This window comes from Geotrypetes seraphini, chromosome 4, assembly GCF_902459505.1.
Source record: "Geotrypetes seraphini chromosome 4, aGeoSer1.1, whole genome shotgun sequence".
Lineage (NCBI taxonomy): Eukaryota > Metazoa > Chordata > Amphibia > Gymnophiona > Dermophiidae > Geotrypetes > Geotrypetes seraphini.
The window spans coordinates 289,550,827-290,704,259 of NC_047087.1; the positions used below are offsets into that span (position 1 = coordinate 289,550,827).

Sequence of the window (1,153,433 nt, forward strand, 5' to 3'; positions counted from 1 at the left end):
TCTCTTTCATTTGAAAGAATGCTCCAGAATGAGAGGGCATAGGATGAAGTTAAGAGGTGATAGGCTCATGAGTACGGTAATCTAAGGAAATATTTTTTTTTATAGAAAGGGTGGTAGATGCGTGGAATAGGCTCCCGATGGAAGTGGTGGACACAAAGACTTTCTGAATTCAAGAAAGCACGGGACTTGCATGTGGGATCCCTTAGGGCAGGGGTGTCCAATGTCGGTCCTCGAGGGCCGCAGTCCAGTCGGATTTTCAGGATTTCCCCAATGAATATACATGAGGTCTATTTGCATGCACTGCTTTCATTGTATGCTAATAGATCTCATGCATATTCATTGGGGAAATCCTGAAAACCCGACTGGATTGCGGCCCTCAAGGACCGACATTGGACACCCCTGCCTTAGGGAGAGGAGGAGATAATGGATGATGTGCATGGGCAGACTGGATGGGCCATTTAGCCTTCATCTGCTTTGATGTTTCTATGTATCAAGAAGTAGGTAGTGATCAATGTCAAAAGTAGCAGATAGGTCAAGAAAAATAAGAATTAAGCAAAGGTCCTTGGATCTGGCCAAGAAGAGGTCACTGGAAGACTTTAGTAAGGGCTGTTTCTGTTGAAGCTGGATTGTAACACTAGACAACAAAATTTTCCCAAAATTTTGCTTCCTTAAAACAAACAGGGGATTGTGATAAAACCCTCAAAAATAAACACAAATATAATTTCCCACCGACTGTATCACGTCGGAATTATGAGAAACATGATGGTATCTTTAATTGACTATAACCTGTTTTAATGCACAGAGCTTCTGATACGTTATGATAGTTCGCCGTGGCTAAAAGGATTTTCCTGCTGATTTTCATTTATACTCAGTGTCCGGTGCTTCTCATAGCAGTGTACAACAATAGTCAGCCAGCATAGATGGATTCCAGTTGCCCTGATATCTTTTTTCCATAGTGGTAATGTCCTGGTGAAACCTTTCTCCATGTTCGTCACTTACTGCACCAAGATTTGCGGGGAAGAAGTCCAAGTGTGAATGTAGAAAGTACATCTTCAGTGACATGTTTCACTTCATGGTTTTGTATGCTCTAAGAAGTTGGTCAACCAGTTGAATATAGTTTGGTGCTTTGTAGTTGCCCAAGAAAATTCTCAACGACATCCTCGAATGCTTTCCAGGCGATTTTCTCTGGCCCGACTAACAGATCTTCAAATCTCTCGTCATTGATGACGTATCTGATCTGTGGACTGACAAAAATGCCTTCCATAATCTTGGCATCAGTTATTCTTGGAAACATCTGTCTTAGATAAAGAAAACCTTTGCCTTCCTTGTTCGTTGCTTTTACAAAATTTTTCATTAGTCTAAGTTTTATATGAAGAGGAGGCAAAAATATCTTTGTCGGGTTAACAAGGGGTTCATGTTTTTTGTCCTGGAACCAAATTCTTACGGAGTGGCCAGTTCTTTTGAATGTAATGCAACTCTTTAGCACGGCTGTCCCATTCACAAATAAAACAACAGTACTTAGTATATCCATGCTGCAATCCAAGTAGCTTTTAAGAAGCGATCCCCATTCCTGGTGGTTTATCCTCCCCCCCTTCCCTTTAATTAATTTGTTTTTAATGATGTAATTATTAACTTTCCCCTCCCCCTTTCCCCTCAAGCTCATGTTCGTATTTGTAATTTGTCTATTTAATGTTCACATTCCCCCCCCACACACACACAAATATTTATTTTAACCTTTTATTTTTAGCATTGTAAACCGGCCAGGTGCATGTCGATGGTCGGTATATTAAAATTAATTAAACTTGAAATAGAGAATGACACGGTGACAAAATTCATCACCGTTCCCGTCCCCATGGATAACCGCAGGAAATAATCCCATGTCATTTTCTAGTGTCTGTTTCAACCTCAGTCCTTCTACACCAGCATTCTTCAAAGCAAAGCTTGCGGGACAGTGGTTGTGGCCATTCATACTCTGATTCTTATGTGAGCCAAGGATAATGAAGCCATTGTGACATCACTGATGTGATTGGCTCTTAGGCACTGGTGGAATGAGGCATTATGACATCACAATATCTGCTCTGGAATGTTGCTGCTCAATCTCAGCATTCTTCAAGGCTTGAGGGTCAGTGGTTGTGCCCAATTATACTCTGATTCTTCCCTCTCTCCTTAAAGAATGACATGAAGATGGTTTCCCACGGTTATCCGCGGGGACGGGAATGGTGATGAATTTTGTCACCGTATCATTCTCTAACTTGAAACTTACTACTTTAAGATCACCTCAGATGTTCCAGTTGTACTTTGTGGACTGGATATGCTTTAACAGCAGTTCCATGTTTTCATATGTTTCTTTCATGTGTGCATTTGACCAAACAGCACAGTAGTTCAAGTTAAATTTTCTGTGAGAATATAGCCCAAACTTCAGATTGGAAGGGTGTATATTCTCTTACCCCTCCTAACTCTTTTCACAGTATATATAGATCCTCAGAAGTACCACCTAGCGCTCATACAAATTCATTGTGCCAGGCTTTATGTACGTATGTGCCAGGCATATGAAGAAAGATTTAAAAAATTGCAGTTGTACTCACTTGAGGAAAGAAGAGAACAGGGAGATATGATTGAAACATATAAGTACATCACGGGACGCATCGAATCAGAAGATGATATCTTCTGGCTCATGGGACCCTCGACCACCAGAGGGCATCCGCTGAAAATCAGGGGAGGGAAGTTTCATGGCGACTCCAGGAAGTACTTCTTCACCGAAAGAGTAGTGGATCACTGGAACAGACTCCCACTCCAGGTGATAAAGGCCAGCAGCGTGACGGATTTTAAGAGGAAATGGGATACTCACGTGGGATCTTTAAGGGAGTAAATTCAGGGGAGGGGATACTTGGAATGGGCAGACTTGGTGGGCTATAGCCCTTTTCTGCTGCTTTTTTCTATGTTTCTACTTCCACACCGGATCTTCCATACTTTGCTATTAAATTTATAATTACTTTTTTCCACCTTAGTGTATAAATACTTAGCTTAAAACTTGTGGTCAGGCTTTCAAGGCCAACATGTTTCACCCGAAGGGGTTTTATCAAGGCACCATATCCCTTTCTAAAGCTTAACGCTGCTGTAACCGACCACTGACTAGCCAATAGGTATCGACGGATAGATATTGCCATTGTGTAACAAAACAATCTTGAGGCTCAACAATGATAAATCAATAAAAAGAGACCACTCCTGTGAGTCATGCATACACCCTAACAACTGTGAATATCCCTTCAGTGTCAGTGCAGATACAGAGGTTTTCAACCTGTGCAAAGAAATTTGTTCAATCGTCTTGGCAGCTTTGATAGGCAGAAATTTTCATACTTGGCAAGAGCAAACGCCATCCCTGCAGTCTTGAACCCAATAATTCTGCTTTTGCTTTTGACAAACCTAAGTCCATGACCAGGTCTGACTGTGATATAAGTGGGGGGCTCATCAGATGCACATGGTCCAAAATCAGGATCAATGTCACTGTCAGTGCTTGGCTGGTGCATTGCAGATTCTTCAGCGGTTTCGTTTAAGCTCCAGTTCTCTGGTGGCTTCGGTATTGGAAGACTGTCATCATGAGGTGCTGGTCTCATGGCTGAAGGAAGATTGGAGTATTCAATTGATTTCTTATTTTTACCGGAGAAACCAGATACAGTGGGACCTTGGTTTACGAGCATAATTCGTTCCAGAAGCATGCTCGTAAACCAAATTGCTCGTATATCAAAGCAAGTTTCCCCATAGGAAGTAAGGGAAACTGCTTTGATTGGTTCCACCTCCTCCCCCCCCCCACTCACGAGGCTACCGGCGCTGCTCCATTCTCCCCCCCCTTGAGGAATCCGACGCTGTTCCAAACCCCCTCCCCGCGATCCAGCTTCCCCCCCTGCGAACCGGCATCACCCTCCCCCCCGCTCGCGTTGTCCCCCCTCCACCGCGATCCTACTTTCCCCCCTCCCGAGCAGTCAATGACACCCTTTACCCGACTTGGCACCAGTGCCGGTGCCCGAAGATCCTCCCTCTTCTGGCGCGGCTGGGCGGTGCGTCGGAGATCCTCCTTCTTTTGGACTGGGCTGGTCTGGACTGGCTTTGAGCATTTGCGCATGCTCAAAGCCTTCTGGTCTCGCTCTCTCCGAGATTGAGAGCGAGACCAGAAGGCTTTGAGCATGCGCAAATGCTCAAAGCCAGTCCAGCCCAGCCCAGACCAGAAGAAGGAGGATCTCCAACGCACCGCCCAGCCCAGGCCGCGCCAGAAGAGGGAGGATCTTCGGGCACCGGCATTGGTGCCAAGTCAGGTAAAGGGTGTCATTGACTGCTGGGGGGGGGGGGGAAGTAGGATCATGGTGGAGGGGGGCATCGCGAGCGGGGGGGGGGATGCCGGATCACTGGGGGGGATACCGGATCGCTGGGGGGGGGCGCTCGTACAGCGAGGCAAGCTCGCAAAACACTCGCAAACTGGTGCACTCGTAAACCGAGGTACCACTGTACATTTGTCTGTCAAGTGCTCCTTCTGTTCTCGCCATATCATTGGGATAGCAAATGGTATTGATTTCCGAGTACCTCGGAGTCAAGCTCTAAGATCGATGGCACATCATGTTGCACAACAAATGTGAGGAGCCCATGGTTTGTCTTGATCACTAATCTTGCACCGAAGTACAGCTCATATCCTTTCTTAACAAGTAGAGTCACGGCGCAACTTTGAGGCTTAAGCGTGTACTTGCCACAAATGCAGTAGATTGTATCACAGCTGTTGTGACATCGGTGAGACATGTGTGATGTCACAAATCATCCTAAAGCAATTAATAATTAACTGGCTTACTAATTAAGTTACTTACATAGACAATACTATTCCTTGAAGCATCAAAATACATCCGAACTGGCAGACTTGTAATGAAGATGATCCTTGTACGCAAACTGCTTTTATATAGCTTTTTCAGGCAGCATCCATCAAGCCCATGTACAAGCATGCCCAGGCATGCACAGACTGCATCATTTCCATAGACGTTACACAACTTGCCCTGAATGTACGCCTGGACATGCCCACGCTATATCCAGCAAGATATAACATGAGCAATAGGCCTATGTTAAGAATTAGGCTAAGAATTAATTGCATTAGCCTGAAAGTATAACAAGAAATTGTAAAAATGTACTTTTTTGTTCAAACGGTACATGATGCGCAATTTCAATGTGATTTTCATGATCAACAGACAAAACTCTGCAAGATACACCCAAAAATGTTGAAGAAGCAAAAACTTTGTTGTCCAGTATAATGGATCAAGAATGGTTTGAGATGAAACAAAGGGGTCCTTTTATCAAGCTGCGGTAGGGGGGTTTAGCGCGCGTAATACCGCACGTTAAACCGCCTGCCGCGCTAGCCGCTAAGGCCTGCATTGAGCAGGCGTTAGTTTTTTAGCCGGCCGCGGGGGTTAGCGCGTGATGAAATGTCCGACGCGCTAACCCCGCTAGCATGGCTTGATAAAAGGAGCTCAAAGTCATGAAAATGGCAATGTACAGCACATTTAAGTAGACTGGATAAGAAGGGGGGGGGGGGAGGAAGATGGGATAAACATTGAAAGGGCAGGTAGGATCCGGTGAAGGATTTTGAGGAGCAGTGTAACCACAGCTTGTTTGAAGGCATCGGGAACCAGTGCAGAGGAAAATGAAAGACTGGGGATAGGACAAATAGAAAGGATAACAGTAAGAGAGACAGAGCTAAACAGATGGGTGGGAATAGTAGGAACAGGTAGTAAATTTGGAGGTGCCAATAAAATGTGTACTTTCCTCTTTGGTGATTTTAGAAAAGAAAGGGTGGCAGAGGAAAGGAAGACTGTGAGAATAAAATGGAGAAATGGGATATGGAGGCAACCAGCTAGAGAAAACAAAGTTAATCTTGTCATGGAACTACCGTACTCAGCCGTAGTTTAGGTGGAAAGGAAGAGTTGGTGGTAGAGGCACTTTGAAGAGAGAATTCAGTGTGGCAAAGAAATGGTGAGGGTTGGAAACAAGAGAGTTTATCAAATGGATGTAGTAGTCTTGTTTGGAAATTGCAAGGGCAAACTGGAAGGTCAGAAAGAATTTGAAATGTATGAAGCATAGGATTTGAGTTCAAGGTTCTCAGCAGAACAAGCATAGGAATGCAGACAATGGATTCCATAGATCAGCTGTAAGGGTAAAAATACAGTATAAATAGTGTATTACAGAGATTAACTATGCCATACCTGTGGTACATATAGATCCCACACCATGCAGTTCTCTAGGACAGAAAAACTTGCTATGATTAAAACTTGCCCAGGAATAATTTCTCTGTTAAAAATGTCAAGATTGCAATATAGCTGATAAAAGACAAAGGAATGTGAGCAACCACAAGAAGGATTTTTGGTCATATTGATCTCAGACTTCCTGGAGCCTGAAATTGGGTAAAAAGCCTCCACAGAGATGCCAAAAGACATCCCTATGGTTTTTCAAGCCATAACATACAGGCCACAGCCAATCACCTTCTGCAAAGCTATCAGATCATCGGAAATGCTGCCGATAACAAAATGATATAAAAGGGCATCTGCTATGGCAAGGACACTTACATGCTTACCAATTATCTCTCAACGGACCATCATCAGATCAAAGCGAGCACTACGTGTGATGACCACCTTCTGTTCCATCTGTTCCCAAGAAGGAAGAGACTTACATCACCTACTCTGGCTGTATAAGTTAAGTTCTTTAATCACTTTTCCTACCGTGGGACAAGCAGGAAACACTTTATCACAGGAAGTTCCTGCTTATTCCAATTAATGCCTCACAAGTGATCATTCCTGCATTTAAAGAACTGTAAAGACTTTTATTCTGAGATTTATTCTATTACATTCTGAATGCTTATACATAGTTTTTAAATTCTAATTGTTTTCTGTTTGCATTCTTGAAAATAAATCTTTCATTGTTTTTATCATTAGTTACATGTGTTATGTAGACTATCAATAAAAAAGGAAAAGGATCGGCTAAATTAGTCATTCTATTAATTCTAGAACGCTATTCAAAATTTGTTAGTTGCATGTCTTATCCTAAACTGTCCAGTAGAGGTCAGTATGATTACTGTTTACTCCTACAAAGCTAAGGTTGCCGGTACACTTTACAGAGCAGAGAATAGGAGAAGCAAGTGTGTTCAGAGCAGAGGATATAATAGTATTATAGAACGAGACAGCCTGTTTGACAGACTTGGATAACATAGTGGGTGAGAAAAGAGGTGAAATTTTGGTACAGAGAATACAAGGATCAATAGCCTGAAGATACTTAAATTTGTTGATTAAGTATTGAAGTTATCAGATGATGGTCAGAGAGGAGAAGAATTGTGGTGGAGATATTTAGGGAGCAGTTGGAAAAGAAGACAAGATTGAGGCAGTGGCTATGCTGGTGAGTAGAGATAGTGGAAAAGAAGAAAAGCACCAAGGGCCTCACAGAATGAAATGGTATTCTCTTTATTAATTGACCCAACACAGGCCATGTTTCAGCGCAAATGCTTGTGTCAGGGGTAAATGGAATAAGAACTTTCGATATAAAATATTCAAGGATAATAAGCACTGAAATGCTATCAAAATTGCCAACAATTGTTGTTCATTGAATTCCAGTGCTTATTATCCTTGGATTTTTAAAAATATATCGAAGGTTCTTATTCCATTGTCCTCTAACACAAATGTTTGCATCAAAACACGGCTTTTATCAGGTCAAGCAATAAAGAGAATCTCATTGTTCTATTTTACGAGGCCCATGATGCTTTTCTTCTTTTGCTGTATGGTGTGTGCTTTGGTTCCCTCTCTTCTTTGCCTTGTTCATCACAAGTTCAGATAGTGGAGCATAGTTGGAGACTGAATGAGGATGTTAAAGCAAGAAACTTAGGCCCCGATTCGCTAAAGTCAGCAATCGTCGCTAAACCTGTTTTCACAGGATTAGCGACGTTCGCTGCTATCCGAACCGATTCACAAAACGGTCCACCGCGTGTTTTCCCCCTCGATAGCCCATTTTCCGATCTGGCCATGCAGATTAGTAAAACCCCATGCAAAATAGCCAAGCAATTGATTCACTTATATTGCTTGGCTATTTTTCATCGGGTTTTACGATCCTAAAAACCTCTACCGCAGCTTAGTAAAAGAGGTCCCTTATTTTGTGATACTTAAAGACTAATCAATTTTTTCTCTAATTTTAGGGCAGCCATTTTGCAGTTCTAAATTCTACTATTTTAGAATTCTTCGCACTTTGATATCACAATAACCTAATAGTAAAGTAACTATGCGAATTTAGCCTCCTTGCATCAGTGTGAGGTATTTTTAACGTTGCTATGGAGCAAAGGAACAGCAAGCACTCCGAGGCAAGAAGCACTTATCTTCTGGCTGGAGTGCTCAGTGCTGCACGTCATGTGGAAGATTCTAGTCTAGGCCTCTGGCACCCACACAGGCCAACAGCAGAGGGCGCTGGACCTACTGGCATGTGCGTACAGTAACCTTCATGTGCAGAATCAGCAAATCTTCTAGAGCCACACATAGAGGTCACCACACATACCCGTGCCAGTAGGTCAGATGTTTGTATTAATGGCTTTTCTATTTACTTTTAATTTTCACTTAAATTATACCAGTTCTTCCGATGGAAGTGTTCCGTTATTAAAGTGCTGCTTTAATTCCTAATAGCATTTTTTTTAGAATTTGGTAATCCAGCTGGTCAGCCAGAAGCGCAGCCAGGTTTTATTTCAGGGGGGAGCAGACCTTTTTGTAAAACAGGCGTCAGCGTGCAGCTGAAGGGTTGATCTGTATAGGCGACATTTTATTCAAAATCCGTTTTGAGGGAGTGACCGCCCCACGTGTCCTCCACCTAGCTATGCCTCTCCAACTAGCGCTTAGTTTTAACATCTTGCCAACGGAAACCTTGTGAATGAAGGATTCCAATTCAGGTTGCTATGATCAAAGCTTGACCTCTGCAGGTGTAAAGGGTGGGGGCTAGAGTTTTCAAGTGATGTCAGACGCTGGCTTGCCTCTGACTGGATCCCAGCTTCTAGTCCCAGCTCAGATGCTTTTTGGGACTGGAATTTTGATCCCAATCAGATGTAAGCTATGTCTGACATTGCTTGGAAAGCCTGTAGAGGAGAAAAAGCAGAGGTGTGGCAATGTAGCAAGTTAGAAGTAAAAAGTATGGCAAAAAAAAAGTTACTCATTAAGGGGCCCTTTTACTAAGGCGTGCTAACTGATTTTGAGTGTGCTAATCGATTTAGCACGCACTAAAGATTAGCACGCACTCAATGCTAAGGCACCCATTATATTCTATGGGCACTTTAGCAATTTAGCGCTTGCTAATGTTTCGTACGCCTTAGTAAAAGGACCCCTATAAGTACTGCAAACTGTACTTAAATACTGTAATGAAGTAACTGTACTGTATTACTAGCCATCTCTGTATTTTGAGGAGTTAAATGCTCTACATTCAATACTGGAGAGCATAACCACAGAAAAAGAGGGGGGTAAAGGTTATGTAGATTTTGGCATTTTAAACGAGGAAGAACTTTCAGTAAAATAGGCCAAAATTTAAAGAACTTGAGAGAAGTCCTTGATTCCTCAAGTGTATGATTTTAGTCCCCAAAAAACAAGAAAAATAATTTTCGTAATACATTGTTTAAAATTTTCTATAGGCCTAGATATATTTTATCACTGGCTATACTAGGGCAATATACTTTAAGATTCTGATTTGGAAATATCTAATGAGCTACTTTCCAGCGTACCATATCCATTCAAGCTGCTCATTTTCATTTCATCATTGGCCACGGAGAATCTGACGTGCCTTTTAACAGATGAAAACTTTTGGCTGATTTCCAGGAAAGTCTTGTTCTTGGTTTCTGGGACTATTAAAAAAACGTACATTGCCACCAGCAAGCAGATCACACAGAATACCACATATATTATAGCTCCTGCGGATATCTGCAAAACCAAAAACAGCAGAATTTAGTGTATTCTTCCTAGGTTTCCAACCTAGACACAGGCTTGGGGACGGATCTGTATGCCAAGCCATTTACTCCAGAGATGCATGCATGTTCTTTGACAGGCTGGGAATTTTACATTGTCCTTATCTAACTGTAAGGATAACTAGAAACTAAAACAGTTTCCTCTCTGAACAGAAACATGATTACATATGGCTAGATTTATTAACATGTACTGTTACATTAGCATGCATTAATGCAATTAAAGTGTGTTATTAGTAAATAAATCTCTGGGATAAACATAAGAGCTACCATATTGGGACAGAGTCACAGACCGAAGGTCCATCAAGCCTAGTATCTTGTTCCCAACAGTGGCCAACCCAGGTTATAAGTACCTAGCAAGATCCCAAAGAGTTAAATAGATTTTATGCTGCTTATTCTAGGAATAAGCGGTGGATTTCCCCAAGTCCATCTTAATAAAGGCTTATGGACTTTTAGGAAATCAGCCATACCTTTTTTTAAACCCTGCTAAGCTAACCACTTTTATCACATTCTCTGGTAACAAATTCTAGAGTTAATTACACATTGAGTGAAGAAATATTTTCTCTAGTTTGTTTAAAATTTACTACTCTTAGTATTTCCTTCGCATGCCCTCTAGTCCTAGTATTTTTGGAAAGAGTAAACAAGCGATTCACATCTACCCATTGTACACCACTCAGTATTTTATAGACCTCTTATCATATCTTCCCTCAGTCTTCTCTTCTCCGGGCTGAAGCTAGATGCTTTTGTCTTTCCTTATAGGGAAGTTGTCCCATCCCTTTTTATCATATTAGTTTCCCTTCTCAGTACATTTTCTAATTCTGTTATATCTTTTTTTTGAGATTCTGCGACCAGAATTGCATACTATATTTGAAGTGCAGTCGCATCATGGAGCAGTATAAGGGCATTATAACATTCTTATCTTTGTTTTCCATTCCATTCCATTCCTAACATTCTAGTTGCTTTCTTAGCCACCGCTGCACACGTTAAAGTTTCAACGTATCCTCGATGGCACCTAAATCCTTTTCCTGGGCGGTGACTCCTAACATGGAACCCTGCATCACGTAGCTATAGTTTGGGTTCCTGGTTCCCACACGTGCCACGTTCTACTTGCTCAAGTTAAATGTCATCTGCCATTTTGATTCCCAGTTTCGCAAGGCCCTCTTGCAATTTAACAACTTTGAATAACTTTGGGCTCCTTTTACTAAGGTGCGTTAGGGCCTTAACGCGTGGAATAGCACACGCTAAATTGCTAGACCTTAACGCCAGCATTGAGCTGGCGTTATTCTAGAAGCTAAAAACGCTAGCACACTTTAGTAAAAGGAGCCCTTTGTGTTATCAACAAATTTAATTATCTCACTAGTTATTCCCATCCCTGGATCATTGATAACTACGATAAAAAGCAATGGTCCAAGCACAGACCCCACTATTTACCCTTCTCCATTGAGAATATTGACCATTTAAACCCACTCTATGTTTTCTATCTTTTAACCAGGTCTTAATCCATACATTTTTCTAGGAATTGATCTTTGCGGTTGTTGTTTTCATGGGCACTTCACATGATTTTCTGATGATTATATGTTAAAGTTTGTTTGGTTTTTATTTGTTTTATTGAATTATGTATGTAATGATATGTAAACCGTTTAGGTTTAAACGGTATATACATTTTTAAAATAAATAAATCTTATTTATTTATTTCATTTTCTTTTTTTTTTTAATTCTTTATTCATTTTCAGACTTACAATAAGTGTGACAATATGTCCAAACAAATTAACAATAAATATATCACTTAATAATCATCCATGATACAAATAATATACCCTTATCATCCATTCTTCCCACCCATTCCTATTTTCGCTGATTGTCCAGCCCTTCTTCATTGTAAACTGCCTCGAACTACTATGGCTTTGGCGGTATATAAGAAATAACATTATTATTATTATTATTATCCTGTAATCAAATATCATATACAATATACAAAGTATTGTACTGAGTAGATGTCATTGTTTCCCTTAAATTTACGAGTTCAATGGTAAGGGGGGGGAGGTAATTTTATAATTACATATGATATTTATTTCATTTTTTATCCAGTGACCCCAAAGAGCTCAGAATGGCTTACAGGTTAAACATACATATTATATAGTTAACAAATTATAATTTGACATAATTACAGAACAAGTTTACTATACAAAGTTGTATTCTAACTTGATACAAACTAGGGATCTAGTACAAATACAGTTTCCAGATTACAATTTTTATAGTTATCCTTGGCAATGCATGTGACACATATTGAGTTCTAGTACCCATATACATTTCTCTGCAATCCATTTGTCATGGAATGTGATAGTGTAAGGGACATATACCTGGTGTAACTATCATTGTCTTTAAGCCAGGTTTCAGTAGTCAGGAACATGTCCTGGTTTTTATCTGTGAGGTTTTGTAATATAATGTCTTTGTTATTTACTGGTCTAACATTTATGAGGGTGATAGACATGATTTTTGTTGGGGGGTGGTGGGGTGTACGAGGAAAAGGAGATTCCTCTCAGGTTGTGGGGGCTGTGTTGGGAAGGTTTTTTGGGGTCAGTATATGAGCCCTGGTTGATAACTGGGATAGGAAAGCACATAATGGGTAAGATTATGATAAGTTTAAGGTATAGCATTGGGGTTGTTGAATTAAATTTTTAATTTAGTTATGTTTATTCTGTGTTGGTTGGATTTGGTTGGGCAACAGGTGGAGGGTGATTGGTGGGTGGGTCTATATATGTAATGTGAGCCTGGAGAGGGTGGGTGGGTTTTAGGCTGAGTTCATAGTGTGGCTGTGGAGACTAGAGGTAGCTTATATTTTAATAATGGGCATTTTTCAGAAGTGTCCCTGAAAAGAGTCAGAAGTAGCAAGAGATAGAGGTGCATTCCAGGTGGAAATAGCTGGGTTTATATGAGTGCAGGAAAGTTGTAGAATGGTCTGGGTTAACAAGCTTTTTCTTAAGGTTAACAGGCTGGGTTGACAGGCTGTTTCTTAAGGTGAGAAGTGAAGGGAGTCATCTAGGCTGGGGTATTTTCAGAAGTATCCTTAGAAGTCTTTCATTGAGATACACAATATTGAACAGCTCAATCTTATCCACATGTTTATTCACCCCTTCGAAGAAATGTAGTAGATTGGTGAGGCACGAGTTCCTTTGAATAAATCCATGTTGGCTTTGTCTCATTAAACAATGCTTATGTATATGCTCTGTAATTTTGTTCTTATAATAGTCTCTACAATTTTGCCCAGCACTGATGTCAGAATTAGCAGTCTAGAATTTCATGAATCACCTCTGGAACCCTTTTAAAAAAACGGTGTTACATTGGCTACCCTCCAGTCTTCCGGTACCATGCTGGATTTTAAAGATAAATTACACATTACTAATAATAGCTTTGCAAGTTTATTTTCAATTCTATCAGTACTCTGGGATGTACACCATCCGGTCCAGGAGACTTGCTACAATTTATCAAATTTCTCCATTAAATCTTCCAGTGTTACAAAGATTTGTTTCAGCTTCTCTGACTCATCAACACTGAATACCATTTCTGGCACTTGTATCTCCCCCATATCTTCCTTGGTGAAAACTGAAGCAAATAATTAATTTAATCTCTTCTATGGCCTTGTCGTCCCTGAGTCCCCTTTTACTCTTTGGATATCTAGCAGTCCAACTGATTCTTTTCTCAGCTTCTTGCTTCTAATATACCTAAAAAATATTTTATTATGTGATTTTTGCCTCCAATGCAATCTTTTCAAGGTCTCCCTTTGCCTTCCTTATCAGTGCCTTGCATATGACTTGCCATTCCTTATGCTGTTTCCTATTATTTTCAGTGTATCCTTCTTCCACTCTCTGAAGGATCTGCTTTTAGCTGTAATACCTTCCTTCACCTCCCTTGTTAACCATGCCGGATGCCATTTGGTCTTCCTTCCTCCTTTTTTAATGCATGGAATATATCTGGTCTGGGCTTCCAGGATGGTATTTTTGAATAACATCCATGCCTGATGTAAATTTTTGACCTTTGCAGCTTCTCCTCTATTTCTTTTTTACCATTCTCCTCATGTTATCTCCTTGTTTTTAAAGTTAAATGCTATTTTATTGGATTTCCTGTGTGTACTTATTCCAGAGGTTATATCAAATCTGATCATGTTATGATCACTGTTATCAAGTGGCGCCCCAGCACCATTACCTCCTGCAGTAAATCAGGTGCTTCAACAAGGACTAGGTCTAAAATTGCTTTGCCTCTGTCGGTTCCTGAACCAGCTGCTCCTTGATTTCATCTCAAAATTTTATCTCCCTAGTATGCCCTAATGCTACATTTACCCAGTCAATATCGGGATAATTGAAATCACCCATTATTATTGCGTTAGTCAGTTTGTTAGCCTCCCTAATATCTGATAACATGCTTTAATGTGTGTCAGTACAAGGTCTGTTCAAAAAGTTCCAAGCCAGTTTGAATTGCGCGCCAATGGGAAGTTCTTTTGAGACACGCTAGGCAGCCTTGAGTAGATTGAATCCTCATGAGCAACCTCCTTTTTTCTCTTTGTTTTCTCTGAGCTACAGCAGTTTTTGTGAAAGTATGTTTTCGTGATCGACTATTTTTCATCATGTGTTACCTCAGTGAGCAGTGTTGCAGCATGAAGTTCTGTTTTAAATTAGGTAAGACCGCTACAGAAACTTATGAAATGTTGAAAGTGGCTTATGGGTCGTGGAAGGTGTTTTGAATGCATCAACATTCACGAATTTTGTGCAAAAACACAATGACGGTTCTTCCTCAGCCACCTGACTCTTCTGACTTGGCCCCTGTTGACTTCTTTTTGTTTCCTAAACTTAAATCCACGCTGAAAGGAAAGCGATTTGACACCAATGAAGACATAAAGCAAAATTTGACGCATTCCTGAAGATGCATTTAAGGACTCTTTCCAGAAGTGGAAACGATGTTGGAAAAAGTGTATATGTAGGGAATACTTTGAAGGGGACTCAGTGGAATAAGCTGTAAGATTGTTTAATAAATTTTTATAAAATCAGTCCTGGAACTTTTTGAACAGACCATGAATTGGGTAACACGATAGTGCCTTTTAGTAAATCTAGGGTATTGTGACAAAACAGGTGACCAATTTGCCCTATCGTTTGACCTTCTCACTACATACCAACATTTTTTTCATGGCTATCAGATTAAAAATAAAACAATGTCTCATAAGATGCTGAAATGTGATTATTAAATGTATAAACAAAATAAAAGTAATTAATAGTTTTATATCTGATCTGTAAATTAGGATCCTAGAACTTCATAACTTATGCTCTGTAAATATCTTTTTCCCCCTTTGCAGCCCCATTTTATGAGTCACAATTCATGCCTGTTTGGCTTGCTGGGTTGCAGGTCTTTTCAATTTCTTTAACCCTTTATTTGGCATTGCTGCTCAGAAGTAACGTGTTTTCTATGGCTCTTAAGGGAGATCTGCATCTCCAGATGCCTGTTATTTGGCAATGTCACTCTCGTTCTACATCAACTTACATAAAGCAGCCGTTTCACAATCTGCCAAATTAAAGGGTTAAAGTAGATATAGGAGGGCACAGGTTATGGATATGGATGTGGGCATTTGTTCCCTCTAAGTTGAGTGGGTGTCTTCCAACTCCATCACTACTGTGTTTTCAATTTCTAGGGACAGGTAGGTTCCAGGAGTCCTGCAAAACTTGTCTGTCCCTCACTATTGAAAATGTAATAGTGAAACAGCGCCACCCACTGCCAGGACTGTAGATGGAAGACTTCCACTCAGCTTCGAGGGAACAGTAGATATGGGGGTCAAATTAACCTTAATCTGACATTCCCAAAAATAAACCACATCTGTTCAAATCTGTTAATAATTTAATTATTTTTCTTTCCTTTTAAATTTAATTCATTTTCATATAATTCATATACTTTCCCCTATCTATCATTATTCTAAAGCCCATTTTCCTTTTGAAACCCATTTTCATCATGTATTATATATTTATTTTGTAAAATCCTAGACTCACCAAATTGATCTAATAACTTGTAAACATGTACTTCTGACTTTTCTTCCTTATTTAAATTCCTATATAAAAAGACATTTGTCTTTTTTAATTCTATATGATAAAATATCTTAATAAAGAAATCTCTTCAATAAATTTAAATGTAAATTTCCAAATGAACAACCCTTCTATATTCTATATTCAGTAAGACTATAAAATTTTACTTTAGTAATTCCTGTTATTCTTTTCAATTTCTCACTTGTACTTTTTCAACTATGTACTTTTCTTTATTACTTAAGCAGATTTCATTTATGTTATTCTATAATTCCCTTCAGTCCAGATCCTTTGTTTATTAATATCCAGTCCATTTACGATCCTCCTGTATATTGTATTTATCAAATCATCTCCGATTCGAGTTTTTGCTTCTGACATCTTCTGGCAGCTTTTAATAACACAAACCTTACTGTTCCTTCAATATCAGATAAGGTACTAGAAGAGATTTGCTTCCAAATGAATATATATCTTTCCTTATATATTGTTAGTGTAATATAGTTTTTAAGTCTTCAGCCTTTTTCTTTTTACAAATGGATCTTCTTTATAGTCATTAAAACGTTGGTTAAACCATATCAATTCCTCAGACGCCGAAGATCAGACCTTTCTAATCAATCCCCAAACAGAAAACCAGTTTGTGACAGGACTTCATAGCTTAGCGTAATATTTCTGAGTTCTATTTCTCTCAGTGTTCGCTGATTAGTTTTATAAGTGAAATATTATTAAGCAATGTAAAATTTTATTATCAGTTCATTTTTTTTTCTTTGAATAAGTTTCTATCATCCCATCTTATAAGTTACTTGTTTTCAAGCATTGCCATAATCCATACTTTCTCAGTACCATTTTCCTTTTTTTGAACTTAGAGTAGTATCATATATTCATAGGTTTTTTTGGCTGATTGAGGAATTCTATAAGCTCTTCTGGTTCCTCAAATTGACAGGTTTTATTATCAATAGTAATCTTCATTATTGCCGGATACGTAAGACTGTATTTTACTCCTAATTTCTTTAGTTTAGGTCTTAATTGCAGGAATTGTTTACGTTTTTCAGCAGTAGCTTTGGCAAAATCAGGTATGGAAATTAATTTTGCCCCTTTATATTTTATGTCATTATTAGCTTTAGCAAAATTTAAAATTTCTATAGCCTGCTGATGCCTCATTACTCTGAATATTAACGGTCTTGGAACCCCCCATGCATTTGACTTGACGGATTCTATGAGCCCTATCTCCAACGGAAAGTGGCATTAATTTGGGAATAAATTCTTCTAAAAAAGAAATTGTATCTTTCCTTCCAAGCCATCAGGTAGATTTAAAACTCTCAAATTATTCCTTCTAGACCTGTTTTCCATATTTTCAAGTCTCTTATCCATGCTTTGACTTACCTGATGATCCATCTTACATTGCTTCAAAGTTTCCTCTACATTTTCCACTCTGGTTTCAATTTGTAATGCCCGAGCATTAGCGATTTCCATCTTCTTAGCGAGGTTGACTACTTCTTCTTTAACCTCCAGCATTATAGCTTTCAGCTCTGCTATAATGCCTGTGCTGTCTGTAGCTTCCTCTGGCGGCAACGGCACTCTGGAAGGAGTCGACGGGTCTACTTTAGCCCTCTTCGCATTTCCTCCCTGAAATGCTGATTCATTTTTCCCTTGATGCGATGTGGACATTTTGATAAGCTTAGTAATTCAAAAATGAACGAATTAATTAACCATAGTACAGCAACGGCTTACGGAGGTGTGGAGCTCACTGATCAAGCTTCCACCATGTTAGCCTTCCAAGCCACACCCCAGTTTCTTAGGTTTTTATATACCACCTATCAAGGTTATCTAAGTGGTTTTACAATCAGGTACTCAAGCATTTTCCTTATCTGTCCCGGAGGGCTCACAATCTATCTAACGTATCTGGGGCTATGGAGGACCGAGTGACTTGCCCAGGGTCACAAGGAGTAGCGTGGGGTTTGTACCCACGACCCTAGGGTGCTGAGGCTGTAGCTCCAAACACTGCGCCACACACTCCTCCAGAGCTCCTCCTGTGGCAACACCCCCTGTAGAGTTGTTCACTATGAAATTTAGACATGCTGAAGGGCTGTCAGGTAAAATTTGCCTCTTTGCAGATGATAGCAAAATGTGTAATAGAGTAGACACCTCGGATGGTGTGAAAAACATGAAGAAAGACCTGGCAAAGCTTGAAGAATGGTCTGAAATTTGGCAGCTAAAATTGAATGCTAAGAAATGCAAGGTCATGCATTTTGGCTGCAAAAACCAGAGGGAACAATACAGTTTAGGGGGTGAAGACACGACAGAAGTGCGGGACTTGGGTGTGATTGTATATGATGATATTAAGGTGGCCAAAGAGGTTGAAAAGGTGACGGTGAAAGCTAGAAAGATGCTAGGTTGCATAGGGAGAGGTATAGCCAGTAGGAAGAAGGAGGTATTGATGCCCCTGTATAAGACTCTGGTGAGACCTCATCCATTATAATAATACCCTTAGCACGCATACGCACTTCAATCTTCGTAGCTCCGTGCCTCCATGGTACCGTGTTCCCGCATGCGCAGTAGAAGGAGCCAGCGGCTGTTTCCCCATTGCTCTCCCTTGGCGACGCTGGCTCCTTCTACTGCACATTGGAAGCAACTTAAGCACAGATGCACGGAGGCGGTGACCATGGCGGCGACTCCCCCCTCCCGCCCTCATTCCGTCTAACAGGACCAATGAGAACACAAAAATAACCGAAGCAGGCATACCGATGCTCAGTATCCGGACTGTGGTTGGCAGTTGTTCAGGCTGGGGAGGAGGCAAAAGGAGTTATTTAAGGGTAGGTGGGAGAAGGGGGCTGGAGCTGAAGCGTCTCAGCGCAGAAGAACGAAAGACAGACACACAGAAAGACAGACAAAGGGGGCCAGGGAGAGAGACAGACAGACAGGGGGCCATGGAGAGAGACAGACAGACAGACGGGGCCAGGGAGAGAGACAGACAGAAAGAAAGACAGACAGACAGCGGGCAGGGAGAGAGATCCATAAAATACTGAATGGCGTGGAAAGGGTAGATGTGAATCGCTTGTTCATTCTTTCCAAAAATACTAGGACTAGGGGGCATGTGATGAAGTTAATAAGTAGTAGAATTAAACAAACTCTGGACTTCATTGCTGGGGAATGCGGTGAAAGCAGTTAGCTCAGCAGGATTTAAAAAAAGTTTGACTAATTTACTAAAAGAAATGTCCATAAGCCACTATTAAGATGGACTTGGGGGAAATCCACTGCTTATTCCCAGGATAAGCAGCAGAAAATCTGCTTTACTCTTTGGGATCTTGCCAGGTACTTGTAACCTGGGCTGGACACTTAGAACCAGGATACTAGATTTGATAGACCTTCGGTTTGTCCCAGTAATGGCAATTTTTATGTTCTAAGTCACCTATCCAGAGCACCCTTTATAGAATACTAGCTCAGCAGCACAAATACACATGTAACATTTCGGCACAGTCACTTACAGTACATCAGCCACAGAGCCGGTGTAATTGGTCACACCTAGATTGTTTAAAAAAAACAACAAAAAAAACCCCTTGTACATAAATAATAGTATTCTATCATTTATGTCCATAACTGTGTACACTGCCCATGCTCTCCCTAACTCCATATGCCCTCCATCAAACTGTGTGCCATCACAATTAGCATAGATAGGCTACTGGCATTTACATATGCACATATATGAATATATACGATAATATTCTGGTTAGTTATATGCATTCGTGGCACCCTCTTTCTAGAATGGCCCCTGAAGTTTCTAGCCAGTACGCTAACATGATGTAGGGAGTTGTGGACACAGGCAGAGGGGATTTACCTGGAAAAAGGGGAAGATCAACCCCATTATAATACTGCACATCCAGTTGGAAGCCCCGCCCAGAGTGTACGCAGCAGGCCGGTGGCATTGCAGAAACATCTCTGCAGTCAATATGAATGGAATGCCAGCTACGGAGAAAGCATACAACCCAACACCGATTACTGACAAGCAAACCTTTCAGAGGACTACAAAACCCTCGTCTACATTAATGCTGTTTCTGGTGAATACCAGGGCAGGATTAAAGCATAGGCAAACCAGGTACTTGAGGGGCCTTCCCAGATGCACTAGTTCAGTGGCTCCCAAAATACGTAGTTCCTCACCACGCTAGCAGCAAGAAGAGTGGGGTGGTGGGACCATAGCCATCACTCCCCACAGAGGTTTGCCTGATTTTCTTGCCCCCCCCCTTTGTATTGCCCTGTTTGTAGACATTTTAAAATGTATTTGCATTTCATTGGGGACCCCAATTTGCTTGTATGCTTAGGGCCAATCAAAGGGTTAATCCTGTCCTGGTGAATTCCTGCTCCTCTTCAACACTGTTGTCTGAAAGAAAGACACGATAATTCTTAAAGGGTCAATATAGGATAGTGTGTTTTTTTGTGTTTTGTTTATTGAGTAAACTGCAGGTAAAAGAACAACACCGAAAATGCACAGAATGGTAATTACCGTACACACCCCGGATGCCTCAGGGAATCGTGTCTTATACAGCAAGCAACAAGATAACAAGCTTTACAGTCAAAAAGAGCATCTGTGAAGAACTTGTTTTTTATACTCCCCTTCCCCACCCTGTCCATCCCCCCCCCAGTACATTTAGAGTGCATAGTGATACCATCATGAAACTTCCTGAGGGTAACATCAAAGAAGTAAAGCTGACAAACACTCTTGCCAAAGCTTCCAATATGCCAGTAGTCTCAAATTCAAACCCTTTGCAGGGCCACATTTTGGATTTCTAATAATAATAATAATAATTTTTATTTTTATATACCGCCAAAGCCGTGATAGTTCGAGGCGGTTCACAACAAGAGGCACTGGACAATCATCGAAGTAGTTACAATGCAAAGTCATCGAAGTAGTTACAATGCAAAGTCATCGAAGTAGTTACAATGCAAAGTCATCGAAGTAGTTACAATGCAAAGTCGTCGAAAATAAGGTACAAGTTGGGAGGAGGGACATACTAGATTCTTAGGTTACAATCGGTGAAACAAATTCGTTTTTATTGATTTTCTAAAATTGAGGTAAGATGAGGAATGGTTGATGATAGCCAGCCAGTCATTCCATTTACCTGCCTGGGAGATACTTGGAGGGCCTCAGAAAAAAATAGTTAATGTTTTATTAAAGAAATGACAATTTTGCATGAGGTAAAACTATTTATAGCTTATAAATCTTTCTTTTTGGCTAAGTCTTAATAATGATATTGTCATTTATAGCTAAAGAGACATATGATCAAGAAACGGTTTTATTTCACTTTTGTGATTATGATAAACATACCGAGGGCCTCAAAATAGTACCTGGTGGCCACATATGCCCCCCCGGGCCACAAGTTTGAGACCATTGCAATATACCATCTTTTTTTTACCCCTGTACCCTTCAGAGAAATCATGCAATTCCCAATGAGCCATTTCCTTCATGCTATCCTTCCAGGCCTCCAAAGAGGGAGGTGATTCAGCCATCCAGCACTGGAGAACTCCCCTCTTGGCCAGCATTAGTGCACAGAGACAAATCTACAATGCATAACTGACAAACACTGTTGTTCTAGGGCCAGAGGATTGCCCAATAACAAAATCTCATAAGATCACTGGATGGGTTGTCTTAATATGGTAGCTAAAAAGTCTAAAATCCCCCCCCCCCCCCAGTAGAGTTCCAAGGTCAAACATTCAGGACAGTGTGTTAATACTTTTCCAACTGCTAACAAATGTTAAAAGTGCAGTCAGCATGCGCAATCAAGTTTATGGTCTATAATAATATTGAAAAAAAGATTCAAATTGATGAGTCTAAGAGACATCTATGAGACAAACATGTTTTTTGTTGCATAGAAGTTTTTGGACCCCTGTTCGATTACAAAAATTATACAGTTCTAAGTCAAATAGATGCTGGCACTGCCATCTTGATATAGGGACACTGGATCATCTGCTCTTCTTTTGTCCCTTGATACTTAAATTTTGGCGATCCATTTGGGGGTTGAGGGCCAAGAGTCGAATAACTTCATGTAATAATAGGCTACTTTTCATCATGACGGGAGTTGCCATACAGTTCATTTTAAAAAAAATTGGGACAAGTTAAACTATAGTTTTTGGTGGAAATCCTTGTGCCAAACTTATAAATTTGAACTTATGAGTGCAATACAATTGGGACATTATAAGAAATTCAAGGAGGTTTGGGATCCACTGACAAAATTTTGTAATGATTGATTATTAGTTTTAGCCTTTGATTATACACGTCCAGGATGGGAGGGTGGGCTGGGGGAGGGGATATGCCTTTAATTTATTATTTGATCGCAATTTTGTTTGTCTTGATCATTTGTATTACTCTTGATTGTCTTTATGCTGTTTGAAAGGGTAGGTGGGTGGGAAGGGACATGTATTTATTATATCATGATATTATTGATGGAATTAAGTGCTGTTTATTTGTATATTGTTTGATAATATGTTGCACTTGATATTGGTTTTAAAATGAATAAAGATATGGGGAAAAAAATATTGAAGTAAGAGGCTGGGGGGAAAAATACCATACAAACAAAGCAAAAAACCAGAAATATTTAGAACTACCAAGCACACAAGCTACCAGGGCAGTGCTACTTTCATAGCAAAACGAAAGAAAAAGCCTCAGTTATATAGGTGGGGGTAACCCTCTCCACCATCCATCCATCAGAGGCAGAAACAACTTTTGTTGCTTTAAGTAGGCACCCTCTGCAAAATATACTTATATTTAAATCCAGAACGAGAGGAACAATGCGCTTCTAATCCGCACACAAAAAAGTAGCACATGAAATTTCTGTCAGTGTGTGGAGGTCTGTACTTTGTATCTGAAGTAGTTATCTGGTCACTTTGCATACCTTCTGGGAATTTAGACAACCTAAGTCACTATGTATAAGTTCTGTCTAGGCAGTCTCGTTAAACTTTTGGTTATACTTGCAGTACGACTAGGTCTAGGTTAGCCCATGTCCCGCTTATATCCCACCCTCACCACTCCTCCTAAAACTCCCCTTTCAGCTCTGGGCGTACAGCGGCACTGAAAAGGCCTAAACTGTTTTAGGTACATCTAAAACCCATTTTGATTATCGGCACTTGGACAACCTGTCTTTAAGGTCATCCAAGTGCTGATTTGGGCGGGTTTTTAGACATATTTGGATTTTTTTTTATTACAAGCCCCTAAGGGTTTAGGAGGGGCACTGTCAGATAAGTTAATTCAGTGCCTTGCAAGGCCAATATTTGCCCTGATAAAACAGCCACTGCCAGAAGAGGGAGAGAAGGACCAGATGGCTGGAAGAGTCTGCCCGCAGTGCGTCTTACTTACTGTTTCCCTTTCTGTCAGAACCACAGAGGACTCCGTTTGTAGGAGTTTTATAATGTACGTATATTATGATGGTGGGGGGGGGGGGGGGTACTCCAATGCACTTGTTTGCCTAGAGCCCATCAAAGGGTTAATCCGACCCTGGATGCAAAGCTAGGCAAAATAGCTCATTAGCACAGTGGAAAAGTACATATGTAAACTGCTTCATGGATGCATTAACACAAAAATCTTAATTACACCTCATGGATGTGTAGTTACATTTTTGCAACGCAGTCGCAAGTACTTTTGTACTTGACAGTGCTTACCTTGGCATCTGCTATAATCCATACCTAATTTGCATCTGTTTAATATGCATGGAAGTGTTGTTAGTATGCATGCAAAACACTGCATTTGTGTATGTTAATGGCTGATTTTAACATTCTTTAGTGCATCAGGCCTTAAGTCAAATGAAGGCCACTAAGGGTTTGAGAAGAGATTTGTGGTCTATATTTAATGCACAAAAGAGTAATTTTATACAGGCATTTTTGCATGTATATGACCAAAAATATGCATAAATTGCAGGTTATACAATATCCTCTGTGCTCAAGCAGGCGTGATAACAATGACGCAGATTATTTGTACCCAACTTTGTAGTAAGCATGCTCGTGGTAGGTTTTTGGTGGAAGATCCGTGAAGTCACAATTTATGCATGTTCTTTATAAAGTATGTACAAATTTATACATACACATTTACAACTCTTCCCAAGCAGGTGCACATTTTAATTCAAATTTCTGTTGCATTTTTGGAGCAATGTTATAAAGACAGATAGGCCCAAAACAAATATCTATTTGGCCTCTCCATCTGGGTGTCTTTTCATAAAAGTAACCCTCTAGGGGGTAAGTTTTTTTCCACCTTTAACTTTTTGAGATCCAATATATCTATTTATGGTTGTTAAGATACTGATTCTTTTATAAACCATCCAGAGCTGAAAGACTGAGACAGTATAGAAAAACGTTATTAGCTATTATTACTATGTATGAGACCACATATGTGTGTAAAAGGCCTTTTATAAAATACAGTCCAGCTTACATGTACAAGCATTATCAAGATGCTGCATGCTTGCCAGTTGGGCATATCTAGCGGTTCAGTCTGGGGGCAGCATAGAGTTCGCAAGCACATGCACTGATTACAAAAATAATGCTTCTCGTGATCAATGGTTCTAGTTTTAGAAAGTAGATCCATGGTACTAAATTGAAAAGTTTCAGTGGTAGACAAGAGCTGTTTTGAGTCAATAGCATAGTGAGGTAGGTTGGCACCCAGCATCGCTGCACCATGCGCCCTCTCCCCCACTCTTCCCCGGCTTGCCATTCATCCCCTCACTGGATCTCTGAAATGTTTGCTGGCAAGAGCTGCATCTTCCACCTGCTGCTTGCTTGGCCTCGGTACCCTTCTGACATCATGTCCTGGTCCTGTGACCAGGAAGTGGTAGATGCTGCTTGTACTGGCAAACTTTTAAAGAGGTATGCCATGGGGTGGCGAGGAGGAGAGACACTGTACTGTAGGGGTGATTCCTGCCTCACACCTAAGGTTAGGCCTCATTCATGTCAAGCAAGCCTGAACCATCTTTCCTGCATGAACCATCTCTGCCTGATGCATTCTGGATTTGTTTACAAGAACTGTGTGTTTCAGTCAAGGACAAGGAGCCCACTCTAACTTGTCCTGCTTCTCTGTGAAACCTGGAAGAGGTTATGAACTATGTTATGATCTGTGTTTTGTACTTATCATCTATGGCGCACAAGAAAAGACTATTCATTCTTGCTGTTCTGCTTTGATTGGTCCTGGAGGGTCATCTGGCACAACCTAAGGAGAAAGGTGTTTGCGAGGATTTAGACTATGTTTGGATGTGAGGGAGCTTGGAACTAAACTTCCTCTGTACACCTTAACAATAAGAAGTGATAAAAGTTGCCTCTTGTGACCTGCTCTCGTATGAGAGTGAAGATGCAGAACTGTCTTTTAAACAGATTTTGTTTCCATCACAAAGGGAACTCTAGCTAATATATATTACAGCTTTTCCAGTGACAAACGGACTTGTCTGACCAGAAGACATTCTATCATCTATACGCTGAGGAAACAGAAGAATTCCATCTCCCAGATCTGCTGAGGCATAATCTAAGGGTGAGAAAATAAATTATCTCTTCTTTTAGCTGGGATAGATGGAATGTATTGGTTATGGATAGGAATGTTAGGTCCCCTTGGTGATAAGCTATAATAGATTGTTGCTATTATCAGGACTTAGTATTGTAAGGAATTACTTTGTGTGTAATAATTAGTCATATTTACTAATTTACTTAGTGATTGCTGTGCAATAATTGTGCTGAAAAATATGTACCCTCTGGCTCCTCTCTGCAGCTTGAGTTCTCGAGCAAGGTCTTGGGCATCATCATTGATTCCACATTGTCCTTCAATGACCACCTCCAATCCTTGGTAAAAAAAAAAAAAATGCTTTTTCAGCCTTCACATGCTGAGGAAAGTCAGATCCTGCTTCCATCAAAAACATTTTAGCTTCCATCAAAAACATTTTACCTTCCTTGTCCAATCCATCATCCTCTCCAGATTGGACTACTGCAACTCTATCTACTTAAGCCTAACTAAGAAAAACCTCCACAGACTCCAACGGATTCAGAATGCCGTGGCCAAGCTCATCTTCGCTAAAAGTAAATTTGACCATGTCTCCCCGCTCCTGGCCAAGCTCCACTGGCTTCCGATAATTGCCAGGGTCCACTATAAATGCGCCTGTTTAACTTTAAAAATCCTATATGGTATCCTCCCTCCCTTTATCCCTCTTTCTAGGAATTCCTCAAACCCTAATACCACCAGATCCTCCCACAAATTAAAACTATCCTTCCCCTCGCTAAAAGGCATTTCCCACACAGGAAAGCTAGGGACCTCCCTCCACTTCAAAATCACTGAGCTCTGGAACAACCTTACCTCCCCTCTTCGGAACTTGAGCTCTCTCCAAGTTTTCCGCAAACATCTGAAAACCTGGCTTTTCTCAAAAAATGTAAGTCTCCCTCCAACTTAGGAATCAAGGAAACTCTTATATCTTGGCATCCCAAGTCCTCTAAATTTTCTTCACACTTCTACCTCTAACCCTCTGTTGTAGTTCCTTCCTATTTCTCCTACTATAAACCGCGTCGAGCTCTATGAACGTGGAGATGATGCGGTATACAAACCTAAGGATTAGATTAGATTAGATGTATATATTCAGATATATTGTGAACAATAATTAGTTATTATTTACTGCTGGCTTGTGAATTATATTTTTATATCTATAATAAAATATTTCATATAGCTTGGGTCTCTGTATTCGTATAAGTTGGCATAAATCCGAATCCGAGGGTGTGGTTATGGGATATCCTAGAAACGAGATGTGCATATGTTTATGTTGCTCTAATTAGTTATACCCATAAATCTGCCTACAGCACCCATTACTACACTGCTGTTTGGGTCATTGTCAACCAGTGGTGGGCAAAGATTAGGGTTACCAGATTTTCCATCTGGAAAATCTAAACCCCTAGACCCATCCCCAGGCTCTATATTTATGTACTATATTTACATTTTTGTAAACCATGTAGAGCACCTTTTTGGCTGAAGACCTAAGCTATAAAATTAAGTTTTAATTTAGTTTAGACCAGGTGAAGGGATTAATAACTAGGATCAGTGATTTCAGTGTTAAAAGTTGCTGCAACAGCTGATATTGGCAGCCAAAATTGGTAGAGCCCAAACAGCGTTCATTAGTAGCAACTGGTGCCCATGAAAGAAGCACAGTATTGCACTGAAGACCGAGATCAGCCTTTTTAATGCAGCAGTCATGCCAAGCCTTCTCTAGCTCTGGCACACTCAAAGGAAAAAAATGTTTTTTCGCGGCACATTATAATTGAAATTATAAAATTGCAAAACCAACAAAATAAAAAATAACCCCTCTGAGTGTCAGGAGCAGCACAGAGCATTCAGTACGCCGGCCTGCGCTAAAACCCACTATTGTGGTTTTGTTAAAGGTGGGGATACATTTTAGAGTTATTTATTTAAAGTTCTTTAGGCTATGTAGGGGTAACTGTAACAACGGTGAAACTAAAGTAGATAGGATTGTTAATCAATGCGATGGATGAGCTTGTTATCGAATGCAAATAAACTCAAAACGTGGCTCAAGCAAACAGGCATTTCATCATCCACCATCTGCAGTCGTTCTCTTTTTTTCAATTTAATTTTTATCAAAGATAAGAAGATCCAAATGGTAACAAACCCTGGATTGCTTTGTTGCTCAAGTTAGGATAACCACTGCAAAAAAACATGAAGATAAAAATGACTTGCCATTAGTTTTCAAGAAGCAATCACATCTGGGCGGTTGTATCCTCACGCACGCAGATGCTCATAACATTGACAGACTCTTGTGTACGCAATGTACATGTCATCTATTCGAATGTATACTTATGAAGAGAATTTTTAAAAATAAAGTAAAATTCTGGAATCTCTCATGGCACACCCGGAATCTATTCGGAGCACACCACTGTGCCACGGCACACAGTTTGAGAGACACTGGTTTATAGGTATGTTTGTTGCCCAAATAAAGTATGCTTAAAACAACTGCCTCGTTGAACTTTAATTAGTTTTATTTTTATTTGAATTAAAAATTTTACACATGCAGATACTTGATAATAAAAAGTACAATTCACCCCTCCCCCCCAAAAAAAAATTAAGTGGAAAACTTAAACATAGGAAATTATAAATGTGCTACTTTGGACTCCCTTTACTAAGCTGCAATAGTGGTTTTAGCACGCGCTTAGCGCACGCTAAATTGCTGTGTGTGCTAGACGCAAATGCCAGCATTGAGCTGGCGTTAGTTCTAGCCACGTAGTGTGGGGTTTAGCGCGCACTAAAATTCTGCACACGCTAAAAACGCTATCGCAGCTTAGAAAAAGGGAGCCCTTAGACCACAATATCGGGAGATCCAAACCACCTGGACAACACATTTTTTCAAAAGTTTTGTTTCCTTAAAACAAACTAGTGATTATGATAGACCCCTTTCAAAATAAACACAAATATACCTCCCTCTTTTACAAAACCACGATAGTGGTTTTAGCGCAGGCCGGCGTGCTCCCTGCTCTGCGCTGCTCATAGCACCAGGGCAGCCAGAACAATGCGTCTTTAGCACTGCCCAGGACTCAATAATTTTTGAGTACTGGGAGGGAGGAAGGGGGGGAATATGCCGGACACGTGGGAGTGAGGAAGAGCTGCCAGACCTACAAGATGGGGGGGGGGGGAGAGGAAGAGATGCTATTTCTGTTGGTGGAAATCCACAAGATAAGGGGAGAAGAAGAGGGAGATAGAGAGATGCTAGACAGTTGGGATAGGGGAAATGCCAGACCCATGTGATGGAGAGGGAGAGATGCCAGGCACTTTGGGAAGGAGAGCTGCTAGACCCGCAGGATGGAGTGGGGGCAGAGGAAGAGATGGTATTCTAGTTTGTAGGGTGGAGAGATGAGGCCATACCTGTCAGATGGGGGAGAGGAAGAGATACCAGACACTTGGGGAAGAAAGAGGGGGATGCCAGCTCCTTGGGATGGGGGGAAAGGGAGAGATGCCAGATTCACGGGATAGAGGGAGAGGGAGAAATGTTAGATGCCTCTCCTCCCTTAAGGGTATAGAGATCCATATTAGGAAGTGAAGGGGGGAACAAAGGGGAGAGAGACTGGAATCAGCAGAGGGGGGAATGGAAGAAAGAGAGTGAGAGACTAGACTGTATAGGGGGAGAAATACTGGACCCATGGTAGGGAAGTGGAAGGAAAACAGGGAGACTGTTGGGGGGGGGGAAAGCAACAAGATGCAGGTTCAACAGATGGAGAGAGAGAGAGAAATATTCAGGACTGCTGGGGAGTGAGAAAGAAATGCTGGTCTTAGCGTAGGGGTGCCTTTGGAAGGAAAGAGTTGGAAGGAAAGAGGGAGGGTATGGTACAGACAGACAGAAAAAATATACTAGGCATAGAGCAGCGGTCTCAAACTCGCTCCAGGGACTATTTTGCAGCCCGTGGTCTGTCCTCTCCACTTCCCAAGTTTTCAATTGTGGAGAGGACAATCGCGTATAGACTGCGACTGCTGTAATTGGATTTGCGTCTCTCTGGAGGGAATGTTGGAAAATGGCTCGCGGCTCGCCTAAAGCAGGGGTTCCCAATCTGCTTCCCTTCCCTTCCCTTCTCACTGCCCTCCCCCAAGCTACTGCAATGAAACAGTGTATACCTGTTTTGTATGACAGCTGCAGATGTTATGGCCAGTCCTAGGAGAGTGGCAAGCAGGTGTCCGGAGTAGCCTGGTGGTCAGTGCCGAGGACTCCAGAGAAGAGGGCCCAGGAAGAGTGCGAGTCCACCAAAACCCACCCAAAACCTACTGTACCATTGTTTAGGCGATACCTTCAGGCACTGGCTTAGCGAGGGTGGAGGTGCCCAGGGTTGTGGTGCCCCTCCTTGCCCTCTTCTCTGCCCACCCACCCCGCTGTGCACGCACCCCTTCCCTTCCCCATACCTGTTTAGTTTCCCCGGCATGAGCAACATCTCTAACATGCTTCCCACTCCAGCATTGGCTCTTCCTCTGATCTCACTTCCTAGTTGCAGGACCCGGAAATATATCGGAGGGGAGTGCTGAGGCCAGCGCGAGCAGCAGGTTGGAGCTGCTGCCCATGTCGGCAAATAGCTAGAGATGTGTGGGGGAGAGGGGGAGTGAAGATGCATGCATGGTGGGGGAGGAGTGGGAAGGAGCAGGGGGAGCAGAGAGGAGGAGAGGTGCCAACACCCCCCACCAAGATGATGCCCAGGACAGTCCCCCCCTTAATACACCACTGCCTGCAGGCATGTGTACAGTTGGGTCCAGTAGGTTTTGGGTAGGATTTGGAGGGTTCAACATACACCATAAAGGGACCTTTGATGTGAAGTTCATTGCAGTGCCCCATTGCTTTGTTGGGATGTCTACGTGACCAGTATACTAAAAATGCTGGCCCTTCCCACATCCCAATGGCTTGATTTTGTGTGTTTTTCATGTGGACATTTTCAAAAATGGTCACAAAAGATAGATGTACTAGAGTGAACACATCTAGATAGGTTTTTTTTGAAAAAAAAAAAAAAAAAGATAGATGTGTTGCAGGTTTGAAAATGACCATTTTCTCCAACAGAGTTTTTGGACATACTTCACAAAACATCCAAACTCAGACTTAGACATCATATCGAAAATGCCTGTCCAAGTCTCTCTTCACTTTTTAAAGATGTCGCAGGAAGGTTCATGGTCAACCCCACATCTGTCTCTGTATTGCTCTGGATCCTCACCATCAGAATCAACATCCCCAAATGATTCCAAGTCAACTCGTAATTCTACCTCCATAGAACTCAGAGAACTGTATGCTGAATATTGCTGAAAAACATCCAGGTCTGAGAACGCTATCTGCGATGTAGGAAGGACTATGTGCCGGTCAGGACTGAGTGGTATTAGTGTCACTCTGAAGTAGATGATTCTTCTTTCACGTCCAAGCCAAATCGTCCCAATGCTGTTTCAGACGAACTAGGAGCTCTGGAATATGCATGTGCCAGTAAGGTAAAGAAAGTAGGGACTTCAAGAGAAAGCACCCGGTCTTCCCCTTACATTTCCCCTTAGAAAATATAGGGAGCAGGCATGGAGTAGCACTCACTTATGCCTCCCTTCAGGTGGCCATATTGGATCCCTCTTTTTGGACTTTTCACTTAAAGTATCCTGTTACCTTCTAGCTGCCCGATATTTAAAAGGATTTAATTGAGCAGGAGAGGTTCCTGCCTTTTTAAATCTACTCTGGTCACCTTTGCATTGATATAAAGTGGCTCTTAACCACTGGGGCAGTCTGTGGCCAGAGCTTGGCCTGGGAGGAGCTGGAGTTGAAATAGTTAGTGACCATATTCATACCACTAACCAGTTAAGCAAGTGAATAAAGTTAGGATGGTAAAAAAGCTGTACTAACTTTAGCCACTGAATTAACCGGACAGTGGTCTGAATATTGTTAACTAGCTGGAGTAGCATCAGAGCTTTCTGATCCTCAGTCCCGATTCCTTCTCTTACAAGACAAAAAAATCCTGCCTTAAGCCTCCCCCTCCTCCCCCCAAGTCCTGTAGTTCCTCCCCTGGGGCCTACCTCAGGCCATGGTGGTCCAGTAGGGGTCCTACAGTCAGGAACAATACCCACTCACTCATGAAAACTTGGGCAAAATTTTTATTTCTGTCTTGGGGGATATTGAGACCAGGAGAGGGCCAGAGGTACTGACAAGACCTTATGCAGGTCCAAGCCAGTGTCATAGTAAGAGAGGTGGGGGCAGACCACCCCGGGCATCATCTAGGTAGGGGCACCAGCACCTCTCCTCCTCCTTCCCACCCCTCCCCTGCCGCAGGCACGCCTCAACTTCCCATCCCCGTACCTCTAGCTCTTCGCCGGGACCAGGAAGTGATGTCAGAGGGAGATGTGAGGCTGGGGCCTGCAGCAGGTTGGAGATGACGCTCACGCCGGGGATATTAAAGAGTTACAGGGGAAGGGAAGGGGCGAATGTGCACATGGCAGAGGGGGGAGGGAGGAAGGAGAGGGGGCAAAGAAGAAGGCTGGAGGGCGCCATCACCCCAGGCATCTACCACTCTTGCTACGTCACTGGTCCTAGCCGATATTCAGCAAGAGCTTAAATAAGTGTCTCTGAAAATTGTTTGGGACCCACATAAGCTCTGGTGGCCAGTGCCCATGCTTGGACAAGGCCTAGCATTGGATACCAGGGTTAATTCTGCTGAATATCAACCAATGCATAAATAAAATAATTCTATAACATCGCCAGAACCCGTCATAAATACTTAAAGAATACCACTTAACTAACACCCAGTAGAAGAAGCATCTTTATTCTAGATCCAAATTAACCTGTATTCCCACAAAGACATTCTGTTAACTTCTTTTTATTATTGCAGATTATTAATGTGAGCCAAATACAAATAGATTAAAAAAATATATATAAGACATGAACTACAGAGGTCATAAAAAATTTATCAGTGCAGGAATGGTTAAGATGTCTTTGCAAGTTCTCCTCCCGGTTGTTTATTGCTCTCTGTATAAGTTTCATTCTACATTTTAAAGGCCCTTCATGGCTTGGCCTTGGCAGTTTGAGAGTTAACACACCTGCCTGATAACGTACTGAAACCGAGGAGCCCCTTAACCTAGTTGGCTTTTCACGTTGTTCCGCTTTAATTCGTAAACTCTTTATCTTTCTATATTTCTCTTGACCAGGAGAGGGCAGGAGCCTCATGACTTTTACAATTTCAAACAAATCAAAAGTTAAGAAAGATCCGTGAACAGTCAACACATGGACACCGAATGGTTTTAGCGTGGTTTTATGGTTAGTCTGTCTTTGTTCTAGGCACATTAACATGTTGAATTTATGCAGATTAGAGAATCACTCATTATTAGTAAAGGTGTAGTTGCTTGTATTAAATTTAAACGAAAATTATATAAAAAAAGGTTGTGCTATCTACCATTGAGGCGGCACCTTGGATACTTCCAAAGCAAGTTGAGTTGTGTAAAAATAAGTAATTAAATAGTCAAAATGAGGCAGATAACTGGAAGACTGGCCTAATGTTTAGAGCAGTGGTCTCAAACGCAAACCCTTTGCAGGGCCACATTTTGGATTTGGAGGTACTTGGAGGGCCTCAGAAAAAAATTGTTAATGTCTTATTAAAGAAATGACAATTTTGCATGTGGTAAAACTCTTTATAGTTCATAAATCTTTCCTTGTGGCTAAGTCTTAATAATAATACTGTCATTTATAGCTAAAGAGACATTTGATCAAGAAACTGTTTTATTTTACGTTTGTGATTATGATAAACATACCAAGGGCCTCTCAAAATAGGACCTGGCGGGCCGCAAGTTTGAGGCCACTGGTTTAGAGTATATCCTGCTATGACTCCTTGTAATCTTGGGAAGTCACTTAACCCTCTACTGCCTCAGGCACAAACTGAGATTATGAAGCCCTCTAGGGACCTGACTATAACTTGCTTTGAGCTACTTCTAAGATGCAGTAACATGTGAGCTAACTCCATTTCCTTTATCTATATATCATATACTTCCTAATATATTATTTGATATACTATAGGGTTGATCTTAGAAGCTGGCATGCACTGGCGTAGCAAGGGTGGGAGGCTCCTCCCCTCAACCTCTTCTCTGCACCCCCTCCCCGCTCACTACCCCCTTGCCGCGCGCGCACGCACCCCTTGCCTTCCTCCATCCCTGTTTAGCTTCCCCCCCACGAGCAGCATCTCCAACTTGCTGCCGCCGCCAGCATCAGCTCTCCCTCTGACATCACTTCCTAGTCATGGGACCCAGAAGTAACGTCAGAGGGGAACGCCGAAGCCGGCGCGAGCAGCAGGTTGGAGCTTCTGCTTGTGCCGATGACAAGCTAGAGGTAAGGTGGAAGGGGGAGAAGTAGGAAGGAGCAGGAAGGCAGAGAGGAGGAGAGGTCCTGGTGCCCAGGGTGGTCCGCCTCCCCCCCCCCACCCACACACACCTTACTATGTCACTGCTGGCATGGGGTTTTAACAGGAAAATATTTGAGCCAATATTCAAAGGAAGCTGTATATTCACCTGCAGCCAGTGAATTGGATCGAGAACATGTGCTAGATATAAATTACTTAGATTTCAGCAAAGCCTTTGACATGGTTTCTCATAGGAAGCCCTTCAATAAACTTGACGGGCTGAAGTTAGGACCTAAAGTGGTGAACCGGATTAGAAGCTGGTTGACGGACAGATGCCAGAGGGTGGCGGTTAATGGAATTCACTCAGTGGAAGGAAATGAGAGTAGTAGAGTGCCTCAAGGATCAGAGCGATTTTGTACAATATGTTTGCAAGTGACATTGCCGAAGGATTAGAAGGTAAGGTTTGCCTTTTTGCAGATGATACCAAGATTTGTAACAGAGTGGGCACCCCGGAGGGAGAGGAAAACATGAAAAAGGATTTACAAAAGTTAGAGGAATGGTCTAACTTTTGGCAACTAAAATTCAATGCAAAGAAGTGCAGAGTGATGCATCTAGGGAGTGGAAATTCGAGGGAGCAATATGTGCTGGGAAGTGAGAGGATGATATACATGGATGAGGAGAGGGACCTTGGGGTGATAGTGTCTGAGCATCTGAAGGCGACGAAACAGTGTGACAAGGAGCTGGCTGTAGCTAGAAGGATGCTAAGCTATATGGAAAGAGAAGTAACCAGCAGAAGACGGAAGGTGTTGATGTCCCCGATAAGGCCACACTTGGAGTATTGTGTTCAGTTTTGGAGGCCGTATCTGGCAAAATATATAAGACTTGAAGTGGTCAAGAGGAAGGCAATGAATATGATAGGGGGTTTTCACCAAAAGACGTATGAGAAGAAATTGAAGATCCGAATATGTATACTTAGAGGTGAGGAGGGACAGGGAAGATATGTTGCAAATGTTTAAATACTTGAAAGGTATTTATATAGAACCAAATCTTTTCCAGAAAAGGGAAAATGGTAAAACTAGAGGGCATAAATTGAGGTTGAGGGGTGGTAAGACTTAGGAGTAATGTTAGGAAATTCTTTTTCATGGAGAGGGTAGTTGATGCCTGGAATGCCCTCCCGAGGGAGGTGGTGGAGATGAAAACAGTTACGGAATTCACAAAAGCATGGGATGAACCCAGAGGATCTCTAATTAGAAAATGAATGGTATTGATTGAAGAACTAAGGCCAGTTCTGGGCAGACTTGCACAGTCTGTGTCTCATTTATGTCAATTCAGTTTAGGAAGAGCTGATGAGATGTTTATGTGGGACCCTTTTGGTGAAGTTTGTAGCAGTTGCCATGTCTGGGTGGCCAGTCCATCACTTTGCTGGTCCCTCCCACATCCATAAGTTCTTGTTCTAGGTGTTTTTGACTTGGACAAATTTTTGGACGAGAATGGGGTATAAAGATAGACAACTTAGCGGTCTGGATGATCAAATGGCTGGGCGTATAATTAGACAATTCTCAAAAAAAAAATTTATTTTAGACGTATTTTTCAAGAATGGAATTTAGACACTGCCAACTTTGGGCGACTAGCGACTTAGGGCTCCTTTTATCAAGCCGCGCTAGCAGTTTAAAGTGCGTAATAGCGCACATTAAACCGCCGGCTGCGCTAGCCGCTACCGTCTCCTCTTGAGCAGGTGGTAGTTTTTGGCCAGCGCGGGGGTTAGCGCGTGATGAAACATCACGCACGTTAACCCCTCTAGCGCGGCTTGATAAAAGGAGCCCTTAGGCCCAAAACAGACTTAGACGTATTTTTGATTACGCCCCTCAATGTGTTTATTTTAAGTAACGCTGAAGAGCAACAACGTTTGATAAAAAATCTACATATTAGATTTTTTTTATAAATTTTTCCCTGAGAAAGCAATGCGATTGTGAAATGGTTGAGCCGCCGGCGGACTTCATAAGGACTATCTAGCAGATTTTTCTTTTCTTTTTTTTTTAATCTCTATTGGTTTTCAAACTTTGACAGTGCAATACAATTAGTTTATCATAAACACTCCATAAAACGCACTATTAAATACACAAGTAATACATAAAACAATTATTTTCTCCCCCTTCTCTCAATTATTAATACAAAGACTTATTTTTTGCTTACAATATTATAATTAAGTAATTTTATTAATCACATTACAATTCCCTCCCCCCAACCTCTCCTAGCAGATTTTTCAAAGATTTCCTGCAAACCATTGGCTTTCGACCACAATAAGTTAAGTGCTTTTTGGTCTTTTGATGAATATGTGATATTTTGCTGGTGAAATTTTTCACTTAATTTTTTATAAATAAATAAATCAAAAAGTAAATATATTAATAAGGTTTTTAGACCAATGATGAAAATCATACCCCAGTAAGACTCTCACTGGAAGGTGAGGTCTGGGCGTTTGCAGTCTTTTCCTTGGTTTTTTTTTATGAACAAAGATATAGTGATTAATGAACTTCCTTTCAGTTCCTTTGGATAACAATCAATCTAACTGAGGTAGTTTTTTCTCTTCTTATTAATACTTTTTAAAATAATGACATGTGTAACAATACATGTGTTGTTTGCACGGTGCATATCTTCACTGTAGGTGTGCCCATGGGTGACATTGTAACACAGAATGAAGGCAGAAAAAGACCTGAACAGTCCATCCAGTCTACCAACAGTCACGCACATTATTCATTCTTGATTAAATTGTCTTTCTTTGACATTTCTGGGACATTGGGCCGGATTCACTAAACTCACCGTTGTTGGGCTATCCATGGCCAAGTCATGCCGAGCGACCGATTCACAACAGCTTCAGCATGCGCAGACCATCCTTGTTGGTTGTAAATGCGATTTGCACATGCGCTAGCTCTTAGCATAAGCGAGGTCAAAGGGGGAGTGGTTGCTGCAGTCTAGCTGGCCCTACGAGTGGATAAACGACACCGCCAGGAACTCACTGGAGAAGATACAGGAAGACTTTGAAGCCCTAGGTGAGAAGCTGAAGCAACTGGAAGCACAAGTGGTCTTCTTTCCATCCTACCAGTAAGAGACAAGGGGAGAGCTAGAGAAGAACGGATCAAGAGGACTAACGAATGGCTACGGGGATGGTGAAAAGAGATGAACTTCGGCTTCCTGGACCACGGAGAGGCACTTCAGGGGCTGCAGGGACCAGATGGGCTACACCTAACCAGAAGAGGGAAGAACGCCTGGCTCACCTGCTCTGGAAGGCTTTAAACTAGGTGAGCCGGGGGAGGGAACCCACTTTCACACTAGTTGGGTAAGTAACTCTGAGGTAAGTAATCGCGCGAATACTAAAGGGAACAGAGGCAATACCAAAGGAAACAAAGGCATGATCAAGGAAGACGAATTATCTCACATCACTACAGTGAGAGGCAGAGCGAGAGACAGAGACTTAGTATTTGAGGTAAGTAATCAAGTCGGAAAAGTGGTGGACAGAGGGAGAGATGGGGACTCCATCTTGGAGTCAGGGGTAAGAAATCGCATGGTCACAGAAGGAGACAGAGGCAACAGTAAGGGCGATAAAGGCAAGATTGAAGGGGACAAATTATCTCAGAATGAAAACACTCCATACAAACAGAAAGAATGGACAGCCATGTATGCTAATGCCCGTAGCTTAGGCAACAAAATCCTGGAACTGGAAGCGGAAATGAGAAACGCCAACCTCAATGTAGTGGCAATACCAGAAACGTGGTTCTCGGAATCCCACAGATGAGATATGGACATGCCAGGGTATAACTTACTCCATCGCGACAGAGAAGGCAAATCAGGAGGAGGGATAGCTCTGTACATTAGAGAAGACATCAAAGTTACTAAAATTACAGACATCAAGTATAAGGGAGAATCCATCTGGGTGAAATCAAATCTCAATAAACCTTGCAAGAGGCAATAACAAATGCCTGTATCTTGGTGTTGTATACAGACCACCAAGACAAAAGGAGGATGCAGACAATGAACTAATGAAAGACATTGAAACCATCACACTGTGTGGAGATACAGTACTGATGGGAGATTTCAATATGCCCGATGTGGACTTGAACATACCTTCCGTTACAACCAGTGGTAGCAAGAGGCTACTAGCCACTATGCGTGGAGCACATCTCAAGCAGTTGGTATTAGAACCCACCAGGGACCAGGCAATCCTGGACCTATTACTCACCAACAGAGACAGTGTCACAGAGGTATCGATGGGAGATACCTTGGCCTCCAGTGACCACAACATGGTGTAGTTCCACCTCAAGAAAGGAACCGCTAGGTCAAATACATCAACTAAGGTCCTAAATTTTAAAGGAACAAATTTTCAGGACATGGGGGACTATGTCTACAAGGCGCTGCAAAACCGAAGCACGAAGGACAAGGTAGAGGCACTATGGTCTGAGATGAAATCTACCCTGCAGGAAGCAACCAACATATACATAAAACCGTGAGCAAACGACGCAGAAAAAATAGACCACAGTGGTTCTCAGTGGAGATCTCAGAATTAGTAAAGCAAAAGAAAAAAGCTTTTGTTACCTACAAACAATCACAACGACTGGAAGCTAAAGAAACCTACCTAGTGAAATCCAGAAAAGTTAAAATGACAATCAGAGAGGCCAAACTCCGGATGGAAGAAAACATAGCTAGGCAGGTAAAGAAAGGGGAGAAATCCTTTTTTAAATACGTTAGCGACAGGAAGAAGAACACAAGCGGTATTGGTCGCCTAAAGAAACCTGACGACGACTTTACAGACTCGGATGCAGACAAAGCAGAACTACTCAATAATTACTTCTGCTCAGTCTTCACCTGCGAAGTGCCAGGATCAGGTCCTCAGCTACAAACGAAGGGGAGTGCGGAGGACCCATTCCGAGACATGGAATTTATCGCGAGCGACGTCTACCACGAGCTATCAAAACTAAAAGTTAACAAAGCAATGGGCCCGGATAATCTACACCCTAGGTTACTTCGAGAATTGAGAGATGTCCTGGCAGAACCGTTAGCCGTGCTCTTCAATCTTTCCCTAAGCAAGGGAAAAGTGCCCCTGGACTGGAAAACTGCCAACGTTATCTCGCTCTACAAAAAGGGATGCAGGTCAGAGGCTGAAAATTATAGACTGGTGAATCTCACATCAATAGTGAGTAAACTCATGAAAACACTGATTAAAAACAGATTGGACACGATTCTGGATGATGAAAGATTAAGGGATCCCCACCAGCATGGCTTTACAAAGGGAAGGTCTTGTCAATCCAATCTGATAAGCTTTTTGACTGGGTAACAAAAATACTGGATGGGGGTGAGTCCCTGGACATCGTTTATTTAGACTTCAGTAAGGTTTTTGATAGTGTCCCACACCGTAGTTTATTGAACAAGATGAACTCGGAGAAACACTGAAAGCATGGGTAAAAGACTGGCTTAGCGGAAGACTTCAAAGGGTAATGGTAAATGGTATTCCCTTAAAAACGTCAGAAGTGACCAGTGTAGTGCCACAGGGCTCGGTCTTGGGCCCGATGCTATTTAATATCTTTATAAGGGATCTGACTCAGGGACTTCGAGGCAAAATTACATTATTTGCCAATGACGCTAAACTATGCAACGTTGTGGCCAGGGCAGCAGAACCTGACAGCGCAACCAGGCCCAACACTATGGAACAGGACCTACTTTTACTGGAACAATGGTCCAGTACTTGGCAACTAAACTTTAATGCCAAGAAATGTAAAGTAATGCATCTCGGAAGCGGAAATCCATGCAGAACATAAATCTTGAACGTTGAAAACTTAACAAGAACTATTGCAGAAAGGGACTTGGGAGTACTCATCCGAGAAGACATGAAAGCTGCAAATCAGGTGGAGAAAGCTTCAGCAAAGGCTAGACAAATGCCGGGTTGCATCAGAAGGAGCTTTATTAGCTGAAAGCCTGAAGTCATACTGCCATTGTACAGATGGCAGTATGACTTCATGGTGAGACCGCATCTGGAGTACTGTGTCCAGTTCTGGAGGCTGCATTATCAAAAGGATGTGAAGAGGATGGAGTCGAGTCAGAGAATGGCCACTAGGATGGTCTCAGGACTTAAGGATCTCCCATATGAAGAACGTCTGACTAGACTGCGCTTATATTCTCTTGAAGAGCGCAGAGAAAGAGGGAACATGATAGAAACATTCAAATACATCACGGGCCGCATTGAAGTGGAGGAAGAAATCTTTTTTCTTAAGGGTCCCACAGTGACAAGAGGGCATCCGCTAAAACTTAAAGGGGGAAGATTTCATGGAGACACCAGGAAATACTAGTTCACCGAAAGGGTGATTGATCGATGGAATGATTTACCACGCCAGGTGGTCGAGGCCAGTAGCATGCTCGACTTCAAGAGACGATGGGACAAACAAGTGGGGTCGCTACAGAGTTATGGTTGTAGATTCTCATGGTAGTGGGGACTCTTGAGTGGGCAGACTTGTTGAGGGAGGTCGTACTTGATGAGGGAGGGTTCTTGAGTGGGCAGACTTGTTGGGCCGCCAGCCCTTTTCTGCCGTCATACTCTATGTTTCTATGTTTCTAATAAGGAATCATTTCAATTTGATCTAGGTGCAGCCATATTATATGGAACAGAACACGCTTTTAACCACGGGCTCGCACTGCACTGCGCTTTGAGAGGAGAGTCGGCAGGGATAGTATGCGACTGGTCCTCAACAGTCACTTCATTTTGGATCGGCAAGCCCAATCGGTGTTCCTTCTTCTGTTTAATGAATCGCTGCCTTCCTACTTATGCATGCCATTTCCCCTCATTTGCATGGGTGGATCGGATCGGGTGGGAGATTGATTGGCCAGGTTAGTGAATCGGGACAGGGAACGCTCACAAACTGGTCGGGACCCGATCAGTGAGCTTAGTGAATTTAGCCCATAGACCCTAGAAGTCTGCCTGGTACTGTCCTTAGGTTCCAACTACTGGAGCTGCCGTCGAAGCCCACTCCGGCCTATCCAAACCATCTTGTCAATTGCGGGACACAGACCGTAAAAGTCTGCCTGGCACTGTGCTCACATTCCAAATTACTGGAATTCCTCTCAAAGCCCTCTCTAAACCGAATTGCCATGTACAGGACACAGATCATGCAAGTCAGGGTACCAGTGTTAGAGCATGAGCTACAATAAGGTACATTTTCAGCCACTTGTAATGAAAAGAGAAATAAACTCAGAGTAGTCCATATTACAGGAAAAAAAGGCAGCAACTTAACATCTCCATCCCAATCTAATCAGGGGCTATTTCCCAAGCCACTGTAATAAGGTCTCCTTACTATGACCCAATTGATGTCAAAAAGAAGCAGGATGAGACATTCATAGACGCAACAGGTCAAAACCATGGGCTAACCGCCACCCCTACCCCCCCAGGAACCCATTCTAATGAATTCGTAAAGCACAAGGGGGTCCTTTTACTAAGGCGCGCTAAAGATTACACAAAACTTACATGGCATAACTATAATATCAAAGAACTGACGATAATCCAGCTATTTTTCTCTTATGCTCTCTTTCTTATGTACTCTAGTCTTAATTACATGTGAACCGAGTCAAGCTCCGTCAGGAGATGACCTGGTATATAAATTGAAGACTAGATTAGATTACCGCGTGCTAATCTTTAGCACACGCTAAATCGGTTAGCGCGCCTTAGTAAAAGGACCCCCAAGGTCTTTAAATGACTCAGGCAGAGAGTCACTTGTTTGTACAAAAATACAGAGGGGGCTCTTGATTTCCCCCCCCCCCCCCCTTCGGTTCAGTGTAATGAATTTAATGAGTTTAGGAGGAAGTTAAAACAGCAGTTCATTATTTCCACATCATGCCAGATAAAGGACGTTTAATGCAGAAAATTTCAAGCAGAACACAATATGAAATGGTGTTCACAGTTCACCCAGAATTTTGTTCTGGTTGTTTTAAAAGTCATATTCATCATTGTTTATGAACAATGAGCCATAAAAATCCTAATTAAAGATGTAATTACACTGAATAAATTCTCGGCTGAAAATGAATTATAGATTTGTTGGAGGCACTGCTAATACATCAGTTGGATAAACCACTCTGGTCCTCATCCATCATTTTTAGATAGAGCTGACAAAAGCTAGCAATACAGGTTTAATTTCAGCGGGCCTTTTGCCATCACCACACCAGATCTCACACCGTCACGAGAGCCTTCCTTCCAGATCGCTTCCCTCCCCCCCCCTCCGCCACAATCGCTCCTGCAAACCAGTGTCTGCAGGTGCAGGTCACTCTTACATAGTTCGGCTCTCTCCACCTCACGTCTTCCTCTCTCAGCCTTGTTCGTTCCAGATACAGCTAAAATGGGAAGGCATGGAGAAAGAGAAGATGGATTTGAGCCAATTAGCTGTTAAAAGATTCATTAGATCCAATTGTCCTGAAGCTGTGGAGCTCATTTTAGAATGAGGACATTAAGATCTAGAAGAGAAATGTGAAAAGTTTCTGTCGCTGCTAGTGGGAACCTTAATATATTTATCCCTTGGTCTTTGCTGAATTATATTTGTCTTTTTTTTTTTTTTTAATCTTCTACTAATATTTTCCCATTCTTCTGAAACTGCTGCTCTGGCATTTAGCTTAGCTTGGCAGGATGGCAGCAATTGCGTTTCATGCTATCAGTGATGATGGCGGGGCGACCTGCAAGCACACCATTTCTTTCAGCAAAGAAGAAAGGAAGGAAGGAAGAGTATTTCAAAGAAGAGCTGAAATTCCTACATCTGCCCCTTCCCCTGTTTCCCTTACATTTCTCCTAACCACTGCAGCATGCCAGGAAAAAAAAAAGGTCCTGCTTTCTAGCATAATAGAACTTTTTAGATCCAATTTCCAGAGGTTGGGGCTCTTCAGCTTGGAAAAGAGCCAGCTGAGGGGGAGATATGATTGAAGTCTACAAAATCCTGAGTGGAGTAAACGGGTACAAGTGGACTGATTTTTCACTCCTTCAAAAATTACAAAGACTAGGGGGACACTCAATGAAGTTACAGAGTCATACTTTTAAAACCAATAGGAGGAAATATTTTTTTCACTCAGAGAATAGTTAAGCTCTGGAACGCAATTCCAGAGGATGTGGTAAGAGTAGTTAATGTAGTTGGTTTAAAAAAAAAAGGTTTGGACAAGTTCCTGGAAGAAAAGTCCATAATCTGCTGTTGAGACAGACATGGGGGAAGCCACTTCTTGCCCTGGATTGGTGGCATGGAATGCTGCTACTATTTGAGTTTTTGCCAGGAACTTGTGACTCGGATTGGCCTCTGTGAAGATGGGATACTGGGCTAGATGGACCATTGATCTGACCCAGGAAGACTATGCTTACCTTCTTATGTGAGCCAAGTAAAGGACAATCAAGCCATTGTGACATCACTGATGAGGCTGGCTCTTAGGCATTGGTAGAATGAGGCATTATGACATCACAATCTCAGCTTTGGAATGCTTCTACTATTTGGGTTTTTTGCCAGGTACGTGTGACTTGGATTGGCCTCCACGAAGACGGGATACTGGGCTAGATGGACCATTGGACTGACCCAGGAAGGCTATTCTTAGGTTCCTATATGTTTCACCGTTCCCACCTCCCCCCACTCTGCTGCTCCTTCAGTATCTTTAGCTGATTCTTTGCCATGGAAAGACGATTAATCTGGTGCACTGTCTGCAACTAGAACTGGTTGTATGTTCCTTTGCTATTGCTAATAAAAAATAAAATAAAAAAAAAAAAAGAACGGAGCGACAGAAACTCCTGTGTTCTATTACTTTAGCCTGTATAGTTTACCCATCTATAATTTTGGGTAGTCATAATATAGCCATGCAAAACAATAAATCACTACTGCTATTTATTATCTCTATAGCGCTACCAGATGCCAACTCTTACATCTCTTGCATGTTTAATGATCAAATCCTGAGCTATTTGATCGTTTGTATTGGATCTGATGTTCAGATAGGGCAGCCATCAGATGAAGTCAAGTGCAGGCCCCGGTGCTTTCCTTTATACAGCATGTGCAGTATATTCAGGGGGTACTATCCATAGACAGACAGAGAAAGTGCCTGAATGCGGAACATAACAGCATGGATCACGAACCTCCAATCCCGGGCCCTCACTGTACACATGAAACCGAACAAGTCCAAAGCAAAACTACTTTGGCTCGGCCCAAAATTAGATCAGCTACCCACCCTCATCTCACTGTCCTCTGGCACCATACTTCAGCTTGAGTTCTCAAGCAAAGTTTTGGGCATCATCATCGACTCTACACTTTCCTTCAACGACCACCTCAACTCCTTGGTTTAAAAAAAAAAAAAAATGCTTTTTTTAGCCTTCACATGCTGAGAAAAATGAGATCCTGCTTCCACCAACAACATTTTGCTGTCCTTGTTACAATCCATCATCCTTTCCAGATTGGACTACTGTAATTCCATCTATTTAAGTCTAACCAAGAAAAGCCTTCAGAGACTTCAGCGGACTCAGAACGTCGCGGCTAAGCTAATCTTTGCAAAAAGTAAATTTGACCATGTCTCCCCGCTTCTGTCCAAACGTCACTGGCTTCCAGTTATCTCCAGGGTTCACTTTAAATGCGCCTGCCTAGCAAATAAAAGAAAAAATTTAAAAAAAAAACAAAAGGGATATTATAAATAATAATACTCAGAGGATAAAAAAAAAAAAAAATTAAGAGTTAGGCTTGTAAATGTAAAGTCGATACAATCTGAAGGTGAATTGATGAAAGATACTCCTGCCACAATTCCTTAATGGATAATATTATTATGATCCATGGAGTGGCAATTCTGAAATTCTTCCCTCAGTTTAGCATCCAATTCTTATAGGTTAAACTTGTGGGGGCCTGAAATGTAGGCCAACAAAAAGCTAGGCTACATTTCAAATAGATGCAGCTGCTATGCTGATTGCAGACCCCCCCCCCAAGCGTGATAAGTAGAAGAGATGCCCACTCCCTCCTACCAGAACCCCCCAGAACCCTCCACCTGAAACACCCCCCACCCAGCGACTAACTGACCCCCTCCCACCCAGTGGCCATACCTCTACCCACCTGGCGATCCCCCTAAAGGGGACACCACAACCCCAACTCCTCCCCAGATACCTTGTAAACAGAAAGTCCGGCCAGAGGCCTGCCACTGGACCCGCCTCTAGCCAGCAGGCCCGCCACTGGAAAATGGCAGGCCTTCCCCTTCCAGGTGCATTCTGGGATGCACCAGGGAGGAGCCTAAGGTCCTGATTGGCTCAGATGCCTAAGGTTTCTCCTGGGGCAGGCCTACCAACCAGTTGGAAGCTTCCTGCACGCAGCGCTGCTCCAGGAACCTCCTTGCCTCTGAGTCCCTCCTTCCAATGTAACTTCTGGCTTTACTGGAAGTTATATTGGAAGGAGGGACTCGGCAGCAAGAAGGTTCCTGGAGCAGCGCTGCATGCAGGAAGCTTCCAACTGGCTGGCAGGCCCACTCCGGGAGGCACGAAGGGGCTGACCAAGGAGAGTCATGTGTTTGTTGTATTGTTTTGGGTTTTTTTAATACTGCCGGCATTCGGGGAGCCACAGCGGGAGGGTGTGAGGGCTGTTGGACCCATGAGATGGAGAGATGGGGACAGCTGGACTCGCAAGGGGGGCTGCTGACCGGGAAGAGTGGGAAGGGAGGCAACTTGTGGCAGATCCTTTACTATGAGGACAAGGCCATTCACCGCTCTATGGGGTAGTGAATGGCCTTGTCCCCATAGCTACGGCAACCAATCAATTTCTTCCCCATTCTTGCAGGTTACCCGCGGCTAGCGATGGGAAACAGTCACCGTGTCATTCTCTCCTGCCAGACACTTTGATGCAGTTCTACAAGACTAGATTCAGTAAACCACATTCAAAATTGGCACTCAGTGTTATTCTATAAAGGGCAATCTGCATTGCACCAGGATTCGCACCAAACTTTGGGCACCAGGATTTACACCAACTGAAATCAGGTATAAATCCTGGTGCATAAGTTAGGCGAAGATCCAGTTCATGCCCCTCCCATGACCACACCTACTTTAACATAAGAAAAGCCATACTGGGTCAGACCAATGGCCCATCTAGTCCAGTATCCTGTTTCCAACACTGGCCAATCCAGGTCACAAGTGCCTGACAGAAACCCAAATAATGGAAACATTCTGAAATTTCAAAGAATAACAAGATTCTGGAATCCCAAAGAATAGCAACATTCCAGGCTACTCATCGATCCAGAGCAAGCAGTGACTTTCCCCATGGTAGTCTCAATAGCAGACTATGGACTTTTCCTCCAGGAATTTGTCCAAACCTTTTTTTTAAACCAGCTACATTAACTGCTATCACATCCTCTGGCAACATGCACTAAAAGATTTGCACATGGATCGTTATAGAATAGCACTTAATAAAATGCATGCACAAATCGTAATTGGAGCCAATTAACTACAATAATTGGTTGTTTGTTATTGGCTTATTATGCAACTCGGGCATGTACCCAAATTTGGGTGCACAGTTTTGGGTACCATATGTAGAATCCAGGGGAAAATGTCTAATAGTTCAGATATTGGCTTTTTATACTTTTTGTTTAACTTTCCTTTAGTGGACAAAAATTTAACTACTATAATAAACAACCCACATTAGAGATTAGAAACAGAAACAAATGTTACTCCTAAAACATAGAGCTACCTCTGTTTTTTTATCTTATATCCCATGATCCCCCTCCACCCCAAATACAACAGATAAGGAGAGGCTGAAGAACCAGAGAACTACGAATAGGTATCCAATAACAGACACTACCTAATATAGTAATATAAACAAAATCAGAATAGTATTAAGTAAGAGAGGCCAAATATGATTGTAGAGGGCTCCAACATTTCTCGTACTTTGCATCACTGTTATGTCTAAGCTCGGTTAGCTTTTCCATGACCAGAACATATCGAGAGTTTTTTTTAATGCCATTTTGCCTTAGAAAAGTCCTCCACTGGCTTCCAAGTCACTGCAACCACTCCTCTTAAAGCAAGACACAATTTGTCTTGATTAAGTGGAAAGTCTTGCAGGCCCAAACACAAAAGGCCTAATATAGGGCCTTCTTTACAAAGCTGTGGTAGCGATGCCTCTACGATAAATGCACTAAAAATTATCGGTACCCGTCATGCCGCCATCTTCTCTGGCATAACACCTACGATCTGGAACTCCCTCCAATCATATATCAGAGCGGAACAAAATACTGTATACCGTAGATAAATTCAAGGGTAGTTTAAAATGCTTCCTTTTAAAAAAAATGCTGACGAGTAATTTATCCTTTCTGCCATCTTAACATCTTCTTACCTTTACCCCCGCCTTCTTACCCCTTGTTTTTACCTTTTCTGTTCTCTTTTCTTTACAAAATTGTAGTTCTCCCTTTTCTCCTCTTGTTTTGTTACCCTACCCTATGTCGAGTTTGATTAGTCTTTTTTAAGTCTTGTCTGTTATTTGGTGTTAATTCCCCCATTTTATTCATGTATTATTTTAATGTACAACGTTTCAAATTTTATGATTAGTGTGTAATCAAATCTTAATAAACTTTTTGATGCATTTATCGCACCAGCCCATACTATCGAGCTTGATCAAAGAGGTCCTTAAGGTCAAATGGAATATCAGATGAGCGAATTTTCTTCCTCCACAGCCATCCTATCAATTGGTATACCTCAAGGCTCTGTCCTGGGACCACTCTTTTTCTCACTTAGAGCACTGATTGCCTCCCATGGTTTCCAGTATCACCTATATGCTGATGACTCCCAGATCTACCTCTCTGCACCGGACATTTCTACTGCAGCCCAGACCTGAGTCTCAGCCTGTCTGTCTGACACTGCTACCTGGATGACTCGCCGCCATCTAAAACTGAATATGGCTAAAACGGAGCTGCTCATCTTCCCACCTAAACCCATCTCCCCATTTCCCCTGTTCTCTGTGGACAACACTCTCATCCTCCCTGTCTTGTCTGCTCGCAATCTCGGGGTCATCTTTGATGCCTCTCTCTCCTTCTCTGCCCAGATACAACATATCATTAAACTTTCTGCCTCTTCCTGTATAATTTTACCAAAATCTGACCGTTACTCTCTGAGCACACTACCAAAACCCTTATCCACGCCCTCATCACCTCACGCTTAGATTACTGCAACTCGCTACTCTCAGGTCTTCCACTCTGCCATCTTTATCCCCTTCAATCTGTCCAGAATTGGGCTGCACGACTCATATTCCATGAGAGCCGCTATACTTATGTTACCCCTCTCCTAAAATCACTTCATTGGCTTCCCATCCATTTCCAAATACAATTCAATCTCCTCTTACTGTCCTAGAAAGACATTCACTCAGCCACCCCTCATTATATCTCTTCACTTCTCCGACATCAACATTTAAAACTTTAAATGAATATTTTAAGAATATTATTCCTAATTAGGTGTGTTCACTGAAAGTGCCCTACCACTTGATTTGTAATTAAGTCACTATGCACACACTTGGTTCTAAACTACACATGATCTTGTGTCTCCCTACTTCATATACCTATATCAAAAGTACCTCAAAATTGTCCTATTGCTATACTTAGTACCCAAAACACTCTCTAAAGTTAAAAGGGGATAGATTCCGTACAAATGTAAGGAAGTTCTTCTTCACCCAGAGAGTGGTGGAAAACTAGAACGCTCTTCCGGAGGCTGTTATAGGGGGAAACACCCTCCAGGAATTCAAGACAAAGTTAGACAAGTTCCTGCTGAACCGGAACGTATGCAGGTAGGGCTAGTCTCAGTTAGGGCTGGTCTCAGTTAGGGCACTGGTCTTTGACCTAGGGGCCGTCGTGAGAGTGGACTGCTGGGCACGATGGACCACTGGTCTGACCTAGCCTTGGTTAAATCGTCCATCTTACCAGCCAACATTTTTACCTCTGTAGAAGTCTTCATTGCCTCAAAGTCCATCTTCTGTAGCAGTCCCCAAATCGCTGCTAAAGACACCTCACCGGAGGGGATAAGCTCCCCAATGTTGGTCGCCGTCGGCAGAAGCTCATCTGCTCTGGGCGCTTCCCCCATAGGAACTCCGTGTGCAACTTCGGCAACACTTCCCGTTCCTACTGCCAAAGCAGCAGAGTCAGCCAGACAGGGAGGTGGTTCGGTGAACGGAGGCGAAAGTCAGATCTCATTTCCGTGTGGGCTAAAGCCTTTGCTCTCTCCCACCACCGGAGTTATTTCGCCTGGTGTGATGCAGATACCAGGCAACAGCTGCTCAGTCGTCTGCTAACGAACTGGGAGCATCGGCGTCGAGGAAGCTGGCGCCATACTGCTCCCTTTCCTCTTGTGGGGCATTTTTTTAGCGTTTAAAATTCCAAAAGCAGAGAGAGCCCGATCTCAGCGTCTGGTCGATGCCGCCATCTTGGCCCCGCAGTGGCAATTCTTATGTTCATGTTATGCATCAAACACATTTTATTGATGCTGTACTTACAGTGTCTTATCATTTGTCATGCTACTGTGCTCAGTCGCCAAAACATGGTATTCAGTCTTCCATGCAGTACATAAGAATTATCTCACTGTTGTTGAACATCATTCGTAACCTGCTGTTATGTATGTCTGCTGGAACGTGAACATGTAATCATGTTGCTAGCCTTCTACTGTGTATGTAAACCTGTAACCCGTTCTGGGCTCTTTTGGGAGGACGGGCTAGACAATCACTAAATAAATACATTTCTTATAAGGGGTTGAGCAGGGAGGCTACAGGCTCTAGGAGCCTTGGCTCTGATCTCCTTAAGTACCTATTAATGCCTCTTCCCCTTGCTCAAAGGGTTGTCCATCACTAGGATTACCAGATTTTCCTGAAGGAAAATCCAAACCCGTGGCCATGCCCTCCCAGTTCCGCCCCATTCCATCCCTAGCCCCGCCCCTGGATGTCACCACGTTACGTCTGCGCATGCCTCTTCCCGACGCGATTTTGACGGCAAGCTTTTCAAAACCCGGACACAGGGCCAGGTTTTGAAAAGCCGTCCAGGCCCCCGAACATGTCCTCAAAAAGGCAAAACCGGAAATCTGGTAACCCTATCCATCACCCTCTCATGCCTCCCACCTCTCTAGTTCATTCCTCATACTCTGCTGTCCAACTCCAGCTCTGATTGCAGGAGAATAGTGTCTGTGGCACAGAAGGCCATGTGTTTCTCTAATCCATTATTCCTATCTATGGCCTTATTCCCTGTATGCAGTAGAAATCTGCAGAGCAGGGGTAGTCTCTGGGGAATGCAGACAGATGTGGGGCCATGTTCAGAGACCAGCTGCAAAACTTGATCGCATAAGTCAGAAAGAGCTCAAGGCAGGGCCATGTGCAAAACAGATAGTAGCTTAGCAGTAGGGCCCAGCACTGCTGCAAAGGCCCAGGAAATTCAAACAGATCATCCTGAGCTATGAACTAGGTGAGGAGAGATGCTGGTGACAGAAGAGCAGGTCAAAAATCACAAGGCCTGCCACACCATCAGCTGTACTGTCCTTCTGTCAGGTGGGAATGGACTGCCTGGAGGGGAGAGCCGAGAGATAGAAACATAGAAACATAGAAGATGACGGCAGAAAAGGGCTACAGCCCATCAAGTCTGCCCACTCTGCTTACCCACCCCCTGTCTATGCTCTAATGACCCAATTTCCTTATCTTGACCCTCGTAGGGATCCCACATGGGTATCCCATTTATTCTTAAAGTCTGGCACGCAGTCTGCCTCGATCACCTGCACTGGAAGCTTGTTCCAATGATCAACCACTCTCTCTGTGAAGAAATACTTTCTGATGTCGCCATGAAATTTTCCACCCCTGAGTTTGAGCGGGTGCCCTCTTGTGGCCGAGGGTCCCTTGAGAAAGAAAATATCATCTTCCACTTCGACACGTCCCGTGAGGTACTTAAATGTTTCGATCATGTCTCCCCTCTCCCTACGTTCCTCGAGAGTGTAGAGCTGCAATTTGTTCAGTCTCTCTTCATATGAGAGACCCTTGAGTCCTGAGATCATCCTGGTGGTCGTCCGCTGAACCGATTCAATTCTGCGCACATCTTTACTGTAATGTGGCCTCCAGAATTGCACACAACACTCCAGATGAGGTCTCACCATGGCCCTGTACAACGGCATTATGACTTCAGGCTTTCGGCTGACGAAACTTCTATTGATACAACCCAATATCTGCCTTGCCTTAGATGAAGCCTTCTCCACTTGATTGGCAGTTTTCATGTCTGCACTGATGATTACTCCTAAATCTCGTTCTGCTGAAGTCCTAGTTAAAGTTTCTCCGTTCAAGAAGTACGTCCTGCATGGATTTCCGCTTCCGAGGTGCATGACCTTACATTTCTTAGCATTGAAGCCTAGCTGACAGGTTGAGGACCAACTTTCCAATGTAAGCAGGTTCTGCGCCATATAATTCTGTAAACTGCATTCACTTACTATATTACATAGTTTGGCGTCATCGGCGAATAGTATTATTTTACCTTGAAGCCCTTGAGTCAGATCCCCTATGAATATGTTGAAAAGGAGTGGACCCAGGACCGAGCCCTGCGGCACTCCACTGGTCACCTCCGATGTTTTAGAGAGGGTACCATTAACCACCACCCTCTGAAGTCTGCCACTCAGCCAATCATTGACCCATGCAGTTAGTGATATGTGTTGGGGGAAGGACGGGGACACAAATGTAAGCAATGGTCATTAGGCACCGAAGACCCACAGTATGCCACTGCACGATGTAGGGTTGTTGTTTTTTTTTCTACTTTGGAAGATGCTGAGCTTTATTTAAACACTGAGAAGTTATCACAGCACCTACTCTAGAAGTGGCTGCATTCCATCTCCAGCACTGTTATGATTTTCAAGCGTATGGCAGTCCTGTTTGGATGAAAGATGTGACCGTATATAAAACTGGACTATTACTGTGTTGGAAGTGAGTCCCCTGCCGCTTCTCACATATACTCCTCGCCGCTCACCTTGAAGAATAAAAGCCCTCCGTTTCCTTCAAAGAAAACCTTTAGGCCCGAGGCACAGCAAACAGCTGCATGGCATTCTTCCACCAGGTCAGTCCCCCATCTTCTTTCGTTCAAATAAGCACTCTAGTGCTTTACAGTAGACTTTTATTTATATATTTATAACTCTGATTTATCCCCACCTGCCCAGAAAGCTCCAGGCGGTTACATCCACATAAAACATGAAATACAATGTACATAAAACAACACTTTCAAAGACAAACCATTACCAATTCAAAGGCTACAGACTTAGCGTGGGCAGAAGCCATCTCACCACGGTGCACTTTGTAGCTCATCCACACACGGATTTTTACCTCTTATCCGTCTATTACTACTTGTCATTTCTATGAGACATAGTGCTACTAAGATGCACACAGTCCCTGCTCAGAAGAGCTTACAATCTAATTATGACAAAGAGGACAAAATGGGTGAATCGATACACGCTGCTCGGGTAGGAAATTACAAAGGGAGTGATAAGGTCGATAGGGTAGGGGACTAAAGAGAGAATGACAAACAGATGTGGATGCTTTGCAAGGGGGCTGGAGTTAGGATTTGAAAGCAGCTTCAAAAAAAGGTGGGATTTTAGCATGGATTTGAATACTGTCACAGAAGGAGCCTGACAAACTGAGTCAGGCAGTTTGTTCCAGGCATACGGCACAGCAAAGTAGGAGAGATGGAGTCAGGAGTTGGAAGCAGAGGGTAAGGATACCGATAAGAGAGATCTACCCAATGAATGGAGTTCCCAGGACAGAGCATAGCAAGAGATCAGAGGGGAGAGATGCAGGCAGTCCCCGGGTAAAAAACGAGTTACATTTTTAAAGCTGTTCTTAAATTGGATTTGTATGTAACTCAGAACTTGTAGATTTTAAGATTCTTGCTGCTTCCCAGCTCACAAAAGGGCCAACTGTCCCTACCAGGGTCCCCTCTAAGGTACAGAATGTACAACCACACACTGTTCTTAATGTGGCCATGCGTAATTCCTGAATCTGCTACAGGAGAAGTGTAGGAGTCTATGTCTGGCTGGCCCGGAACGTCCTCTCCGACGTCAGAATTGACGTCGGAAAGAAGGCTTCCGGGTTCTAGCAGTTTGCAGCAGAGGAGCAGCGGCGGTGGACCTAAATCGGGCCTGGATGGAGGCTTTTGTATTCCGCGGTAGGGGGGGGGAGGAGGTAGGTAGGCAGGTTTTTGGGGAAGTTGGCAGGTAGGCTGGCTGGCTCTGGGGGAGGGAGGGAGGTAAGCAGGCAGGCTTTGGGGGAGGTAGGCAGGCTGGCTCTGGGGTAGGTAGACAGGCAGACTGGCTTTGGGGAGGTAGGCCGGCAGGCTTTTTGGGAGGGGGTGGGACAAAGGCTGGAAGCAGTGAGGGGACATAGGAAGGAGAGATGAAGGAAGGAGAGAAAACGGCAGAGAAGGGGGGGTTGTAAGTAGAAGAAAGACTAGAGAGATAAAGGCCTGGACCAAAGGGGAAAGACAGGAGGCAGAAGCAGGACTTTGGGAGGTGCAGACAGAGGGGGAGAGCCCCTGAGAAAGAGCAGAGAGAGGCAAGATCATAACAGAGGAGGAAGAGAGAGAAAGGGAGACCTGGAACAAAGGTACAAAGGAGAACTGAGACTGGATCTGGGGGCACTAAGGACATAGGAAGGAGGCACTGGGGGCACTAAGGACATAGGAAGGAGGCGCTGGGGACACTAAGAACATAGGAAGGTTCTGGGGGCACTAAGGACATAGGAAGGAAGGAAGGAGGGAGGGAATAGAAAGGGACAATTGTTGGGCCTGAGTGCAGAAAGAAATGAAAGATAGGATGCACAGTCAGAGGGAAATGCAACCAGAGATTCAAGAAATCACCAGACAGCAAAGGTAGGAAAAATGATTTTATTTTCAATTTAGTGATAAAAATGTGTCAGTTTTGAGAATTTATATCTGCTGTCTATATTTTGCACTATATTTGCCTATTTTTCTATAGTTACTGAGGTGACATCATTGAAAACCCCCCCAAATATAAATAATTAACATTTTCTCTGCGTATAGGGTGCTTTGTGGGTTTTTTTAAAATTTTATGGTTACCATTATAAAATAATAAGATATTGTGTGTACATGAAAAATGAATGGAAGAAATTGGGGGTGGGGCTAGGATGGGACTGGGGGCGGGGCTAGGGTGGGATTGGGGGCGGGACTGAATATTAATAGATGTCCCGTTTTGATGAAAAAAATAAATGGTCACGTTAAGCATGCCCCAACGGGACCCGTTTCGCCCAAAAGGGCTTTTTCAAGGGTTCATAAAGGAGCTCTTTTTCAGCGTCCTTACTCATTTGGGGGGCTAGAGTTGATCTGAAAAAGCCTTTTTGGGCGAAACGGGTCCCATCGGGGCATGCTAGAGACACTGCATTCAAAGGATAAGTAAAAGAAAAACATGTGCTGTGGTTTTGGTTATTATTTCTGAAAAGTAACAGAAGGAAAAACAGCAGTAAACAAATAAGCTACATTTTTTTAAAAAAGGAGGCAATTAGAGAAGCCAAAGCTGGATATTCACACATATTTTGTGTATTGATGTAAATGGCTTTGAAGGCCCTCTTGCCATCCTATAATTGAACCCTGACTAGTGGGGTATGTTGTCGCTGTGATTGTTTCCAGTTTGCCCCACTTCATCATCTTTTGCATGCCTTTAGTGATCCATAACAACATAACCCACCCCAAACCTACTATACCTACATAAAGACGACACCGGAAGGCATAAGGGCTATTGTTGTGATGTACAGGTGGGTGTTGTAAGTTTGGGGTAGGTTTTGGAGGGTTCGCCATACAATATAAGCAGGTTATGGCGAGATGTGTACCTAGGATTTTTTAATGTGACCTTCACTTCAGTACCCCCTAGATTGCCCCTCTGCTCTGCTCAGATGTCTGTGGCCAGTTTGCTAAATATGCTAGCTGCTTGTACGTCTCAATGGCTTGCTTGTGTGCATTTTTCATTTGAATGCTTTTTTATTTTTTATTTTTTTTAAGAAAATGGTAAAAAAAGATAGATGCACTAAGGGTGAACACAACTAGAAATGGTCATTTTCTCTACTGAATTTTTGGACGTTTTCCCCCAAAACGTCCAAACTCAGACTTAGACGTTGTATCAAAAATGCCCTTCCATGTGACCATTAATATTCAGCAGGAGATAGCCAATTATTGCCACTAAATATTTTCATTTACTGGCTATCTCAAGGGTGGGCAACTCCGGTCCTTGAAGGCCAGAATCCAGTCGGGTTTTCAGGATTTCCCCAATGAATATGCATGAGATCTATTTGCATGCACTGCTTTCAATGCATATTCATTGGGGAAATCCTGAAAACCCGACTGGATTGCGGCCCTCAAGGAGGGACTTTGAGTTGAGATCCCTGCTGCCTATCTTTGCTTTGCCCTTGAGGACCGGAATTGCCCACCCCTGGGCTAGCTGTTAATTGGCTGTGGCTAAACGCTATTTAACCATCCAGAAACCATTCCTGGTTGGTTAAAGAGTGCTATATATTGGGGAGATTGTATCTCTGCCTCAACTCAACCCAAATTATACACATATGTGCAGATACGAACAGTGGCGAAGTGAATATAGGAAATGCCCCCCCACGCCCTACTCTCTGCACTGCTGCTCCTTCCCCATCCCCCACGCTACACTCGCACCCTCCCTTCCCCCCGTATCTCCTAATATCTTCGCCAGCGCGAGTAGCTTCTCCAGCCAGCTGCTTGCACCAGTGTTGGTTTTCCCTCTGATGTCACTTCCTGGCCCCATGACCAGGAAGTGATTTCAGAGAGGAGCTAGGTCGGCATGAGCAGCAGACCCAGAGAAGTTGCTCACGCTGGCAAAGATTTAAAGAGGTATGTGTGTGTGGGGGGAATGAGAGTGCGGGCATGGTGGGGCGATGAGGTGCCAGTGCCCCCACCAAGATGGCGCCTGGGGCTCTCCGCCCACCTCCCCTAACTACGTCACTGGATACAAGTTGCTATTTTTTGGCGTACCTTTTTACTTGCATGACTGCAACCGTGCAAAAATTTTAAAAGAGCCATTTTCCACATGGAGAGCACATAACATACTTTATAAAATTATCACTGGAAGTCTGCAAGCTGGTTTTCAAAGGGAAATTGAGTTTGCTTTTAAGAATCCTGCAGCAGAGAATGTCACGGGTAGAAAAGAATATGAGGAAAATGGCTTTGCAGGGACAAAGTATGCATAGTGAGGAATGTACCGTGAAAGTCCCAAAATCCACACTGCTAGGGGATTGGGTCAGTCTGTATTTTCAGATTTTCCAGATTCCCAGGCAGTACTATTAAAATTGAAATTTAAGGAACAAAAAGACGAACAAGTCAGTTTTGTTGGATTTATTCACTAATAAAATCAGAATGCTTCATTTATCAAAATGGGTATATTTATAGGAAAAAATACAAAGAAACTATTATGTCTCATTGAATTAGGCCAGACATGGGCAACTCCGGTCCTCAAAGGCCGGAATCCCATCGGGTTTTCAAGATTTCCCCAATGAATATGCATTGAAAGCAGTGCATGCAAATAGATCTCTTGCATATTCATTGGGGAAATCCTGAAAACCCAATTGGATTCCAGTCCTCGAGGACCAGAGTTGCCCATGTCTGAATTAGACCATATTAGGAGAGTCAAAGAAAACATAAGTATTTTACAGTAAAATTTGTTTTTGAATGTTCATATATTCCTGTTTTTAACATTTGCTATAAAAGTTCCAGCATCAACATCTCTCTCTCTCTTTTTCCCCGAGAGTCCGGATTTTCTCACGGTCTGGATTGCAGTTCTATAGGGTCTGGATTCTCAGATGGCCTAGATTTCTGGCATCAGGATTTTTGGAATTGTACTGTACATTGATTTCAAAATGAAGTTCCTGTGCATGCTTCAGCCTGGCTGCCATAAGCAGTAGAACTAGAGGACATGAATTGAGGTTGCAGGATGGTAGACTTGGAAGTAACATCAGAAGATACTTTTCTTATGGAGAGGCTGGTGGATGCCTGGGATACCCTCCTGCTCGAGGCAGTGAGGACAGCAGCAATGACTGAATTCAAAGCAACGTGGGATAAGCAGAGAAGGTCCTTATACAGAAAGAGCATGGAATCAAAGCCCAACTTAAATGACATTCACACTTCAAATAGAGCATAGAGGGGTATAGAAACATGATGGCAGATAAAGGCCAAATGGCCCATCCAGTCTGTCCATCCGCAGTAATTATTATCTCTTCCTCTCTCTAAGAGATCCCATGTGCCTATCCTAGGCTTTCTTGAATTCAGACACACTCTGTGTCTCCACAACCTCTTCTGGGAGACTTCCACGCATCTCACATCCTTTCTGTAAAAAAGTATTTCCTTAGATTACTCCTGAGCCTATCACCCCTTAACTTCATCCTATGCCCTCTCGTTCCAAAGCTTCCTTTCAAGTGAAAGAGACTCAGCTCTTGCACATTTATGCCACGTAGGTATTTAAACGTCTCTATCGTATCTCCCCTCTCCCGCCTTTCCTCCAAAGTATACATATTGAGATTTTTAAGTCTGTCCCCATACGCCTAATGATGAAGACCATGTACCATTTTAGTAGCCTCCCTCTGGACCGACTCTATCCTTTTTATATAGGGAAGGGGACTTGTATACTGCCTTTTTGTGGTTACACATTCAAAGCAGTTTACATATATTCAGGTACTTATTTTGTACCCAGGGCAATGGAGGATAAAGTGACTTGCCCAGGGTCACAAGGAGCAGTGCTAGGATTTGATCTCACCACCTCAGAATAGAGTGGCAGATACGACTCTCACCATCTTGTTGGGCAAACTGGATGGACCATAGAGGTCTCTTTATCTGCTATCATTTACTATGCTACTATACTTCTCATTTTCAAAGCAGAAGGACACCTCAAAATGAAATCATCCATCTGCTAAAAATGTCCATGAAGCAGGACACGGTACTACTCGAGAGGGTCCAGAGAAGAGTGACTAAAATTATTAAGGGACTGGAGGAGTTGCCGTACAGTGAGAGATTAGAGAAAATGGGCCTCTTTGCCCTTGAAAAGAGGAGACTGAGAGGGGACATGATGAGGGGAATAGACAGTAGATAAAGACAGGTTGTTCACCCTCTCCAAGGTGGAGAGAGCGAGAGGGCACTCTCTAAAGTTGAAAGGGGATAAATTCCGTACAAACGTAAGGAAGTTCTTCTTCACCCAGAGAGTGGTAGAAAACGGAAACACTCTTCCGGAGGCTGTTATAGGGGAAAACACCCTCCAGGGATTCAAGACAACGTTAGACAAGTTCCTGCTGAACCAGAACGTACGCAGGTAGGGCTGGTCTCAGGGCACTGGTCTTTGACCTAAGGGCCGCCGCGTGAGCGGACTGCTGGACACGATGGACCACTGGTCTGACCCAGCAGTGGCAATTCTTGTGTTCTTATGCTTCATACCGCAGTTTGTTTTTATACTGCAGCAAGGGAGTGAGTTTTGGGTGGGACAAGAGAGGGCCCAAAAGTAGGACGTCCAACAGCGATTTTTGAATGGGAAGAAATGTTCATGTCAAAAAGACCTGTTTCAGTTACATCCAAGTTACAAAAAGGTGCTCTGATCGAGCAGCTGACCACCGGAGGGATTAAGGCATGCCCCTACTCTACTACTACTATTTATCATCTCTATAGCGCTGAAATGTCTACGCAACGCTGTACATTTAACATTCAATAGACAGTCTTTGCTCCACAGACCTTAATAATCTAATTTGGACATCTCACGGTTGAGGAGATTCTGGCAGAAGGAATGATACAATGGGTATAGGTGAGTGGGATTTAAGAGGTGAAAGCAGTTTCAAAAAAGTGGGCTTTTAGCTTGGGATTTGAATACTGCAAGAAACGGAGCACGACCCCCTCTTTAATCCTCCAGTGGTTGTCCCCCAAAAGCGAAACCAGAAAGGAAAACCAGGATCTATAACAGTATCAGTTATTATAGGATTAGCCTAGTGGTTAGAGCAGTGGATTGTAAAACCAAGAGATTCAAGTTCAAATCCATTAGGAACAAACCCAGCTAAACAAGCATATCAAGAAATATCTCTCCGTACCTCAAACATTTACCACATCTATTATTTGGAAAGTTTAAAAAATAATAATAATAAATATGTTTTTAGTATTCTTCTAAAAGTCATTACGCTTGGCTCATATAAAAAGGGATCTTTGAGGGATGAAAAAAAATTTAGATAACTTCAAAGGTAAACTGTTTAGACGCATTTGTTATCTTAGGAAAGCACTTGAGGTGCCTCCTTCTACTGTAATTCCCTTTACAAAGGGATATTTCAAAAAGAAATTAGATGTCTTCAGTTAATCCAAAATACCACCATCAAAATCATCACCAACTCAAAGAAATATGACCATGTCTCCCCTTTACTTAAAAATGCCCACTGGCTCCCTATCCCCCCATAGAACCACCTTTAAAATCGCTCTACTTACATTTAAAACGCTTAAATTCAGAGAACCAACATTCATTGATAAGTTGTTCATCCCCCACACTCCAGTCAGAATTCTTAGATCTTCTTCTCAAAACCTACTTTCTGTGCCCACTTTAAAGACCTTTGGCACTCGCCCTACGACCTCCTTCGCTGTTACTGCTCCCCTCATTTGTAACTCTCTACCCCCTTACATCAGGGAGGATGCAAGTCTAGATAAATTTAAAGGAGCACTAAAATATTTAGAGGAACATAATCGAAAGAAACATCTAAGTCTGTTTTTGTCCAAGTCACAAGTCATCCAAAGTAAAAAAATAGCTTAGGACACATGTTTTAAATGGTCTAAGTCACAATGTCCAAGTTCCGTCGATCCTGTGCTGTATAACTTTCGGTTATACATGCTGTACAACTAAGTCTAAGCCGGCCCACGTCCCACCCTCGACACTGCTCCTGAAACACCCCATTTAGCGATGGTCGTTCAGCAGCACTATGAAGGCCTAGGTCGTTAAGAAATATGTCCAAAACCCATTTTTATTATCGGCACTTGGACTTATTTTGACAATATTCGTCCAAGTGCCGACTTAGGCCGGTTTTTGGACTTTTTCTCTTTCGATATGAGCCCCTTATTGTATAGAGATGCCTTTGAACACTGATGCCGGTTTCTATGATCTTAGATTTTTCTTCCTGATCGGATAAAGGTTGCCTGAACGAATCCCTTCCCCTCCTTTTCGTACTCTCTTATTTTCTATCCCTCATTGTAGTTCACCTCCAGTCCTTTTGTACCATGTTAGTCAGTTTTGTCTTTGTCACCATGTAATTTTGTTGACATGTATCCCTTGATTTTATAATATTTTGTATAATCGCTTAGGGGCTCATAATTGAAAGATACAGAGATAGGAACCTCATTACACTGATTTTAAAAAATTTATAAACTTTTCACGAACACCCAATGAAAGACCACCTCTTCTTATTTGACTCACATAATATTGTAATTGCATATATCCATACAATGACCCTGGCCCACTTCCAACGGTTAAGGATAGTTCTGGAAATCTCCTCAACCTCCCAGACTCATTCAAAATCTGAGCAATAAGCCTAACCCCTTTATTTGGTCAGGATCTAAAAATGACATTATTCATACCCGTGGTAAAATCTCCATTTCCCTGAATAGGCAAAAATATCTGTAACAAACTGATGATACTCCCATAATTTCAATAATTTATTCCATACAGATCTTAATGGAATCAAAATTGAATTACCTATTGGATAATCTGGTAATCTTGAACTCAGCACTTGAATTAAAAACAATAAATGATATGTACTTTAAGCTATAAGACTGAAGGCTAGTGAGGTAGTGTCCATTCAGGTACAGCAGGTATTTTTCTGTTCCTGGAGGGATCACACTTATTAAAAAAAAAAAAGAGTTACAGTAAGATTTGAATCTGTGTCCCTTTTTTTAAAAAATCTTTATTGATTTTCAAACTTTGACAGTGCAATACAATTAATTGAACATAAAATACTGCATAGAACGCACTATTAACCACATAAAACAATCATTTTCTCCCACCCTCCTCCCAGTTATTAATACAAAATGACATATGATGTGATTACAATATTATAATTAAGTAATTTTAATCCTCAAAATACATTTCCCTCCCCCCACCCACCCTCCCTGGATGTGTAAGGAAATCTAAGAAAAGGAGAGATATATGACCCTTATTGCGAGGTAACAAATGTATTCAATGGGCTCCACACTTTATTAAATGAACTACTAAACCCCATACATTCCGCATTCATTCTCTCATATTTATATGTGGTACACACATTTGCCCACCAAAATATGTCATTTATTCTGTCGTGGCTCTTCCAGTTACGTGTGACCATTTGGATGGCTATTCCCGTCATGATCAAGAAATTATCCAAAGTAGGCTTAACGTGCAGTAACGTAGCACAAATTAGGGCTTCATAAGTTAAGGGAATAGATGACTCAAGAATAAGATTTATTTGTCCCCAAATTGACCTCCAGAAATTAAGTATCAATGGACAAAAATATAACAGATGATCCAAAGTCCCTATATTAATATGACAAAATGCCAGCATCTATTAGACTTAGAACTTTCCAAAACGTCCTATGTAATAAAAATAACCATCTGTGTCGCTTGAATTACAGTCGACTGCAGCCAACCGCTAGTTTACTCCTCCGTTTTGCAAGGATGTCTGTGTAGCCGTTTTCATAAGGATGCTGCTAATGCCTTACCGCCCTCATCTCCAACTCCCCCCCCCCCTGTCAAATGTTCAGGAAGTCAATCAAAACCTACCTTTTTGACAAATTCCTCTAACTTCTCCCCCCCTTTTGCCTTGCCTCCTTCTCTGACCTCGACATACCTCCAGACTCTTCGACTCCTCCAATCTTGTTAGCTTAACAAAACGGATCACTCAATCTAACTAATCCTGTCTTCGTTACTCCTCACACTAATTGCCTCTGCCCTGCCATATCGATCTTCGCTGTATGTAACACCGCTGTATGTAACACCGCGGTATGTAACTTGCAGTAAATGTAACTTCAATGTAATTGTAACTTTGCTGTAAAAATAACTTCGCTGTAAATGTACAGTCTCTTCATCTGTTAACCGCATAGAACTTCCATGGTATTGCGGTATACAAGAATAAAGTTATTATTATTATTATTATTATTAAACACACACCCGTGTTCCACATTTACAATTTTATCCCCCCCCCCCCCACTTATGAAGCCACATTAGGCTATTTTTTTTATCACCAGCCGCTCCTATGAGCGGTGGAGCTAATACTGCCACAGCCAGCGATAAAAAAGCCTAACGCAGCTTCGTAAAAACAGCCCTGAATGTTTCAGTTTGTAAAATGTTTGTTCAGGATGGACGTCTCCAGTGTAAGAATGTCCTTCTCACATATTTTGAAAAGGAAATTTTGGCATTTTTTTTTTTCCTGTCCTAAAATGGCTGCAAGCTGGATGGGTTTTTGGGACGTTTTGTGTCGGATTTTTTTTTTTTTGGCACTTAAGACGTCCTTTTGAAAATGCCCATGCATGTTACTATGTAACCCCACCCCTCAGCACTCATCCTTTTCCCCAAATGTTGGGAGCCTATTTTCAAATGGGGTTTTTTTTTCCCACAGTTACACACCAAAGTTTGAAACAAGAACTATGGACCGTATTTATTTTAAATATTTATATGCCACCTATCAAGGTTGTCTAAGTGGTTTAAAATCAAGCATTTTCCCCTATCTGTCCTGGTTGTCTCACAATCTATCTACCTGGGACAATGGAGAATTGAGTGACTTACCCAGGGTCACAAAGAGCAGTGCGGGATTTGAACCCACAACCACTAGTGACTAGGCTACTCCCTCCTCCGAGCACTGGAACTCTTCAGGGCGGAGCCCTACTTAATAACTCTCTTAAAAGGAGAACATAGCTAGACACAGCAGAATATGAAACAGAATGGAATGGCTGGATACTATCTACTCAAGCAACAGGAAATACAAATAACCAAGAAACTCTACAAATATTTGAAACATTCTATGTCACTGGTAGAAACCCCCTACTATAAAAAATCTTTTACAAAGCAAACACCTAAGGAGTGAAAAACCATACCAAGTGATTGTGGCCCGAAGGAATGATTCTAAAATTTGATTTTAACGCTTATCAGCATTTCTAAGCATCGTACAATGATTAAAAACGTGGGGCACAATTAAAATACTTACAAACTTTTGATTATCGCTGCAGGACGACTAAGGGTTTCCTTTTACGAAGCCGCGTTAGCGGCTTTATTGCACGTACCTTTTTAGCGCGGGCTAACCCCTGCGCTAGCTGAAAAACCTCCGCCTGCTCAAGAGGAGGCAGTAGCGGCTAAAGCGGCCGGCAAATTAGCGCGTGCTAATACGTGCGTTAACCTGCTATCACGGCTTTGTAAAAGGAGCCCTAAGGGCCTGTTTTACAAAGCCGCACTAGTGGCTGCAGCGCGGTAACGACCCTGAAGCCCATAGAGATTTAAAGGGCTTTGGGGCCGTTGTTGCGCGGCTTTGTAAAACAGGCCCTAAGTTTGATCGGCCCACATCCCGCCCACCTCCTGCCCTAACCACTGCTCGAAAAATGCCCTTTTCACTCTGGACGCACAGCAGCAGTCAAAAGGCCTACTAAGATGCCTTTAGATATGTCTAAACCCTGTTTTGATTATCAGCAGTTGGACGACCTGTCTTTTTGATCATCCAATGCCGATTTAGGCGGGTTTTAGACATATTTTTGCTTCGATTTACGTACCTCTTCCTATACTTTAAGCTATAAAACTGAAGGCCTGGATTAAAAAAAATTTGGGGATATAAAAAAAAAAGAAAAAAAAAAAAGGAAAAACTGAAAATTGTCTCACCTGGTCCTATACAAAATCCTGCAATAATCCCAATGGCACAGGTAGCGCTAACGTAGTTCATCCACGGCACTTGCTTCTGAGAGAAAAGAAAGCCAAGACAGTTATCAACGTGAGCTGCAATATTCATGGCATAACCATAATCACTAGAGTAGGAATAATAATAATAATTTTATTCTTATATACCACCAAAGCCATAAAAGTTCGAGGCGGTTTACAATAAGAAGTACTGGACAATCAGTGAAAACCAATACAAATCATCAGAAATACATACAGGAAGATTAAAAAAATTAAAACAATGAATCCTTAGGTTACAAATTGATTAAACAACTGCGTTTTTACTAATTTTCTAAAAATAAATGGGTCCTTTTATCAAGCTGCGGTAAGGGTTTAATGCGCGTAATACCGCGCGTTAAAGCGCCTGCCGCGCTAGCCACTAATGCTTGCATTGAGCAGGCGTTAAAGTTTATTAGGATTTTATATACCGCCTATCAAGGTTATCTAAGCGGTTTTTACAATCAGGTACTCAAGCATTTTCCCTATCTGTCCTGGTGGGCTCACAATCTATCTAACGTATCTATCTGGGGCTGTGGAGGATTAAGTGACTTGCCCAGGGTCACAAGGAGCAGCGCGGGGTTTTGAACCCACAACCCCAGAGTGCTGAGGCTGTAGATCCAACCACTGCGCCACACACTCCTCCTAGTTTTTTAGCCGGCCGCGGGGCTTGATAAAAGGAGCCCAAAGTAAGATGGAGCATGCAAAAAAATATTCCCCAGCCAGTCATTCATTTTACCTGCCCGAAAAGCAAGAGTTCTATCCGGAAATATTTTAAAACGACAAGCATTTATTGTTGGGTAAGCAAACATGGATTCTGCGTGTAGGCCTATTAAAACGGTCTAAAAAAAAAAAAAAAGAGAGAGACCAGATACGCAGGAGCCATTCCAAATACAGGAAAATTTAAACAGAGCGCTTGCCTCCATCGGTAACCAGTGTAGTTTTTGATAATAGGGAGTAATAGGTTCCCATTTTTTCAAACCTAAAATCAGCCGAACTGCTGAATTTTGAATAACTCAAAGTCATTTTAGGGTTTTCTTGTATCTTCCCAAATAAATAATATTGCAATAGTCAAGCATACTTGAGATGGAAGACTGAACTAGCAAATGAAATTATACTACATCAAAATATTTTTTAATGGTTCGGAGTTTCCATAAGACCGAGAAACATTTTCTGACTAGAAATCCGAAGTGTGCTGATCTTTCAAATATCAGTTTGAAGGAATATCTATGGGAAAAAAAAAATTCCCACCTTTTCAAACTAGCTATCGAAAGGGTCAGATGTACAAAGCCTTTTCCCCATTGATACAAAATAGGAAAATCCCTTTGGTCCATCTGGTATTGATTTGATCTAATTTTGAATTGAAGGAACCAAGAAAGACATGGCAGTACTCGAGGGAGTACAGAGGAGGGCGACTAAGCTGATAAAAGGTATGGAAAATTTTCCATACGCTGACAGGTTAAAAATGCTGGGGCTGTTCTCCCTGGAGAAGAGGAGACTTAGAGGGGACATGATAGAAACCTTCAAAATCCTTAAGGGCATAGAGAAAGTGAATAAGAACAAATTCTTCAAACTGTGGGGAGCCACTAGCACTAGGGGTCACTCGGAGAAATTGAAAGGGGACAGGTTTAGAACAAATGCTAGAAAATTCTTTTTTACGCAGAGGGTGGTGGACACATGGAACGCGCTTCCGGAGGAAGTGATAGGCCAGAACTCTGTACAGGGGTTCAAGAAGGGTTTGGATAGGTTCCTGGAGGATAAAGGGATAGAGGGGTAGAGATAGAACTTGAGGTAGGTTATAAAGGTGGTCAGAAACCACTTCACAGGTCGCGGACCTGATGGGCCGCCGCGGGAGCGGACCGCTGGGCGAGATGGACCTCGGTCTGACCCAGTGGAGGCAACTTCTTATGTTCTTATGTTCTTAATAAGGGCGGATTCTGTAAACAGTGCCGCTATCGGCAGCTGCCGACCATGTGTCAATCACACAACAGCGCCGTGGCTACGCGGAAAGGTAGGCGTCGGTAACGTAGGCCAGGGTTTTAAAGGCCTACATTTCCAGCACCTGCCTTTCACGAGAATTGCGCCTACAGAGGCACCTTATGATACCTTTCTGGTGTTAACAAAGCCTACGCTGTTATTGCTGTAGCAGGAGGTAGGGGCTTGAAGAGAGGAAGAAATGAGGGGAGGGGATAGAATTTGGTGCTAGCAGCTAGGTTGCAGTGGAGAGAAAGATTAAATGCATGGTTGACCTTCAGATGATCCTGTTTGTACCTCCGAGCATCATATCAGGCTTCCAGATGCATGTAAACATTGCCTGGACTAGGTAATGGGAAGTTTTCTATGTGCAGCATACTTGGGAGGAAATAGCAACTAAAGAATAACACGAGAACAAATTTGTCCCCGTCTCCACAGGAACTCAGTTCCCGTCCCCGTGAGCTGTCCCTGTCCTATGCCTGTGAGCTCTGTCTTCTCTGCCTTAACTACATAAGCCTCAAACACTTAGGATTTTTAAGTGTTTGAGGCTTGTGCAGATGAGGACGGAGCTTAGGCATTGGTGGAATGAGGCATTATGACATCACAATCTGAGCTCTAGAATGTTGCTACTTAGGATTTTAAAGTGTTTGAGGCTTGTGCAGATGAGGATGGAGCTTAGGCATTGGTGGAATGAGGCATTATGACATCACAATCTGAGCTCTAGAATGTTGCTACTTAGGATTTTAAAGTGTTTGAGGCTTGTGCAGATGAGGATGGAGCTTAGGCATTGGTGGAATAAGGCATTATGACATCACAATCTGAGCTCTAGAATGTTGCTACTTATGATTTTAAAGTGTTTGAGGCTTGTGCAGATGAGGACAGAGCTTAGGCATTGGTGGATGAGGCATTATGACATCACAATCTGAGCTCTAGAATGTTGCTACTTATGATTTTAAAGTGTTTGAGGCTTGTGCAGATGAGGACGGAGCTTAGGCATTGGTGGAATGAGGCATTATGACATCACAATCAGAGCTCTAGAATGTTGCTACTTATGATTTTAAAGTGTTTGAGGCTTGTGCAGATGAGGACGGAGCTTAGGCATTGGTGGAATGAGGCATTATGACATCACAATCAGAGCTCTAGAATGTTGCTACTTATGATTTTAAAGTGTTTGAGGCTTGTGCAGATGAGGACGGAGCTTAGGCATTGGTGGAATGAGGCATTATGACATCACAATCTGAGCTCTAGAATGTTGCTACTTATGATTTTAAAGTGTTTGAGGTTGTGCAGAGGAGGATGGAGCTTGCAGGAATGGGGCAGGGACAGGAAAAGAACTCGCCGGGACAATGAGTTCCCGCGGGGACGGGGAAAAATAGCAACCAGTCTGGAGCCCAATTCAGAGACTCCTAGAACACTCTTCGTCTGTGTTTTCGCAGCGATGGTTGTGAAGAGCTGGAATAGGTCACTATAGTGAAGTTATGCCCTATCCTTCAGCTTTTACCGCTTGGGAGATTGCTCAGGGAGAAATCTAAAATTTGCTGTCTCATCTTGACCATCTTAATTAGCGATGTCAGTTCTGAGAAAAAGAAATATATTATGCTTGACTATAAACTGAGCTTTGGGGGCCAAAGCGCCAACTGGTTAGGTTATGGCAGTCTACTGACCGATTAAGGGCTCCTTATACTAAGCTGAGTCAGCGTTTTTAGCGCACCCAGCATTTTAGTGCACGCTAAACCCGCGCTACGCAGCTAGAACTAACGCCAGCTCAATGCTATTCCGCGCATTAAAGCCCTAACGCGGCATAGTAAAAGGAGCCCCTCAGTGAGCAGATAAAGTTAGAATAGCTTAAAGGCTGTCCTTACGGCCACGCTAACCAGCCACCGCTCTGAATATCGGCTGGTATGCGGTTAGCTTCCATGTTGCCGCACTAACCCGGATATTCAATGCTAGAGGCCAGACATATATCCAGGGTTAATTCAGCCCACAGCTGTAAGCTACGTACAAGCCGCTGGCTGAATGTTGAGCCCTGAGTGAATAGTGGAGTAGGGAATCTGAATGGCGCTGTCCAGGTGAACAGGTCTGTGTGGCACTGTGTATCACTTTTCTGTGCTTTGTGCGATGGCTGCTTTAACCCTTTCAGGACCATAAGGATCGTAGGCCAATTTTTGTGGTTTTGACGACATTTTTATGGTAAAAAGGGCTTGCAGATGCCAAAAAATTGATTTTTTTTGTGAAATATCATTATTTTTATTTTAAAAAAATCACACTTCTGGCTTATGGACAGTGTGGCAAGTGAATCTTCTCGTCAATCTGGCAACGACGCTAATGAATGAATGTCGGAACCAGTTTGTTTACATAAAGGCAGTATCCTATGGAATCCGTACATATCAAATTTAGAACTGTAGACTATCCCAATCAAAATTGATAGGATTTTAAAGTTATGGGACAAATATGTCCCTTGGTCCTGAAAGGGTTAAAAGAAATAAAGCCTCAGGTCCCTCCATGTGAAGAAGGCTAAAGAGCATACCTGTAATTGCAAAGCTATTGTAATTCCAGCACAGCATATGCCCATGACGGTGAATCCAGCAATCAACAAGGGTCGTCTTCCCAACTTCTCGACAGTAAGGCACTGCGAAAAGAAATCGATTCCCAGCTTGAGAGTCTTCTGGCGCTTCGGGGGACGATTAAGGGTCGTCGTTTCTAACACGTGCAACTGTTACTATGTACTTTTTACCACTAACTCGTGCTAGTTTACCATGTGCCAAATTTTATACGATGGACCTTGTTACTAATAACTTAGATTGGTAGTAAAATAATACATGTTAATGGTGGCCCTAAGAGAGCAATTCTACAACTGGGTACCTCTAGTTGGGCACCCTGATGCCAAGAGCGAAGCACCTCTTGCCTAACAGCATCTTTGAGCCCAGATTCCATTATAGAACACACACTGGTGGTGGCGTGGCTGCAGTGGCGTAGCCCCCCCCCCATCCGCTCCTTCCCCCACCCCCTCCTACCGTGTGCCCCTTCCCTTTCCCCATACCCTCTTTAAAGTTCACGGCACGAGCAGCAACCCCGACCAGCGTTGGCTCGTCCTCTGACATCGCTTCCTGGGAGTGGGTCCAGGAAGTGACATCAGAAGAAGAACTGACGCTGGCGTGAGTGGCAGGTTGGAGTTGCTGCTTGCACCATGAACGTTAAAAAGGTACGGGGGAAGGGAAGTAGTGTGCGTTGGGGGGGGGGGGAAGGAGGGGGCGCAGAGAGGAGGATGGGAGCTGGCGCTCCCACCAAGGGGATGGATCGCCTTCTCCTTACTATGCCACTGCGTAGCTGCCATTGAAAGAAAGGCTGATCACTGCAGGCTCAGTGTTACTCCCTGATTTACAAAAGCATAAAGGTACTTGTATTTCTATTGAAAAAGAAGTTTAAAATAAGATTCCTTTTTAAGTATTTTTCATATAGATGGCTTATTATAAAATCAAGCCCCAAAAGAGGATTCTCCAGGCCAGTTTAAACAGTAATAGACATTAATAAATGAATTTTTTAAAATATATTTTTTAAACTGTTCATTATAAATGGGCACCAAGAAAAATTTTGATTCGTGTCATTTTCCATATCATTTAGGGAAATGTTGATTCTGTTTGGGAATTCTCCATTCCTTGTCATCACAAGAAACAGTATAAAACAGAATTTTTTCTGTCTCCCCCCCCCCCCCCCCCAAAATCCAAGTACCCTCACCTCGATCCATTCGCCCCTGCACCTCCTCCCTATGATCGAAGCTCTCCCCATACCCTTTCCCCCTGGGCCTATCACCCTATTGGTCTAGCAGGGATCAACTGTTCTTGTCCATGGCCACATCCAAAATGGCAGCCTCAATCTTCCTCCATAGTCTTGCAGTGCCGATAGTATCACAAAACTATAGAGAAAGATCATCATATCGGCTGTGGCTACAGCCATGAACAGGAGCTGATCAGCAGTGCTCCTTCCCCAACATACTCCACTGGGCTAGTAGGGAGGGAGGCCCAAATCGAGGGGTGGGGAACTTGAATCATGATTAGGGTTACCATATGGCTCCAGAAAAAGATGATGGATGAGGATTTACTTCTATTGAAACAAATGGAAGTAAAACTCAGATATTAATGCTGAGTAAGTGCTGAGTAAGTGCTCCGACGCTCAGGGCAGGATTAATTCATCGAGGGCCCCTAGGCACACAAGTACAGTGGGCCCCCTGCCACGCCCCACCCCACCATGCGCCCAGGCGGAAACAGGAAGCTGCGTCAGAGGGAAGCTTTGGGCAAGCAGCACCGCTTGCATAATTACAGTTCCCGTTGCCTTTATTACCCGTGTTGCTTGCTTACTTTCCGTTGATAGGGGCGGGGGGAGGGGTGGGGGCGTCGCATTGCTGATCGATGCTGGAGGGGCCCATCCCCGTTTGGAAAAAAACAATGTTGATGCCCTCCTTCGTCGGGCCCCCCTGACCATTTCGGGCCCTAGGCACGTGCCTACTTGGCCTATTGGTTAATCCTTTCCTGCCGACGCTCATAGAAATTGAATGAGCGTCAGAGCATTTAGCTCACCAGCCCACGGTTTTTAAGAGCTTTGACTGCGGTTTGATAAAAGGGGCCCTTTATTTGCCAAAAACCATAAATAACAGAAGAAATGTTAACATTTCTTTCGACATTATAAATGACTGCCTATCCCTACTGTCCACCTTGTATGCAGGTTGGGGCAGGGGTTGAAAATAATATCTGCATATGTGTTAGGGTAGTTGGGTTTTGGGGGGGGGCTGGGGGGGGAGTTAATAGGCTGTTGTCAAAGTGAAAGTGCATAACTACTTTTCCTTTAAAAATAAATGTGTGACTAAGTACCCACAGACTTTGCAAATATGTGAACAAAATGAACATTGTCCATGGAGAAAACACTAGATAAATTGTGTCTTTTCTGTACTGGCCGGAAGTAGAATAATTCAGCCTTTACTATCAAGTCCATTTTGGCTGGATCTGGACTTTAGATTTAAAGCTCAAAGTGAGTAGGTAGTTTGTTACCTTTACAAAAGGGTTTATATTCCTTGAGGGTGCCTAAGCAGGAATATGTTGCATCTACTACTACTATTAATTACTTTCTATAGCACTATAGATCTGATTTATAAAGGCAACACACGGTTTTTGGTGGGTTCACACTTTCCACCAGAAGTAGGGTTACCAGATGTCAGGATTTCACTGGACATGTCTTCCTTTCCGAGGACATGTCCAGAGGTCCGGAAAGCTTTCCAAAACCCAGCACTTTTTCTGGGTTTTGAATAGCTTCCAGCTAGCCGCCTACGTGAACGTCTGCCAACCTCATTTGTCTTTTGCGGGGGGTCTTTTGAGAATGACTCGCTGTTTTGAAATCGTTCCAATAGCGACCTCGGTAGCAGCTTGTCAGATTTTACCATGATGTTTTGAGAATCTTCCACTAAGTGCCTCACCCATTGGGAGGATTCTTGTCCAATGGTTCCTAGCTTGGCGCTAGGGAAGCCTGGCTGACCAACCATGCCCGCATACACATGGATTAAACCAGGGGTGGGCAACCTCGTTCCTTGAGGGCTAAGTTCCCTCTAAGCAGAGTGCATGAGCAATTGTTCATACATTTTACATGGTTGCTCACAAAATCATTGACCCAACCTGATTTTCAAACAAAATTAAACTATAAAAAAAAATTAATTAAATGACATCAATTACCATATGTGTGATGGTTTTTGTATTATGTTCAGAAATGCATTACTGGGATCAAAAATTGTTGGTTTTTAAGAATTCTTACTCACAAACACACACACAAAAATCTGCACACCCCTGGCCTCTCCTTAGAGGGCTACAACCCATGACCCATAACCAAATCAGCTCATTGAACAAAAACTGTTTCTATAAACTCCATCTAATTCGTTCTATAACCTCTGTTCTAGAACCTGCTTCTATTCAAACTTTAATTCATTCACTGATCATCTCACACACAGACTACTGCAATTCTCTATACCAGGGGTGCCCAATACGTTGATCGCGATCGACCGGTAGATCGGGAAGGCAACGTGAGTCGATCACGGAGCCCATCCCAGGCTCCGTGATAGACTCGTGTTGCCATCCCGATCTACCGGGCCGATCAGCCTTCCTCTCCCCAATGTCAAAGACGCTGCCACCGGGCATCCACTTTAGTCTGTTTTTTGTCATTTCAGTGGGGGGGGGGGGGTGGCCGTGGCAGCGGCAGCAGCCTGAAAAAGAAATCATCCTGGCCGGAGTCGGTGTCATGCTTCGGAGCTTCTACCTCTTCCAGCAGCCTTCCTATCTGGCCCTCTCCCTTCTACCTGCATCCGGCCACACACCCTGCTCCGTGGCTCTCTTCAGCAACTCGTTAGCAGCAGTGATCGACACAAGCTTCTGAAGTTGGGGCCTATCCTCTGCAAGTCCCACTTGTTTCAACTTCCTTTTTCCACAAAGGCGGGACTCGCAGAGGGAAGGCCTCGATGTTGGCAGCCTGTCTTGATCACTGATGCTGACGAGTTGCTGAAGAGGGCCGCAGGGCAGGGTGTGTGGCTGGATGCAGGTGGAAGGGAGAGGGCCAGATGCAGGACTCGTGGGTGAGAGAGGAGAAGAGAGAGAGAAAGAGAGAGGGGAGGGAAACAAAAGGAAATATTTCATACTGGGCTGGGCTGGAGTGGAGTGGAAGGAGGGTGGAAAGATTCTGGCTACAGGGTGCAGTAACAAAGGAAAAGGGGGGAAAGCTGAAAATGGAGATAGTGACACAAAGAAGAGAAAGGGTAAGCAGGACCTACTGAATAAGGATAGAGATACAGAGGGGACATGAAGAGGAGGTGAAATAGAGACATAGAAGTAATGCTGAAAAGGGAGGGGGGAGATAAAGGCATTGAAAGGGCAAATGGTGAACATGGGGTAAAGACAAGGACAGAGACAAATGATTCTGAAAAAGTAGTGAGATAGGTGAGATGGACACAAAGAACGGTGATGCTGGAAAATAGGTGGAATGGTAATTCTGACAGACATAGAAGAGAAATACTGGATCAAGGAGAGATGGGGCTTAGGCTGGATGGAATGGGGAGAAATGCCTGGTTGGCCCGGAACTTCCTCTCCTATGTCAGAATTGACGTCAGGGAGCGGAATGCTGGTCAGTGCGATGCTTCTGCAGGGAGAGCTTGGGGCGGCAGTAGCTTGGGGGCTGTTCCCGGATGGCGATGGCGGCAAACCGAGTGGCTTGGGGAAGGGCAGGGAGACAGAAAGAAGGGGGAACAGGGAGACAGAAGGAAAAAGTTGGGGGAGAGAATGAGGTCTGGAGGAGAGGAAACATACAGGAGGCTGAAAGAAGGGAAGAAAGATTGGATGCACAATCAGAAGAAAGTGCAACCAGAGACTCATGAAATCACAAGACAACAAAGGTAGGAAAAATGATTTTATTTTCAATTTAGTGATCAAAATGAGTCCATTTTGAGAATTTATATCTGCTGTCTATATTTTGCACTATGACTCCCTTTTACTAAACCGCAATAGCGTTTTTTAGCGCAGGGAGCCTATGAGCATCGAGAGCAGTGCGGGGCATTCAGCGCAACTCCCTGTGCTAAAAACTGCTATCGTGGTTTAGTAAAAAGGGAGGGGGTATATTTGTCTATTTTTATATGGTTGTTACTGAGGTGACATTGCATAGAGTCATCTGCCGTGACCTCTTTGAAAAAAAGCCCGGAATATGAATGATAATTAACATTTTCTCTGCCTTTCAGTGTGCTTTGTGGGTTTTTTTTTAATTTCATTATTGGTAGATCATTTTGACTTAGTCATTTTAAAAGTAGCTAACAAGCCCAAAAAGTGTGGGCATCCCTGCTCTATACCATGGAATAACTCAAAAGGAAATTTGTCGACTGCAACTGATTCAAAATACCGCGATTAAACTCATCTATAAAGCCAAAAAATACGACCATGTCACCCCGCTTCTTCGAGAATCACATTGGTCGCCAATCTCACATAGAACAACTTGTTTTCAAAATTAAGTTCTCCCACTCCCCTGCCTTCTTAGATAAATATCTTATCTCACATACTCCTTCCAGGGCTCTCAGATCTTCCGATCAGAACTTACTGACGGTTCCCTCGATCAAAGACCTCTTATTATACCAACAGAAACACTATCTTTTCTGCCACAGCCCCTTCCCTCTGGAATGCAATGCCACCACACCTCCGCCGTGAAAACTCCCTAACCAAATTTGAAACTAATCTCAAAACATTTCTGTTCAAAGACGCATACCAAAACTGCAGTTAAGAATCCTCTCCAAGGAAAAAAAAAAGAGAACCGCTTTTAAGAAGTGACCTCCCTTTCCTCTTGTACTCTCCTCCCTCTCTTCCCTTCCTCTTATTTTTATTTTTTTGATGTAATTAAAGGTGTCAGGTCAAAAGCACGCCGGGACAAAGGCGCGCCCAGACAATTGAACGCAGCATGGAGGCGCGCGCCGCTCTAAATTACTGTTTTTAGGGCTCCGACGGGGGGGCGTGGGGGGAACCCCCCACTTTACTTAATAGGCATCGCGCCGTGTTGTGGGAGCGTTGTGGGGGGTGTGGGGGGTTGTAACCCCCACATTTTCCTGAAAACTTCACTTTTTCCCTGTTTTTAGGAAAAAAGTTAAGTTTACAGTAAAATGTGGAGGGTTACAACCCCCCAAACCCCCCACAAAGCCGGCGCGATGTCTATTAAGTAAAGTGGCGGGGTTCCCCCCCACACACCCCCCGTCGGAGCCCTAAAAAAATTAATTTAGAGCGGCGTGCGCCTCCGCGCTGCGCTCAATTGTCCGGGCGCACCTTTGTCTTTCGCGCCGTTGTCTATGAACCATAATTAAAAGCTCCCTCCCCCCAGCTCCTTTTGTATTTTATCTGTCCAAACTTTGTCCCTGTCTAGGTTACAACCAGTCTTATTTTATTTTTATGTTTTATAAATTTGTAATATTGTAAACCGGCCAGATAACTGTGATGGTCGGTATACCAAACTTGAAACATGTATGAGATCTATTTGTATGTAATAGAGGCAGTGCGTGCAAATAAATCTCATGCATATTCATTGGGGAAATCCTGAAAACCCGACTGGATTGCAGCCCTTGAGGACTGAGGTTGCCCACCCCTGGATTAAACTACTAAACGTCTCTGTTCCTTAATGCTACTTCTGAGCTAAATATTACTAATCTTAATTCCACTTGGGAGACTCTCTCACGGTGGCACCAAGAGACCTGCACCTAGTGTAAACTACACTTAGGGCTCCTTTAACTAAGCTGCGATAGCGTTTTTAGCGCACTTGGGATTTTAGCACGCCCTAAACCCACGCTATGTGGCTAGAACTGATGCCAGCTCAATGCTGGCGTTAAGGTCTAGCACGCGCAGCAACTCAGCGCCTGCTAAAACCGTTATCGCAGCTTAGTAAAAGGAGCCCTTAGCTTGATCTACAAAAATTTGGATGTGTGCAAATTGAAAAAACCATGCAGATAAATATTCAGAGTAAGGAAGAGTCTGAGTACTTGTTAAAGCCTGAGAAATATATAGTAAATCGTTGCTGGTGGCTGATGCATAAAAAGAGACAGTTCTAAGAACATGGTTAATAGATATTCTCATTTAGCTTGAAGAGTAGCGTTCTTCAACTTGAAGAGTCCCCATTGTAACCCTAGTTGAACATGTTTTTTACATCTTCCATAGAGTTAAAATAAAAACTTGCTTTAAATTCACAGCTCTTCATTATCTCGTCTATAGATCTATGCTCTAAAAAAAAAAAAATGTTTTCTCATTATTGCATATCGTGCATAGCTAATTTTGAACCACAGTAAACTTTTAACTCTTTTTTGAGAAGATTCAAATCACGATTTTGTGGAAAGCAGAAGATAATTTTGAACATTTGAATAGTGTTGACACTTGACCCTTATAGCATCTGAAAGTTAAAATTTTTATACAGTGTCTCCTAGTAAATTCTTGTCAAGAGAATTTTGTATGCAGAAGATATTAGATTGATCTTTTTCCCTCTATCACCTCCAAAATGCACCCATATTTTTTTTATAAGGGGTAAGGGACTGTGTCCATTAATCCTGCAGATATAACACCAAGTTCCATAAAAGAGATTCAAAAAAAGTGCAGGAGGGTGGGAGAAGAAAAAAAAGGAACCAGTTTTAGCACTTAACTTTTCTTCCCCCACTGGAAAAAGAAAGAGAATAAAAAAAAAAGAAAAAAGCTTTGAGCAAAAGCAGCAAAAAATATTGACAGCAGAACAAATGCTTGTAATTTTATAACCAATCTCCTGGTGTCCATTGGGTGCCATTCCTGCCTCCACTCAGGACCAATCAGACTGACAGAGCTATGAGTCTGCCTGAGCGAATGTGAGCTGCCTGCTGTAAAATCTTCCCTTCTCCACCATTTCAAACGGTCTTATTGCTTCTAGCAAGGATGTAGCTAAAGCTATGGCCACTTAACCCTACCGATCAGAGACAGAGAGAGAGAGTTGAGAAAGACAAAAGAAAAGAAGGAGAGAGAGGGGGCTGGTCCACTAAGCGAAAGAGAAAATGCAAGTTCTCGTGTCTGCAGTCTGTTATGTTTATTAAAGAAAGGTCGTGCTGTGAAATTTTGCTCCTGGGATCCAGTGGCTCACATTAGTCTCTCTAATTGTCAAAAATCTAATTTAGTGTTATATAGCTCAGGCCAGCCCTGGGTTAAAAATATGGAAGCCACGTTAGGTTATAAATCTATGCTCCTCTGTGGTAACTCTCCAGTTAAGTGAGTCTGTTAGAGCAGATAAAGTAGGGGGTCTGGGGTGGCATAGAGGGGGGGAGCAAGGCAGGAGGCGGGGGAGTGGAGAGAACCTGCTGATTAAAGTGCAGTCTTTATTGCTGTTTATGGGAGGGGAAGCGTCATATTTTTCTCTATAATAAAGATACATTTTCTATTCCTTTATGGGACATTTTTGCTGTTGGAAGAAAAAAAAAAAAAAAACTAAGCCTTAATTGCAGGTTCTAAATCAGAAAGCATAATAACCGCTGACTCCAACGAGACCAGAGTGATCGGCCCTGCCCGTGCCTTTAAGCAGAACCTGCTCTATTGGAGATCTTTGCCTGCCCCAGCTGACTATCAGCACAGAGTTTGGCTCCCAGGGTTCACCTTGGGGGTCGGCACTTAAGAAAAAAATCTGGGTGTCATCATGGACAATGTGTGGAAACCTTCTGCCCAATATTCGGCGGCGGCGGCCAAGAAAGCAAACAAGATGCTAGGAATTATTTTTAAAAAGGGATATTTAACAAGACTAAGAATGTTACGATGCTTCTTTATTGCTCAGTGGTGCAACCTCACCTTGAGTATTGCGTTCAGTTCTGGTCTCCTTTTTTCAAAAAAAATATAGCAGCACTAGAAAAGGTTAAAAATAAAAAAAGCAACCAAGATGATAAAGGGAATGGAACTCCTCTCATATGAGGAAATATTAAAGAGATATTGGAAAAGAGATGGCTGAGGGGAGATATTATTGAAGTCTACAATACAAAATCCTGAGTGGTGTAGAACGGGTACAAGTGGATCAATTTTTTTACTGTATCAGGATTTACAAAGACTAGGGGACACTCGATGAAGTTACAGAGTAATACTTTTAAAACCAATAGGAGGAAATATTTTTTCACTCAGATAATTGTTAAACTCTGGAACGCATTGCCAGAGGATGTGGTAAGAGCAGTTAATGTAACTGGGTTTAAAAAAGGTTTGGACAAGTTCCTGGAGGAAAAGTCAATAAACTGCTGTTGGGAAAGACATGGGAGAAGCCACTGCTTGCAATGGATCAGTAGCATGGCATGCTGCTACTATTTGTTTTTTTGCCAGAACATAAAAACATAAGAAATGCCGCTGCTGGGTCAGACCGATGGTCCATCATGCCCAGCAGTCCGCTCACGCGGCGGCCCTCTGGTCAAAGACCAGCACCCTAACTGAGACTAGCCCTACCTGCGTACGTTCTGATTCAGCACGAACTTGTCTTAACTTTGTCTTGAATCCCTGGAGGGTGTTCTCCCCTATTATAGACTCCGGAAGAACGTTCCAGTTTTTTACCACTCTCTGGGTGAAAAAGAACTTCCTTATGTTCGTACGGAATCTATCCCCTTTCAATTTTATAGAGTGGCCTCTCGTTCTCCCTACATTGGAGAGGGTGAACAACCTATCCTTATCTACCAAGTCTATTCCCTTCAGTACCTTGAATGTTTCGATCATGTCCCCTCTCAATCTCCTCTGTTCGAGGGAGAAGAGGCCCAGTTTCTCTAATCTTTCGCTCAACGGCAACTCCTCCAGCCCCTTAACCATCTTAGTCGCTCTTCTCTGGACCCTTTCGAGTAGTACCGTGTCCTTCTTCAGGTACGGCAACCAGTGCTGGACGCAGTACTCCAGGTACTTGGATTGGCCTTTGTGAAGACAGTGTACTGGACTAGATGGACCATTGGTCTAATCCAGTAAGGCTATTCTTATGTTTTAAAGGGTCAAGACTCACAACTGGATCATGACAACCTTATGAAGATCTATTAGGAAAATCAAGGTTGGCAAACATTGATTTAAAAAGGCCAGTATTTGAACACAATGTGACAAAACTGAAGTGAGATGAAGAATAGGCCATCCAGGAAGTTTGTTCAAATTCACAAGATATCTAAAAATCTATGGAGCTCTCCACCCACTATTCAGCTGATGCATTCGGTGTTTTGTTTAAACCCTGGCCAAAGTAGATTAGGCTATCCAGCACCGGAATCTGGATCTGGATTAGGGCCAACACAGACTATAAAGGCAGAGCAGCGAATGCCACAGTGATCTGGACCCAGCAATATCCAGCCCCCCTCTCTGAAGAGCCATCCAGTGATAGTTAGGAAGCCTTTGTGCCGTCTGAACTTTACCTGAACAATTTTCTGCTTAGAAGGACTGAATATCTTCGCTAACCAAATTAATGGTGGCTCTTCCTTGGCTCCACCCATGAACTCCCTGGCACGGTGTCAGGTCAAAAGCGCGCCGGGACAAAGGCGCGAGCAGACAATTGAGCGCAGCACGGAGGCGTGCGGGGAAGAAAATTACTGTTTTTAGGGCTCCGACGGGGGGGGCGTGGGGGGGAACCCCCCACTTTACTTAATACAAATCGCGCCGCGTTGTGGGGGGCGTTGTGGGGGGGTTGGGGGGTTGTAACCCCCCAAATTTTACTGAAAACTTTACTTTTTCCCTGTTTTTAGGGAAAAAGTTAAGTTTACAGTAAAATGTGGGAGGGTTACAACCCCCCAAACCCCCCACAACGCCGGCGCGATTTGTAGTAAGTAAACTGGGGGTGCTCCCCAACAAAAACCCCCGTCGAAGCCCCTAAAAACAGTAATTTTCTTTTGCACGCGCCTTCGTCTAGCGCTCAGTTGTTGGCGCGCGCCTTTGTCTTCCGCGTTGTTGTCTATGAACCCCCTGGCACTATGGAGACAGTTCTAAAATAAGAACCCTATAAATAAGAGTATACAACTCAGAAAATGTTCATACGACTCGACACGGGCCATGTTTCGGCTACAAACCCTGCCTCAGGAGTCCTAAAAAAGTATAATAAAGAAGAAAAGATATAATATATAGATATACAAAAAAGAAAAACCCCATGTGATAAAAGAATGCCTGATAAAAAATGGAACCCAAAAAACACGGGTTAGTGAAAACTAATAATAAATCCCCAAATACTCTTTTATCATAAAATGTGTGTGTGTGTGTGTGTGTGTGTGTGTGTGTGTGGGAGGGGGGGTGTTCAATGATCATGATATCTTTTTTTAATACTTTGGTACAGGCAGTGCTGCCAACCCATTATATGTAATAGTAGGTAACACTGAGGCACTCACGCATATGTGCCAATGCCATGTAATGTGTGCCCATTTGGAAAGTGTCTGCTCTGGGCATCCAATGGAACAGAAGTGATCAAAGGATTCATCCTTTCCTTACTGGAAACAAGAGGAAAACTAATAAAAATTTGCAAGAGTCCGAGTCACCAAGCCCTCTCCTTTAGTAACGCGTAGCGTGGGTTTTAGCGCCGGCAGCGGTGGCAACTGCTCCGACGCTCAGAGAATTCCTATGAGCGTTGGAGCAGTTACCGCCACGGCTGGCGCTAAAACCCACGCTAAGCGTTAGTAAAGGAGGGGGCAAGCTCTTTGGTGAGTCCGGGGTGGGGGAGGGGGGTAAGCTGTTCAGTATTGAGCTTATCTGGGAAGTTTGAGAGGAGATCAGGCTAATCAGTGAACGGAGGTGCCATCAGCTTTTACAGCGGCCTCTTTACCTAGAAACTGGCAATTACATATGTGTATGGTGTCCGAACATGTAAAGGTTATTTACTTCACTCGCTGTTTTTAAATACCATACATTTTTCTTCTATACCGTGGGGTAGGCAATTCCAGTCCTCGAGAGCCACAGGCAGGTCAGGTTTTCAGGATATTCACAATGAATATGTATGAGATGGATTTGCATGCACTGCCTCCTTGAGATAAATCTATCTCATGCATATTTGTTGTGGATATCCTGAAAACCTGACCTGCCTGTGGCTCTCGAGGACCGGAATTGCCTACCCCTGTTCTATACCGTAAATTTCAGCTAGGATTCAATGCGGTTTACAACAAGATTAAGAACTAAGGACATGAACACTGAATGAAGGATAGGCGATAGGCTCCTGAAATTTCGTTATAGGTCCAAGGAGAAAAGGTGGGTCTTAAGGTTCTTCCTGAAGATGTAATACTGGCTTGGCTGCCGTAGGTTGAGAGGGAGACCGTTCCATATCTTGAGTCCCTAGTACGCGAATGTTGATTCATGTGGCTTCTTCCTAAGTAAGCGGGAAGTGGGGGAGGCTAGTTTGTACCGTGACCCATTACAGTTGTTGGAAACGATGAATCATCTCAAACTTCTTTCACATTTGGGGGGTCATTTTATAAGGAACTTGAGAACATAGAACAGCATTTTACACACCTATACACGCATTCTTATTGGATGCACACACAATTATACCTGTCTCAGAGCAGATGTAAGTAAGTGTACATCTACTTTCCTTGGGTAACCTAGGCATACATGGCGCCTTTATAAAAGGATGCAATATATAGAAACATAGAAAAATGATGGCAGATAAAAGCCAAATGGAACATCCAGTCTGCCAATCCACAGCATCCACTATTTCCTCGATCCCACGTGCCTGACCCATGCTTTCTTGAATTCAGACACAGTTTTTGTCTCCATCACCTCTCTTTGCTTCAGTCTTTAAGGAAGAAGATGTAAGAGATCTACCTGAACCGGTAATGGTTTTCAAGGTTAATGATGCTGAGGAACTGAAAGAAATCTCATAGTAACATAGTAGATAAAGACCCGAATGGTCCATCCAATCTGCCCAACTTGATTCAGTTTTAATTTTTTAAAGTTTTTTCTTCTTAGCTATTTCTGGGCAAGAATCCAAAGCTCCACCCGGTACTATGCTTGGGTTACAACTGCCGAAATCTCCGTCAAAACCGACTCCAGCCCATCTACACCCTCCCAGCCATTGAAGCCCTCCCTAGCCCATCCTCTCGATGAATCTGGAAAATGTAATAAGTCAAATCGACAAGCTAAAAAGTGATAAATCACCCTGACTTCTACCAGGAGACTATTCCACGCATCTACCATCATTTCTGTAAAAATTTCCTCAGATTACTCCTGAACCTATCACCTCTTAACGTCATTCTATGCCTTCTTACTCTGGAGTTTCCTTTCAATTGAAAGAGACCTGCCTCATGCCCATTTATGCCATACAGGTATTTAAACATCTCTATCATAATTCCCCTCTCCTGCCTTTCCTCCAAAGTATACATATTGAGATATTTAAGTCTGTCCCCTTATGTCTTATGACGTAGACCTGTCCCCTTGTGTCTTATGACGTAGACCACCAACCATTTTAGTAGCTTTACTCTGGAATGACTCCATCCTGTTTATCTTCTTGAAGGTGCAGTCTCCAAAATTGTGCATAGAATTCTAAATGAGGTCTCACCAGAATCTTATACAGGGGCATCAACGCCTCTATTTTCCTACTGATCATTCTTCTCCTTAGACACCCAAGCATCCTTCTAGTTTTCATCATCACCTTTTCTGCCTAGGTACTCTGCTCTAAAATTACCCTCTTTGGGGAGTACTTTTATAGAAACTTATTTTTCTAGATTAAACTCTCCTTCATTCAGGGCTTTTTTACCAGCACCTTTTTCCCTACCTTCCAAAACTGTCCCACCCATCCAATTGGAACTTTCAGTCAAAGGGGCCCTTTTACTAAGCTACGTTAAGGAACTAGCATGATTTTACCACATATTAGATGTTAGTGCAGTCCCATGCCATCCTCTAATGCACGACAAAACAGTACTTGCGGTGAAAATCCATGCTAGCAGCCTACTATACTGAGTAGGTATATGAAAAGGGTACAGAAGAGGCATGGCCATCGGGTTATCGGGTTACAGCTAGCGTGTGGGTCAGTAGCACACACTAGCTGCCACGAATACTCCTCTTGAGCTGATGCTAAGTGCAGCTGCTCTGCTGGCATTCTGGTAACATGGCTGCCTTCAGATGAAACACAGTGGTGGTGTACCTCCCAGGCCTCCTGCTCCCTTCCCTGATGCCAGCAATCTCCTTGCTCCCTTCCTCAATGCCAGTCCTCCCTTCCAATCCCTTCCTTGATTCCAACGCTCTCTCTGGATCCCTACTTCCGACACATTGACACATCAGTACCGTACGACTACTGCTAGGGGTAGAAGTGTTATTTTGGATTCAGATGCTGACCAGATAGCATTGAAGGGGGATCACTGTTGCCCATAATCGAATTGAACACTGCAGAACCCTGGGAAGGTCCTGGGGGAAAAGAGCAGGAGTAGGTGCCAGCATCAGGGATGTGCTCAGGGAGTGAGAGTGTGCTACCATGGCTTTAATCAAATGTATTGATTTATTTCTAGACATGATGCCCGTGTGGTACCTCTCTGACCTGTGTAGTTAGGGTTGCCGCTGCCCTAACCCCGCCCCCAGGCCCACTCATCCCCACCTCGTTACGCCCCAGTCCTTCTCCTAATCCCACCCTAGCCCCACCCCCGCTGTTTGCTCTGGTCCCTCTTGCCCGACACAATTTCAGGGGAAGCTTTTCAAAACCCAGAAAGAGTGTCAGGTTTTGAAAAGCTGTCCAGACCCCTTGACATGTCCGGGGAAATCCGGACGTCTGGCAACCCTATGTGTGGTAAATGCAGAGCAGACGATGGCCCCTCCCCCTGCATTGATCACAAAGGCTTTGCACTTATCGTAGGCTTATTTTTTTGTTGTTAATCTGCGGAATTATTACTGCAGTTTAGAAAAGGAGCCCCAAAGTCTCTCGGCAGCCATTTTCCCCAGTAATAACTGCTGTTATGAACAAGTCAGCCTTGACTCTATGAACTCTGTGTTAGAAGAAAAGTCACCTTCCAGGAGAAACTATTCTCCTTTTGATGAACATCTAGCCCCATTTTCAGTAGGATCCTTTACACAAACCAACAAGCTGCTGTTTTGAAAGGACATGAAAGCTGTGTAAAAACACAGTCCTCTAGGTCAGTGTTTCTCAACTCGGTCCTGGAGTACCCCCTTGTCAGTCAGTTTTTCAGGATATCCACAATGAATATGCATGAAAGAAACTTGCATAGAATGGAAGCAGTGTATGCAAATCAAGTTGAGGATGTCCTGAAAACCTGACTGGCAAGGGGGGTACTCCAGGACCGAGTTGAGAAACACTGCTCTAGGTAAGTAAAAAAAAAAAAAAAAAAAAGAAGTGTTTAAACTTCCACTCTGAAGCCTTAGCCAGCAGTTAGGGTAAAATTAATTTAGGGGAAGGAGGAGGGAGGAATTCATCAAGCGGCATTAAAGCTTAACACACCTTTAATGTGCTATAAGGGAATTAGCGCACGCTACATTCTATACCAGTGGTCTCAAACTCGCGGCCCGCCAGGTACTATCACAAAAGTAAAATAAAACAGTTTCTTGATCATATGTCTCTTTAGCTATAAATGACTATATTATTATTAAGACTTAGCCAAAAGGAAAGATTTATAAACTATAAATAGTTTTACCTCATGCAAAATTGTTGTTTCTTTAATAAGACATTAACTAGTTTTTTCTGAGGCCCTCCAAGAATCTACAAATCCAAAATGTGGCCCTGCAAAGGGTTTGAGTTTGAGACCACTGTTCTATACCTATGGGCTTTTAGGCCCTGATTCTATAAACAGTGTTTAACTCATAGGCATCATTTGGTGCGATTGTCAATCATCACCTAGGCACCGTTTATAGCTGTGTGTCACAAACCTTTTAAGGTGTGGTACACTAATCTGGCGGCCGCAGCCCTGAGCCTCCTATTAACACCGGTGGGAGGGGGTGATGCAGAAGGAGAAGGAGCAGAGGCGCCAGTGAGGAGGAGAGGTGAAGGTGCCGGCTGACTGACTACAGGACGTGCCTCTCGCCGCAGCATCTCACAGCACACCTGGAATCTGCCGCGGCACACAGTTTACGATGCACTGATTTATAGAATCAGTCTTATGCACCGGTAGACATTGAATCCTTAGGTGCACTGCCATTTAGGCCAGCGCCTAAATTAAACTACACCCTAAAATCTGGCCCTAACCATGCCTACTTTCCGGTAGGTGCCTACCAGAAAATTCATTAAAAATTTTTTTTTTTAATTGGTTTTTTGTTTTTAAATCTTTTATCATTTTTAATACTTTCATTAAGTGAATACAAGAAAAAAGATACATTTTACACTTTATACATCACTTAAAATCCTTAGAATATATAATAAGATCAACATATTTCCCCATTAAAAATTATTATAGATATAGTTATTGATAAAGTATATTTATACTTTTTTTTTAATTGGTTTTTAATAGCACTGTTCAATTATCAACGCTGATTGAGCCAATTAAAAAATTTAATTTAGCCCCTAGATCGGCTAGGCACGCTGATCTAGGTGCTGACTTTAGGAATCCTTTATAAACTCAGAGCCATAGTGGGTAACGTGCAATAATTCCCCTAAAGTGTGTTAAGGCACATTAAACCCTAACACTGCTTGGTGAATTCCCTTCTAAGATCTTAAGATTTGCAAATTAACCTGCAGTTAACTTGTCCTTCTGTGCCCAGAAGTTAAAGACATTTCTAATATATCCCCTCCTTTGCAAAGCCTCACTAGTGTTTTAGAACTCCGACCTTTATAGGATTTCTAGGAGCGTCAGAGTTCTTACCGCCACGGCCGGCACTAAAAACGCTAGCGAGGCTTTGTAAAGAAGGACCATAGTAGTTTCATTCTCTGTAGTGCAGCTGAGTTTGCCAATGCCATGTGATTAGAAGCTCCCCTAAATCCACCCTTTATGGAATTATCTACCAATTCATCTCGGAGAAGAAACAGTATTAGAAAGATCTAAAGGTTCCCTCATAAGCTTCCTTTACACAGACGCTTTTCATAAATAAAAATGACCACAATAACAGATTAACATCACCCTACACGATCATTATTCTGTGATGCTTTCAAATCAGCCTTCTTAGGCCACCCCTCAATCCCTCCCCTTAATGTTTTCCCCTTATTTGTTCTCTTTTTTTTTTTTTTCTTTATTTATAATTTTCAAAATTATTGGATTACACAAGGCAAAGAAATGGAAATTTAAACAGAAATAAAAATTATATTACAGACATCGTTTTCCAAACATCAGTAATACCATTTAGCCCACAGTTAGAGAGGTTACCATTTAAAGAAGTTCTACGAAATAGTAAGACTAATTATTATTCTTCCTAAGAAATTTCTTCTCTTTTTTACAAAATTGTATTTCTTCCCTTTTACCCATAATTTCAAGTTTGTCATGGTTTATGTCAGTCTTTCATACGTTTGTGGCTTAAATGTTTATATGCCTGTTTTATTATTGTAAATCGCTTTGAAATATTTTATAAAGCGTTTCATCAAATTTAAAATTAACCTGGGGGGGGGGGGAAAACTAGGAATAAATTAAACTTACGCCAAGCAGCGCTGCGATGATTTCAATGCCACCCGTCCCCACTGTAGTGTACGGAATTTGTGCTGGAGGAATTCCAGTATTCTTAAAGATAGCATTCGTGTAAAACCAGATCTGCAAGATGACAATAAAGTAAATTGCGACATTTATGGGCTATACCCTCGTAGTATACAGACAACTAATAGAAATCTTAACGAACGAGCTTGCTGCCCATAAAAATAACAGCGATGAAGTCATATAAGAGTGAAAATTCAATTTAGGGCTCCTTTTACTAAGGTGCGTTAGGGCATTAACGCACTAGACCTTAACGCTGGCATTAGTTCTAGCCGCGTAGCGCGCGGTATAGCACGCGATAATATCCTGCGTGAGCTAAAAATACTAGCGCACCTTAGTAAAAGGAGCCCTTAGTGAACAAGTGAAATGCCAACTGTTGGCAACTTGTCTATTTTCCCACTTAGATTCTCTGCTTTCTCCTCCCTTCCTGTTTATTTCAAGCGATACAGCAAACTCATACAGGGTGGGTGTGACTGTTTTTTAAAAAGGTATCAAGTATTTTTTTACCTTTTCAACAGGCTTTATATACCATCTTAGTCCTTGAAAATGGTTTAAAGAGTCATAACAGATATCAATGGATAGAAGTCGGAAATAGAAGAACCTGATGCCCAAGCACCCCCTCCCCCCACCACAGCCAATCCAGAAAAATAATCTTTTAAAATTACATTAAACATTAAAAAGCTAAATAAATGGAAGCCTCGTACCTCCAAAAATTAACAATCAGCTAGGAAGAAAAACGTTTTCAAGTTCCTACGGAAGGACAATAAATTAACTTCATTTCTCAATGCCAAAGGTATCCCGTTCCACTTCATTGGGCCTATAACACTAAAGGCTTTTGATTGCCAAAATGCTGTCCTAAATCTGTCAAGTCCTGGGACCACAAGCATAGAAAACGATGGCAGATAAAGACCGTAGAGCCTAACCAGTCTGCCCTTCTATACCAACTAATATAATAAGCTGTCCAATTCTTTCTTCTCCCTTAGACATCCTCCGTGCTTGTCTCGTGCTTTCTTGAATTCAGACACAGTCCTTGTCTCTACCACCTCTGCTAGGAGGCTGTTCCACTTATCTACCACACTTTCTTAAAAATATTTCCCTAGATTACTTGTGAGTCTATCCCCTTTCATTTTCATCCTGAGCCCCCTCGTTTCAGAGGTTCCTTTCAAATGAAAGAGGCTCACCATTGCTGACAGAGAAGAATTTTAGTATTTATATACCACTTATAGCTTATGTAGTTTACATTCAGGTACGCAAGTATTTTTCTCTATCTGTCCCGGTGGGCTCACACTCTATCTAATGTACCTGGGGCAATTACACTCTAATGTGCTTGGGGGATTAAGTGACTTGCCCAGGGTCACAAGGAGCAGCATGGGATTTGAACACACAACCTCCGGGTGCTGAGGCTGCAGTTCTAAGCCCTGCACCACACACTCCCACTCTCTATCATATTTTATCTGTTCCTATTCTCCGAGGGGGTATAGATTGGTATGCAGAAGAGGAAGCCTTTGCACATGGCTACCAGGAAAGGAATTAAATGTACCTGAAATGTACTCCACGCACAGAGACAACAATTGCTTTCTTTAAAAAATTATTCCTCCAAAAGGAGGAAAGTATTGTCAAATAGTGTTACAGAACTGTGGAACGGCATTTCATCATTGTTGACTTTGGGGTCAGCTAGGCTGAAATACTGCTCTAAAAGTCAAGACTTAACATCAACAAAAAAAAAGAATGGAATGACTTCAGGCAAGTCCCTCAGATCCATTGATCAGCAGAATACCTCTCTGTATGAAAAACAATTGTGAGCATAAAACTCTCAGAGCTCAGCTTAACTCTTCAGCAGTTGGTAGGTGTGTATGTAGGAAGGTTGATGGTTATTAAAATCTTTATATACCGCATATACAGCCAAAAAAAGGATCAAAGCAGTTTACAATACAGTATAACTCAATCAAAATTATGAAAAGAACTGCATTTCAAGAGAAAAGAAAAAGAAAAGACATAACATTTCTAATACATAATGTTATATAACATCTAAATTAATAAAATTAATTAATACAAATTAAAAATTATAAAAATGTATAAATGCAGAGTGCTGTCCCGAATTCACATTCCGTCAATTTAAAAAAGCCAGTTGAAAAAAATATGCCTTTAAGGGCTCCTTTTACGAAGGCGCATTAGGGCCCTAATGCGCAGAATAGCACGCACTAAAATGCCGCGCGTGCTAGCCACTACCGTCTCCTCTTGAGCAGGTGGTAGTTTTTCAGCTAGCGTGCGCTATAGCGCGCGCCAATCTGGTGCATGCGCTAAAATCGCTAGCGCACCTTTGTAAAAGGAGCCCTAAATGTCTTTTGAAATTTTGAAAAGATTCTTCCTTTCTCAATTCTACAGGCAAGCTGTTCCATAATATTGAGACTAAATTTTTTTTTTTTTTGAAAAAGAAAAGCACAAGGTGGCGTGTGTCTGAAGAACAAGAAGGCTGCAAGGAAAGCCCGGGTTTAATTTATTTAGTTTTCTATATCATTCTTCTAAGGGAGCTCAGAACGGTTTACATGAATTTATTCAGGTGCTCAGGCATTTTTCCCTGTCCGTCTTGGTGGGCTCACAATCTATCTAATGTACTTGGGGCAATGGAGGGGAGATTAGGTGACTTGCCCAGGGTCACAAGGAGCAGCGGGGGTTTGAACCCACAACCTCAGGGTGCTGAGGCTGTAGCTTTAACCACTGTGCCACTCTAGAAATCAAAATGCAGCAAAAGTGAGCCAAGTATAGGACAATGAAGCCATTGTGACATCACTGATGAAGTTGGCTCTTAGGCATTGGTGGAATGAGGCATTGTGATGTCACAATACCTGCTCTGGTTATCAGAGGCTGAAACTTGTCATACTATTTATGTATTCAATTTTCTATACTATTCTCCCAGGGAAGCTCAGAATGGTTTACATTAATTTATTCAGGCACTCAAGCATTTTTCCCTGTCTGTCACAATCTATCTAATGTACCTGGGGCAATGGGGGGATTAAGTGACTTGCCCAGGGCCACAAGGAGCAGTGTGGGTTTGAACCCACAACCTCAGGGTGCTGAGGCTGTAGCTTTAACCACTGCGCCACACTCTTCCTTTGTAAAGATAATGGTGGATGATAGATATAGGATATGGGAAATGCAGACTTTATAAATATTAGGGCAGATAAAGCAAAGAAGGAGAGTAGAAACATAAAAGGATAATCAAAACTGAGTTATTATGAATCCTACGCTGTATGATATAGACTTGAAGGGTGACAAACCAGGATGTGATGAAATGGGTTGTTATTGCATGTTAACGTCTGGTAGTAGCCAATGTTTTAAAGTACATAGCATGCATTAATTTTCCATGATATATGCAGCCATGATAATAATGGCTATGAGTGACAGGTTAACATGATGGAATTTTGAAGTGGTTTGGAGATCCAGACTTAGGCCCTGTTTTACTAAGGTGGGCTAATCGATTTAGCACCCGCTGAACGCTAACGCGTGCACGTTGGTCTCTGGACGCATTAGCAATTAGCGCACGCTAATCCGTTAGTGCATCTTAGTAAAGCAGGGGGTTAGTGGGCATCCCCTCCTGATGAAGCAAATACAGACAAAACTTGAGTTGAGTGGGAGTCCTGTCAACAGTTTATTCACATCCACAGAGAGCAAGTGGAGCAGAAGATTGGAAGAACCGCCATTGATGTTTTAAGAGTTAAGTGAAATATTTAAGAGTTTTGGGATACTTTATTGGCCGTGAAGGGACTGTGAAGTGACTACAATGGTCCTGTGAAAACCTTGTTATATCTGTAGCCAGTGGCACAGCGAGGGAGGTTAGCGCCTTGGGGGGGCGTAGTCGCCCCCCCCCCAACGTACCTCTTGAAATGTTCATCAGTGCAAACAGCATCTTCCACCTGCTGCTCGTGGTGGCCTCGGCTCCCTTCTGATGTCACATCCTGGTCCCACGACCAGGAAGTGATGTCAGAAGGAAGCCGAGGCTGTTCGCACCAACAAATGTTTAAGGAGGTACACGAGGGATGGAGAGGAGGAGAGACACTGGCGCCCAGGGTGGTCCGCCCCCTGGCCCCCACTTATTAAGCGTCTGTTTGTAGCATGTTGGTTATGGATATCAGCACATCACAATATGTAAAATAAATTTTTTTTAAAAAATAAGAGAGTTTATGATATCATTTGTGCTGTTTGTATTTTGGACTTGAAGAGTGCACAGGTTGTAAACTAAACATTCTCCTATCATTTGCAAAGTATGCATTGATAATCACATATTTTAAGGTGCATTATTTACTGCTAATTTACATAATACAATCCATTACTTGTTTATGTCTGCATACATTTAGTGGGAAATTCATCAAGATGCAGTAACAGACTGCCTTCTACTGCACTCTGATTTACCACGGGATTCAGCAACTTGCAGGCTTGATGGACTTTCGGTCTGGCCCAGTATGGCAATGCTTATGGTCTTATGTTCTAACCATCCGGTGTCATTCTTTAGTGTCTCTCTCAACCTCAGTCCTTCTACACCAGCATTCTTCAATGCAAGGCTTGAAGGTCAGTGGCTGTGTCCATTCATACTCTGATCTTATTTGAGTCAAGTATAAGATAATGAAGCCATAGTGACATCACTGATGAGGTTGGATCTTAGGCATTGGTGGAATGAGGCATTATGACATCACAATCTCAGCTCTGGAATGTTGCTACTCTTTGAGTTTCTGCCAGGTACTTGGGACCTGGGTTGGTCTATGTTGGAAACAGGATACTGGGCATGATGGATCTTTGGTCTGTCCCAGTATGGCAACGCTTATGTTCTTATGTTCTAACCATCCGGTGTCATTCTTTAGTGTCTCTCTCAACCTCAGACCTTCTACACCAGCATTCTTCAATGCAAGGCTTGAGCGTCAGTGGTTGTGCCCATTCATACTCTGATTCTTGGCGCAGTGGTTAAAGCTACAGCCTCAGCACCCTGAGGTTGTGGGTTCAAACTCACGCTGCTCCTTGTGACCTTAGGCAAGCCACTTAATCCCCCCATTGCCCCAGGTACATTAGATAGATTATGAGCCCACCAGGACAGACAGGGAAAAATGCTTTAAGTGCCTGAATAAATTCATGAAAACTGTTCTGAAGCTCCCCTGGGAGAACGGTATAGAAAATTGAATAAATAAATAAACACGGGGATGGTTTCCCGCGGTTATCCGCTGGGATGGGAACAGTGATAAATTCTGTCACCGTGTCATTCTCTAACCTCCACCTTAGGGGGTGGAGGGAGTTGGGGTTTCAGCCAGAGGGTGCTGTAAGCCATGGGGGGGGAGGGGGGGGGGAACTGCTCAGCTGGCCTAGGATGCTCCCAAAGTTGAAACAACCGCAGCAAAATCTTAGGATTATTTTACTGTGATTTTGTGGCCCCTGACTTTGCGATAGGATATTGGCCTAGTAATTTGCACGTTTTTCATCTCAATACCGTGCAATCTGCAGCACCTTAAATATCATCACAGGGGGAACCGTCTATTGCGTGTTGATTGTACAGCGCTACGCACGCTTTTCAGCGCTATAGAAATGATAAACAGTAGTAGCAGCAGTGGCAAATGAAGTCAAACTGCATTGGGGCCCTTTAAGTCACGTTAAGGGAAAAAACGCACTTTAAAGCCCTAAACCAGCTTGATGAATTTCCCTCTTAGCGGCAGTGTTCGCAATAGCTAAATTATGCATGCCAGTAGCACGTGCTGTTTGTCAATTTACTGTGGGTTAACATGTTTGTGAATTTCGCCACGCCTTTGCATGCCAGCCTCGAGTTATGAACTTTTGTGTTCCTCTCTCAGCACTGTCTCGGAATTTTATATTTCATTTGGAAGCAGGTCAGACAACTATGACTGCAGGCAACTCTCAGCCCATTTCATCTGTCAGTAATTACATACCATCACAGTCCTTGAATAATAAATGCCTAATAAAGAACAGAAAAGTCATTTTTAATGGGCAGAAGGGCTCTGCTCTTTTTTTCATTTGCTGGAAGACTGAAACAGTTTAACTGAAGCAACTTCACAAGCACATTTTAAGAGGCTGGAGTAATGATTGTCAGGGATCTCCAGGCCGGAGATTATCCTGATAAAGCATTATTTCTCCACTAAGACTATAGTGAAGAACAATTTTTTTTTTTTTTTTTATGAACCTGGAGTCTCCGTGGATATTGGAAAAGGTAATGAGCATGCCTCAAAACGAGCAGGAAAATCAGAGCCAGAAGAGAGTCAACTGAAAGATATAGTAAAGCCAAGAAGACCATCATGGAGATTTAAACTAAACCCTTGAGGTTGCTATTCAAAATAAATATGCCATGAACAGTGGAGTAGAGAATGACACGGGGAAAAAATTTGTCCCTGTCACCACCCTGTCCCCGCAACCACTGTCCCTGTCCCATCTCCGCAGCATCCATACAAGCCTCGGTACTGCAATATTTAGCTTATTCCTTCCTTATAAATCAAAGTTCTGGCTGCTGAACTAGAGAAAGATGTTCAGCAAGCAGGGCTTTATTTATAAATTTTTATTAACACAATTAATGTACTACTTTATCCTAAAGTTTTAAAAAAAGAAAATAAATAAATAGAAATTTTTTTTCTACCTTTGTTGTCTGGTGTCTGCTTTCCTCATCTTCTCATTCAATTCTTTTCATCCACTGTCTGTCTTCTCTCAGTGTCTTCCATTTGCTCTATTGCTGTGCCTCTCCCTTCACCCCCCCCCCCCATTGGTCTGGCACCCATCTTCTTCCCTCCGCTCCACCCATAGTCTGGCATCTCTGTCTACTTCCCTTCCAGCGTTTTCTCCCCACTCTCTGTTCCCCATTTCCCTTCAGCGTCTTTTGCCCACTCTGTCTTCCCCATTTCTCTTCAGCATCTTCTCCCCACTCTGTCTTCCTCATTTCCCTTCCGCTCTACTGCGAACCCCTATATCTAAAAAAAAAACAAAAAAACCCCAACTCTTTGCAATGTGGCCAATACTGCTGTTTCAATCTCAGGGTAAGGATTCAGGTGACTGACAAACACAAATGCTATAGAAACAAAAATAACCCCACATTCCAGACACAGCATTCAACTATGAAATCAAAGGAAAGAAAAAGCCCTTGCACAATCATTTAGACGCAATACTTACCACATCTATTCCAGACAGTTGCATGCCTACGTTAATCACCACAATGGTAATGACCTGCCACTTCAAAGAACGGTCTGTCAACAGCTCTTGAACAGAACACATCTGCACCGAGGAGAGATAATGCTTCTCCTCCTCCATCTCCTGAATGAGGTCTTGGACATCACAGTTAACGTGGTATGACTTCAGTGCTACAAGATACAAGAATGAACAAAGACTAGTTCAGTAGAGTTGCCTCACCTTGACCCAGATTTTGTTAGCTGTATGATATGGCTCGTCACTTTTCCCTACTTAGGTGTGCATTAGGGACTTTTTGCTATATTATGCCACTTCGATGTTCTGCCACGTTTTTATTATTCAGACCACACTGGGTACCCTTCTTCAGGAAAAAAGGTATGATGTAAGATATAGAAACAGAGGGCTGAATATTCAGCAGCGGCAGTAACTTAGTTAATTTAAATGTTGGTGCTGTTGTTTAAATTAATGTGTATACTCACTGGTATTGAATATAGGTATTATATAGCCACCATCACTATGGACTAAATTAAGAACATACGAATTGCCATACTGGGACAGACCAAAGATCCATCAAGCCCAGTATCCTGTTTCCAACAGTGGCCAATCCAGGTCCCATGTATCTAGCAAAATCCAAGTAGCAAAACAAGTAATCTCAATAATAGCCTATGGACTTCTCTTTTAGGAAATTATCCAAACCTTTTTTAAACTCTGCTAAGCTAACTGCTTTTATCCTGATGCAAGGTTCTCTGTAAAAGTTACTCTCTATCGTAAATACTTTAAACTAGATATTCACAAATAGCTTGCTTTCAGTGTATATTGGTATTTCTGTCTTTTGAAACGGCTAAGTTAAAAAAAAAATGTCCAAACTGAAGCTGTCTGTGCCTATTAGCTGTGCTTTATACTGATACTATAACAATTTTAAAATAGCCCCTTGAAATACTAGCCTATGTGCACTTAACAGAAAACCCCCAAAACACTATCCCTAAAACTCAAATAAAGAAGTCCTGTTAGCAACATGAGACCTGGCACAATCCAGGGTTTGGCTAGGCTCATGCAAGAATCAGAGTGAATGACTATGCATTGCCTCTGCTATGAAACATATCAAAATATAACGTCAAGTGTTATCAAGCAGGGGGAGGTCTTGCATCTATCTGACACAGGAGTTCAGTGTTAGGAATGCAATGCCTCCCAAGAGAACTTTGTTCTCTGGCCTAAGAGGATGTTGTTCTGCCAGGAGTACAGATCCTTTCTCTCTTCTGTCTCTGTCTTTTGTATGTACTATCTTAGTGAATGTTACTGTTCATTTCTATTTTGTATAACCTCTCGTCTACTATTGTGTGTGTGGGTACAAGAATACAGTAACATAGTAGATGACATCAGATAAATACCTGAATGGTCCGTCCAGTCTGTCCCTCTCTTTAAATTACTGATTTCATTTAAATTGTCCTTTTTCCTAGATATTTCTGGGCCAGAAATCCAGAGCTCTGCCCGGTACTGTGCTTAAGTTCCATCTACTGAAATCTCTGTCAAAGCTCACTCCTGCCCCTCTAAACCATTCCAGCCGTCGAAGCCCTCCCCAGCCCATTATCAACCGAATGGCCGTATACTGGACACAGACTGTGCAAGTCTGCCCAGTATTGGCCTTAGTTCTTCAATATATACCATTGGTTTCTGATTAGAGATCCTCTGTGTGCATCCCACACTTTTTTGCACTCTGTCACCATTTTCCTCTCCACCATTTCCCTCGGGTGCGCATTCCAGGCATCAACCATGATCTCCGTAAAGAAGAATTTCCTAACATTACTCTTAAATCTACCACCCCTCAACCTCAAATTGTGCCCTCTGGTTTCACCATTTTCCTTTCTCTAAAAAAGTTTTTGTTCTAGGTTAAAACCTTTCAAGTATCTGAACGCCTGAATTATATCTCCCCTGTCCCTCCTTTCCTCTAGGGCAGTGGTTCCCAACCCTGTCCTGGAGGACCCCCAGGCCAGTCGGATTTTCAGGATAGCACTAATGAATATGCATGAGAGAGATCTGCATATAATGGAAGAGCCAGGCATGCAAATCTGCTCCATGCATATTCATTAGGGCTATCCTGAAAACCTGACTGGCCTGGGGGTCCTCCAGGACAGGGTTGAGAACCACCATTCTAGGGTATACATATTCAGGGCTTCCAGTCTTACCTCATATGTCTTTTGATACAAACCTCCTACCATTTTCGTCGCCTGTCTCTGGACCACTTCAAGTATTCTTATGTTATTTGCCAGACAGGGACTCCAAAACTGAACACAATACTCCAAGTGGGGCCTCACCAACGACCTGTATAGAGGTATCAATACCTTCTTCTACTGGTTATACCTTTCTCTATACAGCCTGGTAACAGGCACTGCCTTGTCGCACTGTTTCTTTGCCTTTAGATCTTCTGACACTATCACCCCAAGGTCCCTCTCCCCATCCATGCATATCAGCCTCTCACCTCCCAGCACATACAGTTCCTTCCAATTTCTAATTCCCAAATGCATTACTCTGCATTTCTTTGCATAAAATTTTAATTGCCAGATATTAAACCATTCCTCTTAACTTTTGCAGATCCCTTTTCATGTTTTCCACTCCCTTCTTGGTGTCTACTCTGTTACAAATCTTGGTATCATCTGCAAAAAGGCAAACCTTTCCTTCTAACCCTTCAGCAATGTCACTCACAAATATATTGGACAGGATTGGCCCCAGTACCAAACCTTGCGAGACTCCACTATTCACCTTTCCTTCCTCCGAGCAAATTCCATTAACCACCAACCTCTGGCATCTGTCCGTCAACCAATTTCAAATCCAATTCACCATTTTGGGTCCTAACTTCAGCCCGTCAAGTTTATTCAAGAGCCTCTTATGAGGAACTGTGTCAAAGGCTTTGCTGAAAACTAAGTAAATTACATCTAGCAGATGTTCTTGATCCAGTTATCTGATCAGGTTTGTTTTACCTTTAGTAAAACCTTGTTGCCTCGGATCCTGCAACCCATTAGATTCTAGGAATTTCACTATCCTTTCTTTCAGCAATGCTTCCATTATTTTTCCAATAACCGAAGTGAGGCTTACCGGCCTGTAGTTTCCCGCTTCATCTCTGTGACCACTTTTGTGAATAGGGACCACATCCGCTTTTCTCCAATCCCCAGGAACTTCTGTCTCCAGAGATTTGTTGAACAAATTTTTAATAGGACCCACCAGAACCTCTCTGAGTTCCCTCAATTTCCTGGGATGGATGCCATCCAGTCCCATGACTATGCACAGTGTGAAAGAGTGTGAATGCTTTCTTTTGGGTACTGGGTGTCAGAGATAAGTGTGAAGGATGAAAGACAGGCTCTAAGACACCTTTGTGTGTGTGTGTGTTGGAGTTTGTCCTAGTCCTTTACAATACCGATATTCAACCCTTAACCAGTTAAGTTAAATTGGCCAAATATAGGACTGCTATTTATGTGGTCCTAGGGTTACCATTTGACTCCAGAAAAAGGCAATGGAAGTAAGCAGGACAGATTGAGACATCCGGGTTTTACTTCCATTGAAAACAATGGAAGTAAAACCCAGGTATCTCAATCCATCCTCCTTTCTCTGGAGCCATATGCTAACCCTATGCGGCACATTATAACTGAAATTATAAATTGCAAAACCAACAAAAATAAATAAATTTGAGAGTTATTTATTTAATTGTAACAATGGTGAAACTAAAGTAGATAGAATAGAATAGTTAATCAATGCGATGGATGTGCTTGTTTTTGAGTGCAAAGTAACTCAAAATGTGGCTCGATAGTTGACAAGCAAACACACATTTCTGCAGTCGTTTTCTTTTTTCGATTTAATTTTTGTCAGAGCTGAAAATCAAAGTTTGCAAAGATAAGAAGATCCAAACGGTAACAAAGCCTCGATTGCTTTATTACTCAAGTGAGAATAACTACTGCATAAAAAATAAAATTGCTTGCTTATAGTTTTCAAGGACCAATCACATCAAAGAATGATACTTGTCTGAGCGGTTGTATCCTTACACACACACAACATTGACAAACTCTTGTGTATGCAATGTACATGTCATCTATTCTAGTGTATACTTATGAAAATAATTTTTAAAAATAAAGTAAAATTCTGGAATCTCTCATGGCACACCCGGAATCTCTTCGGGATACACCATTGTGCCGTGGCAAACAATTTGAGAGAGACACTGCTCTAAACTCAACAACCTGGTTGGTATTTGTTTTTGCCTTTTTTTAATGGTTTTGTAGAATTACCTGCTCATGAAAAGTAGTAGATTGTCAGTGCTAGAAACTGAAGTCCTCCATTCATCTCACAATTTCTTATCAATATGCCTTAATCCTGTTTTGAAGGGCACACCATCTAGAGTGAGCGTATAATTAGGTTCCATGTTCCGACAATCTAGGGGAGGGGAGGAGTGCCGGTTGACTCTAGATTTCTCAGGACAAGATGATCCAGTTCTGGGTTTAGCCCCTGAAAATAACGGGGCTTGCAGTAAATCACATGTAATAACCCCACCTTAACTGGCATTAAAGTATGTTAACGCAGATTAGAAAAGGAGACTAATAGACATCTACATCGGGTTTGCTGGCTGTTTTGAAAATCGTAGGTTCTTATTATTAATTCAAACATATTTTACCAAGTTCGAACATCTTGACATCTGCCTCCAAAATACAGATTTTTGAGAAGGTTGCATCAGACAGCAAGCACTACACTTCTGATACACTTGCTTTTGTCGGTTCAAGATAATGTGCTTCTCTGATACTATATATTATATCCAGTTCTAACAGCCACCCTGCTCTCCTTTCCCTCTCCTTTAGTCTTTCAATTATGAGTCCTTGCAAAGGGCAGGAGCGGTGTCTCAATATTAAATGATCATTGCTTTGAAAGCACAGGGTAATTCAACAAGCAGACAGAGAAGAGAGGCGAGGAAAAGGTAAATGTTGGGCTCTGGCACTGGGTTTTCTCCCTGAAGGAGACAATCAAGGTGAAGAACAAGAATGCCGAGCAAACTATTCATTTATCTTTCGATGTGCTTCCAGGCTCCTGAAGTAAGTCATCACAAGGCCGCAAATAATGACAGTCCTGTCAAGAAAGCGTATCTGGAGAAGAGAATAAGCCTTCATTCTGGGAACTTATGTGGATACTCTGCGTTAATTATTCAAAGTGGGATGAGGGATATTTGTTCTGATGATCTACCCAATAGAACTCCTCCGGAATCTCAAAGCATTCCCGTGCTGCCATCATGATGGAAACCAAAAAGTAATAATCACAGCCGGCCTGGATATTCAGAGATATTGCTCTTGGGAAGAGATGAACTTTCTCTACTTTGTACAATGGATTGGTTTCTGGTAGATGTATTCTTGGAGAATTCAGACCTACACGAGTGTAATCAATAGCCTTGATGATATCTAGGAAGTAAGTGATGTCAAAGAAAACCCCTTTATAAATCTCTTCTCTTGCTTAGTATAGGGAAATAGGTATGTAGATAAGCCTGGTCTCCAGAAAAGAGTTGCCATAGCTGGAAACAGGACTGAATGATGCCGGTTATGTCTCCATCCATCCAACTTTTTAAATAGCTAACATCCTCTTTATGCTACCAAATCCTGTTGTTATGGAATGCTTTGCCTTCAGAAATTAGAATGATTAGGGATAAACCTTCTCCTTTCAGGCGGCTAAACTGAACCCATGGCTAGCCCAAATTCTGCTCGATGCTCCCACCTACCTGGACTTCAGAAAACAACTCAAAACACACTTATTCCACAGACTCAACTCTTAATACATTTTACTTCTACTATCTTTCTCCACCTTTCCGAACAGCTTTCCATCCACTAATTGCCAGGAATCTCTTCCTGCTCCTTTTTTATTGTACATTCTAACCTGCTAACTTCAACGGCTTCATTGTTTGTACCTTTGATTAACTGATGTGAACCGCCTAGAACTCGCTGGGTATGGCGGTATACAAAATAAATTATTATTATTTATTTAAGAAGTTTGTTTTTAGATAAATTTTAATTGATTATATTGTTTGGAGTTTCCTAGGGATGGCCTAGAATTTATTAAGTAATCTTCAATAAACTGGCAAGTCATTGCAAAAATTCATTACCAGTGAGTGTGATAAAAGCAGTTAGCTCAGCAGGATTTAAAAGAGGTTTGGATAATTTCCTAAAAGAAAAGTCCATAAGCCATTTTTAAGAGTGGTTTAGGGAAATCCACTGCTTATTTATAAGCAGCTTAAAATCTGCTTTACTCTTTTGGGATTTTGCTAGCCACTTAGACCTGGATTGGCCACTGTTGGAAACATGATACTAGACTTGGTGGACTTTTGGTCTGTCCCACTATGGCAACGCTGATGTTCTTATGTCCTATTCACAAAACAAAAGAAAGATCATTTGTTAGGAGCAAGTAGCTAAAAATCTCTTGCAACTAATCTAATCTAATCTTCCATCTCCCAGCGAAGCTCGACTCGGTTCACATATAATTAAGACTAGATAGAGTACATAGAAAAAGGAGCATGAGAGAAGTAAGAGCTATAGTATTATCATTTCGTTGATACTGTAGTTAATCCGTTTAAATATTGCGAGAATAGCAAAGTTTTCAGGGCTTTACGAAATACTTGTAATTGGCCTATCAGTCTAATACAGTGTTTTTCAACCTTTTTGTACCTATGGACCGGCAGAAATAGAGGAATTGTTTTGCGGACCGGCAGTTGAGGAGTGCTGGTGTGGACTCGGGTGCCGCTACTGGACCGCCAAGGGAGACGGGGGGCGGGGGGCGGGGGGAGGAGGGAAGTGACTTTTCCTCAGCCTACCTGGGGGCTCAGGAGATCACGTCTCGCGCTCTGTCTTGCTTCTCTGGTTCTGTGCCGTGTGTTGCAGCAGCGGGACCTTCATTCCTTTTGGCCAGGTCTGGGAGCAGAACCTTCCGCTCCTTCCGGGGAGGACCGAGAGGAGAGCGAAGGCTGAGGAGGCGGTGGCTTTCTGTGCATGCACAGCGGATGTCTTTGGGCAGCACGGTCGGTGGACTTGCCACGTGGCGTCCGCTTTGTGCGCCTCCAGCTCTCCAGTGGCCTTTGACCCAGAGTTATCCATCGGTCACTGCACCAGGTTTGTGCGAGCTCCCCGTTGGTGGCCCCGGCGCTGCCCGGAGGTGTTGGAGGATGGCTGCACTGGTGTTTTTGCCTGGGTGGTCCATGAGGCGTTTGCAGTGAGCCACCTTTTTAACTCGGTGCTTGCGGGGGATGCTGGACCTTCGCGAACCGGCGGGAGATTTTTGTGGACTGGCACCGGTCCACGGACTGGTGGTTGAAGAACACTGGTCTAATAGAGTCAGGAAATCCATTCCAGATCTCTACCAACTTGAAGGCAAAAGATTGGCTAAGCTTCCCAGCAGATTTAATTCCCTTAAAGCACAGGTGTCAAACTCAAGGCCCGGGGGCCAAATCCGGCCCGCCTGGTCGTTTTTTGCGGCATGCGGTCTGATGCCCCTTGTTTTATGTTGCTTCCGGTTCAGATGCAGGATGCATGAGGAGCCGCTGCACGCAACTCCGTACACACTAAGGCTGTGAGGAGGAGGGAGCCAGCCACAAGATGACACTGGGGGGCATCGGACTGCGGACCGCATAAAACAGCCAGGTTGGAGCCGGCCAGAAGGTTAGACACCCGCTGGAGGGAGGCACAGCATGGAGGGAGGGAGACAACAAAGGTAGGGGGAATGGTTTTATTTTCATGTTAGTGTTTGAATTGTGTCAATTTTGAGCATTTTAATCTGCTGTCTATCTTTTGCACTGCTCAGGAAGAAATACATTTGTTTCTTTTTCTCTGGGGGTTGTACTGCATGCAAAATCTTGAATCATATGTTGTTTAAAAAAAAAAAAAATAGTTCTTTTAGTTTTTGGTCCTATATTTGCATAGGGGTTATCTGTGTTCTGGTAGGAATGAATGTTGAGAAGCATACAGTGTGTTTTGTGCAGTTTAATTTTTGTGGTTAACCATTACCATTATGTGTTAATAAGATTATATTGTGTGTGTATATATGAAAAATGAATGAAAAAAATGGTGTTATAATTAGTATTATTATGGGGTGGGGTCTGGGGCGGAGATTGGACTGGGTCTGGCCTGTGACTTAGCCTGTGTTTTGGATTTCAGCCCCTTAATGTGATTGAATTTGACACCCCTGCCGTAAAGGAAGGGAAAGATAGCTTATATCTCTGTATATTCCTCAAATGACAAGATCTAGGGCCCCTAGATCTTGTCATTTGAAGAATATACAAAGATATATGCTATCTTTCCCTTCTCCGTCTGTATAAACCTTTCATGAGGAAAGTCAGATCATTATTCCATCAAGAACATTGTTCAGTGTTGGTACAATCCACTGTGTTTGCCCAGCTCGATTACTGTAACTCAGTTTATCTGGGCATTAAGCAGAGCAGTCTAAATCGACTTCAGTTAATACAGAATATGGCAGCTAAGCTTATTTTGGGGAAACGCAAGTATGATCATGTGTCCCCTCTGCTGAGAAAGCTTCACTGGCTCCCAGTTCGCTTTAGGATCCAGTTTAAATGTGCTTGCATAATCTTCAAGCTTCTCTATGGAATATTTGACCCTTTATTATTATTAGGATTTTATATACCGCCTATCAAGGTTATCTAAGCGGTTTTTTACAATCAGGTACTCAAGCATTTTCCCTCTCTGTCCCGGTGGGCTCACAATCTATCTAACGTACCTGGGGCTATGGAGGATTAAGTGACTTGCCCAGGGTCACAAGGAGCAGCGCGGGGTTTGAACCCACAACCCCAGGGTGCTGAGGCTGTAGATCCAACCACTGCGCCACACACTCCTCCTTTAGGTCCCTTATGTTGGAATACCTCTAGTGAAATGGTTGATACGTGAGGAGCCGCCACTTACCAGTACCCACATCCCTCCAGCCCATGCAGCATCTCTTTCCCCTCTCTTCCAAGCCCTTGCAGCATTTCTTCCTCTCCTTTTCCAGGGCTTCCCAAGGGAGTGTGCCTTGTTTTTTTTTCTGTTCAGTCGCACTGTTTTCTGTCTCTTCAAAGGCTGCTGGCAGATCTCCCTACACACTGCCGGCAGCTGACCCGGTAGCCTTCCCTCTGATGCAAAACGCTCTGACGCATTTTCCATCAGAAGGAAGGCTTCCAGATCAACTGCTGGCAGTGCGTAGGGAGAGTTGCCAGCAGCCTTTGAAGAGACAGAGAGCAGTGCGACTGAACAAAGAAAACAAGTTGTTATTAACCAGTGCAAAAGAGAATGAAATGTCTGAATTTGTGTTAGCATTTGACTACATCTCTTCCATTCCCCTTAGCTCAAGGGCTAGATAATTTCTGGCCTGTGTGTGACCAGTTCCCCTTTGTGCTGAAAGAATTAATATTTCAGAGACATATCTTAAAATTAAAGTAGTTAAGCTATTATATTAACATTATTAATATTACATCTCCATACAGCATTTATCTGGAGATGGCTGCACATACCCAAATATTTAATGCCTGCATCTAGACCTGGCTGGCCATTGAATATCCAGGCACAATACTGGCAAGAGCAGTCTGTGTTTAAAAAAATGCTGCCTACTAGTGCTGCCCGATTCAGGAAAAAAAATTTGATTCAGCCTATTGAATCGATTTTTCGATTCGATTTTCCTGCCCAATTGGGTGGTTTTTTGGTTTTTTTTAAACCTCATGGTGGGTTTATATTATAGCCTCTTCACCCCCTTTGCCTTCTCCTAACCACACTGGCGCTGTGGTGTAAACAAACAAAAAAGACCTTTTCCTTTCTCTGTTAAATCCTAGCTTACATTTGCGGTCTAACACCAGCTCTGGCAGAATACACGTTTCAAATCTGACATATTGTAATCACAAAACAGAAAATAAAATTATTTTTTCTACCTTTTGTTGGTCCCAGGCTCTGGTTGTCTTCTGATAACTTGTTTGCCAGGGTCTCCTTCTTTTTTCTTTCTCCGTGCTAACCATCCATTTGCCATCTCTGTCCTCCCCTTCCGTTTTTCTTCCCTCCCCCAGAGGTCTGGCATCTTTCCTTTTTTTCGTCTCCATCCACAAATTCCCCTTTTCTCAACTACCCTTTCATCCAGCATCTCTCCCTCCTTCCCCCCCACCCCAGGGTCCACCAACTCTCCCTTTCTTTTCCCAACTACCCTCCTATCCAGTATCTCTATCCCCCTCCACACCATCCCTTGTGTCCAACTTCTCTCCCTTTCTGTTCCTTCCCTCCCTAAATCCCATTGCCCATCATCTATCTCCCTCTCCTCTATTTTTAGACCCATTATTTTTTCTCCTAAAGTCCGGCATATGCACGTCTCTTTGAACCCCCCTTCCCTCCCTCCCTCCGTGTACTTCTATACCAGGGCCCATTCCCATGAAGGTCTGTGCCCCCGTGAAGGCCTGCACCCCCCCCTCCGAAGGTCTACACCCCACCCCTGAAGGCCTACCTGTCCCCCCTGAAGGCCTGCACCCAAGGCCTGCCTGTCTCCCTGAAGGCCTGCCTGCACCCAAGGCCTGCCTGTCCCCCCATGAAGGCCTGCCTGTCTCCCCTGAAGGCCTGCACCCAAGGCCTGCTTGTCCCCCCCCTGAAGGCCTGCACCCAAGGCCTGCCTGTCCCCCCTAAAGGCCTGCACCCAAGGCCTGCCTGTCCCCCCTGAAGACCTGTACAACCCCCGAAGCCTGCACCCTTGACATCAGAGGAGGGGCAGGACCATGGCAGAGAGAAGACAGTCGGAAGATCCGATGGCAGCTTGCAAAGATTGCTAACACTAGCAATCTTATGCAGGCTGATTAAATGAGGTAAATCGATGCCAGGATGCCAGGGGGGAAGCCGGAGAGAAGCACTGACACTCCCCACTCATCCTCTAAAGGAGGAGCGGCAGCGGCCGGCCAGCAAGAGTCAGCGCTGCCGATCCTGCTTTAGGGAGCGAGGGGGAAGGGTCAAACCCCGAATCGAGAGGCCGATTTTTTGGGCTTTTGAATCGATTCAAACTGATTCACCCGAAATGAATCGGTGAATCGATTCGAATCGTGAATCGGGCAGCACTACTGCCTACTGCTAATTGAATATTACCCTCTAGATCAGTAGTTCTCAACCCTGTCCTGGAGGACCATATTAAGAACATAAGAATTGCTGCTGCTGGGTCAGACCAGTGGTCCATCATGCCCAGCAGTCCACTCAAGCGGCGACCCTTTGGTCAAAGACCAGCACCCTATCTAAGACTAGTCCTACCAGCGTACCTCCTTGTTCATTATGAACTTGTCTAACTTTGTCTTGAATCCCTGGAGGGTGTTTTCCTCTATGACAGACTCTAGAAGAGCGTTCCAGTTTTCTACCACTCTCTGGGTGAAGAAGAACTTCCTTACGTTTGTAGGGAATCTATCCCCTTTTAACTTTAGAGAGTGCCCTCTCATTCTCTCTACCTTGGAGAGGGTGAACTACCTGTCCTTATCTACCAAGTCTATTCCCTTCAGTACCTTGAATGTTTCGATCATGTCCCCTCTCAATCTCCTCTGTTCGAGGGAGAAAAGGCCCAGTTTCTCTAATCTTTCACTGTACGACAACTCCTCCAGCCCCTTAACCATCTTAGTCACTCTTCTCTGGACCCTCTCGAGTAGTACCGTGTCCTTCTTCATGTTCGGCAACCAGTGCTGGACGCAGTACTCCAGGTGAGGGCGCACCATGGCCCGGTACAGCAGCATGATAACCTTCTCCGATCTGTTCGTGATCCTCTTCTTTATCATTCCTAGCATTCTGTTCACCCTTTTCGCCACCACCACACATTGCGTGGACGGCTTCATCGACTTGTCGATCAGAACTCCCAAGTCTCTTTCCTGGGAGGTCTCTCCAAGTACCACCCCGAACATCCTGAGATTCGTGCATAAATCTCTGTATTCGTGCACGTCAGAGAAGGGTCGGGACTGCGGCAGAGAGAAGATGTTCCAAAGCCATACAGCAGCTTGCAAAGATCGCTAGCACCAGTGATTTTATTGCAGGCTGCTGAAATTAGGAAAATTCATTCCGGGAGGCCAGTGGGGAAGACGGACGGAACAGCACAGCAGCGGGAGGCCAGTGGGTAAGCCACTTCCCAACTGACCCTCCCCACTCGCCTACTAAAGCAGGAGTGGCATGCCAGCAAAAGGCAGCGCTGCCGCTCCTGCTTTAGAGGGCGAGTGGGGAGGGTCAGTCAACGAATCGTGAGGCCGATTTTTTGTCGGTGTAAATCGATTCAAATCGATTCACCCGAAATGACTTGGTGAATCGATTCGAATCGTGAATCAGGCAGCATTATTAGGCAGTAAAATTTGAAGTGTACTCTCACCTGTATTGGGAGTCAATGTGAGTCGTGGTATGCCTCTGTGATGTGGTCGAATTTCTTCAGCCAGTCAGGTTTTCAGGATAACTCAAATGAATATGCATGGGGCATTATACGCAAATCTCTCTCATGCATATTAAATTAGGACTATCCCGAAAACCCAACTGGATGATGGTCCTCAGGACAGGGTTGGGAACCATTGCTCTACATGGTTATATAAATAAATAACTTAGGGAAGAATTAGAGAATGACATGGTGGCTGTTACCTGCGGCTAGCCACATGTGGCAGTGGGTAACCCGCCGAAATGGGGGAAAGAAAAGAGGTGGTCACCGTGGGTACAAGGAGAAGGCCAATCACCGCCCCATGGAGTGGTGAATAGCCTTGTCTCTGCATTGAAGGGAGGGAACGCGCACGGTCACCAATCGCTCTCCCTCCCTCCATACTGATAGCCGCCGAAGCCGCCTGATTGCCGCAGACGCCCAAGCATCTCCCTCCCTCCATATCACTGCTGCCTGAGCCCGATCACTGCCATCTGAGCCAGATTGCCCTGCTCCTTATCTTTGTGGCAGGCAATTTGTAAATGTGTTTCCTACCAGCAGCCGGAGCGTTGAAATTGCGTGCGGCTGCCATCAAGGTCATCTCTGACGCAACCGGAAGTTGCATCAGAGACGACCTTTCCTGCAGCCATACGTGATTTCAACGGTCCATCTGCTGGTAGGAAATGCATTTAGAAATTGCCTGCCGTGAAGGTAAAGGGCATGGAGGGAGAAAGGGAGGAAAGGTGGGGTGGAGAAAAACAGACACTGAAGGGACCTGTGGAAGATGGGGTGGAGAGGAATAGATGCTGAAGGGAATTGGGGAATGTGGGGTAGAGAGGAACATACACTGAATGGAACTGGGGAAGGTGGGGTGGAGAGGAACAGACGCTGAAGGGAACTGGGGAAGGTGGGTTGTGGAGGAACAGATGCTGAAGGGAACTGGGAAAGGTAGGGTAGGGAGGAACAGACGCTGAAGGGAAATGGGGAAGAGAGAGATTCCAGACTATGGGGGGAGAGGAGGGAAGAAGATGGGTGCCAGGCCAATTGGGGGGTGGGGGTGAAGGGAGAGGCACAGTAACAGAGCAAATGGAAGATGCAGAGAGAAGACAGACAGTAGATGGAAGGAATTGAATGAGAAGATGAGGAAAGCAGAAACCACACAACAAAGGTATAAAAAAAATTTCTATTTATTTATTTCCTTTTTTTTTTTTTTCTTCCTTTAGGATAAAGTAGTATATTAGTTGTGTTGATAAAATTTATAAACAAAGCCCTGCCAGCTGAACATCTCTTTCTCTAGTTCAGCAGCAGGAACTTTGATTTATAAGGAAGGAATAAGCTAAATATTGCAGTAGTGAGGCTTGTATGGATGCTGCGGGAACGGGGACAGGGCGGGGACAGTGGTCACGGGGACGTGGCGGGGACAGTGGCCGCAGGGACGGGGCAGGGACAGTGGTCACAGGGACGGGGCGGTGACAGGGACATGGTTGTGGGGATGGGTCAGTGACGGGGACAAATTTTTTCCCCGTGTCATTCTCAAGGAGGAATTCATGCGTGCTAAATGCTAAGACCCCCATTATATTCCTATTGACATCTTAGTGTTTAGTGCACGCTAATCATTCTTCTTCTTCTTCTTCTTGTTAGATGCCATTGACTCATGTTCGAGTCCTAGTGATTTGATGAATTACAGATCTAAAAAGAAATTGGTTTTGTGCTAGTCTGGAAAGGTCCTCCAGCATCATCAAAACAAATAAATCATCCACATAAATACATCCAGGGCCGGAGCCATCAACTTGGACATCAGTTCTTCACAAGTTCGTTGTTTTTCTGTGTGTGGTTTTTTGTGGAGTGAATAGGGTCAATTCCTTTTGCTGCCTCCAGAATCATCCCCATAGTTGTTTTCAACATGTCCAGCCATCTGACTGCACGTCGCCCTCTTGGCATGGTTCCTTCGATCTTCCCAAACATGATGTCCTTCTCCAATGATCTTTCTCTTCTGACATTATGACCAAAATAAGACAGTTGGGCTTCTAGTGACATAGCCAGTTTGAGCTCTTCCAGAACTCATTTGTTAGTTCTTCTTCTAGTCGTTAGCGCATGGTAAATCACTTAGCACCCGTTGATGAATTTCCTTCTTATTGTCTGTTGTAATTTCTGGGACATTTACTGGAGATTGCTGAACATATGACTCTAGTATCTGTGAATTTTTAACCACTAGTATTGGGTCAAATATCCATCTGAATAGCCCAATACAATCTGTATAGTAAGAGGTTTCCTGGAAGAGTGAGGGCAGACCAAAATTATTCAGACTGTGGTGAGTTTTAGCTGGAATCCAAATAAGCTAAGTAGCAGGCCTAATTCTATAACACTCCTTCGGGAGCCCCAGAAAAATTAATTCCATCCCCTGGTCAGAGAGCTGATTGTAAGTCTATGCTGTCGTTAAACAGGTTGGTCATTAAGTGATGATGATGTATAATTAGCTTAATTAGTAATTGACCACGCCATTAAAAGATCATTAAAAAAAAAAAATTTAAGAATTCCACATGGAATTCCGAGCAGCACCTAGCAACACTTAAATCGAGGTACCTACATCAAGAGTGGGTGTGGTTTGGGGGGCCTTGGGCACTGGTATGTTAGGCCAGGAAAACCCTGGTCTAATATACTGGCCCCTAACATTGGGATGCCTAGCAACACCCAAATCGAGATAGGCACCAGTAGAATCTGTAAACAGTGCCTAGCAGTTGATTTACAAACATGTTGAGCAGGGCCTAGGAGATAGGTCTTGGTTCAGGCCATTATTTTATCTCAGTTGGACGATGGCAACTCGCTTTATGCTTGCTTAAGTAAATGTAATCTGAGGAGGCTACAACTTATCCAGAATACGGCGGCTAAATTGATATACGGTAAACATAAATATGATCATGGCACACCTTTACTGAGATCCCTTCGCTGGCTTCCTGTTTACTGGAGGAGCCAATTTTAATGTGCAACTGTAATTTTCAAAATCCTATACGGTATTTTTTTCTCCTTTGGTTCCTGTCTCATTTAATTCACAAGAAATCTCTAACTCTAGGAGCTCTCAGAAGTATAAACTTGGCTTTCCCACTGTTAAAGGAATTAAAACTATAGCCAATTTTTGTCGATCATTTTCTTTTTTATTCGTAAACATTTGGAATGACCTTCCTTCTATAATTAGAGTTCTCTCTCATCTACCCACTTTTCATAAAGTACTGAAGACATATTTATTGCAGAAATTTACTAATGATCCTTCTTTTTTCAAATCAATCATAAAAGATAAAATTCTGGCCTAAAAAGATATACTGCCTCTTTTACTAAGGTGCGCTAACCAATTAGCACCTGCTAATTGATTTAGTGCGCGCTAAACGCTAACATGTGCTTTTATTTATGTATTCAATTTTCTATACCGTTCTCCAAGGGGAGCTCAGAATGGTTTACATGAATTTATTCAGTACTCAAGCATTTTTCCCTGTCCGTCCCGGTGGGCTCACAATCTCTCTAACATACCTGGGGCAATGGGGGGGGGGAATTAAGTGACTTGCCCAGGGTCACAAGGAGCAGCATGGTTTGAACCCACAAACACAGGGTGCTGAGGCTGTAGCTTTTAACCACTGCGCCACACTTTCCCCCCATGTTAGTGCATGTTAGTCTATGGACGCATTAGCGTTTAGCACGTGCTAATCGGTTAGCGCACCTTAGTAAAAGAGGGGGATAGTTTCTGTTCTAATTTCCTGTATAATATTATTAAGATTTTGTTAACCGAGTTGAGCCCTCCTGTTGGGATGAATCAGTATAAAAAAATCGAAGATCAGGCGCCGTCTATACACTTGTCCCTCCGTATTCGCTGTGATAGGGGATTAACAGACCCACGAATTAGAGGTCTGCATGGGAACGGGGATTGTGGGAAACCCGCGGGTCCCGCGGGAATCCCCCTCTGGCCCAAGGGACTCCCACGGGGACCCCCCTCTGGCCCACGGGACTCCCACGGGGACCTTCCTCTGGCCCATGGGACTCCCACGGGGACCCCCCTCTAGCCAACAGGACTCCCACGGAGATGGAAGGCTTTGGAAGCAGGGTTCATCCATATAATATAATGGACACGTCAGCCTTAGTAAAAGAGGGGGTTTATAAGTTAATTACCTGAACAGAAAACAAAAAAAGGGTTCCACCAAAGAGATTCCACAAGGAAAACAGCAGCGCAAACACAAAAGAAACTGTGGAATTGATGATCCTGTCAGAAGTAATTTGCTGCTTTTTTATGGGGACAGGCAGGGATGGAGGTAATTCCTTGCGCGGATGGGTGGGGACGTAGAGGATCCTGGCTGGGACGGGTGGGGACATAGAGGATCCTGGCGGGGATGGGTGGGGACGGAGAGGATCCTGACAGGGATGGGTGGGGACGGAGAGGATCCTGATGGGGACGGGTGGGGACGGAGAGAATCCTGACGGGGACGGGTGGGGATGGAGAGAATCCTGACGGGGACAGGCAGGGATGGGTGGGATTTCTGTCCCTGTGCAACTCTCTACCACGAATACAGAAAAACTGTGAATAACTTTTTCATATGTTATTTGCTGTTTTCTATTAAAAACCATCATGAACATGGTGACACCGCGAATAACATGGTGGGAGAACTGGCCTGTTCCTGAAGGAGAGGCAAAACACGGTGAAAAAAGTGCTGGGAATCAGCAATTTTCTCTGTAAACGCTTGGAATCAGCGATTTCTCTAGGCAAGCTGACTTAATTGGGGGGAGGGAGGAGCCAGCACGCTAAAAACCGTAAATAATCAAAACCGCGAATACAGAGGGAGAAGTGTAGAATCAACTCCTTAGTGGTATTCTGTAATGGGCAGCCATCTACTCCTTATAGTTGCATCCCTAAATTGATCCCTGTGTGATACTCACCACGAAGGCTGGCATTGACATTGTCCTTTTCTATGAGCAGGTACCGGGGGCTCTCTGGGAACCAGGGCAGCAGCAGGAACTGAATCAAAGAGGGCATGACTATCACGGAAAGGAAGAGAGGCCAGTATTCATCCTACAAGAAAACAGATCTCAGCATCACAATTCATCTGCACAAGTGATTCAAAATGACATATTTTGCAAAGTCGGTTCACACTCAGGGCTCCTTTTACTAAGCCGCGTTAGGGCCTTAATACGCAGAATAGCGAGCGCTAAATTGCTGTGCGCGCTAGACCTTAATGCCAGCATTCAGCTGGCGTTAGTTCTAGCAGCTTAGCGCGAGTTTAGCGCACGCTATAATGCTGCGTGCGCTAAAAACGCTAACGCGGCTTAGTGAAAGGAACCGTAAGCTGGACAAGCAGCCGCTTCTGTTCTCTTTGATTTGTTATTGGTGAAAAAAGTTTTCACAATTTTGTTCTTATTATAATTCTGAGCCTGACAAACTCTACAGCCGGTTAAAGAGGCAGTTGCTTATATTGTAAATAAATATCTAACATTTAGATAAAAGGAATTAGTGAATTTTGGGATTAAGAAAACGTAATATGGAGGTTGATATTCAAAGCAAGATATGTGTTTGCTGGCGTGTGCCAAATGCTCAACTTGCATTATAGATTAAGGCCAGTTGTGCAATTAACTTTCTTTACTAATGAGCTGAAAATTGGTGTTAATAATAACATCAACTAAATGAGTATCCAGGATATACCATTCAAAAAATATTATTAAAAAACTTTTTGTTGTGTGTGTAATGTGCCTGGAATCATCACTTCCTGCATAAGAGCCACAAGAGAATTAATCTGGGACCATCATTGCACTTATACTGTCCCCATCCATCCACTGCCAATATGTCCACCTTCATGGCACACCTTCAAATTTCAGAAACATAAAATAAAAAAGCAGCGCTTATCTGTTAGTATAAAGGCCGATAGGTCCCCGCCATTGAACAGCAATGATGAATTTTGTCCACTTCACCAACAAAGCGGATTGGCAGGACGGTGAATCCCCACGTGAAAAAAGTGCCAAACTACGTCCCATTACTCCAACACTCCAGTACTGGGCTGACTTGCATGGTCTGTGTCCCGTATATGGACATTCAGTTGAGAATGGGCTGGGGAAGGCTTCGATGGCTGGGATGGTTAGGGTGGGCTGGAGTGAGCTTTGACGGAGACTCCAGTAGATGGAACCTAAGTACACTACTGGGCAGGGCTCTGGGTTTCTGGCCCAGAAATATCTAAGAAAAAGGACCATTTAAATTAAATGATTAATTTATGGAGCATGTATGGTTGTGCAGACTGGATGGACCATTCGGGTCTTTATCTGCTGTCATTTACTATGTTACTATCTTACATTCCCTCCCTGGAGCCCTCGGACAGTGACACGGTGTCTTTGGTGAAACATAGGGGTGTAGATGTCTCCGGGCCCACAAGGAGACAAGGGGAGACCCTGCAGGTATCCACAAGGCATCCTGGGTAATTTTTCTTTAAAATCCAGCATAGTACTGGAAGACAGGAGAATGGCCAACATGGCACCAATTTTTTAAAAGGGTTCCAGAGGTGATCCGTAAAATTATAGACCAGTGAATCTTGACGGTGGTGTCGGGCAAAAGACTTATAAAGACAAAATGACTAAACATAAAGCATTTGACAAAGTACCTCATGAAAGACTTCTGAGGAAATTAGAATTTGCCACAATTGGGAAAGTCCCTGCTCTGTTTGAGAGACCCCCTTTTTCCAGTAATTGTTGCATCACTTCACAGGCTTAACATTGAGCTAATGAAGTCTCCTTCAAATCACAATGAACAATCTTATCAGGGCTGGCTTGTAGCCAGGCCCAAATGCAATATATAGCAGTTTCAAACCACTCACAGATAAACCCTGGCCTAGTTTAAGCTTGGATCCCAGGACCTGGTTCTTCACAAATTAATCAAGGCAGCTTCCTACCTTGGTAGTCCTTTACCTATAAACTATGGAACCTAAACTTGAAGCCGCACCTGTCTTCTCAGTATACCTAGGGAATGCCTTCCTTGAGGACTCCCTATTCTGTTCCCACTCTGGAGCTTTAACTTCCTCTTTGCCTGAGCCCCACCCTGTCTTGGTAAGCCAGATTGCTTCCTTTAATGTGGCCTAGTGAGGGAGTGAAAACATCAAAAAGTCCAACAGGACAGAAAACCCACGGGTATAAAACAATACAAAAGGAAGTGGGAACGGACAATGAACACTCCACTGAAGATCACTGATGTAAAACCAATTAGTTTATTTCAGAAAAGGACACAAGCAGAAGCTGTGGACCCGACACAGCACTGTGTTTCGGCGTCTGAAGAATGCCTGCATCAGGGGTCACTGTGGCGTTATAGTTCAGAAATGACAGGTCTGGGATAAAACAAAGCTCGGTCCAGCTAACAAGCCAGAGTAACCAAAATCACTGAATGCAGGCGTTTCTCAGACGCCGAAACACAATGCTGTGTCGGGTCCACAGCTTCTGCTTGTGTCCTTTTTTGAAATAAACAAGTTGGTTTTACATCAGTGATCTTCAGTGGAGTGTTCATTGTCCGTTCCCACCTCCTTTTGTACTAGTGAGGGAGTGTTCATAAGGGGAACTAGAGTCTGCCGAGACACTTTCTTACAATACAACATTTTTTAAACTCTGCCCTAACCACTAACCATTAGAAGAATGCAGTATACTAAATAATTTTACATTGTAGGTAGGTGCAAATCTAAAACAGAAAATCACTCAGTAATATTCTGGATTCATAGCTAGGAATATGAGTGCACCTCTTGTACCCTGTAATTCTTCTATGGCAACCTTATTATATATGATTTATTAGATAATATAGATTCTTAGAAATATGGCAAGCAGGTTACAAAAATATATATATATATATCTCCAGTAGATATATCTGGTAATACTATAAATATTTACAAAATAACACTACAAAATATGTTTGTTATATTACAGAAAATTCCTGAGAAGATATCACAAAGCAGCAATTATATTAGGTTAATTACCAAGTGTCCCAGACATAACCAGCCCTTGGCCAGCAAAGGACATGACTAATTAACCCCTGGAACTGAACGAGGTATCACATTCTTACTCTTCTTCAACAAGGCATCATCTGAAGGTGTTGATACAATTCCTCTTCAGACTACAAGCTTTCTAGCAAGCCCTGGTTCTGGTATAAATAAAGTTCACCTCCTGGCACTGCTCCGGTAGTTGGATTTTCAGTTCGGGAGCAGCCGGTGAATGATAAGCTGCAGAATTCTTCCTTGTGCTGGTCTTAACACATAATACAGTCCTTATCTTCAGAGATACACACATGCCAACCAGGAAACCTTCTCTTTGGGAGGGGGGGGGGGTTCTTCCTTCCTTTTCTCAATACCAAACCCTCCAAAAAGTCTTTTTTTCAGCCTGATGCCAATTCTCTTCCTGTCCCAGGTGATAACATGAGCCAATCAGGATTTGTTCAGCAGGTTATGGTCAATTAAACATAAGGAGGGTGAATAGGCTTCCAGATGGACCCTTTTTCTCAAGGCTGACATACAGCGTCCCGCCAAGATGATAAGAAAGACAGACATCATAGCAATGCATGAGAAGCTCACTCCTTCACACTTTCTCAGGCTAGTCTGAGATGGCTGACTTTGGCTGTTCAAAAAGATGGTTCACGGCCTAGCAAGGCCTCAAGCCTCTAAAAGATGATGCAGAGATATCCCTACAACATCCTGCTGAACAGTTTTTAACCACAAGTTACAAAATAGCATGATCTTTAAAGGTATACGAGGCACATTATAGTAGTTTCTCCCTTTACCTGATTGTCCGAGACCTCTGAATTAAATAAGGTTCAATTTTAGCCCCAACCATCCATTCTGTTAGTTGTACTAGCAGAATGACATTTCTTCTTAGCTCCTTGATGTATTCTCTCCCAGTTCTGCTTCGCAGTGTTACCACTTACCTTTCCAAGCAGCTCAGGAAGTCCTAATATTTGTGCTGCAAATACTCCAATGCAGATGAAGACAGTGGGTATCATGACCAAGAAGCCACGCAGATTTTTCGGGGCAATTTCTGCTAAAAACATGGGCACTGCGCTGAGGGAAATGCCTGGAAAAGAAATACACCTAGTGAGAGGGAATTCAGAGGCGGAGACCATAGAAGAAAAGGACAACAAGGAGCAGGACGAGACTGGCAAGTGGCAGGAGCATAGATGAAGAATAAAGACAAGAAACGAGGCAAAAAAACAAAACAAAACAAAAGAGAGAAGCAGATAAGGAAATGGTAAAAGAATAAAGATTCAGATAAATATTTTATATATTTAAAAATGACAAACCAGAGACATGTTTGCCTTCATTATGCTTCTATGCTCATCTATTTTTAATGAATTCATAAGAATTTTTTTATACAATTTCCATTTAGCAAACATAAAGTTAACTCGTCTGGGAAGTTACTAGCACCATATTGTACAACATAGTCTATTTAATGATACCACAGAAAAGGCTGCATAATGATTCTTTATCATTTGGAATGCATAGCGCCTTGAGCTTTTGAGTTAGGTGATTAACAAGTAGAAATATCTAGATAAATGTACGGTTTTCCAGATTTTCTGAAATTTTCTAATTCTTTATCTCCCCCCCCCCCCTTTGACGAAGAGGTGTTAGACTTTTTTATTGCTGGCCGCAGAGGTATTAGTTCCAACGCTCATAGGAATTATATGAGCCAGTGATTGAAAATAAAAAAGCTTAACGTGGGGAGGCTATTTCTGTCTTAATTTTGACCTTTGAGTATTTGGGGGGGGGGGGAGGAGGGTGAGAGGATATTATTAATCTGAATAGGGTAAGGTTATTGGGAAAATTTATGTTTCTGTGTTTTATTGATTAAGCATTGGGTGGGTGGGGGATAAAATGGTTGGTTATGTACATTTGTAAGCTGAATGTGCTTTTATTGACTTATCATCTTAAATAATAAAATGCTAGCCGCGCATGCGCACTTGCCTCGCGTGTTCCCTGATCCCTTTTCTGTCGGGATGTGGCAAGACAAGTGCCCATGCGCGCCCTTCCCTGCTCTCCACCTCACAATATGGCCCTACTGGCCAGTTTCTAAAGGCAGTACGGAGCGGAGCCTGCCGGGAGGAGGCCGTGGCGGCGTAAGGCGAAAGGTGGTGCGGAGTGGCAGCTGCCGGCCGCTAGCACCCCTGCCCTCTCCGTCGTGGCCCAGGAGAAACTTCCTGTGTCCGGGGCTGGCTCCCATGGAGATGTTGTTTTTCTGTTTGGGGCTGCGGCGGCGGCTTCTCTCGGGAGCCGTACTAGCGTCGGACACCTCTCTGACATCACAACGTCAGAGACAAGGCTTCCGACGCTGGTGCGCCTCTTGAGGGAGTCTGCCGCCACGGCTTTGGACAGAGGGGTAGCATTTTCTTTGGAGCCGGCCTTCGGAGAGGCTTGGGACGCGGGGACAGATGCGGGAGGGGCTGCCGCCGCGAAGGGCTTTGGTGGGGGAGCCAGCCAGACCGCGAGTGTGGGGCCATTGTAAGCGCAGATTGGTCAAAGAGCCGCCGCTGCCGAGGCTTTGAAATTGCTCTCCCACCGTCACTCCCTCCCGCCCCGGCTCTGCCTCTGCCCCAGCCCAGGTTCAAAAGCAGGAGAGGCGGTCAGCCTGCACTCCCTCTCTCTCTCTCGCTCCTAAATCGTGGACGGGCTCAAGAGTTACATTAAACAGCTTTCATCTCCCTGAGCCCCCCCCCCCTTTTTTTTTTTCTTTCAGCTCCCTAGATCGACACTGTGCAATGAGTTTCTCTAAAGAGTCCAGATTGTGAATTTCCCTCTCTGGTGTCTCCTTCGCTACAAAAATACAGAATATGGCAGGAAGAGGTGCTGATGGACAGGGGGGAAGTAAAACAAAGGAAGAAGGCCTGCTGCTGGATTAGGGGAGCAGTGAAGGGGTGGTGGTGGACACAGGGGAGGTAAAAGGAAGTGAGAATGGACAGGAGGAACAGACAAGGGGTGGTGGTGGACAGTCAAAAGAAAGACAGAAAGAAAGACAAATACAGAAAGTGGCTAAGGAGACAGAGAGAGAAAGAAATAAAGCAGACACACACATATATATTCTAGCAACCGTTAATGTAACAGACCGTAGCGTGGCGGAAACAAGAGCGGAGCTAAACTGGAGGTGGAAAAGACAGCGGATTTCCCCCCTCCCCTCAAAGCAGGCCACACTGCGCCGCCCCTTCACAACGCCAGACACAAGGGTGATGTTCATTGGCTGGCTTGGCGACGGGTTGGCGTGACAACGGCATTGGCTACACCCGCCAAGCGACGATACCAAGGCGGGCAATGATTGGCTGGGGCGACGGCGCTCAGAAGCCCCGGCTGGGAGCACGAGACTGGTAAGTGTGCAGGCGCTGTGGCTGTCCGGGAGAAGACAGAAAGACAGGGGGCCAGGGAGAGAGACTGAAAGAAAGAAAGAAAAAGAAATGCCTAAGTCTACACATCTATTCTAGCACCCGTTAATGTAACGGGCTAAAAAACTAGTATGCTATATATTTGTGTCTTGCATTGTTGACGTTTGGAAAATCAATAAATAATTTTTTTTTAAAAAAAAGAAGGGGGAGGGGTTTAGCAGTTGTAGCAGCTTCATATTTTTAAACCAAATATTTTAGCAAGTATGAGTCTTACAGAAGGAACTATCCTTCAGGTTGTTAAGGATGACATTCTAAGTCAAGAATAGCAAAACATCAGTTTATTGTTATAGGGCACAAATATCTTCCTTAATGGCAAGTGATATTCGTAAAAAGAGTACGCCTGAAGATGTGGATAAAGCAAAGGTAGCCCTGCAGGCAAAAATGGTGGTGTGTTAAGGAGAGTCCAAAACCAAACAGAATGGAACAATAGTTCCTGTCAACAACAAGAAGGAGAACACCGACGAATTTCACAGGAGATCAAGGAGAAGTCAAAACAAAAGCGAAACTGTGGCTACGAGGTACTTGATGACAACAATTATTATGAATATCTTCCAAATTGTGAAGAAAAGATTAGTCCATACAACATACATCAACAAGTTAAATGTTGCATTTTCTTTCTAACAGGTTCTTGGCCTAAATTTTGCTTTCTGTACAAATTTATATTTGATATTTAAATGTAAAATTATAAATAAAATAATAATAATAATAAAAAGTAGTGGTTTGGACTAATATGGGCTAATCTTTTCTGCACAATTTGGAAGATTTGGGAAGATTTTCATAATAAACGTTGTCATCAAGTACCTCGTACCCACAGTTTGGCTTTTGTTTTGACTTCTCCTCGATCTCCTGTGGAATCCGTCGGTGTTCTCCTTCTTGTTGTTGACAGGAACTATTGTTCCATTCTGTTTTCTTTTGGACTTTCCAGTATCTTTGGAACATAGGTCCTTTTTAATGAAGCAGGCTTATGATATGCCGAAACACAGTGCCGTGTCAGGTTATTATCTTTTCACAAATGGACACGTAATAAATGTTTTTGGATCGCTTTGGTCTTTTTTTGTGTGTGTGTGAAAGACCATTGTCTGATCTTGCTTCTTTCTTTGATTTTTGTCTTCGCCATCTGTTAGTCTCCTGTTGAACTCATTTTGTGTTTGGTGTGTTAAGGAGCACATTGTTAGCGGATCTAGAATGCCTCTGCCTTTGCTGCTATTACTTTTGACTGTTTCTGCTTTTGTGTGCAGGAATCTCTTTCCATCCCCCTTGCAGACTGCAGTTGCAGATGTCATGTCTAAGAGGACATGGAGGAACCCTCCCGGCTAGAAGAAATGACCTTGGTGAGGCCAGACATTCATATTCCCCCTGACCTTGACAAGCCCCACCAGCAGGGGTGTAACATGATCCAACTGTTTTGCCTTATATAACATTTTCACAGCTGTATTTTATAAAGGCTGAATGTGTTTCATAGAGACAAATAGGACCCTGAATACCGGAAAGCTGTGGTTTGCTAGTGCATGAACTAAAGCAGTGTTTCTCAACTTGGTCCTGGAGTACCTTCTTGCCACAATGAATATGCATATCCACAATGAATATGCATGAAATAAATTTGCATATAATGGAGGCAGTGTATGTAAATCATGTTTATGTATGTTCATTGTGGATATTCTGAAAGCCTGACTGGCAAGGTGATACTCCAGGACCGAGTTGAGAAACACTGAACTAAAGCTTTGAATGCTTTGAAGTCTTTAAAGCAGGGCTGCCCAAGTCCGGTCCTCGAGATCTACTGGCAGGCCAGGTTTTCTGGATATCCACAATGAATATGCATGAGAGAGAGATTTTCATACCAAGAAGGCAGTGCAGGCCAGTCTCTCTCATGCATATTCATTGTGGATATCCAGAAAACCTGGCCTGCCAGTAGATCTCGAGGACCGGACTTGGGCAGCCCTGCTTTAAAGGATCAAAGGGATCAGATTTTTCACAAGATAAAGATAGTTTGTTTCACCAAAGCAGAGCTATAATACACAAAGGAAAGTTAAAGATGGGATTGGCATGTGGGATCACTTCATGGGCGTAGTTAGAGGGTGGGTCATTGGTGTGGGCGTCGTTATAGGGTGGGTAGTTAGAGGGTGGGTCATTGGTGTGGGCAGACTAGATGGGCCGTGGCCCTTTTCTGCCATCGTTTTCTATGTTTCTATGTTATACTTAAGGAAAGAATGGTCTGTTTAATTGGAAAGAAATTGCTAAAAATATATGGCCTAAATAATGGAAAAATCAAATAGGTTCAGACTTCAGAGGGTCCAAATTCAATTCTTGCAATAAGCACATATTTAGGGGAAAGGGAATGGGACTTGTATACTGAATTCAGCCCCATAAGCATTCAAAGAGTTTGGGTCATTTTCACATAGACACTCTCATCAACACTCTCGACAACCAAGGTTGACCTAATTAAGACTTTGGAGTCTTCTTATATGTGAAATTTGAGGGTGAAAAGTTCATCTCTAATTTTTGATAGAAATCTTGAAATTGTTGTGGAATACTGTTGTCAGAGGTATATGAGATGTCAGATGAATCAATTATATGTGAAATTCTTGACAGTCCCCCCCAAAATTTTTAGTTCAAGGATTTATGGATTAGATTAGGAGTATTTGTAAAGTGTGTTGAAATGCCTATAAGTCTGTCCTGAACCAGGTTAAAATCACTTCCTTGAAAAAAAGTCAGAGGAATCAATTTTAGGGGCATATATATTTAGAATGACATAATTCATACCACAGATCTGATACTGTGTACCATATATGCAGCACTTTTACTTGTGAAGACTTTTATACTATACACTGTTTATCAAGATCATTGTTAGATCATCTGTTATTTTTTTGTCCGCTGATATTTGTTTTTTGGAAGTCAATTTGGGGACAAATAAATATAGTCTTAGAATTAGATGTTCCGTTAAACATATGAAGCAATAATTTGTGGTACTATTTTACATATTAAACCTCCCCTTGATAAATTTAAAAGTCGTCTTTTCTTGATTTTAACTGGAATTGCGGTTCAAATGATCACAACAAACTGGAAAAATCATGACAGGTTAAATTATACATTTTGGTGGACAAATGTATGTAATACGTGTAGATATGAGAAAATTAACACAGAATGTTTAGGGTTTAGGGTTTTATTCAACAAAATATGGAGTCCATTGGCTTTATTTGCTGATTCACATTAAAAGGTTATATAATACCTTCAGATTTTTTTATTTATTTATTTTTTCTCATTACACATCAGGGTTGGGATGAGGGGGTGGGGTAGGGTATGATAAAAATATATATGGATATTAGTTCTTCATATTTAAAATGTTCAATATTGTCAATATTAACAATTGATGGAAAGGGGTTAGGTATAGCTATGATTCTGTAATATTATTGTTTGAGATAGTGTATTCTTTGTAATATATTGTTACTATCTATCAAATGTATTACACTATTGTAATTAAATAAAATAATAAATTATTTTTTAAAAAAAGATCATTGTCTCCACAGTGTTGTTTTGTTTCTTGGTTGCCCCTTTTCTACTGTGGAACTATTCCGTGAATTTTTTTGTTTGCCTTAGGTTCAAACTACCAAAGTTGCCATCAAAGCTCACTCCAGTCTACCCAACCGTCTCGTCGTTTGCAGGATACCAACTGTAAAGTCTGCCCAGCAATGTGCTCATGTTTTGAATTACTGGAGTTCCCATCGATTCCCTCCCCAGCTCATCCTAAACCAAATTGCCATATATGGAACATACACCTTGCAAGTTTGCCCAGTGGCAGCCTTAATTCTCCAATCAATAATACCATTCATTTTCTAATTGGAGATCCTCTGTGTTCATCCCATGCTTTTTCAAAATTCCGTCACAGTTTTCATCTCCACCACCTCTCTCGGGACGGCATTCCAGACATCAACAACCCTCTCTGTGAAAAGGAATTTCCTAACATTGCTCCTAAGCCTACCACAAGGGAAGGGGAAAACCCCCATGAGCAGAGATAAAATCCAGCAACAGTGATCCGATGTTACAGTATAGTTTCTTTTAGACCATACAGATTTCATCATCACATGCAAAGTATATAGAGAAATAGTGTTTAACAGCTTCCAAACGGATGCTCCAGTACTTTACAACTTGACTAATGACATATGCCTTGCTATTGCTTAAAACAGTGGTCTTCAACCCTGTCCTGAGGCACCTCCAGCCAGACAGATTTTCAGGATATCCCTAATAGATACAGTATACTCCCCAGCCCCCAAGGGTTGACTGTTATCCAAGGTACAACTTGGAGACGCATGAAACAAATTGAGATAATAGTCAGGCACGGGAAGGATAGGGTAGATTCAGGTGTGACCTTTTGCACAGTTCCATTTTTCTTGCCAAAAGTGATTTCCAGCTTCCTCATCAACCTGGAAATACGCTTGTCTGCCTACACTCCTTTTGGTTCGAGAAAATTTGATTGGGTGTTATAATCTTTGTATGTGCAGAGACAACTGCAGTACCTTTTCTCCTTTTTAGCCAACAGACACAAGAGAAGCGCACATTCGAACTTCGTTTCCCCTCCAGTTAGAGGTTATAAACTGAAAAAACACCATGAACACCTTCTCTCACATCAAGCAGCATTATGGGGTAGAACAACTGCTCTCGCCCGCTACTTATGAGGTATTCAGGAAGCGTCTAAAAACACACCTGTTCCTGAAGTATCTAGACAACTGACCCGTACATCTCTTTCTCCTCAATAATGGTTTTCTTGACCTCTCTTAAGCTCAACCAATTTGTACCTTCATTTAATCTTTTGTAAACCGCATAGAACTTCACGGTACTGCGGTATATAAACTGTTATTATTATTATTAACAAACTAGTCTTATAGCCCGTTACATTAACAGGTGCTAGAATGTATGTGTGTGTCTGTCTTTATTTTTTTCTCTCTCTGTCTCCTTAGCCGCTTTCTGTATTTCTGTCTTTCTTTGTTTTGGCTGTCCATCACCACCCCTTGTGTGCTCCCCCTGTCCATTCTCCCTTCCTTTTACCTCCCCTTATCCAGCAGCAGCCCTTCTCCCTTGTTTACCTCCCCCCTGTCCATCATCACCTCTTCCTACTCCCCCTGTCCAGCAGTACGCCTCCCTTCCTTTTCCCCCCCATCCATCAGCACCTCTTCTTGCTCCCCCTGTCTAGCAGTAGGCCTCCCTTCCTTTCCCCAACCCCCACCAAAGCAGAATCTCCCCTCTGTCTATCCCCCCCCAACAGTCCAGCATGTCCCATCAATCCATCCTCACCTCTGTCTGCCGTTCGCCATGTGGTCGATCCGCTGCCGACAGGCGGGGTCCAGCTCCGTTAGCAGAAGTCCATGGTCGGTCCTCCCCCACCCCTCCCGTACATACCAACCAACCTGCCCGGTCAAACCGCGGAGTGTCGCTCCCTTCGCCACCCATGGACTAAAGTGCTTCCCTTACCATCCGGCCGTACCATTCGCTCCCCCCACCCTCCTTCCACACGGTCGCACTGCGGCTCTCTCGGAATCAACGGAAGAGAGGTGAGCAGAGAGCAAATAAGAGGCGCTGGAGACAAACCTTGAAGATGGGGGTCATAGGCTTTTTCGTCCCTCCACTGCGGCGGGAGCCTGAGCCGGCATAGGCGGTTGAGGGGGGAAGGTTGTGGTCGGAGTTGCTAGGCTGCAGCAGATGTGTGAGTTGCGAGTGTGGGGCCTGCAGTGGCGCGAGGTGGAGAGCTGTGGTGACGTAGAAGGCATGCATGCGCACTCGTGTTTCCGTGACGGGATCAGGGAACACGATTTTTTTAGTGCGCATGCGCGTCCTACCATTTTATTATATTAGATATGCATGGAATCCCAATCAATACTGCTAACGGACGCATTCAAATTCAAATCTTCCCCTATTTTTTTTGTTTAACCACATAATATACATTTAGAAGAAGAGAAGAACTAATGCATATATGCACACATTAATAATTTATTAATCAACCTTACGTTTTTTTCATAAATATTATAAATATATTGAATATACCACCCTCTGACTTATAACAAACACCTATTTCAACAGACAACCCAGGCAAATGCCCTTGTTGCCCCGAAACCCTGGATAATCAGTTCCACATTGTCCAGTGTTTTAGTTAAAATGTCCTTGCCAAACTGGTGCTTCATGGATTAAACTCCTGCTTTCATGATAAGATCTTGTTCTCTCTTGAATAACAACTGGCAAAATGTTCAAGCCAGCCCAACACAATCTTGCGTTTTGCCACACCCTTCCAGAGGGGAGACATGGTTTTTGAGCCTAAGCTGCAGTTGCTGTATGATTAACACATGTGATTATAGAGAGAAAAATACATTGAAAACCTGAAGTGGCTTCAGCTCCTGAGGACGCCTGTGTGGCGAAACGCAAGATTGTATTGGGCTGGCTTGAACATTTTGCCAGTTGTTATTCAAGAGAGAACAAGATCTTATCATGAAAGCAGGAGTTTAATCCATGAAGCACCAGTTTGGCAATGACATTTTAACTAAAACACTGGACAATGTGGAACTGATTATCCAGTTTTCGGGGCAACAAGGGCATTTGCCTGGGTTATCTGTTGAAATAGGTGCTTGTTATAAGTCAGAAGGTGGTATATTCAATCTAATATAATAAAATGGTAAGCCGCGCATGCGCAGTTCCTAAGTGTGCGCCGCTTTTCTGTGAGCTGTAGCGAAACATAGGAAGTGCGCATGCGCGGCTTACGGTTCTTTGAAAGACGCGGCGGTGGCTCCTCTCACGATCCCCGCCTGCGTTGGATCATGAGAGGAGCCACCGCCGCGTCTTTCAACTAAAAAAAAAAAAAAAAAAAAGTCAAGACCGAAGTTTTTTTCAATTTCAGAGACGCTGCAGCGGCTCTCTCTCTCTCTCCGGTCGTCGGCGTCGTCTTCGTTCCTCTCCCCGGCTCACCCGAACCCCTGTTCAGCCTCCCATCCGACCCTACCTTCGCGGTCCCAACAAACGTCCTTACTCCAGCAGGGGCTGCAGCACTCTAAACACGCTGCTTGGCGGCCTGCTACTGCCCTGATTTGCTCTGCCCGACACGGGCAGAGCAAATCAGGGCAGTAGCAGGCCGCCAAGCAGCATGTTTAAAGTGCTGCGGCCCTTGCTGGAGTAAGGACGTTTGTTGGGACCGCGGGGCGGGAAGAGAAGAGGAACGGCGGCAAGGGACTAAGTTGGCCGGTAGTGCTGTTTTTCTGTGATGGAGGAACACGCGAAAAGAAAACAAAATAGAGAAAACGTTGGCCCCCGCCGAAGAAGTGGAAGGTGGAGGAGGAGCCGGAGAGCTGTATGTAAGTGTGTGTGTGCGTGTGTGTATAGCCGAGGAGGAAGTGCAGCAGGAGCAAGGAGGTGGGGAGAGTGGATTTCCCCTACTTGGATGTCAGGCATCAAGAGGATTGGAGTAAAAGCTTTGGTCCTGTGATCCTCACTCTTTTCCTGGGGCTACTGCTGGACAGGGGGAGGAGGGAATGGGAGGGGTACTGCTGGACAGGGGGAGATAAAAGGAGAAGGGCTACTGCTCTATGGGGGGAGCGGGGAAAGGGGGGGAGGTGTTGCTGGACAGGGAGGAGGTAAAAATAAGGGAGAAGGGCTGCTAGCACCCGTTAATGTAACGGGCTAAACAACTAGTATATTTATAATATTTATGAAAAAAGTAAGGTTGATTAATAAATTATTAATGGTGTGTGCATATATGTATTAGTTCTTCTCTTCTTCTAAATGTATGTTATGTGGAAGATTTGTATTTGAATACGTCCGTTAGCAGTATTGATTAAAGGGCAAATTCCATAAGAAGCGCCTAAAAGTTAGGCGCCAAATTAGGCACCGTTCAGCGCGATTCAAGTAAAATTGGGCGCTGTTTAATGAATCACGCTGAGCGGCGCCCATTTTGCAGGCGCCCAACAAATAGGCCAGCTCTCGGCACAACTAAAAGTTAGGCGCCTGTGTGAGCGCTTCAGCACGCTTCAGCACAGCAGTTCTTCAACAAGGCGCCTAACACATAGCCGCGCCCATGCCTAATTGCGCATAGCACCTTATTTCTTTGAAGGCCGCCTAAATTTTTAGAGGCGCCTTATTCTGGAATCGCTCTTTCTTGATAGGCGCCTAAGTTTCAATTATTGCTGAGTAAAAAACTTCGTTGAGCTTGTTAATCAATTTAGATAGGTGCCTATCTAGTTGGGCACCTCCGAAATAGGTGCCTAACATTACATTACGTTACATCGGTGACTTCTATTCCGCCTGTACCTTGCAGTTCTAAGCGGATCACAGTATAAGATAGCTGGACATTTCCAGGAAGTTATAATTTAGGGGGCGCTTACACAGTAGATGTAGGGGAGTTACATTTTTGGGGGCGTTAAATAGAAGAGGCGGAGGGGAGAAATTGAGGAAGGGGGAGAAATGAGGATTACTAGAATTTGGGCCTAAGTGACTTGCCCAGAGTCACATGGAGCAGCGTGGGTTTTAACCACTATGCCACTGTCCATGATCTGCCCTCTAACCATGCTCACGGTTCATAGACAAAATCGCGCGAGACAACAGCGCGCCGACAACTGAGCGCAGACAACTGAGCGCAAGGTTGACGGCGCACCGAAGAAAAGCACTATTTTAAAGGGTTCCGACGGGGGGTGTTGGTGGGGAACCCCCCTATTTTACTTAACAGACATCGCGCTGGCATTGTGGGGGGTTTGGGGGGTTGTAACCCCCCTCATTATACTTGAAACCAAACTTTTTGCCTGTTTTTTAGGGAAAAAGTTCAGTTTTAAGTATAATGTGGGGGGTTACAACCCCCCAAACCCCCCACAACGCCAGTGCAATGTCTGTTAAGTAAAGTGGGGGGGTTCCCCCCCCACCCCCTGTCAGAGCCCTTTAAAATAGTGCTTTTCTTCGGCGCGCTGTCAACCTTGCGCTCAGTTGTCGGCGCGCCGTTGTCTCGCGCGATTTAGTCCCGTCACCTTTTAGATAGGTGCTTTGGACAAGGTTCCTAACTTTCATAGAATCGTGCCTACCAAGTAGAATACCTAACATTCGATTAACTGCAATTAACGTCAATTATGAGTTAAGTGCTGATTAAGACTATTAAGCAAGCCAGGCTCCTACATCGGCTAGGCCAGGGATCTCAAAGTCCCTCCCTGAGGGCCGCCATCCAGTCGGGTTTTCAGGATTTCCCCAATGAATAAGCATTGAAAGCAGTGCATTGCGCATAGATCTCCTGCGTATTCATTGGGGAAATCCTGAAAACCCGACTGGATGGCGGCCCTCAGGGAGGGACTTTGAGACCCCTGGGCTAGGCATTCCGATGTGGGCACACTATAGAATTTGCTCCAAAATAACTAAATACCATCATTTACACACATTTGTGCTGCCTAATTTTAGAGAGCTCCTTACAAAGTTATCAAAAGTTGAGTGGTGACCAACCCCAAATTTTGAAAAGGAAAGATTTATGTGGTTAATTCGGAAGTTCATGATCTGGGTTACCTCTGTCATCACCACCCTCTGTTCACACAGGCTGATTCTAGTTAGTTAGCTAAAGCCGCGTTAGGCTTTTTTATCGCCGGCCACAGAGGTATTAGCTCCGATACTCATAGAATTCCTATTAGCACTGGAGTTAATACCGCCACGGCTGGTGATAAAATAGCCTAACGTGGCTTCGTAAAAGGGGAGGGGGGGTTAGTTAGTTAATTTGTGTTTGTCTATTTCTTAACCTTCCGGTTACACGAATAAATCTTTTGCTTTCAAATTCCTGCCCCTCTGAACGGATCATTTCTGACCACGGATGGCACCAAAATTTACACGGCAAAAGTGGTGTGGGCCTCAAGGCGTGCCAAGGAATGGCCCAAAGTTATCCAGATCATGGCCAAATTTAGTTAACCTCATGAATCCTTTTGAATGTCAACCTCACGGTGACTAGTTTAGGAGAACCAAGTTGAACTGTCTTCTTTACAGCATTCAAAGAATTGACACAAGATTAATATCTACGAAATATGATCTGCGAGGGGCAGGAATTTAGCAGGGCACCATGTACAAGGGTTCAGTTGAAATGTCTTCCAAAACGCTGGGGGAATCCTACCAGAGTGAAGCCCCGTGATCAACCTTCCAATGGTGATCATCTCCGAAGACTGAAGAAGGCGACTGAGTCCCATTAAGCCACCCGCTATGAAAACCAGTAGTGCACTCCTCACAATTGTACCCTTCCTGTAAAACAACAGACAGAGTTATACTAACCAGCAAAAAAAAGTGAAGCGCTCTGCCCCGTTCATTCAACCTTAAACAGGATGAATGGCTGTTTTGTATTATGGTGCTATAACCTTTGAAGGATTTACTGCCACTTGTCAGCATCACACGAGACGTCAATCAGTTTAAGAGGAGAAAGCACTCTGCTAATACAGCAGTAGCTCTTTCTGTCACTGTGCCACAGACGCAGAATTTGGAAGCGCTTGAGCTTTCTCAGCTTGAGGCTAATGGAACGTTAAATGAATAAAAGTTGCTTCCCCCCCCCAGTGACACTTTTTGTTTTGAATGCAGCCACCTCTGGGCTGGATCATGCCTGTTGTTTTAGCAGTAGTACTCAAACAGTTTCCGAGTTGTATAAGCCAATCTCTTGGCTTTGAGCTTTACTTGCAAATAGGGTCGAAATCTACAACTTGTTTCATACTGGTAACTCAACTCCAATTTTAGGCGGACTACTGGCGTGAAAGACAAAAGAAAACTATGTGTAGCAACTGTATCTACTAACAAACTGTATCTACTCTCTCCTTGGCTGCTGTCTGTCTGTAGGTCTTTCTTTCTGTCTCTTTCTCTCTCTCTCTTTCCTTGGCCGCTTTCTGTCTGTCTATCTGTCTTTCTTTCTGTCTCTCTCTCCTTGGCCGCTTTCTGTCTGTCTATCTGTCTTTCTTTCTGTCTCTCTCTCTCTCTCTCTCCTTGCTTTCTGTCTGTATGGCTTTCTTTCTGTCTCTCTCTCCTTGGCTGCTTTTTGTCTGTTTGTCTTTCTTTCTGTCTCTCTCTCTTTGGCCACTGGCTGTCTGTCTCTCTGGCCCCCTGTCTGTTTGTCATTCTTTCTGTCTGTGTCTCTCCCTGGCCCCTTGTCTTTCTGTCTTTCTTTCTTTCTGCCTGTCTCTCTCCCTGGCCCCCTGCCTGCCTATCTCTCTCTGTTGTGCCATACCTGCTTGTCTCTCCGTGGCCCCCTTATGTCTCCCCCCCCCCCCCCTGAGCAAAGCAAGATTGCCTGCCCCAGCACACTCCTCCCCCCCAAAGCAGCTCCCTTTCCCTCTCCCCCTCCACTTCCCTGTGCAGCAGTAGCAGAATTTTTACCTACATGGGACACCTCGCAGCACCCGCATGACACCCTCCTGCCGTTGCTCTACTGCCAGCTATATGGAGACAAAGTGCTGCTCAAACCGCTGCACACACCTGCTGCTTTAATGCCTATGTCTGACTAACTATTTTTAACAAGGGAGGAAAAGATTTCAAGTGCTCTTGGACACAGGCCTGTCGATCACTCTGACCTGTCTACACTGCTCGAGCTATCATTCGTCACAAAAACCTCCCTCGTCTTCTTATTTTTGAATATTTGTCGTTTTCTTCTCGATGGTCAATTCTTTTTAAAGGTTTGACTTAGCTTTGAACCGAGTTGTCGTTAACATCCTTGCTTTCTTTACTTTTGAAGTTTAAGCCGGGCCTAAATTAACGTTGTGCTTAAGAATTGGGTTTGTCCAGCCGAAGAGTGTGGCTTGCTCCTGAGGATGATTTGGTAGCGAAACGGGGAAGCTCCGTTGAGCGCAGCGACGAGGCAGGTTAGCGCTAATTTAAGCGAAGCTTACTTTGAGCACTGCATGAACAGCCCGGCTTAAACCTCAAAAGTAAAGAAAGCAAGGATGTCTACAAATCTTTAATAAGAATTGAAAGTTGTGTGGAGGAGTAGGCTAATACTTAGAGCAGCAAGCTGAGAACCAGGGAAGCCGGATTAATCATCATCCCTCTATTGCTCCTTCTGTCCTCAGACAAGTCACTTAACCCTCCATTACCTCAAATACAGATTGTAAGCCCTCTGGGGACAGGAAAATACCTCCTATACCTCAATATAGCTCACGTTAAACTTCAATTGAAAAAAGGCATGAGCTAGATAAAATAAGAATAGCCATTCTGGGTCAGACCAATGGTCCATCTAGCCCAGTATCATGTATTACAGGTTACAAGTACCTGGCAGAAACCCAAATATTAGCAACATTCCATGCTACCAATCGCAGGGCAAGCACTGGCTTCCCCTATGTCAATCTCAATAGCAGGTTATGAACTTTTCCTCCGGGAACTTGTCCAAACCCTTTTTTTAATCCCAGATATTCTAACTGCTGTAACTACATGCTCAGAAGAGCGTTGGGAGTTGTACATTCTCAACCAGCGCTGGTTCATGGGTTATACCGTTTGAGATAAGTGTTGCTTTCCCTCTTCACACATGATTTGAGGGTTTATATTTACTACTTTTGTGATTAGTGGTTTTTTGATTTTTTTTTTGTCATTATTATACAATACAGCTCATGAAGCACACACCTGCAGATGTAGTTCTGTAGGTTTTTTTTACGCAAAATGGTTGAGGCAGGTAGGACGGGACAGGCATAGGTGATTAAAATTTGGAGGCAGGATGCGGACCTGAACTAATATGGAAATTATAAGAGGTCCAATGATCTGATCACCCACGATTATGATATGCCTGTCTCTTCCTGCATGTAAATCTACTGTTTAGAAAAAGACAGTAGTTTATTTTGTTCTATCGATGGGAACAGCTAATATTGAAGATAGACACAATCAAGTTAGCCTGTTAGATATGTTCTTCAAGTCTTTTGGAAACATCCATATTGGACCAGTTCCGTCTCGTTCTGGGGAAATCCAGACGTCTGGTAACCCTACTCCAGAGACCTGTTTGCAGCTCTATTAGGACAGGCCAAAGTATCCGCAGCTGTCATACAGACAAATATGTACTGTTTCGTGCAGATATTTGTGGGGTGGGAGGGGGTCAGTGACCACTGGGGGAGTGTATGGGAGCCATATTTTCATCCCTCCAGTGGTCATCTGGTCAGTTTTGGTACCCTTTTAGCCCTTATTTGTTTTAAACACAGGTCTAACCCAAAACATCCAAACTGTGCCCTAGACGTTTTGTAAAATGTTTGATTATTGCTAAAAAAACGTCCAAGTGCTAAGCCCACCTTAATTCCACCCAAAACATGCCTCTAACATGTCCTCTTAAGACTTAGATGCAGTGTAGACAAAACAACCAGAAAGATGTCTAGAAAGTCAGTTTCAAAAATGCCCTTAAAATCATAAGAATCGCCATACTGGGACAGACCAAAGGTCCATCAATCCCAGTATCCCATTTTCAACAGTAGCTAACCCAGGTCCCAAGTACTTAGCTAGATCCCAAGTAGTGAAACAGATTTTAAGCTGCTTATCCTAGGAATAAGCAGTGGATTTCCCCAAGCCATCTCAATAATGGCCTATGGACTTCTCTTTTAGGAAATTATCTAAGCCTTTTTTTAAGCCCCGCTAAGCTAACTGGACTGGGCGTTTTGACTAGTAAGACATCCAAGTGCCATCTTTTGGACATCTAGCTTTTTTGAAAATGAACCCCCAAAGATTATACATAGAAACCACTGAACACAGGTATGATTTACAATGTCTAGATTAATCCTCAAAAGAACCAAAAAATACCAATACTCTAAGAACTTCTACTGAAAAATTGGTAAAACTCTCCCTTTAAACCCGGTCCAAGGATGTCAGCAGCACTGAAATTTCCAAGATTAAATAAAGGGGTTTCAGTACGGGCACAATTATCCCTGCGAATGACCATAAAGCCCCGGGCAGGAATTCATAGGTGACCAAACACCAGACCCGAAGGTCTAAATAAACCCTGCCCAGTACATCATGATACCCTTATTTAGAACGTTTAATTAAAAAATATTAAATAAATATAAAGTGCAAACGTGCATCCAATCAGGGAATAAAAGGAGGGAAAGAAGTATTTGAAAACCCCCACAAAAATCAATATTAAAAAAAAACATCAAAGATCAGTGAAATAATTTCATAAATATATAAAATGGTAGCTTCAAAAGTTCATAAATTCATAGATTCAAAAAGTTCAAAGTTCAATTCGTATCATATCACCATTATGTCTCCATTCATCAATTCATAAAGAGTAAATAGCAAAAATATGAAAAACACTCCAAATTAGCATCAGTTAATCAGTCAATTAACACACTTAGCTGGATCTTCGATTTCATAGATTCAAATTCATGTCACCACCAGTGTTCCCTCTAAGCGGGCGGGTGTTGTGAGCAAACTTTTTTCACCGTGAGCCAAAAATATCGGGCGCCAGCAAGTTATGAGCCAACTCGCCCGATTCTCCTCTCGCCGCCCTGCCATCTGCCGTACGCCTCTTCCGATCGTGCGCTGTGACGAGAAACGTGTGCGCTGCGATGTAATATTTTGTGCGCCAGCGCACGCCAGCGCAGCTTAGCGGGAACACTGGTTCAAATGGTTTTATTTATTTCCCCAAATTTATTTTTGTTATACGCATTGAAAATATTTGATATTGCGTTTAAATCAAAATCTCATAAACTTGAAACGAGTGCCCGTGAGATTGTGGGAGGGTTAAATACTCAAAACTTAGAAGTTTTTGCTACGCCAGCTTTCTGGTATCTTTACATACAGTGGCGTACCTAGCATATGTAACATCCGGGGCCCATCATTTTTTGGCACCCCCCCCCCATCTGTAAGAAAAACATGATTTTTAGTAACAAACCACACGTCACACATGAGTACCTAGGAAAAGGCAGCATCTTACATATTGCAGTGAGCAGTACATCAATACACCCATTGTAAAACTAAACAAGCCAGACCAGCACAGATCAATCCTACACCGTCAATCCTAACAGAAAACCATGTCTTTCGAACACACAGAACACAGAAAATACCTTCGCCTAGTAAGGAATATGTAATCACAAACTAACCCCTCCCTCTTTTACAAAACTGTAGTGTGGATTTTAGCTACGGAGGTAACAGCTCTGATGCTCATAAAATTCTGAGCATCAGAGCTGCTACCACCAAGGCTGGTGCTAAAAACGCTTCACAGTTTTGTAAAAGGGGGGATAAAATAAAAATACATAGACAAAGGTTAAATTGAACCAGCAAGAAGCTGGACTCTGCATACAATGCTTCACAGAAACAGTGACACATGTCTCCTAAAGCAATAAATAAATAGAAATTTTTTTCTACCTTTGTCTTCTGTGGTTTCTCCTTTCCTCATCTTCTTGTAACTCTCTTCCTTCCATTCACTGTCTGCCGTCTCTCTTCCCCTATATGGCATCTTCTCTCCTTCTATGCCCCTTCCAGAAACTGTATGCCTCCCCCTTCCATCTCTCCTTTCACCCCATTGGTCTGGCATCTCTCTCCTCGCCTTCCCTCTCCCACACCTCTCCTCATCGTCTGGTATCTCCCCTTCCCTGATTCTCTGGCATCTCTCTCCTTTCCTTTTCTTCCATCTTTCGCTCCCCCTCCATGCTCTCACATCTCCCCCTTCCTTTTCCCTTAGACTGGCATACCTTCCTCCTACGCTCCAAGCCCTGGCATATCCTTTAATTCCCTCCCTCATCTTCCTTCTCCCTCCAGCTGGGTACCGCAACACTCTTCCCTGCAGCTCTGCACTTCCCCACAATTGCCATGCTTCGGTTCCTCTTCTTCCTTCCTTCCTCCCCCCCCCCCGCGGGACCCTGCGGCACCATCAACTCTTACTCCCTCTAATGTCGGCCCTGCAGCTCCAGACTTCCTCGCACCTTCTCCCCTCCCCCTTTGGATCGCTATTATTTTAAATGTTATAGCCGCGGAGCTGTATCCATCAGTGGAGATGTCTAACCTCGGCCTGCCCCGGAACTCTTACTGCAGCAGCCGCCCGTCTAGGCAGGAACAGGAAGTCACTGTTGCAGTAAGAGTTCCGGGGCAGGCCGAGGTTAGACATCTCCACTGATGGATACAGCTCCGCGGCTATAACATTTAAAATAATAGCGATCCAAAGGGGGAGGGGAGAAGGTGCGAGGAAGTCTGGAGCTGCAGGGCCGACATTAGAGGGAGTAAGAGTTGATGGTGCCGCAGGGTCCCGCGGGGGGGTGGGGGGGGGGGGAGGAAGGAAGGAAGAAGAGGAACCGAAGCATGGCAATTGTGGGGAAGTGCAATCCCCCCAATGCGTCCCCTTACCTTACCTCCCCTTACCTTTGCGACGCGTGTGTGCGCTGTGAAGAGAAACTTTGCGCTGCGATGTAATATTTTGTGCGCGTGCGCAGGCCAGCGCACCTTAGCGGGAACACTGGTCACCACCATATCTCCACTCGACAAGGCCCCGTTTCGTTGTCTTCTTCAGGAGGGAGAGTTGAGAAAAAGACGGTAAATCATCTAGTCCTGAAGCTGGGAGCGAAAGTCTAACAAGCCCCGCTCTGCTGCCAGCGGCACAATCACGCTGGAACCGAAGGCAAGGCACAATGGCGTCCGGGATATTCAAAAACCTCCAAGGACCCCGCCCACAGCAACGCACTGGGAAAAATGTGATGACGTATGTCCCACAGGTGAAAAGATAAAAAGAAATATTTATTTAATATTATTAATTAAACGTTCTAAATAAGGGTATCATGATGTACTGGGCAGGGTTTATTTAGACCAGTGGTTCGTAACCTGGTTTCGACCGAACCCCAGGGGTTCGGTGAGTCAGTCTCGCGGGTTCGGCGGAGGTCAAAACACACCTCCAACTCATATAGCGCTTCGGTCACGTTCAATCATCTATCAGTTATTCAGTGATTTTGATCAAGACTGATCGTGTACTCGGTTTCTTGATCTATCAATCTGTAACTAACGTCTTATATACATCAATCAATTCCTGATCAAAATTTGTGATTTAACTGACAGATGATTGAACGTGACCGAAGTGCTTATGATTCGTAATGATACGCCCCGCTTGTCCATAATTGGCTGCAGGTGATCAAGCAACATCGCTTGGCCTATCTGTGCTGCAGGGGATTTGATGCGCACAGTAGTCGAATTGTAACTGTTGTGATGGTACGTCGTGTGATACCTATCTTAATATTTTAATCCCTTACTAACTATGTCGAGCAAAATATGAAAGTGATCGGACGAATATGTACAATATGGATTCACATAGTCAGCGTCCTAATTGTATGATTTGCAATGCCAAGTTGAGTAATTCTAGTCTAGCTCTGGCAAAACTAAGGGAATAAAGAAGGGTTTGGTGAACACGCATATGAAACTGGTGGGGTTCAGTACCTCCAACAAGGTTAAGAACCACTGATTTAGACCTTCGTGTCTGGTGCTTGTCACCTATGAATTCCTGCCCGGGGCTTTTTGGTCATTCGCAGGGATAATTGAGCCCGTACTGAAACCCCTTTATTTAATCTTGGAAATTTCAGTGCTGCTGACATCCTTGGACCGGGTTTAAAGGGAGAGTTTTACCAGTTTTTCAGTAGATTAATCCTCAACATGCTGCCTATATCTTATCTCTTGTTAAGCCATGATTCTTTTAGTACAGATAAAGAGAATGTAGATCAAAAGCCATGAAATAGCTTTCCACTTACCTTCCAAATCGAGACACAAGACTTCCAACTATCAAAGATCCTATCAACCCACCGATGGCAAATACAGAAGCAGTCAGAGAGTAGACTGGCACGAGTGGACTTAGAGTCCGTGACTGCTGATAACGAAAGAACCAGGTGGCATTATAGAATGCTTTTATATGCTGAAACAAAATGCAGGCATTTAAGAGCTACAGGTTGGATTATAGGGTGAACAAACCCAAAAATGACCTAATTCATGCTACTGAAAACCTGTTTCATTTTTGCAAATACTCAGATATAATCCTACAGTTCTTTTTTTTTTTTTTATATATTATTTTTTATTTTCAAATTTTACAGAAAGTGTACAACATATTAAAATACAATTGATGAATACAGAATATCACTTTTATATCTAATACATCATTTTTCTAAATGTATTTTTCCCCCTCTCCCTCCCCCCTCCCTTCTATTACTTTTCATATCTTATTTTTAATTTTCAAATTTTATATAAAGTGTACAAAGTATTAAAATACAATTGATGAATACACAATATCACTTTTATATCTAATACATCATATTCTAAATATTTTTTTTTATCCCCTCTCCCTCCCTCCACCCTTCTATTACTTTTCATTCATACATTACATATTGTATAATATATTATAACATATTATGTAGAAATTATTTTCATTACCCCCCCCTCTATGTGTGTCATAAAAAAGATATTTAAAAGAAGAAAAGAAGAAGAAAAATCCTACTATTTATTCATTGCAGTATTTTGTCAATGGCCCCCATATTTTTATAAATTTTATAAATTTATAAATTTCATAAAAAGAAGAATGCTGACATAATTGTCAAGTTCCTTTTTATTTAAAATTATATGTGTCTTAAAAAGCTTATTATTGAAACCAACAGATGGTTTAATGGAAATAGTGGTTGTCCAGAAATAGCTATAGATTTCAAAAGAATGCATTTAGGATATGAGAGGAAAGAATTTAAGACCAGGTTTCTCCTCCCCTCCCTCTACCACAGTTGATTTTTCAGTGATAGAAATCTTATGATATGACTTACTGCTATGTACACACCAGCCAATGTTTTTACAATGCTCTCATCCACTGTTGCTAGTTTAGGAATTAATTTGGGAGTTAATCCATCTTGAATTAGAATATGAAAACATTATTTCAGACATTTTTGCTATGTTAACTGCATAGGAAGCAGTCAAAGAAGCAGGGCTTCTCCTAAAATACGCCAAAGTAGAGAATGACACGGGCAGGATTAATTCGTCGAGGGTCCCTAGGCACACAAGTACACTGGGCTCCCCTGCCCCGCCCCACGCCACCATGCGCCCAGGCGGAAACAGGAAGCTGCGTCAGAGGAAAACTTTGGGCAAGCAGCACTGCTTGCACAATTACAGTTCCCATTGCCTTTCTTACCCACGTTGCTTGCTTGTCTTACTTTCCGTCGATGGGGGGGGGGGCCATGTTGCCGAGCAGGGGGGCCCACATTGCCGATCGTGGGGGGGGGGCTGCATTGCCGATTGATGCTGGAGGGGCCCATCGCCGTTTGGAAAAAACAATGTTGATGTTCTCCTTCATCGGGCCTCCCTGACCATTTCGGGCCCTAGGCACGTGCCTACTTGGCCTATTGGTTAATCCTGCCCTGGACACAGGAACAAATTTTTCCCTGTCCCCGCGGGAACTCATTTTCCAGTCCAATCCTGATGAGATCTTTTCCTGTCCCTTCCCCATTCCTGCAAGCTCTGTCTTCATCTGCACAAGCCTCAAACACTCTAAAATCATAAGTGTTCGAGGCTTGTGCGGTTAAGGCAGAGCTTACAGGAATGGGAAAGGGACAGGGACAGCAACAAAACTCATAGGGATGGGATGGGGAAATTGAGGTCCTATGAGGACAGGGAAAAATCTGTCCCCGTGTCATTCTCTATTCCAGGGGTGTCCAACCTGCGGCCCCGTGAAGTATTTTGCGCGGCCCTGGTCGAGGGCAATGCAGTGTTTTCCTCTGCTGCCCCAGGGTGTTTACCGTCTTGCCGGACCCCTCCTCTGACTTTCTGCAGCGTTTGTGCGGCCCCAGAAAAAAATTTCAGCCAATGCGGCCCAGGGAAGCCAAAAGGTTGGACACCCCTGCTCTACTCCAAAGCATACTGCAGCCTTGACACCTGCCCACCTTACCTGATCAAAGTACCGTATTTGCCGGCGTATAAGACGACTTTTCAGTACCTTAAAATCCTCCCCAAAGTCGGGGGTCGTCTTATACGCCGGGTACTGTTCTTCAACCGCCGGTGCCGGTCCGCAGAAAATTCCTGCCGGTCCACACAGGACCGGCGAGATGGACCCGTTAAATTTTCTGCCCCAATGGTGTTTGCAGAAATCTTCTGTTCCTCCCAGCCTCGGGCGATCAAGACAGGCGGTCATTCCCTCTGTGAGTCTCGACTATGCGGAAACAGGAAGTTGAAACAAAATAGGCGGGACTCAGAGAGGGAAGGTCCCGACGTTTGCAGCCTGTCTTGATCGCTGCCCCTGCTGAGTCGCCGAAGAGGGCCGCGGGGAAAGTGCAGGCAGAGAGAAGATGGTCAGCGTGCGCGGGGAGGTCAGCGTGTCGATTGGGGCCATCAGCAGCATTTGTGCTGAGTCTGCCCACGTGCAGGATGCGGCGGGTAGGGGCCTCCGACTCGTCTTGGGCGGCTGGGCCTGCGGTGCAAAGCTGTTTTTGCCGGCTTGGGGGGGGGGGGGGTCGCAAATCGGAAGAAGGGGTAGTCTTATACGGCGAGTATATAACAAACTCTATATTTTAACTGTAAAAGTTGGGGGGTCGTCTTATACGCCCAGTCGTCTTATACGCCGGCAAATGCGGTAGTCACCCCAACAACCATACAAAAAATAACCCAATGGCTCAACTATCACCTAAAAACTGACCTTTAATCCAAATCAGGAGGAGGAATTATTATAACGCCCATTCCCAAGAACCCAAAACTCAGTCGCTCTGATGTGACCAATTATCAGCCAGTAGCTTCCATCCCCCTATTTATCAAAATGATGGAAGGATATGTTACAGAACAACTCAAATGCTATTTACAACACTTCAATATCCTCCACCCTTCACAATTGCGATTCAGGAAAAATCACAGCACTGAGACAGTGGTCATGGCACTAGTAACATACTACTAAGCAAGGGTCACAGCACAATCATAATCCAATTTGACATAAACAGCACATTCAACCTAGAAGGCGTTGATCAAATGTCCGAGATCCTCAGTGATTTTGGATTTAGCGGCCCAGTCCTCTCCTGGTTTCAAGGCTTCCTAACCACTCCGCACTATGCTGTTCTTAAGGATGGTGAACTTTCTAACAGCTGGCACCCTCCCAGCAGGGTCCCCCAAGGATCACCATGTTCACCATCAGTGTTCAACCTTCTAATGCAATCCTTGGCAGCCAACCTAGATCTTGCAGGTTATCTTGTGTCTCATTTTTCTTTGAGTCACGCCAAAGAGACCACACGTAGAGTGCACTTGTTTTCATATCCCTCCGTAAAATCTTGTCGTTATAAGAAGTTCCTTGAGAGCCGCTAAATTGAATGTATGGCTTGGAAAAATTATGTTAGAGGTCTCTTCCTATCTTGATTTTAGACAATTGTTAAAGACTCAACTCTTTGATAGGCTGGTAACTTAATGCATTCTGCTTCATTTTTTCAATCAAGTTCCTTATATTCAACTTGATGTATTTTATCTGTTCTATGTATTACTTCTTTCCCTGCCATGTCGGTATTTTCTGCATTATATTGTAAATGCTTTCTGTCTTTATCTGTTTTTAAGTCCATTATTTTAATTTGTATTTTATGTGTATCCGATGTATTAGCTCACCTTGTTGTGAACCGCGCAGAACATTTTCAGTATGGCGGTATATAAGAATAAAATTATTATTATTATTATAACATTTCACCTATACAGATGACATAACGATCATGCTACGTGTAACGGTTGCATTAGCCAACACCTCAACACTGTCAAAATGGATTTACTTGTTGAATTCCGTGACCCCTATGGGTTTAAATGCCGAAATAGAATGGACTACACTAATATGAGGCCGATATAATGTTGAAAAAGGGGGGCGTGTTTAAAGCTAAGAGTGAGGTCATCACGTTCTAAAAAGGGTTTGGCTACTTAAATGTTTGAACGCCGCGGCCATGTTTCGTGGATTAAATCTATAGCGCGGGGAGCATGAGCTGTTTGATCTAAGGTAACTGCTAAACAAGTATTAATGTTTTGTACTATTTTTACTACTTTTTTCTAAAGCTAGATTTAATACTTTATATTATGTATTGCAGGGGGATTTCCTTGATACAGCCCTTAGGGGCGAAACGTAGGTCTACGTCGGAGTGCCTACCCCCACCCGCGTAGCATAAGATGAGTATATTTATTTAAGCATTCAAAATATTTAAAAAGTTATTATAAGAGGCCGATGACGATTAGGGGTGCCAATGCTCTGTATGATCTAAAAGTTTAGTGGCATACAGGTGGTACCACTGAGGTCTGTAAGCTAAAAAGTTTAAACCTGATAAACTATTTAAGACTCCTCAGTTGATGCTTATGTCCTTTTGACTAAGTGGAGGTCTGTAAATTAATAGAGCCGGTTGTTTGATTTGTAAGTTTAAATTAGGCATCACTGATCATGAGAGGCAATGCTCCCTGACTACCTAACATATATTCCACCAGAAATCTTTTCTACTTAAAATTCCCAGCGTGCAACAATATAAAGTCTACCAGGCAAATTATCTTATACATCCAATATCAATTAGCAAAATGCTGGAACCAACTACCACTCAGTCTCAGGTTCAGAAAACTTTTAAAAGCATTTCTGTACCAAGATAGGGAGCCAACCCTGAAGTAACTGAAATGCTAATTGTTAAAGCCCATTTCTAAACTGTCTAATGCAACTGTTGAGACATAACGATGAGCCAAAGATGACCTACTTGAACTTGTAACTATGTATTTGTAACTATGACCTAAATGTATTAATAACTGTACTTATCTATCTGTACTAGCAACTCTATTGAATGTCCATCTCAAACTGTCCATTATAACTTCCTGGGTAACTGCCGCAACCTCTTGTAATGTAATCCAACCTTGAACTGAATAGGTAATTAGTCAACTCCTAGAACCTTTCCTTCCAAAAATATTCTGATTCCTAAATAAGCATCTACCGTACTTCACTATCCAACAAACTTCTTACGTCATTGTTAGCTAACTTCTCGTCTGTAACCCGTATATACTGATATTCTCCACTGTATCCTGTTATCACTTGATTCTCTGATATGTAATTCTTATAATTGAATCCTCTACCACACCATGTAAAGTACATGAATTACTGTTATGTAATTTCTCTAGATAATCTTTGTTACGCAATTCTCTCGGTAATGTCCAGATCTCTTATAATTTGTAATCCGCCTAGAACCGCAAGGCACGGGCGGAATAGAAATCACTAATGTAATGTAAAGGTAGAAAAGAAAACCTGATAAGAAACATAACATAAATTCTGAGATTAAGTTCTGTGACAAGTAAAGCATATTTTAAAGACAAAAATGTCTTTATCCATGGTGTAGGCCATTTGATGTACTCAAACCACAAATACAAACAATGACTTTTTGTTATCTCAGTGTAAACTGGATTTAAATACACATAACCTTAAGAATATAAAATTCCTCAATTGCAAATGACTGAATATATCTGCTGATATTTGACTTGTGACATTTTTTACTCTCACAAAAAAAAAAAGGAGGGGGAGGGGCTTTAGGTCAGCTCAGGCTGTCCTGTGGAGACATTTTCCTCTTATGGTTTGTAAATTTCTGCAGATATCATTTAAGGTTCCTTTTATATAATTTCCAATTTAGGGTTTTATTTAATAAGCTGTGTCAACGTACTGCTGCACATCAACCAGCATCCTTATTTTGTTTAACATATTCTTGTGTTACTATTGATACCAAAAAAATGGCCTTTACCATGGAAAAACATTAAGGAGTTCACTTACACAGAGATTCATGCAAAACATCTTATTACTATTAAACGAGATGTAAGGGACGAAAGATGGGGCTCTGGCCTGATGACTGCTGCCCCAGATCTCCGGCTCATAGGGACACCTTGGTACATCATTTTTTGGAATGTTCACATGTAGGGCCCCTGTGGATTTCTGTGCTTCGGGAGCTGGAAAACGTTATAGGACTATCTATAGACTGGTCTTACAAGACGTTGCTGTTGGGTGTCACAGGTCCCCTGGTGGAAGCGGGTGTTAGCGACCCTGGACGGCGCTTTCTTTTAGTGGCCTTAGGAATCACAAAGAAACTAATTCTTCGCCACTGGATTGGTACAACGCGGCCAACAGTGCAACAGTGGCGGGCTCATATGTCTCTGATGGCTGGGTGGGAACGGCAGCATCGCCAGGGGGCAGCGAGCTGGAAATCTAGAACCTATTTGGATTATTGGAGCTCCTTTTACGGCTGGTTAGAGATCCCGGGTGCACAGGGTGGGGGGGAAGGGTTGGAGGGGAGGGTTTCATTTCAAAATTGGATCTGCATGGGAGTTGATATGTTGTGGATTTATTCATGTTTGTTCATTCTTTGCCTGCACCTTTGATTATTGTACATGATGTCCCTATTGTATGGTCATACTCTGTATATTCTCGTATGCATTGATCCTTTAATAAACATATTAAAAAAAAAAAAATGGATTAATGAACATCACATCAATATACACAATTTGCATTATGTAATTTAATGGTTAATCAAAAAACATACAGTATCTGAAGAGGTGTTGTTAACTTTTGTTTGAGTACTGGAAGGCTAACATGACTTCAGTTCCAGCCATAATAGTGGAAATAATTATAAAAACTAAAATTGTGGAACACGTAGACAAGCATGATTTAATGGGTTCAGCCAAGGGAGGTCTTGCCTCACCAATTTGCTTGACTTCTTTGAAGGTGTGAATAAAGATAGGGATAAAGGTGAGTCGGTTGACGTGGAAGACGACAGTGGGTAGTGGTTAATGGAGATTGCTTCGAGGAAAGGGATGTTACCAGTTGTGTGCCTCAAGGTTCTTTTCTTGGGCTTGTTCGTTTAAACATTTTTATTAAGCAATATTGCTGAAGGGCTGTCATTTAAGATTTGCCTCTTTGCAATATAATAGACATCCCGAATGGTGTGAATAACATAAAAAATACCTAGCAAAGCTTGAAGAATGGTCTGAAATTTCGCAACTAACATTTAATGCTAAAAAATGTAAGGTCATGCATCTGGACTGCAAAACCCCAAAGGAATGGTACAGTTTAGGGGGTGAAGAACTTATGTGCCTGATAAAAGAGCGGGGCTTGGGTATGATTATATGTGATGATCTTAAGGTGGACAAACAGATTGAAAAGATGACGGCGAAAGCTAGAAGGATGCTAGGTTGCTTAGGGAGAGGTATGGCCAGTAGGAAAAAGGAGGTATTGATGCCCCTGTATAAGACTCTGGTGAGACCTCATTTAGAATATCGTGTACAATTCTGGAGGCTGCACCTTCAAAAAGATATAAAAAGGATGGAGTCGGTCCAGAGGAAGGCTACTAAAATGGTGTGTGGTCTTCGTCATAAGGCATATGGGGACAGACTTAAAGATCTCAATATGAATACTTTAGAGGAAAGGCGGGAGAGGGGAAATATGATAGAGACGTTTAAATTCCCTTGTGGCATAAATGCGCACGAGTCAAGTCTCTTTCATTTGAATGGAAGCTCTGGAATGAGAGGGCATAGGATGTAGTTAAGAGGTGATAGGCTCCGGAGTAATCTAAATAAATACTTTTTACAGAAGGGTGGTAGATACGTTTAACAGTCTCCAGGAAGAAGTGGTGGAGACAGACTCTGTCTGAATTCAAGAAAGCGTGGAAGAGATAATGGTTACTGTGGATGGGCAAACTAGATGGGCCATTTGGCTTTTATCTGCCATCATGTTTCTAAGAAAGCTTTTGATAAAGTTCCTCATTAGAGGATCCTGGGAAAATTAGAATCATGGGATAGGAGGCAATGTTAAGTTATTTATTTATTTATTTAATTTATTTAGTAGTTATTTAGATACTTTACTGCCTATCAAGGTTATCTAAGCAGTTTACTATCAGGTACTCAAGCATTTTCCCTATATGCTCTGGTGGGCTAACAATCTATCTAATGTGGTGGATTAAGAATTGGTTATCAGACAGAAAACAGAAGGTTGGTTAAATGGCCATTTTTCTCAGTGGAAGAGAGTAAAAAGTGGAGTGCCACAGGGATCTGTTCTGGGACTGGTGCTATTTAACTTATTTATAAATGATCTGGAAATTGGAATGACGAGAGAAGTAATTATATTTGCAGATGACACTAAACTGTTCAAAGTTGTTAAAATGCTTGCAGACTGAAAATTTGCAGGCCGACCTTAGGAAATTGAAAGACTGGGCGTCCAAATGGTAGTTTAAGTTTAATATGGACAAATGCACGGAGGACTGCAAAGATCTCCCAAAAGACCTGACAGTGCTGGAAGAGTGGGCCAAAAAGTGGCAAATGAGCTTTAGGGAAATGCAAGGTCATGCATGTAGGGAAAAAGAACCCGATGTTTACTTACAAAATGGGGGGATCACTGCTAGGGGTGAGTAACTTTGAAAGAGACCTGGGAGTGATGGTAGACACATCATTGAAGGCGTCGGCGCAGTGCACCACAGCCTCAAGGAAGGCAAACAAAATGTTGGGCATCATTAAGAAGGGTATCACGTCCAGGACGAAGGAAGTCATCATCCTGCCACTGTACCGTGCAATGGTGCGCCCGCACCTGGAGTACTGCGTCCAGTACTGGTCGCCGTACCTCAAGAAGGACATGGCGGTACTTGAGAGAGTCCAGAGAAGAGCAACTAAGGGTATGGAGGAACTCTCATATACTGACAGACTGAAAAAGCTGGGGCTTTTCTCCCTGGAAAAGCGGAGACTTAGAGGGGACAGGATAGAAACCTTCAAGATCATGAAGGGCATAGAAAGAGTAGACAGGGACAGATTTTTTAAATTATGGGGAACCACCAGTACAAGGGGACACTCAGAGAAATTGAAAGGGGGAAGGTTTAGAACAAACGCCAGGAAGTTCTTTTTCACTCAGAGGGTGGTGGATACATGGAACACTCTACCGGAGGGTGTGATAAGCAGGAGCACGCTACAGGGCTTCAAAGAAGGTTTGGATAGGTACCTGGAGGACAAAGGGATTGAGGGGTACAGATAGGAGTAGAGGTAAGTTATAGGGATAGGAGTAGAGGTAAGTTATAGGGAGAGGATTAGAGGATTAGAGGCAGTAGAAAAATTAGACAGGGGCACTGTTCAGGCAATTAGGCCTGATGGGCCGCCTTGGGTGCGGACCGCTGGGCAAGATGGACCTCTGGTCTGCCTCAGCGGAGGCAACTTGTTATGTTCTTATGTTCTTAATGCAAAGTGATGCACATCAGGAAGAATAACCCAAATCATAGTTGCCAGATGCTAGGGTCCACCTTAGGGGTCAACGCCCAAGAAAAAGATCTGGGTGTCATTGTAAACAACACCCTGAAATCTTACACCCAATGTGTGGTGGCAGCAAAAAAAGCAAACAAGATGCTAGGAATTATTTATAAAGGATTGTAAACAAGGCTAAGACTGTTATAATGCCTCTGTATCGCTCCATGGTGCGACCTCACCTTGAGTAATGTGTTCAATTAAAAAAGATATAGCGGAACTAGAAAAGAGAAGGCTAAAGGGGAGATATGATTGAAGACTATAAAATTCTGAATGGTGTAGAATGGGTACAAGTGGATTGAATTCTTACTCCATCAAAAATTACAAAGAGTAGGGAAAACTCAATGAAGTTACAGGAAAATACTTTTAAAACCAATAGGAGGAAATATTTTTTCACTCGGAGAATAGTCAAGCTCTGGAACGCATTGCCAGAGGATGTGGTAAGAGCGGTTAATGTAGCTGGTTTTAAAAAAGATCTGGAGAAGTTCCTGGAGGAAAGTCCATAGTCTGCTTTTAAGACAGACATGGGGGAAGCCATTGCTTGCCCTGGGATCGGTAGCATGGAATGTTGCTGCTGTTTGGGTTGTTGCTAGATATTGTGACCTAGATTGGCCACCATGAAGACGGAATACTGAGATAGATAAACCATTGGTCTGACCCATTAAGGCTATGCTTATGTTCTTAAGTAATATCCTGGCTTGGGAGCCGCCCCCTCCCAAAATAAAATCCTTCCCATTACTCAAGTAGCAACAAAGGGTTATGTATGGCTGAATGAGAATCCTCCCCCTCACTCCATTCTAGATGATTAAAGATCCTACTGTGTCCTAATAACTACTTGCCTCCACCCCTACCCTCTCATGTACTCATTTTCTCCTTTCCCCTGTCAGGTTTATTCAGAGAAAATATTGCTTGCCCTAAGGCCCAAATTCCTGTGGATCAGATGAGAGGCTCCAGCCCTATGGTCCTGCTTCCAATCTACCCCTAGAATCTACCCACCTACCCCATCTAATGTTGGAAAAGGATCTCTTTGAGCAAGAGAGATACCTACTGTCTGCTACTTTGTGCCAATGCTCAAAGTGGCACTGACACTGATCTGATGCTTTACTTTGACCTTTACTTTGACTTTGACAGGAGGCCAGGTGAAGGAAAGAGGAACCTAGGGACAAATGTGTATTTTCAAAATTATTTTATGTATGCATTTTTTTTTTAAAAGATACATTACAGATTTACCTTGTCTGGTGAATTCACCACTGCCAGGTTGTAACCATAGAGCATAGACGATCCAAAGGAGGAAAGAAATGCAACAGCCAGAAGGGGAAATGTAAGATGCTGTGAAAACCAAGAAAAAGTAGTTCCAATCATAGCTCTCTCCTCATGCAACTTTCCTTTAATGAATCTGAAATGCTTTCTTGGCTGTCTTTGCCTTTTGGTTACTGTAATTCTTTCTTTTTGTCTTTGGTTGTGAAAATTAATTGATTTCTTATATTTTCATATTTCTTCAGGATGAAATATCAACACTTTATAAAACTACTCGTACATTCCTTTCTAGAAGTTATGTCATCTTATACTGTTTTATTTACTGCCTTCTTAAGCCAAAGTTCAACCCCAGTAATTTTCAAATAGGGACATTTTCAAAACACAGAGATGTCCAAAAAAATGGCATAAATCGGCACTTGGACGTCCTAAATCGCAAGGATATCCAAATACCGATTTTCAAAACCATTTTTCTGGATATCTTGTAAGGTGTCCTAGAACTAAGGGGAGGGGAGCTGTTCTGGGTGGGCTATGACTTGGACATCTTGCAGTAATAATAGAACCCATAGGAGCCAACTTTTCAAAATTATCGGGGGTGCTCAATATCTTGTTTTTCAACTAGATGGTAAGTGGGATCAAAAATGGAAAAATCCAACCATACACCGAGAAACCCACTCTCTAATACATAGATTTTTGGCGAAATGGGTCCCGTTGGGCTGTGGTTGCCTACAGCATGATATAGAAGATAAATGATTAAATTTATTTTCTTGATCTATGTTTGGAAGACAAATGAGTTTTTCCAATTTTTAGGAATATTTTAAATAAATAGTTTTATAAAAAATGAACACTAAAAATTTAGAATAGGAAGAAGGAGGTTATAAGGATCAATGATTGAGATGTGGAACCTTATAAGTCTTGACTTAGGTTCATTTACCAAATACCAAGCTGGTTTATGAGATCATTTCCATCCTTTTAATTACACCCTATGTGTTAGAGCAATGTTTTTCAACCTTTTTACACCCGTGGACCGGCAGAAATAAAATAATTATTTTGTGGACCGGCAAACTACTAGGACTAAAATTTAAAAACCCCGTTTCCACCCCATCTCTGCGAGCTCGGTCACCTCAGTAACTATAGAAAAATAGACAAATATAGTGCAAAATATAGACAGCAGATATAAATTCTCAAAACTGACACGTTTTGATCACTAAATTGAAAATAAAATAATTTTTCCTACCTTTGCTGTCTGGTGATTTCATGAGTCTTTGGTTGCGTTTCCTTCTGTCTGTGTATCCTTTCTTTCATTTCTTTCTTTCTGCACTCAGGCCCAAGAATTGTCCCTTTCTATTACCTCCCTCTTTCCTTCCTATGTCCTTATTGCCCTCAGTGCTTCCTTCCCATGTCTTTAGTGCCCCCAGTGCCTCCTTCCCATGTCCTTAGTGCCCCTTCCTATGTCTTTAGTGCCCCCAGTGCCTCCTTCCCATGTCTTTAGTGCCCCCAGTGCTTCCTTCCTATGTACCTCTCACTGCCTTCCACTCTTTGTCCCACCCCCACCTCTGAAGCCAGCCTGCCTGCCTGTCTACCTCTCTCCCTCCCTGGCCAAAGCCAGCCTGCTTGCCTGCCTATCTCCTTCCCTCCCTGCTGCGAAAAAAAAAAAAAAAAAGCCTTCCTCCTTCCTTTCCCTGGGTCGGCTGCTATCTTACCGCCCTGCTGCTGCTACAGCTAAAGCCGACACGAAGTCTTCTTTCCAACGTCAATTCTGACATCGGAGAGGACGTTCTGGGCCAGCCAGGCAGTGATTGGTGGCCCAGAACGTCCTCTCCGACATCAGAATTGACGTCGGAAAGAAGACTTCCTGTTGGCTTTAGCAGCAGCAGCAGCAGCAGCAGGGCGGTAAGATAGCAGCCGACCCGGGGAAAGGAAGGAGGGAGGCTTTTTTTTTTTTTTGCATGACAGGTAGAGACAGGAAATGATCGCCTGTCCCGTTGTCCCGAAGCTATGTGTGGGGACAACGGGACAGGAGGTCTGAAAACGGGACCTATAGTCACCTTAATCTTGCCGACCCTGCGCGGACCGGCAGAAATTTCCTGAGGACCGACACCGGTCCGCGGACCACCGGTTGAAGAACAGTGTGTTAGAGAGTGGGTTTCTCGGTGCCCAACCTGGACGTACCCCAGCCATAATCAAAGCTTTCCTAGAGGGAACATAGACGCCAGCAGTTTGAGTTGCATCTAAGTTCCACAAAGGTGTCCAAATTGGCAAGAAGACCACTAGAGGATTTAAGGAATGACCTCCCCTTACTCCCCCAGTGGTCACGAACTCCTCCCACCACCCAAAGATCGAACCCCCCCCCAAAAAAAAATCCCCATATGCTTCCCATCAGGTAATCCCGGCAGAGGAATTCCCATCAGCTAAGTTGGTTTTGGGGATTCCTGGCAGCTCAGCTGATGGGGATTCCCTCTGCCAGGATCAGCTGAGCCATGGAGCCCTACACCCCTTCCCCTGACATCTCTGGACCTTCCCGGACATCCCCTGACATCCTGGACCTTCCCCGACATCCCCGACCTTCCCTGACATCTCTGCCCTCCTTCCCACATCATCCCTTTGTCTGGGTTTTGAAAGCTTCCAACTAGCAGCAGCATTGGGATGGCATCTGCGCATGCACGAATGCAGTGCGGTGATGTCATGCACATATACGCATGCGTGTGACATCATCGTATCACACTAGCGCATGCGCAGATGCACTCCTGACAAGCAAACAGGTTGAGGGAGGATCTAGGGCAGAACAGGGCAGGGCTTGGGTGGAACAGGGTGGAGTCAGGCAGAAATGTGTTGGCCTGGGGCTGGGGCCATGGGTCCGAATTTTTATTACGGAAAATTTGGTAACCATAAGTTTGCTGTCCCAGACCTGCAAACTTACAGAGAAAAATATTAGGGGTAGTGCCTCTGAGCACAGCTTAAAAGAATTAATTCTTGATCACACCACCTATGTAGGGTTTATAAGACAAATCTGAGTCAAATACAGCTCCTAGAATACAAATCTGTTGAACAATAGAGATTTCTTGACCAGTTCTGAATAGCGACCTTTCCTTTTGTTCACCTGATTCATGGACCCTCGTAAAACCCCATCTATGGATCCACTAGGGGCCAACAGACCCAAGGATAAGAACCCTTGTTATAGAAGCTACTTCAAGACATAGTAACATAGTAAATGATGACAGATAAAGACCCGAATGGTCCATCCAGTCTGCCCAACCATTCAAGCTCTATAAATCAATAATTTAATTTAAATGGTCCTTTTTCTTAGATCTTTCTGGGCCAGAAACTCAGAGCTCTGCCCGGTAGTTCTTACTGCAAGTGACGTTGGCTCATCCATTAAAATATGTCTGCTATATTCACGGAATAAAGGGGTTTTCAAAACTATTTGAATTGTTCTGGATTCATTTTCATTCAAAGAAAATAAAATTAGCGATATGTATCTTATTCCAGTTGCCATGTTTTGCGATCCATTCCGCAAGGACCCTAACAAGCTGGTTTTATGTAAGGTCTTGAAGTACAATCATAAGACAGCAGAGACCAACCTAAGGAATTCGTTTAAGACTTCAAAGCCATAATGTCTGTATAGCACCCTTAATTCCAGGTTCTGTCCTAGAATTACCTGGCATTGGCACATTTAACCTTTCGTCACACCAGCAACAGAGCTGGTATTCACGCTGGCACATATCTCACACTATGCTGCGATTCGATTATTAGGCCATGCGTATTTGTGATCATGTGACACCTTTGTATCTGAAATTCCATTGGTTACCAATGGAATTTAGGATCAAATTTAAGATCTTGATGTTGGCACATCGAGCATCATTTCAGTTACAACCATCATATCTTTCTAACTTGGTGTTATTTTATGCCCCAAGGCGTTTATTACGATCTCTGAATGATAATAGGGTAGTTGTTCCCCATATCTTGCCTCAAGCAGAGATTGTGCGCTTTTCAATTTAGTTCCACAGTTATGTAATAATTTGCCTATTGAATTGAGAAAGGAAGAATCGAATACAAATTTTAAAAGACAACTAAAAGCACATTTTTTTCAATTAGCTTTTTCAAACTGAAGAAACGAGTTTGGGACTGCAATCTGTATTTATGTAGTTATTGATTTTTATTTTTTTTTAAATTTCAGTTTGTATTAATTAGTTAATTTTAATTATTGATATTTTGATTGTCATAGAATTTTTTTAAAATTTTAGGAAAAAAACCAAAAACAAAACTTTTTATTCTTTTCTTTTCTTTGCTATTTTTGAATGGAGTTCCTCTCCTAATTGTGAAATATACAGTGTAAACCGCTTAGATCGGTGGTCTCAAACTCAAACTCTTTGCAGGGCCATATTTTGGATTTGTAGGTACTTGAAGGGCCTCAGAAACAAAATAGTTAATGTCTTATTAAAGAAATGACAATTTTGCATGAGGTAAAACTCTTTATAGTTTATAATTCTTTCCTTTTGGCTAAGTCTTAACAATAATATTGTCATTTATAGCTAACGAGACATATGATCAAGAAACGGTTTTATTTTACTTTTGTGTTTATGATAAATTACCGAGGGCCTCAAAATAGTACCTGGTGGGCCGCATGTGGCCCCCGGGCCGCAAGTTTGAGACCACTAGCTTAGATCCTTTTTTGGCTATTGTGTGTATATAAAGTTTTTAATAAACATATTCTGTAAGTTATGCACATAAGCAGCAGTTGTGCCCACGGCCTGCCTACGAGCATGTCCTCCTAGCAAATACCCTGTATGAAAGGTGCACTCTATATTTGATGAACAGTGCTCAGGGAGGAGTGGCCTAGTGATTAAAGCTACTGCCTCAGCACCCTGAGGTTGTGAGTTTGATCCAAGGTACCACAGTTAAATTGTAAGTCTGCTGGGACAGATAGGGAAAATACTGCGCATATGGCACAGTGGTTAAAGCTACAGCCTCAGCACCCTGAGGTCGTGGGTTCAAACCCGCGCTGCTCCTTGTGGCCCTGGGCAAGTCACCTAATCCCCCTATTACCCCAGGTACATTAGATAGATTGTGAGCCCACCGGGACTGGCAGGGAAAATATGCTCGAGTACCTGAATAAACTCATGTAAACTGTTCTGAGCTCCCTGGTGAAAACAATTATAGAAAAATGAATAAATATTCAATGTATTGTAAACCACTTTGGTTGATCTCTTCATGAAAAGACAGTTAATAAATCCCAATAAATAAATTTACGATGGTAAGTGCAAACATAACCAAGTCAGTGCTAGTACTGTAGACATTTACATATGCAACGGGCACATCAATGGGGGGGACCCAGATTATAGAAGTTCCCTTAAATACAGGGTGCCCACAAAACCACTCCTTGATTTTAAATGGTTACAAAACCAAAACTTATTGAAATATGTTTATAAATAAGATGACAGCAAATATAAATCCCAAAAAGCACGGTTAGCAAGATCTTATACAATCGCTTGCACTTTTGCCCTTATAAGCTGCAATTGGTGCAAAAGTTACAACCTTCAGACCATGCAATGCGACAAAATGACTAGGTGTTCCTCAAGTGGCCCCCGAGATCACCGGACATTACTGTTTGTGACTTTTTCCTTTGGGGGTACGTGAAAGACAGTGTATGCACCTCCACTACCCGCAACTATGGATGATCTGCAGGAACGCATCACTGAAGCTATAAACGCGATCACGCCGGATATGCTTCGGAGAGTCTGGTCTGAGTTCGATTATCGCATCGATGTTTGCCGAGTAACTAGTGGGACGCACATCGAGTGCATGTAAAACCATATGAAACTATGAGTTGATGAAACTGTAGCCTCAAAGGTGAAAGAATATTCCAATAATTTTGGTTTTGTAACCATTTAAAATCAAGGAGTGTTTTTCTGGGCCCTTTAGTATCCCACCTAATATACCCACGTACAATAAGCAATAATAATATACCCTAATATACCCACGTAATATACCCACCTAATATACCCACGTACAATAAGCAATAATATACCCTAATATACCCACCTAATATACCCACCTAATATACCCACGTAATATACCTACCTAATATACCCACCTAATATATCCACGTACAATAAGCAATAATAATATACCCTAATATACCCACGTAATATACCCACCTAATATACCCACGTAATATACCCACGTACAATAAGCAATAATAATATACCCTAATATACCCAAGTAATATACCCACGTACAATAAGCAATAATGTGAAAGACAATATTCAAAGTGAACAACAGTACAATCAGGTCACTTTAAATGTATTTAGTGACTCTGTTGTCCATAAGAGATAGAGCAAATGACTCACCCCAGCCTGTTTCCTGTTAGAAAGAAGAGTCTCTTTCTCATCCATTTATAATGTATGTAACTGAGCACCTGAAAACAAAGAAGAAGCAGAAAAAGCAGCAACAGCAGGATTTAAGTAAGCAAATTGTTTTCTTTTCCATTCCCTGCCTCTAGCAGTCTTATGCATGTATAATTAGGACAAATGTCTGGTAGGTGAGCGGGTAGGTCTTAAAACTTTCTGACTGACAACTGGCCTCGGAGAACCATCCAATGAGGAATGAGAGGTGGGCTCTAATGTGAAATACAGGGCGACTGTTGATCTTCAGTAGACTTTCAGCCTACTATTGTACTAAAGGATGAAGCAAGCAGATAAAACAGTGTATGGCATATGCTTTATGGTTAATTTTATTTAATATACTGCCCTACTTGTCAACATGACAGGGTGGTTTACAATTTCAAAATACATTATCATTTAGTGCGAGAAATGACCACCACTCAACTTCAGGAGAGACCGAAAAGGGAGGATACGTTTTCGGATAATAACCGTGTCTGCACTGCAGCTTGTAGCAGAAAATGGGTTTTTATTCCCATAGACTCAAGTCATGTTGCCTTGCCTTTCTCCCGTCTTTTCTAAAACATAGACTAGCACCAGAATTTCAGTGTAGCCAAGTTAAAATCTAAAGGTAGCATTTATTGTTAGAGACTAATCCACCCTATGCTACATCCTTCTCCTCCCATGCATTTTCCGATTGGCTGTGGGATCCTTAGGACCGGTTATACTTTTTCCTATGTAGTGTAGCATTATTTTTGTTTTGGCCATTCCCTTATCACATTGCCTTATTTTCTTGAGATCAGAGGTCTGCGTGACATATATCAATACCTCGTCTCTGTTTGCTTACTGTGCCTTTGGATCCATGCACCGTGCATGCATGACTACATACTTTTGTCTAATCCTTCAGTTGCCTCCACTGCCCTGCAAGTTTTAGTGTTGTTTGCAAAAATGTAAACCTTTCCTGCTGCTATACTGTTGATGAGCTGGTGCAGTAAATGAACCATAGAGGGAAGAGGGTGCACAAGAGTGTTCGGACCTCCCACCAAAGTTAGGACAGGATCAGGGTCCAAGGTAGGGTTACCATATGGCTCCAGAAAAAGGAGGATGGATTGAAACATCCAGATTTTACTTACATTGAAAGCAAGCAAAGGAAGGAAGGAAGACAGATTGAGACATGGAAATACATCCCGGATGTTTCAATCCATCCTCCTTTTTCTGGAGCCATATGATAACCCTAAAGGTAACCTGTGGAGCTGCCACTGCAAGTAGTGTAAGGGAGAGGGGCTGAGGAGTCTGTGAAGCAGCTGCCACAAAAGACTGCTTAGACCAGTGGTATTCATTGCAAGGCCTGCGAGCCAATGGCGGCATATGGAGACCTTCTAGGTGGCCTGCACAGCTGTCCAGGGTTCTATCCCCCCTGTGGGATCTAATGCTTCTCCTTCCCAGCAGCCACTCTTTCACTCTTCAGGTCACCAACAGTGTGAGGTAAACACACTAATGAAATCCAAATTCCACTAAAAGATAAAACCAAGCATAAATGAAATCCAAATGCAGAATGACAGCTGCAACCTCACATAGAGTGACGCTGAAGTGGTTTGTTTTTATTATTTGGGACTCCTGATGCAGGCACTATAGCCGAAACATGGGCTGTGTCGAGTCCATGATTTGAAATTATTATCCGCCATATTTATGTGACCTTTCTTTAGACTGTTTGCACATATTTTAATTGCTACCAATAAAAAAGGAAATTATAACAAATTTAAAAAAATTTGGGGGCCATTGATTGAATATTCGAATGATTAGACACTTTTTTTTTATATAGAAGAATAATATGATATGGGATTGGGAGGGTATAATGTGTGAGATTCAAATAAAATGTTGATATGTGTGGAAGGGAAGGGGGGAGGGGGGATAATATAAGATTTAATATTATATGAAGTAAACAAGTGAATTGTATGAATATTGAATGATTATTGTATACTTGTTATGAGATATGAAAATGAATAAAGAATTGGAAAAAAAAAAAGAAGGGTTTTGAAGACCAGGCATACTCTGCTCCTTTTCTTGGATCTTGCTGCTGCATATGCAAAAAAAAAAAAAAAAGAGATGCCAGACCTATACTGGCACGATCTCGGAAGGATCCAGAGACAGCCAGCAGAATTAATATGGCAATTGGGTTTGGTAGGTGGATGAGGGTAGGATAGGGTATTTTAAAGGTCCTCCTCTTGATAGTAATATGTTTTCTGTTGGTGGGTTTCACCATGGAGTCTTCGGGAGGGAGGAGCTTGAGATTTTGTTATCTTCAAATTTTAATGACTATTTTAAAATGCTTGTCTCTTAATATAAAAAGGCTTGAACTCCCCGCTCAAGTGCCATCTCTTATTCTGAGATTTATTGAGAATATGCATTCATGTAGCCTTCATGCAGGAAACCCATTTGCTGCCACTTCATGAGCACTATTGTAGTCATAACAACTTCCCTTACATAACTTTGCATCTAATCAACAGAACATAAAGACCTAGTAGCCTTGTTGCGAGATTTTCCACGGCAGTCAAAGAGGTTAGTACGGGGCAGAGAAGGCAGATATCTTTTACTCAAGGTGATGATAGGCACCCAGACACTCACGATTGTGAATGTCTATTTTCCCAACGAGGATCACATTAAATTATTTGAGCATCTAACATAGTAACATAACATAGTAGATGATGGCAGATAAAGACCCGATGGTCCATCCAGTCTGCCCAACCTGATTCAATTTAAATTTTTTTATTTTTTCTTCTTAGCTATTTCTGGGCAAGAATCCAAAGCTTTACCCGGTATTGAGCTTGGGCTCCAACTGCCGAAATCTCTCTTAAGACTTACTCCAGCCCATCTACACTCTCCCAGCCATTGAAGCCCTCCCCAGCCCATCCTCCACCAAACGGCCATATACAGACACAGACCGTGCAAGTCTGCACAGTACTGGCCTTAGTTCAATATTTAATATTATTTTCTGATTCTAAATCCTCTATGTTCATCCCACGCTTCTTTGAACTCAGTCACAGTTTTACTCTCCACCACCTCTCTCGGGGAGCGCATTCCAGGCATCCACTACCCTCTCCGTAAAGTAGAATTTCCTAACATTGCCCCTGAATCTACTATCCCTCAACCTCAAATTATGTCCTCTGGTGTTACCATTTTCCTTTCTCTGGAAAAGATTTTGTTCTACGTTAATACCCTTCAAGTATTTGAACATCTGAATTATATCTCCCCTGTCTCTCCTTTCCTCTAGGGTATACATATTCAGGACTTCCAGTCTCTCCTCATACGTCTTCTGGCGCAAGCCTCCTATCATTTTCGTCGCCCTCCTCTGGACCGCCTCAAGTCTTCTTACGTCTTTCGCCAGATACGGTCTCCAAAACTGAACACAATACTCCAAGTGGGGCCTTACCAATGACCTGTACAGGGGTATCAACACCTTCTTCCTTCTACTGACTACGCCTCTCTTTATACAGCCCAGCATCCTTCTGGCAGCAGCCACTGCCTTATCACACTGTTTTTTTGCCTTTAAATCTTCGGACACTATCACCCCAAGGTCCCTCTCCTCGTTCATGCATATCAGCTTCTCTCCTCCCAGCATATACGGTTCCTTCTTATTATTAATCCCCAAATGCATTACTCTGCATTTCTTTGCATTGAATTTTAGTTGCCATTCCTCTAACTTTTGCAGATCCTTTTTCATATTTTCCACTCCCTCTTCGGTGTCTACTCTGTTACAAGTCTTGGTATCATCTGCAAAAAGGCACACTTTTCCTTCTAACCCTTCAGCAATGTCACTCACAAACATATTGAACAGGATTGGCCCCAGCACCGAACCTTGAGGGACTCCACTACTCACCTTTCCTTCCTTTGAGCCACTTCCATTAACCACCACCCTCTGGCATCTGTCCAACAGCCAGTTTCTGACCCAGTTCACCACTTTGGGTCCTAACTTCAGCCCTTCAAGTTTGCTCAACAGCCTCCTATGAGGAACTGTATCAAAGGCTTTGCTGAAATCCAAGTAAATTACATCTAGCATATGTCCTTGATCCAGCTCTCTGGTCACCCAATCAAAAAATTCAATCAGGTTCGTTTGGCACGATTTACCTTTTGTAAAGCCATGTTGCCTCGGATCCTGTAACCCATTAGATTCAAGGAAGTACACTATCCTTTCTTTCAGCAACACTTCCATTATTTTTCCAACAACTGAAGTGAGGCTCACTGGCCTGTAGTTTCCTGCTTCATCCCTGTGACCACTTTTATGAATAGGGACCACATCCGCTCTCCTCCAATCCCCAGGAATCACTCCTGTCTCCAGAGATTTGTTGAACAAGTCTTTAATAGGACTTGCCAGAACCTCTCTGAGCTACCTTAGTATCCTGGGATGGATCCCGTCTGGTCCCATCGCCTTGTCCACCTTTAGTTTTTCAAGTTGCTCATAAACACCCTCCTCCGTGAACGGCGCAGAATCTACTCCATTTTCTCGTGTAACTTTGCCAGACAATCTCGGTCCTTCTCCAGGATTTTCTTCTGTGAACACAGAACAGAAGTATTTGTTTAGCACATTTGCTTTCTCCTCATCACTCTCCACATATTGGTTCCCAGCATCTTTTAGCCTAGCAATTCCATTTTTCATCTTCCTCCTTTCACTAATATATCTGAAAAAATTTTTGTCTCCCTTCTGTACATTTTTAGCCATTTGTTCTTCCACCTGTGCTTTCTCCAGACGTATCTCTCTCTCTTGGCTTCTTTCAATTTCACCCTGTAGTCATTTCTGCTCTCCTCTTCTTGGGTTTTTTTTATATCTCACACAACTCCTCGTCCAGCATGCGGAGGGTTCCCTGCTCTTGAAAGAGGGGATTTCAATTTAACACTTCATCCAGCACAGAATAACTCGGTCACCCATACCACTTAAGAAAACCCTACTAGAGGGATCTTTGTGAAGTTCCTGAGGTGGTGGAATTTGGTGGACTGATGGTGGGAGTTACATCTTCAGCCCTAGGACTATACCTATTACTCTGCAGTTCACAAAACATTTTCACAGACTATTGGTTTGGAGACCCTTCCATCCTGGGTAAATTGGAGGCCACTGAGATCTTGCCCTGCTCCTAGTCCGATCATGCCCCCTGACCCTAGATTTTGCCCTTGCAGAGCCAGACCAGAGAGTCTTTCGATGGCGTCTTAATGATGCCCTTCTAATGGTTCCTGTTTGTCTGTTTGATTAGATTGTAAGCTCCACTGAGTAGGAACTGTCTCTTGAATATTTTAATGTACAGCACTACATACGTCTAACAGTGCTATGATAAGTAGTGGTAGTAGTAGTAGTGTGGAAGAGAAAAAGGAGAGTATGTGGGGTTGTGGAAGTGATAATAAAGGCAAAGTGTCAATGTGAATGAGTGTGTGGGATTTCCTATCACTTTCCTTCCAACTGGGTGGATAAAAATCAATGATTTTAAAAATAATTAAAAATTTGTTTTTTTTCTTAATATAATTCAGATTTTTTTAACATTTAAATTGGATTTAAAAAAAAATGCTTTTTTGAGGAAAAATCTATCTAGAGATAGTTTTCTATTTAAGATACATTATTGTCCATCGTGAAATAAGGATTAGTTTTTAATTATATAGCATGAGGCTGTATATTCATGCAATGTTTAAATTTTTTGGCAAGTCTTGATGGGTGGAGTAATATCCACAATGATCTTGTTGTGTGTGCTTGTATAACAACAGAAGAAGGGAATGTATTTCTTGCTGAAACAACTGATACCTCAGGAAATGCACATACAGCAGAATGCTTACAGGAAGTAGCTGCAAAAGCTACAGTATAATAAAATATGAACAATAATTCAAATGTCTAGTACGCAGTTTAGTCACAGACAATGCTGCAAATGTATCCAAGATTAGAAGAAATTTAGAAGAGCATGAAGAGAAATAAAAACTAATACATATGGTTGCAATGATCATTTTCTGCACCTTCTTGCCAAAGACTTCAGTGTCCCAGAAATAAAGACTAATGTCTTTATCAAGCTGCGTTAGGGTTTTTTTAATCATGGGTCACTGAGGTAAAAACTCTGACGCTCATAGGAATTCTATGAGCATCGAAGCTTTTACCACCACAGCCTGTGATTTAAAAAAAAAAAACAACAACCCTAACACAGCTTGATAAAAGGGGGCCTAAAATTGCTAAATACTTACATAACAAACATTTGGCATCAGCAGCTTTGAAAAGAATGGGTAGAACCAAACTAATGCTCCCACAACATGTTAGACAGAATTCTGTAGTAGACTGTTTTTGAGCAGTATATCAAGAACTGGCCTATTCTGATGACCTCTGGTTGCAAATATTAAGATTATATGAGCAAGAATGAGTCTGTAGAAACCATGATTTAAATTGAGTCTGTCTGACTAGTGATTGAAATCGTGATTGAAATTGATTAAATTTCAATCAAATCCACCCTGCGTCCTAATATCTCAACCACTCGTCTATAACACACATCTTTTGCTAAATAATACATCTCCAGTCCTTCTACACACTGCCGTACTCGCTCCCCTCTACACCCCCCAGTCCCCTCTTCATATCTGCCCAACCTAATAGGACCTGCAAGACATACGCACGCAGATAATGGAGTCATAAAGCACTCTTAAAGTTGCCATGGAAATGTAAACAAAAGAATGCTGTGGCGTATGTTGTATATTCTTTCATTTCTGCAATCTGATGTGTTTTGGAACATTGCATTGGCTTCCCCCCCCCCCCCTCCCCAAATGATACTGGCATGCTCCTATTGCATGCAGTGCTTAAGAGCTGCACACATCTCTGATCCTGCTAAAACTTCTAGTGCTACTTTTAAGATTCTCTCTGCGACTACACTGTCTACTGTGCAGTTGACAGACCGAGGAGGGAGACATTGCATGGGGTGTTTGACTAGAAGTAGAACACTTGGGTAAGTGACAACAGTGGGGGGAAATGCATGGTGGTGACAGGAGTCAGAAAGAACATGGGGTGAGGGACTAGAAGGACAAAGAATATGGACCTGAGTGAGGGGGCAAGACCTTTGGGGTGGTCAGGAGGAGAGCATTGAGGTAATTGGTGGAGGAAAGAGCTGTAATTGGTTGGGGAGATCACAGGGTTCACTTCCTCCAAAGCTGCAGCGTGCTACCCCCTCCCCCCACACACATACACAGAGTTCATTTCCAGCCCTGCCTGTCCTGCTTCCTGCCCCCACATACCCCTAAATTTTGACCTCCTCTTGGTTAATAATTAATTGTCTGGCAACAGGTGTACAGACCTGCCAAGTCTTCCATGCAAGAACAGAATGCAGTCCTGCCCAATATGGAAGACAAGGGAGACAGATGGCATCTGCTTTAGATGTCCAGTGTTTGCAATGTTGAATTTATACACAGTTGGAGCCGTGGGAGCCCTAGTTCAACAATTATGATATGCTTGTCAATTAGTGGTGGCATTGGGTTTGCCTAGGGTTACCAGATTTTTGGTCTGGAAAAAGGATACACCACACCTCCCTGTTCCACTCACAGCCCCGCCCATTCCAGCCCCGGCTCCAGTTCGTTCCACTCCCCAACCCCGGCCCCACACAGATGTGAAACGATGATATCACACGCATGGCTGCGTGTGTATTACGTCACTGCGTCACATCTGCACATGCGAAGATGCCCTCCAGACGCGGCCCAATCGCAACACTTTTCAAAACCGGGACAAAGTGCCGGGTTTTAAAAAGCCATTCGGACACCTGTGCTCTAAAAAGAGGGTATATCCGGGTAAATCTGAACATCTGGTAACCCTAGATCTACCTATTTAAGAAGACATGGGTAAACAAGTGGAAGTTAGATCATTATGTGTTAAATGATTCTTGAGAGGAATTTGGGGGCATTTGTGTCTGGGTTATTGTGTTTGATTATCTTATTTGGTATGGTTTTGTATTTACCTTTGGAAATTAGAATAAAATGTTTTAAACACGAAAGTAGAGGAGGTGGGGTGGGATATAAGGCATAAATCTACTGCTTAAAAGCTGATTCTCCTCAGCAGCTCTGGATGTACATTTAGCTGGAGGCACGTTTTGGGCAGGCCAAGTGTTTGACGTGCATGACCATTTTAAAGGTGAATATATAGATGTACTTTCCCTTTTAAAATGAGTGAAGAACTGAGCTAGAAAAAGCACACATGGACTTTGCACCAATGTAGCAAGCATGAAAAATCGCTTCTCTTACTTTTAAGCCGCTGCTGCCTCCATTTTAAAGTGTATTACTGGTACCTGGAGAAATGTTGTGGGACCAATGTGCAGTTAGTTCCTTTCTTTGGTTGCTTTTCGCAAATAAACCAATCCTTCCTTTTTCCCCAAGGAGGTTATTATCAGAATCATGTTCATTCCTGAGACTTTACTTGTACCCATTCCCGTTGTACTCTACTCAGAAGTCTACAGCATCCTGAGTTGAGTAGAACACGTACAAGTGGATCGATTTTTCACTCCGTCAAAAATTACACAGACTAAGGATACTCGATGAAGTTACAGGGAAATACTTTTAAAACCAATAGGAGGAATTTTTTTTTTTTTTTTACTCAGAGAATAGTTAAGCTCTGGAACGTGTTGCCAGAGGTTGTGGTGAGTACGGATAGCATAGCTGGTTTTAAGAAAGGTTTGGACAAGTTCCTGGAGGAAAAGTCCATAGTCTGTTCTTGAGAAAGACATGGGAGAAGCCACTGTATTGGTAGCATGGAATGTTGCTACTCCTTTGATTTTGACAAGGTACTAGGGACCTGGATTGGCCACCGTGAGAATGGGCTACTGGGCTTGATGGACCATTGGTCTGACCCAGTAAGGCTATTCTTATATTCTTACTCACCAACTTGAGGCACTTCCTTCAGATCTGTAATCTGTTGAAGCTGGAGTTCATACTTCTCTTCTTGGGAGCTGGTAGTCCTAAGTACCAGGGAGACAGTTAATTCTGGCCTTTTCCATGTGAACTTTTTCTCTCTGCATACTGCAAGCTCCCTCCAGATCTTTCCCTCTCAAAGGAGAGAAAGCTTTGGATCTGTTTCTCTGTCCAGTAACACACAATGGACTCAACCACATGGACTCTCACTCAAGGGAGATCCTGGGGCATACCACCATCTAATCACAGGATTCCATAAACAAGTCAGATCAAGGTTTACCTTTTCCATAAGGAGGATCAGTACTTAAGTACAAAATATTAAATAATAAAAAAAGATTAAAATTTTATCCATACATTCCCAACTTTTTTAAGATCCATTGAGCTAAATCTGGAATAAATTACCCGAGTTTGTCCGTCAAGCTCCTTCCCTTGTTGAAAAGCAGACTGAAAACCCACTTTTTTGATATAGCTTTCAATCTTTAACTCTACTCCTCTGCCCTCCAACCCAGCCAGCTGATTAACCATTCCCCTTAACTATATCCATGACATCCTATTTGTCTTTGGGAAGCAGAGCTGAGCTTGTGATGTCATAATGCCTCATTCCACCAATAGAGCCAATCTCATCAGTGATGTCACAATGGCTTGATTGTCCTGTACTCCTCTCTGCCTTCCAAGCCAGCCAGCTGATTAACCATTCCCCTTAACTATATCCATGATATCCTGTTTGTCTGTCTTGCCTGTTTAGATGTAAGCTCTTTCGAGCAGGGACTGTTTTTTAACTCTTTATGACTCCGTGCAGCGCTGCGTGCGTCAAGTAGCGCTATAGAAATAATTAATAGTAGTAGTAGTAGTAAATCTCATGATGGGGTGGCCCTCAGTGGGAACTAAATCAGGAATCCAGCAGCTTTAGAGGGTTAGAAGATACATTGGTATCTCCTTAGCATTTATCTTAACTTCTACTGTACTTTGTTGTGTTGTTTTCAGGTTGTACTGAATAACTCCATCAGTTTATACTGTTGGTCAGCTTTTTAAAGTGATTTCCCCTATTGTATTGGTCTTAGTGTTTAAGCTGGTTTTTGATGTTACGAGAGCGCCACCTGCTGGATGTTGGATATACCCCTGAAGTAGTTTTTTTAGCCGAAACACGGACTGTGTCGGGTTCACAACATGCAATGAATACATATCAGAGACTGTTATTTTAATATCTCAATAAAGATTTACTTGTTTTTTATAGCCCTGGTTGATGTGTCCCTTCACTAGATAGCTCACATTATGAGGAAAGAGTGGGAGACATAATTCTGGGAATATAGCTTTCTGTGTTCACTAGATCCACCACTCTGATAGGACAGAGCCTTCTTAAACTGCATTGTTTAGTCAGATTTTTGTACTGAACCATAACAAATTTAATTAAATAGTAGAGCAGAAAATAAAGAGTTCAGTAAATAAAACAGAAAGTCACTGTCCCGTTTCCCTACTTCCAAAGACAGTGGGAAAAATCTCAAATATCTTGAAGCTGGAGACAGAGCTGACTTTGACAATCTCTCTCTCTCTGTCTCCCTCTAGGACTCAAGTCCTCCCAGATCAAAATTTCTTCTGGATCCTTATCTTCGTCTGCTAGGATCAGAAGAGTTCCTTTTCTTCTGTGATTTGAGCTTAGCCATTAAAGGACAGAAATCTGCCCTCTGGCTGACACATTTATAGGCTTATAATTCACTCCCTTTTTCGACAGGAACAACATCATTAGAGGTGAACTTTCCCTAGCCTGTTTTAAACAATGCCTTTCTGGGGTTCCACTTGATGAGCGGGGTTTGGGAGAATGCCTATCATCTTTCATTTTCTATGACCTCCCCACACCTTCTATCACACTCCCTCCAGCACCTTTCTCTACTCTCCATCTTTGTTACATCATTCACAGTTGCATGATATATCCGGAAATCAAGAAATCTGCAGGTTGAGCTGTACCTGCTCTAAGCCTTCCCTCCTATTTCTCCCCATCTGCTGCTTGTTAATATAGGGAAAGGGAATGGGACTTGTATACTGCCTTTTTGTGGTTACACATTCAAAGAGGTTTACATTTATACAGGTACTTATTTTGTGCCAGGGGCAATGGAGGATTAAGTGGCTTGACCAAGGTCACAAGGAGCAGCGCTGGGATCAATCCCACAAACTCAGAGTGCTGTATACAGGCAGTGCATGGGTTAAGAATGAGTTCCGTTTAACCATTCTTAAGTTGAATGTGTATGTAACTTGGATTTTGTGAGAATCTGTGTATTTATGTTCTCCTGTACAGTACACAGTCTATAATAACATTAAACATTAAAGAAACAGTCCTCAAAATAAACTACTGTAGTTTAGATAGAAAGAAAAGATAGGAGGCTTTACTTATCCCGATCCTGAGCTATGCCTTTCTTTTCCTCCGTAGTCGTGTGCTCCAGGCTAGGTCTTTCTTCTTCACTGCTCCCCTATGCCTCTTCACCAGCACCAGGCCTTTTCTCTCCTCCTCCACTACTCCCCCCTGTGCCTCCACACCTTCCCTTCCTCCATGCCCTGGCATCTCTCTCCTTTCCTTCCCTTCCATTTATCCCTCCCCCCTCATGATCTGGCATCTCCTCTCCTTCCTTTCCCACCCTCCTTCCCCCGGTCTAGCATCTCTGTCTCCTCCTCTCGGTCTGGTATCTCCTTTCTTTTCTTTCCCTTCCTCCCTTTCCCATGGTCTGGTGTCTCTCTTTCCTCTCCTCTCCCTTCTCTGGTCATTCACCCTCACTCCCTCTCTCCCCCCAATTGGGTGCAGCATTTTTCTAGCTCTCCCCTCTCTCCTGCCAGGACCCAGCAGAAAGGAAGGCCCAACGCTAGCAGAGCAGGAAATTGTGAATACTGCCACTGCCAGGGCGGACTGCTCCCCCTGCCCCCCCCCCATCCTCTTCGTATGCACTGTTCTGACTGGCTCCTTCCTCCCAGCTGCACTTTTATTCACAAAGCCATGGCCATGGTTCCTACACGCAGCCCTTGGCTGACCCAGAAGCCTTCCCTCTAACATCAGAGGGAAGACTTCTGGGTCAGTCGTGGTGCATATGGGAGGAGGGAGCTGGCCAGAGGAGGTAAACACCTGTGAGAGGGAGGGAGGCACGAATTTGGGACACAGAACAGAGGGAGGGAAGGATGATGAGGGGTGCATTGGGACATGGGAGAAAGAGGGGCACGTTGGTACAGGAAGAGAGAAGCAGACCCCGATTCGTAAGTACGAGTCCGAAGTAATTAAGATGTTCTTAACACAGGGACTGCCTGTATATAGGAGGGGATAAGACTGAGGTATAGCAGAAGTGAGCTCCCTGCTCCAGCTCCTCTCTTGTTGTTTCCCCTGTATTTTCTGCTCTAATCTAATATACCAGTGTTTAATTCAATCCACACCCAGACTCCATCCCTAACCATGCCTACTTCTGTGTAGGTGCTGGTAGGTATTCTCAGTGCATAGGTGTGAGGTGGAAGGTATCAAGCTGTGCTGCCAAGCAGTGCGAGCTAAATGCCGAGCCGCCCATAGGAATAGAATGGGCGGCTCGGCATTTATCTCTTGTGGCTCGGCAACGTGGCTTGATAAAAGGGGGGGGGTAATTTTTTAAATTTTTATTTAATCACTTTTTAATTTCACTTTCAATTATCAGCACCGATTAAACTGCTTAAAAAACAATTAAGATAAGCGCCACGATCTAGACACCTTTTATAAAAATCAGGGCCTTAGTTCCCAAATTGGGACTTGCAGTCAAAAAAAAAGGATAAAAAAAAACAATTACTAACTTAGTCAGAGAAGGACAGGGTGACAGAATTTGTCACCATTCTCGTCCCTGTGGATAACCGCAGGAAACCATCCCCATATCATTCTTTAAGGAAAGAGAGAAGAATCAGAGTTTGGATGGGCAGAGCCACTGACCCTCAAGCCTTGAATTGAAGAATGCTGGTGTAGAAGGACTGAGGTTGAGAGAGACACCGGATGGTTAGAACATAATAATAATAATAATTTATTGTTTATATACCACCAAAACCAAAGTAGTTTGAGGCGGTTTACAATAAAGAAGAGCTGGACATTCAGCAAACATTGTCATACTGGGACAGACCGAAGGTCCATCAAGCCCAAAATCCTGTTTCCAACAGAGGCTGACCCAGGTCCCAACCTGGCAGAAACTCAAAGAGTAGCAACATTCCAGAGCTGAGATTGTGATGTCATAATGCCTCATTCCATCAATGCCTAGGAGCAGCCTCATCAGTGATGTCACAATGGCTTCATTATCCTATACTTGGCTCAAATAAGAATCAGAGTATGAATGGGCCCAGCCACTGATCCTCAAGCCTTGCACTGAAGAATGCTGGTGTAGAAGGACTGAGGTTGAGATTGACACTAAAGAATTTAATTTTAATGTATTATTTCTTGTCCACCTGTATCCAAGGCGGATTACAATAAATACATACCTAATAAAACAATAGTAAAACATGGGATGGTTTCCTGCAGTTATCCGCAGGGGCGGTGACATATTCTGTCACCATGTCAGTGTGCCCCTGTAAGCCCACTCTAAAACAATCATCCTCTAAATCACAGGTGTCAAAGTCGGTCCTCGAGGGCCGGAATCCAGTCGGGTTTTCAGGATTTCCCCAATGAATATGCATGAGATCTATGTGCATGCACTGCTTTCAATGCATATTCATTGGGGAAATTCTGAAAACCCGACTGGATTACGGCCCTCGAGGAGGGACTTTGACACCCCTGCTCTAAATCAAGCACACCATACCCTGTTTTTCCTAAATAACTGCCTCCCCCCCCTCCCCAAGCATAGATTGTTTGGTCTCTTGAATTAACTCAAAAGGATGTGTTGTTGAACTGGCTGCTGTTCCAGTTTCTCCCATTTGTCCATAATTCAGAAAAAAAATCTTTGTTCTAAGAAGCTTTTGCTAACCTTTTATTAGAGCAACATAGGAATAATCAAAAGATATTAAAGAACCATTTTTGGTCTAATGAAAGCTCTCACAGCCCGCTAATATTCCAGGAGGGGCTGTGTAGCAACCAGGATTCTGCACTGAAAATAACTTCACAGTGAAATGTTAGTCAATAAAAAAAGAGAATTATCAACGCTACCTGGCTTAACACAAGGCTCAGCAAAAATCCTGGAAAATATCAGCCCAGAGTGTCTTTTCTTAACCAACACAGTGCAGAGGATTTAAAGCAGCAGATGAGTAGAGGCAGTTTGAACAGTTCATGGCGAAAACCTCTCTCTGCATTATAAACAAGTTCATCAATTTGTTCTCTCCCAGCTCCGCGGGGAGAGCATGTTTAAACGGTACACCGTCAGTAGTGCGCAGGGCATTGGCACGCCGACAATCCCGCCCTTTGCGCACAGCGACAAGTGCGTGCATGAAGGGAGGGGAATAGTCTGCAAGCCAATGTAAATATAAGTGAGGGGGGTTGCGGGAAAGATCGCATCGGCATTGAGCACCTCGCTCAACGAGAGCGCTAAATCCCCCTCAGAGCGCGAAATGCCCGTCGCACGCGACTTGCAAGTCCCCCAGAAGCCGAGCGAAAGTGTAGTGGGGGTGTCCCCCCACACCCCCTCTCAGAGCAGAAAAATGAAGTCATACGGTGGCGTGCACTTGTCCCGCACGCAAATGTCAGCACGGGATTGTCGGCGCGCCAGTGTCCGGCGTGCTTTTGACGGGTCACCCTTTAAACCTACCAGAGACTTTTTCATTCCATGGACTTTCCCGCCAAAATTCCTATTGGTGGACTTCCCTGTCCACAATCAGTGAACCCACTCTTTACAAAGTCAAACTGCAGACTTCAGAGCATACCCTGAAGAAAGCCACAGCGTGGTGGCTGAAACGTCGGTTTCTACCTGACAAGACGCAGCGAGACCCGGAAACCTGCAACAAGCTCATTAATTTGTGTGAACAGCCACTGCACTTAGAATCCTGCTCTCCTGCCCCTCCCACCCACCTTATGCGAAATGAATAGCATTTTCCTAATTAATCAACCACTTTTAAGCAGTAATCATAATAATGCTAAGACGGTGTCTCTCCACCTTCTTTCTAGCTCTGGCACACTAAACAGAGCAAATGTTTTTCGCTGCACATTATAATTGAAATTCTAAAATTGCAAAACCAACAAAAAATTAAATATGAGAGTTATTTATTTAAAGTTCTTTAAGCTATGTATAGTGAAACTAAAGTAGATAGAGTAGAATTGCTTATCAGTGTGATGGATGAGCTTGTTTTTGAGTGCAAATTAACTCAAAGCATGGTTCGATAGTTGACAAGCAAACACACATTTCATCATCCACCATCTGCAGTCATTCTTTTTTTCGATTTAATTCTCTCTGAGCTGAAAATGTTACTCTTATTTTCAATTTATATTCCACATATCCTACAATTCTATGCGGATTACAAATTATTCAGGTACTCAAGCATTATTCCCTAACTGTTCTATGTAATGTACTAGAGTCACAAGGAGCAGTGTGGGATTTGAACCCACAACCTCAGGGTGCCAAGGCTGTAGCTCTAACCACTGCACCACAGACTCCCCCAAGTTTGCAAAGATAAGAAGATCTAAACGGTAACAAAACCTTGATTGAGGATAACTGCTGCATAAAAAATAAAATTGCTTGTCATTAGTTTCCAAGGACCAATCACATCCAAAGAATGATGCTCATTTGGGCGGTTGTATCTTTAGGCATACAGATGCTCATAACAGACTCTCTCGTATGCGACGTACATGTCGTCTATTCTAGTGTATATTTACGAAAGGAATTTATTAAAATAAAATAAAATTCTGGAATCTCGTGCAGGGTTACCATAAGGCTCCAGAAAAAGCAGGACAGATTGAGACATCTGGGTTTTACTTCCATTGTTTTCAATAGAAGTAATCTCGTGGCACATCCGGAATCTCTTTGGGGCACACAGTTTGAGACAACCAATCATAAAGTTGTCATTTTATCATTGCAGAGGACATCTTCAGTGCCTGGAAGAGGCTGGCACAGAATGGATGGGCAGACTAGATGGGCCATTTGGCCTTTATCTGCCGTCATGTTTCTATTTTTCTTGCTTCTGGGGGTTTTCGGATGTTGGTGGATTCTTTGGGCTAGTGGTGGTCTTCTCCCAGCCTCCCTCACCATTTTTTGGTCATTCCTTTTTTTAAAAAATTACAATTTTACAAATTAATGTCAAATATCCTCAAAGGAAGAAGAGAACATGCAAAATAAAACTGAGCGGAGTAGAACGGGTACAAGTGGATTGATTTTTTTACTTCATCAAGATTTACAAAGACTAGGGGACACTCGAATACTTTCAAAACCAATACGAGGAAATATTTTGTCACTCAGAGAATAGTTAAGCTCTGGAACGTTGCCAGAGGTTGTGGAAAAAGCGGATAGCGTAGCTGGTTTTAAGAAAGGTTTGGATAAATTCCTGGAGGGAAAGTCTATAGTCTGTTATTAAGACATGGGGGAAACCTCTGCTTGCCCTGGATCGGTAGCATGGAATGTTGCTACTCTCTGGGATTCTAGAATCTTGCTACTCTTTGGGTTTTGGCCAGGTACTCATGACCTGGATTGACCACCGTGAGAATGGGCTACTGGGCTTGATGGACCATTGGTCTGACCCAATAAGGCTATTCTTATGTTCTTAATTAATTCCCATATCATTTTGTCTCAAATATCAGGTAGGTCCAAGAAAAAAATCCTCCATGTTAGGGAACTAAAGGTAATATACAAGAAAGCAATTCACATGGGGAGACGTCATACCCACAAAATTATAATGCTCACTGAAACAACTTCAAGGATCTCACCCCGGAACTTAGACCAGAAATATACATAATTCGATAAGTTTCAAAAAAAGGCATATTGAAGTATACATAGAAATCAAATGAAAAATACAATTCCTAAGGTCACAGCTTCAAGGCTCACCTCTAAAAACTTCCTTCCTCTAGCTTGTCTCTCGACACAGGTCTCCAGAAATGTGAAACTGGTGACCCATGAATAACTTTAAACACGGTCTTAGAACAGATTCTCTTTAGGCAAAACAAAGGTGACTAATCAGGTCAATCTCCTAACAACTTCTTCGTCTGAGGAATTTAAATGGCTAAAAAAACACCTAAATTATCAACCGTTTGGTCTCCTATGACCTCTTCACTACTACTGCTATTTAGCATTTCTATAGCACTGCTAAATGTACGCAGCGCTGTACCTTAAAACATCAAAGACCCTGCTCAGTAGAGCTTACAATCTAATCAAATAATTCTAATCAAACAGAACAAGAAGGGGGGTTAAGGAGTTTCTCAGGCATGGTTACTTTACAAGTGAGTGGGGATTAGGAGTTAAAAGCAACCTCAAAAAGGTGGGATTTGGGTCTGGATATGAATACTACCAGGGATGGACTTTGACGTACTGACTCAGGCAGCCTGTTCCAGGCATATGATGCATCAAGGGAGAAGGAACTTAGGCCTAGATGCACTAAGAGGATCGGTATGACCATGTGGATCTGCACCGATCTGATTTTTTTTTGTCAATTCAGAAAGAGCTATTGATGCACTAAAAAGTTAACATGGAAATAATTCATGCGGATGATCACTGTAATCCCTGACTCTGCCGTCCAATCGCTATGAGAGCGACTCTCACAGATGCGCAGAGCCGGCAGGGGAAGCCCCGAAAGCAGCCTCCTTCAAGTCAGTTGATTAGAGCAAGAAACCTTTTTTTTTTTTTTTTTTTACATAGGCACAGGTGCCGTGTGTGTTACACAAGCACAATATCTGCTCCATTGAAAAAAAAGGAAAAAGAAACCCTCCACTGATGACTCCCTCCCAAATGACCCCCCACATACACATCACCGGAAGGGGCCAATGGCGCTCAGCCGTTTGGCACGCATCGAAGGCGCGCGTCAAAGGCGCTCACCTTAGTGAGAGCGCCTTTGCGAAGGGCCTTGAGAAGGGACGAGCCACCTCTAAAGGAGAGCAGGAGGAGACCACAGCAGGCACAGAGGGGACACATCCAGGCAGACACAGAGGACACCGCAGGGTTTCAAGACAAAGTTGGACAAGTTTCTGCTAAACTGGAACGTACGCAGGTGAGGCTGGACTCATTTAGAGCACTGGTCTTTGGCCTGGGGGCCGCTGCGTGAGTGGACTGCTGGGCAAGATGGACCACTGGTCAGATCCAGCAGTGGCAATTCTTATGTTCTTACCAAAAATTGGCAGAAGGAATGGCCATTCGCCCCTCACCCCCACCCCCGCGGCAGCAAAATAGCAGGAGGAATGCCCACTCCTTCCTGCCACCAAAAGCCCACTCCCGTGCCAGGTGCTCCCCTCAAACATCCCCTCCCCTCCCCCTTTCTCCTATGTAAAAAAAAAAATCAGATTGGTGCAGACCCACGCGGTCTTACTGATCCTCTTAGTGCATATAGGCCCAAGAAAAAACAGAGCCTCTTGCACTCCCTCTTCCACCTCGACTCATGGGCAAATAAAATATTTTTTTCAGTGGTAGATAAACCTTTAGGAATTTTCAAGCCTCCTTCAGATACCTATTACTACTACCACTAGTATTTAACATTTCTATAGCACTGAAAGATCTTCGTTTTTCATCCAACGAAGGACGACACTTTATCCTGACCTGACCTAACTCTATTTACACTGCTCCCATCTATATGGTCTGTACTAACTTTTCAGACAATGTCACTTACTTGCTCCATCCCTGGCACCTCCATAAGGAGAATTCCGTCTACTCGAAAAGGGCTCTTGCTGCTTCTGTGATAAACTGCAGTCTGGAAGCATAGAGGGGACTGGGGCCATTGGACTCAAAGATATATCACTGTCTAGCCCTTCCATTATTCCCTGGCTGGCAGCAAAGTCCACACCGTGGGCAGAAGCCACAAGCAGCTCCAGTATAGAAGCATGGCATCATACAAGTCCTCCCAAGGATGTGGAAGGTCTCATTCAAGGAGCAATGAACCGGATGAGGGGGAAATGACAAAAATAAATTAGCATTGAAGCTCTCGAAACTGCACTCACCATCAGTCAGCATCTGGGGTCCATGTAACACACTTTTTGCTCATTCCAGTGTAGGACTTTGGAAAATATGTTGCTACAATGGCCACTGGCAGCTCCCCTTACAAGCATTAAGAGCTGGTTCACCCACCCTGAACATTTTTTTTAACCTACTTTCTTTTTTCAATTCTCTTTATTCAACTGTCAATGGCAAAAGAGAAGCTTAGAAACAAAAAAGCGAAACCCCAAAACCATTAAAAGTATACTGATACAATCTTATTCACATTCTGTAGTATGTTGCAACCTATTCCAATGTCCCGCAAACTTTTCGGCACCGGGGCACACTAAACACGGTGCCGTGGCCGTAAGGTAGCTGGAAGTGCGCGGACATCAGTGCAATGATGTCACACACATGTGTGATGTCATCACGTTGACGTCCGCGTATACATGGAGGCCCTCTGGCCAGACCCTGAACCTGTCCCCTTTGCCGTTGGGAGAGAGGAGGAAAGGCGCCGGCGAGGAGGAGAGTTGTCGGCAACGGGTGACAGCCTATAGGACATGCCTCTTGCCGCAAAAGGCACATCCTGTAAGCAGTCAGCCTGCACCTCTCCTCCTCGATGGCGTCTCACGGCACACTTGGAATCTGCCGCTGCACGGCGCACAGTTTGCGATACACTGACGTAGTCCTTGTCAATATGCTCTTATCTGAACAGGGGGTATCTAATTCTTCAGAGCCATGACTGAGATTTTATCCTTAGAATCCACAACTTTCACTCTGATACAGTTTTCCCCCACAAATTCGCGGTTCACGGACCCGGTCATTCGCGGTATTCTCCCACCGTCTCTTCTTGTACTAAAGTCAGGCTTCGCCAATCAAAGCAGCTCCTGATTGGTGAAGCCCGACTTTAGTACAGGAAGAGGCAGTCGGAGCATACCGCGAGTGATTTCCTTCACTCGCCGGTGCTCCAGCTGCCCTCTCCTGCCCCCCCAGGTGAAAAACCATATTTGCATTTTTTTTATATTCACGGGGGTTCCTGGAATGGAACCACCGCGAATATTGGGGGAGTACTGTAAATCCATATTTATTTTTAATTTTTATTTAAAAACACTTTTATCCCGCATATCCAAACAATCTATGCACAAATCAATAAAGCAACATAAGTAAACATAAAGCAGCACAATTTCTTAAAATCGCTACAATCATATTTAAGAGAGCAAAACTAATGATTTAACAGCTCAATTGAACAGGTCTCCATTTCCAAAAGCTTTCCGAAAAAAATAAGCCTTCAACGACTTGCCAAAGGGATAATAGCACCAGAATCTGATGCATATTCATAGGTAAAGCATTCCACATATGCGGTTCAGCAACATTAAACATTTTCAAAGGTATTGTAGTTTTGGCGCCAGATTTCAAGGAAGGAGTTCCCGACAAATATTGTGATTCCGAGCTAAGAGATCGAGAGGGCATGTATGTAGACACCAAAGCACTTATTTATTTATTTTTTGCCTTTGACAGAACATCTTGAATGGCTTTAAACACTAGCACCATTCATCCCTTGCCCTCCTCCCCACGTGGACCCAATAAACAGAACCATGAGTAGATTGTTGTATAATTATCTCTTCCAGAGGCAAACATAGTGCAAAGCCTGTGGCTTGTTGTCATATTGATAATGGCGAAGTTCCAAAGAAGCTGGGCCTTTATACAGGTTGGGGGAGGGTTTCTTATTTCCATTTTTCTAAGATGGTCTTATGCACTACCAATAAAACATGTCCAAACAAACTTCTTCTTTGCCAAAGATAGTCTAGGAGGTAGATATGATCCTTTGTCCCTTCCCAGTCTCCCAAGCACTGCAGGGCATAGGAACGTAAGAACATAAAAATTGCCATACTGGGTCAGACCAATGGTCCATCAAGCCCAGTAGCCCATTCTCATGGTGGCCAATCCAGGTCATGTGTACCTGACCAAAACCCAAGGAGTAGCAACATTCCATTATCTCAGAGTAAGCAAGATTCTGGAACCCCAAAGAGTAGCAAAATTCCATGCAGAATCCCCAAAGAATAGCAAAATTCTAGAATCCCAAAGAGCAGCTACATTCCATACTGAATCCCCAAAGGGTAGCAAGATTCTAGAATACAAAGAGTATCAACATTCCATGCAGAATCCCCAAAAAGTAGCAACATTCTAGAATCCTAAGGAGTAGCAACATTCCATGCTACTGAACAGAGTAACTTCACTGCTATAACATGTTGCATAAGTCAACTAACTGTGGACACTCTAAAAAGTCATGAATCCAGGACCCCCAAAACATCTGGCATTGGAGGCAATTGTCAGCGTCCCAGAGCTTCATGTAGTATCCTTGTTTAAGTGTAATATAAAGGCGAAGAATGAGCTTGAAGAAAGTTTCCTGAAGTCTTCACTAGAAAGTAACCTTTACCCTTCCTTCCAAATGTTTCCCAAGTTATCCAAGTTTCCAAGTTTAATTAAAATTTGTTTAAATACCTATCAAAAATTCTAAGAGGGGCATAATCGAAAGGGACGTCTAGGTCCCTTTTCGTCTAAGTCGCAAGTCGTCCAAAGTAAAAAATCAGCCTAGGACACATTTTTGAAAAATACGTCCAAAATTTTTTTTGTTTCGAAAATCGTCTAACTGTACGTCCTGCCGGTCTGATTGTCCAAGTCACTAAAGCTTCCATCTTTATACCACATTTTCGTCTAACTTTTCGTCCAAATCAAAAACACCTAGAACAAGCCCTGATGGATATGGGAGGGGTCTGCAAAGTGATGGACATGTCACCTAAATAATGGGAATCTGTTTTATGTGTTTGCAGTGCTTATCTGGTGACTTTATATATGCTGTACGACTAAGTCTATGCCGGCCCACGTCCCGCCCAACTCCCACCCTCGACACTCCTCCCGAAACGCCCCGTTTAGCTTTGGTTCGTTCAGCGGCACTATGTAGGCCTAAGTCTTTTAGAAATACATCCAAAACCCATTTATATTATCAGCACTTGGACGTATTTCGGCAATGTTCGTCCAAGTGCCGACTTAGGCCGGTTTTTGGACTTTTTATCTTTCGATTATGAGCCCCTAAGCGTTTTACGATATTAAAATGGGGGGGCAGCAACAAAGACTATCTAGACAGGACTTAATATAGACGTTCAATAAAACTAAAGGTATGTTTGAGAATTACAAGAAAAGCAGACATAGACGGAAAGGAACAAGAGGAGGGGGGAGGGGGGAGAAGGGCCTATTTAATGTTGAAGCTAAAAAAGAGTACAGTCAAAGTATAGTCAAGCCCTATTTCTCGTAGTGTCCATACCCTTGCAAGTTTATCCAAATGGGAAATGCTCTTAAAAGGTACCAAATGGATAGCTTATTAAATTTACATAGGAGAATAGGGAAATCATCATCTACTTTATTCCATTTGATACTCTGCTAATCTTTCTGTTTTAAAGTTTCCCCATAGTGACATATCTGTAAATAATGGATGAAATGAATATTTGGTAGATCCATTTTTTCCTTTGTCTGTGCAGAGAATGGGAAACCATCCTCTACCAATTGTGAAAGGTCCTCCGGGGTATGAACCCCTTGCCTTGATTACTGCTATAAATGCGCAATTCTTATTCCTGGTGGAACCGGTTCATAGACAACAGCGCGAAAGACAAAAGCGCGCGCCGACAATTGAGCGCAGCGCGCGCCGCCGCACCGCTCTAAATTACAGTTTTTAGGGGCTCCAACAGGGGGTTTTGTTGGGGAACCCCCCCAGTTTACTTAATAGACATCGCGCCGGCGTTATGGGGGGTTTGGGGGATTGTAACCCTCCACATTTTACTGTAAACTGAACTTTTTCCCTAAAAACAGGGAAAAAGTTAAGTTTTCAGTAAAATGTGGGGGGTTACAACCCCCCACATCTCCCACAATGCCCCCACAACGCGGCACAATCTCTATTAAGTAAAGTGGGGGGTTCCCCCCCACGCCCCCCCCCGTCGGAGCACTAAAAACAGTAATTTAGAGCAGCCCGGTGGCGCGCGCTGCGCTCAATTATCTGGGCGCGCCTTTGTCCCGGCGCGCTTTTGACCTGACACCGGAGGAACCTGTAGGTTAGGGTTACCAGACGTCTGGATTTTCCCAGACACATCTTCCTCTTGAGGACATGTCCAGGGGTCCGGACGGCTTTTCAAAACCCGGCACTTTGTCCGGGTTTTGAAAAGCTTCTGACATCGGGACGGCTTCCGCGGATGTGCAGATGCAACAGGGCGACGTCACGTGCTCATGAGCGATGTCCGCGCGTCACATCTACGCATGCGCGGATGCTGTCCCGACACACAAACAGGTGACGGGGAGATTGGGCCGGGGGCAGGATGCAGGTGGAACTGGGTGGGCCTGGGGGGGCGTGGCCATGGGTCTGGATTTTCCTTCGGGAAAATCTGGTAACACTACTGTAGGTTCTCTTCCACGCCAGAAATGGGGAGATATAGCTAGAGCTTCCAAGCTTTGAGCCACCGTCTCTATGCCTGCTGTAAGGTCCAAGCTGATTTTTGCCTAAGGGGGGGGTCTCCTTAGATATGTATTACAGTGAAACAATCATAATCTTGTGTAAGGGCCGCCTCCAGCTTTCTTGGTGAATAACAGGAAGGAATACCTCCGTATAATTCACATACTCAGCGGAACAAAGCCGCTATAATGTATAGCCTGAGATCCGGGAAGCCTATGCCTCCTCTGTCATTACTCATCCTCAGTTTGTAATAACAGCCTAAGATCTTTCCCATGTGACAAAAAATATATAAAAAAAAAATTATTTGGGGGGGTCTTTTTCCCCCTCAGTCCATATATTCCTAGGCTATCCAATTGAAAACCTTTTTGGCATTCCAGGCTTCCGATCCCTGTCCCATCTGTCACAATGCAAGGTTTCAAGGTTTCAAGGTTTATTCAATATTTGATTAATCGCCTATCGTAACTACTAAGCGATTTACATTTACAGAAAATACATAATAAAAATTAACAATAATATAATAAAATATTAAAATCAATTTAAAACAAACCAGACAAATCTGGACAGGAAACATTGGGAAAGAGGGGGAAGAAATACAATTTATAATAGGAAAGAAGGGGTAAATAAGGGTAAATACACAGAATGGATGGGAAAACAAAATAAATATGTAGCTGACTGAAGTAAAAGGGAGTTGTACAGAGTAAATAGCAATTCAATTAAGGATTAAAAGCGTCTATAAAAAGAAAACTTTTAAGTTGGCTTTTGAATTTGTCGAGGTTTTTCTCCTCCCTTAAATAAAGTGGGAGAGAATTCCATGTTTGTGGTGCTGTAACTGAGAAAATATACTGTCTTCTGGTATTTATGATTTTGAGAGAGGGAACAACTAATAAAAGTTGTTGATTGGATCGTAAGGTTTTTTGAGAAGTGTATGGAATTAGAACTTTATAAATGAATGATGGAGTTTTGGATGATAAAGATTTAAAGGTGAGTAAAGATAACTTGTATAAAATTCGATGTCCCACTGGTAGCCAATGTGCTTTTTGTAATAATGGGGTTACATGGTCAAATTTTTTGGCCCCAGTAATTAATTTAATTGAAGTATTTTGTATGATCTGTAATCTTCTGACTTCTTTTTGGGCCATTCCTTTGAATAAAGCATTACAATAATCAATTTTTGCAATAATTAATGAATGAATTAATGTATTTAAAGATTTTGCACAGAGAAATTTTGAAATAGAACGGATTTGACGTAGTCTGTAAAAAGAGGCTTTTACCACATAACTGATGTGGTCATGATATGTTAAGTTTTCATCAAGGATGCCATGACTGAATGATTTTCACTGAGGAATAAGGCCCCGGGACAAGACCTATTTGATTCAGGTGGATTAAAGTGGGTAAGATATTATTCAATCTAGTAGCCAATATAGAAGTCAATATCTTTAAATCTTGATATATGATCCCACTAATTCTGGGCCTCTGCTTGGCTTTAGGAATACTATCACATGCGCTATATTCGGATAAATCCCCAAATTGCCTCTCTCTAGTACTTCTCAAAAATAGATTGCAGGGGTTGAACAACCAATTCTTCCATAGACTTGTAAAGTTCCCACCTTTTGGTCATTTTCAGTGAAAGCCTTTGTTTGCAATCCTAATTTCAAAGGCCACGACTTAACCTTTCTGCATTAGTCATACAATGTTCAGCTCAGCCAGGATCTTTTGCAATTCTGAGGGTGCTATGTATGGTCCAGCCATTTCCTGATGATACACTCTCATCTTGGTGGGGTATAGCAAGGCAAATTTAATGCTTTTATTAGAAAGCTATGAGAAATATAGCATCATTTCTCTGCATTAATGCTGTGACCTGAGCAGAGAATTCTTCAAAGAGCATCACTTTTGCTCCTCAAAGTTCCAGCTGTCAGGAGCTCTGGTAGATATGTAGAATCGCCACCTTGTCTGCAAACTTCAGTGTCGTATTCTCCATTCAGGCCTAAGGCCTCCAATAATTCATGCTTACAAAGCCACAGGAGCTCCTGATCAGAAAAAGCCCCAGGCAATCCCACAAGGTGTAGATTATTTTCCCGTTCCTATTTGCTTGATTTTTGATGCGTTAAATTAGCTGGGCATTTATAGTAACATAGTAAATAAGGGCAGATAAAGACCTGAATGGTCCATCCAGTCTGCCCAAATATACACTCTCTATAATTTAATTTAAATTGTTCTTTTTCTTAGATATTTCTGAGCCAGAAACCCAGAGCTCTGCCCGGTACTGTGCATCTACTGGAGTCTCCGTCACAGCACACTCCAGCTCATCTAAACCATCCCAGCCCGTCCTCAACTGATTGGCCATATAAGGGACACAGACCATGCAAGTCTGCCAATACCGGCCTTAGTTCTTTAATATATGCCATTATTTTCTGATTAGAGATCCTCTGTGTTCATCCCATGCTTTTTTGAACTCTGTCACCATTTTCCTCTCCACTGCCTCCCTCGGGAGTGCATTCCAGGCATCAACCACCCTCTCTGTAAAGAAGGATTTCCTAACATTACTCTTGAGTCTACCACCCCTCAACCTCAGTTTATGCCCTCTGGTTTTACCATTTATCTTTCTCTGGAAAAGATTTTGTTTTACGTTAATATCTTTCAAGTATTTGAATTTCTGAATCATATCTCCCCTGTCCCTCCTTTCCTCTAGGGCAGGGGTAGGCAATTCCGGTCCTCGAGAGCCAGAGCCAGGTCAGGTTTTCAGGATATCCACAATGAATACGTATGAGATGGATTTGCATGCACTGCCTCCTTGAGATGCAAATCTATCTCATGCATATTTATTGTGGATATCCTGAAAACCTGACCTGGATCCGGCTCTCAAGGACCGGAATTGCCTACCCCTGCTCTAGGGCAGTGATTCCCAACCCTGTCCTGGAGGAACACCAGGCCAATCGGGTTTTCAGGCTAGCCCTAATGAATATGCATGAGAGAGATTTGCATATGATGGAAGTGATAGGCATGCAAATTTGCTTCATGCATATTCATTAGGGCTAGCCTGAAAACCCAATTGGCCTGGTGTTCCTCCAGGACAGGGTTGGGAACCACTGCTCTAGGGTATACATATTTAGGGCTTCCAGTCTCTCCTCATACATCTTTTGGCACAAACCTCCTACCATTTTCGTTGCCTTTCTCTGGACCACTTCAAGTCTTCTTATGTCCTTTGACAGATACGGTCTCCAAAATTGAACACAATACTCCAAGTAGGGCCTCACAAATTGAAGTGGCACTCTAGGGGGCGCTATAGAATGGATAATGAACAATACGTGGTCCAATTCTCTGGTCACCCAATCAAAAAATCCAATCAGATTCGTTTGGCATGATTTACCTTTAGTAAAACCATGTTGCCTCGGATCCTGTAACCCATTAGATTCTAGGAATTTCACTATCCTTCTTTCAGCAACACTTCCATTATTTTTCCAATATCCAAAGTGAGGCTTACCGGTCTGTAGTTTCCTGCTTCATCTCTGCAACCACTTTTGTGAATAGGGACCACATCCGCTCTTCTCCAATCCCCAGAAACCACCCCTGTCTCCAGAGACTTGTTGAACAAATCTTTAATAGGACCTGCCAGAACCTTTCTGAGCTCCCTCAATATCCTGGGATGGATCCCGTCCAGTCCGATCGCTTTGTGCACTTTCAATTTTTCAAGTTGTTCATAAACACTCTCTTCCGTGAACAGCGCAGTATCTACTCCATTCTCATGTGTATGTTTGCCAAACAATCTCGGTCCTTCTCCAGGATTTTCTTCCATGAACACAGAACAAAAGTATTTGTTTAGCACGTTTTGCCTTTTCCTCATCACACTCCACATAGCATCTTTTAGTCTCGCAATTCCATTTTTCATCTTCCTCCTTTCACTGATATATCTGAAAAAAATTTGTCTCCCTTTTTTACATTTTTAGCCATTTGTTCTTCCACTTTCAACAGTCGTATCTCTCTCTTGGCTTCTTTCAGTTTCACCTGGTAGTCCTTTCTGTACATCTCTTCTTGAGTTATTTTTATGTTTCACAAATGCCAACTCTTTTGCCTTTATTTTCTCCGCCACTAATTTAGAGAACCATATCAGTTTCCTTTCCTCTTGGTTTTATTTATTTTTTTCACATAAAGGTCAGTAGCTAATTTAATTGCTCCTGGAGACCATACCTTCAAAAATATATAAATATGATAGAGTCGGTCCAGAGGGCCGCTACAAAATTTATTAGTGGTCGTTGTCATAAAGCGTATGGGGGACAGACTTATAGGGGCATAGGACGAAGTTCCGAAGCAATAAGTTCTGGAGTAATCTAAGGAAATTTTTTTCTTACTGAGAAGGTGGTAGATGTGTGGAATAGTCTCCCAGTAAGGCGGTGGAGACAAAGACTGTATCTAAATTTAAGAAAGCATGGGACAGGTATGTAGGATTTCTTAGGGAGAGGAGGAGATAGTGGATGCTGCAGATCGGCAGACTGGATAGACCATTTGGCCTTTATCTGCCATGATGCTGTACATTTGCAGTCACTGTTTCTAAGGGTTGTGGAGTCGGTATACCAAACCTTTGACTCAACTCCCCTATTTTTCTACTAGTCAACTCCAACTCCTACCAATATTCGACTTTAAATTTTTGTTCTGGATGTAAAGTACTGGTACACATAACTTTAGATCCAGGACAAAGATACTGTAAATGCAAATAAGTAATAAATGATGCATTTACCATTTACTATATTATGGTGTTTATTTTGAAGCTGGAGTCGGAATCTGTACATATTTACCAACTCCACCCAAAATTGCTTCCATGAGGGAAGAGCTGCCATTTTCTTTTTGATCAATTGTTATCAAGAAATCAATATTAAATAAAAGCTGTCTAAAGCAGGAGACAAATGAGCAGACTGGATGAGCCCTTTAGCCTTCATCTGCTATCATGTTTCTATGTTTCTACCATCCAGAACACAGTTCTTCAACCACCGGTCCGCAGAAAATTCCTGCCGGTCCGCACAGGACCGGCGAGATCAACCTCTCCAATTTCCTGCCGGTATGCGCAGGACCGGCAAGATCGACGACCTGTAGTTCGCGCAGGGCTGGAGAGATAATGGGGAGCCTCCGACAGTGTGCTCTCTCCCCTCCCAGCGGCTCTCCTTACTTACAAGCACAGCGATTCAGGAAGGAAGCCTTGGGGCTTTTGCTGAGTCGCAGCCGCCTCTGATGATGCAACTTCCGCTTTCCTCAGAGGCGGTGCGACCCAACAAAGGACCCGAGGCTGCCTTCCTGAATCGCTGCGCTGGCAAGTAAGGAGAGTTGCTGGGAGGGGAGAAACCCACTGGGAAGCTGGGAAGCTGGTGGGCATGGTGAAAAAAAAGGGACAGCTGCTACTGGGCCTGGAGAGGGATAAGGGGAGATGCTGCTGGGAGGGGAGGAGGGAAAGGAGTCTGGGAAGCTGCTGGGCAAGGGGAAAAAGGGACAGCTGCTACTGGACCTGGAGAGGGATAAGGAGAGATGCTGCTGGGAGGGGAGGAGGGAAAGGAGTCTGGGAAGCTGCTGGGCAAGGGGAAAAAGGGACAGCTGCTACTGGACCTGGAGAGGGATAAGGAGAGATGCTGCTGGGAGGGGAGGAGGGAAAGGAGTCTGGGGAGCTATTGGGCAAGGGGAAAAAGGGACAGCTGCTACTGGACCTGGAGAGGGATAAGGAGAGATGCTGCTGGGAGGGGAGGAGGGAAAGGGAAGGGAAGAGAGTTACTGCTGGACAGGGGGAGGAGAGAAGGGAAAAGAAAAAAGGAAGGAAACAGCTGGCAGGGAGATTAGAGGAGGGGAAGGGGAGAGACAGGAATGAGATGGGAAGGGGAGGTCAGCAGAGAAATTGAAAGGGACAAAGATGTTAGATCTGGTGTAGGAGAGATAAAAATGAAGAGAGCAGTGAATCTGGAAAGAATCATGTAAAAAGGAGAGAGGGGCATAGGCTGGATGGAAAGGGGAGAGGGGCATAGAAAGAAGACAAATACCATATGGAAGGGGGAGAGGTCAGACAGTAGATGGAAGGGGCAGATGCTGAATTGAAGAGACAGAGAAGGCAGACGCTGGAAGGAAGAGAGTGAAAAGAAGATGAAAGCAGAAACCAGAGGCAACAAAAGGTAGAAACAAATAATTTTATTTCTATTTTGTGATTAGAATATATCAGATTTGAAATATATATCCTGCTAGAGCTGGTGTTAGACATAACTGGGAACTGCAAAGTCCAGGCAATGGCTTAGGGCTCTCTCTGACCAGGGGGGCAGTTGCCCTAGTTGCACTCCCCTAACCCTATTCCTGTTATGTGTGACTGCGGTATTCTGTTAGCATGATATTTCTGTGTAGCATTCTGTAATAATTTGGCTTATTCAGTTTTCTTGATAGTAGAGGGGATATATGTGAAGGGGAGGGGAGACAAGGGTTTTGTTGATCCTTGCTCTGTATTATTTGTATTTATAAAATGACAATTGTACAGAATATTGCTTCTTTTTATACTTTAATAAAATACATTCAGTATAAAATCATAACTCAGGCTTGTGCGGATGGGATCAGATGGTTTGCGAGGACCGAGCTCGCAGAGACGGGGCGGAAACGGGGTTTTTAAATTTCAGTCCTAGTAGTTTGCCGGTACACAAAATAATTTTTTTTTTCCGCCGGTCCATAGGTGCAAAAAGGTTGAAGAACACTGATCTACAACATAGGTTCCAGTAAGGGCCCAGGTGCTAATGTGAACATCAGTACATAACTTATTAATGCAAAAAATCTGAAAATCAGCTATTTTACCCCTGAAAAAGAAGTGGCCATAGTTTGTAGGAAATACCTGTGTAAGGGCACGCTAAGGCACTTTTTTTCACAGCTTAGTGAAATGGCCCTTAAGTAAATGAGGTCAAAAGAAAGCGTTATAGAATTAAAAACAAAAAAGTGAATATTTTCAATAATCAACCTAGTGGTGCAGTATTAAAAATGTGTCAAAGGAAAAGGCCCCAAAAAGTAGGAAAGCAAAGGGTTTTTATTTGCTATTTTTTTGAAGCACTCTTCCCCATCATCCGTAGAACTACAATTTTTTTTTTTTAACACAATACAATTTTTTTTTTTCTCTGCTGGAGCTGCAGAGCTACTAATTCAGCCTTGGAGAGCAGATGACTGTCTGTCCCTTTGTTGAATCTGATATATGTCTCCTTTCCAGGAGAGCAGAGATGCATTATTTCAACTGAAGCCTGTGGTTTTTGAAAGTCCCCAGAGGTCTTTGACAGTCTCTTACTTTATCTTTTCTCCATCTTAAGTGCATCCATTTTTCACCCTGGAGAAGAAGGATAATGTTGTCTGTTGTGATTACAGGTCATGTAAATAAGATAAAAGGTACAGCCCCTAGCAACTCCTATTCAGAACACAAGCCACTGTTCTCCATAACAAGGTTTTATAAACCTAAAAGCAAGCTGTGGGTGGGGTGGTGGGTGGAGCAGAATGTCTTAATTCTCCTTTTTCTTCTGTTCATCTCCTAGATTTGAAAAAGTGGCATATGGAGGGGGGGGAGGGTCAAAATCTGGCAAGGCAGCCTGTATATGGCACATGAAATGGAGGGGGGGGATCTTAGAAAATAAAACAATGCACGAAAAAAGAAGAAAGGATCCTTTACAAAAAAAAATGACATAAGGCACACATGGGTATCCTCATATATTTCTCATTAATACACAATGCGCGGCAAAGAAGGCAAATAGAATGTTGGGCATGATAAAGAAAGGAATCTCGAGTAGATCGGAGAAAGTTATAATGCCGCTTTATAGGGCAATGGTCAGACCCCACTTGGAATACTGCGTCCAACATTGGTCTCCCTACCTAAAGAAGGATATAAAACTGCTGGAGAGGGTGCAGAGACGAGCAACCAAACTAGTAAAGGGTATGGAGAAACTGGTATATGAGGATCGACTTAAAACACTGGGATTTTTCTCCCTTGAGAAAAGGAGACTGCGTGGGGATATGATCGAGACCTTCAAAATACTGAAAGGAATCGACAAAATAGAGCAGAGAAGATTATTTACATTGTCCAATTTGACACGGACAAGAGGACATGAAATGAAGCTAAGGGGGGACAAGTTCAGGACTAATGTCAGAAAGTTCTGCTTCACACAGAGAGTGGTTGACATCTGGAATACTCTCCCAGGGGAGATTATTGCAGAATCGACAGTCCTAGGCTTCAAAAGCAAACTAGATGCATATCTCCTTGAGAGAGGCATATAAAGTATGGTTGGCTATAAAATAAACCAGGTGTATACCTGGCAGGGCCTCTGCGTGTGCGGATCGCCGAACTTGATGGACCGAAGGTCTGATCCGGAGATGGCGCTTCTTATGTTCTTATGTTCTTAATACCTATTGTTAAATCGTAGTATATATGGGTTGATTCATATTTATTTAAAATAGTACATTAATCCTTAATCAGAAAGGGATTTTTCACTCTCTGGAAACTCAGATCCCTTAAAGCTTATTTTGTTACATCGGTTTTTAGAATCCTAGTCCAATCCCTCGTACTAAGCCTGCTTGACTACTGTAACATCGCCTATTTGGCAATTTCCCCCCCAAAATATGCGACGCCTACAACTGTTGCAGAATGCGGCAGTCAACCTAATCTTTGGACTAAAAAAATTTGACCAAGTGAAACCCTACTACCGGCAGCTACATTGGCTGCTGATGGAGGCACGCGTAAAGTTCAAATTTGCCTGTTTCTGCTTTAAAGCATTACACGGCTTGCCCCCTATACATTACTGACCTTTTCTCCTTCTCAACCAACAGACACAAGAGAAGTTCACATTCCAACTTCGTTTCCCCCCCAGTGAGAGGTTGCAAACTGAAAAAACACCATGAATTCCTTCTCTCACACCAAGCAGCATCATGGGGTAAAGACCTAGAACAATTACTTTCGCCCTCTACTTATGAGATATTTAGGAAACGTCTAAAAACACACCTGTTCCTAAAACATCTTGACAACTGATCCACTTATCTCTTTCCTCTCAATAGCGACTTACTGTCCTTTTGATCACTTTTCTCCTCAACAATGAATTTCCTGTCTAATTACTTCTCTTTCCTCTTCCCCTCTTGAAGTCAGTCAATTTGTACCTTTGCTTAATCTTTTGTAAACCGCATAGAACTTCACGGTATTGCGGTATATAAGCTGTTATTATTATTATTATTATCTGTTCAATATTTAACCTACTGTGCAGTAATGCTGTGTCTATGATGTCTAAATCCAAAGTTAGAAATCACCCGGAAAACATCCAAAATCTAATGGCAATAATGAAAAAATGCCGAGATAAACATCGGGAAAATTGACGTCTACGGATGGTATCACTCTTCCCCTTCACTAGGCAGAGAAGTTCTCTTAGACATTTGTGCCACCAGAGAATCCACCTTAGGCGGAGGAAATACAGTCTGGTAATTGCTGGAAATCAGAAGTCATGGGATAAAAGTTTTTCATCGCCCTGGCCCCCACAGAGGACCCTCTGGCAAATCCCAGTGCTTCATTATCATCTTGGTAATCTCTGGGTGTGGAGGAAAGTATGTGGACGGAGGCTTAATACTGCATAGCAGTGAAAGCTGGGCAGCAGAAACTTGCAGGGACTCTAGATCCAACTCCCACAAGGAGACTGTAATCACCTCCATCAGATCTGCAGGCTTGAATAGCCAGCACAGTGTTGGATCCTGGACTAGGGCTACCACCAGCCCTTGGTCTTCTGCTCCAAACTGAGCCCCAAATTCTCCAGGGAGGATGCATGCTGGGAGAGCAGAGGAAATCGTATCTGACCCCTAAATCGTCCCAGTCCTTTTCCAAAATGGCCCTCCTGCTCCTGTAGCTCTAATGGTTGTTGCAGACAGAGCCTCACTCTGAGAAGGAAAGACTCCCCTGAGCAGAGCCCGGCTGGCTCACAGATGGAGCTGACAATGTTTCTGGTAAGCTGAATAATCAAAGTCACAAAATCCAGGCCAAATACCAACCTGGAACCTATGGGGACCTCTGTCAGTCTACCATGTCTCCTTTTCAGGGTTGGGGCATTTGTGCAAAAGTGCTTCGCTGGTGACACCAAGTCATGGTTTAGAGGCTCTAACAGGGCTTTACTACCCAGATCTTGAACTTTCTGCCCTTCCTGACCCATGGAGTAACCAGAAGGAGCTAAACCCTTAGCTCCTGACTCTTCATATGCCCTGGGGCATGTGGTTGAAAGACACTTCTCAGCCGACCATCCAGTGCAAAATTGGCATGATATGTGGTCTAAATCACCCGAGGAATCCATAATAATTGATTTCCACCAAAATTGAAGTACCTTGAGGTAGAAGGAGGCTTTTAAAATAAAATTAGGAAATCCAAGATGGCCACTGCTGCAGCATTTTGGCACCAGAAAACAGCCCGTAGGAGTAAAACTAAAAGACCCAAATAACTCAAAATAAGATTTTAGAGGTGGGGATGGGGAACCCTAGGAACAACCTCAGAAACCCTTAGTTATGCTAAAATCAGACCCACTCTGATTTTCCCATAAACAGTAATCAGTTGTACTCGCAAACCTGTCATGTGTTGTGCCTGCATCAGCTTCTCATTGCAGCTGGAAGTGGAGAAGGGAATTTCTGTCTCAGAAAGAGTGGCTCCAGCGGTTTGTCTCTTTGGGCTGCCTTTTATTCAGGTTCCAAAAACCTAAAACCCTTGACCCCTCACTCTTCTACATACTTATTTTTTTTTTTTTTTGGGGGGGGGGGGGCACAGCTGACCTCGGCCAAGCCTGTCAGCCAGTCATGGAGTCAAAGCAGCCTGCGCTCAAGCACATGACTTCACAGGGGGAGCACCACTCCCAGGAGACCTGACTCCGAGCTCTGAAGTGTTATGCAGGCCAGCCAGGTAGGTATTCTTTTAAATGTGTGGCCCTCCTAACTACAGATCCTGAGACCTGACCCTTCTCCCAGGCAGAGCTGTCCCAGGACTACTGGGAACCTCTTAGCATAGGGAAGCCTCGATAAAAGATTGGATTAATACCCCACCCCCCAAAAAAAATCTAGAGCACAGCAGATGAAAATATATCTTCTCAACTTGCTTGCACAGTTAAAACTGAGGAGAAGGGGGTGTTGCCCAGAGAGACAAGGGGTGGAGAGAAGAAAATGCAAGCAACTTGAATTTGGGGTACTTAACCCATCCATAAGGAATCATATGCTATTTGCACTGGAAACAGGCCTGTTGTCTTGCACTACCAACCTTTGAGGGATAGATTTGGAAATGGAGTGCCCCAACCTACATGGCTGTGACTTTATAAGATGCACAAACAGCTGCTTGCCAGAGACATGTGGTATAAGGGAGATGATAATTTATTTATTTAAAAAAATTATATACCGCATACAACTTGCGTGATGTACATAGCAACATACATAGGTTTGACAGTACAAGCATAATCATATAAAACCTAATTCTACATAACATTATAAGAACATCATAATGTACAAATCCAAATCTCTAAATTGTCACAAAGCTTCACATTATTACCTCAGATTTATCACATTACATAAATGCGTTCACAAAGAAATAGGTCTTCAGTAATTTCTTAAAACCTGATCTGGATACACATAACCGCAAGGCTCCAGCCAAAGTGTTCCAAAGTTTTACTCCCGCTACCCCAATCCTATTCCTAAAATTTTGCACGCGCTAAAATTGCTATCGCAGCGTAGTAAAAGGGGCCCTAAATGAAATGACAGGGAAATACTTTGAAAACCAATAGAAGGAAATAGTGTTTCACTCAGTGAATAGTTAAGCTGTGGAATGCGATAAGAGTAGATAGCGCAGCTGGCTTTAAGAAAGGTTTGGATGCGTTGGGTGGGGAGGGGATTGGCTGGGGATGGGTGGGGGAAGGAGCGAGTTTTGGGTTGACAACAGGAGCGGAGGGGTTGCTAGCAGGCCTATGATTATTTGTTTAGTAAGGAGTACTTTGTATTAGTTAGGCCAGATCTGGGATGGGGAACTTTATTCTTTGTATGTGGTATTTCACTTGTATTCTGTTCTGAGTTGTTATATGTTTATTAAAATTTAATTTGAAATTTTTTTTTTTTTTTAAAAAGAAAGGTTTCGACAATTTCCTGGAGGAAAAGTCTATAGACTGTTATTAAGACATAGGGGAAGCCACTGCTTGTCCTGGATTGGTATCATGGAATGTTGCTACTCTTTGGGTTGCCAGGTTCTAGTGCCCTGGATTAGCCACCGTGAGGACGGGCTTCTGGGCTAGATGGACCATTGGTTCGACCCAGTAAGGCCATTCTTATGTTCTTAATTCTCCAACTCTAACTTTGAGTTTAAAAGTGATTGTGCTTTCTCATTAAAATATTGTTGACTACTACATTTTGTGAGCTCTGCAACACAAGTCACAGATGAGAGAAAGTTTTAGGGTCAGGGCAATGTAAGATGGTTTTCTTCTCAAACTTAGCACTCTGTACAGAAAAGTCTGCCTGCCCATCCCTCATGCCTTCTGACATACACCCACCCATTCCTCTTCTTCAGCCTACCTTAAAAAAGTGCATTATCATTTATTACATTTGACAAGTCCATGTATTTTACAAAAGCAGATACCAATAAAAGTTGTATTTCAGAAGGAACAGGCAAGAGCAAAGTGGAAATGTCCAATCAGAATGGTGCTCAAAAAAGTGTCTTTCAACTCATCTGATAAATCCAACGGTCTTTATTCATCCAAAATAACTCATACATCCAAAGAAACTCAATGACTCGACATGATCATGTTTCGGCCATCCGGCCTGCATCAGGAGTCTTAGGAGTCTTTGGGTATCAAGTGGTTTAAAGCAAAACGATCATACCATTTCTCCGAATCTGTAGCGCTATAAAACAACGCGGCCTTGCAAAGAGAGAAAAAGTATAGATTCTACTTGATACCCAGAGACTCCTAAGACTCCTGATGCAGGCCGGATGGCCGAAACATGATCATGTCGAGTCATTGAGTTTCTTTGGATGTATGAGTTATTTTGGATGAATAAAGACCATTGGATTTATCAGATGAGTTGAAAGACACTTTTTGTGCACCATTCTGATTGGACATTTCCACTTTGCTCTTGCCTGTTTGATTTTTATGGAATTGTTTCCCCTGTTTTATTATTTCAGAAGGAACACCATAAAAATATAGGAAAGAGAACACACTCTCCCACAAAACATTTTCTTACAAGCCCCTTATACTGTACATACCCGTGTTTCCTCGAAAATAAGACCTATCCCAAAAACAAGCCCTAGCATGATTTTTAAAGATGCTCCTAATATAAGCCCTACCCCCAAAATAAGCCCTAGTTAAGATCGACCCCCTAAGCCCCTCCTGAATGTCTCCGACTCCATCCCTGACAATAGTGTTGCCCGATTCGCCGGCGGCAGCGCTTTCTTCCCTCCCCCCCTGTGCAGCATCTTTCCTGTCCTCCCACCCATCCCCTTGTGCAGCATATTTCTATCTCTCCCTCCCATCCTCCTGTGCAGCAGAACCCTGCCGACCCTCCCAACGAGAGACCGACATACCTCCACCCTGATGCCTCCAAAACCAGCAGCGATCGCAGTGCTCTGAACGGGCTGCTTCGTGGCCTTCCCCGCCGGAGCCTTCCCTCAGTTGCATCACTGATGACATCATCAGTGATGCAGCAGAGGGAAAGCCCCGGTGGGGAAGGTCACGAAGCAGCCTGTTCAGAACGCTGCTGCACAGGAGGATGGGAGGGAAGGATAGAAAGATGTTGCATTAGGGGATGGGTGAGAGGGAAGGAAAGATGCTACATATGGGGGGAGGGGGAGGGGAGAGAAAGGAAAGAGGAAGAATTGGGGTGGAGGAGAGTGTACATGAAAAAAATAAGACATCTCCAAAAATAAGCCCTAGTGCGTTTTTTGGACCCAAAATTAATATAAGACACTGCCTCATTTTTGAGGAAACACGGTAGAACCTTGAATTAGAGTGAGTCTTTCAAAAATATGTAGCTAATAACCCAGCAAAAGTCAATTGAAAAAGCAAGTTTTCAGGTTAACTTTAAACTTAACAAAAGAGGTTTCCACACGAAGATGAAAGAGTTATCAGCTGCCCATGGCAGAGGAGAACAGCAGGGAAAAGAGAATAAATGTTGCCTTTTCCACTGCATCCCTAGTGCTATAACTCCAATTTCTGCCCAAACTCTGAATTTGGAGACATAATTCATGCTGCTCATCCACAGTGCCAAAATACCTGCTATTGGCAAGAGGAATTGCCAGCTAGTCACAGTAAAACTATTTGAGAGTGCTGAACAGTCTATTCCAGTTTTCTTATTAGCAAGCGACCCCTAGTGGTTTTGGTAGAGTTTTGAGATAAGGCATGCTGTGTTAGACCAAGATCCACTTCATGGGGAAGGGTCAGGGGTGAGTTTCAGAAAAGCACTAAGGGCCAGACTCTGTAAAGGATGCCTATGTTAGGCGCTTGAATCGGCACCTACATTAATTACCTAAACAGGCTTTAACAAGCTCATAATTGGATAAAACAAATTAATTGGCCGACAGGCGCCTATTGCAAAGAGCCTATTGGTGCCTAATGCCTAAATGGGCGTGTTTGGGGGTGGAGACAGAGATAGGTGCGATTATGAAAAGAACTTAGGTGCCTGCAATGTAGGGCAGTGAAACCCTGGCCTACATTGCTGGTATCTTAGTTTTGCGATAGGTGCCGTAAGGAGCGATTCTGTAAATGACTCCTAAGCACGACTGACACACAACCGGCGCCTCTTTCCAATTTAGTCACCATTTATAGAATCTGGCTCTAAAGGCCTACCCTTTTTCAGCAAGCTTTTGCGATCTCTCTCCATGAAGGGCAGTACACGGCAGAGACAGTTCAAAGAAGAACGACCAAGATGATAGAAGGGATGGAACACCTCTCATGTGAGGAGAGACTAAAACGGTCAGTTTGGAAAAGAGACGGCTGAGGGGAGATATGATTGAAGTCTACAAAATCCTGAGTGGAATAGAACGGGTACAAGTGGATCGATTTTTCTCTCTGTCAAAAATTACAAAGTCTAGGGGACACTCGATGAAGTTACAGGGAAATACTTTTAAAACCAATAGGAGGAAATATTTTTTCACTCAGAGAACAGTTAAATTCTGGAACGCATTGCCACAGGATGTGGTAAGAGCGGATAGCGTAGCTGGTTTTAAGAAAGGTTTGGACAAGTTCCTGGAGGAAAAGTCCATAGTCTTTTATTGAGAAAGACATGGGGAAGCCACTGCTTGCCCTGGATCGGTAACATGGAATGTTGCTACTCTTTGGGGTTCCGGAATCTTTTGTTACTCTCTAGGATTACAGAATCTTGCTATTCTTTGAGATTCTGTATGGAATGTTGCTACTCTTTGGGTTTTGGCCAGGATTGGCCACCGTGAAAACAGGCTACTGGGCTTAATGGACCATTAGTCTGATACAGTAGGGCTATTCTTATGTCTGTTGTTTGACAACCAGTGTTTTGTCTATTATAGTTGTACTGTTTTTATTGTAGCAGTTTTTTGTTTATTTTGTTTTAATGACCTAAGTGCTCTGTGTACTTTTATATTAAGTGATAGAGTTCCTTTTCATGTTTTATGGTTTTATATTTTAACTTGTAATTTGATGTTTTGTAAATCGCTTAAATTGCTTTGGCAGGAAGCAGTGTATCGAGATAAATAAAGACTAGGGGACACTCAATGAAGTTACAGAGTAATACTTTTAAAACCAATAGGAGGAAATATTTTTTACTCGTAGAATAGTTAAGCTCTAGAACGCGTTGCCAGAGGATGTGGTAAGAGCGGTTAATGGAGGAAAAGTCCATAATCTGCTGTTGATACAAACATGGGAGAAACCACTGCTTGCCCTGGATTTGTGGCATGGAATGCTGTTATTTGAGGTTTTGCCAGGTACTTGTGACTTGGAATAGCGTCCATGAAGACGGGATACTGGGCTAGATGCATTGGTCTGATCCAATAAGGGTATTCTTATGTTCTTATAAAATACAGTATAAACTATCTAGTATCTTATCTTCTACTGTGGATAGTCCATATCACAAGCACCCAGCAGATCTTAAAAAGTAGATCTATTTCGTTTCTTTTCTTTATAAATCATTATTAAATTTCCAAACTACAATTATATTTCCAAACAGACAATTCATATATATATATATATATATATACAAGAAAGGCACATTAAACTTATAGACATTAATGAACAATTGTTTCCCCCCCCCCCCCACCAAATAATCAGAAAAAGTAAATACTTATAAGAAACTATCCCTAAATTCCCCAAATCAAATTCCAATGCAAAACCCTCCCCCCTCCCTGGATGTGTATGCTTAAAGGTCAATAAAATAAAATCAGTTATCATTCCCAAATCAATCAGATCCAGTAAATGCGGAATGGTGGTTTCAGGATTCGTCAAATGAAGCAACATGTCATCTGCATACACAGAGACTTTATAGTCCCAGCCTGCATAAGGAATACCCTGAATCTCCTTTGCCTGCAGTATTGCCAATAACAAGGGTTCCAGTACAATATCAAATAGCAAAGGAGATAACGGACACCCTTGCCTAACTCCCCTCTCCAGACGAAACCTCTCTGAAAAAGTATTATTTATATATAATCTGGCATAAGGGGAACTATACAAGGTTTGAATCATTTGTATAAATCCTGAACCAATACCAAACCAGTCCATTGCTTGATGCATGAAGGTCCACTCAACACAATCAAAGGCCTTCTATTTCTAGATCTATTTCTTATAGCTCGTAGCCTCCAGGGTTTGTAGTCCATCACTTGGTACAGATTCTTTGTGAAGAGACCTGGGGTATGTCATGGGAGGCAGAACTGTCCTCCTTGTCTATCACCTGTGGACAACAGGGTTCTGAGATGGAAGCAGTTAGGGCTGGGAGAGTGTTGTCCCCTGGGATCATTCCCTGCTGTCACTTGTTCCCATTTCCACAATCTCACAGACCAGTTTAGATTTTGGTCTGAGAGATTGGAGAAACTGGGTCTCTTTTCCCTGGAGAAGAGGAGACTCAGAGGGGATATGATAGAGACCTACAAAATCATGAAGGGCATAGAGAGAGTAGAGAGGAACAGATTCTTCAAACTTTCAAAAAATATAAGAACAAGAGGGCATTCGGAAAAGTTGAAAGGGGACAGATTCAAAACGAATGCTAGGAAGTTCTTCTTTACCCATGTGTGGACACCTGGAATGCGCTTCCAGAGGACGTAATAGGGCAGAGTATGGTACTGGGGTTTAAGAAAGGATTGGACAATTTCCTGCTGGAGAAGGGGATAGAAGGGTATAGATAGAGGATTACTGCACAGGTCTTGGACTTGTTGGGCCGCCGCGTGACCACAGGTCTGACCCAGCGGAGGCATTGTTTATGTTCTTATGTTCTGAACCTTAAAGTACTATAACTACAATCCTAGAGGACCATAAACCAGTGTGATTTTAAGCCTATACCTAGTGAATATTAAATAAGATATTTGCATACAATGAAGGTATATATTTCATGAAAATTCATTAGGACTTATTTACTTCTTTTTTGAAGAAATTCACCCAGTGGTATAGCCACATAGTAAGCTAGGGTGGACCTGAGCCCAAACCAGGTGGGCATAAAAGTTCCTCCCCACCCTCAGGGAGCACAAAGCAGTCTGGTATTAAAGATATTCCCTAATGAATATTCATGAGATATTCCCACAGGATGGAGACAGCGAATGCAAATATATTTCATGGCTTTTCATTAGAAATTATTTCTTTATTAGGTCTTATTTGTCACCTTTATGAAGAAATTTGCCAAATTGCTGCTTTAGAGTATGCCTGAGCCCAGAGCGAGCACAAAATTTCATTCCTGTCCTTGCTCCCTCCTATTTAAAATATAAACACCCATGTTGGCAGGGGTCCCCAAGCTGAAGACCTCTTTCTGTCAGAACTCTGGTGCCACCATGACTGCCAGCCCTCATGTGTTCAATGTTTGCAAACACATGAAAACTGAGCTTGCATGGTGGTTAGTGGCAGCGTAGGGAAACCGCTGTCAAGCTTGGAGAAGTTCTGGCTGGGAGGACTTCAGTTGACAGAGCTTGAGGATCCCCAACGGAGAACCAATTTTAGAAAGGGCTGAGCTTGTCCAGGCCCACCAATGGTTGTGTCACTGAACTCACCCAAGGCAGTGTAGAGTTTAGCTTGTCCTCATCCAGGTGAGATTTTATGCCTTTCCAGTCTTCATTCTTTGACACTGAGAGAACCAAGGTGAGCATTGTGAGAATTAAGACCTTTTTAGTGATGCAGTTTTATTTAGAGCAGGGATCTTAAAGTCCCTCCTTGAGGGCCGCAATCCAGTTGGGTTTTCAGGATTTCCCCAATGAATATGCATGAGATCTCTGTGCATGCACTGCTTTCAATGCATATTCATTGGGGAAATCCTAAAAACCCGACTGGATTGCGGCCCTCAAGGAGGGACTTTGAGATCCCTGATCTAGAGCCATAGTTAAGAGTGTATTCCAACCCACACTGCTCCTTGTGACCCTGGGCAAATCACTTAATCCCCCCATTGCCCCAGGGACATTAGGAATATTGTGAGCCCGCCAGGACAGACAGGGAAAAATGCTTGAGTATCTGAATAAATTAATGTAAACTGTTCTGAGCTTCCGTGGGAGAACGGTATAGAAAATTAAATAAATAAATATTAATCAGCATTGACGCTGAAGATATCTTTTAATCCACATAGCCCTCAACAGTCAGATTTTTCTTACCTCTGATCCCCTTCCAAACTGTGAAAGGTATCATGCACTTCAGGGGTTCACCTAGAGAAAAGATCCTGAAATTCTGATTGATTTGCAACCACTGTTTCGCGTCAGCTGAATGGGAATCCTCCAACTGCATTTCTTCAATATTGTGTTTTCAATCACAAGGGACAGGCAGATTCCCAGGAGTTGTTTAGAGCAAATGTGTTAGTGAAACAGCACCACCCAATGGCAGGACTATAGATGGAAGATTCCAGTCAGCTTAGAGCAGGGGTGTCAAAGTCCCTCCTCGAGGGCCACAATGCAGTCGGGTTTTCAGGATTTCCCCAATGAATATGAATGATATCTATTAGCATATAATGAAAGCAGCGCATGCAAATGGATCTCATGCATATTCATTGGGGAAATCCTGAAAACTCGACAGGATTGCGGCCCTCAAGGAGGGACTTTGATACCCCTGGCTTAGAGAGAAGTGTTTGCAACCCTCCAGGACTAAATATAGCGGCCCCCCCCTCCCCGCTTTAGATAGTAGAACAAAGTGGAAAGTTTATAAAGTTGCAAATTATAAATAATAAAAGGCACAATCAAGGACTTTCTCTCCATAATCCCTACTGAGGCAAGAGAAATTCCTCTTCTCTATCAGAACTCTTAAGTTTATTAAAATTTGATGAAAAGCTAATCATAAATTTTAAGCGTTTAACAATTAAAAATGGGGAACAGTTAACATACTTGTTAATGACAGGACATAACATACATAAAAACCCTCCCTCGTGAAAAGGACCTCCTCCTCTCCTCACATGAGAAAAAGCAACTTGCAATTTCTGGAGATTAAACACAAGTGCAACAGCAAGCATTTTCCTGTAAATTCCTCACCCTCCACTCCCGAGAGTTGTCCTTCAATTCTCCTTCCTTTCAGAGGCCTATTAGTTATTTCTATAGTGCAGCTAGATGCACACCTGACCTTGACTCCTTAATGTATTTCATTAGCTGTGGTGGTGTCTTGGCTATGTGAGATATAAAATTGTTGGTGTAGTGGTCTAGCCTGCAAAAGACAACCCCCCCCCCCCCTGCATTTGAGCTTAGTATTTATGCCAGTGAGTCTTTCCTCCATTTTGAGGTCTTCTCCTACCATTATCTCATTGATAAGGACAAGCCTCCCAATTCTGGATCCTCGGTAAGCCTGATTTAGACCAGCCTGTCCGGTAGAGTTGGCAGTGACCAGAGAGGGTCAAGCTTGATGACTGGCAGCGGGTGAAGACTGAACAACTGAGAGAATCCTTAGGGCATGTGTCCAGGAGAAGACAACTGATTGGGAGAGACCTCAGGGAGTAGTGCAGTTAGAGCTTGGAGTGACCTGAGAGTACTCAGGCTTGATGACTGGCCATGATCAGTGGAGAGTCTGGCTGAAGGTGACTGGCAAGTTACCGATGGAGGGTCCAGAGGAAGTGGCCAGAAGACCCAGAGAAAAGCAGCCAGAGGAATCCGAGGTCCTAGGCTGATGGGGATTAGCAAGTGACTGGCGGGGGGGACCTGCAGAGCCGGTGGTGACCAGCGGAGAGACTGGTAATGGTACCAGGAATGACCAAAAGACCCAGAAGGAAGCAGCCCAAAGAACCAGAGAGCATTGGACGAAGGTGACTGGCGAGTGACTTGCGGAGGGACCAACGAAGCCAGTGGCAACCAGCAGAGAAACTGGTAATGATACTGGAAGCTGCCCAAAGACTGAGGTCTAATGAGGGTTGGAGAGGACCCGGTGAAGAATGAGACTGGACTGACAGTGAATTGTGAATGACTGGTGGAGGGGCTGGTGGCAACCAGTGTAGAGACTGGTAATAGTAACAGAAGCTGCCCAAAACCCCAGAAGTCTGAGGGTGTGAAGAACTCTGTGGCAACCAGAGAAGAGCTTGGAGGAGCCTGGTTAAATTTTAGAAGTCAGTGAGCGAGATAGAAGAACAGAAGTGCCTGGAGGTGATGAAGTGACAGGTGATAGATCGCTCAGCCCGATCACAAGTATTTATAGATATTTGCCTATTCATAAAATAAAATCAGAATAAGCACTTTCATGCTCTGAACTGTTGCTTTACTGAATATTGAAGCTGCACTTTTGGGGGGGAATGGGGGAGAGAAAGAGGAGAGAGGGGCGATCCACCCCAGGTGCATGCTCTAAGGGGGGGTGCACAGCTGGCACACTGGGTCTGGAACCTCCCGCCCTACTTTGCTGCTGCTGCTTTCCTGAACCAGGAGAAGTGGCAGTAAACTTTAAATTCAGTCATCACAAAACCTTCCTGCACCTCCCCGTGGCTGCCGGTCCACCCTCTCTGACATCACTTCCTTGTTCTGGAGCAGAGTCAGCAGCCGTGGGGAGGTGCAGCAAAGTTCCGCAATGACTGCATTTAAGTTTACAGCCACTGCTGCTTGTTTGAGAAACATACAGTAGCAGTGGGGAGGGGAGGGGGCAACATACTGGATAGCATTGGGGTGAAGGGAGCAGGATATTGGTATGGAACTGGAGTGCTTGTTGTTGTGTTATGGGCAGGCTTAGATCTGGACATCCAGCAGGGATAACCAAAGCTTTTTCAGTACTGTCCTAGGACCCATTTTAGTTGCACAAAGGTGCCCAAACTGACAAGGCCACTGGAGGGTTTAAGGCATGAACCCCTCTTACTCCTCCAGTGGACAAGACCCCTTCCCACTACCCAAAGAGGGACCCCTCCCCCTTGTAGGCTTCCCATCAGCTGATCCCGGCAGGGGAATCCCTATTAGCTTATTACAGCAGGGGAATCTCCATTAGCTGAGCTGGTCTTGGTGCAGTCCTGCCGGCTCAGCTGATTGTGGATTCCCCTGCCAGGATCAGCTGTATTGGCAGAAAGAAAAATAATTTGTCTCTCCCTCCCTCACACCCACCAATTCCCCTGACATCCCTCAACATCTCTGGACCAACATCTCAAGCTCCCCCCCCCCCTCCAACATCCCTGTACCTTCCACTGACAAATGGGCAGGAGGAAAGCACACTCCCTCCTGCCTATAGGGTCATACGCTCAGAATGATGGGCCTTCTTCCTCCCAATGCATCTTGGGATTTGGTGGGAGGGGTTTAAGGCCCTGATTGACTATTTTGAGCTAATCAGGGACTTAGGCCTCTCCCACTGCATCACAAGATGCATTGGAAGCGGGAAGGCCCATCCTTCTGAGCATGCAACCCTGTCCATTTGTTAGTGGAAGGTACGGAGGTGTTTGGGAATGTTGGGAGTCTGGAGATGTTGAGGGGTGGGGTTCAGGGATGTTGGGGGGATAGTCTGGAGATGTCTGGGGGAGGGGTGTAGGGGATCAGTGGGTGTGAGGGAGGAACAAATTTTTTCTCTCCCTGCTGATTCAGCTGATTCAGGCAGGGGAATCCATGATCAGCTGAGCCAGCAGGACTGCACCAAGACAAGCTCAGCTAATGGGGATTCCCCTGCCATGATCAGCTGATGGGAAGCCTACAAGGGGGGGAGGGTTGTTCCTCTTTGGGTGATGGGAAGGGGACTGTAATGAAACTGGTTCAGCTGATGGGGATTCCCCTGATTCAATCAGCTGATGGCCATTCAGACAAGATAGTTGGGAATGTCTGAAAAACATGCTTTTGTATGTTTTTCAGGTGAACATTTTTATATTTGAGAATGGCCAAAAAAGATAGACGTACTAAAGACCAAAATGTCTACATAGGTCATTCTCAAAAATAAAATATAAATGTCTGGCTGTTTAGAGAATGGACATTTTCTTTACTGGATTTCTGAACTTTTTTCCAAAACATCCAAATTAGATAGACGTCCTATCGAAAATGTCCCTCCATGTGTCTGGTAGATGAGAGATTTATGGTGTTATAACTCAGATTGATCACTTATGAAAAATAATTCAATGAACTCAGGTGATCTTCTCATAATTCCCACATCACTTATCACCTTTTACAATTCTATTAAATAATAATTTCAAATTGAAGATATGTGTATATGTGAAAAGCTTAAACCCAACAACTCACCTCTAGTGATATACCTGGAAGCAGTTGCTAATGAGACCATCACAGCTCTTCCCTCTTCCCAGTGGTATGAGACAGGGAAGAGCTGTGATGGTCTCATTAGCAACTGCCTCCGTGTATATCACTAGAGGTGGGTTGTTGGGTCTGAGCTTTTCACATATATACATATCTTAAATTTCAAATTATTATTTCATAGAATTGTAAAAGGTGATAAGTGATGTGGGAGTTATAACTCAGATGACATGACTATCAAAGTATGTGTGTGTGTGTGTATATATATATATATATATATATTTATTTACTGTTGGTATAGTAACTTCCTTGGAGAAAATGTGCTAGTTATGATCTGCACTTGTTGTAGGGGATGGGAAAGAAACCAGAGCAAAGCTGATGCTTTGGTAGACTCACCTAGGCCACAATCTTCCAAGAAGTGCACTAGTTTGGTCTAGCAGGACTTGAAAAATAAATTTATCAAGGATGGACAAATTTCACCTTAATTCTATTGGACCAGTCCTCAGGGCAGAAGGAAGACAAGGCACCCTCTAAAACAGTCCTGTCAAAGGCCCAATCCTCTCTGGTCCAAACATTAATCTTGTATGGTAGTAATTAACAAAGTTATGTTAGGATGACCATGCGGCCACCTTAGAAATATTTTCCAGGGCACCTGCTCTTGCCTTTGCCCAAGGGTTGTATGTGCTCCAGCCCTTACACCTTCTGGCACCAAATTGCAGATATGGGGTACAAATCAACTGAACCCTGTATGCTAAGGACTTCAACACTGCCTCTCCCTTGCATGGTCTAGTGAACCCCTCCCCCCCCAAAAAAAAAGGCAATCTGCTGGAAACAGAAAAATACTGGCAATAAGACAGTCTGTTAAAAAATTAACTTTAGATTGGTGCAAAATAATTTAGGAACCAGGAGGAGGTTGAAAATCATGAAAAATATATGAAAGTTTTGTAATATTAGAGCTATAAATTTCCCTGCTAGAAATATTTTAGCTCTGGAATGATTTAGGAAATATATGAATGAATTCATGCAAATTTCTAAGGACTCATTTCTACCTATATTGAAGGTATACTACTTTTTAACTAAAAAGGTGCATGTGAAGATGAATGATGCAGAAGCCAGTATTCCAGTTGAGGAAGAGAACTCTTTTGGTGATGTTTTTGTTCTGATAGAGGTTGGATACTAACAGTTTTAAAGAAGAGTCCTTCCCTCTTTTAGGGTTCAAGATTTATGAGATTTTGTTTTTTAACAAAGAGGAGATATCATGAGAGCCAAGTTTGCTTTGAATGAATAATGCAAATGTAATCAAAATCCAAGATATTTCTTTTTTTTCTTAAGTAAAAAAAAAAAAAAAAAAAAATCTGGAATTTTTGTGGCTAAATCTTTTGACTATCTGTAGTCAAACTTAGGGAAGAATTAATCAAGCAGGGTTAGAGCTTAACACAAAATTCTAAAGCCCATTTTATACCTGTGGGCTTAGAGGGAAATTCTGTAAATGTCATGTATAACAATAGGTGCCTATTGTCAATCACACTTAGGCGCTTATTACAGAATTTGGCCTAACTTAGGCTCTCTTTTACTAAGCAGCAGTACAGGTTTTTACCATGGTACAGAGCGCTAAATGCTCCGACACTCACAGGAATTCTATAAGTGTCAGAGCATCTACCAGGGCTTAGTAAAAAAAGGTGTATGTGTGTGTGTGTGGGGGGGGGGGTCTAAACTTAGGAGCCTGCAATGTAGGCCAGGGTTTTAAAGGCCTACACTATAGGTGTCCTTTATAGAATTGTGCTTAGCAGCACCTTAATCCTTCTCCACTCCTACGTTAGGTGCTATTAGGCACCATGCGATTAGCACTTAGCTTTTGTAGAATCAGGCGCCTGTCTTCTTTTTTCAATTATGGGGTTATCAAAGCCGATCTTTAGGTGCCTCTTATAGAATTTTCCCCTTAGTGTTTAATGTGCATTAATTCTCTTAAAACCCTAAAGCTGCTTGATGAATATCCCCCCCCCCCCACACACACACACCAGTGGACATAAGTATGTATGGCTTACACATATTGCGATGTATTCTTCACAGCTTGTAATAGATTTGGATAATTTGATTATTTACTCTCTTTAGCATTTGATCTGGCTTGATTCTGGATTTTGGCCAAACCTACCTTGTATGTTGATGTTTATTGTAACATCAAATAAAGACACCATTCAAAAGATAAGCATTTTAATTAATCTTATATTTGTAATTAAGCTATTTCTGAACAGTTAAAAAAAAACAAAAAACACAGTAACACCATGATCGGGAGCTCAGTTGAACATATTAGTACATTCACTACGCATCACTGTAAGGTAATCACAGATTTCTTAAGATTCTAGAGAACAAACAGAGCAAAGGAATGAACAAAATATTTCAGACAACACACACTTTTTCTCCCCTGTCTGAACAAGTTTGATATGAAATAGCTTGAGTTGAATTACTGTTACCGTAGACATTATTACTGATTATCTACGAAAGTATTTCATAGGGTCAGAACAAATTCAAGTACCAGTTTTCAGTTCTTGCAAAGAAAATGGAACCTGTTTTTTCAAAAATTCATTTCAATATTTTCCATCAGTGATTCACTAAGATTCTTAGTTGGAATTAAACACAAATATGAACAAAAAAGGTAAGCAGCTGTGTGTGTGTGTACTTACTTATTTATTTGATTAAGTATGTGACCAGACAAAATACTTTTGGTTAATTTTTAGAAATTTCCCAATTTTTAGGCATATTTTTCTGTTCATTTCATGCATTCATTTTAATTTTTTTTTAAAGTTTTAACCTCCCCAGATTGACTTAAGGCAGGTTAATTAGGTTAACATTCAAATTAATTTTGTGTGCATTAAGGGGTGCAGTTATTCATGTGGCCTACTACCTCTACAACTACTTATCATTTCTATAGCACTGTCAGACATATGCAGCGCTGTACAGTAAACATGTAAGAGACAATCCCTGCTCAATAAAACCTACAATCTAATCAAAACAAACGGGACAAATTAGGGCTACTGTTATGCACTATAGTATTCTTAACTCGTGCAACTTTAACACAGGTTCCATTTTATGCAATGAGGCCTAATTACTAATAACTGGGGTAAAGAGTAAAACAAAAAGATTAGGCTCTTACCTTGCTAATATCTTTTCTAGTAAATAGGTGTGTCATTCTAGACAAGCGGTTCATTTCCCTGTAGTTGCAAGCCTTGCAGAAATAATCTACTCTGGATTGTTTTCTGAATACCCCCTACTTCACAGAGAGTGCCCTGTTGTAAAATATATGTGAAGTATGGATATGGAGAAAGTTCACCAACTATCAAGTCTGTTCTGATTCAGTTAATTGGGACTCTCACACAACCAGGAAAAAAAATCACTGGTGGGAAAAAAAGTCCCCTTGAAGCACCAGCGGCAACATCCTGAGCCACCAATCCTCCCTCCTTCCCTGAAGCAGCTACAAACCCCCCTTCCTCCTGCCACAAAGTACCACCGTAGCAGCAGTCCTGAGCCGCAAAGCCCTCCTCCCTCAAGCCCCAAATGGGCAGAAGCAGGCAGCGGTCCTGAGCTGTGAACCCCCTCGCTCCCTCTCTTTCTTCCTTACCCAAAGCGCAGTGGTCAGCAGGAAGTACAGGCTGCTCTCAGTCAGCCCTAGCAGGACTTTTTCTCTGATGTATCAGAGGAAAGGCCCTGCCAGGGCAGGCCACGAGAAGCCTGTTTTGAGGCTGCCTCCTGCTGACCACTGTGCTTCGGGTAAGGAAGAAAGAGAGGGAGGGAGGGAGCGAGGGGGTTTGTGGCTCAGGACTGCTGCCTGCTTCTGCTACTTCAGGACTTTAGGGAGGAGTGCTTTGCGGCTCAGGACCACTGCTGCTCTGGCGGGGTGGGGTGGGATGGGGTGTGAGGAAATTGAAAGAGTGTTAGACAAGGTTTCAAGCACACTCTCAATTAACCAGAAAAACAGTTATCCAGCATCTACCAATCCCTGTGGCTGCCGGATAACTGAGATTCTACTGTACAGTATATGAATCATCAACAATCAACAACAATCAAATCAGAGAAACAAACATGCCAACAGAAGCATTAATGGAGCTCAATCAGTACCCCAAAGTATGTCAGTAATAGACTGCTCTTCATGCTCTTAAGGTCTGACTGGCATTCAAATTACAGGCTTGGAGAAGAACATTCTGAGTGAGACAGTAGACAGGCACAAGAAATAAATGACAGGACGGGGGTCCAGAATGACACACCTATCTACTAGAAAAGTTATTAGCAAGGTAAGAACCTAATCTCTTTTTCTAGTGCAATAGGTGTGTCATTCTGGACAAGCGGAACGTACAAAAGAAAAGTCCAAAAAATCTAGGGCTGGATGACTACACTGGCTCATAACACTGAGGACCCAAAGGCAGAGTCCTCCCTTTCTGCCATATCCACTCTATAAAGCTTGGCAAATATATGTAGACTGGACCAAGTCGCTGTCCTACAAACCTCCTCAGGGGAGACTGCCTACCTTCAGCCCACAACGAAGCCACACTTCTAGTCAAATGCGCCTTTACCGAAACAGGAAACGGTTTCCCACACATAATGTATGCTGACGAGATTGCCCTGTGGATCCACCTGGAAATTGTGGCCTTGGAAATGGCGCACCTCACCTAGCTGAATTTGTCAGCACAAAAAGATGATCAGATAGTCGTTGGTGACCTCAAGATATCGGAGAAGTGCTCTTCACACAGCCAGCTTCTTCAGAATCTGCTCCTGTTTCCTGGAACCTGTGGATTGGAACACTGTCAATCTAATGCCAAAACCACCGTCAGAAGGAGAAGTGCACAAAGAGACTGCAGTTACAGTGAATTTAAGGAAAGGTTCTCTGCAGGAAAGGAGGTTTTACCGGAGGCCTGATACACAGTGCACTCTTCAAGAATTTGGCTATGTCCAGATGAGATGCCAGCATGGTTCTGCAATCTTGAGCTCTGAAACAAAAGAGCCCTGCTACTTGGGCTCTAATGGAAGCTATCATAAGCCCCTTGTCAAGGCTGGCTTGGAGGAAAGCTAATACCACAGAGACCAAAGCCGAAAATGGTTCCACATTTTCCTGGGTGCACCAATGTTGGAAAGTCTCCCAAACTTCAGCATAGGCTGAGACCATTGTTGGCTTCTTAATTTAAGGAGGGTGGCAATGACCACTTCTGAGAACCCCTTGCGCACTAATGCTCTGTGTTCAATAGCAATGCCTTAAAAGCAAAGTGATACAGATCTTCTGTGACTACTGGATCCTGAGAAAGAAGATTCGGATGCACCTGTAGCCTATGACTGGGACCCAACCTAAGATGCACCAGCTCTGCGAACCACAGTCTATGCAGCTGAATGGCCTTTCTCTGATGGCTTGGAATCCTTTGGAGGATTCGGCCTATCATAGGCCATGGAGGAAACACATATAATAGCATGCTCTGTGGCCATGGCTGGACCAGAGCATCCAGGTCCGTACTTCCAGGTTTAGACCTTTGACTGAAGAACCTGTCTACTTTCTTGTTCTCTGCTGGTTAAACACTGGCTGACCCCAGCGATGAACCATGGCTTGGAAGGCTGATGCTGACAGTGCCCACTTGCCCAGATCCAGGCTATGTCTGTTGAGAAAATCTGCTTGGACATTGTCCACTACCATTATGTGCGCTGCTGAGAGCACCTAAAGATGACGTTCTGCCCAGTTGAAAAACAAGCAGGTTCTAGACACAGTTGGGCACTCTTGGTGCCTCCCTGGCAATTGATATAGGCCATCGCCGTAGCATTTTCTGAGAAAACTTAGATTGCCTGGCCTTTCAGAGTCTTCTGCAGTTTCTGTAAGGCTAGCTGAATAGCTTGAAGTTCCAGCCTGTTCACCGACCACTTTCTCTGGTTATATGGAGTATCTGTCCGAGCTTGAGTCTTTGGGTGGTACGGGCTCTATGGCCTGAATGTCCAGCAACCTTCTCACAGTGGCCTCCACTCTGTTTGCTTTATCTGGATGCCCTGCAGGGGAGTCCACAAATAAATCCATTAGAGGCCAGGCAAATTCCAGTTTGTAACCACTCTGGATGATTTCTAGAAACCAGCGGTATGAAGAAATCTGAGCCCAGGCCTGCTGGAAGTCTGAGAGATGTTCCCCTATCTTGAGAGGGCCAGCTCTTCTAGAGAGGGCCAGCTCTGGATCTGGAGTCATTGTGTCTTTTTGGAGGAAGATGCAGCACTGGAACCAGAGGCCTGGTTGTGTCTGGATCTGGAAAACCTGTCTGTAACCCTGGAAGAATTTCTGGGACATGACTCCTGAATACTGCTGAGACCACCTGAAGCGATGAAAATTTGAGCGCCCTAAGCCTCTAGAGGTTCTGGGTCTGTTATCAAACAAAGATTTCAGATGACGATCTACCACACTGGTCATAAGATCATCCAGACCTTTCCCAAATAACATTTACCCTTTGAAAGGAAGTCTTCTGAGGGAGCTTTGGACGTGGAATCACCAGCCCATTGCCTGATCCAGAGCATTCTGCAGGCTGAGACTGAATAAGCCGAAGCCTTGTTCATGACCCTAATGATGTCATAATAGAGCATTAGCCACAAAATCCACGCCTAACAGGAGCTGGGACATGGGTTCGTCGCTTTCGCACGCAAGAGTTTGTAACCTGGTAATGCAGGCATGAATCGCAAAGGATGCTGCAGTGGCAAATTTGATTCCCAAAGCCAAAGCCTCAAAGAGCCTTTTGAAACCCACATCCACTCTGTTATCCTGCATATCCTTTAACACCACTTTACCCTAGCTTGGAAAGGAGGTGTGCTTATTAACCTGCACTACCAAGGAATCCACCTTGGGCTGAGTGAACATCTGGTGATACTCCTGTGCCATAGGGTATAGCTGAGCCTTAGTCCTTGCCATTTTAAGGGACCCCTCTAGAGCATTCCAGTGCTCCATGACCAAAATGTTAAAGTCATGATGCCAGGGGAATGTAGAAAACAGAGCTATCATTCCACTCATGACAGAGGAAGAAGGAGAATGGACCAACTCCTGAAGCGAATCACTAATAAGGTCTAAGAGAGCCGAGGGTTTAAATAAGCACAGAACTGTGTCCAAGGCTCCAAAGTGCCTAACTATGATTCTGTATCCAACAGGGAGAGTGCGTTCTAAGACAACAATGGAATAGTAAGAGATCCATTATTGTCTGAATCTCCCTCTGAAAGGTCTCCTAGATTCTGGCTAGATGCAGTCAGCAAGGCAGATATACCCTGGGAGCCTCTGTCCCCTTGTGTAGTGTCCGAAGCACTGCCAGACTTCTCGTTGGAAGGAAGGCTCTCCTGAAAGACTGTCCACATCAAATTAAAAAATTCTGGGGAAAAAGCTGTACTAGGCAGTGCTGAATCTCCAGTAAATGACTCCACCTTGTGTATCTTGCGCTCCACAGCATCTGCAACCCTCCGTGCAGGACTGCTATTCTGGGGACCAGAAAGAAAAATGACCAGAACCAATGGGTTTCCTGCTCACTCCTTGACCCTAGAGCGCAAAGGGGAAGTTATGCCAGATGCTCCTGCCTCCTTCATGCACTGTGCAGCACATGGCACAATGACAGTCTTTGGGCGTGCAACTTGAACAATCCTTATATGAATTAGGGACAAAGGAGCCTGAGGACTTCATCCCTGCCAGTTTTGAGACAAAATGAGGTGTTTTGAAGCTTATGGAGAACTTTGAAAAAAGATCAGAAAAAAATCCTAGATGGTCATGGTAGTGTTTTGGCACCACAAAACACTTAAAAACCAGTGATTAGGATTTTAGAGGTGAGAACACATGGGAACATGTAGAAACTTTGAAAATTCACAATTACAGACACCCCCTCCCCCAATTCTCCTCATAGACTGTAACAGCCTTACTCACTGAGACCTGTGCTAGCAAAGTGCTGCTGCCTGTCTCAGCTCTAAAGGTAGCTGGACCAAGAAGAATAAATCACTGCCTCAAAGAAAACATTCTTCCAGCATTGAATCTTCGGGCTGCCAGTCTGACCAGCGTCTGAGCCTCTACCCCTGCGGACAAGCAAAAAACAAAGGGGAAGGCAAAACGCAGCCGGCACCCTGCAAGACACTACTGAGTCTCTTACAGATGCCTGCGCTTGAACCCCTGCAAGCAGTAGGTGAGCAAGCTACAAAGAGACAGCCTCAAGCTCCAAAAATGCTTCTGCAGGCTGGCTAACAGGTACCACAAGGGATTGGCCTGTCAGCTGCAATCTGCTTCTTCTCCACGCAGGCAGAGCTGAACTCTTGAACAGAAGAGTTCTTAGTACCGAAAATTGAAGAAAACACCCTGATTACACACACACACACACACACACACAAAAAAAAAAAAAAACCCCCGATTAAAATAAAGAAATAAGCAGAGCAGAACAGAAGCACTCCTTCAGGTTTGTGTGCAGAAGAAAAAGCTGTAAGGGCAGCAGAGTCCTCTGTGAAGTAGGAGGGATTTAGAAAAAAAATCCAAAGTGGATTCCTTCTGCAAGGCTCACGGCTACAGGGAAATTACCTGCTTGGACATACTTATTGAACTACAATACATCATAATGATAACCCATATTGATAATGTCACCCTAAATGTTTTAAGACGTGCTAATGAATGCACTTCCCTAATATATCTATGACTTTCTCATAACTTGGAAGTGGACTTATGATTGGGGGTCATTTTATTAAGCCACATTAGAATATAGGCACAGTGTATTTTAACGTGGGATTTTTGTACACCCTAAACCCACTTCTAACATAAAAGTATTGTAGCCATTTTTCAAAAAATTTTTGGGTGGTGAACTTCTGTGTACATTAGCAAGTGTTACCTGAAAAAAGTGAACCTCTTGTTTAGAAGGTGCTAAGTGCTCCCACATTAATTCTGTATTAACCAATTAGCACACACTAATGCAAACACGCTAGTTGGTTAACAGTTCCACACCTATTCTCTGCTTATGACATGCCCCCAGCAAAAATATTAGTTAAAAATAGCTAATATGCGAGTTAACACTTGCTGGCGGATAAACTACAGGACTGCAAAACACTGACAGGGAGATTATTGCACATTAGACCTACTTTTCCAGAGAAGTTAATTAGGTCTTCTTACTGAATAGGCTCTGTTGCTTTCATCAGTTTATTAATTGTTACTATGGATGCAGCTAAACAATCTAGATATCCACACAAATGCATGGTCTTTAATATAAGCAGTACCTGTAAGACAGTGGTCTCAAACTCTTTGCAGAGCCACATTTTGGATTTGGAGGTACTTGGAGGGCCTCAGAAAAAAAATAGTTAATGTCTTATTAAAGAAATGACAATTTTGCATGAGCTAAAACTCTTCATAGTTTATAAATCTTTCCTTTTGGCTAAGTCTTAATAATAATATTGTCATTTATAGCTAAAGAGACATATGATCAAGAAACTGTTTTATTGTGATTATGATAAACATATTGAGGGCCTCAAAATAGTACCTGGCGGGCCGCATGTGGCCCCTGGGCCGCCAGTTTGAGACCACTGCTGTAAGACCTTGACACAACAGTTCTATCCTGGGGGTAATTTGAAAATAGTATAAACTTTTTAATGTCTGCAAATGTGTGTTAAGGAATACTTATTTAGAAACTCTGGGTCTAAAATTTATCATCATAATGCAAATTCAAAGTATCATGGAATTACAGTAAAGTGGTACATGCTAGTGCTTTCAAATAAATTTAAATAGCAACGTATGAGAAGAATGTTAAAATGATCATGTTGATTGGAGTTTCAATTTTATATCACAGGGTCCAATAAACAGATTGATTTCTTATTAGAGCCCGCCAGGACAGAAAGGGAAAAATGCTTGAGTACCTGAATAAATTCATGTAAACCGTTCTGAGCTCCCTGGGGAATAAATAAAACAGATGTCAAGGCTAGCTAATTAAGGTTCTGTACTCTCTTTAAAAGTAATACAAAGTAGTTTGCTTTTCTTAAGATTCAAGAAACAATCTCTGGTTATCTTATGACCCCTACAAGTTTGTCCTACTGTTATATTATATAGAATGGACAGTTTCCTGCTGGAAAAGGGGATAGAAGGAGGGTATAAATAGAGGATTACTGCACAGGTCCTGGACCTGCTGGGCCGCCGCGTGAGCAGACTGCTGGGCACGATGGACCTCAGGTCTGACCCGGCAGAGGCATTGCTTATGTTCTTACTTGATATGAAAACGCAACCCTGGCATCTAAAAATGAGATACATTCCTTGGGATACATAATACAAGAGAAAAAAAACCCCTCTTGTAAACCAGCTTAAAAGATTTGCTTTGGAGATGCTGGATGGATCCATGTTGTATCTAACAGTTGGAATAATTGTGCCCCATTCATTAGAACAGACAAGGAGCCTACATTTTTAAGGATGCTACACAGAAGAGGCACAAGTCTGCAATTTCTGCTTCAGCTCTGTTATATTTTCAGTTCAGAGGAAAGAACGGGTGCTTTCTTTCTAATGTTTCAGCTACATAAAACAAATCCTAATAAAACAGTAAGACCCATCTTGAGAAGGGAGGTGTACACTATTTTTCCAGTTCACAGAATTAAAAATATTTTTTCTTGACAATGACCACAGACTGTCAAGTTTCCAGAGTCAAAACCCTGAAAAAGACATATTAGAAAGACTTTCTTCAAGGACAGATCCATTTTCTCCCACTATTTGTCAACACGTCTAATAAGGGAACTACTGTAGTTGTGTACTAAAAAATGCACACATGCAACAAGGGGCTGAGGGGGTGATTTAAATGACTGTGCTACACTAAAATCAGAATAACAGCATTCAGCCATGCTCGGAATTTCATGTACATTATCGAGCAGTTATTATATGAGATAGGAGGACAGATCTTTGTGCAAAGAGGTGTAAACACACTAGATGGCCAAGGACTACTTTCAAAGTCTTCTCAGCAAGCAAGGAAACAATTACAGAAGTCAAGTTTCTCTTTTCTCTCAGTTCAGATAAACACTGACAATATTTCAAATCTTTACATTGCTATGAATAAAAATAAGAATTTGATTAGCCGTTTCTCTTTAAATCTTCCAAATATCTTTTCAAATGAAAACCTCTTGAATTTTTGATGGGTTAACTCTCTTCTTCCTATGATTTCTTTATTCAAAATGACTGGAAGAGATTGTATGTATTTATTTTTCTCTATGCACTTATTTCCCCAAATAAATTAAACTTAATAGAAAACCCCAAACAGCTCGACCATATATAACAAAAGCAGTTACTCGCTTTTTTGAAGTTCTTTTTCATTCATGGTCACAAATTAGTGGCACAGTAAAAAAGAAAAAATCTAGACAATAGCCACAGGTTGGGAAAAGAAGCTTAAATAGCAGTGCTCTTATAGAATGAACTGACGCAAATGTTGTCATGGCTAGCAAACTGCAAGTTGGATATTAAAAAGCTTGCCTATAACGTTAACAACTACTTCAGCTCATTATTTACAAGTTGAATTTGTCATGCTGTAACCTAACGATGGTTACGATTCGAGATCCTGTATATCTTCTGGGAACCAATATTACCTCACCTTTTTTGTTTGCATTAGCTAGAGAGGGTGAAAGGATATGTATGGAAAAGTAGCAGTCAAGTGTTTTGGTTTTTTTTTTTGCTAACTTTCCTTCTTTTTAGACTAGATACGGGCAACGTTAAGGAATACGAACAAAAACTAACATGAATAAAGTACTCATAAAAATGTGTGTGGTTCTCTCTCTTCATCCTCTGGCTAGAAATTGCATATTATAAGATTCCAAATACTATTCCAAGGTGGAAAAAGTTTAAATTCGTATGACATATGCATCATCTACGTATCTCTAGTGTTTATGTTTGGAGAGACAGTGCTATGTCCATTGTTGGTGATCAGTTTAACAATGTAGACTCTATTTTAATGGTCCCCGGAGGACAAGAAAATCAATGCCACTGAACTTGATAGAGATGGGCAGAGAAGAATTGTATAAAGTTAAAAATAAATTAGGAAGAATACCATTAACATCCCATGTTACCCAGTAGTTCAATACAGAAACACATATTTTCTTCATAATAGCCAAAGGCAGTAGGCTTGTATTTCCAAACATTGCCTCTATCCATAATAATAATTTTACATTCTAAACACTACCAGAAGGGTCCAACCATCATTCATCTTGAAGAAGTCCAACATTTAAGTGATTTCTCTCCACAGTTCAACTGAAATCCTGGTAATTCATTTCAATATACTTATAGATCATCTGTGACCGGAACCAAAGGAGAATTTTTGCCTTGTATCACTTTTTATAGTCCATTAAAAGACATCTTCTGATAGCAGCAGTTCAGGAGTCAGATGAGCTGACTAGACCCTGTATAAGTCTCTTCACCTGCCAAAAGGTCAGAATGCACATCATTTCATCAATTACTGGTTTGTAAATACTTCTTCCTGGCACTGGCAAATAATTTAAATACCATAGTTTTAATAAGTCCTGCAAGAAAAGAAGAGAGAAAATATTGTACCGGGTTTCCAGACAACACATACTCTTGCCACCTTTTGCACTTATTTTCATTCACACCAACTAAAGGAAGAATAAATAATGCTAATTAATGAGTGGTAGAATTCCCTTCTTCACTGCATCCAAGTATAACATTTCTAACAAAGCCAGGTAACTCACTTTTAGAGTGTTTATTTTTGAAGTTGAATGCATATTCTTCCATACAATATTTAGTGAAATCAGTGAAGATGTGGAGATATTCCACTTGTTCAACACATTCTTAACTGTGACACTGAATCCCCGAGAATGCAACACCTGCTGAAGTGCCCACTGCTTGAAGACATTCCTCATGAAGAAAGGATTTTGCAGAACTCAGTGAATGAGATCAATAAGCGTGACAATATGGTCAAATGTAGTGTACAGACACAAGAGGAGGAAGACTCAACAGGAGTGCATATACATCCTGTGCTGTTTACCTGTGCAATTGAGAGGTATGGTGCGGCAATATTTATCTAGAGATATAAGTGTATGTTCTGGAAGGTGAACGGTTTGAATCTGCCTGTGCACTTGGATCATTAAGGAAATCCCAGATGAGGATTGTATCGTCATGTGAACTGCTGACTATTTGGAACTCATCGAATTGCAGGCGGAAGACTCTGCCAGAGTGCTCCTGAAAAAAAAAAAAAGGAAACAAGTACCGTTTGTATTGATTTATTATGCATGATAAGTCCATAAAAACACCATTTATTATATTAGATATAATGTCAGCCCTCAGTTTCCGGTGACAGAACTGGGATAAATTATATTTAAGACATACTGAGAGGCATTTTTGATAGCACGTCTAAGTCTGACTTTGGACATTTCCCACTAGACATCCAAAACTGGACTTCCAGAAGTGTCTATTTTCGAAAATGCTGGATGTCTAATAAAAAAAAAAAAAAAAATCATGTAGTTGGACGCCTTGTCCACCAGGACGTCTAACTTTATACCCCATTTTTGACCACAATACTGTCTAAGTTGAAAACATCCAAATGAAGCCCATTTGGATGTAGGAGGGGCCAGTCTTCTAGAGAACTAGGCACATAATGGCGAAATAAAAGTCACTAATTTAATGTAATGTAATGTAACATAGACATACCAACAGAACATTGGGCCACACTAGAAAGCACTGGTATGAACTTCACATAAACAGTGTCAGAAGTACATCTCATCATTACCCCTTCTAATGTATGGTGAGCCCTGCAAAACTCCCCTGAAATCTAATATACCCACCTGTCCACCACCCCAATAGCCCTTATGGCTGTAGGTGGCACATATACAGTAGTATTGTAAGGTTTTGATGGGCTCACACTGTCCACCATAAATGTAATAATTTAGAGTGGATTATGGGCCACCCACCTGACTACTCAATGCACTTATGTGATACTTTACTAGGCTTTCCCATGCCAAGTGCTGCTGTTCTAGAGCTAGGTATGTATTGTCTTATTCAAAGTTTTTTTGGGGTGGGAGGAGGTCAATGGACACTGGGGGTGGGGGTCATTACTTAATTCCTCCAGTACTCATCTGGTCAGTTTGGGTACCCCTTTGGCACTTAGATGCTTCTCAAACAGGTCCAGGTGAAAAAATTTAAAGTTCCATCCAAGACAGCGAGGGAAAGGTTTGATAATAGCTTCAGGACATCTGAGTCTAAGCCCACCCAAATCCCACCTATTCCCCGCCTCCCAAAACACTCATTTCTACTCTGGATGCACAGTAGGTTAGAAGTCCTCCTAGACGTCCAGAAAGCCAGCTTTGAGAATGCCCACTTGGATATTTTGTCTAGTAAGACATCCAAGGGCTGGTTTATGCTGTCTTTTGGACCTCAATCTTTTTCAAAAATGGGCCCCACTGTCTGCCTTTTCACTCCTAGAATGTTGTACAGGGTACAGAGTAAACAAAAAATTACTTATTTATTACAATAAAATAACTTAAATTCAAATACATCAAAACAGCACTTAACACACCAAACCAGTTCTACTTCTCCCCATCATATTTCTATGTCTATAAAGAGCGATTTTTTAAATGCCTTTTGGAATTGTGAAAAGACTTTCACCTCTTCAGTTTTTATTGACTTATTTTCATTATCTTTTGTTTAAATTGAAAATGCTTTCCTTTCTCCTTTATATTTTATTTTTAAAATGTTCATTTATCTTGGATTCTCTTTTTCTTATGTCTCATCTACTGTATTTCTCTTTCCTTCTTCCTTCCTCTTTCATACTTCTCCTTCTTAGGCACTCTCCTCCCTTCTTCTCATCTTTACCCCATGCAATCTCCACATACTTGCTTCCTTCTTGTCCTCCTTCCTTCAACTACCAGAATCCTTCCTCTATCTCCTGTTTCTCCTATGGTTCTTCCTCTATGCTGCTTCCTTTAGAATCATTAATGACTCCTGCCCTGTTCCCTGCACCTTTTTTTATTTAAGCGGGACTGGAGGCGGAAATGGCTATGATGGTCATTGACCAAAGAGACATCAGCCCTACATATGTCTGATAGCAGCACAGGATATGGCAGTGGCTTAGCAGAGGATACCCAAGCACGAGTAGACTAGCTGATTCATGTCCCATGATTCTATAGCAGGGGTAGGGAACTCCGGTCTTCGAGAGCCATATTCCAGTTGGGTTTTCAGGATTTCCCCAATTAATATGCATTGAAAGCAGTGCATGCAAATAGATCTCATGCATATTCATTGAGGAAATCCTGAAAACCCAACTTGAATACTGCTCTCGAGGACCGGAATTTCCTACCCCTGTTCTATAGCAAGGGCCAGATTCCACACAATTCTGGAATAATGGGGATAACTGGGATTGAAACAAATATATCCTGTGTAGTGTATTCAAGAAATAATTTACCATGATATAAATTACCATGATCTTAGAAACATGATGGCAGATAAAGGCCAAATGGCCCATCTAGTCTGCCCATTCACAATAACCATTATCTCTTTCTCTCTCCGAGAGATCCCATGTGCCTATACCCTCTTGAATTCACACAGTCTTTGTTTCCACTACCTTTTCTGGGAGACTGTTTCACACATCTACCACCCTTTCCATAAAAAAGTATTTCCTCAGATTACTCCGGAGCCTATCACCTCTTAACTTCATCCTATGCCCTCTCATTGTAGAGTTTCCTTTCAAATGAAAGAGACTCGACTCATGCACATTTATATTACATAGGTATTTAAACGACTCTATCCTATCTCCCCTCTCCCACCTTTCCTCCAAAGTATACAGATTGAGATCTCTAAGTCTGTCCCCAAATGCCTTATCACAATGACCACACACCATTTTAGTAGCCTTCCTCTGGATCGACTCCATCCTTTTTATATCATTTTGAAGGTGCGGCCTTCAGAATTGTACACAATATTTTAAATGAGGTCTCACCAGAGTCTTATTCAGAGGCATCAATACCTCCTTTTCCCTACTAGCCATACCTCTACCTATGCAACCTAGCATCCTTCTAGCTTTCACCGTCACCTTTTCAACCTGTTTGGCCACCTTAAGATCATCACATACAATCACACCCAAGTCCTGCTCTTCCGTCGTGCACATAAGTTCTTCCATTATTCAATTCGGGAGAGCCATTTGAAAAAAATGTGCTTTTAGATGTCTCTTAAAATTTTGAAATGACTTTTCCTTCCTTAACTCTACTGGTAAATTGTTCCACAATATTGGAACTAAGTAGAAAAATGCACCATTTCTGGTCGAGGCAAGGTGAACCTTTGAGATATGGGGAACAGCTACTCTATTGTCATTTAAAGATCTCAACGAGCGACTAGGTGTGTAAAATAACACTAGATTAGAGAGATATAATGATTGTAACGCAAATAATGCCCTATGTGCCAGCATTAGGAATTTAAATTTAATTCTAAATTCCATTGGTAACCAATGGAATTTCAAATATAATGGAGTTGCATGATCATAGATGTGTGTGTGACCTAACAGCTGAATTGCCGCATTTTGTACTGTTTGTAAACATTTCAGTTGCCCAACTGTTATTCCTGCATATACCAAGTTGCCATAATCCAATTTAGATAGAACAAAAGCATGGATTAAAGTATGTAACTATTTCTCATCTAGGAAATCTCAAATAGCTCTAAGTTGTCTTAATGCCCCAAATCCTTTCGCAACTGTAGATGAAACCTGCTTCTCAAAATTCAGATGACAGTCAATTATAATTCCCAAATACTTAAAACTATCTACTATCTCTATATGCTGATGGTGTAGTGAAAGATCTAGTTGTGGTGTTAACTTGTCACCGGATATACAACATGCTACTGTTTTTGGCATATTCAATACTAGTCCATGTTCCCCCAACCATTCTTCTATCCTATCCAAACCATCCAAAAGAGGGCTCAGATCCAATGTTGAAGGGGATAAATCATGACAATCTGAAATGAAAGTGTCTTAAAAAACATCATGCCCAAGAATTAACTTTACACAAGAAAGACATATGCTTGAAACAGTGCAAGCAGCTTTTGACCAAGTACCCAGAGCACAGCACCAGCTTCATCTGGTTTACAGATGAAAATATATTTACATTTGTTCTGCCGATTAGCACACAGAATATTCTTGCCTGTACGTACCTTCAACAACACCGAAGTGTGAAGTTAATGCCAAACGCCTATTACGAATCTGCCCAACCTTCAGCCAATCAGTCATGGTCTCAATCGCAATTTCAAAACTTGGATTCACAGATCTGTTTTTCATTAATCCTGGGGTTAAAATCAAAGCTGCATACTACCAGGATGTCTTCTTGATGCAGAAGCTGTTGCCAGCGATCTGTCGCATGTCAGGAGACTACTTTATCTTCCAGCGGGACAATGCCACAATACATTGAACAAAGGACACCATAGAGCTACTACATCGGGAAATCCCAGACTTCATCGATCCAGACCTCTGGCCTTTGAATTCACCATACCTAAGCCCAGTTGACTACTGGATCTGGGGGCTGATAAAGGAATGCATCTTCTAGACAGCGATATCCGACATCAGAGACCTTAAATAGCGTCTCATCTGTTTCAGCTGAGCTGAAGCAGAGTGTCATTTACAAGACCACAGATCAGTGGCAGCCAAGGCTGAGGGCAAGCCTTCGTGTAAATTTAAATATTACCTTTTTTTAAATATTGAAATCTTTTTTAAGTAGTAACAGCCACAATACAATTATCCAGGAACAAATAAATCAACTACAACAGAGTTAAACAGAGCAACCTCCCCTCTCCCCCACCATCCATGTTACACCCATCCTCCCCTATAATCAAAAAGGAGGCAATTATTAAAACAATCAAATTTGTTCATTAACAAACTGCACCCTCAAGCAGACAATTACTGCAAATAGGGATCCCATGTATTCAAAAATAGTAATTTCCTTTTCCTGGTCCCCCTATAGCATCAAGAGCTTCTCAGATGACCAACTGGTATAGCTGGTTATGCCTGTACCAATAAGCTGGAGTGTCAGCCACCGTCCAACTTTGCAAGATACATTTGTGAGCAAGTAAACACATTTTATGACACATCAAATGATGTCCTCTATTTATCCTACCATATGCTGTAGGTGCATCTAATACCAGTTGAAACACTGAGCCTATGATGGGCCTGCCCAAAATGACATTCATATAAGAACATAACAACATAAGAATTGCCGCTGCTGGATCAGACCGGTGGTCCATCGTGCCCAGTCCATTCACACGGTGGCCCTCTGGTCGAAGACCAGCGCCCTAACTGAGACTAGCCCAACCTGCGTACGTTCTGGTTCAGCAGAAACTTGTCTAACCATACGCTGTCAGAACCTCTGAATTGTAGGGCAGGACCAGAACGCATGGCCAAAAGAGTGCTCCTGCTGTCCACATTTAAGACAGGGCTCCCGCTGTAGAAACATTACTTTTTGACTTTACATTTTTCTGTAAGATATGCCGTAAAACTTTTTGATGTGCTTTTATTCAGTTCACTATTCATTTTCACAAGATGGTGTTGTGGTGCAATGGGAAATATTTGCAACATTTTACATCAACTTCATTCAGGACATGACACACTAAATTTCATAAGAACTGGCTGAGTTCTATGGAAGATACAACAAAAAAAACATTTTAATGTGGGTTCTTTTTCCGGTTCTGTGTATATTGTTAACTATGCTGGATTTCCAAATTAGATGGCAGGATACTTCCACAGTGAAATCACATTATACAGGTTACTGAAGGGGTAAAGCACTTATTCTGGAGACTTATAATCAGGGGTAAGACAGACAGATGGTTTGTAGTTTGATCCAGAACACACATGAAGTTTCTGAAGTTGTATAAAGCAAAATTGCTCATTTGCAATATGAGTTCTTTAAGCGCAGTAGGGTACTAATCACACCTGGGTGATGTCTTTAGATGAATCTCAGATGAAGAAAAGACTACAAAGCTTCTCTAGCTTTTATAAATACTCTATTGAACATATGCTTGACGTCTCATGTCATCATGGTTGCTAAAGAGTCTCAACTTAGACTTCCTTAAACAGAAAAAAAGTGAAATATAGAACAATGCTAACAGATAAGCAATTTGTTTTTGTTATAAATGGCCATTTGCAAATATAAATGAGGTGCCCTAGAAATTATAAGAATGGGTCCAAGAGGGATGGAATTGGATTCTAAATCTCAAAGAGACCTTGTAAGACAGACTGCCCAAACATACTGCCATGTCAGGAGTCTTAGTCCAAAAAGTAATGAGCTGTAAATGTGTGAATTAAACTTTATATTGCAGCCCTGTGGAAACAGCCCTGACCCTCTGGAAGCTGCCATAGCTCTTAACTTTATCAGCCTGTAAAGCCAATTACATTGTGTGTGCTTGACTTCAGCAATGCCAGGTCTGTGGTTGTAAAAGAAACAAAAAGCTTTACAGTAAAGGCCCCCAAGGGGGAAATTCTGTAAATGGTATCTAAAAAGATAGGCACCTTTTACAGAATTGCGCCTAACTTAAAACTCAGGCCTGCATTATAGGCACCTAAGACCTTTAAAGAACTGCATCCCTAAACAAGCCTACTTTGGCATTAAGGGCCGCCAGGCGCCATGCAATAGGCACCTGTCTTTTGTAGATTGGCACCTATCGCACAAATGTTTAGTTTTTAATTATGAGTTTGTTGTTCCTGATCTCCAATCCAAACTAATTAAGAGTTTGCTAAAGCTCATAATTGAAGACAATTTAATAATTAAGTTAGGCGCCTAACTATAGGTGCCTCTTACGAAGGGCTGCTGAAAAGTTCTCAGTCTAATCAAGAAAGTTGGGGCAGTCTCCATTGATTTTTGCTGGACTAAATGTATATGATGGAGACTGCCCCAACTTTGTTGGTTGGGCTGAGAACTTTTCAGCGGCCCCTCATATAGAATTTGCCTCAGGATACTATCTTGGCCCATTAAGAGGGCTATCAATCATAGTCTCCCCAGTTTCTACTGAGTTTTAAGAAAGATCCTCCTAGTAGGGAAACTGAAGGATACACATACCAAAGACATCGGCTTTGTGAGCCACTCCCACGTTTTGTTTTGAGGAGACACAAATAGATCTTCTATGCAGGTTTCCTACTTGTCAAATACTCAATTTGCTACTTTCCTGTCCAGGGAGTTTTAGAAATGATTGGTCTACCAGGATGTTTTCTTATCCTGGTACATATATCACTCTTAAGGTCATTCTTTAAGAGATAGCACAATGTCATTTTTTTTTTTTCTTTCTTTATTTATTGCTTTTAAATTTTTTCCAAGAAACCTCTTGTACAAAATATTGAAAATAAGACAGATAAAATGTTTTAAGCAAGACAAAATCTCAATTAGGCAATACCTTCCTTAATCAATACTATTAAACCCATAATATGGATCCATAAATTCCAGTGAAATTTAAATCAAAGAAAAACAAAACATCTGGCTGAGGTAGTAGGAGTCTTCCTAACTACTTTACTATATTGCTGCTATTTCATTTACCTCTTCCAGGCGTTTCGTAGAGAGGAACCCTGTTAATTGAGAAGGGTCAAAGAATACGTATGTGTTGGATCTATATTTAACAATACATTTACAGGGATATCGTAATAGAAAAAGACCTCCCATCATTGTTACCCCTGGTTTAAGGAGCAAGAATTGTCGTCTACGTTTTTGGGTATCTTTAGTCACGTCCGGGAACATCTGTATCTTTAGTCCCAAAAATTCTTTATGTCTATTTTTGAAGAATATCTTTAATAACCAATCTCTGTCAGGCAATAAAGCCACTGTTAGTATTAACGTAGCAGGTTTTACTATGTCCTTCAATGATGTTTCCAGTATTACAGTAGCATCCATTTTGTAAATCCTGTTTTGAAAGAGGACGGTCTTGTTCTTTCGCTGGTAAACAATGTCATGTTTTAACAATGTCCTGACACAAGAGCAATGAGCCCATTCCTCTCTGAATATTCATCATTGTCTGTTTGAAATAAGGATAATTAGGATAATTTTGTTACCAATTGATTTTTAAAGCATTTGTGTTCAAAAGTACCCTCGGTAGGGTGAGTTGCTCTGTTTGTGAAGATGCTTACTCTTGAAGAAAAAAGCAAATGCGTACAGGCTAGGGTTAAGAAAAATGAAAAATTCAAGGAACACAAAGAAGCCACATTAAAAGTAACATATTAATCATGACTAAAACAGCAATGTTTTAAACATATATACATATAGAGAGCCTAGGGTCCTGTTAAGAGGTGCTGGAGACACTACTAAAATTGTTACTCTTTTACTTAGCTATGAGAGGATATTCACATTTTCTTACAGAGAGGAAAAGGATATAAGGGAGAATAAGAGACTCTGGTCCAGATGCACAAAAAGTTTCCTTGCAAAAGTAAAACTGGTTTGGGGAGTCCAGCCAGCTCTGATCGTCAGGCAGGGAGAGCAGCAAAAAAGTTTGAAAGGAGGGATAGGGAGGAGCTGTTGCTTTTCTGAGCAGGTGCTGGGCACAGATTCTCCCCCTTTTACTGGCGCTGCTCCAAACGAAGAGTGTACATGTAATTTATATGCTATTCGTGCTGAGCATCAGTCATTGGGAAAAAAAATATAGCTCCTACCACAGAAATTTTTACCATGGTGTTGGAGTGTAGGGCATCTGGGCTTCTGTAAATACTATTTGCTTACTCCCAGTCACTTACCAAAAAAGCAGTAAGTAAACTTGTTGGTTCAGAACAGCAGTACCACAGTAATTTGACTTACTGGTTATGTGAAGAGTGCAGCATGTGTGGACTATCTGCTGATGGCTTCCTGGCATTTGTCGTCTTGGCTCTGGTTCCAAACCAATTACTGTAATTATATGAACCGTATCCCCATACAGTCTGCAATCATCTATGTGACCACCCTTACATATATATTTAATGGATTTCTTTATTGGGAGTAACTGATAAAAGAATGGTACTCCCGCCATCACTGCATTCATCATAAAAGCTTTCAACACTGCATTCATCATAAAAGCTTTCTACTATGAGTCTAAATGGGCAAGAAATGACAAAGACTTATCAGCTTTAATGGATGCTATAAAGGGAACAAAATATGTTATCATCTAAAAGTTTAGGAGAAACTGGCATATCATTACTTATTTCTGTCACAGTTATGGTGACTTGACATCTTTGCAGTATAAAAAAAAGACAAGGTTACAGAACTCTTGCTAGGAACACTAATGTGTTTTACATGTAGAACCCAGAAAATTCTGACTCTGCAGTGTCAAGAGTTAATGATGCTCCCGCTGACAACATTGTAAAGCTGTGCTATATTTATTTTTCCACTCAAAAACTGCTGTCAATTCACGTAGCTGCTTTGCCAACTGCAAAATGGAAGTACACTGGCCTGCAGTGAACATTTACTATCTGTGAACTTTCTCCTACTGCTTGCAAATTGAAGACAAACAGCAGGAGGTTACTTATCTCTAGTGCTGAGCAAGGTTTAATTTTGGACAACAATGGTAACAGAGCAGCGTGGCAAGCTGATATTTGATGTCCTGTAGTTACAGCCATAAAACAGACCCACAAGCGATGTTCACAGTAACTGTGTAGTAGGATTTTATTTAACTTGTATTCTATATATTCATCTTGTGCATGACTTTAATTCTCTTCCTGCATAGTCTTTTGCTTTCAAACAAATTTAGTTAATGTCACCTTTGAATACTCCATAAATGAACTCATGCAGATGAAATTGTATTATTAAAATTTGTCTACATGTTACAAGAAAACTGTGCCAAAGCTATGTCAAAAGTCAAGACTAAAATGCTTGACATATTTTAGAAATTCTCTAAGTAGACAAGCTAATATGAATGTATGTGGGACCACAGAAAGCTAGGAAAGAAAACACGGGGGAAAAAGCAAAAGGGGTGGGGGAGAGGACCTGAGGTAGTGATACTGGTGGAAGAAAGGGCATGGCATGATATGGACTAACATTTGTAAGGAGGTCCTGGCCATGAGCATCATGGAGCACTGAATCTCTTGCGCACGTTATTTGCAATTGCAATCCAGAGGCAGGAAAGATTTAACCTAATATGTGTCCAAAAAGATCCCATGAATGTAATCTCATTTCTAGATTGTGTTCACTTCTTCAACTTGAGGATAAAACTCTAGGCCCTGAAGGAAACATATTGTTTTGTTTCTGATGGAGCGCACCAGACCAGATCTCAAAAAGAAGCTGCCAGAATCCAGTTGGTACAGGCATGGAAAGACTAAATGCCCTTGTCTGTTGGTATAGGTAAGAAGCAACACTACCATGAAACATTTGGTAAAACCTCTGGAGACCAATGAGAAGCTGAAAGGAAAACTTGGTAATGGTCTGAATGCAGAAAGAACTAAAGTTATTTTCTACATATAGGTTAAACAGATGCGGGTACAAAAGTAGGAAAAGATGGAGGGAGAAGTTTGCATTTTGAATTTTCTTTGCAAAGGAACACATTGAGGTTCCTGAGGTCTAAAATTATTTATTTACATTTGATATACTGCCTATCAATCATTTTCAGGAAATAATAAGCACTGTATTTGGAATAGAAGCCCTGATTCTTTTCCTGAGCTGGAAAAAAAATTGTTCTATTTGACTGGAGGTGGTGTGTGATTGCTTTCAGCAGCAGATGGATATGAGCTTGTGGCATCTGAGCAGGGCAGGATTAATTTGACGAGGGCCCCTAGGCACACAAGTACACTGGGGCTTCTGCCCTGCCCCAACCCACCATGCACCCAGGCGGAAACAGGAAGCTGTGTCAGAGGGAAGCCCTCAGAGTTCAGGCTCAGGTAGAGACTTTACAATCCCAGGTGACCGTGCTTACAGACAGGCTGGAGGAACAGGAGAACCGCCAGCACCGCAACAACCTGGGAGTTATCAGCCTCCCAGAGCTGCAGACTGAGGGGGAGTTGTATCAGTTTTCCACACCTGGCTTCCTTAATGCTTGGGCCTAGAGGTCACCAGTGCAGCATTTGTGTGCGAGAGGGAACACCGGCTTGGACTGATATCGGGGCTTGCCATGAAACTCAGAACAACGATATCCAGATACGTCAATTGGCACGAAAAAGAACTTATTTTGAAAGCTTACAGAAAAACTGACAGTCTGATCTATGAAGGCAAGTGTCTACTTTTGTTCAATGACTACTTGGCAAGTGTCTCTACTCAACGGCAGGAAATGGTCCCCATCTGTACCTCCCTTCACCGGAAAGGCATGCGGTTCACCTTGGTCTACCCTACGAGCCTCCGGATATGGAGGGAGGGAAAGGTTCACACACTTGAAAATAAGGAGGCAACCCAACGATTTCTAGACATTAACAATGCCGATGGCCCACCTGAGGAATGTGGAGCTGGACCGGCAAACTGAGTACGGCTATGACTGATCTCTCCTGCCCGCTTTCTGGGTGTCTGGCCTGGAATGCCATGCAGTGCTACTATTCCGATTCTGGTTGACTTATCCAAACGGCATACTGGTTGGAGTTTGCCCAGTTCCTATTTCATGATTCCTCAGGGCTCCTGCGCCCTTTGGGGGCATGGGTTCTTCTCCTGCCTGTTCTTACTGGCTCCTTAGGGTGGACTACTGCCAGCAGTTTGGTGGGCTGGACGCTGAACTGGATGCCCTGGCAGGGGGTTCAGCGGTGTTTGATCCACACCCATCCGGCATTTGCTTGTGGACTTCATCTGCCTTGGCCGCCTGTCTCCAGTGCAGCATGCCTTTCAGGCAAGGGACAGTGTCATCATGGAACCTGCCTTGGTGGACCTTACCTCTGCATGTGCTTGAGGGATCGTGGGCTCCATGAACCCCTGCTTTATGCTCTATTTTCTTTTTTTCTTTTCTCTGCCCTCTTGGTTGGGAATACTTCATTTTTCTGTTCCTCTACTTTCTTCCCTGTTTGGGATAGGAGGGTTCTCCTGGGGAAGATTTCTCTGGGGTGGAAGTGTTTGGGGGGGGGCTGTTTGTATGGTATGGTTGGTGTGTATGGTGTGGGGTATGGTTGAGGTTGTGAGGTAAGGATGGGGAGGGGAATGACAGTGATGATGTGCTATCCATTTGTTTGAGGTTGCCTTATCCTGGTTCAGGTTTGGGAGAGGGAGGGGAACATATGAGTGCATGTCTCCTGTTTAGGTGGTGTATGAGTGGGAAAGGGCCTAGCTGGGGGGGCCCTTCCTTTCATCTATACATTTCTATAGGTTCTGTATTTGTCTCCACTGGTTGGTCTTTGATTATGGTTAAGCTCAATATATCCACATTGAATATAAATGGGATCCATTCTCCCATTAAACAAAAGAAAATAACTGGCTTAAGAAAGAACAGATAGATATCGCATATCTCCAGGAAACCCATCTTTCTGCTGTTGAACATACTAAATTGCACAGGGAATGGGTAGGGGAGGTCTGCTCATCTTCCTATAACACTTGCAAGAGGGAGTGGTGATACTGTTTCATAAACAACTACCTTTACACATACACAAGGTTCTGCAAGATAAAGAGGGCAGATATGTGATTGTATTAGGGGAACTTTGGGGACAGCACTGGATTTTTTGTAATCTTTACGCTCCCAATGTGTATAATCACCGTTTCTTTTCTGAGCTGCTTCCTAAGATAGCCATGTATCCTGACTTCCAACACATTGTGGGGGGAGACTTCAGTATAACAGCTGACCCCACCATGGATTACAATCCAACTAGACTTAGTCCTAGGGACCATAGAGCCAAAGGGGTTAATTTTTTTATTGGACCACTTGAATTTAGTGGATATCTGGTGGACCTTGCATCCCATGGAATGCACATACACCTTTTATTCTCATCCTGGTGCCGCCCTCTCTGTTCTCGCGGATAGATGGGGGTCACAATCACGGATGTTTCCTTATCTGATCATTCGCCAGTGGTTCTGTCTTTGCAGATCATGGAGGAATCCTCGATGCGAACTTGGAAATTTCCGAGCCACCTGTACAATGATCAGGAATTCCATCGCTACCTATCTGTCCAGTAAGAGGAAGAAGCAGAACACAATCTTCTGAGGTTATCTAGGGAGCTCCAAGCATTGTGGTGGAAGCACGTGGCCAATATGTCTGTCGAGGAGAAGGGTCGTGTGCAGGACGTGGGGCGTCAGGTGGAAGCCATACTGACACAGAGGGCCACTAAGGATATCTATTTCCAGCGGTATAAGCTCTATACCTGGGGCGGGAAGACGGGGCAGCTGCTAGCAAATTTGGTGCGCCCCTCCAGAAAACATCAGGTTATTTTGTCCATTAAAGATAAACGGGGGCTCCTACAAGAGAGAGCAGGAGATCCGGCAGCAATTTGTTAAATTCTATGAGAATCTTTATACGCAACAACCTTTATTGGAGAGTGACAGGGATGCCTTTTTCCACAGCCTTTCTTTACCTAAACTGGCAGCTGACCAACTGGCCCTTTTGAATGCCCCTATCACCACGGGAGAGATCCAGGGTGGCATTAAAGTCCTCAAACTTACGAAAGCCCAGGGCCCTGACGGATATGGACCACAGTATTATAAAATCCTGGTGGATCTGATCCCTACTATGCTAGGGGAGGCCTATAATGTGTTGAACTCAGGGAAGGGGCTTGGGCACAACAACATTGCACATGTTGTTCTCCTGCCTAATCCGGGAAAGGATATCACTCAAGTGGGTTTGTACCGTTATATTTCTCTCCTTAATCAGGATGCCAAACTTCTGGCAGTCATTTTAGCAAAATGGTTGAATGCTTTATTGCCATTGTTCATTCATGAGGACCAGATAGGGTTCGCTCTGGGCCGCTATGCTTCTATGAACCTCACCTGAGCCATGATGGCACTACATTCTCGGAAGGGGTTGGAAGGCACTTTGGCCATAGTGGGACTGGATATGGAGAAAGCATTTGATAGCATATATTCTGGGTTTTGCAGCAGTTTGGGCTGGAGGGGCGCATGAATGGATTCACAGCCTATACATTCGGCACCAAGCTAGATTGCTAATCAATGGCGGCCTTATGGACCCATTCCCCCCCCCTCCCCCCTCTGTTCGTGCTGGCTATTGAGCCCTTAGCTGTTAAAATTAGAGCTGATTCCCCACTTTCGGGGTATCTAGATAGGGGAACGGGACAGTCGTATCAATCTCGTCGCAGATGATATCTTACTTTATCTAGATAGTGTCCATGCAGATCTGGACAAGGTGCTGGACATGGTGCGTGCTTTTGGTGCCATTACGGGATTAAGAGTTAACTGCGACAAGACTGAGCTTCTGCTCCTGGGTACTACTGATCGGGAGACTTGGCATGCTAATCTTTGCATTCCCCCGGTTCATAAGGCCATGCGGTACCTTAGGATTTATTTGAGTCCTAATTTATCTCTTATGTATCAATATAACGTGCGGCGCCATACTGACCAGATCCAAGATGTTTGCACCCGGTGGAAGGAGCTACCGGTGTGACTGTGGGGCAGAGTTGCCTTGACTAAAATGGTGCTTCTACCAAAAATCCTGTATCCCCTGCAGATGCTCCCCATATGGATCTCTAACAAGAATGAGAGGCTGTTCTGCTTTGTTATTTCTGCATTTCTGTGGCATAATAAAAAAGCTAGAATCAGTTTAAAAAACTGCTGATGGACCAGTGGAGGGGAGGGTTGAACCTTCCTGACCTTCAACTTTATAATGCTGCAGCTCTCTTCTGTTTCATCCACGAAGGGTGGACAGGTCACTCCACGTATTCCCCTGAGGGGTGGCTAGATTCTTAGTGCTCTCTTCACTCATTTTTGGCCTTCTAACACATGCCATCAGCTGTGGTTCCAGGGGGATCCCCTAGGATGCATTTCTTGCAGCCCTTCCGACTGGCCTGGTGCTGGTGGAGGAGACGGCAATGAAAACCATCTGAAGCCTCTTTGCTGTTATCTTTGCGGGGTAATATCAGCTTTTCTCCTGGGATGGGCCCATCATGGTTCCAGCTGTGGGAGCACAGGGGATGCAGGATGCTGAAGGACCTTTGGGATAGGGGGTGGGGATTTTTTCCACTTTTGCCCAACTCCAGGCGCGCTGTGGGATGCCCTCGAATCATTTTTGGGCATATCTTCAAGTCTGTCATTATTATACTTCCTTGCAACAGAAGTGGGGAAAAAATGGCTCTGTGGCCCCTTTGACACTCAATTTGTTCAGGTCTCACCGGATATGAATAAACTTTCCACTTGGTATAAATGTCTGAAGGCCCATTTCCCTTTGGGACCTGTGGAAGGAGTGGTTGCTGTTTGGCAGAGGGAGTTGGACATCCAGTGTGATCAAAGGGACCTCCTGGATATGTTCGATCGGTCCATACCTTGGGTGGTTCCGCGGACTTTAAGAAAATGCAATTTAAGATTCTTCACAGGGCGTATATCTCAAAGTTCCAGGGAGTCGATGTGGGATTGTGGGAGCTGGATAGTGTAACCGAGCCCAGGGGACTCTTACTCATCACTTCCTGGAATGTCCCACCACTGAACTTTGGTTGTAGGTTCTTCCCTTCATGGAGAAGATTGTGAAAAGCCCTATTCCCTGGGATTATGGTATGTTACTCTTTGGGGACCAAAGGGATAATTGAAAGTTTTACGAAGCTGCCTAAATGGAACTTATACGTTGTGACTTAGACGATGTAAAACCAGGTCTAAGAGCCGGATTCTGTTTAAGACACCCAGTCTCAGAAGCCACCTAAGCGGCTTTTGAGATTCACACATGGGTGTCCTATATAGCATCGCCTAACACCACGATTCTCTAACCGGCGTCTATGTCATAAGCGCCGGTTAGAGAATTGGGTTGCCGCTGAGCTGATCATGGCAAGGGAATCTCCCTGCTGCGATCAATTTAGTAGCTGTGGCAAAGAACCTGTCCCCCCTGCGAAGACTACTGGCAATGCCCAGTCCCTCTTGCCACCACCCCCCAAACATCACCTAGCAGGAGGGATATCCAGTCCCTCCTGCTGGAATCCCCAAAGCTGCTCCCCCACCCCCGAATGTCTGTGGCAGAAGGCGTGACCAATTCCTCCTGCTGCCACCTCACCGAGATATCCACCGGCAAGAGGGATGCCCAGTCCCTCCTGCTGGAACCCCCCATCCCCCCTAAGATCATTGGCAGGAGGGATGCCAACTTTCTCCTGCCGATGCCCTCCCCCCCACCTGGACCTCACAGTACCTTTTTTTTAAGTTGGCCGGCCAGAGGGATGTTTCCTCCACTGAATGGTGGGCCTACCCTTCCCAGTGCATTGTGGGATGCACCAGGGAGGGTCCTAAGACCCTGATTGGCCCAAGTGCTTAAGGCCCCTCCCATAGGAGGGGCTTTAGGCACCTGGGCAAACTGGGATGTGCTGGGAGTAGCCTAAGACTCTGTTTGGCCAGATCCCTTAGGCCTAATATTCCGGTTAGCCCAGGTGCTTAAGGGCTCTCCCAGTGCATCCCACAGTGCACTGGGAAGGGGCAGGCCCGCTATTCAGTGGAGGCGTGATTGCCGGCTGGAGGAAGCATCCCTCCAGCCAGCCAACTTAAAAAAGGTACTGTGGGGTCCGGGTGGGCTGGGGGGGAAATGGGGAGCATGCCCTTTGGTTGGGGGTACCGGGCACTATTGATCGGGAGACTTGGCATGCTTAAGGGGGTGGGACTACCTGTGGATGTCTCAGTGAGGTAGCAGCAGGAGGAATTGGGCACTTCTCCTTCTGTGGACATTCAGGGGTGGGGGGCCGACTTAGGGGGTTCTGGCAAGAGGGACTGGGCATCCCACATCTTAAAGGTCTTGTTCTGGGCGTTTATGTCTTGGACGAATTTTTGGTCAAGAATACAGTATAAAGATAGACGTAGTGGTGGTCTGGGCGATTATACAGGTAAATGATTTTCGAAACACCCCCCCATTTTGGACGTACTTTTCGAGAATGAACATTTTGCTGCTGCCGACTTTGAGCGACTAGTGCCCTACGTGCAAATCGGATTTAGACGTTTCTTTTGATTATGCCCCTCCACATCTTTCTTAGTATATATGTCATACCATGTCTACCATGCTACAAATTCAAGTGCTATATCCACTAAACAATATCTGCTATTCCATGTCCATCACGCTAAGTACTACCATGTCAAGTGCCATACTGTCATGTCATACTAGGTTAGCCACGTTTGATATACTGCTTTGCCACGCTATGTTTGCCAAGCTACATTTGTATATATAATACTAAGTTTACAATGCTATGTTTGCCATGCTAGGTTTATATATATATATATATATATATATTATAGTCACCATATACAGTATAATACAATGTCTGCCAAGCTATGCTTGTGTATACTGTATAATACTATGTATGCCATGCTTGTAATACTATGCTTATCATGCTATGCTATGCTTATATATATATACTAGTCTTATAGCCCGTTACATTAACGGGTGCTAGAATATATATGTGTGTGTCTGTTTTTATTTTTTTTTCTCTCTCCTTAGTCGCTTTCTGTATTTCTGTCTGGTTTTTTTTTTTTTTTTCCTTGGCTGTCCACTACCACCCCTTGCCTACTCCCCCTGTCCATTCTTCCTTCCTTTTACCTCCCCTGTGTCCTCCACCACCCCATCACTGCTCACCTTATCCAGCAGAAGCCCTTCTCCCTTTGTTTTACCTCCCCCTGTCCATCATCACCTCCTTCCTGCTCCCCCTGTCCAGCAGTAGGCCTGTCTTTATTTTTCTGCCCCCCTCTCCCTGTTCATCAGCACCTCTTCCCCTGTCCATCAACCCCTTTTCTGCCCCTCCATTTCCGTGTGTTGCAGCATTTCCCTCCCACCCCACTTCCCTATGCAGTATTTTCCTCCCCTCCATACATTCCTTCTGAACTCCATGCCCTACTTATGTTTCCGGGTTTGGCTGCCGCGGCCTGCAGTCACCGACAGCCGCCGTGGCCGACATCTGACTCGTGCTGTCGCGCCGCAGGAGAAGCAGTGCCCAACTTAAAACCCGGAAGGGTTGGCTTTTGATGTGAGCGGCACAGTTAATCTGTCCTGATCTGGATGCAAAGTTGCAAGAAAAGTGTTTTCCGGGTTTGGCTGCCGCGGCCTGCAGCCGCCGACAGCCGGCGCGGGCAGCAGCTGCCGCGGCCGACATCCGACTCGGGTGGGGGGGGGGAGGAGAGGAAGAGAGAGAGCAGAGAGGCGGCAACTGCTGCGTCTTTCAACAGGGAGCAGGACAGAGCGTAAGCCGCACATGCGCACTTCCTATGTGTCGCTACAGCTCACGGAAAACCGGCGCACACATAGGAAGTGCGCATGCGCGGCCTAGCGTTTTATTATATTAGATATATATATATATGACTCTTTGCCATGCTAAGCTGCAATCCTTTGTTTGTCTTGCAATGCTCGTCATGCTATGTCACACTGTGCCATGTTTGTCATTTTATATTTTACCAGGATTTATTATGCATGCAAACTTGTAACCTGTTCTGAGCTCTCCTGAGAGGACGGGATATAAAACCAAATAAATAAATACGTTTCTAGAGGTCATAAAACCACTGCTTCATAACACAATTGGTTGTCAAACCAATAAGATGGGTAGTTGAGCTCTTTGAGGAAGATAGAATATAAAACCAAATAAATAAATAATTTAGATCTAGGACTCCCAGGATATGGCACAAGGGGTAATGGCAGTATTGTCACTTGGAAGTACTTATCATGCAATGATGACCCATATCAAATTTCTATGAAAATAGAATTTCTTTAAGACTCAACATCTCTGAACAACAGCAACCCATGAGATTGGAAACTGCAATAGAAACTATTCTCAATTTTAAAAAGATGATAAAGGTAACCTGGTATACCTTCTGCGTAGTCTAAAAATCACTAAACATCTTTTTATGAGCTATATAGGAGTTTCTCAATAAATAGTACTGCAAGAGAATTTGAGAGGTATGAACTATATAATATAGAGTACCTCAGACAGATACAGGATTTATCTTTTCAATAGCATGTGAATGATAACAAAATATATAAAGATGGTTAAAATGACTTTTCTCATAGGAACTAAAAATTTTATTTCACATAAAACCTTGTATAACTTTTGTTTCAAAAAGCATTTCTGATCAATAATATTTTGCCAGTTGACAATATTTTCAGGATATATATCTATGCTTTTCATACTTACTTTAATTCCTTACATCAGTCTTCACAAATTTTCTTTAAATTTAGCAGCTAACCCAACCTCTTAGAAATGAAGGAAAATTTCAGAATGAGAGGGCATAGAATAAGGTGAAGAGGGATAGGCTCCCACCAAAATCTGGTTGGAGAGGATAGGACATGGGGCAGTTGGGGCATCCTCACTGAAGTCCTGCTGCAGTTGATTAATGCACTAAGCACCCACCAAAGTGTGCTGTCAGCTACATATGCGCCCCACCCCACCAGAGACATTTGCCTCTTAACTTCATCCATCACTATGAAAGGAGACAGTGGTCTTGGGGCAATTTTTGTGCCCCATCAGTTGTGCCATAGTCCCTGATATGTACAATATACAAACACATACATTTAGCTCCAAACTATACATAAAGCTCAAGATTCTGTCAAATTAATTTTTGCATCTATCATAACACTTACTACAAGGGTCCGTAAACAGAGAGTCCCTGCTGGTGCCCGTGGGTCAAGAGCAGCAATCAGATCCCACACTTTAATTTTCCTAAGAAACAAAGAGACAGTGTTCTCAGAAAGGCCAGAGAAGTTTTATAAAGTTTACAGACCAATAACTGTAACGCTGTCTTAAATTATAAAACAAGCTCTTGGAAAATATATAGACCTTAATACTTTTGAGATTCAGCTCTTGCATCTTCTTTTGTGTAAAGCTTTCAGATCTTAAAGTAAAAGGTTTACATAAAAATGAACTGCATAATTTTCAAATCTGTTTTATTAAACAACTAAGACATATATCGCAAATGCATAACAAATCACAAGCAACACACAACATAGTATGTATATGTATGTATATAGTATGTATCAATATGTATGTATATATATAGTATGTATCAATCAGTATGTATGTATATAGTATGTATCAACAGAACAACATAGTATGTATATCTTGTCTACTACACTCCTCCATCAATATTCGTGGGGTTTAGGGGCAGAGCTGGACTGCAAATATTGAAAATTTGTGAATAACTTTTGGGAAGACTCTGATCCACCCCCACCTCCCTCCCACCTTCCCCATGGTATCCTGGACCTTACCTGGTGGTAAGACCTTAGAGGTCTTTCAGGGCAGGAGCGATCTTCCTATGCTCCTGCCTCGTGCAGATCATACATCCAAAATGGCTGCCGTGAGTTCCTGTAGTCTCTCGAGACTACGACAGGAAATCACAGCAGCCATTTTGGATGAGTGATCTGCATGGGGCAGGAGCGTAGGAAGATTGCTCCTGCCTCAAAAGACAGCTAGACCACCAGGTAAGGTCTGGGGAGGTCCGGGAAGCAGGAGGGAGGTGGGGGTGATTCCGGTTTTAGGAAATCACAAATAATCGAAATCGCGAGTCCTAAAATTGTGAATCAGGAGGGGAAGTTTATTTACAGAGCTTCAACCCTGAATTCCCCCTTTCCCTCATTCCTAATTAAACACCCATTCAATCCCGACAACAGCATCATAGAATTAAACAAGGTACAAGTAATAGAGAGCTAATTCTTACAGCAGAAAACTCTGAGGAACACTAGTGCAACACAGCTCTCGAGTCCCATCCTCCTGCTCCCCCCAACCATCAACCCCCAATCCCGAAAAGTGAGATGCTGGAGCCTTCCTTGCCCTCTCTTCCCCACAAAGGAAGTTCAACACTGTGCTGTGGGCCCCAGGATAAAGGGAAAAAATATATGTTTCCCATACTTTAAGAAAAAGGATCTTACATTTCAGAGTAAATTTAGCATATTTGAGTTCCAATAACATCAAGGCGTGAAGTCTATTTCTCCATCCCCCAAAAGAGGGGGCATCTTCACTCATCCATACTGACAATATAACTTTTTTGCCCACTAAGGCTCTACTCTAAACTACCCTCTGCAAATGACCTAGCGCTGCATTTTGATTCAAAAATTAAAAACCTAAGAAACAATTGTTTTAAAAACATCCCCAGCGACCCCAGACAGCTAACGCTCAAGGAAACGAAATACCAGCAGATATGATCTGGAATTCCTTTCAAGACTTAGACTGGAATAACTACACCAAACTATACAACAAATACTCTAAATCTTACTGCGTCCTGGACTCATGTTCCCCGGAAATTATGAAAGCAGCGCCATTAGAATTTAAATTATAATTGCTACACTATTTAGCCCATAACCTAAAAAATGGGAAGTTCCTCACTAACAACGGTCACATAATAATAACCCCAATCCTAAAAAATAGAAAAGAATCATCAAAGCTAATAACCAACTACAGACCTATAGCATCCATCCCACTTATTGTAAAAATCATGGAGGGATTGGTTCACACCCAACTGATGGAATATCTCAACCAGTTCTCTCTCCTCCATGAAACTCAATCCGGCTTTAGACCTTTATTCAGTACGGAGACAGTAATCACGGCTATCTTAGACTATCTGCGACTATTGTTTAGCAAGGGCTTCAATGCCCTGATCTTGCAATTCAATATGAGCTCTGCTTTCGATCTGGTAGACCATGAGAAATTGCTTCAATGCCTGGATGCCATTGGCATCAGGGATGAGGTGTTAAACTGGTTTCGGGGCTTCCTTACATCCCGTACCTATCAGGTATGTTTCAACTACGATCTCTCTGATACCTGGAGCAATTCTTCCGGTGTGCCACAAGGGTCACCGCTATCCCCACTGCTTTTCAATGTCTACATGTCCTCACTGGGCATGCAATTGACCCAGCTAGGGATAAAACTATTCAGTTACGCAGATGACTTTACGCTCATCATCCCATTTGCTAACTCTATCTCGGAAACCATTCCCAAGACAACAGAAGCAATAAATGTGATGGAACAATGGATGACAGACTTCAAGCTCAAACTAAATTCAGAAAAAACAAAATTCTTCATTGCTTCCCCGCACCCATTTGACACCAAAACCCCACTAAGCATCAACGACCTTAGTTACCCTATTCAGTCCACCATGAAAATACTGGGTGCAACTCTAGATCAGTGCCTAACCATGAAAGACCAGGTGGATTCCTTAATCAGAAGGGGTTTTTTCACTCTCTGGAAACTGAGATCCGTTAAATCATATTTTGATACGTCAGCATTCAGAATCCTGGTACAATCCCTCGTACTAAGTCAACTCGACTACTGCAACATCGCCTATTTAACAATTTCCCAAAAAAACATGCGACGTCTGCAGCTTGTGCAAAATGCAGCGGTCAGACTTATCTTCGGGTTAAAGAAGTATGATCATGTAACTTCTTATTACCAGCAGTTGCACTGGCTACCGACAGAAGCACGCGTAAAGTTTAAGTTCGCCTGCATCTGCTTCAAAGTACTATATGGTCTAGCCCCTAAATACATAACAGACCTTTTCACCTTCTCCACCAACAAACAAAAGAGAATCTCACACCTGAACTTAATTTCCCCCCCTGTCAGAGGTTACAAATTAAAAAAACACTACGAACACCTTCTCTCACATCAAGCAGCATTATGGGGCAAAGACCTAAAACAATTGCTCTCGCCCTCCACTTACGAGGAATTCAGGAAGCGCCTAAAAACATAACTATTCCTGAAGTACCTAGACAACTGACCTGCACTCCATTCTCAACAACTGTTTTCTTGACCTATTTCTTACTCTCTTCTCTCTTCAGGTCACTCATTTTGTACCTCTTGTAATCTTTTGTAAACCGCATAGAACTTAGAACATAAGAACATAAGAATCGCCTCTGCTGAGTCAGACCATAGGTCCATCGTGCTCAGCAGCCCGCTCCCGCGGCGGCCCTCCTCACTCATCGGCGGTTTGCCGTAGACTGACAGCTACTGTAGGCAGAAAAAAAGTCAAGCATGCGTATTAGGGTTGCCTACATACGTGCACCAAACTACGCCTCCCTAGCTTCACGGTATTGCGGTATATAAATTGTTATTATTATTATTATTTATGCAACAAAAGGCGTGTCCTTTATTGGCTTCCCTGGCTAGTCTCTCTTCATACTCTTTTGGCTTTTCGAACCACACGGTGACATTCTTTTTGATACTTCCTGTGCTCTTTCCAGTTTCCCTCAGTTTTGTCCTTTTTCCATTTTCTAAATGAATTTTTCTTATTGCCTATCGCTTCCTTCACTATTTTAGTTATCCACGCCGGGTCTTTTGTTCGACTCTTTTTGCACCCTTTTCTGAATCTGGGGATATACAGATTTTGTGCCTCGCTCACCGTGTCCTTGAAAAAAGACCAGGCATGTTCTACAGTTTGCCATTTTTTGGAAGTGTTCCTAAGTTTCCTCTTTACCATTCCCCTCATTGCTTCATAGTTTCCTTTCCTGAAGTTAAAAGTTGTCACTATGGTTCTCTTTCCTTTCGGTATTCCTACCTCAACCTTGAACTTGATCATATTATGATCGCTGTTTCTCAACGGTTCCACTACTTCCACTTCCTTTGCAGGTCCCCTTATCCATTTAGGATCCAGAGTGGGATTTCCTCTTGTCGGAGTGTAGCAACTTGGTCAAATATCGGACCATGGCAGTCCAAAAAGAACAGACCAAAGGACGTGTCCAGAAGGCATGAAAAAAGGTACTGGAGTCAGTGGAACATTTGATACAGCATAACCCAATTTAAACACTCAATCCCAGGTGAAGCATGCCCTATGCAAGATCCAGTACTGGCACTCGCGCATATCGGCACTAACCAAAAGCTCGGGAATCCTACATAATTGTACAAGATCCACTGGTACTTGGGATGACCTTAAGTCCATTTCCCACCACTCTTGTAAGGCCTCCCGTTTCTCCCCAGAATATAACAGCTGAAAAAAATGAATTGCATAAAAACAAGTGATTGAAGGGTTAAACCTTTTTGTATCTGGTGAAATGACCAACAAAAATAAAAATGGGTTTTTTCTACAAAGTCTATTTTATAAGATACCATATTCACTCAAAAGGAGAGAATGAACTATTCTCACTGTTTTTGACATATTTATCTTCCTGAATTATTTCAAATCCCTCACATTCTACAGTGTTAAATCAATCATTGGTCCTGTTAGACAATTCTGATACCTAGCTCCCACTGTGACTTGACAGCAGTACATTATCTTGACATGCCTAGAGTTCAACAGCTGTTTGTCCATCACAGATCAAAAGTTCAATAACCTCAAGGAACAAAATGTGACAGTGAATTTATTCTACTATCCAATCAGATCAAAACAGAGGACAGTCAAGAAAAGCTCCATTTTATTTAAAGGTAAAGATGCTTTCAACTTCTTGGCAGGGGTTATTCTAGCTCCAACTATATTACTGTAATAAAACCAGTTTCATTTATACTTGGACTGTGCTTTAATTGCTTAAGACACAATCCTGGGATCTCTACCTTTTATCTTTGTTCTTGTGTTATTCTAGAAACTGCATATTCAGGCCTGGTGAAAAAGTTACCTGTAGCAGGTGTTCTCCAAAGAGTTGAATGGTAGTTCTATGAGGCTTGGTGTGATCTAAGTAATAAGCAAGAGCATGTTTACAGTCCAAGGTGTGGAGTGCTGCTTCTTTAGGGTGAGAATGTGGCCTTGGAAAGAAGAGTGGTACAACTACAGACTGATTGAGGTGAAACTCTAAGATGACTTTCGGGAGGAACTTTGGATGTGTTCAAAGAACAACCCTATCATGTATAGGGTGGATCTGATACTAGTGATGTGCAGAAATAATGGTAAGATGCTTAAGGGAACAAGTTGAGAGTTGTTCAAAAGAAGACTTCATCAGAATGGAGAGTTCGACATTGAGGTTCCAGGCAACAGCTGGAAGCTTGGTTGTTAAAGACTATTTTTTTTATTTGAAAAAGGCTTTTAATCGCATCCCCCCATAATCATCGTTTGTGTAAACTGAGCCTTTGGCGATCAGGATGAACATATCTGATTTTTATTTGTATTTTAAACTAATATTTTTTTAACCTTGGTATGAGTGCGCACGTTCCTATAAATTTTATGGAGTTCCCTTCTCTCTTTTATAATTTTATTTGTAAACTGCTATGATCTATGTGATGGAAATGGTTCTATATCAAGAAATAAATAAACATAAACATATAGTAAAGACCCTTTCATGAATCTGGACACCAAGGGATGTATGGATAATGGTCTCTTTTCTAACAGTGAATGGAAAGCACTTATAGAACCGAGATGGGTTTGCACTGAGATAGTCTTTAGCTTAGAGTTGGAAAGATGAAGGAGGTATTTCAAAACTGATGGTAGAGGACAAGAGATGGGATCGAACGAGTGGAGATCACACCAAACTGATGCAAGTCCATTTGAAGTGATAACATCTTTGTGTGAAAAGTTTCCTGGAAGCTTCACAATGATAACTGATACTGAAGCAGACAGGAGTTCGGAAAGAGATACCATGCTGTGAGTGTTAATGAGCACAGATTGGGATGAAGGAGAGAGCCTTCATTCTGTGTGGGAAACAGCTCAAGTGATGTGTTCCCAAACAGTGAATTGTAGAAGAAGAGGAAACCAAGGCTGGCATGGACCAATGGGGCATGATAAGGATCATGGTGCTTCTTTCTTGGTGAAGTTTGAGTACAGTTTTCCTGATGAGAGGTATTGGAGGGAATGCAAAGAGGAACTTCTGTCACCAGTCCAATAGAAAGGCATTAGACTCCAGATGATTGGGAGTATTCTCAGAGATCCTCCCAGTACCAAGGGCAGACGTGAAGAAGCAGACTGAACTACAAGCAATAAACGCATGGCTGAGGAGATGGTGCGAAGAAAAGGGATTCCACTTTGTGAGGAACTAGACAACTTTTTTGGGGAAGAACAAGCTCTTCAGGAGGGACGGACTACACCTGAGCACGGCAGGAACGAGACTGCTAACGAACAACGTCAATAGAGGAATAGAGCAGGCTTTAAACTAAGAATAAGGGGAAAGCCGACAGTCAACGGTTCGGACAAGAGTATCCAAAGAAGATACTGAGCGGGAGAAATGCTGGGAAGAAACAAAAGATGAACATCATGAGTCTATGGAACAAGAGAAACTAGAGAATAAAAAGAAGAGCAAACAGCAAGAGCTAGAAAAACAGGTGAAAATGAGGAAACAGGTTGTGGACGGAAAAGATGCGCCAAAGAAAGAGGAAGAAAGGAACAGAAATCAGGGGCTGGCAGCTCATGAGGGGGACGGTAAAAGGAGCGAATCACAGGGAAAAACAGCAGGAAAAAGAAAAAACCAGGACTTAAATTGCTTGTATGCAAATGCGAGGAGCCTAAAAACCAAAATGGGTGAACTAGAAGTCATGGCCAAAAAAGAGGACCTAGACGTCACTGGAATCACGGAAACATGGTGGAATGAGGAAAACAAATGGGACATAGTACTACCAGGGTACAAACTCTATAGAAGAGACAGGACTCACAAGAAGGGTGGAAGAATAGCACTATATATAAAGGACACCATTCACTCGACCAGAGTGGATACGGCAACGAAGATGGAAGGACTGGAATCATTATGGGTTAAATTACCAGGAAGAAATGGATTTGACATAAAATTGGGATTGTACTATTGTCCACCTGGACAAACAGAAGCAAACGACAAAGAGCTGGAAGCAGATTTGAGGCGAGAATGCAAAAATGGAAACGTGATGGTAATGGGGGACTTCAACTTCCCGGGATAGACTGGAGTATTGGAAACTCCAACTGCGCGAGGGAAACAGAATTCCTAGAGGCTGTGAGGGATTGCTTCATGGAACAGCTCGTTAAAGAACCAACGAGAGGGAATGCCACTCTCGACCTAATCCTCAGCGGGCTAGGGAGACCTGCAAAGGAAGTGGAAGTAGTAGGACCACTAGGTAACAGCAACCACAATATGATCCAGTACAAATTAGAAGTAGAAACATCAAAAGGGAAGAGAACCACAGCGACAGGAAGGAGGTTTTGAAGTAGATGATTACACCACATGCATTCAGAATGAAGACTTGAAATAACATCTAAGTTATAATAGGTCCCTTTACTGAGAATTATGCATTTTTATGATACTTCAACCTCATTATTAATTATAGGGATGAGTTCTATTTTTTAATTAGGTGATGGTTTATATGTTTAAAATAAATGAATTAAAATATTACTTTTTAATAATTTAAAGCACATTCTATGCAAAAGTAAAACTGTTAAATTTAGATATTCATAAATTATCCCCCCAAAAAACCCTATTGTGATAGTCGGGGTAGCAATCTAAGACAGCCCCGATGAACTCTAAGGTCTGGGTCGGTTGGAGATGCATCTTCTGGTAGTTCATTGCAAACCCCAGGAGTTCCAACAGACACTGTTGAGTTGATGGTGTACTGAGCTTGTTGTAATGATGAAGCTTTGATCAGCCAGTCATCTAGATAAGGAAACACATGAAACCTCCATGAGATTAGGGTTACAACTAGTACGACCAGGCATTTTGTGAACACTCTGTGCTGAAGCTAGGCCGAAGGGTAGGACTGTGCTGAAGGTGGTGAGAATCCACTCATAATTGGAGATATTTTCTATGGGTAGGTAAGACTGAAATGTGAGTGTACACTTCTTTGAGATTTAGAGAGCAAAGCCAATCATTCTTCTCCAATAGTAGTAACAGGGTAACTAGAGAGACCATATGAAACTTCTTCATTTTGGAAGTCTGGAATTGGGCGGAGACCTCCGGATTTTTTCAGAAGCCTGAAATACCTGGAGTAGAACCCTTGGTCCTTCTCTTGCAGAGGAACTTTTCTTTTATATTGAGCTGGAAAATAAATTCTCTTGGAGGATGGTTCGGAGGCTTTCCATAGTAACCACGGGCCATAATCCCAAGCCACTTGAAATTTGAGGTGCATCCTGTGACTGGAACATATCTGTATGTGGGTGCAAGCGTCCTTAAAGTCTAGAGAGCACAGCCAATTGTTCTCCTGAATTATGAGAAGCAGGGTAACTAGGAAAACTATCCTGAACCTTTCTTTGATCAGATATTTGTTCAGGACCCTTAGGTCTAGGATAGGACATTTTCTTGGGCATGAGGAAGTATTTGGAATAAAACCCCTTTCCTTCTTCCCATGGTGGTACAGGTTTGACCACATGGGCCTGTAGAAGGGAAGACAGTTCCTCTGCGAGCACATCCGGAAGCTGAGAGCTGGACTTTGATGCTTTCAAGTGGCCAATTTGGTGGGAGTTCTCATCAATGGAGGGCTTAGTTCCCCCTCTCCTTCTTGGACTATTTTGAGAACACACTGGTCTGAGATCACCAGGGGCTACCTCGTTTGGGAAAAAAAAAATATCAACCTCCTCCCCAATCAGGCTATCCAGAATGGTGGCTTTGAGCCTGCCAAAAGCTCATCTTTTGCTCTGTCTGGGCAGCTGGCTGGGGTTTCTGGGTCCATTACTGCCAAGGGCGAGAGCAGGAAACCTGGGACTGTTAAGAAGGAAGGGTAGACTATGACTTTTAAAGTAGTAGGTCCTCCTCTAACCACTACCCATAAACTTCCAAGAAGTGGAAGTCACATAAGGAGAGGGATGAGGTAGGGACTTAATGGCATCAGCATGTTTTTTAATGAGGTCAGTGAATTTATCCACCTTGTCCTCAAAGAAATTGTCACTTTGGCAGGAAATGTTCACAAGTTTCTCCTGAACTGCTGGTTCTAGGTCTGAAATACGCAGCCAGTTTTCAGAGGATTGTGTTCATGAGGAATTAACTAAACTAGAGGTGGACAAAGTGATGGAGCTGGATGGTGTACATCTGAGGGTACTGAAGGTATCATTCCTCGACAAGGTTGGATGTCGCTGCTTCTTTGCTTCCACTGGAAGTCCAACACTGGGATCTCTCAGTGCAGATGAGATCACTGAACACTTACATGTCTTTGGTGTCAGGTCCGAAGCTGCTTGGCCTGGACAGGCACTATCAATACCCAATGCTGAGACAGGTGGAGACCTCCTTAGTGCTTGTATGTCCCCAGTGTCTGATGCAGATCCAGGAGCCAGAGAGACTGATGCCTCCGATGGACTGTACTTGGATGCATTAAAAAGTCTGTTGTCACAGGGTCTTGTGACTCTTTGGGGCTCTTGAAAACTATTTTCTCAATTAGAAACCTTATGATCGGTTCAAAAGCATAGCAAGCACCAGTTATGGGGATCAGTCAGACATGAACTTGCTGAACTGAGAACTTCTTAAAACCATTGAGTTTTTAGTGACATTGATGGAAAAACAATTGAAGTGAAACCTATTGGCTGAATGATGGAGGGGTGGGAGGGGGAGGGAGAAGTCCTGGCTGGAAAGTTCAGGCCTTAAGTGGCCTGCCAAGCCAAGAAAAAAAGAAAGGAAACAAAAGGTTGAATAAAACCCCCTATTACAAGTACTAAAGGGGACAAATATAAAAGAAAGAAAGGGGATTGGTCCCGTGCTACTCATGCGTAAAATCAAAAAGGCAAGGAAAGCTGCAAAATAAAAAAATAGCCAAGCTGATGACAGCACTGAAAACTGTCCTCTCAGCTCTGTGTAAAAACGATGACTGTAGGTCCTGCATGACTAAGGCAAGACGGAAGGCATGCATGCACAGTTTGAACTGCCAAAGACTTCTAGAAACTTTAGAACACTGGGAAGCATGCACACTGAGGCTCTGTCGATGATGTCATCCAATATGTGGTAAATGATGTCTTGCTTATTCTCAAAGAAAAGCTCTGTATATAAATATTCCACAATGAGAATCACTAACAATTGTTCACAATGTTTTGGAGCTGTCCTCATCCACATGCTGTTCCTATATCTCTTTTGGTGAATTCATCATCGATTGTATTATAAACATTTTGTTTTTGAAGAACTAATTTTTCAACAAATTTTGGGAGTATCTATATGGATGACTTTTGCTCTCACCATAGAAAATAATTTTATTTTGGATTCGGAAGTTAAATGGATATTTTTCTTTTGTTATGATTTGGCATCAATACATAGACAACATTTTTATACTGTGGATTGGGTTTGAAGTGGATTTTATAAGCAACCACCTTTATCTGGCTGGTTGGCCTGATGCAGGGAAGCAGGGAGAGCTTGGGGGGGCGGCGGCAGCTTTAGGGCCTGTTACCCGATGGTGGCGGCTTGGGAGGCCTGTTCCCCAATGGCGGCGGCAGTGGCTTGGGGGAAGGCTGGGAGAAAGAAAGAAAGGGGGCAGGCAGGGAGACAGAAGGAAAGAAGGGAAACAGAAAAAAAGAAAGGGGGTATAAAGAGAGAAAAAAGAGAAAGAGAGGCAGGGAGAAAGAAAGGGCAGGGAGAGAGGAAGAAAAAGTTGGGGGAGGGAATGAGGTCTGGAGGAGAGGAAGCATACAGGCTGAAAGAAGGGAAGAAAGACTGGATGCACAGTCAGAAGAAAGTGCAACCAGAGACTCATGAAATCACCAGACAACAAAGGTAGGAAAAATGATTTTATTTTCAATTTAGTGATCAAAATGTGTCTGAATTTATATCTGCTGTCTATATTTTGCAGTATGGCCCCCTTTTACTAAACCGCAATAGCGTATTTTAGCTCAGGGAGCCTATGAACGTTGAGAGCAGCGCTGGGCATTCAGCGCAGCTCCCTGCGCTAAAAACTGCTATTGTGGTTTAGTAAAAAGGGAGGGGGTATATTTGTCTATTTTTGTATGGTTGTTACTGAGGTGAGGGTGCATAGAGTCATCTGCCTTGACCTCTTTGAAAAAACCCCAGAATAGGAATGATAATTAACATTTTCTCAGCGTACAGTGTGCTTTGTGTTTTTTAAAAATTTTATTGTTGGTAGATCATTTTGACTTGGTCATTTTAAAAGTAGCTCACAAGCCCAAAATGTGTGGGCACCCCTGGTTTAAACTATATTTGTTGATACTTTTACTTGCCAAGTGTTTGTGTAAACTGTATTTGTGCCTTTTGGGTGTCTTACACCATTTTGCATGTTTGTTATAGGGGTATTTTTTGTTGTTGTATGATTGCAAATGTTAAATTGTTTTTCCTCACAGAGGATATTTTTTCCCTCATTTTTTGGTTGTTTCGGCCAGTATGTAATTTAATCAGTCAGATGTGTGTTTTTTTAAGCAAAATATTTCTGCTTTTGATATAGCAGAATTTGGACCTCTCCCCTCCTCAAAAGTGTTCTGCTGCCCTGGAATATGGGGCCTTAGAGAACTTTCTTACAAACAAAATGGCATTTGAGACACATGGAAACCTCACCCATCATATGCCCCGCTGACTATTCTCTTGTTATCGAAACGTATACATCGTACTAGTTCTTCATGACCTTCTAGAACTCGTAAACATGCTCCACATTCTATATCCCATAACCTGGAAAAGATACAGAGAAGAAAATGAGGAGCTACTACCTATATAATGAGATCTAATCCACAAACAATCTTCAAATATTCCATGGAAAAGAGAATTAAGCAAAATAAAAATGTTTATAACTATAATGACAAAAAGCATTTTTAAGTCAGAAAGTATAACTGGCTTAATTGAAGAGCAGCAGCACTAGATGCTTCCTTGTCTTTATAGTAGGGGGTTGTTATCCATAATACATCAAGTTTTATATCAGATGGCCCCAGTATATTTTCAAACATTTCTGGAAATATATTGACCAGGAAGAATGTTGAGGCCCAAGGGTGGGATGAGACTAACAGTGACTAGGGAATTGGGAGTGCACTATTCTCCGACGAGGGATACAATGTTCTGAAAAGGTGGAGTGAAAATGTGGAATACACTTGCAGGGAATTTGCGACTCTGTGCTAATCGTGTAAATTTCAAAAAGTTGCTGAAAACACAGTTATTTGTTAATGCATTTATGTAATATTACTTAGCAGTTTGTAATGAAGATGTAAAGTAAGATGTTCTTGTCTTCATAATATTTGTCTTAATGATATGTATGTTTAATTGGAAACCGCTTGGTAACAGGCGGTATATAAATGTTTTAAATAAATAAATAAAATAGGTATTTTAAAAATGGCTCCTTATAAAACATCACTTTATAAACCAGAACTAAGCATCTTAGGCTTGATTTGCACACTTTTAAATGTACAGTGGAACCTCGGTTTGCGAGTAACCTGGTTTGCGAGTGTTTTGCAAGACGAGCAAAACACTCAGCAAACTTTTGCCTCGCAAACCGAGCATGTTTTGGTGTACGAGCACCTCCCCCCTCTAACCGGCATCGCAACCCCCCCCCCCCGTGAACGCCCCCCCCGCGAGAACCGCAAAGCCCCCCCATGCTGAAAGCAGCATCTGTCCGCCCTTCCTCCCAAGCACTTGGTCCTTACCCCTTCTGCTCGTTGTAAGTGTGAATGCGAGCTCCGGCCTCTTGCCTGGGCTGGGCCTTGAGCATCTGCGCATGCTCAAGGCCTTCTGGCTCTCGTTCTCTCGGAGAGAACGAGCAGAAGGGGTAAGGACCAAGTGCTTGGGAGGAAGGGCGGGCGGATGCCGCTTTCATCACGGGGGTGCTTTGCGGTTCGCGCGGGGGGGGGAGGGTTGTGATGCCGATTCGGGGGGGGGTGCGATGTCGGTTAGAGCGGGGGGAGGGGGTGATGGAGCAGCGCCGGTAGCCTCGGGGGGGGGGGGGGGTTTGGTGGAACGAATTGTTCAAGTTTCCATTATCTTTTAGGGGGAAAGTTGCTTTGATATACGAGTGTTTTGGTTTAAGAGCATGCTTCTGGAACGAATTATGCTCTTAAACCAAGGTACCACTGTAATTGAAAATACTCTAACCATTATATGTTTGGTTATTTTTTTAAATGGAAGGACAGGGACTATTAGGGATTTAGTGCCCACCTTTTCTCAGTAGTAGCTTACCAAACATTCAGGCTGTTTTCACAAACTGTCTCCAATACAAACATACAGAAGCCATCAGGCATCTACAGATGCAGTTCAAAGTCAAATTATTTTAAAAGTTATTTTGCTTACTTGACATCATTTACGACATAAAAATCATGAACCACTTCAGTCAAGAGGTCTTTCACTGTTGCGTTATGCAGCTAGTGTGGCAGATGTTAGTACAGTTCTACAATAATGACTACAGCACGTTACAATCAGCCAGCATAGTAAAAACACATGCTAGCTGTTTAATATGGGTAAGAGCAGGTAGCATCTATGATGGGGTAGAGTGTTTGGTTGTGCCACACACTAGCAATTATGAGTGCCAAAAGTGTGGTCATACAATGCCACTTCAAGAAGTGGTTTTAAGTGTAGCCAAGTTAGCAGTCATTGGGTAGCTGCACAAAGGGCTCCTTTAACAAAGGTGCGCTAGGGCCTTAGTGCGTGGAATAGTGCGCGCTAACCGCTACTGTCTCCTTTTAAGCAGGCGGTAATATTTTTGCTAGCACACGCTAATCCTGTGCGTGCGCTAAAAACGCTAGCGCACTTTTTTAAAAGGAGCCCAAAGCTAAAGACCAAGCACTGCACCATCTGTGGATGAACTATCCAACAGAGAATTTATGAGTACATATGTTGATTTTGCTAGCTCTCTTCCGGTTACTGTTTCATTTAACAATTGCCTTTCATTTTGATTTGCCTTTATATATATATTTTTTACAATATAACTTGCATATTGAATCAATCCTGAAAATAATATCTATTTACAGGCCTGAATTTCTGGCATTGGTAAGTTCAGAATCCAAGTCACCACTAACTTTGCTTCTCACCTGATAGTGTTATCTGAAGAACCACTCACTACAAGTCTATCTCTGTACTGCAGGCAAGCGATGCCTCGTTTATGGCCATTTAAGGTTCGTACAAACTCACATGTGCTAGTGTTCCATACCTGTTATTAAGAAAAGGGAGTGAGAAGTTGCAATCGATATGCTACAAATAAAAGCTCTCATATAAAAATATTTGAAAAACTGGCATATGATTTAAAACCACTTGACAAGCTAAATTCTAAAAAAATATCAATTGCTTGTTTCTTGCCTTCTTTTGCGTTCCCTTTTAAGATACAGTTCTAGGTCTTCTTTTGCTTCTAGCGTAGGTTTCTAATAGCTTTAATTTTTTTTAAGAATAAAAGTCGTGCACCTTTAATTAAGGACAGACCACTTGTTGCTAGAATGCTTCCACTGTTGTGATATACTGTAATGTGAAAGAAATGCCCCCCTCATATCCCCTATTAAATAAATAAATATTATTGCATAATTATTAGATTGAACGGTTTCTGCTGTTTAAACAAAATGTAATACTGTATTAGACAAAGGGAACCTGAGTAAACACTATAGTTTTTAAATTATTACTTCACTTACTTAAGGAAAAAGTTATTCAATACCCACATCATTACCCATATGAAAAGTAACTGTTCGCTAAACTTAATAACTGGTTGTACCACCTTTAGCAGCAATAATTGCAACAAAATAATTCTTATAATTTGATATCAATCGTTCACATTGGTGTTGAGGAATCTTAGCCCACACTTCTTTAGTTCAAACACAATTGTACGTATTTGTGTATAAACTGCACATTTCAGGTTCCACCACAGCATCTTTACTGGGTTCAAATCAGGACTCTGACTAAACCAATCCAAAACTTTAATTAACTTGCTAATGTAATTTGAATCATTGTCTTATTGCATTATTCAATTATGCTTCAGGTTCTGCTCACGGACTGGTGACCAGATATTCTCCTTAAGAATTTCCTGGTACAATAGAGAATTCATTGTTCCTTCAATAATAGGTTTTCCAGGTCCTGATGCAGCAAAGCATCCCCACATCATCACACTTACCACCACCATGTTTGACTATTCATATGATGTTCTTATTATTGAATGCTTTACTTGTTTAACGTTGTCCAAAATTCCACTTTTGGCTCATCTGTCTACAAAACATTATCACAAAAAGCTTGGGGTTCATCCAGGTGTGTTTTGCAAATGTGAGACAAGCATTGATGTTACTCTTGGATAGTAGTAGTAGTTTGTGTCTTTCTTCTCTCCCATGGATTCTATTTTTGTCCAGTCTCTCTTTTATTGTGGAGTCAAGAACACTGACCTCAGCTGAGGTTGGAAAGACCTGTAGTTCTTTCTGTACTCTTCTGGGAAGTTTTGTGACTTTCTGGATGAGCTCTTTCTGTGACACTCCTGAATGGCTTTCACTGTGGTTCAATGGAGTATCAGAGCTTAATGTAGCCCTTTCCAGACTGATAAATTTCCGCAACAATTTTTCTCATCTCCTTTGGAATTTCCTTTGATTGTAGCACAGCATTCTTGAAAAAGTTTTTTGGTGACTATTTCACACTCAAGGTAAAGTTCAATACACAGTGAGCTTTAGTTGCAATCAAGCCTTTGTTTAATCAGTTGAACCCGATTATCAATTAAATTTTAGTCAACTGGCAGACGGAATAACAAAGGGGGCAGTTATTTTCTCATGGGTGATTCTGCGCTAGCAATTTGTAGTGCAGAAAGCCACGCTGAATGGCCCGCGCTGCTCCAGATGCTCATTGAGTTCCTATGAGCGTCAGGAACAGCGCAGGCCATTCAGCTTGGCTCCCCGCGCTAAAAACTGCTATCGCAGTTTGATAGAAGAGGGCCTGGTAGGGAGAATTTGATTCAGAATGTTTTTTTTTCTTGTTTTCCTCCTTTAACGGCCTCTTTTACAAAGCTGTGCTAGCAGCTATGCTGCGCTAATGGCCCCGAAGCCCACAAAGATTTAAAGGGCTTTTGAGTATCTTTTGTCTCCGCACAGAAACAACGCGGTAGACCCTTTTTGTCTTGGGTTTTGCTTTGTTTCTGGTTCTTTGTATTCAGATTGTGGTTTACTTCTTTGTATTCTTCTTTTCTTAATAAAAGAAAAATAAAAATAAAAAAAAAAAAAAGGGCTTTGGGGCTGTTGCCACATGGCAGCCGCTAGTGCGGCTTCATAAAAGAGGCCGTAAATCTAGGGTGCGTCTTATGGAGCGAAAAATACGGTATTTCATTCCCAAATATTTCAGAATGCATTTACATGGATAAGCCAAAAGAAACTTTGCACCCAAAGTTATTGTTTCAGTTCTCATAGCCAAGAACAATTTCCTCCGCTCCTGGGTGTGTCTAGTGACGTCAGGGAAAATCCAAACTTTTTTTTCCCATGAAACAAAGATTTAGAGCTACGAAAGTATAATCTTAATATTGCATTGATATCTTGTTCAAATACAAAGAAACTAGTAAATTAGCTTTCTCAGGAATATCCGATAGTGTGGTTTCAAGCAAATCAGTGATATTTAAAAGTTCCCTTCGACTTGAGCTCTATTCTACTTACTCTGGAGCAACTCTCATTTTTTTCTTCATAGGTAAATAATATATTTGATTCACTGGCGGTATATTTTCAGGGGAAACCCTTAATATCTCAACCAAATATTTTTTTCAGCATTTCTACAGGTGTTACTCCCAGAGACTTTGGAAAATTCAAAAAACGAATATTCAGTCTGCGGTTATAATTTTCGAATTGTTCAATTTTCCTATTAAGCAGATTTTTATCTTAAATTAATTCAGACGTTACAGCTTGAAAACTTTCCACCTTTTCATTAATTTTTTTCAATTCTGAGGTAAATTCTTCTTTTGTATTGTTTAAGGATTTTCCTAGTCCATTCACAGTACTCACAAGAGCTTCGACCACCCGGGAAGACTTGGTGACTGACATGGTCAGCTTCATGAGAGCTTCCCAAATGCTCTAATGTGTTACCACCGGAGGTCTCACCAAATGAGAGCCTGCCTCCAGACTAGCTTCCCAGTTCTCCATGCTCCTGTTGACCTCTCGCAACTTCAGCCTCTTAAAATGGGGTCTCCTCAGAAATGGTAACCGCCCAGGGCGCCCCAAACTGATCTGCAAGTCCTTCTGATTTGCCGCAAGTAAGGCCATCAAGAACATTAGGTTTAACAGGCATTTTAAATGTGGCAATTGCATTAATTCTGCTATCAACATTGTGGATTTCTTTTTTTTTCAAACTTTTACGATGACATAGTTTACAATTTATAACATTTTAGTAACTGTAGCAGTCAATACGTGGTATATGTTATCTTGAGTATCTGAAAAAAGATTTACTTTGGTAAAACCACAAGGTGTTTTAAGGTCAGATTAAATGAACACTGGTCTAGTTTGAAGAGAAAGTGTTTGGAAGTACTAGTGGTCATACAATGCATAACAGCTCGCTATTCTTTAGAACAGTTTTGATGCTTTATTATTGATTTGGTGATGAAAGACAGATGTGGCAGAGACTGCATGAAAAAATTACTTCAATTAGAACAATGATGGATTTTTCAAATACATACACAGGTATAGAAAGCTAACCAGGTAATAAGTATAGAAACCCAACCAGGTCGTGCATGTGCAAGACCGGAGGGTTAGGATTTCGATGGGAAGATAGGACTCAATGGGAAACCAAGGTGGCAAGGGGGCCCCTTCTGGTGATTCAGACAGGTCGTGACCTATTTGGGCCGCCGCGGGAGCGGACTGCTGGGCAGGATGGACCTATGGTCTGACCCGGCGGAGGCACTGCTTATGTTCTTATGTTCTTACATTAGAACCCGATGGTCTTAACAATTCTATTGAATTGAAAGCTTTTTTGTGAAAGAGCTCATCATATTATTTAGACATTGGTTAATTATTGTGTAACAACGTATATTTTTGTTGATAGTTTAATGAGATTTCCTCTGCTTGATCATCAGCGTCATGTTCATCTATTGATTATTAGGTTTGTTTGTGAATGAGTATACTACACCAAAAAACCTATTGGTTAATTTTCTTGCCATGTTGCATCTTTTCATTGGGTTGCGGAATATGAACACTTTTTAAAATCAGAGGTGCCAATTTCGGTAGTGTCTTCAGAGAGTGAGGGTAAATGGACAATACTGGAAAAGCGTCACGAGTGGAGTGCCGCAGGGTTCGAAGCTTGGACCCGTGCTCTTCAACATATTTATAAACGACCTGGAAATTGGGATGACGAGCAAGTGATTAAATTTGCGGACGATACAAAGTTATTCAGAGTGGTGAAGACGCAGAAGGATTGCAACCTGCAACGTGACATAAACACACTTGAGAAATGGGCTGCGACATGGCAAATGAGGTTTAACGTGGATAAGTGTAAGGTGATGCATGTTGGTAACTAATACAGGATGTCTAGTGCAGTATTCGGAGAGACCCCCCCAGGAAAGAGACCTGGGAGTACTGGACGACAAGTCGATGAAGTCGTCCGTGCAATGCGCAGCGATTGCGAAAAGAGCGAACAGAATGTTAGGAATGATTAAGAAGGGGATCACGAGCAGATCAGAGAAGGTTATCATGCCGCTGTACCAGGCCATGGAACGCCCCCACCTGGAATACTGCGTCCAGCACTGATCGCCATACATGAAGAAGGACACTGTACTACTCGAAACGGTCCAGAGAAAAGCAACTAAAATGGTTAAGAGGCTGGAGGAGCTGCCGTACAGTGGGAGATTAGAGAAACCTGGCCTCTTCTCCCTTGAAAAGAGGAGGCTGAGAGGGGACATGATCAAAACATTCAAAATAATGAAGGGAATAGACTTAGTAGATAGAGACAAGTTGCTCACCCTGTCCAAGGTAGAGAGAACGAGAGGGCACTCTCTAAAGTTAAAAGGGGATAGATTCCGTACAAACGTAAGGAAGTTCTTCCTCACCCAGAGTGTGGTGGAAAACTAGAACGCTCTTCCAGAGGCTGTTATAGGGGAAAACAACCTCCAGGGATTCAAGATAAAGTTAGACAAGTTCCTGCTGAACCAGAACGTATGCAGGTAAAGCTAATCTCAGTTAGGGCAGGCACAGGTCTTTGACCTAAGGGCCGCAGCGTGAGTGGACTGCTGGGCACAATGGACCACTGGTCTGATCTAACAGCGGCAATTCTTATGTACTTAAATCAGTTTTGACACAATTTATATGGTGAGTTACCAATGTTTTTTGTAGTGAATTGATCAGAAGCTTTTATAAATCATCTTTTACCCTATTAAATTTTGCTTAACGGTTTTCTTGTTAATTTTGATTGGTACATTTTGATAACAAAATTTTTACAGTAACATTAAGTACCAAATCGGAAGGCAACTTTTTTCAAACACAGTAAATTTTGTTACCATAGTATGTCAAACTAAACAAAAAGGAGTATATCGTTTAAACTTTCCTGTGCTTGTAACCAATATACTAATTGTACACAAGCTGTATCCAATATATACATATAAAAAGGACACTTTAATTTCATCCAATTGAACTAATTTTAGTGATATAAGTGCTGTGCTTAGATCTGCTTACCAAAGTGCTCTAATGAACTTGTGAGCAGTGGTAGCTGACTGGGACCATCATGACAGCAGCTAGTTCCAAGATGCCTACGTCAAAATGCTAGCAATAACAGGTAAGTATATTACTTATCTGAGGACACGACAAGTGTCTCCATGCAACTTTCACTGTTAACGGTGAATAATCTAGTGTACTATAAATACCCGAAGTGATCAAAACCCGGTCCCTTGACTCGAGGTTCACTATTGCGTCATCAGGAGGGAGTATGCTCGCAGGGAATTGGGCTGCTGCATCGGGAATTAGCAGAAGGGAATTACCATAGTATGAACATTTTTTATACATTTCACTCAGTTTGATTTATACAACGAGAGTGATGTTACTATTTCTATTTGCAGCGTACAGTAGAAGATGAATCAAATAGCACTTTCCTGATGAAGCCTCTCAAGTGAAATGGTTTTGGCCACCGTTGAGAAGATAATTGCTTTGTTGTGTCTCATTGGCTGAATTGTGTGGGCATTTTCGTTATGTGTTTAAAAAGTAATACAACTAAAAATGTAAAAAAATAAACAAATAATTTTTAATGAGGTTTTGACCCATGAAAAGATCATATGCCCTAAAATGTGTTCTACTGACACAAAGGCATAAACAGAGCAACCTTGAGGTCTTTTTCCTTGTATTTTTGATAATTATTACTTTCTCACTTGTGTTCACCAGGTAGTGATTACTCAGTATGATACATTGAACACTTGTTTTCTCCTCTATTTTTTTTGAATATACAGTAAAATCTTGGTTTGTACGTACTTGTATTGCAAGACCTTGCTCATTTAGAACAGTCACTACATGCCTGCAACGTCAGAGAGAGAAGAAACATCGGCTCAGTTGTGATGTGTGTATACTGTATGTACTCATATTACAAGACTTTGCTTGTTTAGAACAGTCACTAAATCTGTCCCTCCGAATCCACGATTTCAGCATCCATTTGGTTATTCACGATTTTTTTTTAATATCCAATTTCATTTTTCAGGCTATTTTAAGCCCTCTTAGACACCCCCCTCTTAAGCCTTACGTGGTGGTCTAGCTGGTTTTTGGGGCAGGAGTAATCTTCCTACATTCCTGCCCCATTCAGATCACTCATAGGAAATGGCTGCTGTGAGCTCCCGTAGTTTCTCAAGACTATGACGAGAGCTCACGGCAGCCATTTCCTATGAGTGATCTGCACAGGGCAGGAGCGTAGGAAGATCGATCCTGCCCTGAAAACCCACTAGACCACCAGGTAAGACTTAAGGGATGCCAGGGGAAAGCGGGGAGTGGGTCAGAGCCAGCCCGAATATTATTCACGGTTTTTTAATATTCGCAGGCCGGCTCTGCCCCTAACCCACGTGGATATGGAGGGAGAAGTATACACTCTTGCAGTGTCAGAGAGAGAAGAACCATCGGCTCAGTAGTGATGTGTGTATACTGTATGTACTTGTATTGCAAGACCTTGCTTGTATATCAAGTTAAAATTTAATAAAATGTTTTGCTTGTCTTGCAAAACACTTGCAAACCAAGTTACTTGCAATCCAAGGTTTTACTGTATCTGGATTGCAAATATACAGTATTAAGAAGATTACAGATGTTATAGAAAATGGCAGTTCAATTACTATAATTCACACACAAAACAAAATACAACTGGCTTATAAACACTGGAATAGTAAAATATTACTGAGTGGGGAGGGGCAATCATTTATCACAATTATAAACACAGACTCAATGAGTACTGAAACAATTCAAAGTTGCAACAGTGGTGCTCTTATAGAATACAGCAACACTATCATTGGCCAGGTTAGACCGGAAGAAAATTGAGCAAAAAACAAAATCCTCAAGAAAAGAGAGGAAAATTATCTTGCTCATAAAAAACCTGATATGCCAGATATCAAAGTTTGATGAGGTAACTCTATTAATATTGCCGATCCCCGTCACAAGAAGAGAGATCAAGAGAGGAAACGTTTGAAGGGATTCGAGAGAAGGCAGGCTGTATGACCCTAGAGGGGTTGGTAAAGAGGGAAATTTTGTACAGGAACACAACCAAAGGCACCAATCTCTAAGTTGAGAGGGAGGGCATTGTTTCTGCTGCGGCACAAGGAGTTCAGACGACATATGCGTTAACTGAAATTAAAAGAATTCTATAGGAGATGTACTGGTTCAATTGTGGGGAAGCTCTTGAATCAAAATCTAATGGATGTCATGTGCTTTCAGTATAAAAAGGGAATATTTCTATACACATTTAAAGAAAGTCATCTAATATTAAAACTTAATATATGAGGTTTCCAAATGGAATATTTTGGAATAATAATCAAAATATATAGATATATTTTTATGTAGAATTTTAAATAGTGATGTGGTATATGGAAAGGTCGTTTACAAAATGTTGACTTAAATTGATTAATTGGAGAGCATGGATTGAATGATATATTCATATAATATATGATGCATTTCAGTTCTTTAATTAAAGCAATACATGTTGATATTAGAGCAGAGATGGTATAATACTATTTGGATTAAATAATTTGACAATATTTGATGTATATTTTAATATGAGTTGATGAAAAGGATCTCTTACATTTTTAAAGAATAGAAACAGATTAACTTTTTGACTTAAATTATGTATAAAATTAATGAGAATTTAATATATTTAATTAAACTGAGATGAGGATTTAAAGGTATAAAGTAAGGGGGTAAGAGCATGAATTTCATGAATTTAGATAGGGGTGGAAGAGAAATAGTTAATGTGTACATGTTTTTAAATATTTTGTATTTGGAAATAGGAGTTAGGGAAGTAATATATCTATATATTAAGGGATGCATTATTTTTGAATATATCTAAATAATTATGGTATAGCTACACTTATATAATTTAATATAATCAATTCATAATATGAATAATAGGTTAACATAAAATGGAAAATTTACAATATTAACTGTACTATTTAATATTACTAAAATCAATTAAAAAAGAAATGGAGATTTCAAGATATAATAGATAGAGATAAGGGGAGGAAGTATAATGATTTCAGTAAGGGCTAGAAGGGGAATATCTATTCGAAAATGAACTTTAAACAATTAAAATTTTGAAATAAGAGTTAGAAAGATTAATTAATTAAATTCTCTGTTATGAATTATATTATTTTAATATGTGCTAATAAGTGATGTATTAATATATTTATCTTATCTCTTTGTATTCATTCTATGATATATATTTGAATAATATGATATTATAAAATGAGAAGTTCTTACAGATAAGGTATGGGGGGAGCTCTAAGGTTTAGTTTCACATGAACACTTCTAAGCGGTCAAGATGTGTATGGGGCGTGATTGGGGGAGGGAAAGGGAAGATAGATTGGGGGGATAAGGTATGATATTTATTTATTGGTTAAAAAAGGAGAATTATTGGGAATATGTTTTAGAATATTAATAAATTAAAGCTAACGATGATTGTTAAATTTTATTCTTTAAACGTTAATGGCATCAATCATCCCATTAAAAGAAAGAAGACTCTTAGATTTTTAAAGAAACTAAGAAGCTGATATTTATTACATCTAGGAAACTCACCTGTAGGCAATTGAATCATCAAAGTTAAAGGAAGGATGGGTAAAACAGTGTTTTTATGCTCCGGCCATGGGGAAAAAAGCAGGGGGTAGCTATTCTAATAAACAAAAAATATTCTGCAAGTTTTAGATTAATTTCTGCAGATATCTCGGGAAGATGGGTCCAAGTGAGCATGAGCTTAGGGAATGATACCTTGATGCTTGTCAATGTATATGCACCTAATTCAAATCAATTGGAGTTTTTAAAATCTCTTCAACAGTTGATTTTACCACTGGCTACATCTAATTTGATTATGGCTGGGGATTTTAATGCGGTTATGGATCCTTTGGTTGATAAAAAAAACCAAGTAGAATAATGAAATCATTAGGGTTGGATAATGTAGCTCAATCTTGTGGATTGAAAGATATATGGAGAATATTACATTTTAATGCTCAGGAATTTTCATTTTGTTCCCAGGTACATAAATCATTTTCAAGAATAGATTTTCTTGTGTCGGATACATTAATTCAACAAGTTACAAGAGCCGTCATTGATCCAATCATTTTTTCAAATCATGGTGGAGTGTGGATTGAAATTCAAATGAATGATAAGGATTGTTGCAGACCTGTGTGGAGGTTCAATAATGCTCTGCTAGCTGAAGAGAACTTTATTGAAGAATTACAACTAAAAATGAATGAATATTTTCAAATAAATGCTTCAGAAGAAATCTCTTTAAAAAGTTTGTGGGATGCTTTTAAAGCTACTATGAGAGGGCCTATTATCTCTTTTTCTGCTCATATAAGGAAAAAACTTAAATTGGAATTTTATACTTTGGAAAAAAAGATTAAAGATTTAGAATTAAAATTAGCCATAAAATGGGAACAAAATACATTGCAAGAGTTATTAAAAAATAAATACAAATATAATGAGATTTCCTCTAGAATGGCTAGGAAAGAGCTGTTTTATCAGCAAGCATTGTATTATGGGAATTCTAATAAGGCAGGAAGAATGTTAGCTAATTATCATAAAGCAAAGAAAAAGAAAGTAAAAATTGTAGCTATAAAAGATGAGAAAAGTGATAATCATTCTCAAATTAACAATATTTTGGAACAATTTTTGAAATTTTATAAAGCTTTATATTCTTGATTCAAATAATGAAACTGATGGATTGGAATTTTTAAAAACTAATTAATGGACCAAAAATTCCTAAGCATTTAAAGAATCTCTAGACATGCCTATTACACTAAAGGAGTTACAGGCAGCATTGAAATCCCTTAGAGTTGGATCCACTCCAGGTGGTGATGGATTTACTGTTGAGTTTTACAAATCATTTCAAGCTACATTATTATCCCAATTACTAAATTTATATCAGACTCAACTAAAAAATGGTTGCATTACAGGTACTATGGCGGAATCTTTAACTATTGTTTTGCCCAAGCCAAATAAAGATCCTACTTTGGTCTCAAGCTAAAGGCCTATTTCATTGATTAATGTGGATGGAAAATTATTGGCTAAGACTTTGGCTTTGAGATTAGCTAAAGCTCTCCCGTATATCATTGGAATGCATCAGAAGGGATTTGTTGCTCAAAGGCATTCTTGAAATAATACCAGACTGGCGTTTCACATGTTAAATATATCAAAAGCCTTAAATGATCCGGCCTTCTCTGTGTCTCTTGATGCAGAGAAGGCCTTTGATTGTGTGGAATGGTCCTTTATGTATCAGACAATGGATTGGTTTGGTATTGGTTCAGGATTTATGCAAATGATACAAGCCTTGTATAGCTCCCCTTCTGCTAGACTATATATTAATAATTTTTCAGAGAGTTTCTGTTTGCAGAGGGGAGTTAGACAGGGTTGTCCATTGTCTCCTTTATTGTTTGATATTGTATTGGAACCCTTACTGTTAGCTATTCAACAATCAAAGGAGATTCAGGGTATTCTTATTCAGGTTGGGAATATAAAGTTTCTGCATATGCAGATGATATATTACTTCATTTGAGGAATCCAGAATCAACCATTCTGAGCCTTTTGGAGTTGATAAATAAATTTGGAAAAATTTCAGGATACAAGATAAATTGGGATAAATCAGAAATTCTTCCATTAAATGTTCATTGTCAAAAAGGTTTATTTGATTCATTTTCATTTGTATGGCAAGAATAAGGCATTAAATATTTGGTAGGAAACATTATAAATGTATTTTACTTCACTATCTGAGTGTCAACATTCAGGTATAAAAAAGCATTTTCTTCAATGTTTACCTATCAAACAGCAAGTTGGTAGAATTCCCTGTCATCTACTTTGAGGTGATTAACCGACTACAAGAAATTTCACAAACCCTTGAAGACTTGTATTTTGGAAATTTGTTTTTGCTAATAGATGAAGTGTAGGTTGAATATTTGCAATAGATTTAAGCAAATTTTATGTAATTAAGTGATTAGAACATAGAAACATAGAAAGATGACGGCAGATAAGGGCCATATAGCCCATCAAGTCTGCCCACACTATTTACCCACCCCCTTAAGTCTTCTGACCCCTTAAGTATAATTGTAATTATACTGTCACTCTACTGACCCGCTCATTCAAGTCCTAGTGACCCTATCCCTTGGCATGACCCCGTAGGGATCCCACATGGGTATCCCATTTGTTCTTGAAGTCTGGGATGCTGCGTGCCTCGACCACCTGCACTGGAAGCTTGTTCCAATGCTCGATCACTCTCTCCGTGAAGAAGTACTTCCTTGCATCTCCACGAAACTTCCCTCCCCTGAGTTTGAGCGGATGTCCTCTTGTGGTCGAGGGTCCCCTGAGAAGGAAGATATCCTCTTCCACCTCGACCCGTCCCGTGATGTACTTAAATGTCTCAATCATGTCTCCCCTCTCCCTACGCTCTTCAAGAGTGTAGAGCTGCAATTTGCTCAGTCTTTCCTCGTACGGGATTATTCCTGAGAATGCCATATGCAACGTAATAAATAATAAGTGAACCCAAGAAAAGGAGTGTGTTTGGAGGGGGGGAGAGACTGTTTCATATTACTGTATTCAAGTTTTACAAGAACTAGTGTTCTAGATCATATGGGTCCTCTAATCCTACTGCATTTAGATTCATAAAGATAAGAATTGTTAAGCAGGAGGAGCTGCCAAAAGCTTCAAACTACAGTGCATCAGTGGTCTGACCTTAACATTGAATGGTTGAGTCCTGGGAAGTCAGCAATGTACATAATCCATAGTTGACAATAATGGCTGCAGCAGCACTTGCTGCAAGAAACCCACACTGGCAAAAAATTATTGCTCCAGTCCTTCATCAATGAGAAAATGAAAATGCTGGGGCAGTAATTTTAAGAAGGGGTTTTCAAAGATGAAAATAAAGGTGAAACACTTCTTGCATTAATAGAAGGTACATGTGTTTTCAGAAATTGTGGTAGTTCTTAATCTTTCACTGAAAAAAGAAATCAAACAGAAAATGAACTATTGCAACAGAAAAAGAAAAAGTGCAGACTAGATAGGACATGAGATCATTATCTGCTATCATATTGTTTATTTCTATAAAATTCTGTCACTCTTAGCAATCTAGAATGACTCAATATTTCATACCTTTATAGTTCTATCACCTGATGCTGATACAATATACTTGTCATCAAAGTCCACAACATTGACAGCTGCTCTGTGGCCAACTAGTACTCTTCGCAGAGTGATGTCTGTAGGAGAAGCCATGTCCCACACTGCAATGGAACGATCTTTGGAACATGTCACCATCATTCCATTATTGAAGCGCAAATGCAGTACTGCTTCACAGTGGTGAATTAATGTGTTTAACATCTCACCTGTATTTACATCCCATACTCTAGAAAATTGGATTCAGAAAGAATGAATTATTTAAACTGTTGTTATGCAAAACCTCATATCCTTTTATGCATGATTAAGATAAGATTAGGTTATTACCTCGATAATTTTCTTTCTAGTAGAAAGGCATATGAGTCTTGAACAAATGAGTTATTTTCCTTTATTTGCGAGTTTGTAGAAGGCATCATCTATCTTTTTCTCTCAGCTCTGCCTCCTGCATCTCTGGGCTGTGCCTCATCTCCTAAGTTTGTATCAAAGCAGTTGACAACTTCTATAAGAGAAGAGATAAGGAGAAGGAAAATGAAGTACTCCCCGACCAGCCAATTCTATTCTGATCTGCAACAAGTCAAAGGCAACAAATCAATGATAATATAATTATAACTGAAAACAAGGCTAAATGAACAAGCCACCTACCTGAGTGCAACCAGCACTAACACTTATGTAGTTGTCAAGCCTCTTGTTTTTCTCAATCAGTATTCTATGGATCTGACAACAGCCACCAATATCTGGAAAGGCATACATAGAAACATAGAAGATGACGGCAGAAAAGGGCTACAGCCCATCAAGTCTGCCCACTCTGCTTACCCACCCCCTGTCTATGCCCTATTGACCCAATTTCCTTATCTTGACCCTCATAGGGATCCCACATGAGTATCCCATTTATTCTTAAAGTCTGGCACGCTGTCTGCCTCGATCACCTGCACTGGAAGCTTGTTCCAATGATCAACCATTCTCTCTGTGAAGAAATACTTTCTGGTGTCGCCATGAAATTTTCCGCCCCTGAGTTTGAGCGGGTGCCCTCTTGTGGCCGAGGGTCCCTTGAGAAAGAAAATATCATCTTCCACTTCGACACGTCCCGTGAGGTACTTAAATGTTTCGATCATGTCTCCCCTCTCCCTACGTTCCTCAAGAGTGTAGAGCTGCAATTTGTTCAGTCTCTCTTCGTACGAGAGACCCTTGAGCCCCGAGATCATCCTGGTGGCCGTCCGTTGAACCGATTCAATTCTGCGCACATCTTTACTGTAATGTGGCCTCCAGAATTGCACACAGTACTCCAGATGAGGTCTCACCATGGCCCTGTACAACCGCATTATGACTTCAGGCTTTCGGCTGACGAAACTTCTATTGATACAACCCAATATCTGCCTTGCCTTAGATGAAGCCTTCTCCACTTGATTGGCAGTTTTCATGTCTGCACTGATGATTACTCCTAAATCTCATTCTGCTGAAGTCCTAGTTAAAGTTTCTCCGTTCAAGAAGTACGTCCTGCATGGATTTCCGCTTCCGAGGTGAATGACCTTACATTTCTTAGCATTGAAGCCTAGCTGCCAGGTTGAGGACCAACTTTCCAATGTAAGCAGGTCCTGCGCCATATAATTCTGTAAACTGCATTCATTTACTATATTACATAGTTTGGCGTCATCGGCGAATAGTGTTATTTTATCTTGAAGCCCTTGAGTCAGATCCCCTATGAATATGTTGAAAAGGAGTGGACCCAGGACCGAGCCCTGCGGCACTCCACTGGTCACCTCCGATGTTTTAGAGAGGGTACCATTAACCACCACCCTCTACACCCTCTGAAGTCTGCCACTCAGCCAATCATTGACCCATGCAGTTAGTGTCTCTCCTAACCCCATCGATTCCATCTTGCTTAGCAGCCTGCGGTGTGGGACACTGTCAAAAGCATGTCTGAGAGATCAAGCAGGTTAATTGAAATATAACAGGGTGGGACTTCAAGACTCATATGTCTTTATTAGAAAGAAGATTATCGAGGTGAGAACCTAATTTTTCCTTCAACTGCAAAAGGCATATGAGTCTTGAAACAGTAGGATTTACCAAACCAGTCTTGTGTCTAGTGCGGGGCAGATGAGGCTACCATGAGCACTGTCCTTTCGTGCTGCCACGTCCAATCTGTATATTTTCATGAAAGTATGAAGGGTGGATCCTGTAGCCATCCTACAAATTTCTCGGGTCACTGTCTGGGCCGCCGCCCCTGAAGAAGCCACACCCCTTGTAGAGTGTGCTCTCCCAATATATACTAAAGCAACAGTTGCACGAACCCACCTGGAAATAGAAGCTTTAGAGGCTGACTTACCCAGGAGATTAGGGATCATTAGCACAAAAAGATGATTTGAGAGATGAAAATCATTCATCACCTCAGAGTAACAGAGAAGAATTCTCCTAATATCCAGCAATGCCAAAATTTTGTCTTTTTTAACTCTGGGATGAAACATGGTTAGTTGGACTTCCTGATCTATGTGGAAGGCCAGGACCACTTTTGACAGAAAGGAAGGAACAGTGCAGAGGGAGACACCTGCCTCCATAAAACTGAGGAAAGGTTTTATGTGCGACAGAGCTGTAGATGCAAAATCCTTCTTGCTGAACCGATTGCTACTAGAGAAACTGTCTTAACACTAATATCCGTCAGAAATTGAGTGCCTACAAAACCAAGTTAAGATTCCACGTTGGGAATACCTGTTGCAGAGGATGCAGCCGCAACATTCCTTTTCAAAATCTGGATGAGGGGTCAAAGAGACCTTTTCTACTTGAGCCCTAAAATATGAGACCTGCCACTTGTACTTTGAGGGAGCCAGAGACCAAACCCTTCTTGAGATCATCCCGGAAAAATGCTAAGACCATAGACATTGGAGCCTTCACCGGCTCCACATTGTCCTTAGCACACCAGAGCTGAAACATTTTCCAAGCCTTAGCACAGGTTACTTAGATCTGAGGAGGGTAGCTATCGCCAACTCCAAGTAGCCCTTTCATACTAAGGCTGCATGCACAACACTCAAGCCATAAGCCCAAAGCATTCCAGATCCTTAAGGACAACTGGACCCTGCAAGAGCAGAGTCAGATCTAGAGGCAGTTTGAGACACTTGACCCTTTGTAAACGAATCAGATCAGAGTACCATGGCCAACATGGCCAATCTGTGGCAACCAGAATTACCAACCCCAGATAGTTTGCTATTTTTTATCTAACCTGGCCCACCATGGGCCATGGAGAAAAATGTACAATGTCCCTTTCTCTGGCCACTGTTGTACTACAGCATTCAAGCCAGCACTTCCAGGCTTGAATTTTTGGCTGACAAATTAAGACTTTTTGTTGTTGTTGACTAACAATGCCAACAAATCGAATATAGAATGCCCCCATCAATGCACAATGCTGTCAAAGACCCTTAAGCCAGAGACCACACTCCCAGGTCTAGGGTCTGCTGGCTGATAGCTAGACTGCGCACTGTCCACTTTGGATACATGTTTACAGGTGGGCTACTGCCCAGAGAAACAATAACTGAGCCTCCATTTTCAACAGAGCACATTTGGTGCCTCCCTACCTATTGACAGAAGCTAATACTGTGGCCTTGTCAGATAAAACCTGGACCGCTTTGCCATCCAGGGAGTTTTCCAATATCTGTAGAGCCAGATGAATGGCTCGCAGCTCCAAGCGGTTGATAGAGCACTTCTTTTGTGAGAGCGACCATCAGCCCTGAACTGGGTGACCCTTGCAATGACCCCCCTCAGCTGCAAAGCCTGGCATCTGTAGTCAGGATAACCCAAGAAAATATACAGAGTGGCAAGCATTTTTCCAGCAACTCTGGCCAGAGCCAGCAATGCAAATTTTTATGCACTTCCACTGTTTAGGTCAGCGGACTCTGCAGAGAATCTGCCTGTGGAGACCAGAGGGAAAATAGCACATCATGGAGAAGACGTAGATGAGTTTTTGCCCACGAAACCACCTCTATAGTCAACATCATTGACCTCAGCACCTGCAGATAATACCAAACTGTGGGAGCACAGATCTCTAAAATCTGGCATCTTAGTTTTAGTCTGCATGTTTGGCAATAAAAACACAGCCTTCTGCCATGTTGAAGCAAAATTCTCAAGTATTCTAGGGATTGCTTGGGCTCCAATTGACTCTTCCTAAAGTTGATAATCCAACCTTCAGTGCTGCATTGTAAATTATGTAAACCGTTTTAAACAGTATAGAAATTTTTTAAATAAATAAATAAAAATACAGAAAACTCAACAAAGGGGATTTTGGAAATGGGGGACCCAAATATCAGTCCCAGAAACCTCTAAAACTTCAATCTGTAGACCATCGTGATGTCTCCCATAGGCTACAATAGCCTGTACTCATTGCTGTGCCTGCTTCAGCTCAAACTGTAGCTGGACCTTGGAGAAGAAAGTTGCTTCAGACAAGCATGAACTTCCAGATGAGCCTGAGATTCCAGACCCCACAGCTCCTCATGTGACTTCTGGGGGGTGGTTGTGGGGGTGGCAGGGAAGAAAATGCAGCCGCCACTCACTAAAGCCCTCAGGACCAACATGGGGCCACACAGCCTGTGCTCAAGTTCTGATAAAAAACAGGAGGAAGCCGTGATCCCAGGGAAATGGTCCTGGAGCCATGAAAGTGTTACGGTAGGCAGGCTAGGTAGGTTCCCTGTAAAAGGATTGCCTTGCTGGCTACACACTTCTGACCACAGTGTCTGTGTCTTCTCCCAGGCAGAGCTGTCTCAGTTAAATTGGGAACCTCTGGCATAGCACAAGCCCTACAGTTCAGATGAAGACCTGAAAACAAGAAAATCTAAATCAGAGCAGATCAGAAAGACACCTTCCAACTTGCTTGCAGAAGGAAAAATTGAGATGGGGCACAGCCCAGAGATGCAAGAAGCTGAGCCAAAAGAAAAAGGTAGATGCCTTTTACAAACTTGTGTGAGTAAAGGAGAACAACTCATGGGTTCAAGATTCCATATGCCTTTTGCACTAGAAAACATTTTGAGCTCTATGTTATAGGAATTTAGAATGTAGAACAGCATTTTATATATTCAAATAGACTATTACAAAACTGCCTGGGGATAGACTCATGTAAAATGTAGGTGCATAGCAGCACAATGCATACTTTTATGTAATATATGTGTAGGTTTTCCAGATAGGGGAAGAAGGTAGCAGAGTTGGTGTAGAATTGGCATTTGTTTGTACATTATAAAATATGTACATATGCGCTTATTGTTACCATCATACACACAAAATTATACTTGCCTTAGGTGTCTAATTTTCCTGGTGCAATTTTATGAAGGCGCACAACAAGTATGTCAATGTGCCTTTCCTGCTAAGGTGTCCTGTCATAAAAATTAGTCCCATAGCTACCTTTAACGCCCCCCCCTCAACAAGAAGCTTTAAAGCGGGCTCCACAAGTCCACCCAAAACTTGCCCTGTGGCGCAGCAGTCCGGATCAGTGGAACTATATCCTTTCCTAGGCAGAGAACCCCTCCAAAGGGGTCTCAAGGCACCCAAGCCACCAAAAAGGCAACAAATTTTAGCGAAAAAAATAAAAAAGAAGCAGAGCAGATCAGAAAACTTCTTAACGGTTCGCTTGTAGAAATGAAAACTACAGGGGGCTCTGTGTTCCTCAGCTAAATGGGAGGAGAAGTGCAGAGATAAGTCTGTGGATTTCTGCAAGACTTGGATCGTAGGTAGAGGTGAAACATCTTTAGTTCTGAAGGGATGTTAATAGAATGCACTTTAGTGAATACCAGCCCTGAATATTCTTGTTAGAGATAAGCAAAAACTTCACAGCATTAACGGAAAACAGTCTAACTCAGGGGTGGGCAACTTCTGTCCTCTGTCCTAATGAATATGCATTGAAAGCAGTGCATGGAAATAGATTTCATGCATAGTCATTGGGGAAATTCTGAAAATCCGACTGGATTACGGGCCTCGAGGACCGGAGTTGCCCACCCCTGGTCTAACTACTCATGAAAGTTTTGCACCATGAAAAATGTTGGAAAAGTTCTTAGAAAGTGTTTTCCCAGCACCCTCAATTTTTATCCATTTAAAGCAGGCAGGAAACTAACATAAGGCTTTAATATACAATAATATGAATATAAAATAAAATGATATTTAATTTTGCTTTAGACCAGGGGTGTTTAAAAATCCCTCCTCGAGGGCCGCAATCCAGTCGGGTTTTCAGGACTTCCCCAATGAATATGTATGAGATCTATTTGCATGCACTGCTTTCATTGAATGCTAATAGATCTCATGCACATTCATTGGGGAAATCCTGAAAATCTGACTGGATTGTGGCCTTTGAGGAGGGACTTTGACACCTCTGCTTTAGACAATATGGCCATTTGGTGCGATATGATGTTCTACACAATTTATTTAATTCAACTTTGATTTTACTTTTCAACATTAAGCACCCAGAGTGGTCAATGATTTACTGTATCTACTTGGGGAATATTTCTTTATAAATATTTGAATGGTATGTGTGTGGCACAGTGGTTAGAGCTAAGGCCTCAGCACCCTTAGGTTGTGGGTTCAAATTCCATGCTGCTCCTTGTGACCCTGGGCAAGTTACTCAATCCCCCATTGCCCCAGGTACTTCAGGTTGTCCTGGTGGGCTCACACTCTGATAGTGAAAAATGCTTGAGTACCTGAATGTAAACTACTTAAGCTATAAGTGGTATATAAATACTAAACATAAATTTTTTAAAAATGTTCTCTGAAAAATAAAAAAGTACCTGACTGTAGAGTCTGAGGACCCTGTAATGATCACTCTCTCATCATACTGTAGACATAAGACTGAACCTGTATGTCCAGTCAGAACTTGCCTACACTCCAATGTATTTTTGTCCCAGATCTACAATTTAAAGAAAGGATAAATTAGTTCCTACCTGCTAATTTTCTTTTTTGAATTCCTTCATATCAGTCCAGATGCTGTATTTGTGCTATCCTGTAGCTGGTGGAAAATGAGAACTACTGAGCTGTGAGGTCATCACTTAAGAAACCTGCGCAATCCCCCCATTGTAACACAGCAGAAGAGCAAAGGCAATTAAAAGGAGAAACCATCCCAAGGAACTAATGAACCACTCAACAGATAACCACTAATAAAGGATAAAGCCTTCTAGACTAAAGATCCAACCGGAATAACAAACTAGTCAAAATAAAATCTTTACACTTCATGAGACAGAAAACAAACTGATGTTAAGAACTGCAGCTGGGAAGTATCAAAGCAGTACTTACTGAGGATGGGACACTGAAAATCCCTGCCACTAACACTTTGGCCCTAAGGGCCACGTGACTTTGAGCTTGAACATTCAATCTGTTACAATTGGACAAAAGAATGCATAGATTTCCAGGTTGCTGCTTTGCAAAATGTCATGAGGGACAGCTAAGTAGTTCTCCATCCCATAAACAGATTGACCCCTGTAAAATGAGTTTTCAAAAGTTCTGAAACCAGAAGTCCATGGAGAATATATGCAGAAGCAATAGCCTCTTTTAAACGAGCAACTGTCGCTTTTGATACTGCTACTCTTTATGGGCTCCACTTAAAATAATAAAGAGCTTATTTGGTTTCCTTATTGCCTCCATACTCTTTAGGTAATTATTCAAAATGTGGCCCACATCCAATATGTGCAAAGCAACTGTACTACTATCATTTTTAGGATCCTGAAAAACAGGTAAACAGATAGTCAGATTAAGATGAAAGGATACCACCACTTTGGGAAGGACAGATGAAGCCGTTTTTTTAAGCACAAACTTTTCTTTGCTATAGACCAGGGGTAGGGAACTCCGGTCCTTGAGAGCCGTATTCCAGTCGGGTTTTCAGGATTTCCCCAATGACTATGCATTGAAAGCAGTGCATGCACATAGATCTCATGCATATTCATTGGGGAAATCCTGAAAACCCGACTAGAATACGGCTCTCGAGGACCGGAGTTTCCTACCCCTGCTATAGACCAAAAAAAGGTCTCCATAGGACCAGGTGAAATTACCTAGTCAGACAAATAGTTACAAGAAACGCTATCTTAAGGGTGATATCTTTGAAGGTTGTGGTATCTACAGATTCAAAATGAAGGAGGTTTATATCCTGGGTGGAATCCATGGACGATGCAAAAATTGATTAGTTTAACCCCGCAGAAAATATGAACATACCAAGTCCAAATGCAAAGCCAAACTCTTTCCTTTCACTAGACCACTAAAAAAAGACAAAGCAGCCAGCCATACTTTCAATGAGGTGAATGCTAGCCCTTATACAAACCATCTTCCAAAAAATCCAGAACAGAAGAATGCAGATGGAAAACATACTTATTTAACACCTATTCTCAATAATCCTCCAAACCCTTTATGTATGCTAATAAGGTAGTCTTACAACCTATTACTTGGAGGTGTAAAGCTCAAGTATAAACACTAAATATATGTAAAAAAACATGTCACTGGATATTTATTCATACGTGAAAGGAAAAGCCTCAGATAAAAATAGGGCACTTATTCATGTACTCTTAGCACAATGTATCATTGACATATAAACTTTCTGAATATTTTAAAATATTGTACACAAGAACATAAGAATAACCTTACTGGGTCAGACCAATGGTCCATCTAACCCTGTAGCCCATCTTCACAGTGGCTAATCCATATCTTCAGCAATTAAGTTGGGAATGCAAACACCTCTCAAAAATCTTTCAATGAAATTCTGAAAATGCAGCTTTGCTTGCTGCGGTGGTTTAGGAACTTGGTCCTCCCTAACAAAGTAGCAACGAAGTAGTTCTATTACCTTACTCAAATGGCTTTTCTTCTTTATCTTCATCCTCTGAAAAACCAGGCTGTGAGATAAAACAGAGATACATGCATAGCATACGGATTGGGTCTTGAATCAACAGATGCTCCCTACTCATCCTCTATTTTCAGATGTATCAATTCCCTATATCAGGGTTTTATTGACCAGTCCAGAGCAATCAACACTACTAGAACTCAATACTTCTCTATCCTTTTTAAATGACACTGCCTATGAGCAGCCAGAGCAGAAAAATACACAGATCCAGCTGCGGCCATTGTTGAATTATACATGTTACTTTTGATTTCCAATCCTTTTCCAAATGAAAAAAGGTGAAACCTTTATATTCTGGTCTGCTTCCCTCGGGTTCATGATCAGATAACCCCAACAGTGTACCATTTCCATGAAAGCATCTTCTGCTAAATTCCATTCTCCTGGATCCAAAGAATTCGCCGCATGAGCGGATCGCCGGACTTGATGGACCTCGGTCTGATCCGGTGAAGGCATTTCTTATGTAATTCCTGCCATCTAGATATTTTGGATCCTTCTCATATGTACTGCTGAGATGTCTTTGAAATTCTTTTCCACCTAATCCAGCAACATCGCACCTCTTCTGCCACTTGCAGACTTTTTGACCCCTCTTTATTTGTTGACATAGGCTACTGCTGTCACATTGTCAAAAACTATCCTCATCACTTTGTTTTGAAGAAGCTGATGAAAATCCAGAAGCGTTAAGTGGATTATCTGTGCTTCTAGATAGCTGATCAACCACTGAGCTTCCATCAATGACCATTAACCTTGTGTCTATTTGTTGAGAAAATGTGCCCCTCAACCTATGAGATTAGCATGTGTGGTTACAAGAATCTAATTTGGCGTTTCTAAACACTTTCCTTTGACAAACTGCTGTTGTATAGCCACCAGTTGAGACTTTGACCTCCAGTGTTAGTGGCAGTACAAGGTGTAAAGCTTGATTCTGTGTAGACCATCAAGAGAGAACACAGTAACACACATACCTCTGGAAAGGTCTCATGTGCATCCTGTCCCGTGGCACTAATTCTAAGGCTGCAGTCATCAATCCCACTTATAGGTAGTGCCAAACTTCTGGTCTGCAAAGAGTGAGAAGGTTTCTGATCTGAGATTGTAGCTTTTCCCTTTTCACTACAAAAACGTACACTTTGCCTTGGAGAGAGTCAAACTTTGCCCCCCAAATATTCTAGGTAAGGTTGCTCTTGGAGAAACTGACAACCCATCCCAATTCTTCTAAGTGGTGTAACCACTTGCTGGGTGACTGTTTCATTTTCTTGGAACACCTTCTCTCTTATTAACCAGTTGTTTAAATAAAGGTGGACCAAAATTCCCTCTATGCATAAGGCAACTACCACCACCAAGCATCATCTTTTTAAATGTACGTGATAGCATGACCAGACCAAAAGGTAGAGCATGAACTGGAAAATGTGTTCCAAGCACACAAACCTCAGACAGCATTGATGAAACTTCTTTATGAGGATGTGTAGGCAAGTTTCCATTAAATCTAAAGCAGCAAGAAAATCCTTGTTACACTGCCACAATCACCAATCTTAAAGTTTTGTTCAAAAACTTGGAACCTTGAGAAATTTACTGACCACTTTGAGATAAAAAAAAATTGGACGAAAGGTACCATCCGATCTAAACTGAAAAACCGTCACTGCCAGAAGTGGAACTGGAACCATGACTTCTAACTGAAGTAACCTGAATAAAATTTGTTGGACAGCTATAACTTTTAGGTGAGAATGAAGGGGTGTTTCCAGAACCACCTCAGGAAGAGGCTGAGTAAATGCTAGAGCATAACCATCCTGAATAACTTCTAATACCCAATGATCTAGGTTATCTGGACCCATCTCTGCTAAATAACTTCAGTTGACATCTACCAGAGATATCAGAAAGCAGGCCTGTAAACCTACATTGTGGTCTCTTTGTAGTACCAAACATTCCTGTGGAGAAATCTCAGGCTCTGAAAGAATGACCTCTGAAAGGAAATTTACAGTGCTGAGTAGCACTTACTCATTCTTGGACTCCCTAAAGAACCTTAACAAAAGGCTTGGGACAATCATCCAGAAGCCTAGGATTCAGAAAGACTTTTCACCAATTAGCTACAAGGAGAGCCATTTTTTTTTGTCAAAGCTCCGATTAAATCATAAAAATCATACTCCATTCTAATTATTTGAAGGGTGGTATATCAAGTACATAAACTATTAAAAGGATCCACCAAACAGGTCATGTCCAAATCTAAAAAGATGGAACCTGGATCATCCTCTGCTGATAGCTACATAGCTTTTTCCACCAATTGTTCTGACCACCTAAAAAAAGCTATACAGTCTCCACAGACCTGTAAGGCTAATCCAGAGATTTCAAAAGAGTCTCCATCATGCAGTCCCGGGGATCTTTCAATGCTGCACCCCCAATAAACTGGACAGTAGATATCTTCTTCACAGCCAAAATCACCACATCTACTTTAGGCATGCTGAATCTTTCAGACTGCTGAGAAACTGATGGGTAAAGCCTAGCCACAGACTGTACAAAAACATAAAAACTAGAATCTGAAATGCCCATTCCACAGAAATGATATCACCTATCACTTCTAGGATAGGCAATGACTTGGAAGGCTTTCTGATATCAAACCAAAAAGGGGTCTTAGGAACCCAGAACTAGATATGTGCTTTCCTACTGAAATTCTAAGAGTAGACGAAAGGTAGAAAATTAAAATGCCAAATTTTCCTTACCAAAAATACAGACCACAGACGGATCCTCTCTCAGAAAATCTTCACCCCCACCCTCCATAGAAAATGTCTTCTTATAGCCAAACTGCTGTTCTGCCAGATTTAAATTTAGCTTCTCATCCATTCATGAAACAACAGAAAGTCTATCATCCTGATTTTCTACCTTTCTAACCTGTGTCACTTAACAGCTATATTAGGCATCAAAGCAGGAACACTAGTTAAAGCAAAAAAGTAGACTGTAAATCTCTTCCCATTCCAAAGATTCTGTGCAACAGGAGAACACATTCAGGTAAGAAGTTTGAGCAAAATTTGCAACCTACACACAACAGAAGTATCTGCTGCTGCCACCAGGGAGAGGGGCAACTGCAAGGGGACCAGTAAATATAGCAATGGCTCCTGCAAAATTGGATCTGCTGTCACTTGTCACATTAACTGCCAGATGTGCTTGGCTGGAGGAACCAGAATGTTGCTCATCCTCTGGCACTGAGAGAAAAGGAAACTGCAGCCTTCTCACACTTTTGGTATTTTCCTGCCACAGCGTTAGCCATCCTTCATGTCACACAAACAGACCATTACTTGTTTTTATTCTTCAGAACTGCCATAGAGAAAATATGCCAATAACCTGCATGGAGGCTAGTCTGAAAAAGAAAAACAATGGAATCAAAAACAATAGACCTGCCGGAAGAGCCACCACCCTTTTTTCCAGATAAGCCACAATGGGTGAATACTTAAAGTAACATAATAAAAGATAACAACAGGTTTAGCGACGATCATTGCTACCCACCTGATTCACTAATTGGCCCACCGTGTATTTTCTGATCCAACCCATGCAAATGAGTAAAACCCCATGTAAAATAGCCAAGTGATTGATTCACTAACATTTCCTTGGCTATTTTGCATCGGGTTTTACTTTCTTAAAATCCGACTGTGTTACCACTTCTAAATATGCTTAATGTAAACAGCATATATTATGCACCTTATTATTACTAGATTGTTTATAGTCAATCTTTCTGATCCTCATAGTGAGTGGCTTTATGCCCCAAATCGTCACTGGACCATTTTCTTATTTAATATTTTTACATTTTTGCTTTTTTACTTAATATTACTTTAACAAATATGTACTATGAGTACTTAGCTGTATGGTCTCGCTTCAAAACAGGGGTAGATACACTAACATGTTTCACCCATAAACTTTAGTAGGTTTTTTTCAAGGTTACCACTCCCTATAATCTCCTAACCCAGCTAGTTAATACATAAATATCTAATAATTTAAATTACTGTTTAAAAAGCTCTCAAACCCCACTATCTTGCCTATTATGCTTTACGCCATTCCAACAGAACACAGTGTTCAGTAGAGAATGGCGTCGCTACTTTTTTCCTCCAATTTAAGCCCGCCCTGGACTCCTCAGCTGATGCTACGCCAAAACTTGCAGCGTCAGCGTCCGATGTCCAGGCGTGCCCTATCAACGCGTTCCATTATTATTTATATATTTCTTTCTTCTTTCACAATGTTTTTTATAAATGATATACCATAGGACCTGCCCCCCCTGGTCCCCCCGGGACAGCCCCATTAGACAAGAGTGGCCCATTCACCATAAGGGGTTACAAGTTTCAAGTTTATTTTTGACTTGTTGGATCGCTTAATTTAATTTGCTAAGCGATTTACAGAAAAAAATATATATAACAGATTAATTAAAATTAGATACATTAACATAAAAACTAATAAATAAAATCAGACAGACTAACGAACACATAAGGAGAGAATGGGTAGAACTACAATTGTATATATTAAAAGAACATTAATGGTAAAAAACAACAGGTATGGGGAATATCAGAGAAATAAAAAAGTGGAAAGAAAAAGAATCAATAAAATTAAATTAATACATGAAACGCGTCTTTAAAAAGGAAACTTTTTAAACTACTTTTAAACTGTTTCAAATCATTTTCTACTCTGAGATAATGGGGCAAACTATTCCATAATTGAGGGGCTATAACAGAAAAAATGTCAGTGCGACGAGTTCCAATAATTTTTAATGATGGAACTGTTAAAAGATTTTGATCAGTGGATCTTAAAGAGCGTGATGTTGATGAATTGGGGTTGATGAATTGGGGTTCGTTTGTAGTCAGTGTTTTAAAAACTAAAAGTAATATTTTAAAAGTAATCCGGTGAGTAATAGGAAGCCAGTGTGATTCAATCAAGAGTGGTGTGACATGGTCAAATTTTTTGCAATTGTGTATTAGTTTTATTGCTGTATTTTGAACTATCTGAAGACGTTTTTTCTCTTTCTGGGTGATATTTATTAATAAAGCGTTACAGTAATCCAGTTTTGAAATAATTAATGAGTGAATAAGTATGTTTAATGATTTTGGCTCTAAAAATTTAGCAGTTGATCGGATCATGCGCAATTTAAAGAAACATGTTCTGACAGTATTAGTAATATGTTCGTGGAAAGATAACCTATCATCAATTATGACTCCTAATATTTTTAGGGAACTTACTAGGTTTAGTTGTACATTATCTAAAGTAAACGGAGCATTTAAATTTATATCTTTTTTCCAAGGGAAAAATAGTGCTTTGGATTTTTGGATGTTTAGGGCTAACATGTTTGAGTTTAGCCAATGTTTGATTTCTCCTAGTTTTCTATTTATTTCAGTTATTTCATTTATGTTATCTGGATTCAATGGATGAAGCAGTTGAACATCGTCGGCATAGGTGAAAGTAGTAAAGCCTATTGATTGACACATACAGAGCAATGGAGAAAGAAAAATATTAAATAAAAGTGGTGACAATATTGATCCTTGGGGAATACCATAGCTAGTGGTATAAGGTTTTGAAACTGTATTTTTTAAGGTGACTGTAGAAGAACGATCAGAAAGAAAAGAATGAAACCATTCAAGGACTTGACCACCAACTCCAATTGTTTTTAATCTATCTAATAGTAGTACGTGATCAATAGTGTCAAAAGCTGCTGATAAATCTAAAGAAAAAAGAATTACTGAATGATGGTGATCCAAATGGTAAAATATGTTGGTGGTCAGTCCAATCAGTGAATATTCAGTAGAATAATTTTTCCTAAAACCTGTTTGATTTGGATGGAGGACATTAGTCGTTTCAACAAAGTCAGTTAATTGTTCAAAAACAAGCCTTTCGGTTAGTTTTGCCAAAAAAGGAATATTGGCGATAGGTCGATAGTTTGTAACTTTTTCAGGTCCTATTTTGTGATCTTTTATTATTGGGATAATTGAGGCTTTTTTCCAGGCAGATGGTAACTGACCTAGTTCTAAACTGTTTCGGATAAGATTGTGAATATGAGACCCAAAACAGGAAAAAAATTTTTCAAGATTACTGGAGGAATGACTTCATCTCGTGTACCTTTTAGATTAACTCTTGAAAAGAGATGTTTTATATCTTCTAATGAGGGAAGATTGAAGGAGAAGCATTTAGCAAAAGGTAGGTGAAAATCTGTAATGTCATGGGAAGATGTCTTAAGTTTGATCGAAGAAAACGAGTTACGAATGTCTTGTATTTTGTTATAAAAATTATCAGCAAGTTCTTGTGCTGTAAGATTAATAGTTAAATTCGTTTGTGAGTTTTTGGAGTTGGGGGCAAATGATTTAATTATGGAATATAATATAGATGAGTTTTTTGTTTTTGAAATTTTGTTGGAATAGTAGGTTTTTTTTGTAAGGTTTATTTTGGCTCTATAGTAATGTGCATGTTCTTTATAAGATTGCAAATTAGCAAGTGATTTGTTCTGACACCATTTTCTTTCTAGAGATCTCAACTGTTTTTTCAGAAGTGTAAGTTCTTTTGAAAACCAAGGGTTTGATAATTTAAGTGAAGAGATTTTTTTAGAAATTAGCGGTACTTCTTTATCTAAAAAGGATTGAATTGCTAGATTCCAGTTGGCAAGTTGGGTTTCCATTGTGTCTATGTCTATGGTTGATGTCTGTATATTAAATGATGATTCTATGTTTGATAATGAAAGTTTAGAGTAATCACGATAAGAGATGTCTTTTTTTGGTTGTTGAGAATGTTTTAAAATGTGCTTGAAAGGATATTTCATCGTGATAATAAAATGATCAGACCAGGGTATTGGGACAATATGTGTGTCTGAGAAAATTGAAGTGTTGGATTTTGAAGTTATAATTGTATCTAATATGTGTCCTGCAGTATGGGTTGAGTTTTGAATATGAGATTGTAGGTTGAGAGTGTCAATAAAGGTCAACATATCAGTGGTGATTGGGTTCATTAGATCATCAAAATGGATATTAAAATCACCTAGGATCCATGGGTTGTTTGAGGAGGAGCAAAAATCAAATATCAGGTTTTGGAGTAAAGTTAAGGTATTTTGACCAATTGGTGGCGGAGTGTACAGTAATAAAATGTCAGTTATAGGCTTAATATTGAGTTTTAATTGAAGAAATTCTATAGTATTTTGGCCAGATGAAACCTCTGTAACAGAGATTAGATTGTCCTGGAAAATGACAGCGAGGCCGCCGCCTATGCATTTTTTACGGTGGTTGAACTGATAAGAGTAGCCTGAAGGACAACAAAATGAGAGATAGGCTTCATCACCATCAGTAAGCCATGTTTCAGTGATAAAGAGAATATTTAGTTTATGAGAAACGATAGATCCAACTTTGTTCTATATAATTCAGTCTTTCTTCCCAGTTTCCCTCCCTCCCTATGTCTACGCTATTACCCTCCACCATAGTTGTTCCACCGTATGATATTTTAAAAGCCAATGTTGTACAATGGGGGTTTGAATTGATTCAGTCACAATACGGAACTTATGTTCAGTTAGACGTACTTGTATCGATCGTTTTGTACGTCCGACGTATACCAGATCACAAGGGCAAGTGATCACATAAATAACCCAAGTTGATTTACAGTTAGTCTGTGCCCATGATTTAATGACATAACCTGTTTGAGAATCTTTCCATTCTTGGCCCTCAAAAGTGTTGTCACATCATTGGGAGTGATGACATTTCTCATGCCTCATTAACTCCAATCTACTGTTTTTCTTCCCATCTGTATGCCTTAATGCCTGGCCTATAGTTTTGCCCCTCAAAAAAGCAAACATGGGAACCTCTTCAAACCCCTCATGGAGATTTAGAATGTGCCAATGCTGCTTTATTAAAGAAATCATGATTTTTGTTGCCCTTGAATATGACACACACTAAACTCATCTCTTCTGGTATAGCAGATTTTTCTTTTAATAATAAATTTCTCTGTGCGTACCTCGCTTTCAAATAGGCCTGATGGACAGATCTCTTGGGATATCCTCTCCTAAGGAACTGCTCTTCTAAGTCTTTAGCAACTACTTTAAAGTACTGTATTGTGGAGAATACTCTCCTTGTTCTTAAGAACTGGCTAATTGGGAGGCTATACTTTAGAGTCTGGAAATTACCAAAATGTAACAAAGTGTTACAAGCCACAGGCTTCCTATAGAGTGTAGTTTTAATGTGAAGCTTCTCTTTCATAATTACTATATATGGTTGTAAATTGCAAGTTAAGATTTCTTGTATTTATCCATTGAATGAAACCTATCAGATCTTGTTCAGTTCCCTCCCAAAGAAAAAAGACATCATCTAGAAACCGCTTCCATAGGGGTATGTTCCCCAAATACCCCGATGGGTAAATCTCATCTATCTTAAATTTCCCCACATATAAGGTGGCAACTGATGGGGCCAAAGTTGCCCCCATAGCCATTCCTTGTGTCTGCTGATAGAAGATACCATCATATTCGAAAAAACTACTCCTAATAACCCATTCAGCTAGTTGTATCAGAAAAGCTGTGCTTATTCATTGCTGTTCTTCTCTTTCATCCAGCACTTCTTTTATAACTGATAGTGCAGCCTCTTGTGGGATCCTAGTATAGAAGGAAACCACATCAAGTGTCACTAACCAGGTTTCCTCATGTATCTGTACTTCCTCTGTCAATATTCTTAAAAGGTGGGAAGAATCCTTCAGATAGGAGGTGACTTTCCTGTCTTCAATTCTCAAAAATATATCCAAAAACTTAGATAGTGGTTCTAACAAACTATCTCTAGTGTTCACTATGGATTTATTGGGGGGGGGGGAATTTCCATATTTTTATGGATTTTGGGTACAAAAAGGATCTGCGGAGTCCATGGATATTTTTCCAATAAGAATTGATATTCTTTAGATGTCAGATGGTTTGTTTATAATATTGGGTAACATAATCAAAAATATCTGTGTTACCGACAGGTCTGCTGTTTTTTTAGATTCATTTTTTTCCATGGCACAGATATTTTGCATGTATTACAGATGCAAAATATCCGCCCCATAAAAAAAAAGAATAAAAAACAGGCAGACCTGTCAAAAACCCACCACCACTGATAAACATGCCTCCCCCCTGGCGACCCACAAATGGCAGGAGGGATGCCCACTCCCCCCACCACACTGAAAAATATGGCAGGAGGGATGCCCACTCTCTCCTGCCATCGGCCCCTCTCCTTCCTCCAGAAACAAATGGCAGGAGGGATGCCCACTCTCTCCTGCCACTGGACGCCCCCTTCCTCTCCCTTTAAGTTGAGAGCAAGAGGGGTGCTCAGTCCCTCCTGCTCCTCTGGCCTCCTCTGACACAATGTGGGCCTTAGGCTCCACCACATGTGATACATGGCATCTGATTGGCTCAGGCACCTTGGGCTCCTCCCTTTGGGGGGGGGTTTAACGAAATCCAGGAAAGTCTCCTTGTCTGTTTCTTGTTTATATATATATATATATATATATATATATATATATATATATATACACACTAGTCTTTAAGCCTGTTACATTAATGGGTACTAGAATAGATGTGTCTGTCTGTCTTTCTTTATTTCTCTCTGTCTCCTTGGCCGCTTTCTGTCTGTATGTTTTCTTTCTGTCTCTCTCTCTCCTTGGCTGCTGTCTGTCTGTCTTTCTTTATTTCTGTCTCTCTCCTTGGCCACTATCTGTCTGTCTGTCTTTTTTTTCTGTCTCTCTCTCTTGGCTGCTTTCTGTCTGCTGTCTCTCTCCTTGGCCGCTGTATGTCCATCTGTCTTTTTTTTTGTCTCTCTCCTTGGCCGCTGTATGTCCATCTGTCTTTTTTTTTTTGTCTCTCTCCTTGGCTGCTATCTATCTCTGTATTTTTTGCTCTCTCTCTCCTTGGCCGCTGTCTGTCTGTATTTCTTTTTTTCTGACTCTCTCCTTGGCCACTATATGTCTGGCTATCTTTTTTTGCTGTTTGTCTCCTTGGCCGCTGTATGTCTGTCTGTCTTTCTTTATTTCTGTCTCTCTCCTTGGCAGCTGTCTGTCTTTCTTTATTTCAGTCTCTCTCCTTGGCCACTATATGTATGTCTGTCTTTTATTGCTGTCTGTCTCCTTGTCTGTCTCCTTGGCCGCTGTATGCCTGTTTGCCTTTTTTTGCTGTCTGTCTCCTTGGCCGCTGTCTGTCTGTCCTTCTTTATTTCTTCTCTCTCTTCTTGTCCGCTATCTGTTGTTTTTTTTTTCTATCTCTCTCCGTGGCCCCCTGTCCTTCTATTTCTGTTGTCTTTATTTATGTCTGTCAGTCTATCTCCCTGCCCCCTGCCTTTATGTTTCTCATGCCCCTTCTCCCACCTACCTTCTCCCACCTTTCAGTGTGTGTCTCTATTTCTGTCTGTCAGTGTCCCTGCCCATTGCCTGTCTGTTTATCGTGCCCCTTCTCCCACCTACCTTTTTCTTTTTATCATGTTGTATTGTATACAGTGGAAAGGGCAACCGGCACACAGTAACCGCCGTAGGATACAAGAAACCGCCACGCGCGCACTCGTAGCAAACCGTCATGTGCGCATGTGCCGAACGTGCGCATTCCCCGCACGCTTTAACATTTCTCTGCCGCGGAGCTACGGATCACGGAGGCAGGGATCACGGAGGTAGGAGTGCGCATGCGCGCTTAGGGTTTTATATTATTATTGATATATATATATATATATTGTAGCCCACTGTAGCTGAGACCAGGGCTCTACAGTGCTCTCAGTGGCTGCACCAAAATAGAACACCAGCATGTGACCCGGAATGGAGTCACCCTGCAGGACTGGATTCCAAACAGGAACCAAAAAAAAACAAAGTTACCACAATTATAGTTCAAAGGAAAAATACCATTTATTCATTCCTTCATAAAGGTAAGTAGTCCTTCAATACAGCTGCCAAAATTGTCAGAATGCTCCCAAGCAGCAGCAAAACAAAAATACCAAAAGAGGCAAGCAAATAACACAGTACAAAATAAAGTTCATAGCACCTGTTCCATAGCTCTAGTGCCCAAAGTTCCAATAAAGCCTCTGGCCAGTTCAGAGCACTGCCAGGATAGGAGAGTGTCAGGATTTGCAAAAGAAAGGCCTCAATACAGGCTTTCAAAATTCCCGCCCAGGATGATAGCAAAACCTCTCCCAAACAATACACACTCCCAGCTTACCAAAACAAAAATAGTCCCAAACAGTCCAGAGCAAAAATCACAACTCACTATTTGCTGGTAGAGACCCAGTCTACCTGCATGGCTTCAGAAAAATCAGGAGCGTACTCTGATAGACTTTCCTCACACTCCATGGGCTGTTCTTCTGGAAATAGCAGCTCCTCAGCTTGACCAGCCTCTAACAGCTCCATGGGAATAGGCTGGTTGCTCCTGCTTGGCCCCGGGGACTCTCTAGGGAGAAAAGGTTTAAACCTTCTCCCTAGCTGACCTCCCTGTCTGTTCTCAACTGCAGGTTTAAATACTTTGGGGCAACGCCCTACTCTAGTTGAGTCAGCAGAGTAACTGGGACCTCTTGGGCTCCCCCGGTGGTGGCTCGGGGATGAATCACCCAATTCTTCATCAAATAAATCAGGCTCCCTCTGGTGGTCACAGGATAAATTATCAGTCTCAGGATTTACATGCACCTTCCTGATTCCACCTCGGGTTTTCATTTTTACTTTTTTCCCTGAACTAACAGGGACCCTGGCAGGCATCGTGTCTGCCTGGTCACAATATATATATATATATATATATATATATATATATATATATATATAAATGTGACTACCGAGGAAATGGAGATAAAGTGTAACTACAGCTCCACAGACTGCATAGGAAGCCTATCATGTTCTAGACTTGAGAAATACTGACTGGCCGGTGGTTGCAAAGGGTTCTTATGTGACGACATCATAGCTCAGTAATTCTCAGTGTTCACCTGTTGGCAAAATAGAACAAACCCAAACATCTGGCAGGCTAATAGGGAAATCAATAGTTTTAAGACATGTATTTCAACTGAAATATAAATCACATATTACAATCTTATCTGATGTTACAATTAAGCTGAGAAACAAATTGGGAGTAAGACCACTACCATTAATTTCTATTTAAGAAATGTTCAGCACTAAAATAAGACAGCACAGCTTCTAAGACTAATCAGGATTATTAATAACAAGAGCTATAAATCCTCAAATTATGAATGGGATTCAAAACATAACAAAAGTCTCTGGGGTCAGTAGTGTAGTTAAATGGCAGAGAGCCCAGTTAAACCATGCTGACTGTGCCAGAAAGGCAGGTATTTAGCAACATTTAACCAGAAAGGGCTGCTGAAAATCTGCTCTGGCTGCGTGGCACTCTCCAGCTAGTGATGGGGTGATCCAGGGTGGAGTTGGAAGTTATATGGGCACTGCTGATATTCAATGCCAATGCCAAGATCCTGGCAAGTAGGTCTGTAGAAACACCTGTCCCAACTTGTATGGATAGTTATTCATGTTTCATTACTAAATATTGGACAGACCGTGCAAAATGGTACAGACTATTATAAAGAACAAAATGAGAGAATATATACATAAGCATGGATTAATGAGAGAAAGCCAACATGGATTTAGTCAAGGGAAATCTTGCCTCACAATCTACTGTATTTCTTTGAAGGGGTGAATGAACATGTGGATAAAGGTGATATCGTGTATTTGGATTTTGAAAAGGCATTTGACAAAGAACTTCATGAAAGACTTCTGAGGAAATTAGAGATTCATAAGATAGGAGATAATATCCTATTCTGGATTAAAAACTGGTTGAAAGACAGAAAACAGAGAGTAGGTTTAAATTGTTAATATTCTCAATGGAGAAGTGTAAATAGTGGGGTTCAATCACCACAGCTCAATACCCAAAACTCATCAAACTACCAAAAGAGCTGGAAATATCAAAGTGTCACAAATGATGAAGGTATTTAAGTGAATGAAAATTCTAATACAGCTGAGCTAAAGGAGGAAAAAAGCCTATTTATAACCCAGGAAATTTCATAGTTTCTAAGGGTAATGGGGAACCCAATACATAGCAGCAGAGCAAAACAGGCAATACAATCAGGTGGAATAAGTTAAATGATCATGTGCATTTTCTCTAATTAGCTGAAAAGAATGTGTGTCTTATTTTCCTAAGCTGTATAACTTTGTATATAATTCTGAGTCACTTGTATGTCATGTTTAGTTGCAAAAAGCCTTTATTTTTATAATAATGGGCTGTGTTCATTGTTTATCAAAATGGTGCTGAGCCAATAATTCAGATCTGATCCTTGAGGGAATGTAAATAATAAATTCCAAATGCTAAATAAATTCCATCACACACACATTTGTTTCCCTGAGCTGTTGCCAGTAAGAGATGGTTGCCTGTAGGTAGTCTCTGCAACCCAATATACCCTATTTACTCCACTATACTTATATTATCACTGGTTGCCAATGCGTTATAGGATCTTGTTTAAAATCCTGGTCTTAATTCATAGAGCCTTTTATGAAAAGCTCTTCCATCGCTTGCTAATCTGGTATCACTTTATGTGCCTGGGAGATTGTTGAGGTCTTTGACAAAATTTAAACTGACAGTTCCTTCTTTGGTTAGGGCACACTAGGCATTCACAAGGGCAAAAACTTCTTTTATCTAGACCCTGCCTTTTTGACAATATGCTGAAACCTTCAGTCCAATGTGCGATGGTGGCCAAAAAAGCAAACAAGATGCTAAGAATTCTTTAAAAAGGGATGGTAAACAAGACTAAGAATGTTATAAAGCCTCTGTATCGCTCAATGGTGCGACCTCATCTTGAGTACTGCGTTCAGTTCTGGTCTTCTTATCTCAAAAAATGAGGAAAGACTAAAGAGGTTAGGTCTCTTCAGCTTGGAAGAGACATCTGAGGGGAGATATAATTGAAATCTACAAAATCCTGAATGGTATAGAATGCGTACAAGCGGATCAATTTTTTTTTTTTTTACTACACCACGATTTACAAAGACTAGGAGACACTCATTGAAGTTACAGAGCAATACTTTTAAAACCAATAGGAGGAAATATTTTTTCACTCAGAGAATAGCTAAATTCTGGAAAGCATTGCCAGAGGATGTGGTAAGAGCGGTTAATATAGCTAGTTTTTTAATAAAAGGTTTGGACAAGTTCCTAGAGGAAAAGTCCATAGTCTGCTGCTGAGACAGACATGGGGGAAGTCACTGCATGCCCTGGATTGGTAGCATGGAATGCTGCTACTATTTGGGCTTTTGCCAGGTACTTGTGACTTGGATTGGCCTCCGTGGAGACGGAATACTGGGTTAGTTGGACCACTTGTTTGATCCAGTAAGGCTGTTCTTATGAATGCTCTTCCAAAGCCACTGCGGATGGAGAGGTCATTGAAGCATTTTAAAAGATTAATAAAAATCCATTATTTTGGTGCTATGTTTGGAGACCCCACCCCTAGAGAATGACACGTAGGCAAATTTTTCCTTTCCCCACAGGAACTCATTTTCCCATCCCGTCGAGTTCTTTTCCTGTCCCTGCCCCATTTCTGCAAGCTCAGTCCTCATAAGTGGTTAAAGCAGAGCTTACAGGAATGGGGCGGGGACAGCGACAAAACTCATGGGGACGGGAGGGGGAAATTGAGTTTCTGTGGGAACGGGGAAAAATTTGTCTCCGTGTCATTCTCTACTCGCTCCCTTCCCATTTCCACTTAAGGATACTGGATGCTGGGTCTGGTTCCGGGTGTATGTTCTTTCCTATCATCTTTTTGGAATTAGTTTCTTTTTTTTTCTAAATTTGTATTGTTCACTGCTGTGTTCTTGCCTATATCCAGGAGGCAAAACAAGTTGAATAAACTATAAATTATACTGTCTCACTGTGTAGGTCAAAAGATACATGTGTAGGGTAATTTCATTAAAAGGTTCCTAAAAAATTTGTTAAAGAAAGGCTCCTGTTCCATAAAAACAGCATAAGTGACCACCTTTCTTCATAAAAAAAAAGGCTTCCAGAATCACCCCCAACTGTGCATATATACTTCCACACATCTGCTTAAAGGCCAGTATAATTATATACAGTATAGTGTGTGTACATTTTAAGTGATATCCTAAGAATGCCTACTTTTCACCCATGTATTCTCATGCCCAATTTTCTAACAGCCATTTTGCTAATGTAAAACATTCTTTAGAGGCAGAAAATACTTTATAAAATTACTCATGTAAGTTTGGTTAGCTTTGACTTTGTGCTGCTTGGACTTCTGATAATTCTTAAAAGGAGATTATGTACTTACCCTGGTAAGCTCTTTTCCAGTAGATAGGTGAGACATTCTACTAGACCATAGGGTTATTTCCCACTACTCGCATGGGTTGCAGAAGAGAACTATAAGTTTGTCATTCCGCCTCTAGGGTACATCACAGGTTAGCTTAGCTCCTCCCATCAGTCTGTACCCAAGCATAGAGACACTACCATTCTGGGAGGACAGAATATTGTTTCTTTTTATACTTTAATAAAATAAGTTCAATATATAATCATAACTATTCGAGGCTTGGTGCGGATGGGATCAGACGGTTTGCGGGTACAGGTTCCGAGCTCATGGGGATGGGGTGGAGACGGGGACTGACATCACGGGGACGGGGGACTGAGCTCGCGGAGGCAGGAACTGAGGCTGTGGAGATGAGGACCAAGCTTGTGTGGATGGGGCGGGGACAGGGATCAAGCTTGCAGAGATGGGGACAAATTTTTTTCCCCGTGCCATTCTCTAGTGTGCAGTTTAAAGTATAATCAAGACAGATAAGACAAATAGGTTACAATCAGTAAGACCACAATTGAAATAAAGCAGGCTATTAGCACATAGTAAATAAGAAGTACCACCAAAGAGACTTGGACAGAATCAGATTCCTTAATATATTTATTTACAATCTATGGCTAACTGCCTTTCAGGTTCAAAAAGTCCATCAAAGCAGTTTACATTGTTAAAAAGAATAGTGCACATGAAGCAAGTTACTCACCTGTAACAGGTGTTCTCCAAGGACAGCAGAATGAAAATCCTTATTGTTGGGTGACATCATTCAGTGGAGCCCACCACATAAGTGCTCCCCAGCATTCTGTATCAAAGCTTATGAAAAGTGGCTTCCTGTGAATTCACATGTCTTCCTGTCTGCCATCATTGCAGGGGTCCAGCTCAGTCTAATATAATAGCTGAAAGAATTCAACACTCAAGAGGGGAGCAGGGCAGCAAGAACACTCATCATGCTGTCCTTGGAAAGCATCTACTAAAGGGGAGTAAGTTCACTTTCTTCGAGGACAAGCAGTATGACAATAGTCTTACTGTTGGGAATCCTTAACTATCCGGGTGTCTTAAATGCAAATAGTAAAAAAAAGCTTGTAACAGGTAAGGCCTAAAACAACTAAAGAACCATCAACATTCTTATTATTATCATTTTATCATCTTTTTTTTTTTTTTTTTTTGGACCTAGGGATGTGGAGTTGGATTCTAGATACCAATAAATTCTGAACACTCTCTGACCAAACCAACAGTCACATCGGGAGTCTTCTTCAAGGTAGTAATGAGAGATGAATATGTGGATTGAAGTGCACATTGCAGCCCTGAAAATCTCCTCTATGGAGGCTGCTCAGGTGGGCTACTGATGCAGCTATGGCTCTTGCATTATAAGTTGCAATATGTCCTTCAGAGTTAGCTCAGCTTGGATATAAGTAAAGGATATGAGGTCTGTGAGCCCATTATAAAGAGTGCATTTAACAATGGCAGCCCCCATCTTTTTGGGGTCAAAAGAAACAAAAAGCTAGGAGGACTTTCTATGGGTTTTAGTCTGCTCCAGATCAAGGGCCAAGATCCTCTTGTAGTCTAGAGCAGTGTCTCGTAAACTTTGCGAAGTCATGGCACACTAAACTGGTGGCAGCGGCTCTAGGGCTTCCGGAAGTACATGGACATAATCAAGTCGACATATGTGCATGCACAAGGGCCCTCCAAATGGGGCCTTGAGCTGCCAGTGGGGGATGCTGGAAGGGAAGAGACATGCACCCATTTCAAATAGAGATGATGCTGTTTTCTGGCATCATCCTGGCAGAAATGTGCCAGTCATTTCAAGTAATTTTCTTACCGACTAACAGTTGGATTTAGTGTCCCCTGAGGAAGGCACTTAAGATATGCCAAAACTTGGATCCTTGTTAGGACTATCCTTTTAAAAGAATAAAAATATTGTATGGTTGGAAGGACTTCTCCCTTGCCTTTTCTTCTGTACTGTTCCTATTTCAAGGCAAGGTTTTCTCTGTTCGTCTATTAGAGTTCCCTCGACATTGATGACAATGATGAATCCTTCCTCTCCCTCAGGAGGGGATCAGAGAATGCCTGATCCCAGCAGCCAGCATCAACACTAAATGTTGAGGAAAGGGTGGGCCCTCTCAATGTTGATGTGTCCCCCAAAGTCAGATGCAGCTTTGGAAGCCACAGAAACCAATGCCTCCGAAACACCAAACATTTATTCACAGTCCGTTTCTCAACCTCTAATACTTCTTGACATCTGTGAACAAGGTTTAGAAAAAGAGCCATTATGACTGGGACCCGGGCACTGCAGCCATAAATTATGCATGTTGGTGAAGGATATGGTCCTACTGCACTGGGTGCACTTTTTAAAACCACTGGTAGCTTTCTGCTACATGTTAGAGAAAAATAGTTGGTGAAATCAATTGGTTCAAAGGTGAAAAAATTTCCAACCAGGTACTTGAGACCTAAAAGGGTCTAGTGAACCATGGAAAAATAAAGAGAACTCAGAAGTACTGAAAAACCTGACTACAAAAAATACAAGGGAGAAGAGAAGCATTGGCCCATCATGTAGACACTTACACAAGAACTGGCAGTCCAATAGAACATCGCAAAGCATGATGAAGAAAATACTCAAAGACAAGCTGTGAGGAGAAACAACATATCCATACTGCTCCATGGAAAACGGAGAACTGAGCTGGTTCCACATGACAATGGCAGGTGGGAAGATATGTGAATGCATGGTAGGCCACTTCCAAAAGCTTTGAGAAGGAATGCTGGAGAGAACTTACTGTGGTGGGCTCCATCAGATGATGTCACACAACAGAATTAATATTGTCAAGTATTTTCTTTTATCTTTTCCTATAGATCTAGTTTTGTGAAAGTGTATCATGTCTCCCCATTTTGTGGGCTTAAAAAGGAATTGTCTATGATAGATTATGTATTGCTTATGAGATTCTTCTTCTTTTTCTTTATGTATTACTGGATATTGTAAATATTCAAATTTATAAAATAATAAAAAAAAAAAGAAGAATGAATATTGTCATCCTGCTTGTCTTCCGAGAATCACAGGAACAATTTTTAACAAGCTGAATAAAGGAGAACAAATTATTTCATTTATGCTTCCTCAAAGATTCACTATTTTGAGTATTTTTGACTAGAGTGGGATGTAACAAAATTCAAATTATTTCATTCATGCTCCCTCAAAGATTCACCATTTTGTGTATTTTTGACAAGAGTGGGATGTAACAAAATTAAGTGTCATTTAATACATACCAGTGTCTCGCAAACTCTTTTCACCATGGCACACTAAACTCAGGGCTGTATCTAGAGGGCCTCTGAGCATGTGCAGACATCGACCGATGATGTCACATCGACATCCGCATATGCTCAGAGGCCCTCCAGACGCAGTCCTGAGCTCTGGGGCCTTCCAAAACCTGGACAAACTGCTGGGGGGGGGGAGCAGAGAGGAGGAGAGGCGGCAGCACCTGTGCCGGCAGTAACAGGCTCGTATCTCACCAAGGCACACTACTGTGCCACGGCAAACAGTTTGCGATTCACTGATATAGACTTTAAAGTGAATAAATTACACCTTAACAAAACAAAGGTAGGGCATCATTTCTAACTGTAAATTACAAAAGAACTGAGTGAATAGCTGATCCTCACCTTGATAGTGTTATCTCTGAGGCCACTTACTATCTTCTGATCATCATACTGCAAACAGTAAACACCTTTGCTAGTCTCACTTCGGCAGTGGATTCGCTGTAAGCTGTGCCTTCCACATCGCCAGTTGGATTCTATAGTCTGTGTTTGGGGATAAAAACGTTACATGTTGATCTTCTTGATCATGCACTTTAAAGTCTGCACTTGGCCAAAAGGGAAAAGCAAGGACAATTATCTTTATAAACTTTTTATTTTAGGAATATAACGGAGCAACACATCTCCTCATTATATTAATAAAGAATGAAACATGCGCCATGACCTAGCTGCAATAAAATAAACAAATGCATAAGATTAACAGATAAATACATTAATGATGACAGATTAGGTTTTTACCTTGATAATCTGGGTTAAGATACACAGAAGTCCGTACTTTAGCTGTTGATTCTCACTTCCTACGAAACTGCAGAAGAGTTTCACTTTAAGATCTTGAATTCCTCCCTTTCTGCAGTGGAGAACAGCTCCCTCTTCAGTTGGTACCAAAGCAATTGAACTCCACTTAAACATTCTGCTCTTCTCTGAAACTTAGAAAATAGAATAATGATCAATAAACATTTAACAAGCAAACAGTGATGAATAAACAACACATATGAGTAGCTAAGTGCAACCTCTAAATGCAACTAGTAGGGGCTTTCCAAAGAGAAAGAGAATAAGAAACCCCCTGTGCCTGAACCAACATCTTTGCTTAATCTTAGAAGAGGTCCCGAGATAGATACTGGCAATGTCCAAGGCACATCAACAGTCCACACAGGGAGAGCAGTATGGACACCTGTGCATCTTAATAGAACCCAGATCGAGGTAAAAATCTAATCTGTCGTTCTGTTACATATACACAGGAGTCCATACTTTAACTGACATACCAAAGCAGTGCCAGATGCCTAGGGAGGGACAGATGAGCCTGCGCACAGAGCCGAGGAAACATAAGCAGCATCCTCTCAAGCTACCACATCCACTCTGTAAAAGTTTGAAGGATAGTAGCTGCTCTACAGATTTCATGAGGCAAGACAGCTTCAGACTCTGCCCAGGAAGTCACTACACCTCTTGTTGAATGTGCTGCAATAGAGATAGGGGGCTATTTCCCACAGGCAATGGAGGAAGATGAAATCACCATGCAGATCAATCTGGCGATAGAAGCTTTGGAAGCTGGTCTGCCACTTCTCAAGTGACTGGTCAGCACAAAAAGATGATCAGAAAGCCTGGAGTCATTAGTCTGGGTAGATAAACAGGGCTCTGTGCACATCCAGCTTGTGTAAAAGTTTGTCCTGTTTGGCGGAACACATAGGATGAAAGGTGGGCAAATGACGTTCTTGATTGACATGGAAAACAGAAACTACCTTCAGAAAAAAGAAAGGAACTGTGTGAAGGGAAACACCCAATTCCATGAAACGGAGAAAAGGCTCCCGAAGTGAGAGGGCCTGCAATTCTGAGATCCCTCTCGCCGAGACTATGGCAACCAAAAACACTGTCTTAACCATAAGGTCTAGCAGGGAAGCTTCCGAAAGGGACTTATTAGGCGCACAGGCCAGGCCCTTCAAGACCACATTGAGGTTCCAATACGGGAACAGTCTGCACAATGGGGGTCTCAGACTGAGAGCCCCACTCAAAATCCGAGTGACATCTGGGTGAAAAGCCAGAGACTGTAGGCCACTCTGAGCCCGAAGCACGAAATACCGGCTATCTGCACTTGGAGAGACGAAATCACAAGACCTGTATCAAGGCTGGCTTGCAGGAAGGCAAGGATCACCAGAACGGGAAACCTCTCTCGCTCCACCTGCTTCTTGGCGCACCACAACTGGAAGGTCTTTCAGGTCATAGCATAAGCCGCAACCGTCGCAGGCTTCTTTGCACTAAGTTGAGTCATAATTACAACCTCTGAATAACCTTTTTGAATCAAGGCTGCTTGCTCAAGAGTCATGCCATAAGACCAAAGCTTTCCAGCATCTCTATCAGAACCGGGCATTGATTGAGGAACCCCAGATGAACCAGGAGTTTCAGGAACTTGCCTCTCTGCAGAAGCACCAGATCCACATTCCAAGGCCTGCGGGGCCAGTCTGGGGCCCCCAAGATCACTAGTCTCTGATGGTTTGCTATCCTGCGGATGATCCAACCATGCCGGAAATACATAGAGGAGCTGCTCTATGTGCTGGGCTGAACTAGGGCATCTAGCTTTGTGCTTTCCCGCTTGGCTCTTCAACTGTAGAAGTGGATTACCTTTGCATTCTTGGCTGTAGCCATGAGATTCATGTCTGGTCTTCCCCATCTGAACAATGAGGGAAAACGCTCTGTGGATCAGCAGCCAGTCTCTGAGATTCAGAGTCTGTCTGCTGAGAAAGGTGGCCTGGACATTCTCTATCCCTGCCATGTGGGTAGCTGAGAGAGCCTGCAAGTGAAGGTCCACCCACTGGAATAACATACATGCCTCAAGTTAAGGGAAGCGCTTCTGGGGCCTCCCTGTCTGTTCATGTAAGCCACCGCAGTGGCATTGTCTGAATACACCCTGATAACCTTCCCTGTCAGGAAATATTGCAACTTCATGAAGGGCAACCAAATGGCTCTCAGTTCCAGATGATTTATGGACCACTTGCTTTCTGATGGGGACCACCTGCCCTGGAGAGGGCGGCCAGAGCAGAGAACCCCCCCCCCCAGAGGCTGGTGTCAGTCGTGAGGGTCACCCACATGTTGTTTCTGAGAGGTATACCTCTAACCAAGGCCTCCCCCTGGAACCAGTAATGCAGGCTACACTTTGCCTCCAAAGTCCAGGGGAGCTGCGTCTGCTGGGAGTGGTGTCAAGGAGACCATTTGTACAAAAGGGAGTACTGGAGGGTGCATATATGAGCTCTTGCCCAGGGAGCCACTTCCAAAGGGCCCAGTACCTGCAGATAATGTCAGGCAGTGGGGCTCGGAAGAGCCAAGATCTTCATGGCTTGGGCAAAAAAGCATGGCCCTGTGTTGTGTTGAAGAAGGCTCCCAGATATTCCAAGCACTGAGTTGATTGCATCTGACTTTTGTAGAAATTGACTATCCAGCCCAGGTACTATAAGAGACAACACCTCCTAAACCACACACTTGCTGTCCTCCAGAGAGGGGGCCCTGATCAGCCAATCGTCTGTGTAAGGATGCACTTGAATCCCCATCCTGCACAGGTGGGCCGCTACAACCACCGTCACCTTAGTAATTGTGTGGAAAGCCATGGTCAAACTGGAGGCATTGGTGCTTCTTGGAGGCTGAGCCAACACAGGAACCAGCAGGCTGCTGGCACCTGTAACTGCTAAATATCTGTCTGGACCCCTGAAAGGGCCTCTGAGAAGAGCAACCAGAGGAAAATTGGTGGGATCTCCTAGAGACACAAAAATTACCTCTGCTGCCTACTCTCCGGAAGGGATTTGGGACGGTGATCCGCCACACTGGCCATGAGGTCATCTAACCCTTTGCCAAGCAGCATCTTCCCCTTGAAGGGTAATCTGCTGAGAGTGATCTTGGAGGCCGAGTCGCCCGCTCACTGACTGATCCAGAGTATCCGGCAGCCAGAAATGGAGTACACTGAAACCTTACTCAGGACTCCTGATGTTATAAAGAGCATCGGTCACATAATCTTCTCCCTTCTTAAACATGTGGGACTGAGGGACTAGTCCGCAATCTGGCATGGCAGGCCCGTGCCATGAAGGAGGCAGCTGCTGTAGCTTTGATACCCAAAGCCAGCGTGTTAAACTGTATTTTAAGGATCACATTTACCTTACGGTCCTATGCGTTGTTTAGCATCACTCCATCTTCACTAGCAAGGGAGGTGTGTTTGGTTACTTGTGCTACTGCAGAGCCCACCTTTGGCTGAAAAAACAGCTGTTGGAAGTCTGGATCCATAGGATGGAGCTGAGACATAACTTTGGCCACCTTTAAGAGAGCCATCAGGTACCTTCCAGTGTCAATAACTAAAGAGGTGATATCTGGATGAGTAGGAAAAAGGTTTGTCTGTGCATTAGTGTTACACATGATGGAGCACTATGAGGTGGAGGGCTGCTGGGCACTGAGCTTCAACATAGAGAAGGTGTCAGATATGACATGGGAAACAGAAGCTGATCTGAAAAGGCAATGTACTAAGGGATCATCACTGTGATCTGCCGCCACTCCTGCCCCCTGGCTTCTGGAATCCGCTAGGGATCCCAAATCATCTACCATTGCAGAAGAGCCCTGTAATAATAAAGGTATGGAAAGGGAATTCCAATTATCCCAGTCCTGACACTGGGAGCCGGCGTGGTATGAGGCGGCCTGCCTGGGAGATGGATTGCCCATAGGCAGCACAGCGCTTCTTAGTCCTGTTATAGGCTTACCATAAGAGGCTAACAAAATCGGAGAAGCTTTGCATCAAGGGACCTGAGGCTCCTTGTACAACCCCAGACTGGGGAAGTGGAGATTCATCCACTACCACATACTTGCTTGGGTCATCTGAGCAGGATCTAATCTAATCTAATCCTTAGGTTTGTATACCGCATCATCTCCACGTTCGTAGAGCTCTTCTCCTTAGTCTGGATTTTCAGGGATTTCGGGGGTTTCAAGGCCTGAAGCTCCTGCCCCTTCCTTTCGCATCCTACAGCACGTGAAACATAGCTACTCCTCAACCGGCAACTCTGTTAAAAAAAAATGCAGGGTCTGGAACTAGAAAGACCTAGGGCAGGGATCTCAAAGTCCCTCCTTGAGGGCCAGAATCCAGTCGGGTTTTCAGGATTTCCCCAATGAATATGCATTGAAAGCAGTGCATGCATATAGATCTCATGCATATTCATTGGGGAAATCCTGAAAACCCGACTGGATTGCGGCCCTTAAGGAGGGACTTTGGACCCCTGACCTAGGGCATCCATGAGAGGTGGGCTCTAGTAAATTTGAGCAGTTTTGAGGCAGAAAAGCTGTTGGAGCTAGATCCAAAAATTAAAAATAGAGATTTTAGGGTTTTGGAGGAGGTGAAACTGACCCCAGAAACCTCTAAAAATGAGATTTACAGACCTCTCTGATTTTCCCCATAGGGAATAATGGTAGTACACATTGTGACTTCTGGTGCCTGCTTGCCTGAATCAGCCTGCCTGCAGGAAAAGGATTTCTGCCTCAGAAATTGTCAAATTTCGACTGTCGAAAGAATTCTTCTGGCTGCGAGCTGGCCAGATCACAACCATGGATGTGGGGAGAAACTACATAGCCAGCTCACTGATACCCAGAGGGTTGGTACACAGGGGCCTCACAGCCTGCACTCAAACCTCTGATGAAATCAGCAGAGCTACTTCCAGGGGGACGGACCCCGAGCTCCTGAAGGAATACAAAGCAAGCTGGCTCCATAGGTATTCAAAGAGATTGACCTGGGAGAAGCAGACCCATGGGACTTTCCTTGGCGGACTAAGTCCAAGAAGGGGCCTGCCGAGCACCAAAGCCACAAAGAAATTCAAAAATCTGATGGGAAAATATCAAAAAATAACAAAAAGAAGAAAAGATCAGAAGATCAGAAGGAAAAACTGAAGAGGGATCTGTTCTCCACAGCAGAAGGGGAGGTGTTCAAGATCTTAAAGCGATACCTTTCTGCAGTTTCGCAGTTAGTGGGAATCAATAGCTAAAGTACAAACTCCTGTGTATGTGTAACAGAAGGGCTCTTTTACTAAATGTTAGAGCATGCAAACTGTGTTCATTTCCATAGGAGTAACATGGGCAAGCTGGCAGGTAGGGTAATGTTTGTTAAACGTTAGCATATGCTAAGAGTGGTGTAGTGGTTAGAGCTACAGCCTCAGCACCCTGAGGTTGTGAGTTCTTCCCCTCTCCTCCATCCATGCATTCCATCTCTTCCCTCTCTTCTCTCACACTTCCCTCCATCCATGTTTACCATCTCTTCCCTGTTTCCCCTTCCTTCCGTCCATGTACACATCTCTTCCCTCCTTTTCCCCTTCTTCCATCCATGTGCACCATCTTTCCCTCCTCTTCCACTTCCCTCCGTCCATGTGCCACCATCTCCTTCCTCTCCTCTGCCATCCCATTCAGGATCTCTTCCTTTTTTAATAATAATAACTTTATTTTTGTATACCGCAATACCAGAAGCAGTTCAGAGCGGTTTACAGAGGAAGAGACTGTACACAGACAGTGAATATTGTACACAGACAGAGAATATTGTCAATTACATTGGTAGAATAGTCGGATATGCAATAAGTATATCGGAGAATATCAAGGCAGGGAGGAGTCAGAGGAGTTTGTCAAAGAGGTAGATTTTGATTGATTTCCTGAAGGCATGGTAGGAGGGTGTGTTAGGAATGAGGGTGGATAGACATTTGTTCCATTTGCCAGCTTGGAATGACAGTGTTCTATCAAGGAATCTTTTGTAGATACAGCCCTTCAGGGAGGGGAAAGCAAACAGGTAGGTATTACGTGTGTGGGAGGTGCCTGGAAGTCCAAAATGGTGCGAAAGGTAGATCGGGGATGAACCTGTTATGGTTTTGAAGCAAAGGCAGGCAAACTTGAAGATGACCCTTGCCTCCACTGGCAGCCAGTGAAGTTTTCTGTAGAACGGGCTTACATGGTCTGATTTTTTGAGACCATAAATGAGGCGGACAGCAGTATTCTGTACGATTCTCAGACGTTTGATGGTTTTCTTAAAGGATCTCAAGTATATGATATTACAGTAGTCTAAAGTGCTTAAGATTAGTGACTGAACCAGCAATCGAAAGGAGAGGAAGTCAAAATAGTGTTTGATGGTGCAGAGTTTCCAGAGAGTGCAAAAGCATTTTTTAATCTGGGCATTGGTGTGCTCTTCAAACGTCAGGCATCGGTCCAGGATGACTCCTAGGATTTTGATGGTAGGATTGATTCGGTAAGTTAGCCCGTTTAATTTCAGAGAGATTTTCGTTAGCTTGTGATTGGGACTTGCCAGGAAAAGCTTAGTTTTTTCTGGGTTTAGTTTTAGTTTGAATTGAGTGGTCCATTGCTCTATCTTGGTGAGAACAGAAGAAGTGAGTTGTTCAGCCTCTTGTGTCAGTGAGGTTATGGGGATTATGATTGTACAGTGGTGCCTCGCATAACGGCCGCCTCGCACAGCGGACGCTGCGCACAACGAACTTTATGTCGTGATCCGTATAACGTACTTCGTTTCACACAACGAAGTCGCCCGAGCTGCATCCTTCCGGGGTTCCTGCGGGGTTGGATCGCAGCGGGGTTGGTCGAGGGTAGTCTCCTTCTCCTTACCTGCCCTGTCGCAGCACACAGCCGAACGGAAATCTTCCCGATGTCAGCGCTGACGTCGGAGGGAGGGCTTAAGCAAAGCCCTCCCTTCCTCCGACGTCAGCGCTGACATCAGGAAGACTTCCGGTCGGCTGTGTGCGGCTGCGGCAGGGCAGGTAGGAAGAAGGCAATGGCGAACGAAAGAGGGGGGAGGGGGCGGTCCGCCCCGAAGAATGTGCACAGCTGGTCAGGTCCCCCGATCGACCGACAACAGGCCCGGCCGACAAACCTCCCTGCCCTGTAGCCGCGAATCTAAATTACCTCTTACAGCAGCTTCAATAATCCAGCTGCTGTAAGAAGGTAATTTAGATTCGCGGCTACAGGACAGGGAGATTTGTCCGACCGGGCCTGTTCTGTTGTCGGTCGGGTGCAAAAGCGCCACAAAGGTGGAGGCAGGGAGGGAGGAAAGGTGGAGTGGAGAAGAAAAGACGCTTAAGGGGGGAGAAGGCCGCTGAAAGCACATGTTGGAGCAGGGGATGAGAGGGAGGGAGAGAAGGGGAAATATTGGACAAGGGCAGAAGGGATGCTAAATCATAGGGTGACAGGCAGAGAGAACAACAGGAAAAAGAGTGGAAGCAATCTTGAACCCTGAGGGTGAGGGCAGAGAGAGGTGGTGAGATGATTGATCATGGGGAGAGGGACAAAAGGGAATAGAGATGGGATAGGAAGATAGTGGAAGTAAAAGGACAGGGAGATGTATGTTTTTAGATGTATCTAAATAAAAATAATAACAAAAAATTTATCTTTTTTATGTCATCTTAGCATATTTTATGCTGCAGAACGAATTATTTTTTTTTACATGTATTCCTATGGGAAAACGCGTTTCACATAACGAACGTTTCACATAACAAACTTGCTCCTGGAACCAATTAAGTTCGTTGTGTGAGGCACCACTGTAATGTCATCTGCATAGATGTATGATTTCAGCTTTAGATTGGATAACATGTGTCCCAATGATACCATGTAGACGTTGAACAGAGGAGAGAGAGGGGAGCATTGTGGGACTCCGCAGGGGTTGTTCCAGGATTGGGAATAGGTTCCATCACTATGGACTTGGTAAGTGCGTTTTTTTAAGAAGCCTGTGAACCAGGTAAGTACCTGTCCCGAGGCATCTGATCAGAATGTCATGGTCGAAAAGGTCAAAGGCACTGCTTAGATCGAATTGAAGTACCAGTGCGCTTTTTCCCAGAGAGAATAAATAGAAGAGGTGATCAGTCAACAATGCTAAGACAGTTTCCATGCTGTGATTTTTGCGAAATCCTGACTGAGAGTCTTGTAGGATGTTAAACTTCTCTAGGTATTCCATAAGGTCAAGGTTAACTAGACCTTCCATTAGTTTAAGGAAGAGAGGAATATTGGCAATGGGTCTGTAGTTGGCAGCCGAAGAGACAGGTTCTTTGGGGTTTTTGATGATAGGAGTCATAAGAATATGGCCGAGTTCCGACGGGAAGTAGCCAGTGGACAGGGAAAGAGAGATCCAGTTGAAAAGTTCAGCTTTGAATGGGAAGGGGTCTGTTTTCATGATAGTCGGTGGACAATTATCTAGTAGGCAGTTGGATTTTGCATATTTAGAGTAGAGCTTGGGGAATTGGTTCCAATCTGGGTTTTTGAAATGATTCCAGATCATGTCAGTAGCTGAGCCTTCGCTTTCAGGGGTAAATAGATTGATTGAAGGGTCAGTGCTTGTTATTACAAGAGACATTTTCAGAGTGCAAATTTTTTTGGCGAAGTGGTTGGCTAGGTTTGCAGTGGAGGGTGGGAGATCTGTGTGGGAACGTTTATGTAGATCAATATCAAATAGGGAATTGACTATTTTGAAGAGTTCTTTGCTGTTCAGCGAAGGAGAATTGATTATTTGGGAGTAATGTTTGCAATGCTTTTCTTTAAGCATTCTTTTGTACTCTTTAACTTTTAGTCACCAATTGTACCTGTCGTTATCTTTTCCTGATTTGCACCATATTCTTTCTAATTTACGTACTTTACGTTTTAAAGCTAATAGGTCGGCATCAAACCAGCTGGCTGATAAGTAATATCTTTTTTAACATGCTTTCAGTGGTGCAATGTTGTTAAGAACCTGATTACTGAAATTTTTCCAACCTAGGATGAAATTTGGGTCTAAATCAGGGATGGATGGTAGGCTGTAGTGTGACCAAAATTCTACTGGGTTTAGTTGTCCTCTAGTCCATATCATTTTCTCTTTGTGACTGATCCTAGGGTTCCTTTTGGTTAATTTTTTGTGCCGGTGTAATTCAAAATTACATAGGAGGTGGTCTGACCAAGGGGTGTTGGCCCAGGTTACGCCTTTAAAGCTTACACTGGGGGTGGTTTGGGCATTGGAAAGAAATGTGATCAAATCTAAGTGATGACCTTTCCTGTGAGTTTTTGTCGGGGGCGATTTGGAGAAACCTAGAGATGTGAGGAAGGAAAGTAGATCTGCAACGTTGGTGTTTTTTTCCTGCTCGAGATGTAGATTGACATCACTGGCAAGAAGATTATCGGTGCCGGCTACAGAATTTGTAAGGAGGAATTCGTAGAGATCTTCTTTAGCTAAGTTCCATTTGTTAGGGGGGGGGGGGGCGGTAGAATATAGTGACGATCAAATTATCTTTGCAGGCCTCTTTGGATATTTTGCAGGTGAGAATTTCCAGGTCATTGGTTAGTTTAGAGTCAAGCATTTGAAATTGGAAGTGATCTCCCTCCCCCTCAGTTCCACCAAAGTTCTCCCCACCCATGAACCACCCCTACCCATGAAAATTACAAGGAGGTCGCTGGTGCGGGAGCAATTTTCTGCACCCTTTGCTATAGTCCACCAAAGCAGAAACAGGAAGTTGCTTCAAAGGGGGTGGGGGTAGACTGTGGCAAAAGAACAGTACAGAGGAGGCCACGGAAGCTCTGTAGAATTGATGAACAATGACTTTTAGGCACTTTTATCCTTCACTACCTCCTCCAGACCAAAATCACACTTACAGTTCCGGAACTCAGGAAACTGATACCAATGTTTTGTGTTGGTGAGGGGCCTTGAGCGTCTTCAAGAATCCCAGAGAAAGTGGGAACCAGCAGGCCTTGAGCACTCGCAGACGCTCAAGGCACTTCACCAGCACGGAGTGCCCGCGTCGGTTTCCTGAGTCTCTGAACTCTAAGTGGAATGTCAGCCTGGGGTGGGGGGAGCGGGTAGTGGAGGATAGGAGTGCTGGCAATTGGGGTGGGGGTGGGGGAAGATAATAATGACAGTCATCACACCAATATAAATATAATTTCCATTCTCTCTTTCAAGTTTAATCCATTATGCCTCTTCCTTACCCTGTAGATCCTACAATTGTGTGGCTTTAATATGATCTTTAACATATGCCACTAACCCTCCTTTTCTTCCAATCCTGTCTTTCCTGAACAGATTATAGCTTGGTATAACTATATCCCAGTCATGGCTCTCTGTGAACGATGTCTCCGTGATCGCCACTAAATCCAACTCAGCTTCTTCCATCACAGTCTCTAGATCAAGAAACTTGTTTCCATACTTTGAGCATTAGCATATACTGTTTTCCAAACATTGCCCCTTTTTCTCATTTAAGAACATAAGAACATAAGAAGTTGCCTCCGCTGAGGCAGACCCTAGGTCCATCCTGCTCAGCAGTCCGCTCCCGCGGCGGCCCATCAGGCCCATTGCCTGAGCAATGGTCTATACCTATCTATACCCCTCAATCCCTTTTTCTTCTAGGAATCTATCCAAACCTTCTTTGAAACCATTTAATGTTTTCTTGTCTACAACAGCCTCTGGAAGCGCGTTCCATGTATCCACCACCCTCTGAGTGAAAAAGAACTTCCTAGCGTTTGTTCTAAACCTGTCCCTTTCAATTTCTCTGAGTGCCCCCTTGTACTTGTGGCGCCCCTTAATTTGAAAAATCTGCCCCTGTCTACTTTTTCTATGCCCTTCAGGATCTTGAAGGTTTCTATCATGTCTCCTCTAAGTCTTCGCTTCTCCAGGGAGAAAAGTCCCAACTGTTTCAATCTTTCGGTATATGGGAGATTTTCCATTCCCTTTATCAGTCTAGTTGCTCTTCTTTGTACTCCCTCAAGTACCGCCATGTCTTTCTTGAGGTACGGTGACCAGTACTGGATGCAGTACTCCAGATGCGGCCGCACCATTGCACGATACAGCGGCATGATGACTTCTTTCGTCCTGGTTGTAATACCCTTCTTAATGATACCCAACATTCTGTTCGCTTTCCTTGAGGCCATGGCGCATTGCACCGATGCCTTCAGTGTTGCATCTACCATCACTCCCAGGTCTCTCTCCAGGTTGCTGACCCCTAGTGGTGTTCCCCCCATTTTGTATGTGAACATCGGGTTCTTTTTCCCCACGTGCATGACCTTGCATTTCCCCACATTTCCCCATGTGTAGGGAAATAGCACATAATTTTAATGAAGGGCTATATGATGCCAAATAGCAAAAAATGTTGAAGAAAAAAGAGTGATGTATGTTGGAAGGGCTGTGGTCAGAGAAACAGTGTCCCATATTTTGGGAAAGTGCCCAGCTATAAATGAATACTGGTGATTTGTGCAAAGGGTAATCAAGAATGAACCCAGGAGTCCCTGGAGTTAAAACCCAGCTGTCTGCTTACCTTTCTTATGAATTGGGGGAGGAACCTCAGGTTCAGTTGGCTAAAAAGTTGATTCTTGCTAATAGGAGAACTCTACTGGTCATTTGGAAAAGCGCTTTGCCTCTCATAATTAAAAGAGGATGATCTGAAGTGTATTTCATGGTGAAAAAGGAACATCTGTCAGCATGGGTGAATGGGAGAACAGAGAATGTGAGAGTGGTGTGGGAACCAATGTTGAAGAGCTCAGGTGTTAAAATTGTGGTAAGTCCAGAGTTCTTCCTGTGGACTGAAATGAACTATACTGGAGCATGAAAGGGGAAGTTGTTGGAAATGGATGGGGTAGGTTTATGTTTTAGTGGCTTCTTATCTGCATAGATGCTTGCAAGTGTTACTTGAAAAATCAATGCAAATTTGTTTACAAATAGAAAATTGATGTTTTGAAGTCTTACCTCAATATCGTGAATAATTTTGGGATAAAGTGCTCTGTAAAAGGAATTTGGCGGGGTGGTTCCATCTGGAGGCTTGTTTTTAAATAGATACTGACCCCTGTAAAGCAGGAAATATCTAATGTCAATGTTTTGATAATGCGGCATAAAGTAGTCCCCAAAAAACATACTGTCAGTCATTTAATGTATTTTAAAATGAACACTAAAAGGCAGGTATGAAGAAATGGCTGTATGTTAAAAGTCATAATATTGTTCAAATCATATTTGGTGGGGTTTTTTTTTTTTAAACAAATGCTGAAAATTCATGGATCAGATTGGTTAATCATTACTAACTACTTATAATATAAAGTACTGGCCTTTTTTCCAGCTCAACTGGAACCAGGGATGGGATCTAGTGCATTGACCCTTCATTCACAACTACTTAAGGATTTTATCTACTAAAACCCTTCCACTGTTTCCAATTTAGTCACTGCCAGTACTGGTGTTATGGGAGGTGCAAACTAAGCACCCTGGGCCACCATGCTACAGGAGGACCCCAAACCTAGCTAAAGCTGAATAAGATGCTATGATAAGCTCTGTAGACCCCCCCCCCTACTACATTTCATCCCTGGGCCCCAGCATATTTAACACTGGCCTCAGTCAGTGTATCATTGATTCTGAGATTTGCCCACCAGGTTCACTTTTATTGATTTCCTTACCACTGTCTCTACCAAAAATTATGATGCTACCTCCACAGCATCCCAGCTAGGCCAGAGTGCAGGTGATCAAGCATCAAAGTGAAGATGATGTTCTTGGAAATAAATAGCACTTTCTACTGCGCTTATGGGCTGGATCAAAATCTATAGTTTCATAAATCAATGGAAAATGACAGCAGCTTTTTATATTGCCCCCAGTGTTCATATACCATGAATTCACTATTTAACAAAATTTTATTTATTTAGTTTGTTCCTGGATAATAACCCCCCCTTTACAAAACCGTAGTATGTTTTTTAGCACCGACTGTGGCGGTAACAGCCCCAACGCTCATTGAATCCCTATGAGCATCGGAAAAGTTACCGCTGCGGCCGGTTTTGTAAAAGGGGTGGGGTAGGGTGGTAAGTGTTCTTTCTCAATTTCCTATGCCAGAAAAGTATGAAAAATGGCTATCATTACCCTCAAGCTCTAAATCTAATCCTAAATAGGCTAAGAGGACCTGCAAAGAAAGTGGAAGTAGTTGGACCGTTGGGAAAAAGCGATCACAATATGATCAAGTTCAAAGTTGAAGTAGGAATACTGAAGGGAAAGAGAACCACAGCGACAGCTTTTAACTTCAAGAAAGGAAACTATGAAGCAATGAGGGTAATGGTAAGGAAGAAACTTAGGAACAGCTCAAAGAAATGGCAGACTGTAGAGCAAGCCTGGTCTTTATTCAAGGACACGGTAAGCAAGGCGCAAAATCTGTATATCCCCAGATTCAGAAAAGGGTGCAAAAAGAGCCGAACAAAAGACCCGGCGTGGATAACTAAAGAAGTGAAGAAAACGATAGGTGATAAGAAAAATTCTTTCAAGAAATGGAAAAAGGGCAAAACCGAGGACAACTGGAAAGAACACAGGAAGTATAAAAAAAAATGTCACCTCGTGGTTAAAAAACAAAAAGAGAATATGAAGAGAGGCTAGACAGGGAAATTTCAAACCGTTCTTCAGATATGTTAAAGAGAAGCAGCCGGCTAGGGAGGAGATGGGACCGCTGGATGACGAAGATAGGAAGGGAGTGGTGAAGGAGGAGAAAGAAGTGGCGGAAAGACTAAACATGTTCTTTTCATCAGTATTTACAAAAGAGGACACATCTAATATACCGGAACCTGAACAAATCTTCAAAGGAGGCCAAGCAGAAAAATTAACATCCATGGAAGTAAGCTTCGAAGACGTATGAAGGCAGATAGAAAAATTAAAAACTGACAAATCACCGGGCCCGGACGGAATCTAACCTAGGGTACAGAAAGAACTAAAGGAGGAAATAGCGGAACTACTACAGCAAGTCTGTAATCTATCCCTGAAAACAGGCGTGATCCCAGAGGATTGGAAGATAGCCAATGTTACGCCCATCTTTAAAAAGGGATCAAGAGGTGACCCGGGGAACTACAGACTAGTAAGTCTGACCTCGGTTCCGGGGAAAATGGCAGAAGCACTGATAAAAGATAGCATCGAAGAGCATCTAGAAAGGAATAAACTTATGATAACAAGCCAACATGGCTTCTGCAAGGGAAGATCGTGTCTGACGAACTTATTGCACTTCTTCGAAGGAATTAACAAACGGATGGACAAAGGGGGCCCCATAGACTTCCAAAAAACCTTTGACAAGGTACCCCATGAATGCCTACTTCGGAAACTGAAGAACCATGGGGTGGAAGGAGACGTACACAGATGGATCAAGAATTGGTTGGTAGGTAGGAAGCAGAGGGTAGGAGTGAAGGGCCACTACTCGGACTGGAGGAGGGTCACGAGTGGTGTTCTGCAGGGGTCAGTGCTTGGATCGCTGCTATTCAATGTATTTATAAATGATCTAGAAAAAGGGACGAAGTGCGAAATAATAAAATTCGCAGACGACACCAAACTATTTAATGGGGCTAGGACTATAGAAGACTGCGAAGATTTACAAAGGGACCTGAACAAACTAGGGGAGTGGGCGACGAGACGGCAGATGAAGTTTAATGTAGAGAAATGTAAAGTCTTGCACGTAGGAAACAGAAACCCGAGGTACAGCTACACGATGGGAGGGCTGTCATTGAGTGAGAGTACCCAAGAAAGGGACTTGGGGGTAATAGTGGACAAGACAACGAAGCCATCGGCACAGTGCGCAGCAGCTGCTAAGAAAGCAAATAGAATGCTAGGTATAATCAAGAAGGGTATTACAACCAGAATGAAAGAAGTTATCCTGCTGTTGTATTGGGCGATGATGCGCCCACATCTGGAGTATTGCATCCAATATTGGTCGCCGTACCTAAAGAAGGATATGGCGATACTCGAGAGGGTTCAGAAGAGAGCAACATGCTTGATAAAAGGTATGGAAAACCTTTCATACACTGAAAGATTGGAGAAACTCGGGCTCTTTTCTCTGAAGAAGCGGAGACTTAGAGGGGATATGATAGAGACTTACAAGATCATGAAGGGCATAGAGAAAGTGGAGAGGGACAGATTCGTCAAACTTTCGAAAACTACAAGAACTACAATGCTAGGAAGTTCTTCTTGACCCAGAGGGTGGTGGACACCTGGAATGCGCTTCCAGAGGGCGTGATAGGACAGAGTACGGTTTTGGGGTTCATGAAGGGATTGGATGATTTCCTGAAGGAAAAGGGGATAGAAGGGTATAGATAGAGGATTACTATACAGGCCAAGACCTGATGGGCCGCCGCGTGAGCGGACTGATGGGCATGATGGACCTCTGGTCTGACCCAGCAGAGGCATTACTTATGTTCTTATGCTTTTGTGCCCAGGACAAAACACGGTTACAACACGATAGTGATATTTTGAAATTTACCTTTTTTGCAGAATATTCCAGATTGATTCCAAGAAAGGGGCCTTTTAACTAAAGCACAAATATCCGGCAAATGCATTTTGCTATTTATGCGGCCAATTTATCAAGAGAAGAGGAAAAAAGTACTCCATAAAAGCATCTGCTAAGATGTGGAATACTTACAAAGAATATTTCTGCATACCTGTTGGAGATCAAGACAAACCTTGGGCACTTCACTTCACATGCAAGCACTGCCAAAAAAACTCTGGAAGGTAAGACAATTTTGTTTATCACTAGGATGGCAGAATTTATCAAAGGTTTAAAAAAATATTTTAATTTTAAAATTCTCAATGTTATTTGAAAATATACATATTATATATGAAATATGTTGTGAGAATCTTGTACACATTAGTCATAGGTAAAATTAATTTGTTTTCATTACCACAATTTCATTTTGTTCTTCTACAGGATGGTACAGTGGGGGAAAAGAGAGCCATGAAGTTGGCTACCCAACAATTTGGCAAGAACCCACTGACCACTTCTGTATGGTGGACCCTTCCAAATGTCAAACTGGCAAGAATGCATCTGCCCCACACCTGCAATTACATATCTGGATATTCCTTCATCCATCACCCCAGTGCCCTGAGTTCCCCATACCTACTCCCCCAGAGACAGCATAGCTGTCTTCATTAGAGAGAGGCAAATCAGAAAGTGAGGGAGACGTAGATCCAGTTTACAATATGAGTGGTGCAGCTGATGAGAGAAACGTATCGAAACCAAAAAGATCTTAACGACTTGATCAGGGATCTTGGTCTTACTAAGTCCAATGCCGAGCTTTTGACATCTAGGCTCAAGCAGTAGAACTTGTTGGCTGAAAAGTGTGCTAGTCACATATCAGAGGAAGCATCACCAAGCTTTTTCCACCTCTTTCACCCATCAAGATGGGCTCTGTTTCTGCCACAATGTGACCAGTCTGAAGCAATTGGAATCTTCTGTAACCCGAAAGAGTGGCGTCTCTTTATTGACATTTCATCCAAGAGCATCAAAGCCATGCTGCTCCATAATAGGAAGAAGTACCCATTTCTTCCACTGGCTCACTCAGTGCACCTCAAAGAGGATTACAACAGCATCAGGACCTTACTAGGCACCTTGAAGTATAATGAAAACAGTTGGGAGGTCATCGAAGACTTCAAAATGATGGCATTCCTAATGGACCTTTAAGGCAGTTTACTAAGTTTCCTGCTATCTCTGCCTTTGGGACAGAAGGGACAGAAAGGCTTACTACCAAAGACAGGACTAGCCACAGCTGAATGAGCTCTCTGTGGGGAAAAGCAATGTCAAATGGGAACTACTGGTGGATCCCTGGAAGTTGCTGATGCCATCACTGCAAATTGGGCTTAATGAAACAATTTATTAGAGCTCTAGATAAGGAGTCAGCAGCCTTCAAGTATCTTCAAGATATCTCCCCTAACCTATCTGAGGCAACAGTCAAAGCTGGTGTCTTTGTCAGACCACAGATAAAGATGATCCCGGAGTGCAAGGAACTTTCCAATAAACTAACTAGCAAGGAGAAAGTGGCTTGGAACAGCTTTGCGCAGTGGTTTGGGGCTTCCTGGGCAATCAGAAGGCCAAAGACTATGTAAAGTTGGTTAAGAATCTGGTGAAATATTACAGGAAAATGGGCTGTAGGATGTCTCTCAAAGTCCAAGTCCTTGATGCTCATCTTGAGACATTCTAAGAGAACATGGGAGCATACTCAGAGGAGCAAGGTGAGTGCTTCCACCAGGATACATTGGACTTCGAACACCACTACCAAGGACAATATAATGAAAACATGATGGGAGACTTCATCTGGGGACTGATCCATGAAAGTGGCTTACAATATAATTGCAAATCTCGAAAAACTACTCACTTCCAAATCTTCTCTGGTCATCTTTGTATAATTTCAGTGTAAATACATGTTATCAGTGATTCATATATTGCTTTTTATGACTTTATAAGAATGAAACAATGGAAATTCAGTGTTTTCTCATTTTAAATAGATAAATTGCTAAATTTGACTATCCTGGTCATAAAAGCAACGTTTTATGGAAATAGCAGACATTTTCTATACTTTTAAGGCATGAGCAATTAGGAAATTACACTCACTACCCAGGGAACAAAAATCGTGTTATATTTCCAAAAATGAAAACTTAATTGGGACAGGCATTCTAAAATCATATGCATGTCACAGTAATACTAAAAATCAAAGCACACTGGCACCTACTGAAGTTAATCATTTTGTTTTGGTAGTTTTCAAAGAATGGAGTTCATCATCATAACAAGAAAATTATCTACCAGATTTTGTTCAGGCAGCCACTTTGTTTTAATTCAGTTAGCTTAGTGGGGTTTAAAAAGGGTTTGGATAATTTCCTAAAAGAAAAGTCCATAAGCCATTATTGAGATGGCTTGGAGAAATCCACTTCTTATTTCTAGGAGAAGCAGCAAAAAAATAAATAAATCTGTTTTACTACTTGGGATCTAGCTAGGTACTTGCAACCTTTATTGGCCACTGTTGGAAACAGGATACAAGGCTTGATAGACCGACCTTCAGTCTGTCCCAGTATGACAATTCTTATGTTACCTGAGAGCATAAGTGGGCTTATTTTCCCCAACATTCCCAATAAATATTTATCATCTGTATCTACATATATTGGGTATAATAATCCAGTAAATTTATATGTTTTGGTTAGCATGAAAACCAGGCCCTAGCAAAAAATCAACAAGGATCAGTTGCCAGCTCTCTTGCCTATAAATCAGAAGACTGAAGTTGATTTCTACAGCAGAATGAAAAGTGCAGTACTGAGGAGTGTGTCATTGTATTATGTGCTGTCTATTAGATAAAAGTCTATTCTTCATATCTATTAAGATATATCAAAGATACTGTATTATCTGAAAAAAATGTGAAAATAAAAAAGAACAGTAGACTATTTATTGGGACTTCTGGTCTACATGCATTTTTTATAATTAAGTTTGTAACTCTTAAAGATAAGAAATAATTGAGAATTATTTAGTTTTATATTCTGTCCTCCCAGAAAGCTCAGAATGGGTTTACAAGTTAACATAAAGAGTGTTAAACATACTGGAGAAGATGCAGTTAATACACTGAAGGAGTAACAGTTAACATACTGGAGGAGTGATCAATTAAGAGGGGAAACAGGTTAACCATATTGGAGAAGTTACAGACATGGTGTTTATACAGATATCCAGGTTACAGTTAATTGACACAGAGCTAGGGATGATCTGAATTAGTGGTGCTGCTGTGCTAATAAGCATGGAATTTGAGCATATAACTACTACTATTAATCATTTCTGTAGCGCTACTGAAAAGAAGGTGCATCAATACATTGTGCTCAGGTGGGGGCATTACAGAGGGCAGTGGCGTACCAAGGAGGGGCAGGGGGACGGTCTGCCCCAGGTGCACGCCCCAAGGGGGTGCACAGCTGGCCACCCATCAGGGAATAGGCTGCCGCCGAGGAAAGGCTACCACTGCTGCCATCGGGAACAAACCCGCGCCGAGTTCTCACTCCCTGCTTTTCTTCCCCGTGGGGACGACCAACTCTCGCTACCCGACATCAATTCTGACATCAGAGAGAACGTTCTGGGCTAGCCAGAGGGAGGGAGGGAGAACTCGGCGCTGGCCTGTTCCCGATGGTGGCAGTGGCAGCCTTTCCCCAGCGGCGGTGGCAGCGGCATGTTTCCCAATGATGGTTGTATGGGGAGGGCAGCGAGAAAGAAAGAAAGAAAGAAAGGGGGGGACAGGGAGCCAGAAAGAAAGAAAGAAGGCAGGGTGAAACAAAGAAAGAAAGAAAGAAAGAAAGAAAAAAAATGGGGCACAGAGAGAGAGAAAGACAGACATAGAGAAAGAATGGGGGCATGAAGAGAGAAAGAAAGAAAGGGAAGGGTGAAAGAAAGAAAGAAATGGGGCACAGAGAGAGAGTGAGAGAGAGAGAGAGAGAGAGAGAGACAGACAGACATAGAGAAAGAAAGGGGGCATGGAGAGAGAAAGAAAGAAGGGGCAGGGTGAAAGAAAGAAATGGGACACAGAGAGAGAGACAGACATAGAGAAAGAAAGGGGGCATGGAGAGAGAAAGAAAGAAGGGGGCAGGGTGAAAGAAAGAAATGTGGCACGGAGAGAGAGAGAGAGAGAAAGACACAGAAAGAAAGGGGGCATGGAGAGAGAAAGAAAGAAGGGGGCAGGGTGAAATAAAGAAAAAGTTTGGGGAGGGAATGAGGTCTGGAGGAGAGGAAGCATACAGGAGGCTGAAAGAAGGGAAGAAATATTGGATGCACAGTCAGAAGAATAAAGTGCAACCAGAGACTGATGAAATTACCAAACAAAGGTAGGAAGAATGATTTTCTTTTCAATTTAGTGAATAAAATGTGTCCGTTTTGAAAATTTATATATGCTGTCTATATTTTGCACTATGGCCCCTTTTTCTCAATATGTGATGTTCAAAGTGCTGAGAGATGTTTACAAGTATACGTGGAGAGAATTGTGAAGTGGATGGATGATCATGATTTGAAATTAAATGCTAATAAGACAGAGGTGATGATGGTGAAAAATCGATGGGACAATTTTGAGATAGATAAGGTTTTTGTGATGGGAGAGCGATTGGAGGTAAAAAAAAAGAGATGACAGTTCTAGGAGTGTGTTTGGATAGATATTTGACTATGGAGAAACAAATATTGAAAACAATACAGGTGGGATATATGCAGTTAAAGATGTTGTATAGATTGAAGCCTATGTTGCCAAATTATGATTTTCGAAGTGTGGTACAAGCATTGATCTTGAGCAGAGTAGATTATTGTAACTCATTATACTTGAGAGTTGCAAAAGTGAAAATGAGGCCATTACAGATGTTGATTAACTCTGCAGCCATATTGATCACAGATACTTCTAGAACAGTGGTCTCAAACTCACGGCCTCCCGGGTGCTATTTTGTGGCCTGAGGTCTTGTACCCGACCTTGCACTCTGGGCAGGAAGAGAGGCGCAGGCGTCAGCTGACTTGCAACTTCCTGCAGCCGGGACTTTTGCCTTCACGTATCCGGCAGATATGCAAAGGCAGGAGTCCCGGCATATGCGGATGGCTGCAGGAAGTTGCAAGTCAGCTGACGCCGACACCTCTCTTCCTGCCCAGTGTGCAAGATCATGTACAACACCGTGGCTGCAAAATACAGGTACTGCTGGACAAGGTGAGGAAGGAAGGGAGAAGGGGTACTGCTGGACAGGGGGAGAAGGGGTACTGCTAGACAAGGGTGAGGTAAAAGGAAGGGAGAAGAGGTGCTTCTGGACCTGGCAGAAAGGGAGGGGAAGGAAAGGTGCTACATACTGGAGGGGAGGGTGAGATAGTGCACGAGGAGAGAGCATGTTGGGTTGGGGGATGGGAAGGAGGGATGCCACTGAGGGAAGAGGCAAGCACAGAGAGAGAAAGTGTGCAGGAGGCAGAAAATGTTGGACTCATGGAGAGGGCAAGATGGATGGGGAGGATAGAAAGGAGGGAAGGAGAAATGTTACACTGGGGAAGGGAGAGAGGGCAGAGAGTGAAAAGGTGGACTCATGGAAGGAGAAAGAGAGAGAGAGAGAGGTTGTTTGGTTGAGGGAAGGAGGAAAAAAATGTTGGACTGATGGAAAGGAGGGAGAAATGTTGGACTTGGAGGGGGGCCAGAAAGTAGGAAGAGAAGGAAGATGGACTGCAAGGGGCAGAAAGGAGGAAGGGAAAGAGAAATGTTACACTGGGGAGAAGGAGAGAGACCATAGAAATATGGAGGGAAGGAGAGAGAGATAGGAAGGGAAGGTAAGACATGGAAATGTAGATTTTGAGAGGCAGAAAAATAGAAAAATCGAATGTTAAGTTAATGCTAAAGACAGTGAAGGCAGACAGTGAAGACGAACAAGACGACCCTGGAAACACAGTTAAAAGCACAGAAAAATAAAGTCGCCAGTCAACAAAGGTAGGGATAAAGATTTTATTTTCAATATAGTGATTGAAATGTGTCAGTTCTGAGAAAGGAAAGATGTTAAACTTTAACTGTGAGCGCCACAGAAAAAATAGGGTACTTGGAGGGCTGCAGAAAAAATAGTTAATGTCTTATTAAAGAAATGACAATTTTGCATGAGGTAAAACTCTGTATAGTTTATAAATCTTTCCTTTAACAGTTATAATCAAAAATGTGGCTCTACAAAGGGTTTGAGTTTGAGACCATTGTTCTAGAATGACTCGTATAACACCAGTATTGAAGCAGTTGCACTGGTTACCAATACACAAAGAGTCCAATTCAAAATTCTTTCCATAATTCATCAAGCTTTGTACCAAGTCTCTCTTGGTTTTTTTTTTTTTTTTTAAATCTATCAGCCTAAAAGAAGTCTGAGGTCAGAAAACAATATGAAATTATGTTTGGAAGGCAATATATTAATCTCCCACATTAAAATTGGTGCAACTAATCATATTTTTCGTCCATAAGACGCACCCTAGATTTAGAGGTAAACAAGAAAAAAAAAATTCTGAACCAAATTCTCCCTGGCAGGCTCTGTATCCTGTCCCCCCCCCCTCTGGTGGTCTAGTGGTAGGCCGGGACAAGGCGGGTCGGTACAGTGCACCGGGCGGGCAGGCATAGTGGCAGACAGGCAGGCCTAGTGACAGGCAGGCAGGCAGGTCCCATACCCCCCACGTACCCCCCAGTACCTTAAATCATCCCTCATGTACTCTCAGTACCTTTTTTAATCATCCCCCCATACCTTTAATCATACTCCCTGTACCTTTAATCATACCCCCCATATGTACCTTTAATCATAGCTCCCCTTGTACCTTTAATCATAACCTCCCTTTGTACCTTTTTTATCATGCCTCCTCTCCCCCTTTGTACCGGTACCTTTTTTATTTTTTAAACCCGTATTTTTTAAAATTTTTCCTTCCCTCTCTCAACGGCTTCGTATTATTTTTTGGGCAGAAGGTGCACGAGTCAGGAGCACGGAGGTCAGGTGCGAGTTTTTCGTGTTCCCGCCTGGCCCTGCACACTTTCTGAATGGCTGCCAGCAGTTTTCGCGAGTCCCACGAGAACTGCTGCCAGCCATTCTGAAAGCGGTGTGGGCCCAAGCAGGAGCATGTAAAGCTTGCCCCTGACCGCCGCGCTCTTGACTCGTGCGCCTGCTTCTGGGAAATAATACAGAGCCGTCGAGGGAGCGATATATGTTAGCCCACCAGGCTTGGAAAAACATATGGCAGCAGTGGTGGCGACGAAAACGGCGGCAGGGGGTTTCTTTTGTAATTGTATGGGGAGGGGGGCGGCGAGCGGTCCTGAAAGGTGGTGTGGTGTGGGAGGGGGTTTCAATTGTACAGGGGGAGGTTGCCGACGGGTGGTGTTTAACAAGGCGGTGCAGATGATGCGCGTGGTGGGGAGGTGTTGCAGCTATGCGGGGGATTCAAATTTTTTTTACCTTTGCTTCATAAGACGCACCGAGATTTCTACCCACTTTTGGGTAGAAAAAAGTGCATCTTATGGAGCGAAAAAAACGGTATGTTATCTGTAGCAGGTGTAAAGCTGTGGAATACCCTGCCAGGAATTCTGCGTTTATGTGCTGCTAGAATGAATTTTAAGAAAATGTTAAAAATTCAACTGTTTATGAAGTCTTTTTTGAGTTGAAATTTTATATTCAAACTGGATTTGAAAATTTCTGATGTTTAAGAGTGTTGTTTTTTTTAACAACTGAATTATGTATGTTTGTTTAACATTTTATGATTGTTACTATGGAAACCGTATAGGTAATATACGGTATATACATTTTTAAATAAATAAATAGTACTAATTATAATGCAATTTCTTTCATTCATTTTTCATGTACCCACAATATAATCTTATTAATTCATAATGGTAACCACAAAATTAAGAAAACGCAAAGCACACTATATGCAGAGAAAATGTTAATTATCATTTATATTTGTTTTATTTTTCAAAGAGGTCAAGGCAGATGTCTTTAAAATATGCAATCTCACTTCAGTAACAACTATAGAAAAATAGACAAATATAGTGCAAAATATAGATAGCAGACTATAAATTCTCAAAACTGACACATTTCAATCACTAAATTGAAAATAAAATCATTTTTCATACCTTTGTTTGGTGATTTAATTAGTTTCTGGTTGGACTTCCTTCTGACTGTTCATCCAACATTTCTTTCTTTCTGCCTCCTGCATGCTTCCTCTCCTCCGGACCTCATTCCCTTCCCCAACCAACATCTCTCTCTCTGTTCCTCCATGAGTCCAACTTTTCTTCCTCTCTCCTCCACCCCTATTGGAAACATATATCCCTTTCTCTCCCTCCTCTGTTATGATCTTGCATCTCTCTGTTCTTCCTCAGGGTCCCCCACCCTGTCTCTTCTCTCTGCATCTCCCATAGTTCAGCATCTGCCTCATGTCATAGAAACATGATGGCAGATAAAGACCAAATGGCCCATCCACTCTGCCCCCTTTGGTCCAGGCCTCTGTCTCTGCCTTTCTTCTTTCTTTCTGTCTCTCTCACTCTGTCTTCCACCTCCCCAGGACCTGGCATCTCTCTCTCTCCTCGGTTCAGGGTGTTTCCCCTCTCTGCAGTATCTTTCTCTCCCTCTATACCCCTTCTAGTCCAGTATCTGCCCTGTCTTCCCCCTCCCTTTTGGTTCAAGTCTGCTTTCCCGTCCCTCTTCAAGGTCCTTTTCTGTCTCTGTCTCTCCTCCTCCCTCCCTCCCCCATGTCCAGATCCAGCATCTCCATGGCAACCTCCATCCCGCCAGGGCCCTTGCAACAGGCACAGCCTTACACAGTGCTCAGGTAGGGGAACTACAGAGGGAATGTCCCACCAAGCAAACGCCAATGGAAGAGGAGGATGGAGAAAGGGGAAGTAAACAAAACTTCCACTTGTGTCCGCCCACCAAAGTGTGCCTCCAAACCCCCTGCTAAAGACTCACCTTTGCAATCTTCAGTGGCATCATCAGCACCACTCTGCTGCAACCTAGATGGGAAAAAAAAAGGGGCAAACCTCCAAGCACTTTTGGCCAAGCAGAGAAGGCACCAACTAGAAAAGTTTTTTAAAAAGTTACAAAAAAGATGAATTCATACGCCCTTTCCCCTGTAATATCAATCATAGCCGCTCATGTATGTCATGTACTTCCCTCTCCCCTCAACACCAAACTCGCGCACATTCTTCTTTTGAAACTCTCCCTGAGTGTAGAAACATACCAATCATACCACAAAGTCACTTTATACCATGGATCTCAAAGTCCCTCCTTGAGGACCGCAATCCAGTATTGAAAGCAGTGCATGCACATAGATCTCATGCATATTCATTGGGGAAATCCTGAAAACCCGACTGGATTGCGGCCCTCAAGGAAGGACTTTGAGACCCCTGCTCTATACTGAGCAACAGATGCTCTTCTGAGCTCTTAACTCCCACGCAAAAACAGACTCCTGCCGTAGTGTCCTACTTCTTTTCGAATTGAGTGGCTATCTACCACGCATGCCTGACAATGTTTCCCAATTTGTTTGGTGGAGAGAAGCAGAAAGGAGGTGTTACCGGAAAAGCAAGAAAATACAAGGACCAAGTGAATTGGAGAGATTCGTGAGCTCCTCCTGTAATAAGACCGCTATTGCCAGTATCGTCCTGTCGACTAGATTTTGAGGGGTAGTTGTGGCTTCACTATTTAACAGTGCCATTCCAGACAGTCTGTCTGAATTTCAAGCCTCATTCTGGGACTCAGCATTTTTTATGCAAGATGACAGCTGGGCGCTCACTTAAATTAGCTGGGCGGAGCATCGGGCTAAAAGATGCTAGGGAGAACACAGCAAATACCTAGTCGCCACATCTACTCTGTAGAATATGTAAAGGTATGGACAGTAGATCAAGTAGATGCTCTACAGATCTCTTTGGGAAGAACTGCCTGGAACGCCACCCTTAAAGATGCAACATTTCTGGTCGAATGAGCTTTGACATAAATAGGTGGCTGTTTGCCACAGCCAGTGTATGTTGACAAAATTGTCATGCAAATCCATCTGTCAATAGAAGCCTTGGAAGCTGGTCTGCCTAGTCTGGACTGGTTAGCAGAAAAAGACGGTTGGAAAGGTGAGACTCATTTGTCCTTTCCAGGTAGTGGAGAAGAACTCTTCGCACATCTAGCCTCTGCAAAATCTCATTCTGCTTGTTTGAACCTGTAGGATAAAAATCAGGTAAACAAACGTTTTGATTGACATGAAAAGCTGATATAATCTCCAGTAGGAAAGAAGGGACTGTGCACAGAGAAATCCCAGCCTCTGAGACCCTTAGGAAGGACTTTGTGCAAGAAAGAGCTTGTAATTCCAATGTCCATTTCGCGGTGACTATCGCCACCAGGAATACCATCTTTACCATTAGATCCAGAAGAGAAGCCTTGAGGAGAGGCTCATTAGGAAGATGGGCTGCGACCACCACATCACCTTGGTGAAGGTGTGTGGGGTTGTTGCCAGACCAAAAGGCAGGGCTGCAAACTGAAAATGTTGTTTAAGAACATGAATTCTCAAATATTTCCTGTTGTCCTCCTCTAGTCATGAACTTTGCACTCATATCTTTCAACTCCTCCCCTTCACCAGTGGAGAATAGCTCCCTCCTTCAGTTAATACCAAAGCAATCAAACTCCACTGAAACAGAAGAAAGCGAGAAGGAAGAATATGAGGAACTTCCCTGGAGACTCAAAATTAAATGTGAAAAACTAATTTGCTACACTACCTTAAGATCCACACAATGCAACTTAATAAAGATGTCTAACTCTATGAAGGAATGTATCTCAGAACACCACTCAAGGGATCACATGAGCTTTCACCCCGATTTTCAGTGGTAATGGTTATCTTTCATCGACCAAACCTTCATTTTACGATCTACTCTTACGTAATTAATTTAATCATGTTCTATCTTACTTCCTTTTTGAACTTTTCAAAATCAAACTAATTTATAATTTACTTTTTAAATATTTTCTTTTTCTAAAAAGTTTTTCTTTTTAAAAAACTTGATACCAACATCAATTTTCTGCTGGAAGACCAACATCTATTTAGTGCCAGGGAATAATGGGCTTTACTCACGGTGACGGGTCAAAAGCGCGCGAGGACAAAGGCGCGCTGACAACCGAGCGCCGACATCTGAGTGCAGGGCTTAATCGCGCCGAAGAAAACCCGTATTTTAAAGGGCTCTGACGGGGGGGGTGGAACCCCCCACTCCACATTATAATGAGGGGGGTTACAACCCCCCAAACCCCCCACAATGCCAGCACAATCTCTATTAAGTAAAGTGGGGGGGGGGGGAATTCCCCATCAACACCCCCGAAGTCCTTTAAAATACAGTTTTTCTTTGGCGCGATGAAGTCCTGCGCTCAGTTGTCCGTGCGCCTTTTTCATTACGCGCTTTAGACATGAACCGTACTCACAGTGCTGCTGCTGCTGTTTATGCCTGCCAGTATCAGCTTTGTTTCAACCTAACTGAAATGGAGAGAATTTTCTGCCTCAAATACTGTGGAACAGTCCAGACCTGGAAATCTTCGGGCTGCCAATCGAACTGGAACTGATTGAAGGCTCAACCCCTACAAATACTTGCAGTGATTCATACAGGGGCCCCAAGTATGTACTCAAGTTTCTAATAAATCAGAAGGTGAGCAGGCTTCCAGGGGAATGGACCCAGAGCCTCAAAGTAACACAAAGCAGGCTGGCTCATCATGTACATCTAAGGGTTGCCCTGAAAGCTGCAGTTTGCCCTCTTGAAGTCTGCATTCTCTCCCAGGCAGAGTAGCACCAAATATGGGGTCCTCTGGCACCAATGCCTCCTGAAAATAGAGTAAAAAGACCCAAAAATAATAAAAACTGAACAGAGCACATCAAAACACCTCTTCTTGGTTCAATGTCAGAAGGAAAAACTGAAGAGGGAGCTATACTCCATTGTGAAGGAGGAGAACAAAAGATTAGGTTCTTACCTTTGTTACTTTATTCCAGGTTATTTCAGTCTACTCGCCAGGACTTTGTAGATAGCCTCAAACTTCAGAGACTTAAACCCCTCCCCCTCATCACTGTGCCAGTGCCTCAGTTCCTCAGTCAGTCTTAAAGCAGCCAAGAACATCTGTAGAGGATAACAACAAGAGAGAGGGGAATTGGGGAACTCCCCGGCAAATAAATCAATTCTGCTCAGAAGAAATGCAAAACAGCAACAATGAAAAAACAAAAGAACAGGTAATGAAACATTAGAAACCTGAACTACAAAATAGTGCTAAAGGGAGAAACAGCCTGCACTGACAGAAGGGGGCATCTGAATCAGGGACCCCCAAACCAAACTAAGTGCTAAACCCATTCTGATGGCACTCTTATAAAGGCTGGTCAGAAAACAGAAATCCAGCTTACCAGTACTGTACTTGTAAAGGCAGACGATTGGTGAATCAGCAAGGTATAAGGTGGGTTCCTGAAATAAAGTGTGGATTTACAAGAAAGAAGGTAGCAAAGGTCAGATCCTAATCTTTCATTCTTGTGCAATCCCACTTTATTTTGGGACCAGTGGGAGGTAACAGTGCAGTCCTGAAAAATCAGGGTGGGACTGATGAGCCCGCTGCCAAAACAGAGGCACCAAAAGCAGCATTCTGCTTGGCTACCACATCGATCCTGTAAAACTTGGTGAATGTATGCAAAGAGGACCAGGTAGTGGCTCAGCAAATCTCATCCAGAGAAACAGCCGATGAGACTGCCCAAGAGGACGAAACACCTCTAGTTGAATGTGCCCACACTGCGAGGGGGGGCTTCTTTCCAGCCACTATGTAAGCTGTGGAAATGGCCATCTGAATCCACCTAGAAATGGTGGCCTTAGAGGTCGGCCTACCTTTGTGGGCAGGACCAGCCAGAACAAACAGGTGGTCAGAGGTGAAACTCGCTGGTGACCTCTAGATACCGCAACAAAATCCTGCGCACATCCAAGGACCACAACACCTGGTCCTGGTCCCGCGAACCAGAGGAAACAAAAGCAGGAAGACGGACTTCCTGCTTCACATGGAAAGTGGAGACCACTTTTGGAAGAAAAGGAACAGTACGCAGCATCACAGAGGAATCCGTAATATGCAGAAAAAAATCCTTGCAGGAGAGGACCTGAGGTAATAGCCACCAGAAAGACTGTCTTGATTGTGAGATTCATCAGAGATGCCTGCTCCAGAGGCTCATACGGTAGATGAGCCAGAGAGCAAAGGACCAGATTAAGGTTCCAGGTTGGACAGGGAAGGTGCTAGGGAGGCCTAAATCGCAGAGTGCCCCATAGAAAATGAACTACATCCAGATGGGCTGCCAATGAGCCCTGTAAAGAAGGAGGGCCCAAACATGAAAGACCGGCAATCTTAACCCAGAACGAAGCTACCGCTAGGCCCTTCTTCAGACCATCCTGCAGAAACTCCAGGACCCAAGGAATCAATGGGATTGTAAGCTCTTTTGAGCAGGGACTGTTTTCTTCTTCTTTGTGACTTTGTACAGTGCTGTGTACATCTGGTAGTGCTTTAGAAATTAGTAGTAGTAGTAAAGACAGGTCTCCCTGTCTCAGGGTACACCAAGCCTAGTAACACCTCCAAGCCTTTGCACAGGCCGCCACTGTGGACTTCCTTTTGCTGTGAAGCAACATGGCAATCACAGCTGAAGAATAGCCCCGGCTAGTTAAGACCGCACACTCAAGAGCCATGCACTCAAGATCCTGCATCGCAATCGGACCTTGCGTGAAGAGGTGAGAATGGCAAGGTACCATGGCTGCCTTGGCCTATCAGGTGCAACCAGAATCACCGGACCTTCATGGGTCACAATCTGCCTTAACAGACGCCCCTATCATTGGCCATGGAGGGAAGACATAGAGGCAACCTTCCCATGGCAAGGGCTGAACCAGAGCATTCAGCCCTGCACTGCTGGTCTCACAACGACAACTGAAGAATCTATTGGTTATCTTGGCCACAGTTGTCATGAGGTTGAACGTGGGGCACCCCCACTGATCTACTATGCACTCAAATGCTCTTTGGGACAGGGACCACTCTCTAGGGTCCAGCATCTGACTAAGAAAATCTGCTTGAACGTTGTTCACTCCTGTCACATGAACTGCTGACAGCACCACAAGGTGTCTCTCTGCCCACCAGAAGAGAAGCTGAGCCTCCATGCTCAGAAAGGGACTCCTTGTGCCCCTCTGCTGATTGACATAAGCCACTGCCGTGGCATTGTCCGAGAGGACACGGACTGCTCGATGATGGAGACAACCCTCAAAGCAAAGAAGAGTCAGCTGAATCGCCTGAAGCTCCAGGTGGTTATCAACCACTTGCACTCTGAGGCGCCCACTGACCCTGAACAGGGATAGTCATACACACTGCTCTCCAGCCTTTTAAACTCACATCTGTAAACAATCACCCCATTCGAGATCTGGAGGGGAAGGCCCCTGGAAAGTGAGAGGGTTCGCAACCACCATGCAAGACTGTTCTGTGCCACAGTCGTCCAGCGCAGAGGTGAATGTAACGGGTCCTACTGGGGATTCCAGAGTGAAAGTAGAGCATCCAGCAGAAGACGGGCTCTGGCCCAAGGGACCACATTGATTGTTGCCATCCTAAGTCCTCAGAACCTGAAGGTACTGCCATGTCATCGGAACCAGAGTGGCCAGGTCCCTGACAACCTGTCGAAGCTTCTCCTGATGGGAGAAAGCCAGGAAACCTTTGTTCTGGCCCATATGAAACAAAACTCCCAGGTATTCCAGATCCTGCATTGGTTCAAGATGATTCTTTCTGAAGTTGATCATCCAGTCCAAAAGCTGCAGCAACTGCACCACCTACTGAACAGTCAGACGCCCCTCGGACTGCGAGGGAGTTCTCATCAATCAGTTGTCCAGATACGGATGAACCAGGACACCCACTTTTGTGAAGGGTCCTGGGTGCCATTGCCAATCCAAAGGGCATTGCTGCAAACTGAAAATGTTTAAATTCAAATTGGGAAAAATCCAAGATGGCCGCTGCAGGTGCCGATTTTGACTAAAAATAGCCCTGAAGAAATCACAGGAACCCTCAAAAAATGGCAATTTGGGGATTTTAGAGATGGGGAGGGGTAGGGCATGCAGGGAAACCACCCTAAACTCCCTTTTTAAGACCCTCCAAAATCGCTGATTCAGGCTGTCAGCCTGTACTCAGTGTGACATGTGCTGAATGGAAAGCACTGCAGACAGAGCTGAAACAGCTCACATGAAGATCCTTTGCCTCAATGAACTGGAAATCTGGATTTCAGATCTTCTGACTGCCCCACTGGACTGATCTCCATAGTCAGAGACCTCTGCCACCATCGGACATGCCGCGTAGATGCCTGGTGGAGGAACCCATTCTGGCTCCAATCCAGGTTGTGCCTCCATGGAACCGCTCATTCTGCACCGTTGAAAATCAGGGGTGGAAATTTAATGGCGACACAAGAAACTATTTCTTCACCGAAAGGGTGGTTGATCGCTGGAATAATCTTCCACAACAGGTAATTGAGGCCAGCAGCGTGCCAGATTTTATGAAAAGATGGGATTGGCATGTGAGATCTCTTCATGGAGGTAGTTAGGGGGTGGGCCTTTAGTGTGGGCAGACTAGATGGGCCGTGGCCCTTTTCTGCCATCATGTTCTATGTTTCTATGTTACTCACTAGCGGACTAACCGGGAGTGAGCAAGCTCTCAAGGGAACGGTCTGAGTCCTGATCTGATGTGCAGGCTGTCTAGGGGGCTTACTGCCAAGCAGGAAACCCCCTAGAAGCAGACTTTTTCCAAATGCCTGCAATCTCCTGCAGTCAAGGATGTCCCCACAGGGAACCTCCACTACACGAAGGCAAAAACCGCAAACGCAAAATACTGAAATTCCGTGAAATGAAACACAAATAGAAAAGATAAGCTCCTACAGCCTGGCTTGTAGGAAGAAAGACTGAGAAACTGAGGTACTGGCAAAGTGATGAAGTATGAGGAGGGGTTTAAGTCTCTGAAATTTGAGGCTTCATACAAAGTCCTGGCGAGTAAACGGAAATAACCCACTGGTACCGGAATATAGTGGGATTGTACAAGAAGCTGAAAGATATGATTGACACCCTTCTGCAAGTTGTTTGCGAGCCGGGATTGATCACCTAATGTATGGACTCCTGTGTATATGTAACGACAAACATTTATTGCTGGAGGATTAAGCTGAGAGGATGTTTTCAATAGAACTATTTTTTGAACAATGCACAGAACTGGAAAATTTAAGTTGAACAGTTGTTCTTGGGAGGATTTTATGGTAATGACTGGAAGTGAGGGAGCAAATGAGTACTGTATAGCACCATATGAAAGCTTCTCTCTCTGAGGCTTTTCTTACATCACAGTAGATTTTTATTTGTTTATTGGAGTTTAATGAACCACATTTTTTTAAGAGATTCACCCAAGGTGGTGTAAATATATGAACAGCACTAAGGCTAGATTACTAGAAATCGGCCACTAATAAGTCCCAGCCCCAAATAATTTACAAGCTAGTCGAGTTGCTCAGATAATGGCTGATGATGTGAGTCAGCCGAGGTCACGAGAAAAACCAGTGTGAGGAAATGAGATTTGGAATTCTGGTTTCCCTGGTTCTTAGCCTACTTCTCTAACTACTAGGCCATTCTTTTTTGATCAAATATTTCATGTGGTTAATGCAGCTTTAAAATATTCATTTCCCAGGTTAGATATTCTGCTACTGAACTGAGTAAATGGCAATCACTTAATGCGGTGTAAAATATTTAATTCCTCATCCTGAAGTTAAGAAACTACCCAACACGGTGTGTAAGCTAGTAAACCCCACCATGGGTGTACTAATTACCATTCTGACTGGCAACCTGCCTTGACAACTGGAGACAAGCAGAAAATGCTTTTGAGTGTAATCCTGGCATCAGAGAAATATTTTCCCTGTCTTTTCCCTCTTCTCCCACAGCTCTTGATTATAATATAATTAATGTCCCAAAGTCTATGAATGTGATTTTCGTTGTACATCAGACTACATTTTGAGGAGGATCCATTACAAAACAAAAGTGATGCTATGCATGTTCTCTATACATATTTATACAGTTAAGTGGAAAGGTGAAAGCCTAATGATAAATTGTTAAAATGAAGCATCAAACTGTGAGAAACAAAAGCATTACATGAATGTTTAATGTGTAATTTAAATCTTGACAAATAAAAATGGAGTACAACAGTCTTGTAACCATCATTCACTGAAAGCATTTAGTCAAAATTAGGTAGTCCTCCCCAATTAATATTTATTGTGGGAATGCCTGTATTCATACACTAAGGTTGCATTTCTACAGATGATCTACTTGCAAAGAATATGCATGGTACATGAAACTGAAAATCCCCATGCTTACCAAAGAATTTTGCCCTCTGTTCAATTGCAGGTAAGAAACTATTACGGTATTTCTCTGTCTTTTTGAACAGTTATTCATTTGAAGATTTACCTCTTATTTTATCAATTCCTTTAAAACATTGTGATTTTTCAATATGCATAGCAATAAGAGAGTAACAGTACAAACTGTGCCAATATGATGAAAATTAACCCCAGCATTATTTCAACTATCCAATTCAGGCTCGTTATCCAAATCCTAGGTATTTCTTAGAGCAAAGTGTCAATCCCACTAAATTATATGATGGTTTTGTAAGCATCAGCTTTATTAGAAATTAAACAAATATAGATGTGCAAAAATATACAGTAATTTGCTAATACCTATCATGTCAAATATTTTACATTTCATTTAATGGAATATTAGGTTCTTATCTGAATAATCATATTTCTGGTAAAGGACATAGGAATCTGTACTCTAGGTGAATAACCTCTGGTCATGAGGTGCTTGAAGAAGGATGTCAATCACAACTTTCAGCACCCTCCTCCTTTATCAGTGGAGTATAGTGCCCAAAGCAATCAATGTTCACTATAACAGAAGAAAGTAGGAGAGGCACAGGGAACTTCCTCCCCCAACCCCTCCCCCCAGTACATTTCTGTTCTGCTCTATAACCTATAAAAAGAACAATAATTAGCATGAATTAACAATATAGGTGTACCAAGGAACCATCCTGAAGTGTGCAATTAACACAAACACACATGGAGCTCAGGAAATCAACAATTTATTGCTTTATTAACCATAAATGATTACATGTTCTTCCAGCTGACAAAAGAAAAATCCAGTTCTGGACCATATATTTATCCGGGCAAGAAGCATGCACACTGAAAATTGACAGGGTGGCCAATACAGACTCCTACGTCCTTTAACAGAAAGATTATCCATGTAATAATCTACTCTTCCATTCTGTAGCAAGGACATAGGAGTCTGTACTCTAGGTGACATACCAAAGCAGTGGCACACACCTAGGGTGGGACAGATAAACCTGTCCACAAAAGAGGACCCAACATCAGCATCCTCCCAAGCTGCTACGTCCACTTTGTTGAATCTTGTAAAGGTATGGAGAGTAGACCAAGTAGCTGCTCTACAGATCTCTGGTTGGCACTGCCGTGATCTCCGCCTAGGAAGTTGCCATATTTCTAGTTGAATAAACTTTGAGAGAAAGGTGGCTGTTTGCCACAGGCTATGTACATCAACGAGATTGCCATACAAATCCATCTGGCAATAGATGCCTTGGAAGTTGTTCTGCCTTGCATTGACTGACTGGTTAGAACAAAAAGACATTCAGAAAGATGACAGTCAGTGGTCTGTTCCAAATAGCGGAGTAAAACTCTCTGTACAACCAGTCTCTGCAATACCTTATCTTACTTTGCTGAACCTTTAGCCTGAAAGGTGGGTAGACAGACTTCTTGGTTGACATGAATAGCTGAAACAACTTTCGGCACCTCAAAGTCTAAAGCTTTTAAACGATTGCAGTTGAAACAGAAAGGGATCCCTGATTGTCAAAATTTTAAAAAATCAGTAAAGCTTACCAGGCCTATGTTTCCAGACAGATTTCCTAGGGCATCAGGCCGCCAAGTGGTATAAATTATTATCTGACTATTTAAATAAGAAGCCAAAAACTAGCCTATAAGACATTTGGAACATTTGAGATAAAGCAGGAGATTTCTGCTACTCAATGGCTACTCAATGGATTTGGACTTGGAGGATAAGATGTACAGCATCAGCATCTATGAGACATCTATGAGACCTGGTTCTTCTTGTTACATAGAGTTTTTTGGACCCCAGATGCTGGCATAGTCATCTTGAAATAGGGACACTGGATCATTTGTTGTTCTATTGTCCTTTGATATTCAACTTTTGGAAATCAATATGGGAACAAATTAATTTGATACTGGAGTCTTCGATTCTGATGTCCTATGAGGTGGTAATCTGTGGGACATTGTTGTAAACTAAACCTCCATTAGAAAGGTATAAAAGCAGACTCTTTATCATTATGACTGGGATAGCCATGCAAATGGTTACCAAGAACTGGAAAAATTGAGACAGACTTAATTTCTCCTTTTGGTGGGAAACTTTATGTTTATGCTATAAATGTGAAAAAATGAATTCAAAAATATCGTATAATAATAAACTATTTAAATTAACATGGGGTCTATTGACAAATTTTGTTAACTCTGATTAGTTGGATTATGCCTTTATTTCTCCTTTTTGATTTACACATCCAGGAAGGGTGGGAAAATGGGAGGGGGGTAATATATTTTGTAATATTCATTGATCGAAAACAAGTGCTGTTTATGAGTGTTTGATTGATTGTAAGTGTTGTCTGTGATGTTAATTTTATGTATAATTTAATGCACTGTTCTTGAATTGAAAATTAATAAAGATTTATTAAAAAAAAGAAAAGAAAAAGAAAAGAAAGTACCGTGCAGAGGACAATTACTGCCTCTGTGATCCTGAGGTATGGATCTCTGTATGAGAGTGCCTGAAATTCCGATACCCTTCTTACTGAGACTATTGCTACCAGAAACACTGTCTTCACCGTCCAGAAGAGACGCTTCTTGAAGGAGCTCAGGACAATGTTAAGATTCCATGATGGAAAGGACTGGAGTAATAGAGGCCACAATCTGAGCGCCCCCTTTCAAAAATCTGGCCACATCATGATGAGATGCCAGCAAACCCTTTCTCACTCGAGCTCAGAAGCACGAGAGGCCAACCACCTGTACTTTGAGAGATGCCACTGCCAGGTTTTTCTGTAGTCCAGCCTGTAGAAAATGCAAGGATCACCAGAATTAGAGCCTCAAAAGGCTCCACATTATCTTTAGCAAACCAGAACTGAAAAGCCTTCCAGGCCTTAGTGTAGGCTGCAACAGTTGAAGGTTTTTTAGCTTGGAGGAAAGTAGAAATGACTACCTCCGAATATCCTCTGTGGGGACCACTGGGAGAGGAGGGAATCCTATATAGTCGCATATTCACTCTCACCCAGGGAGCAACTTCCAAGGTGGCTGCCATCGAGCCCAGGAACTGAAGGTAATGGCAGATAGTAGAGTTTGTATCACTAGATATGCAATATACTTCCAGAGTTTCTGTTTGTGTGGCTTGGAAAGAAAGATGCAGCCCTTCGACGTGTTGAAGCGGACTCCCAAATACTCCAAGCATTGGGTCGGTTCTAGATAATTCTCCCTGAAGTTAACTATCCAGCCCAGATCCTGCTCTCCCTCCAACTTTGATGGGGCTCTAACCAGCCAACTGTCCAAGATGAGTGCACCTGGATTCCCATCCTGTGGAAGTGAGCTGCAACTGCCACCTTGAGGACTGTGCGTGGAGTCATTGCTCACCCAAAGGGTAGAGCCACAAACTGGAAATGCCTTTGCACGGCATGATGTCTCAGATAACTTGTGTGGGCTGGAAAAATGGGTATATGAATGTAAGCATCCATCAGATCTAGGGAGGCTAGAAATTCACCCTGTGCTGCAATTACTGACTGGACCAACTCCTTGTGGAAGTGAGGTACTTTCAGGGCTGCATTTACCAATTTCAGGTCTAGAATTGGTCTCCAGTCTTCGTTGCCTTTTTTTGGGTACTGTGAAGAATATAGAGTATCAGCCAGAGCCCGATTTTTCATTGGGGACTAGTTTTATGGCTTGAATATCTAATAGACTTTGCACCGTTGCTTGGACCCTGGCCTCCTTTTCTGGCTGGAGAATCCACAAACAGAACTGGAGAAGGGCGAAAGAATTCTATCTTTTGACCCTTTCAAATGAGAACTAGACCCCTTCGCTCCAAGGAAATTTGATTCCTTGCCCTCCATAATACCAACAGCCTCCCACCCATGTGCAAGTGTGTGGCTGCTGCCTTGACGACATTGTGCCTTTTTGAAGACAGGGCTGAAACAAAACCCTGAGGGTTTCTGGTGTCAGGAGCTGCCAATTCAGGAAAAAAAATTTTGATTCAGCCTATTGAATCGATTTTTCGATTCGATTTTCCTGCCCAATTGAGTGTTTTTTTCAAACATCCTGGAGGGTTTATTTTATAGCCTCTTCACCCCCTTTGCCTTCTCCTAACCACACTGGCGCTGTGGTGTAAACAAAATAAACAAAAAAGACTTTTCCTCTCTCTGTTAAATCCTAGCTCACGTTTGCGGTCTAACACCAGCTCTGGCAGGATACACGTTTCAAATCTGACATACTGTAATCTCAAAACAGAAAATAAAATTATTTTTTCTACCTTTTGTTTTCCGGTCATTATTCAAATCTTGTTGGTCCCAGGCTCTGGTTGTCTTCTGATAATTTGCTTGCCAGGTCTCCTTCTTTCTCCGTGCTAACCATCCATCTTCTATCTCTCTCCTCCCCTTCCATTTCTCTTCCCTCCCCTGAAGGTCTTTCCTTTTTTTCGTCTCCATCCATAGATCCACATTTTCTCAACTACCCCTTCATCCAGCATCTCTCCTCCTTCCCCACCACCCCAGGGTCCACCATCTCTCCATTTCTTTTCCCACCTACCCTCCTATCCAGTATCACTATCCCATCCTCCACACCATCCCTTGTGTCCAACTTCTCTCCCTTTCTGTTCCTTCCCTCCCTAAATCCCATTGTCCATCATCTCTCTCCCTCTCCTCTGTTTTTAGACCCAAAGTTAAAAAAAATTCAGGAAAGGGGTTTTGGAGGTTGAGGACCCTATCTCTGGCCACAGAAACCTTTAAAAAAAAAAATTTGATACCCCCCTCCCTGATTTTTCCCATAGGGAATAATGGGCTGTACTCATGTACTCATTCTGCTGTGCTGTTGCCTGCCTGTGTCAGCTTTCTTTGCAGCCTGACTGCATAGAAAAGATTTTCTGCTTCAATTCCTATCAGAAGTGATCCGAAGATCTTTGGGCTGCCAGTCAGTCCAGCATCGACTGTAAGCTCAACCCCCCATGGATCCTCGCGTTGCAATGGGGGGGAGTGAAAAATGCAGCCAGCTCCCTGAAGCTCAAAGGGACTAACACAGGGGGCCTGCAGCCTGTGGTAAAGCCTCTCATAAATCAGAAAGCGAGCTAGTTCCAGGAGGAATGGTCTGCGAGCTTCCAAAATGCACAAAGCAGGCTGACTCAACAGGTACACTTGGGGGGGGGGGGGGTTGCCTTGCAAGCTGCATACCGCTATTGCAGAATTTGCGTCCTCTCCCAGGCAGAGTTTTCCCATATTGGGAATCTCTGGGCACCTGCTATAAGCCTCACAAAATGGATAAAAAAATACCTGAAAAAAATAAAACCAAACAGATTAGAACACACCTTCTCAGTTCACTTACATAAGGAAAAACTGAAGAGGGCATTATATTCCACTGGTGAAGGAGGAGCTGAGAAATGTGATTGACATCATTCTGCAAGCAGCTCATGACCAGAGGTACCGTATTTTCGCGGATATAACGCGCACCATTGTAAAACGCGCACAGGGGTATAGCGCGCAGAAATCACGATGATATGTACAAAAACTTTTCTATACCGCGCTCAGGCATATAACGCGCATGCTGCCCGACTCTCCTCTGGCCACCCCGACTCTCCTTTCGCTCTCCCCGACTCTCCTCTGGCCACCCCGACTCTCCTTTCGCCCTCCCCGACTCTCATCTGGTTGCCCCGACTCACCCTGACTTTCGGTGCACTGCCCCGACTCTCCTCTGGTTGCCCCGACTCACCCTGCCTTTCGGTGCACTGCCCCGACTCTCCTCTGGGTGCCCCGACTCACCGTTCACCCGCCCTGACTTTCGGTGCACTGCCCCGCCTCTCCGTGCCTGTCCCCCTTGAAGTCCTGTCCCCCCTTGAAGGTCTGCCTGTCCCCCTTGAAGATCTGCCTGTCCCCCCTTGAAGTCCTGTCCCCATCCTGAAAGCCTGATGCCCCCCCTCGACGTCCGATTCTTCTCCCCCCTCGGCAGGACCACTCGCACCCCCACCCCGAAGAACCGCCGACTCCCCGACAATATTGGGCCAGGAGGGAGCCCATATCCTCCTGGCCACGGCGACCCCCTAACCCCACCCCGCACTACATTACGGGCAGGAGGGATCCCAGGCCCTCCTGCCCTCGACGCAAACCCCCTCCCCCCAACGACCGCCCCCCCCCCAAGAACCTCCGCCCGTCCCCCAGCCGACCCGCGACCCCCCTGGCCGACCCCCACGACACCCCCACCCGCCTTCCCCGTACTTTGTGTAGTTGGGCCAGAAGGGAGCCCAAACCCTCCTGGCCACGGCGACCCCCTAACCCCACCCCGCACTACATTACGGGCAGGAGGGATCCCAGGCCCTCCTGCCCTCGACGCAAACCCCCCTCCCTCCAACGACCGCCCCCCCCCCAAGAACCTCCGACCGACCCGCGACCCCCCTGGCCGACCCCCCCACCCCCCTTCCCCGTACCTTTGGAAGTTGGCCGGACAGACGGGAGCCAAACCCGCCTGTCCGGCAGGCAGCCAACGAAGGAATGAGGCCGGATTGGCCCATCCGTCCTAAAGCTCCGCCTACTGGTGGGGCCTAAGGCGCGTGGGCCAATCAGAATAGGCCCTGGAGCCTTAGGTCCCACCTGGGGGCGCGGCCTGAGGCACATGGGCCAAACCCGACCATGTGTCTCAGGCCGCGCCCCCAGGTGGGACCTAAGGCTCCAGGGCCTATTCTGATTGGCCCACGCGCCTTAGGCCCCACCAGTAGGCGGAGCTTTAGGACGGATGGGCCAATCCGGCCTCATTCCTTCGTTGGCTGCCTGCCGGACAGGCGGGTTTGGCTCCCGTCTGTCCGGCCAACTTCCAAAGGTACGGGGAAGGGGGGTGGGGGGGTCGGCCAGGGGGGTCGCGGGTCGGTCGGAGGTTCTTGGGGGGGGGGCGGTCGTTGGAGGGAGGGGGGTTTGCGTCGAGGGCAGGAGGGCCTGGGATCCCTCCTGCCCGTAATGTAGTGCGGGGTGGGGTTAGGGGGTCGCCGTGGCCAGGAGGGTTTGGGCTCCCTTCTGGCCCAACTACACAAAGTACGGGGAAGGCGGGTGGGGGTGTCGTGGGGGTCGGCCAGGGGGGTCGCGGGTCGGCTGGGGGACGGGCGGAGGTTCTTGGGGGGGGGGGCGGGCGTTGGGGGGGGGGGGTTTGCGTCGGGGGCAGGAGGGCCTGGGATCCCTCCTGCCCGTAATGTAGTGCGGGGTGGGGTTAGGGGGTCGCCGTGGCCAGGAGGGTTTGGGCTCCTTCCTGGCCCGATATTGTTGGGGAGTCGGCGGTCCTTCGGGGTGAGGGTGCGAGTGGTCCTGCCGGGGGGGGGATGTATCGGACGTCGGGGAGTCGGCCGGGCAAGAGGGCTTGGGCTCCCTCTTGCTCCGATCGTGGATGCGGGTGCGGGTGGGAGCGCGTGCGAGCGGTCGTTCGGAGTGGGGGTGCGAGCGGTCCTGCTGGGGGGGTGAATCGGGCGTCGGGCGGGGTGGGAACTATGTTTAAAAACTTTTCTATACCGCGCTCAGGCATATAACGCGCGAGGGGTATGCGCGGTACGTAAAATCACGTATAACGCGCGCGTTATATCCGCGAAAATACGGTAATTCACCTATAGACTCCTATGTCCTTACTTCAGAATTTTGACTATTAGTGCTTTACCATAAAATTAGTTTTATCAAAGAAAAATGCATGACACTTGCATGTATTTGATACATTCCAACTCATCCAGAAGCACAAATAACTTAAAATACTTCCATTGTTCCTTTTGGATTTCAACAAATGTAGCATATTATAGTTTCATATATTCTTAGATAATTTGGGCTACTCAGAAACAGCTATATGTTTCAGATTTCTGCCCTTATATATTTTAATAACATTATATCCACTCAATGGAAAGCATAAGCTAGCACCGTTATCATGTTTATTAAATATTCTTGTAAAGCTTTCCAGAAGACATCATCTATGGGACACTCATGGAATTACAAAATTACATATAAAGGACTCAACCCAGAGAAGAAAAGTTCTAATAAATTGGAACCTTTGTGTTAACAGAGCAACTTCAAACTCGCTAGTAAAACTTTTCGCCTTGAGGGTTATTAGGCTTCTACACAGATAATTATACTTCAGGATAATGAGCTGTCCAACTGGCTGATTCAGCAGGTCATTTCAACAAATCTCCACTACTGAAGTGGCACTAAACATTCAGCACCGATGGCGCAGGAACAGCAAGAGCTAAAACATGCTTTCTCACCATCCTCTTCGCTCTGCCAGCCCTCTCCAAAGAGAATCAGTCCTGACCATCCTCTCGATTAGTTTTTTCCACAACATGCCATCTGACGTCACACGGTACCACTCCTTGCACACTAGTTCTGCAGAACACAGTGATTTGGCATCTAGGTACGACAGAATGTTCTCAGCAATGTGGTCCAAACCCCGAGCTGACAGAAAGAAGTGCACTTGTCATTTAGAAGACGAGGAAGGACTTTTAAATCCCAATGTTAAAGGCACATCATACAATCCATAATGCAAAAGAGCATAAATATAGTACATACAAAAAAGTGCATTCTTTCTACATTTATACTTTCAAATGTGCTCTCGCATTGTGTTTTCATCAACTTAAAATTGTTGGAATGTTTGTTGTCCAAAAGCAACTTTTTAGCATAAGACCAAGAAGGAACTGCACCATCCAATAGTACCATTTGTCAGGTCACTGTGAAATTTCAGTACACACAGGCCTTGATAAGATTGCTAAAAATATATACTATTGAAGATGAATTGCTAGTTCCAGGTGCAAAATCTTCCAAACAACAAAATTTTTAAAAAAAGAAAAAAGAATTGAAGCGTGTCCTCCAATGTATTTCTGATGCTGAGATATACAGGTACATCATACCTAAATAGTAGCCAGCCTACTTAATTTGTATGATATTGATCTGAATGCAATATTAAACTAGATGGAAAAAAATTAGTTTTACATGGGTTAGCTTATTCTGACTACAATCAGAATATTTGAATATTACCTTAGCAGAAAATAAGCATTACACAGATATTCAAGTTCATTCTTATCCATATATATTTCAGTGCAAGAAAAACCATCTCCTTTGTCACCATTTCAGAACGATGACTTTCCTCTGCAGCTTTGGGGTTAACAAATAATAGTAATGACCTCTTAGAATTCAGAATAAAACTAATCAATTTAAACCAGCTGAAACCCACAAGACTATTTTGAAATACCACTTTCCTCCTTCCCCACCTCCTCCATTTTTCCCTCCCTCCTTCCCCACCTCCTCCATTTTTCCCTCCCTTTCCTTATCTTCCTCATCCCTCTTACTCCCGTCTCTCCTTACTTCTTTTCCCTTCACTTTAACCCTCTCTTGCCTCTTTCATTTTCCTTCACTATCATTACAAAAGCAAGCTCTACCACCTCAGTCTCATTTGCCTGTGCCACATTTGTGGCCTTCCGTCTTTCCAGCCTTCTCACCATGAGCTCAGCCTTCTGCTGCCAATCATGTACTACATCACAGCCATACATGTCTCTGTGACTATCACTGCTTACTGACAACCAGAAGAGTAGTAAAAATATGGAGCAAGTTTGCAACCCTAATGAAAGAGGGTAAACTTGGAAAAAGCAGAAAACATTGAAAATATAAAGGGAAAAGTAACCTTAATGAAGCAGAAACCTATGGTTAGAGCAGCAGTTTGAGAACCAGGGAAGGCAAGGTTCAAATATCACTTCTTCTACTAACAGCCTTTATGATTCTGGGCAATTCTTTTAACCCTCCATTACCTCAGATACTCATAAGAACATAAGAATAGACTTACTGAGTCAGACCAATGGTCAATCTAGCCCAGTAGCCCATCCTCACAGTGGCTAATCCAGGTCACTAGTACCTGGCCAAAACCCAAAAGAGTAGCAACATTCCATGTTACCGATCAAGGGCAAGCAGTGGCTTCTTCCATGTCTGTCTCAATAACAGACTACATGAACTTTCCCTCCAGGAATTTGTCCAAACCTTTCTTAAAACGAGCTACGCTATCCACTCTTACCACAACCTCTGGCAACGCCTTCCAGAGCTTAACTATTCTCCGAGTGAAAAAATATTTCCTCCTTAGGTTTTAAAAGTATTTCCCTGTAACTTCATTGAGTGTCCCCTAGTCTGTGTAATTTTTGGCGGAGTGAAAAATTGATCCACTTGTACCAGTTCTACTCCACTCAGGATTTTGTAGACTTCAATCATATTTCCCCTCAGTTGTCTCTTTTCCAAGCTGAAGAGTCCTAATCTTTTTAGTTTTTCCTTGTAATAGATAATTCAGTGTTTGAGAGGACTTACAATGTAATTCACCTTGAATTCAGATCTGGAAAGGCTAGTAATCAAATCTAAAATTCAATTATTTTTGAAAAGTACTAAAGAAAGGGAATTCTGAGTAAAGATATAACTACCATTGAGCTAGCCCAGCAAAAAACTGACCCTCTATTGGTAGGCACTATCTGCTGCTCAACCAGCTCTACTTGAGGGGGTGGTGGAAAAACAAAGACTACCTCACCCCCAAAATAATGAGGCAGAGCACAGGATATAAGGCACTTACCTCTCTCTAGCTGTGCTGCTACAACAAACTCCCAATCAGTCCTTAAACTTTCTCCTATGCAACTCAACAGAAAGAAAAGCACAAAAGCCTCTCATTCTTTGCTGCTGCAGGGCCAATGTCTCATGATAACCATGAGATTTTGTGGCTCTTATCAGTAGACTTCATCCTCACAGCAGCGTGAGGCATAAAACTGTCTGCCTGAACTAAGCTATTACTAAGATAGACTTGGGAAAAATCCACTGCTTATTCCTAGGATAAGCAGAATAAAATCTGTTTTGCTGTTTGGGATCTTGCCAGGCACTTGTGATCTGGGTTAGCCATTGTTGGAAACAGGATACTGTGCTTGATGGAGCTTTGGTCTGTCCCAGTATGGCAGCGCTTATGCTATATTCTTATGTTTACAAGATAAGTTTTCACTTTACTAACAGTCTTTTCAGAGACGTTGGAATGTGTTTAATTTTGCATTGCAGAGGGCACTTTAAGTTAGAAATTTAATTTCCAGTATGTATTTTTCTGCCTGTGATTTTATTATCTATAAATTTCTATTTAAGAATAGAGGTAGAGTTCTGAGGCTTTTTCCTCCTGTTTGAGTTTCATAGTAATAAGTGTCAGTGAGTGCATTATTATTTTTTTGATATTTGAAGACTATTACCGTATACACTCGAATATAAGACAATCTGAATATCAGTCGAAGTACCCTTTCCCCCAAAAAAGGAGGAAAAAAGGTTAACTCGAATATAAGCCCGGGGGGGGGGGGGGGGGGTAATATTCATGTGCCCTGCCAGAATCTGCATCCAACCCCCCTCACTCCCTGCCAGGCTCTGCACCTTGTCCTACCTCCTGCACTATACCCTGTCCCCCTCTCCCCCGATGTCCTGCAGGCTTCCACAGTGCCTGCCGTTATGACCTGGTGGTTCAGTGGTAGGCCAGGACAGGAAGGATCCCTCCCGTCTCCGACAATTTTTTTACTTCTCTCCTGCCTCCCCCTGCTTGTCTTTTTGAATCCCTGGTGGTCCAGTGGTGTACTGGGCCTTCCATGCTCCTGCCCTGTGCTGAGCCCTTCCCTGAATGGCTGCCTCGAGTTTTTACAACCCAGCGGTGGACTGGGCATGCAAGCTATAGGCAGTACAGCCAGCTTCCTGAAGGCCTGATGCTGACATCTCAAAACTGTGTTTCAGCAAGGACTGATGCTTGCGATCTTGCATATCTTTCTGCACTATACTGCCCTCAACCAGATGGTTGTTTCCTTAGTATTACCAAGGTGCCCACCTTTAGCAACTTTAGCTTCTATTTAAGGACCAATAATGGGCAGAACTTACCAGTGGTCCTGCCCATTCTGAGATCAGCCTTTGAAGTCTCCCTCTCTGCTGTGAAGATTGCTTAATTACCTTGTGTACCAGAAAAAAATTCAGTGGGCTTATGGATACTTTCCAAAATTTAATCCTCTATAGAATCTGACTGATGCAGAGGGGAATTCAAAATACTCAAGAGATTCCAATGCCTGTGAAATCATTTCTGCTAAATCTTCCCTCTGTAAGAGTTGGATAAATATAAGGATTTCCCCTCTGCAATGGGAAGCCCACTCTCCTCCAGGGAGACTGCTATTGATGATCGTCTGCCCAACTTTTCTTGATTGGCTCCATGGTGGATTTGATTTAAATCAATAGTCAGAAAGACTTGATTTAAATCATGGTTTTCTACAGAAAGATTTTTGCAGTGAAGCAGCAGCATGTTATCTCTGCAGACAGAAATTCACAGTTTTGAGAAATGCAAAACCAAGCATTTGTGATATCCTCTAAATAAAAAATTGCCTGTAACATTATGAATGGATTAATGGAATTCATTTAACCAAAAATTTAAACATTGCATAATATACAGCCTCATGCTACATAATTAAAAACTAATCCTTATTTCACTATGACTAACTTTTGGACTATAATGTATCTTAAATAGAAAACTATCTGTATATAGTTTTTTCCTCAAAAATGCATTTTAAACAAACCAATTTAAAATCAAAATTCTGATTTTTTTTTAATCATTGATTTTTATCCACTCTGATTGGCTCACAATGCCCTTTTTAGGAATATTCCCTTGTATCTGTCATCTTGTAGCCCATCTAGCCATCTTTGCTTTTCCAATGAGCTTCTTCTCTCCTTACCACCATTATCTTGAGTCTACATGCTATTCTGCCTCCTACTTGGAATTCAATACCTCATGAATTGAGATCAGAATGATCTTGCATTAAATTTAAAGTTGCCCTTAAATCCCACTTCTTTAGTATGGCATTTATGGACCTGTTCTAGTTGTAGCACCTACTACTTGGGTTTCTGGTAGACTACTAATTGTGCCTCTGTCTTGTCTATTCTATCCTATCTAAATAAAGAAGTTCCTGTTTTGTCATTTATCTTTATCTTATTTTCATTTTATTATTTTATTTCTTATTGAACATTTTCTATTTTCCAAACCAGTTTTGTATATGTTTACTAAAGCTGGTACTTGTATATCAAGCCTAAATAAACCACAAACACACTAGCTGCACTAAAATGCTTAGAACCCATACCAGACATCAAAGATTGTACCTCCTATTATTTATCTTTCAAATCCCCTCCATATAACCAAGTTGCTCTTGGATGCCCATATACCCTATAGGTCCCTGCTTGAACAAATAGGTCTTATGCAGAGAAGAGAAAGAGGGAAAAGGACATTATCTGAGAGGAGAAGAGTAGAAGACATATCTTTGGGTAAGTATACATTATTTTGCTCTGAGCTTTGATAGGTTTGGGGAGAAAAGCTAAATTGTAGGTTCCCTTTTATAGACAGTTTAGATCAGGGGTGTCCAACCTTTTGGCTTCCCTGGGCCGCATTGGCCGAAAATTTTTTTTCTGGGGTCACACAAACGCACAAACGCTGCAGCAAGACAGAGGAGGGAGCTGGCAAGACGGCAAACACCCGGGGGCAGCAGAGGAAAACACTGCATTGCCCTTGACCGGGGCTGCACAAAATACTTCATGGGGCTGCATGGGGCCCTCGGGCCGGCTATAGATCTTAAAAGAGCAAACTTTACTAGCTAGTCTCCATAGAATAATAGCCTTTTATAGTTCTATAGTTTTGTAAACTTGAACCTTCTGCTGGAGATAGTTTCTGCCCTCCCCTCTCCCTCCCACCCCTAGCTCATTTCTTTACTTATAGTTTTAGGGCTCCTTTTACAAAGGTGCGCTAGGGGCTTAATGCACGGAATAGCGCATGCTAAATTGCCGTGTGCGCTAGCCGCTGCTGTCTCCTTTTGTGCAGGCGGTAGATTTTCAGCTTGCACGTGTTATAGTGTGTGCTAAACCAGTGCGTGCGATAAAAACACTAGCGCACCTTCATAAAAGGAGCCCTTAGTTTATTGTCAATTATTCCAATTAGGACTATAGGAGAACTCTTTATATTTCATTACCTGCTAAGAATCAAACACTAAATAAGCATACAATATAACCCTAGGATTATCTAAGAAACAAACGCTAAAAAAAGCATCTACTATAATAAAACCCTAAGCGCGCATGCGCACTGTTACCTGCGTGTTCCGTTTTCCGTGAGCTGTAGGTCCCCGCCGGCAAGAGTACACATGCACGCTTTTGCTCCCTCCCTCCCTGTAAGTTCGTCGCCGTCGTCACCCCCTCTCCCCCCCGTGCGCCCTTTCCTGGCGCACACGAACCCCCATTGACCCTGCCACCGTGAGACGCACAAACCTCCCGGCTCCAGTAATGGCCGCATCACACTAAAGACGCTGCTTCGCTGCCTTCCCATGCTCTGATTTCCTCTGCCGCATCTCTGATGACATCATCAGAGACGCCGGCAGAGGAAATCAGAGCATGGGAAGGCCGCGAAGAAGCGTTTTTAGTGTGAAGCGGTCGCTGCTGGAGCCAATAGGTTTGACGGTCGTTTCGCGGTGGGAAGATCAGTGGGGTCGGCTGCACGGCGGCGATAGTGGCGGAGGGGAGAGGGTTCTACTGCACAGGGGGATGGCTGGCAGGCAGGTTGGCTTCGGAGGGTGCGGGAGGGACAAAGTATGGAAGGCAGTGAGGGGGAGCAGGAGGTGCTGCTGGACCGGGGGAGCAGGGAAGAGGTGCTGCTGGACCGGGGGAGCAGGGAAAGGGTGCTGCTGGGCCAGGGGAGCAGGGAAGAGGTGCTGATGGGCCAGGGGATCAGGGAAGGGGGGAGCAAGGGGGAGCAGGGAAGAGGTGCTGCTGGATAGGGAGAGTAGGGAAGAGGGACAGGGGGAGCACAGAAGAGGTGCTGCTGGACCGGGGGAGCAGGGAAGAGGGACAGGGGGAACACCGAAGAGGTGCTGCTGCACAGGGAAGTGGGTTGGCGGAAGGAAATGCTGCTGCTGCACAGGAAAATGGAGGGGGAGGGTATGCTTCTGCTGCTACTGCACAGGAAAGTGGAGTGGGGAGGAAAATGCTGCTGGTGAGAAAATGGGGCTGGGGCTGAAAGGGAAAAGCTGGGAAAAGGGGGCTGGGGGGGGTGTGTAAAAATGGGTTTGGAGCTGGGGCTGAAAATAGGGGACATGTGAGGGAAGGAGGCTTTACTAGCACCCGTTAATGTAACGGGATTAAACACAAGTATAATATAATCCTAAGGCTTTCTATACTAGTCTAATATATTCCTAGTTGCTTAATAAGATTTAATTAATTAATCAACTCAATAATAAGATGCAGACAGTAGTCCAGTAGCAAGAGGGGTGCTAGCTAGTCTTTTGCACTGAGTGTCACATGTATGATTTTCTCCCGGTTGGCGAGAAGTTATATGTATGTGCTTGCTGCAAAGAGCTCCTAGCTCTCAGAAAACAAGTACGTTTCCTTGAGGCTAGAGTAGCAGTCTTGGAGGATCTGAGGGAGACAGAAGTATATAGAGGAGACCTACAGGAATGTTGTAGAGAAGTCTCATCTCCAGTCTGGTAGCCCCTGTGCTACCTTGGAGGAGAGAGGTCTCCTAGAAGGAGAGCATCACCCTGGTGTAGGAAATAATCCTGTAGCTAGGACCTGCTCACCAGGGGATGCAATATCCTTTCAAACTGAGGATGTGTCTCCAGGGTCTTCTGCCCAGGAAGGCAGGGTTAGAACAGTTATTGTAGTTGGCAATTCGATCATTAGACATGTAGATAGCTGGCTGGTGGGTGTGAGGATCACCTGGTCACTTGTCTGCCTGGTGCAAAGGTGGCGGACCTCACGCGTCACTTAGATAGGATTTTAGATAGTGCTGGGGAGGAGCCAGCTGTCTTGGTACACATAGGTACCAATGACATAGGAAAATGTGGGAGGGAGGTTCTGGAAGCCAAATTTAGGCTCTTAGGTAGAAAGCTGAAATCCAGATCCTCCAGGATAGCATTTTCATAAATGCTCCCAGTTCCACACGCAGGACCCCTCTTGGGTGTGCTTCTTTAATGTTTTGCACGTGAAATAGTCTGTGGATTCTGGATATGAGGCAGGAAGATTCAATCCCTGACACAGCTTGGCGAAACAATGATTTCACCGTCAGGTGCAAGTGGCTGCAGCATTCAGGTTTGGTAATACACAGCGGATGTGTTTGAGGAGTCCCACATACATGACTGTAGCTAAGTGAGATATTTCTTTCCTTTGTTCACATGCTTGTGAAAGCTGCGGCACTGGTGACGCTCTTCCAGTCTGAGTATTGTCCATTTACCCCCACTCTCTGTTTTCTGTGCTCCAGCCAGTTTTTAATCCACGTGAGTATTTCACCCTCTATTCCATGGCTCGCAATTTTCCGAAGTAGTCGTTCATGTGGAACCTTGCCAAACGCCTTCTGAAAATCCAGATATACAATGTCGATCGGGTCGCCCTTGTCTATCTGCCTGTTTACTCCCTCGAAGAAGTGCAGCAAGTTTGTCAAACAAGATCTGCCTTTGCTGAAACCGTGCTGGCTGGTCCTCATAAGACCGTGTCCGTCAAGGTGATCAATGATGCAGTCCTTTATCAGTGCCTCCACCATCTTTCCTGGTACCGAGGTCAGACTCACCGTTCTGTAGTTTCCTTGGTCTCCCCTCGAACCTTTTTTGAAGATCGGCGTAACATTCGCCACCTTCCAGTCCTCCGGAATTTTTCCCGATTTGATCGACAGTTGGCTATTAGCTGAAGCAGTTCAGCTATAGTCCCTTTCAGTTCCTTTATGACCCTCGGATGGATACAGTCTGGTCCCGGGGATTTATTGTTTTTAAGCCTATCAATCTGCCTGCATACTTCTTCTAGACTGACCGTTAACCCTGTCAGTTTCCCGTTTTCATTTCCAGCATATAGCCTGATGGGTTCTGGTATGCTGTGTATACCCTCTTTGGTAAATACAGACGCAAAAAATGTGTTCAGTTTGTCAGCGATTGCTTTGTCCTCCTTTAGCGCTCCCTCTATTCCTTGGTCATCCAACGGTCCCACCGCTTCCTTCGTGGGTCGTTTCCCCTTAATATATCGAAAGAACGACTTGACGTTTTTCGCCTCCTTGGCTATTTTCTCCTCATAGTCTCTTTTGGCCCCTTTTACCGCCTTTTGGCACCTGCGTTGATGTGCTTATTCCAGTTTTCAACAGTTTTTGACCTTTTCCATTCTTTAAATGAAGTTATTTTTGTCTCTGATTGCTTCCTTTACCTCTACAGTGAGTCATGCCGGTTCTTTGTTCTTTTTCTTCTTGGATCCCTTGTTGATAGGCGGTATATATAGATTTTGCGCCTCAGTGACCGTATCCTGAAAAAGGGACCAAGCTTGTTCTAGTGTTTTTACATTGTTCATGCTCTTCTTAATCTTCTTCCCCACCATGTGTCTCATCCCTTCGTAATTCCCTTTTCGGAAGTTCAGTGCCGTGGCCGTTGTGCTGGACCGATGTTTTGCCCCTGCGTCCAGGTTGAAGCGGATCATATTGTGATCGCCGTTTCCCAACGTTCCTTCTACTTCTACACCTTGTGCCTGTCCTCGCAGTCCATTTAGTCCAGAATCGAGTTTCCTCTTGTATTTCCTTGACAAGTTGTTCCAGGAAGCAATCGCCTAAAGCATCTAGAACTTGGTCTCTCTAGCGCAGCCTGAGGTGCCTAGGTTCCAGTCTATCCCCGGATAGTTGAAGTCGCCCATGATAACTACATTGCCTCCCTTGCATTTGCGTTTAATCTCATCCGTCATTTCCCCATCAATTTCCTCGGACTGCCCTGGGGGTTGGTAGTAGATGCCGATCCTAGTTTCCGATCCATTTATTCTTGGAATTTTGACCCATAGAGACTCTAATTTATCCGTCTGGTGTGGCACATTCTCTCCAGTAGAGTCAATTCCGTCTTTGACGTATATGGCAATGCCTCCTCCTTTTTGAGTCATTCTGTCTCTGCGGTATAGTTTATATCCCGGTAACACCGTGTCCCATACATTTTCTTCAGTCCACCGTTTCCGTGATGCCGATGATGTCAACGTTATCCTTTTGTGTCACAGCTTCTAATTCACCTATCTTATTTCTAAGGCTCCTTGCGTTCGTGTACATACACTTGAGTTTGCAGTCTATTCCCTTCTTGCATGTCCTATCCTCTTGTGTCCCTTTTGGTCTGTTTTACTTGCAATCCGGTGAGCTTCCCCTCTATCTTCCTGTACGGTATCCTCCAGGTATAACGGTTCCCAAACCATCGACTCTCTCTCTCGGTCGACTGTCGGCTTTCCCCTTCTTCCTAGTTTAAAAGCCTCTCAACTTCTCTCTTGATGTTGCTTGCAAGTAGCCTCGTTCCGTCTCTGCTGAGATGGGAGTCCATCCTTCCTGAATAGTTTGCTCTTCCCCCAGAACGTCATCCAGTTGCGCACGAAGTGGAATCTTTCTTCCTCACACCAGCGCCGCATCCATGCGTTGACTGCTTGCAGTTCCATCTGTCTTCCTGTCTGCCCTGGGTACTGGCAGGATCTCTGAGAATGCTATCCTCTGTGTTCTGGTCTTCAGCTCCCTTCCTAGCATCCGGAACTGGTCCTTCAGTACTTCTCTGTTGTAGTTTCTGTTGCCCAAGTTGTTCATCCTCACATGGATCACTACTGCTGTATCTTCTCCTTCCACACTGCTGATGATCCTGCTGATGCAACTCACAATGTCTTCTACCTTGGCTCCCGGTAGGCAGGTCACCAGTGGAGGCTTTTTTTTCTTTTTTTACCAATGAAGCTGAACTGAGGTTTTTCTTCACTTTTCTCTGATTTGTCTTTGTGAATGTGTGTATGAGTATGCTAGTAGGAGGCCTAGCTGTGTTAGGGGGGCCCCTTCGGTTTCCATATAGGACATAGTAGGTATTTTTATTACACCAACACTGAGGTTAAATGCTACATCAGGGAGTGTTAGGGAGGTAAAATTTCCAGAAGTCATAAATGACTGCTTCTTGGAGCAACTGGTCCAGGACCCGACAAGAGGGTGAGCTATTTTAGATTTGGTCCTTATCAGCAAAGGTGGAAAGAGGAGGAAACGAGAACTGGTATTGTTAAAAGGTGAAGTGAAAGAGGCTATTAGAGTAAAAAAAAAAAAAAAAAAATCCTTTAAAGAATATAAAAAGGATCCGAATAAAGAAAATAAGAGGCCCAAGCACTGGAAAGTTAGATGCAAAGCATTGATAAAGAAAGCTAAGAAAGAATATGAAGAGAAGCTTGCAAAAGAGGCAAAAACTCATAACAAGCTTCTGACAAAAGTTCCTCATGAGAGGCTCCTGAGAAAATTAAAGAATCATGGGATAGGTGGCAAAGTTCAGTTGTGGATTAGGAATTGGTTATCGGATAGAAAACAGAGGGTAGGGTTAAATGGTAAGTTTTCTCAATGGAGAAGAGTAAACAGTGGAGTGCCACAGAGATCTGTACTGGGACCAGTGCTATTTAACTTATTTAAAAAATGATCTGGAAATTGGAACGACGAGTGAGGTGACTAAATTTGCAGATGATATTAAACTGTTCAAAGTTGTAAAAAATGTATGCGGATTTTGAAAAATTGCAGGCAGACCTTAGGAAATTGGAAGAATGGGCGTCCAAGTGGCAGATGAAATTTAATGTGGACAAATGCAAAGTGATACATGTTGGGAAGAATAACCCAAATCAAAGTTACCGGATGCTAGGGTCCACCTTTGGGATTAGCGCCCAAGAAAAGGATCTGGGTGTTATCATAGACAATACGATGAAACTTTCCGCCCAATGTGTGGCAGTGGCCAAAAAAGCAAATAAGATGCTAGTAATTATTAAAAAAGGGATGGTTAACAAGGCTAAGAATGTTACAATGCCTCTGTATTGCTCCATGGTATGACCTCACGTGGAGTATTGCGTTCAATTCTGGTCTCATCTCAAGAAAGAAAAGGTTCAAAGAAGAGTGACCAAGATGATAAATGGGATGGAACTCCTCTCATATGAGGAAAGACTAAAAAGATTAGGGCTCTTTAGCTTGGAAAAGAGACAACTAAGGGGAGATATGACTGAAGTCTACAAAATCCTGAGTGAAGTAGAACGGGTACAAGTGGATCGATTTTTCACTCTATCAAAAATTATACAGACTAGGGGACACTCAATGAAGTTACAGGGAAATACTTTTAAAACCAATAGGAGGAAATATTTTTTCAGTCAGAGAATAGTTAAGCTCTGGAATGCATTGCAGGTAAGAGCGGATAGTGTAGCTAGTTTTAAGAAAGGTTTGGAAAACTTTCTGGAGGAAAAGTCCATAGTCTGTTATTGAGGAAAACATAGGGGAAGCCACTGCTTACCCTGGATTGGAAGCATGAAATGTTGTTACTCTTTGGGTTTTGGCCAGGTACTAGTGACCTGAATTGGTCACCGTGAGAACTGGGCTTGATGGACCATTGGTCTGACCCAGTAAGGCTATTCTCATGTTCTTAGACTACTGCATATGCCTAGACTACTGCAATCTTCTTCTCACTGGCCTTCCGCTAAACCATCTCTGTCCCCTTCAATCTTATCAGAACTCTGCTGAATGCCTCATATTCTGTCAATGCTGCTATGACCACATTAACCCTCTCCTCAAGTCACTTCATTGGCTCCCTATCCATTTCCACTTAGAATTCAAACTCTTCTTACTTACCTACAAGTATATTTACCCCTCAGTATCTCTCCTCTCTCCCCACACTCCCACCCCCCCCTTGGGAACTCCACTCATCAGATAAGTCTCTCTTATCTGTACCCTTCTCCTCTACAGCCAAGTCCAGACTCCATCCCTTCTACCTGGAACAAACTGCCCGACTCTGGCAGTATTCAAATCCCTACTCAAAGCCTACTTCTTTGAAGATGCTTTCAATTCTAAACTCCAACCCACCTTCCAGGCCCCAATATCTGTCTTATCATTCCCTCTATAATTCCTTCACCTGAGCCCTGTGTATTGATGCATTTTGTTGTCCAGTTTGTCTATCTTGACTAGATTTTAAGCTCTTTTGAGCAGGGACTGTCTCTTCAATGTTTTGATGTATAGCTCTGCATATGTCTAGTAGAAATGATAAGTATTGGTAGAAGGATAAACTTGGGGAAGTCTTCCCCTAGCCTGTCCCAGTGTACATGATCCTGCAAGGGAAAGACTCCCGGGGTATCCTGTAGGGGGATCTCTAGACCCAACAGTGTCAACCTGGGCCAGTGCTTAAGTGGAGGTAAAACACTCAAAATGCCAAATCTCTAGGTAACAAAATGTCTGACTTGCTTGCACCTTTGTAAGAGGCCATGTGGTTCTGAACAGGCCCTGTAGAATTCTCAATCTTCCCTAATGTTTGCTGTCCAGTGGCTTCAACATCTTGGGAAAAACAGCCCCCAAGTTGTCCTGAAGTGTTGAAACATTTCCTGCAGTGTGTACAACACCTCTCGATGCACTTGGAAGATGTTTCCATTAAACTGCAATAGTTGTCATGTGGTAGGTTCAGCACAGCTCATCACAGAGACTTCTCAACAGTCAAAAACCTGAGCTTTGTAACATTGTCCTCAGCTGCTCTCTGGCTTAAAACAGGGAGAAAGGAAGCGAGCAGCAGGCCAAGCTCATGGTTCTCCTAGCTCACTGACCTCAATTAACCAGCATGCATGAGGAAGGAGAAAAAAGGGCACCAGAACTGTTGTGGTCTGCCTGGGAACCTGGACTATTCCAATAATTCCTAAAACTATGGACCTCTCTTCAACAAGGCTGCTGAACTGGGTGAGCGGTTCTTTAACGAGGTCCAGGAACACTTAAAAGATACATTGTCATGTCTGCTGTAGACAGAGAATAATTGGGAGCTTCTACTGCACAATACCTCTTATAAAGCAGAGATCACAGCTTATGTCTCTGTTTCCCTCTGCTGGCTCAGAGCCATACCCCATTCATTCTGAACTTGGTCTGGTGAAAGATAAAAGATTTAATGAAAAAATGTACAGTCATACATTTAGGGAATAGAAATTCAAAAGAGCAGTAAATAATGGAGGATAAAGTACTAAATAGCAAATAAGAGATGGGGGATCTGGTTAATCATTCCTGGTAACCTCTAAAGTTCACAAACAATGGGGTAAGATATGGAAGCAAATAAGCAGAATGATAGGAAATATAAGAAAAGCATGAACTATCAGAAAATTTAATAATAATAACTTTATTTCTCTATACCGCCACAATCTTGCGACTTCTAGGCGGTTTACATTCAAGAGAGCTGGACATTCAGCGAGTTACATTATGCAGATAGTTAGAGAAAATACAGAGTACATCAACTTTAAGAATGCGAAAGTATAAAGTGTACAGTACGCTAAGACAGTTTCGAGAGGACCTGTTAGGAAAAAGGTCGCAAATTATAAAAATACATTGAAAAATTACAATATACAGTTTAGGAAATTTTCAGAGGGGCATATTAGAAGATATGTCCCAAATTGCAAAATACGGTTTGATAAGGATTTCAGAGGAGGGGGGGGAGGGAGGGGGGTAAATTGGGAACGAGAAAAGAGAGAAATGTTCGGCAAGGAAATTATTTAGGTGATATATTTGTCGAATAAGGCAGTTTTTATGAGTTTTCTAAAAGCGTTGTAGATCAGTCTAGCTTTATTAATGTAGTCGTCTAGCCAGTATTGTTGTTTGCTTGGTATGCGAAAGTTCTGTCCAGAAAAGATTTGTATTTACAATTGGTAATGCTTGGGTGTGCAAAAAGGTAGCTATTTCTGGTTTGTCTGATAGGGCTGTAGAATGCGAAGTGAGTAGCTGTAGAATACGAAGTGAGTAGCTCTATATAACTCATAGGTATGATAAAGTTGTGTCAGATTTTATCAATCACATATCTGGGAGGTATGCAGGCAGAACATCAACAACCTAGGAGAGCTATTGGAATGGTGTACAGTTTACAATATGAAGTAAAACTTAGGAATCTCAACCGGAATAGTCTAATGCAGAGGAATGAGAATTAAGATATGAAAGATATTTAAAGGCTGTTAAGGAGTATAAATAATACACCAAAATAGCATTTTGGTAAGAAAGTTCTAGAAGACTGTGTGAGGCTAGAAGCTATAAAAGGAAGTATCACTTGATAGAAAGAGCAATAAAGGCAGAGTAGTCTCACAGCAGAAGTAGATGAGGCAAAGATGATATCAAATTTCAAAATGTACTCCAAGGATCCTCCATGACAGAAAAGCAAGGGTAAAGAATCAGATAGAAATGGCAGTAGATAAGAAATACTGGACAGTAGTTTTTTTTTTCCTGTGAATAACTTGTTTCCAACAACAACTCTGATGCAGATTTTTTTGTTTTTTTAATGGAAGGTTAAAACCTCATGCTTTAACCATGGTCCGAACTTTTGTCACGAAGGGCATTAAACACCCCCTCCTCCCATACTGCACAGGTTTTCAATTTCAGGAGGATCATCATTAGCTACTACCTCAGGCCTACCATTTCTAAGGATACATGATTGGGGTCAAAATACAACCCTGGAATTAATGCCTATCTTTTACTTTAAACGATGGAAAAGCACAATAACTATCTAGAAGAATTCAGCGTGTTTACTTGCAAGAATCCAGTAATAGACCAAACGGATGCAAAAACTAGCTAAGATAATGAACGTGCCTGTATGTTTATTTAGACTGAGAAGCGTTTTCTAAATAATAACAGTTGCTTTGCATTTCAATAGCACTGCAGGAAAATATAGAAGAAACTGGCTAAAAATGAAACAGCGGTGATCCAATAATCTGGTTAACACTCTAGTGGCTATATTACTGGATATACATAGGATTACAGTAGGGGGTTCTTTCTACACTGTTTAAACTAGATGGGCTTTTCCATTAAAATTCTCAACCACCCACTCAAGCCTAATCTACACTGAGGCCTCAGAGGAATAGATGCCTATAAAATAAGATGGTTGCACTAATAACCTCTCTGTGCTGCAGTTTTAATTCACAAGTGAGACAGCAACAGTCAGGAGGTTATTTCTCTTCTAGTCACATTTTAGATGCTTTTAACACAGTTGTAGTTCAATAGAGTCCTTCCTCAGGCAACAAAGTTTTACAAAACAAGAGAACAAGCATTCTGAAAATGCATCTCGTCCTTTACAAAAAAAATATCTATATACACAGACGCACACATATATACTGTGTGGGTGTGTAAATATATATATGATTGGCTTACTTATAATCCACCTTTTACAAGGCAAAGTACATCCATATATTCATAAATATACACAAATGACATTTCAATCTTTAACAAAAATTAAAATTGACAGCACCAGATTACATAACAGACTGACGTAACAACATTAAGATCACCAGACAACCCTCCTATTCCAAAATACTCATAGCTGAGCCGATAAAGTCATACTGTATATTTCATACAATAGAACAGATGATGTTTTAACAATGATTGTTTGTAAGTGATGTAGTTAATGTTAATCTGAATGAATATATTTAACACAATGTAATTTTGAAAATGAATAAAGAATATTAAAAAAAAAAACAATTTTTAAAAGGCCTGCAAACTTTTTGGTTGCATAATGAAAGATGGAAGCTTATTCCACTCTTCTTGACCACTACATGAAAAAAACATTTTCTCTTACCGTCTGCAGACTTAGCTCCTTTCTAGATGGTATAGTCAAGTTTTGCTGTGTTGCCAAGCGAAGCTTTTGCATCCCAACATAGGGTGATATGCAGTCCATCAAATATTGTGGGGCACACCATTGCATACTTGAATAAACCAGCAGCAATAATTTATACTTGATTATAAACTCAATTTTCATATATATAGCTGATTACCCGGCGTTACCTGGATATTTATTTATCACAATCATCTGTCGTTTTTGAGAATTTTTACATGTCACCCCCTTCCTACCCCCACAGTGGTTTTTTCTCAGATAGTAAGTGATATGTATACCAGAGTTATGCTAAAACATACAAATTGATTCACACACAGATACATCCGATTTTACATATATATATATATATATATATATATATATATATATATATATATTTATTTAACATACTATATATATATATATACATATATATATATATATTTAACATACTATATATACTTACTGTATACTATATAACATAATGTATGTACAGTTAATGCACACAACACATTAAAAAACTCCTTTTCAAATCCTATTACAATTGTGTGAAGGACTATCATATTTATGACATTAGAGTGCAAAGTAGTTATAGGATCTAAATCTTTTTTGTCTAGCTAGAACCATGGGTTTTTATCTGAACGCAACTGACTAAAATATGAATCACATGATTTATGACACAGAACTTGAAAAAAAATATCAGAAACACTACCTTCAAACTGAATGCAAGAACAGCATTATTAATAGAAGTTCCAGTACCAAGTGATTATCTGTATAATGTATGGAGAAAGAAGATCTTCAAATAATAATAATAATAATAAAAAAACGAACAACAAAACAAGCAAAGACCAAGAAAATGTACTATAAAGGTACTGAAATTATCTTAATTTTACTGCATGTCACTGGACTGCAGCGCCGGGAGCAGGACCTCAGAAGATAAACATGAATAGGGATGGAGGCGTGGTAGACCTTGGTTGATTTTCAGAGGGTTGTGTTTGTGAGGAGCAAGCTAAAATAAAGGTAGACAAAGCAATGGGGCCAGATAGTATACATCCGAGGGTGCTGACTGAACTTTTCAATGAGTCTCTAGAGTCGGGAGTGGTACCGGAGGACTGGAGAAGGGAGGACGTGGTCTACCAAACTCCTTACCTGACCCATAAAATGATCTGTCAACAGAAGAGGAAGTTGAGGGTCCACCCATTGAAGTAGAACCACAACCTTACCCCCCCAACTGAGCATAGCATGTACTGCTCCGGCTGTAGAGAAATACCCCCATCATAACACCAACCTAAAGGACCTGTAGCGTCATTCCGGAAGAATGGTCCGAAGCTCCCGAAACCGCCTGACCATGTCCCAGAGAAGAAAAAGAACAAGTACTGAGGCGCCTCCTAGGACCAGACCCCTGGAGCCGAGGACGGAAAGACCTGAGCCCCCGAATCCGAGAGCTTGGTACGGTGGGCTACTAGGTAACAAACCAGCAAAGACCATAACATGACATGGAAAACATCTATCTCACTGAGCCTCCAAACTACGCAAAGCGAAGTGTGAGGAGCCTAGAAATACTACCACTAGATGATTGAGATACCGGAAACCACCGGAACCAAAGTGGCTGCAGCAGCAGGCCCATGCAAAGGCGATTCTAAGGGGACAGCGGAGACACCACTATAGATTCCAGCACCTATACAGAAATGCAGAACGTAGATCTAGGTGACTAAACAAGAAGGGGAACCTTAGACCGTAACCCGTCCCCCCCTAGTATATGTGAAGAAACACACTGTGCCCCCACTTGGCTAACAACACAGCCAGACATTCCAACAAGTGGCAGAGGTTAAGAGAGATCTTTGGAAATATAATGAAGAAAGGAAATCATCCGATGGCGTCTACCAAATTGATTTGGCGGCAAGACGGCCTAAGAAGCAGATGTCCAAGAAAACAAACCTCTGAATTCCCCCTGTTTGCCAAAAAGCCGCCCCTATGGGTCGCAACCCATAAAGAGTTCTTGGAGTCATGGCTAGGACAAACAGTATGCGCCAAAACAGAGAGCGCTGCCCAAGAACATACAAGCGGAGACATTGCTGATGCCGTGGCCACCAGGAATAGGAAATAAACTCACCGTTTCAGGGCGGAAATGTCTAACTCTGAAAAATATATTGACCAGTATGAGAACTTGGTTCTCATACTTCATCTCCTCGGACAGTATGAATTAAATAGAATAATTTCTGTGAGCTCCGGAAGAACTAAAACAAGTTCGAGTTACCCGCAAATAGGGTTCTCGAACCAACATAATCATTGGAAGCCCAAAACACCGTGATCTCAAAAAGAATCTAAAAAGGAAGAAGAGGATTCAAAGTTGCAAACCTCCTGATGAATGGCCAAAGCCTTTGACCCGACAACATAGAATCCCCCTTCCGCGAGGAAGCCTAAAGTGATATAAGAGGAAGTCAAAACCCCTTCAAAGTGAAGTGCAGGAAAATAAGAAATGGGTTGGTCGAGAGCTGTAAAGGACAGAAAAGAAACTCTCTCTAACAAGACCACAGCAGGCGAAGGAAAAAGGGGCATGTCGAAAGCCCGTAAACAGCATCAACTTCATGCCTGCCACGGGAAGACAAGGCGCCCTAGGCGGAATCCATAAGCATTCGCCTCTAAACAGAAAACGATCTGCACCATGACGTATAGCACAGTGGTTCCCAACCCTGTCCTGGAGGAACACCAGGCCAATTGGGTTTTCAGGCTAGCCCTAATGAATATGCATGAAGCAAATTTGCATGCCTATCACTTCCATCATATGCAAATCTCTCTCATGCATATTCATTAGGGCTAGCCTGAAAACCCGATTGGCCTGGTGTTCCTCCAGGACAGGGTTGGGAATCACTGGTATAGCAGACAACGCTCCCAAGCCAAAAGAGAGCCTCAGGGATGATGTCAACAAGCATATAGTGTTTTGCACCGTAAGCATGTGGAAGAAGAGGAAACTTGCCCCTAGTCAGCAGCAGCCTCACACACCAGTCTGTAAGATAGGAGGACTACCTAGCATGTGCCAGGAGTAGAAGGCGACCTGCACGCAATAAGTCTTAAAGACCTGGCGACCTCGGAGACACCCTTACCCACAGGAAGAAGTGAAGAGATAACAGGCCCCAAGAGAGTCCCCTCCATGGGAAACCAGACAAAATATGTTAAAAAAGTAGGGCAATAGCACTACCAGACACATGCAGCGCTGCACATAGGACGAAACATCAGAGAAACCTCCAACCTATAGAGATCAACCCTGCAAGGACTCTGAATCTGAAGTATCCTGCCTTGGGAACTCCATCTGAGTGGTTTTCTTGCAAAAACGAAGCTTGAAGAGGCAAAAACAATAACTAAATTCCAATTAAGAAAAATCCAAGATGGCCACCATGCAATTTTCAAAAGAAAATAGCTAAGGAAATGCACAGGAACCCCCCCAAAAGCAGCAATTTTAGAATTTTAGGGATGGGAAGGAATACAGCTAACTCCCTAGAAGCCCAAAAAACACTTTTAAGGACCCCCCCCCCCCCAAATCTCTGTGAAGACTGTCAGCTCACTGTGCTATGCTACATGCTAAAAGGCTGCAGAAAGCAGCTGAATTAGCTCAACAAGCCTTGTAAACTTGGCTGCTGGCCTTCTCACTGCCCCACTGGCCCGAGTCCTGCAGCCAGGGACCTCTGCCACTAGAACATACCACATGCACAACTTGGCGGAGGGGCACAATTGGCCCCTATCCTGAACACACCTCTATGGAGCTACGGAGCCACGCAGCCTGCACTCAAACCCACTAGCGGCCGAACCTTGGGCGAGCCAACTCCCAAGGGAACAATCCCTGAGCCCCTTACCAAAAGTGCAGGCTGTCCAGAGGGTGCACTGCCAGGCAGCCAACCAGTTGGAAACAGACTTTTGCCAAAGTCTATGATCTCCTGCAGTCAGAGTTGTCACTGCGGGGAACCTCCGCAGCACAAGGGTGGAATTCACGAATATAAAGACTGAATTTAAAGAAAATAAACATGAGCAGATAAGACAAGATTGTAGGAAAGCTTGTACAAGTCTGGCTTGTAGGAAAGAAACTGGATTTCTGGGGGGCAGTCCTGAGGTAAGAGGGGAGGGGCTGAAGACTTTATGTAATGAGGCTTCTACAAGCTCTGGACTCTGGAGAGTATGGGAAAATAACCCACTAGTCCAGGAATAGAGTGGAATTGCACAAGAAAAGCAAGATTTCAAGACACAACCTGAGCACTTCACAATAACACAGGAAGGCAGTTGCGCTTATAAAACCATGATTTCAGCACTGAACCTGAGGAAAATTAAAAAGATTGGCACTTCACAAACTCAAAGGAGGGCAGTTACACTTATAAAACCATGATTCCAAGACACAAACTGGGCACGTCAGGAAGTTAAGCTGATAAAACCATGATTTCAGCAAACATGAGGAATATTACCATATATACTCGAATATAAGCTGATCTAAACATAAACCAATGCGACCTCCTCCCCCCCCAAAAAAAAAAAGGAGGGAAAAAGGATGACGAGTATAAATCAAGATTAGAAATTTTGGTGATCCTGGTGAGCCAGTCTACAAAAACTTGAGAATATCCATTGCTTTTTTCTAGAATAAGCAGCATAAAATCTGTTTTTTTTTGGTTTTTATTTTTTTTGGGGGGGAGGATCTTCCTAGATAATTGAGGCCGGGATTGGCCACTAATGGAAACAAAATACTGGGCTTTATAGACCTTCAGGCTGCCTCAGTATGACAACTTGAATGTTCTTAATTAAGAGAATAGGCAACAAGATCTGATGTTCCTTTCCATGTATTAAAATTAGTCCAATGAAAAGGATCACCTTATTTTAATTTTCTATTTATAAGTATTGATCAACACAGCTACAATACTACTTTATCCTAAAACAAAAAATAAAATAAAATATATAACAAATTATTTCTACCATTGTAGTCTAATTTCTGCTTTCCTCATTTTATAGTCATTCTTTTCCTTTCATCCACTGTCTGCTCTCTCGCTGCCTCTTCCATATGGCATCTGCTCTCTTTCTATGTCTCTTCCAGAAACTGTCTGCCTCTCCCTTCCATCTCTCACCCCCCCATTGGTCTGGCATCCATCTTCTTCCCTCTGCTCTCCCCATGGTCTGATATCTCTGTCCTCTTCCCTTCCATCTTTCTCAGGTAGTTTTTAGCATCTCTCTCCTCCTTTCCTCCCCTCAGATCTGGTATTTGTCTCCTTCCCCTCTCCTCATGAGTCCCACGAGAACTGGTGGCAGCCATTCAGGCAGCAACTCAGGGCCGGGCATGAGTGCATAAAGCTCGCTCCTGCTTGGTACACTGCTGGACCACTAGAGATTCAAAAAGGTACGTGGGGGAAGGCAGGAGGGAGGTTAAAAACTTGTCAGAGTCAGCCGTACAGGAGACAGGAGAGATACTGCATCTCCTGGCCTACCACTGGACTACCAGATCATACGTCAGGCTTGGTGGAGGACTGTGGGACATCAGGAGAGAGGGTACAGGGCAGGGAGGTAGGACAGGGTGCAGAGCCTGGTAGGGAGGGAGCGGGGCAGGGTAGAGAGCCTGGCAGGTTGGGGGGCTGACTACAAATCCTGGCAGGGCACATAAATATTAACCTCCCTAGCTTATATTCAAGTCAATCTTTTTTCCTCCTTTTTGGGAGGACAAAGGGTACCTCGACTTATAGTTGGATCGTCTTATATGTAAATTTAATACAACACACTAAGAGAAAGAAGCACAGGCACAGATGTTTGTGTGGTGACTATACAGGATGTGGGTTAGGCCAGTTATGGTTTGGTAAATTTGCTATATAGGCTTTGAATGTCTTTTTGCAGGGTTTTGTATTATTTTGCAAAGTGTCTAGTCCTATTTGAAAGCAGGCCCTTGGTTCCCAAAATAAAAATGCTCAAAATGAGTTGTCTCCACATTCTAGAGTCACCACACAAATAAAAACCCATCTGATTTAAACAAAGTGGCTGGCAGTAGAAGGAAGAGAAGTTGCCTTTCCTGATGTGATAAATCACAAACTGAAAATAAGTGTTTGGCCCAGAAGGATGAGAAGAATGAAAAACAAACAATAACAAATACCAAAATTATTTGAGTACTAGGCCAAATTTTGAAAGATGAAGAATCTACATATCTATTATAGCTTTCCTTTAGTGCTTTTGGTATGCCCTTAACTCCAACACTACCAACAACAAAACCTTTCACTTCTTTTGACTATATACATAACTCTTGTTAATTTCCTTTAAACATTTAGCTATTGAGGGACTTCAAAGATGTCATGAAGACTACAGACATTCCTACCTTCAGCCTCTGTAGCTTTGTAATAACCTAAGAAATGTTGCTTCCAAAAACATTAGTGTCATAATCCAAGAAAAGGGACCAAGTAATAGAAATTGAGTTATTCAGCTGGCTAAGTAATCAAGAAGATGCCGATTCAAATGCAACAAACCACATCTTTCAATGATGTCATTTCCAGAGATATACCGTTTCAATTAACAAATTGTATCTGATAAATAGAACCCAACTGATATTGTAGACTCATTTCTCAAGAAAGCATGCACTAAGACTTGGCACCTTTTCTTAGATTGCAACACATTTATACTATTAAAGGATGCCTAATATCCAGCCAAGCTGTTTGCTGTGAACCTTCAGCACAATTAAGCAAGTATGATATGTTTACATAAGGACTTATTACTTCTGTTGTTGCTAAATACCTGGAAGTGCAGTAATGAAATCTCTCTGTAGCATGGGTTTGAGGTACAAGTTTATGTGTCCATGCTGATAATGGCACATACGGGAGATTAGATGTTCTACAAACTCCACTTGGTCAGACTCTGACCACTTTTCAAAATACTTTACACACAGTTCCTTTTCCTTTTCATAGTTTGCTGACAGTTTCCTCTGTTTGGGCACAATCATACTGGAGGTGCCATTGGCAAATTTTGTCTGGGAAAAGAAAGAAAAAGAAAAGCATGAAATTAAGCTCAGCAGCCTTCTGAATTTACAGAAGATATTTCATCTGCTACATAACAAGAAAAAAAAGATTCAGACAATTTGCCCAATGCCAGTATTACAAACAAATGCATTTACTTGGAAGTACTTTTTATATTATGTGTGTGTTTGTGTGTGTGTGGGGGGGAGGGCCATGGATTTCATAAAGCAGCACAATTGAAGGTGAAGTAAAAATAAAAATTTAAGTACAAGCAAAACTGGGATAACATTTTTATTACTCACATTAATTTATTTTCTAGTGCTTTGGGGTTCCAATGAACTACCATCAAAGAACTCATCAAGCTGTGAAAAGATACTTTCCAGAATCCCTCCTCTGAAAAGGATATAATTTTTTCCATAAGAATGCCTTATATTTCTATTATTAATTTGTTTTTTCATCTATGCACACAAGGATGCACTGAAAGAACTTAGGGAAGCTCTGGTAGCTCTGCTGACTGAACTTTTCAATGAGTCTCTAGAATTAGGAGTGGTACCAGAGGACTGGAGAAGGACGGATGTGGTCCCTCTCCACAAAAGTGGAAGTAAAGAATAAGTAGGGAATTACTGGCCGGTAAGTCTGACTTCTGTGGTAAGCAAATTAATGGAAACGTTTTTAAAACAGAGAATGGTCAAGTTTCTGGAATCCTGTGGATTACAGGAATGGAGGCAACATGGATTTACTAGAGGTAGGTCTTGTCAGAAAATGTGATCAATTTATTTGACTGGGTGACCAGAGAATTGGATAGAGGATGTGTGCTAGATGTGGTGTATTTCGATTTTAGCAAAGCCTTTGGCAGTGTTCCACAAAGACATCTAATAAATAAACTGAGTGCCCTTGGGATGGGACCCAAAGTGAAGGGCTGGGTCAAGAACTGGTTGAATGGAAGGCGACAGAGGGTAGTGATCAATGGAGATCGCTCTCAGGAAAGAGATGTTACCAGTGGAGTGCCTCAAGGTTCTGTTCTTTTTAACATTTTTATAAACAATATTGCTGAAGGGTTGTCAGGTAAGATTTGCCTCTTTGCGGATGATACCAAAATCTGCAATAGAGTACACGCCGGATGGTGTGAATAACATGAAGAAAGACCTGTCGAAGCTTGAAGAATGGTCTGAAATTTGGCAGCTAAAATTTAATGCTAAGAAATGCAAGATTATACATTTGGGCTGCAAAAATCCGAGGGAATGGTAGAGATTAGGGAGTGAAGAGCTTATGTGCACGACCGAAGAGCGAGACTTGGGTGTGATTGTATGTGATGATTTTAAGGTGGCCAAACAGGTTGAAAAGGTGACGGTGAAAGATAGAAGAATGCTAGGTTGCATAGGGAGAGGTATGCTAGTAGGAAAAAGGAGGTATTGATGCCCCTGTATAAGACTTTGGTGAGACATCATTTAGAATATTGTGTACAATTCTGGAGTCTGCACCTTCAAAAAAATATATAAAGGATGGAGTCGGTCCAGAGGAAGATTACTAAAATGGTGTGTGGTCTTCGTGATAAGGCATATGTGGACAGACTTAAAGATCTCAATCTGTATACTTTGAAGGAAAGGCGGGAGAGGGGAGATATGATAGAGTCATTTAAATATCTACATAATATAAATGTGCATGAGTCGAGCCTCTTTCATTTGAAAGGAAACTCTGCAATGAGAAGGCATAGGATGAAGTTAAGAGGTGATAGGTTCCGGAGTAATCTAAGGAAATACTTTTTTACGGAAAGGGTGGTAGATATGTGGAACAGTCTCCCGGAAGAGGTGGTGGAAACAGAGACTGTGTCTGAATTCAAGAGGGCCTGGGATAGGCACGTGGGACCTCTCAGAGAAAGAAAGAGATAATGGTTACTGTGGATGGGCAGACTAGATGGGCCCTTTGGCCTTTATCTTCCGTCACGTTTCTATGTTTCTAGAATACTTAAGTGGGTGTAATAGGGTATACACTAGTGCTGCCCAATTCGCCGATTCAAATTGATTCATTTTCTTATAAAAATCGGGTTTTCCGATTCGCTGACCAATCTCACATACCTTCGGGCCTCCTAAAGGAGGAGCAGCAGCGCTCTGGTAGCGAAAAGCCTGTCCTAAGCACTGCCTCTTGCTGACTGTCCACTGCCGCTGCTGCTCCTGCTTTAGGAAGCCCGATGTCAGAGCTCACTGTGTGTGTGTGGGGGGGGGGGGAGGTCGGTCAGGAAGTGCTGCATAGGTGCCAGTGCTGTGGGTATCCTTGGCTCCGTGGCTTTAAGGGGTTCTCCGAAGGCTGGCTTCCCCATCTCCCCATCATAGGCATCACTGGATAAAGCTAATTTGCATACTATTTTACAAATAAAGGGATTTTTTGAAAGGAAACTGACCCTGCAAGAATGGAAGAAATTGGGGAAGAGAAGGGGAGCCTCATTTGGAGGTTTGCAGGACCCCTCCAATGAACTAAGGCACGTCTGGTCTGAGAAGGGGCCTAACTAACCTAGGAGGCAACTAATAATAATCCTGGGGTGAAAATTACTGGGAGAGCCCCCATGCCATACAAGAGGATCGGAAGTGACCAAAGAGACAATTAAAACCAGGGGGACCTGAGCCAACCACCTTACATTTTGTGTCAGGAGTGAGACCTTGTGGAAACCACCTTAGTGGCCAACGGACTTTGGAAAACGAGATTACCCAGCACTGTAGGTAATGAGTACCTAGGCTGGGGGATCATAAAGGTGACTGAGGGGCAATACTTCTAAGACAGAGGTCTCAAAGTCCCTCCTTGAGGGCCGCAATCCAGTCGAGTTTTCAGGATTTCCCCAATGAATATGCATGAGATCTATGTGCATGCACTGCTTTCAATACACAAAGGAGATGGTATACTGTTAACCAACACCAGTCAATCCACTCAAATAAATTATCCTCTCAAAAATATTTATTTATTATCCTTCCATCAACATATTGCACTGCTTTCAATGCATATTCATTAGGGAAATCCTGAAAACCCGACTGGATTGTGGCCCTCAAGGAGGGACTTTGAGATCCTTGTTCTAAGAGATCCTCACTTGGACCTTTGGTTTGTTTTGTAGCAGATGGACTGAAGTGGATGGCTGAACTGGCTGAACTGCAAGCTCAACAAGAAACCATGGAATGGCGCTTTTCACAAGAGCAGCAACGGCAAAGGCAGCAGCCCATGGTACAGTTAATGGAGGCCCAAGCACAGGAACTGCATCATCCGGCAGAAGGGGTTCAACAGCCCTCCAACATAAATTAGGGGTCTAAGGGCCCTCCACACGACTCATGGGACTGGACTAAGAATTTGATGTTGATGAATTGGGACCAGCTGATAATCCAAAGGCTTGCCTAAGTACCTTTGAAAGGATGGCAACAGTAGCCCGATGGATGGTGGACCAAAGGGCCATCTGATTGGCCCCATATTTGATGGGGGAGGCACAAGCGGCATATAGAGCCTCGTGTGTTACTAAAGCCTTGAATTATAAGGAAGTCAAAGCCGCTATCCAGGACCGACTGGGTCTCTCCCTAAAATGTTACCCCAAAATGCAGGAATGTTCCTAGAATGTTACCCCAAAATGCAGGAATTTCAAAAGGGAGAGTGGTCCAGGGCTGCAGCCCAGAATTTGTTGGACCCCAAAATGCAGGAATTTCAAAAGGGAGAGTGGTCCAGGGCTGCAGCCCAGAATTTGTTGGACCCCAAAATGCAGGAATTTCAAAAGGGAGAGTGGTCCAGGGCTCCAGCCCAGAATTTGTTGGACCCCAAAATGCAGGAATTTCAAAAGGGAGAGTGGTCCAGGGCTCCAGCCCAGAATTTATTGGATTTGGCCACCTGCTGGTTGGATCGCGAGTGACAGTCACCACGTGAAATGTTAAACCAAGTGGTATTAGAAGAGTTTTTGAACATCCTGTCCACCCCTGTACAGATATGGGTCTCCCAACAAGTTCATTATTCGTTAGAAGAAGCCACGGATTTGGCAGAGAACTATTTAGAAGCTGAAAAAGGGGGAAAGGTAAAAACCAGGGAGACTGTGGGGAAAAAGACATGGGCAACTCCTCTGGGCCCCTTCCAAAAGACATTGGTATCCTCCTCTGGGCCCCTTCCAAAATACCAGTGATTGTTTGGGCCTAGAGCAGACATGGGCAACTCCAATCCTCGAGGGCTGGAATCCAATCGGGTTTTTAGGATTTCCCCAATGACCAACTGGAATCCCTATGGGTTAAAATACCAGGAAAGAACGGAATCGACATAAAGATGGGTCTGTACTACTGTCCACCTGGGCAATCCGAAGCAATTGATAAAGTAATGGAAGCCGAATTGAGACGGGAATGCAAGAACACTAACATCATAGTTATGGGAGACTTCAACTATCCTGGGATAGACTGGAGTCTTGGAACTTCAACATGCACAAAGGAGACGGAGTTCCTGGAGGCTGTATGAGACTGCTTCATGGAACAACTTGTCAAGGAACCAACGAGAGGGTCAGCGATTCTGGATCTAATCCTCAATGGGCTAAAAGGACCTGCAAAGGGAGTGGAAGTAGTGGGACCTTTAGGCAACAGTGATAACAACATGATCCATTTCAAAGTGGAGGTAGGGTTACCAAAGGGAATGAGAACCACTGCAACAACGTTTAACTTCAAGAAAGGGAACTATGACGCCATGAGACGAATGGTGAGAAAAAAACCCTCAAAAACAGCTCTAAGAAAGCACAGACTGTGGAGCAAGCCTGGTCCTTATTCAGAGACACGGTAAATGAGGCGCAAAACCTGCATATACCCAGATTTAGAAAAGGATGCAAAACGAATCAAGCAATAGACCCGGCATGGATAACAACTGAAGTAAAGAAAGTGATAGGAGACAAGAAAAGGACATTTCGGATGTGGAAAAAGGACAAAACCGAAGAAAATTGGAAAGAGCACAGGAAGCAACAAAAAGAGTGTCACCGAGTGGTCAGAAAAGCAAAGAAAGAATACGAGGAGAGATTAGCCAAAGAAGCACGGAATTTTAAACCATTCTTTCGATATGTGAAAGGAAGGCAGCCGGCGAGGGAGGAGGTGGGACCTCTGGATGAGGGCAGCAGGAAAGGAGTAGTGAAGGAAGAAAAAGAGGTGGCTGACAGACTGAACACGTTCTTCTCATCCGTCTTTACAGGGGAAGACACATCCAACATGCCGGAACCGGATAAGATCTTCAGGTGATATCAAGGGGAAAAACTATCATGCATTGAGATAAGCCTCGAAAACATACTCAAGCAGATAGATAGACTAAAATCTGACAAATCTCCGGGCCCGGACGGAATCCACCGGAGAACACTGAAAGAGCTCAGAGACGAAACAGCGGAGTTACTGCAGCGGATCTGCAACCTAACCTTGAAAACAGGGGTAATCCCGGAGGACTGGAGGATAGCGAATGTCACACCTATCTTCAAAAAGGGATCGAGGGGCGACCCAGGAAACTTTAGTCCGGTAAACTTAACCTCAGTTCCGGGAAAGATGGCCGAATCCTTGATCAAGGAAAGTATCAATGAGCATTTAGAAAATAATAATCTGATAAGAACAAAACAGCATGGTTTCTGTAAAGGAAGATCATGCCAAACTAACCTACTGCATTTCTTTGAGGGGATAAGTGAGCAATTGGACAAGGGTGACCCCGTAGACATCGTATATCTTGATTTCCAAAAAGCCTTCGACAAGGTACCCCATGAGCGCCTACTGAGGAAACTGTGGAGCCACGGGGTGGTAGGGGGCGTGCACAGATGGATCAGAAGTTGGCTGGCGGATAGGAAACAGAGGGTAGGTGTAAAGGGATACTACTCAGACTGGATAGGGGTCACAAGTGGGATCCCACAGGGGTCAGTGTTGGGACCACTGCTGTTCAATATATTCATAAACGACCTGGAAACAGGGATGAAGTGCAAAGTCATAAAATTTGCGGATGACACAAAACTCTCCAGTAGAGAGTGGAGGATTGCCAAGAATTACAAGGAGACCTAAACAGACTGAGTGAGTGGGCAATAAGATGGCAGATGAGCTTCAATGTAGAAAAATGTAAGGTCTTGCATGTGGGGAAGAGGAACCCAATGTACAGCTATACGATGGGAGGGAGGGTACTGGGGGAAGGCAACCTTGAAAAAGACTTGGGGGTTTTGGTGGATAAAACGATGAAGCCAGCGGTGCAATGTGCAGCAGCCTCAAAGAAAGCGAACAGAATGTTGGGCATAATCAAAAAGGGTATCACTACCAGAACGAAGGAGGTTATTCTACCATTGTATCGAGCGATGGTTCGCCCTCATCTGAAGTACTGTGTCCAGTACTGGTCGCCGTACCTTAAGAAGGACATGGCGATGCTCGAGAGGGTCCAGAGAAGAGTGACATGGATGATAAAGGGCATGGAGAACCTTTCGTATGCTGAAAGGTTGGAGAAGCTGGGGCTCTTTACCCTGGAGAAGCGGAGACTTACAGGGGATATGATAGAGACTTATAAGATCATGAAAGGCATAGAGAAGGTGGAGAAGAACAGATTCTTCAGGCTAACCGGGCCCACAAAAACAAGAGGGCATTCAGAAAAATTGAAAGGAGACAGATTCAAAACGAACGCTAGGAAATTCTTCTTCACTCAGAGGGTAGTGGATACCTGGAATACGCTCCCAGAGGAGGTAATAGGGCAGAGTACAATATTGGGCTTCAAAAAGGGATTGGATGACTTCCTGAAGGATAAGGGGATTGAAGGGTATAGGTACAGATATTAAATGAATAGGGGATGGAAGACTTAGGTAAGGTCCAATGACAGGTCACGGACCTGGGGGACCGCTGCGGGTGCTGACTGCTGGACACGATGGACCCCTGGTCTGACCCGGCAGAGGCAATGCTTAAGTGCTTATATGTGCTTAATATGCATGAGATCTATTTGCATGCACTGTTTTCAATGCATTTTCATTGGGGAAATCCTGAAAACCCTATTGAATTCCAGCCCTCAAGGACCGGAGTTGCCCATGTCTGCTCTAGGCCCAAACAGTCACTGGTACAGTGGTACCTTGGATTACGAGCATAATCCGTTCCAGGAGCATGCTCGTAATCCAAAATGCTCGTTTATCAAAGCGAGTTTCCCCATAGGAAATAATGGAAACTCGCTTTGATGCGTTACCCCCCCCCCCCCACGAGAACCGGAATTGCTCCCCCCGAAGGCCCCCCCTGCGATCCGAGGCACCGATTTTGCAAATGTTTTGCTTGTCTTGCAAAACACTCGCAAACCAGTGCATTCGTAAACCGAGGTAACACTGTATTTTGGAAGGGACCCAGAGGAGGATACCAAGAATCCACTGAGGCCACAAAGGGCGATAACTTCATGGGAGGAAGGAGAAGTCAGAGGAGAACCCCTGAGAGTTATCCTAGTTCCACAGTTCCCCCTGAGATGTTATAGATGCAGGGAATGGGGAAGATGAACATGTTAAAAAGGAATGCCACTTAATGGAGTGCTCATTTTTTGGGGGGGAGGGGGGAGAACACCGGTTCCAGTAATCAAAAAGGACCAATAAAAGCAACACTTAAGAAAGGAATATGAGTGGCATAGGAGGATCTTGTAGAATTACTGGATACTGGAAGCAACCAATTTGTGATATCAGGCCCTTTTGCCCAAAGGTTGGGGTTAGGTAAACTGAGGGAATTTTCAGTGGAACAGTATACCGTCCACTGTGTTCACGGGGACGAAAGACCAGAAGCTAACTGCATGGTTCAGAGCACAGAAGGAGGGAAGTCCCAACATTTAAGGATAGCAGTGGTGGAAAAATTATCTTTCCTTCTAGAACAGGAGTGGGAGGGGACGCAAGAGCCAGATGTTTAAATTTGGGATTCAGATGGCAAAAGAGTGAAATTCTGAACTCAGGAAACAAGGAGAATGCTTATACAGGAATGTTATCTGATATTTTGATTAAAAAAATTTAATTTAGTGAAGTGTGAATTTAAATGTTGCAAAGTACCTTAAGTATGCTTTCTAGTTTCTAAAATGATAGGCTCAAATCAACACTGATGAATTCCCTTCTATTCATTAATGAAGCATGAAGAGTGATTTGCACTTGTGATTTCACTTATGTTCTTTAGATGTGAAAGCTGTCAAGTGAAATTGTGCCTCAGATTCCCTCAGAAATTAAATGAAATGACTACTTTATATAGAAGATTAAATTGTATGCTATTATAATGGGGAAAATAGTACTATTTTGACATTAAAATTGTTAGCAGAAGCATTTATCCTTCTCCATGACAGTCACTTAGGAAGTCATTCATGTACCTCTGGCCAATGTGCTGCCTCTGAATAAAAGCCTTCAACAAACATTAATGGATTACTGGTCAAAAGAATAAGATAATCTAATTCTCTCTCCTAGGTACTTATCTACAAAGTCATTAATTGCAATCCAGGTGGATAAAAAATGGTGCTTCTAAAAATTTAAATTAGAGTTTACATTTTTCTTAGAAATACATTTTTGGGATCTGCCCTCACCTAACAGAGGATAATAAAGATTTGATCCAAGGGAAGGATATCCTCGTAGCTTTTCTATGATGTGGACAATGATAAGAATCTCAAAGTTTCTGACTACAGGCAGAACATGCTGATGAAGGTGGAATGCCTAAATAAAAAGAGGATGGAAGCACATGTCTGTTGAGGTGTTAACTTGGGCAAAAGTAGTGGTAACTGAGGCCGATGCTGGACAGATTTCTACAGTCTGTGTCCTGCAAATAACAAAAGACAAGTGAAGCTTCGGCAGCTTGTGTTGTACATCATTTTATTATCACATACTGTGGGGTGCTGTGCAGTTCAAATGGGAGGGGAAACCATCTTGGCTGGTAAGTTGAATACAGTCAGCAATACTTGAAGTTTTGGTTATAAACATGTGTCATCCCTATCATGGTTAGCATGGTGGATACTTGACAACCAGCATTTAAACATTGGTGACTGGGGCCCATGCAGAGTGGCAGATGCAGCTCTGGACACCTTGTAGGACAGACTGGATGAAATGTGCAGGTCTTTTTCTGCTGTCATTTACCATGCTACTATGTAAAAAGCTTCTTGGATGCTGGAAAGAAACTCGATTTTCCTGTTGCTACCTGCAAAACCTTTGGATACAAGTTTTTTAAAAATTTTGGTTTGGATGGGAGCACTGGTGAGGTTCCTGTTGTTGAAATTTGGATTGTTAGAAAAGTTCATCATGCAGGTGGAATTCTCCCATGATATGAAGGCTTTAGGTAGATTTCCTCAAGATTTTTTTTTAAATGGCAAATTAAAGAGATACCTGAAATCTGAGCTGATCCAAGACAGCAACAATAGGCTTAGGAGTAAGCTAAGGAAATACTTTATTACAGAAAGGGTGGTAGATGAGCCTCCCGGTATAGGTGGTGGAGACAGAGACTGTGTCTGATTTCAAAACAGTCTGGGATAGTGACATGGGATCTCTTGGAGAGAGGAAGAGATAACGGTTACTGTGGATGGGCAGACTGGATGGGCCAGTTGGCCTTTATCTGCCATCATGTTTCTATGTAAGGCTATTGTAGCAGAGAATTTTGAAGAAACTGTTACTGATGAGAGCAGATATATACAAATTGAGTGCTACACTTCCTGGTATGGCTACTTCAAGAGCTAGAATCAAAGTGTAAAGAACTTGCAGAGAAAGTTGCCTAAGATCCATACACTGTTATTGCAAAGATGAATGCCAATAATGTATCTTTTCCATATGATGTTTGAGGGTTTCACAGAATCTACTTTCCTCCAACAGGTAGAAAAGAATGATCTGAAATAATATTAAGGTGGTTCTGAGGTCAGTGACTTTATTAGCTACTTGAAAGAATGGATTCACAGTCCAACTCAACTTCAAGGAAGAAAGATCCAAGAAGAAGAAGAAAGAAGAGTTGTGAAGTCCTAGCAAGAAATCAAAAGTAATAATAATAACTTTATTCTTCTATACCGCCACAATCTTGCGACTTCTAGGCGGTTTACAGTCAAGAGAGCTGGACATTCAGCGAGTTACAATATGCAGATAGTCAGAGGAAATACAGAGTACAGAAACTTTAAGAAAGTGAAAAATAAAATATACAGTTTGCTAAGAAATTTCCGAGAGGACCTGTTTGAGAGAGGTCGCGAATTACAAAAAATACAGCGAATATTACAATATACAGTTTGTTAATAATTGGTTTTTTTTTACAACAACCAGAAATGTGAGTACTTTGGGAGAATCTGTGGCATATAGGAGATGTGGGGAAGAATTGGGTAGGAAAGGAAGAAGGGGAGGGAGAAGGAGAAGGAGGAATTTCACCCAGAATCAGACTCTTAAAATAAGACTTTAGCGGGAAACTCATCAAGTATGGTTAGATATGTCTTCTTTACTTTCTGTATCATTTCTTAGATTTACTGTTGGAGACATGCAAAGACCACTGCCCAATAGGCACTGTGTCAATGGACATTTCATTTTCATAATTTTGAAAAAGTGATATTTTACTGTATGTTGACGTTCCCTGGTTACCACATATTCATTGGTTATTTCTTTTATCAAGTTCCTCATATGGTAAACAACAAATACTTCATCCATGTTAGGTATTTGAGCACTTTTCTGTTCTTTTCTAAGGTCTTTTCTTCATGTCCCTTTGCATTATCAAGCACTTTTGAATACACAGCCTTTGTCACTTTTATACAATTATTATAAATGTGGTGTTGTGTGTACACAATTTTATGTATTTTGTTTACTTATTAAAAAGATTTCCATTCCATTTCTTGATTACATGAATAACATACACACAACTGACAAGAAATACAACATAAAAATGCATTATGTGACTCTCTATATAAATTATTACAATATTTATTTCCTCATTTGACATATTTGTCTCCTATCACTGAATAGACCCTCTCCAATGTCTATAACCTTTAAAATTTTAATGGGGGCAAGGTTTTATTATATACTTTCATATACCTCTAAAAATAAAGGGCTCTTTTTATGAAGGTGCATTAGTGTTTTTAGCGCACGTACCAGATTAGCACGCGCTAGCCGAAAAACTACCACCTGCTCAAGAGGAGGCGGTAGCGGCTAGCACACGCTGCATTTTAGCGTTAAGGCCCTAATGTGCCATCGTAAAAGGAGCCCAAAGTTTGAAGCTCTCATTTGAACTCTCCAATATTTTGAATCTTTCTTATTCCTATAGACAATCAGTTCTGCAGTTGAAGATCAGCAATATAGAATACTGATGCCCGATATTCTTCAAGCTTAATCACTTGATATGATGGAACTTCCAATAAAAATTTGTTAGCCGATCTCAGGGACCATGCGGGTTGATAAATGTAAAGGTTAGCTGCAACTATTGCTGACACTTATCCAGATAACACTTTAAAAACCATACAAAAGTCTTTGAACTTTATTTTATATTCAATAGAAGTCAACACATGAGGTTGTGGATTCAAACCCACGCTGCTCCAGGTACATTAGAGACATTGTGAGCCCGCCAGGACAGACAGGGAAAATGCTTGAGTACCTGAATAAATTCATTTAAACCGTTCTGAGCTCCCCTGAGAGAACGGTACAGAAAATTGAATAAATAAATAAATGTGTGGCAGTCATATTTTAATTTTTATGATTTAATTATTATATTTTACATAATTGCTCGTTTCTCCTTAAGATTTTGATTCAATGTATTTATACGCATATTTTTAAATTTCATTGTAGACTGAGACCCCTGACAAGAGGCATATCTTGCCATAACATGATCATATTGGGTCAACTATTGATCAACAAATATTTCAATACCTTATTTGGACCTCTGGCAGCCTCCAACGCTTTTCAATCTTACCTTATGCTTCAACCATGACAGCTCTTCCCAGGGCAGTGCAGCATGCAAAACTTAAGTTGCCTGGGTGACCTGACATCCATGATTTTTTGAGCCTTAATACCAGAAAGCTATTTCCTTGATACTAGTTAATATTATTAATACTTTACTTCACTACTGTTATACTATTTTAAAAATAAGAACTTTTTTTTAAGTACTGTAAGTGCAACATATAATACAATCATATTACACTATAAAAGCACTTAAATACAATTAAAATTGTAATCTATGACGAATAGATATATCAACCCCCCCTAATTATAAGAACTTAAGAATAGCCATACTGGGTCATATCAATGGTCCATCTAGGCCAGTATCTTGTTTCTAACATCAACAAAATCCAGGTTACAAGTACATAGCAGAAACCAAAACAGTAGCACATTTCCATGCTACCAATCACAGGATAAGCAGTAGCTTCCCCATGATTGTCTCAATAACAGACTATGGATTTTTATTCAGGAACTTGTCCAAACCTTTTTTTATTTTTAAGTATGTGAAACGTTTTTACCACATTCTCTGCCAATGAGTTTCAGCGCTAAACTATTTGTTGAGTGATAAAATATTTCTTCTTCTATTTGTTTTAAAAGTGTTTCCATGTAACTTGAGTGTCCCTTAGTCTTTGTACTTTTTGAAAGAGAAAAAAAAATCAAGTACTCTTATCTGTTCTACACCACTCAGGATTTTGTAGACCTTTATTATATCTCCCATAAACTGTCCTTTTTCTCAGCTGAAGAGTCCCAGGCGCTTTAGCCTTTCCTCCAATGAGGAGTTCCAGTCCCTTTATCACTTTAGTTGTTCTTTTTTTGAACCTATTCTAAATCTGCTATATCTTTTTTTTTTAAGATATGGCAACCAAAACTAAATGCAATACTCAAGGTGAGGTGACACTGTGTTGCACTAAAGTCATTATAATATTCTTTGTTTTATTTTCCATCCTTCTCCTAATAATTCCTAGCATCATGTTTGCTTTTTTTGGCTGCTACCACAGAAGATTTCAGCGTATTGACTACAATGACACCTAGGCCTTTTTCTTAGGTGCTGACTCCCAAGATGGATCCTAATATCAGGTAACTGAGATTTGGATTATTTTTCCCAATGTGTATCATTTTGCATTTGTCCACATTAAATTTCACCTGCCATTTGGATGGCCAACCTTCCAATTTCCTAAGGTCTGCCTGAAAATTTTCATGGTCCACAAGTGTTTTTTATTTTTTTTGGCGGGGGGGGGGGGTGTTTAAAATTCTTTATTAATTTTCAAAACTACAACAGTGCAATACAACTTATGCAACGCATAGTAATACAATAAAAGCACATTCAACTTTCTCATGTTCATAATAATCCATTTTACCCCACCCACCCAAACAATAATCATTCAGTATAACACAAACATATAGTATCATAAATATCCTTACCTATTCTGAATAATATCTTCTCACCCATCCCAATTATAAATATTCAAAAATCAATTTATGACATAAAGAATCCCCCTCCCACCCTGCCCTGGATATGTACCAAAATAAAGAAAAAACTGACTCACAGTCAACAATTACAATGAGGTAACATAAGATGCCAATGGGCACCATATTAATTTAAATATATTACCATGTCCTAAATTTTCAGCATTTATTCTTTCAAATCTATAACTAGAGCAAAGACTTGCCCACCAGAACGAAAAACGATCACAGTTCCACAAGTGTTTAACAACTTTAAATTGTTTTGTGTCATCTGCAAATTTAATCACCTCAGTTGTTCCAATGTCCATATCCTCTATAATAAAATCCTAAGCGCACATGCGCACTTAGAACAGCGTGTTTCCTGACAGCATTCCAAAGATTACTAATCATCGGAGACGTTAATCTCCACCTTGACGACTCCACCAGCAAGGACACGATAGAATTCAATGACTTCCTCATCTCCCTAGGTTTCTCCCCCCCCCACATCCGCTCCTACCCATGAAAAAGGGCACACCCTAGACCTCATCCAGTTCCTCGACCTCACCGCTTATAAAACGTCTGCCGAAGACACCCGTTGGGAACACATCCCGTGGTCAGACCATCTCCTAGGGGCCTTCTGCCTCCCCATCTTCATGTCTCATCTCGGATCCCCACCCCGATCCCCCAATTCTATTACCTTCCGGAAAAAAATTTCGAGCGATCTGTTCTGGACCAAATTCCTCAACCTCCTCCCCTCCATTCCCAAGCTTGCAGACTCTGAAAACAATTGGCACAACTGGATCGCCCTTTCCAAGTCCACCTACCACTCCCTCACCCCCCAAACCACTAAATCCATCACCTATCCCCATAAAGCCCCTTGGTACCTTCCACTCCATAGAGACCTGAAACAAAAATGTCGAGCCTTAGAGCGAAAATGGAAAAAATCCAAATCCTCATCTGACAGACAGGCTTGGAGAATCAATATCAAACTCTACAACTCAATATTAAAAAAAGCAAGGAAGAACTTCTATGGAGACAAGATCTCCAAATCCAAAAACCAGAATGGCACATTGTTCAACATTTGGCGCTCCCTAACCACTAAAAATGACTCCACCCTTCTTCCCTCATCTCCTTCAGCCGAGGTCCTAGCAAAATTCTTCAATGATAAGATCTCTACCTTAAGGCGCTCCTTCCCGCCCGCAATCTCTTACAATTCTCTGGTGCCCCCCGAACCCAACCCCACCCTAGCTGCTCTCAACCCCATCCCTGCCGACAGATCCTGGACTGTCTTCGAGCTCATATCTGATTCTCAGACCCTTAAACTCTGCCTCAAGTTAAAATCATGCAACTGCATCCTGGACCCATTTCCCTCCTACCTATTTGAGAAAATCCCTGCACAGGCCATCACATCTCTTACCAAACTCATAAATTCTGCCCTATTATCAGGCCTATTCTCCACTGAAATGGGACACATCGCATTGACCCCTTTACTGAAAAAAGCTGACCTAGACCCCTCCATACCATCCAACTACCGTCCAATAGCAAATATCCCTCTCCTCACCAAACTGCTCGAGTCTATCATATCTACCCAGCTCTCTTCCTACTTAGAAAGATTCTCCATCCTCTTACCTTACCAATATGGCTTCAGACCCAACTTCTGCACTGAATCCCTATTGGCCTCTCTAATCTCTAAGGTTCAGCAACTGCATTCTCGTAACAAGTTTGCTGTCCTTCTACAATTCGACCTCTCCGCAGCTTTTGACGTTGTCCACCACGACATTCTAATTTTCCAACTCTCCGAGATAGGCATTAGCTCCATAGTTCTTGATTGGTTCTCCAAATTCTTGCGCTCCCGTTCTTACATGGTTAACATGAGCGGCACCTCATCCTCCCCCTGGACCCCGACTTGTGGTGTCCCACAAGGCTCACCCCTCTCCCCAATCCTCTTTAACATTTACATGTCCTCCCTGAAACTACTCCAACTATCCCCCCTTGAAACTCTTTACACTTACGCTGATGACATCCTCGTCCTCCTTGAGACCGACTCGAACCTCACTAACCTCTCCATGAACATATCCTCATGCATAAAGAACCTCCAATCCTGGGCATTCACAATGCATATGAAACTAAACGAGTCCAAAACAAAACTCCTTTGGCTCGGCCAAAAATTAGACCATCTACCTTCCTCCATCCCATTGTCCACCGGCCCCCCATTACAGCTCGAGTTCTCAAGCAAAGTTCTGGGTGTCACCTTAGACTCTTCTCTATCCTTCAACGAACATCTCCAATCCCTGGTGAAGAAATGCTTCTTCAGCCTTCACATGCTAAGGAAAGTCAGACCCTATTTTCACCAAAAACACTTCGCAGTCCTAGTACAATCCATCATCCTCTCCAGATTGGATTATTGCAATTCTATCTACCTCAGCCTAACCAAGAAAAGCCTCCACAGACTTCAGCGGATTCAGAACGCCGCAGCTAAGCTTGTTTTCGCGAAAAGCAAATTTGATCACGTCTCACCACTCCTGTCTAAGCTCCATTGGCTCCCAGTAATCCCCAGGATCCACTTCAAATGTGCGTGTCTGGCCTACAAGATCCTACATGGCATCCTTCCTGCCGTTATCCCTCTATCCTGGAACTCCCCAACCCCTACTTCCTCCAGATCCTCCCAAATTTTTAAACTATCCTTCCCTTCCATAAAAGGTATTTCCCATGTAGGCAAACTTGGGTCATCCCTCCCCTTTAGAATCACTGAGATCTGGAATAACCTCCCCTCCCCTCTCCGAACCTCAAGCTCCCTCCAACTCTTCCGCAAACACCTAAAAACCTGGCTATTCTCAAAACTGTAACACTTCCCCCCTCTTAGGCCTCTCACCTTCCCCCTTTACACATAACTCTTTAATCTCTCCACTGTAGTTCCTCTCTCATCTTTCTTTCTGTAAACTGTGCCGAGCTCCGCATTCGTGGAGATGGTGCGGTATATAAACCCAAGGTTTAGTTTAGTTTAGTTTTAGTTTAGTTAGCATGATGTGTCCCTCTGTGCCGAATTCCATTTTCGAACACGGAGGCAGGGAATACGTGGGTGACTCCGCCCTCCCGCACCAACTGCTGCCGCCGCTCCTCTTCAAAGCAGCCTGCTGAGGTTCGCTGGCTGTAGCGAACCTCGCAGGCCACTCTCCACCTCGGTAGCACGTTCCCTCTGATGCGATCGCGTGCTACCAAGGTGGAGAGCGGCCTGCAAGGTTCGCTACAACCGGCCGGCGAACCTCAGCAGGCTGCTTTGAAGAGGAGGGCAGACGCTATGAGAAGGAGACAGCAGAGGAAATTGCAGCGCGAGCTTTGCCCAGCAATACCTGGAAGAGCAGCGACGGCGGCAATGGTTCGTGCTGGTGGGCCAAAAGAGATCAGGAAGCCGGATGCTGGACAGGAGGAGAAGGTAAGGAGTGCTGCTGGACAGGGAGGAGTAACAGGTAGAGAGAAGGCCTACTGCTGGACAGGGGGAGCAGGGAAGAGGTGCTGCTGGACAGGGGGGGAGGTAAAAGGAAGAAAGAAGGCCTACTGCTGGACAGGGGGAGCAGGGACGAGATGCTGCTGGACAAGGGTTGCAGTGAAGGGGTGCTGCTGGACAGGGGAGACATAAAACGAAGGGAAAAGGGCTGCTGCTGGACAGGGGGAGCAGGCAAGGGGAGGTGGTGGCAGCCGAGGAGAGAGACAGAAAGAAAGACAGACAGACAGAAAGCGGCCAAGGAGAGAGAGAGAAAGAAAGAAATACAGACACACACATCTGTTCTAGCACCCGTTAATGTAACAGGCTTAAAACTAGTCATTTATAAAGATATTAAATAGCATCAGTCCCAGTACAGATCCTTTCAGCACTCCACTATTTACCTTTCTCCACTGAGAAAAATAACCAATTTAATCATAGCCTCTGTTTTCTGTCCAATAACCAATTCCTAATCCATAACAGAACATTGCTTCCTATCCTATTATTTTTTTATTTTCTCATGAGTCTCTAACTTTGTTAAAAGCTTTCTGAAAATCTAGATCCACTACTTCAACTTTATTCACATGTTTAGTCATGCCTTTAAAGAAATGAAGCAGATCAGTGAGGCAAGACCTCTACTAGCTGAATCCATGTTGACTGTCCCATGAAACTATGTTTGTCTTTGTTTGTTGCAGGTTTTCAGATCTTGCTGCATTTTGTCAGATAGATCCGACATTTCTGCCATCACGCTGTGGCGTTCTTCAGGGTTTGCTGTGAGTCTACAGGTTTCTGGGTCTTGCTGCGTCTTGTGAAAATGATGGCTTCATTTTATCTGCATTAAGGCAGCCACCAAGAAAAATTAAGCAGAGCTCAAGAAGCTCCTTGTAGTCTTCCCTTGGATGTGATGTATTCAAGGCTGTTCTGCAGAAAGTTGCCATTTCTCTCCGAAAGACTAATGTGTCTGAATCAAATATTTCATTCGCAACGACCTCATACGAATCCTGGTTTACTTATGGCCAATTTTGCTAAGATGTTTTGAAAACTGCAACATCTGTTCCTCCAATAACTTCAAACAGTTGGGTGAAGGCACTTCCAAGTACCAGTTCTATCACAGGATGTCAACAGGCAAGCCATCTAACTCTTGTCCTACTGACGATTTAATAAAGGTGCATGCACCATTCTTCAGGCCTGTATTATTTGCAGTGGTGTCAAACACCAGTCCCTGGACTCATCTCTGAAGACTCCATTCATCCAGTACTGTGAGACAGGCTTCAGCTTGCTGTTTGCAATTTCCAAGGCCAATTTTTAAAACTCCGAGTGATCTCTTTTCTCTGTTGCTAGTGATAAGTACTGCAATTCTGTCTACCATTTCTTTACTTCCAATAATGTCCAAGGAGGAGTTTTCCATCTCAATGCAGCAGTAATGGAGTTTGTGATGTTTCATCAAGGAATCCATCCTTAAGAATGGTTGCCTCTTCACGGTTCTTGCACCTTGATGTTGGAGTGAGCTTCTCAACAATGTCATTTCATTTACAACATGGCAAAGAGTTTTGGTAACAGCACCAATGAGAAATGTGGCACCTGTCTGGCAAATTAACATGATCTAACACTCCAGCAACTTCAGGATGTACAAGATGCTCACCTTTGACCGTTTTAACTGAAAACTGAACAAGGAGTTCTGCTGACTTCAAAATCAGCATCTGAATTTGAACAACTATCAGCATCAACTTCAGCAATATTCTTTGAATCAGATAATCCACTAGTCAGAGGGAAAGAAGTAGCAGTTGGCTATGTAGAACTACTGACAATGATATTTTTTCCTCTACTTTGGTTGCAAACTTACTAAATCGTTCTTCTCATACTCTATTTCTATCATCCTCCTTTGCAAATTGTGTAAGTGCTGGGCATGAAACATCTTGCCTCTGCATGATTAGAAATTGCCTTGTCTTTTCTGATTTTCATTGTGACTACTGTAATGCATCTCTGGTAGCATCATCAAAACGATGGGACAAAATGTTCTTTGAAGGCTTCTTGATTCATCAGATCAAGTTTGTTGCATCTGTGCCAGTTCTTTTTATCTTCTCATATTCATTATAAAGCTTCATCAATATGCAAATCCCTGAGTTGATGTGGTATTCTTGTATGCGGACAAATTTCCAAGACCTTGAACATTCTGTAGCTGCCTCTTTTAAAGTGCCTTTTTTATCAGTGTGTAAGAACATCATCAATCGAAGAACATCACTATTGGTTGGAAGATGTGAACTGACAGCTCATCAGTGCCCTTCCCAAGCAGCCTTACTTCAGCACTTCTTCTAGTCTTTGATATTCTTACTTCTTAGTTTTTATCCTAAAATACATCAACTCTGTTTTTATCACTAAACTAACTTTCTGTTTTGCAGCAGTACTAGTACTAAGTTGCTATTATTCAAATAACAATAAAACTGTTATCAATAACAGCTTCAAAGAATTGCTATTTAGAATCCAACCAATATTAAGTAACAGTTTCTAACCACATTACCCCATTGTTATGAAGTCAGCCACATTATGAGGATATTGTAGGACCATGAGAAACCTCTACATTTGTCCCAAACTATTTCAAATTTTAACTATATCGTATCTACATGAGGTAGAACATATTCAGATTTGTGCAGACATGTTCTGATAAGGTCGAATTTTTACCATAGTCTTATGGACCACCCTAGGATCCATATAAGACTGTGAAAATGAGAGAAATTATTTCAGCAAAAATCTAAAAATTACTGTTGGTGTGTTTAGGGGCACCCAGACCAGTCCCTCTCATCACTGTGTTGGGCTTCTCAGGTGCCATTGTTGGGATACACTCTTAAGGATCTTACTCATCTTTCTGAGTATATCAATACATACATTGCTGGGGGCCTTTGCTTAAGCCCATGTTGTCTTGACTGCTCTCAACTTCTCTCTGGTTCCAACACAGTGCCTCTGTGGTTTAGCCAGCTACCTCTATCTCTTTTAGCATCTCTCCTTTATTACGCCATTAAGCATAGCCAGTTTGAGAGCAATTTCTTCCTGTCCGGATAATCCAGTTAGACGCTGGTTACCCAATGTCGGTATTCAAAATTCTTATATGCCATTCCTTTTTATATGAATTTTGGCAAAATCAAATAAAGTGGAATCACACTTCAAATATCACCATTGGTGGCTCTTAAGACTCCTGAGGCAGGCCTGTGGGCCGAAACATGTGCATGTCGAGTCAATGAGTTGTTGGATGTATTATTGTGTTATTGGAGCAATAAAGATTTCCATATTATCAGATGTGTTGGAGGACACTTTTATTAGTGCACATCATTCTGATCTGGACAATTCCATTCTGTTTTTTGCATCATTTACTATGTTACCATCTGTGTGTCCTTTAGCACACAAAAAAATGTTAACTACGTATGTGACTACAACATTGATATTCTAATATCCATAAAGTAAGCCACCTTAATATGTAACTGCTTCAGTTTACATCCTTGAGACATGTAGTGAAGGAAAAAGAGCAATGTTTAATTATAAGAAATTATTGAAATGGGTACAGACACAAACCTCAGTGCTTCTGCACTGCAGCATGTTCTAAACTTGTTATCGTTAAAGGTTTAAATTTCACTGTGCTAATCATTTCAGGACACAAGCTTTTCTTGATAATCTAATGAATTATTCCAACGCCTTTCAGCAAAAAAAAAAAAAAAAAAATCCTCCACGACAGCACTAATTACAAGACATTTTCCCAGTGGTTATGTAAAATATGACAGAGCAGCAGCAGTGGGAATTGCAGAAAACTGCTTTAATTTCCACAGAGAAACTGACAAACACCTCTCTTTCATCTCTCTGAGCTCTCAAGTAAGATTTAACTTTCTCATTTAGTTAATTACCGTGTGAGGCTCATCATTTCCCCGGAACAGAGCAGGCACAGAGCCTTTATCGTGTTAACTTGCGAACTTGATCGATGGCTGCTGCTAAAACTTAATAACTTCACCCCCTGGCAAATTGTAAGATAAATATAATAGGAGAAACTCTGACAGTATAAACCTGCCAGAAATGAGCACTGTGTTTATGTTTCTTTGTAGGCAGCAACCAACAAACAGCTTATTACTGGATACGTGTCGCTTATATTTAACAATCTTGAGGCAGTTAACTTTCCAAATACTGTTCAAACTTTGGATCTTAGTATGACTTTTTTTCTGAACTTTTTTTTTTGATCAAGCAAGAAATGGAGAAAAACTATGACCTAGAAAACAAAAAAAATATAAAATTAAACAGTAGAGTGAACTCAACTCATGGAACATTTTATATGTTGTATTTTGGGGTTTGTTACTTTTCCTATTTTCTATTTTTATGAAAGATTTTGTATCTAAGATGTAAATGAAAAAAAAAACACCCAAACCAGAGTGCTAAAAATTCTAAATTTTCCCTTATAAGTCTGGATCTGTCTCCACTTATGGCCTGATCACACCTTTGTGGCTTCCAATACTACTTCAGATCTATTGGTAATGCCCTCAGGTGGAGGGACATGAGTGGAAAGCCCTACATCATCCTCTGAAATGGCGATTTATTCTCCTGAGCACTGCTGGCAGAAACAGCTATAGAAGGTCCTTTTGCAAAGCAATATGCAATGCCATTCCCAGAATGTCAAGGCAACAAGTGTGTGCTTGAGGGCTAGGTCAGACAGGGCAGCATACCGAGTTATGCTAGGAATGGGATGGCAGGGCAGACTGGACCTAAATCAAAGCAGGTGAGTCAGACAACAAGATAAGATGTGAATATCACCTCTCTTAGGGCCCCTTTTACAAATCCACAGTAGCAATGTTGACGTGGTAAATGCACCGAAACCCATAGGAACTGAATGGGATTCATTGCATTTACTGCAGTAGTATTGCTACCACGGCTTTGTAAAAGGGGCCCTTAGGGACTTTACAAGTCCCTCCTTTAGGACCAAGAATATTCAAATGCCCTGAAATATTTAAATTTGTGGCTTGTGAGAAGCCATAACTACTATTAAGTTCCCTGTATCTAGCCATCCATGTATTTTTTAAAAATTGTGTTATCTGCTCAGATAGCCTCCATTGTTGGGCAGAATGTCAACTAAAGTATAACCTATAAACAGAGGAAGTGATGTTATCTCCTTGGATGGCTCATCCTTCCCTGGCAAATTACAAAGATATCCCTGCATATCAGAAAGGATAGGCCTAGCGGTTAGAGCTACAGCCTCAGCACCCTGAGGTTGCGGGCTAAAACTCCACACTGCTCCTTGTGACCCTGGGCAAACCACTTACTCTCCCCATTGCCCCAGATACATTAGATAGATAGCACAGTTACTTACCGTAACAGGTGTTATCCAGGGACAGCAGGCAGATATTCTCACGTAACAAATTTGTTGTCCTACTACAATTCGATCTTTCCACTGCTTTTGATGTCGTCCATCACGACATACTACTTTACCAACTTTCCGAGATTGGAATCGCTTCCACCGTCCTAATGTGGTTCTCAAACTTCTTACGCTCCCGTTCGTACACCGTCAACACAAATGGCACCATGTCCACTGCTTGGACTCCATCTTGCGGTGTCCCTCAAGGATCACCCCTTTCCCCTATTCTCTTTAACATCTACATGTCCTCCCTGAAACTCTTTCAACTATCCCCCCTGGAAACAATCTACACTTATGTAGATGACATCCTTGTCCTCCTTGAGACTGACCAGAACCTCACCAACCTCCACGAAAACATTACAGCTTGCATAATGAGACTCCGTGCCTGGTCCCTCTCACTACAGATGAAACTAAACGAATCTAAAACAAAACTACTCTGGCTCGGCCCAAAATTCGAACACCTGCCCACACTTTTCACACTACCCACAGGCGATACACTACAGCTCGAGTTCTCATGCAAGGTCCTTGGTATCACTATCGATTCCTCTCTCTCCCTCAATGACCACCTCAACTCCTTGGCAAAATCATGCTTTTTCAGCCTTCACATGCTGAGGAAAGCTAGATCCTACTTCAGCCAAAAACACTTTGCCATCCTTGTCCAATCCATCATCCTCTCCAAACTAGATTACTGCAACGCCATCTACTTAAATCTATCAAAAAAAGTATTCTAAGACTCCAGCTAATCCAGAATACTGCAGCCAAACTGATCTTCTCAAAACGCAAGTCTGACCATGCCTCCCCACTCTTGCCAAACTTCATTGGCTCCCAATAATCTCCAGAATCCATTTCAAATGTTCCTGCCTGGCTTTCAAGATCATTCACGGAATCCTGCCTCCTCTTATCCCACTGTCTTTCAACTCCTCCAGTCCCGACTCCTCCAGAACTGCCCAAAGGCTTAAATTAGCCTTCCCCTCTCCACGCGGCATCCACTATTCAGGCAAACTGGGAAAATCCCTTCTCTTCAAAATCACAGGTCTTTGGAACGACCTCACCACCCCGCTGCGGAACCTGAGCTCCCTTCAGTTATTCCGCAAACAATTGAAAACCTGGCTTTTCAGCAAATTGTAGCTCTATCCTTCCCCCTTCTACACATAAGTTCATGTAATCCTTTTTCTTCTTCTCTACCCACTATTTTAAGTTCTTGTAAACCGTGTCGAGCTCCATTCTCATGGAGATGATGCGGTATATAAACTTAAGGTTTAGATTAGATTAGGGTGGGTGACGTCATCCACGGAGTACCGTCGTGGACAGCTTTTCAAGCAAACTTGATTGAAGATCTCAAGTTTGCCAGTGCTGCACCACGCATGCGTGCCTTCCTGCTCCACTAGAGGGCATATCCCCTCCTCGTGGTCTTCAGTTCAGATAGCTAGCAAAGAAGCCAACCTCGGGGAGGCGGGAGGGTTGCGAGAATATCTGCCTGCTGTCCCTGGATAACACCTGTTACGGTAAGTAACTGTGCTTTATCCCAGGACAAGCAGGCAGCATATTCTCTACATGTGGGTGACCTCCAAGCTAACCAAAAAAGGGACGGAGGGAAAGTTGGCAATTTAGGAAAACAGATTACGCAAAACCGACTGGCCAAACTGGCTGTCGCGCCTGGAAAAGGCATCCAGACAGTAGTGCGAGGTGAAGGTGTGAACCGAAGACCAAGTGGCAGCCTTGCAGATCTCCTCAATAGGTGTGGCTCTGAGGAGTCAAGGAGAAGAAAAGAGCATTTCTCTCGTACAAACGCACCGGGGAAAAAGAAGCAAACATTGAATACAGGACAAAGTCTGCAGCGGTCAAAACAGCAGTTAGGGAGGCCAAACTTCGAATGGAAGAAACTCTAGCGAAGAACATCAAGAAAGGGGACAAATCATTCTTCAGGTACATTAGTGACAGGAAAAAGAACGCAAACGGGATAGTATGCCTTAGAACGCCAGATGGGAATTATGTGGAAACAGATTCTGAAAAAGCCAAACTACTGAATAATTACTTCTGCTCAGTCTTTACCTGCGAGGCACCAGGGCACGGGCCACAGCTGGAAGCAAAGCAAAGCAAAGTAAGGAAGACCCATTTCAGAATTTTGAGTTCACACCAGCTGATGTTTACAGAGAACTGTCAGGACTCAAGGTGAACAAAGCCATGGGACCGGACGAGTTGCATCCAAGAGTGCTCAGGGAACTAGGCGATGTTCTGGCGAAACCGTTAGCCATGCTCTTCAATCTTTCCCTAAGTACAGGGAGAGTACCCCTGGACTGGAAAACAGCAAACGTCGTTCCTCTGCACAAAAAGGGTTGCAGAGCAGAGGCTGCAAACTACAGACCAGTGAGTCTCACATCAATAGTGTGTAAACTCATGGACACTCTACTTAAAGGTAAATTAGACTCGATATTGGATGAAGGGAATCTAAGGGATCCCTGTCAACATGGATTCACCAGAGGCAGGTCATGCCAATCTAATCTTATAAGCTTCTTTGATTGGGTGACAGGAAAGCTAGACTCAGGAGAGGCTCTGGACATAGTATACTTGGATTTCAGTAAAGCTTTCGACAGTGTCCCATACCGTAGATTATTAAACAAGATGAAATCGATGGGGTTAGGTGGGAAACTAACTGCATGGGTCAATGATTGGCTGAGTGGAAGACTTCAGAGGGTGGTGGTCAACGGCACCCTCTCTGAGACTTCGGAGGTGACTAGCGGAGTGCCGCAGGGCTCAGTCCTGGGACCATCCCTTTTTAACATATTCATAAGGGACCTGACCCGGGGGCTTCAGGGTAAAGTATCACTGTTTGCCGACGACGCCAAACTGTGTAACATAGTAAGTGAAAGCAACTTCAAGGACAGTATGACGCAGGATCTGATCACGTTGGAAAACTGGTCCTCGACATGGCAGCTGGGCTTCAACGCTAAAAAATGTAAGGTCATGCATCTCGGCAGCGGAAATCCATGCAGAACATACTCCTTGAATGGAGAAACGCTAGCTAGGACTTCAGAGGAACGGGACTTGGGGGTAATCATCAGTGCAGACATGAAGACTGCCAAACAAGTAGAGAAGGCCTCATCTAAGGCAAGGCAAATGATGGGATGTATCAATAGAAGCTTCGTCAGCCGCAAACCTGAAGTCATAATGCCACTCTACAGAACCATGGTGAGACCTCATTTGGAATACTGTGTGCAATTCTGGAGGCCACATTACCGGAAAGATGTGCTTCGAACTGAATCGGTCCAGCGGATGGCCACTAGGATGGTCGCCGGACTCAAGGGTCTCTCATACGAAGAAAGACTGGGCAAACTACAGCTCTATACCCTGGAGGAGCGCAGAGAAAGGGGTGACATGATTGAGACATTTAAGTACGTCACTGGTCGTGTCGAGGTGGAAAACGATATATTCTTTCCCAAGGGACCCTCGGTCACAAGGGGCACCCGCTCAAACTCAGAGGGGGGAAATTTAGTGGTGACACCAGGAAGTATTTCTTCACGGAAAGGGTGGTAGATCACTGGAACAAACTTCTGGTGCAGGTGATCGAGGCCACCAGCATGCTCGATTTTAAGAATAAATGGGACATCCACGTGGGATCCCTACAAGGGTCAAGTTAAGGAACTAGGTCACTAGCACTCAGACTCAATGGGATGGGTCAATAGAGTGGGCAGACTTGATGGGCTATGGCCCTTTTCTGCCGTCATCTTTTTATGTTTCTATGTTTCTATTGCTTGGACTCTATGCCCCGTGACCCGACCTTGCAGCGAGAGACCAGCCTGAGCGTAGCAGAAGGAAATACAAGCATCCAACCAGTTGGATAAGGTGCGCTTGGAAACAGGGTGGCCTAACAGATTAGGATCAAAAGAGATGAAAAGTTGAGGGGCCGTCCGATGAGACTCAGTGCAGCGCAGGTAAAAGGCCAACGCCCTCTTACAGTCAAGAGTGTGAAGCGCCACCTCACCAGGATGAGAGTGGGGCTTCGGAAAAATACCAGAAGAACAATGGACTGATTGAGGTGAAAGTCCGAAACCACCTTGGGCAAGAACTTGGGGTGAGTACGAAGGACCACCTTGTCATGATGAAATACAGTAAAAGGTGGGTGCGCAACCAGAGCTTGTAGCTCACTGACTCTGCGAGCAGATGTGAGAGCAATCAGGAACACCACCTTCCAAGTGAGATATTTCAGATGAGCCTTATCAATGGGTTCAAACGGAGGTTTCATCAATTGAGCCAGAACCACATTAAGATCCCAAACCACCGGGGGGGGGGCGGGGTGGAGGGGGCTTGAGAGGAGGATGAACATTGAAGAGGCCCTTCATAAAGCGGGAGACCACTGGATGGACAGATAGCGGTTTCCCATCAAGCGGCCGATGAAAGGCAGCAATCGCACTGAGGTGGACTCGAATAGATTACATTACATTACAGATTTCTACTCCGCTATTACCTTTCGGTTCAAAGCGGATTACAATAAGAGTTGTGAAGGGAAGGGTTACAAAGTTAGATCAGAGATAGTTTCTGAGAGAGGGAAAGGTAGGATCAGGAATAGGTGAGGTGTTCATGGTATTAGGCTTTACTCAGGGATTTCTTGAAGAGTAAAGTTTTTATGTCTTTTCTGAACCTCTTGTAGTCAGGGGTTGATGTCAGTAGGATGGATATTTGGTTATCTAGTCTTGCTGCTTGAGTGGCTAGTAGGCCGCCGTAAAGTTTTTTCTGTTTTACTTCCTTGATTGGGGGGTGAATGAAAGGGGTGTGTGTTTTTCTATGCCTGGTAGCGGAAGTTTGGATAAAGCGGTTGTTTAGGTAGGTTGGGCTATTCCCGTTAATAGTTTTAAATAGTATACAGTAAAATTTGAATTGTATTCTTTCTTGGATTGGGAGCCAGTGTGAGTCGATGTATGCCTCCGTGATGTGATCATATTTCTTCAAAGAGTAGACGAGTCGCAAAGCTGTATTTTGAATTGTTTGTAGTTGTTTAATCGTTATTGCCGGGCAGGGGAGGTAGAGGATGTTGCAGTAATCGAGTATACTGAGGATTAGTGATTGTACTAGAAGCAAAAATTGTGGTCTTTCGAAGAATTTTCAGACTTGTCTAAGGTTCCTCATGACTGTGAACGATTTCTGTATCGTTTTGTTTATTTGGGGTTGCATGGTGCAGCCCCTGTCAATAGTCATTCCAAGTAGTTTTAGGGAGGTTTGTAGGGGGTAATTGATAGAGTTGATTACTAAGTTGGTAGTGGAAGGGGCTTTGTTATTTTCTAGGAGGATGAATTTAGTTTTGTCTTTGTTGAGTTTCAGTTTGTGATTTTCCATCCACGTCATAACTGTAGTTAGTGTTCGGTGTAGTGTGTCTGTCATTGCTAGCTTTGGTTGGTCAAAGGGTATGAGGACGGTGATGTCATCAGCATAGCTGTAAGAGGTTATACCTTGTTTGTTCAGGTACACGCCGAGAGAGGCTGTATATAGGTTGAAGAGCGTAGGGGAAAGAGGAGATCCTTGTGGGACTCCACAGGGGTTGGAGAGTGTAAGGGAAAGAGGAGATCCTTGTGGGACTCCACAGGGGTTGGACCACGGGTTGGATTTTTCTTTGTCTGCTTTTACTTTCTATGATCTGGATTTTAAGAAGCCTTCAAACCATGAGTATACTTTGTCTGAGATGCCTATAGTGTCCAAAATTTGGAGAAGTATGTTATGGTCAACTAGGTCGAAAGCTGCCGTCAGATCCAGCTGTATTAGCAGCATTTTTTTTTCCAGTGCTGAGGTGTTGTCTTGCTGTGTTATGTACCATTCTGTTAAATTGTTGTATCATAATTCTTTACTGTTCCTGTAATCTACTCTTATCCTGTAATGTAATTCTACTGGAATTGCCCAGACATCTTCTATATTGTAATCCGCCTAGAACCGCAAGGCACAGGCGGAATAGAAATCCCTAATGTAATGTAATGTAATGTAATAAGGGAGCCTAATAGTGACTCAGTACTGAAGTTAGTTCTGAAGCCAGATTGCGTGGGGTGGAGTAGGTTATGGTCTTCGAGATAGTTGTTGAGGAATTTGGCTACAAGTCCTTCTGTTAGTTTGATATACAGAGGTATTGAGGTGATTGGTCTGTAATTGGATGGGTTGTCTGTTGGACCTTTTGGGTCTTTTAGGATTGGGGTGATGATGATTTCGCTGAGATTAGTTGGGAAAGTGCCATCTGTGAGCATGGTTTGTATCCAGTGTAAGAGTAGGGTACAGAACTTAGTGCTCGCTGATGATAGGAGATAAGGTGGGCAGTGGTTGAGTTCACATAATGCATGGCTGTATTTATTGTAGTTTGTTGAATTCGGTCCAGTGTATCTTAGGGAATTGGGACCAAGTTCTGTCTGCAGCACATGATTCTTTTTCTGTGGGAGGTGTTATGACGTCAATTAGGTGGGCTGGGTTATTTTTAAGGGAAGCTCTGGTGTTTGTGATTTTATTCTTGAAGTGTTCTGCAAGGATAGAGGCTGATGGGGAGGGGTTGTTGTTTATGGTCATAATAGAGTTTGGTGTTCGTTAGATCTTTTAATATTTGGAATAATTTTTGGGTGTCTTGGGCTTCCGTGCCTATTAGGTTTGTGTAGTGTTTTTTTCTCTTTTCTTTTAATAGAAGTTTGTATTGCTTGTTCGTTTTTTTTCCAGGAGGTTTTTATGTGATCTAGATTGGGTTTTCTCCATTTTCTTTCCAGACGTCTACATTGTCTCTTGAGTGTGAGTAATTCGTCATCGAACCATTGGTCTAAACTTCTGCAGGATCTGGTTTTGGTTCGTAGTGGGGCTTGTTCGTCGAGGATGTTATTACTCAGTTTGCTCCAGTGTGTTATGAAGTCTTTGGGGTTGTCTTCTTGGATTGTTTCATCTACTTTTGACAAGAATAAGGCAGGCTCGATGTGTTTGTGTGCTGTGTAGCTTATTGTTTTGGATGTAGGTTTGGTTTTGTTTTTGGTCCAGTTAATTTTGAAGGTGTATGCGTAGTGATCTGACCAGAGGGATGGGGACCAGGTTCCAATAGGTGTTTGAATTTCTGGATTGGATGTTTGGTGGGACATGAAGGCTGCAATATCAAGTTGGTGCCTTTTCTCATGAGTCGTTTGAGGGTTTAAAATTTGGAAGGATAGGGCTTTGAGGAAGGACAGGAGGCCCTGTGCGGATTTGGATGAACGGTCTTCAAGATGAAGGTTTAGGTCTCCTAGGATAAGGTTGTGTGTAGCTGTGAGTGAGTTTTGGTATATGAAGTTTTCAAATTCGGACCCAACCATGGCCCAGTTCCCCTGTGTTATATAGCAGAGCATGCAGTTTAGTGAGTTTTTTTAGTGTGGTGGCTGATATTTGACATGCTAGAAGGTCCAAGTGAGGGGTGGATGTCTTTTCCAGTATGTTTAGGGTTAGGGTGTCTTTAATTAGGATGGCTAAACCTCCTCCTCTTTTTTTCTCTCTCTGCAGGTCACTGTAATTTTGTATCCTTGAGGGCAGACTTCTGTGATTCTAGGGTCTGTGTCTGATGTAAGCCAGGTCTCTGTTAGGAAGAGGCAGTCTAGGTTTTCATTTTTTAACCAGTTTTTTATGAGGTCTGTTTTTGGGCCTAGGGCTCTGATGTTTAGATAGGCACATTTAAGAGTTGTGGTTTCAGTATGGTGTTTCTGATTTGTTTTTGGGTAGGTGACAGATTTTGTATTCAGGTGGGGTTTGATTTTAGGTTATGTTGCTCTTCTTCCCCATGTAGTTGTTATGGGGTGTTGAATGCTTGTTTGGTGGTTAGGGTTTCTGTCTGATAGAGCTCTCCTGTTAGGGTGAGGTGTTTTGTTTGTAATTGAGTTGGTGGGAATGTTGGGTAGATTGTTTGCTTCTACCTTACAGCTGGAGATAAGAAGGATTATCAATAGGAGGATCTGGGTGTTTGTTTGTGGTGTGAGGTTCATTATGAAGGTTGGAGCAGGTGGTAATAGGCAGCCAATGATTAGGTTGTTGTTCATGTACTTTGTTTGGGTAGGAGTATAAGTTGTGGAAGGAGATTTTAGGAATGGAGGTTGTGGTGGAGAGGTCTGGTGTGGATGACTAGTCTCTTCTTGGTCGCTTCACAAAGGCGCTCTCGCTAAGGCGAGCGCCTTTGCTGCACGCCTTCGACGGCGCACCGAACGGCTGCGTGCCGTTGAGCGCTGAGCCTTTTAACTGGCTCAGCGGTGCACCGTCGGGAGGGGAGGGGCGGAGTTCACTCCCATGCCCAGATCGAGTCTTGCTCTGCTCCCGCTCTGCCCCGCGTGCTCCCGGTCCGTGGAGGGGTTGTAGAGGTCCGGCGAAAAGGTAATAACAGGCACAAAAGTAAAACCAACAAAGTTCAAACCTTGGGGGGGGGGGGGGGTTCCCGCTGAGCCTTCCAACTGGCTCAGCGGTGCACCGTCGGAAGGGGAGGGGCGGAGTTCGCTCCCACGCCCAAATCGAGTCTTGCTAGATGTCGATTTGAGGCCAAACCGAGACAAGTGGAACAGATAATCCAGCACGGAAGGCAAGGAGGCAGAGAACGGTTCCATGCAGTGTTCAGCATACCACGCAGCGAATCTGGTCCACTTCTGGGAATAACATTGTTGAGTGGAGCTCTTCCTAGAGGCCTCGAGAACATCCCTCACCGACTGAGAGAAATCTAAGGAGGGAGTCACGTGGAGAGGAACCAAGCTGTTAAGTGTAGAGACTGGAGATTGGGATGCAACAGTGAACCCCGACTCTGAGACAGCAGAGAAGGAAAAACAGGAAGAAGCAAAGGCTCCCTGACACTGAGCTGGAGGAGCAGGGAGAACCAAGGCTGCCGGGGCCACCGAGGAGCTATCAAGATCATGGTGGCGTGGACCGACTTGAGGTGTACCAGAGGCCTGAAAATCAGAGGAAAGGGATGGAACGCATAGAGGAACCTGCCTGTCCAATTGAGAGGAAAGCATCTGCCTCGAGACGATCTGGGGAGAACATCCTCGATCAGAATCGAGGTAACTTGTGATTGAGGAGCAAAGCGAACAGATCTACCTGTGGAGTTCCCCACCGAACAAAGACCTGCCGCAGAGCCTGAGAATTGAGCGACCACTCGTGTGGCTGAAGAAGGCGACTCAACTTGTCTGCCAGACAATTCTGTGCGCCTTGAATATACACTGCCCGAAGAAAGATATCGTGGCATAACGCCCACTGCCAAAGATGAAGGGCTTCCTTTCAGAGGGACAGGGAACCCGTACCGCCCTGCTTGTTTACATAATAAATTGCCACCCGGTTGTCCGTACGCACCAGGACCACACAATCCTGCAGCAAATGACGAAAAGCCACAAATGCATTGTAAATGGCCCGGAGTTCCAGAAGGTTGATGTGGCAGCGACGGTCCGTTCTCGACCAAAGACTCGGAGTCCGAAGGCCGTCAAGGTGCGCTCCCGAAGCATACGCCGAGGAGTCCGTCGTCAGAACCTTCTGATGCGGGGGCACGAGAAAGAGCAAACCTCTGGAAAGATTGGAAGAGCTGGTTTACCAACGGAGCAAGCGTTTCAAGGAGGGAGTCACCGCAATGTGCTGAGAAGCGGGATCCCGATCCTGTCGCCACTGAGACGCCAGGGTCCACTGAGGAATACGAAGATGTAACCGGGCAAACGGTGTGATGTGAACGGTGGAGGCCATGTGCCCCAGGAGGATCATCATCTGTCTGGCCGAAACCGAAGACCTTTGCGACACCAGCTGACTTAGCCGCAGGAGGGCAGCCTGCCAAGGCAGAGGTAGAAATGGCCGGAGGCAGACCGTGTCCAGCACAGCCCCGATAAACTGCAGGGACTGAGAGGGGCACAACTGGGACTTGGGGAAGTTGATTTCGAACCCCAGACGCTGAAGGAAGATAGTAGTCTGACGGGTTCCTCGACGGAGCTTTGATAAGCCAATCGTCGAGGTATGGGAAGAACTGAAGACCCTGCGACCGCAAGGCCGCCGCCACCACCACGAGGCACTTCGTGAAGACCTGTGGGGACGAAGCGAGCCCAAACGGGAGGACCCGATACTTCAAATGAAGGTTCCCCACTTGAAAGCGAAGAAACCGTCGAGAAGCCGGGTGGATCGGAATGTGAGTGTAGGCTTCCTTCAGGTCCAGGGAACACAACCAGTCCCCCTCGTCCATCAAGGGATACAAAATGGGAAGCAAAAGCATGCGGAACTTCTCCCGAACTAGGAACTTGTTCAACTTCCGCAGATCCAGTATAGGGCAAAGGTCTCCGGTCTTTTTAGGGACCAGAAAGTACCGGGAATAAACACCAGAGCCCCATTGACAAGGGGGAACCTCCTCCACCGCCCGCAGGCGAAGGAGGGCGTGCGCTTCCTGAAGCAGTAGGGGAAGCTGCGCCCTGTTGGAAAGAGACTCTCTGGGAGGCCTGTCCAGCGGGAGAGCCCGAAAGTTGAGGGAGTACCTCTCCCGAATGACTGAGAGGACCAAAGAGTCTGCAGTAATCTCCGCCCAGCACTGCGAGAAAGCGCGGAGGCGCCCCCCGATAGGAAGAGGGAAAACATCCAGGGTGGAGGAGGCCAGCCTCCCCCCCCCGGCCAGTCCAGTCAAAAAGACGGCGGCGGCTTAAGACGCCGCAGGGGTTTGAGGCTTAGGAGGAGCCCTCTGCTGCTGCGGGCACCGAGGAGGACGACGAGAAAACACCGGCATCGATTTCTGTGGATAGCACCAGGGAGGCAGCCTATAGGACTTGGGCGGAGCGAGCTTCGCCTTGGTCCGGACCAGGGAAGCAAAGGAGCGTTCGTATTCAGAGAGGCATTTTGTGGCAGCCTCAATGGAATCGTCGAACAGCTCATTCCCCAAGCATGGCAGATTGGCGAACCGGTCCTGCAGGTTGGGGTCCATATCCACGATGCGGACCACGCCAGGCGACACAATGCCACCGCGAAGGCCGAGACCCTCGAGGAAAGCTCAAACGCATCATAGGAGGCCTGAAACATGTGCAGCCGAAGCTGCGACAGAGTATCCACAAGCTTGCGAAACTCCGCACGGCGCTTGACAGGCAAATCATCCTCATAGGATGGAAGTGCCTTAAGACACCACTTAAGGTAGGACGTAAATGTAAAGTTGTAATTTAGGACCCTATTAACCATCATGGAGTTCTGATATAGGCGTCTTCCAAACTTGTCCATAGTCCTGCCCTCCCGGCCTGGCGGGACAGCGGCGTACACCTTGGATGGGTGAGACTTTTTGAGGGTAGACTCCACCACCAAGAACTGGTGAGAAAGCTGCGCCTTTTCAAACCCTTTGCAGGGCACCGTCTGGTACCGAGACTCCATCTTGGATGGAATGGCCGGAATAGCATAGGGAGTCTCCAGGTTGCGAAAGAAAGTCTGTTGCAACAAAGGATTCAGGGGGAGCCGCAAGGACTCCCTAGGTGGGTAGGGGAGCTCCATCTCCTCCAAATACTCCTTGGTATATTTGGAATCTGACTGGAGGTCCTAGTTTAAGGCCTTGCCCATGTCCTGAACAAACCTAGCAAAGGAAGAGGGCCTGCTCTCAGAATGCCTCTCGAGGGGAGTGGTGGAACGAGACCGCAAGGCAGCCGAAAAGGAGGGGGAAGCCTCCCTGGAATACTGCGCCGGCACATCCATATCCACAAGCATGGACGCTGAGGAAGCCCCGCCGAAGAGCCTGAAGCTGGAGCGTGGCACAACAAGGACAGGAGTCCGCTGGGTGATCAGCACCCAAGCACAGAATACACAAGCGGTGCTGGTCTGTGATGGAGATAACCCGTCTGCAACTGGAACACTTCTTAAACCTGGTAAGAGGCCAGGACATAAGGGATAGAGGGCCGCGGCCATGGCGAACCGGGAGCCCCCGGTTGCCGAGTCGAAAAAAACAAAAAGAGACGATCAAGTCAGCAACGAAGCGCACAGCGACTCCCGTAACAAAATAAAGAAGCCGCGGTGCTAGAAAAGCACTTAGAAGAACACAGAGAAGAAAGACAGGGCTTTCTGGCTCCGCAGAAAACTAAGAACCGAAGACCACGAGGAGGGGATACGCCCTCTAGTGGAGCAGGAAGGCACGCATGCGTGGTGCAGCACTGGCAAATGAGATCTTCAATCAAGTTTGCTTGAAAAGCTGTCCGCAACGGGGCTCCGTGGATGACGTCACACACATGTAGAGAATATGCTGCCTGCTTGTCCTGGGATAATGTGAGCCTGCCAGGACAGACAGGGAAAATGTTTGAATACCTGATTATAAACCGCTTAGATAACCTTGATAGGCAGTATATAAATACAGAAATAAATAATTTCTTATTACAGAAATAAATAAATAAATAATTTCTTATTACAGAAATAAATAAATAAATAATTTCTTCCTTGGTTTATTTGTACCTTTCTGATGGCCCATAAGGTTAAATTTGCCTAAATGAAGGACTCTGCTAAGCCTGCTTTGTGGTCTAGTGACAGGGTCATGTCTAGCCAACTTCGTCAGCATAACTTGATTTCAGATAGTGATTCAATTACTTCAGCAGGTGGTCATCATGATACTGATGACATGTGATGATTTATTAGTTATTTATATACCACCTATCAATGGAGGCTGTCTACACAGTTTACATTCAGGTACTCAAACATTTTTCCCTATCTGTCCCAGTGGGTTCACAATCTATCTAATATATCTGAGACAATGGAGGATTAAGTGACTTGTCCAGGGTCACAAGAAGTGTAGGGTTCAAACCCACAATCTCAGGATGCTAACGCTGTAGCTCTAACCACTAGATCATTCCTCCCTCAAGAACTTAAGGGTTTGCAAGATAAAATTTTGGATAAAATAAGATACAATGTACTACAATCTGCATGATTTAGGTAACTGGGTAGAGGATTTGGAAGGGCATATGGAAGAACAGGTGGAGTTCTTGACTGAAACCCACTCCCATATTGACATTAGACGACAAAATACAAGCACTTTCTATATAAACTGGACAACACAGAAAACTGGGCTTGGCAGAAAAAACAATTCTTTACCTGTAATGGCTGTTATCTGAGGACAGCATATGGTGATATCATCATGGAGCCATACTGTCACTTTTTAGGCTTCTGAATCCCGCTGTGCACCCAGAGCTGAAAGGGGCATTTCTGGAGGAGTGGTTAGGGCGGGATGTGGGCTGATCTAGACTTAGATTCAGCTGATATTTTATTTATATTATATGCATTTCTTTTGCTTGTTAAGCTGGTATTTTATCAGCATTCTCTTTATTTTTTAATGTATTTTATCTGCATTATATTGCAAAATGCATTCTACTCGTTATTGTTAAGTTTCTCTTATTCCAATCTGTTGTATTTCATCTGTATTTTATGTACTTGCCTAGTTTGTTGTGAACCGCCTAGAACTTTTTTGGTATGGCGGTACATAAGAATAAATTATTATTATTAGTCATCCTGTAGGGCTAACAATGTTTGATGAGACTTCCTAGGCAAAACTTATACATTGTGAGGTAGATGATGTAAAGGCAGGTATAAGTGCCAAAAAGTTATCCAAAGTGACAGATAACCACTCCCATACACTCCTCCCACGTTCACTGACCCCATTGCACCCCCACAAAGTTCAGAATAAAAACGTACATACCTGCCTCCATAACATCAGCACTTGACATAGGAAAGCCTAGTAGAGCTGCACAGAGGTGGCTCAAGTAGTTTGGGGGGTGGGCTAGTGAATCATAGAGAAGAGGACCTAGGCTCATAAGCCATTCTAACCACTACATTCATGATGGAAAATGTGAGCTCACTAAAAAAAAACCCCAAACCCTACTGTTCTGCCATATAAGTGTCACCTGCAGCCATAAGGGCTTATTGGGGTTGTAGACAGGTGGGTATGGGGTCTTTTGGGGGGCTCACCATAACCTATAAGGGAGTTCTGGTGAGATGTTTATATGGCACTCTTTGTGTGATGTTCACAGCAGTGCCCTATAAGGTGCCCCTCTTTTCTGTTGCCATGCTGGGTGGCCAGTCCATCACAATGCTGGCCCTTCCCATGTCCAAAAGGTCTTGTTCTGGGCATTTGGGACTTGGATGAATTTTTGGTCGAGAATGTGGTATAAAAATACACGTAGTGGCGGTCTGGATGAGCAAACACCTGGATGTACAGAAAGACTATTTTTAAAAAATATATATTTTAGATGTACTTTTCGAGAATGGACATTTTGTCACTGCCAACTGAGGGTATGTAGTAGGCTTGGCTGAAAACAGAAGTTCTGCAGTTTCTTCCTCTGTGATTAGAGAAGGCAGAAAAGTCAGCAGTAGTTGACGGAGGTACAAGTGGGTGGAACCAGACAGAAGAAGTTTTCTGAGCTGTTTGGGTGAAGGGGAGGTGTGAGGTTGAAGTTCAGGAGAGTGGATGGTGGGTAGGGGAGAAGGATGTGACTTTCTAGTGAACTCAAGGGCAATCTTGTGGACCCTATCATGGAAGTAATCAGCCATAATCTGGGGAGAGAGAGAGAAGGAGGGGTCGGAAGTGGGAGGCGCTTTGAGGAGGGAGTTAAGCATGGCAAAGAGACAACGAGGGTTGGAAGAAAGAGAGTTAGTTAGTTGGATGTTGTGTGAGTGCCGGTTAACCAAGACTCTACTGTTCTTGTGAAAAATGCCTAATGGCCACAACATAATTAAGCACAACAATACATTTATGAATATAAGATCCAGGAAATATTCCACATGTGGCAATCAGTCTTCTCTATATGGCTCTGGCAATCCACTGCCTTGAGTGAATCTCTTTATAAAGGCAGTTAATAAATCCCACTAAAGTGAAATGCATTTTCTCTTTGAAGTTCAACAGAATCTCTTTGAGAAAATTCTTATACATAGGCCATAAATCATATGGCAGTCATGCCATATGAAAATGTTAATTGAAATAAAAACAGATCACCTTAAGCATTTCACATAATCTTGGACAAATATATACCCAGGTTTCAAAATGAATACTATACTGCTTACTCTTCTATGCACATTGGAATTTACAATCTACCTGATAACTATCTGGACTTATAAATCATGATTTAAAATGGGAATGACAGACCTAAATTAAGATGATAAAAAAGCAATTTGATTCAGGGCCTCGGATGGTACATTTTACTCAATTTTCTAAATTTTAGCAGCTTAAAAATACTGACATTAATTAAGGAATGGTTTTTATTACCTACAATCAAAGCCTCACAAGAAGCTTAACCAGACAATTCCTCTAACAAATTCCAAACCTCCCTTAATTAACAAAAGCAACCAAAAATGATTTTAAAAGTTAATTGTACCATTTTTTTTCATTCCAAGTTAATTTGATGAATGAAAATGAAATTACAAGCATTAGTTAGAGCCAGACATTATACAAACAGCAGCTGCTTAAACTTACCAAACAGCTCTGAAAATGCACCTTAATTCTGACCCACAGCTTCTGCTGTTCCTATACACCACCCAAACCAAACCACAATACTGCTAATCAAACATTATTCAAATCAGAACACAATGTGGTTCTAAAGCTTGAAAAGGACAGTGTTTCTCAACTTCTTCAAGCCAAGTACCCACTAAGTCTAAAAAATATCAACCAAGTACCACCGCCCAAGCTCTGCCCATGACCTCACCCCTAATTGTAATGCAATTTCTTCCATTTATTTTTTCATATACTGTACAAACAATATAATCTAATTAACAATACATAATAGTAACCACAAAATTAAAAAACACAAAGCACACTGCATGCAGAGAAAATATGTAATGTCACCTCAGTAACAACTATAGAAAAATAGACAAATAAAGTGCAAAGTATAGACAGCAGATATAAATTCTCAAAACTGACACATTTCGATCACTAAATTGAAAATAAAATCATTTTTCCTATAATTGTTGTCTGGTGATTTCATGAGTCTCTGGTTGCACTTCATTCTGACTGTGCATCACACATTTTTTTTTCTGCCTCCTGCACACTTCCTCTACTCTGGACCTTATTCCCTTTCCTAACCAACATCTCTTTGTCCCTCCATGAATCCAGCTTTTCTTTCTCTCTCCTCCACCCCCATTGGCAACATATCTCCCTCTCTCTCACACTGTCCATCTGTCTTTTGCTCATTCCCTTCCTTGCTGCAAAGGGATTGGGGAAAGAGAGAAAGTGAGAGAGATCCATGGTGCATCTCTCCCAACCCCTCTACTGCCACATCCAACATTTCTCCCTCTCTCATCTTCCAGATCATGTGCAGCATCTTGCCCACCAGCCCCATGCCCAACATTTCTCTTTCTATCAACCCTCTCAAGCACATGCCACATCTCTCCCTCCAGACCTTCCACCACTATGTCCAACATTCCTCCCTCTTGCATCCCTTTAAATCTGTCCTACTGTTCCCTCTCCATGACCATATCCAACATTTCTCCCTCTCATCCTTCTCTTCCCCATGTATCTCTACCTTACTCTTCTCTCTCTCTATACCAGACATGTCAAACTCTGGCCCGCGGTGAGTTAAAAATTGGCCCGCCAGACATTTTCAACTTTATACTCAATCTGGCCCAACACAAACCGCTGCTGCTCTTCACTCGCGTCTGCCTTCGTCTGGTCTCCTCTTCAAAGCAGCCTGCTGAGGATCGCTGGCCGGCTGTAGCGAACCTTGCAGGCCATTGTCATCCTCGGTAGCACGTTCCCTCTGACGTGATCCCATACGTCAGAGAAGGGGCAGGATCGCGTCAGAGGGAATGTACTACCGAGTTCTACAGAGGCCTGTGAGGTTCGCTAAAGCAGGCCAGAGATCCTCAGCAGGCTGCTCTGAAGAGAAGACCAGGCAAAGGCAGACACACGTGAAGAGCAGCAGCAGCAGCCGCTGCTGGCTGGCCAGAGAACAGGAAACCAGGATGGAGGGAGGGTAAGAACGGCAGGCCAAATATGAAGGTGAGACTGGGAAGAAGGGGGAAAAACTTGCAGGCCTTCGGGACGGAAGCAGGCCCTGGTGTAGAAGTACCCAGAGGGAGAGAAGGAGGGGTCCAGACGTGCATGTGCCAGACTGAGGAGTGAGGGGAGAATAAGGATACAGACATTTAGGGACACAAATGGGGATACTGCAGGGAACATAGTGACCAAGAAAATGTTAGATCAGGGGTGGGTGAAGAATGACAAAGGGAGATCATTAGCATGGAGAGAGGGAGTAAGGACACATGGTGGCTACTGGACATGTGGGAGGGGAAAGCAGGGAGGAAAGGGGAAGATGCTCAATGGAGAGGGGCAAGAGAGGAAATGCTGAACAAAGGAAGGGAGGAATAAAAAGAGAGGTTAAAAAGAAAGGGAATATGTTTGCTTGGAGGGAGATTGGGGTGGAGTGGGGAAGAAATAAAGCAGAGGAGATGGAGAGAGATGGTGGGCAATGGGATGGAGAGAGGGAGGGAAGGAACGGAAAGAGAGAGAAGTTGGACACAAGGGATGGTATGGAGGGGGATAGAGATACTGGATAGGAGGGTAGTTGTGAAGAGAAATTGAGAGATGGTGGACCCTGGGGTGGTGGGGAAAGAGAAAGAGATGCTGGAGGAAAGGGTAGCTGAGAAACAGACAGATGGTGGGGTCCATTGCTGCAGCTGCAAATATGGACACGAAAAAAAAGGAAAGATGCCAGACCTCCGGGGGGAGGGAAGGGAAATGGAAGGGGAGGACAGAGATGGAAGATGGATGGTTAGCACGGAGAAAGAAGAAAATGACAAATGGGCAGGAGACCCTGGCAAGCAAGTTATCAGAAGACAACCAGAGCCTGGGACCAAGAAAAGGTAGAAAAAATAATTTTATTTTCTGTTTTGTGATTACAATATTTATTTTGTTTACACCACAGAGCCGGTGTGGAGTTGGAGACGTTGTAACCCTATATTTCTGCTAAGACTAAGCCTTTGTCACTTAGGGGTCCTTTTATTAAGGTGCGCATTTAGCGCATGCTAAATCGGTTAGCGTACCTTAATAAAAGGACCCTAAGTATCTTAATAAAAAATTCGGCCCACGTCTTAGCCTTTTTTTCACATTTCAACCCCTTATGTGATTGAGTGCTCTATACCCAACAATTTTCCTTTCTTCCTTTCCCCTTGTGCACCATCTTTTTCTTTCTCACTTACACACTCATGCCCAACAATTCTCCCTTTCTATTCCCTCCCTCCCTTCTGTGTCCCAAGTTCATGCCTCTCCCTTCCTCCATCCACATGAATCTTTACCCCTCTTCTTTTCCCTTCCAGCCATTGCATCTCCTCTCTCTATTTCCTTCCATTCCACTTTATCCATCTGCACCTTCTTCTCCTTTTCTTATTCATCCATGTATATATCTTTCCTTTCTTTTCAGTTCCCCTTCCCTCTCCTCCATCCATGTGCATTTCCTCCTCCTTCTTCCCTTCCTCTCCATCCCATAAGCATATCCATCCACGTCCAGCATTTCTTTGCACCCATTCATCCAGCCAGTCATACCAACTCTCACCAATACCCTACATCTCTCAGTCGAACATCACTCCTTTTCTTCCACCCAACCACCCAGCAAGTCAAGCGTTTCTACTCCTCTAACCTTCCTCCTTCTGTTGCCCTACCACTGCCTGACCTGGAATCTGGATTCCACACAGGGTCCGGCATCGGCGCTAACTTCAATGAATAGCCTTAACATATACGTGCTCGTGAAAGTCCTGTCAGCTCCACCCACTTTGACATGTTGGTACCACCCCTCTGACACATGTTTGTGTCAGAGGGGTGGTACCAACAAGGCCTCATGAGCAATAGACTCGAAGGCTCTGCGTCAGTTAAGCTAGCGCCGGGCCTTGTATAGACTCTGGACATCCTGACAGGCAGCGGGAAGGTGGCAGAAGATGGAGGGCTCTTCATCACTGGAGTTAGCTTGGTGCTGCCCGGACTGTTCAGTCTTCTTATGAAGCATTTGGATTGAGTCATTTAGTGCAGTTTTACAAGCCTGAGCCATTCCTTTACATATATTATATCAGCGCCATCTACTGGATCACAAGTCTACCCCTGAGGAAGGCTTTCTAGTGGAAGCTGAAACATGGACCATGTTGGGTCCAAAGCTATAAGTGAAAGGACTCTATATAAGGCTTGATGTTCTATATATATGTGATATGTTTTTAAGATTATTTTTAATAAATTGTTATTGCCCTACAGGTTGATGTGTATAGTCCCTTCCCCACTTGTTTTTTGTTCGGTAACCCTTACTGCAAGCAGCAATCTCTCCAGTTAGTTGAATAAGTCAAGAAATAATTTAACACTTCAGGAGTTTGGAGATTATCATGTGCCTGATTAATTCTGTTGTCTATGGGAAAAAAATGTTACAGAACAGGAACTCTACTTTTTCTGTCAACAAGAAGGATACAATTAGGCAAGCACATGGGTATCTCCCAAGCTCATGGCCCCTCAGCTTCATAGATAACTTATTTATTGTCCAGGAGTAGCCCACTCATCAATAATAATATAAGAGTTACAGACATTACATAACAGATGGTCAGCACTGCTCGACCAAAAGTACCATCTCTGACCAAAGTCCAAGAAGTAGTGAAAAGTAATGAGAAAGGAACAAACAGCTGTTTTCATATGCTGTTCAACAAAGAAGACTTCAGGAGTGTCACAATGGTACTAATTTGATGAGGTTCTATATTACTGATTAGAGGCATACCAGATTGTTTACAATAGAATGGAAATACTGTATGAAGTAAGCCAATTGGCTAGAGCCCATTTTGGCCACTGAAATGTCATGTCTGTTGGTGTTGAACAAGATAAATAGCTGTATGATAGATTCTGTTCTCCAAAATGTGAAAGTACTTCTTAGGATAAAACATAAGAACAACCACTTATTCATTCACATGAAATGTGATCACCATGGGGAGGGGGGGGGGGGGAAATCTAAGATGAGTTTGTAAAATTATTTTATTATGATGAAACTGCATACACAATGACTAAAGCTTGAAACCTTCCAGATAAGGTGTCTGGGAAACACATATTCCACTGACTCACATGGTAGTTTCATGTGAGATTAGAGCATTGTTTCTCAACTTCTTCAAGCCAAGTACCCCTTAAGTCTAACAAATAAAACAGAGTACCCCCGCCCAAGCTCCGCTCCTGACCCTACCCCCATAATGATAGTACTAATTGTAATGCACTTTTTTCACTTCATTTTTCATATACACAAAATATAATCATCTTAATGCATAATGGTAACCACAAAATTAAAAAAACACAAAGCATACTGTACACAGAGAAAATTTTAATTATCATTTATATTTGGGGGTTTTTTTCCAAACAGGTCAAGACAGATGACTAAAATATGCAATGTCACCTCAATAACAACTATAGAAAAATAGACAAATATAATGCAAAATATAGACAACAAATATAAATTCTCAAAACTGACACATTTCGATCACTAAATTGAAAATAAAATCATTTTTCCTACCTTTGTTTTCTAGTGATTTCATGAGTCTCTGGTTGCACTTCCTTCTGACTGTGATCAAGTATTTCTACCTCCTTCACACTTCTCTTCTGGACCTCATTCCCTTCCTCAACCAACATCTCTCTCTGTCCCTCCATAAGTCCAACTTTTCTTCCTCTCTCTTCCACCCCTATTGGCAACATGTTTCCCTCTCCCTCTCTCTCTCACTGTCCATCTGTCTTTCTCATATTCCCTCCCTTGCTGCAAAGGGAGTGGAGAGAGAGAGTTCCATGGTGCATCTCTCCCACCCCCCTCTACTGCCACATCCAACATTTCTCCCTCTCTCATCTCCCAGATCATGTGCATCTTTCATCACTGCCTACTAGCCCTATGCCCAACATTTCTCCTTCTATCATCCCTCTCGAGCACGTCACATCTCTCTCTCCATTTCCTCCACCACTATGTGCAACATTCCTCCCCCTTGCATCCCTTTCAATCTGTCCCACTGTTCCCTCTCCATGACCATATCCACCATTTCTCCCTCTCATCCTTCTCTTCCCCATGCGTTTCTACCTGAAGGAGGTAACTGGGATCTCCCATTGACCTGGAAGGCTTCCCTCTGACGTCAGCTCTGAAATCGGAGGGAAGCCTTTTGGGGTTGGCTTCAGCGGAGGGGGAAATGCAGGAAGAAGGGCATGGGATCCTTAGTGGCGCTTTGGCAGGGGGGGTGCGGGCAGGAAAGAGGGCATGGCATCCCTGGCAGCGATGATTAAGGAGGAAGGGGGACGGGAGACCTGCGCAATGTCGTGTATCCCCAACAAGCATCTCACGTATCCCTAGCACTGGTCTAGGTCCTGGCAACTCAGTTTCAATGCCAAAAAATGCAAAGTCATGCACCTGGGAAGCCAAAATCCATGCAAGATCTGCACCCTAAATGGCGAGATCCTGACAAGAACTGAAGCAGTACTTGGGGGTGATTGTCAGGGAAGACATGAAGTCTGCAAACCAAGTGGAGCAAGCTTCATCCAAAGCAAGGCAAATCATAGGTTGCATACGCAGGAGTTTCGTCAGCCGTAAACCTGAAGTCATTATGCCACTGTATAGATCCATGGTGAGACCGCACCTGGAGTACTGTGTGCAATTCTGGAGGCCGCATTACCGCAAGGATGTGCTGAGACTGGAATCAGTCCAGAGGATGGCCACCAGGATGGTCTCGGGACTCAGGGAGCTCCCGTACGAGGAGCGGTTGGGGAATTTGCAGCTCTACTCACTCGAGGAGCGTTGAGAGAGGGGAGATATGATCGAGACATTCAAATATCTCACGGGCCGCATCAAGGTGGAAGAAGACATCTTCTTCTTCAAGGGTCCCGCGGCAACAAGGGGGCATTCGTGGAAAATCAGGGGCGGGAAACTGCACAGTGACACTAGGAAGTTCTTCTTCACTGAAAGGGTGGTTGATCGCTGGAATAGTCTTCCACTTCAGGTTATTGAGGCCACCAGTGTGGCGGATTTTAAGGCCAGATGGGATAGACATGTGGGATCTATCCGCAAAGTTAGATAGGGAGGATCACTGGAGTGGGCAGACTTGATGGGCCGTGGCCCTTATCTGCCATCTATTTCTATGTAAGGGTACATGTACCACGTGTTGAGAAACATTGCACAGTAGGGTTTCTTAAATAATGGATTTTGGCATGAAGATATCCCGGTCCCTTCATGAATATGGAAATGACTGGACCCAGCAAAGCTTGGAATCTGTCAATAGGTACACGATAGGTTGAGATTATGCTGAGGTGTACTGCAGCTATAGGCAAAAAAGACAGTACTTGTATTGAATAATATGGTTTTGAAGGACATTAAATGTGGCCTTGACCATTGCTGAAGCACTATGTTGAAAATCTTTTTCACCGAGAGATATATATATATTGTCCCAGCAGAAGGCCACAGGCTGCGCAGTGGTGCCCCTGGCTGGTGGCAAAATGAAAGACTGGCATGCTTCCCAATATAGGGAAAAGCCCAACAGGTATTATATCAGCATGTGTCAAGTTTTAAACCCAGACAAAAAAAACAAATACTGATCATTTAATAGTCTTGTGAATCCACCAAGTAGTAGGAAATGAAGGATTGGCAAGAAGGCACAAAAATAAAGGTTTAAACAGTCCTCCAGGTCCAAGGTTAGCAGAAAATCAAAAGCAGCAAAAAGGAAAGCAGTTCAATGGAGGTCAGCTTCTCCTAGGCCTGGTTATTTCAAACTCATAAGCATGTCCTGGTTTCCTCCTTCAGGAAAGCAGTCTTTCAAGAACACAGTTCATACACTTGGCTCTGCGGTAAAACACTAGGAGCTCCAGCTCTCCTGAGCTGGGTTGGGAGAATTGTTAAGCTTGCTTTATTCTATGGCTGTGCACAGCTTTCATAATTCTCACCCATGAGGTATCAGCAAAGTTCTACCATAAATAACAATCCTTAGCTTCCTGGGGTAACTCAAAATCAAACACAAAATATCTCCAACCTTCCAGCACTGTAAACAGATCAGCAATTCAGCACAAAAAAGGTGCCATTCACCATAACTCAGTCCAAAACAATCTAGGTACAAAAAGAGTAGAAAGACAAATGTTCATTTTAAAGTTTTCAACAACAACAAAAAAGACAGTCCTTGTGCAGGCTTAGCACAGTTAGTTATATCCCACTAACTGACTTCCATGGCATCAGGTTCTGTAACCACCTGTTCAGTAACCTCCATGGGCTTTTCCAAGATCATGGCTTCATCTCCTGAGCACAGAGAAGCTTCTTCAGTTTCCATTAACTCCAGGTCATTACCTTGGCCAGGCTGGATTCTCTCCCTGAAGAGTGAAGCTCCTCTCTCTTCCCTGCCTTCTGTGTTTGTGAAGGGAAAGCTGCCTGCTTTTCTGTGTGAGAGCCCCGCCCAACTCTGTGTGCACCTGTTTTAGAACTGGGCTCTCTTGGGCTCCCCTGTGATCTTCCTGCACACTGCAAGGTCTCCCAAAGACAGTGCCTTGCTTAAATTTTTTGGTTATCAGTTTACAGACCACTGTTTTCCCACTGGGTAGGGTTTCCATCTCCTCATCACTAATTAGATCCTGGTAGAGTTCACTTTCAGAGAGGGCTTCCTCAGAATAGTCAGCTAACTCAGAAGGGAAACAAACTGGATTTTGAGTTGGTTTTATAACCCCAGCACTGCTTTTCTTCCGGTTTTTAAAGGGGACAAGGATGGCGCAGAGCTTGACTGGTCAATATATATATATATATATATATATATATATATACACACACACACAGGGTGCCCACAAAAACACTCCTTGATTTTAAATGGTTACAAAATCAAAACTTATTGGAATATGTTTATAAATAAGATGACAGTAAATACAAGTCCCAATAAGAACTGTTAGCAAGATCTTACACAATCGCTTGCACTTTCACCTTTGTAATCCTTATGATTTATTTTCTTAGATTCTGCAAAGCATGTGCTTTTAATCACATTCTATATAAGTTGTAAGTTATTGATCCTATAGCTTTGTGTTTTGATCCTGTAGCATGTTATTGACTCTGTAATGTGCGTATCTCTGTTCCTGAAAACTTTGTGTATGTATCCTTGAAACCCGTTCTGGGATCCTGGGGAGGATGGACTATAAAAATGAATAAATAAATAAGCTGGAATTGGTGCAGAAGTTACAACCTTCAGACAATGCAATGTATCAAAATGACCAGGTGTTTATCATGCGGTCCCTGAGATCACCAGACATTACTGTTTGTGACTTTTCGTGAGGTACGTGAGAGGCAGAGTGTATGTACCTCTACTATCCGCAACTATGGATGATCTGCAGGAACACATCACTGAAGCTATAAACATGATCATGCCGTATATGCTTCGGAGAGTCTGGTCCGAGCCTAATTATCGCATTAATGTTTGCCGAGTAACAGGTGGGGCTCACATGGGGTGCATGTAATCAACAGATACCATATGAAACTTTATGAGTAGATGAAACTGTAGCCTCAAACGTGAAAGAATATTCCAATAAATTTTGGTTTTGTAACCATTTAAAATCAAGGAGTGTTTTTGTGGACACCCTGTATATCTATCTATCTATATCTGTTAAAAAGCTGTCTTTCTGCCACCAAGATTACTTGAATAGGCAGCAGTAGGTCTAGGGTGGCAACTAAACACTGCTCAATATCTTTGAGGTAAGAAGAGGTGGTGGCTTGAAATTGGGATGCAGAAAGGAGTTTCCATTTTCCATTATTAATTTTGGAAAGATTGGAATTATGCAAGGAGGAAGAAATGAGTGTCTTCTGAGAGAACATTTCTGATGTGTCTAGTATAATGCTGTAAGGATAATTGTGATGGGTCTTGCTATTCAACAAATAGGTATAAGAAAAGTATAGTAGAGAGGCTACATCCAATTTATTGCAAGTAGATCTCGCACTAGTTGATCCAAGGAGTGGTGCACTCATCAAGAGGCAGCTTTGCTTTTTTGCTGCTGGCAAACAGATCTGTTTGAAGAGTGCTACCATCCTGGGAAATGTCCTGTATTATAGACCCTTAGCATTTTTTTGCTACTTCAGCTTGTCTGCGGTGTTCTTTTCTCCAATGTTTAAAGACAATAGACTGTTTTCAGTCCAATTCTTTACATGTGAGTTTGCAAACCATTGGACCCCTGAGGAAGGCGTATTTGCCGAAACACGAACCATATAGGATCCTGTTGGATTTTTATCACAGTCATAATGCCGTTGTACAGGGCCATGGTGAGACCTCATCTGGAGTACTGTGTGCAATTCTGGAGGCCATATTACAGTAAAGATGTGCGCAGAATTGAATCGGTTCAGCGGACGGCTACCAGGATGATCTCAGGGCTCAAGGGTCTCTCGTACGAAGAGAGACTGAACAAAGAGCAGCTCTACACTCTCGAGGAACGTAGGGAGAGGGGAGACATGAAACATTTAAGTACCTCATGGGACGTGTCGAAGTGGAAGATGATATTTTCTTTCTCAAGGGACCCTCGGCCACAAGAGGGCACCCGCTCAAACTCAGGGGCGGAAAATTTCATGGCGACACCAGAAAGTACTTCTTCACAGAGAGAGTGGTTGATCATTGGAACAAGCTTCCAGTGCAGGTGATCGAGGCAGACAGCGTGCCATACTTTAAGAATAAATGGGATACCCATGTGGGATCCCTACGAGGGTCAAGATAAGGAAATTGCGTCATTAGGGCATAGACAGGGGATGGGTAAGCAGAGTGGGCAGACTTGATGGGCTGTAGCCCTTTTCAGTCGTCATCTTCTATGTTTCATCTTCTATGTTTCTATGTTATTTTCTATCATTGTACTTTTTTAATTGAATTTTCATGGTTTTATATGTCAGTGTTTAATAAATTATCTCCAGAACATCTGTATCCACAGTTTTTGTTTTCATTGCTGTATTATAGATCACTCATGAGGCTTCAGAGTTCTGACAATCTGATAGCCCAGGATACAGGTGGCCTGAATTTGTATGTTGATATCACAAAGTCTTACATTTGTGCTTCTTCTTGATACAATTGAAGGGAACTCATACATTCCCCGTTTATTGACAGAAAACATAGCATCAGAACTGAATGATCCTTTAAAAGATGGGCAGACGCTACTAGAAAATAAAGGACTGACCTAAGCTCGATGACTGGTGCAGAGCATTATGTGAATTGAGAGCTAAGATGAGCTTCCCAACCAGTGCTGGAAGTATTTGATGTGAGGATGAGCTACTGCGCCAGTGATTTGAAAGGAATCTAATTTTTTAGGTTACATTCTGAAATCTTCCACTGTACCATAATCTAAAAAAAGGGCTGTGGCTCACTGGTTGAGCTGCTGCCTCTGCACCCAGAGATTGTGAGATCAAATCCCAGTGCTGTTCCTTGTGACCTCGGGCAAGTCGCTCAATCCTCCAGTGCCCACTGCTTTGAATGTCAGCTTTGAAATGCCAAAGTAACAAAAAGGCAGTATCCAAGTCCCCATTCCCTTTCCCTATTATATAAAAATCATTCCCTATGTTCTCAAGAAAGTCCCCAATTAGAATTACCCAGTATCAGATCTAGGAAATCAGCTTATATATGTTCTTATATTGAACACTGTCCTAACTCAGACCTTGTGTTGTGCTAGTCAAGTTTTACATAGAAACATAGAGTATGACAGCAGAAAAGGACCGTCGGCCCAACAAGTCTGTCCACTCAAAGAACCCTCCCTCTAAAAGAACTCTCCCCCTAAGCATTCCCCCGGAGCGAACCCACATGTTTATCCCATCGTCCCTTGAAGTCGAGCACGTTACTGGCCTCAACTACCTGACGTGGAAGACCATTCCAGCGATCAACCACCCTTTCGGTGAAGAAGTATTTCCTGATGTCACTATGAAGTCTCCCATCCTTGAGTTTGAGCGGATGCCCTCTTGTTGCTGTGGGACCCGTAGGGAAAAAGATATCTTCTTCCACCTCAGTATGGCCTGTAAGATATTTGAATGTCTCTATCATGTCTCCCCTCTCTCTGCGTTCTTCGAGAGAATATAACTGTAGCCTGTTTAGATGTTCTTTGGTTCATAGACAAAACCGCGGAAGACAAAGGCGCGCGCCGACAACTGAGTGCAAGAAAGAGGTGCGCGCCTAAGAAAATGACAATTTTTAGGGGCTCCGACGGAGGGTTTTGTTGGGGAGCCCTCCCACTTTACTTAATACAGATCGCGGCAGCGTTGTGGGTGGTTTGGGGGGTTGTAACCCCCCTCATTATACTGTAAACTTAACTTTTTCCCTGTTTTTAGGGAAAAAGTTAAGTTTTCAGTAAAATGTGGGGGGTTACAACCCCCCAAACCCCCCACAACGTGGCGCGATCTGTATAAAGTAAAGTGGGGGGGTTCCCCCCACACAACACCGTCGGAGCCCCTAAAAACAGTTATTTTCTTTGGCGTGCACCTCCGCGCTGCGCTCAGTTGTCGGCGCGCGCCTTTGTCTTCCGTGGTCTTGACCTGACACCATGTTCTTTATATGGGAGATCCTTGAGTCCTGAGACCATCTTAGTGGCCATTCACTGAACCGATTCCATTCTCTTCACATCCTTTTGATAATGTGGCCTCCATAACTGAACACAGTACTCCAGATGAAGTCTCACCATGGACCTTTACAACGACATTATAACTTCAGGCTTTCGGCTGACAAAACTTCTTCAGATGCAACTCAACTGAACAGTCTCCATTCGAAATCAAGGTACTCCCAGTGCCACACAGACATGTTTGAGATCCAAGATGGGCCTCCACTTCTCTGAGCCTTTCTTTGGCATGACAAAGTATATGGATTATCTGCCAGAACCCAAGTCGTCTGGAGGAACTTGTTCTATGGCTTGGATATCTTGTAAACTCTGTAGCATTATTTGTAGATGCTTTCATGTAACATATGATGAAAAAACATTGATCTCGATATGGCTATCTTGTAAATAATAAGATTATGAGAGAAGTAAAAAAAGGAAGGATTTTGATATAGTAACTTTATACCATCATGTTAATAAGAATTGTACATCATTACTGTTATGATTACAATCTGAGCTATATGTTGTCTGTTTTAACATTATGTATGTTCTTATGTAAACCACTTAAATTTAAGCAGTCTATAAATTTTAAAAATAAATACATTTTGCATTCTTTGGCTGGCCTGCTGGCGAATCCATGAACCAGTCGGAGAGAGGGTACGTGAAATTTATCTTGTAACCCTCTCTGATAATGCCCAGGACCCAGTGACTGGACGTTATCCATTCTCAAGCCTCCAGATCATAGGTGTCAAAGTCGGTCCTCGAGGGCCGCAATGCAGTCGGATTTTCAGGATTTCCCAAATGAATATGCATTGAAAGCAGTGCATGCAAATAGATCTCATGGATATTCATTGGGGAAATCCCGAAAACCTGACTGGATTGCGGCCCTCGAGGACCGACTTTGACACCCCTGCTCCAGATAGTCCAAGGGCTGACCTCCAAAGGAGCAGCTTGAGGGCTGGTGTCATTGTGGCTTTTTGGCTGGCACTGTGAAACGGGAATGTTAACCTCAGTTCCCTGAGAATTTCTGTCTGGAACCCTGAAAGGTTTTCTGGGTAGAGTCTCCTGTAGAATACTGGCAAGAACACCAGGATAGAGAATGACATGGTGACAGAATTCATCACCTTTTCCGTCCTCACGGATAACCACGGAAAACCATCCCCATATCACTCTTTCAAATTTCCCCTAAAGCTGGCCTGTCGGTACAAGCGCTGCTCATCTGTAGGTTCATGCGGCCTGCAGAGAATCGCTGGTTGGCTGTAGTGATCCTAGCAGGCCGCCATAGCCTCAGATGCACGTTTCCTCTGGCGCGGTCCCATATGTGAGACCGCACCAGAGGGAACGTGCAGCTAAGGCTAGGGAAAAAAAAAATTAGGAAATTCAAGATGGCTGCTGTGGGGAGGGTGTTTGCACCAAAAAAGGGCTTTAAAACACTTCAGGGTTGACCAAAAACAACAAAAAATAGGATTTTAGAGGGGGAAGGGACAAAGTCCTAGCTGCAGAAACAGTCAAAACACAATTTTTTAGAACCCCTCTCTAATTTTCCCATAGGCTATCACAGCCTGTACTCACAGACCGTGTGCTAGGGAAAAGGTGCTGCAGCCTGCTTCAGCTCCATGAAAGAGTAGCTGGATCTGAAGGAATTTTCTGTCTCAAGCTGCCGGTTAGCTACTATGCCAAGATCTTTAGGCTGACAGTTGGACTGTAATTAGACTGAGCTTCCAACCCCTGAGCTGCGACGAACGCTGAACGGAGAAGGGGGAGGCAAAACCACAGCTGGCACTGTGAGTACCCCAAAGAACACTATTGATGCCTAACGGCCTACGCTCAAGTTCCTGACCAAATCAAGGAAGCCAGAAAATGTTGATGGTCTGGGACCCCGAGATCCATAAATCTTCAACAGGCTGGCTGCACAGGTCCTTGAAGGATTCAACTGCCAGTTGCAGACTAAAGTCTGCTCCTCTCCAAACAGGCACAGCAGTTCCTTGAGCTGTGTAAAACTGTGAACACCACAAAATAATAAAGAAATAAAGGGAGCAGATCAGCATGACACCTTCATGCTCGCCTACAGAAGGAAGAACTGAAGGGGGAAGTAGAGACTGGGGTGAATATAAATATATTTACTAATATAAATATCATAAAATATATTATTTTGTAATAATCAAAACTTGATATCAAAATACATTCTAAAACATATCCTCAAACAAACAAATTACTATCTGTGAAATATGAAAGTTAAGCATTATATTTGCCTGACATACAATTTAACTCCACAACTCTGACTAAGATCCCACAGTCCAAAAATTGCTTCCGACTGACTCCACAGCCCTGCCTGGAATCATGGTATTTTCTCTCCCTATTTTGAGAACAGAATATTTATTTTTCCTTTGGATTTATTTTATTTCTTATTTGCTGAGAATATATATGATAATGCTATGAAAACAAACAAAAAAACCTGATATGCCCTGAAGCAGTTTTTATTTATTCAGTTTTCTATACCGTTCTCCCAGGAGAGCTCAGAACTGTTTCCATGAGTTTATTCAGGTACTTGAGCATTTTTCCCTGTCTGTCCCGGTGGGCTCACAATCTATCTAAAGTACCTGGGGCAATGGGATTAAATGACTTGCCCAGGGTCATAAGGAGCAGCGTGGGTTTGAATCCAAAACTGCAGGGTGCTAAGGCTGTAGCTTTAACCACTGCACCACACTCTTCCTGTGGAACACTATGGCTTGCACTGAACACTGTTTCTTTGCTGGCTTTTCTAACTACAGATATTCATTCCAGAGTACAATCACAAGAGACTGGAGCTTGCCTTCAAGCAGTACATTTAGGAAAAACTGAAGTTAGATTTGACACTGTTTTTGTGGTGCAATTGATTTTAGTACAGGATAATAATGTTGTGTACTTTAGACTGGAGAACTTAAGATAACTGTCAATAATGGGTAGACTGGATGGACTGTGCAGGTCTTTATCTCCTGTCATTTACAATGTTACTTTGTTCATTTCATTTACTAAGAATTTAAAGCTGCAAGAACTGAATTTTTTCAGCACTCTCTACTTCATCCCTCTGAAATTTTAAATGAGATACTTAAAAAAAAAAAAGAGCAGGAGATCATCTAGAAGATGAGTAAGAGGGCTGAGGAGAGATCCAGTGGATGCGTTTGTTGATAGCTTGATGTCAAATTAAATTTTAAAAAAAGCAAAGTCAGAGGAAGACATCATAGGGACCACTGGGTTGCTTACCTTCATGTTTCCTGGAGTTTGGGATGATATCCCGTGCTTGTACTTTTAAGAACAGGTATAAATTATTTCAAGGCCAGAAAATTTGGCTTTTCCCCTTTTTTTTTTTTTTTTTTGCAGATCCATTCAGGAACAAATTCCTGGCATTATATAAAGAGGAATCTGCTTTGGGGGTCATGCCTGTGTTTAATTACTCTTTGATTAAATATGTTGGGGGGGAGGGGTTTCTGAGGGCTCTTGGCTACAATTTTTCATTGTTTAAAAAAAGTGTGTGATAGCTCCAGCAAGTTAATATGATGGAGTAGTCATAGTAATGCTTATAAAGATGTATTTTATGATCTTGGAATGATTATAGAGATGTGTTTAAGGCTCTGAACATTTTTCCTCTTTTAGTATGTGTTTTGTTGTACAATACTATGTTTCAGGGTTAATCATGAAGTACCCTATCCTTTATTGAGATTTATTGTTCAGATTTCTTTTGCATCTTTTTTGCTAGTTCATAATTCTTATTTCTGCAATATTTTGGTTATTTACTTATATTTATAGCCTGTACATATCTGAATTCCAGGAAGGGTAACGAGAAACATAAAATGTGAATATACTTATACAATACATAATCAAAAATTTCACATATAAGCCACTCATAAAATTCCCTCCCAGCTCCAACAGTCTAAACTCCCAACATCAAAATGTACTCCAAACTGCCCATCAAGACTTAAAAGGAAATTCAAAGTCCAGAATGAACTTGTCAAGTCAATACAAATAACTATTCCCCATTAAATAAAAATATTTTGAACTTCTTCCTAAAATTAATTAAATCAGTAATGAAAAGGGAGTGTATTCCATAATAGACACACCTACTGAAATAGTAGATCCCCGTGTTACTATAGACCAATCGATACCAAGACCAGGGGCAATAAAAGTTCTTAAACCCATATAATGTTAAATTTGAGTAGTGACACTAAGGAATATTCATGCACCTAATTCAAACAGCGCATCATGTTTCCAGGGATTACAAATTATGATTCTGGATCAGGGAATTTCTTTTATTTCTTTATAGATTTCAAATATTCAATTCAAGATTAACTTGTACAGAAAGTGATTACAACAAAGAAAAAATATTTTTGCCCTCAAATTATATAAGAACATAAGTATTGCTTAATCAACTCAAGTCCACAATAAGATCCAGGATGTAATATAAACGGAATAATAAGGAAATACTAACAAAAGAAGCATGGAACGCAATTAACTGATATACAGGCGTCTAATACATTAAAGCCCTCATTTCTTTTCCTTCTTTGGGGGGGGAACAAAGAGAGAAAGGCCGTTAGCTGATATGGCTCAAAGAAAACATATTTCTGAAAATTATATTGTATTATACACTTACATGGGTGACGAAGATAAAAAGTCGCCCCAAGAGGTAATACTCCAGGTTTTAATAATAAAAATTATCTTCTACGCTTTTGTGTGTCTCTTGCCAAATCTGGGAATATTTGTATATAAAGATCAAGAAACTTTTTCTCTTTGTTTTTAAAGAAAAGTCTCAAAAGCCAGTTTTTATCCAATGCGAGAGCCAAGGTCACTATCAATGTTGCTGGTATTGCACTTTCTTTATCTGATAATTCAAGTAAAGCAGACACATCAATTGGTCCTTGATTTTTTTCCTGTTGATTCTGATCTTTATTCGGCAAATAATAGACCTGGGTAAAAGGAGGCAATGAGTCTTCTGGCACTTATAATATCTCCAACAAATAACATTTTAACATTTCTCTCAGGGTAACTGTTAGAATTCGAGGAAAATTAATCAATCTAAGATTGCTACTCCTGGAGAAATTTTCAAATGTCTCTATCTTCCTTCTTAAGTTAACATTGTCCTTCATTAATGTCTCCTGAATCAACTTGGAAGATTTAAGTTCATCTTCAATGTTCTGGATATCTACTTTTGATTCACCCAGGTCTTGTTTTATTTGAAGAACTTCCTTCTCCTGAGTTTTTATCTTCCCTTCAATTTGAAGATAATTAGTATTCACTGTTCTAACCAAATTGGCAGTCAGATCCCACAAGGTGTCTAATGTTATCTCTTGGGGCTTTATAATATTTAAAGTTTGCAAGTATGATACTGAAAAGTTCTGCTCACCAACCAAAGGTTCTCTTCCACTTTGTCTCTCCTGGGTCGGGTCTGACCCCATTGTTAATCCATCCTCGTAAGTACTCAGGCTCTGATGTAAACTCTGGGAGCCTGGGTCGCTGTCTATCCCACCGTCCCCGGCAACCTCAGGGGGAGAACGCAAGTCGACTTCCGACTGCCTCTCTACCCCCGGGGAACTAGCAGCACGAGGATTGGGGGGGAGGAGCTCTCACGTCGGGGCTCAGTGTAGTCTCGAAAGCCCAAAGAGACGCCTCCATTCCGTTCCCTGGAAGTGTCTCAGGCAAATGCAACGCCGACGAAACTGTGGCGCCCTGAATCGCCTTAATAAGACTTCAATATTCCCGAAAGGAGGTGCTCCAGAGGGTCGCGAGGTTCCAGGGATGCTCTTCCCTTTCCTGTTCGGCATAACTAATATGTAGCACGACGAACTACGTCAGAAGAAAACTTTTAGAAGAGAAGACTTTACGGGCGGTAACTCAGAAAACCGCGACCGCGGCCATCTTGGATCTGGCTCCAGTAAGCCGAGGCGAGATCAGGGAATTTCTAATTTAATAGTGACAGGTGACTTTAATGCTGTTTTAGATCCAACTATGAATAAGCTTCCAATGTCTGTATCAGCTAATCCAAATAAAGGATTGCTCCAATTAATAGATGCATGTGGACAAAGAAATCTAGATAATTTTTCATCCAAAAGGTCAAGAGTTTACATTTTTACACTTTCTCTAGGATAGATTACTTTTTAGTGTCAAATCAATAGCTCTATCAAGTGATAAGAACTGAGATAGATGATATTCTACTCACTGATCATGCTGGGGTCTAGATAAAGTTTCAACCTGAAATGGATCTTAACTCTTCTCCTACATGAAGATTTAATAACTCACTCCCTCTTAGACCCTCAATTCAAAACAAATTTCTCCAAAATGCTGGAGATGTTTCAGCTTAATGAACATGATCCTCAGAAATCATGTGGGGTGCCTTTAACTATTAAAAGTTATGCTATTACCTATTCAGCCCAAAAGAATAAATCTAGAGCAGCTGAATTTATGGTCTTGGTGAAAGATTGCCTCATTAAAAGCAAAACTTATAATTTGCTGGGATAATGTCACATTATCAAAACTTATAGCTAAATATAAGTACAATGAAATATTGAGCAGGAAAGTGTGCTGGTAAATCATCTCAAGTGTAAGAGAAGCAGGGATAAGATCTCTGTAATTAGTGATACTTCTGGAAAACTCCATACTAAGCATGCAGATATAGTCATGTGAAAAAATTAGAATACCTCATGAAACATTCAGTTCTGTGAGAAATGTTCTCATATCGATGTCAAATCTTTTTTTATTTATCTCTGGAAAAGAAAGTGATGTAATCGGCATCTATATGTCAGCTAACTTATTTTACTTTACATTGAGCTTATTGGACCCCTACTAAAATTACAAGGGTGTTACATTCGTCTTCAGAGCCGTGTTGGTCCTGATGTCAACAACCTGGGACTCTCTCGCATCTCCTTTATTCATGTTCTAATTTACAAATTTATTGGACGGGCATTTGGTCCAGAATTCTTCCTATAATACATATGAATAATAATAATTTAACTCTGTCTTACATCTTAATGCGTTCCCACATATCTCATTACCACCTTCATTCAAACATTTTTTGATTTTATAATTGTATTAGCTATTCATCACATTGTCTGTAATTGGAAAGATACTCTAAACTTAATTTTCATGAATGGTGGAATCATCTTTATGTCATCAGAAAATATGAAGAAATAACAGCGTTCAAACAAAATAATATTGACAGATTTACTGGGATTTGGGCTCCACTTGATGAGTTTTGTAAGGACTTAAATGTTAACCTCACATGACTCCACTATATATGACTTCAGAATATGCAGCTTATTGTATTGTACTAATATATTGTATTGTCTTGTACATTTTTGTATTTGATAAACTTCAATAAAATGTTGTTACAAAAAAAAAAAAAAGAAGTAATGTAATTGCAGGTGAACAACAAAAGTTTTCCTTGATTTACTCATTAAACAAAAGATTACCACAAAAATGTGTATTCTAACTGAGGAATAAATTAGGAAAACCCCACATATCCTCCCATTTAAAGTGGCTCAAATTACACACAGGTGTATCACATCAGGTGCAGATGATTAGAACATTGTTACTCAGCATTTTGAAGGAGGTTTGCCCCACTTGAGGGGTGTCCAACCCGTGGCTCAAAGGCCGCATGCGGCCAAAGGAGGTATTTTGTTCGGGCCAGCTCGAGGGCAATGCAGCTTTTCGTGCGGATCAGTTTAAGGGTGATGCGGTGTTTTCCTCTGTCACCCCCATGTGTTTACTTTCTGGCCGGCTCCCTCCTCCGTCTTGCTGCAGTGTTTTTCTACGCAACATCAGAGAGAAGGCTTCCAGATCAGCCACGGGAGACACGTAGGAGCCGCTGCCTGCGGCTTTGAGCAGAAAAATGTCTGTACCAGTGAGGAGGGAGCCAGCCTGAAGGTAAAATACCTGCGGCACAGAAGGGAGGGAGGGAGAAGGGCATGTTGGAACTTGAGAGGGAGGGAGCACAAACTTAGGACAAATGATGGAAGGAAGGAGGGGCATAAACTTAGGACACAGAATGAAGGGAAAGAGGGCGGGATAGTGAGTCATAGGATGGAAGAATGGAGGGAGTGAGGGAAAGAGATGCTGAGGTGAGGGAGGGAATAGAAAGGGAGAATTGGGTGTCAGAGAGGGAAAGAGATGGTGCACATGAAGAGATGAAGAAAGAGGAGAATTGTTGGGCAAAGAGAGGAGGGAGGGGCAGAGAGAGAATTATTGGACATGGTGGTGGGAGAGGAGTGAGGTAGAGATGCATGGGCACGGAGAGAAGGGGGAGAACATGCTGGGCTGAGGAAACCTCCTGGACTGTTTTGTTTTGTTTTTTTAAGTATAGAAGGGGAGGGTACCTACCTGTTATCAAACGCCTCCACCACATTCAAAACCAACTTTATGTTATGGATTCAAACCACACTAACAGAAGGCCAATTCCCACAGGACTTAGGAGAGATCTTAATCACCCCAATCATGAAAGACCACAAAGGCCCAATAGATAGCCCCTCCAACTACAGACCTATCGCTTCAATTCCAATATACGTCAAAATAATAGAAGGCCTAGTCACACAATACCTCACGATCTACCTGGAAAAACATAACCTACTCCACCCCTCACAATCAGGATTTCGAACCAACCATAGTACAGAAACACTACTTGTCTCTCTTCTAGATACAGCCCGGCAACACATCAGTAAAGGAAAAAAGATGATACTAATACAACTTGACCTCTCTGCTGCATTTGACCTAGTTGACCACACCATATTACTACAGATACTCGACGCCATAGGGATCTCTGGCAAAGTTTACAACTGGTTTCAAGGGTTCCTCAAATCAAGAACCTACAGGGTAAAATACAATGATATCAAATCAGAGCCATGGGCAAATCCCTGCGGAGTTCCACAAGGATCACCTCTCTCACCTACACTCTTCAACCTCTTTATCTCCTCCCTAGGAGCCACCTTAGATAACCTAAATGTCACATCCTTTAGCTACGCAGACGACATCACCATACTCCTCCCCTTCGACCCTTCAGAGCCCACCACCACCGCAAAGCTGGAAACAACCCTAGATACAGTAGAAAAATGGATGATGGATCATAAACTAAAACTAAACTCAGAAAAAACAAAATTCCTCCTGCTCGAAAAAGCCAAATCTCCTACCATCACAGAACTGATAATCAAAAATACCAAATACCCAATACAACCCGAACTAAAACTACTAGGAGTCACCATAGACAGATGTTGCACAATGCAGTCCCAAATCAACAAGACGACCCAGAAAGCTTTCCTAACAATGAGAAACCTACGCAAAATCAGAAAATTCTTCAACCAAACACAATTCAGACTAGTCGTACAATCCCTAGTCTTAGGTCTGCTGGACTATTGCAACTCCCTATATCTTCCTTGTCCAGCCATTATGATAAAGCAACTCCAGACCATACAAAACACCGCCCTCAGACTGATCTACTCACTTAGAAAATATGATCACATAACAACCGCCTTCTTAGACTCCCACTGGCTACCCATACAAGCACGAATTCAATTCAAATTCCTCTGCCTATTATTCAAAGCAATACAAGGCTCTTCCCCATCCTACCTAAACAATCGCTTAAACCAGATCTCCACCACAAGGCAAAGAAGAACCCCAAATCCTTTTGCCTTCCCTCCACTCAAAGGTACACAACGCAAGAAAATGTTTGACAACCTTCTGGCAACACAAGCAGCAAAACTCAACCATTCCATCTCCAACCTGCTGACAACATCGGACGACTTCAAAACATTCCGTAAAGAAATCAAAACCCTGCTTTTTAAAAAATTCATCCAAAAACCTTAAACCACTTCACCTACCTCCAGCTAAGTTCACCTACCTCCAGAAAATTCACCTACCTCGACTGAACTCATCTACCACCAGACAATCCTCCCCCAAGTATCACACCTAATCACTCTTCATATAAACAGACCATAAAAAGATTGTAATCTTGCCTACTCTAACTGTATTCCATTTGCTAATATCACACTGCTAGGCACTGTCAGTTTTCTATCCAACCCATAAGATCCCCAAGAAAAAAAAAAAAAAAAAAAATTTGTATCCTCACTGGAAAATGTCCAGTAAAATCCTCTGTAATGTGATCATCTCTGGAAATGTCCAGTCAAATCTTTTGTAATCCGCCTTGAACTGCAAGGTATAGGCGGAATAGAAATCCGTAATGTAATGTAATGTAATGTAATGTATTAAAAGAAGTGCCAGATTGGGCGTGGGGGGAGAGCTTATGAGGTCAGAAACAGAGGACAAAGAGAAAGATGGTGGGCAATGGTCTGAAGGGAGAGAAGTTGGACCTGGGTGGTGTGGAAGAAGAGGGAAAGAGATACTTGAAGAGAGAACTGGTGGACCTGGGGGAGGGAGGCAGGCAGGCAAGGGAAGAGATGGGATGGGAGGCAGTTGGGAAGAGAAAGGGAGAGAAGTAGGATCTGGGGATAGAAGGGAGGGAGGGAGAAATGTTAGGCCTGTGGATGGAAGGCAGAGAGATGCAGCATCTCTCTTTTTTCCCTCCATTTCATTGTTCAGCATCAAGGGGGGAAGGATGAAGAAAAAAGAGAGAGCGCAAAATGTTGGACCATGGGGATAGAGGAGAGATAGACCCATGGGAGGGCAGGAGGGAAGAGAGATGGGATAAGAAGATGCTAGGGGATGGAAAGAAATGGACAGGGAGTTATAGCCTGACCAGTGGAGAGAGGGAGGGGAATTCTGAAAGTGGGGAGCCATGTGGATGAGGTCAAAAGGGAGATGACAAGATGAGTGAGAGAGCAGTGAGTACAGTGGTAGAAATGTGGTAATGGGGAGTAGATAGAGGGAAATAGGAGGCTGGGAAAGGAGTGAGATGGGATATGGGAGAGCTAGGGACTGAGAGAAGATGGAGAATTGAGAATCATTTAAAAAAAGAAGAAGTGTGAGAAAGAAGGCAAGATTTGAGTAGACAGAGGTAAAAAAGAAAAGAAAAAGTTAAGAAAGCTGAAAGGGAAAAATCAATATACTGGAGACGGCATAAGGAGGAAATGGAACAAGAGAAAAGAGCAGACACTGGAAAGGGAATTAGTTGAAGATTTTCTTAATTATTTAATAATCTTGTTTTAATATTATTACCTCATTATGTATTTACTGTTTTAATCCACAAGTTTATTTATAGGACCCTGTAATCCCCCTAAACTTATATTTCTCACTTTTCCCATTCCTTCTCACTATTCACTTTTTCATTGTCTGACAAAACTTTTATGCACGTAAATGTACACTTGTAGTTTGGTGTTCTCACACAGAATCAGATTAATGTGTTGCTTGCATCCAAGCTTTTGAATTCTCAATCTATTTTTATTCACAGATTTTCATATCACTTCTAATTTTATTCACAATATACCACCAGTCATAATTTTATTAATATTAATACACAATCCACTTATCCAGATTATATATTAATAATACTTTCTCAGAGCATTTCTGTCTAAAGAGGGGAGTTAGACAAGGGTGTCCCTTGTCTCCTTTGCTTTTTTACATTGTTCTGGAACCCTTGTTGTTGGCTATACAGCAGGCAAAGGGGGTACAGGGGATTCCTTATGCAGATCGGGAATATAAGATCTCTGCTTATGCAGATGATATTTTGCTTAATTTGAAGAATCCTGAATGTACCATACCGCATTTACTGGAATTGATTGATAGATTTGGCAAATTTTCTGGATACAAAATAAATTGGAGCAAATTGGAGGTTCTTCCGTTAAATGTGCATTGTGTAAAAGGATTATTTGATCCATTCCCTTTGGAAGGCAGAGGATATAAAATATTTAGGTATCATGATTCAAAAAACATTGGAAGACACAAAGACAGTAAATGAAAAATCTTTATTGCTGCAAGTCAAAGAAATGTGTGAGCATTGGAACCCATTACATCTTTCTTGGTGGGAGAGAGTCCAAACCACCAAAATGATGATTTTGCCTGTAGTTTGCTACCAAATGAGTATGTTGCCTGTTTATTTTCAAGGGTCCTTTTATAAAAACTGAATGGAATTCTCACAAAATGTATTTGGCTGGATAAAACTGCTAGAATTGCTTTAGTATCCTTGCAAAAACCACAATCGGCCGGGGGTGGGTGGGTAAATTTCCCAAATTTCTATAGATACAATCAAGCTTTCATTATGCAGCAGGGTATGTATTGTATCCTTCCTGAAGTCTTGCAGCATCTTCTGGATTGGCTGATTTTAGAATGGCAACTTATGTCTCCATTGCAGTTGAGCCACATTTTGAATATCAAGTTACCCCAAATTTATAAGGACAATAGTATTCTTTTTGCCACATGTAAAACTTTAAAATTTATCAACAACTTAACATCTATACTAGTACAACAATCCACATGTCAATCCTTATGGTTGAACTCCAAGATTCAAATTGGCGAGTCTAAGATCCTCTGGAAGCATTGGCTGCAGGCAGGCAGGCATACATTAGATGATATATTATCAAATGAGAAAATGCTTGATTTTTCATGACTGCAACAATCATTTGGTTAAAAATCAATTAAAAATTAGTTAAGAAAAAAAGTAGGTTCTGCAAGGTGCCTACATCATATCTATACAGATGCTTATCGTCATTGAGCATCAAAAGAAGCGTAGAGGAGTCATCGATTCCATTGACATATGAGATAGTCATTTGTGGATTGATATTGCATCTTAAACCCTCATTGGATAGCTATAAATGTCGGCTTTTCCTTATTATGACCGGGATAGCCATGCAAATGATTACTCATAACTGGAAAAATTGGGATCACCTTAGTTTTATTTTTTGGTGGGCAAATTTATGATTAAGTTATAAGTATGAGAAAATAAATGCTGATATGCTAGGGCTTACCAAGATATTCATATTAATTCGGGGTCCATTGACGTCTTTTGTAGAGTTGTTACAGTTGTCCTTTATCTTCATTTCCCGTTGTTTTAGCTCCCACACATCCAGGGGAGGGTAGGTGGGTGAGAGGGGGTATATCTTTTGTTTGGTATTATTCTCTGATGGAAAATGTTGGATGGGAGAGAGAGTTTTATTTTTGTATTGATACTGATTTGGGCACCCATCTTTGACACTGCAATTCTCAAAACAGCATCATAGATTGAGTGACATGTGACCAACACTGTTTTTTTAGACCTGGCCAATTCCGGCGCCATTTCGAGAATCTGAACCTATGTCTTTGCTGTAGATATGAAGCAAATTTAACAGAAAAATATGGTTATATAGGTTTTCTTAGGCTTGTGCAGCTGGCATCATGCTTGTTGCAATTTTCCAGGTTCTCGCCACATAAGAATAGCCTTACTGGGTCAGACCAATGTCCATCAAGCCCAGTAGCCTGTTCTCATGGTGGCCAATACAGGTCACTAGTACCTGGCTAAAACCCAAGGAGTAGTAATATTCCATTCTACTGATCCAGAGGCTTCCCCCATGTCTTTCTTAATAACAGACTATGGACTTTTCCTCCAGGAACTTGTCCAAACCTTTCTTAAAAACCAGCTACGTTATCCGCTCATGCCATATCCTCTGGGAAATGTGTTCCAGAGCTTAACTATTCTCTGAGTGAAAAAAAATTTCCTCCTATTGGTTTTAAAAGTATTTCCCTGTAACTTCATTGAGTGTCCCCTAGTCTTTGTAATTTTTGATGGACTGAAAAATCGATAAACTTGTACTCGTTCTACTCCACTCAGGATTTTGTAGACTTCAATCATATAGCCTCTCAGCTGTCTCTTTTCTGAGCTGAAGAGCTCTAACCATTTTAGTCTTTCCTCATACGAGAGGAGTTCTATCCCCTTTATCATCTTAGACGCTCTTCTTTGAACCTTTTCTAGCACAACTATATCTTTCTTGAGATAAGGAGACCAGAACTGAACGCAATACTCTAGATAAGGTCACACCATGGAGCGATACAGGGGCATTATAACATTCTTAGTCTTGATAACCATCCCTTTTTTAATGATTTCTAGCAACCTGTTTGCTTTTTTGGCCACCGTCGCACATTGGGCGGAAGGTTTCATCGTATTGTCTACGATAACACCCAGATCCTTTTCTGGGGCACTAATCCACAAGGTGGACCCTAGCATCCGGTAACTGTGATTTGGGTTATTCTTCCCAATGTGCATCACACTGAATTTGTCCACATTAAATTTCATCTGCCATTTGGACGCTCAGTCGTCCAGTTTACTAAGGTCTACCTACAATTTTTTCACAATCTGCATGCGTTTTAACAACTTTGAACAGTTTAGTGTCATCTGCAAAGTTAATCACCTCACTCGTTCCAATTTTCAGATCATTTATAAATAAGTTAAATAGCAACGGTCCTGCAGCACTCACTGTTTACTCTCCTCCAATGAGAAAAATGACCATTTAACCCTACCCTCTGTTTTCTATCCAGTAACCAATTCCTAATCCACAATTGAACTTTGCCACCTATCCCATGACACTTTAATTTTCTGAGGAGCCTCTCGTGAGGAATTTTATCAAAAGCTTTCTGAAAATCTAGATACACTATATCAACTGGCTCACCTTTATCCACACCTTCAAAGAAGTCAAGCAAATTGGTGAGGCAAGATCTCCCTCGGCTGAACCCACGCTGACTCCGTCCCACTAAATCATGTTTGTCTACGTGTTCCACAATTTTATTTTTTATAATTGTTTCTTGGTAAGGCTATCATGCTGTATCTTTCTTCTGGGTATGCTGTGAAGTTGGAAGTTTGTCTTTATATATATTGTATCCTCAAACCAGATTGGCCAGGGCTTGAGATGAATAAGGCAGGAAAGTCCATTGGTCACCATTTTGAATTTTAGTGGGAAAGTCAGTTGTTCACAAATTTGAATTCTGGTGGAAAAACCCGTTGTCTCTTTCCCGTAGAATGGAAAATTCTCTGGTGAATTTAAAGATGTTCTCCCCATGAATCTGGGTTATATGTTCTCTTAGGCTTCTGCAGCTGGCATCATGATTGTTGCAGGGTATCTGAAGAAGCCTTAGCATGATGTCTGAAACATCAGTTTTACCTACCCAGATGCGGCGAGACCCTGGAAAAATGTAGGGTGTTGTAGGCTATTACTGGTCTTTATCTGCCATCATTTACTATGTTACTATGATTTGCTACTTTCTGCCAGAGACAATTTACACTCCGCTATGGAAAGATTATCAAGAGGGCTTACCCCATCTTCTTCACCAATTAAAAACTAACTAAGAAATATTTTTTCCTCAAACAAGGAGGCAAAACGTGGGTCCCAGAGCTTCACTAAGGTCTTTGTAGTCAATCTTGGACACTTCAGTCCTTATCATCCTCCAGTTCATAGCTCTGGACTTTGGGCGACCTTCCAATCTTCTTTGCATTGACATCCCCTGAAGACATATTTGAAGCACAGAAAGCTCTTTCTGAAAACAAGTTGTCATTACCTAGAAATAAAAATGAGGCCCCCAAATGGCACCCCATCTTTCCATCCTCCAGGCTCAGACTCCCAGCCAAAGGTTTCCTTAGCATTTGTCTTTGTTGCTGTGGTGCCAGTTACCTCAAGGGGGCCAAACTGTCTGAGCACAAAATGACTGCAGTTATTGCTGGCACAAAAACTGCAACTATAAAGGGAACCACAGTGTCAGCATCCTTGGGCAATGGAACTTGAGTTAGGGAGGAACAGTGTAACATTGTTACTACTTCGGCTGATTATCCCATCACAAGCAAGGCAAAAGGAGTCAGTCATGCTGCTTACAAGCCTGTTTTCACATAAGAATAGCTATACCGGGTCAGGCCAATGGTCCATCTAGCCCAGTATCTCATTTCCAACAGTGGTCAATCCAAGTCATAAGTATCTGGCAGAAACCCAAATTGTAGAAGCATTTTATGCTACTGATCCGGGGCAAGCAATGGCTTCTCCTACATCTGTCTCAACAGAAGATTATGGACTTTTCCTCCAGGAACTTGCCCAAACCTTTTTAAAACTCTACTATTCTAACCACTATTACAACATCCTCTGGTAACAAGTTCCAGAACTTAACTATTGGTTCAGTGAAAAAAATATTTCCTCTTATTTGTTTTAAAGATATTTCCATGCGACTTCATTGAGTTTCTCCTCTATCAAGCATCCCTGCCAGACTCCTTATTGAGCTATGAGATTTCCTTAGTTGCCATCATGAACCTCTCCAGGTTTCCCCTTTTACCTCCCTTCCTATGACCAGCTTTCCAAGTCTGTTAGTGCTTATCTTTCATTTTCTGCTACAGACTGTCTTTAAAAAAAAAAAAATTGTTCCAACTTGGCATAAAAAATAATAGGGAGACAACCTGTGCTACCCAAATTGATAATGAGGGGCATTATCTGGCGAGTCTTATCCTTCCTGAAAGGTCCCACAGAACCTCTGCTAAGGATATCAAATTCCACCAAGACTAAGGCCTCAGACCATAAAGCATTGAGACAGGTGATAATGCCAGCTTTTCAATGAGGATAAAGGTCTACAAACTAATCTCTGAGATCTTCCAAAGGGCCTATTCATGATTGATCTAAGGGCCGCAGGCTACAAACTGTGTCCAAGGGAGATAGGTGAGAATAAAACACCTGCAGCACTGGTCCACACTGTAATCATCTATTAAATGCAGAGTATATTGACAAGTTCAACGACTTACCACTCCTTATACTGTGATGTCACTGTAAATTTCTAAGTCTCTACCTGCTGGTAAGATGGCAGACCTCATGCATGTGGACTGATCTAACTGGATAAGGAAATGGATTCTGAAATCAATCCTCTTTATTAGGATATTCAGAATTGTAACCTTTTTGACAAACCATTAAAGCAAAATCAATTTGGAAAATAACTGCCCAAATGATCTGTTTTAGGGTTAAAAAATCTTTTTCTCTGTTAAAAAAACACGATGGTACTTCAAACCAATATATACCCCAAAATTTCTAAACAGATATAAAAATATCATTGTTAATATCAACTAATGATTTTGATCTGAAAGCACATATTAGGCCAAATTAATCATAACATTTTTCATGGGTAAAGAAAGCGAATAAAAACTCTCGATAAAATAGTGCCACTGTTTGTCCAGCTGGAAAACTATGCAAATTGAAGTTTTTCCCATAAATTTGATTGTGCTTGATCAGAAAATAATTTTTAAAAAATATTTTAAAGCCCATCCCGGAGTCACTCAAAGTCGCTGATTATATAAAGCTCTATTTTTCTTAACATTTGCAATTATTTTTGTTTAATGGAGCAAATGTCTTGGTATTATAGCTGTAACTATTATGTTTTCACACTCAGCAATGATACACTGATAAAAAACCCATTTTGGGCCAGATTCTTTCAGTGCAGCAGGAGGTCTTGTTGCAAGGAGTTGAAGAGCATTGTAAGCTTTAGCCTGATTATCTCAAGAAGACATTGAATGCTTGAGAATTTGGAACGCCATTGGTAGATGACTACACAAAGCGTACATGTTTAGCTATTAGCAAAGTATGTTAAATTTCTGTTATTTTCCACAATAAAGTGCAGATTTTGAAGGTTCAATTAATAAAACACTGCTAGATATTTTGCATTAAATGTCTTTATTATTTGATGACAGGAGAATGCTTTCCTGTTCTTTTGTGGTTGTAACATTGTATTAGTGGGGTTCTAAGCAATTTGACCCCACTTGTTATAGTAAGTATATTGGAGACTCTAGTTCTGTTTCTGTATAGATTTATTGTTCTTTGTCAATAAAACAGATGATAAAATGTATTTTTATCAATGTATCATTGTTGAACCTGAAAACATAAAAGTTATAGCTACAATACCAAGACATTTGCTCCATTAAGCAAAAATAATTGCAAATTTTAAGAAAAACGGAACTGTATGTAATCAGTGGTTTTGAGGGACCCCGGGATGGGCCTTAAAAAAATAAATTATTTTCTAATCAAGCACAATCAAATTCATGCTAAAAACTTCAATTCAGTTTTATCAACTTTACTGAACAACCCTACCTGTTCAGTAACTCCATAAAACAGGGACACAATAGTACAATATGCAGAATATTACACTTCTGGACTTTTTCCTTTAGAATTCATAAATTGCATTCAGCAGCTGCGGTTCTGTATTCATCATGCCTTCCATCTCCAGCCATACTAATTAAAAGGTTGATCACAGAACAATAGTCTTCTCATTAATTTTGGAGTTCTGATTGGGCAGGATCCTGCTGCCCTGCCTGATCTTTTCACACTGGTGAAGTTAATGTGACAGGAGCCTGAAGATGGATTGCCTGCTGCCATATTGTCCATGGTCTCCAATCAGGAGTTCTCTGTGTAAACTGATTGTTCTAATTTACTCTCATTATTATTACAATATTGGGAGAAAATAATGCACACAGCTCACTGTCAAAGCAATGAAAACCAGCCATTAGTTAAACACAGACAGCAAGAGATTTTATTAAGGGCATCATGGTTTATTGATGTATTCTAACGTGAACCAGAATATTCGTTTTTCATTATAGAATGAAACTCAGAAATAAAGAAAACATTGCAATAATCTTCATGATGGAATACTTTTCCATCTGTGTTTCATTAGATCAGAAATTCATGTAACACAAGAACCACTGGATAATTTTGTTAGAGGTTGTAAGGTACAAATATACTGGTTACACACATTCCCAAATTAATCAAGATAAAATTCCATGTGGAATCTTAATTTCCAGAATTTAAATCCTGCATTTTGAAACAAATTAGAGACCTGCCCATCTACTTTCTTTGAAGTATACACATCTTGGGTGGGATTGGGTCTTTGTAATCTGGAGTCAGGTGTACCTAATTAGTAGCAGCAGTACAGGCCAATGAGGGAGGGATAACGGAAAGCAGCATCAAAATCAGCACTGCTTTCCACGCACTAATTTTAACCTTGAGATCTACAAATAAAAAATTTAAAAAAAAAAAGAATCTCAAAACTAAAACAAGTCTGAACTAAATATATATAGTGAATAGTTACGAAAAATAATTACAACAAAGATATTCCTTAGATAGTGAGAATTACTTTTGCGTTGAAGGTGGCAAATAAACAAATTAAATGGTGTAGCTCAATATGTTTGGACAAAAGTTTTAAGCTGATGCTTCCAACATCTATTTCATTTGCACTGTCTATCAAAAGACACGAAGGCAGGTACTAGTCAATAGGATTTACACATAAAACAAGATCAATAAATGCACACTCAGAGTAGAAGTATCAAATACATGCTCACCTACATTTTCCAGATACTCAAAGACCCATCATCTTTTCAAGTTAAAATTTTTACAATAAGAGACTGCTACAAAATGAAATGTTGAAAAGGAAGGAAAGCAAATTACAGTGCTTTTACTGAAGATGATTCTTACACAGCTTGAAGCAAATACTGCTCCTTTTATTTTTCTAAACTCTAAAATCTTTCTGCTACATTTTTTAAAATACAGTATATTCTTTCAGGTGTTATTTGTCTTATGAGCTGATTTTAAATTCTTTTTTAATCATACGTGCCATAGTTTTCTACTTAAAATTCCTGCACTTAAAGACTGCACTATACTGCACTTCACAAAATGTGCTGATGGTGCCAATTACAAGCCCCCAGCTGAACACTTCAGCCCCCACCATTCGGGTAGATTTATGCAGGCTCTTGCCGACGTTATTACAAGTCAGAGTTTATTGGGAAATTGTTACATTATGCGGAGTGTCTAACAAATTGCTTATGCTGCTATAATTGGATTACAACAGCCGCTTGCTCCCACCGGTAAGATTAGGCAAGTAGGGCTCCTGCCGATCTCTGAGCGTTAGCAGTAATTTTATTTGCCTTGCCTCTCTCTTTCCTAACAACATGCCTCTCTCCCTGCCAGCTGTCTGCTGAAAAGGCACAGGCTTGTTCCTTGGCCCTAACAATGCAATTACAGCCCTGCAGATCGCACTGTTTGTGCATTAAGTACAGTGCCAAAACGAGGCGAATTGATCGTTTGACTTTTGAAGAAGCCATGTGATCTTCTCCATGCGGGTGATCCGACATGCATCAGCAGTCACTGCTGCAGTCAATTTGGGAAGACGAACTTGGTTTCATCTTTTTCTAATAAGGAGCACACTGGTCTCATAAAAATCTAGATCCATCTACAAAAGAATTTCTGGCATTACTTCAGGTGCTGGGGTACTAAAGTGTGACAGATATATTTATCCAATTTACAGTTTGTTTACTTTGCTATCTTTGTGACCTGGTTAATATAAACTTTTATTGATTCTATCAGGAAAAGCTACAAATTATATAAAAATGAATAGAATTACATTATAAGGGTCTTCCTTCTGGACATGAGAATTAGATTTGTAGATAATCTAATTTTTAAGTTCAAGAATAAAACAAAATATACACAGACAAAAAAAATAGATACACTATTTTTGTTTTAAATTGGCATGTATAATTTTTAGTTGTGGTTGCTTTAAGCAAAATTCTTATTTTATAACAAGTTTTCAAAGTGATTTAACCGGCCGGGAATGGCTCCTGGCTGGTTAAATCACCTGTTCCGGGCTAACTGCATGCACTTTAGTACCACTGAAAATAAGTGGTTAGCACCAACTTGAAAAGTGGCTATTTTGGAGGCATTCAAGTGGTAGAATTAGCACTCCCCCCCCCTTTTACAAAACCGCAGAAGTGGTTTTTAGCACAGGCTGGCACGCTGAATGCTCTGTGCTGCTCAAGTTCCTGTGACTGGAATCGGTCCAGAGAATGGCCACCAGGATGGTCTCGGGACTCAAGGAGCTCCCGTACGAGGAGCGGTTAGGGAAATTGCAGCTCTACTCACTCGAGGAACGTCGAGAGAGGGGAGATATGATCGAGACATTCAAGTATCTCACGGGCCGCATCAAGGTGGAAGAAGACATCTTCTTCTTCAAGGGTCCCGCGGCAACAAGGGGGCATTCGTGGAAAATCAGGGGCGGGAAACTGCACAGTGACACTAGGAAGTTCTTCTTCACTGAAAGGGTGGTTGATCGCTGGAATAGTCTTCCACTTCAGGTTATTGAGGCCAGCAGTGTGCCAGATTTTAAGGCCAGATGGGATAGACATGTGGGATCTATCCGCAAAGATAGATAGGGAGGGTCACTGGAGTGGGCAGACTTGATGGGCCGTGGCCCTTATCTGCCGTCTATTTCTATGTTTCCTATAAGTGTTGGGAGCAGTGCAGAGCATTTAGCTCACTGGCCTGCGCTAAAAACCGCTTCTGCTGTTTTGTAAAATGGGGGGAGGGTGAGGGGGGGGTTAGCCATTACGTGCCGATATTCAGCACTTAACCATCTAGGTTAACTTCATAAATAGGACTGCATAGAAGTTAGTCCTATCTTTATGTGATAAACTATAGCTGGTTAAGTGCAATATTCAGCACATAACAAGGAATGTGTTAGCTGGCTCCGCAAACCCAGACATTTAATGCCAGTGGCCAGACATTGCCTGGCCTTTAATTTCCAGACTTAATGCTGATCACCACCGGCTGAATATTAGACCTTAAAAATTCTAATATTAAAAGATAAATGATGCAATGTCCAAGCTTAATTTTATATATATTTTCTATAACAAAAGCTAATTTGTGCTTTTCATGTATCTTGCCTGTCAAGAACATCACAATTGAGAAGCTGAGCAAGCAGGGAACCCAAACCATGCCTATCTACTTAAGCAAAGAAGGGCTCAGTGGTCCTATACAGATATGCCAGGGAAAGAAGTGCTTCTGATGGACATCAGGGTAGTGGCAGAGGGAAACCCAGAAAGTGCAGGGAAATAAGACAAAAGGTGAGGAGGATGGCATGAATGAAAGGAGAATAGAGGAGGGAATGAAAGGAGAATAGAGGAGGGAAATACAGGATAAAGGATAGAAGAGGAGAAAAGTGGGAAAAGAAGTAACAATAGGAACAATGAGGAGGAAGAAAGACATGTTTTCTGTCTTTCCCCATTTAAGAATGCTTGTCAGACACATTCAACTCTATATAGAATAGGGTTCATAATCGAAACAGAAATATGTCTAAAAACTCGCCTGAGTCGGCAGGTAGATGACCTAAGAGACAGGTTGTCCAAACGGCTTTTTAGACGTATCCATGGACATTTTAGTCCTCTGAATGCCGCTGTGTGGACATTTGTGCCCTGCTGACGTTGGGCAACTACCGCCCTATGTCCAAATCAGACTTAAATGTATGTTTTGATTATGCCCCTCTTTATGCATATCTCCTATTTCATCAAACACTCAACAGACATATATCCTCCACCCAGACATGTCCTCCACCCATTCACTCACAACTACACATACTCCTATAAACTCTCACACTTTATTCACACCATTCATAATTCCTATCCTGAACCTTCATATAGAGTGATGTTAGAGGGAAGGTTCTCCTAATAGTATATTTGGATTCCTGTAGAGCTTTACCTAATAGCATATTTTACTATTCAGCCAAATACAAACAATGAAAAATATTTGTCTGAATATGAATAATGGGCACTGAGCTTTAACATAAATAATAGAAGAAGCAACATGAAATCAGAAATCAAGTATTTCAGCAGGATTTAGTATAGTAAAACCCTGGATTATTCTTATTCAAATTTAAAATTACCATTCGCCTGAATATGAATAATGTATTCGGGGCACTATTCAAGGCTGGATCAAATTGAATATGAATATTCAATACAGCCTTAGTTTCTACTCTGAATAAAAAATGAAAGGATTTGATTAAATTCACTGGATAAATATATCAACTAACATTATTCGCTCACTATTTAACTTACTAAGGAAAAGTAAATTAAGGGTTCTCTGTATCTATCTTCATTTCCCACCCATTACACCGTTCTTGATTTTACTATTACCACGACCCTCAGAAGCTCACCTCACAAAAGATGAACCTGTATTTACCATACACACTCATATTCCAGTTAAATAATTTTTTTTCTACCCTTTTAGCTATTATAGCCTCAAGGATAAAACACATTTAGCCCAAGAATTGCCTGAGAAGCGTACACACTTATATAGAAATATTTAATATATGGATTTGCAAGTTTTTTGAGTGCTGCTAGTGCTCTAGAGTGTTAGTAACTCAACATGAGACTTTCTTTTGAACTCCTGAGCACAAGGAAAGCTGTATCTTCTGAGAGGTGGTCAGCAAGTGTGTGACAAGGAAACAGGGCCTGCAGAAACTGTCATTTAAGAAAAAGAAGATTATGTCAATGGAACTGTTGGAGTAGAGGTAGGAATTGTGGTGCTGATGTGATGGGAAAGGAGAAACTCTGATATTGCATTATAGGGATGCAGAGGGACAGAAATGGGAATGTTACTGATATGGTGTGCAAATCAGGGTGCTGGTGATATGGAAATAATTGATGTCAACAATGTTACTGTACGGGATGAAGCAGAAGAGTTTATAGTAATGATGTGTTAATGAGGGTGTGTGTGTGTGTGTGAAGAAATGCAGTTGGAGAATGTTTTTAACATTAGTTTTGTTCAATGACTGTTTTTAAATAAGAAAATAAATTGTAAACTATTATAGCTCCAGTTTCAATGAAATACAGCCAGAGGGCTGCCTTACTCTATCTATCTATTGAACTATCTTGCATCAACTGAATCTCAGTGTTTTCGCTGTCTGGAATGCTTTCGCTTTTTAAGACGATCATAGACTATAACCAATTATAAATAAATTTATATTCCACTACATACCGTATTTGGATCAGATTACAATATAAAAATACTAGCCATCGCTAGAAAAATGCATGATATCAAAATATAAAAGTTACAACACAAAATTAAGAGTTTAAAATAGTAATTCTATTACATAAACACAGGAATCTATACATTAGGTGATCAATCCGTGCTCGCAAACTGCTTGTTGAAGGGTGTCAATCACATCTTTTAGCTCCTTCTCCTTCACCAGTGGAGCATAGTGTCCTCTTCAGTTTTTCCTTTTGCAAGTGAATTGAGAAGTTGTGCTCTGATCTGCTCTGTTCAGTTTTTATTATTATCAGGCATTTTTTTCCTTTTCGGGAGGCTACTTTGCCTGGGAGAGAAGGGCGGACTGCAGCTTGTAAGGCAATCCCCAGGTGTACCTGTGGAGCTAGCCTTTGTGCTTCTTCAAGGCTCTGGGTACATTCCCCTGGAAACCAGCTTGCCTGCTGATTTATCAGAGTCTTCAGTGCAAGGCCCCTGTGTGATGCCCTTTGGGCATCAGGGCGTCAACTGCATTTTTAATCTCCCATTGTCGCATTGCAAGAATCTGCAGGGATGGAGTCCTCAGTCAGCATTTATCTGACTGGCTGAAGATCTCCTCTTATGGAATTGTTTCCTACAAGGATTTGAAGCAGAAAGTCCTCCCCATTCAGTCAGGCTTCAGCAACAGGCAGGCATCAGCACAGCACAGTGAGTACAGTCCATCATTCCCTAAGGGGAAAATCGGGGAGGGGGAGGGGGGGGGGTTTGAGCGAAAAAGTTGATTCAGGGTTTCTGAGGGTATAGGTTCCAGCTCCTACAAAACCCCTTTCTGTGAGGTTTTTTTTAAACTTCTGGGGAGCTCCCATGAGCTGTTTTTGGTGCAAATTTTCTGGTGGTGGCCATCTTGGATTTTAAATGATCTTTTTTTCCCTAAAGTCTCCATCTGCCTCAAAACCTCTCAATTTGGCTCCTAATCAACTGGGATGAACTATTCTGCCCCCCGGGAAACAGAGAGTTGGAGTAAAGGGCCATTACTCAGACTGGCAATGGGTCACGAGTGGAGTTCCACAGGGGTCGGTGCTGGGATCGCTCCTGTTCAATATATTTATTAACGACCTGGAGACGGGGACGAAATGTGAGATTATTAAATTTGCGGATGACACCAAACTCTGCAGCACAGTTAGAACCACGGAAGACTGTGAAGACCTGCAAAGGGACCTAACAAGACTGGAAGAGTGGGCAAAAAAGTGGCAAATGAGTTTTAACATAGAGAAATGTAAGGTCATGCATGTAGGGAAAAAGAACCCGATGTTCAGATACAAAATGGGGGGATCATTGCTAGGGGTGAGCAACCTTGAAAGAGATCTGGGGGTGATGGTGGACTCAACATTGAAAGCATCGGCACAGTGTGCAACAGCCTCAAAGAAAGCAAACAGAATGCTGGGTATCATTAAAAAGGGTATCACAACCAGGACGAAGGAAGTCATCATTCCGCTGTATCGTGCAATGGTGCATCCACATCTGGAGTACTGTGTCCAGTACTGGTCGCCGTACCTCAAGAAGGACATGGCAGTACTTGAGGGGGTCCAGAGAAGAGCAACTAAACTGATAAAAGGTATGGAAAACTCTTCATACGCTGACAGGTTGAAAATGCTGGGGCTGTTCTCCCTGGAAAAGCGGAGACTTAGAGGAGACATGATAGAAACCTTCAAAATCCTGAGGGGCATAGAGAAGGTAGACGGGGACAGATTCTTCAGACTGTGGGGAACCACAAGTACAAGGGGTCACTCGGAGAAACTGAGAGGGGACAGGTTTAGAACAAATGCTAGGAAGTTCTTTTTTACCCAGAGAGTGGTTGACACATGGAACGTGCTTCCGGAGGTTGTGATAGGCCAGAGCACATTACAGGGGTTCAAGGAAGGTTTAGATAGGTTCCTAAAGGATAAGGGGATTGAGGGGTACAGATAGAAGTAGAGGTAGGTTAGAGAAATGGTCAGGAACCACTTCACAGGCAATTTCTCTAAATGTGCTTCCTACCAGCAGCCGGAGCATTGAAATCACGTGTGGCTGCAGGAAAGCTCATCTCTGATGCAACTTCCGGCTGTGTCAGAGCTGACCTTTAAGGCAGCCACACGCAATTTCAATGCTCCGGCTGCTGGTAGGAAGCACATTTAGAGAAATTGCCTGCCTTGAAGGTAAGGAGCAAGGAGGGAGAAAGGAAGGAAAGGTGGGGTGGAAAGAACAGATGCTGAATGGACCTGGGGAAGGTGGGGAGTGGAGGAACAGATGCTGAAGGGAAATGGGGAAGGTGGGGTGGAGAGGAATAGACGCTGAAGGGAACTGTGGAAGGTGGGGAGCGGAGGAACAGATGCTGAAGGGAACTGGGGAAGGTGGGCAAGAGAGGAACAGAAGCTGAAGGGAACTGGAGAAGGTGGGGTGCGGAGGAACAGATGCTGAAGGGAACTGGGGAAAGTGGGGTGCGGAGAAAGAGACGTAGAAGGAAACTGGGGAAGGTGGGCTGGGGAGGAACAGATGCTGAAGGAAAATGGGAAAGAGAGAGACTCCAGACTATAGGGAGAGTGGAGGGACGAAGATGGGCGGCAGACCAATTGGGGTGGGGGTGGAGGGAGAGATGGAAGGGAGAGGCACAGTAACAGAGCATATGGAAGAGACAGAGAAGGCAGACAGTGGATGTAAGGAAATGAATGAGGAGAAAAAGAGGAAAGCAGAAACCAGACAACAAAGGTAGAAAAAAAATTTATATTTATATTTATTTTTTTTGCTTTAGGATAAAGTAATATATTAGTTGTGTTGATAAAAATTTATATATTTTTTTTTTTTTTTTGCTTTAGGATAAAGTAATATATTAGTTGTGTTGATAAAAATTTATAAACAAAGCCCTGCCAGCTGAACATCTCTTTCTCTAGTTCAGCAGCCAGAACACTGATTTATAAGGAAGGAATAACCGCAAGGTAATGGTGGAATAAAAATCACTAATGGAATGGAATGGAATAAGCTAAATATTACAGTACAGAGGCTTGTATGGATGCTGCGGAGATGGGGCAGGGACAGTGGTTTTGGGGACGGGGCAGGGACAGTGGTTGCAGGGATGGGGCGGGGATAGGGGTCAAGGGGACGGAGCAGGGACAGAGTTGGTGGCCACACGGACGGGGCAGTGACAGGGACAAATTATTTCCTTGTGTCATTCTCTAATTGAGATTACTGATCGAAGCTCCCCTGCTTCATGTGGAGTTAAGACTTTTAGCTCCTTGATGGCTGCATTATTGAAAATTAAGATCAAAGTTGGGCCCACCACGAAGACCACTAGCCTCAAAGGCCCATGCCAGGGTCTCAATTTAAGTCACTCCAACCCTTTTTTACCTGTCTCTGAGGCTATTTTTGAGGGCAGAAGGAGGCTCGCTGGTGTCAATTTCAATTTTCTGGATGGCTAGGGAGTTTGTGGATCTGGGGGAGGTCTGTTGCTGAGCTGTCACTCCTTTTTCTTCCTGTTGTGGCTGTCTGTTCCAGTATAGAGTTTATGAGGCAGATCGTGGAGGAGGTGGAAATGGGTGCTCTGACTGCTGTCTGATCTGGCATAGAGAATCCTTTTCACATCATGTCTCCGATTGTCATCTGGCTCCCAGCTTTTGAAAAGGTCAACTGTTGGCTTGTTTTAAGACACTGAATCTGAATTTTTTGAAATGCGGGTAGTTTGTCTGAGAGGGTCTTATTTTTTTCTTCTTTATTTTTATTTAATTTTAACTACTCATTTGTTTTACTTTGTTATTCTGTTTTTCTTTTTAACTCTTAAGGGGTTATAATTAGGAATTAGTTGGTCTTCTTTTTGTATACTTAGTATGGAATGCAATTGTTTACAGGTGCTTTAGTCAGATTGTGAGCCGAATGGATACTTAGGGATGCTTTCCAAGTACCTTATATTAGATATTTCACTGTTTGTGAACCGCTGTGAACTTCGAAGAGGTATAGGCAGTATACAAATAAAAATTGTATTGTATTGTTAAAGTTGGAACCCCAGCAACCATCCACTTCCCAATGCATGGTAATGAGTGACTCAAATGCTCAGACCACCTTTTTCCCTGCACAACCAGACATCACCTTGCTGGTCACTGAGCAAAGGGAGACTCTGGAAGGCACCCTTAAGGTAGCAAAAAACTATATCCAAACTTTGCCCTTTGGTTCTGGAGATTCAGCAGCTGTTTTGTCAGACAGAGATGGATTCCACGGATGCTCAAGTGACTAAAAGTACCTCCCCTCCCTAGTGAGGGGGGAATGATGTTAAAAGATGCACAAGATCATAAGGTGGACATAGAAACATAGAAACATGATGGCAGATAAAGGCCAAATGGCCCATCTAGTCTGCCCATCTGCAGTAACCATTATCTCTTTCTCTCTCCGAGAGATCCCATGTGCCTATCCCTGGCTCTTTTTGAATTCAGACACCTGTCTCCACCACCTTTTCTGGGAGACTGTTCTATGCATCTACCCCCCTTTCTGTAAAAAAGTACTTCCTTAGATTACTTCAGAGCCTATCACCTCTTAACTTCATCCTATGCCCTCTCATTGCAGTTTCCTTTCAAATTAAAGAGACTCAACTCATGCGCATTTACATTACATAGATATTTAAATATCTGTCATATCTCCCCTCTCCCGCCTTTCCTCCAAAGTATACAGATTGAGATCTTTAAATCTGTCCCTATATGCCTTATGATGAAGACAACACACCATTTTAGTAGCTTTCCTTTGGACTGACTCCATCCTTTTTATATCTTTTTGAAGGTGCAGCCTCCAGAATTATACACAATATTCTAAATGAGGTCTCACTAAAGTCTTATACAGGGGCATCAATACCTCCTTTTTCCTACTGGCCATACCTCTCCCTATGCAACCTAACATCCTTCTAGCTTTCGCCATCAACTTTTCAACTTGTTTGGACACCTTAACATCATCACACATAATCACACCCAAGTCCCGCTCCTCTGCATTACACATAAGCTTTTCACTTCCTAATCAGCACCATTCCCTCAGGTTTTTGCAGCCCAAATGCATGACCTTCCATTTCTTAGCATTAAATTTTAGCTGCCAAATTTCAGACCCTTCTTCAAACTTCACCAGGTCTTTCTTCAAGTTATTCACACCATCCAACGTATCATCCGCAAAAGAGGCAAATCTTACTCGACAACCCTTCAGCAATATCGTTTATAAAAATGTTAAAAAGAACAGGCCCAAGAACAGAACCTTGAGGCACACCAGTGGTAACATCACTTTCCTCAGAGCAATCTCCATTGATCACTACCCTCTGTTGCCTTCCACTCAACCAGTTCTTGACCCAACCGTCACTTTGGGACCCATTCCAAGGGCACTCAGTTTATTTATTAGATGTCTGTGTGGAACACTGTCAAAGGCTTTGCTAAAATCTAAATACACCACATCTAGCGCACATCCTCTATGCAATTCTCTGGTCACCCAGTCAAAGAAATTGATCAGATTTGTCTGACAAGATCTACCTCTAGTGAATCCATGTTGTCTCCGGTCCTGTAATCGACAGGATTCCAGATACTTGATCATTCTCTGTTTTAAAAGTGTTTCCATTAATTTGCTTACCCAGAAGTCAGACTTACCGGCCTGTAATTCTCTACTTATTCCTTACTTCCACTTTTGTGGAAAGGGACCACATCTGTCCTTCGCCAGTTTTCCGGTACCACTCCTGACTCTAGAGACTCACTGAAAATGTCAGTCAGCGGAGCTATCAGAACTTCCCTAAGTTCCTTCAGCACCCTAGGATGTACACCATCCTGCCCCATTGCTTTATCTACCTTTATTTTAGCTAGCTCCTCATGAACACAACCCTCTGAAAATCAATCAGGGTCTATTACTCCTCCATCCCTATTCACGTTTGTCTTCTGCAGTCCCTCTCCTGGCATGTCAGCCATGAACATCTGTTAAGCAATTCGGCCTTTTCTTTATCAGCTTCTACATATTCCTCCCCTTCACCTTTGAGTCTCACAATGCCACTTTTGCACTTCTTCCTTTTACTAATATATCTAAAAAATGTCTTGTCTCCCCGTTTTACTGTATCAGCTATTTTTTTCTTCTATTTGCATCTTTGCTTTCCTGAGTACAAGACCAGCCTCTCTTAACTTTTCCAGATATTTTTGACTGTCTTCTTCTTTCTGTGATCTTTTGTAGTTTATGAAAGTTAACCTCTTATTCTTTACCTTCTCAGCTACTACTTTTGAGAACTAAAGTGGCCTTCTTTTCCTCTTACTTTTACTTACTTGCCTCACAAAAAGGTTTGTCGCCCTTACAATCGCTCCTTTCAGTTTTTCCCACCGCATTTCCACTCCTTCCAGACATTCCCATCCAGACAATAATTCCTTGACGTAAACCCTATCCGAACAAAGTTAGTTTTTTAAAAGTCTAGAACCTTTGCTTTTGAATGAGCCCTCTCTATACCCATCTTAATATTAAACCATACCATGCAATGATCACTGGATGCCAGATGATCACCCACTCTAACATCAGACACACTTTCCCCGTTTGTAAGCACTAAGTCCAGTATGACCCCATCCCGTGTGGTTTCCATTACCAACTGCTGGAACAGTTCTCCTTGTAGAGAATCCAGAATCTCCCTACTTCTAGAAGACCCTGCAATAAGGATACCCCAAACATCCGGCATGTTAAAATCACCTATTAGCAAGACTTCCCCTTTTTTTTAGATATATTCTGAATGTCTACCATTAAATCTTTATCTACTTCTTCCATCTGTGAAGAAGGCCTGTATATCATACCAATGTAAATATATTCACCATTCCCTCTTTCTAAATTGATCCACAGTGCCTCTTCCTTGCCCTGCAGATCCTGCAATTGTGTGGCTTTAATACGTTCTTTAACATATAATGCTACTTCTCCATTTCTTCCTACCGTCTTTCCTGAACAGATTATAGCCCGGTATAACTACATCTCAGTCATGGTTCTCTGTGAACCATGTCTCTGTGCTCACCACTATATCATCATGGCAGCTTTGATCACTCTGCCCATCACTTCTAGTTTAAAAACCTCTTTAGTAGATTAGCCAGCCTACTTGCAAAGACTCTTCTTCCCTTATTTGATAGATGCACATCATCCCTGCTCAGTAGCCCTTGGAAGATCATCCCATGATCTAGGAAGCCAAAATGCTCTCGACAACACCATCCACATAGTCAAGCATTCATTTCCAGGATGCAAGCTTCTCTGGCCTTTACCCTCGACAGGGAGGATGGACGAATATACCACATGCGCACCTGACTGCTTCACCTTCTCCTTCTCCCCAAGAGCCACAAAGTCACTTTTGATACGTTTGCAGGGATACCTGGCAGTATGCTAAAGAACTTCATTGGCTGCCCGTAGAAGCAAGAGTGCTGTTCAAATTTGCCTGCCTTTGTTTCAAATCTATACTTGGTTTGGCCCCTCCTATACCTGGTCTCACATTTTAAATTGGATAATTCCATCAGGCCAACACACAGAATACATATGTTTAGCCTTCCTATAATAAAAACCTGCTGGATACAAAAGATTCCTTGACAGAACTCTTGCTTTCCAAGCAAGTCAACAGAACGGCTGACTAGGCAACATCATCAAGCACTCCTCATCCTATCTTAAATTCAGAAAACTAGTTAAAACCAACCTGTTCAACCGATTTGTAACCAAAAACTCTTAAAACCTCAGCATTGTATTCTACTTATATGTACTTGATGTTCCTACATTGTAACTTTTTTACTCTGTCTCTCTCTCTTCCTACAAATAATCATGTATTCAAAGACTTCATTGTTATTTTTTCACTGACTATCCAGCTCCTTATTGTAAACCACCTCGAACTACTATGGCTTTGGTGGTATATAAAAATAAAATTATTATTATTATTATCGTTAGTGCCAATGTGGATGAGCAGCATCGGATAGTAGTCATCAGGCTTCATGAGTCTCAGCAAGCTCTCCGTAACACCTTGGATTTTGGCAATTTGAAGTGCTGGCTTTGGGGATCGAAGCTGCAGTGGCAGCCTCATTTATGGCACATGTTGGCCACACCAGGTTAAGGTGGAATCCTAATGAGGAAGACGTTTGCTTCCAACTAGTGCTGGAAGGGGTGTATTATGTGGCAGATGCTCTATATGACATCATCAGAGTCATGAGCAAGGTGTCGGCATATGTCGTTTCAGCCCACAGAATGCTCTGGATCAGGCAAAGGGCGGGTGATTCAACCTCCAAAGCCACACTGAGCAGACTGCCTTTCAAAGGCAGATTGCCACCCTAAATCTCTATCAGCAGACCTTGCTGACCCATTGGGGATGGCAGACACAATTTTTGTTCCTCATAACGTTCCCGATGATCTTTACTCAGATATCATTTCAGGGATCCAGACAGTAATTTAACAATTCCAGAAGCCAACAACCCTCAAGGTCTCGCATTGGCATAACCTCCAGCAGCTGCACACCCACACATTGGTGGGAGGCTATCGGCATTCTGGAGTGAATGGGAGAAAAGTTCCTCGGATCTTATTTGAGAGGACCACAAGATCAAGTTCAATCGACCTCCTTCAGATCTACTCATTAACTCACTAGCCGGATGGCTGGATAAAGAAGCCAAGATCCAAGCGACAGTGCAAAGGTTATTGGACATTAAAACCAAAGAATCATCTCCAAAAGAAGAATTGGCCTCTGGCAGATACTCCATAGTACCCAAGAAAGGCATCAAAAACTGGAGACCGATCCTAGACCTAAAGTCCGTGAATGTGGCACAAAGAATTCCATGCTTCTGCATGGAGATGGTTTGTCAGTCATTGCAGCGGTGGCTCTGGAAGAATTCTTAGCCTCCCTAAATCTAAAGGAGGTGTACTTTCATTTTCCCAGACCACAGGAAATATTTGAAATTCCGTGTCCCCATTTTTTGGGGGGAGGGGATGGGGGACTAGCCAAGCGATGTTAGTGCATCAATTGTTTGATGACTTTGCATGGGGTTTTAGCTAATTTGCATGGTCAGATCGGAAAATGGGCAGTTGAGGGGAAAAACACGAAATGGGCCGTTTTGTGCATCAGGTTGGTAAAAGCAATTGTTGCTAAAGCTGTGAAAACAGGTATAATCAGGCTTGCTAAAGAAACTTTCAAAAAATATTGCTCTCTAGATATCTGTCCATCAAATATGTTAAGAGTATATCCCTTCCAAATTTCTGATATGGCTGACAAACCTTGTTAATGCATGCTTAGGAAAAGGCCTATATCCAAAAACCTTAGCTACCATCGCACTGACTCCTATACCAAAGGCCATGGGACTAGATTTATCGAAAACAGAGAACTTTTAGACCAGTGGGGGCAATACCATGGCCAGCAAAACTGTTAGAATTCTGTGTTAACTTACAGCTATCAGATTTTTCTATACAACTTTGATGGTTTTCATAGTTCACAGCATGGATTTAGATTTATGCACAGTACAGAATCCTTATTGTTAGAACTAACCATGAAAGTCTTACTTAAGTAAGGGCAAACAATCTGTTTTGTTGCAGTTGAACATTTTGGCTACATTTGACGCAATGGACCATTCCTTATTACTTCTCAAATTAAGTGAACTAGGTCTACAGGGCATGGTATTGCAATGGTTCTCAGAGTTTTGGGGCAATAGAATTTGTGCAGTAAGAAAGGGTAACAGCAAGTCTCAAGACTGGAGAGTATTCTACAGTGTGCCACAAGGCATTCTATTATCTCTATCCTTGTTTAATGTATACCTAAGAGCTTTGGGCAATTTATTTTCTCAGATACAACTGTTCTCTTATGCAGATGATATTTTTCTGCTCTGTCCAGTTAATGACTCCTTTGAGGATACCATACAATATATAAGGAAGATCATGGATGATCTGAGAATGTAGATACAGAAGAAATTTCTCAAGTTTAACAAATTGAAGACTAAGGTGCTCTGGTTTGGTAACCACAACTCACTGCCACCTAGTGGATTGGTGCTAACAGGAGAAAAACTTAAAATCAAGAGAACATCGAAAGTTTTAGATGTTATTATAGACTCTGACCTTAGCTTTGCTGACCAGATTAATTCCTTGGTGAAGAGATTTTTATTTTGATTAAGACAATTAAGAATTCTAAGATCAGTTCTAAGTCAGGCTAGTTTTAAGATAGTTGTGCAAGTTACTCTACTTCCTTACTGTGGCATAACAGAAAAAGAATAAAAGAGATTACAACTACTTCAAAATACAGCAGCCAGACTGATTTTTCTGCTAAACCAATTTAAGAGAGTTAGTCCACTGTTGAGGGAGTTACACTGGCTATCCATTAAAAGGATAATTCAATTTAAGGTTGCTTGTATGGTCCATAAAGCAATATATGGAGAAAACTCCAATGGACTAGTCTCTAAGATCACAATTACGAATTCCTTTTATAGCTCAAGATTGACAAAATGTCTTAAGTTGATCTTTCCTTCTCCTTTACATGTTTGCTAGAAAGAGACACATGAATCTACTTTTGAATTTCAAGGCCCCAAAGTTTGGAATAATCTGTCACTGGACTCACATTATTACCACTTCAGAAAAATGTTAAGACATACCTCTTCTCTCTTTAATCCTATTAATTGTTGCTCATATTTAATGGTTTAAGAATCTTATTGTAAACAGCATTGAATCCTTGCTAAAATTTGTGGGATATAAGTTGGTATGGTATAGGGTATGGTATATTTTTTCTCTTCTCCCGAGACCTTTCTCCTCCTTAAAAAAAATTTATATTAGACAGGGAGCAATAAGACAATATACTCAGCATAATTAACTGGAGGTTAGTTTGCATTTATAATTTTTCATTTCTCTACTTTGTAATGACTACGGAGATTCTTCAAGCCGTATTTTTGGACTCATTTAAATATTCCGTCACAATACTTGCACTCAGTCCGATTACGATCTGAACCCAAACAAATAAGACATTTTAAGTGTGTGTCAAAGTTCTAGATCTTTCTCGCAAACTACAAGCAAGGGCTGCAAACTGACTGAATGGGACATTTCAGCAAAAGGAAGAAACTATGAAAAACAGTATACACTTCTCCCTCCGTATTCGCAGAGCCAGTTCGTGAATAGCGAAAAATCGCGAATAAGTTTTTGGTCGGCTCTGACCCACCCCCACCTCCCTCCTGCATCCCTGGACCTTACCTGGTGGTCTAGCGGTGATGTGGGGCAGGAGTGATCTTCCTATGCTCCTGCCCCGTGCAAAGCCGTCATCAATATGGCTGCCATGAGTTCCCGTTGTAGTCTTAAGACTACAACGGGAACTCATGGAAGAACAGCTTTGAATACTGGAAGGTTTTATTTTGCACCCATTTGGCAGAAAAAAATTAAAGGAACTGACAAAAGTGCTGCAAATGGGAAGGACCTTGCTATCGCAGAACCTTACACCTATTCTGGGAAAGTTGTTCCATTCATAGGTTTTGTTGGATGATGTCATACATTTGTGTGCTCAATTCAAACCTGCTTGTCAAGGAAAAAAGGAAACAATTATACTGATACTGCAACCCAGGGGAAAGATGGGGATCTTACCAGCATTCTATAATGCCCCAGAAACCAAATTGTTTGGTGCTGGCAGATTGGTGGTAAGCAGATTCTGTCCAACAAGCTCATGGGATCTAGGAGGCTAGATGCTCAAACACCAGCCTGAAAAATTCTAGTGGTTTTGACAATTATGAAGCTTGGGAAAAAGATTAGTTACTAGATTAAAAATAAGATCTCATATGGCCATTATAGCAATCATTACATTACATTACATTAAGGACTTCTATTCCGCCTATACCTTGCAGTTCAAGGTGGATTACAAAAGAGCTAACTGGACATTTCCAGTGAAGTTACAATAGAAGTCCTAGTTGAAATGCATATGGTCACATAGCTACTATGTCTGGAAGACTGTGCAAAACACTTAAGAGGCCAGATGTCTGTGAAATAGCCACTCCTGACTGCAACAAGTAAATTAATAACTAGGCTTGTTAAGCAGGCTGAAAATTCAGTAAGAGCTAGAATATGTAACATAAATAAATATAAGTGCTCACAGTCCTATTACAAAGCTTCATGATTACATAAATGATACAAAAAAAAATAGTAGACATGTGCCCCTCATAATAAACAAAGCAAATATAGCATATCTTAAATTGTTTCTAGCTTCACTTTCATCGTATTACTTGTCCTTAGACCTATATGACAATGTATACAAAATTCTTCAAGATAAAAATCAAAGGGAAAATAAACATTTATTCATAAGCGAAAGCTACTTAGAAATGAAGGGTGACTAAATTCAGCAATATTTTTAAGTACAGCAATACAACATCAAAGCAGACAAACATGCAAAACCAGCTTCTGAATTTAGTTCCCTTAAAATGCCCAGGAAAGATAAATTTAGGGGGGACAAAAAAACACTAAGCACCTATACAAATTTTATTCTAGTATTATTGGTATATTGGAGCTGCAGAATGCCTGCAAGGAGCAACTGTAAAACACAATTTGAAATGCTGGTAGCTATAGTAATGGATATGTCAAGGTTGTGCAGTAGATTTCTTTAAAAATAAATCCATTCTAAAATTGAACCAATCAAGTTAGTAATTTTCAGATAGATAGCATTCACTTTGATAACAAAAGATTGACATACAAACCCCTTCATTCTATAACTTGATGCCTAATTTTAGGCGGGCTTTGGGCATATCACCAAGCATAGATTACTATCAGTTGTGCACACTGCATGGTTCACGTAGGTGTGCCAACTTATACCAGCCATTGAACTGTTATATACACCCTGACGCCATTAAAGAATTGGTGGTGTGTCTTGGCGTCAAGTTATAGAACTGTCCCCCAAATATTTACTCATACCAACTGGCAAATCATTATACTTCCAAGCTGATCCATGAAGGTATGTACCTTGGACACACAACTTTCAGTCTTCATAGTAGTGCTTCCAAGACATACAGTCTCCTGGTTTAAGTATAGTCTGGCACAACTGGAATAGGTCTGTAAAGAGAACAGATTTGAAAATAATTTTGCAACTGTCCAAGGTTTTATTACCACTTAATTTCAAAATTAAGTTTGCATTATGTGCATTTCCCTCCTCAGTTTGATACATCATAATATTCTATTCTCCCCAACTGCTTATTTTCTATACAAGCAAATTGTATAATCTTTATCACTGGATTAGCTCATAAAAATCTCTCTGGAATATTTTTTTTTTGTTAAAATAAATTTGCCTGTAACTTAGGCTGTAACAAATAGCCAAACACAACAGAACTTGAACAATCAAACTAAAAATGTAATTTTGAAGGTTTTATGCTTGATACATATAAATTGAAAAAAATTAGGACACTCCATGAAATATTCTGTTCTTTCTTAAGAAATGTTCACATATCGAAGGCAAATCTTTTTTTTTATTTATCTCTGGAAAAGCAAGTGATATAATTGCAGTGTAAACAACATAAGTTTTCCTTGATTTACTCATGAAACAAAAGATATCCACAAAAATTTGTATTCTGAGGAATAAATTAGTACACCCCCCACATATCCTCCCACTTAAAGTGGCTTAAATCACTTACAGGTGTATCAGGTGAACATGATTAGAACATCATTACTCAGCATTTTGAATGAGATTTGCCCTACTTAAACCTCAGACATTTAGTTTGGTGTGCTCATGACTGTAGCGGTGAGAGTGAGATCAAAAGAGCTGTCTGAGGCCTTCAGAAAGAAGACTGTAGCAGCTTATAAGTCTGGTAAGGGATTTTAAAAGATCTCGAAAGAATTTGACATTAGCCATTCCACGCTCTGGAAAATAGTGTACAAGTGGAGGATTTTCCAAACAACTGCCAACATGCCCAGGTCTGGCCGTCCAAGCAAATTGACCCCCAGAGCAGACTGCAAGATGCTAAAAGAAGTCTTCAAAAACTGTAAACTGTCATCACGGGACCTACAGCAGACTCTTGCTACTGCTGATATGAAAGTGAATGCCTCTACAATCAGAAAGAGATTGCACAAATTTAACTTGCATTGGAGGTGTGCAAGGAGGAAACCTTTGCTGTCTAAGAGAAACATCAAGGCCAGACTGAAGTTTGCCAGAGAGAACGTAGACAAATACCAGGACTTCTGGAATAGTGTTCTATGGACAGATAAGTCTAAAACTGAATTATTTGGACACCAGAAAAGAAGACATGTTTGGCATAAACCAAATATAGCATTCCAGAAAAAGAACCTCATATCAACTGTGAAGCATGGAGGTGAAGTGTCACGGTTTGGGGATGGTTTGCTGCAGCAGGACCTGGCCAGCTCATCATCATAGAATCCACCATGAATTCTACTGTGTATCAAAGGCTAATTGAGGAACATGTGAGACCATCTGTAAGAAAATTAAAGCTGAAGCAGAATTGGACCCTGAAACACAACAATGACCCAACACATACCAGTAAATTCACCAAGGACTGGCTGAAAACTAAGAAATGGAGAGTCCTGGAGTGGCTGAGTCAAAGCCCTGATCTTAATCCCATTGAGATGCTGTGGGATAATTTGAAACGGGCTGTACATGCAAGAAACCTCTCAAACATCTTACAGCTAAAAGAATTCTGAATTGAAGAGTGGGCCAAACTTTCCTCAGACCGATGTCAGAGACTGGTAGATGGCTACAAGAAGCGTCTCACTGCAGTTATTTCAGCCATGGGGGTGGGGGGGGGGGGGGTAACACTAGCTATTAGGGGGTCCTAATTTATTCCTCAGTTAGAAAACACATTTTTGTGGATATCTTTTGTTTCATGAGTAAATCAAGGAAAATTTTTGTTGTTTACTTGCAATTACATCACTTTCTTTTCCAGAGATAAATAAAAAAAAAAAAGATTTGACATCAATATAAAAACATAGAAACATGATGGCAGATAAAGGCCAAATGGCCTATCTAGTCTGCCCATCTTAAGAAAGAACTGAATATTTCATGGGGTGTCCTAATTTTTTCATATGACTGTATACAGTTCATAAAAGAAGAAAACACTTTAGGTTCAACGGCAACAATATCTGTCTTATTTCGGATATATCAGTTGAAAGAACAGCACAGGTTTATGATCCAAACGAATCAACATGTTCAAAAATGACAAGTAAAATATGGCTATTTCAGAGGGTTTAGGCATAAGAGGCAAATACCATATCGTAAACCAAGCTCCCAATATGACCTTGTTGGTCTTAATATAATCACTGATCCATGTGTAAGGAAAAGCATCATTTGGCATCTCACAGGAAAGCACACCACACCCGTGATTGGATATAATAAAGAGGACCAGTGGAGCAGATTCTCACCTTGGTGGCAGGATAGCTACTGTTCATTAGGACATCGAGAGCAGGTTGATAGAACACCTGGAGCATGCAGCAATAGTTCTCAAGTACATAAAGCTTCCTGTTGCTGCCTACTCACTGAGACAACCTGCAATAACACAATCCAGACACTAAACTGTAGAGTGCAGTGTGCTTCAGGCCTTCATGGCTAATGACACATTACGGAGGGGTATGACCTACTGATTCAGTAAAAAAAAGATAGTAGTAATTAAATTAAATAAATAAGGGAAAAAGTCTCAGCTTTTAAGTGAAAACATAAATGACATAACATTTAGGGCCTGTTTTACAAAGCCGCGCTAGCAGCTGCTGCGCGGTAATGGCCCCAAAGCCCATAGAAATTTAAAGGGCATTGGGGCTGGAAGCCGATTTTTTGTTGTTAAATTGATTCGAATCGATTCACCCGAAGTGAATCGGTGAACCGATTCGAATCGTGAATCGGGCAGCATTACTTTTTACTAATTTTGATGATGTAATCTCTGGAACTATTGAAACCGGAAGTGGCCCTGAAGCAGTCTATTTCATGCATTGCAGTCTCCCTGTGCCATTGTGCACAGTATGTGGGAAGAAGTAGCATTATGAGAATCCCTGAGGAAGTCATAGATTGGTGAAACAAGGCCTTGTTGGCGGACTTTGGAAGCTCTCTCGCTGGCATTATAAGCTTTGTGCTGCTGTGCTCTGAGTGTCTCAAGAGTGTCTCAAGAGTGTCTCAAGAGTGAATGAGGACGGCATTTACAACACAGCTGAAGCGTTTGCCCCCAGATGTCAGAGCTAAGTTTTACTATTCCTTAAACTTAAGTTTATGGGTGCTCAGCAGTGGGATATTCTCCTACTTAGATCTTTACATTTTGGTGGGTGTGAGTTTTTTATGCCAATGATAATAGAAACGCCAGCTTGAAATTAGTTTTGATTGCTGCGTGAGAGAATTTATCCTGAGGCTTTTTCTCCACCCTTTTGATTAATGTGGATCTTTCAGGTAATGTTCACTACTGGTGAGTAACATTTTTGAAAATTATTGTGATTTAAACATCTCTATCATATCTCCTCTCTCCCACCTTTCCTGCAAAGTATACAAATTCAGATCTTTGAGTCTGTCCCCATACACTTTATGACGTAGAAAACTCTCCATTTTAGTAGCATTTCCCTGGACAGACTCCATCTGTTTCTATATTATTGAAGGTGTGGCCTCCAGACTTGAACACAATATTCTAAATGAGTCTTGTACAGGGACATCAATATCTCCCTATTTCTATAGGCCATTCCTCTCCCTATGTACCCAAGCATCCTAGCTTTCACCATTGCCTTTTCAACCTACTTGGCTACCTTAAGATCATCACATACTATCACACTCAAGTCCCACTCCTCTTTAATGCACAAAAATTTTTCACCCCCAAAATGTACTTTTCCCTCAGGTTTTTGCAGCCAAAATGCATGACCTTGCATTTCTTAGTATTAAATCTTAGCTGCCAAATTTCAGAACATTCCTCAAGCTTCACTAGGTTCTTCCTTCCTCATGCAAGCCATACCATCAGGGATTTCTATTACAGATTTTGGTATCATCCACAAAGAGGCAAAGCTTACCAGACAGCCCTTCAGCAATATCGCTTACAAAAATGTTAAAAACAGGCTCAAGAATCCATTACCCTCTGTCGCCTTCTACTCAACCAGTTCCTGACCTAGTCCGTCACTTTGGGGCCCATCCTGAGGGCACTCAGTTTATTTATTAGACGTCTGTGTGGAACACTGTCAAAGGCTTTGCTAAAATGTAAATGTAAAATGTAAACCACATCTTGCAAACTCCCTCTATCCAATTGTCTGCTTGCCCAGTCAAAGAAATTGATAAGGTCTGTCTGACAAGACCTGCCACTAGTGAATCCATGTTGCCTCGGATCCTATAATCCACTGAATTCCCAAAACTTCACTATTCTCCATTTTAAAAGAGTCTACATTAATTTACTTATCACAGAAGTAAGACTTAAGGGCCTGTAGTTCCCTACGTCTTCTTTACTTCTACTTTTCTGGAGAAGAACCACATCCACCCTTTTCTAGTCCTCCGATACCACTCCCAACTCTAAAGAAGCATTGAAAAGATCAACCAGAAGAGCTGCCAGAACTGCCCTATGTTCCTTCAGTAGCCTCGGATGCACACCATCCGGCCTCATCGCTTTGTCCACCTTTAGTTTAGCTAGTTCCTCACAAACACAATCCTCTGTGGTCTCGCTCCTGGCGCTTCAACTGTGAATACAGAATAGAAATATTTGTTAAGCAATTCAGTCTTATTTTTATCAGTTTCTATATATTCCTCCTCTTCACCTTTCTCTCCTTTCACCTTTCCTCCTCTTCACAATGCCTCCTATCACTAACCAAATCGGACCGTGCCTTGGTTCATGGATTTATTGAGAACAGACAAACAACTGTGCAGGTGACAGGAGAAGAAATGGAGAAAGAGCAAAGCGCAGGAGCACAAAACACAGTAGAGAGCAGCAATAAATAAATATAAGCTCAACATATCTGAGGCCAAGAAAAACTATTACACCAGTAAACAACTGCCAGGAAGCAAAACAACTGACAATTAAAAACTGTTTCTCCTGGTACGACAACTAATATCCCCATCGATCCAAGAATCTACAGACCACGCCAACAAAATATCAGCACAAGACCTAGGTGACTTATTCCTCAACAAAATCAAATCAGTCCAGCAGAAGTTGCAAAGACAACCACCTCCAAGTACTCCCCAATCAACACTCCTGTGTACCACTCTGAACCCATCAAAGCAGACCAAATCTGGACCTCTTTCATCAACCTCTCCATCCCCGATACCAAAATACTTATATCAAACCTATCTACGCACAGTAGCCCCCTGGACAACTGCCCCGCATACCTCCTCTCAGCCGCTCCCCATCATATCATTGCCTGGCTCCCCAATCTCCTAAATAGCTCCCTGAATCAAGGCCAATTACCCAAAGAAATAGGTAAAATCGCTCTCACTCCCATACCGAAAACATCACATACAGACCTCTCCACAGCCCATTGCTGGCATTCCTATTCTTACCAAAATCCTCAAAACTCACATAAGCAAACAACTAGCCTCATATATTGAGCAACATTCTTGCCTTCACCTATCTCAGTATGGATTCAGAAAACAACACAGCACAGAGCTCCTTATCATCACCCTAATCACTAGAATCAAACTACTAAGCACGGGCCGACAAGCAATACTCCTTCAGTTTGACATTTCCGTGGCCTTCAACTCTGTGGACCACCAATTGCTCCTAACCAAACTATCAGAAATTGGAATAACAGGGATAGTGCTGAAATGGTTCACCGACTTCCTATAGAACCGTGAATACACGGTCAAAAAGGATGGTGAGTTCTCCAACATCTGGAAGGCATTCTGTGGCATTCCACAAGGTTCCCCGCTATCCCCCATCCTTTCTAACTTATTCATGAGCTCACTTGGACACATCAGGTTAGAAGATGAAACCATACTGTCCTATGCAGATGATATTCTCCTCCTTATTCCCATAACCAACAACCAGACAAACACTATAGAAAAAATCTCAAACAACATAGCAAAAATCCAAACCTGGGCAACTATCAACAAACAAACTAAACGCCACCAAAACCATTTGTTTCCACACTGCTCAGCAGAACGCTGACGAACATCACCCTTCAATTTGACACCACCCTCACAGTGAAGAAATCCTCTAAAGTGCTTGGCTGCATCCTAGATGACACACTCACAATGGAATATCAAATCTCCAACCTCCGGAAAAAGACCATCTTCACCATGCAACAACAGACTCACTAAACCATACTTTCATCAACACCATTTTGCTCTGATCGTCCAGATGATGATTTTGCCTCAACCGGATTACTATAACTCCACTTACTTGGGCATCAACACCACCCTAATTCACAGACTGCAGCTCATCCAGAACACAGCTCTAAGACTAATTTTCAACTTAAAGAAATATGATTCGATTTCAGCCTTCATCAAACAATTGCACTGGCTACCCATCCCATCGCGGATAAACTTCAAAATATCATGCATCTTACACCACATACTCCATGGAAATTCAGCCGCCCTCCTTACCCAACTATTCTTAACGGACTGGTCAATCTCTAGGAGAATCCTTAACAGAATTCAACTAAACATGCTATCCACAAAAAATCTCCATTACAGGCAAATTTTCCATTCCATGGGAACCATCCTGGGTGTAAAAACTTGGAATGATCTACCAGGAACAATCAGAATGGAAACAAGCTACACCCGATTCCGAAAGAAGCTGAAAACTCTTCGACAATTGAACCTTATTGCTTCATTCAATCTCCCCTCCCACAATTTAGGCCTCTCCCTCAGGTCCTTCCTCTGCCCCTCCCTTAACCCTGCCCCTCTCTCTCTCTCTATAAATCGCCTAGACCTGCTCAGGTATGAGCGACACACAAATGGAAAATTAGATTAATATATCTAAAAAAATGTTTTGTCCCTTCATATTACTGTGTTGGTTATTTTTCCTTCCATTTGCATCTTTGTTTTCCTGACTACACGACCATCCTCTGAACACAATAATATACATAAAATATATTCCAATCAGACCACAAAACAGCAATAAAAACGAAACAAAATACCAGTTAAACAAATAGTGTCGTCATGGTTACATAGCAACTTGCAACAACAAATGCTGTATTTGCAATGTTTTAAACACTATCAAATTCTTCTGCTTCCCGAGAGCGATTAGCAACTTACTCCATTGGTCCTGCAACAAAAAAAAAAATCCTTTTCGTGTGCACTCTAGATGAAACAGCCAATAATTAAGCACCTCCAATATACACAAGTCCTCAGAGAGAAGTGTTTGTCGTGGTCTATATCAATGCAGGCATTCAGTCAAATATTGAGATGACTCCTGGTATAAACTCTGATGAACCAGCACTAGCAGTTTAAATCAGTGGAATTTCTTAAGGATAGGACAGACATGATAATATTTGGATAGACCATACAAGAAATGAACTGTAGAATTTTGTACAATCTGTAAAGCATGAATATATATAGTAATAGTAATGATATTTGAATACCTCCAACTCCCTGAAACAAGTTCAAAGTGGATAACATAAGTAAAAAAAATCTTAAGGATACAACTATAATAAAAAACTGAGAGAGAAATTTTTTTAAACAAATAGGTTTTCAACTGTTTTAGAAATAATAAATGAGGAAATTGTCCGCAATTTGACAGGTAAAGAACACCAAGTTGAAACAGCCCGATAAGGAAATGAGGCAGAGACAGATTTTTAAAATTTAACCCTAACAAAAGATAGAAAGAAAATCAAACAGTAGCTCATGAAGGCAAAGGTAATAATAGAAATGAGAAAAAAAAAGAAAATAAGCATTTCAGACAAGAACCTGCATACATCTTATGACCCCAATAAGATAATTTGAAAATACCGATATACACGAATATAAGCAGAGATTTTTTTGGCCCAAAAATGGAGGTCTATATTCAGGCCATCACCTACCCACCCCCCTCCCGGACAGCCCAGAGAGATGGGAGGTGGAGCAAAAGAATGCCAAGTTTCAAGTTTTATTTAAAATTTGATGCAAATGCTTATAAATTTTTCTAAGCGATGTACAATATTAAAAGGGGGGAGGGGGGACACAGTTAACATGCTAATGAAGCTCCCTACAAGAATTCTTACGAGAAGGGATCGACTACCCACAAGTTCAAGAACAGAAGGTTTGTCACACTAGAAACAGGTGATTAAATGTGTTCTTGTCACCTAAAACTAGGCAGCTTCTTACAGAATTATCCCCATACTATTCTTTGTAGTCAAAGCTTAGTTCTGAATTTCTAAAATTCAGGAAAATATGAGCTTTTCAGAAACAAAACAGGTCGCGTTTACCTTTTGCATTATTTCAGCTATGCAGTGATTCATAGCCTTCATGGCCTAAAGACTTAGATGAAAATCAAGCCATGCCCATACCTACATACATTAAAGCAGATTCAGGCCTTGCTTGTTTTACTGAAATATCTTCCACTGTAAGAAGGTGAACTTGGCTTGCTTTTGTTCTCAGGGGCTCACATGTAAAGGTATCAAAACATGCATTTTTTAAAAAATCCTTTGGTAAATAGTAGCATTATTATCCACTAACGCAGGTAGCATTTCTTTTGTAAGCTTACTTCAAATACATGCAAAAGATACTCTAATTATTCTAACAGTTAGAAGATACCTTTTGCTGGAAAACAACAATCACATCTGAAGCATACTGTAATTCTGAACAAGTTTTCAATTTTCACATTGCTGCTAGGATAAAACATCTTAAAGAGTCTAATTTTTACAATGGATTCAATGACACAAGATTATCTAACAAAGTAATGGCTAATCAATACAGGGTTTACTTGTCAAGTGAAACATATAACACACTAAAAGGGATTGATTGCCGAACTCCGCCTTATTTTCTACAAGGAATATATTTAAAATGACAAAAACTTGCTACCAAGCCACATTATTTTAACCTAAGAAAAGTCCTTTGGAACTGTGTGTAACAGCTCTAAGGTAAAAAAGCACACACAAACACCCCACAAAGAAATTCTCTATGTAAATTCTACAAATATGCTGGCATCACATCTGTCACTATGCAATCATCCTCACTAGGACTTGTGCTCCATAACTTCTGCCCTGCAATGGCATCAGCCTGAAAAAACGCCGTGGCAAAACTAAAGTGCCACCTATGCACCTTAGTATTGCCATGGCATTTTTTTCAGGCCAACGCCATTACAGGGCAGAAGTTATGGAGCACAAGTCCTAGTGAGGATGATTGCATAGTGACATGGGTCATATCAAGCTTTCTGCCAATTGGTCAATGGATGTTAAATGTGGTTGGAACATGTTCAATTATAGTCATTTCTCTTGATCTCCTGACGAAGCCACAGGCGAAATGGGCCCCATTGAGATCACGATTGTGAAATTTCATTGCTGTTTGAAGCTAAGTTCCACACTCATAATGTTTACAGAATATTTATGATATTTATAACATTTATTGTTTTAACATGATAAGATTTTGCATTAAGGTTGGAGGTGGTGATTGACCGGTGACTGATAAATTAATAACCCGAATGAATCAGCTTAGGCTGCCCTATAGTGAGTTGGGGAATGAATTTCTGAGGTCTCACCACAAATAAGTTTTATATTTTGAATGAAAGCTCAGCCTTACCACTTTTTTTCAGTATTGATTAATGAATTATTTATGATCTTTGGCAATAGCTATTTCACTCCACATTTTTGCTGTTTATCATCACAGAATTTATCTCCATCTTCTCCTCCTCCCTTTTCCCCCCACCGGTGGCGATGACTGTGGTGATAGGTATTCCCTCTAGCAAAAGTAGTACTCGCAAGTCCAGCCAGTTGAAATGGGCCCATGCTGAGCCCTGAACTGCCTGAGGATGTCAGTGACATGTTTCAGCTGCCAACACTGGCACTTCTGCACTTGCTCAACAAACTACACCAGCATCAGCACTCAAAGCATGCTGTCAACTTCCTCAAGCAGCATGGAGCTTGTGGCTTGGGCATCCCTGCCAGCCATTCTATGAGTGCCACACTTTTGAAAGTGGTCTTAAAATATGCTGCAGTTTCCTTGTGAGTTTGCAGTCAGGTCCTGGATCCTCATGACACAGTTTGGGAACCGCTGGTTTGGTCCCAATGGAACCATGTTACAGACTGATAGGCCAACATAGATATATGCTACTTCGATTGGTCTAAATTAGATTTTTGTTGTTTTTTCCTCCCTTCCTTCCCCACAAATCAACCCGAGTCTTCCTGAGAGCATTAGCCCTTCCTGCAAGGATGCATTAACTACAAACTTAAGAAAAGATGAGGAGCAACTGACTTAATCAGTTTCAGGTTTTGTTCACTGGCTCATTACCACTTTATAGAGATGTGTATAGATAGTCCCACATTTAAATCAATACTAGCTTCCAAAAACCATGCTTTTAACTCAATTTTTGTCTCTATTATTGCTGCTACTGCTTTGTATATCTGTCCAAGCTTGTTAAAAATCTGTAAGTGTGTTGCTCCTTTTATCTCTCTTGGTAGGCTATTTCATGTCTCATCTTGTTTTCCTCAAGTACCAAAACCCCCCATCTTAGGGTTACCATATTTTTGTGTGCAAAAAAGAGGACATGTGGCCCCGCCATGTCTCACCTACAGCTCTACCCCATTCCGCCCCCATATAAACTTTGTATTTTCTTCCAAGTGACATCATCGCATCACATTTGTGCATACTTGGTGGCTATCCAGACACGGCTCCAAGCTCGGGGCCTTCCAAAACCCGCATAAACTGCCAAGTTTTAGAAATCCAAACAGGCACCCGGACAGTCCTCTAAAAAGGACATGTCAAGGTTTTCCTGGACATCTGGTAACCCTACCCCATCCCATATCTTACTATCAAGCTATGTAATAACAAACAGCCATCAAAACTAGTGAGGGTATTCTCTGAAACATCCCTGTACCACATTCTCATTTATTTTGGGGTTATAACTACGACCACTTTATGATTATCCCAGCCTTCTTGGAAGTCTGATATTACTATCATCACAGTCTGCTCATTATCTTCTGTTTACTCCTCTTTGAAAACTTTTTTTTTAATTTTTAAATTTACATTTTTTAATTGATGGTTCAATGGAAAATACAGAAACAAATAAACATTAACATAACAGGATAATAGGCTCATAATGGAAGAAAATTATAAACATAAAAACATAGAAATATGATGATAAAGGCCAAATGACCCATCTAGTTTGCCCAATCACAGTAACCATTATCTCTTCCTCTCTCTAAGTGAACCCCTCCTGATGAAAAAATTTTGTGAAGGACATGGCAGTTGCTATTCCTATTCATTTGGAGATGGAAGACAAGCCCACTGTTAAGTTGTTCAAAATCCTGGACTACAATTTACCTCCTAGAGAGACTGTGCTCTGTTTTCTGGAGTGATTGGGTGAGAGTGGGTATTTGGTAAATAAAAGGACATTATTGTGGGTACCTGATTTTGGCAGTTGTCAGAGTGAGTTCAGTCTACCTTCTCACCAAGCCTTCAAATTCCTACAACTAAAACAGAACTTCATCCTTTTGGCTGTACCTTGTTTAGCCACCTTGATACCAACCTATATTTATTTATAATTTTACAAAATATGACAGTAGCTAGAATTGTTGTTGCTCGTTTTATATATGTACCTGTATATGTATATTGTCGTTCCTCATTTTATATATATACATACACATCATATTTTATATACGGATAGACAGTCTATGACAATTCAAATATATGGGAATGAACTGTGCATGGCTTTCACCCAAATGCAATGGTCTCACTTTTAGGTCAGAAGCACTTGCCATTGTGCTCAGGATCAGGGCAGGATTAATCAATAGGCCAAGTAGGCACATGCCTAGGGCCTGAAATGGTCAGGGGGCCCAATGAAGGAGGGCATCAACATTGTTTTTCCAAACGGCGATGGGCCCCTCCAGCATTGATCGGCAACGGGCCCCCCGCCCCTCCCCGATCGGCAACGCGGGTTCCACCCTGATTGGCAACGCGGTCCCCCCAATCGACGGAAAGTAAGACAAGCAAGCAATGCGGGTAAGAAAGGCAACGGGAACTGTAATTGTGCAAGCGGTGCTGCTTGCTCAAAGCTTCCCTCTGATGCAGCTTCCTGTTTCTGCCTGGGCGCATGGTCGGGTGGGGCGGGGCAGAAGGCCTAGTGTACTTGTGTGCCTAGGGGCCCTCGATGAATTAATCCTGCCCTGCTCAGCACCTATATTATAATCGCTTTACTTTGTTTTTCATAAGACCATCTGGACACCTGCTACCATGCTGGATATATCGGAATTCCCTGAAAACTTTTCAATATATGATCTTTTACTGTTTAACTGTGACCTCCTTTTAATTAGAAATCTGGGATATGATATGCCATATACTCCCAATTTGTAATCCTTTATCGTACAGTAGAGTGATTTTTCAATCCAAGCTAATGGGGGCTGATAGGGGAGATAAGCTGAGAAAAGGTTTCTGAGCAGAGAGGATCAGGTTGGAAGGAAGAAGAAGGGAGGGAATGGAGGGATGGAAGTGGCAGGAGTGGTGAGACTAGGAAGAAAAAAGTAAGAACAAGCAACAACAAATTAATCAGCTGCATCCCACAGCTGAGCCAAGCCAAGGGACATCTTGCCTCACCAATTTGATTGACTTCTCTGCAGGTTTGAATACACATGTGGATAAGATGAGCCGGTTAATATAGTGTATCTAGATTTTCAGAAAGCTTTTGACAGAGTTCCTCATGAGAGGCTCCTGAGAAAATTAAAGAGTCATGGGACAGGACTCAATTGTGGATTAAGAATTGGTTATTGGATAGAGGGTAGGATTAAATGGTCATTTTCTCAATGGAGGAGAGTAAACAGTAGAGTGCCACAGGGATCTGTACTGGGACCGGTGTACTCTACTTATTAACTTATTTACAAATGATTTAGAAATTGGAATGATGAGTGAGATGATTGAACAGTTTAGTGTCATCTGCAAATTTAAAGTTGTTAAAACACATGCAGATTGTGAAAAATTGCAGGCAGACCTTAGGATATAAGAAAACTGGGAGTCTAAGTGACAGATGAAATTTAATGTGGACAAATGCAGAGTGATGCATATTGGAAAGAATAACCCAAATCACAGTTACAAGATACTAGGGCCCATCTTGGAGGTTAGCACCCAAGAAAAACATCTGGGTGTCATTGTAGACAATACAAAGAAACCTTCCACCCAATGTGCAGCGGTGGCCAAAAAAGCAAATAACATGCTAGGAATTATTTTAAAAAGGGATGGTTAACAAGACTAAGAATGTTATAATGCCTCTGTATCATTTCATGGTGCGACCTCATCTGGAGTGTTCTCCAGTATTCTGGTTTCCTTATCTTAAGAAATATATAGCGGCACTAGAAAAGGGGGATGGAACTCCTCTAATATGAGGAAAGACTAACGACAAAAAAGGTTAGGGCTCTTCAGCTTGGAAAATAGAGATGGCTGAGGGGAGATATGATTGAAGTCTACAAAATCCTCAGCGGAGTAGAATGGATACAAGTGGATTGATTTTTCACTCAGTCAAAAATTACAAAAACTAGGGGACACTCGAAGTTCCAGGGAAATACTTTTAAAACCAACAGGAGGAAATATTTTTCACTCAGAGAATGGTTAAGCTACGGAACGTATTGCCAGAGGTTGTGGTAAGAGAGGATATCATAGCTGGTTTTAAGAAAGGTTTGTACAATTTTCTGGAGGAAAAGTCTATAGTCTGTTATTGAGAAAGACATGGAGGAAGTCACTGCTTGCCCTGGATCGGTAGCATGGAATGTTGCTACTCTTGAGTTTTTGCCAGGTACTAGTGACCTGGATTGGCCACCGTGAGAATGGCTACTGGGCTTGATGGAGCATTGACCGTGAGAATGGCTACTGGGCTTGATGGAGCATTGGTCTGACCCAGTAAGACTATTCTTATGTACCAATTCCTTTGCCTTAGAGAATGTGTGGTGCATTGTCACCAGACCAAAGGGGAGTGCCCAGAACTGATAATGATTCTCCAGGACATGAAATCTCAGGAACTTCCTGTACTCCAGAAAGAGGGGAATATAAAGGTAGGCCTCCGTTAAATATAGGGAAGTCAGAAATTCCCCCGGCATAACTACTGCGATGACTGGCCGCACAGTTTCCATACGAAAGCATGGAACTTTCAGTGCCACACTGATGTGCGTGATGTCCAGAATGGGTCTCAATCCTCTGAGATTTTCTTGGGTACTATGAAGTATATGGAGTATCTGCCCGAGCCTGACTCCAATTTCACTAGTTTTCGGACTGTGGCGAGATCCTGCTTGTCTTCTCCAGTCATTTCACTAGAGAATCTACAAACCAGACTGCCAAGGGACAAATATGAGCTTGTAACCGCTCCGAATGATCTGCAGCACCAAATTGTGAAACGAGATCTGTACCCAGGTCTCTGCATATTCCGAGAGCCGGCCCCCTATCTTCAGGGAAGTGGCTCCAGGACTGGCATCCTTGTGCTTTCATGGAGGTTGAAGCAGGATGAGAACTGGAGGCCTGGCTCTGCCTAGGTCCTGAAAATCTTTTTCTTAATCCCCATCAGGATTTATGAATCAAAGCATCTATAACCACAAAAATTAGACCGCCTGGAGCCCCTTAAGGTTCACGGTCTGATGTCATGTAAAGACTTTGGTCGGCGATCTGCTACACTGGCCATAAGATCATCCAGTCCCTTTTCCGAACAACAGGTTGTGCCTTGAAAGAAAGTCTACTAAGCCTTGGAGGTGGAATCTCCCACCCAATGCCTGATCCAGAGTAGTCTTTGGGCTGAGAAAGAATAAGCCAGGATGCTGCTCATGACCTTAATATTGTCATAGAGAGCAATGGCCACATAATCCACCCGTTACTAAAAGTTGAAGCAAAGGCTCACCCTGCTCCAGAGTTAAGCCCACACAACATGAAATGACAAGCTCGGGCCTCGAAAGAGGCTGCTGCAGGCCCTTTGATTCCCAAGGACAGTGCTTCGAACTGTGGTTTAAGGATCACATCCACTCTACAATCCTATATATCCTTTAATACCATGCCTCCTTTATTTGGCAGGAAAGTGGATTTAGTTGCCTGTGCTACTAAGGAACCCACCTTAGGCTGAGTGGATATCTGCTGACTCATCTGTGCCACTGATACAGCCTAGCCACCATCTTGACTATCTTTAATGAGTCTTCTGGAGCATTCCAATGCTCCATGGTTAAAACTTCATATCAGGATGCCAAAGAAAAGAGGAGGACTGAGCTCTTACTCCACTGAGGATAGAGTATGGAGTGGATGGAGTCTGCTGGGAGTCCAGCTGTAACTTCTACAGGGAGTCAGTAATGAGCTCCACAAGAGCTGAGGGCTTGAACAGCTGGTATACCATAGGATCATCTCCATGATCGAGGGCCACCACTGTATCTTGGTACTCGCTCCTGATTGTAACCCTATTTCTCCCAGCAGGGAGGGCTCACTCTGCAATAGGAAAGGCATACAGATAGATCCTTTATCCTCTTAGTCTCTGGCTGAAAGGTCCACTGGATCCTGGCCAAACTTTGATATAGAGACAGGCGTGTCCTGGAAGCCCAAGTTCCCTCGAGTGCTTCCTAGTCCGCTGACAGACCTCCTATGTGAATCCCGGACATCCAAATAAGCTCTCCACATAAGATTGATCAATTCAGGAGAGAATGCTGTACTAGGCAGTACTCTAGGTGACTCCATTTTGCGTCTCTTGGGCTCCACAGCTTCCCACACTCCTTAGGTAAGCCGCTGTTTCAGGGCACTGGAAGGGATTTTCTCCTCACAGAAAGGCCCTCCAATGTCTCCCTAGCCCCAGATACCTGAGGGAAGGCTAAGTCCAAAGCTCCCACCCCCTCCTACAGGTGCTGCACAGCACATAGCGCAAAGGTGCTCTTCCAGCATCTATCCAGTGCAAATTTGGCATGAATTAGGAGTAAAAGAGTCTGGGAACTCTATCCCTACCAGTTTTGAGAGAAAACGAGGTGATTTGAAGGTTTTGGAGAACATTGAGGGAAAAAATATCAGGAATTCAAGATAGCCGCAGCAGCAGCGTTTTGGTGCAAAATATGGTCCTAGAATGTCTTAGCAGAAAAGAAACCCCACAGAAAATAGGATTTATAGGTGGGGAACTCTAAAGGAAGTGGCAGAAACCTACAAAAACAGGATTTGAAGAGCTCCCATAGGCTGTAACAGCCTTACTCTCTATGATCTGTGCTGTGGAAGTGCTACAGCCTGTCTCAGCCCTCTTTAAAAATAACTGGATCTGGAGAAGAATCACTGCCTCATTAGAACTGCCCTCCAATGCTAAAATCTTTGGGCAGCCAGTTGAACCAAAGTCTAACTGACCCTCACCCCCTCGACATGTGCATGTGAAAGGGGAGGGGGAACACAGCTGGCACCCTGAAGAGCCCCACTGAGCCCTCTGTGGGTGCCTAACAGCCTGTGCTCAAGCCCCTATGACCCAGTAGGTGAGCAAAGCTTCTAGGATTCCAGAATCCGAGCTCCACAACAGTCTCTGCAGGCTGGTCAACAGGTATCACAGAGGGACTGGCTTGTCAGCTGCAGATCGAGAATATCCATAGATGCAGCGCTTTCCCCTCAACATGGAGAACTCTGGAGTACCGAAAACTGTGAAAAACACCAAAAATAATAAAAGAAAATATACAGAGTAGGTCAGAAAGACTCCTTCCGGTTCGCATACAGAAGGAAAAACTGAAGAAGGCAGAAGATCCCTCTGGTGAAGGAGGACGAATTGAAAACCAGGAGTGGATTCTTACTGTATGACTTGTAGGCAAGGGGAGAATACCCTATCATCTAGAATTATACACCTATTATACTAGAAATATAATTTGCCTTCCCAACTTACCATGTTTTTGGCAAACAAGGTAGCTTGGGTTCCTCCTGAGACTTTCTCCAATTGCATATATTTGTACCTAGAATACATACAAGAATTGTTACTGGAACACTGCCTGCTTAATTGTTTGCTAATTTCTTTGACTTTTTAAAAAAATTTTCTTAAAACTGCACATCTGGATCCTACTCAAGAATGCAGACTTTAGAAAATTGATTTATGAATGTAATTGATCCTCTTTTCCTCTCTCTCATTTTGATTTGGCTCAATAGTGATCTGTGCAAGATTCTACCAAATGAAATTATGATAAAGTTAAAAAAAAAATTCCTCCTTCCTTTTCCCTCCTCCCTTAGTCCGGTATCCCTCCTTCTGATCTTCCATACACTGCCAGCAAAGCGCTGCCTTCCGGCTAGCTGATTCCAGAGTCAGACTCTCTCTCATCTATAGTAGTCCCAGCTACACGGGAATAATTAGCTGAAGTAACTGAATAGGGATGGGGGGAAGGAGGGAGGAGAGGGATACTGGAGAGAGAGAGACCTGACCATAGTGGAAGGGAGGAAAGAGACCTGATTGCAGGGGAAGTGGGAGAGGGAGGAGGAGAGACCAGACTGCAGGAGTGGAGGGAGGGAGGATAGAGATACTGGATGGCACGGGAGTGGGAGAATTCAGGAGCAGGAAGATTTATCAAAGAAGAAGAGGGACAGAGATCATGAGCCCCTGGGAGGGAGGTAGAGGGTTCAGGTGCACAGAAAGATTTTCTGGGAGAAAGAGGTGTGGACAGGAGGGTGATGTTAGAAATAGGGTGTGGGAAATACAAGGGAGGTGGTAACAGGGGAGGTAAGGGGAGAAATGGAGATCACGGATTAGTAGAGAGAGGGAAGAGAGGGTGCCCGGGGAAGTGGAGGGAGGAGATGATAGTGCCCATGAAGGCAAAGGAGGAGAAGGGAACTTGACAGATTTGAAAGAGGTAGAAAAATGGAAGAAAATTTGATTGTGAAAGATGGATATAGGGAGGGGAAGTAAAAAGAAAAAAAAGAGCGCATGAATAGATAGGAAGCCCTGGAAACAGATTTCAGAGCATAGGGAAGTAGAACCAGAAAAGCAAACAAGCATAAGATAAATGATTTTATTTTTAGTTTAGTAAGGGGGGGTTAATGGGATTTAATATTCTGCCTTTCTGTAGGACAACTGAATTGAAATGTGTCAGTATTGAGAATTTATATCTGCTATGTATATATTGTATTATTTAGGAAAAAAAATGTAAGAGGGGACACAAGTGATTAAAATTTTTAATCAATGTACAATCCTAAAAAAAAACTGATTGTATCAAACATACTGTACATTAGGAATCACAATTTTCTAAAAGCCTAATGCTATAATTTCCATATATCTAAGGGACAATGCACGTGACAATCTCTATGTTAGCTTATGAGAAAATCAAAATTGAAGTCACTAGACTGTCCCTAAAGCAAGCCTTGTCGTATTACAATTATACCCCTGCCTTCTACTGTCAGTGTCCTTAAAGTGGTCACTAGAGGGAAGAAGCATCTCAACATGCAATAAGGGAAGGAGAGGAGATTTTGAGTAATATTTAAGCAATTAATGCAATAAAGATTCCCAAGCTGTGTATGCCTTTTAATTACTGAGAACAATTATAACTAGTCAACTACAGCAAACAGATAAGGATCCTCCCTGGTAATCTTTCAACAAAATCATGAGAAAAAAAATTATGTAATATAGCTCTAATTCTATATATGTCACCTAAAAAAATCGGCACCAACTAGTGTGGCACTAAGCGGCACACTATATAGAATCACACTTAGTGCCACCTAAGCAGCCTTAGGCGTCCTTTTAGGTGCACCATATTTTTGCCAGTTTTCTTGGTCTAAATGCCTGCACCTAAGTTAGGCACACATCGGCCCATATTCTATAATCATGCACATAACTCAAAAAACCCATCCATGATCCACCCCTAACCATGCCCTCTTTTAGAGAGACACTTTGAACAAGGTGCCTAACTTATATAGAATTGTGCCTACTATGTTGTGCACCTAACATTTAATTAACGCAAATTAAAAGGAATTAAGTGCCAATTATCGGCACCAATTAAGCCTATAAATCTGACTCTGTACAGTGCTGTGTGCATCTGGTAGCGCTATAAAAATAATTAATGGGAGTAGTAGTAGTATTTCTAGACCCATGCGCAGAATAAAGGTATTTATTTATTTATTCATTCAATTTTCTATACCGTTCTCCCAGGGAAGCTCGGAACGGTTTACATTCAAGCATTTCTCCCTTTCTGTCCCGGTGGGCTCACAATCTAACTAACGTATCTGGGGCATTGGGGGGATTAAGTGACTTGCCCAGGGTCACAACCTCAGGGTGCTGAGGCTGTAACTTTAACCACTGCGAGAGCATTTAAAAAATAATCAGACTCATAAAGGTGAAGTTTTACTGGTTTGCTAATCTAACCTCTCCAGTTACAAATTTCAGGATTGGCTTACCTTTTATGCAGATTAAGCAGCTGTCTATGGCTGTAGTTTCCAGGGCAAAGGGAGGGGAGGCAGATTGTGGCAGAGAGTAGCTAGTCAAAGGAAAAAAATATTCATGAACCATCATCAGTGTGTACCTTTTACATCTAGGGAGGATGGGTAAAAATCAAAAAGCTTATTCATTCAGATAAGTAGGCATTTACCAAGATAAACAGTTTTGGGAAATTGCCGTCAAAGGGCAGTTCTATAACTGGGTGTCTCTATTTAGGCACACCAAAGGAAATAATGGAACCTAGGTGCCTAGTTTCTGTTCTAGAATACTTTTATAACCTGATATCAATATGTTTACACTCTCGCCATGCCTCCCTTCCTCACTCCATATCATGCATGGCCCCCCTTTAGTTCTTCTATAATCAATTCTCTTGTAAGATAATATTTCCCCTATTGTTATGCTATCATAGGGTGCTGTTGAAAACAGCGATGAATGGAGAGCACCTCCCCAGTGTTTAAAAATCAAAGATACCACAGATGGAGCATATAAGGTGTTACCATTACAATGTTGTCCTGATCTTGAACATAGCAAATCTCTTTGAGCAAATTTGGTTCTCAGGTATGCCTTCTTTTTAACTTTGATAGGATATCCCCTATCTAAAAAATCTATTATGCAAAATGCTTGCTTGATGTCCAAAGTCTGCTGGTAATGAACATATGTGCCTAATGAACAAAACCTAATAGGTAAACTTTATTTTAAACGACGGGGATGGAGGGTGGTCAGTGGGATCCAGGAGGCAATCAGAAACATTCAGTAGCTTGAGCAAATACTTCCTGCGATACAGTTAATGCCATCTATGTCCTTGTGGGTCAATCTTCTAGACCCATTAAATTGTATTTGAACAAATATAAGTTAAGGATATTGCATCGGGTGTTAACTGCCCCACTTGTTAACCATTGGATTCAACAGCATCATCCAGAGCAAGATCTGCATTAGAAACTGAGACAAAATAGAAACAGGCACAGGAAGAGATATACAGGTAGATCCCCTACTTAATTACAAAGTACAGCATTGGTTCTTTTTTTGAGTACCATCAGTCCTTATGGGCTTAATGCTGAATTAGACTGGACTTCCTTAATCTGAGAATTGGTCTTTCTTAAGTTGAGAAATTGTTCTCTTCGGCTCTTTTGTGCTTCATGTTGCTATTTTAAACAAACACTTCTTGTTAGGACGTCTGCAGTATACAGATAAGAGTTTTAGGTGTCTTTCAGGTGGGTAATACCTGCTACTATATGTATATACACTTTTCGTATTATGAAGAAAGATCTGGCAAAGCTTGATGAATGGTCTGAAATTTGGCAGCTAAAATTTAATGCTAAAAAATGCAAGGTCTTGCATTTGGGCTGGAAAAACCCGAAAGAACGGTACAGTTTAGGGGGTGAAGAACTTATGTGCATGACAGAAGAGCGGGGCTTGGGTGTGACTGTATGTGATGATCTTAAGGTGGCCAAACAGGTTGAAAAGGTGACGGCGAAAGCTAGAAGGAAGCAAGATTGCATAGGGAGAGGTATGGCCAATAGGAAAAGGAGGTACACTTCTCCCTCAATATTAGTGGGGGTTAGGGGCAGAGCCGGACCACGAATATTAAAAAACCATGAGTTATATTTGGGCCGATTCTGCCCCCCCCCCTCCCTATCCCCGGAATCCCGGACCTTACCTTAAGCCCTCTGAGACTCCCTGGAAGCGGGCTTTCGGGGCAGGAGCGATCTTCCTATACTCCTGCCCCATGCAGATCACTCATAGGAAAAGGAGACTACGAGAGCACACGGCAGTCATTTCCTATGAGTGATCTGCACGGGGCAGGAGTATAGGAAGATCATTCCTACCCCAAAAGCCCGCTAGACCACCAGCTAAGGTTCCGGGGAGTCTCAGAGAGCTTAAAAATAGCCCCCAAAATTAAAATTGATTTAAAAAAATATTGTGAATAACCGAATCCGCAGATACTGAAACTGCGGATTCGGAGGGAGAAGTGTATTGATGCCCCTGTATAAGATTTTAGTGAGACCTCATTTAGAATGTTGTGTACAATTTTGGAGGCCGCACCTTCAAACAGATATAAAAAGGATGGAGTTAGTCCAGAGGAAGGCAACTAAAATGGTATGTGGTCTTCATCATAAGGTGTATGGAGATAGACTTAAAGATCTCAATCTGTATACTTTGGAGGAAAGGCGGGAGAGGGGAGATATAAGAACATAAGAACATATGAACATAAGAAATGCCTGCACCGGATCAGACCTGGGGTCCATCCAGTCCGGTGATCTGCACACAAGGAGGCTCAGCCAGGCGTACCCTGGTGCATACATTAGTCACTCGTATCCTTCAATGTGTCCTGCAAGAAGATGTTCGTCCAATTTTCCCTTAAATCCTAGAATGGTGGTTTCCTCCACCATCTCTTTCGGGAGAGAGTTCCAGGGAGAGAGTTCACCACTCGCTGTGTGATGCAGAACTTTCTGACATTTGTCCTGGCCGTGTCCCCTCTCAGCTTCAGGCCATGACCTCTGGTCCGAGTCTGGGTCACATTCGCCATGTGAATAATGCTGTTTCTTGCTCTCCATCCTTTCCCCCTGCTGGTGAGTGAGCTTACTCCATTTTGTCGATTCCTTTTAGCAATTTAAAAGTCTCTATCAGATCCCCTCTCAGTCTTCTCTTCTCAAGGGTGAATAATCCCAGTTTTCTAAGGCAATCTTTGTAGCTCAAGTTCTCCATACCTTTTACTAGCTTTGTTGCTCGCCTCTGCACCCTCTCCAGCAGTGTTATATCCTTCTTCAGGTATGGAGACCAGTGTTGGACACAGTATTCCAAGTGTGGTCTGACCATTACTCTATAAAGTGGCATTATGACCTCCCTTGATCTACTCGTGATTCCCTTCTTTATCATGCCTAACATCATGTTAGCTTTCTTTGCTGCTGCTGTGCATTGAGCCGACGGCTTCAGGGTCCTGTCTATCAGTATCCCTAGGTCTTTTTCTTGTTCGCTCTTCCCCAATGTGATAGAGACGTTTAAACACCTATGGAATGTAAATGCGCATGAGTTGAGTCTCTTTCATTTGAAAGGAAACTCTGCAATGAGAGGGCATAGGATGAAGTTAAGAGGTAATAGGCTCCGGAGTAATCTAAGGAAATACTTTTTTACAGAAAGGGTGGTAGATGAATGGAAGAGGTTGTAGAGACAGAGACTGTGTCTGAATTCAAAAGGGCCTGGGATAGGCATGTGAGATCTCTCGGAGAGAGAAAGAGATAATGGTTACTGCAGATGGGCAGATTAGATGGGCCACTTGGCCTTTATCTCCCATTAGTTTCTATATTTAAAATACTTTCTACAGATCAATTACTTCCATCATTCTAGACCAACATTCTTTGAAGTTGGTCTAGAATGGAGGTAGCTAAAATCAGCAATCATTTACTACACTAGCCAGAATTAGACTTCCAGTTCCATCACAACTTCACATTTTCTCTGAACCTGGTGGCAACTATTGATACTAAATGGCCTTCTGCCCTATACTCTATTAAAAAAGCCCAACAACAAACCCCCCCAAAAAAACTGCCCCCAAAAATCCGCTTGCCTCATTTTGTAATTTCTTGTTTCCAATTTAGAATATTTCACCAGCAAATCACAAGATGCTGACAATCCAAATGGTTGTTGCTTTCTAGAAAAAGGCCAGCTACATTTTTATCCTTCATAAACAGGTTAACTCAATTGATCAGCACCTTTAAGGGCTGCAGAGTATCAATAAAAAGAATGAAAGCTTGAATATACATCTTCCATTCAATCAATGGAATCCCCTCAAGGCAAGTAAGTTCTCCATCTATAGAAGTGAAGGGGTGGGGGTGGGCTAGTAATGCTCTTCATGATGTTACTTTCATCTTCTTTCTAAGAAAAGAAAACATAACGAGGAGGTAGATACTTTTGGTACTTTTTTGGCTTCTCTCATGCTGCCTTTGATCTCCATGGTTCCCAGCCACAAAACAAAACAAAATAGACCTCACAAAAAAGGGGGGCGTGTAAAGGGGGGTGGATCATGCTATTTTGAAAAGACAACAGAACCCTATGTAACATTTTATTCAGCTCACCCCAGAATGCTGGGTTAGTAAGTAAAAATAGGGACAGTAAATAAAAGTGGACCCTTAATAAATTTTCTTTTGGAGGAATTCTGTGTAATTTGTGTAGAATTACTGGTAGACATCAGTGTCTGTCTTTCCTTTATCCCTCTTCCCTCCCCCACAGAGACTGCAGCAGCAAAAATGAGAAGGTGACAGCAGGGTCCTCCTTTTCCTCTGCCTCCATTATAAGAATCTTCAAACCACAGCTGGATAGGTTGCCTGCAGCGTTACTAAGGGCATAGCTATGGGTGGGTTTGGGCAGACCCTCCACAATTTCAGGTCAGGCCCACCCAGTCTCTCTCACGGCGCGAGCATGTGGTGGTGCCAGGTCCAGACTGCAAACATTGTTCCCGTTCACAGTGACGGTTCGCCTCAGAGGAAGGGCGAGTTGCTGCCTGCCACTGCTCCAGCCCCAGCTCTGGAAGTGAGGGGGCAGGCAGAGCTTGATGGTGCACTTGCACAGTAGCACTCAAAGACAGGTGCACCCACTATGGGCTCAGGCCTGCCTAAACATGGCTTCAGCAAAGGAAGATCTTGCTTAACGAACTTGCTGCACTTCTTCAAGGGAGTAAGCAGGCAGATAGACAAGGGTGACCCAGTCAACATCATATATCTAGCTTTTCAGAAGGCGTTCGACAAGGTTCCGCAAGAACGACTATTTCGAAAAATTGCAATTGGAATCGAGGGTGAAATACTCACATGGATTAAAAACTAGCTGGCGGATAGGAAACAGAGAGCGGGGTTAAATGGACAATACTTGGACAGGAAAAGCATCACGAGTGGAGTGCCGCAGGGTTCGGTGCTTGGACCCGTGCTCTTCAACATATTTATAAACAACCTGGAAATTGGTACGATGAGTGAGGTGATTAAATTTGCAGATGATACAAAGTTATTCAGAGTAGTGAAGACGCAGGAGGATTGCGAAGACCTGCAACAGGACATATACACGCTCGAGAAATGGGCTGCGACATGGCAAATGATTGGGCCGCGACATGGCAAATGAATACAGGATGTCCGGTGCAATACTTGGAGAGACCCCCCAGGAAAGAGACTTGGGAGTACTGGTCGACAAGTCAATGAAGCCGTCTGCGCAATGTGCGGCAGCAGCGAAAAAGGCGAACAGAATGCTAGGAATGATTAAGAAGGGAATCACAAACAAATCGGAGAAGGTTATCATGTCGCTGTACCAGGCCATGGTACGCCCTCACATAGAATACTGCATCCAACACTGGTTGCCGTATGAAGAAGGACACAGTACTACTCAAAAGGGTCAAGAGAAGAGCGACTAAAAGGGTTAATGGGCTGGAGTTGCCATACAGTGAGAGATTAGAGAAACTGGGCCTCTTCTCCCTTGAAAAGAGGAGACTGAGGCGACATGATCGAAACAATCAAGATAATGAAGAAAATAGATTTAGTAGATAAAGACAGGTTGTTCATCCTCTCCAAGGTAGAGAGAACGAGAGGACACTCTCTAAAGTTAAAAGAGGATAGATTCTGTACAAACATAAGGAAGTTCTTCTTCACCCAGAGAGTGGTAGAAAACTGGAACGCTCTTCCGGAGGCTGTTATAGGGGAAAATACCCTCCAGGGATTCAAAACAAAGTTAGCCAAGCTCCTGCTGAACCAAAATGTACCCAAGTAAGGCTAATCTCAGTTATGGCATTGGTCTTTGACCTAAGGGCTGCCGCGTGAGCAGACTTGCTGGGTACGATGAACCACTGGTCTGACCCAGCAGCAGCAATTCTTATGTTCTTTTAATATACCTAAAAAAGTTTTTACTGTGTGTTTTTGCTTCAGCGCAATCTTCTTTTCAAGGTCTTTCTTTGCCTTCCTTATTAGAGCCTTGCATTTTTTGACGACATTTCTTGGGTTGTTTACAATTATTTTCAGTCAGATCCTTCTTTCACTTTCTGAAGGATTCTCTTTTAGCTGTAATAGCTTCCTTCACTTCACTTGTTAACCTTACTGGCTGCCGATTGGTCTTCCTTCCTCCTTTTTTTAATACATAGAATATATCTAGTCTGGGCTTCCAGGATGGTATTTTTGACCTTTGTAGTTGCACCTCCAAGTTTCTTTTTTACCATTCTCCTCATGTTATCAAAGTCTCCTTTTTAAAAGTTAAGTGCTGGTGTATTACATTTCCTGTGCAAACTTACTCCAGAGATTGTATCAAATCTGATCATGTTATGATCACTGTTATTAAATGGTCACAGCACCATTACCACTCACACCAATTCATGTGCTCTATTAAGAATTAGATCTAGAATTGTTTTACCTCTTGTCAGTTCCTGAACCAGATGCTCCATAAAGCAGTCCTTGATTTCTTCAAGGAATTTTATCTCCTAGAATGCTCTGATGTTACATTTACCGAGTTAATATTAGGGTAGTTGAAATCAAAAACAAAAAATACAATACTCTATTTTCATCCGGAGTGATAAGACTGCTAGGGCAGAGAAAACACTTATAAAGTGGAAAAAAAGACTTTAGTACATTCTGCACCCCACTACTATAGCAAAGCCAAAAAACAGCAAGTGCAGCCTAATCATCAGTCAAAAAAACTCCACTATTTACTCAAATGTACTGTATATTCTAAAAGTAAAACATATCCTGAAAAAAAAAATTATCTGTGAAATAAGAAATTTAAGCATTAAAATATTTGCATGACATACAATTTAACTCTATTAGGAACTGGAGTTGGCACATTTTCACCGACTCCAACTCCAGTAACCCAAAAATTGCTTCCGCCTTACTCTGACCCCACGCTTAGGTCTGACTTCATAGCCCTGCTGCGAACAATTAGAAAGGACTGTACTATTTATTTTCTTTTATCTGTTAAATCCTTCCTGGTTTTTAAAGATATGGTTTTCAGTATTACATGTATTAAACTGAAAAAAAACCTGACAATGTTACCCCCCACATACACAACCTCCCCCCCCCAAAAAAAAAGAAACCCGTGGAGGGGCATAATCAAAAGAAACGTCAAAGTCCGTTGTGGGCCTAAGTTGCTAGTCCATTTTCGAAAAATACGTCCAACATATTTTTTTTCTGAAAATCGTCTAACTGTACATCCAGCTGTCTGATCGTCCAGACTGCTATGTTATCCATCTTTATACCCCAATTTCATCCAAAAATTTGTCCAAGTCAAAAACGCCTAGAAAAAGACCTTTTGGGCGTAGGAAGGGCTAGAAAAGTGATGGATTGGACACCCAGACATGGCACCAAAGTAGAGGGGTACCTTACAGGGCACTGCTGTGAACTTCACAAAAAGGGTGCCACATAAACATCTCACTACAAGTCCCTTATAGGTCATGGTGAGCCCCCCAAAATACTCCCAGAACCTACTAGTCCCACCTATCTACCACCCCAATAGCCTTTATGGCTGCAGGTGCCACTTATATGGCAGTACAAAAAGGTTTGGGGTTTTTTTGGGGGGTGCACATATTTCACCATGAATGCAGTGAATAGAGTGGCTTATGGGCCTGGGTTCTCCTCTCCATAGTTCACTAACCCACCTCCAAGACCACTTAAGCCACCTCTGTGCAGCTCTATTAGGTTTTCCAATGTCAGGCTGCCAGGTGCTGATGTTCTGCAGGCAGATATGTAAAGTTATTATGAGTTTTATGGGGGGGGCAGTGATCACTGGGGCAGTTTGTGGGGGTCTGTACTTTGTGTCTGCAGTGGTTACCTGGTCACTTTGGATACTTTCTGTGGACTTAGACCTGGTTTTAGATGGCCTAAGTCATATCGTCCAAGTTCTGTCTAGGCAGTGTTGTAAAACTTTCAGTTACACATGCAGTACGACTTGGGTCCCACCCAAATCTCGCCCTCACCACTCCTCCTAAAATGCCCCTTTTAGCTCTGGGCGTACTACAGCACTGTGAAGGCTTAAGTCATTTTTAGATACGTCTAAAACCCGGTTCGATTATCGGCACTTGGACGACTTGTCTCACTGATCGTCTAAGTGCCGATTTAAGCCGGTTTTTAGACGTATTTCCGTTTCGATTATGAGCCCCAAAGGTTATCTGAACAAAAAAGTATCACAGTTTCTTGCTTTTTTATATATATATATTATCTGGACTAACCTTAGCAGAGGGTAGTCCAGATAATCAAAAAAATCTGGATGATTGGACATTAATTTTTTTTCTTTGGTTTTAATAAAAGTTAATAAAAAATACCTTCAGCACGCCCCCCCAAGCCAAAAAAGACATTATTCCCCCTCCCTCTCTGATCAGGCATCACAAACTGCCTCCCAGATCCAGAGGAAAGACCCCAGGCTTACCTGGTTTCATTGGTGGTCTAGCGGCAGCGCCGGGGCAGGAGCGGTCCTACTTGCTCCTGCCCATGCTCAGTCAGTGACAAAAATAGCTGCCTCATGAAACTGCTCCCAATTCAGCACCATAGAATAGTGGATCTCAACCCAGTCTGGTTTTCAGGATACCCACAATGAATATAGAAGAGAAAGATTTGCATGCACTACCATCCATTGTATGGAAATCTATCTTATGCATATTCTTTGTGGATATCCTGAAAACCTGACTGGCTAGGTGTGCCCCTAGGATTGGGTTGAGAACCCTGCTCTACAGAAATTCCAGCATGCCCTGGCAGTAGAAGACATAACTTGAAAATTAAACTCAGGTCCTCTGCAGAGTAGAGAATGACATGGTGACTGCGGGAAATCTTCCCCATGTCATTCTTTAAGGAGATAAGGAAGAATCAGAGAATGAATGGGCACATCCACTGACCTTCAAAAGCCTTGCATTAAAGAATGCTGGTGTGGAAGGACTGAGGTTAAGATAGACAGTAAAGAATGACACGGGATGGCTTCCTGCAGATATCTGCAGAACGGGAATGGTGATGAATTCTGCCACCGTGTCATTCTCTAATGCAGGGCATTGCTTAGTACTGCCAATGAAGTACTGGGGCTGGCCTCTCACAGTTCTACAGCCACCCACCTCCACCCAAAAAAGCTTTGATATTATGACTACTAAAAAAAAAAAAATCCAAAAGAAAAAATGGATACATCACCTGTCTAAGTGTATTCTTCTCTGGTATAATTTTCCTAGGGGGTTCATCATTTATACAGTCCTCTCTCTCTGAGGAATTCTGTGAAAAAGGAATAAGATTTAATCATGTTTTATGTACTAACTTTTTTTTTAACAAAAAAGGCAACTTTTTGAAATTTCTGATTTTGTGGTCCACTGATGTCAGGGATATGATTGTATACTTATTTCAAAGTAGGTTTAGGTGGTAAAAAGATATTATTATACACGTAGGAAAATCAAAAAGACCAGTTAACAAAAAGTTTAAATCTGATTAGGAGTACCCATTAGGAATAATTTTAGAGAACATAAGAAATTATTTTTATGTGGGTCGTTGGAGGTGAAGGGCAAGGGGGAAAAGGAGGTGTTAAAGTCAATGTTGTTAGAAAAAAAAAACCAAAATCTGAAAAATGCAAAGTGCATATCGTCTTGCACAGCTTGAGAAAAACCAATACAGCACCAACAACAGCGTCAATAGCATGCTATTACAAGGTATCCTGAACATGTCCCACTGTTAGCAATTGGGTTAAACTCACTAAAGACAGGATAGCTGGAAGTCACATTTTCTCTTTAATCAAAAGGATGTTTATATCTAGATCTTTTGTTCTTAAAAATAAAAATCAGTAGATAGGATTACTAAAAATATAACATATGGTTTTGGAATATTACACGTTATAATAAAAGATGTTTATAAGAATAGTGACAATAGGAACACAGAGAAAAAAATCATTAGTGTCACATAGATATCTCATCAATGACTGATGGCAGTACTTGTAAATACCTCCTATTGGTGAAAGATAATTGCTAGGAATAGAACTGTGTGTAGAAGTGCATGATCTTACAAAATTTGAGGATAATTAAAGTAAGGATAGCTGTTGCATAACCACATCATTATTATTTCTACAAGTAACCAGTACCAAATAAGCTAAATGAATCAGAGGCTACACTAGGCCACACTATCAATATAACTAGAGGAAATATAACTTAGGAATAATGTTGGGAAGTACTTTTACCACAGACCATAGACAGATGCTGCACCATGCAACCACAAATAAATAAAACAATACAGAAATCTTTCGCAATAATGAGAAACCTAAGACAAGTCAGAAAATTCTTCAAGCGAACACAATTCCAACTCATAGTACAATCACTAATCCTAAACCTACTAGACTATTCCAACATCCTCTATCTCCCCTGCCCTGCAACAATGACAAAACAACTATAAACAATTCAAAACACAGCTCAGTGACTCATCTACTCGTTGAAGAAGCACAACCACATCACAGAAGCTTTCCTCAACACTCACTGGCTTCCAATTCGGGCAAGAATACAATTTAAATTCTACTGCCTACTATTTAAAACTATAAATGGAGACAGCCCAACCTATCTAAACAACCGCCTCATCTAAACCTCCTCATCCAGACATAGGAAAACTCACACTCCATTCATACACCCTCCAAATCAAAGAAGTTAAACGGAAAAAAACTATATGATAGCCTCCTAGCCACTCAAGCAGCCAAACTAAACAACCAAATCTCCAATCTGCTGATAACAATCTCAGACTATAAGAAATTCAGAAAAGAAATAAAAACCATACTATTCAAGAAATCCCTAAAAAAAACATAATTCCACAAATTCCCCCTTTCTCATCACTAACTTCCAGACCCTCCCCCCTAAAGCACAGTTACTTATCGTAACAGGTGTTATCCAGGGACAGCAGGCAGATATTCTCTACATGTGGGTGACAAAGGGGATCAGCACTGGACCAAAGACCCTGAGTCCGAAGACCGTCCAGATGAGCCCCCCAAGCATAAGCTGACGAATTCGTGTGAGGACCTTCTGCGGAGGAGGAGCATGAAACAGAAAACCTCTGGAAAGATTGGAAGTAAGCATCCACCAACGGAGAGACTTCTTCAACAAAGGAGTCACGACAATGAGTCGAGAGACAGGATCCCGATCCTGGTTCCATTGGGATGTTAGAGTCCATTGAGGAATACGGAGATGAAGTCTGGCAAAAGGAGTCATGTGAACCGTGGAGGCCATGTGACCTAGGAGGACCATCAGGAGCTGAGCCGGAGCCGAGGACAGATGGGCCACCCGCTGGCATAAACGAACAAGGGCCTCCTGACGAGGCCGAGGCAAGAAGGAGCGGAGACGAACCGTGTCCAGAACCACTCTGATGAACTCTAGAGACTGAGACGGACAGAGGTAAGACTTGGGGAAGTTCACCTCAAAGCTGAGACTCTGAAGGAGCAAGATGGTTTGATTTGTTGCTCGCAGAACCTCGTGGTGAGAGGACGCTTTGATCAACCAGTTGTTGAGGTAGGGAAACACCTGCAGGCCACGGAGACACAGGGCCGCAGCTACCACAACGAGACATTTCGTGAAAACCCTCGGAGAGGCTGCCAGGCCAAAGGGAAGAGCACAATACTGGAGATGGAGATCCCCCACCCGGAATCTGATACCGGTGAGAGGCCGGGTGTATCGGAATGTGCGTGTACGCCTCTTTGAGGTCCAGCGAGCACAGCCGGGTGGAAGGCGACATGCACAGATGGGTTAAGCACTGGTTGGCAGGCAGGAAGCAGAGGGTAGGAGTGAAGGGCCACTACTCAGACTGGAGAGAGGTCACAAGCGGTGTTCCGCAGGGGTCAGTACTCGGACCGCTGCTGTTAAATGTATTTATTAATGACCTAGAAAAAGGGACGAAGTGTGAAGTTATAAAACTTGCGGATGACACCAAACTCTGTAGCAGGGTAGGAACAGTAGAGGACTGCGAAGAATTACAAAGGGATCTGAACAAGCTGGAGGAGTGGGCCAATAAATGGCAGATGAGCTTCAATGTGGAGAAATGCAAGGTCATGCATGTGGAGAAAAAGAACCCAAGGTTCTGCTACAAAATGGGGGGGTTGGTACTGGGGGAGAGCAAACTTGAAAGGGACTTGGGAGTGCTGGTGGACACCACAAAGAAACCATCAGCACAATACACAGCAGCGTCAAGGAAAGCAAACAGAATGTTGGGTATCATCAAGAAGGGTATTACGACCAGAACGAAGGAAGTTATCCTGCCACTGTATCGAGCAATGGTGCGACCTCATCTAGAGTACTGTGTTCAGTACTGGTCGCTGTACCAGAAGAAGGATATGGCGATACTTGAGAGAGTCCAGAGAAGAGCTACACATATGATAAAGGGTATGGAAAACCTTTCAGATGCAGACAGGCTAGAAAAACTGGGGCTCTTCTCCCTGGAAAAGCGGAGACTCAGAGGAGACATGATAGAGACATATAAGATCATGAAGAGCATTGAGAATGTGGAGAGGGACAGATTCTTCAGCCTACGGGGAACTACAATAACAAGGGAGCACTCGGAGAAACTAAAAGGGGACAGGTTTAGAACCAATGCCAGGAAGTACTTCTTCACTCAGAGGGTGGTGGATATTTGGAATGCGCTTCCGGAGGGTGTGATAGGACAGAGTACTTTACAGGGTTTCAAAGAGAAATTGGATAAATTCTTGAAAGAAGAAATTATTGAAGGATATAGATAGGGAAGATATAGGATGAAGAAGGGTACAGTTAGAAGGATATAGATAAGGTAGGGGAAAAAAAAGGATTGAAGGGATAGAGGGGTACATATAGAAGACTACTACGCAGGTCCTAGACCTGATGGGCCGCCTTGCAAGTGGACTGCTGGGCACGATGGACCTCTGGTCTGACCCAGCAGAGGCACTTCTTATGTAAGACTCATCCTCCTGAGGAGACCCCAATCGAGATCTGGGGGCAGCAGAGAAAGAAAGAAAAATTTCCCTCGAATAGCATGCTGGAGCCTCAGAGTCCTGCGAATGGGAAATCGAGGAGGCTCGACTAAAGTGCCTTGGAGGCGTCGAGGAACGACCCCGCATCAGGTGGGTCGGGGAGGACCCCGGAGTCCGAGGGGCCACCTGGCGGAGCCCTGGAGAAGATGGGGCAAAGGAAAATTACTCCACCGTCTTCGAAGAAGGCCCCTGAGAGGCGGTAATCCACCTCGAGGGGGAATGCACAGAAGAGTCCAACTCAAGGACAAAAGTGTGCCTGGAAGGTTTCGCGGTTGTAGACCTGCCCCGAAGGGGCGGAGAAGACCGCAGCCGTTTAGAAGGGGCAAACCTCGATAAAGTAGCAGACAAAAAACGGGTCCCTTGCACGGGCCTCTTGAAAGTCACAGGCCCTGATTCCAGGGACGAAGAATCACTTGAGGGAACCCTGAGAGTCTTGCAGATATGCCCCCCAGATACAAGAGAAGGACGCTCAGGCTGGTCAGACCGGGGCTGGGTTGAGACCGAGGTCAAAGACGTCGAGGTCTGGACCAGTTGGCTCACCACCGAGGAAAGCTGCGATGTAAGGATAGCCTTAAGTATGTCCTCGAACATAGGCACCGAGACCAAAGGATGTTGGGTCACAGGTGCAGCAGTACGCTCCTTCAGGGGCGACCTCAAGGAAGAGTATTCCCAACGTGAGGAGGCACGCTTAGAATGATGTCTTGAAGAGGATGGTCCTAACTTCCACAGAAATGAACCTTGGAACCACAAAAAAACAAAATATCCAAAACCAAACAATGTGGAACAAGATCCTGGACTTCCTAAAGTTAAAATGGTATGGTTTATTAATGTCTATTTCAAATTCAAAAATCACAATGTAGTAAAAGCCAAATGCATTTCAGAAAAATAAAGTCACTTGCTGCAATCTGATGATCAGACCTTACACGGGCCGTGTTTCGGCAGTATTTGCCTTCTTCAGGGGTCCTTTGAAATGCTTGAATGCAGCTAAAAAAACAGCATCATCACAGAAACATCTATGAAAAAGTTATCTGGTGCTGCATTCAAGCATTTCAAAGGACCCCTGAAGAAGACAAATACTGCCGAAACACGGCCCGTGTAGGGTCTGATCATCAGATTTCAGCAAGTGACTTTATTTTTCTGAAATGGGTTTGGCTTTTACTACACTGTGACTTTTGAATTTGAAATAGACATTAATAAACCATACCATTTTAACTTTAGGAAGTCCAGGATCTGGTTCCACATTGTTTGGTTTTGGATATTTTGTTTTTTTGTGGTACCAAGGTTCATTGCTGTGGAAGTTAGGACCATCCTTGTGACATCGACCACTCCACAGTGTTATTTGTTCTTTAGTGAGCTTCACAAGAACCAGCACAACGTTGTCAAGTCTACTTCTTGGAAAGAAAAACAGAGGCAAGCTCATTACTTTTCAATCAGCCCTTGTACTTGAGGTGATTTCCCATACTGTGTAAATCCCTACCCCACATACCCAGTGACTACAATGCCAAATTTTTGGCCATCCAAAATCTGATAGGCATTCAGCAGAATCATTTGACATCACTGCAGCCCATCACAAATCTGCAGCCATTTGTAAGAAAAGGAAACTTCAGCCTGCTGTGACCTAAAGGAGCTGAGGGAAGAGACTCATCCCTAAAACTCTTCAGTTGTTTTCTGATATGCTGGACTGCCTTGTATTGGCTGTTTGGACTAGTCTCCCATCTACTGATGTCATCACAGGTCACTACAAAAATCACAACACACTTGAATGAGTGAACTAAATCGGTTGTTCAAGAGCAAATGGGGGAAAAATGGGAGAAAAAATGAACTTTCTTTGGGGGGGTTATTGTGTCATGATTAGAGGTGCATCTCAGTTTTCTATAATGGCTGGGGAGAATCATTGTTACATACATAGTAACATAGTAACATAGTAGATGACGGCAGATAAAGACCCGAATGGTCCATCCAGTCTGCCCAACCTGATTCAATTTAAATTTTTTTTTTTTTTTCTTCTTAGCTATTTCTGGGCAAGAATCCAAAGCTTTACCCGGTACTATGCTTGGGTTCCAACTGCCGAAATCTCTGTTAAGACTTACTCCAGCCCATCTACACCCTCCCATCCATTGAAGCCCTCCCCTGCCCATCCTCCACCAAACGGCCATACACAGACACAGACCGTGCAAGTCTGCCCAGTAACTGGCCTTAGTTCAATATTTAATATTATTTTCTGATTCTAAATCTTCTGTGTTCATCCCACGCTTCTTTGAACTCAGTCACAGTTTTACTCTCCACCACCTCTCTCGGGAGCGAATTCCAGGCATCCACCACCCTCTCCGTAAAGTAGAATTTCCTAACATTGCCCCTGAATCTACCACCCCTCAACCTCAAATTATGTCCTCTGGTTTTACCATTTTCCTTTCTGGAAAAGATTTTGTTCTACGTTAATACCCTTTAAGTATTTGAACGTCTGAATCATATCTCCCCTGTCTCTCCTTTCCTCTAGGGTATACCTATTCAGGGCTTCCAGTCTCTCCTCATACATCTTCTGGCGCAAGCCTCCTATTATTTTCATCCCCCTCCTCTGGACCGCCTCAAGTCTTCTTACGTCTTTCGCCAGATACAGTCTCCAAAACTGAACACAATACTCCAAATGGGGCCTCACCAATGACCTATACAGGGACATCAACACCTTCTTCCTTCTACTGACTACGCCTCTCTTTATACAGCCCAGAATCCTTCTGGCAGCAGCCACTGTCTTGTCACACTGTTTTTTCGCCTTTAGATCTTCGGACACTATCACCCCAAGGTCCCTCTCCCCGTCCGTGCATATCAGCTTCTCTCCTCCCAGCATATACGGTTCCTTCCTATTATTAATCCCCAAATGCATTACTCTGCATTTCTTTGCATTGAATTTTAGTTGCCAGGCATTAGACCATTCCTCTAACTTTTGCAGATCCTTTTTCATATTCTCCACTCCCTCTTCGGTGTCTACTCTGTTACAAATCTTGGTATCATCTGCAAAAAGGCACACTTTTCCTTCTAACCCTTCAGCAATGTCACTTACATACATATTGAACAGGATTGGCCCCAGCACCGAACCCTGAGGGACTCCACTAGTCACCTTTCCTTCCTTCGAGCGACTTCCATTAACCACCACCCTCTGGCGTCTGTCCGACAGCCAGTTTCTGACCCAGTTCACCACTTTGGGTCCTAACTTCAGCCCTTCAAGTTTGTTCAACAGCCTCCTATGAGGAACTGTATCAAAGGCTTTGCTGAAATCCAAGTAAATTACATCTAGCATATGTCCTCGATCCAGCTCTCTGGTTACCCAATCAAAAAATTCAATCAGGTTCGTTTGGCACGATTTACCTTTTGTAAAGCCATGTTGCCTCGGATCCTGTAACCCATTAGATTCAAGGAAATACACTATCCTTTCTTTCAGCAACACTTCCATTATTTTTCCAACAACTGAAGTGAGGCTCACTGGCCTGTAGTTTCCTGCTTCATCCCTGTGACCACTTTTATGAATAGGGACCACATCCGCTCTCCTCCAATCCCCAGGAATCACTCCCGTCTCTAGAGATTTGTTGAACAAGTCTTTAATAGGACTCACCAGAACCTCTCTGAGCTCCCTTAGTATCCTGGGATGGATCCCGTCTTGTCCCATCGCTTTGTCCACCTTCAGTTTTTCAAGTTGCTCATAAACACCCTCCTTCGTGAACGGCACAGAATCTACTCCATTTTCTCATGTAACTTTGCCAGACAATCTCGGTCCTTCTCCAGGATTTTCTTCTGTGAACACAGAACAGAAGTATTTGTTTAGCACATTTGCTTTCTCCTCATCACTCTCCACATATTTGTTCCCAGCATCTTTTAGCCTAGCAATTCCATTTTTTATCTTCCTCCTTTCACTAATATATCTGAAAAAATTTTTATCTCCCTTTTTTACATTTTTAGCCATTTGTTCTTCCGCCTGTGCCTTCGCCAAACTATCTCTCTCTTGGCTTCTTTCAGTTTCACCCTGTAGTCCTTTCTGCTCTCCTCTTCTTGGGTTTTTTTATATTTCATGAACGCCAACTCTTTCGCCTTTATTTTCTCAGCCACTAGGTTGGAGAACCATATTGGCTTCCTTTTTCTCTTGTTTTTATTGATTTTCTTCACATAAAGGTCCGTAGCCATTTTTATCGCTCCTTTCAGCTTAGACCACTGTCTTTCCACTTCTCTTATGTCCTCCCATCCTAACAGCTCTTTCTTCAGGTACTTTCCCATTGCATTAAAGTCCGTACGTTTGAAATCTAGGACTTTAAGTATCGTGTGGCCGCTCTCCACTTTAGCCGTTATATCAAACCAAACCGTTTGATGATCGCTACTACCCAGGTGAGCACCCACTCGAACATTAGAGATACTCTCTTCATTTGTGAAGACCAGATCCAATATCGCTTTTTCCCTTGTGGGTTCCGTCACCATTTGTCTGAGCAGAGCCTCTTGAAAGGCATCCACAATCTCCCTACTTCTTTCCGATTCCGCAGAGGAACATTCCAGTCCGCATCCGGCAGGTTGAAATCTCCCAACAGCAGTTGTGTATGAGGAACAAATTGAGAATATGAGTTTATTGAACTGTTGACTATAATTATCATTGATGCTGTAATGCTTGCCGCTGTGTGAAAGAGGGCATAATAAAGTGAAATTAAATTCAATCCAAATTAAATCAGTAGGTATCACTACTGAGCAATGGTATAGATTCCTTTTCCCAAGGGGCTGTAAATACTGCCTCCACATCACCCCCAATCCTGGAGACTAGAAAACTTGACCAAGGTCTTCTGCATGGCAGAACACAGAACTGTCACCAAGACACCAAGCCTGATCTTTACATGAGATTTCAAGCTATAGTTAGTGAAGTAGGGGGTTTGTCTGTTCTTTGAGATTCACTGTCATGGTTGGCTGGTGCAAGAGAATGAGGTGTAAGAGCTGAGAAGTCCATGTTCTTAGTAACAGTCTCATCATGAAACTCCACTCTCCATGCTCCCTCACCCTTTCCCAGCCTTCTAAAAAAACCCATCTGAAACAAAAGCTCTATTCTCACCCAATTTTACAGTATATTTGTCAGTCAATACCCATGATTTGTATTTTGTAACTTGAGAAAGCAAGTGACTTAATTGGTTGAAATGTACCATACAACATACCACTAGCTCCTGGTACCTCCATATCCTGAGCCATTTAATATAAGTTTAACCCAAAATTACAAGGACCTCACTAGCAATTATATATTTTTTCTTAGCCATACACATTTTATTTTGTGAAACCTTCTCTGCCAATAGTATTTCAGGGCAAAATTATGTCATATTTCTCCTACTTCTCAGGTACATATCAAGATAAGTGTCCCTTTTAAAAGATATTTCAATTTTACAGACTAATGTCTAACGGAGAACCTGAAATGCTCCCAGAGGGTTAATGGCACTAAATATGATTTTTTTTTTTTAAATCAGCAACTACAGTACTCTGTATATCCTAATCATAGTGGTCAAACTACTAAAACATTAAACAATGTTGTCATTTTGTTGAAAACAGACTCAACCCTTCTGTGGAGCAATTTATTAAACTGGACAAGGCTTCTTACAGAGAACATACTAACCCTCTCCATTCTCTCACTTCCTTCTACTTCCATTAAAGAGGTAATAAATATTCTCTCTCTCCCTCTCGTGCTTTCATCCAGCACTGGAAAGCAGCACAGCAACATTTTCAAAACAAAAGGTGCTTATACATGCTGCTAGCCCAAATATTTTCATGCTTCAAAATCCTTAATCCTGTTTGGAATTGTCAGTGGGGGTTAATAGAAGCCTTGGATAGAAGAATTCCAATCTGGTTGGCAGATGGATAGGTTGGTTATAGCAGCAAAACTATATTCTGCCTGAAGGCACAATTCAGTACTCTGTTACAGCGATATAAAACCTCTGTCGAGCTGAACCATTTGGCTGAGTAGAACAGGGGGGAAAAAAGCATCCATTTCAAAGCCTTGTTTTTATGCTACTATGCAGAAACTGATTGATTGTCACAGTGTGCCAGACCCTCTATACCTCAAATTTCTACTGCTAGAGTAGATTTTGCATGCTAATATAATCATTCTCCCTCCTGAGACATTAGCAAATAATCAAATGAAAAACACGATCATAATTTACTGAGATTTGGGCAATTCTCTATGCAAATTTGACTTGTTATTGCTGCTGCCTCGTTAATCTATCTGAATGCCTTTGACAAACTCCTTTGATTTATTAACTCATGACAACTCCAATGTGTGTATATTTTGCTAGATTGACATTATCATTAAGAGTGGGTGGACTAAACTCATATGAATGGCTGATTTTATTCGCTGGTGTCTGCTGCTCAACAGCTGAGCATCTCCTTTCACAAAGCCCCTAAGCGTCAGGCTCTTCTCATCTACCCATCCATTCATCATCTCGATGTTAATTGGCTCAGGCTTTAAGCAAATTTTCAACGCGATTTAAAGGCACGATGACACTGATTACTGACCCTCTGCCATACGGTGCCTATTGATTAACCTGACAGAGATGATGAGCTCCAGGGAAACTAGGTATTTGAACACGAGAAAGAAATATAAATATAAATTTTCAGACCTCTCTCTAAACACACAGACGCATAAGCTACCGGTACAATTTTTTTAAATAATGGAAATACATTTATCACTATCACTCACTGACTTAAGTCATTATAACATATTGTTTCAACACCTGCAGTCAACGGCTAAGCCTTTACCACCAGAAAAGAAACTAATTTTAATAATCTACATTTTAAGAAAGTTCCCTTAACAACCAATTTGAGAGAGAGAGTTATTTCTGCCAGTACTGCATAAAACAAAAAAGCACTGTTTTAAGACTTGTGTTTTAATTAATGATACAAGTAAAATATTTATAATTATGGTACATTTAGAAAAAAAAAGGGGAGAGGGGGTGTAACTGACTCAAGACTATCTGAATGCACCGATTCATGCTTTTATTTACAAGGCAGATAACCTTACAATTTTTTTATATCAAAGTCTTCATTTGAAGACCTTGAGAAGGTTATACTGCAACCATATTAGCAATGAAGGCAGGCTCATTACCACACTATTACTATTTTCTTGGAGCACCAGTGGCTTACTGTTCAGTGGAGAGCAGAATACAAAGTTATTTGATGCAAAACCTCAATATATCACTAATCAAAGGCTTAGATCCTTCTAACAAGATCTGATGTGTATCCCAGAGCTTTCTGATGTAAGGTGTTAGAAGAGAAAACATGTGAGTGCAGTCACTGCAAAGTGCACCTAGCTTTCAGGGAACAGGCACAATCTCAGAAAGCTAGAGCATCAGATTTGAAGGAGATGAGGCAGCTAGAGATCCTCAGGACTAGAGAATGACACTGACAGAATTTGTCACTGGCTCCGTTCCTGCGGATTACCCATGTCAGTCTTTAAGGAGAGAGGGAAAAATCAGAGTATGAATGGGCACAGCCATTGACCCTCAAAGTCTTGCATTGAAGAATGCTGGTGTAGAAGGACTGAAGTTGAGATGGATACGAAAGAATGACACCGGATGGTTTCACGCGGTTATCTGTAACAAAGTGGACACCCTGGAGGGAGTGGAAAACATGAAAAAAGATCTGCAAAAGTTAGAAGAATGATCTAAAGCAGGGGTGTCCAACCTGTGGCCCTGTGAAGTATTTTGTGCAGCCCCGGTCGAGGGCGATGCAGTGTTTTCCTCTGCTGCCCCGGGTGTTTACCGTCTTGCCGGCTCCCTCCTCTGTCTTGCTGCAGTGTTTGCGCGGCCCCAGAAACATTTTTTTGGGCCAATGCGGCCCAAGAAAGCCAAAAGGTTGGACACCCTGGGAGGTGAGAGGCTGATAAGCACAGACAGAGAGGGATGTTAGACTGATTGTGTCTGAGGATCTAAAGGCATCTAAACAGTGTGAGAAGGCGGTGGCTGTAGCCAGAAAGTTGCTAGGCTGTATAGAAAGAGGAGTAACCAGCAGAAGATGGGAGGCCAAATTTGTGTCCACTTCAGTTATATTCAGTTTTGGAGGCCATATCTGGTGAAGGATATAAAAAGACTTGAAGTAGTCCAGAGGAAGGCAATGAAAATGGTAAGAGATTTGAACCAAAAGTAGTATGAGAAATGACTGGAAGACCTAAATACTCTGGAGGAGAAGAGAGACAGGGGAGATATGATACAGATGTTTAAATACTTGAAAGGTATTAATGAAGAACCAAATCTTTTCTAGAGAAAGGAAAATGGTAAAACTAGAGGGCATAAATTAAGATTGCAGGGAAGAAGACTTAGGAGTAATTTTAGGAAATTCTTTTTCATGGAGAGGGTGGTGGAGGATACCTGGAATGCCCTCATGAGGGAAGTGGTGACGGAATTCAAAAATGTGTGGGATAAACGTCGAGCAATACAAATGTGGAGATGATGCGGTATACAAACCTAAGGATTAGATTAGATTAGATAAACACAGAAGATCTCTAACTAGAAAATGAATGGTAAAAATTACGGTAGGTATCCTGCAAACAACAGGATGGTTGGATAGGCTGGAGTCAGCTTGGACACCAACTCCAGCATTTGGAACCTAGGACCATACCGGGTGGACTTTAGTCTATCGCCCAGAAATATCAAAGAAAAGAGAGTAGTTAATTTTATCATGTATTTTTAATGAGTATAACTAATGGACAGACTGGGTGGACCATTCAGGTCTTTGGAGTGGATTCACTAAATGGACCTACCGATCCGATCCGGGTGGCTGATTCACGACACGTGCTCATGCAAATGAGGATGCTCGGAATCACGCCCCCAGCCGATTGCAGGTATCGCTGAATAGCGATCCTAACACATGCGCAGATCATCTGTAGATGGTCTGCATTTGCTTACAGCCTTTTTTTTTTTAATTACTTTTTTTGCTTCTCTTTTTCTTTGTAAGCCCGTGGTTTTAACCCACTTAAAACCCGTGGGTTAAAACTATGGGCTCGAAGTGCGGGGAAGGGCAGGAGAGTCAGGGCGGCAGGCAGGAGAGATTTGGGGCGAGAGCAGGGTGGCAAGTCGGGGCGGCAGGCAGGAGAGATTCAGGGCAAGAGCACAGCAGTGAGTCGGGGTGGCAGGCAGGAGAGATTTTGGGCGAGAGCAGGGCGGCAAGAGGAGATTCAAGGCAGGAGAGCAAGAGAATCCAGGCAGACAGCAGGAGATGCATTTGGAGAACAGTGAGAGACTGGTCCTCAGCAGTAGTTTCTACTGTTGATCAGCATGCCTTGTCAGTGTTCCAGATATGTTTAGTGAATCGCTGCCTGCCTACATTTGAATGCAGTTCCCCCTCATTTGCATGCGCAGATCAGAGGATGATCGGAACAGAGGTTAGTGAATCAGGTTGGAAGAAAATCGGGTCGCAAAGGAGTCGGGACTTGATCAGTGGGCTTACTGAATCTAGCCCTTTATCTGCCGTCATTTACTATGTTTATATTGGATTTTGTACAATTTCAAATATATAGTACTGTGATAGAAATTTCCATGCAGGCATCAATGTTTATTGCTGGGAGCAGTGCCATCTGACACTTTGGTTTAGAGTTCCTATTGTGCTTTATGTATGTCAAATTTTAATTTTTAAGCAATTGGATTTCTTACCATTCATGTACATTCCGGTGATGGTGGACTCTTGATGCAGGCAAACATGCTGAACAGTGCAAGTTGGATCACTTCTTCATGAATCTTATGAACATGTTTTATTCTAATAAATGTTGCTGAATCACATTGGAAACCCCCCCCTCCCCCCACTCCACTTCTCTGAGGGGTGTTTGGTTATCTCTGTTCCTTTTTACATTTTGGTTTGTATAGCATTCTTTTCTCCTTTTTTGTGTTGACATCAATAAGCTTTTCATGTAAGTAATAAAATCAAGGTTGGTGAAAAGTATCATCTTAGTAGCACCAACCTGCTGGAAACACACTTCAATAACTGTCACAATGATTTGTAGTGCCCTCACAAAATGTGCTGGCAGAATTACTAGATAGCAATTAACATTCACAGGAAGACTATAGGACCACTGAAAATAGTTCTGCACAAATTCTGGGTTAATACTAGCATGATTAAGTCTTTCCTTAGATATTTTAGGTGATTGATGAGTAAAAAGAAAATTATGCTTACATGGGTACCGAGACAACTGAGGTGAGCTTAAAGTTTGAGATAACAATGGGCATCTCTAGAACAAACTACCTGAATCCACATATTGCGCCCCTTCCCTTGTTCAAAAGTAGGCTGAAAGCCCACTTTTTTGAAATAGCCTTCAACTCTTAACCCTAATCCCCATTACTCTCTGCTCACTACCCTAACTAGTAATTTAACCATCGCTGCTAACTGTAACTCCTACCCTGTTTTTCTGTCTTGATTGATTAGATTACGAGTTCATTTGAGCAACTCTGTACAGCGCTGCATGTGTTTGGTAATGCTCTAGAACACAGTTCTTCAACCGCCGGTCCGCGGACCGATGTCGGTCCGCAAAAAAATCTTGCCGGTCCACGAAGGATTCGGTCCCCGCCGCAACGAAAGGCGGCATCAGCTGACTTGCAACTTCCTGTTGCAGTCGCTGTGCCGGGACTCTTGCCTTTGCTGGGCCTCCTGCCTTGTCTCCGCACCTCCAGACCAGCAGCGGCTGCTCTGTACATTTTTAACTTCGGCACAGAGCTGCCCCTAAGCAGTAGTTTAGCGCGGTTTCATGAGGCAGCCTCGGGGCCTTTGCTAGGCCGGCCCACATCGCATCATCGAAGCGGGCCGGCCTAGCAAAGGCCCCGAGGCTACCTCATGAAACCGCGCTAAACTACTGCTTAGGGGCAGCTCTGTGCCGAAGTTAAAAGTACACAGAGCTGCCGCTGTTGGTCTGGACTCTTGGGCCACTGAAGGAGGGCAAAGAGCAGCTGTCCTGGAGGTTTCCCTTCCTCTTTGCAGGTCTCTTTTTTTTTTTCCTTCAAACGGCAACGGGCCCCAGCATCGACATCAATCAAGTAAGTTCCACTGTTCCTTGCAAGCGGTTCTGCTCAGCCAAAGCTTCCCCTCTGACATCAGCCACCTTCAGGGGAAAGAAAGTGACCCGCAAAGGTGAGGGGAAGGGGGGCAGATGATGGAAGTTGGGGGGGGAGAGAGAGAGAGAGAAGGGGCAGATGATGGAATGGAAGAGATGAGAGAGGGAAGGGGACAGATGATGGAAGTGAGAAGAAGGAAGAGAGAGCAGAAGGCAGATGGATGTCAGTTGAGAGGGGAGAGCAGATGCTGAATGGAAGTGAGGAAAGAACACATACTGGATGGAAGGAGGAGATAAATAAAGGGGGAAGAAAATAGTAAGATAATGGAGGGGTGAGAGAAAGGGGTGACAAGCTGTGGATAGACACAGTGAAAAGAGGGAAACGGGACTAAATAGTAAGAAAGAATTTAATTTAGATGGAGGCAGAAAATAGAGAAGGAAGACCAGAGAAGAAAAGGGAAGAGAGAGCAGAGAATGATATCAGATCTGAGTGGAGGAAATGAGAAGAGAGAGATGCTAAAAATCACAGGGGGGAGGGAAGGACAGAGATGCCAGACCATGAGGTGAACAGAAGGAAGATGATGGATGCCAGACCAAATTGGGGGGGGGGGGGGCAGGAGGAGAGATGGCAGGGAAAGACAGATAGTGAATGGAAAGGGCAAATGCTGGACTGAAGAGACAGAGAAGATTATCATGCCGCTGTACTGGGCCATGGTACGCCCTCACCTGGAGTACTGCGTCCAACACTGGTCACCGTACATGAAGAAGGACACGGTACTACTCGAAAGGGTCCAGAGAAGAGCGACTAAAATAGTTAAGAGGCTGGAGGAGTTGCCGTACAGCGAAAGATTAGAGAAACTGGGCCTCTTCTCCCTTGAGCAGAGGAGATTGAGAGGGGACATGATAGAAACATTCAAGGTACTGAAGGAAATAGACTTAGTAGCTAAGGACAGGTTGTTCACCCTCTGCAAGGCAGGGAAAACAAGAGGGCACTCTCTAAAGTTGAAAGGGGATAGATTCCGTACAAACGTAAGGAAGTTCTGTGGTAGAAAGCTGGAACGTTCTTCCAGAGGCTGTTATAGGCGAAAACACCCTCCAAGGATTCAAGACAAAGTTAGACAAGTTCCTGCTGAACAAGAACGTGCGCTGGTAGGGCTAGTCTCAGTTAGGGTGCTGGTCTTAGACCAGAGGGCCGCCGCGTGAGCGGACTGCTGGTCATAATGGACCTCTGGTCTGACCCAGCAGTGGCAATTCTTATGTTCTTAGGGCAGACACTGGCTGGAAGAGAGTGAAAAGGCAATGAAAGCAGAAACCAGAGACGACAAAAGGTAGAAAAAAATAATTTTATTTCTATCTTGTGATTCAAATATATCAGATTTGAAATATGCATCTTGCTAGACATAACTGGGGAATGCAAAGCCCAGGCAGTGCTTCTTTAGCTTCCAGCTGGCTTAGGGCTCTCTCTGACCAGGGGCAGTTGCCCTAGTTCCACTCCCCTAACACCATTCCTGTCATGTGTGACTGTGGTATTCTGTTACATGATATTTGTGTAGCATTCTGTAATAATTTGGCTTATTCAGTTTTCTTGATAGTAGAGGGGATATATATGAAGGGGAGGGGAGACAGGGGTTTTGTTGATCTTCGCCCTGTATTATTTGTATTTATAAAATGACAATTGTATAGAATATTGTTTCTTTTTATACTTTAATAAAATATGTTCAATATAAAATCATAACTATTTGAGGCTTGTGCGGATGGGATCAGATGGTTTGTGGGACCGACCTCGCGGGGACGGGGCGGCGATGGTTTTTTAAAAAAAATTTCAGTCTTAGTAGTTTGTCGGTCCACGAAATAATTCTTTTATTTCCGCCGGTCCATAGGTGTAAAAAGGTTGAAGAACACTGCTCTAGAAATAATAGTAGTACCCAAGGGGAGGACATGTATGCATGTGAAGGATGTGGATTCCACCTCACAGCTAACCATCCACACTTTTCTTGCCTGCTCAATCTGCTGGTCCAACACTTGAGTCCACTGGAAGAGTTATTGTTATAATTTTATGTATGTGACTCTGTAAATCACACTACAGGAACAATTTATATATTTCTTATATACAACAATAAAAACTGGCCACATACAATTTGCCTAACACTAAGAGGGCACATTACTTAATTGCAAGCAAATATATTTTAAAAATAACATTTTCTCCTTTATTGGTGTTGACTACTTTATACGTATTACAAATAGCTGACTTTTTGATCATTTATGCTAAAGAAGGGTTATATTTCAATAAGAAAGATTTTCAACAATTACAATGGTGGGATTTACCCCTTAGCAAAAAAACAAAAACAAAAAAATATCAACAGAAGCCTAGAAAATTCCAGGACTAGTACTAAATTCTGTGAGAAATGAACATGTCAGAACTTTCAAATATATATAGTTGACAGTAATAATATACCTACTTATCACAGCTTAATGCACAAAGCATCAATTCTCATGGCTTGCTATACTAAGCTAGTGTTATTGGTTTTCTGATAATGATTCATGTTCTCTAAGTTAGCCAACTTATGGCAATGCATTTAAATTATATACCTATGCAGCAGAATTTCAATTTCATCATTTTATAACTAATATCATAAATTAGTATGTATATGTGTGATCATGTCATAACTATACAAACAGCTTGGTTTGTTAAAGCTAAGTACAACATTTTATTTATTTAATCTATCATATTTATATCATGCATTATCTATACCAGGGGTGTCCAACCTGTGGCCCGTGAAGTATTTTGTGCAGCCCCGGTTGAGGGCGATGCAGTGATTTCCTCTGCTGTCCCCGGGTGTTTACCGTCTTGCTGGCTCCCTCCTCTGTCTTGCTGCAGTGTTTGTGCATTTGTGTGGCCCCAGAAACATTTTTTTCGGCCAGTGCGGCCCAGTGAAGCCAAAAGGTTGGATACCCCTGATCTATGCAGTCTAAACAGGTCACAGTAAAACAAATAAAACACACACAATACAACAAGCATATACAGTAGAATCTCAGTTATCCAGCACCCATGGGGATTGGCAGGTAACTTTTCTGGTTGATTGAGAGTGTTAGAAACCTTGTCTAACACAGATTTCAATTCCACCCCCTCCTTCAAAGCACCAGTGCGGCAGCAGTCCTGAGCCGCAAAGCCCCCTCCCTCCTTCAAGCCACAAAACAGAAGGCGGCAGCGGTCCTGAGACCCTCTCGTTCACTCCCTTATCTGAAGCGGCAGCCAGTCAACAGGAAGCAGCACTCAGAACTGGCTGTTCATGGTCAGCCCCGGCAGGGCATTTCCTCTGACACTTTGAAAGTGACACATCAGAGGAAAGGCCCTGCCAGGGATGGCCGTGAGCATCCTGTTTTGAGCGCTGCCTCCTGCTGACCAGCTGCCGTTTTGGGTATGGGAGGGAGCAAGGGGGTTTGTGGCTCAGGAACTCCGCCTGTTTCTGCTGCTTCAGGGCTTTGTGGCTCAGAACTGCTGCTGCACTGGTGCTTCAGGGTGGGCGGGGCGGGGGGGGAGGTTCGCGTCTCAGCTACTTCAGGGCTTGGGTGCTTGAGGGAGGGAGGTAGGAGGGTTTGCAGCTCAAGATCCACTGCCACTCTGGTGCTTTGGGTCAGAAGTGAGGTGGGGTTCACGACTCAGGACTGCTACCGCTTCTAGTGCTTCAGGTTTTGAGGGAGGGGAGCGGGTTTGTGGCTCAGGACCACTGCTGCGTCGGGGGACTTTCCCTCCCCCCTCCCTCCCCTAGTTAACAGTACTATATAATGATCACATAAAAACATCCACCACAGTGTAAACAGCACAGCATATATCTCTTTCAGGAGTGACTACAAATCAACCTCTGCAACCCCCTCCTCTCTCTTGCTGCCTGTAGCACTGCCTCACGCAGCCTCAGATTGGTGTCTAACCACTGCTTGGCTCTAGCCCCTCCTAATCAAGCACTCAAGTGACCTCACAAATCTTGCTACATATTTAAACAAAGCCCTCTCTGAGTGAAGTCCCTTTTCAAACTTTCCTTCTGTTCTGAATGGCTTCCTCATTCCTCCTGTAGAAAGTTAGGAAAGAGTTACCAGACATCCAGAAAAACCCAGGACATGTCCGGGTTCCCAGACGGACTTTCCAGAACCCGGCAGTTTGTCCGGGTTTTGGAAAGCCCTGATGAACTCCAGCCGCATCTAGAGGGCCTCTGAGCATATGCGGATGATGTCACACACATGATATTAGTTATAAAATGTTAGGAAATTCTACTTTACGGAGAGGGTAGTGGATGCCTGGAATGCGCTCCCGAGAGAGGTGGTGGAGAGTAAAACTGTGACTGAGTTCAAAGAAGCGTGGGATGAACACAGAAGATTTAGAATCAGAAAATAATATTAAATACTGAACTAGGCCAGTTACTGGGCAGACTTGCACGGTCTGTGTCTGTGTATGGCCGTTTGGTGGAGGATGGGCAGGGGAGGACTTCAATGGCTGGGAGGGTGTAGATGGGCTGGAGTAAGTCTTAACAGAGATTTTGGCAGTTGGAACCCAAGCACAGTACCGGGTAAAGCTTTGGATTCTTGCCCAGAAATAGCTAAGAAGAAAAATTACAAAAAAAAAAACAAATTTAAATTGAATCAGGTTGGGCAGACTGGATGGACCATTCGGGTCTTTATCTGCCGTCATCTACTATGTTACTATGTTACATCCGCGCATGCTTTAGGTGCTCCAGACACAGCCAGAGCTTGTCAGGGAAGGTGAGAGGAGGTTTTGTGGGGGTGGGTCTGGGGTTGGAACAGGAAGGGGCCATGTGTTTTACTGCTGAAAATATGGAAACCCTAGGCCAGTAGCCCATTTTAAGTTCTTCTGTCCCTGTCTGCTCTAATCTCTTGGCCCTGTCCCTTTTGCTTTCCCTTCCAGCCTACACTCTAATAAATGCTATCCTCTGATCTCTTTCAGGAGTGACTACAAACTAACCTCTGCAGCCCCCTCCTCTCTCTCTTGCTGCCTGTAACCCCGCCTCCTGCAGCCTCAGACTGGTGGTGCCTTACTACTGCCTGGCTGTAGCCCCTCCCAATCATGTACTCAGGTGACCCCCCACAAACCTTGCCATATATTTAAACAAAGCCCTCTCTAGGCAGCATGAGCTGCTAGCGCACAACAAAGAAACACAAACAAGGAGCACATGCTCCTTAGTGTATTTCTTCCTGCGCCTCCTGAACACACACCCCTTTTCTCACTACTTTACATTCTTTATGTTACTGTTTCCTTCTCTATTCCTCTCCTTATGGTTCCAGTTCACTTTCAGTTTCTCATACTCACTCTCCCCTTCCACTCCACCCCAATAGTCCTCATTATCCTTCTCCTATCCTCTCATCAGCCATCTTGTCATCTACCTTATTCACAGCTCTCAAGCTCAAACATTCTCTCCCTTCATCCATCTCCTTTCTGTTTTAGCACCTCTCATCTTCATAATTGTTGTCACTATTCTCCTTTGCTTCGACATACTCTCCTACTCCTGCTCACCTTAGGGTATATCACTCCTAACCCTGGGCCTCAACACCATATGCTTCACCACAGGTGCAACCGTCCTAACTTTATTTCTATTCCTCCCCTTAAGTCCTTCCTCTCTCCCTTTCTCAAGCACCCTATGGGATGTTCACTCTGCCCCCAACAAACTACCTTACATTCACAACCTCTATCTCCCATTTCCTTCACCTGCTTGCTCTGAGACATGGATTCACCCTACGGACTCTACTGCAGTCTCTGCCCTCTCCCTTGGGGCTACCACTTCTCCCATACATTACGCCCTACTGATCAAGGCAGAGGTATTGGGCTTCACTTCTTCTTGCAGATCTCTGGATAGCAGTCATATATTGCCCCCCCCCCCCCTCCTGACAAATCTCCTTCCTCACCGAGTTTGACTCTGGCTTTCCGTCTTCCTTGATGCATTATCTTACTCTCTCCTTCTTGGGGATTTTAACATTCATACTGATGATTTCACCCCACCCCGACACATATATGTCTTAAGTTTCTTGTCTTAACCTCTTTATTTGACCTCCATCTATGCTCCACCACTCCTACTCACTGGAATGGCCATTTCCTTGATCTTGTCTTCTTCCCCAACTACTCCCACTCTTAACTTTTCCACCACCCTGCTCCCTATCTCTGATCATCTTGTAGCCTTCATAATTACTCCCCCTCCCCTCAGCATGCCCAGTCATCACCAGCATGTTTTGAAATCTTCATGCCCTCAATCCTTCCTCCACTGTTTCACCTCTTCTCCACTACGTTATTCAAGTTTGTCAACAAGGCTGTCTCGTCGTACAACTCTATTCTCTCCTCTGCACTAAACACCCTTGCTCCCCCTGTTTCCCGCTGTCAGGCATGCTAAGCCTCAGCCTTAGCTCACTCCCAGTATCTGATACTTATATGTTCCAATAAGTGCCTTTAGCTTAAATCTTACATACATACTGACTTCCTTTAATTCTGCTCTCATGCTGACCAAGCAAAACTATTACATTCAGTTAACTAATTCCCTTCCTTCCAATCCCTACTGCCTCTTTGCCACGCTGAACTTCATTCTCAAAGCACCTCCTCCTCTGACCCCTCCTCCTTTCTCTCCACAGAAGATAGCTGAATTAATCCATGAATTTGCTGCAGTCACATCTTTCCCCCCTTTCCACTATCCATTCTCCTGACTTTCCAGCTCCCACCATCCCTTCTTCCTTCACCCTAACATCTCAGGTAGAACCTGCATATCCTTCCTCTTCTGACCCTCCTCCCCTTGCCCTGTACCACCCTCTTGACATTCCTTCAACTTCTGCCAACTTTTCTTCTCTGAAATCACAGAAGAAGAAACCACACAACTTCTGTCCTTGGCCAAGCCTACTACATGCCCCTCTGACCCTACTCTTGATCCCATCTCACATACTGTCATTCCTGCTATCCATTGCATCCTCAACCTATTTCCACTGTAACTGTTCCTGATGCCTTCAAGCATGCGGTGGTTAATTCCCGCTGGAACTTACCTACCCCTCCAACTATAACCCTGTCTCCCTTCTGGTCCTATCCAAGCTACTTGAGCATGCTGTCCCCCATCACTGCCATGACTTCCTTTCATCTCGATATACTCTTGATCCTCTACAATCTGGTTTCTACCCCCTATGCTTCACAGAGACTGCCCTTACCAAAGTCTACAGTGACCTGTTCCTGGTCAGATCTAAGGACATATACTCTATCCTCTTCCTTCTTGACCTGTCTGCTGTTGTTGACATTGTTAAATTACTGCATACTCTGATACACTGTTTTTCCTTGGATTCTATAAATCTGTCCTCTCCTGGTTTGCTTACTACCTCTCCCATCGGACTTTTGGTGAATGCACTGGTGGGTTCTCCTCTGTTGCTATTCTGCTAATGGTTGGTGTATCCTAGGGCTGTGTCTTAGGAACTCTTTCCTCTCTCTACACCTTTTCCCTCGGTGCCCTGATCTCCCATGGCTTCCAATATCGCCTACATGCTGATAATTCCCAGATCTACCTCTCTACACCCGAGATTTCACCTAAAATCCAAGTCTTAGCCTGTCTATCTGATATTGTGCCTGGATGTCCTACCGCCACCTGAAACTAAACATGTCCAAGACTGAATTGCTCTTCTTTCCTCTTAAACTCTCTGCTCCTCTTCTTCAGTTCTCTGTCTCTCTAAATAATACTGTTATTTTTTCTTTCTCTTCTGCTCATAACCTTGGAGTCATCTTCGACGCCAACTTTTCATTTTCTACCCACATCCAACAGACTGTGAAAACCTGTTTCATAAATTTGACCCTTCCTCTCTGAGCACACTACCCGGACCCTTGTCCATACTTTCATAACCTCAAGCTTAGACTACTGCAATCTACTTCTAACAAGTCTCCTGCTGAACTGCCTCTCCTCCCTACAATCTGTACAAAACTCTTCTGCATGACTTATCTTCTACCAACCTCACTACACTCACCTCATCGGCTCCCTATCCGCCTTTGTATAAAGTTCAAATTCCTATTACTAACCTACAAGAGTGTTCATTCTGCAGCCCTTCAGTATCTCTCCTCTCTTCTCCTTGTACACCTCCCCGAGAACTCTGTTCCTCAAATTGCTTTTATCTGTATCCTTCTCCTTCACTACCAATTCCACTCTTCATTCCTTTCAGCTTAGTGTCCCATATGCCTGAAATAAACTGAGTTCGTCCACCACACTCCTTTCTCATCCCTTATTCAGAAGTAGGCTTAAAACCCACCTTTTTGAGACAGCCTTCAACTCATAACCCTACTCCCCCTGCTCACCACCCTAGCCAGCAGTTTTTGCACTCTAACTGTAACCCCTACCCTGGCTTTCTATTTGTCTGTCTTGTTTAGACTGTAAGTTCACTTGAGCACGGACTGTCTCCTTTGTGACTCTGTACAGTGCTGTGAACGTCTAGAAGCATTCTAGAAATAATTAATAATAGTAGTAGTAGTATATGAAACGCTGAACTCTGGTAACCCATATGTCATCAGCAGAAAAGAGTCAAGCGAAACAAACAAGTCTAGAGACATTTTCTAAATGTTGATACAAACAGTAAGTTGCCATAATACTATAAGATTGCTCCAGATAGCTAGACCATTCACTAAAAACATGTGAATAATTCTCCTTCAGATGAACCTGACAAAAAGAAGGAACTTACAGTAAACATTTTCCTTATGACCTTAATATGCAAGGAGGACATTACATCTTCAAAAAAGCAGAAATACTCTGAGGCGAATCACCATGCAATGTTTAAATACAAACAATAAAATCTTAAATCAAATTTGCCAAATAGATAACCAATGAAGTGTAATAAATTGAGGGTGGGGATAATATGATCAATCCTATCCAAGTATACGTGGTGCAGAATTTTGTATAGCCCATAATGAACCTTGAAGTAAACCATAAAGCACAGTTACTTACCGTAACAGTTGTTATCCAGGGACAGCAGGCAGCTATTCTCACAAGTGGGTGACGTTATCCATCGGAGCCTCGATGCGGACGCCTCACAAGCAGACTTGCTTGAAGAAATTCGAAGTTTCGAGTCGCCCGCACTACGCATGCGCGAGTGCCTTCCCGCCCAGCACAGGGTGCGTCTCCTCAGTTCAGATAGCTATCAGAGAAGCCAACCCGGAGAGGTGGATGGGATATGAGAATAGCTGCCTGCTGTCCCTGGATAACAACTGTTACGGTAAGTAACTGTGCTTTATCCCAGGACAAGCAGGCAGGTATTCTCACAAGTGGGTGACCTCCAAGTTAACCAAAGTGGGATGGTGGGAGAGTTGGCAACTTATGAGAATAAATTTTGCAATACTGTTTGGCCAAACTGTCCATCCCATCTGGAGAAAGTATCCAGACAATAGTGAGAAGTGAGAAGTGAAGGTATGAACCGAGGACCAAGTAGCAGCTCTACAAATTTCCTCAATAGGTGTAGATCTAAGGAAAGCTACAGAAGCTGCCATTGCTCTGACTTTATGGGATGTGACTTTACTGTGAAGGGGTAATCCAGCCTGGGCATAGCAGAAAGAGATACAAGCCACCATCCAATTGGAGATGGTACGCTTAGAAATAGGATGTCCCAACTTGTTTGGATCAAAGGAGACAAAAAGTTGAGGAGCAGTTCTGTGTGGTTTGGTGCGTTCCAAATAGAAAGCCAAAGCACGTTTACAGTCCAGAGTATGAAGGCTGATTCTCCAGGATGAGAATGAGGCTTTGGAAAAAAACACTGGAAGAACAATGAATTGGTTGAGATGAAATTCAGAGACCACTTTAGGAAGGAATTTTGGATGAATGCGAAAAACCACCTTGTCATGATGGAACACTGTAAAAGGTGGATCAGCAACTAATGCTTGGAGCTCACTGACTCGTCTAGCGGAAGTGAGGCCAATGAGAAATATCACTTTCCAAGTGAGATACTTCAGACAAGCTTTGTCCATTGGCTCAAATGGAGGTTTCATCAGCTGAGTAAGAACAATATTGAGGTCACAAACCACAGGAGGCGGTTTGAGAGGAGGTTTGACATTGAAAAGTCCTTTCATGAATCTGGAAACCACAGGATGAGCAGAGAGAGGTTTCCCTTCAATAGGCTGATGGAAAGCAGCAATTGCACTAAGATGGACACGGATCGATGTAGACTTGAGACCAGAATGAGAAAGGTGCAACAGATAGTCCAAAACTGAAGATAAGGAGGAATGTTGAGGCTCCTTATGATGAGAAAAACACCAAGTAGAAAATCTAGTCCATTTCTGGTGATAGCATTGTCTAGTAGCAGGCTTCCAAGAAGTTTCTAAAACATCCCTCACAGATTGAGAAAACTGGAGAGGAGCTACGTTGAGAGGAACCAAGCTGTCAGGTATAGAGACTGCAGGTTGGGATGAAGCAGAGATCCCTGATGCTGCGTAAGCAGAGAGAGAAAAACTGGTAGAAGGCATGGCTCCCTGCTGCTGAGTTGAAGGAGAAGGGAGTACCAGGGTAGGTCTGGGCCATTGAGGAGCAACCAGAATCATGGTGGCATGGTCGGTCTTCAGCTTGACCAGCGTCTTTTAAATGAGAGGGAATGGAGGAAACGCATATAGAAAGAGATTCGTCCAGTCCAGAAGAAAAGCATCTACCTCGAGGCGATGAGGAGTGTAGATCCTGGAGCAGAACTGAGGCAGTTTGTAGTTGTGGGGGGCTGCAAAGAGGTCTATCTGAGGTATACCCCACTGAGAGAAGATGTGATGAAGGGGCGTGGAATGGACAGTCCATTCGTGAGGCTGTAGAAGATGACTCAAGTTGTCCGCTAAGGCATTGTCCGCCCCCTGAATGTAGACAGCTTGAGGAAGGTGTTGTGGCGAATTGCCCAATCCCAAACTTTCAGAGCTTCCTGACAGAGGGAGGCAGATCCCGTGCCACCTTGTTTGTTGACATAATACATCACGACCTGATTGTCCATTCGAATGAGGACTACACGATCGTGAAGTAGATGCTGAAAAGCAGTGAAAATCGCCCTGCGTTCCAGCAGATTGATGTGACACTGACGATCTGTACTGATCCAATAGCCTTGAGTACGGAGACCATCTAGATGAGCCCCTCAAGTGTAAGTTGAAGAATCGGTTGTGAGAACCTTCTGATGGGGGGGGCGTGTGAAAAAGTAAGCCTCTGGATAGATTGGAAGAGTATCCACCAGCGAAGAGACTGTGTCAGAGCAGGAGTGACCTATATGTATCGAGTCAGAGGGTCAGAAACCTGCGTCCATTGAGATGCCAGGGTCCACTGAGGAATTCTGAGGTGAAGTCTGGCAAAAGGAGTCACATGTACTGTGGAAGCCATGTGACCTAGAAGAACCATCATGTGTCTCGCTGAAATGGAAGGGCAAGAGGACACTGCATGACAAAGCTGGAGAAGAGCTTCTAGACATTGTTAAGGAAGGAATGCACTGAGTTGGATCGTGTCCAGAACGGCTCCGATGAATTGAAGAGTCTGAGACGGCTGTAGATGGGATTTGGCAAAGTTGATTTCGAATCCCAGACTTTGCAGGAACCAGATAGTCCATCGGATCACTACGACGACTCCTTGAGACGTGGAATCTTTGATGAGCCAGTCGTCGAGGTATGGAAATACTTGGAGACCATGGTTCCTGAGAGCAGCGGCCACCACAACCAGGCACTTGGTGAAGACTCTGGGTGAGGAGGCCAGACCGAAAGGAAGTACTCTGTATTGAAAATGTAGAGTCCCCACCCGAAATTGACGGGAGGCCGGATGGATGGGAATGTGAGTGTAGGCCTCCTTGAGATCCAAAGAGCATAACCAGTCATTCTGCTCGAAGAGGGGATAAAGAGATGCCAGGGTCAACATGCAAAATTTTTCTCTGACTAGGAATTTGTTGAGCACCCTGAGATCCAAAATAGGCCGCAGATCGCCCGTCTTCTTCGGAACAAGGAAGTACTGGGAGTAAAAACCCTTGTTCTGCTGAGCCAGAGGAACGAGCTTGATAGCTCGAAGCTGAAGAAGAGCTTGAGCTTCCTGAAGAAGAAGGGCGGTCTGGGAGGGATTGGAAGGATATTCTCTTGGAGGATGTTCCAGAGGCACTTGATGGAATTGAAGAGAGTATTGCTCCCTGATGATGGAAAGGACCCAGAGGTCGGTAGTAACCATCGTCCATCGGTGATAAAAATGATGGAGACGACCTCCGATAGGGGGAAAAACTGGAAATGGCAGAACGATTGAGGTTATGCTCCGTTCTAGACAGTCAAAAAGGCTGAGGAGCCTTAGGTACAGCAGGTGGCTGAGGCTTTTGCTGCTTCTGGGGATGCTGCCTCTTAACAGGCTGACGAGTAGAAGGAGCCTGTTTTGGAGGAAAACGCCTCTGATATATTTGAGGAGGGCGTGTAGGACGAGGAGGAGCTGGCTTCGGTTTCGGCCTGAGAATGGATGCAAAAGACTTCTCATGGTCCGAGAGCTTCTTGGTGTCTGCCTCTATAGACTCGTCAAAGAGGTCATTGCCAGCGCAAGGAACATTGGCCAGCCGGTCCTGTAGGTTAGGATCCATGTCGATAGTACGGAGCCAAGCCAGACGTCGCATGGCCACAGAGCAAGCAGTAGCTCGAGCAGACAGCTCAAAAGCATCATAGGAGGACTGAAGGAGCTGCAGCTGGAGTTGTGACAAGGATGCAAGAACTTCTTGGAATTCAAAGTGCATACGAGAATCCAGATAAGGCATGAACTTTGGAAGAATGGAGAGAAAGAACTCAAAATAGGTGATGAAATGAAAATTATAGTTGAGGACTCTGGAGGTCATCATGGAATTCTGGTAGATGCGATGACCAAATCTGTCCATCGTTTTACCCTCCCTTCCTATGGCATACACCTGAGAAGGGTGAGAACGTTTCAAAGAAGATTCAACCAGAAGGGATTGGTGAGACAATTGAGTGTTGTCAAACCCCTTATGATGTACTGTCCTGTATCTGGAGTCCAATTTGCCTGGAACAGTTGGAATGGAATAAGGAGTTTCCAGACAGCGGACAAAGGTTTGATCCAAAAGCTTGTGAAGAGGAAGCTTGAGGGATTCAGCCGGAGGTTGAGGCAGATGCATGGTCTCGAGATACTCCTTGGAGAACTTAGATCCAGTATCAAGTTGAATATCTAAGTCAACTGCCATCTGACGCAGAAAAGATGAAAAAGACAGCTGATCTGCCAAAGCCCGGCCTCGAGAGGGACTCGAGGATGTCGAGGCAGCTTGATCCAGCGAAGAAGGAGATCTGGATGAAGAAAAAGAACCCACCGGGTCCTCGAGGTCCGGAAGCGGAAGGTTCGATGTAGGCGGTGGAGAATATTGAAGAAAAGGCTGCTTGCGATGAGGCGAGGCATGCCTGGATGAATGCTTCGAAAAATGCCTCGATCTATGATGCGAGCTGTGCCTCGAAGCAGGCCTCGATAATCGAGGAGAGCGTGTTCCAGTCGAAGCCCCCAGAGAATGCATAGGGCTGAAGGCTGTGGAACGAAGCAGAGGAGGCTGAGTGGAAGAACCTCGATGCACTTGCAAAGACTCTGCTCCTTGCGTCGAGTGTGAGGGTTCCAATGGAGGCATTGGCAAAGAATCTGCTCCTTGCTGTCCATGCCTAGATGCCAGACCAGACACTCGCAGAGACTCTGCTCCCTGCAAAGGGTGTACATACAACTGAGGCACAGGAGGCGGCTCGACCTCGTGGGAGACCTTGTTATGCCCAGGTTGGATTTGTGAGAGAAGCTTCGGCCCCATGGTAGTAAAGAGCTGAATGAATTGCTTCTCTAACAAGGTCTGGAACGAAGCCGGCAAGGATGGATCCGCGTCTCCAACGGGACCACCTGCATGAGCTTCGTGTTCCCTTGAGGCAGTGTGAGAGTGCTTGGACTTAGAAGCCTTAGGCACTTTAAGTACCACCGGGGGAATGGGCTGCTGTGCTATCTGACCTGAAGAGACAGAGGAAGGCACTGCAGCCGGCATCGAAGACAGAGCCGGTACAAACGAGGCAGGTTTGATGAGGCTCAGAGTAGAAGCTGTGGAAGCCTGGAGAGCTTCGGATGAGGTCGAGGACGAAGCACCCTTTGAGGACGAAAGCTCCATCAAAGACTCCATGCTGAAAAACTGCTCCCACAGGATGCAACAACGTTTGAAAGCATGAGACTTAAGTGTTGAGCAAGGCCGGCACGATTTCGGGAGATGTTGAGGCCCAAAACACCGAAGACAGCGTCGATGAGGGTCCGTGAGGGAAATCGCGCACTGGCACTTGGAACACTTTTTAAAACTGGTTGCAGGCCGGGACATAGGCCGAAAAAGCGCCGCCGCAAGATCGAAGCCGCGAGGCTGCGGCCACGAGGCCTGCCCGGTCGAACGAACGGAAGAAATTTTTTTTTTTTTTTTAAAGAATAAAACGATTCTGAGTAAAAAGAACACAAAACCGCGGACAAAAGAAGGCTCTTCACGCAGAGAGTCGAAGACGGACTTCTCGGCTCCGCGGAAAAGTAAGAACTGAGGAGATGCGCCCTGCGCTGGGCGGGAAGGCACTCGCGCATGCGTGGTGCGGGTGACTCTAATCTTCGCGTTTCTTCAAGCAAGTCTGCTTGTGAGGCATCCGCATCGAGGCTCCGACGGTTGACGTCACCCACTTGTGAGAATACCTGCCTGCTTGTCCTGGGATAAAAGAGCATTACAGTAGTCTAAATTCTGCATAACCAAGCTTTGCATAACAAATCAAAAATTTTCTATAGAAAGGTGTTTTAATCTTCTAATCTAATCTGGAAAAAAAACAGTTTTATAACAGCAGAAATCTATGGTTTAAAAGATAAAAACTAATTTAAAAAAAACAACCCATAAGCTTTTAACTGGATGCAATATAGGAAGATGTGTACCCTCAAAAGGAAGACAACGACACATTAGCTGATCAGGTCAGCCAAAGTATCTGTACTTTAGCAATATTTAAAGATAGTTAAATCATCTAATTTGGATTGATTTATAAAAAAATCTGACTCAATCCAGTCAGTTCTGGGAAGTAAAACTAGAGATCATCTGCCTACACCCTATAATTTACACCCAAGTTTGCTAATAGCCTACAAACAAGAAGCATAAACAAGCTGAATAACAAGGCAGATAGCAATGAACCTTGGGGCACTCTAGATCTTATCAGTGCTTAATTAGATTTAGAATATCAATGATCAACTTGAAAACAGGTCTTAAAGTTAGAGGCCAGGATTCTCAAAAACCCGAGTTAAAAAGCAACAGTCTGCTAACGTAGCCGTTTTGATAGCGAATCTAAAACACTGAGACATTCTAAAAAAATAGCGCATGCAAATAAGGTCGGCAGACAGCAGTGAAGATTTGCAAAATTTGCAAGTACCCTTAGGCATTCGGCCCATTCAGAGCCTTAGGACCTTTCCTGATGCATCCGGGGAGGGGTCTGAGGCTCTGATTGGCCCAAGATGTTTAAGGCCCCTTTCATAGGAGGGGCCTTAAACATCCTGGGCCAATCAGAGCCTCAGGCCCCTCCAGGGATGCATTGCAAGATGCACCAGGGAAGGGAATACCCAGTTTAGACGACGCAGCAGCAGCTGCAATGAGGATGTCCGTTTCTGTCATGCCTGTTCAGGTAAGGGGGAGGGGTGCGACAGAGATGGGGAGAGGGGGGTCACTACTATCAGGGGAGAGTGGGCAGGATATTTTTGTTAATTACTTTTTTATTTGTAGCAGGAGAGAGTGGGCATCTCTCATGCTGCAGGGAGGGGGGGGGGGTCACAGCCAGGATGTTAGGGAAGGGGTGTTGTGATGCATCGGTGAATAGGCATCCCGCTGCATCACAACACAGATAGGTTTTCTAGTAGTCTCTGACACTGATCAGCACCCCTGGACCAGTCGGTTTTTTAGTCGCCAAAAGCCGATGCCACTTTTTAAAAATGGCTTGACATTTTTTTTAAGAATCCACCGGAGGGCTCATTCCAATGTTGAAAAGCCCATTTTGCATACAGTGTTGGAGACTGCTAGAAACCTCGCTAAAGATGGAGATAATTCATTTTGATAATCCGCCGCTAAATTGTGTACAGGCTAAACCGCCAGAAAACAGTTTAGCGACGGCATTAAACTTTTGAGAATTATCTGCTCAGAATTGGGTTTTAATGTTCCCACTAGGTTGGAAAGGCCTATGGAGAGATCCTCTAAGTTGATAGCGTCGTTGTAGTATAAGTTCTTATATTGGGTTTGCTTCCTGGTTGATGTGTTGCTTCCTGGTTGATCTTTTAAGCTGATAGTGTCGTTGTTGTATATCTTCTTATGTTTGGTTTGCTTCCTGGTTGATTTGTTGTGTAGGTTTGATTGAATGTAATCAAATGGTGATAAGACCAGGGTACCAGTTTTGTGGTACAGTCAGGAGTTCCTGTGGTGAGCAGTGTATCTTTTTGAATAAAGATTAGGTCTAGGATGTGCCCTGTTGAGTGGGTCAGTGAAGGGACTATTTGCTTGAGGCCTAGGTCTGAGAGTGAGTTGATAAAGTCTGCTGGGGATCTGGTCTTGTTTGGATAGCTTGCGAAGTTAAAGTCTCCAAGTATGATGACTCGATTGTATGTGATGACCAGATTGCTAAGGATGGATAGTAGGTCATCTAGGATGGCCATTGAAGAGTGCAGTGCTCTGTGTATCAAGGCGAATGTTGGATCTCTGTTTTGACCCACCGGGAAGATGAGGCACTCTAGCACGTCTAATGTGATGGCTTCTATCAGTCTTAGGTTGTGGATAGACTTAATGAAAGCAGCTACACCGCCATCTCTAGTGCATGAGCGAGCTAGCGCTTGGCACCCCGGTAGGCAAAGCATACCCAAGGTAGCTCCGTTATTGTCTTTAAGCCAGGTTTCTGTAATTAGGTGTCCAGTTATTGTCTGTGAGGAGATCATTTAGTATAATGTCTTTGTTATTTATGGACCTTGCATTTGCTAGTGCAATTTTGAGGGTTTTGGGTGTGGGTAGGATAGGCCTAAGGTAGCAGAGTTTGTATGCTAAGGATTTGCTGTAGGGAAGGTGACTCAGGTCACCATATCTACCCTGGCCTGTGATGACTGGGCTGGAGAAATACATGCTGGCTAGGAGAGCAATTGGTATGAAATAGGAGAGCAGACTGTGGCATTGGTATTACCAAGCCAATGTAGTAAAAAGGACCATGGTGGCCACGTTTGGATTACAAAGCCTTGGTCTGTATCTTTGTTTAATATTCTTAAGGCTATCCCAGCTATCTGTTTTAGTATGACTGGTGATAACTGTGTATCATAGATGGTCCCCTTCCAACATACATATATATTTATATTTTAATTCATTTTATTTACTTTGGTCTCTTGATTGGTTTCTAAGTATAGAGTAAGAGTGTCTGTGATAGTCAAGAGGGCTAGTGAGAGACTTGGAAGTAGGAGATTTAGTTAGTGGAGATTTCCTATAATTAGAAACAGGTGGAGATTTCTAGAGAGTATTGAACATTAGTATAAATGTAATGTGAGCCAAGGGATGGGCGGGTTGAGGGGTAGAGTGGGAGGGCCTAGGCTGGAGCAGGATATGTTTGTATGGACTATCTGTGGAAGTAACCAATTTAGAAATTAACTCAATCAACTACCCCATTCAACCTACCCTAAAACTGCTAGGAATGATGATAGATAGATGCTGCTCCATGCAACCACAAATCAATAAAAAAATTCAGAAATCATTCGCAGTTATGAGAAATTTAAGACAAGTTTGAAAATTCTTCAAGAGAACACAATTCCGGCTCTTAGTACAATTCCTAGTCCTAGGTCTTCTAGATTATTGCAACATTATCTACCTCCCCTGCCAAGCAACAATGATAAAATAATTACAAACAATCCAAAACTCAGCACTGAGACTTATCTATTCATTGAGGAAACATAACCACATCACATCAACTCACACTGGCTTCCAATCTCGGCAAGAATACTATTCAAATTCTACTGTCTACTATTTAAAACCATAAACGGCGACAGCCCAACCTACCCAAACAACCGTCTCATCCAAACTACATCAACCAGACATAGGAAAACCCACTCTCTATTCACATACCCTCCAATCAAAGAAGTCAAACGGAAAAAACTCCTAGCCTCCTAGCCACACAAGCAGCAAAACTCGACAACCAAATCTCCAATCTACTAATTATGACCCCAGACTACAAACCATTCAGAAAAGAAATAAAGACTCTACTCTTCAAGAAATTCCTGCAAACGACTTAATACCTCTAGCTCCTTACCAATTTCCAATACCACTCCCCAATACCTTCCCAATTCCCCAAAGCAACCTTATCTACTCTTCATCGCCTCTTGAATTACCAGATATCTTTTTCATTTAATACCTTTTTTGTAATCCGTCTTGATCCGCAAGGCATTGGCAGAATAGAAATCTCTAATGTAATGTAATAGTGTCCAAATCTCATAAGATATCCCTGGCAGTCTGAAAAGTGAGAGATGGGGACTTTAGAAGAAATTGTTTCTGTGCTAGAAGGTGTGTGTGTCTGTTTCCTTAATCTGTACAGACAGGAAATATACATGGTTGAGAGCATGGTTTATAGAAAGCAGGGGTACACTATAGCAGTACAATTGAATGAGAAGGCAATATAATTAATTTGAAACAGTTTTTATTGAATAATTTGAACATAGAAAAACATTGAAAACCCCCCACTCCCAAGACGATAACACTAGGTATTCAAAGCACTATAAAAACAGTACAATCGGAGCAGTGTCCAAATGCTTGGGAGATTGAAATCTCATAGAATGCCCCTGGCAGCTTGAAAGGTGAGAGATGGGGAGGGGTCTCAGGACTTTAGAAGAAACTTTGGGCTAGATTCACTAAGAACATCGATTGTGTCCAGACCACTTTGCGACCCCGACCCGATTCACTAACCTCACTCCAGATCCGATCCGCGTCTGATCCGATCCGTGCATGCAAAAAATGAGGGACACCGATTGGGCTGGCCTATCAAAAAATAAGCGACTGCTGAGGACCAATCACTCAGGCCCTTTCCGACTGCCCTGCTCTCTGCTGCCCTGAAATCCTGCCTCTCCCCAGAGCCTGTCTCCCTTGTTAGATGCTTCTTTGGAATCTAGCTCTTCCCCTCCTTGCTTAGCAGCGGTGGAGATGCCCTGCAGTAACCTGCTCTGCCGCCCCAACTCTGCCTTGTGCAAAAACCCTACTTCTCTGCCGCCCTACCTTTAAACGACTGCCAAAAAAAGCCAGCCAACTTTTTTTTTCTGTCACTGCCTCTGTTAAGTTTTCTTACCAGACTCTCCTGCTCTCTGCTGCCCTTTCCCACAGTGCGAGCCTGTGGTTTTAACTCGTGGGTTTAAAGCAGGGCTGCACTACGCCATAAAACCACGGGCTCACACTGTGGGGAAGGGAAGCAGAGAGCAGGAAAGTCAGGGCAGAAAACTCACAAGTAACCAACAACTTTTATTGGTGCATTTCCCATCCTCCTGCAGCATGTTCTGTTCCAGGCTCCCCCCCCCCCTCCTGTTTTGACCTTGCTTGTGGAGAGCCAGAGCATGCGCAGACCATCTACAGGCAAAGAAGATGGTATGCGCATGCGTCGGGATCACTATTCAGCGATCCGTGCGGTCAGTTGGGGGCATGATTCCGATCGCCCTCATTTGCATAAGGGCGCTTCGTGAATCAGCCCCCTAGCCACGGATCGGATCCGATCCCTGGCCTTGAATCGAGCCCTTTGTTTCTGTGCTAGAAGGTATGTGTGTACAAATTTCCTTAATCCCATGAACTGTACTAATGAAGTTAAAAGCAGGAGCAGAATTTGCTTGCGATTCTGTGGAGATCTTTGCTATCCTTTCATTCAGCAACGCTTCCATTATTTTTCCAATAACACAAATTAGGCTTATGTGTGAAGAGGGACCACATCCACTCTTCACAAAAGCCTCGCTTGTTATTAGAAAAATGATGGAAGCGTTGCTGAAGGAAAGGATAGTAAATTTCCTAGAATCTAATGGGTTACAAGATCCAAGGTAACATGGGTTTACTACTAAAAGGTAGATCTAATTGAATTCTTTGACTGGGCAACCAATAATTAGATAGAGGACGTGTGCTAGATGAAGTTTACTTAGATTTAAATATAAAACAAAAATTAAAACACTGAGCAGCCTAGATTCCTAAATTTTAAGAAGTTTGACATTAAGGATCAAAGAGCCCCAGAAGAAACATACCCAAGTTAGTGGATGGGAGAGAGCTAAGGAAAATAGAGAACAACTACAAAAAATGTTACCTGCCTACTTGAAATATCCTTTAATTACTACAAAGCAGAGATTAAATATCTGGCATTTATTTAAGGCAGATTTATATGACTAGCTGATGTTACATTTCACTAACAGTAATTTACACAGAAGCTACTGAATAATAAACTGTTATATTTGAACTCTTAAAATACTGTTTACTATAACGTATATATTTTAGTTACATAATATATAGATGGCAAAGTAATTTACTTAAATGTTGATATTGCTCCTACATAGGCTGAATACTTTCATCTGATCACAGATTCAAAGCAGTGACCCTGCAAATGGACTGAAAAAAAAGCAATCTTCCATCTGAGTGTCACATTATCATTTCTATTCAGTATTCTTTGTAAGATACCTCAATCAGCTGTATGTGTGTAAGTGACAGCACAGCCCATTGCTGGGTTAATTAAACACTTGACTTTAACGCCTTGCCCATCATTAAGCAAATAAAGACAGATAATTCAAAGTGCACTTCAGCCACATGCATGTCAAAATTAAGAACACCCAAAGCCTCTAAGGAGATCTACAGGCTAGCAATCAGTTTAAATCTTATCTGGTTTATCTATTACCCTATCGATTAGAGTAGGGTGATTATACAGATTTCAATTTTTTTGCCACATAGGATAAATGTCAGCAAATGCTTGACAAAAAATCAGGAATAACTCCCCTATGATTTAAGATCAAACAGACCAATAATACTTGACTACTTTATAAGAGTAATCTATATGCACTATTATAGCTGATTTAGTTTAGGCAAACTGAAGTTCCTTGGCTATACCTCATTTAACTGGTAGTATATATTTATACCCAGGCCAATCTAAATTTTCTAGTAATCTACATATATATATTATTTGTTATGAAAATTTGATAAAGATAGTATTATTTCCAGTGAAATAGGTGAGACATTCTAGACAGATTGATAATACCCCTATAACTGCGTGCATCTGCAGAAGGAATCCACACAGGATTTTTCACTTTGCATCTGCTGTACTTCACTGGGCTCCTTAGCTCCATCTACAGTTCCTTCCTTCTGAATGCATGCCTGCAGGAGTGTTTGTTCTGCTCTTAACATAGTAAATGATGGCAGTTAAAGAACCAAGTGGTCCATCCAGTTTGCCCAACCATACCTGCTCCATATATTAATTATTTAGTTTAAATCAGCGGTCTCAAACACGCAGCCCACGGGCCGCATGTGGTTCTCCAGGTGCTATTTTGCGGCCCGCAGTCTGGACACGATGATCAACTGTAAAGCTGCGGCCGCCGGCAGCTCCTCGCACCATCCACACCAGCATTTCTCTTCCCCTTCCCTTGTTGAACAGAAGCGTGTCTGGCCGGCTCAGTCGATCGATCCGTTCAAAGCCGCGGGTGGCGGCTCCTTGCGCTATCCACTCCTGCATCAGAAGCCTCTCTGACGTCACAGCATCAGAGAGGCTTCTGACGCAGGCGCGGATCTCGCGAGGAGCCGCCACCCGCAGCTTTAAACGGAACGATCGACTGGGAGCCGGCCAGACACACTGATGCTCCATAAGGAAGGGAATGGAAGGGGAAAGAGAAATGCTCTGCTGCATATGAAAGAAGGACCCTAGGGAAATGCTGCTGCTGCTGCTGCACAGGGAAAGGGAGAGGGAGGGAAGGGGGAAGAGAAATGCCTCTCCTGCACAGGAAAGGGGGGAGGGAAATGCTGCTTCTGCTGCTGCTGCATAGGGAAAGGGAGGGGGAGGGAAAGGGGAAGAGAAATGCTTCTGCTGCACAGGAAAGGGGGAAGGGAAATGCTGCTTCTGTTGCTGCTGCACCCAATTGGGGAAAGAGAGGAAAGGAAGGAGAAGGAAGATAAGGGAGAGGAGAGGAACAAGAGATGCCAAGTTCATGGGAGGGAAGGAAAGGAGATATCAGACCATAGAGGGGGAGGGAGAGATGCCAGGGCATGGGAGGAGGGAAGGAGACAGATGCCAGACCAGGGGAAAAGAAGGAAGGAGGGAGGGAGGGAGAGAAAGGAAGGAAAGAGATGTCAGACCATGGAAATAGGACGGAAGAAGAGAGAGATAGGAAGGGAAAGTAAGACATGGAAACGGCAGAAAGTGAAGATGGAGAGAAAAACAGTCAAAGGACAAGAAGGCCCTGGAAACATAGTTAAAAGCACAGAAAAATAAAGTCACCAGCCAACAAAGGTAGGGACAATGATTTTATTTTCAATATAGTGATTGAAATGTGTCAGTTTTGAGAAAGGAAAAATATTAAACTTTAAATGTGAGGGCTGCAGAAAAAATATTTAAAGTCTTATTAAAGAAATGACAATTTTGCATAAGGTAAAAACTCTTTAGAGTTTATATATCTTTCCTTTTAACTGTTAAAGGAAAGTTTTATAAACTATAAAGAGTTTTACCTCATGCAAAATAAGAGACTAACTATTTTTTCTACGGCCTCCAAGTACCTACAAATCCAAAATGTGGCCCCACAAAGGGTTTGAGTTTGAGACCACTGGTTTAAATGGTCCTTTCTCTTAGATATTTCTGGGCCAGAAACCTAGAGCCTTGCCCAATACTGTGCTTAGATTCCATCTACTGGAGTCTCCATCAAAGCTCACTCCAGCCTATCTTAACCATCCCAGTCATCATAATCCCTCCCCAGCTCATCCTCAACTGTCAAGCCTGCTCAGTACTTGTCTTAATACCGTCAATGTATACACATTATTTTCTGATTAGAGATCCTCTCTTCCCATTTTATTCGGTGTAATTTTGTCCCTTCTTCAGGGATTCTGGTGCTTGGAGCATTTTCACAGCTCTGCCTGCTTTGAAAACACACAGACTTTGGTTTGTAGCTGACAAGCCGATCCCACTAGGTACCTGATAGCCAGCCTGCATAGTTTTCTCTGGAGCTCAGGACCATCCCTGATGTGGTCTCACCTACTATTAAGCAGGGATCGTACACAGGCTATTGGGTGCCCTTAGAAGACTTGGCACTGTCTCTCTCACAGGGTGCCGGCTGCGTCTTTTTGCCTCCACTCATCCCGTTGCACATCCATTGGTCTGCAGGAATGGAAGTGCAGTCAGTCATGGGATCTGACTGGTAGCCAGTAAGCAGAAGCTTTCCCAAAATTGAGGCAGTGAATTTCTCATCCAGCTACTGTGAGAGAGCTGAGGCAGGCTACAGCACAGATCTTCAGACAGGTCACAGTGAGTATAGGATGTCAGCATATGAGGTGAATCGGGGGAGGTTGGAAAAGTGGGGTTTAAGTGTTTGTGCATGTTCCCCTGTGTTCCCCCTCCTGAAAAATCGTCGAGGGCACAAGCACAAACAACCTATCTGTCGAGCTATGCCATCAATACTTTGTTGGGACTGGGGTAAGCAAACACCACAATTCTGGGACTGGGATGAGTAAACACATTTCTAAGTATGGAGCGAGTACACACATTTCTAAGTCTAAGGTAGGTTTACATTGTAATTCTGGGTCTAGGGAGGGTACACACATTGCAAGCTGTACTGAAAGAGTTAAGGTAGCTCAAACAGGTATTCCACCATAGGGTACAAACACTTTCAAACCTAGGATAGGTACACATTGCAATACTGAGTCTAGGGAAGGTACACAAACTACAAGTAGTACTGAAAAGGTCCACGCAGCTCAAGCAGCAACAGCCCCAGGGAGGCTTAGCAAACATACTACATGGAGGGCTATGTATGTCAACGTCCATAGTTTGGGCAACAAGATCCTGGAACTTGAGACTGAAATGAGAAACGCTGACCTGGATGTGGTGGCAATAACCGAGACCTGGCTTACCGACTCCCACGGGTGGGACATGGATACAACCCAGGATACAACCTTCTTCGCCAAGACAGGGAGGGCAGAATGGGGGGAGGTGTAGCGATATACACTAAGGATGATATCAAAGTCACCAGAATCACAGATATCAGGTACACAGGGAAATCCCTTTGGGTAAATTTGGCCAGGGGGAATGACAAATGCCTGTATCTTGGCATAGTATACAGACCCCCAAGGCAACAGGATGACATAGATATAGAATTAATCAGTGACATAGAGAATATCACCTTACGTGGGGATACAGTGTTGTTAGGAGACTTCAATATGCCTGATGTGGATTGGAACACACTTTCCTCTGCATCCAGCAGCAGCAGGAGACTATTGAACTCTATGAAGGGAGCTAAACTGAGGCAACTGGTATTGGAGCCAACAAGGGAACATGCAATACTGGACCTATTGCTTACCAATGGTGAAAGTGTCACTGAGGTCTCAGTGGGCAACAAGTTGGCCTCCAGCGACCACAACATGATATAGTTCAAACTCAGGAAGGGTTTCGCCAAAACTAATACATTAACCAGGGTCCTTAACTTCAAGAACGCCAACTTTGAGGGTATGGGGGATTTCATCAATCAAGCACTACAAAACCGAGCAGGAACAGATAACGTAGAGGAATTGTGGTCGACTCTGAAAGCTATCATTCAGGAGGCAACCAATTGCTATATAAAATCAGTGAGTAAACGGCGCAGGAACAATAAGCCACAATGGTTCTCTGCGGAGATCTCGGACCTCATAAAAGAGAAGAAAAAAGCGTTCATCTCCTACAAACATACAGGATCTCAGGACTCTAGAGAAGTCTATTTGGCTAGGGCAAGAGCTGTCAAAACAGCGGTTAGAGAGACCAAATTCCGAATGGAGGAAACTTTAGCAAAGAACATCAAGAAGGGCGATAAATCCTTCTTCAGGTATATTAGCGACAGAAACTGCAGCACAAGCGGGATAGTACGCCTTAGGAAACCAGACGGGAACTATGTAGAAGCAGACTCAGAAAAAGCTGAACTGTTAAACGAATACTTCTGTTCAGTCTTCACCCGCGAGGCGCCGGGTTCTGGCCCTCAGCTGCAGAAAAAGAATGACTCAGGAGACCCGTTTAGTAATTTCAAGTTTACAACAAGCAGTGTCTACTGTGAGCTGTCTAAACTCAAGGTTAACAAAGCAATGGGGCAAGACAACCTACACCCCAGGGTGCTCAGGGAGTTAAGGGACGTCCTGGCGGAACCACTATCCGCACTCTTCAATCTCTCCCTTAGTACAGGTAGAGTCCCGTTGGACTGGAAAACGGCTAACGTCGTTCCACTCCACAAAAAAGGTTGCAGGACAGAGGCTGAGAACTACAGACCAGTGAGTCTCACATCTATAGTGAGCAAACTAATGGAAACCCTAATCAAACACCAATTAGATAAGATCCTGGATGAAGAGAATCTACGAGATCCCCGTCAACATGGATTTACCAAGGGGAAATCCTGCCAATCCAACTTGATCAGCTTCTTTGACTGAGTGACGGGAAAGCTCGATGTTGGAGAGTCCTTGGACATTGTATACTTGGACTTCAGCAAAGCATTTGATAGTGTCCCACACCGCAGGTTGTTGTGCAAAATGAGTTCTATAGGATTAGGTGACACTTTGACAAAATGGGTTGGGGACTGGCTTAGTGGTAGGCTTCAGAGGGTGGTGGTGAATGGCACCCCCTCCGTAACGACGGCAGTGATCAGCGGAGTGCCACAGGGCTCAGTCTTAGGCCCGATCCTTTTCAATATCTTTATAAGGGACTTGGCTAAGGGACTTGGCTGAGGGGCTTCGCGGTAAAATAACGTTATTCGCCGATGACGCCAAACTATGTAATATAACAAGCAAGAGCACAACGAACAATATGAAACACGACCTACTCCTATTGGAGCAATGGTCAAGGACCTGGCAACTGAGTTTCAATGCCAAGAAATGCAAAGTCATGCACCTCGGCAGTCAAAATCCATGCGAGACTTACACCCTAAATGGCGAGATCCTAGCAAGGACTGTTGCAGAACGGGACTTAGGGGTGATCATCAGTGAAGACATGAAGGCTGCCAATCAAGTGGAGCGGGCTTCATCTAAGGCTAGGCAGATCATAGGATGTATACGTAGAAGTTTCGTCAGCCGTAAGCCTGAAGTCATTATGCCGTTGTATAGATCCATGGTGAGGCCCCATCTGGAATATTGCGTGCAATTCTGGAGGCCTCATTACCGCAAGGATGTGCTGAGGCTTGAGTCAGTCCAGCGAATGGCCACCCGGATGGTCTCGGGACTCAGGGATCTCCCGTACGAGGAGCGGCTGGATAAATTGCGGCTATACTCACTCGAGGAACGCAGAGAGAGGGGAGATATGATCGAGACATTCAAGTACCTCACGGGCCGTATCGAGGTAGAAGAGGATTTCTTTTTTTTCAAAGGTCCGACGGCGACAAGAGGACATTCATGGAAAATCAGGGGGGGGAAGTTACACGGCGACACCAGGAAATACTTTTTCACGTAAATTTTTTTATGGTAGCCAACTTGGATTTTTAGCAATCTTAAGCTCCCTTATTCTCCAAAACTGCAAATTTTGCCTGGAAACTTGCCGGGATGGAGTCCTTGGGCTCTAATGTGGATTACTGCCAGGATTGTGCAAGTTTAGCATTTTTGGAGCATCCTTGCACCATATGGCACAGCACTGGTCCACATTGGCTATATCAAAAGGTAAAGCGATATCTCTCTTTTATAGTATTCTAAGAGATCACTCTTTTACATTTTCCTCTCATTCCATGAAACATTGGGAATCTATGCTGACAACCTCACTTTCTGATGTTGACTGGGAACTCTTTTGGTCCTCGACAAACCGACCTCTTTTATCATCCAGAGTCTCACAATCAATGTTCTTCATTATGTGGAATGCGGTATGGACACCTTTTCGGATGTGGAAAGCTAACCTAAAACAAGACTCTATATGTTGGAATTGTATGAAAGAAGCTGGGACTCTTGATCACATGCTTTTCCATTGTGCTCAAGTTCGTTCCTTTTGGACGTGCATTTGGGACACCATAAAGTCTATTACCAATTGTTCAGAAGAAATTTCCTTTGACATTATAATTCTCCGATCTCAACACCCTTGTTTTACACAGTCTAACTGTCCTCCTAAACTCATTGATGCAATGTTTGTGACTGCCCTTATGCACATCTTGAAAAATTGGAAGTCCTCTTCATTACTAAACTATACCTTCTGGTGGAATTCTTTGAGCATGTATCATAAATTTGAATCATATGCTTATGAAAAGAAAAATATAATTCGACTTTCCAAAAATTTGATACAATGTAAATCACCCTGGAAATTCCTGGACTCATATGTTCAATCTATTTCATAGACACTCCTCTCTTCTTCTTCTCCCTCTTCCTCTTCTTTTTCTTTACCCTCATCTTTTTTCCTCATTTTATCCTTTTTTTTTTTTTTTTTTCTTCTTCAATTTCTCTTTCCTCTTATCTTTTCTTTTACTATTTTTTCATGAACAGTCCTAGTACTTTAGATCTTTTAAAACGATTCAATTCTACATTGCACAATTTAACTGAATATTTGTTATACTAAATGTTTTGTTTTATATTTTGATACCATGTACTTGAACTGTTTCTTATATTTTTTCAAAAAAATCAATAAAAAATATTGAACTAAAAAAAAGAATTACCAAGATTCACCTTTATTAAAGGAAAATCTCTAGGACAATTATTGACTCAACATAAACATCAGAGACATGTACCGGAAGGAACGGGTTCACACATAAAATGTTGAAAATGTCAATGGTGTCAATATGCAATTGAAGGTGAAGAATGGAGGGATTCTTCTACCAAGATTACCATCAAAGCAAAAAATCAACCTACATGCAAAACAGCAAGAGTTGTCCACATAATTATTTGTCCTTGTGAAAATGTTTATGTCGGACGAACCAAACGCCCGATACAGTTGAGAATGAATGAACATAAGTCTCGGATTACAATTAGCAAGCCCCTTTAGTGCAGCATTGGTTGCTGAAGAAACATCATATTAGTGGCATTAGATGGAGGATTATTGATAATATACAGGGGGGGATATAGAAGAGATTCTTAATTTTAGAGAACAAAGGTGGATCTACCAGTTTACATGGTAGCTCCCCACGGATTAAATGAAGAATCAGAATGGGGCTCTTTGATCTAACCTTATATAAAATATAAATAATTAATAAATGATTTAATATTCTTTAGGATGGTTAGATCAACACACACATATACTTTTTTCAAAGTATATGGGGACGTTCGGTTTTTCGTTCAGTAAAGTAAGATCTAAGTGACATAGAGATGAATAGCGTCCTCCGTGCGGTTTGAGTGAGGATGCCAGCACATACTGAATGCGTCCCATTCAGCTGTTCCGCATTGTGAGGTAACATAAAAGGGGAGTAAACCAAACCGCCGCCATCTTTATTCATTGAGAAGTGTGGTCTAGATGGATGGCATATAACTATTAGGTAACTATGACTAGCTAATTTAATGGGTAAAGCTTTTAGGACATGTGTATTTGGTTTAATATACTATTGTCTTTACATAGGGATCCAGCCTTGAAAAAGCTCTCTTCAGCGCAACATGTTGGCAAGAGGAAATCCCTAAGAAAGAGAGACCACGAACTAAAAGATAAGTTAAAGTTTAAAAAATCAAATCTATATAATGATATATTTATAAATCTAAACACAGATTAACAAATGTATTTATACAATTGGATCCGGTGAAGACAATGCACATTAAGCTTAACGTTATGAAATTTAATTGAACGTGGAGTTGTGCAGCTGAGGATCTGGCTGACAATTTTTATGACCTGTTTCGAAAAGGGAACAAGTTTGATGTAAAGTCTCTTTGAGAGTACCATGTAAGGGTTGTCGCAGTAGTTCCTTAGGAGGCTCATCATAGTCCAATGCCTCTAAATATTAGGCACTATGAACAGAATCTAATTTGACTGGAAGCTCTTTGCCCAATTGCTGAATGAATTTTGTGAAAGAAAGTCTTTCGGTTGGAGACATAGCTCTGTGAGGAGACTTTTTGAGAGACTTTTCAGAAGTAGTGTCATAAGCCTCTGTAGTAGACTCAGGGACATCATCTATTGAGGCAGACTGTATGTCTGAGTCAAAAAGTATTTTGACGAAGGAGTACGTCAGGACCAATGGCGTCAAGTCCAGTATCAGTTCAATAAAGATGATGATTTATGATGTGACTTCTTTTTACGCTTGGAAGAGTGGGAAGGAGTGCAATGTTTACGCTTCAGGGAAACTGAAGATGAACAATGCTGACCAGACTTGGATCATCGAGAGAATGAAGAAGAAGAGCTAGATAAACAATGAGGAGTTAAGCTGTCAGTTATACAGTACTCCTCTAACCTTTAGATAATAATAAAGTACCACAAAGTCTAGTGGAAGAATAATGCAAATATGAAAAAAGCAGGGTCAAATTATCTGAAGAATCAGTTTGTAATATACGATAAACTATACAAGCACATTTAAACTTAATTCACCTCTCAACAGATAACCAATGAAGATCATTATATGCTGAGGCAACACTTTCGTATCTTTTTAGACCAAATATTAACCTCACCACAGTATTTTGAAGCAACTGCAGTTTTTTAAATCAATTTTGATGTTAAGTTAAAATAATGACTTACAGTAATTGAGTTGAGGTAACACTAACATATGGACCAAAACTGTAAAAAGATGTTAAAAAACCCCCAAGATTTCACTAATCTAAGGGCCTGTTTTACAAAGCCGCGCTAGTGGCTGCCGTGCGGCAACAGCCCCGAAGCCCTTTAAATCTCTATGGGCTTCGTGGTCATTACTGTGCTGCAGCCGCTAGCGTGGCTTTGTAAAACAGGCCCTAAGTTTCCTCATAATATATAAAGTCTAAAAGAATACCCAAAACTTTAGATGTTTTATCTACTTGCAAACTAGATAAAACAGATAGATGAAGGAACAGAAAGTAAAGAGTTATGAAACCAGAGAACTTTCGTCTTACTTGCATTCAATTTCAACTTATTAGTAAAAGCCCAATCTCCTAAGCTGTTCATGAAATCTGTAAATATCTACCATATTTAGGTTCCATGTGATTAATAGAAAAATATCATCAGCATAAGATAATAAAACAGCTTCAGCTGGTAAACATACTTTTTGCAGAGTACTCATGATTAAAAAGCATAGGGAAATGGAAGAACCCTGGGGTACCCCGCAAAAAAGAAACTCAGTAATTATGAACAATTGATTCTTCTGGCACTCCCACCAGTGATATCCTCAGGCAATTTTGCAGCCAATTTAAGACACCGTTATCCATCGGTTTTCTCTAATCAAGGCATTCACCCTGTTAATGTGTTCTTGTGTGCACGATGTTGATGGGCAAACAGAACAATCTTCATTGGTTACACCTGTTCTTTCCGCTTTAAACCTTTTTACCCACTCATAAACCTTTCGTTGATTTATGGTGTTATGTCCATACTGAGTCAATATCCAATGGTGAATTTTCACAGGTTTTACTTCCTCTGCCTAAAGAAAGTGCACTACTACACATTGTTCTTCGATGGTGCAATCTTACATGTTTTTGACCTCGTGGCTGCCACACGACTAAAGGCCGAGTGCTAAACTGTGCATGGACGAACTATCCAATATGCAAGTACATGTTGCATTTCGCTAGCTTTGTTCCGGTTATCGCATAATTCAACAATTGCCTTTAATTTTTTTATTTGACCTTGTATATGCTCCCTGGGCTGTTATGTGCCCCATCTTCTGTCTGGTTGCCCAGTTCTCTCCTTTTTTTCCACCATATTTTCCATTTTATCTAGCTCCACAGATTCGTAGCACAGCACAAGTGAGCAGCCAAGTAAAACAGGGAAATCACCATCAAAAGGCATTTCTATGTACTGGCACCAATGTAGTCCAAATGAACTACAAAACACAAGCACAACAAAAATAACCTTCCTGCACACATCAGGTTTCTATCCAGGTTAAACTAACCAAAACATGCACTTGCACATATGATTCTAAAACTCCTGATTGGTATATAAGCATTCTTGTGAATAAAACTTGAACGAGCATATACAGTATATTAGGCTCACAAATGATATATACTGTAGGACAGGTTCAGAGGTTTACTAGAACTTTTGTTTCTCTCTGTTTTTTTAATATCTTTATTAGAATAAGCCTCATTTCTCTTAAAACATGCACACACCACTTTGAAATTTCAGCTACTCTGGAAAAAGTTTAAAAAAATGGCACAAAAGATTTCTCACAAAAATCTTCCTGAGCAACCCTTTCTATGCTGTCCTAGTCCTGGAGAAAATTTTCTAGCACTGTGGACTCATCAAAAGCCACCGTTTCCTTTTCTGTATTGCCACTGAATATGTATTGGCCCTTTATCATACATTTCAATGCAATTTGCTGCCACATATACCACACAACTTAAACCTGCATTCTACCCCTTTCTCATTGCATTGTTTGGTCAGTAATGTGCATGTATACCCTGCAATAACTGCACAGCTGATATTACAGTAGGTGTCTGTATCATATTCTGTGGGACTAGGCATTTTAACAAAAGATGAATTCTAATGTGAACAAGTACAAAGGAAAAATAATCCAAATTATAGGAACACAATGCTGGGCTCCTTATCAGGGGTTACCACCCAGTAAAAATAAAATATACACTGAAGTGTGTCCAGTAAAAATAAAATATACACTGAAGTGTGTCGTAGCAGTCAAAAAAGCACATAGATTAGGTATTACTAGGAAAGGATGGTGAATGATATGGAGATTATCATACCTCTGTATGAATCCACAGTGTGACTATCTAAAAGAAGACAAAAGTAGAACTACAAAATGTACAGAGAAGAGCAACCTAAATAATAAAGAGGATTGAAAAGGTGCCCTATGAAGAGAGGTTGAACAGACAGAGGGCTCTTCAGCTTAGAAAACTCTAAGAGAAGATATGATAGAGGCCTATAAAATCATTAGTGGGTGGAATAGGGAAATAGGGAATGACTGTAATAAGTAAAGGGGATACCCCATGAAACTAATAGGTTAGCACATTTAAAAGAATCAGAAAAAGTATTTTCACGCAATGCATAATTAAATTGTGGAATTTGTTACCAGAAGACACAATCAAGGCAATTAGCACAGCTGGATTTAAGAAAAAGCTTTAGCCAAGTTTCCAGAAAAAGTCCATAACCCAAATTTGCATATCTGTAAGAGATGTTATCTGGGAAAGCAAGAATTCTGTGTGATTGCACAAAGCAGAATTTGAATAAAATTCACCTCCTCTGCAAAATTCTGCATATGGACTAATGAAGTAAGATGACTGGCACTGCTGGCATCATCTCATCTCTCAGAACACATACCAACTTTGCTGGCCTCCCATCTCATATCTTTCCCTGCCTCCCTCTCCAGGACTCTTCAACAAAGAAGAGGAGGAAGACAGCCGTTACTTGTTGGGCTATGCCCTCCTCCTCTGTCCTGCTGACTGCTGATTTTGAACTGTGGGACTCAGTAAGGTGTCCTGCACAGTTCACATTCAATAGTGAGAGCCACATGGCAGAGATGGTTGCAGCCTGATATGTAGCTCCTCTCTTCCTCTTCCCTCCATTTCTGTTAAAGAGCACCAGGGAAAGAAGAGAGAAGAAGAAAAAAACAAGTCAGGCCAGGGGTTGCAAAGGGAGAGAGAGAGAGAGAGAGCCTGAGGCGCATCAGGAGAAACTATGGGAGGGGGTGTACCTGCCAAAGGTATCTGAGGAGAGAGGCAAGGAGAGGAGAGCAACCCAGGATGCCACAGATTAAGAGTGTGAGCGCTGTACTGGAAATATCGGGGGGAGGGGGTAGTTGCGTGTAGAAGCATCTATGTACTAGGTGGGAGGTAAAAGAGCTGGGGTGGTGTTTTGGGGCTATTCAGAAAAAGAACAGTGGGAAAAAATGTGTGCATAATAAGGGTAGGTTTAAAAGGTATGATGCTGTAAGTCCTGAAGAGTCTGAGAGAATGGCAGGGTATGTGATGGGGGATGTGGGGATTGATAGAGCTGAAGTGGGGTGCATGTCAGGGGGTGGGATTTATGAGACAGGGATCTGGGAGTATATTGGAGAGCATTCTCATAGAATTATAGGAGTGTTGTGTGCTGGAGGCAAGAGAGATTTGAGAGAGGGAGAGCGAGAGTGTGTATGCAAATGGAAGAAAAAATAGCTGACACGGTAAAACGGGGAGACAAGACATATTTTAGATATATTCTCCATTTAGAGAAAGTGCAAAAGTGGCATTGTGAGACTCAAAGGGGAGAAATATGTAGAAGCTGATAAAGAAAAGGCTGACTTGCTTAACAAATATTTCTCTTCTGGGTTCATGGCTGAAGTACTGGGAGCAGGACCACAGAAGAGAAATGTGAATAGGGATGGAGGAGTGGTAGACCCTGATCGATTTTCAGAGGGTTGTATTTGTGAGGAACTAGCTAAAATAAAGGTAGATAAAGCGATGGGGCCAGATGGTGTATATCTGAGGGTGCTGAAGGAACTTAGGGAAGTTCTGGTGGCTCCACTGACTGACCTATTCAATGAATCTCTAGAGTTGGGAGTGGTACCGAAGGACTGGCGAAGGGCGGATGTGGTCCCTCTCCACAAAAGTGGAAGTAAGGAAGAAGTAGGGAATTACAGACCGGTAAAGTCTGACTTCTGTGGAAGCAAATTAATGAAAACGCTTTTAAAACAGAGAATGGTGAAGTTTCTGGAATCGTGTGGGATTATAGAACCGGAGGCAACATGGATTCACTAGAGATAGGTCTTGTCAAGACAAAGCTGATCAATTTCTTTGACTAGGTGACCAGAGAATTGGATAGAGGGAGTGCGTTAGATGTGGTGTATTTAGATTGTAGCAAAGGCTTTGACAATGTTCCACACAGATGTCTAATAAATAAATTGAGTGCCCTTGGGATGGGTCAAGAACTGGTTGATTGGAAGGCGACAGAGGGTAGTGACTGATGGAGATCGCTCTGAGGATGTTACCAGTGTTGTGTCTCAAGGTTCTGTTCTTGGGCCTGTTCTTAACATTTTTATAAATGATATTGCTGTCAGGTAAGATTTTCCTCTTTGGGGATGATACCAAAATCTGCAATAGAGTAGACACCTGGTTGGTGTGAATAACATGAAGATCTAGCAAAGCCTGAAGAATGGTCTGAAATTTGGCAGCTAAAATTTAAATGCTAGAAAATGCAAGGTCATGCATTTGGGCTTCAAAAACCCGAGGGAACGGTACCGATTAAGGGGTGAAAAACTAATGTGCATGACAGAAGAGCAGGTCTTGGGTGTGATTGTATGTGATGATCTTAAGGTGACCAAACAGGTTGAAAAAGTGACGGCGAAAGCTAGAAGGATGCTAGGTTTCATAGGGAGAGGTATGGCCAGTAGGAAAAAGGAGGTATTGATGCCCCTGTATAAGACTTTAGTGAGACCTCATTTAGAATATTGTGTACAATTCTGGAGGCTGCACCTTCAAAAAGATATAAAAAGATTGAGTCGGTCCAGAGGAAGGCTACTAAAATGGTATGTGGTCTTCATCATAAGGCGTATGAGGACAGACTTAAAGATCTCAATCTGTATACTTTGGAGGAAAGGCGGGAGAGGGGAGATATGATAGAGACGTTTAAATACCTACGTAATGTAAATGCGCATGAGTTGAGTCTCTTTCATTTGAAAGAAAACTCTGCAATGAAAGGGCATAGGATGAAGTTAAGAGGTGATAGGCTCCGGAGTAATCTAAAGATATACTTGTTTTTACAGAAAGAGTGGTTGATGCATGGAACAGTATCCCAGAAGAGGTGGTGGAGACAGAGAGTGTGTCTGAATTCAAAAGGGCCTGGGATAGGCACATGGGATCTCTTTGAGAGAGAAAGAGATAATGGTTTTTGCGGATGGGAAGACTAGATGGGCCATTTGGCCTTTATCTGCCATCATGTTTCTATGTTTCTATGAACCCACAACCTCATGGTGCTGGTGCTGTGGCTGTGGCTATAACCCCTGCGCCATGCTCTCAGATATAGTGTGGTAGGAGATAGCATGGCAACCTTTGTTTAACAGTTAATAAGCAAATACCTTTTATAATTCCGCTGAATCTTTTTTGAGATACGGTGTCCAGAATTGCACACAGTATTCAAGGTCTGGCTGTACCATAGAGTGATACAAGGGCCTAATAATATTTTCATCTTTGTTTTCCATTCCTTTCCTGATAATTTCTAACATTCTATTTGCTTTCCTAGCCACTGCTGCACACTGAGTTGAGGGTTTCAACATATCTTCAACGATGACACCTAGATCCTTTTCCTGGGCAATGACTCCTAACATGGAACCCTGCATCACTTAGCTATAGTTCGGGTTCCTCCTTCTCACAGGCATCACTTTGCACTTGCTCTCATTAAACATCATCTGCCATTTTGATGCCCAGTCTCACAAGTTCCTCTTTCAATTTTTCACAATCCTCTTGCAATTTAACAACTTTATGACATCAGCAAATTTAATTATCTCACTAGTTATTCCCATCTCTAGATCATTGATAAATATTTTAAAAAGCAGCGGTTCCAGCACAGATCCCTGTGGAACCCCACTATTTACACCAAAATTGTATACAGGATGAGAAAGAACATATACTTATTTGAAAAATACCCTTCTCAAAAAAATTTCAAAAATCTTAATCAGAATTATTCAGAGGTGTTATTCTACTGTGAAAAGCTCCTAAACACCTTAATAGCTTTTTTTTCCTGCTTTACCTTCATGCCTCATTCAAAACAAAAGGGGATATTGAAGGCGAATCTACCGCTGACACATTCACAAACTTCATCTCCAGTTCAGCAGTCCTTGGATCGCTATACAGTTAAACTGTTGAGCCAAACGCCGGTTGTGGTTCCTGCTGGCGGTTTAGAGGAGGGAGCCTCCATCGCGTTGGGATTTTATGCATTGCTGTCCCCACCGGCGATTCTTCCACCACTATGTCCGGCTGGGGAGAGGGTTGAGACTACACTCCCAAGCCAAACCGAGAAGTCAAGCTCAAGAGAGTGGTTACTTTCCAAAAAACGACTGAGATGACACCGGTTGACTTATTAATACTTGGTAGAAATTTTGAATTTGTCCTCAGTGAACATTCATTACTCCTTTAAATAAAGTTTTCTACCTACCCTATTCAAAAAAAAAAAAAAAAAGACACTGGGTCTTCCCTCTCAGGAAATGGAGAATCAAACACAGATCAAAGGAGATTGAGATTTAATTCAAGACTTGTCAGCTATACTTGAAAAATCACTTTTGGAAATAGAAAGATCTACATTATTAGTGTCATTTGTTTTTGAAAGTGACTTGAATCTGGTCATAAAGAAGTATTTTCATAACTCACAATTACTATTCTACAAACAAAAGATTTAGATATACCCAGACATAACAAACCCCCCCCCCCCTCCAAGATAAAAGTAAATTGTTTCTAACCATGCGGGAGGAGGTTAGATCCTTGGAAGACTCATTTTTGCTGGTGTACCCTTCCAAGTGTGTGCTGAAATATCTTGGGTTAAAATATATATTTTTTGAACCTCAATAGTTGAAGGCCTTCATAGAAATGAAAAAAATCACGAGGGGAGTAGAGTCAACTAAAGAATGATAAGATAGTTGCTCAATAGTTCTCTATCATTAGCCTTTTCCTTTATATTTTTCCTTTGTTTTCTCCTTATTGAGATATTGATTAAATTAGTGGTCTAAAGAGGATTTGATATTTTTGCCTATGTTTTCGTATTGTTGGAAATGTGAGAAATTTTCCTAATTTATTTTCTTGCATGTTTCTGTATCAAGAGTGAATCTTGCTAATACGGTGGTACCTTGGATTACGAGCATAATCCGTTCCAGGAGCATGCTCGTAATCCAAAATGCTCGTTTATCAAAGCAAGTTTCCCCATAGGAAATAATGGAAACTCGCTTTGATGCGTTCCCCCCCCTGAGAAACGGCATTGCTCCCCTCAAAGGTCCCCCCCCTGCGATCAGGCACCCCCCCTTGCGATCCAGCCCCCCCTGCCTCGAACCGGCATCCGCCCCGACACAATTGGGCACTCCCCCGCCGCTTCTTGCCCTCATCTGGGCACTCTAGAAGATCGGACTCCTTGTCTGCTGGGCCTTGAGCATCTGAGCATGCTCAAGGCCTGCAAGTTCACGTTCACTGCCCAGATGAAGGTAAGAAGCGGCAGGGGGGTGCCCGATCGTGTCGGGGGGGGGGGGTCGGATCGTGGCGGGGGGGTGCCCAATCATGGCGGGGGGGGGTGCCGGTTCGAGGCAGGGGGGGTGCCGGATCGCAGGGGGGATGCCGGATTGCGGGGGGGGGGGGGGGTGCTCGTAAATCGAGCCATGCTCGGTTTCTGAGGCACCGATTTTGCAAATGTTTTGCTCGTCTTGCAAAACACTCGCAAACCGGTGCACTCATAAACCGAGGTACCACTGTATATGTTTAAAATGATAAATAAAGAATTTTTTAAAAAGAAGTAATTTCTTCAATTGAAATGCAGTGACTAAACTGTCCATTTATGACAAATAACATGTGAATGATGAAAGTCCATTGCCTTCACAATAGTCGAGGACATCATAAAACGGGAGTGTGGTAAGAGGGAGTGTTATTTGCTTATGTTGCCTGGATTTCCTTTTTACACTTTCTAACCCAAAGCATGTCACAAATTATATATATGAGAGTCGAGGACCTCTATATGTCCATCCAGACATTTGTCTGGAGAAACAAAAATAAAATCTATAGACCAAATGTAATCTTGTGCTTTCAAGTGGGTATTAATACCATGTCTTCAAGCATTAGTTCTTAGTATTTCTATATGGTCATCTTGCATGCGTTTGAATATAGCAAGTTAAATCTCCTTAAAATTTTCTTTTCCTCTGAAGCAGAAAAGGTAGCCTGCATTATTAGCAGGCTGAATTTCACACTTGCCACTAGAAATATTGAGGGTGCTACTTGTAATTGTATTCTTTTTAAGAGGTTTGTTCTCTGCAGCTGTTTTCTGCTTGCAGTGTATTTTGTGTAATCAGCACATCATCATAAATACATTGGCTGCTTCCCTCAGGGTAGCTGTCAATGTTTAATTTACAGAACCTGGCCAATGTGAATGTTACACTACAGTACTGTAGAAAGGAATTGCTACGTTATATGAAAATACAGGTTTTTCTATTAATTTTTAAAGCCATTTCTTGTCATAGGACAATTAAAAAAAAAATTAAATAGTGTTTCAAGAAACATGAAAATCTGGGTTTTCACTTAGAAAGAAATCAGAATATACAGTCATATTTTAAAATGTGACCAGCCATCATTCCTTCTTGCATTCACATATGACTAGGGTCAGCTCTATAAATAAGCAACTTTTTGGGGGGGAGGGGGGAGTATGCATGCCTCTGCTTTTTAGCGCCTGATTTATACACATGAAGCCCCATGAGTGTCTCTGCATATGTCCCTGTGTGGCCTACAGGCCTGCCCCTGCCTATGATTTGGATCCTTAATTCCTATTTTACGTTAACATCTATGATCTTCCAAACAAAATAAAGGAAAACTCCAGTCTACTCAAAAAAACCCCCAAAATACAAATATATGGAGAAAGCAAATTTATGAAATATAACTAACTTTTTCACAAGACCTCATACACCCAAGGCACTACTTTGATTTCTTTTGTGCCTTTACTGGGGTGGTGCATTCATCATTGGTCTTTTAGGCAATTGCATCTCTAATTTTAATTTTAAGATGTAGTATAAACGACTTGTGTGTAATAAGTGTACAAGAGGAGCATATAACTTCTGCCCGATGGTTACCCAACCGTTTCACTGTTCAGTTTGCTCAGGGGCTGTGCTGCTTCAATTGTATATGTTCTCAATTACTCCACACGACAGCCTTCATTATGATTTCATATTGCTTTTTAAAATTTACAAACAGTTCTTCTTTCTCCCTGAACCAAATGCCTACCTGGCCCCACACCAGATAAAAGGCTGTGGTATCCCCCAACAAAAAATAAAAAGCAAACAGGATGTTAAGAATCATTAGGAAAGGGATGGTAAATAAGACTAAAAATATTATAATGACTTTGTATCCCTCCATCGTACAACCTCACTTTGAGTATTGCGTTCCATTGTGGTCTTCATATCTTAATAAAGAAGTTTGACCAAAATAACTAAGGAAATGGAACTCCACTCATAAGAGGAAAGGTTAAAGAGGTTAAGGCTCTTCAGCTTAGAAAGGAGAAAACAGAGGGAGTTATGATCAAGGTCTACAAAATCCTTGGTGATGCAGAATGGATAAAAGTTAATCATAAGAACAGCCATACCGAGTCATACCAATGGTCCATCTAGCCCATTTTCCTGTTTCCAACAGTGGCCAATCCAGGTCACAGCATCTGGCATAAACCCAAATAGTAGCAACATTCCATGCTACTGATCCAGGGCAAACAGTAACTTTCACAATCTCTGTCTCTTGTTTGTTGATACAGTGCATTGCTACTTGATTGTCTGTTCTGATAAGGAGGACCTAGTTGATAAGACGATCCTGAAATGTTGAGGAGAATTAGATCCAGTAATAATAATAATAATAATAACAACAACAGCTTATATACCGCAATACCATGAAATTCTATGCGGTTTACAAAGATTAAGCAAAGGTACAAATTGATTGACTTTAAGAGGGGAGGAAGAAAGAGGGTTAATAGGACAGGAAATCCATTTTTGAGGAGAGAGTGATCAATAGAACAAGTTAATCGTTATAGAGGGGAGAAAGAAGAGAGGATCAGTTGTCTAGATACTTTAGGAACAGGTGTGTTTTCAGACGTTTCCTAAATTCCTCATAAGTAGTGGGCGAAAGCAATTGTTCTAGGTCTTTACCCCATGATGCTGCTTGGTGCGATAGAAGATGTTCATGGTGTTTTTTCAGTTTACAACCTCTCACTGGGGGGAAACGAAGTTGGAATGTGAGCTTCTTTTGTGTCTGTTGGCTGAGAAGACGAAAAGGTCAGTTATATATTTAGGGGCAAGTCCGTGTAGTGCTTTGAAGCAGAAGCAGGTAAATTTAAACTTTACGCGTGCCTCCATTGGCAGTCAATGCAGCTGCCGGTAGTAGGGTGTCACGTGGTCAAACTTCCTCAGCCCAAAGATCAGTTTGACCGCTGCATTTTGCATCAATTGTAAACGCTGCATGTTCTTTTGGGAAATTGCTAAATAGGCGATGTTACAGTAGTCAAGTAGACTCAGTACGAGGGATTGGACTAGGGTTCTCAATGCCGCTGTATCGAAATAAGCTTTAATGGATCTAAGTTTCCAGAGAGTGAAAAATCCATTTTTGATCAAGGAGTCCACCTGGTCTCTCATGGTTAGGCACTGATCCAAAGTTACACCTAGTATCTTTATGGTAGGTTGGATATGGTAATTAAGATTATTGATACATAGTGGTGATTTGGTGTCAAGCGGATGTGGCGAAGCAACGAAGAAAGTTGTCTTTTCTGAATTAAGTTTGAGCCTAAAGGTTGTCATCCAGTGCTCCATCACGTTTATGGCTTCTGAAGCTTTAGGAATAGTTTCAGAGATAGAATTAACGAATGGGATGATGATCGTAAAATCATCTGCATAACTAAATAGTTTTATCCCTAACTGGGTTAGCTGCGTGCCTAGTGAGGACATGTAGACGTTGAAGAGCAATGGAGATAGCGGAGACCCTTGTGGCACACCGGATGGATTGCTCCAGGTATCTGAAAGTTCATAATTAAAACGTACTTGATAAGTGCGGGACATAAGGAAGCCACGGAACCAATTCAGCACCTCGTCCCTGATACCAATGGCGTCTAGGCATTGCAGCAGTTTCCCGTGGTCTACTAGATCAAAGGCAGAACTCATATCGAATTGCATAACCAGGGCATTAAGGCCCTTACTAAACAGTAGGGGCAGATTGTCTAAAGTAGCCTCAATTACTGTCTCAGTACTGAATAACGGTCTAAAACCGGATTGAGTTTCATGTAGGAGAGAGAACTGATCCAGATAATCCATCAGTTGGGTGTGTACCAATCCCTCCATAATTTTTACAATAAACAGAATGGATGCTACTGGTCTGTAGTTGGATATTATAGCTGAAGATTCTTTTCGATTTTTTAGAATTGGGGTTATTATTATGTGACCATTATTAGAGAGGAACTTCCCAGTTTTTAGGTTATGAGCCAAATATTGCATCAACGATAGTTTAAATACTAAAGGTGCCGCTTTCATGATTTCTGGGGGGCATGAGTCCAGAACGCAATAGGATTTAGAGTATTTAATATGAGATCTTGATTCTCTTTTAGATGTAGATTTACCCAAAGAGCGAGGATCTGTACCGTGAGACCTCAGTGCTCTCCGAGAAGTGGATTTCCCAAGAGAGCGAGGTTCAATACCTTGGGGACTCGATGCTCCATGTTCAGGCTGAGCCAGTACTGAGGGAGACAATACAAGCACTGGAGCCAATTGCATCTGTAGCAGTATGGCTAACTCCCGATGGAAAAACTCCTTCAGTTGGTCCTGGAAGGACTGCACCAGTGCCAATTGCTCAATAGCTGTCAAATTTGGTGCGACAGGGTGTCGAGGCATCGGTGACCTCGATGACAAGGCAGGCCTCAGAGGTGACAGCCTGCACTGATGGAGAGCGAAGGTGGCATCGACTCTTGGCATGCATCGAGGGACATGATGCAGAAGATGGCTGCGATTCAGATTGAGATGAGGACGATTTCTTAGTAGGTTTATCCATTGCAGATACTAAGTCTGATGTCGAGGGAGGTATCAATGCCGGTACCGCTGGTACTGATGGCACTGATTTGTCCTCTAAGGCCATGGTTGCTCCAAAAGGATTCTCCTGCTGGAGGCGTTCTTCAATGTAAGACAGCAGGTATAAGAGTCCACTCAATGCTCGAGCCCAAGACACTGAATGCACCAGTTGTGTGGATCAGTGAGTGAAACATGCCATTGATAATGACAGCAATTCTTAAATTTGCTGGAAGGCCTTGACATGAGAGGAAAAATCTTAGTGGCAAAATAAAAAAAGACCACAATGATTGCAAATGCCGAGAGATAACTTTGTTAAAGGCCCAAAGGCTGAACAGGCACAAGGCCCGCTGTTAGACAATTTTGGGAAGTCAAAAAACTCAACGAAAAAGGGAAGAAAAATTAAAGGAAATATTAGTGAATAATAAAAGAAAAAGAAATAAATGAGCTGAAGCACAAAGAGAAAAAACCGTTGACAGGAAGGCAACGCATATGGACCGAATCCAGACACAACTTTGCTCTGCGGAAAAGAACTGAGGAACCGCGAGCTGACATCAGGCGGGAAAGCACTTGCACATGTGAGATGTGGGCAGTCTTGAAGCTTCACTAAAGCTTAAAGTGACAGTACACTTTAGCTCTGTCCATACCGAACTTTCTGGATGATGTCACCCACACGTGAGAATATGCTGCCTGCTTGTTCTAGGATAAAGAGATTATGGCCTTACCTTGATAATATCTTTTCCAGTAGATAGATGCATCATTCTGGACAAGTGGGTTATCTTTCCATGGCCGCAAGCCATATACAGAAAGAATCTACTCTAGATTTTTTCTGTGATCCTCCTACTTAACCAGGAGCTTCCCAAGCATACAAGAGCTTCCTCAGATTTATGTGTAAGGAAAAATGGGAAACTGGACGGCGTTCTGGGGCAAGAGCAAGCTCTACAGGAAAGATGGACTGCACCTGAGCGCAGCAGGAACTAGACTCCTAGCAAACAACGTCAAGAGAGGAATAGAACAGGCTTTAAACTAAGAAGAAGGGGAAAGCCGACAGTTGACAAAGGGTCGACGATTCGGAAGACGGTATCCTGTGAAGATACCGAGGGGAAAAATGGCTGGGAAGGAACAAGGGACAAACTGCAGGAGTCGACTAACCCAGAAGAAGTGGTTACAATGTCTGCAGCAAAAGAGAAGAAAATATGGACCGAAGCACAGGGAAAAGAAAGGAGGACAGCAAAATACCAGGATCTAAAGTGCATATATGCTAATGCAAGGAGCCTAAGAAACAAAATGGGGGAACTAGAAGCCTTGGCCAATGCAGAAGACATCGACATCATTGGAATCTCTGAAACATGGTGGAATGAGGAAAGCAAATGGGATACAGCACTACCGGGATACAAGCTCTATCGCCAGGACAGAACAGGACAAAAAGGAGGTGGAATAGCCCTATACATAAAAGAAGGCATACAATCCACACAAATGGACACAGCAGAGACGGCCAGCAAGCCGGAATCTCTATGGGTTAAAATACCGGGAAGGAAAGGGCCTGAAATAAAGATGGGCCTATTTTATCGCCCACCGGGGCAAACCAGAGATATCGATGAGGAATTGGAAGCCGAGATGAAGCGTGAATGCAAAAGCGGCAACACGGTTATTATGGGAGACTTCAACTACCCTGGGATAGACTGGAGGCTTGGAAGCTCGAAATGCACTAGTTAGACAAAATTCCTGGAAGCTACACAGGATTGTTTCATGGAACAGCTTGTTAGAGAACCGACGAGAGGAAATGCCACTCTGGATCTAATCCTAAATGGGTTAAGGGGAACTGCAAAGGAAGTAGAAGTAGTGGGACCGTTGGGAAACAGCGATCATAATATGATCAAGTTCAAGGTTGAGGTAGGAGTGTCAAAAGGCAAGAGATCCATTGCGACAACTTTTAACTTCAGGAAAGGAAACTACGAAGCAATGAGGGAATTGGTAAGGAAGAAACTTAGGAACACTTCCAAAACATGGCTAACGGTAAATCATGCCTGGTCCTTCTTCAGGGACATGGTGAGCGAGGCGCAAAATCTGTATATCCCCAGATTCAGGAAGGGGTGTAAAAAGAATCGAACAAAAGACCCGGTGTGGATAACCAAAACAGTGAAGGAAGCGATAGGCAATAAGAAAAAATCATTCAAGAAATGGAAAAAGGACAAAACTGAGGGGAACTGGAAAGAGCACAAGAAGCATCAAAAAGAATGTCACCGTGAGGTTCGGAAAGCCAAAAGAGAGTATGAAGAGAGGCTAGCCAGGGAAGCAAGAAATTTCAAACCATTCTTCAGATATGTTAAAGGGAAGCAGCCGGCTAGAGAGGATGTGGGACTGCTGGACGACGGAGACAGGAAGGGAGTGGTGAAGGAGGAGAAGGTAGTGGCAGAAAGGCTTAACATGTTCTTCTCGTCTGTATTTACAAACGAAAACACGTCCAACATACCGGAACCTGAGCAATTCTTCAACGGAAGTCAGGCAGAAAAATTAACATCCATAGAAGTGAGCCTTGAGGACGTTCGTAGGCAGATAGAAAAACTAAAAACTGACAAATCCCCGGGTCCGGATGGCATACATCCAAGGGTTCTGAAGGAATTAAAGGAGGAGATAGCGGAACTACTGCAGCAAATTTGCAACTTATCCCTGAAAACAGGCGAGATCCCGGAAGATTGGAAGATAGCCAACGTTACGCCCATCTTTAAAAAGGGATCAAGAGGTGACCCGGGAAACTACAGGCCGGTGAGCCTGACTTCGGTTCCGGGGAAAATGGCAGAAGCACTGATAAAAGAAAACATCGATCAACATTTTGAAAAAAATGAACTTCTGATAACCAGCCAGCATGGTTTCTGCAAGGGAAGATCGTGCCTAACGAACTTATTGCACTTCTTCGAAGGGATCAACAAACGGATGGACAAAGGAGACCCCATAGACATCATATATCTAGATTTCCAAAAAGCCTTTGATAAGGTGCCCCATGAACGTCTACTCCGGAAACTGAAGAACCATGGGGTGGAAGGAGACGTACATAGATGGATCAGAAACTGGTTGGAGGGTAGAAAACAAAGGGTAGGAGTGAAGGGTCACTACTCCGACTGGAGGAGGGTCACGAGTGGTGTCCTGCAGGGCTCGGTGCTCGGGCCGCTGCTATTTAATATCTTCATAAATGATCTAGAAACAGGAACGAAGTGCGAGATAATAAAATTTGCGGACGACACCAAACTATTTAATGGAGCTCGGACTACAGAGGACTGCGAAAAGTTGCAAAGGGACTTGAACAAATTAGAAGAATGGGCGGCGAAATGGCAGATGAAGTTCAACATTGAAAAATGTAAAGTATTACATTTGGGGAGCAGAAACTCGAGGTACAACTATACAATGGGAGGGATGTTATTGAATAAGAGTACCCAGGAAAGGGACTTGGGGGTAATGGTGGACATGACAATGAAGCCGTCGGCACAGTGTGCAGCGGCCGCTAAGAGAGCGAATAGAATGCTTGGTATAATCAAAAAGGGTATTACAGCCAGAACGAAAGAAGTTATCCTGCCGTTGTATCGGGCGATGGTGCGCCCGCATTTGGAGTACTGCGTCCAATATTGGTCGCCGTATCTTAAGAAGGATATGGCATTAGTCGAGAGGGTTCAAAGGAGAGCAACACGTCTGATAATAGGTATGGAAAACCTGTCATACTCTGAGAGATTGGAGAAGCTGGGTCTCTTTTCCCTGGAGAAGAGGAGACTTAGAGGGGATATGATAGAGACTTACAAGATCATGAAGGGCATAGAGAGAGTAGAGAGGGACAGATTCTTCGAACTTTCGAAAAATAAGAGAACAAGAGGGCATTCGGAAAAGTTGAAAGGGGACAGATTCAAAACAAATGCTAGGAAGTTCTTCTTTACCCAACGTGTGGTGGACACCTGGAATGCGCTTCCAGAGGACGTTATAAGGCAGAGTACGGTACTGGGGTTCAAGAAAGGATTGGACAAATTCCTACTGGAAATGGGGATAGAGGGGTATAGATAGAAGATTACTGCACAGGTCCTGGACCTGTTGGGCCGCCGCGTGAGCGGACTGCTGGGCACGATGGACCTCGGGTCTGACCCAGCAGAGGCATTTCTTATGTTCTTATGTTACCAAACAAATCAAGTGTTCTGCTCAAACACTTGAACAATCAATGAACAAGTGACAGCCAACAGATCATCAAAGGAGCTCAGCTAGTACCCTATAGATGCAATAAACATATTATACAGAATTATTCAGGGTCCAAAGGGCTGACTGGTATCCAAGATACAACTTGGAGAAGAATAAACAGAATAAGACAGTAGGCATGTGCAGGAAGAATAGGGCCGGGGTCCAGAATGACACACCTATCTACTAGAAAAGATATTAACAAGGTAAGGACAATCTCTTTTTCAAGCGCAATAAGTGTGTCATTCTGGATAAGAGGGATGTATAAAAGCAGTCCCAGAAATCTAGGGCAGGCTGATTGCGCCAGCCCATAACCCTGAGGAGCCAAAGGCAGAGTCCTCTCTTGCTACAACATCCACCCTATAAAATTTGGCAAAGTAGAAATATAAATGTGGGAGAAAATATTATGAATTCACTAAAAACTATAAAAAAATATCCATCAACCAAATTAAAAATCAAAAAATAATAAACTATATATTAATAATAAATGAGTGCTCAGTTTGTGATATCATTCAAACACAGCAGTGTTGTAGAACAATGATATTATATCTTTCCATCATTGCACCCTCCTACCTGCCTGCCTTATTTATAGTTGCTTAAGAAACTTGATGTTAAATCAACAACTAATATAAAAAAGGTGGTATTTAGCTTCAAATAATGAACATCGATATCAGGATTCAGGTGCAAGAGGTTAAAAAAGTCTCCTTTGTAATCATTGTTGCCGGTATGAAATCAAATCCAAAACGATTTTGGTGTTCTTGTGATACTAAGTCCCCAAAAAAAGACAAAAGAAAAAAGAAGAAAGTCCCGTGTTGTATCAAAAAATCAAATCCTCAATGTGAAATGCTGTGTAGTAATCCACAAAGCTCGATCTGCGTCGCTACTTCCTCTTCCTCAACACCGATCGTGTTTCACAAGAAATGCTTCATCAGGAGGAAGACAAATAAATAAACTAAAAATCAAAATAATAATAAGGAAATATGAACCTCCGTGTCAAACGGTTACCTAAATCATCTTATTATAAAGTTATACGATATTAAGTTCACTGAATTGCAACAAAAACCATTTATTATACTACAATCAAAATTATCCTTGGGTCTCTCAACGGAAGGAACGCGAGGTCAAGGAATCCTGTCTTTAATCCTACTGCACTGAAAAAGTCAATTGTTGGGATTCAGAAGAGTTACTATCACTTATATGGGAATGTAGAAAATTAGAGTAAGTAGCTAAAAAAAATGTGGATATTAGATTAGAATGGAGAGCACTCATACATAAATAAAAGGCTCAATACTTACATCATAAGTTAGGCCGTGTATATATATATAAAATTATTTTCGTTATTTAACCATCTTACTAAGATTGATGGCATTCTTACAGATTATGAAACAGATACTCCCTCAGCTGAAGAATTAGCAATGTACTTTCAGGATAAGGTAAGAAACCTGAGAATAGTATCATTTATTTAGTTAGTTTTTTAGCTGGTGTGCTGTCCCCTTGGTTGATTAGAGTCTTAGGCCAGGAGCGTGTTGGCTCATAAAAAGTAGAGTCTTCACTGCTTTCTGGAATAGAAAAATTTTGTCAATTGCCCTTATGGCTAGGGGGAGTTGGTTCCACAGTTTAAGCATGCTGTAAGAGTATGATTGTTTCCAAGCCTTTTCTAAGCGTACCTTCTTTTTTATTAGTTTATTGTACAATGTGATTGCAGTGAATAGGATTTGGGATAAGTTTCAATTAGTTAATCAAGAAATGGTAAGAGTTATTTATAAAATATGGTTACTTAATTCACAACTGTCCTATTCTTTTTGTGGATATAACTGACTGGTTAAACGAGGAGCTCCAATTGGGAAAATCTGATGCTTCTGGAGGACGTATTATACTTATACCTTTGCTAAAAAATTCTAAATTAAAGATTAATGATGTTGCGAATTATAGACCAGTGGCATCTATTCCATTGATGATGATAGTGAAAGGATGGGTTACCACTAAAATAGCTGATTTTATTGAACAATTTGATAGGTTTCACTCAACTCAATCTGTCTTTCGGTCAGGTTTAGCACAGAAACTTTACTTTCTTCGCTTGTAGCTAGAGGGAACTCCATACTTAAATCGAGGTCAAAGCGCTGTTTTAATTCGGTTCAACTTGTCAAGTGCTTTTGACCTTGTCGACCATTAATTGCTTAAAAACATTTTGATGGAATGGGGAATTGTGGGCCAAATCCTGAATTGGATTAGTGTATGTGTGTGTGTGTGTGTGGGGGGGGGGTTATCACACCATTCACACAAAGTCAAAATGAAAGGTTTGTTTTCTGAAAATTGGAATTTGGACTGTGACATCTCTCACTTCTGTTATTTAATTGGGCTTTCTCAATATATTTAGCTATATATATTCAGTTTATTGGTGCCCTTGGTGAATGATGATTTCAAAGATTTGAGATCTTAACATTAGCTCATAATAGTGTGGAGGCTTGGGTAATTGCACATAAATTAAAGATCAATATAGATAAGACCAAATTTCTTTGGTTGGGCCCACAAGAGAATGTTAGAAATGATCTTTTGTAGGTGTGACTATGGAGCATCTGACCTTTTGGAGCAAGATTTATCTCTGTCCCCTCAGGTATCCAATGTACTACCATGTCTGGCGCTTGCACAGGTTGATCCAAGGCTGGAAATTACGATGCTGGTTCCCTGCTTGGAGGACAGTTCATCCGATGGTCAGAAAGCCAAAGGAGGGATAGCAAAGTTATCACTTAATTTTACTCATCTGGTGGTGACCCCAGAGAAATGTCTGGTGGGCCTTGTAGACGGGTCATGATCAAATCTACACAAGAGGTACTTAATTTTGCTGTTAAAGTAGATTCTTTGTCTAAAAACATTAAGATGATCAAACAGGACTGTTCAGAACAAGAGCAACAAGTGAAAGCTGAGCTTAAAGATTTAAGAGACAGCAACGATGTTAATTAAATATACAATAGTGATACATCGAAAATTGGCACAATTAGAAAATTTTTCAAAGACTGAATTTGTGTGTGTTGAACTTTCCTAAAACCCTGGATTTAAATCCAGTTGATTTCTTCAAGAAATACTTAAATGAGATTCTTCAATTTCCTATAGCTATTCCCCCATTTAATAAGATTATATTCCTAATGTCTCTACTAAAGCAACTAGACCCATGGAAGGGAGTTTCATATAAGAACAAGATAAAAAGGATGTATTAAACGATTTATCTGTACTCTTGGAAGGATCTTTTTCAAATATAAAAGGAAAGGGTGACCGTATTAGTATCTTTTATGTTTTGAACAGGACTTAAATGCAGTAATGAAACAGTATCTTTGATATTCAAAGTTAACTTTTTGTGGTCAACGAATCTGGATTTATCCAGATATTACTAAAATTATTCAATATCATAGAAAGGAATTTTTATTAAGAACGAGGAAATAAAGTTCTTAGGTGCTTCTTTCCTATTGGCATATTCATGCAAATGTTTGATTTGGGAGATAATGATAATCTGGATTTCTTATTCGTAGTCCGCTTACTTCTTTAAATTTTCTTTGAGTTTTCTTCTAAGTCTTCTCCATAAGAATATATGGTAGCTGGACCCGAGGACCTGTTTATTGGGACTTCACAATACTAAAGGACGTCAGTGCCATAACTGTTTTAAGCAACTATGTTTTGCTGCTGCAAAATGTGTGATTGCTTTGAAATGGAAGCAATCAGTTGGGGCTACTGTGTTGGACTGGCGTGTGAAATTAATTTTTTGAGAGCTTTAGAACAATTAACAGATAAGCATAGTGGGTGCTTTGACCTTTCTAATGATTTATGTTTGCGAATAGCCATGATTTTACAAGACCCTAAAGACGATAACTATCTACCGTTTATTGAAATACATTTATACCTTTGCAGTTTAAGGGTCTGTCTTACCAACCATTTTTGTTAGATGACATCTCACTGCTTTGTTAGGGGGAGGGAGGAGGTGGATCAATGTGTTTTTCTTTTTCTTTTATTCTATAAGACAGTCTCATTGGCATATTGCAATTGTCTAGGATCTTTATAATAGTTGTACTTTTAGTGTTTTTTAGGCCCTCTATAGGGCTCTTGTTTATATTCTAGATGTTATTCCATTCACAAAAGTTAATAAAAATTTGATGTAAAAAAGAATAGATGCTAACTGTCCTCTTTATGGTAGTCTAAGAAAGAATTTTTTTTGTTACCTATGTTCTATTACTGTTTTTCTTATGTAATAATACACACACACACACACATATATATATGTATGTATGTATAAAATAAATAATCTGCTATCAAGTTTAGATAATAGAAATTATCATTTTGATATGTAGACAAGAAACTTATTTGGATAATAATCTTTCCATGAAACACAGTTAAATTGGTTACTAAAAAAGTATTTGTTATGCAATGAAGACCGAGGGTGACCCATAAATATTCTGAAGAATCAGCAGACTGAGGATTGTGTGGTGCAGTGGTTAGAGCTACAAACTCAGCTCAACCCTGAGGTTGTGGGTTCAAATCCCTCACTGCTCCTTGTGACCCTGGGCAAGTCACTTAATCCTACCATTGCCCCAGGTACATTAGATAAGAGTTTGAGCCCACTGGGACAGCTAGGGAAATATGATAAAGTACCTGAATATAAAACCACTTAGGATATAAGTCGTATATAAATAAATAAATATCTTTTGAAAAGACTTCAGAGACCATTCAAAATGTTGCAGTAAGGTTAATATTTTCATCATCTAAATTTGATAGGATTATTCCCTACATGAAAAAAACTGCACTGGCTTCCTATTACTGCTCAAATTCATTTAATGGTTTTTTAAAATACAATACAGTTTGTCTCCTTTCTATTTACTGGACCTATTTCTTTTCACTCAGGGAGAACAGATCATCATTTTTGAAACCTTTTTAACAATAAGGGCTCCTTTTATTAAGCTGCGTTAGGGCATTAATATGCGGAATAGCGCACACTACAATGCCGCGCGTGCTAGACACTAACGCCAGCATTGAGCTGGCGTTAGTTCTAGCCACGTAGCACGGGGTTAATGTGCGCAAATCTGCTGCGTGCGCTAAAAAACGCTAGCACACCTTAGTAAAAGGAGCCCTAAGTTTCCAAGGCAAAAACAGACAAACAGTTTGGTCACTGGTCCATTTTTTTATTATTATTTTTTTTAATCAGGCACCCACAATTTGGAATACAGCTCCCCTTTTTATATATATATATATATATATATATATATATATATATATATATATATATAAGAGCAGAAGGTAATTACATGACATTTAGGAATTTATTAAAAACACATCTATTTAAGAACTTTTTATACAATGTATTGTAGAGAAACTATTTGGTGTGGCAGAATATAAATAATAATCTAATATAATAAAAGGCTAAACCGTGCATGCGCACTCCCATCGCATGTTCCGTTTTCCGTGCGCACCGCAGATAGGAGTGCGCATGCGCGCGAAACACTCTCTCTCCTTCCCAGAGGCGGATGTCGGCCGTGGCGGCTGTCGGTGGTTGCAGGCCGCGCGAAGCTCTCTCTCTCTCCCTCCCCCCCCCCCCCCCCGAGGCGGATGTCAGCGGTTGCAGGCCGCAGGAGCCCGGACGTCATTTAAAAAAAAAAAGGCAAGTTTTTAAAGTCATTAAAAGCCTTCGGCATACTTCACGGCCGATGGCTTTTCAAACCCCCTAGCACCGCCACTGCTGTAGCTTTTAAAACCCTCCAGCTTTGTGGTTAAGGCCTGGCTTCTTCGGGCAGCAGCAGCGTTTAAAATTCGCTGTTGTTGCCGGCTTCAGGCCTTCCTCTCTGGTGGGTCCTGCCTACTTCATGTTTTCATGAAGACAGGACCTGCCAGAGAGGAAGACCTGAAGCCGGCAACAGCAATTAATTATAAATGCTGCTTCTGCTGCTGCCCGATGAAGTTGAAGGAGGAAAGGGAGCAGAGGGGGAGAGAATGGTAGGGCATGGAGGTAAGAAGGAAGGTATGGGGGGGAGGAAAATGCTGCACAGGGATGTGGGGTGGGAGGGAAATGCTGCAGCACAGGGAAATGGAGGGGCAGAAAAAGGAAGGGAGGCGTATTGCTGGGCAGGGGGAGCAGGAAAAAGGGACAGGGGATGAGGTGCTGATGGACAGGGGGGGGCAGAAAAATGAATGGAGGCCTACTGCTGGACAGGGGGAGCAGGAAGGAGATGATGATGGACAGGGGGGAGGTAAAACAAAGGGAGAAGGGCTGCTGCTGGATAAGGTGAGCAGTGATGGGGTGGTGGAGGACACAGGGCAGGTAAAAGTAAGGGAGAATGGACAGGGAGAGCAGGCAAGGGGTGGTGGTGGACAGCCAAGGGGGAAAAAAAAAAGAAATACAAAAAGCGGCTAAAGAGAAAGGAAAAAAAAAAGACAGACACACACACATATATTCTAGCAAACGTTAATGTAACGGGCTATAAGACAAGTGTAATATAATCTTCCTCGCCATCTCCCACACACCACAGTCCAAAGATGAGGTGGAAATGAACTCACAGAACTCAACCTTGGCCTCCCTGGGCAGTCTAAGTCTCTTGGGTCCCCAGGGAGTAAAGAAAATCTTTCTGGATCCCCTAGCTCTGTCATTCAGATAAGCTGCAGGGCTTTAATGACTCTCTGCAGGTGCATGGCAAATTCCAGCAGGAATGTTTCCAAGAGAGAAGGCATACCTGTCCCCACCTGCTTGGGCATGAGCTCTGGTGAGTCTCAGAATCCTACTTCCCCCTCAAGCTTACTTCCAGGCAGCCCGACCTGTGATAGGAATACAGTATAGCATGGGGGTGGGGAACGAGAGCCGCAATCCAGTTGGGTTTTCAGGATTTCCTCAATGAATATGCATGAGATCTATTTGCATTTAATGGAGGCAATGCATGCAAATAGATCTCAAGCATATTCGTTGGGGAAATCCTGTAAATCCAACTGGATTGCGGCCCTCATTCCCTACCACTGGTATAGCCCAAATGTTTATGTTTATTAAAATCCAATGTGAACATTATTTCCACCACTGAAAATGTCATGTTCTCTGTCTCCATCTGCTGGCAAAGTGGCATAAACCCATGCATCTTGATTAGTTTGGCAGGATAAAGCGATATTTAACACAGGAAGGAAATCTCTTATGTTCATTTTTGTGCAATCAATATATGTTACTGAGTTTTACCATGTAAAAAAAATAAATCAGTAATATATATAAATTAGTTAACTCAGCATTATATATCAATAACAATAAAGTGCAAAAGATAGGAGAGAAAAAGAAAAAAGCACTAGAGAAGCAAAAACATGTCCCACCAAGTCATAAACCTATCAACTAAGTTTCACATCTTAACAAAATAGCCTGTCCTATTACATTTAGTGGCAGCAGCCACCATTCTCATTACAGTATTTTTAATACATTAGCATTATGCTAGCAATTTCTCCTGTGCTGCACTGGGGCACCATTAGATTTAGGTGCCCCAGTGCAGCACAGAGAATACCTACTCTATAATATCATTTGGGTGCCCAGATTCCTTCATAAAATACCAGTGTAAACTTGTATCAGCGTGCCTAAAAGTGCAATAAAAAAATACATAAATTGGGACACCAGAATGGGATACTCTAATTCAGGGGTGCCCAATATGTCGATCGCGATCGACCGGTAGGTCGTGAAGGCAAAGTGAGTCAATTGTGGAGCCCATCCCAGGCTCCGTGATAGACTCGCAATGCCTTCACAATCTACCGGGCCGATCAGCCTTCCTCTCTCCAATGTCAATTCTGCCATTGGAGAGGAAGTTCCGGGCCAGCCAATCGCTGCCTGGCTGGCCCAGAACTTCCTCTCCGATGGCAGAATAGACGTCGGGGAGAGGAATGCTGGTCGGCCCAACGCTTCTGCAGGGAGAGCTTGGGGTGGCGGTGACTTGGGGGCCTGTTCCCCGAAGGCGGCGGCAGTGTCTTGGGAGAGGGCAGGGAGAAAGAAAGGGGGAGGGCAGGGAGACAGAAGGAAAGAAGGGAAACAGAAAGAAAGAAAGAGGGCATGAATAGAGAAAAAAAAGAAAGGGAGACAAGGAGAAAGAAAGGGCAGGGAGAGAGGAAGAAAAAGTTAGGGGAGGGAATGAGGTCTGGAGGAGAGGAAGCATACAGGCTGAAAGCATACAGGCTGAAAGAAGGGAAGAAATATTGGATACACAGTCAGAAGAAGAAAGTGCAACCAGAGACTCATGAAATCACTGGACAACAAAGGTAGGAAAAATGATTTTATTTTCAATATAGTGATCAAAATGTGTCCGTTTTGAGAATTTATATCTGCTGTCTTTATTTTGAACTATGGCCCCCTTTTACTAAACCGCAATAGCATTTTTTAGCGCAGGGAGCCTATGAGCGTCGAGAGCAGCACGGGGCATTCAGCACAGCTCCCTGTGCTAAAAACTGCTATCGCAGTTTAGTAAAAAGGGAGGGGGGTATATTTGTCTATTTTTGTATGGTTGTTACTGAGGTGACAGTGCATAGAGTCATCTGCCTTGACCTCTTTGAAAAAACCCTGGAATATAAATGATAATTAACATTTTCTCTGCGTACAGCGTGCTTTGTGTTTTTTTAAAATTTTATTGTTGGTAGATCATTTTGACTTGGTCATTTTAAAAGTAGCTCGCAAGTCCAAAAAGTGTGGGCAGCCCTGCTCTAATTGTTTTCAACCAAAACCAGACCAAGTCCATCTGTTCACTCTTTAGACCTTGTTCTCAAATCTTCTGCATTGTCGTGGCTATTGACAAAAACAAATAAATTTGTAAATTCAGAATGTTCAGAATCTTGACTGAAAGCTAAACTACTGAAAGCAAGAAAGAGGAGCAAACATTTTATGTTGCTAAGGCTATCTCGATCTTTTATAACACGGGTCAACAACAACAACAAAGACGACGTTTTTCTTTGCTACTGAGAACTTAAGAAGTGTTCTTAGTTAATTTAATAACCCTGATTTCAGATCTATAATTGAAATTCAGCTAGCATGTCAGGTTTCTGAGATACATGTTACTAATTTTTTAGACAAGTTTACCATATCGGCACAATATTGCGAGTATGAACTGTGTCCCACTAAACTTGTGTTAAGGAGTTTACTCTGAAAACAAACACGAAGACAATAAGGATACGTTATAGCATATATTTTCACCTCTCTTAACTCACACAAAAGTGATGTCAGAATGTTCAGAAATGTTTGAGACACTTGTTTTTACGCTTGTACTGTACATTTGTCTCTCTTTGCAAGAACCAACAATAGTCTCCCATCATACTGGGATTGAATTTTCCCTATCTGCTGTCCATCACCTTGATATCTTGATGAAATCTTTCCCCATGCTCATCGCTGACATCACCAAGATTGGGTGGGAAGAAGTCGAGGTGAGTATGTAAGAAGTGCATTTTAAGTGACATTCTGGCACCCATTAGCTGATATGCTGTCTGCATGTTCTCCACAAGCTCAGCATAATTCTCTGATCTGTGATTACCAAGAAAATTCTGAACAACCAGCACAAATGCTTCCCATGCTGCTGATTCAGCTGAGTTCAGCTTCTGTTTGATTTTGGGTCCAACAAAAACGCCTTCTTTGATTTTGGCTTAAGAACATAAGAATTGCTGCTGCTGGGTCAGACCAGTGGTCCATCGTGCCCAGCAGTCCGCTCACGCGGCGACCCTCTCATCAAAGATCAGTGCCCTGAGCACGTTCCGGTTCAGCAGGAATTTGTCTAACTTTGTCTTGAATCCCTGGAGGGTGTTTTCCCTTATGACAGACTCTGGAAGAGTGTTCCAGTTTTCTACCACTCTCTGGGTGAAGAAGAACTTCCATAAGTTTGTACGTAATCTATCCCCTTTCAATTTTAGAGAGTGCCCTCTCGTTCTCCTTACCTTAGAGAGGGTGAACAACCTGTCCTTATCTACTAAGTCTATTCCCTTCAGTACCTTGAATCTTTCAATCATGTCCCCTCTCAGTCTCCTGTGTTCGAGGGAGAAAAGGCCCAGTTTATCTAATCTTTCACTGTACGGCAACTCCTCCAGCCCCTTAACCATCTTAGTCGCTCTTCTCTGGACCCTTTCGAGTAGTACCGTGTCCTTCTTCATGTACGGCGACCAGTGCTGGACGCAGTACTCCAGAGGAGGGCGCACCATGGCCCGGTACAGCGGCATGATAACCTTCTCCGATCTGTTCATGATCCCCTTCTTTATCATTCCTAGCATTCTGTTTGCCCTTTTCGCCGCCGCACATTGCGTGGACGGCTTCATCGACAAGTCTCTTTCCTGGGAGGTACTCTCCAAGTACCGCCCTGGACATCCTGTATTTATGCATGAGATTTTTGTTACCTACATGCATCACTTTACACTTATCCACGTTGAACCTCATCTGCCATGTTGATGCCCATTCCTCGAGCCGAATATGTCACGTTGCAGATCTTCGTAATCCCCCTGTCTTCACTACTCTGCATAACTTTGTATCGTCTGCAAATTTAATCACCTCACTCGTCGTACCAATGTCCAGATCGTTTAAAAAGATGTTGAAGAGCATGGGTCCAAACACCGAGCCCTGCGGCACCCCGCTGGTGACGCTCTTCCAATCCGAGTATTGTCCAATCCGAATATTGCCCCACTCTCTTGTTTCCTATGCTCCAGCCAGTTTTTAATCCACATGAGTATTTCACCCTCAATTCCGTGGCTCGCAATTTTCCAAAGTAGTTGTTCATGTGGAACCTTGTCAAACACCTTCTGGAAATCCAGATATACAATGTTGACTGGGTCGCCCTTGTCTATCTGTCTGTTTACTCCCTCAAAGAAGTGCAGCAAGTTCGTCAAACACGATCTGCCTTTGCTAAAACTGCGCTGATTGGTCCTCATCAGCCTGTGTCCATCAAGGTGATCAATGATGTGGTCCTTTATCAGTGACTCTACCATCTTTCCCGGTACCAAAGTCAGACTCACCGGTCTGTATTTTCCTGGATCTCCCCTCGAACCTTTCTTGAAGATCGGCGTAACATTCGCCACCTTCCCGTCTTCCGGAATCTTTCCCGATTTGATTGACATATTGGCTATTAGTTGAAGCAGTTCAGCTATGGTCCCTTTCAGTTCCTTGATGACCCTCGGATGGATGCCATCCGGTCCCGGGGATTTATCGCTCTTTAGCCTGTCAATCTGCCTACACACCTCCTCTAGACTGACCGTCAATCCTGTCAGCTTTCCGTCTTCGTTTGCAGCATATAGCCTGATGGGTTCCGGTATGCTGTGTAGATCTTCTTCGGTAAATACAGACGCTTCACTTTTCACAAAACCAAATACTTCTTAGGTTCTGAAATGCATCGCCATTTCTGTCCATCTTGACAAAATTTTTCAGCAGACCCAGTTTTATGTCAAGTGCTGGAATATAGATTTTCTCACGATGTACTAACAGCTGGTACTTCACATTGTACTTGCCAGGTACAGATTCATCTCAGTTTGGCTATTGTTTCTGCCTGTAGTGGTTGGCATCATCACGACTATTCCAAAGACACAAGAAGCACATGTATTTGGTGTACCCCAGTGGCAGACCCAGGAGTTACACAACTTTGAGATCACCACAGAGGCTCCCACTGGTGATCTACATAGCATGTGAGTTTCAAAAGTGTCTCCATCGACTCAAACATTTCCTTCAACCCAACTGCATGAGCAATAAGAACAGATAGCTTCTGGTTTCTATTGTGTAAAAGTACCGTTTTAAGACTTGCTTTGCTTGAATCAATGAATAGGCTCCATTCATCAAAAACATGTTCATAACCCAGTTCACACATGAGATCATTAATATCTGTACAGAAGCAAATGTTTCCTTCCATTTGGTAAAAGTAAGCTAGGATGGTGTGACGATCATGAAAAAAGATATAGCAACATAATATAGTAGATGATGGCAGATAAAGACCCGCATGGTCCATCCAGTCTGGGAGAAGAAAACGGTGATGGAGTTCAAAGAAGAGTGGTGACAGAGTTCAAAGAAGCTTGGGATGAATACAGAGGATCTAGAATCTGAAAATAATATTAAATATTGAACTAAGGCCAGTACTGGGCAGACTTGCACGGTCTGTATATGGCCGTTTGGGGGAAGATGGGCTGGAGAGGGCTTCAATGGCTGGAAGGGTGTAGATGGGCTGGGGTAGGTTTTGACGGAGGTCTGTCGCTAAATCTGTACTTTGTTTATTCACTCAATCTGTAACATTTCTAATCATTGTAAACCACATAGAGCTTCACGGTCCTGCGGTATATAAACTGTTGTTATTATTATTGGAACCCAAGCACAGTACCGGGTAGAGCTTTGGATTCTTGCCTAGAAATAGCTAAGAAGAAATTTAAACCTGATTCAATTAAAAAAAAATTTTAAAATTTTCTTCTTAGCAATTTCTGGCCAAAAATCCAAAGCTCTACCCGGTTCTGTGCTTGGGTTCCAACTGCTGAAATCTCCATCAAAACCTACTCCAGCCCATCTACACCCTCCCCACCATTGAAGCCCTCTGCAGCCCAACCTCCCCCAAACAGCCATATACAGACACATGCCATGCAAATCTGCCCAGTTCTGGCCTTAGTTCAATATTTAATGTTATTTTCTGATTCTAGATCCTCTGTGTTCATCCCAAGCTTCTTTGAACTCCGTCACCGTTTTCCTCTCTACCACCTTTCTCGGGAGCACATTCTAGGCATCCACCACCCAGTAGAATTTCCTAACATTGCTCTTGAATCTACCACCCCTCAACCTCAAATTATGTTCTCTGGTTTTTACCACTTTCCTTTCTCTGGAAAAAATTTTGTTTACATTAATACCCTTCAAGAATTTGAACGTCTGAATCATATCTCCCCTGTCCCTCCTTTCCTCTAGGGCAAGGAAAGGCAATTCCAGTCCTCGAGAGCCGGAGCCAGGTCAGGTTTTCAGGATATCCACAATGAATATGTATGAGATGGATTTGTATGCACTGCCTTCTTGAGATGCAAATCTATCTCATGCATATTTATTGTGGATATCCTGAAAACCTGACCTGGCTCCGGCTCTCGAGGACCGGAATTGGCTTCCCCTGCTCTAGGGTATACATATTCAGGGCTTCCAGTCTCTCCTCATACGTCTTCTGGCGCAAGCCTCCTATCATTTTCATTGCCCTTCTCTGGACCGCTTCAAGTTTTCTTACGTTCTTTGCCAGATATGGTCTCCAAAACATAACACAATATTCCAAGTGGGGCCTCACCAACAACCTGTACAGGGGCATCAACACCTTCTTCCTTCTACTGGCTATGCCTCTCTTTTTACAGCCCAGCATCCTTCTGGCAGCAGCCACCACCTTGTCACACTGTTTTTTCACCTTTAGATCTTCGGACATTATCACTCCAAGGTCCCTCTCCCCGTCCATGCATATCAGCTTCTCACCTCCCAGCATATACGGTTCCTTCCGATTATTAATCCCTAAATGTATTACTCTGCATTTCTTTGCATTGAATTTTAGTTACCAGGCATTAGACCATTTCTCTAACTTTTGCAGATCCTTTTTCATATTTTCCACTCCCTCTTCGGTGTCTACTCTGTTACAAACCTTGGTATCATCCACAAAAGGGCAAACTTTTCCTTCTAACCCTTCAGCAATGTCACTCACAAACATATTGAACAGGATTGTCCCCAGCACCGAACCCTGCCAAGATTCCATTACTTCAGCCTTGAACCCAACAATTCTGCTTTCTACTCTGAGAGTGACAAGTCTCTAACCAGATCATTAAGATCATCCACTTCAGATTCATACAATTACTCCACAGCAGCAGAGGCACATTCTTCATCTGAACTTTCTGCACATTGTGCTGCAGATATGGAAGGAAGAATTGAAACTGGATTCTCTGAGTCATGAGGAACAGGTTTAATTGCTGACAGGCAATCAGGATACACAATTTTTGATTTATTCCTCTTTGTGAATCCAGAAATTTTGTCAAGCAAAAATAACAGTCTGAGTGATGATTTGTTGGTTCATGCCACACCATGAGTACAGCGAAAGGCATCTTCTTCCGTTTCTCATTCAGCCACCGTGTTAATCCGGAATAGCAAGACAGTGCAGCACATATGAGGTGCCTACACTTTACCTTGGTTGACAATTCTACAGCCAAACTAATGCTTGTATGCATGATGAAGTCTGCTGGACAGATTCTTTCGCTGATCTTGTGCAGTAAATTGTCCACAGACATAACAGAAATTATCAGGATGGTTAACACAACCTCGTCTGTTCATAATAATTATATCTTAGACAAAAACAAATAAAATATAAAAATTCACAGGTAGAAAAAGCAGCACAATCACTTTTTTGTATAAACTTTCAAATTATTGGTAGATGTAATTGATGAGCTGTCCTAAAATGTAATATTGTGTTACAAAAACAGTAAAATACCGATGCGTCATGGTAGCATTATTGACGAAAATGATATAAACACAAACTGATGATAACTTAAAAACAGGATGTGATAGATGAAAATTGTTTTCAGATTTCGAGTCAGCATGTGGCCCTTAAGGTACAGATGACAGAACTCCAATAGCAAAATGCTTATTGACCAGTGTAATGAGTATTTTAATTGTATACATTTATACAGCAGTGATGAGAGCTAATTATATTTTGTGTATTTAAGTGGCAATTCTTTAAAGTGGGCGGGTGCATACTTGTAGGCTCCCTGAAGCTACACGGAGAGCACCTATTCTATTACAGTATTTGGTTTATATTTGAGACCTACCTCCCCCTCCCATCCCCATGATATCTAGCATTCCTTCCATCCCCTCCCCCGCCACTGCTGCCAGTCCCCCTGAACCAGCATAGTTCTCACAGTCACATCTCCCACTTAGTTCCTCCCCCCATCCCAAATAGACAAACCCTTTTCCAGACCCACTGGTATGTCTCCCATATCTCCCCGGCACACTGGGGCCAGAGCAATCCCTATTCGCTCCTGCCCATGCTATCTTTATAGTAAAAATGGCTTCTGCAACTTCCAGCAGCAGTCTCACGAGATCACAGCATGAGTCCTTCTCACATTGGCTTCATTTCCAAAATGGCTGCTGTGACCTCCAGTGGCAATCTTGCAAAACTGCTACTGAGAGTCATGGAAAACACTTTTACTATGAAGATAGCTTAGGCAGGACTGAGTGGGGATTATTTATTTATTTAATTTGTTTTCTATCCTGTTGTCCTTAAAGAGCTAAGAATGGCTTGCTTACACATAACACCGCCGAGGTCTGAGATAGGGATATTTAAGGTATTATAGAGTAATCACTTTTTCAAGTATTGACCTTAAATAAAGGGCCTTACAAAGTTTACAGCTTTGAAATACTTGCATGTTAAACATACATATTATATAGTTGACAGGTTACAATTTGGCATAATTACAAGTTTATTATACAAAGTTGTATCCTAACTTGATACAAACTAGAGATCTATTTCAAACAAATAGAGTTTCCAGGTTACAATTTGCATAGTTATCCTTGTCAGTGCATGTTTTTTCAATACAAGTTTTTAACCTAATGTGACATATTGAAATCTAGTACCAATATACATTTCTCTGCAATCCATTTGTCATGTCATGGGCTGTTACTTCTTTTCTGTGTACTGGAGCCTGCTAAAATGTGATAATGTAAGGGGCATATGCCTGGTGTAACTATCATTGTCTTTAAGCCTGCCCCCAACATACCACTAGACCGCCAGGAAAGTAGAGAAGTCCCAGGAAGGGGGCCTACTGGTGGGTCTAGGAAGTGGGTTTGTCTGTTCAGGGAGAAGAGGGAGGAAACAGAGAGTGGGGGTAAATGGACAATACTCGGACTGGAAGAGCGTCACGAGTGGTGTGCCGCAGGGTTAGGTGCTTGGACCCGTGCTCTTCAACTTATTTATAAACAACCTGGAAATTGGTACGACGAGTGAGGTGATTAAATTTGCAGACAATACAAAGTTATACAGAGTAGTGAAGATGCAGGAGGATTGCGAGGACCTGCAACATGACAAACACACTCGAGAAATGGCCCGCAACATGGCAAATGAGGGTTTTTTGGGGTTTTTTTAAAATTCTTTATTCATTTTTACAACTTACAACAAGTGTAATCGGAAATAACATTTAAACTTACAAACATCACTTGAATTTCTGTTACAATCATTTTAAATTAATGAAATTTATCCCCCCTCCCAACCTTACCATATCATATGTAATCACGTATATCATATAATATATTCTTTTCTACTAATCCAAACAATTAATAAAAGATCAGAAACCCTCCCCACACCCCCACCCTCTCATTTGCAATTGTATAATTAAGGGAAAAATGTTATTTACTCGTTACAATAATCTGTTAATGGTCCCCAAACATCCTTGAATTTATTAAAATGTCCTTTCTGTATGGCTAATATTTTTTCCATCATATATATGACACAATGAGGCAAATGAGGTGGATAAGCGTAAGGTGATGCATGTCGGTAACAAAAATGGGGGTCTCAGTTTATATTCGATTCTACACTTGAGTAATTCTCTAACACAAAAAATAAAATAAAATTTAAACCTACCAGGGATCTGGCTGTGGGAAACAGAGTTGTGGGTCTGGGGCAGGTCCGAAATGCAGGGCAGGCAGCTGATTCTTCCTGCCGCAATAGTTGTCCATGCTGTTTGCTGGCCGCTGGGAGGAGTGAGAAGTCAACAGCGCATCTGGATTGCGATGAGCCCTGCCTTCAGTCCCGGTCCTGCTAAACCAGATGGCAATGAAGAAGCCAGACACTGCAAGGGCCTTCCCTCTTTCCAAGTCACTATAGGTTCTGTTGGTCTCAATCCCAACCCCTTCTGGTTACTTTCCTGATTTTGAAGGGCAGGTTTGAGATCAGCAGAACCTATAGTGACTTAGCAAGAGGGAAGGCCCCCACAGTGTCTAGTTTCTAAACTGCCAGCCGGTTTAGCGGGACTAAAAGCAGGGTTCATTGTAATCCAGATACATGCTGACTCCTTACTTCCCCCTCCCCCCCCCCAGCAGCCAGCAAACAGCATGGATGACCACCACGACCACTGCCAGGAGGAATCAGCTGCCTGCCTCGCATTTCGGGTCTGCCCGGGACCCAGGATTCCGTTACCCAGAGCCAGAGCCTCAAGAAGGTAGCGCTGGAAGTGGCAAAGAGGAAGGGTGATAGGGAGAGATCTTGGATGGAGGTGGAGGATGGATCAGGTATTGGAGAAAAGAGGGGAGAGGATGTGCTGGATGGAGGGGACAAGACAATAGATACCGGTTAGAAGAGTGAAAATAAAGGGGGAAAGAGAAGATGCTGGAACGTGGGAGAGAGGGAAGAGTTAGCAAAAAAAAAACCCAAAAAAACTGGAGAATAGGACGAGGGAGACAGAAAGCTGTAAATAGAAGCAGATAGAGATGCAGAAAAATAAATGGAGGAAAACTGAAAGGAAAAGGTTAAAGTCAGAGATGGATGTAGGACCGGAAGTGAAGGACAGAATAGGCAGATAAGATTGAAAACCCTGAAATAAACAGGAAAAGACAGGAGAAAGCAGAAACTGGGATAAACATGAATAAAATAGCCAGATAAAGGTAGAAAAAATCATTTTATTTTTATTTTAATCAATAGAAAATGCAGTTTTACTGTAAATTTACACTGCTTTCTTTTTATTTTCCAAAGTGTTGATTTGAGTTTGATTTTTGTCTACATTTATTTAAGTTTGTGGTTGCTTGTAGTTGCGTTTTTCTAAGTACAGGCTTTGTTGTGAATATGTTAGCTTTGGGAAATATGCATCTCAGATATTTGTATTATGTTTAGTGACTTAGGAAATGGCATATCTAGAATGAAGAACCAGCTTTTTGCCTGAAGAGCCCTAAAGTTTCTCTGCTAATTTTGCTAGAAAAAGGGAGATTTGAAATAGGACAATAATTAGAAAACAAACCAAGGTTAAGATTAGATTTCTTCTGAAAAGGAAATATAAAACTGTGTTTCCAGTATAGAAAAACCAAGCATGCTGATAAGCTAGCTGTCTTGAACTATAGTAAAAAGAAAAGAAAGAAGTTTGGGGCTAATTTCTTAATCAGTGAAGGTGGAAGCGGATCCAAGAGAGAAGACATAGGCCTTAATCAGGAGAGAGCTTCTTTCTGATCATTACAACCAGAAAGGAAGACATCCATTGGTCTCTGTTTCCATAGTAAATTTTATGTTGGAGTGGCCATTGTTCAGAAGGTTTAGAAATTCACAGATGTTTTCCCTTCTGTGGGGCCAAATGACAAAAGTGTCATCTATTTAGGTTTGGGCTTACCACTCTCCAGCAGGACAGTTTCAAGAGAGTCTATGAATATGTTGGCTACTACCAGGGAGAGGGGAAGCCCCAGTGGTAGCCAACATATTCATGGAGTTTCCATGATTACTCATGTCTCTGGATTGCACAGGAGCCTCTTACTTGTTCTATGGCCCCCTGTTATCTGTTAAAGAAACAGAACACAGAAAGATTTCACAGAAAAGGGCCTAGGCTGTTATTTACTGCAGTCTAAGGTTGTGAGAAAAAGAAAATCATAGGAGAAAAAACACAGTTACCTATCTGTAACAGGTGTTATCGAGGGACAGAAGGCAGATTTTTTCACAGATGGATGATGTCATCTACAGAGCCATGGTACAGACAGTGCAAAAGTGTACTGCCACTAAATTCTTTAGAAGTCTCAAGACTGCCGGTACCATGCATGCAAGTGCCTTCCTGCCCGACGTCGACCCATGGAACTTGTTGCCAGATGTTGTGGTAACAGCGGCTTGTGTATCTGGATTTTTAAAAAGTTTGAATAAGTTAATAGAAACATGATGGCAGATAAAGGCAAATGGCCCATCTAGTCTGCCCATCTGCAGTAACCATTATCTCTTTCCCTCTCCGAGAGATCTCACGTGCCTATCCCAGGCCCTCTTGAATTCAGACACAGTCTCTGTCTCCACTACCTCTTCTGGGAGACTGTTCCATGCATCTACCCCCCTTTCTGTAAAAAAGTATTTCCTTAGATTGCTCTGGATCCTTCCACCTCTTAACTTCATCCTATGCCCTCTCATTGCAGAGTTTCCTTTCAAATGAAAGAGATTCGACTCATGCGCATTTACATTATGTAGGTATTTAAACGTCTCTATCATAGCTCCCTTTTCCCGCCTTTCCTCCAAAGTATACTGATTGAGATCTTTAAGTATGTCCCCATAAACCTTATGATGAAGACCACACACTATTTTAGTAGCCTTCCTCTGGACTGACTCCATCCTTTTTATATCTTTTTGAAGCTGCGGCCTCCAGCCTTGTACACAATATTCTAAATGAGGTCTCACCAAAGTCTTATACAGAGGCAGCAATACTTCCATTTTCCTACTGGCCATACCTCTCCCTATGCAACCTAGCATCCTTCTAGCTTTCAAAGTCACCTTTTCAACCTGTTTGGCCACCTTTTTTTTTTTTTTTTAACTTTTTATTTATAGAATTTTCATTCTTTCAATACATGAATCACATATTATAAAATGTATAATAAAATATATATGTATGTACAAATTCATATCATAGATATTCATCCCTTTCCCCTATTAATTGTTTTTCCATTTTTCTTTCATATTAATATCATTTCCCACCCTAACCCTATATTACTATTATCAATGTGTTAAGATATCTGATCTCTAGAATAATTAGTCAATGGATCCCATATTTTCTTAAAATTTTTAATATTTCCTTGTTGTAAAGCCAAAATTTTCTCCATTTTGTAAATGTGACATACCGAGTTCCACCAGAATGTATAATTTAGTTTGGTAAAATCTTTCCAATTTTGTGTGATTTGCTGCATGGCAACTCCTGTCAATATTAAAAGTAATTTATTATTATTTGCTGATATTGGACTCTGTGTTCTCATTGCAGTACCGAATAATATGGTATCATATGAGAGTCCTACGTGATTTTCTAGTAATATATTTATTTGGGGCCAAATTAAATTCCAAAAAGCTTTTATACAGGGACAAAAAAAAATTAAATGATCCAATGTCCCTACTTCTATTTTACAATGCCAACATCTATTAGATCTAGTATTATCTATCTTTTGCAAGCGCGTCGGGGTCCATAACACTCTATGTAATAAAAATAACCATGTTTGACTCATAGATGCTGACTTTGTTAATCTTAATCTCCAGGACCAGAATTTTGGCCATTGAGATGCAGAAATTGTCTGTCCAATCTCAATGCTCCAAATATCCCTAAGTCCAGTTTTCTTTTTTTTATTTAGAAATCCATTTATTAATTTATACCATTTTGCGGCTTGGTGACCCAAGAAATCCGTCTGGAAACATAAAACTTGCAAACTTGTTTGGCCACCTTAAGATCATCACATACAATCGCACACAAGTCCCGCTCTTCTGTTGTGTACATAAGTTCTTCACCCCATAAACTGTACCGTTCCATCGGGTTTTTGCAGACCAAATGCATGACCTTGCATTTCTTAGCATTAAGTTTTGGCTGCCAAATTTCAGACCATTCTTCAAGCCTTGCCAGGTCTTTCTTCATGTTATTCACACCATCTAATGTGTCTACTCTATTGCAAATTTTGGTATCATCCCCAAAGAGGAAAATCTTACCTGACAACCCTTCAGCAATATCGTTTATAAAAATGTTAAGAACAGGCCCAAGAACAGAACCTTGAGGCACACCACTGGTAACATCCCTTTCCTCAGAGCAATCTCCATTGTTCACTACCCTCTGTCACCTTCCACTCAACCAGTTCTAAAGCCATTCCAAGGGCACTCAGTTTATTTATTAGACATCTGTGTGGAACACTGTCAAAGGTTTTGCTAAAATCTAAATACACCACATCTAGCGCACATCCTCTATCCAATTCTCTGGTCAACCAGTCAAAGAAATTGATCAGATTTGTCTGACAAGACCTACCTCTAGTGAATCCATGTTGCCTCCGGGCCTGTAATCCACAGGATTCTAGAAACTTCACCATTTTCTGTTTTAAAAGCATTTCCATTAATTTGCTTACCATAGAAGTCAGACTTACCAGCCTGTAATTCCCTACTTCTTCCTTACTTACACTTTTGTGGAGAGGGACCACATCCGCCCTTCTCCAGTCCTCCAGTACCACTTCCAACTCTAGAGACTAGTAGAAAAGGTCAGTCTGCAGAGCTACCAGAGCTTCTGTAAGTTCCTTCTGCACCCTCAGATGTACAGCATCCGGCCCCATCGCTTTGTCTACCTTTATTTTAGCTAGCTCCTCACGAACACAACTCTCTGAAAATCAATCAAGGTCTATTACTCCTCCTCCCTATTCACGTTTGTCTTCTGCAGTTCTGCTCCTGGCACTTCAGCCGAGAACACAGAAGAGTTGTTAAACTCATTCAGCCTTTTCTTTATCAGCTTCTACATATTCCTCCCCCTTCACCTTTGAGTCTCACAATGCCACTTTTGCACTTCTTATCACTAATATATCTAAAAAAAATGTCTTGCCTCCCCGTTTTACCGTGTCAGTTATTTTTTCTTCCATTTGCATCTTTGCATTCCTGACTACACGACCAGCCTCTCTTAACTTTTCCAGATATTTTTGCCTCTCTTCCTCTTTCTACGATCTTTTGTAGTTTATGAAAACTAACCTCTTATTCCTTACCTTCTCAGCTACTACTTTTGAGAACCTTCTTTTCATCTTGCCTCACCAAAAGGTTTCTCGCCCTTACAATCGCTCCTTTCAGTTTTGCTCACCACATTTCCACTCCTTCCAGACATTCCCCCATCCAGACAATAGTTCCTTGACATAAACCCCCATCCAAACAAAGTTAGATTTTTAAAGTCTAGAACCTTTTGCTTTTGAATGAGCCCTTTCTATACCCATCTTAATATTAAACTATACCATGCAGTGATCACTGAATGCCAGATGATCACCCACTGTAACATTAGTTCTTAAAGGAAAAGTCCAAGGGTGTTATTGAGATAGACATGTTGCTATGAGGGGATGCTGATAAGTCTTTGGCTTTTCCTATTTCATATCAAAGTTCATTTCACATGTGTCTGATCTAAATTTCTTAATTGTAGCCTGCTTATTTTTTCTTCTTTTTTTTTTGCAGATCTGAAATGAAAATGGCACAAAACAACAGATTTCACTGCAAAAGAATACCGAGCGGTGATGAAACACTGCCTTCTATCCCATGACTTTTTAGTTTTCTTAGGACTCTCTCATGAGGAATGTTGTCAAACACTTTCTGAAACTCTAGATACCCTACATATCCGGCTCACCTTTATCCACACGTTGATTCACGCTTTCAAAGAAATGAAGCAAACTGGTGAGGCAAGACTTCCCTTGGCTGAACCTATGCCGATTCTGTCCCATTACATAATGTGTCTGTGTTTTGCAATTTTAATCTTTATAATAGTTTTCACTATTTTGCTAACACTTAACTCAGGCTTTACCAGTTTGTAATTTCACGGATAACCCATAGAACTTTTAAATAAAAAATCTTAGGTACTAAGGATGATTTTAGTGGCAGGTTACAGATCATTTGTTTTATAATGACAAACACACACACAACTGTATGTTTTTGAATACTAGAGGTAAGTGGGCAGAAATAGTGGCTAAAATGATGTAGTGAGCGTTTATGCCTGCTTAAGAGCATGTGTACAAGTTACCACATAAACTTTGCTAGTAAATTGTGTATGTGTTATTTACATAGAAGTATGCGCTTTGTCACCATGTATACTTTTATGCACATAACTCCTGGAATAATTTTATAAAATTTCTTTTATGTGCAAATAAATTCTTTATAAAATTTACCTCTATTGGGTCTTATCCAATATGCTGCTAAGTTGTGCACTCCACAAATCCTTTATTAGGTCTATAGGTGGTAGGCCTTACATTAGAGCATGTGGAGATGTCCTAAATTGACCATTTGGTCGCTAGCTCTTCCTTTTTTTGGCGAACCTCATCAATGTGCATGTTCCGTGGGACTATATGGCCTTATTGTTGGGGGAATCAGCGTTTGCTCTTGGAGTATAATGTGTCAGCACCTACATATAAGTTTCTCACCTTAGCATTGCTGCTAATAAAAAAAAAAAGAAGTTACGTTGAAGTATTGGATAGATGATATTGATCCCCCCCTTTAAAGTTTTGTTGCATATGATGCAACAAGTGGGAAATTTTGAGATTGCTATAGAGAGGAGGAAGAGACATTCACCTGAGTGCCAATGCTATTTGCTCTTGTAGCTAGTCTGTCCCCTAGATTGGGCCCAAGGGAGATCTGAGGGGGGGTCTTCTTTGCCCTATTTCAATCAAAATCAACTTCAGTAATGGCAACAAAGGGGTTTGGGTATGTTTAGTTTAGGTATATATGATGTTTGAGAGATGTGGGTTGGTGCATCGTATAGTGGGTTTGATGAATGTATGTTGGTAGAGTGTGGTTGACTAAGATTGGCTTGGGTAGGGATTGATAAGATAATAAAAAGGAGCAATGTGGGTATCACTTGATTATAGTGTGATTTCTTATGTATTATCTGCTGCACCTCTGTAGAACTCTTTGCTGTTGGGATGGATGGGGGAGATTTTGTCAATTGCCATGCTTCTGTTATTTTTGTCTTGTAAAACATCCATTCCTCTGTTTGATACTATGTTGTTAAATCTTTTTTTGTGATACTGTCATGTTGCCTTAATAAAGATATTTACAAAAAAAAACCCCAACACATTGTCTACTGTTCTGTTCTTGATAATGAATTACTGGCCATCACCAGTAGTGAGAAACCTTGGTGAACTACTAAATAAATATCATGATCTTAAAGGAACAGTCTAAGAACGCTATAAAAAATGATTTCTAAGCTACACCTGTTGAGATACATACTGCATATTTTGCTGCCCTCTGATGTTCGCACTGTTCTTCAAAGCACTGATCCTAAATAAATAGTCTAGACTACAATAATAGCTTCTATAAAGGTTTCCCATCTGCTTGCCTTCAATCTATGCAACTGGTTCAGAATTTCACTGCCAGGATGTTGCTAACTGGCAGTGGCAAATGTGAGCATATTGTGCCCTCCCTTCAATGCTCTAGACTGCTGCCAGTACAGCTTCATATTAAATTTAAAATCTATTGGCTAGCTTTCAAGATTTTAAGGGGAAACTTGGAATCTCCTGCTTACTTGAATAATTCCTTTCAATGGAGTTCCCTGGTGTGGCAATTACATTCTGAAACTATGGGCTTGCTGGAAGTTCCTTCATCATGAGTTGAAAAACTGACTAAAATGCATTCCTCTGCCTTTGCAGAGGATGTACCCTGTTTATGACACCAACTGCCATTATATATTAGGATGCAGTGCAATTATAAATTCTTACAGAAAAAAAAAGTTATGCATACTTCTTTGATGACATTTTTTTTCATTGTTGAGAGAGAAGCTTGCAACTGTATTTGCTAATGCTAATGATATCTTATATACCGATATATCTCCTACTGGATTCAAAGCGGTTTACAAAAGATTACAAAAAATTTTATAAAGGGTGATTTAATTTTTTTATGTTTGTTAATGTGTCTGTTTAATTGTGTACAATTTATTATGTATGTTTTATTGTAAACCACAAATGATAGCTTTGGTCAGGTTTGCACTTGAAATTTAAATCAATGGCTTATTGTGAAATAGTCAATGATAAATGTTCTACATTTTTTGTGGTATAACAGATAATGTATTTATAATTTGAAGAGTTAAGCTTTCCTGTCTGTAACGACAGATTAGGTTCTTACCTCAGTAATCTGGGTTCTGTTAGGATACACAGGGTCCATACTTGAGCTGTTGATTCCCCCTTCCCGTGAACTGCAGAAGGATATTCCTTTAAGAACTTGAGCACTCCTCCCCTTCTGCAGTGGAGCACAGCACCCTTTCAGTTGGTACCAAAGCAATCAAATTCCACTGAAACATAAGAAAAGAGGAGAGACATGAGGAACTTCCCCGGCAAGAAACATATTCTGCTCTGAAACTTAGAAAATAGAACAATGATCAATAAACATTTAACAAGTAAACAGTGAATGACAAACACTCATATAAGTAACTCATATCCTTACATATCCAACCTGTTAAGTGTAGCAAGCATGAGCTATGGGTCCCCTCTCATGAAAAGAGAAAGGAAACCCCCCCCCCCCCTTACCTGAAACAAATCTGTAGATATAATAGCAGAGGTCCTGAGACAGTAATGTCTGAGGCAGAAATCAGGTGAATCAAAACAAGTCCACACAGGAAGAGAAGTATGGACTTCTGTGTATCCTAACAGAACCCAGATTACCAAGGTAAGAACCTAATTTGTCATTCTGCTGAAGATAAACAGGAGTCCATACTTGAGCTGACATACCAAAGCAGTGCCACACATCTAGGGACAGATGAGCCTGCCCACAGTACCAAGGACCCAAAGACGGCACTCTCTTAAGCTGCTACATCTGCTCTGTAGAACTTTGTGAAAATGTGAAGAGTAGCCCAAGTAGCAGCTCTGCACATCTCATTTGGTGAAACGGCCTTGGATTCTACCCAGGTGGTATTCATTGCCAGGGAAATCGGCGGCTGTGTCCCAGTGGAAATATAGGAAGAGGAGATCACTATGTGGATTCATCTGGCAATGGTTGCTTTGGAGGACTGGCCTGCCCCACCTCGTGACTGATCAGTATAAAAAGGTGATCAGAAAGCTTGTAGTCATTAGTTCTCTCCAGGTAGATGAGTATAGGGCCCTGAGTACATCCAGCTTGCACAAAAAAAGTTTGCCCTGTTTGACAGAACCTGTATGCTGAAAGACGGGCAAACGGATTTCCTGATTGACATGGAAGGCAGAAACCACCTTTGGAAAAAAGGAAGGAACTGTCAGCAGATAAACACCTGACTCCGTGAGACAAAGAAATGGTTCCCTGCAGGAGAGAGCCTGTAATTTCGAGATCCTATGGCAACCAAAACACTGTCTTGACCATAAGATTCAGCAGGGTAGCCTCTGAAAAAGGCTCATAAGAAGCACGGGCCAGACCATTCAAGACTACATTGAGGTCCCAAGACAGGAAGTGTCTGTGCAACGGGGATATCAGTCTGAGAGCCCCCTTCAGAAACTGAGTTATGTCCAAGTGAGAAGCCAGAGACCGAAGGTCATTCTGAGCCTGAAATCATGAGATACCAGCTATCTGCACTTTGAAGGAGAACACCAGAAGTTCCTTTTCGAGGACAGCTTGCATGAAGGCAAGCATCACCGGCACAGGAGCTTTCCCTGGTTCCACCTGCTCCTTGGCACACCATAACTGAAAGATCTTCCAGATTTTAGCATAAGTCGCAACTATCGCCAGCTTCTTGGCCCTAATGAGAGTCATAACCAAAACCTCCGAATAACCCTTCCAAATCAAGACTGCATGCTCAAAAGCCATGCCATAAGGCCAAAGCATTCCGACTTCTCCATCAGATCAGGACCTTGACTAAGCCCCAGATGAACATGCAACATCAGGGGTCTGCCTCTCTGTAGAAACACCAGGTCCATGCACCAAGGTCTTTGGGACCAGTCCAGCACCATCAAGATCACCAGGACCCTGATGGGTGGCTATCCTGCAGATGATCTGACCCACCATGGCCCGAAGATTTGTGGGCTAAGGTTGGATTAGGGCATCTAGCCCTGCACTTCCCAGCTTGACTCTGCAACTGTACAAGTGGGTTACTTCACATTCTTGGCCGTGGCCTTGAGATCCATTTCCAGTTTGCCCCAAGTCTGGACTATAAGGAAAAATGCCTTTTGAGACAGATACTACTCTCCGGAACCCAGAGTCTGCCAGCTGAGAAAATCGGCTTGAACGTTCTCTACTACTGCCACGTGGGCCACAGAGAGGGCCTACAAGTGACGTTCTGCCCACTGGAACAACGTTGAAGCCTCCAAGCAAAGGGCCACACTTCTGGTAGCGTTGTCAGAAAACACTCTGACTGCTTTCCCAGGCAGGACAGACTGCAGCTGTAGCAAGGCCAACCGAATGGCTCTCAGTTCCTGCAACTGTAGCAAGGCCAACCGAATGGCTCTCAGTTCCAGACAATTGATGGACAACTTACTCTGGAGAGGACGATCTCAGCAGAGGGCCCTCTAAACACTGAGGCTAGCGTCGGTCATGAGGGTCACCCATGCATCATAAGAATAGCCTTACTGGATCAGACCAATGGTCCATCAAGCCCAGTAGCCTGTTCTCACGGTGGCCAATCCAGGGCACTAGTACCTGGCAAAACTCAAGGTGTAGCTATATTCCATGCTACCTATACAGGGCAAGCAGTGACTTCCCTCATGTCTTTCTAAATAACAGACTATGGACTTTCCTCCAGGAATTTGTCCAAATCTTTCTTAAAACCAGCTACACTATCTGCTCTTACCACATCCTCTGGCAATTCGTTTCAGAGCTTAACTATTCTCTGAGTGAAAAAAATTTCCTCCAATTGGTTTTAAAAGTATTTCCCTGTAATTTCATCAGGTGTCCCCCTACTCTTTGCAATTTTTTACGGAGTGAAAAATCGATCCACTTGTATCTGTTGTACTCCACTCAGGATTTTGTAGACTTCAATCATATCTCCCCTCAGCCATCTCTTTATCAAGCTGAAGAGCCCTAACCGTTTTAGTCTTTCCTCATACGAGAGTAGTTCTATCCCCTATACCATCTTGGTTGCTCTTCTTTGAACTTTTTCCAGCACCACTATCTTTCTTGAGATAAGGAGACCAGAATTGAACGCAATACTCCAGATGAGGTCGCACCATGGAACAATACGTGTTCCCTCTAAGCTGAGCAGGAGTCCTCCACCCACAGTCTCACCAGTAGAGGGTGTTGTTTTACTGTCACATTTTCAATTGTGAGGGACAGGCAAGTTCTGCAGGACTTCAGGGAACATACCTGTCCTTAGCGACTGAAAATATTCCACCCCCTAGTGGTAGCAATGCAGCTGGAGGACACCTGCTCAGCTTAGAGGGAACAGTGAGTCTCTTAGTCTTGTTAATTATCCCTTTTAAAATAATTCCTAAAATCCTATTTGCTTTTTTGGCCGCCGCCACACATTGCGCGGAAGATTTCATTATATTGTCTACGATGACACCCAGATCCTAGCATCCGGTAACTGTAATTCAGGTTATTCTTCCCAATGTGCATCACTTTGCATTTGTCCACATTAAATTTAATCTGCCATTTGGATGCCCAGTCTTCTAGTTTCCTATGGTCCGCCTGCATTTTTTCACAATCCGCATGCGTTTTAACAACTTTGAACAGTTTAGTATCATCTGCAAATTTAATCACCTAACTCGTCCAGATCATTTATAAATAAGTTAAATAGCACTGGTCCCAGTACAGACCACTGTGGCACTCCACTATTTACTCTCCTCCATTGAGAAAAATGACCATTTAACCCTATCCTGTTTTCTATCCGATAACCAATTCCTAATCCACAACTGAACTTTGCTACCTATCCCATGACACTATAATTTTCTCAGGAGCATCTCGTGAGGAACTTTATCAAAAGCTTTCTGAAAATCTAGATATACTATATCAATCAGCTCACCTTTATCCATATGTTTATTCATAACAACATAAGAATTGCCGCTGCTGGGTCAGACCAGTGATCCATCATGTCCAACAGTCCAATCATGTGGCGGCCCTTAGGTCAAAGATCAGTGACCTAACTGAGACTAGCCTTACCTGCATAAGTTCTAACTTTGTCTTGAATCCCTGGAGGGTTTTTTCCTCTATAACAGCCGCCGGAAGAGCGTTCCAGTTTTCTACCACTCTCTGTGTGAAGAAGAACTTCCTTACGTTTGTACGGAATCTATCCCCTTTTAACTTTAGAGAGTGCCCTCTCGTTCTCTCTACTTTGGAGAGGGTGAACAACCTGTCTTTATTTACTAAGTCTATTCCCTTCATTATTTTGAATGTTTCGATCATGTCCCCTCTCAGTCTCCTCTTTTCAAGGGAGAAGAGGCCCATTTTTTCTAATCTCTCACTGTACGGCAACTCCTCCAGCCCCTTAACCATTTTAGTCGCTCTTCTCTGGACCCTTTTGAATAGTACGGTGTCTTTCTTCATGTACGGCAACCAGTGCTAGACGCAGTATTCCAGGTGCGGGCGTACCATGGCCCGGTACAGCAAATTTGTGAGGCAAGATCTCCCTTGGCTGATCCCGTGCTTACTCCGTCTCATTAAATCAAGCTTGCCTACGTGTTCCACAATTTTATTTTTGTAATCATTTCTACCATTTTGCCCAGCACCAAAGTGAGGCAAACCGGTCTGTAATTTCCCGGATCTCCCCTGGAGCCCTTTTTAAAAATTGGCGTAACATTGGCCACCCTCCAATCTTCAGGTACTACAGACGATTTTAGTGACAGGTTATAGATCACTAACAGCAGGTCAGAAATTTCATTTTTGAGTTTTTTAATATCCTGGGATTTATCTCTTTTTAACTTGTTGATTTGGCTCAGTACATCTTCCAGATTCACCGAGATTTCTTTCAGTTCCTCTGCCTCATCATCCTTGAAAACCATTTCCCCTTAGAGCCACCAATGCAGGCTGTGCTTCACCTCCACAGCCCAGGAGAGTCACATCTGCAGAGAGTGCTGTTACGGGGACTATCTGGATAGAAGGGAGTGCTGGAGAGGGCGCATATAAGCCCTCACCCACGACACCACTTCCAAGGAGGTCTCCTTCAAGCCCAGCACCCGCAGATACTGCCAGGCCGTGGGGCTTGGAAGGGCCAAGATCACAAGAATCTACTTCCTGAGCGTTTGCTTGTGTGGCTCAGAAAGAAACCATGTCAAACAGGGCTCCCAGATGCTCCAAACAGAGCCAGCTAAAGATTGCTTTTCTGAAAGTTGATTATCCAACCCAGGTCCTGTAATAAGCTCACCACCTGTTGGACCGTTCACTCACAGTCCACTAACAAGGGGACCCTGATCAACCAATTGTCCAAGTAAGGATGAACCTAGACCCTCATCTGGCGAAGGTAGGTCACTACAATCCCCATTATCTTGGTAAAGGTGCAGAGAGTGGTGGTCAAAATGAAGGGAAGCACCACAAACTGGAAGTGGTACTGAAGCACGTGAACTGTCAGATATCTCCTGCGAATCAGAAAGATGGGGATGTGAAGATAAGTCTCTGTAAAATCCACAGAGGCAAGGAACTCTCCCAGAGTCACCACCGCTATGACAGAGCGGAACATTTACATGCAAAAGTGGGGTACTTTCAGGGTCTCGTTTACAGATTTTAAATCCAGAATGGGCCTCCAATTTTCTGTGCCTTTCTTGGGCACTATGAAGTATAAAGGGTATCTGCCTGAGCCCGATTCTTCTTTGGGAACTGGTTCTATGGCACGAATGAATTATAGTTACTGCACAGTCACTCGGATTCTGATCTGCTTCTATGGCAGTCCAGCTGGGGAATCGATGAACATATCCGGAGGGGCCAATAAAACTCTATTCTTTATACCTCCCTGATAATGTCTGGCACCCAGCAGTCAGACAAGATCTGTTTCCACCACAATGGCCATTGAGGTCATCTAGCCAAACAGCATCTGCCCCTTGAAGGGTAATCTTCTGAGAGTGGTCTTGGAGGCCAAGTGGCCTGCACTCTGTCTGATCCAGAGTATCCAGCAAGCCGAAATGAAGTTGAAACCCTACCTAGGTATCTAATGATGTCATAAAGAGCACCGGCCATGTAATCCATGCCCCCATTAAACATGTGGGGAGAGGAGTCCCCAAGTTCTGAGGGACTTATTAGCAGTCTGGTTTGGCAGGCACGCACCACAAAGGACGCAGTTGCTGCAGCTTTGATACCCAAAGCCAACACTTTGAACTGTCTTTTCAGAATCACATCCACTCTGTGGTCCTGCACATCTTTCAGCATCACTCCATCTTCACTAGGAAGGGAGGTGCGCTTGGTCACTTGCGCCACTGTGGAGTCCACCTTTGGTTGAACAAACAGCTGCTGAAAGTCCGGGACCATAGGATAAAGCTGATACATAGTTTTGGCCACTTTAAGTGAGCCTTCAGGATTCTCCTACTGTCATTGACCAAAAAGTTAAGATCCAGGTGAGCCAGAAAAGTTTGTCTGTGCATTAGTGCCACACATGACAGCGCACTACAAGGTGAAAGGCTGTGGGCATCAAGCTTCATTATAGACGGGGTGTCAGAAATGACATGGAAGACTGACCTGAAAAGGCAATGCATGGAGGAATCATCACCATGATCCACTGCCACACTTGCCCCCTGGATGCTAGACACTGAAAGGAATCCTACATCATCCACCATCGCAAAACAGCCCACCAAAAACAAAGGCATGAAAAGTGACTTCCATCATCCCAATCCTGCTCTAAAGGGTCCCCAACACTGGGAGCTAGCGTGGGATGAGGTGGGGGATGGCTGTTTGGGAGAAGGATCCTCCTTAGGTGTAGGTGTGCCCAATAGGCAGCTCAGCGCTTCCTAGCCCTATTAAATAGGCTTTCCATAAAACGTCAACAAATCTGAGCAGCTTTGCATTGGGGGACCTGAGGCTCCCTGCCTAACTCAAGACTGGAGAAGAGGCGCTGCATCTTCTGCCACCACGTGCTTATGTTTTGCCCCATCACCGCTTGGTTCATTTGAGCAGGATCTCTATCCCTTGGACCAGTTTTTCAGGGGTTCCAAGGCCCTGGAGAACTGAGTGGAGGCTGAGCCTGAAGCACCCACTTTTTCCTCCCACATCCCATAGAAAATGGCCTCTCTTCAACTAGTAACTCTGCACAATCAGCGTAAGATCTGGGGCTAGAAAGGCCTGGGGCATCCATCAGAGGCAGTCACTTGATTGGTTCTGAAAAAGAAAAATCCATGATGGCTACCATCTAACAGAATCGTGCCAAAATGCAAAAATAAAAAATAGCAATTTTAGGGTTTTAGAGGAGGGGGACCCGAGTACTAACTCCAGAAACCACCAAAATTTTATTTTTTCAGAACCCCTGCTCCCCCCACCTCCAAATGTTCCCCATAGGGAATAATGGCAGTACTCACTGTGACTTCAGGTGCCTGTTTATCTGAATCAGCCTGGCTGCAAGGTAAGGAATTCTGCCTCAGAAACTGCTCAGGTCCTCAACTGTCGAAGGAAATCTTCTGGCTGCCAGCTGAATGGACCATAGCCATTGACTCCAACCCCCGGGATTTCTCACACATGATGGAAGTAGAAATTAGGCAGCCTGCTCCCTGATACCCCTAGGGTTCTTACATAGGGGCCACACAGCCTGCAATTAAGCCCCTGACCGAATCAGCAGGTGAGCCGCTCCCAAGGGGACAGACCCTGAGCTCCTGAAGGATCCAAAGCAGGCTGGATCTGCAGGAACACAGAGATGTCCTGGGAGCAGCAGTCCTCTCATGCAGGACTGCGTCCTTTCCCCGGCGGAGTATGCCTGAGCAGGGAACCTCCAAGCACCAAAGCCATGAAGAATTTCAAAAAATCCAGTGGAAAAAAACAAAGAAAAAAAGAGCAGAGCAACACACACCTGAGTTCACTTACAGAAAGAATAAGGGGGGGTGGGGTGCTGTGCTGCAGAAGGGGAGGAGTTCTCAAAATCTTAAAGAAATATCTTCTGCAGTTTCTCGGGAAGGGGGAATTAACAGCTTATGTATGGACTCCTGTGTATCCACAATAGAATCAATTTTGCTGTCTTTAAACTGCAGTTAGCTGCTCTGAAACTGTTTGACCGAAGATCTGCAGTAGTCTTAAAATCTTTAAAATATTACCATCACAAAGATTTTTGTATTTATTTAAAACTTTTTTATACAGTTTACAAAAAAAACTAAACCAAGATAAAATATATAAATATTTTGGGAGCTAGAAATTGTGTTATTTTTAACTTTGCTTATAGTTAACATTCTTGAGAGAAGCATAACAAAATTAGAAGTCAGTCCAAAGTTGTATAATATCATTGTATAATATCAATAGACGCGTATTACTCTTCCCTAGAGACCATGTAATACCATGCATAGCCATTAGATAGCAGCAAAGTACATTCAATCAATCATGTCTTCAACTTTCACTCCCATAAGGCTTCAGCTCTACTAATTTCAATACATACACACACATACAGCTGATTCTAATTAAATTAGTGCAGTTTGCAACTCTGGAAAAGTCTAATTTAATCAGTGTATTGTGGTGCTATCTTATTTCTCTAAACAGATGTTCAAAGTCATCAGGAGCTGAAATCAGTTTTACAAGACTGGTACCTGAATAGTTCTGATATGACACTGGGATATCAGTTGAACTTACTAAGGGGCAAGTCAACTATAATTCAAATTCAGATAGGTTTATTCAGGTTTCTCTCAAAGTCTGAATTTTCATTCACTATAACTTGATTTTGTGGCTTGACTATTTTAATATCACATATGAATCAAAGCAAGGTAAACAGAAATATTTTTAGTACATATAGGAGAGAGTGGGCAGGAAGATCTCACCAAGTAGCTCTTCCACCTGTAACATACATCAATCTTACATCAAACAGCTGTCAAGTGATTATCCATACGAGTTACATTGGTTCCAGCTTGATGAGTAAGCCAAAAAGTGAATACTGATTCACCCTTTACATAAATGTGGTACTCTACTTCCATCTAGAAATGAATTTTATTCAAGCCACATCAAGGTGGACCACACAGAGTCAAAACTTTCAAATAAAATCAAACCTTTCTTTTCCCCCTTTCCAAATTTGCTCACTTGCCTGAAAATCAATATATCTACAGAGCTAGAAATGTTCTAAAACAATGTTCTTCAACCTTTTTACACCTATGGACAGGCGGAAATAAAACAATTATTTTGTGGACTGGCAAACTACTAAGACTGAAATTTAAAAAAACATCTCCACCCCATCTCCGTGAGCTTGGTCCCGCAAACCATCTGATCCCATCTGCAAAAGCCTCAAACAGTTATGATTTTATGTTGAACATATTTTATTAAAATATAAAAAGAAACAATATTCTGTAGAATTGTCATTTTATAAATACAAATAATACAGAGCAAGGATCAACAAAACCCGTCTCCCCTCCCCTTCACATATATCCCCTCTACTATCAAGAAAACTGAATAAGCCAAATTATTACAGAACGGTACACAGAAATATCATGCTAACAGAATACCACAGTCACACATGACAGGAATAGTGTTAGGGGAGTGCAACTAGGGTAACTGTCCCCTGGTTAGACAGAGCCCTAAGCCAACTCTAGCAGGATACATATTTTAAATCTGATATATTCTAATCACAAGATAGAAATAAAATTATTTTTTTCTACCTTTTGTCGTCTCTGGTTTCTGCTTTCATAGTCTTTTCACTCTCTTCCATCCAGCGTCTTCCCTCTGTATCTTCAATCCAGCATCTGCCCCTTCCATCCACTGTCTGCCCCTCCACCTTCCACATGGTATCTGCCTTCTTTCTATGCCCCTCTCCCCTTTCCATCCAGTCTGTGCCCCCTCTATCCTTTTTACATGATTCATTCTGCTCTCATTTTTATCTCTCCTACACCAGATCTAGCATCTTTGTCCCTCTCTCCTTATTTCTCATCTGACCCCCTTCCCAACATCAATCTCTCTCTACTTTCTCATTCCTCTGTCTCTCCCCTTTCCCTCATCTGATCTCTCCATTCCATCCTAACTCCTTCCCCTCCTCTAATCTCCCTGCCAACTGTTTCTTTCCTATTTTCCTTCCTCCCCTGTCCAGCAGTACCCCTTCTCCCTTTCCTTGTCCCCTTATCCAACAATACTTCTCTTCCCTTCCCTATCCCTCCTCCCCTGTCCAGCAGTATCCCTTCCCGCTTCCCCCTCCCCTGTCCAGGAGTATCCCTTCTCCCTTCCCTCCCCAGCAAATGTTTCCTCTCTTTAGCCTAGTGGCAGCTCTGTGTGCTTTTAACTTCGGTGCACAGCTGCCCCTAAGCAGTAGTTTAGCTGCAGTTTCATGAGGTAGCCTCAGGGCCTTTAGTAGGCCAGCCCACATTGCATCATCGAAGAGGGCCAGCCTAGCAAAGGCCCCGAGACTGCCTCATGAAACCATGGCTAAACTACTGCTTAGGGGCAGCTGTGTGTTAAAAGCAGGAGTCCCGGTGAAGGCAGGAGGAATACGTGGCAGGAGGCATATGCGGCAGGAGTCCCAGCATGTGCGATGGCAACAGGAAGTTGCAAGTCAGCTGACGCTGGCACCGGAGCCTCTCTTCCTGCCTAGTATGCAGTTTGTGGAGGGGACCCGAATCCTTCACAGACCGGCAAGAAATTTTTGCGGACCGGCGGTTGAAGAACACTGTTCTAAAATACTGAGCACTAATGCTGCAATAAAGTAGTGCAAGGCAATAAGCTGCAGGAATTGTCACATTATATATACTATTGAAGTAAAAAGGGATTCCTTGTATCTAGATCATGCCATTTCATTAGTAGCTCAATGCAAGCTGCATTAAGGCACAGTAGATATTTCCATGGCTCCAGGTAGCTTAAAATCTAAGGGCTAGATTTATGAAAGGAAACTATTGTACATTAATTTGCACTAACTTATACTATTTATCATAAATCATGTTTTATGCAGAATGACCTATTTGATAGCATCATGTGCTAAAACAAAAAACGAACTGCAGACTCCTATGTACCAGATGCAGGCAATGTTTATTATACCAAATATTTTATGCAGTTGAAAATACCACCTTATAACAAACCAAGGGACCTGACATGGTCCGCGTTTCAGAAAACACTCCTTCCTCAGAGGTCCATGGTTGCTAAGGTATAAAATAAACCGCAATAAAAGATATAAAACAGCCGTCTGTATGGTATCCTTCTCCACTTAGAGTGTGCGATGCAAAACTAGTAAAACAAAAGCTCTGAGGAAGGAGTGTTTTCCGAAACATGGACCGTGTCAGGTCCCTTGGTTTGTTATAAGGTGGTATTTTCAACTGCATAAAACATTTGGCATAATAAACATTGCCTGCATCTGGTACATAGGAGTCTGCAGTTCATTTTTTGTTTTTGCTTTGGCTGGTGATACTGCAGTTTTCGTTGGATTCCTTTGTGTTGTTATAGCATCATGTGCCAAAACCACAGTTCAGTAAATCTAGCCAAAAGTTTCTACATGAGGAAATGAAGGGCAAATTGACTTGCTGAGAGTCATAAAGTGCCACTGGGATTTGAACCCTGGCTTCCCTGGTTCTTAGGCTGCTGTTCTAACCAACATTTCACTATTACATGGTCAAGTCACATTATTATGATCATCTGCTAATATCCAGAATAACTGCCTCTGGCAGCATAGACATTAGCCAGATGCCGTGGCAGTGACTCAATAAGATGCTGGGTTTTCAAGATATCCCTAATGAATATGCATGAGAGAGATTTGCATACCTGTCACTTCCATTATATGCAAATCTCTCTCATGCATATTCATTAGGAATATCTTGAAAACCCGACTGGCTGGGGGGGTCCCCTAGATAGGGTTGAGAACCACTGCCCTAGAGGAAAGGAGGGACAGGGAAGATATGATTCAGACGTTCAAATAATTGAAGGGTATTAACATAGAACAAAAGGAAAATGGTAAAACCAGAGGACATAATTTGAGGTTGAGGGGTGGTAGATTCAAAAGCAATGTTAGGAAATTCTACTTTACGAATGCCTAGAATGGATGCCTAGAATGTACTCCCGAGAGAGGTGGTGGAGAGGAAAACGGTGACAGAGTTCAAAGAAGCGTGGGATGAATACAGAGGATCTAGAATCAGAAAATAACAGTGAATATTGAACTAAGGTCAGTACTGGGCAGACTTGCATGGTATGTGTCTGTCTCAGACTGAAATCTTGCAAATGCATCTTAGATCCCTTCCCATCCCACCTCTATGAAAACATTCCTGCACAGGCCATCTCCTCCCTTACGAGACTTATTAACTCTGCTCTACTATCAGGCTTGTTCTCCACAAAAATGGGCCACATTGCCTTGTCACCTATTCTGAAAAAAGCCGATCTCGACCCCTCCTTACCATCAAACTTCCTCCTTACCATAGCAAATATCCCTCTACTTACCAAACTTCTAGAAACCATAGTTGCTACCCAGCTCTCTTCCTATCTCGAGAGATTCTCCATTCTTCACCCCTACCAACATGGCTTCAGACCCAGCTTTAGCACTGAATCCCTCCTAGTTTCCCTAATTTCAAAGGTACAACAACTACACTCACGTAACAAATTCGCTGTCCTATTACAATTCGATCTTTCTGCTGCTTTTGATGTCGTCCACCACGACATACTACTTTACCAACTTTCCGAGATTGGAATCGACTCCACCGTCCTAAAGTGGTTCTCAAACTTCTTACGCTCCCGCTCCTATACCGTCAACACAAATGGCATCATGTCCACTCCTTGGACTCCATCTTGCGGTGTCCCTCAAGGATCACCCCTTTCCCCTATTCTCTTTAACATCTACATGTCCTCCCTGAAACTCTTTCAACTATCCCCCCTGGAAACAATCTACACTTACGCAGATGACATCCTTGTCCTCCTTGAGACTGACCAGAACCTCACAAACCTCCACAAAAACATTACAGCTTGCATAATGAGACTCCGTGCCTGGTCCCTCTCGGTACAGATGAAACTAAACTAATCAAAAAACAAAACTACTTTGGCTCGGCCCAAAATTCGAACACCTGCCCACCCTTTTCGCACTACCCACAGGCGATACACTCCAGCTCGAATTCTCATGCAAGGTCCTTGGTATCATTATCGATTCCTCCCTCTCCCTCAATGACCACCTCAACTCCTTGGCAAAATCATGCTTTTTCAGCCTCCACATGCTGAGGAAAGCTAGATCCTACTTCAGCCAACAACACTTTGCCATCCTTGTCCAATCCATCATCCTCTCCAAACTAGATTACTGCTACGCCATCTACTTAAATCTATCAAAAAAAGTCTTCTAAGACTCCAGCTAATCCAGAATACTGCAGCCAAACTGATCTTCTCAAAACGCAAATCTGACCATGCCTCCCCACTCCTTGCCAAACTTCACTGGCTCCCAATAATCCCCAGAATCCATTTCAAATGTTCCTGCCTGGCTTTTAAGATCATTCATGGCATCCTCCCTCCTCTTATCCCACTGTCTTTCAACTCCTCCAGTCCCGACTCCTCCAGAACTGCCCAAAGGTATAAACTAGCCTTCCCCTCCCTACGTGGCATCCACTATGCAGGTAAACTGGGAAAATCCCTTCTCTTCAAAATCACAGGTCTTTGGAATGACCTCACCTCCCCGTTGCGGAACCTGAGCTCCCTTCAGTTATTCCGCAAACTGAAAACCTGGCTTTTCAGCAAATTGTAACTCTATCCTTCACCCCCTTTCCCCCCCCCTTCTTTACATAAGTTCATGTAATCCATTTTTTTCTTCCTCTCTACCTACTATTTTAAGTTCTTGTAAACCGTGTCGAGCTCCATACTCATGGAGATGATGCGGTATATAAACTTAAGGTTTAGATTAGATTAGATTAGATATGGCCTTTTGGTTGAGGATGGGCTGGGGAGTAGTGCTGCCCGATTCAGGAAAAAAAATTTTGATTCAATTCGATTCAGCCTACTGAATTGGTTTTTCGATTCGATTCAATTCTCCTGCCCAATTGGGTGTTTTTTTCAAACATCCTGGTGGGTTTATTTTATAGCCTCTTCACCCCTTTTATAGCCTCTTCACCCCCTTTGCCTTCTCCTAACCACACTGGCGCAGTGGTGTAAACAAAATAAACAAACAAAAAAGACTTTTCCTCTCTCTCTTAAATCCTAGCTCACATTTGCGGTCTAACACCAGCTCTGGCAGGATACACGTTTCAAATCTGACATATTCTAATCACAAAACAGAAAATATAATTAGGTTTTCTACCTTTTGTTGCCTGGTCATTCAAATCTTGTTGGTCCCAGGCTCTGGTTGTCTTCTGATAACTTGCTTGCCAGGGTCTCCTTCTTTCTCCGTTCTAACCATCCATCTGCCATCTCTGTCCTCTCCTTCCATCCCCCGGAGATCTGGCATCTTTCTTTTTTATCGTCTCTATCCACAGATCCATCTTTTCTTAACTATCTTTTCATCCAGCATCTCTCTCTCCTTCCCCACCACTCCAGGGTCCACCATCTCTCCCTTTCTTTTCCCAACTACCCTCCTATACAGTATCTCTATCCCCCCCTCCACACCATCCCTTGTGTCCAACTTCTCTCCCTTTCTGTTCCTTCCTTCCCTAAATCCCATTGTCCATCATCTCTTCCTCTCCTCTATTTTCAGTCCCATTATTTCTTCCCCTCCAAAGTCCAGCATATGCATGTCTCTTTGAACCCCCCCTTCCCTCCCTCCCTCCGTGTACTTCTACACCAAGGCCCCACCTTCCCTGGTCTTTCCCCCCCCCCCCCCCCTTGAAGGCCTGCACCTCTCCGTGAAGGCCTATTCCCCCCTCGAAGGCCTACATCGCCCCCAAAGACCTGCCTGCCTGCATGGCCCCCCTGAAGGTCTGTGTCCCCCCCCTTTGAAGGCCTGCCTGCCTGCCTGACCCCCTGAAGGCCTGTCCCCCCCCCCCTTGATAATGTTTGGATGACAGGGAAAGAGGCAAACTGCGTTTTCTTGCTACTCATAAGAGAGCACTCTGCAGTAGCAGACTAACCAACCTCCAACTTCAACTCTTCAAATCAATTAGGGTCGTAGGTTTGAAAAATCTCCGCACCATGGGATCCTCACCAAGATCTGGGGTCTCAACTGGATCCTGGAGATCCACGAGCGCTGTAACATTCCCCGTGGTAGTAGTGCCAGCCTGCATGAGCAAAGGCATTGTCAGAGCATCCAGGATGTCCATATTTGCTGGTGAAATAACATGGGACACCTAGGGGAGACTGGGTCAAATACCCATATCCTGAGAAGAGGGGTTCATTGAAGCTGGTGTGGACGCTGGAGTAAATGCCAAAAGCGCCTTTTTCTTTGTCAAATAAGCCTGATACAGCATGTTAATAAATTCTGAGGAAAACCTATTCTCCGAGGCAGAAATCAACTTTTATGGACCCTTCTTAGAACTTTTAGAGGACTGATGCACTTTAGGCAATGAATTGCGGCTGCGTTTCGCCAGGGTCACAACAGCACTGTCCATGGGGCCTGCTTTTGACTTTTCAGGGTGCATCCAGCTGGAAAGAGCGGCAGGACCCCCTTCAGGGGTTGAGGGAACTTGGACCGATGAGAATTTGTCCCCATCCCACGCTGCAGCGCATGTGGAACACGGTCACTCGCCAGACAGCTATCCACTGCAAATAGGACATAAACCCACAGAATCATGCCCTGAGTCATCTGAGCAGTTTTCTTGCAAAACCAAACTTGTAGAGGCAAAAAATAACTTTAAATTTAAATCGGGAAAATCCAGGATGGCCGCTGGTGTAATCTTCAATTTAAAAAAGTCTGGGAAAAGCACAGGGAACCCCCAGAGCACGGTCTGTTAGGATCAAATGAGCGGAATAACTGAGTAGAGACTCTGAGGTTTTGTCTGATCCAATTAATAAGCTAAAGCACAGAACCATCAGAAAATACTTTTATGCAGCATTATTCCGCCTATTGGTTCAATCTTCCATCTGGAGCATGCTCAACTATTGCAACATCATTTACTTAGGATCCTTCAAAAAAAAAAAAAAATAAAAAAAACCACATTCTATGACTCAGCTATTCAGAATTCAGCAGTTCGATTGATTTTTGGGCTGAAGAAATGGGAACACATTAGTCCCTATTATCAAAAACTTAATTTGCTGCCCCTGGAAGTAAGAGTTCTGTTTAAATTTTTCTGACTTTGTTGCAAATCAATATTTGGTCTGGCCCCCACTTACCTGGTTTCTCAATTTAATCTAGATAGTTCTATTAGGCTCACACGTAGAATTCATCTGTTCACCTATCCGACAATACACTACAAAAGATTCCTAGACAGAACGCTCGCCTTCCAGGCAGGCAAATGGAACGATTGGCTGGATAAAATTATCACGCATTCCTCATCCTACCTCAATTTTAGAAAATCTGTAAAAATGAATCAGTTTAATCGAATTGTAACCTAAAAATTTTTATAAACTTTCCTTTTCTTCCTTTCTGTAAGCTTGTATGTGATGTCTTTGTATTGTGACCATTTCACTGTTTGTTCAGCTCCTTTCGTTGTAAACTGCCTCGAATCATCATGGCTTTTATTTGATAACAATATAGTGTAAAATCTTCGCTGACTGTCCAGCACATCTTGTTGTAAACCGCCTTGAACTTTCATGGCTTTGGCGGTATATAAGAATAAAATTATTATTATTATTTACAGTTCAATGTGTGAAAAGCAGCTTCACCAGGATGGGAATGTGGTCTTGGAAAGAAGACAGGCAAAACTATGGACTGATTGAGATGAAATTCTGAAATTACTTTTGGCTAAAATTTGGGCTGACTACGAAGGACAACTCTGTCAAGGTAGAATGTGGTGTATGGTGGATATGAAACAAGTGTTTGGAGTTCAATGACCTAGTGTGCTGAAGTGATGCAGATTAAGAAGATTACCTTCCACGTGAGATAATCCACCAGCATGAGACCTCTCCCACCAACGGACACCCCCGTGGATGCGACCTGGGGAGAAATACAGTCGACCCTGATCCCAAAAAAGACTGCGTTTAAAGAAAAATAAACATGAGCAGAAGAGACAAGCTCCTACTGGCTAGCTTGTAGTAATGCAACTGGAGGCCTGGGAGCAGTCCTGAGGTAGGAGAGGAGGGATTAAAAACATTATGTAAATGATGCTACCTACAAGCTGTCCAGGAATAGAGCGGGATTGTACAAGAAACCCCTGTTCTCATTCTAAACTAGGCTAGCTATAAAAAAATCTGCCTTAACTGGTTCTTGGGGGGGGGGGGGGAATTAAAATGGCCGCCTCCACATGAACAGAAGAGGATCACGGGACCACAGAAGAAATCACTGAGCATACCATTTCTATCCTGAAATGAGGAATCTTGAGGGCCGCATTGACCACTTTGAGATCAGAAGAATACGCCAAAAAGTCACCCTGTGAGGACTTATAAGAATAGCATCAGTTGGTATTTCTGGACAAATCCATAATTGGCCACAATCTTTTCTGAATAAGCATATATCCAAAATAATCTTTAATGATAGCTCTTCTAAACCTTGCGCTCTGAAATACGGAATACCTCAAGGATCCATTCTCTCACCACTTCTCTTTAATATCTTTCTATCACCTCTCCTAGGTTTTTGTCAATCCATCGGCTTACAACCTTCGCTTATGTCAATATCCAACTTATGCACCCATTAAATCCTGAAAATGAAAAAGAAATAACTAAAATAAACCATAAACTCAAGCAAATCAAACAATGACTTACTTCAAACATGCTATCCTTAAATATTTCAAAAACAAAAGTTATGCTCATCCCATGGAAGGATGGGTTAAACTTTAAAAATGCCATTACTCTTAATAATGTACAACTACAAACAGTCCGCTCTATTAAAATTTTGGGAGTTATCCTTGACTGGAAACTTTCGTATCACGAGCATATAAGCAATATAGTAAAATCCTGCTTCTACAGACTAAGAATGATTCAGTCAATTTCCAAATTCCTCGAACCAAAATCATTAAATATACTACTCCATTCATTAATCATTGCGAAACTTGATTATTGCAATTCCTTACTCATAGGCATTACAAAAAAAGAAAATAACATCTACAAATAGTGCAAAATACCGCCGTCAAGCATATCTACAATGCCAAGAAATATGACCACGTAACCCCACTATTAGAAAAATCCCACTAGCTCCCAATCAATCATAGGATCATGTTTAAAATCTTACTTCTAACATTTAAAACCCAATTCTCAAAAGAACCACAATTCATAGATAAATTGCTCATTCCATATACTACCCCACGCACTCTCCAATCTATGGATCAAACACTGTTAGCTGTCTCATCACTGAAAATAATAGGAACCCAGAACTGTAAACCTGATTGGCGGCAAGATGGTGGCAGTTTAGTGGTCAGAGAACGTTCTCTCGACCCTGTTTACCTGAGATTCCCCTTTGCGGCAGTAGTTGATTCAACCGCAGGCTATCAGAGAACAATGCCACATACTAAAAGGAAAGGCTCTATCCGGCCAACTCCCTCATTGTCCGAGCAGCAGAAGATGGAGCATTTTCTGACCAGTTCACCATCGGTGTTTGAAGAGGAGATGCCTGCGTTTGCTTCGGAAGAAGGAACCCCCAAAGCTTTTGGGCTTGAAACATCCTTACCAGCTGATATGTTTAAAAAATTCCTGTTGGAAGTTTTAAAATTTCCATCTGAAGCATTACCTCTTATAAACAAAATCTATTATCTTCCTGAAAAAAAGAAGCCAGAGGATTTGCTTGGAAGTGACAAGATACAACCTCTTGACTTGAATAATTTTTCTGAATTTTTGGAGAAATTGAAACCTGTTCCACTCTTCTTATCTCTTTCGTGTTTGAGCAAGATCTAAACGTAGTGATGCATAAATTTTTCAGACTTCCACAAGCTCTATTTCTGGGTCAAAAAAATCTGGGTTTTCCCAGATGTGATGAAATCTACTTAGGAACGCAGAAAAGTATTCCTGAGTATGAGACAAGAAGCAAAAGCGTTGGGGGCTACCTTTTAGTTAAGTTACTCCTGTAAATGTCTGCTCAAGTATGCTGGGACAAAATATGTCTTTTTCACTCCCGACCAGCTTAGAGCCTTTTTAGATACCAATAAGCTAATTCAGAATGTATAAAGCTTGCTTAGAAGGGTTTTTGATGGTGTTTGTAACCCGTTAAGCATATTACCTGTATTAATACTTAAGATCTCTTTACCTTTCCTTGCTTCCTTCAGGTATAATTTTGTGGTCTGAGGAAGAGATAATTGTTTTCTTTTTTAAGGATATTCCTTTCTTTATTTTTAGTGTTAATTACCTTATTCTCTGTATTTCTTGAACAAATGGATGCTTGTGAATTGTTGAAAAGTAATAAATAAATAAATAATTTAATTTAAAAGAAAAAAAGAAAATAGGAACCCGAAGATTAGATATTTTCTCCATGAACGTGCCTAGGCTCTGGAACACTTTGCCATTATACCTTAGAGAGGACGAAAACTTAACACATTTTAAAAGTTCCTTGAAAAGCTTTTTGCTTAAAGATGCTTTTGACCTATAACTCCCTCAAAACATTATTGCAACCCTATTGTAGTTTCTATATATGTTATCTTTTTCTTTTCTACAACAAATTGTAGTTCTACCCCCCTATCCTTATGTACCAGTTAGTTTATGTACTCGTTTTGTTCCAAATGTTTTTATTGCGATTAGTTTTTAAGCTGTATGATATTTTATGTTCTTATAATTTTATTATTGTATTTCGCTTAGAAACACTTGTTAAGTGACCTAATCAAATACTAATAAACCTTGAAACCTTGTAAACCTTAATGGGAAAAACAAATTGCAATTTGGAGTCAAAAAATTGTCTGTTCCACAGGTGTGATGAGTTTCCTGGTAAAGGTGCACTTGAAGGCTACCTTTTCAATGAATACAAGGATATTGATCCTGAAGAAATTATTGAATTTAAGCAGTGGATCCAAACAGATCATGCAACTCTAGATGTGAAACAAATGGCAATTGAAGATTTTATAGCTGTGCTTGCTGTAAATATTACAGATCTTTCAATACATTGTTACATTTCAAAACATCCAGCACATTACTTGAAAACAGTCAAAGAAAATTTAAATCCTGATTAACTTGTTATTCTAATGGATTTTGCTGGGAAAATAGCCAAGCCACTTTGCATCCTTTTGTTGTCTATTTCCACCTTAACAGTGAAATTCAATGCATGAGTGACAGCTTAAGGTATGATACAGTAGAATTGCAATTTTTGGGGAAAAGTTGATTCTTCACATAAAAGCTTACTTTCTGCTAATGTTAAGTACATAAGATATTTCAGTGATGGCTCTGCTGCACAATACAAAATCTCTGTTATCACTATTCTGACTTTGGTATTAATGATGAGTGGAATTTCTTTGGCACAAGCCATGGTAAGTCAAGCCATTTGCGATTGAACTGGTGGAACTGCTAAAAGGACAGCAGCACGTACAAGCTTACAACAGCCAAAAAAAACCCAAATTCTTTTACCAAATGACCTGTTTAAGTTTTGAGACAAAAATTTGACAAAAATCAAGTTTTTGTTTATTTCAAAAGAAGAAATTGAGACTGCTAGACTCAATCAAGAAAGAAGATTTGGAGCTGCCTCTACAATTGCTAGAACTCATGAAAATCATCAGTTTATCCCCGATGGGATAAAAAAGATATGTGTGAGTTGAGTATCAAATGATTGTTCATCATTCATTGCAACTATTGGTTCACTGGATGACTCTCCAGTTAATGCTTCTCTAAAGATAGAAAATCTTCAACCTGAACAATATAAAGCATGTATTTATGATAACAAATGGTGGGTTGGAAACATTTGCAAGACACCAATTGAAGAGCATGATGCACTCATAAATTTCATGCATCCTCATGGACCAATTCACTCATTTCATTGGCCTCCTAGGAAGGACACTTGTTGGATTTCTGAAGACAACACATTTTTGCAATTCTGCCTGCACCAAGCACAGAAACTGGCCGACAATACACATTTACAGAATCAGCAATTCAACTCACTGAAGATAAATTTCATAATATTATGCAATAAATAAAGTGTGACTATGGCTTGGGAACCATAAAGAGACCCACTTAAGGCTTGGGAACCTTGGCTAAGAAACCCATGGGCATGACCTCTTGGCAATAGAGTTGTCAATTTGAATAAACAGGCAGTAGTTAAACCACCATGGACCAACGCAAGTTTTTGACAATATTTTAATAACTATTAAATACATATGTAGTATGCTTAACACAACCTGACAATTTTTAGCTCTGTGCCACAATTAAGTTTTAAAACAAACAATAAACAGTAAATTATGTATGGTGTAAAGTTCTTTCATAGTTCAACTTGAATATTTGAAGAACCCTCCAATGACAAATACAATTAATACTTTTAAATAGTTAGTTACACTGCTGTGACTATCAGAATTCAATTGCAAATTTCTTCCCTATACAAAAAAAACCCACCCTCCTGAAAATTTGATATCTGGTAGAGAAAAAGCGCTCTATCCAATGCCTTTTGATCCAAAGTGATTGCTGGTGTCAAAACTGAAACACGAGGCTTCAAAAATGGGTAAAATTTGTTATTAATATTTTTGCTGCTTTGTTTGACTTGCAATTTTCACAGATGGATAACAATCAGTAGTTGAGCAGGTGTACCAAGTGAGAAGAAACCATTTAAATTTGTTACAAATCTATGGCACCCCAAAGATGAAGCCAAAAATTAGCGAATTGAGTTTTTGGCCAACTTTTGCACTAAGGCATTAGAAGAGCCTAGACTTTTGAAACTCTAAAACCTTATTAAGTACAAAAAGTTGTACATGTAGATTAAATTTCAGGCTGTTAGCAATACTCTGTGTATAGGAGGTCCTTGGAATTGCCCATTTGTTTCGTACGACATGCACAAAATTTTAGGGCCTCTACTTAGGCACCTTCAAGGCTGAAACTTTGCAGGGCTTAGTTTTTCAAGTCAGAGCATCTATGTGTCAAGTTTCTTTACGGTATATAAATTATTATTATTTTTTTTAAATAATTCTTTATTCATTTTCATATTTGACAATAAGTGCACAAAATATTATATTACAACAAGTTCTTACACAACATTACTTTGATATCTACTACATAAAATCTAATAATATGTTTAACCCTTCCCCACCCTTCATCTACTTTCCAACCAAAATATACACATATTGCAAAACATATTATAACATATTATGTAACATTATTACCAATACCCTCCCCCTTTGGTGTGCCAAAAAGAAGAAAAAGAAAAGAAGAAGAGAAGAAGTGATGACTATTCACTGCAATATTTTGTCAGTGGCCCCCATATTTTTATAAATTTAGTATATGTCCCTCTTTGTATTGCTATTACTCTTTCCATTTTGAATATATGACATATTATATTCCACCAAAATGTATAACTAAGGTTACTATGATTCTTCCAATTGTTGGTTATATGTTGAATGGCAACCCCTGTCATGACTAATAAAAGCTTGTTATTCTCTGGTGAAATTTGACTTTTTTTCCTCATCATCATTCCAAAAAATATTGTGTCGTAAGAGAGTGCTATATGATTTTCCAACATTACATTTATTTGAGGCCAAATAGCATTCCAAAATATTTTAATATAAATGATCTAATGTCCCGGGTTCCAAATTATAATGCCAGTATCTATTAGACTTAGAACTATCTAATTTTTGCAAACGTACAGGGGTCCAAAACACTCTATGTAACAAAAATAACCAAGTTTGTCTCATAGATGCTGACACTGTACATCTCATTCTCCAAGACCAAATTCGTGGCCATTGAGATGCAGTAATTTGGTGCTTGATCTCAATGCTCCAAATGATTCTTAGACCATTTTTTGGTTTTTTTTGCAAAGTACTAATATTTCTCTACAATTTGACTTTCATGGTCTTTTTATGTTTTTTAGGGTGAATGCCTAAACCTTTAAAGGTCAATTCAAAGAAATAAATCTACCTCACACAAGGACTAATTTCACAAAAAAAACAAAACAAAACAAACCAAGTGTCAGATACTAGCAGTTGAATCTTTCATAGTTAATAGAAGGAATGTGCAATGACTCTCAACTTTAAATCTCTCCCATGATATGAACACTCTACCTCTCATTGTGATGCCAAAGGGAACAGCAATCAGAGTAGAGATGTTCAGTGTGATAGAGGTCAGGACACTGTAGATCAACGCACCAGAAACATGACCTTGTTTATTTTTTTTTCTGTATTATTGTTTACAGGCTACTTTGTTCATGTACCTTGTGGTTCTTAGCTAAAAGATGAAATTACAGCCCAGGATGAAGCTTTCCAGGCACACATCCAATTTGTGTTTCCATCTCGGGAAACAAAAGGCTTCTGAGGCCCTCAGGCTGCCATTCAAGCTTGGAGAGGCTGACATTTTTAACAACGTGAACTAGAGACTCTGGCAGAGGGAATGATCTAATGCATTTCTGACTTGTCAATCAAATCTCTCACCTCTGCTGTCTTGTACACAGTTGAAGACCATCTAACTACATTAATAAGGAGGACTTAATACAAGATGGGGTGTTTCAGCCACAAACTCCTGAACATTTACAGAAAAGTGTTTAGCTTCACTCTTATTACAGAGATGCAGTGTTCTCCCCAGCGCTTTTCAACCGGGCGCTTCGCCCAGCAAATTTAGATGCCCGCCCAGCTGTCATCTGCTGAATCCTGCTGCTGCCACTGCTTAACGCGCAGCCTGAAGAGCCGCCGAAAGACTCCCATCGGACTTTAAACAAAATCAAACCCAGCAAGCGACTCGAACCCAGCTTCCCTCCGAAACCGGAAGTTACGTCGGGGGGGGGGGGGGGTTGGGAAGAGAAACCGGCACGGACCATTAGAGCCCTGGAGCATGCGGGAGATAGGCCAGCCACGGAGGGAAGCTTACTTGCTCTTGCTTACTTCAGGCCTTTCTCGCTGCCGGGTCCTGCCTACTTTCTGTTTCCGCGAAGGCAGGACCCGGCAATGAAAAAGGCCCGAAGTAAGCAAGAGCAGCAAGCTGTAAGCTGCCCTCTGTCGCTGACCTTTGGAAGATAGGTCAGCGACGAAGGGAAACTTGCAACTTGCCTTTGTCTGTAGCGAATCTGCTGGGTGTGTGAGACGAGGGGGGTAAATAGGAGGAGAAATACTGCTGTACCCAATTAGAGGGGGGGAGAAGAGAAATGCTGGTGCTTCTGATGTACCCAATTGGGGGGGTTAAGAGAAATGCTGATGATGATGCTGTACCCAATAGGGGGAGGGGGAAGAGTCATGCTGCTGCACCCAATTAGGGGGGGAGGGTGAAGAAAAATGCTACTTCTGCTGTACCCAATTGGGGGGGGGGGAGAGAAATGCTGATGATACTGCTGTACCCAATGGGGGGAGGGGGAAGAGAAATACTGCTGCACCCAATTGGGGAGAGAGAGGGAAGGAGGGAGAAGGAAGATCAGGAAAAGGAGGAAAGAGATGCAAAGACCATGGGAGGGAGGGAAAGGATATACCATACCATGGAGTGGAAGAGAGAGATGTCAGAGCATATGGGGGGGGAAGCAGGGCCAGATTAAAGGATAGGCCCAGTAGGCACAGGCCTAGGGCCCAAAATGGTCAGGGGGGGCCCGCCAGTGCTGTGTTTTGGGGCCTCACCCTTGCTGGATTTGCTAGCAGCAGCAGTAGCCTCATCATCATCCCGGGCCCCCCCCCCCCCAACTCGATCTGACCCTCCTTTCTCTCCCTCCTTCCCTCATCGGTGACGTGCCAGAGGGAATCACGGTAGGAGAAAGCCCTAAAGCAGCCTGCTTAGAGTAGAGCAGTGCTGTTTATAGTCTTGTGATGGGAGAGAGGGAGAAATAGGAGGGTCGTGGGGGGGGGAGAGTAGCAGTCTGCCCCGGGTGCTCGGCCTGGCATCATGAACTTCTTCGGCTAGCAACAGCATTTACAATTCACTGCTGTTGCCAGCTTCAGGCCTTCCTCTCTGCCGGGTCCTGCCTACTTCTGTTTCCACGAAGGCAGGACCCGACAGAGAAGGCCCGAAGCTGGCAACAACAGCGAATTGTGAATGCTGCTGCCTGAAGAAGTTCATGACGCCAGGCCTTGGGTGACAGAAGGAGGAAAGGGAGCAGAGGGGGAGAGACTTGCTATACCCAACTGGAGGGAGAAAGAAGATGAGGGAGGGAAGGAGGAAAGTATGCCAGACCAAGGGAAAAGGAAGGGGGAAAGGGTTAGGGTTAGGGAGGAGATGTCAGAGCATGGAGGGGGAAGGATAGATGGAGAAAAGGAAAGGAGTGAGATGCCAGAGAATCAGGGAAGGGAAGATACCAGACTGTGGGGTGCAAAGGAAACAAAGGAGAAGAGAGAGATGCCAGAGCATAGGGAACGGGGTGGTGACAGAGAGAGAAAAATGGAGAGGTGGCAGAGCTGAAATCAATCATGTACAAAGGAGAAGAGAAGGGGCACAGCATACACAGTTTATTGAAGGAGCATAAAAAGAGGGAAGTTGCCATATGGACCGGGGAGAAGGCGGACAGTGGATGGAAGGGGCTGATGCCTAGTCCTGAGCACATGGTGGAAGAGTCCTGAGCACATGGCAGAACAGTGAGCGGAGAGTGTGCTAGCAGGAAGAAGCAGAGAGAGGAGCAGAGAAGGCGGTGCTAGCAGGGGAAGAGGCGAGAGCTAACTCCGCCCACCCCTGACATCACCAGCCAAACTCCCCCCATAAAAGGGGACGAGCCAACAGCAGAGAGTCCACAGTGCAAGGCCAGCCGAAGGGAGACTGTAGGAGCTGATGCCTAGTCCTGAGCACATGGCAGAACAGTGAGCGGAGAGTGTGCTAGCAGGAAGAAGCAGAGAGAGGAGCAGAGAAGGCGGTGCTAGCAGGGGAAGAGGCGAGAGCTAACTCCGCCCACCCCTGACGTCACCAGCCAAACTCCCCCCATAAAAGGGGACGAGCCAACAGCAGAGAGTCCACAGTGCAAGGCCAGCCGAAGGGAGACTGTAGGAGCTGTGCCTAGTCCTGAGCACATGGTGGAAGAGTCCTGAGCACATGGCAGAACAGTGAGCGGAAAGTGTGCTAGCAGGAAGAAGCAGAGAGAGGAGCAGAGAAGGCGGTGCTAGCAGGGGAAGAGGCGAGAGCTAACTCCGCCCACCCCTGATGTCACCAGCCAAACTCCCCCCATAAAAGGGGACGAGCCAACAGCAGAGAGTCCACAGTGCAAGGCCAGCCGAAGGGAGACTGTAGGAGCTGTGCCTAGTCCTGAGCACATGGTGGAAGAGTCCTGAGCACATGGCAGAACAGTGAGCGGAGAGTGTGCTAGCAGGAAGAAGCAGAGAGAGGAGCAGAGAAGGCGGTGCTAGCAGGGGAAGAGGCGAGAGCTAACTCCGCCCACCCCTGACGTCACCAGCCAAACTCCCCCCATAAAAGGGGACGAGGCAACGGCGCACAGCCGTTCGGCGCGCGGCAAAGGCGCTCGCCTTAGTGAGAGTGCCTTTGCGAAGAGCCTTGAGAAGGGCCTTGTACAAGGCCTAATCTAAACTTTTCATTCTCATATACAGCCAAACACACTCCCAAACTCTCTAGTATCTCTATCTTCCTCTTTCTCCTTGCATACTCTCAACCTTTCTCTTTACAGAAATAAATCTCTCTAACTTGCATACTCTCTGACATCTAAACCTTTCTCTTTACAGAAATAAATCCCTCTAACTTGGAAATGGCAGGGAGGACACGGAGTACCAAAGCTACAATTAAGATCGACACTCCAGCATCCGGAGGGACCCAGGGGATGGTCAAGGTCTGTACACAAAAGGTAAAGGGCGACATGGATCAGAGGGCAGAGGTCTCAGTGCAGACCGAGACCTTCCCCCCCCTCCCAAAGTGCACTACAGTCTCTACGCAGACAGAGGAGCTAGGAAACTTAGGCGAGGATATCTTGCAGAAACTACTGAGCCTCAGGGAGGAGGTAAAGCACCTGAGGAGCATCAGGGATGACGAGGCCTTCATCGACGACGCCATCCTGGAACTGTCACACATCACAGAGAGAACCCACGACAGGTCCATCCTCGACACGCCCAAACCTACAGCACTAAACACAACGATTGGAGTAAAGGAGATGATTGGAAATGCTGGCCCCTGGCAACTAGTAACATCCTCTACGGGCAAGCGAAGTAAACCCACCTTATTCTCACTCTCTTCTTCTTCTTTTTCTCTTCAACAGGATAGCCGTTCATCAATACCACAGCTAACTCTCAGAAATAGATTTCAGATCTTACAGGATGGAACCACTGAGGAAATAGCAGAAGGGACTCATGAGGATACCCAGCTCACAACGTCAAATCCAGAGCACGCAGACCGGCCCCCTCGGAAGGAACGAAGAGTGGTAGTCATTGGTGACTCCATGCTAAGGGGCACCGAGGGACAAATTTGCAGGCCTAATTTGCAGTCAAGAGAGGTCTGCTGTCTCCCTGGAGCCAGGATCCAGGATATTACCACTAGCCTAGACAAAATTCTAAAACCTAATGATCATTTTCCCATGTTTCTCATCCATGTAGGCACAAACGACACTGCTAGGAATGCCACAGAGAAGATCCCCAGAGATTTTGGAGCGCTGGGAAAGAAGTTGAAGCAGATAGGAGCACAGGTGGTCTTTTCATCAATTCTTCCAGTAAGAAACAAAGGCAGAGCTAGAGAAGAGCGTATTCAATGGACTAATGAATGGCTCCGAGAATGGTGCATAGAAATGAACTTTGGATTCCTAAACCACGGCAAGACGCTCCAGACCCTACAAGGACCAGATGGACTCCACCTAACCAGAAGAGGTAGAAACGTATTTGGACATCGATTGGCCCGCCTACTCCATAGGGCTTTAAACTAGGTAAGTTGGGGGAGGGTACATACTTATATCCTAGAGCAGTAAGAAACCACCCTGAGGAGGCAAGTCGCACTCACACTACCAAGTCTAAGGTAAGTACCAATGATATCCACAATAATTCAGGGAGAAATATCACTGATAATTTAGGAGCCACACTAGCTCGTAAAGGAATCTCTTCACAGATATGGAGGGCTATGTATGTTAATGCACACAGCTTGGGCAATAAAATTCTAGCATTAGAGACTGAGATAACAAATGCCGATCTTGACGTGATAGCGATATCCGAAACCTGGTTCACGGAATCGCATGGGTGGGATATGGTTATACCAGGGTACAACCTACTTCGTTGCGACCGAGAGGGTAAATTGGGAGGAGGAGTAGCGCTATACACTAAGGAAAGCATCAAAACCACCAGAATCACAGATGTTAGACACACCGGGGAATCCCTTTGGTTGAACCTGGCCAGAGGGAATGAAAAATGCCTATACCTTGGGGTGATATATAGACCTCCCAGGCAACAGGAGGACAAAGACATGGAATTAATCGAGGACATAGAGAACATCACACTGCGCGGGGACACAGTAATGCTAGGAGACTTCAACATGCCAGATGCAGATTGGAACACACTCCCCGCGACTATGGGTAGCAACAAAAGAATATTAACCTCCATAAAGGGTGCACGTCTCAAGCAATTGGTATTGGAGCCCACCAGGGACCAGGCGTTACTAGACCTAGTTCTCACCAACGGAGATAGCGTCACGGAAGTCTCAGTAGGAGACACACTGGCCTCCAGCGACCATAATATGGTATGGCTCAACCTCAAGAAAGGTTTCCCTAAGACAAACACAGCAAGAAGGGTTCTCAACTTTAGAGGCACAGACTTCAACCGCATGGGAGATTTTGTCCATCAGGAGCTACATAAACAAGCAATATCTGACAATGTGGAGGATATGTGGTCATCTCTGAAGTCCATCCTACACGAAGCAACAGACCGATACATAAAGACAGTAAGTAAACGCAGGAGAAACAAAAGACCCCAATGGTTCAGTAAAGAAATTTCAGACCTAGTTAAACAGAAAAAAGACGCATTTATCACCTACAAACATTTAGGCAGAGAGGGGGCGAAAGAGGACTATCTAGACAGATCTAAAGCTGTCAAAACAGCAGTCAGAGAAGCCAAACTCCGAATGGAGGAAGAGCTAGCACGGAAAATTAAGAAAGGGGATAAATCTTTCTTCAGCTATATTAGTGACAGGAAAAGAAACAAAGATGGGATAGTACGCCTGAAGCAATCGGACGGTAACTTTGCGGAATCAGATTCTGAGAAGGCAGAACTACTAAACAAATACTTCTGTTCAGTGTTCACCCGCGAAGCGCCGGGAGCTGGTCCACAGCTGCAGACGGGAGATAACCAGAAAGACCCGTTTCAAGATTTCGAATTTACGCCCAGTAGCGTCTATGACGAACTATCAAGACTCAAAGTAAACAAAGCCATGGGACCGGATAACCTACACCCCAGAATGCTCAGGGAGTTAAGGGAAGTCCTGGCAGAACCATTATCTGTTCTTTTCAATCTTTCCCTAAGCACAGGAAGGGTCCCCTTGGACTGGAAAACCGCCAACGTAATCCCACTCCACAAAAAGGGCTGCAGGACAGAGACAGCAAACTACAGACCAGTGAGTCTCACGTCTATAGTGTGTAAACTCATGGAAACACTGATCAAACAGAATCTTGACACAATCCTAGACGAAGAAAAACTGTGTGATCCACACCCAGGGTAGATCCTGCCAAGCTAATCTGATTAGCTTTTTTGACTGGGTTACTAGACAACTGGACGCCGGAGAGTCACTGGACGTGGTATATTTGGACTTCAGTAAAGCATTTGATAGCGTCCCTCATCGAAGATTACTGAACAAGCTGAAATCGATAGGATTAGGAGACACTCTAACTACATGGGTTGGGGATTGGCTGAGCGGTAGACTTCAGAAGGTGGTGGTGAACGGTACCCCATCTGAAGCATCGGACGTGATCAGTGGAGTGCCGCAGGGCTCGGTCCTGGGCCCGATTCTATTTAACTTATTCATAAGAGATATGACGCAAGGACTTAGAGGAAGGGTATCACTGTTCGCCGACGACGCCAAACTTTGCAACATAGTAGGCAAAAGCTTATTACCTGATAATATGACACATGACCTACTGTTGCTGGAACAATGGTCAACTACTTGGCAGCTAGGCTTCAATGCTAAAAAATGCAAGATAATGCACCTGGGTAAGAGAAACCCGCGTAGAACTTATGTACTAAATGGTGAGACCTTGGTTAGGACCACGGCAGAACGCGACCTAGGGGTGATCATTAGTGAGGACATGAAGGTTGCCAATCAAGTGGAGAAGGCTTCCTCCAGGGCAAGACAAATGATGGGGTGTATCCGCAGAGGTTTCGTCAGCAGGAGACCTGAAGTTATGATGCCGTTGTACAGAGCCATGGTGAGGCCTCACTTGGAGTACTGTGTTCAGTTTTGGAGACCACACTACCGAAAGGACGTGCTGAGGATCGAGTCAGTTCAGCGAACGGCCACCAGAATGGTCTTGGGGCTCAAGGATCTCACGTATGAAGAAAGATTTAAAAAATTGCAGCTGTACTCACTTGAGGAAAGAAGAGAACGGGGAGATATTATTGAAACATATAAGTACATCACAGGACGCATCGAGTCAGAAGATGATATCTTCGACCATCAGAGGGCATCCGCTGAAAATCAGGGGAGGGAAGTTTCATGGCGACTCCAGGAAGTACTTCTTCACCGAAAGAGTAGTGGATCATTGGAACAGACTCCCACTCCAGGTGATAAAGGCCAGCAGCGTGACGGATTTTAAGAGAAAATGGGATACTCACGTGGGATCTTTAAGGGAGTAAATTCAGGGGAGGGGATACTTGGAATGGGCAGACTTGGTGGGCTATAGCCCTTTTCTGCTGCTTTTTTCTATGTTTCTATGCTGCATGGAAGACAGTGGACAGATGCTGGCTAGAAAGAAGAGTGAAAACAAGATGATTAAAGCAGAAACGACAAAAGGTAGAAAAAATTTTTTTGATGCTTTACGTAGAATCAAGTAGTATTGTATCTATTGATTAAAGTTTATATATAGGAAATGGAAATAAGGCAGTTTTTTAGGAACTAAACCCCTTTCCTCAGGTCAGGACAGGATACCATAACAGCAGGGGTGCCCAAATTGTCGAGTGTGATCGACCAGTAGATCGCAAAGGCAATGTGAGTCGATCGCGTTGCCTTGGCAATCTTTTTCTTCCTGCTTCCCTGAGCCAGGCCAGGCGCGTACAAGCGCCGGACTCACAAGACTTCAACTCCGACATCAATTCTGACATCAGAGAGGAAATTCTGGGCCAGCCAATCGCTGCCTGGCTGGCCTGGAACTTCCTCTCCGACGTAAGAATTGACATCAGAGGTGAAGTCTTGTGAGTCCGGCGCTTGTACATTCCTGGCCTGGCTCGTGGAAGCAGGGAGAAATCGGCATGGTGGCTTAGGGAGTAGGGAAAGAATCGGGGAAGTGGAGAAATTGGCGCGATGGCTTGGGGGGGGCAGGGGGAGAGAGAAACAAAGAGAGACAGAAAGAAAAGGGGAGGGGCAGAAAGAAAAAAATATTGGATTTATAGTCAGAAGAAGGAAGTGCAGAGACTCATGAAATCACCAGACAAAAAGGTAAGAAAAATGATTTTATTTTCAGTTTAATGATCAAAATGTGTCTGTTTTGAGAATTTATATCTGCTGTCTATACTATGGCCCCCTTTTACTAAACCGCAATAGCGGTTTTTAGCGCAGGGAGCCTATGAGCATCGAGAGCAGCGCAGGGCATTCAGTGCATCTCCCTGCTCTAAAAACCGCTATTGCAATTTAGTAAAAAGGGAGGGGGTATATTTGTCTATTTTTGTATAGTTGTTCCTGAGGTGACATTGCATAGAACCGTCTGTCTTGACCTCTTTGAAAACCCGCGGAATATAAATGATAATTAACATTTTCTCTGAGTACAGTGTGCTTTATGTTTTTTTTTTAATTTTATTGTTGGTAGATCATTTTGACTTGGTCATTTTAAAAGTAGCTCGCAAGCCCAAAAAGTGTGGGCACCCCTGCTGTAGAGCCATTTCTTGTATGACTGGATGAGCTATATTTATCTTTTTTTTAGTTGTTTAAATTCATGCAGAAATAAATGGCTAGATTGAATCTAATGACTTCATTAACACCTTTCCCTTTTTTTAACCTCTATACCGGGGGTCGGCAACCCGCGGCTCCAGAGCCGCATGCGGCTCTTTTTCACCTTTGCCGCGGCTCCGGTAGTGTGGCCGGGGTCGGTGTCATGCTCCGGAGCTTCTACAGCCTTCCTATCTCCTTCTCCCTTCTACCTGCTTCCGGCCACACCCCCTGCTCTGCGGCTCTCTTCGGCAACTCAGCAGCAGCGATCGACACAAGCTTCTGACATCGGGGCCTACCCTCTGCGAGTCCCGCTTGTTTCAACTTCTTTTTCCACAAAGGCGAGACTCGTAGAGGGAAGGCCTCGATGTCGGCAGCTTGTCTTGATCACCGCTACTGATGAGTTGCTGAAGAGAGCCGCGGAGCAGGGGGGTGTTGCCAGGTGCAGGTAGAAGGGAGAGGGCCAGATGCAGGACTCGTGGGTGAGGGAGGAGAAGAGAGAGAGAAAGAGAGAGGGGAGGGAAACAAAAGGAAATATTTCATACTGGGCTGGGCCGGAGTGGAGGGAGGGTGGAAAGATTCTAGCTACAGGGTGCAGTAACAAAGGAAAAGGGGGGGAAAGCTGAAAATGGAGATAGTGACACAAAGAAGAGAAAGGGTAAGCAGGACCTACTGAATAAGCATAGAGATACAGAGGGGACATGAAGAGGAGGTGAAATAGAGACATAGAAGTAATGCACTGAGGTTCAGGAGCAAAAATCCCATTAACCAGCTAAATTAAATATTTTAATTAGCTATTAATGTGCAAAAATATATTTTACATTGTTAAGTGAAAACGTCCTTTTTTCTTCAGATTGACAGCTAACTGCATGATCCTGTATATAGCATTAAGATAAGAAACAATATATGCAGTGTTAGATTTGTTTTATAATGGTTTTGCGGCACCAAGTTTTTTTTCTTTTCGAAAACGGGTCCAAGTGGCTCTTTATGTCTTAAAGGTTGCAGACCCCTGCTCTATACCATTTGAAAGAGGGCAAATACTTCTTAAATTTAGTAAAAATATTCTGACACAAGTGTCAAACCTTAAAAAAGGAAGTCATATTGAGCATTGGAAAATAATAATAATAATTAACTAATAAAAATAGTACATATTTAGAGCTTTTACTAAGTTACGATAGTGGTTTTAATGTGCGCTTAGTGCGTGGAGGAATTGCCACGCGCGCTAGATGCTAACGCCAGCTAACGCGCTAAAAATACTAGCGCACCTTAGTAAAAGAGGGGGTTAATTTTCCCCACCACCAAATTTCCCCATCCCACCCCACTCGGCTACTTTTCATGCTACCCGGCTGGAAAAAATTTCTGGGGAGAACACTGGAGATGAATATACAGGTCAAGCACAATGGAGGCATATTTCAAATACGGTACTATGGAGAGAAAAAACCTGAGAAGGGATGAGGAACCTTATACACAGAAGGCCTTATCAATGTCAATACAAGCATGTCATAGCATATCAGAACCTGAAATGCAAAGAGATCCACAGACCTTCTGTGTTAAATAAAAATTTGACTAAAGACAATGGAAATAAACTGCTAGAGTTGTTATTCTTAAAATATTTGCAAAAAACAGTATTTGAAACTTCCAAAACTCTAGATAATGACGTTTTCCATAGACTTGGGCCGCAGATTGCCCACTTTGAACCAGCAAATCGATATAAATTACATTTTTATCATGCACGTCTTCTATGGTTTTTGATTTACATTTTTCATTCTCCATGCCTTGCATCAACAAAAATATTACAGAAGCCATTTATATGCCTATGTAATTCATATAATTTCTTTTATCAAAATTTTGAGCAGAGACAATTATCTAAATTAATGATTGGAATTTTCAGTATAGATGCACTCACTGTTTCAAATTACTTCAGTAAAGTAGGTACTTGAAACAATAATGAATTGAAACGGTAATAGCATAGTTACTTACCTGTAACAGGTGTTATCCAGGGACAGCAAGCAGATATTTTCACAGATGGATGAAGTCATCCATGGAGACCGGTACTGAGAGTGCAAAAGTGAACTGTCACTAACTTCTTTAGAAGTCTCACGACCGCCTGTACCACGCATACGCGAGTGCCTTCCCGACCAATGTCAGCTAAGTTCAGTAAAAAAGCTAAGAAGCCAACTAGGGGAGAAAGGAGGGTTGTGAGAATATCTGCCTGCTGTCCCTGGATAACAGCTGTTACAGGTAAGTAATTGCTTTATCCCAGGATAATCAGGTAGCATATTCTCACAGATGAGACTCCCTAGCTACGGTGAAAGGGATGGAGGGAAGTTGGCACTTAAGTACAGAATACATTTTGCAGAGCTAATTGGCCGAATCGACTGTCCCATCTGGCATGAGTCTCCAGACAATAATGGGATGTGAAAGTGTATATTGAAGACCAGGTTGCAGCCTTACAGATGTCCTCAATAGGAGTGGAATGGAAAAAAGCAAATGAGGCTGCCATTGCTCTAACTTTGTGTGCTGTGACACAACCTTCCAATGGTAGTCTGGCCAGAGCATAGCAGGACATGCAGTCTGCTAACCATGTAGAAATAGTCCTCTTGGTAACCGGCATTCCCAATCTGTTAGGATTAAATAAGAGGAACAGCTGAGCAGAGTTTCTAAAAGGCTTTGTGTAATCCAGGTAATAAGCCAAAGCATATTTACAGTCCAATGTATGATATGCAACTTCTCCTGGATGGGAATGTGGTCTTGGAAAGTTGACAGGCAGAACTATAAACTGGTTGAGGTGAAATTATAATAGTCTTAGTCTTGTTAACCATCCCTTTTGTAATAATTCCTAGCATCCTGTTTGCTTTTTGGCTGCTGCCGCACATTGGGTGGAAGGTTTCAACGTATTGTCTACGATGATACCCAGGTCCTTTTCTTGGGCACTAATCCCCAAGGTGGACCCTTGCATCCGGTAACTGTGATTCAGGCTATTCTTCCCGATGTGCATCACATTGCATTTGTCCACATTAAATTTCATCTGCCATTTGGACGCCCAGTCGTCCAATTTCCTAGGGTCTGCCTGTAATTTTTCACAATTCACATGCGTTTTAACAACTTTGAACAGTTTAGTGTCATCTGCAAATTTAATCACCTCGTTCCAATTTCCAGATCATTTATAAATAAGTTATTTAGTACTGGTCCTGCGGCACTCCACTGTTTATCTCCATTGAGAAAAATGACCATTTAACCCTACCCTCTGTTTTCTATCCGATAACCAATTCCTAATCCACACCTGAACTTTGCCACCTATCCCATGATACTTTAATTTTCTCAGGAGCCTCTCATGTGGAACTTTATCAAAAGCTTTCTGAAAATCTAGATACACTATATCAACTGGCTCACCTTTATCCACATGTTTATTCACACCTTCAAAGAAGTCAAGCAAATTTGTGAGGCAAGATCTTCCTCTGCTGAACCCATGCTGACTCCGTCTCATTAAATCATGTTTGTCTACGTGTTCCACAATTTTATTTTTTATAATTGTTTCTACTATTTTGCCCGTCACTAAAGTGAGGCTTACCAGTCTGTAATTTCTCAGATCTCCCCAGAGCCCTTTTTAAAAATCAGCTTAGTATTGGCCACCCTCCAATCTTCAGGTACTACAGACAATTTTAGCAACAGGTTACAGATCACTAACAGCAGGTCAGAAATTTCATGTTTGAGTTCTTTTAGTATACTAGGATGTATGCCATTCGGTCCCGGTGATTTGTCACTTTTTAACTTGTCGATTTGACTTAGTAAAATTAATGGTGGCAGCTGACAACTGCTTATATCTTTTTGGTGAAAGTAAGGGAAGGGAAGGAAGTATGTGTATAAATGATTAAAGCTGCTTTTTCAGGATGCGGACCTGGAATAACATATGGGTTATAGGAGGTCCTATGATCTGACCCTCAAATGACTTTGATATACCAACCTTCTAGATTTAAGTCAACTCAGTAGGAGTACTTTGAAGATTGGTTGAGAGAGCTATACATAAATATATGTTAAGTATTGCATCATGATATGGCAATAAATTGTAGTTAAGTAGAAAAACAGCTTGTAAGAAGCATCATTTGTATGTTAATTATCTGTTCGCCCAATAGTTCTGTAATACCATTTGAACCAATGATATCTTCCCTCAAATATTTTATGTGGAAAATGGTCTTCTTGATTTGCATCACTTCAGCTCGACAGATCAGTAAACTTCAAGCACTAGTTTCAGATCCACCTTATATAACCTTCTATCATGGCAGAGTGGTCCTATGTACTCATTCCATATTCTTACCCAATACGGGTGCTAGAATATATGTGTGTGTATCTGTCTTTATTTCTTTCTCTCTCTCTCCTTAGCCGCTTTCTTTCTTTCTGTCTTTCTTTTTCCTTGGCTGTCCATCACCACCCCTTGCCTGCTCCCCCTGTCCATTCTCCCTTCCTTTTACCTCCCCTGTGTCCACCACCACCCCTTCACTGCTCTCCTTATGCAGCAGCAACCCTTCTTCCTTTGTTTTACCTCCCCCCTGTCCAGCAGTACCTCTTTCCTTCTCCCCCTGTCCAACATTAGGCCTCCGTTCCTTTTTCTCCCCCCCTCCTCCTTCTTATCCCTATGATACACTTACCTTGCTCTGCCCCTGATCAGAGGTTCCCGACAGCCGCCCAGTTGCACCCATTGGAAAAGTTCCCTCTGCCGCATCCCACACCCCTCCTGACGCGACTCCCGCTGTCTTTCTTTCTGTCTGTCTCTGTCCCTGGCCCCCTTTGTCTGTCTGTCTTTCTGTGTATCTCCCTGCCCCTGTGTCTTTCTTCTTTTCTTTCTGTCTCCCTTCCTCCCTCTGTCTGTTTGTCCAAAGCAGCATTCCCTCCCCCTCCATTTCCCTCCCCCCACACCAGTTCCCTGTGCACTTTCCCCTGTCTTTTTCTTTTCTTTCTGTCTCCCTTCCTTCCTCTGTCTGTCTGTCCAAAGCAGCATTTCCCTCCCCCCACACCAGTTCCCTGTGCAGCAGCATTAGCGTTTCCTCTATCCCCTTTCCCTTCCCACGGTCCCGACTACAAACCTGGTGATTCCAAGAGCGTGTGCAGCAGTCTCCACATGCTGCTTCGGGTCCTTCTACTGCCCTGATTTACTCTGGCACGTCCCTGATGACATCATCAGAGATGCGGCAGAGCAAATCAGGGCAGTAGAAGGGCCCGAAGCAGCGTGTGAAGACTGCTGCACATGCTGCTGGAATCGCCAGGTTTGTAGTCGGGCCCGCGGGAAGGGAAGGGGGGGGCAAATGACTCGGGTCCTGGGCAGCGGGATCAGTTTAAGAGCCAGGGCGGAAAGTTGCTGGGCTCCTCGGTGGGGGTGCTGAGCGGCTGCGATCCCTCTCCTCTGAGACACCACCTCCCCCCCCCCCCCCCGCTGGAGGAACGGAGAACGGCGGCTGGCTGCGGTCCCGGCTTGTGGAGGCGATCGGCGGCTGGTGACGTATAAGCGCGCATGCGCATTCCTGCGGCCACAGACCTACTGATCATGGAACACGCAAATAGGAGTGCGCATGCGCGGCTAGCGTTTTATTATATAGGATTTTTCAAACCCTGCTAAGCAAACTGATTTCACCACATTCTCTGGCAATGAATTCCAGAATTTAATTACACATTGTGTGAAGAAATATTTTCTCTGGTTTGTTTTAAATCTACTACTTAGTAGCTTCATTGCATGCCTCCTAGTCCTAGTATTTTTGGAAAGAGTGAACAAGCGATTCACATCTACCCTTTTCACTCCACTCAGTATTTTATAGATTACTATCATATCACCCCTGAGCTGTCTCCTCTCCAAGCTGAAGGGCCCTAGCTATTTTAGCCTTTCCATATAGGGAAGGCATCCCATTCCTTTTATCATTTTTGTTGACCTTCTCTGTACCTTTTCTAATTCCACTATTTCTTTTTTGAGATACGGCGACCAGAACAGCACACAGTATTCGAGGTACGGCCATACCATAGAGTGATACAAGGGTGTTATAACATTTTCATCTTTGCTTTTCATTTCTTTCCTGATATTTCCTAACGTTCTATTTGCTTTCTTAGCCGCCGCCACACATTGAGCTGAGAGTTTCAACATATCGTCAACAATGACACCTAGATCCTTTTCCTAGGCAGTGACTCCTAATTAGTGAATGACACGGGGACAAATTTTTCCTTGCCCCTGAGGGAACTCATTTTCCCATCCCATCCTGGTGAATTCTTTTCCTGTCTCTGCCCCATTCCTTCAAGCTCTGTCCTCATCTGCACAAGCCTCCAACACTTTAAAATCATAAGTGTTTGAGGCTTGTGCAGTTAAGGCAGAGTTTATAGGAATGGGACAGGAACAGTGACAAAAATTGTGGGGACGGGACAGGGAAATTGAGTTCCTGTGGGGACGGAGAAAAATTGTTGTTCTTAATCCGAGTGTATTCTCTATAAGAATGTTATATATATGTAAAATTGAAAATCTATAAATAAATAAATTTTAAAAAAGTTATATATCTCTGATACAACATTCTGGGCATGGGCGCAAAAGAATCAAGTATGCAGTAGAACTGTAAGCAGGCACAGTCATGCTTTCTAAGCCACTGAAACTGATTACACCAAACCTTGTTTTCAATTGGTTCTATCAGGCTTTGACACTTAAGCTTAATTCCTGCCTTTAAAATTTCTGGTATTATTTTAGACTTATTTCAGTGCTTTTATGCTCCATATTTATTTTGTATATTCTTTTGATAGATTACTAATTTATGTACTCAAACAAGTTTTTAAAAGAAGGCTATGCATCAGGGTAGTGGCTAAAAACTAGCCAATTGTCCAGATATAAATATACTCTGATTCCTTATTGGCAAATAAATTTTACCACTTTTACCACCACCTTCAATTTGGAAAACGTTCTAGATACTATCACCTAACCCAAAGGATTGAACATGTTGGCTGGAAACAAAATGAGTTCATCAGTTAGCAGATGAACAAAAACTGGTTTGACATTTAGCCCAGACTGTTCAAAGTCAAAAAAAGCAACCTAGGTCATCAGTTAAGACAGGAAAATCTGCAGATGTGTTAGCCAGAACAAGATGGACCTAGACCAGGGTTGTCCAATGTTGGTCCTTGAGGGCCACAATCCAGTTGGGTTTTCAGGATTTCCCCAATGAATTTGCATGAGATATATTTGCATGCACTGCTTCCCTTGTATGCAAATAGATCTCATGCATATTCATTTAGGAAATCCGTCCTTGCGAAGGTCAAGGTTGGACACCCCTGTTCTAGACAGTGACTGATAAGAAATTCACTTTTATCATAGTTAATACATGAACGCTAAAAAAATTCCCACTAATTACCACACCACCACCTGTTTTTGCTGGCAGAGTGAGCCTCATAATTCTGCAATCCCAGAACATCAATTTGATATAGATAATCTCCAATAAATTCTACATACAATCTAATTCTGATAATGCACAAAGTTTACAAATCAAACTAATACAGGCAGAATTTTTTCAAAATTAAAATCACTGACAGCATAATGTAAAGAACTTTATACGCTGAAGTATTTATAGTTATAAGTGCTGCATCAAAACAAAGAGGCCTAGTCACAAAAGTAGAGGGTTTTTGTTTTTTTTATGCTATGTTAAAAATGGCTTCACCCTTGTCAAAACTAGCTAGGATTCCTTAGACCTATCAGATGAAAACCCAGAGGACTAGCAGCAGCCCAAAAAAAAAAAAGAAAAAGAAAAAACAGCTGTTGGCAAGAAAAAAAAAAGCCGTGATCCTAAGCCCCATCACTCAAACACATGAAGAACATGACGGCCGAAGCATTTCTGCCTCAGTGCTTCTCATTCGCCTGCCAATTGCACTGTTGTTCTTGTAGCACCCTGCAGTCAGGAGGGAGAAGCCAAGAATGAGTACAGAAAGAGGAAGAGTAAATGAGGGAGCAGAGGAGCCAGTGAGGAAGGGGATGAGTAAAGCAACTATGGAGAAACTGTAGAGAAGCAAGAAACAAATATCCTTATCACCCTTACCATTCCCACATTCAACACCAATAGCATAAACTCTACTTAAACAGTTTATGGGTTGTAGGGGGACCAGGAAAAAAGCAAGCCCAATTATAGCTACTCCATCTTCTGCTATAAGAACCCCTTTCTGAACATCTGCCACTGCACTACATCCACTCTAACAATGACCTCAACCACTTTCACAACGACCTCTCCACACATAATCATCCATGAGTAACTTGCACATTATATACTTGCACACTTCATGCACTCTTTCAAATTGTCATTTAGTTATACAAGGGGGTGCTGAAAAGTTCTCAGCCCAACCAACCAACTTCCTAAATTCTGAGTTATTTTGCCACTGTAGCCAAAAAGTGTTATCTTATTTTGTTAAGTCCCAATTTGCAGAAATAAAATTCTATGGTTTGGCATTGTTTCAGATCATTGATATAACCATATCCAAGTCATTCTCTTCTTGGTTGGGCTGAAAACTTTTTAGCACCCCCTTGTAGGTTTGTTTTCAGATTGGCCTGCTTAGGAACAGAGACCACATCTATCACAGGTAGAATCTTTCATTTTTTTTTTTCTTCCTTTCAAACCAATGAACATTAGAAAGAAATATGTAAAGGGTCCAAAATGGCTGTGTCCATTCATTTGTCAGTCTTATCTCAGGGTGAAATTATCTTGAAAATTAAAGAAAATGCCCAAATTTGCATGAGGAAAAGAAAATTGATAAAAAGTCAGTCTGAAAAAGAAAGATTGGGTTCTTAACCTTGGTAATCTTCTTTCTTGTAGATGTGTCTAGTGGCCCTGAGCTTCTAGGCTCAACAGGGCGTTCCTGGTCCTCCTTGTCTGTTGACATATGCTACTACTGTCGCACTGTCTGAAAAAACTCCAACTGCCTTGCCTTCCAGAGAATTCTTTAAGGCCTAAAGCACAAGGTGAATGGCTTTGAGCTCCAGGTAATTTATGGACCACTTCTGCTGAGCCGGAGTCCAACACCCCTGAACTGGGTGTGCCTTGTAATACCTCCCTTCCAAAAAAACAAACAACCCCCTCCCCCCCCCCCCCCCCCCGTAAAGGTTGACATCAGTTGTTAGTATCTCCCATGAGGAGATGTGAAGAGGCATGCTCCAGGAAAAGGCAGCTGACCTCAGCCACCACGTAGGCTGCTCTTCGCTGAAGGTAGCCAGTGGAGTGGCTGTTGAAGTGAGTCTGTCTCAGGGGACCAGTGAGAGAGGATAGAGTCTTGGAGGGGTCTCATGTGTGATCTGGCCCAAGAAACCACCTCTATGGTCACAACCTCAGGACCTGCAGATAATGCCACGCAGTGGGAGCTGGCCTCTATAGCAGCTCCAAAATCTGCTCTGGAGCTTCAGTCTGCATGACTCTGGAAGAAACACTTGGTCCAGGGCCATACTGAATACTCACAAATACTCCAGGTGCTGAGTTGGTTCCAACTAACTCTTCTTGACGTTGACTATCCAGCCCAAGTCTTAGAGGAACTGCAACACTTTCGAAACTGCCAGCTCACCTTTCTCCTTGGACGGAGCTCTGATGTACCAATCATCCAAATATGGGTGCACCTGAATCCCAGCTTTGTAGAGATGTGATGCCACCTCCACCATCACCTTGGTAAAGGTGCAAGGCGTCCTGGTCAGGCCGAACGGGAGAGTGTAGAACTGAAAATGCTGCTCCAGCACATGAAATCGTAGGTTTCTCCTATGGGCTAGAAAGATAGGAATGTTAACATAGGCCTCTGTTATATGGGAGGCGCAAAATTCCCCTAGTGCCACTGCCATTATGACCTACCAAACGGTCTCCATGTAGAAGTGCGGTACCTTCAATGTTGCACTGACCGACTTAAGGTCCAGAATTGGCCTCCAGTCGTCTGAGCCTTTTTTTGGGCAAAATAGAAACATAGAAATTGACGGCAGAAAAGGGCTATAGCCCATCGAGTCTGCCCATACCAATGACCCACTCCCTGACTTTTACTCCCCTATTGATCCCATGTGAATATCCCATTTTCTCTTAAAATCTGACACGCTGTTGGCCTCAATCACCTGCTGAGGCAGCTCGTTCCAATGATCGACCACCCTTTCGGTGAAGAAGTACTTTCTAGCATCACCTTGAAATTTCCCTCCCCTGATTTTCAGCGAGTGTCCTCTGGTTATCGAGGGCCCTGTAAGACTGAAGATATCATCTTTCATCTCTATACGCCCCGTGATATACTTAAAGGTCTCAATCATGTCCCCCCTCTCTCTTCGCTCCTCCAGCGAGTACATCCGCAGTTTTTTTAGTCTTTCTTCATATGTGAGATCCCTGAGCCCCAAGACCATCCTGGTAGCCATTCGCTGAACCGATTCAATTCTCAACACATCTTTCCGATAGTGTGGTCTCCAGAATTGAACACAATACTCGAGATGAGGTCTCACTATGGATCTGTACAGTGGCATTATGACTTCAGGTTTTCTGCTGACAAAACCCCTACGGATGCAGCCCATCATTTGTCTTGCTTTGGACGAAACCTTCTCCACCTGATTTGCAGCCTTCATATCATCGCTAATGATCACTCCTAAATCACGTTCTATCGTGGTACTGGACAAGGTTTCACCATTTAGTGTGTAAGTTCTGTGTGGGTTTTTTTTTGCCTAGGTGCATTACTTTACATTTTTTAGCAATGAAGTATATGAGTATCTGCCCGAGTCTAAGTCTGCACCTGGGACTAGCTCTATGGCCCAAATAGCCTTTGTACCGTAGTCCGAACTTTGAGGGCTCTCTCCGGCCAGTTGGCTAGAGAATCTACAAAGTAGTCTGGTATGGGGGCACAGAACTCAATTTTGTACCCTTCTTGGACAATGTCTAGGACCCAGCAGTCTGCGCCAATCTGAGACCAGACCAACCAAAAGGTCAACAGGCTGTCCCCTACCTGGGGGGGGGGGGGACTCAGCCCCTGTCCTGGCATCATTGTGCTTTCTTAAGAGGCTGGGGAGGAGCAAGAGCCCAAGGTTTGCTGTTTCCTACCCCCACTGAACCTCTGATGTGGTCCCTGAAAGGACCTCTGTGTCACTTGGCCTCCTGCATAAGGACGGAATATTCAAGAACCTTGAAAATTGCCCCATTCCAAACACAGGGCTGTCCGGGATCTGCTGTCTAGTAAGGGTTTGGGATGACGGCCCACAATACTGGCCCATCAGGTCATCTAGGCCCTTGCCAAAGAGCATCTGCCCCTGAAAAGGAAGCCTACTTAGTGTAGCTTTAGATGCAGAGTCACCACCCCACTGTCTGATCCAGAGCATTTGTCATGCGTAGATAGCATAGGCCGAGACCTTGATTTTAATTCTGATATCATACAAAGCACCCGCTATATAATTCACCCCAGAAAGAAGCATTTGGGGTTCTCATCATCCTGCAGGTCTGAGGCTCAAGACAGGCAAGTGTGGCAAGCATGTGCAACAAAGGAAGATGCAGCTGCCACTTTAATCCCTAGAGCCAAAGCTTCAAACTGCCGCTTGAGGAGCAAGTTCACTTTGCAGTCCTCAGTATCCTTCAATATCACCCCTCCTTCACTAGGCAGAGAAGTTTGTTTAGTGACCTGCGCCACCAGCAAAACAAAGAGCTGCTTAAATTCCAGCGCCATCACATAAAGCTTGGCCATAGTCTTAGCCACTCACAGGAACCCTTCTGGTGATTCCCAGTAGTTCGTGACCAGCTTAGTGATGTCCGGATGCAAGGGAAAGAACATGTTCAAAGCCACAGAGCTGCTCATAAATGAGTACTGGGATGAGGAAGCTGGAGGGACTTCCAGCTTTAATTCTCAAAGCAAAACAAAAATAATGCCTGAGAGTGCAGAGAATCTGAACACCCAGCGCATTGAAGGGTATTCCCCCTGATCCAAGGCCGCCACCGCCTCTTGACCGCCATTCTCATGCAAAGTAGTAGTCTCTGCTAGAGAAACTTCACCTGGGACAAAGTGGCGTGGAATCAGACTTTCCATCCTCCCAGTCTATAACAGACTGAGCCTCCTGGTCCACGTGCATGTCGAAGGGAGTTCTCCTGTGCCACCGCAACTGATGCGCTGCAAACAGACATTAAATACCCTCAGCAATTCAAATAGGCACTCCACATAAGGCTCACAAAATCTGTAATGAAACCTTGTACTGGGAGTCTCGAAGACCCTGGCAGAGCCCCTCTACCGGTTCCCCCTCCCCCCCAGGCTCTGTGGCACCCACATGACTGCACTTGGTCAAACCACCTTCAGAGGGGTCTAGAAAGGGTCTATTCCCCTGGGAACACACGTCCTGATGTTCCCCAGCCCTGGAGGATTCGGAAGAGGCTGAACCCATGGCTCCTGCCCCTCTCCCGCATAGGATTTCATCTGGAACAAATGGAGAACTCTATCTCACAGATTCTTTGGACAAACCTGGTCCTCTGGCTGCCAGTCAGACCGAGGTTCAACCGAGTCTCAAACCCCAGAAAACTTTGCTGCGAAGGGGGGGAAGGACCATGCAGCCAGCCCACAGTTAGTCCAGGGTGAGCTGGAAAGAAGCCAAACAGTCTGAACTCAAGCACCTGAGTAAATCAGAGATACGAGCAGCTACGCAGAGGATGGCCCCTGAGCTCAAAAAATATAAAAGAAGGCTGGTTAGCTAGGTGACTCCAAGCGCTGATCCTGCTAGCAGCAGACTTCTACTATGCAAGTCTGCATCTTCTCCCAGGCAGAGGTTCCAACAAATGAGAAACTCTGGGTACCGAGCCTCCAAATGAACATAGAGAAAAATATCCAGAAAAAATAAAACTGCAGAGCAGATCAGAAACACTTCTGAGCAACTTGTTTGCAGAAAACAAACTAAGGGGGCAGGAGCAGTTCCCTGGAACGGAGGCGGAGTTGAAAACATAACTGAAAGTATTCTGCAGGCAATTTGTGAGTTGAGATACAGAACTCTTATCATTTCAGGACCATTAGACGCATTGCACTAGAATAAGTAATTTTGGACTGAAGGTTCCAGAAAAACTACCTCACTCAAAAAAATGGCCCTTTGCATTTCTATAGGAGAAGCATTTCCAGCTTCTGCAGCACAGAAACTTTCATGTACTTTTAGCATATCAGTTAGGAAACTTCTCCTTTCAAGCTGCCTTACCTCTGCTCTTGAAGTCACAAACATATGCATGGAAATAACTCCATGATCCATACTCCACATGTGTTCCTCACCTTCATATTCTCACATACCTATGGGCTAGCTCTTAGTAATTCAGATGAGTATTTCATTTTCTTTATTTCAAATTCTGCTTTGAAACCTAGAAACTGAACCATACAGATTTCTTCTTAATCGTTATGTTATGCCAACTACCGTATTTTTCGGTCCGTAAAAAAGGGGGTGGATCTTTATGGAGCGAAGATGACACACACCCTCTCCCCAGTACCTTTTTAGAACACTGCCCTCCCTTCCTTTTAAAACACCCCTGCTCGCCCACCCGCCCTTCCTTTTAAAGCATTCCCCGCAGTACCTTTTTAAGTGCCCCTTAAGCCTGGTGGTCCAGCGGTGTATGGGCCGACAAGAGCATGCTTATCTGCGCTGCTGCCTGGGCCTGCCCTGCTTTCAGAATGGCTGAAGTCAGTTCTTGCGAGTCCCACGAGAGCATCCTTACCTGCATATGCATAAGATCTATGGAAAACAGGTTGCAAACTTCTCCCTCATTGTTACCAAACCCCCCAAAAGGTCACATGTTGCAAGACAACAGTATTAAATATGAAGGGTTTAGAGTGCTGAAGCTTAATTTTTTCATACCAATAAAAGTTGCAATAATGTAGAGCTTTTAATACTTAATCTCTTTTGATAAATGAGGTTTTTAAATTGCTATGTTCATAGGATCAAAACTAATAAAGAATATGCTCACAAAGCCAACAGTTAAGAAATTCTCATTCTCACCAATGGATAACGGAAATAGTGACCCATAAAGGAAGCAAGCTCAGTGTATCAACTGATCTTGCTGCCTTGGTTAGGAACAGATGAGATCCTGAAAGGCAGAACAGCAAAGGCTGCATTAACCACCTAGTCTTCCATGGCTAATAGACTGCCCGCATGTTCATAGCATTATCATAGTGATAAACAATAAGCAATGGTGTTTGTTTTAATAGCGTTGTCATGATCATCAGTATAAATACTAATGACCCATAACAATGTTCATTAAAATACTGTATTATGGATGTTTACAATAAAGTATAATACAGACTACTGTATCCTAAATTCTCAACTATTACCACTTTCGGTCCCACCCCATAGGTTCATATGGGTGAACCTCTTTTCCAGGCCATATTAACACAGTGAATAGAAGCAGAAAAACATCAAACTTGACCAATCTGTCCAGTTGGTCTTTTTCCTCCTAAGGAAATTTAAAGCTTACAAATTCTCATATGCAACTCTGCTGTCTCCCATCTTGTCCTCCAGCTAACCTCTGAATCCCACTCTACCACCATACTTCACATTCATTCTAGGTGTGCCCAGTTTATTTATGATCTACTAAATTTGTTTTTATAAAGAAATATTTATCAAAAGTGAGAGATTAAGTATTAAAAGTGCACTCATTATAAACAAACTTGATTACTCCAATGCTATGTATTAGGCCTACCAAACATCTAAGTATGCAGCAAATTGTCCAGAATACATCAGCAAAATGAGTACTGGATAGGTGAGCAAGAGATCATGTCAGCCTCTTCTCATTCAGCTCCACTGGTTATCAGTTTAATTTACACCACACTACAATATCATTTAACACTTTACTTGACAACCCCTCCCCCCCCAATCAAAACAACTTCAGAGTGCTTTCTAGACCTATAAAACATTGAATATATATATTTGGATGCATATCAAATTGTTAGTGCTACTTGAATTGTCATATTTGTTCATTTGTGAGCACTATAAAATAGTTAATCTTGATGACAAAGCCCCATTTTAAAGCAGCAAACGGTTAATGTGTTGTGACCTACAAGAAACATTTAGTTTAACAGTAAATAAAATGCTGTTGGCTATCAATTGTTTTAAATACAGCACTACAATAAATTTATGTTACCTCTTGTGAGTTTTAAGCTCAGAATTCTCCTTATGGCAAATATTTTAGGATTGTTCAGAGATTAATTTTATTCCTCCAGCTAAAAATTCTAGCACAATGAAACGATTCAAAATGTTCATGTTCTGTGATTTTTATTTGAACTCTACAGTTAAGCATGCAAATAACTAGACAAAATCAACAGTGACTAAGTAGCCTTCCAGATGGCGTCTTCTCTATAGCCACAAGCAAAGACTGCTGGTATTCTGCTCATGATTCTTTTCAGTAAGTTTTTGCTAATCTAGCATTAGAATATTTGCAAGGCTTGTAAAAGAAATCTTATGATAGCTAACATGCTGTGCAGTACAAAGAAGTTAGAATCTGATGCTACCCAGTCTGAGTCTTTTATTTGTAGGCATTCTTCATACTAATTTCCTGAGTTGCTACTGCTATATTATTTTTCATTTATACATGCATGGAAATTGAATATTTCCATGCATGTTTAAATGTATGACAGGGACAACATGAGAGAGGCTGGGGTGGGGTAGTGGGGAGTAAGGAGAGAAGACTAACTGAAAGGGAGTGAGAGAAGTGAAGAGAAGAGTATGTGAATTAGGGTAAAGGAGAGAAACAAATGTATAGAGGTGTAAGCAAATTTTGATGGGAGTAGGTACAGCAATATCAGTATGCAGGCAGCCTTTGCTTGGTGTGTGCGCCATAGTTTATTTTCAAAATTCATTATATTTCTTTCTTTCTCTCTCTCTCTCCTTAGCCTGTTTCTGTATTTCTTTCTTTCTTTTTCCTCGGCTGTCCACCACCACCCCTTGCCTGCTCCCCCTGTCCATTCTCCCTTCCTTTTTCTTCCCCTGTGTCCACCACCACCTCTTCACTGGTCTCCTTATCCAGCAGCAGCCCTTCTCCCTTTGTTTTAACTCCCCCCCTGTCCAGCAGCATCTCTTTCCTGCTCCCCCTGTCCAGCAGTAGGCCTCCCTTCCTTTTTTTGCGCCCCCTGTCCATCAGCACCTCTTCCCTTGTCCAGCAGTACCTCTTTTCTGTTCCCCCTGTCCAGCAGTAGGCCTCCCTTCCTTTTTTTGCCCCCCCGGTCCATCAGCACCTCTTCCCCTGTCCAGCAGTACCTCTTTTCTGTTCCCCCTGTCCAGCAGGCCTCCCTTCCTTTTTTTTGCCCCCCCCCCCCCGTCCATCAGCACCTCTTCCCATATCCAGCAGCAACCCTTACCTCCACCGACATCTGCCTAAAGCCGCCGCGGCCTGCAGGCAGCGACAGCCTCTGCGGCCTGCTCCCACTCTCTCCTCGCCGTCGCTTGTCGTGCCATCCCCCCCCCCCCACCGGGAAGCTTCGTTTCCGGCTTCAGCAGCCTCCTGTCTGCGGGCCGCCCGCCCGCCCGTGTTTCACTTGAAAGCCGACGCTCCTCTCTCAATCCCCGCCTGGTGCGGTTCGAGAGAGAAGCCGCGGCGGGCGGGTGAGAAGATTCTGGCAGGTGCGCCTGTGCCCCCCTCTCCCTCCATATCAGCGGCAGACTCTGGCGGTGAGTGACGTCGAGGGGGGAGTGTCTCCGTGTTCTGGCCTGCCTCCGTGTTCGAAAATCAAATTCGGCACGGAGGCACACCTCACGCCACCAGGAATCACGCTCTTTGAAAAGCGCATGCGCGCTTAGCCTTTTATTATTATTGATGTAAAAGTTGTTTGTCATTAGGTAATTTAGATTACTACAAAGATTGAGATGAGGCACACATTTTATTCTCTAGCACCAATATTTTGAGTCTCTAAGTCATCTGATATAATTTGGGATATGTTGCCACAACAATTTATTTATATGAAAAGTAATGGACAGCATTATTTCTTCAATATACCACTGAAATACTATATTCAGCAATATATTTTTAAACATTAAAAAATGTAATCTGCATATGTTCAATTTTCAGATCCACTACATACTTTTTACTGTATTTTCAAACGTTTGTACCAATTTTTGAAATTAAAGCACACGGTTTGAAATTTGTCATGGGCACAAAGTACAGACAGATACTTGCAGATGTTTGGAGGTAGACCTTAGCTTGAAAAATATATGTGAAGATTTAAAATACAATTTATGATCATACTTTTCCCCCATCACAAACTAAACACATCCTTAATATGCTTCCTTCTCTCAACGTGGCCCAACACCTAGTATGAAAACACATGGACCTTTAGCCCCATTGAGTCAGGGCAATTTTTAAGACAACCAATAAATATGGGTAAAATATCTGTTTTTTAAAATTATAATTTATGGCGATATTTTATGTTTTTATTATGTATGAAAATCTGCTTAGACTTGTAGATAAGTGGGACATAAATTTGTTAAATATATTTGTTAGCTCTTTTTAAACATGTAAATTGCTTTGAAAATTATCCTCTGCATATACAAAATCTACTTTAGTGTCACAGCTCGATATATTTTATATCTACATTTGGTTACACTTAGGCTTCCTCTATTAAACTGCGCTAGCAGTTTCTAGTACGGGGAACTGCGCTGAATGGCCCGCACTGCTCCCGACGCTCATAGAGTTCCTATGAGCGTTGTGAGCAGCACGGACCATTCAGCGCGGCTCTCTGCGCTAAAAACGGTTAGCGCAGTTTATTAGAAGAGGGGGTTAGGTTCCATTCCCACCATGGATGGTTAATATTTATTGATGAGGGTTTTTTCCCCCAGGGGGTACTTGATGGTACTGAGTATCTGCACCTTTTTCAATTACCTGCTACAAATGACCTTTAGTCTCCAAGTATTAATGAAAGAACCCAAGCTTTGAAGCAGAATTAGGACTACCATCAAGATGGCTACATAACATCTGTACTCCAAGAACACTGCTGATATTCTCCCTCCGCTACAGTTGAGTTATGCATCCCATTCTTCATATGATTATCTATAGAATGTTTGATGTCCATGAGTAAAGCCAGCAAGATTGAAGCCCTGTTTCCAGCTGTACCAGGAGCAAAAAGGGCAAAACAAGATCCACTGACTCCCTCCCCCTCCCCCCCCCTCCCCCCACCAAAAGGGCAGATCTCAAAGAACTGCAAGACCCACTGACTCCTTCCAAAATGGTAGTTCTCAAAGAATTACAAGACACCATTCAATCCATGTTGATAGGATTGGCCCAGATAAAACACATGATATACAAAAATGCAGACAATCTCTAAAAACTTAAAGCATATATCATGAACCTTGCTACACCATTTACAGCATTCCAGGATGGAGCTGCTCATCTGGAAGATGGTGCCTCAAATTTAGAGGTCACAATACAATATCTGTGGGACATCTATTCATAGCTTGAGAAAGTCTGAAACATATCTTTATGTTTATAGTTTATTTGGTTATATCCCCACCTTTAACAAGGTGGGTTACAATAGCACATTCACAGTAAGCATTACAAACAGCCATAAGGCACACACACACAAATTTCATCGACATATCATACAATTTATCTAATAACAGATGGTCAGTATCCATGCTTCATGTATAAGCTTTACGGCTGTTAAAAAAAAATCTTTTTGAATTGGGAACAGCTGTTGTATATAATTTTATTGATGCTAACGTGTTGTTTTTAGAATTGTATGTTTTTGTATGTGGTTGCACTGTTTGGATATTATATTTTGTGTGTGTTATTTTCTTGTAAACCACTTAGTCATAGGCAGGTTATAAATTTTTAAAATAAATAAATAATAAATATACAGTACCACAAGAAAAGCCTGAATGAAATTTCAACAGTTCATCATGAAGTAAACAATCATACCCGGGGGAATATCCTCTGGATCTTGGGCTTTCAGAAAGGAGTGGAAACAGAGCAACTGGACTCATTTATTGAACTTTTTTTTTTTTTTTTGCTAACATTCTTATGGACTTCAGTTTCACTATCCTTTCAAAGTAAAAAGGGGCCCATTAGGTTCCTAGTTACTGGAAGCTTGTAAATGTGAAGCCTAGTCTGTTCCTCACAATTGTTGCAATTTCCTCAAATATCTGAAATCATCCATATCTACAATCACCCAAAATAAAGGTCCTTTTTTTTGGCAAGGAAATAAGATCAGCATTGCTCCCGATTTTGCTAAAACTATATTATGGAAATAACAGAAATAGCTACCCTGTTTCCCTGAAAAAAAGCCCTACCCAAAAATAAGCCCTAGATAAGATCGACCCTGAAGCCCCCATACCGAATATCCCCAACACTCCCTGAGTCCATCCCTGACACTAATGCTGCCTGATTTGCTGAAAAAAATCGGGCGTGTCGGTTCAGCAACCCCCACCCCTGCTGCTTTAGGAGGCCTCGAAGGTATGGTATGTTAGTCTTACAGTGGGAGGGTCAGTGGGGTTCTGCTGCACAGGGGGATGGGAGGGAGGGATAGAACGATGCTGCACAAGGGGATGGGTGAGAGAGGAGGAATAATTGGGGTGGAAGAGCAGAAGGGAGGAATGACTGTTGTATATGAAAAAAATAAGACATCCCTCGAAAATAAGCCCTAATGCATTTTTTGGTCCCCAAATTAATATGACATTGTCTTATTTTCGGGGAAACACAGTAGCTTTCCACCCACAACTCAAAGCACTGGGCACACAGTACTGCATTTTCTACCTAGCAAAACTGGTGAATAAAATACATGTATTTGCTAATCCAGACACCTTACATTCTTTCTTAAGAATAAATAATGATGTGCAACCATTTTAATTTTTGCACATAATACCACATCAGACTTATTCTTTTATGGTTACCTCAGGGGTACAAGAAGATACAATATCTTTGGAAGCCTTGTAATGGAGGATTTATAAATTACTTTATATACTTGAATATAAGGCGATCCAAATATAAATTGAGATCCTCATTTCCCCCCCCCCCCCCAATAAGGAGGAAAAATGGTTGACTCGAATATTAGTTGGGCAGCTTAATATTCAAGTGCCCTGTCCTTATCAGACTCTGCACCCAGCCTCCACTCCCTCCCGGGCTCTGCACCTTGTCCCCCCTCCCTGCCCTGTTCTCGTACCTCTTCTGCCAATCCCTGGTGATCCAGAGGTGCAGCAGGCAGGAGCGAGCTTTCTGTGCTCCTGCCCCGCTTTTAACCCGGTAGGGTGCTCAGGGTTATAGCTACCACTATGAGATACTTGGTGAAGACTCGCAAGTCAGAGAGCAAGGAAAAACTTTGTATTGGAAGTGTTGAAACCCCGCTCGGAAGCCAAGGTATTTCTTGTAGGCTAGTAAGATGGGCATGTGAGTATAAGCTTCTTTCAAAAAGAGAGAGCAAAGTCAATCATTCTTTTCTAGCAGGGGCAGACAGACCATGCAAAGTTTCTCCTTCACTAAGTATTTGTTGAGGGCATGGAGATCAAGATGGGATGAAGACTTCCAATCTTTTGGGGTATCAGGAAATACAACAAAATCCTCTGCCCTTCTCCTTCAGTGGTACTGGTTGTATTGCACTGAGCTGGAGGAGGACTGAGAGCTCTTGATGAAGAAGAGATTTCTGGAGTTGAAAAAAAAAAAGCTCTTAGAGGGTGGGTCGGAGGTATTTTTAGAAGATGGAAATAGCCTTGAGATACCACCTGAAGAACCCAACTGTCTGATGTGATAAGGGTCCAGAGCAATGATAAAAGTGAAAGATTTGACACCCCCCCCCAATCCTTCCCCCCCTCCCCCGGCAACTCTGGTGGTAGAGAGAGAGGTACTTTGGTGATGCTCTCCAGGAGAAAGTCAAAAAAACTGTTGAGACTTTAAAGAGTGAGAACTGAAACTTTTTGTTGTCTGCTGACAAGGATGCCTCTGATTTGAAGGATGTGATGAGGGAGAAGGTTGAGAGTAGCAACAACGGGAGGTATAACAGGGCTGACATCTATAAGGTACAGTATATTTACTGGAAGGTTGAAAAGGCTGAGTAGATTGCACCTTAGACAATGTAGTCATACAATTAGTATGCTTTTTGATCTTCTCAGTAATCGCCTCTATTCAATCCCCAAAGAGGTCGTTCCCTATACAAGGGATATTTGAGAGGTGGCCTTGAACATTGGACTCCAAGTCAGAGATACTACGCCAAGCCTTTCTGCATATAGCAATAGAAATGACTAATGTTCTAGACGAGATGTCAAAAACATCGAAGACAGACCTCACCATATACTTCCTTGTTTCTAACAAGTCCTTAGTCAGTTGTTGGAAAGCATTGTTAATCAGAAGGAAAGTGTTGCTGGAATTTTGGTAGTTGTTGAATTAGAGACTTAAGGTAGAATGTTATGTAGAAATTGTAATTCAATATGCGGTTGATAAGCATGGAAAACTGGAAAACTCACCTCCCAAACTTGTCTAGAGTCCTGCCTTCCCTACCAGGAGGAGTGTTGTCATAGGAACATGAGCTATGAGCATGTTCTAGAGCTGTTTCCATTAACAAGGGACTGGTGTTGTTGTTCTGGTCTGTCGAAGGCAGGGGTAGAGAATGTCCAATTTGAAAGGAGCTACAGGGATTGTGAGAAGTGTCTTCCCAGTTTTTAAAAAGAGCTTATTTCATTAAATTGTACAACACACACTCTCACAAAGCCGCCATGAGCTCCACTCGATGCTCCTGCTCAGATTCCATATGGATTGGAAGAGCTAAGCCCATTTGTCTGATAAAAGTTATACATGAGACTTTCAGGGGGGGGGGATCTTCTCCTAGGGAGAAGAAGTGAAGGATCCAATGGAATTCCATAAGACTCCTTAGCAGAAACATTGACTTCAGATGAGTGAATGGAGAGATGCGAATTGAAGCCTTCGATGCAATGTCTTCTGGTAGAATGGGATGTAGAGCATCAAGATGAACATTGTGAAGATTATCAAGAACAAGGAGTGGTGTGTCAAGTGACCTTGAGCGAGACAAAGCGCATCAAGAGGAGGCCTGGGAGGTATGCCTGGATGAGGAGATATGTCATGAATGCTGTCAAGGAGAAGATTGATGTAGAGGTGACAAAGCTCAATGTCGTGATGAAGATCGACATCAAGGCAGTGAATGTTCCAAAGCAGACTCTTAGAAACATAGAAACATGATGGCAGATAAAGGCCAAATGGCCCATCCAGTCTGCCCATCCACAGCATTCACTACCTTCATCTCTCCCTATGAGATCCCACTTGCCTATCCTACACTTTCTTGAACTCAGACACTGTCTTTGTCTCCAACACCTCTACCGAGAGACTATTCCACACATCTACCACCCTTTCAGTAAAAAAGTATTTCCTTAGATTGCTCCTTCATCCTATAGATCTGATATGACGCTATGAGCGGGTGAGGACGTGTTCCTGATCGGCTCCGGGACCCCGCTCCTCCTTTTGCAGTTTTCACTGGCTTTTCGGAGCTTTGGCCAGCGGTTTTTGATTTGCCTTGGTTTGGGATCCCATGGACAGATATATCACTCGATCCCAGGAAGCGGCTCGCATGAAACTGGTTCACAAAGAAAAAGAACGCTCGAGCACCGGCGTGGCCAAAATGGCGGCCGCTTCGGGAACCGCAGTGTCAGAGTTTACGGCTATGGCGCTGAACGACATCAAGGCGGCGGTGGCGCAGGTTCTGGGACCGCAGATGGACACCTTGGTGACCCAGATGACCCGCTTAGAACAACTCCTGACTGAGACTGCTGTCAGGACCACCGAGCTGGAACAGCGTGTATCGACGGCGGAGGACTCCATTAACTCACATGAGCTGGATCTTGCAGCCTTACAGGAAACGGTTCATCTTCAGGCTGCTAAACTGGATGACCTCGAGAACCGATCCCGACGGGGGAATCTGCGTTTTCTGGGTGTCCCCAAAATTATTCCTGATGCCCGCTTGCTCGCTGAATTGGAAGGCTGGCTGGAGCTGGAGTTCCTTGACACGTCTTCCTTGGGCCCTCTTTGTCTGGAACGCGCTCATCGCCTAGGCGCTCGCCCTGCCCGGGATTCTAGACCTCGGGTTGTGATTGCCAAATTTTTGAACTATAGACATAAATTGGAGATTCTATGGCAGTATCACGCCAAACGGGATACTTTGCAGCTACAGGGCTCCACTGTTCGGATTAGTCAAGACTATTCTGCTGCCCTCACAGAACGCAGGAAAGCTTTCTACCCTCTCTGTTCGAAATTGGTGGATCTTAAGCAATGTTTTCAATTCATCTATCCTGCTGTTTTGAAGATTCATCATGAGGGCTCCTGGCATTCGTTTACAGTGGCCCTTGACTACATCAACAAGACTCTTGGTTCTCCTTTGGAGCCTCCATGACACTTTCTGAGCTTATTTGCCTCATACTATTCTTTGCAGGGCTGTCTGCCGATTAGCCAGTAACCATGTTGATTTTTCATGTGTTTTTTCCATGGTTGGGAAATGTTGTTTTCTGCTATTGTTGTTTGGAGGGGTGGGGTTCCGTGGGGTGTCATTTTTGGACCTCCTGCATATTCTTTCGGGGATATGTTTCTTGGGTCAATTTGGGGTTTGGGTGGGGAGGGGTCGTTTAGTTGGGAACAGTCCACTGGTATGATGTCTTGGTTTATATTTATCTTTCTTTTGTTTATATGTACATGCTTTGTGAGTATTTTCCTATTTGCTTGGCTTTCTGCTGAACACCTGGGTGGGGCTGGGCACCCGGGTGTTGGACACCTATTTTGTATTGTTTCTTGCAGTTTATGTCCTGACCCTGGGTGATCACTCCCTTCGTATTCTTTCCTGGAATGTGTCTGGCATAACATCTCCAGTGAAACGCACTAAACTCTTGAGACAGATAAAACACCACCACGCAGACATGGCTTGCTTGCAGGAGACTAAATTATCCCAGGAGTAACACCAAAAGTTGAAGAGGGGCTGGGTGAGTTCTGTGTATTCTGCTTCTTCCTCAGGGAAAAGAGCGGGTGTTTGTTTATTGGTGCGTAAGGGTTTACAGTGCTCTGTCACGCCCATTGGGTAGATATTTGCTCTTAAATATTTCTTTACAGGGTACTAACTTCCTGCTGCTGAATGTCTATGGGCCAAATACTTACTCCCAGGACTTTTTTGATTCTCTGGTATCCTTGCCCCTGGTTGTAGCTGGAGATCTTAATCAGGTGATGGACGTTACTCTTGATTGCTCCTGTTCTTCTGAGTCTTCTTCTCCCAACTTGAATAAAGGCATCCCTTTTCTCTGTCGGTCTTTGGGTTTGGTAGATCCCTGGAGACTTCTCCATCCTATGGAACGGGACTACATGCACCAATCTCGCACCCATGGGTCTTTTTCTCGTTTGGATTACTTTTTGATTTCGGAATCAGTGTTTGCCCGTGTTTCTGAGGCCGTTATTGGACCTCTGGAGGTGTCTGATCATTGCCCTATATGGTTGGATGAGGCTTGGACTTTGTCTCCTCCTGGCTCAATCAAGTCGTGTAACCGACACCGGTTACAGAATCCAGCTTTTAGGCGAAGGACTGGCTCCTCCTTCGCCTAAAAGCCCTTGTTTTGGACGTTTGGGGCTTAGGCTTTTTTTTAGGTTGAATATATGGTATAAGTTTAGACGTAGTGGTGGTCTGGGCGTTTAAATAGCTGAACGTAGAGGTAGGCCATTATCAAAATAAACCTCCTTTTGGACATTTTTTTTGATAATGGACATTTTCTCTGCTTCTACTTTCAACGTTTAAGGCCTTAGGCCAAAAGGGGACTTAGACGTTTTTTTTTTATTATGTCCCTCCAGGGCTTTAAAGAAAATAGGCTGGTTTAATTCACGTTAAGCCTTTTCCTAATATTTTGTATTATTTTGATATTAGATCTCCCTATCTTACTTTCTTGTTTCTCATCTAGGTATTATTGAGGTCTAAGAAAGAGTATTGGAATACTTGAATTTTATATGATTTAGTTTTTAATTTTGTATTCAAATGCATGTAATTAATGTTTAAATGTTTTGCTTTGTAAATCATATATATATATGCCTTGATGATTTATTAAGCTCTGATTTACTGTATCAAATGGATGCTTGTAAAAGATTGAAATACTAATAAAATATAAATTATAAGAAAGCTACAGCCTCAGCACCCTGAGGTTGTGGGTTCAAACCCACACTGCTCCTTGTGACCCTGGGCAAGTCACTTAATCCCATTGCCCCAGGTAAGTTAGATAGATTGTGAGCCCACCGGGACAGAGAGGGAAAACTGATTGAGTACCTGAATAAATGCATGTAAACCGTTCTGAGCTCCCCTGGGAGAACGGTATAGAAAATTGAATAAATAAATATATTGCTGCATATATGACAGTGACTTCATTTTCCTGGAATGTGTTTGCCTTTTAGCACATTGCGATATTTGAATTTGATAAAGACTTTAATAATTATACTATTTTAACTCTTTGAAGTCCAGGATCTAGTTCCACCTTATCTACTTTTGAACATTTCAAATTGGACCACTGTTTTTTCACTTTTATGTCTTCCCATCCAATCAGCTCTTTCTTCAGGTATTCTTCCATGCTACTAAAGTCCGTAACTCCGTATGTTTGAAATCCAAAACTTCGAGTTGTGTGTGGCCATCCTCCACTTTAGCTGCTATATCGAACCAAACTGTATGATGATCACTACTTCCCAGGTGGGCCCCCTACTCAACAAGGAGCACTTTCTCCATTTGTGAGCACCAGATCCAGTATTGCTTTTTCATCATGGGTTCCATCACTATTTGTCTGAGCAGAGTCCCTTGAAAGGCATCCTTGATTTTCCTACTTGTTTCTGATTCCGCAGACGAAACTTTCCAGTGCACATCCGTCAGGTTGAAATCACCCAGCAACAGCACCTCCCCTTTCTTTCCCAACTTTTGTATATCTGTAATCAGGTCTTTGTCAATTTGCTGCGAGACTTGGAGGTCTGTAGACAACACCCAAGTGGATAGAAGTTCCATCTTCTCTTTTCAAAACAATCCATATTGCTTCTTCCCTTCCCCAGGCCCCCTGCATTTCATTCGCTTGGATATCTGTCTTTACATAGAGAGCTACTCCTCCACCTTTCCACCTTCTCTGTCCTTCCTAAAAGATTATGTTGATGCCCCATCCATGGGAATCACTGAACCATGTCTCTGTGATAGCAACAATATCCAAGTCTGCCTCTAACATCAGGGCTTGCAAATCCTGATTTTTGTTGCTTAGACTGCAGGCATTTGTGGTCATTGCTTTCCAGTTACTATTCCTCAACAATCTTATTTTTTGTATAGTTTTTAGTTTCAGCTAATTTCCCGTTGCATCACTAAGAAGTGAATTGCTAATATTGTTAATTTCATTGCTATCTTTATTATTATTGAATCTTGTCTTATGCTGGGGGTGGCCACCAGAAGTAACCTCCATAAATATGCCACCCCCACCTTCTAGTTTAAATGCCTAGAAACATATTGCCTGAATTTCCCAGCTAGGATTCTTTTTCCTGCCATTCTAAGGTGCAGCCCATCATTACAATACAGTTTCATGTTTTCCCATGTATTGCCCCATCTTCATATATACCTAAAGCCTTCTTGATGACACCAGGCTTTGAGCTACCTATTGAAGTTCTCTATTTTGTACTCTTTCCTTTCCCTTCTGAAAAAGCTATAGTCTTTACAAAAGGTTTTATCTCCTCCCCCAGTTCAGAAAAGCTTTCTATGCTGCAATTCAGTTATTGTTGGCTAGGTCATTTGTCCCAAATTGGATAATATCAGGGTTTAAATTCTTTGCTTCTTCCCTAATTACAGTCAGTATCTATCTGGTATTTCTGGTAGCTGAAGATCCTGGAAGGCATTTCATTATTTTGAGTTCTTGTCATGTGTTCCAAGGTTAATCCCTCTGATGATGGAATCCCCTAGCAGCAATACTTTCCTGGTTTGAGCACAAAAAGCTCAAACCTGGATGTGGTATTGTATATGCAGGTCTCTCAGGGGATCACACCACCCTTTAAGGATGGCCCTGCATGCAAGTACCAGCACCCTTTTTGCTTGAAAAAAGTACTGTTTGTTGAGAACTGAAATTCAACTGATTTTATGTAATTTTTAAAAGAAAAAAATTCATTTTTAATAAAGTAAATTCTATAAAAATTATTTCAAACAAAAAAAAAAAAGTAAATTCTACACACTCTGCTCTGCAAAGCAAAATACTACAAACAAATTAGAAGACAATAACATAGAAATTATGTCTTAACAGATAATTTTCTTTTCTTTAGTCAGCAACACTGTTCTGCACAAATGTGTATTATCCCTTCCTGAAGGGACAATAGAAGGGAGGCTAGCCTCAGAAATGGAACAGTACAACAAAAGAGGCAAGAGAGATGTCAATACCACCCAACAGTTACATTTATTCAAAGCAACACAAATAAACCATTAAAAGTCTTTGATATAAAAAGATCAAATGAAGTCCCAAAAGTGGAATCCTAGAAAAGTCCCAATCGGGATCCAAGTTTTGGCAACTAGCGTTGCATTCCTCAGGAGACAATAAGCAAACGATGTGAGTCTAAGCAGCAAAACAGTCAAAGTGTAGGTGTGCTTTTTTTTCACACAAAGACGCCAACATGCCTGTGACTGTTTTGCTGCTTAGACTCACATTGTTTGCTTATTGTCCCTGAGGAAGGTAACGCTAGTAAAAATTAAAGTGAAACCTTCTGAGCAGTCAATAAGTCTTGGGATCTTTTTTTTATATAGCCTGAGGTTTATCATATTTTCTCCTTGGAGAAGAAAACCTATAATGGCAGCAGGCCTTAAGAGATACCCTGTTTGGGAATATTTTAATGAATTTCCTCTACCTAGGGGGTAAGGCAGGCATGCATGCAAAATGCAAATACTGCAACAAAGAAATGCAAGGCCTAGTGGCCCAAATGAAAATATATCATGAGAAGTGCTATGATGAAGATGACATAAGGAATATGTTTGAACAGACAGGTTCTTCAGGTTGGTAAATACTTTTATTTCAACATGTTTCTTAAAGACCATCTTGAATAATTGTCATATTTGAGCAAAAATATTTCTGTTTTTATTACTGAAATCTACCGTCAATGTGATATAGTTATGAAGAAATAAAGAAACAAGCAAATATTCCTTTTTTGGGCAGTACTGAGTGGCAATGAATACAATGAGAAACCATGATTTATATCAAGTCTTTCTGGAGTGATTTAAATCATAATTTAAATTGATTTGATTTAAATCAAATCCACCCTGACACCTAGAACCCTAGGCCAAGGATTGCAGAACAGTGTTGCTGACTAAAGAAAAGAAAATTATTTGGTAAGACAATTTTTCTTTTCTTATCATTGGCTTCATCACTCTGCACAAATGAGATATAATGAAACAGTCCATTTGATGGGGAAGACAAGGCCCCCAAATGACGACTCTGCCAAAGTTCGAACAGACTGACTACCACGTCCAACATGTAAAAAACATGAGAGGTGCTGACCAAATCACTACGTTGCAAATATTCTTAAGGGACACTGCTTGAGTCTCTTCCCAGGCAGGGGCCTGAGCCCTAGTAAACCGCTTAGATTTGACAATTCATGTATGTACCGTATTTTTCGCTCCATAAGACGCACTTTCTTCCCCAAAAAAAGTAGGTCAAAAAGTGGGTGCGTCTTATGGAGTGAATACAATTTTTTTTTTAACACCTCCGCCCTCCACCTTTTTTAAAATGCTCTCTCACGCAGATCCGCCAACTACTGCTCCTCCGAAGAACCTCGGGAGCACAACGAAGATGCAGAGACCTAAGGAGACGGCAAGCAGCGCCTGTTGAAAGGAAGACAGCACCACTGCAGCAGCCTGTAGAACTGCGGATACTCTCTCGTGTCCTGCTGAACCACCCAGGGGAGGCAAAGCAGAATTCTAGAGCACACTTATGCCTCTCTCTGGGGTATATTTTGCTGGCACATGCTCCCTGCTGGAAACATCGCTGCGCACCGCACAAGCATCTCCTCTTGCCCACAACCAACAAGGCCACCAAGCCCTCGGTCTTCTCCTTTACGGCGACTGCCCAGTTATAACACAGTGGGGGATTGGTTGGGGTGTCTGGTAATTGCGACTCCCAGAATAGCTGAGGCCGGATCACTAAGGTGCAGGAGGGCAAGCCGGGCCCCTATTTGGGCAGCACAGCGGCTTCGGCCTCGGGCTGTTTATGAAAACCTAAGCAACAGTCACTTCCTTCCACATGGGCCCAGGGTTGTCAGGCTTAGGGTTCAAGGTCTTTGCGTGAACAAGTAACATGGAGCATAATGATGGCTATTACTGAATACTATATATATTTTCATGTATAGGCCCCGGGGAATGGAGCAAGCTTCCATCAAATATCCATCAGCAGAATAATTTATTGAGTTTTTAAAAATTATTGAAGAAGCATAATTTTTTTGTCACATGAAGTATTGTATTTAAATTTGGTCGCTCTATTTTCCTTTTACTGTTTGTAACTGTTTGTCTCAGGGAGAGGGGGCAGGGTGCAGAGCCTGGCAGGGAGGGGGGTTTGGGTGCAGAGCCTGGCAAGGAGTGTGGGATTTGGTGCAGAGCCTGGCAGGGAGTGAGGGGGGGGGGGCTGGGTGCAGAGCCTGGTACATATTAGTACACAATTTGGTTCAGAATGTTTTTTTCCTTGTTTTCCTACTCTAAATCTAGGGTGCGTCTCATGGTCCGGTGTGTCTTATGGAGCAAAAAAATACGGTAATTGCAGTATATCAAATAACTAACTGTAAAGTGGGTTTTCAGCTCTTGAGGCATGGACAATTCATTTTCATGCAGGCAGACTCAATAGGCACCTTGATCCACTTTGCAATGAAGGCCAAAAGACCTCCTAGTCCTTCCAAGGGCCATGAAAAGCACAAAGAGGTGAACAGAGATGAAATTCATTCATCTCCTTTAGGTAACGGACCAGTGTCCTCTAGACACCTACCTTGTGGAGTTTCTGATCCCCAGGAGCTGAACCTTATGCCAAAAAGTAGAGCAAGTAGACCTCCTAATTAACATGAAATAGAGACACTTACTTTCAACAGAAAAGAGGGGACTGAACATAGAGATCCTCAGTCTAACATAAAAGACAGATATGGGTCCTAGCAAAACAGTGGTGATAGCTATCAGAAATACTGCTCTGATAGTAAGATCTTTGGTAGAAACTGAGCTCAGAGGCTCAAATTGGAGCATTGGACAACACCCGCAGCACCAAACTGAGGTCCCACAAAGGGAAGGAAAAGGCATATGCAGATGAGCCACTCTTCAGGAATCGAGACACCTCTCTATGTAAACCATAGAGAAACCCTTCACTTCCCACAAAAACTGGCCAGAGCCGCCACCACCTAGACCTTCAAGGACCTCAAAGCCTGCCCCTGTTACAGGCCTACCTGTAGAAACCTCCAAATACAAGAATCTGAGCCCTCCAGGGAGACAGAAAAATTCTATACAATAGCATTAGCCACTGACAAAGGGCATAAAGCTAGACAAACCAATTGAATTAATGTTTTATTTTTTACATGGGCTGCAAAAGCAAGCACTGTTGGAAAGTCTGGGAGCTGCAGGGAAGCTCATGGGGAGTAGACTCAAATAGGGTGAACGAGCAAGAGTAGTGGGGGTACAGGGACCTTTACCTGTTTGGCATGGCTTCAGTGGATCGAGCCAAAGCCTCACATAGTGGCACTAAGAAGTGTGACTGGGGTTGTAGAGCCAAGTTTTGAGCTCAATCAGGTATGATCCTCAGACTGTGACCTGGGAGCAGCAGTTAGGCTTTACCATGCTGTGTGGCCACTGTCAGCACAGCGGGAAGCTATCCCCAGGACAGAAGCACCATCAGCATGACCTACCATCTGCTGAAAATAAAGTAAAATACTGGATTGATCCAGAGTACACCTCTGCTTATGCTGGTAATCTCACTGGCAAAATTCACTCTTCCCTACCTCCACCTGCTTAGTAGAAAGGGATAACAGCCATTTGTGCAGAATGATAGAGCCAACGATAAAAAGAGATTTGATTCTTACCTTGCTAATATCTTTTCCAGTAGATAAGTGTGTAATTCTTAACAGTAGGATATTCTCCCCATGCTCACAAGCCATGCAGAAGGAATCCATTCCAGGTTTTCAACTCCTACTCCTTCTCCAGAAGGCTCTATTGCCCCCTTCAGTTTCTACCACATAAGAAAGAGGGGTATGGGGAGACTAACCAAACTACAGATTTATTCTGCTCTGAAAGTATAAAACAACATGTTAAACATTTTAAGTGAACAATCGAAACATCCAAAAAACATACCAATCAGAAACTTTTATGGAGCTTAAACATTCCCCCCAATGTGTTATAGCAAGAGATTGTTCCTCATAACTTTGAGATCAGACCAACTTCAAAACCTCAGTTTTGACTGGAACATCCTGATTGAGACAGGAGTAAATAACTGATAGGACAGAGTTAGGATTAAATTTTATGAGAATGTTATATGAATTTTGGGATAACGGGAATAGTAAGACAGATGCTAAATTACATAAAATGGAAGACAGGGGGAAGTTTATCTCCCTAAGATAGCTGACAAGCCTATGTGGCAAGCCTGGTTGTTTTTTTCCAGATCACACTATTTGAATTTGAACCCAATGTATACCATCTCCTCCCTCTTCTTCTCCCCTATTTCCATCATTTCTTAAACATCATTTTTCCATCCCTCTTCCTTCCTCACCCCTCCCTGTGCACCATCTCCTCCATCCCTATGAAGCATTCCTTCCTCTCTCTACCCCTCTGGTGGTCTGTCATCTTTTTCCTCTCTTCTCCTTCCCAGAATCTGGCATCTCTCTCACCTCTTCCCCATCTTAGTTTGGAATCTCTCCTCATTCTCTTCTCTGATCTGACTTCTCTCTCTTCTTCCCTCCCCTCTCCAGTAGTCCAACAACTTTCCTTTCTCCCTTCCTGTGATCTGATATCTCCCTCTTCTCTTTCCCTTCCTTGATCTGGCATCTCTCTCTCCTACTTTCCCCCTCCAGTAGTATGACATCTCATTCCGTTTCCTCCTACTTGTGGTCAGGTATCTCTCTCTCCTCTCCTTCCCTTCCTTCTTCCTCCCTACATTAGTCTGGAATCTTTCTCTCCCCTCCTTCCTTAGTCTGGCATCTCTATCTGCTTCCCTTCCCCCTCCTGTAGTCTGGCATTTCTCTCCTTCCCTTTCTCTGTTCTTGTGGTCTGGTATCTCTTTTCTCCTTCCCTCCTCCTCTCTACCATGGCCTGGCATCTCTTTCTGTGTTTCCCTTCACTTCCCTCGGTGGACTAGCCTCTCTTTCTATGTTTCCCTCTACTTCCCCACAGTCCAGCATCTCTCTAGTAACCACTCCCCCCCCCACCCTGGTGATCCCCCCATGACCCTCCCTGCATTCTCCCCCTCCACGGGATCTTGTGGCTCCTCACCCTTCTCCTTCCCAGCAGCTGGTCTTGCACTCTTCGGGCTGCCAGCAACATGAGTGAAGTAAACACACTTCCTTAGTCAGCCCAGAAGCTTTCTGTCTGCTACTGCGTCCTGATTGAGGGAAAGCTTCTGGGCCACCAAAGGCAGAGTATTTACCTCACTCATGCTATCAGTGGCCTGAAAAATGAAAAAGCAGCTGCAGGGAAGGAGAAGTGTTGGATCCATGGAGGGATGATGAAACCCCAGTCTGCAGCATGGGTTACCCAGGTCACCATTGCCTCATAGGCCTTGCAATGAAGATCATTGTTCTAAGGGGTCCTTTTAGTAAACTGGAGTAAGTGCTATTTCCCACTTACCGAATGTTAAAAAGGCATATTGCAGGATGTGTGCAGGTGTCACATCGTAAATTTCCCATTTACGCATGCACAATGTGCACTAAAAACATTCTTTATTTTCTAGGAAGGGGGAGTGTTTGGGGGTGGAAAGTGGGCATGACAGTGCTAATTAGGTATGTGAGGAATTGCCATGTGTTACTTGATTAGCATGGATTTGGACTTGGAGAATGAGATGCACAGCGTCAGCATCTATGAGACAAACTTGTTTTGTTATATAGAATTTTTTGGACCCCAATTCGTTTACAAAAGTTAGATGCTGGGACTTTCATCTTGAAGTAGGGACACTGGATCATCTATTATTTTATTGTCCCTTGATACTCAATTTTTGGAAATCAATATGGGAGAAAATTAATATGGTACTCGATGTCTCTATACCATTGTCCTACGATGTGATTCTATTTGGAACACTGTTGAAAGCTAAGAGTCCAATAGACATTTATAAAAGTAGACTTCTTCTGATCATGACAAGGGTGGCCATACAATTGATAACCAGAAACTGGAAGAACTGGGATAGAATAAATTACTATTTTTGGTGGGAAACAATCTGTTTGTATTACAGATATGAAAGAATGTATACAGAACAAATGGGAAATAATATAAAGTTTTAAAAAATATGGGGTCCATTAGAGGCATTTGTTAAACAAAAGACTAATTGATTAACCTTTAATTTCTAGATGATCTCTACACACATCCAGAGAGGGTGGAAGGGGGAGGAGTAAAGTACTTTGTTCAGTATTTGTTGAAGATAAGTGCTGTTATATGTTTTATTTGACTGTATATTTGTTTGCACTTTGTATAAGTTCTAAAAATGAATAAAGATTTACAAAAAAAAATGGTAGGGGCTCACATAATAAGTTTTTTAATGGCAAAATTAGCACATGGCCATTAATTTGGAAAATGGGAAAATCAGCCAGTTTCCAGGCATTGCAAAAGTGGTCTTAGCACATAGGAAAGACCCACATAAAGGGCATGTTAAGTCTGCGGCTTTAGTGAAAGGGCCTCTTACTATGTAAAAATAAAATAAATTAAAAAAATTAAAAATGGTAAGTCTTGATCTCACAGAATAGTATATTTGGTTCAAGTCAGCCCTCCAATGGTACTGAATTCCACAATGATGATACAAACCACAGAAAATGCACAGGTTCATCACCATTAATTTTAATGCTGGGTAAGGTAAAATTTCTAGAAGAGGTTTTTTTAGCAATGAATTCCATATTCTCAATGAAATATGATGACAAAGCAAATCAGATTTGAACAGAGAAATGGAAACTGAATTCTATATTGCTCGTCACTTTCATTTCTGTTTTTGTTGAGTGTTCTTATAGACCTCCAAATACATGTAAACATACATGTTGGAGCTCACTAGTTGGAGAAGCATAGAATTAACGACTGCTCTGTATATAGAGTGTATGAAGGGCAGGCAGTTACTAAATGTATTTGAAAAATGGTACCAGGTAGAACCAAGGAGAGAGGCCACTGCTATAGGTCAGGGCTCATATGGATATATTGCAGCCCAATGCTGTTCCCAATTGGCAGGATCATACACTATAAGGAAGGGAAGAGTAACTGGAAAGATAGGGAGAATGGAAGAAGCTGATGGAAAGATTAAGCTGCATGGAGGAGGAAAAGGAGCAGAGCAAAAGTGGCCAAATAAAAAACAGTCAAAATGAAAAAAACGAGAGGTAAAATAAATGCAATACCCCACTCTCCCATCCTCTGCTCCCAAAAAGACAAATTTAATGGAAATCTCTTAGCACCCAAGTTTTCTAAGCATTTTAACTGAATATCAGACAGTCACCTTCAAAAAAAATTGCTAACTAGCAATGTTTATGTATAGATTGTTTAAACCAGGAATGTACTTAATGTAAATAGATGTTAACATACTATTGTACTAGATGAAGACTGAATGATGGCACATCTCAAACATCAAGACAAAGTTAATGTAAAATTTCCAAAATGGATTTCACACGAAAGTAGTTCCTGTGTCCCTTAAAAATTCAGCAAACACACTTCAGAATCAGTTCCACAGATTTCAAAACCAAATTGATTGAATCAATCAGTTCATTATACCACACAAAAGGGTAAATGTGTTTGTCAACAGAGAAAACTGAATGCAAATGAGCTAATGCTAATGTTAAACTCTAGCAAGATTGCTGAATAATAGAAAATGATTGCAGAGAATGAGGAAGAATAAATGGATCCTAGTGAGTGAGAGACAGATAAAGTACCTGGAAAGCTGTAAATGTGCCAGTCCCTGGATTATACAGGCATCGCAGCGAGGGCATGCTGTCCGCCAGGCTGGAGCAGCCCAGCCACAGAGACCTGGGCATAGAGCACTGCAGAGAGAGGACAACTATGAGATGGGAAAGTATGAAACAGGATGACACAGATTATAGAACATTTTAAAGATAGCTCAACTGCAGAGATGATTTCAGCTAGAAACTTCTTGGCCTACCTGTCCTCATGTGAAAAAATATAGATGCTAATAAATAAAAAAAAGTATATTATAAATTAATCTCACTTTCAAATAGGTGATGTCCTATTCTTAAAAAAAAAAAAAAAAAAAAAAAAAAAAAAAAAGAGTCACCAAAAGAATTAATCCACTTCAAACTGAATGCCATGATTTTCCTCTCCTATAAAATGTACTAGTCCTCACTAAACTTGTGGGCTTTCATATTATTGTGAATAATCTGGACAAAACAAGCTAATACATTAACTTGGGGTTTTCTACAACTGTCATGAGCTATCCCTAGGAAGAATGGTCATACAATTTGTCTTCAATATTTATACCGTACGCTATGATGGTTCACAGTCATAAGCGCATGGGACAAAGCCGCGTCGACATTAGAGAGCAGACAATTGAGCGCAAGACTCAAGCGCGCCACCGTAAAAGTATATTTTAAAGAGCTCCGACGGGGGGTGTGAGGGGGGAACCCCCCCTAGTTTGCTTAATAGTGTTCGCGCTGCCGTTGGGGGTAGTTTGAGGGGAACACTATTAAGTAAAGTGGGGGGTTCCCCCCCACACACACACCCCCATCGGAGCCCTTTAAAATAAACTTTTACGGTGGCTGCTCTCTATTGTCGGCGCGGCTTTGTCCGTCACGCTTTTGTCCGGTCACCCACTATGATAGCTTAAACAAAGAACAAATATTATTACTATCCCAAGTCAGACAGAGGAAGGGAAAGTAGTCTGTACAAAAAGTGAGCTAGTGAGACTACTCCCAATAAATTAAATGGATTCCCTATTTTTCAATATATGGTGCATTTTTAAACCTTGGTTCATGTTTCTTGAGATCTAAACAATTCCTCTGGAAAACAACATGAACTTAGCCCCCTGATAGTGTTGCTGGAGTGCAAAGTTAATATTGCTGTTCAAAGATAAAGTGCAAGCAGCCTATATGCCTTACAACAATCCATAAGATCACTTTACCGCAGCACTCTTTGTGCAATTACTTTTTGTAGGATACCATAGATGTTAAGTCTAATTTAAGATGCTTTTTACAGATGTAAAATGTGCGGTTAACATAAATGTTTTATAATACCTTTCCTCCCTCCCCCCACTCCAGTTTTGAAATGCTAATTTTGCAAAATGAGAAGAAAAAGAACGAGAAAGAAAAAAAGAAAAGAAGCGGATGTGATGTGGTAGCTGTCTTTTGCTCTGCCACCCATTTTGAGGAAACTTCAGAAAAAATTGCACTAATTTCAGAAAACAGTCTTAGGGACACATTTAAATTTTCATGCAAAGGCAATGTTAGTTGCCTAAACTCTATGCATGCCACTCTACAGTATGCTTATGTTCACTGGATATTTTTCTTTTAATTTATATCGCCAAGCCTTGGCTTATTTTATAAGTACAATGATGTTCAAAATACCTTCTTAAATATTTCAAAAATTAAGGATTCTGAAAAGAGAGAATTATAAATACTAAAACAAGAAAACAAGCATCTTTCTATTCTAAACAATAATAATAAAGTGATTCCTTGTAGCACTGGTCGTCATTTGTACTTAATTTATACCTGTATATTTATCATATCAAATGTTTCCTATTGTACACTACCACAAAAAGGGGTACTACATGCTGATAGAATAAATGAGTTGGTACCAATTTAAAGCTTCAGTTTCAACCAGTATACTAATTGACCAGGAGGCTTGATATCCAATAAAGCCAAAGTGCAAAGTCTATCTCTATCTGCTGGTAGATAGGCACAACCCACTAGTACTGCCCGATTCACTGATTTGAATCGATTCATTTTCTAAAAAATTTGAGCTTTCCGATTCACTAACCAACCCTCCTCCCCCACATACCTTCGGACCTCCTAAAGAAGGAGCAGCAGCGCTCTGGCAGTAAAAAGCCTGTCCTAAGCGCTGCCTCTTGCTGGTCGTCCACTGCCACTCCTGCTTTAAGAGGCCTGATATCAAGAGTTCACGGTGGTGGGGGGGCAGGGTTTAGTCAGGAAGTTCTGCATAGGCACCAGCGCTATGGGTACCATCGGCTCCTTGGCTTTAGGGAGTTCCCCGAAGGCCGGCATATTTTCCCTTCCTCCCCACCATCGTCTGGATTTCCCCTGACCTCCCGGTCTTACTTTCAAGAATTACAACCTGTAGAGGATCCCCGGTGATGTAGCGATTCTAGCATGGCTGCCGTCTGCCTCTGCTGCATGTTCCCTCTGCTGTGGTCTATTCCAGACCAAAACAGGATGTGACATCAGAGGAAGTGCAGGACTGCAGCAGAGGGAACATGCAGCGGAGGAAGAATCGCTACATCACTGGCAATTCTCTGCAGGCCATAGTTAGTTTTGAAAGTGAGACCAGAAAGCCAGAAAATAGTGGAGAGAAGGGGGAAACATACAGGCCTTCGGGGGGGGGAGGGGCCCTTGGTGTAACTATTAGAAGTCAAAAGGGGGTCAAAAGAGAGGGGCATATGCAGGACTGAGGGGGGGAAGGGGAAGAAATAATGGGTCTTAAAACAGAGGAGAGAATGGAGTGGAGGGAGGGAAAAGAACGGGAGAGAAGTTGAACCCAAAGGGGGGATAGAAATACTGGATGGGGGGAGTGGTCATTAGAGAAATGATGGGCTGTGGGGATGGAGATTTTAAAAAAAAGGAGAGGTGCCAGACCTCCAGGGGAGGGAAGGGAAACAGAAGGGGAGAACAGAGACGGAAGATGGATGGTGAGCACGGAGAAATAAAATGTCAAATGGGCAGGAGACCCTGGGAAGCGAGTTAACAGAAGACAAACAGAAACCAGAGCCTGGGACTAACTTGATTTGCATAATGACCAGACAATAAAAGGTGGAAAAATAATTTTATTTTCTGTTTTCTGATTACAATATGTCAGATATGAAATGTGTATCCTTCCAGAGCTGGTGTGGATGATAGACAGCAAATGTGAGCTAGGACCTAAAGAGAGAGGGAAAGTCTTTTTTATTTTGTTTACACAAAAATAGGAGAGGGCAAAGGGGGTGGGGTGGGTGAAGAGGCTACAAAATAAACTCACCAGGATGTTTGGAAAAAACATCTATTTAGGCAGGAAAATAAAATAAAAAAAAATAAAAAAAATCGATTCAATAGGCTGAATTGAATCGAAATATATTTTCCCTGAATCAGGCAGCACTACATCCCACTAGTCTATGAATTCATCTGCTGCTAAGGAAGGTGCTGTCTATAATGATGTTGTCTACTAGAATATGTAGGTAAGAAGCAAAGCCATAAACAAAAACTCATTTAAAAAATATACATGATTAACCTTAACAGGTAATAAAGAAGCATAAAAGCTAACCCTGCAATTACACTGAACCCCAACAGACTAAACTGCTTAGATTATAGGCAGGGTATAAATTTTTGCAAATAAGAACATAAGAATAACCTTACTGGGTCAAACCAATGGTCCATCAAACCAAGTATCTCATTCTCACGGTGGCCAATCCAGGTCACTAGTACCTGGCCAAAACCCAAGGAGTAGCAATATTCCATGCTACCGATCCAGGGTAAGCAGTGGCTTCCCCCGTGTCTTTCTCAATAACAGATTATGGACTTGTCCAAACCTTTCTTTAAGCTATGCCAGTTTACGCTTCCATTTCAATCTAAAATTACCACTAGTGTAATGGAAAAATTGATATGGCTACCAATTTTCATTTATACATGTGTTAAGGCCACTAAGCTTTCATATATAACATGAAAAAAATCTGATAGCAAAACATAAAACATCGATTTTCTTATCAGTTTTCATCAACAGATGGCTGAACAACAAAACCATTTTTCTGAGAACTGACAATATGATACTACTACTGTCTATAGCACTACTAGTTTATGTAGTGCTGTACACATTATAGGCAGGTACTTTCTCTATCCCCACAGTTTTATACCTAGGGCAATACAGAGTTAAGTGACCAGGGTTACAAGGAGCTGTAGTGAGAACTGAACCCAGTGGTGGCAAGTCAAATGCACGCAAGACAAATGCACGTAGTCAATTACTCCTTCACTCCAATATGATAATTAGCAGTAATTAGCAGTAATTACAGAAGTGTTCAATTCATACTTTTAAATTAAACAGTTTTTATGAAAATACATTACAATTTATGTAAAAGAAATAAAATGTACAAGAAATCAAACTCAATTTTCAAACTATCAACACTTTAAAAACTTAGGGACCCTTTTACTAAAGTTTAGCATGCACTAATAAACATGCCCTAAGAGCCAGGTGGCCGATAGATATAAAATAGAATGCCCAGCATTTAGTGCACACTAAGGGCTCCTTTTACTAACGTACGCTAACATTTTTAGCGCATGCAGGATATTACCGCGCGCTATGCAGCTAGAACTAATGCCAGCTCAATGCTAGCGTTAGCGTCTAGCGTGCATTATTTTGCGCATTAATGCCCTAACGCAGCTTCGTAAAAGGAGCCCTAAACTTTAGTAAAATGCCTCTTAATGACAGATTAGCGCAGTTCTAATGAACATCCAGAATGCACTTAAACTTACTGTATTCATGCTACAGGATTTGGATTTGTAAGAAAGATCAGAGTGACAGTTCTGTGATTTTGAAGACTATAGTTGTCTATTTTGATTTCTAATCAACTTTTCAGTGATGCCCAAGGCAGACAGTAGCAAAAATGAATATAATGCCACAATATTTATTTATTTACAACAGAAGTATAGACTAATGAGAGATCAGTTCCAGGTAAAATTATGGAAGCTATTGCTAAGAATAGAATTATCTGGCATATGAACAAACAAGGAAAAACATACCTAGATTTAGAAGGGTGTTTTTTAAATCATGATCTCTGTCAGCATTTAAAAGAAAGAAAATATTATATTTGCATATATTTTCATATAGATTAATACTGGGTCTAATCTGGCCAATTAAATGCTATTTGAGTGGTACGGTAGGTCATCAGTGCTCCATTCTTTTTATAGTCTACAAAAAGAATCTGAATTTGTCCATCACACCTTGTTTAAAAGTAGACTGAAAACCCACTTCAACTCATAACCAACCCTACTCCCCACTGTCCTTTAGTGCTGCCTGATTCAGGAAAAAATGTTTTGATTCGATTTGGCCTATTGAATTGATTTTTCGATTCAATTCACTTTTCCTGCCCATTAGGTGGGGTTTTTTTAACCGGCCTGGCGGGTTTATTTTTGTAGACTCTTCATCCATCCCACCCCTTTGTCCTCTCCAAACCCAGGCCGGTGCTGTGGTGTAAACAAAACACAAAAGGCATTTCTTCTCTCTATTGGATCCAAGCTCACGTTTGCTAACACAGGCTCTGGCAGGATACACATTTCAAATCTGACATATTGTAATCACAACATAGAAAAATAACATTTTTTTCTATCTTTTGTTGACTGGTCATCTTATTATTCAAATCATGTTGGTCCCAGGCTCTAGTTTATGTTTGTCTTCTGTTAACTTGTTCACCAGGATCTCCTGCTCATTTGGCATTTACGTCTTTCCCCGTGCTCACTATTCATCTTTCATCTTTGTACTTTGCCTTCCACTGCCATATCCAACATTTCTGTTTCTTTCCCACTGTGTACCATCTCTCTCCCCCTGCCTTGTGATCTGGTCAAACCTCTCTATTCTCCTCCACTTTTTGAAGCTGCTTTGAACTCTTAATTCCCAATCACTGTCAAGATACCTTACTCATTGTATCATTCCTTCTGCCAGAAACTCCCCAACCCTGAGATGTCCTGTCTGTCCAAATTAGATTGTAAGCTCTTCTGAGCAGGGACCATCTATTGAATGTTAAATTTACAGTGCTGCGTACGCCTTTCAATACTGTAGAAATAATAAATAGTAGTAGTAAATAAATAGTGAGCCAAAATGTTTCACTGAAATACTTTTGGTACAAAACATCAATAAAATAACTACTGATCACAAAAAATAAGAAAGCTGACCACGTCTTGTACAATATATAATCACATACACTTCCCCCTCCCCATTCGCGGTTTCCCTACTCGCGATTTCACATAATCGTGATTTTTTTTTTGGGGGGGGGGAGGAGGAGGGAAAAAGAAACCCCATATTTTTGGCTTCCCCCCGGCATCCTGGCCTTACCTGGTGGTCTAGCTGGTTTTCGGGGCAGGAGCGATCTTCCTACGCTCCTGCCCCGTGCAGATAGCCATTAGGAAATGGCTGTGGGGAGTTCCCGAGAGACTACGGGAACTCCCCACAGCCATTTCCTAATGGCTATCTGCACGGGGCAGGAGCGTAGGAAGATCGCTCCTGCCCCGAAAACCAGCTAGACCACCAGGTAAGGACGGGATGCCAGGGGGAGACAGGGGTGGGTCAGAGCCGGATATTCGCGGTTTTTCGCCATTCGTGGTCCGGCTCTGCCCGTATCCCCCGCGAATAAGGAGGGAGAAGTGTACATGGTTCAATCTGGGAAACCCCCTCCGACTTCATTTTTATTAGATGCTAACCCTCCATAGATTGCATACTTCTTCACCTAGCACCTTTTCACCTGCCTGCTTCCAAGTCACGCCAAATGCACCAGTTGACAAGATGAACTACCACAACCAGGGCTGTGGAGTCGGAGTTGGAGTCAGAATCGAGGAGTTGGAGACAATTTTGGGTACCTGGAGTCAGAGTTGTGGGTACCAGAAACTGAGGAGTTGGAGTTGAAGGATTTATCTACCGACTCCACAGCCCTGATTTCAAAAAAGCATATAGATAAAACCAGGACTGTGGAGTCGGAGTTGGAGTCTGAGACAATTTTGGGTACCTGGAGTCGTGGATACCAGAAACCGAGGAGCTGGAGTCGGAGTTGAAGGCTTTATCTACTGTCTCCACAGCCCTGACCACAACATACCTGCAGCATATCATCTCCCTTTTTTCCCCACTGGAAAGAAGTTGGGGAAAAGAAAGGGAAAATAATCATTACAGACCCCCCTGACCAAGTTTCAGAAGACCAGGACGCAGTCTGAGAAGAGGCTGTGCTGAAGACCACGTTCTCCCTTTTTTTCTTTTTTGTAATTTTCACTGCCTCCCCATATAGAGTAAGAATGTTGTTATTAGTTCTTGCTGTCAAGACTCACTAAGAGTGAAAAATTATCAGGCACCACCCAGTAGCAGAACCACTATGTAGGAACGCAACCTCAGCTGATTCTCTTCTCAAGGGGGGAATCAGCCCCAAATGACTATTTCCCCAGGTTTGTCTGTGCTCCACTAGAAAACTGGGTCAACAGCTTTCTCAGGAGTGGCCTACTTGTAGCTGCTGCACTAGGTCACATGTCTTCATCCTCTGCTGGAAATAAGAGTAATAATTAGATGTTGAAAAAACAGCACCAGAACCCTATAAGAAGACTCAAGTTAAGGTTTTATGCTTTCCCTCATCTGCTGGCAGAGGAACATAACTCTGGTCTGGTATGCAAAATAAGGAAGCCAGATTTTTCTGCATGGGATCCTTACAAACCAAGTCTTGGATAGATGTGTGAATGAATTTACATGTAGATTGGATCAATTATACACATTACATTACATTAGAGATTTCTATTCCGCCATTACCTTGCAGTTCAAGCCCTGATATTTAAAACTATATCTTCTCCTCAAATACAGGTAAAGTAGCATGGTCAAATAAATGGTCTGATCATTCCCCTCTTACATTAGAAACTAACAAGCTTCATATATCCCCAGAAAAAAGGGAGCTAGTCATTAAACAATACCTTGCTATTAAATGCTATGTAGAATTAAACAATGCTCTGACATAAACCCTTAGCTACTGTGGCATACATTAAAGGCTGTATTTATGAGAAACACAAATTGGGAAAGGATACAGAAATTAGGAAAAAATTACAACTAAAGGGCTTTAATCAGAGCTGAAAGAGTTAAAAAGCACATAAAGGAACAAACAGAACTGACAAAAAAGCTTATGCGGGTCAGAGGGAAAATTAATGCACGATTCATGGTATAGAATTGATCCTTTATAATTTTAGGAAAGGGATAAAATAAGACAAGTTGCTGGAGGACAATTTCAGAGAAGGATGAAAAATGCTTTTCACAATTTAAGGCCCCCTTTTATCAAGCCGTGTTAGGGTTTTTTATTGACAGCCGCTGCGATAAAAACTCTGACGCTCAGAATTCCTATGAGCGTTGGAGCTTTTACTGCAGCAGCCAGCAATAAAAACCCTATGCAGCTTGATAAAAAGGGGGCCTAAATGAAGGACTAGAATTATCTAGAAATCTACTAAAGGTATAAAGAATGTTTCTCCTCATTCTATAGTGCATTATATATCTTTTTTGGTACCCACCCAATTAAAAATAACTTTGATCCAATATGAATGAGGTTATGTCATGTCTTTATTGTAAATTATGTCACCTCTGTCTTGGCTCAACCTTATTGTGAATGTATCTTGTAACCCATTCTGGGCTCCTCTGGGAGGACGGGCTAAATAAATGAGAAAATAAATTAAATAAATAAATGTACATTAGGGTTAATGTTGAAAATGGTAAAAAAAAAAAACTGTGACAAGATAAATTTTCATTTCCATTATTGCTCTTTTCTTGCAAATGAAGCTTAAAAAGAACCTGTTCATTCTGGGTATCTAAACAAATTCATGATTTCTATGATCTACTTATGATGTGGTAGAATCGGTTCAATTTCATTTTGGATTAGACACTTTTCAATAATTGAGAGGACCGACCAAAAAGCTTCTTTGTGGGAATTTACTTCTCCTTCTTTGTCCAGATTCCTCTGAGTCTACTTATAATTATTTGAAAACAAATGGAGGAAAAATATTCTGAGGCCCATCACTTCTAAATCTACATCTAGGAAATTTTAACTACCAGCAGTCATGAAAGAAATCCCTGCAAAACATTCCACACTTCCCCAGGATAGATTTTTAAATCTCCAAAGCAATAACTCCAAATCTTCTTTAAATAAGAATTCTCCATTGAATGACACATTAATTAAATGTGCCTTCAAGGAAATATCAGCAGCCAACTCTTTAACTACATTGTTCTTCAACCTGCCACAGATGGAGAGTTTGATCTTGCTAACAAGGCCATAAAATTATAAATTGCATCATGCCTAGGTAATTGACAATCAGAATAATCATTGGAAACATTTTCAATAGTTTAGTTCTTCAACTCTTAGATGCAAAATGTGATTGCAACACAAACATTACAGTAAGATTCTGGTGATTGAAAATGCTGCATTCAATACCATTCCAGCAATGTATAAAGTTTGTTTTTTTTAAAATAAAGATAGCTTTCTAGACAACTGGATTTAAGATGCAAAGCTCCTATAAGGTGAATAGCTGTCCCTCCTGTCCTAACTTTATTACAGAAATAGCCAGCTCAATCTCAGCAGATTGCAATCCATATGGTAAAAAAAAAATATTCAGGATTGCAGGAAATAAATTTGCAAAAGTCAATTCATAAAGTATCTTCTATCAAGAAATTTCCAATTACTAAATAATATGGTAATATACCTACCGTATATACTTAAATATAAACCGTGATTTGGGGGCCAAAAAAATGGCCTTAAAATGGGGGGTTTCTGTTTATATTTGGGTCAAGTCTACATGCTCCCCTGCCCCCACCTGGACCCATTGCAGGCCTGCCTTAAACCCTGGTGGTCAGAGGAGCCGGGAAAGGAGCAATCCTTCCTGTGTCCTGTCCCGGCCAGCTAAACACCCCGCTTCTCTCCCACATCCTGGACCTATTGCAGGCCTGTCTTAAGTCCTAGCAGTCCAACAGTGAGCCGGGACAGGAGCGATCAATCCCACGTCCTTTTCCGGCCAACTGTTAGCCATCTCACTTCCCTCCCACCTGTCTGTTGTTTTCCATATCCCTTTTAATTGTTTACAGCCTAAGGTTCTCCATTTCTGCAATTCAGCTGGTGTAACGTCTTCTGTAAAAGAAGCTTCTAGATCATCAGGGAACAGAATGTTGATATGTGGTGGCCCTTTTTCGCTAAGAGGTCTACATGCTGATGTGCTTGTTGATTGAAAGAAATATCAGAATCATCATGTGCTTTTATTTTAACAACTAGTTTTTTAGCCCGTTACATTAACGGATTCTAGCAGACCTTCTCCCTTACTTTTACCTCCTCCCTATCCAGCAACACCCCCATTCCCTGCTCCCCCCTGTCCAGCAGTAGTCCTTCTCCTTTACTTGTCACCCCCCTCCCCCATTCCCTGCTCCCCCTGTCCAGCAGTAGCCCTTCTCCCTTACTTGTACCTTCCCCACTGTCCATTAGGAACCCTTCTCCCTTACCTGCAAACTATGCAGCCTTGGGGCTTTAGGTAGTCCGGGCCACCTTACATTTTAGAAGTCCCCCACCCCATTCCCTGTGCAGCAGAGCAGCAGCATTTATTTTTTTTTCTGGCCGGCTCCCTTGCCAAATTTCAAAGCCACGGGCAGCGGCGACTCCTCGACCGATACGCGCTTACAACGGCCCCACACTCGCGGTCTGGCTTGCTCCCTTACTAAAGCTTTTCGTGGTGGCGGCTCCTATTGCATCCGGCCCTGTGTCCAAAGCTTCTTCGAAGGATGGCTCCCATGAAAATGTTATTTTTCTGTTCAAAGCCACCGCGGCAGCTTCTCTCAAGAGGCACACCAGCGTCGGAAGCCTTGTCTCTGACGTTGTGACATCAGAGAGGTTTCCGACGCCACCACGAAAAACTTTAGTAAGGGAGCCAGCCAGACCGTGAATGCGGGGCCGTTGTAAGCTCGCATACTCACTCTTGCCGGCCATGGACCTACTGATCACAGATCACAGAACATGCAGGTAAGAGTGCGCATGCACAGCTAGGGTTTTATTATAGTAGATGGCTACTGGCATTGGCCTCTGCTGTAGGGCTGTCATTAGACACTCTAGTAATGTAACATGCTGAAGTGGTTTCCCTGCATTGTCAACGAATCCCCTTATCTACCATTAATCACGATTTTTCTTCTATGCATTTGATGGCATATACAGAATTAGAGTAAATGGTGAGTTTTTCGTCTGGATATGTCTCGAGTGTTTGTAACAGAGCTGCTAGCTCTGCCGCTTGCGCAGTGAGGGAAGCAGGCATAGTGCTCCATCCGCTTTCCCAAATTTGCTCTTTAGTGTTGTAAACAAACCATGCAAATGCAGTTCTTGTTTTTTGTTTGGGAGCTGTCCACAAAGACGTGAAACCCATCTTTGTAAGGCTTTTAAATCCAGTTTAGTAGGGGTTTCTTGTGGACAACCATGTAAAACCACCGTCTCTGGGCCAAAGAAAGAATTGAGCATGTGACAGTGCCTTCTCAATTTTACTAAGCTTGATTTCTGAGTAATGGCCCTTCATCCTTCCACTCCTCCTGGATGTGGACGATGTTATGACAACAACTACAACCCCTTATACCTTGATCTAGATGGGGGGAAAAGCCTCCTACACGTAGGCTTCCAGAGGGGAATGAAAAAGAATCAGAGGAGAATCAGGAATAAGACCTGCATGAAAATGTAGGCAGAAGAAGATGCAAGCATAAGATCTGCATATATTGTAGGCGAAGACCCCTGAGAACCCCAAATAATTATATTTCTAAGAGAGACATTGTGCATATGAATTCAATCTTCTAAGCAGTCATTTTCCTCTCTACCAGTAAGAGAGAGATTCACCTTTGCTCCAGAAACCAGCAGTCAGATCTCCTGACTGTGGCATCATTGTTTTGGGACTTTTCAGAACAGTATAAAGTCCTCCTAAGAAGTACAGTGGTACCTTGGTTTACGAGTGCACCGGTTTGCGAGTGTTTTGCAAGACGAGCAAAACATTCGCAAAATCGTGAACTCTCAAGGCCCAGCACAGGAAGCAGATCTTCAGGCACCGGCACAGGACATGCTGGTGCCGGTGCCACTGCGGAGGCTACAGCAAAATAAGAAGAGGGTTCGAGTGGGTTGGGGGGACCTCAGGTCGCGGCGGGGGGGGAGTGCCGGATTGCAGGGGGGAGGGTGCCGGTTCATAGGGGGAGGCGCTCGCAAATCGGCGAGGCGCCGATTTTGCAAATGTTTTGCTCGTCTTGCAAAACACTCGCAAACCGGTGCACTCGTAAACCGAGGTACCACTGTACTTCTTATCATGTACTATACTGTTCTGAAAAGTCCCAAAACAATGATGCCACAGTCAGGAGATCTGACTGCTGGTTTCTGGAGCAAAGGTGAATCTCTCTCTTACTGGTAGAGAGGAAAATGACTGCTTAGAAGATTGAATTCATATGCACAACGTGAACTCTCAAGGCCCAGCACAGGAAGCAGATCTTCAGGCACCGGCACCACGCACAGGACATGCTGGTGCCGGTGCCACTGCGGAGGCTACAGCAAAGTAAGAAGAGGGTTCGGGTGGGTTGGGGGGACCTCAGGTCGCGGCAGGGGGGTGCGGATCACGGGGGGGAGGGTGCCGGTTCTCATGGGGGGAGCAGCGCTGCTGGCCTCGGGGGGGGGGGGGGGGGGAGAGGAACCTATCAAAGCGAGTTTCCATTATTTCCTATGGGGAAACTCGCTTTGATAAATGAGCATTTTGGATTACGAGCATGCTCCTGGAACGGATTATGCTCGTAATCCAAGGTACCACTGTACTAGCGAAGGACAGTGTAACTCAGGAAGGTGAGGGCTTACTCTCTGGAGTTATTAGCCTTAGTATTTGAAATGCATTTGTCAGGGAAATATAGAAAGGTCAGTTTTGGCACCAGGTAACGTCACTTTTCAGTATGGCTCCATCATAAGTGTTTACACCAGGGGTGCCCAAAACGTCGATCGCGATCTACCGGTCGATCGCAAAGGCAACGCTGGTAGCTCGCAGAGCCAATATTTTCCCTAGCATTCCCCCGGTCACCGTCTCATCTTTAAAGTAGTGGAATTATGGCAGCCTGCAGAGCAAACGTAGCAGAATGCCGTCAGCCTCTGTAGCACGTACCCTCTGCCGCTGTCCCGCCCCCAACGTCAGAGGAGGTGCAGGACCACGGCAGAGGGAACGTGCTACAGAAGCTGATGGTAGCATGCTGCGTTCGCTCTGCAGGCTACCATAATGAACTTTCAACTGTGGTAGGCCCAGAAGGAAGAACGGAGGTGAGGGATCCAGTCTGAGGGAAGCAGCGGAGATAAGGTCCCACACGTCGGGGTAAAATTGGGCCCGTTGCGAGGGAGGAGGGAGATTGCCTTAGAGACGCTGGATCGGGGAGGGGGGGGAGAGAGAAGAGACAAAAGGACCTTGAGGAGGGGCAGGAAAGCAGCCTTGAACAAAAAGGGAGTGGGAAGACAAGGCAGATAAGGCAAATCCTGGACTACTAGAGGGCTTAGAGAGGTTGAAACACTCTGAACCGAGGAGAGAGAGATGCCAGGCCCTGAGGAGGGGGAAGACAAAGAGAGTGAGAGACACAAAGACCTGGACCAAAGGTGGGAGGACTCAAAATGTTAGCAGAAGGAAGATAGAGAGGGAGAAACCTGAAACAAAGGGGAGGCAGAAGAGAGGGGGTAGATGTTGGACTATGGGACAGAAGAGACAGAAGGGGAGAGACCCTGAGGAAGAACAAAGAGTTGCAAGATCAGAACAGAGGAGGGAGACATGTTGCCAATAGGGGTGGAGGAGAGAGAAAGAAAAGCTGGAAGGACAGAGAGAGATGTTGGTTGGGGAATGGAGCGAGGTCTGGAGGACAGAAGAGGTGCACTCGATATATATATATAAATAAATATGGGGGTCTTTTACTAAGGCGCGCTAGTTGATTTAGCGTGCACTAAATGTTAACGCGTCCATAGAATACAATGGGCGCACGCTAAATCAGCTAGCGCACCACAGTATAAGAGGGGGGTATATGTTTAGTATTTTTATTGTTGGTAGATCATTTTGACTTGGTCATTTTAAAAGTAGCTCGCAAGCCAAAAAAGTGTGAGCACCCCTGGTTTACACCATACAGCCAACAGAAAACCAAGTATGTAATCTGTATCTTAAGCTACTGAGCTAAAGTATATAAATGTTATGCTGACTGGTGTAACGGGAGGAGGAGAAGAGATGAATCCTAGGTCAGCCTGCTATATTGTACAATATATTATCCTTATCTGCCCTGAATGCTGGATTCCAATGTAGTGTCAAGTTTATTTAAAATATTTGATTTAATCGCAAAATCCAAATCCAATGCGATTTACATTTAGTTAAAAATTAGGTTAAAATAAAAATAATTTTTTTAAAAAACAGGACAATTAGTACTAATTATAATAAAATAATGCATTTGAGAAAGGGAGACGGAAAAAAAGGGGCTTAAATACAATTAAAAAACAAATAAAAAGGGATAGGTAATGAAACAAGAGGTTAGGGAACGTTACTCACTTTGTATTTTGCTTTCATTTATTGCTAATAAATATATTTCATACCAGTAACCAAGTAATGCGAGGTCTATTTCTGTGACGTGATCAGCAGCTGTCGTTGTCACCTCCCAGACCCCTCTCCAAACATACCTTTTGAACCCTGGTGATCTAGCAGTGAAGCAGGGCAGGAGCAAATTTTCTTTGCTCTTGCCCCATGAGGAGCTGCAATCAGAAATGGCTGTGCAAGTTCCCAGAGCATTATCACAAATTCTCACAAGACTGCCCTGGGAATCTGCGCAGCCATTTCTGACTGTGGCTGCACATGGGGCAGTCATGAAGAAAATTCGCTCCTGCCCCGCTTCACTGCTAGACCACCAGGGTTCAAAAAGTTATGTTTAGAGAAGGGTCCAGGAGGTGGGAGGCAGGCAGGGTGGTTAACAGTTGGCCGGGACAGGACGTGGGAAGGATCACTCCTGTCCTGGCTCACTGCTGGACTACCAGGGCTTAAGGCAAGCCCACGAGAGGCTTGCAACAGGTCCGGGAGGCGGGGTGGTTAACAGCTGGCTGGGACAGGACGCAGGAAGGATCGCTCCTGACCTGGCTCACCCCTGGCTCACCAGGGCTTAAGAAAGGACTGCAATGGACATCGGAGGCTGGATGCAGATCTGGACAGGAAGGGAAGGAGAGCTGGGTACAAGGCAGGGCAACTGAATATAACACCCCCCACCCCCCGTTTTATATTCGAGTGAACCTTTCCCCTTTTTTTGGTGGTGGAGAGGTTACCTTGATTTATCAGATCAGTTTATATTCGAGTATATATGTTACATTTCTTGGTATGATGAAAAGGAATTCAAAAAAACAGGCTTTATTCCACTCAGGATGTTGCGGATAATTATAATGTGCATGCATAAAATGCATGTGCACAAAGTATATGCAAACATTTTACAAAGCAAGAGCATGTGTGTGCTACTAGAAGTCATTGTTCAAGCACATTATGTAAAGGCGCATAAATGTCAATGTTGCTTTGCAGAACAGGCATAAAGTAGATGACCCCATGAACTTTTCATTATAAATATGTTTCTACAGTATATGTCAGTGGTTCCCAAACTTTCTCAGAACACAGTGCCCCTAGGCTACAGATTTCCTCTAAAGTCTTTCCTCCTGCCCTCCTTTCTCCACCACACAAGATTCAGTTCTACTCTTGGTGGCGTGGATACCCAAACCTCATCAGTTGATGAGGTCTGCTTGCCTGAGACCCAAGCTCCATGCTGCCTGAACAGTGAGCAAATCGGCAGTATGTTTCAACTGCCAACTCCAGCACTCCTGCACATGCTCAGTTCAATAGGCAGGAGTGGTGGTGTAGGGAGCTGAAGCATACCACCAATTTGCTCACTGCTCAGGCGGAATGGAGCTTAGACCCTCGGCAGTGGACCTCTTCAGCTGGTGGGACTTGGGCATCCCTGCCAACCAGCCACAGTTTTGAAGGAGGTTTAATGTCATGGGTCTCTTGTGAATTCACTGTGACATACCAGGGTGCCATGGCACATAGTTTAGGAACTGCTGCTATATGTCCATAATGGAGTTATTTCAATCAGAATTAGTTTAGCCAAGCATGCAACTTGGATGACTCTCAGACTCAACTAGAAGAGTTATGATGTGAAGCATGGCCCTATCAATGGAGACCAAGTGAACTGGGGAGCTAATTCAGAAGTACTTGTTATTCACAAGGTATCAAATAACCCAGTCTAAGGCACGGAAATCCCTATTAAAGCATTAATCAAGCAGTATAATAGTTTCCAAGTTTATTTGTCACTTGATATACCGTTTATCAAGGAATATCTAAACGGTTTACAATAATGAAATATACTTAAAGATAAATAAAACAAAATCAAATAAAAAATTCTAAATAAAATTGTAAAGGGGAGTACATATCAAATAACACTGACTGAAGCAGTAGGGGACGGGGAAGTGAAAAAAATACATCGAGATTAAAAATAAAAGAAAAGGGGAAGGGAAAAAGGAAGGCGAGTACAGTAAGATGGGGTTCACTTCTAAGGAAGCATTTATCATTCTCTGCTTGAATGTTTTGCATTCTCTGAGTGAAAAAGATTCACCTCAAGTGTTTTTCTAGGGAGGGCTCTATTCTGATGTCTAATGGTAGAGAGTTCCACAGAGAAGGGGCGGCGACCGAAAAAATAGTTTTACAGGTTGTGTCATAGAATATCTCCCATATGGATGAAATTGCTAGTAAGTTAATTATTAGATCAAAGTGTCCAGGAGGGAATGTAGGGAATCAAATATTTGTCAATGAAGTCTGGAATATTCGTGTGTTTGGTTTTGTAATTAAGCGGAAGTATTTTGTATGCTATACGGTGTGTGATGGGTAACCAATGGGCATTGCAAAGGAGAGGGTTGACGTGATCAAATTTTTTGCTCTGTAAATGAGTTTAACTGCTGTGTTTTGTAGGATTTGAAGTCGATGTTATTTCCTTCTGTGCTATGCCCTGACAAAAAGAGTTACAGTAATCGATGTGAGAAATGACTAGAGAATGAATCAAAATGTTTTAGGTTTTTTTTTACATACCTTTATTCATTTTGAAACCAACATCAAGTGCAACATATTATCAAACAATGTACAAAATAAACAGCACTTAATTCCATCAAACGATATAATAAATATATATCCCTTCCCCCAGCCACCCTTCCATACAGAGGACTATTCTGTCACGGTAGAATCTTGAATAGGGTAGATATGACACAAGTGCTTGAAGTTCACTTACCCAGCATGCAGACATTAAGACTACATGAAAAACCACTTTTCAAGTAAGATATTTGAGTGAGCAACTCAATCGTCTAGATAGGGAAAGACTTGCAAACCATGAGTTCTCAAGGCTGCTGTCACCATCACCACCACCAGGCACTTGGTGAAAACTCTGGGAGATGATGCAAGACCGAAGGGTAGAACCTTGTATTGGTAATGATGATTTCCCACCCAAAATCTGAGAAACTTGAGAAGGCTGAGTGAATGGGAATGTGAGTGTAAGCCTCCTTGAGATCCAGAGAGCCTAACCAATCGTTTTGATCCAGTAGGGGGTACAGAGACTCCAGAGACAGCATCTAAAATTTCTCTTTGACAAGAAATTTGTTGAGAGCTCTGAGGTCCAATATCGGGACGAGAAAATACCCGGAATAAACCCCTATGTTCTGCTGGTCTAAAGGAACCTTCTCAGTAGCATTGAGAATGAGCAGAGATTTGACTTCCTGCAGAAGAGAGGACTGCATAGGGTTGGAAGGAAACTCTCTTGGAGGATGATTTGGAGGAATGTCAAGGAAATGAAGAGAATAACCTTCTCGAATGATATTGAAAACCCAGAGATCGGAGGTGATTAGCTGCCAACAACCTCCAATGTGTCAGACAACCTCCAATGGGAAGAGGAAGCGGCAGAGTTATCTTGATTGAGATTATGCTCTCGAGCAGTCGGTCAAAAAGGTTGATTTGACTTGAGAGCAGCAGAGGTCTGAGGCTTTTGAGGAAACTGCTTTTTCTGCTGCGGCCTGGAAAGAGTAGTAGACTTTGGTGTATAAAACCTCTGCTATAAAGTAGATGGGTTGAAAGATTTAGAGGCAAAGGATTTAGATTTAGGCCTGAGCAGTGAATTAAAAGACTTTTCACGCTCTGCAAGTTTTTTAGTTGCATTTTCAATAATGTCTCCCAAAAGCTAATCTCCAAGGCTGGGGATATTAGCTAAGCGAACTTGGAGATTAGCGCCCATATCCGCTATCCTTAGCCATGCAAGCCTCCTCATGGCCACAGACACTGTAGAAACTCGAGAAGACAGCTCAAAAGCATCGCATACAGAATGTACCATATACTGACTAAGTTGAGTGAGAGTATTAAACAAATGCTGGAATTCTGACTTCCTATGAGATGGAAGATACTTGTAATAGTTTGGCATTTGTTTTACCAAATATTTGAGAAAACAGGTAACATAAAAATTGTAATTGATGACACTATTATTCAGCATGGAATTATGGTAGAGACGTCTCCCAAATCTGTCCATCGTTCGACCTTCCCGGCCTGGAGGAACTGTGGCGTAGACTTTAGAAGGAGATTTTTTGAGAGTGGATTCAACCACGAGAGATTGATATGAAAGTTGAGGCTTATCAAAACCAGGAATGAGAATGATTTTGTATTGAGAATCCAGCATCCTAGGAGCAGCTGGAATAGAATGAGGAGACTCCCAATTCTAACGAAGAGTTTCTTTCAGGATACCATGTAAAGGAACTTTGAGAAGCTTCTTAGGAGGATGTTTGTAGTCCATGGTTTCAAGAAACTCCGCTGAATACTTGGAATCTGCCTCCAATTTTACAAGCCATGTTACTCATCTGTCTGATAAATTGAGTAAATGAGACTGGCTCAGAAGGAGAAGGTTCTCTATGAGAGGTGGTGTAAGAAGAATACTCTGCCTTATGCTTCATGAGCAGAATCAAGCTGAAGGTCTGAATCTACAGGAATTGAAGGAGAATGGTACCAGCATTTGGCCCAGTACCAGTCCAGGCGAAACAGACTTCTTATGCTTATCTGAGCATTCGGGAGAAATATGCCTGGATTTTGAAGAATGTTTGCCAGACTTAGAGGACACAAGATGTGGAAACGAATGCCTGGAATGACTGGAGCGAGTCTCAGAAGAATGAGGCTTCTTATGTGGACGCCTTGGAGAAGTAGATTGATGCCTTGAAGATCAATGCTTTGTAGAAGATCGATACCTTGAAGAATGGTGTCGAGAAGCATGGCTCGATGACGATGATAGTGGTACCTGCATCACGCATGGGGTGACACTCAGGCTGGACCAGTACCAGAGGACAAGTTGGAACATATCCCAAACTCCAACTGAAAGAGAGCAGCCTTCACCGACACCTGTGGCTTGGATGCCGGTATCAACGGTCCCACGTCTCGCTCCGGAGAGGATGACATGGATGAAGATGCACCCTTCTAAGTTGAAGCGAGCCACATTAATGTTCTCTGCCTGACCGGTACGACTAGACTCGATAGCTTAGTGGCCTGAGACATCAACTGGGAAGCTAGTGACTTCTCAGCTGGCTTACCTGACGGAGCTATAGCCTGCGACACCAACATGGAAGCTTGTACCTCAGATGATGGCGATACTTTAGACGTTGATGGCTTCGAAGGTACCTGTGATGTATCCATGGATACCGAAGAGAAGACTTTGCTGTAACAATCGGTTTTTATGGAACACTTCTGAAGCATCAAACAGTGCATACAAGAGTCCATGCGATGGTCTGGGCCAAGGCACTGAATATATCACTTATGTGGGTCAGTTAGTACGATAGTGCGCTGTCACCTGCCGCACGTTTTAAAGCCAGTTAATGGGCGGGACATGGGAGGGAAAACCACCTCAGCCAAATCAAAACCCAAAGGCCCCGCTGTCAAAACGGCTGCAGTAGGAAAAAAGAGAAGAAAATTAACTCTTTAAAAAAAAAAAAAAATTTAAGTTAGAAAAAGAATAATAAGAAACAAACAACAGTAAAAGCGCGAACAGGAAGGCAAAAAACAAAAACAGAGACCGATTCACACATGACTTTGTAGCTCCGCGGAAAACTAAGAACTGAGGAGCTGCACGATTACGCCGGGCAGGAAGGCACTCGCGCATGCAGTCAATCGTGAACTTTCTAAAGTTCTTAAAGTGCAACAGCATTTTAGCAGTTGTCCATACCAGGGCTCCGTGGATGACGTCACCCATATGTGAGACTATGCTGCCTGCTTGTCCTGGGATAATAAAGCATTCTACCTTGCTATTTTTCACTGGAAAAAAAAGTACATATAGGTCATTACAAGAGTAACATAAAATACCAATTACTTGGGTCCTTCTTAATCACACTTTCTGGATTGCTTTTCAGCATTTACTACAATTTCTTTTGCTTTTTTCCTTGTATAGGCCATGCAATGGTTAACTCCCAACCTTTCATAAAATCCAGTTGTAAACACAAAGCTATGTTCCTTCTTTTATTTGCTTTAATAGGGATAACTGATTCAGTACAAACTAGTCATAAGGAATTACAGCTCCACTTGCCTAGCAAGTAATTTGCAAATGCACATCAGTTTAGTTGAATAAAATAAATATCTACCTGCACCCACTTGCACTAATCAGGGCGTGAAATTAAACTTATTATTCAGTATGGAATAACTGCTGCAAGGTGGTAATTTAAAGAGGACACAAACACCAAGGTCAACCTACTCTTTCTGATGTTTATTGTATGCTAAGGGGGAGGATGAAAATTCTACTTTCCCTAAAAGGCTAGTTTAAGAAACAAAATAAGACAACAGCAAATCTGTTTGCTTTGGATAATTGTGCATGTTTAATGGAGCCAAGTGACAAACTAAATGTTTGGAAATCAGGGTTACTAAATTACAAACAAGCAAGACTGGCCATAAAAGAAATCTCTAACAACAGAAGGCCCAACAGTTACTACAAATGTATTAGTTTCAACAGAACATAATAATGCTCATAATCAAAGTACCATATTTTTCGCTCCACAAGATGCACTTTTTCCCCCAAAAAAAGTAGGTGAAAAAAGGGTGCATCCTATGGAGCAACTACCCCAACCCACCCACCCACCTCTATTTAGATTCTCCTATGGTCCTGTCCTTCCCTCCTGCTGAGCAGCGTAAGCAGCGTCAGATCAGCCCAAAAGGCAGGCACATGCTGCCTTGTCCTGCACCGCTCCGTGAATGGCTGCAGTCAGTTCCATCTGATGCTGTTTAGCTCAGCCGGAGGGAAGGACAGAACCACCGGACCAACTAAAATAAGATACGGAGGAGTTCGTGGGGGGGCCCTGCCTGCCTGCTTGCCTCGGGGTGGGGGGCCCTGCCTATCTGCCACTAGGCCAACCTGCCTGCCCTCTCCCAGCCTACCACTAGACCACCAGAGGGGAGACAGGGTACAGAGTCTAGCAGGGGGACAGGGTGCAGAGCCTGGCAAGAAGTGTGGAGTTGTTTTCCTCTTCTAAATCTAGGGTATGTCTTACGGTTGGGTGCGTCTTATGGAGCATATGCAATGTAAAGACATTCATCACAGAAATGTCAAATTTCTTTCATTGATCATGCTATATTTTTCATAAAAATACGCTACTTCAAAAAACATACATTAAAAAGAGACATTAGATTCTTACCATGATATCTTTTCCAGTAGATAGGAATGATATGCTGATTGCTGAACCTTAGGGTACTCTGTCCATTCTCGCTAGGATACTACAGAAAGATGTCAATCACAGCTTTTGAAACTTCCTCCTCCCAGGAGTCTGCTGCCCACTTCAGTTCATTCCAAAGCATGCAAGAGCTCTAGAGCAGTGTTTCTCAACTCAGTCCTGTAGTACCCCCTTGCCAGTCAGGTTTTCATTAAATCTACATTGAATTTGCATTAACTTGATTTGCATACACTGCCTCCATTATATTCAAATTTCTTTCATACATATTCATTGTGGATATCCTGAAAACCTGACTGACAAGGGGGAACTCCAGGACTGAGCTGAGAAACACTGCTCTAGAGAAAGAGACAGGAGAATGAGGGACATGGGGGAACTCCCAAAACCAAGGTTCTGGTCAGTTCATAACATGCTATAGCAATCAATAATGAAACTGTAATGAATAAATGAATGAGCATTACCATTGAATGGTAAAACACATCAAATAAAAGCAACAGTTTGAATATTAGTGGAGATCAATTATCTCTTGATATTCTATTTACAAACTGATTCTGAACCCATAATAGACAATGGCACGAGGACAAATTTTTCCCCTTCCACACAGAAACTCATTTTCCCATCCCCGCCCCATTCCTGCAAGCTCCATCCTCATCTGCACAAGCCTCAAACACTTTAAAATCATAAGTGCTCAAGGCTTGTGTGGTTAAGTTAGAACTTACAGGAATGGGGCAGGAACAGCGACAAAATTCACAGGACAGGAAATTGAGTTCCTGCAGGGATGGGGGCAAATTTGTCCCCATGTCATTCTCTAACCCATAGTCCAACTGGCCGAGAAGTCTTAGCTAAGGAGAGGACCATGAAGCATAAGGCAAATACAGGTGCATCAAAAATTACGAGGGGGGGGGGCGTCAGCATACGATTCCTATCTACTGGAAAAGATATCACGGTAAGAACCTAATCTCTTTTTCCAGTGCCACAGGAATGGTATGCTGAACCTTAGGAATATACCTAAGCAGTCCCCAAAGTCCCGGGTGGGGAAAAAAAGCTTGCTTTCAGTACTGAGGATCCAAAAGGGGAATCCTCATGCGCTGCCACATCCACCCTATAGAATTTAATGAAAGTGTGTAGAGAAGATAGTGTCGCAGATCTACATATCTCTTCAGGAGGAATCACCCTCAATTCCGTCCAAGAGCCTACTCCACTGCTCGAATGTGCTTTCAACGACACCGGCAGATGTTTGCCGCAGGGTCATTCCATGTCAAGTGGACCAATACTGAAAACCGCCCATGCTCACACTTCTTGAAATCCAACCAAATTTTACAAGGGTCTAGGGTCTCAAATTAAACTGCAAAATTTTTGGGATCTATCTCAATTTGGTCAGGAGTTAGGGGTGGTTGAACAAAAGCAAATCGATCCACTCCCAACTTTGCTTAAGCACTGCGGCAGAAGGAAACTACTTAGGAGTCTGAAATTTTGCAGTTTGGTACAATACCTTGGGGCAAGTTTCTGTGCCAAGTTTAAAATCTTTTGGGTACGTGCTTCCATTTCTACAGGTCAGCAAAGTAGGCAAAAAAATTAATGAACAAAAATTTTTGGCAAAGTTTGGCTCCATACTGCTGCTGGTAGGTAAGTCAGCTGAGGGTACAACTTTACCAGCAGACGTGTACCATGAGGTACTTACAAGATTTGCAATATGATCTTTTACAGTCACGTGAAGCTGAAGATTTTTAATATCATTTGAAAGAGCATGTTTTTTTGCTACAGAAGCTAAACTGTTTCATCTTGGACCCAACCTTTCTTTGGTGAGAATTGATGATTTAAACATGAGCATTACTTGTGAAGGTAGACCACTCCCACGCTAGCATCACCGTAGTGAAGATCTGAAGCACTGTGGCAAACCTAAAGAGCAGAGCTGTGAACTAACATGCTGTTCCAGGACATGAAATCGCAGGAAGTGCCTGTGATCCGCAAAGATGTGGATCCCAAGCTTCACCTACTACACTATCTACTCCTTATCAAATCTAAAATGTTCAAATTACCCATTATGTATTACCTAATTTCATGACAATTCTTATGTAATCTGCCTTGAACCGCAAGGTAATGGCGGAATAGAAATCACTAATGTAATGTGTAGCTATGCCTCTATCAGGTCCAAAGCTGTCAGAAATTCCCCTGGCTGTACAGAGGCAATGACTGACACATCAGCTCACAACCTTGGGGTGAACGTTACCTCCTCTTTCTCCTTTTCCACTCAGATCCAACAAACTGCTAAAACCTGTCACTTCTGCCTCTATAATATTACCAAAATTCAATCTCTCCTCTCTGAGCACACTACCAAAACCTTTGTCCGTGCTCTTATTACCTCTCACTTAAGACTACTGCAATGTACTTCTCTCAGTTTCCTGCTCATCTGTCTCTCACCCGTTCAATCTGTTCAAAATGCTGCAGCATGACTCAAACTCCATGAGAGCCGCCATACTCACATTACCCCCCTCTCTTCAAGTCACTTCAATGGCACCCCATCCATTCCCGAATACAGTTCAAACTCTTCTTACTGACTTACAAATGCACTTGCTCTGTAGCCCCTGAATATCTCTCCCCATGCTCCTCGCCCGTGATCATCATTCATTTGATAAGTCCCTCTTATCTGTATCCTTTACCTCCACTGCCAACTCCAGACTCCGTCTCTTCTTTCTTGCCGCACTATATGGCTGGAACAGGTTGCCAGAGTCAATACTTATGCTCCATCTCTAGCAGTATTAAAATCAAAGCTAAAAGCCCACTTCTTTGAAGCTGATTTTAACTAACCCCCACTCACTGTCAGATACCTATACCCATTCCTTCATTCCTTTTACCAGAAACTCACTAACCCTGAGATGTCCTGTCTGTCAAAATTAGATTGTAAGCTCTTTTGAGCAGGGGCTGTCTATTGAATATTAGATGTACAGCACTACAGCACTGATAAATAGTAGTAGTAGCATCTCCGTCCAAAAATGAGGCACTTTGAGAGCACCGTTAATGTACTTGAGGTTCAGGATCAGTCTCCAATCCTTGGAGCCTTTCTTGGGCACAAAGTATATAAAGTATCTGTCGGAGTCCGAGTCTGCATCAGGCACCCCTTTCAATTGCCTGGATATACAGCAATCTGCTTAGGTTTGCCAGGGTATGGGCAACCCTTTCCGGCCGGACAACTGGAGAGTCCATGAACCAAGCAGAGGTGGGAAGGGGCAACTCAAACTTGTAGCCTCCCTGATAACCTCTAATACCTACTGGCCGGATTTGATAGTTTCCCATGCCTCCAGGAAATCACGCAGCCTGCCTCGGATCTTGCCTGGAGGGGGGGAATGCAAGGGAAAGCAAATACTGGGGCTGGAGGACAGGGCAAAGGATGAGTCTGGAGTTGAAGGGAAGGGAGGGCTGGAGCTGAAGGGAAGGGAGAGAGCCTCGGATCTTGCCTGGAGGGGGGGAGCAGGAGGGAGGGAATGCAAGGGAAAGCAAATACTGGGGCTGGAGGACAGGGCAGAGGATGAGTCTGGAGTTGAAGGGAAAGGAGGGCTGGAGCTGAAGGGAAGGGAGAGAGCTAAAGGGAAAAAAGACGCCATACTAAGTGGGTGAAGGAAGAGGGAAAGAAATACTGAACACAGAGCAGAGAGAAGGAGAGGCTCAGAAAGGTATCAGAACAGAGGGAAAATAATGGGCATGGAGACGAGAATAGGGACACAAGGGAAGATGCTGCATGGGAATGGTACGTGGACAGAGAGGGGCAAAGCCAGACATGGGGTAAATGGACACAGGGAAAGTGCTAGATATGGGAGAGAATAGGAACACAGAAGGGAGATGAGTATTGCAGGACGTAGAGTAGTGATGATAAATACAGGGAGATGGACACAGGGGAGATGCTGGTCAGAGAAGTATAGGGGACACGGAGATGGGAAAGATAGGTACACAAAGATGGAAGATGGATGGTGAACACAGAGAAGGAATGCCAAATGAGCAGGAAACCATGGCGAGTGAGTTAAGAGAAGACAGAGGGAAACAAAAACCAGAGCCTGGGCCCAACATGACTTGAAAAATAAGATGATCAGACAACAAAAGGTAGAAAAATAATTTTATTTTCTAATTTGTGATTAGAAAATATGAGAACTGAAATGTTTATCCTGCCAGTGCTGGTGTTAGACATTAGTAGGGCCCAGGGCAGAAATTTGAGAGGGGACCCCAAAGCCCACTACTAGCACATGCCATCTTTAGCTTCCAGCAGGCTTAGGGCTTTCTCTAGGCAGGGGACAGTTGCCCTAATTGAACTCCTTGGCCTAACACCATCCCTGGCTTGTGTGATCTTTATATTTAGCACAGTATAGGAAAGTGGTCTCACACTCAAAACCCTTTGCAGGGCCACATTTTGGATTTGTAGGTACTTGGAGGACCTCAGAAAAAAAAAGTTAATGTCTTATTAAAGAAATGACAATTTTGCATGAAGTAAAACTCTTTTTAGTTTATAAATCCTTCCTTTTGGCTAAGTCTTAATAATAATATTGTAATTTATAGCTAAAGAGACATATGATCAAGAAACTGTTTTATTTTACTTTATAGTACCTAGTGGGCCGTATGTTTTATAGCTAAAAAGACATATGATCAAGAAACTGTTTTATTTTACTTTATAGTACCTGGTAGGCCGCATGTGGCCCCCGGGCCGCGAGTTTCAGACCACTGGTATAGGAAGAAATTGATCTATTTCTTTGGTATTGTACTACATGGAAGGTGTGGCTTCTTGGAATTTATTTATTTATTTAAGTTTTTAAAGTGATTCAACACAAAATTCTCTGGTATCTGACACAAGTGATGAAATTGTATCAGCTGTTTAGACCTTTGAGGTCAGATGGAACAATGCGATTATGTACAAATGAACTTCTTCATGTTCACTATGAAAATATAAGAACATCTGTGATCTCGATAGAGAGGATATCCTTATGGAACAATTTGAAAGGATCATTGAGACTACTCAAGGATTGCAAACATTTAAGAAGATACTCAAAACAACTTTGTTTATGGAAATCTTTACTGAATAAGTAGTGGTATCTTAAGTAAATATTGGAAGTGTACTGATTGTGTGTTTGTTATGCCATGTTTATGACTGTATCTTGTAAACTGTTTAGTTCTAAGCGGGTAAGAACTTTTTTCAATAAAGTTGCTCCTGCAGGCCCGCTTGCAAAAGAAATAACTGACTGGGGGCAACAGAGAGCAAGGAGGAGGTGGTGCTGAAAGCAGTGATCAGTATCTCCTGCAAAGGACTCATGGGAGCAGATGGAAAACCCTTAGTTCAGCATACCATTTCTACTGCACTGGAAATCTGGATATATGAAGAAACTCCTCTATGCCAACAAGGTAATTTATAAGAATCAATGCATGCCAAGACTAAACTTTCCTACAGCCAAAGGAAAAATGGGCCTCATAGCAGTAGATTATACTATTATACAGCTATCATCACAGGCCTCCAAGTCTACTTAACAGCATCAAAAGAGCCAAAAGCACAAAGTACTGAAGTATGAAAATAACATACATGCTCCATCATTAAACTTGCATAAGTATGCCAATGAAGAAAAGGAAAGATAATTCACTGGCTCACACAGGGAAGAAAACAGAATTTACAAAACAAAAGAAAAAAGTTACTTAAAACCCCAGTGACAAATGCATAAATACAGTGGAAAATACATGTTACTCCTGGAACCATACATGGATCAAAACTGGATACACAAATTATTAACAAGAAGTGAACTGAAACCTAACAGGACAGCTTGATGGTTTGGATTTGAGGGAAAGGAAGAGGTATTTGGATTTAGCTCATTTTCTCCAACAGTAGTTGGGAGTTACATTAAAGTGCTGTAGGTATTCTGTTTCTCTTTGAGTACCCATAATCTAAGTCTGCACCTAAGACAATCGAAAAGGTAAGTGGCTTGCCCAAGATCATGATTGGCAACGGGATTCAAACATTGGCTTCCCTAGTTTACAGCTCACTGCTTTAACAATTAGACTAAAGTGGATTATAGGGGTTGACAGAAAACATCGAAAAACCTGGTAAAACAGATGTATGTAAATTCTGCAAGGAAAGGTTAGGAATGTTTCTTCTTTTTTTATAGTTTAATTTGATATACCACCTATATCTAAGGAAATCTAGCAGTGTACAATAGAAATTTTCTCCCATTTGAACTTTACAACCTGCTATATATTTCTATATAAAATTACAATGCAAAATGGTTTTCAAAGTAAACATACTTCTAGTTGATGTAGAGGAGACTGGAGGGGAGGGCTCAGGAAGGGGATAGGATTGTAGTTTTACCCCCAATTCTATGAAACTGCAATAACAGTTTTTAGCGCGGTGAGCCGCGCTAAATGGCCCACGCTGCTCCCAATGCTCAGAGAGTTCCTATGAGCGTCGGAAGCAGCATGGGCCATTCAGTGCGGCTCTCTGCGCTACAAACTGCTAGCGCAGTTTAATAGAAGAGGGGGTTAGTGTTGGAGTACCATAAAAACACAGGTGCTTCATATTGCTTGTTAATGACATGGAGGTAGGAGTGTACGTTGTATATAGAGAATGCTACTTCTAGGTCATTGTTGTTATGGCTGATCCTTTGCTGTCAGAAACTGACTTGTTAGATCTGATCTGAACATACAGTTGGCTGCTGTAAATGTTTAAGTTCTCTTTAATAAAACAAACATTTACATAAAAGTACAATACATTTAGTAAACACTAAGGGCCAGATTCTCAAAATCAAAATCTGCCTTTAACGTGCTCATTAAATGGGCTCTAGCTAATTTAGCGTGCACGTATTTTAGTGGTGGATTATCAAAACAGCCTAGGGGGGTCTTTCCGAGTTTTCTATCAGTCTCTGATACTGCCATGCAAATGTAGTACAACCAGGTCATTAATATTGAAATAATTACTCTGAGCAATTCTCTAACCTGGTTGTGCCACATTTGCAAACAAAATTACCAACAGGTCTGAGCTGTGGTTGCCTTCCTTTCTGATCAGTGCCTGAGTGCTGATTGGCTCAGGCACTGACAGGAAAGTAAGGCTAGACAGCTCAGACCCCCACCCCACCCCCAATGCAAATTAAACTAATAATTTTATAAAAAAACAAATTGAAGTTCGGCAGGAGAGAGCATCGCCGACACTAACCCCATACACCCCCGGCAGCAAGAGAAATGCCCAATTTCTCTCTCCACCAAGAAACACTGCCCTCCAACAACACCCCTCGACAGTGAGAGAGATGCTCATGCTCTCCCACCACCATGCAACACTCCACCCCCACCACCATGAGAGGGATGCCCAATCTCTCCCGCTGCTATGAAACCTCCCAAACCCATCCACCCCACCCCCGTTAGCAAGAGAGATGCTCACACTGTCCCACCGCCACACAACACCCCCTATGCCTCTCATGACCCCCACTCTCTCCTCCTTACCTTGGTTAAATGGCTGGCCGTAGGGATGACTACTCCCTCCGGCCAGCTGGCAAACCTCTTCAAAATGCATCAGGGAGGGGCCTGAGTCTCTGATTGGCCCAGGTTAAGGCCCCTCCTATGGGTGGGGCCTTATGTGTCTGGGCCAGAGTCTTGGGCTCATCTCCAGTGCATCCAGGGAGGGACCTAAGGCTCTGATTGGTCAAGATGCATAAGGCCCCACCCATAGGAGCCAGAGCCTCAGGGAAAAGACCCGTGAAGGAAGCAGTGGGGCCGTTGGATGACCATGGAATAAAGGGAGTACTAAAGGAGGACAAAGCCATCGCCGACAAACTGAACACATTTTTTGCGTCTGTATTTACCAAACATAAGAACATAAGAATTGCCGCTACTGGGTCAGACTAGTGGTCCATCGTGCCCAGCAGTCCACTCACGTGGCGGCCTCCAGGTCACAGACCAGTGCTCTAAATGAGTCCAGCCTCATCTGCGTACATTCCAGTTTAGCAGGAACTTGTCCAACTTTGTCTTGAATCCCTGGAGGGTGTTTTCCACTATAACAGACTCCGGAACAGCGTTCCAGTTTTCCACCATTCTCTGGGTGAAGAAGAACTTCAATACGTTTGTAAGGAATCTATCCCCTTTCAACTTTAGAGAGTACCCTCTCGTTCTCCCTACCTTGGAGAGGATGAACAATCTGTCTTTATCTGCTAAGTCTATTCCCTTCAGTATTTTGAATGTTTCGATCATGTCCCCTTTCAGTCTTCTCTTTTCAAGGGAGAAGAGGCTCAGTTTTCCCAATCTCTCACTATATGGCAACTCCTCCAGCCCCTTAACCATTTTAGTCGCTCTTCTCTGTACCCTTTTGAGTAGGACCGTGTCCTTCTTCATGTATGGCGACTAGTGCTGGACGCAGTACTCCAGGTGAGGGCGCACCATGGCCCAGTACAGCAGCATAATAATAATTTAACAATAATAATAATTTTATTCTTATATACCGCCATACCCAGCGAGTTCTAGGCGGTTTACATCAGTTAATTAAGATCCTTCTCCTTTCTGTTCTTGATCCCCTTCTTTATCATTCCTAGCATTCTGTTCGCCTTGTTGCCACCGCCTCGCATTGCGCAGACAACTTCATCAACTTGTCGATCAGAACTTCCAAGTCTCTTTCCTGGGAGGTCTTTCCAAGTACAGCCCTGGACATTCTGTATTCATGTATGAGATTTTTGTTACCGACATGCATCACTTTACACTTATAAAAGGTTGAACCTCATTTGCCATGTCGATGCCCATTTCTCGAGCTTGATTATGTCACTTTGCAGATCTTCGCAATCCCCCTGTGTCTTCACTACTCTGAATAACTTCGTATCGTCTGCAAATTTAATCACCTCACTCATCGTACCAATGTCCAGATCGTTTATAAAGATGTTGAAGAGCACGGGTCCAAGCACCGAGCCCTGCAGCACCCCACTGGTAACACTCTTCCAGTCCGAGTATTATCCATTTATCCCCACTCTCTGTTTCCTATGCTCCTGCCAGTTTTTAATCCACGTATTTCATCCTCGATTCCATGTCTCGCAATTTTCAGAAGTAGTCGTTCAAGTGGAACCTTGTCGAACGCCTTCTGAAAATCCAGATATACAATATCGACCGGGTCGCCCTTGTCTATCTGCCTGTTTACTCCCTCGAAGAAGTGCAGCAAGTTCGTCAAACAAAATCTGCCTAAGCTGAAACCATGCTTGCTAGTCCTCATCAAATCGTGTCCATCAAGGTGATCAATTATGCGGAGCTTTATCAGCACCTCTACCCTCTTTCCCAGCACCGAGGTCAGACTCACCAGTCTGTAGTTTCCCGGATCTCCCTCGAACCTTTCTTGAAGATCGGCGTAACATTCGCCACCTTCCAGTTTTCCACAGTCTTTCCCGATTTGATCGACAGATTGGCTATTAGTTGAAGCAGTTCAGCAATAGTCCCTTTCAGTTCCTTGATGACCCTCAGATGGATGCTATCTGGTCCCGAGGATTTATCACTCTTAAGCCTATCGATCTTCCTGCATACCTCTTCTAGACCGACCGTCAACCCTGTCAGTTTCCCATCTTCGTTTCCAGCATAGAGCCTGATGGGTTCCAGTATGCTGTGTATATCCTCTTTGGTAAATACAGACGCAAAAAATGTGTTCAGTTTGTCAGTGATTGCTTTGTGCTCCTTTAGCACTCTCTTTATTCCATGGTCATCCAACGGTCCCACCTCTTCCTTCGTGGCTCGTTTCCCCTTAATATACCAAAAGCCGAAAGGCTATACGCAGGAAACGAAGACGCAAAACTGACAGGGTTGACGGTCAATCTAGAAGAAATATGCAGGCAGATTGATAGGCTTAAAAGCGATAAATCCCCGGGACCGGACAGCATCATTCCGAGGGTAATCAAGGAACTGAAAGCGGTTATAGCTGAACTGCTTCAACTAATAGCCAATCTGTCGATCAAATCAGGAAGGATTCCGGAAGACTGGAAAGTGGCGAATGTTACGCCGATCTTCAATAATTTTTGGATCTGTACATGAGGATGCATTTAGAACATTGCAGAACTCAGCCCAACCACTTGCAAATACACTGCATGTACTCCCATGCTGGATGGGCGGTCTACACCAAGTAATCAAAAAATGTATGGACATCAGAATATTTGCAAAATGCAAATTTTCATAGTAACAGTATAACAAACAGGTCATTCCAGATGGGCAGACGGAATGGGCCATTTGGCCTTTATCTGCTGTCATGTTTCTGTGTAGATGCTTGCTTTAGACAGCTATCAAAAACTAACTGAAAAAAGTTGTTCAATTCACAATTACCATAAATCATGTTCAAGCTACAAATAATTTTTAAGTAAAACCCATCAAACTGAGGACTGTATGGGTGCATAATTACACAACAGTCATTCCGCAACAACTGATGATGCAAAGCAAACAGTTCTGGGCATCAATGATCAGTGTTGCCAATTTCTCGATAGCTTGAAAGCTGTAAATCTAACTTCTGTCTTGTCAGGGAAATAAAATGAAACATGTGCTCTGTGTGATCCTGTTTACACAAGTATAACAGCTCCACTGCATCATCTTTGGTGCTAACAGCAACAACCTGTTGTACAGAAAATCTCTTCTTTGTATAGTATTTGACAAGTACAAATTCTCCTTGATTGACTTAAACTGCTTTTCTCATTTTCCTCTTCATCATCTTTTTCTTCTCATTTCTCGGTCATTTCATCTCTGTGCACATCACCCTTCATTATGTTACCAACACCATCATTACAGCTAGACTGTTGCACTACTCACCAATGAGTAAAAAACAGTACACAATAAGTAAGCAATTATTTATGTCACAGACTGCCCTGATACCATTCCAATGCTAATCCAACTTGTTATTGCTGGTCACTGCAGAGGAAATATGAAGCCTTCAGAACCATGACTTTAGATGCTCTTTCAGCAACAACCTAAGCAAAGGGTACTGGCATTAACATGTGATAGCAGTGTAGAATGAAATTAGAAGTGGAAAACAATTTCACTTATCCCATCATCAGTACCTTTTCCATGTCCCCATTGCAAATCATAAGCTGCTTTCCTAAATGCAAGAGTGTAGAATGAGGATTTTTGCTTGAATTAGCTAGTTGCCCCATCACTTAAAAATGCAACCTACTTTTGCCTGTATGAAGAAATCATGTTTCTGTCATTTGATGAACATGTGTTCAAGAAAACGTGGCAGCTGCTTCTCAAGACAGGTAAGGCAATCTTTTAGGGTTCCTAATTTCTCTACTTTTTCTATACATTGATTGCATTTTCCCACTCTTCCCATTTTATATCCTTACAAAGGTTCTGCACACGTCACAGTGTGCAATCATGCACTGTTCCTGCTTCTGACCACAGACACAGGTATGAATGAAGTCATGGAATATGTTTGCTAAACTCAGTTATTAGCAAGTTGACATTTTTCATGATAGCAACATAGGCTCCCTGCCACTGGTGTGTCCTGTTTCAAAGTGTACAAACTGTGATCTTTATGTGCCAGATCTTGCAGCAGGGCTGACCTTTAAAGAGATTGTGAGATTTGCATAGTTTCATAAATTTCCTTTTTTCCTTGGACTAGTTTAACTAGTAAAGCTTGGGAGGCACATCTATCCACCTTACCAAGTATTGTATAGCTTTTCTATAGACTTGAAGATCTTGAAAACTGATGTTCCTGCTTCAGACTTTGTTAAATGAAAAACTTGATGATTCTCTCATTAATGCATGCATTCCTCAAGTTCTTTAGTGATGAACTTCCTCCTTTCGTTTTTTTGCACCATGTCCCTCTTTCATACATCTTCAGTCCTTCCTGTATCTTTAAATCACTGCCTATAATGCCTTTGCTCTTCCGCTGGAGTGGCATGATAAATCTGAAAAATTGTATATACAAGAATTAAAATACATATAATAAGAGTTTTTAAATTGTCATGCAAATAAGCAAGTTAACTCTATACTGTATATTTTAACTATTTCATATGGTATGTGATCTATTCAGTCTAGGCAACATATTTACATAACAACATTCATGAAATTGAAGTATACATACCACAGATTCGTTCATATATTGTTAGTGTTAACTGCTGGCCTCTATGTCAATTAATGACAGAAATGTAAAAAAAAAAAACCTGTAAATATCTTATGCATATCATCATATAATATGTAATTAATAGGAGGTGCCACAGGGGGCGTGGCTTAACGCGAGCACGGATGGAGGTGTGATCGTGAAGCTCCTCACCATCCAGGCAATGAAATAAAAAAAAAATTATTTTTCCTTCAAAATAATTATATAGAAAGTATATATATAAAAAGCTGAACAAAAGATACAAGATAAAATCCTAAATTGCGGCATTTAAAGAGAGGTATGTGCTGACAAGAGTCGGGAAAGCAGAGAGCCGATTGTGTTGGCGGTTACATAAAATTGAATACAGCGCTGAAGTATAGGTTTATATTCCGATCAGATATAAAAAAAAGCTGATAAGAGTCGGGAAAGCAGTCTGTGCTTTCGGAGGTAAGAGGCTTGAAAGCAGTGCTGAGATTACGAGATGAACGTGAACTGAAAAAAAAAAGCTGATAAGAGTCGGGAAGCAGAGAGCTGTCTGTGTTTTCGGCGATTTCAAGAGACTGCGAGATGTATGTTTGATTGAGAAAATGTAAAGAAAGGTTGTGTTCTGACAAAGTATAACTGAAGAAAAAAAGCTGAATTGCTACAGTTGAAGCGTGATATGTGCTGATAAGAGTTGGGAAGGCAGAGAACCGTTGTAATGGCGGTTTATTGAAGTTTGAATGCAGCGCTGAAACCGCGAAGTAGATGTGATTAAACAGTTTGGCGAAATTGTGAAAAAAAGTTTATATTCTGAACAAATATAACTGAAACAGAAAAAAGCTGGTAAGAGTCAGGAAAGCTGAGAGCTGTCTGTGTTTTCAAAGGATTCAAGAGACTTGAAAGCAGTACTGATACTGCGAGATGAATGTGAATGACCAGATAATCTGATTGGGAAATTGTGAAGAAAGATTTTGTTCCGATCAGATATAAAAAAAAAAAACCTGAATCACTACAGTTGAAGTGAGATAAGTGCAGACAAGAAACGGGAAGGCAGAGAACCATTTGTATTTTTGGCAACTTCATTAAACTTGAATGCAGCGCTGAAACCGCGAAGTACAAGTGAGAGATCAAACAGTTTGATTGGAAAAATTGTGAAAGAAATTTGTATTCTGACCAGCTATATTGAAACCAAAAAAAAAGGAAAAAGATTATTCTTTGATAAAAAAGGGGATTAAAAAAAAAAAAAAATTGAGAGAGAGGAATACTTGCATTTTCTCTCAATAATTAAGTGCTGAAGCACTGAAGACAAATAAATATCTGCTTACTAAAATAAATACTGAATTAAATATTACTTTCCTCTGACAAAGCTGCGATTGGGCTTGTGAGAGAGGAGACAGAGAAAAGGTTCAACGGAACTTTAAAAAAAAACTGAAACAGCAAGACATTGAGGAAATTGAGAGACGCTGAGAAAAAACAGAAGAAAATTGCTTAAAGTTGGTCAAAATAGGAAAAATAACTCTAAAAAAGTGTTGCTTTCCTCAATCAGGGCTGCGATTGGGCTTGTGAGAGGAGGAAAAAAAAAAAAAAAAAGTTCCCCTACTTCATTGAAAAAGTGAAAGTGAGAAAAGAATTTTCAAACTGACACAGGTAAAGGAAAAGAAAAGAGCTTAAAAAGAAAATTTTCTACTTCAAAAGATAGAACAAAATCTTGGAAGAAAAGAGATTAAAAACCTAAGAATACCAAATCTAAAAGATTAAATACAAGAAATAATAATAACCAAGAAAAATAAAACAATAACATGGCAAGTACCAGACAAAACAAAAATGAGGCTGGTACATCTGCAAAAAGACAGAAACAAGAACAAATAACACCAAGCAAGATACCACTTCCTATCGAAGAATCAGACACATTAAGCAAAACAGAAGTTATGGAAGAACTAAAACAAATCAAACAAATGCTCAAGGAAACTATAACTAATATGTCGGAAATGAAAGAAGAAATTTTAAATATTCATAGACAAATGGAAGTTAACAACAAAAGAACAACTGAACTAGAATCAAAAATGGAAACTATAGAATGTGAATCAAAAAGATGTAAAAACGACAACCTGGAATTAAATAAATTAAAAGATCAACTGGAGGACTACGAGAATAGAGGAAGAAGGAAAAACATCAAACTTTTTGGAATACAAGAAAACTTAGAGGGAAAAAATACTATCCTTTTCCTTGAAAATTTAATTCCAAAAATACTACAATTAGACTTGAAACAACCAATTGAAATTGAAAGGGCGCATAGAATCCCAATTAAAAATTTAGAAAACAAAAACAGACCAAGACCAATAATTTTCAAAATGCTGAGATACCAACAAGCACTAGAGATACTAAATGCAGCAAAAAAAGATAAAAACCTAAATTATAAAGGATCAAGATTATGGTTTTTACCAGACTTCGCCAAAAACACAGCAACTAAAAGAAAAAGACTACTAGACATGAGACCTCTACTCAAAGAAAAAGGATTTAAATATGGTCTATACTACCCGGCGAAAATGAGAGTGTCATCTGGAGACAAGTCCTTATATTTTGATGATCCCGAAAAACTAAAAGATTTTCTCTCTAAACCAGAACCTATGATATATTAACATAATATATTAAGATGGTTTTGAAGACTCTATGAAAAATTAGAAAATATAACATATCGAAATATTTGAAGAAATGGAGGAAAACAATACAAAGAAAAGATAATAATAATTATATGAAAGAAAGAACAGAATATAGGAAAATTATTAAATAATACACTGCATATATATTTAAAATAATTATATGTTGAAATCATAATACTAAGGAAATACAAATTAACATATTGTTAAATGGAAAATGATACATTAATAAAATGTTATGGAAAATGATTAAATAAATATAAAAGATCAATATAGATAGATAGAAGGGAAATTTGTTTAAACAATTGAATATTGATTGCCTGGAATGGGGAGAATGTTAGGATTACAGTTCCAATGTGTATCCTTAAGCAGCCAATGTATTGGGTGGGAAAGGGAGGGATAAGGAGAATATTTATTAGAATAATTAAGGGAGATACATTAGGGTTAAATATGTGTGTCGTGAAGAAAATTTTTTGGATATTAAATATGAAAGAGGAGAGGAAGAATAAGATAATGAAAAGTATTAAAATATATAATGTCTTTTAAAATATATTCTATTAATGTCAATGGCCTGAATCACGTAATTAAAAGGAAAAAAATATTAACATTTTTAAAAAAACAAAATGCAGATATTTAGGCCCAGATTCTCAAAAAGTGCGTCCCGATTTTAGGCAGCTGTAGGCGTCTTACAGCTGTCTAATCAGCCAATCGGGATGCACGTTTTAAAAAAAAAATGCTCCCCAGGCAGGCCTGAAGGCACCTCCGGGAGCCTAGGGAGACCCGCAAGACGCCTAAGCTCGCCTAAGGGCCTTAGGCGAACCTAGGTGGCCCTACGCGTCTCCCTAGTAGAGGAATAAACCTTAAAAATGTAGGCCAGCAAAATGCTGGTCTACATTGTAAGTAGATGCAGCTGCTATACTTATCGCGGCAAGGGATCTCTCTGCCGCTATAAGTATAGCGGGCCGCGGCCTGTCCGATCGGATGCCGCCGCCCCCCCCCCCGACATTACCGATCTCCCTCCCACCCCGACACTACCGACCGACCGCCCCCCCCCGACACTACCGACCGCCCCCCCCCGACACTACTGATGCTGGCAGGAGAGTGTCCAATCCCTCCTGCCCGAAGACGGCGCACCCCCCCCCCTCCTGCCCGAAGACGGCGCACCACCCCCCGGCGCTAACAACCCCCAAACTAACCTGTTCTTCAGGCCAGACGGTTCTTTCCCGTCTAGCCGGTAAGCCCGCCTCGTCGAAATGAGGCGGGCTCGCCCCTTCCCGGCCCATCCCGCCGAAGCCTAAGGCCTGATTGGCCCAGGCTCTAGAAGCCTGGACCAATCAGGCCTTAGGCATAGCGGGTCCGCCCATCCCCACTAAATCTAAGGTCTGATTGGCCAAGTGGGGATGGGCGGACCCGCTATGCCTAAGGCCTGATTGGTCCAGGCTTCTAGAGCCTGGGCCAATCAGGCCTTAGGCTTCGGCGGGATGGGCCGGGAAGGGGCGAGCCCGCCTCATTTCGACGAGGCGGGCTTACCGGCTAGACGGGAAAGAACCATCTGGCCCGAAGAACAGGTTAATTTGGGGGTTGTTAGCGCCGGGGGGTGGTGTGCCGTCTTCGGGCAGGAGGGGGGGATGTGCCGTCTTCGGGCAGGAGGGATTGGGCACTCTCCTGCCAGCATCGGTAGCGCCGGGGGGTGGTGTTCAGTCTTCGGGCAGGAGGGGGGGAATGTGCCGTCTTCGGGCAGGAGGGGGGGTGCCGTCTTCGGGCAGGAGGGATTGGACACTCTCCTGCCAGCATCAGTAGTGTCGGGGGGGGGGCGGTCGGTAGTGTCGGGGGGGGCGGTCGGTCGGTAGTGTCGGGGGGGGGGGGCATCCGATCGGACAGGCCGCGGCCCGCTATACTTATAGCGGCAGAGAGATTCCTTGCCGCGATAAGTGTAGCGGGCCGTGTCTAATCTAACCCGATTCTCTAACCCGCGTCTGTAACATGGACGCCGGTTACAGAATCGGGGTTTAGTTTAGGCCGATTCTGAATAGGACGCCTCTCCCGGGCGTCCTATACAGAATCAGGGCCTCGCCTTCAATATAGGCGGCCTGCCTGGGGAGCATTTTGTTTTTTTAAAAAACGTGCATCCCGATTGGCTGATTAGACAGCTGTAGGACGCCTACAGCTGCCTAAAATCGGGACGCACTTTTAGAGAATCTGGGCCTTACTGTCTGCAAGAGACCCATCTTAATATGAAGGAATCACAGAAATTATCAGGTGGATGGATAAAAGAATGTTTTTTTGCTCCAGCAGTGGGTAAAAAAGCAGGGGTTGCAATCCTTATAAATAAAAAATGTATGGCCAATATAAAGGTAAAAAATTCAGATCCACATGGAAGATGGATACATATCGATATAGGTATGGGAAATGATACCCTGACGTTATTTAATATATATGCCCCTAATTCGAATCAATCAGAATTTTTCAAAAAGCTACAAAATATGTTATTACCACTGGCTGCCTCTAATTTAGTGGTGGCTGGAGATTTTAATGCTGTAATGGATCCATTATTGGATAAAAAACCAGGTAAAAATATTAAATCTTTAGGTCTAGATAATTTAGTTCGATCATGTGATTTGAAAGATATATGGCGTATTCTTCATTTTAATGATCAGGAATATTCATTTTGTTCACAGGTTCATAAATCATTTTCAAGAATAGATTATATTTTTGTTTCAACAAATAAAGTGCAACAGGTGATTAAAGCCTCTATTGATCCTATTATCATTTCGGATCATGCGGGAATATGGATAGAATTAAAATTAGATCAATTAGAAAATAATAGACCTCTTTGGAGATTTGATAATGCATTGCTTGTGGATGACAAATTTTTGGAAACTTTTAAAACACAAATTAATGAATTTTTTCAAATAAATTTAGTGGAAGATACATCTATAGAGAATGTATGGGATGCATTTAAAGCAACTATGAGGGGTAATATCATATCATATTCAGCTTTTATTAGGAAACAAATTAAAAAACAATATATAGAATTAGAAAAAGAAATAAAAATATTAGAAGCTAAATTGATAAGTAAATGGGAATATGAAGTTTTGCAAGCTCTTTTGAAAGTAAAAGGTAAATATAATGAATTAACTTCAAAAATGATAAGAAAAGATTTGTTTTCCAAACAAACGGTGTATTATGGAAATTCTAATAAGGCGGGAAAATTATTAGCAAATTATCTTAAGGCAAAAAAAAGGAGAACTAATATTAATGGAATAAAAGATGATAATGGTATAATAACAAATCAAACAAATATAATATTAAAACAATTTTTAAATTTTTATAAGGATCTATATTCTTCCGAACCTTATTTGGAGAAACAAAAAGATGGAAAAAAATTTTTAGATTTAATAAATGGACCTAAGATTCCTGATCATATAAAACGAAGTTTAGAAGAACCTATATCATTAAAAGAATTAGAAACAGCATTGAGATCTCTTAGAGTTGGATCCGCTCCAGGTGGTGATGGTTACACAGTAGAATTTTATAAAACATTTCAAAATATCCTCTCCACACATTTACTAAATTTATATCAGACACAACTTATAAAAGGTAATATAAAAGGTACTATGGCTGAATCAATAATAATTGTTTTGCCTAAGCCAAATAAAGATCCTACTTTGGTTTCAAACTACAGGCCTATATCTTTGATAAACGTTGATAATAAACTTTTGGCGAAAATTTTGGCTTTGAGATTAGCCAAAGCTCTCCCACATATTATAGATATGCATCAAACGGGTTTCGTTGCTAAAAGACATTCCTCCAATAACTCTAGACTATTATTTCACATGCTAAACTTATCAAAAAAAATGGATGAACCGGCTTTTACAGTTTCATTAGATGCTGAGAAAGCATTTGATAGGGTAGAATGGAATTTTATGTATCAGGCTTTAGAATGGTTTGGTATAGGTTCTGGATTTATACAAATGGTAAAAACATTGTATAGCTTCCCGATTGCAAGATTAAATATTAATAATAAGATATCTGATGGTTTTCAATTGCAGAGGGGAGTTAGACAAGGTTGTCCTTTATCTCCTTTGTTATTTGATGTTGTATTAGAACCCTTATTGTTAGCAATACAGCAAACGAGGGAGATACAAGGAATTCCATATTCAGATATGGAATATAAAATTTCGGCTTATGCTGATGATATTTTGCTTTATTTGAGAAATCCAGAGTCTACCTTATCTTCTTTATTGGAATTAATTGATAAGTTTGGCAAATTTTCAGGTTATAAAATTAATTGGAATAAATCTGAAATTATACCCTTGAATGTTTACTGTGTAAAGCACAGTTACTTACCGTAACAGGTGTTATCCAGGGACAGCAGGCAGATATTCTTAACACATGGGTGACGTCACCGACGGAGCCCTCGGTACGGACCTTTTAACTAGAAGTTTCTAGTTGGCCGCACCGCGCGTGCGCGAGTGCCTTCCCGCCCGACGAAGGAGTGCGTGGTCCCCAGTTAGGATAAGCCAGCTAAGAAGCCAACCCGGGGAGGTGGGTGGGACTTAAGAATATCTGCCTGCTGTCCCTGGATAACACCTGTTACGGTAAGTAACTGTGCTTTATCCCAGGACAAGCAGGCAGCATATTCTTAACACATGGGTGACCTCCAAGCTAACAAAGAGGGAGGAGGGATGGTTGGCCATTAGGAAAATAAATTTTGTAACACAGATTGGCCGAAGTGTCCATCCCGTCTGGAGAACGCATCCAGACAGTAGTGAGTAGGGAACGTGTGAACTGAGGACCAAGTGGCCGCCTTGCAGATTTCCTCGATGGGCGTGGAACGGAGGAAAGCCACAGAAGCAGCCATAGCTCGGACTCTGTGGGCCGTGACAGATCCTTCCAGTGAGAGACCGGCCCGAGCATAACAGAAGGCAATACAGGCAGCAAGCCAATTTGAAAGTGTCCGTTTGGAGACAGGACGGCCCAAACGGTTGGGATCGAAAGACAAAAAGAGCTGAGGGGATGTTCGGTGAGCTCTGGTACGATCAAGGTAGTAAGCAAGGGCACGCTTACAATCCAGCGTGTGCAACGCCTGTTCTCCAGGATGCGAGTGAGGCTTAGGGAAGAAGACGGGAAGCACAATGGACTGGTTGAGGTGAAAAGCCGAGACCACCTTGGGAAGGAATTTAGGGTGGGTACGCAGAACAACCTTGTCATGGTGAAAAACAGTGAACGGTGGGTCGGCAACCAGTGCATGCAGTTCGCTAACCCTCCTGGCAGAGGTGATGGCAATTAGGAAAAGCACCTTCCATGTAAGAAGCCTGAATGAAGCTGTGGCAAGAGGCTCAAACGGAGGTTTCATGAGAGCAGAGAGAACCACATTCAGGTCCCAGATGACGGGAGGAGGCTTGAGAGGCGGTTTGATGTTGAAGAGCCCTCTCATAAATCTTGAAACCAGAGGATGAGCCGTGAGGGGTTTTCCGAGAATAGGCTCGTGAAACGCAGTGATGGCACTGAGGTGGACTCTGATGGAGGTGGTTTTGAGGCCAGCGTTGGACAGCGAGAGCAAATATTCCAAGACAGTTTCCACCGCCAAAGAGGTGGGTTCTTGATGATGCCGGAGACACCACGAGGAGAATCTGGTCCACTTCTGATGGTAACATTGGAGAGTGGCCGGTTTCCTGGAGGCGTCCAAAATGAGGCGGACCGGTTGAGATAGATTCTCAGGAGAGGTCAGCCCGAGAGAAACCAAGCTGTCAGGTGGAGGGAAGACAGGTTGGGATGTAGTAGAGACTGATTCTGCTGTGTAAGTAGAGTAGGAAACACAGGAAGAGGAATGGGCTCCCTGGAGCTGAGTTGAAGCAGAAGGGAGAACCAGTGTTGACGAGGCCACCGAGGGGCGATGAGGATCATGGTGGCATTGTCCTTGCGGAGTTTGGACAAGGTCCGCAACATCAAAGGAAGTGGAGGGAAGGCATAGAGGAACCGATCCCTCCAGTCGAGCAGGAATGCATCCGGGGTCAGACGGTGAGGAGAGAAGAGTCTGGAACAGAATTGGGGCAGCTGATGGTTGTGAGGTGCTGCAAAGAGGTCCACCTGCGGAGTGCCCCATCGAGCAAAGATGGAGAGTAGAGTCGGAGGGTCCAACGTCCACTCGTGAGGTTGAAGGATGCGGCTGAGATTGTCGGCCAGAGAGTTCTGTTCGCCCTGGATATAGACCGCCCTGAGAAAGAGATTGCGGTCCGTGGCCCAGGTCCAGATGCGCAGAGCCTCCAGACAAAGGGGGCGAGATCCGGTGCCGCCTTGCTTGTTTATGTAGTACATGGCGACTTGATTGTCTGTGCATAGGAGGAGGACTTGAGGACAGAGAAGATGTTGGAAAGCCTTGAGGGCGTAGAACATGGCTCTGAGTTCCAGGAAATTGATGTGATGACGACGCTCCTGTGGGGTCCAAAGTCCCTGGGTGCGTAGATCTCCCAGGTGAGCTCCCCACGCGTAGGGGGACGCATCTGTGGTGATGATCATAGAGTGGGGGGGCAGATGGAAAAGTAGACCCCTGGAAAGATTTGAGGAGTTCAACCACCATTGGAGAGATTGCTGAAGAGATGATGTCACAGAGATGGGATGAGAAAGAAGATCCGTAGTCTGTGACCACTGGTTGGCGAGCGTCCACTGAGGTGTACGAAGGTGGAGACGAGCCAGAGGAAGGACATGCACTGTCGAGGCCATGTGACCCAGGAGGACCATCATCTGTCGAGCAGGAATGGAGGGATGCATGAGTACCTGACGGCAGAGATGGAGCAGGGTCTGCTTGCGATCGGAGGGGAGAAAAGCCCTCATTAGCGTGGTGTCCAGAACTGCTCCAATGAATTGAAGTCGCTGGGTGGGAAGCAGATGCGACTTGGGGTAGTTGATCTCGAACCCCAGGAGGTGGAGGAGAGAGATGGTGTGATGAGTAGCCTGTAGCACAAGTGGAGACGTAGGTGCTTTCACCAACCAATCGTCCAAATAGGGGAACACCTGGAGGTTGTGAGACCTGAGGAAGGCCGCTACCACTATAAGGCACTTGGTGAAGACCCTGGGTGAGGAGGCGAGGCCGAACGGTAGCACCTTGTACTGATAGTGGTGGTGCAGTACCTGGAACCGCAGGTAGCGGCGAGAATGTTGATTGATGGAGATGTGAGTGTAGGCCTCTTTGAGGTCCAGGGAACATAGCCAGTCGTGTTGAGAAAGAAGAGGGTAGAGCGTGGCAAGGGAGAGCATTCTGAACTTCTCCTTGACCAGACACTTGTTGAGGTCCCTGAGATCGAGAATGGGACGGAGGTCTCCCGTCTTTTTGGGTACCAGGAAGTAGCGGGAGTAGAATCCCTGCCCCCTTTGATCTGGAGGTACTTCTTCGATGGCATTGAGAAGGAGGAGGGATTGAACCTCCCTCAGGAGGAGGGGGGTTTGAGATGAGTTTGAAGCAGACTCTACGGGAAGGTTGTCCGGAGGCAGAGTCTGGAAGTTGAGAGAGTAGCCGTGGCGGATGATGTTGAGGACCCACTGGTCCGACGTGATGACTTCCCAACGGCTTGAGAAAATGGTGAGACGACCCCCGATAGGCTGTGGAAGAGGCAGCGAGGGTGGATGACTGGCTATGCCCTGGAGAGAAGAGTCAAAAGGGCTGAGATTGTTTAGCAGGCTGAGGAGGCTTGGAGGGTTGAGTGGCCTGAGACCGAGCCTGGGCATGGTGCTGCTGTTGACGGGGTCGCCGAGATTGTTGGGGAGGTGGATTGAGTGGCCTGGCTGAGAACCTCCGCTGGTAAGATGATTGAGGCCGATAGGGTCGAGCAGGGGGAGCCTTCTTTTTCGGCTTGATCAGGGTGTCCCACCTGGTCTCATGGGCGGAGAGTTTCTGGGTGGTGGAATCCAGTGACTCTCCAAAAAGCTCATCCCCGAGACAGGGGGCGTTGGCCAGGCGGTCCTGGTGGTTGATGTCCAGGTCGGAGACTCTGAGCCAGGCCAAGCGACGCATGGCTACAGCCATGGCAGAGGCCCGAGAGGTGAGCTCGAAGGAGTCGTATATCGAGCGGACCATATACTTGCGCATTTGGAGAAGGCCAGATATGTGCTGCTGGAATAGCGGGACCTTGCGCTCAGGTAGGTACTTCTGGAGGGCAGACAGCTGTTGGACCAAGTGTTTGAGATAAAAGGAAAAATGGAAGGAATAGTTGTTTGCCCTGTTGGCAAGCATGGCATTTTGGTAAAGCCTCTTGCCAAACTTGTCCATGGTCTTACCTTCTCTGCCAGGAGGGGTAGAGGCATAGACACTGGAGCCCTGAGTCTTTTTTAAGGTGGATTCCACCAGAAGGGACTCATGGGGCAATTGAGATTTGTCGAATCCTGGAATAGGGATGACACGGTAAAGGTTGTCCAGTTTACGGGGAGCTCCCGGTACCGTGAGGGGATTTTCCAAGTTTTTGTAGAATGTCTCCCGTAAGATGTCATGTACGGGAAGTTTGAGGAACTCTTTAGGAGGTTGCTCAAAGTCTAAGGCTTCTAAAAAGGCTTGGGACTTTTTGGAGTCAGATTCAAGGGGAAGTGACAGAGCAGCAGACATTTCCCTCAGAAATTTAGAAAAAGAGGACTGCTCAGGTTTAGAGGTGGCATCAGGTGCCGATGGTTCCTCATCAGATGAGGAGGGATCCTCCTCGGTACCGAGAGGAGTCTCCTCCCATAAATCAGGATCCCTGACCTCTGGTGCGTGTCGGGACACCGGGGTGGAGGGTGCGGTGTGGCGAGTCTTGGACAAAGATTTACCAGAGCGCACCGAAACGGCACCAGGGGAGGACGATCGGCGTCGTTCTCGGTCCCGAGAAGAGTGCCGTACCGCCTGGTGCCCAGCAGGATCCACTGTGGGTTGAGAATGAACCACAGGATCATCAGGAAGTTGTTGGGCCGAAAGGATCGGCATCGAGGTGTTTACCGGTACCGAAGGAGTGGACACCGGGGGCTCGGTGCGGGGCTCGGGCCGGTCTGGTACCGGAAGGAGCGGTGCCAGGATAGAGGGTAGCAGTTGTTCAAGCTGTTTCTTCAACTGCTCCTGAAGCTGAGTTTGCAGAATGGCCGAGATACGGTCATCCAGGGGTGGCATCGGAACCGCTTTCTTTTTCTTCGGTTCCTTGGATGCCGCTCCACGCCCCGGCGATGAGGAGGCCGATGACGAGGCACTCACCGTTATCGGGGCGGAGCGTTTACGGGACCGGTGCGATGCCGGTATGGACGGTGTCGTCACCGTAGCTGGAGGGCGCTCGAGGGAAGAGGAAGGCTTCTTAGCCGGCTTACCTGGCGCCAGTGGCGCCGATGCGGGATCGGTCGGTGTCGAGCTGGACGGTGCCGATTTCTGCGGTACCGCCGTTGAGGGTGATGAATCCATCGCCGACTCGGAGCCGAAGAGCAGGGTTTGCTGGATTCTTCGGTTTTTAAGTGTACGTTTTTGTAAAGTGGCACAGCGGGTGCAGGAATCTGCCCGATGCTCCGGACCCAGGCACTGCAAACACCAATTGTGTGGGTCAGAAACGGAGATCGGGCGTGCACACCGCTGGCACTTCTTAAAACCGACCTGCGGGGGCATGAAGGGGAAGATAGCCTCCGCAAAATCGAAGTCCGAGGCCTGTATAATGGCAACAGGCCCCGCCGGGGCAAAAACGAAAGAAACAATAAAAATCAAAGTTTTTTTTTTTTTTTTTTTTGCAATTGAAAGAAAAAGGAAACCCGAAGGTAGAGGAAGAAAAATATATAACAAAAGCGCGAGCGGGAAGGCAAAAAGTGATTTCAACGGCCGTTGAAAAAATACACGCGTCTTCTTCGCTCCGCGGAAACGAAGAAACTGGGGACCACGCACTCCTTCGTCGGGCGGGAAGGCACTCGCGCACGCGCGGTGCGGCCAACTAGAAACTTCTAGTTAAAAGGTCCGTACCGAGGGCTCCGTCGGTGACGTCACCCATGTGTTAAGAATATGCTGCCTGCTTGTCCTGGGATAAAAGGATTATTTGATATTTTTCCATTCATATGGAAAGAAGAAGGATTTAAATATCTAGGCATTCAAGTTAAAAAAACAATTGAAGATACTGTAAAAGAAAATGAAAAATATGTATTAAAAAAAGTAACGGAGTTATGTGAGCAATGGAACCCATTACATATATCTTGGTGGGGCAGAGTTCAAACTATTAAAATGATGATGTTGCCTGTGGTTTGCTACCAAATGAGTATGATACCTATTTATTTTCAGGGGTCCTTTTATAAGAAGCTTAATAGAATTTTAACAAAATTTCTTTGGCTTGGTAAAACACCTAGAATAGCTTTAGTAACCTTACAAAAATCAATTAAGGAGGGAGGGGTAAATTTTCCAAATTTCTATAGGTACCATCAAGCCTATATTCTACGTCAGGGTATGTATTGGATCCTCCCAGAACTTATAGACAATGCACCAGATTGGTTATATTTGGAATGGCGCCTTATGTTTCCCCTAAATTTAGTTCATTTACCAAGTATTAATATACCTAAAAGATACAGAGAAAATAAAATAATAATGGATACTTGGAAAACATTGAGATTTATTGATAAATTAACACCCATCCCAATATATAAATCAACTAATCAATCCATATGGATAAACTCCAAGATCAAAATTGGCGGAGCTCAAATCCTTTGGAAGAACTGGATTATTGCAGGAATTAGATCTCTAGATGATATTATTTCAGAAGGTAAACTGCTGGATTTTTCACAATTGCAACATAGATTTGGTCTTAATAAAACACAAAGTTTTAAATGGTTGCAATTGAAGCAGGCCATTCAGGTTGGGTTCCCTGAATGGAAATCATTAAACAATCAATATAGTTTAAAGTTCTTATGCTTTAAAGCAGACTTCCTAGGACATCAAGCCGCATTGTGGTATAAATTAATATCTGAATATTTGAAGAAAAAACCAAAAAATGGTCTAAGAGACATTTGGAGCATTGAGATTGGACATCAAATTAATGCATCTCAATGGCCACTAATTTGGTCTTGGAGAATGGGATGTACAGTGTCAGCGTCTATGAGACAAACATGGTTCTTTTTATTACATAGAGCTTTTTGGACCCCTACTCGTTTACAAAAACTAGACAGTTCTAAGTCTAATAGATGCTGGCACTGTAATCTAGAACCAGGGACATTAGATCATTTATTATATCATTGTCCTTATATTAAAATTTTTTGGAATTCAATTTGGCCACAAATTAATAAATTAATGGAAAATCATATTGCAATATCATATGATACAATTTTATTTGGAACAATGATGAGAAAAAAAAGTCAAATTTCACCAGAAAATAATAAGCTTTTATTAATTATGACAGGGGTTGCCATTCAACATATAACTAACAATTGGAAAAATTACAACAACCTAAATTACACATTTTGGTGGAATACAATATGCCATATTTTTAAAATGGAAAGAACAATAGCAATACAAAAGGGGACATATAATAAATTTATAAAAATATGGGGGCCATTGACAAAATACTGTAATGATTAAATAATAGAATACTTTTTCTTCTTTTCTTCTTTTAGAGATTTTTTTTTTTTATGACACACATATAGGGGGGGTAAGGAAAACAATTTATATATAATATATTATAATATATGATACAAAATGTAACATATGATTAAAAAATAATAGAAGGGTGGGGGGAGGGAAAATGAATAAAATTTATCCAGAATATATTGTATTAGATATAAATATGTTATTGAATAATTATCAATTATATTCTAATATGTTGTATACTTTTATAAAATTTGAAAATTAAAAATATTATATTAAAGCAATAAAAGGGTGGGGGGAGGGTGAAGGGAAAAATCAAACCCAGACATACATTGTGTTAGATATAAAAGTGATACCATGCATTTATCAACTGTATTTTATTATTATGTACACTTTTTGTAAAATTTGAAAATAAAAATATAATGGAAAAAAAAAAATAGGAGGTGCCACAAGTCAAAAGTTAAATTTAAACATGAAAACATTAACAAAGGTTATTTAGTTTCTTAAAAGAATCATATCAAGGTTATAAACCAGATACATTTCTAAACAGTAAATACTACTAATCATTAATGGAATGGTTTGTCACTCTGTTGCTAAGAACAGTTGTTCTATTAACAGTATTTTCAAAAGAAACTTATGTTTTATATTAATTTAGCTACCAAGAAAACCTGTAGTATATGTAAAACTGGTAACTGAATGACAATTTGCCAAGTAGTTTCATATCTATCTCATAGAATAAATATCAGTTTACATACTATGAGGGGGTGCTAAAAAGTTCTCAGCCCAACTAACTTTCTAAATTCCGAGCATTATTTCACCACTGTAGCTGAAAAGTGTTATTTTATTTTGCAAAGTGTTATTTGCAGATTCTTAATGCTATGCTTTGACATTTCAGATCATTGATTGAATCATGTCAACGAAAAGTGTGGAATTTTCAGGTGTGGAACTTCGAGCTGTCATGAAATTCCTATTTCTGTAGAAGAAAACTCCAAAGGAGTTGAATATATAATGCAAACACTTAAGTGACAAATTCTCATCATACTCCACAGTGAAGAAGTGGTGTGCAAGCTTTCAGCATGGAGGTTTTAAGATAAAAGATGAAGCAAGGTGAATATCAGCTAAAACAAATGCTGAGACACTCCAGATATCCAGGGAACATGATGAGTGTATAATCCATGAGCAGCTGGGTATGCAGAAGCTGACAACCAAGTGAGCACCCAAATATTTGAATGAAGACGAGAAATGTGGACACTTCCAAGTTGATGCTGCAGCATTTTCAGTGAGCTGGTGCCAACTTTTTGGAAAAGCACAGTTACTTACCTTAACAGGTGTTATCCAGGGACAGCAGGCATATATTCTCACATGTGGGTGACGTCATCTACGGAGCCCCAGCGCGGACAGCTTTTCAAGCAAACTTGATTGAAGTTTCAAGTTTGCTATGCTGCACCACGCATGTGCATGCCTTCTTGCCCACTAGAGGGCGCATCCCCACCTCGTGGTCCTCAGTTCCATAGCCAGCAAAGAAGCCATCCCCGGGGAGGAGGGCGGGTTGTGAGAATATATGCCTGCTGTCCCTGGATAACACCTGTTACGGTAAGTAACTGTGCTTTATCCCAGGACAAGCAGGCATGATATTCTCACATGTGGGTGACCTCCAAGCCAACCAAAAAAGGGCAGGTGGGAGGATGGCAATTTAGGAAAACAGATTACGCAAAACTGACTGGCCAAACCGGCCGTCACTCCTGGATAACGTATCCAGGCAGTAGTGGGAGGTGAAAGTATGAACCGAAGACCAAGTGGCAGCCTTGCAGATATCCTCCACCGGAGTAGACCGGAGAAACGCCACAGAAGCTGCCATCGCTCGGACCTTATGTCCCGTGACCCGACCATGAAGCGCGAGACCAGCCTGAGCGTAGCAAAAAGAAATACAAGCAGCCAACCAGTTGGACAAGGTGCGCTTGGAAACAGGACGTCCCAACCGATTAGGATCAAAGGACAAAAATAATTGAGGAACCTTCCGATGAGACTTGGTGCGTTGAAGATAAAAGGCCAACGCTCTCTTACAGTCAAGCGTGTGAAGCGCCGCCTCCCCAGGATGAGAGTGGGGCTTCGGAAAAAACACCGGAAGAACAATGGACTGATTGAGGTGGAAATCAGACACAACCTTAGATAAATTTAGGATGGGTGCGAAGAACCACCTTGTCATGATGGAACACAGTAAAGGGCGGGTCCGCAACCAAAGCCTGCAGCTCGCTAATCCGACGAGCGGACGTGAGTGAAAGCAAAAAGATCACCTTCCAAGTGAGAAACTTAAGATGAGATTTGTCAATAGGCTCGAAGGGAGGCTTCATCAGTTGAGCCAAAACCACATTAAGATCCCAAACTACAGGAGGAGGTTTCAAAGGAGGATTAACATTCACTAGACCCCTCATGAAACGAATCACCAGAGGATGAAGAGAGAGAGATCGACCCTCGAGATGCCGATGGAAAGCAGCAATCGCACTGAGATGCACCCTAATGGAAGTCGTCTTCAGCCCAGACTTGGACAAATGCAACAAATATTCCAGAACCGAAGACACCGGAACCGAACTCGGATCCAGATGATTCGAGGAACACCAGGAAGAAAATCTGGTCCACTTCTGAGAATAACAAAGCCTAGTCGAGACCTTGCGCGAGGCTTCCAGAACCTCCCTCACAGACTGAGAAACCTGTGAAGTCATGGGGAAAGGAACTAAGCCGTCAGATGTAAAGACTGAAGATTGGGATGCAACAGCGAACCCCGACTCTGAGACAGCAGAGAGGGAAAAACAGGCAGAAGCAGAGGCTCCTTGACACTGAGTTGAAGGAGCAGGGAGAACCAGTGCTGACGAGGCCAACGAGGTGCAATGAGAATCATAGTGGCTCTGGACGACTTGAGATGAACCAACGTCCTCAAGATCAGAGGGAAAGGAGGAAACGCATAAAGGAACCTCCCTCCCCAGTCGAGAAGAAAGGCAGTTTGTGAGTCTCCGGGGAGGCAAACAGATCCACTTGAGGAGTCCCCCAGCGGTCGAAGACCTCGCGCAGAACTCGGGAGTTTAGCGACCACTCGTGCGGCTGGAGAAGATGACTGAGTTTGTCGGCCAGACAATTCTTCTCTCCCTGAATGTAAACCGCCCGCAGGAAGATGTTCTGGGAGACCGCCCATTCCCAAAGGCGCAGGGCTTCCCGGCACAGGGACCAAGAGCCCGTTCCCCCTTGTTTGTTCACATAATACATGGCCACCTGGTTGTCCGTCTGCACGAGGACTACCTGATCGTGCAGCAGGTGGCAGAACGCTCGAGCAGCCAGAAAAATGGCACGAAGTTCTAAAACATTGATGTGACAACTCCGGTCCTCTGCCGACCATAGACCTTGAGTCCGCAGACCGTCCAGATGAGCTCCCCACGCGTACTCCGAAGAGTCCGTGGTCAGGACCTTGCGATGCGGAGGTACGAGAAAGAGCAAACCCCCGGAAAGATTGGAAGAGTTGGTCCACCAACGGAGCGAGCATCTCAAGGAAGGAGTCACTGTTATAGGAGAGGAGACTGGGTCCCGATCCTGACGCCACTGGGAGGCCAAGGTCCACTGAGGAAGCCTCAGGTGCAAACGGGCGAACGGAGTGACATGGACCGTCGACGCCATGTGGCCGAGCAGAACCATCATGCGCTGCGCCGAAACTGAGGGCAGCAACGAAACCTGGCGACTCAATCGAAGCAGGACCTCCAACCGTGGCGGGGGGAGGAACGAACGGAGGCGAACCGTGTCCAGCATGGCCCCGATAAACTGAAGGGATTGAGCCGGGCACAACTGGGACTTGGGGAAGTTCACTTCGAACCCCAGACGTTGAAGGAAGATGATAGTCTGTCGGGTCACTGAAATAACCCCTTCCTTGGAGGGCGCCTTGATCAGCCAATCGTCCAGGTAGGGAAACACCTGCAGCCCCAGAGATCTCAGGGCTGCCGCGACCACCACCATACACTTCGTGAAGACTCGAGGGGACGAAGCCAGTCCAAAGGGAAGGACCCGATACTGGAGATGCAACTCCCCCACCTGGAACCTTGCGGAAGGCGAGATGCACCGGAACATGAGTATATGCTTCCTTCAGGTCCAGGGAGAACATCCAGTCCCCCAATTCTAACAGAGGGTACAGAACTGGAAGGGACAACATACGGAACTTCTCCCGGACAAGGAACTTGTTGAGCCTCCGGAAGTCCAGAATGGGGCGTAAGTCCCCTGTCTTCTTCGGGACCAAAAAGTAACGGGAGTAAAACCCCCGTCCCCTTTGGTTCGGGGGCACGGGCTCCACCGCCCGAAGGCTCAACAAGGACCTGGCTTCCGACAGGAGAAGAAGAAGCTGGTCTCGACAGCCAAGAGAAGCCCCCGGCGGATGTTCTGGCGGCATGGCTAAGAAGTTTAGCGAGTAACCCTCGGAGATGATCCGGAGCACCCAAGCGTCCGACGTGATCTCGGCCCAGGCTGGAAGAAAGGCCTGCAATCGGCCCCCGATAGGAAGGGGGTCCTTTGACAGTGCGGAGGGGGCCAGCCCCCAACCGCGCATCACATCAAAAAGACGGAGCCGGTTTAGACACCCCTTGCGCCTGAGGCTTTGGTTGGGATGCTCTGCCCTGCTGAGGGGGACGCCAGGGCGGAGGCCTTGAGAAAGTCAACTTCTGCGGGTATCGCCGCGGAGGAGGTCTAAACGGCTTCTGTGGCGGGGCCCGGGGTTTAGGACGGACCAATGAGGCAATAGAGCGCTCATGTTCAGACAAGCGTTTGGTCGCCGCCTCCAAGGACTCATCGAACAACTCGGAGCCAACACATGGAAGATTGGCCAGACGTTCTTGCAAGTTCGGGTCTATATCCAGGGTACGAAGCCATGCGAAACGGCGCATCGCCACCGCAAAGGCAGATACACGAGAGGCCAACTCAAACGCATCGTAAACTGCGTGAAAAAGGTAGAGACGCAGCTGAGACAAATTGGCCATAAAGGTACCAAAATCCCCCTTATGGGAATCCGGCATGACCCCATAATACCTGGGCAACGCCTTCACCATCTGCCTTAAATAGGATGAGAAGGTGAATGCGTAATTAAGGACCCTGGCAGCCATCATGGAGTTGGAATAGAGGCAACGACCAAACTTGTCCAGGGTCCGTCCCTCCCGCCCGGGGGGGACTGCAGCAGAGACCCTAGAAGGCTGAGACTTCTTCAACGCCGACTCCACCAGCAACGACTGGTGGGACAGCTGTGCTTTATCGAAGCCCTTGCAAGGGACTGTGCGGTACTTAGACTCCATCTTTGATGGAACCGCTGTGACTGTAAGAGGGGAGTCCAAGTTCCTCAGGAAGGTCTGGTGGAGAACCTTGTTGAGAGGCAGCCGAGGAGTCTCTCTGGGGGGAGAGGGCAAATCCTGCTCCTCCAAAAATTCCTTCGTGTATTGGGAACCTGACGCCAGATCAAGGTCCAAAGCCCTCCCCATATCAAGCACAAATCTCGAAAAGGAGGAGGGCTTCGAAGGCGGAGAGGGAGATCGAGAAGCCCTCGTCGCCAAGAAGGAAGGGGAAGCCTCACGGGAGCAATGAGGTTCCTTACCCGTGCCAGACCCCGAACCCCAAGAAGCCGCACCAAGCGACCTCGATGGGGTCGGGGACCGCCCATGCCCCGAGGAACCCCTGCGGGAAGTCCCCGGGGTATGGGGTACCGAGGCACGCCCCTTCCGTCTCGGCGAAGAGTCCCTCGAGCACTCAACCTCGGAGGAACGGAAAAGCCTCGGATTATCGAGGCGGAGCTCGTAGACCCGTAGGGTCTCTGCCCCGGTCGGCGAGGAGTGACCGCGTCGTTGAGGAGAGGCCCGTTGACGTTTGGGCTTCCTCGACCGACGCTTCGCCCGAGGCCGACCCGAGGGCGAGGAGCCCCGGGAGGACCTCGACGAGGACGAAGAGGAAGAGATCCTCCAAACCCTCCGCACCTTGTCCCGAGGCCGCACGCTCCGCTCAGGCTGGTCAACCGAGGTCAAGGGCAAGGTCGGGGCCGAGGCCAAAGCCCCCCCGGGGGCCGAAGTCGAGGGTACCGAGACCGAGGCAGCCGACGCCGGGGCAGCCGAAGGCGGCTGGAGGTGCGCGAGGGCACCGGACAGCTCCGAGGTAATGAGCGCACGGAGTAAGTCCTGAAAGGCGGGAATCCCCATCATAGTCGGCAGACCCAGGGCCGGCGGGTGCTCCCTCGAGGGCGACCTCGGTCTCGAGTATTCCCGCGGGGCACCCGACTTCGACGCTCGGGGCGGGGCCGAGGACGACCCACCCGCCCCCGTCGATGAGCCCGAGGATGGCTTTTTCGAGGCTGGAACAGAAGAAGGAAGTGAGGACTTACCCATCGTCGACTTCGGGGTCGAGGACACAGTCTTCGACGAAGCGGGCTGTCGGGGCGAGGTCGAGGGAGTCAAGGCTGAGGTCAAGGCCGGGGCCGAAGCCGAGGCTGACGTCGAGGCCTTCCCCGCCACAGGGTCCACAGCAAAGAGCTCTGCCATACGAGCGCGACGGCGGCGGAGGGCCCTTTGCTGAAAAGTAGAGCACCGAGTGCAGGAGTCGGTCGGGTGCTCAGGACCCAGACAAAGTAAGCACCCCCAGTGGGGATCGGTGATCGAAAGGAGTCGATCGCACCGGGTGCACTTTTTAAAGCCCGTCAAGGGACGGGACATGGACACAAAAAACGGCCGGGAACGAACGAGGTCCCGCGGCCACGGCTACCGGGAGCCCCCGGAGCCGAACGAAAAATCTTTTTTTTTTTTTTTTTGACGAAAACCTAAACACAAACAAATAAAAAAACAAAGTAAGCACAGCGACCGAGAAATAAACACTCAGCCGCGGTGTCAGAAGGCAAAATAGAAGAGCACAAATTCCACAGGGCTTCTGGCTCCGCGGAAAAGACTGAACTGAGGACCACGAGGTGGGGATGTGCCCTCTAGTGGGCAAGAAGGTATGCACATGCATGGTGCAGCATAGCAAACTTGAAACTTCAATCAAGTTTGCTTGAAAAGCTGTCCGCGCTGGGTCTCCTTAGATGACGTCACCCACATGTGAGAATATCATGCCTGCTTGTCCTGGGATAAAACTATTTACTGTTGATGAAACATGGTTACACTACTATAATCAAGACAAAACAATATAGTCCATATAATGGTGGCACTCAGGTTCTCCAAAGGCAAGGAAATTCAAGACTCAAAAGTCAGCAGAAAAGGTCATGGACACAGTGTTTGGGATCAGGAAGGTGTTGAAATGACTGTCTTCCAAGGGACCAAACAGTTAATGCAAAGTAACTTGCTGTGCTGATTAAAGGAGACATTGAAAGAAGGAGAGGGAAGCTGCAGAAAGAAGTTCTCTTTTTTCTTTTTTGCAAAACAATGCATCTGCTCACAAGACTGACAAAACGATGGGGTTTCAGTGCATAGACCATCCACCCTACTCACCAAATCTTGCTCCCTCTGAATATTTTCTGTTTCCAAACCTTAAAGAGATTGAAAAGGTGACAATTTCCGAGTGATTTGAAAGTGATGGCAATAGCGAAGCAGTATTTCATTGATCAAACATCAGAGTATTTTTTTATAATGGCAGAAACTTAAGACATGATGTGCAAAGTGTATTGAACTTAGGGGTGAATATGTGGAATAACTCATAAGTTTCATGGCTCCATGTCATTCTCTTCTTCATTTGGCTAAAAACTTTTCAGTACCCCCTTGTACAGTAGCTTCTGCCTATGGATGCACAGCTAATGGATATTCCAATGGCAAAACAACTAAGAGGTGTCAAACAATTAGTTGGTTTATTTTTGTGAGTAAATATGACTCAAGTGGTTTTTCTCAATACAAAACTACCTTTGACTTTATTAACAATTCTAGGGCTACCAGAAGAGTCAAAATAATATTGCCGTAGTTTAGTAAACATCAATCTTTGCTTTCATGCTTACTATGTCAAAAGTTCAAATATTTGTTTTTGACTAATCTTGTCCATTTTCTGGTAGACTTGATCATCTTGTATATTTTATCTGTATGCTTCAGAAGTCAACCATGACACTTTCTTTGAACCAATGACGTACACCATCTAACAAACCAACAATAGCACTTATATGGATTAATCAACATCATGGGGGTCCCTTCAGTGCTTTTTTCCATAAACGTCAAGAAAGCACTCAAAAAGAAGATTTTGCAACAATTCTCCCCAAAAATGGGGTTCAAACATAATTTTTTTAAAAGACCATGACAAATAAGGAGTTATGTCTATTGATTAACAGATGGAGTAAAATAAAAAAAAGGTAGTTCTGCATAATTTGCCCCCTTTATAAGTTGGTGTACAGCCAGAGAATGTTTAGTATTTCAACCAGCTAAGCAACGGTTCCAATATACATCCAATAAGGCAGAATTAAAATTTGAGGCGGTACACACATCTCAACATATATATACAGTAGTACCTCGGTTTACGAGTGCACCGGTTTGCGAGTGTTTTGCAAGACGAGCAAAACATTCGCAAAATCGGCGCCTCGGAAACCAAGCATGCCTCAATTTATGAACGCCCCCTGCGATCTGCCCCCCTCCCCCCGCGATCTGGCACACCCCGTTTGTGTCGCACCCCACCCTCTGGCCACGATCCGGCATGCCCCAGGCACCCACCCACCCGATCACATTCCTTACCCCCATTTGGCATTGGCACCAACATGGCATATATATATATATATATATAGTGTTCTTCCTGGAAATTTTTTCCAGCCAGGTGGCATGAAAAAGTAGCAGGGCGGGACAGGGAAATTTGGTGGTGGGGAAAATTAAGGGCTCCTTTTACCAAGCTGCAACAGCGTTTTTAGCGTGTGCAGAATTGCCGTGCTACATGGCTAGAACTAACGCCAGCTCAATGCTGGCGTTAGCGTCTAGCACATGCAGCAATTCTGCGTGAGCTAAGCGCGCGGTAAAACTGCTATCGCAGCTTAGTAAAAGGAGCCTTAAATGTATACTATTTGTATTAGTTAATTGTTATTAGTTATTTTCCAATGCTCAATATGACTGCCTTTCTTAAGGTTTGACATTTGTTTCATAATTTTTTATTAAATTTAAGAAGTATCCAATTCTAGAAGTGAATAATTAGATATTTGCCCTCTTTCAAATGGTATAGAGCAGCGTCTCTCAAACTTTTTTAACTCCGGCACACTAAATGCAGCAAATGTTTTTCATGGCTGGAAAAAATTTCTGGGGAGAACACTGTTGCCATTAGTTTTCAAGGTCCAATCACGTCAAAGAATGATGCTTATCTGGACAGTTGTATAATAAAAAGAATGGATAAGATAACTTGAGAAGTGAAATTGTCATGAATTAGAGGGATACATACCCTGTAGATCCTAAAAGCAGGCTAGTGGATTAGATATAAACTATAATAAAATGCTAAGTGCACATGCGCACTCTTACCGGCGTGTTCCGTGATCCTTATGTCCGTGGCCGGCAAGAGTGCGCATGCAAGCTTGCAATGGCCCCGCACTTGCGGTCTCTCTGGCTCCCTTGCTGGGGTTTTTCACGATGGTGGCTCCTCTTGCGTCCGGCCCTGTGTCCGGGACTTCTCCGGGGGCTGGCTCCCATGGAGATGTTGTTTTCTGTTTGGAGTCGCACCAGCGTCAGAGACAAGGCTCTGGCGCGCCTCTTGAGGGAGGCTGCCGCTGCGGCTTTGGACAGAGGGGTAGCATTTTCATGGGAGCCGGCCTTCGGAGAGGCTTGGAACGCGGGGACAGATGCGGGAGGGGCTGCTGCCACGAAGGGTTTTGGTGGGGGAGCCAGCCAGACCGCAAGTGTGGGGCCATTGTAAGCACGGATCGGTCGAGGAGCCGCCGCTGCCCGAGGCTTTGAAATTGCTCTCCCACCTTATTCACTTTGGGCTGATGATGTCACTCCCACCCTCCCCAGTTCAAAAGCAGGAGAGGCGGTCAGCCTGCACTCCCTCTCTCTCTCTCGCTCCTAAATCGTCGACGGGCTCAAGAGTTACATTAGACAGCTTTCATCGCCCTGAGCCCCCTCCCCCTTTTTTTTTCTTTCCGCTCCCTAGATCGAGACTGTGCAATGAGTTTCTCTAAAGAGTCCAGATTGTCTCTCCGATTCTACTGCAGGGCTATCATACCTGATCTGGGAGCTGTCCTTGACTCCCTGTTCTGCCTGTCTTTTCCTTTACCAGGAGTTGCCATTCTTACTGGGCAGCAGCGAGTATGCAATGAGCTCAGCTCTGTCGTTTGGTCCCTGGCAGGAGTTCTCAGAACGAGAGAGCCTTTGAGACCTTAAAATAAATAGAAATTATGACTCCTGCGGCGTTTGGTGTACGCAGAGGCAGACAATCCAGTGTCCGCACTTTCACAGTCCCCCCCCCCTTCCCCAATCAGTACTGGGGACTGCGCTGGTAACCTGAGCCCTGGTGGAGGGATCTGATTCGTCTACCTTCCAGAGCCGCTCCTGGAAAATGGGAATTTATTATTACACACTAAAAAGCTTTCCCTCTGGCTTTTCATGAGTGATCGGAAGAGAACTGTTTTTGCAACTCCCATGCAACCCTGCTATTAGAAAAACAAATGTCTTAAGGTGCACGCACTATTATGGAAGCGAGGGCGCTCTGGGAGTCCTTATTACGATGCTGCTGCTTATGAGACACACAGGAAAAAACAGACACACATACAGCAGCTAAAAAGACAGACACCAAAACAAAGATAGATAGACATACAGCGTCCAAGGAGACAGACAGCAAAAAAAAAAAAAAAAAAAAAAAAAGACAAACAGCAGCCAAATAGAAAGACGGAAAGAAAAGAGACAGACATATAGTGGCAAAGTACACAGACAGTAAAAAAGACAGACAGACAGACATAAAGCACCCAATGAGAGAGACAGACAGAAAAAAAAAACAACAAATAGGAAAAATATAAAAAACTTAAAGAAAACTATACAATGGATATTAAAGCTCTCACAGTAACTTTTATGTAAATTTTTTCAAATGTTAACATTTCATATCTAGCACCCTTTAATCTAACGGGCTTAAACACTAGTAAATTATAAAGGCAGTGGTGTACCTAGCATATGTGACACCCAAGGCCCATCATTTTTTGACACACACCCCCCATCCGTATGAAAAACATGACTTTTAGTAACAATCCACACATCACACAAGAGTGTACCTAGGAAAAGGCAGCATCTTACATACTGCAGTGAGCAGTACATCAATACACCCATTGTTAAACTGAACAAGCCAGACTAGTACAGATCAATCCTACACAGTCAATCCTAACTGAAAACCATGTCTTTCGAACACACAGAACACAGAAAACATCTTCGCCTCGTATGACATATGTAATCACAAACTAACCCCTCTCCCTTTTACAAAACTATAATGTGGTTTTTAGCCATGGTAGTAACAGCTCAGACTCTCATAGAATTCTGAGCAATTACCACCATGGCTGGTGCTAAAAAAACACTTTACAGTTTTGTAAAAGGGGGGGATAAAAATAGAAAAATGTAGACAAAGTTAAATTGAACCACCAAGAAGCTGGACTCTGCATATAATGCAACATCATAAATAAATAAATAGAATTTTTTTCTACATTGTCTTCTCTGGTTTCTGCTTTCCTCAGTCTTGTCACTCTCTTCCTTTCATCCACTGTCTACCCTCTCTCTGCCCCTTCTATATGGCATCTTCTCTCCTTGTATTCCACTTCCATCTCTCCCTCCACCCCTATTATTCTGGCATCCATCTTCTTCCCTTCCCTCCTCCAATGGTCTGGCATATCTCTCCTCTTCTTCCCTTTCCTCACCCACACCCACATGGTCTGGCATTTCACTCTCTCCTCTCCCTTCCTCCCACTTCCATCAGCATCTGCCCCCTTTCTTTCCCTCCAACCCAATTCCATCCAGTATCCTTCCCCCTTATGTCTCTCTCTCCTTTCCCTGCAAACCAATTCCATTAGCATCTGTCCCCTTTCTCTCCCTCCACCACCCTTCTATGCTCCTCTCTCCCTCCAAACCAGCAAGGTCCCATGATGACTGCTTCTGTTGCCTCTGCCTCTGGAAGATGTAAGTGACGTTGGAGACGCAGGGAGTTGCGGCAAGGTTCTGCAATGACTGCAGTTGCCGGTCCATCCCTTCCGAAAAGATACTTTTAATTTGAATGCAATTGTTGGATATGTAGAAAGGGGGGATGATATATGTATTTGTCATAAAATATTATTTGTCTGGCGCTGAGCTCCAGTCCTCTTCGGTTCGAGTCCACCTTATTGCCATTGCTGCTTTTCATCAGCTGATTGACGGGAAGCCTCTCTCTGTTCATCCTGTGGTTTCCCGCTTCATGAAAGGACTTTTTCACGTTCATCCGCCCCTTAAACCTCCTCTGGTGGTTTGGGATCTTAACGAGGTCCTTGCCCAATTGATGAAACCCCCGTTCGAGCCGCTAGCGCGGGCTCACTTAAAGTATCTCACTTGGAAAGTGGTGTTTCTTATTGCTCTCACTTCTGCCCGTCAGGTCAGTGAGCTTCAAGCCTTGGTAGCGGACCCACCAATTCTCTCCCTCACCTCAGCATCTCTTGCCCTCACTCCTTCCATTCTTCCATCTTATGGCTCATGCTCCCCTTCCTCTTTCACTTCATTCTGAGTCCTAAGTTCCTGCCCTTCCTTCCATCATTTGTCCTGTTTGTGCTCCCTCCCTGTCAAGTCCCAACACATCCTTCTCCCTCCCTTCCACCCTTCTGTGCCGTGGGTGTTTACATTCTTGTTAGCTCCCTCCTCTGTGAGCTATTTCGTGAGGCCCCACTCAAGAGCGATGCAGTGTTTTCCTCTACTGCCCCCGGGTGTTTACATTCTTGCCGGCTTCCTCCTCCATCTTGTTGCAGTGTTCCCAACATCAGAGAGAAGGTTTCCAGATCAGCTGCAGGAGGCGCGTAGGAGCTGCTGCCTGCGGCTTTCAGCAAACACTGCAGCAAGATGGAGGAGGGAGCCGGCAAGAATGTAAACACCAGGGGGCAGCAGAGGAAAACGTTACATCGTTCTCAAGTGGAGCCGCACGAAATACCTCACGGGGCCGCAGTTTGGCCACCCCTGATCTATAATTTTGTGAACTAGCAAGACCAAATGTGTGTTGCAATTGTGAAAAGTCAAGCAGTTTACCAACTGATATTACATCATCCAAAGTGCGTATACCTGCCTTCACCCAATTTGAATCTTGGAGTTCAGCCAGAGGGACTGATAAGTGGATTTATGAATCAGAATAGGTGTTAAATTACTGATACATTTTAATGTCTGCCATGTGTCTAACAAAATTCTATTGTCCTTATATAATCTTGGAAGCTTGATACTTAAAACCTGACATAATCTCAGTGGAGACAGGAGCTGCCATTCCAACCATAACCAATCTGGAAGATTTTCCATGAGCTCGGGGAGGATCCAATACATACGCTGATGCATTATATAGGCTTGATGGTACCTATAAAAATTGGGAAAATTTACCCCACCCTCCCCAATTGGTTTTTGTAAAGATACTAAAGCAATTCAGCTTTCCCCAGCCAAATAAATTTTGTAAGAATACTATTTAATTTATTGTAAAAGGACCCCTGAAAAAACACTGGCAACATACCCATTTGGTAAAAAAAACACAGGCAAAATCATCAGCTTAACTGTCTGTACTCTCCCCCACCAAGACAGATGTAAAGGGTTCCATTGCTCACACATTTCTGTGATCTTTAGCAATAAAGATTTTTCATTTACTTTCGTTTCTTCCAGCGTTTTATAAATCCAAATTCCTAAATATTTTATATCTTCTTCCTTCCAAAGAAAGGGGAATGTATCAAATAATCCTTTAGGACATTAAGCGAAAGAACCTCTGATTTAGTCCAATTTATTTTATACCCTGAAATTTTTGCAAATCTAACAATCAAATCTAGTAAATGTGGAATGGTCGTTTCAGGACTCCTCAAATGAAGCAACATATCATCTGCATACACAGAGACTTTATAGTCCCGGCCTGAATAAGGAATACCCTGAATCTCCTTTGCGTGCTGTAACAAGGGTTCCAGAACAATATCAAACAGTAAAGGAGATAACGGACACCCTTGCCTAACTCCCCTCTCCAGACGAAAACAATCCGAAAATGTATTATTAATATATAATCTGGCAAAAGGGGAGCTACACAAGGTTTGAATCATTTGTATAAATCCGGAACCAATACCAAACCAATCCATTGCTTGATATATGAAGGTCCACTCCACACGATCAAAGGCCTTCTCTGCATCCAAGGATACAGAGAAGGCCAGATCTTCCATGGCTTTTGTCGAATTAACATGTGGAAAGCCAACTTAGTGTTATTTCTGTAGTTTCTGACCTAATGCAGCTTTTGTAATTGCTGTAGTCTATGTACTCACTATGTTTTTTGAATAAGAAGAGTGTCCACGTTGGGATTTATTAGCAGCTTTAACCACATCTGGGACCTATAGATTTTCATCATTCTATTTAGAAGCTTGTGGATAACAAGAGATATTGAAAGAATGACACTTGGCTTGTGTTTTTTCAGTTCCCCTCGACCCTGAAGAAAATTTCTTTTTGAAACATGCATGTCGGGAGAGGTGGCATAGATGAAATTTGAGAATCTACTCCAACCTAAGTAGCTATATTAACTTTAAGAACAACATAAGAATAAAGGTTAAAATAGTAAAATGAAAAAATAATGAAACAGTGAAGCTAAGAGCTATTTTAAAATAATGTCAATAAAAGATTGGACTGACGAAGACTTTAGCAGCTAGTAGTATGAAATGCCTCGTTGCACTCTGAAGGTCCATACAAAAAATATCTCTTACAGTAGTACCTTGGTTTACGAGCATAATTTGTTCCAGAAGCATGCTCGTACATCAAAATACTCGTATATCAAAATGAGTTTCCCCATAGGAACTAAGGGAAACTTGCTTGATACGTTCCCACCCACCCCCCCCCTCCCGAGGCCAGCGGCACTGCTCTACACCCCCCCCCCCGAGAACCAGCATTGCTCCCCCCATAGCCCCCCCCCCCCCCGCGTGATCCGGCACCCTCCCGCCTGAAATTTCCCAGACCCACCCGAACAGGCTTCTTACTTCCATCTAGCCACCGGCTAGATGGCGCAGATGCTCAAGGCCCAGCAAAGAAGAGGAGGCAAATCTTCGGGCACTGGCACCAACACACAGGACATGCCGATGCCGGTGCCGGTGGCCGAATGGAAGTAAGAAGCCTGTTCGGGTGGGTCTGGGGGATTTCAGATCGCGGGGGGGGGGGGGGTGCTGGATCGCAAATCGAGGCACGCTCGGTTTCCGAGGCGCCAATTTGCGAATATTTTGCTCATCTTGCAAAACACTCGCAAACCGGTGCACTCGTGTGGCCGCTAGATATTGAGCGGTTAACACATAGCTCTATAAAAAAATATAATAAGGTTTCAGTATCAATAGTTAGTGCTCGTCATGTGTGGATATACTATCGAGTACTAAATCTGTGGCAAAAACTTGAGCTCTTCCAATAAACAAGCATATTGTGCAGCATAACTAATGGCTATCAGAGTTCAGAATCATTTCCCATTAAGTGGACAGAGTTGAGAATTATGGAATGTAAGAATGAAAAATCTTCTGGATGGTGGACCATAGAGTCTCTACTATTTCAACGTGACCCTTGCATGAAAAACAAGCATTGGATGAAGACATTCCTACATGCTTTAATGGGAGTCCACAATGCATGATACACTAAAAATAAAGACTGAAAGAAATGTGGATCTTGATAGGCAAGCTGCCTACTGCCAAAAATGGGACCAACGTATTTATTCAATACCTATGACAAACTTTTTCTTTAGGACAGACTTTAAAGACATATATTTGTTATGAAGTAATTTATAAAAAATGTGGCATATGTATTGATAACTGCCATTTTACAGGTACCATACAAATTAGTCATCCTCTAGTTTAGGGGTGTCAAAGTCGGTCCTCAAGGGCCGCAATCCAGTCGGATTTTCAGGATTTCCCCAATGAATATGCATATCTATTTGTATGCACTGCTTTCATTGTATGCTAATAGATCTCACGCATATTCATTGGGGAAATCCTGAAAACCCGGCTGGATTGCGGCCCTCGAAGATAGACTTTGACACCTAAGCCCTAGTTCATTCAATAAGAACATAAGAATAGCTTTACTGGGTCAGACCGATGGTCCATCAAGCCCAGTAGCCCGTTCTCACAGTGGCCAATCCAGGTCCCTAGTACCTAGCCAAAACCCAAGAAGTAGCAACATTCCAGCATCTCAAAGAATAGCAAGATTCCGGAACCTCAAATAGGAGCAACATTCCATGCTACAGATCCAGGGCAAACAGTGGCTTCCCCCATGTCTTTCTCAATAGCAGAGTATGAACTTTTCCTCCAAGAACTTGTCCAAACCTTTTTTAAAATCAGCTACACTATCCACTCTTACCACATAAGAATAGCCTCACTGGGTCAGACAATAGTCCATCAAGCCCAGTAGCCCATTCTCACAGTGGCCGATCACCAGTACATGGCCAAAACCCAAGGTGTAGCCATATTCCATGCTTCCTTCCAGTAGAGAACACAGTACATTCATTGAATCCATTTGTAGCACTGAGAGAAATAAAGTCAACACAGAATCATCCTTTGTGTATCCATGGAGCGCAATATAACCATTGGATTGCACCACAGAACATAAGAGATGCCGCTGTTGGGTCAGACCAGTGGTCCATCGCGCCCAGCAGTCCGCTCACGCGGCAGCCCTTTTGGATTGTCAAGCTATTTATTTTCCAACTGTTTATCATGCAGAGATAAAGCTTTTAGCACATCTTTTAGTGTAGGATTAGAAATTAACATTTTTTAACAGATGCATACCAACAACAAAATGAAAAAGGCACTACTACAGCTTTCTCTAACATTACCTACCTGAGTGGAGGATATGTTGAATTTTTGTATATACAGTGGTGCCTCGCATAAAGAACGCCTCGCACAGCGAACGCTGCACACAACGAACTTCATGTCATGATTCATACAACGAACTTCGTTTCACACAACGAAGTCGCCCGAGCTTCCACGATCGCTGCCGATGTATTGCATCCTTCCGCGCAGGCACTGCAGGCAGTCGTTAGTCACTGCGCTTAACGCGTTTCACATAACGAACTTTTCGCATAACAAACTTGCTCCTGGAACGAATTAAGTTCGTTGTGTGAGGCACCACTGTACAATACATTCCTTCTCAAAAGTATATAAGTATGATGATATAAAGAAAAGTCTGGAAAGTTAAACCTCTTTATTTATTTATTTTTGGGTAAGCAAAACTTGCGTAAAGCTAGACACGAAGGTTCTTTTCTCCACAAGAATCTTTAAAATTCATTACTACTATTAAAAAGAGTTGTTTGTATGGTCTACAACAGTGTTTCTTCAAGCCAAGTACCCCCAAAGCCTAGCAAATACCAACCGAGTACCCCTGCCACAGACCCGCCCAAGCTCCGCCCCTGACTCCACCCCATAACAATACTAACTGTAATGCAATTTCTTCCATTCATTTTTCATATACACACAATATAATCTTATTAATACATAATAGTAACCATAACATTTAAAAAACACAAACCACACTGTACGCACAGAAAATGTTAATTATCGAACCGGATCCAAGATGGCCACACTCACCTGATGCTGTTAAAGACCTGTACGTCTCTTCTCTGTTGTGGGAAGAGATTTTTCTTCACCGATATATCGAAGCGTCGCAGCAGGAGCACTGCTGGAGTCTCGCGACACCCCAAGTCCAACCTGCTAGGCACAATCGATGGCTTCCTACATAGACTGAATCAGGAGACAACTGCATCGCCAGGGCACCCACTAGAGACGGCCACAGGGAGCGGTAGCGGGGTAGATCTCCTGGGCTTGGACTCCACACTTGGCCCCGATATGAGAACTCCTCCTCCTTAGCCTATCACTCCCAGTTCCTCAATGCTGGGACGGGAAACCTTGTTGGTGAGGACCCCTTCCCAGGAGGGTAAGATATCAACTCTGCAGGAACTTGCTCATACTCCTGGAATAGGAGATGATAAGATGGAAGTCTTGGCTTTAATTCCAACTACTGAGTAGGAACAGAACTCGGATAGTGAAATGCAGAAGGGTGAGCAGTCTGCAATTATGCAATTACACTTTTCTTCTGATAAACCCTCTGAACTAACCTTTGATTCATTGTGGGACTTGGTTGTGAATTTGGGTAAAACTTTATGCCCTCAGATTCAGTGTCTAGGTAGATGAAGAGATAAAAATGAAGAGTTGAAAGAGCTTGAAATAAGTCCTTTAAAACTTCAATTAGATAAAAATGAAAAAGAATTTGCTGAAGTACATCGAATACAAGAAACTATAATTAAAGATAATACTAATCTGAGAAGGAAATTAGAAGCTTTGGAAAATAATTCACAAAATAATCTGATTCCTGAATTTCCCTCAGGTGTTCGCTGTGACACCAAGAGAAATGTTAAAGATATTTCCTCAAAGTGTTATTAATATCGGAAGATATAATTCCTCCCTTTTCTACCAATTTTCTACCAAGATTTTCTACCAATTAAAAAACAACAAGACCAGCAAAGTTCTTCACCATCTAAAGAAATTCTGCTAAAAGAAGTTCAAAAGAAGATTTATTGGATATTTCAAAGATTTTGGAAACTTCAGATAAAGAGAGAGCTGAATCTTCTACACTTGTGGCATCAGTGGCATTATTTTGGAGTACGAACAGGAGCATCTACCTTCACACCAGTGAATAGCAAGAAACAACAACAAAGGTGACCAATTGGTGTTCAGTCTCATTTTATTGTAAAATTGGATTTTGAAGCTATTCTTCAAAAATAGACACAAAGAATTTCTGGGCTTAAAAGTTCAGATATTTCCTGATGTATCACAAGATACTCAAAGACGAAGACTTCAATTTTTGTTCATGAAACCAGGTGTTATCCTTCTTGGAGGGATTTTCTACTTAAGATATCCTTGTACATGCATAATTAGGCAGTGTTCTCCCCAGGGCCTTTCAGCCGGGCGCTCCGCCCAGCTAATTTAGATGACCGCCCGGCTGTAATCTCGATCACAATCCTGCTGCTGCTGCCGTCTTCTGCTCAACATTTTTTAAAAAAACCTTCTCACCGGCTTGGAGATTTACTGGGCTGACTCAGCACAGCCTGAAACGCAGGAGTCTGACTTTTTTTTTTTTTTTTTAGTTTTTAACACCAGCAAGCGACTTGAACCCATGCTCCGGGGCTTTAACATGTGCATGCCGCTTCCCTTCTCTTCCCTCCGAAACCGGAAGGCATGTCCCGAGGGGGGAAGAGAAGGGAAGTCAGCATGCACACACCCTGGAGCATGGGTTCGCTATAGGAGACAGGTCAGCTTACAACTTGCTCTTGCTTGCTTCGGGCTTTCCTTGCTGCCAGGTCCTGCCTACTTTCTGTTTTAGTGAAGGCAGGACCCGGCAACGAGGAAGGCCCGAAGCAAGCAAGAGCAGCGAGTTGTAAGCTTCCCTCCGTTGCTGACTTATGGAAGATAGGTCAGCGATGGAAGGAAGCTTACAACTTGCCTTAGTCCAGCCCTGCACAACATGCGGCCCAAAACAGATCTCACTGCGGTCCGCGCCCGATATGGCTCTCACTCCGCTCTCCTTTGAAGATCAGCTCAGGAGGCAAGATTTAGCCCGAGATCAGATGAACATTAAAGGGCATTTGAAGGCTCTGAGCAGATTGAGTAGAACATGTCCTGTTTTTCCATGCCTAAAAATACCACCTTGTCTAATGTAATCTCTGATCAGATCCTTAAGAGTGATGCAACTATGTATGCTGGACAGTCTCCTCCAGTAAACAGAGCTTTAAAGCCTGCAGCCATATAAAACCAGATGGTCAAAGGGCTCCGAAGTGTAGTATTGCCAAAGGATCTGTCTCGCAGGTTTCTGCTGCTGGCAGATGTAAACACAGCACAAGAAATAGAGACTTGTGGCATTCTGTGTGGAAAGCTGATGCATAATGAATTTACTATTACCCATGTAATAGTGCCAAAGCAGTCTGCTGGACCAGACTACAGTACAGTGATATGGAGAATGTGGAAGAATTATTCAGTGTTCAAGATCAACATGATCTCCTCACAGAAGAAAGACGGAGAGAAAGAGAGAGGCCTGGACCAAAAGAGAAAGACAGGAGGCAGATACTGGAGAGGGGGGAGAGAAGGGAAGGAGATAGAGATGTCAGACCATGGGGTGGAGTGGGAAGGAAGGAAAGGAGAAGAGAGATCCCAGAGCATAGGGGAGGGGTGGAGACAAAAAATGGAGAGGGGGTGAAGCTGAAATAAATCATGTACAAAGGAGAGAAAGATATAGGAGTTTATTGGAGGGACATAGAAAGAGGGAAAATCCCATATAAGAACATAAGAACATAAGAAGTTGCCTCCGCTGAGGCAGACCAGAGGTCCATCTCGCCCAGCGGTCCGCTCCCGCAGCGGCCCATCAGGCCCATTGCCTGAGCAATGGTCCCAGACTATCCCTATAACCTACCGCTACTCTTATCTGTACCCCTCAATTCCTCTATCCTCTAGGAACCTATCCAAACCTTCTTTGAAGCCTTGTAACGTGCTCCGGCCTATCACAGCCTCCGGAAGCGCGTTCCATGTGTCCACCACCCTCTGGGTGAAAAAGAACTTTCTGGCATTTGTTTTAAACCTGTCTCCTTTTAATTTTTCCGAGTGCCCCCTTGTACTTGTGGTTCCCCATAATCTGAAAAATCTGTCCCTGTCTACTTTTTCTATACCCTTCAGGATCTTGAAGGTTTCTATCATGTCTCCTCTAAGTCTCCACTTTTCCAGGGAGAACAGCCCCAGCTTTTTCAGTCTGTCAGTATATGAGAGGTTTTCCATACCTCTTATCAGTTTAGTTGCTCTTCTCTGGACTCCCTCAAGTACCGCCATGTCCTTTTTGAGGTACGGCGACCAATACTGGACACAGTACTCCAGATGCGGTCGCACCATTGCACGATACAGTGGCAGGATGACCTCCTTTGTCCTGGTCGTGATACCCTTCTTAATGATACCCAACATTTTGTTTGCTTTTCTTGAGGCTGTGGCGCACTGTGCCGACGCCTTCAAAGACGTGTCCACCATCACTCCCAGGTCTCTTTCAAGGTTACTTACCCCTAGCAGTGATCCTCCCATTTTGTAGCTGAACATCGGGTTCTTTTTCCCTACATGCATGACCTTGCATTTCCCTACGTTAAAGTTCATTTGCCATTTTTTGGCCCATTCTTCTAGCGTTGTTAGGTCCCTTTGCAGATCTTCGCAGTCTTCCATGGTTTAAACCCTGCGGTAGAGTTTGGTGTCATCCGCAAATTTAATAACGTCGCAATTTGTTCCCGCCTCCAGGTCATTTATAAATATATTGAACAGGAGCAGTCCCAGCACCGACCCCTGCGGAACTCCGCTCGTGACCCCATGCCTCTCCGCTCCTGTAAGAGAAGAAGAACAGAGAGAGGGCAGACACTGGATGGAAAAGGCAGAAAGGGTGGACAGTGGATGCAAGGGGCAGAGATAGGGTGGACAGTAAATGGAAGGGATAGAAAGAGGGCAGAGGCTGGGTGGAAGGGGCAAAGAGAGAGGACAGATGTTGCATGGAAGGGAGCGAGGACAAATGCCGAATAGAAAGAAGAGAGTGAAGAGAAGATGACTAAAGGTAGAAACAACAAAAGGTAGGAAAAAAAATATTTTTGTTGCTTTACGTAGAATCAAGTAGTATTGTAACTGTATCGATTAAAATTTATCAATAGGAAATGGAAATAAGGCAATTTTGGGGGGGACTAAACCCCTTTCCTCAGGTCAGGACAGGATACCATAACAGCTATATACTGTTCTGTCTTGAAAAAAGATTTGGCCTCTGAAAACTAATTGAAAAATGGATTAGTCCAATAAAATGGTATTTTCATATTTCTCATTATTTTATTTCTATTTGTTAATTTGTAAAGTGGTGACTTATGTAGAAGCTTTTTTCAAATTTACATCTACTGTCTTTATATTTTGCACAGTATTAGGGGACATGTGTCACTGTTTCTGTGGTGTTGCATTGTATGCAGAGTCTGGTTTCTTTGTTCAGTTTAACTTTTGTCTACATATTTCTATTTTTAGTTTGTGATTATTCCTTATTGGGCGAGGGTGTATCTGTGTTCTGTGTGTATGAAAAGGACATGGCTTTCTGTTAGCATCGACTACAGGATCAATTGACTGTGTAGGATCTGGTTTGTTTAGTTTTACAATGCGTGTGTTGGTGTTCTAGTGCTCACTGCAGTGTTTTAAGATGCTGCCTTTTCCTAGATGCACCCTTATTGTGTGACTCATGGATTATTACTAAAAATATCTTTTTTATATAGAGGAGGGGGTTGTTAAAAAATTATTAGCACTGGCTGTCAAATATACTAGGTACACCACTGGATTTAATGACCCTATTCTAACTTTACTGTTGACACAGGTGTTGTCCCCCCCAACACACAGATACACACATTATAAAGAATTAAATTAAAGTTGTATTATCATCAAGCAGCTTTCAAATGACATTATAAGCAAATAAAAATAAAATATTTTTAATACATTGCTAATTATTACCTGCATCTTTACCTATACTGTTTTGCTCTAGCTCTTACTTTGCACTATAGCAAAATAAAAAAGAAGCAGATAAAGATCAATCACACAGGAGCCCTTCAAGGCTCAGTAACACCTCTCCATAAATTATGTGGAAGAGGTCTGGAAGTGGGGATAGTATCTATTTCATATCCTCAGTGAGACCTCAGGAAGGAACCTAGTGATCAAAACATTATTAGAGGTGTTGTACAGCCATTTCTTGTATGACTGGATGAGCTATATTTATCTTTTTTTTTTAGTTTTTTAAATTCATGCAGAAATAAATGGTTAGATTGAACCTAATGACTTCATTAACGCATTTCCCTTTTTTAAACCTCTATACCACTTGAAAGAGGGTGAATATCTAATTATTCACTTCTAGAATTGGATACTTCTTAAATTTAGTATAAATATTCTGGCACAAGTGTCAAACCTTAAAAAAGGAAGTCATATCGAGCATTGGAAAATAATAATAATTAACTAATAAAAATAGTATACATTTTAATTTCCCCGCCCCGCCCAGCTACTTTTTCATGCCAGCCGGCTAGAAAACATTTCTGGGGAGAACACTGTTAGGTATCAACAATATTGCAAAAGGTGAAGTGGGGAAATATAAATCAAGTAATGCAAAAAAAAAAACCTCCAGAATGATTGAGCCTGTCATCCAATGAGTACTTCCCCTGCTGCTGACACGAAGGGGTGTGGTTGGCTGCTCTTCCTTTGAAAACTGAGACACTGAGGTTCAGCATGCAGGACATTGGTGAGATCGTGAGCACAACACTGTCAGTAAGCAAACATTTCTAATGAATGCTAATCCTGTAAAAACAATATGTTAGAAAGTGACACAGATCATTTAATTACTTTTACAGCTCTGTGAAGATTCAAGCAAGGTCATATTAGCCCTGAAGAAATGGCTTAGGGCCAGATTCACTAACCTGCCCAATCCAGGCAGATCCGACGAATTCTGCGCAACTTAATATGCAGATGGGGGCGATCGGAGGAACGTCCCCACCTGCAGGCACGGATCGCTGTTGTGCGATCCACGTGAATGCGCAGACCATATGTAGATGCTCTGCGCATGCCTGTCCAAGACGCAAACCTTTTTTTAAACTTTTACATTTTTAGCTCTGTGAGCCCGTGGTTTTAACCCACTTTAAACCCGTGGGTTAAAACCACAGGCTCGCAGGGTGGGGAAGGGCAGGAGAACAGCAATGCGGCAGGAGAGATTCAGTTAAGATCGAGGCAGAGCAGAGCTGCATTCGGGGGGGAAGATCGGGACAGAGCAGGCAGGAGATTGCAGAGCAGGGCAGAGAGCAGGGCTTCCAGTCGGAAAGACGTTTTTGACTGGTCCCCAGCAGTCGCTTCTTCAGTTGATTAACCAGCCCAGTCAGATTGATTGTGTTGTGAATTGCATCCCTGCCTACTTTGCATGCAGTTTTCCTCATTTGCATGCACAGATTCAAAGCGGATCGCAGGAGAGTTAAATGAATCAGGCCGGAGGGAAATTTGGTCGTAAAGGGGTCGCAAACCAATCGGTACACGATCGGTTTGCTTTGTGAATCTAGCCCATAGTGCTGTGAAACGTTGGCATTTTAAGAGACTGCTTTAAACACTCACAGTGGTTTCAGTTGCAAAATATCTCAGTCCTCAATTATTTTAAACCTCAACAGTGAGTTGTCACTCTATGGAAGTTTTTTAGCCATTGATGTGGAGGTGGTGGTTTGAGCTTGAGCTCTGCCAATAAAACCTGAGGCTTTTTCTTCCATTTGAGTAGACTCTCAGCTACCTTTAAGGGGAGTTTTTTTACACTACTTTAATTAGGTATCAATACACAAAATGTGTATTTTTTAACCATCTCATCTGACTGCATTTATAGCTATGAAGCACCCTGAGGGAGTTCAAAAGGAGAGTTCATAAAGATTCTAATTTGATTTTATTATTTCCTTTAAATCTGCTCTATTGAAAATTTGGATTCAAAGATTGAGGAATGTTTAATTAACAAAGGTTTTGTATATTATTCCTTTTTTCCTTTAGTTCCTATTCTTTGAATAACTAAAACAATCTTTTCTGCACAAGTCTTTATGCTTGAGATGTATAATTGAAAATTGATAAATAAATAATAATAAAAAAGAAAATGTTAATTATCATTTATATTTGGGGGGTTTTCAGAGGTCAACGCAGGTGACTTTAAAATATGCAATGTCACCTCAGTAACAACTATAGAAAAATAGACAAATATAGTGCAAAATATAGACAGCAGATATAAATTCTCAAAATTGACACATTTTGATCACTAAACTGAAAATAAAATCAATTTTCCTACCTTTGTTGTCTGGTGAATTCATGAGTCTCTGGTTGCACTTCCTTCTAACTGTGCATCCAATATTTCTTTTTCTTTCTGCCTCCAGCATGCTTCCTTTCCTCCAGATCTCATTCCATTCCCCAACCAACACCTCTCTCTGTCCTTCCATGAGTCCAACTTTTCTTCCTCTCTCTCCTCCACCCCATTGGCAACAAGTTTCCCTAGTTCTCTTTCTCACTGTCCATGTCTTGAGAGATCCAGGAATCTCTCCCACCCCCTCTGCTGCCACATTCAACATTTCTCCCTCTCTCATCCCACAGATCATGTGCAGCATTTTTCACCACTGCCCACCAGCCCTATGCCCATTTCTCCTTCTATCACCCCTCTCCAACACCATGCCACGTCTCTCCCTCCATCACTATGTCCAACATTCCTCCCCTTGCATCACCTTCAATCTGTCCCTCTGGTCCCTCCATATCCAACATTTTTCCCTCTTATCCTTCTATTCTCCATGCATCTCTACCTCATTCCTCTCCCTCCATACCCAGTTTTCCTTTCTTCCTTTCCTCACGTTCACCATCTCTCACTCACACTCATGCTCAACAATTCTCCCTTTCTATTTCCTCCCCCCCTATTTCCCAAGTTAGTGCCCCCTTCCTCTCTCCATTGTGTCCCATGTTCATGCCTCCCTTGCTTTCTGTGTCAAGTTCATGCCCCACCCCCTCATTGCCTTCAACCTTTGTCCCAAAATTAAATTGCACCGCCGATCCCTGCCTGTCTCGGCCACACCCCCTCCTTCCCTCCCTCCTCCAAAGCCGACCTGTCCACAGAAGCCACAGGCGCCGCTGGGGATTCCTGCCTGCTCCCACTCCCCCAGTCAACCTGTCCACAGAAGATGCTAGGGATCCCTGCCCGACTGCCTGTCTACCTGCCCACCGCACTACCCCCTACCCCCAAAGCCGTCCCTGTTACTTTGTCGGAGCAGGAATCACTCCATCCTCTCCCAGCAGCAACTCCATGCAGGGACGGTGCTTGCAGCCATTCACACGCTACATATGACTGGCCCCACAATCCTTCCCTTTGGCGTCAATTCTGATGTCAGAAAGAAGGTTGCAGGTCAGCTATGCAGCATGTGAGTCCCTGCCTACATCCCTGCATGGAGTTGCTGCTGGAAGAGGATGGAGTGAGTCCAGCTCCAACAAAGTAACAGGGACAGCTTCGGGGGTGGGGCATTCAGACAGGTAGGGACGGATCACTGGCAGCAATTTCAGCTGCGGGCAGGAAGTGAGGGATCTCCAGCAGCAGCAATCTACAATACCTAGTGATTTGTTAGGCCTTTAATTTGGCAGGTGAAAATAATTATGTGGTTGAAGAAGTAGTTTGACCCATCTTACCTCTTAATTTACGATTGCTGTTCTGTCCACTACCTCTGTCACTTAGGGGGGCAAAGTTATCAAATGTGGGCTACAATTAAAACATGTTGTTATTTTACTACTAACTCGTGTTATTTTAGTAAAGTTTCCATTTTATATAATGAAACCAAATAACCCAGGTCAAGAGTAAAATAACACGAGTTCCAGAACCTGCAGCACACGAAGATGGCAGCTTAACCATTTCACTCTCTACACTCTTTAATGCTTAACACCCCGAGAATGCCATAAAGTGAAAGGCTATACCCACTGTATCAATAATGATGCATTTACTAATCTTGCATTACTTCTTGAGTATATATAATTTTTCCTTTCCGACAATGGGCTAGTAAGCATAATTCTTAATCAAGTTTAAATGTTACAGATTTAGACAAATTAATTCCTAGAAAGGAAGCATTAGAACTTAATAAATAATGGCACGAAATCTACAAAAAGAAAAAAAAAAAAGTAAGGTCAAGGCAATGGTTTATGAAAGACTCAACACGGAGTTGTGTTTCAACAGTCAAGAACAACAGTTCTTGCACAAGAGCCATCAGTTTCACAGTGTAGATGCATTTCAGTGGCTATAGATTTTGCAAGTCACAGTGGTTTTTATTAGACAGTGCATGTAGGCTTGTTTTCATAGCGTTTTCTTGACCACTGAAACATATTACACACATTGAGGTATATTGACTCCTGAGGCAGGCAGTTTTGACAACCGAAACACAGCTCTATGTTGAGACTTTTAATAAACCTGGTTTGAATTTGTAAGACCATTGTCTTGACCCTACTTTTTTTGTTTCTTTTATTTGACCTTTGCGTCTCCATTCCCTTGTGGTTTTCACTGAAACTCTAAAGGCCATATAAATGAACACTAAACAAAGATTTTTCATTGTAATTTTAACAAATTCATCAGAACATAAAAACATTTTAAACTATCTTGAGAGCATTTAAAAATATCGTTATGAATTATTTCATTTTTCTTTGAGATGTTGTTATGAATCTATTTCTAGACATATATTCGTAGGTGTTAATTCTATAAATAAGGCACTAAATTTACACAGATAAATTATTAGAAAACTGGCAGATAGTTCTTATTCAAAAAATAAAGGGGCAAAGACCTCAGCATCCAATGATTTTGACATTCTGGTTAAGCACTATTCAATAAAAAGGCATTTAAAAGTAAATCAGCATATAATGTTGGAAGGTGGGCAGTACAAACAGTTACAAGCATAAATTACAAAATATTATACTACTATAGAACCAAGTGGTTCTTAAACCTCTCGGGTTTTCAAGATATCCCTAATGAATATGCATCCAATATTAATTAACCCACTGGGACTTATAAGACTTTTTAATAGCTCTACTTAATACATAAACAAAATACCAAAATAAGAGCTAAGTTTCACACTGCTTCTTATGCTTATAAATAATTCATCATTTATTATAATAATACAGCACCATCAAAACATATAACATTATTTCATACTAAACAAATACACAATTATTCTCCCAAACAATGAAGCCCCCACAATCTATCCAACAAATAGAAAAAGTTAAAATTCATGAAAAGTTTATCCTTTCAATAAAACACTGTATTCAGTGTCTAATCTTCTTATCTGTATCAGTTCTCAGTTATCTTCTGCACGCCACTGTCTACTGGATTTGCCTCCACTTGCAGACAACGGTGTACAGAAGATAACTGAGAACTGATACAGATAAGAAGATTAGGCACTGAATACAGTGTTTTATTGAAAGGATAAACTTTTCATGAATTTTAACTTTTTCTATGTTGAATAGATTGGGAGGGCTTCACTGTTTGGGAGAACAATTGTGTGTATGTTTAGTATGAAATAATGTTATAATATGTTTTAAAGGTTTTGATGGTGCTATATTATTATAATAAATGATAAATTATTTATAAGCATAAGAAACAGTGTGAAACATAGCTCTTATTTGGGTATTTTGTTAATGAATATGCATGAGATAGATCTGCATGTCTGTCACTTTTATTATATGCAAATCTTCCTCATGCATATTCATTAGGGATATCCTGAAAACCCAACTGGCTGGGGGTCCCCAGAACAAGTTTAAAACTCACTGCTATAGAATATACCTATAAAACAATGATACACCTCATATCAGCAATTTATACACAATACTTACACTAGCTCTATAGCTGGCCTAAGTGTTTGCACCTAAATTAAAGGTGCATATTTTATCTATTACACTAGTATTCTTTCAAAAAAAGTAAGCATACAACTGCAAAGATGCCCTCACAGTGTATATAAATTCATCTTAAGAGATAAAGGGGCTCATTTCCAAAGCACTTAGACACACAAAGTACTTTGAAAATGAGCCCCATAATGTTCTATCCTCTTCCATTATAAAAGTGACTAGACAACTGTACCATTAAATTGTTTCCTATACACACTAACAGTTGAGAAATATCTGAATACTCAATTTGTCAGTGAAGGTTCTCAATTATAATTTAAAAGTACATGTTACCAAAATGCACACTATAAATATACACACATCATTAATGTCATCAATACAAACTATAACCATTGTTATTGCAGCTACCATTACTAACCAGATTTTATATTCATTTATTTTTCAATGTAGAAAAGTTATTTCATTATTTTAAAAATGTTTACCTTATAATTTCTATCAATATTTTGTAAAAAGCACTATTTAAAACAAAAATTAAATATGTATAATAGTAAAATTTCATTAAATACACTTTCAGTGTTCGTTTGTGACAATGTTGGAAAATAGAGTAAGCTAATAAAATTGTTGATATTGTTGCTATAATATAATGTCTAGACTAAGGGCTCCTTTTACAAAGCCGCGTTAGCGGTTTTAGCGCACGCAGCTTTTTAGCGCGCGCTAAACCTGCGCTACGTGGCTAGCGTGGCCAGCAGTTTAGCACGTGCTATTACACGCGTTAAACCGCTAACACGGCTTCGTAAAAGGAGCCCTAAGTTATCAGAAGCCATCCCATAATCCAAAATAATTTTTTAAAAATGTTTACCGTGATTATAATAAGAATCAAGAAGGAACAGCATAATAAGACGCCAAAAGGGCCGATTTCAAAGTGCGGAAGATAACTACAAATTTACATTCATCCAAAGCAATGCCCGCCTACTTTTACACTCCACCCCCCAAACTGCCTAAGAGAAACAATCAAGAAAAACATTTTATACATGAATAAACAGCAAAAGTAACACAAATATTATACTTTTACAAATACAACACACACACAAAAAACCCACACCTCTCAATTCTTTCAATTCTGTTTAATAGCCGTTCTATGAGGACACATTCTTCCTCTCAGCCTACCTGCTGGCAAATGAGCAGAGTCTAACTGCCTTCCAGCCTTCTACAGGGAAAGGGGGGCTAGGGAGTGTCTCTCAAGGTTTCTTCGTCACTCTTCAGCGGCCCACTTAACCCCCTATCCAGCACAATCAACGCGTCAAAAATGGCGCTCTTTGAGCCCGCTCCCCTGACTTGGTCTGAGGCACGCGCCAGCGCGGAACCCCTCCTGCATCCTGCTCTGCCCGTCACCCGCGTACTCCTCCCCCTCCTCCTCCAACCCCCAGCAACCGGCAGGCCCGAGCCACCAGTCAGTTCTCACCATAAACTTCAGCGCCTTCTCCTGCAGCACGGACTCTGGGTCCATAGCCGGCTCCGCCTTGCCGCCGGGGCCGTCGGAATCGGCTTCACGGCCGCCTCTAGCCTTTTCGCTCTAAGGCCTGAGCCGGCGCAGACGAGACAACCCACTCGCCGTCCTTCCTCCCTCCCCCGAGCAACGCGAACCCGACGGACGCCACAGGGCGACGACGTCCGTCTGACGAACGCGCAAGTGCACTGAAGGGGGAGGCCGACGGGAAATGTAGTTTTCGGGCTGAAATTTCGAGAGCGAACTGAAAACGTTTTCTCAGTCCTCGTCGAGTTTTTAACGAAGCAGCTTAAATCGTCAGAGTCAATTTTTATCGTTCCCCTTTTGGACTGCAGAAGTCCTGTAACAGTGGTCCATAGGCTTAGAGTAAATAGGTTGCAACAATGATCATAACACTTCTTTAAATGATTATCTATAGTAGTACTGTAGGCTTACTTCACTCACTTCCAACTCCAGCTCCTCCGGTATGTTTAGCAGAGCTTCTGTTAGATATTCTGTATTCTTTTCCTTTTAGCTTGGATGATATCGTTGCATTAGATCAGTGGTCTCAAACTCAAACCCTTTGCAGGGCCACATTTTGGATTTGTAGGTACTTGGAGAGCTTCAGAAAAAAATAGTTAATTTCTTATTAAAGAAATGACAATTTTGCATGAGGTAAAACTCTTTATAGTTTATAAATCTTTCCTTTTGGCTAAGTCTTAATAATAATATTGTCATTTATAGCTAAAGAGACATATGATCAAGAAACTGTTTTATTTTACTTTTGTGATTATGATAAACATACCGAGGGCCTCAAAATAGTACTTGGCGGGCCGCATGTGGCCCCCGGGCTGCGAGTTTGAGACCACTGCATTAGATGGATTACTGAGCCTCTTATACAGAGCTTTCCACTGGATTCTTGAAACACAGGGGTCAGTCACCACCACCTAGGCGAGTGATATGGTATATAATATAGAAATGTCTGTTGTTTCAAGTTTATTAAAAATTTGATATACCACCTTATCATTTATTTCAAGGTGGTTATACATTTTAAAATAGGATAAAAACAGATAATATGATTTAAATACGCAACTAGACAAAAAATAACATACATGACTGGACAAACATGTACGAATGGAAAAAGGGGAGAACTATAATAGATAAAGAAAAATGAGGTATAAACAAAAGGGCAGGGTTAAAAACAAGTAAGTCCAATACAAGCATACTCGTAAAAGTTTTTTTTAAAAAATTTTAATCCTTAAAAGGACACTCACACTTGAAAAGCATCTTTAAAAAGGAATGTCTTAAGAAAAGATTTAAAATTCTCAAGATTAGTTATCTCTCTCAGTGCATTTGGTGCCGAGTTCCAGAGGGATGGGGCAACTACTGAAAAGATAGTGTTTCTTCTAATATTAATATGGTTCAGGGATGGGATTGCTAATAGATTTTGCTTCGAGGAATGAAGAAAACGTGACAAAGCATACGGTATCAAGAGTTTATTAATGAATTCTGGGGTTTCTGCAGTTGCTGCATAGAGCCGATTTGCAGTTATTGTAAGATTGATGAACACTGATCTAGTATATGTCTTATTTGGGTGGCAACAGGGTTACTGGGGTTTTTATCACAATCACGTTTGTAATTAATTCTTCAGATGTTATAGGTGTGCTCAATGAGTGCTGTGCAGTGGTGATGCAGTAAACAAATGAGTTGGAAATTTAAAGCACCTAGGGGCTGATTTTATAAGCGGTGCCTAAATGCTTAGGAGACATGCTTAGGAGATATTTATTAGAAATTTTGGAAGTCCCATCTTCCACCATTCTCTCAAGTGTATTATCTCCCTAGCAAAACTCCGTATCAACAGCAACCTGAACCTACTGAAGGACAAGCATTGAATATCACTGAGATTCTGGAGAAGTCAGACACGGAGGTGGCAACACCTGTAACATTAGTTGTTACATTGGCTCTTTCTATTGATATGTCATGGTTATTGAGACTATTTCTTAAGAATAAACAGAAGGAATTCCTTGTAGAATTCAAATGTTCCCTGATGTTTCAAAGGAAACGCAAAAACGTAGGCGTGACTTTCTTCTTTTAAAACCAGGGGTCATCTCATTAGGGGCTACATTTTACTTAAGACACCCCTGTAAGTGTATTGTTCGCTGTCACTCAACTAAATATGTATTCTTTGAGCCTCAACATTTGACTAATTTTGTGGCTATGTCCCGACTGGACAAGGAGCTCTAAAAGGAAAATGGTAACTCCATTCCCCGCTATATAGAAACAGCATTACTTTGTTGTATTGATTATCTTTTTCTTAGCTGGCCAGTATCATTTCTTGAATCTAAAGAGGACTTGAGCTAATTTCGCCATAATAATTTTTCTTGTAATTTCGCTTAACTTTTGTTAAGTATGGATTTATTGTTTAATGATTGTAATATGCTTTGGTTAAATTTGCTTTCTGTACAAGTTATACTTGATAATATATTGAAATCAATAAAAAATACTTGATAAATAAACGGTGCCTAAAAAATAGGTGTCAGCTAAGTGTCAAAACGTAGGAGCCTGAAATGTAGGTGACGGTTTTAAAGGCCTACATTTCAGGCACCTAAGTTTTTGGAGTATCTTGCTTAGCGGCACCTTAGTCACACTCCACCCATAGAAACACCCATTTAGGCATTAGATGCCGCTTAGCGCCATGCAATAGGCACCTATCTTATAGAATCGGATAGGTGCCTATTGCACAATTAAATATTTTTTCCAGTTATTGAGCTTATTAAGGATATTTTGCCAATTAACCCCACCCCCTTTTATGAAGTCGCGTTTGACTTTTTTATTGCTGACTACAGCGATATTAGCTCCAATGCTCATAGGACTTCTATGAGCGTCAGACCTAATACCGTTGCAGCTGTCAATAAAAAAGCCTAACGCTGCTTCATGAAAGGGGAGTTAAGTTGGGCGCCTTTTATAGAATTAGCCCCATAGAGCTTGCATGCTAATCAGGGGAGGCCTGCTGCACATATGAGCACAAAGGTTTTGTGATGAGGGAACCTTCCCTGTGCTCATGTCCGAAGAAAATGAAAGTGCTAACACACATCTGCACATTACCCTATGCATAAATATTAGGCTCATAAAAATTTCTTGCACTTTAAAATTTTACAAGGCTGATATTTATGCAGAGAACAATATCCCTGTCCATGCATAGTTGTGTACTGGTACAACGCCATGTCCTCATAATGTATCATCGGGTTTCTTGATCAAATATTGGGACAACTGTGTTCCTGTAGTGGAACATGTTCCTGGTTGAATTGTCTGTTGTATCACTGTCTGTGTTCCTCCACCCCCAAAAAGCCAGAGATCTAGAATAGCTTTGAGGAGCATCTGTATCATTACTCAAACTACTTTCCCTGCTGTCCCTGTGTCTAGCTCAATAGAGCCAGCTTCCTCGATGTTTTTGAACACTTCACTTCATCTAAGAATTAAGTTGAAGTTTTTTCACTAGCCCACATGCTTCTGCCTTTCCATTGTGAGTCAGCATTTTCTCTGGCCGGGGGGGGGGGGTGTTCTATATTTGATTCTCACATCCACTATTTATTATTTGGTACACTTATTTAATTTATTAATTACACACAAGTGTAGTCCGATGATGGTGTGTAGTATATGTAGGGCAAAAGGAAGCATTCCACAGTGTCTAAGCCAGTGTTTTTCAACCTTTTTACACCTATGGACCAGCAGAAATAAAAGAATTATTCTGTGGACCAGCATCGGTCCGTGGACCAGTGGTTGAAGAACACTGGGCTAAGTTGTGGGCCAGGCCCTGCCCATCTCTACCCAATCTCTACCCTAGACACCGCCCTCATAATAGTACTAATTGCACCTTGCACATCCCGTGACTCATCTGGAAGCCTTCCCTCTGACTTTGCAACGTCAGAGAGAAGGCTTCCGGTTCAGGTGCAGGATGCACGTAGGAGCCACTGCCCGTGGTTTTGTGCACTGAATCAGTTAGGAAGAGGGAGTTGGCTCGAAGATAACACCGCATCGATCGCACCGTGGACCGGCGGTTGAAGAACACTGTTTTGGGCCTGATGCACGTGCTGGCCCTGTGGACCGGCAGGAAATTTCTGTGGACCGGCACTAGTCCATGGACCAGTGGTTGAAGAACACTGGTCTAAGCTATTTTTCAAGGATTCAATAACCTGCAGGTTACTAAATCCTGTGGTGCGGTAAAAACTCTACTTTTACCACGCCTTGATACTTTCCCCCTTAGTAGCTGCAACTAGACCAAAAAAAAAAAAAAAAACTTTTTGAATATCTGACGCCCTGTTAAAAATGTCTTCAAAAGTTCTGTTTAAAATATGAATACTCCCTGGAGTGCAGCCTGCATTTGATTTTTGGGGAAGCCTGGTGTGGACTAAGGAGGCCAAAGCATTTCCTCTCTCCCCTTCCACCAACGCCATTGTCTTAATAATCTTATCTTTGCAGGCGGGAATGCCCAATCTCTGCCAGTTGATGAAGTACTTCAGTTGTGGAGAAAGCCTGAGACAAAAGTGTGTGTGGGGGGGGGTGCGAGTGCCCAAGGCTCACTGACTATATTAATTCTCACAGAGATCAGACAAAACCAAAGCAGGAATCCAAATTAAAATAGACCAAGAAAAAAAGAGTTAATTTAATTTTTAAATATTATGATTCATAAATAATTAAGGGACCTTTTACTAAGCTGTATTAGGCACTAACACACACACTTAACATAGCTTAAAAGGGATTAACAAGGGACAGACTCAGGTGTAGAGAGCTGCACGGGAACGGGGATGACGGGAATCCCACGAGACCCGCGGGGATCCTGCGGGTTCCCCCTTTGGGTCACGGGGATCCCGTGGGGATGCCCCCTAGGGTCGCGGGGATCCCTTGGGGATGCTCCCGAGCGTCGCGGGGAACCTGTGGGGATGCCTCCGAGGGTCGCGGGGTTCCTGCGGGGTTGGATCACAGTGCACTCGAGCCACGAGGGTAGTCTCCTCCTTACCTGCCCTGTCGCAGCACACAGCCGAACGGAAGTCTTCCCGATGTCAGCGCTGACGTCGGAGGGAGGGCTTAAGCAAAGCCCTCCCTTCCTCCGACGTCAGCGCTGACATCAGGAAGAATTCCGGTCGGCTGTGCGCGGCAGGGCAGGTAGGGAGAAGGCAATGGCATACGAAAGAGGGGGAGGGCGGTCCGCCCCGGGGAATGTGCACAGCCGGTCAGGTCCCCCGATCGACCGACAACAGGCCCGGCCGACAAACCTCCGTGCCTTGTAGCCGCGAATCTAAATTACCTTCTTACAGCAGCTTCACTACTCCAGCTGCTGTAAGAAGGCAATTTAGATTCGCGGCTACAGGACAGGGAGATTTGTCCGACCGGGCCTGTTCTGTTGTCGGTCGGGTGGGGAAGCGCCACAAAGGTAAGGGGCAGGGAGGGAGAAAGGGAGGTAAGGTGGAGTGGAGAAGAAAAGACGCTTAAGGGAAATGGGTAAAACTGAGGGGGGAGAAGGCTGCTGAAAGCACATGGGGAAGACAGAGGGGGGAGAAGGACGCTGAAAGCACATGGGGAAGATGGGGGGGGAAGAAGGACGCTGAAAAGACATGGGGAAGACAGGGGGGGAGAAGGATGCTGAAAGGACATGGGGAAAACAGGGAGGGAGAAGGCCGCTGAAAGGACATGGGAAGACGGGGGGTGGAGAAGGACACTGAAAGGACATGGGGAAGACAGAGGGGGGAGAAGGACGCTGAAAGGACATGGGGAAGGCAGAGGGAGGGAGAAGGATGCTGCCTGACAGGACATGGGGAAGATGGGGGGGGAGAAGGACACTGAAAGGAAATGGGGAAGAGAGAGTGGGGAGAAGATGCTGGCAGGGAAGAAGACAGAGATGCCAGACTATGGGGGGAGTGGAGGGAAGAAGATGGGTGCCAGTCCAATTTGGGAGGGGGGAGAAAGGGAGGTAAGGTGGAGTGGAGAAGAAAAGACGCTTAAGGGAAATGGGTAAAACTGAGGGGGGGGAGAAGGCTGCTGAAAGCACATGGGGAAGACAGAGGGGGGAGAAGGACGCTGAAAGCACATGGGGAAGATGGAGGGGAAGAAGGATGCTGAAAAGACATGGGGAAGACAGGGGGGGAGAAGGATGCTGAAAGGACATGGGGAAAACAGGGGGGGAGAAGGCCGCTGAAAGGACATGGGAAGACGGGGGGTGGAGAAGGACACTGAAAGGACATGGGGAAGACAGAGGGGGGAGAAGGACACTGAAAGGACATGGGGAAGGCAGAGGGAGGGAGAAGGATGCTGCCTGACAGGACATGGGGAAGATGGGGGGGGGAGAAGGACACTGAAAGGAAATGGGGAAGAGAGAGTGGGGAGAAGACGCTGGCAGGGAAGAAGACAGAGATGCCAGACTATGGGGGGAGTGGAGGGAAGAAGATGGGTGCCAGTCCAATTTGGGAGGGGGGAGAAAGGGAAAGGCACAGTAACAGAGCAAATGGAAGACACAGAGAGAAGAGAGACAGTGGATGGAAGGAATTGAATGAGAACATGAAGAAAGCAGAAACCAGGCAACAAAGGTAGGAAAAAAATTCTTTTTTTTTTTTTTTTTGCTTCAGGATAAAGTAGTATATTAGTTGTGTTGATAAAAATTTATAAACATTAGAGGCTCTGGTAGAAACCCGTTTACAAAGTATGTATTCTTCCCAATTAATATTTCCAAATTAATAAAGTCTTTTTGCTTATTTTTAAATGGGTTTCTACCAGAGCCTTTAATTCAGTAGCATAATTAAATGAAATAACTATTTCTGTAGTTTATGAGGACGTAGGGGATTCCTCGCGGGGATGTAGGGGATTCCTCGCGGGGACGGGCGGGGATGGAGGGGATTCCTCGTGGGGACGGGTGGGGACTGAGGGATTCCTCGCGGGGATGGGTGGGAGTCCTCACGGGGACGGGTGGGACTTTGGCGGGGACGGGTGGGATTTCTGTCCCCGCGCAACTCTCTACTCAGGTGTCCTGCGGTATGTCTGGCATTAGCCACTGCAAACCATTTGCAAAAAGATTTTGACATTTTTCCATGGAGGGCATAGAGGGTATTTCTACACTAATTAGCACTTCTAAATTACCACACACTAACTGATTAGCACAGTATAAGCATGTGAGCCCCAATAATCTACAAAATGGGTGGCAGAAAATGTTCATGTGCTAATTTATGAGGTGAGAAGTGGCCTAATGGTAGAGCTCCTTCCTCAGCACCCTGAGGTTGTGAGCTCAAATCCCAGCGCTGCTCTTTGTGACTCTTGTGTACAAAATAAGTACCTGTATATATGTTAACAGCTTTGAATTTGTAACCACAAAAAAGCAGTATACAAGTCCCATCTCACTTCCTTTCCCCCACCCCAATCAGAGCTGGTGTTAACCATGCTGGGGCCAGGGCAGAAATTAAGGAGGGAGCCCCCCAATCCCCTCTTGTCCTTGCTCCCTCTCCCTACCTGCCATTACTACCATACATAAAATAACTTTAAATGACTTCTTCAGACACAAAGCACAGGCATGCCTATATATATGCCCCCTGGTAGTTATGCACTGACATTATTTGTGGAGAACAGAGCATATTCTAATGTTGAAAAGGGAATTGAGGAGGTATGAATGCATTTAAACTAAGGATGTGGATGACTGTGATAATTACCTTTTTAGGTTGTATGAATACCAGGTGTTTTGTAAGATGGAGAGAGATAGATATTATAGTGAGAAAGTGTGGCAAGCTATTAATAGGTTAAAAGAGCTATTTGAAACTCTAAATCTGTTGATCAAAGGTTCAGGTATTCAAACAGGGAAATCAGGGCTAATTGCAGAGGAGTTTTTGCAGTATATGATCTGTAAAGCTACTGTTCCACAAAGATTGTCCATACATGCGGAACCCACTGAGGATGAAGAACCTTAGAGGTACATAATTTTTTTTTAAATGTCTAAAAACCCGCCTAAATTGGATGATCAAAGACAGGTCATCCAAGTACCGATAATCAAACATGGTTTGTATCTAAAACCAACTTAGACCTTTTCACTGCCTCTTTGCGCCCAGAGTGAAAAGGAGCATTTTTGGAGGAGTGGGTAGGGCGAGAGGTGGTCAGGATGTAGGCCGACCTACACTTAGTTGTCCAGCAGCCATAATCGAAAAATTTGACAGGTTGCCTGGACAGAACTTAGACCAAGTCAAAATAGGTATATGTTCTGGATCTGGCCTCTGAGTTGATTACGGCTGCCACAATCAGCTCAGCAGCCCAGGCAACTCGTTCCCCCGTCCCCGTGACGATTGCGGCAGGAGGGATGTCCAGACTCCTGAAAGTTCCCCCCAAAAAAGTTCATCCCCACCCCACCCAGACACCCCCACTCCCACAAGGACCCCCCTAATCCCACCCAGACCTACCCCCACCAAGACCCCACCCGTATCCCCCTTAAACTGGATTTTGGGAGGGGGTTTGCGGGGATCGCAACAGGAGGGATTGGGCATTCCTCCTGTCTCGATGCTTGTGGGAGGGTTCGGGAGATCATGGCAGGAGAAATTGGGCATCTCTCCTGCTGGCGAAGATTGCGGGGGGGGGGGGGGGTTCAGGGGTGTCAGCAGGAGAGATTGGGCATCTCTCCTGTCACAATCGTTGCGGGGGAGGAGTCACAGTGAATACCGAGTAGGAGGGACTAGGCATCCCTCCTGCCACAATCGTATCAGGGGGATGGGACAGTTCTACGATTCTCTAACTGGCACTTATGACAGACGCCATTTATGGAATCAAGCTTTTACGTCCCTCCCACGCCTAAAAGCTCTTGTTTTGGGCATTTGGGACTTGGGAAATTTTTTTTTTCTTTTCGAGAATAGAGCATAAAGGTAGATGTATTGGTGGTCTGGGCAATTAAACTCCTGAACGTACAGGTAGGCCATTCTAAAAAAAAAAACACATTTTGGACTTTTTCGTGAATGGACAGTTCCCTGCCATCTATTTTGGGCACCTGGAAGTCTGGCATAGGAAAACCTATTAGAGCTGCCAGAGGTGGCTTAAGTGGTCTTGGGGGTGGGTTAGTGAACCATGGAGAGGAGGACCCAGGTCCATAAGCCACTCTAATCACTGCATTCATGGAGAAACGTGCATCCCCCCAAAAAAAAAACCCAAACCCTTTTCTACTGCCATATAAGTGGCTCCTGCAGCCATAAGGACTATTGGGGTGGTAGATAGATGGGTTTAGTAGATTCTAGGGGTGTTTTGGGGGGCTCACCATGACCTATAAGGGAGCTGTTGTGAGATGTTTATGTGGCACCCTTTTTGTGAAGTTCGCAGCAGTGCCCTGTAAGGTGCCCCACTGCTCTGTTCCCATAACTGGATGTCCAGTCCCTTACTTTTCTGGCCCCTCCCATGCCCAATAGGTCTTTTTCTAAGCGTTTTTGAGTTGGACAAATTTTTGGTCAAAAATGGGGTATAAAGATGGACAACTTAGCGGTCTGGATGATCAGACAGACGTACAGTTGGATGATTTAAAAAAAAAAAAAAAAAATTATGCTGGACGTATTTTTTGAAAATGGACTTTTTCCCGTGTCCGACTTTGGACGACTTGTGATTTAGGCCAAACGGACTTAGACGCTTCTTTTGATTATGTCCCTCCATGTGACCGACAAGATCAATGGTCAATCCCTGTCCCTTGTATATGATTAAACAACTGGGTAGGCAGGTGGTACCATCTCTGACCTCTATTTTGAATAAGTCTTTAAAACCTAGTAAAATGACAAAATTATTGAAAATTGCTAAAGTTACGCCTGAATTGAAGAACGAGAATTTGAATGAAACTGTGTTTGAGATTTATAGACCAATTATGATACTGTCTTTTGTAGGGAAGATCATTGAAAGGCAGTTTAAAAAAAAAGATAGAGAATTTTATGGAGCAAGGGAGTCTATTACCGTAGATTGCCATCAATATGGATTTCGAACAAGGAATAGTGTTGAAACATTAATGGTCTCTACTGTTGATGAGTCATGGATAAAAATATGTCTTTTTCTGTTGTGTCTCTGGATATATCTGCTGCATTTTATATTGTGGATTGTTAGATTTTGATATGTAAATTATCAGCAATGGGGATTGGTGGATCACTGTATGAATGATTGGTTTGTTTCTTACTTAAAATATCAATCAGTACAAGTAAAGAGTGCTGGTAGTGTGTCTAAAGTCATGTATTGTAAACTGCTTAGCTCTGTAATATGCTTAAGCAGTATATCAAATGTTAATAAAACATGTCAATTGGTAAAGGGGTCCCACAAGGATCCATACTTTCAGAACTGCTCTTTAACCTTTATTTAGCAACACTAGATGGTGTTTTAGAGCAGTGTTTCTCAACACGCGGTACGTGTACCCCTAGCTGCTTGTTGGGGGTCTGCACTGCGCAGTTTTCCTGCCCCCCCCTTCCTTAATGGCCACCTGTGCACGCCCCCCTCTGCTAAAGAAGCCACTGGGGATCCCATCCTTAATTCCTGCCTGTCCCTCTCTGCCAAAGCCAACCTGGAAAGCTTCCCTACGATGTCAGAACTGACGTCAGAGGGAAGCCTTCCAGGTCAGCAAGGAATCTCATTTACCTCTTTCCAAGCTCTTGTTGCAGGAACGCAGCAACGGCTCTTTACATGCTGCAGTGGCTGACCCAGAAACCTTCTCTCCAATGTCAGAGCTGACGTCAGAGAGAAAGCTTGTGGGTCAGCTACGTGAAGCGTGTAAGAGCCGCTGACTGCATCTGTCTGCAAACAAGTGTGAGTGAAGGCAGGAAGGAGGAGCTTATCTGATGGCCATGAAAGAAGCGAGTGCAACCCTGTGAGCATGTAAGGGGGAGAGGGGGCATTATCGTGGGAAAAAGGGAGAAGCACGTTGGGACATGGGAGAGTCAATATTTTGTGACAAAGGCTGGAAGGCAGGGAGGTTGGCATGAACTCAGGACACAGAAGGAAGGGAGAGGGCATGAACATGGGAAACAAAGGAGGGAGGGAATAGAAAGGGAGAATTGCTGGGCATGAGTGTGTGAGTGAGGAGGAAAGAAATGGTGCACATGGGGAAAGGAAGAAAGGAAAATTGGGCATAGAGAGAGAGAGAGGAGTGAGGTAGAGATGCATGGGGAATAGAAGGATGAAAGAGAGAAATGTTGGATATGGTGGTGGAGAGGGACCAGAGGGACAGATTGAAGGGCATGTAAGAGGGAGGAATGTTAGACAAAGGCCCTCTTTTACTAAGGTGCACTAATCAATTTAATTCATGCTTAACGCTAACGCGTGCATGTTAGTCTATGGACACGTTAGCATTTAGCGCGCACTAATCAGTTAGCGCACCTTAGTAAAAGAGGGGGATAGTGATGGAGGGAGAGATGTGGCATGGTGTTGGAGAAGGGTGCTAGAAGGAGAAATGGGCATGGAGCTGGTGGGCAGTGGTGAAAAATGCTGCATATGATATGGAGGATGCGAGAGGGAGAAATGTTGGATGTGGCAGCAGAGGGTGGGAGAGATTCCTGGATCTCTCAAGACAGATGGGCAGTTTGAGAGAGAGAGGGAGATATGTTGCCAATGGGGATGGAGGAGAGAGGAAGAAAAGTTGGACTCATAGAGCGACAGAGAGAGATGTTGGTTGGGGAATGGAATGAGTTCTGGAGGAGAGGAAGCAGAAAGAAAGAAGTATTGGATGCACAGTCAAAAGAAAGTGCAACCAAAGACTCATGAAATCACGAGACAACAAAGGAACGGAAAAATGATTTTATTTCCAATTTAGTGATCAAAATGTGTCAGTTTTAAGAATATATATCTGCTGTCTATATTTTGCACTATATTTGTCTATTTTTCTATAGTTGTTACTGAGGTGACATTGCATATTTAAAATCATCTGCCTTGACCTCTTTGAAAAAAAAAAATATATAAATGATAATTAACATTTTCTCTGCAAACAGTGTGCTTTGTGGTTTTTTTTATTTTGTGGTTACCATTATGTATTAATAAAATTATATTGTGTGTATGTGAAAAATGGATGGAAGAAATTGCATTACAATTAGTATTATTATTATGGGGGTGGAGTCAGTAGCGGAGTTTGGGCAGGTCTGGGGCAGAGCTTGGGTGTGGGTACTTATAAGAACATAAGAAACGCCTTCACAGGATCAGACCTAGGTCCATCTAGTCCGGCGATCCACACACGCGGAGGCCCAGTTAGGTGCTCCCTGTTGGAGACCCGGATTTCCCGTATCCCCCGATATGATTTGCAAGATGGTGTGCATCCAATTTACGCTTGAAACCCTGTACACTAGTCTCTGCCACAAGCTCCTCTGGGAGAGCATTCCAAGCGCTCACCACTCGCTGTGTGAAACAGAACTTTCTGACATTTCTGACCTCTTGTCCGTGTCACATCTGAAAATGTCAGTAATGCTTCTTCCTGGTCTATTATGTCAAATCCTTTTAATATTTTAAAAGTCTCTATCAAATCCCCTCTCAATCTTCTCTTTTCGAGGGTGAACAGTCCCAGTTTTCTGAGGCGTTCTTTGTAGCTCAAATTCTCCATACCTTTGACTAGTTTCGTGGCTCTCCTCTGCACCCTCTCCAGCAGAGTGATATTCTTCTTGAGGTATGGAGACCAGTGTTGGACACAGTATTCTAAGTGTGGTCTGACCATTGCTCTGTAAAGTGGCATTATGACGTCCTCCGACCTACTCGTGATCCCCTTTTTAATCATGCCCAACATCCTGTTTGCTTTCTTTGCTGCTGCCGCGCATTGAGCCGATGGTTTTAGGGTTCTGTCTATCAGGACCCCCAAGTCCCTTTCTTGTTCGCATTTGGCCAATGTCACACCCAATATTCTATATTCATGTTCTTTGTTTTTCTTTCCCAGATGCATCACCTTGCATTTGTCTATATTGAAATTCATTTGCCACTTTATCGCCCATTTTTCCAGCTGGTTCAGATCCTTCTGAAGATCCTCGCAGTCCCTTGGAGAGCCAACCCCCAACATAATTTTGTATCATCTGCAAGCTTGATTATATTACATGTTGTTTCCTCTTCAAGGTCATTTATAAAAATATTGAACAAGATGGTATTTGTTAGGCTTATGGGGTACTTGGCTTGAAGAAGTTGAGAAACACTGTTTTAGAGAACTGGATATTGGTTATTGATTATACAGTATGCTGATAATATTCAGTTCTTTTCCCTATGTCTAATTGGAAGAATGAATTAAAAAACAAATTGGCATTCTATCTGGGAATTGTGTTTTATTGGATGCAACATCAGAAGTTGGTATTCAATCTCTCTAAAACAGAATTGTTATTGTTAGGAAAAGTTGAAGATCCAGAATGGCCAGAAAACATTAGGTGGATGATATGATAATTCTGGTTAGAAAAAAGATCAAATTTGTTTTTTTGTTTGTTTGTTTTTGATTTTCAAGTTTACAATTCTTTACAGAATAAAGAAAATGAAGATAATAATACAAATATTCCAGAAAAGGTCTAAAACATTAAACCAAAAGAAACTCTAACAAGCCCACATTATGGGAGAAATTCACCTATTTTCTAAAGATAAATCTCAAGTAAACAAAAAATCTGTAAATTCGTACACAAAAGAAAATAATATAAGAAAATAAATAAATCAAACAGTAGTCAGATTAGACCAGTTCACAGACTAATTCTTCTAATGGTATACGATTATTTGAACTCCAAACTAAAATCTGAAGTCACTTCTTAATAGTAGTTTTGTGTAATTTCAAATATTGCTTAAGTTGTAAAGGGTCCCAAAAAATATAGTCCTTCTCTTTGTATTTCAGGATACATTTACATGGAAACTTTAAGAAAAATGTGGCCTCTAACGCCACTACTTGTGGTTTTAACAAAATAAATGCCTTCCTCCTAAGCTGGGTTGTACATGCCACATCTGGGAAAATTAGACCATTATCACCACAAAATTTAGTACTCTTGTTTTGAAAATAAGCCTTAGGCATTTTATCTATTTCATTATTACATTCAATCAATAGAGTAGATCTTTCTCTAATTAAATCTTGAGAGTCCTCAAGGAACCCAGTCAAATCAAAATCTACAGACTCTAATTGATCTGCTCCTAATACAGTTAATACTTTTTTTTCTGAGGAATATAGTAATGATTAAGTACAGGAATAGAATCTGCGTTAGCCAATCTCAAGATTTCTTTAAAATATTTTTGTAACCAAATCTCAGATGTTATCAAATGAGTCCTGGGTAAATTGACCAAACACAGATTTCTATCCCGTAACTTATTTTCCATCATTTCAGTCCTTGAATATATAATATGGGAATCCTTTACTGCTGATAAGAAACCGCATGCATAGTAGATACCTGGGATTCAGTTGTAGAAAGATGTTTATCAAATGTTTTAAACTGGAATCAACGTCTTCCAACTTCTGAACGACACTTTGAGAAAATACAACTTTCTGAGTGCCTACAGATTTTAACAATCCCTCAACTCTTATCGTCCAAAGATCTTTTTTTTTTTTTTTTTTAATCTTTATTCATTTCATATCTTAAAATCAAGTACAGTAAATGATATTTAACAATTGAATATTTAAAAACACTTGAATTCTTACATTTAATAATCAAATTTTCCCTACCCCCACCCTCCCTCAAATGTCATATATTATAATCAGGGAAGAATATTTTTAATCTTTGTAATAATCTATCAATGGCCTCCACACATCCTGAAATTTGCTATAATTTTCTTTTTGGACAGCTAATGTCCTTTCCATTTTATATATGTGGCACACAGAGTTCCACCAGAAACAGTAATTTAGTCTATTCCAGTTTTCCAGTTGTATGTGATCTGTTGAATGGCAACCCCTCTTAAAATGAGCAATAATTTATTATTAGAGGAAATTTGTTTCTTTGCCCTCATTTCCATGCCAAATAATACTGTGTCATATGATAATGCCACATGATTTTCTAAAAGGCAATTAATTTGATTCCAAATTGATTTCCAAAATTCTAGTATATATGGACAAATAGAATAACAAGTGATCTAAAGCCCTGCTTCAAGATGGCAATGCCAGCATCTATCAGATTTAGAGCTATCTAATTTTTTTAAATGAACAGGGGTCCAGAAAGTTCTCTGTAGTAAGAAAAACCACGTTTGTTTCATAAATGCTGACATTGTACATCTCATCCTCCAAGACCAAATACATGGCCATTGAGATGCCGTAATTTCGTGCAAAGATCTTTTAAGGATATATCATGGTAGGAGGTTTGGGGAGGATCAAGATGGCGGCGATGTAGAGAAGCTGCGAGAGACGTAGTTAATATTCTCCTAGCCTGCATTTCCTTATTCAAATACCTCTGATCTGATGCCCCATTCTAAGAGGAAAGGGGTGCTCAGGGCTTCTTCCTCGTCGGCCCTGACGTTCACCCCGAATCAGCAGACGATGGACCGCTTCCTCACGGCTTCTCCGGCATTCACATTTGCTGAAGTGGAGAGCTCGGCGTTGGGCGGAGATGGGAAGGAGTCACTAGCCCTATCGGGCACTGAAACATCATTATCTCCTCCAGCTCCCATGACACCTCCGTGCCCAGCAACCGCCGAAACGCTGCGGCGAGAGACACTCGCTCCCGGAAGTGGAGACGTGAAGTCTCCCGGCGAGGGCACAGCGTCGACAGCGGGACGGCTGATGGAAACAACTGAGAGAGGGGAATCTCTTTCCTCTCTGACGGAGGTCTCTATGAACAGCATATGGCACTTGCTTCAGCGGATGGAAGGAAAAATTGAAAAATCAACTGAAGAGGTAACAAAATTATCTGAAAAATTGGAATTGTTGTCTGGGACAGTTGAAACTATGAGACTAGAATATACAAGCCAAGCAGATGCAGATGGATATACAACACTTACAACAATTTAAATTGGCTTCAATTAAAGATAATTCCATCATTCATAAGAAACTAGAACAATTTGAAAATTTTAATAGGCGTTTGAACCTCCGAATCTTAAATTTTCCTCAAACTCCAGGTGTGTTACCTTTTGATTTATTGAAAAGATACTTCATTGAAAATTTGGAAATCTCTTCAAACTGTATCCCTCCTATTAACAAAATGTATTATCTACCAAATAAAAAGATGCCTGGAAGAGAAGAAGGTGAAAATGAGACTGGAAATGAGATTGGAAAAGAAAAGATAGGAAAGATAAATGTGGTAGACTTTGCAAATGTGACAGCTTTACTTGAACAAACAATAACATCTGAGACTGATAGAGCAACGCTATTAGTATCATTTGTTTTTGAGCAAGATGTGAATTTGATCATGAAATTGTTCTTCAAAAATTCCCAAAAATTATTTGGGGGACGGAAAATATGGATATATCCTGATGTTGCTAAGACTACACAAGAACGGAGGAAAGAATTTCTTTCTATGCGACAACAGACTATAAACTTGGGAGCAACATTTCGTTTGGCATATCCCTGCAAATGCTTGGTTAGGTACTTGGGTGTTAAATATACTTTTTTCTCTCCTAACCATCTGAAGGAATTTCTAGATGTTAAGAAGATCATCAAGGATTGAGGGACAATGGAAGTAATGGGCGCTTGATACATTATGCCTTTTTTTGGTTTAATTAATACCTCTAAATTTCTCTCTAAATTAATGATTGATCACCCCCTATTATAGTGGTCTAAGAAGGGGTTAATCTGTATGATGCATTGAAAGAGCTTATTTTTGGGGTTGTAATTTTTCTTCCCTGTTTTTAATGGAACAAGAATTATTCTTGTAAAATTTGATTGTATAATTATAAATAAATAATAAAAAAAGGATATATCATTCGGGGTCTCTTGTGAGTCCTGGGTAGATAAGGCAGTCTCCTGAAAGGATAGTGACTTAGGCATCTCCCTATACTGTAAACCATCAGGGAAGATGTCTATACTCCCAAAGGCTCAACAGGAGACCTATTGGGACCCGATTCCCAAATCCCTTGATATTTCAGGAGGGGGAGGAGGAGTTCTAGTCAAGGGACTGAGTGATGCCCCTGATAATGAGTCAAATTATATCACACTTTGTCTTACTGGGAGTCTCACCAAAGGCAGATGGTAGATGCACTTAGTATTCTCAATTATAGTTATTATTCTCAATTGTATGGACCTTCAGACCGCAGCCGGGCACAACGCTACCGGTTGCTTTACTCTTCGTCGGTCCAGCCTTTATTAATTATTCATTTAGACTCATTTTCTAATTTTTATCTTTTGTTTTAGGCTTCCTCAAATGGTAAGCGGCTGTTTTTTTTATTTTACATCTTTTATTTTAATACATATTAGAGGCACAGTCTGTTGTTAGATATGTCTATTATATACGAGAAAGTAAGGAACAGATAATTGTTTATTTTATTGTACTTTCCATCGACCCTGAAGAAAGGTTTCATTATGAAACATGCATGTTGGGAGAGGTGAATGAAGGGCAGATCACTAAAAAGCTAAGTGACGTTCTTTTGGTAAATTAAAATTTAAAAACAAAAGATAAAAATTAGAAAATGAGTCTAAATGAATAATTAATAAAGGCTGGACCGACGAAGAGTAAAACAACCGGTAGCGTTGTGCCCGGCCGCGGTCTGAAGGCTCATACAATTGAGAATAATAACTATAATTGAGAATACTAAGTGCATCTACCATCTGCCTTTGGCGAGACACCAGTAAGACAAAGTGTGATATAATTTGATTGAATATACAACAGTGGCTCTTATATATATACCTGATAATGAGTCAGTGTTACTTAATTCAGTTATAGATATTAAATGGCGATCCATGGAACTGGCTAGTACCGGGGTCGATATAGAACTTTTAGATTTCACCTTTCTTTTCCCCATTTAAATAAACAAAATTAGAAAACCAAAGATTTGGTCTTGATAAATCACAAAGTTTTAAATGGTTGCAGCTGAAGCAGGCTATTCAGGTGGGATTCCCTGAATGGAAAACTCTTAATACTCAATATAGTTTGGAGTTCCTATGTTTCCAGGCTGATTTCATGGGACACCTAGCCGCACAGTGGTATAAATTATTATCTGGATTTTTAAATAAAAAGCCAAAAACTGGTCTGAGAGACATTTGGAGCATTGAGATTAAGCATAATATTTCTGCTTCTCAATGGCCACGAATTTGGTCTTGGAGAATGAGATGTACAGTGTCAGCATTTATGAGACAAACTTGGTTCTTTTTATTACATAGAGCTTTTTGGACCCCAATTCATTTACAAAAGTTGGATAGCTCTAAATCTAATAGATGCTGGCACTGTAATCTAGAAGTGGGGACATTAGATCATCTAATTTTTTATTGCCCCTGCATTAGGAATTTTTGGAATTCAATTTGGTCTCAAATAAATTGCTTATTGGAAAATCATGTGGAAATATCATATGATACTGTTCTGTTCGGTATGTCTATGAGGAAAAAAAGTCAATTATCAGCACATAACAATAAGCTTTTGATGATAATGACGGGTGTTGCTATGCAACATATTACTAACAACTGGAAAAATTATAGTAATCTCAATTATACGTTTTGGTGGAATTCCCTGTGTCATATTTACAAAATGGAAAGAGCAATTGCAATACAGAAAGGAAGTTATAAATATTTTTTAAAGATATGGAGACCGATGGTTGATTTTTGTAGTGAATAGGCATCATTTTTCTTTGATAATATACATAGGGGGGTGGGGAGATTGGAAGATAAGATGTAGCAAAATTGAAATTTTGAAGGAATATGATAGTTTTAATGATTGTATAGAAAGATGGGAGGGGGGAGGGTTTTTAATTAATTTACATATTAAGAATATAATGTATGATGTTCAAGTGTTATACGATAGTATTTTATGTTGTTCTTTTTGTGCACTTGATGTAAGTTTGAAAAAGAATAAAGAAATTAAAAAAAAGAAAACCTCCAATCAATATTTAAAAGGGAAAGAGGAAGTGAGAAAAGGAAAAAAAAATCTACAAACTTAGTAACAAGTAACTCTAAGGGGCTCCCAAGGGGCGTGCCTCTTAGGGAACGTCCCTTCGGCCATGCCCTGCGGCCATGCCACAGTTGCGGCGTCTCTTTCACTGAAAAGTGAAGGACCCCAATGACATGGGCCAACTGCCTCCTCAAGTGCCTGGTGGTAATTGGCTCTCTGAAATTACCACCTTCCAGAGTAGAAATGAAAACACTGAGCCAAACAATGGCAGGAAATCAATTCCTCTTTCTACAGTTGTAAGTAAACTTCTCTCAAGATCAAAGTTTTCGGTATCTGGTTGGACTCAATATTGGCATTAAGGGAGCAGGTATTGGGCTACTATTAAATCTTTATTCTTCCAAATGAGCCTTTTAGGTAGACTAAAATTGATGTTATCAGCCTATGATTTTAGAATTGTAGTGCAATGTATGGTGTTGCAGAGGTTGGACTACTGCAATGCTCTATATCTAGAGATGGTATCCTCTAGGTCAGGGCTGCCCAATTCCGGTTCTCAAGATCTACTGGCAGGCCAGGTTTTCAGGATATCCACAATGAACATGCAAGAGAGAGATTTGCATACCAGGAAAATCTCTCTCATGCATATTCATTGTGGATATCCTGAAAACCTGACCTGCCAGTAGATCTCAAGGACCGGAATTGGGCAGCCCTGCTCTAGGTGTAGAGCTTTGCAGGTAATGCAGAGCACTGTGGTGCGACTAATTTGTGGGGTTGATAGACAATGGCACGAAAGACAAAAGCGCGTGCCGACAATTGAGCGCAGCGCACGTCGCCGTGCCGCTCTAAATTACAGTTTTTAGGGGCTCCGACGGGGGGTTTTGTTGGGGAACCCCCCCAGTTTACTTAATAGACATCGCGCCGGCGTTATGGGGGGGTTTGGGGGGTTGTAACCCTCCACATTTTACTGTAAACTGAACTTTTTCCCTAAAAACAGGGAAAAAGTAAAGTTTTCAGTAAAATGTGCAGGGTTACAACCAGTGCTCCCTCTAAGCGGGCGGGTGTTGTGAGCAAACTTTTTTCGCTGTGAACTAAAAATATCGGGCGCCAGCAAGTTATGAGCCAACTCGCCCGATTCTCCTCTCGCCGCCCTGCCATCTGCCGTACGCCGTGTGCTGTGACGAGAAACTTGTGCGCTGCGATGTAATATTTTGTGCGCCAGCGCACGCCAGCGCAGCTTAGCGGGAACACTGGTTACAACCCCCCACAACGCCCCCACAACGCGGCGTGATGTCTATTAAGTAAAGTGGGGGGGGTCCCCCCCCACGCCCCCCCGTCGGAGCGCTAAAAACAGTAATTTAGAGTGGCGCGGCGGCGGACGCTGTGCTCAATTGTCTGGGCGTGCCTTTGTCCCGGCGCGCTTTTGACCTGACACCAATTTGTGGTAGTGGTAAATCTGAGCATGTCTCCCACCTCCTAAAGTAATTGCATTGGCTACCTGTTAAAAGTAGAATTGTTTTTAAAGTGTTTTGGGCAGTTCATCATGGAATACTGTGGTATTTATCTCAAGTCATGACATGGTATAGTCCACAATGTGCATTGAGATTGGAAATGGCAATGTGTTTATCGATAGATTGCACCAGACCAAATATGCAGAGACTAGAACTAGAGCTATTTCTGTAGCCAAAGAAAAATTATGGAACAATTTAGCTGGACAGTTAAGGATAGTGAATAGTATGCAGCAGTTTAAAACTCTTGAAAACCTCCTTATTTAAAGAAGCTTTTCTGTAAATGGATGAAGATATTGATTACTATGAGATGCTGGATGCAGAATGTGTGATTTTATTTGTTTTTACTGCCTAATGAAGAATGTTACATGTTGTCACAATCCTATCCCTAAAATGCAGCTTTTGCCAGGGCAGGCTATTGTCAAGCCTGGGCCAGTGATCCAGAGGGCAAATCATGGGGATAGGATTGTGACCAAGCCTAAGGAAAAACCTAGCTTGCCCTTTAATTCAGTCAGGGCTGAGCTCCAGGGAGGAGAAGAGGAGAGTTGGGACAACCCACAACAGCCCCAGAGAGAGCTCCTTTCCCCTGGCTTCTCCCAGCTGAAGGGAATGATTAGGCTCCCAAAGACAGCTAGGGGAAATCGGCAGAAAGCTCCTCCCCCTCCAAGGGCAGGTCAGATTCCCCTGGGTACTTTAGAGGCTGCTCTGAGAAGGAGGGGGGCAGTCTACTCAGGGCCAGACCTGGAAAGGATCTCTCCTGTTGAAGGTGTTCCTGACTGGGAAATGCAGGAGCCTGACACAGACCCTTTGGCCAGCCAGCTACTCAGTGAGGAACCCATGGAATTTGGAGAAACTTTCAGTCTGCCTGAAGAGGTGCCAATGGAAATGAGTTAAGTGGCAGGGCTGAGGGTTGTAAGATTTATAAACCTCCTGGGTTGGGTTTACATTGTGTGAGAAGGAATGTTTGATTCTTGTATTCCTTTAAATGACTTGTGCTGGCTGTGACTGCCTGCTTGAGGGAAGCAGGAGAAAAAAAGGAAGGAAAAAAAAAACGTTTTTCTTTTTGTACTAAACTGTGAATACCTGAAGACCAGAAGTTTAATTATTTTTCTTTCTGGCTGTGGTAATTACCTGAGGGAAGTGAGGAGATAATTGGGGAGAATCCACTTTCCATACAAGGAGGGTTAGTGGGGCCATTCGTGGCATTCTGTTATTCAGAAAAGTTTATAGTGGATTCACTTACTCCCCTCCCCCACATCAGTTCAGTTAAGCTGAGTGGGAAGAAGCCAGCTGAACTTCAGGGCTTGATTACAGCACTACCAGCAGTGCTTGCTATATTGTTGAAAGACTATTGAAGTTTAATGAACCAGCATTTTGGATGTTTGTTTGGACTATCTGATAACTTTACTTACCTGCATTAAGGTGATAGCTGAGCCTTGTGGTTTGGGTTCAGCTACATTTTTGTTTATGGATTTTCTCTATAATTGTGGAGTCAGGACTGTGTGTGAAAACAGACTCCCTCATTCCAATTCACAATAAAGCAATTGATTTTGCTCCATGAACTCATTTTTTTTGTATCATTTATATTTCTTGAGTTATGAAGAGTGGTCCAGCGGGACTTCCTACCTAAAGGAAGCACGTCAAGGTGGCGTTCAGGTGAGCGGAGACCGGCAACACTGAAGGCACAGGTACCGGCTCCGTTACAATGTCTATTGTATGATCTATGTATGTATTTTTGGAACCCACTTGGGTTTTAAGCTGGATATAAATTATTAAAATACATAAATATATAAGCAATTTAGGTGTACTGTTACACAAGCAACTGCAAATTATTGGTACAATCATGTGCATAAGATTACTGTAACCTATGCACACTATAGGTACCAACTTATAGAATTTCCTTTTTTTGTGTTTTAATTGAGTTCACCTTAAAAACATCAAGAAACGCATATAGGGGCAAATTCTATAAACGGCGTCTTGATTGTAGGCAGTGGTAGGTGTCCTACCGCTGTCTAACCAGCCAATCAGGATGCATGTTTTAAAAAACCAAACAAACCCGAGGCAGGCTGCTTACACTGTAGGCATCTGTCATGGGTGCAGGGAGGTGCCTAAGGATGCTTAAGCGCACTGAAGTCAGGGCATGGGTTTGGTTTCACCTGGAAGTGGCCTTAGGTAAGCTTAAGCGGCCCTAGGCACCTGAAATGTAGGCCTGCAAAATGCTGGTCTACATTCAAATAGACGCGGCTGCTAAACTGATCGCAACAAGGAAATCTCCCTGCCACAATCAGCTGAGTGGCCATGGCAGGGAACCCCCAAATCCTACAAGTTAGCTGGCAGGAGGAATGCCCACTCCCTCCCACAGCCACATCCAACCTCCCCCACACACACACACTGTCAGTGGCAGGAGGGATGCTCACTCCTTCCTGCCAGAACCCCTGAAATAACCCCTGGCAGGAGGGATGGCCATTCCCTCCTGCTGCCACCCTCAAAACAATCCCCGGCAAGAGGGAAGCCCACTCCCTCCTGCTGGCACCCCCCCAAACACATGACCCCCCCCACTCCGAACCACCCACCCAGATCCCTCTCCCCCCCATACCTTTATCAGCAAGGCTGGCCGGAGGGATGCCTTTTCCATCTGGCCAGCAGGCACGCTTCTTCAGAATGGCGGGCCTTCCCCTTCCCGGTGTATCCTGGGATGTACTGGGGAGGGGCCTAAGGCCTTGATTGCACCTAAGGCCCCTCCCATAGGAGAGATTTTAGACACCTAGGCCAACCAAAGTTTTAGGCCTCTTTCCCAGTGCATTCTAATCCCTACGGCCACTCCCATACAATACGTATAATATGAAATCAGCTCACATTCTGAAGGTCCACAAAAATTTATTGATAAATTTTGTGAGCTTTATATATCTTGATTAGTCTATGATAAATTGTTTGGTAATCAGTGGATTGTGAATTGTCATGGCATAAGCTTATAAAAGCAATTTCATATAACAACATTAGTAACTAGTCATTTATATGAAAAACAGAAAAATGGCCATTTTGCCGCTGTGGGAAAAATGGCCTTAGTACATGGGGAAAATGCATGTAAACACACATTAAGGCCAACTTTTTTTCTGCAGATTGTTAAAAGGACCCCCTAAATTACTTGCAAAGACCTTTTGCTGTGCAGGAGTTAAGATTTGGAACTCTTTGGTAGGACAGCTACGGATTTGTTGTGGGAGAGGTATGTTTAGAAAATTACTGAAAACGCAGTTGTTTGTTGATGTTTTCTTTTAGACATACCTTTTCTTGGCAAACTTGATGGACTGTTTATGATCTACAGTTATGTTATTAATCCGGGTCTATGATATGCCATTAATTTTTATCATGCTGTTCTTAGCTCTGTTTCTATACAAACTAATTTTGGTATTTTTTATCTACGAATTTTAAGGCTTGTTTGTATGTTTATTTTATTATGTTTTAAGATTATGTATATTTATTCTGTTAACCGTTTAGCTGTAAACAATATAGAAATTCTTTAAATAAATAAATATATAGCTTAAAGAATAAAAGGATGACATCGTTAGCCTGTTTCACTCTGGCCTATGTTAGTGGACACCTTAAAAGCGGCCACCGATCGTGTGTCGATCATTTGACAGTGCCAGTTACAGAATCGTGCCTATATTCAGCCAAGATAGGTGGCTGAAATGTAGGCCATGGTTTTCCAGCCCTAACTTTCAGCCACCTATCTTGCCATGAATTGTGGCTAAGTAGCCGCTTTAGCCCGCCTAATGCTATGTAATGCATTGGCTCAATGCCTATGTTTAGGCGCTGGTTATAGAATTTCCCTGTTTGTGATATTTTGCCTGCTTGTGCATGCTAGATGTATTACTTATTAGAAACATAGACGATGACGGCAGATAAGGGCCTTAGCCCATCAGGTCTGCCCACTCTACTGACCCACCCCCAAGTCTACTATCCTAGGGATCCCACTCCTGGTGACAGGTTCCATTGGCTTAACCCTCTAAGGCAGGGGTGTCCAATGTCGGTCCTCGAGGGCCGCAATCCAGTCGGGTTTTCAGGATTTCCCCAATGAATATGCATGAGATCTATTAGCATACAATGAAAGCAGTGCATGCAAATAGATCTCATGCATATTCATTGGGGAAATCCTGAAAACCCAACTGGATTGCGGCCCTCGAGGACCAACATTGGACACCCCTGCTCTAAGGGATCCCACTGGGCATCCCATTTGCTCTTAAATTCTTGCACGCTGTTTGCCTCAATCACCTGCACTGGGAGCTCGTTCCAAGGATCAACCACTCTCTCAGTGAAAAAATATTTCCTGGTGTCGCCATGAAATGTCCCGCCCCTGAGTTTGAGCGGATGCCCTCTTGTGGCTGAGGGTCCTTTGAGAAAAAGAATCTCTTCTTCCATCTCGATACGGCTGGTAATATACTTAAATGTCTCAATCATGTCTCCTCTCTCCCTACGTTCCTCGAGTGAGTACAGCCGCAAATTTTTCAGCCTTTCCTCGTACGATAGGTCCTTGAGCCCCGAGACCATCCTGGTGGCCATCCGTTGCACCGACTCTACTCTCAGCACATCTTTTCGGTAGTGTGGCCTCCAGAATTGCACACAGTATTCCAAATGAGGCCTCACCATGGTTCTGTATAATGGCATTATGACTTCAGGCTTCCGGCTGACGAAACTCCTGCGGATGCAACCTAACAACTGTCTTGCCTTAGATGAAGCCTTCTCCACATGATCAGCAGTTTTCATGTCTGCGCTGATGATCACTCCCAAGTCTTGTTCTGTTGAAGTTCTAGCTAAGGTCTCACCATTCAAGGTGTAAGTTCTGCACGGATTTCTGCTGCCGAGGTGCATGATCTTGCATTTCTTAGCGTTGAAGCCTAGCTGCCAGGTCGAGGACCAAAGCTCCAACAAATGTAGGTCCTGTGTCATACTATCGGGTGAATTGCCGTCTCTCACTATATTGCATAGTTTGGCGTTGTCAGCGATAACGTTACCTTACCTTGAAGCCCCTGAGTTAGGTCCCCTATGAATATGTTGAAAAGGAGCGGGCCCAAGACTGAGCCCTGCGGTACTCCACTGGTCACCTCCGATGTTTTAGAGAGGGTACCGTTAACTACCACCCTCTGAAGTCTGCCACTCAGCCAGTCATTGACCCATAAAGAAAGCAAAGAAAGGTTCTTACGTCAATAATCTTCTTTCATGTAGATATGTCTAGTAGTCCTGAATGTGAGGGTTATGCATCCGAACCCATAAGTTGCTCGCAGAATGATATCACTCATCTTTCAACTCTGCTTCCTTCCCAGTAGGCTTGCTTCTGCCCCCATGGTTTGTTCAAAAGCAGTCTAGAGCCACTGTAACAGAAGACATCGGGGAGAACTCCCCAACATTATACTTCTGTTCTACTCTGAAACAAGTATAACATTATCAAAATTATACAAAACTGTGTGCAATTGGCATTAACATTTATGGAGCTTGTAGATACTCTCATGTCCTACTAAAAAGCAGAAATTCAAGACATGATATCCCTTTTATTTATTTATTTATTTCAGCTTAGCTGAGAGACAGAGAGATTTTTCACAGTCAGACACAGACTGAAATTAAGACTAAAGACAGGCAAATCCAACTCACAAGGTGAGGCTTCAGGACCACTAGACACATCTACAAGAAAGAAGATTATCGAGTTAAGAACCTAATCTTTCTTTTTAGTGCAATGTGTCTAGTAGTCCTGAATGCTAGGGATATACTAAAGCAGTCCTCCCGAGCCTAAGGCAGGACTACTGAGCCTGCTTTTAACATGGAGGACCCAAAAGTGGCATCCTTCCTGGCTGCCACGTCCACTCTATAGAACCTGTTAAAGGTATGACAAGAAGACCATGTAGCTGCTCTGCAATTCTCCTTGGGTGAAACTGCCTGAGCCTCTACCTATGAAGTAGCCACCCCTCCAGTGGAGTGTGCTTTCAGCATGATTGGCGGCTGCTTACCACAACCCATCTACATGGAGGAAATTGACATTTTAATCCATCTGCAGATCAAGGCTTGGGATGTCTGTCTGTCCAAGTTAGATTGTAAGTTCTTCCAAGCAGGGACCATCTATAAATGTCAAAATGTACAGCGCTGCAGAGGAAGTGACGTCATCGTGGCTGATGGCAGCCTAGAGTGATAGCTCCGCGGACCCCCGGGCTAAATTCGGCGATCTTCGCGCGATCTCGAGTGCCTGCACTGTCTGCCTTCCTCAACTTGTCTGTGAAACTACACTGCTGCGTCTCGATGGCGACGCGGAAAAAACAGACAGATATTAAAACGTTCTCCTCCCCGATCCCGAATGGGCCTCCTAAATCTGGTCCGAAAATGGCGCCCGATCCGGCCGCGGCTGCGGAGGGCCCACCTGATGCTGCAACGTTGCCGAATCTGCAGTTGGAAATGCGTGGCTGGTTCCAGGAATTAAAAACTGAGATTACAGCAGTTCGAGCTGATATACATGCAGTAGTTGCAGAGCTAAAACGAGAGGTGGGCGACCTCGGGAGTCGGGTGGGGGAGACGGAAGCTGTAGTGGAGACACATGGCTCTGAATTGACACAGCTGAGAAACAAAATTGCAGCGCTGGAGGAAAAAGCTGATGTGAGCACCCTAAAACTGGAGGATCTGGAGAACCGCTCCAGACGGTGCAACCTTCGCTTTCGGGGAGTGCCTGACACTGTTTCTGACCCACGATGTATGGAGGTGATTGATCATATATGCATACAGGCACTGGAGACTGCTGGCTTGCCTGTGGAGGTGGGTAAACCCTTGCTGGATAGGGCACACCGCATTCCTGGCCCTCGTGATATGAACCGCCCCCGAGATGTTGTGGCTTGTTTCCATCGCTATATGGATAAGGAACATGTGCTTCGGGCGGTGAGGCGCTCTGGGGGAACCGTCAAATGGGAAGAAGCAGAAATTGACGTCTATCCTGATGTGGCTCCAGCAACCCTGGCCCGCCGTCGCACGTATAGAGACTGTACCCGTATATTACAGGAGCGCAGTGTTCGATACAGATGGATTTATCCTATTGGTCTGGCCTTTACACATGCCGGCAAGAACTACACTGCAATTTCTGTGGCTGAAGTTCAGTCTCGAATGGTGGAAGCAGGTTTGATGACAGCCTCGGAGATGGCTCCTCTGCCTCAGAGGTCTCCCGCACCCAAACCAGGAAGAGGGCTGGGATGGCAGAGAGTAGCCAGGTCGGCTGCAGCCCGTCGCCCTCTGGAAGGGGCCACGTCCTCATCCCTTTGAACTGTTGCATTTGTGGGATGTGTTCCTGACCTCTTATGCTGTGTATGTTTTCTTTTTCTTTTTCTTTTACAGAGCAGTTTAAGTCGCGAAGGTTAATTATATGGGCTTGTTCTGGGGGTCCATCTGTGAACTGTTGCTCTACACTTCCTGTACCATGGTTACCAGGTGCTTTGGTAGCTGGACCATGTGGGGTGTTGTTGGGGGGTTGGGGGGTGGGGGGGGTGTTGGGGAGGGGAGGGGTTGTACCCGAGTGCTTTTTTGTATGATTGTATGGGAGTATGTTTGTCTATTGTTTTTCTTAAGGTTGAGATTGCAGGGGTTATTTGTTCTGCTTGCTTTACGACATGGTATAAATTTGGTGACGAAGTGCTTTTTCTTCTCTAGTATAAATGCATAAGCTTACTTTACTGTCTTATAATGTACATGGTTTGAATTCACCACAAAAGAGACGCTTGTTATTTAAGGAACTGAGCCGTTTGAATAGTGCTGTTGGATTTATTCAGGAGACCCACTTCCAATCCCACTATGAAAAATTGCTTACACATAATAGCTATCCTCATGTTTTCCTTTCTTCTAATAAGATCCGGAAAAAGACTCAGGGGGTGGGTATTCTAATTCATAAACGTGTCCAGGTGGTGTTGAGAGAGGTGGTGCGGGATGTTGAAGGCCGCTACATTCTGGTCAAGGCTGAGTTGGATGGCACCCTGTATAGTTTACTGAATGTCTATGCCCCTAATGTTGGTCAGGGGGCCTTCTTTACGTTGTTAGAACGTGTGCTGATGGATCATGTAGAAGGTACTCTCCTTGTAGGTGGAGATTTTAATCTTACCTGCTATCCTCAGGAGGATAACTCTAATTCTTCTATTCGCTATGCTAGGAGCGACAGAAAGGCTCTTCTGCGCTTCCTGCGTAGGCAGGATTTGATAGATGTATGGCGTTATTTGCACCCTGGCGCGCGGGATTACACCTTTTATTCATCTAAGCATGATTCGTACACTAGAATTGATATGTGGATGCTGCCTCGTGTAACTCTACCTCGTGCCTTGATATCCAGTATTGAACCCCGGGTGTGGTCAGATCATGCTCCTCTGACCTTGGAGTTACATGCGGGACCGATTAGAGGTGGTCGTCGATTGTGGCGTATGAATGATTCTTTGTTGAAAGATCCCACTACCTTGTCTTTATTAGAGGCTGATGTCGAGGAGTTTTTTGTCTTTAACGACGTAGCTGACATTGATGTAACGGTACTATGGGAAAGTTTTAAAGCCACCCTTCGGGGTTGTTGTATTTCGAGAGGATCGTATCGTAACCGATGTCGGATTGCTCGTAGATTGGAACTGATGACCCGCCTTCGACGCTTGGAGGCGGCTCACAAGAGGGCTCCGTCGGTGGCTGGGGGTGTAGCGCTGACGGAATGTCGGAGGGATCTACAGGAGCTTGATTTAGATGGCATGGCTTGGGCCCTGCAGAGACGGAAACAACGGTTTTTTGAATGGGGTGGTAGGGCGGGTCGACTGTTGGCTACTCAGATTAAACAAACTCAGGCACGTCATACCATTGCTCGGATTCGTGATGAGGCGGGACAGCTTTGTACGGATGATGGGGCCATTCATCAGGCGTTTTTGTCCTTCTATCGGACTTTGTATTCTCCGGAGATTGCAGCCACGGAGGGGGAGATAGCTGATTTCCTATCTGATGTCGCATTGCCTTGCTTGGCAGAGGTCGATGCGGAGTGGCTTTCTTCCCCTATACAATCCGCTGAGGTGGTGGCGGCAATACATCACTTGGCTGCTTCTAAAGCACCGGGCGTTGATGGCTTTTCGCCCTTGTTCTATAAGAAAATGGAGGCCCACGTAGTCGCTCCTTTGACTAGATTGTTTAATTCTTTTCTGGAGGGAGATAGATTACCGTATTCGTTTCGGCAGGCGGCGGTCTCTCTTCTTCTTAAACCCGGGAAAGATCCCCTCCTGTGTGGGTCATACCGCCCCATTTCACTGTTAGGAGTTGATTATAAGCTGTTCACTCGTATTTTGGCAGTCCGATTGCAGCGTTTTTTGCCTTTCCTAGTTCATGGTGATCAGAGTGGTTTTATTATGGGGAGGCAGCCTGGTGATAATATTAGAAGGGTATTGGATCTTATTGGAGTGGCACACCGAGAGTCTGTTCCAGCTGTATTGTTATCAGTTGACGCGGAAAAAGCCTTTGATAGGGTTTATTGGCCATTTATGCTAGCAGCCTTGAAGAAGATGGGCATTTCGGGTGCTTTTTTGCATTGGATGACTTTATTATATGCTGCACCGGAGGCTTGTCTAAGGGTTAATGGAAGATACACTGATAATTTCATGGTTCGTAGAGGAACTCGGCAAGGGTGCCCTTTGTCACCGCTGATTTTTGCGTTGGTTATGGAACCTTTAGCGGCTGCTATACGTGCGAATGTTGATATTCAAGGGATAAGGGTGGGTGACGAAGAGCATAAGATCTTACTGTACGCTGATGATATTTTGTTTACCTTGACCCAACCGCAGTTTTCCTTAACAGCGGTACTTCGTGTTTTGGATAAGTTTGGTGTGGTAGCTGGCTTTAAAATTAATATTGAAAAGTCTGAATTGCTTAATGTTTCCCTTCCGGACTTGATGGTTACGAACCTACGTGCTAACTTTTCGTTCCGCTGGGCGGCTAAATCCATTAAGTATCTTGGGGTGCGCATTTCTCGAAGACTATCTGACCTTTTTGAATTGAATTACCCTCCGTTGCTAAGAACTGTGTTTGCCGATCTAGATCGATGGGAGGGATTGCGATTGTCATGGATGGGTAGGATTAGTGCCTTGCGTATGAATGTGCTGCCTCGTTTTTTGTATCTGTTCTCCTGCCTACCTCTCTCGGCTCCTAAACGGTTCTTGCTAAGGCTACAGAGACGGGCCTTTGCCTATATCTGGACACGTAGGCCCCCTAGGGTGCGGAGGGAACGTATGTACTGGGATAGGTTACACGGGGGAATGGGTGTTCCGGATTTTTCTACATATTATTATGCATCCCAACTACAGGGGCTGTTTCATTGGGCATATCCCTCCCAGCGCTGGGTCTCTCTGGAACAGGCGTTACAACCTACTTACCCCTTGGCTGCAGTGCCCTGGCTGTCTTTTGATATCCTTCGGGAACTGCAGACCGGGACATCTTATGGGATGGAGTGCACGTTACATGCGTGGAGCCGGGTTCGACGAGCTTGGTTCCCACGTCAGAGATATTTCTATGCCACTCCCATCAGATTTGCCCCTGATTTTCAGCCTGCTAGAGATACTGTGATTTTTCGGCGTTGGGAAATGGAGGGACTTCGGGTTTTGGGTCAGCTGATAGTGGGTGGACAACTAGTACCTTTTGCTGCCCTGCAATCAATATATGACCTCCCCTCGACGGATTTTTTTGCCTATGTTCAACTTCGAGATTTTATGGTAAAGAGGGTGATCCCTGAATGGGAAGGTGCTGACTCTGCTTTTCTTAGAGTTTTTCGGATGGGATCTGGGATGGGCCTTATTTCACGTCTTTATAGGGCACTTTTATACACTAAGCCACAGACCCGCACATATGAACATCGTTGGGAACATTTGTTGGGGAGGGCTTTTGATTATCGACAATGGGATTGCATTTATGGTACTTTGCTGAGGGTCTCCTTAGCATCCCCCTTAGTTGAGCAGGGGTATAAGATGTTATTCCAATGGTACCTTACGCCGGAAAAGGTGCACCGTTTCTATCACTGTGGAGATGGACACTGCTGGCGTAACTGTGGATGTCTGGGCACCTTTGGACATATTTGGTGGGATTGTATTAAGATTGTACCTTTTTGGAAGATGGTTCAACAACTGATGATTGATGTATTACATGTACCCATTCTGTTGCGTATGGAAATATTTTTACTTAATTATCCTTTGGGAAGTTTAGATGTGGATCAGAATCGCTTTGTGGCTCTAGTTGCTACGGCAGCTAGAATTACTGTGGCTACCTATTGGAAACGTGCCTCTTTGCCTTCTCGTACTGAACTGTTACATAAGATCGACCAAATTTACCTGATGTCTAAACTGACTGCTTTAAACAATGACTCATGTGGTACGTTTTATCGTCAATGGTCTTGTTATGGCTCTTGGCGGGGTTTTCCTTGACCTATTCCTATTTACTATGCTCTCTTACTTTGTTTTGAGTTTCTACGGTTTCACTCGGGGGGGGGGGTGGGGGGGTCAGGTTATTTCATGTGTGCAATGTACGTTTGCTGTTGGCAAGCTGCCTGTGTACTGTTTTCATTTTGCTTCAATAAAAACTTTAAAATTTAAAAAAAAAAAAAAAAAAAAAAAAAAAAAAAATGTACAGCGCTGCATACGCCTTTTAGCACTATCTAATAATAATAATTATTATTATTTATTTATATGCCGCCATACCTGGGAGGTTCTAAGCGGCTAACATCACAGAAAACAATACATACAATTCCATAAAAAGTATCCTGGTAAAATACAACAAAGAGACAATACATACATTTCCAATAATGCGTCAGAATAAAAAGCAGACCATGTAAGAACATAAGAATTGCTGCTGCTTGGTCAGACCAGTGGTCCATCATGCCCAGCAGCCCATTCACATAGCAGCCCTCTGGTCAAAGACCAGCACCCTAACCGAGACTAGCCCTAACAGCGCACGTTCTTGTTCAGCAGGAACTTGTCTAACTTTGTCTTGAATCCCTGGAGGGTGTTTTCCCCTATAACAGCCTCCGGAAGAGCGTTCCAGCTTTCTACCACTCTCTGGGTGAAGAAGAACTTCCTTACATTTGTACGGAATTTATCCCCTTTCAACTTTAGAAAGTGCCCTCTCATTCTCCCTACCTTGGAGAGGGTGAACAACCTGTCCTTATCTACTAAGTCTATCCCCTTCAGTACCTTGAATGTTTCGATCATGTCCCCTCTCAATCTCCTCTGTTCGAGGGAGAAGAGGCCCAGTTTCTCTAATCTTTCGCTGTATGGCAGCTCTTCCAACCCCTTAATCATCATAGTCGCTCTTCTCTGGACTCTTTTGAGTAGTCCTTCATGTACGGCGACCAGTGCTGGACGCAGTACTCCAGGTGAGGGCGCACCATGGCCCGGTACAGCGGCATGATAACCTTCTCTGATCTGTTCATAATCCCTTTCTTTATCATTTCTAGCATTCTGTTTGCCCTTTTTGCTACCGCCGCACATTGCGTGGACGGCTTCATCGACTTGTTGATCAGAACTCCCAAGTCCCTTTCCTGGGAGATCTCTCCAAGTACTGCCCCGGACATCCTGTATTCGTGCATGAGATTTTTGTTGAGATAAAAATACAAAGGGATAAAATAAACATAATTAAAAATTGAGAAAAGCGTTAAGATACCAACTTATTAAATAATTGAGTCTTTAGCAATTTCCTAAAATCTAGATAAGAAGAAGCTTCTAACATCATTTTACCGAGCCATGTATTCAATTTGGCAGCCTGAAAAGAAAAGGTTCTATCAAGGAACTTCTTATAGTGACAGGATTTTACAGAAGGATATGTAAATAGCTGCACTCTCCGTGAGTTTTTATTAGAATGATTCCAATAAAAATGAGAAAGTAAATAACCTGGTGAGAGACCGAAAGCTACTTTGTAACAGAAGCATGAAAACTTGAACATCACTCTAGACTCCACCGGCAACCAGTGCAATTTCAGATAGAAAGGAGAGATGCTCCCATTTTTTAAAACCATAAATAAGGTGAACAGCAGTGTTTTGGACTACTCTCAATCTCTTTAAAATTTTCATATGAGCCCCTATATATATACAATATTACAATAGTCAAGAATACTTAAGATGGAAGATTGCATCAACAGATGAAAAGAGGTTTCGTCAAAATACTTCTTAATGGTATGAAGCTTCCAGAGCACCGGAAAACATTTCATAGTCAATAAATTGATATATTTTTCCAATTTAAGGTGTTTATCCAACATTACCCCCAATATTTTTATGGACTGTTCTATGTTATAATCTAACCCATTCACATGTATCATTGTTTCTTTGAGCTTATCGTTAGGTGTTGCCAGAAAAAATTTAGTTTTTTCCTTATTTAATTTCAATTTAAAAGCTGTCATCCAAAGCTCAATCTGATTTATAGTGGTTGCAAGGAGATTTATAAATTCAGGTGACAGACTAGTAAGTGGGATGACTATAGTAATATTGTCTGCGTAGATGTAGAACTTGAGCTTTAAGCTTTGCAGCAAGTTTCCCAGCGAAGCTAGATAAATGTTGAACAAAGTAGGGGAAAGAGGGTAACCTTGGGGTACCCCACAATAATTTTTCCAACAAAATGAGAAGATGTCATCCTTAAACACCTGATATGATCTTTTACCCAGGAAGCCACAAAACCAATTCAAGACGTTTCTTCTATTTACCAAACATTATCTAAAACCCCATAATTCACCCTATTCTTATCTCCTAAAGACTTCTACTTCCTGCTGGTAACCTTAAAAGTTTTATCTCATTGCTTATTCTATTACTTCAAATTTGGAATGTAATTCTTGTTTTTAGTTTGGATGTAATCCGCCTTGAACCGCAAGGTAATGGAATAGAAATCACTAATGTAATGTAATGTTTCCCGAGATTCCAATAGATTCTAAACAATCCAAAAGAATAGTGTGATCCACCAGATCAAATGCACTGCTCAAGTCGAGCTGCAGAATCAGAGCACTTATACCCTGACTAAAAAGTGAATGTAGGTAGTCTAACAACAAGGCCATGACAGTTTCCGTACTAAAGCCTGACCGAAAACCAGATTGATTATCATGCAAGATATTGAACTTGTTTAAATATTTAACCAGTTCGATATTAAGTGATAAGTAGTAGTAGTAGATGCAGACCTGCCTTTCTTAGCATGACTAGTCAGAACAAAAAGGTGATCAGAGACTCAAAACTCATTAGTAACTTCAAGATAGCAAAGAAGCACTCTTCTGATGTCTAGCAGATCCAATATTTTGTCCTTTTCCTTTGACCCCATAGGCTGAAAGGTGGACAAATGGATTTCCTGATTGTCATGGAAAGCAGGGACTACTTTCGGTAGAACGGACAGAACCGTGCGCAAGGTCAGCCCTGCTTCCATAATCTTAAGAAATGGCTCCCTGCAAGAGAGAGCTTATAACTCAGAGACTTGTCTCACCGATGTAATCAATACCAGGAACACTGCCTTGACTGTCAGATCTAAGATGGAAGCTTCCTGTAAGGGCTTATATGGAGCCCTACTGAGATCTTGCAAAATGGTATTAAGGTTCCAGGATAGGAATGGTAGACACACCAGAGGGCGCAATCTGAGAGCCCCTTTAAAAAAATCTTGCTACATCTGGATGAGAAGCCAGAGATGTTCTCTCTCCCTGAGCTTGGAAGCATGAAAGGCCTGCTAACTGCGCTTTCAGTGATCTGACCGACAGGCCCTTCTCAAGACCCTCGCTGTCAGAAAGATTTCCAGGCCTTAGCATAGGCCGCCACTATTGAGGGCTTGTTGGCTCTAAACAGAGTGGAAATGACCACATCTGAGTATCCCTTCCTTACTAGGGTTGCCCACTCAAGAGCTGTAAGGCCAAAGTGTTCTACATTCTCTATAGGGATCTTTCTCTGAGTGAGGAAATCTGTCTGAACCAACAACCTGAGACTGCAGGGTACTGTACTGGGACCTGTGCTATTTAACTTATTTATAAATGATCTGAGCTGGATGTCTGTTGCAATGACCCCTTCCCCCAATCATAAAGACTGGTATTGTTCATTAGGATCTCCCAGGAGGATATATGGAGTGGCATGCCCTTTGAGAGGGCAGCTATCTGCGGCCACCACCATAAGCTGATCCTTACTGTTCGTGTCCACGGAAGTGGTTACTGAAGTAAGTCTGTCTGAGGAGACCAGTGGTATAGAAGAGAGTCTTGAAGGGGTCTCATGTGCCCTGGCCCAAGGGGCCATCTCTGTGGCTGCCATTATTGACCTAAGGACTTAAGAACATAAGAATTACCATACTGGGACAGACCGAAGGTCCATCAAACCTAGCATCCTGTTTTCAACAGTGGCCAACACAGGTCCTAAGTACCTAGCTATTAAATCAGATTTTTTGCTGCTTTTCCTAGGAATAAGCAGTGAATTTCCCCAAGCCATCTCAATAATGGCCTAAGGACTTTTAGGAAATTATCCAAACTTTATTTTAAACCCTGCTAAACTGGACTCAGTAGCAGGTCCAATATCTGCTTCTGGAGCCTCTGTTTGTGTGGCTCTGGAAGAAAAACCTGGCCTGCAGCCATGTTGAACAGAACTCCCAGGTATTCCAAGTGCTGGGTCAGGTCTAAGTGACTCTTCTTGAAGTTGACTATCCATCCTAAGTCCTGCAGGAGTTGAACCATTCTCAAGACTGAAGTTCACCCTCTTCCTTGGACAGGGCCATGATTAGCCAATTGTTTAAATATGGGTGTACTTGGATCCCTGCCTTGAGCAGATGCACTGCTACAACCACCATCACCTTGGTAAATGTGTGAGGTTCCATGGCAAGGCCAAAGGGGAGAGCAGAGAATTGGAAATGCTGCTCCAGTACATGTCTTCTTACCCCTGTTTTATTGTGTCAGCTATTTTTTCTTCTGTTTGCATCTTTGCTTTCCTGACAATCCGAGCAACCTCTCAACTTTTCCAGATATTTTTGCCTGTCTTCCTCTTACTGCGATCTTTTGTAGTTTATGAAAGCTAACCTCTTTTTCCTTACCTCTTCAGCTACTACTTTTGAGAACAAAGCAGCCTTCTTTTCCTCTTACTTTTATTTATTTTCTATATAAAATGGTTTGTTGACCTTACAATAGCTCCTTTCAGTTTTGCCCACTGTTTTCCTACTTCTTCCAGATGTTCCCATCCAGACAGCAATCCTTGACATAATTCCCCCATCTGAACAAAATTAGTTTTTTTTAAAGTCTAGAAACTTCACTTTCAAATTATCAATTTCTATACCTCTTTAATATTAAACCCCATTTTAAGAACCAAGTTCAGGATGGATTCCATCATCAACTGCTGGAACAGTTCTCCTTGCAGAGAATACAGACTCTCCCTACTTCTAGGAGATCCTGCAATAGGGATACCCCAATCGACATGTGATATTAAAATCACCTATTAGCAGTGCTTCCCCTTGTACAGCTATATTTTTAATGTCTTCTATTAAATCTCTGGCCACTTCTTCCATCTATGAATGAGGCATGAGGAATAATACTGTCATTGTTCCAGTTTTCTCTGCTTGCAACCTTGGCGTCATCTTCAATTCCGATCTCTCATTTTCTATGCACATCCAACACACTGCAAAAGCCTGTCACTTCTATCTCTTCAACATCACTAAAATTTGCCCCTTCCTCTCTGAGCACACTACCTTGTCCAAACTCTCGTAACCTCATGCTTAGATTACTGCAATCTACTTCTAACTGGTCTCCCACAATGCTGCCTCTCCCCCCTGCAATCTGTGCAAAACTCTGTTGCATGACTCATCTTCTACCAACCTCACTACACTCATGTCACCCCTCTTCTTAAATCACTTCACTGGCTCCCTATCTGCCTTCGCATACAGTTCAAGCTCCTATTGCTGACCTACAAATGTGTTCATTCTGCTGCCCCTCAATATCTCTCCTCTCTTCTTTTTCATTATACACCACCGAACATCCCCAGCAGGAGGAATGCTCATTCTCATCTGCCAGCACCTCCCCTCCCCCAAGGACATGACCCTTCAAACCTCCACCCTGCACCCTCCCAAACCATACAGACCCCCCTCCCATGGGAGCTGCCTTAGGGATCTGGCCAATCAGAGTCTTAGGCCACTCCCATTGCATCCCAGAATGCACTGGGAAGGAGTCCTAAGACTCCAGTTGGCCCAGGCGCCTAAGGCCCCTCCTATGGCGCCTCGGCCAACCGAAATCTTAGGCCTCCTTCCCAGTGCATCCCAGGATGCACTAGGAAGGGGAAGGCCTGTCATTCTGAAGAGGTGGGCCTGCCAGTCAGAGGGAGTAGGCATCCCACCGGCCAGCCTTGCTGAAAAAGATACAGGGGGTCTGGGTGGGCTTTGGGGGATTGGGGTTTGGGAGGTGTTGGAGTGGGGGTTGGTGGGTCATGTGTTCGGGGGGTTGTGGCAGGAGGGATTGGGCATCCCTTCTGCCAGGGGTTGTTTTGGGGGGGTGGCAGGAGGGTTTGGGCATCCCTCCTGCCGGGGACATTTATGGGGGCAGGGTTTCTCTGCCGCAGCTTTTGAGCTGATTGTGGCAGAGGGGATTCCCTTGCTACGATCAGCTCAATGGCAACGCGGTTCTCTAACTGGCACCTGTGACATGGGTGCCGGATACAGAATTGGGCAGGTTAGGCATCTGTCTGTTAGGACAGACATGATTCTTAGGTAGCTGCTGAGACCGGCATCATACAGAATCAGGCCCTTAGTGCCTCCTAAATAGGATGTGGAAAGTGCATGTGTATTAACTATACGCAGATACCATGTGCTAATGAGAACTTTAGTGCATGACCTGAATTTAAAAATAGCTTAAAAAATGCTTCGCATACAGAAAAGTCCCATGTTGGGACACACTAAGCCTAGATTTTACAGTAAAACAGCCCCTTTAGTATGAATGATCCTGCTTAAAAAATTCAGTTAATTCCCCCTTTTTGTTATCTCTTTTGATATGGATTCCTGCTTTGTTTTTGTCTGTTGATACATAGGTCAACAATGAATTGCTGTTATTATCCTTATTTGTACCTGTGATCATTCTCCTGCTTTATGGAACGTGATGGTTTCATTGGCTAAAGAAGGAGGAAAGGGATTTTAGCATTTCAGATGCAGTTATCAATGAGCAACACATATGGAAGTCTTCCCCACCCCCCCAAAAAAATAAAAGGGTCCAGAAAGAAGTAAAATGCCATTTTATAAAATAAAAATTGAAGCAGAGAAAACTTATTTTTGGGTTTTGGGGTTTTTTTAAAATAAATTTTTTAGTAGCATTTTCATAAATATACATCTTATACGTATATAACACAGTCCAACATACATAATATTATATCTAATACAATACAAAATATACTATGTAGCCATACAATCATCCAAAATAAAGGAAAAAACATATATTATAACTCAAAAATTAATAATAAAGAATAAATCTAGAACAACAACAAAAAAGCTGCAGAGTCTCTTTACAGAATTAGAGGAGCCTAGAGTATTATAGTAGGTTCCTACAAAAGTCATCTTTTGAGTTAAATGAAGACAATTTTACTGGATCATTTTATAATACAACAGCTTCAAAATAAGTATTTCAGCACTTTTTATAACCTCCCATGGTGTTCCTATGGAAAACCAGCACAACCAAGGCCTCTGGGATATTCAGCATATCCTCCACAGAGAGATTAAACTTGTACCCTAAGGAAAAAAAATTCTAATACAGTTCATGCTGTATGTACTGAATTCCTATCTGTTGCCGGTAACCCTTTAACCATATTATAGTTTATTTTTATGGCATATTATATGAAGGAGAAAATAACAAGGATGTTTACGGGAAAATGCAAAGAGAAGTCAATTCATTGATATTGCATCATGATCTGATCCTTTAATGCTGGGTGGTTAAAACGTAGTGCCAAGAATGCAATTTTAATAAAAGCCTTCTGCTTATATAACCTTTTATTTAAATAGTCACATTGGGCAAAGGGATGTCGCATCTAAGTATTGCTGAAAAAGAGGTTTATATTTTTAAGAAACATAAAAATAAAAAATAAAAAGGCAAGTGCCTGCAAAGCATTTTTAAAGCCTCATGAATATTTATCTCATCCTCATTTAAAATATATGACTTTATGTAAGAATCAAGAGAATGAGGTGTATGATTTTTTTCTGATTTATAGGACAGGGGATGGATTATTCATAGCAGAGCAGCTGTGCTGAAAGATTCATCCTTGGTACAGTGTGATTGTACATCAGGCAGTGTGAGGGAACAGAGCTATGACTAATGGCTGCTTTACATATAAATGAGGTGGTTTGTGTTAGGGACTGTAGAAGAAAAAAAACACAAAATAATCCTTCAGCTGAAAGCCAATCTTTTTATCACATACATGTGCCAGGAAGGGACCTTCTATTTTTATTTTGAAGAAAGAAAAAAACCCACAAAAACCAGCAATGAGGCAATTTTTTTAAAGCACTTAATTTTTCTGAGGTCCTGAAAACAATATAATACAAGGGATAGGGCCATTTAATTTAGCCCAACATAGTTTGGCCAATTCCTGAGAAGACCATGCAGAGTCACTCAATTCATATTTTGTGCCCAGGTATTTTTTCACAGGGTAACTGATCTTAAGATCGTCGTCCTGGATCTGTCTTTCCCTATAAGTATGGTCTCTCCTCCAATAACGTTTAAACCACCCAATCCAGTTTCATTCACATGTTATCACAGATGGTAAAGTTTTCCCTGACCTGCAAAGGGGGTGGCCCATGAGGGATGCAAGAGGACACAGGCCCAAGAGCAGAGACTTTGCTGTGAGCTGTGAGGCCTCATTTGAATGAGTCAACAAGAGCTGAAAAGTGGAACCATGTATGAAAAATACAGTAGCTCATTGGTAGGACCTACCCTGGACCCACAATTTCATGTGCTTTTAATGCTTCCGACACTTAAAATGCCTTCTTTTGATTTCCTATAGAGAAACAGCCAGTTTGCCTCAGCTTTGTTGAGGCCTTAGCTTAAACAGAGTGCTCTGTGAGGTCACTGTGCATTTATAATGCTGCTCCACTTTTGGTTAGTGGTCATAATAAACACATTCAAATCATTATTCTAAAAAAAGTAGGCATCAAAATGTTCATATAATACAAGTATTCATCTTAATGACTTTCTGGATCCTATTAATCAGTTGTTCAAATCATATCACTGGTTGCCTATGGAATCTCATATCATCTTCAAACTTCTAACTTTCAAGGCTTTTTGCTGTGGTAATCCCTATTATCTGTCATCACTTACTATTCCTTATTCTCTAGGGTGAGTCCTTAAGTCATTTGGTTTTACCAGGTCCCCGTGTTGCCCAATTAGAGCATATGCATCATAGTGCTTTTTCCTTCATGACACCTGCAACTTAGAATGCCAAGCCATTGTCTATTAGAGGAGAACAACTGTATCTTTAAAACGATTTAAAATGAAGTTGAAGACCTGGCTATTTCAAAGGGCATTTATGAAAATGACTGAACTGTTGGGATTGGGATTGGGATTGAATGGCATTTCCTGAATGTATGTTTCTGTGTCTGCTCTCTGTTGCTGGATGATTTATTGGATCTTTTCCAGATAAGCCCCGCCAAAAGGTTAACCCCCGCCACACAAAAAAACATTATAAAAAAGAGGATATGGAACTTGTACTTGTAGTTTTTATTGAAGAGGGTGAAATTGGGACATGTCATTAATAATTTGTATGAAAAGGTCCCGTATTTCGGTACCCGGCGAAAAGTTAACCCTCGATGACTACGGCCACGTGTAAACCCTTCCATTCTTTTTCTTACCGCCTTCTACATAAGCTTTGGTGCGTTACTAATCAGGGACGAAGGGAAGGAAGAGAACACAAACTATAGACAGAGCAAAGAGAACAAGACATTTTGGAAACAAGTCCATTCAATTTCAGTACGAATACTAGAAAACAAAAGAATACAACAACATAAAACCAACCCCAAACCGAGCACCAGCTCAAAGAAATAAAGCGCTTACAGAATGCAATTAAAAAAAAAAAGGCAGGAAAAATCAAGCAAGTGTGTGCGCTTACATAACGAATTGCATCAAGCAAGGTTGCGTGCGCTGGCAAAAGGAAGGTGGCGGGGCTTAACTTTCGGCGCGTGCACTTTTTCCATTAGTGGCGGGGCTTATTTGGAAAAGATCCGATTTATTGTACTTTTCTAGTACAGAGTTTGTAGTTCCTTTCTTATGTGGATTTTAGATTGTAAACCGCTTTGATCTGCAATGTGGCAGATAAAGGCAGTATATAAAATACTGAAAAATAAATACATTTGTATAGTTGGCTTTTGTAGATCATGGTTTGGATCAGCTCATTAGAACATAAAGACTCAAAATCTTATCTATTTTGAAAATCCCTCAACCCCCCCCCCCCAAACAACAGGCTAGAAACAAAACACCTCTCCTATCTCAATAGATGACCAAGCTACCTACAAAAAAAAACCTAAAATGGAGTCCCAAAGATGCTTCAACCAGGGAAATGAAGAGAAGTGGAGATCATCAATAACTTGAACTAAGGGCTCCTTTTGCTAAAGTGCGCTAGTGTTTTTAGCGCACGCAGGATTTTAGCGCATGCTAAACCCGCCTACGCTTCTAGAACTAACACCAGCTCAATGCTGGTGTTAAGGTCTAGCGCGCACAGCAATTTAGTGCACGCTATTCCACACGTTAAGGCCCTAATGCACCTTAGTAAAAGGAGTCCTAAGTCTTTATTGATGTTAAACAAAACAACCAGTCTTAGTTGGTACAGTCCAAAAAAGACCCAACACGGTCCATGTTTTGGCTCAACCTAGCCTGTGTCAGGGTTTGTGTCAACAATAGGATAACTGCCTTATGTTCTTAATTACCGAAACCAACCTTCAAGAGTCAATAGAATAACTTGCTTTCCCTTAATCAGCCTCAGCTACACAATCTTGAGATTCTGATCAATGTCATCAGCAATGCGGCACACGGAAGGCCCTCAGCGGGATAAGGCCGCGAAGCAGCCTGTTTAGAGTGCTGCCGACGCTGGTCTTTGGAGGGAGGTATGTAGGTCTCACAGTCAGAGGGTAGGCGGAGTTTGGCGGGAGGGAGAAAGGGAAGGATGGGACAGTAAGCGGGGGTTCGGCCGCACGGTGGGGGGGACGGAGGGGGAAAGGAAGGAGGCCTACAATGCTATGTGAAATCATTCAGACCAGAGAGCAACTTGGGGAAAGTTTTGCATTTTCATTAGTTCAGTGAGGCCAGTGATCTCTTTAAAGGAACAATCAAGTCAAGGGTTCTGCTGCAGTTTTACGGAAGGGAGAGATAGAAGCTGGGCAAGGGTTCTGCTGCATGAGGGATGGGAAGGAGGGAGGGAAGGATAGAAAGATGCTATAGAGGGAAGGCACCAGGGGATGGGTGAGACGGGAGGAAAGATGCTGCACATGTGGGGGAGAGAAAGGAAAGAGGAAGAATTGGGGTGGAGGAGAGAAAGAATTTTTTCATTGTACATGAAAAAAATAAGACCTAGTGCATTTTTTGGGTCCAAAATTAACATAAGACAATGTCTTATTTTTGGGGAAACATGGGTAGAAATGATAAGTAGTAGTAGTAATAGCTGATGAAAATTGGCTTTGTTGGCTAAGTGCAAGCCTCCATCCTTTGCACTGGAAATTCACCACTGATGGCTCTGACATTGAATATCCGGGATCGCCGCTGACTGCAGGAGGCAATTCAATATCAGGCCCATCTTCACATTGATTATATGGTTGCATTAGCCTGGCTAATTGTGCAGTGGAATAAATAAATATGCTAAAATCTGTAAAGGTAGATTTTAAGCCTGCCATTTGCATAGTTACATTTAATCACCTAAGGGGCATGTTTACTAAGCAGCTGATGCAGAAAGCCACCGCAGGTCTAACTGCATGATTACTGCAAATTGAACATGAGTTGTACGTGTTGAGCAATGCAGAGATGGATTGTGCATGGGTGTTAACTCATGCGGAATATATGGCCACATGATGCATTAAAATGAATGCTAATGAGGCCATTGATTATTCAGCAACAATGCACAGAGGTAAACAGGCTTGTGACAGGCTTGTGGGGCAGGATATAAGGTTCATGGAGAGGATTTCATGTCAGTTTTTGAGATGCAACTGCCAGTTTTGTCTTGTTTTGCAACCAGAAGGAAACTCCTGCAAGTTTCAAAGACGGGTGGTGAGAGACGTGTGTGTAACCCCTGGCCTCTTAAGGTACCCTATTGCTGGCTAAGTGCACAGGAGGCAGGCCAGAAGAACACTGTCAGATAAAAGAGGACAAACAGAAATTCCCCTTGTGCACTGGCACTGTAAACTTCATGTAAACTTCTTAATACAGAACCACAAAATTTTTGTGGCCACACCAATTGTTTCTGGTGGGCAGCAGGTGGCATCTTGGGTGGTTTGATATAACAAATCATCTGACATAACCAGATGGTCCCATTCACAAAGTAAAAAAAAGGTACTTCTGGGTGATTAGACATTACAGACTCAATAGGTTTATGGCACTTCTTGGCTTTCCACACTGGCTCTAAACCTGGATTATTTCTCTGGGCCTTCTGCAGTTCAGATTTATTTAAAGAAGGTAAACCATCTTCATTTAAGCTCATGACATTGGTATAAGCAACAGGTAACATAGTAACCTTACAATTTCATGACTGAAGAGGATAGTGGCAGACAATCCCAGTGAGGTAACTGCTTCACCATCACTAGTAGGCCGGCATAAGGCATACCCTATCTTCTGGTACTTGCACTTATGGGTCAGAAGAATTACTGTTGTGCGTTCTCCTTGATAGTGCATCAACATCAATGTTTACTTTTTCTGGGTGGTATTTCAGACTGAAATCATATGTAGCTAGTGTAGCACACCATCTGTGAGCAGTAGCATTGAGCTTGGATATAGTCAACACATATGTGCACTTCATTGGCTGCCCATTGGTATGTGGGTTGAATTTAAGGTTCTGTGTTTGATGTTTAAGACAGTGGTTCACAACCCTGTCCTGGAGGACCACCAGGCCAATTGAGTTTTTAGGATAGCCCTAATGAATATGCATGGAGCAGATTTGCATGCCTGCCGCTTCCATTATATGCAAATCTCTCCCATTCATATTCATTAGGGCTAGCCTGAAAACCCGATTGGCTTGGTGGTCCTCCAGGACAGGGTTGGGAACCACTGGTTTAAGGTGTTCCAAAGCAACTGTCCTTCAGTTGTTCATTCCCTTTTTCTGTGGCATTCTCCTTCACATGAGCTATGATCTGCAGACCACCTGATATTGGAAATTCCATCTTTGGTAACTGTGAAGCTTACTGGCAACCGTAAATTTATGTTGTCTGTTCAAGGTCCAGTGTTGTGGAATGCCTTATCGTTGTCATTGCATCAATTGACTGTGCTTTGGCAATTCAGAAAAGGAATAAAAACTATGTTGTTTGAACGAGCTTTTGGTGCAAATTATACGACAGTTTGAGGATATGAAGTTTTTTTTCCTCCTCAGGCCAAGGGTTGTACCGTTTTGGGGTGTATGCTATGTGACAGCGTATGGATGTGCAGGTTCTTTTAATTTTGTTTTTATTGCATTTAGGGGTCCTTTTATTAAGGCACGCTAGCCGTTGTAGCGCACGCTAAATATATGCGCGCGCTAAGCATGATGGTTATGTCCATTATATTCTATGGACATGTTAGCGTTTAATGCACACTGATATTTTGCATGCGCTAAAACGGCTAGCGCCTTAGTAAAAGAGGGGGGTTTATTGTTTGTTATTTTGACTGATTTTGTATGTGTGTATTGTTCCCCCTCCTAAATTTGTAGATAGGCGGGTTATAAATAATTTTAAATAAATAAATAAAAGTGGATTGTTGTCAGTGCACACTATGAATTGGGCAGAGAGTTGTGGACTTTGTCTACTACAGCCCACTTTAATGCCAGGGATTCCAGCTGGTGAGCTGGATGCTTCTTTTCAGGTTCAGATCATTTTTGGCTGGCAAAAGCAACAGGCCTCACACCCTTTGGATACTCTTGATACAATACTGCACCTAGCCCTTCTTGGATACCATCTGTATGCGGAATACCGACTGTCAGCGAATGCCAACACCGGAGCATTTGTCAAACTGAATAATCTTCTTGAAGTCTTCTTCACACCCATGAGGTCCAGCAGGATCCAAAAGGCTCTGATGGTTTGAAGTATGATAGCCCCAACTGTCGGGGTTTTGCCTCCTCCTTTCTTTTCAGGCGGGTAACCTTTGGTGAGCTCAGTTAGCGAACATGCTATCACTGAATAATTTGGTATGAACCTTGTTTAGTAGCAGTAGCATAAAAGCTTTCAGTAATTCTACTCTGCATGAGTTTCGGTACTCAGGGTACCTTCCTCAGGAGTCTTGAAATTCGGGGCCTGTTTTACAAAGCCATGCTAGCGGCTGCAGCGCTGTAACGTCCCTGAAGCCCATAGAGATGTAAAGGGCTTCGGGGCTGTTGCCACGCGGCAGTCGCTAGCATGGCTATGTAAAACAGGCCCTTGGTGTTTAAAAAGTAAATCGTTATGTTTTAAAGGTATGTTTAAAAAAAAACCCCAAAAAACATTGCCTCTCTTATAAAGAAGATTTAGACTGGCTCTCTTTAGATGCCCCCTCCCAACATCTGGTTACCCTGTCCTAGAGCTGGGTTATTGCACCCCTTGCAGTAACAACTACTGGTGTCTCCTTTGAGATTTATTTTTAGCATTCTCCTAGTGTTTTTCAATGGGGTGAATGTAAATCTCAAAGTTTTATAATAAAAAGGTTTGTCCTCTTTAGAAAAAAATTCTACTTGGAATTCACTCTTCAAATTTTTAGACCATATCAATGCTTTATAGTTATCGCTATCATGCCTGCATGGGATTCTGACTAAGGGATGGGACATCCAGAAATTTGCTAGTGCTCAAAAGAAAGTGAAGCATCCAGGTTTCCCTTCTAGGACCTTTGACACCATAGAATCATATTGAATTTTGAAACATTTTTCTCTTTAAAAATATCCTCCAATTAAACGGGGCCGAAGAAACATATCTGTTCCCCCAAAAAGAAAATCAGGCATATGCATGGAAATGTTAAATAGAAAGTGGCCCCAAGATACTACCATGAGTTTTATTTATTTATGTGGTTTTATATACCGTCCCCCCAGAAGAGCTCAGAATGGGCACGACGGGGGCGTAATGGGTCAGGGATGGGTGGAACTGGGCGGGCCTGAGCATGGGTCTAGGGGTCTGGATTTTACTAAAGTAAAATCTGGTAACCCTATCTACAACCTCTCTCTTAGAACCAGGCTTAATGAGGGTTAGGCACTAGGCCAGCATTCCTCCCCTCAAGGGTCACCTGTGGAGTCTGATCTCAAAGAAAGTCCTCAGAGTAATGTATATCCTGGAATACAGGAGGGGGATGGGGAGATATGATTCATATATTTATATTCTTGAAAGACAGGAACAAAAACACAGTCCATGGCATGAAAAGAGAATAAAAGTATAGAGCAGTCATTTTTACTCATTTTTAAGTGAGGGCCGTTTTAAGTCCAAAAGGGGCGATGAAGAGTTGACAAATGTCTTCCTACTTTGGGCCATTACACCAATAATGCTTCTCGACATTCATTCCCACCAGAACACCTGGCCTTGGTCACACATGCAGAACATAGATAAACCCTAGGCAGACACAGGACCACAAGTCCTAATATTCTTCTCCACCTTCCTACATGAAAAATATTATACACTCATTTCTGCAGGGCAGCAGACCAGATGTGGGAAATTAAAATTTTAAAAAAGCAAATTTTTAGATCTCATGAAATTCTCAAAAAATAGTCATGGGAGGTGATGGAATCATATGTATATAAACGTATTCACAATTAGTTGTTTTGATTGGAGGGAAAGGTTATTCCCTTTTTATTTTATTTTGTATACGATCCTTCTTTTTCTGCCTCCATAAAGTGGGCTATTCATGTGGAATATTGCTTTATGTCCTATTGTTTGGAAATTTCAAATAAAAATACATTGAGACACTTTGAGAGGATCTGCAGAGGGGCTGAAAGGTGCAGAGCAATCAAAGTACCCCTGTGTTCAGGAGTCACTCCACAGTAAGCTTTTCCAGTGGCAGGAGATCCTTCCAACTCCTAGCCAAAACCCCTAGTGAAAAACAATCACAGTCACTGTCAACCTGCTAATTCTGCTTCTATCAAGGCAGTAATGAAATTCACGGCAGGATTACCCTTCCTATCCAATGGGCCAGCACGGCGGTGACATATCTCTCTTACTGCCCAAATGTAACACACCATCTAATTTACGTCGTGTAGCGAGCGGGAATGAAATGTTCAGAAAGAATTGCTGCATCTCGTCACCTTAACTGCGGCCCCAGGCTCTGAGGCATCTGTCAGGGAGAGCAGCAGTTAGAAATGCCTGGCTTAACTCAGGCAGGGTTTTTTTTTTTCTCTTTAAATCTTATTGGGACGTGTGAGTATGTGGATGCATTTCTGTATATATATATATATATATACTAGTCTTTAAGCCCGTTACATTAATGGGTGCTAGAGATTCCTCGGCTTCCTCCCCCTCCCTTTTCCCTTTCCGTCCCGTCAACCCCCTTGCTTCCCTTTGCATAGTCTCCCTGCTTCATCCGCTTCTTCTCCTGCGCGGGCCACCGGAGCAGAGAGGACTGGGCAGAGGGGGCTGCCAGCCGGGGCCGGCGGAGAGGAGCTAGGCGGCTGGAGGAGTAGCAGCAGCCGCTGCCGATTGCAGCCTCCGTCCCGCCTTCGCCTCCCTGGGTTCGCTAGAGCGGCCTGCAAGGTTCGCTACAGTGGCTGGCGAACCTCAGCAGGCCGCTTTGAACAGGGCCGGCAGTGGGAGGGAGGAGTCGCTGGCACACGCGCTAGCGCAGGCGCCATGAGCACTGGCACAGAAGCACAGCTCATGCCAGCAGGACTCACGGATTTTCGACAGCGCATGCGCGCTTAGCCTTTTATTATTATGGATATATATATAGATAAGGATATGAGTGGGGTGTTTCCAAGACGGTGATTGATTTTGTTCTTTAAGAGAGTGTTCAATGTGATTTCCAGGGTAGAGAATGACACGGGGACAAAATTTTCCCTGTCCCCGCAGGAACTCAATTTCTCCATCCCGCTGTCCCCGTGAGTTTTGTCGCTGCTCCTGTCCCATTCCCGTCGGCTTTGCCTTAACCTCACAAGCCTCAAACACTTATGATTTTAAAGTGTTTTGAGGCTCGCGCAGATGAGGATGGAGCTTGCAGGAATGGGGCAGTGACCGTAAAATAACTTGCCGATGTGGGAAAATGAGTTCCCGTGGGGACGGGGAAAAAAATTTGTTCCCTGTGTCATTCTCTATTCCATGGGTAAAAAGAGTTTTACATATGAAATGGCAGTCTGAAAATCACCCGCCCTTGGTGCAGGTACAAGTAGCTGGGAAGTTCCACACACTTTGCTGTATTTTAAAAAAATATTTAAAGTACTGTACAAGCATTTTTAAGTCAAAAAGAGGTGTCTATTTTATAAAGCCAACGGATGTCTCTCTGTGCGCTACCAAATGACCCCATAAAAAGTAGATGTACACATTTACACCTGCTGTTAACTTCATTTATGTGCTATAAGAACAAGTTTATATGTAAGTATTGCTTATAAAATGCATTCATAAGTGCCCGTCTTCCCCTATTTTGCCTATTCTCAGCTCCCAGGAGTACCTATGCATAAAGAGCTAGATTCAGTATATGGTGCTCAAACAACGGCACCGAAAAAATTAGTGCACGGTACTATTCTATAATGGGCACTCATAGGACTCCTTTTACTAAGCTGCGTTAGGGCTTTAACAAGCGGAATAGCGCGCGCTACAATGCCACACGCGCTAGACGCTAACGCCAGCATTGAGCTGGCATTAGTTCTAGCTGCATAGCGTGGGGTTAGCGCGCGCTAATCTGCTGCATGCGCTAAAAACGCTAGCGCACCTTAGTAAAAGGAGCCCAAAGATGGGCACCCATTATTTCCTATTAATTGCCCTTTTCATGAAGAGATTCACCCAAAGCGGTTTACAGTTCACTGCACAGTGATCAGACTCACAATCTTAGTGTGGTACCTGGAGCAGTGGAATGTTAGGTGACTTGCTCAGAGTCCTAAGGAGCAGACTCGGATTGAACTTGCCACCTCAGGGTGCCGAGGCAGCAGCTCTAGCCACTAGGCCGCCTCCACTACTCCTTATTGTAGAATTAGCATTGAGAGCCAATTTCAGCGCCCAAATTCGGGCGCCCGGACTTATGCCTGCTGAAACCAGGTGTAATTCCTGGCATCCATTTTGGATGCATGTCTTTGGTATTCTGTAATGCTGCAGACAAATTTTAGGAGAGTCCTCGACCCGCCCATGCACCTCGCATGGCCACATCCCCTTTTGAGTTGCATGCTATGGGATTGGGGTGCACTTTGTTATGTAGCAAGATGTTACCTGGGTGGAAGCAGGAAGTTGCGTGATTGGAGAAAGGCCAGGCAGACACGGAAAGCAGGAAGTGGAGCTGCACGCAACGTCACTGAATCACTGCCGAGGCCGGCAGTTTTTTCAGCTTGATGGAAGGTAAAGGCGGCATCGGACTGGGCAGGAGAGAAGGGTGAGAAAATGCTGGGCCAAGGGGACCACCCAGAGCCTTGGGGCCTGGCCGTGAGAAGGGGAAGTTCCTGGGAAATGACTCCAAGGCTGGGAACACCCCCCTCATGCTTGCAGCTGGGACGGTCCGCCCCTGGTACGCCACTGCCTTTAAATCCTTCACCAGCAGTGAACAGCAACACATTCCCCCTGTTTGCTCTGGCTCGAAACTTCTTTCTGATGCAACTTCCTGTGAAACTAGGAAGTTGTGTCAAGGAAAAGGCTTGGAGCGAGGGAAATGAATTACTGCTTGCTGCTGGTGAAGACCTACAGGATTTAAAAGTACCAAGGGGGAGATGTTTGGGGGAGTAGAGTTGTGATCCCTCCAATCACCTGGTAGGAGGAAAAGGTGCCATGTGGGGTTGTCGTTCCCACTTGCCTTGGGTGATGCCTTCTCAAAATTAGGTGTCTAGCTGTGCCCCTGATGTAAAATACTGCTCCACATACTCAGGTCCTTTATAAAATTGCTCTGTAATGTACTCAAATTGGAGGTGCAAATATGTGCATATTTTCACTTTGCAGCTATGCAGGAACTGTGAAAATTGCACCTTATTATGATTGAACGTGTGCCTCAAATTTTTAATTTCCCAAGCAATATTCAGCTTGTGAGAGTTAATAATTTTTTTTAAAAACACTGGCTGCTACAGGCTCATTTTAACCCAGGAATTTATTCCTAGGCCATATCTGGTTACTGGCAGTGAATAACCAGGTCTTGGGTGGCTGCTAAATGTTATCCCCCAGGAACTTGTCCACATCTTTTTAAAACCCAGATGTGCTAACCACTATAACCACATCATCTGATAATGAGTTCCAGAACTTAACTGTCATGGATTGAAAAAATATTTCCTCCTATTCATTTTAAAAGTATTACCATGTAACTTCATTGAGTGTCCCTTAGTCTTTGTACTTTTCGAAAGAGTAAGCAATTGATTCACGTTTATTCATTCTATATCACTCAGAATCTTTTCCAAGCTGGAGCCGTGATCTCTTTAGCCTTTCCTCATATGAGAGGAATGGCATTTCCTATTTCATTTTAGTCTCTCTTCTTTGAACCTTTTCTAATTTTAATGACAGGTTACAGATTACTAACAGCAGATTAGCAATTTAATGTTTGAGTTCATTCAGTACCCTGGGGATTATACCATCCGGTCCTGGTGATTTATCACTCTTTAACTTGTCAGTTTGGCTCAGTTCACTGAGATTTCTTTCAGTTCCTCTGCATCATCATCCTTGAAAACCATTTCTGATACAGGTTGATCTCTTGCATCTTCTTTATTAAAGTCTCTCTGATATGGCCTTGTCCTCTCTGAATGCCCCTTTCGCTCATTGATGATCTAATGATCCCACAGAATCTCACACAGACTTTCTGCTTTTGATGTGGCTGAAAAAGTTATTACCATGAGTTTTTGCCTGTGAGCTGTCAAACCTTACTTTATCCTTTTTTGCAGGGGGATTATAATTGAGATTTGCCAACTGGTTGCATGTTAAGCCTTCCCCCCCCCCCCCCAGCAAGTACACTTGTTGTGTGTAGAGCTATGTATTAAGTTTAAATTAAGGATTTTAAATGTTAAAATGCTCTTGAGTGAAGGACCTGGCTATTTGAAGGAATTCTTGAAAATACGTGAACCGCACATGACCTTCAGTTTGCCAGGTATTTACCAGTTAGTAGTCTCTTTGGTGCTTGAGATAAGATTAAGGGAGGAAGTTATTAAGCTGCATTAGGGCAATAACCCCCATTATTTGCCCCTTAATGTGACTTAAAGTGCTTTAATGCAGGTTGTCTTGCCCTAATTCAACTTTATGGTAATGAGATACAAAACATGCAAATGCATGTAAAGTAGCTGATAGCTATGTAAATACTATATTGCATGTGTTGAGTCTCTTTCATTTGAAAGAAAGTTCTGGAATGAGAGGGCATAGGATGAAGTTAGGTTCAGGAGTAATCTAAGGAAATATTTTTTTTACGGTAAGGGTGGTAGATGTGTGGAACAGTCTCCCAGAGAAAGTGGTGGAGACTGAGACTGTCTGAATTCAAGAAAGCCTGGGATAAGCACGTGGAATCTCTTAGAGAGAGGAAGAGATAATGGTTACTGTGGATGGGCAGACTGGATGGGCCATTTGGCCTTTATCTGCCATCATGTTTCTATATTTCTATAACCATAAAGCTCTATGACATCACAATGAAGGTGTAAAGAGCCACAGCTAATAGGAAGAGGAGATGCAAATGTTAAGAGTCTTAGCCAATAGGGAGAGAAGGAGATAGTGGATGCTGCAGATGGGCAGACTGGATGGGCCATTTGGCCTTTATCTGCCATCATGTTTCTATGTTTCTACTACTACTAATCATGAAATTACTTTGCCACTATCATTACCACTTTGCTCTGGATTGGAAGGAGATAGAAGGGAATGATGAAAGGACTGCAGGAAGAGGGAAGGGAAAGGTGAGCGCACACAGGGAAATTTTGAAATCAGTGTGTCTTTCCCCACATCTCTGCAGTTATGTTTTTAAAAGAAATCCTCAGCTTGTCCAGTAGAGCAGTTAAGCCACTTTCATGTTGATGAACATTGCACATGCTTGGTATCAGATCGGTCTGTAAAGATCTGGAAGATGAGCACAGTCAGGTTTCTCGATTCAATTGTATCTACACTGCAGACTAAAGATATACTTGATTAGACTATCCAAGACCTGGGGCTATGCTGGAGAGGAGCCAAACAGGTGCATAATTCATAAAATTAGCATTATTATAATTATAGCCAAATAAACCCAGTGGAACACCAGAGGAAGGCACAGGGAGCCTAAGACTCTGGGCACTGTAGCTCTGGGAAGACATTTCTCTAAAAGCACATGCAACATGGAACAGTTTTAAATGCATAACAGAGCAATTTCCAATACTGTTCTCACTGTACCAATGAGGGCATATATATGAGCCCACTTTGGGCTCAGGCCTCCTCAAAACTTGCACTGTATCTGTTAAATGTCTGGAGAGGATGCCAAAGCACTACCAGCCAAAATAATTTGCTGCTGAGCCACTCCTCTCCTTGCACTGCTGCAGTAATCTTGAAGTTGGTGGGGTTCTTCCAGCTGCTGAAGCCAAGACTCCTCACACTTTCTCAGTTTGATGGTTAGAGGCATCCCGCCGACTTCCGGCTTATTGCAGTAGCATGAGGAGGAGGGGAGTGGCTGGGCAGTGAATTTCTTTGGCTGACAGGACTTGGCATCCCTGCCTGCAAAGGCATCATTTTTTTACGAAGTGGGGAGGGGTTGGCGGAAATACGTTGCCCTGAGTACTGAGGCTATAGCTTTAACCACTGCGCCACTCTAGAAATCATAATGTAGCAAAAGTGAGCCAAGAAAAGGACAGTCAAGCCATTGTGACATCACTGATGAGGCATTGGTGGAATTAGGCGTTATGATGTCACAATACCAGCTCTGGTTTTCAGTGGCTGAAATGTTTCATACTATTTATTCCGTTTCTATGCTGTTCTCCCAGGGGAGTTCAGAATGGTTTACATGAATTTATTCAGGTACTCAAGCATTTTTCCCTGACTGTCCCAGTGGGCTCACAATCTATCTAATGTACCTGGGACAATGGGGGTGATTGAATGACTTGCCCAGGGTCACAAGGAGCAGCATAGGCTTGAACCCACAACCTCAGGGTACTGAGGCTGTAACTGTAACCACTGTGCCACGCTGCTGTCCTAAGTTAACTGGATAGTTATCCAGGCATCATTGCCGAATATTGGCAGTGTTCAGGGAACTCTCACTCTGCCCAGATTCCAACCCCAGATTGCTCCAACACTATCCAGATAGTGTCATGGCTGTCTGCGTAGATTTTCAGTGACACTCTCCAGTTATGTGCTGCTGAAAATCCAGTTATGATATGGTCAGCACTGCTGAAGCAAATAGGAGCTTCTCCTGCCTCTTTAAGAAGTGCTGAATATTTGGCTCTTTGCTTTTTATCTGCCATCATCAAATATGTTATGACTTTTCAAGTATGGCTGATTCTTCATCCATAGAAGACAAGAAGAAGATAGAAAGGACATGATAAAATTAATTCTGTTAATGGTGATTTTCATTGTAGAGTGCTGGCTGACATTTATATTCAATACTTCAGGTCGCTGAGGACAAATGAGTCCGCAGTCTTGATTTTCATATTATTTATACATATAGACTTCTAGTTCTGCTACAAATCTGTAAGTGAAAACCAGGGCAGGCTCAGCCTTTCTCTGATCACCTGGAGCCCCACAGAAGCCCTGCACTGAGAGCCCCTACTGCTAGGCACAGAATGAAGATACCCAGCAGCTATGGAGCTGGCCTTCCGCATTGATTTACTAGCAAAAATTTATTGATTTCAAAGAGCACATCTGTCATGGCTTGATACTAGAATCACCACTATAAAGCACAGTATTTTATTGTAAAGCGTGGGTTGTGTGTACCATATATAAGGGCAGCCCTTGCATTCAAGTTGGATTTCTAGTCATTCTTGCTGTCCCAGTTTAGTACCTATTTTATTTGGACAAACCTTGGGGTTATGATTGATTATCAAGTATCTTTTACTTTACAGATTTCTTCAGCATAAAGAGATCCTTCACATGTACATTCAGTGCAAAGAGGGATGTTACGTTGGTGAAACCAGCCAAATGCTAAAGACCAGAATCAACCTACATAGATATCATATTAAGAATTGCAATAATAATCAAGATGTCATCTCTGTTGGACAACACTTTGGAAAACTGTCCAGTGTACCAATGGTTTTATGGTAAGAATACTAAAAAGGAACTTTAAAACAATCCAAGAATGTAACATTTTTGAAATCAAAATGATAAGGTGTTTTGACACCTACTAGACAATACTTAACAGAGGTCTGGGCTTTCTTTCCCATTATAAATACATTTAAAACTGTCTGCCACCTTTCTGTCTCCTGCCCACCCATCCCTCCCTCTTCCTATCCCCAAAATGCTTTCATGTTTTGCTTATATATACTGATATCTGTCAACATTTGATTTTTTTTCTGATCTGAAGAAGGGTTACCTTCGAAAACTCATCATAAAACGCATCTAGTAAGTCCAATAAAAAAGGTATCACCTTATTTCTTTTGGTTATTTTTTTATTTCTTTCTACTACCTTGGAAAGTGGACTAACACAGCCATTTCACCACCATTTCATGCAGAGGTGAAGAAAGGTTTTGCCATTCTATATCAATTAGATTTCCACATGAGACTATTTTGATGATACATTTATTCATACTCTTTTAATTTCATGTATTGATTATTGTTCTGTGATATATGCAGGCATTTAACAGGCAAACATCGAAAGACTTTCCAGGATACAGTTATTTGCTTTCTGTGCCATGCCAAAATGTTTGACCACATTACTCCACTCTACATTCAGAAACTTTGGTTTTCATCTCCCTACCAAAATATTGAGTCATGCATTCAAAGCTTTTCATAGTGACTGTCTACCTTATCTTTCATTGTTAATTGTCCCTTACATGCGTGTGCATCCTTCCATTCATTTAGTGACCATCGTCTATTTTTTTCCTGTCCCTGCTTGGGCACACTTTGTAGCTATGAGGCATTCTGCCTCTAGTGTCTGCATTATGGAATTCTTTATCCTTAAGTATACTTCTACAAGCTGAACTATTTGAGGCTTTTAAACTTTCTTTAAAAACCTACTTATTTCAGCTGGCTTCTGGAGATCCGGACCTGGAACTGTTGAGGCATTGGTGTTTTCCCAATTTTCTGTGTGTGTGTGGGGGGAAAGTTATTGAGCTCCATTAAGGCAATAGCCCTCATTATTTGCCCCTTAGTATGACTTGAAGGACATCAATGCAGGTTGTCTTGCCCTAACTCAGCTTTACTTAAGTCACTGCGGGGTACATGGTAATGAGATGCAAAACATACAAATGCAAATAAAAGAGGCAGGGGATGGTTCTGTCTAGGTTAGGCTATTGTAACGCTCTCTGTCTTGGAATTTCAAAAACAAGAGGGAGAGCATTACAATTGGTACAATATGCCACAACTAGGTTAGTGATGTGAGTTGATAGGATGGTACCTATTAAGCCAATTTTGAAGCAATTACATTGGTTACCAGTTGTATTTTGAGTGCAACATGAAGTTGTTTCTGTGGTCCACCAGACTATCTGCCATCAAACACCATGGTACTTTCGACAAATTGTGGCACTCTATAAGCCTAATAGATCTTTACGATCTGAAAATCAAAAGCTATTAATTCCAATAGCGCAGGGAAATTATGCAGATACTAGAGTGATGACTTTCTGCATTGCTGGTGTTAAAATGTGAAATGTTAGGGTAGGCCAATTGCGACTGTGTGTAAACCGGTTTCAGTTTAAGAAACAGTTAAAAACTCAGCTGTTTGTTACTGCGATTTTGAGATCTTTTAGTAGGTATTTGAAGAAAAAATCTGTTTAATTATGTTTGCTTTTGTAATCTTGAGCTTTATTAGGTGACATTTGAAGAGAAGACTGTTTAATTATGTAGATTTTATGACATGGTTTGTTTTTATTTTATGTATGTTTTAATTGATGTAAACTGTTTAGTTTTTTTGTAAATGGTATAAAAAAAAAGTTTTAAATAAATAAGAAAGAAGCTCCGTCAGATAGAAAGGTCATTGGTTTAACTGAGGGCTCCTTTTACACAGCTGTGCTAGCGGTTTTAGCGTGCGCATAGCGCGCGCTAAATTGCCACACACGCTGGACGCTAACGCCAGCATTGAGCTGGCTTTAGTTTAGCGCATTAAAATTCTGTGTGCGCTAAAAACGCTATCGCTGCTTTGTAAAAGGAGCCCTTAGTATCAAAATAACATATTTGCCTCAGGTATATCATGCATCATGGTGACCTGTCAGAGTTATCGTTATCACATATAGGTGGAAAAACAAGTGGCTCCTTATAGGGGAATTAAACTTTAATGAAGTGAATGAAAGTTGCGCCACGAGGATGAATAATTTTGTGTTCAATGTAAGATCTTAAAACTTGTTTATGACACCCTGCCAAATTATTTGGCCAAATGTTTGACATCGTACAGCCCACTGAGAGCGCTCAGATCTGAAAATCGTTGGTTACTTGAAACTAGGGAAGCAAACAGTGTCCGATACGTATGAACTAAAAAATCTTTGTTTTTCAACTGCTGGGCCATTTCTATGGAACACCATTACTGGCACTTTGAGATTGAGTAAAAATTTGCTGCAATTTTGCTCAGGCCTTCCATTTTGCCGCTCTGGAACGCCCTGCCTTTATATATAAGAGAAGCTAAAGATCTCAGCAGATTTAAAACTAATTTAAAAACTTTTCTCTTCAAAGACACATTTAATCTTTAAACAATTCATTTTCAATAATCTTATCCCACTCCTCATGTTCTCTCCCTATTTGGCTTTTCCTTTCTCCTCATTTGAATAATAGTAATTTTGTAACTTCCTCCCTTTCTTTTCCCTTCCCTTATGTATTTGAGTTTGTCTGTTTTGTCAGTCTGCTTTTAAAGCTGTATAACGTATATTTTACTGTTACTCGCTTAGTATGTAATAAGCGATTTATCAAATTTAAATAAACTTGAAACTTGAAATTTGATGATGTTTACCTCCTTTTACTAAACTGCGATAACGGTTATTAGCGCATGGAGCCGCACCGAATGCTCTGCGCTGCTCCCGACGCTCATAAGCGCTCTATGAGCGTCAGGAACAGCGGGGAGCATTCAGTGCGGCTCCGTGCGCTAATAACCACTATCGCAGTTTAGTAAAATGGGGGTGTAGGATTGTTACAATGTATTATTAGTAATTCTGATCCCTAATGTCCATCTGCTTGTAGGTGGTTCTTTTAAAATGGATGTGTTTAAAACTATGTATGTTAAGTTGTGAGTCGCTCTGGAGAAAAGCGGATTATAAATGTTTTAAATAAAATAAATAAATAATCACCATTTGTGGGTATGTTCTTGCGGGGACTCCTGAATTAGCTAGTATTTTAAATAGATAGGGGCAGTGACAGAGACAAGATAATCCTGTTGCAGCATTCACCATTATAAAAGGGATCAAAACTCCATGTTAATAGGAGTTAGGGTTTTCAGTTTGTAAGTTGTTATAGAAAGAGCAGGCGTCTGGCAGAAGAAAGAAGCAGGGAGTGTGAAGATGCCAGGAAGCTTCCCTATTCACCTGATTAGCTTACCATCCTCTGCTGTTGGCCACCGCAAGAGAGAGACATTCGGAGCTTGCAAACTTGAAGGGTATTAACGAAGAAAAAAATATTTTCCAGAGAAAGGAAAATGGTAAAACTAGAGGACATAATTTGAGGTTGAGGGGTGGTAGATTCAAGAGCAATGTGAGGAAATTCTACTTTACGGAGAGGGTGGTGGATGCCTGGAATGCGCTCCCGAGAGAGGTGGTGGAGAGGAAAACTGTGACTGAGTTCAAAGAAGCGTGGGATGAACACAAAGGGTCTAGAATCAGAAAATAAGATTAAATATAGAAGTAAGGCCAGTACTGGGCAGACTTGCACGGTCTGTGTCTGTATATGGCCGTTTGGTGGTGGATGGGCTGGGGAGGGCTTCAATGGCTGGGAGGGTGTAGATGGGCTGGAGTAGGTTTTAACGGAGATTTCGGCAGTAGGAACCCAAGCACAGTACCGGGTAAAGCTTTGGATTCTTGCCCAGAAATAGCTAAGAAGAAAAAATTAAAAAATTTAAATTGAATCAGGTTGGGCAGACTGGATGGACCATTCGGGTCTTTATCTGCCGTCATCATCTACTATAACAACTAAAAAACAATACAGAAATAGCACATTAGGGACAGAGACAGAAAGATAGGTGACAATATAAGTAGGGAGAGAGAGAGAGAAAAAAATGTAAATTTTACCTGGTTTAAAATTCTAAGGGTAAGTGCCTGAGGAGCTGAACCTGAAAGAAAAAATGAGAGAAAAAATAAAGTATCGAGACTATAGACAAGTTAATTTAATATACGAGTAATTCTGTAGAAAGAACTATCAGAATTGTTTTATTTTAACCTTATATCGGAGTATTTAACAGGTGCAATATGTATTTGTTGCTAAAGAGAAGTATTTCTGTAGTTCTGAAACAAAACTATATCTGGAACCTGATAGAGCAGGGGTAGGGAACTCCGGTCCTCGAGAGCCGTATTCCAGTCGGGTTTTCAGGATTTCCCCAATGAATATGCATTGAAAGCAGTGCATGCAAATAGATCTCATGCATATTCATTGGGGAAATCCTGAAAACCCGACTGGAGTATGGCTCTCGAGGACCGGAGTTCCCTACCCCTGCGATAGAGGATAAAATAGCCAATGTGATCATGCAACTACTTTTTCTTTGATAATGCTTTGGGACCTAAATCTACATCTTGAAATGCACGAAGATCCCAAAGTCTGCACCTTTCAAAACTTGCAATAACAATTAAACTTCACAATGTTTCCATATGAATAAACTCATAAAGGAGGACATTGGTTATATTTTATTTCTGCTATGTCTGAAGGTCTAAAATTCCCTCTGATGGATCATGTCAAATGGGAAACCAATTATCTGGTCCAACCATTTCTCCTTAAAATTACCCAAAATCTTTGCTCTAAAAACTCTTGAGGATGCTTATACAAAAAGGCAGTAAGATACCAACAGTGGAATTCTGGCAGTTGATTATGGATCAGTTAGAACCTATGAATGCAGATATAGATAAAACTCTACTCTCATAGCAGAACCTAATAAAATTGGTTCTGGATAAGATTGCTCCAGTTAAGATTGTGAAGCTGAAGCAGAAAAACAACCCATGGTATTCAGAACCATAACTAGAATTCTGAACCAAAGTAAGGAGGTTGGAGAGAGCTCAGAGGAAGCAGCAGAACCAGGAATGAAGAAGTAAAGCAATGTAAAATAATGGTAACTGAGGCCAGAAAACAATATTATGATAACCTGCTCAACCAATCAGAAAGCTCTTCAAAGAGTCTCATCTAATTTACTAAAGAGGTTCTTGTTGACTCTACCATTCAACGACCAGATAAGAACATAAGAACATAAGCATCGCCTCTGCCGAGTCAGACCATAGGTCCATCGTGCCCAGCAGTCCGCACCTGCGGCGGCCCCCCAGGTCCATGCAGATCGTTTTTGGCATGCTATTTTCCAAAAACAAGATTAAGATAGTGAGAGGGACATTTGCCCAAATGTTAGAAGACCGCATTGAATGAGATAATTCAAATAAAAATATAGAAGGGGAATTCCAGCTGATATATATTAGAAAGAATTTTCTGTTGTCACTCCAGAATATAATCTCAGGCTTGCTAAAGAGACTTTCAAAAAAAAAATATTGCAGTCTAGGCATCTGCCCATCAAATTTGGTAGGGAATATTCCTTCCGAACTTCTGATATGGTTGGCAGACCCTGTTAATGCATGTCTAGGAAAAGGCCAATATCCAAAAACCTTATCCACTATCACACTGACTCCCATACCAAAGGCCATGGAACTAGATTTGATGAAAACAGAGAACTTGAGACCAGTGGCGGCAGTTCCATGGCCTGCAGAACTGTTAGAATTCTGCATTAAGTTACAGCTAACAAATTTTCTATTTAAAAAAAGTTGATGGTTTTCCGAGTTCACAGCATGGATTTAGATCCATGCATAGTACAGAATATTTTCTGTTCGCGCTAACAACGAAAGCAAAATCATATTTAAGTAGGGGCAAACAATCTGTTTTGTTGCAGTTTTACATATCAGCCGTATTTGATGCAGTGGTCATTCCTTATTACTTCTCAGAGTTTTGGGGAAATAAAACTTATGAAGTAAGAAGGGGGTATTTAACAAATCCCAAGCCTGTAGAGCATTCTGCGGTGTGCCACAAGGTTCTCCTCTATCCCTGTTTAATACAGTATATACCTAAGAGCTTTGCGTAAACTATTTTCTCTTTCCCAGATACAAGTATTCTCCTTTGCAGATGATATTTTTCTCCTCTGTCCAGTTAAAGACTCCTTTGCAGATACCATACAAAATAAAGCAAAATTGTAGAAGATCTGAGCATGTGGATGCAAACATTTTTTCTCAAACTTAACAAATTGAAGACTAAGATGCTCTGGTTTGGTAAGTGCAACTCCTAAACACATACCAATTTAGTGCTGATAACAGAAGAAAATCATATAATCGACTTTGGATGTATCCTGCAATATATCCAAATATCGGGGCGGCGAAACATTCATTATCGAAACTACTAGATATCCAAATTTTTAACCTATTTGGAAATCTTGGCCCCTAAAGACGTCCAACTTTTTGGACCATTTTTGAATACCAAAATGTCCATGTTCAAAATGTCCTAATCCAGACCATTTGGATGTAGGAGGGACCAGCATAGCAATGGATTAGCCATATAGACATGCCTTAGACAGCACTGCTGTGAACTTCACATATAGGGGGCCCAGATGTATATCTCACCATAACCCTGTCACCCCCCTGGCCCTGCCTACCCAAAGGTGTAGGCTGAATGTCTTTTCACCACCCACCCAAGGCTGTGGGCTAAGTGTCCATTCACCACCTACCAAGGATATAGGCCAAGTGTCCTTTCACCACCTACTGAGGATGTAGGCCAAGTGTCCTAGTTAACTAGAGCTTAGAGAAGGTTTCAGTCTGCCAAGGATTAGGCACCAGACCCACATGCCTCCCCTCAAGAGTCAACATGAAGCTTTTGTTTCCAAGAACTCAAACTATGCTCCGTTCTGCTGGGAGTCCATTAATCAACCTCCCCCCTTTCAGTTTAGTGTGAGGTCACTCTTGACCCCCCCCTCAAAATGTCCCTGAGGGGTTGAGGGGGTCCTAGCTAAAACTCAGCTTCCTATCTGGAGTCTAGTTTAAGGCTATAGGAGTCTATTTCTTTTATAAATCACCCCTTTTTGCTGCAATTCACTTCTTACGCAAATTAGGATGCAAATTAGTTATTCAAGTCCAATGGCAGGGTCATTCAATCTTCACTATTGGACAACACAATACTCAGGGGAATTAGGGGTAGCTGGTTCCTAACACCACCCACCTAGGGCTCCTTTTACTAAGGTGCGCTAGGGCTTTAATGTGTGGAATAGCGTGCACTGCATTACCCCGCACACTAGATCTTAACGCCAGCATTGAGCTGGTATTAGTTCTAGAAGCGTAGCGCACGGTAATTCCCTGCGTGCGCTAAAAACGCTAGCACACCTTAGTTAAAGGAGCCCCTAGTCTTCCACTATGACTAGAACCACTCCATTAGGAACTAGGTGGACCTGGCGATTCTCTGTTTAACCCTGGTTACCTACTGCCCTCTCACATGATGGAACATACACTCCATCACACCCTCTTACAGTGGCATAGTGAGGGTGAGAGGCATCTGGGGTGGTGGCGCCCCTCCCTGCCCTCGTCTCCACCCCCTTCTCCTTCTCTGATCCTTTCTGCTGAACGCGCCCTCCCCTCCCCTTCCCCGCTCCTTCTCCAAACCAGCCTGCCATGCGCACCCCCCGTTCCCTGTATCTCTAATTGAAGTTGTTGCTCATGGCAGTCAACAATGTGCTCCTCACGATCCTGTTGGCCCTCCCTCTGATGTCACTTCTTATGTGCAGCACCTGGAAGTGACGTCAGCGGGAGAACTGACGGGGTTGTGAAGAGCATGTTGTTGACCGTCGCAAACAACAACTTCAAGTAGAGGTATGGGGAAGGGGGGAGCGCATGCGTGGAGGGGAGGAATGGAAGAGGTGGGGGAGGGGCAGAGAGGAATGCTGGCGCCCTCACCAACATGGCGCCTAGGGTGGACTGTCCCCCTCACTCCCCCCCTTACTTTGCCACTGCCCCCTTATAATTTATGGTGAGCCCCCCAAACTTACTATACCCAGCTGCGTACCACCCCAATAGCCCTTATGGTTGCAGGAGGCACCTATATGGCAGTATAATAGGGTTTGGGTGGATTTTGATGGGCTCATACTTAATGCCATAGATGTGGTTAGAGTGGCTTATGGGCCTGGATCCTCCTTTCTATTGTTCACTAGCCCACCCACAAGACCACTGAAGACACTTATGTGCTGCTCTACTAGACTTTCCCCTACCAGATGCTGCTGTTCTAGAGACAGGTATGTACCTTTTTGCTCTAATTTTTGTGTGGTGGAAGAGGGTCAGTGAGCACTGGGGAAGTGTGGGGGTGTCTTACCTTGATTCATGTAGTTGTCATCTGGTCAGTTTGGGCAACTTTGTAGCACTTAGACAGTTCTAAACAGGTATAGCTCCGAACGTCTAAGTTCTGTCCAGTATGTCTTGCAAAATATTTGATTATTGCTGCAAAATGTCAAAGTCTAACCCACTCTTATGAATGCCCAAAGCCCGCTCATAACACACCTCCACCATGCCCATCTCAAACTGTGGATGTACACAGGATGAGACACTTCGCTTGACGTTCAGAAAGGCAGTTTTGATTATCAGCACTTGGACGTCCTGGCGATTAAGATGTGCAAGTGCCGATTTAGGACTCTATTTGGAAATTTATATTTTTTGATTATGAGCCACTTAGGCATTATTATAGACTCTGACATCAGTTTTGCAGATCAGATTCCTTGCTGAAGAAATTTTTATTTAGATCCTAGACAGTTAAGAACAATAAGATCTGTTTTAAGTCAGGCTAGTTTCGGGACAGTAGTGCAAGCTGTACTACTTCTTTATCTGGACTATTGCAACGCACTATACTGTGGAATAACAGAGAAAGAGTATAAGAGATTGCAACTACTTCAAAATACAGCAGCCAGACTGATTTTTCAACTAAAACAATTTAAGAGGGTTAGTTCACTGCAAAGGGAGTTACACTGGCTACCCATAAAAAAGAAAATTAAATTTAAGGTTCCTTGTATAGTTCATAAAACTACAGAGAAAACTCTAATGGACTAATCTCTAGGATCACAGTTACAAGTTCCTTTTATAGCTCAAGTTTGATACAATATTGTAAGTTGACCTTTCCTTGTCCATTGCATGTCCGCCGAAAAAAGTTACATGAATCTACTTCTGAATTTCAAGGCCCCAAAGTTTGGAATAGTCTACCACTGTGTTTATATCAACATAACTCACATTACCACTTCAAGAAAATGCTAAAGACATACCTCTTCTCTCAATAATCCTATCAACCATTGTCCACATTTAATGGTTTAAGAATCTTATTGTAAACCACATTGAATCCTTGTTTTAAACTGTAGGATATAAGAAACTGTATGGTATGGTATAAATGTTCATTTGTAAGTAGCAGTGCCCCAATAAACAAATCAATGTGTGACCAGTGGTGTGCCTCAAAGTTCTGTTCTTGGGCCTGTTCTTTTTAACAGTTCTATAAGCGATATTGTTGAAGGGCTGTCAGGTAAGATTTGCCTCTTTGCGGATGATACCAAAATGTGCAATAGAGTAGACACCCTGGATGGTGTGAATAACATGATGAAAGACCTAGCAAAGCTTGAACTATGGTATGAAATTTGGCAGCTAAAATTTAATGCTATGAAATGCAAGGTCATGCATTTGGGCTGCAAAAAACCTGAAGAAACGGTACAGATTAGGGGGTGAAGAACTAATGTGCACAACAGAAGAGCGGGACTCGGCTGTGATTGTATGTGATGATCTTAAGGTGGCCAAACAGGATGAAAAGGTGACAGCAAAAGCTAGAAGGAAGCTAGGGTGCAAAGGAAGAGGTATGGCCTGTATAAGACTCTGGTGAAACCTCATTTAGAATATTGTGTACAATTCTGGAGACTGCACCTTCAAAAAGATATAAAAAGGATGAAGTTGGTCCAGAGGAAGGCTACTAAAATGGTGTGTGGTCTTCATCATAAGGCATATAGAGACAGACTTAAAGATCTCAATATGTATACTTTAGAGGAAAGGCAAGAGAGGAGAGATATAATAGAGATGTTTAAATATCTACGTGGCTTAAATACATACGAGTTGAGTCTCATTCATTTGAAAGGAAGCTCTGGAATGAGAGGGCATAGGATGAAGTTAAGAGATGATAGGCACGAGTAATGTTTAAATTCTCATGCCTCTGTTTCAAGTCAGTTTGGGGACTGGCACCTACATACCTGCTATCTCATTTTGTGTTATATAACCCTGTGCGGATAACCAGGAACTGCAACCTATTTGCTTACCCGAAGATTTTAGGCTGTAAACTCAGGTCTTATTTAGATAGGATGCTTGCTTTCCAAGCAAGCAAACAACAGTCCTGGTTGGGTAATTATATCAGCGGAGCCATGTTGTCCTATGGCGCTTTAAGATAAGAAATCAAGACAATATTATTTGAGAAATTCATTTCTTAATCTGTGCTTTTATCTTTACTTTTTAAACATAGCTAATCTTATCCTATCAATTTTAAACTTTTAATGTCTTTTATACAACAAACTGTATTCATTGTTTACTATTTTGTATTTCACTGACTGTCCAGTTTTTTCTCTTTTGTGGAAACCACCTAGAATTCTTTTGATTAAGGCGGTATAGAAAAATAAAGTTATGTTATGTTATGTTATGATAGGCTCAGGAATAATCTAAGGAAATACTTTTTTTTACAGAAAGAGTGGTAGATGCATGGAACAGTCTCCCAGAAGAGGTGGTAGAGCCTGTCCTCCCTCCCCTCGCAGGATCCAGTGCTTGCTCACCCGGCGCTGCTGTAACTCTTCGGGCCATCTGCAGCATGACTGAACTAAACACGCTGCTTTCGGTGACCTAAGCATGTTTATTTCATTCACATTGCTGATGTCCCGAAGAATTACAGCAGCGCTGGGTGAGCAAGCACTGGATCCGGGGGGGGGGGGGGGAGGGGAGGGGGGAGTAGCATAGAGAGGGTAAGAGAAATACTGGACCATGGGGATGGGGAGAAAAGGGAAGGAAAATGACAGACCTCCAGGGGAGGGAATGGAAGCGGCAGATAAATATGCCAGCCCACTGGAGGGGAAAAGGGAAGGAGAGAGCTGTCAGACCAGGGAAAGGAAGGAGGAGGGATGGTTTCCAAGCAGGGGGAGGGGAAGGGAAAGACATAGAGATGCCAGACTCCAAAGGGGGAGGAGGGAAATGAAGGAGCTTAGAAAGATGCTGAACTGTGGGAAGGAGAGGATAAATATTCCAGACCAAAGGAGGGGAAAAAGGGGAAGACAGATGTCAGATCTTAGGAGAGGGAAAGAGGGAAGAGATAGTACATAGGGGTATAGGGGAAGGGGACAGAGAGAGGGAAAAATGCTGTTTATGGATGCTGGGAAAGGGCAGAGAGAGGGAGGAGATAGTGTGAATGGATAGATGGGAAGGGAAGATGTGGAAAAGTAAATCGATCTGATGAGGAAGCAGAGAGATGGAAGAAAGTTGAATATTAAAAGTTAATTCCAAAGATGGATGAAGGGCAGAAAGTGAAGGAGAGAAAACAGTAAATGGATAAGAAGGCCTTGGAAACAGAGTTAAGAGCACAGGCAGAAGGAAGTGTAACCAGAGACTGGGAAAAATGAGTTGAAAAATAAAAGCAACAAAATAAAGGCAAGTGAGATGCCTATGCCACTTGGTAATCATATTTATTGTGAGGGGAACATAAAGCAAAACAATATTCAAGAGTCCATATACATGTAGAAGATTCCTAAACTGGTTGATGGAATCAGATTAGTCCATTAGACAAAAATTCTGACTGGGATCCAAGTTTTGGCATATGTAAAATGCATTCTTCAGGGGGGACACATAAATAAATAAACAACTACACATAAAAATACATCAAATAAAAACTATACATTAACTATAAATATAATAATGAAATAAACATATTAGAAACATATTAAAACATAACACATATGAAAGAAAACCATCATCTTAAAATGCATATAAAACCAAAATATAAAACACTTTAACATTACTCATAAACAATTAATAAAATAACAATAAAAATTAAATAATGAATACAACAGGGACATGGAATAGTGCTGAAAAAAGGGGTGGTTGCAGGAAATATTAAAATGTGTTAGTGGTCGATTTCAGTGGTGCAAAAGAAAAGATGTTCCAATAGAGAATGCGTGCCAAATAAGTGTCAAAAATATTTTCGAGTAACCGGAATATAAATACACAAATTTTTCAGAATCACCTCCAGTTAAATAATTATGCTGGGAGTAAAAACTCTCACTGCTACCTGACCCCAATAAGAGACAATCGTTTTCTATTCTTAGGGCTCCTTTTATCAAGCCGCGCTAGCGGGGTTAATGCGGGCGACTTTTCATCATGCGTTAACCCCCACGCTGGCCTAAAAATTACCACCTGCTCAAGGGAGGCGTTAGCGGCTAGCGCGGCCGGCGGTTTAACACGCGGTATTTTGCACGTTAAACCGCTAGCACGGCTTGATAAAAGGAGCCCTTAATTATGAAACCCTGATTTAGGGGAAAAGGCTAGATTTGCACTGGAGCTATGAAGGGAAGCATAGGTTGCTTACTGTCTCCCCCCACTCATGCTTCTTCACTGGCTAGAAGAAAAACCCTAGTTATTAACTTGACCGTACTTTGGGTTTCAACACAAATGTCAAAATGAAAATGACAATGACAATAGAAATACAAAAGAGCAAGCAAAGCTTATCTTGTTTTGAGATTCTTTAGAAAGCGCTTGCTCCTTCGTGTCTTCTCACTTCGCTGACGATTGGCAATCGTTTCATGATTCAGCACATCATTGCATCAGGGCTCTTAAGTGTTAAGTGTCATTTAGTCCGTATAAATTATATAAGCGGAAAGAAGGACAAGTATGCTGAGAACAGACTATCCCACAAGTGAAATGTCCCATCACATAAATAAAATGTCATTATGCTTATATTTTTTGTTTTAAAACACTTCTGAATCTGAGGTAGGTACCAATGATATCCACAATAGGTCAGGAAATATTATCAATGATAATTTAGGAGACGCACAATCTCATAAGGGAATATCTTCACAGATATGGAGGGCTATGTATGTTAACGCACACAGCTTGGGCAATAAAATTCTAGAATTAGAGACTGAAATAATAAACGCCGATCTAGATGTGATAGCGATATCCGAAACCTGGTTCACGGACTCGCATGGGTGGGATATGGTTATACCGGGATACAATTTACTTTATTGCGACAGAGAGGGTAAATTGGGAGGAGGTGTAGCACTGTACACTAAAGAATGCATCAAAACTACTAGAATCACAGATGTTAGGTACACCGGGGAATCCCTCTGGGTGAATCTGGCCAGAGGGTACGAAAAATGCCTATACCTTAGTGTGATCTACAGACCTCCCAGACAACAGGAAGACAAGGACATGGAATTAATAGAGGACATAGAAAACATCACACTGCGTGGGGATACAGTAATACTAGGAGACTTCAACATGCCAGATGTAGATTGGAACACACTCTCCGCGACTACATGTAGCAGCAATAGAATTCTAACATCCATAAAGGGTGCACGTCTCAAGCAAATGGTATTGGAGCCCACCAGGGACCAGGCGATACTGGACCTAGTACTCACCAACGGAGATAGCGTCTCAGAGGTCTCAGTGGGTGATACACTGGCCCAGCGACCATAATATGGTATGGCTAAACCTCAGAAAAGGCTTCTCTAGATCAAGCTCGGCAACGAGGGTTCTCAACTTTAGAGGCACAGACTTCAACCGCATGGGAGTTTTTGTCCATCAAGAGCTACAGAAACATGCAGAAACTGACAATGTAGAGGATATGTGGTCGACTCTGAAGTCCATCCTACATGAAGCAACAACCCGCCACATAAAAACAATAAGTAAACGCAGGAGAAACAAAAGACCTCAATGGTTCACCAAGGAAATTTCAGACCTAGTTAAAAAGAAAAAAGAAGCATTTATCACCCACAAACATTTAGGAAGCCAGGAGGTGAAAGAGGACTATCTAGAGAGATCTAGAGCTGCCAAAAAATTAGTCAGAGAGGCCAAACTCCGTATGGTAAGAGCTAGCACGGAACATTAAGAAAGGGGATAAATCTTTTTTCAGCTATATTAGTAATAGGAAAAAAAACAAAGATGGGATTGAACGCCTGAAGCAAGCAGACGGTAACTTTGCAGAATCAGATTCTATCAAGGCAGAACTGCTAAACGACTACTTCTGCTCAGTCTTCACATGTGAAGCACCGGGAGATGGTCCACAGATTCAGACGGGAGATAACCAGAAAGACCCGTTTCAAGACTTCGAATTCACGCCCAGTAGCGTCTACAATGAACTATCGAGACTCAAAGTAAACAAAGCCATGGGGCCGGACGACCTACACCCCAGGGTGCTCAGGGAGTTAAGTGAAGTCCTGGCGGAACCACTATCTGTGCTTTTCAACCTTTCCTTATGCACAGGAAAAGTCCCCTTGGACTGGAAAACCGCCAACGTAATCACACTCCACAAAAAAGGCTGCAAAACAAAGACAGCAAACTACAGGCCAGTGAGTCTCACGTCTATAGTGTGTAAGCTCATGGAAACTCTGATCAAACAGAATCTCGACATAATCCTGGATGAAGGAAACCTACATGATCCCCACCAACACGGGTTCACCAAGGGTAGATCCTGACAGTCCAATCTTATTAGTTTTTTTGACTGGGTTACTAGACAACTGGATGCCGGAGAGTCACTGGACGTAGTATATTTGGACTTCAGCAAAGCATTTGATAGCGTCCCACACCGAAGGTTATTGAACAAGCTGAAATCGACAGGATTGGGGGACATTCTAACTACATGGGTTGGAGACTGGCTAAGTGGTAGACTACAGAGGGTGGTGGTGAATGGTACCCCATCAGAAGCGGCGGACGTGCTCAGTGGAGTGCCACAGGGCTCGGTCTTGGGCCCGATTCTATTCAACTTATTCATAAGTGATATGACGCATGGACTTAGAGGAAAGGTATCACTGTTCGCCGACGCCGCCAAAATCTGCAACATAGTAGGCAAAAGCTTGTTACCTGATAATATGACACAGGACCTACTGCTGCTGGAAAGATGGTCAACGACTTGGCAGCTGGGCTTCAATGCTAAAAAATGCAAGCTAATGCACCTGGGCAAGAGAAATCCGCGCAGAACTTATGCACTAAATGGTGAGACCTTAGCTGCGACCACGGCAGAGCATGATCTAGGGGTGATCATTAGTGACGACTTGAAAGCTGCCAATCAGGTGGAGAAGGCTTCCTCCAAGGCAAGACAAATGATGGGTTGTATCCGTAGAGGTTTTGTCAGCAGGAGACCTGAAGTCATCATGTCATTGTACAGATCCATGGTGCGGCCTCACTTTTCTATGTTTCTATGTTTCTATTATACCTGACATTTGAAACACTGCAGAACACTATTTTACGGAGAAATAATAAGATATAATAATCAGTACATAGTAAAACTGTGCCATTTAAAAGAATGCTGAAGTTTTAGCGAAAGGTACTCACAAATCAGCAGTGAGCCGGGGCCTGTAGGTGGTAAAGTAGTATCAGAAAAAGTACTGCACGTGAACGAAACTGAGGATTTAACAGCAGAAAATCGCGGAAAATAAGCGGAGCAGGTCTTACCGTGTCGGCATCTGACATCATCGAAAGTGCTAGAGTGGGATCTTACATGAAGATTATGCATATAAATGTGCACGAATTGTGTCCAATTCTGGAGACCACACTACCGTAAAGACATATTGAGGATCGAGTCAATTCAGCGAATGGCCACCAGGATGGTCTTGGGACTCAAGGATCTGACATACGAAGAAAGACTAAAAGAATTGCGGCTGTACTCACTTGAGGAACGAAGAGAGAGGGGAGACATGATTGAAACGTTCAAGTACATCACGGGTCGCATCGAGTCGGAAGATGATATCTTCTGTCTCGTGGGACCCTCGACCACCAGAGGGCACCTGCTGAAAATCAGGGGAGGGAAGTTTCACAGCGACTCCAGAAAGTACTTCTTCACCGAAAGAGTGGTAGATCATTGGAACAGACTCCCACTGCAGGTGATTGAGGCAAGCAACGTGACGGATTTTAAGAGAAAATGGGATGTTCACGTGGGATCTTTAAGGGAGTAAATTCAGGGGGGCGGGTACTTGGAATGGGCAGACTCGATGGGCTATGGCCCTTTTCTGCCACCATTTTCTATGTTTCTATGTTTCTATTATACCTGACATTTGAAACACTGCAGAACACTATTTTACGGAGAAATAATAAGATATAATAATCAGTACATAGTAAAACTGTGCCATTTAAAAGAATGCTGAAGTTTTAGCGAAAGGTACTCACAAATCAGCAGTGAGCCGGGGCCTGTAGGTGGTAAAGTAGTATCAGAAAAAGTACTGCACGTGAACGAAACTGAGGATTTAACAGCAGAAAATCGCGGAAAATAAGCGGAGCAGGTCTTACCGTGTCGGCATCTGACATCATCGAAAGTGCTAGAGTGGGATCTTACATGAAGATTATGCATATAAATGTGCACGAATTGAGTCATTTGAGCGTGTCATATCAACATCTGGCGTGCACCACTTTATAAACCACACCATGAAAGTTTTGCGAATTCGTCTCAACAATTGCTTGTTCACTGGAAATTATCAGCACTGATTAGTTTGTTAAACCATTACTGTAAGTTGCATATACAAATCCGCAGTGTGCACAGATTTGCACACACAGACTTGGGCATAGTATATAGAATTGTGTGTGTGTGGGGGGGGGGCAGGGGGGGTTGTTGGCATCTATATTTACACATGCTTATAACAACTTGTCCATGTGGAAAGCATGTTTTACACACAGAAAATGATTTATCAACTTATCTCCAGAGAAAATAATTTTAGAACAGGGCACCTAGCTGTGAAGGCACAAAGGACCATATTCTGTATAGGATGCCTACATTAGGCTACTGGATGCAGTGATGCATAACTTTGGAAACCGTGCTCAACATTTTTAAAAAATTGGTGTGATAATTGACCATGCCACTTCTCAGCCAATTCCCCAAAATTAAAGTACAGGCAGTCCCTAGGTTAAGAACGAGTTCCGTTTTTAAAAACTGTTCTTAAGTTGAATTTGTATGCAACTGAGATCTTGTTTCTCTTCACAAAGCCGCGGGCAGCGTTTCCTACACGCTGCCCATAACTGACCTGGAAACCTTCCCTCTGATGTCAGAGGGAAAGCTTCCGGGTCGGCCGTGGGCAGCGTGTAGGATCCACTGCCTGCAGCTTTGTGAAGAGAAACAAGTGCGGCTGGAAGGAAGGAGAAGGAGGGAGCCGGCCAGAACAGGTAAACATCTGCAGGAGGGAGGCACGAACTTTGGACACAGAATGCAAGGAGGGAAGGAGGAAGAGGGGCGTGTTGGGAGAAGCAAGACCCCCGTTTGTAACTATAAGTCTGACTTAAGTCAGACGTTCATTATCTGGGGACTGCCTGTAATTAAGAGTTTGGCGCTGAACTCTTAGGACACCTAGCGACGCCTGAATGGAGGCGCCCTTCAATGCCTAACAAGACCTACCTGAAAAGTAAGCATGGTTAGGAGCGGAAAATAGGTGTGGTTGACTTATTAAACCAAGTAAAACCTGGACTAATATACCGGCATCTACCTCTAGGATGCCAAAGCATGCCTAGGTGTCGATAGGTGGGATTCTATATGAGGCACCTAGCGGTTGGTTGACAACTGCGCTGAGCAGTGTCTACAAATGTAAACACGCTTAGGTACCGTTTATAGAATCTGGCTCACAGGAGTATAAATTACCCCTACTTTATAGAGGCAATATCTGTGTCTATGTATATACATAAGATAACCCCTCGGAAACTAGGGCAGCCATTCATACTTGCTCAGAGGTAAGTACAAATGGTTTGCCTAAGTTTGTGTGGATCCACATGCATTTTTATTAGATACTTGTATAACTTACACTCCAGGCTAGCTCTACCCAACTGCCATCCTAGGAATACCTATGCATGTACTATTTGACTCAACCGTTTATGTGAACCGTCATCTTGCACAGAATTCCGCCAGGAGTATGTGGAGCTTGTTAGTAGCAGGTGTTGTCACGTATGTACTCCCCTTAGTAATTTTATGAGTGCCTGTTTGTTTGGGCAAAATGCTATTATTACCTGCAGAAAAGATTTATTAAATTACCCTCATAACATCTTTTTCATTCTGAAAAGACTTGAACTTCAGAAGGGATAAAAGGTCCTTACAATATGTGCCTCATGTGTATATGTGTGTGTGTTCATGTGTGCGTTTCTCTGTATATGGAGACCACGGGTTCTCTCCCCCCCCCCTCCAAGTGATTGGCTTTGTTTTTTTTCCCCCAAAATGGCTTACAGCGCTGCTGTCATTTATGGGTTTAAAATGTCAAAACACAGCCCGCAGGGATGCAGGGGAGATTAAACTGCAAACAGTGAAGGTTATATATGACGTTTCCGATAAGCTGACAGGCCAACGAAAATGATGCTGCACTTTAGCAATCATTTAAAAAAAAAATAATAGACAATCTCCACTCATATTTTAATGGCACATTCTGAAGGATAAAAAAAAAAAGCAAAAAAGCTGCTTAGAGACATGCTGTTTGGTCTTGTGAGTCCCCCTTAACCTCTTTGTTTGTAATATATTTTCAAAGTGAAGCTATCGTCTTTTCAATGGGATTCCTACTTGATTTTCACAATTATTATGTGCAACCACTATATCAAAATACTCTTAAAGAGATAGCATGACTAGTATGGAAAATTACCTTCTTTTAAATTTAACCCATTTTCCCTTATTCACAACAATGCAGATTACAAGAAGTATCTAACTGTGTTGAGTATATTAAAAAAAAATAAACATAGCTATGGTAGAAGGGCATCGGCCACATTCAATTTTGCTTTCAAATGAATTGTGCATTTTTTTATTTTCCACACTCCTGCACATTTGTTACGATCATATAACGATTGCCTATTATTTGTTCCTCTACCAGTCAGAGCAGAAACGCTGCTTTTTATATTCTGGCCCCGCTTCTCTGAAACTCACTTTCAAAATATCTTCGCTTTGAAGGCTTCATTGCCAAGCTTAAATCAGGTCTAAAGGCCTATTAGTCTTACCATGATGTTTGGGGGGTGAGTGATTTCCTACACACAACAGTGGTAGCCACTCCTGATTCTTCAACTCTTTTTTCTTTTCCTTGATGGCTGGCGAGACTGATGCAGGAAAAAATGTGTTCCCGACCCTCTTTTGACATGAATGTGGCATTTGATCTCATCAACCATGCCCTGCTGTCACACTAGCTCAAGATCACCAGAGTCACAGAGGTTCCAATTAGAGAATGACATAGGGACAAAATTTTCCCTGTCCCCGCAGGGACTCATTTTCATGTCCCATCCCGGCAAGTTCTTTTCCTGTCCCTGCCCCATTCCAGCAAGCTCTGTCCTCATCTTCACAAGCCTCAAACAATTTAAAATCATAAGTAGCAACATTCTAGAGCTCAGATTGTGATGTCAAAATACCTCATTCCACCAATGCCTAAGCTCCGTCCTCATCTGCACAAGCCTCCAACACTTTAAAATCATAAGCAGCAACATTCTAGAGCTCAGATTGTGATGTCATAATGCCTCAGCTCCGTCCTCATCTGCACAGGCCTCCAACACTTTAAAATCATAAGTAGCAACATTCTAGAGCTCAGATTGTGATGTCATAATGCCTCATTCCACCAATGCCTAAGCTCCGTCCTCATCTGCACAAGCCTCCAACACTTTAAAATCATAAGTAGCAACATTCTAGAGCTCAGATTGTGATGTCATAATGCCTCAGCTCCGTCCTCATCTGCACAGGCCTCCAACACTTTAAAATCATAAGTAGCAACATTCTAGAGCTCAGATTGTGATGTCATAATGCCTCAGCTCCGTCCTCATCTGCACAGGCCTCCAACACTTTAAAATCATAAGTAGCAACATTCTAGAGCTCAGATTGTGATGTCATAATGCCTCATTCCACCAATGCCTAAGCTCCGTCCTCATCTGCACAAGCCTCAAACACTTTAAAATCATAAGTGTTCAAGGGTTGCATGGTTAAGGCAGAGCTTACAGGAACGGGGCAGGGACAGGGACAGCGACAAAACTCGCGGGGATGGGACAGGGAAATTGAGTTCCTGCAGGAACTGGGAGAAATTTATCCCCATGTCATTCTCTATGGGCTAGATGAACCATTGGTCTGACCCAGTACGAGTATTCTTATGTTCTTAAGTATAGGACAGTCAAGCCAGGTTGGCTCTTAGGCATTGGTGGAATGAGGCATTATGACATCACAATATCAGCTCTGGAATGTTGCTGCTCTTTGGGTTTCTGCCAGGTACTTGTGACCTGGATTGGCCACTGTTGGAAACAGGAGAATGACACAGGGACAAATTTTTCCCCGTCCCTGCGGGAACTCATTTTCCTGTCCCGTCCCGGTGAGTTCGTTTCCAGCCCCTGCCCCATTCCTGCAAGCTATGAATTCATCTGCACAAGCCTCAAACAATTTAAAATCATAAGTGTTCGAGGCCTGTGCGGTTAAGGCCCAGCTTACAGGAATGGGGCAGGGGCAGCGACAAAACTTGAAGGGACGGGACGGGGAAATTGAGTTCCTGCAGGGACAGGGAAAAATTTGCCCCTGTGCCATTCTCTAGCTTCAATAGCTCCAGTCCTATCTAGCAAACAAATGACAGGGCAGTGACAAGCCAGGGAAGAACACTAAAGTCCACATCTGTCTGTAAGACTACTTTATTTGAAACTAAGCATGTGGTCAGTGTTGACTATACAGAGGTTATAACGACCCAGCACAGCTACATTTCAGCAAATAGGCCTGCCTTAGGGGCGTAAACTTTAATTACATACAGCCAGCAGAAAAGTATTGATAAGTAACAGGATTTCACATCACAAACTTTAGCAGCCACAAAACCAACTGCATATCTTGAAGACAAAGAGCAGAGCCCAACTTAGCGTTGTATTGGATCATTACAACCTCTGCACAGTCAGGACTGATCACATGCTTAGCTTCTAATAAAGTGTTCCTCTGAATATCTGTGGTCTTGGGTGTTCTTCCCTGGGTTGTCACCACACTTTCATTTCTGTGGTTATCTGCGGAGATAGTTCCTCTGGTTCTATATCTTGCACAGTATACAATTAGTTCAGCCTGTGCTACTGAACTCTCAGCTTGTGTTTCCCTGAACTGTGGTGTGCCTCAGGGGTCTATCATGACTTCAATCTCTTCAATCTCTTCTTAGCTTTGCTGGTTACCCTAATAGGTGAGCTGAAATAAATAAGTGGAACAAAATGAGATGTACAAAGGTGGTTTAAAAAGAATGGTAAAAAAAAAAAAATAGCCTCCATCAAGGGCTAGACACTTAGGCCCTGATTCTCCAAAAGTGCGGCCCGATTTTAGGCAGCTGTAGGCGTCCTATAGCTGTCTAATCAGCCAATCGGGATGCACATTTAAAAAAAAAAAAATGCTCCCCAGGCAGGCCGCCTATATTGAAGGCGAGGCCCGCAAGACACCTAGGCCCTGATTCTGTATAGGACGCCCGGGAGAGGTGTCCTATTCAGAATCGGCCTACACCAAAACCCCGATTCTGTAATCGGCGTCCATGTTACAGACGCTGGTTAGAGAATCGGGTTAGATTAGACATGGCCCGCTACACTTATCGCGGCAAGGGATCTCTCTGCCGCTATAAGTATAGCGGGCCGTGGCCTGTCCGATCGGATGCCCCCCCTCCGACACTACCGACCGCCCCCCCACCGACACTACCAACCGCCCCCTCCTGACATTACCGATCTCCCTCCCACCCCGACACTACCGATCGCTGGCAGGAGGGTGCCCAAACCCTCCTGCCAGAAGATGCCCTCCCCGACAATATGGATCGCAGGCAGGAGGGTGCCCAGTCCCTCCTGCCCGAAGACGCACCCCCTCCGGCGCTAACAACCCCCAAACCTCCAAACTAACCTGTTCTTCAGGCCAGACGGTTCTTGCCCGTCCAGCTGGTAGGCCCGCCTCGTCAAAATGAGGCGGGCCCGCCCCTTCCCGGCCCATCCTGCCGAAGCCTAAGGCCTGATTGGCCCAGGCTCTAGAAGCCTAGACCAATCAGGCCTTAGGCATAGCGGGTCCGCCCATCCCCACTAAGTCAAAGGTCTGATTAGCCAATCAGGCCTTAGATTAAGTGGGGATGGGCGGACCCGCTATGCCTAAGGCCTGATTGGTCCAGGCTTCTAGAGCCTGGGTCAATCAGGCCTTAGGCTTCAGCGGGATGGGCCGGGAAGGGGCGATCCCGCCTCATTTTGACGAGGCGGGCCTACCGGCTGGACGGGCAAGAACCGTCTGGCCTGAAGAACAGGTTAGTTTGAAGGTTTGGGGGTTGTTAGCGCCGGGGGGGAGGTGGGGTGCGTCTTCGGGCAGGAGGGATTGGGCACCCTCCTGTCTGCGATCCATATTGTCGGGGGGGAAGGGTGCGTCTTCGGGCAGGAGGGATTGGGCACCCTGCTGCCTGCGATCGGTAGTGTCGGGGTGGGAGGGAGATCCGTAATGTCGGGGGGGGGGGGGCGGTTGGTAGTGTCGGGGGGGGGCGGTCAGTAGTGTCGGAGGGGGGGCATTCGATCGGACAGGCCGCGGCCCGCTATACTTATAGCGGCAGAGAGATCCCTTGCCGCAATAAGTATAGCGGCTGCGTCTACTTACAATGTAGACCAGCATTTTGCTGGCCTACATTTTAAGTGTTTCTTCCTCTACTAGGGAGACGCGTAGGGCCGCCTAGGTTCGCCTAAGGCCCTTAGGTGAGCTTAGGTGTCTTGCGGGTCTCCCTAGGCTCCTGGAGGCACCTTCAGGCCTGCCTGGGGAGCATTTTTTTTAAAAAAACGTGCATCCCGATTGGCTGATTAGACAGCTGTAAGACGCCTACAGCTGCCTAAAATCGGGACGCACTTTTGGAGAATCAGGGCCTTAGGGGCAAATTCTGTAGATGTCCAACAACTTAGGCGTCAAAATAAATTAGATAATAAGCCAAATTAATTACTTTAACAAGCAATAATTGAAAGAGTTAGGTGGACGAGACTTAGGTGTCAGGTGTGCTGGAGGTGTCCACATATAGGTGAATGGAGCTTCTATTTTTTGTGGCAAAGAGAACTCCAGTTTGATATTAAGGTCAAAAGATGTTTAATAATGCATTACTTAAACAAAGCACATGAAAAAAAAATATTGCATATTAAACCTTCTATTTTGGGGGGTAAAGTGAAATTTAATAATGCCTTACTCAAGCAAAGCACATGAAATATATATATATACTAAACCTCATTTTCAAAAGGTTAAGAAAATAAAAAGAACATAAGAATTCCCGCTGCTGGGTCAGACCAGTGGTCCATCGTGCCCAGCAGTCAGCTCCCGCAGCGGCCCCTAGGTCAAGGACCTGAGCTCCAACTGAATATAGCCTTACCTGCATACGTTCTGGTCTAGCAGGAACTTGTCTGACTTTGTCTTGAATCCCTGGAGGGTATTTTCCCCTACGACAGCCTCCGGAAGAGCGTTCCAGTTTTCCACCACTCTCTGGGTGAAAAAGAACTTCCTTATGTTTGTATGGAATCTATCCCCTTTTAACTTTAGAGAGTGCCCTCTTGTTCTCCCTACCTTGGAGAGGGTGAACAACCTGTCTTTATCTACTAAGTCTATTCCCTTCATTATCTTGAACGTCTCAATCATATCCCCTCTCAATCTCCTCTTTTCAAGGGAGAAGAGGCCCAGTTTCTCTACATAAGAACATAAGCAATGCCTCCGCTGGGTCAGACCTGAGGTCCATCGTGCCCAGCAATCTGCTCATGCGGCGGCCCAACAGGTCCCGGACCTGTGCAGTAATCCTCTATCTATACCCCTCTATCCCCTTTTTCAGCAGGAAATTGTCCAATCCTTTCTTGAACCCCAGTACCATACTCTGCCCTATTACGCCCTCTGGAAGCGCATTCCAGGTGTCCACCACACGTTGGGTAAAGAAGAACTTCCTAGCATTCATTTTGAATCTGTCCCCTTTCAACTTTTCTGAATGCCCTCTTGTTCTTTTATTTTTTGAAAGTTTGAAGAATCTGTCCCTCTCTACTTTCTCTATGCCCTTCATGATCTTCTAAGTCTCTATCATATCCCCTCTAAGTCTCCTCTTCTCCAGGGATAAGAGTCCCAGTTTCTCCAATCTCTCAGCTTACGAATGGTTTTCCATCCCTTTTATCAGATGTGCCGCTCTCCTCTGAACCCTCTTGAGTAATGCCATATCCTTCTTAAGGTATGGCGACCAATATTGGATGCAGTACTCCAGATGTGGACGCACCATCACCTGATACAACGGCAGGATAACTTATTTCGTTCTGGTAGTAATACCCTTCTTGATTATACCTAGCATTCTATTCGCTCTCTTAGCGGCCGCTGCGCACTGTGCCGTCGGCTTCATTGTCATGTCCACCATTACCTCCAAGTCCCTTTCTTGGGTACTCTCATTCAATAACATCCCTCCCATCGTATAATTGTACCTCGGGTTTCTGCTTCCCACATGTAATACTTTACATTTCTCAACGTTGAACTTCATCTGCCATTTCGTCACCCATTCCCCTAGTTTTTTCAAGTCCCTTTGCAATTCTTTGCAATCCTCTTTAGTCCGAACTCCACTAAATAATTTCTCTAATCTCTTGCTGTATGACAACTCCTCCAGCCCCTTAACCATTTTAATTGCTCTACTCTGGACCCTTTTGTGTAGTACCGTGTTCTTCTTCAAGTACGGCGACCAGTGCTGGATGCTGTATTCCAAGTGGGGTTGCACCAGGGCACGGTACAGTGGTATGATAACCTTCTCCGATCTGTTTGTGATCCCCTTCTTATCATTCCAAGAATTCTGTTCGTTCTTTTTGCTGCCGCCGCGCATTGCACAGACGGCTTCATCGACTTGACGACCAGTACTCCTAAATCTATTTCCTGGGGGGTCTCTCTGAATACTGCACCAGACATCCTGTATTCGTGGACAAGATTTTTATTACCTACATGCATCACCTTACACTTATCCATGTTAAACTTCATTTGCCATGTTGCGGCCCATTTCTCCAGCGTGTTTATGTCCTATTGCAGGTCTTCGCAATCCTCCTGCATCTTCACTATTCTGAAAAACTTCTTTTTATCTGCAAATTTAATCACCTCGCTCATCGTTCCAATTTCCAGGTCATTTATAAATATGTTGAAGAGCACAGGCCCAAGCACTGAACCCTGCGGCACTACACTGGTGATGCTTTTCCAGTCCGCGTATTGTCCATTTACCCCCACTCTCTGTTTTCTATCTGCCAACCAGTTTTTGATCCACGTGAGTATTTCACCCTCAATCCCATGGTTCGCAAATTTTTCAAAGTAGTCGTTCATGTGGGACCTTGTCAAACGCCTTCTGAAAATCCAGATATACAATGTTGACCGGGTCACCTTTGTCTATCTGTCTATTAACTCATCCCTTCGTAATTCCATTTTTGGAAGTTCAGCGCCGTAGCCGTCGTTCTGGATCCAGGTTGAAGCAGATCATATTGTGATCACTGCTTCCCAGCGTCCTTTCTACTTCTACATCTTTCACCGGTCCTCGTAGTCCATTTAGAATTAAGTCCAGAATTGCATTTCCTCTCGTGTTTTCCTTGACAAGTTGTTCCAGGAAGCAATCGCCCACTGCATCCAGGAACTTGGTTTAACCTAATGCAGCCGGAGGTGCCTAGGTTCCAGTCTATCCCTGGGTAATTGAAGTCACCCATGAAATTTGTCAAGCAAGATCTTCCTTTGCTGAAGCTGTGCTGGCTGGTCCTCATCAGATTGTGTCCGTCAAGGTGGTCAATGATGCGGTCCTTTATCAGCGCCTCAATGGTTAAAGGCTCTGCTTCCATCTTCCACAAGTCATGAGTTCAAATCTCTAGTATGGTCAGGTTCCCCAGCACATAAAGTATTCCTATTTTTTTTAGCGACAGTTTTCCATCTAGATGCATATTGATGATGTCACAATGATGCCAAAATTGTGCATTAGAAATGTCTACGTGCTCTGAGTCACAGCCATTGTGAGTAGGGTTTCTCTTCTTAGTTTCTTAAACTTTAGGAGTGAGGTTTAGTATGCAATACATTTTATCATGTGCTTTGCTTGAGTAATGACTTATTAAACTTCATTTTCCATTATTATCAAAGATGAGTCCTCTTTACCCCCAAAATAGAAGGTTTAGTATGCAATATATATATTTTCATCAGCTTTATTTAAGTAATGCATTATTAAACATCTTTTGACCTTAATATCAAACTAGAGTCTTCTTTATCCCCCAAAATAGAAGCTCCGTTCACCTATATGTGGACGCCTCCGGGACGCCTAAGTGATATCTAAATCGCATCCACATAACTTGCCCAACTAATGCCTAAAAGTAGACCTGGTTTTGCAAAGTTCTCTTTACACCAAAAAATAGAAGGTTTAGTATACAATATATATATATATATATATATATATATTTTTTTTTTTTTTTAATGTGCTTTGGTTGAGGAACACAGAGGCCTATAGAGAAACTGGATAAGTTTTGAAGGCATATGTTTGGTATTTATCCTAGAGAAATGACTGCTTATGAATTAAGAGGGTATAAGCTTGGCTTTTGAACTGTCATGTGGTTTACTGTCTGAGTGTCTGTGGTGCAGTGGTTAAAGCTACAGCCTCAGTACCCTGAGGTTGTAGGTTCAAACTCATCACTTCTCCTTGTGACCCTAGGCACAAGTCACTTAATCCCCTTGAGCCCACCAGGACAGAAGGGAAATATGATAAAGTAGCTGAATATAAAATTGGACTGCCTTCTGCATGGCATTTTACTGCATACAATTGTAAAGTACAAAACAGCAAAAAATCACCATTCTAATGACATCATAATGCTAAAACATGATAACGTTATAGACGGACGCCTAAAAGGTGATTCTATAAAGCACGCCTAACTATAAAGACGCGCTTAAATTTGCTGAGCAACGCAGATTGCGATTCTCTATTGTGTGTCTATGCTTAATAGAATCGCACTCAGCGTTGTTCTGCTGGATGTCTAAACAACACCTAACTTTTAAATGCCCTTTTCAGAATTTGCCCCTTAGTCCAGCATGTTTCCAATTGTTTTGTAAGCTATTTTTCCTACGATATGAAAAAACTAGAAACTCGCTGGACTAAGTTTATAGCCCTCGATGGATACTACATTGTTTAACCTGCTTTTTTTTTAAGCAAACTTTTCAAACCACCCTCATATATGGATAATATACAACTGGTGATCTCGCACAATCCCCTGGAGTCATCAGCCCTTGAGAACCTATGACTTGTTACTGTGGCTACTTGGCTTCTGTCACATAAACTAAAGCCAAATACATAGATATTAGAAGCCATTCTGTTCTCCCCAAACAAATCCCCCATCTCATTGTCACTAATTAGAACTGGAACTAAGATTGCTGCCAAGGATATCCTTGGTTTCATTTTTGATAATCAGCTTGTTCTTGGCCTCAAACCTCTATTTTAGGTAAGAAATCTTTGTTTAACCTGGGAAAGACATGTTTTATGAGATTGTTAGCTTTAGATCTTTGTGTTCACCAATCCATTCTCTAGTTCTAACCCAACTTGATTATTGAAACTTCATTTATGCTGTTTTGTTATTTACAAATATCAAGTACTCTCAGCTCATATAGAACACAGTGGTAAAATGTTTATATAGTACCAAACGTCCAACCACATACCCCACCTTTGGTTATTACCTCAAATATTACATTTAAAATTCTTATTTTAACACTCAGTACTTGCCTCTCTACTTATCTCCATTGCTTATTCCCTACTGCCCTTCTCATTATTTCAATTTTCACAAGCTAATCTATAATAATAATAATAATAATTTATTTATAACCCGCTATACCTTAACACAGTGGTTCCCAACCCTGTCCTGGAGGAACACCAGGCCAATTGGGTTTTCAGGCTAGCCCTAATGAATATGCATGAAGCAAATTTGCATGCCTATCACTTCCATCATATGCAAATCTCTCTCATGCATATTCATTAGGACTAGCCTGAAAACCCGATTGGCCTGGTGTTCCTCCAGGACAGGGTTGGGAATCACTGCCTTAACAGTTCAGAGGGGTTTACAACAAAGAGAATATGCCAGATGCAGACGAAATACAAATGGAATTATATAACTTGCATGGTTGGGTTTCTTTAGCCAAAATTGTCATATGAAAAAGATTTCATAGATTTCCTTAAATATTCCTAAAACATTCTTCCAACTTCATAGGTCAGATTTGTGAATGCACAAAGTTCTACTTTCTGTTATTAGCTTCTTCAGCACTCTGGAATTCTTTACCCTTTGAATTTAGAAACAAGAACTCCTATCTCACATTTGAAACAGAGTCCAAAACTGACTCTTTTCTATTGCTTCCCCCCTCCTTTCAATTGTTCATTTATTAGGATTTATTTACTAATTTTTTAAGAAATTCAGCCAAGATGTATAGCAAGCATAAGCTGAACATAGGCAACAGGAAATTACAGCATTAAATATATTCAGATAAGTATGCTACTTACCATGCCAACACAATACACATTAGAGCATCTCAGTAGACAGTATACAGTATAAGTGGAAGATGGAATATACAGAACAGGATTTTAGAAAGAACTTCTAACTCAGAATAAGGATGTTCATGTCAATATGAAATACATGACATCAGGCATGCGCAGAGGCCCTTCAGACAGGGCCCTGAGCCCCCACTGGGGGATCCTGAAAAAGAAGAGGCGCGAAGAGGAGGAGACTGCTTACAGGATGTGCCTCTTGCCGAGAGAGGCATATCCTGTAGGCAGTCAGCCAGTGCTGGCATCTCTGCTCCACCCCAGCATCTTGTGGCACACCTGAAATTTCATGGGGCACACGAGTGTGCCATGGCACATAGTTTGAGATACACTGGTCTAAGGCAGGGGTAGGCAATTCCGGTCCTCGAGAGCCGGAGCCAAGCCAGGTTTTCAGGATATCCACAATGAATATGTATGAGATGGATTTGCATGCACTGCTTCCTTGAGATGCAAATCTATCTCATGCATATTCATTATGGATATCCTGAAAACCTGACCTGGCTCCAGCTCTCAAGGATCTGAATTGCCTACCCCTGGACTCTAAGGCATTGTAAATAAACATTTTAAAGCTAAAGTGTGTTTTATTTCTAACTTTTAATTAGATTGAAAGAATATCAATAAAAGTACAACATGCTGGGTTCTGTATTGCACACAGAAAACCAAACATCAGCTCAATACCAGTGATATTTTAGTCCTAATTATTCATGTGCAAAACATAACAAATAACTTATTGCTTTTTCCCTTGTGTAAAAGCAAACCAATAGCACATGGCTTAGTGCTTTTCTCAGTATGAACTGTGAAGCCAAACCAAACAGCATAAACAGACAATGTCCAACAAAAAAGGGAAAATAAGAAAATACCGTTATATTGGACTAATATATTTTTCATTTAGCTCTCAGAGACCATAACCTCATTCTTCAGGTTAGTACAGTATACTGCTGTTATGATATACTGTCCTGATCTGAGGAAAGCAGTTTCATTCTCTGAAAGTTGATAAAAAGATTACCTTATTTCCATTTTTTATTTATAAACATTTATCAATACAGCTACAATACTACATCATATGCTGACTTCAGAAAATCTCTGAAGACTCGTCTATTTAACACAATTTGAGTTCTCTTCCATTGACAATTTTGTATCCCTGAAAGCGCTTTCTCTTCCAATTACCCCTCTTACCCCCATTGCATGTATATTGTTGTAAACCTCTCTTTTTCTCATTGCATGCAGCTTCTTGTAAACTGCCCTAACTCATGTATCCTGTTGCAAACCGCTCCATACTTCTGTATCCTGTTGTAATCATTTGTTGCTTGTTGCAAACATCTCGTATTCTCTTTGCTTGTATCTTCTTGCAAACCGCTCTGAACTTATGTATCTTGTTTTAAACCGCTCTGAACTTATGTATCTTGTTGTAAACTTATGTTTTGTTGTAATCATTGCATTCTCTCAATGCATGAATCTTGCTGTAAACCGCTTCGAACTTATGGTATAGCGGTATATAAGAAATAAAATTATTATTATTATTTATTCTAAAGCGACAAAAGATCTTTTTTTCTACCTTTTGTCATCTTTGCTTTCTGCTTTCCTCATCTTCTTTTCTCTCCATCCAGCATATGCCCTCTCTCTCCATTCCATATAGCATTTGCCCTCTTTCTCTACCCCTTCCATCCACTGCTCTCTTTTTCCCTTCCATCCAGTGCCTGCCCTCTCCCCCCTCCATATGGTATCTTCCTTCTTTCTATGCTCCTTCCATAAACTATCTATCCTGTGTCCTTTCTCTCCTTTATACAGTTCATGATTCATTTCAGCTACACCCCCTCTCCATTTTTCTCTCTGTCTCCACCCCTCCCCCAAGCTCTGACATTTTTCTCTTCTCCTTTTCTTCATATCTTCCTACCCCACCCCATTGTCTGGCATCTCTGTGTACTTCCTTCCCCCACATTCCCTGGCATCTCTCTCCTCTCCTTCCCTTCCATCTCTCTCTCCCTTCCCCATGTTCTGGCATCTCTCTTTCCTCTCCCTTCCCTGGTCTTCCTTCTTTTCCCCCGCCTCCCAATGGGATGGCTTTCTTCCTTACCCATTCCTCCCCTTACTAATTGGGTGAAGCATTTCTCTATTCCCCTCTAACAGCTCTCTACATCGGCAGCAGTAACCTTCACAACTCGCCGCGCCTGCCAGGATCAGGCCTCCTCTCTGCTGGTCCTGCCTACTTCCTGTTTCCGCAAAGGCAGGGCCCAGCAGAGGGGAAGGCCTGACGCTGGCAGGAGCATCAAGTGGAGAAGACTGCCACTGCCACAAGGGGTTAGAGGCTCCTTCCTGGGCCATGATGCCGACAATGGAAGCACCCCCTTGTGGTATGCACCCAAGGTAGATCGCTCCCCTATCCCCCATGGTACACACTCACCTTAGAGGGAACAGTTCAACATAGCCCTATGAAGACCTATCTTGTAGTTCTGGTGGTCTAGTGATCTCTTTAGGTAAAGAAAAGAACATCAGTTTTTCCTACTCCTTGTTGCTGCTTTAGCTGCCACTAATGTTTTATTCAAAATGGCCCCTTTTGAGATCCATGCAGCAGAATTTACGTGCACCACTTTAAAGAATACACTTAGTTGTGCAAGCAAATTCTAATTAGTGCCAGTAATTGCTTGTTAATTGGCAATTATTGGTGCTGATTGGCTTGTTAACTATGGTGCATGCACAAATTGGATTATGCACCATTTTGCTCGCGTAGCTTTAGTCACGGTATACAGAACCTGGTCATTCTGAGTAGAGTGTCCTTTGGGTGCCATTTACCTGAATTCCCCTCTAGTTGCGTTATATTTGAGAAGGGCACTTTCATTCAGGCTATTTTAGTCTCTCCCCACATGCCCGTGCAGAAATTCTAAAAGCTCAGCATTCTCATTTTCATGTTGAAAGCTTTTCGGTATCTCAAAGATACATCATGACAGAAAAACATACCGCCTTTTTCATTGCCAAATAGCAACAGCTTGCAGTTATGAGCATTTCAAAGAAGGTGATATGGAAGGAGAGAGTGTCTGCGAGAAAGTGACATTGGCAGTTGTTTTATTCATGGCTGGTGATATTATAGACTGAGTGAAAACCACATTATCGTAATGGGAAAGTTAGAGTTGCTAAGATGATGCCCTGAAGCCCGCACGCTGATTGGGGTGTGATTGCTATCTGTATTTATATGTAGAAAGCAAAGTTCATTGCCAGTTCAAAATGGTGAATGGCTCAGGCTGCTTCATGCTACGTAATTCTTCAGTAGGTAAAACAGTGAAATATAAAGGCACAGGGTTAAACTAGCAGGCGGAAACTTCTAAGAAAGTGGGAGGAATGGTGATAAAGAGAGTAATTTTATAACAGGCACAAAGGCATTTATGTTTCACCTACATTTTATTTTATTTTATTTTTTGTAATAATTTTTATTGAGAAAGCAGTCAGAAACAAACAACAAGGCCCAAACTGAGGACCAAAGTACTAGTACAGAAGAAGAGTAAATCGCTGGTAGATACAAAAACGTACAACAGGAGAGGTCCTTGAACGCAGGCACAGCTATTCACACCTGTTCTGACCTTCAGACAAATTTCTTACTCTGTTTTATGCGACTGGGTTTAAAAAAAATGGTTTTCAGGGCTGGCTCAACCTATGGACCAGGTGAGGCCCTGACTGAGGACTCCAGTTTGAAGGTAGACCATACTGGGATTTTGGCACCCTTTATCATCAGTGCCTTGAGATAGTGCCTCATCTGATCCGGCAGAAGGGGGAGACTTGAGAAAGAAGAGAAGATACTGGATTATGGGGGTGGGGATGGGGGGAAGAGAGATGCCAGATTGGAGAGAGGCAATGCAAAAATTGGCTCACAGCACTACCAGCTCCTGAGCTGACCCTGAAAGTATGGACAAGTTCCTGGAGGGAAAGTCCATAATCTCCTATTGAGACAGACAAGGGGGAGCCACTGCTTGTGTATAACCCCCTAGTGCTGATGTGATGCAATTATATTACAATTAAATGTATGAGACATTATAATCATGGTCAGATGTTTCAATATGTTTCCCTTCAATTCACACCAACATACCAACACTTAAACATTTAGATATTTGCATTTATTTGTTGCAACTAAAACTAACAATAACAATTGAGGGTGAAAGAAAAACTAAATAAGTATATCCAACAATTGTTAGCAGATGATGTTTAAATAAGGTAAATTAAATTTAAATATAAATGAATTGCAATGCTAATTTACCATTCACATGTGATCAAGTTTACATTGATGACACCATTATAGTTAGTGATAATATTCAAACCTCAAACAAACAAATCACGCCTTTCATTTTAATATCAACTCTGTTCCAGGATATCTAGAACCACAGGTATTTGGCTAGGTGACTATTTTAAAACCAGAGAGGGCTTCTCACTCCCAAAGTTCAATAAAATACAAAATCTGTGTGCACACAAAAATAAGGTATTTTAAAAACCCTGTTTTCACCGGTATCACTGCTTTCTTGCATTGGGTGCTGCTGAATTGTCCTATCACCTGTCTGGAATTAGCATCTCCTCTGAAGATCTGGATGTTTGTTACTATCCTATCTGTAAACAAATTAAAAGAAGCAAAGCCCTAACCTCCCTGGAAGAATGCAGTCTTCTTAGGCTAAGGCCATGTATTTCTTACTAGATGTGCAAAAGAACAAATAATTCTTTAATCCCTAAAGTGACTCCCATGAAAATAGAATAAAAATTGTTCTCCAACCTAGTGGCTGAGAAAATAAAGGCGAAAGAGTTGGCGTTCATGAAATATAAAAAAACCCAAGAAGAGGAGAGCAGAAAGGACTACAGGGTGAAACTGAAAGAAGCCAAGAGAGAGATACGTTTGGCGAAGGCACAGGCGGAAGAACAAATGGCTAAAAATGTAAAAAAGGGAGATAAAATTTTTTTCAGATATATTAGTGAAAGGAGGAAGATAAAAAATGGAATTGCTAGGCTAAAAGATGCTGGGAACAAATATGTGGAGAGTGATGAGGAGAAAGCAAATGTGCTAAACAAATACTTCTGTTCTGTGTTCACAGAAGAAAATCCTGGAGAAGGACTGAGATTGTCTGGCAAAGTTACACGAGAAAATGGAGTAGATTCTGCGCCGTTCACGGAGGAGGGTGTTTATGAGCAACTTGAAAAACTGAAGGTGGACAAAGCGATGGGACCAGACGGGATCCATCCCAGGATACTAAGGGAGCTCAGAGAGGTTCTGGCGAGTCCTATTAAAGACTTGTTCAACAAATCTCTGGAGACGGGAGTGATTCCTGGGGATTGGAGGAGAGCGGATGTGGTCCCTATTCATAAAAGTGGTCACAGGGATGAAGCAGGAAACTACAGGCCGGTGAGCCTCACTTCAGTTGTTGGAAAAATAATGGAAGTGTTGCTGAAAGAAAGGATAGTGTATTTCCTTGAATCTAATGGGTTACAGGATCCGAGGCAACATGGCTTTACAAAAGGTAAATCGTGCCAAACGAACCTGATTGAATTTTAGATTGGGTAACCAGAGAGCTGGATCGAGGACATATGCTAGATGTAATTTACTTGGATTTCAGCAAAGCCTTTGATACAGTTCCTCATAGGAGGCTGTTGAACAAACTTGAAGGGCTGAAGTTAGGACCCAAAGTGGTGGCTGTCGGACAGACGCCAGAGGGTGGTGGTTAATGGAAGTAGCTCGAAGGAAGGAAAGGTGACTAGTGGAGTCCCTCAGGGTTTGATGCTGGGGCCAATCCTGTTCAATATGTATGTAAGTGACATTGCTGAAGGGTTAGAAGGAAAAGTGTGCCTTTTTGCAGATGATACCAAGATTTGTAACAGAGTAGACACCGAAGAGGGAGTGGAGAATATGAAAAAGGATCTGCAAAAGTTAGAGGAATGGTCTAATGCCTGGCAACTAAAATTCAATGCAAAGAAATGCAGAGTTATGCATTTGGGGATTAATAATAGGAAGGAACCGTATATGCTGGGAGGAGAGAAGCTGATATGCACGGACGGGGAGAGGGACCTTGGGGTGATAGTGTCCGAAGATCTAAAGGCGAAAAAACAGTGTAACAAGGCAGTGGCTGCTGCCAGAAGGATTCTGGGCTGTATAAAGAGAGGCGTAGTCAGTAGAAGGAAGAAGGTGTTGATGCCCCTGTACAGGTCATTGGTGAGGCCCCACTTGGAGTATTGTGTTCAGTTTTGGAGACCGTATCTGGCGAAAGACGTAAGAAGACTTGAGGCGGTCCAGAGGAGGGCGACGAAAATGATAGGAGGCTTGCGCCAGAAGACATATGAGGAGAGACTGGAAGCCCTGAATATGTATACCCTAGAGGAAAGGAGAGACAGGGGAGATATGATTCAGACGTTCAAATACTTAAAGGGTATTAACGTAGAACAAAATCTTTTCCAGAGAAAGGAAAATGGTAAAACCAGAGGACATAATTTGAGGTTGAGGGGTGGTAGATTCAGGGGCAATGTTAGGAAATTCTACTTTACGGAGAGGGTAGTGGATGCCTGGAATGCGCTCCCGAGAGAGGTGGTGAAGAGTAAAACTGTGACTGAGTTCAAAGAAGCGTGGGATGAACACAGAAGATATAGAATCAGAAAATAATATTAAATATTGAACTTGGCCAGTTACTGGGCAGACTTGTACGGTCTGTGTCTGTGTATGGCCGTTTGGTGGAGGATGGGCAGGGGAGGGCTTCAATGGCTGGGAGGGTGTAGATGGGCTGGAGCAAGTCTTAACAGAGATTTCGGCAGGTGGAACCCAAGCATAGTACCGGGTAAAGCTTTGGATTCTTGCCCAGAAATAGCTAAGAAGAAAAAAAAAAATTTTTTTTAATTGAATCAGGTTGGGCAGACTGGATGGACCATTCGGGTCTTTTTCTGCCGTCATCTACTATGTTACTATGTTACTATGTTTTTTGATATGAAATCAGCTCACAGAATTTCAATACACACATTCACCCAATATTTCAGCATCCTAAGCTTTATCTGTATATCCAAGTATCTCTGATTCAGAAATAATGAAACTCCTTAGTAAATATCTCACAGTCCCACAGAGCATGCCAAGAATGCTAACTGGAATACTAGAATATCAGGAATACTAATTGGAAACAGCTCTGCCCCAAAGAACCTCTCAGAATTCCAAGACAAGAGATCACTCAAAGTTTTAGACCTTCAGTTCTCAAACTAACTAAACTAAACTAAACTAAACCTTAGAGATAGGTTATAGAGCTAGTCAGGGACCACTGCTCAGGCACTGATGGGCCGCCGCGGGAGCGGACCGCTGGGCGAGATGGACCTCTGGTCTGCCTCAGCGGAGGCAACTTCTTATGTTCTTATGTTTCAAATAGTGGAGACAAAAGACCTCAGATGTCTTCTTCAACAAGTCCCAACTTCATGAGACTGAATATATTTTATATATAGGAGCTTCTCCAGTCATTGGTCAATAAAACTTCACTTTAAGTATATCACTCTATTGCAGTCTTAAAAAAAAATTGCAAAAATGTATCTTTAAGCACAGTTTTCATAGATACAGTCCCATATCATTCACAACTCACAACCATAACAATTGAAAAAAAAGCTGTATTTTTTAATCTCACATTCACAAAAAAGCCCAGCTTTATCAAGGGCTGCGACTTTAATTCTCCATCAGAAGTCTTCACCAAACACAAATTTCTTCACTGAATATCTACCCCATAGCATTTATACTAATAGACAATCTCATCTTCAGAAATGTTAAACCTGAACATGGAAAATTGGCCATTTTCCAGTCATGATAAAAAGTGGCCTTAGTGCACAGAAAAGACCCATATATGGGCACATTAGCTCCATCTTTTTGCCACATCTTAGTAAAAGGACCCTTAAATATGATAGCTACCCTTCTTCATTTTCTCCCTGTATATTCTGAGTAATAATATTCTCTCGGATACCTACTACTCACCAATGTCTTTGTTTTGGCTCTTCCCAGTGCATCTTTTGCAGAAAGACCGTATCCACTCTCCTGTTTTGCAACTCCCCAATCATCTTTATGTACTTCACAAGATGATTCATACCTTTCATATTCCAAGCTTTCAGTCTTAGGTCACCTGTCAACCCTTACACTCATCATACTGTTTGGCTTGCTTTCTCTCCTACTATGGACCAAACAAATATACCCCTGCCCCTCAGAACCTCCACTACAACCAAAATTATCCATCTACTCTCCTGTTTACCACTCCCCCCTACCAAATCTTTCCTAGTCCCCCATCTTTTTCCTTCATCCTATGATTTCAGAAAGCTGGTAGGCATTAGCCTCCTACCCTTCCCCAACATTCATCCACATCAGCATAAACTATCCATTATAACAACATACATTCCATCCCTCAATTAGAAAAACACCTCCAGCTCAAGTGGTTTCTTTGCTATCAAGAACATTTCTTTAGAACTTAAGACACAAATAAAAATAGACATGAGAAGCTTAGATCAGTTTTTGGAAACTGTCACCCCAGGGTCCACGTACTTTATGGCGGGAACCCCAGTGGGCAGCACATCAATAGTCTGGCGCACTTCCCAAATGTAGCTAGCCCTACAAGTGTGTTAGCAATGAGCCATCGCTAATCTCAGCTTGCAAAGTTCACTTCTAGAACATAACACAGCCTTTTGAGTTTAACTTAATATCGTGTCATTTATTCTCCAGCATAAAACATGGATCAGCTGCACTGCCGTAAGGTAAAGCAAAACAGTAATACTCCAAAAAGGCAAAAATAAGATCAAACACAATGCACTGAAGCTAGGCTTCCATATAGGAGTAGGGCCATGCCCAAGTTCCAGTTTTAGTCCAGGCTTTCTTTAAAAAATATATTCTTTCAACAAGACATAGTACGGGAGGTAATTGTGCTGGATCCGCTGGGAAACAGTGATCATAACATGATTTGAGCTGATAATTGGAGTGACATCGATAAAAAAAATCTACTCTAGCAGCAAAGGCGACTATGATAAAATAGGAAAATTGTTAAAAAGAAGCTAAAAGGGTCTGTGGCAAGGGTCAGAAGTGTAAACCAGGCATGGATGTTTAAAAATTCCATTGTTGGAAGCCCAGATCAGATGTATTACACGTGTTTAAAAAAGTGGAAGAAAGAGGAAACAAGAACTGGCATGGTTAAAATATGAAGTGAAAGAGGCTATTGCAGCCAAGAAAACATCCTTTAAAGAATGGAAAAAGGATCCCAATGAAGAAAATAAGAAGAGACATAAGCAGTGGCAAGTTAGATCAATCATTGACAAAGAAAGCTAAACAAGAATATGAAGAACAACTTGCCAAAGAGGCAAAAACTCATAGTAACAATTTTTATAGGTACATCAAAAGCAGACAAGCTGTGAGAGAATCAGTGGAGCCATTGGATGATCAAAGAGTGAAAGGTGCGGTGAGGGAGGATAAGGCCATAGTGGAGTGACTGAATGAATTTTTTGCTTCGGTCTTTATGGAAGAAGGTGAAAGAACTGGAAATGGTTTTCAAGGGTGATAAGGCAGAAAATTTGAAAGAAATCTTGGTGAACTTGGAAGATGTACTAAGCCAAATTGACAAGTTAAAGGGTGATAAATCACCTGGATGGATTGTATACTGTACATCTCAGGGTACTGAAAGAACTCAAAAATGAAATTGCTGATCTGTGGTTAGTGATCTGTAACCTATCGCTAAAATCATCTGTAGTATTTAAAGATTGGAGGGTGGCCAATTTTACGCAGATTTTTAAAGAGGGTTTCAGGGGAGATCTGGGGAATTAGACTGGTAAGCCTGACCTCAGTGCCAGTCAAAATAGTGGAAACAATTATAAAAAATAAAATTGTGTAATATGTTGACAAACATAAGAACATAAGAATTGCCGCTGCTGGGTCAGACCAGGAGTCCATCGCGCCCAGCGGTCCACTCATGCGGCAGCCCCCAGGTCAAAGACCTGTGCCCTAACCGAGACCAGCCCTACCTGCGTTTGTTCCGGTTCAGCAGGAACTTGTCCAACCTTGTCATGAATCCCTGGAGCGTGTTTTCCCTTATAATAGCCTCCGGAAGAGCGTTCCAGTTCTCTACCACTCTCTGGGTGAAGAAGAACTTCCTTACATTTGTAAGGAATCTATCACCTTTTAACTTCAGAGAGTGCCCTCTCGTTCTCTCTACCTTGGAGAGGGTGAACAACTGCCTTTATCTACAAAGTCTATTCCCTTCATTATCTTGAATGTTTCGATCATGTCTCCTCTTTTCAAGGGAGAATAGGCCCAGCTTCCCTAACCTCTCACTGTATGGCAACTCCTCCAACCCCTTAACCATTTTAGTCGCTCTTCTCTGGACCCTTTTGAGTAGTACCGTGTCCATCTTCATGTACGGCGACCAGTGCTGGATGCAGTAATCCAGGTGAGGGCGTACCATGGCCCGGTACAGCGGCATGATAACTTTCTCCAATCTGTTCGTGATCCTCTTCTTAATCATTCCTAGCATTCTGTTCGCCCTTTTCGCCGTATTGCGCAGATGGCTTCATTGACTTGTCGACCAGTATTCTCAGGTCTATTTCCTGAGGGTTGTCTCCAAGTACTGCCCCGGACATCTTGTATTCGTGTATGGGAGTTTTGATATCGACGTGCATTACCTTACATTTATCCACGTTGAACCTCATTTGCCATGTCACTGCCCATTTCTTGAGCATGGTTATGTCGCGTTGCAGATCTTCACAATCCCCCTGCGTCTTCACTACTCTGAATAACTTCGTACTGTCTGCAAATTTAATCACCTCACTCATCGTACCCATTTCCAGATCGTTTATGAATATGTTGAAGAGCACAGGTCCAAGCACCGAGCCCTGCGGTGACGTTCTTCCAGTCCGAGTATTGTCCATTTACCCCCACTCTCTGTTTCCTATCCGCTAGCCAGTTTTTAATCCACGTGAGTATTTCACCTTCTATTCCATGGCTCTCAATTTTTCAAAGTAGTCGTTCATGCGGAACCTTGTCGAACGCCTTCTGAAAATCCAGGCATACAATGTTGTCTGGGTCACCCTTGTCTATCTGCCTGTTTACCCCCTCGAAGAAGTGCAGCAGGCAGAGTTTACAGGAATAGGGCAGGGAGAGGGAGAGCAACAAAATTCGTGGGGATGGGGAAATTTACTAAGCGGCAGTAAAGAGTGGCCTTAGCGCCCTTATACAGCTCAGACCCATGCGCTAAGGCCATTTTTACTGCAGCTGTAAAAATGTCTTTTTTGTACTAATGGTCATGCTCTAATGCTCCTATTAGCGCTCAATCATTAAAAAAAAAATTTACCATGTAAGTAGTTACTGTCATAACAAAACTAGAATAAGGCACCACTTATCTGGAATACCCTTCCTTTGTACATTAGAAACATTAAAGATCTCAATCTATTTAAAACCAATTTAAAAACATTCCTCTTTAAAGCTTCATTTAGCCTCTAAAATTTTTCTTTTTCATGATCATTTAAAACTTCAGTATTTTAAACCCAACCCTAGTGTTTTATCCCTCCTCTACCAACGTTCTTTTTTCTTCTTTTAAGATATAAAATATTGTAACTTTTTCCCTTATGTTTTTACCAAAGTATTCTAGTACTGTCCATAATGTCTGTATTGTCAGTTTAATATTCCCCTGTTTACTTATTTAATGTAGTAATGTTAATTTAATTTTAATGTTTTATCCCAATTATATATCTATGTAATTCGCTTAGAAATATTAAGCGAATCATCAAATTTAAATAAAACTTGAAACTTGAAACTTGAAACGTGTCTCATGAATGGTCCGTTGCTAGTGACCCCAGAACGCAACATTAACGTGGAGAAAAAAAGCTTCAAAACCATAATCAGCTGTTACACTTAGGAAAACACAGGCAAAAAAACTCTACATACAATGACTCAAAGGTTCACAAAGCAAAAAACAGACAGCCGCTCATGTGCACGAGCACTTTTAAAGCATTGCTTTGCTTGTGCACATGAGTGACTGTCTGTTTTTTGCTTTGTGACCCTTTGACACATTGTATTTGGAGATTTTTTTGCCTGTGATAATAACTAGAGCAGCTTTGTTTTACTGAGTGTAAAGTGCTGCCTGTTATGGTTCTGAAGGGGTTTTTTTTTCTCCACGTTAATGTTGCATTCTGGGGTCACTAGCAATGGGACATTCATGAGACACATTTTCTTATTCTAGTTTTGTCGTCGTCATTTTGCAGCATCTTGTGCATTAAATTTTTTTGTGTGTGGTACAATTTTTGTAGCAGTTACTGTCACCCATTTTGTAGAATGTACGAGAAGAGCTCACATAAGAACATAAGAACATAAGAAATGCCTCTGCTGGGTCAGACCCAAGGTCCATCGTGCCCAGCAGTCCGCTCACGCGGTGGCCCAACAGGTCCAGGACCTGCGCAGTAATCTTCTATCTATACCCCTCTATCCCCATTTCCAGTAGGAATTTGTCTAATCCTATCTTGAACCCCAGTACTGTACTCTGCCCAATTACGTCCTCTGGAAGCGCATTCCAGGTGTCCACCACACGTTGGGTAAAAAAGAACTTCCTAGTATTTGTTTTGAATCTGTCTCCTATCAACTTGTCTGAGTGCCCTCTTGTTCTTTTATTTTTCGAAAGTTTGAAGAATCTGTCCCTCTCTACTCTCTCTATGCCCTTCATGATCTTATAAGTCTCTATCATATCCCCTCTAAGTCTTCTCTTCTCCAGGGAAAACAGACCCAGCTTCTCCAATCTCTCAGCATATGACAGGTTTTCCATACCTTTTATCAGACGTGTCGCTCTCCTCTGAACCCTCTCGACTATCGCCATATCCTTCTTAAGGTACGGCAACCAATATTGGACGCAGTACTCCAAATGCGGGCGCACCATCGCCCGATACAACGGCAGGATAACCTCTTTCGTTCTGGCTGTAATACCCTTTTTGATTATACCAAGCATTCTATTCGCTCTCTTAGCGGCCGCTGCACACTGTGCCGTCGGCTTCATTGTCTTGTCCACCAATACTCCCAAGTCCCTTTCCTGGGTACTCTTATTCAATAATATCCCTCCCATTGTATAGTTGTACCTCGAGTTTCTGCTCCCCACATGTAATACCTTACATTTCTCAACGTTAAACTTCATCTGCCATCTCGTCGCCCATTCTTCTAGTTTGTTCAAGTCCCTTTGCAATTTTTCGCATTCCTCTGTAGTCCGAGCTCCATTAAATAGTTTAGTGTCGTCCACAAATTTTATTATCTCGCACTTCGTCCCTGTTTCTAGATCATTTATGAAGATATTAAATAGCAGCGGCCCGAGCACCGAGCCCTGCGGGACACCACTCGTGACCCTCCTCCAGTCGGAGTAGTGGCCCTTCACCCCTACCCTTTGTTTTCTACCCTCCAACCAGTTTCTGATCCATCTATGTACGTCTCCTTCCACCCCATGGTTCTTCAGTTTCCAGAGTAGACGTTCATGGGGCACCTTGTCAAAGGCTTTTTGGAAATCTAGATATATGATGTCAATGGGGTCTCCTTTGTCCATCTGTTTGTTAATCCCTTCGAAGAAGTGCAATAAGTTTGTTTGGCACGATCTTCCCTTGCAGAAACCATGCTGGCTGGCTATCAGAAGTTCGTGTTTTTCAAAATGTTGATCAATGTTTTCTTTTATCAGTGCTTCTGCCATTTTCCCCGGAACCGAAGTCAGACTCACCAGCCTGTAGTTTCCCAGATCACCTCTTGATCCCTTTTTAAAGATGGGTGTAACGTTGGCTATCTTCCAATCCTCCGGGATCTCGCCTGTTTTCAGGGATAAGTTGCAAATTTGCTGCAGTAGTTCCGCTATCTCCTCTTTTAATTCCTTCACAACCCTTGGATGTATGCCATCCGGACCCGAGAATTTGTCAGTTTTTAGTTTTTCTATCTGCCTGTGAATGTCCTCAATGCTCACTTCTATGAATGTTAATTTTTCTGCTTGACTTCCGTTGAAGAATTGCTCAGGTTCCGGCATGTTGGACGTGTTTTCGTTAGTAAATACAGACGAGAAGAACATGTTAAGCCTTTCTGCCACTACCTTCTCCTCCTTCACCACTCCCTTCCTGTCTCCGTCGTCCAGCGGTCCCACTTCCTCTCTAGCTGGCTGCTTCCCTTTAACAAAATAGAAAATAAAATTATTTTTTTCTACCTTCCACTGCCATATCCAATATTTGTTTCTTTCCTACTGTCTACCATCTCTAGTTCAAGTTCAATATATTTGATATATCGCAGATATAAAACCGGGAATAAAATCTCTCCCTGCCTTGTGCCCTAGGTCAAACTTCTCCATTTCCCCATGTCCAGCATCTTTTGCTTCTTCCCCTCCATTATCACATGCAACATTTCTTTCTCTCTCCCATGCAACATCTCTCCCTGCCCTCCACCCTATGTCCAACATTTCTCACATGCTAATCATGCCCTAACCCAGGGGTCGGCAACCTGCGGTTTGCGAGTCACATGTGGCTCTTTGACTACAAGGCTGCAGCTCTTTCTCATGTGTGGATCCAGCGATGTCTACCTGTCTCCCTCCTCCTTCCTTTCAGGCAACCGCACGTGTTTCTTCATAAAGTCATGGGCAGAAGTTCGAACACGCTGCCTTCGGATGAACCGGAAGGCTTCCCTCTGACCGAAGTTAGCTATTTGGGGGCTGATGTCAGAGGGAAGCCTTCCAGGTCAGCCATGTACAGCGTGTTGGAACCGCTGCCTGCAGCTTTGTGAAGAAACATGTGCAGCTGCCTGAAAAGAAGGAGGAGGAGGAGGCTGCCAGGAAATAAGTACATACTGCTGGAAGGGGCCATGAATTTGCAGTACAGAAGGGAAGGAGGGAGGGTGAACTTGAGGCACAGAAGGGAGGATGAACTTGTGGCACAGAAGGGAAGGAGGGAGGGTGAACTTGAGGCACAAAAGGGAGGGCGAACTTGGGACACAGAATGGAAGAAGGGGGCATGAACTTGGGAAATAGGATGGAAGGACAGAGGAAGGGAGGGAAAGAAATTATGAGGTGGAGGAGGAAATTGAAAGGGAGAATTGCTGGGCATCGGTATCTGAATGAGAGGGAACGAGAGATGATATTGCATTAAAAAATCGTATCTAAAACCCCCTTATCTACCCATTGTGTCTTTTTGTAAATTTTGGATCAAACATTTAGGATAATATGACGCTTTGCTTTAAAAAGGTTGCAGACCCCCTGCCCTAACCAGTTAGTTAGTTAGTTAGTTTTCGGTATTGTAGTTGTGCTAACTGATTTTCACAGGAACTCTCTGCCCCCTGACACGCCGCATAAATTTTTTTTTTCTTTTGCATGCAGTTCGAGTATGCAGATTTACCAGTTGCCGTAGGATACCTGTGTCTTGTGGTAAGCCATTTTAAGCTGTGTTTGCCTTGTATAAGCGCCTAATGCAGCTTAATAAAAGACCCCCAATGAGCTGTTGAGGTGCAAGCAGTCTCTTCACAGCTGCCTCTCAGCTGTTATGCTTTTCAGCTCTCTTGTCACTGTGCTTAGAATATATTTCTAAAATGCGTAAATGGTTTCTACCCATTTTCCGTCTATCTACCCCTGAGGCTCTCACTCATATCACTTGCTTGATTGACCTAATTAAATAGTACCTGTTTAAATTCAGCTTTAAGTTTATAGTTTATAAAGTTGGCTGTTAAGTAAAATAGAGAAAAATCAACATTGTAGATAATGACTCAATGGTGCATCATTCAGGGAAAGGATTTCTGGATTTCTGGCAGGAATCCAAAAGGGCCAGTCCAATCTTAATTGGGTTTTGGGGGTGAAAAGGGGACAGATGGAATCTCTTTGCTATTACAGATTTTCATCCAAATCAGATGAAAAGTAGCTCTCTTAAGGCTGGCTGTGTGATTCAGGGTTTAGCTCTCTGTTCTGTGGTGGTGGGAATCGGGGTTTACATATTTGGATTTATTAAGATTCAGAAAAGAGAGAGGGAAGATGGCTGCCACTACAGCATGGGAGTACCTTAAAAGAAGAGCCTCTTACATCATAGGCAAGGATGACACTCATGAAAATATTTTTTATTGACAGTTTGTAGATTTTTTTAGGTAACTAACCCTCCCTTTTACAAAAGCACAGTGCAGTTTATAGCATCAGCCACGGCGGTAACAGCTCCAACGCTCACAGAATTCCTATGATCTTAGGAGCTGTTACTGCTGTGGCTGGCACTAAAAACCACACTACACTTTTGTAAAAAGGGGTGTGTGTGTGTGTGTGTGTATGTATTTTACCAATGCACATTTATTATATCAGTTTTGTACATAGCTAGATTTACTACGAGGGGCCGCTGAAAATTTCTCAGCTGAACCCACAAAGTTGGGGCAGTCTCCATCAAGACCAGTGATTTTCTTCTTTTTCATTCTGTATTTTTCCAACAAGAATGAAAAAAGTGGAAAATCACTGGACTAATCTCCCACCCCTTTTTCCAAAACAGCACACAGCTGGCACATTGGATGCTCTGTGCTAAAATGCTCATAGGAACTCTATGACTGTTGGAGCAGTGCAGAGCATTCAGTGCGTCAACCGGTGCTAAAAACCTCTTGCGCAGTTTTGTAAAAGGGGGGTGGGGTGGGGGTGGGATAAGTGTATAGCCCTCCAAGGAGACTGCCCCAACTTTGTTGGTGGGACTGAGAACTTGTCATCGGCCCATCAAATGTTGAGGTTCTCCCCCTAAGATCCTAGTTAATTCCTGAGCCGTGCAACTTCACAGACCTTATGTACACAGATAGAGATTTACTTTGTTACATTGATTTCATATGTCTTCGGTGGTAGCTTTGCAGTGATAACTTTACAATGGATGAAGATAAAGACAATGAAAAGTTTTTTAAAAACAATGGTTTTATTTGGGGCATTGTTAAAACTTAACAGTCCAATTGACAAATATAAAAATAGACTTCTTATTATTATGACTGGGGTGGCCATGCAATTAATAACTAGAAATTGGAAAAATTGGGATAGGTTGAACTTTTCTTTTTGGTGGGAAACACTTTGTTTATACTATAGATATGAAAGGATGATAGCAGAACAATCTGTGAATGGTAAGATTTTCAAAGAGATCTGGAGTCCATTGTAGTCATTTATTGAGCATTGGAATGATTGATTCCTTAGTTTCTGGATTTAATTCAGTTTCCACACACATCCAGGTAGGGAGGGCGGGAAGGTGGGGGGAGGGTAATTTGTTTCAGTTATTTGAAAAAAATGAAAGTGCTGTTATTTGATATATTTGAATATATAATTGTTGCAATTTTTATATGTTTTGAAAATCAATAAAGAATAATAAAAAAAGAAAGTATTTTTCTTGTAATTCCCAGGGCTCTGATCTGTTTGCCAAACTGCTCCACTGGCAGTAGCTGGACTCTGGTACACCTTCAGGCCCCTGGCTCCCCTTAGAATTTGTACACCAGTGCCTAGATTTAGGATTCAGGAGCTGAGAACTAGATGAAATTTTAGGAGGTTAGCACCTCTTCTCTATGCCAGCCCTTCTCTCCAGATCTTCTCTCTTGTCTCCTTCTCTCCTCTCAGCGCAAGGCTCGTTTGAAGGCCTTTGCGCATGTGCTGACGTCACGTCGATGCCAGCGCACTTCTGGGTATCTCGAGCTGTGGACACTAGGTTTAGTGTGCCCTGGCTCGAAAAAGTTTGCGAGACACTGCCTTAGAGAACAACTTATGAATGATTCAGGTCCCTTGTTGGTGAATGCGTGGGAAGGTAGGCATGGAGCATCTTTTCCCATGCTATTATAACACCGTACTGGGCATCGATAAGGCCTTGGCAACATCCTTTTCCTTTGATTTAATAAGCTGAAGTTCAAAACGGAAGCCTGTCTGATCTAAGGGGCTCACAATGTGGACTATATGTTATAAGCAGAATGGCATAAATAGCTAGTTAAAAGCCTAAAATGTCATTCCATTATCACAGTGGATGACATGTTGACATTAAGGCACAGAACTATAATATATTAAGATGAAAAAAATCAACAAATGCTCTTAGAAACGACATCTATTTTCTCACACTGGTATTGCGTTATTGAATTCCCACTGAAGGAACCAAATACAAATATATGAGAAGATTTTTTTTTTATCCACTGAATAATAATAGAAAGCTAATGAATTTCCTATGTAGAAGGCAGAGTTCACGAGACCCCTTTATAATTTAATAACCCGAGGTGCTCCAAAGTGCGGTTGAATATGAGAGGGAAAAGCACAAGGGATGAATAATTACAGTTCTTAATGAACTTCAGTTCTAGGCACAGTACAAGTAAGTTTTCTCTGATGGATCTGTGGGTCGGAATTTGGCACAGAGCAGCCCTCTAGTGGCTACACATAACTACAATGAAACACGGAGCTCCTGGCAGCTTGCTCAGGAGCCTGGCTTTCTCAAACAATGGAAAAACGGTTTGCGTCGGCTCTTGAACGAATCCTCCTGACACCTAATTTGTGTTTACTGTCTGCAGACTTAACCTGTAAAGAAAAGTGATTTTTTTTTTAACTACGGTAATAGAGATTTCAGCTGTAAGTTACCAAAAAAAAAAAAAGATTTCACATCATTAAGAGGTTTCCATTTCCCAGAGTGGCTTTTATTTTATTTGGCCGGCTTATGGAATTATTAAGAATTCAGACAGAATAAGTTCCTTCCCTGAGGAGCTTACATTCTAAATGGTTACCTGGTGCAACAGGAAACAGAGTGATTAGCCATCTTGGGACAAAGTGCTTCAGCTGGCTTTGAGCTGGTAGAAGGCTGGGGTACTGTGTGCTGAGCCATGACAAATCTCAGACAGAAATAAGTCTCAGGCAGCTGATAACCAGGAACTTGACCTGCCCTTTATGATCCAGGATGCCACTAAGCAATACCCATCCGTAAATCAAACCTTTAAATCGCTATTCCTTAAGGGGACTATTCATAATATCAACATACAACCATATGTCCCCAATTCAATGATTTCAAATATCTAATATTTTAGATTCTCAGCTGGCTCTCCAGGTACGATGTTCATACATTATTTGTATGAGCCACTTTTTCCATTGAATCACTTAAATGAATGATCCTCTAGGCCTGTTTTTAGTAAATGTTTTTGTCTGTTCTAATGTAATAATAATAATAACTTTATTCTTCTATACCGCCATAGTCGTGAGACTTCTAGGCGGTTCACACTGAAGAGAGCTGGACAGTCAGCGAGTTACAATATGTAGAAGTCCGGGATACAGTATATAGAAATTTACAAAAAAAGCATATAGAATCTTGCAAAAGGTCCGGGATACAGCATATAGAATCTTACAAAGAGCATATAGAGTCTTACAAAAAGGTTTAGAGATACAGCAAACAGAATCTTAAAAGGCAGCAAAATTTAATGTTAGAAATTTCAGACTTAAAAAGCAGGAGTGGACATATGTAGTGTTAGGTGTAGATACTTTTTTAGGTGATGATTTGGTTGAATAAGGCAGTTTTTATGGCTTTTCTAAAGGCATTATATGTCAGTCTTGCTCCATTTATGTAGCTGTCCAATCAGTGTTGTTGTTTGTTGGCTTGGTACATAAAAGTTCTATCCAGGAAGGTTTTGTATCTGCAGCCGGTAATGCTTGGGTATGCAAATAGGTTGCTGTTTCTGGTTTGTCTCGTAGAGCGTTGGAGGAAGCTTTGACCCTGAGGAGGTTAATAGAAAACATGGTCATGTCGGGAGAGGCGCTCCACTAAAAAGTCAAGAAAGCTATTGGGAATAAATAATTATAATATATGAAGTATAACCAAGAAGAAATAAAGTATATGAATAATTTTTTTTTTAAGTGAAAATAACGATTCAATGCCAAAAGTGGCTCATACAATGTTTGAACATCGTACCTGGAAAGCCGGCTAAGGATCTAAAATATTAGATATATGCAATCTTGAATTGGGGACATATGGCTGTATGTTAATGGTAAGCTATACCCAGCATTTTGACTGCTAGGGGGCCAAGCAGCTGAATGCATCCTGGTGCAGATGCCACAAACTCATGATATCAAGATGATGACGTACTGAAGTCTTATCTGTTTGTCAAGAGGAAGGTTATTGATCACCCAATCTGGATTAAACCTTACCCCAGATATGCATGTTGGTAGTCCTGGGCTACATTGCCTATTTCAATGTGAGGGATGCTAAGTCACCCAGTTCCAGGCTGGAAGATTTTGGGACAGTCCTGGATTTCCGACCAGTCAGTTTTGTGCATAATGGGACTTGCAGCACTGATTTCAGAGGGCAGGATCGGACACTACAAATCTCACTCTGCTTTGGGTCGAAAGTTACAGGCCAACAAGTCTCCAGCCTGGTATGGGTAATTTGGCATCTCTGCATTATGCTATTAGTAATTGTAATCCAGGTTCTACTTATGTTCTCCTTGCATGCAAATAAACCTGCATTTAAGAAATATGTTCATGAAATATGTCAAGACAAACTCCTGATTCAACCAATATCCTCACTCCATTACCAGACTCCAAATGTTCTAACCAATAGCTTCTCTGTAATCTTCTGGAAACAACCAGAATCTCTTCCTTTTGTAATGCAAAGCATTGGCAAAATAAAAGAAACAAATGTAATGTAATTTGAATAAAACCCTTATTACAGAGGTCTCCAACTGATAACATAAAATTGTATTTGTATACCGCAATACACCGTGAAGTTCAATGTGTTTAATAGGAATTAAGTAAAAGACCATTCATGGGAGGTGAGGGTACAAGTACAAATAACTTAGGAGCAAGACAAGGTCAGTATCAAATACAAACATGGTAAGGTTAATACGACAAAAAAGAAGAACTCAAGTGAGTGAACAGCTTTTGATATGGATATGGAGACCCAGAAACGGGTGGTGAGAGAGGGAGGAGGCGCTAGGTAGTAAGAGTTGTATGAAGCCGTTCATTGAGCTTTATCATCGTCTTGAGGAGCGTGTGAGACATACAGAGAGAGCACAGGGTTTAATGCTCTACTAGGAATTTATTGAACAAGTATGCTTTTAATCTTCGCCTGAAGTGCATGTAGGACAGGGATGTCAAAGTCCCTCCTTGAGGGCCGCAATCCAGTCGGGTTTTCAGGATTTCCCCAATGAATATGCATGAGACCTATCAGAATACAATGAAAGCAGTGCATGCAAATAGATCACAGGCATATTCATTGGGGAAATCCTGAAAACCCGACTGAATTGTGGCCCTTGAGGAGGGACTTTGACACCCCTGATGTAGGATGAAGACCCTATAATGGAAAGTAGTTCCTGACTGAGGTGAGCTGCTTGGTAGGATACTAGTTTTGTTATATAAGGTGATTTTTTTTTTAAAGTTTTCCTTATACAGGGAACATCAATGACAGAAACAGGATTTGAACTCGGATTTTCCTGGCTCTCAGCCCATTGGTCTCTATCTAATAGGCTGTTCCTATTTTCAGAAGCCTCCTTCTATGACAAGGAAAAGGATCTGTGCACTTTTTTTTTTTTTTTTTTAATATTCCAAGCAATCATTTCTGGTTCCCTCTTTCCTTCTTTTTGAGCAATAACTGTTTTTATTGAGCACTTCCTTTAAAATTAATATAGAAATTCTAATTTAATTTAATCTAATCTCAATATTTATCAATTATTTATTCCCTACAAAGATTCAAAGCAGCTTACATAAAAGTATAAAAGAATCCAATCACATTAAAGACCTTGTATAGATCACAATATAATTAGAGCCTAATTTTATATATGGCATTCAAAATTACACGTTAAAATTTGGGCGCATGTCCAATTTCTGTGAGCATTTTAACTGAATGACAAGCCAATTAGTGTTGATAATTGTAGGCATTAATTGTTATCAATTAAAATTTACATGCACATTTTTAGGCACCAGGATCCCAAAATGGGAAACGTTGAGCGTGAAATTTTATTGGTGCTGATTTATCGGCGCCATATATCGAATTTTGGCCTTAATAACTAGTGGCATAATGTATATTTGAAACACATAGGTTTCCAAACATTTCTTAAAAGAGAAGTAAGATGAATTGCATTTCTGAGAAGTAGGCAGATTATTCCAAAGCTTGTATGACTTGAAAAACAAACGAGGATTCCAATGTTGGATGCCTTTGAAAATGAGTCATGTCATCTGGTTAAAGAGGCTGTCTGAAAATTCCCCATATGCATATGGGAGGCAACAACATATATGCATTTGCATTTTCAAAACTAAGTGCTTTTAGAAGAGAGAAATAAAGTGAAAATATTTATGACTGTATTCCACCCAGGAGCAATTTTCAAAAGGAAAATACATGTGTAAAAAGTAGCTATGGCTTTTGAAACTACCAAAACAGTTTTGAAAATTGTTTCCATTATAACATAATGATATTGAACAAACCAGCTAAAAGGCATTAAACTGTATCAAAAGAACAAAATATCTGCATCATTGCCCAAAAGACTAGTGATCAAAATTCTGAGTGTAGCTGGACGAATATCAACCCCTATATATTTTTACAATTCTGTTTCCTTCAGTTGACAGTGGTGTAAGCAGGTCTGATTTTTTAGTGAGGCTGGAGGATAACAGAGTTGAAACTAGGCAGTACAGACACCATCTCCATTTTTTTTCTCATTCTCTTGTACTATTGCCGTTGATAGGGTGGGCTTGACTTCAAAATGGTAGGGGGCCACAGCCCACCCAGAGCCACCTGTAGCTACACCTCTGTCACAGGGACTTGTAGAAATATGCTGATGATTTTCAGGAGACAAAACGACAAAATCCAAATAGCACCAAAAGGTTCCACAAAGGAAATGAAGCAGCAAAACAACAAAGAGATTGCGGAACAGAAGATCGGATGTACCAGTTTGTACTTTAATAAGCGCCCACATAACTTTAAAAACAATAATCTAAAAACAATCCACAAATGGTTGTATACAGTCACAAGCGACCCACAGGATAGAAACCAAATCATGTATACAATAAAAATGACCCAACACGGGCCGTGTTTTGGCAAAATAAAAATGCCTTCCTCAGAGGACTTATAGGTCCTCGGCTGTCTTAAATATTGTCACAAACCTGATTGTGGTACCAGCCTTGTGCCAAGTAAAAACATCAAGAACATCCCAGTAAAGCTGGTCAGGGCTGATCAGTGTAGAACTGACATACACAGCACAATGTTAAACCACTATTCCTCCCCATGCATGTCTCCCTCCCCTCCCCAATATGCAGGATTTCTCCCTCTCACTCCTTTCTATCTCTTTGTTGCATCTCCTTTCCTCTTCTCTAGCCCTTGTCTAACAATTCTTCCTCTTTTCCCCCCCTCCATATGCAGTAGCTTTCTATCCCTCTCTCCTATCTCCCTTTGCAGCACCTCTGGACCCAACTGACCCCCCCCCTCATCCCACCATATGATTTTTTGCAGCCTGCTCCGCCAGGGCTTCTCTCTTCTGCATCATCAATGATGCAGCAGAGGGAAGGCCCCAGCAGACTGTAAGAAGCCTGTTCAGAGAATTCTCTCTTTGTCGGCAGCCTTATCTTGCTGCTCTGCCGGTATTGGGCCTTCCTCCTGCTTCCATGAAGGCAGGACCTGGCAGAGAGGAAGGCCTGATGCCGGCAGAGCAGTGAAGTTCCTGGACCATGATGCCAACTCTGGGAGCACCCCTTTATGGTTTGTACCTGGGGTAAACCACTGCCCCCCCTCCCCCCACCTTGGTACACCATTGGTAAGATGAATTCTTAACTAAAGTTTACATTTTTCAGGACAGGCTCCTGGTGTAAGGCTTCTTTGAGCTGTGTGAATGCACAGTTGGCTTTCTCATCCTATCATAACATATTAGGTCAAGACTTCTGTAACAAGTCAGTTAGGCAGCTTTATCATCAAATTTGGGTATGAACTTACTATAATATCTTATCATTCATAAGAAGCGACAAAGATGTTTCTTAGTTTTTGGGGGTTGTACTATCTGGATGACTTCTACTTTAGATGACATGGGTTTAACCCACCCACTTCCCACATAATAGCCCAAGTATTGCATTTCTCTTTGTCTTAAGGTACATTTCTTAGGGTTGGTTGTGAGGCCAGCCTGTTGGAGAGATTCACAGACTGTGGTTAAGTGATGTACTGTATATGTTGTTCCAAAGTATCTGAAAATATTACATCATTGAGGTAAGCTTTAGCATACTCATGATGGGGTCTAAGCACCTGATTCATGATTCTTTGGAAGGTCACTGGGGCTCATAATGTCCGAATGGGAGTACTGTGAATTGATATAGTTCTTGGTGGTTTTCTCTTTTGATGTTACATCTAAGAGAATTTGTCAATATCCTTTTGTGAGGTTGAGGGTAGATAAAAACTGAGCTCCCTCCCATCTACTTGTGGCATTGAATAAGCATCAAACTCGCACGATTAACGGACCAAAAATACACACAGAAGTGGGTCGACCCATCAGGCTTTGGAACCAGCACAATTACCCCCAACTCTTCAATGACTTTAACATCTCTGCAACTTCCTACTCCACTTCTTTTTCCTTTGCTTTGGGTAACCTATAGGGTTTCTTTTGATCCACCTTTCCTGGGATCATTTCAATACGATGAACCCTAACTTGTGACTGACCCAGTATGGAGGAAATGATATTGTTAAACTGGCAAATTAGTAATTGGAGTTGATTCTTCTGTGATGGGGTTAGAGTCTCTCTGATTTTAACCAATTGTTCCTCTTGTTAAGCTCCAACTTCTGGTCCCAGATTCACTTCTTCTTCTTCCATCATCCCCCCCCCGCTCAGTCCTTCTTGGTCCACTCAGGCCTTTAATAGGTTCATGTGATATACTTGACTTTTTCCTTTCCCTAACTTCACCTCATATGTTACCAAGCCCAGTTTTCTAAAAGCTCCAAAGGAACCTTTCTACCAGGCCAACAGATTTTGGTTTTTTTAAATCATAATATGTCTTTTGTTGTTTCTGGGAATTTTCCAGATTCTCCCTGGCCCTCTCTCTTATCTTTACTAGGGTTTCCCTCAGGTTCTGAACATACCTAGGCATGGAAGTTATAGTTTCTTCCAGACTCACTCAATTTTCTCACACTATGTCCAATGTATCTCTAGGTTGCCTTCCAAACATGAGTTCATAAGGGGAGAATCCTAAAGATGCCTGGGACACTTCTCTGTATGCAAACAAGATATAGGGGGACTACCTTATCCCTTATCCCAAGCATTTGACCAACCCGTCTGTCTGAGGGTGGTAGGCTGCAATTCTCAGATGTTTGATACTTTTTCTAGAGTACTGCACAGGAAATTTGTCCCTCTATCTGTTAGTTCTCGGGGAAATCCTGTCTGGCACAATATTTTCAACAATTCTTGTGCAATTACTGCAGCAGATGTCTTTTTCGATGGTATGGTCCAGGGATATCTGGTGGTACAGTCTACCATAAGAACATAAAAATAGCCTTACTGGGTCAAACCTATGGTCCATCAAGTCCAGTAGTTCATTCTCACTGTGGCCAATTCAGGTCCCTAGTACCTTGTCAAAACCAAAAGAGTAGCAATATTCCATGCTACCGATCCAGGGCAAGCAGTGGCTTCCCCAATGTATTTTTCAATAGCAGACTATGGACTTTTCCTCCAAGAAATTGTCCAAATCTTTCTTAAAAACAGCTACGCTATCTGCTCTTATCACAACTTCTGGCAATGTGTTCCAGAGCTTAATTATTTTCTCAGTGAAAAAATATTTCCTCCTATTTGTTTTAAAAATATTTCCCTGTAACTTCATCAAGTGTCCCCTAGTCTTTGTAATTTTTGATGGAGTGAAAAATCGATCCACTTGTACCCATTGTACTCCTCTCAGGACTTTGTAGACTTCAATCATATTTCCCCTCAGCCATCTCTTTTCCATGCTGAAGAGCCCTAACCTTTTTAGTCTTTCTTCATACAAGAGGAGTTCCGTCCCCTTTAGGTTGCTCTTCTTTGAACCTTTTTTTAGTGCCTTTTCTACTCTTTCTTGAGATAAGGAGACCAGAATTGAATGCAATACTCCAGATGAGGTCGCACCATGGAGGTATTGATAACCTGTACTAATTGGTTTCAAGGGCCCCACTAGATCTCTCTAGGGAGTGGGGCCTTTTCAGGAATTTGTTGGGGCAACTTTTGACACTCAGGGCAGGAACAGCACTAATTCTAGGACCATGGTTCAAATCTGGCCTTTAACAGAAGAAATTTCTGATTTCATCTCCAGCATCCAGGCTTACAAGTTTGCTTTGGTAACCCCCTCTCGGGGGGTATTGGCGAAGACTGCACCTGCTTCCTCCAAGCTTTGGGGCATGAGCATCAAACCACTTCCACCACTCTCAACCATGCCTGCATCATGTAGTCCCCGAGCCGGTGTCTTTTCTCCTGTGCATGGCAGCATTTTCTCACCATTACACTTTCTTCTGGATGCAATCTATATATATCCAAACTATATTGTGTAAAACACATTTTTATAAATATCAATTTTATCCAGTTGGATCTTCAGAGAAAATGCAATGAACTCATTTCTTAACTTTTAGAGAAACTGTGATCCAGTTGTCATTGATCCATCTGTTTCTATCTCAAATACTTATTTCACAGGTTTCCAAAGTAATCTTTCATATGATTTTATGCTAATGTGGCGGCGGAGAAGATGGCTTTTGGGTTTCTTTGCCGATTGCTGTATATTGGATGCCATTATTTATCTACTTTTGCAATTGCATTGGCTATTTCTATCTTGTCTGCTGGTTGTTTTTCTCTGTTGCAGCTCATAATAAATAAATTATTTTTTTAAACCCCCAAAAAACTTAAGTACTTATCTTTCATTTGAAGTAATTGTAGACTGGGTTTCATGCGGGCATGTTTCACCGTTAAGCTGTTTCAAGGCTGCCCCCTATTCTGGTCATGTTTCTCCATTCAAATTGCCCGCTATTTTGTGTGTGTGTCTATGCATACAAAAAGACAGGTAGATGGATGGAGCATCCCTGTAGATTGCCCAGCATTTTCCCTCTCTTCCCTAATTCCCATTGTCCAGCATCCTTTCAGCTTTTGGATCCAATATCTTCCTCTTTCTCCCCTCTCTGCTTCCTATATATATCTCTCTCCCAGTGGCAGAGTAAGGAGGGGCAGGGGGTGGACCGCCCTGGGTACCATCTTCATGAGGGGGTGCCAGCACCAGCGCCTCTCCTCCTCTCCACATGCCATTTACCTCCTTAAATATTCCCTAGTGCAAGCAACATCTTCTACTTGCTGCTCTTGCCCCCCCCTAGGCTCCCTTCTGACATCACTTCCTGGTCATGGGACCAGGACGTAATGTCAGAAGGGAGCTATGGCCGGCGCAAGTAGCAGGTGAAAAATGCTGCTTGCGCTAGTGAACATTTCAAGAGGTGTGTGGAGATGGGGGTGCTTAAGTGGTGGGGAATAGTGGGGGGGTGCATGGTGCGGCAATGCAGGTTGCCACTGTCCAGTGCACTAACCTCCGTCGTTATGCCACTGCTCCCTCCCTCTAATTCGCCCCCTTTTCCAATATCTCTTCCTCTCTCCCATTGTCCACCATCTCTATCTCCCTCCCTCCCCCCCTCTCTTCCTTGTGCCCTGGGTCCAACATCTCTCTTTCTACTCCCCCTTGCAGCATCTCTCCCTTCCCCCCACCATCAAATCCAATATTTCTCCTTCTTTCCCCATGCACCATCACTCCTCCCCTCTACGTCCAATACTTTCTCCATATTTACCCTCACCCCTCCTTTCCCTTCCATCCCACTGCTGCATCTCTCCCTTCCTCCCCAGTCCCTTCCACCCCACGTTCAGCAATTTTTCTTCTCTCCCACACAGAATATCTTCTTCCCCTGCACTTCATTGTTGCATCTCTTTCTTCCGCCCCAGTCCCCCCACACCATATCCAGCAATTCTCCCTTTCTTCCCTCCCACCCAGTACTTCTCCTTCTCTCCATCACTCTCCTCTTGCTGCATTGGGTAAAATCCAGACCACTAGACCCGCCCGCAGGCCCACCCAGTTCTACCCATCCCCACCCCGTTCCACCCTAGCTCCGCCCTCAGCCCCACCTCCAGCCCCACCCCTACTACCTGTTCATCAAGTGCGGATGCCCCCTCCCGATGTGATTTCTTTTCCAAAATCCGGAGTAAGCTACTTTCAGGATGTGAATTTGATACACGCACTGCCACTTGCCTCCCAGAATGCTTTTATTTTAATACATTAATCAAAACAAAATCACGTTTCTGAAACATTTTTATCACTCTTTCTCTCAGAGAGATTCTGCCGTAGGGAACTGAAGGCGCTGGCGAAGTCTCACGACATGGGATGTCATGTAGCAACTGCTGGGGGAGAGAACTGTTGGGTGAAGCACTCTTTGTCTGAGGAAGTGCAAATTTGATGCAAATGTCCTCATCTCTTTAAGGTTCAGCGTTGCCTTTTCTGATCCTCTCTCTCACCCCCTCTCCCTGTCACTTTACATCCTTTAATTTCAGCTTATGCCCAGGCATTTAAAAACCACCTATATAAGACATGCCCCTCCCCCCCATTCCTTCTGTTTGAAGTTAACAGCAGCTCTCTCTGGAGTCACTTTTCCAGGGTTTAACCAGAATCAGCAGCTTCTGTCACCTGCTGCTACCTGTTTTTAGTCATGTTCACTAAATCTGTTTTAACCCACAGATGTGTGATTAAACAGGCAGAAGTTGAGTGGAGGAGCTTCGCTCAGTGCTCCCCTTATGACTAAGGAGCAGCCAGTGCAGCTGGAGCGAGGCTCCCCTGGGTACACTGCTGTTCGACAAGCACATCTTGTTTGCCTTTTTTTTTTTTTCTTTTAAAGTCTTTTCCTGCATACTGCATAATCAGGGTTGCAAAAAGAAAACTAATGTTTACAGCAATTCTCTTCATCACCTGGAAAGAAGAAGTAGACAGTGAAGTTCTTAGCACATTTTTAATTGAATCTCTTTTGGTTCGCAAAAGATATTCGATGCTGAACTTTGAGAAGGGAATGATATGCACCACTTCCTTTTCCAGTAGAATGACTGGGAGCCATAACCATTTTGAGTGCTGCAGAAGTTGTTATAACAAGGGTACTTTGCTTACAATGAGTTGGGCGGACGGCCAAATACAGCAGTCTTGCTTTTGAAAGACCTCTCAAAGAGTGGGTTGTGGAAAGCAAGAGGCCCGCGCTTGCGTCCTGCACCCTCGGCATGTCTTCTGTGGAACTAATGAAATGTGTCCTTATCTTTAAAGAGGTTATGGTGGCCAGGGGAGGAACAGCATCTGAAGAGCATCTTGTCTGTAACTGGTGCTTTGAAATGTTAAGTATTATAAATTAGAGCAAGAGAACAAAATAGCACAACCAGCTCAAAGAAAAGGGACAAAAAGTGACTTTAACTGATTTGACCCGACACAGCTCATGTTTCGGCATGAAGCCTGCGTCAGGGGTCTAAAAAAAACAATATACAATAACATAGAATTACATAGAATCAATGTATAAACATATATCAAATCATATCTTAAGCAAAAGAAAAACAATGAACTCAGATTCAATGTGTAAAATCACCTAGAATAAATGAATCATTCAAATGTCAGTAAATGTCATGCAAATTACATAAACATGAACATAACGTGAACTTTTCATTCGGCTGCCCCTCAATATCGCTCCTCGCTTCTCTCTCCTTATACACCTCCCAGAGAACTCCGTTCCTCAGTTAAGTCACTCTTAGCATTACCCTTCTTCTCCACTGCCAATTCCAGACTTCGTTCTTTTCATCTAGCTGCCCCCTATGCCTGGAATAAATTACCCGAGTTTGTCCGTCAGGCCCCTTCCCTTGTTTAAAAACAGACTGAAAACCTACCTTTTTGATATAGCTTTCAATCCTTAACCCTACTCCTCTGCCCTCCAAACCAGCCAGCTGATTAACCGTTTCCCTTAACTGTATCCATGACATCCTGTTTGTCTGTATTGGCTGTTTAGATAGTAAGCTCTTTCGAGCAGGGACTGTTTTCTTATTCTTTGTGACTCTGTGCAGTGCTGCATGCGTCTGGTAGTGCTATAGAAATAATTAATAGTAGTAGTAGTAACTTAAATTGTGTTCATTTTAAAAGATTAAAAAATACAGTATAAAAAAATAATTCAACTATACAATATGTACCTTTTAAAATAATAATAACTTTATTTTTCTATACCGCCAACACCCAAAAAGTTCTAGGCAGTTCACAGAATAAGAAGGACTGGACATTCCAGTGATAATACAAAGGAATCAGAAAGGCAATACAATATTTCAATAATGAAAATACAGTATGAAAATATAACGTAGTCATCAATCAAGAACAAATTTTTTGAACAAATAGGTCTTAACCGATTTTCTAAAAGTGCACTAAGATGCAGATTGATGAATCAGATCATCTAGCCATAGTTGAACTTTGCCTGCTTGATAAGCCAAAGATCGATCAAAATACTATTTGTAACAGCAATTTTTAGGATTAGGAAAAGTGAATAGACCAGAACGTCGAGAAGATCTAGTTGAACAGTACAGTTCAAAATGAGAAAGAAGATATACCGGAGCTAATCCAAATAGAATCTTATAGCAAAGACAAGTGAATTTAAAAAGTACTCATAAGAACATAAGAATTGCCGCTGCTGGGTCAGACCAGTGGTCCATCGTGCCCAGCAGTCCGCTCATGTGGCGGCCCTCTGGTCAAAGACCAGCGCCCCAACTTAGACTAGCCCTACTTGTGTACATGCTTGTTCAGAAGGAACTTGCCTAACTTTGTCTTGAATCCCTGGAGGGTGTTTTCCCCTATGACGAAGAGTGTTCCAGCTATCTACCATTCTCTGGATGAAGAACTTTCTTATGTTTGTACGGAATCTATCCCCTTTCAATTTTAGAGAATGCCCCCTCGTTCTCCCTACCTTGGAGAGAGTGAACAACTTGTCCTTATCTACCAAATCTATTCAGTAGCATACCAAGAGGGGGGCGGTCCGCCCCAGGTGCAGCCTTAGGGGGGGTGCACAGCCGGTCAAGTCTGGAAAATTCCTGGGCTGCAACGGCGACGGCACTCAGCGGCATCGGCGCCCTCCCCCCCGGCGACGGCACTCAGCGGCATCAGCACCTCCCCTCCGTGACGGCACTCAGCGGCATCGGCGCCCCCCCCCCCCCCGACAGCACTCAAGTTCGGCCTCCTTCTCCCGGCATCGACAGAACTTCAGATCGGCAACAGGTGCTCAGTCAAAAGCTTCCCCTGACAGCTTCCTGTTTCCGCCCAGGTAGTTCAGTCAGAGGGAAGCTTTTGACTGAGCACCTGTTGCCGATCTGAAGTTCTGTTGATGCCGGGAGAAGGAGGCCGAACTTGAATGCTGTCGTGGGGGGGGCGCTGATGCCGCTCAGTGCTGTCGCGGAAGGGGGGGGCTTTGCCGATCTTGTTGCCAAAATTGTAAAGGTGAGGAAGGGAGAAAGATGGGCCTGTGGTGGATGGAGAGATTGAGAGAAGGGGACAGATGATGGAAGTGGGGAGAGAGAAGAGGGTAGATGATGGAAGTGGGGGAAAGAGAGAGAAGGGGCAGATGATGGAAGTGGAGAGAAGGGGAGAGAGAAGAGGGCAGATGATGGAAGTGGGGGGAAAGAGAGAAAAGGGGCAGATGATGGAAGTGGGGAGAAGGGGCAGATGATGGGGGAGAGAAAAGAGGGCAGATGATGGAAGTGGGGAGAAAGAGAGAGAAGGGGCAGATGATGGAAGTGGGGAGAAGGGGCAGATGATGGGGGAGAGAGAAGAGGGTAGATGATGGAAGTGGGGGGAAAGAGAGAGAAGGGGCAGATGATGGAAGTGGGGAGACGGGAGAGCAAATGCTGAATGGAAGTGGAGAAAGAGAACACATACTGGATGGAAGGAGGGATAAAGAAAAAGGACATATGCTGGATGGGGGAAGAAGATAGAGTTAGTGAGATAGTGGAGGGGTGAAGGAAAGGGGTGGCATAATGTAGGTACAGTGGCATGATAACCTTCTCCGATCTGTTCGTGATCCCCTTCTTTATCATTCCTAGCATTCTGTACGCCCTTTTCGCCGCCGTCGCACATTGTGTGGACAGTTTCATAGACTTGTCGATCAGAACTCCCAAGTCTATTTCCTGGGAGGTCTCTCCAAGTACTGCTCCGGACATCCTGTATTCGTGCATGAGATTTTTGTTACCTACATGCATCACTTTACACTTATCCATGTTGAACCTCATCTGCTATGTTGATGTCCATTCCTCAAGCCTGATTATGTCACATTGCAGATCTTCACAATCCTCCTGTGTCTTCACTTCTCTGAATAACTTCGTATCGTCCGCAAATTTAATCACCTCACTCGTCGTAGCAAAGTTCAGATCGTTTATAAAGTATGTTGAAGAGCACGGGTCCAAGCATCGAGCGCTGTGGCACCCCACTGGTGACGCTCCTCCAGTCTGAGTATTGTCCATTTATCCCCGATCTGTTTCCTATGCTCCAGCCAGTTTTTAATCCACGTGAATATTTCACCCTCGAATCCATGGCTCACAATTTTCTGAAGTAGTCATTCATTTGGAACCTTGTCAAACGCCTTTTGAAAATCCAGATATACAATGTTGACCGGGTCACCCTTGTCTATCTGCTATTGAGACAGACATGGGGGGTAGCTACTGCTTGACCTGGGCTCACAATTTTAAAAAGGTTTGGACAAGTTCCTGGAGGAAAAGTCCATTGTCTGCTATTGAGACAGACATGGGGATAGCTACTGCTTGCCCTGGGCTCACAATTTTCTCTGAAGTAGTCATTCATGGGGAACCTTGTCAAACGCCTTTTGAAAATCCAGATATACAATGTCGACCGGGTCACCCTTGTCTATCTGCCTATTTACTCCCTCAAAGAAGTGCAGCAAGTTCGTCAAACACATCTGCCTTTGCTAACCAATGCAGTTGACGGTAGTAAGGGGTGACATATTCCTGTTTTTTTAATCCGAAAATTAAAGGAACTGCTGTATTTTGGATGAATCTTAATCTTCCTATGATGGTTTTGTAGGCTCCCAGATAGATTATATTGCAGTAGTTAAGAATGGATAAGATTAATGCTTGGACTAGTAACCTAAAAGAAGTAGGGTCAAAATACTTTTTAATGGAACGCAATTTCCATAATGCAAAGAAACATTTCTTGATAAGCATATCGGTATGTTCCCCCCAAGGTTAAGTGGCGATCAAATATGATTACTAAAATTTTTAAAGATGAGACTATTGGATAATCTTGTCCTCTTATATGAAGAATTTTATCCGTAATTTTATCATTGGGACTAGCCAAGAAAAATCTGTTTTTTTCAGTGTTACCAATTTATTTGCGTGGTGAAATTTCTTTAGAAAAATTTAAAAGCACATTAAAAAGCCACCTATACAAAGATGCATTCGAGTCATAAACAGGCTAACTCTTTTATCAACAATTTCAGGTTCAAATATTTATATCTAACCAGATCTATATATAGTTCACAACTTCTCCCTTTCATTTTTAGACCTTGTTTTATTTGTAAAACATTTTTAATTACCCTCCTGATGTTGTTTTTCCTTAAATGTTCTCTTACTTTCTTTAATAATTGTAGTTCAACCCTTTTTCCTTATGCATCACTTATTAATTGTGTACATTGATGGTATGTTTGACTGTTTAAATTGTTTTACGTTGTCCTCCCTCCCCCAATTTTTTTTTAATTGTTATACACATTGAAAATATTTGATATTGCTTTTATATCAAAATTTTAATAAAATTGAAACTTGAAACTTAAATTCAATAGTCCATTGTTCAATCTGATTTAGAATAGAAGTGATCTGTTTTTTTATTTCAGAAGTAAAAGAAATAACTGGTATCAATATTGTGATGTCATCTGCATAAATGTAAAAAATTACATTTAAGCTTTGTAAGAGATTGGCCAAGGAAGCAACGTAAATGTTAAACAGAGTGGGTGATAATGGTGAGCCTTGAGGTGCCCCACAAGGGTTACTCCAAGAATTGGAATACTGACCATTGCTAAAAACTTGATACAATCTTTTCCCCCAAAAGCCCTGAAACCAATCTCGAACTTTCCCAGAAATTCCCATAGCATCCAAACAACCCAAAAGAATCTCATGATCCACCAAGTCAAAAGCACTACTAAGATCAAATTGAAGTATTAGTACGCTAGAACATTTAGAAGCAATTGAGGTCCATATTCTATAAATAGTGCCTTGTGTTAGGCACTGGTAGGTGCCCTATCAGGGCCTAACTTGCCCCCCTCTTTTACACAGCCCAATAGTGCAGACCACTGCGGTAACTGCCCTGAATTTCATAAGGATTTAAAGGGCTTCGGGGCTTTTGCCACATGACAGCCGCTAGTGCAGCTTTGTAAAAGGGGGGCGGGAGTGGGATTAATAGGTAAAAGCCATTTAAAATCTTAAGACAAAATGTAGGCATCTGATGGTGCTTAGAAAAATAGCACCTTCATTGCTTCTATGGAGGCGTCGTAGAACGCCTTGGGTTGAAGTAAGTATGGTTAACGCTGGAAATGAACAAAAAATACCTAATAAGACCTAGTGGTCCAAATCCATAGATTATCAAGTAAACCAGCCCACTAGTGAATCACCTATGATATTTCCAAGCAAAGCATACCCCTTATAGTGCTATACTGTAGTAATTCTATGTAACAACAAAAAGCAAAAGTCCAACAGGATAAGAACCCACAAGTTCAAAATCACACCAAAAGCAGTGGGAACGGACAATGAACACTCCACAAGAAATCAAAAATGTAAAAGCAGACTTGTTTATTCCAAAACAAAGGGACAAACCTCAACTGTAGAACTGACACAGTACTGTGTTTCGGCAAATAAACACCTTCATCAGGGGGTCACTGTAATGTTGTAATACATAGGTGAACAAGTCCTTTGTTAATACAAGGTTCGGTCCATAACATACACACAAAAACTCGAGTGCTGAAAAGCTATCAAGCATTGCAATTTTATGTAAACCACATAGATGTTTTCTGACTGAGATATATCAAGTGTAAAATAAACTTGGAAACTTGGATACTATCTTCAGGTAGTGTTATTAATATCAATAGGGTGAAAAAGCTTCAGAACTGGAGCCAAAGAACATTACCTGAAGATAGTAGCACTATAAGGGGTTTGCTTTGCTTGACAATATCATAGGTGATTCACTAGTGGGTTGGCTTACTTGATAATCTAATGCTGGAAATGAGCGCAGGTGTTCTAAGGTGCCTCTGTAGACGCGATTGTCATAAAAGGGAGGCGCCGGAAACATAGAAACATAGAAATAGATGGCAGATAAGGGCCACGGCCCATCAAGTCTGCCCACACCAATGATCCTCCCTATCTATCTTTGCGGATAGATCCCACATGTCTATCCCATTTGGCCTTAAAATCAGGCACGCTGCTGGCCTCAATAACCTGAAGTGGAAGACTATTCCAGCGATCAACCACCCTTTCAGTGAAAAATAATTTCCTGGTGTCCCCTTGCAGTTTCCCGCCCCTGATTTTCCACGGATGCCCCCTTGTTGCCACGGGACCCTTGAAAAAGAAGATATCTTCTTCCACCTTGATGTGGCCCGTGAGATACTTGAATGTCTCGATCATGTCACCCCTCTCTCTGCGTTCGAGTGAGTACAGCTGCAACTTATCCAGCCGTTCCTCGTATGGGAGATCCTTGAGTCCCGAGACCATCCGGGTGGCCATTCTCTGGACCGACTCCAGTCTCAGCACATCCTTACGGTAATGCGGCCTCCAGAATTGCACACAGTATTCCAGGTGGGGGCTCACCATGGATCTATACAATGGCATAATGACTTCAGGCTTACGGCTGGTCTACCTTTCGGGCACCTACCTTTGACGAAAGTCATAATTCTGCGAATGACGCTGTCGTGTGATTGACACATGATTGGTGGCTGTTTTTTAAGCGGCCGTCAATAACAGCGCCATTTACAGAATCCGGCTCTGAATGCCACACAGACTACATAAACATAACAGACTTTAAATTGTATTCATTTAAAAGAATACAATGTGTGTCTCTAAAAATAAAAATTGTCTATAGTAAATACAGTCCCTTCTTGCTTCAAACATTAATGTAGTGGAAAAGTCTCACAAAACTGGATATTTATCGGATTTAAAAAAATCTACGGTGCGCTAACTGATTAGCGCGTGCTAAATGCTAACATGCACCGTTAGCGTGTGCTAAATCGATTAGCGCACCTTAGTAAAAGAGGGCCTTAGTTTAAAAATGTAGGTGATAGAAGATATTAGGACAATTTTGTTATTTCTCCTAGTTACAAAGGGCTGCTGTAAAGTTAGCCCAACTGAGAATGATGTAGACCCATGAAACTTGTGGAATAACTTGTAGATTTCATGGCTCCACATCATTCTCTTCTTGACTGGGCTGAGAACTTTTCAGCGGCCCCTCCTATTGCGATGTCACAATGCCTCATTCCACCAGTGCCTAAGAGCCAACCTCATCAGTGATGTCACAATGGCTAGGTTTCCCTATACTTGTGCCCATTTACTAGACGAATTTGCCTTATTGAAATGAAAAATGTCAAGAGAAGTGTGGAATAACTTGTCAATTTCACGGCGCATCATTCTCTTGGATGGGGTGAGAATTTTTCAGTGGCCCCTCGTAAAGTGCTAATGATATAAATATGGTGGAGAAAGAGAGAAAATGTTTGGCGCTAAAATATTTTATTGGCAAAAAATATATAACCTAAAGAATGTGCTATGAATAGTTATTTATAAGACACTAGCTGATGCCCCGGCGTTGCACGGGTATTTAATTATAGCAATAACACTGTAAATGGATTCAAATAAAGATACTTTATAGTGGTGAATGAAATTATTTTTTTACAGCTTTATAAAAAGTACATTATTCAAATTATAATGTGAAATATTTGACAAAATGAATACAATACAACAAACACAAAACTTGATTATAAACAACAATTTTAGTTTCACCTCCAGGAGCAAGAACATATAAATTATTGGGTGAAGAGACCCCCAGAACATATCACCCCAGGTAGTGAGGGATCTGCATACCAAGTTTCGTTCAAATCGGTCAAGCCGTTTTTGCGTGATCGCGGCACATACACACACACATACACACATACACACACACACATACACACATACATACATACACACATACACACACACATACACACATACACACATACATACATACACACACACACACATACACACACACACACACATACACACACACACACACATACACACACACATACACACACACACACATACACACATACACACACACACATACACACATACATACATACACACATACACACACACACATACACACACACATACACACATACATACATACACACACACACACATACACACACACACACACATACACACACACACATATACACACATACACACATACACACACACACACACATACACACATACACACACACACACACACATACACACATACATACACACATACACACACACACACATACACACACACATACACACATACATACACACACACATACATACATACACACACACATACACACACACACACACATACACACATACACACATACACACACACACACACACATACACACATACACACACACACATACACACATACACACATACACACACACACACATACACACACACACACATACACACACACACACATACACATACACACATACACACACACACACATACACATACACACATACACACATACACACACACACATACACTCATACACACATACAAACATACACACATACATAAAAAAAGCACAAAAAAATCCTTCTCTTTCCTCTGTTAAATCTTATTTCCTCTTCCTGCAGTTTTGTTTAAAATACTGTGTTTTAGGTGGTATAGAGCCTATATTTCTGGTGCCTGTGGCTCAGGGTGACTAAAGTAGGGAAAATCCTGTTATAAATCCTGTGTTTTAGGGTAGCACTGATAGAACCTGCAGTTTTGTTTAAAATACTGTGTTTTAGGTGGTATAGAGCCTATATTTCTGCCTTACTAGTAGTCTTACTTATAGTCCCACCAACCCCAGGGACCACTATTCATATATAGAGACCCATATAATCAGGACTTCACAACCAATCAAGATGACCTTTATTCTATGCAATCACTGTGGTGCTTTAATTCCAAGACATACTATTTGGAGGCTTAAGGCTTGCCCCATCTGTCTTCAACTTGCCAGTATTAAGGAGGAGCTCTGTAAACTTAAACAGGAATTGAATACAATTAAAGCAGCTTCCATCACTCCACAAAATCATACCAACTTACCACCTCTACCTCAAAGAATAAAACAACCCAGGAACAAATGGGTCACAGTAGGCTCAGGAAGACTGCGACATGTAACACAGAAACATCCACCTTCACTAATATTACCTCTACAGAATTCCTTCGCTCCACTAGTGCACTGCGATACTCAGGAAAACAGAAGGGAGGTGGGACTGGAACCAATGAAAGAAACTCAAGAGAACAAGAGCACCCTAAGTACAAATAAAAAAGCCAAAAACAGAAAACTATTATTGTTGGGAGATTCCATCATCAGAGGCATTAACCTTGGAACACAGGGCGAGGAGTCCAAAATAGTGAAATGTCTTCCAGGATCCTCAGCTACCAGGAGTTCCAGGCAAATACTGACTATAATTAAGGAAGAAACTAAGGATTTTAACACTGATGTTGTTATCCATCTGGGAACAAATGACCTGGCCAACAACTCCACACTTGCAGCACAGAAAGCTTTTCGGGAGCTTCGTGAGGGCGTGAAACCTTTTGTAAAGACTTTAGCTTTTTCTGAAATACTGCCTGCATATGGAAAAGGAGAGCAAAGAATGAAAAACACAGAGGACTTTAATAGATGGCTCAGAGCCTGGTGTCATCAAGAAGGCTTCAGGTACATAGGAGGATGGGGAAATACATGGAAGGACAAGAAGCTATATTGCACTGATGGGCTACATATTACTACAGCAGGAAAAAGAAATCTTGCAGAGAAATTTAGACAATATTTTTCTAGGCATTTAAACTAGAAGGTGGGGGTGGTGTATGTAGAGACCACCCCCGGCAAAAGAAAAGATGTGATAGTAGTAAAGGCTGCAACAAAAGCAATATCAGCAACTCATTTCTTAGTATTGCAGCGGAAAGTGAAACGACACAAAAATCCATACGAAAAAGGAGATTATCGCTGAAAAATAGCTGGAAAGCGATGACCACAAATGCTCGCAGTCTAAGCAACAAAGTTCATGATCTGCAAGCCCTGATATTAGAGGCAGATCTAGATATTGTTGCTATCACAGAGACATGGTTCAGTGAATCACATGGATGGGATGCAAACATACCGGGATATAATCTTTTTAGGAAGGACAGAGATGGTCATAAAGGTGGAGGAATAGCTCTCTATGTAAAGATCAATATCCAAGCGACCGAAATGCAAGGGACCTGGGGAGAGGAAGAAGCGATATGGATTGCTCTGAAAAGAGAAGATGGAACTTCTATCTACGTGGGTGTAGTCTACAGACCTCCGACTCAATCGCAGCAAATTGATAAGGATCTGATTGTGGATATCCAAAAGTTTGGAAGGAAAGAGGAGGTTCTGCTGTTGGGAGATTTCAACCTGCCGGATGCGGACTGGAATGTTCCGACTGCGGAATCGGAAAGAAGTAGGGAGATTGTGGATGCCTTTCAAGAGGCTCTGCTCAGACAAATGGTGACGGAACCCACAAGGGAAAAAGCGATATTGGATCTGGTCCTCACAAATGGAGAGAGTATATCTAATGTTCGAGTGGGTGCTCACCTGGGTAGTAGCGATCATCAAACGGTTTGGTTTGATATAACGGCTAAAGTGGAGAGCGGCCGCACGATACTTAAAGTCCTAGATTTCAAACGTACGGACTTTAATGCAATGGGAAAGTACCTGAAGAAAGAGCTGTTAGGATGGGAGGACATAAGAGAAGTGGAAAGACAGTGGTCTAAGCTGAAAGGAGCGATAAAAATGGCTACGGACCTTTATGTGAAGAAAATCAATAAAAACAAGAGAAAAAGGAAGCCGATATGGTTCTCCAACCTAGTGGCTGAGAAAATAAAGGCGAAAGAGTTGGCGTTCATGAAATATAAAAAAACCCAAGAAGAGGAGAGCAGAAAGGACTACAGGGTGAAACTGAAAGAAGCCAAGAGAGAGATACGTTTAGCGAAGGCACAGGCGGAAGAACAAATGGCTAAAAATGTAAAAAAGGGAGATAAAAATTTTTTCAGATATATTAGTGAAAGGAGGAAGATAAAAAATGGAATTGCTAGGCTAAAAGATGCTGGGAACAAATATGTGGAGAGTGATGAGGAGAAAGCAAATGTGCTAAACAAATACTTCTGTTCTGTGTTCACAGAAGAAAATCCTGGAGAAGGACCGAGATTGTCCGGCAAAGTTACACGAGAAAATGGAGTAGATTCTGCGCCGTTCACGGAGGAGGGTGTTTATGAGCAACTTGAAAAACTGAAGGTGGACAAAGCGATGGGACCAGACGGGATCCATCCCAGGATACTAAGGGAACTCAGAGAGGTTCTGGCGAGTCCTATTAAAGACTTGTTCAACAAATCTCTGGAGACGGGAGTGATTCCTGGGGATTGGAGGAGAGCGGATGTGGTCCCTATTCATAAAAGTGGTCACAGGGATGAAGCAGGAAACTACAGGCCGGTGAGCCTCACTTCAGTTGTTGGAAAAATAATGGAAGTGTTGCTGAAAGAAAGGATAGTGTATTTCCTTGAATCTAATGGGTTACAGGATCCGAGGCAACATGGCTTTACAAAAGGTAAATCGTGCCAAACGAACCTGATTGAATTTTTTGATTGGGTGACCAGAGAGCTGGATCAAGGACATATGCTAGATGTAATTTACTTGGATTTCAGCAAAGCCTTTGATACAGTTCCTCATAGGAGGCTGTTGAACAAACTTGAAGGGCTGAAGTTAGGACCCAAAGTGGTGAACTGGGTCAGAAACTGGCTATCGGACAGACGCCAGAGGGTGGTGGTTAATGGAAGTCGCTCGAAGGAAGGAAAGGTGACTAGTGGAGTCTCTCAGGGTTCGGTGCTGGGGCCAATCCTGTTCAATATGTATGTAAGTGACATTGCTGAAGGGCTAGAAGGAAAAGTGTGCCTTTTTGCAGATGATACCAAGATTTGTAACAGAGTAGACACCGAAGAGGGAGTGGAAAATATGAAAAAGGATCTGCAAAAGTTAGAGGAATGGTCTAATGCCTGGCAACTAAAATTCAATGCAAAGAAATGCAGAGTAATGCATTTGGGGATTAATAATAGGAAGGAACCGTATATGCTGGGAGGAGAGAAGCTGATATGCACGGACGGAGAGAGGGACCTTGGGGTGATAGTGTCCGAAGATCTAAAGGCGAAAAAACAGTGTGATAAGGCAGTGGCTGCTGCCAGAAGGATTCTGGGCTGTATAAAGAGAGGCGTAGTCAGTAGAAGGAAGAAGGTGTTGATGCCCCTGTACAGGTCATTGGTGAGGCCCCACTTGGAGTATTGTGTTCAGTTTTGGAGACCGTATCTGGCGAAAGACATAAGAAGACTTGAGGCGGTCCAGAGGAGGGCGACGAAAATGATAGGAGGCTTGCGCCAGAAGACGTATGAGGAGAGACTGGAAGACCTGAATATGTATACCCTAGAGGAAAGGAGAGACAGGGGAGATATGATTCAGACGTTCAAATACTTAAAGGGTATTAACGTAGAACAAAATCTTTTCCAGAGAAAGGAAAATGGTAAAACCAGAGGACATAATTTGAGGTTGAGGGGTGGTAGATTCAGGGGCAATGTTAGGAAATTCTACTTTACGGAGAGGGTGGTGGATGCCTGGAATGCGCTCCCGAGAGAGGTGGTGGAGAGTAAAACTGTGACTGAGTTCAAAGAAGCGTGGGATGAACACAGAAGATTTAGAATCAGAAAATAATATTAAATATTGAACTAGGCCAGTTACTGGGCAGACTTGCACGGTCTGTGTCTGTATATGGCCGTTTGGTGGAGGATGGGCTGGGGAGGGCTTCAATGGCTGGGAGGGTGTAGATGGGCTGGAGTAAGTCTTAACAGAGATTTTGGCAGTTGGAACTCAAGCACAGTACCGGGTAAAGCTTTGGATTCTCGCCCAGAAATAGCTAAGAAGAAAAAAAAAAAAAAAAAAAAATTTAAATTGAATCAGGTTGGGCAGACTGGATGGACCATTCGGGTCTTTATCTGCCGTCATCTACTATGTTAACTATGTTAACTATGTTATACATACCTCCGATTTTATATATATAGATTTATAAAGTCCAACCAGAAATCCAGTGAATGTTCTATCGTTTTTTGTATCCAGAAATTCATTTCAAAAATGCTTTGGATAATGTACCATATGCTCCAAAGTTATGCAAACCTATCTTATTAATCTATGTGTAAAACAGCAAAAAGTACATGTTGGGATCTTGTGCTCTAGATTCGTACCATCATGTGTTTCAATCAATACAACTAATGCACATAGAGAGTCAAAGAACCTTAAGTGCTTACCACTGTCTCTTACTGCCCTTTTATGAATCTACGTTAGGGGGTTGTTGTTTTTTTATCACCGGTCGCAGTGCTAAAATCTCCAATGCTCATAGGAATTCTATGAGCGTCGGAGCTTTTACTGCCACAGCCGGCGATAAAAAAGCCTAACACAGCTTCATAAAAGGGGATTTAGTGCATCCGCTTCACAATTATCCACTAAAAATTTTCATATAAATATGCAATAAGCACCATTTCAACAGCATTATGCCAACTCCAATAAAACAAAATGTTTTTCTCATCTGGCACACTCATCACGCGAAAGTATCTCTGTTCCAAAAACGGCTGAAAAAAACAAGAACATGCATGTGCTGTGATTATAAATTATCGATTCCTGAAACAGACCTTTTCTAATAAGAACATAAGAACATAAGAAGTTGCCTCCGCTGAGGCAGACCAGAGGTCCATCTCGCCCAGCGGTCCGCTCCCGCGGCGGCCCATCAGGCCTATTGCCTGAGCAGTGGTCCCTGACTATCCCTATGACCTACCTCTACTCCTATCTGTACCCCTCATTTCCTTTATCCTCTAGGAACCTATCCAAACCTTCTTTGAAGCCCTGTAACGTGCTCCGGCCTATCACAGCCTCCGGAAGCGCATTCCATGTATCCACCACCCTCTGGGTGAAAAAGAACTTCCTAGCGTTGGTTCTAAACCTGTCCCCTTTTAATTTCTCCGAGTGCCCCCTTGTACTTGTGGTTCCCCATAATCTGAAAAATCTGTCCCTGTCTACCTTTTCTATACCCTTCAGGATCTTGAAGGTTTCTATCATGTCTCCTCTAAGTCTCCGCTTTTCCAGACAGTGCCCAAAAAATGACATCGTACGACAAGGAAAATTAGAAACAGAATGATAGCACATAGAAGTAACATCAAGAGGGAAAATGTATATGCACTTTTAGGGCTCCTTTTACTAAGGTGTGCTAGCGTTTTTAGCACACGCACAAGATTAGCGCGCGCTATAGCGCACGCTAGCCGAAAAATTACCACCTGCTTAAAAGGAGGCGGTAGTGGCTAGCGCGTGGGGCATTTTAGCGCGCACTAGAACTGCTAGCGCACCTTTGTAAATGGAGCCCTTAGTACATCAAATCATTCTTTTGAAGATTTAAATTTTTCATATTTTCTGTGGTTGATGGTGCGGCGGTAATGTTGATCAGATATTAATACGTAAGGAGCAACGTCTCATTTTTAACTTTGATACAGTCACTCCAGCAGGATTAAGCAATAAAATATGTAGATTTGACAGCATTTTTATGAAATGTTAATGGATATTTATAGAAAGATCCTTTACATACATCTTCTTCATATTCAAAAATATTGAATTTATGATAATTAATCCATTATTTGTTTTATGATTCTTGAAGTATTAGATATATGTCATACAAGTCAATTAAAATTCAATTTTTTATTTTTTATATCAATATTATTAGTGACCCTGGTCACATCACAGTATTCTTAGCGGATAATGCTTATTATTGTATACCAAAGAGCAAATTGGTTTTAAGCACTTTGCACATGTTAAAGATTATAGTTATGTTTGCACAAAATATCTTCTAAATTTAAACCTTAAGTTTGTATACCGCATCATCTCCATAAAGATAGAGCTCGGCACGGTTTACAGGTAAATTCAATAAATGAGGGAAGGACATAATAAGAAAATAGAGGTTATGAAGGGGATAGCTAGCTTTACATGTTAAATAGATAGCTTTACGTTTTGGAAAAAAGCCAGGTTTTCAGATGCTTTTGGAATAATTGGGATGAGCCTAGGTTCCGCAGCGGGGCAGAGAGGTTATTCCAAAGCTCAGTGAATTTGAAGAAAAGGGATTTCCTTAATTTACCTGCATACATGATGCCTTTTAATGAGAAAGAGAAAGAGAGAAAAAAAGGAGAGAGAGAGAGAGAAAGAGAGAAAAAAAGAGAGAGAAGAAAGAGAGAGAAAAAAAGGAGAGAGAGGAAGAGAAACTAAACTAAACTAAACCTTAAGTTTGTATACCGCATCATCTCCATAAAGATAGAGCTCGACACATTTTACAGGTAATTCAATAAATGAGGGAAGGACAAAATAAGAAATTAGAGGTTATGAAGAGGATAGCTAGCTTTACATTTTAAATAGATAACTTTACGTTTTGGAGAAAAGCCTGGTTTTCAGATGGTTTCGGAATAATTGGAATGAGCCTAGGTTCAGCAGCAGGGTAGGGAGGTTATTCCAAATCTCAGTGAATTTGAAGAAAAGGGATTTCCCTAATTTCCCTGCATACATGACGCCTTTTGACGAGGGGAAAGATAGTTTAAGTTTGTGGGCAGATCTGGTAGTGTCAGGTCTCGAAGAATTCCAGAATAGTGGAATTAGGGGAGGAAGAATACCATGTAGGATCTTGAATATTAGGCAGGTACAAAGTGCTGAATATTATGTCATGTTTATTTGCCTTCTTATTTTTTAGTTTATCGAGTATATAGTGTGACACTACTATTTTTTATCATCTCATGTTGCAGCATAATTAAGAAGAAACTTTTTGTAAACATATATACAGCACATTTTTTTGAGTCGTACAGGGTGCCCACAAAAACACTCCTTGATTTTAAATGGTTACAAAACTAAAATATATTGGAATATTCTTTCACCTTTGAGGCTACAGTTTCATCAACTCATAAAGTTTCAAATGGTATCTTTTGATTACATACACGCGATGTACGCCCCACCTGTTACTCAGCAAACATCGACGCGATAATTGAGCTCGGACCAGACTCTCCTAAGCATATCCGGCGTGATCGCGTTGATAGCTTCAGTGATGCGTTCCTGCAGATCATCTATAGTTGAGGGTAGTGGAGGTACATACACTCCCCCAAAGGAAAAAGTCACAAACAGTAATGTCCGGTGATCTCGGGGGCCAGTCATTCGCAGAATTATGACTTTCGTCAAAGGTAGGTGCCCGAAAGGTACACACCTGGTCATTTTGTCACATTGCATTGTCTGAAGTTTGTAACTTCTGCACAAACTGCAGCTTATAAGGGTGAAAGTGCAAGCGATTGTGTAAGATCTTGCTAACTGTGCTTTTTGGGACTTGTATTTGCTGTCATCTTATAAGAATAGCCTTACTGGGTCAGACCAATGGTCCTTCAAGCCCAGTAGCCCATTCTTATGGTGGCCAATCCAGGTCACTAGTACCTGGCCAAAACCCAAGGAGTAGCAACATTCCATTCTACCAATCCAGGGCAAGCAGTGGACTCCCCCATGTCTTTTTCAATAGCAGACTATGGACTTTTCTTCCAGGAACTTGTACAAACCTTTCTTAAAACCAGCTACGCTATCCGCTCTTACCACATCCTCTGTCAACGCGTTCCAGAGCTTAACTATTCTCTGAGTGAAAAAAATGTCCTCCTATTTGTTTTAAAAGTATTTCCCTGTAACTTCATCGAATGTCCCGTAGTCTTTGTAATTTTTGGCGGAGTGAAAAATCGATCCGCTTGCACCCGTTCTACTCCACTCTGGATTTTGTAGACTTCAATCATATCTCCCCTCAGCCGAATCTCTTCCAAGCTGAAGAGCCCTAACTGTTTTAGGCCTCCCTTTATGAAACTGCGATAGCAGTTTCTAGCACGGGGAGCCACGCTGAATGGCGTTCATGGTCAGGAATCGCCATCCCTGAAAATGTCATGCCCAGATTTGGGCATGGTTTCTGGACGTTTCATCTTGTAGTTGCTGTGCTGTTTCCATCAAAGTCTGGCCAGACATTTTCAGGGACGGCGATTCCTGACCATGGTTCTCAGCTAAGTAAAACTTTTTGTTTTTCCTGTGCACAGTGATGGGTGTTGTACCCTTTTGATAAATACATTTCTGTGGTGGTGGAGTTTTTTTGCCAATGATATGAAATCAAGCAGATTCAAACATTAAATCATAATTGATAGTTGACTGCTGACGTGTATGAAAAGTTTGAGGCTTTTTCTCCGCCTTTTTTGTATGAAATGTTTATCGGGGGAGTATAGCCCATCTCTGGCGAGTAATATATTATTTTATGTATTAATAATAATAATTTTATTTCTTATATACCGCTATACCATAAGTTCAAAGCGGTTTACATTAAGATTCATGCAATGGGAGATGCGATGTTTACAACAGGATACATAAGTTCAGAGCGGTTTGCAAGAAGATACATGCAATTAGAATACGAGATGTTTGCAACAAGAAACAAATGTTTAGAGCAGGATACTGAAGTACAGAGCGGTTTACAACAGGATACAAGAGTTCAAAGCGGTTTACAAGAAGATACTTGCAATGAGAATAAGAGAGGTTTACAGCAATATACATGCAATGGGGGTAAGAGGGGTGGAGGGGCGAGAAAGGACTTTTCGGGGATACAAAATTGCCAGAGGAAGAGAGCTCAAACTGCGTTAAAGAGACGGATCTTCAGTGATTTTCTGAAGTCAGCGTATGACGCAGCCTCGAGTATTGGTTTTGCTAGCCATGTGTTCAGTTTAGCTGCCTGATATGATAGCATTCTGTTTAGGAACTTCTTGTAGTGACATGATTTCAGAGATGGGTAATTAAAGAGGTTTGTTCTGCGAGAGCTCTTATTCGGGCAGTTGGTGAAGAATCGGGAGGCGAGGTAAGTTGGTAGCATCCCGAAGACCGCTTTGTAGCTGATGCAGGCAAGCTTGAAGAGTATTCTGGATTCTACCGGCAACCAGTGGAGTATTTGGAAGTATGGGGTGATATGTTCCCATTTTTTAAATCCAAAGATGAGTCAGACTGCAGTGTTTTGGATTAATTTTAGCTTGTGAAGTGTCTTTTTATAAGCTCCCAGATATATGTTGTTGCAGTAGTCCAGCGTACTCAAGATGGATGATTGTACGAGTAATCGAAAGGATGATTCATCAAATAATTTTTTGATGGTGCGGAGCTTCCATAGTGCTGAAATACTTTTTTTGAACATTAGATCTGTTTGCTTTTCCAGGGTTAGGTGTATGTCAAGGGTAACTCCTAGTATTTTTATAGTTTGGTCAATTTCGTAATCTCGGCCATTCACGTGAATCGTGTTGTCTTTTATCTGTTCATTGGGAGATGCCAGAAAAAAATTTAGTTTTTTCTGTGTTCAGTTTTAGTTTGAAGGCCTTCATCCAAAGCTCTATTTGATTTAGGGTATTGGTTAGGAGATTAATGAAGTCTGGCGACAGATCGGATAGTGGTAGCACAACAGTGATATCGTCAGCGTAAACGTGGAAGTTGAGATTTAGGCTCTGTAGTAGGTGTCCCAATGAGATGAAGTAGATGTTGAAAAGGGTCGGTGATAATGGGGAGCCATGGGGTACTCCGCAGTTGTTATTCCAGCTGAAGGAGAATTTATCTTCTTTGAATACCTGATAGGATCTGAGTTCGAGGAATCCCTGGAACCAATTGTGAGTATTATTGAGTTTAGAGTATTATTCTTGATTTTGTTTTTCTTGAGAGATGCTTAAATACCTACATAATGTAAATGCGCATGAGTTGAGTCTCTTTCATTTGAAAGGAAGCTTTGGAATGAGAGGGCATAGGATGAAGTTAAGAGGTGATAGGCTCCGGAGTAATCTAAGGAAATACTTTTTTACAGAAAGGGTGGTTGATGCGTGGAACAGTCTCCCGGAAGAGGTGGTGGAGACATAGTCCGTGCCTGAATTCAAAAGGGCCATGGAGCCCGAAGTATCCTGTTGAATTTTTGAATTTCTTGAGTTTTGACACTGGAGTGCTGGGGAGGGTTGGGGAGGGAGGGGGGAGGGTATAGGGTGGGATTGGGATTGGGAGTTGATTTTTGAATTATCTTGTAGAGTTTCTTAGTCTCCTTGCAGAAACCCAGCGGAAGACTCTCTTATCTTCTGTTTTGTACAATTTTGTATATGTTCTGACCATTGTATTTCATTTGTATGTGTCTTTTTTCAAATAAAACAAATTTAAAAAAAGGGCCTGGGATAGGCACGTGGGATCTCTCGGAGAGAGAAAGAGATAATGGTTACTGAGGATGAACAGACTAGATGGGCCATTTGGACTTTATCTGCCATCATGTTACAATGTTTCTATAACCATAAAGTTCTATGACATCACAATGCAGATGTAAAGAGCCTTAGCCTATAGGAAGAGGAGATGCAAATGTCAAGAGCCTTAGCCAATAGGGAGAGGAGGAGATAGTGGATGGGCAGACTAGATGGACAATTTGGCCTTTATCTGTCATCATGCTTCTATGTTCTGTTATACCTGTAGGAGGTGTTTTGGGGCCCAGTGTAATATTTGCAATGCTGCCTATTCATATGTAGGGTTCTTGCTATTTGAATCCTAGGAATTAATGCTACTGTTGTATGAAATATTAGTAGATGAATGCTGTGATATTTTTCAGGTTTGTGTATTTCACAATGTGCTTAGTAGTGGGGAGCTTTATTTTGCTGTAGCTCAGATGACATGAGAATCTGAATATTTTTGATGGCATGTTATTTTTGGTTAATTTCTTTATCTTTGAAGTGTATTGTCGCCCCTTTGCCAACTTATGTCTTCGATAAAAATATTCAACTATAACTAATGATAAAAAAAAATGTAATTATTCAGCCTTAAGCACAATCTTATTACGCGTTTGTTAAATGATAAAATATACATCCGTAAAAGATTGATGTTGAGCCTTGTCAGTGGGTCATGAGATAAAAAAAAGGGTTGAAAGTCACTGCTTTAAAGTGTTGTTTTCAGAAAGATGGATTATGAACATTTAAAAGAAGGCCTGCTACATTTTCTAAGTTCTGAAGAAAAGACTGACCAATTTTTGGATCTGCTGGGATTTTTTTTTTATTTTTTTATTCCTCCTGTGTATGAGGGGGCTGCTGAAAATTTCTCATCCCAATCAAGAAGAGAATGAAACTTACAAGTTATTCCACTTTCCTTGACACCATTTGTTTCAATGGTATGAAATGAAATGAAATGAAAAGTGTGGCAAAACTTGTAAGTTTCATGGCTCCAAATGTATTCCTCTGTGAATGTTGGCTTGTAACCCATTCTGAGCTACTGGGAGGACGGGATAGAAATCAAATTAAATAAATCATACTCTTCTTGGTTGGGCTGAGAACATTTCAGTGGCTCCCTGTAATACAGTCATTCCTTTGGGCTCGTTTTACCAAGGTGCGCTAGCATATGTAGCGCACGCTAACCCCACGTCTCGCAGCTAGAACTAACGCCGGCATTAGCGTCTAGCGTGCGCGTTAAAGCCCTAACGCAGCTTAGTAAAAGGAGCTCTTTGTCTCTTAGAAGAATACCGTCTCTCTTCCCCGAATGGCTAGACCTTTTGCCACACACTGTGGGCCGAATTCTGTACAGGACGCTCGCTCTCAGCAGCTGCTTTTGAGAATCGCACATGGGCATCCTATATAGAATCACGTCTGCCCTGATGGTGTGAGCCCAAGATTCTGAAGTGGTTAAACATTTTTTTTTTTTTTAAACATAGATGTGTTTTAAAAAGGTTTGGACAAGTTCCTGGAGGAAAAGTCCATAGTCTGCTATTGAGACAGACATGGGGGTAGCTACTGCTTGCCCTGGGATCAGTATCATGAAATGATGCTACTGTATGAGTTTCTGCCAGAGACTGGATTGGCCATTGTGGAAACAGGACACGGGGCTACATGGATCATTGGGCTGACCCAGGATAGCTATTCTTATGCAAATTATTAGTAAATAGATTCCATTGCATAACACCGGACCAGCTCTACAGAATAGCGTGTAATGCAAGGGACAGGCAGGTACCAGTATGTGGTTAGCTTCTGGGTGATCATTATAACCTGGCTATTGCCTGGACTCCGGTATCGAATACCAGCAGCTGTAAGCACCATGTGGCCGATATTGACTGCGGGAAGCAGCCCAGCTACCTCCTGTTCAGGGGCATAGTCATGGGGCGCCCAACCCAGAGGGAAGGCTTCTGGGTCAGCCGCAGACAGTGAGTAGGAACCGCTGCCGGCGACCTGAAGAGAAAAAGAGATGCAGCATGGGCTTGGAAGGGGGGGGGGGAGGGAGGGAAAGAGAAATGCTGATGGGTGGTGGGTGGGAAAGGAGGGAAAGAAAGAAAGATGCCTACCCACTTTGGGCTCAGGCCCGCCCACAATTGGCTGTCTGGCCAAACCACTGCTCCTGCGGTGGGCAGCAATCCCAGATATTCAATACTAGGCTGTATCCAGCCTCCAGCATTGAATATCCAGGTCAAAGTTCACAGCCACTGATTTAGCCTGGTAAGCCGATATTCATCGGCTGCCTGGCTAAGGCTAATGACTATAGATAGGCCTGATTTTTAGTCACCATCTAGTCCACTGAGCCAGATATTCAGCTGACCACATGATACTTATCCTGCCCGGAACTGTTTCTGGCCGGCTACATCCCGCTGTAAATTGGGGGGGGGGGGGGGGGGATCTTAAAAACACCAAATATTGATCCCATAGTGTTTTTGTAATGTCAATCTAACTATAAGTTCTGTAGGAAGTGCACTCAATACATCAGCCTGTGTATGTAACTATTTACTATATCTCTGTTTTTTTCCAACCTTATTTTGATTATACCATAGCCATAAACGACCCATTAGAAGCCCCAGTGGTTCCCAAACACGGTCCTGTCATTTTTGCAACTAAACTGTAGTGCTTTTGCTATAGGTGTGTGCGATTTGTCCGCTGAAGATTATCGATTGGAATGATGTAGGGAAGCGAATGGCTGACTTCTAATGAGGGTGTCACCCTTGAGATGAGGCTGCATTGGAAAAAAAAAGGTATGTGTACATTTGTCTTTCGAAGACTACTCTGTCTGATTGCTTTTCAAAGAAGAAATTATTCCTTTAACTTGTTACAAGGATCTCTCCTGGGTTTTCACAAAGCTGCTGACCGCAGCACAAGTTAGCAGTAGAACAGAAAACTATGATTGCTAGCACACAAGGCCCTCCTCAATCCAGCTGCAAAACTGGCTGGCTTAGCATTTTCCCCCAAAACCAAAGAACAGCACATTTACCAGACGTGCAGAGCCTACGAGTGGTCGATTATAGACTAGCATTGCTACTTTCATGCAATAATCCCTCTCACTTTCTCCTCTGCTGATATATGCAGCATTTGTAAAAATGAGTCTTGAGTTTGTTATAAGGACATAAGAAATTGCCTCCCCTGGGTCAGACCAGAGGTCCATCGCGCCCAGCAGTCCGCGCCCGCGGCGGCCCGTCAGGTCCATGACCTGTCAGTGGTCCCCAAACTCATCCTATAACCTATCACTACTTCTGTCTGTACCCCTCAATCCCCTTATCCTTCAGGAATTTATCCAAACCCACTTATGATCTAGTGTCAAGTAAAAATAACTTTTTGGTTAGGAATAAATTTCCAAATGAAAGTTTAAGAATTAAGCTTTGTATAACACCTCAGAGATTGAGGTGCCGTTTACTTCACAGTGCCAAGGATGTCTGTTGGGGGCCAGATGTTTCCAGTTGTGCTTGCATCACCTGGAAGGCACACAAATTAAGGGGAATATACATCACTTCCTTACAATTCCACCCCTTTACAAAGTCACTTAAATGATAGGTAGATCCTCTCTGTCAAAACATCTCCTGGAAGTAGGGAGGAGGGGGGGGGGCTAAGACGGAAAAATAGAAACAATGCTAAACCTCCAGGAAGGTCAGAGTGTTGTAAGCTATTTTTGTGTCTGTCTCAACAACCAGACAAAAGGAATTACGGTACTGTAAAACAAATTTCAGGTCAATATTTATCTAGCAGCAGTCAGTGTTTTCTTAAACGCTGACCTCTGCTGGCTAAATTACCGTAGATCCAGATACTCAATGCCAAGCAATATTCCTTGGTATTAGGCAGTGTATAATTTAATTTAATAAATAAATATAAAGACACCAGCATTGAATACCTGGGCAATCAGCAGATCTGGAATTTATGCAGGTACCAGCCAATGCTTCTTCTAAGGACTGACCGTGCGCGTGCAAATTAAGAGAATGGCATGGAGACAAATTTTCCCTTTCCCCTCCCGCGAGATCTCTCCATCCCCATCCCATCCCTGTGAGCTTTGTCCCGGTCCAATTCCTGCAAGCTCTATCCTTATCCGCACAAGCCTCGGACACTTCAAATTCTTAAGGGTTTGACGGCCTGTGCAGTTAAGGCAAAGATTGCAGGAATGAGACAGGGACAGGACGGGGATATTAGGATCCCATAGGGACGAGGATAAATTTTTCCCTGTCAATTCTAGTGCAAATTTTTTTATCACGTGAGCGACAAGTTCTAAAAGTCAACAATTTTCCAGATTTGCAAGTATTTTTATGAGTGATGCTCCTAGAATGCATTTATTTATTTATTTTTTAAAAAAATCATATACCGTCGACAACTGGGTGTCCGGTAGCTAAGTGGATGCCAGTATTGAATATTAGCTGGCATCTACGAGTTATGTTCTCTCTAAGCAAGTGAGCAATCCGCTTAGAGGGAACATAACGCGTAGATGCCAGCTAATATACAATACTGACATCCACTCAGCTACTGGACAAAGATAGATCTGTTTTTTTAAAAAAAAAATGTGGTCCTATCTATGGTTACCAGACATCTGGAAAAACCCGGACATGTTCTCTGGGCTCCTGGATGGACTTTCCAAAACTCGGCGTTTGTCTGGGTTTTGGAAAGGTACAATGAACTCCGGCCACATCAGGAGGGCCTCTGACCATGCGCCAATGACATCACACACATCCGCGCATGGTCCAGGCCCTCCAGACGCAGCTGGAGCTTATCCAGAAGGAGAGAGGAGGATTTGTGGGGACTGGGCTTTGGGCAGAATGAGGCGTGGCTGGAGGCAGAACTGGGCAGGGCTGGAGGCGGAAAAGGGTGGGGCTGGGACAGAGCAGGGTGGGGCTAAAGGTGGAATGGGGTGGGATGGGGTCATGTGTCTGGGGCTTCCCAGATAAAAATATGGTAACCCCTGTCCTATCTGCCTGGTTAGCTATGTGGGCACTGACACTGAACAGCGCTGTTGTCCACTTAGCATTCATCTCCACCCTGATTCTACCCCTGGACTTACTCTGGCATTACCCAGATTGTCCTGGAGTGGTCAGAGCTGATATGCAGTTCCACTCATTTCTTCTTCCAAGAGAATTTGTATGTGGGGATGGGTGGAATGTGATGTACCAACTTTCTGTGGTTACAATCAATGTAGTTTTCATATTATTTTGTGCCTGGGGAATTGAACCCAGTTCCCTTGGTTTTCAGACCACTGGACTAACCATTAGAGGGACTTGGGGGGGAGGGGGCTGCTTCAAAGTGTGTGACAGATTCCATAGCAGACCCTGGGTAGGGGGAGTTGTCGATGCTGTTCCCACCTATCTAATGTTTAATGTTTTTGATATCCCACCAATTGCTAAAAACAGATCATAGCGGCTGGCGATAAAATCTAAATTAAAAGAAAGAAACTCCATTTAACTGGATAGGAAAGAAAAGATCATTCACAAGGGAGAATAACAAACAGACACAGTAAAGAGAAGTGCCCAAACCCACGTACCAGGATCTCATAGAAACATGATGATAGATAAAGGCCAAATGGCCTATCTAGTCTGCCCATCCGCAGTAACCATTATCTTCTCCTCTCTCTAAGAGTTCCTAAATGCCTATCCCACGTTTTCTTGAATTCAGACACAGTCTCTGCCTCTACCACCTCTTCTGGGAGACTGTTTCATGCATCTAGCACCCTTTCTATAAAAAAGTATTTCCTTAGATTACTCCAGAGCCTATCACCTCTTAATTCTCATCACCTCTCATTCCAGAGCTTCCTTTCAATTGAAAGAGACTTGACTCATGCACCTTTACATTATGTAGGTATTTAAACATCTCCATCATATGTCCCCTCTCCTGCCTTTCCTCCAAAGTAAACTTAATCAGATCTTTAAGTCTGACCCCATATGTCTTATGACGAAGACCACACACCATTTTAATAGCCTTTCTCTGGACCGACTCCATCCTTTTTATATCTTTTTGAGGGTGCGGCCTCCAGAATTGTACACAATATTTTAAATGAGGTCTCACCAGAGACTTATGCAGCAGCATCAATACCTCCTTTTTCCTACTGGCCATACCTCTCCCTATTCAACCTAGCATCCTTCTAGCTTTCACCGTCACCTTTTCAACCTGTTTGGCCTCCTTAAGATCATCACATACAATCACACCCAAGTCCCGCTCTTCTGTCATGCACATAAGTTCTTCACCCCCTAATCTGTACCGTTCCCTCAGGTTTTTGCAGCCCAAATGCATGACCTTGCATTTCTTAGCATTAAATTTTAGCTGCCAAATTTCAGACCATTCTTCAAACTTCGCTAGGTCTTTCTTCATGTTATTCACAATATCCAGCGTATCATCTGCAAAAGAGGCAAATCTTACTTGGCAACCCTTCAGCAATATCGTTTCTAAAAATGTTAAAAAGAACAGGCCCAGGAACAGAACCTTGATGCACACCACTGGTAACATCACTTTCCTCAGAGCAATCTCCATTGATCACTACCCTCTGTTGCCTTCCACTCAACCAATTCTTGACCCAGTTGTCACTTTGGGACCCATCCCCAGGGCACTCAGTTTATTTATTAGATGTCTGTGTGGAACACTGTCAAAGGCTTTGCTAAAATCTAAATACACCACATCTAGTGCACATCCTCTAAGCAATTCTCTGGTCACCCAGTCAAAGAAATTAATCAGATTTGTCTGACAAAACCTCCCGCTAGTGAATCCATGTTGTCTCCGGTCCTGTAGTCCACAGGATTCTAGAAACTTGACCATTCTCTGTTTTAAAAGTGTTTCCATTAATTTGCTTACCACAGAAGTCAGACTTACTGGACTGTAATTCCCTACTTCTTCCTTACTTCCACTTTTGTGTCGAGGGACCAAATCCACCCTTCTCCAGTACTCTGGTACCACTCCCAACTCTAGAGAAGCATTAAAGAGGTCAGTTAGTGGAGCCACCAGAACTTCCCTAAGTTCCCTCAGCACCCTCGGATGTACACCATCCGGCCCCATTGCTTTGTCTGACTTCAGTATCAGGAAAGATGGTAGAGTCACTGATAAAGGACCGCATCATTGATCACCTTGACGGACACAGGCAGATGAGGACCAGTCAGCATGGTTTTAGCAAAGGCAGATCATGTTTGACGAACTTGCTGCACTTCTTTGAGGGAGTAAACAGACAGATAGACACAGGTGACCCGGTCGACTTTGTATATCTGGATTTCCAGAAGGCGTTCGACATGGTTCCGCATGAATGACTACTTTGGAAAATTGCAAGCCACGGAATCGAGGGTGAAATACTCACGTGGATCAAAAAGTGGCTGGAGCATAGGAAACAGAGAGTGGGGGTAAATGGACAATACTCAGACTGGAAGAGCGTCACCAGGGGGGGGCCGCAGGGCTTGGTGCTTGGACCCGTGCTTTTCAACATCTTTATAAACGATCTGGACATTGGTACGACGAGTGAGGTGATTAAACTTGCAGACGATATGAAATTATTCAGAGTAGTGAAGACACAGGGGGATTGCAAAGATCAGCAACGTGACATAATCAGGCTTGAGGAATGGGCATCAACATGGCAGATGAGGTTCAACGTCGATAAGTGTAAAGTGATGCATGTAGGTAACAAAAATCTCATGCACGAATACAGGATATCCGGGGCGGTACTTTGAGAGACCTCCCAGGAAAGAGACTTGGGAGTTATGATCGACAAGTTGATGAAGCCGTCCATGCAATGTGCGATGGCGGCGAATAGGGCGAACAGAATGCTAGGAATGATAAAGATGGGGATCACGAACAGATCGGAGAGGGTTTTCATGCCGCTGTACCAAGCCATGGTGCGCCCTCACCTGGAGTACTGCGTCCAGCACTGGTCACTGTACATGAAGAAGGACACGGTACTACTTGAAAGGGTCCAGAGAAGAGCGACTAAGATGGTTAAGGGGCTGGAGGAGTTGCCGTACAGTGAAAGATTAGAGAAACTGGGCCTTTTCTCCCTCAAATAGAGGAGATTGAGAAGGGACATGATTGAAACATTCAAGGTACAGAAGGGAATAGACTTAGTAGAATAAGGACAGGTTGTTCACCCTCTCCAAGGTAGGGAGAACGAGATGGCACTCTCTAAAATTGAAAGGGGATAGATTCCGTATGAACGTAAGGAAATTCTTCACCCAGAGAGTGGTAGAAAACTGGAACGCTCTTCTGGAGTCTGTCATAGGGAAAAACAGGGATTAAAGACACAGTTAGACAAGTTCCTGCTAGACCAGAACGTGCTCAGCTAGGGCTAGTCTCAGGCCACTGATCTTTAATCAGAGGGCCGCCGTGTGAGCTGACTGCTGGGCATGATGGATCACTGGTCTGACCCAGCGGCGGCAATTCAGGTTTTCAGGATGTCCTCAATAAATATGCATGAGAGAGAGATTTGCATACCAAGAAGGCAGTGCAGGCAAATCTCCCTCATGCATATTCATTGTGGATATCCTGAAAACCTGGCCTGCCAGTAGATCTCGAGGACCGGACTTGGGCAGCCCTGCTCTAGATTCTTTAGTTGGAAGTTGGGAGGAGAGAGGAGGGGAGAAGGATTCAGAGAGGGGCAGAGAACTGGGTAAATTCTTATTACTGTTCTGATATAATTAATCCTTGCTTTCACAGTCTGTAAGCCTTCTGTGGTTGCAGCTGCCTTTTTTTTAACGTGTGGCAGGTCACCCATCTCCCATAACTGTCAGCATCTTTTCAGAATTCTTTCTGCCATCAGTAAGATGGGGATGGGGGGAGGGACCCATCAGAAAACTAGAAACTATTCATTTTACTCCAAATCTCTGAAATAACCAATACTGATGAAACGAGCATATATTCTACCTGGGGGAAAGTTTATTTTTGTGCCAAAAATTGTATTTAGATCACTTGCTCAAGATCTATTGTGCAGGGCACCTGTACAGAACGGAAACAGCTGCAAAGTATGACACAAACAAAACCCAAAATTTAACATACATAGAGGACCTTTTACTAAGCTGCGGTAAGCACAATGTGTGCTTTACCGCAGGTTAAAATCCACTACTACTCCGGAGGCGTGCTCAGCTGTCGTGCAGTAGTTGTTTTTTTTTCCATGTGCACACAGTACCCACGTACAAAAAAAAAAGTTATTTTTTAATTCTGGTGGTGGAGATAAAGTGTGTTGTGTAGCTACATTACCGTGCGCTAACTGATTCGCGTGCGAGCCCTTACTGCCCTCAAAACAGGTGTCGGTATGTGCTCATGCGCTGGTGGGAAAATTAGCATCTGCCCATTATTCTTGAAATAGAAAAATTGGCCATTTCTTGGCAGTGCTACAAGTCACCTTAGTGCACAGGAAAGACCCATGCTAGGGATAATGCAGGCCTTATCGCTACTTAGTAAAAGGGCCCCTTAGTTTATTGTCCATTGATATACTACTTAGGGCCAGTAAGGGGATAACTCTATAATTCTACAACGGAACCTGTGGGCCTAGATTCCATGATAGAATACTAGCATAACTAGGGTTACCATATTTAGAGCTGTAAAATTCCAGACGCATGGCCTTGCCCCATTCCGCCACCAGCGACAAGACATGGGTACATCACTGGGACCCGGAGAGCAAAAGACAATGCATAATGAAGTAAAAGAAGCAGTGCTCACCTGGCTTCAGGAGCAGCCAAAAAACTTCTCTGCAGGAATGCAGAAGCTATTTGAACAATAAGGGATCCATCCCAGAATATTGAGGGAACTCTGAGATGTTCTGGTGGGTCCTTTTAAAGATTTGTTCAATAAATCTTTAGAGACGAGAGTAGCTCCGCGTGACTGGAGAAGAGCGGATGTGGTCCCTCTTCACAAAAGTTGTTACAGAGATAAAGCGGGAAACTACAGGTCAGTAAGTCTCACTTCAGTTATTGGAAAAATAATGGGAATGCTGCTGATGGAAATGATAGTGAAATTCTTAGAATCTAATTCATTACAAGATCCAAGGCAACATGGGTTTACTAAACGTAAATCGTGCTAAGCGAATCTGATTGAATTCTTTGACTGGGTAACTAGAGAACTAGATCAAGGACTTGCGCTAGATGTAATTTACTTAGATTTCAGCAAAGCCTTTGACACGGTTCCTCATAGGAGACTCTTAAACAAACTCCATGGGCTGAAGTTAGGGCCCAAAGTCTTCAACTGGATTAGAAGCTGGTTGATGGACAGATGCCAGAGGGTGATGGTTAATGGAATTCACTCGGAGGAGGGAAAGGTGACTAGCGGAGTGCCTCAGGAATCGATGCTGGGACTGATTCTGTTCAATATGTATGTGAGCAACATTGCTGAAGGGTTAAGAAAGTTCCCGGGAAGATGGTCGAATCACTGATCAGGGAAGGTGTCAATGAGCATATAGAAAAAAATAAACTGATGAGAACAAGCCAGCAAGGTTTCTATAAAGGACGATCGTGCCAAACGAATCTACTACATTTCTTTGAGGGGATAAGCAAACATTTGGACCAAGGTAACCCCATTGACATAGTTTATCTGGATTTCCAAAAAGCCTTCGACAAGGTACCCCATGAGCACCTGCTGAAGAAACTGTGGAACCACGGGGTGGAAGGGGACTTCCACAGATGGATCCAAAATTGGCTGGCGGATAGGAAGCAGAGGGTAGTAGTAAAAGGACACTACTCTGACTGGAAAGGGGTCACGAGTGGTGTCCCGCAGGGGTCAGTGCTGGGACCGCTGCTGTTCAATATATTCATTAGCAATCTGGAAACGGGCACGAAGTGCAAAGTTATCAAGTTCGCGGACGATACAAAACTCTCCAACAGGGTCAAAACTGTTGAGGAATGCAAAGAACTGCAGAGCGACCTCAACAAACTGTGTGAGTGGGCAAAAAGATGGCAGATGAGCTTCAATGTGGAGAAATGTAAGGTCTTGCACATAGGGAAAGGGAACCCCATGTACAGCTATACGATGGGAGGAAGGGTGATGGGGAAAGGCACCCTAGAAAAAGACCTGGGGATTTTGGTGGATACAACAATGAAGCCAGCGGCGCAATGTGCAGCGGCCTCAAAGAAAGCGAACAGAATGCTGGGCATTATCAAAAAAGGTATCACTACCAGAACGAAGGAGGTTATCCTGCCATTGTATCGAGCAATGGTGCGACCACATCTGGAATACTGTGTCCAATACTGGTCACCGTACCTTAAGAAAGACATGGCGATACTTGAGAGGGTCCAGAGGAGAGCAACTAGGATGATAAAAGGAATGGAGAACCTTTCATATGCCAAAAGGTTAGACAAACTGGGGCTCTTTACCCTGGAAAAGCGGAGACTGAGAGGAGACATGATACAGACATATAAAATAATGAGAGGCATAGAGAGGGTGGAGAGAGACAGATTCTTCAGACTAGCAGGGACAACAAAAACAAGAGATCACTAGGAAAAACTGAGAGGGGACGGATTCAAAACGAATGCAAGGAAGTTTTTCTTCACTCAGAGGGTGGTGGACACCTGGAACACGCTTCCAAAGGAGGTAATAGGACAGAGTACAATACTGGGTTTCAAAAAGGGACTGGATGACTTCCTGGAAGCGAAGGGGATTGCAGGGTATAGATAGAAGGTTACTTTACAGGACAAAAGCGAAAAGCGTATGTGAGTTTTAGGGTAGGAGCACTATCAGGTCCTGGACCTGAGGTGCCGCCGCGTGAGCGGACTGCCGGGCATGATGGACCTCCGGTCTGACCCGACAGAGGCAAGTCTTATGTTCTTATGTTAGAAGGTAAGGTTAGCCTTTTTGTGGAATTTGTAACAGAGTGGACACACTGGAGGGAGTGGAAAACATGAAAAAGGATCTGCAAAAGTTAGAAGAATGGTCTAATATCTGACAACTAAAATTCAATGCGAAAAAGTGCAGAGTGATGCATTTGGGGGGTAGAAATCCGAGGGAACTGTATGTGTTGGGAGGTCAGAGGCTGATAAGCACTGACAGAGAGAGGGACCTTGGGGTGACAAGGCAGTTGCTGTAGCCAGAAGGATGCTAGGCTATATAGACAGAGGAGTAACCAGCAGAAGGGAGGTGTTGATGCCCCTGTATAGGTCATTGGTGAGGCCGCACTTGGAGTATTTTGTTTTCAGTTTTGGAGGCCGGATCTGGTGAAGGATATAAAAAAGAGTTGAAGGAAGGAGACAAAAATGGGAAGGGGTTTGAACCAAAAGAAGTATGAGAAGAGACTGGAAGACCTAAATATATATACTTTGGAGGAGAGGAGAGACAATGAAGATATGATACAAATGTTTAAATACTTGAAAGGTATTAATATAGAACAAAATCTATTCCAGAGAAGAGAAAATGGTAAAACTAGAGGGCATAATTTGAGGTTGCGGGGAGGAAGACTCAGGAGCAATGTTAGGAAATTCTTTTTATGGAGAGGGTGGTAGATGCCTGGAATGCCTTCCCGAGGGAAGTGGTGGAGAGGAAAACGGTGATGGAATTCAAAAAGCATGGGATTTGGTGTAGGATGGGCTGGGGAGGGCATCCACAGGAACTTCACTAACTTTGAACATGAGGATGTTACTGGCCAGACTTTATGGTAGATATCCTGCAAACAGGATGGTTAGATAGGCTGAAGTGAGCTTGGACGGCAACTTCAGCATTTGGAACCAAGTGAACTTTATAGTCTATGACCCTGAAATATCAAAGAAGAGACAAGTTAATTTAATCATGTATTTTTAATGGATATAATTAATGGGCAGACTGGATGGACCATTCTGTTCTTTATCTGCCATCATTTACTATGTTACTATGAGGGGAGAGTGTGGCGCAGTGGTTAAGAGCTACAGCCTCAGCACCCTAGGCTTGTGGGTTCAAACCCACGCTACACCTTGTGACCCTGGGCAAGTCACTTAATCCCCCCATTGCCCCAGGTACACTAGATAGATTGTGAGCCCGCCAGGACAGACAGGGAAAAATGTTTGAGTACCAGAATAAACTCATGTAAACCGTTCTGAGCTCTCCTGGGAGAACGGTATAGAAAATTGAATAAATAAATATGTTCAATTGCTCACAGTTACTTCTATTAAAGCCATTAAATGTATTTCGCCTTTACTTTTTTATTTACCCTGGTATAAATATTGTGGATATTCTGAAAACTTGACTGATTGTGGAGTTTCCAGTGTAGGTTTGAGAATCCCCGACTTGGTTAGATATAAAGAAAATGACTTATAGATTCAATATATGAGTTACAAAAGAAAATGTTTATGAGAGAATTTAGTAAGAAAAAGTGATACGTGTATAAATTAGACTAGATTATATAAAACTGATTTCAACTATTACTCCTTGCACAAATGCTGTAAAGGGACAGAGCTTGGGGTTAGCGATGTACATATTACGGTGAAAACTGCAAAGGAAGGAGGAAGGTATGCCAGACCAGGGGAAAAGGAAGGAGGAGATGTCAGAGCATGGAGGGGGACGGAAAGATAAAAGGAAAGGAGAGAGATGCCAGGGAATCAGGAAAGGGATGATGCCAGACCGTGAGGTGGGAAGGAAAGAAAGGAGAAGAGAGAGAGATGTCAGAGCATAGGGGACGGGGTAGTGACAGAGAGAGAATAAATGGAGAGGTAGCAGAGCTGAAATCAATCATGTACAAAGGAGAGAAGGGGCACATGATAGATAGTTTATGGAAGGAGCATAGAAAGAAGGAAGATGCCATATGGAAGAGAGAGAGGGCGAACACTGGATGGAAAGGGCAGAGAGGGCAGTGAATGGAAGGGGCAAGACAGAGGATAAACAGTAGATGGAAGGAGTAGAGAGAGGGAGACAGAAACTGAATGGAAGTGTGAGGGAGAGGACGCTGGAAGGAAGTGGGGAGGGGAAAGAAAAAAGGGCACAAGCTGGATTGAGGGAAGAGGATAGAGTTAGATACTGGAAGGGGTGAGGGAAAGAGGTGGCAAGCTATAGGTAGACACAGTGAAAGAGGGAAATTGAGGACTGAATAGTAAAAAAGAATTTGGACAGAGGCAGAAAATAAATTGAGAAGGAAGACCAGGGAAGAACAGGAGGAAGGGAGTGGAGAGAGAGAGATGCCAGAGCAAGGAGGAAGGGGAGGAGACAGATACCAGACCTGGGATGAGGAAAAGAGGAAGGAGACAGATACTAGATCTGAGGGGGAAAAAGGAGGCGAGAGATATGCTAAAATCTGCTGGGAGGGAGGAAGGAAAGAAGGAGAGAAAGAGGCAGAGAAAGGGGGGGGGGGTTGTAAGCAGATTAGAAAGACTACAGAGAGAAAGGCCTGGATGAAAGGGAAAAGACAGGAGGCAGATGCAGGACTATGGGAGGTTCAGACAGAGTGACCTGAACAAGCTGGGGGAATGAGCAAATAGATGGCAGATGAGCTTCAATGTAGAGAAATGTAAAGTCTTGCACATAGGGAAAGGGAACCCGGTGTACAGCTATACGATGGGAGGGAGGGTATTGGGGGAAGGCAACCTTGAAAAAGACTTGGGGGTATTGGTAGATACAACGATGAAGCCAGCGGCACAATGTACAGCGGCCTCAAAAAAGGAAAACAGAATGTTGGGTGTTATCAAAAAAGGTATCACTACCAGAACGAGGGAAGTTATCCTGCCGCTGTATCAAGCGATGGTGTGCCCGCATCGAGTACTACGTCCAATACTGGTTGCCGCACCTTAAGAAGGATATGGTGATGCTAGAGAGGGTCCAGAGAAGAGCAACAAAAATGATTAAGGGCATCGAAAACTTTGCTTATACCGAAAGGCTGAAGAGGCTGGGGCTCTTTATCCTGGAAAAGCAGAGACTTAGAGGGGACATGATAGAGACCTATAAAATCATGAAAGGTATAGATAAGGTAGAGAGGGACAGATTCTTCAGGCTAGCAGGGTCATCAAAAACAAGAGGGCACTCAGAAAAACTGAAAGGAGACAGATTCAAGACGAATGCTCGGAAGTACTTCTTCACTCAGAGGGTGGTGGACACCTGGAATGCGCTTCCAGGAGAGGTGATAGGACAAAGTACAATAATGGGTTTCAAAAAAGGCTTGGATGACTTCTTGAAGGAGAAAGGGATTACAGGGTGTAGATAGAGGGGTACTGTACAAGGTACTTCAGGATTAGGGCATAAACAAGTCAGGTGGAGGGAACTTACAGGTCAAGGACCTGGAGGGCCGCCGCGGGAGCGGACTGCTGGGCACGATGGACCCCTGGTCTGACCCGGCAGAGGCAATACTTATGTTCTTATGAAAGAGAGGGAGAACTGGAACAAAGGTACAAAGGAGAACTGACACTGGATCTGGGGAGGGTAATAGAGGGAAAAGAGAGAGAGACCTGGACCCAAAGGGGCTGGGGCTGGATTGTGAAAGAAATGTTGAATGCAAAAGAAAGAAAGATTGGATGCAGTTATAAGGAAGTGCAACCAAGAGATTCATGAAATCACCAGACAACAAAGGTGGGAAAAATGATTTTATTTTCAATTTAGTGAACAAAATGTTTCTGCAATAGCGTACCAAGGGGGAGGGGCGGGGGGGAGGTCCGCCCCGGGTGCACGTCCCAAGGGGGTGCACAGCCGGTCACCCTCCCTATTCTGTCGCTGCTCCGTCTCACCACCGCATCCCGGCACTGGCTCTCCCGCAGAGTCACTCCTTAACCCGGCCGGCCGGCAACTGCATGGTAGGTGGAGACAAAAGTTGAGGCGGGCTGGTGGGTGGGGAAAAAGTGCATGGCCCACAAGACTTCATCTCTGGCATCAATTCTAACGTTGGAGGGTAAGTTCTGGGCCAGCCAATCGCTGGCTGGCTGGCCGGCAACTTCCTCCCCGTTAGAACTGACTGCCGGAAGTGAAGACTTTTGTTGGCCCGACACTTGTACGCGCCGGGCCTGGCTCGGGAAGGAGCAGGGAGAAATCAGCTGCTGGTTTGGGGGTGAGGGTAGGGAAAGAATCGTGGAAGTGGAGAAATTGGCATGATGGCTTTGTGGGGGCTAGGGGGAGAGAGAAAGAAAGGCAGAAAGAAAGAGGGGGGCCAGGAGGAGAAAGAAGAAGGACCAGAAGAAGGACCAGAGACTCATGAAATCACCAGACAAAAAGGTAGGAAAAATGATTTTATTTTCAATTTAGTGATCAAAATGTGTCCGTTTTGAGAATTTATATCTGCGGTCTATATTTTGCACTATGGCCCCCTTTTACTAAACCGCAATAGCGTTTTTTAGCGCAGAGAGCCTATGAGCGTCGAGAGCAGTGCGGGGCATTCAGCACAGCTCCCTGCACTAAAAACCACTATCGCGGTTTAGTAAAAAGGGAGGGGGTATTTGTCTATTTTTGTATAGTTGTTACTGAGGTGACATTGCATAGAGTCATCTGCCTTGACCTCTTTGAAAAAAACCCCGAATATAAATGATAATTAACATTTTCTCTGCGTACAGTGTGCTTTGTGTTTTTTTTTAATTTTATTGTTGGTAGATCATTTTGACTTGGTGATTTTAAAAGTAGCTCACAAGCCCAAAAAGTGTGGGCATCCCTTCTGTAAACAGTGATGTCTGTCCCAGCTTGTGGTCCCTCCGGTGGTTGCTTCACTTTTGGCCGGCTCCCCTGCTCAAAGCCGCGGGTGTTGGCTCCTCACGCAATCCGCGGCTGCATCAGAAGCGTTCCCTCTGACGTCACGATGTTAGAGAAAAGGCTTCCAATGCAGCCGCGGATCGTGTGAGGTGTAGATGCCCGCTGCTTTGAGCAGGGGAACTGGCCAGACATGCTGGGCAGGGAAGAGATGTTCCTGCTGCACAGGGAAGGGGAGGGAAAGAAATGCTGCACAGGCAAGGGGGGAGAAATGCTGCTGCTGTACAGGGAAGGGGGGAGAAATGCTGCTGCTACACAGAGAAGGGGGGAGAAATGCTACTGCTGCACAGGGAAAGGGGTGAGAGAAATGCTGCTGCTGCTGCACCCAATTGGGGAGAGAGAGGGAAGAAGGGAGAAGGAAGACAAGGGAGAGGAACCAGAGATGCCAAGTCCATGGGAGGGATGGAAAGGAAAGGAGATAACAGACCATGGAGGGGGAGGAAGAGATGCCATGGCATTGGGGGGAGGGAAATTTCATGGCGACACCAGGAAGTATTTCTTCACCGAAAGAGTGGTTGACCATTGGAATGAGCTGCCAGTGAAGGTGATCGAGGCCAACAGTGTGCAAGATTTTAAGAGTAAATGGGATGCCCATGTGGGATCCCTGAGACGGTAGAGTTAAGGAGATGGGTCATTAGGATCGGGATCTCTAGGAGAATAGACTAAGGGGGTGGGTCAGCAGAGTGGGCAGACTTGATGGGCTATTGCCCTTATCTGCCGTCATTTTTTCTATGTTTCTATGTTTCACACCATGGTGTGGAGTGGGAAGGAAGGAAGGAAAGGAGAAGAGAAAGAGAGAGATGCCAAAGCATAGGGGAGGGGATGGGGAAGGAAGGAAAGGACTGAATATTAATAGATGTCCCGTTTTGATGAAAAAAATAAATGGTCACATTATTCATAAAGCATTCAGCTCAACACAAGACTGTTTCGCCATCTGGCGTCTTCAGGAACTGTGTTTGCAAGGCTCACCAACATCACAATTTCACCTACAATACAAAATAATTCACATACATTCCCTTTCATTCATACTAAAACCTCACCAAAATCTTTAAAACACCTTTCACCTATCAGTAAACTAAGCATGACTCGAGCAGGGACCCAGGGTTCGGCCTAAACTGGGATCAGCTGACAAGAAGCAGGAAACACACCGTCTACCAGGAAATCAAACTGCATGACCTTACTTCTTCTCCATAAACCTTATATCCCTGTTCAAACAACTCCCATTCCAGTTATAACAACTTCCAGTCCACTTCTTTGTTGAATACAACCATATTCAGCCCCAATTCCTGTTACAACAGATTCCATTCCACTTCTTTGTTGAGTCCATAAGGCTCAACTGTATTCCACTCATAAATTAATCTCTGTTCCCTTCTAAGCAGTACCTCAGAAATATTACCACCACTTGGTAAAGACATTTGAATCAAAACCACAAACCTCATATCCTCTACCTTATGAGCATTTGTTTGCCAATGCGAAACAAGCAGGGTATCCTCCTTAACCAATCTGAGATTACTAAGATGTTGAGCCACCCTAAATTTGATCTTTTTTCGCGTTTGCCCCAGATACCATTTATCACACGGGCAAACTATACCGTACACAACCTGCTTAGTGTCACAGTCACGATCACTCCCAGGGACCACAACCCTGTCAGTTACCAAGGCAAACTGGCAATATACACAACCTGCACATTTAAAATGCCCCAGCTGTATTGCAGTCCCACTCACTGTCAGTGCAGGACTAGAAAACAATTCCTTCAAATTCCTACCCCTAGTGTAGACAAACCTGGGCATTTCCACTAGTCAGGGATGAAAGTGAAGAAGCGGCCATAATTTCTGTATACTTTTCCTTAGCTCCTGTGCCTGATAAGAGTGTGATAGCACACACATGACCAACTGCGCACATCGCATCTGATCCTTTCGCGTCAATAACCATCGCCTGTCAGCATATGTAGCTCGCTTACGGGGCTCTCTGAATCACTCTATGGGGGTATCCCCGCTGAGCAAATCTTACACTCATTTCATCCGCTCATTTGTAGAACTCTGTCCTTTTTAATCGCAAAAACTGCCCAACCAGAACACTGTCTCTCAACCTCTGAGGGTGATAGCTGTTATAATGAAGGACAGTGTTCCGGCCCGTCTCTTTTCGATAAATTGAGGTGATAAACTGCCGTGCCCTTAGTGTCAATTATAAATCCAAAAAATGGATTGTTGTTTGGGAAATGGTGGACTGGAATGATATATTGGGGTCACATGTTTCCAAATATTCAAGAAATTGCTGCAACCTAGCCACGGACCAGGTCCAGAGCAGCAGTATGTCATCTATAAATCGTTTCCATGCACCTATGTACCCAGCGTAGGGGCTGACATACACAAACTGCCTTTCAAATCTATCCATGTACAGGCATGCAATGGATGGCGCTACAGTGGCCCCCATTGCAACGCCTTTGGTTTATAGTAAAAATTGATCCCCAAATGAAAAATAATTATTAGTAATAACCAGTTCACCACAATTTCCCCAAAACTCTTGTAAAGGGTTAGAAAGACCCAGACTAGCTGCACTATCTCAGACCAGAAGAACTGCAGAATGTTAGTATAAATTGCCTTAACATCCAGTGTCACCAAAATTATGGGGCCTGTCACAGAAATCTTATCTAACTCATGGATTAAATGTGTGGAATCTTGTATAAATGATGGAATCTGTTGAACCAGCTCATACAAACATAGAAATAGACGGCAGATAAGGGCTACGACCCATCTAGTCTGCCCACCCCAATGACCCTCCCCTACCTTCTTCTGTGAATAGATCCCACGTGTCTATCCCATTTGGCTTTAAAATCAGGCACGCTGCTGGCCTCAATAACCTGAAGTGGAAGACTATTCCAGCGATCAACCACCCTTTCAGTGAAAAAGAATTTCCTGGTGTCCCCATGCAGTTTCCCACCCCTGATTTTCCACGGATGCCCCCTTGTTGCCGCGGGACCCTTGAAAAAGAAGATATCTTCTTCCACCTCGATGCGGCCCATGAGATACTTGAATGTCTCGATCATGTCACCCCGCTCTCTGCGTTTCTCGAGTGAGTATAGCTGTAATTTATCCAGCCGTTCCTCGTACGGGAGATCCTTGAGTCCCGAGACCATCCGGGTGGCCATTCTCTGGACCGACTCCAGTCACAGCACATCCTTACGGTAATGCGGCCTCCAGAATTGCACACAGTATTCCAGGTGGGGCCTCACCATGGACCTATTCAATGGTATAATGACTTCGGGCTTACGGCTGATGAAACTCTTGCAAGTAAAAATCCAAAAAATTGTGAAAGAGATTGAAACAATGAACCCCCTACTGGAGACAATAGGTCTCCCGGGGGGTGGGGGGGGTGTCGTATAAAGGTCTTATTAATCTTAGGTATAAAGTTGATAAAGGGAACTTTTGGATATTCAACCACCAAATACCTGTACTCTTTCATAGTTATAGCCCCAGCTTGTTTGGCACTATTCAAAACCTGCACCACTTTTTGAGCAAATTCTCCAGTAGGATCACCCTCCAATCTAGTGTAATATTCATGATCCTCTAGTTGTCTCTGCGCTTCACAATCATAATCAATTCTATCCAATAGGCAGCTATTTAATTAACTGGAAAAAAACCCCAAGCTTAGGCTTTAGATTAATGCATATTCATTAGGGATATCTTGAAAACCCGACTGGCTAGGAACCACTGGTGTAGACCTTTCTCAACCATATATTGTCTTTTTCAGGAAGATATATTGAGAAATTTGTGTTTAGGCAGTTGCTAGATTTCTTAGAGGAAGAGGGAACTTTCCATCCCTTCCGATAAAGATTTTGCTATTAGCATTGGACAGAGACATTTTTATTATTAGTTATGAGTAGGGTAAGAATGATTGTGGATGGGAAAATGGCATTATGTGATATTTAGTAGCTGCTATGCTCTGAGTTTGTCTCCTATGGAGTGATTTTCTCCTGCTTCCAAGCTCCAGGATCATGTTCTTGTGTTTGCAATTTGATTGAGAAGACAACAATTTTCAGATAAGTGTTTTTTTTGAAAACTTTTTGAGACTTAGAATTAAGACTGTTGAAATTCACTGTGAAATTGTGTCCTCAACTTTTTGGGAGTTTTTGACCGAGGATGTGTCTGCTGACTGCAAGTGATATTTGCAACTAGCCTGTCTATATGGGTTGCTTTGATTTTCCCTATTAGACACTGAGGTCTTTTCTCCCTTAAGAGTAGCACTTGGACTTGTTATCCTATACTCTTGAGGTTGTGCTATGAGGGTATTAGGAAAGTCACATTTGGCAATAGGACATCATGCTTCAATATGACTCAGAAAAGTATATGTGTTGACCAATTAATGAAATAATTATGAATATCCAATAGAAACTAAGAACGTAGATTGTACTAACGTGGTCCTAGGTTGTTAAAAATGTATAAAAGAAGCAGTTTATCCATGTACAGGCAGAACGGACACCAGATATACGGAAGCCGGCATTCTGTATATGATCCATTAACTCAATCGGCTGTGACATATCCTTTGTAAGTTGACTATTATTGATTACTAATAAATATATACAATATACAGCAAATTGGGTTGTTGTGTGAGGTCATTGATTGATGGAAGCTTAGCAGCGGTTTCCAAAGGGTAATTTTATAACTGGGCAGCACTTAGTTTAAGACTGCAAAGACTCTAATCGAGCACCTACTTAGCCTTCACACATAGGCAACCTGTTATAAAATTACCGTCCTCATGTATAACTTTTATGTCTTGAAATATATGTGTTTTCAGTGGCAGTATTCATGCAAGTATTGGCTTTGAAGACCCATGTATAACTTGAAATACTTACACTTGCCATTTTCCCATTGATACTTGAATGTCTATCTTTATATGTTCAGCAACTGCATTTAGCTGCAAAATGTAAGCATTTTGGGACTGTTGTCAGCTTGCCCAAAATCACTTCTTTTTTTTTCTGGACATAAAGGCCTAGATTGTTCAGTTTTCATATTTTGTCAACCGCCCAGGGCCGGATTTAGATGAAAAGAGGCCCTAGGCTATTCCACTTATGAGGCCCTTTCATCTCCCATTTTTAAGTTTGTAAATTACATGAGAGATAATAAAATACATCATTACTATGATATATATCAATATGTTAAATGAAACATGTTGTTATTGGTACTAACCTTTATAAAAAAATGTGACACGGATAATAAATAAAAAAAAGTCGAGAACACTTATTTGGACATTTATTCTCAACACCATATATAGTACTTGTAACAATAACTAATCAAACATAATACACAACATTGCCCCTTCCTATGTCCATAGTGCCCCCAGTGCGTCCTTCCTCACCTCACCCCCCCTCCGATGCCCGCCTGCCTCCCATCCCCCTTCCATTGAACACCCCCCATGCCATCCTGCCTGCCTGCCTTCCATTAAACCCCCCCACCCCCCTTCCGATGCCAGCCTGCCTGCCTCCCATCCCCATCCCCCTTCCACTGAAACCCCCCACCCCACCCCACCCCTGATGCCAGTCTGGGCCGCCCTGTCCTGACGGATCCACGTTTTGCCTCTCTCCCCGCGGGGCTGGGCTTTGCCCAGCTGTTTCCGGACTGACGTCTTTCCCTCCCTGAAACTCCTCCCAGGGTGAGAAAAAGAAAGGGAGAAGCCGAGTCAGCGCCGGTTCCGATCCCGAAGCGTAGAATTTCTCCTTATTTTCGATTCAGTGTTTTAGTGTTCACTGTTTTTAGAATAGTGTAATTTTAATTTTGCTAACAATTTGAATGTAGGCCCCTCTTGATCTTGAGGCCCTAGGCTGAAGCCTAGTTAGCCTATAGGAAAATCCAGCCCTGGAACCGCCTAGAACTCTTTGGATGTTGGCGGCATAGAAAAATAAAGTTATTATTTTTATTATTAAGGGTAGATCATGGGTGGGTCTTGAGTATGATTTCCATGTAGGTGCTTAAATGGAGTTAGGTCTAGTATTTAGGTCCCAAAAAATCCCTGACATAAATACGGGGCATCTAAGGTTCAGGCGCCTATCAGCCTAAATCCATTTTAGACGCTGCTAGGTGTGCTTCAATAAACAGTGCCTAACTGAAGATTGACAGGCACTATGTGCTGAGTTCCTCTGTGCCTATCTTTTAGGATCCATTTATAGACTAGATTTGGTAAAAGGTGCCCAAATATAAGCGCTGAAGAAAAATGAGCTCGGAGCTCTATGTATAAATTGTGCTCCAAGTTGGGCACAATACATAGCAAAAAAAAAACAACAGAAAATGAAGACGTGGGGATGGAACTGTATATTTCAACCAGAGATAAATATTTATTGAAAAGTCTATAAAATAGCCTTTTATCAAATGTTGAGTACAAATTTAGTTGGGTCTGCAACTACAGTTCCATCCCCACGTCTTCATTTTTGCTCCAAGTTGGGCATCATTTCTAGAATAGCACTTAGTGCTGGGATCTGTAATCAGTTATGGGTGCAAGGATTTACACTAACTGAAACCTGGTGTAAATCCATGTGCCAAATTCAAAGGAAAAGAGAAGAGCATGCCTGGTCTTCAAAAACCCTCTTTATTAGCAACCAGTAGTAAAATCCACATATAACAGTCTTGTCAATCATAAAACATATGGCAAGTCGAGGACTTGACACGGACCGTGTTTCGGCTAAAGTGCCTGCATCAGGAGTCCCAAAGCGGTAAATGACAAACCACCAATAAAATCCAAATCCTTGAGTATATACAGTTACCCCAGATTTGCCAGATCCTGCTTCTGATTGATCAGTAAAAAGAGCTCAGCCACGCAGAGTGTCTGGATATTGAAGTCCAGGAATATGCCGGGGCCACTTCTTCCTCCTACTCCCCTGGGCCTACTCCCCTGGAGGAAGAAGTAGCCCAGCATACTCCTTGTCTTCAATATCTTTCCCGCTGCTTAGTTGCCCCCCAACTCTTTCTCACCACTTGGGCACCTCTCCATCCCATGTACCTCTTGAAATGTTCACCAGCGCGAATAGCATCTGCCACCTGCTGCTCAATCTGACCGCGTCTCGTTTCTGATGTGAGCACGGACCAAATATGGAAGTGCAAGGACGTCTCAGTCCCATCTAACAAAGACTGATCATTGCCATCATGTTCCCAATCGCTACATATGACTCTGAGATATGGACACTCACAAAAGCAGATAGAAGAAAAATTGATGCCTTCGAGCTGTGGTGCTGTGGAAGACTGTCCCATGGACAGCTAGAATCACCAACAGAAATGTTCTTGATCTTAGAAACCCAGAGTTGTCCCTGGAAGGTAAGATTAACAGACAGAAACTGACCTATTTTGGAAAAGTGATGAGGGCGAATTCACTAGAAAAGGAGGTACTACACGGCATGGTCAGTGGTAAAAGGAAGCAGGGGAGACCAAAGGTCCATTGGCTGGATACCATCAAGAATGACATGGGAATGAACATCATGCAATTGAAAGAGGCCGTGGAAACCAGGGAAGCATGGCGAGGACTTGCCTACGGAGTATCCAATGGTCGGACACAACTGAATGGATAGTAGTAGTATATATTCCAAGGGGATCCTAAGCGATTTACATTGAATAGTGGTCAGGTACTCTATGTGTTTTCCCTTTCATGGCCCGACAAATACGTGCAGGACAATCATGCCGCGTCGATCGCGCCCTGTCAAATACACACACTGACAAGTGCACACAGGACAATGGCGCCCCATCAATTGCGTGCTATATAGCGGATATTATTTTGTCTTTTTGAGGGTTACCAAGTTACCCTCTTTTTTGAGGGGGAGGGGAACCCCCCCACTACACTTAAAATATTCACTTGGTATCTAAACCTTACCCTAACTCTAAGGCGATTGATGGGGTGCAATTGTCCTGCGCTCATTTGTCGGTGTACCTTTCCCTATCTGTCCAAATGGGCTCACCATCTAACTATGGTACCTGGGGCAATGAAGGGTTAAGTTACTTGTCCGGGGTTACAAGGAGCAGTGCTGGGACTGAACCTGCACCTCATGGCAGCAGCTCTAACCACTAGGCCACGCCTCAACCAGCCTTATTGAAGTTTACCACATTTTCGCAAATATATACATGTCCGAAAGTCTCTTAGTCATTTATTTACAAACTTATACCCTGCTTAAACCTATGCGGTACACAAGATACAAACACAGTTTTTAAAAACAATACAACGAATATTTTAAAAAAACTCTACCACAGTTTTATCAAAGTGAGCAGCTTTCAAGAAAAGGCCTCTATAAATAAAATCATTTTTAACAACTTTTTTAAACCTCTGAATGTCAGAGAGCTTCCTAAATGACCCTGTCGGATTATTCCATAGTCGCACCCCTGCCGCTGAGATTACTGAAGCCCTAATTTTTGCGTAATATACGCTTTTCAGCCCTTCACTAACTACCCGTAGTGTCTCCTCTGACCTCAGGGCTCGACCTGGTTGATACACTTCCAGCGCCTGAGTCAGAGACCGGGGAATATGAAAGTGTATCGCTTTAAAAAATCAATGAAAGAACTTTATATAAACAATCCGATATCTCACCGGTAACCAATGAGGTCGTTTCAGGAAAGGTGAGATATGATGAAATCTGCTCCCTCCAAAGATCAACCAAGTTGCTGCATTTTGAACAACTTGCATATTGTCTTGCATGTCTTACATGTGTCTTGCATATGTGTCTTGAATAGATTTTAAGCTCCAAAGAACATATCTATCTGCACAGCACTGTTTATGACGACTGTTAATAAATCTAGTACTGGAAGCAGAAACTGTAATGGCGCAGTGCAACCCATTATTAATCTGAAGCTACCAGTCAACTTTGGATAAAGTTACACTGAAGTACTGATCAAACTATCCAAATCATTCCAAACAATTTTCATCCCCCAAACAATCTTCAGTGCCATAAAGACTGTAAGACGAACATTTGCTCTTTCACTAGAAATGCGTCCATCACGCCAACCAGAGAGCATTAGCCATCCCTGGTGCTTTAGCCCAACGTTGCACTTCCCAAAGATGGCTATTTATCTTTTCTGTATCTGCGATGAAAGAATATAAAATGTAGCAGGGTTCGGTCCCCACAATACCAAAATAAAATAATCATAAAGATATAACAACATCCATCTATCTCTCTTCAATGTTTTCCTGCCCTATTTGAGGCTGGTATTGAAATAAATGGCAGTGTTTGCATGCCTGCAGCCTGTCAGGCAAACTCTTGGCTGTAAATCATATCTGTGAATTTTCAGAAGGCTCCATGCTCAACATACGATCTTGAGCTGTGTTACAGTATCTCCCCTTCCTTCAGCTCGAATGCAGTTGGCAAAGGCCTTTTGTTTATACCTTTTAGCATGAAGGAGATTAGCTCCTAATCCAGTCCCTCCTTCCTCTTCCTTGACTCCTACCCACCGTCTTGCACACATAAATCTTAATTGCATCCACAATTTTTATTACGCTAATTAATCTTATTTAGTTCCGTTCCCAGCTGTTGCCACGGAAGAGCCATATGCATGTTACTTTTGGTAAATTTGATCAGTCCAGGAATTCTCTTGTTCGTGAGAAGCAGATCATAGGAGGGGAGGTGGGAAATTTATCATTATCTCCTAGATTCATACTTCATTGTGCCCAGAGCTCAGATCATGTTCACCTCTGATAAAGATTATATTATATCCCTGCAAAACTGATCTAACTTGGAGAAATAAAACAAGAAAAGGGGGGGGAGGGGCAAAGTTCAAAGTTCTTGCTAGTGTTCAGATGCCACCACTGTTTTTTATGAATAGCTCGCCATCTGCATCACATGTACCCATACTCAGGTTTATCTATCACAGGAGATATGGGCCGGTTACAGAATCCGGGACATAGGCAATAAGAATTGCTTCCACTTTATTCTCTGTTTTCTTTGGAGTGTGTTTTTTTGAGTAGAAGGGTGTAGCTTGAGTATTACTGTATATGATCCTTCCACACTTGTGTTTGGTGATCGGAAATTTTTGTTCAGCCATTTCCTATACGGTTACTTTAAAGAGGGTTCTCTTCACCATTTTCTGATTCCTCTCCCTTTGTAGTAGTATATATTGTGGTCTAAGGAAGATGTTTATTTTATTGCTTAGGGCTCCTTTTACTAAGGTGCACTAGTGGTTTTAGCGCACGTACAAAATTATTGCATGCTATAGCGTGCGCTAGCAAAACTATTACTGCCTACTTGAAAGGAGGCGGGAGGGACTAGCGCACACAGCAATTTTCAGCATGCGAAGGCTAATTCTATCAAGTATGAGCTAACAGTGACACACTGATGACACAAACAAAATGATTAGAACAATGGCAAATGTGCTTTTGTTTGCACCCATATGCACGAAAACACCCTGTGGTTGCTTATTGTTCTGTCTTTTGGTATTGACAATGGGATGCAATAGACCAGGGGTCTCAAAGTCCCTCCTTGAGGGCCGCAATCCAGTCGGATTTTCAGAATTTTCCCCAATGCATATGCATGAGATCTATGTGCATGCACTGCTTTCAATGCATATTCATTGGGGAAATCCTGAAAACCCAACTGGATTGCGGCCCTCAAGGAGGGACTTTGAGATCCCTGCAATAGACAGTGCTTCTTTTTTTGGGGAGAGGGAGGGATATTGCCTTATTGCTTAGATTGCATAATGGACTATGATCACTGAGATGTTTAAAAATTGATTTGAGGAACATACCAGGCCTGTTCAATGCATTTTCCAATAATAGATACATAAAACCTTAATACTTACCAAAATTCACTCATAAAAATACATAAACCTGAAACTCCCTTCCCAGTTCTTACGTGCTTATCAATTCTGCCTCATCTCCCTCCCCAATTAAATCCCCTCAGGTGCATTGAAGTAGGTTCTCTCTCTCTTTTCTCAGTATTTTGGCCAATGTACAGTCAGCTGTACCCCCAACTAACATCCCTCTTTATACAGGGTGCCCACAACAACACTCCTTGATTTTAAAATGGTTACAAAACCAAAACTTATTGCAATATGTTTATAAATAAGATGACAGCAAATACAAGTCCCAAAAAGCACGGTTAGCAAGATCTTACACAGTCGCTTGCACTTTCACCCTTATAAGCTGCAATTGGTGCAGAAGTTACAACCTTCAGACAATGTAACGCAACAAAATAACCAGGTGCTCCTCAAGTGGCCCCCGAGATCACCGGACATTACTCTTTGTGACTTTTTCCTTTGGGGGTATGTGAAAGACAGAGTGTCCGTACCTCCACTACCTGTAACTATGGATGATCTGCAGGAACACATCACTGAAACTATAAACACGATCACGCTGGATATGCTTTGGAGAGTTTGGTCCGAGCTTGATTATCGCATCGATGTTTGCCGAATAAGAGGTGGGGTGCACATCAAGTGTATGTAATACCATATGAAACTTTATGAGTTGATGAAACTGTAGCCTCAAAGGTGATAGAATATTCCAATATATTTTGGCTTTGTAACCATTTAAAATCAAGGAGTGTTTTTGTGGGCACCCTGTATATTGACTGCAAGAGATACTATGGTGTAATATTATCTGATATTAGCTGGCATCTGGTAATACTGTGCAAGAGATACTGTGCAAATTTAAAACAAATGAAAATAAGCAAAACCTAGGCTGTCCACTTTTGATGGCAACAACTTCTTATTTCTCTTTTGACAGTAAACTGCTAGCTTATTTCTGATACATGGAGCTACTTTATAATGATAATTTTCTGCCAAATTTAGGCTGTTAGGTACTATAAGATACTGAAATCTAAAACCTCCAGGGTAGCATTTTCAGAAAAGGTCTCTCTTCCACATGCAAGACTCGAGGCATTTATAGTGCCAGTCTCAATGCATGGGATGAGATGAAAGTGCAGGGATGAAGGATTTAAATTTATTAGGAACTAGGTAGCATTCTGGAGAAAGGGGAGCCTATTCCGAAAATATGGGCTCCACCTTAACTGGGATAGAACCCAGTTGAAGGATATAGGGCAGTTTTTAAACTAAAACCTTGGTGGGATGTTGAGTCATTCAGGAAGGTTCAGAGTGAGATATTTATGAAGGGTACTGTGAAAACAGGGAAGTTAGGGCATGCCAATAGAGAAGCTGAAACAAAGTCAAAAGTAAGTTAGGAGCCTTAAGGAAAGAGCAAAGATGACAAATTATCCCTGTCAACTGCTAAGCAGTTTGTAGATGCAAACAAAAACATATTTTGAAATGTCTGAACACGAATACGAGAAACCTAAAAAATAAGATGTGAGAGCTAGAGGACATAATATTAAATGAAGAGCTAGATATAATAGGCATCACGGAGACCTGGTAGAAGGAGGATAACTACTGGGGCACAAGGATACAAATCATGTGGCAATGATAGGGTGGGTAAGATAGGAGCAGGAAACAGATGGCAATGTGGAATATATGTGGAAAGAAATTCCTGAAGGAGAAGCCCCTAAATCATTATTAAGGTAGACCCAGGGAAAGCCACATCTTATCTCACGAAATACTTTTCTCAAAAAACTTTAAAGAAATTTTGAACAGAATCACTCGGGAGTGTTGTTCTGCTATGAGAAACTCTTAACTGCTTGATATGTTTTCATTAATTTTGAAAGGGGAAGAGCCTCAGATCCCCGTGTGTTGTGAAACTTCAACAACCGCACTAGAAAGGGAATTAACCTCACCGGCTCATCTCCCCCTCCTGCTCTCCATAGAAAGAGATCTTAAACAATGGACAGTCAATGATGAACAGTGCTGAAAAAATCAAAAAGACTTAACTTGAGCTCCAGGGCAGGGCTCATCGAAAGCTGAGTGTTAAATGCAGGTAATTATCACTCCTGCTGTCTCTGCTGGTCCCTTCGCCGATGTTAAGCTAGCCGCCGTTTCGCCTTCAAGCTGCGTTAGGGTTGTGGACCGATATCTGGAAAAAGTAGAGAGAATTAGCTAGAGAAATTTCACACAGTAGATTTAACACTCTCCAAGCCACACTGCAATTTACTATAGCGTTTAATTTTCACACTCACTGCGGCAGAGAAGGCCTCAGTTAGAACTGCTTCCTGTTTTATAGCGTCTGATGTCATTCAACATATTCATTGGGGATCTGACTCAAGGGCTTCAAGGCAAAGTAACCTTATTCGCTGATGACGCCAAACTATGCAATATAGTAAACGGCTATAATCTACAGGATGCTATGGAGCAAGACCTGCATACTTTAGAAAGTTGGTCCTTGAACTGGCAGCTGGGCTTCAACGCCAAGAAATGTAAGGTCATGCATCTCGGTAACGGAAATCCTTGCAGAACTTACACCCTGAATGGAGAAACTTTAACCAGGACTATGGCAGAACGAGACTTAGGAGTAATCATCAGTGCTGACATGAAAGCAGCCACTCAAGTGGAGAAGGCTTCATCTAAAGCACAGCAGATGATAGGTTGTATCAAGAGAAGCTTCGTCAACAGGAAACCTGAAGTCATGATGCCATTGTACAGAGCCATGGTGAGACCTCATCTGGAATACTGTGTGCAATTCTGGAGGCCACATTACCGTAAGGATGTGCTCAGAATTGAATCAGTTCAGCGGATGGCCACCAGGATGGTCTCGGGGCTAAAGGGTCTCCCGTACGAAGAAAGACTGAGCAAATTGCAGCTCTACACTCTCGAAGAGCGTAGGGAGAGGGGAGACATGATTGAGACATTTAAGTACATCACGGGACGGATCGAGGTGGAAGATGATATCTTTCTTCTCAAGGGACCCTCGACCACAAGAGGACATCCGCTCAAACTCATGGGAGGGAAGTTTCGTGGAGACACCAGGAAGTACTTCTTCACGGAGAGAGTGACTGAGCATTGGAACAAGCTTCCAGTGCAGGTGGTCGAGGCACGCAGCATCCTAGACTTCAAGAACAAATGGGATACCTATGTGGGATCCCTACGAGGTCATGCTAAGGGATAGGGTCACTAGGACTTGAATGAGCGGGTCAGTAGAGTGACAGTATAATTACAATTATACTTTAGGGGGTCAGTAGACTTAAGAGGGTGGGTAAATAGTGTGGGCAGACTTGATGGGCTATAGCCCTTATCTGCCGTCATCTTTCTATGTTTCTATTCACAGCTGACTAGCAAGTCAGGAGCCTCTTTCTCATGCCAAATGCTCAGAATCTCTCACAATACACAGTCACTGTTAAATAATCACAAATGCCACTCAATCTTATGGTTCAACCCATATGGTTCCTCAGAGCGTAAGCTGAAAATCCATTCCTGCTCTTTCTTTTGCAAGATCAATCTTCTGTCTCCTCCTCTTGGTATCGGTGGCACATGGTCCAAGATGAAACATTGGAAACCCCTGGTACTGTGGCCAGCTATGTTGAAGTGTTCAACCAATGGTTCTTCGATCCTGTTGCAGGTCAAACTACTCCGGTGTTCACTAATTCATATCCGAAAGGGTCTTGACATTTGCCCAATGTATAACTTTAAACAAGGACACTTGATTCCATAAACTACAGTTTCTGCGCTACAGAAGGAATTGCTCAAGTGTAGATGCCTATAAGAGACAGGCCAAACAATTACGTCAGAAATTACTCAACAAGGGCCAGACATGTAAACAGAGATTTACTGTTTGAGAATAGATCCACAGGAACAGAAGAATGGAGTTCAACCTGCGTGCTCACTTTTGGTGAAGGGGTTGGAGAGATAGCACAGATCCTATGAGAGCACTGGTCCATTGTTCAATTACATCCTACATTTGCCGGCAGGAGTTTGAGGATTGCCTATAGCCGACAACAGAATTTAAAGGAGATGTTGTGCCCTTCAGACACAACTAAGAGAGTTGCGACTGTAGAAGGTAATGGCAGCCACACTAAGTGCGGCAAATGTAAGATGTGTGACTCTACCTTGGAACTGAGTGGCAGCTTTGTACATACTCAGACAAAGAGGGCTTCAATATAAAATTTCCTGTGATACTCCCTTTGTGGTTTATGGAATCAAGTGTCCATGTTTAAAATTATACATTGGGCAAACGTCAAGACCCTTTCGGATACGAATTAGTGAACACCGGAGTAATTTGACCTGCAACAGGATTGAAGAACCATTGGTTGAACACTTCAACATAGCTGGCCACAGTACCAGGGATTTCCAATGTTTCATCTTGGACCATGTGCCACCAATGCCAAGAGGAGGAGACAGAAGATTGATTTTGCAAAAGAAAGAGCAGGAATGGATTTTCCGCTTACGCTCTGAGGAACCATATGGGTTGAACCATAAGATTGAGTAGCACTTGTTTTTGTAATAAATCCTTATGATAAGAAATCACCATAGGACTGCAGGACCTTTGTGATTATTTGACAGTGACTGTGTACTGCTAGTGATTCTGAATATTTGGCATGAGAAATAGGCTCCTGACTTGCTAGTCAGCTATAAATGACGTCAGACGTTATAAAACAAGAAGCAGTTCTAACTGAGGCCATCTCTGCCGCGGTGAGCGTGAAAATTAAATGCTACAGTAAATTGCAGCGTGGCTTGGAGAGTGTTAAATCTACTGTGTGAAATTTCTCCAGCTAACTCTCTCTACTTTTTCCAGATATCGGTCCACAACCTTGATGCAGCTTGAAGGCAAAACGGCGGCTAGCTTAACATAAGCTTTCAACGACCCCTGCCCTGGACCATTGTTTAAGATCTGTTTCTGTGGAGGGCAGGAGGGGGAGATGAGCCGGTGAGGTTAATTCCCTTTCTAGTGCGGTGGTTGACGTTTCACAATGCACAGGGATCTGAGGCTCTTCCCCTTTCAAAATTAATGAAAACATATTAAGCAGTTGAGAGTTTCTCATAGCAGAACAACATTCCCGAGTGATTCTGTTCAAAATTTTTAAAAAGTTTTTGAGAAAGGCATTTCGTGAGATTATTTTGTTCTTTCTCAATCCTGCATATATTTTTGGTGAAAGCCACATCTTATCCCTGAGATGAAGTAGCATGGAATCTTACTACTTTTTGGGACTCTTACAGGTACTTTTGGCCTGGATTGGCTGCTTTGGATGTAACTTCTGGATCCCAGGCCTAGGAAGTATCATCAGAGGGAGAGCTGATGCTGACACGCGAAGCGAGTTGGTGATGCTGCTTGCGCTGGGGAAGTTAAAAGAGGTACAGGTTAGGGAAGGGGTGTGCGTGTGTAGCGCGGGGCAGGGAAGGAGCATGGGGGTGGGGCAGTGAGATATTTTTGAAGGGTACTGTGAAAACAGGGAAGTTAGGGCATACCTATAGAGAAGCTGAAACAAAGGCAAAAGTCAGAGGGAAAGCTGTTGCTGGCACGAGCCGCAGATTGGAGTTGCTGCTTATGGATGGCCCTTTCAGGTCTTTATCTGCCGTCATTTACTATGTCTATGCCAGTGAAGAGATAGAGGCATGGTGGGGAAGGGGTGAGGGCAGTGAAGGCGGGCACACAGCGGGGGGAAGAGTGGGAAGGAGGGGGGCGGAGAAGAGGAGGGGGGTGCCAGCGCCCTCACCAAGACGGCGCCCAGGTTGGACCACTGTTGCCACTTTACCTATCTTCTCTGATCTTCCCTTATGTCCCTTCTTGTTCTGTAACATCAATGATTAATAGGAATGAGCAGTCATTTACAGCAGCAGCAACAAATCAGAATGCGTTCACAGCTCAAGAAAACTAACAAAGCAGAAAAGCAACCAAGGGCCTGCAAGAATAGGCAAACATCAAAGCTTTAATGAGGGATCCAACACAGTCCATGTTTCGGCGTAATGCTGTGTCAGGAGTAAGTGCTGGATATATTTGCTTTATTATCTCAATCTATCTTGCTTTTAGCAAGATAGATTGAGATAATAAAGCAAATATATCCAGCACTGACCACATTCTAATGAGATACTAATATACGGTGGTTGGAACAACTTTTTATAGCCATAATATATATGTGTCAGGAGTAAGGGCACAATTTAGACATCTGAGGCTAGACCTGTCTTAGCAACGAATAAGTGGCCAAAAAGATGCCCAAACCGACCAGATGACCACTGAAGGGATGTAAGCATGAGTCCCCCCCACACACTCCCCCTAGTGGTCACTGACTCCCTCCCACTCCCCAAAGATGTGAATGAAACAGTACATAGCTGCCGGCAGTTTTCGAAATAGGCATGTTCGGTACTGGATTTTTGTGGGTGTTCCACAAAATGCTTAAAATCAGATTTATATAAATAATTAGAAGGAGAAATCCCACTACAATAAACATAGAAAACAATCTGAACCTCAGACAGCGATGGAAATATACACATTGCACTTAAATCTCAACTGCTTAAAGAGGAAAAAGCCTAAGAGGTCCCAGTGTGTAAAGTCTTGGTGACTGAATTTCACCCTGCTGCAGGACTAAATGTTGTTCATTGGCAAAAATGCAGCTATGCAAATGTTTAATACTCAAATGACTTTGAATAAGTAAAAGGAGTTTGTTTTTTTTTGCCAATGGACGACATTACAAATGATCCAAAATGGCACCGCAAGGTTAATCTGTGGTGTTAGAAAATTCGAATACATAACACCTTGGCTGATAAAATTGCACTGGTTACCTGTGTGATCACATATTATTGTCAAGACACTAACTTTGGTTTACAAAGTCATTTACCGTGAGATTCCTAGGTATCTATCACAAATTATGGCTATCTACCGACCGCTCAGAGCTTTGCGATCTGAGGGTGAGATACGATTGTCATTAATGGACTTTTCAAAAACACATTATGAGAATACGAGAACCTCTGCTATTTGCATCATAGGAGTAACACTGTGGAACAAATTAACTTAGCTCTATCTGATATTCGTAAGTTTAAAAAGATGCTTAAAACTCCACTTTTTATAGAAACACTCTAGCAAAAGATGTTTTTGCTCAATGCTGGTTTTAGGTTGAGTGCATTATGGAGATCTATGAACCCATTGTTTATATGGAATGTTCTGTAGTTTGTGATGTTTGTATAAATGTTGTCTGTTCCATTCTGTGAATGCTACTTTTGTAAAGCCACCTAGGAATAGGCGGTTGATAAATTTTTAAAATAAATAAAATATATCATAGCTTGACTTAATGCTTAGGATGATCCCCATCATCTGTAACAACTACACCATCTCTCTGTATACACTGAGAGGCAATTTTTGTCAGAGTGGTTCACGCTATGATAACACTGAGTCTGGATTATTGTAATGAACTCTACACTGATACAACTACAGAGTGTTTGTACCTGCTACAGTTTGTTGAGAATGTTGTAGTACGAGGTTAGAAACATAGAAACATGATGGCAAATAAAGGCCAAATGGCCCATCCACAACATCTATTATCTCCTCCTGTTCCATGCGTTCTCGAATTCAAGACACAGTCTTTGTCCCTACCACCTCTACTGGGAGATTCCATACATCTACCACCCTTTCTGTAAAAAAAAAAACTATTTCCTTAGATTACTCCTGAGCCTATCACCTCTTAACTTCATCCTATGCCCTTTCATTCCAGAGCTTCCTTTCAAATGAAAGAGACTTGACCCATGCACATTTACGCCATGTAGGTATTTAAAACTCTCAATCATCTCTCCCCTCCCCTTTCCTCCAAAGTATACATATTAAGATGTTTAAGTCTGTCCCCATACACTAACGAAGTCCATGCACCACCAAGCCTTCCTCTGGACCAACTCCATCCTTTTTATATCTTTTTGAATGTACAGTCTCCAGAATTGTGCACAATACTCTAAATGAGGTCTCACTAGAATTTAAACAGGAGTATCAATTCCTCCTTTTTCCTCCCTATGCACCCTAGCATCCTTCTAGCTTTAGCCATTGCCTTTCAACCTGTTTGGCCACCTTAAGATCATCACTTACCATCATACCCACTCCTCTTTCATGCAAAAACGTTCTTCACCCTCTAAACTGTAATTGACTTGATCACATCATATCATTCCTGCAAACTCTTCACTGGCAACTGGTACAATGAAAAGCTAAAGTTAAAGCTCTATATCTGACCTCCAGTTCCCTTAAAGGAAATAAGCCAGAGTGCTTTAAAAGTAGGATCTTTCTCTATACATATCCAAGAATGCTAAGGACCTACCAAGGAATATCCATAGCCACACCTTCTCCAAAGGAACTCACATGCTTTGACACCCATCAACGAGCCTCCTCTAAATTCCCTGAAAGGCTTCACTCAACGCAAGACTTTGTCTACTTCACAAAGCAGTTGAAAGCTTGACTTTTCTCTCAAGCCTTTAATGGAAGAAGCAACAACTAGCTGGTCAAACACATAAGGGCCAGCACGAGCTGCACGTAATGTAGCAGAACCTGTTTACCTATATTCTGAGATACTTTTCATGCAATTTTTCTGACTTCACACGCAATTTTCCTTACGTTAATCACCCTTGTTTTCTATCTTATCTGTCAATATGTTCCACATTGGCTTACACCCAGTGCTGTCTATTAAGATGTTTTAATGTGTATTGTGTTGACACTTTAAGCAACATGCTGTTCCTTACTGTGTATTGTTATTTGAATATTTTCTTCTGCTGTAATTGTCTATTGCCCAAATCCAGATTATTCTTATGAAATAATCATGTTTATACATGAGTTTAAGTTGATCGTATTTACTGATAAGCAACAAACTGAAATGAATGCACATCTGAAGGATCCGCCACTCTGAAAATACATCTTTATTAGGGAAATTTTCAAAAGTGCCCATATTGATGCAAAGTCTGCATTATGAGCCCGCTGGGGACAGAAAAGCACCACCTGGACCTCCATGCACACCGTTTCGATAAAGCTTTCAGGTTTGCCGGCTGTATATATGAAACTGAATACAATATAGCACAATACAATACAAAAAAACTTCCTCTTGGCTATGGATTTTGCACCAGTTTTTAAACCGAAATTATGCACATACTTTCCCTTTGAAATTAGCCCTGGGGAAAAGCATCTGTACCAATTTTCGCCTATCTTTCCTGAAGGCACTTTTCTCCATAGAAAATAATGCGCACAGATTTGAAAACATCATCTATATATGTTATTTTCTTCCCTTAACTTAAATATATGCCGGGGGGGCCACCGATCTTTCCTAGACTTAAAGTGCATATATTGTGTGTCCCGCCAAAATTTAGCTGGGGGAAGGCTTCTGAAAATCGTCTTACCCATTCTTAGGGAATCAGAACCTTGCGTCAAAGCCAAAAAGAATGTACCAGAATGTTAACCAAGTGCCAAGTGACCAAACTAACCCAGGGAGTTTGATTTTCTGAAGGAGTTTCAAAGATAGGCTTTTTTTTCCCTCTGGCTATACTAGGTCCAGTGTGGTCAGTCATTCACCTTATCTGGATTAACTGTCTTCTCCAGTTAATATCTACCTGCATGATGCTCTTATCCATCGATTAGATAAGTGCAAAAAAATGTCGACATTAATCAGTAATAGCTGATTGTGTTTGTAGAATTACAGAGTGCTTTGCATGTAGCTCAAACATATGTTTCAGTGGGCTGCAAGGATTCATAATCTCAGAACTGTGACTTCACAAACAGAAAAATAATCAGGCTCAAACCTGTGTAGCATTACGTGAAATCCATGAGTGCCCCTTTCCAGAAGGAGGTTGCAATAGTGGACTGGGTGTACTGGTGGACGGTGGCTGACTGCACTGTGGAAAGAAGCTGGGAAGGGTTAACACGATCAGGTGTGTGAGCATTTACGGAAAAGCCTGGCGCTGTCACCACTCCAGCTTGGAAGCCTCATCTTTCTGTAATTTATCATACTGTTGTTCTTCGTCAGCAGACGAAACTGCAGCGTGCGCCATAAGATGACCTTCAGCGGAATGGGGAGGGGGAGCATGGGGGGGCTGGCTGTGTCTGCTCTTTTGATTTTGTTTATTAGTGCAAAAATTGAAATGTTTTCATTAAATTCTAACTTGGAGATTCATCACAGCATAGCAGTACCTTCTTCCCCCCCCCCACCCCCCTCCATCACATCCCACCCCATCCTATCTCTTCCTATCCCCAGTTCTTTGGTTACAAAAGTGCTGTCTCAAATAGGTAAGTCTAAAAGCTTAAATATCCTTGATGTCCGTCACAAGAATCCCTGCATCAGAAATGCTGCAGGATTATATTTAAAAGGTATTGTGGAATAAATGGAAAACTGATCTTGACCGAGTTCACTGATATGTTGCCAAGGTTTCTGAGAAGCAGGGTCAGATGTCACCAGATCCCATTCCACACCTACGAACGGACTGGTACACTTGTCCCATCATCAGATTAAGGCATGTCACCCACCCTTCCCCTCCCCCCTTTTGCTCGCATTTTTTTTGACCCTTCACCACCTTTTTTGGACATTTGCATAATAATTTATTTTGTTGAGTACAGAAGGCAGTGTTACTGCACCCTTCTCTTCTCACTTGAAATGGATTAGCTATCAATGAATGAACAATTAAAATATTTCTTCACTGAAAGGGATGAAGAAAGAAGAGTTGAAATGTGGCTTGAAAATGACTTGGGGGATGTAAAATGTGACAAAGAGATGTAATTTTGATTTAGACTATTGTATTAAGACCTTTTGTTATTCGCTGAATGTCCAGCCTTCTTACAATGTAAACCGCCTAGAAGTCGCCTGACTATGGCGGTATAGAAAAATAAAGTTATTATTATTATTAGAATATCTGGGGAGAAGGATGCTATGGGTGTAAGTTGGAGAGGCAGAAAAGGTATAGGACAACAAGTGCAAAACTGGGATTAACTTTTTGGGTTTAACTTCATGGGAGAAATAAGCACATTTGGCAGATTGAACTGCATTGCAATATCCCCTATATTTGGAATGAAAGGAGAGGTGGCACAAGGGTGAGCGACACTTTGGCCAAAGTCACTCAGCTCACTTAACTTGCTCTTTTAATAGATGTAACCATAAGTGGAACCCAAGGAGAATGTTTCTGTTGGCCCATCTGCTTGATCCAAGATGCTAAATAGGAAGGAGGAAAGTGCAGAGACATGGGGTCCATTGGGGGAAAGTGGAGGTAAGCAGCCAGCTGAAGGCCAGGGACCTCCAGGTCCAGATTAGCTGGTAATCTTCTGAGGTAAAGGGAGCAGGGGAGAGATGAGGAAGAGAGAGGTAACACGGTGGTGGTCACACCATGGAAGAGGAATTGCAAAGAAATTGTTGAGGATTAACGGTTCCCGTGAATGAGGGGAAACCAAGTTCAAGGTGCTTCGGAAAAGGAACATGCTGAGAAAAGCCTGTTGGACAGAAGAGAGAAATTCCATTGAGGAGTTCAAAGAAAAGAGACTGAAAGCATCCGGCGTGAGAAGAGGAGACCAAGAAATGCTGAGATCAGCGAAGAGCTGAAAGGACTTCAAGGGAAGCAAAGGAGAGCTAAGAAAAATGATAGACGGGGGCGGCAAAGAAAGTAGGAAGCCCAGTTGTGAGATGAATGACTCAAGCATCAGAGCAGGAAATGGGGCTTGAAAGACCAGCAGGTGAGAAATAAACTGTTGGGGTAAAGAAAGGCCACATCCCATCCCATGTCTTGTAGGCTGACAGTAATGCACAAAAAACCTTGAAAACAGCTTTAATATATGATGCCGTTTCTCCTAGACTAAATCAGACTTCTGTAAGGCAGATGCTGAGATTACAAACAAAGAAATTCTTGTGGCAAAGAGAACCAGTATTAATCAAACCAAGCTTAATAGAAGGTACGTAGATATTGATAAGGCTTAGTGTTCTGTGTGTTTTTATTTTGAAGCTTTATACCAGAGGTGTCCAACCTTTTGTCTTCCTTGGGCCGCATTGGCCGACAAATTTTTTTGGGGGGCCGCACAAATGTTGCAGCAAGACAGAGGAGGGAGCCGGCAAGATGGTAAATACCCAGAGGCAGCAGAGGAAAACACTGCATCGCCCTCGACCGGGGCTGCACAAAATACTTCACGGGGCCGTATGCGGCTCTTGGGCTGCAGGTTGGACACCCCTGCTTTATATGATTATTTGATTGCAGTTTTTGCTTGCCTTTTTTTTTTAGCTTTTAACTGGTCTATATTTGCAAAGGAAAAAGTTTTTTTTTAATATTTATATTTTAGTGAGGGTAAACTGTGGCCTTTCAGTGATGGACTTCACATCCGCCAAAGCTTTGTAAGAAAGATTTTTCAAGACTTTCATCACCCAAAAAGAGCATGCATTCAGCATACACGAGGAAGTTGTTAGCAAAGAAACCGTATGCAATTTCTTTGGAGGCAATTCTGTAAGTAGGTGCCTTCATTTAGGCATATACATTATATTTTATGATGACACCTGGACTCTCAGGTTCTGGTAGAGAATACTAATGTAACCCTGTATCAGCACAATTAACTTTTATGTGCCCCTAGATTATTTAAACAAACCATCAGATTTTGTATCATGTTTCTCCGGTTGTCTTACAGGGTAAAAAAAAAGATTAGGATATACAGTAATAGTGCTTTTGAAAGGGTGTGGAGCCCATTGACATCATTTATTGAGTAACAATAGTTGTCATGTACTTTTATTTTTATTTGTCCTCCTTACACATCCAGGGTGGGAGGGTGGCAGATGGGAAAACATTATAATTATTATTCATTATAACTATTTTATTGAAATTATACATGTGGGGTTTTATTTTCATTAGTTAAGGGGAGGGGTGTGTGAAAATGTTTGTTGTTGAAATATTTGTATAGTTAAAGTGCTTTTGTTTGATTCATCTATGTTTAAATTCACTGTATTGCACTGTTAATAATTGAAAACTAATAAAGATTTTTAAAAAATGTATCAGTCTAGAACTGTGGTCTCAAACTTGCGGCCTGGGAGCCACATGCGGCCCACCAGGTACTATTTTGAGTCCCTTGGTATGTTTATCACAATCACAAAAGTGAAATAAAACATTTTCTTGATCATATGTCTCTTTAGCTATAAATGACAATATTATTATTAAGACTTAGCCAAAAGGAAAGATTCATATTTTACCTCATGCAAAATTGGCATTTCTTTAATAAGACATTAACTATTTTTTTCTGAGGCCCTCCAAGTACCGACAAATCCAAAATGTGACCACTGGTCTAGAAGGTGTTTGAGATCAGAAAATAGCATGAAACTGAGTTTAGAGGGCAAGATGCCAATCTCTCATGTTAGGATTGGTGCAGCGATGCTGTCTGTGGCAGGTGCTAAGCTTTGGAATGCGTTGCCTGGAATTTTGCGATACTGTGCTGGGAGGATGAATTTTAAGAAAATGCTGAAAAATCAGTTGTTAGCGCATTCCTGTGTCAGTCTTTTCTTTTTTATAAGAGCTGTTTGCAATTGTGCCTGTACAGTATGTGGTTTTTAACCTGTTATGATTGTAATCTTTGTATACTGCATAGTTCTGACTGGCTAAAGTTCAGGAAAATGTTAAAGACTGAACTATAGGTTGAGGCTTTTTTCTGAATCTGTGTTGTAGACTATGCCAGGATACCTTGAACTGTGCTCATTACGATTTAATATAGCGCAGACTGGTAAAATATTGCTTCCTCTAGTCTTTGAGGGGTTGTGCTAATATGTGATTGTACTGTAATTGAAAATGTTTTTATGTATACTGTCTTGAACTATTGTGAATGTTTTTACTGTTAACCGGTCTAGAAATTTTAGAAATAAATAAATATACGTTACTAGCAGATTACCCGGCTTTGCCCGGATATTTATTTATCCCAAAATGTCCAACCCCCTACATGTCCCACCCCCCTATGTCCCACATGTCCCACCCCCCACGTTACCCCCCCCACATGTCCCATATGCCCCACCCCCATGTCCCAACCCCCTACCCTCCACATGTCCCAAAGGAATGTCCCTCTCTATGGGTTGAACTTAGACTTAAACGGCATCGGGAGTGTTGGTATTCATCTCTGCGAGCCCGAAAACTATGGGTTGGACATTAATATCTGTCGCTTTTGATAATTTTAACATATCACCCCCTTCCCACCCCCACAGTATTTTACCCCGTCCCACCTGCACAATATTTTTCCCCAGATAGTAAGTCATATGTGTACCAAGTTTGGTTGAAATCTCTCCATGCATTTCAAAGTTATGCTGAGTATTCATCTGTGAGCCCGAAAACACTATGGGGTAGATACTAAAATCTGTCATTTTCAATCATTTTTACATATCCCCCCCTTCCCACCCCCACAGTGTTTGTCCTCAGATAGTAAGTAATGTGTATGTCAAGTTTGGTTGAAATCTGTCCATGCATTGAAGAGTTATGCTGGAACATACATACATACACACACACACACACATATATTCAAATTATAATGTGAAATATTTGACAAAATGAATACAATACAACTAACGCAAAACGTGATTATAAACAACATTTTTAGTTTCACCTCCAGGAGCAAGAACATATAAATTCTTGGGTGAACCCACCCTTGAGCAAGCAACATAGAGTTGTGGGCCGAGAGACCCCCAGAACATATCACCCCAGGTAGTGAGGGATCTGCATACCAAGTTTCGTTCAAATCGGTCAAGCCGGTTTTGAATTACAGTGAGAATGGCAGCTTTTTACATTTTTTCCATTGACATGAATGGGTGAAATCTGATTTTCTGTTTGTAGCTCCACCCACGTTTGCAGGTGGGCCGCGAGACCCCCAGAACATATCACCCCAGGTAGTGAGGGATCTGCATACCAAGTTGCATTCAAATCGGTCAAGCCGTTTTTGAATTACAGTGAGAATGGCAGCTTTTTACATTTTTTCCATTGACATGAATGGGTGAAATCTGATTTTCTGTTTGTAGCTCCGCCCACATGTGCAGGTGGGCCGCGAGACCCCCAGAACATATCACCCCAGGTAGTGAGGGATCTGCATACCAAGTTTCGTTCTAATCGGGCAAGCCGTTTTTGCGTTGGCAGCTTTTTACATTTTATCCATTGACATGAATGGGTGAAATCTGATTTTCTGTTTGTAGCTCCGCACACGTGTGCAGGTGGGCCGCGAGACCCCCAGAACATATCACCCCAGGTAGTGAGGGATCTGCATACCAAGTTTCGTTCAAATCGGGCAACCCGTTTTTGCGTTGGCAGCTTTTTACATTTTTTCCATTGACATGAATGGGCGAAATCTGATTTTCTGTTTGTAGCTCCGCCCACATGTGCAGGTGGGCCGCGAGACCCCCAGAACATATCACCCCAGGTAGTGAGGGATCTGCATACCAAGTTTCGTTCAAATCGGGGAAGCCGGTTTTGCGTTGGCAGCTTTTTACATTTTTTCCATTGACATGAATGGGTGAAATCTGATTTTCTGTTTGTAGCTCCGCCCACGTGTGCAGGTGGGCCGCGAGACCCCCAGAACATATCACCCCAGGTAGTGAGGGATCTGCATACCAAGTTTTGTTCAAATCGGGCAAGCTGGTTTTGCGTTGGCAGCTTTTTACATTTTTTCCATTGACATGAATGGGTGAAATCTGATTTTCTGTTTGTAGCTCCGCCCACGTGTGCAGGTGGGCCGCGAGACCCCCAGAACATATCACCCCAGGTAGTGAGGGATCTGCATACCAAGTTTCTCTCTAATCGGGCAAGCCGTTTTTGCGTTGGCAGCTTTTTACATTTTTTCCATTAACATGAATGGGTGAAATCTGATTTTCTGTTTGTAGCTCCGCCCACGTGTGCAGGTGGGCCGCGAGACCCTCAGAACATATCATCCCAGGTAGTGAGGGATCTGCATACCAAGTTTTGTTCAAATCGGTCAAGCCGTTTTTGCGTGATCGCGGCACATACACACACACATACATACACACATACCTCCGATTTTATATACTGTATATAGATATAAATGTTTAAATAAATAATAAAATAACCGTGGGTACCTACGTGTTGTACATATGAAGGGCCGCAGAAAATTTCTCAGCCCAACCAAGAAGAGAATGATGTGGAGCCATGAAACTGACAAGTTATGCCACACTTTTCTTGACATTTTTCATTTGAAATGAAACGACAAGTGTGGCATAACTTGTAAGTTTCATGACCCCACATCATTCTCGTTTTGATTGGGCCGAGAACTTTTCAGCGGCCCCTCCTATTGTGATGTCATAATGCCTCATTCCACCAATGCCTAAGAGCCAACCTCATTGGTGATGTCACAATGGCTTGGTTTCCCTATACTTGTGCTCATTTACTAGATGAATTTGCCTCACTAAAACGAAAAGTGTCAAGAGAAGTATGGACTAACTTGAAAGTTTCATGGCTTCCCATCATTCTCTTCTTGGTTGGGCTGTGAACTTTTCAGTGGCCCCTCATATTATACACGGGCACTTTTTTTGTACCTGGGGCAACGTAGGGTTAAGTGATTTACCAGAATCACAAGGAACTATAGTAGGAATTGAACCAGGTTCCCCCAGCTTTCAGGCCACTGCACTAACTTTTAGGCTGCCTATGTCCCATCCATATGTATGCTCCTTTGCATTTACAAGCTATGACACTTAGGGCTAGATTCACTAAGCAAACCGATCGTATACCGATCGATTTGTGACCCGTTTGCGACCTGATTTCCCTCCAACCCGATTCACTAACCTCTGTCCCGACCATCCTCCGATCCGTGCATGCAAATGAGGGGGAACAGCATTGAAATGATGGCAGGCAGCGACTCACAAACCAAATCCCTCCAACACTGATTAGGCTGGCCGATTACAAACAAGCGACTGCTGGGGACCAGTCGCTCACAGCTTTCCAACAACCATCTCCTGCTCTGCCTCCTGTCTTTTAAGTTCTCTGCCCCTGACTCTCCTGCTCTCTCTGCCCCTTCTGCCGCGATTTTCTCCTGCTACCCTGCTCTGCTCAGAATCTGCTCTCCCACCCCTTGCCCCGACTCCCAATATCTGCTCTCCTGCTTCCAACTCTGTGCCCCCAAATCTGCTCTCCTACTCCCGACTCTCTGCCCTCGAATCTGCCCCCGAATCTGCTCTCCTGCTCCTTCTCTGCCCCCGAATTTGCTCTCCTGCTCCCAACTCTCTGCCCCCAAATCTGCTCTCCTACTCCCGACTCTCTGCCCTCGAATCTGCCCCCAAATCTGCTCTCCTGCTCCTTCTCTGCCCCCGAATTTGCTCTCCTCCTCCCAACTCTCTGCCCCCAAATCTGCTCTCCTGCTCTCTACTCTCTGCCCCTGAATCTGCCCCCGAATCTGCTCTCCTGCTCCTTCTCTGCCCCCGAATTTGCTCTCATGCTCCCGACTCTCTGCCCCTGAATTTGCTCTCCTGCTCCCGACTCTCTGCCCCCGAATCTGCTCTCCTGCTCCTTCTCTGCCCCCAAATCTGCTCTCCTACTCCTGACTCTCTGCCCCTGAATTTGCTCTCCTGCTCCTTCTCTGCCCCCGAATTTGCTCTCCTGCTCCCGACTCTCTGCCCCCAAATCTGCTCTCCTTCTCCCGACTCTCTGCCCTCGAATCTGCCCCCAAATCTGCTCTCCTGCTCTCTACTCTCTGCCCCTGAATCTGCCCCCGAATCTGCTCTCCTGCTTCTTCTCTGCCCCCGAATTTGCTCTCCTGCTCCCGACTCTCTGCCCCTGAATCTGCTCTCCTGCTTCTTCTCTGCCCCCAAATTTGCTCTCCTGCTTCCGACTCTGTACCCCGAATCTGCTCTCCTACTTCCAACTCTCTGCCCCCGAATCTGCTCTCCTGCTCCTTCTCTGCCCCCAAATTTGCTCTCCTGCTCCTGACTCTCTGCCCCTGAATCTGCCCCCGAATCTGCTCTCCTGCTCCTTCTCTGCCCCCAAATTTGCCCTCCTGCTTCCGACTCTGTGTTCTCAAATCTGCTCTCCTACTTCCGACTCTCTGCCCCCGAATCTGCTCTCCTGCTCCTTCTCTGCCCCCAAATTTGCTCTCCTGCTCCTGACTCTCTGCCCCTGAATCTGCCCCCGAATCTGCTCTCCTGCTCCTTCTCTGCCCCCAAATTTGCCCTCCTGCTTCCGACTCTGTGTTCTCAAATCTGCTCTCCTACTTCCGACTCTCTGCCCCCGAATCTGCTCTCCTGCTCCTTCTCTGCCCCCAAATTTGCTCTCCTGCTCCCAACTCTGTTCTCCCGAATCTGCTCTTCTGCTTGCCCTGAATCTCTCCTGCCACCCCCCCGCACTACAAGCCCATGGTGTTAACCCGTGGGTTTAAAGCAGGTTAAAACCACGGGCTTGCGAAGAGTAAAAAATAAAAGTAAAAAAAAAAAGGTCGCTGCTCTTAAGCATGCGCCGACCATCTACAGATGGTCTGCACATGCGTCGGGATCGCTAGAGGGCGATCCCGACAGTCGGATGGGGGCGTGATTCCGATCGCCCTCATTTGCATGAGGACGATTCGTGAATCAGCCCCCCGGACACGGATTGGATCTGATCCATGCCCTTTGTGAATCTACCCTTAGGCATGCCATTACAGTATCGTGCCTAGGTAAAATATCGACATTTACGCATATATGTGCACCCATGTACATTTACACACATAATTTGTGCACATATGCAAACACCCCATTATAGAATTTACCCTTTTCTTTGGGTTTTTTTTAAAACATATATTTATAACAACATTCCAGAATTCCAGAAACAAACTACATAATGCCATTGCAGTATGCTGAAACAATTAAACAAGATCAATACAATGTTTGCCCCTTTTTTCCCGTTACTTTATCCGCAGTCAGTTCAGCTCATCTGGTGATTTCTTGTCCAAGTAGGCCCCACTGAGGCATTACGAAGGGTTGCTGAAAAGTTCTCAGACCAGCCAACCAACCTTCTTAAATTCTGAGCATCATTTTGCCATTGGAGCCCCCCCTTCCCTTCCCCCCCACCTCTACTTGTTTACTGCGGCGAGCAACAAGAACTTCACTGTGATCCTCGCGACCCCCTTCGTCTCTCCTGCTGACGCCACTTCCCATGCGTAGCACCCGGATGTGACGTCAGCGGGAGAGGCGACGCGGTCGCGAGGAGCACGTAAAAGTCGTTGCTCACGGCGGTGAACAGCTAAAGGTACGCGGGAAGGGAAGGGGGCGCGCGCGTGGCGAGGGGAGGAGTGGGAAGAGGCAGGGATGGAGCCCCCCCCCCTCACTACGTCACTGCCTTGTACTGTGTTTCAACATTGATTCCTCTAATAATGGAGTCTCCCAGCAGTGCAAGCTTTTTGGTTTCATATTATGTCTTTTTTAGGTTCGCTTTTTGGTGTTTATTTTGAGCTCTTTTGACATTCTCTAAATCAGTGTGTCTCAAACTGTGTGCCGCGGCACACTAGTGTGCCTCCTGAGATTTCAGGTGTGCCATGGCACACGGGGGAGGAGGAGAGGCGCTGGCGCTGGCTGACTGCCTACAGGACATGCCTCTCACGGCAAGAGGCACATCCTGTAGACAATCAGCTGGCTTGCAACTCACACAAGGTAAACTTGTCAATGTACCTTTATATGCGACAACACACTTTTGAGAAATACACTGGTGTATAGACTTAAAGCCCCAAACATGCAAGGAATCTCCGCTTTAACACAAACGAGCCTCAGCATAGGAGGAACGGTAGTCACACCAGGCCTCCAAAATCCAACAGCTATTAAGCTGAATCTAGCAGCAATTAAGCTGCCTTGCTTCAGTCATTGGCTCTTCTTACAACTGGCGGTTTCAACGGAAAAAACTCCACCCGGAGGAAAAAAACCGTGAAACCGTCAGGTGTAGAGACTAATAATTTAAGAACTATGCACGGTGTTTTTCTCCAGGTGGAGTTTTTTCCGTTGAAACCGCCGGTTGTAAGAAGAGCCAATGACTGAAGCAAGGCAGCTTAATTGCTGCTAGATTCAGCTTAATAACTGTTGGATTTTGGAGGCCTGGTTAAAATAATCTATGTCCACCACCTCCTACCTTGCTATTAAAATACAAATCAAACTTTATTATTGATAAACCTTATTAAAATATATACTATATACTTTATATAGTATATATTTTAATAAGGTTTATCAATAATAAAGTTTGATTAGTATTTTAATAGCAAGGTGGTAGACATAGATCAGGGGTGCCCAACGCGTCGATCGCGATCGACCAGTAGCTCAGGAAGGCAACTCGAGTCGATCGCACTCGTGTTGCCGTCCTGATCTACGGGCCGATCAGCCTTCCTCTCCAGTGTTCTCCCTAGTGCCTTTTAGCTGGGCGGTCTGCCCAGCTGTCATCTGCCGCTGCTGAACATTAAAAAAAAACCCCAAAAAACCGGCTTGGAGATTTCAGCCCCTAGCGAACTTATGCTCCGGGCTCTAACGTGTGCGTGCAGGCTTCTCTTCTCTTCCCTCCGAAACCGGAAGTTATGCCCGGGGAGGGGGAGGGGGGGAGAAGGGAAGCCTGCACGCACATGTTGAGAGCCCTGAAGCAAGCGTTCGCTACGGGCTAAGGCGGGAGACATGTTAGTGAAGCATTTCCTCTTCTTGCTGCCGGGTCCTGCCTTCTTTCTGTTTCCGCGAAGGCAGGACCCGGCAGCATTTCCCCCAACAGTTCCTCGTGATGCTGGTCGGCCGAAGCAGGGAGAGGTTGGGGCGGCGTCGGCTTTTGGGCGTGTTATTGGCGTCGGCTTTCGGGCCTGTTATTGGTGGCGGTTTGGGTCCTGGTCCCCGATGGCAGTTTGGGTCCCCGATGGCAGTGGCAGTGTCTTGGGGGAGGGCAGGGAGAAAGAAAGAAAGAAAAAGGGCAGGCAGGGAGACAGAAGGAAAGAAGAGAAACAGAAAAAAAGGAAAGGGAGGCAGAGAGAAAGAAAGGGCAGGGGAGAGGAAGGAAAAGTTGGGGGAGGGAATGAGGTGTGGAGGAGAGGAAGCATACAGGCTGAAAGAAGGGAAGAAAGACTGGATGCACAGTCAGAAGAAGAAAGTGCAACCAGAGACTCATGAAATCACCAGACAAGGTAGGAAAAATGATTTTATTTTAAATTTAGTGATCAAAATGTGTCTGAATTTATATCTGCTGTCTATATTTTACACTAAGGTCCCCTTTTACTAAACCGCAATAGAGTTTTTTAGCGCAGGGAGCCTATGAGCGTCGAGAGCAGCGCTGGGCATTCAGCGCAGCTCCCTGCGCTCTAAAAACTGCTATCGTGGTTTAGTAAAAAGGGAGGGGGGTATATTTGTCTATTTTTGTATGGTTGTTACTGAGGTGATAGTGCATAGAGTCATCTGCTTTGACCTCTTTGAAAAACCCTGGAATAGGAATGATAATTAACATTTTCTATGCGTACAGTGTGCGTTGTGTTTTTTTTAAATTTTATTGTTGGTAGATCATTTTGACTTGGTCATTTTAAAAGTAGCTCGCAAGCCCAAAAAGTGTGGGCACCCCTGACATAGATGATTATAACGATATACAAGACAGGAACTTGGAATTGTATATATCATAAGAGGTTCCAAAGACTGACGTCTGTATAAATGATGATATGTCCACCACAATTTCATTTTAACACTCAATAAGGAAATTAGTAATATTATTTTCAAGTTATATTAATACACAATACACATCATAAATTTAGTGATTTAAACAGAGTTCATTTGTAGCTATTATGGCTTAAATTAGTTTTGTTAATTTTTATTAAATATTTATTTTGTTTCACAGGTAAACCTTAAGAAAGAGCAGAGGAATGGCCTAATGATGAGAGCAGTAGGCTGAGAGCTAGGGGAGCCGGGTTCAACTTCCACTGCAACGCCTTGTGGCTCTTGGATAAGTCACTTAACCCTTCATTGCCCCAGGCACAAAACTTAGATTGTGAGCCCACCAAGGACAGAGAAAGTACCTGGTTGTACACAGAAATGTAGTATGTTAAAATACATGACCCTTACATGTCACCCTCCAGTCTTTTCTATTTTATTAGTTGATCTGAGAAATCAAAATAAACGTATATGTCAGATACAAGGCTGAAGGAACCACAGATTTTCTTTCCCACATAGCCCTGCCTCTCTGATTCAACAACAGGTGGACCAGAGAACAGTTGCAATCTGAACTCAAGGTTTGCTGGAAACAGGAGTCGTTTTTGCCCATTCTGTCAAAAGATAAAAGGTGATGGATGCCCTGTCTTTGCCAGATTTTCTGCTTAGCCTCTCTCTGAACCCAATTACACTAACTAAAACGAATGTGCTCTAATATGACAGAATTTTCTCTTTGATTAAAGACTTCCAGGCTTTTTGCAGATGGCATACCCATAATTCACTGTAAAGATGGCTGAGCTTTATAATCTGTTTCTTCCCCCCCCCCCCCCCCCATCTCTCTTTCTCTTTCCCTCTCTCTCTCCCTCTCTTTCTAGATAAAACTGAACTGGGTTTAACTAGGCCTGAATAATTTAAGGCAGTCATTACATTCAATGTTTTTCCTTACTGTCAACTGTAAAATCCATACAGTAGCTTCAGGAAACCAGAGCTAATTTGAATTGATAATAGGAAATGCTGAAAAAAGTCATCTATTTCAGAAGGTTCTTGGAGCAGATGCATGCTAAATCTTGTATAATGAAAGAATATGCCGATGTCAATTATGTAACAGAATGACTTTACAGTGGTTTGAGGCGATGGGTTAGCATTCTGCCTGATATTATCGCATAAAAAACACCTATCAAAATTTCTCATAAATATGGAAAGGGAAGTAAGATTACATTATAAATTTGAATGTTATGAATGTGTATGAGTGCAGAAAGCCTGCCTCATAACTGAATAGTAAAAGGGCCATATTTCAAAATTTACATACTGTTATTACTGTGAATGCTGAAGTAAACCAATGCTTGCTTGGCCCCAACTGGATTCTTGTTTGGGAAATAGGAAATATGGTATCCTGGGTCAGGTCTTCAGAAAATTCTAGGCTTCTAGGCTTCTTCCAGGTCACTTCATCTTTAGGAGTGATAAGTTGACCTTTTGCCAGGATACAAATGGGCAAGGAGAGAACATCCCAATAGGCAGAATTAGCAACTGACCAAGCCAGGGCTTCTCAAACCTGTCATATGACCCAGCAGGCAGCTGGAATTTCAGGACATACATATTGAATATCCATAAAATCAGTTTGCATATACTGAGTCTCCAATGCAAGCAAATCATGCTTATTTCTAAAGCCCTGACTGGTTCTTGTTTCCCAGGAATGGGGTAGGGTAGGGTTACCATATGGCTCCAGAAAAAAAGAGGATGGACTGAGATATCCGGGTTTTATTTCCATTGAAAGCAATAGAAGTAAAACCCAGATGTCTAAATCTATCCTCCTTTTTCTAGAACCATAAGGTAACCCTAGGGGCAGCCACTCCACCTCTGGAAGTTAGAAACTGTCATTGGTTTTGGTGACCTTGTATGGCTTCTTCCTTATTGCAGGTCAGCTTGAGAATGCAATTCAAAAGTTTGGAGGAGGAAGGCAGACAGGATAACTCTGCCCCTTCCAAAAAAAAGTCAATATTATTATGATGGCAAAGCTAAAACTTAATTCCAATCAAAAGCAATTTAAGCAATTTAAGCAATGTGTAGGCATCCTTGCTTTTAATAAGGCTGTTTACCATAGACCCTTGAAAACAGTAAGACCATAGGAAAGTAAGCACGCGAGTGCTTTGGGACAACACGGTGGTGTTTCAGGAACACAGAAAAAGTGGTGAGAGATGTCAGTGTTTTGGAAAGATTTCAGCCGTCTTAGTACATTTCTCCAGCTCCTTTTTTCCTGTAGGTTTTGAGCCGAGTTCAGCACAGCGTTAACATAAGACTCCTTCCTGTCAAGCTGGAATTCTCAGTGGCCATAGAGATCACGTTCATCAATCAGTAGATCCAGCAGTAGGCCCCTGGAAGGTATTGCAGCAATTAGATGGTTCCGGTGATCAAAGTTCCAAGTTTCCAAGTTTCTTCAATGTTTGATATACCGCACTGGCAGAACATCTATGTGGTTTACAATTAAGATTTGAAATATAAGTAAAAAATAAATTAATTAAAAATTGAAATGGAGAGGAGAAACCCTCCCCAGAACTACAAAATTAATAGTAAAGTAAGTAAGTATAAGATTAAAAGCTGATTATGTGCTCTTGAATTCTGAATGATCATCGCCGAGCCCTGTAAATCGTGTATTTCATTAAATTATCAATCAAATGCATCCCTAAACATAAAAAGTTTTAAAAAGAGTTTTAAATTGCTAAAGGTTGGATTCTAATCTGACATGATTCGGAAGGTTGTGGACCATTAACTGAAAAAAATGCGCTCTCTAATAGATGCATATTGTAATATGTCTTGTAGAAGGAATCGCAAGAAGATTTTGCTGGAGTGAGTGAAGTGTGCGAGATGGTAAATACAGTATCACATAATTATCAAGATAAGAAGGGGGATCGGTTAGATCGCGTCTTAAAAACCAAACGTAGAATCTTCTATGTTAAGTGATGTTTAATCGGCAACCCATGAGCTGACTTTATCTGACATCCTTTTTCTGTTGCACCGTTTCAATGCTTGATGCCGAGGCATGCCAGTTTGCTAAACTGACACACAGAAAACAGATTCCAAATGTACACACAGCGGATTTATATTCATGAGGCAAAATACAGCAGTAGGCACATTGTCAGAGACAAGCTGGTACAGAATTCGCAAATGAAGAGCAGACTGCCCTTATATGTAAGCATAAATCAATATACATCTTATTATGGATATAAAAGGAAAGCTCGCGTCTCTTTCGCAGGATTAACTATCATTATATTTCAAACGAATTTAGCCGAGTTGCAGGAGAAGAATTGACACTGTTGCACGAGACGTAACAGGCTGTCTTTCAGATCCTTGGCCCTTTTGTCCCAGGTGCAGAAGACCAGGGGTTTTAACCCATTTCATTACCCAGTCCCCACAGTAGAGAGAGTCAATACTCTAAGCTGCCACGGCTTTCCGCGCTTCTTCTGTATTTACAGTCCATGTTCATCGTTTTAAAATATTGTAGCACTTTAAATTAAGGTTCTATTATTTCAAATGCTTTTTTTTTTCATATTTGTGAATGGATTTGTGGATGCAGCCGTGGTCTTTAATGACTTATTATGAAGCAGGCAATAAAATGAGATAACAATAAAAAATTGTGGGTTTTTTTTTCTACTCATGCCTGTGAGACTAGTAATAACTCTGTGATTAAAAAGAAATCTACTTGGTCTCCTCTGGGGCCTTCTGACCCAGTTTTCCAGACTTTTTACCAATTAGTTCACACAGACATTGAGGATCTCATTGTGAAAACTTTGTGTGTATGTGTGTGTTTTTAAAGTGCAAGGCAAAAAATTTTAGACATCACTATTAGCCGGAATGGTAGGTAGCACCGTCCATTTAAAGGCCGTTAATTATTTTCTCCTTAACTCACTTTGAATATCGACCCTTACCCCCTCCTTTACAAAGCCGTGCTAGTGCTTTTAGCGACGGTAAGAACTCCGAATTCTATGAGGAATTCTATGAGGAATTCTATGAGGGTCGGAATTTTTACGGCCGTGGCCGGCACTAAAAACTCTAGTGCATTTTTGTAAAGGACGGGGTTAATTTTTTTTTCTTCATTATCTTCAAAGTTTTCTTTTCCTGATTTTTCAGTTTGTTTCATATCTTTATCTTAATAACAGGGCCGATATTCAAATTCATTTAAAGGCTTGTCCGGAGCTATCCAGTTATATTCAGTGCAAATTGCTGTTAACACCTAAGCTGAAACTGGCTTTTTTGTGGGCAGTCCTGATGGTGGAGGGGGGAGGGGGGAAGGGGTTGGCACTTTACTACTTAAGTGATGAGATTTCGCCCTTAGCCAAATAAATTAACAGGATAAATAGAACCACATCAAACAGCCCTATCTTTATTTGGTTTAACTTATCTGGTTAAATTCTAAATAGTATATGTAACCAAATAATTGCTATCTGGCAATCGACGGTATAGTAAGCAGGGGGTGGTCCATCCCGGGCGCCATCTTGGTGAGGGCGCAGGCACCCATCCTCTTTTATGACCCCGCTTCTTCCCCGCCCCCTCCACGTGTGTGCTCCGCTTCTCTTGCCCCATACCTCTGTAACGTTCCTGGCATGAGCAGCAACCCCCAAACTGCTGTCGTACCAGGGTCGGCTCTTCCTCTGATGCCACTTCCTGGACCCACACCTAGGAAGTGACGTCAGAGGAAGAGCCGACGCTAACGTGACAGCAGCTTGGGGGTTGCTGCTCACGCTAGGAATGTTACAGAGGGAAGGGAAGTGGCATGTGTGTGGCAGGAGGGGGCGGGGAAGGAGCATGTGAAGGTGGGGGTGGAGAAGAGGGTGGGGAGGGGCACCACCACTCCAGGTGGCTATACCACTGCTGGCAATGTATAACCTAATATTCAATGTTTATGTTTATATTTATTAAAATTTGATATACCGCTATAGCATGCAACTGATCATAGTGGTTTACAATAAAATACAGCATAGAAAAGAACTCCCATTAATATATAATAATAGATCTATCCAAAATCTAAATCTAAAAACAGATCTATCTAAAATCTAAATAATCATTAGGTACAGTTTTGTATTACTGTTTTTTTCCAAGCCAATCCTCGATCGTCTCCCAGTACTTCAGCAAATATGATCATGGTGCTGGTGCACAGACGTGGCCTGGCTTTGAACATCCAGAAATACTGTTGATGGTGGCCAAGAAAAAACTGACCACCGCTGGCTAAATATTGATCCCATTCCCAACATTTTTAATGCATGCATTAGAACTCTAATGCACAGAAAGCAATTTTATAGGCTTTATGCAGCTACAATTTTGCATGCACTAATGCACAGATGAGTGAACTGCTATACTTAGGGCTCCTTTTATTAAGGTGCGCTAACGTTTTTAGCACATGCAGATTACCGTGCGCTAACCTCACGCTACGTGGCTAGAACTAACGCCAGCTCAATGCTGGCGTGAGTGAGCGTCTAGCGCACGCGGCGCTGTAGTGCGCACTATTCCAAGCGTTAAAGCCCTAACGCAGCTTAGTAAAAGGAGCCCGTAACGTGTTTTTTTCAAAATGGTGGATGTAGTAGTTTAAAAAAAAAATCTGAATAGCGGTCAGCTCTGAATATATGGGCAGAGGTGTGACTGGTGGCATTATCCGCATATTAGATCTGTTACACAGATAGACAGGCCCTGCACACCTTAGGACAGTCTTTTGTTGTCCCAAATTGTAGGGCAAGTTTGATCTGATTATGGTCACTATCCAGTTAACTCTGAAGAGTTGTCCTTACCGTTTTCAGGGCACAGATCCACTCCAGTCCTCCAGCCACGATCGGGGTACAGACCATAGAAGTCTGCCTGGCCCTGGCCTTGCTTCTCAATTACTGGTGAAATGGTTTTATAGCCATCTTAGTCCATTTTTTTTTTTTTTTTTTAATATGTTTATTGAAGGAGCAACGCAAAGAGAACAAGCATCATACAGGAGAAGAACAATAAAACCACATTAACAAAGAGGCAACTGCAGAGCAGGCCAACCTGTAACACTATTAACAAGACAAGCTACCCAACCATGAAAACGAGTAGAAATAGAACAAAACACAGAAAACGAGAACATACTTTTTTATTGAACTATTTTTAAAGTGTCTTCTTTTTTGTTTTGCTTTATTTCTATTCATTACATGTTTTGGGACTATGTTTTCAATGACTACTGGTCAAACAAACCAGGAGAAAGATCTCCACAATCCAAGTAGACACGAACAAACCACAGTGGAGATACGTAGTAATGTTGGTGTGCAGTCAGGAGCCTTTCTTATAAGGATCAATAACTTGGGTAAATCACTTCATCCAAAGATTCTAAGTTTGTTTGACGAAACCATATGGCCGAACCACATGCGTGTCGAGCCACCGCACATACTCTTATATTTCATGAATAAACTGCACACCAACATTACTACGTATCTCCACCGTGGTTTGTTCATGTCTTCAATGATTACTGACAATTTTCAGGAATGAGCATTTTCAAATCAGTGGGTGTTACAGAGTCAATATTCAAATGAGGGGTTTTTTTGGGTGGTTTTTTTTTTTTGCTTAACTTTGAAAGTTTCTTGGATAAATTTTATCAGCTTTAAAATTTCAGGCCAGTGAACTCAATATTCACCACAAGTTAATCAGATAAAAGGAACGAGAATGAGAAATATGCCTGGGTTGGGGTAAGGGAGCCTTGATGTAACTATGGAGAATATCAGAGTACAGTCTTCCATGGTGGGTAGAGTCTTTTGTATAAAAAATTGAGGTGTGCCTTTATCTTTGTTTTGTTCTGGTTGTATCTGTTCAATAATAAAAAAATGATTTAAGCATAAAATACAACAGAATAACATTGAAAAATTTTAAAAAAGAAAGTACAATGGGCCTCCAAGAGTAAGTTGGCATCCACACTTTCATGAAGAACCCAACACAGGCCGTGTTTTGGCATAACATCTGCATCGGGGTCATCAGTGGCAGTGGTACAGTTTGAGGGATGCCGTCTGTCCTTTCAAATATCAACAGGAAATGCTAACATATATAAAGGTAAAACATAGGCCGTCTTTTACAAAGGCGCGCTAAGCGTTTTAGCGCGGATTTAGCGTTTGCTAAATCAATGCATGCGCTAACTGCTAACGCATCCATAGGATAACATGCACGCGTTAGCATTTAGCGCCCGCTAAAAAGCTTAGCGCACCTTTGTAAAAGAGGGGGATCGTGTCAGATCAATTGTGTATCTCTCCGGGCTTTGTGGTTTTTTTTGTTTGGTACACTTACAATTTAGTCAGAGTGCGCTGATATTTGGTTCCGTCATATTAAAGCTAATCAATTAAGGGAATTGCTGTGCTATTAGGTAAACAGTTCATTCTTGCTCCATTGGCACCTAAATTCAAAACAACACTGTAGATCCACATTGTTTTTGAAGGAGCCACAAGTCAGCTGACGCCATTTGAAGTTCAGTATTGGTATGGAATGTATGATTGGGTATTGCCCCTATCCCTGAAGACCTGGTGAATCCATTGAACATAAAGGCGCAATCTGGTGTGGCCTGGTTGAAGCTTTGAATGATAACATACTTAGGGGTGTGATTTAGGGCAAGGGGCATCACAAATACTTTTTGAGAGAGGCTATAGAGGGGCTGAGCAGCAACCAGTAACCGTTTTGCGTTTTAGAAATCCAAAATAGATTGCATTGTGGGGGAGGTTGTTTTTTTAGGGGGGGGCCTATGCATCCTTTAGGGGTCATCCAAGAGTATGATGTGGCATATTAACCTGCCAGAGTTCTTAAGGTATTATTAACTTTCCAAGAATAACACGGCTTGTGAAGTTGTTGTTCACAAGCCATGTTATTCTTGTAGTATAGTAATGGCATGGTTAGAAAGGGTTTCTTTACTCTTTGGAAGCTTCAGTCCATCAGAGCATATTTTGATGCTTCATCATTCAGAATTCGAGTTCAATCCCTTTTACTGAGCCAACTTGACTACTGTAATATCGCCTATCTGGCAATTACCCAAAAGGATATGCAGCGATTACAACTGTTGCAAAATGCAGTGGTCAAACTGATCTTCGGGTTGAAGAAGTTTGACCATGTGACTCCTTCCTTCCGACTCCTACACTTGCTGCTGATGGAGGCACGTGTGAAGTTTAAGTTCGTATGTTTCTGCTTTAAGGTACTGTTCGGTTTAGCCCCTAAATATATAACTGACCTTTTCTCCTTCCCAACCAACAGACAAGAGAAGCTCACACCTGAACTTTGTATCTCCACCGGCTAGAGCAGTGGTTCTTAACCTTGTTGGAGGTACTGAACCCCACCAGTTTCATATGCGTGTTCACCGAACCCTTCTTTATTCCCTTAGTTTTGCCGGAGCTAGACTAGAATTACTCAACTTGGCATTGCAAATCATGCAATTAGGACGCTGACTCCCATCACGTTCCGTTATACATGTGAATCCATATTGTACATATTCGTCCAACCACTTTTGTATTTTACTCGACATAGTTAGTAAGGGATTAAAATATTAAGATAGGTATTACACGACGTACCATCACAACAGTTACAATTCGTCTACTGTGCGCATCAAATCCCCTGCAGCACAGATAGGCCAAGCGATGTTGCGTGATCACCTGCAGCCAATTATGGACAAGCGGGGCGTATAGAAACATAGAAACATAGAAAAAGACGGCAGAAAAGGGCTATAGCCCACCAAGTCTGCCCATTCCAAATACCCGCCCCCCTGATTTTACTCCCTTAGGGATCCCATGTGAATATCCCATTTTCTCTTAAAATCTGACACGCTGTTAAGAGAAAATGGGATATTCACATGGGATCCCTAAGGGAGTAAAATCAGGGGGGCGGGTATTTGGAATGGGCATACTTGGTGGGCTATAGCCCTTTTCTGCCGTCTTTTTCTATGTTTCTATGTATCATCACGAATCGTAAGTGCTTCGGTCACCTTCAATCATCTATCAGTTAAATCACAAATTTTGATCAGGAATTGATTGATGTATTTAAGGCGTTAGTTACAGATTGATAGATCAAGAAACCAAGTACACGATCAGTCTTGATCAAAATCACTGAATAACTGATAGATGATTGAACGTGACCGAAGCGCTATATGAGTCGGAGGTGTGTTTTGACCTCCGCCGAACCCGCGAGACTGACTCACCGAACCCCTGGGGTTCGGTCGAACCCAGGTTAAGAACCACTGGGCTAGAGGATGTAAATTCAAAAGTCATCATATCAAGTAGCATTATGGGGTAAAGATCTGGAACAATTACTTAGGCTTACTAATACTTATGGGGAATTTAGGAGACACCTAAAAACATATCTGTTCCTGAAGTACTTAGACAGTTGATTTGTACAATCTTTCCCACAATAACTGATCTCTAGAGCCGCCATGCACTAGTTTTAACCTGCCAATTCTACTCAATTTGTAGCATTTTTAATCATTGTAAACGCATAGAACTTCACGGTCCTGCGGTATAGAAACTGTTTATTATTTATTATTATTTATTTATTTTAGCATAGTAATAAGTTGATTTGCATGCATTTGCATGTGATGCCATTAAATATTATTTTTCTCTTGGGTTGATTTTTTCGTTAGTCTGGGAAATACTGTGGGACATCAGCTGAGAATGTGCAAATAATTCACATTATTTGCCATTTTTCTACATTACCCTTTTTACTGTCTAGTAAGAGGTTTTATTGATGTTTTATTGACACTGTAATTAGTGTTCTATGCTATAATGTGTAGTAGTATTTGAATATTTTACTGTTGTAATTATGATTGCCTCTGACTAGGTTATACTTCCTGTATACTGCCTTGGGTGAATTTCTTCAAAATGGTGGTAAATATTATCCAAATAAATAAATAGCTGATAATCCCCTGGATTTTTATAGATGGTGACCACATTTGGGTCTCCACATCTCTGCTGAGATGTGCATGCAAATTAATTGGCTAATGAGCTCAAGCCATCAGTAATGATTAATTATCATTTATTGATGTAAATTGGTACCATTATAATTTGTGCGAGCAACTGGCTGCATGCTTTTCTATTCTATAAGGCAGTCCCTCTCTCGATGGCTATCCAGTGACTGATTATTATCCAAGATCCAATATATACCACAATCTCAGTCTTCAATACAGTTTAGGCATTTTATATCGTGGATCCTCAGATGGCTAATATAAGCTAAAAGCCATGGTGCTCACTTCTTAAGCACATTCTCTATTGGTCCAAGACAATGTCTTATATTTAACCCCGCCCCCCCTCCCTTTCATAAAAGCATAGTGCGGTTTTTAGCACCAGCCGTGGTGGTAACAGCTCCTACGCTCATATGAATTTTATGGGCGTCGGAGCTGTTACTGCTGTGGTTTGCGCTAAAAAACATGTTACGCTTTTGTAAAAGGGGGTGGTGGGGGTAAATGAATATATTATATTGTTCAGTTGCTTTTCTAACAAATTAGTCTTAATTCAATACTTATTTCAAACACACTTCCACACTTATAGGATTTAGACCCCTGTAAGGGCTACCTCTCCCGACATGACCATGTTTCAATATAGTACTCCCCCCCCCCCTGAAATTCACGGGGGTTCCGTTCCAGGAACACCCGTGAATTTTGAAAAACCGTGAATGCAGTTTAGGAGCTGATCGAAGGCAGGAGAGGGCAGCTGGGTGGCCGGTGGGTGCAGAAAATCCTTCTCACAATTTTCCGACCGCCTCTTCCTGGTTCTAAAGTCAGGCTACACCGGTCAGGAGCTGCTTTGACACGCTATCTAGCGTGTCAAAGCAGCTCCTGATTGGTGTAGCCCAGTGGTCTCAACTCAAACCCTTTGCAGGGTCACATTTTAGATTTGTAGGTACTCGGAGGGCCTTGGAAAAAAATAGTTAATGTCTTATTAAAGAAATGACAGTTTTGCATGAGGTAAAACTCTTTGTAGTTTATAAATCTTTCCTTTTGGCTAAGTCTTAATAATAATATTGTCGTTTATAGCTAAAGAAACGTATGATCAAGAAACTGTTTTATTTTACTTTTGTGATTTTGATAAACATACCGAGGGCCTCAAAATAGTACCTGGCGGGCCGCATGTGGCCCCCGGGCCGCGAGTTTGAGACCACTGGTGTAGCCTGACTTTAGGACCAGCAAATAACTGAGTCCGCGATTCGCGCACCGCAAATTTGCGGGGGTTTAATGTATTTTTCTTTGGGGTCGAGGCTCCTCACACAAATTATTCTACAACATGAACAGCGGCAAAGAGGATGTCGTTCGATGCAAACTCTTGTATACGAGTAGATGGTCACAGAACAACAAACAGAAGCTAACACTTTATCATTACCATGTTGCATAAACTTCCCGGCATATTCACTTATTGATCTCACCGCAATTTTCTTTTCTCTGCTTTTCACAGCGTTTGACATCAGGTAGTATACACTGAACATAAGAATATAAAACATAAGAATTGCCATACCGGGACAGACTGAAGGTTCATTAATTCCATTATCCTGCTTCCAACAATGGTCAACCCAGGTCCCAAGTACCTAGCTAGATCCCAAGTGGTAAAATAGATTTTATGCTGCTTATCTTAGGAATAAGCAGTGGATTTCCCCAAGCCATCTCAATAATGGCCTATGGACTTCTCTTTTAGGAAATTATCCAAGCCTTTTTTTTTTAAACCCCGTAAAGCTAACTGATTTCACCACATTCTCCGGCAACGAATTCCAGAGTTTAATTACACATTGTGTGAAGCAATATTTTCTCCAGTTTGTTTTAAATCTACTACTTAATAGCTTCATCGCATGCCCCCTAGTCCTAGCATTTTTTGGAAAGAGTGAACAAGCAATTCGCATCTACCCTTTCCACTCCACTCATTATTTTATAACCTTCTGTCATATCAGCCCTGAGCTGTCTCTTCTCCAAATTGAAGAGCCCTAGCTCAGATAAGAGTAGAGGTAGATTATAGGGATGGGATTAGAGGTAAGTTACAAAATTAATCAGGGACCACTGTTCAGGCACTAGGCCTGATGGGCCGCCGCGGGAGCGGACCGCTGAGCAAGATGGACCTCTGGTCTGACGCAGCGGGGGCAACTTCTTATGTTCTTATGTTCTTTCCTCATAGGGAAGTCATCCCATCCCTTTTATTATTTTTGTCGCCCTTCTCTGTATATTTTCTATCATTCTGATGTAGACCTATCTCATTGGAGGAAAACTCACGCTATGGACAGCCAATCAACTTCTTCATTAACCCTTCCAGAGCTAGAGTTTTCAACTGGAAAATCTGATATTGCTGAGAAGGAAGCCTACCATAGCTTTCAGCTTATATTAGCCATCTGAGGATCCATCATATAAAACGCATAAAATGTATTGATGACTAAGATTGTGGTAGATATTGATTCTGTATGGCAGGGCACCTCTCATAGTGCGTATCTCATATGGAGGCGTGGCCATAAAGAGGGGCATGGGTAGGGTTACCAGATTTTCTGTTTGGAAAATCCGGACCCCCCTAGACCGGCCCCCAGGATTTTTGTGCAATGAGCTCTATTTAATTATTTTGATATCCTTTTGTAGCTCATTCCCCTGACGAAGCTTGTTATAGCGAAACAGGGGCCCTGTCTGGAATTTGCTGAAGTGAATCTGTTGGAGGGGGTCTGTTGGAAAAAACATTATTGAATATAGAATAATCCAGGACTTTCTGTTACCTCTAGCTTCTGCCCACACACAGTACTAAGAAGATCTTTGCAACAGATAAGTTTTTTTATTTATTTCTTTGATTTGAGTTTTGAATTTCTTCGCTAAATAGATAATTTGAAAGCGTTAAGAAGTTATATATCTAATAGTAGCCTGAACGCTTATAAAATTAGCAGCAGGCACGAGTCTGAGGCTTTTTTCCCCCCTTTTCAAGATTCCTGAAGCATAGGAATGGCTTTTTGAGTTTTAAGTCCACAGTGCGTTGTTGAGCCTTAGGAAGAGATTTAAAATTATGGAGGCTGTTATAGGGGGAAAAACTCCTTCAAGGATTCAAGACAAGGTTGTTTAAGTTCCTACTGGAACAGAACATACGCAAGTAAGGGATTGAGGGGTATAGATAAGAGTAGAGGTAGATTATAGGGATGGGATTAGAGATAAGTTACAAAATTAATCAGGGGCCACTGTTCAGGCACTAGGCCTGATGGGCCGCCGTGGGAGCGGACCGCTGAGCAAGATGGACCTCTGGTCTGACTCAGCGGGAGCAACTTCTTATGTTCTAACAGGGCACTGGTCTTTGACCTAAGGGTCGCTGTGTGAGCGGACCGCTGGGCACGATGGACGACTGGTCTGACCCAGCAGCGACAATTCTTATGTTTTTATGTGAAATCTCTTTTTTTGAGAACAGGATTCCCACTAAGGGTGCAGCGCGGGATTTGAAACCACAATCCCTATGGTGCTGGGGCTGCAGCTCCAACCACTGCACCACCCTTCTGAATGAGAAACTACATATATGAATTCTATCAACATCTGTAATGTCTGCTTCGGTTCTGGAGTGCAGGTGCACATTGCCAGACACACTTCAGTAAGTGCTGATTTACACTCGGGACCACCAGCACGCACCACAAGTCAGCCTGTAACTTTCACGACGACAAAATGTTGAGACGTAAACCCAGCTGTTGTCACATGCAAGACTGAGGTGGCATGAATTTAAGCTGAAGAAGGGCCAATCACTGAAGGAATTTGGGTGCAGTTTCTTTACACAGATAACAGTCATTAAGTAGAATAAAGTGCCTGAGGCAGTAAGAGAAGCATATGGTATATGAATAATCATAATATAATTTTTTTTTTAAAGTACTATAGGCGGTAAAACTGATTTAGAACAGAAAGGAGATGGATTAACACCAGATAACTTGCCTAATTTAAATCATTTAGAAGTTTCTTTTATATATACTGTATATATATTTATTTATTTACTAGTCTTTAAGCCCGTTACATTAACGGGTGCAAGAATAGATGTATGTCTGTGTCTTTCTTTCTCTCTCTCCTTGGCCGCTTTCTGTCTGTCTGTCTTTCTTTCTTTCTGTCTCTTTTTCCTCGGCTGTCCACCACCACCCCTTGCCTGCTCCCCCTGTCCAGCAGTAGCCCTTCTCCCTTCCTTTTACTTCCCCTGTGTCCAGCAGCACCCCTTCCCTGCTCCCCCTGTCCAGTAGACCTCCCTTCCTGTTACCTCCCCCCCTGTCCAGCAGCACCCCTTACCTGCTCCCCCTGTCCAGCATCCGGCTTCCGTTCCATTCGCATCTGCCCTCCTGTCCTGTCAGCACCTGCACGACACCTTTCACCACAGCTCAACTGCCTGCACGCGCCTCAAGCCGTCGGGGCCTGCATGCGCCGACAGCTGCCATGCGCGCCTCAAGCCGACAGCCGCCTCAAGCCGCCATGCGCTATAAATAGAATACAGCCACGGAAGGACACAGCATGCTGCAGGAATCACAAAACCCCACGTGCGCATGCGCGCTTAGGGTTTTATTATGAAGGATTGAATTTTTCAAATTACAAACAAGCAAACTTTACTTGAATACGGATTTGGAAAATAAAATTCACTAAGGGGGGTCTTTTACTAAGACGCGCGAGCCGATTTAGCACGCGCTAAATATTAGCGTGCACTACATGCTAACGCGTCCATAGACTATAATGGGCGTGTTAGCATTTAGCGTGCGCACCTTAAAAACGACCCCCTAAATGTGAAATCCAGTAAGAAGCAATAAGAAAAACTCCACTCATTTAGTCCCCAAAATAAGAGATCCAGGAATTAGAAAAAGAAAAAAAAAAAAGGAAAATTAGAAAATCTAAAGGACAGCCTTAGAGAACATTATCCGACAGCCGGTTCGTTAAACTGTGGACGATGTTATTAGACCGTTAGTCACTCCCCCTCCCTCTTTAGCCACAATAAATCATTATTACTATTTTTTTAAATTCTTTATTCATTTTCAATATTTTCAATAAGTGCAATACAAATTAAATACATTTTATATTTAAGACATCACTTAATACCCTTTCAAGAAACAAATCAATCTATATCCCTCCCCCCACCCTATCCCATAACTATTATAAATTTTTAATTTAATAATTAAATCTTCAAAAAGCTCATTATAATATACATTTCATATCCATAAGAGATAATAAGCACTAATAAATAAACCCATACATTCATTTTACAAGAATTCAGAGAATCATTTAAAAATAAATCCACCCTCCTCCCTCCCCCTGGATGTGCACATAATATATCAATAAAAATCAGATCTACAATAGATCAACAAAAGATGTCAATGGACCCCATATTAACTAGAAAATTTTTATATTCCCTAACGATTCTGCAATCATTTTTTCATATCTGTATATCAAGCATAAATTTGCCCACCAGAATGTAAAGTTAAGACGGTCCCAATTTTTCCAGTTACGCATGATCAACTGTCTAGCAGTACCTGTCATAATTAGGAACAGTCGACCTTTATATTGATCTAACGGATCCTTGCCAGGTGGTATAAATTGATATCTGATTTTATGAATAAGAAACCTAAAAATGCTCTTAGAGATATTTGGAGCATCGAGAATGGATAGCCACAATAAATTCTAATAGTTGTTTTGGTTCAAAAAAAAAAAAAATAATAATTTTTCCCTTCTAGTGAAATACAACAGTTGGCAGGAAATTTCAAAACAAAGGATGATAATAATAATAATAATCAGTTTATATACCGCAAGGCCTTAAAGTTCTATGCAGTTTACAGTAGTTAAAAAAAACAACAATAAAAAAAGTTGAATAGAACTAAAAAAGTTAAACGCCAATAATTAGAGACACTAAAATGATCAAAATAGTGCATAATAAAATTTTGATGAATTAGCTACCTAAATACTTCGAAAACAAATATGTTTTTAGATGTCTCCTAAATTCCCCATAAGTGTCGGTAAGCAAAAGCAATTGTTCTAAATCCTTGTCCCATAACGCTGCTTGATATGAAAAAAGATTTTGATGATTTTTTTTAAGTTGACATCCTCTAACAGGCGGAAAAACAAAAGTCAGATGTGAGATTCTAGAGAAAAGCTCAATTTTATATTTGGGAGCTAAACCAAACAAAGCCTTTAAACAGAAGCAACCAAATTTTAACTTCACCTGCGCCTCCATTGGTAGCCAATGCAGTACTCGATAGGAGGGTGTTACGTGATCATATTTCTTCAATCTAAACATCAGCCTGACCGCCGCATTTTGTACTATTCACAATCGTTGCACATTCTTCTGGGAAATTGCCAAATAGGCAATATTGCAGTAATCAAGCTGGCTTAGTATAAGAGACTGTACCAAAACTTTAAATGATGAAACATCAAAATATGCCCTAACGGACCAAAGCTTCCAAAGAGTAAAGAAACCCTTTCTGACCAAAGAGTCCACCTGGTTCTTCATGGTCAAGCCCTGGTCCAGTATTATTCCCAAAACCTTTATGGTAGATTGAATAGGACAGCTGAATTTATTTATACGCAATGATGTTTTAGTATCAAACGGGCGCGGTGAAGCTACAAAAAACTTTGTTTTTTCTGAGTTAAGCTTCAGTCTAAGTTCAGTCATCCATTGCTCCATTAGACCTAATACTTCTTTTGCTTTAGGAATAACTTCAGAAAGAGAAATAGCAAATGGAATAATGATCGTAAAATCATCTGCATAACTAAACAGCTTTACATTACATTACATTACATAAGTGATTTCTATTCCGCCTGTGCCTTGCGGTTCTAGGCGGATTACAAATTAGAAGAAATCTGGACATTTCCGAGAGAATTACATAACACAGATTCCTGTGAGTTACATGATACGGTAGAGAGTTACAACTTAGAAGATATCTGGATTTTTCCGAGAGAATTACCTAGCAAAGATTCAAGTAAGTTACAGATTACATTGGATAATAACAATATGTTCAGGTAACATAAGAAAATTATCTTACCTTGAAGGAAGAAGTTTATTGGATAAAGAAGGTGGTCGCTTATTTAGGATCTGAATATATATTGGTAGGTATGATTCGAGGGACAATTGCGCACCCATCTTTATTGAAACAAATTTGATAGGTGCGAGACAAGAGAAAACCCCGAAACCATTCTAACACCTCTCCTCCCTTGGCCTATATAACAGGAAATCTTTTCTTCTCTTTTGTATCACTTGAGGTAAGTTGGGGAACACTCGAATTATCAAACTGAAAAATGTATCATTCATATGTCTAAAATAAATCCAAAGTATTAGATCTCTATCAAACTCCCAGACAAATGTCACTTTGAGAGTAGATATTTTGGTTATTACTTCCAGTGAATTCTCCAGAAAGTTAGTCAAATTCATTTCACCACCTACTATGCCTGCTGTTCCCCAAAGAGATATTCTGAGCTCTAATTATAGGTGGTTTCTGATGCTAGACCATCATCCAAGAAGTGACTTTTTCAAAATGTTCATGCCTGACAATCACAGTTATTACAGTATCACTAAGGTTACCATATGTCCCATTTTGAATGGGAACATCCCTTTTTCAGATCCCCGAAATGTCCCGTTTTCAGAGACGGCGTCCTGAAGCTGTGTGGGTGGGGGACAATGGGACAGACGATCATGGGAGAATGGGCTCTCTCCCTGCTTCCCCGCCCGCCGCAGAAACAACCATAAGAAAGGAAGGTCCAGGCGCAGGCCCAGAAGCCTTCTCCCTGACGTCAATTCTGATGTCGGAGAGGAAGTTCCGGGCTAGCCAATCGCTGCATGGCTGTCCCGGAACTTCCTCTCCAATGTCAGAATTGACGTCAGGGAGAAGGCTTCTGGGCTGGCGCCTGGATCTTCCTTTCTTATGGTTGTTGCAGCAGTGGGCAGAAAGCAGCAGAACTGGGCGGACCTGGGGGAAGGTCTAGGGGGGGTCCGGATTTTCCAAACAGAAAATCTGGTAACCCTACCCATGCCCCTCCTATGGCCACGCCTCCATATGAGATACGCACTATGAGAGGTGCCCTGCCGTACAGAATCAATATATACCACAATCTTAGTCATCAATACATTTTATATGATGGATCCTCAGATGGCTAATATAAGCTGAAAGCTATGGTAGGCTTACTTCTTAGCAATATCAGATTTTCCAGTTGAAAACTCTAGCTCTGGAAGGGTTAATGAAGCAGTGGGCAGTGGTGGCGGACCAGGTGGGGGGAGTAGAAGAATCAGCGGTAGCCCATGCTTTGGAGGGAGGGAGGCAGACAGACAGATAGGCAGGCTGGCTGGCTTTGGTGTGGCAGGGAGGAAGGCTGGCTAGCTGGCTTCAGGGAGGTGGGGTGGGACAAAGGCTGGAAGGAAGCGAAGGGGACATAGGAAAGAGGGAGGAAGGAAGGAAGGAGAGAAAGAGGCAGAGAAGGGGGGTTGTAAACAGATTAGAAAGGCTAGAGAAAGAAAGTCATGGAACAAAGGGGAGAGACAGGAGGCAGATGCAGGACTATGGGAGGTTCAGACAGAGGGGGAGAGACCCTGAGGAAAAACAGGGAGATGCCAGATCATAACAGAGGAGAGAGAGACCTGAAACAAAGGCGCAAAGAACTGACACTGGATCTGGGGAGGGTAACAGAGGGAAAAGAGAGAGAGACCTGGACCCAAAGGAGATGGGGCTGGATTGTGAAAAAAATATTGGATATGAAAGAAGGAAAGAAAGAAATATTGGACGCACAGTCAGAAGGGAGTGCAACCAGAGACTCATGAAATCACCAGAGAGCAAAGATTTTATTTTCAATTTAGTGATCACAATGAGTCAGTTTGAGAATTTATATCTGCTCTCTATATTTTGCACTATATTTGTCTATTTTTCTATAGTTACTGAGGTGACATTGCATATTTTAAAGTCATCTGCCTTGACATCTTTGAAAAAACCCTGAAACTCGTAAATGATAATTAATATTTTCTCTGCATACAGTGTGCTTTGTGTTTTGTTTTTTTTAAAATTTATATTTACCATTATGAATTAATAAGATATTGTGTGTACATGAAAAATGAATGGAAGAAATTGGGGGCGGGGCTAGGGTGGGATTGGGGGTGGGACTGAAAATAGATGTCCTGTTTTGATGAAAAAAAATATAAATGGTCACATTAAGTATCACCCATTATTTCCTTTGTAAATCTCATCACTGCCTCACTGCTATTCTCTGAAATAGAGAATGGCAATGAAGCCAAATTTTTTTTCCGTCCCCGCAGGAACTCAGTTTCCCCATCCCCACGAGTTTTGTTGCTGTCTCTGTCCCTGCCCTATTCCTGTAAACTCTGCCTTAATTGCCCAAGCCTTGAACACTTATGATTTTAAAGTGTTTGAGGCTTGTACACATGAGGATGGAGCTTAGGCATTGGTGGAATGAGGCATTATGACATCACAATCTGAGCTTTAGAATGTTGCTACTTATGATTTTAAAGTGTTTGAGGCTTGTGCAGATGAGGACGGAGCTTAGGCATTGGTGGAATGAGGCATTATGACATCACATCTGAGTTCTAGAATGTTGCTACCTATGATTTTAAAGTGTTTGAGGCTTGTACACATGAGGATGGAGCTTGCAGGAATGGGGCAGGGACAGGAACAGAAATTGTGTGGAAAGGATGAGAAAATGAGTTCCTGAGGGGACGAGGAAAAATTTGTCCCTGTGTCATTCTCTACTCTGGAACGCTTGGGAACAGCAATAACCAAAACAGTTTTGCAAAGTCCCTGACACATCACTCGGCATGATGTTGCAAATGGCATTGCACACACAGTATGAACCAATCACCTACTAGCATGTGTGAGGTAATTTGTGACACCAGATATGACTATTCTCACAGGGACAAGGGAATGAGAATTGAGCTACTTAATTTCAGTAACACAATTTCAAATGTGCATTTGGAATATCAGTACTTAATATATACACTTTTAATCCGTTTTATGTTAATGGGGTAATTTTTAATCACCACATTCAATCAGAAGCTGAACACAATTGTGTTTAAGTGAAGAACTCAATTATGATATTCACATATAGTTTTCAAGCTGAGTGTTACATATGCGTGCTGAAATATTAAATATAGTTGTTATTATCAGTCTGGAGGTGTTTGGGGTTTTTTTGCCTATGAAATAATTGCCCCTTCCAGTTGTGTGGAAAGGTTACTCCCCGACAGGGTTCTGAGGCTTTTTTCCTCCAAGTCTTCATTTGCACTGGTAACGCTCTGACTTTTAATTCACGGTTCTTTGGATGCCTTTAGCATATTTTAATTTTGCGACAGCATCAGATTGGACCCCAGAAGAAGGTTGTCCATAATTAAAACATGGACAGTGTCGGGCCCATACCACAAAACTCTCACTGTGCATTATACGGATTTACCAATTGATCTGCATCGCTTTTAATTTTGAAGACTTTTTAATAAACTTTCAGATCAAGATCATCGATGGCACAGTTTTGTTTTGTATTTTGCTTGGTTCTTCACTTAAACACCACAGTTGTGTTCAGCTTCTAATTGAATGTGTTGATATATTGCTGTTAGCTGAGGATTTGTGGACTTTTATACAAATAATCATTTTTAATCACCGCGCAGTGCCTACAGGCTCTCAGGTATATTGTACTTGTGATCCTGCAAAGGAAAACTTTGTATGGGTGGGGGTGATAGCAGGTCAAATGTACCCAAACAAATTCCACACGAGGCTTGAAAATGCAGGTTCCAGGCATACTTTCTCTTTCCTGAACTAACCCCATCTTTTCCCTTTCCACCTGGCCTGGATTTAGGTATAGACAGCATAGGAGACTACCTAGGATGGCAAAGTTTGAAGGTGCCGAATATCCAACCCTTTTGCTTTAGGGTCATGTTTAAAATGGCAGCTGTAAAATCAATTGATCAAGGCGCTATAATGACTGATAACAGAAAAACATTTCAACTTCTAAAGGGAGAGCCAAGCAATGTTTCCAAAATTTATAGACCAATAAATAACCTGATGACCTGCAACCTAGAAGCTTCACTGCAATAAATGCTGATAGAATCTATGATCATATTGATTCTAATAACATCCTGGCAACAGAAGAGCAATATGAGGTGAGCCTTCATGGCTAGTGCTAGGGAAACCAGAAATCTCAGTGTATCATAGGCTGGTTGACATTACTGGATAATAAAGTGCCTAAAATGTACAAAATAAGTGTTAAATTGATTGAGTAAATTAATTTTACCATGAAAACATGGCAAAAAACCACACCATACCACATCTGCAGTATGAAGATGGAAAGTTCCTCATTCCTAACATCAAGATCCAGTGAGGAATATTCTTCTTGTCACCACTTAATCCTTTCTTCGAGTATTGGATTAGCTTTAAACCTAAAGCTGGCCAAGACCCAGAGGTATGATCCCACTTCCTATCTATAGATGAATTGAAACTCTAGTTTCAGTGATCAACTCCTTTGAGTAAAAAGCTTTTCAGATGATGAGAATGACTTTTGGCCTGGACAAATGTGCCAGGGCAGCCTTCCTAGGAGGAAAATTGAACAAAATGGAAAACATTTCTCTGATGATTATAAATCAATTTCTGGCAGGAATTTAAGTGTAAACATGTCACGCTGCCCCTGAGTATGCCCACGCTTAGATAACCTTGATAGGCGGTATATAAAAATCCTAATAAACTTGAAACTTGAAACTTGCCTACCACATGTCTGGTAGTTTGTCTGGAACAGTTTATAGTATGGCATCGTATGGGGTTTAGTATTAGTTAGGCCTAGTTTTAATAATAACTCTCAAGCAACCAGAAACTACATTTATCCGGCATCAATCCCCTTGGGTGCTGGTTAACTGAGAGTCTACTGTATAATGGACATATGTAGATTCTGTGAGAAAAAAAAAACTGGCAACAGTCTCTCAAAGTGAGCTGCAATGCTCTGATGGTAGAAAATTTCAATCCATAAATGTACCAAGGCGGCATTTTTCATCTACTGTAAAATTAGCAACATTCTTGTACCAAACGTGCACTGAGATTATGCCTGCAAGAGAATTATGGAGAAAGGAGATCACCTTAGACCACTCCATTCTAACCATAAAGAGCTGGATGTGAAGAAAACAGACACAGTGGTAAAAGAGAAAACCAGTAGGATTGCATGGATCATAGCAGTGACATAGTAAGGGGTGTGTGTGTGGGGCATGCGGTCCGCCCTAGATGTGGTCTTCCTAAGGGCATGGCAGCACCCCTCATCCTCTCCACCTGCCTGCTCGCTCGCTTGTCCGCTTGCTCTTCACCCACCCGCTCGCTCCCCAACTGCTTGCTCACTCGCTTGCCCCCACCCGCTTTCCACTCCTCTCCTTGCTGTGCATGCCCCTTGCCTTCCCCACTCACTCGTTCCCTGCCCGCTCGCCACTCCTCTCCTTGTGCGTACCCCTTGCCTTCCCCACTCGCTCGCTCCCCACCCGCCCACTCACCACTTCTCTCCTTAATGTGCATACCCCTTGCCTTCCCCACTCTCTTGCTTCCTTCCTGCTCGTCACTCCTCTCCTTGCTGTGCGTGCCCCTTGCCTTCCCACTCGCTTGCTTCCCTCCTGCTCGTCACTCCTCTCCTTGCTGTGCATGCCCCTTGCCTTCCCCACTCGCTTGCTCCCCTCCTGCTCATCACTCCTCTCCTTGCTGTGTGTGCTCCTTGCCTTCCCCACTTGCTCGCTCCCTACCCGCCCGCTTGCCACTCCTCTCATTGCTGTGCGTGCCCCATGCCATCCCCCATAAATTTTTGGCACTCTGACGTCACTTCTGGAATCCATGCCTAGGAAGTGACGTCAAAGGGGGCATGGGGAAAGGGTTGCATGCGTGGCAGTGGAGGGGCTCCACCGCTCCAGACGCTCCTCACCCTTACTACGCCACTGGATCACAGAGGCTTTAGTCCCAAGCAATTACTCTCCTGTGTAGAAAGAAAGAAGATTCTCAAGCATGAAGAAATGCAGTTAGAGACCAAGAAAATGTGGTATGAAAGGAGCACTTTTTTTGCATAATGCATGATGCATGATACCATGATGGCGAAGACTAGCAGGAAATTTGAGAGATCGAGATCATCTACCACATACTCTGACTTAGGCATGAGGTTCATCATTGTCATGATATGCACACTAACCCATCTGGAGACACTGCCCCCACAACAATACCAGGCAAAACTGACAAAGAGAGGAATCAGGATAGCAAAAGCACAAACAGAAGTAAAAATGGCTAAAGATGTAAAGTGAAACAACACAACCTTGTTTTCATGTCTATTATGGAGAAGAGGAAGGTCAGAGGTGGAATTGCAAATCTCAAAGGTGCTGTATGACAAGGAAAAAAGCAAAGGGCCTGATATTCAGCTGGTGGCCTTAAACCCAAAAATTCAATGCTGGGCCATGTGTGGGCACCAGCATTGAATTTCCAGGTTTTTAGAGCCAGCTAATGCATAAGAACATAAGTATTGCCATACTGGAACAGACCAAAGATCCATCAAGCCCAGTATCCTGTAACCAGCTATGAGAGAAAGCCAACATGGATTTAGTCAAGAGAAATCTTGCCTCACCAATCTACTGCATTTGACAAAATACCTCATGAAAGACTTCTGAGGAAATTAGAAAGTCATGGGAAAGAAGGTAGTGCTATTGTGGATTAAGAACTGGTTGAAAGACAAAACAGAGAATAGGTTTAAATGATCAATATTCTCACTGGAGAAGGGTAAATAGTGGGGTTCCCCAGGGGTCTGTGCAGGCACCGCTGCTTTTTAACATATTTATCAATGATCTAGAGATGGGAATAACTAGTGAACTTATTTTATAAATTGGCTTAATCAGTGCTGATAATTGAAAGCACCATTAAAAACCACTTAGGCACCTACCAGCAAGTAGGCATGCTATGGGGTGAATTCTGGGAGGATTTTGGACATGTTTTGACTTAGTTGCTGGTAGGCGCCTATCTTAGGTGGGATGAACACAGAGAAGCTCGAATAAGAAAATAATGGGTATTTATCGAAGAACTCAGTCTGGTACAGGGTGGACTTGCATGGTCTGTGTCCCGTATATGGCCATCCAGTTGAGGATGGGCTGGCGAGGGCTTCGACGCTAGAATGAGCTTCAACAGAGAGAGACTTCAGTAGATGGAACCTAATCACAGAACTGGGCAGACCTCTGTCCCCAAAATATCTAAGAAAATAGACAATTTCTATCATGAATTTTAATGCATGTATGGTTGGGCAGACTAAATGGACCATTCAGGTCTTTATCTGCTGTCATTTACTATGATTCCCCCTCCTCCCCCTCCCCCCATGAGCTCCACACAGTTTCAAGTTTATTTAAAATTTCTTATACCGCCTAATCAGACTTCTAGGCGGTATACAATAAAAGTACTATATAATCAAATTAAAAATGAGTAATGCTACACAATACCAGGATATATTAGTACAAATGACATGACATACAGACTTCCTTCCAACTCCATTCCTCCCCCTGCTATGCGCGCGCTCCTTCCCTTCCCCTGCACTTTTTGTAGCTTCGCCGCGAGCGGCCACCAACTTGCAGCCGCGACGGCTTCGGCGCTCTCTCTGATGTCAATTCCTGGACCTGCGCCTAGGTAGTGATATCAGGGAGAGCGCCGAAGCCGACGCAGGCAGTAAGTTGGTGTCTTTGAACTTATTGGTTCACTCATTAATCATTGCAAAACTAGATTATTGAAACAGCCTGTTTACAGGAATAACTCATAAAGAATTGAGACGCCTTCAAATAATTCAAAATGCTGCAATCAAACTACTAACAAAACCTAGGGAATATGACCACGTAACCCCCTTGCTTCGGAATGCCCATTGGTTACCAATCAATCACAGAATCTCTTATAAAATTTAATTAATAACGTTTAAAATGATACATTCCAAATCACCTCAATTCATTGATAAATATCTTATTCCATACAAGCCATCCCGGATTCTTAGATCGTCCAACCGTAAATTGCTTATAGTTCCCTCCCTTCGAATAATAGGAACAAAAAAGGCATGACATTTTTTCAGTGATGGCCTCACAACTTTGGAATACTCTTCCAGCTCTCGTAAGGGAGGAGAGCAACCTTGACCGTTTCAAGGGCCTATTAAGAGTCATCACAATGCGATCAGATTCACATTAGAAAGGGGGACACCCATAGTAAGGAGGACCGCAACAACTGCGCTCAACTTCAAGAAAGGGAACTATGTTGCTATGAGGAAAATGGTGGGGAAGAAGCTCAGAAATATCTTTAGGATGGAGACTGTGGAAAGCGCCTGGACCCTATTCAGGGACACCCTGCAAGAAGCACAAAAAATGTACGTCCCCAATTTCAGGAAAGGCTGCAAGAACAAGCGGTCAAAGGACCCGATTTGGATCTCAGCAGAAGTAAAGAGGGCAATAAATGACAAAAAAGTATCCTTCCGGAGATGGAAAAAGGAACCAACGGAGGAAAACCACCAGGCGCACAGGAAATGCCAAAAAGAATGCCACCGAGAGGTTAGAAAAGCAAAAGGGAAATACGAAGAGGGGCTGGCCAGGGAGGCGAAAAACTTCAAGGCATTCTTCAGTTACATAAAGGGGAAACGACCAGCGAGGGAGGAGGTGGGGCCGTTGGACGATGGGGATAGGAAGGGAGTGATTAAGGAGGATAAAGAGGTAGCTGAGAGGTTGAACATGTTCTTCTCGTCGGTTTTCACGAGAGAGGACACATCTAATATACCGGACTCAGAGGAGCTCATGAGTGGGGAACAGGCTGAAAAATTGGAACACATAGAGGTAAGTAAGGAGGATGTCCTCAAACAGATAGACAGGTTAAAATGCGGCAAATCACCGGGTCCGGACGGGATCCACCCAAGGGTTCTGAAGGAACTAAGACAGGAAATAGCGGGCACAATCCAGCATGTTTGTAACCTATCCTTGAAAACTGGAGAGGTACCAAAGGACTGGAAATTGGCAAATGTCACACCTATCTTCAAGAAGGGATCGAGGGGTGACCCTGGGAACTACAGGCCGGTGAGCCTGACTTCAATTGTAGGGAAGATGGTGGAAGCTATGATCAAGGACGGCATTTGCGAGCACATTGAAAGAAATGGTCTACTGAGAACAAGCCAGCACGGATTCTGTAAGGGAAGGTCGTGCTTAACGAACCTTCTGTACTTCTTTGAGGGAATAAGCAGTCGGGTGGACAATGGGGAACCCATCGACATCATTTACCTCGATTTTCAAAAGGCTTTCGACAAGGTGCCACATGAAAGACTGCTTAGGAAGCTGTGGAACCACGGGGTGGGAGGAGATGTGCACAGATGGATCGAGCACTGGTTGTCGGGTAGACTGCAGAGGGTTGGAGTAAAGGGCCAATATTCTGACTGGCGGGGAGTCACAAGCGGTGTGCCACAGGGATCGGTGCTGGGGCCGTTACTCTTCAACATATTTATCAATGACCTGGAAAAAGAGGCAAAGTGCGAGGTCATAAAATTTGCAGATGATACCAAACTGTGCGGCAGAGTTAGGTCCAGGGAAGAGTGTGAGGACCTGCAAAGGGACCTGGAGAAGCTGGAGGACTGGGCAGACAAATGGCAAATGCGCTTCAATGTGGAAAAATGCAAGGTCATGCATATAGGGAAAAAGAACCCGTTGTTCAACTACAAAATGGGGGGGGCATTGTTGGGAGACAGCAGACTTGAGAGAGACTTGGGTGTGCTGGTGGATGCGTCACTGAAGCCATCTGCACAGTGCGCAGCAGCCTCGAAAAAAGCCAACAGGATGCTGGGCATCATAAAGAGGGGCATCACAACCAGGACGCGGGAAGTCATCATGCCATTGTATCGAGCGATGGTGCGTCCGCATCTGGAATACTGCGTGCAGTATTGGTCGCCATACCTCAAGAAGGACATGGCGGTGCTTGAGAGAGTCCAAAGGAGAGCGACGAAACTGGTAAGAGGGCTGGAACACTGCCCATACGCCGAGAGGTTGGATAAGCTGGGGCTCTTCTCCCTGGAAAAAAGGAGGCTCAGGGGAGATATGATAGAGACCTTCAAGATCATGAGGGGCATAGAGAGGGTGGATAGGGACAGATTCTTCAGACTGAAGGGGACAACAGGTACGAGGGGGCACTCGGAGAAACTGAAGGGAGATAGGTTCAAAACAAATGCAAGGAAGTTTTTTTTCACCCAGAGGGTCGTGGACACTTGGAATGCGCTGCCGGAGGAGGTGGTCGGGCAGAGTACGGTACAGGGATTCAAACAGGGATTGGACGGATTCCTGAGGGATAAAGGGATCGTGGGATACTGAGAGAAGTATCCAGGAAATAAGTATAGAAACCCGACCAGGTCGTGCATGTGCAAAACCGGAGGGTTAGGACTTCGATGGGAAGATAGGACTTCAATGGGAAACCAGGGTGGCAAGGGGGCCCCTTCTGGTGATTCAGACAGGTGACCTGTTTGGGCCGCCGCGGGAGCGGACTGCTGGGCATGATGGACCTATGGTCTGACCCGGCGGAGGCACTGCTTATGTTCTTATGTTCTTATTCAAAGAAGCTTTCAACATTTGATTTTTTCACTCTTATCATTCTTCAAATTCCTCTAAAGAAACAAGTAGCAATGTTCCCTTCCTTTGTTTGTTCCTTATTTGGCTTTCTTTCCTATATAACTTGTAGTTCCAACCCAGCTTCCTTTTTGTCTCATGTTTGTCTGTCAAAATTGTCAACTATTAGTACGCCATTTATTTGATGTTGTTTCACTTAAATTCTTTTAATTATCGGTGTTGTTTTTATTTTGTCATTTTTGTTGTTTGTTTTCCCTATTATATTTGAATTTGTATCTCTCTTAGAAATTGGATAAGCGACTGAATCAAATTTTAATAAAAACTTGAAACTTCAAAGTTAAAAAGGTACGGGGAAGGGGTGCACGTGCGCAGCAGGGGAGCGGGGAAGAGAGCAGGGGAGGGGCTCCGCTGCCATGGGCGCAGCTCACCCTTGCTAAGCCACTGACTAGGAATGTTTAAGTGGTCCATAACATACCTATCATAGAAAATATTGAGAGATTCAGATAAGGGTTATCATATCAGGGCTAATGTTGTTACCAAAAGAGACCAAGCCACTTGAAGACACTCAAGGTTTATTCAAATTTTGATTACTCGCCTATCACAGTTCTAGGCGATATGCAATAATATTTTTAAAAAGGGATTTACAAATTTAAAATATTAACAAAACAAAAAACAAAGACAAAAAAAACAGATGAACAAAAGGAGTAGGGATGAACTACAATATAGTCAGAAAAGAGAACAATGAGGGGGAAGAACAAAAGGGAGGGGAAAAATTTTTATTCTAGCTGCCTTTACAAAGTCCAGGAAAGAGGACAGTATCAATGTTCAAAAGGATCTCTGTATAAGAAGCTTTTTAAAGCTCCTTTGAATTGATCTTTATTAGATTCCTCCCTGAGATGGGCGGGCAGAGAGTTCCAGATAAGAGGAGCAGTGACAGCGAATGAAGTTGTACGGCGAGTATGGAAAGTCTTAAGGGAGGGCAGTGGCGTACCTAGGGTATGTGGCACCCGGGGCCCATCATTTTTTGACACCCCCCCCCCCATGTAAAAAAATATTTTTTGTAATGACCATGAAACGGAATAAATGGTCAGAATAGAAACAGGCAGTGAAAATTTTCTTATATTCCAAACATAACATAACATAAATTATGTCTGAATTGTCATGACATCAGAAGTACATATGGAGTAGTTGCAGGTGATGCTTGGGACAGTTCTGATTGTGTTAGTTCGGTTTTATGTGTTTTTTGAATAGAAGGGTTTTTATTTCTTTTTGAAGGTTTTGCAGTATGTGGTCGATGTCAATTGGTTGTAGAGTTGGGGGTCGAGTGTTGCAGCTCGAATGGCTAGGAGGTTGTCGAACTGTTTTATTCTTTTAACATTTTTGGTTGGAGGATGTGTGAATGGTGCGTGAGTCTGTTTGAGGTGGATTGAATTATTTAGCTGAAGAAATTAGTTACCCCCTCATTCCACACACATTAATTCTCTTCCATTATAAAAAAACATTGATAAGTTCCCAGAAAAAAAATACATTAAAATAAAAAGTGAAAACAAAGGCCCCTACAGATGAGAACATAACAAGAATAGCCTAACTGGGTCAGACCAATGGTCCATCATGCCCAGTAGCCCATTCTCATGGTAGCCAATCCAGGATACTAATACCTGGTCAAAACCCAAAGAGTAGCAACATTCCATGCTACCGATCCATGGCAAGCAGACACTTCCCCCATGTCTCAATAACAGATTATGGACTTTTCCTCCAGGAATTTGTCCAAATCTTTCTTAAAACCAGCTACACTATCTGCTTTTACCATAACTTCTGGCCACTTCATTTTTAAGTTTAGATCTTTCCTTTCAAACAGAGACCTTGCTAGATGTCAAATACAGCACAAGGTAACTTCACATGGACTTAGCTGTGCAGGAAATGTGAATCTCCTCATACACCCACCATATAGTGCAAAAATGTGCAAAGGTCTGTTTTTTTCTTTCGATCACTACATAGCCTAATGCCACACAAGCAGCGCTGTTACAAACATATTCTGTAGGTCAATGCTAAGAATAACAAAGTTTCCTTCCTTGGACCAGGAGATACTGATAAACCACTGGAAGAGATCCCAACACAACACCCAAAGACCCACTCAGTGTGTGAACCAATTGAGTGGAGTGGACTAACTGGGGGGTGGAAATGGGCCCGGAGTTTGCTCAGCAGAATTTCCCAGACCACCTCTTCCTCACAACACATTGACACGCTGCCACCACCACCACTAGAAACACCTCACTGGGTAGGCCAGCTATGCTATAAACTTTATAAAACACATTATTATATTTTCTTATAAAGCACATATTTTAACTGAACTCTCTGACATCCTCAGCCTTTCCATTCACAAAAATAGAAGGAAGAAAAGTTCCCATTTCTTGCTGTTTCATGTCCCCGGCCTATACAATATTTTTTTTCTGCAGACCCTTCAAAAGTCTGACCAAATCCTCATTTCACTTGCATTATAAAGTACTGAGGATGCCATCTCTCCCCAATCCCAGGTCCTAAAGTCTAAGACAGTAGCGCAAACTAATGCTGCCAGATTCAGGAAAAAAAAATTTTGATTCGATTCAGCCTATTGAATTGGTTTTTCAATTCGATTTTCCTGCCCAGTTGGGTGATTTTTTTCAAAACTCCTGGTGGGTTTTATAGCTTTTTCACCCCCTTTGGCTTCTCCTAACCACACTGGCGCTGTGGTGTAAATAAAATAAAGAAACAAAAAGGACTTTTCCTCTCTCTGTTAAATCCTAGCTCACGTTTGCAGTCCAACACCAGCTCTGGCAGGATACACATTTCAAATCTGACATATTATAATCACAAAACAGAAAATAAAATTAATTTTTCTACCTTTTGTTGTCTGGTTATATTTCAAATCTTGTTGGTCTAAGGCTCTGGTTTTCTTCTGATAACTTGCTTGCCAGGGTCTCCTTCTTTCTTCTTTCTGCATGCTAACCATCCATCTGCCAACTCTGTCCTCCCTTTCCATTTCCCTTCCCTCCCCAGGAAGTCTGGTATCTTTCCTTTTTTTCATCTCCCTCCACAGATCCACCTTTTCTTAACTACCCTTTCATCCGGCATCTCTCCCTCCTTCCCTACCACCCCAGAGTCCACCATCTCTCCCTTTCTTTTCCCAATTACCCTCCTATCCAGTATCTCTATCCCTCCTCCACACCATCCCTTGTGTCCAATTTCTCTCCCTTTCAGTTCCTTCCCTCCTTAAATCCCATGGTCCATCATTTCTCTCCCTCTCCTCTATTTTCAGACCCATTATTTCTTCATCCCCCCCCAAAGTTTGGCATATGCACGTCTCTTTGAACACCCCCTTCCCTCCGTGTACTTCTAAACCAGGGTCCCCCCCAAAGGCCTGTCCCCCCTTAAAGGTCTGCCTGTCCCCCCTTGAAGGCCTGTCCCACCCCCTTGTAGGCCTGTCCCCCCCTTGAAGGCCTGTCCCTCCCCCTTGTAGGCCTGTCCCCCCCTTGAAGGTCTGCACCCCCCCAAAGGCCTGCACCCCCCTGAAGGCCTGTCCCCCCCTTGAAGGCCTGTCCCACCCCCTTGTAGGCCTGTCCCCCCCTTGTAGGCCTGTCCCCCCTTGAAGGCCTGCCTGCCTGTCCCCCCCTTGAAGGCCTGCACCCCCCCTGAAGTCCTGCACCCCCCTGAAGGCCTGCACCCCCCCTGAAGGCCTGTCCCACCCCCTTGTAGGCCTGCCCACCCCCTTGTAGACCTGTCCCCCCTTGTAGACCTGTCCCCCCTTGAAGGCCTGCCTGCCCCCCCTTGAAGGCCTGTCCCTCCCCCTTGAAGGTCTGCACACCCCCCCCCCGAAGGCCTGTCCCCCCCCTTGAAGGCCTGCCTGCCTGTCACCCCCTCCCCCTTGAATGCCTGCCTGCCTGCCCACCCGCCCCACCCTGAAGGACCGCTCGCCCCCCTGGCCTCCCCGCACCACCTATGAAGCAGCACTACCTATGCTCCCGGCCTTGCCGTTCAGTCCCCACCACCCCCGAAGGACCGCTCGCCCCACTGACCTTCCTGCACCACCTATGAAGCAGCCGCAGCAGGATCGCGACGTCAGCTATCTCTGCGCTGCTTAGGCGCTGCTTCCTGCGCCGCGTTCCCGCCCCTCCTCTGATGTCAGAGGAGGGGCGGGACCGCGGCGCAGGAAGCAGAGCCCAAGCAGCGCAGGGATAGCTGACCTCGCGATCCTGCTGCGGCTGCTTCATAGGTGGTGCAGGAAGGTCAGTGGGGCGAGCGGTCCTTCGGGGGTGTGGGGGGACTGAACGGCAAGGCCGGGAGCACCCCTTCAGGGCTGGCACCCGGGGCGGACCGCCCCTCCCGCCCCCCCTTGGTACGCCACTGAGGGAGGGGACAAAGAGTAAATTTGAGAAAGAAGACCTAAGAGTTCCAGAGGGGGCATGCGGAATGAGTAATTGATCAATAAAGGCTGTTTGTCTAGATTTGAATGTTTTAAAAGTGAGTAGAGCAATTTTGAAAGTAATTCGGTGAGGGATGGGAAGCCAATGGGCTTTTTTTAAGAAGAGGGGTGACGTGATCATATCACTCACCAGAGAATTACTTTTGGTTCTTTTCCTTCCTACTTATGTCTCCAAAATTCTAGCCATTCAAGAATTTCTCCTCCAGTCGTTAAGTTGCTTGCATATAATCCAAAGAGTCTTGCAGTTTCAGTGCTGTTTCTCAGTTCTGCCACAAACCATGTCTAATGTTCAGCCTTCATGCTGCTGCAAATGAGCCAGATCAAGGGTAGAAAGTTCAAGAGAGTATCACAAGAGTAAACAAGACATCTGAAAGCAAAACTCTCTGAGTCTGAAAAAGCACTGGAGATACAAGAAGATTTCCCCGCTACCACTAGGCCTGCCTTCGCCAGTCTGGCACCACCACATACTCATATCTTAAAATCAAGAATAGTAATGGTCAATATTTAACTGGTTTCGGTTAGGGTCTGATTCTATAAACAGCACCTAGCTCATAGGCACTATTATCCATGGCTATTAATAATCCTCTAGAACCGTTTATAGAGTTGCACTTAGTGGCACCTAAGTGTTCATAGATGCCAGTAGATGTTAAAACCTTAGGGGCACTGCTATTTAGGCCAGGGGATATATTGGCCTAAATATATACATACTACTACTATTACTTATCACGTATATAATGCCGAAAGGTGTACGCAGTGCTATACATTTTGACATTTATAGACTGTCCCTGCTCAGTAGAGCTTACAATCTAACTTGGACAGATAGACATGACATTTAGGGTTGGGGATGGGTGAGGTGAAAGGAGAAGAGAGGAGTTAGGAGTTGAAAGCGCTCTCAAAGAAGTGGGCTTTTAACTGGGCCTTGAACACTGCCAGAGACGGAGCTCGCCAAAGGGATTTGGGCAGCTTGGAACACTTTACCTCAGCATGTAAGAGAGGAAAATAATTTGAGTCATTTTAAAAGTACCTTAAAGAGTTTCCTTTTTAAAGATGCTTTTAATCTTTAAATTATGCTCAAATTTTACATTTTTCCCTCCCTAATGTTCTTTCCTTTTATGGTTCTCTTCTATACTTTAAAATATTGAATTGTAGTTCTGTCCCTCTTTACCTTGTGTATTAATTAGTCTGTAAGTCTGTCGGTCTAACCCATTATTTTAAATTTTAAACGATATGTTTAAATATATGTTTTTTTTTGTTTATTAATGTTGTATCTCGCTTAGTAAAACTAAATAAGTGATCCATCAAATTAAAATAAAACTTGAAACTTGTTGGCAGTTGAAGAGATCACATGAGTCAAATCACAATTGGTAACTTGATTCGTATAATATTTATTCCCAGTAGTTGGATGCACCCAACTATCTCTCATGGATAGAGCACACTATTGACAGTGACCACAAGTTGTACGATAGCCATGGGCTCTCTTATGTTATGCAGTTGCAACACTTGTATTAACCATTCTACCCTCCTAGAGTTAAGGGGATGAGTCATCAGAGCACGATATCTCAAAGGGTAGCTAGAAGGAAGGGTCAATGGAGTTGGCAGACTTGATGGGCCTTGGCCCTTTTCTGCCGTCACTTTTCTATGTTTCTTTTTCTATGTTTCTAAAGACCAGTGCCCTAACTGAGACTAGTCCTACCTGTGTACGTTCTGGTTCAGCAAGAACTTGTCTAACTTTGTCTTGAATCCCTGGAGGGTGTTTTCTCCTGCAGAATATTCCTAGAGATCCGACCTGGGCATCCCATCTGTTTTTAAAATCTGCCACGCTGCTGGCCTCGATCACCTGCACTGGAAGCTCATTCCAATTGTCAACCACTCTTTTGGTGAAGAAATACTTCCTGGTGTCGCCATGAAACTTGCTGCCCCTGATTTTTAGCGGATGCCCTCTTGTGGTCGAGGGTCCTCAAAGAGAGGACTGCCGTGTGAGCGGACTGCCGGGCACGATGAACCATTGGTCTGACCCAGCAGCGGCAATTCTTATGTTCTTATGATGCTTGAACACTAGCAAAACACTTTTTGTTTGTTTGTTTCTTTCACAACTCACTGGATTTTTAAAGACTACAATCTTGATTTGTGAACCCGCTGGCTGCATGCACTTCTCTCTCCACCATGACGAATAGAATCAATGTAGTGTTCTGAAAAGTGAATGTGAAGCGTGCTCAGAACCTCTCAAAAAAAAAAAGCTGGATTAGCATGTCAGAGCCATAACGATTTATGGCAGTGATTCCCAACCCTGTCCTGGAGGACCATCAGGCAGTCAGGTTTTCAGGATAGCCTTAGTGAATATGCACGGATCAGATCTGCATACCTGTCTCTCCATTACAGGCAAATCTCTCTCATGCATATTCATTAAGGCTATCCTGAAAACCTGACTGCCTGATGGTCTTCTGAGACAGGGTTGGGAACCACTGATTTATGGGAAAGCAAGAGCGACAATGTTGGGCAAAGGCCCGCTTTGCTCTTGCCACTTCCTCCGCCCCTCCCTTCCTGCCCGTCAGTAAAACAAAGATGTTAGCTCTTGAATGTAGCTAACTTCGACAAAGAATGACAGCTTATCTGTCAGGCTAACATATGGCCCACAATGCCCACCATAGCCCGAAGCATAGTACTGGCTAATTTAATATTCTAATAGAATTCAAACAGCTCTTAAACTAACAAGGATAACAGCTCTATCAGCTGGTACACAGGAGAAAAATAAATGTCTGTAAACACAAACGGTTTCAAACGAATATCTTGATCACAAAACACCTCATAGTTACATCATCGCTTTTAGGCTTATTTGCTCCAGAAAGAAGCATCCTTTATAATAAAACTCTAAGCGTGCATGTGCACTTAGGACGGCGTGATCCCTCCCACTGTGGTCTCTGGGTCCGTGCCGAATTCCATTTCCGAACACGGAGGCAGGGAACACGCCGGCGACTCCCCCCCTCCTGCCTTCACTCACCAACCGTTGCTGCCGCTGCTGATCCTCTTCAAAACAGCCTGCTGAGGTTCGCGGCCGGCTGTTGCGAACCTCGCAGGCCGCTCTGTACCTCGGTAGCACGTTGCCTCTGATGCACGGGATCGTATCTGAGGGAACGTGCAACTGACGTGCAGAGCGGCCTGCGAAGTTCGCTACAGCCGGCCACGATCCTCAGTAGGCTATTATAAAGAGGAGGGCAGATGCGAATGGACCAGGAAGCCGGATGCTGGACAGGGGGAGCAGGAAAGGGGTGCTGCTGGACAGGGGGGGACGTAAAATGAAGGGAGAAGGGCTGCTGCTGAACAGGGGGAGCAGGGAAGGGGTGCTGCTGGACAGGTGGAGAGGTAAAAGGAAGGGAGAAGGCCTACTGCTGGACAGGGGGAGCAGGGAAGAGGTGCTGCTGGACAGGGGGGGGGACTTAAAACGAAGGGAGAAGGGCTGCTGCTGGACAGGGGGAGCAGGGAAGGGGTGCTAATGGACAGGGGGGAGGTAAAAGGAAGGGAGAAGGGCTATTGCTGGACAGAGGGAGCAGGGAAGGGGTGCTGCTGGATAGGGGGACGTAAAACAAAGGGAGAAGGGCTGCTGCTGGACAGAGGGAGCAGGGAAGGGGTGGTGGTGGGCAAATGAGGAAAGAGAGAGACAGAAAGAAAGAAAGACAGACAGAAAGTGGCCAAGGAGAGAGAGAGAAAGAAAGAAAGACAGACACACACATCTATTCTAACACCCATTAATGTAACGGGCTTAAAGACTAGTTTTAGAAGAAGTTTTATGTCACTTATACTCCTCCATGCACTCCACCCCTTCTGCCTCAGATACTGTCCAGCTTTAAACAGCTGACAAAATCCTAAGTATTACAGATACAGATGTTCATGTGCACCTGTCTGCTGTCTGCCTCCCTTGACAAAAATCTTATACCTTACGAATCTAATCAATCCTTAAGATCCTCTGGACAACATCTGCTCTGAGTTCCTTCTCTAAAACTTGTAAATACCCGTAGATCAACAATATTCTCAGTTACTGCGTCTACAATTTGGAACACATTACCTGCTCATCTTCGGGCAGAGCAAAATTTAGACAAATTTAAAGGAGCTTTAAAAAGCTTCCTATTCATCGATGCTTTCGACTAATGAACCCGTTATTCTTTTCGCATTGACCCCCCCCCTCAGTCCTTTTGTTCTTCTCCTTTATTTGTTCTCTTTCCTGTATTTATTGTAGTTCTCCCCTCCTCTCCTGCTTGTTCTTAGTTCATTTATTTTGTGTTTTGTGTTCGTCCGAGTTAAAATTTGTTGATGGTACTTCCCCTTATTTTACTGCTGTAAAACGCTTAGTATTTGATAAGCGTTCAATCAAATTTACAATAAATTTCATACATCTCAAACTCACTTTCGTACCAAACGTTTAGGAAGTCAATAAAAACTTATCTCTGACAAATTTCTCTGACCCCACTTCAACCTGATGTACTTCCAAAACACTTCCAGATAAACCTGACTAAACTTAACATGCCAATGTAATTTCGAAAGTTCTCTGTAATGTCGCTGTCTGTATACAGTCTCTTCCCTTGTAAACCACTTAGAACTGTTTATGGTATGGCAGTCTATAAAAATAAAGTTATTATTATTATTAAACTTGGAAACTTGGAGCTTTGTGAATACACTGCAAAGTACAGCACTATCTGGGACATAAACAATAAAGAAATTCATATCACCCACAAGCATGTTATATAGGAATTTATTTCTTAAAACGTATATAACGCACCCTTCAGGGTGGCTCTGGGTCCGGGGCCTGACCTGGCTGAAGACCCCCAAATGCAGTGTCTGTCGGTCCTTTGCTCGTTTAGTGCTCAGTGCCTCCACCTGGGGGAAAAGAAGCATTAGTGGGTGGGTTCTTCTCCCTCTTCTCCCTCCAGGAAAAATCCCCCCCCCAAAGCTTCTGTGAACAAGGTTGGTTAATAAATTAAACTGATTTATTTGACCTATGCACATAGGCCTAATCATTAAATAAATTGTCAAGAATAGCTTTTAACAGTTCCAATAATTCCACACTTAAACCAGTACGAGTGCAGTTAATTCAACAGTGTTTATATACTGTTAATATATTCAAACCCTTTGTTTGTAGTCTCTTGAGCCTTTAAGTCTCAGTTCAAATTCAGCAGCTCCAAAACCCTTTTTGAGCCTCTTTCAGTTCTGACTGCCAACTCTGTGGTTGTAGGCTTCTCCCATGCTTCTTAGCTTAGTCACTAGATAGGCATGACGGTGTACCTAGACCCTTTTCCGATCCACCCTCGCCCCCTCCCCAAGTTCTCACCCAATCCATGAGTAGGTGGGTGCTGTCCTTACCGGCTAGTGAGCCTGCCCCTGTGGCATCCTCCTGGTGGTTATCCCATAGCTCTGAGGGCCCTGGCCCTCCTAAGAGCACTTCACCTGCACTGATTAGTCTCCAGGGAGCCTTCTCCCTTGGGCCGCTGGTGCCGATTGCACCCCAGTGGTCTGGCGCCACCATTGGGCTACTAGTGCTGATCTGCACTCTGGTAGCCGTCCCCTCCCTCGAGAGGAGCCTCTGGGGTAGCACCCTGCTGGAGCCTCGGTTACCAGTCCTCAACAGGGCTCAACGACCACCAGTAACAGGGCTCCTTCTAGAGTGCTGTCTCTGCTCTTCTCATCCCTCAGGCACTGATAGTGCCTCAGCAGGTCCTTTTCTTCTGCCCTGAGCTGCTCCCAAAGGCTGCTGGTCTTTTGTCCTGAGCTCTCTGTTCCCAAGGCCTGCCGATCTATTTCTTCAAGAATGCTCCTAGTTGTACCTCTCTATACCAGCTCTAAAAAGAGTTCTGTGTTTCCCATCTAGGGAGCTACCTCACTAATAAGTACAATGCACAGATATGTCTCTATGCAGTACAAACTCACAGATTCTAGACCCTCTTTCAGCATATTGGTTCTATCACCTCCACAATTTTTCCCTCTTTTGAACTCATGGGGAGTAGATATCTCTTTCTGTTACTCTCATTCAGTTCTGCTCAGCTCACAGCCCCACGTTCATTTGAGCCCACAAGCTTTATTCCCATTCATTAACCTCTCAAAACGCATAACATTTCACCCAAGCGTTTGAGTGTTCATCCCTCAGTGCACAATTTGCATATGGAGTTACCCACCCCCTTCTGCACACTCAGCCATGTAACTTCATAAATTGGATACAATTCTCCTGCAGTGAGATGAGTGGTATGCAGAAACTCCTTTTCGTTTTTTAACACGGACAGATAATTGCTGGTTTCCAAACTCACTGTTCACAAACACCTCTTTCCAAGCTCTGTCAGAAACCCACTCCCATGGGGGGGTTCACATGTATATCACTAAAGGCTAACATTTCTCAGTAAGAGGGCAGGCCCATAGGCCTTTTCATCACTGCAGACAGCTGTTTATATATAATGGGCTGTAACTTACCTCTGGGGCACTCTGTGAACATCTGCAGAGCTGAATCAGGAAGCTGGTCAATTCCAATGCCTTGAGTTGCTTGAAACCCTACCTCCTTGCCAGTGAAGTTTGTGGTAATAGAGAACTCAATAATGCAAAATGGGATGGGGGAAACACATGGGGACAGAAGCTTTGGGAGAAGACACAAGCTTACACAAATTTAGGGACGTACCTCCCTTACAAGACAGGAATCAACTGCAAACAATCTAGCTGGTTGGACTTGACACAAAACACGTTCACCCAGCAGCATAACAATGATCAACAGTGGGAATAAAATCCCCCAGATAACTATACACCGAATGCCATGCTAGACCATCATGAAGTAATTCTCAGTTCCAATATGACAGCTCAGATCTTCAGTACTTCTAATACTAAATCAGCTGAGCCTCCCTCACCTCCTCACCCCCTCACCCCTTCTAGCCAGTGAAGTTTGTGGTAATAGAGAACAATCTAGCCAGTTGAATAGCACTCTTGAATAGCACTCTTGCTTCTAGGGGTAGCCAGTGAAGTTTGTGGTAATAGAGAACTCAATAATGCAAAATGGGATGGGGGAAACACGTGGGGACAGAAGCTTTGGGAGAAGACACAAGCTTACACAAATTTAGGGACGTACCTCCCTTACAAGACAGGAATCAACTGCAAACAATCTAGCTGGTTGGACTTGACACAAAACACATTCACCCAGCAGCATAACAATGATCAACAGTGGGAATAAAATCCCCCAGATAACTATACACCGAATGCCATGCTAGACCATCATAAAGTAATTCTCAGTTCCAATATGACAGCTCAGATCTTCAGTACTTCTAATACTAAATCTGGCTGATGTTGTCCAACAAGAGAGCTTACCATCTACTAAAGAGCCTTACGGGGGACTTGTGGGGAGAAGGGGTGAGGGGGTGAGGAGGTGAGGGAGGCTCAGCTGATTTAGTATTAGAAGTACTGAAGATCTGAGCTGTCATATTGGAACTGAGAATTACTTTATGATGGTCTAGCATGGCATTCGGTGTATAGTTATCTGGGGGATTTTATTCCCACTGTTGATCATTGTTATGCTGCTGGGTGAACGTGTTTTGTGTCAAGTCCAACCAGCTAGATTGTTTGCAGTTGATTCCTGTCTTGTAAGGGAGGTACGTCCCTAAATTTGTGTAAGCTTGTGTCTTCTCCCAAAGCTTCTGTCCCCACGTGTTTCCCCCATCCCATTTTGCATTATTGAGTTCTCTATTACCACAAACTTCACTGGCTACCCCTAGAAGCAAGAGTGCTATTCAAGTTCGCCTGTTTCTGCTACAAATCCATCCTTGGCTCGGCCCCCCCTTTACTTAGTACCCCATTTTATCCTAGACCGCCCATCCAAACTCACACGTAGAACCCACCTGTTTAGCTACCCTATCCTAAGGACCTGCCGTTATAAAAGATATCTAAATAGAACTCTTGCCTTCCAAGCAGATCATCACAATAACTGGCTGGCCCACATCATCTCTCGCACTTCATCCTACTTAAACTTCAGGAAACTACTAAAAACTAATCTTTTCACCCGATTCATACCCTAAGACCCTATGCCCACCCTGGCCCCTTCTATCTCTCTATGTCCTTTACGCAGATTGTCTTGACCTTCTTCCCTGTACCATTTCATTGCCATAATTGTACCCATCTTTCTTTCTGCTTGTACCATTTTTTCTCTCAGTTGTACCATTTTTTCTCTCAGTTGTACCATTTTTTCTCTCTGTTGTACCATTTTTTCTCTGCCACCTATTTTTCTCTGATTGTAACATTGTACCATTTTCACTGATTGTCCAGCCCTTCTTCGTTGCAAACCGCCTCAAACTACTATGGCTTTGGCGGTATATAAGAAATAAAATTATTATTATTATTATTGCCTTAATTTCTCTTTTATCGTTTCCACATAAGTTAGATTGCTGCTGTATTATTGAAACTTGGATATCAGAGGGCGATTCTCTGATATTGCAGCAGATTAGCCCTGTGGTGTATTCGTGTTATTTTTGGGCTACAGAGAAGGGAAGGGGAGAAGTTAGCTTTTACGGTATATTTACACTAATTGTTTCAATTACTTAGGTGCGTACTAGTGCGGGGACTGTGGAATATTTTCCTGTGAAGGGCCCCAGTATCAATCCTTTAGGTTTATTTATTGCCTATTAACCCTTGGGATTTCAGCCATTGGATTCTTTGATTGATTTAGCCACTGATTTCTGACTTGCAGATGTCCTAGGAATCTTTTGCGGTGGTGATTCATTTGCTTACATTGGAGGTAGTCTATCTTGCATGCAGGAGTGTTGCAAGCACCAAATGCCCCCCCTGTGTATCATCTAATGTAACCATATGTCCCATTTTGAATGGGACCATCCCGTTTTTAGATCCCCTGTCCTGTTGTCCCCACGCACAGCTTCGGGATGCCAAAATGTCCCGTTTTCAGAGACAGCATCCCGAAGCTGTGCTTGGGTTCAACAGGACAGGCAGTCGCTTCCCCTCCCTCCCTGCCGCACCAAAGCCAGCCTGCCTGTCTGCCTCCCTCCCTCCAGCGCCGAAGCCTGGCCTATCACCGATTCAAACCCCAGGCAGCAATTGACTGGCCCAGAACTTCCTCTCTGACATCAGAATTGACGTCGGGAAGAAGGTTTGTGGGCTGGTGCCTGGACCTCCCATTTCTTCAGTTGCAGCGGCGGGTGGGGGGGGAGGCTGGAAGCAGCAGTGGGGGCCGGGCCGTGGGGAGGGGGGTTTGAATCGGTGATAGGCCAGGCTTTGGCACTGGAGGGAGGGAGGCAGACAGGCTGGCTGACTTAAGCATGGCAGGGAGGGAGGGAGGGAGGTAGGCTGGCTGGCTGGCTTCGGGGGAGGAGGGTGGGACAAAGGCAGGAAGGGATTGAGGGAGACATAGGAAGGAGGGAGGAAGGAAGGAAGGAGAGAAAGAGGCAGAGAAAGGGGGGTGGGTTGTAAGCAGAAGAAAGACTAGAGAGAAAAAAGGCTTGGCCAAAGGGGAAAGACAGGAGGCAGATGCAGGACTATGCGAAGTTCAGACAGAGGGGGAGAGACCCTGAGGAAGAGCAGAGAGATGCAAGATCATAACAGAGGAGGGAGAGAGAGGGAGACCTGGAACAAAGGTGCAAAGAAGAACTGACGCTGGAACTGGGGAGGGTAACAGAGGGAAAAGAGAGAGAGAGACCTGGACCCAAAGGGGATGGGGCGAAAGAAAGAAAGACATATTGGAGGCAGTTAGAAGGAAGTGCAACTAGAGACTCATGAAATCACCAGAAACAAAGGTAGGAAAAATGATTTTATTTTCAATTTAGTGATCAAAATGTGTCAGTTTTGAGAATTTATATCTGCTGCCTATATTTTGCACTATATTTATCTATAGTTACTGAGGTGACATTGCATATTTTAAAGTCATCTGCCTTAACGCCTTTGAAAACCCCCCAAATATAAATGATAAGTAACATTTTCTCTGCATATAGTGTGCTTTGTGTTTTTTTACAATTTTATGGTTACCATTATGAATTAATAAGACATCACTTATACATGAAAAATGAATGGAAGTTAGTGTGGACTTGATATATACTTTTAAGGTTGTTATTTTTATTTTGTACCTTTTTTTGTAATTACCTGAAGTTGTTATTTGTTGTAATAACTGAATAAACTGATAAAAAAAAGAAAAATGAATGGAAGTAATTGTGGGTGGGATTGGGGTGGGGCTAAGGCTGGATTGGGGGCGGGACTGAAAATTAATAGATGTCCCGTTTTGATGAAAAAAATAAATGGTCATGTTAAAACATACCCCAACTGATGCAGTGTGCTCCTGCCCCCCTTCCCCCACTTGGCGAGGTCAGCACGAGAGAAGACAATGAATGGGCTCCCTTACACCTTGTGCGGCCGTAATGGCCGTACATAACTTGCTATGGCCCTGCTTGCATACAATGGGGGCATCTTGAAAACATGACTAGCAAGGTGTGCCCCAAAGCTTGGGTTAAGTACCCCTGCCTGTGCATATGCTGTTTCAAAGGGATACCACTATGGTACTGTGTTCTTCCTCTGCTCCTCTTCTGTTCTCTGGTACATTTTCCTCCCCCCCCCCATTCCCCCCCTCTCTGGATTCTACAGTCCGGATTTGCCTATGGGCAGTGGCATTGTAAGGTGGGGGAGGTGCACCACCCCAGGGTGACGTCTGGGTGAGGGCGCAGGCACCCATCCTCCTCTCTGCCTCCCCGTTCCTTCCCCGCTCCCTCCCCATTGCTGCTCATGCACTCTGCTTCCCTTCCCCCAAACCTCTGAAATGTTCCTGGCGTGAGCAGCAACCCCCAACCTGCTGGGACACCAGCGTCGGCTCTTCCTCTGACATCACTTCCTGGACCCGTGCCTAGGAAGTGATGTCAGTGGAAGAGCCGATGCTGGCACGATAAAAACATTACAGAGGTACGGGGGGGGGGGGGGAGGGAAGCATCACGGGGTGGCAGGAGGGGCCAGGGAAGGAGTGTGTGGAAGTATGGGGCGGGGAGGGGCACCACCACCTTGATTGTCTCTCATCATTGTTACGCCACTGCCTATGGGCACCAAAATATTTAAATAACAGGACTGATTAAGCTGGAACAAAAGGGGCAGGAAGAAGCTACTTTATTAACTATAAAAAAAGAAAATCATATTAAACTTTTAACATTAAAGACAGAAAAAACATACATAGAATGAATTAGAGGTCCTGTGTCACACAGAAAATCAAGAGTTAAGGGTGAGACAATTAAGTAAAAAAGCCCTAATGACAGAGAAGAGAGATTGCGCTGCTAGATTAGGAAGAGCAGAGAAAAGTCATAAACTGTGATAGTTTTAATTAAAAATGCTTTAACAAACAAGGGAAAGAGGATCAAATCAATTAACATTATTTATAATTTTTTTCTAGAATGTGGAGTTGGCATTAAAAGGCCTTAGATATTCCATCTTCGCTGCTGTGTACCCAATAAAGATAATGGAATTGAGAAACGTGTCCTTCTGAAAGCTTGATCTGGAACTAAGGGTTTTATATAGGGGTGTAAGAGACATAGATGGGGGATCAGTAAAGAAGAGTTTCATCTTTGAAAAGGAAATGCTGCGGGAATGTTCATTACGGCGTGCACTGTTTAAACATGAATTGAACTGTAAAGGAATATAGTGGGTGCTATTTAAGAAAAAAACTAGAGGCACAATTCAGTAAATTGAGTGTATCAAATTAAAAAAAACAAATAAAAAGGAAAAGGGAATGAATTTGGTTTGGGCTCCTGTGTAAACCCAGAGCCATGGTTAGAAATAGTTTACGTTTTCTGTCTCTCTATTACACAGTTACATAGGGGCTGATAGTGAGCATTTTTTTTAGCTGAGGTCAATGTTATTCCCAGATATTCAGTCCTGGGATATATCTGGACACTGGCAGGGAATATCCAGGTTTATGCATTTGGCTATCGCTTATGTGGTTAAGTGCGACCTTCAGCACTTAACCAAATAAATGAAACTGCATAAAGATAGGGCTGACTTTTATGCGGTCCGATTCAACCACTAAACTTAGACGGTTAAGTGCTGATTATTGACACTTAACTGCATAAATTATAGTTTAGTTATAGTTTATTAATTATATTCCACCTTTATTCAAGGCGGATTGCACCAAAATGTACACAATTAAAACATAACACAAAATTCAAATCAAAACAATCACAACAAAAAAGTCAAATGTGCTGCTTTCATCTGACAAAAAAGACGATATTTCAAAAAGTTTCTTAAACTGGTATAAGTCCTTCTGATGTCAAAGAGGTACTTGGAGTTTGTCCCATTCTGTAGGGTCTGCACAGGAGAAAGTGCTCCTCCTTACTGTCTCCGAATGTAATTGTTTTTGAGAAAGAACAACCAATCCTGAGACAGGCTCAGAGTGCAAGGGTCTTAGTAGTATATAACAGAGTTTTTCAACTTCTTCAAGCCAAGTACCCTCTAAGTCTAACAAATATCAACCGAGCTCCGCCCCAGACCCACCCAGGCTCCGCCCCTGACCCCACCCCATAATAATAGTACTAATTGTAATGCAATTTCTTCCATCCATTTTTCATATACACACAATATAATCTTATTAATACATAATGGGATAACCACAAAATAAAAACAAAACAAAACACAAAGCACACTGTACGCAGAGAAAATGTTAATTATTTATATTTGTGGTTTTTTTCTCTAAGAGGTCAAGGCAAATGACTTTAAAATATGCAATGCCACCTTAGTAACAACTGTAGAAAAATAGACAAATATAGTACAAAATATAGACATCAGATATAAATTCTCAGAACTGACACATTTCGATCACAAAATTGGAAATAAAATCATTTTTCCTACCTTTGTTGTCTGGAGATTTCATGAGTCTCTGGTAGCACTTCCTTCTGACAGTGCATCCAATATTTCTCTTTCTGCCTCCTGCACACTTCCTCTCCTCCGGACTTCATTACCTTCACCCAGCCAACATCTCTCTCTGTGCCTCCGTGAGTCTAACTTTTCTTCCTCTCTCCTCCACCCCTATTGGCAACATGTATCCCTCTCTCTCTCACTGTCCTTCTCTCATTCCCTCCCATGTGCAAACTGAATAGGGAAAGAGAGAGATAGATTCAGGTTGTTTTTCTCTCTACTGCCACATCCAACATTTCTCCCTCTCTCATTCCCCGGATCATGTGCAGCATTTATCACCACTGCCCACCAGCCCCATGTCCATTTCTCCTTCTCTCACCGTTCTCCAGCACAATGCTACATTTCTCCCTCCATCACTATGTCCAACATTCCTCCCCCTTGCATCCTCTTCAATCTGTCCATCTGTCCCCTCTCCACAACCATATCCAACATTTCACCCTCTTATCCTTCTATTCCCCATGCACCTCTAACTCACTCCCCTCTCTCTTTATGCCCAATTTTCCTCTTTCTTCCTTTCCCCATGTGCACCATCTCTTTCCCTCTCACTCACACACTCACGCCCAACAATTCTCTCTTTCTATTCCCTCCCTCCTATGTTCCAAGTTAGTGCCCCCTTCCTCCCTTCTGTGTCCCATGTTCGTGCCCCCCTCCCTGCCTTCCAGCTTTGTCCCAAAATCATGCCCCTCACCATGTCCCAATGCGTTCTTTCCCCCTCCTTTCTCCCTTTGTCCCAGATCATGTCCCCTCTTTCCCTTACTTGCTCAAAACGCACTCGCTTCCTTCAGGGCCATTCAGCCTGGCTGCTCCTTCTGCTTTTAGCGGCACGTGTTGCAGGGACGCGCAGGCAGCCATTCGCACACTGCTTGTGGCTGACTCACATGCTCTGACATCGGAGAGAAGGTTTCCGAGTCAGCCACATGCAGCGTGAAAGAGTCGCTGATGCATCCTTGTAACAAGTGCCGATGAATACAGGAAGGAACAGCTCACCTGGAAGGAGGTAACTGGGATCCCCCCCCCCCCCCCCCGCTGACCTTGAAGGCTTTCCTCTGACGTCAGCTCTGACATTGGAGGGAAGCTGTCTGGGTCGGCTTTGGTGGAAGGGGGCAGACAGGAAGGAGGGTATGGGATCCCCAGCGGTGGCGGCAGCAGCTTTGGTGGAGGGGGATGGGCAGGCAGGCAATAAAGAGAATAAGGAGGGCATGGATCATTGGCAGCAGCGGCCAGTGCGTGTACCCCAACAAGCGGCTCACATTCCCCTAACGGTACACGTACCACGTGTTGAGTCTCAAACACTACTGCAAGTACTTTGAAGACTGCTGCGAAAGACCCAATAGACCATCAGAAACAACTTGTACTTCACACAATATTCCACGGATAACCGATACATTGAAATCAGATATGGAGAGACATGCTCATATTTGGTAATCCCAAACAGCGTCCGAATTATTGAGTTCTGTGCCACTTGTAAGGTATGCAGACTGGATGCTGAAAGCCCTAAAAAAAACCCTAGGGTGATCAGACATCCGGGAAAACTTGGACATGTCCTCTTTTTAGAGCACTGTCCAGGCTCCTGGACGGGCTTTTCAAAACCTGCCATTTGTCTGGGTTTTGGAAAGCCCCATATGGAGGGCCTCTGAGCATGCGTGGGTGATGTCACATACCGGGAGACTGTTCCAAGCGTCTACCACCCTTTCTGTAAACAATTACTCCGGAGCCTATCACTTCTTAACGTCGTCCTATTCTCTCTCATTGCAGAGCTTCCTTTCACATGAAAGAGACTTGACTCATGCGCATTTACATCATGTAGGTATTTAAACGTCTCTATCATATCTCCCCTCTCCCGCCTTTCCTCCAAAGTATGACGAAGACCACGCACCATTTTAGTCGCTTTTCTCTGGGCCGACTCCTTCCTTTTTATATCTTTTTGAAGATGTGGCCTCCAGAAATGTACACAATATTCTAGCTATCCTCGTGCCTTCATTTTGGATTATAGCTGCTACTCTTTTTAGGTTACTTCACTCCTACTCCCAATATCTCACTTCCATTTTGAGCCAAACCATTGCCCTCTGCAGATTATCCCAGCGCTTGGTTACCACAGGTTAACCACATGTTGCTACTGGGCTTGCACTGGGAGCCTTTGAAAAGATGGCTGTATATGTCCTATGAAATATTTTAAGGGGGAAGGCTATGGTATCCCAAAACAAATTCAAGCTTCTCTCAGCCTCATTATATAACACCTTTTGTTCTTCACCTATTATTACTCATGGCTGTTGTTTCCCAAAGAGTTCTGTTTACTTCTCTCTTCCTTTATATCTTCCCCTTAAATACTGTACTTGCCACTATCACTACCAAACATTTAAAAAGGTGGTGGAGACAGTCTCTGCCTGAATTCAAAAGGGCCTGGGATAGGCCTCTGAGAAAGAAAGAGATAATTGTTACTGCGGATGGGCAGACTAGATGGGCCATTTGGTCTTTATCTGCCATTATGTTTCTATAACCATAAAGCTCTATGACATCACAATGAAGGTGTAAAGAGCCATAGCTAATAGGAAGAGGAGATGCAAATGTTAAGAGTCTTAGCCAATAGGGAGAGGCGGAGATAGTGGATGCTGTGGATGGGCAGACTAGATGGGCCATTTGACCTTTATCTGCCATCATGTTTCTAGGTTTCTATCATTAATTTTTGTTCTGGTTTGCTTATACGTCTGTCTGCGCAAAGCCATGTTGTGCACTGGCATGTATTGCTGTCCGAGAGAAGAATCAGTGTGTTCAGTTTGGCACAATTCAAGTGAGTTGTGAGAACCTCCAAGTTCTATATGATACAGATTGACTTTAAGCACTTATCATTTGACATCATATGACTCCCTTTGTGTCAATGTACGAATCTTGTAAGAATTAGTAGGAATGACATCTAGATGGTTCTGCCATGTTGATATTATTTTTACGGCTGTGTGTGTTGGATGTGATTCATTATGTATGTTTATTTGTGCACCACTTTGATTTAAAGTGGTTTATAAATTTTTTAAATAAATAGATTTGATGAGAGAAAACACTGTTGTTAATAGATGCTTTACATACGAACAGTGCTAACTGTGGTGTCCTGCAGAAAATGTATGTCTTATCCACTGTGACTACTACTGTAGTTACGATATAAACCACTAGATGGCAGATGGTTGAAGCATCCTTTTCTATTCTGCTCTATGTAGGATTACTAGACATAGGAGTGGGGACCTGGGAGAAGAAACACAGAACACCCTGCCTTCATTAGCCACACTATTTTAGGACAGGACAGGAGAGGACAGGACAAAACATTCATGTCTCTCTGTAGACACGTTACTGACTGAACTAGCTAACTGGCTTGAAAAATTCCTGCTCCTAAATCTTCATGCACATTTATTGAGAGAGAAAGTGAATGTATCCGACTGAATCGGGCATCTCAATAAATCCACAACAGGATTTCCTCTCTCTGTTGACATTTGTTCATAGCGGTTGTCTGACTATGAAATGTATGGTTTAATAAAATGCATTTATTAGCCAAAAATACTTTCTGTCTTGCTTCCTTTAATCAAAGTCAGCATGAACTGTCATAGCACAAATCCATATGTTCAAATGCAATCAAATATCCTGATCTGTTACTGTATTAAAAAGGGAGTAGACTGTATTCTCAAAAATCTTTCATGAAACCTCTCATGAAAAAAGAACTTCAGCAGGATGCGTTTGGGACACCTCATTTTGCAAAAGATAAAGGTCCTTATTTTAGGAGCACTATTTAATTTTTAAATGTACTGTATATTTTCATATACAGTGTACACTGTCACACCTAGGAGGTTACCTAGGGAGCCTCTGGGTGGGACTCACCACTTCAACGAACTTCAACAAACTCCAGGAGGTGATTCCAGCAGCAGATCATGTGATAAGTCAATAAGCACTGCAATTTCTTTCCCCAAAGGTGGATTTAATTCCTCACTTGGAAAGTTCAAGGCAGTTTCAGGCTTATATAGGCCTAGGTAGGCCTTAGACATTTCTTTAGATATGCCCCTCCACGTTTCACGATTTAGAGCCAGTGTCGTTCTCTATTGTGAGTGATTAGCTGCTTCTATTGGACTACACATATTTTTTTTACTGTGTGCATTATTTATCATTTATTAGTTTTATGTTCATAAAACTGGGACCTGCTGGTTCAGTTATGCCACTTCTCCAGTTTCTTTGAATACCAGCCTTAAAAGTTGGTGCTGAACAGGACAGCGCTTAGCACAATTCTACAAAACACCTCTGAAGTTATGCACAATCTATAGAATCACACTTAGCATCGTACACACAACTAACATTTAGGCCAACGAAAACCAGGCATGAATACCTACAGCTAAAGTTGTGTGCAGATCAGGCCTATTCTATAACAGTGTGCTTAACCTTTAGGAATGAAAATCCAAATACATGAGTCTGAGGAAGAGATGTCACCAACCAGGAAGCCATTCAATAGGTAGATCTTTATTGAGTCTGCTCTTGGTCTAGACCAGTGGTTTCCAACCCTGTCCTGGAGGACCACCAGGCCAATCGGGTTTTCAAGATAGCCCTAATGAATATACATGGAGCGGATTTTCATGCCTGTCACTTCCATTATATGCAAATCTCTCTCATGCATATTCATTAGGGCTAACCTGAAAACCCATTTGGCCTGGTGGTCCTCCAGGACAGGGTTGGGAACCACTGGTTTAGATTGTACAAGGCCAGTGTTTCAGCGGCACTTGCCTTGTTCAAGAATTAATACATGGCTCACACAAGGAATAAACCCAACGTAGTTGAAAAGCCGTCAGATGTCAAGGATTCGTAGCAGTTGTCTGGCGGAACTGCTGCGAATGTGGTAAACGCTATTCCAATGCTTAGCCCTGAAGGCACCTAGTGGCGCCAATTTTTTTTTTTTTTTTTAAAGATTTTAGTTGGTTTTAAACGATGTAGTCAGTTACCACATCGATTAATGCCGATTAAAGCAATTAATTTAGGCGCAATCAAGGCAACTACTGGTGTCTAACTTATGGAGCTGTTGACAGAATATGGACCTAAATGTTAAAATCAATAAATGTGTCATCACATCTACCGACTAGCACACACTTCTGACATGGCCATGCTGCTCCCATGAGCACGCCCCCTTTCGAGATATGCACTACGAGAGTTAAGCGCACTGCCTTATAGAATAGTGTGCGGCCAGATGCACATGCAAAAATATCGAGTGCCAATTAACATAATCGGTTGTTAGCAGCCAATTATTGATGGCATTGAGCTTGTTCAGCAATTAATTTGTGCATGCGTCTTGGGCGCAGATTTGGGCATGGAAATCTGGGCGCCATAAATAGAATCCAGCCACTAATGCTCAAAGCCTTAAATGAAAAGAAATTAAGCATTGCCTTATTAAACTACCTTCTTAAACTTAGACTACTTTTTTTAGTGGGCCTAAGTTTAAATATAATGCTTATCTCTTTAGTGGCCACGTACATGCAAAAGAGCCAACTGTGCCTTTCCCTCACTGCAGCCCCTTTACTTATGGAGAAAATTGGGTTGTTTCATGATTTTATCCATAGGATACTGAAAATCTATGGATAGGTAAGTCATCTGTTACCTGACAGTGAATATATAACTCACTTTGAATATCAGCATTTAAGATGGAATGGTGTTCAATAGCAGCAAAAAAAGAAGAGTATGCTCTACAGATGCAACAAACACCAAACACAGTGGAGATGACCTCAAGGTGTTGAAGCAATGTATAAACAATAATAATTTTATTTTGGTATACCGCCATACCCAGGGAGTTCTAGGCGGTTCACAGCAGTTAGATGAAATAAAACAATGCAATTGAGTTTGAAAAAAAACAACCCCCAAAGCAATCATAGAAGTCAAACTAGTTATACGTCTACAATTTAAATGAAGGAACAAATACATACAATAAATATATACATACAATTTAAGTCAAGGAGAAATACATACAAGCCATAAGAAGGGAGCAACAATCTTAAAAGAATGAGAGGAGATAGTGATGAAGTATGTTAAGGATTCGGTCTGTTGAATAGTTGAGTTTTAACCTGCTTTCTAAAACTGAGATATGAAGAGGCATCAGGCACAATTTAGGCGAGCCATGAATTTAGTTTAGCCGCTTGAAAAGAGAAGGTTCTTTCGAAGAATCTTTTAAGATGACACGATTTTAGTGAGGGAAAAGTGAACAGATTTATTCTGCGGGAGCTCTTATTGTTGCAACTCAGGTTGAAGTGAGGGTAAAGATAATCCGGTGACCTACCGAATGCTGTTTTGTAGCAGATGCATGAGATCTTAAATAGAACTCTGGATTCGAACGGCAGCCAGTGCAACTTGTGGTAGAAAGGGGTGATGTGTTCCCATTTCTTCAGGCCAAAGATGAGACGGACCAACTTCATCTTCCTGGTGATTTTCTTGAAGGCACCTAGGTATATGATATTACAGTAATCTAGAACACTCAGAATAGAAGATTGTACCAACAGACGAAAAGAGGCGTCATCAAAGTACTTTTTTATGGTGCGGAGTTTCCAAAGCAACGAGATACTTTTCTTAAATACTAGGTCAAAGTGTTTCTCCAGAGTGAGATGCTTGTCTCAACGCAATCGTGTTTCAGCCTCTTGGCCTGCATCAGGTGTCTTAGTTTGAATTATAAGTGAATCAAATATCCTGGTAATTACATGGCTTGTGATGGAACTGCAAATACACTAAGGGGATCATATTTGAAATTTAAATACATCTAAAAACCCACTGAAGTCGGCACTTGGACGATCTAAAAAATAGGTTGTCCAAGTGCCGATAATCGAAATGGCTTTTTAGATGTATCCAGGGACGTTGTAGGCTTCTGAATCCCACTATGCACCCAGAGCTGAAAGGGGCATTTTTGGAGGAGTGGTTAGGGCAGGATGTGGGCTGACCTAGACTTAGTCATCCTGCAGGGATAATCGAATGTTTGATTATACCGCCTAGACAGAACTTGTACATTGTGAGTTAGATGATGTAAAGACAGGTGTAAGTGCCCAAAAAGGTATCCAAAGTGACCAGATAACCACTGCAGGGACAAAGTAAAGACCCCCCCATTCCCCCTAACCCCAGTTTTACTGACCCCTGTCACACCCCCACAAAGTTCAGAATAAAATTGTACATACCTGCCTCCTGAATATTAGCACCTGGCATAGGAAAGCCTAGTAGAGCTGCACAGAGATAGCTTAAGTAGTCTCGGGGGGAGGGGTGGGCTAGTGAACCATAGAGAGGAGGACCCAGGCCCATAAGCCACTCTAACCACTTCATTCAGGGTGGAAAATGTGAGCCCACCAAAACCACCCAAAACCCTACTCTGTTGCCATATAGGTGCCACCTGCAGCCATAAGGGCTAAGGGGTTTGTAGACAGATGGGTAAAGTGGGTTTTTGGGGGCTCACCATAACTTATAAAGGAGATCAGGTGAGATGTTTATCTGGCACGCTTTTTGTGAAGTTCACAGCAGTGCCCTGTAAGGTGCTCCATTGTTCTGTTGCCATGTCTGGGTGGCCAATCCATCACAATGCTGGCCCCAATCATGTCCAAATGGACTTGTTCTGAACATTTCCAACGTGGACAAATTGTTGGTCGAGAATGTGGTATAAAGATAGACATAGTGGTGATCTGGATGATGAAATGATAGATGATTTTTGAAAAAACTCCTATATATTCTAGACGTAGTTTTCGAGAGTGGACATTTTGCCATTGCCAACTTTGGGCGACTAGCGCCCTACATCCAAATTGGACTTAGACATTTCTTTTGATTATGCCCCTCCATGGGTCTGATTCTATAAAGGGCTTCTAAAGTTAGGAGTGTCTTAGGCGTACTATAATTGGCAAAATATTCTTAATAGTGTCAATAATTGGGGAAAAAAATAATTGGGCAATAGGCACCTATCAAATTCTATAAAATATAGGCGCATAGGACTTAGCGGGGCCTAATACTTAAGTGGGTGTTTCTATGTGTGGAGCATAACTCAGGTGCCGCTAAGCACAATTCTCCAAAAAATAAGGCGCATGAAATGGAGGCCCTTAAACCCTAACCTATATTTCAGGTCTACATAGGTACTGCTAGCTGAGATTCTGTAAACAGTGCCTAAGTATGACTGACACATGGCCGGCACTATTTTTCTAGGCACTGACCGATTTAGATGTCATTTATAGAATCTGCCCTTAAAGGAACAATGTGTTGTTTAAATATTTGAATTAAAGATTGCTTCAGCACCTTGATGTCTTCTTGACTGTGTCTGGTGCTCAAAATTCACTGCCAGAAAAATAATTGGTGCTAAGCATAATTCTATTACAGTTGTATATCTTTTATAGAATCGCACTTAGCCTAATTTTAGATGCTAGACTTATGCCTGCTGAAACCTGGTATAATGCTGACGTAGGTGGTTTTAAGAAGGGTTTGGACAATTTCCTGGAGGAAAAGTCTATGGCCTATTATTGAGACAGACATAGGGGAAGCTACTGGTAGCATAGAATGTTGCTACTCCTTGAGTTTTGGCGAGGTAACTAGTGACCTGGATTGGCCACCTTGAGGACGGGCTTCTGGGCTAGATGGACCATTGGTCTGACCCAGTATGGGTGTTCTTATGCTCTTACGTGTGCCACGTATAGGACGATCAAGCCATTGTAATATCACTGATGAGGTTGGCTTTGAGGCACTGTGGAATGAGGCATTATGACATGACAATCTGGAATATTGTTTTCATTGGGGTTCCGGAATCTTGCTATTCTTTGAAATGCTGGAATGTTGCTACTCTTTGGGTTTTGGCTAGGTACTAGGGACCTGGATTGGCCACCGTGAGGACAGGCTACTGGGCTTGATGGACCATTGGTCTGACCCAGTAAGAATATTCATATGGCATCCAAGTTAGGTGCACTGAGGCAGTTTTCTATTACTCTGACATTAATTTATTAAAATTTTTAGCCCGTCCCCCCAAAAGAGCCCAGAACGGGTTATAAGCTTACATACATATTATAGGTTAGTGATAAGATAGTTGGAGTAAGGGCTTCATTAAGGATAATGCCTGTGTGTTTCCCATGGCCACAACCCCTTTTCGGAATTAGGCCCCATGCCTTCTAGAAAAGTGTGCAGCCAAAGGGGCATGCAGATTTTAATGAGTGCCAATTAATATAAATAGTCTGAGTGTGGGAGTTTGGGTGCCATATATAGAATCCATGGGCTAGTCTATAAGATGTCACCAATTTTATTTTTATAACCATAGCATTAATTTGTAAAGATGTCCCATTTCCCTTCATGAAAGGCATGGAAATTCAGGAAATGAGGATTTGAGTTCCAAAAGCGGGGAACACATTCTACAAAAATCTCCTCCCTCCCCCATACCCTGTAATGCTGAAAAAGTGAATGACAGGGATTCCAAAATAGCTTTATAAAAAATGGAATTTCTCTCAACATTTTTTTCTACCATGAAGATTATTTGGCTCACTTAGATGAGGACTTTGAGTTCTGGCCCATGGAGGCCCAGCCACTGTTTCAGCTCTGACTGGCACTGCTGTTAACTTGCTGTTATCCCAACTGATCCATGCAAACAGCCAAGACCTTGAGCTCAATGCGTTGCCTGCATGGGGCTGGGAAGGCCGTGGCTGATTGACAGAGTCTCCTGTGAATGTGTGCCTGTGCGTAGTCCGGGATTAATCCCTTCTTCTGTTTGAAAAAAGAAAAGAACAAACACATGAGATGTTAGACATAGCACACAGTAACATAGTAAATGAGGGCAGATAAAAACCCGAATGGTCCATCCAGTCTGCCCAATAGTTACGCTCATTATCAATTCATGCTTAAATTGAATCATCTTTTTTCCTTTGATATTACTGGCTGCTAGACTGCAGAAGTCTGCCCAGAACCACTGGAGTTACTGCCGAAGCTCGAAAGCTTGGGTTCCAACTACTGGACTTGCCTTTGAAGCTCACTCCAGCCTATCCAAAGCATCACATCATTTGCGGGACACAGACCATAGAAGTTCACCCAGCACCTTTCTCATGCTCATGCCTTTCAGTGCTATAGAAATGATAAATAGGAGGAGGAGAAGTAATCTCTGATTATAATTATAATGGGCAGACATTACAAGAGGGGAAACAAAATGTTACTCTCCATAAAGTGCTTCAGAAGCAGAACAATCAAGGGTTAATATTCAGCCAGCTTAGTCACTGGCTTAAGTTATAAACCCTGATGCTGGGTTTAACTTGATCTATGTATTCAGCGCTGCTTGTTATACAGAAGGGTCTTCTATAAAGTGCACCAAAATTTTGGGCATGCTGGGGGAAAATTCAATAATGGTATTTAAGTTCATAATTTCCATTACAGAATACTAGACTAAACTGGTATTTATGCAGTGGTGTAGTAAGGGAGGAGGGCGGGGGGGGGGGGGTGTGTGTGAACCACCCTGAGTGCCGTTATGGTGCCGGAACCTCTCTTCTGCTCCCACCGTGCCTTCCCCCTTGCCTCTAACTCTTCGCCAGCACGAGCAGCAGCTACAACCTGCTTCTTGCGCTGGCCTCAGCTCTTTTCCTGAAGTCGTGGGACCAGAAAGTGACATCACAGTGTGACCAGTCAGGCTCTATGCCTGCCTTGGTCCCCGTTAAGAACTCTAAGAAAGGCAGTGCTAGGGTTAAAAACACATCCCCAAAAGCCTAGTTTACATTACCCTTCTGAGGGAGCTGACTATCCTGAAGAAACCCTGTCTGAAAATGAGCTCTGCCAGAATAACTTTAGTGAGGAGGAAAAGGAAACCCTACCCAGTGGTAAAATAGTGGTATGTAAACTATCAAACAGGAAATGTAAGCAAGGCATTATTTTTAGGAAACCTTGCAGTGTTCAAGAGGACCACAGGGGGAGCCCAAGAGAGTCCCATGCTAGATCAGGCACACACAGGTTTGGGGGGCTCTCACACAGAAAAGCAGGCAGTTTTCCCTATACAAACGGAGAGGGCAGGGAAGAGTAAGGAACCTCACCCTGCAAGGAGAGAAGCCAGCTTAGGCCAAGGTAATGACCAGGAATGGATGGAAACTGAGGAAGCTTCTCCATGCCATGGGGAAGAAGCCATGATCCAGCAAGAGCCCATAGAGGTTACTGAGCAGGTGTCAGACCCAGATGCCATGGAAGTGAGTTGATATGATAATTTACTATGCTAAAGCCTGCATGAAGACTGTGTTTTGTTTGCTAAAACCTATAAATTGAACTTCTGTTTTTCTGCCTTTTTGGACATGAATTGTTTGTTGATGCCCCTGTACAGGTCATTGGTTAGGCCCCACTTGGAGTATTGTGTTCAGTTTTGGAGACCGTATCTGGCGAAGGACGTAAGAAGACTTGAAGCGGTCCAGAGGAGGGTGACAAAAATGATAGGAGGCTTGCGCCAGAAGACATATGAGGAGAGACTGGAAGCCCTGAATATGTATACCCTAGAGGAAAGGAGAGACAGGGGAGATATGATTCAGACGTTCAAATACTTGAAGGATATTAACGTAGAACATAATCTTTTCCAGAAAAAGGAAAATGGTAAAACCAGAGGACATAATTTGAGGTTGAGGGGTGGTAGATTCAAAGGCAATGTTAGGAAATTCTACTTTACGGAGAGGGTGGTGGATGCCTGGAATGCGCTCCCGAGAGAGGTGGTGGAGAGTAAAACTGTGACTGAATTCAAAGAAGCGTGGGATGAACACAGAGGATCTAGAATCGGAAAATAATATTAAAAATTGAACTAAGGCCAGTACTGGGCAGACTTGCACGGTCTGTGTCTGTATATGGCCATTTGGTGGAGGATGGGCTGGGGAGGGCTTCAATGGCTGGGAGGGTGTAGATGGGCTGGAGTAGGTTTTAACGGCAGTAGGAACCCAAGCACAGTACCGGGTAGAGCTTTGGATTCTTGCCCAGAAATAGCTAAGAAGAAGGTTGGGCAGACTGGATGGACCATTCGGGTCTTTATTTGCCATCATCTACTATGTTAATATGTTTAGTAGAAATGCTATAGGCCTGCTCAAAGAGAGAGGCACTTCTCTGGAGACTATGCAGTCTCTCTTGGCTCTAGAGCCAGAAAGTCTGAGGGGGGTTTAACTACTCATTTTTCTCTTCCTTTGGAACAGATGCAGTGCTGTCTGACTATTTTTAAATATGGATTTCTATAGTTGGGTGGTTTTTTGTTTTTTTTTTACATCTTTTGCATTTCGGAAAACTAAATTTATGAAACAGTAGTTTCCAATCACCTCTCTCTGAATGAAGAAGAGAAAATGGTTCTTTGCTGTGGGTTTAGTTTTACTGTCCTGCTGAGCTGCTGATGGCACCATCAACAATAAAATTTGGAAGAAGGGAATGAGGGAAAGTCTTGTTTGGCTGGTTGTCAAAATGTTTCAACATGACTGTGCTTCTGCTTTCTCTCCCCCTCCAAAAGTGGTTCATTTTGTTTGATTCCTTCAGCTGTACTGCGGTTGAAAACGGAACGGAACAAATGGAGATTTTGTTCACTTTGCCCCTTTTGATATACAAACCAAACAAAAGCCCTAGTTGCATTTTGTCACCTGTCTGAAAATGAATGGTGTGGGATTGGTTCAGTTGAATCGACGGACTATTCTGATTGGTCGCCAGTTTCCGGTAGTTTGCCCCAAAGATTGGCTTTATCTGCAGCACTCTTTAATATTCAGTATATCTGTTACCACTTTGCTATTCACTTTCTCAGTCGGATGTCAGTTACTGGCTTTATGATGATAACTTAGTTCTTTTTTTCCTTTGGGGAAGTCAATTCCTGATGTTATTGTTCTTTTAACAGGCTGCGTACGCACAGTTAGTGACTGGATGCTTACTAACTACTTAAAATTCGGTATATGTGAGACTCGGATTTTATGCTTAGGGCAGAGTGCAATGTGTTGGATGAGTTTCTTTCAGATCGAGAGGCGACCCGGGAAACTACAGACCGGTGAGTTTAACCTCTGTTCCGGGGAAGATGGTCGAATCAATGATCAGGGAAGGTATCAACGAACATATAGAAAAAAATAATCTGATGAGATCGAGCCAGCATGGTTTCTGTAAAGGCCGATCATGCCAGACAAATCTACTGCATTTCTTTGAGGGGATAAGTAAGCAATTGGACCAAGGTGACCCAGTAGATATTATATATCTGGATTTCCAAAAAGCCTTTGACAAGGTGCCCCATAAACGCTTACTGAAGAAGCTGTGGAGTCACGGGGTGGAAGGGAACGTGTACAGATGGATCAAAAATTGGCTGGCGGACAGGAAACAGAGGGTAGGAGTAAAGGGGCACTACTCTGACTGGATAGGGGTCACAAGTGGTGTTCCGCAAGGGTCAGTGCTGGGACCATTGCTGTTCAATATATTTATTAATGATCTAGAAACGGGGACAAAGTGCGAAGTTATCAAATTCGCGGATGACACAAAACTCTCCAGCAGGGCCGGAACTGTTGAAGAATGCAAAGAACTGCAGAGCGACCTGAACAAACTGAGTGAGTGGGCAAAAAAAATGGCAGATGAGCTTCAATGTGGAGAAATGTAAGGTCTTGCACATAGGGAAGGGGAACTACATGTACAGCTATACGATGGGAGGGAGGGTACTCGGGGAAGGAAGCCAAGAAAAAGATCTGGGGGTATTGGTGGATAACACAATGAAGCAGGCGGCACAATGTGCAGCGGCCTCTAAAAAAAGCGAACAGAATGCTGGGCATTATCAAAAAAGGTATCACTACCAGAACAAAAGAAGTTATCCTGCCACTGTATCGAGCAATGGTGCGCCCACATCTGGAATACTGCGTCCAATACTGGTCACCATACCTCAAGAAGGACATGGCAATACTCGAGAGGGTCCAGAGGAGGGCAACGAGGATGATAAAGGGTATGGAGAACCTTTCATATGCCGAACGGTTGGACAGGCTGGGGCTCTTTACCCTGGAGAAGCGGAGACTGAGAGGGGACATGATAGAAACCTATAAAATCATGAAAGGCATAGAGAAGGTGGAGAGGGACAGATTTTTTAGACTAGCAGGGACAACTAAAACAAGAGGTCATTCAGAAAAACTGAGAGGAGACAGATTCATAACAAATGCAAGGAGGTTCTTCTTCACTCAGAGGGTGGTGGACACCTGGAACGCGCTTCCCGGAGAGGTGATAGGACAGAGTACAATTCTGGGGTTCAAAAAGGGACTGGATGACTTCCTGGAAGCGAAAGGGATAACAGGGTACAGATAGAGATTTACCTTACAGGACATTGAGTGAACAGGGTATGGGTATTTTAAGTTAGGTAGGGAACACTTTCAGGTCATGGACCTGGGGGGGCCGCCGCGGGAGCGGACTGCCGGGCACGATGGACCCCTGGTCTGACCCGGCAGAGGCAACGCTTATGTTCTTATGTTCTTATGTTCTTAAATAACCGATGACAACATTGTTCTTCATCAATGCAGATATTTGGGAATAGTGCTTTGACTTTGCCATTTAAGTCTCAGATAATAGTAGTCGCGTCTGAGGCTTTTTTCAGTTAAGGATTTTGAGGAGGTTGAAAGATTATCTATCTGTGAGTAACTTTCAATCTGTTGTGAATGACATGTTACCACCAATTTTTGACTACTGTAACTTACATTACATTACATTAGTGATTTCTATTCAGCTTGTACCTTGCAGTTCAAAGCGGATTACATTGGAAGAGAGCTGGACATTTCCAGGAGGTTGCATTACATTGGAAAATTGCTGGTACAGGTTACAAATTGAGGATTCAGATTACATTACATTGGAAAAATTTCAGGTTACGTTACATAGACAAATATCCAGCTTCCTTACATTGGTAGATAGCTGGTTTCAGGTAGGAGATATTAGGATTCTGGTTGATTACTTGGATTTCTGGTTTTTGGGACGTTGAAGATGTGGGCTATACATGGGAAAAATTATAGAGTTGATTGAATATACTTTTTGAATAGAAGTATACCTTGGCCTTCCCCTTTCCCCCCCCCCCAAATGATACAGGTGTTCCAGATGGCTCAGAATGCTGCCGTTCGGCTTATTCCTGATGTGTCTAAATTTGAGCATATTACACCTGTCCTTCAGGGACTGCATTGGTTGCCTGTACATTCACGCACTGAGTGTAAAGTGTTAGGCTTAATTTACAAACTGTTAAATGACTGTGGTCCATCTGTGCTGGCTTCTTTGTTTCAACAGTATCACTCTTTGCATACTTTGCTTTCTGCTGACAAGCTGTTGTTGGAAATCACATCTTTCGTGTTAGGGTAATGACCAATTGACATTCCGTAATTTTTTTGTCCAGATTGTTTATCTTTGGGGTGCCTGGGGTGTTACAGTTTAGGAAGCATTCAGAGACAATTCTTAACATAGAAACATAGAAACACAGAAGATGACGGCAGAAAAGGGCTACAGCCCATCAAGTCTGCCCACTCTGCTTACCCACCCCCTGTCTATGCCCTAATGACCCAATTTCCTTATCTTGACCCTCGTAGGGATCCCACATGGGTATCCCATTTATTCTTAAAGTCTGGCACGCTGTCTGCCTCGATCACCTGCACTGGAAGCTTGTTCCAATGATCAACCACTCTCTCTGTGAAGAAATACTTTCTGGTGTCTGCAGCAGCCACTCTCCTCCTCTCCCTATTGGCTAAGGCTCTTAACATTTGCATCTCCTCTTCCTATAGGCTAAGGCTCTTTACACCTGCATTGTGATGTCATAGAACTTTCTGATTATAGAAACCATAGAAACATGATGGCAGATAAAGGCCAAATGACCCATCATAGAAACATAGAAGATGACGGCAGAAAAGGGCTACAGCCCATCAAGTCTGCCCACTCTGCTTACCCACCCCCTGTCTATGCCCTAATGACCCAATTTCCTTATCTTGACCCTCGTAGGGATCCCACATGGGTATCCCATTTATTCTTAAAGTCTGGCACGCTGTCTGCCTCGATCACCTGCACTGGAAGCTTGTTCCAATGATCAACCACTCTCTCTGTGAAGAAATACTTTCTGGTGTCTGCAGCAGCTACTCTCCTCCTCTCCCTATTGGCTAAGGCTCTTAACATTTGCATCTCCTCTTCCTATAGGCTAAGGCTCTTTACACCTGCATTGTGATGTCATAGAACTTTCTGATTATAGAAACATAGAAACATGATGGCAGATAAAGGCCAAATGACCCATCATAGAAACATAGAAGATGACGGCAGAAAAGGGCTACAGCCCATCAAGTCTGCCCACTCTGCTTACCCACCCCCTGTCTATGCCTTAATGACCCAATTTCCTTATCTTGACCCTCGTAGGGATCCCACATGGGTATCCCATTTATTCTTAAAGTCTGGCACGCTGTCTGCCTCGATCACCTGCACTGGAAGCTTGTTCCAATGATCAACCACTCTCTCTGTGAAGAAATACTTTCTGGTGTCTGCAGCAGCCACTCTCTCCTCCTCTCCCTATTGGCTAAGGCTCTTAACATTTGCATCTCCTCTTCCTATAGGCTAAGGCTCTTTACACCTGCATTGTGATGTCATAGAACTTTCTTATTATAGAAACATAGAAACATAGAAGATGACGGCAGAAAAGGGCTACAACCCGTCAAGTCTGCCCACTCTGCTTACCCACCCCCTGTCTATGCCCTAATGACCCAATTTCCTTATCTTGACCCTCGTAGGGATCCCACATGGGTATCCCATTTATTCTTAAAGCCTGGCACGCTGTCTGCCTCGATCACCTGCACTGGAAGCTTGTTCCAATGATCAACCACTCTCTCTGTGAAGAAATACTTTCTGGTGTCGCCATGAAATTTTCCGCCCCTGAGTTTGAGCGGGTGCCCTTTCGGAACATGCTTACCAGTGAACTGTAGGACCGGATTTAATAGCTGTTTTTTTGATGCTGTAAAATTCTGTTTATAGTTATGTTATATAGCCCCACTTAAGACCAATGACGACAGAAAACCACTTTTCAGAAGCGACTCACCCTCTCTGTTTCTTTCTCTCCCCTTCGGACCTTCCTTTTATAATTTTTTTTTTTTTTTACTTCGATGTATTTTTCATAGCCTTAACGCCAGTACCTCATGTACCTCAAGTCTGTCTATATCTTGTCAGTCACTTATGCTATATATAGTAAATGACCCCTTTACTTTTAAAAGTGTACCTTTATTTTATTATTTTAGCATTGTAAACCGACCAGATACTTGTCGATGGTTAGTATATCAAATATAGTATAAACTTGGAACTTGGAAACTTGATTTGTTATATTTGTTAGGCTTTTTTATCATTGGCTGCGGCGGTAAAAGCTTCAATGCTCATAGAATTCCTATGAGCGCATAAGCTAATACTGCCGCGGCCGAGATTAAAAAAGCCTAACACGGCTTCATAAAAGGAGGCCATGTTTTTATTGCAACCTGCTCAGAAGTAGTAGATGACGCAGGTAATACATTTTTTAAAATCAATAAATTAAACAGCTTTTATCGACTGATGGCACTGTAGCTACTGATTTCCCAAAGACTCTTCCCATGGGTCTCTGGAAATAATCAACACAGAGATACTACAAAATTAGTTTTAGAATGTCAGACTTTTCCAAGTGATTTTGTAATTTTCCTGCTGGACTCCTAAACCTAAGTTTGGGACATCACACTCTCTTTGACCCTGGCGCCTATCAAGGAGTATACCAAGCGTCAAGACATCATCTCAGTAGTGGCTCCCCAGCTTTGGAAAACAGTGATTTACTTCACTCGCCAGCGCTCCGACTGCTCTCTCCTGCCTCTCCAGCTGTCCTCTCCTGGTTGGCGGAAAATACCGCGAATTTACAGATGAATACGCATGAGATCTATTTGCATGAGATCTATTTGCATGAAAGCAGTGCATGCAAATAGGTCTCATGCATATTCATTGAGTAAATCCTGAAAACCCGACTGGATTGCAGCCCTCGAGGAGGTACTTTAACACCCCTGGTCTAAAGGAATCAGATCACAGCATTCCCCTTCATTTTGTTTTCTATTCTGTATTAATTGTATTTCCTCCCCATCTTTCTTCTGTATCATTTTAGTTTTGTACATTTATCCCCTCTTTTACTAAGGTGCGTTAACCGATTAGCGCACGCTAAACGTGTCCATAGACTAACTTGCACGTGTTAGCGTTGAGCGTGCGCTAAATCGATTAGGGTGTGGTAATTGGTTAGCACACCTTAGTAAAAGAGGGCCTTTGTCTTATTTGTGATACGCCATTTGCCTAAGTTGTTTTAATCTTTTTTTAATTTGTATTATTGCTGGTGTTTTTTTTAATTTTTATGTTATTTTGTATTCCCAATTATTTTATCTGTAAATCGCTTGGAAGCTGGATAAGTGATAGTATCAAATTTTAATGAAAACTTGAAAAAATCCTATTAATCTTAAGTATCAACAGTCTTGGTACCACCCTAGCTTATGTCACCTAAAGAAGCTAGGTCACCATACAGAGACACAATGACATATGCTCCAGACATCAGAAGACAAAGGAATATCAGTTCAACTATTGCAAAATCGGTAACTGAGGCCATGAGGACATTCTCTTCAAATCAGATTTAATCTGCAGCAAAACGAGATAGTCTTTTTAAAATAATGAAATATTCTGTTTTTAAGCCATTGTACAAAAGGCAAAAAAAAAGTTTTGCTCCTTTTTTTTAGACATTTTACTTTCAGTTTGTTCTGGGTTGTTATTAAGCTTATATCTTAGCTTGTTTGTTTGTTTTTTAATATGGTTTTTTAAAAAAAATTTTATAAATCCATTCATGTAGATGCTGGTAAAGATGTTTAGTTTTCACCTTTGGAATATTTTAATTGAATGCAGTATTTAAGCTTTGTGCACAGTGATTTTAAGGAATATACAGTAAAACCTTGGATTGCAAGTAACTTAGTTTGCAAGACAAGCAAAACATTTTAATAAATTTTAACTTGATATACAAGCAAAGTCTTGCTATACAAGTACATACAGTATACACACATCACAACTGAGCCGATGGTTCTTCTCTCTCCAACGCTGCAAGAGTGTAGTGACTGTTCCTAAATGAGCAAGGTCTTGCAATACATACAGTATACAGCTAATCCAGAATTCTGCAGCCAAACTGATCTTCTCAAAACGCAAGTCTGACCATGCCTCCCCACTCCTTGCCAAACTTCACTGGCTCCCAATAATCTCCAGAATCCATTTCAAATGTTCCTGCCTGGCTTTCAAGATCATTCATGGAATCCTGCCTCCTCTTATCCCACTGTCTTTCAACTCCTCCAGTCCCGACTCCTCCAGAACTGCCCAAAGGCTTAAACTAGCCTTCCCCTCTCCACGCGGCATCCACTATTCAGGCAAACTGGGAAAATCCCTTCTCTTCAAAATCACAGGTCTTTGGAACGACCTCACCACCCCACTGCGGAACCTGAGCTCCCTTCAGTTATTCCGCAAACAACTGAAAACCTGGCTTTTCAGCAAATTGTAGCTCTATCCTTCCCCCCTTTCTCTCCCCCCTTCTACACATAAGTTCATGTAATCCTTTTTCTTCTTCTCTACCCACTATTTTAAGTTCTTGTAAACCGTGTCGAGCTCCATTCTCATGGAGATGATGCGGTATATAAACTTAAGGTTTAGATTAGATTAGATTATTATACACGCGTCACATCATCACAACTGAGCCGATGGTTCTTCTCTCTCTCTGACGCTGCAGGAGTATAGTGACTGTTCTAAACGAGTGACGTCTTGCAATACGATTACGTATAGTATTTTGTATTAAAGTTTTTGGGTTGTGGAACGATTCGACTGAGTTTCCATTATTTCCTATGGGGAAATTTGCTTTGATATACGAGTGCTTTGGATTACAAGCGTGCTTCTGGAAGGAATTACGCTCGCAAACCAAGGTTTTACTGTGCTTTGATATGTGCTTGTGATTAAAGCTATAGGGAAGCTGCATATTTATACTATTCTGTCATGGTGATGTATTGAGCCTTTGATCTCCAATTAATAGTAATAATTCCTTGACTTTTTGGCAGTTATTGTCTTTTTGGGTGCTCTTTGACGTGGGCTTCTTTGTCTTCAGACCTGCACCATTTATTCCTTGGAAAGATCACTCTTTGGCAATATGAAAATGAGATATGTACCAGATGATCCCTTTGAACGAATGGATGTGCCTTCTCTTAGGGATCCTTTTATGAAGGTGCGCTAGGGGCTTAACGCACGGAATAGCGCGCGCTAAATTGACGCTACCACCTCATTTTGAGCAGGCGGTAGATTTTCGGCTAGGGCGCGCTAATCCGGTACGTGCGGGAAAACCGCTAGCGCGCCTTCGTAAAAGGAGCCCTTAATCCTGCTTGTAATTCTTAATTTGTTCTCTCCTAATTTGATGACCCCCCCTTGAGACTGAACGAGATCATCAGTAGTTGATCCTAGAAATGGACTATCAAACAGGATAGTGAAAGATGTATACCAACAATTAAATATAGCAAGATACAACAATAAGTTGGTAATAAATAAACCTAAATGGAGGAAAAGATCTCAGATAAACCACTTAGGGAACACATACGTATTATCCCTTTAGTTTTGTGGTAATAGGTTTCTTTGCCATTTTTTCCAGCTTCCTGCACTTTTTGACTGAAGCACTCATGCACTTTAACCTGTTCTCAGCTAAAGATAAGTAATACACACGTTGGTTTTTTGGGGGATAGTAGTATATAAATAAATTATTAAATAATGCATATAAAATTAAAAAATATTATGGAGGTTTTTTGATCGATGAAAGAAACCTATTACCACAAAACTAAAGGGATAATACGTATGTGTTCCCTAAGTGGTTTATCTGAGATCTTTTCCTCCATTTAGGTTTATTTATTACCAACTTATTGTTGTATCTTGATCCTAGAAATGGCCCAGCACCGTTTTCTTTCTTGATGCATCTTGGCTTCCGTATCAAGTTTCAAGTTTGATAAAAAGTTTGATGAAATCGCAATTTCAGAAGTTCAAAGCGATGTACAGTATAATGTGGGGAAGACAGGCAAAACAATTAGGAACATAGACATGGACAAACATGACTTATTAGATACAAAAGGGATGGGGGAGAACTACAATTGTGATAGGAAAGAAAACAATTAAAGGACAAAACATAAGGGCAGGGAAAAAGAGAATAACCAAAGCCTCTTAGAAATCTTATCTGTCGAAAGCGTCTTTATACAGAAAGCTTTTTAGCGATCCTTTGAATTTATCTAATGACTTCTCTTCCCTCAATTGTTTTGGCAGTGAATTCTAGGTTTGTGGGGCTACAACTGAAAAGATAGTATCCCTCCGGGTATTAATACATCGTAAGGATGGGACGGACAGGAGGTTTTTGTCATCAGATCTTAATGCTCTTGACGGAGCGTAGGGAATGAGGAATAAAGGAAATTTACAGATTAATACTTTATATGTTACTAAGCATATTTTAAATGCAATTCTGTGGTTTATTGGTAGCCTATGAGCGTGCTTTTGAAGGGGTGTAACATGATCAAACTTTCTGGACTTGGTGATGATTTGTATTGTGGTAGTTATTTTCAGATAATCCTATTTTAATTTAACCCTGTTGGAAAAGAAGATAGGAGGTTGGGGGGTGGGGGGGGGTGGGGGGGCTGGAGGCTGAACCAGGAGGGAGTGGGGTGGAGCCCAAGGCAGAACTGAGCAGGGCCGGGGAAGAATAGGGCAGGGCCAGATGTCCAGGGTTTGGCGGCCCAAAATATGGTGATCCTATCAAATGCCTTACCCTTACGCATAGATGCTATTATGGATGTGTGTATATATGAGTGGCATTAAAGGGCAATTCACTAACCGGCTACCTCTTGCACTTGTACCAAATACCAGCACTTCAGTGCTGATACACTTAGGCACATAATTGACAGCAAAGCAACTAAACATTATTCTGTAGGGGTGCGCCTAAGTGGTATAACATGTACATTCAAGTGGGGCAGTTATTTATTTATTTTTAGCATTTATACACCGCTTATAAATGGAACATGGGAATCCCACTTTCATGTGTACCTTACAGAAGACTGCAAGTTGTGTGCATCCTTGCCACATTTAGGCATCTGAACGAAGCTATGCCAGGTCTATGGCTAGTATAACTGTCATAGTTATACCTCTACCTATACCCACTGTATCATTTCCTGTGCCATTATCTACCCCAACCCTGAAATATCCTGTCTAAATTAGATTGTAAGCTCTTCTGAACAGGGACTGCCTATTGTATATTAAAATGTACAGTGCTGCATATGCCTTTCAGGGCTATACAAATAATAAATAGTAGTAGTAGTAATAATAATAATAATTTATTTCTTATATACCGCTATACCATGAAGTTAGGAGGCATGTTGATGGTGGGTTATGATAGCATGCTATAACACAGGGGTCGCAAAGTCCCTCCTTGAGGGCCGCAATCCAGTTGGGTTTTCAGGATTTCCCCCAATGAATATGCATGAGATCTATGTGCATGCGCTGCTTTCAATGCATTTTCATTGGGGAAATCCTGAAAACCCGACTGGATTGCGGCCCTCGAGGAGGGACTTTGAGATCCCTGCTATAACAGAACCTGGTTGCCCAGAGCTCAGTAGTAACATAATAAATGACAGCTGAGAAAGACCTGAACCGTCCATCCTGTCGGCCTAACAATCACACTCGTTATTAATTCATGATTAATTATCTTTCTTTAACATTTCTGGGACATAGACCAGACACAGAAGTCCGCCCAGTGCTGTCTTTAGGTTTCAGCTACTGAAGTGGCCATCAAAGCCCACTGTAGCCTATCCAAATCATCTTGTCATTTGCGGGACACAGGCCTTAAAAGTCTGCCCTGCACGATCCTCAAGTTCCAAATGACAAATGAGAAGAGGTCCTAAGGTTTTACCAGCCTCAAAGGGGGTCCATACTCTGAACCCATTATTTCTCTCTCATGTTTACATATAAAATGAGACTTTTCGGCCTTCTGTTCTCAAGACGATTATACCCCTATGATTAGAGTTACCAGATTTTTCCTTTTGGACTGAGAACTTTTCAGCACCTCCTTGCATTTCTGTTTCCTGAGACTAGTAGGACATTAGCAGCACTGGAAGGGATATGATCAGGCTTTGAACCAAGAATTCAAATATTTGAAGGACAAACACAAATGCTAAGAAATAGTTTAATGTGTGCTTCTACAGAAAGAAGTGACATTAGGCAAACTAGATGGATCTAATGATAGCTTTCTATCATTATTTGTGGATTTTCTACACAAAAACTCTTCTTTGCCTCTATTATTGCTGAAATTGTACTAATTATACACTTCTAAGGATATTAATGTCAAGGCAAGGTATATAGTTTGTACAGAGTAATCCAATCATCAGCCAGAGATATAAATCTCATCACTGCCTGAGTGGTTAATGCCACATAGGAATATTTGAATTTCACTTCTAAGGGGAGCTTGGTTGATTTCTAGCTCAGGTAGGAGAGAGAGACAGCTGCAGTTTGAATAACTCTGCACCTTGCCAAAGGCCGAAGCTTGAACTGTATAAGGATGATGACCCTTTAGAGAGGCCATTTGCATTTGCAAAGGATTAGTTTAGTGTTAATCAACGGTAAAGGCAGACGTGAACATTTGTAAAACGAACCGAAAACAAGAGGCAAAAAAAGGAAGAATTACAGCATTTAATCTGATATAAATCCAGCTTTTATGTAATTCCAGTCCATTGTGTGAAAAAGTACAGTGCTCAATGTGTTGCATGGAGACATCTTTGATCACATTATAGGACTACTGTATTTCACCCAGGAGTTAAATTATTGGCATAAATCTAAGTCGAAACTTTATTAACTTTTGGTAGTAATTAATTCCTTCATCTCTCTTGTTGTGTCTTTTTTTTTTTTCTCATTTGATAGCACTCTACTCGGAGCATGCAAATTACGGTATTACTGTCATAGCAAGTGAAAGACTTCAAAGTATTTCCACATATAATGATAGCAAATTCTGTGGGATACATTGAGGCATTATTTCTCCTTTTAATGTCATCCTGGTAAGGAAAGTTCATATGAAAAAATGTAAAGGTTCGGTTTATCTTTCTTTCTTTCTTGACGACTTGGGGAGGTCAGCACAGTGACCATCAAATGTACAATCTCTAGTCATAATTAACCTCTAAGATATGATGCATAAAGGAATCCATATCCCCCCCATGGGCTTTCTATTTGTCAACCCTTTTACCAATCAAGGGACCCGACACGGTCCGTGTTTCGGACAAACCTTCGTCAGGGGTCCATGGTAAAAAAGGAAAACAAAAAAAGTCACAAAAATTTGTAGAGTAGCAGCAAGGTTTGAGTGACGTCGAGGTTCACTAACTGTAAAAAGCCGACCCCTGACGAAGGTTTGTCCGAAACACGGACCGTGTCGGGTCCCTTGATTGGTAAAAGGGTTTGCATATAATTATTTTGTCACAATAAATTTTGCCTACGTCTTGTAAAGATCTGCAGTTTTGTTTTGTATGCTCTTGGTTGGTTGGGACCTCCCTCTCTCCTTTCTATTTGTCACCATTCATTCTGCACACTCATTCATCTTTTCCACTTCCCCTGACCTACCACTCCCATTCCTCCTTTCCTCCTAATATACACCCAGCAGATTTTTTAAGGACACCACTCTCTTAGCTTGCTGGCCTTCTCCATCCGACTAGCTCCTTCCCATACTCACCTTGAACTGAGACAATTACTCATATTGCATCCAGTTTGGTTATATCTACAGCCTTGATTTCCAAAATGTCTTGGCTTGTGGTGCCCATAGTGTTAAAGAATTTTTTCACGGTGTCCCCAGGACACACACTTCCTCTCAGGTCTTCTTTTTCCCCCATCCTGTGCCCCCTTACAAGGCCACCTGGATGTTATAATGTTTTATAATAAGATTTATAACATCAATGGAGACTTCAACCCAATCATGATAATGAAGCCTAAAATATATCTAATTTTATCTACTGCCCAGTCTCTGTCCTAGGTGTATCAGTTGCAGCAACACAGACCTTGAATGTCAAGAGGTACTTAAGAACATAAGAATAGCTTTACTGGATCAGACCAATGGTCCATCAAGCCCAGTAGCCCGTTCTCACTGTGGCCAATCCAGGTCACTAGTACCTGGCCAAAACCCAAAGAGTAGCAACATTTCATGCTACCGATCCATTACAAGCAGTGGCTTCCCCCATATCTGTCTCAATAACAGCCTCTGGACTTTTCCTCCAAGAAATTGTCCAAACCTTTCTTAAAACCATCTACACTATCAGCTCTTACCACAACTTCTGGCAACGCGTTCCAGAGCTTAGCTATTCTCAGAGTGAAAAAAATATTTCTTCCTATTGGTTTTAAAAGTATTTCCTGTAAGTTCATCGAGTATCCCCCTAGTCTTTATACAATATAGGCTGACCTAAAAGAATTCTTGTAACTAATTAAATATACTGTATATGGTTTCTATTTCTAGCTTTTCTACGTAGTTTTCCATTCTTTTTGGCCTGTTCCACTTACCTTCACACCAATCTCAGCTACAGCAGTCCACCATTAAACACCCTGGCTTCCTAGTAGCTGATTCTCTGGAACTTCCTACTTTTGACCCATCACCGCTGTTGCAAGGTCGGCCTGAACCCCACAGGTACCACAGTGGCAGCAGCAGCCAGCTTGGAGAAAAAGACAGAGAAGTGTAGCAGCCTGGTGCGGAAAGAACCTGAAGGATAGCTGCACTGTGCCCTTTGGCAGCCAGACACAAATTGGAGGAAGAAGGAGGAGGCAGCCAGATCAACCCAGGACTCTGTGCTGCTGCAAGATTTCTCTGACTCAATGTTTTCCTGGGGCAGGTGCAGAAAAGTTGGATTCCAAAAGTGCCACAATTTTGAGTGGGACCCATCATAGAATAGGGTAGCAGTGGCATGGCGAGAATGGGAGGTGCCCGGGGTGATGGAGGTCCCCTGCGCCCTCTTCTCCAACCCCCGCTCCTTCCGTGTCCCCATGCCACGCTCATGCCCTCCCTTCCCACCCCCCATACCTCTTTAAATCTTCACCAGCGTGAGCGGCTTCTCTGGCCTGCTCGTGCTGGCCTTGACGTTCCCTCTGATGTCACTTCCTGGCCCCGCAACCCAGAAGTGATTTCAGAGAGAGCTAGGCAGGTACGAGCCGCAGGCTAGAGTAGTTGCTTGTGCTAAGGGGGTGGGGAAGGGAGGGTGTGAGTGTGTCATAGGGAGGGGCAGAGAGGTGCTGGCTCTCTACCAAGACAACTCCCGGGGCAGCCCATCCCCCCCTACCTTCCTCTTACTACGCCACTGTTGAGAGCCATTTCAGTGCCCACATTCCAGTGCTAGGATTTATGCTGGCTGAAACCAGCTGTAATTCCTGGTATTCTGTAACACTGTGCACAAATTTTAGGGATGCCCCTGACCCGTCCATGTTTCTCCCATCCCCTTTGAGGGCACATTGTTATATAAAAGTATGCAGAAAGGTGTGTGTTTAAATTCAAATTGGTTGCCAATTAGCACCCAATTATTGGTGCTAATTCAGTTGGGGGGCGCAACTTGTTGGTTTTTTTTAAATTTTATTTAGATTTTAATGCCAACAAAAAGTCCAATACAATTTATATACAAATAATGATAATCAACCAAGCACTTATAATCAATCAGTATCTATGCAAAAGATAAACATTCCCTCCCCCATCCATCATTACCATCAGGAATAATACCAAAACAAAAGATATACCACCCCCCCCCCCCCCCCCGCTCTCACCCCCCCTGGATGTGTGGGTGAAAAACAATAGAAAATAAAGATAAAGGACAACTATAGCAAATCAACAAAAGACGTCAATGGACCCCCAAACTAATTTGAATATCTTATTATGCCCCAGCATGTCAGCATTCATTTTCTCATATTTATAAGTTAAACATAAGCTCGCCCACCAAAAAGGAAAACTAAGGTGATCCCAATTCTTCCAATTGCGATTAATCATTTGCATGGCTATCCCGGTCATAATAAGGAAAAGCCGGCATTTATAGCGGTCCATGGGGGGCTTAATATGCAATAACGTTCCGCATATAGCTACCTCATACGTCAACGGAATTGATGCCTCCAATATGGGTGCGCAACTTGGATTGGCACCAAAATTTGGGTGCAGTGTATAGAAGCCAGGGTGTAAGTCTATTCAGCACCACCGCCTATCTTTGTAGCAGCGCTGAATGTATAGATTTTTTAAAAAATACCCCAGCTGAAACCTCTATTATGTTCCGAGGGCTTCTAGGGAGGAGGGAGCGGAAGAGGAAATTGATAAATTAGTCTCTCCAGATACCTTAGATCTATCTCAGTTTCTTGGATCATCTAAAGACACAATTACAAAACACGCTACACTTTTGGTAATTTTTAAAACAGAGTTAGAAAAACAGACCATTTTGAAATTATATTTTACCAAAAAACAGGCTCTGTTTTGTGGTGAACGAATTCTTATATTTCCAGATGTTTCTAAACAGCCTAAATGAAAAGGAAGCTGTTCCTGGCACTTAGGCCCAAAGCCTTAGCTGTGGGTGCGACCTTCTTCTTAAAATTTCCATGTAAATGCCTTATCTCATATGTAAGTGATAAATATGTCTTTTTAGACCCAGTCCAGTTAGAAGATTTTCTGAAGGATAAATTGGTTCAAACAGAATCATAGAATTAATTTCTTTTGGCTTTAATTTCCAACTAGGGAGGATAAATGAAGAAATACATAGATGTTGATCCCACATTCTGCCTACTTAGCTGTTTTCCTTATATTAGAACATAAGAATTGCCGCTGCTGGGTCAGACCAGTGGTCCATCGTGCCCAGCAGTCCACTCCCGCGGCGGCCCTTAGGTAAAGGACCAGAGCCCTAACTGAGTCTAGCCTTACCTGCGTACGTTCTAGTCTAGCAGGAACTTGTCTAACTTTGTCTTGAATCCCTGGAGGGTACTTTCCCCTTTGACAGCTTCCGGAAGAGTGTTCCAGTTTTCCACTACTCTCTGGGTGAAAAAGAACTTCCTTACGTTGGTACGGAATCTATCCCCTTTTAACTTTAGAGAGTGCCCTCTCGTTCTCCCTACCTTGGAAAGTGTGAACAACCTGTCTTTATCTATTAAGTCTATTCCCTTCATTATCTTGAACGTTTCAGTCATGTCCCCTCTCAGTCTCCTCTTTTCAAGGGAGAAGAGGCCCAGTTTCTCTAATCTCTCGCTGTACGACAACTCCTCCAGCCCCTTAACCATTTTAGTTGCTCTTCTCTGGACCCTTTCGAGTAGTACCGTGTCCTTCTTCAAGTACGGCAACCAGTACTGGACACAGTATTCCAGGTGGGGTCGCATCATGATAACCTTCTCCGATCTGTTCGTGATCTCCTTATTAATCATTCCAAGCATTCTGTTCACCCTTTTCACCGCTGCCGCACATTGCGTGGACCTCTTCATTGACTTGTCGACCAGTACTCCCAAATCTTTCCTGAGGGTCCCTCCGAGTACTGCACCAGACATCCTGTATTCGTGTACAAGATTTTTGTTACCGACATGCATCTCATTACACTTATCCACGTTAAACTTCATTTGCCATGTTGCGGCCCATTTTTCAAGCATGTTTATGTCCTATACTGCAGGTCATCGCAATCCTCCTGCGTTTTCACTACTCTGAATAACTTTGTATTGTCTGCAAATTTAATCATCTCGCTCGTCGTTGCAATTTCCAGGTCATTTATAAATATGTTGAAGAGCACAGGCCCAAGCACCGAACCCTACAGCACTCCACTGGTGATGCTTTTCCAGTCCGAGTATTGTCCATTTACCCCACTCTGTTTTCTATCCGCCAACCAGTTTTTAATCCATGTGAGCATTTCACCCTCAATCCCAGGGCTCGCAATTTTTCAAAGTAGTTGTTCATGCGGGACCTTGGCAAACGCCTTCTGAAAATCCAGATATACAATGTCAACCGGGTCACCTTTGTCTATCTGCCTGTTAACTCCCTCAAAGAAGTGCAGCAAGTTCTTCAAGCAAGATCTTCCTTTGCAGAAGCCGTGCTGGCTGGTCCTCATCAGATTGTGTCCATCAAGGTGGTCAATGATGCGGTCCTTTATCAGCGCCTCTACCATCTTTCCCGGTATCGAGGTCAGACTCACCTGCCTGTAGTTTCCCGGATCTCCCCTCAAACCTTTCTTGAAGATCAGCGTTCCATTCACCACTTTCCAGTCTTCTGGAATCCTTCCCGATTTGATCGACAGATTGGTTATTAGTTGAAGCAGTTCAGCTATAACCTCTTTCAGTTCCTTGATTATCCTCGGATGGATGCCATCCGGCCCAAGGGATTTATCATTTTTAAGCCTGTCAATCTGCCTGCATACCTGTTCTAGACTGACCGTCAACCCAGTCAGTTTCCCGTCTTCGTTTCCTACATAGTAACATAGTAACATAATAGATGACGGTAGATAAAGACCTGAATGGTCCATCCAGTCTGCCCAACCTGATTCAATTTAAATTTTTTTAAATTTTTTTTCTTAGCTATTTCTGGGCAAAAATCCAAAGCTCTACCCGGTACTGTGCTTGGATTCCTACTGCCAAAATCTCCGTTAAAACCAACTCCAGCCCTAGGTATAGTCTGCCAGCTTCCGGTATGTTGCGTATATCCTCTTCTGTAAACACAGACACAAAAAATGTGTTCAGTTTGTCGATGATGGTTTTGTCCTCTTTCAGCACTCCTTTTATTCCATGGTTGTCTAACTGCCCTATCGTTTCCCCTTAATGTATCGAAAGAACGGCTTGAAGTTTTTTGCCTCCTTGGCAATTTTTTCCTCGTAGTCCCTTTTGTCCCCTCTTACCACCTTATGGCACCTGCTTTGATGTTGCTTGTGCTTTTTCCAGTTTTCGTCCGTTTTTTTACCTTTTCCATTCTTTAAACGAAGCCTTCTTGTCTCTGATCGCTTCTTTCGCTGCTACAGTGAGTCACGCCGGTTCCTTGTTCTTTTTCCTCTTGGATCCCTTGTTGATACGCGGTATGTATAGATTTTGCACCTCGGTGACTGTGTCCTTAAAAAGGGACCACGCTTGCTCTATCGTTTTTACAGCACTTATCCTCTTCTTAATCTTCTTCCCCAGCATGAGTCTCATCCCTTCGTAATTCCCTTTTCGGAAGTTCAGCGCCATGGCCGTCATTCTGGATCATTGTTTCGCCCCCGTGACCAGGTTGAAGCAGATCATATTGTGATCACCTCTTCCCAGTGTCCCTTCTACTTCTATATCTTGCGCTGGTCCTCGTAGTCCATATAGAATTAAGTCCAGAATTGCATTTCTCTCGTGTTTTCCTTGACAAGTTGTTCCAGGAAGCAATTGCTCACTGCATCCAAGAACTTGGTTTCCCTACCGCAGCCGGAGGTGCCTAGGTTCCAGTCTATCCCTGGGTAATTGAAGTCACCCATGATAACTGCATTACTTCCCTTGCAGTTGTGTAATTAATCTCAGCTGCCATTTATTCATCAATTTCTTCGGACTGCCCTGGGGGACGGTAGTAGATGCCGATCTTCATTTCCGTTCCATTTGTTCCTGGAATTTTCACCTATAGAAATTATAACTTATTCTTCGTTTCTGGCGTGTTCTCTCCAGCAGACTATATTCCCTTTTTGATGTACAGAGCAATGCTCCCACCTTTTTGACCCACTCTGTCTCTGCGGTATAGCTTGTATCCCGGTAGCACAATGTCCCAGACATTTTCCTGGTTCCACCATGTTTCCTTAATGCCGATGATGTCAAAGTTATCTTTTTGTGCCATAGTTTCTAATTCACCCATCTTATTCCTTAGACTCCTTGTGTTCGTATCTATACACTTGAGTTTGCAGCATGTTACTTTCTTGCACTTTCTTCCCTCTTGTGCCCCTTTCGATCCATCCGGATTTCTGTCCTGTCCATGATCCGCTGAGTCTTCCCTGCTAACTTCTTGCACGGTATCCTCTGGGTATTCCGGTTCCCGAACCATCGACTCTCGGTCGACTGTCGGCTTTCCCCTTCTTCCCAGTTTAAAAACTTCTCAATTTCTCTCTTGATGTTGCTTGCAAGTAGCCTTGTTCCGTCTCCGCTGAGGTGGAGTCCATCCTTCCTGAATAGCTTGCTCTTCTCCCAGAATGTCGTCCAGTTGCGCACGAAGTGGAATCCTTCATCCTCACACCAGTGTCACATCCACGCGTTGACTGCTTGCAGCTCCGTCTGCCTCTTCTCATCAGCCCTGGGTACCGGCAGGATCTCTGAGAGCACTACCCTCTGCGTTCTGGTCTTCAGCTTCTTTCCTAGCAGCAGGAACTGGTCCTTCAGTACTTCCCTGCTGTAGTTCCTGTTACTAAAGGGAAAGTACTGTCAGCCAGATAATGTGGACTAGATCACTGAATGATTCTATTTTCTTTTTAAATGTTTATGTTGAGTGTTGTAACTGGATATTCCTGAATTTGTTATATAATTTGTAATTTGTAACAAATGAATAACACCCCCCCCCCAAAAGAAACATTTGGTGACCACAGGAACTGAATATTGAACCCAACCATTTTTAAAGAAAGAAGGCAGTATAACACTGGGCTTTACTAAGTCAAGGTTGACCCAGCAGAAAGGCCCTGATTCTATAAACAGTGCATAGCTGCACCAAATGGCTAAATGCCATTCTGTGTGGTTGTCAATCCACCGCTAGGCATTCTTGTATAGAATCGTGTCAAGCAGCACCTAACTTGGCTTAGGTGCTGGTAGCCGTCATAATGTTAGACGTCGATATATTAGTCCAGGGTTTTCCTGGTTGGATTTACCATTTTAGTCACTCCAGAAAAGAGTGACTAAAATGGTTAAGGAGCTGGAAGAGTTGGCATAAAATGAGAGGCTAGAGAAACTGGGCCTCTTCTCCCTTGAAAAGAGGAGACTGAGAGGGGACATGATCAAAACATTCAAGATAATGAAGGGAATAGACTTAGTAGATAAAGACAGGTTGTTCACCCTCTCCAAGGTAGGGAGAACGAGAGGGCACTCTCTTAAGTTAAAAGGGGATAGGTGTCTAAGTCATTCCACGCCAATTCTCTACCCCTAACCATGCCCACTTTTCAGGTAGGCACAGGCAGGCCCTGGTAGGTGTCTTGATATAGGTACCACTAGGCCTGTCACTGATTTCTATGTGGAACTTGAATTGTTCTTTTTTTTTTTAAAGTTTTGTTAATTGACCTTTAATGGCGTTTTAAACAATTTTGAATTCTGTGCAGAACTAGGCTAGGTGCTGCCGATCTAGGAGTGCCTAGCCTAAATGCCATTTATATCATAAAATTTATGGCTCCAGTTTTGGCAAAATGACACTTAAAATCTTTATTCAAGCTACTAGATTGTGGCGTTTCTACAGATGGAGGCCAGGACAGAAGTACGAAAATGAAGTGCAGGAGGAATGATAACAAAAACAAATCCAATCAAGACAAAAACAAAAAAGAAATCCAGAGGTCCCTTTAGGTTGATCGTCGGGTGTAGTCTTACATGGGTTAATAGCATAGTCACGCTATTCAAGAAGGGGAGCCCCTGAGTCAAGACCAAAGTTTAGCCACTGCTTGCCCGAAGGCCATGTGCCCTGCCTGAAGGACAAATGATTGACATGGCTAGGACTCTGCGAGTGGAACCATCGGAGCCTTTTAAGGCCCTCCCCTCTTCCTCACAGACTCAGCTGGATGTTTGATCTTGGTGTGGGACGCAACAGGGGGGTGCTGCTGCACACCCTCTTGGCAGATTTGGGGGGGATCAATTTGATTTGCTCTGGATTCTGTGTTTCTTGACAGGTGTTACTTGCAGACAGGCAGAGGCTTTGATGCGAACAATTTAGCTATTCGATGACATTTGAAAGTCTTATGCAGTCTCTACTGCAGACCGTGCACAGTTCTCTTGGTTAACTGAAGCCAATGTAATTGGATCTGCTTATAAGGAAAATCTGGGAAAACTGAAATGCTGTATTAAAACAGACTTTTTAAATCTTTTTTTTTTTTTTTAACAAATTGGAGGCCGGTGTATTTTTGCTCTTCCGATATACGTTATCTTCTGATCTGAGGTCTCAGCTCATTCTTTTGCCTGCTATGTTTGCACACAGACTGCAGAGGCTCCTTTACCCGAACTTCCACAGAAAACCGCATTCAGAAATCTAAAACCAGAGGACCGGAGTACTTTTCTGTCTTAACAGATTCTTAGTTAGCTACAGGACAGGTGCTGGCAACTATATTCTATCTAGAGTTCAACTTGTCCCCTGTCCAGGAACGTTATTCTAGTAGGGCGACAAATGAGTTGAAATGTTTCTTACGTTAGACTAAATCTCTTCCCTGGCACAGCTTTTACAAATACAGTACATTTACTTTTCATTTTGTGCAAGCCCCTTCTCCGCCCTCGACTCTGCTCCCCCGTTCCTTCCCCGATCCCCCCTTTGCTTCACACATGCCCCCTTCCTTTCACTTCCCCCATACATCTAGGTGTTCACCGCCGCAAGCAACAAGAACTTCAATGTGCTCCTCACGACCCTGTTGGCTCTCCCTCTGACATCACTTCCTATGAGCGGCACCCGGAAATGACATCAGCAGGAGGGACGACGTGGTCACAGGGAGCACATTGAAGTTGTGGCTCACGGCGGTGAACAACTAGAGGTACGGGGGAAGGGAAGGAGTGGGGAGAGGGGTGGAAAGGAGGAGTGATCCCCGCCCTCTCCTTACTACGTCACTATGTGCAAGGCATGACACATCCCAGAGTGATGGAGTTGGTTTTTGCTCCTGCTTCATGAACATGGAAAACAAACCACTGCTCTGCCATAATTGACAGGTTACCTTTCTATGAATCTGGAAAGACTTTCAGGGAGAAATTCTGTAAATGACATCTAGAAAGATAGGCGCCTATCTCTTGTCAATTACACTTAGGTGCCTCAATCACACTTAGGCGCCTATTACAGAATCGGGCCTAACTTAAAACTTAGGTGCCTCTAATGTAGGCCAGGGTTTTAAAAGCCTACATTATAAGCACTTAAGTCCTTTAGAGAATCGTGCCTAGCAGTGCCTCAGTCCTTCTCTACACTAAAACACGCCTACTTTGAAGTTAGGCGCTGCTAGATGTAATGCGATAGGTGCCTACCTTTTGTAGAATCGCACCTAAGAAGATAAGCGCTTATCACCCAATTAATTTTTTTTTTCATATATGAGCTTGTTGAAGCTCAGAAATGAACCTAATTTAGTAATTTAGATGCCTAACTTTAGACGTCTCATAGAATTTACCCCTCCGTGCTTTAAAACTAATAAAAATCAGATTGAAAATTGCTTAACAATGACTATCTGTCCTTAGACTTCCCCAGCTGATCCCAAACATGTGACATCCAGGGCTGTTCATTTTTTAACACCACCCCCCCATATAAAAAGGGATTAGGAGAACACCCCCTAGGAGTTGCACCTGGGATGGACCGTCTCCCTCTCCCCCTTGGTATACCACTGCCTGAGGAAGGGGATTTTGGTCTCCATAGGTTAATAAAAAAATGTATTAAAATTAGTCCAATAAAAAGATGACCTCTTTTCCATTTTCTATTTATAAATGTTTATCAATACAGCTACAATATTACTTTATTCTAAAGCAACCAAAAAAAAAAAAAATCTTTTTTATACCTTTTGTCATCTCTAGTTTATGCTTTCCTCATCTTCTCTTCATTCTCCATTCCATCCAACATCCACCCTATCTCTGTGCTTTCCATTTTTCTCTGTCTCCACTCTCCCCCATGCTCTATCATCTCTCTCTTCTCCTTTCCTCCCTCCTTCCCATCCCAACTCACCTCATGGTCTAGCATCTTCTTCCTTTCCCTCATGCCCTGGGATCTCTCTGTTCTCCTTCCATTTCTCCCTCTCCCTCCATGCTCTGGTATCTCATCTTCTTCATTTCCCTCCCTTCCCAATGGTCTGGCAGCTCTGCCTCCTTTCCTTCCCTCCCCCATGCCTTGGCATCTCTTTTCTCTCCTTCCCTTCCATCTCTCCCTCCCCCCTCCATGCTCTGGTATCTCCTCTCTTTCCTTTCATAAGAACATAAGAACATAAGAACATAAGCAGTGCCTCCGCTGGGTCAGACCACAGGTCCATCTTGCCCAGCAGTCCGCTCCCGCGGCGGCCCGAACAGGTCACGGCCTGTCTGAGACACCAGAAGGGGCCCCCTTGCCACCTTGGTTTCCCATTGAGTTTTATCTTCCCATCGAAGTCCTAACCCTCCGGTCTTGCACATGCACTACCTGGTTGGGTTTCTATACTTATTACCTGGTTAGCTTTCTATACCTGTGTTACATCCCAGCACCTCTCTCAGTATCCCACGATCCCTTTATCCCTCAGGAATCCGTCCAATCCCTGTTTGAATCCCTGTACCGTACTCTGCCTGATCACTTCCTCCGGTAGCGCATTCCAAGTGTCCACGACCCTTTGGGTGAAAAAAAACTTCCTTGCATTTGTTTTGAACCTATCTCCCTTCAGTTTCTCCGAATGCCTCCTCGTACTTGTTGTCCCCTTCAGTCTGAAGAATCTGTCCCTATCCACCCTCTCTATGCCCCTCATGATCTTGAAGGTCTCTATCATATCTCCCCTGAGCCTCCTTTTTTCCAGAGAGAAGAGCCCCAGCCTATCCAACCTCTCGGCGTATGGGCAGTGTTCCAGCCCTCTTACCAGTTTCGTTGCTCTCCTTTGGACTCTCTCAAGCACTGCCATGTCCTTCTTGAGGTACGGCGACCAATATTGAACGCAGTATTCCAGATGTGGACGCACCATAGCTCTATACAATGGCATGATGACTTCCCGCGTCCTGGTTGTTATGCCCCTCTTTATGATGCCCAGCATCCTGTTGGCTTTTTTCGAGGCTGCTGCGCACTGAGCAGATGGCTTCAGTGATGCATCCACCAGCACACCCAAGTCTCTCTCAAGACTGCTGTCTCCCAATAATGCCCCCCCCCAATTTGTATTTGAACAACGGGTTCTTTTTACCTATATGCATGACCTTGCATTTTTCCACGTTAAAGCGCATTTGCCATTTGTTTGCCCAGTCTTCCAGCTTATCCAGGTCCCTTTGCAGGTCCTCACACTCCTCCCTAGACCTAACTCTGCCGCACAGTTTGGTATCGTCTGCAAATTTTATAACCTCGCACTTTGCCTCTTTTTCCAGGTCATTGATAAATATGTTGAAGAGTAACGGCCCCAGCACTGATCCCTGTGGCACACCGCTTGTGACTCCCCGCCAGTCAGAGTATTGTCCCTTTACTCCGACCCTCTGCAGTCTACCCGACAACCAGTGCTCGATCCATCTGTGCACATCCCCTCCCACCCCGTGGTTCCACAGTTTCCTAAGCAGCCTTTCATGTGGCACCTTGTCGAAAGCCTTTTGAAAATCAAGGTAAATGATGTCTATAGGTTCCCCATTGTCCACCCGACTGCTTATTCCCTCAAAGAAGTACAGAAGGTTCGTTAAGCATGACCTTCCCTTACAGAATCCATGCTGGCTTGTTCTCAGTAGGCCATATCTCTCGATATGCTCGCAAATACCATCCTTGATCATAGCTTCCACCATCTTCCCTATAATTGAAGTCAGGCTCACCGGCCTGTAGTTTCCGGGATCTCCCCTCGATCCCTTCTTGAAGATAGGTGTGACATTCGCCAATTTCCAGTCCTCTGGTACCTCTCCAGTTTTCAAGGATAGGTTGCAAACATGCTGGATTGTGCCCGCTATTTTTTGTCTTAGTTCTTTCAGAACCCTTGGATGGATCCCGTCCGGGCCCGGCGATTTGCCGCATTTTAACCTGTCTATCTGCTTGAGGACATCCTCCTTACTTACCTCTATGTGTTCTAATTTTTCAGCCTGTTCCCCACTCATGAGCTCCTCTGAGTCCGGTATATTAGATGTGTCTTCTCTCGTGAAAACCGACGAGAAGAACGTGTTCAACCTCTCAGCTACCTCTTTATCCTCCTTGATCACTCCCTTCCTATCCCCATCGTCCAACGGCCCCACCTCCTCTCTCGCTGGTCGCTTCCCCTTTACGTAACTGAAGAATGCCTTGAAGTTTTTCGCCTCCCTGGCCAGCCCCTCTTCATATTTCCCTTTTGCTTTTCTAACCTCTCGGTGGCATTCCTTTTGGCATTTCCTGTGCGCCTGGTGATTTTCCTCCGTTGGGTCCTTTTTCCATCTCCGGAAGGACACTTTCTTGTCGTTTATTGCCCTCTTTACTTCTGTTGAGATCCAAACCGGGTCCTTTGACCGCTTGTTCTTGCCGCCTTTCCTGAAACTTGGGACGTACATTTTTTGTGCTTCTTGCAGGGTGTCCCTGAATAGGGTCCAGGCGCTTCCTACAGTCTCCATCTTAAGGACGTTTTTGAGCTTCCTCCCCACCATTTCCCTCATAGCAGCATAGTTCCCTTTCCTGAAGTTGAGCGCAGTTGTTGCGGTCCTCTTTACTGTGGGTGTCCCCCTTTCTAATGTGAATCGGATCGCGTTGTGGTCACTGTTGCCTAGTGGTCCTCCCACTTCTACCCCTCTTGCAGGCCCCCCTAATCCGTTTAAGATGAGATCAAGAGTAGCACTCCCTCGCGTCGGTTCCTTGACTAGTTGCTCCATGAAGCAGTCCCTCACAGCTTCTACAAATCCTGTTTCCTTAGTGCAGTTGGAGTGACCCGTATTCCAGTCAATCCCCGGGTAGTTGAAGTCCCCCATCACTGTTACACTTTCCCTTCCTCCCTCCTCCCTGGCCTGGCATCTCTATCTCCTTCCCTTCCCTCTCCCATGCCTTATCATCTCTTTCTCTCCCTCTATAGACTGGCATCTCCTTTCCTTCCTTTCCCCAGAATCTGGCATCTCTCTTTTATCTCTTCTCTCTTCCCTGGTCTTTCTTCTCTGTTCCTCCCTCCCTCTCCCTAATCAGATGCAGCATTTCTCTCCCCTTCCCTCCCTCCCTCTCTCTGTTTGTCACCCTTCAGCAGTACAACATTCACAATTTGCTGCTCTTGTCAGCATCAGGCCTAGGGCACTTTGTTCAGGTTTTGAAAAGCCTCCTTGAATTATGTCAAGCAGGGAGCCTCCCTGCCCGACAAAAGCAGGCAGCGGGGGGCATGGCTAGGGCGGAACTGGGTGCAGGATTAGGGCATTACAGGGAGGGGATGGGCAGAACTGGGCGGGCTTAGGGTATCTGGATTTTCCGACTAGAAAATCTGGCAACCCTAACATTATACAACTTAACAACCTCGAAAAGGTAAACTTTTTCTCCTGATCCCTCACAACAGTGTTCCCAGAAATGTTGAACAGAACTAGGTCCAGGACCGATCCCTAAGGTGCTCATTTTCCTCTTGTCAGGCTCCTCCCCCCCACCTCTGTGCTGTGGCTAACTTGCTAATACACACAACGAGGGAGTCGTGAGGGCAGGATGTCAATAGATAAGTCAAGGGTGTGTTGTTCAAAATAACCACTTTATTGATGAATAAGCCACAATGGCTCCATAGACTCAACACTGGCAGTGTTTCGGCGTCTGTGCCTTTATCAAGAGTCTGGCTTGAAGATGGCACTGTGCATACGTGCACTCGGGTAGACTCGCAGTGAGGGTGTCAATCAAAGCGAAATGAAAGCTAGTGTCCAAAGTGGTTATTTTGAACAACACACCCTTGACTGATCTACTGACATCCTGCCCTCACGACTCTCTCGTTGTGTGCTTTCGTCCCGTCGTTGAGGCCTGTCCTTGGCTTCCCATTCAGTGCTAGCTTGCTAATGACATCCATTGCTATATGCTCAGTCCTCAGTTTTACTATGTGCCCTGCTGCTTTGGTTTAGTTAAGAATGACTGAAGTAGGGGCTTGCTTATCTCAACACTGATAACACAAATATAAAATAAGGATCAATGGGCAAAGGGTAATAAATGCTGAATGTATTTCCAGCCATAATATATATGTTTTCCTATTCCTTCGGAGAGGCAGCTGAAAATGCTGATTTATTCCTCGGACTAATCTTCCATCACAGGTAGTAAAGCACCGGGTATGGCCCAGCTGGGGCACTTCTTTATTAGATTACATTTCCAGCAATCTGGCCTTTTGCATTTTGTTTTTATTTATTTTTTTAACTTTTATTTAAATCATTAAAACAGCAAAATGTCAGCTGCTAGGGGAGGCAAAGGAAATGATTTCAGGAAGAGGGGTCTTGGGCAGTGGCTATAATAAATCTCGGTCAGACTGTAAAGGAAATCATCTGAAGGATATGAGAAAGGCAGAGTTATGCCCTGTTAGTGGAGCCTTTGCACTGCGGCAGACTCCTTCGGCTTACTGCTGGCAGGTGGGGAGGCTGTAAAAATACCCAAGTTCAGAATTAAACAACAAGAAATAAACCTTTGGGTCAAGTTATCACCTGGAGATTATTGATCAGCACTGCCGCATTGTCATAACTTGCCTTAATCTTGACACATTAAAAAGAAAAAAGACAGAATATGAAACTTTTCAAGGACAAAAGTACAGATTAGCTGAATTTATTTACTTAACATAGAAATGTGATGGCAGATAAAGGCCATATGGCCCATCCAGTCTGCCCATCCACAGCATCCACTATCTCCTCCTCTCCCTATTGGCTAAGGCTCTTTACACCTGCATTGTGACGTCATTCCTCTGCATAAAAAGGGTTGCAAGGCTGAGGCTGCGAACTATAGACCGGTGAGTCTCACTTCAATAGCGTGTAAACTCATGGAAACACTAATTAAGCATAAATTAGATACGGTCTTGAATAAGGGGAATCTCCGGGACCCCAGTCAACATGGATTCACCAAGGGTAGGTCCTGCCAGTCCAATCTTATTAGCTTCTTTGACTGGGTAACAAGAAGGCTGGACTCAGGAGAGTCCTTAGACGTTGTATACCTTGACTTCAGCAAGGCTTTTGACAGCGTCCCACACCGCAGACTGCTGAACAAGATGGAATCGATGGGGTTAGGAGTAACACTAACTGCATGGGTTAAAGATTGGCTAAGTGGCAGACTTCAGAGGGTGATGGTTAACGGTACCCTCTCCAAAACGTCGGAAGTGACCAGCGGAGTGCCGCAGGGCTCAGTCCTGGGTCCACTCCTCTTCAACATATTCATTAGGGATTTGACTCAAGGGCTTCAAGGTAAGGTAACCTTATTCGCTGATGATGCCAAACTATGCAATATCATAAACGGCTACAATCTGCAGAATACTATGGAACAGGACCTCCGTACTTTAGAAAGTGGGTCCTCTGTCTGGCAGTTGGGCTTCAACGCCAAGAAATGTAAGGTCATGCATCTTGGAAATGGAAATCCATGCAGAACTTACACCTTGAATGGAGAAACTTTGACCAAGACTACAGCAGAACGAGACTTGGGAGTGATCATCAGTGCAGACATGAAGACTGCTACTCAAGTGGAGAAGGCTTCATCTAAGGCACGGCAGATGATGGGTTGTATCAAGAGAAGTTTCGTCAACAGGAAGCCTGAGGTCATGATGCCATTATACAGAGCCATGGTGAGACCTCATCTAGAATACTGTGTGCAATTTTGGAGGCCACATTACCATAAAGATGTGCTCAGAATTGAGTCGGTTCAGCGGATGGCCACCAGGATGGTCTCGGGGCTAAAGGGTCTCTCGTACGAAGAGAGACTGAACAAATTGCAGCTTTATACTCTCGAGGAGCGTAGGGAGAGGGGAGACCTGATTGAGACATTTAAGTACATCACGGGATGGGTCGAGGTGGAAGATGATATCTTTCTTCTCAAAGGACCCTCGAACACAAAGAGGACATCCGCTCAAACTCAGGGGAGGGAAGTTTCGTGGAGACGTCAGGAAGTACTTCTTCACGGAACGAGTGATAGAGCATTGGAACAAGCTTCCAGTACAGGTGATCGAGGCCCGCAGTATCCCAGACTTCAAGAACAAATGGGATACCTATGTGGGATCACTGCGGGAGTCATACCAATAAATAGGGTCGCTAGGATATAGACTTAATAGAGCAGGTCAGTAGAGTTAAGGGGGCCAGTAGACTTAAAAGGGGGTCAATGGTATGGGCAGACTTGATAGGCTGTAGCCCTTATCTGTGTCATCTTTCTATGTTTCTATGTTTCTAACTTTAGTAACATAGAAACGTGATGGCAGATAAAGGCCAAATGGCCCATCCACAGTAACCATGATCTCTTTCTCTCTCCGAGAGATCCCACATGCCTATGCCAGGTCCTCTTGAATTCAGACACAGACTCTGTCTCCACCACCTCTTCCGGGGGATTGTTCCATACATCTACCACCCTTTCTGTAAAAAAGTATTTCCTCAGATTACCCCGGAGACTATCACCTCTTAACTTCATCCTATGCCCTCTCATTGCAGAGTTTCCTTTCAAATGAAAAAGACTCGACTCATGTGCATTTACATTATATAGGTATTTAAATGTCTCTATCATATCTCCCCTCTCCCGCCTTTCCTCCAAGGTATACAGATTGAGATCTTTAAATCTGTCCCTGTACGCCTTATGATGAAGATCACATAACATTTTAGTAGCCTTTCTCTGGACCGACTCCATCTTTTTTATAGAATACAGTATTAATTTTTAGATCACAATTGTTGGCTCTTACTTTGATAAAGGGTTTTGCCATAGAGATAAAATTGGAAATGGCCTTTTGAAAATAGACCTCCAAATCTGAGGTCTTTACTATGATTATTTCAAGCAGATTTTCAGTGGCAGATGAGCCCTACTGCATTCCAAGCACTTCAGGCTGACCTTTAGCACCTCTCTTTTCTTTCTAACCAGGAATGAAAATAATAAAGCTTTAAACTGTTCTGCCACAGCTGTGACTTTTCTTACTCCATTTTACTAATCAGGGCCTAGTCACAAATACACACGATTCTTCTCTTCATACTTAGCTCTGTTGATTAACATTGTACTGCTTTTCCAAGTTGCAAGTCAGGAAGCACCCTTTATTAATTCGGGGCCTTTTTACTAGGCTGCACTAATTAACTGGCTTAGTGTACCCTTATATATGTCTTTCCTGCACCCTAAGCTCACTTCTTGCATGACCATTAAAAGGCCATTTTCCAGTTGCGTTCCAAGGGAGGAGGAGCAGTCCACCCTGAGTGCAAGCACTAAGGCAGTGCGGCAAGTATACCGGAACCTTCTGCCATTTTCTGCTGCTGCTGCTTCTTTCCCAAACCAGCAGCACTGGTAGTAAATTTAAATGCATCCATTGCAGGACCTTTGGGCACCTTCCCATGACTTCTGGTCCACCCCTTCAGATGTCAGTTCCTTGTTCCGTAGCAGAGCCAACAGCCATGGGAGGTTGCAAGAAGGTTCCACGATGGCTGCATTTAAGTTTACTACTGCTGTTGCTGCTGATTTGGGAAAGCAGCATCAGCACTGGGGAGGTAAGGAGGCAGGATAATGGGTGGAATTGGGGTGAAGGGAGCAGGATAATGTATGGAAGGGTGGTGGAGGGAGAGAGACAGGAGGGGGCAGGATACTGGTTGGAATTGGGGTTGAAGGATAGAGAGGGGCAGAAGCTGGATGGGTGAAGGGAGAGAGAAAGGACAGATGTCGATGGAAGTGGGGTGGATGGAGAGAGAGAAGGGGGCAGGCATTGGATGTTAGTGGAGAGGAGAGAGAGGAGAGCAGAAGCTGTGGATGAGAGGGGAGGGGAGTAGAAGCTGAATGGAAGTGGAGAGGAGAGCGAGAGGAGAAGATGCTGGATGGAAGGGGGTAGAGAAAGGGGGTACATACTGGATATAAGGAGGGGATAAAGAAAAAGGGCACATGATGGATGGGTAAGAGGACAGTGAGATACTGAAGGGGGTGAGGGAAAGAGGAAGCAAGCTATAGGGACAGTGAAAAGAGGGAAATTGAAGACTGGGTAGCAAGAAAGAATTTAATCTAGACAGATGCAGAAAATAAATTGAGAAGGAAGACGAGGGAAGAAAAGGAAAGGGAGAGGAGAGTGTGAATTGCCAGACCATGGGGGGAGGGGGGTATAAGGGAAGGAGAAGCGAGGAGAGAGATGCCAGACCACTGAGGGGAGGGGAAAAGAGACAGTGATACCAGATCTGGGGGGAGGAAAGGAGGAAGAAGACGGATACCAGATTTGAGGGGAGGAAAGGAGAAGAGAGAGATTCTAAAAACCATGGGGGGGAGGGGGTTTGGGGGGAGGGAGAGATGGAAGGTAAGTAGAGAGAGATGCCAGACCATGGGGGAATGAAGGGAAGAAGATGGATGCTAGACCAAGGGGAGGAGGGACATATGGAAGAGGGAGACAGACAGTTTCTGAAAGGCGCATAGAAAGAGGGCAGATGCCATATGGAAAGGGCAGAGAGGGCAGGCAGTGAATGGCTAGAAGAGAGTGATGAGAAGTTGAGAAAAGCAGAAACCAGAGATGACAAAGGTAGAAAAACATTATTTATTTATCTATTTGTTCATTTGCTTTAGAATAAAGTAGCATTGTAGTTGTGTTGATAAATGTTTATAAATAGAAAATGGAAATAAGGTGATCCTTTTATTGAACTAACGCTAACCAGTTAGTATGTATTAAAATGTTATCGCTTCCATGCCTGCAGTCCATCCTTCACCCCCCCCCCCTCCAATAAGTGCCATGTGCTTAGTGCATGCAGAATGTAAAACTATGAACGCAAGCAGTTCTAAAAGACAATTTGGCCCAGAGTTTACATGTCTTTTACAGCAGCCGTAAATGCCAATGTTGAAATCTCCTCATCTTCACATCTATGTGCTATATGTATTGCTACTAGATATCTATGATATTGTGAGGGCCATTTTCGATATGACACCTAAGTCCGAGTTTAAAATTTTTCAGAAGTGCGTCCAAATATCAGGTAGAGAAAATAGCCATTTCTTTTTTTTTTTTTTTCTTCAAAAATGACCTTCTAGACATGTTAGCCTTTAGTGCATCTATCTTTTTTGACCATTTTCGAAAACCAAAATATCCAAATGAAAAACGCACCAAACAAGCCATTGGGATATAGGAGGGGGCCAGCATTTTTAGTAGACTTGCCACCCAGACATCCCAGCAGAGCAGTGGGGCACTTTAGGAAGTACTTCAGTGAACTTCACATAAAGGGTACCAGGTACACATCTCACCATACCCTATTTACATTGTGGGGCAAGATCTCCAAAATTCACCCAAAACCTATTCTTTGTGTGTTAGGTGCCATCAACTTGGGCTCGAGTCCTAGCAACTTGATGAATTACAGATCCAAAAAAAGGTCACTGTTGTGCTAGTCCAACAAAGTCCTCCAGCATCATCCCCATCCCCATAGTTGTCTTCAGTGGATCCAGCCATCTAATTGCAGGGCACCCTCTTTGCCTGTTTCCTTCAATCTTCCCAAAGATAATGTCTTTCTGCCCTCTAACAGTGTGACCAAAATAAGACAGTCCATGCATATCAGTCTCTCACCTCCCAGCACGTATGGCTCTCTCAGATTTCTACTCCCCAAATGCATTGCTCTGTGCTTCTTTGCACTGAATTTTAGTTGCCAAACATTAGAACGTTCTTCCAATTTGAGTAGATCTTTCTTCATGTTTTCCACTCCCTCTGAGGTCCACCCTTGTTACAAATCTTGGTATCATCTGCAATAAGGCAAATCTTACCTTCTAACCCTTCGGCAATGTCACTCACAAACATATTGATTAGAATCAGCCTCAGCACCGATTCTTGAGGCACTCCACTACTCACTTTTCCTTCCTCCGAGCGAATTTCATTAACCACCACCCTCTGGTGTCTGTCTGTCAACCAGTTTCTACTCCAGTTCACCACTTTGGGTCCTAGCTTCAGCCCATCAAGTTTATTCAAGAGCCCCCTATGAGGAACTGTGTCGAAGGCTTTGCTGAACATAAGAACATAAGAAACGCCTTCGACAGATCAGACCTTAGGTCCATCTATTCCGGCGACACGCACACACAGAGGCCAAGCCAGGTGCTCCCAGATGGAGACCCTGATCACCCATATCCCTCAATGTGATCTGCAAGGAGGTGTGCATCCAACTTACACTTGAAACCCAGAATGGTAGTCTCCGTCACCACCTCCTCCGGGAGAGCATTCCAAGCGTCCACCACTTGTTGTGTGAAACAGAACTTCCTGACATTTGTCCTGAGCCACCACTTGTTGTGTGAAACAGAACTTCCTGACATTTGTCCTGAGCCTGCTGCCCTTCAGCTTTAGTTCATGACCTCTTGTCCTTTTCACTTTTGACAATGTGAACAATGATGATTCTTGCTCTATTTTGTCGAATCCTTTCAGTATTTTAAACGTCTCAATCATATCCCCTTGCAGTCTCCTCCTCTCGAGGGTGAACAATCCCAGTCTTCCGAGTCGTTCTTTGTAGCTCAAATTTTCCATACCTTTTACTAGCTTCGTGGCTCACCTCTGCACCCTTTCCAGGAGGGTTATATGGAGACCAGTGTTGGACACAGTACTCCAAGTGTGGTCTGACCATTGCTCTGTAAAGTGGCATTATAACGTCCACCAATCTACTCGTGATCCCCTTCTTTATCATGTCCAACATTCTGTTTGCTTTCTTTGCCGCTGCTGTGCATTGAGTTGACGGCTTCAGGTTCCTGTCTATAAGTAAATTCCATCTAGCGCACATCCTCAATCCAGTTGTCCAGTCAAAGAGTTCAATCAGATTCATTTGACCCAATTTACCATTAGTAAAACCATGTTGTCTTGGATCTTGTAACCCATTAGATTCTATGAAATTCACTATCCTTTCAACAACGCTTCCATTATTTTTCCAATAACCAAAGTGAGGTTTACCAGCTTGTAGTTTCCCGCTTCATCTCTGTGACCACTTTTGTGAAGAGGGGCCACGTCCACTCTTCTCTAATCTCACGGAACCTCGCCCTTCTCTAAATAAGCCAATTTTTAAAAAAATGTGTGCAAATTTTAGTTCGGTGTGACTAGGTATCCATGATTAGGGTGCCCAGTGGTGACTAAACTAGGCACCTTTATAGAATTTCCCAAGTGTGATCCTATAAAAGGCATTCACCTTTCATAAAATCACACTTTGCGCCAATATTTCCTGCACTGGCTTTTCAATGCCATTTATAGAATTCCCTTCTAAAACACTTCTGCACACACTTAATAGTATAGCTATCCCTTATGTGCATAAGTGTACATTTACTTGCAATTATGCAGGTATTCTGGACTTCCGCATGTGCAAATTAGAAAGCTGCACGGGAATGGGGACGACGGGAATCCCGTGGGACCCGCGGAGATCCTGCGGGTTCCCCCTTCGGGTCACGGGAATCCCGTGGGGACGCCCCCTAGGGTCACAGGGATCCCGTGGGGATGCCTCCGAGGGTCGCGGGGTTCCTGTGGGGTTGGATGCGAGGCTCGTCTTCTCCCTACCTGCCCTGCCGCAGCACACAGCCGATGGGAACGGAAGTCTTCCACAATATCAGCGCTGACGTCAGAGGGAGGGCTTAAGCAAAGCCCTCCCTCCCTCCGACATCAGCGCTGACATCGGGAAGACTTCCGTTCCCATCGGCTGTGTGCTGTAATCGGCAGTGGCATACCAAGGGGGGGCGGGGAGGGCGGTCCACCCCGGGTGCAGCCATAGGGGGGGAGGTGCACAGCCGGCCAGGTCCCCTTACCTTTGTGGTGCTTCTTCCGACCGACCGACAACAGGCCCGGTCCGACAAGCCTCCCTGCCCTGTAGCCGTGAATCTAAATTACTTTCTTACAGCAGCTTCAATACTCCAGCTGCTGTAAGAAGATAATTTAGATTCGCGGCTACAGGGCAGGGAAGTTTGTCGGACCGGGCCTGTTCTGTTGTCAGTCGGGCGGGGAAGCGCCACAAAGGTAAGGGGCAGGGAGGGAGAAAGGAAGGAAAGGTGGAGTGGAGAGGAAAAGACGCTTAAGGTAAAACTGAGGGGGGAGAAGGATGCTGAAAGCACTGGGGAAGACAAAGGGGAGGAGAAGGACGCTGAAAGGACATGGGGAAGATGGGGGGGAGAAGGACGCTGAAAGGACATGGGGAAGACAGAGGGGGGAGAAGGACACTGAAAGCACATGGGGAAGACAAAGGGGTGGAAAAGGGCGCTGAAAGGACATGGGGAAGACGGGGGGAGAAGGACGCTGAAAGGACATGGGGAAGATGGGGGGTGGGTGGAGAAGGATGCTGAAAGGACATGGGGAAGATGGAGGGGGAGAAGGACACTGAAAGGAAATGTGGAAGACGGGGGGAGAAGGACGCTGAAAGGACATGGGGAAGACAGAGGGGGGAGAAGGACACTGAAAGCACATGGGGAAGACAGAGGGGGGAGAAGGACGCTGACAGGACATGGGGAAGATGGGGGGAGAAGGACGCTGAAAGGAAATGGGGAAGAGAGATTGGGGAGAAGACGCTGGCAGGGAAGAAGACTGAGATGCCAGACTATGGGGGGAGCGGAGGGAAGAAGATGGGTGTCCGTCCAATTTGGAAGGGGGAGAAAGGGAGAGGCACAGTAACAGAGCAAATGGAAGACGCAGAGAGAAGAGAGATAGTGGATGGAAGGAATTGAATGAGAACATGAGAAAAGCAGAAACCAGGCAACAAAGGTAGGAAAAAAATTCTATTTCTTTTTTTTTTTTTGCTTTAGGATAAAGTAGTATATTAGTTGTGTTGATAAAAATTTATAAACATTAGAGGCTCTGGTAGAAACCCGTTTACAAAGTATGTATTCTTCCCAATTAATATTTCCAAATTAATAAAGTCTTTTTGCTTATTTGTAAATGGGTTTCTACCAGAGCCTTTAATTCAGTAGCATAATTAAATGAAATAACTACTTCTGTAGTTTATAGGGACAGGTGGGGATGGAGGGGATTCCTCGCGGGGACGGGTGGGGACGGAGGAGATTCCTCACGGGGACGGGTGGGATTTCTGTCCCTGCGCAACTCTCTAGTGCAAATGGTGCTGAAATGTGGGTGCCAAGTTATATTTATTAATTTAAAAAATGTATACCCCCACCTACAAAAACATGTCCAGTCAAAAGCGCGCAAGACAATTGTGCGTGGACAAACACGCCCAGACAATCGCGCATGAGACGTCAGCGTGCTGGACTTCTACAGTATTTTAAAGCGCTCTGAGGAGGTATGTGGTGGGAACCCCCCCAACTTTACTTAGAAATGTTGGGACTCCCGTTGGGGGGTGGGGGAACCCCCCCATTACAGAGGAAACAGTAATTTTCCCTAAAAAACAGGGAAAAAAGCTATTTCCTCTGTAATGGGGGGTTCCCCCACCCCTCCCCAATGGGAACACCAACATTTCTAAGTAAACTGGGGGGTTCCCCCCCACACCCCTCAGAGCACTTTAAAATACTATTGAAGTCCAGCGCACGATTGTCTGGGCAGGTTTGACGCGTGCGATTGTCCCGCGCGGTTTTGTCTATGAGCCAAAGAACTAGGCGGTTTCCAAGCGACATACACAAACATTTAAACAACATTGCATATACACATAAGATAAATCAGCTTAATATCTGCACAACTGTTCAATTTCTGGCTTACTCACAAAAATGCACTTACAAACAACTGTGCCCTTTCGTAGCTTTGTAAAGATTGCCCTGCCAGCGCACAAATGTACTTGCTCCGAAAATGCATTCCAAAGTTTCACCCCAGCTACTGAGAACATTGAATCGCTTTTCTTTACATGACGTATCTCAGCTACTTTATCCACTGACAGCCTCATACTCCTCTTAGATCTTAATGCCCTCCCAGGAAGATATACCTCCAGCATGTCATAAAAACATACAGGGGCCACATGATATACAGCCTGTTGGATTATAGACAGCACCTTAGATTGCACTCTCTGTTGGACAGGAAGCCAGTGCAATTGTCTCAAAATAGGCGTCACATGGACCATCTGTGATGCTCAAGTAATCAATCTCGCCGCAAGACTTCATCAAAAGCTGTAAGGCCTTTGTACTTCAATTTCGTTACCCCTAAATCACATTGCAATAATCCTGCCTAGCCAATATCTTCGTTTATCAATCCCTTACTACTTAGAAGTGACACCCATGAAGGAAGCTTAATGAAACTGGAAAATATTTGTATCTACTAATACTTTAAAGAAAAGTACTGCAGTGTCACTTCAAGAGGATCCATATAAAAGGAATATGTTTACTGAAATGACAATAGCTATGAAATAAAACATGTTCCTGTTTCTTGATTTCACCGTGACAGAGAAAGAAATGAAGATGGATAGTCTTTTCCTCCACAGAAAGCTGCGTTTGACATCATGAACTTGCATATGAGTCGGCAGAGATATATTCGGAACAAGCATTGACCCAAACAGAGAATTCTAATACAATATCCATGAATCAGACTGTGTGAAGCATGATATTGATCAATTGGAAGATGCAGAAGAATTTGAAAGGACATTCCTTTAAAAAAAAAAAAGAATCATAACAAATTATGAGATCAAAACTGACAATAATAAAGAAACAAGAAAAGGAAAATATTTATTCGCATATAATGAAATTTCCTGAACCCTTACTGAGCAATGGTCATATGCCGATTACAAACTGACATTATGATTAAGTTGAGAATATGATGCATTTTCTTGTTTTTGAAGCTAAATTTTAATCTGGTTGACCAAATGTGAGGTCATTTAAAATATATGCTCAAAAATGCATAACAATATTATTTCATGCAGTACATCCTCGGTGAAAGATATTCTTCCACTCCTCTTCATTTTTTGAAGTGGTGCTGTCCAACCCCTTAGCCTTCGCAGAGGATATGTAAGGCCTCCTTTTACGAAACTGCAATAGCAGTTTCTAGCGTGGGGAGCTGCGCTGAATGGCCCGCGCAGCTCCCGATGTTCATTGAGTTCCTATGAGCATCGGGAGCAGCGTGGGTTATTCAGCGTGGCTCCCCACGCTAGACAATGCTATCACAGTTTTGTAAAAGAGGGGGTAAGTTTTTCTGCTATGCTTAGAAAGAGGATACATATTGGTTAGTGATCAGGGACTTTTTATCAAAGAGAGAGAGAGAAAGGAGAGAGAGAGAGAGGTGTAAAGGTAGGTGTATATGCACAGCTATCTATAGCAGTGGTCTCCAACTCCAACCTTTTGCAGGGCCACATTTTGGATTTGGAGGTACTTGGAGGGCCTCAGAAAAAAAGTTAATGTCTTATTGAAGAAATGACAATTTTGCATGAGGTAAAACTCTTTATAGTTTATAAATCTTTCCTTTTGGCTAAGTCTTAATAATAATATTGTCATTTATAGCTAAAGAGACATTTGATCAAGAAACTGTTTTATTTTACTTTTGTGATTATGATAAACATACCGAGGGCCTCAAAATAGTACCTGGCGGGTTGCATGTGGCCCCCGGGCCGCAAGTTTGAGACCAGTGATCTATGGTTTGAGACCAGTGATCTATATGTATTTTAATTCCTATTTAATTTCTGTTTAAAATACTGTATATTTATTTATTTAAAATTATTTATAAACTGCCTATCTACAAATCTAGGTGGGGAACAATACAAACATACAAAATCAGCAAATAACAAACAATAGCACACAAAAGAAACAAACAAACAAAAAAAACAACACAAAATGCAATAAAAATAAGATAAAAAACTTAAGCATCTATACACAGTCACATAATATATCTTCAAGAAAACAGTTCAGTGCAAGTACAACCCGCAGGCTGAAGCAAAATTGCAAAACCTCATATTAACACATGGCTGACACAAAAAGCGCGTTCAAACAACACAGTTTTTACTCCTTTTCTAAATTGACAAAGCATAGTCAGTTGACGCAATGACAACGATAAGGCATAGAAACATAGAAGATGACGGCAGAAAAGGGCCACGGCCCATCTAGTCTGCCCACACTAATGGCCCACCCCCTAACTACCTCCATGAAGAGATCCCACATGCCAATCCCATTTTTTCTTAAAATCTGGCACGCTGCTTGCCTCAATTACCTGTTGTGGAAGATTATCCCAGCGATCAACCAACCTTTCGGTGAAGAAATATTTTCTGGTGTCGCCATGAAATTTCCCACCCCTGATTTTCAACGGATGCCCTCTTGTTGCCGTGGGTCCTTTAAGGAAAAAGAGATCTTCTTCCACCTCGATATGGGCTGTGACATATTTGAACGTCTCGATCATGTCTCCCCTCTCTCTGCATTCCTCGAGTGAGTACAGCTGCAACTTACCCAGTCGTTCCTCATACAGGAGATTCTTGAGTCCTGAGACCATCCTGGTGGCCATTCGCTGAACCGACTCAACTCTCCGCATATCTTTTTGATAATGTGGCCTCCAGAATTGTACACAGTATTCCAGATGGGGTCTCACCATGGATCTGTACAATGGCATTATGACCTCGGGCTTACAATGCCGTTGTACAGATCCATGGTGAGACCCCCATCTGGAATACTGTGTGCAATGCCGGGCTCTGAACCGACAACATAGATTTACGGTTGCCAGTAAGTTTCAGTTACCAAAGATGGAATTTCCAATCTCAAGCTGTCTGCAGACCGTAACTCACATGAAGGAGAATGCCACCGAAAAAGGCAGCGAACAATTGAAAGAAAGTTCCTTTGGAGCATCTTAAACATCAAACATAGAACCTTGAATTCTACCTACATCCCAATATGCAGCCAATGAAGCGCGCGTAATATCGGAGTGATATGATTGAATTTTGAAGCAGCATTTTGAGCCCTCTTCAAAGCATGCAGAACACATTTAGGCAAACCTAAATATATGGAGTTGCAATAATCAAGCAGCTGTGTTATCATTAATGTGACAATGTCATCCAGTAGATAATCACACAACCTCCTCAATAACCACAGTTTGAAAAACACACTGGAAATCACAGCCTTAATATGGGCCTTAAATGACAAAAACGAATCAAGCACAACTCCCAGATTCCTACATTGCTTTCGCACTGAAACGACCTCACCTGCTAGGGAGATCTCGGAGGGACACAGTCCCAAGTTCTTACCATGAGCCAAAAATAAGACCTCAGTTTTTGCAACATTCAATTTTAGATGGTTTTGTGTCATCCAATCCTGAATGACAGCAAAACAGTCATTCGGGTATGATAACGCTTTATCATGAGACTTATCATCCGCATAAAGATGAAATCTAACCTCTAACGTACGCCATGCCTTAGACAATGGGAGCAGGTAAATATTACACAAAACCACTGGCAGCGTGGAGCCAAAAAAACTTGCAGCTGCTGCAGCTCAGTTTTCTCAAGGTCCTTAGCCAAAAAATCTAAAGATGAAATAGGCCAAAAATGTTCCAGTTCATTTCCAGACATATGGGACTTCAATAAGGGACGCACTATAGCCTTCTTTAAAAAGGAGGGGATGAAACCTTCATCTAATGACTTTGAAACAATACAGAAGATTGCATGCGAGATCGAGTCCAACAATGCAATTATAACATCAAGAGGACATGGGTCCAGAGAACATGCTGACCTGCTCAACCCCTGTACTATAATTTTTATCTCAGTCTCAGACACAACATCAAATTCTGACCATTCATCAGAACCCTGATCCTCAATCACCGGTAAAGGAATTCCAGTAAACAAACTAGCAACTTTCTGAACTTAGTTAGTAAAAAATCATAACTATTAAACGTCAAATCAGAGTTCTCAGAGGGAACAGCAGTAAGTCATTTGACTACCTGAAACAATTCCTTCGAATAATTTTTTGCCCTCTCAATTTTACAATTATAGAATGTTCTTTTAGCATTCAATGTCAAGCAATTGTATGCACCCAAGTGGGCTTTATAAGCCACGAAAGATGCATCATCCCTACTTCTACACCATCTGTGCTCCAATCTACGTAGTTCCTGCTTTGACTTACGTAAGATGTCATTAAACCACAACACACACTGATTAGATTTTGGCTTGATCTCCTTCAACGGGGCAACCTCATCCAAACAAGCAGACAATGAACTATACCAACTGTCGACATAAGTAGTAACATCACATTGTTCCATGTTGTTCAGCTGAGGAATCCATAGGGACTTCAGTTGACCAAGATCTTCTTCTTCTCTAACTAAAAAAGGAGCAATAGTTTTTTTTCTGGCCCAACGCCTCAGATACCTGAAGTGAAACATAAGAATAAAAAGATCCGGCTATAGCACAGCCAAAGACAAAACCATCAGGTCATCTAGCTTGCTCTGAGACTCATTAACAAAGCACAAATCTAAAGTGTGGCTAGCCTGATGAGTTGGTACATCTACAATTTGAAACCACCCAAGCCCTTCCAAAGTTGAAAGAAATGTAGTGACACTATGGTCCTTATTCACACTATCATCCCACCCATTGAAATCTCCCAGCAGAATCATATGAACAGGATCAACCTTATATTCAATTAAAGTATCGCCATGCACTAATTCTCCCTTTGGTGTGTGAACCCCTATACTCACCTATTTTGTAGCTGGTTAGGGCTCATGCACTAACCACGTGCTAAACAGTTAGTATGTGGCAATGTAGCTGCCATAACTAATCAGCACCCCCAGTGCCAAAAAATGCATTTTATTTTTTAACGCGTGAATAGCATATGTCGATTCCAAAACTACTGTTGGACATCTGAGTAAGGTATATTTAGCTGTGGTAAGCAGGTGTTAGTGCTTACAGTAGTTCAGTAAAAGGGTCCCTAAGCACCTTGTTTTGACTGGAAAATACGAGCAGATTAGAGAATGACACGGGGACATATTTATCCCCGTCCCCATGAGTTTTGTTGCTGCCCCATTCCTGTAAGCTCTTCCTTAACCGCACAAGCCTCAAACACTTGGGCATAATCGAAAGGGACGTCTAAGCCCGTTTTCGTCTAAGTCGCAAGTCGTCCAAAGTAAAAAACAGCCTAGGACACATTTTCGAAAAATACGTCCAAAATTTTTTTTGTTTCGAAAATCATCTAACTATACATCCTGCTGATCTGATCGTCCAAGTCACTAAATTGTCCATCTTTATACCACATTTTCATCTAAGTCCAAAACGCCTAGAACAAGCCCTGTTGGACGTGGGATGGGTCTGCAAAGCGATGGACTGAACACTCAGACATGCCACCTAAATAGTGGGGTACCTTAGAGGGCACTGCTGTGAACTTCACAAAAAGGATGCCATGTCTTCTCCCTCACTACAGCTCTCTCCAGAATCCCCTAGACCCACTTATCTACCACCCCAATAGCCCTTATGGCTGCAGGAGCCACTTATATGCCAGTAAAAAAGGGTTTTGGGGGTGTATAGGGGAGTGCACATGTTTAAGTATCAATGCAGTGATTACAGGGGCTTATGGGCATGGGTCCTCCTCTCTATGAGTCCTTAACCCACCCTTGAGATGGCTTAAGCCACCTCTGTGCTGGACGACTAGGCTTTCCTATGCCAGGAGGCCAGGTGATGATGGTCTGGAGGCTGAATTTTAAAGGTGTGATTAATATTTTTATGGGGGAGGTCGGTGCTCACTGGGGTAGTGTGTGGGGGTTTGTTTTATGTGTTTGCTGTGCTTATCTGGTGACTTTAGGTAGGTTTTTGTGACTTAGACCATGTTTTACATGGTCTAAGTTACAACATCCAAGTTCTGTCGATCCTGAGCTGTATAACTTTCAGTTATACATTGTGACCAGTCAGACACAAGTCCTGCCAAGGTCCCAGGTAATCTAGAAAAAAAAGTAAAAGTAAAATCCCGGAAGGAAAATTCCAGGATCTCCCTGGATGATAGTGTGGGAATATTTTTATTATCTGCAGTTGGACGTATTTGGGAAATGTTCGTCCAAGTGCCGACTTAGGCCGGTTTTTGGACGTTTTTCTCTTTCAATTATGAGCCCCTTATTATTTTAAAGTGTTAGAGGCTTGTGCAGATGAGGATGGAGCTTGCAGGAATGGGACAGGAACAGCGACAAAACTCACGGGGATGGGATAGAACTCATGAGGATGGGACAGAAAAATAAGTTCCCGCAAGGACAGGGAAAAATTTGTCCCCGTGCCATTCTCTAATACAGATACAGCAAGTCTTAATCTCTGTGGGTACTTTTGTGTTGGATAATTTTCAAAGAGAAAAAAGGCACATACTTCCCTTTAGAGACTTGGTAATTATGGTTCGCGAATCCCAGACTCAGTCTTTTGCGGTATTTTCTGACCGCCTCTTCTGGGAACTAAAGTCAGGCTACACCAATCAGGAGCCGCTTTGACACGCCAGATAGCATGTCAAAGCAGCTCCTGATTGGTGGAGCCTGACTTTAGTTCCCGGAAGAGGCGGTTGGAAAAAACTAAGAACGATCCCACATCTGATTTTCAGCACCCATCACCGCCCCTGCAGCCCTCTCCTGCCTCCGATCCATTCCTAAACCGCATTCGCGGGTGCTCCTGGAACGGAACCCCCGCAAATTTCGGGGGAGTCCTGTATACACAGTAGGCCAGTACTCACCATGTGTTCAAGACATAGAAATAACATGTTAAGACAGCCTTGGTTCAAAGTCATTGCCTTCACAGTTCTAAAAATCATACTCATTATGTGATGCGCCTTTTAAATTTTCTCTATTGGATCCAGGGAACATTTTCTACACACTTTTTTTTTTTTTGGGGGGGGGGTGCTTTTTCCAGTTATTAAAGGGAGTTGCTGGATTTTTTTATGAAAGAGGAAGTTGTGATCTTTCATTGAAGATACATACTGTTTGTTCAGATGGTAAGGATTTCTGATGTGAAGGAAAGGTTAGCCCTGTCATTATCTTGGGTTATTTGATGACAATATAAGAAGAACATTATTAAAGCTGTGGGAAATGCAACCAGTAACTAATAGCCATGTCCTCATGTGTCACAAAGGAGAATTGTCAACAAGGTGTATTTTTCAGAAATGTAGCAGGCAACCAAAATAACGAATTAACTATATATCAGATTTTGTCGTCATCCAGGGTTTTGGGTTGTTGTTTTTTTTTTGCTTTATTTGCACAAATCAAATCTCTGGGGCATTGTGCTTGTGTTTTAGATTAAGTTGGTCATTCTAAACTAGATCATCCTGAACTGTGAAATACGTAATTCTGTGTCAAATGGTCCAATTTCAGGGGCCCACATAAAGGGGCCCCTAACTCTGACCTTGTAGAAAACATGCCCCAAAACTTTGGATATAATAATTTGGGGAGCTACTGGGAATCAACTGAATGAATTTCTCTTGGAGTTAAATAGTCAAGATACTAAACTAAACTAAACTTTAAGTTTATATACCGCATCATCTCCACGGATGTGGAGCTCGGCACGGTTTACAAGAACTTAAAATATAGGAAGAGAAGGAAAAAAAAGGTTTACATGAACTTATATATAGAAGAGAAGAGTAAGGGGGGATAGAATTACATTTTAGTGAAAAGCCAGGTTTTCAGTTGCTTGCGGAATAATTGGAGGGAGCCCAGGTTCCGCAGCGGGGTAGTAAGGTCGTTCCAAAAACCTGTGATTTTGAAGAGAAGGGATTTTCCCAGTTTGCCTGCATAGCGAATATCGTGTACAGAGGGGAAGGATAGTTTTATACCTTTGGGCGGGTCTGGTAGAGTCAGGACTCGAGGAGTTATAAGATAGTGGGATTAAGGGAGAAAGGATGCCTTGAATGATCTTAAAAGCCAGGCAGGAGCATTTGAAATGGATTCTGGAAATCACTGGGAGCCAGTGAAGTTTGGCTAGGAGTGGGGAGACATGGTCAGACTTGCGTTATGCAAAGATCAACTTGGCTGCAGTATTCTGGATTAGCTGGAGTCTTTGAAGACTTTTTTTGATAGGCTTAAGTAGATGGCATTGCACTAGTCTAGTTTGGAGAGGATGATGGATTGGACAAGGACGGCAAAATGTTGTTGGCGAAAATAGGATCTTACTTTCCTCAGCATGTGGCAGCTGAAAAAGCATGATTTAGCCAAGGAGTTGAGGTGGTCATTGAGGGAGAGAGAAGAATCGATAATGATGCCAAGGACCTTGCTTGAGAACTCAAGCTGCAGTGCAGCGCCTGAGGGTAATACGAAGAGGGTGGGCAGGTGTTCTAATTTTGGGCTGAGACAGAGTAATTTTGTTTATGATTCATTCAATTTCATCTGTTCCGAGAAGGACCAGGAATGGAGTCTCATTATGCAAGCTGTAATGTTGTTGAGGAGGTTGGTGAGGTTCTGGTCTGTCTCAAGGAGGACAAGGATATCATCAGTGTATGTGTAGATTGTTTCAAGGGGTGATAATTGGAGGAGTTTCAGGGAGGACATATAGATGTTAAAGAGAATAGGGGATAGGAGTGATCCCTGAGGGACACCGCAAGATGGTGTCCAAGGAACGGATATGGTGCCATTTGTGTTGACAGTGTAGGAGCGAGAGCCACTTTACGGTGGAGTCAATTCCTATTTCAGAAAGTTGATAAAGTAGTATGTCGTGGTGGACAACATCGAAAGCTGCAGAGAGATCGAATTGTAATAGGACAGCGAATTTGTTACAAGAATGTAGTTGTTGCACCTTAGAAATTAAGGAAACTAGGAGGGATTCGGTGCTGAAGCTGGGTCTGAAGCCATATTGGTAGGGATGGAGGATGGAGAATCTCTCTAGGTAAGAAGAGAGCTGGGTGGCGACTATGGCCTCTAGCAGTTTAGTTAGGAGAGGGATATTTGCTATGGGGCGGTAGTTAGATGGAAAGGAAGGGTCGAGATCGGCTTTTTTCAGAAGAGGGGACAAGGCAATGATACGAATATTAAGTTTACCCATAAGGCATAGAGCCAACTAAAATAACTTCCTTAGATGTGGAAATAAGTAAGATAGGTTTCTATCTTAGTTTGAAACAAGTGGGAAAATTGTTGATGCCTTGACTGTACCTTTTTGCTTACGCTGTTATTATTGTTCTTTTGTCATCAATAAAAATTGTTTTGAGTTAGATATGTTAGTGGTAAGAGTAAATATAAAAGTGGCATTGTGAAACTCAAAGGTAAAAGGGAGGAATATGTAGAAGCTGATAAAAATAAGACCGAATTGCTTAACAAATATTTCTCTTCTGTGTTCACAACTAAAGTGACAGGAGCAGGACCGCAGAGGACAATTCTAAATAGGAATGGAGATGTGGTAGACCCTGAATGATTTTCAGAGAACTGTGTTTGTGAGGATCTAACCAAACTAAAGGTGGACAAAGCAATGGAGCCAGATGGCTTACCTCTGAGGGTACTGAAGGAACATAGGGAAGATCTGGTGGCTCCAGTGGCTGACCTTTTCAATGCATCTCTAGAGTCAGGAGTGGTACCGGAGGACTGGAGAAGGGCAGATGTGGTCCCTCTCCACAAAAATGGAATTAAGGAAGAAGCAAGTGAGTATGACAATATGGTAAGTAAATTAATGGAAACACTTTTAAAAGAAAGAATAGTGGAGTATCTGAAATCTGGATTTCAGGACCAAAGAAACATAGATAAACTAGAGGCAGGTTTTGTTCGAGAAATCTGATCAGTTTCTTTGACTGTTTGATCAGAGAACTGGATAGAGGGAGTGTGCTAGATGTGGTATATTTAGATTTTAGCATATCCTTTGATACTGTTCCACACAGCCATCTAATAAATAAACTGAGTGCCCTCAGTATGAGCCTCAAAGTGACAGACTCAGTCAGGAACTGGTTGAGTGGGAGGTGACGGAGCGTAGTAGTCAATGGAGATCATGCTGAGGAAATGGATGTTATGAGTAGTGCGCCTCAGGGTTCAGTTCTTGGGTCTGTTCTTTTTAATATTTTTGTGTTGAAGGGCTGTCAGGTACAATTTGCCTCTTTGTGGATGATATCAAATCTGCAATAGAGTAGACACCCCGGATGGTGTGAATAACATGAAGAAAGACCTGGTGAAGCTTGAAGAATGGTCTGAAATTTGGAAGCAAATATTTAATGCTACGAAATGCAAGGTCTTGCATTTGGGCTGCAAAGGGAATGGTACAGTTTAGGGCTCAAGAACTTTTGTGCATGAAAGAGGAGCCGGACTTGGGGGTGACAGTATGTGATGATCTTAAGGTGACCAAACTGGTTGAAAAGGTGACATTGAAAGCTAGAAGGATGCTTGGGTGCATAGAGAGAGGAATGACCAGTAGGAAAAAGTAGGTAATGATGCCCTTGTTTAAGCCTCTGGTGAGACCTCATTTAGAATATTGTGTACAATTCTGGAGACCTCACCTTCAAAAAGATATAGACAGGATGGAGTCAGTCCAGAGGCAGGCTACTAAAATGGTCGGGGGTCTTCGTTATAGGCATATTGGGACAGACTTAAAAGTCTTAATATGTATTCTTTGGAGGAACGGTGGGAGAAAGGAGATATGGTAGAGATGTTTTAACATCTACATGGTATAAATGCACATAAGACACGTCACTTTCAATTGAAAAGAAACTCTGGAATGAGGGTGCATGGGATGAAGGTGAAAGGGGATAGACTCAGAAGTAACCTCAGAAAATACTTTTTCATAGAAAGCGTGGCGAATGCTAGGAACAGCCTCCAGGTGATGAAGACAAAAAGTGTATCTGAGTTCAAGAAAGCTTGGGACAAATATGTTGTATCTCTAAGGGAAAGATAGGGATAGTAGATAAGAACATAATAATTGCCAAACTGGGACAGGCCAAAGGTCCTTCAAGTCTAGTATCCTGTTTCCAACAGTGACAAACCCAGGTCACAAGTGTCTGGCAAAATCCCTAGGAGAAAAACAAATTTTATGCTGCTTATCCTAGGAATAAGCAGTGGACTTCCCCAAGTCATTTCAATAATGGTTTATGGACGTTTATTAAATTATCCAAATCTTTTTTGTACCCTGCTAAGCTGCTCTCACCATATTCTTTGGCAATAAATTCCAGAGTTTAATTATACATTGAGTGAAGAAATATTTTTTACGGTTTGTTTCAAATCTATTACTTAGTAACTTCATCGCATGCCCCCTAGTCCAAGTATTTTTGGAAAGAGTAAACAAGCAATTCACATCTCCCTTTCCACTCTCTAGACCTCTATCATTTTATGGACCTTGTTTCTTCTCCAAGCTGAAGAACCCAGCCACTTTATCCTTTCTTCATAGAATCATCCCATTCCTTTTATCATATTTATCACCCTTCTCTAATTCCGTTATATATTTTCTGAAATACAGCGACCAGAATTGTAGACAGTATTTCAGGTGCAGTCGCATCATAGAGCGATATAAGGACATCATAATATTTTTATCTTTATATTCCATTCCTTTCCTTATAATTCTTAACATTCTTTCTTAGCTGCCGCTGCACACTGAGCATTGCATGGTTAGAGACACTAGATAAGCCATATGGTCTTTGCCTTCATTTTCTCTATTTTTATGTTTTCTGTGTGTGTGTGTGTGTGTGCATGTATGATTGTATTTGTGTGTTTTGCTTGTTTTCATTTGTTAATAACTTGCAATGACATGGGATATGTCATTGCAAACAACATCCTATCCCTTTTTAAATCCTGGTGGTCCAGCGAGAACTGACGGCAGCCATTCAGGGAGCAGCGCGGGGCCAGGCTGGAGCATGAACAGCTCGCTCCTGCCTAGTGCGCTGCTGGTCGTGAGAGCTGAGGCAGCCATCCAGCGAGGGAGGGGCTCAGCGCGGAGTAGGAGCGTGGAAATCTCGCTTCTGCCAATACACCGCTGGACCACCAGGATTTTAAAAGGTATGGGGGAGGGGTTAAACAATTGTTAGTTGGCTGGGATGGATCCTTCCTGTCCTGGCCTACCACTAGACCACCAGAGGGGAGGACAGGGAAGTGGGACAGGGTACAGAGCCTGGCAGGGAGGGGAGTCGAGGTGCAGAGCCTGGCAGGGAATGAGGGGGGCTGGGTATATTTTATTAAATATATTAGTATACCATTTGGTTCAGAATATTTTTTTTCTTGTTTTCCTCCTCTAAACCTAGGCACGTCTTATGGTCAGGTGCGTCTTATAGTGCAAAAATACGGTATGTTGCCTTTATAAATTAGGTTTAAAATAGGCAACTTTTTAGACTTTCCAAGTAGACTTCCTGTGAGAAAAATATCCTCTGCATATAATAGAGAATGACACGGTGACAAAATTCATCACCGTTCCCGTCCCCGCGGATAACCGCGGGAAATAATCCCATGTCATTTTTTTGTGTCTATTTCAGCCTCAACCCTCCTACACCAGCATTCTTCAAAGCAAAGCTTGCGGGTCAGTGGTTGTGGCCATTCATACTCTGATTCTTCCCTCTCTCTTTAAAGAATGACATGAAGATGGTTATCCGCGGGGACGGGAACGGTGATGAATTTTGTCACCGTGTCATTCTCTAGCATGTAGCGTCTCAAGAAATCACTGCTTATATATATCTGGTGATTTACATGTGTAAATCTGATTTTTTTTTTCATATGTTAATGGTGCCTCAGGGTCCCAAAAGATACTCCTATGAGATTTTCTTTTTTTAAAAAAAAAAGGTCGACGGATAGCTTGTCTTTAGACACTTCTGTTCTTCTATGCTTGGACATTATATATATATATATATATATATATATATATATATATATATATATATATATATATATATATATATATATATATATATTTAGTCACCTATAGCAAATGTTGCCTCTTACTTGCTTAAGACAGTCCCAAGTAGGTCTTTATCTTTTTCAGCCTTATCTTTTTCCACAAGTCTACTGGAATTGTGTTGATTTCCTGGGGGAAGATTTCAAGGGCAGCTTTAACGCACAGCCTGGTAGAAGTTAACCTCTTTTAGCCCTGATAAAACAAGAACAACAACAAAAAAATTCCCAGTAGCCTGAGCCAACACCAACAACAAGCATGTCACAGGCGCCCTCTTTTCCATCCCTCCTTCTCTCTTTCTCTGTCTTCTCTACAGAGTCCCCTTGCCTGTATTTATACTAAAACTCCACCGGAATAAAGCATCCATGCAAAATCCATTTCCCTCTGAATCTTTCTTGAAGATGCAGCCTGAGATTGAGTAGGTAACCCCTGCAGTAATTGCCTGAACCCCTCCTGTTTGCTGGAAAGGTGAGATCCATTTTTCAATTACCTATCTGCTGTGACAGTGGCAGGCGACCAAGCTAAGAAGAAGGGAGAAAGAAAGAAAAAAAAAAAAAAGAGAGAGAGAGAGAGAGAAAGAGAGAGAGCAGCCAACAAGCACTTCTGTGTCAATCCCTGGGAAACGGGAGGCAGGATAGATGCGGTCACAGCTCCTGCCATCAATATCCTCTAATATAAATGTCAGCGATGCTATTTTACCCTCAGCCATTTCCCACACTGCTGATTACATTATCGTATAATAGAGGGGAGCCGGTCTCGCTTCTTTCTCTCTTAACCCTCCTTGCGGTAATGTGTCAATAGCCTGCCTCCATGAAACAAGTCAATTTTCTGCAGGCTTGGCAGCGGAATAAATCTGCCGGCTATCTGGAGAGCCAGAGATATTTATATACACTCTGCCTGTGTGTCCTCAGTAGAATTGAATGATTTTCAGCCCAGACTCAATAAGGGGAGAATTTAAAGCAGTCCCTAAGCTTGGCTCCCAGTAACAGCCTTACACGTTTATTTTCTTTACCTTAACAGAAAAGAGAGAATTATATCTGGATTTATATGACAAGTGTGGCCACCGAACAATTTAAGATAAGCATGATGAAAAAATAGTGGAATTTGATGTTTCGTTCTTGGCGAGGTGGCCCAGGGAAAAAAAAAGTCCAACAATGGCCCGGCATCGTTGCTGTCTGTCTGGACGGGCACGGTTATAATAGGCCTTGCTTTATTTGTTTATCTGCAACGCATATGGAGATTGAGGGGCAAGATTGCCATGCAGGTTCCTCTTTGGAGCACGGTGCACATTCTCACCCTTAGGGTTTCAGCTGGACTAACCGCAGGTTCAAAGCCCGGGGGAATGTCCCTAGGATGGGAGAGAGAGAGAAATGGGCAGACAAGATGACGGGCAGACAGACTGGCAGCCAGAGATCACGTCGAGATGGCAGCTAAATGTACCTTCTTTGAGAAATCCATTTTAGCTCGTTTCAGAGGAACCAAACGCAATGTGGTCACGTTTCAACGCAAGCGAGAGTTTGTATCAAAACAATGTATGGGCTAATTTTCTAACCAGATGGGCAAGTGTCCTCCTTCTGTATTGACCTTTATTGTCTCTCTCTCCTATCGTAAATTGTACTCCCCCCATCCCCCATTGTTTCATTAAGTCACTTACGTCTGTTATTGTCTAACTGTGTTCCCCCCTTGATTTTATTTGTTAAGACAATTTTTTAAGCAGTATATCAAATTTTAAATAAAAAATGGAAACTTGGATATACCCTTCTCTAAGCTCCTTCATCTTTTATAGTATCTCTCTGCACCATGAGGAGTTTGCTCTGTGCTGATTCTAGTGGCCTGGCTGCCATCAAAACGAGCCCTGCTTCTGACAGCGCACTGTAAATCAGCCCATTGATTGCCATCAGATCTCCAGGGGGCAAGCCATTTCTAGCCGGGGCTAACTAAGAAAGTAGCAGTGCTGGTTGTTTAGAAGTATATAAGTGCATTGCACTGCATTGCATAGGAGGGCCAGGAAGTGGAACAGCTCATTTGCTGTCGGCATAGTAAGTGGAGCGTATAGCAGGAGAGCTCTTTGCATTTACAACCTCTCTCGTTTGGCGACCTTAAGTAAGTTGCTCGACCTCCCTGTGCTTAAATTTTCATGGTGGAGAAAGGATATTGTGATCGTGGACTAGCAGAAGGGCTGGAACACCGATGCAGTCACACAGCTCTAATTACCCGGGACGTTCCCGTTCCATTCGGCAAGTTTAATGCAAGAAAAGTGGATGTACTGTTAAAAGGAGAAGCCAAATAAACACAGTATGGTGTGAACAGACAGTAATCACATCAAAACACTTTCGCCAAGTATAGTGCAATCAATGGAATCTTCACCAAGACCAGAAAACATGCACCAATCTTAGCTTGCACGAGTTCATTTAAATGCAAAAAAAAAGGAGGAAGAAAAAGCCTCAGAAAATGTGGTACAGGCCAGCTACCTCTTGGGCATAAAAAACCCTCCTTTTTGCCAATTCAAAATGACTCTGTGCAATGCAGTGATGATTAATGATGTTGCTTAGACATGTCTATGTTATATGTGGTAATCGCAGGGAAACAAGATTTTATGTATGTGATATGGAAACCGTATAAGTTCTATGCGGTATATAAATTTTTAAATAAATAAATAAAAACTAGATAATAGTGCAAAAAATAATCTTATCTTTGTCTTGTGCAGAGGATCGGCGCACTAATGATGGCCAGCGTTTCACAATTTAATGCTGCCTCAGGGTGTAACCGCTGGTTGGTCCTCAAACAGATGTCTCTCCCTGCACTGAGTATGTGGTGCATTGAGTATGTGGTTAGAGGTACAGCCTCAACACCCTGAGATTGTGGGTTCAAATCCCACACTGCTCCTTGTGACCCTGGGCAAGTCACTTAATCCCCCTTTGCCCCAGGTAACAGTAGAGAGAGTGTGAGCCCACCAGAATAGATAGGGAAAAATACTTGAATACCTGAATGTAAATCACTAAACATAGCCTGAGGGTGCTGCAGCCATTCCAAAGTGGTGCCTTCCTTCCCTCGGGGTCCCCGTGTGGCTGCCCTCCCGCTTCGTCTGATGCCTCTGCCGTCGGTCAGCGCCTCCCGGCTCCCGTCTAAGCCTGCCGCCATCTTGAATGAGCATGCGCGCGGCATCACCTCTCCTCTCCTAAGTCAGCCGCTGCCCCGACAACACGCTCACCGTGTATAAGCACGCAGGACGTCCTGCACGGGGACCCCCGAAGGAAGGAAGGCAACACTTTGGAATCGCTGCAGCACCCGCAGGCAGGTACTCACCCCTGGGCCACCATTGCTGAGTGCTCGTTTATCGGGGCAGTGCTCGGTTTACGAGACAAAAGTTTGCTGAGTGTTTTGCTCGTCTTGCAAAACACTCGCAAACCGGTGCACTCGTAAACCGAGGTACCACTGTATAAATAAATATCAGGGCCAAAAGAATATTCTGTAGAGACGCAATGAATTTTAGCAAAAAGATACACTGGCTATTATAATGATGGCACAACAAGGTGACCAGAGCTGCACTCTGTGCAGGTTATGGCCATTCATGCTTAAACACTGGTTGGGAAATTGCCATCATGCCAACCACATATAGGCAGTTAAATATGATGCAGAATTGGAACGAAATGTGTTTAAACCCAAAGCATTGCTAACAATATCGTACTTGATAATTTCAGCATTAGGATGTCTTCCCCTCCCCTTGGATATACAATATGCAGACTTGATCTTCATTTATCTTTTGAAATTTGCAGGACACAGATCATAGAAGTAAGAAAATAAGAACCTTACTGGGTCATCTAGCCCAGTATCCTATCTTCATGGTGGTCAATCCGAGTCACAAGTACCTGGCAAAAACTTAAACAGTAGCAACATTCCAAAGCTGAGATTGTGATGTCATAATGCCTCATTCTACCAATACCTAAGAGCCAACCTCATCAGTGATGTCACAATGACTTGATTGTCCTTTACTTGATTCACATAAGAACATAAGAATAGCATTCCGGGGTCAGACCAATGGTCCTTCTAGCCCAGTATCCCATCTTCGTGGAGGCCAATCCAAGTCACAAGTACCTGGCAAAAACCCAAACAGTAGCAACATTCCATGCTACTGATCCAGGGCAAGCAGGCACTGATCTTAGGGCTAGATTCACTAAGCCCACTGATTGTGTTTGCGATTGTTTAGCGACCCGATTTTTCCCCGACCCGATTAACTAACCTTGTGGCTGATCAACATCCGATCCGTGCATGCAAATGAGGGGAAACGTCATGCAAAGTAGGAAGGACACAATTCACTAAACCAAATCGGGAACACTGACTGGGCTGGCTGATCCAAAAAGAAGCGACTGCTGGGGACCAGTCGCTCACATCCTTTCCAACTGTCCTGCCAGCCATGCAGCCCTGAAATAAACCTGCTACCTCTCCGACTCTCCTGCTCTCTGCCACCCCGAAATAGAACCTGCTCTCTGCCTCCCTGACTCTCCTGCTCTATGCCACGACCTGCTCTCTGCTTCCCCGATTCTCTCTCTGCCACCTCAAACAGGTTCTCTGCCTCCTAGACTCTCTCTCTCTCTCTGCCTCCCCAGCTCTCCTGTTCTCTGCCTCCCCGGACTCTCCTGCTCTCTACCATGACCTGCTCTCTGCCTTCCCGGACTCTCCTGCTCTCTGCCACCCCAAAATAGAACCTGTTCTCTGCCTCCCCAACTCTCCTGCTCTCTGCCACGGCCTGCTCTCTGCCTCCCCGGACTCTCCTGCTCTCTGCCGCCCCAAAATAGAACCTGTACTCTGCCTCCCCTGACTCTCCTGCTCTCTGCCACAACCTGCTCTCTGCCTCCCCGGACTCTCCTGCTCTCTGCCGCCCCAAAATAGAACCTGTTCTCTGCCTCCCTGACTCTCCTGCTCTATGCCGGACCTGCTCTCTGCTTCCCTGACTCTCTCTCTGCCGCCCCAAACAGGTTATCTGCCTCCTCGATTCTCTCTCTCTCTGCCTCCCCAGCTCTCCTGCTCTCTGCCGCCCCAAAATAGAACCTGTTCTCTGCCTCCCCAACTCTCCTGCTCTCTGTCACGGCCTGCTCTCTGCCTCCCCGGACTCTCCTGCTCTCTGTCACGACCTGCTCTCTGCCTCCCCGGACTCTCCTGCTCTCTGTCACGACCTGCTCTCTGCCTCCCCGGACTCTCCTGCTCTCTGCCGCCCCAAAATAGAACCTGTTCTCTGCCTCCCCAACTCTCCTGCTCTCTGCCACGACCTGCTCTCTGCCTCCCCGGACTCTCCTGCTCTCTGCTGCCCTTCCCTGGAGTGCGAGCCCATGGTTTTAACCCATGGGTTGAAAGCGGGGCTGCACTACGGCGTGTTCTGTTCCAGAACAGGCCGCAGTGCAGCCCCGCTTTAAACCCGCGGGTTAAAACCACAGGCTCGGGAGTAAAAAGTAAAAAAAAGAAAAAAAAAAAAGTTATGCCATGGAGGAGCAAGCACATGTGCAGACCATCTACACTACAGGCAAAGAAGATGGTCTGCACATGTGTCAGGATCGCTCTTCAGTGATCCGTCTTGTTGGTGTGGGGCGAGCCTCCAATCATGTTCATCTGCATAAAGGCTGTTGGTGAATGCGTCAGATCAGATAGGATCGGATCGATGCAAGTTAGTAAATCTAGCTCTAATTCCCAGCTACTCTTGCCCAACATCACACCTCAACATTTTGGAAGCATATCCATAAGTAAATTACGCCATTTACACATGTAAATCACATCATGTGTAAATACTAATTTCAGAAAGCCATTGTTTACACATGGAGATCCACATTGCTCAGAGATTTCATGGGGGCTTGGTTTGAGCATGGATCTATATGCTCTATGCTATTTACACGCCCCTTGCAGAATAGTGCTTAGGCGTTGTTTGCAGCACTTATGCGCACTAAGGGTTACATTCTATATATGTGCCCAACAAACCAGCGCCCAAAAAAACAACACTGTTGTATAAGCCATGCTTAAAGTTTGGTGCACTTACACCCGGGACCCACAACTAAATTTAGGTGCGGCCGTTTGCATCAACGAAAATTTCATCCGAATGCCTAGGCCTAAATGTAGGCGCAGATGCCCTTATGCTTTAATTACACATGTAACTTAAAGTAACGTTCTGATTCACCCTTGACCTGCCTGTTTCCACATCCCCTTTTTATGCACTTAACTGATAATTGATTCTAATTAGCACCAACAATTGCTTGCTAAAATGCCAATTATCGGCGCTAATTAGCTTGTTATTCAAGTCTATTGTGTGCACAATTTAGGTATGCAACCAAAATTATGTCGGCAAGTTTTAGCCCTTTTTATAGAATTAGGGCGTAAGGATACATTCACCTATGAACGTGACAATATTTTGTACATTTAAACGCACAACTGGTATGTACATGTGGGCATCTTTTCTAAAATTTCCCTTCACAGCCTTTCCTGAGAGGAATGAAATGATCTCTCAGCCAAATAAGGAGGCAGAAATGAGCCAGATATGGTGGCTTGTTGAGACGAACAGCTCAGAAAACGGTGCATAGTACTTTAAACTTAAATCTTTGTGCAATAATTACGTTTTAGGGCATTGATTTTTTACATGTGCAACCACATAGAAAGGCAAGTGGAATTATTTTATTTTTTTCTTTTTGAAGAACATCACAAACATTAAACTTTCCTGTGAATAAAGGCTGTTTTTATTAAAGCAAACTTCCATTTGTTCTACTGTGGACTGCGAGGCCAACCTTTTAAAACTGACTCTAGCCAGCCTTTCCTAATCACTACAACTACCTCTTATAATTGATTTGGGGGGCCATTTTGCGAGATGACATCTAAATCTGAGTTTACACATTTTGCAGAACACACACAAAATTCTACTACCAAACATGCCCATTTTCTTTCTCAAGGGACCCTCGGCCACAAGAGGGCACCCGCTCAAACTCGGGGGCGGAAAATTTCATGGCGACACCAGAAAGTATTTCTTCACAGAGAGAGTGGTTGATCATTGGAACAAGCTTCCAGTGCAGATGATCGAGGCAGACAGCGTGCCAGGCTTTAAGAATAAATGGGATACCCATGTGGGATCCCTACGAGGGTCAAGATAAGGAAATTGGGTCATTAGGGCATAAACAGGGGGTGGGTAAGCAGAGTGGGCAGACTTGATGGGCTGTAGCCCTTTTCTGCCATCATCTTCTATGTTTCTATGATGGGTCATTTGGCCTTTATCTGCCATCATGTTTCTATGTTTCTATAATCAGAAAGTTCTATGACATCACAATGCAGGTGTAAAGAGTCTTAGCCTATAGGAAGAGGAGATGCAAATGTTAAGAGCCTTAGCCAATAGGGAGAGGAGGAGAGAGTGGCTGCTGCAGACACCAGAAAGTATTTCTTCACAGAGAGAGTGGTTGATCATTGGAACAAGCTTCCAGTGCAGGTGATCGAGGCAGACAGCGTGCCAGGCTTTAAGAATAAATGGGATACCCATGTGGGATCCCTACGAGGGTCAAGATAAGGAAATTGGGTCATTAGGGCATAAACAGGGGGTGGGTAAGCAGAGTGGGCAGACTTGATGGGCTGTAGCCCTTTTCTGCCATCATCTTCTATGTTTCTATGATGGGTCATTTGGCCTTTATCTGCCATCATGTTTCTATGTTTCTATAATCAGAAAGTTCTATGACATCACAATGCAGGTGTAAAGAGTCTTAGCCTATAGGAAGAGGAGATGCAAATGTTAAGAGCCTTAGCCAATAGGGAGAGGAGGAGAGAGTGGCTGCTGCAGACACCAGAAAGTATTTCTTCACAGAGAGAGTGGTTGATCATTGGAACAAGCTTCCAGTGCAGGTGATCGAGGCAGACAGCGTGCCAGGCTTTAAGAATAAATGGGATACCCATGTGGGATCCCTACGAGGGTCAAGATAAGGAAATTGGGTCATTAGGGCATAAACAGGGGGTGGGTAAGCAGAGTGGGCAGACTTGATGGGCTGTGCCCTTTTCTGCCATCATCTTCTATGTTTCTATGATGGGTCATTTGGCCTTTATCTGCCATCATGTTTCTATGTTTCTATAATCAGAAAGTTCTATGACATCACAATGCAGGTGTAAAGAGTCTTAGCCTATAGGAAGAGGAGATGCAAATGTTAAGAGCCTTAGCCAATAGGGAGAGGAGGAGAGAGTGGCTGCTGCAGACACCAGAAAGTATTTCTTCACAGAGAGAGTGGTTGATCATTGGAACAAGCTTCCAGTGCAGGTGATCGAGGCAGACAGCGTGCCAGGCTTTAAGAATAAATGGGATACCCATGTGGGATCCCTACGAGGGTCAAGATAAGGAAATTGGGTCATTAGGGCATAAACAGGGGGTGGGTAAGCAGAGTGGGCAGACTTGATGGGCTGTAGCCCTTTTCTGCCATCATCTTCTATGTTTCTATGATGGGTCATTTGGCCTTTATCTGCCATCATGTTTCTATGTTTCTATAATCAGAAAGTTCTATGACATCACAATGCAGGTGTAAAGAGTCTTAGCCTATAGGAAGAGGAGATGCAAATGTTAAGAGCCTTAGCCAATAGGGAGAGGAGGAGAGAGTGGCTGCTGCAGACACCAGAAAGTATTTCTTCACAGAGAGAGTGGTTGATCATTGGAACAAGCTTCCAGTGCAGGTGATCGAGGCAGACAGCGTGCCAGACTTTAAGAATAAATGGGATACCCATGTGGGATCCCTACAAGGGTCAAGATAAGGAAATTGGGTCATTAGGGCATAGACAGGGGGGTGGGTAAGCAGAGTGGGCAGACTTGATGGGCTGTAGCCCTTTTCTGCCGTCATCTTCTATTTTCTATCTTTTAGAACCATTTTTGAAAAAAAGAAAAACGTCCAAAAGAACAATTTTTTTTAAAACAATTAAGGACCTCTTTTTTACAAAGTCGTTTAGCATGGGATTTAAAGGCCTTTGGGGCTGTTGCCACACAGCTTTTTAATAGAGGGTTAAGTTAGGTGCCTAGATAAGAACCTAATAAGATAAGAATAGCCTTACTGATAAGATAAGAATAGCCTAGATAAGAATAGCCTTACTGGGTCAGACCAAAGGTCCATCAAGCCCAGTAGCCCATTCTCACGGTGGCCAATCCAGGTCACTAGTACCTGGCCAAAACCCCCAAAAATAGTTTATTACTATTATTTATTGAATTTCAAACAAAAGTACAAGTAAAACACTTGCCACAGCAACATAGGTATAACATTTCCATAGATAAAGAAAAATAGTTTTGTAGAAAAAGAACTTCTATAAATCTTCCTTAGACTCCAAAAGGTGGGAGAGAAAGCATAAAGAGAAGATCAAAATAGCAGAAAAAACAAGTACATAAGAAGAAAGGCCATTACCACGATTACCTCCACATACTCATTCACTCTACATCAATTTACTAATAAAGCTAATTTACTAATTAAGTTTAGGTGCCTATTTATTCCTAGGATAAGCAGCATAAAATCTGCTTTACTACTTGGGATCTAGTCAGTTACTTGGGACCTGGGTTAGCCACTGTTAGAAACAGGATACTGGGCAATTCTTATGTTCTTAAGTAAGCCAAGTATAGGACAATCAAGCCATTGTGACATCACTGATCTTAGGCATTGGTGGAATGAGGCATTATGACATCACAATCTCAGCTCCAGAATGTTGCTACTCTTTGGATTTCTGCCTAGTACTTGGGACCTGGGGTGGCCACTGTTGGAAAGAGGATACTGGGCCTGATAGACCTTCAATCTATTCCACTATGGCAATTCTTATGTTCTTATGTGAGCCAAGTATAGGACAATCAAGCCATTGTGAGATCATAGCTTCCCTCCCCTTTTGTGCCATCCTCTTCTCCTTCTTTCCTATAAATTATTGTAGTTCTACCCTTCCTCCCCTATGTCTCGGCCACCCATGTATCTACCCAAAGCATTAATAGTATGATCCTAATTTTATGTTTTTAATGTACACCGCTTTGACAATTTTTAAGGCAGTATATCAAATTTTAAGAAACTTGGAAACTTAGGTTGGCTCTTAGGAACTGGTGGAATGAGGCATTATGACATCACAATCTCAGCTCTGGAATGTTGCTACTCTTTGGGTTTCTGCCTGGTACTTGGGACCTGGGTTGGCCACTGTTGGAAACAGGATACTGGGCTTGATGGACCTTCGGTCTGTCCCAGTATGGCAATTCTTATGTTGTTATGTGAGCTAAGCATCCAAGCCTTTGTGATGTCATAAATCCTCAATGCCTGAGAGCCAATCTCAGCTCTGGAATGTTGCTACTCTTTGGGTTTCTGCCTGGTACTTGGGACCTGGGTTGGCCACTGTTGGAAACAGGATACTGGGCTTGATGGACCTTCGGTCTGTCCCAGTATGGCAATTCTTATGTTGTTATGTGAGCTAAGCATCCAAGCCTTTGTGATGTCATAAATCCTCAATGCCTGAGAGCCAATCTCAGCTCTGGAATGTTGCTACTCTTTGGGTTTCTGCCTGGTACTTGGGACCTGGGTTGGCCACTGTTGGAAACAGGATACTGGGCTTGATGGACCTTCGGTCTGTCCCAGTATGGCAATTCGTATGTTTTTATCTCCACCCATGCTCCACCCAAATTGCTCTTCTGGGAGCAACTACGCACTCTCCCCTGGATTCTGTATATGGTGCTCAAAACTGTGCCTGCAAAACTGGGTCCATGGCCAATTTGCGCATATAATTTAATTGAGTAACAAGTCAATTAAGGGGAAATTCTAGAAACACCACCTAAATGTAGGTGCCAGTAGGCGCTCTACCGGCCCCTAAGTTAAGGAACAAGCACCATTTAAAATGGCTAAAAACAGCACTGTTAAAGCACCTACCAGTGCCTAGATAATATGTGCTGGAATCGTGCTTATGTCGCTGCTTTAGGCTGCTGAATACCACCATGGGCTTAGCTAATGCTGGAAGGGGAGTTAGGTGGCCTAAAACACCTCAGCAGGCACAATTCATGACAAAGGCAGGCACCGGAAATATAGGCCCAGAAAACTCTGGCCTCCATTTACGGCGTCTGTCTTTTGCGGAAGCACAATTCTGTATAGGGCACCATTACCTTATGGATACACGATCAACGGTCCCTTGGCAAGTGGCCACCGACATCGGCACCCTATTTGCACATACAATTTAATTGAGTAACAAGCCAATACTCGGGCACTAACAATCAGCTCCTGGCATTAAGTGGAACAATTTGGATTTCCACGCACCTCTTGCTAATCGCTGTTCTATAAGGACACGCGCTTAAATCTTTCTCTTGAAAATTTATTGAAAATTTTATCAAAATACAAAAAAAGGAGAGAAACAAACAATCAATATCAATACCCTAATCATGGAACAATAAATGAATAAAAACAATTATTCAAGCACAACAGAAAATCGTTAGATACATATAATCAGAGGTAAAAATATTCTATGGTGTTGTGATAAGTAGCGGGAAGATATTCAAGGAAAGAAAAAAAAGTCAGGAGAGAAGAGGGAAAAGAAAGAAAAAGAAGGGTGATGACGGAGGGCGAAAGGTAAGTAAGAAAGCAACAAGGGGTGAGAAAGAGAAGAGAGAGTCCCCCAGAGGCCAGAAAGAGAGAGAGGAAGAAGTTGGAAAGAGAGATATAAGATATAAAAGACGTTAGGCATTAACTTATGAGCGGTAAGGCATTAGAGAGAATTCAGGTATTCGGTGAACTTAGCCCATTTAATATGGACTTTAGCGTTCAGGGGAATAGCAGCAGAGATCAGCATTTCATGCTTGTGTTGTAGTAGGACAGATTGGTACCAAAAGTGCACGTTTAAGGAATCAAACGATTTCCAGTTAGATAATATGAGTCGCAGAGCGACAATGAGAAGCGTGTTAAATAAGGCATAATGTGGTGCAGTTAAGTCGAGCAAAGGAGTCTCAGATTTCAATATGACCACTATAGGAGAAAAATTGAAAGTAAAATTAAAAATTTTTTGAATAATTGACCAGACATCCGTCCAAAAGTTTTGTAAGCAGGGGCATTCCACAAGCATATTCAGTAAAGTACCTGGATGCAATTTACAGTTCCAGCATTTGTTAGCAGGCAGCAGACCTGAGATGTGTAGTTTTGAGGCGTCCAAGTGGCTTTGTGATGTAGAAAGAACATGGATTGCATAGAGTTGGCAGATGGAATAGTTCGGATAGTTTTAGACCAAAAAACTTCCCATTGTTTATCTTGTAGATGGCAATTTAAATCTTATTCCCAAGAGTTTTGTACGGGGATATGAACGTCAGTTCGGGAGTTCAGAAGTATTTTATAGAGATGTGAAGCAACATGGCCTATTACTAGGAGTTTGGGAAACAGCGTAAGTATAGTAGGGGTTCTTAAGATTTTCAGCTGTAAGACTTTAGATTTTTTTATCATGGAGGTGAGTTGAAGCCATTGATAGAACGATGAGGCCGGAAGGGCGAATTTGGCTTGCAACTCCGAGAAGGTCAAAAGTTGTAGAGAGGGGGTACAGATGTCTATCAAGTATTGTATCCCAAGACTGGACCATTGAGGCCAGATTATTGGTTTTTTATTTATTAGAAAAGACGAGTTATACCAAATGGAGATATATGCTGAAGTTCTGACGGGTATTTCTAGCAGCTCATCGAATTCAAGGAGACAGGTAACAGATTGGGATATGATGGGGTTTACAGATGAAAGTAAAGCATCAGAAGTTAATAGCGGGGCCAACGTCAGATATGCCAGGTAGAGAGCACGTTCAAGTTGGAGCCATAGGGGGACTTAAGCATTCGAGGTGGAAAACCAGTGGGTGGTCTGTTGTACTATAAATGCCTTATGATAAGTTAGAAAATCTGGAAGAAAAACCCCTGCTTTGGTCTTTGGAGCTTTAAGTTTTTTAAGAGCTATTTTAGGCGGTTTGTTATTCCATATAAAGGTATTTATGTGTTTATCAATCAGTTTGTAAAAGTGAGGCGAGAATATGTAATGTAATGTAATGTAATTTATTTCTTATATACCGCTAATCCGTTAGGTTCTAAGCGGTTTACAGAAAATATACATAAAAATTATAAGTAAGAAAGGTACTTAGAAATTCCCTTACTGTCCCGAAGACTCACAATCTAACTAAAGTACCTGGAGAGGGGGATCATGCTGAGTACGAAGTTAACTTTAGGTGCTACTACCATCTTGATTGTTTCTATCCTACCCCACCAGGAAAGGTGAAGGGGATGCCAAGATTGGTTAACTCTGTTTGAAGCAGACATTTGGTTTCGGTTTCTACATATTGAACTACTGCGCTTAAATCTTTCAACGTGCAGCTGAAAAGGGAACATGGCCAGGGGAGGATCATGGGTGGGTAAGGGACGCTCACGAAAGATGCTGGTGCTAAATTCCGTTCCATAGGTGGCACTAGAGAATGACACAGGGACAAATTTTTCCCCGTCCCCACCGGAACTTATTTTTCCATCCCGTTCTTTTTCTGTCCCTGCCCTATTCCAAGCTCTATCCTCATCTGCACAAGCCTCAAACACTTTAAAATGGTTTATGGTTTATTAATCTTGTTATACCGCTCGTTCATTGTACTGGTCCAAGTGGTTTACAAAATACAATTAAATATTTAGAAAAAAAAAAAAAATATATATATATATATATATAAATATATAAAAAAAGGAACTCCATTGTTAAATCAGATAGATCTAACCCATACAAACAGCAAACATACCAGAAAACATCATAAGTGTTTGAGGCTTGTGCGGTTAAGGTAGAGCTTACAGGAATGGGGCAAGGATAACGACAAAACTTGTGAGGATGGGACGTGGAAATTGAGTTCTTGCGGGGACAGGGAAAAATTTGTCCCCCGTGTCATTCTCTACACATCGCCTAGAACCTTTTGGGTGTTGGCGGTATAGAAAAATAAAGTTATTATTATTATTTATAGAAGAGCACTTAAGGGTCTTTTTTTAGCACCAAATTTGGGCACCATTTACTGAATTTAGCCCACGATGTCCATTATACACAGGGGAGAGTGTGGTGCAGTGGTTAAAGCTACAGCCTCGGCACCCTGGTCTGATCCAGTGAGGCTATTCTTATGTTCAAACCCGCGCTGCTCCTTATGACTCTGGGCAAGTCACTTAATCCCCCCATTAGATAGATTGTGAGCCCATCAGGATAGGCAGGGAAAAATGCTTGAACACCTGAATAAACTCATGTAAACCATTCTGAGCTCCCTTGGGAGAGCGGTATAGAAAATTGAATAAATAAATAGTGTGAAAATTTTCAGCCTCTGATAACCAGAGTAGGCATTGTGATGTCATAATGGCTCATTCCGCCAATGTCTAAGAGCCAACCTCATCAGTGATGTCACAATGGCTTGTTGTCCTATACTTGGCTCACTTTTACTACATTTTGATTTCTAGATTGGTGCGGTGGTTAAAGCTGCAGCCTCAGCACACTGAGGTTATGGGTTCAAACCCACGCTGCTCCTTGTGACCCTGGGCAAGTCACTTAATCCCCCCGTTGTCCCAGATACATTAGATAGATTGTGACAGACAGGGAAAAATGCTTGAGTACCTGAATAAATTCATGTAAACTATTCTGGGAGAGCGGTATAGAAAATTGAATGAATAAATAAATAAAATACCTGCATGCAAGAAACCTTTTCCACATTTAAAAAAGACTTTGGGCCTGATTCTATAAATGGCGCCTAACTCAGCAGGTGCTTAGGAAAATGGCATCTACTCAGTGGCATAGTAAGAGGGGGCACCGGCACCCCTCCTCCTCTTCGCCCCCCACTTCTTCTCATTCCTCCCTTCCACTCAGGCGTGCCCCCTTCCCTTCCCCCATTCCTCTAGTTGAAGTTGTTGTTTCAAGTTTATTTATAATTTGGTATACCGACCATCACAGGTATCTGGCCTTTTTATAATATTAAAAATTTATAAAATATAAAAAATAAAAATAAAATTTGGATATGTTAGATACTGAAGGAGCGGGGGGGGGGGGGGAAGGGAGATTTTAATTACATCCAAAAATATGAGGAAGGGAAAAGGGGGGGGAGAATACAGGAGGTCAATAATATGCTCTTCGCGACCCCATCGGCTCACCCGCTGATGTCACTTCTGGGCGCCGTGCATATGAGGTGACATCAGAGGGACAGCCGATGGTGTTGTGAGGAGCACGTTGTTGACCGCCGCGAGCAACAACTTCAACTAGAGGTACAAGGGAAGGGAAAGGGGTGCACGTGGCAGGCGGCATCGGGGAAGGAGCGGGGGGTGGAGGTGAGGTTGGAGGAGGGGCGCCACCGCCCCAGGTGCCTCTCACCCTCGCTAGGCCACTGCATCTACTGTGTGCATTCAAAGTTAGGTGCCATTTACAGAATCGTGCCTAATTTGAGCAGCCATCTGTAACTTAGGCACTGGTATATTAAGCCAAGGTTTTGTTGGCCTAAAATACCAGGGCCTAACTCATTCCACTCCCAAACTCTGCCCCCTAACCTCGCCTATGTTTCGGGTGGGCGTCTCGGTGTAGACACCTACGTCGCACCTACCAAGTGTCTACCCGAAAAATAATTTTTTAAAATTGGTTTTAATTGCTTTTTAACAGCACCAATTGAACTGATTAAAAAATTAAGTTAGGCCTAGGCACACCAATCTCGGCGCCTAACCACAGGTGTCTTTTATAGAATCAGGCCCTTTCATGCATAAAAAAGCATCATAAAATTGCTCTCCGTTTGTTATATTTGAAATATATATAGCTCACGTTATTTTTAGAGATGACATCTCCTCATGTTTTCAGAATGGGAGGGTACAGGCTGGAAAGAACATAATGAAATGAGACTGAAAGTCATGGCCCGTAATCCATTGCAAACATTTAAAGATCATGTTGTCTGTTGTTCTCCATTGTAACATATTCTTTAACATGTATTATTTCAACCAGTTGTTATTATTATGATGATTATAGTCTATTGGGAGCATGTAGAATTGAAATAGAGGACCCTCTCCCAAATTGTGCCTTTGGCAAAGCCCCCTAATGAACAAGGTCTCAGTAAGTAAACTGTGGCTTCGTGCTGGGGTGAGAAGGACCAGCTAGCCTGCCGCATCCGCCTACGGTACATAACTCTCTCTCGGAGGCATGCTTAATTCAGCTTGCAGTTGGAGAATTCCCAATAGGTCAATACTTGCTGTTGTCCTATTTCACCCTATCAGTGATTGGGTTAATTCATTTTTTCTTTTCAGATCCATGGGGGTAAAGGGATGATAATGTTATCCACTTGACCTCCTGTATCTCCGAGGAAATGGGAAGGAGAAGGGAGAGGGAAGGGGGGGAAAGGCCATGAATAAAGAGACACTCATGTTTACAGAACTGATTTTCACAATAATGGTAGCATATGTTTGCATTTATTTAAAGCTGCAGGGGGGTTGGCAGGGTGTAGGGCAGTGAGAGAAGAGTGTGCGGGCGGGAGAGAAGGGGGAGGTGAATAAGCAGAGAGAGAGCGAGAAAGGATGAAAAGGGAGGCGGCATGCAGGAGGGATATTCTCTTGCACAGAACTCACCAGGTGCTGGCTGTCAGCCTGAGTACAAAGACATACAGCAGCACTTTGGAAGACAAATATAGGGACCCTGATTGCTACAGAGCCTTCCTTCTCACTTAATCAATTTGCATGCGCATCCTACTATTGAAGTCTCTCTTATCAACTAACTAGCTGATGCCCCGGCGTTGCACGGGTATTTAATTATAGCAATAACACTGTAAATGGATTTAAATAAAGATACTTTATAGTGGTGAATGAAATAATTTTGTTACAGCTTTATAAAAAGTAAAATATTCAAAGTATAATGTGAAATATTTGACAAAATGAATACAATTCAACTAACACAAAAATTGATTATAAACAACATTTTTAGTTTCACCTCCAGGAGCAAGAACATATACATTCTTGGGTGAACCCACCCTTCCCACGTGTGCAGGTGGGCCGCGAGACCCCCAGAACATATCACCCCAGGTAGTGAGGGATCTGCATACCAAGTTTCGTTCAAATCGGTCACACAGCTTTGTACATTTTTTCCAATGACTTGAATGGGTGAAATCTGATTTTCTGTTTGTAGCTCCGCCCACGTGTGCAGGTGGGCCGCGAGACCCCCAGAACATATCACCCCAGGTAGTGAGGGATCTGCATACCAAATTTTGTTCAAATTGGTCCCACAGCTTCTTACATTTTTTCCATTGACTTGAATGGGTGAAATCTGATTTTCTGTTTGTAGCTCCGCCCACGTGTGCAGGTGGGTCGCGAGACCCCCAGAACATATCACTCCCGGTAGTGAGGGATCTGCATACCAATTTTCGTTCAAATCGGTCCCACAGCTTTTTACATTTTTTCCATTGACTTGAATGGGTGAAATCTGATTTTCTGTTTGTAGCTCTGCCCACATGTACAGGAGGCCGCGAGACCCCCAGAACATATCACCCCAGGTAGTGAGGGATCTGCATACCAAGTTTCGTTCAAATTGGTCAAGACGTTTTTGAATTACTGTGAGAATGGCAGCTTTTTACATTTTTTCCATTGACATGAATGGGTGAAATCTGATTTTCTGTTTGTAGCTCCGCCCACGTGTGCAGGTAGGCCGCGAGACCCCCAGAACATATCACCCCAGGTAGTGAGGGATCTGCATACCAAGTTTCGTCCAAATTGGTCACAGTGAGAATGGCAGCTTTTTACATTTTTTCCATTGACATGAATGGGTGAAATCTGATGTTCTGTTTGTAGCTCCGCCCACGTGTGCAGGTGGGCCGCGAGACCCCCAGAACATATCACCCCAGGTAGTGAGGGATCAGCATACCAAGTTTAGTTCAAATCGTTCCCACAGCTTTTTACATTTTTCCCATTGACTTGAATGGGTGAAATCTGAAGTTATGTTTGTAGCTCCGCCCACGTGTGCAGTTGGGCCGCGAGACCCCCTGAACATATCATCCTGGGTAGTGAGGGATCCACATACCAAGTTTCGTTCAAATCGGGCAAGCCGGTTTTGCGGAGGCAGTTTTTACATTTTTTCCATTGACATGAATGGGTGAAATCTGATTTTCTGTTTGTAGCTCCGCCCAGGTGTGCAGGTTGTCCGCGATACCCCCAGAACATATCACCCCAGGTAGTGAGGGATCTGCATACCAAGTTTAGTTCAAATCGGGCAAGCCGTTTTTGCGTTGGCAGCTGTTTTACATTTTTTCCATTGACATGAATGGGTGAAATCTGATTTTATGTTTGTAGCTCCGCCCACATGTGCAGATGGGCCGTGAGACCCCCAGAACATATCACCCCAGGTAGTGAGGGATCCGCATACCAAGTTTCGTTCAAATCGGGCAAGCCGGTTTTGCGGAGGCAGTTTTTACATTTTTTCCATTGACATGAATGGGTGAAATCTGATTTTCTGTTTGTAGCTCCGCCCAGGTGTGCAGGTTGGCCGCGATACCCCCAGAACATATCACCCCAGGTAGTGAGGGATCTGCATACCAAGTTTCGTTCAAATCGGGCAAGCCGTTTTTGCGTTGGCAGCTGTTTTACATTTTTTCCATTGACATGAATGGGTGAAATCTGATTTTATGTTTGTAGCTCCGCCCACATGTGCAGGTGGGCCGTGAGACCCCAGAACATATCACCCCAGGTAGTGAGGGATCGGCATACCAAGTTTCGTTCAAATCGGGCAAGCCGTTTTTGCGTTGGCAGCTCTTTACATTTTTTCCATTGACATGAATGGGTGAAATCCGATTATCTGTTTGTAGCTCCGCCCACGTGTGCAGGTGGGCTGCGAGACCCCCAGAACATATCATCCCGGGTAGTGAGGGATCTGCATACCAAGTTTCGTTCAAATCGGTCAAGCCGTTTTTGCGTGATCGCGGCACATACATACATACATCCGATTTTATATATATAGATTGTTAATTAATGAGTAGAAAAAAAACAACATTAAATGAAGCAAAGAGTTTGAGGGCCAGATTCTCAAAACTTAAGGTTGCCTTTAACGCGGTCATCAAACCGGTTCCAGCTGGTTAGGCGTGCATGCATTATGGCGGCTTACCGTGGTCTTTTCCGAGCTTTCTAGCAGTCTCCGATTCTGCCATGCAAATGGGCTCATCAATATTTAAACGAGGACTCTGGTCGATTCTTCATCATCGCCGAGTGATTCTCCAAGCGAGGCATCAGCTTTTGGCAACCAAAGATCAGTGACTAGTCCGGGGGTACCGGTACTGTGAAAAGCACATCTCTGGCGTGTGTTTTGACTGTGGCTCATGAAAAAAACCTAAAAACTACATGATTCACATAAATTATAGTCTTTGGGGGGGGGGAGGTTAGACAAAATCATGCTTCTTGAGCGCGTGTATTATAGCCGTGTCTTCTGTGTTTCTGGCTGTGGTTCATGATAAAATTTGACATTAAAAACAAATTACAAGATTTACATAAATTATAGCAGTTTGGGGGGGAGAAAAGGCATGTCTTTTGCGCGTTTGTTGAAAGCCGACGTTGCATCTCCCCTCCCTTCCCTTCATCCATTAGCTCTGGCACACCTATGATAGACACACCGCTTATGGCGTTGCTTTTCCCGGCACATGCACACATCTACGCCTCCTTCGTGGTGTATTCTGCGCATGCGCCGATCACTATCACCAGCGACTCATCTCATGTGAATTTAGCAAACCTTTGCTACTCTCCGCCAACCTCATTTTTGTGCGTTTTTTTTTTGTTTTTTTTTTTAGAATGATTCATCTTTTTGAAATCGGTTCAATAAAGGCTGCCAAAGCGGCCCATCGTCTTTTACCGCAAAGTTTTAAGAATCTAACCCTCAGTATCTTAGCTTTGGAGCAATGCTTACTGCATATGAGGTGCAAACAAACTGTTATGTTTGAAATCAAGTATCATTTTGGACACATGCAGAGTTAGCTTTTTCCATTTTGTTATAATATGACCCCTTGATGACATAAATGTGAGAAAACACAGTTGTTAAGAGCAGGGGGTAGATGTATCAAGAAAAAAAAAAAAAGGAAAGTATTTTTTGTAGCTGAAACAAGTTATTTGAAATTTATCACCCTGCCTTCTACACTACTTACAGATATACCCACAAATAAGCCTCTGCAAGCAGCTGGGCATTTTCGACCTGGTTTGCGTTCCTCTAGAAAATCACATTCCTCCATATGTAAACTGGATAGATTACTCCAGATTATTCCCAGGGGACCGACATCGTAAAAAAAAAAAAAAAATTGAAGTCAATCAGCACAATCCAGTGAAATCCACTCTAGGCTTTCCAGAAATTCAGGAGCAATCCAAAGACCTGCCTAAAATTACTCTAGTGTTTGAACTCACACTGTCTAATATAGCCAGACTCAGAATGGACGTATTTTCCTACAAAGTGGCGCAAAGACATGCTGGATCCCTGCTTCAGAGAAAATACCCCCAGGGACCCATCAGAGCCTTAGTAAGGGCGTAAGGGAGAGGAAGGGGAGGAATAAAGCACAGGGGCTGCCAGCTTTACTCTCAGCTGCCTCCTATAGTAAAGGAGAAGGAGAGAACTGGCCTCGGGTGTCAGGTCAAAAGCGCGCCGGAACAAAGGCGCGCGCAGACAATTGAGTGCAGCGCAGAGGCGCGCGCTGCAGAAAATTACTGTTTTTAGGGCTCCAACGGGGAGGCGTGGGGGGGAACCCCCCACTTTACTTAATAGAGATCGCGCCGCGTTGTGGGGGGTTTGGGGTATTGTAACCCCCACATTTTACTGAAAACTTCACTTTTTCCCTGTTTTTAGGGAAAAAGTTAAGTTTACAGTAAAATGTGGAGGGTTACAACCCCCCAAACCCCCCATAACGCCGGCACCATCTCTATTAAGTAAACTGGGGGGGGGGGGGGGGGCTCCCCAACAAAAACCCCCGTCGGAGCCCCTAAAAACTGTAATTTTCTTTGGCGCACGCCTCCGTCTTGCGCTCAGTTGTCGGCGCGCGCCTTTGTCTTTCGCGGGGTTGTCTATGAACCCTGGTCTCGTATCAACTGAACTGATCAGGGATGGTCAGTATGATTCACAATTGCCCCTCTGAGTGTTCCTTAAGGAAGAAAGTCTGGTCATGAGGTCACATTTTATAATATCTAACTCCCCCCCTCTTTTTTTTACAAAACTGAGGAAGCGTTTTTTAGCGCAGACTGGCGCGATGAATGCTCTGCGCTGCTCCCGACACTCATAGGAACTCTATGAGTGTCGGGAGCAGAGCAGAACATTCAGCATGCCGGCCTGCGCTAAAAACCGCTTTCGCGGTTTTGTAAAAGGAGGGGGGGGGTGGTAAGTGATCACAAATGTTTGTGTATTAGCAGATACATGTCTGGCTTCTTTTGTTTTAGAATTATATGGAACTTGCACAATCTTAAAACTTTATATGGATTGCTCTATACTATCCTACTGGCACCATTAAAATCGCTATCAAAATAGCTCAAGAGAGAGATCTTTTCTACTTTATTTGTACTTACTATCTTATTATTCTTTGATTTCTTCATTTTAGCTTGTTAAACTATTGTGTATGAAATATAGCACACTCATCGAGGGACTTAAAGACAATACTTTGCCGTTATGGAGAACAGTTAAGCTCTGGAACGCATTGCCAGAGGTTGTGGTAAGAGCGGATAGCGTGGCTGGTTTTAAGAAAGGTTTGGACAAATTCCTGGAGGAAAAGTCCATAGTCTGTTATTGAGAAAGACATGGGAGAGAAGCCACTGCTTGCCCTGGATCAGCAACATGGAATCTTGCTACTCTTTGGAGATTCTGCATGGAATGTTGCTACTCTTTGGGGTTCCGGAATCTTGCTTACTCTGAGATAATGGAATGTTGCTACTCCTTGGGTTTTGGCCAGGTACTAGGGACCTGGATTGGCCACCGTGAGAACAGGCTACTGGGCTTGATGGACCATAGTCTGACCCAATAAGGCATATAATTGGAAGGATTGGAGAAGATTAAATTATAATTTTTGGTGGAGCTCTTTATGTCATATCTATAAAATGGAAAGATTTATTGCAATACAGAAGGGATATTTCAGGAAATTTCAGGATGTGTGGAAGCCATTAACAAAATATTGTACGGATTAGTTGACATTGTTTCCCTTAAATTTATCAGTTAAATAGTGAAGAGGGGGGATATTTTATTATTACATCTTCTATAAGATAATGGAATATATGGTAGGAGGGGAAGGGGGGAGGGATAAGAGTTTATGTAATGTACCAATGATAGTTTTTAAGTGATGTATTTATTGTTAATGTGTTTGAACATATATAACACTTATTGTAATTTTGAAAATGAATAAAGAAATTATTATTTTTTTTTTTAAAAGGCTATTCTTATGTTCTTAAGAGGCTGGTAAGTGATGCAATGGAACTCAATCTTGTTTCTATAAGAATGACTGTTTACTGTATATCTTCATTGTTTAAACATAGACTTCATTTTTTAATGTCATTATGCTCATTTATTTTTAACATACTTTTTAATATATGTTTTTAATGTATTTATGGGATTTTCTTTATATGATATAAAAGATACACTTGTTTATATTGTTTTTCATATGTGCATTTTACTGTTTTTATAGTGCTCAAAACATTTTACATGTATGTTTTAGATATATATGTTTTTGCGTTTTTTAATTCATTTTGTTTTATCTATATATTAGACTGTTGAAGGCGCCGAAACACTGGCCGTGTTGAATCCTGATTAAGAAACGAGAACATCAATAAAGATCTTGTTAGATGAACAACGTCTTGGTTGGTGGCAACTCTTCTTCACGACTCTTGTGCTTGAGTTGACACTTGATCCTGAACCAGAGAGAGCACAAAATGAGGCCACAGACTTCTCAGAGTAAGAGACAAGGAAGGGACTTGAGGTTGGAGATAGCGGACCTGGTGAGGGCTTCTTACCTTTAGTGCTTGGGGATAATACACCCACTCAAGGAAGTATTGTTAACTTGTTCAACAAGGGTTAAAACTTACAGCACTCAGAAGCTTAACTGAGGGGAAATGAGTGTTAACTCACATGGAAGACATGGCTGCACTAATGAATCCATAAAGCATTCCACTGAAATGCATGGAAGGTAACAGTAGGTTTTGATGACATGCAATGTAGGAAAGTTTTTGTGAGCTCTGGGGCAGCTTAGAAAAGTTAGGTGAGTGGAGTTGATGCCTAGCAGCACCCCCTCCCAACCTTTGCAATGGTCCATGGCAAGTGCTCCCCTCCCCCTCAACCCTCTCCGTAGAACGATTAATACAAAATTCCTTGGTGTGTACTAACAGCCTCACACCAGATATGACTAAAAAAAAACCCACTGGTATCTACTGACACCCCTCTGTCTCCCGACCCGACTCTCACAACTTAAAAAAACTTTCCCTGGTTTTCTTGGCCTAAATACTGGCGCTGAGTCCAAGTTAGGCACCTACTCGCAAAACGTGCCCATGATCTGCCCTTAACCACGCCCACTTTCTGGTGACACCTGGCTGAAAATGATAGAGAAACATAGAAACATAGAAAATGACGGCAGAAAAGGGCCACGGCCCATCTAGTCTGCCCACACTAATGGCCCACTCCCTAACTACCTCCATGAAGAGATCCCACATGCCAATCCCATCTTTTCTTAAAATATGGCACGCTGCTGGCCTCAATTACCTGTAGTGGAAGATTATTCCAGCGGTCAACTACCCTTTTGGTGAAGAAATATTTTCTGGTGTCGCCATGAAATTTCCCACCTCTGATTTTCAGCGGATGCCCTCTTGTTGCCGTGGGTCCTCTAAGAAAGAAGATATCTTCTTCCACCTCGATACGGCCCGTGATATATTTGATAGGCGCCTAGAAAGCAATTAATGTTAATTTAAGCCAATTAAATTTGTTATCGGCGCGGATTAAGCTTTTTAGATAATTAACCCCCCCTCCCCCCTTTTACAAAACCATAGTGCGGTTTTTAGCGCCGGCCGTGGCGGTAACAGTTCTGATGCTTATAGGAATCCTACGTGCATCGGAGCTGTTACCGCTGTGTCCGGCGCTAAAAACCGCGCTATGGTTTTGTAAAAGGGGAGGGGGGGGTAAGTTAGGTGGCTAGATCGGCTACGTATGCCAATTTTTTTCGCCTAACTTTAGGCATCTTTTATAGAATCCGGGCCAAAGGTGTGAAAAGTGCAAAATTACCACAGTTTAGTGCAAGGGCCCCAATATAGTGGATCTTTAATGAAAAACTGCATAGTGAAGTCATCCTTCTAGAAACAAGGCAAAAAAAAAAAAAAAGACATTGACAAGCATAGGTCAGTATAGATCAGTGGTCTCAAACTCAAACCCTTTGCAGGGCCACATTTTGGATTTGTAGGTACTTGGAGGGCTGCAGAAAAAATAATTAATGTCTTATTAAAGAAATGACAATTTTGCATGAGGTTAAACTCTTTAGAGTTTATAAAACTTTCCTTTAACAGTTGAAAGGAAAGATATATAAACTATAAAGAGTTTTACCTCATGCAAAATTGTCATTTCCTATGTAGCAGAAGCATTTCTCTTTCTCCTCCCCTTACCGTTCTCTTCCTTGTGGAGCAGCAGCGTGTCTGGCCGGCTTGTTCCGTTCAAAGCCGCGGGTTGGCGGCTCCTTGCGAGATCCGCGCCTACGTCTGAAGCCTCTGATGTTGTGACGTCAGAGAGGCTTCCGATGCAGGAGTGGATAGCGCGGGGAGCCGCCAACCCGCGGGCTTGAACGGAACGAGCCGGCCAGACACGCTGCTGCTCCAAAAGGAAGGGAAAGGGGAAGAGAAATGCTGTTGATCGCGTCCAGACCGCGGGCCGCAAATAAAACCTGGAGAGCCACATGCGGGCCGCGTGTTTGAGACCGCTGGTATAGATAAACCCCAGTATACTGTTATATAACTGGAACACCAGGAGTAGGAACTGGTAACCTGGTGCACATTTTGCTGTGGGAAAGCTACAAAAGGAAAATCCATGTGGGGTAACTAGTATGTAGTTCCTAGTAAATATACGAGCTGCGCAGTGGTTAGAGCTATAGCTTTAGAACCCTGAGGTGGTGGGTTCAAATCCCTCGCCGCACCTTGTGACCCCGGGCGATACACTTAAGGGAAAATTCTATAAGAAGCTCCCAAAAGTTAGGCTCCGCCGTAGGCACTGCTCAGCGCGATTCAAGTAAAATTGGATGCTGTTTAGTGAATCGCGCTGAGCGGCACCTATTTTGGAGGTGCCCAAGAAATAGGCCAGCTCTAGGCACAGCTTAAAGTTAGGCGCCTCTCTAAGCGCTTAGGAGCAGCGATTCTGCAGCAAGGTGCCTAACGTCTAGCCGTGCCCACGCCTAACGTGCATAGCGCCTCGTTTTTTGAAGGCCGCCTACATTTATAGAGGCGCCTTGTTGCAGAATCGCTCTTTCTTGATAGGCGCCTAAGTTTCAATTTTTGCTCATTAAAAAGCTTGGATTGAGCTCGTTGATCAATTTAGATAGGCGGCTGTCTAGATGAGCGCCTCCGAAATAGGTGCCTAACATTAGGCGCCAGGTACAGAATGTGGGCCTTAATCCCCTCATTGCCCCGGGTACACTTGTAAATTAGCTTGTTATGTGTGAAGATGGTTTATAAGAGTACCTGTATCTTCTTGGGGAAATTCTTTAAGGAGCACCTTAAGTTTAGGTAATAAGAATATGCATAAATCCTAGTATTCCGGGCATTAACACATATATGCAGACCCACACACGTAAATGACCATGTTTTGCTGAAACAGCATTCTATAAGTACACTCCATGATGGGGCTCAGATATAAAATCTGAAAATAACATACATAATTTTGCAATTTGAGCATAGGCATTATACCAGCACCCACAAAGTAGACACATATAAGAATAGCCATATTGTTTCCAACAGTGGCCAATCCAAGTTACAAGTACCTGGTAGAAACCCAAACAGTAGCAACATTCTGGAACCCCAAAGAGTAGCAAGATCCCATATAGAATGCCAAAGAGTAACAAAATTCTGGAACCCCCAGAGTAGCAAGATTCCATATAGAATCCCCAAAAGTAGCAACATTCCAGAACCCCAAAGAGTAGCAAGATTCCATATAGAATCCCCAAAAGTAGCAACATTCCGGAACCCCAAAGAGTAGCAAGATTCCATATAGAATCCCCAAAAGTAGCAACATTCCGGAACCCCAAAGAGTAGCAAGATTCCATATAGAATCCCCAAAAGTAGCAACATTCCGGAACCCCAAAGAGTAGCAAGATTCCATATGGGGCTGTTTTTGCTCTTTCTACGAAAAATTTGCAGATTGTGACTGGAGGGTACGGCGTTAGTCCGTTCCATTAGTTCGTTTCTGTGCTTGCCAGTTCGTTTTATTGTTTGGTTCTGTGCTTCCCTATATTGGGACCTTGTGTCCTTGTACTGTTGGATTTCTGTACACTCTGTGTTGCATTCGCTAATAAAAATTATTACAAAAATTAAAAAAAAAAAGAATCCCCAAAGTAGTAACATTCTGGAACCCCAAAGAGTAGCAAAATTCCATATAGAATCCCAAAATGTAGCATGCTACCAATCCCAGGGCAAGCAGTGGCTTCCCCCAGGTCTGTCTCAATAGCAGCCTATGGACTTTTCCTCATACACTAGTATTTTGTAAAGAAAAGTATAAAGGTACCTGCATATACTATATGTAAACCACTTTGATAGTTCCCACAGAAGGGCAGTATATCATGTCCATGACCCTTTACCTTTTACTTTTTATAGAATAGACTTCAAATAAGTGCTTTGCTAGTGCCAAAATCTTGGTGTCCCTTTATAGAATTCCCCTCTAATTATCCAATATATTTATTTCTTGCAAGTATGAGGGGGAAACAGACCACAGGAGTGTGCAGCGCAGTGGTTAAAGCGACAGCCTCAGCACCCTGGGGTTGTAGGTTCAAACCCACGCTGCTCCTTGTGACCCTGGGCAAGTCACTTAATCCTCCCCATTGCCCCAAGTACATTAGATAGATTGTGAGCCTGCCAGGGCAGACAAGGAAAAATGCTTGTGTACCTGAATAAATTAATGTAAAATCGTTCTGAGCTCTTCTGGGAGAACGGTATAGAAAATGAAATAAATAAAATAAAAATCACGTTTCTCCAACAGGAAAAGTTCAACTGTGTTGGAAAAGGAGGCAAAAGTGGAAGCATAGCCTGGAAATAGCTCTGAAAACTAAACTGGGACTCTAGTCTCAAGAGCTCAGTTCTGCCTTTAGATTACTTGACATTTTTTTGGATAACAGTAAATTAGCAAGAAAATGAGTCTGTTCTCAGCTGGTCAAAGTGAGAATTTCGGGTCTGTAATGCGGTGACTGCCTCCATTCCTGGGTTATTATAAAAAGACTTTGAGTAGAGTAATGGGATACAGAAACTGATTTTTTTTTTTTTTCCACAGGTGACTACACAGAGACTTTATCATAGGAAATGTATTTTAAACAGAGGAAATGAGGTTCTGAGACTTCACACGCTAGAAAACCATTTTATATTTGTTCCTTGGGGAGCACATTAAAAGCACTCCCTTAATAAGTTCATTCCTTTATCAGGTAAGTCCAGGTTTAGAGTAGACATTCAGACTTTTCCTTTTCTGATGTGGAAATTGTTTCTTTTCCCAAGATACTATTATATGAGCCTTACAACTAATAATAACACTAATAATATATTTCCCAGGAGACCTTAGGCTAGAACAGACAGACTTTATAGTATGAAATGTAGAGACATTTTTGTTCAAAGACTGAAACAAAACCAGCGCTCTGCCCAGTGAGAATATACCGTGAGGCTTCTTAACACTCATATATCACGTTTAATACAATAGCACTAGGGAATTTCAAAATGACGTTATGCACTTAAATTAAATATAAACCCCCCTCAAAATATTAAACTAGGAAGCATAACTTTGCTTTTCAAGTTATACACTAGAGGGGTCAGTCATTTCTGAAAACCTTCCACAAATATTTCGGAGCAGTGGTATATGAGCTAAAATGCTTTGCAGATTGTGCAGGCCAAGAGGTTTACTAATGATGATGATGATGATGGGTACGATATGCGGATGGATGGGATCCAGCCCAGGATATTGAGTGAAGGAACTCGGAGAAATCCTGATGGGATCTCTTAAGGATTTAAGTAATAGATCTTTAGAGATAGGAGAAGTTCTGTGGGATTGGAGATGAACTGGTTGTGGTCCCTCTTCACTAGGATTACCGGACGTCCGGATTTCTCTGGACATGGCCTCCTTTTCAGGACATGTCTGGGGGGGTCCAGACAGATTTTCATAACCCAGCACTTTGTCCGGGTTTTGAAAAGCTTCCTCAAATTGCGTTGGGCAAAGTTCGCGCATGCAGTTGGGAGGAGGGGGAGGGGCTAAGGCGGGACTGGGGGTGGGATTAGGGTGTTACATGGGCGGGGATGGGTAGAACTGGGCAGGCCTGGGGGAGGGTTTAGGGTTCTGGATTTTCCTATTGGAAGCTCTGGCAACCCTACTCTTCACAAAAGCAGAGACAGAGGAAGTGGGAAACTACGAGTCGGTATGTCTCGCGTCAGTGGAAAGAAAAATAATGGAGCCACTGCTGAATGAAAAGATAGTTAAATTTCTAGAATCCAGAGAGTTGCAGGATCCAAGACTACATAGTTTTACCAAAAGAAAATCCTGCCAAATGAATCTGATTGATTTCTTTGACTGGGTGACCAAAGAACTGGATAAAGGCCTTGCACTAGATGTAATCTGTTTGGATCTCAGCACAGCCTTTGATATGGTTCCTCATAGAAGATTCTGGAATATGCTGAGAGGGCTGAACTTAGGACTCCAAGTGGTGAACTGGATTGAAAACTGGTTGCTTGACAGGCGACAGAGGGTGGTGGTATTTATTTATTTATTTATTTATAAAATTTCTACACCGCCTAAAACTAAGCTGTTAGCAATTAAGAAACATTCATAATAATTCATGAAAATACATTTACAAAATGCATTCAGATTTCATGGCAATTACATGGTAATTTCATCCTCCTCAAATAATGTCGAGGGCTCAATAAATTTACACAGTAGCCATCCCAATAAATAAAGTGCTTGGTATACCAACACTACAAAGCAGGGTACAATTAACCAAATTACCTATCTTAAAAAGTTGCTAATCTATAATGAAATGAAGCAGTAAAGCAGTTGAAAACCTGCCACAGTGCCTCAGGGGTTGCTACTGGAGCCGATTCTGTTTAATATATTTGTGAGATGAATTGCTGAAGAGTAAGAAGAAAAAGTTTGCCTTTTTTTGCAGATGACACAAGGATAGCCAATAAATTAGATATCCTGGAGGAGTCGAAATCATGAGAAGAGATCTCCAAAAATTAGAAGAATGGTTAAGTGTTTCCAGACAGATTTGCTAGGGCATCAAGCCGCCAGGTGGTATAAATTAATATCTGAACTTTTGAATAAGAAACCCCAAAACGCTCTTAGAGACATTTGGAGCATTGAGATTAAGCAGTATATTTCTGCATCTCGATGGCCACGAATTTGGTCTTGGAGGATGAGATGTACAGCGTCAGCATCTATGAGACAAACATGGTTTTTTTCTGTTACATCGATCTTTTTGGACTCCGGTTAGGATGAATAAGTTGGATAGTTCTAAGTCTAATAGATGCTGGCACTGTCATCTAGATATAGGAACACTGGATCATTTCCTGTTTTATTGTCCTATGATACTGAGTTTTTGGAAGTTGATTTGGGGACATGTTAATAATATTTTGGAGTCTGCGATCCCTCTGACGTATGAGGTAGTGATTTGTGGAACTGTGCTGCATGTTAAACCCCATTGGATAGATATAAAGGTAGACTCTTCTTAATTATGACAGGAACAGCTATGCAGTTGATCACACACAACTGGAAAAATTGGGACTGTCTTAATTTCACTATCTGGTGGGCAAATCTATGTTTAGTGTATAAATATGAAAAAATGAATGCTGATTTGTCAGGGAACACAAAAATATTCAGATTAGTGTGGGGTCCGTTGGCGTCTTTTGAGAATTGAGGTAGTTTTATTTTTGCTGATATAGTACTTGCACATCCAGGGGTGGGAGGGTGGGTATATCTTGATAGGATTCCTTGTTCTTTTCTTTGATGGTTGGGAGGGGAGGAGGGGTATTTCTAGGTATTGATGAAATGACTCTGAATGTTTATAAGTGCTTAATTGTTTATGGCTATGACATGTATGTTATGTTGCACTTTTTGTAAGATATGAAAATTCAATAAAGATTTTGAAAAAAAAAAGAATGGTTAAAGGTCTGGAAGTTAGAATTTAATGCAAAGAAGTGCAGAATGATGCATTTGGGGTGCAGAAATAGAAAGGGACTTGGGGGTAATGGTGGACATGACAATGAAACCAACGGCACAGTGCGCAGCAGCCGCTAAGAAAGTAAATAGAATGCTAGGCATAATCAAGAAGGGTATTACAACAAGGACGAAAGAAGTTATCCTGCCATTGTATCGGGTGATGGTGCGCCCGCATCTGGAATACTGCGTCCAATATTGGTCTCCGTACCTTAAGAAGGATATGGCGTTACTCGAGAGGGTTCAGAGGAGAGCGACACGTCTGATAAAAGGGATGGAAAACCTTTCATACGCTGAGAGATTGGAGAAGCTGGGTCTCTTTTCCCTGGAGAAGAGGAGACTTAGAGGGGATATGATAGAGACTTATAAGATCATGAAGGGCATAGAAAGAGTAGAGAGGGACAGATTCTTCAAACTTTCGAAAAATAAAAGAACAAGAGGACACTTGGAAAAGTTGAAAGGGGACAGATTCAAAACGAATGTTAGGAAGTTCTTCTTTACCCAACGAGTGGTGGACACCTGGAATGCGCTTCCAGAGGGCGTAATAGGGCAGAGTACAGTACTGGGGTTCAAGAAAGGATTGGACAATTTCCTGCTGGAAAAGGGGATAGAGGGGTATAAATAGAGGATTACTGCACAGGTCCTGGACCTGTTGGGCCACCGCGTGAGCGGACTGCTGGGCATGATGGACCTCGGGTCTGACCCAGCAGAGGCATTGCTTATGTTCTTATGTACATGATATGAGGAGAGAGAGTGATCAGCATTGCTCAGGAGAGGGACCTTGGGGTAACGGTGTCTGAGGATCTCAAGATGACAAAACAATGGCCCAGATGCACCAAAGCCAGCAGTCATCACTAAATCTCTTTCAACAGCTTTAACGACAATCGCATTTGCCGACCCGATGCAGAAAATGGCTCACCACCTGGTTTTCTGCACGATCGTTCATTCCCCAATCCCACCATGCAAATAACCTAATTAATATTAAAATGCCATGTAAACTAGCAGAGCGATTGATGCTCTGACATGGCTTCCTGATGCACTAAAAAAAAGTGATCGCTCAGCAGTGGATGTGTGTTCTAGGGGGTAGGGGGAGGTTTAGTTTGGGGACAGGTGAGAGGGGCAGCACTTAATGGGAGGGGTTGGGGGGTTCTAAATTTGTAACTGGAGGAGATGGGGAGTTGGACTTTGTGATCAGGCTTCAGACCATGGCCACCTTACTGGATTGCTAGTTGCACCACTGAACTTACTGCCCCCCTCTTGAGGTTGGGGGGGGGGTGTAATTGCAGCTGTGCTATCCCCACTTGTGACAGCTACAATACTGAAAAACATATGTTTATAAAACTCCATTGATTTTTATATTTAAGAGATTAGGATATACTGGAATTTCCATAGTGGAAGAAAAAGTTTCAGAACCCAAAGATAACTTGTATTGAGAGAATTGCTACAGGTTACAATCATTGGCATAAAAAATTTCCATTCATTCCCATAGTGAAGACTACAAAATCACATTCAATAGTGTCATGCATCCATTGATAGATCATTATCATTCCAAGCAGGAAAATGGAATAAATGTCTAACCACCTTCATTTCAAATGCACCCTCCTACCAAACCTTCAGGAAATCAATTATAACCTATCTCATTGATAAATTTCTCTGACTCCTTTCCTGCCTTGTTGTATCTTTGAAATGCTTCCGGATAAATCTTGACTACTCTTGGCATGCTAATGTAATTTGAAAGTCTTTTTTTTGTAACATCGCTGTCTGTAGACAGTCTCTTCCTCTGTAAACCGCTCTGAACTGCTTGTGGTATTGCGGTATACAAAAATAAAGTTATTATTATTATTATAAAACAAAAAAATAGTTACAATGCATTACATGAACTCTATATCATATGCATTTCTTGAAACAGGAACTTAGTAAATCAATCAAGAGCTTTTCTTAAAGTCCCACCAACAATGGCCACCATTTCCTGATGCTAAATCGCTGCCTCAGAGTTTATCTATCAACTGCCTTCTCATGAAGATTCATCCAAAGCAGTTTATAATACATTGAACAGTAATCAGGCACTCTGAAGTATTTTCCCGAACGGTCCCAGCAGGCTTTCAATCAACCTGTAGTCCCTGGGGCAAAGGATGGTTACATGACTTGCCTAGGGTCATAAAGAGCAGGCTGGGATCAAACTTAGAACCTCAGGGTGCTGAGGCAGCAGCAATAACCACTAGGCCACTTCTACTCTGTTTCCCTGAAAATAATACCTATCCCCCCAAATAAGCCCTAGTTAAGATTGACCCCTGAAGCCCCCCCCCCCACGAATGTCCCCAACACTCCCTGACTTCATTCTTGACACTAGTGCTGCCTGATATGCTGAAAAAAACCAGACTCGTAGATTCAGCAACCTCCACCCCTGCTGCTTTAGGAGGCCTCGGAGCGGAGGTATGTCAGTCTCACGGTGGGAGGGTTGGTGGGGTTCTGCTGCACAGGGGGCTAGGAAGGAGGGATAGAAAGATGCTGCACAGAGGTGAGAGAGGAGGAAAGATGAACATGGGGGGGGGGAGGAGAAAGGAAAGAGGAAGAGGGAGATGATTGTTGTACATGAAAAAAATAAGATATCCCCGAAAGTAAGCCCTAATGCGGTTTTTGGACCCAAAATGAATATAAGACACTGTCTTATTTTCGGGGAAACACAGTATGTAATTACAGACTCCACTTGTTCCCATTTCATGCCTCCACCAGCCTTTGTCACAGTCAACTTCTGCCCACTTGCACGTTAAGCTGCTAGCGTGAGGTCTTTTTTTTTTTTTTTGGGTGGGTGGGGGGGGGGGGTTTCCATGCAGGCAGCTATAATAGTGTGTTAACATGGTTCTGTGCTAATATCAAGTACATGGTATACCCCATGCTAACGCAGCTTACCCCCTCCTTTACAAAGCCACGCTAGCATTTTTAGTTCCAGCCGCGGCAGTAACAGCTCAGACGCTCATAGGAATTTTGTGAGCATCGGAGCTGTTACTGCGGTGGCTGGCGTTAAAAACGCTAACGCAACTTTGTTAAGGGGGGGGGGGGGTTAGTTAGAGCCCCTTGCACCCTTACCCTGACTGATTAAAAAAAAACTAGACACCAGAAAGCTGGCAGTCAGCCTAGGTCATATAGAATGGAGATCGTTCTAGCAGTAACCAGATGAGCTGCTGCATTTTGGATTCGTCAAAGAAACTGAAGATCCATATGTGGTAATCTGAGTGACAGACCATTCCAGTCATCTGTCTGAGAGACAACTAGTGCCTACAGAAGCCGGTACGATTATGTTTGATCAAAAACCGTAGAGCCTGACTAATAACCCTGAGATGATAAAGACAGGAATTAGGAAGTGCTCGAATTTGAGGACATGCAGAAATATTTTCACCTAAAAGTCCCTTACTTGTCTGCTGGCTTGCCCAGGAAGATTATCATTAAATGAGGACGATTTTCAGAATGTGTTAAATTATGAGAGCATCCCCTCTACTGAACAATTTTCACTGACTTCCAATCCAAGCCAGCATTGTGTTTACAACTATGGGCTCCTTTTACGAAGCCGCAGTAGCGATTTAAGGCGTGTAAAAGCGTGCGTTAAACCGCCGGACATGCTAGACGCTACCGCCTCCTCTTGAGCAGGCGATAGTTTTTTGGCTAGCGCGGGGGTAGCCCGTGATTAAAAGTCGCATGTGCTAAAGCCGCTAACCCGGCTTTGTAAAAGGAGCCCTATGTTTTTGGTTCACAAGGCTTTTTATGGTTTGACATCTAGTAATGTGGTTGGCCTTTTGGAGCGTTCTCCTTCTAATTATGTGTTGCTCAAAACATCATTATTATTTTTTTTTCCTTCGCCTACTGGTCTCCAATACAGTGCGAGGAAACATTGGGAGGCCTCCTTTTCATATTTTTCAGTTTCCTTCTGGAATGATTTACCTTTAGAACTAAGGATGAACTCTCATCTCTCCTTTAGGAAGAAACTGAAAGCATATTTTTAAAATATTTTTATGTCTCGTACAGAATGACACGGGATAACTGTGGAAAACCATCCCATATCATTCTTTAGTGTTTATTTCAACCTCAGTCCCTCTACACCAGTATTCTTCAACTAGTGTTTAAGCCCGTTACATTAACGGGTGCTAGAATATATGGCTGTCTGTCTTTCTTTCTTTATGTCTCTCTCCCTGCTCCTGTTTCTTTCTTCCTTTCTTTCTGTCTTTCTCCCTCCTGTAATTTTTTTCTCTCTCTCCCTGGCACCCTTTGCCTGTCTGTCTTTATTTCTGTGTCTCTCTGGTCCCCTGTCTGTCTTTATTTCTGTCTGTCTCTCTCCCTAGCCTCCTTTGTCTGTCTGTATTTCTTTCTGTGTCTCCCCCCCCCCCCCCCCACTTTCCTTTGCAGAAGCAGCAGTGCTATTTCCCTTCCCCTCCAGATCCCTGTGAAGTAGTAGCAGCATTTCCCCCCACCCACCCCCCATTCCCTTCTCTACCCCCCCACTTTCCTTTGCAGAAGCAGCAGTGCTATTTCCCTTCCCCTCCAGATCCCTGTGAAGTAGTAGCAGCATTTCCCCCCACCCACCCCCCCATTCCCTTCTCTCCCCCCCCACTTTCCTTTGCAGAAGCAGCAGCGGTATTTCTCTTTCCCTCCAGGTCCTTGCTGAAGCAGTAGCAGCATTTTCCCCCACCCCCCATTCCCTTCTCTCCCCCCCCCCACTTTATTTTGCAGAAGCAGCTGTGATATTTCCCTTCCCCTCCAGATCTCTGAGAAGTAGTAGCAGCATTTTCCCCCACCCACCCCCCATTCCCTTCTCTCCCCTACCACCACTTTCCTTTGCAGAAGCAGCGGCGGTTTTCCCTTCCCCTCCAGGTCCCTGCTGAGTAGTAAAAACATTTTCCCCCACCCCCCATTCCCTTCTTACCTTGAGCTGCCCTGCTCCGTTCGGCCTCTCCCCCTTCCCTTCCCGTGTGCTGGCCTGCTGCGGCTGAAGGTTTTTTTCGGCGACTCCTCCTGTTAAAACTCCCCCCCCCCCTCCCGCAACCGCTCCTGTTCAAAGCGGCCTGCTGAGGTTCGCGGCCGCTGTAACGAACCTCGCAGGCCGCTCTCCAACTCGGTAGCATGTTCCCTCTGACGCGATTGCGTCAGAGGGAACGTGCTACCATGTGGAGAGCGGCCTGCGAGGTTCGTTACAGCGGCCGCGAACCTCAGCAGGCCGCTTTGAACAGGAGCGGTAGCGGCTGTTGCAGGAGGATTGGGGGGGGGGGAATTCGTGAGCGGCGGCAGGACCATGAGGCGGGATTGAGTTTTTCGGCTTCCCCTATCTGGGGAAACCGCCGTGCCGAACTGAGCTGCGCGTGGGGCCTTAGTAAGCGCGGGGCATGCTGCAGTCTTGGCGGCCACGGACATACGGATCACGGAAGCACGCCGATAAGACTGCGCATGCGCCGCCTACGGTTTTATTATATAGATGCAAGGCTTGAGGGTCAATGGCTGGGCCCATTCATACTCTGATTCTTATTTGAGCCAACTATAAGATATTGAAGCCATTGTGACATCACTGATGTGATTGACTCTTAGGCACTGGTGGAATGAGGCATTATGACATCACAATATCTGCTCTGGATACCAGATGCTGTCATTCTCTAGTGTCTATCTCAATCTCAGGCCTTCTACACCAGCATTCTTCAATGCAAGGCTTGAGGGTCAGTGGCTGGGCCCATTCATACTCTGATTCTTCTCTCTCTCCTTAAAGAATGACATGGGGATGGTTTCCCGCAGTTAACTATGGGGATGGGGACGGGGACAGATTCTATCCCATGTCAATAAGTTGTAGGTTTATATTAATATGAATGAATTTTGTTGTTTTCATTTCAATATTGTATTTTAGCCCATTTTTTGTTTTATTGGCCTTGACAATTTTAAACCTCTCAGCACCAGTAGAATTGAGCAGTCTAGAAATCCTTAGATTAGATTGGATGTCAAGGAATCTAACCTAACTAGCCTTTTCTTCCCAACTAATAAAATTCTTTTTTTTTTTTTTTTTTACCTTACTTTTAATCAATCCTTTTGTCCAAACTTGAGTGCAGATCCCAGTGCTAAGTACTATTCTATAAATGGTGTCCATTCAGTTCAAAAGTACCATTTTGAGATCATGCTTAGTGTTCATTTTTGTCGGTGCCCAAATTTGAGCATCATTTATTGAATTTAGCCCCAAATGTTTTGTACCCCAATGGAAGGCAAATAAATTAGAGAATGACACGGGGACAAATTTGCCCATGTCCCTACCCCATCCCTGCAGGCTCTGCCCCTGCCCCATCCCCTCCCCTTCCCTGAGGGCTCTGTCTCTGTCCACAACCCAGCGGGTCAGTGGCATAGCGAGGGCAGGAGGTGCCTGGGATGTTGGCACCCCTTGCGCCCTACTCTCTGTCCCCTCTCCTTCTGTGCCAATCCCCCACATCCTCTTCTCTGCCCCCGTTCCTTCTGCGCCCCCAAGCCACACTTGTGCCCTCCCTTCCCACTCCTGTACCTCTTTAAATCTTTGCCAGTGTGAGCAGCTTCTTCAGCCTGCTGCTCGCGCTGGCGTTGGCTTTACCTCTGACATCACTTCCTGGCCCCGCAACCCGGAAGTGATTTCAGAGGGAGCCAGGCCTGTGTGAGCAGGCTAGAGTAGTTGCCCGTGCTGGCAAAGATTTTAAAGAGGTACGGGGGAGGGAAAGAGAGGGTGTTAGCATGGCATGGGAGGGCAGGGATGGCACCTGGGGAAAACTGCCCTCCCGCCCCCCTTAATATGCCACTGCCTGTGGTTAATCATGGGTCCCCTTTCCCTTGTTATTCTCTAATTGCACGAGCAAACTAAACTAAACCAAACTAAAACTTAGTTTTATAGATCGGGAGCTCGACTCGGTTTACAGTAAGTGGTAACCTAATACTTTAAGAGAACAGAAAATCTAAATTAACAAAAGGGGCTAGTTTTCAAAATGTTTAGCAAGCAGGAAACTCTTCAGAGCTTTACGCAGCATCATACATTTTGACATTTAATAGATGGTCTCTGCTCGGAAGAGCTTACAGTCTAACTTGGATAGACAGTCATGACATAGAGGGTTGGGAGTGCAGAACCCAAGGCGAGAGGAGTTAGGAGCTGAAAGCAGACTCGAAGAGGTGGGCTTTAATTTGGGCTTGAATAAGGCCAAAGACGGAGCCTGCCATAGGGATTCAGGCAGCTTGTTCCAGGCATAAGGCGCAACAAAACAGAAGGGATGGAGTCTGGAGTTGGCAGTGGAGGAGAAGAGCACAGATAGGAGGGACCTATTGGCTAAGCAGAGTTCACTGGGGAGGGGAGGGGTTGGGACATAGGGGGAGATAATGAGGGGCTGCTGACTGAATGCATTTGTAGGTCAGTAAGAGGAGTTTGAATTGTATTCGGAAACAGATGAATTGACTTTAGGAGAGGGGCAACGTGAGTTAAGCGTTTTGAGCTTAACTTTGAGCATGGGCACTTATACCTGCCAAAATATGGTGTCCAGTAAATGCTGGAGCCTAAACTGATGGTAGTTAGGCGTGCTGAACACCCACCTTTTTGATATAGCTTTCAATCCTTAACCCTACTCCTCTGCCTTTCAACCCAGCCAGCTGATTAACCGTTCCCCTTAACTGTATCCATGACATCCTGTTTGTCTTTGGGAAGCAGAGCTGAGATTGTGATATCATAATGCCTCATTCCACCAATAAGAGCCCACCTCATCAATGATGTCATAATGGCTTGATTGTCCTGTACTCCCCTCTGCTCTCGAACCCAGCCTGATGATTAACCGTTCCCCTTTACTGTATCCATGACATCCTGTTTGTCTTTGGGAAGCAGAGCTGAGATTGTGATATCATAATGCCTCATTCCACCAATAAGAGCCAACCTCATCAGTGATGTCATAATGGCTTGATTGTCCTGTACTCCCCTCTGCCCTCCATCCCAGCCTGATGATTAACCGTTCCCCTGAACTGTATCAATGACATCCTGTTTGTCTGTCTTGCCTGTTTAGATTGTAAGCTCATTCGAGCAGGGTCTGTTTTCTTTCTCTTTGTGACTCTGTATAGCGCTGCATGCATCTGGTAGCGCTATAGAAATAATTCATAGCAGTAGCAGTATTCTATAACATCACGCCTAATGTCTGAGAATGCTTCTGACCCACCCATGTCCTCCTCATGCCCATGCCGCCTTTTGAGTTGCTACGAAATTTAGGCGTACATGTTATAGAATATGTCATAAGTCAGATCCATATGTAACTCTTAATTACTGCCAATTAAATGCTTGTTAATTCCTATAATTAATTGACTGTTAACACCTTAGCTCATTAATTTATGCGTGGAGCTGGGATCTGCACCCATGTTTGGACTATCTATATAGAATCTGAACCTATATGTATAGCTAGGTGAAAAGCCCTTCACCCTAGCACTAGTAGCTGAAAATTCACAGACAGGGAAGCTGTACATTTAGCAGCGGCTGCTAAAACTATAAGACCTTTCAATATCAGTTCGATTATATGTATGAAGCAAGCTTGCCTTATGCCTGTCCTGTGGATGACCTATTGCCAGTTAGAAACCAGTGGAGTTTCCTTTCCCTGATAATATGCATTGCCTTGTGGTATGGAAATCTGAAGTTGACGATGTGATAAAAATGGGAAAACCTTAAGCTATCATTCTGTAGAACTCAATTGGATCTGATAGTCTCTCCCCCTCCGTAAGCAAGTCTGTACATGTCTCTTCAAAGCCCATTGAGGGGTATTCTTTTAAAGAGTTGACAGCCAGCAGTAAGGGGCACCTTGAGACTATCACGGAGAAGCCTCTTTCTCTAGGTGAGTTATATCATCACAAAGGGCTGGCTGGCTGTCAGCCTGATGCCTTTGTTACTCTGACATGCTCATTGTCTGGGAGACACATACCATTTTCTGCCTTCGCTGTTTTGCTCGCTATTTTTTTTTAACCACAAAGTTAGTTCTGAAGGATCTTGCCAAGGTGCTTTAATTCTGTGACCTGTAGCGCGTCTTGCCAGAATTAAAAATACCTAAAATCTGGTCTCCCTCTGCAGCAATAGTCAGCTGCTCGTGCCCAAATTCTGCTCCGTCGCTGCTTCATGCCACCATTATCGTAACTCAACGGTTTATCCCTCGTTGGACGCAGCCCAGCCCTGTTTCCACATAAAGCACAGAGAGCCAAAAGGCAGAGCACTTTAACGGCCTTTTCATTTTCTTATTAAAAGTGCCACACACGATTGCAAGCTACTGTATTTATATATTATTAGGATCTGTTTACCGCCCTTTTTGAAGGAGTTCAGCAAGAATAAGTCAAACGAGTTCAAGTTCAATTTATTTGATATACTGTCAGTATAAAACCAAGGTTAAAATCTAAACAGTGTACAATAAAATAAAATGTGGGAGAATAACAAAAAAAAAAAAAAAAAAGGAAGACTGACGAGAACATTATAGAGATCACAAGAACATAAGGGGGAGAAAAAAAACAATAGGGAAAGATGACCATAAAATCATAAGGTTTGCGAGTAACGCGTTTTGCGAGAATTTTGCAAGACGAGCAAAACACTCGAGCAAACTGTAACTCGCAAACTGAGTACATGAGAATCTCAGAGAGCATGAAATCCAGAAGGCCTTGAGCATGCACAGATGCTCAAGGCCCAGCAGAAAACCGGCGGCAGGCACTTTCTAACACTAGCGGTGCACGGGTAAGGACAGGGCTGGTCAGTGGAGGTGGGGGAGGAGGCGATCGTGAAGGGAGGGAGCAGCGCCTGTGGCCTCGGGGGGAGCAATATTGCCGATTCCCGGGGTCGGCTTGGGTGTCAGCTCAGGGGTCGGTTCGGGTGTCAGCTCGGGGGTCGGGTCAGATGTCAGCTCGGGGATCGGGTGTCAGCTCAGGGGTCAGGTCAAGTGTCGGCTCAGGGGTCAGCTCGGGGATCAGGTGGAACGAATCATCCAAGTTGCCATTATGGCCTATGGGGAAAGTTGCTTTGCTATACGAGTACTTTGGTTTGCGAGCATGCTTCTGGGACGAATTATGCTCGCAAACCAAGGTACCACTGTTTATCGTACAAATTATGGTATAGTATGTTACATTACAATGTCAACACAATGTGCGATAAAATATTTTAATAGACAGTGTAGGGTGTAAGCCAAGAAGGAGTGTATAGACAGAAGAGATAGAGTAACAGAGGCTAGAAAATAAGGGACTAATTTGAAGAAAGTTGCACGTGAGGTCAGACTGGTGTTTGAAAATGATCGAACCTAGAATAGGAGTGGATAAACACATCCTGCTATAATATGTGCAGCCAAGTATGTGACTAGCAAGTTAGTTAGTTCTTCCATTAAAAGCCCAGGTAGGGTTACCAGATTTCTGTTTGGAAAATCCAGACCCCCCTAGACCTGCCCGCAAGCCCGCCCAGTTCCACCCATCCCTGCCCCGTCACACCCTAGTCCAGCCCCCGCCCTGTCCCCCGCTGCCTGCTCTCATTGGGCAGGACATCCGCACAGGTGCGGATGTGACGCGATGTGGAGGATAGCTTTTCAAAACCCAGACAAAGTGCTGGGTTTTGAAAAGCTGTCCGGATCATCTGATAACCCTAGGCCTGGGTGAAGAGCCAAGATTTCACCTGCTTCCTGAAGTAGAGATAGCCTTGTGTTATGTGAAGCCTTTCAGGGAGCGCATTCCAGAGGGCGGGAGCTTCTCTGGAGAAGGCTTGCTGGCAGATATCACATTTATTCTTTGGGCCCAATGTTCACCCCACGGCAGTGAGTGGTTTTTAAGCCACTGACAACTGCGGGCTGAATTGTTCAAATATTCAATGCCGGGCCACATCCTGGCTCCAGTGCTGAATATGTAGGCATTTGCGATCACCCAGAAATTAACCAGGCCTGGCTAGCTCGGCAGATAAAGTTAGCACCGCCGTTTAGATGCCCTAACTTTATCCACTTACTTTGCAGGTTAGCGAACTGACTGTCATGCTTATTTATTTATTATTTAATTTATCAATACATTTCTGTCATATAGAAACCAGATAAGATTTCCAGAAATAATAAACTCATCCATTCAAGATCGCATTTCCATAAGGAAAAAGAACCCTACAAGCCCACATCAAGGGAGAAAGCACTCTTACATATAAAATGAAGATAAACCTTATAAGAAAAACAGGATCACGCACACATAAAATTGACGGACCTGTTATTGATTATGTGGCATCTTTGAAGCAACTCCGATGTAAGCTATGTTTTAGCCAACTGAATATCATTGCTAACCAATTGCTGACTCCGCCCTGGCACAAACTGGACAGAGCCTCAGCAGTCAGAGGTAATATAGGCCCTCTTTTACTAAGCTGCGATAGAGGTTTCTACCACGGCCCGGAGCGCTGAATGCTCTGACACTGCTCTGATGCACATAGGAATTCTATGAGTGTCAAAGCATTTAGTGCTCTGGACCGCAGTAGAAATCTATACCGCACCTTAGTATAATGGGGGGAGGGGGGAGAGGATAATTCAGCACGGCCTGTTTAAGTGCCGTTGAATATTGGCATTTGGGCAGCTCAGTGGGATTTAACCCGCCAGGAACCTCTTCTGCCCAATTTATTTATTTTTAGTATTTATATACCACTTATATCCTAAGGGGCTCATAATCGAAAGAGAAAAACGTCCAAAAACCGGCCTAAGTCGGCACTTCAACGAACATTTCTCAAAAACGTCCAAATGCCGATAATCAAACTGGGTTTTGGACGTATTTCTAAACGACTTAGGCCCTCATAGTGCCGCTCAACGTCCAAAGCTAAACAGGGCATTTTGGGAGGTGTGTCAAGGGTGGGAGTTGGGCGGGACGTGGGCCGGTTTAGACTTAGTCGTACAGCATGTATAACCAAAAGTGATACAGCCCACAATCGACAGAACTTGGACGTTGTGATTTAGACCATTTGAAACATGGTTTAAGTCACAAAAACCCACCTAAACTCACCAGATATGCACTGAAAACACATAAAACAGACCCCCACACACTACCCCAGTGGTCACCGATCCCCCCCATAAAAAGTTTAATCACAACTTTAAAATTTAGCCTCCAGATCATCATCACCTGGCCGCCTGGCATAGGAAAGCCTAGTCGTCCAGCACAGAGGCAGCTTAAGTCATCTTGGGGGTGGGTTAGGGACCCATAGAGAGGAGGATCCATGCCCATAAGCCCCTGTAATCACTGCATTGATACTTAAACATGTGCACTTTTTTACTGGCATATAAGTGGCTCCTGCAGCCATAAAGGCTATTGGAGTGGTAGATAAGTGGGTCTAGGGGATTCTGGAGGTGGTTTGGGGGGCTCACCGTCACCTATAAGGGAGCTGTAGTGAGGAGAAGCCATGGCACCCTGTTTGTGAAGTTCACAGCAGTGCCCTGAAGGTACCCCACTATTTAGGTGTCCTGTCTGGGTGTTCTGTCCATCACTTTGCAGGCCCATCCCACGTCCAACAGGGCTTGTTCTAGACGTTTTGGACTTGGATGGACAGTTGGACGAAAATGTGCTTTATAGATCGACGTTTTAGCGGCTTGGACGATCAGATCTTCAGGACGTATAATTGGACGATTTTCGAAAGTCAAAAGACGTTGGACGTCTCTTTCGAAAATGGGACTTGGGCTCTTTTTGACTTTGGACGACTTGCGAAATGGACGTAAACGGACTTAGACGTCCCTTTCGATTATGCCCCTCCACGTGATTTACATTCAGGTACTCAAGCATTTTTCTCTGTCTGTCCTGCTGAGCTCACATTCTACCTAATGTACCTGGGGCAATGGGGGATTAAGTGACTTGCCCAGGGTCACAAGGAGCTGCGAGGGATGTGAACCCACAACCTCAGGGTGCTGAGGCTGTAGCCACACACATTTCTCTTTGGTAGAAGTCAATTTCCTTTTGCCAATATAAGTAAGCTTTTCCTTCTCTCTTCCTCTTGAATGAAATGAGAAAGCATGTCTTTTCAACCTTGTATAATCTACTATGTGACATCAAAATATTACAGCATATCAGGGAATGACCCAGGCACCAGGAAGTATGGAAGCCCATGTGACTCAAAAAAAAAAATTAATCCGTGACTTCCTGAATTACTTTGCATTAGCACAAGAACCATTGTTCCCACAGGGAACCTCCGGTTAAAATTCATGGCAATCCACAACAGCTCAGTCATGGTTTTTATTCTGCTCTAACAGTGTGCCTTATTACTTCTCTTCTATGGTAATACAACTTCTTCTAATTACTATTCAATAAACTCCAATTAAATTAACAGCTCTGTTGGATGAGGACCAACATTTGTGAGATTTTTTTTTTTTGCTGGCAGTTACAAGTTCTGTGGATTTTCCTAAATCCTGATGCCTGATCCAGAGTGTTGACTAACAGGCTTTCTGACTGGTTCACAAATGACCATCTGAGATTCCATCTAGTGCAGGGTTGTATGGTGGCCCCCATTGACCCTAAGTTTAGCCTTATGGCTTCGTCTAATACATGTGTCTCCATAACAGCTCTCTGAGTCTTAGTCATGTGCCCAAACTCCCAGAGATTAGTCTCACGGGGGTTCAGGAGGCAAAATGTGATTCAGATTCACTGAGAGCCGTGTGTTGGAACAGCTGATCGAGATATGGTAGCACCCACAACCCTCCAGATTGGGGGAAGGGAGCTAAATAAACTGGGGGAAGAGATGATTTGAAGAGGATAAGGGCATGGCTAGTGGGAATCGTGGGTAGGGTTTGAGATTGGCTGGGATGGGGCTGAAGGAGAGTGTATATGGAAGGAGTTGAGAGTATATGGAGGAGATAAGCTGTAGGACAGGGATAGCGTCGGAAAGAGAAGGGCTTAGGAAAAGAGAGAGGCTGGAGTAAGAAGATTTATATTTGCATTTATTTAATTATACCCTGCCTTGCCTAAGGCGGGTCACAATGAAATACATGCAAAAGCAAAATCACATACATTACAACAGATAAAACATCAATAAAACATAATAATAATTTAAAGCCTCATAAAATTACAAAGAGACAACCAGCACCTCACATCAAAAAACTTTAAATCAAATCCCATCCCCAAACTTTAAATAGCATCCCAAGATGTTATTTTAGTTCAGTAAATTGCTCTGAATGCATCTCAGATGTCAAGCTGACTATATCACTGCGCAGGAAATATCAGGTAAGAAGTGTCATTGAAGGGGGGCTTCCCCCTTGCCCTGGGTGCTAACCAGTTGGCCTGTTACTGTAGTAGCTATCATATACAGTAGAAGCTTAACATTAAGGTAGCCCCTGCTTTTAAAATAGTGAGGTTCACCAATCTAATAGGTAAGCGGGGGGAGGGGGAGAAGACGCTGTGTGCTGGTTTCTGTGTATTTGAACCAATGCAGCAATAGTGGGGATAGGCTGGGCAAAGAAATGAGAAAAACAACAAGTGTGGCCTATTTTAATCTAAGGGTTAAAAGGGGTCATTCTTCACTTAGGAAAAAGCAAGCATTAAATTAAGCATCACTCTGGTGGAAAAGCAGGCCAGATTCTCAATTAAAATAAGGTCGAAGAAATTATCAGCTCCTAATCCAATTAGTTACTGTTTATCTATAAATCCAGCACAGAATCTTGCTACTAAAGCCATGCCTGGGACAGCTGTGTTTTGAAATGTGTTTGTACATATGTGTGCACGAGAGAGAGAGAGAGAGAGAGAAAAAAAAAAAACCCAGAAAAGGGCCAAACGACTTCAGAGATCTGCCTTTGTGTGATGAAAATTTCAGTCTTGTAAAGTCATCTTATACAGTATCTTCATTTCTTTTCATTTCATCACTGGAAATATACTGGATTCTCTTTATAAAATGTGTCTTCAGGTGCCTGAGTAATTCTTGTTATTGATAGGCATTGTAAGAAGGTTCAATAGGCAGAAGCCAAAATAAATCAACTGCTTAAAAATATAGACAGACTTATAAGAACATAAAAGTTGTCATTCTGGGGTAGACCAAAAGTCCATCAAGCCCAGAATCCTGTTACTAACAGTGACCAGGCAGAAGGGGGAGACAGAAGGAGGACAGTAAAAGCAAGAAAGGAGCTGGGAGAGGAGGCAAAGAGGAGCAGGAAGCCAGGGGCAGCGGTGAGAGTAAGCTCCGCCCACCCCCACCGCGTCCGAGAGGCATCACCTGAACTCCCCTTTAAAAGGGGAGGAGCCAACAGTGTGCAGCTGTTCAGCGCGCGGCGAAGGCGCCATCTTAAGCATGCTCGATTATTGCAATATCATTTACTTGGGATCCTTCAAAAAAACCATTCTAAGACTCAGAGTCATTCAAAATTCAGCAGTTCGACTGATTTTTGGGCTGAAGAAATGGGATCACATTATCAAAAACTCCACTGGCTGCTCCTGGAGGCGCGAATTCTGTTTAAGTTCTCTTGCTTGTGTTATAAATCAATATTTGGGCTGGCCCCCACTTACCTAGTTTCCAAATTTAATCTGGCAAGTTCTATTAGGTCCATATGAAGAATACATCTGTTCACCTACCCAGCAATAAAGACCTGCCACTACAAAAGATTCCTGGCCAGAACCCTCGCCTTCCAGGCAGGCAAATGGAACGATTGGCTGAGTAACGTTATCACGCACTCCTCAACCGACCTCAATTTTAGAAAATTGGTAAAAATGAGTTTGTTCAATCGATTTGTAAACTGCAAATTCAACCATTAACCTTAAGAACTACCGTATTTTCGCGGATATAACGCGCACCCGTGTAAAACGCGCACACGGGTATAGCGCGCAGAAATCACGATGACATGTACAAAAACTTTTGTATACCGCGCTCACGGGTATACCGCGCATGATGCCCGACGCTCCTTTCGCCCGCCCTGACTTTCCGTGCGCTGTCCCGACTCTCAGTTCACCCCCCCTGACTTCCGTGCACTGCCCTGACTTTCCGTGCGCTGTCCCGACTCTCCGTTCACCCCCCCTGACTTTCCGTGCACTGTCCTCCCTTGAAGTCCTGTCCCCCCTTGAAGGTCTGTCCCCATCCTGAAAGCCTGATGCCCCCCCCGACGTCCGATACATCCCCCCCCGGCAGGACCACTCGCACCCTCACCCCGAAGGACCGCCGACTCCCCAACAATATCGGGCCAGGAGGGAGCCCAAACCCTCCTGGCCACGGCGACCCCCTAACCCCCCCCCGCACTACATTACGGGCAGGAGGGATCCCAGGCCCCCCTGCCCTCGACGCAAACCCCCTCCCCCCAACGACCGCCCCCCCCAAGAACCTCCGCCCGTCCCCCAGCCGACCCGCGACCCCCCTGGCCGACCCCCACGACACCCCCACCCGCCTTCCCCGTACCTTTGTGTAGTTGGGCCAGAAGGGAGCCCAAACCCTCCTGGCCACGGCGACCCCCTAACCCCACCCCGCACTACATTACGGGCAGGAGGGATCCCAGGCCCTCCTGCCCTCGACGCAAACCCCCCTCCCCCCCAACGACCGCCCCCCCAAGAACCTCCGACCGCCCCCCCAGCCGACCCGCGACCCCCCTGGCCGACCCCCACGACCCCCCCACCCCCCTTCCCCGTACCTTTGGTAGTTGGCCGGACAGACGGGAGCCAAACCCGCCTGTCCGGCAGACAGCCAACGAAGGAATGAGGCCGGATTGGCCCATCCGTCCTCAAGCTCCGCCTACTGGTGGGGCCTAAGGCGCGTGGGCCAATCAGAATAGGCCCTGGAGCCTTAGGTCCCACCTGGGGGCGCGGCCTGAGACACATGGTCGGGTTGGGCCCATGTGCCTCAGGCCGCGCCCCCAGGTGGGACCTAAGGCTCCAGGGCCTATTCTGATTGGCCCACGCGCCTTAGGCCCCACCAGTAGGCGGAGCTTTAGGACGGATGGGCCAATCCGGCCTCATTCCTTCGTTGGCTGCCTGCCGGACAGGCGGGTTTGGCTCTCGTCTGTCCGGCCAACTACCAAAGGTACGGGGAAGGGGGGTGGGGGGGTCGTGGGGGTCGGCCAGGGGGGTCGCGGGTCGGCTGGGGGGGCGGTCGGAGGTTCTGGGGGGGGGCGGTCGTTGGGGGGGGGGGGGGGTTTGCGTCGAGGGCAGGAGGGCCTGGGATCCCTCCTGCCCGTAATGTAGTGCGGGGTGGGGTTAGGGGGTCGCCGTGGCCAGGAGGGTTTGGGCTCCCTTCTTGCCCGATATTGTCGGGAAGTCGGCGGTCCTTCGGGGTGGGGGTGCGAGTGGTCCTGCCGGGGGGGGGATGTATCGGACGTCGGGGAGTCGGCCGGGCAAGAGGGCTTGGGCTCTCTCTTGCTCCGATCGTGGATGCGGGTGCGGGTGGGAGCGCGTGCGAGCGGTCGTTCGGGGTGGGGGTGCGAGCGGTCCTGCTGGGGGGGTGAATCGGGCGTCGGGCGGGGTGGGAACTATGTTTAAAAACTTTTGTATACCGCGCTCAGGCATATAACGCGCGAGGGGTATGCGCGGTAGGTAAAAACGCGTATAACGCGCGCGTTATATCCGCGAAAATACGGTATATAGCTTTCTACTTTTTACATTATATAAGATTGTATAGATGTCTTTGAATTGTTGACCTCTTTGCTGATTGTCCAGTGCTTCTTGTTGTAAATCGCCTCAAACTTTTCATGGCTTTGGCGGTATATAAAAATAAAAAATTAAATTAAATATAGCCTTACAAGAGAGGAAGGGGGATTATGGAAGTACTGAGCCATGTAGAAGAGGTAAAAAGGAGGATGACAGAATGAGAGAGAGCAGTGAGTACAATGGTGGTAATGGGGAGTAGATTGAAGGAAATAGGAGGCTAGGAAAGGAGTGAGATGGGAAATGGGAGAGCTACAGAATAAGAGGAGATGGAAGATTGATAGGTAGCTGAAAATTTAAAAAGGAGAAGGATATGACAGAGGGTGAGATTTGAGTGGACAGAGGCAGAAAAGAAAAAAGGAGGAAGTTGAAAGGGAAAAATCAATGTTGGATACAGGCATAGAGAGGAAATGGAGCAAGAGAGAAGAGGAGAAAAGAATGGACAGCAGACACTGGAAAGAGAATTAGAAGAGAGACAAAAAGCAGAAAGAGAATCTGGGACCAAGATGATGGAAAACAAAATGACCAGACAACAAGGTAGATAAAAGTGTATTATTTTGAATTTATTAACTGGAATATGTTAGCTTTAGGCTATGTTGCAAATTCCACAGCGACATTAAATGATCTTTAAAGTTTATAAATAATGAATAGAATAATGAATTTATTTATCATGGGGATTTGCAATATATATTATATTGACAGCAGGAACTCACGGCAGCCATTTTGATGACGGCTCTGCACGGGGCAGCAGCTTAGGAAGATCGATCCTGCCCCGCATCGCCGCTAGACCACCAGGTAAGGTCTGGGGAAGGTCCAGGATGCAACATTTCTTTTCCCCCCAAAAAAGCTGTGAATAACCGAATCCACAGGTATTGAAACTGTGGATTGGGAGGGAGAAGTGTATACAGTATATTAATTAGCCCCTAGCATATATCAAGTTAGGATAAAAACTTGTATCGTAAACTTGTACAGAAATAACGTCTGTTAGACCTGTAACTCGTTCTGAGCTCTTTGGGGATAACGGGCTAGAAAATGAATTAAAAAAATAAATAAAATTTTAAATAATAATAATAATTTATTTATATACTGCAAAACCATGAAGTTCTATGCGGTTTACATCATTTAAAATACTTCATTTAGGGCTCCTTTTACGAAGCCGCGTTAGCGGTTTAACGTGCATAATTGCGTGTGCTAATTTGCCAGCCGTGCTAGCCACTACCGCCTCCTCTTGAGCAGGCGGTAGTTTTTCGGCTAGTGCGGGGGTTAACGCCTGCTAAAAAGTTGCATGCGATAAAGCTGCTAACGTGGCTTCGTAAAAGGAGCCTTTCGTAAACAATAAAAGTTGAAGAGAATTAAAAACAAAGGCTAAAAACCCTAAAAGGTCTGATTATTGCCTAATAAAAATGTATTTAGAAATTAACCATCTAAAATGCTTCAGAAGCAAATGTGTTTTTAGATGTTTTCAAAATTTTCTAAAAAGCAGCAGGAATTGCCCTTCCATGTTTAAAAATGAGGACCTTTACTTAAAGTGATTTGATGGAGGATGGGCCCGTCCGCCATTACTGGGCAGTGGATTTGGAGGGAACTCTATAATACCCTGGGGTCATGATGTAAAGGGTTTGTTGTTGGAGTTTAGTTCCAGCACAGCATGCGTGCTGAAGAAGCTTAGAGGGCTCAGGAAGATCAGTGGGGGTGCTAAGTATCTTCATAGCTACCTGAGCCTTGTATAGGGAGAGGAGCTGCCCTAGGCTGACTTGGCCCTGACCTAGGAGGGATTTGAAGAGGTCCAGATCTGTAGTGCATCCCATCTTAAGGAAACATTTCTAGCACCTCGAACAGGAGTATTTTAAAAGATTACTAAACATTTTGTTAGTTGGGGAGCAGAAGCAAGTCTACCTCTTTTTTGTCTGCCCAAAGGAGGCACTTTGAGGGGTGCATTAGTCATTTTCCTATGGAAAGCCCAATTGCATTGACACAGAATAAACTAGGGTGGGTTATGGGCCTGGATCTCTCTCTCTGTGGTTCACAGTAGAGAATGACACGGTGACAAAATTCATCACCGTTCCCGTCCCCGCGGATAACCGCGGGAAATAATCCCATGTCATTTTTTAGTGTCTATTTCAACCTCAGTCCTTCTACACCAGCATTCTTCAAAGCAAAGCTTGCGGGTCAGTGGTTGTGGCCATTCATACTCTGATTCTTATGTGAGCCAAGGATAATGAAGCCATTGTGACATCACTGATGTGATTGGCTCTTAGGCACTGGTGGAATGAGGCATTATGACATCACAATATCTGCTCTGGATACCAGAGACAGTCATTCTGTAGTGTCTATCTCAACCTCAATCCTTCTACACCAGCATTCTTCAAAGCAAAGCTTGCGGGTCAGTGGTTGTGCCCAATTATACTCTGATTCTTCCCTCTCTCCTTAAAGAATGACATGAAGATGGTTTCCCGCGGTTATCCGCGAGGAAGGGGACAGTGATGAATTTTGTCACCGTGTCATTCTCTAGTTCACAGCACTGCCCACCGGACGCCTACTTGCTGGTCTACTAGAAGTTGTCATACAAGTAGGTATGCATTGTTTTATTCAGATCTTTGTGGGGTGGGAGGGGGTCAGTGACTACTGGGGGTGAGCAGGTGGGGGGGCCAAGCTTTCATCCCTCCAGTGGTCATCTAGTCAGTTTAGGTAGCTTTATGGGATATAGGCATTTTCAAAACAGGTCTAGCTTGGGACGTCTAAATGGCATCCTGGACATTTTGGAAAAAGGTTTGATTATCCCTTCCAGACATCCAAGTGTTAAGCCCACCCAAATCCCATCCAAAACATGCTTCTTACATGCCCCCATAACATTCAGATGTCCTGGAGAGTGAACGCCCTGCAGAATGTCTAACAACTTGGTTTTGAAAATCAGCACTTGGATGTTTTGGTGATTGAAACATCCGAGTGCCAGTTTATGCCATTTTTAGGACATCTTTAGTTTTTGAAAATGAGCCCCATAGAAACATAGAACATGATGGCAGATAAAGGCCAAATGGCCCATCCAGTCTGCCCATCTGCAGTAACCATTATTTCTTCCTCTCTCTAAGAGATCCCATGTGCCTATCCCACGCCTTCTTGAATTCAGACACAGTCTCTGTCTCCACCACCCCTTCCGGGAGACTGTTCCACGCATTTACCACCCTTTTTGTAAAAAAGTATTTCCTTAGATTACTCCTGAGCCTCAACTTCATCCTATGCCCTCTCATTCCAGAGCTTCCTTTCAAATGAAAGAGACTTGACTCATGCACATTTATGCCACGTAGTTATTTAAAAGTCTCTTATCATATCTCCCCTCTTCTGCCTTTCCTCCAAAGCATATAGATTGAGATCTTTAAGTCTGTCCACATATACATTACATTACATTACATTAGTGACTTCTATTCCGCCTGTACCTTGCAGTTCTAAGCGGATTACAGAGTAAGATAGCTGGACATTTCCAGGAATTACAAATAACAGTATAAGGTAGCTGGACATTTCCAGGAAGTTACAATTTACAGCATAAGGTAGCTGGACATTGCCAAGAAGTAGCCTTTTTGGGGATGATTACATAGTAGATGCAGGGGGCGCTTATATAGTGGATGCAAGGGAATTACAGAGTAAGGGTGTTGAATAGAAGGGAGGAAGAGGTTTAGGATTGGTTTCATGATAGGGTCAGAGGGGGGATGCAAGTAGAAGGGGGAGGTTAGCTGGTAGTTTGTGTGGAAGGCGGAGGAAGCGAGAGGAGGGAATAAGAAGGTTGTATAGTTTTTTTGAAAAGCAGAGTTTTGATTTCTTTTCGGAATGATTTATAGTCACTTGTAGTTGTCAGCAGGTTGAGGATGGAGGGGTCCAGCTTCGCTGTCTGTATCGCCAGAAGGCCATCGTACATTTTTTTGCGCTGAGTTCCCTTAAGTGGTGGGTAGGAGAATATGGTCTGGGTTCTTCTTGGTCTGGATATGCTGTTATGATTTAGCCGGTTGTTGAGATAGGTGGGTGCAGTTCCGTTTGTTGCTTTGAATAAGAGACAATAGAATTTGAATTGGATTTGAGCTCGTATCGGTAGCCAGTGTGAGTCTAGGTAGGCATTGGTGATGTGGTCAAATTTTCCGAGTGAATAGATCAGCCTGAGGGCTGCGTTTTGGATGGTCTGTAGTTGGTTTATCAAGATTGTGGGGCAAGGAAGATAGAGGATATTGCAATAGTCCACTAGTCCTAGGACAAGAGATTGGACTATGATCCTGTAGTGATCTTTTTCGAAAAATTTTCTTATTTTTCATAAGTTGCGCATGGTGAAAAATGCTTATCAGGAAGACCACTCACCATTTTAGTAGACTCCCTCTGGACCGACTCCATCCTTTTTATATCTTTTTCAAGGTGCAGCCTCCAGAATTGTACACAATATTCTAAATGAGGTCTCACCAGAGTCTTATACAGGGGCATTAATACCTCCTCCTATGCACCCTAGCATCCTTCTAGCTTTTGCCATCACCTTTTCAACCTGTTTGGCCACCTTAAGATCATCACATATTTTTGCCCGTTTTGCCTCTGAGGGTTTTGTTTTTTTGCCATTTTTGCTAGTGCTTTAGAATAGCTGGTTTAGAAGCCATCTTATAATTCTGTAATCAAAGTAATTTTCTGCAGAAGCTTGCAATTCAAGCGTGATCTTATCTATACTGTATGTGACTCTCTGAACTAATGTGTTGTTGTAAAGAGAGATTTATATTTTACTTTTATTAGACCAGTAGTGGTAATTATAGGATTGAATTGAGCAGATAATTGCTTTTCACTGTTTTAATTCAAAATATTACATATAGATTTCTGTAATCTTTATTTTTATGTATCGGGAATACATGAGAAGCACCAGGATTGACTGAAATGAGTTTTGAGATTGTTAATTCTATTCAAGAGATTGGAGGGACGGTTTAAAGAAATATCTTTACTTGTTTTGTAGTGCTTAATCATTTTTTTAATTATAAACATCCAAGATGGCGTTCTCCATGTGTTTGCCTTCAGCACAAGCCTATAACAAAGTTCTGTTTCAAATCTAGCACACCACATAACAACGAATCTGAAATTTATTTTAAAATTGAAATTTCCAAAACGAACGCTTTTCCTAAACATTGAAGACAATAAAAATTAAGTCATAGCAATATTTACAGAAATTACAATTGGAAATCAAATGCTCAAACTTTAGTTCATATCAGTAAGGGGAGCAGGGAGGATGGTTATGTTATTTAGTCTTATATCCATTGAATCCTCATAGATCAGAGTTCTAGGCGGGTTAGAAGTAGCTCAATATTACATAAAGTAGATTTCTGTATCAGATTAGAGATGTTACATGGTGTTATACATATTATATAAAAGTTATCAAACTGTATATACCGGTAGTCTGTGTAGGGTAATAATACATCAGAATAGTAGCTGATTGTTCATATTGAGGAGCATTTTCAAAACATACGTCTAAGTCTGATTTGGACGTATGGCACTAGATGTCCAAAGTCGGCAGTAAGAAAATGTCTATTTTCGAAAGGCAAACCACCATAAGAATAGAAATAATTAAAAAAAAACAAAAAAATCCTCTATCTGGAAGTCCAGGCCATTGGGACGCCCAGACCACCAGGACCGTCTATACCACATTTTCAACCAAAATTTCATCCGAGTCCCAAACTCCCAGAACAAGACCATTTGGACATGGGAGAGGCCAGTCCATTACAGGCATACATGGCAACAGAGCAGTGGGGCACCTTAGAGGGCAATGCTGTGAACTTCACATAAAGGGTGCCAGATAAACATCTCACCAGAACTCCCATACAGGTTATGGTGAGCCCCCCCAAAACCCACTATACCCATCTGTCTACAGCCCTTATGGCTGAAGGTGGCACCTATATGGCAGTAGAGTAGGGGGAGGGGGGGGTTGGCGGGCTCACATTTTTCACCATGAAAGTAGTAGTTAGAATGGCTTATGGGACTTGCTACTCCTCTCTATGGTTCACTAGCCCAACCACCAGACTACTTAAGACACCTGTGTGCAGCTTTACTAGGCTTTCCTATACCAGGTGCTGATGTTCTGGTGACAGGTATTCTGATCTTTGTGGGTGTGAGGGGGATCTATGAACACTGGGCGAGTGTGGGGGTGTCTTACCTTGATGAGTGCAGTAGCCATCTGGTCAGTTTGGGCACCTTCTAAGACAGGTCTAGTTCCAAACGTATAAGTTCTGTCCAGGATGTCTTGCAAAATGTTTGATTATCGCTACAAGACGTCCATGTCTAACCTGCCCTTGAGACTGCCCAAAGCTCGCCTATAACATACCTCCACTAGCCAGCCTCTAACAAGCTCATCTTGTGCTAGGAACGTTCAGAGGCTGGAACACCTCGCTAGATGTACAGAAAGATGGTTTTGATTATCGTCATGTGGATGTCCTGTCGATTAGGGCGTCCAAGTGCTGATTTAGGATACTTTTTGGATGTCTGTTTTTTGATTATGGTCCCCACAGTCTTTATCCTGGGTATCTTGTGTTATTAGCCTGCGTTCCTTGAAGCCCTTTGAAGAGCTTAAAGGAATCTCCACATATCATCACCAGGAAAATCATTATAGTAATAAGAGAAAAACAAATTAAATAGCGCCGGTCTTATACAATATATCGTTACAGCTCATAATCTCTAAGCTGGTTTACCAAAATGAAATAATTCTAAGTGGAAATATTTGATGAAAGAAATGTCTTTACATAACATAACATAATATAACATCGTACTTATAAACCGCATAACCGTAAGTTCAATGTGGTGAACAGAAGATTAAAAATAACATAACCTAAAGATGATTGGATTAGTTCACCAAGTATTTTGAGAATAGATGAGTTTTCAACTGAGTTCTAAAGTGCTTGTAAGAACAGTGGCCTGAATTCCCTGTCATAAAAAGCAGCCTGAAATGCTAATGTATATTCCAAGGATTTCTTGCTCTTACATCCTTGAGCAGATGGAAAATTAAACAATGCATGTGATTCTCTCCTATGTTTATGGAATGCTATGAGAAATCTATCGGACATATAGATTGGAGCAAAACCACAAAAATACTTATTTCCCAGGGAGTTCATGGGAAATGGAGGAAAAAAAGTGGCCCTAATGCCAATACAGGTTCTTGTCGACATACGACCTATGCAACTTATGACGGTTCGACTTTACAACCCGTTTCCCCCATCTCCCATTCTAGCCCATACTAACTATTTTTTACCCCTCCCCGCATACCTTTTCCCTGGTGGTCCAGCGGTGTATCCCACCTCCTTCTGCTTTCAGCGGTCCTGCTGATGTCAGCAGTCAGAAGCCAGCAGCGTACCCGGGATGGCATGCGCTGGAGTGAGCTTTTGGAACTCCCGCCCTGCCCTGCACCGCTCTGTGAAACACTGCCGCCAGTTCTCACAGGACTTGCAATTCTCACGGCAGCCATTCAGAAAGCTGTTTAGGGCCAGGCAGCAGCTACAAAAGCTTGCTCCTCCGCGTGCCGGCCCGGGTGCACTGCTGGCTTCTGACCGCTGACATCAGCAGGAGGGGCTCAGTGCAGGATACACTGCTGGACCACCAAGGAAAAGGTACTCTGGGAGGGGTAAAAAATAGTATAGTTAGTTTTATAAATTATTTATTTAACTCCACCAATCCTGCACAATACTAAGTTAGTTTGATAAAAAGAGGGTAGCACCTTATTTTTGTGCGGGATACACATAGAGGGGCATAATTTTAAAAAACGTCTAAGTCCCCTTTTGGCCTAAGGCCTTAAACGTTGAAAGTAGAAGCAGGGAAAATATCCATTATCTTAAAAAACGGAGAGTTTTCTTGATAATGGCCTGCCTCTACGTTCAGCTATTTAAACGCCCAGACCATCACTACATCTAAACTTATATCATATAATCAACCTAAAAAAAGCCTAAACCCTAAATGTCCAAAACAAGGCTTTTAGGCGAAGGAGGAGACAGTCCTTCGCCTAAAAGCTGGATTCTGTAACCGGTGTCTGTCAAAAACAACACCAGTCACAGAATCCACCCCCCCTCCCCGACGACATTGGGGCAAGAGGGAGCCCAAGCCCTCTAGCCCCAGCGGCACCCCGACTACGTTCGGGGAAAGAGGGAGTCCAAGCCCTCTTGCCCCGCAATCTCATCCCCCCCGGGCTGAGTACGTTGGGGCCAGGAGGGAGCCCAAGCCCTCCTGGCCCAGCAATCTCCCCCCCCCCAACACAATCTGGCCAGGAGGGAGCCCAAGCCCTCCTGGCCTGGCGATCTCCCCTCCTCCACACTATCCGACCAGGAGGGAGCCCAAGCCCTCCTAGCCCGCGACACCCTCTAACCCCCACCCCCACTAAAATACTGGCAGGAAGGATCCCAGGCCCTCCTGCCCTTGATGCAACCCCCCCACGACCGCCCCCCCAAACCCCAATCGCCCCTCCACCGACCCGCGACCCCCGTCCACAGGAGGGGCCTAAGACAACTGGGATGATTCCGGTTGGCCCAGGCGCTTCAAGCCCCATCTGTGGGCGGGGTTTAAGCCTGCTGGGCCAATCATACTCTAAGACCAGCCATTCAGAGATGGCTGGCCTGTCAGACGGATGGGCTTGGCACCCGTCCATCCGATCAACATTTTGTAAGGTACGGGGAAGGGGGTGGGGGTGAGGGTGGGGGAATCGTGGGGTTGGTGGGGGGGTTCTGGGTCACCCGGGGGGTGCTGATCGGGGGTTCAGGGGGGCAGTCGTGGGGGGTTGCGTCGAGGGCAGGAGGGTCTGGGATCCCTCCTGCCCATATTTTAGTGGGGGGTGGGGGTTAGAAGGTGTCAAGGGCCAGGAGGACTTTGGCTCTCTCCTCGCCGGATCGTGTGTGGGGGGGAGATCTCCAGGCCAGGAGGGCTTGAGCTCCCTCCTGGCCAGATCATGGGGGGGGGGGGGGGGGGGTGATTGTCAGGCCAGGAGGTCTTGGGCTCCTTCCTGGCCCCAATGTACTCGGCCCCGGGGGGTGTTTGGGATCGCAGAGCAAGAGGGCTTGGGTTCCCTCTTGCCCCGAATGTAGTCGGGGAGTCGGGTGCCGCTGGAACAAGAGGGCTTGGGTTCCTTGCCCTGAACGAAGTCGGGGAGTCGGGGTGCCGCTGGGCCAAGAGGGCTTGGGCTCCCTCTTGCCCCGAATGTAGTCGGGGAGTTGGGGTGCCATTGGGGCAAGAGGGCTTGGGCTCTCTCTTACCCCGAATGTAGTCAGGGAGTCGGGGTACCGCTGGGGCAGGAGGGCTTGGGCTCCCTCCTGCCCTGAACGTAGTCGGGGAGTCAGGGTGCCGCTGGGGCAAGAGGGCTTGGGCTCCCTCTTGCCCCAAACGTAGTCGGGGAGTCGGGTGCCGCTGGAGCAAGAGGGCTTGGGTTCCATCTTGCCCCGAACGTAGTCGGGGAGTTGGGGTGCCGCTGAGGCAAGAGGGCTTGGGTTCCCTCTTGCCCCGAACGTAGTCGGGGTGCCACGGGCCAGGAGGGCTTGGGCTCCCTCCTGCCCTGATCATTGTGTGGGGTGGAAAGGGTGAATCGCAGAAGGGGAGATGAGCCATCTCTCCTGCCACGATCATTGCTGTAGGGGGGTAGGCAGGTTGCTGGGGCCATTGAGCTGATTGCAGCAGCCACGATCAGCTCAGCGGCCCCTTTTCGGCACTTATACCTGTTTTGACTTGGTATAAGTGCCGACTAGGCAACCGATCAAATGTTTTGGTTATACCTGTTGTATGCCTAGGTCTAGGTTGGCCCACCTCCCGCATTTTCCCCTCCTCTAAAAACGCCTCTTTTCTCTCTGTGCATTTAGAGGCAGGGGAAAGGCCTAAGCTGGTTTTAGATACGTCTAAAACCAGCTTTGATTATGGGTACTTGGACGATCAGTCTTTTTGATCGTCCAAGTACCCATTTAGACCACTTTTTAGATGTTTTTTTTAAAATTATTATGAGCCCCCTACTCTATTAACATAGGCCGACTTACGTCCAGATCAACTTGCGACCTGTCAGTTGGAACCAATTGCGGTCGTAAGTCGACGAGGACCTGTACATGCAATTTACGTTATTAAAAGTTCTTCCTCCACACCTATGCGACCTTCAACACATCAGGTAAAAGGAAACCCTTTATCCACAAGATGAAACATCTTTAAAGGAATCAAACATTTATCTTCTGCAGCACAAAGCACAATGATTAATGTGGCCCCAAGAGCAATATCATTCACAGATGATCCCAAGAACTCTGAAATATCCAATCTACGGATTAAATTGAATCCAATCCATCTTATTCCATAGTTTCACTCCTTTTCCTTCATGGCTAATAATATAGCCTGGAAATTCCCATTTCCTCTGGTTTCAAAATTTTAGAGTTCTCCAAATACATTAGAATTAGATTAGAATGATAACATTGTCACCACAGTTATTCCTCTATGACATCGGTTCATTGTCAGGCCAGCTGAGAGTTCACTGGTCTTTCTGTCACTAGTCCAGAAGAGCTGACAAGCAAGACCTCCAGATCTAAGCAAATGGAAAACTGAAAACATATAATCAATCAGTCAATTCATATTTCAACCCGGTCCCCAGGACATATACAGTTGGTCTGGATTTCAGACTACGCATAATGAGTACGCATGAGATAGGTTTGCATACAGTGAAGGTGGTGCATGCAATGTTCTCTCGTGCATATTCATTGTGGATATCCTGAAAACTTGTCTGACTTGGAGTGTCCCGAGGACTGGGTTAAGAACAATTGATCCAACAATTTCAAATGGAAAGACGATAATCTACAACAGTGTTCTTCAACCGCCAGTCCACAAAAATCTCCCGCTGGTCCGCAAAGGACCAGCGTCCCCCGCAAGCACTGAGTTAAAAAGGTGGCTCACTGCAAACGCCTCGTAGACCATCCAGGCAAAACACCAGTGCAGCTGTCCTCCAATGGGGAGCTCGCACGAACTTGGTGCAGTGGCCAATGGGCAACTCTGGGTCAAAGGACATTGGAGAGCTGGAGGTGTGCGAGAGCTGGAGCTGGAGGTGGAGCTGGAGATGGAGGTGTGCGAGGTGTGGTATGCGAGTCCGCTGACCGTGCTGCCCAAAGGCATCCGCTGTGCATGCACAGAAAGCCACCACCTCCCCGGCCTACGCTCTCCTCTCGGTCCTCTTCGGAAGGAGCGGAAGGTCCTCCCGCTCCCAGACCCGGGCAAAAGGAATGAAGGTCCTGCTGCTGCAACACGCGACACAGACCCGGAGCAGCAAGATAGAGCACGACCTCCCGAGCCCCCAGGTAGGCTGAGGAGAAGCCTCCTAATAGGCAAAGTCACTCCCCCCCCCCTCCTGTCCCGTCTCCCTTGGCAGTCCAGTAGCGGCACCTGAGTTCACACCAGCCCTCCTCAACTGCCGGTCCGCAAAACAATTCCTCCATTTCTGCCGGTCCATAGGTACAAAAAGGTTGAAAAACACCGATCTACAATATTTATAGTATTGGCACTTGCAAGTCCAATCACTCTTACTTGCTTCATACGCCTCCCAAAAATTGAACTCCACACAATATCATCAGTGGCAGAACACTGGCCACAGCTTTATTACAACAATTTCAAACAACTGTAACATGAATATCATACTGAAGCAAATACAAACAAGTTCAAATAACCACCCCGGCTAGGCGGTACCAAACTAGCTGAACCATTTAGGTCAAACAATCTTCAACTGTTTTCTTTACCCCAAAAATGCACAACCTATGGTACCACAAGGCCTTGCTCCAACTCATGGCGGTATCGCACATGAGTTTAACTTAAACTCTGCTGCCCATTTTACCCCAATTTCATCAACCTTCTATCCCTCCCCCACCCTTCTTTTCTTGCCAGCTGCGACCGCATCCTATCTCTACTACGCCCTATTAACTCACCACCCCCAACCAAGGGAGGGAGGGCGGGACGGCTTTCACCACAGCCTCCCATTGCCCTCGCCACCCCAACTGAAAACCCCCCAAAGTTTCTTCCCAACCTTCTTTCCTGTTAATCTCGCCCTTTCTTCCTCAAGTCACCATTCCACCCCTTCCCTTTCAATCTCTACCTTTACAAACCAATCCCCTTCCTTCTCTTCACTCCCATAACCTTCTTTAACCCCAAATTAACCACTCTGTCCCAATTTCCACTGCCCCTTCAAACTTTGATTCCCCCCTCTACCTTTTTCCTAATTTTCTTCCCCTTTATCAATTGGAATGCTCACCCGACGTTATCAGCCCTTCCGGTTGAATCCAGGGGGCTTCCATATATGGCCTTGGGAGCACTAAGAGGATTCTTCTAAAGAGAACTGGTTAGTCTGGTGGCTTTCAGAGGCATTTAAAACCCTCTGTGGCATGCCAGGGCATTTAAGAACATTTCAGCTCACCGGAAAATGCTGTTCTCTTCTGTTCTACAGTTTGAGTGACAAGCCAGTGTGATTAAAGTTGAACTATTTATGCCTGCAGGTAAGAATACAGAGAAGGATATGTTTGTAAATAGACTGTTAAAATTCAGGACCAGTCTATCCATCTTCTAAATATATCTTTCTGATCTCCCTCTGTTCTTTGCAGATCCTGGGTTGAAATGTTTATCTATATGGCTTAAGACACTGTTACATTTCATAGCACAATAAAATGTGAGTGAAACAACTCACAGGGTAGAAACCTTACTTTTTTGTAGGTGTTCTAGCTCATGTGTATTCTAGTCCATCTTTTGATACAGTGTAGGGCTCAATATAAAAAAACAGGATGTTGGGCATGATTAAGAAGGGGATCACGAGTAGATCGGAAGACGTCATAATGCCACTTTACAGAGCAATGGTCAGACCACACTTAGAATACTGTGTCCAACACTGGTCTCCATACCTTAAGAAGGATATAACTCTGCTGGAGAATGTGCACAGGCGAGCCACGAAACTTGTCAGAGGTATGGAGAATTTGAGCTACAAAGAACGCCTCAGAAAACTGGAACTGTTCACCCTCGAAAAGAGAAGACTGCGAGGAGATTTGATAGAGACTTTTAAAATATTAAAAGGATTTGATAAAATTGACCAGGAAACAGCTTTACTGACATTTTCAGATGTGACACGGACAAGAGGTCATAGCCTGAAACTGAGCGGCAGCAGGTTCAGGACAAATGTCAGAAAGTTCTGTTTCACACAACGAGTGGTGGGTGCTTGGAATGCTCTCCCAGAGGAGGTTGTGGCAGAGACTACTGTTCTGGATTTCAAGCGCAAGTTGGATTCACACCTTCTTGCAAATCACATCAGGGGATACGGGAAATCCGGGTCTCCAATAAGGAGCACCTAACTGGGCCTCCGCATGTGCGGATCGCCGGACTAGATGGACCTAGGTCTGATCCGGCGAAGGCGTTTCTTATGTTCTTATGTTCTAAAAACGAAAAACGTCCAAAGAGTGGCATAAAGGGGCAGATGGACATTTTTCTCGCCAAACCCTTCCAATTTGCTATTTTCAAAACTTATTTTCTCGACGGATTTCCATGCTGTTCATCCGTACTTCATCTAAGACTCAAGGGGGTGTGCTAGAGGCGTGGTATGGGCGAGACTAAGGCAGGCTTATGAATTGGACGTTTGTCTACCATAATTGAACATTAAGAACACATCCAGGGCACAATTTGGATGTCTTATACTTGCTTGCTGCTCTATTTCTCCTTAAATTACTCAAACAAGCCTACACATAAAGTCTAGTTAATTACACACCCTCCTGCCAAATTATGTCATTTTAGATATTTTTAGTCGCTTTTCAGGCAGCTAAATTGAATACCTGGTTTGGCAAAATTATGCTAGAAGTTCCATCTAATTATAATTTTAGAAAATTACTAAAAACACAACTATTTGATAAATTTGGAACTTAAGTGTTCTAATGTTAATGCTTTTAATCTATAGGCATTATGTATCTTCTAGAAATAGCTTTTCTTGTATTGTAAATCAGCTGGATGTTCAGCCTTATCTTGCTGTGAACCACCTAGAATCTTTTACTGGTTTGGCGGTATACAAGAAATAAATGATTATTATTAGCAATGGCCATAATATGTGAAACTCCCATAATGAAAAAATGTCCCAAAATCCTCAAAGAAAATAAATTTTCCTGGAAATGATATGTAAAAAAACCCACAAAATTTTTCTGGTTGCACATCCCTAATAATCTCCCCCTTTTATGAAGCTGAGTTGGCATTTTTTTTATCACCGGCTGCAGCGGTAAAAATTCCAACGCTCATAGGAATTCTATGAGCGTCGGAGCTTTTTACCTCCATGGCTGGTGATAAAAAATGGTAACGCAGCTTCATAAAAAGGGGGCGGAATGAATTCAATTAGCTTCACTGAGTTTGTACTTGTAGAAATGCAAAAACGGAGCCTATGTAATTCACATCAAATAACCCATTTATAACATCTTTTCCACAGACTTTCCCAGTGCTATACTAAGGGAAAATATCTTGTTAAGATAGAATGCTAACTATGGAAATCTTTATACACAAAACCACACAGAGGATAAGCAGTGGGAACCTTTTGCTCGGTCCTGTTGTGTTGAATTGATAGGAGTTCAGAGATTTAAAATCTCCTAGCAGTTCCTTATCCTGAGGTGGCCTGGAGGATGATAACTTACTGCACATCTTCAATCATATCCAAAGATGCTCTCTTTCCGCTGTCTTTGCTTCTAAAATTAGGAGGAAAAATATACCACTGTCAGATTTCAGCCATGATATATGGGGCAGTCAGATTCAAAGTTGCTAGTTATCCTTGCCCTGCCTAAGTGGTAGACAAGGGGATGATGCAGTAAAACCATAAGTCAACCAATACAATATCAGAGAAAAAAAATGACCTGAAAGGATGGCCAGATTTACAGAGAAGACATACTGTATACTAACAACTATTAAGTAAGCCATGTACAGCATTCCCGGCATTTGCTCAATACTCTACTGCTATTTTTAAGTGGTGTAAGGACATAACAATTTGCTTGATTCAGACCTTTATCAGGGGGAACAGAAAACATATCTGTCAAATCGGAGGGAAATGCTCTCTGGAAACAATCTTATTGGTCAATCAAATGAATTGATTTGGTCTTTTCTGTTGCATATCTACTCACTATCCTCCAAATTCTGTATAAGTCACCTTAAGTCAGGGGTCTCAAAGTCCCTCCTTGAGGGCCGCAATCCAGTCGGGTTTTCAGGATTTCCCCCAATGAATGTGCATGAGATCTATGTGCACGCACCGCTTTCAATGCATATTCATTGGGGAAATCCTGAAAACCCGACTGGATTGCGGCCCTCGAGGAGGGACTTTGAGATCCCTGCCTTAAGTTGTGTGCATGAAGCAATGCACACAGCCAATGTGCAAGCACAACTTAATTGATTCATCGGCCTAATGGGTGCCTACAACTGGCAAATAACACCTAATAATTGACACTACTTGGCACTAATTAAAAGTTTTACTCACAACTTGGAAAGCGCAATTCTACCAAAAGCATGTGCCAGTTTTAGTGTGAAAATTTGAAAAGGGATCATGGTCAGGGAGGGGCATGGACGTATTGTTATAGAATACACCCAATTAACACACAGCTTAGGCACAAGCATTTAGGCATGGTTTTAGCTGGCCTAAATTGGTGTGCCTAAAAGTTATGCAACACACAGAGCTTAGTGCAATTCTATAAAAGGTACGTTAGAATTACGCTAAGCACCATTCTAGTCGGCACTGATTTTTTTGGGGCACTATATATAGAATTTGGGGCTATGTGGGAGACATATACCTAATGTAGAATTATGAATCTAAACAAGTCTAGAGGGGGATGGACTATATGGTATTATTAAGTTTAAATAGTAATACAGATACCAGGCGGGGAGTGTTATGTTCCCATATTCATGAGAACAGAGTACTGTTTTAAGATATAGATAATGTACCCTGTTGAGGGCTTAATTAATGGAGCCCCTAGCTCTCAGTGTGCAAAGCTGCAGTGTAGAGGGCCTACCTTAGGCATGTAAACAGAGGGTGTAATTGACTCAAGCTCCCAGGGAGCTTTGTTGCAGCCTGTGACTATAGTCTGCCCTTATCTTTGCCTCTACGGAAGATCAGAATCCATTTTGTCAGAGGGCACATGGTGGAGAGCAGTACTGTGCTCTATTCTGATTTCACACATTGAATCTGCCAGCTTCTAATTAATCTGGTGTTAAGTTTAAAGTATACTATTACCATCTTCACAGATAGTAGTGAAAGTACACTCCCAGTACCCCAGCCCTTGGGATACACTGGTAGAAGTGTGGATTCAAAGAGAGAAGATATCCTTAGATCTACAGAACTGTAAGTTCATTTACTTCTTTGTTTTAAGTTACAATAAAGTAAGCTTGTTTAATGAACTGCAGAATCCAGTCTGGTGATATTATTAAACTGCTAGTTCGATGACTTTAGCTGTCTGGAATTCACTGGATCGCTAGCACCGTAAGCCTAATCTGAATCTCAGTTAACCCTTTCAGGACCAAGGGACATATTTGTCCCATAACTTTAAAATCCTATAAATTTTGATTGGGATAGTCTACAGTTCTAAATTTGATATGTACGGATTCCATATGATACTGCCTTTATGTAAACAAACTGGTTCCGACATTCATTCATTAGCGTCGTTGCTAGATTGACGAGAAGATTCACTTGCCACACTGTCCATAAGCCAGAAGTGTGATTTTTTTTAAATAAAAATAATGATATTTCACAAAAAAAATCAATTTTTTGGCATCTGCAAGCCCTTTTTACCATAAAAATGTCATCAAAACCACAAAAATTGGCCTACGATCCTTATGGTCCTGAAAGGGTTAAACAGTATCTCTATGTTTGATGAAATAGCATAAAGAGGGGTAGTTAGGAACAATACATGATTTTTGCCAAATAACGCATGTTAAATGGTTCCTTTGATCTTCCCAAACATGATGTCCTTCTCCAGTGATGTCCTTCTCTCTCTTCTGATGGTGTGACCAAAATAAGACAGTCGTAACTTCATCATTTGGGCTTCGAGTGACAAAGCCGGTTTGATTGGTTAGTTCTTCTGGCAGTCCACGGCACGCCTAAAATCCTTCTCCAACACCACAGCTCAAATGAGTCAATCTTCTTTCTGTCTTGTTTCCGTAGTGTCCAGATTTTGCATTCATAACTGACCACTGAGGAAACGAGTGCATGGACTAGTCTGATCTTTGTTTGGAGTGCTACCTCCTTGCCTTTGAATACTTTGTCGAGAGTCTTCATTGAAGAGCAACCAAATGCTGTTCTGCAGAGTATTTCCTCCCTGCTAGTTGTTCCTTAGAGGATGAGATGCACAGCGTCAGCATCTATGAGACAAACTTGTTTTTTTTTGCTACATAGAAGTTTTTGAACCCCTGTTAGATTGCAAAAAGTAGATAGTTTTAGGTCAAATAGATGCTGGCACTGTCATCTCGATATAGGGACAATGGATCATCTGCTCTTCTTTTGTCCCCTGATACTTAACTTCTGGCGATCCATTTGGAGTCAAATCAATAGAATACTGGAAGCTCCATTGGGATTGACAGTGTTATTTGGCACATTAATGAGGGCTAAAAGCCCAATAACTTCCCATAACAACAAACTTCTCTTTATTATGACAGGAGTTGCCATGCAACTTATTTTGAAGAACTGGAAAAACTGGGACCGATTAAATTATAATTTCTGGTGGGAATCTTTATGCCACACTTTTAAACTGGAACGTATGATTGCCATACAACTGGGACATTATAGAAAATTTAAGGATGTTTGGGAACCATTGACAAAATTCTTTAAGGAGTGATTATTGATTTAGCCCTTTGATTATTCATGTCCAGGGTGGGGAAATACCTTTAATTTAATTTATTGTTGATTGTAATTTTTGTGTGTATAAGAGGGGGGGGGGAGAAATATGTATTTGTTATGAAATATAATTTGATTGAATTTAAGTAGTTTAAAGTGTAAAATGTTTGTATAATATGTTGCACTTATTGTTAGCTTTAAAATGAATAAAGATTTTTTAAAAAAAGAGCCCAAGAGATTGAAATCCTTTACAACTTCTATTCTATCACCTTCAAGCTTAAAATCTTCATCATTTTCTGTGTTTATGATCTTCTTCTTGTTTATGTTAAGAACATAAGCAGTGCCTCTGCTGGGTCATGCGGCGGCCCATCAGGTCCAGGACCTGTATACTAGCCCTCTATCTATACCCTTCTATCCCCTTTTCCTTCAGAAAATTGTCCAATACCGTACCCTGTCCTATCACTCCCTCTGGAAGCATGTTCCAGGTGTCCACCACCCGTTGGGTGAAGAAGAACTTCCTAGCATTGGTTCTGAATCTGTCTCCTTTTAATTTTTTGGAATGCCCTCTCATTCTTGTAGTTGTCGAAAGTTTGAAGAATCTGTCCCTCTCCACTTTCTCTATGCACTTCGTGATCTTATAAGTCTCTATCATATTCCCTCTAAGTCTCTGCTTCTCCAGCGAAAAAAGCCCCAGTCTCTCTAATCTTTCAGCGTATGAAAGGTTTTCCATACCTTTTATCAAACGCGTCGCTCTCTTCGAGTGTCGCCATATCCTTCTTTAGGTATGGCGACCAATATTGGACGCAGTACTCCAGATGCGGGCGCACCATCGCCCGATACAACAGCAGGATAACTTCTTTCATTCTAGTTGTAATACCCTTCTTGATTATACCTAGCATTCTATTTGCTTTCTTAGCAGCTACTGCGCATTGTGCCGATGGCTTCATTGTCATGTCCACTATTACCCACAAGTCCCTTTCTTGGGAACTCTCACTCAATAACAGCCCTCCCATTGTGTAGCTGTACCTCGGGTTTCTGTTTCCTACGTGTAAGACTTTGCATTTCTCTACATTGAACTTCATCTGCCATCTCGTCAGTTCCTAATCCCATGTTATGACTTTCAGCTTTGACTTTTCTCAGTAGATACAGCATTTTCATGGGTAATAGAGTCAACTATGTGCATTTTAGGGATAGCTCCTCCAGAGCTTCTTCTTTGCTGACATTTTGATGGTACTTACCGGCACCACCCCTCCCTCCCCCCAAATAAAGCCCAGTTTTTATGTGGACACTCATAAAGGAGTTCCAAATGCCATTGCTAATCAACTACATCAATTTCAAAAAGACATCTGACATCATACACAAAGAATTGCTGTGGAACATTGTAAGAAAAAAAGACATCTCCCAATGCTATATCAATGTTTTTCAGAATCTTGACTTGTATTCCACCTGGATAGGCGAGGCAGGGCAAGGCGTTGTACAGTCTAATACACTAGAATGGAGCAAGCAACGACAATTATTTGGATAGGAAAGAGTCAGTCATAGAAAGATCATTCTTACATCAATCCTTCGCAGAAACACAATAGTGAAAAAGAGAGGGGAGTCACTGATCGAGGGCCATTTGTTCCCTCAGAAAAAGCCTGGACAAATAGGTAAGTTTTAACAGAATTGCTCTATTATCAATGAACAGCATATCTTATCACCTCCATATCTTGTTTTAGAATATCCAGTGCAAGTCTGCCTTGGCGCCCATGAATACATACATAGAACTGTTACTGGTTGTAACACATAGAGAGATGTCCTCCACATTCTAGATAATTTCATCTCTATTCTGGAAAATTAATGAACCCCTCCCCCCCATCCTCATTTTTAAAATATGAGGGGTGTATAGGACTATGTATTCCACAGGAGGCTAGAACTGCAGGCTGACTTTCATGAGGTATCCTTAGAAAAACTCAGAGCCGTGCTTGCCAGTCGCCAGTGTGATTTCGGCCCCCTCATGCAGAAAAATGGGCCGGCCCCCTACACATAATCAGCCTGAACTCCATCTTCTGTCAATGAATCATAACAAATGGATGAGGTTCAGTGCTGATGTCATCCAACATCTCCAGGCTCTTCCTTTCCTTTGTTGGCGATTTCCTCTTCGTTTTCTCCTTCGCCCACCCCCCACCCCTCTCTCTTGCAGGATGACACTCATCCATCATCGGCATTTTAAGCTATGGCATTTCACTGAGTCTGTCACTTTTTGTGTGCTCCACTTGGCTGCCCCTCACTTCCATTCCATTTGAAGTTCTGTAATCCCTTATTTGGTTTAGTTCCACTTGATTTCATTCTGCACATGCAGAGGTACCGATGGGACAGGAGTAAATTATACAAAATAATAAAGAGGTTGCTTGCTCTAGTAATTTTGATAATGACATATACCTTATTTTAATAGCTAAAAATATTTGTGCGTAGAAAACAGAGGAGGGACAAAGAGAGAATAAAGTCAGTTTGCAGTGAGTAGATACTGTATAATAGCAAAAAAAAAAAAAGAATATTCTTTTACTAAACACCCCTACACTGTTCCTGTGTTGCATTCTATATTTCACTAGGCTCCTTTGTTAGAAACCCAGTCGAGCATTCCCACAACAGCTTTATATGGAAGGCAATAATCAAAGGCCTCTGTGCAGGCAAGGCACAGTTTTACCCTCCGAAATGTACTTTTTGATCCCTGTCCACTCTACATGCTATTAAAAGTATGTGCGTTGTTCCACAGGGCGCACACTTTTACCTGTTGGGTTGGGGAAACGTTCCCAGGCCAGGATGAGGTCAGAGGAGTAAAATACACCTATGGGGGTGAATAATTATATGCAATCTTGACTATGTGCAAAATAATTGACAGGTAGGCGACCCCTTATAAACGAACCAATTCTTGCATCTGATGAGGTGGACTCTGGCCTTGAACGTTTCTCAATAAATTGGTTAGTGCCTCTGTCAATTTTGTTACACCAGACTACTACCCCTCCATCCAGAATTCTATAAATGGTGAGTGTGTAGCTATAGAATAGTCCACTCATGCAGTGGCATAGTAAAGGGTGTTTCATTCCAGGTGCTGTCTTGGTGGGGCGCCGAAACATGTCCTCCTTTCCATCCCCTCTGCTCCTCCCCACTCCCCCCCCCCCACCGTACTCCTAGCTGTTCGGTGGCGTGAGCATAAACTCCAACCTTCAGCTCTCGCCGGCGTCGGCTCTCCCGTCTGATGTCACTTCTGGGCTCCACGCCTAAGAACCGAAGTCAGAGGGAGAGCAGACGCCGACGCGGGCAGCAAGTTCGCGATGCTAACAGGAGAAAATTGGTGCCATTTTGGGAATCAGCAGGTCAAATATACCCAGAAACCAGGTCTAACATTTGAGGCACCAAAGTGAGCGTTGGCCAGTGTAATGGATCCTTTTGGAAGATTCCTTTGGGCTCGCACAGGTTCTCTGACTTGAACCATGCGTACATGTATTGTTGCTTGAATACACGTGCACTTTGAAGGGCTGCTAAAATCAGGTACAGAATCGCCTTCTTGAAATCTTTGCACCCAATATTCAGTCCATGCTGGTAAGCGGCATCTGAGCTGCTCACAGCCGTGGGATGAACTGACCCCAGGTATTCAATGCCAGGGCCTATGCAGCTCCTGGCATTGAATAAACAAGTCTCACTTGATGTCTAGAACACGGGTGGCAACTCCGGTCCTTGAGGGCCGTTATTCAGTCAGGTTTGCAGGATTTCCCCAATGAATATGCATGAGATCTATTTGCATGCACTGCTTTCATTGTATGCTAATAGATCTCATGCATATTCATTGGGGAAATCCTGAAAACCTGACTGGATTCAGGTCCTCGAGGACCGGAGTTGCCCACCCCTGGTCTAGGAGCTTCTCGGTGGGAGTCAGACAACTTAAATGTAGGCCTGTAAAATGCTGACCTACATTTAAAGTGTCTATTGACGAAAACAGACGTGATTCTGGAAGCGGTGTTACCGGTTATTGACGCACGGTAGGCGTCCATTTTCAGAATCAAAACCTTTGTGCTTCTTGAAAACATCTTTGTTGAATAAGGCTTGACAAAAAGAAATAATTGATTAGTTATTTGACCTGAACTTATTTTGACCTGAAAAATGGTATTCCACCATCTATACTGGGACCAGTGGCGTAGAGAGGGGGCAAGGCGCCCCAGGGAGATGGCACCCTCCCCCCCTCATATCCATCCCACTCCTTCCCTGATCCCCCCTGCTGCACACGATCCCCCTTCCCTCTAGTTGTTCACCGCCGCGAACAACAATTTCAACTTGTTCCTCGCAATCATGTCGGCTCTCCCTCTGACGTTACTTCCTATGCGCGGCACCCGAAAGTGACGTCAGCAGGAGAGCCGACGCAGTTGCGAGGAACACAAAGTTTTTGCTCATGGAGCTGAACAACTAGAGGGAAGGGGGTAGGTTGGCACATGCATGGCGAGGAGAGGAGTGGGAAGAGGCGGGGCATAGAGGAGGAGGGCTGCTGGCGCCCCACCAACATGGTGCCCCCCCCTTATTATGCCACTGACTGGGACTGATATGAAAATAGCCTTACTGGTTCAAACCAATGGTCCATCAAGCCCAGTAGCCCATTCACACGGTGACCAATCCAGGTCCCTAGTACCTGGCCAAAACCCAAGGAGTAGCAACATTCCATAGAGAATCTCAAAGAATAGCAAGATTCCGGAATCCCAGAGAGTAACAAGATTCTAGAATCCCAAATACAGTACTAGCAACATCCCATGCTTCCGATCCAGGGCAAGCAGTGGCTTTCTCCATGTCTTTCTCAATACCAGACTATGGACTTTTCCTCCAGAAACTTGTCTAAACCTTTCTTAATACCAGCTATGCTATCTGCTCATAGGTTCCAACATTTCAAAATGATTAAGGGTGCCAAGCAATGCAGATTACCCCTTCCTGAATACAGTGAAGCAGCTTGATTAAGATTGAGGGTGCCCAGCACCCACTGGTACTCACAGAGCCGTCTTCTCTGACTAATGCTATTTGGTTCTGATGTAGACTAGAAGCACTGAAATGATAAGCCTGAAGATTCATCCAACAGAATTATTTCTCTTCTGCTTATTGTATGTCAAGTGTCTTCTGAGCTGCCATAATACAGTAGAATCTCTCTTCCTAGTGACACTACAAGTGAAAAGGCTTCAAAGATTTCTCTGATTTCATTAGATATGTGGTAGGTGCTGCTGATTCTTTGTGTTTCGGAGATATGAAGCTGCCCTGTATGGCATTCAAATCTGAATGTAATATCTATTAATTTGTTTTTGATCTAACGAAATTGGTAGAGAGTTGCAGGAAGGCACGGCACAGCATTACAAGGAGGAGAAAAAATGTCTACTTCATTGGCAAAAATAGAGCATCAGCCTCATATCATTTTTCTCAAAACAAGATTTATTGAAGTTCTGTCTGTGAAAATCACTGCAGTATGGAACACTTAACTTATAGATTAGATTACTGAGTCGTGCCCTGCTACATTTTTCATTAGAAAAATATTGGCTGGGAAAGTTTGACCTTGTAATCTCTGCATTTTAAACAATAACCAAAAGAAGCAAACGTGGAAGGCACGAGGTAGTATTAGGAGAACTCAACAATGATGGTAAGATAGTAACCTTGAAAGAGAGGACAGCAAAATGCCATTATTAACATCTCTTGATATTATGGAGATCAGTAGAGAAATCTTAAGTATCTTGGTTTCCAACAGAAAAAAAAGTCTCCATTAAATAACGATGACAACAACAAAAAAATGCCATTGAAAATATTTGCAATAATTGTGTTTAGTTAAAAGTAGAAGTGGGCCACAAAACATCGAGATCATTTTGGGCTCATAGTAACATAGTAGATGACGGCAGATAAAGACCCGAATGGTCCATCCAGTCTGCCCAACCTGATTCAATTTAAATTATTATTATTTTTTTTTTTTCTTCTTAGCTATTTCTGGGCGAGAATCCAAAGCTTTACCCGGTACTGTGCTTGGGTTCCAACTGCCGAAATCTCTGTTAAGACTTACTCCAGCCCATCTACACCCTCCCAGCCATTGAAGTCCTCCCCTGCCCATCCTTTTATCAAGGCGCGCTAGCGGTTTAACGCGCGTAATACCGTGCGCTAAACCGCCGGCCGCGCTAGCCGCTACCGCCTCCTCTTGAGCAGGCGGTAGTTTTTAGGACAGCGCGGGGGTTAACGCGTGATGAAAAGTTGCGCGCGTTAACCCCACTAGCGCGGCTTGATAAAAGGAGCCCTTTGTCTCGAATTTTTAACATTCTTTTTACAGATCAGTGCCCGATCAAATAAATTCCAATATTTATCTCCAAGATATCACCCTAGGAGATCTGTAGGGCTTTCATGTCTTCAGTGTCATGTACACACCCAAGGCCCTATCTAAGAAAATGAAGGAAGAAGGAGTTGATGCCCCTGTACAGGTCATTGGTGAGGCCCCACTTGGAGTATTGTGTTCAGTTTTGGAGACCGTATCTGGCGAAAGACGTAAGAAGACTTGAGGCGGTCCAGAGGAGGGCGACGAAAATGATAGGAGGCTTATGCCAGAAGATGTATGAGCAGAGACTGGAAGCCCTGAATATGTGTACCCTAGAGCAGTGGTTCCCAACCCTGTCCTGGAGGAACACCAGGCCAATCGGGTTTTCAGGCTAGCCCTAATGAATATGCATGAAGCAAATTTGCATGCCTATCACTTCCATCATATGCAAATCTCTCTCATGCATATTCATTAGGGCTAGCCTGAAAACCCGATTGGCCTGGTGTTCCTCCAGGACAGGGTTGGGAATCACTGCCCTAGAGGAAAGGAGAGACAGGGGAGATATGATTCAGACGTTCAAATACTTGAAGGGTATTAACGTAGAACAAAATCTTTTCCAGAGAAAGGAAAATGGTAAAACCACAGGACATAATTTGAGGTTGAGGGGTGGTAGATTCAAGAGCAATGTTAGGAAATTCTACTTTACGGAGAGGGTGGTGGATGCCTGGAATGAGCTCCCGAGAGAGGTGGTGGAGAGTAAAACTGTGAGTGAGTTCAAAGAAGCTTGGGATGAACACAGAGGATCTAGAATCAGAAAATAATATTAAATATAGAAGTAAGGCCAGTACTGGGCAGACTTGCACGGTCTGTGTCGGTATATGGCCTTTTGAGGGAGGATGGGCTGGAGAGGGCTTCAGTGGCTGGGAGGGTGTAGATGGGCTGCAGTAAGTTTTGACGGAGATTTTGGCAGTTGGAACCCAAGCACAGTACCGGGTAGAGCTTTGGATTTTTGCCCAGAAATAGCTAAGAAGAAAAAAATTTAAAAAATTTAAATTGAGAACATAAAAACTGCCATCTCCTGATCAGACCTTCGGTCCATCAAGTCCGGCGATCCGCACATGCAGAGGCCCAGCCAGATGTACACCTGGCGTAATTTTTGTCACCCATATCCCTCTATGCCTCTCGTAAGGAGATGTGCATCTAGTTTGTTTTTAAATCCTAGGACGGTGGATTCCGCAATAACCTCCTCTGGTAGAGCATTCCATGTGTCCACCACTCGTTGCGTGAAGCAGAACTTCCTGATATTTGTCCTGGACTTGTCCCCCCTTAGCTTCAGTCCATGTCCTCTTGTCCGTGTCACATTGGACATTGTAAATAATTTTTTTCCTGCTCTATTTTGTCAATTCCTTTCAGTATTTTGAAAGTCTCGATCATATCCCTTCGCAGTCTCATTTTCTCAAGGGAAAACAATCCCAGTCTCTTAAGCCGTTCCTCGTATTCCAAGTTCTCCATACCATTTATTAGCTTCGTTGCTCATCTCTGCACCCTCTCCAGCAGTTTTATATCCTTCTTTAGGTTGGGAGACCAATGTTGGACACAGTATTCCAAGTGTGGTCTGACCATTGCTCTATAAAGCGGCATTATAACTTTCTCTGATCTACTCATGATTCCTTTCTTTATCATGCCTAACATTCTATTTGCTCTTTTTGCCACTGCCGCACATTGTGCCGACGGTTTCAGGGTCCTATCTATCAGTACACCCAGGTCCTTTTCTTGTTCACTCTTACCCAGAGTTGCACCTGACATTCTATACTCATGTTCCTTGTTCTTTCTGCCTAAATGCATTACTTTGCACTTTTCCACATTAAACTTCATCTGCCATTTCTCCGCCCATTTCTCTAACTGACACAAGTCACTCTGGAGTTCCTCGCTATCCTTCTGCGATTTGATTGCCCGGCATAGCTTTGTGTCGTCTGCAAACTTGATGATCTCACTGGATGTTCCTTCTTCTAGGTTACTGATAAAAATATTAAATAAGATGGACCCAAGTACCGAGCCCTGGGGTACACCGCTAGTCACTTTCTCCCAGTCTGAGAACTTCCCATTTATGCCCACTCTCTGCTTTCTGTTCTCCAGCCATTTGCCTATCCATCTTAGTATATCTCCCTCTATTCCATGGCTTTGTAGTTTCCTGAGAAGTCTTTCATGTGGAACCTTGTCGAACGCTTTCTGGAAGTCCAAGTATATTATGTCTACCGGTTCTCCACTATCAATTTGTTTGTTCACGGTCTTAAAAAATTGAAGTAAATTCGTCAAACATGATTTCCCTTTCCTGAAGCCATGTTGACTGGCTCTCATCAGGTCGTATGTATCCAAGTGCTATCTTTAATCAGTGCTTCACCATCTTTCCAGGGACAGACGTAAGACTCACAGGTCTGTAGTTGCACAGTTCTCCTCTTGATTTTTTTTTTTAATTGGCATGATGTTCACTATCTTCCAATTGTCAGGTATCTGTACAGTTCTAATTGACAGATTGGCAAGTTTTTGCAAAAGCTCTCCGATTTCAACCTTCAGTTCTTTTAAGACTCTCGGGTGAATTCCATCAGGTCCAGGGGATTTGTCGCTTTTAAGATTGTCGATTTGGTAGTATATCTGGTCCAAGTCCACTTCTACAGTGGTGAGGCTGTCCTCTATTACTCCTTTGAATCACGTTGGGCAGATTGGATGGACCATTCGGGTCTTTATCTGCCGTCATCTACTATGTTACTATGAAGCACATGCAAAGAACTCCCACCAGCCAGGGATCTGAACCTATATTTGGGGAGGGGGGAGGGAACTTGACTGTCATTTAAACCACACATTAGAGCGTTCGTGTCTCAAACTTTTTTAAAGCTTCGATTAATCCAGAAGTTGAGAGTTTATCTTTCAGTTGATAACTTTCGAATGGTAATCAGTGCAGTGCTGATTCCTTTTTTTGACTATTGCAATTCGCTTTACATGGGCCTGCCACGGGATGTGATTCAAGGTCTGCAGTTGGTGCAAAATGCCCCTCTCCTGCCCTCGTCTCTGCCCCACCCCGCTCGTTCCCCCAACCCCTGCTGTGCATGCGCCCCCTTCCCTTCCTTGTTCTTCTAGTTCACCTCGTGAGCAACAAGCTCACCGTGCTCCTCGCGACCACGTTGGCTCTCCCTCCGATGTCACTTCCTATGTGCAGCACCTGGAAGTGACGTCAGCAGGCGCCGAAGTGGTCGAGAGCAGCCTTGAACTTGTTGTTCACAGGGGTGAAAAACTAGAGATATGAGGAAAGGGAAGGGGGCACGTACATGGTGGGGGGGGGGAGAGTGGCAATAGCTGGGGGGACGGAGAGGAGGAGGGGTGCTGGTTCTCATACCATGACGGGACCTGGGGCGAACCGCCCCCTGCTTACTACGCCATTGGCTCTCCCTCTCCTGTTACAAATTTTTCTATGAGTCCACTCGAGGCTGTAATTTCCACTCACATTCCTGTGTTCTCTTCTTTCATATATTCTTGTTGTCTTGTATCTAAGAAATCTTAGTGCAGACAATGAGCAGACCTTACACCCCTCATTAGAGAATGACACAGAGACAAATTTTTCCCCGATCCCCTGGAAACTCATTTTCCCATCCCATCCCGTTGAGTTCTTTTCCTGTCCCTGCCCCATTCCTGCAAGCTCTGTCCTCATTTGCAGAAGCCTAGAACACTTTAAAATCCTAAGTAGCAACATTCTAGAGCTCAGATTGTGATGTCATAATGCCTCATTCCACCAATGCCTCAGCTCCGTCCTCATCTGCACAAGCCTCAAACACTTTAAAATCCTAAGTAGCAACATTCTAGAGCTCAGATTGTGATGTCATAATGCCTCATTCCACCAATGCCTCAGCTCTGTCCTCATCTGCACAAGCCTCAAACACTTTAAAATCATAAGTAGCAACATTCTAGAGGTCAGATTGTGATGTCATAATGCCTCATTCCACCAATGCCTAAGCTCCGTCTTCATCTGCACAAGCCTCAAACACTTTAAAATCCTAAGTAGCAACATTCTAGAGCTCAGATTTTGATGTCATAATGCCTCATTCCACCAATGCCTAAGCTCCGTCCTCATCTGCACAAGCCTCAAACACTTTAAAATCATAAGTGTTCGAAGTTTGTTCGGTTAAGGCTGAGCTTACAGGAATGGGGCAGGGATCGGAACAGCGACAAAACTTGTGGGGACAGGGCAAAAATTTGTCCCTCTGTCATTCTCTACCCCAGATAATGCAAATACCAAACTGATTTATGCCTTTCATTGTTGCTGTGTCTAAGAAATCTCCTTCACTCAGCTTCTAGGTCTAGATGAAAATCCTTGCTTCCTCAACATTTCCCACATATGTTTAGTTTTAACTTGTGCCTAGTCATTTAGCTGAGCTTTTGCATAATGCTTTGTAATTTGCTTGAAATCACTGCACATGTAAATAAATAAACTAAATTAAAAGACCAGTACACCAAACTAAATTAACACGAGTTCCTAGACCTGGATTTGCTAAAAGGTATAACTGGGTTCCATGTGCTAACATCTGTTAACATCTGTTATTTACTGCAGGTCTTATTTTATGTACAAACTTATTCACTAATAATGAAGGCCATTTTCAAAAAAGATGTCTAAGTCCGACTTGGATGTTTCCTGCTAAACGTCCAAAGTTGAAATCACAAAAACGTCCATTTTCGAACGGGATGTCCAAATAATTTTTTTTTCCAAAAATTACCAACTTGGATGTCGTGGCCACCAAAACATCTAGGCCATCAGGAAGTCTAACTTTATTTGCCATTTTCGAACATAAAACTGTCCAAGTTAGAAACATCCAAATCAGCACCATTTAAATGTGGGAGGGGCCACTAGTCTAATGGCCTGGCCACATAGAGCAGTGAGGCTCCTTAGAAGGCATTGCTATGAAGTGTGAACCTCACATAAAGGGTACCAGATATACATCTCACCATATACTCCTTATAATTTATGCTGAGCTCTCAAAACTCACCCAAAACCTACTATAGCCAGCTGTCTACCACCCCAATAGCCCTTATGGCACCTATATGGCAGTATAGTAGGGTTTTGGTGAGCTCATTCTTAACACCATAGATGTTGTGGTTAGATTGCCTTAAGGAATTGGCTCCTCCTCTCTGTGGTTCACTAGCCCAGTGATTCCCAACCCTGTCCTGGAGGAACACCAAGCCAATCGGGTTTTCAGGCTAGCCCTAATGAATATGCATGAGAGAGATTTGCATATGATGGAAGTGATAGGCATGCAAATTTGCTTCATGCATATTCATTAGGGCTAGCCTGAAAACCCAATTGGCCTGGTGTTCCTCCAGGACAGGGTTGGGAACCACTGCACTAGCCCACCCACCTGGCTACTTATAACGCCTGTGTGATGCTCTACTAGGATTTCCCATACTAGGTGTTGCTGTTCCAGAGACAGGTATGTAATCTTTCATTCTGATTTTTGTGGGTTGGGAGGGGGTCAGGTACCACTGGGGGAGTATAAGGGGGTCATTATTTAATCCTGCCAGTGGTCATCTGGTCAAGTTGTGTAGCTTTTTGTCACTCAGATGCTTCCAAAACGTCTGAATTCAATCCAGGACGTTTTGCAAAAGGTTTGATTATCCCCGCAAGACATCCAAGCCTTGCCCGCCCAAAGCCCACCCATAACATACCCCTTAACATGCCCCCTTGAACTCTGGATGCACAGTAGGTGAAATATCTCGCTAGATGTCCAGGAAAACGGTCTCAATTATTCGCACTTGGACGTCCCAGTGATTAGGAAGTCCTAGTGCTGACTTGGGCAGTTTTGGGGTTGTTTTAGTTTTTTTGATTATGTCCCTAAATGCATGCAAAGAGCATTGCTTCATTAAACCTTAACGTATTACTGGTCAATGTTAAATGAGATGCAATTGAAGTATGCATTAACACCGGATGGTAATAACCAAACATAACTGCACCTCTCTATGGTGTAGCTCAGCATTTTGCATCAATGAATTTCTGTTAAATTATGTGCATTTTAATACATGCTGCGCTGATAGGTAATGAGCTATTTAGCATACTTTTCATTCCATTACCCCATTAACACAGACTTTGCTTTAACACTAATGCAATATAATTTATATACTTAGCAGTGTTAAAGCATATTAACCACTTATAATAGATAACTCAGGCTTCTAACCCATATCAACGCCTGCGTTATCATTTATGCAATCGGATATATATTCCCCTAAGCTTGGTATATTATGATAAATAGAATAAGATGTTCTAATTTTATCTCCAGTAGCTAACGGATTTGCAAAACAATTGGATAAAGTAAGATATAATCGCCCTATGGCTTTATGTCAGAGATAATATATCCTAATGTATCTCTAAGCATCCTTGCGTTGTACTATCTGTTCTCTATAAACTGTTCTGTAAGTCGCCTTGAACCTCTATAGGCATAGTGTGACTCATAAATCCCTTAATGGTTAGAGCAGTGGGGCTGAGAACCAGCAAAGTCCTGCACTGTTCCTTGAGACCCTGGGCAAGTCGCTAAGGGCTCTTTTTACTAAGGTGCGCTAGCGTTTTTAGCGGGCGCTGCATTGCCCCGCGCGCTAACCCCACGCTACGCGGCATGAACTAACGCCAGCTCAATGCCGGCGTTAGCGTCTAGCGCCCGCAGCAATGCAACGCACACTATGCGCATGCTAAAACCGCTAGCGCGGCTTAGTGAAAGGAGCCCTAAATCCCCACTGCCCCAGGTACATTCGATAAGTGGGAGCTCACCGGGACAGCTAGGGAAAAATGCCCGAGTGCCTGAATAATTTGTAATCCGCATAGAATTGTAGGATATGCGGAATATAGATTATTAGGAAAATAAGAAAAGTCAAGATTCAAATCCCGTTGCCGCCTCTTGTGATCTTGGGCAAGTGACTTAACCCTGCAATGCCTCGTGCAAACTTAGAGGGTCCTTTAGCATAGCTGGGATACGTACTAATGCATGCTTATCATAGCACAAAATAGTGTACCACAGGGAGCACTGAGTTGTCCTTTGGCAATTTTGCCATGTGCATGCGCCACCCATGCATAAAAAAATGTATTTTTTGGCACTGGGGGCATGTTGGGGGTGTGGAGAGTAGGTGTGTTCTGCTGTAACTGGTTAATGCAACTACATTGCCATGATTAGAGGGTGAGCCCTTACCGCCTACATAAAGAGCTCACATGCTAATCTGTTGTAATGGCCACACACTAATCCAGGGATCTCAAAGTCCCTCCTTGAGGGCCGCAATCCAGTCGGGTTTTCAGGATTTCCCCAATGAATATGCATTGAAATCCTGAAAACCCAACTGGATTGCGGTCCTCAAGGAGGGACTTTGAGACCCCTGTTGACTAATATCAACAAAAATAGACAACCCAAATTTCCACAATAAAGCTCGCTAGTGACTTCCAGTTCTCCCCCTTCATCATAAGCCTAATTTCATAGGGCCTTCTTTTATAAGACTTTTTACAGGTTTTTTTTGGCCCCCCACAGAGGCTTGTCTATTTTTTACAGACACTTAGGGCTCCTTTTACGAAGCCGCGGTAGCAGTTTAAGGCTTGTCTGTCTATCTATCTCCTTTTTGATTTATTTATTTTCATTCCTTATTTTTATTCCTTTTTCATCTGCCACTCTAAGGTTCGTCAAGCCATTAATGCTATTCCACATTGAGGAAGCAGCACGGGGCTGGCTGGATGCTGGAAAGCATGCTCCTGCCCTGCACCGCCGGCCACGACGAGGTAGGAGGCAGCCGGTAGCCGTCCAGGAGGGAGCTGCAGGTAAGGGGGACTCCGCGGTTGATCTTCCAATGGGGCGGCTTATCTACAATGTCTTTAGATAGGCAGCCCCACATAAGGAAGCCGCAACCAGTGCAGGGGATTGTAAAAACCACGTATAGGCCGCGGCCTATATTTGAGGAAATACGGTAACTGACTAAAAGAAGTGTCAAGAACATTGTAGATCCACAGCTTGGTTTGTTTGGGATCACACACTAATGGCAAAATTAGGACTAGGTTTGCAGCCGTTTCAGTGGTGGGGGTGCAGTCATGGAATAATTTGGTTGGACTATTGAGAATGAATAACAATATTTAGAGTTTTTTAAAAAATTATTAAAAACGTCTTTTTATAGAATTTTTTAAGTAGTTAAGAAGTAGTGACTAAAAGAATGAAGTGAACTATGGGTATGTTTTTATTATGTTTTGTATTGGTTTTTGTGTGTATTTTATGTATAATTTATGTATAAATATATTTTATGTATAATTATGTCTGAATTTTGTAACCCCTTAGGTATAAGCAGGATATAAGCTTTTTAAATAAATAAAGCCCTTTTTTTTAATTTTTTTTTACTAAGCTGCAGTAGAGGTTTCTACCGTGGCCTGGAGCACTCAATGCTCCGATGCTCATAGGAATTCTATGAGTGTCGGAGCAGCATAGTAACATAGTAAATGACGGCAGATAAAGACTTGAACGGTCCATCCGTGTAACTACGTACATTACAATTTCATGTTTGAATTTTTTTTTTCTTTGTTTCTTCTAGGCCACAAACCTTAGAAGTCCACCCGGTACTGTCATTAGGTTCCAACTACTGGAGTTGCCATTGAAACTTACTCCAGCCTAACCAAACCAACTCCTTGGCGGTATTCAGATGGTGAAAGTTTGACAATTCAGATTCTAGTTAGAGATAAGAACATAAGAATTGCCGTTGCTGGGTCAGATCAGTGGTCCATCGTGCCCAACAGTCCGCTCACGCAGCCGCCCTTAGGTCAAAGACCAGTGCCCTAACTGAGACTAGCCTTACCTGCGTACGTTGTGGCTCATCAGGAACTTGTCTAACTTTGTCTTGAATCCCTGGAGGGTGTTTTCCCCTATGACAGCCTCCAGAAGAGCTTTCCAGTTTTCCACCACTCTCTGGGTGAAGAAGAACTTCCCCTTTAACTTTAGAGAGTGCCCTCTCATTCTCCCTACCTTGGAGAGGGTGAACAACCTGTCTTTATCTACTAAGTCTATTCCCTTCAGTATCTTGAATGTCTCGATCATGTCTCCTCTTTTCAAGGGAGAAGAGGCCCAGTTTCTCTAATTTCTCGCTGTACAACAAGATCCTCCGTGTTCATCCCATTTAGCCCTCTGGGCCATGGTAGAAACCTCTACCATGGCTTTGTAAAGAGAGGGTGTAAATTAAAATGCCAAATGGTGGGGGGAGGGGGGTAAACACAAATACTCCAAATAGGAATTTTACTCATTTTATCCCAACGGGAAAAATGGCCTTAGCACATGGGTATGCTCAGGTCACTTTTTACCAGTGTTTGGTAAAAGAGTCCCTTAGAGAAATACCTACTGTACCTGGATGTAACTCACCTTGAGCTAGAATTACCAGACGTCCGGATTTCCCTGGACGGCTTTTCAAAACCCGGCACTTTGTCCAGGTTTTGAAAATCTGGTGATTTTGGGGCCAGGGATGGAGTGCATCTGCGTATACGCAGATATACTCCGGCCCCGGCCCTAAGAGTCGAGGTTTGTATGGGGCTGGGATTGGGGGAGCAGGATGGGGCAGGGCGGACCCAGGGCATAAGGGGCGGGGCCACACATCCTCTTTTACCAGATGGAGAATCTGGTGACCCTACCTTGAGCTAAATCTCTATCCTTCCTTTTACTGGAATGGATTGAGACAATTCCTCTTGCAAATACCACTGCCCATCGCTTTAACAACAATAGGGTGATATTACAGAAGACGTAGGAACCAATTCTGTGGGTGCTGTGGATGCTTGAGCCCCCACAATATTGAACAAACTCTGACTGTGTCCAGGCAGAGGTAATTTCCTTCGGCTTTAGCACCTCCAATAATTTCAAAAAGTTGGCTCTTATGACAGAAGAAATCCCAAATTTAATGGCTGTTATCTCAGCACTAGTGCTCTGCTGATTTCAAATATCTGACATTGTCTTTCCTTTCAAAGTATAAGATTTTCTCCACTAACTCATTTTTAAAATGGCTCAAGGCAGCAGTATTTATGGGACAGGGAAACAAAATATCCATGGAAAACAGCTATTTGCAAATTGCTAATTATTTTGTCCTTCTTAAAAATCATGAAATGCTATCTCCATGAAAAGGCAACTTGTTCAAGACTTCTTCACGGCTGTTATGCACCTAATTTATCAAGCAAGAAACATCTCACTAGCAGACATGAATGGTCGTATATGGAAACCATGATCCCTGTCACAGGAGCAAAAGGGCCATATTGATGGATCCCAAATGTGGCAATAGGGGATTAGCAACAGCATTGCTGTTGTATGTTTGAAAAAGAATTATTATGGCAAATAATTTTCTTTATTAGTTAGGTCTTAATTATAAACTGGAGCGGAGACATCAACTAAACAGATTTTTGTGTACTTGTGGAGTGAGACGGACCGTGCACCATTAGACTGACACAGACAAGGCAAGCTCCTTTCGGTGTTTTCTTTTCTATTATTTGAGTCCTTGTGGCTTTACCTGTTTTTAAGAACTCAGGGGACTTTTTACTAAGGCACGCTAACGATTAGCGCATGCTGAATGCTAATGCGTCTGTAGAATATGATGGGTGCATTAACATTTAGCATGCGCTAATCAATTAGCACGCTCTAAATTGGCTACCATGCCTTAGTAAAAGATGGGGATCTAATTGATATTAGTATATCTGCGTCACTATTCTGTCACCATGGTCAGCTGTTTTCTTAACCACCAGTTGTGTGGTCAAAAATGATCTGGGGATTCGGTGCCAATAGATCTGCATAGTGGCTGGTGCTGAATATCCAAATAAAAACTCTGTGGAGATGGTGATGTTCAAGATGCAGGCTTTATTTAAAATTATACAAATTCATAATCCACATAAAATATATCTAGCACCCAAACCGTTGGGAGATATGGACCCAGCACGGTCCATGTTTCGACAATGCTGTCTTCCTCAGGGGTCCCTAAAAGTCCTGATCTAAAAACACGTTGCTTAAGACTAAAAACAGTAATGAATCGTAACTCAAGAGTATTCCTCATTCGCGCAGAGTTACGATTCATTACTGTTTTTATATCGGGACTTTTAGGGACCCCTGAGGAAGACAGCGTTGTCGAAACACGGACCGTGTTGGGTCCATATCTCCCAACGGTTTGGGTGCTAGATATATTTTATGTGGATTATGAATTTTTATAATTTTAAATAAAGCCTGCATCTTGAACATCACCATCTCCACAGCGGTTTTGTTTTTGTTAGACTTGCATTTTTTTGAATATCCAAATAAGACAGCACCAGAACTTTTTATCTGGATAGTGGCATTATTCAGTCTGCTAGTAAAAATAACTTAGGACAGCTGTCTGTCCTAAGTTAACCCGGATAAGTTATCCAGAGAGCAGACTGCATATTGTCAGGATCTGGATAAGTTCTGGAACTGTCCTCGCTCCACCCATGCTCCATGCCAGCATTATCTGCATATCACAGAAGTGGTATTGCTCTGAGGGACAGTGTCTCCAAATGGGTTAATTTTACACATACATAACCATCAAAAAACCATAAAAAAAAAAATAAAAAATTTTCCAAAACTACAAATTAAAATTATTTTGGGGGGTAGTTTTTGGTTTTACCTGGAATCTTTGTTGTTGCTGTTATTTATGATTTTTCCATTCAGCTCCTGAGGTTTTTTTTTTTTTTTTTTTTGGGGGGGGGTTTTGAATGGTCGGTTAATATTGTACAAACCATGAAGATAATGAACCTTAATTCTAAGCCAGGGTATGTGGCATATAATTTCAGACTCAAATTTACTTCTAGTGCATAAAATAGTACTGGCATTTGCCACAGAGCACTTCCCAAGTTCCAATTAAAGTTCTTGCAGGGTGGCATTCAACCTGCTTGCTTATCCATTGTCTTTCCTAGAAAATCCTGTTGTTTCGCAATTAACCCATTCCTTTCAAGGGGAAATTCTATAACCAGCGCTAAATTTAAGCATCGGTAGGTGCCCTGCCAATGGTCAGAAAAAGCAGGGTTCAAGCGCCTACTGATGCCTAAGTAAAAGGTGGCTGAAATGGTCACTAGAATCGTGGCTAGGAAGTTGCTTTAGGCTATGGAACGCCAAAATAGGCGTGGTCAACCCCCAAAGTGATGTTAGGCGATCTAAAGTAGCTACCCAGCTGTGAATCACACCAAGATAGGCAACTGAAATGTAGGCCTGGGAAACCCTGGACTACATTTCAGCCACCTATCTTTGCCTAGACAGCAGCAGCCAATCGTGGCAGGGAAATTCCCTCCTCCCCCAGCAGCTGAGCATCAGGGATTCCCCAAAGATGCGATTATGTAATCGGAATCCAAGTTCTGAGCACGGGTTACAGAATCGCAGCTTTGAGGAGTCCCTACCGCTCAGCTGAAGGAGGAGAGGAGAATTCCCCTGCTGCGATCATCTGAGAGTGGCAGGGCTTGCGGTGTGACAGCATCTCTCCTGCTGGATGATTTGCGGTGGGGTTCGGGGGGAACCCCACCGCAAATCAACCGGCAGGAGAGATGCTGTCACACCGCAAGCCCTGCCTAGCTTGCAGGTAGCCTGCACGGTGTCTTTTCTGAGGCCTTGGCCTTGGTCCTAGGAAGAGGGAAGACTCTCTTCAAGTAGAAATAACTCATGCACTGTTTTTACCCAGTCAGAATGCCATTTATAGAAAACATGGAAACACAGGCCAGTGTAGTACTTTTAAACAAAATCAGCTTTTTATTGTTAGTTTGTAAAATAAGCTGATACCAAAACAAAACAACAGACATCAGAGAACATAAGAATTTGTTGCAGTTCAAAAATGAAAACAAATTTTCTGTACAAGAATTATTCTTTCTACAGTTCAAATCAGTGGTGTACCAAGGGGTGGGGGGCAGGGGGGCGGTCCGCCCCGGGTGCACACCTTAGGGGGTTGCACAGCTGGCCAGGTCCAGGTTGTCCTGCCCTACTGTGCAATAGGACCTGCACCTCAGCGCGGCTGCTGGTGACCCCCCTCTGACGTACTTGCTCTGGAGCAGAGTCGGCAGCTGCGCTGAGGTGCAGGAAGGTCCCCCGATGACTCGTCTGCTGGCTTTGCTCCGTAAAAAGTAAGTTACGTCGGAGGGGGTGGACCCAGACGCAGGAAGTTGCGGCAAGGTCCCGCGATGATTACGTCTGCCGGGTCCACCCCCTCCGATGTAACTTACTTCTTCCGGAGCAAAGCCTGCAGACAAGTCATTGAGGCACCTTCCTGCACCTCAGCGCAGCTGCAGACTCTGCTACAGAGCAAGTACATCAGAATGGGGTGAACCGGCAGCCAGCGGGAAAGGAGCAGGACTGCTGGAATGGAAGAGTGGTGGAGGTAGAGAAAGGGGGAAGGGTGGTGCTGATGGAATTGATGTACAGGGAAAGGAGAGAGAGACATAAGGGGGAAGGATACTGGATGGAACTGGATTGGAGGGAAAGAAAGGGGACAGATGCTGTTTGAAGAGGGGTGGATGGAGAGAGAAAGGGCAAACATTGGATGGTAGTGGGGAGGGTAGAGACTGAATGGAAGTACGGATGGGAGAGATAAGGGAGCAAATTCAGGAAGGAAATGGGAGGAGAGAAAGAGGGGAGCAGATGATGGAAGTGAACAGAGAGAGAAGGTACTAGATGGAAGGGGTAGAAAAAGAGGGCACATGATGGGGGGGAAAGGATTGAGTTAGGGTAATACTGGAGGGGGTGAGGGAAAGAGGTGGTGAGCTGTAGGTAGACAGTAAAAAAGGAAATTGATGAGAGGGTAGTAAGAACATAATCTAGATGGATGCAGAAAATAAATTGAAAAGGAAAATGAGGGAAAAAAGGGAAAGGGATTGCAGAGGGAGGTGTGGGAAAGGGAAGGAGAGGAGAGAGATGCCAGATCAACGGGGGTGAAAGGATAGATGGAAGGGGGAGGCATACAGTTTCTGGAAGGGGAATAGAAGGAGATAATATGCCATATAGGTGCAGAGAGACGGCAGACAGTGGATGGAAGGAAGAGAGTAACAAGAAGATGAGGAAAGCAGAAACCAGAGAAGACAAAGGTAGAACAAAAATTTTCTATTTATTGCTTTAGGAGACATGTGTCACTGTTTCTGTGGTGTTGCATTGTATGCAGAGTCCAGCTTCTTGCTGGTTCAATTTAACCTTTGTCTATGTATTTCTATTTTATCCCCCCTTTTCAAAACTGTGGAGCGTTTTTTAGTGCCAGCCGTGAGGGTAGCAGCTCTGATGCTCAGAATTCTATGAGCGTCAGAGCTGTTACCACTGTGGCTAAAATCCACACTACAGTTTTGTAAAAGAGGGAGGGGTTAGTTTGTGATTACATATTCCATATTAGGCAAAGGTGTTTTATGTGTTCTGTGTGTTCAAAAGACATGGTTTTTTGTTAGGATTGACTGCAGGATTGATCTGTACTAGTCTGGCTTGTTTAGTTTTACAATGGGTGTATTGATGTTGTATTGCTCACTGCAGTATGTAAGATGCTGCCTTTTCCTAGGTACTCATGTGTGACATGTGGCTTGTTACTAAAAATCATGTTTTTCATATAGATGGGGGGAGGGTGTGTCAAAAAATGATGGGCCCCGGGTGTCACATATGCTAGGTACACCATTGGTTCAAATACATACACTTCCTTTCCTGGTCTGGCAATACTTGTTCCAGTCTTTTCCTTCAGGCAAAAGTGTGTAAGGGAAATTATTACCTCATAACTTCCTTCAAACATATGAGAGTTCATAGACAAACAAACTTGACTCAGTTCTTCCCTGAAACAGGGAAAGAGAACAAACTTAGAGCTAGATTCACTAACCCCCGATTGTGTCTCTGATCCGTTCCCGATTGCATGCAGGCCGACAAATTCACAAAAGGCATGCATGCAAATAGGGACAATCTTTCACACGCCCCCCATCCATGGCACAGATTGCTAGAGAGCGATCCTGGAGCATGCACAGACCCTGACAGTAGTGACAGGAGAAGCAGGATTTGAGGGATAGTCAGCCCACTCTAACTCCTTACTATTTACTTGGTCAGCTATTCTGACCAGGGACTGTGCTTTCCTTTCCCTAATCCCTGGGACAAAGTCAGAGCCCGCTGTGGGTTTGTCACAATGCCCACTCCTTCCTGCTGGCACCCCCCTCCCTGCTTACATCCCTGGCAGGAGGGATGCCCAATCCCTCCTGCTGGCACTCCCCAAACACTCATACCCCCCCCTCAATCCTACCCGGACCATTCCCCATACCTTTTTGTAGAAGGCCGGCCAGACGGAAGCCCACACCCTCTGGCCGGCAGGCCCACCTCTTTTGAATGGTGGGTTTTCCCCTTCCTGGTGCATCCTGAAATGCACCAGGGAGGGGCCTAAGGCCTTGATTGGCCCAGGTGCCTAAGTCCCCTCCCATGGAAGGGACTTTAGGCACCTGGATCAACCGGAGTCTTAGGCCTCCTTCCTATTGCATTCTGGGATACAGTGGGATTAGCCTAAAGCTATGATTCTGAGCACTTTGGCATAAATGCATCAGCTATGATTCTGAGCACTTTGGCATAAATGCAGTTTGGGCCTACATAAGCAATTCATCAAGCAAATGGCAAGAGCAAGATAAGTAAAAAACTTCTGTTCTTGTGCTTGAAAAAATCAGTATTATGATTGCAGCACTGCAAGTGGGGCAGTAATACAGCTACAGCCTTTCCCGACATTAATTAGGTGTTGGTTTAAAGCAAAACATAAATTCAAAAAAAGTTTTAAAAGATAAAAAAATAAAGAAGATAAAATGAATTAATATTATAGTCTGAGAAACTTGAAAAATTTTTATTAGAATAAATTATCAAATTAGCTACGATAGAGTAGTAAGTATTGTGAAGGGTTTTTCCATGAAAGAAAACATTACCCTTCACATTTATGAATACATCTTCATTAATTTGCTTTTTTTGTGAAGCTTATGGTATTTTGGCAAATTGATTTTCATGCATCCTGGGATGCACCAGGGAGGGGCCTAAGGCTTTGATTGGCCCAGGCGCCTAAGTCCTATCCCATGGGAGGGACTTTAGGCACTTAGGTCAATCGGAGTCTTAGGCCTCCTTCCCATTGCATTCTGGGATGCACTGGGAGTGGCCTAAAACTCCGATTGGCAAAATCCCTAAGGCCTCTGCCAGAGATGTTAGTGAGGGTTGGTGGCAGAAGGGATTAAACATCCCTCCTGCCGGGCATGTTCGAGGGAGGTGCTGGCAGGAGGGATTGGGTATCCCTCCTGCCAGGAATGTTAGGAGGGAGTGTCGGCAAGAAGGAGTGGGGAATCTCTCCTGTTGGCTGACTTGCGGTGGGGTTTGGGAATTCCCTGCCGCGACTGCTCTCAGCCGATTGCAGCAGGGGAAATCCTCCTCCCCCATCAGTTGAGTCCCTGCTGCTCAACTGATGGGGGGGGGGGGGAAATTCCCCTGCCACTCTTGGCTGCTGCGGTCTAGCAGCCAAGATAAGCGGCTGAAATGTAGGCCTGGGTTTTCCGGGCCTACATTTCAGCCACCTATCATGGCGCGATTCTGTAACCGGCACCCTGGAATGATTGATAGGTGATAGGCTTCTAAGGTGGCCACCGACTTGGGCGCTATAGAATCTGGTTATAGAATCTGGCCCTCGGTGTCCAAATCCTTACCCCTACCTACAGGGAGATGAACAAATGTGACAGAACTACTTACCTATGAACTTATTAAAAAGGTGAGTTTTTAATTGCCTTCTAAAATGAAGATAGGAATGAGACGTAGAGAACAAATACCTAAAATCCTTTTCATGTGTAGCAGCTTGAAAAGAGAGCAAACGCTCATGATATTTTTAAAATTTGCAGCCATTAGCTGTCAAATACTGTGGTGCTTGACCAGTAGCAATTTTATAGTAAAAGCAGCCCAGTTTGAAAATAATACGCGCTTCTACAGGGAGCCAGTGTAAGTTTTGATACCCACAAGATATACAATATTACAATCATCAAGCTGGCTCAGGACCAGGGCCTGAACCACAGATCTAAATAAAGAAGCATCAAAATAAGCTCTAAGCGTACGCAATTTCCACAACATGAAAAAACCCTTGCGGACCACAACATCGAATTGATTTTTCATTGTTAAATTTTGATCCAGAGCTTGTGATGTATGGGTGATAGGGTGTGGGTTCATTTCTCCAGCGATCTGAGGGTTTTTCTTTCACTTTAAGCATTAATGTGATGCCTAGCTTACTTTGTTTATTAATGGAGTGATCTTATTCCTGAAGAAGGTAGGCATTTCCAAATGCATTTTCTTCATTTACTAAGAAATGCCTTCTCCTTCAAGCATGTGGCTTTTCGTCCCATCCGCTTTCCTCTTGGCGTCATGAGTTTGTGTAGAGAGGCAAAGAGTAGCAGGTAAACAGCCAGAATGATGAGAAGGGCTGCCGTTGGCCCCTGGGCCTTGCACTGAAGAACACTGGTCTAAGTGGTGTGCAAAAGTACACCCATAATAAAAAGATAAAACAAAAATTATAATGCAATAATTCTAAAACGAATACATAAGAACCAACATTTATTAGACTTGAAGAAAACCCAGTCAAATGATATTAATCAACCCTCAACATCAAAGGCCTGATTAAAAAGATGTCTTAACCCTTTTATGAAGGGCTAACTCTGATGTTCAGATGGCAATGAATTCCACAATGCAGGCCCAGCAACTGCGAGCGTTTCTGTGATGAGATTCTTCAGATCAAATCAGGTGGAAAGTTCAAACCACTAACAATGTCTAGTTCGTAGATCTTAACAAACATGCAGGTTTATACATTTTTAATGTCGAGGCTTTAACCAATGGCGCTTCAGCGTTATACCTCATGACTCCATCTGCATTCTGCTCAAACTCCTCCCTTGAACATACCTACACCTGGGTCATGATGTGCCTGTTTGTAGAAGGCATTCTTGTTTGCAAGTGACAATTTTACACGATGCATTTAGATTTGTTTATTTATTTAAAATGGTTTATAACCTGCCTATCCACATATCTAAGTGGGGAACAAAACTTACATACACAATCACACTAACATTTACTGACATTTCAAGCTGCAAAATTGGATGTACATATTATACATGTGGAGGGGCAAGTCGTCCAAAGTAAAAAAAACAGCCTAGGACACATTTTCGAAAAATACGTCCAAAATTTTTTTGTTTTAAAAATCGTCTAACTATATGTCCTGCCGATCTGATCGTCCAAGTTGCTAAATCGTCCATCTTTATATCACATATTACGATGAGCCCAAATCCCATCTATGGGGGCATAGGATTGATGTACATGCGAATAATGAGTGTAAGAACATTGTATAGGGTGTGAAAGCCTCCAGCAGGCCAGCAGACCCAAAGAGATGAACAAAGATAGTAAAGCCCTACAATGAGCCCTAGAAGGTGATCTCGACCCTCCAGAGGAGTGTGAATCTATCCCCTTTTAACTTTAGAGCGTGCCCTCTCGTTTTCTCTACCTTGCATGTCAATCACACTTAGGCTCCCGTTACAGAATTGTGCTTAGCGGTACCTAACTTAAAATGTAGGCGCCTTTAATGTAGGCCAGGGTTTTAAAGGCCTACATTATAGGCATCTACCGTATTTTCGCGGATATAACGCGCACCCGTGTAAAACGCGCACACGGGTATAGCGCGCAGAAACCACACTTGTATGTACGGAAACTTTTGTATACAGCGCTCATGGGTATACCGCGCATGCTGCCCGACTCTCCTCTGGCCACCCCGACTCTCCTTTCGCCCTCCCCAACTCTCCTCTGGTTGCCCCGACTCACCGTTCACCCGCCCTGACTTTCGGTGCACTGCCCCACCTCTCCGTGCGCTGTCCCGACTCTCCGTTCACCTGCCATGACTTTCCGTCCCCCCTTGAAGGTCTGTCCCCATCCTGAAAGCCTGATGCCCCCCCTCGACGTCCGATTCTTCTCCCCCCTCGGCAGGACCACTCGCACCCCCACACCGAAGGACCGCCGACTCCCCGACAATATCGGGCCAGGAGGGAGCCCAAACCCTCCTGGCCACGGCGACCCCCTACCCCCACCTCGCACTACATTACGGGCAGGAGGGATCCCAGGCCCTCCTGCCCTCGACGCAAACTCCCCTCCCCCCCAACGACCGCCCCCCCCAAGAACCTCCGACCGCCCCCCCAGCCGACCCGCGATCCCCCTAGCGACCCCCACGACCCCCCCACCCCCCTTCCCCGTACCTTTGGTAGTTGGCCGGACAGACGGGAGCCAAACCCGCCTGTCCGGCAGGCAGCCAACAAAGGAATGAGGCCGGATTGGCCCATCCATCCTAAAGCTCCGCCTACTGATGGGGCCTAAGGCGCGTGGGCCAATTAGAATAGGCCCTGGAGCCTTAGGTCCCACCTGGGGGCGTGGCCTGAGGCACATGGTCGGGTTGGGCCCATGTGCCTCAGGCCGTGCCCCCAGGTGGGACCTAAGGCTCCAGGGCCTATTCTGATTGGCCCACGCGCCTTAGGCCCCACCAGTAGGCGGAGCTTTAGGATGGATGGGCCAATCCGGCCTCATTCCTTCGTTGGCTGCCTGCCGGACAGGCGGGTTTGGCTCCCGTCTGTCCGGCCAACTACCAAAGGTACGGGGAAGGGGGTGGGGGGGTCGTGGGGGTCGCTAGGGGGATCGCGGGTCGGCTGGGGGGGCGGTCGGAGGTTCTTGGGGGGGGCGGTCGTTGGGGGGAGGGGGGTTTGCGTCGAGGGCAGGAGGGCCTAGGATCCCTCCTGCCCGTAATGTAGTGCGAGGTGGGGGTAGGGGGTCGCCGTGGCCAGGAGGGTTTGGGCTCCCTCCTGGCCCGATATTGTCGGGGAGTCGGCGGTCCTTCGGGGTGGGGGTGCGAGCGGTGGGGGTGCGAGCGTCCTTCCGGATGATGAATCGGGCGTCGGGCGGGGTGTGAAATATGAAAAAAAAATTTTGTATACCGCGCTCAGGCATATAACGCGCGAAGGGTATGTGCGGTACGTAAAAACGTGTATAACGCGCGCGTTATATCCGCGAAAATACGGTAAGTCCTTTATAGAATCGAGCCTAGTGGCGCCTAAGTCTTTCTCCACTCCTAAACATGTCTGCTTTGGGGTTAGGCACCAAGAAGCACCTATCTGTTATAGAATCATGCCTAAGAAGATAGGCATCTATCTCCTAATTAATTTTTTTTTTTTTTCCAATTATGAGCTTGATAAAGCTCATATTTGAATCCAACTTCCTAATAACTCCCTCCTCCACTCTTTTACAAAACTGCGCAAAAGGTTTTTAGCGCTGGCCAGTGCGCTGAATGCTCTGCGCTGCTTTGACAGTCATAGAGTACCTATTAGCATCGGAGCGGCGTAGGTTATTCAGCACACTGGCTGGCGCTAAAAACTTCATGTGTGGTTTTGTAAAAGGGGGGATTAATTAGGTGTCTAACTTTGGGCGGCTATTTATTTGGGGGCCTAACTTTAGGTGCGCTTTATAGAATGCGCTTTATAGAATTTCCTCCAGAGTATTGTGGGGGGGGTTTTCGGTACCAATTTTTTTAGCCACCATATATAGAATCTAGTCCAAAAAGTCATTATAAAATTACCCCCAAACAGTGCAGAAAGCATGCGGCATTCATCATCTGCAAGTCTTGCTTGCTGGCATTTAAAATAATATTGTAATTGATAGACATTCCCAATAACAAGGATACTGTATTCCAGCAGGAAGAAACTTAGGAGTTAGGAAACCCATAAAAAGACACCTAAAATACTCTTTAAAAATGAAATTTTTTTGTACAATTGAAAGGAATTCAAGCTTCTGTTCGGACCACAAGCTTCCTCTGTGATACTACTGGGGGATTATCCAACTAGCCCAGTTCTTAAAGGGATCCATTAGCTGTCAAATCCTGTAACTGCTCCTGACTTCCTGGGAGAGTACGTGATCTTCACACTTGTCACTGACAAGAGGCTGAGCAGTTCACGCTAGATTCCCTTCATCTCCCTTCACAGTGCTTCATATAGACACCGCCACCTGCAGAATATTTCACTATTCACTGCATTGGCTGACAGGTGAAGAGTAGCCGAAGTTTAGCATAATCCCTCCGGCCTAGAGTCTCCAAAGATCCCAACTTCCTTGTATGAATATTACTCAGCAGAGTAAATAACCCACAAAGCAAACCCTTTCGCTTTCTTGGGCTTTTAATTTTTATTTTCATTCACAGGAAAGCTTGCTGTTTGCACAGATGAAAGGTGCTTTACAAGGATTAGAACAGTGGCAATCTCCATCCAGTCACCTTCCAGGGTCAGACCTTATCTTTCCATCACAGAGCTTGACAGGGGATATGCCAGGAAGTTAATGTGGTACATAGACTGAGTAAGTTAATATGGTCAATTTGAACTATCCAGTGGGCAGGGCACAAAGTATCATTTCCCCATCAACATTATGGGATCATTAAAAAGCAACCATGAAGGTACTCATATTCTTGATTATTCTGAGGCCCAACTTTTCCGCATATTGACGGCGTTGGCCCTCCAGAACGTCCTTTACAACTGGAAAACTCTGGCTAATGTTGAATATAATGTATGGTGGAACTCTGTATGTTTAGCAGCTAAATATGAAAAAATCAGTGCTGAACGTCGCAATACATTCCATTCTTATTGTAAGATTTGGTCTTCTATGTTATCTTACTGTGAAAGGGATCTTAATGCATAACCTTGGCCCATTATGTGTGCTTAGTCTCATACCTCACATATATTTCCTCATACTTATAAGTATACTGACAGTGTCATCTTTATTATTTTTCGCTAATGGATTACAGCAAGTTTATGACATTTTGATGTATAATCTTTGTGCTGTTTTGTATGCAGTCCTCACTACTGTTTCCTGCTTGCTCTGTAGTGACATGACCATTACTTGCTGTTTACTCTATGATTGAAAATAAATAAAACTTTATTGAACTAAAAAAAAAAAAAAAAAAAAAAAAGCAACTATCACGCTGTTGTAAAAAGTTCCATAGCTTAATTGCAGTCTTCATGTCTGGAAAATGAGTCCCACCTGTAAAAAGAAAGAATTTTAAAGAGCATTTTTTTCAAAATACATTTCCCCCTCCCCATTCGCGGTTTCAGCAATCGTGATTTCACATATTCGCGATTTTTTGGGGAGGGGGGAAAAAAAGAAACATAGATATAGAAACATAGAAATAGACGGCAGATAAGGGCCACGGCCCATCTAGTCTGCCCACCCTAATGACCCTCCCCTACCTTTGCCTAGTGAATAGAATAGAAAACCCTGCATAGTTTAGCCTTCCCCCTGGCATCCTGGGCTCACCTGGTGGTCCAGCAGGCTTTCGGGGCAGGAGCGATCTTCCTACGCTCCTGCCCCGTGTAGATCGCCAATAGGAAATGGCTGCCGTGAGCTCCCGCCGTAGTCGTGAGAGACTACGGGAACTCACGGCAGCCATTTCCTATTGGTGATCTGCACATGGCAGGAGCGTAGGAAGGTCGCTCCTGCCCCGAAAGCCTGCTAGACCACCAGGTAAGGCCGGGGGGAAGGCGGGAGGGAGGCAGTGGTGGGTCAGAGCCGGACCAGAAGATATTCGCGGTATTTCACCATTCGCAGTCCGGCTCTGCCCCTATCCCCCGCGAATCCGGAGGGAGAAGTGTAGGTAATCCATTATATCAACAGTAATGGGGAAATTCTATAACCAGCGTTGAAACGTGGGCGCCGGTAGCTGCCCTACCAGTGCCTAAGTTAACTGACAAGCACTTTTAGAAATGGCAAAAACTGCCGATGTTCAAGCGCCTACCTGTGCCTAAATAAAAGGCACTAGGATTGCGCCCACGTAGGCGCTTTCACGAGCATAGCGCCACTATGGGCGTGGCTAATGACAGAAATGGCACTAGATGCCAGAAATGGCCTACATTTCCGGTGCCTGTCTTGCTCGGAGGCACGATTCTGTATATGTCACCATGGTGTGATTGGCATGCGGTCGGCAGCCGCTTTTTAGACGGCCGTCCGTAAATGCCTACCAGGTAATCTTATGACATGCAGTACACATCAAAGAGAAGAAATAGGCATGATTGAATCAAGTATCGTATTTATTTTAATACATTGCACATCAATGAGTTTCTGAGCATTTCACAATAAAATAAAACTGTAATTAAAACATATCAATAAAGTATACAACAAAGTTAAATTAGTAAATTAAAATAAATTCACAGCAGTAAGACTATGTAACATAATTATTTTTTTTTTGTTCCTGGGTTATAAGTGTTCTTTCTTAATTGCCTAGGCCACAAAAGTTTAGAAAATGGCTATCATTCCGCTCAAACTTGACTTTTGTGACCAGAACATTGATATTTTTGAAATTTACCTTTTTAGCAGAATATTCCAGATTGATTACAAGCTGAATAAACTTAGAGGCCCTTTTACTAAGGTGTGGTAGGGTAGTGCCACGCAACAAACAATACCACAGATGCGCTGCACTTTCCGCTGCGGTAAATAAAAAGATTCACCATGCACAAATTCAGGCAGTAAGGCCTACCATGGTTGTGGGTGGAGATGGGCAGAGGAAGGGACGTGTTCTGTGCATGCTTAGCCACAGTGCACTGGTGCGCTGCAGTAAAAGTGCACAGCGTTTCTTATCACTGGGTTAGCGCAGGAGCCTTTACCGCCTGCACAAAGGCAGGTGGTAAGAGCTTTTTAGACGCGAAGTTACCACAGTGAGTGTGAGTGGAAACCTGCCTCTCAGCAGACATGCCTATAAGCTGCGCTTTTTTTGACCTTTGGTCACTTCTGAATTGCTTGCTGCACTAATTATGACCATAGGCCTTAGTAAAAGGGCACATTAGAGTAACTTCAAGAACATTCTAGAACTTTCCATCAATATACATAGTAGTATAGTATAACTATAGAGATCTTAAGCCCACCAGCTCACTTCAGTTTGAACTGCCTAAGTGGTAATATATCTGTATTGTTTTAAATAGCATCCATTCTTTAAATTGTGAAACTTTAAGGCACTTATCTGAACTCGTGAAAAAAATGCCACATTCAATCATCAGCACTACATTTCATGCCCTACGGGGCCTCCGTTTCACGCTATCGCTGAGGCTTCGTCAGGGGCTGAGTGCCGAAGTACCTTGAAACAAAGAAGATTAGTGTGACAAGTTGAAACTTTTGAGTCTTTTAAATATTTGCTCTCAAGCATGCTATTTAAATTCAGACTAGAACAGTGGTCTCAAACTCGCGGCCCTGGGGCCACATGCGGCCCGCCAGGAACTATTTTGCGGCCCATGGTCTGTACTAGTGCTGCCCGCTCTTTCCAGCGTCCTCCGGCTTCCCCCCTGGCCTCCCGCTCTTACCTTCAGCTAATTACTGCAGCCTTCAGAGAGGAATGCCGGTGCTGTAGCGTTCCTTGTAGGCTGCCGTCATCCTCAGCAGCAGGTTCCCTCTGCCGCGATCCTGCGCCTGATGTCAGAGGAGGGGCGGGACCGCAGCAGAGGGAACGTGCTGCGGAGGCTGATAGCAGCCTGCAAGGAACGCTACAACACCGGCGTTCCTCTCTGCAGGCTGCGGTAATTAGCTGAAACTAAGACCGGGAGGCCAGGGGGAAACTGGAGGATGCTGCAAAGAAGGGGGGAACATGCAAGCCTTCGGGGGGGGGGGGGAAGGGGGTAGGTTTAAAACTATATAGAGTTTTACCTCATGCAAAATTGTCATTTCTTTAATAAGACAGTAACTATTTTTTCTGTGACCCTCCAAGTACCTACAAATCCAAAATGTGGCCCTGCAAAGGGTTTGAGTTTGACACCACTGGACTAGAACATTGCTAGATGAGGACAAGCTCACTTTCAAAAATGGCACCAGTTACCTCAGACGCAAAAGTTTATTTAACCATTCTTGAACTGCTATTGGTTTTGACAAACAAGGTCTCTGAAGTCTTTTCTCCCTATTCATCTTTGCTATATACATATATACATAGGAGTTTTCTGTTAATTGTTAAATAATCGGGTTCCCCAGGGGTCTATGCTGGGACCACTGCTTTTTAAAATATTTATCAATGATCTAGAGATGGGAATAACTAGTGAGATAATTAAATTTGCTGATGACACAAACTTGTTCAAAGTTGCTAAATTTCAAGAGGATTGTGAAAAATTACAAGAGGACCTAGTAAGGCTGGGAGACTGGGTAGATAACGTTTAATGTGAGCAAAATGATGCATGTGAGAAAGAGGAACCTGAACTATAGCTATGTGATGCAGGGCTCCATGTTAGGAGTCACTGCACAGGAAAGGGATCTAGGTGTCATCGTTTCTTAGTTTATTTGAATTTTGATTAAACGCTTCTCCGGGGGTACAAAGCGTTGTACATTGTAATTTAAAATAGATAGGGGACGAACAATAAATATTAAACATAGACCAACAAAACAAACTTTACTTATGACATGAGAACATTGGGAGAAAAGGGAAGAACTACAATTTATTATGAAAGCGCACATGAAAGGAAAGTACAGTAGGGGAAAAGGGACAAATTAAATAATGCAGAAGTAAATACATATGTAATAAATCAATTATAGGCGTCTTTAAAGAGAAAGCATTTTAGGCGACTTTTAAATTTCTCCAAGTTTTGTTCGGCTCTGAGGTATAGGGGGAGAGAGTTTCAAATTAATGGGGCAGTAACTGAGAAAATAAGAGCACAACGAATACCAATTATTTTTAAGGATGGGACATTAAAGGAATGTTGAGAGGCTGATCTTAAAGTTCTGGGAGGGTCATAAGGAATCAGTAATCTATCTATTAATGCAGGGATATTACGGCCTCTTTTACAAAGCCGCGCTACCGGCTGCGCTAACGGCCCCGAAGCCCATAGAGATTTAAAGGGCTTCGGGGCTGTTGCAGCGCGGCGGTCGCTAGCGCGGCTTTGTAAAAGAGGCCGTTAGTCTGTATAGTTTTAAAGGTTAAAAGAGCAATTTTATAGGTGATCCGGTGTGAAATTGGCAGCCAATGAGCTTTTTGTAACAAAGGGGGTGACATGATCGAGAGAGAGAGGGGAGACAGAGACGGGGAGACATGATCGAGATGTTCAAATATGTCACGGGCCGTATCGAGGTGGAAGAAGATCTCTTTTTTCTCAGGGGGGCCCACGGCAACGAGAGGGCATCCGCTGAAACTCAGGGGTGGGAAATTTCATGGGGACACCAGGAAATACTTCACCGAAAGAGTGATTGATCGCTGGAATGATCTTCCACTGCAGATAGTTGAGGCCAGCAGCGTGCCAGATTTTAAGAAAAAAATGGGAATGGCACGTGGGATCTCTTCATAGAGGTAGGTAAGGGTGAGTCATTGGTGTGGGCAGACTAGATGGGCCGTGGCCCTTTTCTGCCGAAAGTTTCTATGTTTCTATGATTGAATTTTTTGGAACCCGAAATGATTTAGATAGCTGTATTTTGTATGAGTTGAAGGCCTGTAGCGGTAGCTAACAAAGCAAATAGAATATTAGGAATTATCAGGAAAGGCATGGAGAACAAAGATGAAATTGTAATAATGCCCTTGCATTGCTCTATGGTATGGCCAAACGTCAAATACTGTGTACAATTCTGATCCCATATCTCAAAAAAAATATAGTGGAATTAGAAAAGGTACATAGAAGGGCGACAAATAAGATAAAAGGGATGAGATGATTTCCCAATGAGGAAAGGCTAAAGTGTCTAGGCCTCTTCAGCTTGGAGAAGAGATGGTCTCAGGGGTGATAAGATAAAGATCTTTAAAATGCTGAATGAAATGGAAAGGGTAGATGTGAATCGCTTGCTTACTCTTTCCAAAACTATTAGGACTAGGGGGGCATGCGATGAAGTAGATTTAAAACAAACCAGAGAAAATATTTCTTCACACAACGGGTAAACTCTGGAATTCATTGTCATAGAATGTGTTGAAATCAACGTTGTGGGACTTAAAAAAGGTTTGGATAATTTCCTACCAGGAAAGTTGACTCAATGTATCCAAAACAAAAGACGCTGTAGAAACAGATGTTCCTGATGCAGACTTTATCTTGGTTCAACAAAATAATCCACAAATGTGATCAATGTTTTGACCAAAATGTCTTCCTCAGAGGTCCCGATGAAATCCTTTCAAGAAACTTCTGGATTTTATGACATAAAGCCCTCCTGTCAAAAAGTACTTTCTACTAATTAACAACCAGATTAAGAGAAGGGGCACATCAACCCGGAACAATCTGGAAAAATGCTTGAATACCTGAATAAATTCATGTAAACCGTTCTGAGCTTCCCCCTCTGCATTTGCGGTGATAGGGGAATGGCAAAGCCACAAATAGAGAAAAACCGCAGGAATAACTTTACATATGTTATTGGCGGGGTTTTTTGTTAAAAAAAGACAAAACTGTGAATAATCTGACCTGTTGCAGTGAAGAAAGTGCAGCTGGGATCAGCAATTTTCTCTGTGCAACGCCGGGAGCAGCGATTTCCTGTGATGTAAATTTGGGGGCAGGGCCTTCAATCAAAAAAAACGCAAATAACCGAAACCGCGGACTACAAAATCGTGAATTTGGAGGGGTATGTGTAATTTAACAGAATAGCCCACAGCACTGGGACACCTAGACCGAGGTGCCAATTTATTGAATTTCTTTTTTAGGGGGGGATATACACTACTGTTAAGACAGGTAAGACTAGGGTTACCATATTTTGAGATGCAAAAACCTGGACACATGGCCCCAGCCTGTTCCACCCCCATCCCTGCCCATCCCGCATCCAGCTGAGCCCAATTCTGCCTCCAGCCCTGCCTCATTCCGCTTCCACCTCCACCACCACCACCAGAAAACCTTGTTTCTTCTTCCCCCAACCTCCAGGCCACGGCTGGAGGGTCTCGAGCATGCGTGGATGTGTGTGACATCATCTGCACATGCTCAGAGGCCCGCCAGATGCGGCCAGAGCTCATTGGGGCTTTCCAAAACTCCAAACTGCCAGGTTTTGGAAAGTCTGTCCAGGCACATGGACAGTCCTCTAAAAAGATGGCATGTCTTGAGTTTTCTCAAACGTCTGGTAACCCTAGGTAAGACTACAGATAGCGAACATCATGCCAATTTTCAAAAAAAGGATCAAGAGGAGAACCGGGCAACTACAGACCTGTGAGTCTTACATCTGTCCCTGGAAAGATGGTTGAAGCACTGATTAAAGATAGCAGAGTCCGGCACTTGGACACACACGACCTGATGGGAGCCAGTCAACACGGCTTCAGGGAAGGGAAATCATGTTTGACAAATTTACTTCAATTTTTTGAAACCGTGAACAAACAAATTGATAGTGGAGAACCGGTGGACATAATATACTTGGACTTCCAAAAAGCGTTCAACAAAGTTCCACATGAAAGTCTTCTCAGGAAACTACAAAGCCATGGAATAGAGGGAGATACGCCTATGCACCCCCACCCCCCCCCCCGGAAGATCCCTGCTCACAGAAACTGCCCACAAACGATCCTACAGCCACTTCATTCCATACCTCTGGAACCAACTCCCCCCCCAACTTAGACAACAGAACTCATTATTAACATTCCGCAAATCGGTAAAGACCCTCCTCTTCAACTAAAGATCTCCTCTGTCTTCCCCCCCCCTTAGGCCCCACCCTCCACTCTCCTATCACCTTCCCGAAATTCCAGTATGACCCTCTCTTACTCTATCCACTAACAAATTGTACCTAAACGCTCATAACTTTCCTTAAACTAAACTACTGTATTTCCCCCTTCTCTCTTTCTGCTTACTCTCCCTGTATTTAATTCTCTCCAAAAACTATAAATCCAATCACTAAACCTGTTGTACTACTTATATGTCTAGTTACTCCCCACTGTGTATGTTCATTGTAAACCGTTCTGAGCTATTGGGAGGACGGGATAAAAATCTAAATAAATATATAAATAAATAAATAAATAAAATAAAAGATATACTAAGATGGATAGGCAAATGGCTAGAGAACAGAAAACAGAGAGTGGACATAAATGGGAAGTTCTCAGACTGGGAGAAAGTGACTAGCGGTGTGCCCCAGGGCTCGGTACTTGGGCCCATCTTATTTAATATTCTCATCAATGACCTAGAAGAAGGAACATCCAGTGGGATCATCAAGTTTGCTGACAACACAAAGCTATGCCGGGCAATCACATCGCAGAAGGATAGCGAGGAACTCCAGAGTGACTTGTGTCAGTTAGAGAACTGGGCGGAGAAATGGCAGATGAAGTTTAATGTGGAAAAGCGCAAAGTAATGCATTTAGGCAGTAAGAACAAGGAATACGAGTATAGAATGTCAGGTGCATCTCTGGGTAAGAGCGAACAAGAAAAAGACCTGGGTGCACTGATAGATAGGACCCTGAAACCGTCGGCACAACGCGCGGCAGCGGCAAAGAAAGCAAATAGAATGCTAGGCATGATAAAGAAAGGAATCACAAGTAGATCGGAGAAAGTTATAATGCCGCTTTTTAGGGCTATGGTCAGACCACACTTGGAATACTGTGTCCAACATTGGTCTCCCAACCTAAAGAAGGATATAAAACTGCTGGAAAGGGTGCAGAGACGAGCAACGAAGCTAATAAATGGTATGGAGAACTTGGAATATGAGGAACGACTTAAGAAACTGGGACTGTTCTCCCTTGAGAAGAGGAGACTGCGAGGGGATATGATTAAGACTTTCAAAATACTGAAAGGCATTGACAAAATAAAGCAGGGAAAAAAATTATTTACAATGTCCAACCTGACACGGACAAGAGGACATTGACTGAAGCTAAGGGGGGACAAGTCCAGGACAAATGTCAGGAAGTTCTGCTTCACACAGCAAGTGGTGGACACCTGGAATGCTCTCCCAGAGGAGGTTATTGTGGAATCCACCGTTCTAGGATTCAAAAGTAAATTAGATGTACATCTCCTTACGAGAGGCATAGAGGGATATGGGTGACTAAAACTACATCAGATGTACACCTGACTGGGCTTCCGCGTGTGCGGATCACCGGACTCGATGGACCGTAGGTCTGATCCGGAGATGACAGTTCTTATGTTCTTACAACTCATGCCACTTTAGCACAGGTCCCAATTTAACTCAGAAACATAGACACATGATGGCAGTTAAAGGCCAAATGGTCCATCCAGTCTGCCTATCCGCAGTAACCATTATTTCTTCCTCTCTCTAAGAGATCCCACGTGCCTATCCCACACTTTCTTGAAATCAGACACAATCTCTGTCTCCACCACCTCTTCCGGGAGACTGTTCCACACATCTACCACCCTTTCTGTAAAAAGGTATTTCCTTAGATTACTCTGGAGCCTATCACCTCTTAACTTCAGACTATGCCCTCTCATTCCAGAGCTTCCTTTCAAATGAAATAGACTTGATTTATGCGCATTTACGCCATGTAGGTATTTAAACATCTCTAACATATCTCCCGTTTCCCGCCTTTCCTCCATTGTATATAGATTGAGATCTTTAAGTCTATCCCCATATGCCTTATGATGAAGACCACGCCTTCCTCTGGACTGACTCCATCCTTTTTTATATCTTTTTGAAGGTGCGGCCTCGAGAATTATACACAGTATTCTAAATGAAGTCTCACCAGAGTCTTATTTAGGGGCATCAATACCTCTTTTTTCCTACTGGCCATACCTTTTCCTATGCACCCTAGCATCCTTATAGCTTTCACTGTCATCTTTTCCACCTGTTTGGCTATGTTAAGATCATCACAAACAATCACACCCAAGTCCTGCTCTTCTGTCATGCATATAAGTTCTTCACCCTAGTTACTAATAAGTGGGGTTAATGGTAACATAACCCATCTCTTTTTAATATACAGGGTGGGCCAAAAGTGGGTATATTGTATTTATTCATTATTTCTTTTTTTCTTTTTATTGTACAGGTGCACCTGCAAGGTAGAATGCCACAATTAAAATGTGTGCTGGGATTTGAACCCAAGACCTCTGGAAGATAAGCCCAGGGCTTTTACCTGGTGAGCTACAACTGCTTCCTTTTGGTTGTGGGGATTCTTATCATAAGAGCTTAGAGATCCTAGGCATGTGAAGGTGAAAATACCTGAAAAGATCATAGCTTAGCAGATCTCTAAGTTAACATATCAGATATGCGGAAGAATGATATTAGTGGAAGCTTCTGCAGCTCAAAGGGTAAAAGCCTTGTTCCCATCTTCCAGAGGTCATAGGTTCAAATCCCAGGGGATTAGTAGGGTGGGTCAGGGACATTCACTAAAGATGCACACATATTATAGAATTCAGGGGATCTGTTTCTAATGTAGGCGTGAGGTTTACATTAGATTTCAGTTGGATGTAAATCCTTGTGCCAAGCGTTGGGTGCAGATCCTGGGGCTATGTGCTATTCTATATCGATGCCCAACTCAGGGCGTTGTTTATAGAATATCACCCAGTGCTCAATTTTTTCAGTGCCCAAATTTGGGCGCCATTTGTAGAATCTGGACCTGAGCCCAATTCTAGATATGGCATCTAAAAATGAGGCACTAATGCAGCGCTAAGCATGATTCTATAAATGTTAGGCATACTTTATAGAATCATGCTTAGTACCACCTAAGCGGTCTTAGTTGTTGCTAATCAGCAAAAAATGAAGAGAAGAAATGTTCAAAAAAACTGAAATCTCAAAAAAAGAGAGAACAAAAAATACAAAACAAGTTAAAAAAATAAACAACCAGACTAAATGTTATCCAAGGCCTCAATTTTAATCCAATAAATATTGCCTCTTCCAGGATAAACAAATGTTGCTGTGCGTGCATGAGTTATGAGGCTTGTATAAAGATTGCTCAATTCAATTTAAGTGCAGAATTCATGGAAGCACAGCCCCTGACGAAAAATGTGAAACGGTTGGAAACCGTCGGGCGAGTATGATATGTGCTTTCCTTTCTTTGGACATTGTATGCACTTTCAGCACTTTACTGGTTTTACAACCATTTGCACAGCACGAATTTGACTAAAAGACTATTAACCAATTGTTTATCCTGGAAGAGGCAATATTTATTGGATTAAAATTGAGGCCTTGAATAACATCTAGTCTGGTTGTTTATTTTTTACTTGTTTTGTATTCTTAGTTGTTGCTAGGCACCCTAACTTTAGGCATACCCTAAAGCAGGGATCTCAAAGTCCCTCCTTGAGGGCCGCAATCCAGTCGAGTTTTCAGGATTTCCCCAATGAATATGCATTGAAAGCAATGCATCCACATAGATCTCATGCATATTCATTGGGGAAATCCTGAAAACCTGACTGGATTGCGGCCCTCAAGGAGGGACTTTGAGACCCCTGCCCCAAAGGGTTTTCTTGGCCTAAATGTGTGCACCGAAGTTAGGCTCCTTCTGGTGCTTAAGTTCAAAACCCCCTAAAAATGCCTACTTTCAATAGGCGCCTTGGACTAGGCGCCTATCGAGTTAGGCACATAACGTTCAATTAAGTGCAATTTACACCAATTATGAGGTGTGTTAAGTGCCAATTATTGGTGCCAATTAAGCCTAATAAACAATTTAATTAGGCGCCCGATGTAGACACCTAAATTTAGACAGACTATATAGAATTTGCCTGTAAATTCTTAACACACTTTAGTAAAAGGGCGCCTACATTATTCTAAGTTGCCCCCTAAAAAGTCATATTTGCGAATGACGAATCATAAATTCTGCAGGGGAACTGAACGTGATTTTTAGCCCACCTAGTTGTCCGCCCCTTATTTCACAAGCCCATCCACTCTGGTTCTCCAGAGGAAAGTGTCGCGGGGATAGGAAAAAATCAGATGGGACTGAGTGATAGATGGTGCTTCACTCCTGTATCTGCTGGGATGATTGGGAAGAAAACCGTAAAAAAGCAAGGGAAAAAAAAAAGAAAAGAAGTCTAATAAAAGTTATAGCCATAATATCTGAGGTATCATTAATCACTTCCATTCACATGCCTGGGTCCTTTAAGCATTTGCAAGACAGACATCCCCAGCTCCGATCACAGCTAAATGTCAGCAGTTCTCTCTCCTTTCCAGTTACAGATGAGTTGTTACTCAGAGATATTTCATCCCTTAATGCCTTCTGCTTGAACTAGAGCATGCGTCTCCGTAAGGTTACGGTCTTTTCATCCGTCTGCCGCCCTAACGTCCAGCTCAAATATCTCTTTATCCTCCTCTTCTTGGTTTTCAGATGGGGGGGGGGGTTGGCTCCCTTTACTCCTGCTCCGTTTTCTAAGTCTAGGCCTTCATTACTCAAGTCATTGATGTATGAGGCCCGAGGAGGCCCAGACGGTAGAGAGCAAATGCATGACAGTCACACTGAATTTACATACCGTCCAGGAGAACACAGCCCTTCAAGTAAGGACATAGCAGGGTTCTTGTTACATTTACTACCATTAACAAACTTTTCTTTCTTTTTCTTTTGGGGGGACGTAATGCCTGGTGGTGCTGGTGGTAGTTTTCTTTACAGCACAGCTATCAAGAAAGAAAAAAAAAAAAAAGTATACATGAAATGCAAAAATAAGGCAACATGACAATAATAATATTACCATATCTTCCTGGTTCCCTTTAACAGTGGCCCTGTTGAAAGTGATGCTGCCGTGCTGAGTGACAGCGCCGCAGATTAAATCAGTCAGGAAGCCTGCATGATCAAAAGGAGGCTCCACTTTCTTGTGACATCGACTGATGCATCTTTAAGTGGCAAGCAGTTGACGTTTCATTTCTACGCTGAATATCTGATCTGAGCCCCTGATGCATGCCCATGAAGTTGATTAATGTAGGAATGCTGCTGATAATATACTGGGGTCACCCTTTTTCTCTGATTGCAGTTCCATATAAAAAGCCAATAGAAATAGGGTTGTCACACCTCTAGGTTTGACCCAAAGCATTTGGGTTTTCAACAGTGCATTTTAGATGCTCGGGGGGGGGGGGGGGGGGGGGGGGGGGTTGGAAATTCAGAAAAGGTTTTCTGAAGTTTGGTTCTAGGTTGATGTGTGCCTTTAACTTCAGTCTGCAAGCATGTATGCCAGCCAAAGGCTGGCGTAAATGCTGGCAAGGAAGTCTTAGCAGATGGTACGCTATACCCTTTGCCTAATTTCCAGGTGTGCCCCTGATCTGCACATGCCCCTCCCAAGGCCACACCCTCTTAGTGAGTATGATGGAAATTAGGTGCAGGGGTTATTTCCATGGGAAAACTACTAATTGGCTCCAATTAATGCTTGTAAAAGTCAATTGATTGATCCTTAGCTTGGGTGCTATAGATAGAATCTGGAGGTAAATCATACATATCATTCTCTGAGGTAAGAAGGGCAATCTTTATACAGATATCTGACAATATCTGGGTCTAGCAGTGATGTGTGGTACATTTGCATAGGGAATTCAAAGATCCACAAGTAAAATTGATTTCCTGCTTATATTGATGTTTGTTTTATGCTTTAGCTCTTACCCAGAGTGTATGTGACCCCTGAGGCAGACTTGTGTGACGCCGAAACATGGTGCCGTGTCGGGTCTGACCTTTTGGGTTTAAACTTTTGTGGACTTCACATAATAAATCAATTGACTTGTCTATTCTTTTTGGTTCTTCATTAACCCGGACTTTTTGCTACTCACAGAAACTTGGCTACTATCAGATAGCGACATCATTATCAAAGATTGTCTCCCCGCAGGCTTCAGGATTATAACTCTAGCTAGAACCTGGGGAAGGGGAGGAGGATTAGCAATAATCTACAGAGACCACTTAAATTGCACTGTTCTTGACTCTGAATCTTCGCCCAACTTAAAGATATTATCAGTATCGCTAACCTCAAAAACCCTAACAGCCTCCCTAACAACTATTTTGTTCTATGTCCCACCAAAAAATTGGAACCTAGCCAAGGAGGACTTCACGGAATTTTTGATAACCAACTCACTAGCAAGCCCATACAACTTACTATGTGGTGATATCAACATTCACCTAGAGCAAACAGACCAACCAGAAATATCAGATTTTGGGTCACTCATCTCTCAATTAGACTACTTCATACCACCCCCAACCAAAACCCATCAAAAAGGTCATCAGTTAGACCTGGTGACTTTCTCCTCTAAAGAACCAATCAACCCCAAACTCTACTGGAAAGAAGATAACTGGTCAGATTCCCTATGGTCTGACCACAGACTATGTAACTTCACTATTGACTGCCAGCAAAGAACCAACATAAACAATAAAACAAGAACTAATAAAACCCACACCTCCAGAGGTAAGATCGACCCAATAGAATTCTGGTCCCACTATGAGAATATCATTATTCAGAATGCAGAAACAGATCAATTCATGTCCTAAGGACTAAAGACAGCACAAACATTCTAAACAAAATTGCCCCCTTAAAAATCCGCAGAATGAGAAGCACAAATCTAGAGGGATGGTTTGACTCCGAGCTGCTACTGCTAAAGAGAGACCTAAGAAAGTCAGAAAGATTATGGTCTAAATCTGGTACTCAGGAGCACAGGGCTGTGTGGAGATCAAAAGTAAAAAAACTACAAAAACCTCACCATGGAAAAACGAAAAAATTTCTACGCCCAAAAAATAGGAAACGTCACAAACAACAGTAGAAACCTCTTCAACCTGGTCAACGACCTCTACAACCTCGAGACACTCACGGACACCTGGGAGGAATCCACTTTAACAGCCAGCACCCTAGCAGACTTCTTCAATTCCAAAATACAAAAATGAAGATCATCTATAACGCCCCCTGCCAACCCCCACGAGTACTTCCACATCATCAATGACACAAACACATCCAACTGTATTCTAGGGTCCAGAACCGACCTAAGTTGGAACCATTTCACATCCATAGACTGGCAATCCTTTAACAAATACTACAACAAATACAATAACTCCTACTGCAGAATGGATACGTGTCCCCCAAATGTCATGAAAACTGCCCCAGCCCACTTCAAAGCCAGCATGCTGACATGGGTCAACGCTCTACTATCCGCCGGAAACTTCCCAGCAGAGCAAGGCCACATCTTGATAACTCCAATTATAAAAAACTCAAAAGAACCTCCCAACGTCCCATCTAATTACAGACCTATCGCCAGAATCCCGCTAGTCATCAAAATAACCGAGGGGGCAGTAAATGCTGATCTCACCACATACCTGGACAAATTCGACATCTTACACGACAACCAATCAGGCTTTCGCTCTGGCCATAGCACCGAAACCATCATTGCCTCTCTACTCGACCACCTGCACTCACTCTTCAGCCAGGGCTCCAGCACCCTAATCTTGCAACTTGACCTAAGCAGTGCTTTCGATCTAGTTGACCACACCATTCTCCTAAACTGCCTCGCACACATCGGCATCTCCAGACAGGTTCTCAGCTGGTTCAACGGGTTTCTAAAAAATAGATCTTACAGAGTGATCAAGAACGACTCCTTCTCCCACAGCTGGGACAACTCTTGTGGTGTCCCCCAGGGCTCACCACTATCCCCCACCCTATTCAATATCTATCTCGTCTCCCTGGGAAACCTCCTGCACAGCTTCAAGCTCAAATTCTTCATTTACGCAGACGACATCACAATAATCATCCCACTAACCAGTTTCACCCTAGAGCTGCTTGACTCTATATCACACTTACTCAGGCAGATAGAACTCTGGATGCTATTCTATAGACTAAAACTAAACGCTGACAAAACTAAATTCTTCCTGGCCTCCCCCAATGATAAATTCAAAAATACCTCAATCCAAGTGAATGGATCGGACTTCCCCCTAGAACAAACCCTAAAAATACTAGGAGTCACCCTAGAAAAACACCTTTCCCTTGAGAAGCACACTGATTTTCCGTCAGGAAATGCTTCTCGGCGCTCTGGAAACTCCGCACCATAAAAAAATACTTTGATGACAACTCATTCCGACTGCTAGTACAATCCTCCATTCTCAACATCCTCGATTACTGCAACATCATTTACCTAGGCGCCATGAAGAAAACCACCAGGAGACTAAAACTGATTCAGAACACTGCCGTCCGCCTTATATTTGGCCTAAACAAATGGGAACATATCACCCCTTTCTACCATAAACTGCACTGGCTGCCATTTGAATCCAGAGTACTGTTCAAGTTCGCATGCCTCAGCTTCTAAACGGTGTTTGGTCTATCCCCAAGCTACCTCATCCCCCACTTTAAATTAAATCACAACAATAAGAACTCTTGCAGAATTCATCTGTTCGCCTTCCCCTCCCTAAAACTATGTCCTCTCAAACGATTCGCTGACAAAACCTTCTCCTTCCAGGCGGCCAAACTAAACTCATGGTTTGCCCAAATAATACTTGACGCCCCCACTTACCTGGACTTCAGAAAAAACCTCAAAACTCACTCCCTAACGCTCCCACTCGCGGCTTCTACTCCCTTCAATACACTTGAACCTCCACCTTCCCCCCCAAGGTACCCTCCAAACCAATTAACTTCCTTGACCGGTATGATTTTTCCCTGTAAAAAAAACCAAACAAACTATTGTACACTCTTGTATATTCCATGTACTATATTCCTTATATATTCCTTGTATTATATTCCTTGTATATTCCTTGTATACTCCTTGTATATTCCTACTGATGGTATTTTATGTCGACTTCATTGACCTTAACTCTCCCAAAAAATTGTTAAATTCCTGTGAACTTCAACGACATGTACATTCCAAAAAATTGTTAATTCCAATGTTATTTTTCGTGTGTAATCGTATTAACTGCTGTGAACCGCCTAGAATTCTCTGGGTATGGCGGTATACAAAATAAAATTATTATTATTATTATTATTATTGTCCAATCCAATTCTTTTTGGTTCTTCATTGGTGGTTCATTGTCCAATCCTTAGCACCATAAGCACAGAGAAAAATGAAGACAGATAATGACCATATGGCCTAATTAGGGTTACCAGCAGTGTTCCCGCTAAGCTGCGTTGACGTGCGCACGCGCACAAAATATTACCTCGCAGCGCACAAGTTTCTCGTCGCAGCGCACACAGTGTAGAGCACAGTTCTTCAACCGCCGGTCCGCAAACAAAATCTTGCCGGTCCACGAAGGATTCGGTCCCCGCCGCAACGAAAGGCCGGCGTCAGCTGACTTGCAACTTCCTGTTGCAGTCGCTGTGCCGGGACTCCTGCCTTCGCCGGGACTCCTGCCTTCCACCGCGTTTGCCTCCTGCCTTGTCTCCGCACCTCCAGACCAGCAGCGGCAGCTGTGTATGCTTTTAACTTCGGCACAGAGCTGCCCCTAATCAATAGTTTAGCGCGGTTTCATAAGGCAGCCTCGGGGCCTTTGCTAGGCCGGCCCACATCGCATCATCGAAGCGGGCCGGCTATCAAAGGCCCCGAGGCTGCCTCATGAAACCGCGCTAAACTATTGATTAGGGGCAGCTCTGTGCCGAAGTTAAAAGCATACAGAGCTGCCGCTGCTGGTCTGAACTCTTGGGCCGCTGAAGGAGGGCAAAAAGCAGCTGTCCTGGAGGTTTCCCTTCCTCTCGCCTTTACAGGTTCCTTTTTTCCACCTTTTTTTTTTCCTTCAAACGGCAACGGGCCCCAGCATCGACATCAATCAAGTAAGTTCCACTGTCAATCAAGCGGTTCTGCTCGGCCAAAGCTTCCCCTGTGACATGAGCCACCCTCAGGGGAAAGAAAGTGACCCACAAAGGTGAGGGGAAGGGGGGCAGATGATGGAAGTTGGGGGGGGGGAGAGAGAGAGAGAAGGGGCAGATGATGGAATGGAGGAGATGAGAGAGAGAGAGAAGGGGACAGATGATGGAAGTGAGAAGAAGGGAGAGAGAGCAGAAGGCAGATGGATGTCAGTTGAGAAGGGAGAGCAGATGCTGAATGGAAGTGGGGAAAGAACACATACTGGATGGAAGGAGGAGATAAATAAAGGGGGAAGAAAATAGTAAGATAATGGAGGGGTGAGGGAAAGGGGTGACAAGCTGTGTGTAGACACAGTGAAAAGAGGGAAACGGGACTAAATAGTAAGAAAGAATTTAATTTAGATGGAGGCAGAAAATAGAGAAGGAAGACCAGAGAAGAAAAGGGAAGAGAGAGCAGAGAAAGATCAGATCTGAGTGGAGGAAATGAGAAGAGAGATATGCTAAAAAACCACAGGGGGGAGGGAAGGATAGAGATGCCAGACCATGAGGGGAACAGAAGGAAGATGATGGATGCTAGACCAAATTGGGGGGTGGGGGGGGGGCAGGAGGAGAGATGGCAGGGAAAGACAGACAGTGAATGGAAGGGGCAGATGCTGGACTGAAGAGACAGAGAAGGTTATCATGCTGCTGTACCGGGCCATGGTACGCCCTCACCTGGAGTACTGCGTCCAGCACTGGTACTTTAAGAAGGACACGGTACTACTCGAAAGGATCCAGAGAAGAGCAACTAAAATGGTTAAGGGGCTGGAGGAGTTGCCGTACAGCGAAAGATTAGAGAAACTGGGCCTCTTCTCCCTTGAGCAGAGGAGATTGAGAGGGGACATGATAGAAACATTCAAGGTACTGAAGGGAATAGACTTAGTAGCTAAGGCAGGGAGAACGAGAGGGCACTCTCTAAAGTTGAAAGGGGATAGATTCCATACAAACGTAAGGAAGTTCTGTGGTAGAAAGCAACATATTTATTTGGCTCATAACTTGCTGGCGCCCGATATTTTTAGCTCACAGTGAAAAAAGTTTGCTCACAACACCCGCCCGCTTAGAGGGAACACTGGTTACCAGATGTCTGGATTTCCCCGGACGGCTTTTCAAAACCCGGCAACGAGCGACATCAGGACGGCATTCGCGCATGCGCGGATGCAACACAGTGACATCACATGCATGCGCATGACATCATCACATCACACCAGCGCATGTGCGAATGCCGTCGCTCGTTGCTTATGCAGGTCAAGGAGGTGTGGCCTGGGGAGGGGAAGGGGCGGGCCTGGGGGCAGAATTGGACATTACAGATCCAGAACGGGGCAGGTCTGGGGGGGGCGTGGCCATGGCTCTGGATTTTCTGTTTGGAAAATCTGGTAATGGTTGGTCTAACCAGTTTATTCATTATGTTATTTAATTTATTTATAACCCGCTTCATGACCTAAGCAGCTCCCAATAAAACATCATAATAATAAAAACAAGCATAATAGTCATGATACACAAAATTAATAAAATTATACTATTCAAAATATCTCTTCACCTGTTCTCTAAAGGCCTGATATGGCCATGATCTAACTGTCTCAAATTTACATCAGGCAAATGCTTCAATAAAGAAATGCGTTTTAAGTAATTTCCTAAATTGTAACACATTCCTAGAATCTACAGAAGATGATGATTTTTTGGTGTTAACATATCTTACCTCATCTCTTTATCGTATGTCTAATAACATATAATTGTCTGATCTTAATGACCTAACTGGTCTATATAAGGCCAAACATTTAGTAAAATACTCTGGTAAAATACCATAAATTTCTTGTAAAACTATCTTAAGAATTTCAAACTGTACACGGAGATGTACTGGTAACCAGTGGAGCTTCTTTAAAATTGGAGTGATATGTTCAAAGCGGGATTTCCCCATTAAAATCCTGGCCGCTGAATTCTGTATGACCTGCAAAGCTTTCATCTACTAGCCTTTCCTTTCCCTTAGAGATCCAGGACTTCTCCCAAGCTTTCTTGAATTCAAATACAAGGAATGCAGTGGTGGCAGAAGCAGCTTGCTATGGATCAACAGGCGAGGACAGTGGTCTGGAAACGTTTACATCTCTAAGGCATGTCCATTTTTTAACTGAAGCCTGTGTGGCTGGAGGAGCAGTGCTCCTCTGTGGACTGAACATATGCGGGACAAGTCCTCACCCAGCATTTTGTGGCCAACCTGTCTTATTCCTGCAAATGTTGTTATTGTACTTCTAGAACAAGAAAGCAAGTGGGGAAGGGACTGTACACATCAGCTGTAGAAACAACGAAGATTATTAAATATAATTATACATTAAAACACATCACATGTATAAATACGAAGTCTGTTTCCTTTACTGCAGGATCCAACACGGTCTGTGTTTCGGCTTCAAATGAAAAGCCTTCCTCAGGAGTGAGTGTGTAAATCTAAAAGACACATATAGGTTTTCACAAATATAAGAACATAAGAACATAAGCATTGCCTCTGCCGGGTCAGACCAGGGGTCCATCGTGCCCGGCAGTCCGCTCCCGCGGCGGCCCCCCAGGTCCATGACCTGAAAGTGTTCCCTACCTAACCTAAAATATCCATACCCTATTTGCTCAATGTCCTGTAAGGTACCTCTATCTGTACCCTGTAATCCCCTTCGCTTCCAGGAAGTCATCCAGTCCCTTTTTGAACCCCAGAATTAGATCAATAAAAACTATATTAAAATTAAAATAAATAAAAACTACATGTAGATATTGTACTTCTTCCATATTGAGGTCCAATGTCATCTGAAAGCTCCTCACCACCTGGGTTTGGGATAGACAAGAAATGAAGGAAAGGGAGAGAGATGAGAGAGGATGAGAAGAGAAAGGAGACTGGAGAGGTGAGGAAAGAGAGAGAAGAGAGAAAGCTCAGAGAATGGAAGACGTATGGTGACAAACTTAAAGATCTCTATATGTATACTTTGGAGGAAAGGCGGAAGAGGGGAGATATGATAGAGATGTTTAATACCTATGTGGAATAAATAAGCATGAGGTGAGTTGCTTTCAATTGAAAGGAAACTCCAGGGTGAGAGGGCATAGGATAAAGTTAAGAGGTTATAGGCTCAAGAGTAATCTTAGAAAATATTTTTTTACAAAAAGCGTGGTAGATGTGTGGAATAGCCTCCTGGTAGAGGTGGTGGAACCAAAGACAGTGTCTGAATTCAAAAAAGCATGGGACAGGCACGAGGGATCTCTTAGGGACAGAAGGAGATAGTGGGCGCTGCGGATGGGCTATTTGGCCTTTATCTGCCATCATATTTCTATGTTTCTATGTAACTATTGGAATCAGTAGCATGGATTATTGACACTACAAGTATTTGGGTTTCTGTCAGGTACTTGTGAGCTGGACTGGCCACTGTAGAAACAGGATAATGGGCAAGACAGACCATTGGTCTGATCCAGTATGGCTATTCTTGCATTCTTATTTCACTCTCTGCAATTTCTCAGCTAGGTAAATGGCCAAATAACTGGAGATGTGCTGCTAATAAGCTATTCGAGTTGACTCATTTCTCCCTGGGTTTTGTGCCTTTTTACTAAGTGTATTAAACACTTACCCCTAAATTATGTATATAGCACACAGCCATAGAATGTCATGCGATCAGTCAATCAGAGTGATTATGTGGAAAAGTAATGTTCTTCTCCTCTCCCCTCCTTCTCTACCTTTCTCATGTGCTTTCTGGAATGCCCACCCTATCTCCAACAAGACCACTTATGTCCATGACCTCTTTATTTTTCATTCTTTCCACCTGCTTGCACTAACTGAAACCTGGCTCTGTCCTGATGACTCTGCTTCAGTAGCTGCCCTGTGTCAAGGAGGTTACCGCTTCTCCCTTATGCTTTGCCCACTTGGCCGTGGAGACGGAGTTGGGCTGTTACTCTCCCCCTCCTGTAGCTTTCAACCCCTTCTTCTACCCCAGACTCACTACTTCTCCTCCTCTGAAGTCAGCTCACTCTGTCTATTTGCCCCCTAGTTCTCCGAATAGCTGTCATTTATCGACCTCCTGAAGAATCCCTTGCCTCCTTCTCACAGACCTTGACTCAGGCTCTCTGTCTTCCTTGAACCTTTTGTCACCTTCCCTCATCCTGGGTGATTTCAACATTCGTTCTGTGAACACTATCAACTCCTATACCTCAAAGTTCCTTGCTGTCATATCCTCTTTCAATCTCCATCTGTGCTCCAGCAACCCTATGCACCAAAAAGGCTACTGGCTTGATCTTGTCCTCTTCTCCAACTGCTCCGTTACCAAGTTCTCTACCTCAACTCTTCTCCTCTTTGACCATAATCTCATAACCTTCATGACTCATTACCCTGACCCCCTGAAATGACCAATCCTCACCAATAATTTCAGAAATCTTCAGTCTTTTGCCCCGTGTACTCTCTCTGCCATGGTCTCACCCTACATCTCACACACTACGCTATGTAAATCTGTCAATAAAGCACTCTCTTCCTATAATACTATTCTCCCCTCTGTGTGTCTGTCATAATTATATTGTAAGCTCTTCTGAGCAGGGACCGTTTCATGCATGTACAATGTGCAGTGCTGCGTGCGCCTGGTAGCATTATAGAAATAATAAATTGCTGTTGTTGTTTTTGAGATATTTAATAAATACTGTTTAAAAAAATAAAAGTGCGGAAACGTTTTGAAGATCCTTCTTAAAACAAAATGAGATTAACAACAAAGAGAACCATAGCATTCTGGTAAGAATATAAGAACATAAGAATAGCCTTACTGGGTCAGACTAATGGTCCATCAAGCCCAGTAGCCCATTCTCACGGTGGCCAACCCATGTCACTAGTACCAGACCAAAACCTAAGGAGTAGCAACATTCCATTTTTCAGAGTAAGCAAGATTCTGGAACCCCAAAGAGTAGCAAGATTCTAGAATCCCAAGGAGTAGCAACATTCCATTATCTCAGAGTAAGCAAGATTCCAGAACCCCAAAGAGTAGCAAGATTCTAGAATCCCAAGGAGTCGCAACATTCCATGCTACCGATCCAGGGCAAACAGTGACTTCCCCCATGTCTTTCTCAATAACAGACTATGGACTTTTCCTCCAGGAACTTGTCCAAACCTTTCTTAAAACTAGCTTTGCTATCCGCTCTTACCACATCCTCTGGCAATGCGTTCCAGAGTTTAACTATTCTCTGAGTGAAAAAAAATTTAATTCTATTGTTTTTAAAAGTATTTCCCTCTAACTTCATCGGGTGTCCCTAGTCTTTGTAATTTTTGACAGAGCGAAAAATCGATCCACTTGTACCTGTTCTACTCCACTCAGGATTTTGTAGGGTTCATAGTCATTCGCGCGTGGGACTTTGGCGCGCCGACATTGCAGCACAGACAATCGGTGCAAGACCCCAGCGCGCCGCCTAAAAAGTTACTTTTAAAGAGTTCCGACGTGAGGTGTGGGGGGAACCCCCCCCCCAGTTTACTTCATACTCTTCACGCTGCCGTTGGGGGGGGGGTTGAGGGGTTGGAACCCTCAATTATAGAGTAAACTTAACTTATTCCTGACTTTTTAGGAAAAAGTTAAGTTTTCTCTATAATGTGGGGGGTTGCACCCCCCCCCAACGGCAGCACGAAGAGTATAAGTGAAGTGTGTGTGGGGGGGTTCCACCTCACACCCCCTGTCGGAGCTCTTTAAAAGTAATTTTTTAGGCGGCGCACTGGGGTCTTGCGCTGAATTGTCTGCGCTGCAATGTCGGCGCGCCGAAGTCTCGCACGCTTTTGTCCCGTCATCTTTTGTAGATGTCAATCATATCTCCCCTTAGCCGTCTCTTTTCCAAGCTGAAGAGCCCTAACCATTTTAGTCTTTCCTCATATGAGAGGAGTTCCATCCCCTTTATCATCTTGGTATTGTTCTAACATTAGATAAACTACAAAATAGGAAGGTATTAAAGGGGAGAATAATCTAGGACTCTTCGGAGAAGAGATGACTGAGGGGAAATATAACAAGAGGTCTATAAAGTCTTGAATGAATTGGAATGGGTAAACGTGAATCAACTGTTTATTCTATGGAACAGTACAAAGAGTAGGGGTTATACCATGAAGTCATGGGACAACACACCAACTATCCCTTAAGAGTAGTAAGAACATCTAGGAGAGCATTTAAATATAAACCGTCATCGCTAAGGGCCCCTTTTACAAAGCCGAAGCGATTCCCGTGCAGCAAATGTGATCATTCCTAAGGGCTATGTCGCATTTGCCATAGTGGGAGTCGCTACCTTGGCTTTGTAAATGGGGGCCCCTAAATTTGTATTTGGTCCATCAGAAGATGTGCTCAATTAATCCTTTTATCATTAGACGCCCGCCAGTTTTTAATTATTAATTTTTCACGCCGTCTTTTCTCACTCTTTCTCCGTTAACTTTTGTTTTCTTACTGTTAAGTTTTGAGTCTTCATCAGAATTGTAAAAATTGAATACTTATCTCAGTTGATCAAAAAGGTAGATATATATCTCAGGACCTCTCGACATCATCAGGTTTCACAAAGCTGTGTCAGGTTAAAGACACCTGAAAAGAACAATCATTATTAAAATTCAGAAACCAAAGTAAAACCCAATTTCCTCATGAATCTTAGAATATTTAAAGCTACCTTTGTTATACTTGAAGTTAATCATCATCTGCAGCATATTCAAAGCTTCCAAAATGGCGCCAGTGTTCTTACCACCCATTATATCGAAGTCAACTGACCTGAACCAATCAACATTCAACATATACTAATGTCATCCAATTTAGCTCCATATTCATCCCCACAGGTGATAGTGTATTTTAAACCCCTCCCCTCCCTTATACAAAACCGCAGAATGAGTTTTTAGGGCAGGCAGGTGCGCTGCAGCACGGAGCATTCAGCGCAGCTCCCTGAATAACCGCTATTGCGGTTTAGTAAAAGGGAGGGGGCGTGATTAATGAGGTAGGTAACCAATAGTTACCTTGGACATTACAGAGTTGATATTCATCCAGTGGCGATCAGCGTTTTGCTGAGTGCTACTGGCACTAAACCCGTAAATTCAGTGCTGGGCCATATCCAGATACCGGCATTGAATTTCCAGGTTTGCAGAGCTGGCCCAATGAAATCCGGAGTCATTCTTTGAGGTAGTTGGATGGCTTCATGAGTACAGTGAGTGGGCGCACTGTGTTGCTGAAACATGTAAGTGTTGCCAGCAATTCGCCAAATGTCCAGTAGCAGTTGCTATGATAATAAAACTTCATGATAATACTCATTAATCTTTGTACCTGGGTCGATGAAGAAAAGCTCCATGCATCCCATTTTGGACACTCTTAATAGAGACCATGGCCCATCTGTGAATGCTGAACAAGCTTGCTGAAAACAATTGGCAGCAATATCACACTTCTTCACTGAAGTCTGGGTGTTAACTCAATAATTTTGGGTGCTGAGTGGAGTGGAATGCAATGGATAGATGTGAATCGCTTGTTTACTCTTTCCAAAAATACTAGGACTGGGGAGCATACATTGAAGCTACTTAGTAGCAAATTTAAAACAAAATGGAGAAAATATTTCTTTAATTACACTTTTAGTTTAATTAAACTTTGGAATTCGTTGCCAGAGAATGTAGTAAAAGCAATTAGCTTAGCAGGGTTTAAAAAAGGTTTGGCTAATTTCCTCAAAGAAAGGTCCATAACCCTTAATTAAGATGAACTTGGGAAAATCCATTGCTTATTTCTAGGATAAGCAGCATAAAATTTTTACTTTTTTGGGATTTTTGCCAGGTACTTGTGACCTAAAGTGGCCACTTTTGGAAACTGGGCTTGATGGACCTTTGGTCTAACCATGTTTGCCAATGCTTATTTTCTTTTGTTTTTGTGGTGCAGCCATGACAATGTTCTTATCTGTAAACCAAATGAAATTGAAAGCATGTGGGAAGAACTTGCAAAGGAATTGCTTGATCCATGCTTGACTTGCAAAGGAATTGCTTGACGTCATCGCGTGGCATCCGCGCATGCACGGACTTTCTCCCTGCCCGACGTGATTTGAGGAGGCTTTTCAAAACCCGGACAAAGTGCCGGGTTTTGAAAAGCCATCCAGACCCCTGGACATGTCCTCAAAAGGAAGGCATGTCCAGGGAAATCCAGACAGCTGGTAACCCTAGGTAATGTTATAATAGGGCACTTAGGTTAATAGGGCCAGAAGATGCCTATTTTGGCCCTATTTAATAAAGACACATAGAGGGGCATTTTTGATAGGACATCTAAGTCCAACTTTGGACATTTCCTACAAGACATCCAAAAGTCAGGGCATGGAAATGAGGTGGTTCTCGGTTAGCTGTTGCCCTTGCCTCCGCTTAAGACATTGTCCCTATGGAAGATTTGAAACACCGTTGACCGAAAAATACCAGCTGCTCTGCTAATTTGAGAAGTGGACTTGTGAGTTTTAGGTGCATCCTCTTGACACAGCACAAGTTCTTCAGCCGTTTGGTGGTTTTTCTTCAGAGCAAACTGATCGGGCTCTGATGCTTCCTGATTTGCGATCAGTTGAGCCAATTTCTCTCATTTTCTTCCAAACACATTCTATGCTTATTTACCCTCTTCAGCCTCTATTCTGGAAACTCTTGCACTAGTCTATGAGAACCACAACCTTCCAGCTAGAATCTTTTAATAAGGATCATACATGTTCTGTTAGGCTTCCGCTGCTGGCATCGTGATTGTTACAGTTTTCTGGATCTTGCCACACCTGAATAAGTGGAACTGACATTTTAGCCATCGTGTTGTGGCTTTCTTCAGGATATCTCAAAGATAAGAAAAAGAAATCCCTAAAGGGTATATACCACAGAAAAATACTATAATATCAGAGCAATGTACTCCAATTTCAAAGTTAGAAATATTGTACATATTTATTAATTTAAATTTTGCAAAAATATCACAAAATTTTCATAGAATAGCATACACAAAACACCATACAAACATTACAAACAAACCAAACAAACTAGACAAGATATAACACCAAACCTTTTCCAGCCTGGTTTGATAGTGTTTGTTATATGTTGTTATATCTTGTCTGGTTTGTTTGGTTTGTTTGTAGTGTTTGTATGGTGTTTTGTGTATGCTATTCTATGAAAATTTTGTGATATTTTTGCAAAATTTAAATTAATAAATATGTACAATATTTCTAACTTTGTAATTGGAGTACATTGCTCTGATATTATAGTATTTTTCTGTGGTATATACCCTTTAGGGATTTCTTTTTCTTATCTTTGAGATTTACTTTTGAATCCTGTTGTTTATTGGTTATAGCTCTCTGTTTTATTTTATTTTTTTTTCTTCAGGGTATGCCATGGGGTCTGCAATTTGTCTTTATATACAGTGGGTTCTCAAGCCTGACTGGCTGGAGTTTGACGTGGGTGATTTTCATCAGGAAGGGAAATTTCAGTGGGAAACTCTGTTGGTCACAAATCTGAATTTGGGCAGGAACCCACTACGTATAAAGCCAAAATGCAGCGATTGTATTATGTGCTTGCCTTCTAGCGAAGAAGCCATGTTTACCAACTGCAAATTATGAAATCATAAGTGCATCATGTTTTGCAAAGAATATTTATCATGCTACATATCTGTAGCATGATCTTTTTATAGCCATGTATTTGCTAGATCTGGTGACATTCGCCACCAACGAACAAATCAATCCCAAATTCCTCTGGAACCAAGACAACTGGTCCGACTCCCTATGGTCCGACCATAAACTATGTAGCTTTACCATTCAGGGCCAAAAAAAACCACCAAAAACAGCAAAAAAAGAAACACCAAAACTCACACCTCCAGAGGTAAGATCAACCCGGTTGAATTCTGGTCCCACTATGAAACCACTGTTAAACAAAATGAAGAACTAGACCAACTTATGACCTCCTGGACCAAAGACAGCACAAACATTCTAGACGAAATAGCCCCCATAAAAACACGTAGAATCAGAACCCCAAACCAAGAGGGATGGTTTGACTCAGAGCTACAATTGTTAAAAAAGGACCTTAGAAAATTAGAAAGAATTTGGATTAAATCTGGAACCCAGGAGCACAGAGTAGCTTGGAGACTCAAACTAAAAAACTACAAAAATCTCATCACGGAAAAACGAAAAAACTTCTACGCCCACAAAATCGGAAATGTCACAAACAACAGTAGCAACCTCTTTAAACTGGTCAACGACCTCTACAACCTAGAGACACTCACCGAAAACCACGATGACGAATCTTCATTAACCGCTAACACCCTAGCAGACTTCTTCAACTCTAAGACACAGAAACTAAGATCATCGTTAACTTCCCCCCCAAACCCCCACGGGGATTTCCCTATCCTGCCGGACACAGACAGGACTACACGAGACCCAGGGTCCAGAACGGACCTAAGCTGGAATCAATTCACTACCATCGACTGGCATACCTTCAACAAATACTTTAACAAATACACCAACTCCTTCTGCAGACTGGATACCTGCCCCCCATACATCCTGAAAACCGCACCGATCCACTTCAAAGCCAGTATGCTGGCATGGACAAACCACCTTCTATTCACAGGAGGCTTTCCAGCAGAACAGGGCCATATTTCGATAACCCCAATTATAAAAAACACAAAAGAACCACCCAACTCACCGTCTAATTACAGACCAATTGCAAGTATCCCACTGTGACACGAATGTGAAACGTATGGTATGAAAGATATATTAATATTGAATGACACTGCCTAGGATCCATGATAGCTGTTACAGGAAAACACAAGTACTATGAGAATGAACAAGGCCAGGAATTTTTCAGCACCTGCTGATAATTATGAGAACAGGTCATTGTCAGCTCAGGCAGGCTAGGAGTTTCTAACACATACTGATTGGTAAACATCCTCCACAAGGAAGGGGATGGGAAATTAGCTCACGAAGCAGGCTAGGAGTTTCTAACACATACTGATTGGTAAACATCCTCCACAAGGAAGGGGATGGGAAATTAGCTCACGAAGCAGGCTAGGAGTTTCTAACACATACGGATTGGTAAACATCCTCCACAAGGAAGGGGATGGGAAATTAGCTCACGAAGCAGGCTATTAGTAAACATTCCCCCCCCCCCTCCGGCATTCAGTTACAAGGAGGGGATGTATATAAATATTGCCTTCTCAGAAAGAAAAAGAGGGGACATTTCCACCACTGATACGCTGTGTGATGACATTTTGTGAGTAAGCCTCCTGATCGTGGACAAGAGTAATGATGTAATAACCGGTAACGTATTAATTCAAACTCTGTACTTAATCAATGATTATGGCTAGAAATATTGTATATATGTAATAAAACTTAATTTGTATACTATTTTGATTTCCTGGCATTCTGTCCAGTGCGGAAAGTGACTGAAGGTCTTTGGTAAGCCTTTTTAAATAGTAATACACCCACTATTCACCAAAATAACTGAAGGGGTGGTAAATACCGAGCTAACCACATATCTGGAAAAATTCAACATCCTAAACGAAAATCAATCAGGTTTCCGCGCTGACCACAGTACCGAAACCATCATAGCCTCTCTTCTAGACAATTTACACACACTCTTCAGCCAGGGCTCCAGCGCATTGATCGTGCAACTCGACCTGAGCAGTGCTTTCGACTTAGTTGACCACAACATTCTTTTAGACTGCCTTGCACTCATCGGCATCTCCGGCCAGGTCCTCAACTGATTCCAGGGATTCCTAAGAAACAGATCATACCGAGTATTCAAAAATGACTCCTTTTCATACAGCTGGGACAACTCCTGTGGTGTTCCGCAGGGCTCCCCCCTGTCCCCCACCCTGTTCAATGTCTACCTTGCCTCCCTGGGTAATCTTCTGCAGAGCCACAGACTCAAATTCTTCATCTACACAGATGACATCACTATAGTCATCCCGCTATCCAGCTTCACACCAGAATTCCTCACCTCCCTCTCAAATACACTCAACCAGATAGAACTCTGGATGCAATCCTACAGACTGAAACTAAACCCCGACAAAACAAAATTTCTCCTTGCTAGCCCCAAAGACAAAATATTAGATACCACAATTCAAGTAAAAGGATCGACCTTTCCCCTCGAACAAACCCTAAAAATACTAGGAGTCACACTGGACAAACACCTAACCCTGGAGAAGCACACCGACAATACAGTCAGGAAAAGCTTCTCGGCGCTCTGGAAATTACGCACCATAAAAAAATATTTCGACGACACGTCATTCCGCCTTCTAGTCCAATCCTCCATTCTTAGCATACTAGACTATTGTAATATCATTTACCTGAGCTCCACGAAGAAAACCACCAGAAGACTCAGAATGATCCAAAACACCGCTGTCCGCCTTATATTCGGCTTGAAAAAATGGGACCATGTTACCCCTTTCTACCACAAACTTCATTGGCTGCCATTGGAATCCAGAGTACTATTTAAATTCGCCTGTTTCTGCTACAAAACAGTTTTTGGTCTAGCCCCACACTACATCAACCCACACTTCATCCTGAATAACAGAGTCAAGAACCCCCGCAGAATCCAGTTATTTGCTTTCCCCTCCCTAAAACTCTGTCACTCCAACAAATTCTTCGACAAAACCCTCGCCTTCCAGGCTGCCAAGCTAAACCCATGGATAGCCCAATTAATCCTCGAGGCTCCAACCTACCCCAGCTTTAGAAAACTACTCAAAACACACCTCTTCCAAAGCCACGACACTTAATGGCCCCCCTCCTCATAGATCCCCCCTCCCCCCCCCTCTATCTCGCCCCTCCTCCCCCCCCAACCCACCTTTTCCTTCTCCCCAATTTTATCTTCTCCCCTGCCTGCATCCCTGCTCCTTTCAACACCTAACTCCACGCAACTCTGTTCAACTATTACTTAACTGCATGTAATCCATGTTTAACCTATGTGAACCGCCTAGAACTCTCTGGGTATGGCGGTAGACAAGAATAAAGTTATTATTATTATTATTATTATTTGTTTACTGAAAAAGCAAAGGAGCACAGAGGAAGCAGAAGGAGACCGCAAAAGACATCCAGGCACCCACATTTTCATGGGACGCCCTTGGCAACAGAAGAAGTAGGTCAGGATCTGAGTGCGATCCTCACTGATTGATCTCGTCAAGAGACGAGGTTTTCTTTTTATAGTCCACCCCTGCTTCCTTCATTAGCCCCTGGTGACACTGGCTCATGTATTTATTTCATCAAGATTGAATTACTGCAATGTGCTACATGCTGGTTCGCCTTTCCGATCAGCGTGGCATTTGCAGATAGTGCAGACTGTTTATAGGTCCTATCTATCAACTGCAAGTTATTTTAAGGATACTAGTTTCCTACTTTTAAAAAAATCAGACTGATTCTTAGAGGCCTACTTATTAAGCTGTGCTAGGTGTTTACTCAGGGTTTTAATGTGTGCTAATATTTATTTATTTAAGCATTTAGCCTAAGTGGTTTATATTCAGGTACTCAACTATTTTCCCCTGTCTGTCCTGGTGGGCTCACACTCTATATAATGTACTTGGGACAATGGGGGGGGGGGGAGGAGGGGATTAAGTGACTTGCCCAGGGTCACGAGGAGCAGCGTGGGTTTGAATCTACAACCTCAGGGTGCTAAGGCTGTAGCTTTAACCACTGCGCCACTCTTGAAATAAAAATGTAGCAAATGTGAGCCAAGTACAGTATAGGACAATCAAGCCATTGTGACATCACTGATGAGGTTGTTCTCTTAGGCATTGGTGGAATGAGGCATTATGATGTCACAATGACAGCTCTGGTTATCAGAGGCTGAAACATTTCACACTGTTCATTTATTCCATTTTTTATACTGTTTTCCCAGGGGAGCTCAGAACCGTTTACATGAATTTATTCAGGTACTCAAGCATTTTTTCCTGTCTGTCCTGGTGGCCTTACACTCTAGCTAATGTACTTGGGGCAATGGGGAGATTAAGTGTCACATAGAGCAGCACTGTGCTGACGGCTTCATTGTCTTGTCCACTATTACCCCCAAGTCCCTTTCTTGGGTACTCTCACTCAATGACAGCCCTCCCATCATGTAGCTGTACCTCGGGTTTCTGTTTCCTATGTGCAAGACTTTACATTTCTCTACATTAAACTTCATCTGCCGTCTCGTCACCCACTCCCCTAGTTTGTTCAGGTCCCTTTGTAGAGACTAGTAATACAAATGGACAGACATCTGATTTTTATCTTCTGAAGTATTCCTTAAAAAGATATGTTTTTAAGGCACGTTGAAATTGTTGATATGAAGTTGGGAATGTAAATATATAAGTTAAATCCCTAGTCCATGAGGCTGCCTGAAAAGATAGTAGTCGTTCCTGAAATTTCTTGTATTTATATCCTTTCACAGAAGGGAATAAAAACAATGAGTGAGTTTTCCTAGGATGTTTAGAATTTGTGATAATAAAAGATTCATAGTAACATAGTAACATAGTAGATGACGGCAGATAAAGACCCGAATGGTCCATCCAGTCTGGCCAACCTGATTCAATTTAAAATTTTTTTTTTTTTTCTTCTTAGCTATTTCTGGGCAAGAATCCAAAGCTTTACCCGGTGCTGTGCTTGGATTCCAACTGCCGAAATCTCTGTTAAGACTTACTCCAGCCCATCTACACCCTCCCAGCCATTGAAGCCCTCCCCTGCCCATCCTCCACCAAACGGCCATATACAGACACGGACCATGCAAGTCTGCCCAGTAACTGCCCTAGTTCAATATTTAATATTATTTTCTGATTCTAAATCTTCTGTGTTCATCCCACGCTTCTTTGAACTCAGTCACAGTTTTACTCTCCACCACCTACTCTGGAATTGAGCCTGCTAGTGCCTTACAACAAATACAGCCCAGCTTAAATTTAACCCATGCCTCAACTGGAAGCCAATGCAGTCGACGATAAGAATCAGTGACATGGTCATGCATCTTTAAATTGAAAATCAATCTAACTGCTGCATTCTGAATTATGCATAGGGAAAAATGCTTGAACACCTGAATAAATTCATGTAAACTGTTCTGAGCTCCCCTGAGAGAACAGTCTAAAAAAATTGGATAAATAAATAAAATACAGACCAGTAATAGCCAACTGTGATCTGGACAGTCAATGTGCCTTTAGGGCAGGGGTTTGCAACCCATTTCTCAAGACACATCAAGCCAGTCAGGTTTTCAAGAGATCCAAAATGAACCTGCATGAGATAAATTTGGAGGTGGTAAGCAAATCTGATACATATTCATTATTAAGGTCCTGAAAACATGTCTGGCTGTGTGTCCCAATAGCTGGGTTAAAACCCCCTGCATCAAAAGGGTAACGTTATAACAGGGCACTTAGGTTAATAGGGCAGGAAGATGCTTATTTTGGCCCTATTTAATAGACACATAGAGGGGCATTTTTGATAGACCGTCTAAGTCCGACTTTGGACATTTCCTGTAAAACTTCCAAAAGTCAGAGCATGGGAATGTCCATTTTCGAAACCGCTCACCATCTAATTTTTTTTTTTTGTAATAATCTATTTGAACATCTTGGCCAACAGGGCATCCAACCTAAAGATACTTATGATCGTTATTATGCAAAGTTATGGTATTATTTTGTAGCCATGTTTTTAAAGGTTTGTTTTGTATGTTTATTCTATTATGGTTTTGTTTTAAAACTATGTATGTAAATTATGTAAACTGTTTAGTTGTAAACGGTGTAGAAATTTTTAAAATAAATAAATACCTTCAGTAAAATCGTTATCGTTTATTGGAAGCTTCTATACCGCTACTATTGACTGGGGAGTCAATTCTGAGCGGTTTGCATGAGCTTCAGTAAAGGTGTTATAAGATATGAGCTAAATATATACGAATCTTACCTATTTATGCCATATACTATAATTATTGTTTCTGCATTGTCATATACTCATTTTTCTTTGTATTATTTGTGAGCTCACCCTTTTGTGCTCCAAGTGGGAGGTAGCCTGCTGTTTCCTTCAAGCTGCTATTCCCCCCTAAATGTTTCTTTATTTGCTAAAGTGTTCTTTGAAGAGTATCGTCTTTTTCTTTCTTGAACTTTTTGGTGTCTTTCTCTAGTTTGAATTCCATCGGAAGGGAGTTCCACCACATTGGGGTCGTCACCAAGAACATTCTTTTTCCTAATGCTTTTGTATTTGATGTCTCTGAAGGAGGGTATTTCCAGTAGGTGTTCTTAGCTCGAACATAGGGCGCATGATACACTTGGTCATGCTAGATTTATGAGTGTACTGCATGTAAGAAGTTCTGGCGATGCTTATTAAGTCTAATCTTAAAACCTTTTTATTTAGTGATGCATGTCTCGATACATTAACTCATTATAGAATCTAGAGTTCCCCCTCCAAATCTGCGGTTTCAGAAAATATTTTGATGCAGTATCATTCCGTTTACTGGTTCAATCTTCCATTTTAAGCATGCTTGACTATTGTAACATCGTTTATATGGGAACTTTAAAGAAAACCCTTCAATGACTACGAGTTATTCAAAATTTGGCAATTCGATTGATTTTTGGTTTGAATAAATGGGAACATATAAGTCCCTATTATCAAAAATGACACTGGCTGCCCCTGGAAGCAAGAGTTTTGTTTAAATTTTTTTGTCTTTGTTTTAAATCAATATTTGGTTTGGCCCCTACGTACTTAGTTTCTCATTTTAATTTGGATTGTTCTAATAGGCCTACAAGTAGAATTCATATGTTCACTTATCCAACAATAAAGGCCTGTCGTTATAAAAGATTCCTGGACAGAACTCTTGCTTTTCAGGCAGGTATATTGAAAGATTGGCTGGGTAACATTATTATGCACTCCTCATCCTATTTTAGTTTTAGAAAATCAGTAAAAACGAAATTGTTTAATCAATTTGTAACCTAAGAATTTTATTGTTTTTACTTCTTTTATTCTGTATGCATGTATTTGATGATTTTACATTGTGCCTATTTCTCCGATTGTCCAGCACTTCTTATTGTAAACCGCCTCAAACTATTATGGCTTTGGCGGTATATAAGAATAAAATGATTACTATTATTCGAGATTTTTTAAAAAAACCAAAACTTTGCATTGGACTTTCCCCAGACCTTACTTGGTGGTCTTGCAGCGATGCGGGGCAGGATTGATCATCCTACACTCTTGCCCTGTGCAGAGCTGTCATCAAAATGGCTGCCGTGAGTTCCTATTGTAGTCTCGAGACATAGGGTAGGAGCGTAGGATGATCGATCCTGCCCCGCATTGCCGCTAGACCACCATGTAAGGTCTGATGAAGACCCGGGACACAGGAGGGAGGTGGGGGTGGGTCAAAGCCCTCCCTAAAATCGATCTGCAATTTTTCAATATTCGTGGGCCGGCTCTGCCCCTAACACCTGCAAATATTGAGGTTCTGCTGTAATTAGTTCTGTAGCTTGATTGTAGATCATCGATCTATCTGTGAACTTGTCCTTACCCTCACCCTTTTGTCCTCTTGTAATTTCTCTTCCTCTTCATTTCTATTGTATTCAATTCTGGTCTCCTTATCTCAAGAAAGATATAGTGGTGCTAGAAAAGGTTCAAAGAAGCGCAACCAAGATGGTAAAGGGGATGGAACTCCTTTCGTATGAGGTTAGAGCTCTTCAGCATAGATAAGAGATGGCTGAAGGGGAGATGTGATTGAAGTCTACAAAATCCTGAGTGGAGTAGAATGGGTACAAGTGGATCGATTTTTCACACTGTCAAAAATTACAAAGACTAGGGAACACTCGATGAAGTTACAGGGAAATACTTTTAAAAGCAATAGGAGGAAATTTTTTTTCCCTCAGAGAATAGTTAAGCTCCGGAACGCGTTGCCAGAGGATGTGGTAAGAGCGGTAACGTAGCTGGTTTTAAGAAAGGTTTGGACAAGTTCCTGGAGGAAGATTCGTAGTTTGTTATTGAGAAAGACATGGGGGAAGCCACTGCATGCCCTGGTAGCATAGAATGTTGCTACTCCTTGGGTTTTGGCCAGGTACTAGGGACCTGGATTGGCCACCATGAGAATGGGCTACTGGGCTTGATGGACCATTGGTCTGACCCAGTAATGCTATTCTTATGTTCCTATCAAGCCAATGTAGTTCTTTTCTAGCTCCCTATATTATTTTCCTCTATGTATCATATAAATTGTCTAATTATATGTACTGTACAATTTAGTTCTTTTAAGTAAGTTATTTTTACCCCATTTTTAAAAATTGTACACCACTCAGTCATGTAATGAGTAGTGTATCAAAACCTAAATAAACTTGGAAAATTATTAGACTCATGCTCAAATTTACTTAGGCCAACCGAAGGGAGACTGTAGGAGCTGTGCCTAGTCCTGAGCACATGGTAGCAGAGTTCTGAGCACATGGCAGAACAGTGAGCGGAGAGTGTGCTAGCAGGAAGCAGCAGAGAGAGGAGCAGAGAAGGCGGAGCTAGCAGGGGAAGAGGCGAGAGCTAACTCCGCCCACCCCTGACATCACCAGCCAAACTCCCCCCATAAAAGGGGACGAGCCAATGGCGCGCAGCTATTCGGCGCGCGGCGAAGGCGAGCGGCAAAGGCGCTCGCCTTAGTGAGAGCGCCTTTGCGAAGAGCCAAACTACATAAGACAACGATACCTTAGGGCAACAAGCGGACCTCTCAACACACTATCCCTTCACCCTAATCGTACAGGCTCTCATACTAACTCACAGACAGCAACCCTCTCAGACATCTCAAACTCTCAGTCTCTCAGACACCCATATCTTTCAAGCACTAGATACCCCAATTTTCCAACTCTCAGACACCCTAACTTTCAAAATCTCACACCTGCTCACAGACAGATTTTTCTAATTTTCCTAATTCTCTTCCTTACTGACAGGCAGACCTCAATTACAACTCAGCAATGGCAGGGAGGACAAGAAGCGCGAAGTCTACAATCAAGACCAGTATTCCAGTCGCAATGGGGATCCAGGAAGCGACCACGGACTGCGTGCAGAAGGAGGAAGACCCAGGACGGTGGACAGAGGTCTCTGTGCAGACCGAGACCATCCCCCAGCGCTACACTACAGTCTCTACACAGACAGAGGAGGCTGCGCAGCTGGATGGAGATCTCATGCAGGAACTAAGGAGCCTCAGGGAGGAGGTGATACGCCTGAGAAGCATCCGAGAGGACGAGGCCTACATCGACGGAGTCGTCCAGGAGCTGTCCAAAATCACCGAGCAGGCCCATGACAAGTCCATCCTCGATACACCCAAATCATCAGCTTTGAAACCAACAATTGGGATACAGGAAATGGCTAGCGGCACTGACTCCTGGCAGCTGGTGACCTCCTCCACGGGCAAACATAGGAGACCCCCCCCTTTTTCAATTTCTTCTTCTTCTTACAAACAGGGCAGCTATACATCAACCCCTCAACTCGCCCTGCGGAACAGATTCCAGATTCTTCATGAAGGAACTGCCGATGAGGAACAGGAGCAGGAACAGGAGCAGGCCCAACACACAGCTCCATCTCCAGGGACAACTGACCAGCTCCCCCCAAAGAAGCGCAGAGTAATAGTCATCGGGGATTCCAAGCTGAGGGGCACCGAGGGACCAATTTGCAGACCGGATATGTAATCTAGGGAGGTCTGCTGTCTGCCTGGAGCCAGGATACGAGATGTCACCGCCAGTCTGGATAGACTACTCACGCCCCGAGACCACTTTCCTATGCTTCTTGTCCACATAGGAACCAACGACACTGCCAGGAACACACCGGAGACCATCACCAGAGACTTTGGAGCACTGGGTGAGAGGCTGAAGCAGATAGGATCGCAGGTGGTTTTCTCATCGATCCTCCCAGTTAGAGGCAAGGGAAGAGCCAGAGATGAACGTATACTGAGGACGAACGAGTGACTACAGGGATGGTGCCGGGATATGAACTTCGGATTCCTATACCATGGGGAAGCGCTACAAGGACTTCAGGGACCAGACGGACTCCATCTGACCAGTAGGGGTAAGAACGTCTTCGGACACCGACTAGCCCGCCTGCTTCACAGGGCTTTAAACTAGGTAAGTCGGGGGAGGGTACCCATTCACATATTAGTGCAGAAAGGAATTATCCTGATGAGGTGAGTCGAAACTCCGCTTCCATGTCCAAGGTAAGTACCCACATTGCAAACAGTTCTTTGGGAGTCACACCGACTCGGGTAGGATACGCCTCACAGGGACTTAGCAAACACAAGATATGGAGGGCCATGTATGTCAATGCACACAGTTTAGGTAACAAAATTCTAGAATTGGAGGCTGAAATAAGGAATGCCGACCTAGATGTGGTGGCAATATCTGAAACTTGGTTCACGGACTCACATGGGTGGGATATGGCTATACCGGGCTGCAATCTACTTCGTCAGGACAGAGAGGGCAGGTTAGGAGGGGGGTAGCTCTATACATTAAAGAGGACATCAAAACCACCAGGATCACAGATGTCAAGTACACCGGGGAGTCCCTCTGGGTAAACCTGGCAAGAGGCAGAGAAAAATGCCTGTATCTAGGTGTGGTATACAGACCCCTAAGACAACTGGAAGACATGGACGCAGAATTAATTGAAGACATAGAGAATATCACTCTACGAGGAGAAGCTGTACTGCTAGGGGACTTCAATATGCCTGATGCAGACTGGAACTCATTTTCAGCGACAACCAGCGGTAGCAGGAGGCTCTTAACCTCCATAAAGGGAGCACGTCTCAAACAAATGGTAGCGGAGCCCACTAGGGCCCAGGCGATCCTCGACCTGGTACTCACCAACGGGGAAAGCGTCTCAGAGGTCTCAGTAGGAGATACGCTAGCCTCCAGCGACCACAACATAGTATGGTTCAACCTTAGAAAAGGCTTCCCTAGATCAAACACGAAAACAAAGGTACTCAATTTCCGGGGCACAGACTTCGCACGCATGGGAGATTTCGTCCATCAGACGCTGCAGGACCAAGCGGAGACCGATGATGTAGAAGCTAAGTGGTTAACACTGAAATCAACCATACAAGAAGCAACTAGCCGCTTCATAAAATCAGTAAATAAACGACAAAGAAACAATAAACCCCAATGGTTCACCGCAGAGATCTCGCACCTCATTAAGGAGAAGAAAAAAGGGTTTCTCTCCTACAAGCGCACGGAGAAAAGAGAGGCAAAAGTAGAATATAGGACCAGGTCTACAGCGGTCAAAATGGCAGTTAGGGAGGCAAAACTTCGAGTGGAAGAAATTCTGGCAAAAAACATTAAAAAGGGGGACAAATCCTTCTTCAGGTATATTAGTGACAGAAAAAGGAACACAGGCGGGATAGTACGCCTTAGAAGACCGGACGGAAGTTACGTGGAAGCAGATTCCGATAAAGCCGAACTACTGAATGAATACTTCTGCTCAGTCTTCACCTGTGAGGCACCAGGACACGGTCCCCAGTTGAAGGCAACACAAAGCACAGAAGACCCGTTTCAGAATTTTGAGTTCACACCAGGTGAAGTTTACAGTGAACTGGCAAGACTCAAGGTGAACAAAGCCATGGGACCAGACAATTTGCACCCAAGAATGCTCAGAGAATTGAGCGATGTCCTGGCGAAACCGTTGGCTGAGCTATTCAATCTCTCCCTAAGTAAGGGGAAAGTTCCCCTGGACTGGAAATTAGTTAATGTCGTTCCTCTGCATAAAAAGGGTTGCAGGGCAGAGGCTGCGAATTATAGACCGGTGAGTCTCACATCAATAGTGTGCAAACTCATGGAAACACTAATTAAAAGCAAATTGGACACGATCTTGAATGAAGGGAATCTTCGGGATCCCAGTCAGCATGGATTCACCAAGGGTAGGTCCTGCCAATCCAATCTCATCAGCTTCTTTGACTGGGTAACAAGAAAGTTGGACTTGGGAGAGTCTTTGGATGTCATGTACCTGGACTTCAGTAAAGCTTTTGACAGTGTCATCTTCTATGTTTCTATGTAATTTCATCTCTTCAGAATGAAAGGACAGGAAGCAGGTGTCTTTCAGAACATAAGAATTGCCACTGCTGGGTCAGACAAGTGGTCCATTGTGCCCAGCAGTCCGCTCACGTGGCAGCCCTTAGGTCAAAGACCAGTGCCCTGTTTGAGTCTAGCCTTACTTGCGTATGTTCTGTTCCAGTAGGAACTTATCCAACCTTGTCTTGAATCCCTGAAGGGTGCTTACCCCTATAACAGCCTCCGGAAGAGCGTTCCAGATTTCTACCACTCTCTGGGTAAAGAAGAACTTCCTTACGCTTGTTCGGAATCTTTTCCCTTCTAACTTTAGAGAGTGCCCTCTCGTTCTCTTTACCTTGGAGAGGGTGAACATTCTCTCTTTCTCTACTAAGTCAATTCCCTTCAGTATCTTGAATATTTCAATCATGTTCCCTTTCAGTCTTCTCTTCTCAAGTGTCCCACACCGCAGGCTGCTAAGCAAGATGGAATCAATGGGGTTAGGAGAGACACTAACTGCATGGCTGAGTGGCAGACTTCAGAGGGTGGTGGTTAATGGTACCCTCTCTAAAACATCGGAGGTGACCAGTGGAGTGCCGCAGGGCTCGGTTCTGGGTCCACTCCTTTTCAACATATTCATAGGGGATCTGACTCAAGAGCTTCAAGGTAAAATAACACTATTCGCCGATGACGCCAAACTATGTAATATAGTAAGTGAATGCAGTTTACAGAATTATATGGTGCAGGACCTGCTTACATTGGAAAGTTGGTCCTCAACCTGGCAGCTAGGCTTCAATGCTAAGAAATGTAAGGTCATGCACCTCGGAAGCGGAAATCCATGCAGGACGTACTTCTTGAACGGAGAAACTTTAACTAGGACTTCAGCAGAACGAGATTTAGGAGTAATCATCAGTGCAGACATGAAAACTGCCAATCAAGTGGAGAAGGCTTCATCTAAGGCAAGGCAGATATTGGGTTGTATCAACAGAAGTTTCATCAGCTGAAAGCCTGAAGTCATAATGCGGTTGTACAGGGCCATGGTGAGACCTCATCTGGAGTACTGTGTGCAATTCTGGAGGCCACATTACAGTAAAGATGTGTGCAGAATTGAATTGGTTCAACGGACGGCCACCAGGATGATCTCGGGGCTCAAGTGTCTCTCGTACGAAGAGAGACTGAACAAATTGCAGTTCTACACTCTTGAGGAACGTAGGGAGAGGGGAGACATGATCGAAACATTTAAGTACCTCACGGGACGTGTCGAAGTGGAAGATGATATTTTCTTTCTCAAGGGACCCTCGGCCACAAGAGGGCACCCGCTCAAACTCAGCGGCGGAAAATTTCATGGCGACACCAGAAAGTATTTCTTCACAGAGAGAGTGGTTGATCGTTGGAACAAGCTTCCAGTGCAGGTGATCGAGGCAGACAGCGTGCCAGACTTTAAGAATAAATGGGATACCCATGTGGGATCTCTACGAGGGTCAAGATAAGGAAATTGGGTCATTAGGGCATAGACAGGGGGTGGGTAAGCAGAGTGGGCAGACTTGATGGGCTGTAGCCCTTTTCTGCCGAAGAGAAAGAGGGAGAAGAGAGAAAGGGAGAGAAAGGGAGAAGAGGCTCAATTTCTCTAGCCTCTCATTGTACAGCAACTGCCCCGGTCCCTTAACAATTTTTGTCGCTCTTCTCTGGACCCTTTCGAGCAGTACTATGTCCTTTTTCATGTACGGCGACCAATGTTGGATGCAGTATTCCAGGTGGGGGATATCATGGTATAACGGCATGATAACCTTTTCAGATCTGTTTGTGATCCCCTTCTTAATCATTCCTAGCATTCTGTTTGCCCTTTTCGTCGCTGCCGCACATTGCGCGGACGGTTTCATTGACTTGTCTACAAGTACTCCCAAGTCTCTTCCTGGGGGATCTCTCCAAGTATAGCTCCAGACATCCTGTATTCATGCTGAAAGGAAGCTCTGGAACATCATCCTTCACAAAACCAAATACGAGACGGCAAGTCCATTACTTAAAGAATTGCACTGGCTACCAGTCAAAAGCAGGGTTCAGTTCAAAATCGCGTGTATTGTCCATAAAGCCATATATGGAGAGAACACAGCTGGAATCATTTCTGCTATCCCAGTCGAGGACAATTCAATGCTGGAAACTACTACTCCTCTCCCCACGCCAAGTCCGGAGAAAAGCTTTCTTTGAGACCACCTTTGAATTCCAAGGACCCAAAGTCTGGAACACACTCCCAAGCAGCTTTATGACGACTTACTACATACTTCCATTTCAGGAAGGCACTGAAAACGCATCTATTCTCTTCACTGACCCGTTATAACGTATTCATGTGCATGTGGTCTATACCTCTGTATAATTTCTAATATTATGCAAGCTGCAATGATTCCTAGTCGACATTTACGGGATACAAGAATCAGTATGGCATGGTATGGAATGAGAAGGCATAAGATGAGATTTAAGGGGAATGGACTCAAAAGTAATTTAAGGAAATACTTCTTTACAGAAAGGGTGATGGATGCATGGAACAATCCCCCCCTCCCCCTCCAGTTGAGGTTGTGGAAATGAGTACTGTATCTAAATTCAAGAAAGCATGGAATAGGTATACGGGATCTCTTAGGGAAAGGAAGAAATAGTGGATGATATGGATGGGCAGACTGGATAGGCCATGTGGTCTTTACCTGCCACCATTTATATAGCCCCTCCCCCCCATTCCTTCAGATAGAAAGCTAGACTGAGACGCATTCCAGATACAGGAAACATATTTATTTATTTATTTAATTCATTTTCTATCCCATCCTCCCCAAAGAGCTCAGAACGGGTTACAGGTTAACAGGTTACAATTTGTCATAGTTACAGTACAAGGTTGGGTTTTTTTCTGGTACAAGTTTTTATCCTAACTCGACACAAACTAGGGCTCTAAAACCAATATACATAATATACAGTTCACACAGATTATATCTGTCATAGTTATAGTGCAAGATTTTTCAATACAAGCTTTTATCCTAACGTGACACAAAGCTAGGATCTTGTACCAATAAACATTTCTTTGTAATCTATCGGTCATGGACGGGGGAGTTAGGTGAAGAGGTATGGTTTTATTGCTTTCCTTAAGTTGAGGAGTTCTTCTGTGGGGGTAGTTAATTCCAGTGGATTTGTATGAAGCGTCTACTGTACCAGAATGTAACTCACATTGAATTTCAAATCCAATTTACAATTCCCAACTAGGACTTTGATTTTTAACATGATTCGGATAATACTGTTGCCTTGAAGACAGGATATAGCAACAGTTCCATGACAATGATTCCAATAAAAGCAGAACAGATCTATATATATTATTTATTTTGAAAAGCTTTGTATACCGCCTGGAGTCGCAGCAGTTTCCATATAAACATAGATAATGCAGAAACAAATAACAATACATATAACGCTTAAAACATATTGATCCCTCCCCCCCCCCCCAAAAAAAAAATGCAACTTACAGATTCTTCAATAACATATAGGGTTACATGCTACCAAGATACCCAATATCTAAAATAACAGGCTATTAATTTCTGGGCTATCAATATTATATCTCTATATCCATCTAACCCAGATACTAAATAATGCAATAAATATTTTTTTTGCAATATATGCAAAATAAATGCAATAAATATTTTTTTGATCCTCTGTAGGCTTAATTTTCTCCTCAACCCTGAAGAAATAAATAATGAAACATGGAAGCGTTCCCTGATTAGAACCTTCTTCATAAAATAATTTTCTACATAAAAAGTTGTTATTATTTTAAATATCACATTTATAAGACACATATCACTTAAATATATTTTAAAAAAATAAAACCAAAAAAGATCCAGTGAAGAAAACGGCTTATGTGACTTCTCAATGAAATGCATAAGGAGAAAATTAAGTCTAAAGAGGATCAAAAAATATTTATTGAACATTATTTGATGTCTGGGTTAGATGGATATAGAGATATAACCAAGATACCCAGACATTTTCAGGAAAAACAATCAGAAGTATGCATCTACAAACAGCTTTGTTTTCAACATCTTCTTAAAGCAATAATGATCTTTTTTCCCTCCAGTCTTCCTGCTTGGACTCTTCTAAGATGCTTTCCAGGAGATGTCTCTGGAAACCAGTTTTAATCACGATTGTGACATATGTGAGGTAATGAAGTGGAGGAGGGCAGGGAGCTTATTCTAAGCTAGCATATTTTGTGGTTCCCGAGTCTTTGCAGCTCATCCCTTTTGCTCATGGTTTCCTATGCAGGCCCTGTTGGCATGTTTCAGCCTTTGCTAGATTTCTGGCACCTAGTCCTCCAACCCCAGCTTGTAGTTTCCCCCAAGGTGGCTGAATTGATTGGCTGCACTTTAGAATGGGCACCGCTCTCCACTGCTTGGATTGAAACGGAACCATCTGTTACACCTCTAGTTAAAAGTACATAAAGTTGAGCATTTCATATAGACAATACCACCCCTGGTACTGCACATGCTAAACACGGCTTCACTTCTCTCTCTGTTTGGCAGGAGCTCACGCCATGATAGGTCCAACACAGGCAAAGAGAAACCTGAGCTGTGCTGGAGTGAGATGGCATTTCTGCTTCAACAAATGCATCCCAAAAAAAGATAATTTGCAGTTTAGAAAATGTTGTCATAATTGCCATGATCCTAAACTTGCTATGTACTTCCAAAAGACTTACAGGAATACGAGAAGGGTAAAAATGGGCCTCATTCCCGCTTACCAATTAAAGCTGTGTAAATCAGTGAATTAAGGTAAGCAATACCTAAAGATCAGTAAATAAGTGTGTGGTTATTAGCATTTCTAGGAGAACTGAAATGTAAGCATGCATCCTTCAATACACACAAAAATGTGCATTCTGTGACATTTTAAAATTTTCATGTACAAAAATATGCACATCACAGTAACATGAATTAATGCACACATACAAAAAAAACTGTATATGGAAAAAAAACAACAATATTCAGGTATGATTTTATAGGTGAGAATTACTCCAAAAGCAGCATTGACTAACTTCAAAGATAGGGAGACAGTAACTGCTGTAAATGTGATTTGCTAAAACCGGAAAGTATTTGACCAAATATTGAAATGACGATAAGGGAGGGGAAATTAATGTTTTACCTCATTAATTTTCTTTTTATCTATTTATTTATATTTCTATCCTGTTCTCTTGGGAGCTCAGAACATGTTACAATTGACATTCACAATAAAGTTACAGGACAACAAAATGATAGGCATTCGAAGAGGAGACAGGTGAGATGACATAGAGAGAGAAGGGGAGCATGGGAAGGAAGGAGGGAACAGGAGGGCAGAAGAGGGGGAGCGGTAGGGGAGCAGACCAGTCCAAAAACCCTCCCCAACTGTTTTCCCTTATGTGTTATATTTCTTCTCGGATGTCATTGCTTCTGCTTTTCTAGTCCCTTAACTTAGGGCTCCTTTTACAAAGGTGCGTTAGGGCTTTAACGCGCGGAATAGCACGTGCTGAATTGCCGCGTGCGCTAGACCGTAACACCAGCATTGAGCTGGCGTTAGTTCTAGAAGCGTAGCGCATGGTAATTTCCTGCATACGCTAAAAACGCTAGCACACCTTAGTAAAAGGAGCCCCTAGACATCGCATGCCTCCTTATTCAGTGGAATACCTGCAACTCACTGGTTGCTAAGAGTAAGGATTGATATAAGCACCATTGTTTGGCCATTCTCAAGCCTCTGCTTTCTAAGATAGCTGAGAATAGAGTTTATCGACTATTACTTGATTTTCTGGAGAAGGCTACAGTTCTCTACCCCTAACACTCTGGGTGTAGACAACGACCCAGTAAGAAACAGTCCTCACTTCTGTTCTTAACGATCTCCACAGATAAAGGGTTTGTTACTTTCACGGTTTCACTAGATCTCTCAGTAGCTTTTGATCTCATAGATCTTTTTCTCTACACCAGAAATCTTGACAGACGTTCAGTCCCGTGTTTCAACCAGCTTGTCTGACCTCGTTACAAGTTTCAAATTTATTTAAAATTTGATAAATCGCCTTTACGTAGTTTCTGGGCGGTTTACAGTTAAAATTAGCGGGTTGCTTTACAAAAACTAACACATTTAAGAACAATAAACCTGACAGATTGACTTACTTGAACAATGGGATAGGCGGGGAGAACTACAATATTGGATAGAAAAAAACCCAATTAGGGCAAAAATAGAAGGTAGTATAATTTTTTTTTTTTTTAAAAGGGAGATCTTAGGAAAGACAGATCTCGCCACCATCTAAAATTAAACATTACAAAGACTGAGCTCCTTATATTTCCACCTAAACCCGCCTCTCTTCTTTCCTTGATCTCTATTTCTGTGAACAATGCCCTCATCTTCCATGTCTCATCGGGTCACAACCTTGGGGTAATCTTTGACTCATCTCTCCCCTTCTCTTCACATATCCAAGAGACTGCCAAAACCTGTCGTTTCTTTCTCTACAATATCACTATAATCAGACCCTTCCTTTCTGAGCACATTCATCGAGCTCTGGAACAACCTCACCGCCCCTCTTCTAAACCTGAGTGCTCTTCAACCCTTCCGTAAACATCTGAAAACCTGGCTCTTCTCCAAAACCTAACACTCCCCCCTCTTCTGACATCCTAGCCCTCTAACATTCTTCTCCCCTCCCCTGATCTTCATCTAGCCCTTCCATGGAGTTCCTTCTCATTACAATTCCTGTAAACCGTGCCGAGCTCCACAACTATGGAGATGGTGCGGTATACAAACCCAAGGTTTAGTTTAGTTTATTAAGATCCTCATCACCTCTCGCCTAGCTTATTGCAACCTTCCACTAAACCATCTCTTCCCTTCAATCTGTTCATAATTCTGCTGCATGTTTTATATTCTGTCAATATCACTCTGCCCACATTACCCCTTCTTCTCAAGTCACCTCATTGGCTCCCTGTCCGTTTCCACATACATACAGTTCAAACTCCTCTTAATGTTCTACAAGTGTATTCGCTCTGCAGCTACTCAGTATCTCTCGTCTCTCCCCCGGGCACTCAGCTCATCAGATAAGTGTCTCTTCTCTGCATCCGCCTCCTCTACGGCGAACTCCAGACTTCGCCCCTTCTATTTTGCTGCACTGTATGTCTGGAACAAACTGCCTACTACTATGAATTATTTCAATAGCGCTACTAGACATACGCAGTGCTGTACAGAGTCACAAAGAAGAAAACAGTCCCTGCTCGAAAGATACAGATAAGGGGAACAGTTAATCAGCTGGCTGAGTTGGAGCGCAGAAAAGTAGGGTTAAGGATTGAAGGATTGGTTTTCAGTCTGCTTTTAAACAAGGGAAGGGCTTGGAGGACAAATTTGGATAATTTATTCCAAGCACAGGGGGCAGCTAGATGAAAGGAACGAAGTCTGGAATTGGCAGTGGAGGAGAAGGGTAACGTTAAGAGTGACTTATCTGAGGAACGGAGTTCTCTGGGAGGTGTATAAGGAGAGAAAAGAGAAGAGAGAGATTGAGGGGCAGCAGAATGAACACACTTGTAGGTCAGCAATAGGAGCTTGAACTGTATGCGACGGCAGATAGGGAGCCAATTAAGTGACTTAAGGAGAGGGGTGACATGAGTGTAGCGAGGTTGGTAGAAGATGAGTCGTGCAGCAGAGTTTTGCACAGATTGCAAGGGGCAGAGGCGACACTTAGGGATACCAGATAGGAGTAGATTGCAGTAATCTAAGCATGAGGTTACGAGAGCATGGACAAGGGTCCGGGTAGTGTGCTCAGAGAGGAAGGCTCTGTCTATGGCAGTATTCAAATCCAGACTCAAAACCCACTTGAAGCTGCTTTCAAATCCAAACTCCAACCCACCTGCTAAGCACCAACATCTTTCTTATCATTCCCCCTGTAATTCCCCCACCTGACCACTATGTATAGATGCACCTTCTTGTCCAGTTTGTCTGTCTTGCCTAGACTGTAAACTCTTTTGAGCTGGGGCTGTCTCTTCAGTGTTTTGTTGTACAGCTCTGTGTATGTCTTTTAGCACTATAGAAATTATTAGAATTAGTAGCAGAAGTTATACACTTACAAAGTAGATAGAATTGCTAATCAACGCGATGGATGTGCTTGGTTTTGAGTGCAAATTAACTCAAAACGCGACTCAACACGTATTTCATCAACCTCCATCTGCAGTAGTTCTCTTTTATTTTTTTTCCAATTCAATGTACGTATGGCAGATCTGAAAATCCAAGTTCCCAAAGATAAGACGATCCAAACGCTAACAAAGCCTCGATTGCTTTGTTGCTCAGGTTAGGATAACTACTGCATAAGAAAATAAAACTAAAATTACTTGCCGTTAGTTTTCAAGGACCAATCACGTCAAGAAACGATGCCGGCCCAGGCGGTTCTATCCTTACGCTCATAACATTGATAGACTCTTGCATACGCAACATGCATGTCATCTATTCTAGGGTATATTTATGAAGGGAATTTTTAAAAATAAAATTCTGGACTCTCTTGTGGCACACCCGGAATCTCTTCGGGGTACGCCTCTGTGCCATGGCACACAGTTTAAGAGACATTGGCGTAACTAGTTGGCTAGCCCCTTATTATATATAGTGCTAGTTAGAAGATAGGTGCACCAGTGGGGGTAAAGGCAGTTAAGCAACTAACTTCACTATACCTAAGCGCCTAAAAACATACCTGTTCCTGAAACACCTAAACAATTGACCCGCTCTCCCCAAGAACGGTCTCCCCTACCCCTACCTTTACCCCCCCCCCCCTTACCTCTTCCCACCACCCCCTACCTTTATCCCCCCCCCTCCTTAGTCCACCTGAATCACACGGAACTGTGATTCATATAATCTATTATCTTTATATTATCGTTATTTTTCGTTGTTGTTTTCTAAACATACAGCTTATTCCAAACAGGTACTTTCGGACATTGCCTACCAAAATGTACATCTTATACTCTTGCTAAGCAAATTGTATTTCCATATTCTTACTGTCTTAAAGTCTATGCTATCTGTATTTCCTATGTAAATCTGCATATTGTGTTTCGCTGAATGTCCAGCTCTCTTGATTGTAAACCGCCCAGAAGTCGCAAGATTGTGGCGGTATAGAAGAATAAAGTTAAATAAAGTTATGCCACTATTCTGTAAGTCAGCGCTAAGTGCGTCAGTGCAAAACTGCGATAGGGGCATGCGTGTGGGTAGGTCACGCATCGAGGTGCAAAATTTATAGACTGTAAGTTTCACAACTAGATGCAACATTAAGGGCTCCTTTTACGAAGGTGCGCCAGCGTTTTTAACGCGCGCACCGGATTAGCGCGCGCTGGTCGAAAAACTACCGCCTGCTCAAGAGGAGGCGGTAGCAGCTAGCGCGCACGGCATCTTGGCGCACGCGATTCCACGCGTTGGCCCTAATGCGCCTTCGTAAAAGGAGCCCTAAGGGTTGACTCATAAACGCCGGAGCCTAAAGTTAGGCACCTAAGTGTTAGCATCTAAATGCCAACTTCAGTTCTGTTTTATAACGGAATTTGGGCAACTTAGCACACAGATTTTATGCTCCAAATTTTTAGCACCCCTAATAGAATTCCCCACCTCGAAGTCTATTTTGCTCTATATAATAGGCTGCAAATAGATGCTCCCTAGGCACATAAATATAAGCTCCCCTAGGCCGCATTAACCATATTCCCATCCACCTACTCAGTGCTGTCTCTCCCATTGTCATCCCTCCTATCTGTCACATCCTCAGCCTATCACTCTCCACTGCAACTGTACCTGATGTCTTCAAGCATGCCGTAGTCAACACGTCTTAAAAAGATGCCTATGTCCATCCTATCGTTCTCTCTGCAAGAAAAACTCTTCATCCCCGATATGTCCTGTCTGGTCTGTCTAAATTAGATTGTAAGCTCTTCAGAACAGGGATCGTCTGTTACATGTTAAAAGTACATGTACAGTGCAGCATATGCCTGTCAGCGCTTTAGAAATGATACATAGTAGTATATATTGCAGCGTTGAATATATTTATATTTTTAAAGGACATGGATGGGGTTTAATAAAAGGTCTAAATATTTACCTGAAAGTTACATATGGGCCCTTTTACTAAGATGCAGTAAAAAGTGACTTTAGCAGATGCTTAAGCGGGCCATTCCTGTGCGCTAAGGCCATTTTTACCTCGTGGGAACAATGGTCATATTTTCTATGTTCAGCGTTAAAGGCCATGCACTAATTTTCCCATTAGTGCACGGCCATTTGCATGTCATCCCTTAACTACACTTATTTTGTAGGCAGTAAAGCCCGGATTGTCTATAGGGCGCTGATATCGGCAGCCGCCCAAAAGAGCAGCCGCCGCTCACATGTAAAATCATGCGACGGCACCCTATAGAGAATCACACCTGCGTGAAAGATAGGCATCGGAAATGTAGGGGCAGGGTTTTCCGGGCCTACATTTCCGGGCCTATCTATGCCGTGAATCGCGTCTGCGTAGGTGCTTAAGGCCGCCTAATGCCACTTCCGACGTTCAGCCAAGCCCATAGTGGCTTTCGGCGGCCTTAGGTACCTATGTAGAAGTAATTCTGGTGTGTATTATTTAGGCGCTTTAACAATGCTGTTTTTTGCCATTTTAAATAGCGTTTAGTTAACTCAGATGCCGGTAGGGCACCTACCACCACCTAGATATAGGCGCCATTTCTAGAATTTCCCCATGAAGGCTCACGTGCTAACCACATGCTAATATGGCTACCCTCTGCCTCCAGACTCACCCCGCGCTAAAAAATAAAATCAATGCTTTTAGTGTGTGGGTAGCGCGTGCATATGGAAAAATTACCATGGGATGCCTGAATGCACCCGGCGGCAAGCCCTTTTTTGCTGTGTTAAGCATGTGCTAGTTCTTACCTCAGCTTAGTAAAAAGGTCCCATAATAAACCAAGGCAAATAGTGACCATAAATACTCCGATGCACTCCACAAGAGACAGGAAAACGCAACCCCACGCAAAGCAGAGCAAAACAAAAAACGAGTGGGGAAGAGGCTGAACACATCGACCTACAGACCAATTACAATTCATTGAAAATAATCGAGAAAACATATTTTATATGTAAAACACCAAGCCTTATTGAGAGCCTGCTTTTGCTTATATCTATGGACCCAACAAGGTCCCGTGTTTCGACTTCCACTAGAAAGCCTTCCTCAGGGGTAGAGTTGTGATCCAGTAGATGGCGCTGATACACAGTGTTCCCCTGCAAATTCGCGGTCGGTGGTTCGTGGTCCCGGTCATTCGCGGTATTTTCTGACCGTGAATGACCGGGCAGGAGAGAGCAGCCCGAGCGCCGGCGAGTAAAGGAAATCACTCGCTGCATGCTCCGACCGCCTCTTCCTGTACTAAAGTCGGGCCTTACCAATCAGGAGCTGCGTGTCTCCCCTGCCTAAAACCGTATTTGCGGTTTTTCAAAATTCATGGGGGTTCCTGGAATTTACCCCCTGCAAATTTCGGGGCAGTACTGTATATCTAGGCTCTAGGCTTGTAATGCTGTGCTAAAAGTCTTCAATATTAACGCTGCCATTTCTTTGGATATATATCAGCTATTTCTTTGGATATATATCAGCGCCATCTACTGGATCACAAGTCTACCCCTGAGGAAGGCTTTCTAGTAGAAGCCGAAACATGGAGCGTGTTGGGTCCAAAGATATAAGCATAAGAGGACTCTCAATGAGGCTTGGTGTTTTACATATAAAATATGTTTTCACGATTATTTTCAGTAAATTGTAATTGGCCTATAGGTCAATGTGTTCAGTCCCTTCCCCACTCGATTTTTTTTGTTTTGCATAAATACCCCGAGACAAATGGACTAAACTCACCAATTGTCTATCCAGTTCACCCAGCAACGATTTGTCCACTTTGGGCAGACATGGCAAGAAGGGCCACTGCATAAAAAAAGTGAAATACGCAGCCAGAAAAGATAATACCCAAATTAAATTTTAATAAATCCTTTAAGCTATTGCATAGGAAGCTAACCCCGGGACTGAGAGCTATAACACACAGCAGTATGAAAAATAGGAAAGAAAGGGGCAATTAAAACGATACCAGTTTATAAATACACAGCATTTACATATAAAAAGTGTTCTCTTGTCATTAAGTGCTCTAGGTTCGTGTGCACTAGGTTTTTGGCCCATTGCAGGACTGGTTGTTACAGCCATCAAACATTTTTTAATAGGAGCATTAACTTAAGAATTGTTAAAGTAATATTCTTGGCTCGGCGGAAACAGCAGTTTATTAAATGCTTCACACAGATTTTGTATAATAAAGATGAATATATTATATACTTTGCCTCCCCCAGAGTACAACAATAATAGGAAAATAAAAAAGAACAATAAAGTGAAAGATAAATAGAACATAATGGGACTACTGGTGAACCGAGCTGACTATATAACATCTGCTATTGTTTACCAGAAGAGCTCAAACTGGCAACCAGGATGTTTAATCAGGAAATTGCCCCTGATCCCTTGGTTAGGTGGTGCCAGAATGGCATCCCTGCTACCCAAAAAATGCTGCCTAACTGCACAGCTATTGAGCAGATCCATCATTTTGCCTATTGCTTTGCCTGTGTGTTGTTGATTTTTTTTCTTTTTTAATTTGCATTTCAATATCTGCATCCAGCATAAGGTGCACAAGAAAATGTGAAATTATACGTGTGATTAATATGCTTGCACTGAATGGAATGATGCATATTATAATTACAGAGAAAAAAATTCCAGAGTGAGAGGAAAAAATGAATACCTGCTAATTAGTAAAATCCTTCTCCAAACGCCAGAAGTAATAAAGCTGTCCTTCCCTCTTAATATTTGTTCACTAGAAAAAGGACCAGCGCTCAGACATGGTCAATTGTGGATAGACCAATAAAACACCATTACTGATCCGAGAAAAAAAAAACCCCTCCGCTCTGACCACTTCACTGTTTATTAAGAAAATTCTTCCCAATGTCACAAAATATTCAAACTAGAGAATGACACAGTGATAAAATTCATCACCGTTCCTGTCCCCGCAGATAACCGCGGGAAATAATCCCATGTCGTTTTCTAGTGTCTATTTCAACCTCGTTCCTTCTACACCAGCATTATTCAAAGCAAAGCTTGCGGGTCAGTGGTTGTGCCCAATTACACTCTGATTCTTCCCTCTCTCCTTAAAGAATCACATGAAGATGGTTTCCCGCGGTTATCCGCAGGGACGGGAACGGTAATTCAAACCTCAAAGAATAACTTCAGCAACCTTAAGAAAGGCTTATCTTCCACAGAGGGAAGGGGTCTCCAGATCAAAATTCTTTGCTTCCAGCATTGCAGTAGGATAGTGATAACTTTAAGCAGGCAGTCAGCCTTCAATTTTCGCACGAATGAACGATAACATTTCACTACAAAGGTCGACGTACAATTTACCCATGCTCCTCCTCTGGCCACACCCCCTTATGAGAGTCACGCCCTAGAATTTACATACGCCACTTTATAGAATGCATTTTGATGTGCGGGTAACTTCTAATTACTGCCAATTGGCAGAAATTATTAGGTGTTAATTGCTAATTATCAGCGCTGATTGACTTGTTAAAAAATTTAAGTTGTGCATGCAAATCAGCGCTGTGCACACATCTGCGTTTGCAACTGTGGTCAGACTATACAGAATCTGCCCCTTAGTGCTAAAATTTAAATACCATTTGCATGCTAAGATTGTAGAATACTAGCATCTATGCGCACAAATGTAATAATCACGCATCTATGTGCTGCATACATGCCATGCGCTATTCCCCCTCCTCCCCCTCCTCCCCTACGTCTCCCCTCCTGTCTCTCTATGACTGCCTATAAACTTTGTCCTATAATTTTATTGTGAATGCCATATGTAACCCGTTCTGAGCTCCTGGGAGAACGGGATACAAATCTAAATAAATAAATAAATAGTGTGCAACACACGTGGAGAGGCATAATAAAAAAAAAAAGTCTAAGTCCCCTTTTGGCCTAAGGCCTTAAACGTTGAAAGCAGAAGCAGGGAAAATGTCCATTATCAAAAAAAACATCCAAAAGGTTTTTTTTGATAATGGCCTGTCTCTACGTTCAGCTGATTAAACGCCCAGACCACCACTACGTCTACACTAACACCATATAATCAACCTAAAAAAAGCCTAACTCCCAAACGCCCAAAACAAGAGCTTTTAGGCGAAGGAGGAGCCAGTCCTTCGCCTAAAAGCTGGATTCTGTAACTGGTGTCTGTCAAAAACAACACCGGTTACAGAACAACACCGGTTACAGAATCCCCCCCCCCCTTACAACGATCCGGGCAGGAGGGAGACCAAGCCCTCCTGCCCCAGCATCCCCAACCCCCCCGACACTATCGGGGCAGGAGGGAGCCTAAGCCTACTGGGCCTATTCCGGTTGGCCCAGGCGGCTCAGGCCCCACCTGTGGGAGGGATTTGAGCTGCCTGGGCCAATCAGGCCCTAGGGCCAGCCATTCAACGATGGCTGGCCTGTCGGACGGATGGGCTTGGCAACCGTCCGTCCGACCAATGATTTTGAAGGTATGGGGAGCGGGGGTGGGGGTGGGGGAGTCATGGGGTCAGTGGGGGGGTTCGCGGGTCGTTGGGGGGGCCCTTGCATCGAGGGTAGGAGGGCTTGGGCTCTCTCCTGTCTAATTATGTCAGGGGGTTCGGAGGTGCCTGGACAGGAGGGCTTGGGCTTCCTTCTGCCCCGATAGTGTCGGGGGGTTCGGGGTTCACCTGGGCAGGAGGGCTTGGGCTCCCTCCTGCCCCGATAGTGTCGGGGGGTTTGGGGTTCATCTGGGCAGGAGGGCTTGGGCTCCCTCCTGCTTTAATAGTGTCGGGGGGTTCGGGGGTGCTGGGGCAGGAGGGCTTGAGCTTCCTCCTGCCCGATCGTTGTAGGGGGAGGGCTGATCGCTGCAGGAGAGATGGCTCATCTCTCCTGCCGCGATGGTGACCGCCCACCCCCCTCCGAACCGCGGCAATTCGGGGTGAGGATCGCCGGCAAGGGAGATGCCCTGCCGTGATGCTCACCCCGAAGTGCCGCGGTTCGGAGGGGGGTGGGCGATCACCATCGCGGCAGGAGAGATGAGCCATTTCTCCTGCAGCGATAGGCAGGTGGCTGGGGCCGCTGAGCTGCAGCGATCAGCTCAGCGGCTCCTTTTTCAGCACTTATACCTGTTTTGACTTGGTCTAAGTCAAAACGTATAAGTGCCGACTAGGCAACCTGCCTAAAGTTTTGGTTATATTTGCTGTACGCCTAGGTCTAGGTCGGTCCACCTCCCGCCTTTCCCCTCCGCTAAAAACGCCTCTTTGTGCTCTATGCGTTTAGAGATAGGGGAAAGGCCTAAGATGGTTTTAGATACGTCTAAAACCAGCTTTGATTAAGGGGACTTGGATGATCAGGCTTTTTAATCGTCCAAGTAGCCATTTAGGCCACTTTTTAGACTTTTTTTTAATTATTATTATGAGCCCCATACTATATATCTGCAAAGGGTGGTCTGGGCAGGACATGGGTGAAACCCACACTTACACATATAACATTGAATACTATAAGTTATGTGCCTATGCGCAATATCTATTCACCAAAATTTAAGCCTGACTTAGTCTAAGCATAAGGGCTGGCACCTAATTGTTGGTACATAAATTCTAATCTTCATTTTATTGTATAAGGGTGTCTGGAAGTTCAGATGCCTTTATAAAGTAGCACTTAGCACACAACATTTTGCTCACATTTCAGCACCTATTTTTCGGTGTCCTCTACAAGACTGACCTAAGAATGTAAGAACATAAGAATAGCCATATTGGGTCAGACCAATGGTTCATCTAGCCCAGTATCCTGTTTCCACAGTGGCCAATTTAGGTGACAAGTACCTGGCAGAAACCCAAATACTAGCAACATTCTGGAATCCTTAAGAGTAACAAGATTCCGGAATCCCAAAGAGTAGCAACATTCTGGAATCCTTAAGAGTAACAAGATTCCGGAATCCCAAAGAGTAGCAACATTCCATGCTACCGATCCAGGGCACGCAGTGGCTTCCCCCGTGGCTGTCTCAATAGCAGACTATGGACTTTCCCCCAGGAGCTTGACCAAACCTTTCTTAAACCCAGCTACATTACCACTGGTACCACATCCTCTGGCAACGCGTTCCAGAGCTTAACTATTCTCTGAGCGAAAAAATATTTCCTCCTATTGGTTTTAAAAGTATTTCCCTGCATAAAGGCCCTGATTCTTTAAACAACACTTAAACATAAGTGCCGAGGAGCATGGCACAACGTGTGTGTCAATCATAAGTTAGACGCTGTTTATAGACTCAAGCCTAGCGGTGCCTAAAGTGGGCTTAGGTGGCAGTAGACATCCTAACCTTAGGCACACCCTATTTATACCAGGGTTTTCTTGGCCTAAATGAGGGTACCTAAGTCCAAATCAGGTGCTTACATGCCAAACATGCCCCACGATCCACCCACTAATCAAGCCTACTTTCTGATAGGCGCCTTGGACTTGGTGCCTACCTAAAAATGGTAGGCGCTTACCAAATTAGGCGCCTACCATCCAATTAACTGCAATTTAAGTCAATTATGAGGTGCTAATTGCTCATTATCTGTGCCAATTAAACTTTTTAAATAATTAACTCCCTCTTTTACTAAGCCACGGTAGAGGTTTCTATCATGGCCCGGGGCGCTATATGCTCCGATGTTGCCTCCAACACTCACAGGAATTCTATGAGCGTCGGAGCCTGTAGTACTCCAGGTCATGGTAGAAAGCTCTACCACATCTTAGTAAAAGGTGTGTGTGTGTGTGTGTGTGAGGGGGGAGGGGGCGGTAAGTTTTGCATCTAGGTCGGCTAGGCATGCTGATCTAGGCATCTTTTATAGAATCTGGGTCAACTGGTATTTAGACATGTATATTACATATACAGTACATCTAAATCCCAATTTTACAATACCGGAATGTACATCTCTCGGACTCAAAAATATAAATGCAGCAAGGAGGCATGTCCTAGGTTTATTTTGGGGAAGGACTAAAATATAAACATGCACTCCCCATGATTACGGAAAATGCAAGCTTATAGTAAATAACAATCGATGTTGGGAACTACACCCGCTGCCTGGGACTTCTACGTCTTTGAATCCACTTGTGGGGTATGCCCCCTCAGAATCAAGGAATACTGTGCTCTGTGACAGCATCGGGAAACATCAAGTTTTATTTAAAATTTGATTAAATCGCTTATCAAGCTTCTAAGCAATGGACAAAATAAAAATAGTTACAGAAGTTGGGATGAACAAACCAATTACGATAAAATCACAAACTGAGAACGGACAGACAGATAGAACCAATAGGTGAGAAGTGGAGAAGTGATATAAAAACATTTTTACCAACCAAGGGACCCGACACGGTCCGTGTTTCGGATAGTACACCTTCGTCAGGAGTCCATGGTAAATAAGGTATGATTCTTAATCATTCCTAGCATTCTGTTCGCCCTTTTCGCCGCTGCCACGCATTGCACGGACGGCTTCATTGACTTGTTGACCAGTACTCCTAAGTCCCTTTCCTGGGGGCTTTCTCCGACTACTGCACCAGACATCCTGTATTCGTGTATAAGAGTTTTGCCATGTTGCAGCCCTTTTCTCGAGCGTGTTTATGTCACGTTGTAGGTTCTCACAATCCTTCTGTGACTTCACTACTCTGAATAACTTCGTATCATCTGCAAATTTTATCACCTCACTCATCGTACCAATTTCCAGGTCGTTTATAAATATGTTGAAGAGCACGGGTCCAAGCACCGAGCCCTGGGGCACTCCATTCGTGACGCTTTTCCAGTCTGAGTATTGTCCATTTACCCCCACTCTCTGTTTCCTATCCGCCAACCAGTTTTTAATCCACATGAGTATTTCACCCTTGATTCTATGGCTCGCAGTTTTTCTAAGTAGTCGTTGATGCGGGACCTTGCCGCATGCCTTCTGAAAATCCAGATATACAATTTTGACCGGGTCAGCCTTGTCTATCTGCCTGTTAACTCCCTCGAAGAATCGAATCTAATACAGTGGTACCTTGGAATCCGAACTTAATCTGTTCCAGAACCCCATTCGAGTTCCAAAACGTTCGAGTTCCAAGACAATTTTTCCCATTGAAAATAATAGAAACTGGATTAATCCATTCCTTGGTCCCACAAACTCAGATTTTCCAATAAATTTAACAGAGGCAGCAAGATCGGGTCCCCCTGGCAGAGACAGCAAGATCGGATCCCCTGGCGGAGGCAGCATGATCGGGTTCCCTTGGCAGAGGCAGCAAGATCGGGCACACGTGGCAGAAACAGCAAGATTGGGCCCCCCACCAGCATATGCAGTAAGATCGGCAGCGGCAACTGCAAGCGGTGCTCAGCCCAAAGCTTCCCTCCCAGACAGAAACAGGAAGCTGAGTCAAAGGGGAAGCTTTGGGCTGAGCAACGCTTGCAGTTCCCATATGTTCAGATTCCAAAGCAGCGTTTGGATTTCGGGACAAAATTTAATAAAAAAATAAAGTTCGGATTCCAAGTTGTTTGAGTTCTGGGGCATTCAGATTCCGAGGTACCACTGTAATTCATTTCTATACCGCATAGCCAAAAGTTTAATGCGGTTTACATAAGTTTTAAGAATACCATACAAAAGGATCAGATTAGTTAAATACTAAACAGATGAGTTTTCAATTGCTTTCTAAAATCATAATAAGACTTGGAACAAAGTATCAGGGGTTTTGGTTCCCCGTCCCAAAGGGGCGCTTGGTAGGCAAACAAACGGTGATGAAATTTTTTATACCGACATCCTTTTGTTGAAGGAAAGCTAAACAAATCATAAACACTTCACTGGTGTTTGGATCTGATAATGGAAAATGAATCAAAAAGGTAAGTGGAGGACCTACCAAAGAGAACTTTATAACAAAAACATCTTAATCTAATCTAATCTAATCCTTAGGTTTGTATACCGCATCATCTCCACGTTCGTAGAGCTTGACGCGGTTTACAGTAGGAGAAATAGGAAGGAACTACAACAGAGGGTTAGAGGTAGAAGTGTGAAGAAAATTTAGAGGACTTGGGATGCCAAGATATAAGAGTTTCCTTGATTCCTAAGTTGGAGGGAGACTTACATTTTTTGAGAAAAGCCAGGTTTTCAGATGTTTGCGGAAAACTTGGAGAGAGCTCAAGTTCCGAAGAGGGGAGGTAAGGTTGTTCCAAAGCTCAGTGATTTTGAAGTGGAGGGAGGTCCCTAGCTTTCCTGTGTGGGAAATGCCTTTTAGCGAGGGGAAGGATAGTTTTAGTTTGTGGGAGGATCTGGTGGTATTAGGGTTTGAGGAATTCCAAGAAAGAGGGATAAAGGGAGGGAGGATACCATATAGGATTTTGAAAGTTAAACAGGCGCATTTATAGTGGACCCTGGCGATTATCGGAAGTTTCACAAGGCAACCAAGCTTCACAAGGCAACCAAAAGGGGCTGACATGATCATACTTCCTCAAGCCAAAAATCAAGCGAACCACAGCATTCTGGACTATTCTCAACCTTGAAAAATTCTTTTGAATACCTGCCAAAAAGCAGCTGACTCAGGGGTCCTTTTACTAAGGCGTACTAACTGATTTAGCGCGCGCTGATTTAGCATGCTCTAATTGATTTAGCATGCGCTAAAGATTAGCATGCACTAAATGCTAAGGCGCCCATTATTTTTTATTTATTTTAATAATTTCTATATTGTTTTATGCCAAAACAGTTTACAAAACTGTTATATACATAAAATGTTAAAACAAATTAAGAGGATTCAATTCTTGTACGCTAAATTGGTTAGCGCGCCTCAGTAAAAGAACCCCTCAGGTAGGTACTTTGCATTTGAAGGTCAGGTTGACTTGTACAAACTACTGCTACTACCTCTATTAATTATTTCTAGAGCACTACCAGACATACACAGCGCTGTACAGAGTCACAGATGAGACAGTCAAAATGTATAGAAGTAATTTATTAGATGACTTAAAGTATCTTAACTAATCATATACTGAAGTCATGTGCCTTATAGTTCATAAATCATGATTTAAACCCAGCCACATCACATAGGTTAAATACATGCATATTCTTAAATGTATCTTGGCCTTCTGTCCTTGAACTTGTAAAGTTGTAACATATAGAAAAAAAAAAATAAAATCACCCCATTTAAAAGTTGATTTTTTTTTTCCACATGACAACCCAAGTTTCTGCACTACAATAGGAGCCAGGCCAATTGACTAATTAGCGATTAAGTGACATGGTCTGAGAATCTGGGAAACTGGGATCGATTCCCACTGCAGCTCCTTGTGATTCTAGGAAGTCACTTAACCCTCCTTTGCCCCAGGTAAAAATTAAATGCCTTTATAGAATATGTAAACTGTTTTGATTGGAACCGCAGAGAGGTGGTATAACAAGTCCCATCCCCTTTCCCTTGACGACTTACACTGTACAAGAGCAGTGATCGCTTAGGAAAAGGTTCAAGTGGTAGCCGGGAAAGGAGCTATGAGATCATAACATAAGAAAGATTACTAGAACCGTTTCAGCTTCATGGTATATATCACTTCTCTAATTAGTGCATCATGTTTCAGGAGATTCCTATTAAGAGATGAAGGTAAGAAGTTATAATTATTTCCAGTTAATGAAAGCCCAAGGCCTCACATTATTCTTATAATGAGTGCTGCATTTTTCTCCTGGCTGCCAAACCTGATTCTGGAGAACAGTTTTTCATAAGCCAAAACCTAACCAGCATTACTGAGCTGTGATCCATCCAGCAAGGTGATACGTGCTTCTCAGTGTAATGCTAAAATGAAATGAAAGGTATTTGGCCTTTGCTACTAAGGGCATGCTTTCCTTTCATACGTTTTCACGATCAATAACCCAACCCAAAAACAAAGGAACAAAAACAGATGTGAAAAGGAATCTAACAGTCTAGACCAGTGGTTTCAAACTCGAGGCCCATGGGCCGCATGCGACCCACCAGGTACTATTTTGAGGCCCTCGGTATTATAAAGAATGATTCTTTATGGAAAACATGTGCCTTAAGCATTTGGCGGTCGCTGTAACCTCACGCAAGTGCATTCCTGTGTCTGTGCGCGATTGTGAAGTGGAGTCCAATCGCGTGCAGACGCAGGAAAGCACTTGTGTGTGGTTACAGCAGAGAGGCGGGCAACGTTCCAGAACGTAAGGTAGCCACAGGAGGCAGTGCAGCGTGTACGTGTGTCCGGTGCTGGAGGAGGTGAGAGCTGAAGGCGGTTGTGGACGCGACCGTCAGACACTTAAGGCACAAGTTTTTCATAAAGAATCCTTCTTTATAATACCGAGGGCCTCAAAATAGTTGGTCCACAATCTTGTCTCTTGCAGTTGATACTTTCATAGTTTTTCACTTTCTGCATGTTGCACTGCTTTCAGCTGTGTATAGCTAAAATTATCAGAAGCAATTAAGGAAAGATTTATAAACTATGTTTTACCTCATGCAAAGTTATCATTTCTTTAATAAGACATTAATGTTTCTTTTTTTTTTTTTTTTTTGCAGCCCTCCAAGTACCCACAAATCCAAAATGTGGCCCTGCAAAGGGTTTGAACTTGAGACCGCTGGTCTAGATGATATTATCAAGAGGAGGTTTGTGCCAGATGAGTTCCTTTTTCATTCTTTCATATGAATGAATTGTTTTTGGATATTGTTTGGTCTACATGGTAAAGTTATTATTGGTGGAGTGTATATACTGTATACTTTTTGAGTGGGACTACAGATTGTATGATTTGAATAGAGTTATAGACATCGATCTTGGTATTTTACAATGAGAAACTCATTCATGTATCAATGACCATTAAGTCCCCTTGGGAGGTCCATTGGAAAGAGCCTTGCTTTGGAATAATTTCTATGCTTGGTCTCTGGTAACAGAGGATTTCCATTTAATTCACAGCAAATTTATATTAATGCATTCAACGATTTAGAGTCCTGCTCTATTTCTACTTACAAAGGATTCCTTTTCACTTCCTTCATTAAGTGGCATTTTTCTGTCGGGGACTGATAAGTCCAGTTTTAAAGATAACGATGGCTCATTATTAATAAGGGATTGAGAAGTGTAATCACAACAGTGGGAAGGCTTTTAGAAATATGTTTTTTGGTGTGGCCTGTTGCCCAGCATCGGTAGAATAGAAGAACTCAGTTAGATTCCTAGACCCACCCAGCTCCTGGTTTTTAAACTGGCAGAGCTGGTGTGATGATGTTCCAGACACCGAACAGCCTAGAAGTGAAATTATAATAAACTGAAGCACATCAGATGCCTACATGCCAAACATGCCCACGATCCACCCTCTAACCAAGCCTACTTTCTGATAGGTGCCTTGGACTTGGTGCCTACCTAAAAGTGTGGGCGCTTACCAAGTTAGAGTAAAAAGTTAAAGGCATCATGTAAAGGGTGATTTTCAAAGGCAGCTTCCTCCCCTCTTCTGAGAAAATGACCATGCGCATGGCAGGCCAGAATGAAATGCTGCAAGTACAAGAAGAATATACAGTAAAACCTTGGTTTGCGAGCATAATTAGTTTCACATATTCGCGATTTTTTTGGGAGGGGAGAACCCATAGTTTAGCACGTTCCCGCCTCTCTCCAGCCTTCCTCCCGGCATCCCGGCCTTACCTGGTGGTCTAGTGGGCTTTCGGGGCAGGAGTGATCTTCCTACGCTCCTGCCCCATGTAGATTGCCAATAGGAAATGGCTACCATGAGCTCCCGTCGTAATCTCGAGAGACTACGGGAACTCACGGCAGTCAGTTCCTATTGGTGATCTGCATAGGAAGATTGCTCCTGCCCTGAAAGCCTGCTAGACCGCCAGGTAAGGCCGGGATGCCAGGGGAAGGCGGGAGGGAGGCGGGGGTGGGTCAGAGCCGGACGATAAGTTATTTGCGGTTTTTCTCAATTCGCGGTCCGGCTCTGCCCCTATCCCCCCCAAATACCGAGGGAGAAGTGTATATCATTAAGTCTCATCTGATAAATAGTATTATTTGTGGAAGCCATGTTAACAATGGGATCCATGAGACCTGAATATATGGATAACCACAGAGTGAAGGAGTGGCTCAGTGGTTAAAACAGCTGCCTCAGCACCCCGAGGTTGTGAGTTTGACTCCCCCTGCGGCTTCTTGTCACTTAACACTTCAGTGCCCCAGGTGTACAATAAGGCCTAAATTCTCTATTAGTACGTTTAACTTAGGCGTGCTTTGGACGTCCGGTAAACGTAAATACCAATTAACTATATTTAGGCGTGAGATAGACGTCCCGCGAAATAGACGTGCGCAAAATAGACGTCCCTCGTCGCGCAAAATAGACGTCCCTCAAAATAGACGTGCGCAAAATAGACGCAGGTTTCTGAACCGTCTCTAATGGACCCGTGATAGACCTGAGTACGGGTTTGTTTTTTGTTATTTTTTTTTTTTAAAAATTATACTTTATATATACTCTTTATTATCACACATTCAGCATTGATAAGTATAGGATGATGAAAAACATAACTAAAACACTGTATCAGAATTGTACAATTTACCATTAATACAAGGAAAAGAAATATGTTATGTTTCAAAGGAAAACTAGAAAATGAAACGTACCGAGTGGGTGTTGAACTTACATTATCAGTAATGGAAGGTGGGAACCAGTAGATGTGTGCTACACAGAAAGCTATACAAGAATGTCATACTCACCTCATATTAGAAGTGGAAAGGATAGGACTTTGAACACCATATAGACTTTTTATAAACTTCGTTTAACTTCCACAAAGACTGGCAGGAAAGGCACCCTAAGTCATCCAATAAGCTTTCTCTCGATTTGCCAGAGACATTATTTCAGAGAGGATAGTTTAGAAGTGATATCTTGCTCCAAAGAACACTCTCCTGGTCTTAAAACATTCCTACTATCAGCTCATTCTTCACAACAAGAAACAGAATCAAAACACAGATTAAACCTGAATGTGGCTTCCAGTTCACAGGAAGAGGAAATAGCAAGCAGCACAATGCTGATCTCATTGTGACATCATCAAGGTGCACCTGGAAGGTAGATATACCACAAGTAAAAGACAAGCCGGGACTTGAACTCACAACCTACAGATGATCAATATAGTGCTTTTACTCACTAACCTACACTTGTGTCTCTGGTTCCCCTGTCAAAGCATACCTTAGTGATGCAATGATTACCCCTTGTCAAATCTTGTACCTAAAGCCATTTCTGGAGACTCCCATTCCCAAGTCCCCACCATAGCTCAGTGCTTAAAAGCACTGCCTGTATCTTCCAAAGGTCAGGAGTTCAAGTCCTGACTAAGGTTACCAAAGACATAATATTTTTTTTTTCCACCCACCCAAACATGCATGTGAACCTCACTTCCCAATCTTCACTTATTTAATTTGTCATTGTGTTTGGTGGAGGTGGTTCATTCTGCTGTACTTTTTTGTATAACAGCGATATCGGCGTGGTATAGGATGTAATTAACAGTGTTGATGTAGTGCGGAATTGCCACCGTAAGCACGCCCAAGCGGCACAAACACGTCATCGCGTTTTTTTGCGTTGTGACATCATAGAATCGGCTGTTCTTCATACGCAGTTATTTCCTCTAAAATGGCAGCTAGGAGACAGCCAAATTTCTCCACAGAGGACTCCAGGCTGCTGGCCAGGCTCTTTTTAGGGCATGAGCACCACTATTTTAGAGTGGCAGGCCATCGCAGGTCATACCTGCAGTTCAGGGACTCCTGGACCCGCCTGACCCGGCGGTTCAATCGTAGAGCCTCCTGTCCCAGGGAAGTAAGTATTCCAAGTCAGGCCCTCACAAATAATCATGTAAAATGTAATGATGGAAACCTGTCTCAATCAAATTGTTCATGTTTTTGTGGGCAAATTTTGATTCCTTTTAAAAACTACAATTGTGCATAATAAATCTTTTACATTGAATACTGAAATTAAAGCACATCCCAAAGGAGCAGTAGTAGGATTTCAAATGTCAAATTCAGCTCCTAGAAGGCATCTATTCCATTCACAACATGCACACAACTAATTTTTGGGTCACAAGCTTCGCATTTGTAATAGAAACATCTTGAAATCAACTTTGCCAAATTGCTGCTATGTCATTTCAAATACCTTCACCTTTCCTGGATCAATCTGCTGGTCTAGGGAGATAGTGGCATGACGTTTAAAGTGACAGCGTCAGTACCCTGACGTCAGGGGTTTCAAGCCACGCTGCTCCTTCTGACCAAACTATGTTATTGCCCCTGCTGTATGATTGTAAGCTCACCAGGACATGCTGTAATGTGGGGCAGTGCTGATAGGCTACAGCCTCAGCACCCTGGGGTTGTGAGTTCAATCCCACACTCCTCCTTGTGATGCTGGCCATGTCACCTCAAACCCCCCCCCCCCCCCCCCACTGTCCCAGGTACAGTAGAGAGATAGCGATGCCTCCAGCACAGAAAGGGGAAAGAGCTGGAGTACGTGAATACATTCATGTAAAACATGTGGCAGAAGGGGGTAGAGGCAGGCAGCAAAGCGGATAGCGGCTCTTGGAGGGCAGCGTGCTCCATTTTTATGTGCTTATAGAGGTCAATACTTAAGTAAACATGTTATGCCACAGTGCTAGATGGCACTCATCATATCCCTCCCTCTCTGTTCTTTCTCTCTCTCTCTATTATCTAGGTTGAGGATCTCAGGAAAAGGGGGCGGCTGCTGAGGCGCCAGGAGCGGGCCTTCCTTGAGGGGGTGAGGGAGGAATTGCGCGCTGAAGCCGGTGAGTAATGAGTCCAGCGTGTGTTTCTTTGTGATCAGCCTACCAGAATAAATAGATGAAAATGCTTGAGTAGCTGTCAACCATTCTTAATCATAAAATCTGCAGTAAAGCTGCTATTGTGATATCATGTCACAATGGCTTTATGGTGTTCTACTTGCCTCACTTACTTACGCTACATTTTGATGTTTACAGTGGAGTAGGTGCTTTGCATCCTGTTATTAGCATTTGAAGAAAATAACGTAGTAAATAATGTCATGTTCAAAAGTGTTGTTGACATATCTGACTGTATCCTATTTCTCTCTTGTCAAGCAGCACCGCAGGCACCCCCTCAGGAGGCCCCGCAGGTGATGGAGGGAGCCCCACCCTGGTCCTCAGCAGAGGAAGAGGAGATGGAGGAGGAGGAAGAGGAGGAGGAGGCCTGGCAGCCCTCAGGACCGCCCACACCACCACTGCCCCCTGGACCTCCACCACTGCCACCTGGACCTCCACCACTGCCCCCACCACTGCCCCCTGGACTGCCTGCCCCACCACTGCCCCCTGGACCCCCACCGCCTGCCCCACCACTACCTCCTGGACCACCACCACCACCATCCCCTGTTGGACCTTCCCCTTCCCCCACCCACAGCCCTTCCCCTCACTCTCCTGCCCTTCCTGTTCCCATCCCACCCCCTTTCCTTGCTGTTCCCCCCCAGGAGCAGCCCGACCAGCCTCAGGAGGGGGCAGCCAGGGAGATGGCGGCCTACTCTGCCATCTTGGAGGAGGTGCAGGTAATGAGAGGGTGTGTGGAGAGGATGGAACATGCCCTCTTGCGGCTGGTAGCCGAAAGAGGGCATGGTGCCAGCAGCCATACACCCTCTCATTGACTGCACCTCCTTCCGCCCCCCTCGCCTGAGGTAGCTCAAGCTGCTCTTGGGGGGCACCTACCCTCTTTCCCTGTGTTATGTGTATGTAAATAGTTATTTAAAAAAAAGTTTTAAGTTTTTAAAAGTTTTAAAAAGTTTATATTTTAATAAAAAAGTTGGTTATAGTTTAAACTTTCCTGTGTGGTTTTAACCATGTAGCATCAGCAGTTTAGTGGACAGAGTCCAAGGTAGATAGGGGTTCAGGAGGGACTGCTGAATGGGCCCTTTTCAATATACAAGAAGGTGACATATAGAAAGTTTGACAATCTTTATTGGGGTCTGTCATTCATTCTATTACCTGCTAGCCACTCTGATGTCAAATCATTGCAGAATCTAGGAAAAAAGTAAGTGAATGCAAGGGTATATGCAACTATAGGTAGATAACGACATCTCAGCTATGATGTGCAAAATAAGGCAGTCCCTGTTCCAAAGTAAATGGCTACATAAGGAAGAAAATATAAGTCACTGTGGTAGATTTGTTGTTAAGGAATAGGGTTACTGCTACTAAGAGTTGGCTCCACACCAGGAGAATCCAAATGAGACATGTGGGTTTTTCTTCCTTTCACGGAAGGTGATGGAAGTAAAGGCCACATACCTCAATCTATCCTCCTGGTTCTTGAGCTGCACTATTTTGGTTAAGCAGGTGTGGAAACCACAAAGATGCTCACAGCTGCACTGCTCTCAGTAATACAAAACTCCATCTGACAATACTGCAGTTGCCTGTTTAAGACACCTGAAAACAGAAAAGAGGAGAAGCTGGTTTACACAAGGTTCACAAACAGGGGGTTCAACCCCCAAGGTCCATATCTATCCTCCCTTCCCTGAAGCAATGTGTTAACCTCATTTATGTTGAGCTGCTGTTTGTGTGCATATAACAGCAGGAATGCGTGCCATGGTGTTCTATGAGGCCAACATTATCAATTTACTATTGTTCCTGAAAGTCATCAAGGATACCTGTGTGAAGAGAACAATAGAAGTGTGAAACATTTATTTCACTCATCAGAAGAGTGACTCAAGTGAAGAATAGTAGAGTATCATTCTCACCTACAACTGTTTGGCTAGGTGCAAGCTGGTGTGCTGAGCTGATGAGCAGAGTTAACCTGAAATGAAGAATAGAGAAACTGTTAACAAAGATCTATGTCTCCAAAATGAAACACTGAAGTTGTGGCAGAACACACACCTAGAAGTAACAGAAGTGCTAACATACCTTTAGACTCCTTATTAAAAATGGCAGCCATTAGCCACTCATTAGGAGTTTTCCACCTGAACCATGTACACTGATTGGATGTCCACTGAATGGCAGTGTTCCCCCCCCCCAACACACCCAACCTGTTCTTATCAATGAGTTAGTACACAGAACCATTCCTCACCTGATTTTAACTTGCCTGTAATTTGATTCTACAAAGAATTAACTTTAGCTCTATGAGTAAACCCTCTCAGATGTATGAACACATCCATTTTACTTATATATCCATATTTCTACCAGCAAAATTTCTACCAGCATGGTCTTTATCAGTCTTCTCAGTCATTTTTGTCAGCCCTGTGGAATGAAGAGTAAGAGATATCAGAAATAAAATAACTATTATAAACAATAGCACACAATGAAAGCCCATAAAGAGAAGTCAGTTTTTGCTGGTTGGTTTCTTTAGTTCTATCATAAGGACACCTAAGTAGCTTACAAAATATCATTCTCACCTGGACTTACTATCTGAGCTACTTCTAGAAAAGATAAAACAACATATTAGAATGACATGTAGCTTGTTAATGGCTCTGTGGAATAGAGAGAAATGGGAGGCAGAGATAGGAAAAAAAAAAGTAAAAGACTAAGACAGAGTAAAGTCTCAAACATCTGCATAAGGAATAGAACAGAATAGAAAAGAAACACTGCTCACCTGGACCTTCTTATACCCATGCACGCCTAATTAACGTCTGACGTCAGTAGGACGGGAAAAGGTTTCTCAATGCCTATTGGGCACCGTTCGGGTGCGGTTCCTTGGCCCGCTTCCTAACCACGCCTATCACACCTCATTGGCTATTCTATGGGGGTGTGTTTGAACGTGTTCTACAAGTAGCCTGAAAAGATATCTTCACCTTACAACATGGCTCCAAAACGGAAATCGAATTTCTTGCATGGAGAGTTGCAGATATGGAAAATGGAAGTGGGGCAGACCATGACATTTTGAAAGCAGGGAGAGTGGTGGGTGTAGGCATCTGTGTGTAACCTGGCCTGGCCCCTTCTTTTCCCTAACAATTGATTCCCCTCCACACTTAACACAAAATTTAAGTCCTCAACAATCCCTCACACCAACACCCAGAAAAATCCATAAACGAAAGAAATACAGATAATGGGGGTGGGGAGGAGTGTCAAAGGCAGAAGGGAGTATAAAGGAGAACAGGCAAGTTTCATAGCACAAAGTTTCATCATTGAGGAAACGGAACACCACAAACACCAACTCACATGAGGGGGTCTTACATAGGGAAAATGGCTGTGCCAAAGCTTTCTATATACTAAGCACGCCTAATTAGCGGCGGACGTCATAGAAACCGTTAGGATTCAAATCTAATTGGATGTGCATTGGATGTGGTTTTGCAATATACAGCTGTAGTGACGTTGTAGTCATTTCCTTCACATCTCTAAGCTCTATGTTCTAAACAAAGTTACCTCTATAGCTCTATGCCTTAAGGCATTGCTTTTTTTCATCGTCCATACATCAGGGGGTTCAAGTCTTGAGTAAGGTTAGCAAATAGGTTATATTCATTTCTCAGCCAGGACACCTGGTAACTCTTTAGCCTTGCCTTTACATATCAATATTTTGCTTCAGCTTTTATTATGTGCAGCCCATTGTCTAATAGTTAATGCAACCTGTTCTCTCTCATGCTGAACACCCTCCCCCCACCAAAAACATCCCCCCCTAACTGGATCATTCTTCAACACCTGTCCAAGCCCTCTGAAGTTTGATTTAACTCATAGAAAACAAATATGAAATATGTATTAAAGAATTGCAGCACAAAGAACGCCTAAACGGAACCGATTATTTACAGTCCTATATGCATTAGTACAGTGCTTAGAATGAAGATTAGCGTGTGAGAAAAACGGAGCTCCACCTCACATGCATTCAAGCACACTTGGGAATATGGGTTTGGGGCTCAGTGAAAGCAGCCTACTATGACATTATAGCTAAACTCCTTTTCCCTTAGCACTTCACTAAGATATGATATGACAAGGGAACCAGAGGAATTGGAGCTGTGGGTCAGTGAGGAAAGGCACTCTCTACCAATTGTCCGGCCTTTGAGGGTTCAAATCCCAGCCTGTATTTTACTTGTGGCGTATCTGCCTTCCAGGTGCACTTTGATGATGCTTTCCACTTCTTATAGGAGTTGAATATAACATTTCTCCATTTAAACATGGCATACGTTGTTAGTTTTTATCGTGGTAAAGTATACATTTCTGAAATGGTGAAGAAATGGCAGAAAGCGGTATAAGCAAATCCAAACTGCTATAAGCACAAGAAAGCATTTGTAGCTCAACACGCTAATGCTCCTTTTCTGAGCTTTGCCATCTAAAACTCCCCAGTTCGACTCCCACCTTTGCTAATTTTAATAAGGTCCTAGTTTTTTGCTATTAGCTCTTATAACATTTCCCTTTGCAGGCAAACCTATTTTCAACTTACCATGGCTCGGACATCCTAAGCAGTGATGAGAGCACATTAACCAGGCGATCCACAAATGTCATCTTGCTGTCAGAGGAAAGGTGTCTCTCATCACTGCTTAGGATGTCCGAGCCATGGTAAGTTGAAAATAGGTTTGCCTGCAAAGGGAAATGTTATAAGAGCTAATAGCAAAAAACTAGGACCTTATTAAAATTAGCAAAGGTGGGAGTCGAACTGGGGAGTTTTAGATGGCAAAGCTCAGAAAAGGAGCATTAGCGTGTTGAGCTACAAATGCTTTCTTGTGATTATAGCAGTTTGGATTTGCTTATACCGCTTTCTGCCATTTCTTCACCATTTCAGAAATGTATACTTTACCACGATAAAAACTAACAACGTATGCCATGTTTAAATGGAGAAATGTTATATTCAACTCCTATAAGAAGTGGAAAGCATCATCAAAGTGCACCTGGAAGGCAGATACGCCACAAGTAAAATACAGGCTGGGATTTGAACCCTCAAAGGCCGGACAATTGGTAGAGAGTGCCTTTCCTCACTGACCCACAGCTCCAATTCCTCTGGTTCCCTTGTCATATCATATCTTAGTGAAGTGCTAAGGGAAAAGGAGTTTAGCTATAATGTCATAGTAGGCTGCTTTCACTGAGCCCCAAACCCATATTCCCAAGTGTGCTTGAATGCATGTGAGGTGGAGCTCCGTTTTTCTCACACGCTAATCTTCATTCTAAGCACTGTACTAATGCATATAGGACTGTAAATAATCGGTTCCGTTTAGGCGTTCTTTGTGCTGCAATTCTTTAATACATATTTCATATTTGTTTTCTACTTGAAAACGTTCCAAATCTTTAGCCATTCCTTTGCTTAAACTTATTTGAGTTCATCCTGACATGATACCTAATGAAGCACGGACAGTTAAGTCAAGCAGCTGTAGCTCTATCGGTTAGGAGCCCAGCCTGTGCTGCTAACATCCAGAAGTTGTGGGTTCAACACCCACCACGTCTTTTAATTGTGGCATATTACTGGAAGATGCAGATTGATGAGGTCACAATGAGGTCAGTTTTGTGCAACTGAACACCTCCATTTTGCAATGAGGGAAGCTGGATTGTTAAGGTGTGTATCTGTTTATTCTCTTTTTAAGTGCTGATAATGTGTGCTGGTTTTTCTTTGCTTTCAAAAGAGAGCCGATTGCAGTGCTGTTTGTTGAGACAAAAAAGGGGGTTGTAAAAGCCATGTGAAAATTATATTATGGTTTGGGATGAAATGTGGTTTGTTATCCATGCAATATAATGTGTTCCATTGTTATGGTGTCATTATATTTATTCGGACAGAGAAAAGATGAAATATACCTATTGAAATTCACTATTGGAATTATTGATGAAAAACACAGCGGACGTCTGCCTCGCGTCTAACAAAGAGCCGCAATTACGATAGTTGAAACGGCATTGAAATCCAAGCTAGACCAGGGTTTCTTACGTCTACATAATTCACGAGATTTAGACGCACGCGTTCGCCCAAGTAGCGCCTATCTAGCGTCCCCACTTGGCACGCCCAACGGAACGCCCATGGAACGCCCACGTCCAGAGCTGCAGACGGGACTATGCGTTCAATAGACGTTAGTTCGTTATGTACTACCTAGGGACGTCTATGTGTCGTTAATTACCCAATTAACATCAATTAAGACCCTTAACTCCGTAATTATTCACTTGCAGCGGACGTCCAAAGCACGCCTAAGTTAAACGCAGTAATAGAGAATTTAGGCCTAAGTGCCTGTCTAAAATATGTAAACCACTTTGATTGTATAACCACATAAAAAAAGCAGTATATCGGTTTCCATTCCCTTTACCTTTGTATCAATATTGTCATGCAAGATGTTGGAAAAATATTTTCTCTTGTGATAATCAGATAAATGTGAACTGTTGTAACATATTAAATGCATAATATTTCACCCTAGGCATGTATGAAAGACTTCTTTCAAGGATTCCTTAGCAAATTGACATTCATTCCTTGGTTCCATCTGATTCCCCTTAAGCTTCCTTGTCTCTGTCCTAAAAATGATTTATTAGACACATTTTCATCACCCAATGATTCTTCAGAATCAAAGCCAAAAGTAACTTATTTCTTGTTGCCTGGGTTCTTAAAATGATAAAACCGATAGAGATATGCAAAGCAAAACATTTCGGTTCAGTTCGCGTTCAGTTCACTCACCCATTCGATTCATTTTCAGATTCTGAATTATTTGGATCATTTGAGTCCATTTAAGTTAATAAAGCCAGCGGTTTTGCACTCGTATACCGGATTTATCCACTTATTTATCATCAGCCTTGCTGAAAACTTGGGGATGAGGCTAGACGTGTTGCACAGAGGCAACAGCACTGCGAGGATTATAGAGGGGGGAAAGGACCCCACAACATAAAGAGAGAGGGAAAGGACGTGAACCGTAGCATGAAAACGTCAAGATACTTTATGTTCAAACAATTTTATTCCTGAGAATTGAAAACCAAGCAGAAAGAACAACAAAACATTGCACAATTGGTCAAGAAACAAAAGACAAGTGAATGAAGCGACCATCATCAGTTTTACAAAACAAAATGTGGCATAATCCAGTACCTTTATGGTTTTTTTCTTTCCTTTTTTATTCACAAGGGTTAATGCACTATCCTCATTGCTCTTATTTTTTAATCATTCTCTTTTAATCATCATTTTTAAAATTTATGGTTGAATAATGAGTTATGACTTTTATCAATCCTTTTTCAGACTTTTGGGCTCCTTTTATCGAGGTGCGGTAGGGGGTTTAACGCGCGGAATACTGCGCATTAAACCGCCTGCCGCGCTAGCCGCTAACTCCTCCATTGACGAGGCATTAGTATTTTGGCTTGCTGCGGGGGTTAGCGCGTGATGAAATGTCCGACGCGCTAACCCTCTTAACGCACCTTGATAAAAGGAGCCCTTTATCTACATATTTAGGGCTCCTTTTACAAAGCCGCGTTAGCGGTTTAATGCGCGAATAGCGAATGCTAATTTGCCAGCTGCGCTAGCCGGCAGGCGGTAGTTTCTCGGCTAGCACGGGGGTTAGCGTGCGCTAAAAAGTTGTGTGCGATAAAGCCGGTAATGCGGCTTCATAAAAGGAGCCCTTAGTGTTGTAAACACAAATCTTTTTATTTCATCATTAATTTTTCTATTCTTTGTTGTCTCTTTCTTGAGCTATTGTCAATGATGACATTGTCATTTGCATAATGACACTTTTCTTCACAAATTATCGAATATACATGTATCACGATTTAATTTCACAAATTTGATGTGGTTTTGATGTAGCCATTTTCATGCTTCTAAAACTTTTTTTAAAAATTATCTTTTCCAAAAGTCTTTCCTCGTAGGACAGGTGAAATTGTCAAGAGCAATCTTCACAAATTGGAATCTTAATCAATTACTTGTCTTAACCTTTGATCTTTCATTCCTTCTTTTATCGTCTTTTATTATTCCAGTGTTTTTACTAATTGGTTATGTTTACAAATGTACATGTTTTCTGAAATGTTTATTCGTTCGGATATTTACTTAAAATTCTTTTAGTACATTATTGTCCCCTGAGGAAGGTGACGGAGTCGTCGAAACTTGGATCCATGTTGGGACTTTGATTGTTTCAGCATTTAATGAACTCATTATTTAAATTTTATATGAACTGTCAATAAAGCATAGGTCACCACAGGTTGGATTTGACACCTCCAGTGCCTCTTTTTTACTTCGTTCTGCTTTGCTTCGAGGCTTGCATCTTCTTTCCTTTTCCCTATAATCCAGTGCCTCCCCCCATCCCAGTACCAAAAACATGTTCAAAAGCTATACCAACCACCCAAGAGTCCTGGGCTCTTATGGGCCCTGGGGACAACTTACCACCCTCCTTCTCCCCCCCCCCCCCAAACCACGCTACCATCACTGTAAAACAATTTATTTATTTATTAAAAATTTATATACAACTATGCGGTTTCCCTATCACAAACACAACACTTACACTTAATCACCTAACCGTTATAGCTGTCACAGTGGGGTTGTCTATGATAGAATATTGAAGGTTAACCAATGAGGAATTCGAGTTCTCCTTCCTAGCTCTGAAGCAATGACTGCCCAGTAGCTTTTGAGGCAAATTCCCCAGCATATGTGCTTCAACTGTATGCTTTAAGTATAAAATAGTTAAGCCTTGAGCTTTAGCTTCAATGTTTGAACTGGAGGATATAAGTGTTGTGTTTGTGGATTTTTGTTCCGGTTTTCTTTTTGGTTTCCATATCACATACATAAAAATCTTGTTTCCCTCTGATTATCACATATAACATAGACATGTCTAAACAACATCGTTAATTGTCCCTGTTATAATAGAGATAGAGCACAATTTCAATCAATTCAGAAATACAAGCAAGCTTTAAATCATACATTCATGTCAGAAAATTTCTAAAAGGGGATTCCGGAACTTGAGGACTTAGTGGATGGCTGGCTAACAGTTAAGCTCCCTCCTCTAAACATAATTTTTAGACCCTAAAGTTACAATTTTTCTTAACTATCATGATAAAATCTTAAACAATGGCTTCTAATAAGCAGAAGGACCTGGAAACACCAGCAAAATCAGCAGGAAAAGTTAAAAGACTGAAAGAAGATCCACAGACTCCTAGTGGGTCTCCGCTGCCAATGGATGCCTTAGATATAATTGAGGTAATGGAAGGAATTAGAATCATCAATTTAAATATATGTGAGATGAGGAAGGAGATGAATCTTATGAACAATAAATTGGATATAGTAAGTAATAGAATGGATAAAATTGAAAATAGAATGGAAATGATTGAACAAATACAACAGGATCATAAAGAAGATCATAATATAATAAAAGAAATGAAGATAAAAATGATTGATATGGAGAATAGATCCAGAAGGCAGAATTTAAGAATTTTTGGTTTAAGAGAAGGAGCTGAGGGAAAAAACATATTAGCTTTCTTGGAGGAAGCAATACCAAAAATTATTTCTATTAAATTTAAAATGCCATTAGAGATAGAGAGAGCACACAGAATTGGAGGGAAGAAATCTCAAAATCAAGAAAGACCTAGACCTAGATTACTAAGGTTTCAGCAGGTTCTTGAAATTTTAAAAGCAGCAAAAGAAAGATTCTAAACTGATAATAAAGATTCTAAACTGATATTTGTTCCAGATTTTGCCAAAGAGACTGTTCAGCTAAGGAAACAATTTTTACAACTGAGACAACTGTTAAAAAGATATTGGAGCAAAATATGGGTTGTTTTATCCTGCTTTGATGAGAATTACATATAAAGATAAAGTTCATCAATTTGAAGATCCAGAAAAACTCAAAGAATTCCTTTCATCTCAAGAAACACCCATGAGTTAAAGAGTTTTTAATAGGGAAGAAAACTATTTCATATAGATTTTATTTATCACCTTGATCTGAAATACTATGAGAAATATAGATATAACTAAACATTTAAAATATTAATTTTATTTTATACTAAGAAGGCTGCCACAACTGATTCTTAACTAAAATGGAACTAATGGAACAGTTTTAATTTACAACAGAGGAATATTCTGCACAGATGTCTTAGCTAATATATTCAGAACTTTACCTGATGTCAAGAGAATTTGGAGGTTGGAATTTTTCTCATGAGGCAGTGCTGAGAATTCTTTTAGTAGACATGCTGCATTAGGCTGTGAGTTGGGGAGACTGCTGGAGTGATGGAACCCCGTGGTGCATTCTCCCTGACTCCTTTGATATGATGTGAGCCACTGACGCTGGCCGGCTGGATTAATTGAAGGTCAGTCTGCCTAATTTGAGAGTTGCTGCAGATGTTCATAGTTATCGAGGGAGACTGCTGGAAGGATGTGATCCACAATGCCTCACGAATACCCAGCATTTACCCCTGTGCAGAGGAAGGGGCTCTCGGATAATGCCCGCCGCAATGTTGCCCATGGCAACGGCATCATTGCTGCCTGAGCTCAATCAATATGGAAAACATTGAGGAGAACCGCCGCTTCTTTCGTCAGCTGCTCTTCGCCGCCAACGATCGGGTGGGTCCCTGCATTGGGGGAGTCATTCTCTTTGATGAGGCCATGTGACACGGGATCGATGCTGGTTGGGTGGAATAGCTAGACATTGTGTTCGGTGCAGGGGGGAGGGTGCAGATTTCACAAAATGGCGCTGTGTGCTGAAGATTTCAGACCATACTCCCTCTCATCCTACCATCATAGGTTAGGCCAGCATTTCCCAGCAGCATGGCATTGTTCCCATTATGGAGCCCGAGCTGTTGCCTGATGGGGGTCATGATCTGTAGCGCTGAGAGTATTTTACACAGAAGGTTTTGGCTGAAGTCTACAAGACTCTGAGAGATCACCATATTTACCTGGAGGGAACCCTGTTGAAACCTCAACATGATGACCCCTGGTCATACCTGGTCATACCTGCACTAAGAAATACACTCCTGAAGAGGTTGTTATGGCAGATGTCTCTGCCATGCGTCGCATCGTTTTCCCAGCAATTGCTGGAATCACCTTCCTATCTGAAAACCAGAGTGAGGAGGAGGCCGCAATCCATCTGAATGCCATAAACAAATGGCTTCTGCAAAAGTCTTGGCCTCTTTCCTTCTCCTTTGACCATGCCCTGCAGGCCTCTGCTCTCAAGACTTGGGGAGGCAAGAAAGAGAATGTTAAAGCTGCACAAGAGGAAAACACAAAGCGTGCACTGGCTAACAGCCAGGCTGCCCAGGGCAAGTACATTCCAAGTGGACAGGTTGGAGTTGTGACTGGAGAATCCCTCTTTATTTCCAATCATGCCTAATAAATCATCCCCCTTTGTGCTATCTTTTCCTCTGCACCTAATGTGTAAATGTGTATGTGTTAAACTGTCAAATGTTTTTTCCATTTCACCACCTCTCCCTTTCCCCCCCCCACATTTGTTCAGTATAGGCTGTGGATGATATGTGAATTTTTAGGGAGAGGAACATGATCTCAAGCAGAGTGCCTAGTCTTTTGAGGATTAGGATGGTAAGCCAAATAAATTGATGACTTTTATGTACTTCCTGATTAATAATATCTTGAGAATGAATAATGTTAACATAGTTCTTAATAAGTAGTAAATAGAGATCTTAATTTAAAAATAAAGGGAAACGGGTTTTTTTATTATAAAATATATAATTTACATTAATTTATAAAGTGATTATTGTACAAATAAATTAAAGGGCATTCTTTTTTCAGTTGTAAATGTACTTATTTCCTAAATTATCTTAAATACTGGCAAGGGAAATTTATAAAGAGAATTCTTGGATATTTTAGACAATTGATTTGCTGTAATGAACATAATGAAATATTTATGTTATATGTTTGTATGTGGAAATGTTCTCATACAAAATGATAGAAAGCTAGGTTTTATTTAAAAAGGGAGGGGAAA

The 1,153,433-nt window shown here is 42.9% G+C and overlaps 2 protein-coding genes and 1 pseudogene across 26 annotated transcripts; 1 reads left to right on the forward strand and 2 right to left on the reverse strand.

The window, feature by feature from the left end:
* Positions 1–6,572: 6,572 nt before the first annotated feature.
* On the reverse strand, positions 6,573–203,509 carry LOC117359760 (solute carrier family 2, facilitated glucose transporter member 5-like). Its single transcript, XM_033942979.1, has 14 exons — positions 203,404–203,509; positions 193,231–193,304; positions 145,234–145,332; positions 134,487–134,647; positions 126,932–127,056; positions 114,331–114,476; positions 110,331–110,463; positions 93,015–93,202; positions 85,812–85,922; positions 68,307–68,408; positions 63,755–63,830; positions 19,889–20,016; positions 9,764–9,959; positions 6,573–6,671 (listed from the first exon to the last, which is right to left on the reverse strand). Exons 1-14 carry the CDS (start codon positions 203,507–203,509, stop codon positions 6,643–6,645), a joined length of 1,674 nt encoding a protein of 557 aa, XP_033798870.1. The 3' UTR covers positions 6,573–6,642.
* A 3,753-nt stretch (positions 203,510–207,262) lies between these two features.
* BTRC (beta-transducin repeat containing E3 ubiquitin protein ligase) lies at positions 207,263–695,657 on the reverse strand. Of its 25 annotated transcripts, none has more exons than XM_033943110.1 (19): positions 695,450–695,657; positions 672,893–672,930; positions 650,768–651,015; positions 617,391–617,498; positions 464,635–464,712; positions 455,470–455,549; positions 452,981–453,047; positions 436,065–436,154; positions 349,579–349,810; positions 326,464–326,650; positions 297,344–297,440; positions 285,001–285,138; positions 264,015–264,133; positions 257,245–257,494; positions 244,540–244,658; positions 242,090–242,200; positions 230,390–230,468; positions 210,813–211,006; positions 207,263–210,330 (listed from the first exon to the last, which is right to left on the reverse strand). In XM_033943110.1, exons 4-18 carry the CDS (start codon positions 617,490–617,492, stop codon positions 210,845–210,847), a joined length of 1,911 nt encoding a protein of 636 aa, XP_033799001.1. In that variant the 5' UTR covers positions 617,493–617,498; positions 650,768–651,015; positions 672,893–672,930; positions 695,450–695,657; the 3' UTR covers positions 207,263–210,330; positions 210,813–210,844. The 25 variants fall into 25 exon arrangements, with proteins under 25 accessions (XP_033799001.1, XP_033799005.1, XP_033799004.1 ...); XM_033943114.1 differs by lacking the exon at positions 695,450–695,657 and adding an exon at positions 695,155–695,282; XM_033943113.1 differs by lacking the exon at positions 695,450–695,657 and adding an exon at positions 695,090–695,170.
* Positions 695,658–1,151,882: 456,225 nt separating this feature from the next.
* On the forward strand, positions 1,151,883–1,152,824 carry LOC117358623 (annotated as a pseudogene).
* The last annotated feature ends 609 nt before the right edge of the window (positions 1,152,825–1,153,433 follow it).

Bases quoted from the DNA above. Each gene is read 5' to 3' on its own strand.
- LOC117359760 (XM_033942979.1), bottom strand. From the start codon at position 203,509: ATGGTAGTGGACAATGTCCAAGCAGATTTTCTCAACAGACATAGCCTG. The intron at 145,333-193,230 runs GTGAGTTCAGTG...TGGTTTTCACAG, and splicing joins TAAACTCTACACTGCCTTGG to CATCTTACATTTCCCCTTCT. The intron at 63,831-68,306 runs GTATGCTCTTTA...CTTTTCTCTCAG, and splicing joins CAATAGCTTTGCAATTACAG to AAGCAAGTGCCGTGGATGAA.
- BTRC (XM_033943109.1), bottom strand. From the start codon at position 695,494: ATGGACCCAGAGTCCGTGCTGCAGGAGAAGGCGCTGAAGTTTATG. The intron at 617,499-695,449 runs GTGAGAACTGAC...CTCTCTCTGCAG, and splicing joins AGAAGGCGCTGAAGTTTATG to TGCTCTATGCCCAGGTCTCT. The intron at 436,155-452,980 runs GTAAGTTGGGAA...TTCTCTTTACAG, and splicing joins CCTTGTTTGCCAAAAACATG to ACCTATTCCAGTTGTGCCAG.